At 44.1% G+C, this 1,040,432-nt stretch overlaps 7 protein-coding genes and 4 pseudogenes across 29 annotated transcripts in view; 8 read left to right on the plus strand and 3 right to left on the minus strand.

Annotated features, from left to right (window-relative positions):
* Positions 1–2,274, plus strand: part of TXN (thioredoxin) — a 19,274-nt gene extending 17,000 nt beyond the window's left edge. For both annotated transcript variants that reach the window (XM_032635261.1, XM_032635262.1), the window contains 2 exons: positions 1,447–1,512; positions 2,006–2,274. In XM_032635261.1, coding sequence (XP_032491152.1) covers positions 1,447–1,512; positions 2,006–2,068 — 129 coding nt within the window. In that variant the 3' untranslated portion in view covers positions 2,069–2,274. The remainder of the gene's footprint in view (positions 1–1,446; positions 1,513–2,005) is intronic.
* Positions 2,275–46,874: 44,600 nt separating this feature from the next.
* C6H9orf152 (chromosome 6 C9orf152 homolog) lies at positions 46,875–52,529 on the plus strand. The gene is made up of 2 exons (XM_032635260.1): positions 46,875–47,174; positions 50,978–52,529. The coding sequence occupies exons 1-2, from the start codon at positions 46,982–46,984 to the stop codon at positions 51,487–51,489; spliced, it is 705 nt and encodes a 234-aa protein (XP_032491151.1). The 5' UTR covers positions 46,875–46,981; the 3' UTR covers positions 51,490–52,529.
* A 22,738-nt stretch (positions 52,530–75,267) lies between these two features.
* Positions 75,268–572,124, minus strand: PALM2AKAP2 (PALM2 and AKAP2 fusion). Of its 12 annotated transcripts, none has more exons than XM_032635250.1 (12): positions 572,032–572,124; positions 431,627–431,672; positions 349,532–349,612; positions 338,541–338,671; positions 296,893–297,007; positions 295,700–295,721; positions 289,740–289,841; positions 279,327–280,022; positions 214,713–214,798; positions 106,675–109,069; positions 90,081–90,259; positions 75,268–79,260 (listed from the first exon to the last, which is right to left on the minus strand). In XM_032635250.1, exons 1-12 carry the CDS (start codon positions 572,034–572,036, stop codon positions 79,162–79,164), a joined length of 3,957 nt encoding a protein of 1,318 aa, XP_032491141.1. In that variant the 5' UTR covers positions 572,037–572,124; the 3' UTR covers positions 75,268–79,161. The 12 variants fall into 12 exon arrangements, with proteins under 12 accessions (XP_032491141.1, XP_032491139.1, XP_032491138.1 ...); XM_032635248.1 differs by lacking the exon at positions 572,032–572,124 and adding an exon at positions 446,521–446,570 and having other exon boundaries at positions 106,675–109,066; XM_032635247.1 differs by lacking the exon at positions 572,032–572,124 and adding an exon at positions 446,521–446,570.
* LOC116756244 lies at positions 182,480–182,580 on the minus strand (annotated as a pseudogene).
* A 22,707-nt stretch (positions 572,125–594,831) lies between the features above and the next one.
* Positions 594,832–595,891, plus strand: LOC116756130 (annotated as a pseudogene).
* Positions 595,892–647,937: 52,046 nt separating this feature from the next.
* Positions 647,938–649,203, plus strand: LOC116755828 (annotated as a pseudogene).
* A 23,015-nt stretch (positions 649,204–672,218) lies between these two features.
* On the minus strand, positions 672,219–672,617 carry LOC116755889 (protein transport protein Sec61 subunit gamma-like). Its single transcript, XM_032635916.1, has one exon. It carries the CDS (start codon positions 672,577–672,579, stop codon positions 672,373–672,375), a length of 207 nt encoding a protein of 68 aa, XP_032491807.1. The 5' UTR covers positions 672,580–672,617; the 3' UTR covers positions 672,219–672,372.
* Positions 672,618–709,890: 37,273 nt separating this feature from the next.
* PTPN3 (protein tyrosine phosphatase non-receptor type 3) lies at positions 709,891–820,602 on the plus strand. Of its 8 annotated transcripts, none has more exons than XM_032635745.1 (27): positions 709,895–710,003; positions 745,445–745,599; positions 750,684–750,791; positions 750,876–750,918; positions 752,600–752,678; positions 757,263–757,307; positions 760,380–760,432; positions 766,002–766,122; positions 767,270–767,357; positions 770,208–770,296; positions 771,450–771,513; positions 772,877–773,049; positions 776,095–776,229; positions 778,791–778,967; positions 784,651–784,746; positions 787,525–787,711; positions 787,880–787,954; positions 789,211–789,267; positions 790,538–790,694; positions 793,321–793,481; positions 804,620–804,710; positions 804,992–805,053; positions 807,135–807,281; positions 813,399–813,527; positions 814,423–814,568; positions 815,024–815,159; positions 817,043–820,602. In XM_032635745.1, the coding sequence occupies exons 2-27, from the start codon at positions 745,462–745,464 to the stop codon at positions 817,118–817,120; spliced, it is 2,835 nt and encodes a 944-aa protein (XP_032491636.1). In that variant the 5' UTR covers positions 709,895–710,003; positions 745,445–745,461; the 3' UTR covers positions 817,121–820,602. The 8 variants fall into 8 exon arrangements, with proteins under 8 accessions (XP_032491638.1, XP_032491636.1, XP_032491635.1 ...); XM_032635744.1 differs by lacking the exon at positions 784,651–784,746 and adding an exon at positions 735,387–735,490 and having other exon boundaries at positions 709,896–710,003; XM_032635749.1 differs by lacking the exon at positions 784,651–784,746 and adding an exon at positions 712,972–713,094 and having other exon boundaries at positions 709,909–710,003.
* Positions 820,603–868,035: 47,433 nt separating this feature from the next.
* On the plus strand, positions 868,036–1,013,829 carry EPB41L4B (erythrocyte membrane protein band 4.1 like 4B). Of its 2 annotated transcripts, XM_032635734.1 has the most exons (26): positions 868,036–868,341; positions 909,113–909,217; positions 923,012–923,054; positions 924,132–924,210; positions 926,170–926,214; positions 928,039–928,091; positions 933,228–933,348; positions 934,447–934,534; positions 934,693–934,781; positions 935,078–935,147; positions 935,244–935,413; positions 937,493–937,602; positions 939,626–939,656; positions 942,708–942,741; positions 948,761–948,825; positions 972,222–972,436; positions 974,546–974,664; positions 979,440–979,565; positions 980,390–980,457; positions 982,952–983,050; positions 992,105–992,285; positions 994,155–994,232; positions 1,000,081–1,000,197; positions 1,002,449–1,002,517; positions 1,009,027–1,009,172; positions 1,010,428–1,013,829. In XM_032635734.1, exons 1-26 carry the CDS (start codon positions 868,036–868,038, stop codon positions 1,010,495–1,010,497), a joined length of 2,697 nt encoding a protein of 898 aa, XP_032491625.1. In that variant the 3' UTR covers positions 1,010,498–1,013,829. The 2 variants fall into 2 exon arrangements, with proteins under 2 accessions (XP_032491625.1, XP_032491624.1); XM_032635733.1 differs by lacking the exons at positions 972,222–972,436; positions 974,546–974,664; positions 979,440–979,565; ... (6 more) ...; positions 1,009,027–1,009,172; positions 1,010,428–1,013,829 and adding an exon at positions 950,624–952,622.
* On the plus strand, positions 988,314–991,150 carry LOC116755795 (annotated as a pseudogene).
* A 3,131-nt stretch (positions 1,013,830–1,016,960) lies between the features above and the next one.
* Positions 1,016,961–1,037,401, plus strand: FRRS1L (ferric chelate reductase 1 like). Of its 3 annotated transcripts, none has more exons than XM_032633821.1 (5): positions 1,016,961–1,017,294; positions 1,028,314–1,028,398; positions 1,030,472–1,030,610; positions 1,033,604–1,033,850; positions 1,035,799–1,037,401. In XM_032633821.1, the coding sequence occupies exons 1-5, from the start codon at positions 1,017,057–1,017,059 to the stop codon at positions 1,035,969–1,035,971; spliced, it is 882 nt and encodes a 293-aa protein (XP_032489712.1). In that variant the 5' UTR covers positions 1,016,961–1,017,056; the 3' UTR covers positions 1,035,972–1,037,401. The 3 variants fall into 3 exon arrangements, 2 of the variants coding, with proteins under 2 accessions (XP_032489712.1, XP_032489713.1); XR_004350218.1 differs by having other exon boundaries at positions 1,017,057–1,017,294; positions 1,033,604–1,035,862; positions 1,036,419–1,037,401; XM_032633822.1 differs by having other exon boundaries at positions 1,017,057–1,017,294; positions 1,036,419–1,037,401.
* The last annotated feature ends 3,031 nt before the right edge of the window (positions 1,037,402–1,040,432 follow it).

Raw genomic sequence — 1,040,432 nt, forward strand, 5'->3', positions numbered from 1 at the left:
TTTTAGCTAAACCAGTCCTTCGACCCTTCTAACTTGTCATCTTCTGGTTTCCCGATTACTCATCCTCAAGGTCCAGAACCTTGACATGTGCAGCTCATCATCTTCCTGTCAACTCTCCACCCGATTTTCCATCCTGGATTCTCAGACTACAAGGGAATTTCTGGAATTGTAAATTGGTACAATTAAAATGTTATGATCTTCATTTGGATGGTCTTATCACAGGTTCTTGGGAATTTCCTTATGACTGTTGCTTTCAGTGAGTACTTAGTGCCTGGAATATGGTAGACATTCAGTACATACTAGCCGTTTTATTGCAGCCATTACTGCCCTTGTGCTTCTTGTTGCCCAGCATTTAAAGAAAAAGTAAAGGTTATCTGGAAACAGCAGTGTCCACCACCCTTCCTGCCCAAACTGGCAACGGGAAACGTGCAATTTCATAAAGATGTAAAACCACACTTTTCTGCTCGTCAGAGGAACAGGTGAAGTTAGTCTGGTGTGCTACCATTGACTGGTGGCTCAATCTAGGAACCGCTCTTTTTTTTTTGGTGGGGGGCGGGGTGGGCAGGCATGCAGCCTGGCATATGGGATCTTAGTTCCCCAACCAGGGATCGAACCCATGCCCCCTACAGTGGAAGCTCGAAGTCTTAACCACCGGACTGCCAGGGAAGTCCTAGGACCACTCCATTTTTAATTCCCATGCCCCTTACTCCCAAATCCCCAACTGGAAGTCACCACAGTGTTTTTAGCTTGACCTTCCTTCCTTTCCTGTGAAAGTTCTTTGGTTTCCGTGGTCTGCTTCTCAGAGTTCTGCCTCCGTGGTTGGTGTCCTCCACAGCTTTTGCTGCTTAGTTAGGGCTGTGTGGTTCTTTCTTCACTTCTCTCCTGATCCTCTTTGCAGTGCCAAGCTGATGTATTTGATCCCTAATGTACCTGTTCACTTGAAACTCTTGTCCAAACCAAACCCTTTTCATGGCATTCCCCCCACCAAACCTGGTGTGAACAGGTGTTGAGAGGTAGGGGTTATAAGACAATAACAGAAAAACCAGTGTGGAGCTGTCCCTGTAGATCACCATGACTTTATTCTTGAACAAGTCCTTTGTAAATAAGTTTTTCTTCTCCCTAACTCTTGCCTTTATGATCATCATCTATGTACCTCACTCCAGTACAACTGGGAATAATTCGATTAAACAATTTGAGTCACTGTATAGTATCTGATTCTAGTATCTCTCAAAGGTGAGAGTACGTATTAATTAGAATTTTAATTGAGAATATAACCAATTTGGCTTTTGTGCTGCCATTGTAGTCCTTGTTTAAGCATATAAAAATTGGCACTGAGTTCTGGGTATATAACAAGAAAAAGAATCTGGTTTTAGATCACAGGTACCAGAGCTCAGCACTCCTCATGGTCTTATTTTTAATCTTCTTTCTACACCTCCTTCCCCCCAGGATGTTGCTTCAGAGTGTGAAGTCAAATGCATGCCAACCTTCCAGTTTTTTAAAAAGGGACAGAAGGTAGGTACATCTGACCTTGAAGAAAACCAGCTGGGTAATTAATAAGAAAGCATGATATATAAAAGGAGAAACTGAAGTGACTTACTCTTCACATTGGGAAGCACATCCCCGTTTTTTCCTTTTAAGAATATTTAAATATGTCATTCTTCAGTAAGTACATAATGTGACATCTCATTGATAATTGATCTTTGCTAAAACTAAAATCACAGGGATTTGGTGATTAATCCCTGTGATTGGTGCTTCATGTTTATATCACAGTGCATTTATCTTTGTTCAGAGGTATTTGTGTAAAAAAAACTGAGTCTTGACTTTTGAGGGGTTTTTGTTTTTGTTTGTTTTTAACTTTAAAGTTAAAGTTAAAAATGTAAATGGATGTAAATTTTAAATACGCTTATACTTCCTCTCCTCCCCAGGCCCGTTCTGTGGTCATATCTGATACACAAAATAGGGATGCAATGCTACATCTAATGGCAATTCAATATTCTCTCAACAGGTGGGTGAATTTTCTGGAGCTAATAAGGAAAAACTTGAAGCCACCATTAATGAATTAATCTAATCATGTTTTCTGAAGACATGACCAGCCTTTGGCTGTTTAAAACTTGTAATTTTTTTTATTTACAAAAAGGAAGGATCAAGTATGAAGACTGTATACCTAACTGCCATCTGATAAGTGATAATAAAATATTAACTGTACCCTTTTTAAAACTGTCTGGTGTCTTTGCATAGTTTTCAAAATAAATGAAAACTGGCCATTTGATGATATTTAATGTCCTAGTTATTTTCATATGTTCTTGATCACCTTTTTTTTTTTTTTTTTAACCTTGTAGGCCACTGATGATTGAAGATTTTTCATGTACTTCTAGGAAAATCTTGTTGGAGGCAATGCACAGATAATAGAGTAATATGTTAAAATTCTGTTATTATTTTTGACCTTATGCACAGAGAAAGTATTATTTTTTGTTCTAGCAAGCAGATCTCCTATGCTCTCTGAATGGTCCTCATGACCAAAATTGATGTCTGCCCATGAAGGAATTGTTTAGCCCATGAAGGAATTGTTTATCTCTGGTTTCAGATTCCTGTCCCAAAGGTTACAGTGAGGTGCCAATTTTGCTAATGGTAAAGGAGTTCTATTATCTGTTAGGAATTCTTCGTAGGTGGCTCACAAGGGAGTTCCCGCAAGCATTATTGTGGGAATTTAATTCTCTCAAGTATCTAAGAAACCGGTTTTATAGGCCAGATAGAAGTTCCATTCCAACCTAAGCAGTAAAGAGTGTGGACGTTACTGTTAATTTCATTCAAAGAACACTGTTTCTTGTGTTCTAGACCCAAAGGGCTGGAGGAATGCTTGCAGAAATAGTTTTTAAATTTGTACAGTAAAAAATCAGAATTAAATCATATGCTCCTCGCCATCCTTACATTAATTTAATCTTTGCAACAATCCTATGAAGTAGGCACTGTAATCCCCACTTCCCAGTGAGGAAACCGGCAAAGAGGTTAAGTGATAGCCCCAGCATCACACTAGTCAGTGGAGGATACGAGATTCAAACCAAGTGAGTCTGGAGCCTGAGTGCATGCTCAGCTATTACACTGCTGCTCAGTGTAACAATGTAATAACTAGGTAAAATGATGGGCCCTTAGCTGGGTTTCTTTCCTCATCTGAAAATCAGGATACTGAACTTAGATGAACTTTCAAAATATTAATTGAATGCTTATTATATGCCAGGCACTGTGCTAGGCTAGGGATATAGCTGTGAATAGGACACCCTTCTCATAGAGCTTACATTCTAGAAAGGGGGCAAACTAATGAATAACAGACTGTGGAATATAATATGAGGCCAAAACAAATGGACACAGTAATTGAGACTAATAGGGGGACCTGCTTGGGATGGAACGGTTCTGACAGGAGACTAAGCTGAGACCTGATGGTGAAAAAAGACTGGCCAGCAAAGAGCCAGGCACTCTACTTCCCAGCAGAGAGAACAGCATGCAGCAAGACCCTGAGTCAGAGAACTTGGTACATTATAGACCCAGCAGAGATGCATGAAATAGAGGCAGACGGTGGCAGCACCCAGTCATCCAAGGCTTGTTCTAGGTGCAAAGGGAAGACATTGAAAGGTAAGCCTGAGGTAACATGCTTGGATATTAAGAGTTCATTTTGGCAGCTGTATTGAAAATGGGTTGGGGAAGGAGGCAAAGAACTAGAAAATCATTTAAGCTTTGGCATTTATCTAGGCCAGAGATGATGATGCCTGTGATTGGTTGATGGTGGGAGAGAGGGAACAAAGTGAGTATGGACTCAACATTTAGGAAAGACAATCCGAGGGACCTCTAGGAGTGGGATTCTAGAGTAAGTACCAGGTTTTTGACTTGAGCAAATGGGTAGTTGGGGTGCCATGTAATGAGTAAGCTAAGGAATTGGGGGGGAGGGGGCAGGTTCTCTTGGGACATATTAAGACATGCTTTGGTGGTGTACATTTAAGATGATGTTATGCAGGCTGTTGGGTACTAGCCTGGACTGGAATAGGAGTTTGAAAGATGTAATGTAGATGGCTCTTAAATGTGTGAGATCACCCAGGAAGAGAATCCAGAGTAAAGAGGGCTCAAGACAGCTTGATGAGCTCCCAACATTTAGAGACCAAGTAGATCGGGAACCAACAAAAGAGACATAATGGAAGCCAGAGGGGAAGGAGGAAAACCAAGAGGGTTTTATCCCAAAAGCAAAAAGAAACGTTTCAAAAAGGAAGGTGTGTCAACTATCAAATGCTGTTTTGAGACTAAGAAAGATGACAGGAAAACAAAATGGAGAGAGATTGTGACAAAATTCTTATGGAAGGATAGGGATGGAAGCCAGGTTGGTGAGAACTGAAGAGTCAGTGATCAGAAATGACCCAGAAATCACACTTTTCATATCCATCCTAAACAAAGTATCATTTGGAAAGAAAAATGTCCAAGGATGATTGTTGCAGCATTGTTTATAGCAGCACGAAATTGGATCCCCATCAATAGAGAAATAGTTGAATCCGATATGATAAATCTTTTCTAGGTAATTTGAAAGAATTTGAAATAAAATTCCTATTTATGGCAAGACAAGAAAAATCTAAACATAAAAGTTCTCTGCCCGTTGGCCTCCCTCTCTCCTCACTGTGCATTGTGTATCCACATGATGCATTGACCAAACCTCCCCCATCAGCAGGAATACCTGCTCAACCGTAAACAGCAACATTCACCTAGCATCAATAAGACAACTTCTTAAAAGATAATATTTCTTCTTGATCTTGTAAAGGGTCACATGACCTACCACAATGGCACTTAAATCTGGATTATGTAAACTGTCATTAATGCACCAGTTAATGTACAGCCCTCTGTCTCAAAAAACATATAAACTGTCTTGACTTGTAACAGGTGGAAGAGTTCTCAGAGCTTTCTGAGATGCTCTTCCCAGGTTATAATCCTCAAATTTAGCTGGAATAAAATTTTCCAATTTTTCTTAAATTGATTAATTTTTCGTCAACAAGAATAAAGAGTTATTAATACTGAAATAGGAAAATTTCAAAGTCACTGAGTGAAAAAAGTTACAGAATGTGAACAATACAGAACAGTACAATTTTATTTGTGTAAAACACAAGACATGCTAGATACCTCAGTAGGTAAATCTGCGTGTAAATTAACATGAGAAGATCTTGAAGGAAACATTTCTAACCAGAGCAGTGACTTCTGGAGAGGAGGGTAGGTAGAGATTGATGAGTTTTAGTTTTATCCATAAATGTTTGGATTTTTCATAACAAGAATGTACTCATGCATTACTACAAGTTAAAAAAAATAATAGATTGTAAAGACGGGTGTCTGTAAAACTCATGCAAAATTTTCTCTAAAGTACAGCTGAGAGATAATAAACATTTTCTGTATAAGACAGTGGGTTTGCTAGCATGCAAATGGAAATGATACAGAAATAGGGATCAATTTTGTGGGAAAAAGGATTCCTGAAAAGGAATTCTTTGTGTAGTCAAGAAAGAATGGGTGGGGGGAGCTTTCAGGAGACAAGATGGAGGAATAGGAGGACCTTGCGCTCACCTCCTCTCATGGGCACACCAAAATCACAACTGCTGGACAACCATTGATTAAAAAGACTGGAATCGGGGCTTCCGTGGTGGCACAGTGGTTGAGAATCTGCCTGCTAATTCAGGGGACACGGGTTCGAGCCCTGGTCTGGGAGGATCCCACATGCCACAGAGCAGCTAGGTCCGTGAGCCACAACTACTGAGCCTGCGCATCTGGAGCCTGTGCTCCGCAACAAGAGAGCCCACGATAGTGAGAGGCCCGTGCACCGCAATGAAGAGTGGCCCCCGCTTGCCACAACTAGAGAAAGCCCTCGCACAGAAACGAAGACCCAACACAGCCAAGAATTAGTTAATTAATTAATAAACTACCCCCAACATCTTCTTAAAAAAAAAAAAAGACTGGAATCTACCTATAAAAGATATTCTACATCCAAAGACATAAAGAAGAAACCATGAGACAGTAGGAGGGGCGCACTTGCAATATAATCAAATCCCTTACCACCTGGGTGAGCAACCCATGAACTGGAGAATAATTATATCACAGAAGTTCTCCCACAGAAGTGAGAGCTCTGAGTCCCATGCCAGGCTCCCCAGCCTAGGAGTCTGGCAGCAGGAGAAGGAGCCCCTAGAGCATTTGACTTTGAAGGCCAGTGGGGCTTAATTGCAGGAGCTCCACAGGACTGGGGGAAACAGAGATTCCACTCTTGGAGGGTGCACACAGAGTCTCGCACACACTGGGTCCCGGGGCAAAAGCAGTGCTTCCATATGAGCCTGGGCCAGACCTACTTGCTGGTCTTGGAGGGTCTCCTGGGGAGGCAGGGGGCAGCTGTGGCTTCCCTGGGGTCATAAAGGCTGGTGGCAGACATACCAGGGGCCTATGTGAACTCTGGCTGGAGGCAGATTTTGGGTCCTTGGCACCAAGACTTGGCCCCACCTAACAGCCTGTAAACTCCAGTGCTGAGACGCCTCAGGCCAAGCAACCAACTGGGCAGGAATACAGCCCCAGCCATCGGCAGACAGGCTGCCTAAAGACTTCCTGAGCCCACAGCCACCTCTAGACATGCCCCTTGACACAGCCCTGCCCACCAGAGGGTCAAAACCCAGATCTACCCATCAGTCGACAGGCACCAGAAGCAAGGAAACTGAGTCTGCAAACAGGTCAGAACCTACCCTGGTCCCTGCCCCTTGGGTGACCAGAGGGGATTGTACTGCTGGGACACATAGGACATCCCCTATGGAGGGCCACTTCTCCAAGGTTGAGAAATGTAACTAAGCTACTACGTCCATAAGAATCCAAATAGAAATTTATACAAAATGAGAGAGGGCTTCCCTGGTGGCACAGTGGTTGAGAGTCCGCCTGCCGATGCAGGGGACGCGGGTTCGTGCCCCAGTCCAGGAAGATCCCACATGCCATGGAGCGGCTGGGCCCGTAAGCCATGGCTGCTGAGCCTACACGTTGGGAGCCTGTGTTCCGCAGCGGGAGAGGCCACAACAGTGAGAGGCCCACGTACCACAAAAAAAAAAAAAAAAAAAAAAGGAATACATTCTAGATGAAAGAACAGATAAAACCCCAGAAGAACAACTAAGTGAAGTGGAGATAGCCAATCTTTCCGAGAAAGAGTTCAGAGTGATGATTGTAAAGATGATCCAAGAACTTGGGAAAAGAATGGATGCAGAGAGTGAGAAGTAGCAAGAAGTTTTTAGCAAAGAGTTAGAAAATGTAAAGAACCACCAGAGTTGAAAATATAACTGAAATAAATGCACTAGAAGGAATCAATAGCAGAGTAACTGAGGCAGAAGAACAAATCAGTGAGCTGGAAGAGAGTGTTGGAAATCACTATCACAGAACAGAATAAAGAAATAAAGAATGAAAAGGAATGAGAACAGTTTAAGAGACTTACGGGACAATGTCAGACAAACAAACATTCGCGTTATAGGGGTCCCAGAAGAAGAGGGAAAGGGCCTGAGAAAATATATAAAGAGATAACAGCTGAAAACTGCCCTAACACAGGAAAGGAAACAGTCACTTCCACTCAAGTCCAGGAAGCACAGAGAGTCCCATACAGGATAAACCCAAGGAGGAACATGCCAATATACATACTAATCAAGCTGACAAAAATTAAAGACAAAAGAAATACTAAAAGCAACAAAGGAAAAGCAATAACATACAAGGGAATCCCCATAAGAATATCAGCTGATTTTTCAGCAGAAACTCTGCAGGCCAGAAGGGAGTGGCATGGTATATTTAAAGTGATAAAAGGGAAAAACTACAACCAAGAATACTCTACCTAGCAAGGGTCTCATTCAGATTTGACAGAAAATAAAAAGCTTTACAGACAAGCAAAAGCAAAAAGCATTCAGCACCACCAAACCAGCTTCACAACAAATGCTAAAGGAACTTCTCTAAGTGGAAAAGGCCACAACTAGAAACGAAATTACAAAATGGGAAAGCTCCCCAGTAAAGGCAAATGTACAGTAAAGGTAGGAAATCATCCACACACAAATATGATATCAAAACCAGTAATCATGAGAAGAGGAGAGTACAAGTGCAGGATATTTGAAATGCATTTCAAATTAAGACATCCGCAACTTAAAACAATCATGTATTATACATAGACTGCTATTTCAAAACCTCATGGTAACTGCAAACAAAAAGTCTATAATAGACATACACATGAAAAAGAAAAAAGAATCCAAACGCAACACTAAAAATAGTCATCAAATCACAGAAGAACAAAAGAGAAAAGGAAGAAAGAAGACCTACAAAAACAAATGCAAAACAACAAAATAGCAGTAAGAACATACATATCGATAATTACCTTAAATGTAAATGGATTAAATGCTCCAACCAAAATACATAGACTGGCTGAATGGATACAAAAACAAGACCAGTATATATCAATATGTTGTCTACAAGAGACCCACTTCAGATCTAGAGACACATACAGACTGAAAGTGAGGAGAGGGAAAAAGACATTCCAAGCAAAGGGAAATCAAAAGAAAGCTGAAGTAGCAATACTCATATCCAAAAAGTAGACTTTAAAATGAAGAGTGTGGGGCTTCCCTGGTTGCGCAGTGGTTGAGAGTCTGCCTGCTGATGCAGGGGACACGGGTTCGTGCCCCGGTCCAGGAAGATCCCACGTGCTGCGGAGCAGCTGGGCCCATGAGCCATGGCCGCTGAGCCTGCATGTCCAGAGCCTGTGCTCCACGACGGGAGAGGCCACAACAGTGAGAAGCCCGTGTACCGCAAAAAAAAAAAAAAAAATGAAGAGTGAAGAGACAAAGACTACATAATGATCAAGGGATCAATCCGAGAAGAAGATATAACAATTGTGAATATATATGCACTCAACACAGGAGCACCTCAATATATAAGGCAAATGTTAACAGACATAAAAGGAGAAATTGACAGTCACACAATCATAGTGGGGGACATTAACACCCCAATTATCAATGGAAAGATAATCCAGGCAGAAAATCAATAAGGAAACACAGACTTTAAATGACAAGTTAGACCAGATGTACTTAATTGACATTTATACATTCCATCTGAAAGCAGAATACACATTCTTTTCAATTGCACACGGAACATTCTCCAGGATAGATCAATGCTGGGCAACAAAGTAAGCCTCGGTAAGTTTAAGAAAATTGAAATCAGATCAAGCATCTTTTCTGACCACAAAGCTATGAGATTAGAAATCAACTAGAAGAAAAAGACTGCAAAAAACAAAAACATGGAGCCTAAACAACATGTTATGAAACAACCAATGGTTCACTAAAGAAATCAAAAGAGGAAATCAAAAAATACCTAGAGACAAATGAAAATAAAAACATGATGATCCAAAACCTATGGGACACAGCGAAAGCAGTTCTAAGAGGGAAGTTTATAGTGGTACAAGCTTACCTCAGGAAGCAAGAAAAATCTCAAACAACCTAATCTTCACCTAAAACAACTAGAGAAAGAAGAACAAACAAAACCCAAAGTTAGCAGAAGGAAAGAAATCATAAAGATAAGAGCAGAAATAAATGGCATAGAGACCAAGAAAACAATAGAAAAGATCAATGAAACTAAAAGCTGGTTCTTTGAAAAGATAAACAAAATTGATAAAACTTTAGCCAGACTCATCAAGAAAAAAAGGGAGAGGGCTTAAAAAAATAAAATTAGAAACGAAGGAGAAGTTACAACTGACACAACAGAAATAAAAGGACCATAAGAGCCTACTACAAGCAATGATATGCCAGTAAAATGGACAACCTAGAAGAAATGGGCAAATTCTTAAAAAGGTACAATCTTCCAAGACTGAACCAGGAAGAAATAGAAAATATGAACAGACTAATTACAAGTTCTGAAATTGAATCTGTGATTTAAAAACTCCCAAACAAAAGTCCAGGATCAGATGGCTTCACAGGCAAATTCTAACATTTAGAGAGGAGTTATTCCAAAAAAATTGCAGAGGAAAAAACCCTTCTGAACTCATTCTTTGAGGCCACCATAACCATACTGAAACCAGACAAAGATACCACAAAAAAAAAAACAAAAGAAAATTACAGGCCAATATCACTGATGAACATGGTTATAAAAATCCTCAACAAAACACTAGCAAACTGAATCCAACAATGCATTAAAAGGATGTTACACCACGATCAAGTGTGATTTATCCCAGGGATGCAAGGATTTTTCAATATCCCCAAATCAATCAGTGTGATATACCACATTAACAAACTGAAGAATAAAAACCGTATGGTCCCCTCCACAGATGCAGAAAAAGCATTTGACAAAATTCCACACCCATTTATGATAAAAGCTCTCCAGAAAGTGGGCATAGAGGGAACTTACCCCAACATAATAAATGCCATATATGACAAACCCACAACTAACATCATACTCAGCAGTGAAAAGCTGAAAGCATTTCCTCTAAGATCAAGACAAGGATGTCCACTCTTCCCCCTTTTATTCAAAATAGTTTTGGAAGTCCTAACCACGGCAATCAGAGAAGAAAAAGAAATAAAAGTCATCCAAATTAGATAAGTAGTAGTAAAACTGTCACTGTTTGCAGATGACATGATACTACACATAGAAAATCCTAAAGATGCCACCAGAAAACTACTAATGTTCATCAATGAATTTGGTAAAGTTGCAGGTTACAAAATTAATATACAGAAATCTGTTGCATTGCTATACACTAACAACCAAAGATCAGAAAGAGAAATTAAGGAAACAATCCCATTTACCATAGCATCAAAAAGAATAGAATACCTAGGAATAAACCTATGCAAGAAAGCAAAAGACTTTTCTCTGTAAACTATAAGACACTGATGAAAGAAACTGAAGACAACACAAACAGATGGAAAGATATACTGTGTTCTTGGATTGGATGAATCAATATTGTCAAAATGACGATATTACCCAAGGCAATCTACAGATTCAATGCAATCCCCATCAAATTACCAATGGCATTTTTCACAGAAATGAACAAAAAAAAATTTAATTTGTATGGAAACACAAATAGCCAATAGCAATCTTGAGAAAGAAAAATGGAGCTGGAGGAATCAGGCTCCCTGACTTCAGACTATACTACAAGGCTACAGTCATCAAAACAGTATGATACTGGTGCAAAAACAGAAATATAGATCAGTGGAACAGTATAGAAAGCCTAGAAGTAAACCCACACACTTATGGTCAATTAATGTATGACAAAGGAGGCATCTATACAATGGAGGAAAGACAGTCTCTTGTATAAATTGTGCTGGGAAAATTGGACAGCTACATGTAAAAAAAATGAAATTAGAACACTCTTTAACACCACATACAAAAATAAACTCAAAATGGATTAAAGACCTAAATATAAGACAGCTACTATAAAACTCTTAGAGGAAAACATAGGCAGAACACTCTCTGATATAAATCGCAGCAATATCTTTTTTGATCCATCTCCCAGAGTAATGGAAATAAAAACAAACAAATGGGACCTAATTAAACTCAAAAGATTTGCACAGCAAAGGAAACCATAAACAAAATGAAAAGACAACCTACAGAATGGGAGAAAATACTAGCAAATGATGCAACCAACAAAGGATTAGTCTCCAAAATTTACAAACAGCTTATGCAGCTCAATATCAAAAAAACAAACAACCCAATCAATAAAATGGGCAGGGCTTCTCTGGTGGCGCAGTGGTTGAGAGTCCGCCTGCCGATGCAGGGGACACGGGTTCGTGCCCCGGTCCGGGAAGATCCCACATGCCGCGGAGTGGCTGGGCCCATGAGCCATGGCCGCTGAGCCTGCGCGTCCAGAGCCTGTGCTCCACAATGGGAGAGGCCACAGCAGTGAGAGGCCCGCATACAGCAAAAAAAAAAAAAAAAATGGGCAGAAGACCTAAATAGACATTTCTCCAAAGAAGACATACAGATGGCCAAGAGGCACATGAAGATATTCAACATCGCCAATTATTAGAGAAATGCAAATCAAAACTACAGTGAGTTATCACTTCACACCAGTCAGAATGGCCATCAACAAAAAATCTTTAAACAATAAATGCTGGAGAGGGTGTGGAGAAAAGGGAACTCTCCCACACGGTTGGTGGGAATGTAAGTTGGTGCAGCCACTATGGAAAACAGTATGGAGGTTCCTCAGAAAACTAAAAATAGAATTAACATATGATCCAGCAATCCCACTCTTGGGCATATATCCAGAGAAAAACTTGGTTCAAAAGTACACATGCACCCCAATGTTCATTGCAGCACTGTTTACAATAGCTAAGACATGGAAGTAACCTAAATGTCCATCGACAGATGAATGGATAAAGAAGATGTGATATATATACAATGGAATGTTACTCAGCCATAAAAAAGAATGAAAAATGCCATTTGCAGCAACATGGATGGACCTGGAGATTATCATACTAAGTGAAGTAAGTCAGACAGAGAAAGACAAATATATGATATCACTTATATGCAGAATCTAAAAAAAAATGATACAAATGAATTTTATCTACAAAACAGAAACAGACTCACAGACTTAGAGAATGAACTTATGGTTACCAGGGGGGAAAGCAGGGGGAGGGGTAGACTGGGAGTTTGTGATTGACACGAACACACTGCTATATTTAAAACAGATAACCAACAAGGATCTACTGTAAAAAAAAAAAAAAAATGCCATCACATGTACTCTTATGAGAAAAAGGCAGAGAGATATGGCACATACACAGAAGAGGAGGCCAGGTGAAGGTAGAGTCAGAAGAAGGAGTGATATGACCAGAGGCAAAAGAATGCTGGCAGCACTGGAAGTTAGCAAGGAACTGAATCTCTCCTGGAACCTTTGTGGGGAGCATGGTGGCCATGCTGATGCCTTGATTTCAGCCCAATTAAACGGATGTTGAACTCCTGGCCTCCAGAACCATGCGAGAATAAATTTCTGTTGTTTTAAGCCAGAAAAATAAACAAACTTAAAAGCTTTTGGACAGCAAAGGAAACCATAAATAAAATGAAAAGACAACCCACAGAATTGGAGTAGATATTTGCAAACGAAGCAACCAACAACGGATTAATCTCTAAAATATACAAACAGTTCATGCAGCTGTATGTCAAAAAAACAAACAACCCAATCAGAAAATTGGCAGAAGATCTAAGAAGACATTTCTCCAAAGAAGACATACAGATGGCCAAAAAGCACATGAAAAGATACTCAACATCACTAATTATCAGAGAAACGCAAATCAAAACTACAGTGAGGTATCACCTCATGCTGGTCAGAATGGCCATCATCAGAAAGTGTGCAAACAATAAATGCTGAAGAGGATGTGGAGAAAAGGGAACCCTCCTACACTGTTGGTGGGTATGTTAATTGGTACAACCACTATGGAGAACAGTATGAAGGTTCCTTAAAAAACTAAAAATAGAGCTACCATATGATCCAGGAATCCCACTCCTGGGCATATATCCATAGAAAACCATAGTTGGAACATATACATGCATCCCAATGTTCACTGCAGCACTATTTACAATAGCCAAGACATGGAAGAAACCTAAATGTCCATTGAAAGATGAATGGATAAAAAGATGTGGTACATATATACAATGGAATATCATTCAGCCATTAAAAATATGAAATAATGCCATTTGCAGCAACATGGATGGACCTAGAGATTATCATACTAAGTGAAGGCAGACAGGGAAAGACAAATATCATATTACTCATATGTGGAATCTAATTTTTAAAAATGATATAAATGAACTTATTTGCAAAACAGAAACAGACTCACAGACTTTGAAAACAAACTTATCGTTACTAAAGGGGAAATGTGGGGGTTGGAGAGGGATAAATTAGGAGCTTGGGATTAACATACACACACTACTATATATAAAATAGATAACCAGCAAGGACCTACTGCATAGCACAGGGAACTCTACTCAATGTTCTGTAATAACCTTTATGGAAAAAGAATCTGAAAAAGAATGAATATATGTATATATATAACTGAATCACTTTTCTGTACACCTGAAATTAACACAACATAGTAAACCAACTATACTCCAATAAAATTTTTAAAAAAGAAAGTCATGAGGACCTAAATATATGAAGCAAATATAATATATATTTGGGAGAAATAGACAGTAATGCAATAATAGTAGGGAACTTTAATGCCCCACTTATGTCAATGGGTAGAACAGACAGAAAATAAGTTAACGACCTTTAATGACATGTTAGACCAGATAGACCTGACATATAGTAACATTCTATCCACAACAGAATACACATTCTTAAAGGGCACATGAAACATTCTCCAGGATAGATAACATGCTAGGCCACAAACCAAACCTTGTTAAGTTTAAGATTGAAATTATATCAAGCATCTTTTCTGAGCACAATGGTATGAATCCAGAAATCAAATAGCAGAAGAAAACTGGAAAATTTACAAATACATAGAGATTAAATGACATGCTACTGAACACCAGTGGAACAAAGAAAGAGAAATCAAAAACTATCATGAGACAAATGAAAATGGAAATACAACATACCAAAACTTAGGGGACGCAGCAAAAGTAGTTCTAAGATGGAAGTTCATAGTGATAAGGGCCTACCTCAAGAAACAAGAAAAATCGCAAATAACTACACCTCAAATAAAGAATAAATGAAGCCCAGCACTAGTAGAGGGAAGGAAATAAAGAGCAGAAATAAATGAAATAGAGACTGAAATGAAAAAAAGACAATAAGAAAAAAAGAAAAGGAAACCAAGAGCTGGTTCTTTGAAAAGGTAAACTGACAAAACTTTAGGTAAACTCACCAAGAAAAAGAGAACTCAAAATCAGAAATGAAAGAAGAGACATAACAACTGATGCCACAGAAATATAGAGGATCATAAGAGACTACTTTGAACAATTATACATAAATTGGACAACCTAAGGGAAATGGATAAATTATCAGAAACAAAAAACTTTCCAAGAATTTATCCCAAAAATGGATAAATTCTCAGAAACAAAAAACTTTCCAAAAAACTTTCCAACTTTCCATAGAAAATCTGAACAGACCAATTACTGATAAGGAGATTGAATTATAAATCAAAAACCCCTACCAAGAGTCCAGGACCAGATGGCTTCCCTAGTGAAATCTATGAAACATTCAAAAAAAAAATAATACCAATCCTTCTCAAACTCTTCCAAAAAAGTAGACGAAAACTAATTTTACCCTGATTAGGCCAGCATTACCCTGATACCAAAACCAGAAAAAGACACTACAAGAAAATTACAGACCAACATCCCTGATGAATATAGATGCAAAAATCCTTAACGAAATATTTGCAAACCAAATTCAACAGTGCATAAAAGGATTATACACCATGATCAAGTGGGATTTATTCCAGGGATGCAAGAATGGTTCAACATATGCAAAATCAATGTGATATACCACATTAACAAAATGAAGGATAAAAACATATGATCATCAACAGATGAAGAAAAAGCATTTGACAATATTCAAGATCCGTCTATGATAAAAAATTTTCCAAGAAGTGGGTGCAAAGGGAACGTACCTCAATATAATAAAGGCCATATATGACAAGCCCACAGCTAACATTATACTCAGTAGTGAAAAGCTGATCAGGAACAAAACAGAATGCCCACTCTCACCACTTTTATTCAACAGAGTACTGGAAGACCTAGCCAGAGCAATTAGGAAAAAAAAAAAAAAAGTAAAGGGCATCCAAATTGGAAAGGAAGAGGTAAAACTGTCACTATTTGCAGATGACATATTATATAGAGAAAACCCTTAAGACTGGACTAAAAAAACTGTTAGAATAAGTGAATTTAGTAAATTTACAGGATACTAAAACATATGGATCTGTTGCATTTCTGTACACTAAAAAATTATAAGAGAAATTAACAATCCCATTTACATCAAATAGAATGGAATACATAGAAATAAATTTAACCAAGGAAGTAAAAGACCTGTACACTGAGAACTATAAGACACTGATGAAGAAAACTGAAGGCACAAATCAATGAAAAGATATTCTGTGCTAATGGACTGGAAGAATGTTGTTAAATGGAATACTGTACATTTTAACACTACCCAAAGCAATCTACAGATTCAAAGCAATCCCTATCAAAATTCCAATGCCATTTTCCACAGAAACAGAACAGACAATTCTAAAATTTATATGGAAGTACAAAAGACCCCAAAGAGCCAAAACAATCTTGAGAAAGAAGAACAAATCTGGAGGTATCACACTCCCTGGTTTCAAACTGTATTACAAAACTATATTAATCAAAACAGTACGGTATTGGCATAAAAATAGACATATAGGGCTTCCCTGGTGGCGCAGTGGTTAAGAATCCTCCTGCCAATGCAGGGGACATGGGTTTGAGCCCTGGTCCAGGAAGATCCCACATGCTGTGGAGCAACTAAGCTCGTGTGCCACAACTACTGAGCCTGTGCTCTAGAGCCCACGAGCCACAACTACTGAAGCCCATGCACCTGGAGCCTGTGCTCCACAACAAGAGAAGCCACCGCAATGAGAATCCTGTGCACCGCAACAAAGAGTAGCCCGCGATTGCCACAACAAGAGAAAGCCCGTGTGCAGCAACGAAGACCCAATGCAGCCAAATTAATTAATTAATTAATTTTTTAAAATCGACATATAGATCAACAGACCATAATAGAAAACCCAGAAATAAACCCATGTGTAAAGATGCATGCAAATTTAAACCAGATTGTGGGTTTGGGAATAGGACGGTGGAATTTCCATCAGATAGTTTCTATTTTCTAAGATGGAAATGGGATGAGAGCAAGTAGGCAATTTTAAGGAAAATGTATGAATTAGTAGTCTTCAAAATGAGGAAGCAGAGCGCAGTTTCTGGGCAGGGTTGAGTGCCCTATGAGAAGTTTGTTAGCATTTCAAAGCCCTGCTCTGTGCCTCTCCAGTCATATTCAGCTGCTTCAGTGCAGGCAATCAAAGGTGGAGAGTCAAGGTACAAGCAGGAATGCGTCTTAGGTGAGTCCAGTAGAGGGAGGATACAAAGGAGTTGGTAGCATTTTCAAAGCATTGATTATACTGGTACAGTACAGAATCAAGCTTAGATGAGTAGAGAAGAGAAACCAGAAAGAAGAGGGTGAAGATGGTGAAAAAGTGATGGGTTTGGGGATGGAAAGGTGGCAGTGGGAGTGACTGAGTAAGCAAACTAAAAAGAAGATGGTGGGCTGAGTGGGACTTAAAAAACAGATTTTAGAGGTAATACATTTTCTAAGGAAGACAAGGGTTAAGGTGACCATCAGAGGGTAGTGAGATGAGAGTAGAGGAAGATGGTCAGAACTCAGTGGGTTAGGGATCTGAGACCAGGATATTAGGTGCGTTGCTGAGAAGAATATGGGAATAGGAACAGAAAGCATCTTTGTGGTAAACCATCTTCAGTGAATGAAGGGGTGTGATAAGGAGGGTAAGAATGGCATGAATAAGTCTCAAAGGAGTGGGATATCTTGCAAGAAAAAGTGGTTTGTATGGGGGTATTGGGGACAAGTGAAATCCCCAGTCACCTCCTTATCTGAGGTATGTGGGGTATAAAAGGCTGGGAAGGGAGAACCTTTAGGTGATTCCTGTTAAGGAAGGAGGTGATGTTCCAAGAACACACTGAAGATACTGAGAGGGGTCTTGATGTAGATTCCAGGAGGTACCATAAAAGGGACTGGGAGGCAAGGAGAAAGGTTGGGGCAGTCTTTGGTCAGATAGGGGCGTGGCTCTCAATCTAGACAGCACATTGGAATCAACTAGAGAGCTTTAAAGAAAATACGCTGGGTTCAACACCCAGAGATTTTAACTGGTCTTGGGTGTTGCCTGGACACCAGATGATCGGCTGTGCAGCCAAGGTTGAGAATCACCAGTTGAGGAGATGTACGATACAGCCAGGAGACGAAGGGGGACTGGCTGAAGCTCAGACTTCTGACAGTGATTGTGGTCAATGGGTTTCGTTCTGATAGTCTCTTAGAGTGAGACAGGCAAACACCCAAATTGTTTCAGAAGATCATTAACAGATAGCCTTTTAACTTCAGAAGCATTTTAGGAGATGAACATAAATATCGTGGTCTTTCTTCCTCCCCTTCATAGAGTTTTATAACTCTTTCCTGCCAACCTCCAGACAAAATCTCATAGTTGCTAAGCTTCATTGCTTTACTGTGGACCAGTGGTTAGGATGCTTCATAACTGGATGTATACATTGTTAGCTATTTAAAATATTAAAGATGTTAGTCCTCACTAAAGATTCTATAAAAATCTCAGTAATTGGACAGTACAATTGTCACATAAGATGTTTTCTCCAAAGTGGATAACTAATAAATCTAGAGATAATAGTAAGCACTTTACATTTGTTACCAAACTCATGTAATAATGAAGGTGAATACAAGATTTACACTTCCACAGGATATAGAGTAACTAGGGTCATGAAAAGATGGCAAATAGAGTATTCCATTATGTGGATATCCTGTAACTTATAGTATAGCACACTGGTCTAGAGTTGTTCATGGTCTAGCAGGGGAAAAAGATCAAAACAACTAACCATCTGACTTATCAGGTCATTAAGGGCTCTGGAAAAGAAAGAGTTATTCTGTCTAGGAATTGAGAAAACCCTTAACAAAGGTGGTGGTGTTTGACTAAAGCCCAAGGGAAAGAAAAAGGGCACCCAGGGCATCCCAGAAGTAGCATGGGCTTAGTGGCATGGTGGTAGCTTTGGAGAAGGGCAAGGAATCCAGCTTGAATTTGGAGCAAAGCAACAGATGAAGCCACAAGGGAAGGCTGGGACCTTAAAGGCCTTTGAAATAATTTGGCTTCAAGGTCCTTGCTTCCCAATGTATTTTATGTCACAGTACACGCAAAAACAATACTTGAACAGCCCACTGGGTTAAAGAACAAAGGTTTTGGGGACATCTACGTGTGTCTTAGTTAAATACTAATATTTTTATTTTAAATAATTTTAATACAAAAACCAAACACAAACTATTAGGAAGGATATTGAATATCGAATTTGTATAAAACTTCCACAAAAACCATCCTAGTTTAATGTGGAATTTCAAGCTTGTTTTCACGAACTTCTTAAAGGTTCACAGGTGAAATATAAGACACACGTGCAAATATAAATAGAATTATTCTAAATGTATTATTCTGAGATCTGCTCCTTGCACTCAGTTTAATGCTTCTGAGTATCACCCATGTTAATATGCAAAACTGTAGATCATTTGTTTTCCTGACTGTATAGGATTCCATTATACGGCTACACCATAATTTGTCCATTTCACTGTTATGGAACTAGGCTTAGTCTCAGTTTTTATTTATACACAGTGCTGCCATGAACAAAGTTCTTTAAGGTATACTGTGTGAAGTGGAATCGCTGGGACATGGAGTGGTGCTTCTCAAACATTTGTGTGCACATGAAATCACCTGGAGATCCTAAGATGCTAATTGCTTCAAGTAGGTCTGAGGCAAGGTCTGGGATTCTGCAGTTCTAACAAGCTCTCAGGTGATGCCAATGCTGTTGACCCATGGACCACACTTTGAGCATGAATTTGCTCAATCTTATTAGATAATGCCAGTTTTACCAGGTACTTACAGGAATAAGAGTTCTTGTTACCCCACATACTCACCAATACTTAGTATTCTCAGATTTTTAAATTTAAATGAGAGTAAATCCAATTTAGTGGCTGTGCAATCACATTTTCTGGTTTTCTTTTGCATTTCCGTGATCTCTAATAATGTTGAGCTCTTTTATTATTATTATTTATGTTTGCCTGCGTTGGTTCTTTGTTGCTGCGTAAAGGCTTTCTCTAGTTGCAGCAAGAGGGGGCTACTCTTCCTTGCCGTGCATGGCCTTCTCATTGCGGTGGCTTCTCATTGCAGAACACGGACTCTAGGTGGGCAGGTTTCAGTAGTTGTGGCTTGCGGGCTCTAGAGCGCAGGCTCAGTAGTTGTGGCACACGGGCTTAGTTGCTCCGCGGCACGTGGGATCTCCCCGAACCAGGGCTCGAACCCGTGTCCCCTGCATTGGCAGGCAGACTCTTAACCACTGCACCACCAGGGAAGTCCCATGTTGAGCGTTTTTAATATGCCTAACGGCTACTCAGATTTTCTCTTTTGTGAAGCACCTGTTAAAGTCTTTTCCCTCTTTTCCCCTCTTTTTCTACTGTTTATTCTTTTTGTTGATTTTTCAGCATTCTTTTTCCATTCTAGATACCAGCTCTTTATTGATTTTATATTGCAAATATGTTCTCAGCTTGTGAATTTTCACCTACTTTGTAGACTTTTTGAGTCAACAGAAGTTCCTAACTGTAATACTGTTGAAAACTTGAGGTCAAGTAGATAATTGCCTTCAATATTGGGGAACTTTTTTTTTGATAGGTTATACTACACATAACAATTCCTATCACGCTTTTTAAAGTTTTCTCTTCATATTATAGCTAGTAACCGTCAACCAGAAACCAAACAAAAAACACTTTAATCACACAAGTAGGCGATAAAACTTTAAACAGTGGAAGAACCAACATCTGAAATATTATTTAAAAGAAACACGTCTTCTTCCTCTTTCATTGCACAACACAGTGTTAAAATTTACTGGGATACGCCAAGAGATTTCAAACCCATTTTCATGTCTTCAAGCCGTATCTTTCAAAATGGCAGTGCAACTTATTTCTAGAACACACACGCACAGCTGGAGTAGTCACCCTGTAGCCATGTGGAGGGCGCATCAACCACTATCGTGCAAAAGCATCAAACGCATGTGAAGACAGAGATCTGGGGGCTACTGCTGGCAGCTGGTCCTGCCACCTGCCCCACCCCCACCCCGAGCCTGCATCACACCCCCTTCCCAACTAGCCACACCTTGGGGTTGAGCTTACTGGGCACCTGGGCCATGTTCTCCTTCTGCATCTCAATGGCTACCTCTCTGCAGTGGGCAGTGGCGAACACAGAGTGGAGGAGAAGACAAACGTGACTCAGCTCGGGCTACCATCCAAGGAGCCACGGAGACACTACTTATACTGGAGCTCATGGGCCCTCGAGCAGCCTGATTACTGGTGGATCAACGTTGTGTGCCACACCTGTAGCCTGTTTGCCTTCTCTGGGATACAGGCTGGGAAGCTCTGCTTGAGGAAAGAACTCTTAGAAGACTTTAAGGCAGGGCAAAAGGGCCATGGGAGGTAGTGGATGGACTGGAACAGTCATTCTCAACCCCGGCTGCACAGTCAGATTTACTGGGTTGGCTTTCCTGTTATTCTGGAATCTGAGGCCCCACTCCCAGAGAGTCTGATATAATTGCTGTGGGGGAGGCACAGGCATCAGTAAATTTTTAAAAGTTCTCCAGGTGATTTAAATGTGTAGCCGGTAATGAGGATCACGTTAGTATGCCTCAGGGTGGGGATGTTAGTGGGGAATCTACGCTGTGAGAAGCTGGAGGACCCGAAATGCTCCCGTGCATGGAGTTGAGGAGGAGATGCTGGTGTAGACCAGTATTTTCTTAGAGTGTGGTCCTTGGAACTTCTAACAAACACAGATTCCTGGGCTTTACTGACATAATTAGAATTTCTGGGGGTGGGACCCAGTGATTCTGCGTTTTAAATAAGCTCTTTCTAGGCGATTCTTAGAACACTGAAGTTTGAGAAGTGATAGATATTCTGGAGGTAGAACCTACAGGATTCTATCATTACCTACAGGTATGAATATAAAGATGAAAAAACTGACTTTAAGAATTCACCAGAGGGACTTCCCTGGCGGACCAGTGGTTAAGACTTCGCCTTCCAGTGCAGAGGCTGTGGGTTCGATCCCTGGTCAGGAAGCTAAGATCCCACATGCCTCGTGGCCAAAAAATGCAAACATGAAACAGAAGCAATATTGTAACAAATTCAATAAAGACTTTTAAAATGGTCCACATCAAAAAATCTTAAAAAAAAAAAAAAGGGGGCTTCCCTGGTGGCGCAGTGGTTGAGAGTCCGCCTGCCGATGCAGGGGACACGGGTTCGTGCCCCGGTCTGGGAAGATCCCACGTGCCGCGGAGCGGCTGGGCCCGTGAGCCATGGCCGCTGAGCCTGCGCGTCCGGAGCCTGTGCTCCACAACGGGAGAGGCCACAACAGTGAGAGGCCCGCGTACCGCAAAAAAAAAAAAAAAAAAGGAATTCACCAGAGAGTTAAACACCCCCAAAGAGATATGTGCATGTATTCACCAAAAGGCATGCATTGGAATGAGTCTCAGGGAAACCAGTGAAGAATGTATCTGGCCCCCTTCGGAGAATTAATATACCACTGCTCTTGTAAGCCTCAGATCTCAGTTTGTTTGTGTTGCCACAACCTAAGTGGAGCTGTGACATATTCGGGTCACTGCTCATGGAGGAACTGGGTGTTATTTTAGAGCGCAGGAAGGAGTTGGGTGGAGAAAGCAATAGGTAGGAAAAAACAATAATACGTATCAACTCTTTTTTTTTTAACTTGAAGTATAGTTCATTTACAATGTGCTAGTTTCAGGTGTACAGTACAGCTATATATATATATATATATATATATATATATACATATTTTTTCAGGTTCTTTCCCATTATAGGTTATTACAAGATAGTGAATATAGTTCCCTGTGCTATACAGTAGGTCCTTGTTGTTTATCTATTTTATATATAGTAGTGTGTATCTCTTATTAACCCATCAACCCTTCTCAGCCTTGAGGTGGTTGATTCTTCCATTACAAAGTATCATTTACCTGTAAAGCTAGAGATTTCTTCTTCTTGCTCCCCTTTATGTTTCAATTCTTAGTTCCTGAGGTACTCACAAAATAGTGTAGTGTTTGCCACAGTCGCACATTGTACCCCAGGAACATCTGCAGTATTACAGAATTCATACTGCTCTTGAATGTGTATATAAATATACAGGCTTACAGGTAACATAAGAACTGTGACATTAATGATTAAATCTTTACATTGGCAAGTAGATGGACCTTGACTACTAGGATTGAGCAGTTTTACTTTTTACAAAAATATTTGACAAGATTTAATTACAAATTCAGTAAAAATTTTGCCTTTATTGGATATATTTTTGTCCCTCACTTTTTGGGGCAATTGTGAATATTTAAAGAAAAAAAAAATTTTTGAAAACATGAGACCATTCTAATGTTTTACATTTTTTCTTACTCTTAATTTACACTTTTAGATTAAAATATATTCAAATTTTGAATATTTGAGAACTACACATCATTTTAAAATACTTTAGATCATTGAAATCAATACAAGTCAAGGTCATACTAAGGACTTCCCTGGTGGTCCAGAGGTTAAGACTCTGAGCTCCCAATGCAGCGGGCCCGGGTTTGATCCCTGGTCAGGGAACTAGATCCCGCATGCCACAACTAAGAGCCCGCATGCCTCAACTAAGACCTGGAGCAGCCAAATAAATAAATAATTATTTTTTTAAAAAGATCATACTAGAAATAATTAAACAAAAGAAAAAAACTGAAAGGGATAAATAGAAAATTTCTAAATGAGAAGGCTGCTTACATTAAAAACAAACTGGCAACAATAAAGATTAGCAGATTTTATTGAGTATAATCCTGTAAAATTTAGAAATAAGGCATTATAAATTATTTATTAATAAAGATTTAATTATTCATGATAATGAAAATGAATAAGATAATTATTCTTAACAAATCTACACCTTGAACTTCAAGTCAGATTAAATCCTTACAACTTCATGTTATTTGCTAAATGATTCTTTGGCTACTAATTAAAACATTGAGATGGAAAAGAGAATTATTCATGTCAAATGCGTAATTCAGAAGTAGCAAATGTAACCCTGGGCTGCTCCTTGCAAGATAAAATATATCCATGAAACAAGCAAATTGATCAAAAAAGGACAAAACATCTGGAATGTTACTATGTTTGTTGGATAATGATGCTGGAAAGTAACTCCAATGCTTTTGATAGCATAAGATTATTTCTAGCAAAACACAAATGTGCTTCAAATTAATGGTATTGATTTTCCACTGGATAAATATGGTAGAAAATATAGTATTTCATTTAACACCAAGTCTTTCAAACAGAGTGTATTAAGCATGTCTTTTTATTCTGATGTTTTAACATCTGAGGGCTTACTCACCCTGGAGGGATTGCCCCTTCCAAGGCTAGCCAATTCCTAGAGCTAGTACAGGATTTACATCTGAGCATGTAGGACTCACCAGAGCCCACACAACCCGCAGCTTCCTCTATCAGGCTCTCACACTCAGAGTCACTATCCACCTGCCCTCATTATCCCAGCACACACACACAGAAAACGATCATATTAAAAATCTGTAGTGTGTATTCTCATCATGTGTCACAAGCATGGAAGATTAAGTTTTCCCTGCAACTTCCTCAGCTATGTCTCCCATCAGTACGATATTTGCTCCCACTGGCTGAGAACTGAATACAGGTGTCTTTCTAAAAGTTGGAACAAAGGGGCCTTGCTACCCAGCTGAACCGAGCCCAGAGCTAGGATTCTGGAAAATCCAAACCAAAGGCCTGCCTGTGATGCCAGGTACCAGGCAGTGAGGGACAGCTCCTTTGCCCCAGAACCCGCTGAAATTATTCAAACTAGCCACCCCTAAGCCTATTTACCCTGCCTCTCCGGTTCTTTCCTGTGGAAACCACAATAATGGCTCTCATCTACATTTTCCTCTCACTCTTTATGCCTCCTGACCCTGGTGCTTCCCTGTGTGGCCCTTACATGGCATGGTATGTTCCCTTTTCTTGCAAACTGTGAGTAACAAACTATCTTTCCAACAGTAGACATCTGATATTTTGGCCTCACCATATCCTACTGTAGGAATAATAAAACCTACATTTTTTTTTGGCCACACAGCATGTGGGATCTCAGTTCCCTGAACAGGGATCGAACTGCACTCCCTGCAGGGGAAGCACAGAGTCTTAACCACTGGACCTCCAGGGAAGTCCCAAAACCTACATTTATAAAAAACAATAAGACAAATGATTACTAGCCAAGATGGAGAATTCAAAATGGAATTTGCAGATAGAAGAAATGATCATACTTTCAAACAAGAAATTTATATTCAGTTCAATTAGACTATGGCAGGGACAAATGTCATTTCAACTAACAGTTATTAAATGTATTGTTGAACTACTGGAAGAAAACAAGAAAGTTGGGGTGACTATCTCATTCACTTTACACCTATTGTAAAAAGCACAGCTATTGACTACAGTGATGTGGAGATTGAACATTTTCTATATGCTTATTGGCCCCTTTTTTGAAGTACCTGTTTAAGTCTTTTGACTATTTCTGTATTGGATCTCTTTTTCTTACTGATTTATAGTTCTTTATATTTTCTAGATATGTACTTACTGACTGACATTTGTATATCCACTCTATGCTTTGCATTTTTACTTTTAACAGTATCTCCAATAAGAAATCAAGAATTTCTCAATTTTCATACAGTCCATTTTATCAGTAATATCCTTTATTAACAGTAGTTTTCCTGTCCTGATTAAACAATCTTTGTCTTCCCCAAGTAAATAAATATTATTTTATGATGTCTTCTAGAAAATTGATTTTTTTTTGTTTTTTGTTTTTTTACAGTTGGACCTACAGTTCTTCTAGAATTGAGTTTTTGGTATAATCTGAGGCAGAGGTCAAGATTTATTTGTTTCCCGTAGGATATCCATTTGACCAGACATTGTGTATTAAAAGGATCAACTCTTCTGCCCCCACTGCTCTGCAGTGCCACCTTTGTCATAAACATCTTAAGCTGTTTTATTTCAAGGGAGTTTTCTGTTTTCATATGTTTGTAGGTGGCTTGAAATCTCTTTAATTTAGGTCTACCTTCTGCTTAGACCCCTAAGTGAATTCATATAAGAACTTTTGGGGGGATGTAATTGTTGTCAATAAACAATTACGGGGTGTCTTCAGGTAGTATGTCAATTAGCCTTCAAGCAGAGTACATATTCCAGTTTCTGGATGGACCAAAACTTTTCTCCAGTTTCTTACTCCATGGCTTTTTGCTTCTACAGATGGCAGGTAGGGAGAAGTCAGAGCTATAGATACCTGGTTCTCTCTCTCTCATGGTCACAAACTTCCTAAAGGCCCAAAGGATCTACATTTTAAATCAGAGACCATTTCATTGCTACTCTCATTATCCTTTGACCATTCAATGGAATGTCCACTCTCCCAAGAGATCTGGGCTAAATCTGGGGGCACAGAAGCTAAGTTGAGACTCATGAAAGGCTTATTCCTTCATGATTCATCAGTGAAGAAGTAAGGAGTCTGCCCAGGTCCATCTCCACCCAGAGCTTCTGAGGAAAAAGAACTAAGCAGCCCAGGACGAACGGAAAAAGAACCTCCCAGGAGGTTGAAGGTTCAGCCAATGTTTAACCTGACTCCAATCCTCAAATGCCCTTGTGTTCTTGGACTCATCCCATTTCCAAATCCACCAAAACACAAAAAGAGCCCATTAGAATATCAAAAAATCAAATTAAATATAAAAAATATCAACAGGAAAATTATGCCAAATTGAGCAACTCTCACCTGGCCAGTTCATGTTGGGTGATTTCCATAAGCCCAGGGGCTGTTAACAAAGCCTCCTGGGATTCAAAAAACAAAACAAAACAAAAAACAGATGCAGTTGAACTGTTTGGTAAAAACAGAAGCAGAGAATGGTAGGACTTTCAGTGACCTTCCTTGGTGTTTAGTGCACACATCTGGATCTGTGCACAAATTAACATGCTATTCAGACACCCAGAGTGTGGGTGAACAACAGCGGAGGCCTGCAACTTGGATAACACAGCCTAAACAGAAACTCATAGTCGGGGTAACAAGAAAGGGCAAAATTTACAGGTGGGACAGCTGTGGGTAAAGTCCCGACTGTAAGTCTGTGAAGTTAGATTTGCTATTTTTCCCTGAATATGTAACAGATCAAGAGTCCAGGCGGCAGTGTAGAGGGCCCAGGCCACACCTGTGTTAAGATCGGGCCAAGGGTGGGATAGGGAGGGTGGGAGGGAGGGAGATGCAAGAGGGAAGAGATATGGGAACATAGGTATATGTATAACTGCTTCACTTTGTTATAAAGCAGAAACTAACACACCATTGTAAAGCAATTATACCCCAATAAAGTTGTTAAAAAAAAAAAAAGATCGGGTCAAGACCTCAGGCCTACAGTGGATCCCTTCTTTCATGCCCCGCCTCCCCACGCCCCCCTCACTCCCATAGAAATGCACCTCTGCAAACAGACGTGCCAGGAGTGTGAACAATAAAAAGTTTCTCCAAAACTAGGTAGCTTGACAAACAGCCATTTAAATAGTTCCGTCTCATAACTACTGTTGTTTTGAATAGAAAGCAGCGCAATCTCTACGTGGCATTTTGTTAAAATTCAGCAAAGCTATTAACTGCATACGCCTTTTAAAGTAACAATTCTACTTCTAGGTACATGGCCTAGTTATTTTTGCACACATGTGAAATTGTATGCTTTGGGTGTGTGTGTGTGTGTGCATATCAGCACAAATGTCAATAGAGGATTGTTTTTTAAAGAAATGTACTACATTTTATAAAATAGAATGTCAAGCAGCTGAGAACACCCTTTATGTCCTAACATGGAATGAGATCCATGCAATATTGTTAACTGAAATAAGCAAGGTCTTGAGAGACAGCAGAGAATGTATTTATGTGTATTTGCTACCAAAGTCCTAGTCATGAGACGTACCAGTTGCCTCTGGGGAGGAGGATGCCTGGAGGATAGGGGTGGGAGGGAAATTTCACTGTTGAAAAGTTTTTTGGATATTGCGTTATGCACAGTATTACTTATTAAATAAATAAATAAAATGTAAATGTAAATGTAAAAAAAAGTAGTTTATTGGTTCTTGGCCTCGGCTGTACCCCAGCAAGTTGTTTTGGGTTTTTTTTTTTAATATTTATTTATTTACTTATTTTTGGCTGCATTGGGTCTTCATTGCTGCGCGTGGGTTTTCTCTAGTTGTGGCGAGCGGGGGCTACTCATCATTGCGGTGCACGGGCTTCTCAATGCGGTGGCTTCTCTTGTTGTGGAGCACGGGCTCTAGGCACACAGGCTTCAGTAGTTGTGGCACGTAGGCTCAGTAGTTGTGGCTCATGGGCTCTAGAGCACAGGCTCAGTAGTTGTGGTGCACAGGCTTAGTTGCTCTGCGGCATGTGGGATCTTCCTGGACCAGGGCTCAAACCCGTGTCCCCTGCATTGGCAGGAGAATTCTTAACCACTGAGCCACCAGGGAAGCCCTAACCTAGTTATTTTTAAAGGAGACTTTTGCTAAAATCAAATGTGGGAGAACATCTAATCTCATATCTCCATTTAAGTCAGGTTTCAATACCATGGATATGGGTTATGGAGTAGTGGAATGAACATGAACTTTGATAGCAAGGTGTGAATTCTGTGCTGCTAGTTATTAGCTGTGTGACTTTGGGTAAGTAACTCAACTTCTCTGAGCCCCGGGGGGATGATAATACCGGTTTCTCAAGAGGTTGCAAAGATGAAATGGGATGGATATTTAAAGCTTCTTTGGGACTTCCCTAGTGGTCCAGTGGTTAAGACTCCGTGCTCCTAATGCAGGGGGCCCGGGTTCGATCCCTGGTCAGGGAACTAGATCCCACATGCCACAACTAAAGACCCCTGTGCCCCAACTTGGATCCAGTGCAGCCAAATAAATACTTTTTTTATTTTAAGCGTCTTTGTTAGGTTCTTTAACACTGGAACTACCTGGGTTAACTCAGGGTTACAGTAAAGATGTTCAGGGAAGATAGGAAAAAGGCAACAGTCACAGCCTCACCTGGACTTGCCTGGGGCTACTGCAATATCTTCGGGATGGGAGGCAGCCCTGGCTGGTCAATAGCAGGAATTCTTCCCTCTGATACTGTCATCCTCAGGGTTCAAATACTTCCCATCTCTTTTCTTTGACTGCAGATTAATTGGCTCTGTCTTGATCTGCTTTGAGGCTGATTAGCTGGACCTATCGCCCTCCTATATGGGGAGGCTTATTCAGTAGAGCTTTTACCCCAGGCCACTTCACAGGCCACTGACTATTTATAGATGGTGTCCAGGGAGGATGGTGAGGTCACATGGCACCAAGCATGCACAAGGAGGCCCTCTGAAGGAAGTTATGGGCATGCGGGGCCCTGTGGCCGGCAAGCGTCTTGCATGGCTTATAGAGCACAGTGCTGGGCATCCCAACCAGCAGGAGAGCTCATTAAACAGCTGCTGAAACATTAAAAACACTTAACCTGAGATTCTCAGTTGCTTGTGTGGCTATGACTCAAAGTCCCCACTAGAGGGCAGGAAACTTCAATTTAAGATGATGGATTTTTTTTAAACAGGTGAATAAACTGGATAAATTATAATAATTATTAGAATAATGAATAATCACAGATAACTTTTATTGTATGCATCCTAAGGACCAGAAACTCCCCTAAACACTTTATACGCATTACGTAATTTATTTGTAGTATTCTTTTCACCTAGTTCTTCTCAGAAATTGTAATAACACAATTGTTAGTTAACTTGTTTTTCATTTCTGTCTCTACCACTGGATTGGAAATTCCATGAAGATAAGGTGTCCTTAGTTTACTGTGCTATACTGATTAGTGAGTCTGAAACATTGTAGTTGGTAAGTACTTTTTTTTTTTTTTTTTTTTTTTTTGCGGTACGTGGGTCTCATCACTGTTGTGGCCTCTCCCGTTGCGGAACACAGGCTCCGAACGCGCAGGCTCAGCGGCCATGGCTCACGGGCCCAGCCGCTCCGCGGCATGTGGGATCTTCCCGGACCGAGGCACGAACCCGTGTCCCCTGCATCGGCAGGCAGACTCTCAACCACTGCGCCACCAGGGAAGCCCGATAAGTAAAGTACTTTTTGAAGGAATAAATATTGAATGAACTGAATCTTGCCCTCAAAAGCAAAGGTGGGGGCTGTTATTATTATAGTACATGGTGTTTTGTCATTAGTAAAATTTTTTAATTTTATAATATCTCTTTTAAGGTATTTAAGGTTAATTATTAAGCGATTGTCCCACAGTGTTCCTTCAATAGCCTTTGTATGTTATATTTTGGGGGAATAATGTTCTTTTATAGGGAGTGATAGGTATTGTCAAAATTAAAATGCATAACATCCTCCTTTAGAAGAACTTGTACTATTCATTTATTATCTTGATTAAAGGTGTTGTAATTATCTGGACCAATTTCTGAATCTGCATTCAACAAGCTTTTACAGTAAAGACTTCATGCCAGGTACTGGTCCAAGGACTTTACATCTTTACAAAGGTGCTGTTATTAGCCCCATGTACAGATGGGAAAACTGAGCACAGAATGAGATTTCACAACTATTAAGTGGCAGAGTCAGGATTCAAACCCAGGTACTCTGGCTGTAGACTCCAGGCACATAATCACTACACTGCATCTACAATTCACTTAATGATTTTATACAACCATTACACTAAGTGGTAATTGCATAGGTAATGTTGGGGCCCAGAGTGGACCACCCCAAAATTTGCTACAGTGGCATAATGATTATTTTTAATTAAAGTTATTTAAGAAATGGCCAATGCAAGAGGGACACTCTGACCCTCCTCTCTGTCACCCTGAAAGCAGGAAATAAATCTCTCATGTGAAAGGTATACTCCCTGCAGCTGGAGGTAGAAAGATACCTTTATCACCAGAGACAGGAATTCAGGCCAAGAAGCCTGTATAAACAAACCCTGTTACTTCCTTAATTTAGTACCTGAAGCCCAAACTCTGTTTATTCACTAGTTGAGCACCCCAAACCTAAATTTCTTTGTCCTGTCAATTCCTCACAAATTTATTGTTTCTTTGTCTAAAAAGTAGAAAAGGTGCCTGCTTTGCCACTTCTTAGGTCCCATTTCTATGAGACCTCTGTCCACACTAACTTCTTCCTTTTTCTCCTGGTAATCTGTCTAGTGTCAGTTTTATTATTAATACAGCCACAAGAGCTCAAGAGGTGTAGAGCGAGGAATGCACCCCCAGCAACAGTAATAATCCTGACAGGCCACATCAAAACAAATTTAGGAAAACTTATGTGCATTTTTCACAATGAACTTTTAATCCATTTGAAGTAACAGTGTTGGGAAAAGAAGGACAAAGACGTCAGAAAATGTCCTTGCCTCCCAAAATCATTTTCTAGACAGGTAGTTATTTTGTCATTACGTGATGAAGAATTATAAACTATAGTCTGCTTTCCAAAAAACCAAACACACAAACCAACTAACATGCAAAGATCAGCCTGCTGTAGGGCAGAGCTCCTGACATATCAACAGAAAAGCCAAATGCAGCACAGGCAGGCGAGGTGCAAACCTTGACTTGTGAACGCGCATGGCCGGCCTTTCCCGGTGTTCCCCAGACCCCCAGGAGCAAACGGCCCGCCCCAAACGCCGGCACACGCCCGCCCCCCCCCCCCCAAGCCTGCGGGGTGAGGCAGGGATTCCAGTGCCGGGAGCCCAGTTAGAAGAAGTGACACATTTCCTCACGGCCCTCCTGTTCTCTTTGTGAACAACAAAATGCGTTTTCTAAGAAGTTAAATGAAACTAAGGATCCAGTTGGTGGCCACTGAACAGAGAAAAGACGGAACAGCAAGTGCACAGTCTCTAAAGTGGAAAAGAATTAAATGTGGTTGAGGACCTGAAAGATGTCAGGTGTAGCTGAAGTACAGTGAACTGGAGGGACTAAGGTGTCAGCAGAGGCCATGCCGCATGGCTGACAGGGTCTTGGTGCTCCGGCCTGAGCCTCTGAGGTGGGAGAGCCGAGTTCAGGACGTTGGACCACCAGAGACCTCCCAGCTCCACGTAATATCAATCGGCAAGAGCTCTCCCAGAGAGCTCCATCTCAATGCTAAGACCCAGCTCCACCCAACAGCCAGCAAGCTCCAGTGCTGGATGCCCCATGCCAAACAACTAGGAGGCCGCCTAAAATCATACTAAGTTCACAGACACCCCAAAACACACCACCAGATGTGGCCCTGTCCACCAGAAAGACAAGATCCAGCCCCACAAATCAGAACACAGGCACTAGACCCCTCCACCAGGAAGCCTACACAACCCACTGAACCAACCTCACCCACTGAGAGCAGACACAAAAAACAACGGGAACTATGAACCTGCAGCCTGCAAAGAGGAAACCCCAAACACAGTAAATAAAACAAAATGAGAAGACAGAGAAATATGCAACAGATAAAGGAACAAAGTAAAAACCCACCAGGCCTAACAAATGAAGAGGATATAGGCAGTCTACCTGAAAAAGAATTCAGAGTAATGATAGTAAAGATGATCCAAAATCTTGGAAATAGAAAGGAGAAAATACAAGAAACGTTTAACAAGGACCTAGAAGAACTAAAGAGCAAACAATGATGAGCAACACAATAAATGAAATTAAAAATTCTCTACGGCTTCCCTGGTGGCGCAGTGGTTAAGAGTCCACCTGCTGATGCAGGGGACACGGGTTCGTGCCCCAGTCTGGGAAGATCCCACATGCCGTGGAGCGGCTGGGCCCCTGAGCCATGGCCGCTGAGCCTGCGCATCCGGAGCCTGTGCTCCACAACGGGAGAGGCCACAACAGTGAGAGGCCCGCGTACCGCAAAAAAAAAAAAATCTCTAGAAGAAATCAATACCAGAATAACTGAGGCAGAAGAATGGATAAGTGACCTAGAAGATAAAATAGTGGAAATAACTACTGCAGAGCAGAAAAGAAAAAAGAGTGAAAAGAATTGAGGGCACTCTCAGAGACTTCTGGGACAAGATTAAATGCACCAGCATTCGAATTATAGGGGTCCAGAAGAAGAAGAGAAAAAGAAAGGTTCTGAGAAAATAAGAGATTATAGTTGAAAACTTCCCTAATATGGGAAAGGAAATAGTCAATCAAGTCCAGAAAGTGCAGAGAGTCCCATACAGGATAAATCCAAGGAGAAATGCACCAAGACACACATTAATCAAACTATCAAAAATTAAATACAAAGAAAAAATATTAAAGGCAGCAAGGGAAAAACAACAAATAACATGCAAGGGAATCCCCATACGGTTAACAGCTGATCTTTCAGCAGAAACTCTGCAAGCCAGAAGCGTGTAGCAGGACATATTTAAAGTGATGAAAGGGAAAACCCTACAACCAAGATTACTCTACCCAGCAAGGATCACATTCAGATTCAATGGAAAAATTAAAACATTTACAGACAAGCAAAAGTTAAGAGAATTCAGCACTACCAAACCAGCTTTAAAACAAATGCTAAAGGAACTTCTCTAGGCAGGAAACACAAGAGAAGGAAAAAACCTACAAAAACAACCCAAAACAATTAAGAAAATGGTAATAGGAACATACATATCAATAATTACCTTAAATGTAAATGGATTACCAAGAGACACAGATTGGCTGAATGGATGCAAAAACAAGACCCATATATATACTGTCTACAAGAGACCCACTTCAGATCTAGGGACATACAGACTGAAAGTGAGGGGATGGAAAAAGATATTCCATGCAAATGGAAATCAAAAGAAAGCTGGAGTATCAATTCTCACATCAGACAAAATAGACTTTAAAATAAAGACTATTACAAGAGACAAAGAAGGACACTACATAATGATCAAGGGATCAATCCAAGAAGAAGATATAACAATGGTAAATATTTATGTACCCAACATAAGAGCACCTCAATACATAAGGCAAATGTTAACAGCCATAAAAGGGGAAATCGACAGTAATGCAATAATAGGAGGGGACTTTAACACCCCACTTTCACCAATGGACAGGCCATCAAAAATGAAAATAAATAAGGGAACACAAGCTTTAAATGACACATTAAATAAGATGGACTTAATTGATTTTTATAGGGCATTCCATCCAAAAACAACAGAATACACTTTCTTCTCAAGTGCTCATGGAACATTCTCCAGAATAGACCATATCTTCGGTCACAAATCAAGCCTTGGTAAATTTAAGAAAACTGAAATCATATCAAGTATGTTTTCCGGCCACAACACTATGAGACGAGATGTCAACTACAGGAAAAAAAACTGTAAAAAATACAAACACATGGAGGCTAAACAATACGCTACTAAATAACCAAGAGATCACTGAAGAAATCAAAGAGGAAATCAAAAAATACCTAGAAACAAATGACAATGAAAACATGATGACACAAAACCTATGGGATGCAGCAAAAGCAGTTCTAAGAGGGAAGTTTATAGCAATACACTCTTACCTCAAGAAACAAGAAAAATCTCAAATAAACAACCTAACCTTACACCTAAAGCAACTAGAGAAAGAAGAACCAAAAAACTCAAAGTTAGCAGAAGGAAAGAAATCATAAAGATCAGATCAGAAATAAGTGAAAAAGAAATGAAGGAAACGATAGCAAAGATCAATAAAACTAAAAGCTGGTTCTTTGAGAAGATAAACAAAATTGATAAACCATTAGCCAGACTCATCAAGAAAAAAAAGGAGAAGACTCAAATCAATAGAAGTAGAAATGATAAAGAAGTAACAACTGACACTGCAGAAATACAAAGGATCATGAGTGATTAATAGAAGCAACTACATGCCAATGAAATGTACAACCTGGAAGAAACGGACAAAGTCTTAGAAAAGCACAACCTTCCAAGACTGAATCAGGAAGAAATAGAAACTATAAACAGACCAATCACAAGCACTGAAATTGAAACTGTGATTAAAAATCTTCCAACAAACAGAAGCCGAGGACCAGATGGCTTCATAGGTGAATTCTATCAAACGTTTAGAGAAGATCTAACACCTATCCTTCTCAAACTCTTCCAAAATATAGCAGAGGGAGGAACACTCCCAAACTCATTCTACGAGGTCACCATCACCCAGATACCAAAACCAGACAAAGATGTCACAAAAAAAGAAAACTACAAGCCAGTATCACTGATGAACATAGATGCAAAAATCCTCAACAAAATACTAGCCAACAGAATCCAATAGCACATTAAAAGGATCATACACCATGATCAAGTGGGGTTTATCCCAGGAATGCAAGTATTCTTCAATATACGCAAATCAATTAATGTGATACACCATGTTAACAAATTGAAGGATAAAAACCATATGATAATCTCAGTAGATGTAGAAAAAGCTTTTGAAAAAATTCAACACCCATTTATGATAAAAATCCTCCAGAAGGTAGGCATAGAGGGAACCTACCTCAACATAATAATGGCCATATATGACAGACCCACAGCCAACATCGTTCTCAGTGGTGAAAAACTGAAACCATTTCCTCTAACAAGGTTGCCCACTCTCACCACTATTATTCAACATAGTTTTGGAAGTTTTAGCCACAGCAATCAGAGGAGAAAAAGAAATAAAAGGAATCCAAATCAGAAAAGAAGAAGTAAAACTGTCACTGTTTGCACATGACATGATAATATACGTAGAGAATCCTAAAGATGCTACCAGATAACTACTAGAGCTAATCAATGAATTTGGTAGAGTAGCAGGATACAAAATTAATGCACAGAAATCTCTTGCATTCCTATACACTAACAATGAAAAATCTGAAAGAGAAATTAAGGAAACACTCCCATTTACCATTGCAACAAAAAGAATAAAATATCTAGGAATAAACCTACCTAAGGAGACAAAAGACCTGTATGCAGAAAACTATAAGACACTGATGAAGGAAATTAAAGACGATACAAACAGGTGGAGAGATATACCATGTTCTTGGATTGGAACAATCAACATTGTGAAAATGACTATACTACCCCAAAACAATCTACAGATTCAATGCAATCCCTATCAAGCTACCAATGGCATTTTTCACAGAACTATAACAAAAAAATTCACAGTACGTATGGAAACACAAAAGACCCCGAAGAACCAAAGCAGTCTTGAGAAAGAAAAACGGAGCTGGAGGAATCAGGCTCCTGACTTCAGACTATACTACAAAGCTACAGTAATCAAGACAGTATGGTACTGGCACAAAAACAGAAATAGATAACAATGGAACAGGATAGAAAGCCCAGAGATAAACCCACACACATACTGTCACCTTATCTTTGATAAAGGAGGCAAGAATATACAATGGAGAAAAGATAGCCTCTTCAATAAGTGTTGCTGGGAAAACTGGACAGCTACATGTATAAGAATGAAATTAGAACACTTCCAACACCATACACAAAAATAAACTGAAAATAGATATAAGATCTAAATGTAAGGGCAGACACTATAAAACTCTTAGAGGAAAACATAGGCAGAACATGCTATGACATAAATCACAGCCAGCCCAGGGATAGCTTGTGTTGTTTTAAAAGTTCACCTTAAAATGCTTCCTTCAGAGCCTGTACTTCTAGAAGAATTGACAAAGTTGCCATCACAGCTGGAAGAAAACTGGATCCATTCACAGTCACTCTTCATCAAAGCATGTGTGTCTTAAATTACATTAAAAGTGCTTTGTTGTAAAAATAAACTTAGGTGACTAAATAAAGACTTTTATAATAAAGAGGCTGAGTATAACTTATAACCTTGTTTTCCAAGTTTCAATGTGAAAAGAAAATAAATACCAGCACTACCAATTAGTCATTCTCCACTTTAAATGCTAAATACTTTCTTGAAATAAAATTATACCTATTTTTTGTTTTAAAGGCATAAAGAATATTCTCAAATGATTTATCTTCCGAGTCTCTTCACATCAGTTACTTGGATATGACTTCTTTTGAATTGTCATCACCAAGCTCATGTTTTTTGAATATTTGTAACATATGAGGTGCACTGGGTGTTTCACGTAGAATACTGCTGAACTAAACTGAAGATCAAACCAATACATAAAATAGTTATAAAAATGCCTTCATGTTATGAGGTAAAAAGGCATGTTTCCTTCCTTGGTGGCCTTTGATGAAAACACAGAGCCGGAAGTTGTGTCAGACAGTGCAGACCTCTTGCATTGCAGAAGAGGAAGTTGCTGAGGTCTGCTCAGGATCTCGGGGACAGATGCAGATTTTCTAACACTGGCCTAGTTAGTCCTCTCTCCATTGTAGCCTTTCTAAAGGAACTTATTCTTTTATATGAAAGGTGCTTTCACAAGGCAACTTGCTATAGGAGGCAGTTGCTAAGATAGGTGAGGGAAGTTCCAAATTCCACTGAAGATACCCTTCAAAGGTTTTTCTTCCCCACTGATGACCTTTTCATTTGGGAAGAAACTGCTGACTATACTTTTCTGTCATAACCATTGTGAAGCCAGATAGCTCTGGCACTTTTTTTTCTCATCATCATTGTTTCTGTGGTTCAAGATTTCAATATGTGAATTAAAAATAAGTAATACTCAAAAGCACACTGTTCTAAACACTTGTCAGTACACTCAGAAGTAGTGTCGGGGGACTTCCCTGGGGGCGCAGTGGTTAAGAATCCACCTGCCAATGCAGGGGACACGGGTTCGAGCCCTGGTCCGGGAAGATCCCACATGCAGCGGAGCAACTAAGCCTGTGCGCCACAACTACTGAAGCCTGCATGCCTAGAGCCCGTGCTCCGCAACAAGAGAAGCCACTGCAATGAGAAGCCCGCGCACTGAAACGAAGAATAGCCCCCACTTGCTGTAATTAGAGAAAGCCTGCACGCAGCAAAGAAGACCCAACGCAGGAAAAAAAAAAAAAGTAGTGTCGGGCTTCCCTGGTGGTGCAGTGGTTGGGAGCCCACCTGCTAATGCAGGGGATGCAGGTTCGAGCCCTGGTCTGGGAGGATCCCACATGCCGCAGAGCACTGGGCACGTGCACCACGGCTGCCGAGCCTGTGTGCCACAACTACTGAAGCCCTCACACCCGGAGCCCATGCTCTGCAACAAGAGAAGCCCGCACGCAGCAGCGAAGACCCAACGCAGCCAAAAATAAATAAATTTATCTAAAAAAAGAGGTGCTCAATAAATATTTTTTTAAAAAGTAGTGTCATTCATAAAATTCAGCTGGTTGTATTTGAACGCCAATACCATTCTAATTAGGATGTAGTTTTACAGAATAATCTTCAGAAGGAATAGTCCTCACAAGCAGTTGATCAACGGTAACTTTAACTATCAAAGTGTTTCTGTTTAATGGTGAAAGGTAGAATTAATAAACTGCTGAAGAAATAAGCCGATCTGGTTTTGTACTTTGCTCTTTTAGAAATGCATATAAACTTAATAAAGCCATTGACTTAAATGTTAACAATGACTTAGGTTCTAACTTTAGAAACTGTATTTCCCCTTGCCCCAAATACTATATTCTAAAGATATGGCAAAATTTCAGTATACAATTATGTACTTTGTGAAGGTTGTAAATATCTAAAACAATAAGAGTTCTAAACTGAAAGTGTATTGCTGTGACAAATCTTGAACTGAGCTTTCTCTTTCAGGAGAGAATACAGGAGTTGAGTGTATTGTTTTTATTGGAGATAGTTTTAGACAGTATTAAAGCATCATTTCAACAGGTTAAAAAAAAAATGCAACAGTTTCAGCCAAGGAAGTTTTGCAATGAAAACAACATGCTACAACCATATGACTCAGCGATTCTACTCCTAGGTAGAGTACCCAAAGGGACTGAAAAGAGCTATTCAAAGAAAAACCTGTTCACTGATATTCATAGCAATACTATTCAAAACAGTGCTATTCACAATAGCCAAAATGTCCATCAACAGATGAATGGATAAACAAAAGTGATGTATTCATACAACGGAATATTGTTCAAACGTAAAAGGAATGAAGTGCTGATACAGGCTATAGCATGGATGAACTTTGAAAACATTATGCTGAATTGAAAGAAGCCAGGCACCATACATATTGTACGGTTCCATTTTCATGAAATATCCAGAAGAGGAGAATCCTTAGAGACAGAAAGCCGTTTAGTGATCGGGAGGAAATAGGGATATAGGGGAAGGGAGAGTAACTCAGTGGGTATGGGGTTTCTGTTTGGGGTGATGAAATGTTTTGTAACTATCTAGATAGAGGTAATGGTTGTACAACATTGTGAATGTACTAAATGCCACTGAATTGTTCTTTTTTTTTGCGGTACGCAGGCCTTTCACTGTTGTGGCCTCTCCCGTTGCGGAGCACAGGCTCCGGACACACAGGCTCAGCGGCCATGGCTCAAAGGCCTAGCCGCTCTGCGGCATGTGGGATCTTCCCGGACCGGGGCACGAACCCGTGTCCCCTGCATCGGCAGGCGGACTCTCAACCACTGCACCACCAGGGAAGCCCCTGAATTGTTCATTTATAGAAAGTTTAAAATATGAGTTTTATGCTATGTGAGTTTTACCTCAATAAAAAATACAAATTAAAAAATAAATTTTACCAGTACTTGAAGACTGTAAAATATTCCAGTGAATATTTTGGCGAACCCTACCAAGACGTCTACATTCTTTTGGTTAAAATAAAACCTAGCATCAAAGCACTATCATTTGTTTCAACTGCTCTTCGTATTTACTAAAAAGACAGCAAAGATTTAAAAAAAACTCCCAGAGGGATATAAATACTAAGATACTGATAAGATTTCTTTGAACACTGTAATAGCCCCAGTGGTCTATGGAATAATGAATGCAAAAGATATCTCGGGTGAAAAGAGAGTCTGAATTATGCAACATACATTTAAAAAGCATTCTTTTTATTTTCTTGAGTCTTGAAATTGCTTAGTCATTTAGGAATAACGATGGGTGCCTCATACTATGGATTGCTTTTCTCAACATCCATTTCAGTCCTCTGCTATCTTACAAAGCCTGGGAAGCTTTGAAACAACTACATTTCCCAGACCTCCTTGCAGCTAGGATTCTCTTCACCTAGTATAGGTGCTTTGGGTTCCACCCATCAGATGCATTTTCGAGAATTTTTATTGGCAGAGAGGCAGAATGCATGCATCCATTTTGTAAGTGTGGTTCATGGAAGAGATGGTGTGACTTGAAGTCTAGAAGTTGTCCTGGCAGCTTCCTAATTTAGCAGGTGTTTTCGCAGTTCAGTAGTTTGAGCAACAGTGATAACATATTCAGAGTCAGGATTGTTCTGGTTATCTACTGCTGTGTAATGAACCACCCCCAAACTTAGTGAATTAAAACAACTACTTAATATTATTACTCGTGCATTTACTGGGCTCAGGTAAGCAATTCTCCATTGGGGTCTCTCATGAAATTACATTTAGATGTTGGCTGGGCTGCAGTTATCTGAAGGCTCGACTCGGCTGGATGTCCAGGGGGCTCACTCACATGGCCGGCAGTTGATACTGGCTACTGGCTGGGAGTTCACCTGGCAATGTTGACTGAAGCACCTACATGCAGCTTATGCAGCTTCTCCATGTTGCTCGGGATGCTCACAGCATGGTCTTTGGGCTTAAAAAGGAGCACCCAAGGGCAAGCATTCCAAAAAGCAGGAAGCCAAAGTCACCAGAAGCTAAGGGTTATGACGAGAACAGGCATCGCATCACTTCTACCACGCTCTGTTGGTCAAATGATGTCACACAACCAATCCAGGTTCATGAGGGTGAAAATAAAGACTCCATCTCTTGATGAGGGAGTGGCAAACTCAATTGCAAAAAAGCACGTAGAATGGAAGATATTGTTTATGCCGTCCTTGGAAAACATAATTTGTTACAAGGGTAGAGTGGCTTGCACATAGTCTGGCTCCATAGTCTATGCTCCTAACTCTTAAGCCTTCTCTTAAACTGAAAATTGAAGTTGATTGCAAGTTATCTAGGTGAGAAGCAGGTGCTGCAAATGGTGATCATGCCATGAAAATGGGGACGGAGATGAGGGTAAGCAAAGGAGTATCTTAGAAGATGGAGAGAACAGCACATAGCAAAGCTCCAAGGAGGAACAGACGTGGGGGGCATTCAAGAAAATGAGAGGAAGGCTAACGTGGCAAGAGAACTTTCTCCCCTTGTTCACACTGTGGCCCACCTAGAAGATGATACTCTTGGTATGGGCCATTGGAGTAAGTGGATGAGCTCTTTGTGGTTGGAGGCACCTGCCCTGGGGTCTGTGGGTCTCAATCTTGGGCACACCTGTAATGTATTTGTAGGAAATCTGGTCTAGAATGTAGGGAGCAAGAGGAAAGTCAACCAGGAGACTGGTGTGGTGAGACAGACCCAGGACATGCACAACCTCATAGGCCATGAGAAAGACTTGAATGTTAGTTCGAGGGCGTTGGGAAGCCACTGAAGGATTTTAACTAGGGGGAAGGCGTAAGTCAATTTGCCTTGGGCCTTCAGGAGAACACTGATCACTGAGAAGAGAATAGATGGGAGAGCACGGTATAGAAGCAGGGAGCCAGTTAGGAGGCTGTTGCAGGGGTCTTAGCAAAAGAAACGAGGACAACTGAGACTAAGATGGTGCTGGGGGAGGTGCAGGCAAGAGTACGGGTTTGGGATATATTTCAGAGTTGGAACTACCTGGGCTAGAGATGAATTCAATATAAAAGGTGAAGGAGAAAGGATAATAATGTTGCCTCTCTCACATTGTTCTCAAGGGGGATTAAATTTGATTACATACAAGTTCTTCAAAAAGTTAAACATAGATTTACCATATGATCTAGCAATTCCTCTCCTAGATATATATCCAAAAGAACTGAAAGCAAGGATTCACACAAATACTTGTGTATCCATTTTCACAGCAGTATTATTTACAATAGCCAAAATATGGAAACAAGCGAAATGTCTATCAATGGACAAACGGATAAACAAAATGTGTTATATTCATACCACAGAATATTATTCATCCATAAAAAGGAATGACGTACTGATACATGCTCCAACATGGATGAACCTTGAAAACGTCATGCTAAGAGAAATAATCCAGACACAAAGGGAAAAATATTGTACGATTCCACTTACATGAAGTACCAAAAGTAGGCAAATCCATAGAGACAATGCAGAATAGAGGCTACCAGGAACTGGGGGTTGGGGGGTGGAAAGGAATGAAGGGTCATTACTGTTTAAGGGGTAAGGAGTTTCTGTTTGGGACAATGAAGGGTTCTGAAAATACAGAGTGGTGATGGTTGTACAACACTGTGAATCTCCTCAATGCCACTGAATTGTTCAAGTGGTAAATTTCATGTTATGTGTATTTTACCACACAAAAGAATTGATTATGTACATGGAGTAGTTAGCACATACGTGGCCCACAGTTGTCTGGGCTCAGTGAATGAAACTATTGTTTTCACAGGTCTGGCACACACCTGCCTTTTTCAGAGAGGAATCTCTCTCATTCCATAAGGCCGAGAACCTTGAACTTAGGAGTCTGTCTGCCCTGGAGCACTCTTCGACATCCTGAGTCCTTTCCCATCACACCTGGGTCTCCTGTGGACACTGTCCACATGGAACCCCAAGTCACAGTCTACTTAACAGGATGAGGCCGCTCCTCACTGGAACCAGCAAGAAGACATCCCAGGAAGGCCTCCCATCCCTCACCATCTTGCCCTTTTGGTCTTTCTAAGGCTACATCACTAAGTGGTAGAGGTGGGATAATTTCAGAGTGAAATCATTACAGAGAAGAGGAAAAGGTAAAGATCAGGCTATCTTAAGCCTTCCCTGGAGTCTCCAGTGGAAAGAACTCAAAACCTAAGTCCTTCACCATGACAGGATCCACTCGTGTTGCTCACCCACCCCCACATATACCTGGCTCTCCTGGCCTTTGGCTCGCCAACCATCTCCCGTATGGGCTTCTTCAAGTCTCTGAATCTCCGCCCACAAATGATTGGCCTTTATAGTGCCTCCGGTCTGAGTGATTCTCTCTGGAATAGTGCCCTAGTGATTAAGTGACACCTTTGTCACCCAAGTCTTATAGAAGAGCAGGGTCCTTTGAACAGGAGTGGACTTGGATCCTCTAGGCCTAATTTCCTTAAGTTCCCATGAGAGCTGCAGGGAACGTGGTTCCTTTCTTGACTGACCCTGTTAGATTAAACACATGCTTACCTCTCAACACAGACTTTCATTTTCAGGTTCAGTACAGTTTAAACCATACGGAAAAAAGAAAATATTTCTTCAAATAACAGGGCATCTCATCCCTTTCTGGTGTCTGGAACCCCGAGCAAGGTTATTTCTTGCTCCCCTGGTGAGTCCTCCCGAAGCATAAAGCATGTCCTTTCAGTGGTAGCCGTCATCATTTTTCAGGAAGGGCTCCAGCTCAATAACATTTTTCATTTATTTCAGAAGACTCTCTGGAATGGGATACCATTGCCAATGTTTTCTTACGCTATTATTACTGTAATTGCAACATAAGGAAAGGGAAGTTTATTCAATAAGTGCTACTGTACAACTGGACAATTATTTGGAGGAAAAATAGCTAGATTCATGCTTTATCTGAAACTTTCACACTAAAATCAATTCCAAATAGATTAAAGATTTGGGTATTAAAAGAGAGAGAGGAACCATATGAATTAAAGAAGGAATTTAAGCTTCCAAAAGTCAGGCAACCAGCAGTTGGTAGCCTCTCCTGATTCTCATCAGAATACCTACAGAGATACAACCATAGAGCGGGATAACTATCAATATTAAAAGATGAAGACTGATAAAGAAATGCCAAATATAGTAGAAATTGAGTCCAATTTGATGGCAGATGCAACTGGACTAGAATGGAGGGGTCCCTATTGTCTTCAGCTCATGCTAGAGAGGCTCCCTGATTTAAAAAAAAAAAGGATGAAGAAGCTCGGGCTATTTCCCACCATTTATCTCTCAACCAGAGACCCAGGGACTCAGAAATCTGGGCAGCTGGCTCTCTAGAGCAGTGGAGAACGTTAGACACATACCAATCTCCAGATACCACCCCAGACTACGTGACTCAGAATATTTAGGGGAGGCACTCAAGCATGAGTGTTTCTTTTAAAACTCCCAAGGTGGGACTTCCCTGGTGGTGCAGTGGTTAAGAATCCACGTGCCAATGCAGGGGACACGGGTTCGAGCTCTGGTCTGGGAAGATCCCACAGGTCACAGAGCAACTAAGCCTGTGCACCACAACTACTGAGCCTGCGCTCTTGAGCCCGCGAGCCACAACTACTGAGCCTGCATGCCACAACTACTGAAGCCTACGCGCCTAGAGCCCATGCGCTACAACAAGAGAAGCCACCGCAATGAGAAGCCCATGCACTGCAACGAAGAGTAGCCCCCACTTGCCGCAAGTAGAGAAAGTCCACACCGAGCAACGAAAACCCAACACAGCCCCAAAATAAATTAATTAATTAAAAAATAATAAATAAAACTCCCAAGGTGGTCTGAATGTGTGGCCAGATTGAGAACCAGTCTTTTGTGTATATTTCTCAGATACCATTCTATAGGGCAGGAAGGTAATCAAGAGATTCTGTCTCCCCCTTTTGGCCAGTCTGGCTCTTTTGCGACATTTCTTTCCTTCCTTACAGTCTGGGATGCCTCTCTTCACTGTTTCTCCTCCTATCATTTTGATTTCACTTCTTCTGTTTTCAACATTACCTTCTTACTTCTGCCTGCCCCTTAAATATTGGTCTTCCTAGAGCTTGGTATCTTGAAATATCCTCCTAAATTAGAAATTTCATTCAATTCTAAGACTTCAGCTGACACATATGGACTGAAGACTTCAATTCTTATACAGTAGGGTGAACATTTTCACCTTCATAACCCTCTTCCTGGAGTATATACCCTCCCACTGATGGAGCCCTACCCAACCCAAGCCAGGATAACTGCAAAGGTCTTGAGGAGGTGGGGGAAAGAGAGTCTTTTTTTTTTAAATAGTGGCACAGAAGTTATGTTAAAAAGTAGTCTTGTAGAATCCCCACTAGCCTAGACCATTCATCCCCTTTCTCAGTAGTTAGAACATAACGATGGACCAGATGCCAAGAGGAAGAAGTTAGATGCTGGGACAAGAAAGGAGAAAGAAGAAAGTAGAAGTGCATGGAGGAGACCACTCTTCTGCCCATTAAACATGAACTTGAACAAGCTAGTGGGGACTGAAAAGGGAAAAGAAAGCAACTTTGGACCATCTCTCAATTCTCTATATGCGTGACTATCTAATGATAAAACTTTTCCAATAATGAACTGTATCATTTTCACAAACAATGACATCTGCCTCTCTCTACCAAGCTTCTAACTCCCTCCTGATGACCCAACAATCATAGGTACCTCAAACATAACATCTAAAATAAATCCCTCCTCCTCTCCCTTGCCCCAATCTTCTCCTCCCCTGTGCCATCTCTGTGACTGGAACTACCATTTCTCTACCTGATGTGGGTTAAATTGTGTCCCCCCCCAAATCCATATGTTGAAGTCCTAACCCTAGTACCTCATATGTGACCTTGTTTGGAAATAGGATCATTGCAGATATAAATAGTTGACTTAAGATGAGGTCATTGGAGTGGATCCTAATCCAATATGACTAGTGTCCTTATAAAAAGGGGAAATTTGGGCACAGAGGACATGCACGCAGGGAGAACACCATGTGAATATAAAGGCAAAGATCAGGTGATGCTTTTACAAACCAGGGAAAGCCAAAGGTTGCTAGCAAACCACAAGAAACAAAGTGAGAGGCACGGAACAGATTCCTTCTGCAATGCCCAGAAGGGACCAACCTTGCTGACACCTTGACCTTGGACTTGCAGCCTTCAGAACTCTAAGACAATGAATTTCTGTTGTTTAAGCCAACCAATTTGCGGTACCTTATTACAGCAGTACATACCACCCAACAAAGTATATAGCATATATGTATACGGCGTAAAACACCCAACAGACTTTCACCCTCCATCTCTCATCCAATGTCCTATGGCTAAATACCATCCAGTTATTCTCCAAGATGTCTCCTAAATTCAGCTACTACTGTTTCCACTGCCTCTGTAGATATTTTGGGTAATTGGGTAATTATGTTAGGAGAAGACAGAAAACTTAATCCGCCAAATGGAGCCAGGATAGGCTGAAGCTGGTGTTAAGAGAGAGGGTTTAGGATTCAAAGCGGTTACAGACATGGTGGGGCTAGCAAGCAGAGGGGGAGAGCGCACGTAGCTGTGGGTAAGATAAACACCAACTTAACTGGTTGGGAAATGCTGAGACCACAGAGCCTACGTCAAATGTCAAAGAGGTGGGGCTGGCTAGAGGCCAGGCAGGGCTCCCCTGGCTCTGTCCCCGCAGTGACTTTGGGGCTGGGCTTTCTCCTGAGTTACACACTGGGCGGTGAGTGGAGGTCTCAGGGGTACCTTTGCTACTGGGTCTCCCTCTGCCCGGATGCTGGTGCATATTCCTGAGGCTCCAGCTCCTTTTCCAACTGCCAACCGAACAGGCAGGTTTGCTGACAAACATCCTGTTCCAGTTCCAAGGGGTGTGAACCAAGGCGGGCACTTGGCCTCCCCCAGCACTAGCTCCAAGGGGTGTGAACCAAGGCGGGCACTTGGCATCCCCCAGCCCTAGCTCCAAGGGGTGTGAACCAAGGCGGGCACTTGGCATCCCCCAGCACTAGCTCCAGCTCTGCCAGGAAACAGGAGGCTTCACTGTAGCTCCTGGAATCGTATTCTACACTTTCGGATCAAGCAGTGAAGGACCTGGAATAGGATACTCCTTGGACCCCAAAAGGCTCCGAGCAGCTCTGCTTGTCCTTCTCTCTGTCCCCGGCTCCTCCCCTCACTCCCTGCCCATCAATTTCTCACTTTCACTCCCTCCCTGCCCCCTCCCTCCTCCTGCTGCTCCCCACCCCGTGCTCACTCTTCTCTCCCCCCATTCATCCCCCGCGGCTATCACCTCCTTCCTCCATTCTTAATCCCCTCTTTGCACCCCTTCCTTCCCTCCTCCCCCTCCAACTTTTCCTTCTCTTTCCCGCCCGCTCCCACCCTTCTCCTTCCCCCAATTTCTCCCTCTCCCTCCCTTGCTCTTCTCCTGATCTTTCCACCTTTCTCCGCACTTCCCTCTCCCCCCTCCTCTCCCTGAGCCCTACCACCTCCCCCGCCAGCCCTGCCCATCAGTGTTTGCTTTGCTCCCGGAACCGGATGAAGGGGTTGCCCTGCCCATGCCCTGCCCTGCCCCACTTCTGGCAGCTGGGGTCTCCCTTCATGGCCGACGGCTCTGGGACTCAGGCCCCAGGGAAAGGGCCCCTGCTCAGCATGCAGCTCCTGCGAGCGCAGTACGCAGGCCTGAGACGGCAACAGAAGGCCCAGGCCCACGTGGTGGTGCTCCCGAAAGGTAAGGCTGGGCAGGTGCTGGGGGCAGAAGGGAAGGGCACGAGGGCCTGGCTGAGCCGTGGGCAGCGCAGGGCCAGGGCTCTGCTGGCCTCCTGGTGGGGAAGGGCAGGGAGGCGGGCTGGCCTGTGCAGGGCCGTTCCGCTGGGGCCTCAAGCCGTGATGTTCCCAACAGCTTGGGCGCTGGCCATAGGAAGCGCAGGGCTCAGGGACCCAGGAAGCACCCAGGCTCCCGGAGCGAGCTCTGCACCCCCTCAAACAGCAGCTGGGGAGGGGCGCTGAGACACAGAAGCCCCACCTCCAGGGGAGCAGCCTCCTTCCTCTGGGAACTCAGACTTATTCCAGGAGGAAGTTAGGAGCACAGGGCTCAGAAAGCAAGCGATGGTCAAATCCCGGCCCTTCATCCTCTAACCGAGAGGGCAAGTCAAGAGAGGTAGGAAGACGCCCTGAAAGGTCAGGGCTGTGCTCTGGGAACTTCTGTGGCTGTTTATACAGTTCAGGACTCACTGAGCAGCCCACCCCACTCTCGGCAAGTCTGGGAAGGAACCAGGGGCCAGAGGGTCCTCACTGTCTGGGACAGGAAGGGCGCTGCCTTGGGCTAAAGGCACCCACCTCTCACAATTTGGGCTGTTGCCAGTGAGTGGGGTCCATTTGAACTGAACTGGCACAGCCGAATAGCCCCCTCTCTCTGCAGGGCAGAAGCTGGGAGTTTCCTAAAGCCCTATTCCATCCTCAAGGGTATTCACTCATTGTTACTCAGCAAGCATTAATTAAACTTGTATGGAATGAACGCAGATTTAACACACCTGTGGTTCAGACTCACCCATCCATGTGATGGGTATGCCCCCAGAGACATCTCAAACTCAGCACGCCCCGTAGAATTGACCACCCCCGCCCCACCCCTCCCTGCTGCCCCTTTCTCCTGCATCCTAGAACTCAAGCCTCCCTCCTCCGTGGTCACCCCTTGATGAGTTACGTCATGAGTTACAACAGGGTAATGCGAGGGGGAGTGCTCAGGCTCTGCTTCCCCAGGGAAGACCGCTCACCCGCAGGCTCAGTCAGAGTCTTTCAGGGCATTTCTAGCAGTTTGCCAGCCCACATTGTTGCTCTAACTGTGAGAAGTAGTGTGCTCTCTGATGGAGTGTTCCTGTACTTGGTCTCTGGAGAAGGGCCTGAACCTGAGTCCCAGCTCTGCCACTGAGTTGCTCTGTGCAGATTTGAACGAGTCATGTACGTTACTGTCACTCAGCTTTCTCGCCTTTCAGCTGGGAATAACTGTAGCCCCCAAAGTAGAGAGAGGGTTGTGGTGGGAACTAAATAAATTCACACGTATAAAGCTCCTTAGGGCTTTCTGTGCTAATTGGCTGAGGACCAGATCCTTACGTCACACGAGTCTGAGTTAGAAGGACACTTGAAGCACTTGGACTGGGTGTGAGGAGTAAGGTGGTTCTCCAGGGAGAAATCAGAGTAAGATGACAAAAATGAGGTGAAAATGATGCTGGGGGAGGGGGCAAAAAAGCAATTTTGCCTGCACATCGGCCACAGGCTGGATGGTGGTACCGTTCACTGAGACAGAGAATATAGGAGAAAAAGATTTCTGATTAGGAAGAGATGAATTTGTTGGTGAATATGCTGTATTTGAGGGAGTTGTCTGTAAAACTTCCAACCAGCCTGGATCTCAGGAGAGAAGTGTGGGCTGGAGATATAGATTGGGGGCTCATCAACATACTGGTAGTAGTTGAAGCCATGGGCACGGATAAAATTGTGGAGGACCAATGTGTAAATTGATAAGAGGCTAGGATGACAATTAGAGTTCTCCAATACTCAAATACTGAAGGGACAAGCAGAGGAATAGTCAGGGAAGATAGCAGTCAAAATGGTAGCAGACAGATATTAGCCCGAAAAAGGGAATTCACACACGCTGAATCTTGGATGAACCTACGTGAACCTTGAGGACATTATGCTAAGTGAAATAAGCCAGTTACAAAAAGACAAGTGCTGTAATGATCTACTCACATGAGGTACTTGGAGTAGTCAGATTCACAGAGACAGAAAGTAGAATGGTGCTTGCCAGGGTGGGGGAGGTGAAGAGTTGTTGTTTAACGGGTACAGTGTCAGTCTGGGAAAGATGAAAAAGTTCTGGAGATCGGTTGTGCAACAATGTGAATGGACTTAACACTATTGAACTGTACACTTCAAAATGGCTAAGACGGTAAGTTGTATGTTGTGTGTCTTACATTTTTCTTAAACGATAGGAGAAAACCAGGAGATATTAATGCCACGAAGCCAAGCAAGTAGAGGGAGTTTAGGGATCCTCCGTGTCCAGCATAGCAGAGACTCCGGAAGACAGAGTGGCCATCGAGATTGGCTCCCACTAAAACTAGATCTCAGTGTCTTAAGGCACGGGGTTGTATCTGGAAGGGCACGTACTCTGGGAGCTGATTAATGGAAGGAAGCCCTCTGGAATTAGCTTTCTTCCTCCTTAGTGTTATGGAATGAATTTAGGTTCTAGAGATGCAGTGGCAGGTGTTCCGGATTCCTAGCTCTAGAGTTCAAGGGCTTCCTTCTGGCTTTATTGCTTCAACACCATCTCTCCACTCACACCATGTACTCTGTCACCTAGGGGCCTCCAGCAGGGACAAATGTCAGAATGCTCAAGGGAGCTTCACTGCATTTCAGAGGGAATTCCAGGCTGGCCACAGGTCTCCTTTCTATAGGAAAATGCCTTTCGGTCATTTCTCCAACCCTCAATGCCACCAAGAGTTGACAAGAAACTGTCATGTTCCACAAGGTGGTAAAAAGATGTCCCTGAATATTAGCTCGGGGCTTTGGGACAGCCTGGAGGGGTGGGATGGGGAGAGTGGGAGGGAGGGAGACGCAAGAGGGAAGACGTGTGGGATCATATGTATATGTATGGCTGATTCACTTTGTTATAGGGCAGAGACTAACACACCATTGTAAAGCAATTATACCCCAATAAAGATGATAAAAAAAATAAAAAATAAATTAAAAAAAAAGATGTCCCTGAGAAGGAAGAAAGACATCGGTCTGCCTTCTCATCCCTGAAGCCAGTTCAGGGAAGCAGTAGGTGCTGCATACATGTTCCCAGAACAGTGGCTATGGTTCAGAAAGATAAAGACCAGTCCTCCAAAAGGAACTGCCTCAAAACACAGTTCCCCTCTCCTCTGCCTTGGGTGCTAAACCCATTATCAGAATCCCACAACACAAAACCCTTTCCACCGGTCAGTGTATGTGAATCACACATGTGGGTGAACACATGTTGTGCCCTTGTCCCCGTTATTCTTTTAGTCTGAAATGCGAGTTCCCTAGTTCTTCCTAGGGTTCACTCCCTCACTGCAGTCAAAAACTGAAGTCTCCTATTAAATTCTATCACACTCGAATGTTTTTTTCCATAGCATTGATTACCACCAGAAACTTTATTATAGTATGTTTATTTGCTTATTCTTTTTCTCCTCCACTAGACCACATCATGAAGAGGTAGATTTTGTCTCAGTGTTCATTACTGTATTCCCAAGACCTAGAATAAATAATGCCTGGCACATTATCAGGGCCTAATAAATATTTGTTGAATAAATGAATAATTTTGCATGAATATGTGTGTGTGTGTGTGTGTGTGTGTGTGTGTATGTGTGTGTGTTAGAGAGAGATAATGCAGTGTGTTGGGTACCTGGCCTCCTTGATATATTTGGCATGTCCTTCCTTCATCTTGAAAGCTCTGAGACCCCCAAAATGAGAGCCACCCATGTACTTTGCAGTGGTGACCCTGCTGGTGCCTTGCTTTCTCAGGAGGGAACATGCCTGCTCCTGCTGAGGCCATGGTCAGTGCTGTTTGGATTAACAAGGAGAGAAGGCATTCACTGTCCCTAGAAGAGGCGGATCTGGAGGCAGAGGAGATGCTGGAGGAGGCTGACAGAGGCTGTCTCCAGGCCCCCGACTCTCCATGGCACACGCACCTAGAGATGCACCGCTCGGTCCAAACCTTCCACCAGGAAACCAGTCATCAAGTAAAGCACAAGGACAAGTTCATGGGGTCTGAGCAAAGGCTCCCAGGCTTGTTTGAAGACACTCAGACGACTCAGCAAGGAGGCACGATCCCAGAGGCAGCCCAGCATGAGTGTCAAGTGGGCGACACCCAAACAAAGGCAGTGGGATCTGGCTTAAACATTGGCGCTCAGGGCCCTCCTCCCATAAAGAAGCCACACAGGTCTGGAAGACCAGCTAACTATCCATTTCCCCAGAGGAAAACTCCCAGGATCTCCCAGGCGGCCCGGAACCTGGGCTTATATGGCCCAGCCTGAAGGTTTCCACCCAAAAGTCTCAACCTTGAGACCATCTATGGCCTCACCTAAGAACTTAGGAGGCAGAGGCACAGCTAGGGCCTCTAGCTGGGAGCAGAACTGGACTACATCAATCGTCGGGATGGTGGGACATGAACTTTGCAGTGGGCACGTAGACTTGTCCTTCAAAAAAAAAAAAGAGAGGTTGCCCAGACCAGACTGCTCACAGCTCAGGATGAAAGAGTGCTGTCTCACCAGTGCAGCCCCATTCTGTTTATATAAGAAGACATTGCTGTGGACATCGACTCAGTCCTTAGAACTAGAGAATTTTAAACGTTAGACAGAGACCCTAGCCAGGGGATGCCTTTGCAGTGCCCTAGAGTCGACAGGCGTGGGCCATCTTGTTTTCAGTAACTTCTGAGGATTTCTCACGTTCTGGAGAAGAGAGGGGCTCTGAGAATTTCCTTTTTCTGGTCGCTATGCCTGGAGGCCAGCTCACTTACAAGTCTCTACATGCATTGGTAGTGACCACACCATTTTAGCTTGAGCCTCCCAAAGTATGGTCACCCTGGGTAAAAAGGGTCAAAACAATCCCACCTACTGTTCTGTGTGTTTAAGTGTCTTTAGGAAGGGTTGGTCATCTCTCCCCTCTCATTGAGACTGCACATTCCGGTCTCATTATAGATTTATTTCCTTTCATCCTTCTCTCTCCGTCCTTTCCTTCCTTCCTTCCTCCCTCCCTCCCTCACTTCCTTTTTTCCTATTTGCTCTCTTCTTCCCTTCTTCAATCTCTCTGTGTCTCTCTCTCTCCAAATTAAACACTGCCCATCATTGAAGATGTATAGTAATAGAAGCCTGAAAGAAGAAGATAAAGAAATGTTCCTGCTTGGAAAGTATGTGTTCCTCAAAAGTTGCTGCCTTTTCAGCCAAATTTGTATCATTCAGGTCCTTCCTGGTATATTTTAAACCAAAGACAAAGTGAAGCAGGTATTACTTGGGTGGTGGGGAAGAAATTATCTTACCTGGTTAATGTTTAACTTTAATAAACACACCTAAAGTGACTTTTCCTCATGCCAGATTCTCTCTCTGTAAAGTTTTACCCACATCTTCCTTTTGTTCCCATGGTGATCCAGTCTTGCCCACCCACATCGAGAGATGTTACCTAGGAGTGTCATTTCCTGTCAAAATATGTATGTGCCTTCTCCTTGGGCCATCCCCGAAATTCCCTCCAATTTGGGGATTGTGATTCCTTTTGTGAACAATTAATAAGAGCCAGTTGTTAATTTTTTTTAATAGTCTAATGAAAAACAAGGAAATTTTCTGAAAAAAACTTTTCCTTTGCTTTTGTTTTAAAGAGGCTTCCCAGAAGTAACTCCTCTTTCTACAGTGTATCAATTAGGATAGGCTATGTTTTGCTGAGTAATAAACAACTCCCAAACCTCACACAGAAGCTTTTTTTTTTCCCCACTCATGAAAATTCCACTGTGGATTTGGGCCAACTTCCAGGGCAGCTCTCCTACATTGTTACTAACAATTCAAGCCACTTCAATCTTGTGGCACCACCATATCAATACTGGTTTCCCTAATCACTGTAGCTGAAGAAAGTGCATTAAAAGTCACATACTGGCTCTCAAATCACTTTGCTTATGTTTCATTGTCCAAAGCAAGTAACACAGGCGTATCTCCACTTCAAGGGTATGAGGAAGTGCATTCATTTCATGTGCCCACAAGGAGAGAAGGAATGGAAATACGGATGAGCACAACTAATGGCTAACACAGGTAGAGAGGGGCCAGGTCATAGTACAATATTAGATTTTATTGTGAATACAATAAGTAGCCATTAAGGGATTCACATATGAGACCAAAATGATTGGATTTGCAGTTCAACCAGATGACTCTGGTTGTTCTACAGAGAATGAGTGGATGGTCATGTTAAGAGGCAGTGTCAGGGGAAATTACGGCCAGGGGAAGTTCAGTGGGAAAGATGTTAGCTCAAGCAAGAGTGGGAGCAGAATGGTGCTTTGTGAACACCTAGAGGGGTGGGATAGGGAGGGTGGGAGGGAGACGCAAGAGGGAGGAGATATGGGGATATATGTATATGTATAGCTGATACACTTTGTTATAAAACAGAAACACACCATTGCAAAGCAATTATACTCCAATAAAGATGTTTAAAAAAAAAGAGTGGGAACAGAAGAAGGGGAAAAAAGTAGACACATTGGAGATAGAAACAATAGGATTTACTGAAGGAAAATTACAAGTTCAGTTTGAAGGATACTGAGTTTGAGGTACTCAGAGACACACCAACAAAGATATCAAATAGGCAAGTGGATAAATGAGACTAGAGTTCTGGGCTAGACATAAGAATTGAAGTGTCATGAGTATGTAGAGGTACTTAGAATGAGAAAGGATGGATTCACCTATGCAGAGAATAGAGAGAAGACCGGGTCCAGAATGAGTCCTGAAAACTCCCAATTTACATAGTTGAAAAATCTCTAAGGATTTTTCCAATTCTTACTGAGAAGAGGGGGGGTCAGGGAGGAGGAGACAGTGAGGGACACTGAAGAAGAGTGACCAGGAGAGAAGGGGAGCCCGGGATGTGGGGTCTCAGACCTCAGAGGCAAGAGACAGTGCAAAACTTTGCCCAGGTCACTCCCCTAACTGCAAACCTTCTACAAATCCCCATTTTCTAGAGTCCACATTCTTCTGTCTGGAGTTGCTTTTCCTGAAGCACTGGCCAGAGTCCAAGAGGCAATGCCGGATATGGGAAAACTTTTCAGCCAAGGGCAGGCCAGTTCAAGTCAGAGCCAGCTGACAGCTACCAAGGCTGAGGGTGTGTTTGCCCCAGAGACATAGCCTTCTCCTGTGATGGGGTCATTCTCGTGCCTGGGGTGGAGCTGAGGATTAAGTGTTCCCTGTGGTAGAGCTTGAAGGGAGAGGGGCAAGAGGAAGGCTGCTTTTGGATCCTCCCACTCCCTTCCCACAAGGTTGCTTCTGCCAGGAGCATTAGACCAGAGCAATCTATGTTTCTCAACCACACTCACCTGCTTCTCCCAACCCATGGGTGGTCAAACCTGTGGGGCAAAGGGCTCAGATTACGTCTGCACCGTCACGCCACCCACTCTGATCGTCTCCCCCGACAGGACTGGAGCTAACCACCTTTTCCCACACTCTCCCCAGGGTTGGCAGAAGGTTTTCCTAAACTAGAGAATAACCAGATCACATTGTAAATCCTGCCTCTGGCAGCTTACCTCAGGGTCACCCAGCCTTCCAGCCCACAGTGAGGACCTGCCCCTAGGGCTGCCGTCTTGCTGGGCTTGAAGATAGGTGTACCTGGGCTCCAATCTCAGCACTGCCATTGGTAAACCTGACCCGAGCTGAGTTACTTAACTCTCAGAGCCACAGATTCCCCAGCTGTAAAATGAGGCGATAATAGCCCCTGGGGTGTGGGGCTGAGGAAGGGAGGATCCTTCTCATTAGCTGTCCTTTTTTCTTTTTGTGTTACGCGGGCCTCTCACTACCGTGGCCTCTCCCGTTGCGGAGCACAGGCTCCGGACGCGCAGGCTCCACGGCCACGGCTCACGGGCCCAGCCGCTCCGCGGCATGTGGGATCTTCCCGGACCGGGGCACGAACCCGTGTCCCCTGCATCGGCAGGTGAACTCTCAACCACTGCGCCACCAGGGAAGCCTGACAAATGCTATTTCGACGGAATGGGCATGACCCTTTTTCTTTAGGGATATGAGGCTGGCAGGAGGCTGCCCTTGGGACTGATATTCTCTCCTTGACCAAACTCTAGCTAGGCGCCTCTGAGTCCTTTCTCTCTGACTAGCCCTCAACCTAGAAGACTAGAGCCAACATGAACATGGTTTCTAATAGGTCAAGGCAGCATCCCCAGGATGACCCAAGCCCCCCCTTAAAGAAATCACAACAATGCCAAAAGAATTTGCTATTTTGTTCCAGCCAGCACCTGAAGGAAGATAGGCTCCCTGTCCCCTAGTCTCTGTTGGAGGGTAGGAACCTAATTTTGATAGGTACCAGTTAGCAAACCCGGATGGGTTTCACATGGACCAATCCCACCTTTCCTAGTTTCTCTAATTTTCATCTCCCTGACTTGAGTCCCTACGTGCCTCCCTCCCTACTCCCGCATTCTCCCTTTAAAACACACAGCCACCTCTGTACCAATGGAAGTTTTCAGCTCCCTATTGCAATATGCTAGTGATGAAAATCTGTGCTTACCACTTTAAGTAGTGTCCCGCTTCGTTGACCTTTGACCGGACATATTTGTGTAGAGGCGATTCCCTCTTCCCCTATCCACCGAGTGAACACCAGAAGGAGAGGCAGGAAAGTCAAAGAGGTTTTGTTTTTTTTTAAAGTTGGTAGTATTTGCAAGAAAGGGGGCGGGGCAACACATTATCCCCCAAGTTGGATGATTGTTTGGCAAGTAGGCTTGCCCCAAGAGATGAAGAGAGACCTCGGTGGGAAAATGTCAGTATAGAACCACCAGGAAGATAAGGTGTTAAGGGTAATCACGGCACATAGGTGCAGAAAATGCCGCCCCCCCCACCCCACCCCCGTCCCTGTCCACAGGTCTAAGTTGGGCCAGCAGAGGGCAGATAAGACGGTGGCCACAGACGAAGAAAGATGGACCTCTATGGCAGAGTTTCTCGTCTGCAGGAGCCCGTGGGGGGGCGCCACCTGTCCACACCGAGCCTACAGACCCTCAGCGAGGTCGGTGTAAACGGTCAAGACCAAAGAGACCAAAACTACGCCACAGCCAGTCCACACAAGCTCTCTGTGTCCTTCTAGCCTAAAGCCAAAAAGCTGTGGCGCACAGAAGGGGTAGGGTTGTGTGAGCGAGAAGACCACGCCCCTCTCTCTAATCTTAAAGGTATAAATCAAGGCTGTGCTTGGGGGTGGGGAGGTTGGTGGGATCTGACTTGAATATGCGAGACACTTTTAAATTCGAGTCGTTTCAAGTCTTAAGAACTGGGATGAAAGAGCTTTAATGATGGGGAGTACCTGATAAGTTAGGGAATCAGGCTGCGCTGGCATGAGGGGAGCCTGCCCCCTAGCGGGGATAGATTAGAATTGACAGCCAGGGACTTCCCTGGTGGTCCAGTGGTTAAGACTCCTCGCTCCCAACGCAGGAGGCCCCGGTTCCAAACCTGGTCAGGGAACTGGATTCACATGATGCAGCTAAGAGCCCCCATGCGCAATTAAAGGGCCCGCGTGCCACAACTAAGACCCGGTGCAGCCAAATAAATAAATATTAAAAAAAGGATCCCGCATGCCGCAGAGCGGCTGGGCCCGTGAGCCATTGCCGCTGAGCCTGCGCGTCCGGAGCCTGTGCTCCGCAACGGGAGAGGCCACAGCAGTGGGAGGCCCGCGTGGCGCAAAAAAAAAAAAAAAAAAAAAAAAAAATAGCATTTGTCTCCCAGCCATCTCCAGCTTCTCAAATGTGGGCGGACATCAGAATCACCTGGAGGGCTTGTTAAACCACTGATGGCTGATCCCCATCCGCTTAGCTTCCCACTCAACAGTTGTGAAGGGGCGGGGCAAGAATTTGCATTTCTAACAGGGTCCCGGGTGATGCCGATGCTGCTGGTCTGGGGAACACACTTTGAGAACCACGGCTCTTGGGACATATGGCTGACCTACAGACCTGGCAGTTCTTAAAATGTGGGGTTCTTTGTGCCTTTGGTTTTCAGCTGTGGATTACTGATTACCATTTGGGGGAAAAGAAGGATTCCATGGGCACCACACCTCTCCTATTGTAGTAGCTATTCAATAATCTACACCCCCCCGTCCCTACCTCACCTCCAGGCTGTACTAGACTGAGGGGGGCTGTAGGCAGAGACAGGAGACTATCACCATCCTCAGTGTGTCTCAGCTAAGTGAGAGGACTCTGCTTCTGCTTTTCAGTAGGAAATTAATCTTACAGTAGACCCGCAGTGGGAAGGGAGAATTCCCCTCCAGAAGCTGAGCTGTTGATTGGGTGCAAATACCAAAATCCCCAGCCACTTTTTAATCCAGAGCTTCTCAACATCTGGATTCCAGACAAACACAGGAAATGCGGCATCCTGCCCGAGGGTCCCTCCGGCCCCCTCCGTAAGCATTCAGGCTGCTCGGAAAGCGCCTCCAACACTCCTGCTGCACCAGCTGACCCCAATTTAAGCCACTGGCTAGGAAGAGGGTTTCTTCCACGGTCGCTTGCTCTCCAATAAATTAGGGCTTTGTTAGCACCTCTGTGTGTATATGGAGAGGGGCTCCGCCACCGTGGCCGATGGAGGAGGTTGGTGGAGGGAAGGGCGCTAAGAGTCTAGTTCCTCCCCTCCTTGGGGAGCTAGAGTCAAGTTCTGCTTCTGAATATCACACCGATCCACCGTGTGAGAAACAGTGCCTCACAGGGGCATTGCCATGACCACTACCTAAGATGTCTGGTCTCTTTTTTGACCTTATATATTATTTTGAAAAAAAATTTTTTTTAACTGGGTTTTCTTGGGTTTTGAGAGAGGCGTCGGAAAATTCTTTCAGCTTCTGGACAAATCTGAAATATTTCCTGGTGGTACCTCTAGGATTAGGTCCTTCCTGAGGGGGTCCTTCTTCTTTGGGGTGACTGTCCTATTTAAGAACTCTGCATCTCAACTTGTGAGTGGGGTACCCCAGATTGAAGGCCAATAGTTCTAACACGGTTATATAACTTGCTCAAGGTGACACAGCTAGCAAATTGCAAAAGGAGAAGCAAACTCAGGCAGCCACACTCTAAACTCTTAACTCCTATTCAATTAAACAGGGAAGCCATTAGTCGGAGCTGGCTCTAATGCCTGGTTGGCCTGCGGTAGCAAACCAAAATCTATGCCCATAAATGCCTCAAGGTTACAGAATGAAAGCTAAGGGCAACCAGTCACAAGCAGCCAACTAGGCTTTAAGCTACAGCCAATTTCCTTGCTTTGCTTTGGAGTCTTTGCTATAAAAGTCTCTCCCCAGCTCCTGTGGATGGAGTGTGCCTACCATTTCCGGTTTGGTGCAGCTTGACTGGAATCGATTTTTGCTCAAATAAACGAAGGCACATTAAACATTTTAAGAGTTTATCTTTTAACACTACTATGTTAGACCACCTCCTTCTGACTCCTTCCCCTTCATTTATTTCTGTAAGCATCATAGCTGGGAAATCCCCTTCCAGTGCTGATGGTGAAACTGGTGCTTCCATCTGGAGGCCAGAGAGAACTGTTTGACTTTTTCCAAATACTCTTCCTAAAACTAACCTTTCCCCAGCCTTTGAGGCATTGGTTATCCCTACTCTGCAAAAACAGCCCTTTAGGTCACTTCCTTATTGTTGAGAAAGACCCAGTTCACCACCTTCAATTTTTTCCATCTGCATATAAATTCCTAAAGTCTTTTACCGGCTGCAATTGTGTTTCTCCCACACCTAATGAATAATACGCTTCCTAGAAACAGTGTTCAAGGGACTGAACTTTTAATATTATGTCTTGGCCTTGGATTTGTGGCAATTACATTGTTTTCCCCTCAACTTCCATCCAGAAAGATGATGCACCCACTATGTATTAGTAATCCTTTTGTCTCTCCTTTGTTCACTGATGAATCCACCCCCTGAATTCCCAAGTCCAGGACGATAATCAAGACTTGACAGCATGTCAACCCCTTTGTCCTGGTCGAGAAATACTGGGTTGGCCAAAAAGATTCGTTTGGGTTTTTCTATAAGATGTTACAGAAAACCCAAACTTTTTTTCGCCAACCCAATAGATGCAGGAAAAAGCTGGTGGTGGCAAAACTGCATCTTCTGCCAACCCAAACTCCAAGTGTTTGTAAGATGAGCCTAAGCCAGCCCTCAAAATCAATATCAAGTCCAGATCCAGGTTAGCAAGTCTCCCAGGGCAGGAGCTGCTTCCCTTCCTAAGAAATGCAGGTACTTTTGTTGTTGGTGGGTCCTGAGTGTCAACCAAAAAAAAAATTAATAATTATGATAATAATGCAGGAGCCTGCAAATAAGAAAAGGGTTTATATGGGGTCTTAAGAATTGCAGTTTGGGGGCTTCCCTGGTGGCACAGTGGTTGAGAGTCCGCCTGCCGATGCAGGGGACACGGGTTCGTGCCCCGGTCCGGGAAGAAGATTCCACATGCCGTGGAGCGGCTGGGCCTGTGAGCCATGGCCGCTGAGCCTGCGCACCTGGAGCCTGTGCTCCGCAACGGGAGAGGCCACAACAGTGAGAGGCCCGCGTACCACCCAAAAAAATAAATAAATAAAAAGAATTGCAGTTTGGGAGACTGATTCGGGTAACCCCAAAAGAGTGTTCCAAGGTAGAGAAAGAGGCAGGGGCTTATAAAGACCAAAAGCCACAAGGTTAAAAGTTGCCTGGCAACACATGAAAAGATGCTCAACATTGCTAATTATTAGAAAAATGCAAATCTAAACTACAATGAGGTACCACCTCACACCGTTCAGAATGGCCATCATTTAAAAGTCTACAAATGGGCTTCCCTGGTGGCGCAGTGGTGGAGAGTCCGCCTGCTGATGCAGGGGACACGGGTTCGTGCCCCGGTCTGGGAGGATCCCACATGCCGCGGAGAGGCTGGGCCTATGAGCCATGGCCGCTGAGCCTGCGCGTCCGGGGCCTGTGCTCCGCAACGGGAGAGGCCACATCAGTGAGAGGCCCGCGTACCGCAAAAAAAAAAAAAAAAAAAAGTCTACAAATAACAAATGCTGGAGAGAGTGTGGAGAAAATGGAACCCTCCTACACTGTTGGTGGGAGTGTAAATTTGTGCAGCCACTATGGAAAACAGTATGCAGTTTCCTCAGAAAACTAAAAATAGAATTGCCAGTATGACCCAGCAATCCCACTCCTGGGCATATATCTGGAGAAAACTATAATTCGAAAAGATACATGCAACCCAGTGTTCACAGCAGCAGTATTCACAATAGCCAAGACATGGAAACAACCTAAATGTCCATCGACAGGTGAATGGATAAAGATGTGGTACATATATACAATGGAATGTTACTCAGCCATAAAAAAGAATGAAATAATGCCATTTGCAGCAACATGGATGGACCTAGAGATCATCATACCAAGTGAAGTAAGTCAGACAAAGACAAATACCATATGATATCGCTTATATGTGGCATCTAAAACATGACACAAATGAACCTATCTATGAAACAGAAACTCACAGATATAGAGAACAGATGTGTGGTTGCTAAGGGGTGTGGGTGTGGGAGGGATGGACCGGGAGTTTGGGATTAGCAGGTGCAAACTATTACATATAGAATGGATAAACAACAAGGTCCTACTGTATAGCATAGGGAACTATATTCAATATCCTGTGATAAGCCATAATGGAAAAGAATATAAAAAATAATTTATACATATGTATAACAATCACTTTGCTGTACAGCAGAAACTAACACAACATTGTAAATCAACTATACATCCCCCTCCCCCGCCAAAAAAAAAGTTGCCTGGTGAGAATTGTGATTGACTCTGACACAAGTCAGAAAACATTTGTCCTTAAGGAATCACAAGTTGTTTTAGGGTAGGAGTCCTATAAGTAGATAGACTGCCAGGAGTTATTTTAGGGTAAGGGTCTGACATGTACTCTGAGTTTCTGGCAGGTGTTTTGGATAACTTCATCAGGTCAAAAGGTCAGATTCCATACAGGCTGAGCCATGCAACAGTCACACACCTTTCATGGCCTCCCAGCTCCATTTTACAGAGCTCTCTTAGCAATACCGACCCCATTTTGATTTTCTTTTTGCATGAGAGAGCCCGACCTCACTCCCTTCCCAGCCATGGGTTCCTGCCCCTGCCTCAGACTCCACCTGCCCGATTCTCCAGAGCCTTGCTCGCCTCTTAAGGGGCTGCCCACAACATGTGTGGCCACACTCACAACCTGAGGTAGGAGGGAGATTGCCCACCAAATCCCAGACTCCTCTCTGCTGTCCCCTACCACAGCCTGGCAAGATCCATGGGAAGACCCCTGACCAGCCAACTGCCAAGGAGGTGCATGCCAAGGGCGTGCCCAGTCCCCAAAGGGTGTGTGTACCATGGAGCCTCAAGTGCCAAACCCCAGTGAGTTGGACCTTCCACGAGCTGCGAGGCCCCTTTGGCCTCTCTAGCCTGAGGCACATGCCAAGGTCGGCCCTGTTCTCCAAGACAGTCTTCTCAACCCTGCACAAGAGAATCATCAGGAACCTTGGAGAACATTCCACTAAATTACAATCTCTGGAGTAGGGCCTGAGCATTGGTATTCTGTATTTTGCTTTTCGATCAAGGCATAAAATATGAAAAGTACGGGAAGTGCACTAATCTTGTATTTATTTTCATGTATATATATGCTTATTTTCACAAATACAGATATACACACTTACATAATGTAGACCGATATACATTTCCAGCATTCTAGAAAGTTCACTTTAGCCTCTTCCCAGTAATTACAATTTACTTTTTCCTAGCCCTATTTCTTTCCATTTTTTGCCATTGTGAATAAAGCTACTCTCATTATTTTTACAGGTCCTTTGGTGGACATTTGTTTTCATTTCTTTGTTCATTTCCTGCCCTCTTCTTTTTACATTTGCCTGTCTAGGTGGGCTTGTCTTGAGGATGACCATGAAAGCTTCCTCTGGATATGTGAGGTCAGCATTCAGACCCACTGCCTTAGGACCACTCAGACTGCAGATGGGAGGCACTGACTAAGTTGCTCAAGGGGCAGAGTCTGTCGCTGCCGAGCACAAGCGGCGCCCATCAGAGTCTTCACGGCCTTTCTCCTTTGGGTCCCACTGTTATTCTACCTGACTTTCCAAGGACAGGGAGCAGGGCCGGGGCACAGTCCCATGTAAGAGGCAGCTGATGCCTATTTGAATCTCACCAGCTCTGCGGGTGGAAAGATGAGGAATGATCTGGTCTCTCAGAAAAAGAAAGTTGACCAGAAGGGCCGTGGTTTCTCTTAACAACACGCAGGCTCAACTGTATCCTCTTGTGCGGTCGAGTTATGGGGAAAGAGAAACCCTTGAACTTCCTCACTAGGAGCTAGCTGTCTGCCTTTCATTGTACCTGAACCAGAAACACTGGTCACCTCCTGTTGGAAGGCTCGCTACTCAGGATTCTTCTAGAGAAGAACTAGATACCACTGCGGATGAGGGCGTGCTCAGGCATTACAATGAGGAACGCTTGCAAGGCAAGGGGGGCTGTAATAGTTTGGGCAAGAAGTTCCTATATTACTCAACCATCAAAAAGAATGAAATAATGCCATTTGCGGCAACATGGATGGACCTAGAGATTATTATACTAAGTGAAGTAAGTCAAAGAGAAAGACAAATATCATATAATATCACTTATATGTGGAATCTAAAAAGTGATACAAATGAACTGATTTACAAGACATAAACAGACTCGCAGACATAGAAAACGAACTTATGGTTACCAAAGGGGAAAGGGGGAAGGAATAAATTAGGAGTCCACGATTAACAGATACACACCACTGTATATAGAACAAACAACAGGGACCTACTGTATAGCACAGGGAACTATATTCAATACCTTGTAATAACCTATAATGGAAAAGAATCTGAAAGAGAATATATAGATATGAATCACTTCGCTGTACACCTGAAAATAACACAAAACTGTAAATCAACTATACTTCAAGAAAAAAAGATTTTTTAAAGCATTAAAAAAAAAAAAAAAGAAAGAAGTTCCTGAAACCCTCACCGTGGTATTTAGCCAGAAGTGAGGAGGGAGGGCAAAACGTTATTTTCAGAATGTTTTTCAAGACACTTAAAACAAATTTCAAGATGATTAATTTCAGAGTGGTTTGAGGTCGCCAGTGGCAACCCAGCCAGTCTCCCGTAATCTAGCTCAGCGGTTCCGGAATGTGTTCTGGGGATCAGAATGTGTCAGAAATGCAACTTCTCAGGCCCCGCCCTTAAACCACTGACTCAGGAAGCCTGCGGGCGAGGCCAGCAGTCTGTTTTAATGAGTCCTCCAGGTGATTCTGATGCAGGCTCACATGAGAGACCCACTAGTCATGATACAGGTTGTCCCCTGCCTCCATGTATGATCAGTATGGATGGGTCACACTTGGTAGATTTCCTCTTGTAGATTTTTTTTAAGCAAAAATCATCCCTATTAGTGTCCTAAGTATGCGCACAGAGATGAGGAGAATTGCTCACTGGTTCTGGAGAGACTATGCCATTTTGACAAGTTCACTTAGGAACTTTCAGCCCCACTTTCCTATTCTGGTCTAAAGAATGGCAGTCCTATTAGCCTCTGCTGAAGAGGGCAAGGGGTGACGGGGGAGAACAGTTGCCCCCGACAAGCCCCACAGGAAGAGCCTAGAGCCCCCCACCCTGCGTTACAAGAGCCCCCGGGGTGATGGCTGTGAGATGCTGCAGCCTGTTCCCTTGCTGAGTCCAGGCTGGTGTGGTGTGATTAGCAAGCAAGCAGTTACAGAGAGAGCACACCTTTTCCAGGCTCTGAACGCCTCCCGCAAGCGAGACTTACAGGAAAGTCACATGCTTTGTTCTCAAGGAACGTTAAGTAACAACATCGAAACGCACTGAACCGCACAACTCATGGGAAATTGTCACACACAACTTTGTTTGCCTTCTGCAGCCATGGATGAAATTTATGGCTGGGCCTGTTTCTGTTCTGACCCCTCAGAGAAATGGAAAGCGCTCCTGGCCATTCTATGTCACAAAACACGGAATACACCGGCTCAGGTGTAATTTACAAAACAAACAAAAAGTCTGACTTTGTTCAAAAGTAACACGTCTTCCTCAGCAGCCCTGGGCTGGATGTACACAATGGGAGCCGGTGGGAAGCTCCTTGAGTTGCTCTCCCACCTGGGGCTCTAGCTCCTGTCCCAAAATTCCTTCGAAAGTGTCTGTCCTCTCCAGGGTTGGCAGTGGGTAGGGGCTGGGAGGGAGGGAGGGAGGGAGGTGAGGAAGGACCTTACTTGATTAATACTGTCATGAGACAGGCAGGGACGGAATTAACCGCCGACACTTTCTCTTTCTTGGTTTTGGAGACTCACCTTCTCATCCCCGGGATCTTCCTTTGAACTGGAGGATGCATCTCTGCTCCAATGGTTGCTTAGGACCGGTCTTCAGCTCCTCGGCAGGCACGGGTAAACCTCCAGCTTCTTTCTGCCGTTTTTCCCTCCCCGCTCCAGGCAGCCCTTGTGTACGGGATCCAAGAAAACCTCACGCCATCCCTCTTGAATGGGAGGCCCATCTCTGCTCCTGGGGAAACAGGCACCATGCTTTGTGCCCACAGTTCAGGAGGGAGGCCAAACTCACACTGCAACCTCTCTTTGCTGTGCTCTTAGGGAAGCTGCCTACTATAACCTGGAGCCCTTCATAGTTCTCAGGTGTGCTGCATCCCAGTTCCCGTTTCCCCTGCTCTCCAGAGAATGTTTAACAAGCTGTTTGAGGGCTTCTTTAAATCCCTTTTCCCTCAGCTTAAGGAGAAGCAGCCTCCCCTACTCTCTCCTCTTCCAACTGCCAACTCTGGATGTGGGTACCATTAAAAGTTAGGTATGAATACAATGGAATATTACTCAGCCATAAAAAAAGAATGAAATAATGCCATTTGCAGCAACATGGATGGACCTAGAGATTATACTAAGTGCAGTAAGTCAAAGACAAATATCATATGATATAGTTTATATTTGGAATCTTAAAAAAATGATACAAATGAACTTATCTACAGAACAGAAATAGACCCACACAGAAAACAAACTTACAGTTACCAAAGGGGAAAGAGGGGGGAGGAATAAATTAGGAGTTTGGGGTTAACATATACACACTAAAATGTATAAAATATATAATCAAAAAGGACCTACCATATAGCACAGGGAACTATACTCAATATTTTGTAATAACCTATAAGGGATGGGACTTGAAAAGTTCTGACATTAGATAACTTGTACTTGCCTCCACCTGCCCAGTCCTCACTTTCCTCTGCTTGGAGCGGGCTTTGTGCTTTTACCTCTCACTTGCAAGTAAAGAAGATCACCTGAATCCTTTTTGCTAACATTTACAAAACCCAGAGCGTTACTGTTGAGAGCCCTCCTCATTTCCCTCATAATAAGCCTTGCCTTTCCAAGTCGCCGGACTGATTGCCAAGGACCAAGTGCACCTGGCAAGCAGGTCGTTTAGGTGCCATTAAGATTAGGAGCACGAAGGTGCATCAAGAAGATATGTGTTAATTACACATTAATTACCTTAAATGTTCTATTGCTGAAAGGACTCACAGTTCTATTTATACTCAGACCACCTTGTTAAAGGTCAAGGGCGCAATACAGCCACTACAGGAGAGAGAGATGCATCGGAAGGGGTCTGGCGCTCCCAGGCACAGGCTTCTTTGTTCTCCCAGCGCTGAGTGGTACAGGTCTCATGTCACCACCATCAGCATACAGAAGAAGCACCTGAGAACCAGAAGCCCCAAGTCTACTTGTGGTGGGGGATTTTTATAGTGAGAGCTGGTCCTCTAAGCACATTCCAGATACGTTGCCAGCCTTAAATGTCAAAAGCCCCCGAGTCCACCAATACCAGGTGCATATCATAAACCCACGTATTATTACTAAGCACTGCTGGCAGGCTAGGCTGGCCCATCCCTCCCTGAAACAACTCGTGAACCTACGGGAAAAGAACATCATTTATCTTGAGTTAATGCATTCTACAGTGTCAGCTAAGGGTCACTGGCATGCTCCAGCAGCTCTGGAGATAGGCATGAGGTCATTCCAGACTCGCTGAGATTAACCCAGACTAAGCAACATGGCAGCCAGCAGAATCTTCTTCAGGTCAATCCGTATGGCTTGCAACCAAAGTCAGAGAAACCGGTACAAGTAGAAGCAGCTGCATAACCCTGAGAGGCTCCGAAAAGCCCTCCTCAGCTGCCCTTGAGTGAGATGCAGGTCATGTGACTGAGGGATGTCTGAACACAGTCAGCTTATTTGTATCCGTGAGTGACCATCCTTGTGGCTTCATAGCCCAGGATAAACTCCCCGTTAGTCCCCATTAAGCATGCCAACTCTGCTCCCGTGATGTGCAGGATTTGTGGAACGTGGGTATTCAAGTGATATTTGGGTAGCAAGAGAAGACATGTGTTATCCTTTATGCTAAGATACAGGGGATATCTCGATCCATCCAGAGGACTTTTCAGGACTAATGGACAGTTATTCTATGTTCATCTGTCCTGATAACTATTCTTCTTCCCACAGTTTGTGCAATTGTAAATATGGGAAGAGATAAACCAGACGTGGACTGTGTCATGAGGGAAGATGTGCAAACTTAGTCACGTTTTAACAGCTTATTCCTTTGGACTTATTGGGTGTGGTCACAGTGGAATCGCTAAACTTACTGGGGGTTTTAGAATTATTTTTATTTATTTATTTTGGGGCTGTGTTGGGTTGTCATTGCTGGGTGCAGGCTTTCTCTAGTTGCAGCAAGCAGGGGCTACTCTTTGTTGCTGTGCGCGAGGTTCTCATTGCGGGGGCTTCTCTTGTTGCAGAGCACAGGCTCTAGGCGTGCGGGCTCAGTAGTTGTGGCGCATGGGCTTAGTTGCTCCACGGCATGTGGGATCCTCCCAGACCAGGGCTCAAACCCATGTCTCTTGCGTTGGCAGGCAGATTCCCAACCACTGCGCCACCAGGGAAGCCCCTAGAATTACTATTAATTAATCTCTAGAAGCTGGTCAGCTGTCTGTCCTAATTGATGCAGGGAAGCCACAGCTACTGAGGATCCAGGGAATGGGCACACCTGGGTTTTCAGTAAATGGCTTTACTGCATCTTACCATTTCCTAAGGCTGGACCATGCCCATGACAACAGGTCCTGAGGGTGACAAGGAACAGGATGGAAAGAGTTTGACTCGAAATGAGGCTTAAAACAAACCGCCCCCGGATTTCAAATGCTTCCCCCTTGGGCTGTACTGTGAGAGAGGAATAAACTTCTTCTTTTCAGCCGGTGAATTAATTATTGGCTCACTTCGTTGACATCTACCTGTACCCTACCCGATACAGAAACAGACACCTGGAATTGGGGTGATTCCATAAAATGTGTGAACAGTGAGAGCCAAGGAAAGCAGATGCTTCAGGCTGGAGATTATTTCTATGATGCTCCAGAGCGTTTACATAACTCAGTAGGTATTTGGGAAAACTCAGAGGGCAGACCACATGCCTATGTGCTCAGGGAAGCAGTTGGGAAGAGCGAAAATTGTAGGGTGTGTTGGCTTTTAGTGACAGTGGCTACTTTTAACAGAGACTGTCCACATCCCACTCATATCCCCACACCTTTGCCACTTCAGCATACAAGCCCAATTTTCAGCTGTCATAGTACCATCTCCCTCTTGATGCTGGTCTGTGCTAAAGATGGGCTCTACTAAGAGAACGCAGAGCTGGCCCAGGACAACGACTGGAGGTTTGTTTGCTATTGAATCAAGTTGATGAGAAGGAAAGTTTGGGAGGTCAGAGTACAGGCTTCGGCGCAGAATCCTGCCTGGCTTTGAATCCTCCCCTCACCCCTGATCATATCACCCAGAGCCAGTTATTCAAACACCCTGAGTGCGAGTTTCCCCATTTGTAAAATGGAGCAGATACTAATAGTAGGTGCCTCAAAAGAGTGTTGTAAAAACTGAAAGAAAGGCCTTCCCTGGTGGCGCAGCGGTTGAGAGTCCGCCTGCCAATGCAGGGGACGCAGGTTCGTGCCCCGGTCCGGGAAGATCCCACATGCCGCGGAGCGGCTGGGCCCGTGAGCCATGGCCGCTGGGCCTGCGTGTCCGGAGCCTGTGCTCCGCGGCGGGAGGGGCCACAGCAGTGAGGGGCCCGCATACCGCAAAAAAAAAAAAAAAAAAAAAAAAAAAACTGAAGGAAATAATCCATGTCAAGTGCTCAGCACAGTACCTGATGCAGAGTTAGCCCTTAAGAACTATGGGCCATGCAGTTCTCTGAAAGATTAAACAGAGTTACCACATGACCCAGAAATTCCACTCCTAGGTTTAAAGAGAATTGACAACATATGCCAACACAAAAGCTTGCCCATTCAAAGGTCAACTGATGAATGGATAAACAAAATATGGTATATCCATAAAATTGGATATCTTTCGGCAAAAATAAAGCAATGAAACACTAATACATCCTACAAATGGAGGAATCTCAAAAATCTTATGCTAAGTACAAAAGAAGACATATTGTATATTATTATTTATTTGAAATGTCCAGAACCGGCAAATCCATAGAGGCAGAAAGCAGAGCCGTCATTGCCTAGTACTGGGGAGAGGAGGGCTGGGGGAGGGCGAGGGATTGGCAGTGATGGCTAAAAGGGTACAATATTTATTTTGAGGGTGATGAAAGTATTCTAAAATTGGTTGTGGTGATGGTTGCACAACTCTTCAAATATAGTAAGAACCTTTGAATTGTACACTTTAAATGGGAGAACTTTATGGTATATAAATTACATCGTAATAAAACTTTCAAAACAAAAAACTATGGGCCATGAATGGAGGAAGCCTGCAGGTGTATGCTGCCACCTGGTGGCAACCGTCAGTTTTCCACTGAAGTGTAAACGTAAATGAAGAGCCACATGTGACCTCCACGTCTAATCGTGCAAGTGGTGTTTTCATTGTGGGTTTTTTGGAGTAGCTATATGTAGGTCTCAGCAGATTCCTGGCTTGTGTGAAGAGTGGGAAACCTCCTGACGCCCTAGGAAGGTTCTTGGCTGGGGAAGCTGCTTTTACTTTAGAACCACTGCCACCTAGTGGCCACATTCCATACTTGCAGGCAAAGGTGAGCATCTTGAAGTCAACGGAAAACATTGAAAACAGTGAGATGAACTCCACCTGCCCCGTGATCAATGAGGTGATTCTGTACCCTTCGTGTTCACCTTGGGAAGTTCCTTCCTAAATGTCCCCTCGCAAGCTTCTAGCACCCTCTGACTCGCCACTGATGCGAGTCAGTCTTTCTGGCATTTACTAAACATTTAATCACTTGGATATTTTCTCTTGCCCAGAAGAATACAAGTATATGGGTTCCCCAGTGAGAAGGAAAATTAAAAGCATCTAAGACAGTACAGGTGATCACTGGGTGGCCCTATTTAGTAGGCAGATGTGGAAACATTACGTGACCTTGGAAGAGGTTTGTCCCCACAAGCCCAATGTTAAGGAAGAGCTCCCCCAATTCCAGCTGAAACCATCCTAACAAACCCCATTTTAATTTGTTCTCATACACAGAGCTTGACACATAGTCGGCACTCAGTAAGTGCTGACTGAATGCAGGGCTTTAGAGGAAGTGAAGTCTGGAGGTGTGCAGAAGAGGAGTAAATAAGTACTAGAGATGTAAGGTACAAATGATGCATGGAATTTACAAGCTAGGGACATAACATACAAATGATACGCGGAATTAACAAGCTAGGGATGTAACGAACAAATGATACATGAAATCAACAAGCTAAGAGTAGCTCCTGAGTTCTCATCACAAGGAAAAAATAGATTTTCTCTTTTATCTTGTTTCTATAGGAGATGATGGATGTTCAGTAAACTTACTGTGATAATCATTTCACGATGTATGTAAGTCAAATCATTACGCTGTACACCTTAAACTTATACAGTGCTATATGTCAGTTATATCTCAATAACACTGGAAGAAAATAAATAAAATAAAAAAATAAAGGGAGGAAACTGAGCACATCTATACCAACCATTCACCAAGCACTTTACACCTAACATTTAATTCTCATAGCAACTCCGTAAGTCAGGAATCTGACCTTGAGAATGCAAATAATCAAATGTTCCACTGAAAGAGTGGTGGGCCCAAACCTGAGTCCCCTGCCTGATCCCAATGGCTGAACGCTTGTCAGACACTCACACTAAAAATGGAATTGTTCAGAGATACTGGGAAATTGTCTGCAACACAAACGGTACTGTATCACACATTTGGTCTTCCCAGCATCTCTTCTTCCCTTTCCTCTGTCACAGACCTTGGCAACATGGGCGGGCACATGACTTAGGTTGGGTTTTCGTTTTTTGGGGTTTTTTTTTTTTTTTTTTTTGCTATCTAGGAGGAATCACGATCATCAGAAGAGATGGTCAGAAAGAATCCTGTTATCTCTGATGGCTACCTGCTGTGACAGGTTCATAAGAGCCATTCCAAGCTAAGAAGTCTCTTATTAATTAGGCTCTAGCTCCACACTTCTAGGTCCTGTGCATCTTCTAGTCACAGTAGTTTTGTTCTCCACCAATTATTAAATATTCAGGAATTCTGAGAACCGGTTGTTAAACTGTTGGTATCTTGAAAGCAGCCATCACAGGAATATTTACACCACGGAAATTGGCAAACACTTATCAGGACAAATGGGGGAAATGCTCATGGCTTCACCTGCCAGAAATAATTTTGTGGTGTGTTTGGCCTTTTGTCCATTCCGGCTCTTGCTCCGTGTGCACCTGTTACAGGTTAGAGCACGCCTCTGGCACCCCCTTGTGGCTTTTCGTCCCTCACTTAACCTAAAAGGTTTACCACCTGGACACGCCATCAGCCTGAGCATGCAGGCTTCCTCTAGGGCAGAGAGCTAGAGTTCCACAGAAGTAGCAACAAAGCCCCTTTGCAAAGCCCCTCCCTCAGTCACCAACACTGTGCTCTGTCTCCTGGGACCAATGAGATGGGTCAGTTCATCCCCTCAAGGACCTTTACTCATTTCACTTTGATGTTACCCCTAAGAGTTTTCTGAAGGGGATCAGGTCATGAAGCAAGCACATTCCTCCCCTAGTCTACCCCCTATTCTCAACCCTGGCTACACATGAGAAACACCTGAGGAGCTTCTAAAACCAACCCATGTTCTGACCCCCTTTTAGGTAAAATGACCAGAATATCTAGGGGTGAGGTCCAAGCACCAATATCTTTTTAAAAACCCACCCTGGATGACCCTGATGTGCAGTGCGGCCAGGGTTCAGAACCACTGGACAGTGGATGCTCAAACCTTGCTCTGTATTAGAGTCCTCTGGGGTGCTTTTAATTTCTATTAATGCCTGGGCTCCAGCCCAGACGAATTGAATCCAAAACGTAAAGCTCTCCAGGTGATGCAGATGGAGTCAGAACTGAGAAGTGCTGCTCTAGACCCAAATCAGAATGACCTCTCGCTTTGCTTCTCATCTTAAATTATGCAACCACGTTATTCAAACATTTGCCGTTGAGTCCTGACACTGTTATCAGCCTACATGATAAGACCTTCTTCCAATACTCTATAAAGAAGCCTTTGATCTCACCCTGAAATTAAAAGCCTGAACATACATACTTTCTTCCTTATCTGCTCAGCCCTGGTCAGAGGGTCCTCACTCAAGAGTCTGAGTGAAACCCTGGTCCTGCTTCACCAAGACCCACAAAGTAGTGAGTTGCTGTGCTGGGCAAACACCGCCCCCAAGAAATATTCAAAACCAGCCCCAAACCACATGTGACTGTACCTGCAGCTTATAAATCCTGCATCAATTCCCCAAGTTTTCAAACATAAATGGTATGCTCAGACCCTATTCATTACTTACACTCCAGACCAGTGAGTCTCAAAGCAAGGTCCTTTGGACCAGAAGCAGCATCTCCAGGAAACTAGTTAGAAAATTCTTGGGCTGCACCCCAGCCCTTATGAATCAGAAACTCGGTATGGGTCCAATTCTGTGTTTAACAAGCCCTCCAAGTGATGCAGGGGTCCTCTCAAATGTTTGACAACAGCTCTCCTCACAGGCAAATCACTGTTACTAGCTGAAGACCACAGCAGAGGCCGAGGCCGAGGTTGTCTAAATGAGAGGGCAGAGAAAAACCAAAGAAGGGGAAGAAAGATTTGTGATTGTACGTCTCTAGGGGACCGACAGATCCACTCCACTTGTTGCAAGCCCACCACCTGTGGACTTGGAGCAAGTCCTCTGGGTAAGTCTACCATCAAGATGAACTGACAGTGAGATTACTGTATCTTGGTGGAATTTTTTAAAAAGTCTATCCGGCAAATGTTCTCTGAGAGAAGGCATCTGAACGCTTGGGTAACGCTTAGAAATTGCTGGTGTGGTACCTCTAGGTATTTCCTGAGGCCCCATTCTTTGCCTTAATGTCATCTTGTACACTTCAAACCTTTTGAATTCTTCCTTTTAATTCCCCATTTGTTTTCTGTCCCGTAGCAGCCCAGTTCTGAATTTTGTGTGGGTTGTGTGCAGGGAGGGCTACAGTCACCACCCTCTTGTGACCCAAGGAGCCCATGATTAAAAGGAGCAACATTCCAAAGGAACCTCATTATTAGTTTCTTTGCCACCAATAAAACCAGGGGAGTTGGTGTGGAATCTAAAAAAAAAAAAAGAAGCTACAAATGAATTCATATACAAAACAGAAACAGACCCACAGACATAGAAAACATGGCTATGGTTACCAAAGGGGAAAGGGGGGAGGGATAAATTAGGAGTTTGGGATTAATATATACACACGACTATATAAAAAATAAACAACAAGGACCTACTGTATAGCACAGGGAATGCTACTCAATATTTTGTAATAACCTATGAGGGAAAAGAATCTGAAAAAAATAGAAATTATGTATAACTGAATCACTCTGCTGTATACCTGAAACTAACACAACACTGTAAATCAACTATACTTCAATTTAAAAAAAAAAAGGAAAAAAACCACAGGGCAGTTGAACTAGGGGGTAGTGGCCACAGGCCCCCTCCAGCGCCCCACTGATACTTGACATCGCAGAGCAAAAGGCCTGCATACCTGTCCTCTGCTCAGAGTTTTAAGGCCTCGCATTGGTGGGTTTTCGGGGAGAGCCTCCTCAGTAAGAATCACCCCTAAATTCTTTCTACTCTGACCATATTAGACTCTGCGTACCGCTCTCTTGCGTTTCCAAAGCCCGAGTGCCCACCAAATCTCGGTCCTTTGTATCCTGACTCACCTAGCGCTGCCTGATGTCCCCCAGGTGTTAGCAGTGACTGATGGAAAGAGGACCAGGACGCTGAATCCACAGCCAATCACAGCTCTACTGCTCCTGGCTCCTGGGGGGCACCCCTGGGACAGCAAGATTTCTTCCTGATTAGCTGGTGAGCTGGTGGCCAAATATTGGACTGAATGACTCCTCTCATTCCTTTCAGCCTGAGGCTGTGTGGCCTCCTCGATTCCTTTCCCTGGACTCCGCTTCTGGTTCCTTGATTCCCTCATCCCTGTTTTTTGCTACAGCTTTCATTGTGGTGTGATTTACATACCATAAAATGTACTCGTTTCCAAGTGTACAATTCAGTGATTTTCAGTAAATGTCAAGTTGTGCAATTGTCATCATAATTCAATTTTAGCACATTTTCATCACCCCATTTGCAGTCGCTTCTGGTTCCTTTTTGGCAACAGGGATGCCTCGGTCATCTTCTCCCACCATCTCCTGGGAGAACTGATCCCAAAGGAAAGAGCCCAGAGGGAGTTCATTCAAATAAAGACACTTCTTTGCTGCTGCCACCAAAACCCAGCTCTCCCCCAAGATCTGAGCCCCTGTCACGACCTCGGCCTCGGTCCATGAGAGCCCCTCCTCCTGGAGAGCATAGTGGGAGGAGGTCACCCAGACCCACACACATCATCAGATCTACTGGACCTTGTATGTGAAGTTGCCGACGTGCATTTTTACAGGAAGAGTGGGTAAGAGTAACAGTTGAATCAGAGTGCCCAGGTTCAACTTCAAGCGCTACTGTTTACCAGCCCCATGGCAACCGTTCCCTGACACGTCAAATGGAAATCAACATAGTACACCCCAGGGAATTCCCCAGCAGTCCAGTGGTTAGGACTCAGCGCTCTCACTGCCAGGGGCCCGGGTTTCATCCCTGGTTGCTGGACTTAGGTCTCGCAAGCCACGTGGTGCAGCCAAAAATACCCCAACCCCCCCGAAAAACCAGAAGAGTACACCCCATGGAGTCGTAAGAAAGAGATTACATTTGTGGAAATCACGGCAAGTGCCTGTCACATTCTCAGTGCTTCATAAATGTTACCCGTTATCGTTAGAGTTTGATCCAGTTTTCAAAGGGGCCTGTCACCCAACCTAACCCCTTCCCATCAAAATTCAGAACTCTCACCAGAGAGAGACTGCAAGGTGATGCCACACGGAAGAACAGGAGAATACAGTTGGAAAGCCTGGGAGGTATGGGGTGAGGGAAGATTGGAAGAAGTCCTGTAAGTGGGGATAGAGAAAGAGGCAGCTGGAAAGGAGACCCTAGGAAGAGAGATGGGCCAGCGGGTGGTAAGGAAGGGCAGGAGACTGAAGGTCTGGGTGCAAGTTAGCTCCGGGATGGAGCGGCTGGAGACTGTGGGGCTGGGGGGAGGAAGCCTCCTGATTCACCTGTGGTCTCAGATGCTCTGTGAAGTCCGAAATTCTCTGTTCCTCAGAGTAGAGCCAAATACAGGTGCTGGGAATGGAATGAATAATAAAAATTAGAGCCTAAGAGCCACGTGCAAAGCTTGACCTTTACTGTTTGTCCTACCGTTTGCCCCACCATCTCTTTGACCTTGGAGTCTACCTACCTCAAGAGGCATGTGTATCATTTCTGTGGGTCCTGTCGGAGTTTCCAGGTCTAGCCACGGCAGCTGGAGACAACACGGCCAAAGGAGGCATTGGGAACAGCCTGTCAAAGGTCTGCCCCGCCAGCTAGTACTGCTTTCTTGGTTCCAAATATGCAAGGAGCAGATGTGGCCCCATGGAATTAGAGGCAAGAGCGCTGGCATGCTACCCTCGGGCTGCTCGGTCCTCCAACCTCCCCCGACAGTCAAACAAGTGGCCCTCGTTTATAAAAGCACAACACACACTGGATTTTAATGAGAAAATAATTGTATACTTGCATTGAATGCCTCACAATCACTATAAAACTGAAGCAGGATAGTAACATTGAAGTGGTAACATACACAGGAGAGCCAGATACAGAGTATTATTTTCAAACGCAGTATTGCTGCTTCGTGCCCCCTCCTCCAAAAAAGGAAAAAAAAAAGTCATTTGGGTAAAGAGGAACACAAAATCAAAATTGGCAGCTCACTCACTGAATGCTTAAAATTCAGGAAATTGGTTCTGTTACTACAACTGGATATAGTCACCATCTCTAAACACTTAGGCTATTTTTTTTTCAATACATAGTTTAATTACATCCATTCCTTAGTTGGAAAAAATGTTTAATTACTTGTCTTCTGAGACGAGTCAACACTGTCTTAGTGTTCCTTGTTATGCCGTGTGTGTGTGTGTGTGTGTGTGTGTGTGTGTGTGTGTTGTGTATATATGTGGGCACTGATCTATATACTGCTTATATGTCACTGTCTAGGGTGGGCAGCATGCATGGGTGTAAAGAGGCAAGGAAACTGCATGTGTCATGCACGTAGGACACAGCCCAGCCTCCTGCCACTGACAGACCCTGTTTCCATAATTTCTGGATGAGAAGGCCAAGGAATGTCAGTCATCAGTTCCAGAGGAAAGCGAACATCTATCAACACTGCGGAACGGAATACTTTCAGGAAAGCTTTTAACATCTACAGAATCTAAGCATCTGTTCAAGCTGAGATTAACAAGCTTGTGTGCTATCTGGGGGCAGGGATGAGCATCGGAGGCCGGGTTTTGGACAAGCCTCTTCTTCTCGATGGATTAGGCACGGATGACGTTCCGCCAGGGGTCTGCTGCATCTTCACAAAGTTAAAGGGGTTCATTTGGGATCCCAGAGCCTAGCACAGTGCTCTGTACAAAGCCATGGCCCAATGTTTCTTAAATGAGTAAAAAACTCAAGAGCACAGAGAAAACCTGGCTCTGCTAAGGGAACTTTAATTTACATTTTAACAGGATGATACGTGAGTGGAACAAGGAAATGGGCAGCAGTCATCAGAAGGCAGCAGAAGGGAACAAGCAAAGGATGGAGATGCAGGGGCCACAGTTAAACGGTTTTGTGACTGTGAGAGAGTCACGGAAACGCCGCCATTTGTTGCCTATCCAAAGTGCGAACCAAAGGATCCCGGCTCTATAACTCTACATAGTAAGTGTGTCTGGGTCAATCAACGGCAGTCAAAGACCAACTTATCTGCCTCTAAAGCGATTCCAGGAATCGTGTGGCTTCCTAAGCTTTCTTTTCAGCTGCCCGTTCTCTTCTCAAATGTAGTTTTAAGGTGGGTACACAGTTTCCTTCAAAACAGAACCAAAAACTTCAGGGAAGTCCTGAGCACTGTTTCCTCTTGCAAAAGATGGGGAGTTCATCTGTATCAAGTCTTTGGTCACTACCAGATCCAGAGTTAGTCCAGAAATCATGAAGCATGTTTCACTTTTTGCGCAACCCACAGAACCGTTCTGTTCTCCAGGCATCCTAGCGGCTCCTGCATCCCTGGGCCACACGACGCTGCTGCCCCGACTGTTTTCATTCCCGTGCCTGTCTTGGGAACGCTGGAAATCCTCAAAGCATCCTTCTTTCCTGGGTGCCCCCATTTCACCTGTCAGGACTCCTCATCTCATTTTCCTGGGAATGTCTGTCTCCATGCCAGCCTCTCCCACCTGAAAATAAATTCCTAACGGCAGGGATCTTATTTGTTTCCTATCCCCAGCGTCCAGCACATTTTGTTGACTATTCGTTCAGAATGTTCAGGAGCACGAACCATATAAAGATGGCGCCAATTATCCATCTGTAGAATTTGGCTTCAAATTGCAAGTTCCCTTGGCAGCTCCAAAGGATCCTTGTAAGTTATCAGAGAGTTCCATTTTTTACTTTGTGTCTACCACTTGCTTACGAATAAACTTTCCCCTAACGTTGACACTAGTCTAATAAAAGAAGATAATGTGCATGGATCTACATACAAATCTGGTGGAACTGCTACTTGTCGGGACAACACATTAGCGCTTATGACATAAAGACATAAAAACAAAAATGAATTTTAGTGAGGTCTGACTTACTTATTGCTTTTTTAAAAACCACAGTTTTAAAACAAAGGGGACGGAAAAAAAGAAGGCTGGTCAGTTTTTTTCTCATGGCCAGAACTAAAAAATTTCTCATCCAGAAATTGAGGGCATTCAATGATTGAATACCCTTATCATATTGCTTTAAATGACAGAAAGAGTAGAGCTGGTGTCCTTTAGCGTATACTAAGCATGGATACAAAGCATGAGAATAAATATGGTACTTTCCTAAATGTCAAATTACAAAACTGCTCAAAACTTTGCCATTGTGACTCATGCAAATACCATGTTAGGTCAACTTAATATTACAAATACTGCATCAGCTCGGAGCCTCTATATCCTTTTCATAAAAAAGAAATTCTCACTCACTCCTGACGCTGGCAAACAGCTTTGGAGGAAATAAGTGAACACCCTTGTCCCATGATCATCCTGGAATTTTAATCCTCACACACACACATACACCCTTACTCATGAGCACACATGCGCTTTGCACACATACACAAAGGCATGTGTACACACACACGCACACGCACGCACGCACACCACCTTTAGGATTTGTAGCTGAACCTAAGCCTGCACTTAAGTTCCTATTCTATATTTTTCTCTGTATCATCCTGAAAAATACTGGTTGCTCAGAAAAAATAATCTCTCTAACTTCCTTACTTGCCCACTCTTTCCCCCTCCCTTCTTCTCTGTCTACCTTTCGTGAGCTTTCTTTACTGTCTCTTTCTGATTGATCCAAAGTATCATTCTTCCTACTCCCCTGAAGGTCCACTTTACATATAAAATATAGTTATAAACACCTCTTTATTTCTCAACGTCTACCTCTCTAAGGCAGTTCGCCCTTTTTTCAATTATTACCACTCTAAAAATACCCCTCCCCTCTTGAACCAAGCTGTTCAATGTGTATAGGTTTTATACATGGATATATTCCCCCATCCCATCATAAAAATAGTTGTTGCCCACTAAATATAGTTTTCATATAAAGAAACAGAATTGTGAAAATGTGTTCTCATAAACTGCAGCTCAGTCAATATCATAAGCAGACAAGATCCTAAAGCTAAAATAATCCATTTGGTTTGGCTTTCTCCCCCCTTCCTAAACCTCCTAATGCAGAACAGGTTGTGTTTGCAACATGAAGAAATGTTGTCTTCAAAATATGGACTGCGATCCTTAATTGCTCCCAATTCAAGACAATTAAACGGAATAGACATGGAACCATAGATGCCTCTTCTGGGCAAATAGAGAGAGAAGCATTATTTTATAGCTGCTGGAGTAAATGGGGTTAGTCCAACACCTCTGATGCTATGATGGGTGGAAACCGGTGCAGGTACAGGGAAATATCCTCTGCTGGGTGGATGGCACCAGCTCTGTGGCTTCTCCAAATGGCCACATTACCATTGTTTTCCTCATCACCCAGAGAGGCTAGTCTTGGTTCTGCCTGTAGCAACCATGTCAATTTGCTTGTCACTTCTTTGTCCTTTTGGATCAACTGTGGTCCAAACCCAGGGGATTCTTTGAGTTACAAAAAAAAAAAAAATCCTTTCTCTTCTGACTCCCGGGAGTTCGTGTTTGATGGGTGGACTTCTTTTTTCACTTGATTTTTCATCATTGTACATTGCAACTTCTTCTGGTCTGCATAAGGATTGCCGAGTTTGTTTGCACTTTAATAAATATGCTATTAAAATGCTTTGATGTGTTGATTTCTTGGTTTCTTGGGAACCCAAGCACCAAAGAAGCTTCCTGGGTGGAAGGATGTTGACTATTCATTGTCCTCTTCCTCTTGGTTGGCATAGATCCCCGCCTCCCAGCGCAAGGCCAATGCGCTCTTTCTTCGATTAACCCGTGTGGCCTCAAGGACCTGAAGAGAGAGGGAAAAAAATTACGCAGAGTTCATGATTGTTCATTATGAACACAAACCAACTTCCCTGTTTCCTTCCTCCTTTCCCTCTCTCAACAGCATCTAATGAGGGGGAAAGTGGTAAAGCGTCTGGTACAGCTGGGAGGTAGGAGAGACGTAAAAGTAAAGGTGGCGGGGTGGGAGGTTCTGGGTAGCATTCACTTCAGAGCCAAAGTTCACTTTTGACCCATCGTTTTCAGTATAGAGAGACTGAATTTTCCTGAAATGTTCTGCAAGTTTCGTTGAACTAGACCTGACTCTGCACCAAGTTTTTAGATAACGAAGTGGATTGCTACATGCTATATAGATCAGTGCAATCTGATTTCAGTGATCTGTATCTGCACCATCCAATACGGCAGCCATGAGCCACACGTGGCTACTGAGCATTTGAAATATGCCTAGTGTGGCTGAGAAACTAAATATCTGATTTTAACTAATTTTAATTTCAATAGCCTCATGGAAATAGTGACTACCATACTGGACAGCACAGCTATGGACAGTCTTGGTCTCTTCATAAACAAGCAGACGGGAAAGTAATTCCAAACAACTGAACCAGTGTGAATTCATTCCACCAAGCTTTGTGGACCTACATAAGCTGTGATCATATTTGTGCCACAAAAATCTACTTTGGTATAATTACGCTTGAAAGAAGAATTAAGTGAAAAGAAAAAGAGCTTCTCAGGCCACTAAAAAACGGAATCTGAGCATTTTGATGTGACTTCAGGGCCACAGGTGCTGGTAAAGGAAGTGAAAGGTGACAACATCAAGGACAAATAGGCTCACCACCATCGGGGTGAGGCCACCCTCCCTCCAGCTCCCCAGAAGAGTCTGTGGACCCCAGGGGGTATCCTTCGCCAGTCTGCTCCAGCTTGAGTTTGGTCCAGATGACATCCAGATGAATGACATTTAGGTTGCCAACGCAGGAGAAACGGCTCAATTTCATGATACTGCACCGAAAGGAAGCCCCTGCACGCCAACCAGTTAAATGACTGTGACATTAGCTTAGGATGTGCAGTTTCTGAATTTAAGGTCTAGCAGAGCCAACACTAGTTGGTTATCCAACCAACAGGCGATGAAGTCTTTGCTTATTCTGAGAACAATCATTCTGGCAAGGGACAGAGATGCTGGCAACTCCAGAAAAGCAAGGAGAGGCAGGTTTACCGGCAGTGATGGGAGCCCAGACATAAGCAAATTCTGGTCAGATTAAAGGTCTGGGCAGGGAGCGGGCATCTCAACTTGCTTCTCTGCACCTCTGACAAATGCATGGACTTCCCAGAGCAGCAGTGTCTTTCCTCCAGGAAGGCTTCCCCAGTCCTCCTAGCAGGGACGGCTTTGACCGGATGTATAGGACACGACTCAATCATGTCTCCTGAAGGAATGTTCACCAGGAAGCACGTAAGCCATGCCCTAAAGTGTTGGTGTGTAAACATATCATGGTCACCTAGTCAACATCTAAGAATAACAAATCAGTAGGAGGAAAGCATGTTTCCAAGTCTGGTAGAGTTAAACAGTAGAATCTTCTGGTCAAGGCCTGGTAACATGGTACTGGAAGGCAGTAAGGAACTGGAATTGCAAGTCCTGAGCTTTGTTTCCAGCTCTGTGCCTGTCGTTCATGGCATCTTGAGTCTCAACTTCCTTTATCTGTAAAACGGACACAACACCTGCCCTATTTCACAGGCTCTCTCAGGAAGCAATGCAGCCTCTGAAGTCCAGGCAGGTCTCAGTTTAAATCCTAGTAACTATGTGACCTTGGGAAAGTTTATTACCCTGTGCCTCAGTTTCCTTATATGTAAAAAGAGAATAATAAAAACCATAGTACCGAGGTGTCTGAGGAATAAATGAGGCAAATAAATGAGGCAAAGAATCTACCAAAGTTTCCAGGGCATAGCAAATTCTTAAACAATAACTACGTATTTCTCTCATCATGTGAAAGGGCTTTATAAGCAATCAAGTGGTATTCAAACATAAGACATTTTGACAAGGAGCTCTACATTGTGGTTTGCCTTGCAGACTGTACATACAAACTGAAAGGTTTACATAAGAGCTAAAAATAAATCTAAGGTTCTGAAAAAAATAGTCCCCATCAATTTCAGATGTCCCTTGTCTTGTATTTGGGCCCTATTTTAATTCTCAATCATCCTGAAAATTTTAATTTACTCTGTTCTTTGGGAACCCATTTCAATCCATCTATCCATCCATCTTATAGCTATTTATTGGGTTCCTACCAAGTGTTGGGCACAGGGCTTCATGTTCAGGATAGAACAGTCTCTTCCCTCCTCCAACAGACCTTTTGAAGATTCAAAAAGCCAAGCCCTGGGCTTTCCTGGTGGCGCTGTGGTTGAGAGTCCGCCTGCAGATGCAGGGGACACGGGTTCTTGACCTGGTCCGGGAAGATCCCACATGCCGCGGAGCGGCTGGGCCCGTGAGCCATGGCTGCTGAGCCTGGGCATCCGGAGCCTGTGCTCTGCAACGGGAGAGGCCGCAGCAGTGAGAGGCCCACGTACCGCAAAAAAAAAAGCCAAGCCCTTGGGGAAGGTATGTGAATGAGCATTTATTCCACAATTAATTCAGAGTACCGTGTGTGAGTGAGTGAGTGTGTGTGTGTGTGTGTGTGTGTGTGTGAATAAAGGTCTAGCAAATCTAGAACTTTTGTTCTAGATTTCTACATATTAACTTTATTTCCTAAAGTCCATTCCTTTCCTTTCTGGGTTAAAAAAAGCACTTGCCTCTGGGGCTCCGGTAATAGTGAACACTTACATCACAGGTATCACGCGTGAACCAGCTACGGGTTTTAATCCTCGCCTCTGTTCTATGGGATTCATACTATGAATTTCACATATGAAGAAGCTGAAGCACAGAGAGTTTTAAAATAATCTAACATCAGTTAGTAGGAGGAAGAGCTAACATTTGAACCCAGAACTCTGGGTGCAGAGTCGATGCTCTGGGCCAGCATGTTCCACGGCTGCTCAGTGGCTGGGGGGAGTATGGAGGAAGCAGCATCAGAAAGGGCAGTAAATACTCTCCATAAGAGTGGAGAGAGAAAACATAAAAAATAATAATAATACAAAGACCTGATTTAAGGTTTTATCGTTTTCACAAATTAAATCAGATTTAGGTCTGGTGGGAGAAAAAGAAAATCAATTCTCTTTGAACAATCCTCTAGTATTAATTTTTCTCTCCAGTGCTTAGGGAATTCAAGTGAATCACTTCAGTTTGAGCAGCAATCAACCTAGATAATTTTATTCTGGGATATAAAACAGAAGACAGATACGTTAAATAACATTTATATTAATATTTTATCCCTCATATCTTCCACTGAAGGCAGACAGAGCCTAGTCTTATCTTCCTTGGATGTATTTGACCAGATTTTCATCAATCTTACATTGACTCCAAGGGGATGTGGGCTCCTAGGGTCTAATTCTTAAACCAGCATTTCCTCACTGAGACCCACAATTAGACACTGAAGAAGGTCCATGTAATGGTATTTTCAATATTCATTTTACAGTTTGTGAAAAAAAACTACTAATAAGCATCAGCTCACGTCTACAGTTAACCATAATTATTTTGCTAAATATGGAGATGTGAAATATATACTGTGCTATAGGTAGCACAGCCAGTTTGAAGAGTAGTTTGCAATAGGTAGTGAATGTGAGGATGGGTAAGCCCTATAACCAGTACTTTTACCCCTAGATATATTTAGAGACTTTCTTCCATAGGTCACACAAAGAGCTGTGTAAAATAACATTCATTGACTCATTGTTTGTAATGGCAAAGAAAAGGTACAACCTACATTTCCATCACTAGAAGAATGAATACATAGATATGTATTCATTCAATGGAATCCTATATACGGCAATTATAATGAGTGAACTAGAGCCATAAGTATCAACACGGACACATCTAAAAATGATGCAGACAGAATAAAGAGTACAGGATACTACAATATGATATATTTATATAAAGTTCTAAAACATGCAAAACCATTAGATATAATTTATGTACATAGACATACGTAGTACAAGGATAAAAACATGCATGGAAACAATCAACACCAAACTCCAGAAAAATTCCCTCTCAAGAGGGAAAGAAATGGGAGCTGGGAGAAGTAACAAGAGGGCTTGAATGGTATTTGCAATATTAATTTCTTTTTAAAATATTAAGCAAATATTATGAAATGATAAGAACGCACAAAGCTGGCTAGGGGGCTTTATTATTTTACTTTGCCATATCCTTGACACATTGGCATGCCAGCTCCATGGCATCAGGGACACTGTTCAGGTGACTGCTGTCTTCTCAGAACCCAGAAAGTGCCTGATGTGTAGTGGGATCTCAATAAATTGTCAACAGGTTAATGAATAAATGATTCTCTACAATTCTGTATATTTACAATAATTCTTTTAAAATAAAAATAATACAATGCTCTAGAAATAAAAAATATAAAAGCCAGTATGCTTTCTCATAGCATATAAATAAGTCAATATATATGTGGAAAAGTAAAAAATATTGTGCTTTTTCATAGCACAGGTTTGTGAAATCTGTGTGAAGGGAAGTTGTAGGGGAAAGGTGGAGGCTTGGGGGAAATTCAATGCTTAAAGAAGCTTCCAAACCAAAAATACAGGTTTAAAGATGGAGTGGGGGGGGAGAACTGCTTTGGTTCACAGTAGGAATAAGTTATCCCTAAAGTGATGGCATGGAGCTCTCTGGGTTTGTGTTAAGGTAAACAAAGGACTGATCCCAACCGACAGCCCAGTCCTCTTGAGCTGCATGGTTTTCTAACCAGACCAGAGTAGATTTGCTGTCAGCAGCTGAAGAAACAAACAAACAAAAATCCGAACAGCCCATTGGCCGTACCCTCTAGTGCAAACATCTTCCAGATCCATGAGCAAGACAGAATCTTCTCCAACCCAGAGCACAGCACAGCAAAGCACAGCCGTGTGTACCACTGTTGCATGGACGCTAACATTTCAAGGCAATCACCCCATTCAGAAAAGGCAGGGAGAAAACCCCATGAGGAAATGGCAAACCACGACAGCATGCACCTGGGTCAGGCATGCAAGAAGACCAAGACAAACAAGTGGAAAAGTACCTCGGAAGTCACCTTGCAAGACAGTAACTTAGAGGTGTACTGGCAGAGAGGGAAAAACCAGGGTTAGTACATGGCAGAGACACACTCACAAAACGCCCCCCAGCTGGGAACTGGCACCACGCCGGTGAGGGGGGGGAGGGGACACAAGAGGGGAGGTAACATCAGGAGACCAGGACACACCCACACGAAGACTTGCTTCATCTGATATTCGTTTATTTAAAAGTCTGTATCTTTTGCAGCAAGTAGATACCCTATTATTCCTCCATAAAAATATCAGATAAGCCATACTTTGTTAATTCAAGATTTGTTGCTTCCATCTTCTGTGCTTTGAATTAACAAGATTCTTTCCCCCCGGGGTTGTATGCAACCAACTGCCCACGAGCAAGATCCTTAAGGGCATTCTGGATTTGTGAGAATCTATGGACAAACAGCCCTTCCCCTACCTGTAGGCGTCTCTGAACCCCAAAGTAGTCTCGTAGTCTGTTGTCCCATGAAAAGAAGGCCCTAACCACAGACAGGGGACGGTTTGGATGCGAGGTTTGCAGAGGCAGATTCTCTGGAGCTGATCTAAGGATGGCACTGCCAAGGGAGACCAAGCAGCCTCCCTCATCACGACCTTGCGGGTCCTAAATAAGTTCCTGAAAGTGGAGTGATTAAGTAGGAACTAAAAGGGTCCTTTAGTTCCTATAAAAGGAAACTAAAAGTCACTACAAGAAAAGCTCAGAGAAAAAATGTCCCGGCTGTGGGTAATGAGTTAGAAGGACTGACTCTGGACAGCCTCCTCCAGAATAGTGGTCATGACCTTGCATTTACACTCACGACTTTAGAGGCACTGATTGGTTTCTGGCATGGTGACCATGCCAAAGAGCCCACTGGACTGGATAGGAGGGATCGTATGTCTGTGATCACTGACTGCTTCTTAGGTACTGCACTTAAAAATCACAGCTCTGGAGCTTCCCTGGTGGCACAGTGGTCGAGAGTCCGCCTGCCGACGCAGGGGACATGGGTTCGTGCCCCGGTCCGGGAAGATCCCACATGCCGCGGAGCGGCTGGGCCCGTGAGCCGTGGCCACTGAGCCTGCGCGTCCGGAGCCTGTGCTCCGCAACGGGAGAGGCCACAACAGTGAGAGGCCCGCGTACCGCAAAAAAAAAAAAAAAAAAAAAAAAAAAAAATCACAGCTCTGTAATGATCAGACAGATGACTGAGGGCTGATAAATGTGGAGTGCTCGTCTCCTTTGCACCTTCCCAGGGCATGTGTGAGAACCCGAGAGAGCTGGGGGCACAAAGCATCACTGATGTTGGCTGAGCTTCCCATACAGCCTGCGGTGGCGGGGGTGGGCACTGGAGCCAGACGGGCTTCCTCCATCCACCCAGTGAGAGTTTGGCTAGAACTCCCAAAGGGTGTCCTGGTCTAGAAGGAAGTGTGTGCCAGGAATTCTTGGAAAAGCAGTGACTGCCAGCCCCCAGCTTGGACTTAGCCCAGGAATCAAAGAGGCCTTCTTTTATTCCAAGACAGGCAGGGAAGGCTGAACGCCCTCCCAGTAACTATTATGGGGGCAAAAGAGAAAGAAAGAGAACACAGGAAAAACCCACCTAGATTGTGTGCTAGGAGGAGGGATGGGGCTCAATGTCCAGGAGGCTGTAATCTGGACTCAGCCCAGCACCCCCTTGACTGAGAAAGGGAAAGCAAATCTACCAAACAAGTTCAAGAGCACCCCTGACTCAAGAACTCATTGTCTTCTGAGGCTCAGGTCAGACTGTGGGGGAGAACTGGCCAGAACAACAGTGGTGCCTCAGTATCCTTCCTTTGCAAGGTACCAAAAAGCCCTACAGGAAACTATGGTTCATCAGGCCATTATGAGCTACATGACTGACCAGAGATGGCATCAGGCCCAGATAAGGGGACATTTCCACTTAAGATAACATTTCCAAATAAAAGAAACCTCCACTAAGAGCAGGACGGTTGCATCTGGGTGGGCAGCGTGTGTGTTGCACAAAAACACCAGGCTGGGGGATGGATGGGGTTGAAGCTCAGACCCCCGACTCCCCTCACCAACCGTGTAGCTGGTGCAGGACTGCATCCACACAGAGTTTTGAAAAACGGTGCCTTTTGCTAATTCTCACAAAGGCCCTGCATAGGCTGGAAAACAGCCCAGGGTAAGGCGTGTGGGTGGAGGTTAGCAATCCTCCTACCCCCAGGTTAGCCAAGGGGCCCCTTAAGAGGTGGAGCCTGGCTCAGCCTTGAGCATGGAGACACTCATCAGGGACCACACCATGCAGAACAAGGAAGCCAGCCCCGGCGGATGAAGACTGTCGCTACTCAAGGGTTATCTCAAGGCCTGAGCTGGGAACAAGGATGGCCGTTTGGGGGTAACCTTTTCAGAAAAGGGGCTTTTTCTGGTTCCTTGTCATTGACTTTGTCACCAACTGCAAAAGGAAGCGAAACATCCACAGGTGACTTCATACGACAGGTGACTTCATACGACTACTATAGTGACTCCTGGGCAGACATTCCCAGAGAGAGATTCATGATTTAATGTTCCATCTTCCATCATTCTCTGAGCCCTCACTGGGCTTCCAGCAGGAGAGAGGCCAGCTAAGAACATGAAAAAGACCACTAAATACTGCACGGTTGTCCCCACCCCACCCCCTGGCAGGGATCCCATGAGCCAGAGGCCTCCCTCCTGTCCTGCAGGTGATATTTTATCAAATGGGAGAGTGGAAGGGCCCTGAACTGGGGACAGGACTCCAGACAACATCGCTGCTCTGGGGCGGAGGGATGCTGTACCTGTTCTGCTGGTGAGGATGAGGTTTTTTTCCCCAGATAGGTTGGTGAAAGCTACTCATGGAAACGGCGGGCACAGCTTCATTTGCCTTCCCTCTCTTCCTCTTTCTCTCCTTCACGCTCACTGACATCATTGTACCCAGTGCATCACTCTGCATACATCCCAATTACCCCACTTTGTCTTTAAGTCTACCTTCTCCTTGGGAAGTACAGCAGATAAGAACGCTTCTCATTCAATTCAGAAAGAGCTTGTTGCTTCCTATGGGTGAACAGGTGGTTAGGTCCTGATCACGCGTGAGGGACTCATAAATGCTGCCCACTGACTTTTTGGAAGGAATATTGGCAGGTGGAAGTGCCGGGTGACACGGGACCCAGGTGAGCCAAGTGAGGTTCATAGAGGGTGGAGGATCTAAGAAGCCACAGCTTGCCCTGGGGACAGTCTACGTGGATGAAGCCAGGAGAGCAGAACTACCAACCTCTGGAGCAGGGAAGCCAGTTACAACACAACTCAAGCTTCAAGCCATCCAGCTGCCCGCTATGACTATCCTTCTGGTATGAGAGACCATTAAAGAAGGGGCCACAGATCAACTAGGAAAAGAGATGAACTCCAACATATTCTCCAGTGATGGATGACGACACAACAGAAAGATGCCCTGAATCAAAAGAACTAAGACAGGTTAACAGGCGGCTCTGAAATGAAGTCTTACTGATGAGCATATATTTGCTTTAGATATATATGGGGGGGGGTGTTTTTTCCAGATTTGGGTCTCTTAAAAGAGGATACAGTGGGTTGGATAGAATTTTTTTTTCTGTTCCTAAGAATTTTCAACAGCAACAAACTTGGTTCTCTTGTAATATCAACAACAGTGCAAAACACTTGGCCTTGAATTTGAGATCTGGGGATATTAACAGCTTGATTAGTTAGCAGGTTTCTTTCTTACCCGAAATGTTAATTTACTTGAGAAAAATAGAGACAGGAGGCTATCACTTCACTGTGTAAGTGAAGGGCAATCAGTATGTTAAAAGGCTGATTCTAGGGCTACCCTGGTGGCGCAGTGGTTGAGAGTCCGCCTGCAGATGCAGGGGACGCGGGTTCGTGCCCCAGTCCGGGAAGATCCCACATGCCGCGGAGCAGCTGGGCCCGTGAGCCATGGCCGCTGAGCCTGCGCGTCTGGAGCCTGTGCTCCGCAACGGGAAAGGCCACAACAGTGAGAGGCCTGCGTACCAAAAAAAAAAAAGGCTGATTCTAAGCAGCTTCCTTCATGAAAAGGGAAAATCCAACCTGATTGACATTCATCAGGTGGCTGCCTGAGTGTTAGTGTGTCAGCCTCTGCCTATAAAATGAGTAACTTCACTTCTGGGTGTGGTGTTTTCCCCTAACACCTGCACTTCAACACAAAAGGCATGCACAAGAGATACAGAGAGCGTGCTTCCAAATCACTCAGCTGGGTCACAGGCAAGTGGTCCATTGGTTCTTCCCCATCTACACATCCCAGCTAACTTCCACCAAAGCTGCTGATGTATGGTGTGGAATCATTGAAGAAAAGCCCCTTATAGCCCTAAGCTTCAAGGTGGTCACAGACTCCAGAAAATACCTTAAAAGGGCTGAAAAGAAGAGCCAGATAAAGTGACTTCGTGGACAGAAAAGGTCCTACAGGCTCAGAGAAGGAGCCCCGGCAGTTGAAACCCGAGCAGCAGCCATCAAGGGCCAGGCCCATCCCACTGTACAATACAGGGAAAAGCCCAGAAATATGCCAGCCCAACAGAGGAGCTGGGCCAGTATTCCAAGCAATTTAGGCCTCAAACCCAAGTGAGAGGAGACTGAGACACACCAAGTGGGTCATTCAGCTGCCACAGGCGTGTTTGCTTGCTTTCTTTACCACTAAGTGTTCAGTATCTGGCTTCAACTCCAGAAAACCTTTAACTCAGCCAACTTGGATACGAGAGGCAGTGAACCAGCATGGAATTCCTACTGTGCGCCCCATCGCATTCAAGTTTAAGGTGACCAAGTAATTTAGCATCCAAACTGGGGCACTTTTAAGAGGGAAAGGAGATGATGCTATGAATAATTACTCCAGGACAACAGGCATAAACCAGGACTGTCCTGGGTCAACTGGGGAGTATCCTCAACCGAACCAAGCTATTTGGGGGGAGGAGGCAGTTACCTCAATAAATGCTAATGGATTCCAAGGAGGTTGGCACGGACCCCTGAGGCTGATCCCCAGGCTCCTGGCTGTGCAGGCTGTGGACAGCACTGGCTCTTAAGCCGCTTACTGGAGAAAGAAACCGCAGAGTAGACGACTTCCTTTGTGGTTGGCGGGAATGTCACGTGCAAAGTTCTCGGGGTTGAGGGTAGCAGGGTAACTATGTGGTTTTTAACTGTCATTTTAAGTGGCTCTCTCCTGCCAGACTGTACACACCGGCTTGGTAACAGCCCAAAACATACCGTCTTCCGAGCACTGTGTACCATTTATAGGGATCGCCCAGAGCAGACACTGAAGGAATAGCATCGTCATAGTTCTCTAGAGAAATAACATTTCTACAGAACAGGCGAGCGATGGCTGAGATCAGCTCCCCGGTGCCTGCGGGTGATTTCAGGGAGCTTGTGTCCTTCCTCCCGCATTGCCCCTGCGCGGTGTCTTTCTACACATACACCCCAGACCTCACGCACTAGCCGTACCAGTAGACTCAAACTAGAACTTGGCAGCCAAAAGACCCACTCTTTGCATGATCAAAGTTTTTGAGAACAAGGCAAAACCCCCAACCCAACTGCAGGCATGTTAAACCACACATTTGAAAATTGGTGCTGGCCAGACAACCGCACACACATCCGTGCCTGAACCGGAGTACCGTACGCCGTACTGAAAGTCACCCTTGGACACGGGAAAGAGGAAAGGAGGCGAAACTTACACTACTATCATCCATTCTCTCGCGCCTTTTAGATTTGTGTGTCTCATAGTCTTCCATGAGGGTCTGCATCAGATTCTTGGGCCGCTGTGATCCGGCAGCCTCTTCGGGGGCTAAGTCAGGCTGCAAGCTGGGACCTTCAGGTGTGGGGGATGGAGGAGGTTGGACTTTCTCTATTTTCCCTGAAACAACATGAAGAGAACACCCTTTCTAAGCTTGTCTGGTCACGACTGCTTTTGAAAAGAAGAGAAGAACACTGGCAAAAAAAGCAACCTCTGACATACTGAGTGGTACCAGAATGATGGTTAAGTGCAGGTCATTTTATTACAGGGATCAACATGCTTAAGGATTAATGTCACAAACCCATCCAACGAAGACCTCAAGGAAACCGGTTTTAAAGTCAGTCAGACCAAAGAGGGCTCTCAGGCACTTTGCAGATATATGCCAGACAGACAGACAGACAGACAGACAGACAGATGCTGGCTCCAGTCGTTTTGGGGACAAGTATTCTATCACAGATCATACAATCAGACTGTCAGAGGTGGCGGTGCCTTTGAACCTTAAAGACCCATTTCTTACAGATAAGGAAAACTTAGGCTCGACAAAGGGAAGGCTGTGTTGGGCTACCAGGAGCTGGCGATGGTATCCAGGTCTCCTGGTCTCCTTCCCTCTTTCTTCTCTATCAAAGGTCACCAATGGTCAGATGACCAGCCTGGGTTTTTTGTATGGACAACACATGTTGTAAAACCTCTGAACGAGAACTAAGCTGTTCTTCCCAGGTCATTCCAGTCTTACACTGGCCAGCTTCATTCTTTACCTTACCTGCCACGGTCCTGAAAGCACTTAGGTTTGAGATCCCGGATCTTAAGGAATGAATGCCAACAACAGCAGCTTCAGTGTTGTAGAAAAGGGGTGCGTCAGACTTGGGAAAGGTGAGGTTTTCATTTTTGAGATGCCATACAGGTATTCTCAGCATGAGAAGATTGGGTCCACAGTCATCCACAGTGGTGTGGTGATGCCAGGCACTGTCACTAAGACCGCCTGCATCCCACCCTCTTGGGAAATGCCTTCTGGCCAATGAAGGAGTGGGTTATATTGCCAGAGCCCCAAACGCACCTCTGAGAAGTACCTTCAGGTGCAACAGTCATGATTTTTCCAACTATGCCCCTTATGGGAGACACAGCTAGGGTCTGCAAACAAGGAATGTGGAGGAAACACACAAAATAAATGGATATTTCAAGCACAAAAGTTCAGAAACCACCAGGGGAGGGTAAAGACCCATTTGACCTCCTCCAGACCCAAGATGAAGACAGCTCATCTTTCTTTGCCTCACTCCCCCCAAGACTGCCTGATGGAGCTGGAATCACAAGTGAAGCCTGGGGTCCATGTCTCTGTGTGGGTGGCTATAGGACTTTACTGGACATAGGTCCTTTGATGGGAGTTGGGAAGCCCCCCGGAGTTCAGGAAGCCCGAGTTTTAATTTCTGCTCTTCCATGAACCAGCCATGAGGTTGGCTGTAGACAATCATGTAATGTTCCCCCTTTAATCTTGAGCTGATCACTTAAGTTCTCCAAGTTTCAACTTCCCTAGCTAGAAAATGAGAATTTGGGGAGAAGTTGTCTTGGAAGTCCATTCTAACTCAAACATTTTGCTATTCTATCAAATACATTTGGCAAGAAGATCAACCTTTATTGATTAAAAAAAAAAAAAGTATATGGCCAGCACATTTGGCAGGTAGGTGGGGAAGTGGTTTTTAATACACAGACACTCCATCTGTAGACCCACCATTACATTAGTGAACTTAGTGAAACTCATTGCTTTGACCTCAATTACCCAGATCATCGATAAAAAGTCTTTTGATATTAACAGTAAGGTTACAAATATTTTAAGGTCTTCAATCTTCAAATTCTCTAGAAACGGTTTCTATTTTTTATTATGGAAATCAGGGAATGCTATCATGACACCTATGGACCCATCAACTATATTAAACATTCATCAAGATTTTACCACCCTTGCTCCATCTGTCCTGCCTGCCTGCCTTCCTCCCAGCCTCCTGTACTAAAATATTTAAAGCAATCTCAGACCTCAGGCAATATTACCCCTGAATACATAGTGTGTATCTCTAAAAGTTCTGATTGACTTTTATTTTTAACTTTTATTTATTTATTTATTGGTTGTGTTGGGTCTTCATTGCTGCACATGGGCTTTCTCTAGTTGTGGTGAGCGGGGGTTACTCTTCGCTGAGGTGTGCTTGGGCTTCTCGTTGCGGAACAGGGGCTCTAGAGCGCAGGCTCAGTAGCTGTGGCGCACAGGCTGAGTTGCTCTGCGGCATGTGGGATCTTCCCAGACCAGGGCTCGAACCTGTGTCCCCTGCATTGGCAGGTGAATTCTTAACCACTGTGCCACCAGGGAAGTCCCTGATTGACTTTTAAAATGAAGCTTTGAGAAACAATACAGCCCAGTGGTGAGCATGCAGTTCTAGAGCCAGCCTGCTTGGGTTTGAGCTCATTAGTTAGCAGCCAGATACCCTTAGGGCAAGTTACTTGCTTTTTTTTTTTTTTTTTTGAAGTTTTTCTATCTCAGTTTCCTAATCTGTAAAATTGGTATGTTGATAGAAGTACCTACCTCATACGGTTGGTACAAGAACTAAATTAATATTTATAAAGTTAATATTTAGAATGGCAAGCATCCAATGAGTCTAGTTAGTATTTCTTTGGAATCTCAAAGAATAATATGTCTACGGAGTAAGAACAAGCAATTTCATGGGAAATTCTGCATAAAAATTTCACAACTCTTCTAAAACTAGAAATAGATACCACATGACCAGGTTGGTCACTTTCTAATTGACCTCTCAAGTGTCCAAATCATCTCTCACCAGCCAATCCTCCAGCATTAAACTTCTAGAAAGCATAGTACATATTCACTGCCTCTAACTTCACCCTTTCACATATACCACCCCTGCCTCATAATACTTTGTTTATACTTCTGGGAAAGCCTTTTTCACATACTGACTGTATCGATCTGGTTGTTTAAGCTTTTCTTCTCAATAAAGCTGTAAAGTCACCTGAAGATAGGGACCATTTCAATCGGCTATGAATCCCCCTAACTCACTCCTAGAGGAGGACCTTGTCTGTCCCGGTCAGTGCTGAATCCCACAAGGCAGGAGTTCAGGCTGTTGAATGAATCAGCAAGTCCATTATGAAATATACAGAGCAGCCACTTATTAAATGCTTGTGGACTGGGACAGAATTCCCAGTACAGAATCTGAGGAAAGTGTTTAAATGTCTTCACCAAAGCACATGAAACAAAACAATCTTGGTCTACAGAACCACAGACGCGATGGCTTTGGAGTAATAACAAACACATTTATATGGCATTTCATTGATAGGCTTCATGTCATTTGATCCTTACAACCACCCTAGGATGTAGTCAGGGTGAATGTCATGACATCTCTGAACAATTTAGACCATGGAGGCTCAGATGCTTAACATCAATCCAAATTACATTAGTAACAATCAGAGTCAGGTCTGGAACCCAAATTGTGTTGACTGTTGCTAAATTATATAATTGGGTGTGTGCTGAAAGAGAATCGTAAAGAGGGTGAAAAGTTACTATAAAGAAGTGGACATTTCCCGCTCATTTCTTAGTATGCCATTAAAATGAAACCCATCCCCGGAGCAAGTTTTGCCGGTTACAGCCACTAGAGGTCACATGAGTAACAGGAACCAAAGACTAGCTTAGCGGGTCTGGAGCAGTGTCTTCCAAAGAGAAGGTGGCTGAGAGGTCTTGGAGAGAACAGAGGGGTTCAGATAACCAAGGCCACATCAGAGCCTCAGGAGAAGCTGTCACAGGTCTCCAGAGAAAGGGAGCCCCAACCCCGGACTTCTGGGCTGGTTGACATCTGGGGAAGTCGGCTTGGTTGGGCTTCTCTACCGTGATCTCCAAGCACCCTGCCTCCAGTACGGTTCCAACCATGACTGGAATTCTCACGCAATCTTAGGAACCACACAGGCCATCAAAAAGCTGGAGAGGGACCTAGCTTGCAGCCTAGTCAAGTTTTCCCTTTGATTAGGATGGTGAAAAAACTTCTCGTGCTCTTCCATCAGTAATAGACACTGCAGACACCACCACTGTTTGGGCCATGGGGATCATGACATAAATGTGATGCAAAGCTTGGGAAGTCTGTCTCATCTTTTATGGCCTTGGAAAGCACTTTGAAGTTCCTTGGCCCTGAGGACAAATCTCATTAGAATCCCCAAACAATGATGGTTATCTTTGGTGTTCATTAGCGTGCAACCAGCACTTCCCCAGTACCCCCAGGTCCCATTCCCACTTGTCCCATCAAAACTTGTTCTCATATAAGTCTATTCACCTGGTGAATGACTGAATAGCTGACGGTAGCTGAAAGTGGCCTCTATTTTCAATGATAAACATCCTGCTATCTAGTTTCTCACCTGGGCTGAACACTCTACAAAATAGCTCTCTTGAAGGATCCCAGAAACAACATGAACAGTCAGTGTCATGCAGACCTCAAGGCAGACCTGTGGTGGTCTTGGCCAAGGCCTGGTCCCTGACATTTACAGAGCAGGGAGCAGGGGCAACGTGAGCTTAACTGACATAGGAACCAACAGAAGAAAGCTAGACTGGAATTCAAAGTGGACGGTAGAAAACATACTCGAGTTTACTTCATACATATGATTTTGTGCAAACTATTCCATCTAGAGTAATTTTAGACTTAAGCATTTAAAGATGTTTGAGGATAAGCAGCTTCACTTGGCTGGGATGATTCCAAAGCCATGTTTCTAAAATCACATCCTATTACCTTAGCTTTGTAAGAATACTACTCAATACTGCAAACGGTCAAAAGGTCATTGGTCAAATAAGTTTGAGAAACACTCGACTAAAGAAAGCTTTAACGATAAAACGAGATAGATTTCCTTACCAGGGGACTTCTCTAAGGTTTTAGTGCTAATATGATTGTGAATCTCTAGTTTAGGAATGGGGGTGCAGCGTTTCTCAAATTTATTTAACCACAGAACCTCATTTCATAGAATCCCTATTAATATCTTGAGGAAAACAATTTGGAAAATACTATTCTCTAGTGTATACTAGTTAACCACTAACTACTAACTTATGGGCACAAGTTCAACTAGTAAGTATGGGCACAAAGCTTATGTACAAGAACTTTCACCATTGTTCGTTTGTTTGCTTATAATTACATATGTGGAAACAACAAAGGCATCTGACTATAAGAGAATGGTCAAATTAGTTGTGGCTTATTCAGATGATGGAGTATTATTTAGCCATTATAAGTCATGTTTTAGTCTCTCAAATTTAGAGGAATAGTTATGGACATGGGAAAATATTCAAAATACATTAAGAGAAAAAGCAGGTTACAAAAGCAGAAATACTGCAGGGGTTTAGGAGTGCAGGCTCCGGAGTTGGACTGCTTGGGTTCAAATCCTAACTCACTACTTATTAGCTGTGTAAAAGAAAACAAAAGTGCACACATGACACGTGGTAAAACTTAGTCAGGATAAGATGAACAGTCTTGTGGTTGGCAGAATAATGGCTTCCACAAAGATGTCCAAACCCTAATCCCCCAAACCTGTGAATATTTACCTTACATGGCAAAAGGACTTTGCGGGTATGATTAAGTTAAAGACTGTGAGATGGGAACACTATCCAAGATTATCCAGTTGGGCTTGGTGTAATCACAAGGGTCCTCATAAAAGAGATGCAGGAGGGTCAGAGAGAGAGAGAGAGAGAGAGAGAGAGAGAGAGAGAGAGAGAGAGAGAAAGAGAGAGAGAGAGATTTGAAGATACTATACTGTTGGCTTTGGATATGGAGGAAGGGGCCACAAGCCAAGGAACGTAGATGGCCTCTAGAACTGGAAAAGGGAGGGAAATGGATTCTCCCCAAGAGCCTCTAGAAGAAACACAGCCCTGCCAAGATCTTGATTTTAGCACAGAACGACACTATTTTAGTCTGTTTGAACTGTCATAACAAAATACCATGGATTGGGTGGCTTAAAAAACAGAAATTATTTTCTCACACTTCTGGAGGCTGGAAGTGTCAGATCAGCATGGGTACCAGCATGGTCAGGTTCTGGTGAGAGCTTTCTTCCTATCATGCAGATGGCTACCTTCCAGCTGTGTCCACACATCACAGAGAGAGAATGAGGTCTCTGGTGCCTTTTCTTATAAGGGCACTAATCCCATCATGAGGGCCCCACTCTCATGACCTCATCTAACCCTTACTATCTCCCAAAGGCCTCATCTCCAAATACCATCACATTGGGGGTTAGGCGTTCAACAACATACTGAATTTGGGAGGGGACACAATTCAGTCCATAGCTGACACATTTCAGATTTCTGACCTCAAGAACTATAAGATAATAAATTTGTGTTGTTTTGAGCCACTATATTTGTGGTGATTTGTTACAGCAGCAATATGAAACTAATACACATGTAGACCCAATGTTATCTTCCAGGCACATGTGTGCATGAGAAAAACTAGGCAGGGAGTAGTTAGGATTATGAATCACTTTGCCTTTTATCTTTATTCTTTACTTTCCAAGTTTTTTTTCTACAACAAGCATGAATTAATTTTAAATTATAAAACAAACCAGAATTTTTTTCTTTTAAGTATTACCACACATGCTAATAAAAGCAGATAAAGCTGGGGCTTTAACCTTCATGGACCAGGCAGATCCAGAAGCCTTTCTGTCTCACCAGGCAGCACACACAGGCCCAGGGGAGCTACTGAGCTGACACCTCCTGGGGGCCTTAGAGAAGCACTGGTCACATTCACTGGTGACTCTCACAGGCAGACCAAGGAGAAGAGTGAGGGAAGCAGAATTTCACTCCAAATTAGTAAATGCTGTCTCCCATGATTAGTGGAAGAAAAAACTAGGAAACATGTATTTGTGTTTCCTGTTTGTTTAAGTAGTTAAGCCACACCTTGTCCAGAGAGAAAAAGCCACGCCTTGACTGCGTTTCTGGATTCTCCAAACAAGATGGATTTCCCTGTGCTGATGGGGGCAGAGAGAAAAACCCGCAATTCTTCCCACCCAAGGGAAACTAGAGCTAGGGCTGCATGTCCTCAGTACACAGCTGCTGCCATCCATGACAGCCCACACCCTCCCTCTATAAGAAGAGGACTAACTTCTAAAAAGCCAAGAGGGTGGATTCCCAGAGTTAAGAAAATTATTTTGGTCAAACATTAGGATTTTGGAGATTATTATATTCTATACATATAGCATCTGACGTCTTAAAAATAAAAGATCCTTTGTTTCTACATTTCTCAAAAGAAAGGAAAAAGCTATCACCCACTCTTATTTAAAAACCAAACCGAACAAAGACGCCCACCAGATAACATGCTTTGGCCCAAGCCCCCTCAATGATCTCCTTTCTTCACGGAGCCTTGGGGTGAGCTTGCAAACATCTAAACGACTCGCAGATCACCAGAAAGAAAGGGGCTCAGACTTGCATTTTAAATTCCATTTCCTCCCAATACAAGGGAATATCCTGCCTGTCAGATCCGGAATCCATGGGCTTGTATGGCTCCAGCTATGACCCACACACCAAGAGCTAGTCCCTGGTCCTTTCATCTCCTCCTTTGAAGGCCCCAGGGGTGGGAGAATGCAATGATACGAATCTTCAGATTATAAGCCTAGCTCAGAAATGAGAAACACCCCTGCCTGGTGACACAAGTCTGAGAAACTTCCAAATATTATTACATCAAGGTACGGTGGGATGTTGGATGAGTTGTCGATATTGGATCATTCCTCTGAACAGAACTGGAAAATGAAAACTGGAGAAGGAAAGAGTTTTGCATCTGCAGGGGAAGCATAGCTTAAGACCAAAAAAAGAAAAAAATTTAATTAAAACAGTAAGGATAAAAATCATGATAAGTAGCAACTGCTCCGCCAAGATCTTTTGGTTAAACACATTTCTACCAACAGTGAGCTCAGCTCTATGAACATTATCACCCCCCTCCCCAAAAAAGAAAATATTTTCACGGTAGTTTGTAATTTCACTGTCACCCTACATGCTTAATAATGGCCTTTGTTTTTTGAAATCACAGCTGACTACTGAAAGCTAATTCTTGAACTCTGATTTTATATGAGAAACTTTAATTCTAAAGAAGTAACTATGAATAAATCTCAGCTAGGACTAGAAAGCAATTTTATAAAAGCATGTTGTATCATTTACATCAGGGCTCCAGTGGCTGCAGAAGAATAACTCATAAGTAACTCTGCTAAGGTTTTCTAGGTCTTTTCTTAGAACAAAAACTGCAGTAACGGGACTTCCCTGGTGGCGCAGTGGTTAAGAATCTGCCTGCTAATGCAAGGGACATAGGTTCTAGCCCTGGTCCGGGAAGATCCCACATGCTGCGGAGCAACTAAGCCCGGGCACCACAACTACTAAGCCTGTGCTCTACAGCCTGTGAGGCACAACTAGTGAGCCCTCGTGCCACAACTACTGAAGCCCGCGCGCCTAGAGCCCGTGCTCCACAACAAAGAGACACCACCGCAATGAGAAGCCCGCACACCGGTCAAGGAAGAGTAGGCCCCACTCGCCGCAACTTAGAGAAAGCCCGTGCAAAGCAACAAAGACCCAATGCAGCCAAAAATAAATGAATTAATTTTTAAAAAACCTGCAATAAAAACAACTCTTATTGGAAGCCTTTTGTGCACCAGGCACTGACTGTACTAACTTACTGATGAGGTTGGTACTATTTTATTCCCGTTTTACTGATGAAGAAACTGAGGTTTAGAGAGGTGAAGTCAGTTAGTTACACAGCTAACAAGCAGTGGAGTCAGGATTCGAACTTCAGATATGAATCCAGAAAAATGACTGTCACATTTAAGCACATGTTTAATTCTCCTTGACCAGCTTTGGTATGAATTTATATTTGAGTAATGAGAAATAAAGACAGAGAGACTTGAGAATACCTGTGATGTCAGATGCATACGACTTTGGGGGAAACCTTTGACCTTTGCATTCAAGGTCATGAGAAATAAAATACCATTACATGTAACATGAATGTGTTCTTTGGTGCTCTAATGGCCTGTCCTGCACCCTCTTCCCACCACCACCCCTAGTCCTCCCCCCGTAAGTAGCAAGTAGCTTATTTACAAAGATGAAATGGCTCTGAAACACCAATCTCCCTAGGGAAGCTCACGGCGAGTTGCCATGGTTAGTAAGAGACTGTCATATCCTGCCCTAAACTCCAGCAGTCTCGGGGGCCATCCTGCTCCCAGGCCTGGTTTAGATTAGCTCACATTTCTTACCAGGCGCAGAGCAGGGATCTTACAAGAATTAGGCCCTTTGATCACCTTTTCGTTCTCAGCTCAAGACTGCATGTTACTTTGTATGTAGGTTCACACAGCTGGGCAGTTGAGTCTGAATTTTTGGAAGCAGCTCTCCTAACTTGGAGCATGGGGTAACCAGGCATCGGTAAAGGGCAAGTAACCAGGCCACCATGTGATGTCCCCAGCAAAGCAAGGGACAACCCAGACGCTGTGTGTACCAGAAGACCCAGCGCAATCAGCAGTGACAGCAGACGCTGTTACAACACGGAATGGTAGGAAGTGTTGTTCTTCTCCAAAGTTCTACGTCCCAGAAGCCATGACCATAGGCTTGTCACAGAAGAAAGAGCACAGTCTGTATCTTCTCAGGAGTGAAGGTGATGGGTTTAACCATGACAGTTGCCCTTTTCAAACCACTGAAGGCAATGTCCAGAAAGAACTTTGAATTCTGGAACTTGAGAAGTTCTGACCTCACTGAACACCTTCAACCTTCACCCCTTGCCGAACCCTACTTCGACCTAACCTTTTCTTACCAATTCCTTCCCAAATGGCATGTGTTTTTAAAAATGAACATATTCGCTGGGTTCAGATAAATAAAAATACAGGGAGTTTCTGATCCAAGGCAGAAGGAACAGTCTTAAAGAGCAAAGGAGAACAGCAGAGAGCAGACATGGTGTTCAATGACCACCAGTAGATGCATTTGGCCAGCGTTGGCCCTACTCCACCAAACCTGGTCAGGTAGTGGAGTGAACACTTATCCCCGCGCATCCTCAAATTAAGAAATGGATTCCTTGCTTGAGCTCCCAGTCCTTTCAACGTTTTCAGGCAATGAGCTGTCTCCAGAGTGAATGACTGAGCTTCCTCCTGGGGCATGAACTTTCAGAAAGAATTCACAAAAGCATCCAGGCTAGATGGCTGACGTGGACGATGCCAGTCCCTCGCCATCTGCCCAGATCTTTGGACAGCACCAGCAATTTGACTGTTGTAGTTTGGAGCACTGAAATTAAGTTCTGAAAGCACAGGGGAACCATTAAAACTAAGTTTTATCATAACTTATTTGGCAGCAAAACCCGAGGTGAACCAGCATGAGGTTCTTCTTGGTCTTTATTGATCCCATTTAATAGAACAAACTCTAAGTTTCACAGCAGAAATCGAATTTGATGACAGGTGCAGCCCCAGACTCCACTGGGTGTGTTCAACAATAGTGCATGCGTTGCATTGCTTTTCTAAATAATGGTATGGACACTTTACGGCCTTTCTAAAATCAGAAAAATGTGGAATATATCTGGTCTCAAGAGTTTGGGTAATTTGGATTCTATCCTAGATAGCTGTTGGGAGGGTTACATGAGAAAATGAGAAAACTGTGTGTGAATTATAGTACTGGGCTTTAAGGTCTTGGTGAGTTGCAGCTACTGTGATTATACTTCGGTCACCAGAGAATGTTCAAGGAACTTGGCGGTATACATAATCATCTGTAGGATACTCCACGTTCAGCTTTAGAACCTTCACACAGCCAGCTGTGCTCCTATAAGATACGCAATTTGTACCTGCCTGCAGCAAAGGGAAACACTGTACACTCCTGAAGAAGCGCTCTCTCTTACCTGGGCCTGGGAGGGAATCCTTCTGTCAGTCACCCTCACCAAGGTCTTCTACTGTGGAGGACTGAGGGCATCTCAAGTGAGACTTGGCCTCATTCAGCTCTAATTCACGTGGAACAAAGGCACCAAGCTCTGAATACTGTGCTGATATAAACATTTTTTTTTTTAATCTAGGAGTTTTCTTTGTGATATTGGGAGATAATGAAGGGAAAATAGACCCAGTCAATAAGCTTTATACTAATGTAATGAACATCACATGTGCAATCAATTCAAACTGACCACAGAAGTCAAAACACCTTGGAAATCTTATTTTTATAAGATGTATAACTAACATATCTTTCCACATATTAAAAGACCTAAACAGACAGGTTATGGGACTCAAGACCCACATGTTTTCCTTGACCGCTGTCCAGAATGTCCCACTGGGCAAATTGTCTGACTTGGTAAATCAACTTGACACCTGGCATGAAAATGCAAACTAGTTCCAAAACCTAAGCTAATCATCACCTAACTAACTGGGTTTCTCCGGCCTGCCTAGAACTTGGAAGTGAAACCAGGATATCTAATAATAGACACAGGCACTAAAGAGAGAACTGTCTGCTGATACCCCTCCTATGAAAAGGCATTTTAACAGGTCTAAAGTGTAACTTCGGTAAAATGTTCGGGTTTTCCTCCCAAACTCATTCCTCAAGGGCGTTTTACAAAAGTGCGTGGGTTACACCTTCAAATCAGGCTTGCGCACCTGCCTAAGTGCTTCTTTTATTCTCTACTTCTAAGTACCATCCAGAGGAGGCCCACGTGTGTTCATTCTTGGGAGCAGGGCCTCTCCCATCACCCAGGGCACTCGTCAAGATGGCGGCCGGCCTTTAGACGTACATAGAAAAAAAGCCGGTGGAATGGACTCAGGAAAGCAGGAAGACTTTTAATTCATCAATTCATGCATGAAGGCAGGACAGCTCGGAGATTTGTGGAGATAATTGCCCCTTGGAAAATCCTCACTGGCTTCCCACTGACCGCAGGATAAAGTCTAAACTCTAAAACCTTTGACATGATTTACATAGCTCTTCACTGTCTGGCTCCAAATCAACTGTCTTTTGTTTTGTTTTAAATCTCTTCCTTTAACCCACCCTAACTTTATTTAGGCACCTCAAACATGCCAAGTTCTCTTCCTCTGTAGGTGCCCTTCCTTCTAACTGGAACGATCTCCCCCACCCCCTGAACCCAACCCAACTCCTTCAACTCAAAACTTAATGATAGTTTCCCAAGAAAGGAAGACTTTCCTTATCCCCCAGTGAGGCGGTCTTCCTTGCTCTGATCTTCCACAGGTCTCCACGCTTCTCTGTTATGAAACTGCCACCTTTCTTTGATGTTTCTGTTACTGAACTATAAGCTCCCTGAGGGCGGGGACTTTATCTGCCTTGTCCACTTCTGTATGAACAAATGCCACACGAACCCTATTTAAGTGGACCTTCTTCTGTTAAAAGTCATGCAAGAACCAACAAGATTCAATTTCCATATAATTTTTCCTAATAAACGGTCTTTGAAAATGATTACATCCTTTTAAAAATAGAAATCTCAGCATCTTCCATCTCGAAAGGCAAGGGAACCAAAAGCAAAAAACAAGTATCTTTTCAACACCTGGGAAATGGTTGGAAAGCACTTCTCTTTCCTTATCACACCTTGGCTCTCAGTGGATTTTATTTGCCTTAAGATTTCAGGATTCCATCATGTCACCAGCATAATTTCTACCAGAGGAGATGTTAAAAATTATATTTTTCACCACCTAATATCAAATTGTCACTCTGTGTCATGCAGTGACCCAGCTGAGTCACCTCTACTGGCATGAAATGAAGAGTAGTACAATAGGAACTCAGCAACATCTCCATTCACAAAACCAGAGTTGGAGCCAGCAGTTCTGACCCTGGCCATGAAAGGTCCGGTTTGGCTGCTAAGAGTGGTATGTCAGCCTCCTTCCTGATCACGAACTTGGAAGCTGGCTGGCTAAGCATTACTCTAAACGTTTCCAGGCATGGATAGAAAAAAATTACCTTTTGCATTCAGCTTCTTTCAATCCAGGTTGTAATTCTGGGAAGCCCTGCCACCTACTTTCAATGTTCTAGAGGTAAATGTGAAGTGAGCCGCACACACGTTATCTATCATGACTGTGGTCAATGTGACAACCAGACCCAAGCAGGGTTCAGACTTGCATGGATGAACTACCATCTTACTAAAGGAGCAGAAAACAAACAAGCCTATGCGGATGGGATATGGGGGAGGAGATCAGCATTAGCATAGGAGGAAGTATGGGAGAAATCGGTATGGGGCTACTGGGATGCTGAAAGCAGACATTAGGACTCTGTCCTGTTTTAAGCCTGGCGGGAAGCATGACGGATCACAGCAGGTCAGGGAACTAGAGGAAACTGTGGAGATGTCTTCATTTTTGTTTGTGTGCTAGAAGTAAAGTATGGAGCAATAAGGTAAGGGGTTTAATTAGAGATGGAGTGAAGAAAACTGAAAATACCACTGAGCATATGCAGTGTAGAGAGGGTTCTATAATGAAATAATATAAAGGGAGGGCTAGGTAAGTGGAGCCAGCTGTAACTGATAAGAGAGCCATGGAATCCTGCCTGCCACGTGAGCAGAAGTTGCTGAGATGCCTGCAGAAACTTCCTCCACCAGTGAGGCTGCAGGTTCTCATGAAGGCCCTTTACAATCACTTACTTGTGAAGCAGGCTCCCCAGACTGGGCTGAATTCAAGTGGTACCAAAACATTTTTTAGGATACCATATGGAAAGCCCAGCTGGCATCTCTGTGCCAAGCCATCCCACAACAAGACTTTAGAGTGAACTCGACAAGTAAGGATCTTTGGGAAAAGCCAACCAGTCACTGTTCAGCACAGACAAAGAGCCTCTTCTGAAAGTTTTCTTTGCCTCAAACACTCAGCTGGCCATTGCTCCATGACCTGAAGGCATTAAAAAACATATCGAGAGGGGCTGCCCTGGTGGCGCAGTGGTTGAGAGTCCGCCTGCCGATGCAGGGGACACGGGTTCGTGCCCCGGTCCGGTAAGATCCCACATGCCGCGGAGCGGCTGGGCCCGTGAGCCATGGCCGCTGAGCCTGCGCGTCCGGAGCCTGTGCTCCGCGATGGGAGAGACCACAACAGTGAGAGGCCCGTGTACCGCAAAAAAAAAAAAAAAAAAAAAAAAAAAAGCATATCAAGAAAGTCACCATGCTCTGCCTCTTCCTGCTCCCTTCCCTTTCCTTCCTGAATAATTTAGTCCAAAAGCTATTAGGTGGGGCTGAACAAGATGAGTGTCTGCAGGGAGGGTGGGAGGAACCCCAGTGGTCCAGAGTGGTGTGCTGGAGCCAGAGCAGGGTGGGAAGGGACACGGGTGACCCAGCACAGGATGTTGGAGCCCAAGCTGGGTGAAGAGGGTGTTGGTGACAGGAAACAGCAGTTGCCACCCAGAAAGTGACACTTGAACCCATGTTTGGTGAGGAAAATAGTAGATTGGTTCCATAAGGGGGGAGGGGTTTGATCAAATAATAAATATATCGAGGGTAATAGGAACGAGGTACCTTGTTGTCAAGGAGGAGGTTACAAATACGGAAAGAGAGAAGATGAACCGAGTGGTATTGGAGTAGAATTAAAGGTATCAGGGTGAGCTCATGGTTTTCAAGATAGGTAGGTAGATAGATTTATTAATCAATCAACTGACAGATAGAATGTGTATAGATTCTCTAATTCTGACCATTGAGAGTGCCTGAGAGCAGTGCCTATCCAACAGCAACGAGCACATCAAACACTCAGACTTTGGTTTCTAAATACCACTCTCCACTAAAAGGAACTAAATGCTCTTTGTTGAAAAGGCTGATTTCAGGGTTAGGAAAGTATAAGACGAGATTGGAACATCTTGTGGCACCAGAAAGTAAAGATGTGCCCAAAGAAAAATGGGGACATGTCAAAAGGACACTGAAGTTAGCCTGAAAGGGCTCCTGTGAACTATATTTGAACAATTCAGGATAAAAATAACAACAGAAATGGATTATAACCCACTAAATATAAGAGGAATCCATGAGACCATCTGTCATAGATAGATAGATAGATAGACAGATAGATTTAAAGTCTGAAGAGGAGTGAGATAAAGATTACGTGGTACCAAAGCATCTCACCACAAAATATTTGTTAATTACAAAGGGGAAAAGTAACTATTGTACAGAAACCCTCAATCAAGCGATCAAAATTAGCATCATGTGAAAAAAGTTAACATCTGTCCCCGTAATGGGACAAGCTGACACCACGTACTACCTGCCTGGATGCTGTAAGAAGAACAAGCATGAGTTCTGTGGTATTCCTACCAAACACGCATAACCTGAACACAATCATGTGAAGACATCAGGCAAACCCAAACTGAGGGACATTCTACAAAATTGGGGGTGTTCAAGCACCATGTTGGCAATTTACTCTTAATTCAGAATAAAAAAGATATTTGTATTTAACTAGGGAACTTTCCTTTAGCTTTGAGATTATTTCAAATTTAAAAGTTAATAATGGGAAGAGTTAACTTGTGTTATTATACATTTGATGGAAGCCAAGTGTCAATGGGCTTAAGATCTGGATGGACCAAGAGAAATGCCAGTAATTATATGTTAAGGCAAGACTTCTTAAATTATCTCTAGTGAAGGAACAGTTTTTCTGCCCAATCTATTATGGACCATCCATTAAAAAAATACAAAATCCCACACTTTCATTTGAGGACACTATCAAATTGCTCCAAGAGTTTTCAAATGCTTACTCCCTAGGTCTGTACTTCGCATGGATCAGGAATAGTCATGAACTAGCTTGGACCACACCTTGAGCAGCTCTTCTCTTTGGTAGGATGTGTGGTTCCCCAAGTGCCATCATGTCCAAATGAGAAACAAAAATTACTCGTCACGGTGTTATCCCTAATAGTAGCAACAATAATTACCACTGTAATTAACATCAACCATCTATACAAAGTATTCAAGATAGGGACGGTCCAGGCAATGGGAGAAGATTAGAGGACTGTCTTTACATATAGTAACTCAACTTCTCCAAAAGGGTCACAGGACACAAATAGATGCGACCGCCTTGATTCCAAAGTAATTGTTTTATGGTGACTTAAAGAAAGATGTAAGGAAAGACAAATCCATAAAGATCAATTATACAGAAGATGGACCAAAACATCTTCTATGGGTCCATCTGCAACACCAAGCCATTCCTGTCACTGCTGGGAAGACACTCAGCGTTCAGAAGGGGTTAGGAGAAGACATCCCCAAATCAGATAGGTTTGATTTAACTACAGATACTGACATCAATACAGTCCACCCAAGGGCCGACTCTGGGCCACACACAGCCTCTCCCTCAACCAAGAGAGAACAAGTCTCCACAGTAAACCAAGACCACAGCAGAAGGACAAGAAAGGAGCAATCACATCCTTTGGGAAATGGCAAACACCATCTAGGCTCAGGGTTCTTCCAGAGGACACTCTGACACTCCCAATGTGTGTCTCCGAACACTGAAATCCCCGTTCCAGTGTGCCCCTGACACCGATTCCAGCCACACACAGAGGAGGGTCCACATATATACAACCCTGAAAGCTGGAATCAGCAACACCGATTTCTGCAGCATCTGTCTCTGGTCCGTGGCACTCCACTTACCTGGAGCAGTTTTGTAGCACGATGTTCGGGAGGGCAGTGATGGAGCATTCTTTGCCTTGGGGCTCTGGGTACTCTGCAAGACCTGTCTCTGCCTCTTCAGCTCCTCTTCCCTTTCTTGGGCTGCTCGGATCTCTTCTTCGATCATGGACAAAGTCCGCTGCTTCCTGGACCTCAGCTTGAAGGGCCCAACCATCACATCGGACTCTTGAGTGGCCAGGAGTGAGGCTGTGCTTCTCAACTCAGCTGCCTCTGAGTACTTGCTGAAGTAGCTCCCTTCCAGTCTGGTCTCCTCCATGTTTATTGGGCCACTGGTCTGCACTGCCGGCAGTGGCTGGGAGGGCCCCCTTTCCCTGAGCGCCCTGTCTTCAGTAGGCAGAATCTTTGGCAATACATCCCTTTTCTCTTGAACAGGGGAGGACACCTGAGGTGGTTCAAACATGCTCTGAGGCTTCTCTGAGCTGGAAGCCCCAGTTCCAGCTTCCTCCAGACTTGCTTGAGGTCCCTGCTGTTCTGCTCCACCCTTGTTGGTTTCAGACACAGCTCTGTCCACTTGCTCGGCTATGGCTTGTTGAATGGCATTCTGCACCAGGAGACCAGCCTGATATTCCAAGGGGTCATCAACCGATGGAGAGTCTCCCAGCGTGGACGAAGGGGAATAGAAACCATGATCACTGAATGACTTGGAGACACCTTCTCCTCGGCCCTCTGAGGGGTTGTCAGTTTGGGGAGTCTGGGGCAGAGAAAAATCAGCCAGCAAATTTTCCTGGAGGGCATTGGTTGTCTCATTGGAGGCCCCACTGTCACTGATGTTGTCCATGCTGAAGTCATTGGACAGGGTCTCCAGGACGGTGGTATCCTGGGACCTCACCGACAGCTCATCCAAGCCAGAGTCAAGTTCCTCTGGAGTCAAAGAGACATTGACTGACCTTGAAAACTGATCCAAAATCCCAGGTTCGTCATCTTTGACCACGGTGAGGACAGCCCGGGCACTTGTAAACTCGCCATCCTCTGCCCACAGTTTGGATAAGGGCCCGCGTTTGGAGGGCTCACTGTATGGCCCTTCCTTCCCCTGAGGAGCTGTGCTGCCCTGGCCCCCTCCTCCAGCAGACTGGCTCTCCAGGGCACAGGGGGCTTTCTGTCCCTTAGCTGCTGAGGAGTCTTCGGGAGGTCCCCCGACAGAAGCTGGTCTCGAGATGGTCAGTGTCTTGTCTGAGTTGACTGGCCCCAGAGGTCTGTAGAAGGGCTTGATGGAGAAGAGCCTGGGTGTACTCTGGCCCTTGGCCACTGTTTGCCTGGAACTCTCCATCAGCTGGAACTGTTTGCGAGCCGCGGAGAAGTCTATCTGCTCCGTGACGATGTCCTCCTTTGCGCTGTCAGTCACGCTGGAACGTTCTCGGGAGGAGGCAGGGGCCGTGCCGAGCTGCAGCGCGGCCGGCTGCCGCCGTATCAGCAGCTGCTCTTGCTGCGCCCTCCTCTCCTTGCGCTCCTTGTACTTCTTGTGCGACTCCAGATGTTCCTCGTTCAGCTGCTCCTCGATGGTCTTTTCCTGCGGAGGGTTCCACCATTTGGCGGCGATGCCAGGATTCTTTTTCACGGCCTGACTCCGGATGAGTTCTCGCCTCTCCTTTTCCAGCTCCAGCATCTCTTCTGAAGGCCTCACTTTCCTGACGCAGTACTGTTCTTTTTCACTCTCGTCGTCCTCAAAGAGCTTGGAGGGCTTCTTGTCCTCGTGGAAGGCACGCAGCTCGAACTTGGCTTCCTTCTTCAGCGTGGTGAGCGTGAACTCTCCGTCTCGGGAGGAACACCGCGAGCTGGTGGAGGAGCTGGGGCTCACGGGCACCTGCAGGCTGTTCCCCAGCAGGTCTCTGGGCTGGTCGGGGGGGCGGTCGTTGGCTCTTTCACCCTCTGCCATGGTGTCAGAGGTGCTCTGATGGAGCTCCAGGGGAGGGGGAGCCTGCCTGCCAGCCACTCTCTCGGTGGGTTCCGGCTGGACGGCCGTGTGGGCAGGTGGGCTTGGGCTGCCCACCAAGATGGCTGCTCCAGGCTCTGGGGAAGACGTGCCGTTGTAGGTTCCGTCCACAGCAGAATCACAGCAGCTGGCCTCCAGCACCTCGTCTAGATATCGGATCTCTCTGGCCACATCATTATCCAGAGATTCATGGTGATCAGCGAGGAGGCCATTGTGGGGGGGTGAGTAGAAGGGGGAGGGGTGGTCCATGGAATGTGGAGTCGAGGTGATTCCGGGAACACTCTTACATTCTGCAACAGAGACCTCAATTTCCATGTTTTTGTGATCTGGGGGAAGAGGGCTGGTGGCAGGCTCCAGGGGATTGCCACTACAGTTGTCTCTCTCGTTTTTTAGCCGGATATCATCCTCGGAAAGCTCGGGAGCCTTCTGGGAAAAAGAGAAAAAACAGAAGTCAGGGTTAGAGACCACATCGCTTATGGATATGAACTTCAGACATTAACTGATAACTAACTGGAAGGAAAACTGAAACCACAATGACAGGGTCTTTTGAATACAAGTTTCTCTTCTAAAAAATCCTTTATATATTCATTTTGTTGCAGTAATGGGTACCTAAACCTTCTCAATTTTACAGGTTCCGTTTTGTTTACCTGGTGTCCAGAGAACTTTCAATAAATGCTAGTCCCGTTTTTACATTTAAAATTAAATTAGGGGGACTTCCCTGGTGGTCCAGTGGGGAAGACTCTGCGCTCCCAATGCAGGGGGCCTGGGTTCTATCCCTGGTTGTGGAACTATATCACACATACATGCTGCAACTAAGAAGCCTGCATGCCGCAACTAAAAATCCCACATGCTGCAACTAAACATGCCGTAACAAAGATCCCGAGTGCCGTGACTAAGACCCAGTGCAGCCTAAATAAATAATAAAATAAATATTTTTTTTAAGTAAATTAGGATTTGGATCATCTGATGATATTGCTCAAATAATTTCTAAAGTGGGGCGTCCCTGGTGGCACAGTGGTTGAGAGTCCGCCTGCCGATGCAGGGGACACGAGTTCGTGCCCCGGTCCGGGAAGATCCCACACGCCGCAGAGCAGCTGGGCCCGTGAGCCATGGCCGCTGAGCCTGCGCGTCCAGAGCCTGTGCTCTGCAACAGGAGAGGCCACAACAGTGAGAGGCCCGTGTACTGCCAAAAAAATAATAATAATAATTTCTTAAGTGGAAGAGATTATATAGCAATTGTATCAGAATTTTTCAAAAAATTTCATAGCAAATTTCTGCAGAAATGTAAGAGAACTATTTGTATGTCCCCAACTATAAAAAGAAGGTCGTTTGGCAGGAACAAATCTTGAAAACATGATTCTCAGCCAGATGTAATGCAATTATTCTGTAGACAGGAAACTTTTTGAAAATTTTTTCCAAAATAAAATATTGGAAAACAGTAGATCTCTTCATCGGCCCCTTAAGAGCTCCAGTGCCACACTGCCATGGCTGTAATTGACCACGTGCATTACAAACACAGAACCAAAGCCACTGACCACACAGTTCTGTTCTCAAAACAATGCTCCTTGGTTAAGGAGTGAAAAGCTAGCGGATGGGGGCCCCTCCCATCTAGTTCCTAAAATGCTTTGTATGTGACAGCTCCAATTTTGTGTTTAAATAAAAAAACTGTACCTTCTTAATGTTTTCAAATGCATCATATTTTTCATCAGTTATCAATCCCATGTCACTTTACTTGGCATTAGTTAAGATTAATTTTCAAACTCTCGGATTTTTTTTTTTTTTTTCATACCAAAGGACTCCGGTTTGTCTCAGATAATTCAGCGGTAAGTTGTGAGCTTAATTTGAGTTCCCCTCAAGGATTTCACTAACACTTTTATCAGCTTTGTTTCAAGTCTCAGGTCTATAGGGTGCCTGGTATTACTGACTTAACACAATGCAAAACTGCAATACGGTATAATTTCCCTTTATTTAAATTTAAACATTGTTAAAGGCTTAGAATTAATATTAAAACACCACCTTAGGATGACTCTCAGGGGGTTAATTTAAAAATCCTTTCAAGGAAAGTGAACAGTTATGGATCTGTTCATAATATCTAGAAAAATGTGGAAGTTCATGCTATGTGCTCTGCATTGCTGTCAGAATGTTGAAAAACTCTCATGGTCGTCCATGAACTGGAAGGTTACCCATGAACTGGGGGTTTCCTTCACTGTGTTTCCCACATTCCTCTTTGACTTAAATCAATCAAGTAATATAAATTCCTTCCTTAGAAATAGGCAACAATAATGAATATTACTTCTTTGTCAGCACCTTCTGGTCTCAAAGGATCTCCCAGCCTTGATCTGGCCTTTGTCAAAGTCTGGTACTTAATATTTATAACTTCCACTCTCTTTATTTTGTTTTTACTTCATTTTTGACCACTGTTAACTAGTGGCTCTTTTGTCTTTAGAATGAACTAAAGAGGCATGGCAAAAATGTTGCTACTGTCCTTCAAAAAAAGTTAACTAAACTTCATTTCATAGGAGATTCAGTAACTTCAGTAACTTCTATATCATTCAAGAATTACAGGAGGGCTTCCCTGGTGGCGCAGTGGTTGAGAGTCCGCCTGCCGATGCAGGGGACACGCACGGGTTCGTGCCCTGGTCCGGGAAGATCCCACATGCCGCAGAGCGGCTGGGCCCATGAGCCATGGCCGCTGAGCCTGCGCGTCCAGAGCCTGTGCTCCGCAACAGGAGAGGCCACAACAGTGAGAGGCCCCCGTACCGCAAAAAAAAAAAAAGAATTACAGGAAATTTGAATGCCTAAAACTTACTTTCAGTCTTCAAGAAAACCTAGGTCAAAATTAGCCTACTCCATGGAAAGTTATTAATGGAATAAGCTGACCAACAAAAAGAGACACGGTATTGCTATGGTGAAGTCAGACTACTGAACCACTCCCCAACCCCCGGCCTCATTTGGCCAATGGTTCTCTGCTAATATTCTTCATGGGAATAATAGAGCTTTCCTTCTATCTCTTTTGGCTTTTTTTGGGGGGGTGGGGGTGGAACAGGAAAATAGTAGGAAGTTGCTGAATTGAAATATGGTTAAAAATCATTGCTCTACTGAAATGGAGAACACTTTTCAATAGTTGACATGAGAGGAAAGAGGGCAATGTAAGGTTAAAAGAAGCTAAAAGGCAAATAATTAATTCTATAGATCATTTAGTCATTGATTCATTCATTAAAAATGCAGGAGGCTTGTTCTGTAGGGCATGGGCATGGCGCAATTAACGGCAACAATAAATTCCAGGAGACAACACCCTTTTTCTTAACAAAAACTGGATTTCCCATACTTCCTAGGAAGCTGTAAGTCTATTTTGGGGTTTACTTAGTCTGGTCAGGTGAAGCGAAAAACTTGCCTATGTTAATGTCTTGTTGCTGATCACAGAGATTGGAGTAACTGACCCTATCTCCACAGCATCCCGGAGAACACTTTGTCAGCACTGTCCCTTTCTCCTGGATGCTTCACAGTCCCAGTGTTGGACGCTGGAGGAGCTGATGCCCTACGGCTTTTTTTTTAAGAACTGAAAAAACGGTATCAACTTTTTCCAAGGATATTTTCTGAACTAGCAACAACTGTCCCAATTCAAAAGTTTAAATATCTGAGAACAGCATTTGATGGTGCATTTTTGCAGTGTCAAGAAAACTAACTTTATCCCTGAGTCAGAAATGATGAGTTGTGTGTGCGATGTGTCAAATATTTAAAAAATGCTAATTACAGGCAAAGTTTGGAGTCCCAGTGTAATCTGAGGCGATTCCTTTCCAATACCTTAAAAAAAAAATCTAGACACTGGAGGGTATAAACAGGAAAGAGGCTCTCCTTCCTGTTAGTTACGTGGGGCCCCAGCTCCTTTCCACTAATTCAGAAAATTCTTACTGACTCTCGGTTCCATCCACCTCAGGAAGCAGCAGCTCTGAACCCTCATCAGGGTAGAAGTCCTTACAGAGGTAAACAACTCCGCATTGCTGACTTACAGTCCTGCCTCAGAGTTCCTGAGTTTTTGTAAAGTTAGGGAACAATTATAACCAACGAGCAAATTCCTGAGTTCTGTCTCAGCAGGAAGAATTTACCTTCGTGCAGGATGACCTGATGTGATCAAAGCCGCTGTAACTATACCAGGCGAATGAAAGTGGGCTGGGATCCCCACCGTGCGAGGATCTGGCAAGAGTCTGCGTTTGACGTCATTAAATGATGTCATGTTTAAACCAACAAATACTTATTGCTCCCTTTGAAGAGAAGAAAGACCAGAATTTTCTCTGTGTTTCAGATAAGGTAAGCTTGATTCCAGATTCAGACAAAACGCATTCATTAAATGGATTTTTAAGTCTTTTCTGAAAAAGACTAGGCCCCAATGCAAAAAGCAGGAAGATAATGAAAGAACCAGCAAACTGGGTTTTCGAAGGTCAGAGAAAAACCAGGGTGCTAAGGGGCGGGTGGGAGATCCTTGGATGGCCCCAGCTAACCCTCCAGGTGGAGCCCTAACAATCTGGCACGTAATACCTGCCGGCCTCCTGGCTTCCCAGAATAGCTAACAGCTGGTCAGGATGTCTACCATTTACTTTAAAATACTCAAGCAGACACAATGTAAGATAGCTGTGTGTGTCTGAAATTAGTTTAAATTACATTCCAGGAGCAGACAGCCATCTAATCCGGAGTATATACGCCAAGAGTGTTCATCCAGGATCTAATCAGAAATCCCACCTTCCACAGGTGCCCGCCTTCCTCCCGGAGTTTAGCTCTAACTCCCAAGGGCCCCTGAGGCTTTTATAATGGGCATAATTAAGGTGAGAATAAAAGGTTCAGAGAACTCGAGAGACTTCCCAGGGTCCCCTGGCTAGTAAGTGGCACAGCCAGGACTTGAAGGCCAGTTCTTCCTAATTCTATCCCAGTATCTCAAAAGGTATTCTCAATGACTGGAAGCTTCCAGAACGACAAGGGACATCTTAAGAAGGTGGATGGATCTGAAGAGCATTTACTCGGCTTTCTGGCTGATGGTCTGCACACTTCAACCTCCAGAAATCACGTTAAGATTCACCATTTGGCTTCAGAAGTCAAGGACCCCTTTCCCCTCCTTATTCAGAACGGACAAGAGACAGACTCCCTGGAGACATAGTTTCAGTTCCTACCTTCTGCTCCACCTGCAGGACCCTCCAGCTAGAAATGGAGGTGCTGGCCTCTTGCTCGTTCTGGGAATTTGGCCTCTGAAGGGGGGTCCTCTTCTTCCTCTGATGACACCCAGAGGCAAAATACTAAATCTCACATCCCAGTCATGGCAATGGACAAGGCTGCAACTCCTCCCCGGCACCAGAGTCGGCAGCACAGGTGGGATTCTAGAAGTCTGTTTGATTTGCCCAGAAAACACATCAGGGCCCTGACGCCTGCCCGGCTTAGGTCATGGATGGCAGTGTGCGGTACCTGGGCCTGCAGCTAGGTGCATCACGCATAGAAAGAACTGGAAGGAAATGCATTCTCCTTAGCAGGTCTGGCTGGGCCCAGGGAAACTCCAGAAAGGTGTCCTTCGCGACAAGGTCAAGCGAGAAGCAGAAGCTTCTGCTCACTTCACGTGTCTGCCGTTTGCCTCTTCCCAACCTCCCTACCCTGCTCTTGACAATGTCTGTCACCAACTTCCCAGTCTCCTAGCCTAAATGCACCGTGTGACCCAAATGATTCAAACGTCAGGCGCCTGCTGCACGAGCAGGTTCCTCTGCTCTGATTAACCCAGATGACTTCCTACTAAAGCCACAATATTTAAATTAGAAATGCGTCTCCCTAGGTAATAGGTGACCTGACCCTTTAATCCAGTTATTTTTAAGTTCCACCAAAAATACAAACTCATCCTTGGCCTACGAACAGGGGCACGGCTATGAAAGAAAACGTCCTTGTAGCTGTTAAACTAAAGCTCTGTTTTTCTTTCTTGTTCTCCCTCTCTTTCCTAACTCGAGTTTTTAGGGCACAACTGCTGTGTTCCACAGGCCACGCATGGCTGTCTCTAGGAAGGTTCGTGCAGGACTCTACTTTCTGGCTGAAGTTTCCATCATGAAGGCAGATGGGAGGAGAGGGTGCAACCTGGCAGGGGGATGATGCCTAGACACCTGCAAGATGCCCGCACGGGTCTGCTGAATTTCACCAGCCTTGGAGGGACGGGGTAAAGCCACAGTCGGGAGGTCTGGGCGAGACGGACTCCCCAGACCAAGGGAACCCGAGGAGTGTGGAAAGGGAGCACAGAGGCTGAAAAGGTCAAAGTGCATTCCTGCAAGGAGAGGCGTGTCCTGAGAACCTGTAGAGTGACAAGCCCTGTGCCGGGGCCATGGGAGGTCCCTAGGACTCTGGGGTGGGCCCCACACTGCAGCGAGGGACTTACAGCCTTGGAAGGAGAGAAGACAGATTCACATAAAGATAGCATAGAGCACAGGCAGACGGACTAATACAACATAACTGGAAAGAAATTTCCCACCCTGTTCAGGGTGGCAGATGGTGTAGGCTGAAAAAACTGTATGAAGGAGGCTGGGAGCGCCAGCGTTCCTCAGCAGCTGGCCTGTGGCTCCCCCCCCACCCCCCACCCCTACTAGAGAAGCCGCTGGGACTCTGAGTGGTCCCTTCCACCCACCCCTGTGAAGGCACAGAGAGAGTGGGAATGTCTGAGGATGGCTTGCTTCCTTTGTTGGGCTTTGGGCCTCTGGGCCAGGAAGTGGAGGGGAGTGACCCCAGTGATAACCTGGGCCACATTCCAGTCCCAGGCAGAATTTCCTTCCCACTCCCCAGCAGAGCTTCTTCCGGCCTGTAGAACCAAAGGCTGGTGTTGATCGTGGGAAGCCGGGAGGTGGGCCACTCCCCAAGGAGGCCAGAGACCCTTCCTGGCTGATGAGAGGCAGACCTAAAACCCCCAGCACTCTGGGGCAGTTAAAGCTAAAATTAGACCAGACGGGCTCAGGGATAATGACATGACCCTCAATAAAGGGGGATAACACTAACAACATCTCTGGGGTTTCCTTCCTCCTGCCATGAAGCCATTACCACTAAATGTGACTCAGACGGTTCTAAAAAGAGCTTCCTGGGCTTCCCTGGTGGTGCAGTGGCTGGGAGTCCGCCTGCCAATGCAGGGGACACAGGTTCGCGCCCTGGTCCGGGAAGATCCCACATGCCACGGAGCAACTAAGCCCGTGCGCCACAACTACTGAGCCCGTGAGCCACGACTACTGAAGCCCACACACCTAGAGCCCGTGGTTCACAACAAAAGAAGCCACCGCAATGAGAAGCCCGCGCACCGCAGTGAAGAGTAGCCACCGCTCGCCTCAACTAGAGACACCCCGTGAGCAGCAACGAAGACCCAACACAGCCAAAAATAAAATAAATTTTAAAAAAAGATTATTAAAAAAGTTTAAAAAGACCTTCCTGTTCTTCTTACAGGCCCAGCCCTTCTTTCTGAGAGCTTCTATGGTATTGGTCAACACAGCAATCACCCTCCTGCCATTCTCTCTGGCTTAGGCCTCAGGTACAGGCTTGCTGACGATGGGGTGAAAACACTTCTGGAAACCCCTTCCACTGCAAACAAGGCTGGCCTATGTCTTGACTCACTCACGATCCTGGTGAAGAAGTGGTCCCTTTGTAACATAAGGGAGACTCCCCAGCACCACAGCCTGCCCTATTAAAAGCACCCACTGAAAAGTCAGTGGCTCAGATGTGAGGCCGCACATGTGGAAACTGTTAAGGTGTGGTCTGATGAACACGTTTACCGCTTAGGCTCTCTCTGAAAGAAACTAAAGAGGGTGTGTGTGATGGAGGTGTGATGGGAGGAGGTGAGGAAGGAAGCTGCTGCCTTTTCTGCAGCCGCTGGTGAAAAGCTTGTTTCTTTCAGTCACTTGGAGATCCGTTCCCTACCAAAGGGACTGAGAACCACTGGGAGATTTCAGGGTTTCCCCTAGATGAGGGGAGATGCCTCATTTCAGCTCCAAGAAAGGCAAGTTTCACTTCTTCCTCGATGCAGTACACCCCAGGCTCTGTCAAGGAGTCCTAAGATGCTCTTCTCACCAAAGGCCCTTTTCACTGTGAAGCTATTTTACGGGACAGTCCCCACCTCCAGAATAAACCAAGGTCAAGGCCACAGAGGGAACTCTGGCTCCCGCAGCCTGAAATTTCTGGGGTAACTGATTCTGCTGAAAGCAAAAGCAAGCCTGGCTTCAGTTCTTTATAACTTAGCTGTGTCCTTCTTGGTTTTAAAATAGTTCAGGATCTTGGATTCATGCCCGGACAACCAGTAATGGCAGAGAGCAAAAGCTGGGCTCCACCGTGGACCCGGGAAAAATCCACTATGTGGAGGCAGAGCCAGGAGAAAAGAGAAAACCGTGCCAGAGGCTTTTGAGATTAACTCTTCATCCACAGATGAGTCTGTACTTAGGAACAGAGCTGACGAGCTTCTCTTCCTATGGCCCTGGGTCCCACAGGAGACAGGCACACACGTTCCCCCAGAAGCCCCAGGCTACTCCGTGAACGTGGCAACTTCTACAACAAGGGCTTGTAGATTAACTACATACAAGGTGATAACAAGAAAACCCGTCACCAGAACAGCTACGTCACTTGGTTCTGCTGCGGAAAAGGACACACACACACACTCATGCACCATCTTCAAAGCATTATCTGGCAAAGATGATGTGTGCGGGCTTCCCTGGTGGCGCAGTGGTTGAGAGTCCGCCTGCCGATGCAGGGGACACGGGTTCGTGCCCTGGTCCGGGAAGATCTCACATGCCGCGGAGCGGCTGGGCCCGTGAGCCATGGCCACTGGGCCTGCGCGTCCGGAGCCTGCATCTTTGCATCTTTGCCTGCACTGTATGTGTGGTGGGGAGCTCCCGGCTCTGCCCATTAGCATGAAAGCTGGGAGTCTGACAAGATTAGCCAGAAGAGAAGCAAGTCTCCAGTCTGAGCCCAGCTGCCCACACTCTCTCCAGCAGGAAAGGCATCCACAGCGTAGCCCCTAAGTCCCCACTCTGAGTCCCTCCTCCACAAAGACTCTGGCCTCACAAGGGAACCCTCTCCTTCCAGATTAGAAAGCAAAGGACCATAAGCTAGGTCAGCAGACTCGGCTTACCCTGCCCGGAGTGCCCACTTCACATGTCCCCGGTCAGAATCGCCTCTTTTTCCAGGCAGTATCCTGCACCCCGGCTCAAGCTGGACAAATTCCTTCTGAGCCTCCTGACAGAAGACTGGAGTCACAGCTGGCCCTCCTTCTGCTCCCTCAAAGGCCATTCGCACAGAGAAGGACTTTAACCCCCTTCAAAGAGACCTGGCCCCTCCCTAGCTGGCCCGAGCCTGGAGGGCAGCAGCCGGCCAGCCAGAAACAGCTCTCGTTCACGCCTGGCGCCCAGGGCTGCGTGGGCAGGTGGGAGCTTAGTGGTGCTGAGATGAACCAGTTACGGCTGTCTTCTTGGAAAGTCAGAGATGGGCCTTGGGCAGGTAGGGAATTAATATCCTGGTGATGCTAAAAGCAGCAAGAAAAACCTGACGGATCCCGAAGATCCAGTTAAACGGACTTCATCCAGTTAAATGAACTTTTTAGGACAGCTTCTGTATGTGTGTGTAAATAAACGCTCACTGTAGAAAATTTCGAAAATAAAAGTTACTCATCCTCACTCCACACAGAGGAAAGCAGTTAATGGTTTACTGCATTCATGCAGTCTCCTTTTTGGAAACATGTATTTAACTATATGCAATTTGTAGCCAACTTTTTTTCACTTCACATTATCTCACAAGCACTTTTCATGTCCTTTGATGGTGGTGGTCCGGTATATTTTAAATGGTTACATTGTGTCCCACGCTGAAGTGGGACAGAATTTGAAGACAGGGATGAGTGCTCTAATTTCAAGGAATCTCTGGGGGAAGTGGTTTTTCCTTTCTCAGGGCTAACTAGTATTTTCTGCCACAAAGAAAACAGACCCACATGTGCCCTGGGGAGACATAAATGCCACAAATATATCCCTCACTCTTTCGTCATAGAATCAGACCCCCAGCACCACACACTAAGGGTCACGGCGTGTTAATGACTGGTTCCCAGAGCTGCCCCAGGGTGGACGAGGCTCCACCCACCTGATCCCCCGGAACTCTGGGTTGACCTGGAAAGTCTCGGGCATCATTTAGGATTTTGGCTGAATGGAAAGCCAATCAGAATTCCAGGGCCATGCAGAACTCATTTTCTTCAGTAAGATTTTAGAAAGGACAAAGAGAACTGAGATTCACAGTAAACTGAATAGAAAGAGGAGGACAAATGCCAACCATGGTCCTGTGGGCCAATCTATCTGGGGTCAGTTTGGGACCAGTTTATCCTGGTGAAGCAGGCGAGCAGCTCAAAGACAGTGGCAGCCCAGCGTCGCAGACCCCCTGTGACTCTCCCGGAAACACAAGTCTGGGAAGGAGTCATCAGAGTGGATGGAGCCCAGGCAGGCTCTTTTGAAAAGGAAGTTAAATGTATACTATACTTTACAACTATTTACAACATCCAAGCGACATTTTTAATGAGCTGAAATTTATTTAGAAATATCCAGGAGTTTCTCAGTGACTGGGTGATACCAAGTCACCAGGGAGCGTTACGCTACGGAAACTCTGAAGTTACGCCGCCCTCTGGAATAATTGGAATGTTCTGCTGTAGGGCCAAAGGCATTTCAAGATACTACTTAACGGTCTAAAGTAAAATGAGGAGGGGAAATCACACACCCAGGGTGGCATTGCTCTGCTCAGGAATGATAAAGTGAGCAGGGGCCTCCACGAAGAGGTGCTTTCAAGCCAAGAGGCAAGAGTGGTACCCAGGACCTGCTACATAATCATACCTGCCCCTCTGCCCCCATGAGGAGGTGTGTAAAAACTTGTTTTAAATCTGCCCTGTTCGCAAAAGAGGAAATTGTATGTGCTCTTAAAGTACTATTATCTAAGCAACAGGCACACTTCTGACTGGAGTCTGAGGTGTCACGGTTTACTACACATACACGCACACACACACCTATACATACGTGCACATTGTTATGAGGTGAGTTGGGTCCCCCCGACCCAACTTCATAAGTTGAAGTCCTAACACACAGTACCTCAAAAGGTGACCTTGTTTGGAGATAAGGTCTCTACAGAGGAGAGGTCATCAAGTCAAGTGATGTCACTCAGGTGGGTCCTAATCCAATGTGACTAATGTCCTTATAAAAAGAGGAGATTTAGACACAGAGGCGTACCTAGAAGGAACGTGAAAAGGCCGAGAGAGAAGTCAGGGGTCCATCAGCCAAGAAGAGGGGCTGGAACGTCCCTTCCTACGGCCCTCGGATGGAGCCAGCTCCACCGACGACACCTTGGTTTGACATGTCTTGCTTCCAAACCGTGCGACAATAAAGTTCTGTTGCTTAAGCCACCCAATTTGTGGGACGCTGCCACGGCAGGCCTAGCAAACCAATACACACGCTCACACACACACACGGACACACACGTGCACACACACACACATGCATACTCATCACTCATATTCGTACACACACGCCCCCCTCCCTCCGGCTGCAAAAATATGATGGAATTAGGAAAAACGCTCTGTGGCAAAGTCACAGTGACTTGCCCCAGAACAGCGGTTTATCCTCAGAGGCAGAGGGAGAAATTCAACTGGTAAGCTAGACGGAGGCTGCAAAAGCATGAACTGAGCCACCCGCATTGGCTGGCGGTGGGGGGGGTCTCCCTACGGTCAGGAGCAGAGCGGAATGCAGCAGCACCTGTACGTCGAGGCTGCGCATCCATCCTCCTCCCTGTTGGCTCTGAGCTTGGGGTGGTTTTTCGGAGTTTACGAAAACAACTGTGTACTGCCAGTTTAACTCTCTGGCTGCTGTAGCCTGATCTGCTTTAGTTTCTGAGGGTGCCTTGCACTGGGAGAAAGGAAGTCATTGGGAAACTTGCTTGGCTGGGAAGCAAAGTGCAGTCTGTGAGGACCTAGCAGCTGGGGTGGGAAGGTCATCAGTGCTACTATGATCACCCCACTGCCCGCCTCCTGGGGGCCAGTCTGGGTCACACACCCTCACATACCTTCTCTCTGTGCTCCCTTCACCAGCTGCCACCGAGGGGTGGGCCCCAGCCTAAGGAGCCTCCTCAGGGTCACACAGATGGTCAGGAACAGAGGTCTGGCTGGAAGCCAGGAATCCCACCCACAGGGCAGGGCTCTGCCCCTGGAAGGCATCCTGGGCAGTTTAGGACAGAGCAGATCCAGGAAGTATGCGAAGGATCAAAAGGGGAAAATTAAAAAGCAAATGCCAGGCAGTGACAGCCTGTCTGTGAAACCACGTGCCTGTTTCTCCATGACCCTGGGAAGGCCAGGCTTTTTTGGGGGGGGTCTTAGTTTTCTGGTCTGTAAAATAAGAGAGCCAAACTAGGTGAACCCCCCAAATGCACCTGCTTTCTGCTCCTGACCTCTGTCTTTCCGTGATGTTAGCATGAACCTTGGGCAGAGGGGAAGCCCAGGGTAGTTCTGAGTCTGGTAACGACGCGGGCAGAGTTGAGAAAAAGCCAGCCAGCAAATGGGGACAGCCACTTCCTTTGAAACTGCTTGATGCTTTTGCCAAGAGACATTTCAAGGGTTCCGGGAAGGAACTCCACTCCGTCTTAGACATTCCCCTTGTCAGAACTTTATCTCTTTAGTGGAAGGAGTTTATTGTGCTAAATGGAGCCATCCCATTTATGTACCATTAGCGTGATAGAACGTTCCAAAATGGATCTGCTGAGATCACAAGGAACTAAATGCAAGCAGGCACAGTGGAGGGACTGCCTTCTAAAATGGTCCTACCCAGGGCTTCCCTGGTGGCGCAGTGATTGAGAGTCCGCCTGCCGATGCAGGGGACGCGGGTTTGTGCCCTGGTCCGGGAAGATCCCACATGCCGCGGAGCGGCTGGGTCCATGAGCCATGGTCGCTGAGCCTGCACGTCCGGAGCCTGTGCTCCGCAATGGGAGACGCCACAGCAGTGAGAGGCCTGCGTACCACACACACACAAAAAAAGATAAAATAAAATAAGAGCTTGTTTACCTGAAAGAATCTCCAATTGGAGTGAAGTGTGGGAAACTAAGACATAACCAGCCCTTAATTTATTGAGGGAAAATGGATGAGAAGGGAAGAGAATAGTGACTTCCCTTGAAAGACTGCAGGAAATCTAGACTCCGCAGCACCTCCCAGGTGCTCAGGACCCTGAAAGCCAAAGAGCAGGGATGGGAAGAACACACGAGGACGTTTGGACCCCCCAGCTATGTCACACACCACGATCGCATTTATTCCTGTAAGAAACATTATTCTACAGAAAAAGAAATTGTTCACCAACTTCCAAGCCCTTCCCTTCCCATTGTACCCTGCAGTCTCCCAGTGTACCCTCTGCCTCTGATACTGCTCAAAAAGAAGGCTTTAGAAGCGAGGAGAATCTGGAATCGTAGTATGTGGTATGCTTCATTCCAGAACCAGATGAAGCTGGTGGTGACCTTGTAAGGGAAAGGGTCTGATTGCCAATACAGGGCCCCGAGGCAGGGCCTGACACGCACCCCATTTCCACTCTGAGTCTGTTGTGGGTCCCTCCATCAAGGATCATAGACTCAAAAGGTCCCTCTGCTTGCTACCTCAGACACTATACCCTTATCTTCTGCAGGAATATTGGTGCCATTATGGTGCTTCATGGACACAAAGCTTTAAGAAATGCACTGATTGCAATCTTGTCTAGAGCAGTAAAAACCTGCAGCCAGTGAAAATGTGTAGTCATAAAAATCAGCACCTGAAAACTGCAATTGGCTGAACTGATGGAATGCTATGGAACCTTTAGAAAGCATATTTTCAAAATTGCATGGCAACCTGGAATGATGCTATATTAATATATTGTGTATACAGGGGTACAGAGTTCTGGTTAAGAATGGGCTTTGGTATCCAACAGACCTGGACCTCTCCCTCTCTGTAAAAAGGATATAAAACTACTACTGCCTTAGGGAGCTGACGTGAAGTCCAATGACCAGTAGGGGGATTTGTCCTACAGTAAAAGGACTCAGTGAATGGTGGCTAAAATAGAAATAAACAGAATATATTTGTAACTCATATCACAAAGGTTAATATTCATGGTATATATAGAACTCTTACAAACCGGTAGGAAAAAGACCAACAAACCAAACACAAAAATGGACAAAAGACATGGAAAACAGTTGACACACACAAAATATATAAATTATCCTTAGACATACAAAAAGATTCCCAATCCCACTCATATAAAAGAAAAGCAAAACTAAATTATGAGATAAGTTTTCCACCAAGAAAATTAGTTATCAGAATGGGAGGAAAGAGGTACCCTTATCCAACTCCATGAAGTTGCATGGCAATTAGGCATATTGTATCCAACTTTAAAATATGCAATGTCTTTGACCCAGTAATTCTACTTCCAAGAATTTATTCTCAGGTATAGTGGCATGTGTATAAAATGACCTATATCGAAAGGTCTCTAATGCCACATTGCTTGCAATAATAAAAGACTACAAATAACCTATTAGTGGACTGGACTATTCATAAAATGCAATCGTATATGCAACCTTTAAGAAGATAGTACAGCTCCCAGCTCTATGAGAACTGGTATAGGACAATCTCAAAGATCTACTGTTAAGTGACAAGTGGTACAGGACAGTATATACACCATGCCACTTTAGTTGTTAACAAAAAAAAGAATGTGAATATCTAGTCTTATATACATAATTTTTTATTAGTTTCTAGGTGTGTATAATGTGTATGTAATATATATTGTATATATGTGTGTATATGTGTGTATATATATACACACACATATACACACACATATATACAATATATATTTTACACACACACACACACACACACAATATCCACAGACTATGCCTGAAAGGATAAATGTGAAACTGATAACAATGGTTTTCTCTGGAATGGGGTGGACTGGACATATGAGGTACTAAACCTCTCTTCACTGTGTTCCTTTCTACACCTTTTGAATTTTCAACCATGTGCATGTATTAACTTGTGAAAAAAAATCAAGTACATAAAAATATAAAAAGTGAGATGGGCAAGAACTAAAAGGAAATATGGCACCATGAGAGATTAGAGAAGATTAAATCACTGTCTCAAAGCCAAGGATCACATTAATATATTAACGGGTTAACCCTAGAGAATGGGGGAATTCAATGCTGAAGGCAGAATGAAAAGCTGACGTGGAACGTATCACTTTTATTTTACAGAGGTATGTATTATTGAGCATGTATTACTTTTATAATTGGAAAAGTAATCTTTGAAAGTAATCATGCATCAGTAAATGTTACAAATTTGAGCTTTAAATACACAGACAAAAAAGACCATCTTGCCTACTTGTTACGTATTGCAACACCTCTCAATCTCCAATTTCCGTCTCCATGGTGAGTAGGGAATCCTTTACTCAGCCATGATGAACAAGTGTTTCAAATATGACCTTCCCTCAAGGAAGTTGTGCTTTCTTGCTGTAATGTCATACTTTTAGGAGCCGACCATACTACACAATTGTGAGATGACACAATCTTCCTTTTTCATCAAAGATATGTAATTGACTCACTGTTATAGATGAATATTTTCCTTCCATGAGCTGCCTATTCCCAGAAATGTCGTGAAACACTCTGTGAGTAACCAAATTCCTCTTTGGGAGTCAAATGTCACAGAATTTCATGAACTATGTCACAGACAGGATATGTCACAGGAAAACCCCATGAAAACGTTTTCCAAGCTCTGATTAGTTAAGCAGAGAACAAGAATTGGAGGCTGACTTGATTTATTAGTCTAAACAAGTCTTTTTTTTTTTGCTCCATTCAATATAATTGTGCAGTGGAGTCAACCTAGATGCCTCCCCATCCACCTATAAGACAGACAGACAGGTGGACACATACACAAACAGGGACTCAGTGAATTTTAATCAATTTTTTATTCTAGTAGTTATTTTAAAGCTCTGAGTCGAGTTTTAAAGACAGTATTTGGGGTTTGCTAAATCTAGTCCTCTGTAAGCAGAAGCACACATCTCATTAATGTTTCAACTGAGCGCTGGGAGGGTGGGGACGCATGATAACTCTGGGAGGCAATCCTAAACCCTGGGCCCAAGTGCCATTTCTGCCTTGGGATCCTCCCTACCTCACTCCCCGGCAGCCAGTTCCCAGCCCTCAGGCCGGGCCTGAGCATCTGAGATCCGCACGAGGACTTAGCATGGAGCCAGGTCCTCTTACAGTTCACCCACCAAGCTCTTCTCTGCTCAAAGGCAAGAGGTGTTATACAGCCAGGCTTCGCTTCCCCAAGACAACACTCACAATTCTGAAGTGGAAAGGAAAACCCAACAATCAAAGGTTCTCTTTCCATGAAATACCTGGTTAGCTCTAAGAAAACTCAACAAAAGGATCTACCACTTACCAACAGGAAAGAGGTCTGATCCTATTGAATCAGTACCTATGGACTGCAGGGGAACCAGTGGAAGGCTCGAGAAGGTTTAGACTTCCATCCACACAACAGGTCTCATCATATCATGCACATCAGTGTCACTATGAACTGCCGGTCACTCTGAAAACTCACGAACAGCCTTTCTTACATTTCTTCAAAAGCACAAAGTCCCATGTGAAGGCAGACCGTGCAGCAAACAGACCTCTGATCCAATTCACTCTGACTTGCACGGGCAGGAAGAGAGGACCCCAGGTAAGTCCAGATGATTGACCAGAGTGTCCTGCTCTGCCAGGACTAAGTGGAGATCCGGGATCAGGACATGGGCTGGGGACACTGGCCTGATGAAGAGCAGGGCGCGGCGGGCAGCCAAGAAGCACTTTGAAAAGCTCAAGCCACACCCACTCAAATCTTCTGACCCGCACCTCATGCAGCAAACTGATACCACTGACTACCTGGGATTCTGAGCCTGGTTGCAGACAGCGTCGCGTTTGAGGTTTAAACCAAGAGAAACTTGCCCTTGACACGGAGGACCTGACCCTGACCTGGTTCTGATTCTGCTCTAGTCTTGTGCTTTAGCAAGAGCACATGATATGACCCCTCTTTTGCCCACAGCTCTGTGCTTTCCCAGTCTGGCCCCAGGCCAGCTCTGCTGGACCACAACTTTGGGCGGCCTGGATATGAGGGCAGCTAAGGGCCAGTCACCTGCTTCTGGCCACCGCTTTTGTGGCTCTGAATGCCAGGAAGGAACCTCTGCAAGGGGATGCATGATAAACAGCCAGCAGTAAGACAGGCCACGGGGAGTCACGGAGGGTACTTGGCTTTGCACAAAGAAATGTGCTCCTTCCCTTTGCTTAATGCCAAGGGAACCCGACCACCACTTCAGATCTCATTTCTGAGGAATCTCTCTGCTGGGTTGCGGAATCCCAGGAGCAAGCACTGTGGTTGAAAACCAACAAGTTATACTGATTATGGAAACAGGATAAAGTCTGAGAACCAGCAACAAAAGAAGAAGGGGGAGGGGGGTCCACCATTCACTTGCATAGCCTCTGTTCATCCTGTTTACCCTCCCGAGGCCCCCTTTGATCTGGTGGCTGACTGCTGCTCACCAGTTTGCTGCCATGGTTTTTAGACCCTTCTTTTATTCTCCGTTTATTTATGAGTGGTAAGGTGATCCAATGGGAAGAACTCGAGTCTAGAGAAAAGAAGGTCAGGGTTTGAATCCTCTGGTGTCACAAAGTGACCATGTGATGCTACGTAAGGGATTTTCTCCTCTCTGAAACTCAGGTCACTCATATGTTAAAGGGATATAATAATTATCATAGTGGGCTGAAGAGCCTCGCCTCCAGAATCCACATCCACCGGGAACCTCAGAAGATGACCTTTTCTGGAAATCGGGTCTTTGTAGATATAATTGTTAAGATGAGATCATATCGGATGAGGGTGAGCCCTCAGTCCAGTGACAGGTGTGGTGTCATGATAAGAAGAAAGGTCACACAGAGATGCATACGAAGGAGAACTCCGCGTGAAGACACAGACGGAAATTGCAGTGATTCATCTACAAGCCAAGAGGTGCCAAGGATTGCTGGCAACACCAGAAGCTAGGAGGAGACATGAAACAGATTGTCGCTCAGGGCCTCCAGAAGGAATCAACCCTGCCATCCCTGATTTTGGATTTCTGGCCTCCTGAACTGTGAGAGAATAAATTTCTACTGTTTTAAGCCATTAAATTCATGGTAATTTGTGACGGCAGCAAAGGGAAACAAACACACCTCCCTTCTAAGGCTGTTATGAAGATTCCCTAAGAGACAACACGTGAAAGCAGCTAGTTTCCTGCCCGGGGCAGGGGAGACCCTCAACACAAGGCAGGTCATTCTTGCTCTGTCCTCTGGCAACAGGCTAATAATAGGATTTTCAAGCTTTATCAAGTAGGTGACCACATGGTATTGCGCTTTTGAAAACTCATGGACAAACGGGGAGAACAAAGGGATACGTGTGGAATCAGGGCATCTCCAGGCAGCACGGCTGCAAGGCAGAAGCACACGTGGATGCTGGTGACCAGTGAAGCCAGTTTGCAAAGACTGAAGCTGCAGAGTCCTGGAGCTGGCAATGCGTATGCACCTGTCAAACAGGGGAAGGCACGTGGGGGCCCAGAGACCTCAGGTGTCGGCTGAGTTGATGATCAAATGATCACAGCCCTATACTGAGCATTTATGATATGCCAGGCATGGGACTGAGCAATTTGAATGCACAGTCAGATTTATTCCTCAAAACCCACCTAAGAGGCCAGGGCTCTTGACAGCTCTATTATACTGCTCAGAAAAGTGAGACTCAAGAGACTTTTAAGTGACTTGCCCCAAGACATGCAGCAGTAAATAGTGAAGCTGCCTGTCTCAGGGCCTTTAACTACCATCTTGCCTCTTGTAGAAGCTGGAAAAATTGGACTTATCGAACAAGAAATATTAGCCCCATGGGGCTTCCCTGGTGGCGCAGTGGTTAAGAATCCACCTGCCAATGCGGGAGACATGGGTTCGAGCCCTGGTCCGGGAAGATCCTACATGCCGTGGAACAACTAAGCCCATGCGCCACAACTACTGAGCCTGAGCTCTAGAGCCCTCAAGTCACAACTACTGAGCCCGCGAGCCACAACTACTGAAGCCCGTGGTCCTAGAGCCTGTGCTCTGCGACAAGAGAAGCCACCGCAGTGAGAAGCCCGTGCACCGCAACAAAGAGTAGCCCCCGCTCGCCACGACTAGAGAAAGCCCACGGGCAGCAACGAAGGCCCAATGCAGCCAAAAATAAATAAATTAATAAATAATTTTTTTTTTAATCTTAAAAAAAAAAAAAAGAAAGATTAGCCCGAGATTCTTTTTCTACCTTACCACATACTCTAAATGAATCCTAGAACCTTCCCATGAGCTCTCTGACTTAGCTGTGTGTCAGTTTCCTTTACAGGAAATAGAGATGATATGGATGACAATGTCACAATTATTCACTGAACATTACAATGTCTAGGCATTCCACTACGCTCTCTATATACATTATCTCAATAGATCCACACAGCAATACCTTGAAGTAGGGTATAATCCCTATTTTTCAGATAAAGACATTGAGGCTCAGAGCTTAAATAATTTGCCCAAGGACACAAAGCAAGTAAGTAACAGAGCTGAGATCTAAGAGCTGGCTTGTCAGCCTCTCCTAAGTCCACTATAAAGAAGCAAATATTGACATCCTTTTTGCTTTCCCAAGATATAGGATGTGCCACAGCTCACTGAATCTAAGAATTCACTTTGGGTTCTTAGGTATGCCTCAGATATAGCCTTTTTTTAAGATTTTTTTTATAAATTTATTTATTTATAAATGTATTTATTTATTTATTTTTGGCTGCGTTGGGTCTTCGTTGCTGCGCGTCGGCTCTCTCTAGTTGCAGCGAGCAGGGGCTACTCTTCGTGGTCATACGCAGGCTTCTTATTGCTGTGACTTCTCTTGTTGCGGAGCATGGGCTCTAGGCACGTGGGCTTCTGCAGTTGTGGCTTGCAAGCTCTAGAGCGCAGGCTCAGTAGTTGTGGCACACGGGCTTAGATGCTCCGCGGCATGTGGGATCTTCCGAGACCAGGACTCGAACCCATGTCCCCTGCATTGGCAGGTGGATTCTTAACCACGGGGCCACCAGGGAAGCCCCTCAGATACAGTCTTAACAAGCTGTGACTGCCCTCTGCCCCTACTTCAGAGGCCTGGGTTTCTCCTCTAAAGGCTCAAGGTGAGTGACTTTCTCTTCAGCAGAGTGGTTGGAATTCTCTAGATAATGTCTGGCTACTCCCAAGAATGTCTCTTTGTCTTGTACACAGTTTGGACAACAATAGCAGGGATCTGAGAGCAGCCAGTCCACTCCGGACGTGGACCCCTCCCCAAGCAAGCAGGGCAGAAGGTGGGGATCCAAGAACAGGAAATAACAGGGGCTGGGTTTGGGGTCGCGGGGAGGTTCAACGCGGAGGGAACACAACCAACAAACATCTCAAGCCGTGAGGCGCTAGAAAGCTCCTGGAACAAAAAGGTTGCCTTGAGCCAAGATGTTACTTTGTTGTATTCTAAAACACTCAATCTCCCATTTTTTCCCCTTAGTTTTTCTGAGTATATCCTATGCAAAGTGAAAAAATGTAACGCCAAGCCATGCTCCCATGCTGGTGATTTCAGGCTGAACCTCAGAATCGGTGCAGGGGTTAAAACTCCTGTATCTCATCTCGGCAAGGCACGTGGACATTAAGGGGATTGGGAAGGGAGAGGGGGCAAGGTTTTACTTGCAAAAACTGCGGTGGCACCAAGGGTTCCCCAACAAGTCAGCCTCCCTCAATGTGACCATGTAATGCTGAAATCCGTAAGTGAGCATATATTCCTTTCAGGAACCTGGTTGAGCCTGTTATGAAAAGTATTCTTTAAAATCACTTCTTGGGGCTTCCCGGTGGCACAGTGGTTAAGAATCCGCCTGCCAATGCAGGGGACATAGGTTTGAGCCCTGGTCTGGGAAGATCCCACATGCCGCAGAGCAACCTAGGCCTGTGCGCCAACAACTACTGAGCCTGCGCTCTAGAGCCTGCAAGCCACAACTACTGAAGCCTGTGCACCTAGAGCCCGTGCTCCGCAACAAGAGAGGCCACCGCAATGAGAAGCCTACGCACCGCGACGAAGAACAGCCCCTGCTCGCCGCAACTAGAGAAAGCCCGTGCACAGCAACAAAGACCCAACACAGCCAAAAATAAATAAAATAAATTAATTTAAAAAATGAACGCTTTAAAAGAAAAAATAAATAAATAAAATCACTTCTTGATTTCACGCTCTAATTCATGTTTAACAAATCATGTATTAGGCCAATTAATTTCAGAGGTGGGATATGAACACAAAAGAATAACCTGAGAGAATATGAGATGTTTAAAACATTGAGCCCAGTTAGGTTCACACATCCAGCTTGCCTTCCTCTTTGTAAGCCTGGATCTATCTTTGCAATATTTAAGGATTCAGGAATATAAATGCACCACAACAACCACTACTGGGAACGTAGGTCCCAGGGGCAGAGGAAGTCAGGTGTGTGGGCCAGAAAGATGTCCCCAGTCTGTGATCTGAACCCCACCCAATGGGTGCTCGAGATCAGGGGTGCCACTATGGTTTGCTCTGGGTCTCCCTTCCTCCACCAAAGCTCAGCACAACTAGGCCTTCAATAAATGTTGCTTGGGGCTTCCCTGGTGGCGCAGTGGTTGGGAGTCCGCCTGCCGATGCTGGGGGGGTCCCACGTGCCGCAGAGCGGCTGGGCCCGTGGGCCGTGGCCGCTGGGCCTGCACGTCCGGAGCCTGTGCCCCGCGGCGGGAGAGGCCACAGCGGTGAGAGGCCCGCGTACCGCCAAAAAAAAAAAAAGTATCTTGTACGATTTTCTAATAGACACTCATGAATCCGGAATTAAGGATCTGCCACCCTGCCCAAGCTTGACCTACTTTCCTAAGTCTATCTCCTCGCTGGCCACTCCTCCCTGGCCCTTCCCTTCCTCCTTCAGCTTCCCCCAAAGCCCAGGTCCAACCTGCTCCCCACTCCATGCCAAGTCTCCGGGTGAGAGAAACAGCCCAGCAGAATGAACTGCTCTGTCACATCTCCACATCCTTCTAGAGGACTTGCCCTGTCATCGTTGGAGCTCCCTGAGGGCAGGGCTCCCCTCACCTGAGTCTGTGAACCTCACACTCAGTCCGTGTCAATCAAGGGCTGTCAGCACTGCCCTCAGAGGCTTTGTGTCCCTGGGAGGGCTTTAACTACCTCAGCCTGAAACAAGACCTCTCAACCTCCAAGATTTCTGGTGTTATAATAACGTGCCACCTCACTGCTGAAAATTTTCCTCAAAATTACAGGCTTATGGCAAACCCTAAGTAGTACTGAAAAGTTATAGTTTTTGACGTCTGTGAAAAATAAACTCCACACTAAAATTTTCTCCCAGCATTATAAACTCTGAAATCTGTCAATGCTTTAGTTCTCAAAAAAGAAAATAAAAAAGCAATCGGGGCGTATCTTTCATATACTTTTTTTTTTATTGTGGTGAAATATATATAACATAAAAGTTGCCATTTTTTACCATTTTAAGGGTACAAGGCAGTGGCCGTTAATTACATTCACAATGTCACGCAACCATCACCACAATCTATTTCTAAAATTTTTTCATCACCTCAAACAGAAACTCTGTACCCACTAAGCAGTAGGGGGTATAATTTTTGAAACATTCTGTGAGGCTAATGAAGTTGAAAGCAGATTCTAGGTAGATGGATTATATCTTTGTAGCAAACATACGGGGAAAAAAGACTAGCAGAGAATAAAATAATTATTGATTGCATCAGGATAGTGGCCGTGACTGCCCTATTTTACTTTCTAAAGGTTTGATAATTAATTTTTTATAGCCCCTTTTTGGTCTCATAAGCATGCTAGAAAACTAGTCACAATGAAAAATAACAGTGAAATAGATTAATTTTATTCAATTGATACTTTCCTGAAAAGCTGTATGTAAATTAACACCAGAGTTTGTCAGAATTTGAAAGTATCTGGGGGAGAAAAAAAAAAAAAAGCCTTGTAAATCCCAAGCACAATTACAGACGTGCTTCATCTGCATTACGTTTAAATTCACAATATTGCTAATATTATTATAAAAATAGATGGTTCTACTGCTATTTTGTAAAAAAGAAAACAAACAAAAAAACAAAAAGAAAAAGCCCTAGCAATTTAATGGTATCAGGACCAATTCTTGAAGGAATTAAAATGGTAACTTCTTTGGAAAGGAAAATATGGTCACCTCTACCCCAGCCTCAGTGATCTAAGACCCAATTTCTAGAGTGACTTTAAAAACAAACCGAATAACTAGAATACTTTTGCACCTTTGTTATATAGGTGGAGATTAAGCCTCGGTATAAGAATATATCCCAGACAGATAACGTCAATCAGTGGTTAACAGCTCAGAGATAATCCCCTCTTTGAAAAGTCTGTTTTCAGTTGAACCTTCTAGTTGGGTTAATTGATGACTTATCTTCCATTAGGAGCACCATGCACATCAAAGCATTGTTTGGGGACAGAGCAAAGCGGACAGGAAGGAGGGGGGCTCTTTAACCCTCAGGGCTAATAGCTGGAATTGAATATTTCCTAACAGAGATAGCAGTTTGCAGCTTGATAAACTAGCCATTTGTTTGAGAACTGAATGGCAACCAATTTCTGGGCTGTTGATGGACGTCTAGGAGCACACACGCTTGTGCTCACATACAAAGCAACACAAGCCTTTGTCCTCCCAACCTCTCAAATCCACTCCTGGCCAGCATTCTCCCCTTCCCTAGCCTCCTATCTTGCCGCACCTGTGACCAGCACAGTGGTCCTTGGCACACCTGCTCTGAGACAGAAAAATCACTGAGCACCCATCACCTCTCTCTTCGCAGTAACACCCTTCTTCAGCACATGACCACCAAGGGAGGCTTCTCTTCTCCCCACCTAAGAGAGGCTGCAGCCTTACATGTCCCCCAGCAATGATGCTAGCAGGAGCCTTGAGGCAGTTAGATGTGTGGTCCCTCCCCTTTAAGCCAGTACCTCACTTCGCACTCCCCGAAGCTGCTTTTCTGGGTTAGAATCTTCTTCCTGCCAGCCACCTCTGGACCCAGCTCTCAGGTCTTCTGGCCTCCTTCGTGGTCAACTCTCTCAGACCTTAGTCACAAAGTCTCATCATCTGGGGGTCAGAGCTGCGAGCCTGCTGAGACCCAGAGGATTCCACCCGCATCTCCACCACAGAAAAAACCAACCTGATTGCACCTGAGGTTTTCTTCTTCAAAAAATCTCAACCATGTTTGCCAAAGAAGCACACTTATGAATGCAAAAATATGCAATGCAGCCACATGTTCATTTCTAAAATCACTAAGGCTGCTGGTGACAAGTAATAATTTGTGTATTTACATTGTGCATAAGAAGGGGAGGGAGTCTGAAAGAATCTGGAGAGGAAAATAAGAGCATTAGACTAGAGGGGGATATACGTAAATAAAACAACCTGGACTACTCTGCTTCATCAAGCAGCGCCTTCTCACAGCATTACGCAAAAAGCTTTGGAATGAATAACCACATATACGATGTGCAAAGTTAATTAACTAGCTGAGGGACCTTTCAAGTCTAAAAGGATACTTGTAATAAAGTTAGTTCCTCCCGGATTTGCCTGCTGATAAATTTTATGTCCACCCACATGTTTTGGAAAAAAAAAAAAAGTGAGACCAACTCCCCTAGAGTAACGAGCTGTGAAACACAGCAGTACTTAGGCATCTCATTCGCTCTGCTGGTCAACACCACCAGTGAACAGCAGGATATGATGAACAGGGGTCAAATCACAGGGGTTTTAAAACACATTAATTTGTAGCCACCAAACGGACATTATTAAAAATTAACTCCTAATTACTTTTTAAATGACCTATACAGTATGTGTGACTAAGAGTCCTTTAAAACAGCTACCACCTATGTGGTTAATGTTAATAACAAAACTGTAGAAAAAGAAGCAGCTTTGGTCAAGTGCGTTGAAGTTAATTCAACTCCCATGTAGGAGCTACGAAGCAACCAAATTTTAAGTTGCAATGGTATAAACATTTAGATGCTATGATGGAACCACAGGCATAGACTTTCGCTATTGCATGGGAACGACAATGTGAGCATTTACATCACACATTCATTCTGTGTGCCTTTTTCTGGTATAAGTAACCCAAGGGCTTTACTGCAAGCCAATCTCAAAAGAAGCCACTGGATACATGCATATTTAAGCTTCTGATTTATCATCCTTCAAGGTGAAGCTCTTCAGAAAACTAACCATTAAGAGGTATACAGACCCCTGCCTGAATTCACAGTGCAGAAGGAAGGGGTTCTAGCCTTGCTCCCTCTGCCGTCTTTACTTCTCCTCCTGTAAAATGGGGATGCTGTGTAGGATGACACAGTACATCACCTAAGAGATAATATCACTAACTTGAGCAAGTTGATCAATCTGTCAACTAAGATCTCAAAAGATATTAGAGCAATGCAAATCAAAATTACAAGGAGGCACCACCTCACACCGGTCAGAAAGGCCATCATTAAAAGTCTACAAATAACAAACGCTGGAGAGGGTGTGGAGAAAAGGGAACCCCCCTACACTGTTGGTGGGAAGGTAAGTTGGTACGGCCACTATGGAGAACAGTATGGAGGTCCCTCAGAAAACTAAAAATAGAATTGCCATATGATCCAGCAATCTCACCCCTGGGAATATATCAGACGAAACTATAATTCAAAAAGATACATGCACCCCTATGTTCATAGCAGCACTGTTCACAATAGTCAAAACATGGAAACAACCTAAATGTCCATCAACAGATGAATGGATAAAGAGGATGTGGTACATATATACAATGGAATACTACTCAGCCATAAAAAAGAACGAAATAATGCCATTTGCAGCAACATGGATGCAACTTGAGATTATCATACTAAGTGAAGTAAGTCAGAAAGAGAAAGACAAAAACCTTCTGATAGCACTTATATGTGGAATCTAAAATACGGCACAAATGAACCTATCTACAAAACAGAAACAGACTCATAGGCATAGAGAACAGACTTGTAGTTGCCAAGGGGACAGAGGGGAGGGAGAGGGATGGACTGGGAGTTTGGGGTTGGTAGATGCCAACTATTACATTTAGAATGGCTAAACAACAAGGTCGTTTAATGGATAGCACAGGGAACTATACTCAATATCCTGTGATAAACCATAATGGAAAAGAATATAAAAAAAGAATGTATATATGTGTATAACTGAGTCACTGCTGTAAGCAGAAACTAATACAACATTGTAAATCAACTATACTTGAATAAAAAATAAACAAAAAAACAAATCTCAGTAGAGAGAAAGGGCCCAGATAGTCTCAGGACACATAGCACACGCCTGCTACCATTTCACACTTCTGAGGCACCAGGAAGATAGAATCAACACTCTGAAGATCTCAACGGCAGCCTTATGAGATAGCTTGGAACTATGATTGCCATGTTTCCCAGATAAATCCACAAAGAAGCATCATTCCAAGGTTTAAAACATTCTAACCAGGTACAAAAATCTCAAGGGAGTCCAAGTTATAAACATTACAACTGAGCAGAAGAATCAGGTTTAGAAACTGGGTTCGTTCCACACCTGGGAGCCTCGGCCACTCTCTATCTCGATTCTGCCTTCTTGGAATTCCTAAGCTGAGTCCACTCTGCCCATGCCAAATATTCAGGTCTAAGGCGTTTCCAGGCCATTGGAGCTGATAAACGAAGGCCTAACAACCGCTATGAAAACCAGCCTTCAGAACTTGATAAAATGAGGCCTCAGAAGACTTGATGCTTATTTTTCAAGTCACTGGAACACAAGCAGATTGTTAACGGCTTCTTCCATGAGTGTTTACTAGGAACAGAGAGATTGAAGATTCAAGAACTGCTTAGGGGAGCTTCAAGTAAGGGACCGTTTGTGCTCTGGGAAGAATCTCAAACATTACCAGATCTGGACCTGTTTCAATTTAAATCTCAATTTGTTTGGGGCTAAACATATGAAACCCAAACAAAAGGTCTGGACAGAATACAGTTTGAGACTGAACGGAACTCAAGACATGACACCTTGCTCTTAAAAAAAAAAAGAAAAGAAGGTAGAACTCTTGTAAATTTCCTAGGGTGCATTTAGATCACAGGCAAGGAGGAAAAAGGAGAACTGTGTCCAAGTGACAAACACCCAGTAACATGGGAGCTTCGGGGGGGGGCGGGGGGCGGGCGCAATTCAAGAGGTTCTACTGATTCAGGATGGAGACCCTTGAGTAATCCTACAAGATGGCACTCCTTCAGATGTTTGAGGGATCACGACACAGCCAGAAAGGAGAGGGGAACAGATGGATCTAAGTTCATGAGGCCAAAAGAGAAATCTGAGCAAGAAAGAAATAAAAATTAAAAGTGCATCTTTTGCCAAAAAGGCAAATAATTTCTCTCAGTTCAAAGGGGCTCTGGGAACAAGGGCCCAGCTGTAACCCCAGAGGTCTCGGTTCCAGTACCTCTATAGATAGCAGACCAAATCTCAAATAAAAATAAACCGGTTAGGGCAACTTACATACACCACATGAATTCATAAGGGACATCTGCCCTCAAGATAAAAATTCAAGAAAAAGTGGAAAAATAAACTAGAGGGAAAACTGCAAAGAAGATTCTCTGCAGCAGCCATACTCCAGGTTCTAATTCCTAAGCAGAATTTGCAAGAGGTCAAAGATCAAGCTTTATCAAAAGCTGCATCTTTGGAATTCCGTCCTCCCCTCGAAGAGATATTTAAACTAAGAATGGTTTACAAGTGTGGAAACTTGAAGTGAGAAGTGGCTCGCTCTCCTTTTACATTCTTTTCCATTATGATTTATCACAGGATATTGAATACTGTTCCTTGCGCTATACAGTAGGACCTTGTCGTTTATCTATTTTATACATAATAGTTTTGTATCTGCTAATCTTCAACTCCTAATTTGTCCCTCCGCTGCCCCCTTTCCTCTTTGGAAACCATAAGTTTGTTTTCCACGTCTGTGAGTCTGTTTCTGTTTTGTAAATTACTTCATTTGTATCATTTTTTTAAGATATCATATAATTGATATCATACGGTATTTGTCTTTCTCTGTCTCACTGACTTCATTTAGTAGGATAATCTCTAGGTCCATCCATCTTGCTGCAAATGGGATTATTTCACTCTTTTTTATGGCTGAAGCTCTCTTTCTAAATTTAACACCACCATTAAGACATGAGAGCTGTTCACTTGCTTCGTGTCTCCCTGGTTGCAACTTGAGCACAGACTATCCAGTGGCTGTGAGCAGGAGATCTGGATACTGGGCTGGGCTTAGCTGCATCCATTCATTTGCTTTGGCAAGTGGGTACCTCCTGCGTCTCAGGCACTGGTCTGGGCGCTGTGACACATGGGGAGAACCAGGCACGGAGCTGCCCTCTGGAAATTTATGGGAGTGGGAAAACAAGACGTTTTTCGATCACAAACACATGTGAAGTTGCACCTGTAATAAGTGCTTGGGAAGAAAGGCACTGGGTCCGTTGACACCCTCTAACAGGGGAATGTGAGCTAGTCAGGGAGGTCAGGGGAGGCTTCTGTGAGGAAGTGACAGTTGGGCTGCCATCTGAAAGCTGAGGAGTTAAATAAGCCATGGTGGGGACAGAAGACTGTTCCAGGCTGGTGTGAAAGGCCCTGGGGTACGGGTGAGAGAAGCAAGGGGACAAGAAATGGCAGATAGCTTCGGTAGCTGGTGAAAGGTATCAGGACTGCCACCCCTAAGTATGCCCCTTTGGCATAGGACTATTTTGAGCTGAATGCAACTGCGAAGAAGTAGATGCAAGAAAAGCTCTCTGCCTTCCCCTTATTTGTCTAGAAGCATGACATAGATTCATAAAGGTGTGCCCCCTTCCTCTCTCTACCAGAAAGCACAGAAGGTAATCACCAGTGACAACTCCAGACCCTCATCAGCCCAGAGATGGCCCCAGGAGTCTACGTAACAATCCTCACTAAAAGTAGCCTTATCTATCATTAGTCTCCCCATATATTTGCATTCCCACAATTTGCCAACCCTAGAAGCTCAAAGTCTTTTTCCTTTGTCTTGTCACTTCTCTACAAAATTATTGTTCTTTGCTAAGATGCTACAGAAATTCAAGTTCTAACCACCCCTTTGAGGTACTCATAACTGAGTACTCCCGTGTGTATGCACATGGAATGGATGCATTAAAAAACTTGTTTTGGGGGCTTCCCTGGTGGCGCGGTGGTTGGGAGTCCGCCTGCCGATGCAGGGGACGCGGGTTCGTGCCCTGGGCCGGGAGGATCCCACGTGCTGCGGAGCGGCTGGGGCTGTGAGCCATGGCCGCTGGGCCTGCGCATCCGGAGCCTGTGCTCCGCAGCGGGAGTGGCCACGGCGGTGAGAGGGCCCGCGTACCGCAAAACAAAACAAAACAAAACAAACAAAAAAAACTTGTTTGCTTTTCTCTTGTTACTCTGTCTTTTCTCAGTCTAATTTGCAAGGCCCCAGCCAAGAAACCTAAGTTAGGTAGAGGAAAAAGGGCTGTTTTTCCCCTTCCCAACGTTGGGATGGAATAAAGGGGTCATGATGGAAAAGATGTCTGGAGAGGTGGATTGGTCAGACCATACAGGATTTGGGTCTTAATTTCAGGTGCCATCGAAAGGATAAATGCACGAAGGGTAGGAGTGGGGAATGACATACCATTTGCTTTGCCAGTCTCAGTCTTCTGTCCTGATAATGGCCTGCTTTCTGGCTAATGCCCAACAAAGCTAGGAGTCTGGTCAGGGAATGGAATCACAGCAGTGGCCATGCTGCTCTGGGCTTCCTAGCGGCTGTGGTCCAAGGACTTTGGGATTTCAATTCAGTAGCCCCATAAACCCAGTGAATTTGAAGCCAGGCCTGAAGTAATGTATTTACTGTTGAATGTCTGATCTTTTTTTCTTAACTTAATCTTTCTGATCCAGCCCTGGAGATAACACAAACAAAAAATATGTGATGCCAGTAACACCGGATGGCAAATTTACTCTCCGTTTGATAAAGTTTATACTCTAATACATAATAATAAATGTCTGTATTATTTCCAAACACGCTGCATGTTCCTAACAGTTCAGTAAACATTGGCTAGATTATAGAAGCAAGCCTGATCCCTTTAGGCACTACCCTGCTAATAAGGATATTCCTGCTCTCAGATGGAGCTAGTTAGCAGTTGAGGCTGAAAGTGCCCATATGAAGCAAACTGCACTGCAGAGGTAGAAAGAGTGTGGGGTTCAGCATCAAACAAAGTCTTTTGGATCCTGGCTCTGTACCAGCTTGCTGGAGGACAAGCCAGTGGACCTCTCTGAGCCTTGGTTTCCTTATCTGAAAATGGGATATGGTCCTTAGAGTGCTGTTGTATCAGAGGAGATCCTATATCTAACATGCAGAGGGGGCGCCCCGCGCACAGGGACTGTCACTGTGGTAGGTAGGGTGGTAGCAGTAGGGGTAACCTGGAGGAGACAGCCACAGCTCCCTGTGAGCCAGTGGCTCACCGGGCTGCCTAGTAAGTGGCTTGTACATTACATCCCAAAGGGAACCGTGAAAGGAAAATAGTTCATACAGAGGACTTCCCAGCTTAACCTCTGCCTAAACCCCTTCATTCTCATCTTGAAATCATGCAAGCAGCTGCAGATGATTTCAGGCAGGCCTGCAGAAGCCAGCCATGTTCCCTCTCTGGGGAGGCCAGTGGGAATGATAACAGCAGCTGCCTGGGGTTTCATCTGGAGAGAGGCAGTAGCCATTCACATCCAAAAGCGGCCAAGTGCAAGTGTGGCTGCCTCAGTCTGCCTTGCCCTGGCCCATAACCTTGAAAGGCACTGGTAGATTTTTCTACCCCCCCCCATCCCCCGCCGATTTATCTTTCAATCAGATCTAGAAAATGACAGTGAGAGAGGATTCGCTCCAGCAAATATTCGAGATTCAGTGAGATGGGGAGAAGACTCCATTTCTGCACATAGAGCCTTGTCCCTTAGGGTGCTTAGGGAGTGGGGCGTCGGGTGCAGGACTGTGAACTTGCTGATAAGACTCCCAGGGGCAACCCTGCAACCTGCGTGCCTGGTTTTTAAGATCTCTGCTTTAGCAAGGTGTGATCCCTAATTTGATAGAAAAGCCTGGAAAGCCACCCAGTCTACATTAAGGACCTCAGCTGCATGACAAGAGTCTTGTAGGCTTTCAAAAGCTTCAACTCCTTTAAGATGTTCTTCATAACCTCTACTTCTATTTTTTCTATTCTAGATTTCGGGAAAAGGTCTGACAGAGCATCACTTTGACGTCAGGAGACTTCATGACCCGGTTTCCGGGCACAGTCTCCAGGCACTCGCCTCCCCAGAAGCTACCCTGGGCTCACTCAGCAGAGGCCTCCAGCCTCGTGGAAAATCCTCAGACCAGAATCTTCAAGTCACCTGTGAGAATCCACTCCTTTTCTAGGCTGAGGAGGGCCTGGGCCAGCCTCACATATTCTGGTTGAGTGTCCAGTATAAGAACATTGCAGGAATCCTTAGTTATTCAGAAGGATTTCTAAAAAAGCTCCTTGAGACAAATCCTAAAAACCATACCTCTTTTGCAAGAGTGCCAGGTGGCCTTCAAGGGGCCAGGGAGCAACGTGGGCTGTCTACATATCAGGGGCTAGGGGACATGGTCTTCTGTGTGTCTTTGGCACAAGGAGCTTCATATGTGGGACACAGTAAAAGAGTGACAATTAAGGCCACCCATTTCCGATGGCCTTTCTCAGGCCGCCACCCCCACCCATGTAAACAGAGGTCTTGAGGGGAATCACCCTAGTATCTGAACCAAGACCTCAATCCATTTCTTATTTAATGATTCTGCAGAATCTTATGATAAGCTGCCTCAGTTTCCTCCTTGTGACTGAGAAGAGACAGATCCAGAGACAAACACAGGAGCAAGTGGACAATTACCAGCTTCCTTCTGGATGGGCAGTGGGGTGCTGCCCGGCCTTGTCCACCACCGTCTCATCTTTCCAAAATAGCAGGAAGGCAACCTCTGCCTCCCTCTGGGCCCAATGATACGGAACCTGCTCTTTCAAACTTCAGCTTGCGTCAAGGTCAAATGTCTAACCCTTCGAAAGTCAGATTTGTAAAAGGCCTGAGGTTGTTGGCTGAGGAAACTCAGTTCTTAGTACCTTTCTTGATAAAGTGCTTAAGATTAAAAAAAAAAAAAAAAGGCGTGCTTTGTGTGTTATTTGTATGATTCTCAGCTACCATCCCCTCCCCCTCCACTCTTTTCCTCCAGCTGTCTGCTTTCAGAGCGAAATTATATGCCTCAGAGGCTACAGTCCTAGAAAAAAAAGAGAAGGGAGAGGGGAAGGTGAAAGGTGTTTACAACTGGTTTTGCTCCTTCCCACAAGAAATGGAATTCAATTAAAAGCCCTCTCCATCACAAAAGTGCAAAATTACTATGCTCATCACCCGCCAAGTCAGAGCGGTTTCAGGGCAAACCTGATTTAGATGGGTAGCTCTAAGTGACAGGCCTCTTTTCCCAGTTTCATTTTTCAGATTTTGTTTTCTCGGGACTCCTGAACTGATTCATGCAAAGCAAATGAGATTTCATAATAGACTCTGGGACAATTCCACCCCCTGGGGGCAAACCTATTCATTAAATGTGGGGTGAGGTAATGCCGCCCATCTGCTAGGGAAAGCTGGGTGCCCTCTAAGCCACTAAAGGAAAAAGTGCTTCAAGACCATCCCGGGGAAATGGAGGGGCTGAAGGCTTGTACCTTCTTAGGTTTCCTTCCTCAAGATAGTTGCTCGGGACTCTCAGAAAAACATCTCATTCACAGCTGCCTGGAAACTTGAGCCATTTTTCCCTGGAAGTCATTTCATTAGTTCAGGGGAAGTGTTTTTCCCTTATCCTGAAAACCACATGTCAGGAGAAGGAAGAAATCCCAGAACAAAGCATATGGCAGAAAAAGCAGGAGGCTGACGGGAGCCGAAGCTGTGAGGCAATTCTGGATCTAAAATGGTTTCTATTACTATATAAATGGATTCTGAAGGAAAAAACAAAACCATTTTATTTCTAAAACACTCTTTTTCTTCTTATACATTAGTGGGGAAATCTCAAGAATGAGTAAAATTTTCTTCACCATGGGGACAAAATCTGTTATTAGTTTTTGGTAGTGGTGATAAGGGGGTTGATTTTTAAATGCTGTCCCTGTCTTGCAATAGGAAACATTCTCTTTTCTTTCTTCCTTCCTCCCTCCCTCCCTTCCTTCCTCTCTTTTTTCTCTTTCTTCTTTTTTTTTTTAAAAGAAGGTCTAATTCTTAAATGTCAAAAATTGGTTATGAAAGAAAGCAATAGCTCACTGAAAAACCTAACTGAAAAGTCTCCATTCTATGTACAGAGCTCGGGTGGGGAGAATTGTTGACACCTTTCCCATAGTATATTTGTATAGGAATTTATATTTGGCTGAAGTCTTGGAAAGTACAGAGGTGTGCAGCAGGTGAGGGGAATTGCTGGAAAGAGCTGGTGACTGTAGAGGGTCTAAGGTCACACTACTCTTCTTTCTTCTTTTTTAATGAAAGTACAGTTGATTTACGATGTGTTAATTTCTGCTGTACAGCAAAGTGATTCAGATATACATACATATATATATATATATATATATATATATATATATATACATTTTTCAAAATATTTTTTGTTTCTTAACTGAAGGTCTGGTTCTGCATCTGGACAGAAATTCAGCTTTCAATCTGAATTGTGATCTTCATTTCATCCCTGACAGTTTGCAAAAGAGCTTGGCTTGTGTGCCGGGAACTTGGGCTCTAGAACCATCTCTGCTGCTCACCTTCAGCAAGTCACTGACCTGCTCAGTTTTAAAAGGCAGTGCCTGCACATAATAGGTACTCAATTAATTTTCTTTTTATAACAGCTTCATTGAGATACAATTCACATACCATAAAATTCACTCTTTTAAAGTCTACAATTCAGGGGGCTTTAGTATATTCACAGACTTATGCAACCATCACTACTATTCATTTTTTGATCAATGAATGAATCAGAAGTTTAAAGGTAACGTGGCTTTAAGTGCCAGGCTGTATTCTGAGCACATTTTGTAAAATAATTTACCTAATCTCCCCACCCAATCTGTGAAACTCGCCCTACTATGACCCCCACTTTATAGTAAAGTCATCTGAGATCTGTGCCCAGGCAGTCCAGCTGCAGAGCCAGCATTCTTAACCAGTTTGAAAATTCTGTGATTCTATTAAGAGTCTGACATAGTGAAGTTCTTCATTTATTACATCATTAATGCTATAAATTAAAATAACAGCCTTTCTTTTCATGTCCATGACAAATCTGCTGTCCTGAACCAAAAAATGTCTCTTTCCCAGGAAGAAGCAGGAAGATGGCTAGACTGTACACCCCTTGATACAGGGATGCATCTGACTCATTTTGAGGTCCCTAGCACCTGGCACTTAGTGGAATCTCAGTAAATGACTGACAGGTAAAGAACTGTGCCTGCCATGCATTATACATGGACCACCTAGAAATCTCCATTTAGACTAGCCTGAAGGAAGGGCCAGGTGCCTATGGCAGGCTTAATAACCAGATGCAGATCACATCACCAGCTGGTGCCAGAGTCCCTTGGTCCTGAAATTTGCATTAATGCTGCAGGGATTTTTTGTTTTGTTTTTGTGGGTTTTGGGGAGCAGTAAGGATGAATCGGTCTGGATAAACCAAGGAGAAAACGCATCACCCTTCATACACAGAAGAAGCAGCATGAAACTGCCCAGCCCTCTCCACTCTCATTGAAAATCAGATTTGAGCATGTGATTTCGGACTCACAGGCTCACTGATATGTGGGGCTTGTTTGAATAATCTTGTACATTTAAGCTGGCTGGGGGGAGGGGAAGACTCAGAGATGTGCTAGTTCAATGCCATGCCCAGCCCATGGTGGTCCTACTCCAGGAGCTCAATTCTCCTTCCTCCTAAGACTAACCGCCATCACTTTGCCATTGCTATGGGCCAATGTTGTGATTCAGCCTTAGGAAAAAAGGAAAAGTCCTGATGCCAGTAAACAGCACAAAATGGGGAGGGGGCAATGGAGGGGAGGAATTTCAGTAATGTATTTCCATGCTTAAAAAAAGGTTTTCTTCCCCCTCTCCCACTTGCTTTGCGAAGCTCCCCAAGAAGAAAAGGCTATTCTTGTGGGGAACGGCTGGCCATATGTGATCTGCTTTCAGAGCTCAGGGTCCGTAAGAAATCCCAGGGTTAAAAGGAAACTCAGCCGGAAGCCTGGGTGGCTGACGGGACAGCTGACCCCTTTCTGTTTCTAAGGCAAGCCACCAACCCAAACACAGCAGCTGGAGTTAAAAGCAGCCCTCCCCGCAGGATTCTCCCCAATGACGGAACTCACAGCTAGCAAGATTGTGCAAAGAAAGACAGTCAGCGTCCTCTAGGTCTGTTTCCGTCTGCATCATCTATTCAGGATGACCCACTCAGACAATGTCCCCCATTTACATGGTTTTCAGTGAGGTCTCCAGGAAAATTTTCTGAGGCTTCCTGACAGTCCCTTGCCCCAGGCATAAGTTCCAGGGAAAAGGGGAGCTGCTACCTTACAATGATGCTTGGCACAAGAAGAAAAAAGCCAGCAGCCAGAACACAGAAGATTCACTATTTTCTGTTCTCAGAATTGTTACTTTCTGATTTCTCTTCTTTCCCATTGATTTTCACCAATCCAGATCCCCACACATACGGAAGCGAAAAGTGTCATGGTCAGAAGTGAGGGTGACCATCAGTAGAAATCTTGGCCAGAAGTAGCTAAAGGATTTGGCCAGGCAAGATGTAAAACTGGTTACTCAAAAGGATTGAAAGGGAAGACCCAAACAGATATTTGTACATGAATGTTCATAGCAGTACTATTCAGAGTAGCCAAAAGGCAGAAAAATCCCAAGTGTCCATCAACGGATGAATGGATAAACAAAATGTGGTATACACACACACGAATATTATTCAGCCATGAAAAGTTATGAAATTCCAATACCTGCTACAATATGGCAAATTTGAAAACATTATGCTATATGGAAGAAGCCAGGCAGAAAAGAACAAATATTGTTTGATTCTGTTTGGGATGATGAGAAAGGTTTGGAAATAGATAGTGGCAATGGCTGCATAACACTGTGAGTGGTTTAAAATGATAAAATTTTATGTTTATATATTTTGCCACAATTTAAAAAAAAAATTAGACAGTAAGACTCTCAGAAGCCAAGATCCTGTCTTAGCCATCTTTGTATCTCCAGCACCTAGTACACTCCAGCTCAGAGGGGGCAACTTCACAGATATCTGCCAAACTGACCACGTATGCAGTAGAATGGTTGTTAAGTTAATGCCGTATCAGTTTACAACGCACACCCCACCAGGCATCTGATGCCTCAGGATCCAAACCACACCTGAGTTATCACTCCAAGAATTCACAAAATGATCTCATCTGCAGAAGTAAAAATTCACCCAGTTTTATTTCTCCAAAAGGTTTATGTTCATGTAGATTTTATATAGAGTCACATAGATTTTATTTCTTGTGCTACAGGAGCTGAACACTGGCATTATAACCTAGGTCATTAACAACAACATTAAAATGGCCCCAGACACACATCTAGTTGGCACAAGAAGATAGACACATCTCTCGATAAGACTTCAAAGTCAGTATTACTTTATAGACAATGTACAGATTTGGAAGGGGTCTTTGGAGTAATTTTCTACAACCCTCAACTAAAGCATAAGGATTACATTTATTCAACACATTTAGTGAGCATCTAATCTATGCTAGGTGCCCACCATTCCGGGTTGTGGTGTTCTGTGGATTTCTCAGATTCTAAATCTGTGAAAATCTATCTGAACAGCTTGTTCATTTCTAAATCATTCCTCACCAGAAGACATATTACTTTAATAAAAAGTTCTGCTCACCAATTCCAATGTGTGTGTGTTTGGTGGGAGTAGGGAGGTCCCTCCACCCACCACCCCCCCCAGCCACACACACCAACAAGCAATTCTCAGACACCAGCTGGAAATCCTGCAATTCAACTCAGTTCTGACACTATCTACCTGGAGACAGCATCAGATCCCACAGGCTAAAGACTCAGTCCTACAAGACTGCCCTTGCCCCATTTCAGATGCCAATTGCAAGCCCAGGTTGTTATATGTGTTTTTTACCAATCAGCTACAGATCGGTGGTTCCCATGACCCCTGCCTTGGGCTCCATTAACTTGCCAAAGCAGCTCACAGAACTCAGGAAACCTGTTTACTCAGTAGGTTACTGGTTTATTATAAAAGGATATAACTCAGGAACAGGCAGATGGAAGGGATGCAGAGGGCAAGGTACGGGGAAAAAGCATGGCGCTTCCATGCGCTCTCCCAGTGAGTTACTCCCCCTAAATCTCCACACGTTCACCAACCCAGAAACTCTGTGAACCCTGTCTTTTTGGGTTTTTATGGAGGCTTCATTACATATAAGTGTTGTCTTGATTTGTTTGCCTCTGGACTCTCCTTAAAGAACTATTCCTTCTGCCACTACCTCCTTCTGCCCTATGGTCCAGGGGAGCTGATACCCCTTCAGTTCCAAGAGTGAGCATGTGACCCAAGCCTGGCCAATCAGAACACTGCACCTTCCCCACCACGTTTTCTCTCTCTCTCTCTCTCTCTCTGGAGCCATGATGGGTAAGAGAACCAATCACAGCCAATGAGACTCCATTCTGAGACTCTGGTTGGAACTGAGAGGAACTGAGAAAATGGGATAAAAGCCTAGAGCTGCTGTCATCTTGACACCGTAAGGAAAAGAGCCTACCAAGAATAGAGCCGGTGCAGAGGAAAGCACAGCTGAATGGGGATGGAGGGACACTGATGATGTCATCTGAACCCGTGGATTCCACCATGCCCAAAACCCATCCTTGTACTTTTCAGTGATCTGAGCTTTTAATCCTCTTCAGTTTAAGTTATGCAGTCCTTTGCTTCTAGCAGCATTTCCCTTCCCTTAAAAATCGCACAGAACTCAATTTACATTAAAGCAACCTAAACTGCAAAAACATCAACTTTTTTCATTTTTAGTGTATTACTTTTACTAATTACAGTACTGATTATAAATTTCTTCGGTTATTTTTAATATATTGTACAATACCTTATGCCAGTCTAATCCGCTCATGATAATAGGAAGAAACAACTAATCGGATAGTGCAATTTTCCTATTATAACTCTTTGAGGAAAGAATCAGCAAATGAGACCTTGCTTCTAACATCTCACTCAATCCTAAACCTGGAAAGCGTCAGACACCTGCTGTGTTATTCGTTACAAAATGGTTTGGCTCCATCTTCAGAAGTTAAGAGTAAACTCAATACCAAAACATGCAAATAGAAGTTCGAAACAAAATATACTGAGATAATTGAACCGTTCTGTCCCTTGTCTGCAACTCTATGCATTTGTCCAAGTTCACAGAATTATACAGCAAAAAGAGTGAGTTTTACTGCGCGTAAATAAAAAGTGAATAAATCTTAAACGATCTATTTCAGCATATCTCAACAACACAAAACTGTCTGGGATCAGAAAAGCAACAAAGATCACACACATTACTTTATAAATCAGCACACACAAATTTCAAAGAGTTCTGAAAGTGAAGTCACCTCTCTTGAGCTAAGAGGATGATTTTTCACAGTCTGTATTGATCACGGACAATACCTGATCTTTGTGAACTTGAAAAAGTTCAAGTGTGTAATCCACACTTCTTTTCTCTACTTCACTCTCACTAGAGGGAACATAGACTATCTCCCTCCACTCTTTGACTTGGGCTAGGAGAAGCACACAAATACGAAAACTGCCCCCCCAAGCCCTGCTGGGGACAGGATGCCTGGCCAGAAGTGGGTCTGAAAAGGAGTTCCTGTAATAGTTTTCAAACCCTAAGAAGGATATTCTTTAGCTCGACCCCCACGTTGACCTACTTTGCCAACAGCTTCAAGGTCAGTGGCAAACAATTTGATCAGATTTGAAATCAGGGCCTGTATAGCTTTCATGTATTTGCAGTTCATGGGCTGTATGCCCAGCTTTCCGACAATGCATCCACAATCATTACTAACTAGTTTAGAAATAATTATAGCATTAAATCACCAGGTAAAAAGCCCAGAGAACATTCCCACTTAAGCTGTGCCTCCCTGAGAAGAAAAGTGCTATATAAATGGAAGGTCCTAAGGTATTACAGTAACTACTAGGGAAAGAGAAATAATTTACAGCAAAATCGGAACTTGACACCGAAGAGCATTTTTGCGGACTCAGAGCTGTTCTGCTTTGGCTTTCTTACAGAAGAGTCACCCAGAGAAACACACCTTTAGCTATTTAGAACTTTCCAGTGTCTGAAACGTCAGGGATGTGATCTTTCTTTCTGGACGACTACAGTACCTTGAGTTCAGAAAGTAAGTTCCCTAAAGAATAACTGGAAAAGTCCATTCATGAGTTTGAGGCACTAAAGGTGCACTAAAGTTCCCTGGGCGGCACCCGGCAGAACTCCAGAGTAAAAGGAAGAAACCCAGGAGACCTACCGTAAAGAGAGAGAAGAACATCCAGGTGGCAATCATGACCTTGACTCTCCCTCAGTCACAACCTGATCTTGGGAAGCAGCTGCTCCTAAAGCTTCGCCCGGGTTTCCCTGTCCTCGGTCAGATGTCCGACGTAAGGACACAGCCCTCTGCCAGGTCACCACGTTTCAGGTGAAGCGGGACGGAGCTGGCATCCTGTGCGCACACGTACCTGGTGGACACTGCCCCAGACGAAGCACACACACTGCAATGTGAACCGGCCCGACTTCTCCGATTCAAAGGTACAGTTTGGAACCATGTTAGAGCCTTCAAGGGCAAATGAAACAGGAGTCGAGTGTATTTATTTGTACACAGCTACTAATTATCGGATTACATTTTATCAGATCAATTATGATTCGACAAATGCTAGCTGTGAGTTGAATTCAAAGGTAATGGGATAACGGAGCCCTGGGGAGGCAGTGGGCAGTTCCTGTTTTGTTTTTTAAAGTTCGGATGATTTACTTTATAATAAACACCAGAAAGTGACCTTCAAGACGCTTTCCCTCCTGCAAAGCCACTGGCTCTCCACAGTAAGGAGAGTCACTGGACACTGTGTTTACAGTAAAGACAAGTAACTCTATTGGTTCAGACAAAGGCACCTTTACAAAGAGAGGAAGAAAACCTGTTTAGCAAAGAGGCAGGTGCAAAAAGGGACAAGCCCTTCATGAAAAGTGATACTAAATGAAGTCACAGACGCTCCTGTTAATGGAACAGGATTATAATTCTAGCCTCCTAAGGCACAGAGTCCAAATCCTACTTTTACCGAGAACTATTATTGGGTTGGCCAAAAAGTTCGTTCGGTTTTAAGTAAAAATAAAAGACACATTTTTCAATTTCACCAAGAATTTTATTGAACAATGTATTCGCTAACCGAACAAACTTTTTGGCCAACCCAATATTAAGGAGAAGTAAAACAAACAAAACAAAAACTGTTGTCCTGTTTTTAAGAGATTTGGGGGAAAGATACAGGAAGCTATGCTCTTGGCCTCAGTTAGGATGGCTGGCTCCCACCTTCTAAGGCCGAGGGGCAGCGCCATGACCTCACCCACTGGCCACTGGTGTCAACCAGTATTATCTCTCCAAGTCATGACTTACTGGATCCATGCTGTACTCTTCAATACTGTAGAGGTCTTTTCTCAATTGGTTTTTACATGCGCTATATCATCTCTGGAGATCATTTTCATTCTATTTTTAAAAATTCTATCAGATACATCTAGTCTTGACTTCAGCCCCAATTCCTGCATGTGAAATTAAAAGAGGCAGTTCTTTGAAGTAGATACACCTGCTCTTCTGCAATCTCATTTTCCTTTCTCCCCCGCTTTTCCCATCAGCCTAACCAATGCCCTCTCTCTGCCACTGCTCACGACACTCTGACCACAATGGCCCCTCCAACCCCAATCTGTTCCTGCCCCATGGCCTTTGTACTTGCTGTTCCCTCTCCCCTGAACGTTTTTTCTCTAGCTCATCTCTGCCCAACAGAATGTTTCTGCGGTGACGGAAATGTGCTATATCCGCACTGTCCAGTATGGATACGCTGGCTACTGACTACTTGAAATGTGGCCGGTGTGACTGAGGAACTGATTTTTAAATGTCATTTCATTAATTTAAATGCATATTTAAATAGCTACAGGTGGCCAGTGGCAACCAGATAAGACAGTGCCTCTACAGCTCTTCATTTGAGCGGCTTCTTTTCCGGGTTCAGACCTCAGCCCAAAGGCTGAGGGACCCTCCCCTGATCACCACATCTAAGTAGCCTCCTTACCCCACACTCCCTTTTCTTCTCTTCTCGGCACTTAGCACCACCTGAAATGACTCTGCCTGTGTTTGCTTTGTATTGTTTGCGTCCCTCCTTTAGAATGTAAGGTCGCTGAGGACAGAAACCTTGCCTCTCTAATTCACTGCTGCCTCTCCAGAACTACCCAGAACAGTGCCTGGCATAGAGCAGACACTCTAAATATTTGCTGAGTCGATCAATGAGTCAATCAATGCACCTGGCCCAAGAGTTTCCTTGCTGGAATGGAAAAAAAAGAAAGTCCACCCAAGCTGGCGAGTGAACTGTGAATTGCTTTATCAAAACTCTGACCCATGGAACCACGTTCCACAGCTCATCCAGAGCATGCAGCTGTGCATTCACGTGGTAAGGAGGTAAAGAAGCCTCCAACCAGGATCACAAGGTTGGAGACTTGGAGACCATGGTCTTGGGATCCCCCAAGAACAGACATGAAGCTCCTCTCATGGAGGGTAAGAGTCACTTCTGAAGAAACGGCTGCAACCCTGAGGACCCACACAATTAGTGCCAGTCCTCGTGGGAATGAGCTGTGTCAGGTACTGGACACAGGGCAGTGATCAAGACAGACAGGACACCCCACCCTGTGGGTGCTCACCTCCTCTGGAAGAGATGGACACATTAGCACTACTAAGATGATGCATTACTTCAGAGATTCTGTGAGGAGGATTGTACCAGTGCTATGAAAGCACAAAAGGGGACACTTCACTTAGCATGGGGTAGTCAGGGAAAGCTTCCTGGAGGAAGAGCTGATTAGCCTACATCTTGAAGGGGGATAGAGTTAGGGCTGTCATAGTGGTATGCGTTGGGGGTTAGAAGTGGTAAGGTGCCAGGGAATGGCTATTCCTGGCAGGAAGGATAGCAAGAGCAAAGATACTTAGGCATGAAATGGCAAACTATTCACAGAGGACTGCCAGTACTTTGGTTTCACTGGTGTGTAAAGGGTGAGGTCTGGAGTGGCAAGAAATAAGCCTAGAGAAATGGGTGCAGGGTGGAATCATAGCTCATACAGGCCTTGAATGCCAAGGATTGGGGATTTTATTCTTAGGGCAATGGGCAAGAGGCTTTAAGAAGAAGGATGACATGACTATTGGCTCTTTAATGATCTTCATGATCCTAGAGATGTATTGGTGGTGAAGGAATTGGAAAGGAGCGTAACACTTGAGACAATTATACTATGTAGGACAGGGATGGAAAATACTGCCAGTGTGTCCAGAAGCCTGATGGTGTCAAGTGGGCTAGAAGCGATATGGCTGCCAAGACAGGCTGACGCAGTCACATCCTTTGGACTGATTTTACAATCTAATGCATGTGCGCGCGCACACACACACACACACACACACACACACACAAACACAAACACACACACCTGTGGGGTCATGAGCCCAATGCCCATGGTCCAACAGTGATAATCCACCGCAGCAAGAAACGCCATCTTGGAAGGTCAGGAAATGGTGGCCAAGTGACTCTCTGCAGCTTTTCAAGGGACTGTCTCTAAGGGGGACTGGTCAAGCATGCTTGCTTCAGATGCAAATCCATCTATTTAGATAAATAAATCCATTTAGGTTTACGGATTTATCTTATTTAGAGCCAACTGGTATGCTAGGTGCTCTTACAAACATGATCTCCTTCAATAACCACAATAATAAACCATCTCTTAACAAGATTAGAGATCCTTTATACTGCCCACACAGCTGTATTTTCCTTTTTGATATTTTAAATTACTTTTAATCTTCATTAGATAAAAATGCACAGAGGGCTTCCCTGGTGGCGCAGTGGTTGGGAGTCCGCCTGCCGATGCAGGGGGCGCGGGTTCGTGCCCCGGTTCAGGAGGATCCCGCATGCCGTGGAGCGGCTGGGCCCGTGAGCCATGGCCGCTGGGCCTGCGTGTCTGGAGCCTGTGCTCCGTAGCGGGAGAGGCCGCAGCAGTGAGAGGCCCGCGTACCGTAAAAAAAAAAAAAAAAAATGCACATGGTTTTTAAAATCAAATGGCAATAGAAGGGTTAAAGTGTCAAAACTGTTGTCCCACTTCTTCCCATCCCTTAGCCTCACACCACTTTCAACTCTTTATAGTTCTTTCTTACGTTACCCGCCAAACTTTTTTTTTTTTAAAGTCAGACTTTTAAATAAGATGTTTATGGGCTTCCCTGGTGGTGCAGTGGTTGAGAATCTGCCTGCTAATGCAGGGGACACGGGTTCGAGCCTTGGTCTGGGAGGATCCCACATGCCGCAGAGCAACTAGGCCCGTGAGCCACAACTACTGAGCCTGCGCGTCTGGAGCCTCTGCTCCGCAACAAGAGAGGCCGCGACAGTGGGAGGCCCGCGCACTGCGATGAAGAGCGGCCCCCGCTTGCCACAACTAGAGATAGCCCTCGCACAGGAACGAAGACCCAACACAGCAAAAATTAATAAATATTTATGTCATGTTGCTTTTTATTTTTCAGTTTTAAACATTATCCATTGACTCCCCCTGTGCTTGTTATCCCGACATTTTTATGTATTTCACAAATTTTGTTTTTATATTTATTTATTTATTTTTGGCTGCATCAGGTCTTAGTTGTGGCACACAGGATCTTTTCGTTGTAGCACGCAGGCTCTTTGTTGCGGTGCGCGGGCTCCAGAGTACGTGGGCTCAGTAGTTGCAGCGCTTGGGCTTAGTTGCCCTGCAGCACGTGGGATCTTAGTTCCCTGACCGGGGATCAAACCGGAGTCCTCTGCATTGGAAAGTGGATTCTTAACCAGTGGATCACCAGGGAAGTCTCTGTACTTCACAAATTTTGGTTAATTCTTCAGTTTTCACATTATTAGGATCATGTAAATTTTGTATACTGCTGACCTAAGAAGTATAATTACATTTTCTTGTCTAACGTTATGGGGTTTTTCTCTAGAGTAAAGAAGTACCTCATTTTCCCCAATTCTTAGCTTTCTATGTTTATTACTAACTCTTCCCACAATTCTAGAAGGTCTGCAAAACCTCCTGATAGCATTTTCTGAATAGTTCAGTTGATCAGAAAATTTATGAGCTCCACTCTGTCCCACAGCCCTTTGTCCTCCTGCTCCTGTCTTGCCTGGTTGATCACTAGACTTCACTTTGTGGGATCCCTTGTTTTCTGCATGCTGCCCACTTTTTTTATTTGCTCTTTCATTTTGCTGGAGCATATCCTCCAGTACCTTTCTTTTTCCTTTCCTCACATCTGCTTTAATTTTAATTACTATTTTATGAAGGTTATATAGGCACATAATTTAAAGTGCCTAAGAGTTCTATAGATTTTGTAGAACACAATCCCTTAACTCCATCCCCTCACTCCCCTCCCCATCAATTCTTCCTCCCAAGAAGAAAGTACTTTAACCTCTTTTAGATAATTTTTAGTAACAATTTTATATTGTTTCTTTGCGATTTCTCAGTTGTTGGCACTAGTTTTTGACTTCCCAGTATGGAAAATGAGGATTTCATGATTTTTTTCTATGTCCTCACTACACAATTGCCCCTATCCTCACAATATAATTATATTAAAACTTCTAAAGATCAGTATTATTATGATTACATAACACTACTTTCAGGTGAGCCATGAGCCATGTGGTAAACTATGATAACTTTTCCGAATATCTTACTGTTTTCTCCAGTACTTTGCCCCCTTTACTCAGTATTTTATATATTTCTCACTAATTCAAGCCCTAAATTTTAACCGTATCTTTAAATCTCTTCTCATGACACTGAAATGCATCAAATATCCTATTAATTCCACCTTGGGAAAGAAATCACTTCCTGAGCCTTCTGACACACTGTGGGAGCAGAGCTGGGATTTCCCACTGTCAGCACCTGGAAACTTCCTTTGCTTCTTCCATGCTGGATCTCCTATTTCCTGTATCACTTGTAGTTTTCTCTCCTGGTTTACTCTCTCATTTCAGTGAACAACCTCCCTGCAGTTGCTTCCTGAAAAGCTTGTATGTCTGAAAATGTCATTGTTCTACCCTCATACTTTATTAAGAGTTTGGCCGGATAGAAAGTTCTAGCTTTAAAATCATTTTCCTCCAGACTATTGAGGGCACTGCTCGACTGCCTTCTTTTTATTTTTATTTTTATTTTTATTTTTTTTTTGCAGTATGCGGGCTTCTCACTGCTGTGGCCTCTCCCGTTGCGGAGCACAGGCTCCGGACGCACAGGCTCAGCGGCCACGGCTCATGGGCCCAGCCGCTCCGCGGCATGTGGGATCCTCCCGGACCGGGCCATGAACCCGTGTCCCCTGCATCGGCAGGTGGGACTCTCAACTACTGCGCCACCAGGGAAGTCCTGCTCGACTGCCTTCTAACTGCTAGTGTTGCTATTGAGATGAAGACCCATTTTGATTCCTGATCTTTGCCTGTGATAAACTTTTTTTTTGTTTTTAAACCCTGGAAGCTTATAGGATCTTCTCTTCGCCACCAATGAATTATTTTAAAAATAACATCTTTATTGGGATACAAATTTTTTAAAATTTATTTATTTATTTATTTTTGGCTGCGTTGCGTCTTTGTTGCTGTGCGCGGACTTTCTCTAGTTGTGGCGAGTGAGAGCTACTCTTCGTTGCGGTGCGCGGGCTTCTCATTGTCGTGGCTTCTCTTGTTGCAGAGCACAGGCTCTGGGCGCGAGGGCTTCAGTAGTTGTGGCGCACGGGCTTAGTTGCTCCGCGGCATGTGGGATCCTCCCGGGCCGGGGCTCGAACCCGTATCCCCTGCATTGGCAGGCGGAGTCTTAACCACTGCGCCACCAGGGAAGCCCTACTGGGAGACAATTTGCATACCATACAATTCAGCCATTTACAGAGCTGGACAACCACCATCATAATCAGTTTCAGAATATTCTCATCACCCCCAAAACAAATGCATACCCATTAGCAGTCACTTTCCATTCCTCCCTTCTCTCTTCCTCCCCTCCCCTCCCCTCCAGACCTAGACAACCAGTATGCCACCAATGAAATTTTAAAATAAAACTGGAAGACAGAAAGCAGACACATAAGTAGTAAAAAAACCAAACAAGGGCTTCCCTGGTGGCGCACTGGTTGAGAGTTCGCCTGCCGATGCAGGGCACACGGGTTCGTGCCCCAGTCCGGGAAGATCCCACATGCCGCGGAGCAGCTGGGCCCGTGAGCCATGGCCGCTGAGCCTCTGCGTCCGGAGCCTGTGCTCCGCCATGGGAGAGGCCACAACAGTGAGAGGCCTGCGTACCGCAAAACAAACAAACAAAAAACACAAAACTCTTAGGACCTGAAAAAACAGGATCCTAAGCTGTCACTGGGGAAGGCTGAGAGCCAACTGATTCATATGAAAGACTGCAAAGGACTCAGGAATGTTTAGACATTCTTGAAACAGATCAGTCCTCCTTACTTTAACCATACATCTCCTTCAACTTGGTGCCAAAAATTTTATTCCTATCGTCTCCTTTCCTGTTGCCCTTGTGTTTGCAGGTTTATGCCTTTAAGAAAACTCCCTTAAGCGAAAAGAAGCCAGCCACAAAAAGACAAATACCTATGATTCCACTTACACTAGGGACTGGGAGGAGTCAAATCCATAGACAGAAAGGAGATAGTGGTTGCCAGGGGCTGGAGGAAGGGAGGAGTGGGGAATCGGTATTTAATGGGTAGAGCGCTTCACTTTGAAGAGATGAAAAAGTTCTAGAGAAGGACGGTAGTGATAGTTGTATAACAATGAGAACGTACTTACTACTAAACTGTACACTTCAAAATGGTTAAATGGTAAATTTGATGTTACACACATTTTACCACAAAAAAGCAAAAGCCCAATAAAAGCTCCCTTTAAACCTCACTTTAATGAGGTTTTGTTTGGCTGGGAGCAAAAGAAGGTGCATGTGTTCAATCCACTCTCTTTACACAGAAGTCTCTTGCAGATAAGATTTTTTTTTCTTTAATTCCATCCTTTAGGCCAGATCAGTAGTTCTAAACCTTAGGATAACAGGACTTATTGTAAGGGCTACAGACACAAAACCATGTGTTTTTTCTATAGACTGTACTTCATGGGTGATTCCAGGGGTGACTTTTATTTGCCACACCAAGCCTTACCCTTTAGAGCCTGACCCTCCCATATTACCTTGGGCTATATTAACAAAAGTGTAAAACTAAGAGCCAGAGAAGTGATATTCTGGACTAGAACACAGGTTCCTTTCTTGACTCCACATATTAAGAAGGTTGAGGCTGGCGGTAAAGGGCTTTAACTATCAAATGAGATACAGGTGGAGGAATGGGGGCGTGATGGTGAAGGCTGGGTGGGGTGGGGGTATGGTGTGAGTGTGAAAACATTTCCTCAAATCTGTAATATCTAACTGCACAGGCTTGATGAAACTCCCAACAATGATGAAGCACAGGAAGAGAAGCCAACGTGAGATTCCAGTTCATATACGGGAGAATTTTCTGTCACCTGGGCACTGTCCAAATACAGGCTGGACTGCCACTGGAAAATCAGGTTCTAGTTGTTGGCAGAAAGACCACTTGGGACGGGGATGCTGGGGCTGGACTAGCTGACCTTTAAGAGCCCTTCCAGTCCTGGGATTGTCTGTGAAAATGCTCATGTCCACAGAACATAAGCCCAAACAGTAAACAAAATGCTGTGTCCCACCAAGCCAGGTGGTAAGTGTGGTGTGCTCTATTTTCAGAACATAATCCCCTAAGAAAAATAGGTTCCTAAGAAAAGGAATACAGGATTACAGGCAACATACAAGCCACAATTCTAGTCCACCCCTGCCTTTCCAAAATTCCTCTTTTTAACGATGTGAATTTCCAAACCCAAACGACAGTAATTCTCTATGAAATGCTCTCATGCAAGTTGTAAATTTTTCCCCCTGGAAAAAAAATATCATTGGTTTCACTACTTTTCATCAAGAGGAAAACCTTCAACTTGAGCTAGTTTGGTTGACATTCCAAAATAGACATCTTCTAGAAGGCTTTGGAAAATTAAGCAAATAGAGTGTCAGAAGAATCACCTTCTCTTATTTATTAAAAGGTACAGTCTTTCTGCAGCATGCCCAAAGCAATTTCTGCAACGTTACCAGGTTGAAGCAGTGTTTCTTTCTACTTACTGCATTCACTTTATTTACTTTTTATATTTTTTTAAATTTTTGTCCTTTTTTAAAATTGAAGTATAGTTGATTTACAATGTGGTGTTAGGGGAATTCCCTGGCAGTCCAGTGGTTAGGACCCCGCACTTTCACTACAATGTCGTGTTAGTTTCAGGTATACAGCAGAGTGATTCATATAAATATAAAACTTTTCAGATTCTTTTCCCTTATAGGTTATTACAAAATATTGAGTATAGTTCCTTGTGCTATACAGTAGGTTGCATTCACTTTATTTATTTTTTAAAATATTTATTTATTTGGCTGTGCCCACCAGGAAAGTCCCGGTTGCATTCACTTTAAATATGTACCTTTCATTCCATCTCTGGAAAGATACAAAATACTTTAACACAAACCACAGATTCTTGAACTTGCTGTTTATTAGTTTCCTGAGCTCAAAACACTTTAAATATTCAGCTTATCCAATTCTTTCTAAATTACCAGTGGGCACAGCTTTTATAGACGGAGGGATCAGAAAAATGACCAGGGATGACGGTGCTCTAAGTACACGCTTCCCACGTCTAATCATAACCACTATGTGTGCTAAGCAGACAGGCTGCACTGTGCTTCCCCCATCTCTTACCCTAGCTGACATCACACCTCAACAGTTTTGACTATCTAGAGCTGTCAATATTCTTGGCAACTTCTATTGAATCTTTCCTAGTGACATAAAACACAGGGTTGAAAACTGATGGAATATATGACTTTTTTTTCCCTCCCAAGTTTTTTTTCTTTTAGAAAAACAGAAGACACTGAAGACCTTGCCTGCCAGTTTGCCAGTGACTACCATTGGTCTCCCTTCTGGGATGCAGCCTTCAAATTGCCTTCAAATCCCTTCTGGGATACAGTAGGTTAACAGTAGCGATGAATTACATGCTTATATCCCCAGGGTTACCTAGCACAGTGCCTTGCACTTAGTAGCTGCCAAATGTTAGGTTCACGAAACTGAATGATGAAGAGACAGAGAAGAAAGATACTTTTTGAGACAGGGAACCTCAACCGTCCAACCCAAGTCTCTATCTCTCCCAGCTGGCAACAAGTACAGAGAGACAAATGCACGGTGCAATGCTGTGCATCCCCTAGAATGGAACTGGACGGTACTGCTCCGTTTACTGGCTGGATCACAATGATTGTATCGAAGTCTGTTCCATACGATTCTTTGTGGAAAAACCAAGGGAAACCGATGATTAACCTAATATCTCAGCTTGAAGATTAAAATAAGCTACATACGGGAATTCCCTGGCAGTCCAGTGGTTAAGACTCCGTGCTTCCACTGCAGGGGGCACGGGTTCCAACCCTGGTCGGGGAACTAAGATCCCACAAGTTACGCGGCGCAGCCCAAAAGAAAAAGCTACATGTTTTCACTCCCTGCTGTACAACAGAAAGGTATATTTGCTGCCTTTCAGATGAAATGTTGACCACAGCCAGGAGATTCTGAGGGACCTCATCAGATTCTACAAATGGGAAATAATAGTTCTTGGCAGACTAATACAGAATAATCATTGAAGGCAACAAAGTACTGATTTTAAAAGAAAACATCTTTATTCAGCCAAGGTTGGACTGCCCAGGGCAATATTTCAAATTAACTACACAAATCTCCTAAAATTAGTTGTCATATGGGGTCGCTCTCATGGTCGAAGTACAACTAAATGTATTTTGGCCTGAGGGTCAAGAGGCCACCACTGCCATTTCCCACACCACGAGAAATATTCTTGGAGCAAAACCCCATGCATGCATATCCACAGGCTGGCTTTTATCTAGGTTACAAAGAGTAGTTGTTTAATTTGAAAGAACAAATGTGTCCTCAGCCCTTATTTTTTAAATTATTTGAGTCAACAGTAGTCTAAGAGCACAAAATGAGATATCTTTCTAATTAAAACAAACACTGTCTAAATCCCCAAAGAGAGTTTTTATTAAAAATTACCCTCACTGCAAGAGAATGAAAATCAAATAAACTGATGTATAATAAAAACTAAAAATATCTGAAAAAATTTTTTTCATACACATTTGGGGATAAGAGCTCTTTTCCCAATGTGCTTTTAATGTCATTTCAGAATGACATGCTACAAAAACAAAAGTTGAAAATTCATAAATGCTAAATAAACCACGATCTTTTTTAAAATCTAGGAATATGTAACTTTAGAAAAATTCTCCATAGGAAAATACAGACTGATAGAAGAAATTCTCATGTATTTGACGAGCAGTGACCAAGTACCTACTAAGTGCCCGGGCCTAAGCTACTGGCTCATTTATCACTATGTCTAAGGATTCAAAAGAAGGTTCTTGAGTGGCCGACATAATGAAATGTACATGCTCCCCCCACCAGAAGTGCACCAACTGTCTAAATCAGGGTTTGATAAAACACAGCCCATGCAGGAACCAAATCTGGTTGCCACAGGTTCTTGTAAATATGGTTTTATTGGAACACACCCACGCCCACTTATTTACATACTGTCTAAGGCAGTTTTCAAGTTCCAAAGACAGAGCAGAGTAATTCCAACACGCACCACACCGCCGGCAGAGCCTGAAATATTGACTGCCTGCTCTTTACAGAAATGTTTGCTGATGCCTGGTCTATATCAACACATATCCTGGTGTTTATTTAACATTTGCCCAGATAGCTTTGGACTTCCAGGTACAGAGTTATGAAAGAGGCAGCGGATCTCAGGAACAAGAGCCCTGACCTATGAGTCACAGAACAGGGATGAACGCCTGGCCTTGCCGTGTACTAGCCCCACAGCCTTGGCAGCAGACAGCTCCTCTCTGAACCTGGGTTTCCCACCTGTCAAAGGGAAGAACTAACACCTGCCTTACCCACCTCACAAGATGCAAAAGTGATTTTGCCACTGTAAAGCACAACCTCAAAGTGAATGGACAGTCACTATAATCATGAAAGCTCACACTGAATGTGGGTTTAGAATGTGCCACGTTAGGACTTTCTATGTGTCATCTCACCTAGTCCTCACAACTACCCTATTAGATGGGTACCATTATGATCCCCCTTTTACAGATAAAGGAACCAAGGCTCAGAGAGGTTAAGGGATTTGCCCATTGTCACACAGCAAGTAAGTGGTAAGCTGAGACTCAAACCCAAGAGTCAGACTCCAGAGCTCATGCTGTTAACTACCAAGAGCACCGATTCCCCAAACTGACTCACTGAGAGCTCTCCACCAAATCTATCCATTTCATTGAACAAAGGCCTACTAGTATCATTTCTGAGACAAGTGCTGTGCTTGGGCCTGGCACTGGAGGGGTACAATCTGTGTGACAGCCTCACTCATGCGCTAGATGTTAAAAATTGCCCATAAAATAAATATTAAAGCTTTATCTATATGGGTAGTGAAAAGAAGCCCCAAGCAAAGATACAGTAATCTTACCTCAGTGGGTGCCAGGATCAATTTCAAATGAATAAACAACCCAGAACAACTGGCTTGCCTACACAACTCAGAGGCCGCTTTGGCAACTCTGTCTTCTCCACACTTCTATACATGAAGTGTGCATAATTTTGGACCCTGCATTTTTACTTAACACAGCACATCTAACAAAAATATGAGAGAAAACTTAAAAACAGTAACAACATAAAATATATTCCATAGGTCTTTCTTTTAGATTCCTGGGTTTCAAAAATGGCGGTTCATTTGGCAACCTGTGAGATTTTATTACTGCCCTTTTCGCTCTTCTGAAAAGCAATTTGGAAATATATTGTCATACCCAGGCTAATTTACCCAGCATTTTCATTTCCAGGATTTTTTTAGACAAAAATAATCAGGGATGCTTACAAAAACATAAGTATAAGGCTGTTCACTGCAATATTATTTATAAAGGCAAACATCTGGAAGCCACCTAACTGCCCAACAGAAACCATTATCTAAATATATTTCAATGGAATGTCTAATAGTTATTACCACCGTGTGTAGAAAACCGAGTAATCTACATGGAGGGACATTTCCTGTACTCTTCATAAACGTCAACATCAAGAAAAGGGCTGGGACTTCCCTGGTGGTGCAGCGGTTAAGCTGGGATAAAGTGAGAGAGTGGCATGGATATATATACACTACCAAATGTAAAATAGATAGCAAGTGGGAAGCAACCGCATAGCACAGGGAGATCAGCTCGGTGCTTTGTGACCACCTAGAGGGGTGGGATAGGGAGGGTGGGAGGGAGGTGCAAGAGGGACAGGATATATGTATACGTATAGCTGATTCAGTTTGTTATAAAGCAGAAACTAACACACCATTGTAAAGCAATTATACTCCGATAAAGATGTAAAAAAAATTAATTAATTAAAAAAAAAGAATCCTCCTGCCAATGCAGGGGACACAGGTTCAATCCCTGGTCTGGGAAGATCCCACATGCCACAAAGCAACTAAGTCCGTGTGCCACAACAACTGAGTTCGCGAGCCGCAACTACTGAGCCTGTGTGCCACAACTACTGAAGCCCACATGCCTAGAGCCCATGCTCTGCAACGAGAAGCCACTGCAATGAGAAGCCCATGCACCGCAACGAAGAGTAGCCCCCGCTCACCACAACTAGGGAAAGCCCACGCACAGCAACGAAAACCCAAAGCAGCCAAAAAAAGAAAAGAAAAATTAAAAGAAAAAAAAAAGAAAAGAAAAGGGCTGAAGAATTTTTCCAGAAGAAAAGAGGCTAAGGAGACATGACATCTAAATGATCCTGAATTGGATCCTGGTTTGGGGGTTAAAAAAATATTGCTATAAAGAGCATTTTGGAGAAAACTGGCAATATATGAAAATGCAGTTCATATTAGATATTAGTACTGTATCAATATCAAATTTCCTGAATTTTCAAACTTTATTATGACTATAAAATAACATAAAAGGGCATGATATCTGCAACTTATTTTTAAATGGTTCAGAAAAAAGCTGCATTAAAAATAGTATCTAAATATATGTAATACACGTACATTATATATGTAAATTCACATATACATGAATATGAAGAGAGAGAGGGAAAGCAACTATGAGAAATGTTAGCAGTTGGTTAAAGCAACACAAAAATTCTTTGTACTATTCCTTCAACTCTTTTCTAAGTTGAAAATTATGTGAAAATGAAAAGCTTAAAAAATATCTGAAATTTCTTTACTGGGAAAATGCTTATGCTAAAATGAATAAAAACATTAGGATACAAAACAAATGTTTTTTGATATTTATTATTTTTTGAGCTTATAGGAAAAACTATATATTCAGCATGCTGTCTCAAGAATGGGGACAGTTTATGGGCTTCCCTGGTGGCGCAGTGGTTGAGAGTCCGCCTGCCGATGCAGGGGACACGGGTTTGTGCCCCGGTCCGGGAAGATCCCACATGCCGCAGAGCGGCTGGGCCCGTGAGCCATGGCCACTGAGCCTGCGCGTCCAGAGCCTGTGCTCCGCAACAGGAAAGGCCACAATGGTGAGAGGCCCACACACCGCAAAAAAAAAAAAAAAAAAAAAGAATGGGGACAGTTTAAAAAATATATATCAGAAAGAAGCTTAAATATTACCAGTGGCCTGTGGTTTCTGAGTGGTGAGATTCTATTTGAACTTTATTTTCTTTTTATTGTTTTTATACTTTGTGTATCTACAGTTTTTATAGTAGTATTTTCATAACCAGGAAAAATAAATATTATAGGTAAATTATACACTTATATGAATCATATACACATCTGATTCAGTCTTCAAACACTTTTATGTAGTGCTAGCTCAATACTTCATGTCAGAGGAATTTGAAGATAAGGTGTCTAAGCCCTAAACAGATTAAATCCTGTTCACAGCAGCAATTTTACACTGGTAAATTTCACAACATATTTGAAATTACTTTCCACTCAAATCTCAGAAGAGCAGGGGCAGACTACAGGACTGGTGTATGAAAACAGTGGCACTCCAAGCATCAGCTAGAGTTTTCTCAAGATTGTCAAACTGACAGCAAAAATAACTGTCCCCGCATGAAAGAGCATATCCTTCTAATTCGTCTCTTATATTAACGTCTTTTACCTTAAAACCTTATTAGAATGTGTGTGTATATAATTCTTTTCTAAACCATTGGAGTCAGTTGCAAATGTAAGGCTCATTATTCCTAATACTTCAATGTACATTTCCTAAAAATAAGGACCTTTTTTTACCTAGCCACAGTACAGCCTCCAAATCACGCAATTAACATTGACAGAATCCCACCATCTAAACTACAGACCCCATTCAAATTTCAACGGTTATCCCAATGATGTTCTTATCAAAAAATGGTTCAATCCAGGGTCCCATGTGGCATCTATTCTCACGTCTCTTTAGTCTCCTTCAATTTGGGGCACTTTCTTGGTCTTTCATAATCTCGATGCTTTAAAAAATTACAAACCAGTTGGTCTGCTGAATGCTCTTCCATTTGGGGCTATCTGATATTTTCTCATGATGAGATCCAAGTTACAAGTTTTTGTAGGAATATCACAGAAGTGATGCTGTGTTTTTCTCTTGCTCATCTCATCAGATGGTGATCAACGTCAATTTGTCCAATTACTGATGGTGGTAGTTTTTAATTTCAGACTAGGGTGGTGTCTGCCAGGTTCCTCCACTGCAAATTTACTCTGTTCCCTCGGCAATTAATATGTATTTTGTGGAGAGATACGTGAAGCTATATAAACATCCTGACGGAACAAAAGAACAGTTAAAAGTTTATGCCAAGTAGCAATCAAGTCAGCCTTTAGAAAATAACTAACACATCTTCATAATATATTTGCTAGTTACATTTAAGAAATATAGTACACCCCAAATTTTTTTCAGAACCTGCACAGAGAAAAGACTTTTGGGTAGAATCTTCCATATAGAAGTGATGACGTTGGATGTAAACCCGAGTCCCTGGAGAAACTGAAAACTTAGTATCATTTGCCCTCTAGTTACATCCTTAGAGCTGGCATCTAAAATACATTCTTTTCTTTTTATAATTTTATTGAAGTATAGTTGATTTACAATGTTGTGTTAATTTCTGCTGTACCGCAAAGTAACTCAGTTATACAGCCAGTTATATCAGCCCAGGCAAATACATTCTTTTTCATATTCTTTTCCATTATGGTTTATCACAGGATATTGAATATAGTTCCCTGTGCTATACAGTAGGACTTTGTTGTTTATCCATCCTATACATACTAGTTTTCATCTGCTAATCCCAAACTCCCAATCCTTCCCTCCCCCACCTGCCTCCCCCTTGGCAACCACAAGTCTGTTCTCAACATCTGTGAGTCTGTTTCGTAGATATGTTCATTTGTGTCATATTTTAGATTCCACACTAAGTGATATCACATGGTATTTGTCTTTCTGACTTAGTTTGCTTGGATTCCACATATAAGTGATATCATATGATATTTGTTTTTCTCTTTCTGACTTACTTCACTTAGTATGATAATCTCTAGGTCCATCCATGTAGCTGCAAATGGCATTATTTCATTCTTTTTTATGGCTGAGTAATATTCCATTGTATATCTCTACCACATCTTCTTTATTAAAATACATTCTTGACTCATCTGAACTTTCTTGTTTATTCTTTTAATAAAAGTCTTGTAACTGAGATAAAACAACATACTAGGCTAACCATGGCCCAAGTCTGTGGATCACAAAAACAGGTCCTTGTAGAACATCCTATAAAAGCATGTCGGCTGTGGCAATTCTCAGGTCAGGTCATGAGGCTTGCTTCAAATGTCCCAGTTGAGAAGTTTCCAGGAACTCCCATGGAAGAACAACCCTTAGTCTTTTTACTACAGCATTTTTTCCCCCAAAGCTTTGTGTCAATCTGAAAACACAAGGCCAACGATGACACATTCTTGCTTAGAACAGGGAATCTGTCCTTCAGATGGACTTGCAGATAGAAGCTTCAGGGCTTTACAAAAAGGCTCAGTCTGTGCTTGAAAATCTATGATGAGGTTATTCCAAGAGTAATGCAGAAAACAATTATAATTTTCCTTTCTTGTACCTGGCAAGCACAGTTGTAGAAACCTTTCCTAAGGCAATAATTAACTGTTTGGATTTGTTGCTGCGTGAATTCTTAGGCCTAAAAATAAACAGTGATGTATTTCTACTCTTCCTCATTGTCTCAGATTTCCATTTTTTTAATAATATGTTCTCTTTAGAGAATCACATTGAAGTTGACATACAAAGTTAAGTAAGGAAGGAAAGAGGAATGTCAGCTGGGTGAGCCCAAGAAATAGGGTCATTTGGGGTGTCGACCAAGGTGGAACTGGGGCCGAACTCAAGAGACAGGGGAAATGAATTGAGTAGCCCACAAAGTGAGAGCAAGGTACAGGGAAGAAAGTCATTTAATTAGAGAGTAGTCTCTAAAAGCTGGCTGCTCTCTGCAGTGGGTTATCTGGGCAGGCTGAGTGCCTTTGTAGGACAGGCATCATATGGATAGATTATGCCTCCTGGTGGTCCATATACTTCCAGAGCGTTTATGCTATATAAACACTGCTCCCCTAAACAAGACATGACTCCTGCACGTAAGGATGCCTGTGTCCTAACTACCAATCTCTCGCAACCAACGTCTTCCCCATCCCTTCCTTCAAACCCTTAGTGCCATTCTCAGAACAGGGAGGACGCAGGACAAATCATTTCTCTCAGGTCCACCTTCAGTTTTTCTTCCTTTTCCACAACTGACACCAGAGGCAAATTCTATCATCTACATGATTCTAGGAAGATCCAAGGTTAGCAGCAGGCAGTTTCTGGAGACCTCTGATCAATCAGGGACCGCCCCATTCTGCTTGGCCACCTGCCAGGCAAGCCGTGGAGCTGGTCCAGAGTGAGTCCATCATCCCATCCATCCCAGCATGGCTGCAGGGTATTTTGAGAGGCTACTTTTACCCTCATGATTCAAGCTCAGCATTCCTCCATCCTTCACACACAGGCAGAAAGTGCTATGTTGCAATGAGCCCCGCGTTAGCGCTGGCAACCTGGTCCATGGCTGGACATCCCATCCTGTTTCTCCTACATGCTACCCAGGCTGGTGGATTACTATTTATGAGAAGCAAGAATTCACTTGGTAAATTCTCAGAGCATAAGCTAAGTGCCAGATCTTCAAAGGCTGCAGTGGAATCCTGCCCTTACAGAGGAGAAAAAGACAAAAGGAGGAAGCCTGGGAAGGGAGCCAAGGAGGGGTCACATGAAAGGTCAGGTCTTCCTTGTTATCCCGGCCACTGCCCTCAAAAGCCCTCACTGGCCTTGGACCACTGCAAGCTCCTCCAAATCCATTCTCTAGTGGCCACCCGGGAAATCTAACTGAATGATAAAACTTTTTAAAAAGTTTGAATGTTACTACCTTAGATCTGCTTTCTTCATAGGGCATCTAAATGCACGGTACCTGATCCTTTCATATTTCATTACTAACAATCACCGCCACACTGGAGGTGGTGGAATTTATTCTTCCAACTTCCCCATTTCTTCTCTTTCCTGTTTTTACCTAGACTGCAAGACTACTAAGTTGCCTGGTAATAAAACTATGTAGACAAGTAAAACATGACATAACATCTGCAGTTTTAATGAAACAAGATAAATCTTGAAAATGTGTGCAGAGTGGTTACCACCAGGCATCTGAAGTTGTTGAGTGAGTTAAGTTTTACATGAATGTCAGCTTCCTTTTCCTTAATCGTTCAAAAGACAACAAATAAAAAGGCTTAGCCTGTCACTTTGGGGAGTAGAAAACTGGATTGAAGCCTATGGAAAGTGATGAAGATTTAGGATTTTCTCATTATTTTCTTCTATTTCTTTCTCCCCTCTCCCCCCACCTCTGCCCATGTCAGTGGTTTGTTTTATAGCGAAACATGGTTAAATTTCTTTTACCAACAAGCTTAAGTAGCACATTTCCCTGGATGTAGTGTTATACAGGTTCAGAGAAAATCTGAGAAGAAAAAATTCAAAAATCCAATAAAATGAAATAATAATATGAACTAAAAATAACTCACCCCTCAACTGTTTCCTTAACGCTCAATGTCTGCACTATCTATGAATATATAATGCCGAGAAAAACCATAAATAACCAAATTTTTTACTTAGAATGACCTTATAAATCTTGTATATTTATAAACTAGTCATATAAAGCCCAAGACAAAACATTTAGGTAATTACACAGTGACGTCCAGAACACAGGAATCCCCAAAATCATCCTCAGGTTCTTAGAACTCAATACTATTACTTCAGTCTAGGTGAATTTTATAGAGTTTTAGCCAAAATTTATCTGAAGAGAAACTATAACAGTGCTAAAAATCCTGAAAGGATATCCATTTTCTATGCATTAGTGAGGCAGGGCAGTTACTGTGCAGAAAAGTTTCTAACCTAAAAATAACTGATCTTCGGGGGCTTCCCTGGTGGCGCAGCGGTTGAGAATCTGCCTGCCAATGCAGGGGACACGGGTTCGAGTCCTGGTCTGGGAAGATCCCACATGCCGTGGAGCAACTGGGCCCGTGAGCCACAACTACTGAGCCTGCGCGTCTGGAGCTTGTGCTCTGCAACAAGAGAGGCCGCGACAGTGAGAGGCCCGCGCACCGCGATGAACAGCGGCCCCCGCTTGCCACAGCTAGAGAAAGCCCTCGCACAGAAACGAAGACCCAACACAGCCAAAAATAAATAAAATTTAAAAATAAAAAATAAAGAAAAGAAAAATAACTAATCTTCAATGAAAGAAAACCGGAGGGAGGGGTTACAGAGGACCTGTCCCCAAGAGCAATGGAAGAAAGTTAACTGAGCCATGAACCATCAAAGACATCAAAAGAATGATCACATCCTGAAGGGCCATGGGGGGAGGGCGGGCACTCAAGTAAGAAGCTTTCCAAAGTCAGAGATCACCTGTAAAAAAATTTAAGAAAACGCAGAGCCATTTTGGTCTTCCCTGTTTCCTTGAAAAAAGAAAACAGACATTTGGGACCTCACTATAATATCCATAAAAATTCTACTGTATCCCCTATTATGACGTGAACAGTTACTATTTACTGAGCATCTATCAGACTCTTTATATTTTAGGTTAAACTATACAACATTCCCAATACTTGACCATCTTAATCTATAAACACGGTGATTTCAGATGGATTCTACCTAATTCATTACCTCTAATTTCTAATTCTAACTTTGCAAGATGGGAATTATTATTCCCATTTGCAGATGAAGAAATAGATATAAGTAAGAAGCGTCACATGCCCCGAGGTCATACAAGTACCAGGAAGCACCAAGTTCTCACCCCAAGTCTCACAGACCCCAAAGCCAAGGGTCAGGAGTCTTTCTTTCAAGAGTACAGCTCAGGGCTTCCCTGGTGGCGCAGTGGTTGAGAGTCCACCTGCCGATGCAGGGGACACGGGTTCGTGCCCCGGTCCGGGAAGATCCCACAGGCCGCGGAGCGGCTGGGCCCGTGAGCCATGGCCGCTGAGCCTGCGCGTCCGGAGCCTGTGCTCCACAACGGGAGAGGCCACAGCAGTGAGAGGCCCGCGTATCGCAAAAAAAAAAAACAAACAGTACAGCTCAGAGTCATCTGGGGTAGTTCAGGCAGCTAGCAGCTAAAGGTGTATTTAGTGGAATACAGAGCTTTAATAACCACAGGTAGTCTATAAAGTTTTTGAAATATATTTTATACCACTTGCCAGCTTATGTATCACCTTGACCAAATTACTTAATGGCACTTGTCTTAGTCTTCTGATATGTAAAAATGAGGACTGAACTAGAGGATTGATTAGCTCCTTTTTCATTTCTTTGAATTTGAATAATAATCACAAATATAATACATTTTTAGTTTTTTTAAAAATGATTTAAAAAAAAATTATCATCACTCTTTGGAAGCTACCCAACCAACACAGGGAAGTTTAAAGTAGAAGGAGAAAGTCTTTCTAGACTTTCCTTTCTCCTCTGACTTTGGTGGTCTGTATCCACCTGGAATTTTACCAGATCTAAGGGTGGGACTCTAAGCCACTCCCTTAGCCTCTCTGAGACTCAGTTTCTTGGTGTGCAATATGGGATAGGGTGAAGTCAGCTCAGCCTCCTTTCAGGAGAAGATGAATGTATTAGCGTCGATGAAAGGGTTTCCACAATGGGTTGTGTTGCAAGGTTTGAGTAAGGCTTTGCTGGGAGTCATGATCACATGCTTCCCTCCCTGGAATTTGCCAGGATACCCACCAGGGGGGAATGCCTGCCAACCCTCTTCCTCCCCAGGGTCTCCCCATTCGTGACCAAGCAGCGTCCCTCAGTGAGTCAGGACAATAAAGGTTGGGCATCCCTGAGCTAATCAGATAACATTAGGAAAATGGAAATAGCCACCAGATATGATTCAACCAGAATAAAAATACTTATAAGACCATCTCTGAATCATGTTCCCATCACTCCTGATAAATCAGACCAGGCGGAAACCAGTGAGTGTGAGGGGCCTCTGGGAGTCACTTAACTGCAGTTCTAGCTCTGCCTCACTTGTCTCCCCAAAGACACAGGTTCTGGAAAGCCGATGGACCATCTGGAAGCTGTCATTTCCTCAGTGCCTCCCAGTCATCCTATGGCTTTTGAGTTAAGTCAGTAAGAAAACTCACGCGTGTCATTTAATTTTGGAGCCGACAGAGACCCACCCACAGGATCATCTGGTAACTTACGACCCAAGAACATACTTGATGAAAACAGCTGAAGATTCTGTGCCAGGAATACTAAAGGGTTGAAATCGACCATGTTAATGAGCCACAAGAAAGATAAGCAGTGGAGAGTGCCATACAGAGTGAAGTAAGTCAGAAAGAGAAATGCAAATATTGTATAATAATGCATATATGTGGAATCTAGAAAAATGGTATAGATGATCTTACTTGCAAAGCAGCAATGAAGACACAGATGTAGAGAACAAATATATGGATACCAAGGGGGAGAGGGGTAGGGTGGGAGGAATGGACAACTGATGGGAACATGCTGGGAATACAGAACAGGGAGCTCTACCTAATGCACTGTTGTAACCTAACAGGAAGGAAGTCCAAAAGGGAAGAGATATCTGTGTGTGTGTGGCTGATTCCTTTTGCTGTGCAGTGGAGGCTAACACAACATTGTAAAGCAACCATACTCCAATAAAAATTAATAAATAAATAAATTTTAAAAAAGAAAAGAAAGATAGGCAGTGGACTTAACATACTAAAAATGCACCTGTCTCACAATCAAGGGATATTTTTCTTCTGTTCCTGGGACAAACAAATGTTTTAAAGTCAACTAAGAGGCAAACACAAATAATAATTAATATCCGTAGTTTTCAAAACACTTTTACATGGCAACTTACTTGATCCTGAATGGTCGAGGAAGGGAAATTTACATTTATTAAAAATATATTATTGAGCGCTTCCCTGGTGATGCAGTGGTTAAGAATCCACCCACAATGCAGGGGACACGGGTTCGAGCCCTGGTCCGGGAAGATCCCACATGCCGCGGAGCAACTAAGCCCATGCGCCACAACTACTAAGCCTGCGTTCTAGAGCCCGCAAGCCACAGCTACTGAGCCTACGTGCCACAACTACTGAAGCCCACGCGCCTAGAGCCCGTGCTCCACAACAAGAGAAGCCACCACAATGAGAAGCCCGCACACCGCAATGAAGAGTAGCCCCCGCTGGCTGCAACTAGAAAAAGCCCGTGTGCAGCAACGAAGACCCAATGCAGCCAAAAATAAATAAATTAATTATTATTATTAATTATTTATTTTTTAAAATATATATATTATTGAAAATACACCAGCCACTCTGGATCGGTTACTGCACGGCAACAACTAATCATAGGTATTATTAGCCCATTTTGCAGTTTACAAAACCAAGGCTTTGGGAGGTAGAATAACTTGATCAAGTCGTTCTGGACTCCCCAATTCTACAGGATTCTTTCCCTACAACCTAGCCCTTTGATTTGATGAGTCTGTGGATTACTTGATGGCTTTCGAAAATATAACATTTTGCAAATTAGGTAGAGCTGACCCTGAAAAATGTCAACTTCCTTCCTACATTATGCTCTTGCTTCCGTACTGTAAGATCCCTCCTTGGTGGGCAGTTCTACACTCTGCCAACCACGGGCTAATTATTTCTGGTACCCAGAAGTGAGAAAACCAAGAGAGGAGTTACTCTCCATCACTGGAGAGCTCCCCAGACCCACCACTGGAGCAGATGGAGTGGGGGGTTCCCATATCACTTCACTATTAGTGTCAAGTGAGACTAAACCCACAACATCCCTCAGTAACTTAACTGCACCACCACCTAAAACCCTTATTTTCACGCTACTCAGCTGCCCTCTTTAAAGGGGGCTGGACCGAAGTCTGATCAGGAAAACAGGAAAAGAACAAAAAGAGTCAAGTGAAGTCTGCGGGAGACTTTGTCCTATTTAACCAACCCGTCATGAAAGTTTATTTGAGTAAAATGTACAACCCCAAAGGATTACACACATTCCATGAAATACCATCTGCCCCAAGTTCTGCTGATACTCAAAACTGTGGTATTACAGGAAAAAAAAAAAAAAAAGTTTGGAACATAAACAAATATGAATCTAAACCCAATCTGGGAAACTCTCACTTGCTAAATCCTCCCTTGCTAAAAGCCGCAGAAGTATTTCAACCACCGCTACCTTATCATTCTCCAGAGATTTTGGCAAAAAGAAAAGTCTCCAAATTTAAATAGAGAAAAGAAATCTCCAAGTTTGGTTTTCACTTTTGATGACAAATAGACAAATATATTTAAAGGCACCACAGCATTCCTTTACCCACCCCAGCAGACTAAGTAATTGGCACCATAAATACTTGATCAGAAAAGCTGATTGAAAGATACCACCAGAATAATAGGGAAGGTGTAAAAAGAACTCCAAGAGGAGTGGAAGAAGCCTGGGCACCTTGAGTTAATCTAAGCAAAGCTCCCTAATCTACAAACTAAAGGACAAACCATTCAGCTTTCACCAGCATTTGGGGGAAAACCGTCGTTAATGCTAGTAAAAAATACAAAGCGGTATGGCAAAGAAAGTTGAGAACTTGATATTTTTTCTCTCTCACAATATTAGCTTACAGCTTAGCAACAGCTAGGGTGGAAGAGGAGGTTCCTGTTTGCACTCGCTCCTCTCAAATGCCTTTATTATTTTTTTTATTTTTATTTTTTTAGAGAGAAACCTACTGTTGGGGCAAGGGAGACTCAGACTTTTTTTCTCCTGGGTAATAATGGATTCAATTGCCTTGAAGTCGGTGGACTCCTGGGTTGGAAATACCAAGCAGACAAACAGGAATAGAATAAAGTAATGCACCAGCCAGATGATGTGCCTTAGACCTACATTCTAGAATGCCTTAGGGCACCCTTGAAGAGAAAAATATTTCATTCAGTGAAACTGTCAATTTAATTTTTTAAAGTTTTCTTAAGCATTACTAGAAAAAATGAGAGCATTTCCATCTTTGAGATTAAAATAATCTAAATATGAAATTTTTAATTGAGAGAACAGCCACTTAGGCAATGTTATCAGACCTATGTTACCAAGAGATGGAACCCGGCCTCCCCCTCTCTCTAAGGGGCCCAGAGTTAGGGAAAGCTAACTCCCTCGCCAGTTAGATAAAGGTTATCTACTAACGGTCATTCCCTTCCTCATTTTATATCCTCCCATGGATAAGAAAGCCAGGCCATATTCACTTTTATTATCAATTATCTGATAAAAACAGTTTATTCTTACTGAATAATCTGAGAATCTCCAAAATCGATTACCATGCAAACTACCATAATCTTAAAGGGAGATGAAGAGGAAAGAAAGAATAGGAACCACAAATATTTGCGAAATTGTGGCAAATGCAGATACCAATGTTTACAGTCAGATTAAGAGAACAAGAACAATATATTAAAAAGAACTGACTGGCATTTAGTGGCTAATCGGTTGCTTCCTCTATATGTTAGTCTTGAATGCTAACCACATGCCAGGCTCTCTGTTAAACTCTTTATCAATGTTTTCTCATTTAAACCTCTCAACAACTCTATGGGGAAAGTACTATTACCCCCATTCTACAGACTGAAGGAAACTGAAGCTTAGAAAGATTCAATAATTCCCCCAAAGTGACATGGATACTAAAGACAAAGCCAGGATTGGGGCTTGGGCTACCTACCTCTGGAATCCACACTATAGAGTGTACTCTCTCTAAGCCATGCATTTTGCAAATCCACATCCTCTTGTGACATGTCCTGACAGATGTCTCAGAATATACGATGATTTACTGTGATTTAGTTTTTCCTGTATTAGTACCTTGGCACTTGCTAGAGAAGTGAACTCCTTGAAAGTAGGGACTGGGGAATTCTTTTGATCTCCGGAGGACTTCACAGATGGCTCATGCCTCTCAACAACAAGGGTGGGACAAATGGTGGAAGCAGCCCAAGTGTCCATCGATGGATGATGGACAAACAAAATATGGTATAGACATATTCTGGAATATAATTCACCAATATTAAAAAGGATGGAAACTCTAACAGCTGCTAAAACACGGGGGAACCTTGAGGACATTACGCCAGTCACAAAAGGAGGGCTACTATGTAATTCCACTTAGATGAGTTACCTAGAGTAGCCAAACTAACAGAGACCAGAAGTAGACGGTGGTTACCAGGGGCTAGAAGGGGAGAGGGGAAGGGCGAGTTGGTATTTAATGGGTAAAGCGTTTCAATTTTACAAGATGAAAAGTTTCGTGGACGGATGCATGGTGATGGTATCACAACAATGTGAATGTACTTAACGTGACTGAAAATGGTCCAGATGGTCAATTTTATGTTATGTGTATTTTACCACAATTAAAATGACAAACAAGCAAGCAAGTGGAAGAACTAGCAGTGCCATCACAGAACTGCCCCGGCATGCCTCTCAGGGCCGGCAGGCAGAAGGGACCCCGCTGTCATGGGTGTCAGGGAGCTGGCCCTCTGCCTGGAAGTCACCCTGCTGGGGTGACACCAAAGCCCACAGAGGGGAAGAGCCATCCAGGGCTGCCCCCACTGTGTTTCCACGGCCTCGCAACCCCCAGGTCACTCTCATGCCCTTTCTGACAGCCGGGGAAGCATGAGAAGACAGCAAACTCTAAGAAAGTGTGTCTTTGAGACCTCGACAGGCACCTCTTCCTGTTTCAGAGCTTGGGGCCCTGCAGGGCCCAGATATGCAGTGCCCTGGATGCTGGAAGACAAGTCCAGGCATCCATCATTTCCCTTATCATGGAGCTACAGTGGGGGGAAAAAAAAAGCGAGGAGAGGTAGTTTCCACCTTGGAAATATGACAAACCAGAATTAATTTGCAAAGGAAACAATACTGAGAAATGTGACAACTCGGGATTCCTTTGATGACAGAGGTGTGGTAATTATGGAGCTGCCCTCATCCCAGGGCCAGAGAGCAGCCTAGACAGTAGGAGAACACAGCTCAACACATGTTCTCCTCTTCGAATCAGTCCTGTGGGCTCCAAAGAGGGTACCATGAACCACACAGGCCCATCTTGCTGAGTGTTCTTCAAGGGAATGGACCAGCTGGACCTCAAGCACTTTCTGAGGCCACTTTACCATCGGGTGTTCGGGGCCCACTGTCTTCAAGACCAAGGATGGGCTCAGAGGTCAGACAAGACCAGCGCTTCCCTTGAAGGAAGTGAACACACCCACCACTGGAGGATTCAAATCTACTGCTCTCCTTTAGCTTTCAAAAGATAGTTTTTCATGAACTTTTTTTTTTTTTTGATGGTGATGTTTGTTTTCTATTTCTGTCATTTGGATTTATCTTTTGACTGTTTTTAGTAAAAGTCAAAATTGGTACCAATGAAATAAAATTTCTGTGTGGATGACTCTGCTTTATCGTGGTAAAATATACAAACATAAAATTCAGCATTTTAACCATTTTCAAGTGTACAGTTCAGGGGCATTAAGTATACTCACATTGTTCTGCTACCATCACCACCACCCATCCAGAGAACTCTTTTCATTTTGCAAAACTGAAACTGTACCCATTTAACACTAACTCTCCATTCCTCCCTCCCCCCAGCCCCTGGCAACCACCACTCTAGTCCATGAATATTTCTGAGATCTTAATGAATGTCTTCTCCTTTTACGTTCTCTCCTCCTTCCTCCCCCTTAGGCAGGCAGGCAGCCAGCAGGATGCTTGCTTTGGAGATCTGGTGTCAAGGTTCTTCCTAGCTTTTGTAAAAATCTAAGCTATAGACAAGATCATGCAAGGCATTCTAGAAAGCACCCTTCCATCTTCTACCTCTGGGTGTTTTGCTCTGTTCCCTGGAAGCTCCCAGTAGAGCTGGCAAGACTTCAGAGAGGAAAGGCTCCAGGTTCCCAGACTTGCCAAGGATTCCCGGGCTCTACCCCATGCCTGTGTGGAACAGCCGAGAGCCCCAAACTTGCCCATGTGGACAGAAACAGTCAAAGCAATATAGACACGTGACTGGAAATCACAACTAAAACCGGTGTCGGGAGGTGTCTAGATGGCCCTTTTCCTAAAACCTTAGACCTTGGATACAATCATAAGGTGGGCGTTTTCCCAAGATAACTGAGGTTAAATTTTCTATTAGCCGGACAGACTGAAGGCTTGGAGACAAAATTAAGTTAATTTACATAAGTTATGAAATGCTATGTTTTTTTCAAGCCTTTGCTTGTGGACTGAGATCCATACCCTCAACTGCAGTAGAAGACGGCAAGTTTAGTTTGTCTTAAGTACAAAGAAGGCAGAATAAGTTTGGTAAAGATTAAGAGACTGTGTATAAAAGCCAGACTACAAGGATTCAAATTCTGACTGTGCTACTAGATACATGCCCTTGTCTTAAACCACTGTGCTCACTTTCTTCATCTGTAACAAAAATTTCTAATGCTGGTATCTTCCCAACAGGAGGACGTTACGAGGGTTAAAGATGGCAATATAGGGCTTCCCTGGTGGCGCAGTGGTTGAGAGTCTGCCTGCCGATGCAGGGGACACGGGTTCGTGCCCCGGTCTGGGAAGATCCCACATGCCGCGGAGCGGCTGGGCCCGTGAGCCATGGCCGCTGATTCTGCGCATCCGGAGCCTGTGCTCCACAACGGGAGAGGCCGCAACAGTGAGTGGCCTGCGTACCAAAAAAAAAAAAAAGAAAGAAAGAAAGAAAGATGGTGATTCATATGTGGCAGGCACTTGGAAGAGGGTCTGATTTTCAATGAAGATTCATTATCAGAAGCATCTTAAATCCCCTTTAATCTCCCAGTATCTGCACTTATGGAAGATTCAACTCACTGAAGAAATATGAAAATCTGAGCTTTTTCAAAGTTACGCTCTTTTGAAAGAAGCTTCATCCCAATTTGTGTATGAAAATGGGCCCATGTTAAAGGTTCAAGGTTTTATTCAATTGTACACATAGTGAATTATTTCCTCTGTTCATGTAAACTCTGTCCTTGGTTTGGACCCATTCTTCAAAAAGCCCCAGTAATTGTTACTCTGTATGTGTCCAAGGATTTGCAGTAGGTAATTGTGTAATGATTCTTACTAGCATTCTTCGAGGACAATTTTGAAAGGCATAATTTGTGGCCCAAAGAATTTAGTGGATCTTCCAAACGATGGCATACATTATCAAGCCCAAGAGGACCCTTGAGGCATTCATGAGATGTGACAACACACTTAGAGGGTGTGGGCTGAAGACAGGAGGGGTACCTCGGGGGACAAAGTCCTCTAAGGTTTTCTTCCTCTCATTTATTTATTTATTTATTTATTTATTTTGGCCGCAATGCACAGCATGTGGGATCTTAGTTCCCCCACCAGGGATTGAATCTGCACCCCCTGCAGTGGGAGTACAGAGTTTTAACCACTGGACCACCAGGAAAGTCCTCTTCCTCTCATTTATACACCTTTAGGACTCATATTAAAGACAAAATTGTTTCTAATACTGATTTCCCAATTATTTTCTCCAAACAATGACTAGGAATCAGTTACCAGATGTCAAATCTCCCCCTTTTTGTGACATAACCAATAACCCTCCATAGCAATTGATCTCCTGTTCTCTGATTTCCACTACTCCCCAGAACTCCCCATTTCCCAATTTAAATCCCTCTGGAGTAGATCAGCTGGTCTGCTGGAAAAACACAGGCTTCCCAGTGCTGGGAAGATTCATTCCACTCTGGCCAGAAGCCCAGCACTCCAGCTTCATCTGCCCCGGCCTCTGGTTCCAAATGCTGGAGCTGGACGTTCTGTGTAGCCTGCCGTCACTCCCCAAGGCGTCCCCTTTCATTTGCAAAGGATCACGGGAGTTATGAAAAGAAGGCACACAGAAGTTGCGAAGAGATTTTCTTCTCCTTGGGATGCCTCGGTGATAAATCTAAAACTTGTTGAGAACAATCTACTTCAATGACAATGTTCATTTAAAAGTATAGGAAAATGATCGTTATAATATCGACAGTGAAAGAAAGCTGGAAAACACACTAGAACCAAGAAAGAATTCTGTTTTCCAACTCTAGAGCTCGAGAAAAAGCAAGTTTTAATCAGAGTAGAACAAGAAAGTAGGTAGAGGTGTTTGTAGCCATTCTGAAGGAGATAAATGCCAAGCGTTCTTTATCGGATAGAATTTCAGTTCAAAACTTTCCCCTCCCTTAATATACACTGGGCATCCTGGTTTCACTTCCCAGTCGTGATTCAGGTTGATTTTCAGCTCACAAACGGAAGACAGAGAGAAAAGGAGGGAGGGAGGCAGAGGGGATGGAGGGGAGAGAGTTCCAGACGTTCTGGGCCAGAACCTAGAGAGAGAAGGGGCAGGGAGAGAGGAGAGGAGAGGTGTTTGTCAGTGGAGGTGCTGGAATTAGAGGAGCTGAGTGAGAAAAGGGGGAGATGAGTAGATCCCAGGGGCAGGCAGGGAGGCAAGGTGGTAGGAAAGAGGCTTTGCTTCCCTTCACCAGTCTTGCGTTTATTCCCTTTCCTCCCCCAGCCTCCAGGTATCACAGCTGACCCAACACAGCTTGCTTGGAGGCTGAGAAATAGAACAGAGGCCTGGGCAAGTTTGGGGGGTAAAACAAACAAAAGGTACTGTTGCCAGGCAGGACTGGAGGGGGCGGAGTGACCCCCAGTGGGGGGCACTCAGTACACGCTCAGAAACATTTCTGCAACATCCTGGGTACCAGAGCCAGACACTCTCATAACCCTAACGGAAATCTATCATGCTGCAATTTCAGCTCTTTTACTCCTTCCAAGTCCCAGTAAAGAGAATCACATTTGCATAGCAAAATGCAATCAGTATCATCTAAGTGACACTTGCTAGAGAGCTGCAGGCATCGGAAGCTATGGAAACATACCTACAGGATGGGAATTCCAGATATGGACAACTAGATCTGGGTTTCTCAGCATCAGCACTGTGGACATTCAGGGCAAGATAATCCGTTGTTGCGAGGGGAGGGGGACATCCTGTGCATTTTAAGATGCTTAGCTGCATCCTGCTAGATTCTATTCATAGTTGCACCCATCCCCGCTCCCAGATAGACCAGTCCCTCAAGTCAGTCTGCTGATCGCAGTCCTGAGGTTTGGCTAGTTTTCTCGGTGGTAGCTGCCCGACCTTCGCCCTCCAAGTCCGGGGTAGTAGAGCTTCTCACACCATACTGTGCATACAGGTCCCTAGGGATTTTGTCACAAATGCAGATTCCAACTCCGCAGGTCTGGAACGGGGCTCAGGATCCTCTAGTTTCAACAAAGCCCCTGGGTAATGGTGCTGCGAATGCCGCAGGTCCTCAGACCACACTCTGAGCACCAGGGCCCTTTAGCACTGGTTTAGTAACAAGAGGGAAAACTGCTTAAGAAAACTGGCTGGCGTCTGCACAGCTTGGCTGGTCACCTGATAACCTCCCAGTGCCTCAGCATCCTCATTTGAAAAATGGTGGTGATTGCTAGCATTAGGTAAGACATTGAAGATAAAGCAACCAGTTTGGTGTCTGGCGCTCAGGAAATGTTAATTCCCTCCCCTTTTCCTCTTAGCTCCTCCCAGCACCAAGCCTAGAAACCTCAAGGTCAAGCCATCCCTGGGGATTACAGGGAAGTCCCTAGAAGAAAAAACTCAATTCCATTCTGAGTGGTGGCTGGAAAAGGAGGGATTTCTTCCCTTTCCTTTCCTCTAGTTTATACTCTCCCTGTTGCTTACACCGTAACATCTGTCGTCCTCTGGAGGCTGTGAATTGTTTTGGTAATGAAGCATACGATGAAAAGAATATTTTTAAACAATGTACACATTGTGATTTCATGCAAAAGCAATGCCTCCCACTCTCTGGGTCCACCTCCATGCTGCATTTACCACCGATTTCAACTTTTCTCAAAAGGGAAAATGATCTCACACAGGAATAATCGCAAGTGCTGTGGGTTGGATCTCAATTTCCAAAACAGTTTCTTCATATTCCTCCCCAAATGAATGAATTCTACTCATCTGGAATTGTGTACGGGGAGAATCCTTGCTATCCTTTGCGAGGATAAAATGTTCTAATGCAAAAGTACTAATCTGCCAGGCTAAATACAGCCTTGGGATCACACAGCACATGACACGTAGACCCTGATTTTAACATACGTACAGAGAGATCTTTTGAATTCAGGGTTGTGTAGTACTTGATTTTTCTAGAATATTAAGTAAGATGTATTCCTTTGGGAAAATCACTCTCTCACCATCCCCACCCCCCCACGAAAAGTGCTCAACAATGGTGTCTTTCTCCATTTGTAGGCTGTATCAGAAAAAATGTATGTGAGGCATTGCTCCAAACAAAGTAAGTTTCTGCATGATTCCACTGTGCAAATGTCGTCATGAGAATAGAAGCCGAGACAGTCAGCTGCACCGGGAGAGGGGCAGCAAGCCGGCAGTTAATCGCCTACTGGAAAGTGTGGTTTGGCCTTCCTCCACCTACACCCAGGTGCGGGGCTCAGGCGGCCCTGGCAGAGCTCTGCATTTGAGGCTGCTCAGGTTGGGTGGGAAGAAAGGCATCTGAGGGTCGGGGCTTCCCCCAGAGTCTGCAGGGCTGGTCTCTGCTGCAGGAAGCGCTAGCTCAGTCCAAGGCCCACAGGATCATCACAAACACCCTGGGAAAAGCCATGGTGATGGACAGGATGGCCACCTAAGGAACCCCTCTCTCTTCACAGAACTTAGAGTGGTGTGGGTACCAGTTCCACGCACACACTCTTCCTTCTACAGACAAAACACAATAACCCTGGAAGGTCTGGCAAAATTCTCCTCTGAACACCTCACCAACCCAGGGCGCTCTAAGGCCTGTGCGGTAACGTCCAGTCCAGCACCCTTTGACAACCCAGGAAAAACTGCTCTAGCATCACTGTTTATCCTTGCTCTGCACAGTAATAATCCTTTTCAAGGCTTCCTCGCTAAAGCATACGCAGAGCAAGAAAAAACATCCTTAGGTAGTTCAAAGAGAGGTTAATAGCTCTGGACCGCCACTGATATACACTGACTCGATTGCTCGCCAATCACACACAGCAGATAAGGACTCTGGGTGCTCCACAGGGCAGAACGTGCAGGTAGAATTCACGGGCCTGTTGACAGAGCACCAGGATTGCCATCATCACCTGGTCTTGGCATCACCAGCAAAACCAGTTTAAAAGGCAGTATCCAGGCTCCTCCCACATGGGTGATGCTGACAGTCTGTACCATATGGACACTCTATGGACACCGGGGTGATGCATCACATGTCCAGATATGCTGCTCAAGTGAACAGGCAAATTCCCAGGAAACTGGGTCTTCATGCAGGGCTGAGGCCCTTAAACGGAGTACATATACACTGGAGAGTCACTGGCCCTGAGCTGGACAGTTTCCCATGCGGAGACCTTCTGAGGGGGACTTCCCTCCAGCAGACAGTGATCAAAAATAAAACTTCACAGGGGCATCACAAACTGGGTTAGGTGCTACAGTGTTCTGCTTTTTCAGTCATGCTGTTTGTGAATCCCCAACTGCTTTTCCTAACCGACTCACTTCCTTAAACGCACAGGCTCATCCTAACACAGGCGTGGCACCATGAAATTGGTGGCATCCTAACACAGGCGTGGCACCACGAAATTGGTGGCGAGGTCTGGACCAAGGGTGGAGGTCACCTTTGATATGTGTTTGTTAAGAAGACTGATTTGTAGCACTTAAGAATTAACTCAAAATAATGTTTCTGGTGTGCCCACCTCATCTGGCTGCTACGTAAGTCATCCATCCAAGCGGTCAACTCTACTGCCAATCTATGAGAAGTTCAGTGATACGAAAAAAAGCACTGAATTCACTACGCTTCTCAGGCTCTTCTGAAAACCTCTTTTATTTTAACCCTCGTGGCAAATCTTTACGTAATACATTCATCCACGTTCCTGTCTTATGACAGAGTAAACTCATGAAAGCTGGCAAAGAAGCTTGCGGTAGTTCGTGAAGGGGAATCCCAGTGACCCCCATCCTACTGCCAGTCATTGAGTGAGCTTAAAGCCCAGGATTAGGGTCCTGAAAATTTGGGTCCATTTTCCCATTGAGAAGCAATTTCTGACCTACTCGAAGCATCAGGAGAGAGCAAGTAAAGAAGACTGGGAGAAGCCTCGATACAACAGTGCAAGTGTTCAGGGGTAAAGGGGACGAGAAGGATGTCAGCCAGGTTCCCCAAGTCAAAAGGGGGCTGTGGGGTGGGTGTGGAGGTCAGGCCTGGAGAACCTCTGTGCCCAAAGCTTCTGGATCTGATCAGTGTAAAGCATGAACAACTGATGTGCTACACAACTGCTAGAATTTTTTAAAATTAACTTTAGGGCTTCCCTGGTGGCGCAGTGGTTGAGAGTCCACCTGCCGATGTAGGGGGCACGGGTTCGTGCCCCGGTCCGGGAAGATCCCACATGCCACGGAGCGGCTGGGCCCAAGAGCCATGGCCGCTGAGCCTGCGCCTCTGGAGCCTGTGCTCCGCGACGGGAGAGGCCACAACAGTGAGAGGCCCGCGTACCGCAAAAAAAAAAATTAAATTAAATTAACTTTAAAAACTGTTTACTTATTTGCATCTGCCATAAAGATGAAAGAAGATGTTGGTTAATTAAAGAAAACAACCAATTTGGGGAAGAATACATGTTCAAGGTGCTTCCATACCTATCTCATTTAAGTTCTTAAGTAGGTAAGTTTTGGTATCCCCATTTTTTTTTTTTTTATTTATTATTTTTAAAAAGTTTTTATTGGAGTATAGTTGATTTAAAGTGCTGCGTTTCCGCTGTACAGCAAAGTGAATCAGCTATACATATACATATATCCACTTCTTTAGGTTCTTTTCCCATATAGGTCATTGCAGGGTATCGAGTCGAGTTCCCTGTGATATACAGTAGGTCCCTATTAGTTATCTATTTTATATATAGTAGTATGTATAAAAAATATGGAACATTTCATGAATTTGCATGTCATCCTTGCGCAGGGGCCACGCTAATCTTCTCCGTATCCCATTTTTTATAGATGAAGGAACTAAGACTCAGTTTATGTGACATGCTGTAGATCTTATAGAGAATTTGGCCAATGCACTAATGAGTTTGGGCCCTGCCGTGGCTCTGGATAACTGGGGCGTTAGATATAGTATCTGTGTATTTGGCTGTGCTCACCCCATCTGCTCCAATCAAGCAACCAACCGACCACAAAGTCCCTGAAAAGGGGGCTTCAGAGGACAGTGTCACCCCCACCAAGTTCTACAGCTCTCTCCCCTTCCTTGGCATTCACACTATGACTCCCCCAACTCGGACATGTATCCTCCAAGACAAACAGACAAACAAACCCACTTGAGGGAAGCTCCATCATTTCATCCCCATCCCTATCCTCTTCCTGAATAAGGAAACCTTCAGCATTCTACCTCCAAAGGGTACCTTTTCCAGTTGCAGGGCCCATGCAGTCTTTCTGAGACTCCAACCAAGAAAGGAACAAATGCCACTTACATGTTCCTTGATCCTACTCAAACGTGTCCCCCCAAGGCCTGATAGCACTGGTGCTCCTAGATTTGAGAGAGAAGTACCAAAGGGTGGGCTTCCCTGGTGATGCAGTGGTTAAGAGTCCGCCTGCCGATGCAGGGGATACGGGTTCGTGCCCAGGTCTGGGAAGATCCCACATGCCGCGGAGCGGCTGGGCCCGTGAGCCATGGCCGCTGAGCCTGCGCTCCGCAGCGGGAGAGGCCACAACAGTGAGAGGCCCGCGTACCGCAAAAAAAAAAAAAAAAAGTACCAAAGGGAAAAGGAGGTCAATGGGCCCAAGGATGCTCTCAGTCCCTCCGCCCATGCTGTCTGTCCTCTTCTGCACCTCCTCAATCTCTGAATTCACTTCAAAAGGAATAAACAACCTCTGGCTGAACCCTGGAGAAAGCGCATCCTGTTGTACTGTAGGAAGAAGGCAAGGTCTTGATTAACTCGTTTTTCTGGCGCTCATCTTTCAGAGACTGGGGCAAAGAACAGAAATAACATTTATATTGGGATTTTAGTTTTCTCAAAAGCCAGCCTCCAGGGTCTGTACTGGACTAGTTTTGGCGATTACACTTCTACACTTCTAAAAATTATAATTTGTATCTACGCTAACATCACGTGGAAGGACAACAGTACGTTTACCACGGTAAACTCACTAAGGCAAGAAGTAGTCGAGGCGGGGTAGTCATTTATGACATCTTAGAAACAGCTTCATCAACAACAGTTGAAATAAATGTTTCAGACAAGTTTAAATTTCAGTTACTGAAATTATTAGAGCACTCTAGTTCTTAAGTATTCTAATTAAGTCCTACTTAAATCACACAAACATACTCTATAGTTTTCTTTTTGAGCAAAATACAGGTTTGTCCCACTATCTGAAAGTAGACCACTCCTATGAAACCTTTGGTAAGCTGAACTAGCATGAAGCAAAGAGTATTCCCACTTCATGTTACAGCAGGCACTTCAATTTTACCAAAGACTACACTAGTTCGATAACAGCTCTTTCATAGAAGGGAAAATCTTCTTGGGATTTCTTTTGGTTAGCGAAATGTAGATCTTGAGTAAAAGCTAAGTGGTACTAATGTGAACTTTCAGAAAGTGGGGGAAACCTGTAGTGGATTTTCCTGTTACAACAGAGATAATTTCAACTTTTCTATAATAATATCTTCCTGGAAAATGTGTTTGAAGGGCATATGTCCGAAACTTAACAGCAGTCATATATCCTTAGAAAGTGATTATCTAATAAACATATTTCTCTCTCTCTCTCTCTCCCTCCCTCCCTCCCTCCCTCCCTCTCTATCTATCTCCCCTGATGGCTGATGGACGCACTGCTTCCCTCAGGCCCAAGCCACCCTAAGTGCTACTGGATGAGGCTGGTGCTAGTGCAAGGCCCTGAAGCTTAAGTTTTTTTAGCATCACAGCAAATCTGCCTCCGGGTGTCAAGTTTGCACAGTACCAAAAAAATGATGCAATCTTCTAGCAAAACTTACTAACATTGTTGAACCTGATAAGTATATTAATCAATTTGAAATTTCCAATAGCTTACACAGGATGCCTGACCAATCATCTAAGCAAATGGTGACTCCCATGTGTCTCAGGATCAAAGGACAGCCATTCCAGAGGCTAATTCATAACAGATCATACCAGTGCTGAGAAATGTATAAAATTTAAAAATGAAACTGGTTTTCAGAAGTCAATTTTCAACATGCTCCTGTTTTAATCATTAAAATCCCTCAACACAACCCCCGTCCAAATTCAATTGCATTTTTATTTGAAACATTTCCTAATATGTAGAGACTTGTGATGACAACCTTGATAGAAATCTAGGACACGGGTGTTTTAAGAGTCCACCAAATCTATAAAGACAGCAGAATCTAGCCCATAATTATCATAATTAATTAGAAAGTCCAGGGTGTTAACATTTTAGAAGCAACAGTTAGTATGTAATTTCTACATTGAAATGCTGAAACGTTTAGAAATAAAACAACCAGTGGATCATTTTCCCCTCACTTGATAACTAAATTAAGACCACCTCTTCCACTTTATCAGCCAGAGATCCTGAGGCTGGTGAGGCAGAAGGAGCCACTTATGAAAGTGAAATAAATTCTGACAACACTGCCCTGAACTCCGCAGGCAGGAAACTGTTTCAACTGTCATGCCAGAACTATGAGATAATGGGTATTTCAAAATGTTTGTCCCATCTCAAAGCCCAGTCTCACACTAGCATCTTAGCATCCCAGAAAGGAGTTGAAAATGAACTCCACTGCCAGAGAAGCATCTCAACACTTAACTGCCCAGTCTATTAGGTAAGGTATCTGGAGACCCAAGGTATATTACTTTCATTTCTTCTGGCTCATGACTAATTTTATTGGTGCAGCTCAAAATAACTGCAGGGCCTACAAGACCCATGGTGTGCCCCCTCAAAGGAGAAGATGCCCTTTAAGCAAAGAGCCTATATCAAAACTGGAGCGGAGAGCATCGGACAGCCGTTTAGAAGTGCTTTAGGGCAAGTTTCAATTCTTAAAAGGCTTTATGTTTAAAGAAGCAGTGAACTCCTTACTAAATATGCCTCATTTCTAGACCTGTTACTCTGAAATTTTATTGATCAAAGTTGAGGAGGCTGCCAGCAGGAAGAGAGTGTTTAATTAAATTGTGAACATTTCCAGGAAGAAAAGTGTGATGCTTAAATTAACTCTCTTCAATTAGAACAAAGCCAAGGAAACACATCCCCTGGGATTACACTGGTGAGTGGTGGGTTTGTCCTAATTCAGCCTCCAGGTGCCTGTGACGGGTGATAAGACGGAAGACCGCTTCCTCTGAGAAGTTGTTTTCAGACTGAGGGATATACTATGTAGAGACACGTACGTGTGTGTGTGTGTGTGTGTGTGCGTGCTTTTCAAAGGTAAATACGTGGCGGGGGGGGGGGGGGTTACGTGCTGCGCCTAAAACTGCTACAGGGAAGGGCAGACATCTGCCAAACCACTACTGCCCCACGCGGGAAACCGGGTCTGGAGAAATAATCCACCATCTCTCTACACGAGTCACTTCCCTCCCAGACGCCCCCTTCTGCGGATCAGGGAGAGATACCCAATGCTGGCCGTCTCGCATCCGTCCAGGGAAACTCAGAAACCAGCTTGCGGGACCCGCTCCCGCGGGCCCACCCTCCGCCTCCAGCCGCGGCTTCGCCTTCCGCCCTCACCGGCCACTAACCCCACCGCTCCCCAGCCCGCCTCGCCTCCCTCAGCGGGCTCCCGGACAGCCCGCTCTCCCGGACGTCCATTCAGTCCCCTGTTCTCCGCTACGATTCTCTAGAATTTCTCAGGGCCGCCAGTATCTCCTAGCTCCTATCCCGGGAAGCGCGTCGCCTCCACCGCGATTTCAGAACACTTGCCCCAGCGCTCACCACCACGATCCGCGCCCTCGACTCCCCACAGTGTCCCCCACAAAGGGGGACACTGAGTCCTACCCTCCGGCTTTATCCAGGATAAAACACCAGATCCTAATAGCTGGGGTCCCAGCCTCAGGCGGAACTTCCAGGCTCAGCTCGGACCCGGTTCCCCCTCCCTCCGCGCGCAGAAGGGCTGCTCCCTCCTCCTGCAGCAGCTCCCCGGACCCATTCCAAAAGGTTCCAGCTGGCTGAGAACCCGGCCCTCCTCAGGCCTCAGTTTCCCTGCAAAGCTCCTGATTTCTGAAAACGCCCCCAGCGCTACCATCAAAGGAGTCAGGACGCGCGCCTTCTTCTCCAGCTGGAACCGCTGGCTCCATCTACCGCGGCTCCCAGGCCTGGAGAGGCGGCTACCGACCTTTGATTTTTTCTCTGCTTTTCCTGTACAGCCCGACTCTGTGTGTGTTGGCGGACGGGGGTGGGAGGGAGTGTGGTATTCCTAAGTTTAGTTTTTAAAGCATATATAAGTGAGTAAGTATTGAATAAGCAGCCAAAAGCTGGCCCTCCCCCAAACCTAGGAATTTCAAAGCCACAGGGTCACAGCCTTTCCAGCCAGGCCCCCGCCCCGCACACGCTCCACTAGGCAAGGACCCATAAAAGCCCTTCAAAGTCCGCGGTGCATCAGAGGGCCTCCCAAGGGACCAATCCCTCTCAAGCCACCCTCTCCCCGCGCGCCGAGGCCCCAACACAGGAGGGGGCCCCAGGGACTTGGTTTCCTGGGTCGCCGCGCCTGAGCTTGGACACCCACCTCTGGGCGCCGGACGGAGGCGCTGTCCTCGGCCTCCGATCTAGCGCGGCGCGGCCGCTATCTCCTCCTCGGGGCGTCGGGGAGACTCCGCGGAAAGGCGTTCGGCAGGCCCCGGCTGGGGCGAGCGCATCTGCCGAGAGCCGCGGCCGCTCTGCGCGCTGGAGGGCCGGGAGCGCCGCCCGCCTGCTCCCGGAGCCCGCCCCTTCCCCGCCCCCTTCCCAGCGCCTGGGGCAGAGGTCTGCCCTCCGCTTCCTTATCCCCTCCCCAACCACTCGCACCTTCTGTCTGTGGCTTTGTCGAAATCTTGGCACACACTGAGAAACCAAGAAATGAGTGAATGGATAGATTGGAGGGATGGAGGGATGGGGCAAATGAAGCCGAGTATTTCCTAACTGGGGAGAGGGCACTGTGTCTGGGTACGTGGACCTGTGTTAGCGCACGTGTGGCCGTGTCGGCGTGCGTGCATCTGGACGTGTGCGTTGGTGTATACATACGTGCGTATGAGTGTATATGGAAGTGTGTGGCTGCGTGCGCGCCCTCACAAGGCCGGCACCGCTGAGTTCCTATCCGAGGGGTCGAGCTCCCCATCCCTTACCAGCACCAAGGCTGTGTCCGGGTAAGCAGGACCGCTGGGAGCCGGTGGGAGACGCGTCTTTGTGTGTTTTGGGCCTCTCCGTGACGTGGTCCAGAGGCTGAGGGACAGGGATGCTTCTGGTTCACTGGCTCTCCAGAGCCTTCATGCTGCCCTCCCTATTGTGGCAGCTGGTGGCTTGGTGTCAGAGCTCGTGTGTTAACAAAGCCAGCGGTGGGGAAGGAGGCAGCTGATACACCGCGTGGGGCTGGATCCGGCGGGTGGCCAGCCATCCCCCACTCCCAAGCTGTCTGAAATTTCAGCTTGTAATCCCCTCCCCCACTATGAATATTTAAATAATGTTAATGACCCTCTGAAGATGGACCTTCTAGAAATCCTGGGAGGACACACACAGAAACACCTCACACAGAAAAGAGTATTTTTAAAACCAAGGTGTTCTATGCGGAGGAAATATAACCATGATATGCAGTCAGATTTCTTGAATTCAACTTTCCACTAGGCATGATCAAGGTTTTCATTTCCCAGTGATTCTCCCTCTCCACCTCTGCAAGTCAGAGCCCCTTACTCCCCTAGTTTCCATCCTCTGTTGGCCTGCTTTTTTTCTGAACCGCTGGCCAAAATCCCGGGGTCCTCTTCTGAGAATCAATTCTGCCTGCCACACACAGCAGGGAAAGACAACTGCCAGGGACCTTGATTTCCCATACAAGAAACGGTAACACGGGGACCTGTCCAGAAAGCCTGTCCAGCTAAAGACATTAAAAATAGCATCAACCCCGGAAAAGGCTTCTTTACTGTCTGAAAGCTTATTCACACCTTCACCAAAGGGGAAGTGGGGATGCAGTGAAGGCTACAATGGAGGCCTCAGCGGTTCTCCTCAGGGTTCCTGAAAATCTATAGGCTTCTTTTTCTTGGCATTTAGGAATCGTTTCACCAGCCTTTTTGCATGTTTGTCTCTTACACTATTGAATTTCAACAGAATTTACTGACCAGTGGTTGGAGATTACAGAGTTTTAGCCTCAGTCAATCCCTTTCTTTCCTTTTTTCTTTCTTCCTTTCCTCCTTCCTTCCTTCCTTTCTCTCTTTCTTTCAGCTCTTCGTGGCACTAACCTGAGTTAAATATTTGGGTGCCCTACATTGTGATCTATTTTTAACATCTTAATAGCATGTGAAAACTCACATTGAAATGAGCATGTCTGGGGACACTTATTTATTTATATGGACCATAGACTCTTCAAGGAAAAATTCTACACTTACAGCAGAGGTGAGATTTTTATAAACAGTATTAGGGCAAGTGCATCCTCACTTTCTTCCTACATTCCTAAATTAGAATGTGTCATTTACCAGTCAAATTTGTTTCCTTATTAGAAATAGTACAGCAATTCTGAATTCTTTCCGAAAGCAATGTCAGTGTTAATATTACTGTAATATTATTTTTAAATATGAATTAATTAATGCTAATTTTCTGTTAATTTTAAAGTTCTGGCATATTCTACAGAAAACTACTGGGAATATTAATTTAGGAAAAGTACATGTTCAATAGATATTAATTTACAAGAACATTTCCTTTTCTTTCATCTTATAAGATATTAAAGAGGAAGCCATGATTAAGCTACACTTTTTTAAAATGAAAGGCTTGGTATATACCAGGGATCAGAAATATTTGTTTAATTTGTTCAATGAAATCAATGCAAGGGTATGAACATCTGCATGTGAAAGTAAAAACTGTTTTCAATTAACATTTATTTCCCCCTAGGTCAGCGGTTCTCAACCAAGGGTGATTTGATGCCTCCCTCCCACCGCCCCCACCCACCCACCCAGACATTTTGGAAATGTCTGAAGACATTTTTGATTGTCATATTGTCATAATAGGGGTGGGGTGCTACTGACGTCTAACGGTTAGAGGCCAGGGACGTTGCTAAATATACTGAAGGGTATGGTACAGTCCCACAACAACAAAGGATCGTTGTATCCCAAATGTCAAGAGTGCCGACGTTGAGATATCTTGCCCTGGACCCAAAGCCAGGACTAAGGACCACAGATATCAGGACCATGTCTGCATTTATTAAAAATGCAAATTCCTGGGCTCCACCTTTACCTACTAAGTCAGAATCTCTGGGGGCAGGACCAGGGAAACTGTTTTAACAGCTCCTAGGTGATTCGTAAGAACATGAAAGTATAAGAAACACTGGAGGGCTTCCCTGGTGGCACAGTGGTTAAGAATCCGCCTGCCAATGCAGGGGACACGGGTTTGAGCCCTGGACCGGGAAGATCCCACATGCCGCGGAGCAACTAAGCCCGTGTGCCGCAGCTACTGAGCCTGCACTCCAGAACCTGCGAGCCACAACTCCTGAAGCCCAGGCGCCTAGAGCCCGTGCTCTGCAACAAGAGAAGGCACCACAGTGAGAAGCCCGCGAACCACAACAAAGAGTAGCCCGTTGCTCACCGCAACTAGAGAAAGCCTGCGCACAGCAACAAAGACCCAATAAATAATAAAATAAATAAAATAAATTAAAAAAAAAACACTGGAGATGGGAAAGGCTGGCTTCTTACCCAGTGCATGCTTATGGGCTCATCACACTGTATGTGTCTTAACATGATAATGGTTATTAGAGCTGAGAATATTTTATGAAATATATAGGCTCCTTGATCCATGTAAGAAGCACTTATGAAGCAAATAAAGGGCTACTGATTCTGCGAAGACAAACAAACATAGCTGGGATATGAAAATGCTAAACACTCCCTACACCATTTAGGACACAACGCCTTCTATGGAAATGTTGCTTGGCAAGAGGGGAGGTCATGATTTTTTTTTCCCCTATGGCCTAAGTATACATTTTTGCTTATGTTGCCTGCCCATTTTAAATGGTGCCCCTGAGCAAGAGTGGCCTCCAGGGGACACAAGAAATAGAATGTACTTACTAGAGAAACACCAAAAGTAAAGGTTGAGTTTCTGGGAAAGAAGTCAGCCTAGACACAGATTGACAGAGCCTCTTCTTCCTCCCCAAGCTTAGAGAAGAATAGAAGCTGAAAGAAAGACCCATGAGTTGCTCAGAGAGCTGATCTGAAAACCCAAAGAAGGGGCCAAGACTGGTCAATCATAAAGAATTTGCCATTTCTTCCTTCTGGCAAGGAGAAAGACCAAAAAGCATCAGCTGGGTATACTCCTCAAGTACTAAATGTGTCCTACAGAAAATAAAGGCTTGCTAGAAAAAAAAGAGTAAGAATAAGATGGAAAAGCAAAGAAAACCAGCACCAGGAAGGCTGGCCCCCATCAAACCAATAGCCTTAGATCTGTTGGGCTTTCCCAGCAAGTGCCAGGTAAAGTCATTGGAAAGTTAGGAACAATCCCAATCCCAAGGGCATCCCCATGGGACCAGATGCACCACTGAAAATCTAAGAGAAGAAACAAACGAGGAAATATTTGCAACATATATAACAACGGGTTACTATCTCTAATATGCAAAGAGTTCTTACAAATCAATATGAAAATTGAAGAAAATTACCAACTATCTGATTGAAAAAAACAAACCAGTCATTTACAGATAAGTACTTATAACTGGCCATTGAACTTAGGAAAAGATGCCGAAACTCTTTCTCATTAAAAATAAAAAATGCAGGGCTTCCCTGGTGGCACAGTGGTTGAGAGTCCACCTGCCGATGCAGGGGACACGGGTTCGTGCTCCGGTCCGGGAAGATCCCACATGCCGCGGAGCGGCTGGGCCCGTGAGCCATGGCCGCTGAACCTGCACGTCCGGAGCCTGTGCTCCGCAGCGAGAGAGGCCACAGCAGTGAGAGGCCCACGTACCGCAAAAAAAAAAAAAAAAAAAAAAAAAGGCAATGAGAATACTGGAATAACATATTTTGCCTATATCAGTAAATACATAAAATACAAATATTATCTATCATTGGTGAGAGAATGATGAAAATTAAGTATTGAACACTGTTGAAGGGAATATAAACTGATGTTAATAAACTGGTAAATTCGTTATACAATTTGGTGATATCTCTTAAAATTAAAAAAAATGCTTATACACTTGAATTTGCAATTCACTTTTGGAATTCAGAAGGTTATAAGATCTGCGAGTCAGAAGAAGACTGAAGTGGTAGGGAGGAGTCAGTGAATAAGAAATTCCTGATCACAGAATGGCCAAAATAAAGAGACTGTTTAATATAAACTTTTAAAATTGCTTGCTGTGCAATGTTGTGATGCAAGTACTTCAGGTAACCCCTAGACCTCTGGTAACAGTATTTGTTCGGAGAACCAAAGGCAAGGGGCTAATATATGGCTTGGTGCAGGCTGGATATCACACAAGAAGGATGTGAGATTAATAATTCAGACAAGATGGGAAATCAGAACAAGAAGTGACCAGGAGAACTAATTCCATCCCACCGGAGTTAACCACTCGAGTTAAAAGTCCATAAAAATGGGCTTCCCTGGTGGCGCAGTGGTTGAGAGTCCACCTGCCGACGCAGGGGACACGGGTTCGTGCCCTGGTCCGGGAAGATCCCACATGCCGCTCCTGGCCGCTGAGCCTGCGCGTCCGGAGCCTGTGCTCTGCAACGGGAGAGGCCACAACAGTGAGAGGCCTTCGTACCGCAAAAAAACACACAAAAAAAAACATAAAAAAATCCATAAAAATAGCGGGGTGGGCACTGGACTACCTCTAACACTTTGTGGGTATGGGTCCAAGTAATTTTAATTTAAATATAAAAGGAGTAATTTTCCCCTGAAGGCTCTGGGACTTGCGATAGCCAGCCAACAAACTCCTAGGACGCACACAGATCTTTGGCTTATTTTCTGATTCTGGTAGTGGTTTTACCCTATTCATCTTGGATGTTTTGTTTGTTTATGGATTTCCCACTTAAGACATTTCTCCACTGATCTCTGATTTTTATAAAAGGGCAAAAACGTCATCTCTAGATAATTCTAAGGACTGATGCTTACATCCTTGGCTTTTCCATAGAAGAGATATTTCATCCATAGACTGTTTTAACCATCAACTTTCTGAATGAATGCACAACATATAAGACAGGATATGGACTGTTTGTTCTGACTTACAGTTGTTTTATCAAATTAAAAACACTCTTCTCAAAACCATCTCTTCTCTGGTATCAAGTCTGGTTTCTGAGTAATGGTCAGCTCTTAAAATTTTGAGTATCAGTGTTTCCCAAGCTAGCCCACGTTGAGAGTAGCTGGAAAACTGGGGGGGGGGGGGGGGGGTGGGGAAGCCTGGGTTAATTTCCCTAGAAGATCTGGGGCTCAGGAATCTATATTTGTTTAAGCCTCTCACATGATTCTATGACATAGCCTGGTCTGGGACCCACTTGGGGTGGACACAATTATCTTTAGGCAGGGGAAGGAGAGAGCAAGTGAACACAGAGACAGGGATGGCTGTCACATGAGAACACTTGGCTCTGGGACCATGTTTACTCCCGTTCTTGGCCTAGTTTGTGGCTGCCTGCCTTTCCTTCATTTCCTCTCCAGGATCTCCAGCTTCCTGTGCCCGAGTAAGTTCCTTTCCAGCCTGTTCCACATATATTTCCTTTCCCTGCATCCTCACACTTGGCCTCTCCTTTGCCAAATCCTCTAACACAAGGAAATGGTGACCTGATGACATTCACCCCAATGCTTGAGACTCTTTGTTCAAAAGACTTTTAAAAACACTCCAAAGAAAGATTCCAAAACCCAAGCAACTTTTGCCCATCTGCTTTCATTTTGTCCCACATTATAGCTGGACTGTGCCTTCTCTACATGGACAAAGGGACAGTGTGCATCCAGATTGCCCCTTGTAACATACATTTAAAGGTACCATTATAAAGTGCAAGTCATACAGTGTTCCAGACTAAAATCATCAATGAAATGCAGCAACATGGAAGCTGCTTGTTGGAAAGGATGCAGAAAAAAAGCTACATGTGCAGGGGAAAGGCAGGGTGGGGAAGGGAGAGAGAGCACAGACAACAGAGTCCCGCTGTGAGGGAAGCAAGAAGGCACAGGAAGGCCACGTGGGACCACTATGGCTCCACCTTCCTCTTTACAGAGGCCTCAAAGCTTAAGTGTTAATGAGAAGAATGTACTCGTGTAATACTTTGGTAATTAACAACAAAGCCCGGAGGCTCAAGTTCTTTGTTTCCTGGCTGGGAATTTTATCTCATTTAACAACTGAAGCATTTAAAAAATCTAGTAAACACTCTGGAGTTCATGCCCTAATGGAGACACAGCGTGGAACAAGGTGCTTTTAAGGCACTGCATCACAAACACAAAGTCTGCTAAATATACTTGGAATGTACGGGAAGGGACCCAGCCTGTTCACAGACGCGACGAAGGGAGCAGTGCCCCCAGTGCGGAAGGCAGTTTCTGTTGAGTAAATCCAGTGTTTGCTTCTCATTAGCGATCCGTGTTTTATTTTATTTATTTATTTATTTTTAGCTGCACCACCAGGCTTGCGGGATCTTAGTTCCCCAGACCAGGGATGGAACCTGGGGCCCCAGCAGTGAAAGCGCTGAGTTCTAACCACTGGACGGCCAGGGAATTCCCAGCGATCTGTGTTCTAAATACAAAACTACCTTTCTTTCTGGTGGTACTTAATTCCTTTTCAGCTTAGGTAACGTGAGAATGATTTTTTAGTTTTTAAAAAATGGGACCGTAACATTTTCCCAGTCATGCTCAAGTGTTTTCCTCAGAACTCTTAATTACAGGCTGTTAATTTATGGAAAGAACCATAAGGATATTCAGTACTATTAGGGGAAACTTGACATTTTAAACTTTAATAATTCTGATCATCAGAGAGGGGTGGCCTTTGCAGTAAGTAGTCTCTGACTTACTGGTAAAGTATTTTAATATTGAGAACAACCCAACAAGACAGTAGGCTTTTTCCTTCTACGATACTGAATATATTAAATTACTTATCCAGGCGTGAAGGTAAGTTCACTGAATATGATGGGGGAATACTCTGAAGGCAGTCTGAGTTTATCTACACAGAGTAAGTTAATTACTTACTTAAGTAACAATGAAGATTATAAAATGTTAAAGACCATTTAGATATGGAGAATAAGAATGGCTTCTTCTACAGCATATTAAAAGCTTCTGTTGGGAGGGGACCATGACCTATGTAAAATCACTTTAGAAACCATAACAGCTTATGATAAAGTCAACTAAAGCATAAAAACCCACATAATCTGTGAAGAGCCTCCGACTCCTCAAGTAAAGGCCTTTGCCTTCTCTCCTGCTTCTTTTCCTTCTCCCTCTCCTCCTTTCTCTCTTCTTTTTTTTTAAATTTTTTTTTTGGCATATAGTTGATTTACAATGTTGTGTTAGTTTCTGCTGTACAACGAAGTGAATCAGCCATATGTATACATACATCCACTCTTCTAGACTCCATTCCAGTATAGGTCATTACAGAGCACCGAATAGAGTTCCCTGTATACAGTAGGTTCTTATTAGTTGTCTTTTATATATCGTAACGTGTATATGTCAATCCCAATCTCCCTCCTTTGTCTTCTTTTCCCCTTCCTTCCTTCCTTCCTTCCCTCCCTCCCTGCTTTCCTTCCTCCCTTCCTTCCTAGTTCCTTTCCTTCCTAGTTCCTTTTCTTTTTAGACCACAGCCTAGTAAATTTTAGGAGCAGGCACTGCAAACTCAAATAACTTCCAAAGCCAGACTATAGAAATAGTTTGTGACTCCTGTGAAGGACTGCTAATTAATTTATAGACTGACCGAGATAAGATAGGCCAGCACGAACAGAGAACTGTGCGTTTAGACAGATGGCTGCCACCGCTTCTGTTTTATATCAGGCATTTTCTTAACTTGCTTGGGATGAGTGAGGGTATATCCAAATGTCAGACAAATGAGAATGAGAGCTAGGAGGCACATTACGTCACCCCAGCCACGTTCCTCATTTTATAGTATAGCGAAGTGTCAGTGAAATCCAGGGTCTCTGGAGCTAAAGACCAGGGTTCGAATCCTGGTCTGTCATTTATCAGCTGTGTGACCTTGGGAAAGTTGCTCAGCATCTCCATCTCTCCGAATCCTCACCTAGAAAAGGCAGATCATGAGAACATCTACCTGCAGTGTCACGTCTACAATATGACTGTTGTGAGTGTAAAATGAGACCATCCTTGTAAAGCTGTAAGCCCAAGGCCAGCTACAATGTTAGTTGTTATCAGTGAAAGCAACTGAATCCTGGAAGGGGGATGGGACTTACACAAAACCACCAGGCAAAACTGGGTCAAGGTCAGGACTCGGACTCAGGCCTGCTCACTCTTAGGTCAGGGCTAATTTCTTTGCTATAAGCTTGCTTTCTTTGGTATTTTTGTCATTTCTAAAGAAAACAATAAACAACAATTACATGGGCATGATGAGTGAAAGCTCTGGTTAATTTGGTTTTAAGGCCAGAGTCATATCTATGACCCACCTCTGGCCAGACAAGTGCAGAAGCAGTGGTTACCGTCTGTATAGGCAGGATGGTTGCGCTGTCAGTATGGTTACGTGCCCACCATCTCTATCACAATATCCTAGAAATATTTCCCTCTCAGCCTTTTGCCTTGGAGTTTTGCTTTGAGTTCTGTTAAAGTCTCCAGCCCGTTCTCAATATTCTGGAATATTCTGCAGACAGGATGCTGCCACAGACCTGAATATCAGAGAGGGGAAGTGAAGCCTTCATGCCGACATGCATGTGTGCTGTGGTTTGCGGCCACTCTCTGGAGGGGGTCCCTGCTAGGCACTGTGTCCAGAGTGCTTGGTTCCTACAAGATGGGGGGACCATCTTACCCCAGGGCAGGGCCCTGCCAGGGAGAAATGAGCCCTCACTGCTCCCCTCCCCTTCCAGCCTTAGCTCTACCTTCTGCTTTCATTTACTCTGGGTCGGTATCACTCGGCCGGCCCTGGATCCACCAGTTATTTCGCCCATTCTAGTCACATTCTGCTCTTTACCTAGAAAGCCCTTCTTACCAGTCAAGACCTATTTGACTCCCCGGCTTCAAGCCTGCCCCCAAGGCTGCTGTTTCCAGGGGCTCCGTCCACAACCTTCTTCCCCACTGCCATTATCCTGACCCTCCCCTTGACAGAGGCACTCTATCCAGGGCAGCCTAGAGTCTTACCTCGGGTTCAGCATCTTCCCTTGAACACCCATCAAACACACACGCTCCAACCCAACTGCTTACTAACCTCCCCTCACTCAGCTGCCCTGTATTTCCTGACTCAAGGGTCCCACAGTCCCCGTGGTCACTCACCCTCTTCCTCACTGTGGTCAAGCTATTCTGGCCCCTGTTACTGTCCCCACTGCCCCTTCACAGGTCACTCCTCCTTTCCCACCTGGACTATTCAGTGGCCTCTTAGCAGATCTCCCTGCCCTTGGCCTCTCCCCATTTCCTGACCACCTTTCACAATGCATCTGAGTTAGCTTCCCAAACCAGTCTCCAATGACTCCTCTTGCCAAAATGGAGATTCCCTGTCACTCATCCACTCAACAGATATTTATTAAGATTCTCCCATGTGTGAGGCCCCATTGTAGGTGCCAGGGATGTGGCAGTGAACAGTCAAGTGCTTTCCCTCATCCTCAAGCCACTGGGCCTGGAGGTGGGATGGGTGTTCTTGTTCTTTACTGCTTCTTCCAGACTACTGTCCTCCTTTCTCAATATAAAATCCCCCTCCCTCATTACCTGAAGATCTTAGCATCTCTCACTCTCTCCAACATTCTCATTATAAGTCTTAATGATTATAACACCCATGTGGATAAGTCTTTGAATATCCTGGCCTCTTAGTTTTTTAGTTTTTAAAAAATAACTATTATTGGGACTTCCCTGGTGGTCCAGTGGTTAAGACTCCAAGCTTCCATTGCCGGGGCATGGGTTCGATCCCTGGTGGGGGAACTAAGATCCTGCATGCCGCGAGGTGCAGCCAAAAAAATCCATAAATAAATAAATAATAAAATTTTAAAAATAACTGTTATTGTCTTCCTACTTCAGCCATCCAGTTCCATGGTCCCATCCTAGACCTTGTAATTACCAATAACCGTGCACCCTTCATAATCTCAGTTTCAAACATCCTATTCTCTAACCACCACTCTTTCTTTTTTAAAAAAAAATGTATTTATTTATTTTTGGCTGCACTGGGTCTTCGTTGCTGCGTGGGGGCTTTCTGTAGTTGCGGCAAGCAGGGGCCACTCTTCCTTGCAGTGTGTGGGCTTCTCATTGTGGTGGCTTCTCTTGTTGCGGAGCATGGGATCTAGGCATGTGGGCTTCAGTAGTTGCGGCTCGCAGGATCAGTAGTTGTGGTGTACAGGCTTCGCAGCTCTGAGGCATGTGATATCTTCCCAGGCCAGGGCTCAAAATCATGTCCCTTGCATTGGCAGGCGGATTCTTAACCACTGTGCCACCAGGGAAGTCCCACACTCTTTCTACTACTATGCCAACTCCAATAATTCTCCAACCCCATGACCAAGGCTAATCCAATGATTCCATTATGCATCATTGTTCCTCATCCCTCCTGGTCTCATTCTTTCTGGAGCTTAGATTCCACGGTCCATCCCTTGTGTATGCTCTCAACTCCTCTGTCTGTCTCTCCCTTTGCCATATTCACCCTGTAATCAGTAACCCCAGATCAATCCAACTCTTTGTCCGTTCCACATCTGCATTCAACACTGACATGATTAGACAAATACATACAACCACCTGGCCAGTCTCACTTTAAATTGATGACTGCTTCCTTTAAGTGGTGCCTGGAGATGCTATTTACATTTCCCCAGTCCATTCATTCCCCCTACTCTGGCGATGACTAGGTACACCTTCTCCTTTTCCCTTATACACTTCTTGCTCCATGTCACTGTCATCTGATGTCCTGGCTTCCCATCTCACTGAGTAAGAAGAGGCAATGAGAAGATGGCCTTCCCTCTTGTGACTATGAGCACATGCCCCTGACCCTAGCTAAGGCCATCTCCTCCATTTGCAATGGATCCCGTCCCTTCTTACCCCTTCCAGGACATTACTCCCCCAACTGTATCCTCTCCTGCAACATAAATTTTCTCTCACCTCATAAGGTCTACTGTGATCTCTCCCACTTTAAAAACAAACAAACAAACAAGAAAACCAAAAAAAAAAACTTCTCTTAACTCTACAGCCCTCTGCAGCTACCACCTCAATTTTCTATTCCCCCTTAGATCAAACGTATTTAAAAGAAAGAGTTCTACTTATTGTCTCCATTTCCTGCCCCCATCACCCCCATTCTTTCTTTTGTCCTCGTTGCCCCACCGACAGAGCATTGGTCACAGACAACATGACCTCTCCAGGCTGCCAAACCCAATGATCATTTCTCAGAACTCATCTTACTCGACCTTTCAGCAGGATTTGACACAGATGTTCAGTCACTCCTTTTTGAACTACTTCCTTTATTTGGCTTCCCAAATACTCCTCTCTCCTGGTTCCTCACAGACCTCACTAGCCATTCTTTCTTGGTCTCCTTTTTTTCCTCATCTTCGAAATCTTTAATATAGGCTGATCCAGGACTAGGGCCTCAACTCCTTCTTTCCTTCTGTCCCTCTGTGATCTCATCCTGTCTTGTGGCTATGTACTGATGAGTCCCAGATTTCTATCTCAGCCTGCCCTCTGCCTGAACTCCAGACTCACACCTGACCTCTCCACTTGGATGACTAGAAGTCATCTTAAACTTAACAAGTGCCCAGAAAATTCTTAATTTCCTCCCCAAATCTGCTCCTCCCATAGTCTTGCCCACCTGGTTAAAGACAGACTCCATTCTTCCAGCCACAACCATGTCACTCCCATCTGACAATATTCTGATTTATTTTTCTCCAAAGCACTTATCATCGTCTTTCATATAATATACCTGCTTGTTTGTTTCTTGTCTATCTCCCCTTACTAAAAAGTAACCTACATGCATACAGGATTATAGTCTCTTTAGTTAATTTCTAGATGCCCACAGCTTGGCATAGAGTAGGTGCTAATTAAAATTTGCTGAATAAATGAAAAAAATGTGTTCATGGAGCTTACATCCTAATACAGTGTGAAGAATGGGGAAAGATCAAAAAAAAACAACAAGGGAAAAGAATGCCAGATAATGTGAAATAAGATAACAGGATAGAAAATCAAAGGTCAGTTGAATTAACACATGTAGCTATTAGAAATATATTATTGTCAGGAGGTGGTAACTGTTATAAAGAAAAATAAGGCAGGGGAAAGGGATGACATTGATGGCCCACTGGGAGTGGGTACTATTTTATACAGTATGGTCAAGAAGAGACTCCTTAATGAGGTGACATTTGAGCAGAGAACTGGAAAAAGGAGTGAGCCATGAGATATTGAAGGGAAAAGCATTTCAGCACAGGAAACAGCAGCTGTGGCAACACTGACCAACCATGTGTAGAGCAGCCAGGAGGCCTTCACAGCTGAGGAGGGGTAGATGAGGGGAGGGTGGCAGTGAGTGAGCTCAGAAAGAAAACAGGCCAGGCCAAATCATGAGGACCCCACAAGCCTTGATAAGGATTTGGGATTATTTTTTTCTTGAATAAGATGTAAAGCCACTCATTTATTTTAAGCAGATAAATGACAAGTTGTTTTAAAGATCACTGTGGCTGCTACTATATAAGGTCTGTACTACAGGCGGGAAAAGGAGTAGCCAGGAGACCACTTAGAAGCTATTGTAGTAATCTTGGCAAGAGGTGACAATAGCTTAAACTAGGATGGTCATGGTACAGTGGTGATAGTAATGGTGGAATCAGATTCTAGACATAATTGGGAGAAGAAGATGCACCAGGCACATGGCAGGAAGCGTCGCACTTACAAGACATTCAATAGCTATTTATCAGCTGCATGCGCATATACTTCTTATTCTCATTACAATAAAATGTTCTTTTTAAATTCAAAAAATCCCCATTTGATTATTTTTCTAAGAAATTTCTTTTCAACAAAATACCAACTCACCAAAACAGACTTCTGAAGTACATTGGGTAAAGTAGATCCTGAACTTTTGAAACACTAAACAAACTAGATTGTCCCATAAGATGATTTCCAAGAAGAATTTAGTGTTTCATATGCAAGGACCACACTGACCCTTAAATTTCTAACATTTATCATGGGTGAGTTCAACTGGCCTTTCTTTTTTTTCTGCTATTATCTGTAAAAATAGCTCTTTTCAGATACATCACTTGCACAAAGAATGTGTGGCTTGAAAGTTATTGACTGGGAAAGCAGACCCATGCCTTTTCTTTGCTATGGACCTGAACTCCAAGGAAATGGCTGGTTGTGAAGTTAACTGGCTCAGCATCACCTGAGAAAAGGACAAGCATGTGTGGATGACAGGCAGGAGGTGGTCCGGAGTCATGGGTAGGAGGATGTGCTCTGGGGGCCAAACCCTTATTCCTCCACTGATTCTGGGTGGGACCTTTCACAGGTGACTTTACCTCCCTGTGTCTCAGTTTCAGCTTCCTAGCCTTTAAAATGGAGACAATTACATAGTATCTATATCATGGGTTTGTGGTGAGCACTGGTTGAGTTAATGCTTACAGAGACCAAAGAACCCACCATTTAGATTCTCAGTAGATGGTAGCTGTTATTATTCATCTATGCTGGTCTGCTGCTCTGTAACTGCCCTGGGGCCAGTCCAAAGAGCCAGATCAGTCTTAGCTCAGAAGGGTTCTTGACTAATGCCTTCTCCTGGGGGATTACAGCTATTTAGCTATTTTCCTATCATTAATTTTTTTTATTGAAGTAGAGTTGATTTACAATGATTCAGGTATATAACAAAGTGATTCAGTTATATATATATATATATAATTTTTTAAAGAGTTTTTTCCATTATAGGCTATTATGAGATATTGAGGGCTTCCCTGGTGGCTCAGTGGTTAAGAATCCGCCTGCCAATGCAGGGGACATGGGTTCGAGTCCTGGTCCGGGAAGATCCCACATGCCGCAGAGCAACTAAGCCCGTGCGCCAGACTACTGAGCCTGCACTCTAGAGCCCGCGAGCCACAATTACTGAAGCCCACGCGCCTAGAGCCCGTTCTCCGCAACGATAAGACACCGCAATGAGAAGCCCATGCGCTGCAACGAAGGGTAGCCCCTGCTCGCTGCAACTACAGAAAAGCCCGAGTGCAGCAACAAAGACCCAACGCAGCCAAAAATAAAATAAATAAAAAATTTAAAAAGGTATTGAATATAGTTCCCTGTGCTATACAGTAGGTCCTTGTTGTTTATCTATTTTATATACAGTAGTGTGTATCTGTTAATCCCAGATTCCCAATTTATCCCTCCCCCCTTTCCACTTTGGTAACCATAAGTTTGTTTTCTGTGCCTGTGAATTTATTTCTGTCTTGTAAATAAGTTCATTTGTATTATTTTTTTAGGTTCCACATATAAGCAATATCATATGTCTTTGTCAGTCCTGTCATTAAATTTTAATTAAAATAACCTCCCATTTATTAAAGAAATACTCATTGTATGGAAAGCAATAAACTGTGGGCTGTGGAATATTACAGACCTAGGACTGATTCCTGTCTCCACTCCTACAGATTTTGTGACCTTGGGAACATCACCTTTTCAGAGCATGGAGCTCTTCAAATAAACGAAACAAGGGTCCCTCTTTCACGGTACAGTTGTGAGTGTTAAGTGAAATAACATAGTGTCTGACCCTTAGTGAATGCTGGGAAAAAGAAAGGGAGTGAATGGGGAGGGAAGGAATGAGGAAGGAAGTAAGGAAGGAAGGGAAGGAGGAAGGAAAAAGAGAAGAGAGGGAAGAAGAGAAGAAACAAGGGTGAGAAAAGAAAATAGGAAGGGTGGGTCAAAGACTATTATAGGATAAGAAAGTTTGATAAAATCCGTATGGAGGAAAAAGGTTTATTTTAATAAACTGTTAAATACTATGAAGAATGCTTAGAAACAGGATGCATATTTTTGTTTGAAAAAGAAAAATATTCTTTGCCTCTTTTGCAATGCCTTTTCTCTTAAGAGGGATTTTCCTATGTCATTCATGGGATAAACTTGGAAATTTTTCTCATATTTGGGTTTTCTTCATCTTTTCTTTGTAGGAACCAACATATATAAAACACATTAAGAATAATAAGAATAATAATTCTTCCTGGATGTTTGTCTATTTCTCAACTTAAGCTTTTCATTTTCAAAATTTCCAAAGGATTTACTGCCATAAATTTGAAAAATCACCCTCAGAATTTGAACGTGTTTAGATACAGTACACCACAGGTAAGAACATGCAACATAACACTCAATACGTTTTTTTTTTTAAACCTAGAAGTTAAGAAATGCTGTATAACAGAAATACACGTATCTTAGGAAAAACTAAGAGAAACAGCTCCAAGCTCAGGCATGGTGGGTATAGTGGTCTCCTAATAAATATTGCAGGACATCCGTAGGCTGAATTTCTCCAGATTCAAAGAAAGGTCTATTTATTCACTGTCAGCCCAGCTTCCCTTATTTATTGAAGAGCCAGTCTGTTTTTATCAAATTCATGAATCACTGCAGTCGAATGATAATGAAATGTAATCAGAATGTTGATAGGATGTAAACCCAAGGGCAAGCCTGAAAAACAACCACATCTCCAGGATGAAAATCTGATCTTATCCCACCAGTTAAACTCCAGTTTTGCACTTGAAGAACAAATACAAACAGAACTACATAAAAGCTCTCTTATTGATCAGGGGCTGTGAGACCTACTTTATCTGCCTGCATAAGAGCATCACCATTTTGTTCTACCAGGGGAAGCAGTACGACATAGTTAAGAACAAGGGCTGGGAAAAAAAAAAAAAAGATCAAGGGCTGCCTGGTTAGATCTGGGCTCTGAGACTCTGCTGTGTGTTTTTGGACAAGTTACTTTGTGTCTCTGTACCTTTTCTTCCTCTGTAAGTTGGAGATGCTCATGGTACCCATCTCATACGGTTGTGTAAGAAATAAATAATACCCTAAGCAGTGGGCAATGCCTGACACATGGAAAGTTCTCGATAAATGTTAGCTATTATTCTCATTCATTTTTCTAAACTGAAATTCACTAGAAAATTCATCACATTAGAGATCAAAGCTCACAGTCTCTGAGCATATGGAGAATATGATGACTGATCCATTACCTTACCTTCTAGCCCAGATCCCTTTGGAGAGGGAGTGGGGATTGTGGCTACCGGTACCTTTTTCTTTTTAGGAATATACATGATAATGTTGAGCTAAAATAAATGTCACATTTCCACTGTCTCATTTCTGAGGAAGAAGCAATTGTTGCAACAGTAATAATCTCAGGTGACATCAAAACAGCCCGACTCCTGGCATGTAAATCTCTCAGCACTTTGAAGCCTGTTCTCCTAGCCAGTGGAGCAATCACCTTGCCTGAGCACGTATCCTCCTTTTATATACAACTTACATGTGTGTCAGATTTTCTCTGTTAACTACTAGTTTTCACTGCTACAGAAAAAAGCAAGGAGGAAGGTCATTGAGGATGGGTAGAAGAAAGACACAGGAAAGGAAGGCATTGATAATTTATGAAGAGGAGTGCTAGATGCTCACTTAAACTATCTTAAGTGCTTGTATAATGAAGCAAGATCTTTCTGTGGATGAATCCAACAGATAGTTTCAGAGGATGATGCTAAAGATTTATGAGACCTCTGTGATACCGGACTTGTTTCAGGACAAAGCCTTTTGGAAACAGCCACGTGAATAATTTGTTTTTCAGGAATAACCTGTGACCATTCCAAACCCTCCCAGACATTAAGGATAATTTATTCATAAATAAACTAGATAGGCAAACTCTCGCCTAATGGGAACCAGTTGGCAACCTTTCAAGAGCACCAAAGACCGATGGTTCCCGCCGGTGGGTTCTGCGTTTGGATTGCTTGCCTTAGTTTTATGAGAAGTCAGACTTTGGTAACTGCAGATACGCCCTGCTTCAAAGCTAATTAGATTGGGCAGATCATTCATAAGAAGACAGGCTTATCTGCAAAATGGCTCTGACATACAGGACAGAGACTATTCTAGAGCTTTGTCATCATTAGTCGCTCCCACCCCTGGAATGCTAGAAATATGCATTGGAGGAAATGCACTGATGTACTCAGGAAATATTTGTGAATGTGTCAGAACTTTTGCTGGGAATATGCAGGCCACTGTCATCTGTTTCAGGAGGTGACCACCCAGAGAGAGGGGAACTTTACTAAGCCATAGACTAGGTAAAAGCACAAGAATATTTCATCGACGTTTTAAAACCTGGGATGATGACGCTCTCTGCAGGAAATGAAATCACTGATTGATAGCCCAGCTAAAAATGAAACCCCTAGAACAGGCTTCAGAAAAATAATAACGTGCCCAGATTGAGGAAAAGTCGTGTTTTTTGTTTTAAGTCAAGAGAAACAAACAAAGTGGGGGCAGAATTTCCCATGGTTTCACTTCATAGAGAAACCAGTGAGGTACATATCTTGGCATGGGTCAGGTTTGGAAGGCTTTATTTCTAGGAAAAAAAAAAAAAAAGTGGATCAGGAGAGATTCATTGATAGGTTATTAGTTTACTGTATAAACTGAACCTATATATCTGTCTGATTTAAAGCTTAATATAATGAACTTACTATGTGGTCATCCTGAAATGAATAAAGTCATAGTCATGGAAGAAATACAAAACCACAAATAATCTCAGAGCACAGCAATCAGATGCATTAAGCTGTTTCCTTTACCTCCTTTGCAATACCCCTCCCTGCCTGGGACTGCCAGACTTAGCAAATTAAAATATAGGATGGCCAGTTAAATTTAAATTTTGGTAACAAATAAACAATTTCTTAGTATGTCCCATGCAATGTTTGGCACATACTGATACTAAACAATTACTCGTTGCTTATGTAAAATTCAAATCTAACTGGGTGTCTAGTGTGTTATCTGGCAAAACTACTTTTGCCCCATCCTAGGACCTACTCTGCTTTAGCTGATAGTAAAATCAATTTGCATTCATCAACCCCTACGTAGAGAGGTTATAAAGTGTCTTTTCACCTGAGTTCCAACACTCACTCTGAGATCTTGGATAATTCATTTCACTTTGCTGAGCCCCAGTCACCACATCTGTAAAATGGGGGTGAATAAGAGTTCCTCCTTTGCAGGGCCATTTCGAGGACTATATGAAATGGTACATGTAAGGGCCGAGCATAGTACCCAGCTCATAGCAAATGCTCAGTCAATGTTAGCTATTATTGTCAGCAAGAGGACATGATGAATAAATAAAACAGCAGAGGAGAAGGTACCTGAGATCTTTCATTTGCCAGAATATTCCTTATCTCTACATATATAATGAGAGTTATCAATTGTGACTTCATTTATTTGACCTTCACTTTATTTGACACATAGGGAGCAACACATAGGACTAACGATAACCAATACTGATGCACCATATTATAGCGTACACCAGGGCATTTCACATCTGATTCCTTGTAATAATACAAAATGCATATTTAAAAAAAAATCAAGACAGTGATTCTCCAAGAGAGGGTATGGTGAACATTTAGCCAATAGCTAGTCCTGGAGTGACTCTTAACCCCCACTGTCATCCCCCTTTGAGATCCACCACTCTAAATAGTTTCAAGGACTAAAACAGTCTGCCATAAAAGAGTTCCTTCGGCAAGGAAGCAAATTTGGAACAATCTTTATGTATGTACCCAATGTAGAAAGGACTTCTGGTCCCAAATGTGTCTTTTTGTCCAGAGCCCCTGCACAAACAATCCTCTATGTCGTCACCGGCAAATACAAAGGACAACTGGTCAGCACTGCTGGCAACAGGAGGTCCTCAGCAGAACGGCTTTCTAAAGGCAGCTCGCAAAGAAAGCTGTAACCTGTGGCCTCTATTCACCACCGGAAGAGTCTAAATGCTTTTCCCTTTTTGTAACAGAGAACATCTGCCATTCCAGGAGAACAATCCCCCTCCCAGCAGTAAGTTGTACATACAGAGGCAACATCCTCTTTTTATGTGGCTCTCTCATGTCCTTGGTTAGGAAATGTGCCCCTTTCAAACGGTTTTACAGCCAGAACCCCCAACTTGCCTAACTGGTACCCACCTGCCTCTTGCCTAAGCACGACTGAAAAATATTGTATATGTGGTTAAATTAATTAAACAAGGAGGTCATTAGACAGAGGTGGCTCTACTGCCATGGAGACCCCCGACAACAAACCAAAATTTACGCTGTTATTGCCTCAAGGTTACAAAATCAAAACACTAAGGAGAAACAATACAAACGGCCAGTGAGGCTTTAAGTTACTGCCATTGCTTACTTTCCTTTCATTGCTTCCACCTTTTCTCTATAAAAGTCTCTCCCCAGCTCCTGTGGGCAGAGTGCTGCTAACCACTTCCGGTTTGGTGCTGCCTAATTTGAATGCATTTTTGTTCAAATACACTCTTAAAATCCTTACTATGGCTCAGTTTATCATTTTTTTTCGGTACGCGGGCCTCTCACTGCTGTGGCCTCTCCCGTTGCGGAACACGGGCTCCGGACGCGCAGGCTCAGCGGCCGTGACTCACGGGCCCAGCCGCTCCGCGGCATGTGGGATCTTCCCAGACCGGAGCACGAACCCTCGTCCCCTGCATCGGCAGGCGGACTCTCAACCGCTGCGCCACCAGGGAAGCCCCTCAGTTTATCTTTTAACAATGTAAATAAGTACAAGACTTCTTTCTGAGAAAAAAGTCCAAGGTGTGTACTAGAATGTCCTGTGCTCTTTTTTGCAAATACTTAGTTTTTAGTCTCTGTATATAAAACAAGAGGGTAAGGTAAAGACAGCATTTGGGACTTAGCTGGTATATTTGATTAAGATGGCAGCCAAATCACATTATTTCAGCCCAAGAGATATTTCTGTTAACATGGATCTTTGTACTTTTAACACGGATTGATGTAGTTCTGTAGTCATGAAATAAACACAATTCAAGAAAACAATGCAGATCCAAACAGGTGCAGTTGGTGGCTCCAGCTGAATAAAGGCAAGACACTTCCAGGATGTCAGCACTGGGCAGTTTACTCCTCAGGAGAAAGGACGCTCTGTGGCCAGCAAATTCCTTTAAGATCTAGTATGTAGCAGCTTCCTAGGAACTTTATTTTGGAAATATAAAGTTCTTAAATGCATGTAACATGACTGCCTTTCTAGCTTGCCCTGTCCAGAGGTTATTAAAATGCTAGGTTGAGGTTTAGCCATCTTACTTGCTTTTTACTCTTAAGAGGATATATTTAAAATCCCCTTGAGAGACAGCTAGATATTATTACATATAAACTGTGACACTGAAGTGGTTGCCAGGAGCTGAAGGCAGGAGGGGAATGGAGAGTTAGTATTTCATCGGGACAGAGTTACAGTTTGGGATAATGAAGAAGTCCTGGAGATGGATGGTGGTGATGGCTGCAGAACAATAAGAATGACATAATGCTAGTTAAAAATGGTTAAAAGTGTGATTTTTGTTATGTATCTTTTACCACAATAAAAAATATAACACTGATAGGTTAATAACCATGATAAAAACAAAAAAGCTGAGATGTGAGGGGAAAATAATCAGACAGAAGAGAGAGAGAGAAAGAAAAGAAAGGGAAAGAAATGGAAAGAAAAGAGATTGATGAGACACTCCTACCCCCTCCCAGGGCAGTGGTGGGAGAATGGCAGTGATCCTAAAAGGGAAAAGTGAACTGAGCCCCCTTCCCCCATCATCAAGAAGAGGGCCCCTCACTCAGAAAACATTGACTACACATCTGCAATAAAAGAATAACAGAATGTACCCTGTACCCTCTTGCACATAAAGGAAACCAAGCCATTGAAAAATTAACTGCATACAAATGGCCAATAAGCAGATGAAAAGATACTCAGCATCACTAGCTAACAGGGAAATGCACATCTAAAGCACAATGAAATGCCACTTGACACCCACTAGGATGGTTATAATCAAAACACAGACAATAGCAAGCATTGGTAAGATGTGGAAAAATCAGAACCCCCATCCACGGCTGGTGGGAGTGTAACATGGTGTAGCTACTCTGGAAAACAATCTGACAGTTCTTCAAACAGTTAAACACAGATTTACCACATGACCCAGCAATTCCACTCCTAGGTTCATATCCACGACAAAAGAAAACATGCGTCCACACAAAGACTTGTGCGTGAGTATTCGTAACAGAATTATTCATAACAGCCCAAACGGGGAAACAACCTAAAAGTCCATCAACTTGTGAATGGATTAGAAAACAAAGCAAAACTCTGGTATATCCATGAAATGAAATACTACTCGGCATTAAAAGAAATGAAATACTAATAGAGGTTACAACATGGATGAATCTCGAAAACACCATGCTAAGCAAAAGAAGCCAGACACAAAAGACCACACATTGTATGATTCCATTTACATTAAATGTCCGTAACAGGCAAACCTATAGAGACAGAAAGTAGTGCTTGGGATCGGGGGTGAAGTGGAGACAAACTAATAGGACATAATAGGGATCTTATTGGAGTGATGAAAATGTTATTAAACTGGATTATGATGATGGTAGGTAAATTTACTAGAAATTATTGTACACTTAAATGTGTGCTTTATGTTAGGTAAATTATGTACCTCAATTATGTTTAGAAAAAAAGGAATGGTGAAAAAAAGAACTGTGATTTAGGGATATCGGCTCGGTGCTTTGTGACCGCCTGGAGGGGTGGGATAGGGAGGGTGGGAGGGCAGGAGACGCAAGAGGGAAGAGATATGGGAACATATGTATATGTATAACTGATTCACTTTGTTATACAGCAGAAACTAACACACCACTGTAAGGCAATTATACCCCAATAAAGATGTTAAAAAAAAAAAAAGAACTGTGATTTAGAGGTACTAACAAGTGAGAAACAAAACACGGAGGAAAGTAGCATAAGAATAGATAAACAGATACACGTATATGTATAGCTATAGCTGATTCACTTTGCTTCAGGGGGATGTAGGCGATGGATTCTCTCGCTGTGATGAAAACATGTAAACTAAAGATTCTATGACAGAGAAAAAAAGAATAGATAAACAACAGGATCTACTCCATAGCACAGGGAACTATATTCAATATCTTGTAATAACCTATAATGGAAGAGAATCTGAAAAAGAACATATAGATATAGGTACCCGAATCACTTTGCTGCACACGTGAAACTAACACAACACTGTAAATCAACTACATTTCAAAAAAAAGAAAGAAAAAAGAAAAGAAAGCATAAAGAGAGGCACAAGAGACAGACCCCTCCAGTGAGAACACAGGAAGTAGGTTTGAGGAAAGGCCAGTGGTCCCCCTTAACTGCAGTCTAGACAGACACTGTCTTCATTTCTTCCTTCATATATTCGTTCATGCAAAAACAACTGACAATTGCACATGACAGGCTACACACTCGGTCAGGAGCTGGGATGCAGGTCCTCACAGAGACGACATTCCCGCAGGGGAGACCGGATCTCATGCGAGGACGCTGATGGTTATTTACGTGCCTGGCTCTGCAGGAGAAGCACTAGGGCCTTCAAGAGCACGTGACGATACTGGTCAGAAAGGCCTAATATTTGAGCCAAAGACTTGAATATAAATAGGGGTTGGCTGGGCTGGGAGAGAGAGGGAGGAAGAGGAAGGAAGCCTTGAATAAAAGCCATGGGGTTTTAAAAGACACAGCACCTGCCTAAGACAATCTCTGTCTAGACTGCAGTTAAGGGGGAACACTGGCCTTTCCTCAAACCTACTTACTCCCTGTGTTCTCATATGAGGGTCTGTCTCTTCTGCTTCTCTCTTATGCCACTTTCTTTTCTCTTTTATATATATATATATATATATATATATATATATATATATATATATATATATATATTTATTTATTTATGTATGGCTGTGTTGGGTCTTTGTTGCTTTGCGGCGAGCAGGGGCTACTCCTTGTTACGGTGCGCGGGCTTCTCAGTGCGGTGGCTTCTCTTGTGGAGCACGGGCTGTAGGTGCGCGGGCTTCAGTAGTTGTGGCTCGCGGGCTCTAGAGCACAGGCTCAGTAGTTGTGGCGCACGGGCTTAGTTGCTCCGCGGCATGTGGGATCTTCCCGGACCTGGGATCGAACCCGTGTCCCCCGCATTGTCAGACGGATTCTTAACCACTGCGCCACCAGGGAAGCCCTGGCTTGCCCTTTTTAAAAGATCATTCTGGTTACAAGTAGGCTGGGTGCAGAGGGCAAAAATAGGTCCAGAGACAGACATGATGGAAGATGGGGCCAGAAATGAAATTGCAGTTCTGAGCCTTAGTCGGTGTGCAAAAGAAATGGAACCAAAGGGTTTTGAACAGGGAGTCCCCAAGTCCTTTCTCAGACCAGATGGACAACCAGAGAGCCAAGGGCAGCGGTAGGGCTCCTGTGGCCACACCCCTTACTGCTTTAGTGGTACGCTAGACAACGTTTTCCCAAACTGACCCCCAAAATCACCAGCACTTGTTAAAAATGCTAATTCTCAAACCCGGATCTTCTGGATCTGCATTTTGAAAGGAGAAGCCTGGGAAGCTGTTTTTTTAAAATACTGCTCATCATTCTCATGGTCAGGCAAGTTTTAGAAAATATTGATCCATGCTTTAAAAAAAATCAATATCTAGCTAGACAAGCAGCAAAACAGATTAAAATATAATCTAGACGCTATCCCCAAATACGACTACCCTTTCCTTCTAGTGAATCGGGATTCAGGCTGAAAAAGGTTAATGGTTCTTTCAAAACAAGAAAAGGTGAAAACAACTTGTAAAGGCTGAGCATAGTATAATAAGAAAATAGTGATGAATGTGTGTAATATTGGCTTTCAGCCTCTATGGTATTGGCACTGTAGGTATAATTCTTGGGTAGATCCGAGTATATTGGTTTCCTAGGGCTACTGTAACAAATTACCACAAACTCGGTGGCTTACAACAACAAAAACTTATTCTCTCACAATTCTAGAGGCCAGAAATCCAAAATCAAGGTACTGGCAGGGCACTGCTTCCTCTGAAGTCTCTAGGGAAGAATACTTCCTTGCCTCTTCCAGCTTCTGGTGTTCTTTGGCTTGGGCTATATGGAACTCCAACCTCTGCCTCTGTCTCCTCTTGTGGCCTTCATCTCTGTGTTACCTCTTCTTATGTCTCTTATAAGGACACGTGTCATTGGACTTAGGTTCTACCTGGTTAGTCCAGGATGATCTCACCTCAAGATTCTTAATTACATCTGCAAAGACCTCTTTTCCAAATAAGGTCATAGTCACAGGTACCAGGGTTTAGGACTTGGACATGTGGTTTTGCGGGGAAGGAAAGGATTCACAATTCAACCTACTACATAGTGATTTTAAATTGTTCAGCAGGCCTACATGATACTCTTACCTGTATCAGTATTTAGAGGGTGTTTTTAACATAAATGCTCTTAGTTCAACATTCCTCAGAATGACAAAAGTCCGTTTATAAATGAATTCGTTCATCTGAGTCATGTATATTTTTAGAAGCATGACTCTGTCATTTCAAAATAAGACATGGTATTAAAAAGCCTCATATAGTAGACAAAACCATATTCAGACAACTGACATCACCAAAAAAGTGCCTTTTTCAGAAAGAGAATTTCTAAGCATGAGGAAAGGTACATCTATCTCAAGAAGAGTAACAGGGAGGAAATCAAGGTATTTTAGTGGTTTCTGCTGACATTCCCCTTAGGAAATGTCAGTGAATCAAGTTTTACTGTAATTAATGTTTTAACAGAACATTTTGCTTTCCCAGGGCAAAAAACAGGAGTGGCTGATATTACAAGGATGTATGGAGTAGCCATTAGAAACAGGAATAGCTGTAGAGGCATGAATATATGATGAGAAATCTGTAGTTAATTTATGAACATCAGGCACTTATAGACACAGAAAAAAATAATACTTTAAGATAAACACAGGGGGCTCCCCTGGTGGCGCAGTGGTTGAGAGTCCGCCTGCCGATGCAGGGGATGAGGGTTCGTGCCCCGGTCCGGGAAGATCCCACACGCTGCGGAGCGGCTGGGCCCGTGAGCCGTGGCCGCTGAGCCGTGGCCGCTGAGCCATGGCCGCTGAGCCTGTGCGTCCGGAGCCTGTGCTCCGCAATGGGAGAGGCCACAATGGTGAGAGGCCCGCATACCGCAAAAAAAAAAAAAAAAAAAAAAAAAAAAAGACACAGGGCAGGATGGATACATAAAGCAGTGTGGGGTGGGAAATAGCATGGTACCAAAGGAAAACAATTGATAATTGCTGCATAATTGGGAAACCTAACAGAAAAGATCTAAACAGAAGTGCTTCCCTAAATTACATCCACCTAGAGGTTTCAAAAATCATTTATTGAGAAGAGACTAGCCTTAATAGAGTAACTTAATAATATTTGTAGGAATTTATTGGAGGAGTAAATATATTTGTATTTTGCTTAACTTTTTAAAGTATATAGTGTTCTTTCTTCTGAGTGGGTTCAGTTCTTACGAACAAAAAATCCTCTGTTCTTATAAAACATTCCCAGGTATTCAATAAAAGAAGACAGAAAGAGAGGTTGAGAATGACATCGAAATTGAATAGACCCAAATAAAACTTTAGTCAAGATCCTGGTGCCAAAGAGGTGCACATTGATTAAATAGTAACCTTATAAAATGGGACTTAAGCAAAACTTGTGTGTATCAGAATACACCATTTGCTTTTATATAACAAACTCTGCAGGTACACTAGCAACACATCTCAGAAACTAATTCTTAAAATGATGACAGATTGCAAAATAGCACATCAAAATCCATCAAATTCTATCAGCATCCACCCCTCTCTATCCAACATGGCCAAAGATTTCTCAAACTTTGCACGAGTAGCCAGCAACACACCAATACATCATTGCAATATATATCATTGTCTTGCAAATTCTCCTAACATAATTACAAGCAAACTTGCAGCATGTGATAATTATTATTTAGATTAGTTGACTCTTTTAACCAATCAAGCTACTTTCCCATCTTATAATACATTTCACTGTGGTATGTTTCTTTGCTTTCTCTAACATCTTTAATACAGATAACACAAGTTCAGCCATCACATTACAAAGGAAAGCTTGAATAAATTCATCCTGTATATTCTTTTGTACAGCCTCTAATTAAAAACCCAGGAGGGAAATCACTCTAGTGATATCTCAATATAAAAAAGGACAATACTTTTTGTTTTTCCAAGAAAATTTCATAAGTGGCATTTATTTAAATTCTAATCATTCAAGCAAAAATGTTAGAAAGCCCTCCCACCCCCAGCCTTTGTTAAGTGAAACATAAACAGAATTCCAAGAGAGGAGGACCATTCCCTTGTGTCTATTCCAGTAATATAAGGGAAGTAGTTATGTCTGATATATTTTGCTACCGATTCCTTAATCTAGGCAATGATTACTAATTCATGCATTTAATTTGAACAATGATAATTAGGTTGATTTCCAGATGACTCATTTTGTAAACCTTTGGCCATTAGCATTCCAGGCAGAGTGGGCCATGTGCTGCCTTCCTGCTGACATCAGTGGAAATCGTGAGTCAAGATCAAAGCTACTTTATGCCTCTCTGACCTTTCTTCACAATGCACAGTGGGGCCTGGGTTTCTCAGCTCAGAATGTTCATATTTGCTTCACTGTCCCCACAGGGTTACCACTTACAGACAATCTACATGTAGATATTCACTGAAGATCCTACAACCGGTCCATTGGAAATCACAAGTCTTAGATTCTAGTTTTCAGGTGGCTTCCTAATCTGGATCCAAATTTCAGCAAATCTTATTCTGGTTGGCTCACCGAGGCTTCAGCGAACAGAGAGAGAACCCCAGTTGGGTGAGGGGCAGTGCTCATTTTGCCCCCAGACATCAGCCATACACTTACTTTCCTCTAGAGATGCACTTTGAGAATCACACTGGAGAAAGGATGCCTTACCTTGACAGTCATGTCTGCGCTGGACGTGTCTGTGGCTTTCGAGGTTATCGCATCTCCTGTTAGCACCACACTCTCCCACCCAACTCCTGAAAAAGAAAAATCAAAATGGTGCCATTTGAGCCAAGTGCGTTCAGCTGGTGTAGAGAGATCACTGTTTCGCAGCTTCCACGCCCATGTGACTTGAAAGGAAACCAATGATTACCCATAGTTTAACCGCCCGGCAGTTACCAGGAGAGCTTCCTTTCAGAGGTGTGGTCAGTCAGCACCTCCTGTTTTTATCTAATCTCCAAGTCTGGACTCATTATCTAAATCCTGTATTTTCTAAATAGTATTATTCCTAGTCCAGAGTGGAGAAGAGGTTAAAACGAACTCCTCCAGAATCCAGGCCTCATACTGAGGTCTTATTTGGAGCTTAAAGTGACCCCCCTAACACAGAAATCTGCACATCTGAATCCAATTCAACATCCAATAGCAATGACCTCAGATTATTCACTGTCCTAGATTCTACACAGCTGCTGGAAATAACTGAGACTTTACACTCACTTTTAAAATCTATATATATTTCTCCCCAAGTCTTAATGCCTGTTAGCTCCTTTTCTCTTAAGCTGTCAGACAGGCTCCAAGTGTGGACATCTGGCAAGATACAAGGTTTTGCTCTCTCCAACCTCAACAACAGAGATCAGCGGCTGGTGTTTGGAAATACCCATGATCACAGTACAGTAAAACGACACTAATTTAGATGCAATTATGTGTGTGAATGGAGGTGGAATGGTCTACAATAGTGAAAAGTTTGAAGTAATGACAAGTATATTTTTAAAAAACAATATTGAAAGTAAAGTCCTCTTCTTACAAGCTAAGAAGGCAATACTTAGCAGAGCTTCTCAGGGTCCACTTTAATACGCAGATAGAAATTTTATAATTGGTATAATAACTGCCTACTGGGATATAAGCGCTCATAGCTTAAAGTATTGAAAAGATTGTTTCCTTAAACAGACTAAAATTGTGTAATATTAATTTACATTATTGATTTTCTTGAATAATTTTCTCTAAGGGTAACTTGAGGGCAATATTCATGCCGGATCTGTGTGTATCACCCAAATTCCAAATTTCAACTGTCTAGCATTATGTTAAATGAGGACCGGCACATTTTCCTGTTTGCCACAGAGTAAATATTTTAGGCTCTGAGGTCAGACCACTTCTGTTGCAGCTTCTCAAGCTGCCATTATAGAGGAAAGCAGCCAAGATAACATAAAAACAAATGGACACAGCTGGGTTCCAATAAAACTTTACTTACAAAACCAGGCGCTGGGCTGTTTTGGCTCATGAGACGTGCTTTACCAGCCTCTGTGCTAAATCAAGAAACCAGAGATGTGTCCAGGAAAGACTGTGATACTTCAGCATTTTTCTAAGGATCAACTGGACAAATCAGGTGGTGAAACTATAACAACTGTTTGCAATTACATGGCACTTTAAATAAACTAATAGGAGATTAATTAAATGTTAATACATTAGCACTGGTTGCATTGCCTTGTTTTATATTCTGAATGCTTGAGAGCCTCATTTCACAGGAAATACGCACAATGGATTACTCAAGATCCATGGGCTATAATTTATTGCAAAGTACAAATAATTGTCTCTCACTGGGTTGTAAAAATTGGGTCAGAGAAGTTTGATGACTTGCCCTACAATTTCCTCTCAGGGAGGTTGTGGGCTTTGTCTTAAATGCACGTTTCTGGGAAAGAAATCTTTGCTCCCACATGAATAGATTATTTCCCAGACACATCTTGCATTTAACTAAAGCCCCTCCTGGTTTAAGCCACTGTTGGTGCCTGTTGGATCTGGCTGGCAGAGACATACAGATGTTGGGCATGATGGACAAATATATGATATTTAATTACGGAATCATTTGAATTATTGTTCAGCAAATACTCGGTCCCCTTCTCTCCCACTGTGGGAGAAACTGTCTTCCCTGTCCTACTGATGTTTGCTTTGACCAATGGGATTTTAGTGGATATCATGCAAGCAAAGGTTTGAAATGGGTTTGTGTGGTGATGTTTGTCCTCTTGCACTTCTGCTCTAGCATGAGAAGGACATGTCCCAGTTGGCCTGCAAGGAAATGAGAGTCATGGGGACCAGACTTGGACCCAATCCACACCTTGCAGCTGAGCCAAGTGTAGATCAGCCAACCCCTAGCCCAACTGCATATGCATGACAATAAAAGTGACTGAGTTTGGGGATGATTTGTCAAGCAACGTTATTGTAACAATAGCTAATAGATGCAATCTATAACGAAAATCATAGATGAAAATCATTTTGGATAAAGTATTTCATTTTTAACTATGCAAATATAATTCCCTTTGTTGCATAAAATTCATTTACAAGTATTAATTCCCATCTCTCTCTATATATTACATCTCACTTTGGGAAGAATCTTTTCTCTGCTATAATCATTCCTTTCATAAGCAGTACTATCTTTATGAAAGGATATATGGCCACAAGAAAGAGCTACGAGACAAAAATATATGTGTATTCTCAGAATTTTAGCCTGCAGTCAAGAAACCACTTCAGAATTCATGGCAAGCGTGAGAGAAAATAGATATAACATTTCAACTTAAAAATGTTATTAATCCTGATAATAAGTTGTGACGACAGAAAAATCTTACTTTAAAAGAGAGAAGCAAAATTCCTTCCAGGTAGAAAGCTGTTTTTGGAGAACAAAGCAACTTTACGAGCCATTTGAGTATGAAAAGGTGGAAGGAAAAGAAAAATGGAAGAGGTCCATTTAGAAGAAGGAGAGTAGCTGAAAAATGCTGGAACAAGAGTTGGCAGTAAGAAATTCCCAGGGGGTGATAAAAACGACTTTTGAGAACAGTGGTGTTTTAAAAATCAATCTTAAATTATTCATCATGCTGTGTCAGGATGTAATTCTCCTCTTACTCTCATACCTTCAGAGAAGATCTGTCTTTCACCATTGTGTTCTATTGGTGTTGTTGACTGGAAATTAATAAGGTCCCACATTTGGACCTCAGGGTAGAGAGAAGAGAGCAGCCATCTGTACATGGGAGCTCCCTGCAAAAGTGGAGTCTGAGAAGGACATGATAATAAGACTCTTGGAGAGGGTACTAGACCCGCACACTACACCTGATAGGGCTACGGGTCAATTTTCTTTCATAACCAATGTACAAGAGATCCTCCCATTTTGCAGACTTGAAGATGCAAGATGACTGACATGTCTTTATTGAATGATGCTTAAACATGTAAAAAAGCCACTTCTATTTCCAAAATAGTGATTGTACCACACGTGGGTAGGGGGGTAGCTTAGATTGTTTGTTTGAGATTCCTTCAGTGCTAGGATTTTATCAACAACTTTCAATGTTGATTTTTATCAACATACATATATAATTTGATATATAATATAGAACATATATATTTCACATATATTTCTACCTACTGTACTTTCAAATAACCACTTTTATATCCCCCCTTCTCCCTTTGCTCAACCCCTTATTTATAACTTTTTTGAGAAAATATATTTTATATTATTTCTACAATCCCTAGCAATACTACTACTATCTTAATTACATTTTTAAAAGACTGGATCAAACCTTCAGGAAAAAAATAACTTCTCTCTCCCAGAAGAAAATAAGTTTGCATTTCCCTGTAGTGGAAAAATTGAGACCCGTCTACTTGTAGCTGAGGGATGCTTATGAATACTCCATCAGGGACAGTTTTATGAAGATCTTGCAGGAATAAATCAAATCCACCATGAATTTGTCGCTGTTCCTTTTTATACACCTCCTTACTTAGCTACACAGTCAGATAAATACATCCCTTTGCCCAAGCTTCCCGTTCCCTGGCGTCCACATCCCTGGGTCTCTGTTCCCAGGGCACACTCTACTGATTGGCTTGGCCACTCTCTCTGTCGATTTCTGTTGGGAATAATATGTGTGCGGTTGACAGGGCAGTGCAAGCAAAAGGAAGGAGGCTGGGCTCAACCCTGGCTGGAGAAGCCAGGGGCATACCTGAGGACCAGCAAGGAGAGGGTTTGAGCTGGTAGCAGGTAGCCACGAGGTCTTGAGCAGGGTAAACTATAGGCAAGCTGATTCTGTGCGTTTGAACAAAGGGACTAGACTGAACAGTGGAGAGGGCGAGCAAACTAAGGAGGCAGGCTTGGTGGGGAAGCAACTGATGGCATCCCAGGAAACACTGGGTGACTTCCTTAGTTTTGATCCTGGCTAGTACTAAAAATAAATAAAAATTAAGGGTCCAAGGCTTAGAGGGAGAGGGTAGAACTGCACGGGAGGATGCTAATTGTACCCAGACGCCCTGGAATCACCATGTGTCACGAGGTGAAAGCAGATTAAGAAAGAGAGGAAGACAGGTCAGCATGGACTCTTATGTGCAAGAGAATGGACCTTTGCTCTAGCCCATCTGTCCACACAGATTCTAGACAGATCGTTGGACAAAGTGGGTGGCCAAGGTGGTCATTAGTGCTGTTCACCAAAGGCTCCTGGTTCCTTCCTCTCATGGACACGTAACAGGATTTCACTTCCTGGCCCCCTTAGAGTTGGGGAGGTCATGTGACTAGCTCTGGCTGATAAGTGTGGGCAGCAGTAGCATGGATCACTTCCGGCCGGAGCATTTAACTGCTGATGGACGACCCTCCAGGGTACCCTTCCCCTCCACCACGGTGAATGGCAATGTTCTAGACAGTGGCGATTCTACTGGCCTAAGGCCCAGCCGAGAGGGTAACACAAAGCACAGACACAGCCAGCCCACAATAGCCATGTAACATGAATGAGAACTAAACCTTTATTATTTTAAGCCAAAGGATTGGGGCTGTTTATTACAGTAGCATAACATAGCCCAGCCTTAGGAAAGGAAGGAGCCCTTCCAGACCCGCCATCCCCATCGACCTCCAGTTCCCATTACAGAGAGTTCTTCGGACAAATCTGTATCTATCCTCTAAATACATTCTACCATTTAAATATCGTCTCCTCAACCAGGTTCTAATCGCCCATACTTTCTACTTCCTTGGGGGTCACTCTCTGATTCCACGGTGCCCCCGTGCTTATTGCACAGGTCGGTTGCATCTCACGAAGGATGTAGGTTCTAAAGACAAAAGGCACAAACCTGCAAGATCAAAACTGCCCTTGAGATATTCCAGCTCTGTCATATCATGTACTTACGGGAATCAAGATTCTCAGTGTAGAAGAAGATACAGATGTAATACAGAAAAAGTTCAGTAAAGCCATGTATTTGAATTGGAAATACCAGAATAAACACATGAGATGAGTTACATTTAAAAATTAGGGACTTCCCTGGTGGCGCAGTGGTTACGAATCTGTCTGCCAATACAGGGGACACGGGTTCGAGCCCTGGTCTGGGAAGATCCCACATGATGCGGAGCAACTAAGCCCATGCGCCACAACTACTGAGCCTGTGCTCTACAGCCCACGAGCCACAACTACTGAAGCCTGTGTGCCGCAACTACTGAAGTCCATGCGCCTAGAGTCCGTGCTTCACAACAAGAGAAGCCACCACAACGAGAAGCCCACATGCAGCAACGAAGACCCAACACAGCCACAAATAAATAAATAAATAATAAAAATTAAAATTAGGGCTTCCCTGGTGGCACAGTGGTTGAGAGTCCACCTGCCGATGCAGGGGACACGGGTTCGTGCCCTGGTCCAGGAGGATCCCACATGCTGCGGAGCGGCTGGGCCTGTGAACCATGGCCGCTGAGCCTGCACGTCCGGAGCCTGTGCTCCGCAATGGGAGAGGCCACAGCGGTGAGAGGCCCGCGTACAGCAAAAATAAATAAATAAATAAAAAATTAAAATTAAATGTGTGTATGGATACATGTAAAAAAAAAACCAAAAAACTGCCCTTGAAAATTCGTCAAATCTCCCATACTGTCCAATTAGCACCGTACTTCAGAAAGCCCAACAGAGCCACTTTTGCTCCAGCTTTGGAACAGACCATTTCTCCTGTTAAGTACCAGATGATGCTGTTGGCTTGTACTAAGGATCACGTTGTACAAAACGATACAGATCTTGAAACTAGGATTTCTCTGTGTTTGAAGATGCTCAGAATATGAAAGATAGAAGGAGCTAAGACTAACAGCTGGAACAGCAGAAGAATACCTCCCTTGTCATCCTCTTACTGGGGTGTATGATTGACAGTGCTTTTAGCCAAAGGTAATCAAAAGCCTATTTAATAAAGGCTTAAACAACAGAGGATAGACTGGCTCATGTCACAAGAAGTCCCAAGGTAGTTTGGTTGCAGAGGTAGTTAATTCAATGGCTCCATGGCCTCACGGCCTTAGTTTGACCTCTCTGCAATGCTCTTGACTCTCCTCTGGGGTCCCAAGATGGACACAGCAGTTCCATGTGTCACAAAAACATCCAGTAGCACAAGAAGGGAGGAGTTAATACGCCTTCCACAGAAGCACCCTCCTCTCACACCCAAGCCGACCCCCAAAGTCTCACTGGTCAGAAACAGAGCATAAGTCTATTCCTAACCCAACCATGGAAAAAGGGAATGGAATTATCAAAACTGGCTTGGAGCTAATGAATCAAGATTTACCCTCTGGGTCGGTGAGGGTCTCAGCCTTCTCTGAGCACATGGCCACCTGGAGGATAAACAGAGGGACAAAACAAGATCTCGGCAGGCAAAAAAGAAGGGGACAGGTTGGTGGCTGTCAGACAAGCACCAGTAGGGTCTGTCACAAGAGGACGGGCACATAGATTGGAATAGCAGGCAGGATCCCTGACAGTTTTAAAATTTCTATTTTTCTTCTTCCTCTCATTACTTTAGTTAAAAATACACAGTCGAATTCGTGTAAGTACAATACACAGATGATGCCGGGACTCAGCCCTGCCTTCCAGCGCCAGCTCCTCAGGGTGACGGTGTCTTAGCCCTAGGGTGACGTTTCCACCTGCTCCCTCCGCTGTGAACTCAGCCCTGAGCATTAGCCCCGCCTATTGGGCCTGAGCAGGGAAAGCCCTTCAGTGTGTCTGTCTGACGGCATTTGCTCATCCATGCTGCCTTAGAGGGCCCTTATCAACTAGCTTTTAAAGCACCTGTGGGCAGGGAGTGGGCCTGATACCCAGTTAGTCTCCCCCCAGTGGCTGTTAAATGAGCAGCGTTAGCTCGAGGCAGCCAGGTTTGAGGTGTAGAAGCTTCAGAGTGGGGCCTGGGTAAGAGCAGACAGTGCACAAAGGAGAAAAGAGAAACACAAAGGCGCTGGTAATGAGATAGGCTGGGACCCGGGACCCTAACCAGAGTGCTCGCACCTGGACAGACATCTCCTCCTGCAACAGAATACACAGAAGCGATAAGCAACGAAAAATAACTGCACGCATGTGCAGTTGGGGCAATTACGGACAATAAGATACAGAAAGGCCACGAACCAACAGCCATTTCTGAGGTGCCTGGAGCAAACACAGGGTACTGTGCATGATCCCTGCACACAGCACCACCAAGGGGGGGGCAGACCACCTAAGCCTTGCCTCCTGCCCAACCCACGGACCTGCCCCTGTTGTTACCCTGTTTAAGGACCCAAGCACCTCCTCTCAGGGAGCGAGCAAAGGCACCTGTTCCTTGTTTTCGCTCCCTCGTGCAGCATGAGTCCCGATAACGCCTTGCCTGCGATTCTCATCTGGCCTCTAATCAATTTCTATCGATGAAAGAGTCCAAGGGCCTGGGTTGGTAACAGCAACAGTCCCACTTGTGAGCTGATTCACTCTAGATGCTGAAGAAACAGACTGTGATTGGTCCTTTCCCCCAGAGCCAGGCAAGACCAGGTGGCTCTGGACACTTGCCATCAAACCACTGGAGGTGCAGTCACCGGACATAAAACATCTGGGTGGTGAGACCCTGTGTACCTTGAAGACGGGGCTGTCCCTTCACCGGCCACACCCCTATGCCCACCTCAGTCCTCAGTCAGCACAGTGAGGGCTGGCACATCATGGGGGATCCTTAAATATTTCCCTAACTGAATTGGAGTTGGAAGGGGCCTTAAGGCTGCCTGTGCTTCTTATCAGGACAAAAGGCTCTGTCATCTGAGGAGTACTCCTCAGCCTTCACATGGCCGTTTCCTGGTCACCTTCCTCACCACTTCACAAGGTCATGCTGCTGGGGCAGCTGGAATGGACCATCTTAAGAAGAGCTGAGCCACAAACAGGTTGGGGAGAAAAGATCCCAGATGATGCCCTACATAGCCCGGTTAAGGCAAGAACAGAGGACACAGTGGAGGGGCCATGGCTGGGAGTGGACCTTTTGTTTACTGGCACCTTGGTGGAGATTCTCAGGCGCTTCCAACCTTACTGCCTATCGTGGCTATTCTCTTCTTCGTCACGTCTCTGCCTCAGCCTTCATCGGTGCATTGACCTAGAAACAGCCACAGAACTACAAAGAAGTCTGGAGCCCAGGCTTTCATGTTTCAATGAGAAAACCAAGGGCCTGAGATGCAAAAGCATGTGTCAAGGCCCACAGAAAGTAGCTGCTAAGCTGGGTCTGACAGAGACAAGATTGCCTCATTTCCTAGACGAGGGTTCTTCCTGGGGCCCAAATTATATCAACCCCATTCTACAGACAAAAGATAGACCCATTGTGAAAATTTCATTGATCACAATGAAAAGAAAGGGGTTAGGGCCTGGGTCCCCCTGCGTCTAAACTCTCCTCCTCATCCAAGTCTTGGAATTGAGACTTGGCTAGATACTTCTCTTCCTTTTAATCGCCTTTCGCTCCCTTTGGGTTTGAACAATCTCACTTTGTTCTTGGAGGAGTTCTCAGCACGGTGGTCATTAAAACCTAGCGGAATTTCAGAACAATGATTTGCCTCTCAACACTTGGCTTTGGGAAACTCCACCCAAGGACTAGCTGATGGGACTTGCGTCCTCTGTATGGGAAGCCCCACCCAGGCGCTTGGAGGTGTAGGGCAGGATGTGACCCCACCCCGCTCACCCCACTCCAGGTGGTGGCTCATCCTTGCCTCTGAGCCCCAGCTTTCTCTTCCCTGGGTGGATGTAAAGACCAGGTCTTGGGGCCTCGAGAAGCAATGGTGGCAGGGGCACTTCTCCCTCTCTTGACTCCTGTTCCTGAGGAGAGCTCATCGGGGAAAAAGAAAAGTCCACCATTTGGATGAGTTATTGGAAATAACTTGAAATAATCCATTATTTCCATAACTGGAGATAATCCATTTCCTCAACCCTCAGGCCGTTGGACCCCCTCCCCCACCTACACTTCCTTGAATAAGGGAAGTCTGTCTGGGTGCCTCTCAGGGCAGATGTTTAGGGAGCTCAAAGATGCACAAAAATAAAACCTCAAGGTCTTGCCCAGTGTGCCCATGTCCTCTCCACTCCATTGCTCTCTCCACCAACATGGCCACGACCACACCAATCATGACAGCTAAACTGTACTGAGGATGTGCTATGGATCAAGGACTAGGTCTTCATGGGTATCATCTCATTCAATCCTCACACAATACAGGTACATGAGGCAGGTACAATATTACCCCCACTTTACAGAGGAGAAAACTGAGGCTTAGAAAACTTAAAACTGAACTAGCAAGTGATGGAACCAAGATTTAATCCAAGCACTCTGACTTCAGAGGCTATCTGTCTAACCAGTACAATTTACTGCCACCCAAAAGAGCTTACTACCATCCCAAAGATTGTATTTCTTTTGTTTTCAGAGATAGGGGGACAGGAAGCTTGAGGACATATTGAAAAAAAACAAGATTTGCTGAGGAGAAGTTTTTCTTCCTGGAGGTTCCCATTCAAGATGGTTTCTGAGCTCACAAAGAGCAGATCAAATAAAGGCTTTGTGGTGGGGTCCCCGGAGAGATACAGAGCCACGGCTGGCACTGAACCCAATCCAGTGCAATTCAGCAAATGTTTACTAGGGGTTTACAGGGCCTCTCTGTGGCAGCGAGGATGGGGCAGTTGACCTTTCACACAGGAAGAGCTCCAAGGCACAGCCCTGTGGAATCCCACGACACTCTAGCTCTGCAGAGGCTGACCTGTGCGGCAGAACCTTAGAAAGATGGATGAGGATTAAGACGATGAAAGCACCTAGGACCCGTGAGCTCCACCTTGGGTTTAGACACCGCACAAAAACCCTGCGACAAACTCTGGGTGCTCTCAGAGGCAAGCGTGCAGAGAAGTGGAAACTTACAGCACCCTGGGCTGGAAAATAGTTTGCTGACTTTCTCCCTGTAAGCATGGGGTAGGAAGGTGTAACAGTAACAACAATGATGATAGCAGCTATTATTTCTTAAGTTCTTGTTATGTGCTCTTCGTTGTGCTATATTTAACATACATTATCTCACCAACACTCAAAAACCCCACACGAAGTAGGCCCTATTTTTTTTTCTATGTATACATACATTTATCTTTACTTACAAATGTCCATAATATAAATACACATGTACATACATACATATACATTTTTTTGGAGTATAGTTGCTTTACAATGGTGTGTTAGTTTCTGCTTTATAACAAAGTGAATCAGTTATACATACACATATGTTCCCATAGCTCTTCCCTCTTGCGTCTCCCGCCCTCCCACCCTCCCTATCCCACCCCTCAAGTAGGCCCTATTTTTTTTTTTTTTGCATTACACGGGCCTCTCACCGTTGTGGCCTCTCCCGTTGCGGAGCACAGGCTACGGATGCGCAGGCTCAGCGGCCATGGCTCACGAGCCCAGCCACTCCACGGCATGTGGGATCTTCCCGGACCGGGGCACGAACCCGTGTCCCCTGCATCGACAGGTGGACTCTCAACCACTGTGCCACCAGGGAAGCCCCTAAGCCAATTTTGAAAATGGTTTGTTTTGGCCTGCCCGAGCCAGTCCTCAGAAATTAAATCCTTTTTAGGCAACCATGCCCCTTGCAGCAAACTCAAGGGCCCCTACTCAGAGGTTAGAGAACTAACAGCTTAAAGCCTGGTTTACTCTCAAGTTAATCTGCAGATATTACCATTCGGGGGGCTCCCCCTCCATGTCCAATAAAGGATTCTGTTATAGTCTCCACAGCATCCCAACTATTAGATTTGCCGGCCTGATTTTACTAGGCTGGAAAGATATTTGATATTTAGCCCCTAAACATGTGATCTAAAATTAAATAATTAAATAACACAACACTGTAAATCAACTATACGTCAATAAAATTAAAAAATAAATAAATAAAACGGGCAAGAGAGTGAAAAAAATTAAATAAAAATCCAAGCCACCATCTTGGATCCAGTTCCCATGCAAGGGAGATGCATTGACCTATTAATGATTAAAACAGCAGGTAGTGACATGGACATATTCAGGGTCGTTGGGCTCTTTGGAGGGTCAATCACCCAGCTGGCATGCTGTGACTTTCCCTCTCTTGGCTGTGAAAAGGGTGCCATGGACCGAAGGCACAGTGGAGAGCGTGGCCCTTGGGGACAGGAAGAAGCTGGGCTCTGCCAAGCTCCCCCACCTGACGCCCCCTCCCCAGCCTCACTGCCACTGCACCAGTTCAGGCTTCCAGAGGTCTCCCAACTCAGATGTGTCTTCTGTATCATCACCACTATTATTTTTCAGAAATGTAACTGTGGTTCCATCGCTCCCAGCCTTGACCTCCTTCCTTACATTTCCACTCTGTGTCAAGCACTGTGCTTGGGCTGGGGAGACCCAGTCCAGGCCCTCAGGAGGCTGGTCGTCTGCGAGGAGGTTTTCTCTGGGCAATCTGATTTCCAGCATCACTCTGTTCCCTCACTGTATGGGGCCTCCTCTGGCTGTGAGGCCAGGATGTTGTATTTCCGCCCTGAGCTCTAGGCGTCCTGCCAGTGCCTCCTCTCCTTCCCTTGGGGCGGGGGTGGGGAGCTGTGGTGGTGTCAGGTGACCCCTGGGAGCTCACTCAGCCATTCAGAAAACCCACCTGAATCAAGTAGAAGTATATAGGGGAGAATATTTTTAGAAAAGCCTCTGGAAAGTTCAGAAGGGTTCTTAGGGTCATCATTAGTCCAGAAGTTACAAATGGTGGCCCTTCTAGCTCGTAGGCATGCTTTGTCGAGTCTGCAAGGCTCTGTTGTTGCTTTAAATGATTTAGTTGCCAAGATTTAAAATTCATGACAATTTACGTGAACATCCAAACAAATATCTAGTTTCTCTTGAAAAAAATGAGAAGATTTGGCAAAACTAGGCCCAGTAGCCACCACGCTACATGGTAGCAACTGTCAAGATCTATGTATTGATAACTACCTTTATACATGAGATTTACCTGCTCTGAGGCCTCAGTCTCCATCACTCTCTATTGTTTTATTTGTGGGTTGACATCACTCACTAATGTTACCTGTCTGGCCCTTAATGGCATCTGAGTTTGCCATCCAGTCTGGTTTAATTCCCACAGTGTCCCTCACGAGGAGGCTGAGTAAAGTTGTGAACTAATCCCATTTCAAATTCTTTTTTTTTTAAATTGATGTCTAGTTGATTTACAATGTTGTGTTAGTTTCAGGTATACAGCAAAGTGATTCAGTTACGCTCGGGAGTGCACACACACACACACACACACACACACAGAGTTATTCTTTTTCAGATTATTTTCCATTACAGGTTATTACAAGATTTTGAATATAGTTCCCTGTGCTACACAGTGGGTCCTTCAGATTTTTTTCGAAGAAGATTTTTTTTTGTGTGTGGTACGCAGGCCTCTCACGGTTGTGGCCTCTCCCGTCGTGGAGCACAGGCTCCGGACGTGCAGGCTCAGCATCCATGGCTCACAGGCCCAGCCGCTCCGCGGCATGTGGGATCTTCCCGGACTGGGGCATGAACCCGTGTCCCCTGCATCAGCAGGTGGACTCTCAACCACTGCGCCACCAGGGGAGACCCTCGAAGAAGATATTTTTGAAGTAGATTGAATTTAAACCATCAGTTGAAAAAATTGACTTGGCCAAAGCTGGTTAGTAACTCATTACTGAACTGTCAGGAGAACCACAGGACCATGGCAAGTTATTGCACCACTCTAAGCCTTAGTTCTCTTTACCTCACAGGGGTTTTTTTTTGTTGTTGTTGTTATATATTTTTTTGTTGTTGTTTTTTGGCTGCACAGCATGTGGGATCTTAGTTCCCCGACCGGGGATCAAACCCATGCTCCTTGTGTTGGAAGTGCAGAGTCCTAACCACTGGACCGCCAGGGAATTCCCGAAACCTCATAGGGTCTTGCTGTGGTTTAAATGAGCTAATACATGGCATTCCTCAGCTCACTGCCAGGAAGAGAGCAAGCACTCAATATATGTTAGTTATTACTATCATTGTTTTTATTCTGTGATGCCATAATGGCTTCCCTTTTACATAAATGGCTTCTAGGAATATGCAGCAGTGCAGACTGTGGCTAAGAAAAGTGTTGCCAGGAGAAATAGCAGATACCCAGATCTAAATCAAGGCTTCCAAAGTCTTTATATGGCTGCGGTCATAATTATCACTCCTGCTGGCTTGCTCAGTTAACTTTATCTTTTTCTACAAATACCAGTGATGATTTGGTCCCTTTCTTGCCCCCCAGATTATCATAGCTCTTAACTAGAAATTACTTTACCTACATGGGAATTTCTGTAGAAATGGGATTTTAGCAGATCTGTGGGCCTGCAGGTGGGGAGTCAGCTAGTCTGGTGTTATGGGCTGAACTGTGTTCCCCCAAATTCACTATTTTGAAGCCCTAAGCCCTAGTTCCTTAGAATGTGATTGTATTAGGAGTTAGGGTCTTTAAAGAGATTAAGTGAAAATGAGGCTGTCTGAGTGGGCCCTAATCCAATCTGACTGGTGTTCTTCTAAGAAGAGGGTATTTGGACACACAGAGAGACACCATGGGCGCACACAGAGAAGACAGTCCCCGCGAGCCAAGCAGAGAGGTCTCAGAATAAACCCAACCTGCTGACACCTTGATCGTGGACTTTAGCTTCCAGAACTGTGAGAGAATACCTTTCCGCTGTGTGGGCAGCCCTGGCAAATGAACCCACGTGGGTAACAGAGGGTCAGGGCACGAACCAGGAGAGCCCCTGATTCGCAGCTGATGGGTGTGGAGCAGCGGGCAACTCCCAGAAACGGGTCCACGGCAGGGCTTGGGATCAGAGAGGAGGAACAAGACCTGTGACGAAGGATGGGAAGCAGGAGGCGGTCAGGATGGATCCCCGAGACACGGCCAGAGCCCTTGGCTAGGACGTTAAACGCTCTCAGCAGGCTGTTTGTGCATGTGTGTGTGAGGGCGGTGGTTTGTTTAAAGAGTTTTGAGTCTGAACTGCCACAGGGCTGAACGTGCTAGAGGCAGAAGAAAGAGCTCTCGATTAATTTTTTTTTTGTTTTTTGCGGTACGCGGGCCTCTCACTGTTGTGGCCTCTCCCGTTGCGGAGCACAGGCTCCGGACGCGCAGGCCCAGCGGCCATGGCTCACGGGCCCAGCCGCTCCGCGGCATGTGGGATCTTCCCAGACAGGGGCACGAACCCGTGTCCCCTGCATCGGCAGGCGGACTCTCAACCACTGCGCCACCAGGGAAGCCCTCAATTAATTTTTATATATTTTTTATAAGCCTGTGTTGTTTTCAATTCAAGAGTGCTTATGTGGCTGGAAACAAACAAGCCTGATGTTTCTCAAGTTTAAAAACCCATTTGGGAGTTTGGCTTGATCCACTACAGAAGTCTGGAAGCTAAAACTCAGATAACTGTTTGACCAGACTTTTGGGAGGCATCCATAACGCCACATCAGAGTATTTATATCCCGAAGTCTCCTTTCACTATCATGGGCAAATTTATCTACTGCTTTCCCGGACACAGATGAACATTTTTAAAGTATCCACAACTCAAAATGACACAGGCTCACTCTGGTGATTTGATATACGGTGGGGACAAAATTATTAGTGTGAGTTCCTCCCTTCTCCCCTCCCCTCCGCTGCTACAAGGAATCCAGTGTAGGCCGGCTCCATTTCTCTTCCTTTCTTGCCCTTAAAGGAGAGATCAGTATTTGCCAGCTCAGTAGCTGGGCATTTATAATTCGGAATTGGGGAAATAAGTAGGAAGAGACAAGCTGGAGAGGCATGAGGAAAAGGGAAAGGAAAACCAAAAGACAGATGTTAAGCTGCCTAGATTTTAGATAGGTAGGTAGGGGGATAGATAGATAGATTAATAGATAGATGGAGGGATGAACAGATGGATAGATAGGTAGGTAGGTAGATAGATAGAAAAATGGATGGATGGATGAATGATGGATAGATAGATAGATGAATAAATAGATGGATGGATGGATAGATGGATGGATAGATGGATGGACAGGTAAAATCTAGGCAGCTTAGCATGTCTTTTGGTTTTTGCTTCTCTTTTTTTGCTGCCTCTCCAGCTTGTCTCTTCCTACTTATTTTCCCAATATCTATCTATCTACCTATCTATCATCTATCAAAAGATACCAGTGGTTTGAGGGAGGGAATGAAGGAATCATAGTGGACATCGCTGCTTTGTCCTCTCCAACACTGATTCCCTCTTATTATGCCAATGGCACCCCAATTTCCCTTTGGGGATGCTATCGTCCTCCATTCCTAGGCTGTGTGACTCCAGTGGGGCTACCTCCATTCCTCAGCTTCCTTCTTCAGGAGGTGAGCAGAGTCCTGACGATGAGTTTAGGATGAGCGTGTGACAAATGCAAGGGGACAGGGTCGGCCCAATGAGAGACAGCCCTGGGATTCCCCTTAGAACGCTGGAAAGGAGCACCTTTCCCAATGAATTTGCTAAACTGCTATGATCCAGCTTGGGGGTATGGGTGGCCATATAAGGAAAAAGCTTTCCAGAAGACGAAGCCAGCAGAGAGGAAAGCAAAGCTGAGAAATGGAGTCCAAGTCAAAAAAACGACTCCTGGGGCTTCCCTGGTGGCGCAGTGGTTGAGAGTCCGCCTGCCGATGCGGGGGACGCGGGTTCGTGCCCCGGTCCGGGAATATCCCACATGCCGCGGAGCGGCTGGGCCCGTCAGCCATGGCCGCTGTTCCTGCGCGTCCGGAGCCTGTGCTCCGCAATGGGAGAGGCCACAACAGTGAGAGGCCCGCATACTGCAAAAAAAAAAAAGAGCGACTCCTGGATTTTGTGATTTTTGAGAAAATAGAATCTTTTCTTGGAACATTTAAGTAGGATTCTATCATGTACAACTCAAAGAGTGCTGACTAAAACAGAGACTCAGAGAGAAGCAGCTGCAGGGGATGGAAAAAGGGATCGCTACTGATGTTCTTCGAGAATTAAAAGTAAAGACTGGAATCCTTTTGAACGATATTTGGAAGCTGGACTGGGTCTCTGTACATGTGACCTTTCACCAAGACCAGACCAAGGTGGTCTCCGGACTTAGTACAGCCCTTTACGACAGGACTGGTAGAATTAGGAAATGTCAGGGTTGGAAGAAGATACTAGAAGCCATCTAGTCCTGTTCTCTATTCAGTGCTGAAAACTCCCTAAGCATCTTGAAAAACAACTCGCTCTGATTCTATTTGCACACTTCCAGGGATAAAGAACTTACTCCCACCGAGATGGCTTGTTATGGGTTGTATTGTGCTCTCTCCAAAATATGTTGAAGTCTTAACCCCCAGCATGTCCCAATATGACCTTATATATGAAATAGGGCCTTTGAAGGCATAACCAAGCTAGGATGAGTCACTGGCCTGGGCCCTAATCCAATGTGACTGATGTCCTTACAAGAAAAGAGACGTGGGCTTCCCTGGTGGCACGGTGGTTAAGAATCCGCCTGCCAGTGCAGGGGACACGGGTTCGAGCCCTGGTCTGGGAAGATCCCACATGCTGCAGAGCAACTAAGCCTGTGTGCCACAACTACTGAGCCTGAGCTCTAGAGCCCGCAAGCCAGAACTACTGAGCCTGTCTGCCACAACTACTGAAGCCCACGTGCCTAGAGCCTGTGCTCTGCAACAAGAGAAGCCACTGCAATGAGAAGCCTGCGCACCGCAACGAAGAATAGTCAAAGCTTGCTGCAACTAGAGAAAAGCCCGTGCGTAGCGACGAAGACCCAACGCAGCCAAAATAAATAAATAAATAAATTAAATTTTTAAAAAAGAAAGAAAAGAGACACAGACGCAGAGCAGAAGGCCACGTGAAGATGGAGACAGAGTCTAGAGTGATGCAGCCACAAACTCAGGAATGCCTGGGGCCACCAGAAGCTGGGAGAGGCTGGGAAGGATCTACCCCTAAAGACATCAGGGAGAGCAAAGCCTTGACAACACCTTGATTTTGGACTTCTAGCCTCCAGCACCATGAGAGAATACATTTCAACCCAGGAAAAAAACAGGGTTGTTTTAAGCCACCCAGTTTGTGGTATTTTGTTATAGCAGCCTTAGGAAACGAATACACAGCTCATTCCATTTTTAGCAAGTTTCATGTCAGAATGTACTTCTTGATATTGAGCTAAAATTTAACTCTACGCAACTACTGGCCACAGTTCAGCTTTCTGGAGTCAAACACGTGTCTGTTTTTTCCTCTACGAAACAAGGTATATTCTAGGCTGCAATTAGGTCCCGACTGAGACGTCTCTTCATTTTTGTTTCTAGGCCATTCACAACCTGGTGGCTCTCAGAGCCTGGTATGGGTAAAGCTTCCAGTCACTTGCCGCTTTTCAGTGGTCACCACCTATATGATTCAAGCCAACCTCAGTGTCTTCTTCGAGATGTGAGCTAAAAAGGCTTTGGGTTGGACCACAAACCACTACTAGGGGTGGTAGTGGCTACTTCTGAGAATCCTACAAAGTGACACCTTTTCATTCATAATTTTAAATAAATATGGTGATGGTTAGCACTATAATGAAAATCTGTTAGAGGAGAAAGCAAAATCATGAAACATAGAGAGAAGGTTATCAAAAGGCAGCATTGAAAATATATCCTGGCTTACAAAAAAAAAGAATGAAACAATGCCATCTGCAGCAACACGGATGGATCTAGAGATTATCATACTAAGTGAAGTCAGTCAGACCGAGAAAGATGAGTATCATTTGATATCACTGAATATAAAAAGATATACAAACAAACTTATTTACAAAACAGAAACAGACTCACAGACACAGAGAACAAACTTACGGTTACCGAAAGAAAAAGGACGGGGAGGGGAGAGAAGAATAAATTAGAAGTTTGGGACTAACATATATACACTACTATGTATAAAATAGGTAAACAACAAGGACCTACTCTATAGCACAGGGAACTCTACTCAATATCTTGTAATAACCGATAATGGAAAAGAACATGAAAAAGAATAGCTATATACATGTATAACTGAGTCACTGCTGTACCCTTGAAACTAATACATCATAAATTAAATTCATCAAAAAGAGTCATGTACCAAAATGTTCACTGCAGCTACAATAGCCAGGAGATGGAAGCAACTTAAGTGTCCATCATCAGATGAATGGATAAAGAAGATGTGGCACATATATACAATGGAATATTACTCAGGCATAAAAAGAAACAAAATTGAGCTATTTGTAGTGAGGTGGATGGACCCAGAGTCTGTCATACAGAGTGAAGTCTAGAGTCTGTCATACAGAGTGAAGTAAGTCAGAAAGAGAAAAACAAATACCATATGCTAACACATATATATGGAATCTAAGGAAAAAAAAAAAAGGTCATAAAGAACCTAGGGGTAAGACGGGAATAAAGACACAGACCTACTAGAGAATGGACTTGAGGATACGGGGAGGGGGAAGGGTAAGCTGGGACAAAGTGAGAGAGTGGCATGGACATATATACACTACCAAACGTAAAATACATAGCTAGTGGGAAGCAGCCGCATAGCACAGGGAGATCAGCTCGGTGCTTTGTGACCTACCTAGAGGGGTGGGATAGGGAGGGTGGGAGGGAGGGAGACACAGAGGGAAGAGATATGGGAACACAGGTATATGTATAACTGATTCACTTTGTTATAAAGCAGAAACTAACATGCCATTGCAAAGCAATTATACTCCAATAGAGATGGTAAAAAAAACCCCAAAAAACCAAAAAACTATTTTGCAATCAAAAAACAGAAGAAATAAAATGAACTATACTTCAATTTAAAACATTTTTTTTAAAATGCTGGCTTTTTTCTCAACCAGGGATGCAGGGATGTTTCCCTCCGAGCCCGGTACTCCTCCCTCCCCAACTGCAGTTAGAACGGTACAGAAGGAGGAACTGCCCTCAGGTAGCCCGTACCCCTGGGCCTTAATCTAGAGGAAGTTCCCACTAGACAAGATAAAGGCCTACATTCATGGAAAACAGGTTACTCAGCCCTGAGAAGAAATTTGGAAAACAGAAAGCCTCTCAACATCATCTTCTTATTTTTTCTCCAAGAGTAAAAATACTACCACAGAATTACAGGATTCTAGGCACCTGATCACACATGAACAAAAACGCAAGGTGTTCTGACAAATGGGCCAGTTTCTGGCAATGTCACTGGCTCTGTGTCTCTGACATAGTCCTGGCAATGTCCCACACCCAAATGACATGTAGCCTTGCTGACGCCTCTTGGGGTAAAGGGAAGCTGCCTTTGTCCTAAGTCACCAGCTTTCTTTACTTTTGCTTCGATGGAGGGTTACATTTGGAGGGCCATTTTTTTTTTTTTTTTTTTTTTTTTGCGGTACGCGGGCCTCTCACTGCTGTGGCCTCTCCCGTTGCGGAGTACAGGCTCCAGACACGCAGGCTCAGCGGCCATGGCTCACGGGCCCAGCCGCTCCGCGGTATGTGGGATCTTCCGGGACCGGGGCACGAACCCGCGTCCCCTGCATCGGCAGGCAGACTCTCAACCACTGTGCCACCAGGGAAGCCCATGGAGGGCCATTTTAAAGGTAGCTCTTGCAGTTTGGACGACTAAAGATCTGAAGAACCGGTTCTGGACTTTCCGCGCGGCCCATCTTTAGATCGGGGTCACTGTGGGGTCGCTTATGAGAAGTGCTTTAACGACACCACATAGAAATAAGTCTGTGCACCGGGCCATCCACTGGTGGCCACACACAGAGGGGCGACCTGCTGCATCTCTGAAAGAACTTCTTTCAGCCAAACCATAAGGAAACCAGTTCAGCAGCAGTGAGCATGAGAAGTTTGTTTCTCCCTAAATTCTTGTACCATCCTGGTATAAGAAGAATTTAGGAAGCGACCAAATATTCCCCCTTCGGTGGATGTGTAGGCAAACAATTCTTAATGGAAGTGGCAGTTCAGCATTTAGATTAGGATGGGGATCTTTGGAGACAGATTAAAATATGATCTATGCTGGGGCTTCCCTGGTGGCTCAGTGGTTGAGAGTCTGCCCGCCGATGTAGGGGACACGGGTTCGTGGCCTGGTCTGGGAGGGTCCCACATGCCGCGGAGCGGCTGGGCCCGTGAGCCATGGCCGCTGGGCCTGCGCGTCCGGAGTCTGTGCTCCACAACGGGAGAGGCCCGCGTACCATACACACACACACAAAAGATCTACGCACCCACATGGCCAGGGGTGAAGGAGGCTGCCAGCTCTGGCAACTTACAACTTAGATGGAACAAGAAAGGATGGACCGAATCTAGCTAGGAGAAGCTTGCAGGGTTTCTCTGGGCGAACGTCCATACAGCAGCTGAGATCGGGGCAGGATAGAGCTCTCTGTCTTCTCATCTGTCATCTCTGATAGGAGTAAGCACCCCTGCAAAGGGTCTCTTACTTGAATAACGTATTGAAAATAACCTATTTGGAGTGGTAAATACTAGAGAAAAAGCTGTTGTTTTGGTTAGGGTCCTCCGCTCTGAAGGATGTGAGTATTCAAGGCAAATGCAACTGCGGGGACAGAATTACAAAGAGTAATGACGTGAAACAAGACTTACTTACCAGCTGGCCCACAAGCGAGAGGGACTTCTGAATAGCACTGAGTGCAACTAGAGAGGAAAAGCGAGAAACTGACTGCAGCAACCCTCTGGGGTTGGAGAATATTTATGACAAGCTGCAGTAGATGGTCCCTGCTGCTTGCCTTTCCATCACTGTGGGCCAGGATGACAGGATGGCACGACTTGAGGTTTGGATAAAGGGAGAGTCCGCTAAGAGAGAGCCACCTGGCACTTTGCAAAGAGATGTCCTTTTCGCTCCAGACTCATCTATCCTTCAATCCCAAAGTACCTAGCTTTGGCAATGAAACACCCCCCAACACACTTTTTCATCCTTTTCTTTTTCCTACTTTTTTCTTTTTCCTTCTTTTAAACTTTAACACCTTACAAGGAAGACTTTGGCAATATAGGGTTACTTAGTAGATATGGTCTCTGACTCAAAAATCATATAGGGATCATGAGTGGTGACAAATGCCCTTGAGCAATTACTATATAAAATGATTGGTACCTTTTTTTTTTTTTAGATTCCATATATATGTGTTTGCATATGGTATTTGTTTTTCTCTTTCTGACTTACTTCACTCTGTATGACAGACTCTAGGTCTATCCACTTCCTTACAAATAACTCAATTTTGTTCCTTTTTATGGCTGAGTAATATTCCATTGTATATATGTGTCACATCTTCTTTATCCATTCATCTGGCTGATTCACTTTGGAGTATAACAGAAACTAACACAGTATTGTGAAGCAATTATACTCCAATAAAGATCTATTTTAGGGCTTCCCTGCTGGCACAGTGGTTGAGAGTCTGCCTGCCAAGGCAGGGGACACGGGTTCGTGCCCCAGTCTGGGAGGATCCCATGTGCCGCGGAGTGGCTGGGCCCGTGAGCCATGGCCGCTGAGCCTGCGCGTCCGGAGCCTGTGCTCTGCAACGGGAGAGGCCACGACAGTGAGAGGCCCGCATACTGAAAAAAAAAAAAAAAAAAAAAAAAAAAAAATCTATTTTACAAAAAAGGAAAAGAAAAAGAACGTTTAGAAATAAAAATACATAAAAAGAAAAAAAATTGATTGGGTTGGGGTTTTCAAATTCAATCGACATGAAACACTGAAGAAAATGAAAACAGACCAACTCATCCCGGAGACTGCATATCCCTTGGTTATCATTCAAGAAACAGACATTAAAACTATATTTATTATATAACTACCTTTCAGATCTATGATAATAAGTGAAAGTGATAGAAACTTAGCTTTATCCAGGAATGAGCACACTTAGACTTTGCAGGTTGCTGTTGTAAAGTGGTATTCTAATCTAAAATACGCATAAGGGAAGTATAACAGAAACTATCCTTCCCCTGTAGAACAGAGTGTATCCAGTCCAGGTAAACTGCTGTCCTCCCCGTGCCCCTGTGTTTCACTAAATCAATCATAGACATCCTATGCTCCTTGCCAGTGACTGGTGTAGGAAAGGCACTTGCCAAAAAAATATGGAATGAACAATGAAACAGAAGCCTGATAGGGATCTTTGGGAAATATTTCCTTGCTCTTTAAAAGAGACACAGTTGAAAGAAACTTCCTTCTCTTCTTCCATTGAATACTGTCAGATGTATGAGGGCTGGTGATGCCTAGACTGTGGCAGCCATTTTGTGACCATGAGAACAGCAGGTAGATGACAGAGATGACCCCCTCAGAATGGAAGAACAGAAACATGGAAGTAAGCTGAGCCCTTGAGGATGTCATCGTGCTGTGAAATTAAATCACTCCAGGCAGGCCCACAACAGGAGTTCTTACTGTGGGCAATTATATTGTTTCCCTGTTATTTAAGCCAACTGAGACAAAATTTTCTGTTACTTGTAGCAAAAGCACTCCAGGAAGCTATCAGATTGTTTGTATTCTTTGCATAATAATTCATTTTGGAGAAGATATATCAAAGTTCTGACCAAAAGATTAAATATTGTTTATCCCAAGCTAGAAAATGCAGTGACACGTGTACATGAAAAGTCACCTTATGAAAAAGAAAAGCAGATATAAAAGGATACATGCACAACCCTACCAATGTAAACATGCACACGGCTTCTACCAAAGAGCAGAAGAAAATCCAGCTTCCTAGTGAGAGCTTATCGGTAAGTGTTCACTAGATTCTGTTTCTATAAATTAGTACTCCAGTTGAAATCTTTATTTTAAGGTCTGTGAGAAAGGAGACTGCATCAGATCCCAAATGGGAACTTTTGCACAAAGTAAATGGCAAAGAAAGGTCTATTAAGGGAGAGTGGCATGTGTTTTAGGAAATGTTTCTACAACAAGTCATTCCATGTCAGTGATTTGGAGCTTTCTCCCTTGATGTAATTATACATTAAAATAACCCAAATGTATGAAAGATCTTTTCAAAAAATGTCAAACACACAGACTTCAAAGAAGAGAAAGGGTAGGATTATAAAGCAGTGAGGAAAGAAGACAGGAAAAACAGTGTGGGAGACGGTCACCGTCTCCTACACAATGAATTTCTGAAAATATGTCATAAGCACAGCCTGAGGCATGCTTTAACTGGCACAAACACAAGGGAACTAGAAAATCTAAGCCGGAGAGGCTGTCGCAGTGAGAAAACTGTCTGCATCTGCCTGAACAACAGAGAAAACGTTGGGTAGGGAAAAACCGGACGTAAAGGAAACCTATCAAATTCATATCAGATGGAAAGGCTATTGGAATATTTTTGTAGTGGGCAGTTACAGAGCTTTATTTTTGGAATTCCTCCTCTTAGGAACCACCACTGAAAGTGAGTTCGGTTATTCATAGTACTGACAACTAAATTAAGACAGAGCAGAAAATCAAGGCCAAGCAAATTACTGTCATATTGGGAAGTTCGCCATGAACTGCAGAAATGTAATTCAAGAAAACACAAGTACATTTCATCGAATGCACTTCCCTCCCCCGCAGCCCCCCACAAGCTTTCACACAGCAGCCTGTCATTCAGTCTCTCAAACATTGACTCAAGGAACACATTATGTCAAGGCCTTATTAAACATTAGCTTTCTTTTTATTTTGAACTGTACCTTAAGATTAATTGCTTTCAGATCTGGGTCTTGGTGCGGGGAACAGATTTCTTTTGAATCTGATGATGTATTACCAGTTGAAGCCAGTTTAATGGGTAAAAGAAATGTCAGGTTGTGCAGTTAGAATAATAATTTTTAAAAACTCACAGTTTAAAAGACAATTAAGCATATTTTACATACAGGAGAAAAAGCATACATACATTTCACCTCATTATAGATAGCAAATGTTAAGTGTAGGAATAGTCTACCGTTGTGCTCTGTTTTCTAAAAAGTTAATATACTACATATCCAAAGTTGCAAAGCATGCATGTTTTTAATTCTAAAAGGAGCCATCTTGTATTGTCTTTAAAAGGTCAGTTTTCTATGGAAATAGACCTTTGATTTGCCATAATTACACATATAAGGAGATTTTCAGGAATATATTTGTGACTTAAAGACCCAATTAAGGGACCAACATACTTCACTACACTAATTTCTTTTAGCCACCCCAAATAGTATGATTAAAAATAGAGGATTAGGGGCTTCCCTGGTGGCGCAGTGGTTGAGAGTGCGCCTGCCGATGCAGGGGACGTGGGTTCGTGCCCCGGTCCGGGAAGATCCCACATGCCGCGGAGCGGCGGGGCCCGTGAGCCATGGCCGCTGAGCCTGCGCGTCCGGAGCCTGTGCTCCGTGGCGGGAGAAGCCACTACAGTGAGAGGCCCGCGTACCGCAAAAAAAAAAAAAAAAAAAAAAAAAAGAGGATTAAGGATCTCAGAGTGAACAGAGAATTTAGCTCCAAAAAATGGTCAAGACTGACAAGAAGGATGAAGTCTTATAAATACTAGATGAGCTTTTAGTGTCCCATTAGGACTATTTCTTCTTAAAAGATTCTTCACATTGACACTGAAAAAAGATATAAATTAGGGTGATTTATGCAATAAATTCATATCTCAATACTCGTTTTCTGAATAAACAATTTCCTAGATGCCACCAGCCACTCTGACTCACAGTTTTAAACTGAAATACCTTGTGGAAGATACATCCAGAGAGCCTGGCCTCAGACCAAACCGTAAGTCTCCCAGTAGCAAGGGTGTTTCCTGGTCTCTGGTCTCTGACCGTCACACCACAGGGTTCTGATTGGTCCCTAGATGCATTGTAAGGCACAGGTGAGGCCCATAAGAAGATCAGAGCCCACAGTATGCTCTCAGCAAAATGGGCAGAGTTGTAAGTTGAAATAAAGGTATCCATACAATGGAATATTATGCAGGTGTGTGTGTGTGTGTGTGTGTGTGTGTGTGTGTGTGTGTGTGTGTGTAAGTTCACATGTACTGACATGGAAAACTCTCCAGAATATGTTAAGTGAAAGAAAAAAAGGTGCAAAATACTGTATGTAGTATCATACTTTTGCTGTAAAAAAGGGAAGGGAGTGGAAATATGATTTTGAATTTTATTATATTTGCATATAGGAACACGTTGATAAAAATCTACTAAAAGTGGTTCCTTTTTGGGGGTGACAGAGGAAGGAATAGGAAACATGCATTCAAAATAAGACATCCCAAGGGGTACCTTTGTAGAATGTTTTGATTTTGAAACACGTGAATTTTTCGGGTAGTAAAAAACAATTCATTCGATAAGAAACAAACTCAGCAACACTCTTCCCATATTGCAGTCTGCGGTGATAAATCGTTAAAATATTCTAAGCCTGATTTTCTTAGTTTGTAAGCTATTTCAAATGCTGTTTTATACATGGGTTACTTTGAGGGCCACTGAATTAGATTCGAGAATGTTCTCAGAATCAAAATGGCCGTTCCCTACTCACGCTGGCGCTGGCCTTGGGCATTTTAACAGCCACTTGCTTACATGCCTGCTCTAACAGAATTGACGCTTAATAGATGATCAGTTAAGGCAAAAGGACCTCACTGAAGCACAGCAAGCCAGCTGTGAATATCTGCCACTGAGTGTAAAAAACAAATCCAGGCAGCCATGGAAGAACCTTCTAAGCTGCATTTACATCATGTGGATCTTGTATTTTGCCATCTCACTTACATTTTGCGATGTTGGTTTCCATTTCTGCAAGTCACCCGAAATTTTTTGTGGAATTCGGGCATTAAGAAAACAAGAACAGACAGACGGAGCGAAGAGGAAGGGAGAGAAGGAAGGAGGGAGAAAAAGATGAGAAAACATGAAGAGCGAGAATGGTGAAAGAGGGGAGAGATGGCACAGAAAAAGAAGGGTCAGTGGAGGAGAATCGAGAGGGAAAGGGCTTCTATTTTGTATTATCTATTAACAAAAGCCAGTTCATTCACCAGGTGTTCGAATCATGAACATATTTTGTCAAAGAAACAAATTTAGGTTTCCAGGCTAGCCCACAAAAGCCTGCTGAAGTTGAACGTGGCTGGCCTGAGAACAGGGGTTTCGTAGAAGAGTGCCCACTCTCATCCATAGGAGAGATCCCTTTTTCTCGTGCATTCCTGCGGGCTTGAAGGGTTGTAGGGAAACTTTTGAAGTAGACAAGCCCATTTCTAGTTCTGTGCCTTTCTTCCATGTCTTGCCTCCCCTTCCCTCGAATGAATGGGGTCTGGTTTCATGAGGCTTGAAAACCCTCATGGGGCTAATAGCCGACTGCTTCTTCCTTGTATAAAACCAAACCAAACCAAAAAAATCCCCTCCTCCATTCACCTTCCTTGTCTCAGTTAGCCGTCAGGGAGAAGTTTGCTAAGTTATATTCGTGTATTAATGATTGATTAACCTGTTCAGAAGCACTTCTCCGATCGGAACATCTTTATGAAAGCTTTGTGGCTGGTGGAGCCAGGCGGGCAGTTCAGCCAGGCCTCGGCCGGTCCCATCTGCCCAGACCAGCTCCTACTGTTCAAGGCTGCTCTCCCTCTGCCACCCCTCTGCCCTCCGCACCCTTCAAGCTCATCCCAGCAGCTTAGAGGCAAGTTCAGCTGTGGTTAGTAACATCCGTTTGCAACCTCCCACGACATCCTGCACTCGCCAGTCAACAGTCAACAGTCAATAAATACTTGCTATTTGACTGGGTTCCAGGTACTTTTACTGCTTTACATTCAAAGTGGCTTTGAAAAGTAAGCAAAGGTTAAATGCGTGACAGTTTGGAAGTGAAGGCAGAAAACCTGCGTTAGGATTGTGTGCTGGTCATTGACTGTGAGACCCTGCACAAGTCTACCTGCAGTTTCCTCGTTTGCAAATAGATAAAGATTTACTAAGCACCTACTCCACGCCTGGCACCCTTCTACGTACTTGATGTACACTGAAGTCTTCACTCTTTATAACAAAGCTATGGGGTGGGATACGACGCTTATATTCCTTCTAGCTTCAGATCTAGGTTCTTAAAGGCTATAAGGCCCTGCCTGTCAGGTAAATGAAATAATGCTCGGGAAAGTGCCTTATGCATTATAGAAATGGGTATAGATGCTACTGAAATGGCAGAGATGAAAGTAACGGATATGGGAGTCAGAAGCAGGTGTGACGGGGACATGAGCATGTGTGGTGAGGCCTTTCCACACTTTTAGGAGCAACCCATGGATACCTGTTTCTCATCTCTGTCTTTCAAAGAGCAGCCTGCTCCCAGGGGAGGCCTTTGGTTGTCCAGACCTGTCTGAGACCCGCTAGGAGAGTTGAATTCAGGTGAGGAATGTATTCAGCGCACAGATCTAAACCATATTCCCTAATCAGCTTCACCAGGAAAAGCTCACTGTGCCTTATCTTTCAATCAATTCTGAATTTAAAGGGGACTTATGTCCTTAATTATCATTCCCCAAATGCAGCAGTATCACGGAAAACTGGCAAAATAAATGTTGTTCCTCTTGTACCCCTTTCCTTTACATGAAGAATTGAGTTGGTTTGCCCATTAGTTCCATTTGTGGGGTAGTTCATGTACTGCACCCTTGTTGTGTCCAAGCACATGCTGGGCATTGAGGAAACATAACAAAAGTGGTGACCAAAAGGAAGCTCCTGGGAAGACAGACAGAGAGAATGGTAATGCCAGTGTGGAAAGCACAAAGATGGCGCTAGACAACTTGAAACCTGCTTTGCTATATTTCTGCAAAGGTTGGCTGCGGGAGGGATTCCCTGGTGGCACAGTGGTTAAGAATCTGCCTGCCAGTGCAGGAGACACAGGTTTGAGCCCTGGTCCGGGAAGATCCCACATGCCGCAGCGCAACTAAGCCTGTGCGCCACAACTACTGAGCCCGTGCTCTAGAGCCTGCAAGCCACAACTACTGAAGTCTGCGCGCCTAGAGCCCGTGCTCCGCAACAAGAGAAGCCACCGCAATGAGAAGCCCGCGCACCGCAATGAAGAGTAGTCCCTGCTCGCCGCAACTAGAGAAAGCCCACGCGCAGCAACAAAGACCCAACGCGGCCAAAAAAAAAAAAGTTGGCTGGGGGAGCACTATTGGCATTCCTACTGCAAGACAAGAAATGGGTGATGTGTATCCCCACACTGACACACAAAGTTCCTGAAGCCACAGTGCCCCTCAGATTCTTCCTTTGCCCTCATGGCCAGACTCTTAAAATAGGAGACCTGGGGCAGAGAGGCACGTGGAGAAGATAGAAAGGGAAACAAGGAACCCGATGACACCTGCCTCCCGTCTTCAGTTTCACCATCCACCACTCAGAGAAACGGAGTCAAGTGTGTTCACAGCGACACAGTCAAATAAATGGCCTGGAGGATTTGCAATGATTGCATCCTTTCTTTAAAAAGCTCTAGAAGCCACAGCTTAGGATAGCAAGGAGTCCCAGGGAGAATGCCAAGGAAGTCAAAGGGAAGGACGTGAAGGGATGGAAAAGTTAACTCTGCTCCAGGATCCAGAGTGAGCAAACAGAAGGCCACAGGGCAGATTAATCGTTTTCCATGAGATTCCCCTGCATGGACGATGAAAGACTTGGACCACAAAAGCCTGAGGTACTGGAGGAAGAAAGTCCTCACGTGGCATCGTAGGGAGGATGGGGACAGCCAGCAGCCAAGGTGCAGATGCTTCTCAGGGAGTTTTACAAACAGCTTTTCTTTCTTTCTTTTTTTTTTCTTTCCTTTTGGCTGTGCCCCATCGGCTTGTGGGATCTTAGTTCCCCCAACCAGGGACTGAACCTGGGCCATGGCAGTGAAAAATGTCAAGTCCTAACCACTGGACCACCAGGGAACTCCCCACAAACAGCTTTCCGAGTGACTGGCTGAGGGGGGATAAGGCTGAATGCCACCTTAAGTCATTCCAGTAAGTTCATTGTGTGCAGGCATGTTATTCAACACACGGTGGATGCTCAAAATTGGCTGGTGGCTGAAGAAATAAGCCCAGCCAGAAGATCCCAGGTTTTCTCAATGCATCTGTGATACCCCCTGCAATGCCTCCTGCTGTGACCCACAGAACGTCCCGCCCAGCTTCGCCGACTTCCACAGCATGCCTGGGCCTGCTTTCTAGACTGTGAGCTCTGGGAAGGCTGGGGCTTTCCTTATTTTCCTCTCTCAGTCTGCTACAGACGCCAACTCAGTGCCTGATATTGAGAAGGTGTGCACCCTTCCATCCACCCACTCACTTACCTGTGTGGTTTTATTTTTTTCCCAGTATCTCCTCCACTGACTTCTGGGAAATGCTCCTTCACTCATTCCAACATTACGGTTTGAGGGGGAATCTAACCTCCTCTAGAACACCTGTCCCATCTCATCCCAGATTGGACATGGGTAGACATTCCAAAATGGTCCAGGGATGGACAACTATCCAAGCTGGGCCACTGAGTGCCCTTCCCAGAAGCCAGGAGCTATGTCTCCTTGTCCTCGAGGTGGGGCTGAAAACAGAGGGCCGGAGAGTGAATGGCCGCCAGCTATGTGAAGAGAGCCTGCCTGGAACGATGCTGCTGACACTCAGAAAGAAGCGGAGGCAGGGAATGCAGCGCAGAGGCCAGTGGCATTTGGAGCCCTCGATGGGCACGCCTGCAGCCCAGCTGCACCCTCCCCCTTCCTGTGACCAGGCTCTCTGAGTGTGTAAGTGCCCAATTTTCCCAGACCATCTGTGCAGATTGGGTTTTGCCACTTGCCACCCCAAGACTCCTGACTAACACATGGAAGGAATTACTATTCGGTATAATTAGGCCCCTGTGGAGCCTCAAGAACCACCGGTAAGCACGTGATCGTTGTGTTCCTCCCCCCTCACGCTGATGGCTGGAATCTGCATCAATCCAAGAAACACATCAGACTTGCAACAGAGGTGGAGGGACACAGGGCTGCCTAATTCTGCAGAAGCACCAGCACGTGGGTAGAGGATTAAGGTTCACAGGAACAGGTCTCCCCTGGTGGCGCAGTGGTTGAGAGTCCGCCTGCCAATGCAGGGGACACGGGTTCGTGCCCCGGTCCGGGAAGATCCCACATGCCGCGGAGCGGCTGGGCCCGTGAGCCATGGCCGCTGAGCCTGCACGTCCGGAGCCTGTGCTCCGCAAGGCTACAACAGTGAGAGGCCCGCGTACCGCAAAAAAAAAAAAAAAAGTTCATAGGAAGAGAAAGCAATACTAAGAGCCTGGATAATTAAGAAGCTCCATGCAAGTACCAAAGAAAAGAAAGGTAAATGGAATAAAAAAAAAAAGAGAGAGAGGTTAAAAGCTCATCAGAGGGTTGCTTCTGATCTAGGTACCAAGAGGGAAGAAACATTTTCTCCCACCTACCTAAGTGTCTGTGTTGCCCAGGGCAGCCCAGGACAGCAGCACTATTTTATTGTTGCTAAAGGTCAATGTAGTGCAGTGGTTCTCAACGTCTGGTTCCAGGACCAGAGCAGCAGCAGCACCAGGAGCTTGTTAGAAATGCAGAGGATCAGCTCAGCCTCAGACCTGGCAAATTACATTCCCTGGGGGGGAAGCCCAGCCATTTGTTTTAACGAGCTCTCCACGTGCCTCTGATGCACAGTGAAGTTTGAGGAACACAGGCCAGTGTTTTGGCTAAGTGTGCAGCTCTGGTGCCGGGTTCTTAGGTTTCACAGGGCCCTGCAGCTGCGCATTGTGGTGTTCCCTGGGTTTACGGTCTGGCTCGGCCACTTATTACCCATGCAGCCTCGGGCAAACTGCTTAACCTCTTTGAGTCCCAGACGCTACATGTGTAAAACAGAAATAAGAGTAGTAGCCACTAAATAGTTGATTTGAGGATTTCATGAGATAATATTCATGAAGTACTTAGTTCAGTACCTAGCACATAGGATAAGCCATCCATAAATGTTGGTTATTTGTATTATTTTGCTGCTATTCTGATTGCAGGGCAGGGCCTGGGTGCGGGAAAGCCAGGGAGGACCCCTCCAGAGGGTTTGCTCTTCTAAAACACTCATTACCACCTGTATTTATTTTTTCTGTCTAGCAAACTCCTACTTATCCTTCAACACCCTGCTCAAGATCACCTCCTCTGTGATGGCTTCCCAGAGCTCATACTTTCTTCCTCAGGGCATCCTTCCTCAAAGCCCTCAGGCTGCCTGGAGATGACCCCTGGCTCTTCCCCTTTCTAGCTGTTTGATCTTGGGAAAGCTTCTTTGCCTTTCTAAGCCTCAGTTTACTCATCTGGGGAATGGGATGAATTAATTGTATTCACCTATAGGATTGCCAGAGGGGATTAAATGAGGCAAAAGGTGTAATGGTACAATAGTACCGGGCATACAGTAAATGCTCAATAACTGTTAGCTGTGTCTCCTGGTGCCTGTCCCTCTGTAGGTACAGGATGGATGAGGGAATGATGAGTGAGTGGATATGGGGCATGGCCAGGTCTAGGGTGTGGTGAGGGAGGGCTTGCCTCAGGTATAAAACTTCAGGGGACACAAGACACTCAGTTCCAATAAAAGTTGGAATCGTTCCAATAAAAAAAGGTTTCAGTAAAACTTTATCTACAAACACTGACAGATGGTCCATGGCCATACTTTGCTAATTTTATTTTTTTCAAATATTGCATTAAAATATGATTTGTCTTGAGTACTGAGGCAATAGGGCATGGGTCACCAGGGTTGACTCTGCTCTTTCTCCCCCGGCGGACCCTGAAAACACAGGCCGTGCTAGAGAGCCGCATCCAGCAACCAGCAACGTGGAGCTCTTCCTGCTACCACATCAGTCTTAAGGTCAGCGAAGAGGCCGGGGTGCACTTTCTGCTCCCTGCCCGTGGCCTGGGGCTGAGTCAGTCTGCTCAGAATGGGCTCCCTCCTAAACTCAAGACAGAGTTTTTAAAGCGAGTATAAACTCAAAGCACACTGGCGTTCAGCTGCAGTTTTTAGATCAAATCAGAAGAGTATTTATACATATTCAAACACATATCCACATCCATCCATATATCTATATAGGTTTGGCATCGGTATGTTCTAAAATTTTCAAGGATGTACATGTCCATAACAAAGCTGAAAACAGAGTCACCTCTTTCCAAAACACAAGTGTTCCCACTTCCGATGCCTTTCTCATCCCGAGGGGGACAGTCCGAGGCCGTGCCAGCTTTTTGCGGGGGGTTTCGCCTCATTAAGGAGCAGCCTGTTTCCTAGCACCCATGCCATCTCTGCTGGAGGGGCAACCACTACCTGATAGCTTGTGCTGACAGACAGGCCTAATTCTGGGGTCCATGTTTCTGTACAGCAGCAGCTGTGAGAAGAAAGGGGTTTTTTTCTTACCGTGATGGTACACTTTGCAAACCGTGGCAGGGGATTTCTTTCCTTCTCCTTTTCATTAACGCACCTTGAAAATGGAAGCCATTTACGGAAGTGAGAGCTGTGTGCTTTGGTTGCTTGGGCCAGGTAAACAACATGTGTCACTCTGCTGATTCAAGATCAGACCAAATCTGGGTTTCCCTTTCTGTCTCTGGCTGACTTGGAAGTCACCGGGTCTTTGTTCTTTGTGGCAAGCATGGTTCTGAGTGTGTCCGAGGCGAGACAAAGCCCCCGGGAGAGGCTGATAGGGTTTGGATCAGACACGATCGCAGCATCCCGCCACACAGCCATTGCCTTGGCAAGGCCTGTTAGCAACACGTCGGGCACATTTCCATCGCTATAGAGCTCCTGGGCGTGCCCTTCAGGGTTCTGAACCCGAAACTGTCCTTGGCACTCCTCCTGCCAGGCATGGCCTTGACAAGAGCCACGTCCCACAATGCTCTAGCTCTCAGCTTCCGAACTGTCATCAGAGACGTGCCTCCACCCTGGGTTCTCACTGTGCCCTGATCTCTCTCTTGGTTGCTTTGGCCACTCATGCCTTACATCCTTCTTGTTTGCCTCTCTCCTCCGCTGGAATCTAGACTCCAGGAGGGCAGAAATAGCCTCTGTCTTGCACATCACCATCACAGTGCCAGGCACATAGCAGGTGCTTAATAAGTGTTTATTGAATGACAACGTCTATATGAAAATGAGTCTTCAAGAAGCTTGCCCAGGCCAAGGCTGGTTACACACCACTGGAACCAGCTTCGAGTCAGGCAACCCTGTTCATTGCTGGCTTCATCCTGGGCAAGTTAGTTAGCCATACCAAGCCTTAATTTTCCACTTTGTAAAATGGGGATAATAATAACTACCACATAGAGTTATTGTGAGACTAAAATTAGATACACAGACCATATTTTATTTTGACAGACTGTTATTATTCCCAATTATTTTCTGCTTTCCCAATAAGAGGATGATATGGCCCCACCCATTACCAAGAGACTTGGCAGTACTGCCCTATGGGAGGAATATACTTCCCTACCCTTTTGATGCAAAGCTTGGTCACATGATTTGCCTTGGCCAGTGGAATACAAGCTACACATGCCACATCCAAACATGAACTTTAAGACCTATTGATGGTTCTGTTATTTCTTTTTCCTTCTGTCATGAGAATAGCATGTGCTGTACAGAGGCGGGTCCTTCTCCCTGCATCCTGGCATGAAGATGAAGAGCTGCAGCCACCCCACATCCAATATGAAGCATAAGCAAGAAAGAAACCTTTGCTGGGGCTGTTTGTTACAGCAGAATGACCTAGAGAAGAAGCTGACTGATACACAGTGCCTGGCACAAAGCAGGGGGTTAGTAAACCTCTGTGGTATAAACGAACACACTGGGATACCACTACCAGATCAACTGCTCCAGCACTTTGGGTTTGTTTGGGTGTGACAATCACTAGAATAAATTCAAGGTGGCATTTTGTGGCATAAAAGGAAAGTAGACTTTTTTGTTAATGGGATGCAAAGCTGAACCATTCTATTAGGGCACAGCAGTGCCTGCAGCCTAGAAACCTCATCCAGAGCCTCCTTCGTGGACTATTCATTCCAACTAACAGTAGTTTACATTTATTAAGTCTTTTTTGCTGAAGTTTATCAAGCCGTTCTTGGACAGCAGTGTGCCAAGTCTGGTCTTACACCCTGTAAACATGTTACCTTGTTTAATCCTCACCCCTGTGCTGTGAGATACAGGAGTATAGGAAGGGCACGTGGTGCCTGCGGTGATGCAGTGTCTGCGACCCTCCCCACAACACCTTTTGCCAGAATTTGCAACAATTAGCATCTTTGTGGCACTCCCTAGACCGGCAGTGGTCACATGTCCCCTCTCAGCTTCCTCTTCACTATGCCCCTAGCAGGGGAGGTACCAACATTACCTACCTTATACAGATGAGAAAACTGAGACTTTGGAAAGTGAAAAACATGCCAAAGGTCATCCAGCCACGCAGCAACGGAGCTCGGAAAGCAAAAGTACCTGCCTTCCGAGTACTAAGCCCTGGGCTGGGCCATCTCCTCTGTTCACCGGCAAACCACGGTCCCTGCTCCTAAGCTGGCACAGTCCTTCAGATGCGGGCCACTGTTGCTCCTACACCATCAGCTCGTTCAAAAACTACCCAGAACGAAGAAGGAAAGAGAAACGTGGTGTTGGGACACTTGGCGCGGGTTTTGTTCCCTCTTCTGATCTACAACCTACATTTGGCTGAAATGAAGCCTGCTGACCTCATGCTTGCAGGTGGGAACCCACCAATGACTTCGACCCTGTGAAGATTTATTTATATGCCAGGCCATCCGTTAAGCACTGATGCTATTCGGAGGTGCTCCAGACGTGGCCCTTTGTCCTTAGAAAAGGAACAGGTGTGCAAACAATTTGTCAGCTCACAAGGCTTTCTGAAGAAGGAGTACAGCAGAGAGAATGATCAGATGCAGAGGAGAGATGAACGCTGGTTGAACATCAGGGGCGGCTTCAAGGAGTAGGGCGCGTGGAAGCCTGGCTTGGCAGAATAAGTGATCTTTCAACAGGCAGGCTGAGAAGGGCCTCTGGGAGGACCACCACGCTCAGGGTAGCACTGCTGGGGCAGGAAAGCACATAGTGGATCCTTTGCCTAGAAACACAGGTTGGAACTAGATTTGGAGTCTAAACCCCAGGCCAAGAAGATCTGATTTTACACTCTAAAAATGTATCTTGAGGGCTTCCCTGGTGGTGCAGTGGTTGAGAGTCTGCCTGCCGATGCAGGGGACACGGGTTCGTGCCCCGGTCCGGGAAGATCCCACATGCCGCGGAGTGGCTGGGCCGTGAGCCGTGGCCGCTGAGCCTGCGCGTCTGGAGCCTGTGCTCCGCAACGGGAGAGGCCACAACAGTGAGAGGCCCGCGTACCGCAAAAAAAGAAAAAGAAAAAAATGTATCTTGAGTCCAGTCTTAAACACCTTGCCCAGGAAGGGCTCACAATTCAAGTGTTTCTTGAATGTGTGGGGCTTTCAAGACAAAAGCGTCCAATGGCCTGAGGCTTGAAAACACTATGGGGGCAAATCAGCACAGAGGACAAACAGACATCCCCTTTCTGTAATGAAGAGTTAAGGATGGATACGCGTGACTGTCAGAAGCTCAGCATGGGTTAGAAGATTGATTCATTCACTGGACAGATATTTATCGAGCACCTACTGTGTGTGTGCCAGGCATGGTTCTAGGCATTTGGGAAATGTCAGAGAATAAAAATCCCTGCCCCCTGAAGCTTTCATTTAAAGGGAGCTTAAAAACAAATTATTTTTGAAGTGTAGTTAATTTACAGTGTTGTGTTAGTTTCAGGTATGTAGCAAAATGATTCAGTTATATATATACAGGTATGTATATATATATTCTTTTTCAGATTCTTTCCATTATTATAATATATTGAATGTACTTATTACAAGATATTGAATATACTTCCCTGTGGTATACAGTAGGTCCTTGTTTATGGAGGGAACTTTTTTTTAAATTTATTTTTTACATCTTTATTGGAGTATAATTGCTTTACAATGGTGTGTTAGTTTCTGCTTTATAACAAAGTGAATCAGGTATACATATACATATGTTCCCTTATCTCTTCCCTCTTGCGTCTCCCTCCCGCCCACCCTCCCTATCCCACCCCTCTAGGTGGTCACAAAGCACCAAGCTGATCTCCCTGTGCTATGCGGCTGCTTTCCCCTAGCTACCTATTTTACGTTTGGTAGTGTATATGTGTCCATGCCACTCCCTCACTTTGTCGCAGCTTACCCTTCCCCCTCCCCATATCCTCAAGTCCATTCTCTAGTAGGTCTGTGTCTTTATTCCTGTCTTAACCTCTAGGTTCTTCATGACATTTTTTTTGTTCTTAAATTCCATATATATGTGTTAGCATACGGTATTTGTCTTTCTCTTTCTGACTTACTTCACTCTGTGTAAGACTCTAGGTCCATCCACCTCATTACAAATAGCTCAATTTCGTTTCTTTTTATGGCTGAGTAATATTCCATTGTATATATGTGCCACATCTTCTTTATCCATTCATCTGATGATGGACACTTAAGTTGTTTCCATGTCCTGGCTATTGTAAATAGAGCTGCAATGACCATTGTGGTACATGACTCTTTTTGAATTATGGTTTTCTCAGGGTATATGCCCAGTAGTGGGATTGCTGGGTCGTATGGTAGTTCTATTTGTAGTTTTTTAAGGAACCTCCATACTGTTCTCCATAGTGGCTGTACCAATTCACATTCCCACCAGCAGTGCAAGAGGGTTCCCTTTTCTCCACACCCTCTCCAGCATTTATTGTTTGTAGATTTTTTGATGATGGCCCTTCTGACCGGTGTGAGATGATATCTCACTGTAGTTTTGATTTGCATTTCTCTAATGATTAAGGATGTTGAGCATTCTTTCCTGTGTTTGTTGGCAGTCTGTGTATCTTCTTTTTAATAATAGCAGGCATTACTATTTGCCAGGCATGACTCTATGTGATCACCCACTTATTAACCCATCCAACAACCCTATGAGATAGTACTGTTATCTGAATTGTCCAGATAGGTAACTGAGGCTCAGAGCTGCTAACTCCTCCTGGGTCAAGGTAGCCAGTGGCAGGGCCTGAGCACATGACCCGGCAGGGTGAGCCAGAGGCTGGCCCCAGACCCCTGCACTGCCTGCCCATCTGCAGTATAGGCAGTTGTAAAGGAGGCTGAATTTTAGTCTCTTGGCTCAGTGGTGAATGGCTGTCCCTGCTTCCAGCTTCTACTTTCACCCCTTAAAGAGTCTACATTTGACAAAGCTCCACATTTTTCGGGGTGAGGAGACCCTATTCCCTCTCCTAACCCCTCTAAGGCAGTGTTCCTCAAAGTGTGTGTGACCCACTAATTTCTGCCCGTCCACAGGTGGTTATCCCTCTGTGATGAGGTCAGTCTAGAAATGAAGAGAAGATATTTAGAAGCTTCTAGCAGTTTGTTGAATCTAAGAAGAAAAAAATTGGTACCTGTATTCTCACTAATATTTTTTTCCATTTCATTTTTCTAATAAAAATAATTTACAAAAGTATTGTTCTGGGATGAATTGGAACTTTAAAAAGAAGAAAATACAATCTGATCCATCACCACAGATGGTTAGAGAAGCATTGTTCTCGGGAGTTCAAGTAGTCAGGGCTGGGTGGATTGCATCCTCGAGAACAGAGAGACTCTATTGGCATGGTCCAGGAAACATCTGGGTGGGTGTTTCCTATGTGTCACCCTCCTTTCCAGTTCTAGCAGCTGGGTGGGTTTTGGGTTCTTGCTGGTGCAGAGGAGGGATTGTGAGAGAAGCTGCTTTTTGGTCAATGGTCCTTCAGGTCTTTTGCAAAAGCCAAAATTCATGAAGGAAATTATACCAGGCCTGAGCTGGAGCCAGAGGAGAGGTCAGTTTGGCTGCAGCTGGGGAGGGAGGAGAGATACAGGACAGGATACTGATGCTACATGTATGCAGGGAAGCTGGATGCCGAGTCCAAGGGCTCCCAGCCTCTGCCACAGCTCTTGTCCCCAAGCATGGCTCAGGAGCTGTGTACTTTAGCCCTAAAGGCATTGTGAGGGCCAGAGTACCACACAGACGTGAGGACCAGGGATGGTGGGCCTATCCCCCGGTGAGCGTGGCACCTCGGCAGGAATCTGGGTCCAAGGGACTCCCAAGAATGCCTGGGATGGAATGCCTGCCAGACCAGCAGCACTGGAACTCAGAGTTCACCATAATTTGATTAAAAGAAAATAAGTGTTCTTTCTTTCTTTTTTTTTTTTTTTTTTGTGGTACGCGGGCCTCTCACCATTGCAGCCTCTCCCGTTGCGGAGCACAGGCTCCGGACGCGCCGGCTCAGCGGCCATGGCTCACGGGCCCAGCCGCTCCGCGGCATGTGGGATCTTCCCGGACCAGGGCACGAACCTGTGTCCCCTGCATCGGCAGGCGGACTCTCAACCACTGCGCCACCAGGGAAGCCCAAGTGTTATTTCTTGCACAGGAGTTTGTGGACTAATATTTCTACCTGCTGCCCTTTGGGAATGAACTTAGGAGCGGCGGTGAATGAGGAAGACACTGGCAGGTTAGGACGGGGGTGGTGCGTTAGGTGAGAGCAGGCTCAGGGGCCCAGACGTGGGAAAGCAGAGGGTGTGGAAGGAGCCACAGGCTGTCCTCTCTGGCCCAGACCACAGCGGTGGAGCTGCCCGGCCTTTGCAATTATTGTCCCTTCTGCCTGGAATAATTCTCAGCATGGCCGCTCTTCTAGTTTTTCAGGTGTCAGCTGAAAGGTCCCATCTTCACAGAGCTTTTCTGGGAGCGGTGTGTGTGTGTGTGTGTGTGTGTGTGTGTGTGTGTGTGTGTGTGTTCGTGCGTGTGCACGTGCGTGTGTGTGTGTGTATGGTGGGGTGTGTGCAGGGAAGAACTGTCAGATCACAGGACCTTTCAACTTGCAATCCTACCACTGTTCAGTTACTTCTCTGTCACTGTTTTCTCTTAGCCCCTAATTCCGCAAGTGTCCTTCAGGCTCTGTCAAGCTCCAGAGTTTTGTAGCCAGGACAGGAATTGGGTCTAGAACCACTTTCGGAAAACCTGGGCATCTTGTTTCCTCTCCGGAGGAAATCCTGAGATTCCTCCCATGAAGACAGATGGCTGGCCACAGACAGCCTTTCCTCCTGGGCATTTGAAAGTGAAACATAGCTCCCCGGCAGCCCGGAGAATCACATCTGCACTCCCTGGGGCCTCCCTCCCCAATGGCTTTGCACTGGCTGACATCACAGGGTTCGGGGGATGGGGATCTGGGTAGCAGCAGGAGATGCTGAAGGCTGGATGCAGAACTGGAGGGTTCTCTTTCTGAGACCTGCATCACCCACCGCGGCCACCTGCCAGGTTGGCTGAAAGACAGACATCTGTCTTGGCGGAGTCCTGATCGTTTCCTGTTGCCGATCTGGCTAGAAATCCCCAGAGAAAACCTTCCCCTCAGAGGTTTGGTCCCTTTGGCTCTGTTGAGGCTATAAACAGGAAGTGGAGAGAGCGGCTTAGAAAGGAGATAGCATGAGAATCATAATAGCCACTGCTGATCTTCATTTTCTCCTGAAATTCCTGTTTCAGTTTCCCTTTAGTGTAAGTCAAGAGGGAGGTTTCCCAGTAAATCCAGGCCTCCCACAGTCCCCTGGCTCCCAAGCTTCAGCACAGACCACACCCCCAGGGCCACAGGGGTCCCTGAGTAGACAGAGGAGTCCCTCCCTCCTTGGGAGCAGTGCCCGAAAGGCCAATCCTGGGAAAGGTTTCCAGAATCCCAGACCTCAGAGCCTAGGTCCTAACCCTTTTCCCGTTCCTTCCTTCCTTCATTCATTTGTTCATCCAGTAAATATCTATCGGGTCCTTTCTGGGTGCCAAGCGCTGTGCTGGACCATTGCACTAGGACTATTACAGAGAAAGGGGACAAGTCCCTGCTTTCAGGAAACTTACAGTCAAGTGATGGAGATAGACACCCACATATCCACACGCCCTCCTGCCTGCTGCAGGAAGGGCCCCATTTGACCCACACATCACCTCAAACCCATGGATTTAAACACAGCCATGTCAGCTTTCCCTGGGACACTCGTCCTCAGCTTTCTGTTCCTGCCAGAACTTCCTTACGCAAGTCCCTGGGGAGATTTTCAGACATATCTGCAAATCCTTTGATATTTCTCCCTCCAAGACACAGAGCCTGACTGCCCTCCCCTATATACGGGCTAGCCTTTTTGTTTCTTTTTGATCCTTGTATATACCGTACTTTAATGTCTAGGCATCCAGTCATTTGACCTAATCACTCAAGACAGTTATTGGTCGCCTGCACTATGTTCTGGGTCGGTGATAACTACATGCTCCTCTCTCTGATGTGAAGTGTGCCTGTCCCTTCCCTGGATTTCCTGTTCAACCGCAAATAACCAACAATCATTGAGCTGCAGGCATTTTGCTGGGCTCATTCACGTACTCGATCACATTTACCTTTCAGATCTCCAAAGAAGAAAAACCTTTTACAAGATGTAGAAACGGAGGCTCAAAGTAAAATGATATGCATGGGAGTTCCTGTCCAGTAAATGGCAGGGTTGTGATTGCAATCCTGGCATTTTAAATGTAAGACCAGCGCGGCCCTCAGGCACACAGCCTCTTTTCATTTAAAAGTACATATTGGGTCACTTTTTCTCTCATTTCTGTTTTGTGAGAACATTTAAGATCTAGTCTCTGAGCAACTTTCAGGCATATCACTCTTCCTGGATTGTGTACTATATATATTGATATGTAATATTTAAGTGTCATCTACTACAATCACCATGCTGTGTGTTACAGCCCAACCTGCTTCTAATGAATAGAAAATGGCGGAAATGACGCTGGGTGACTTTGGAGGCTGGGCTAGGAAAGGTGACACAGCTTCTGCCTGGCTCCCTCTCTGGGGACACTTGTTCTTGGAACCCAGCTGCTGGACTCCGAAGAGCCCCTTGTCACCTGGAGAGGCCACAGGTAATGCTCTGGCTGACAGCCCCAGCTGAGGTCCCAGGGCACGGCAGAACCAACTTTCAGACACGAGCGTGAGGGAGCTTTGAGGTGACTCAAGCCCCAGCTACCATCTGACGACCGCTCCATGAGATCCTGGGCAAGAACTGCACAGCTGAACTGTGCGAGACAATAGTAACAATAACAACGACGAGAATAACAGTAATAATAAATACTTGTTTTAGTTTTAAGCTACTAGCTTTGGGTGATTTGTAATGCAGCAATGGATAACCAGAACAGTACTCTGTCCTGGAAACATTGGTGGACGTTGATTCCTCTACAGCCTTGCTGCTCGCAGAGTGGCCAGTAGACCAGCAACATTGGACCACCTGGGAGCTTGTTAGAAATGCAGACCCCTGGGCCCCACCCCCTACCTCCTGAACCCAAGATGGCCAAATGTTTCACAGGCATGTGGAAGTTTAAGAAGCACGGCTCTGCAATATCTTTTTGTATAAGACATTATTTTAAAGCAATGCTTTAAAAAATTCAAATACAAAATATAATGTAACCAACCCCGACATACCTACCACCCAGATTTAACAGATAATAATAGTAAACATATATTTTGTACTGAACACTATTTTAATTACTTTAACTTAACCTTCATGACAGCCTTGTGAGAGAGGTGCTACTAGATCATTCATCCCCGTGTTATAGATGAGGAAACCAAGGACGGAAAGATTAGGTGATTGACTCAGGGTCATACAACTCATAAGCAACAGTGCTGGTATCTGAAGACAGGGGGCCTGGCTCCAGGGCTAAGCTATGTTTTCTAGACATTGAACACTTTGCCACCTCCTCCCTAATCCCCTGTATCTTAAGTCTATCAAGTCTCCTTTGAAATGTGTCTCCAATTCATCCCTTCCTTTTTTGCGTGGATGCCATCCTACTTTATGTAGGACTCCCGCAACACCACCCCATCCATTTTATACTTCGCCCCAGATTAATCTTTCTGTAAATACTGCTCCTGCCATCCTTCCTGCCCAAACATCTTCAGTGCCTTGGCTCTGCCTGGTGTCTAACCAGGCTGACTTGGACTCCAAGGCCCTTGGAACCCGGTCCCACCTCTAGTCACCAACAGAGAACAGAACACAACAGCATCACCCGGCCTCCATCACAACAGACCGACCTTCCAGGTTTGCTGAACCGTCTCCTCCTGCCTGGCTTTGCCTTTGCCTCCCTCCTCGCCTGGTCTCCTCGTCCTACAAACCCCGTTTCAAATCCCACCTCCTGGGCAAATTCTTCTTTGACTGCTTTTATAGTATGAACTCCCACCCCTTAAGTCAATCAACACTAAGTAGCATCTTAATGTTTCCTTCTAGCTCTTTCTCTCTCTCTCTTCTTTTGGAGTATCTTCAGTGACCAGGTACTGCATGAGGCATTTACTTTTTATTTGGCTACAACAGACACAACATAAAATGTATTATTTTAACCCTGTTAGGTATACAGTTCAGGGGCATTAAGAACATCCACAGTGGGGTGCAACCCTCTACACCCTATTCCTGTCTTCCCCACAGCCCCTGGTAACCTCTATTCTACTTTCTGTCTCTGTGAATTTGACCAGTCTAGGTACCTCATATAAGTCGAATCATACAGTATTTGTCCTTCTCTGACTGGTTTATTTAACTTAGCATAATGTTTTCTATGTCCATCCACGTTGTAGCATGTGTCAGAATTTCATTTTTTATGCCTGAATAATATTCCATTGTATGAATATATCACACTTTGTTTATCCATTCACCTGTTGATGGACACTTGGGTTCTTTCCACCCTTGTCTAGGGGTGGCTGTTGGGAATAATGCTGCTCTGAACGCTGGGGCACAAATATCTGTTCAAGTCTCTTTCAATTCTTTTGTGCATAAGCATTTACAGTTTTATTCTCAAAACAAATCTGCGGTAGGGATTGTTCATTTCACTTCACAGATGAAGTAAATGAGGGTTCAGAGACGTTAAGTCATTTGTTGGAGGCCACGTGTCTGGGGCTTAAATATGATTTTCCTGAGGATTCTGATTTCAATACGATTTTCCTGAGGATTCTGAGTTCACTTACACTTTTCCTGGAACAGATCAGGATCTAACTTAGTAAGGATTCTATAAGTCAAGGTTCAATGTGTGATCTCTGTTAATGCTGATGGTAGTGACAGTGGCCAGAAACAGGTAGAGAAATGACATCCCACGTCCATCAAAGGTGGGCTGGTAGCTTCTCTTCCAACATGAATCTGGACTCTAAGCCTCTTGATGCATTAATTAGGCCTGAGCACACTCTTGCCTTGAAGAACTAAATCTGCAGCACCTGGGGAGACCTCTGTGGCCTGAGAGTTATCTGCCTAATTAGGAGGAGTTTGGCGTATAGAGGTAAGGAATAGAAACAGCTACAGTTTGCTTCCAGAACACAGTGGTGCTCAGACCCACAACCCCTGGATCTGAGCCAGCTGAGGTGCAATGAGATCTCAGTATGAGGGGGGCAGATGTTTAGGTAATAGACAGGGGGACTAGCCTTCTCAGTGTCACCAGGGATGAGGTGTTTCCTGGGATGTGAGGTTTCAGAACTAAAACCAAGAAAGTTCCAGGCAAACGAGGATAAGTTGTCCACCCTAACCTAAAGATCATAGGGCGGGAAAAATTACTCTTGTATCTGTCCCTTCTTTTCTTATTTCCATTGGTTTAGACCTATAACCTCCTAGCTGGACCCTCCTCCTAGCAGTAACCCCTAACTGGCCTTCCAGGCTCACTCTCTGTCTACATTTGTCCCTTTGGAAAACTGTGGCTCTGATTAAAAATCTTCAACGTTTTTCCCCATGAATTATTCAGAGCAAGGGCCATAACAACCAGATAGGTCAGGTCAATGAGGGACACAACCATAGTGTAAGACATTAGGAACTGGTGGGGATTGCAGCCAGGCTCACCCCAGACATTTCTGAGCCTGGGAGCAAGTATACAAATGGAGGACCACACACAGTATGTCTCAATATTTAAAAGTTGGAAATCAAGCTCAAATGAAAGAAACTGCATTCTCTCCTCCTAAGTTGGCAAATACACTTCATACTGACTCTGAAGGCCAAGTTCAAATTGTGTTCTTGGATTTATAGGAGTCTTGAGACTTGGTGGTTCCCAGTGAGGTCCTCTGGCCTGTTACCCATATCTGTTCTCGTCTCTCTCCTGCCTCTGTCCTGCAACTCCAGGGGCCTTGCAGCCAATGCTGGATACCCCAGCCTGAACTTCAAAGCTCCATCCACACACACTGTACCCCCAACACAATCTGCTTTCCCTCGGTACACCCCTCAGCCATATTGAAGAGGTCCATGGAAGTGAGCTTGGCCCATTTGGGCAGAGAATTCTGAGTCCTGACATCTGAAGCACGGCCTGGATCAAGGGAGGGGTACAGGCAATTCCCCTTGCTCCAGACATGCCTCACCCCATGGGAAAGGGTGTGACCAGACCAAGACCATATTAAAGCCCAGGGCCCAGGATAGGGGCTCCTCTTCCTTGAGTCTAAGGTGGTACTGATCACGCCTCATCTAAAGGGAGCAGCTGACCTCAACGCCAGCTGATTCCTGCGTCCTGGGAATGTCCAGTGTTGGCTAGACCTTCTGCTTTTTCAAGAGAAGATAAAATTGTGGAATTTCTTGGTTGTAAATTCAAATTAAAACCAAACCAAACCAAATACCCTTGTATGAGTCAATACAATAAAGGCCAAACACAATACAGCCACAGGCCTGCCCTTGAACTCTGTTGCAACTTCTTCCTTGAGGAACACCCCGTCCCTCCACACACTGACCTCAAGCCACTTCTTCTACTGCCTGTCCTCCCACCCTTTGGGTTCCTGTGTTCTACCAAATCAGAGGAGCAGACAGCCCCTGCTTCCCACCTCAGGCCTTTTGATCAAGGAGTTCCTTCTGCCTCGAATACCCTCCTCGGCTCTCACAGTTGCGTACTGACGACCACACTCACCCTTCAAGGGCAAGTGCAAACCCAACTCCTTCAAGATGCCTGCCCTGATGACTCCTGAAATTCTGGACCAGGACACCACAGTGTGAATCCTGGCTCTGCAATTTTATGCAAGCCACAAGTGCTCTGAACCTCCTGTGTAAAACGGGGGGACATTTCTATCGACCTTGAAGAGCTACTTCTTGTGAAAGCTAAATAAGATAATATGTAGTAAATTCCTGGCAGTCCAGTGGTTAGGATTCGGCGTTCTCACTGCAGGGGCCCGGGTTCAGCCCCTGGTTGGGGGACTAGGATCCCACAAGCCACACGGCACAGCCAAAAAAAAAAAAAGGAAAAAGATAGCATGTGTTAAAATATTTAGTATAGTTCAGGGCATTTTATCAGTGCTCAGTAAATGCTAGGAGAATAGGAAAGCAAATTTGAGCATCTGCAAACCTTTTTGTAAAGTACTAGACAATTTTTTAGGCTTCATGGGTCATATGGCTTCCTTCCCTAGACAATATGTAAACATGTGGGCATAGCTGTGTTCCAATAAAACTTTATTTACAGAAAGGGGCAGAGGGGCGGATTTGCCCCAAGGGTCATAGTTCCTGACCCTGTTTCATACCATTCTTAGGGCCTGTTCTCTGCCTCTCAAAGCTGTGGTTACTACTCATACTAACAGTTAATACTTTAATTCTGCCCATGATTACCAGGCAGTGTAGAAAACACTCTACAAGAGATTTAACGTTCATCACCATTTTGTGTATAAAGAAACAGAGGCACAAAGAAGTGGCAGGTGGACTTGAGAATCAGAACTTGGAGCCACTGTTCAGCATGGGTTCAGGCCTTGGGCAGCACCTACACCATCTTGTGTGTGTGTTTTTTGTTTTTAATTAATTAAATTTTTGGCTGCATTGGGTCTTTGTTGCTGTGCGTGGGTTTTTTATCTAGTTGCTGAGAGTGGGGGCTACTCTTTTTGTTGTGGAGCACAGGCTCTAGGCATGCGGGCTTCAGTAGTTGGGGCACGTGGGCTCAGTAGTTGTAGCTCACAGGCTCTAGAGCACAGGCTCAGTAGTTGTGGCGCACGGGCTTAGGTGCTCCGCAGCATGTGGGATCTTCCCGGACCAGGGCTCGAACCCATGTCCCCTGCATTGGCAGGTGGATTCTTAACCACCGCGCCACCAGGGAAGTCCTTGTGTGAGTTTCTTGATTGTTGGTGGATGAACGTGCAGCTGCAAAGGACTTTAAGCCACCCTCCTCCCTCTCGCGTGCTGTCAGTTGTAATTATAACTACTGAACACACCCAATGGTGAATCTCCTCCAGCGACAGCTGTGAGCAGCAGGCAAGTGGCACAAGCCAGCGACCAACGTCCTCTGCTGAGTCTCTAGTGGCTGATAAGTACTGGGTCTGAGAGTGTTCTGCTTTCTGTCTTTAATTCCTCCTCTTCATTGAGTGCCCATAGGAATATGGAACTAATTATAAATGGCAAAGAAAAAAAGGAAATGATTTTATGTGATGGCTGACTGTCCCACAGCGCTCTGACTGATCCTTCATATCAGTCTATCTGGGTAAAGGGCTCTTGCTGTGCCCTGAGCGCCGTGTCTACATCACTGTGTCTACATCACTGCCAAAGGATCAATGCAAGGAAAGCCCAGTCTCAGGTGTGGGGATGGCTGACCAAGCAGAGACGCCTGACTACATGCTGGAGGTATCACGGCCATATGCTTTACCATCCAAACTGGAACACTACCAAGAATTAGGCTGGGAAAACATGTGCAAAGTGGGATGCATTGTCACTCTGGTCAGAGAAACCTTTCTAAGTGGCCACTGGTGAATGTTTCACGCCTGGGGAGCACTTCTCTGTCCTAGAAAGAAGAGCAACTGGCCCTCCCCTTTTCATTCTGGTCCATGATCTCAGCTATGACACCATGAAACATTCAACCATACCATGTATTTTATACTGTGCTATATGTAACTGGAGAAAATCAAGGAAGAATAGGCCTGGTTCCTGGGAGTATGTCTTGGTTACTGGTTCTAAAGAGTTAGTCTATAGTCCTTAGAGTTAAAATTGGCTCTTGTAATTTGACATACTACAGCAAGTTTACTATGGGTTTAATGCTTTGTTTGTGATGTAAGTTTCTGGTTGATTTTCACCTATGTGTTTCAAGGAATCTCCATACTACCTAAGCATGTCCATGTCTGAGCATGGACAGTGGGCATGTTGTGCACTGCACAACTCTAAGGGCACCATTCACACCATACTCCATGTGAATGGAGCCCTCTAGGATTATGCAGTGAGCAACCTGAACAACAGGACACTGGCCCTGCTGGCAAACTCTAGTCCCATCTCCCATCAGCCAGAACTGGTGTACTTCAGCAGCCTAATCCTGTTTTTTTTTTTTTTTTACATCTTTATTGGAGTATAATTGCTTTACAATGGCGTGTTAGTTTCTGCTTTATAACAAAGTGAAACAGTTATACATATGTTCCCATATCTTTTCCCTCTTGCGTCTCCCTCCCTCCCACCCTCCCTATCCCACCCCTCTAGGTGGTCACACACCACCTAGCTGATCTCCCTGTGCTATGCGGCTGCTTCCCACTAGCTATCTATTTTAAGTTTGGTAGTGTATATATGTCCATGCCATTCTCTCACTTTGTCACAGCTTACCCTTCCCGCTCCCCGTATCCTCAAGTCCATTCTCTAGTAGGTCTGTGTCTTTATTCCCGTCTTACCCCTAGGTTCTTCATGACCTTTTCTTTTTCTTAGATTCCATATATATGTGTTAGCATACCGTATTTGTTTTTCTCTTTCTGACTTACTTCACTCTGTATGACAGACTCTAGGTCCATCCACCTCACTACAAATAATTCAATTTCATTTCTTTTTATGGCTGAGTAATATTCCATTGTATATATGTGCCACATCTTCTTTATCCATTCATCTGTCGATTGACACTTAGGTTGCTTCCATGTCCTGGCTATTGTAAATAGAGCTGCAATGACCATTGTGGTACATGACTCTTTTTGAATTATGGTTTTCTCAGGGTATATTCCCAGTAGTGGGATTGCTGGGTCGTATGGTGGTTCTATTTGTAGTTTTTAAAGGAACCTCCATACTGTTCTCCATAGTGGCTGTACCAATTCACATTCCCACCAGCAGTGCAGGAGGGTTCCTTTTGTCCACACCCTCTCCAGCATTTATTGTTTCTAGATTTTTTGATGATGAGCAGCCTAATCCTTACACAGCTGGACACCCTCAGGGTGATCTGGCTGTCTGCTGTCTGCTTGCCTAGTCACTGTTAAAAAGTACTAAGCCTCCACCCACCTAAATACCCTTGTCCTGTGCCTCACAGGACAACTATTTTGTCTGTGCTCTGCTGTTAAACTTGCCTCGAATCTGCTGATAGAAGTTCAGTCTCTCCACTTGCCTGACAAGAGAAGACCCACGGCTGTCAGCACAATACCAAGCCCCTTTTTTTCTGACAAGAGGAGAGAAACTAAAATGAAACCCCGACTCGCCTCTTTTTTTTTGCGGTACGCGGGCCTCTCACTGTTGTGGCCTCTCCCGTTGCGGAGCACAGGCTCCAGAGGCGCAGGCTCAGCGGTCATGGCTCACGGGCCCAGCCGCTCCGCGGCATGTGGGATCTTCCCGGACCGGGGCACGAACCCGTGTCCCCTGCATTGGCAGGCGGACTCTCAACCACTGCGCCACCAGGGAAGCCCCTCCCCCATTTTTTAAACAAGGACTCCTGCCCCATCCTTCCCACTGAGTCTCAGGAGCCAAGAGCTGGCATTAAATCTTGATTGTATTTTCAACACATAGTCTCTAAGTCTGTGTCTCAGGATGAAATCAACGAATTGAGAGAGAAAAGATGCTGCTTCTGATCCATTTCTGGAACGAGAAAGTGAGTCTTTCGCTATATGAATGCAGAAGTCCCAAGTAAAGGCTCAACCACATATAAGGACAGTAGGAGTTCAGAGGACAGAGGAAGGCTGATAACAATGGGTCAGAGGCAGGTGCAGGGGGCAGAAAGAGACAAAGGCACTCAGCTGGGCTGAGTTGATGACTGAGACTTCCCAAAATGTGGGGAGGAAAGGGCCTATGCTAGGTGTGTCCAAAACAGCATGAGTAAAGCTGGGTGAATGTGGCCAGGGGAGGGTGGGCGTGGGCTCCTTAATTAAAAGTGCGCATTTATGTTAGGAATCGGGGGACCTGAAGTATAGTGAAGAAGGGAGATGGAGGAGGAGATGTTCCATTTTAGCAAACTTCGAATTTCAGAGAGAAGGGTTTGATCTTGATTCTGGAAGGAAAGAATAAAAAAGCAATTCTCTGTTTTATTAAGTCGGGAGGGGGCTGGTCTTGGTGATGATGAATGCTTCTACACTTGCAATGAAGGATTTCATCACCCAGCACTGGCTTCAGAAAATCATGAGAATTCTTACTTCTTCCAACGTTCAGAGAGGAATTTTCTCCTGAGACGTGAAAAGACCTGAAACCAAACTACCCTCAGCCAACCTCAGACAACTAACCCCATTCAGCTGGAACGTCCATGACGAGCTTTTTATGTACTGCTTCTGACGTTCTTTGCATCAATGTCAATACGCCCATGCTTAGTTAACTGTCCGTGGCATTCTGCAGAGCACAGACGCTAAGTGCCTGGCCCAAAGACACAGAGCTATCAAGGAGCAGAACTGGTTTATTGATTTCAAATCCCGTTACATTGGACACCCAGCTTTGGGGCAGAAGAGAAGGACTTAGGGATGAGAAGCACGGTCATTCTGTTGCTCCATTCCTCAAGGTTCCTTTGGAGAAACCATCTAGAATAGACGGCGGCGGTGTGTGTCTGCCACACTCACCTCCCAGGAGACTCGAGATGCATATTTACCAACCTTCCAGGATTCTCTGGGTCAGGAGAGAGTGGGGCACACAGATGTCAGGCATTAGCTCCTACTAAGGTCGGTCTGTTTATATTTTTTAAAGGGAATCCAAATTCTGATTTTTAAGTCTTGGTGAGTCACTTGTTCGCCCACTGAATATCATACACAGGAAAATGGCCACTGGTTTTCCATTTTCCATCGGGCTTGGAAAGACCCCAGAGCAAAGGCAGTGATGGGGGATTTGCCCAGGGACTCCTCAGGGCCAGGCCAGGGCCGCGGTGAATTGTTGGCTTTTATGTGTTGGCTTTTAAAGGCCAGGGATTTCAGGATTTTAGGAAAAACACTCCTCAGCTTGATGTATTTCTTTCTTTTCTTTTTTAACTGTAGAGAAATACCTTTGATATTGACATCCATGTAGTAGGTCGCTCAGAATCATCTTAATGGTCATCTAGTAAAATTACTCATTTTATAGATGAGAAAGTTGGGGCCAGAAGAGGAAAAAGGACTTCAAGTCACACATGAATGACATACCTGGGACAGAGCCCAGGCCTGGGTCCCCTCACACTCTGAACGCCAATTCTATCATCTCATGTTTTTGTTGTTTTCAAAACAAATCCAAGAACTTAGAACTTAGAAAGAGAAATCAACATTCAGAAATCTATGCTAGACTGAGTCCTCTAGTTTCATCTCATTTTTCTCTTGACTTCTCTATTTCGTTTGGCTGCATTTTTTCCTACAAACTTCCTCAAATACTTTTCTTTTGTAATGGGAGAGAAAGGAGAAAGGAAAAGCAGAAAGAAAAGTCTTTAAAACATTCCTAATAGAAGCCCTACAAGGTAGGTATTATTCTCATTTTACAGAAGAGGAAACCGAGGCTTGTTGAATTGAAATAAATTGCCAAAGATTACCAAGCTGACCAAGGACAGACATGGGACTAGACTTCGATCCAGACACCAAAGCCTACATTTTTTTCTTGGTTTGCAGAGTTGAGACAAGGATTCCAGCCTGGACCCCTCCTGCCTGCTCTGGGTCCTTCTGTGCTGCGGTTTCCAGCCCTAACTGCTCATGAGAATCACTTGGAGCCATTTAATAAATGCTCCAGGCCTCACCCATACCAATTAGATCAGGATCTCTGGGGTGGAGCCCTAGTATAATTATATTTTTAAGGAAATGTTCCAGATTCTAATGTGCAGCAAGCAAGAAATGAGAACCAGAGAGGATGGTGCTTTCTGGGAGAATTCATGAACTTTTTGAGAAGATCAACTCATCCTACAGGTGGAAGTGCACCTTGTGTCAAAAATAGGCTCGTTCTTGACAGCCTGGAGGGGTGGGATGGGGAGAGTGGGAGGGAGGGAGACGCAAGAGGGAAGACATATGGGAACATATGTATATGTATAGCTGATTCACTTTGTTATAAAGCAGAGACTGACACACCATTGTAAAGCAATTATACCCCAATAAAGATGTTTAAAAAAAAAAAAAAAAAAGTTTGTGAACAGAAAATCTGAACACCAGATATCTGATATTAAAGAGTTATTAATTTTTGTAAAAAAAAAAAAAAAAAAAAAAAAATAGGCTCATTCAGTAAAGAAGAGAAAAGAGAAGAAAGAAGGGAAAAGGGAAGGGAAGGGAAAGGAAGGGAAAAGAAAAGTTGAGATTCCCTGAGTGGTTCTTTTTCCATTAAGTTCTGCTTATTCTCTAGTGCTGAGCCAGTTTTACAGCCTGCATTGACTAAGTCCCCGACTCTACAAGAGCTAACCAAGAGCTCTGCTGAGCAGGGGTCAGCTTACTAGAGCTCAGAAGAGGTGCTGAAGCTGAGGGCTGGACTGCCTTTCAGTAGAGGCAGCCATTGGGCCCCTGTGCTTGTCTACTGCGTCACTTGTCTACTGCGTCACTTGTCTACTGCGTCACTTGTCTACTGCGTCACTTTCCCACTCTATTTGGAAACTCACATCTGATTGTATAACTTTGCTCAAGTAGAGCAGGCGGAGCCCAGTTAGATCTGATCCCCATCAGTGAAAAACTGCTTATGCCAAAGACAGCTCTAGCGGGAACAGATGTTACTTTTGTTTGCTTAAATGATGGAGATCTTTACTGGAGAGTTCTAAGTTTGCTGCTGATGTATTCAATTCATTCCTGGTAAAAGGAATGGCTTGTTGGGTACCTTGTATAACAGAAGAAATCTGAAGTCACCCTGACCTGGGTTTGAATCCTAGCACTGTGTTTCTGCTCTTACTTCCTGTTGCTTTGAGCAACTTTGCATTTCTCATCCTAACTTCAAAATGAGGAGCTGGGATTTGTTAAGGGAATGCAATGAAGTAAGGCAGTGCTTCCAAAATTTTCGGGGTAGATGAACATGGCATTAAATAACACAGAACCACACAGTCAGAAAATTATTATTGTTTTGATTTTCTTTCATGCCATCTGATTATATCGAAGAGATGGGGGTAAATTTTTGAGATGACTCTAACCTGGCTATTCCTTCCTTTAACAATGAAAGAGTTGGTCTCAGGTAAACTGTATGTATTACTAGGCAACCATATGCAGCTGAAAATTAATTAATAATATTAAATAATTTAAATAATTAAAAAAATTAATAATGCTGATTTACATTTATTTCAACAGTTACTTCTATGGCATGTGCTGCCTGCTTAAGGTAGGGCAATAAAGTTACCTTTTAGGTCAAAGAAGTGGATAAAAGAGTAAATGAGGGTCCACAGGTGGTACACACGTAGGACACAAATAATGAAGGTGATACCAAAAGTCTAAGTTTATGTAAAACTGAGTTAAAGTATGAGACAGAATCTCACATCAAGCCTCTGAGCAGAGTGAGGATTTAGTCAGTCTCCCAGAGAAAAAAGAAATGACTGAATCGGTCCTTGCACTCTGAAATAAGTTCTTTAAGAGACAGAATATGTAGACTCATATGAGTCTACATATTCTGATGGGTGGACGATGCACACTGACTGTAGGATTTATGTCACCTCCAGGTTGTCCTCAGGTTGACCTAAGAACCCTGGCCTTAAAAGGGTAGGTCTGCTGCTCGTACTTTCTATACTCAGTGACTTGGAAATAGAAAAAAAAAAGTTGGAAAATATAATTATCACCTTAAATTTTTTTAGCCTTTAGTTAAAATTTTTTAAAAAGGAAAGAAAATACTAGATCACAGTGATTTTTGATGACAAGCCATGGGAGGAAAGATCCCTATTTCATCGGTTCTTTGAAATGTCAAACTTTCTGATTATTATTCTTAGCAAGATAAGGAAGTGAACGTTAGAGAATATTACTATTCTGTGAACACATGACCTCAGGAGCACGATAAGAGACTAAGGATTAGGAGGGAAAAGAAAATCACATTTAAATTTAAATACATATGGCCTTTGCCTCTTGTTATTTTTCCTAAGAAGGGACATGAAGCACCAGAACTAGTCAACAGTTGCCTACAAAAGTTTTTGTTTATTTTTCCAGGAATGCAACTTTCAACCATGAAACATGATGCCACAAAGTTCTTAAAACATGACATGGTTCATTTAACCTAAGAAATAGAGAGTAGCTGAATCTAAATACTCTTAAGTTGTTGTAGGAAATGAATTTTCTCTCGAGTTGTAAATGAGCTCACCAGCCTTAGGATAATCTATCATTATAAAGTCATGTAAGTCTTTCTGCTAAAAAGCTCAAGTATCAAATTCTGATATTGGCTTTCTGCTTATGGGCTGTTCAGAATTTTTAAATGCTTCCATCAGATTTAAGTCCAAACCCAGTGCAAAGCCTTATTATTCCGAAGGAGTTCAGGAGACTTCATCTCTGGTTCCGGCTCTGCCATTATCTCGCTATGGGTAAGTCTCATCTCGGACCCAGCCATATAATGAGTAGATTATGGTAGATTAGGGGTAACCCACAAATGCCAACAGGTGCGAGGCAGGTAATATAAACAAAGGGAGCTGGCCAAGAGTAAGGTAATAGGAAGTGGGGGTGAGGGCAGTGAGTAAGAGAGTATGATTCCCCCAAAGGGGGGCAGCCACCATCAGCTCTAGGCACCTGTCAGCCAGGAAAACAGGCCCATTGTTGACAAAGCCTCTGAAATGTCAAGAGAAGCTGGAAATCCATCTTTTAAATGGCAGTGAATTAAAAATGATTTTAAAACACGATGCAGGCAAAACCAACATAACCACAGGCCAGATGCAGCCGGTGGATAACCATTCTGTGACTTCCGCATTAGATGATCTCTTTGAGCTCCTATAGCGCTAACTTCTAAATGGCAAATTTTGGCTTTTGTGTGATGCCCATATAGTGGAGGATTTGACACTGTTTGAGAAAAGCAGGAGAGGAGCTGGGTTGTTGGAGACACAGTGTGTTCTACTGGTGGTTGCAGAAGGGTGACAGAGCCTAGATCAAGAGGCACTGGCACAGTGCCATAGAACACTGTTCCTCTTAGCTCTTATGACGGGGCAAAATAATAATGATAACAATAGTAACAACAACAAAACCTCCTGTGCTTATTCCGGGATGGACGCACCACTGCTATACGAATGGGGAAGGAAAAACTGTCAGGCAGAACAACAGGACTCCAATGAACAGATAAGAGAACAGATATGGGTGATCAGCCCTCTGCTTCCCCTTTGGGAAGGAAGTGCTGCAGAGACACCTCCCATCCTCCAGAGGGCAGTGTTATTACAGAGCGTTTGCTTGGGTAGATAAAGGTACAAGATAAGAACTGGTACCATTTTGTCTTTTTTGGGCACAGATGGCTCTGTTATCCAAATCTTTCTGTATCCAGTCTCAGCTGCATCCCCATACCACTTTCATAACAAGAGCTTCGGTGTGGAAGAAAGTAAAGAGAGCTGAGCTTGAAACTTGTTCCCCAAGCCCCATCCCAATTTTTAGCTCTGCTATATTGAGCAAGGTACTTACTGTCTCCCTAACTCAGTTTCTGCATGTATGAAGGAGAATATTAGCAATGTCTACCTCATAGGGTTGATGTAATATTAAAGGAAATCCTACCTATCCAGGGGAAGTGCCTAGTTTTAAGTATGGAACTATGTTCCCTTCCAAAGTTACTTTCTCATCTAAATTCCTCTTGTTATAATTAGGGTTTATCTGCTAATCTTTTGCCCTCCATGATGGGAAATTACCCCTGGAATAGAATCATTAGATTGAACTATAGGGAACTGTCAATATTTAACATTACTGATTTACTAAATGGCGATTTCATATGGTTCAACATAATACAAAAGCAGTCACAAACCCAACGCAGGAGAAAGCAGCTTCCCTTTGACACTGGTTCTGAAACACACCTGAACAGCTTATTATGATTACATTTGGGAAAAGTAAGACCTTTAGTAGAGGAACAAACACTTTTTCATCACAAGTAAACTAACATTTGTTATCTACTTCCAGCTTACAGAGTGCTTTGTGTAAATATAATTTCCCTTAACTCACAACAACACTGGGGATGGATGTCAGCACACAGCTTTTCACACACTATTCGGAGCGTCACTGCGCGTATGCCCTAGAGTTGTGGGGTGTATAATGGTCTACCGTGGTTCCAATCTGCATGTCCACACGCTAAAGAGTATTTCAATTAACAAAAAGAATAATGTCAAGAAAGCCCTGCCACTCACTGTGTAGGATGGATCAGATAAGATGGAGTTCCACAAACACTAGGATGAAGTGCATAGATGCCCAGGTACAACCCAGGTTTCAAGTGTCCAGCACTTCTGACAAGGACAAGAGGTCCTTGCACTTCCTCAGCTTTCTATTGGTTGAAACTATTGTTAATTTCAGCGTGGCAGTCTGAGGCACCATTCAAGTTTCAGTCTTGAGTTATCTTCCATGCATAAAGACACCAGAAAAAAAAAATCTACTACAGAACCCAAACAGATGGGAACTCCCCAACTGATTTATTTCATATCCTCAAAGAAAACAACTGTGACAGTTCTGCAGGTGTCATCATACCTGCCCTTTGTTCATTCTCTCTTGCAATAACTTTTTTTTTTTTTTTTTTTTTTTTTTTTGCGGTACGCGGGCTTCTCACTGTTGTGACCTCTCCCGTTGCGGAGCACAGGCCCCGGACGCGCAGGCTCAGCGGCCATGGCTCATGGGCCCAGCCGCTCCGCGGCATGTAGGATCTTCCGGGAGCAAGAACCGGCGTCCCCTGCATCGGCAGGCAGACTCTCAACCACTGCGCCACCTGGGAAGCCCCGCAATAACTTTTTTATGTTTCATTGAGTACCTACTATGTGCCAGGCTCTGTTTGAGGACAAGGGTCAGCAAACTACAAGCCCGAGGGCCAAATCTGGCCCCCACTCTGTTTCAGTAACTAAAGTTTATGGAACCTAGCCACACTCATTCATTTACATGTTGTGTATGGCTGCTTTCTGGCAGAGCTGAGTAGCTGTGACAGAAATCATGTGACCCACACAAAGCCAAAAATATTTACTCTCTGGCCATTGAGAGGAAAAGTTTGCTGACTCTATTTTAGAGAAAGAGTATACAGCATTAGAAAAGAGAAACAAAGTCCCCATGTGTCTTGAGAGGCTCCTGTTTAGAAGATCGCACTGGACGAACTCTTATTACTTAAACTAAGGGGCAGACCGAGTTTGACCCGTGGGATCAAAGTCAATGCCACTGCTGAGGGCTTATAAGGAACAAGAAAAGGGATGACAGGTGTGGAGACAGATGTGCAAGAGGGGGTTAGAGAAAGGATTAGTTAATGTGGAAACCAGCTGGAACAGGCAGGCCACAGGGATTCCCACCGAGGGGCACCCAAACCTTTGGCTGGGTTAGGTGGCATATGTATCAGAATCACCTGGAGATATCAGTAGACATGCAGGCTACTGGGCCCCACTCAGGAATCTGAATTTGAGTTCCAGAGGTGTGGTCGAGCTTCCACATTCTTAGCGGGTGCCCCCAGGTGATGCTGAAGCAGGCTCAGGTTTGAAAAGCACTGGATTAGCGTTGAGTTTTAGTGAGCAGTCGGAGGTGCTCCCCACGAGGTCTGGCCTGAAGTCCACTCATGGCAGGTGAGAAGGGGAAAGAACCGGGGCACAGACACACAGAGGTAGATGCAGTGAAAAGGCAGTTTATTGTCTATTAATACTGTACAGAGGAACAGAGAGAAGCCACAAGTACAGCATCGGCTGTCGCTGGCAGTGTTATTTCTGAAGTCGGTTTTTGTTTTGTTTTTCATCTGAAGGAGACAGAACAGTCAAAGTACACTTCAGGTTACAAAGTACAGCAGCTATAGCCCAGCAAGTCTAATTCAGAGTAAGCACAACAGGCTCCCAACCCGCCCGCAATCAACCACCAAATGGATATATTTACAGTGATGTCACTCACCCCGAGTGAGCTGCTAAAGCCAAACATTCCAATCAACAACCTACATTCACTGAAAGCTGCATCAGACACAACATTTTCTGGAACCCCTGTATGATGTTGACTCTTTTAAGTCAGGAGTTTGAGAGGAGGAAAGAATGTTCCAGAACCCCACAAAGGATAGGACTCTTTTCACTTGCCAGAATGGGATATGACAGAACTGGAGTTGGAGCCACACACAGACCAGTTGAGATCAGGCATTGCCCGGTGGTCTCTTTGTACATAAAGACTTGTTGCAAAACCAGGTGACTGGATGTCTGCCTGACCACCTCATCTTGAAACCGAGAGGTTCCCATAGTAACAAGGGGCTAGGGCACACGGCCTCTCCCTACCACCCTCAGGCAATTGCATAGTTCTTCCATTTCTGGAGTTGTTGCCATGACACTACGGTTGACAGTTGGGCCTGAATTGGGCCTGTTGGAGGGATTCTGATGATGAGAAAACTAAAATGATTTGCCTGGGAACCAGAGAGGTTATTTTTCCTGAAATGGAGAGTGTGTTTAAGACCTTGCCTTGTTGGAAAAAGGCTCTTGGTCTTTTAGGGTAGTAGAAAAAGATCCCATCCTAGGAAAAGATGCTGCTTGGAAGGAGAGTCTAACAGGAAGAGGGAGCAGATTCTTAGGCTTGACCTCTGACCTCTGGTGTCAGCCAGACAGATGAACAGGTGTGGGTGAAGATCTTCACGAACCTGAGTGTGACTGTGATGGGAACTCAAGAATTTGGCAGAAAATTGAGGAAAAAAAATCCAAGGACTCTTAAAAATTCAGTATCTCCTTTATGGGTGGATAAGGATAATTCTTTCCAGTCTCTACTTAACTCTGAAAATAGGATGCAGCCTCACTGATATTTACAAGGTCAAGAACTCCTGGTAGCTTTTATATTGTTGGTTTATACATTTATGCATATTGTGTACATTATGTAGATGGTCAGATGCTTCTGACTCACCATTTTGCATGTGTTACTCAAATGTACCATAGTGAGTGGTCCCTTAACTTCAAATGTAGCAATTACTCCTTGAATATGTGAAAGAGTTGAACTTAGATAACTGCTGGGCTTAGCTTTCGTTTAAAACAGCTCGTTTAAAACAGCTATCTCCTTCCAAAAGATCGTTCTGTATTATTAAAGGTGTGGCTCAGAGAGCTATCAAGCCATATAACAGGTTGTCTAATGACAGGTATGGAAAGCTGGATCGTACAACCTAGGACTATTGGGAAACACTGGATTTCATGCAGTGCTGGTGCCAGGGCAGGTCATGGGACCTTTGTTCATGCCCCCCAAGGTCTGGGCTAGTGCTATAGAACTCGCCAGAAAGTTACCTTAATGGAATGGAGAAATAATCAATCAAGGGTGCTCTCAAACTCAAGCTTCATAATGCATCTAAATTTCATTACAAAAATATTTTTCCTTAAAAAAATACATAAATGTAAACGATTCCATTTCTATAATCACTCCCTACTCCCATGTATATCATGCCACTCGTCTTACACTAGAATGAATGGGCACACCCCTCAGGTAAGGCTCCATCACACCATTTGAGTCCATCTCTCTCGCTTTTTCAAGCTATGCCAATTGTGCTTAAAAATATGCTCCCAGACCCAGGTAGGGGGGTCCACAAGTTCACCTCCCTTACAGTGGGAAGGACTGCAGGAGGTCACACATTGCATGAAGCCCACCCCAGGAATGTCAGAATGCGATAGTGCAGGCTCAGAAGGGAATACAAGGAAGTATTTGGTTGGTAAACATGCAGAGGCAATGCCCAAGCTCTGCCTACTTTATTCCACCTGGGCCAGACCTGCAAGGTTCTGCCTCAGGCTCCTGGGATGAAATTCACAGCTCTGAAGAGGGCTGGGTAGGGGTGGGGAAGAGAATGTTGTGTTCATACAGCTTTGGAATACAAACTGTGATTCTGAAAGGATAGAAAAGAACATAAACAGTGATGCTAAGGCAAACTTTCAAATGGCACATCAGAACTCTTTTTTTTTTTTTTTTTTTTGTCATTCGTTTTGTTAACATCACAAGGCAGATACATTCTGTAAACATATATACCATACAGTACGTTAACCATAGGGGGGGAAAGAAAAAGCCACCCTGTCATTCTTTTCTTTCTGTATTTTCTGTTCTTTTACTCCAGAAGGACTGCCTGAAGTCTAGAGGGAATTTTGTGGTTCATAAGATGTACTTTTCTTTTAATAAAAATGCAATGACTTGCAAAAAAATAGCCCCAGGTGACTAGTAAGAGGCAATATGGGGAGAAGGTGAACCTGTAGAAACTTAGAAAATAGTCACAAAATATTAAAAAGTCATTAATTTCAGGAAACATTTTGTTTCCCTGCTTAGTAAAAGAGAGCACTGAAAAATTTTTACAAAAGTTAAGGCTGTCCAGATCTTTGATGCAGAAAGTTTGTGGTTCCCCAAAGATATATATTATATTTTCACATTGAAAGCAAGTTTTTTTGTGCTACAGTTCCGACCTTTTTATTTTAGACTGGAGAGGAGAGGGGACACAGAGGCCTATTTAAGTCATATAAAAATTAAGGGGTAGGGGATGAGGTTGGTCTAAGGATCCCCAGGGAAACTGCTCTTTGAAACATTCAGGATGTAATCTTTATTCTAGCCTTTTCTACATTCAAATAATAAGTATTTTGGTTTTAAAATGGAGATTTTGTCATGTGGTTTGCTGAAGCTATGAAAATAGAGACACATAACAGCATCGCGCTCCTCATAAGAGATGGATTTTTCTTTTTCCCTAGAAAATGCAGGGAAGTTTTCCTGATTAGACCAGAAGAGGTCTACACAATGAAGGCGAACTGGCAGCAGGAATCCCAGATGCCATCTTGTGCATTACTTGGAGATGTTTTGCGATATATACCATCACTCCGTGTACCTACTGGGTTGTACTATCCAATAAGACAAAAGATACCTTCTGGCTCTATCCTAATCAGTGGAGCTACATATACCTTGATTAATAAACTGAGGAGCTTCTAAAAGATTGCATATTTACACAGTTTCTGAAACTTTTAACTATGCTGAGAACTCATGGTTTCAATAATGAAGGTACATGTCGCGAAAGTACAACATAAAACTGCTCTCGCCTTGGAATGGTTTTTGTTGTAAACAAAATAACACTGCAGGAGATGAGAATATTCCCACAAGGAATGGGCCCTTTGGTGGGTTAAACTCCACAGGTGGGTTAAACTCCACAGTTGGGTCTGGTGACAAACAGAGATGGCTGAGCTTCTAGATTTTAAGTAAGAACAAAAGAAATCCTCCGTGCATATTCTGTCTATGTTCATCTGTGTTTTACATTGACAGGGTTAGTTTCTTAAAAAGGAAGAACTTGTTTAGTGGTTCAGTTTTTGCCTCTATCGCCATATTCCCGCCACCTCTTTTGCTACCCACTGGTTCACTGGCATTAAATAAATGGTGTTTGTCAAGGATGTTCTGTGGTCCCTTGAAATGATGTTCTGCAGCAAGTGAAAAGAAATGAGCTGTTTTCAGACTTGGCCTCAACATTTTGCTCCAGAGACGATATCGTAACTCTAGGAAATTATATAGAGATGGTTTCCCCCTTTTATAAAAACTCGCCCTTAACCAAAATAAAAAGCCTCCTTGCATGTAGGAAAAACATTTATCACCAGAAAGTAAAAAGGACTAGGTGGGAATCTGAAGCAGATAACGCATCATTAACATTTCAGAAAGAGTCAAAGCAAATGAACTCTAGAATTTGAGTTTTCTGAAAGCCTTTGAATAATTTTAGGAAACCATGTTTGGGGTTTAGCCAGAAAAGAATTCCCTAGCTCCTCGTCCTCTCTACTGCCAATATTGAGTGATGTCGCTGGACACTGTCAAATCACTTTTAGAGGCAAATGATTTTGCTTATATGAGGAACATAATATAATTGTGGGTAAACGAGGCACAAGGTAAAAAAAGAAAACCCCTTAATTTTGTCCTAGTGCACATTGAAGAGAAAAAAAAAAAGTCAAGGGTATACAAGTCATCAAGATTTTTCAGGATATCTAAGGTTTATCATTTTAACTCTTAAAGGATCTTTAACTCCATGCCATTGAGAACCTGTTTTAAGCAAATGCAATGACCCTCTTTTCCCTCTTTCTCCTCTTTCCATTTAAAGGGTTCTGAGTATATGATTTGAAAAGGAAGTCCAACTAACCATGAGCTCAAAAATGATCAGGGTTTTGCAGCTTTATTACTGATTCTCTAATTAGTCTGGTGATGTAAGTCAATACCCTGTATTTCTGAAGGGCGTGATACCATACATAATAAAGTGTTTACAGAGACAATGCCAGTACCAGCAGGGAAGGCAGAATCTTCACAGTCACAACTCTGTTTATATTTTCACTATGAAGGGTAGTTCCTTTTCTTTGTAGATGGGATTATAGGTCTCATCCCGTAAAAGCACTGGCTGAAGCTGAACCTCCCACTGCAATAGGAAAATGAGGCAAGCTATACAAATACATACGCCATATTCAAACACACCTTCGTTTACTGTGGCCACACATCATTTTAATAAACGTAACACATCTTACTTGAAAAACCATTTAAATGATAAGCTTTACCAGTAAAAGTAGAGAGAGAACTCTCATATAATTTGCTAATCCCTATACTAATTATTGATAAATGAGAGCGCATATTATCATTGGTCTTTTAAATCTCACGTGTGGTTTTGTAGTGAGAGGTAAAGACCATTTTATTCATGAGAAACTAACTCACTGATGGAAGTGTAAGTCAGGGAATGATCTGTCCTGAAAGACTCTGGTTCTGTTTATCAAAAGTACGCCCAAGGCTAAATTCTATCATTCCACTCACTAACTGTGCTTTTAAAAACTCAAACTGAATAGTCTTTTCATCCCCAAATGAGTAAAAATAGGATAAGCTATGGGAAACTTTTAGATTGTTTCTTTCTAAATAAATTATTAAAATCAGAGATTGTCCAAAACATTGAAGCTGCTTTCTTTTTCGCTGTAAATAGGTATCTCTGGAATGTCTTCTTCTTTTTTTTTTTTTTTTAACCTTTAAATTATGCTAAAATGACCATTTGCTGAGGAGCATGAAGCTGAAAGTTTATAGGCAGCAAAACCAGATATTATTTCTAGATAATAGAACAGTTTTATTCAAAAAAAGCTTCTTTGCTGAACCTGAGATTTAGAGATAATTCCCTCAGCTGTTCAAAACCAAGCCATGGATGGAATCATCTTAGAAAGTAGAACTTAGCTCGTTATTTTTTTCCTTCTTTAACTTTTTTTGGTTTATATATTGGTGATAAAATGACTTACTTTGTGCTCGTTAAAAATGTAATTATTTGGGAAAGATTAACTTTGAAAATTAAAAAATATTGGTTTTCCCCCTTTTAATTGGAATAAATATAAAGCTAAAAAATTAAAAATAATAATAGATTTAGCACTAAGATAGCTATTTAGGACAAATTGAGTTGGTTCTGTAATAAAACTCTCTCAAGGTCGCCTTACTTTTCCCTCATCTACTTTCCACAGAAGTTAAACCTGATGTAGTACATCTTACCATATGTTTTTTGAAACTAGGTTCTATGGAACGTAGATAATTTTGTGAATTATCTGCAATAATGCTATGAACATTCGGGCAAAAAACTTAAAAGATATCTCTGTTTTAAAATCAATTCAGGGCTTCCCTGGTGGCGCAGTGGTTGAGAGTCCGCCTGCTGATGTAAGGGACACGGGTTCGTGCCCCGGTCCGGGAAGATCCCACATGCCGCGGAGCGGCTGGGCCCGTGAGCCATGGCCGCTGAGCCTGTGCGTCCGGAGCCTGTGCTCCGCGACGGGAGAGGCCACAACAGTGAGAGGCCCGTGTACCACAAAAAATTTAAAAAATCAATTCAAATGTTACGGCTTTATTTCACTACTCTATTATTATTTTATTATATTGCTTCCCTTTGGTTTTATTATACCTGTGGCTCTTAGCTTTGGGGGAATGCTAAGAATTTAAAGAACTGTTCATTGTGTTCTAGATAAAAACCATCCTTTGATGTTCTGGAATCTTCAGAAGTTGAAGAAACAATGCTTGAAGAAGCTCAGCTATGTGCCACTCACTTAATCAGTATTTGTGGAATGAATTAGAATACTTAAGGTGAGAAGATAGGTCTTTCTTCATCTTTTAAACATTTTTTACATTTTAAAGTTTAATTCTGTGGGGCGGGTAAACCTACACGGTACGCGAAATATTCTCTTTCTCATGGGGACACAAAGAAAAGAGTCCAGGTGGAAGGCTCTGGAATCAATGGGGCGGGTGAGATGAAGAGTTAATTCAGGAACAGCACCATCCACAATGGAGCGGAAGCATCACAGCAACCACTGTAGGTCAGAAGGACTGTTTTAGAAATATGGTCACTATAGAGAAACTCCTCAAAATGACCCCTTCGTTGAAAACAGGTGAACATGATCAGAAAATATCCGTGAAAAAGAAAACAATATAAAAATTTACACTCTTTTTTTTTAAGAGAATAGAAGCAAGGCTCATGGGTTCACCTAACTTTGGAGATCACAGCTGATGCTCAAAACAATGCTTGTTTCATGTCCTTAGAAAGTTAAAAATGGTGCTTCTTATATAAAGGGTCCATCAGTTATGTCATAGAAAGAGAGACAGCTGCTGATGGGCAGGTTATGGAATCAGTCCCTACAATTCAGTTATGACAAGCACTGGGTTCTTTTCTTTTATATCAATTTCATTTGTTTTAACAGAAAGCCAGAGATGCACAATACTGTAACCTGGAAGCTTATATAAGGCAGCAGAAAGCATCACCCTAGATTGGACAGACTAAGTAAGGTCTACTTTTGGCTACGCTAGCAACTGGCTAGAGCCCATAGCATTTTGCCACATGAGATATAAAAGCAAGGATCCACAGCAAGGGAGGCAAGTGAGAAATCAGTGACGTGGTGATGTGTGACTACATGATAGGAACACACGACAAAATGAAACCCCCGATGCCCATGGATTCAATTCCAGTCAAGTGAATTAAGGCTACTAGATCACTGGCTGCTAGGAAGAGTCCATTCCAATCGAGCAGTAAGGAACCGATTCCCTCTTGAAGACACAAGGAAAGGTTTAGAGGAAAAGCAAGTTCTTGGAAAGAGTGAAGCACACACATGCACGTTGTCTCTGAGCTGAGGAAAACTGGAGAAAAAAAAACGAAAGGGAAAAAAATAAGAGGGATCAAAGCAATCCAACTGCAAGGCAAGGCAGGTGTTTGCTTCCAGTTCACAGTATCGCAGTTAGTGGTACAGGGAGGTCTACGTAAGTGGTGGAGAGCACAAAGGCTGCCCAGAAGAAAAGGGAAGAAAGAAGTGGTCACATGACAACACAGCATTGACAGCGCTTTTTCTTTTGGGTACCTGGGGCTGGCTCCGTGGCCAGGCTTTCTTCCTTCCCTTCGGGGGATGAGGGCTCTGTGGTGTCTGAGACGGGTCTCCCGGACACCAGCTCAGCTGCGTTCCCATCAATAGTGGACACATCTGTCACCGTCTTCTCCCTCAATGACTTCTCATCGTCTTCATCAATGAGGACCAACTCAGCCTTGATGGTTTCATCATAGCCTAGCACCTTCTTCGTCTCTTCTTCATCCTCGATATTTTGGTAGCCCATGAAAATCATGGTGACGGGCTGATCCAAGTTTGCCTCCGGCCCTTCAGTGCTGGGGGCTGGAGCCTGCTGCCCTGGGTTCCCAGAAGTATGATCTTTCCTAGACTTATGGACCATTTCTAACTTGGCTTCTTTGCAGAGCATATGTTCCTTAGGGTGGCTGAGGCTCCCATCTGCAACCACAGTCCTTTCTGACACGTACCCTCCTCTTAAGCTTGATTGTCCAGCCTTCTGAATAAGCTCTTCTACATCCTTTGAGCTTAATTTGTGCACTCCGTTTTCTACTATGGTGCCTCCTGAGTGCACCTCATACACTACTTTGGTACCATCATCAAAGACTTTGACTCCTCTCTGATGGACCCCCTCTGGGCCAATGGTGGATGTAGAGAGAATCTTGGTCTCTCCTGTTTGTTTGTCTTTCTCCACATTAATTTCCATGGCGTACACAGCTTGAATGAAAACAAGAGAAAGGAAGTGCATGTTACAACAAAAAAAGCCAGTGAATGGTTAATTGCCAAACAGACAAAAAAAAGGTGCTGTGCCCTTTCTAGTCTAACTGCCAAGCATCTTGAGTGTTAGAGTGAGTGCATTGTGGACAGAGGTGGTTATATATGTGTTTTAACACAGCAGCTAAATGCACTGGGAAGACACATGTACAGAGTTACCATATCTCAATGGCGCTCACACTTCCCAGGAAGATGAGCTAAAATAAGGCCACGAGCGACTGCTGAGATCCAGTGTGACACATTACAGGGAGGCTGACAACATGCAAGTTTACCTTGATCATGAGCATACCTTAGGCTTACAGACAATTTTAAAGCCCTTGGTTAAAATGTAACCTAGTTCCAAAATCTTAAATCCCTTTAAAAAATTCTTTTACAGAGTATTCTACTGTTCTTTAGACATTTCCCTTTTCTGTAATGAAGATTACATAAAGGGTTTTGCAGGTGGCACATGGCCATCCTCTACTGTACTCTAAAAGGGGATATTTATAAAAATTGAAAGCTATGAAAGGAGTCAGATTATATGCTCTGTAAGCTTCAGTCACTTTGTTAGGTTTCTAAGATAAGAACTAGAAAAAGAACAGACTAGAGGTGGCGTCAACCCACGACACTGCAATTTGAGGACTATGCTCACAGAAAGCCTCTTTCTTCCCCCATGCACGCGCTGCCAAGTCCTCGAGATTCTGCCCCATACTTCCTTCCCATCTGCCGCCTTCTTTCTGTTCTACTGCCACCACTCAATCTGAGACACTACTTCCTCTTCCCTAGATATCACAAGAGCTTCCTACATGGAAGCTTCCTACATTGGACCTTCCCAGGTCCAATCTTGGCCTCTCCAACTCATCTCAAATCCTGCTGCTGGTCTGAGCTTCCTAAGAACCAGCTCTTTCCTGTCCTGTAGACTTACATGACACTCCATAATTTCAAATCTATTACCTCAGAGACTCCCTGTGAGGCACATGGCCTGGATGGGAGGGAACTGGGCCTCAGACCCACTGAGCCAACTGTCCCCAGACACCCTTTCCCTGAATGACCCACAGATACATCAAACTCTGCAGCTGCAAAACTGAATCCATCTTCTCTCAAAACTCCCCCGTAGTCTTGGTATGAAGTAACACCAGCTCCACTACCTACCCTTTCAAGCGAGAAGCCTCAGAATCATACCTGATTTTTCCTTTTCTTCCTAATTACCCAGAGTCAAACAACTGCTGAGACTAGTTCTATTTCAGATCCATCCCCATGCATCTCCTTACCACTATCTCTATCACTACTGCCTTAGACCAGGCCCTCTTCGGCACAATTACCTGTGTTCGATTTTTAACTGCTACTTCTGTCTTTTCATCGCCAGTGGGCCAAAGACAGCTGAGGCCCCGTTTTGCATGGCCAGAGGAGCAAAGAATGGTCTTGACATTAAAAAAAAAAAAAAAAAAAAAAAAAGTTAAAAAAAAAAAGGAAGGAGGGAAAGAACTTAAGAAAGAGAAAAGGAAAGAAAGAATTTAAGAGAAAAGGAAAAAAAAAAGATATGCAACAGAGACCATACGTGGTCCACAAAGTCTAAAATATTTATGATCTGGCCCTTCACAGAAAAAGTCAGCTGATCCCTGCTAGCCTAGGCTCCACCCTGCCCACAGAGCTACCTTACTTACAAACCTTCTGTTGGCTCCTGTGTCTGCAGAGGGTAAACACCAAACTCCTTAGCTTGGCATGTGATTACCTTTGGCATTTATCTGCAATCTTCCTTTCTTGTCTTGTCTTGCGGTCCCTCTCATTCCACAAACACCCCGGCCATAACAAAGTTCTCACTATTCCCAAGACATCCCCCCATGACTCATCCCTGTGCCTGCTGTCCCTCTGCCCAGACTGCCTTTTGTCCCTCCTCCACTGGCAGACCCTAGAGTCCTATGTCACACCTCTGCTCATCATGGCCGTTGAGCCCCTACCTCTATCTGAAGAACTACAAGTTCCCCAACTGTGTTAAAAAGATCCAAACTATCTTTCCAATCACATATTTCATTGCTTCCTTTCCCTCTAGAGCGACCAAAAAACACCATCTCACACCTAACATTTCCTGCTTTTAAGATTCCCTTCTCTTGAAAAGTCTTTCTTTTGAGTTTCTTTATATCCAAATATGACTCATCCATCGATGCCCAGGTCAACAGCGCCCTCTTCCATGAGCTTTCTTTGATCGTCCCATCTCTAAGGCATCCCTCTCTTCTCAAGATTCGCTGAACACTTCTTCTAAACCTCTCTGAAGGCACTTAACACTTTCCACGCAGTAATATAATTATCTGTGGGAATGTTTTATTAGCTCCATAGATTCTTAGGATCCTTGAAGGCTAGTTTTTTGCCTGACATCTTTCTATGATTCCCCCTCCCTCCCAACACCTACCTTAGAACCTTTTGTAGAAAAGGTACCTGCTATACGTACCTGTGAAACAGTTGCTACTAACTGAAAAGTCTAACCTGTTGTTTTAATCTAGTCACAAATACTTTATATAATTTGACACCAATGAAAAGGTACACACAGTGATTAATGTTTGTACTGGTTAAAAAAAATAGCCAACGGTACTATTCCATCTGCTTGTGTAATAAGATACAATCTGATCACGGTTAACACTTAACTAAAAAGATTTGAAGCAAAATCCAATGCTCGATTTTTCATTGTGTCTGTTTTGAAACTTTCACTTGCTCAGCACAAAGATGTTGAGTTTCCTTAAGTGACACAATGGGAGGCCAATCAATATTTGTCATAGAGGTACATGAGATCACACAATGACGGTGATATCAAGAGAAATATCTGTTTCTGTTATTTCCTGATTTTCCACAAAATGTGTTATCAAAGAAATAGAATAGGTATTTAAAATTTTGCATGGGCTCCAAAAGCCCGTTCTTTAAATATTACATTTATATTAAAAAGCACAATTTGGGGTTAAAATCTTATGTCCTATCACTATTAACACACTCATGGGACATATTTATAAATAAGAAAGGTAATAACGATTGTCAGTTATAGATACAACACCGCAGACATCCAGTAATATATGAACCAAATGATACATTGAGCTGCAATCAATACAGAGTATGGAATAAAATATTTCTATTTTTATGTCCATATCTGATAGGATACAAATTATGAACATAGGAATCTTTAGGGATGTCCCTCTCTCACTCTGCCCACCAATGAGAATGCTGTCATTTTTGGTCCAATTTTCCCTTTTCTGTCATTATAATCCCCAACCTCATCTGGTCCTTGCCTGTTCCTAGAATCAGAGACTGGATTGAAAGGAGGGATGACGAGAAGGTCTTTGCTAGAACGGTTAAGTAGATCCATACAATAAAGAGTTGAGAAAGAAGGAGTTGAATGGAAGAGACAGTGAAAGCTGTGTGGGAGAAAGATAGGGAAGGAACATTCTGTGGCCGTGGATGATGCTTTGGAGAATTATATGTGGATGGAAGTAAAGGGAACATAAGTGCTTCTGGGTGGAGAGATGAATTGGATCCCTTTTAATATCCTTCAGGAAATATAGGTAAAGAACAGAGTTTCTTTTTAGTGGGTTTTCTTTTTTTTGTCTGTGATTTTAAGCTGTATTTTGTTAAGTGTGACATGGCTCTGGAACTGAACCACAAGTGACATGGATTCATTAGGGTTACAGATTAATAGTTATATTTATATGTTATACACTGTTCTTTCAGTATTTCTAGAATCTGAGAGCAGAACACTTTAAGACATTTTTATAATAAAAGAAACCTAGATATGGTATGCCATAAAAGACAACATCCATGTGTATTTTTTTTCCCCAGATAAGATGTTGGGCTTCAAAGGAACCACAGATTTTTAGCAGGTTTCTTCAGGTTTGGTCTCACATACCTTGTCTGCCTTCACTCTCTTCTCTAGTAAGGGGGAGCCAGGCAAACACTTCGAGAAGCTCTGGTTCACACAAAGGCAATATTTTTGTTTGTTTCCAGATTTATTGAGATATTGTTGACATATAACATATGTAAGTTTAAGATGTACAATGTGATGATTCAATATACATATATACTGCAAAATGATTACCAAAATAAGGTTAGTTAACCCCTTCACCTCCTCACATAATTGCCATTTTTAGGGCTGATAACTTTAAACTTCTACTCTCTTAAGACAATACTTAGACTTTATGGATACATATATGAGAATGTTATTAGACATTCAGAAAACCACACAGGAAGTGTGAACATTTATCTTAAATGTGTTGTTTATGAATAAGTATTTCTATTTTGCTCCAGTTCTCAACCAATAATATCCCAAATGTGAACGAGGGTGGATATGAACCAGTAGGAAAATAAGACTTACATTTTAAATTCAATGTTTTGTTTACGAGGCATGCACACAATTTTTAAAACTCTTCTGCTTTTTACTCCTGCCAAGTAGCGTATACCAAAGACCTCTCCTCTCCCTTACATCATGCCCTCATCTCTAACCACAAAGAACACTCTGGAATCTGCCCTTTTCTTTCCTCAAGGCTCCCCATGCCACAGGTACACAGTGATGAGGATCGTTAAGGGCTTGTTATCTAAGCTCATCTTATTGAAAAAAAATGAGGAGGGTGGTACTGCTCAGGGGAGGAAACTTTCTGGGGAGCCCTTGAAAGAGATTTTGAAAGAGCCCCATGAACAAAAAGAAAAGTATTTGAGGAAGGACCAGGAGACAGAGAAAAAAGAAAGGAGACAGTCCAATGGACATTGCAATGATGGGATGACTGAAATTTGGAAGTACGTCTTTATAAAATGATATATTTAATTATCGCACCTGACACAAGTAAGGAGAGGGGGGCACCAACTGGCATGATTCCATTTCAGGATCGAGACAAGAGCACACAAGACAGGACTCTGCGCTCTGTAAGGACAGAACCATTCAATCACTGTTAAATTTGTCAACCCAGGCTGCTCCCAGCTCACTTCCTTTGACTCACTGTGACCAGTGCGCAGAAGAATAAGGCTGAGGGTCCACGTGTAAAGTATAAAAAGACACGCCCCACTGTCGTCAGTCAGTAAGATGGGAGGTGTTGGGGGAGGGAGAAAGACAGTAAGTCTGAATTCCTATTCAAGTCACATCCCAAGTTGGGGCCTCATTTTTCCCATTTGTACAATGAAGGGTATTTTTTTTTTTTAATTGAAGTATAGTTGATTTACAATGTTGTGTTAGTTTCGGGGGAACAGCAAAGTGATTCAGTTATACAAATACATATATATACATATATACACATATATGTGTGTGTGTGTGTGTGTATAAATATATATATATGGTATCCAGCTTTGCTATTCCATGGTGCCATGAACAGCCTGTGTGGCTTGTGAGTCAGTGATGTGTCAACTACTAGACGAGGGTGATAGACAGCCAGACCAGGACCACCACCCAGCGGTGAGATCACCCCCAATATAATGATCGTCAAGTAGCTGGCATTACACATGGAATGTGGAAGAGAAACAATACATATGCTTGGCTTACTAAGTGAACATACACATGTACAGTCTTACCCCTTTGAGTATATGATTATACATATACATTTGTGTTCACTCCTTCTCTTGAGGTTGGAGATATAAAATTGGCATTGTGATGTCAATAACAATGAAAATGAGGGCATTGATTCAGAGTGGACCCTCCTTCTCATCCCAGAGGGCAATCTCTAACTTCAAAAACCAGTAATCAAACATTTCTTCGAATCAACTGCCTTCCCAAGACACTGTGGTTTCAACAAAAATAAGTCAGCAAGGGCGTGATGCTGAAGGACAACAAAGGCCAAAGCCAATTCTCATATCGATTTTGCTTCAGTCTTTTTGGTCAAGAAGGGCAGTTTTCAGCCTGAAAAGTGCCAGAAAGAAATTGCTAAGAGGTCATTGAAACCCAGATGAGTAGAGAAGATTGGAAAATGACAAAGCACCCAGGGATACAAATGCTGTCAGTGCTTTCGGCCCTGGGCCCCAGTTCCCATATCAATGAATTTGTCTCAAGGGTTTTATATACCAGGAAAGGCGCTGGAGGCAGTGACTCAAAGTTCTGATTTTCAAAAATGAGAAGGAAGGAATTCCATAAACTACATAGAAACAGCTTGACATCAGGGCTGGCTGAATTCTAGAGTTAATTTTCCAAGAGCAGAAGCTAGGCACATTAATCTCATTTTCTTTTTTCTTCAAGGTCTCTAGGCAGATTAGGCAAATGCCAGAGATACAGCATATCTGGATCATCAGAAAGTCCCTATGTCCTTAAGTTGTCAAGGCAGAAACACGTGCCTTGAATATCAGGACGACTGCCAGAACTTGTCACTGGTTGAAGGGCCATGCCCCATAGGTGCCGAGTGACGATTCCCAAGGGCCAGGGGATCCCTAACGGCGAGCTGCAGGCCTCTGACTTTGGTTCCAACTGTTCAACGTCTTTATCAGGGAAATGATGATAAATAATGCAAGTGTGCTTTTCAGATCTGAGACGATAATTAACTGAGAGGAAAAGTTAGTGTCTTCGGAGCCACAATCGCAAGCTGTAAAAACCCGGACAACAGAGAAGACAGTTTTCTCCTTTCAGAACTGTTAAACCCTTTATTCAAATGAAATCTAATGCAGAAATACAATATGGAAACACAAGCGCCGGGGAGCTGCTGTGCTTGAAATGGGAGAGAACACCAGGGACCTGACTGCCAAGTCCCCTCACCTCAAGCCCTCCCCACCTTCCGGAGGCTCCTCAGTGACCCCAGGCCCCCCGACACTCCCGAGGGACACTTTAACAAGAAGAAATTTAATAGTCATATGAAATCTCCTAAGGCCGACAGGTGCATAGCTCATCCTTACTTTTGCCTCTCGAGATTAGAAATAAAGGATTTTGTGGGTTCTTCTGCACGTGATAAGGTGAAGCAGTATGTGTGCAGTTGTGGGGAACAGACCGCTCGTCGCCACTGAAATGATTCTGGAGTGATGAGTCCACTGGACAAAGGAAAGGCGGCCCAGTAGTGGCACATGTCACATACCTCTGAGGCTTTACCTTAGAGCCCGAAGCTGGAAGGCTATGATGGCAACCAAGTGAGTCGCATGGTCTGTGGCATCAAGCCCCGCTCTGTGGGGTGACAGGCTCAGCCCAGAGTGCGCACGCTCGGCAGCTCTGAGCCTCGTACTTCAGAGACAAAGCGGGGAGCGTTCAGAGGGGAGGGACACGCATGGCAGAGGGTGTCAAAGCAACCTCATCATCTCAGGACCCACTGAAGAAACCGGGGCTGTGGGTATTAAGGGGACGGAAAGTGAGGACCTGGGAAAGACAGGACCTGACTGCCATTTTCAACTACTTACAGGGAAATCAGAACTTAGGTTTGTTCTGAGGGGCTCCAGAGGGCAGGATAAGGACCAATGGGTAGAAGATGAAGGCAGCAGACTAATGAGAGTTCCATCAGAGGAAGCACTTCCCAATTGTCAGAACCACTTATAGACAGGATGGGCCACCTGGAGGGAGACCCAGTCTCATGGTGGGTGACTGTGGTTTTTGAGGGCCTCTTTGCAGGGCTTCTATCCCCCGGATTCCATGTTTGAATGAGGGATTGGAATAGATGCTTCCTGAATCTGCAAAGCAATGATTCTAAATAAATTCCCATTTATACAGAGTCTAAAACCTCCCAAACTCCAAACAATCGGATATTTGTCATAATACTGAGTAATGACCGGTGACATTTACTAAAATGGCCCTAAGATTGCACAAATTTCCAAAAGGACGTTCCTAAAGCAAGATGGATTATATCTAGGAGAAAGAATTCCATTAATGGTGAGTGCCGTTCACGCTCTGAGTAGTCACTGTTAGCCATAACTGACAATTAATCTGGATGTTCTACTTCAAAAACAGCCTGGGCAACGCAGTTGACCACATCAAAGGCAATTCCTTTCAAGACTCTGCGCCTGTGTATTTCCACAGGAGATACATTTATGCAAATTAGTTCTTAACTAATAAACAAAAGTACATGTAAGCTTATTTTTTAGAAGATTTTGAGCACATAATACTTCTTAAAAAATGCCTTTGCTACTCGGATCTTTATGTTTTTACAGTATCTCTGAAGACGAAGGATGCTAGCTGGTAACAGTATGTGTATTCTTATGCACACAGCACTACAATCCCAGCACCAGAACACTCTTGAACTTTACATTGCTTGTCTACCAATCCTTTTCATATCTCTTAAAAATCAGTCCCCACACACTGCCCCTCCCCCACCTCCATGAGCCGATCCATTAGCTGGGTCATACTGCATGTCCTGTGAGGTGCAGAAACACGTGGAAAGGGGCTGCAAAGCTGTTTACGCACAGCTATTGGGAACTACCAATACTAATAACAAGCAGGGAGGTATGTGACTTTTGAAGAGTTATTATCCCCAGCTGGTCTCAGAAGTGCATTTTGGAGCATTTAAAAGAATCCACAGCTTAAGTCACTGCCAATGGTTCCTTTGTAGCATGACTGTAGGCTGCAAGTCTGGCTTATCCTTGAACTATCCGGGGATCTGTTGGCCTGGCCTGGGTTTGACCAGACACAATTTACAGTCCTCCCCGCCTCCCCCCACCCCAACTCTAGAACCTCGTGAGTCTGTATGTAAAAGTAACACGATGCTAGGATGTTTACAGAGACACTCGGTAGACACTGAAATTTAGCCAGTGCGCGTGACAATTATGTCAATACCTGCTTGCCCTTTTATTTTACTTTTATATTAAAATAAGGAGGGACTATTTGCTTCATAAAATATTCAGGTTGGCCTGTACAAAGGATTTCCTCTGACTCAACGGTCCATGATTATTTTGTCTTATAAAAGGTGTCCTTAGGTGACTTATTTTAAACATAAATTTACCTAGGTTATGTAAAGCATAATCTGATGTTCAGATTCAAGTTCACCTACATTGTCACGAACTGTACAACCTTGGCAGTTCATTTTTCCATTCAACCCCGGCCCTCAGTGCAATTCTGTGAAGAGCAAAAAGATCGGTATAGAGATTTATTGTTCACGGCTGTCCAGTTCTGATTTCCGAGGCACGTTCGCATTGAACAGAGGAAAGCAGAGCTCTCTATATGCTTTACGCTCACAAGTGTATTATTTTCTAAAATCCACAATTGTGAGAAACATTAGCAAGAAACATATATTCTTTAAGTTGCTCCTTTTATTTCCCAAACATACCATAGTAGTTAAATAACTCCAGAAATGGGAAGACTTTGAGAATATATATGTTCACAATATACACACAGCTCGACTCCCAAAGGATTCCAGCAACATACTCATACGCTTTGAAAATACTTTCCCTCCAGCTTCCTGGCATAGCTCCTTTGATCTTGTACTATTCCAATATGGAAAATAAAATTCCCTGGAGGCAGAGTGCAAATGAACTTTAAGAATGAGGACAGCTATAAAGACCACAAACACAAGACAGACTCCTCTGAAGTGGGAAGAAAAATGCTTTCTGATTTTCTCAATACTCCCTCCCCTTTGGTCCTCAGACACCCAGCAGGGCCCAGTGCCTGCCCTGTGTGGCCACTCTACATCTGAAGCTGTGCTGAGGACAGGGTCCCCCCTATGTAAGGATATCTGGGCAACCCTCATTATTAAAGCTCAGAGAAACGCAAGCCCCACGGTCAGTCCTGGCATCAAAACCAAACAGCTCCCCAGGACTTACCAGCTGCCCTGCTGGTTCCGTCCTGCCCAGGTGACGGTTGTGCTGTTCGTGAACAGAGGATTGGCAGGTCGGGGAGCTGGGAGGAAATGTAATTTACTGCATCTGGTAGCAGAGAACAGGGAATACAATTAGGCACAGTGTTGGGAGGCCCAATGGGTTCACTGCCGAGACAGCAGCTTGTCTGCCCTACATAATGGACCACAGAGGCGGCCACTGCAAGAGAGGATCAGGGTAAACAAAGACCAGCATTTGCCCAGTGACTGGTATTCAGTAGAGTAGCTGAGGTAGGAGAAATCCTGGCCAGAGAGCGCAAGCCCCAGGACAGCTCTATGTATTAAAAGATTCATCAGAAAGCTCTAGATTCTAAGAGTACAATGAGTTCGGGGGCGGGGGGGGGAAGAGAGAGACAGAGAGATGGACTAGTGAGAGCCATTATACATTTGGTGGAATTGGCCAAATGTGGGACCTCAAACTAGAAACGTGCCTTAAGCAGAACTGGAAAAATAGCTTTATGTGCCTGATTCATGCAGAAGACTAATTCTGTAGGCATTAAAAAAAATATTCCAGAATTTATCCCACAATTTCAGTACTTCTGGCTGGTGTTTCAGCTAGAAAATCCTGAGATTCCAAATAACAGCACCCAGTGAACTCACCATGAGCTCAGTTGCAAGAAATAAGGCCGTGCGACAGAGGGAGACCAGCTCTGCTCAGGAAAATACCTTGCAAGCCCACTTAGGGAGATGGAGGACACGGAAGTCAACAGGCATGCCAAAGTATTAGAGGAGAGGAGGAAACCACTGATGTGAAACAAGGAGAAGAATCTGTGTATCCCCCAGAGAGAAGTGGGAAAGCGAAGGAACATTCTAGAAAGCTGGGCTCTAGGTGATGTGATTCCTTCCTTGTGTCACGGCCACATCCCAAAATCCTGGAATGTCAATCACTCATCAACGATCACATGTATCTGCTTACCGCATACTTCCACTGAACGGCCCATAGTCACCTCATGCTCAACATGTCCAAAATGGAACTCCCATCTCCACTCATCTGCTGCTTCTCCTGTACAATGTACCTCAGCTCATTGGCACCATAATTCACCCAGGATCCTGGGTGGTGTCCTTAACTCCCCCTCCCAGTGGCCAGTTAGTCCCTAGCCTCTACCCACTTCCCACATCTGTCCCGTCCTGTGTATCCCCATCGATACGGCCTTAGTTCTGGCAGGTTTCTTTTTTCTCTTTTAAATCTCATGAGGAGAGGACTGCAAACAGACACCAGATTAGGATTAGTTCAGTTATATGCCGATTAGACCACTGCTGACTCACGTGCGTCTGAATAACCCAGGATATACTGACATTGGACCATGATGTTCTGTGGGAGTGGATGGGGTGGAGTTTCTCTAAGAGAATGGGTTCGTCTATATCAACTCTTTGGGGAGACAGAACAGGAAGTCAGGAGTCAGCAGGCAGGCAGGCCCTGAGTTGGAGTGAGGCTCTGGTTACTGTCTCTCCCTGGGGCCTCATGTGTGCTGGAGTTGGGCCCTGGGTTGGGCAGACATGGTTGAAGGTCCTTCACTGCAAGGAAGGAAGATGGCCCTTTGAGATGATGGTGGGCTGGGAGATGGCCATGAAGCAGCCTGTAGGGACCCTCTGAAAGGGGCCTGGATTGGAGCCAGAGCCTCTGAGTGTGGCCACATGTCCAAAGTTGCCCATTATTCTCCATGTTGAGCTGCCCTGCCAGCATTCCTCAAGTTAGGTTGCAGCCTCTGCTCTCACTCTGGGGAGCTGTGGGAAGGGTCTGGGCCCCAAGGTAGCACAAGGCAGGACCAGAGATAGCAGCAGCTGGGGGTAAGTGGGGCTTGAGCGGGTAGAGAGAGATTGCTAACAGTGGCCCATGGGAAGGAGGGAGCAGCAATGTGGGGTTAGAGAGACAGTTTAGGGGACAAGAGATGACCAGAGCAAATGTGCAGAACTTCTGAGCTTCCCTGAGGATTTCCAGAAATCCGTGGAATGGCAATCACAGTAAATCTGACTTCCTGCATTCACATGAGATGGAGACTCAAGCCGTTAGACTTGAGTAAGACTCTGTGGACTGGTCACACATGTCTAGTACATCCTATGCTACATATAGAATTTCCAGGACATCTTTGCATTCTGAAAGTTTTAGCAGCTAGAAATAAAAGCCACTCACAGGTGGGGAATTCTGCATGTGATTCCTACTGCTTACGTTTCAGGCTCCCCGAGAGGCTGCTCCCTGCCAGATGTGAGTGGGTGATGGAGTTACCTTTGCCCAGTGGTCACTGGCTACAGGCTTGAGGACAGCAGCTCTTGTGGGGCTGGGGAGCCATGGCTTCTGCTAAGAGAATAAGGGGGGTGGCGAGGAGTGGGGCGTGAGGAAAAGGACAGGGCAGCCCCTCAAAATATCATTAAGTAGTAAACCCTAAGGTTCTGTAGCAGGGAGGGTGTCTGATAGACCAACACAAGGAATAAGAAACAGGGCCTCCGAAGCTTCCACAGGGAGATGTCTTCATGTGGCCTCAGTCAGTAAACTGCCCTCTTCCTGCCAAAGTCAGGGTGGGCTATCATGCTTCTTCCCACCGTCCGAGAAGGCAGAGAACAGTCACTTACAGAGCAGAGATGTAACATGAGTGCTTCTCATTAGTTCTGGCACTGATGAAATCTTTATGAAGAACATAAACAGCTAAAGCTAGAGGAAGAAAACAGATGAAAACTCTCCTGAAATCGTGGCTTCTGGGCAACTGAAGACACACTGAGCTGTCCCAACAATTGGTATGAAGGTGTTTTTTTGTTTTGGGGTTTTTTTTGACCACACCCTGTGGCACGCGGGATCTTAGTTCCCCAACCAGGGACTGAATCCGTGCCCCCTGCAAAGGAATTGCAGAGTCTTAATTACTGGACTGCCAGGGAAGTCCCTGGTATGAGGGTTTTGATGTGGGAAAGATCCCAGGCCACCCCAGACTGGGATGGGATGGAAATCTACAAAGATCAGTCTCAAACAGCAAGGATGAGATGGGCCCAGGACAGACATTTTCCTTTGCCAGTTTCTGGCCAAGGGTTTCACACCAGCTCCTCGGTGGGTAAAGAACAGAGGTAGCTCTAGGTACATACCACATGCAGTTTTATACTTACACAAAACACTGTGCCTATTTAGGGCAGTAAAACAACCCACCCAATCGATGAGGACTCTGCCATATAACAAGTGTGTATGTGGGGTGAGGTGGGGAGGAAGTGAGGGGGGGTCAGAATGTATGTTGCCAAGAAATTCTACTCCAGATTGGAATACATTGCTCTTGATTGCCAAGGCTACCATGTAGTTAAAAACCATTGGTGATCCAGCAGTCCAGTACCTTTGTTTTCTCTGAAAAGCACAGGGAGACATGCACAGGGTACCTGAACCGTGGTCGTTACACATGCACACGCTAGCTGCCGACTCCTTGGCAACTCATTAAACTGGAAACGCTTCTGCTGATTATCTGCAGCCTCTTGTCCAGTTATATAATTTCAGTTGGGCCTGGATTCTGTAATCATCGTGTTTCGGAAGTTGGGTATTTGTCCTAAGCATCATTATTCTACAATCATTTTTTTGTTAGGTCTTAGTAACAACAATTGGTTGATTCTAAGAGGGTCCTGGCACTTTGAAATCAAAGAAAGAGAAAAGATTTAGACATCCCAAAGTCCCTCAGCTGGATGTGCTTCATGATGAGTTTTTACCCTCAGGACCACAGAGTGGGCCTATAAACACTGACTGCGTTCTTGGAAGGACGTGCTCCCTCCTTCAAACTTTTCTTTGCCAGCAGATGTGGTGTAATGGAAAGGTCTCCCCAGACTTAGTTATAACCAGACACAGTAGGAATCATCATCCAGGGTGACAAGGCCATGGAAATTTTTCCCTGGCCACTTCTTGGGATCCCTGAGACTTCTGCATCCTTTTAAGCCTGAGTTCACCCATCCTGTCAAAAAGTGATGAAGGATGGAATCATGAAGGTGATTTTCCTCTGTAGGTTCCCTTCTCAGTCACAATCGTGTTTCTTACCATCTTTATGAACTACTTAGGTGAACAGATGAAAATAGTGGGAAGTACACAGTACAGGTGGAAATGAGAGAAGTTCAGGGTGAAAGCGAAAGAGAGAGCAGTGAGAGTTTATAACATGGCTTCATGGATGCTTGTTAACAAGTCATAGACTACATGGGTCTCCATGGCCCACACAGCTTTCCCTGGGACATGACATGCAGGCTCCATCCTTTCCCTAATTAGAGAGAGAAGTCTAGGAAAGGCCCTGGTTTGAGAGAAAAAGAAGTGAAAGCATAAAAAGTTGATGTGGGGCTTCCCTGGTGGTGCAGTGGTTGGGAGCTGCCTGCTGATGCAGGGGATGCGGGTTCGTGCCTCGGTCCAGGAGGATCCCACATGCTGTGGAGTGGCTGGCCCCATGAGCCATGGCCGCTGAGCCTGCGCATCCAGAGCCTGTGCTCCGCAACGGGAGAGGCCGCAGCAGTGAGAGGCCCGAGTACCGCAAAAAAAAAAAAAAAGTTGATGTGGACGCTTCCGATATGTGGGTATCTGTGGGTCGATGTCTGACACTGTTACTGCTGGTCACTTACACGGCCTCTGGGCAGCCCTAGCATGAGGGAAGCCCGCTATCCTTCCCATGCTGCCACCCTCAACTCCCCATAATAGGCAAGGCCACCTCTTCAGTCCATGCTCCACCCCCAAAGCACAGAACAAATGTCCTGATTTGGCCACACCCTAGAAAAGGTTCTAGAACTACTGAAAGTCTTCCTCCTGGAGTCCCTGCTTGCTCGACCCTGACTTGCCTCTGAGCATATGCGCTGGACACGTGAATTTAATTTAATACCTTCCCAAAGATCACCCAAGGAGCCAAATCCAGATCCCCTGCCTTTTACTTGCCTAGAGGGTGGCGGGGAGAACCCAGACAACCAGTTTTTTTGTTTGTTTTCTTTTTTGCTGAAGTTAGAATTATCGTGATTGCAAGGATCTTTGCTAATCCAGAAGAATGCATTATCCGTCTCTGCATTTTAAAATCTTTAACCATACATTTCCAAAAGACATTGGGAAAACACTGATGCCAACACTTATTCTGGCTCCTGATCATCTTCCTAATTTAGAGGTTGACCTCATGAGAATCAGGTGAGCAGATGGTATCTGATCTTCCGACAAGCCCCGGCATTTTAAGACAGGTCTAGCTGAGGGCCAGAGGGAAAGAGGGAATCAAGTGGTTTGCATGAGTTTGTAGCTAACAGAGGAGCAAGGTGAAGGCTGAGAAGCACATAATCCCAAGTTCATCACATGGCCCCAGTGAAGGAGAGCGGAGGGGAGGGGACGGGAGGGGAGAGCAGAGGAAGGCCCACTCCTGCCAGGGTGGGGTTTAGGAAGCCAGGGCCCTGCTCCCACCCTTCACCTGCTCCTGGCCAACCATGCGCCACAGGGAGGGAGGTTCTGCCCAGCCCTGTTTCCCTGGAAGGCTGGAGAAACTGCAGTTTTGATTCAAAGTAAAACCAGAGGCCTTAGGAAGGTTTCCTAAACATCAGATGATGGGCTCCTGCCGCATACTGTAACCTGGAGACCTAACCACCAGCACCAGTGGCCTCATCCCTACCAGGGAACTGGTCCTGAGGCTGGCACTCTTGGCTGAACATATTTCAAGAGAGATCAAAGCAGTGAACCTTGGGGACCAAATGGGAAGGAGAAGAGCCAGGCCAACTGTGTAAGCCTGGAAAGAGTTGGTCAAGAAGCAGTCCTTGAAGAGGAGAGGCTGAGGAGACGGGGGGCGTGGCCCTCCTGAGCACCCACAAACGGCACTTCCCTTCTTTCTGATGCCCTTACAAACCAACACATCGCGTCTCCTGGTGAGCCTGTGTTAATGAAACCCACTAAGCTGATGGATGAAAACATTCAGGTACAGATGGGGAGAGAGCGCTTACACTTACCTCCATCCGTACTGGAGAAGCTCTGTGGAAACAAAAGCAGGGCCAGAGCGTCACTACACACGTGGGGAGATGACCCCTCACTCATTTAACCCATCTTTCTCCCCCAGAACTTGACTGTGGTGGGCAAACCCCATGCTTTCTTTCCTTCTGGGAAATTTGTTTGGGATCCTGAAATTTAAGGGAAAGGTTTACCCTTCCCACTTTACCCCGAATTTCTCCTACAAGAGATATATTTCAATTATTCAGCAAATACCCTGGGTTGTGTTGGAGAAGTGACATCAGAAAATCCCGCCTTAAAATGAATGTGATTAGACTGCTTTCCTATCAACTGTTGGGTACCTGGGGAAACATGTGTTATAAAATGGAGGGAGGGTCCTGAGTTACTCACAGCCTGCTGGCTTTATGGATTCTCCCTTTGCTACACAGTACCGTCTGTTTTCACAGACAGGCATACCTCATTTTACTGGGCCTCAATATTGCATTTTTTACAAACTGAAGGTTTTTGACAACCCCCAGTTAAGCAGATCTGTCAGCACCATTGTTCCAACAGCATTAGTTTTAATTAAGGCATGCACATTTTTTTTTACACATAATGCTATTGCATACTTAATAGACTACAGTATAGTATAAACATAACTTTTATATGCACTGGGAAACCAAAAAAATTCATGACATGCACTTTATTGCAATATTTGATTAATTTCAGTGGTCTGGAACCAAACCTGCAATACCTCCGAGGCATGCCTGTACGGTAAAATTTCATGTTTCACTGATGCTTTGTTTTTGGAGTTCACGCCCATTTGATATGGTTTTGTCTTTGGCCTTTTTATAAAGGAAAGACTTCAAGCCACAGGGAGTCTGTTTAATCTGCTTCATAAGAATTGGTTTTAGAATTCTAGGGTCTAATGGGAGATGACTTTTCAGGCATTAGGCATATAAAGGGTTTGGACCGTAGGGAGATGGGGTTAATTTCATGACTCTTCTCTGTGCTTCTGGTGGGCCAGGTGGACCCACCCCTGAAGACAGGCCACTCTCAGCTTCAGAGATGGCACTGGTCCTCACGCATCTGCCCCTCAGAGTGTGTGGCTTAGTCTTCTCATCAATACCAACCGGCCTTTTCTCCAATTGGCACCATTCTATGAGCGCTTACTTCCTCAGGGATATAACTGAGAAGTCACATTTGTTTCCTTCACCTTCTGAAAGTCCTTGAAGGATTTTTCTGTCTCCTTTAGTTTCTCTAGGATGATTTGCTCTTTGGCAGATATCTGGGACTCTTCACTTTCCAGTGCTTGTATTTCCTGTTCCAGCCTGGAAAACACACAAACAGAGGGCAGGTTACTCTACTGTCCTGCCACCCCTGGACCAGAGAGCAGCTTCTTCCTGCTGGGTGACTTCCTGGCGGTCTGCATTTTACATGATGCTGCGGTACCTGGCCAAGGCTTTACCTCACAGAGCATCCTGTGTTTCCAGCTTTGCCACTAAGCAGACACTGATCAAAGGAAACCAACCCAGAGGTGCTGCCACCAGGTCACTGCCACCACTTTGCAGTTTGCTTTGGGGCCTCCCCTTCTCTTCACGTGTACATTCTTAACTTGGAGGTAGATGGTTTTGCATAGCATAGGACACACTCTCTCCTATCTCAGAATAACTGCTCTTCTGTCAGCTTGGCCACGGGTGAAGAGCCAGTCTTGCTCAAAGGGAATATGTTGCCGAGAAATGGCTGATGGCCAGTACCCTTGGGAACCTGCTGTCACCTTCCTCAGTGGCCTAACCTCTACTACCAAGAAGACAGGAGATGGAAGGGACTGATATGACTGCCCCCACTCTTCTGAAACTTTCCTCAGTTTTACAACCCTCTTATCTATTTCCTGGAAAGGAAATTTCAGCACAGCCAGGAGACTCTGGGAATATTCCAGAACAGCAGCTACAGTGATGATTTGGGGGAAGTCTTGGCAGCTCTATTCTTGCAATGAAATGATAGTAACAACCATTTAACTTTTCTTGAGCACTAAATCTGTGCCAAGAGCTGAGCTAAGAATTCATATGGATTATTGTATTTAACCTTCCCAATGACCCTATGACCCTATGAGCCGGGAATTCTCATTTTACAGATGAGATCATGAAGGCTTGGCTTGGTTAAGGAACTAGTTTACTGGTGCAGAGCCTTGAGGCTAGGGTTCAAGCCAGGAAGTGTAACTCTAGACCCTGTTCCTAACCGGTGCTAAACTCTAGCCACATGGGCTCTACAGTACTTCACATATGCCCTGCCTTGTTACACACTGAGTGTGCTGGTATACTAGGGTGGTGCTGGAATGCACCAATGCCTTTGGAGGTTATGAAGGGATGGATGTTCCGCTGCCTACAGGACTCCAGATCATTATGCTTCCAAATCGTTTGGTCTGAATTTATTCGTTCATTCATTCAGTTCTGCTTTTGGTCTCCTTCCCTGTGTCGGGCTGGAAGCTTTTCTGCAGAGTCTATGCCTGCCTCCCCCTGCTCCTCTTCCATCTTCTAATCTGCTGTTGGGAACTGGCTAGTGAGATCTTCTGAGGGGTAAGGAACACCAAGATACAGCCATGGGATTTTTGCACTGTATCCCTCAGAGGCCTTTTCTGTTTCCTTACTAGGCATCAGAAAAATGACCTCTGGATGGATAAGACTTTGCAGCAATTACTTTGGGTTATGAAGACAAACACTGTGTGTAATGGTGTCTCCTCCAAATGAACACAGCTTCAGATATACTGATCATTTCCCTCACAGTAAAAGTGGCAGTCCTTCTGATGACAGCATCTAGCCTCCTAATACCTACAGAGCCTCCACTCTTACCAATAAGTCTACTTCATTTTATGCTTTAGACAGAGCTACTCCTTATTTGTCCATTTGTGCCCCATGATTTTCCCTCCTTCAAGAAACTCATTTCTAAACCCTAACCATTTTTGAAGTCTTAACGCAGATATCATCCACCCCATGAGGCTTTCACAGATTCACCACCAGGAAATAATAAGACCAGAGGTCTTATCAAGTCTACTATATGTTAGTGCAATGGTTCTCAACCAAGGTGCTTTTGTCCCCCAGGGCATATTTGGCAATGTCTGGGGATATTGTGGCTATCCATCACTCAAGGAGAGTAGAGTTGGTGCTACTGGCATCTAGTGGGTAGAAACTGATAAACATGCTACAAAGCACGGGACACCCCCCCACAATAAGGAATGATTTGCGCCCCCCCCAAAATCAACATTGCCAAGGTTTAATAGTTCTAAACCCTGTGTTAGAGTATACACACATTGTTAATTTCCCCTACTAGAGTATAAATTCATCATGGTGGGGGCACAAATGCTCAATACAAGTATGTTGAATGAATGAAAAAGCTGAACCAAGTTGCAAAAAAGTCATAGCTCAGCCAAGATGAGATCTTCAGGATTTCTGAGACCCAGGTAATTCTTCAGCAAGCTTTGACTTGAGAGGCTGTGTGTGGGCTGAAATGCAAACAGAATCTAGAGACGGGCCAAGCAACACCAATGTATAAACAAAGAGATATCAACCTTTGCTGTTCCAAATGTTCAGCAAACCTTTTACACACATCTGTGTAAATTACTTTGGGAGGAATCAAGGAAAGGAATATAAGCAGCACGGAATAGGGACAACTCAGATGATCTGTAAATGGAACTAATTCACTGGGTAGAGGAGCTCTGGGCTAGAGGTTTCCTGGAGAGATTGGATGATAGCACTGGCCAGGTGAATTCTGAGCAGATTTCATCTGAATCTCAAAAAACCGAGTATCTCAGCAGATATTTAGGATGTGGGTAGATTCCATTATTCTAAAACAAATTCCCTCCCTTCCCCCTTCACCTCCATGGGAAGAGTATATACGCCCCTGACCCACTGATTTGGGTCACATGATTTGCTTTGGCTTCATGGTGGGCGGGATGTACTTCCCTGACCCTTTGGGTGCAGCCATGTGACCTGATTTAGCCAATGGGATGTTAGCAGACATGACACAAACAGAGGTTTGGAATGTGTTTGCTCCATTGGGCTTGTCCTCTTGTGCCTCTGCTGGCACCAAGAGAACAGCTTCTCTGGGCAGCTGCTGTCCCTTCAGCCTGCACCCCAGAAAGAACACATGGGGAGTGGACAGGAGCCCAACCCAGAGTCAGAAGCCATGACCAGTCAGACCTGCACCTTCAATTAGAGCCACTCAGCTAAGTCCAGCCTAGATCAGCCAACACCCAGCCTACTCCTCACAGAAGTGTAAGTACAAATGATTTTTGTTTTAAACCACTGAGTTTGAGAGTAGTTTGTCAAAGAGCACTATTGTGACAACAACTAACTGACACAGTTCAAACATGTACCATAATGTTCACTGTAGCACTATTTACAATAGCCAGGACATGGAAGCAACCTAAGTTTCCATCGACAGATGAATGGATAAAGAAGATGTGACACATATATACAGTGGAATATTAGCCATAAAAAGAAATGAAATTGAGTTATTTGTACTGAGGTGGATGGACCCAGAATCTGTCATACAGAGTGAAGTAAGTCAGAAAGAGAAAAACAAATACCATATGCTAACACATACATATGGAATTTAAAAAAAAAAAAAAAAGGTTCTGAAGAACCTAGGGGCAGGACAGGAATAAAGACACAGATGTAGAGAATGGACTTGAGGACATGGGGAGGGCGAAGGGTAAGCTGGGACAAAGTGAGAGAGTGGCATGGACATATACACACTACCAAATGTAAAACAGACAGCTAGTGGGAAGCAGCCGCACAGCACAGGGAGATCAGCTCGGTGCTTTGTGACTACCTAGAGGGGTGGGAGGGAGACACAAGATGGAGGGGATATGGGGATATATGTATACGTATAGCTGATTCACTTTGCTACACAGCAGAAACTAAAACAACACTGTAAAGCAATTATACTCCAATAAAGATGTTAATAAAATATACATATGTGTATGTTAGAGAGATATATATTATATATGTGTGTATTATATATATTATATCCTAATGATATATTTCCTAATAACATATATCTATATAAATATATGTATATATGTATGTGTACGTATATCCCAATAATACCTGAAGCTAAAAGATTAGAAAGACTATAATCTACCCCTCTCCCCATTTCCCCCAATCCTTAGAGAAATCAGGATGGATACAGAGTACCCCTTCATGAGCGTTAAGTTCGAGAAAACAGGAAAATATCCATGGTAGTTGTCTCTGGGTAATGAGCTATTGGGTGATTTTTATTTTCTTCTTTATAATTTTCAATATTTCCCCAATTAAAAAAAACCTCATGTATTCCTTATCTAATCAGAATAAAAACAGTAAATCACTTAAAAAAAAAAATGCCTCCTCTGGCCTAGCGCTGAGAAGGCTGCCTTTCACAGGCTGTGGCACTGGAAAGGAGCCAGGGTCCCAGCTTCTCCTAGGTCGAGTGAGGGGTTAAAATGGGCACAGTATCGATTTACATTCAATTCAACCAACACTGACGGAGCTTGTCTGGCTGGACTCAGAGTCAGGCACTACAAGGGATTCTGGAAAAAAGTTGGGTTAAAAATATCTGACTTGGGGGCTTCCCTGGTGGCACAGTGGTTGAGAATCTGCCTGCCAATGCAGGGGACACGGGGTCGAGCCCTGGTCTGGGAGGATCCCACGTGCCGCGGAGCAACTAGGCACGTGAGCCACAACTACTGAGCCTGCGCGTCTGGAGCTTGTGCTCCGCAACAAGAGAGGCCGTGATAGTGAGAGGCCTGCGCACCGCGATGAAGAGTGGCCGCCACTCGCCGCAATTAGAGAAAGCCCTCACACAGAAATGAAGACCTAACACAGCCAAAAATAAATAAATAAATAAAAAATATCTGACTTAAAAAAAAAAAGGCTGACTCTAAGTAACTCATTTCTTCCGATGAAGCAGGCTCAAGTGATTAAGAATTCTCTGTGACCTGATGCCCACTGGCTGGCCCAATTGTGTCCACTGCCCGGGCCCTATGGGTTTCAGGGCTCTTGGCTATATAGATCAAGTGCTAAAGATTTGGGTCGTGATACTGTGTAACTGAGAAGGAACGGAGAGAGAGAGAGAGGAAAAAAAAGCAACAAAACTAGACTTTCACGATAACACCACCTGAGTTTCATCCAAAGGGAATGAACTCAGGATATCGACAGTTTATATAAGTCTGAGTGAGTCAGATCCAAGCAGCAGCTTTCTCCACACATGCACATGTGGGCACTGGACGGCCCAGACTGACAACTTTTCGTGGAAAACCTGAGTCCCAGGGCTGAGGAGCTTCCCAAGAAACTGAGTGTCATGGGGTTAATAAGAGTCATCCCAGTTGGGCTAGAAATGTCAATGTTTTGTAGTTTCATGACCCAAATCTAATGCAGTCTTCCCTGGAGGAGCCAAGCTAAAAATAAAGAATTGGCAGGAAGTGTAATTTACACTCAAGGTTAACCAAGGCTCCTTAGGCTGAGACAGGTGCATGTAACAGCCTCTGACTGGCTTGCTCAGTTTCTCCTGAGCAAGCAGCAGACTGTAATAGACAGTAAAGAAAGGTGACACACTGCAGCTATGCACGTTCAATCTACTGGCGATGAGGTTGCAATCCTGGCCAAATGGTCTCATAAAATCGACCTAACCCCAACAGACCTTCCTAATGGGAAAATACAAAGGACCTATGGCGCTATAAGGTGCATCGATCATTCTCTCATTTCAAAGTCCATGTATATATCCATCCATCCAACTTAATGCAAGCACCTTCCTTCCATCAGGCACTGCGCTGAACATCAGGGACAGAGAGCTAAATCAGCCACGGTGTCTGCTCGGGCGAGCTCTTGGTAAAGTAATGAGAAGAGCCAAGTAAACACATAAATTTCAAGAGAGCCCAAAAAGAGCTGGAGGAAAGAACAACGATTTGGAAAAGTGTCAGTTCCTCAGGGGACTCCAAGTTGCCTGCCCAAGATTTGTTCTCCCCTACTCCCATGCTAAGAGAATCTTTATTTTGTGGGGGATATGTGGCAATGTACCCAGCTGAAAATTTACGCATCCAGCTTCCTATGCATAGAACGGTGGCCACAGGACAGTTCTGGCCAATGAGATGTATGTAAACATTATTGGGCGAGACTTCTGGGAAAGCTGGCATATGCCCTCGGCCTTTCCCTTCTTCCTGCCTGGTACAGGGACCTGGTGCTAGAGAGATGTATTAGCTTCCAACTGCTGCTCTAACAAATGACCACAAACATAGTAGCTTACAACAATATCAACTTACTATGTTACACTTCTGTGGGTCAGAAGTTTGACATGGGTATCAACAGGCTATAATCAAGAGGGGGCTGAGTTGTGTTCCTTTCTGGAGGCTTTAGGGAGGAATCGTTTCCTTGCTTTTTCCAGCTCCCTGAGGCCACCCACAGTCCTTGCCTCATGGCTCCCTCCTCCATCGTCAAAGTCAGCAATGCTGTAGCTCTCTGACCATCCTTCCCCAGTCACATCTCCCTCTGACTCTCTTCTTCTGCCTCCTCTCCACTTTTAGGGATCCTTATGATTAGATTGAGCCCACCCAGATAATCCAGGGTAATCTCCCTATGTTAAAGTCAGCTGTTTGGAGAACTTAATTCCGTCTATAACTTTAATTCCCCTTTGCCATGTAACCTAACATACTCACAGGTTCTGAAGGTTAGGACGGAGACATCTTTGGTCGGGGGGGGGGGGGGCGTCCATTACTCTGCCTACCATAAGGCATATGATGCTGTAGGTGGAATAGTCATCTTGTGTCCGGAAGGGCAAGAGTCTGCTAAGGATGGCTGAGTGTGCAGAAAGAGAGAAATTGCCTGGGTTCTAGTTAGCACCCTGGAGTGACTACACCAACTCTGGACAGTTCACTCCAGATTTCTTGCTGTGAGTTTAAGCCACTATTGTGATCACAGCTGAACGCAATTTCCAACAGATACAAAGGGGTGAAAAAAACTTGACTTGAGTAGGTATTATGTTAGCCGGGTCTTGAAGGATGCCTTCATCGGGTAGCAAAGAGAAGAAAACGTGCCAGGCAGAGGAGACAGCACAGACCGAGGCCCAGAATATAATACATCCCTCCCTCACCCAGGAACATGTGTCCTTGCATGGCCTTTTCAATCATTGCACACTCTGCCCTCCAATGGACATAGCTCAGCAAGATGCCTCAGAGAGGTCCCCAATATTCCTGTCCCTCGTCCCCATTGCTCACTTTGTGCTCTCATTCTGCTGGGCCTGGACTGGGCCAGAAATACCTGGCCTTCCAAGCCCTGCTGGGACCCTACCTTCCCTCATCTGCAGTGGGAGAAAACAAGGCTCAAGCAAAGAGAGATGAGAACAAGAGAGGCTGAGTGAGAGGGACCCTGGCCCATTGATTCTCTAGCTCCTGCTTCCCATGATTCTCTGCGGCACCTCTGCCCTTCTTACTTATAGGAGCCAATCAATGTTCCCTTTGCATGGTATTTCTCAGTGGAATCCAAAAGAGTACAGACTAATACAAACTGGGTTTCCAACAGTCTTACTGTTTGGAAAAGGCTTTGCCTATAAACTCAGGTGTATTTCATTTTTTTCTTTCTCCATCAGTGATGGTTAGAAAAATTGTTATGATACTAACAATTCTAATATTGTTTTTGTTATGTATATACTGCTTATATGTAACAACAGTAATAATGAGGAGGATTTTTGAGTGCTTACTATGTGCTAGGCACTGTTCTAAGTGCTTTACATGCATTATGATACTTAACCTTCACAATGTCCTATGAAACAGGAATTCTTTCACTCCCATTACACAGATGAAAGACTGAGATACAGAAAGCTACTGACTTGCCCAGGGTCACACAGATAATGGGGCCAGGATTTGGACCCTGGTACTGGAGAACCAGGACTCTTTACCACTGCTTTCGACTATCTCCCTAGGACCAATTTCTCCTTTTCCCTCACTTCCTCAAGAATGCATAGGGCAACACAATGGATTTTTCACGCTCACAGAACCACAGAAGGTCAGGCTGTAAGCGGAAGCCATTTAATCACATGGATTTCCAGAAACATGAAGCCCCTGAACTGTTCTCCAACCAGCAGTTATCCTACCTCTGCTTGAAATCCTCTGCACACGGGGAATTCACCACCTCCCAAGGCAGCCCTTCCCTCTTGGAACACGCTCACCGTCAGCACTGGTCAGCGACAGCTAACCAGCTTTCACTCATGGTCTGAGTTCCATCCCTTGGAAGTGCAGAGGTCAAGTTTAGCTAACACCCTGACTTGTAGGCATTCCATTTGGGAAACGGCAAGACTCAAGGCAAATGGAACTCACTACTCAGTGGGGAGCATGCATGATACGAACTGGGGCCCAGAAGTGGGTGGGGGGCGGTGGAAAGAGCAGAAGAGGAAAGGGGAGAGTGACCAAGAGGAAGGGGGACTTCTGGGCTTCTTCATGGAGCCAACTCAGCACCAACGAAAAGCTGAGGCAAGGGGAGCAGTAAAGGAACTTCACAAAATCCTGGGGACCCTAAGGACATTTCTGAACAAGCCCTGAGCAAGACCAGTCTATTCTTCACAATGGACCCATTACAGCTTTCCTCACTGTCGAGGGACATGGGCCCAGGTCACACACATAAACTGTGAACAGGTCAACCATGGCCGCTCAGGCGACATGCATTAGAGTCTTAGTAAATACTTCCAGAACGAAAAGGAGATGCTGACAGACCGGCCCAAGGTGCTGAATTCAGGCCTGTTCTCTCCCCTAGAACTGCAATTTCATAGTTGAGCAGTCAGGTGGGGTGCCTGTCTGACCAACCTGCCAAAACAAGAACCTCAGGGAGAATGTTTGCTCCTCAGAGGATAGGAAAGCTGCCCGCCTCTTTATGCATCCAGCACAAGCCTGTAAAAGAGGCTGTGAGTTGGTCACCAATTCCCATCCTCCCCTTCTTTCAATGCGACGTAACCCCTACAGTTAAGCTGGGCACAGGGCACACAGAATAATGTGCACACTCCCTAGCATCTTTTGTAACCATGGGTAGCATATTCTGGCCAAAGGGATGTAAGTCAAAGTGTTGTAGGGCAGCTTCTAGAACCTTCTTTAGCCCTTTTTTTCTTTCAGCCCTTCCTTCATCCTTCTGCCTGAAATGCACAGGTGTGCAGGTGAAGCTCTCACTGTCATCTTGGACTCTGAGAACAAAGACAGGAGAGGGCTAAGATGGAAGAAGGCTGGGTCTCTGCGGGATTCCCAGCACACAGCCACCAGACAGCTCTTGACTGCCTACCTGTGGATTTCTCCTGGAGGGAGAAATAAACATCTTGTTTAAAGCCACTGTTACTGTGGGTCTCTGTTACTCGCATCCACCTTTAATCCTAAGTGATGCAAGACATTTACCACGTATTGTTGACTTTTGAAGGAATGCTCCTTGAAGCACACTGCGGATGTGGGGCCATAGATAATCAGAGCCTAGAGCCTCATTAATATCTCAGCAGCAAGAGAAGGGGAAAATGAGCAATCGCGAGGTATGCGATTCATTCCTGCTAATCAACCCTTATAAAATGGGGCTCTGCTGGGTCTGTGCTTCATCCCACCTCACCCCACATCCCTGCCCCATCCAAAGTCTCAGCAGGGAAGGTCCTACTCTTTGCACGATAATAATCAGCCATGTCTTAGCATCTCTGGTATGTTGCTACTGTGATGCTTGTGTCAGTCTGATGCTCACAGCTTTTGCCAGCTGAATCATCCCAGGAAGAGAGCCAAGACTAGGCTGTCCATACACTTGAAAGACCTTCCCAGCTTTGCAGTACAGTGAGCTAATCACCACTACACATAAGGCTCAACAACGTGGAGCTCACCCATGACCCTGGAGTTCTGGTTGCAGAGTGGGAGCAGAATACACATTATTCGTAGTCCAGAAGTGAGTCTGGTGACAGATGCTAAGGTGGTGGGCATTATTAATTTTGCCTGCCCAGGATCCCTGCTCTTTTCCTTTGGGGAACAGCATCTAGCTCCTCCACTGGGAAACAATCTCTCTGGAGTACCTTGTGGATTTGGTGAAACTGTTGATCAGACAGCCTCATATCCCTGGCCAAGGAGTGGAAATATTAACTAGGTCAACTGGACTCTAGGTCAACTGGACTCTTGCCCAGAAATCTGCATCTTGGAAGGAGTAGCCCAAGAATGGAGAAAAATTGGGAGGGGGTGGTCAATCATTCTTACAGCAGGATTCTGAAGGGTGTCCCATTAGTTCCTGCTGCCTGGATCCTCAATTCTGCCCGGGACCTGATTATCTAACCCCTCCATTCTAAGACTATCTATCTATCTATCTTAATAGCTTTCTGTTTCCATATTCCAGGTAGGACACCGTACAGAATACTGTTTCCTTTCACACACATAGATGCTACAAAATTCATTTTCCATATTTCAGGAAAACAGTGCATTTGTTTCTATGGCACTCCCCAAATATTTTTCATTTGTGACTCAATTTGTAAGGAAACAGTTTCCTTTTACTTAGATGAGTATATCTGGAATCACCATAGATCATTTGGTATTTTACTGTGAAAAAGGTTAATGGCCTTTAAATAAACAGAGGATTTCCACTTCTCCTTGTGAAAGAACAGGACCTTCCTTGACTGCAAGGTGTCAGTGGAAACTCAAGCCCATTTCATTTTTTTCCCCCCTACGTCATCACCGAGACAGAAATATGGCCAAGAAGAGAATGGTGCGTTTAAGAATTCCTGAAGCATAGCTCATATCCTTTCCCTTGCTGAAAAGTTGACTTGATGGTTCTCCATCATCGGATTGACTTTCTTAGGTGGAATTCCTGTCACACCCTCCACCCTCTGCTCTCACGCCTTCCCAGCCTTACACCTTCCTCTGTGTCCCAGCCAGAACCAACAGCAGGCTGCTCTGTGAAAAAGGCTGGAATGACTCTCCTCTCCCAACTCTATCTACTGGATACACCTAATAATCAAAGCCCAAAGTGTTTCCGTAGTAATGTTTTCCTTCAATCCCCTCAACCTAACGTGTTCACTCCTTCCAAATCCCCATAGCATCCTTAGACCTCTTAGGTACTTGTTGCACCCCACCTGGTCGTAGAGCATTAAAAATGTATTTATCCTCCCCAACCCTACCTGTATTATCCCTCTCCTGAGTACAGGCTTATTGAGAAATAGGACGATATTTTATTATTTTTATTATCATATCCTATTATTTTATTTTATTACTGTACCTTATACTCTTTCCTGTATACACAGATGCTCAATAAATATTTGTTGAGTGAATGAAAAGCAAAGCAAAGCAAGAACACACTTTTAAAGGATTCTATAGTGAAACTAACTTGGAAATGGTGCTATTCAATATAATTTAAAAATCTCGGCTTGGTTTTGCTACTTTCCCCACCCCCCCAAATGTATTAAAATTTGTATATTCATTGAAAAAAATCAATATTGGATTACTTTCTATTTTTATCTGAGTGAACAGCTGGTACATATTAGCACTTTTCATTACTGATGTTGGTGCAATCAAATTTAATCCCAAGTAAATATGAATGAAAATTTCTCTCTCCATCAGTTTTCCTAAGCCCCTGGAAACCAGCCTATTCTTTTCTTGTGTATTTATCTTATCTGGAGTCACATGGCTCATACTGTCAGAATCTGTGCAAGTTGATTTCTTCTATAGAAAATCATTTCCAAGCCAGCGCCGAGCATTGATTTCTTGGGTGTGATTCTTGTTTGGGTCTGTTTCATCAGAAATAAAGAGCTTTGATTACATGAAAGTGAAATGATCTCCTTTCAAAGCAATACATTTCTCAGTAGCTTAAATCCTTTCTTCCCAAGAAATATCCCTTTCTGCAGGAAGAGAAAAAGTCTCATCCAGCCTTTCACCTCCAGCCTCTGACTCAGAGACTCTCCTGCTGAAGGCCAAGGCCTCCACCTGTGCACCTGACCTTGTGCCGATTCCTCTGGGATGGCGTTTACCCATGACCCCCTCCCCACCATAGCTTCAACTGCTCTCCAAGATGCCTCCTTCCGTTTGGCCCCTTTAGAATAAATTCGCTCACATCAAAAATAGGTGGGGCTTCCCTGGTGGCGCAGTGGTTGAGAGTCCGCCTGCCAATGCAGGGGACACGGGTTCGTGCCCCGGTCCGGGAAGATCCCACATGCCGTGGAGAGGCTAGGCCCGTGAGCCATGGCTGCTGAGCCTGCACATCCGGAGCCTGTGCTCCACAACGAGAGAGGCCACAACAGTGAGAGGCCTGCGTACCCCAAAAAAAAAAAAAAAAAAAAAATAGGTGAACTTCTCTTGACCCTGCGTTCTGATCCAATTACCGCTGAATCTCTCTCCCAGATTTCCCCAATAGCACTCGCCCCTTGCTCCCTCAACTTCCTCACATCCCGTCACCCCTCGACTTACTCCACTCTGCTGTGGCACCCGCCACGCTGTTGTATCTGATCTTGTTAAAGTCCGTGACATCCTAACTGCCACGTCTAATGGATACTCTTCAGTGGGAATCTACTGACTTCTTCCCTTTATAAAACGCTGTGGACCACTCCTTCTCCCCTTCAGAGGCCAGGATACCACATTCTCAATATGCGTGCCTCTTCTACTTCTCTGTTAAATGTTCACTTGGCTCTCCATTCTATCCCCCACTAAACATGTCCACGCTCGTACACACTGACTTATATGTACCCAACCTATATCTTCAGCCTCTCTCGTAACTCCAGTCTCTACATACAATTGCATTTTCAGTGTCTCCACCTGGATGGTCCATAAGTATCTCAAACTCAACATATGCAAGACCAAACTCATCTTCTCCATAAAGCTGTTCCTCCTTCCGGCATTCTTTAGTTCAGCTGCTGGTACCGCCACTAATCCATTCTATTTAAGATGGAGACCTGGATGTTATCTTTTGTTGTTGTTTTTTTGTTTGTTTGTTTGATTTATTGATTTTATTTTTTCTTAATTTTATTGAAGTATAGATTTACAATGTTAATTTCTGCTGTACAGCAAAGTGATTCAGTTATATATATACATATATTCTTTTTCATATTCTTTTCCATTATGGTTTATCACAGCATACTGAATATAGTTCTCTGTGCTATACAGTAGGACCTCATTATTTATCCATCCTGTATATAACAGTTTGCGTCTGCTAACCTCCAACTCCAATCCATCCCTCCCTCCCCCTTGGCAACCACAAGTCTATTTTCTATGTCTGTAAGCCTCTGGATGTTACCTTGATCTCTGACTTGCTCCTCTCTGGTAAACCCCACACACGTATATTAGCTACTAAGTTCTGTCAGTTTGCTCCCTGGGTAATTCTACTTATTAATCTGCTCAGGTACCATCTCCTTCTGGAAGTCTTCCCTGACACATTTCCCATGCTTTCTCGCTGCCATATCTTACAGACATATTTCCACCACCAATTTTATGCCACTTGTATTTTAAACACTTCTTTATGGATTTGGGGTTCTGTCCCCAACTCCCATTTGCAAACCTCTTGAGGATAATAACCATCTCTTCTTTATCTTTCTTTGCACATGGCTCCTAGCATCTCGCTAGCTTGTGTCTAACGAGGAACCTGGCTTAGTGAAAGTTCTCAAGAAATGCTGGTTGAGTAAACGAATGCATAAATTGTTTTTCAATTGAAAGTAGCCTCAAGACACACCCTTTGGCTCAACTCCTTCGGTCAAAAAATGATTCTTAAAAAAATTAAAAATAATGGCAACTCTGGACTTAGTACAAGGAGCTGATTAAAAAGAAACTTGTCTTATTTGCTTTCTCCTAAGATAATGTAGAAGGTAGCTGCTGTGTTTTCTAGACTTTTCACTCTTCCCAAATGTCTCAAATATATAATTTTACTTGACTCTGTGTGTGTGTGCGTGTGTGTGTGTACATGCACGTGTGGTGTAAGTGTAACATACTGCTCTTATTTACTCTGGGGCTCATCTAAATAAAACCACAGGCAGAGGACGCATAGATGTGCAGAAATTGGGTGAGGATGATGGACTGTCTCTGCGTTTACTTCATTTTCCCCTGTGATTCTCTTTGAATTCACCCCCTCACGCAGGAAGCATATGGTCTTTCATATCTGATTGTGAAAATTGTTTATGTGGTGCATTCCTCTCTTCCAAATCCCTGTTTATTCACTGTTTATGCCTAAATCCAGCACTCTGTGATAGCTTTCTTGCTGAGTTAAGAGCTTCCTGTCAGCCTCTGTGTGTATGTGTGTGTGCATCCACGGGGCTTCAGCCACAGCTTTTACAAATGCCCACACTGCGGATGATCGACACGTTTCTGCCTGTTGTCCTCTACTGGAGGTTACTCTGGAGAGACTGACAGTGCTTTCAAGATACCTGAGTTAGTACATTAATGAGTCATTCATGGATAAAAAATTATTTAATGTCCAAGAGGAGTAGTGGTAAAAACAGCTAACACTGGGTGAGCATTTACCATGGGCCAGGCAACGTGCTGCATGGTTTGTAAGCATTATTCAGTTCTCTGTGATCTGCATAGTAGCTACTACTATAATCCACACTTGACAGATGACAGGCCAGAGGTTGAGAGAGGATCAGTAACTTGTGATCTGCCACCAGTCAATGGTAAAGCTGGGATCCAAACCTAGGTTGGCTCGCTGCTGGAGCCTAGGATTTCTTTTGTCTTGTCTTTTTTTTAATTGAAGTATAGTTGATTTACTATATTGTGCTAGTTTCAGGTGTATAGCAAAGCAATTCGGTTATATATATATATATATATATATATATATATACACACACACACACATATATATATATATTCTTTTTTTTTCAGTTCTTTTCCATTATTGTTTATTACAATATACTGTGAAGCCTAGGCAATTAACTACTGCCCTGTGCCGCCTCCTTCCAAGAGCAAATGAAACCGCTCCCACACCAAAGGTTTCCAGGGTTTCCTCTTTTTGCTGTAGAATTTTCTTTTCCAACATCTTGATCAGGGAGAGCTACCCTGGCTGAGGCTTGAGCTGATGGGGAGCCCCTCCCCCTCCTCCTACCTCCTCCTTGCCTGGGGTGGACCTTTCCACAGAACAGAACGTGGCTTGGCAATCAATGTGCTACGAGAGTGGAAACAGCTGCTGGTGTATTGCTATGCTCCCCACAGTGCCTACACTGCTTTGTACACAGCCAGCGCTCAATCAGTGTCTCCTGCAGGACTGTGGTTCTGAAAGGGGGCATTGCTCTCTGCGGCCACTGACACCCTGGGCTTCCATGAGCTGCCCAACAGGGCACCTAAGGACAAATAGCGCCTCTGGCCTTTGAGCCCTAGAGAGGAGAATGGTCTCCATCTGGAAGGCACAGGTGATGGCTCAACTGTGCCCAAAGAGGAGACTCTGAAGGAGGCTGCCCTGGGGTGCCGTGGCAGGAGCTGGGGACTCTGCAAAATCCAAATGGATCTTCCTAAAGGAGTCTTTCTCTCAGGCTTTGTTTTTTTTTTTTCTAATTGTGTTTTCCATGCTTGACATTACCAGGTGACAGCTCCTCCTCTGCGAGAAACTTGTCATCCCATGGGGATAATTGCAAAGTTATTCTAAGAGTTCCTGCTCAGAAGAAATCAAGCCAATCAGGAAGCTCCTCCACTTGGGCTGTGCCTGGCTGATTGTTTCCCACTTGGACACTTCCTGCCATTGTTCCCTGGCCTGTTCTCAGAGGCGCAGCTACAGAACCCTGCCCCTTCCTCTCTGGAGCCCAGGGCCGCACTGGTGGCTTTGGGTCGAGGTATAAACGAGGCTCAGAGATCAGGTACTTGGCTGGAGGAAAACGCCTAAAAGGAAAACAGGAGCAGTTCCTGGCCCGAGTGGTTAAAGCGGACACGAGTGTTTGGGTCTCTCTGGCTTATTACCAAGAGACGCTGAAATATGCTGGGTCTTTCATTAGCTGTTTATCAAGCATGTGTTGAGCTAGTACAGTGATAGTTACCCAGTCTCTATTTTTAAGAAGTTCATCATCTCATGGGGAAGACAGGTGTATAAACATTTACAAAATAATGCTTTGCAGAGCTCTAACGGGAAGTGCCCAATGCCACAGGAATGCAAAGAAGAGAGCTTGACTAACTCTGCTTAGGGAGTGGGCAGGGCAGGATATCAGGAGTTTGGGACATTTCAGCAGGATCTCAAAGGATGAGAAAAAATGATCAAGGCAGGGCTTCCCTGGTGGCGCAGTGGTTGAGAGTCCGCCTGCCGATGCAGGAGACACGGGTTTGTGACCCGGTCCGGGAGGATCCCACGTGCCGCGGAGCAGCTGGGCCCGTGAGCCATGGCCGCTGAGCCTGTGCGTCCGGAGCCTGTGCTCTGCAACGGGAGAGGCCACAACAGTGAGAGGCCCGCGTATCGCCAAAAAAAAAAAAAAAAAAAAATGATCAAGGCAGAGAGGCGTTTAGAGGGCATTACGGGCCAAGGCGGCAGCGTGGACACAGATGCTCTGGGGCAGAAATGCGCAAGGAGGTTCAAGCATCTCTGTAGGACTGGTCTCTTCCGAGTGTGCTCAGGATGGGAAGAGAGTGATGGGGAGGGGAGGGTCCAGGACGTGATGGATCTTGAATGCCACACTCAGGAGTTTAGATTTGGTCCTGAAGGCAAAAGGAAACCATTTAAGTTTCTTGTCTGTCTGTCTGTCTGTTTTAAGGGCGTGATCGGATCAGCCACGTTCCAGAAAGACCACACTGGCAGCTATGTGGAGAATGGGGGTGGATGTAGGGGAGAGAAGCAGAAGGAAAGCATAAAGGTCAATTAAGATTTACCCAGGGGCTTCCCTGGTGGCGCAGTGGTTGAGAGTCCGCCTGCCGATGCAGGGGACATGGGTTCGTGCCCCGGTCCGGGAAGATCCCACATGCCGCGGAGCAGCGGGGCCCGTAAGCCATGGCCGCTGAGCCTGTGCGTCCGGAGCCTGTGCTCCGCAACGGGAGAGACCACAACAGTGAGAGGCCCGCGTACCGCAAAAAAAAAAAAAAAATTTACCCAGGCAAGAGATGAGGAGGCCGTGCTTGACAGAGACTATTATAGGAAGCAAAAAAGGCTTCCACTGATTGACACTGATGCTATAATGACACTGAGGATATCCTAAGTCAACCTTTTTGCATGAATGTGGTGTCACAGGCTGGGCTGAAAAAACTGAGTGACATGTAATTGTGAAACTATGAGCAAAAGTAGCTGAGGCGAGAGTCTGCGAGGGGCTAGATAGACCCTCGGCTTTCCATTCTTGCCCACCTCTCTTTTGGTCACTTCCCTGCAACTGCCTGACTGTTAGAGGTACCAGAGGGCCCCTCTTCTCGGGGCAAGGGAGGCAACACAGCTGCAGCCATCTGTGCCCCCTTTGATGGTCTATGGTAAAGAGTTGGCCAAGACATGAGTTTGAACCTCATGTCTTGAGGCCGTAATTGAAAATGTTCCAAGGACTGAAATGGTCTCGAGTTCTAAAGGAAAACCAGCCTTTGGCCTGAAGAGCTGCATCACTGCCCTCCCATGGCTGCAGCAGGAGAGGGCTTGGAGTTGTAGACTAACCGTCATCATGGAATCTCGGCAGATGCTGAGGCTCCCCTCTCCCCTGCAGCAGAGAGGCTGGGTCAACACCAAACACCATGTCCTCCCTGAGTGTCCTGCGTGGGTTGTAGGCACATCGTGGCCCTGCACTATTGGTTCTTCCTTGGCACGTTCAGAGCCCTTCTAGCAGCTCCCTGTTATTTTTCCATATTACAGATACAACAGAGACATTCTGTCTTTAAGTTGCCAGCGAGAAGGCCCGGCGGGGCCCTTTTCCAGTGGCGCATCTGGTTTTGAGAAGCAGCTACATCCCCCCTGGCCCTGGCTCGTGGGTGCCCTCTGGCAGTCTGGAGGCTGGGCTGGTAGAGAGAGAATGGCCTTGGTGGATGAGCCCGCCTGGTCTGAGCTCTGGGAAACCCTGCTTAATGCAGCTGAGTGGACCAATGTCCCACAGAGGAGCTGCAGAAGTTAAAGAAAGCCACACACACCACATTTATTATGGGGTTTTGAGACAAAAACTTTCAGAACTAAAATAAACTTGTAAGTATTTTCTCTGATAAACTTTATCCTGATACCACTTATCAGCCCTGATTCTGTTTTATAACATCTAGTGTCTTGAGAAGTCAAATGAGAAGGATGTCTATTTCTGGGTTTTCAAATCCCAAAGAAAAACAGAATCTTCCTTATATCAAGAGCCTGCCAATGAGAACCTCCAGATACAAAATGATCCCGTGTAGGAATAAAAGCCTGGGTCACAAAGCATTATGTAAGCCAAAACAGAGAAACTCTTAGAAGCAAGACCTGCATCAGGTCCAAAGAAGGAGAATGCACTTTAAAACCCATCCAGAGACTTGGGCTTTTAATTGAAGCCTTCTGTCAAAGGGATAATCTGATTTGCCATTTGAAATGGAAACTCTTGGATACAGAAAGAGTATTTTGTGTTCCAAAATAATAATTTTTTTAAAAAAATGATCTGCCTTTTCTTGGTGGTTTGGCTTGTACAGAACTGGCACTGGCTAACTCTCTAGTCAGCTGGGTCCCACCCCTGGAGTTGTCTTCCCATTGCCTATTATTTCTGGATCCTGAGGCTAAGGCAGAATCACCTGCTGAAAGCACAGGAAATCTCACTGCAACATTCAGCTGTAAGAGAGAGCTCAGGGCAAACCAGATGTAGTATTGAAATAGAACAGGCACCTCAGGGTGGGAGATCTTACACAGGAGCAAGGAATGTTTTTTTGTGTGAATGAGTGAAGGATCACAAGCTTCACATATGAGAGTTCTCATATTCCCACAAAAACCCAAATTATCCCCCCAAATAATAATAGCAGACAGCTGATGAAGTTCTTTCACAGCAATTAGGGATTGTTTTGTTCCTATGTTATAGATAAAAGAATTGAGACAAAGGAAAAGAGAGAAAGCAGAATCCAAATACCCTTTACGCCACCGTCTGATTTCTGCAAAGCCTCTCCTGATTGTTTCGACCAGTAGGAGGCAGCAGGATGTACTGCAAAGGAGCCCAGGTCAGGAGTTCCATTAGTCTGCCATTTACTGGCTGAAACAATGGAGAATCTCCCACTTCTCTTAGTGTCTACTTCCTTGTCTATTAGATGTTATCAGATGGTTATAAAGATGTGTATGGAAGAGCTCTTTCTAAGCTCTGGAGATTAAATGTGTTAACACTTAAGCACATTTAAGCCATCTCAGAACACTGCCTGCCATGGAAGAAGTATTATTTAATGTTTGTTCTCCCTTTCTCTTCTGGTGTCTTTTAAAAAAATTGAATTTAAAGACTATTTTTTAGTGAGAGAGTGGTAGTGTATATATGGACATATATACACTACCAGATGTAAAACAGATAGCTAGTGGGAAGCAGCCGCATAGCACAGGGAGATCAGCTCGGTGCTTTGTGTCCACCTAGAGAGGTGGGATAGAGAGGGAGGGAGGCTCAAGAGGGAGGGGATATGGGGATATATGTGTATGTATAACTGATTCACTTTGTTATAAAGTAGAAACTAACACACCATCGTAAAGCAATTATACTCCAATAAAAATGTTAAAAAAAAAAAGACAAGGTAGGATTTGAAAAATAATTAAATACCAAGAAAGACATCATTATATTAGTCAAAAATATATATGTTTGCTAGTTAAACTACTGTGTTAAATTTTTGTGATATATTCATCATTTACACTTTAAAATTATAACCTTTTTTAAGAAAAAAAATAAAGACTATTTTTAAAATACCGTATGCAGAACTTTACAAGACAAACCAAAACATACTAGTTAATGGAATAAACTCAAATTCAGCCTCTGAATCACACGGTTTGCGGTCCATAAGATTTAAGAACACCCATAGACTCCTATGTTAAGCCAATTTTCCAGAGAATGTGATTAAGCCCATAATTTGAATGCTAAAAGGAAAATTAAAGAATTGATGATTGTCTTCAAGGATGGTGAAAGTCAAGGTGTGTGTGTGTGTGTACCTTTAAAAAAATCCAGAAAATCGAATTCAAGTTCTCAATGTGGAAGAGGCTTATGCGCACATGGGGCGCCATCTAGTGGCGGGTAAAGTCATATTCCACCAACTGAGGTAGTGTGCTTGGAAATTTACATAAAGTACTGATAGCTGGGAGGAAACTGCTGTTGTTTGGATTTGGTATCATGTGGTTACTTGGGAAGAGGAAGCTCAACTTATCAACATTAAAATGTCCACTGCCCTCAATGCTTTGTTCACTTGCTCTCCAAGGAACAGTGCGCTTGCCCCTAGTGGTGTGTGCGGAAATCTCCAGCCAAAACCTGTGAACCTAACTTGTTCCCTGCTCTGTAACAGGGAGAGAAACTGGCTGAGAAGATGCAGATGTGACAATAAGACACCATCAATGGGCTACAGCAGGTGTCCCCAAAGGCCAGTGATGAACAACCCAATCAGTGACCCTGTGGTCCAGTATGGCCAACACATGTCCTCCCTACCACTGAAGGCCGGTCACAGTGTTGACACAGACCCCAAGGCCTCTGGCTCTTCCCACATCTGGAAAGCGGCAGGCAGTGAGGCTCTGCGGGGTGCGTTCCTGCAAAGCCCCCTCCCTTCCTGAGGCTGGCTCAGCATTCTCCAGCACGTGGGTGTCCCTGACCCTCTGCTTAAGGAGCAGCTCTTTCACCCGTACATCTAATAACTCAGCACCCAGGGCCAGGAGCGATATCTGGCTCATGAGTTCAAGCACAAGAGGATGGTGAAGCCTGTGAGGTTCCAAGTGCAGAGGCCACTGTCATCTCAGGAACCCCAGCACCCATCCTAAGGACTTGCACAAAGGAGATGCTGGGTGCCTGTGGCATTGAGTAGCGGCCTGTGACCAAGTGCACACCTCCCCCCACCATGTCCTCCTCTCATCTGGGCCAGGGTAAGGGTTTAGCTGTGCTGCCTCTGGACAGGGAGTTCCTCCCAGGGCAAATCAGTCACGTGCAACCTTGGATCTGCAAGTCAGACAGGGCCACATGTGTCTGGAGAGAGACAGGCAGGCTCTGTGATAAGGCCTTGGGGCCCTCTACTCTAAGTGCTAGCTGAGGCATGGCTAAGTAGCTAAATAAGTTCATAGGTAGGCTCCACCTTTAAATGAATTGAACTCAACAGAATCCGCATATAAAAGAATTCAATGATGACACATCTCACTTGACAAAGGACCACAAGCAGGGCTTCTTAGTATATCCAGCTACTCTACTGCAGGGGTCCCCAATCCCCCCCACCCCCGGACGGTGTTAGGAACCAGGCCATACAGCAGGAGGTGAGTGCGAGTGAAGCTTCATCCCCCGCTCCCTCATCGCTCCCTCATCGCTCGCATTACTGCCTGAACCATCAGCCCCCATCCGTGGAAAAACTGTCTTCCACAAAACTGGTCCCTGGTGCCAAAAAGGTTGGGGACCACGGCTCTACTGCATTAACATGATGGCTTACTGTACAGCTTTTTAGGGAACCAGTGCAATGTAAAATAGGGGGATGGCTGAGTTGACTTCATAATGAACAAACACTATTGTTCTGATCACATCCCTCCCATCAAGGTTCTGCTGCTGGCTAGAGAGAAACAAGATCCACAGAGGACAAGCTCTGTGCTATAAGAAGAGAAACACAAGAGGATACTAACAGGAGCTGGGAATATATTCATACATCCTGTGCTAGGCACAGACTAGACGTTTCACATACATTGACTAAGTGAAGCCTCGCAAGAGCCAAAGGAGATACCTATTATCCATCCCCCTTTAGGTTAAATAGCTTGCCCCAAATCCCATGCCATTAATGAGGTGCAGAGCTGAAGTTCGGAGCAAGGTCAGTGAATGCCAAAGAGCATACTCTTTTTTTTTGCAGTATGTGGGCCTCTCACTGTTGTGGCCTCTCACGCTGCAGAGCACAGGCTCTTGGACGCGCAGGCTCAGTGGTCATGGCTCACAGGCCTAGCCGCTCCGCGGCATGTGGGACCCTCCCGGACCGGGTCATGAACCCGTGTCCCCTGCATCGGCAGGCGGACTCTCAACCACTGCGCCACCAGGGAAGCCCCAAAGAGCATACTCTTTTCACTGCATCTTGTAATAAGCCCCTGCTCAGTCTTTCAAAAGCACAGGGGAAGAGGAACTCCTAATTCATGGGAGAACTCTATTCAGGTTCAAGATATTGATGAGATCAATAATAATAATAATGAGGAGGGGGAAGGGGGAGAGGAAAGGAGGGGAGGAGGAGAAGGAAGAGGATGAAGAAGGGGGGAGGAAGAGGGCAATGACAAGGACGATGACTATGACGACACGAGTGAGCGGCTCTAGAACTGGTTCCGAGGTTGGAAATGTTCCTTCGTGGCGCACCAATGCCTCCGCCTGGGAACTCTCCAGAGCCCTGGGCCACCTCTGCCTGATGCTTTCTCTGGCTCCAGCATGAGGATCTCAGGATTACTGAGCGACCTGTTTGATCTGCCCTCTGGTGTCCTGGTCCATCCTTTGTTGGTAGACTGTCTTCCTCGACCCTGCCCAACCTAAACGAGGCGTCTGCCCAGCTGGTTCCCAGTCTACCCTGACTTCTCTGCCTCGCTCCTTCTCTAACTGCAGCACTGAACCAGCATACTAGTTTCACTCCTGGGCTTATTACAACTCCCCTGCTCTGAAATGTTTATCACGCTCCATGGGCTCGAGGATAAATTTCAAGTCCCTCAGGTCAGCACTCAAAGCCTTCTAGGATCTGGTTCCAACCTGTTTTTCCAGTCTTTTCTCCACAGTTGCTTCTATAGTTAGGTCTGTGATTCTCCTGTCTTCAAAGAGATGACAGATCCTGTGTAGAAGGAAGACCTCATGCTAGCCACGGCTGGACCACTGCTCCCCATGAAGAGGGCGACGCCGTGAGAACAGCAACCGCCAGGCAGAGACAACGTGCCAGAGATAGTAAAAGCCTCCAAGTGGAGCCAGGCCCCCTTCAGCTGTTTACAACAGGTGGCTGAGCTGTCACAAGCCAAATGAGCTCGGTCAGCATGGAGCGTCCATGACAACCAGCTGACCTTGCCAGTTAAGCTCCGATCCAACACGCACGTGGTCAAGTGTCCTCATGACTGCATCATCCAGTAAATCAAGTCCAGCTGCAAATCTGGGACCCGACTCGGGGCTAAAAGGGGCCAAGGCCTCACTGAGGTCAAGGAAGGGCCCCCACTTTTCTCTCTGGTTATCTGTGATGATGTCCATGTGTGTTTGCTCCATTTCAGTGACAGCCATTCAGCTCACGTCCCAACTCAGCCTTCATGGTTCATTTCCTACGAGCCTGGAATTTCCTTCCAATGAAGTGAGGCATCTTAAACTTGACTTAGCATCTTTTATTTTTTAGAAGTAAAAACGAAGGAAGTGATGCTATGAACCATCAACGTTTTAAAAGATTCACGTATTAAAAGTTCTGGGTTGGGACCATCACGTGCTGTCTAGGGTCAAAGTTAACTCTTGGTGGTACGAAGTCTTTCCTGGAGGGGGACCTTCTAACATCAAATGATGGGAAACATGAGCAATAGAAGCATAAGTCCAGAAGGTTCAGGAGATCTCTGAATACCCACAATTAAGGAACTAGAAGAGTGGTCTTCCATTATAATTGAGTGGTCTCTTGAGGGTAGCAATTATACCATTTCATCTTTATCTCTAACCTAGCTTGGTCTCTATCATAAGCATTTTTTTTTTTTTTTCGGTACACGGGCCTCTCACTGCTGTGGCCTCTCCCGTTGCAGAGCACAGGCTCCGGACACGCAGGCCCAGCGGCCACGGCTCACGGGCCCAACCGCTCCGCGGCATGTGAGATCCTCCCGGACCGGGGCATGAACCTGCGTCCCCTGCATCGGCAGGCGGACTCTCAACCACTGCGCCACCAGGGAAGCCCTCTATCATAAGCATTTTGTTAAATGTTTATTGAATGAATGAATACATCTTAGAAAGATTGATCTCAGCCATATCCCACCAGGGTAAAAGCCCCAATACTAAGGCCCTCAATGATCATTCCTTTTTCTGAACTTCTACTACACTGAGTAGTAGAAGATATGTTCCTGGAACCCGTCATGTGTATATTCCATCCATCGGACACCTAAACTGTTAGATCCTAAGAGCAGGGGAGAACACTTTGACCTCTTTTGTACAATTCCAATATCTTTCCCACTGCTATGTGTGATGCTCAATGAATATCTATTTAATAATCTTGCTCCAAATGAATATTATATCAACCACATCAGAGCAATTAGTTGCGAGCATGGCCATTTGCTCATCACAGTACTTGTCCATACTTCTAGATAAATGAGAGCCATGCCAAGAAAACAATCTCCTTCTTTTAGTTCATGTCATGATTAAATGTCAATCACAGTAACGGAGACAAAGGCCCAATATTCAGTAGGAAATGCCTGTCAGGGAGAAATCTCACAAGCGTTTATACTTAAAGCAACTGCGGGTGTGTCACCTGTGCTACCTTCATTCTGGTCTTCCTCCTTCCAGTAACTATATACGAAAGCCTCTGTGCCAAGCAGTATGCTAGGATCTGGGAATACGAAAGTGAACACGACACTCTCTTACTCTGCAGGAAGCTGATGCTGGAGGGAGAGAGAGAGACAGACACAGAAAACAGCTTCATATGTGCTATGATACAGTAAGTTCTAGGCTAAAAATGCTCTTGTGGACAGCAAACCAGTGTTCAGGGCTTAGGGAAAGCGGTATCTTAACTGAGGCCTGGAGGATCCATACGAGTTAGCCAAGTGAAGAGGGACTGAAGAGTGTTCCTGGCTGAAGGAATAGCAGCGACAAAGCACTTGACCCAGGGAGAGCAGAGAGTGACTGGGGTGGCCGGTGATCGGAGAAGGAGGAAGAGATAAGGCTGGAGAGGCAAGCAGAGGTCATATCATAAACATGAAGGGGTGTGGATTTTATCTTACAGTCCAAAGGGAATGGGGGAAATTTAAGCTGGAAAGCGACATCATCAGACAGAAATTTTGAAAGATACTTCTGGTGGCTGGATAAGGTTTGGGCTAGAAGTCTACAATACTAGAGGAAGGGAGACTGGGTGTTGAAGCAACCCACGTGAAAGGTAATGATGGCCTGGACTAGTGTCATGGCAATGGATATGGAAAAGAGTGGAAGCATTCTAGAAATATTTGCGATGTAAAATGAGTGAATGGACACGGTGTTGAGACGGGGAGAGGAATCAAGGATGATGCCCTGGTTTCAGACTTGGGCAACTGGGTGCACAGTGGTGCTTTTCAAGAAATTAAGAACCAAAGAGATGGAACCAATTAGAGAGAGTAATGAGTTCAATTTTTAACATGTTGAGGTTTAGGTGTTTAGGTGAGATCCAAATTGAGATGTACAGAAGAAGGCTGGCTGAATGGGTAGCTCTGGAGAAAAAATTGGAATGAGAGAATGTTTGTATTTCAGAAGCCACGGGAGCAAATGATACGACTTAGAATACGAGGCGTAAGAGGAGCACCAGGATAAGAACCCAAAAACCCCAACATCTCAAGGATGGACAGAGGAAGAGGAGACAGAAAATCAAGGATACTGTCATGGCAAGTAAATCAAGGAGGGAGGATGGTTCAAGGAATAGGGAGCATTCAGGAGTCTCACCTGATGTTGAACAGTCAACTAAGGTGAGGATTAAAAAGTCTCCATCGCACTGAGCCACTGGTGGCGTGGCAAGTACAGGGTCAGAAGACACGGAGGAGAGTGGATGGGAGGTGAAGAGGGTGGGTGCTGAGCATGGTTGATGCTCCAAGAAGTTTGGGGCTGAAGGGGAGGAGAGAGAGGATGGATAGTGAAGGCGGGGTATGGAGTTGGTGGAGTTTGAGGATGGGGAGACTGTTTTACAACAAATGGCTGTTCCAAAGTCAGCTACGCATTCCTAGAATCTTCACAAGTATTATCTTATTTTTATCAAGATTACAAATTTTTACTTTCTAGATTGACTTTTAAAAGGGGCGATCCTTCAACAAGCAATGTTGAGCATGTCCTAATAAAGGAAACACCTGTCGGCTTTTATGAATGTGAACATAAACTAGTCCAGGCAGGAGGTATTTCTAACGTATGTAAAAGTGGAACCATGAATTCAGCACTCTGCAAAATGGCTTCAAATGGCTGAGAAAGACAGGACTTTGGAGATCTGTTTCCTCTTCTGTGAAACATTATGGAAAGAAAATTTTGGAGAATGGGAGTGTGTATGCATGTGTATGAGCGAAGGTGACGGACATCTGTACTTGAAGTATTGGGAGCTTGACCTTGGTGTTGCTGTGACCTGGGGCAGGTGTGAAGGGTGCAACTGTGGCAAAGGAAGTAGGGTACCACTGCTTATGTGCCCTTTTCGTTCAAAATCTTTTTAAAGGTGTATCCAACATTGCTTCTCCTTGGAGAACAGAGACAGCCACAAATAGATTTCAAAGGACACTTCAGTAAATTATGTTTTGCCCTAATAAATCATAAATCTTTCTGGTTTGTTAGTGTGATTAACTACAATTTATTTTAATGCAAATTCCCATACTCCAGTGATGAAAGAACATTTAATCTAAACAGTAAGTGAGCCCCTCAACACCGTGCCCTGTCTTACTGAATGAGCTGGAAGCAAACACAGTGTAATTTCAGAGAGACGAGGTGAGCAGAAGAAAGAGCATCTCTCAAAAGGTGATATGGAGTCACTCCCAATCCCCCCTTCCAAAGAAAAAACAACCGTATAACCATACTTATTTATACAGAACAAAGTGAATATGATTTGGAACATAATTCAGAAATAAATGAAACTCCCTTCTAATAAATGGAGAGTGAAAAAACTTGGTCTGAGATTGATTCCATTCGCTTGAAGCAAACCTAGGCTTTGGGTCAAGGTAGAAAAATAGCATCTAGCATCTTAGTCAGATACTATTTTGAGCACTTTATATGTGTTAACTCGTTTCATTCTCTCAACAATCCTCAAAGTATATACTATCAGTATCTCCATTTTACAGATGAGGAAACTGAGGCACGACATATGAAGTAAGCAGTCCAAGGCCATGAGAAGTAGTGAAGTGAAGATTCGAGTTGAGAGAGAATGCTTACTGTTGACCTTAAACCACTCCGCCTTCCACAGAGGATGGCAGGTTGGCCTCAGAGCTCTCTGATAAAAGGTCGAGTGGCAAATATTTAAACCTGTGGAAAATCCACATTTCTTGCTACTAGAGTTCTGTGTGTAGCCTGGGATTCATGCCTAAGGAGTGGCAAAAGAGAACCTGGGGTTAATTACTAAATGAAGCAAAAGATGGCTGGAGAAAATTCCATGTAGGACATGTGAAAGCCAGTGACATTATACCATCTAAAGAGGAGCCCAAGGAGCATCTTAATAATGTTCTTTATCAGAGCTGCATCGGACTCCACAAGACACAGGACACACTTGGAACCTAAGTGCCACCGTCTTCGGGATATGAGGATGTCCCTTCTGACTCTCCCACAGTAGGACTGTGCCCTGAAGATGGCTTCCTCCCTGCCTGGCTCCATTTATATTGTCAAGGCCATGACAGCACTGGCCAAAGGAATAGCCACCCAATTGTAGAATCTCCCTTCCCTTCTTTAAAAATAGGAGACATATGCATCACTTCGAAATGGTGGAAGTTGTAGTCCTAGCTGAAGGCAGGGGCTGAACACACCAGTTGCCAAGGGTCTCTTCCAGCCCTCAGATGATTTTTTTTAACCATGGAGAGAGTCTTACAGATGATTTCCCCGGCCAAGTCATCTCTCTGGGCCTCCTCTTACAGCCTGACCAAAATTTTTAGGATGTCCCCAGGGACAGAAAATGTTATTCTTATTCCTATTTACAGATTCAGCTGGGACATTAACTAATCACATAGCAAGACATCTGTGTGGCTAATATTAAAAGGTCAGTGTTTCGAGTCCTGTCCTTTGCTTCACAGAGCAGACCCCAGCAGCAGCACATTACCCGGTATGGAAGGCCTGAGATGCCCCCAAATCCTGTTTATAAAACAGCTGCTCCCAAGAAAACCATATCATCGTTCTGGGGCTTTAATCTGGAATTTGTGATTCCTTGTCAGGGGCTGAGATTTTCTTCTGCATTAGCTACAGGCAAGGATGGCAGCTCTACAAGAGCACTGGGGACCTGGGTTTAGTTGCAGGAAGATCACTGTTGGCTGGGTCATTCTGAGAGTCCTGGCGTCTGCCCTGGCCTCAGGTGTGGGGAGGTGCTCAGTCTAAAGACTCTGTAAGGTTTTTTCTAGATCTAAAGATAAATTGGTGCAAAGAGATGGCGATGACAGTATTTAAACATTTAGGCAAAAACCATATCTTGGGGCATATATTCTTCTCTCTGGTGTTTGCTTTGCAGCAGTGCGGTCAAGGACTAGGGTTTATCCCAACCCATCACAGACACTCAACTCAGCTCATGACACATGCAACTTGCCAAGAAATGCAACAAACTGCAAATTGGTCTATTCAGTGAGACAGAGTCACTGAGCACCCACTTGGTCGTCATGACAATGCCAGATTGCCATTAAGGTTTCCAAACACCTTTCTGGCAACTCCTGTCCTTGTCTTGTCATAGACTGGTAATGACTGGTAATAAACAGTTGGTAATAAACAGTTGCCTGGTCAGAAGCGGTCTATGGACATAGTTTTTTTTTTTTTTTTTTTTTTTTTCTTTGCGGTACGTGGGCCTCTCACCGTTGTGGCCTCTCCCGTTGCGGAGCACAGGCTCCAGACGCGCAGGCTCAGTGGCCATGGCTCATGGGCCCAGCCGCTCTGCAGCATGTGGGATCTTCCCGGACCGGGGCACGAACCCGTGTCCCCTGCATCGGCAGGTGGACTCTCAACCACTGCGTCACCAGGGAAGCCCCATGGACACAGTTTAAATAGCACTGGGTTTAGCCATTTTTCTCTAACAAAGCAAGTCTCCTAAGGACCTGAGCAGGGCATCACTCTAACAACCTAGACAATTTTTAAAAAAATAAGCAACTGGAAAGCACAAGGTTACATTAAAAAAAAAAAAATTAACCCGCTGAGATAACTCTAGCTTCTCACCCTAGTCAACTGAGTCTGCCCCACAACTGGTCCGAGTTCTTCTCAAATCTATCATATTGTCCTACTTCTTTCGTCCTTGGAGTTGTTCTTTCATCCTCCACTTTACCTGACAGGTCCTGGAAGCCTTAGAATTTCTGCTGAAGGCCTCAGGGTAACAGATAGGAGCTGATCACAGAGCCGGAGGGAACCAGAGGGGGAGCAGCTGCCCTGGGGACAAAAGCTGCTTCCCAGCCCTGCAAGGCAGCAGTTTTCCGCGCTGTGCTCCCAGCCTCCTTTCTTCCTCTGCCCTGGATGTCCTAGGGGTGAGGGCTGGTGCTTCCAAGTCACCACTGGACGTGTGTGTCCAGCTGCAGCTGACTTCTAAACAGTGTGCTAAGCTTAGGGTGGCGGCGTCCCTCTCAGCTGTTTCTGAGAGTGGAGAGGGAGTCTGGTAAAAATCAAATAATTTGGGGTTATTTATATACTGTACATGGTCACATCACTCTTTTATTTTTATAATAAAAGCTAAAACCGATTGGGCACCAAGTCCTAGGCCGTTCTAAGTACTTTCTAAGCATTCCGTATATATTAATTTAATCATCGCCGCTACCCAATAGTTTGTTTCATTATTTTATTATCTTTTTTTTGTAGTAGAGGAAAGTGAAGCTAAAGAAACTTGCCTAAGATTACACAGACAGCAAGTGGAGACCCTGGAACTGAACCAGCAAGTGGGACGCTGATACTCTTTGCTGTAATCTCAGCCCTATACCATCTCTAGACATAAATGTTTGTTTTCAACCTCATGACAATCTTACAGATGACCTAAAGCTGATACAGATCAATTAAATTAAAAAATATTTATTGAGAGCAACCTAGTAGGCACCATACAGTATTGTAGGCACTCGCACACACACATATAGTGGGTGTAGTAGGTTGAATGGTGGTCCCCCAAAAGATATGTCCACATCTTAACCCCGGAACATGTGAGTATGACCTTATCTGGAAAAGAAAGGGTCTTTGTAGATGTAATGAAAGGATTTTGAGATGTGATCCTCTGGGATTACCTGAATAGGCTTTAAATCCAATGGTAAGTGTCCTTCTAAGAGGCAGAAGAGGAGAAGACACAGGGAGATAAGAAGGCCATACGAAGATGGAGGCAGAGAGGAAAGTGATGCAGCCACAAGCCCAGGGATGCCGGGGGCCACGAGAAGCTAGAAGAGGCAAGGAAGGATCCTCCCCTAGAGCCTCTGGAGTAAGCACAGCCCTGCTGACACCTTGATTTTGGACTTCTGGTCTCTAGAAGTGTGAGAGAATACATTTCTGTTGTTTAAAACCACCTAGTTTTTGGTAATTCGTTACAGTAGCCTCAGGAAACTAATACAGTGAGTAATCCATGAAGTCCTTGTGCTCAGGGAACTTACATCCTAGTCAAGAATGAACATAATGTAATACAATATAATGTAATGCAAGGTAAGGTAATGTAAAAAGACAAAATAATTTGCTGAAAATCAACAGCAGATAAAATCAAGAGCTAAAAAACACATTCTCCTCACACATCACACTAGGAAGTCTTACCTGCACTCCCTCATCTGAGTGTTAAGTACCCCTCCCCTGCATATGTTCCCACAGACTCTTTTTGAACTTCCATGATAGAAGCTTTCCCACCAGCTTATAATTGATGGCTTACTTGTTTGTGTTCCCCAGTGGCCTGTAAAAAGCTTCCTCTCCATCTCCTCTGGCCTTATCTGAGACTATTTAAGAATGGGAGGTAGGGGCTTCCCTGGTGGCGCAGTGGTTGAGAGTCCGCCTGCCGATGTAGGGGACACGGGTTCGTGCCCCAGTCCGGGAAGAGCCCACATGCCGCGGAGTGGCTGGGCCCGTGAGTCATGGCCGCTGAGCCTGCGCGTCCGGAGCCTGTGCTCCGCAACGGGAGAGGCCACAACAGTGAGAGGCCCGCGTACTGCAAAAAAAAAGAATGGGAGGTAACTGGGAATACCTTAATGACCGATAGGAAGGAGGCCAGAGGAGACTGAGTAGTGAGCAGGACCAATGCACGTGCTTATACAGCTTGTTTCTGCCCGCGGACACCTGCCGAAGGAGTAGAGGAGGCTAGAATCCAGCCAGTGGTTTTTCCAAATGGTGGCCTCATGTGGAGCTGCATTTTCTAATTTGCACTAAAGAGCCATGTGGTCCAGCAATGGCCGTGAACGTCACTGGCGTTGAGATGTCTAGTCCTTCCAGGCAGAATCTGGCTAAGGTGGCAACCCTCACGCCACATACCATGGCAGTGCTTAAAATCCTTCCTCCAGGCACCCAGATTGGGGTGACAGTCTGTGCTGGCAGAAATGTCCCTAACCTTACAGATATTCTCTGTGCACTGGCAATATTCAAACATTATTCACTTTTTTCCTCTGCCTTTTCACATGGGAGGGAAAAACGTGAGACTCCGAGATCCCTGGAGTGTGCATTATTCCAACAGAGATTCTGTTTCAAAGGAGATCAAAAGGCTTAGCAGTGGGGGGCTGGGGTGGAGGGAGATTGCTGTCAGACAGAAGGGGGAACTGTGGTCTTGTCACTTCACATGTGGCTTTAGGGCTTCTATTCCTCAATTCTTTTTTGTTTTTTAACTGCATCAAAAAGGATTTTAAGGGACTTCCCTGGTGGTGCGGTGGTTAGGGCTCTGTGCTTCCACTGCAGGGGGCACGGGTTCCATCCCTGGTTGGGGAACTCAGATCCTGAGTGCATGTGGTGCAGTCAAAAAGGAAAAAAAAGAATTTTAAGATTCATAAAAATAAAGAGGAACACAACATAATAATCAATGGAACATTCAAACAAAAACTACGTAATAGTAAAGACTAGGCTTCAAATCTGCAGCAAACAACATAGGCTCTGAGGCGGATCGTATTTTCCAAACAGGTCACAAAAATCTCTCCCATCCCACATGCTCTTCTGCAGTGTGACCCTGCCACTCCCGTCAAGAGGTAAAGATTCTCATTTCCTTCTGCTTGAATCTGAGTTGGCTTTAGTGGCTCTGTTGAAACCAGCAGGACACAGTGGAAGTGATGCTACCAGAGTTCCAAGGGGGGCAGGGACAGAAGAAGTCTTACAGCTTCCACTGGCTCCCTTGGAATGTCTGCTCTCTAGACATTCCCCGTGGGGTGCTCCTTCGCAGAACCCAGCTGCCATGCAGGGAGAAGGCCAGCCTGTGGAAGGGCCATGTGGAGGTGCCGAGGAAATTAGTGCCACCCAGCCCTTGAGTCATCCCAGCTGAGGCTCTAGACATGCCATGAAGGTGATTCCAGCACACAGCCTCTTGAGTCACCCCCAGCCATTTGTGTCTTCCCAGCTGAGGTCCCACATAGTGTGAAGCACAGACAAGCCATTACCACTGTTCTCTGCTCAAATTCCTGACTGAGAATCTGTGAGCACAATAAACCTTAATTCTTCATGTTGCAAGTGTAATTGCACATGTGTACCAAATGTGCTCAAAAATAGTTTCTCCACAAAGGGATGGGAATGAGGATGTAGGCAAATGCCTCCTAATAAACATGGCCTAAACCTAACTCATCTATTGCTGCGCACCCTTTTCCTCTCACGTGGCCTGAAATTCCCACTGTTAAGGTTTACGCCTTGGGTGAGAGATCTAAAGAACGCTTGATGGCAGAAGTTGCTTTTGGGGTAACAGTAAGAAGAGGGGCATTCCTTCTACTGTTTTTGCACGTCAGCTAGGGAACTGGAATCTTAGAACGGGAGAGGGATTGTGAGCTTATCTCCCACTTGCTGCCTTGGAGGGCTCAAGGCTTCGACCTGACGGGAGGAGAAACTGGAAAGTCCAGGAGAGGCAGGCCTTGCAGTGACAGGTCTTAAGCAGGTCCCACAGGACTCTTCTCTGGGCCTAAGCAGTGAAAAGAGAGCATACAAGGTGGGGTTGTGCTCAGGAGATCGACTTGGCTGCAGACTGTGGTGGTGGAGGTGTCGGGTCAGCCTGCCTGCAAGTCTGCTCCCCATCAAAGCCTGCCTGGTCCCCAAGGCCGTTGGACCTCAGCCATCAGACTTGACTGTAAGGCCCCCATGTTGTAAGATCATAGACTGTCCTTGATGGAAAGGACCCAAGAGACCGTCCATTGCCTTCAGAATGCACAACTGGTATACAGCTGGTGAAGACCATGGAAGAAAATATCGAAAGGACCCCTGACGTTTTTGATCCATCAAGAATATAGAGGGGTTAGAAGTGACCACATTATAAGCTATTAGGGCAGAAAAATACTATTTTCAAAGCATTTGTAGAGAGGAAACTTGAGTTATGGCAATCATAGGCCAAAAAGCCTGGGACCAGATGCCAAGAAAGTTGACTTTGCATAATTCCTTCAATTGTGGCAATTGTTCTAAGGGCCGCAAAATGCAAACTTTCCCCAAGTGTGGCTCTTACGTGGTCTCCGTGTATGGATGGAATTCTCCCACTCTTTTCATCATTCCGGGTACTTTAAACCCAAGCTACCTAACCAACAATGAGGCAATTATAATGGAGCCTACAAAACCCAAGTAAGGCAAGATGCTTGGGAAACGTTGGGCGGCAGGCTCTTCCACTATCGGCAACTGGGAAACGCACGTGCGACGCAGATGTGCTTGAATGCAATTTCAGAGTGCTTCCTCCCTTGTCTGACCCAGCTTCCTAAGCTGACCACAACCCAGAAGCATCCAGATTTGTCTATAAAGAGGGACTTTTCTGTGCAGTCCCTAGGGAGCAGGGTAGGGACCAGAGAGCCGGGAGAAATTGCAGAGAACATAACTTTCATCCCAAGGGAGGATTCTTTGTGATAATGAGACTTGTTCCAATGTGGACTTGGGTGTTACTCTGAGAGGAAGTAAGCTTCCTGTCAATTTTTAGCCTCTGGGGAGAGCCTGTCTACTGCCTCGCACTCTCCGGGTTCACTGCAAATTGGAGTATCAGATAAAAGTTGATCCAGATAACAGCACCTCAGTTATGCATGTGCTAAGACTCCACAGTTTTATGACCTGTAGAACTGTCATAAACTCACTGCCTTTGCAAAATCAGCACAGCATTGGATGCCAATAAAAAAGGGAACCACTTCTTTTTAACACAGAACTGACTTTCGTGGCTCAGTGCTCGAGCGAAGACTCCTATTTTCAACTAACTGAAAGACTTTACGTCATTCTGCCCCAAGAATCATTAATGTTATCTTCATAAATTTTTTAAGGGTTCTGTATTCTGAAGCTACTTGAGGCGGTGATTTTTATCTTAGTATCAACACCTGTAACTCCAGGCTTTGGAGAAGTGGTTCTCAGTGGGGGGATTTTTAGCCCACAGGAGACATTTAGCCATGCATGAAGACACTTTTGACGGTCATGACTGGGGGTGGGCGTAGGGCTCCTGGCATCTACTAGGTAAAGGGCAGGGACGCTGTGAAATATCCTGCAAAGCCCAGGACAGTTCCCCACAACAAAGAATTATCTGGCCCCGCATGTCAATAGTGTTACTGTTGGAAACCCTCTCCAGAAGGATAGAGATAACAGTAACAGTAGCACTACTCTTACTTCATGACAGCCTACTGTATGTGGCACTTGTACATGCACGTGATCTCTACATGTTGCGACCACTCTTCACAACGGGCATTGTTATCCCCAGTGTATGGGTGAGGAAACTCAAGTCCAGAGAGGTTACAGGGCTTGTCCAAGATCAAACAACTCATAAATGCAGAACTAGGGCTCAAACCAAGGTCAATCAAACTCTAAGGTCTAGGTCCCTAACCAGTGTGCTGTGCTGGGGGCCCTTTACATAACCATACACTGTTTCCAGCAGAGATTAGGCTGTAGACAACCAAGGAAGTGTACTCGGGAGCAAAGGGCTTCAGAGAGAAAAGCAAGGGAACCAAACCTAAAATGGAACCTGTACCTCCTGAAAGAACCTGAAGGGGGCAGCCTCCCCAGTCACGACGATCATGCCCAACGGAGCACATTCAAGGTCCCTGAGGAGGGAGGAGCACATTACTTGTCCATCCACTTATACCACGAGGGAAATTTTGGTGTGATCTCACTGAATATCACAAGTCTCAGAGATTTTTAGCTTAAAATAACCACTTTTGTTGAGATTTTTAAGAATGTGCTTTGGAGTTAGGCAGAGCTGAGTTCAAATACTGTCTCTTTCACTTCTTAAAAGGGTCATTCTGGGCAGCAAGTTACTTTATCGCCTAAGCCTCGGTTCTCCCAGCTGTATAATGGGTATCATCAACATCACAACTACTTTGTGGGAATGTTCTGGGGATGAAATGAGAATATTAATGAATTCATGGAGGCCCCAAAGCTAAGTCAGTACCCAGAACAGAGTAAGAGACCAATGAATATTAGACAATATAGTGCTACCATTATATCACCATATGGTTTACACTATATAAAGATTTATTTTAGTGAAAGAAAAAGAATGGGAATTTGGCAGGACTAGATTGCCAAATGTGGCCAGGAGTGCACAGATGTGGAGAGCCAACGTGGCATGCTCTGTGCCCTGCCAAGAAACAACAGCACATCACAGACTAAAAAACAGCAAGTAGAAAGAACACGCTGAGTTCCAAGCAAATGTCCTTTGTGACTCCAATGAACATTTCTGTGGTTGCCTTTTCTAGAACAGCTATTTGTGGGTCACTGTCATCTTCTTGGTTGCCAAAGTCCCATAATATAACACACACATGCTTGTGCCTGGTGTTGCCAGTCTTCTGCTTCGAGTGTCTTAAGAATGTGGAAAGTTAAGTGAATTCTGGTGTCCATCAGAGACCAACAGAGGCACCCAAAGAATCCTGAGTCAGAAGCAGAGCTGAACCAGACCACTTGCATCTTGAATTTTCTTTCTAAAAAGTTGCACGGCCCTCTCTGGGTTAGCAACTGAGGCATCGATATTTTATTCAATGAATATTTCGATGTGACATACTTTAGAACTGACAGCTGTTCAGATGAATTAGTCACCTCTCAGATGAGTCAGTTACACACGGAGCTTTTGTTTCCTGAGAACTTAACCTCTTTCCCCGATTCTGGCCTGTCTCCAAAACTACTTCCTTCTACAATATAGTGATATTTCTCTGCATAGATCTCTTTGTTCAGAAGAGGGATCTCTAGCCAACCTCCCAAATTAGAGGATCTCAGAATACCACATCTGGAAGACCCTGAGAGACCTCTTACTGAAGAGATGAGGAAACTGAGACCAGAGAGGATGAGAGATTTGCCCGAAGTCACACAGCAAATTAGCAGCAGAGCTAGAATCAGCACCTTGCCTTTGCGACAGTTTGTTCCCTTTTCATTTACCACTTCATGAGGTTTCTCATCTTCTCTGGAGTAATTCCAAGGTGGGGGGACAAATTTTCCTCATATTTCTCACTCACCAAAGAAAGTTAAGAACACTATATTTCAAACACTTAAATAAAACCTGGTTAAATAAGAAAGAGAATCTTAGTTGAGAAAACCACAAGGCAAGTGACAAGACTTGTTGATTGGAGCAGATGTGAAATAGATACAGCTAGTGTGAATCTAACTGCCTAAAATCTCCAAAAGCATCAATGGGAAACCCACTTGTGGCCCCCAGGGATGCATCACATCCAGTGATGGCATGGACAATGGTGGATGACGGGCCCAAGCCAGAAACAATCCTTTGGGCTTTCTCAATATAGCACTCCAATGGGAAATAAAGCAGACAGATGTGATATCCAATTTTTTTTTAAAAGAAAAAGAAAAAAGAAATCTGTGTACAGATTTTGCTTTCAACAATTCCAACTTTTTTTCTTAGCCTATTTTGCTCCTGGTTTCTAGTGAGCCGAGAATATAATCAACAGATGGGGCCATCCTGAAATTGCCCTGTGAAAAGTTGTGCAAAAGAATTTGACAATTGATATATCATTTGTCATCACTGAAGTCATCATTTCAAGGCTATCGTGCTCTTAATTTCAGCCAGAAACCTTTGAAAAATGGTAGCATTTTCTGGCCTTTGGGAAAGCAGCCATCTTTCCTGATGGGTATCAATTTTAGTTTGGTAAACCACGGCTGTTTCCAGTCAAGTTCAAATGAAAAGCTTGGTTCCACGGCGGGACCTATGGTAGAGAGACCTCAGCCCAATGCCAGAGAGACAGCTTTATTCCCACTTACAGGAGTCCCAAAGCAGGGTTCAAATTTCCTTGAGTCAAAGTACTAAGGCTTTGACTCAGTTTGAAATCAAGGGTTAGGGTTGTCCTTCTTTATCTGTTTGGGTGAAATCAATTTTCTTCCAAACACTATTTACTTTTCACTTCCCTTGAGGGTTTACAGGTATTATAATGGGATTTCACTTATGATCTATGCTTTTTTCCATTTATAGCAATTGTTCTTGAACCTGACCATGCAAAAGAATTACCTGGAGCACTGTTTGAAAAACATAAATTACAGGGCTCCCTCCTCACCTCGGTCACTGAATCCAAATTTCCTGGAATGAGGCCTGGGAATTCATATTTTTATTCCCAAGTGATTCTAATGCCCAGATTTAATAGTCTAGTTACATTTTTCCCTCCCTCCCTCCCTCCCTCCCTCCCTTCCTTCCTTCCTTCCTTCCTCTCTCCCTCCCTCCTTCCCTCCCTTCCTTCCTTCCCTACTTCCTCCCCTCCTTCCCGTCCTCCTTGTGGGCTGCCCTAAAAACCTAAGCACCACATATAATAGTTTTAAAAACAGACAACATTCTCAGTTCCAAATCACCGCCAATTTACAAATAACATCTCAGAAGAAAACATGTCTGTAAACCTGGAACTTCTTATATGGCTACTGGCACCCTAAAGAATTTTGGAATCAGAATTAGAAAGGTGGTTATGTTCTTTCTTCTTGAAGATATCTAGGGAAACAGACATATGTCTAAGCGCAAATTCTCATGCTTTATTTTAAGTCTTTATCATATTCAGAATGGCCAACACATAAAGAATTCAGATGTGGCCTAAATCCTACATACACTTGAAGTTCTGAGTTAGGTTGCTATCATTATCTTCTCTTGTTCTAAACTAACTGACCCTGATTTCCCTCAATCTTTCCTTGCAGGCATTCTCCCTGCTCTTGGATTGCTATTCTCTGCTGCTCCATCAGGTTCTTCAAGCTACTCCTGATTCACCAAAAGGGAGTAATATACCTTCAGGGCCTAAATGTACTAATATAGTTTAGTACATTTATATTATATACTAATATAGTTTGAAAAGAGTTCATATGTCTCTTCAGGAAAATCTAATTTGTTGCTGGTGGAGGACTTAGACAGGTGGACCCAAATCTTAAGATCTACAAATTAATGTTCCAATTCAAACTCCTTTAGAATTCCTTAATTTAGTGGTTCTGCTGCATTTGACCTGCAGACCGTTTCCAGGATTCCTATTACATAAAGATCAGATCTTATTTCAAAGCCACTCATATTTTCCTTTATTCTTTTCTTCCTTTTCCTCCGAATTCTTGAGTTGTTTTAGTTCATCCTCTTTCTCATCATTGGGCTATTCTGTACTTTCCCTCCTGCTGGTCAGTTTTCCCTAATGCTTGCAGTTTTTAATTGAACAATCATGCTTCTGGAAGATTGAAGGATTAGTACCCATTTTCACCCTTTCCTGTATCTGCACCCTTTGCCCCATAACTCTGAGTTCCTTTCTCTAAAAGGTTGACTGTCTACCACCTCCCCTGGGTTTTGGGATTAGCCATTGACTTGCTTTGGCTAATGGCTCACGGGCAGTTCTGAGCCTACGCCTTTTGCCTGTTCAGCCCCCTTGCACCTCTGCCATTGCCGTAAAAGGAAATGGTCACGATTAGTTCATTAGTGCAGGGAAAATGAGAGCAGGTGCATCCAGCTTACAGCTTAGAGTCTCTTAGCCGAGCTCGGCCAAAATTAGCAGAGCCAGGCCAGCCCATCCACAAAGACCTTGTAAGACTGAAGGATGCTTCTGTTTACAATGAACCTTTAAAGCAGTTCAAGTGACTAAGAGTATGAGAAAGAACCAATGCTTGACTTCAGAAAAGTGTCTTAGGTGACTGAGTATCCTTTAAGGAAGGAGCAGGGAGAGCTCCTTTCTTCCCTTGGGACTGAAGCTTAAAGATGCTAAATACTGTAGAAGAGAAGTTGCCAGTAAGATGAAGGGAAGCAGAAACTGACATCTAAGGTAGGAAGAAACTCCTCCCTCAAGAGGCCCTAGGGAGGAAATGATGCCCACTGGCAGCCCTGCTGCTACAGAAAAGCAGCTCCAGGGAACACAGCTCCTTCTCCAACAAATGGCCAGTGCCCATTTGGCCGATGTCCAGCAAAGCCGTGGTTATGGCAGAAGGAAATGCCCCCTGAATCCAGGCCTAAGCATCCCACCCCCACCCCTTTAGGCTGTTATGATTTCTCTCCTTCTGGCTTGGGAATCTCTCTCTTAAATGGCCTCCAAGAGATTGCCTGCATGCATTGAATGAGCTCTTTCTTCTGTTGACTCAAAGGATAAAAAGAGATTCTCTTCATTTTTCGGAGTATGGTCATGCCCACCTGAACCACAAACCAGCTCCTAACTCTTATATCTCGCTCCAATGATTAATTTAGCCAAAACTGAGTCTTGATTTAAGACTTCTCTCCCACGTGTAATGGCTCATCACAGGTGAGAGTTACCACCTATGGGGCTAGAACAACAATATATTTGTATTCAAGCCAAACTGAAACTGCCAATGTGGTTGAAGACCACGTTTTCTGATGCCATTTAAGAAAACCAGAAAAGGTCACAGAACTGGTTTTATCCTACTTTCCAAATCCTGTCTGCCTTCCATCTGTAATAATACCTACTACATGAAATGAATGCACATGTCAGGCTCAGTGAGAAAAGATATCCAGGTTTTAAAAAAACAATTTTAAATCAAATTTTCTGCCCATCCATGTGCATACTGTCTCCCTCCATACCAGAGGGGGCCTGAAATTCTCATCCCTGTTTCTTCCTCCTGCCTAGAACTCCTCAGCAGTACAACGCTGCCCCATGTGAACCTGAATCACGGTTCCTGCTGTGAATAGACAGTGCCCAGGCCACTTGGTTCCTAGAATTTTGCCAACTTGGACTGGAGAGTAATTCCCCAGCCCCCCTCTGCCAGGCAGAGGTCCCAGCCCCAATCCTTTCATTCAACAAACAGCTATGGAGCATCTGCTTGGTGCCAGACCCATCTGGAGTGTAGTGTAGTAAGAAAGAGAGAGGAAATGGACTGGAACTTTTAACAAGAGTAAAGATAAAGAGATGCTATATGGTATCAACTGTCACTGTAGCTGAAAGCACCATGGACTTGCCACTTTGAGACTTAAAAACAAACCTATAAAACCATGTCTCAGAGCTACCTTTTCCTCTTCAGTTTACTGTCAATATTTCCCATTATCCTTGGCTCCCTCATCTTGTCTAAGATGCAGCAAGGCGAGCCACTTCTGAGGAGAGGGAATCCCCAAGGCTCAGGACTCTGAGCTACTTCATCCCACCCCCTCCCCTTTCTATCTTCTGGGCTTCTAACATGAAGTCCCTTCTTTTCCTGGGGTTCTGGAGGTACTTGTCCTCACAAACTTGATGTCAGTATTTACAGGATTAAAATTTCTTCTTCTAATGGAATATATATACACATAAACACACACACTAATATATAATTTAGCCTTTCCAATGTTATATATATATGCATATATATATTATTTAGCCTTTACCCTTTGTATTTTAAGAAAAAGTGCGTGTGTACGTGTATGTGTGTGTATGTATATGTACACATACACACACACACACACACACACACGCACACACACACACCATATAAACTTTTTCTTAGCCAGTTTCCCCCACAAACAAAGCTTGGGCAAGCTGCTCTGAGAACTCTTTAAGGGGCAATAAGGGCTCAAGCAAAGTAGGGACACAGGCCTTTGGGGCTTACAGTCAGTCTGCTTTTCCCTTTGGTGATGCTATTGGGGTCCCCTAGGTACCCTCACCAGCTTCATTCACTCTTGGGTACAAATGACTGGTAGCAAGTTAGCTATTACTCTTTGTATTTTAAAAGAGCTCAAAACCTCAGGAGAAAGAGATGACCCTCTCCAAGGTGAGATTTCCAGCAGAATTTGTTGGGATAAGGTGGCAGGGGAGATTTCGTTCTAAGGCATCTCCACACACCATCTTCCCCCACCATCTCACATCCCTGGCTGGGTGCCCTGGGACCTGGCGTGGCTACAGTTCCCAGGTGGAAACCTACATTTATTTTGCTTCTGTCTGAGCCTGGTCAGCCACTGGCCGTAGAAAGGTCACTTATCTCCCAGACTGAAATGTTCAGAACCTGGTTGAGGACCATAAAGGAAGCAACTCACCCTCTGAGCATTGAAACTAGACAATACAAAGTTACTTTTTAGAGTCCAGGCACACAGCTCACAGAGGGGCCCTCAGTTTCAATTCTAAGATTCTTGGCTACAGTTTTCCCATTTCAAATTGATCAAATGTAGCAAATTTGACAACAGACCCACTAACAGCTAACAGCCTGAGCTCAAGAAGGAAAAAGACAAAAGCTGACAGAAGAACTCAAAAACGGGACATTTAGTGAAGGGGCAAGCTGCTTACCACACCTAGTTGGTCCATGAAGACATCACTGTACTGTGTGAATCCCAATACAATACTTAGTACTCAGGGTCAAAATTCTGGGTTATATGGAAAAGTTTCAGTGGCAACAACGTACCTACTCTGTTTAGGAAGATAATTCTAAAGCCCTGGGAAAAGGGGACGGCATTGAGAAACGCCCCCTAGAGGAGAGAGGTGGTTACTGCACTGTAAAGTCACAGCTTGGGGGCCTGGGCTGGAAACCACCTACCTCTGAATGTTCCCTTCAAGTTGTTTGACTCTTAACTCATCCTCCTCAGACTGCCGCCGCCTGGCTTCCTCCTCTTCCGCAGTTCCAGCAGGTACACCCTGCAGCAGCCATTTTTCCCGAAGCACTTTGGACTGTGGGAATGAGCGAAGAGAACAGACTAGATGATACCTTTCGGTCCACACCCTCCTCTCCCTCCGCGGTGTCTCCATCTTAGCTCCGCCCCTCATCAGCGTCCACCTGAATCGCTTCTCACTACTTGGCCCCCTACTTGCCCCTCTCGCCTAAGGCCCAGAGAGCCGCCAAAAGGATTGATTTCCACTTTTCGATTATTAAAAAATTTGAAAACATACAGAAAAACAGAGGAAACCATATGATGCATGCCTGTGTAATCTCATCTGGATTTCACAACTATAAACATTTTGCCATATTTTCCCATATATTCTTTCCACCAAAGCATTTTAAAGTAAATAACAAACATCATGACATGGCACCCATAAATATTTTAGTACGAGTCTCTAAAAAATAAAGACATTTTGCTATGCAACTACAGTTCCATTATAACATTTCCTAAGATCACTGTAATATCCAGTCCATCTTAACGTGCTCTTTTTAAAAGATTAATCTATGTCACGCCTCTTCTTAAAAACTCATTTTTAATGACTCCCAACCAACCTCAGCAGTTGTCTCTTAATGGTACTAAAATTATGCACCCCACCTGTGTCGGTGTCCCAATATAATCATGGAGTAAAATGAAAAGTTTTCGTGTTTTGGGTCAGTGGTTAGGAGGGAGTGACTGATTAGTGCTTTGAGAAGGGAAATGAAAACAGCTCAAGAGAAAGGCATGTTGAAACTCCCTAAAATGAAGAGCAAAGCATGTAAGGCATAGGAGAGGATTTTTGATTTGGGTTACCTAGTTGTCATTTGGTGGTTACTGGATGTTTGCTAGAGGCTGGACACCATGGCTGAGCATCCCTGTGGGCAGGTCGGCGGTCATGGGAATGGGCCACTGTGAGGATGCATCACCAATTCTGCCAGAAGAAGGGCATGCGACAAGTTCTTCCCAGCAAGGACTGGAATAATGGCCTTGAAGCCAGTCAACAGAGTAAGTGCTAGGTTCTCTGGCTCCCTGGCATCCCCTCTATCTGAATCTCATTTGATCTCATTAGTTAGGGTGAGGAAGTGGAAGAAAGGGAGCTCTCATGATGACTAAGAGCCAGGTCATGCATGGCTTGGAACCAATTAAATATGATTTACGGAAGTAAGAGAATGTGGACTATGTCTCTAACATTGTGGACACACAATTCAGACTACTGGTTTCCTTTCGAAAGCTCTTACAAGCGAAAGATACACAAGTCCACAGACTCTCATTTTACATGGGGTTAAGGGCTGTTTATTATGAACCTATAAAATGAGTCACTAAAAATTACTAATATTTAGTAATAGTAAATTAGAATTCATTAATGGTTCTGATCTGCCATTCTACTGAGAAGTCAGGCCACCATTCAGCAGCATGAAGCAAGATGTACAGGAGCAAGTTCTGGTGGCTGGAATTCCTGCACTTCTGGTTGGACCTTTTGTTAGCAACACACTGTCAGGGTGGTGTCCAGGTGGCCATAGTTTTCACTGGTGTTATTCTTCCTTTTGAATTACAAGTCGTCGGCGAAGATTTGTTTGGTCACTCTTAGAGTGCATAGAGAGGCATAATTATAGCTCCTGACCTGCAGCTTTCCCTTCATTAAAGATGCCAGTTTGTTCACATATGATTCTTAACTGTACTGCTCAAGTGACTGCAGACAGGAGCCACCCTCTCACCCCAACGTGCTTAAACAGTTACACAGCATTGCTAACATGTTGCCAGTAAATGTGTTATAAATAGTTTGCAAGCAGCAGAAACTAACACACCATTGTAAAGCAATTATACTCCAATAAAGATGTAAAAATAAATTAATTAATTAATTTAAAAAATAGTTTGCAAGGACTACTCAGAAAAGTGTAAAAAAAATACTTAAAAATTTATAGGGCATTGTTTAATAATATAAAATCATGTGTGAAAGCTCCCGGTGCAATGTGTGTATGTTGGTGGCTCTCCTGTGGGCTGAATTGTGTCCCCGCCCCCAAATTCATACATTGAAGTCTTAAGCCCCACTACTGCAGAATGTGACTATTTTGGAAATAGGGCTTTTAAAGAGGAAATTAACGTTAAATGAGGTCATTGGGATGGGCTCTAATCCAATATGACTGGTGTGCTTATAAAAAGAGATTAGGACACAGTCAAGCACAGAAAGATCGTGTAAAGACACCTGAGGAAGACAGCTATCAACAAGCCAAGGAGAGGGCATTAGAAGAAACTAACCCTGCTGATACCTTGATCTTGTACTTCTAGCCTCTAGAATTGTGGCAAAATACATTTCTGTTGTTTAGGACACCCAGTCTGTGGAATTTGTTATGGCAGCCCTAGCAAACTACTACGTTCTCCAAAGCTTTATTACAGAGATTCCCCCCACCCCTCACTGGAAAGTGGGAATGGGTGGGGTAAATTGGTTTCTCTTCCTAAGTGGGCTACAGAAGGAAAAAACAAACAAACAAAGAAAACCCTCAGAACCACCATTCTCCACTCAAGCCACTCAAAATTCTCCAGGGAGATCACACTCGCATATGCCAAGAGACCAGGTTGAACAATGGTTAACAGTCTGGATTCTGGAGCCAGTCTGCCCTTTACTAGCTGTGTGACCTAGGACAGGCCCTTAGCCTCACTGAGCCTCAGTTTCCTCATCCGTAAAATGGACACAACAACTGTGCTCATCTCAGAGGTGTGTTATGAGGATTTAAATGAGTTCATACATTAAAAGTGCTGGGTCTATACTTAGTACCATAGGAATGTTTATTCTTGTCGTTCGTCCTGCTCCCTTGGTCTCTCCTCTTTTCACCTGAGAAAGAGCAGGTAAAATGCCACCTGAGAAGCCCTCCTCCACTTCTGCTGGCAGGATTAGTGTCTCCTATAGTGGAGAACATATTCTAGAGCATTCTTTATTTTTAAATATTTATTTATTTATTTATTTGGCTGCACCACACGGCTTGTGGGATCCTAGTTTCACGACCAGGGATTGAACCCGGGCCACAGCAGTGAAAACGCCAAGTCCTAACCACTGGACCACCAGGGAACTCCTAGAGCATTCTTTAGATTGCCCTCAAATTATTTCTTTTTATATCTGCCCCCCCTGTAGACTCCCAGCTCCTCAATGGCTAAGGCCATTCCTTATTCAGTTTTGCATCTCATTGTCTCACCCGGCTCAGTTCCAGTCAATGAATGAGTGAATGGGTGAATTGGAAAATTCTCGATTGTCTTTCACTCTGATTACTTGGGAGGAAGGGGTCACCCTTTCAGAGAGCTTCCTGTGCTAAAACGTTTGACATTAACCTAGTTCCACCCGTGGAAGATAAAAACCTCAGGATTTTGGGAGACTGACATGCTGGCAACCTCAGACTTGGTGTGTGGACCCTTCTGGAAAGGCAGCCATGGAGAGTCCCAGTTTTCTATGCCCCAGCAGGAGATGCTCTACAAGCCAGGGCTTCTTGAAATGCGAGGAAGTGGCTGATTTTGGGAATGTTCTGTCTGCTCTTCTTCAACCAGTGCCTCCTGCCACCAAGGGAAGGGTTGAATTACCCCACCGCACCCCATTTTCTGGCTGATTTAGCCCCAGCCATTGGTCAGTACCTCTGACAAAAGCAGCCTGGTGACCATGAACACCAAAAGCATATGTGCCCCCAGATCTGTCTCTTCGCTGGATACAGCAGTGACATCACCAAAACATCTGCAACAGCTGGAGCTAGGAAGAGAGGATCTAACAGAACAAGACAGTGGGCCTGGTCTCAGGGAAGGTGTTTCACAAAGGTGTTTTGACATTACAAAAACAAAAAAGCTTAGTTGAGTTTTCACTTGGCCCCAAAGTAATTGCTGTCAGGGAAAACCACCAATTCAAATCCATTTGCCTCCAGAAGCTTCCTTAACCTACTCCAGATCCCCTCGTCTTGTACCCTAGAGCTGACTGTGTTAGGGCCTCGGATGTAAGGCACCTGTGCGTACTGATCACGCACGTCCGCCAAAAGCACCACCTTCCCTGTATTGCTCTGGCTCTCACTGGCCGCCTGAGTGTTTCAGAATTTAGTGACAAGTAGAGCTCAGCAGAAGTGAAAACTAAAACCAAAAAGTTTTCTTTTCTTATGCCCTTATTGTCCAAGTAACAAACATCAAAAAAAAAAAAAGTCTATCAAAGCGTGCAGGTACTAAGAACTGTCAAAACTTCGCATTTGTCAAGTGGAGGCAACTGTGAAGAGTCAAGACAAAGAAGCAGCAGACGGGGAGCTGCCAGCTGACACACGGAGTCTTGACAGGGCTCCTGAAAGGCCGATGGAGAGACCTCCTGAAGTAAATCTGGTTCTTGCTCTGTGGGCCGGTCCAGCCTCGGAAAACAAAATTAGAACAGAGCCTCTCAAACTTACAGTCTGTATGAGGATTCCCAGGAGGGCCTGCTATAACACAGATTCCAGGGCCCTGTCCCCAGAGATGTTGACTCTGTGAATTGGGGATAGGGCCTGGGAGTCTGAATTTTAACAAGCTCCCAGGTGATACTGTCACTGATGTCGCCAGACCGAGGACCGCAGTCTGAGTAGCACTGCATAAGGACTACCCAAATGGCTGAGGAATGCAATAAGCTTTCCCGCTGGCTAGCCAAAAGGAACTACTCATCCTCTTGCAAACCTGTCTCTCCTGCATTCCCCATCTCAGGAACAGCAGGGTCCCCATCCATCCCCTACATGCCAGGCACTCCGCCAGGTCTGAAGACACCTCTCAGGAAGACAAGCAAGTCCCCACTCTCACCAAGTCTTCATTCTAATAAACATGGATGCAAGATTATTTCAGACTATGATACATGCCTGGCAGGAGGTTGGCAGGATGATGTGACAAACAGGGACTGAGGGAGGACACTTTAGGTGGGAAAGATCTCTCTGAGTACTTAAACGTTTGAGCTGAGATCTGAGATGACAAGAAGGGCATTCAAGGTGGAGGGATGACAAATGTCATAGCTGGGAAGTGGGACAGAGTTTGGTGACCTTCAAGATTGTCTAATCAAACTTTTTTAATCTACAGATAAGGTAACTAAGCTAAAGCAACAAGGTGATCCAGCTAAGCAGTGAGGAGTGTCCGGTGTGAGTGGGGGACAGTGGAAAGTGGGAGATGAATCAGTAAGTTTTGAAATCTTTTTCTGTTCATTTGTCATTTTTATAAAGTCATTATCTAGCAATCTTTTTTTTTTTTTTTTTTTTTTTTTTTTGCGGTACGCAGGCCTCTCACTGTTATGGCCTCTCCCATTGCGGAGCACAGGCTCCGGACGCGCAGGCTCAGCGGCCATGGCTCACGGGCCCAGCCGCTCCGCGGCATGTGGGATCTTCCCGGACCGGGGCACGAACCCGTGTTCCCTGCATTGGCAGGTGGACTCTCAACCACTGCGCCACCAGGGAAGCCCTCTAGCAATCCTTTTTACCTTATAGTTCTGGCTTTGGTGTAAAAATTAGCCAAGACTTTCTCATTCTAAGACTTTTATCTGTGATTTCTTCTTATATTGTTGTGATTTTACTTTTTACTCCAAATCATTCATCCACCTGTAATCGGGCTAAAGCTGACATTGGCTGCGTTAGTGGGTGATGTTGGGAATCTGGCTAAATTCCATCTCCTAATAAAAAATGGCTTAAACATAGGGTGGCACAATGGTTGTGATGTGTTCTCATGCACTTGTGTCCCCTTCTCTATTCTCCTTCCCCTCCCCCGATCACATCCCTTCCCCCACATTGACTCCCAATAAGATCTTTGGTTTTGTTACATGATTCAGGCCACACAAAAGCCGATCCAAGACTTCCGATAGAAGAAACCAAGTTTTAACTTCCACTCAAGCTCTGTTTACGGGGCCTGGGGGAGACGTGATGGGGAAAAGGATGAGACATAAAGTTCCTTTACATCTTGTCCCCTGCCTGCCTGGTCAATATTTTCAAATTTGAACTTGGCCTTTTGCACAGACTAACAACCAAGAAAAGTCTAAAATTAGTTTGAACGGTTCACAATAGTGAGAAACACTGTAATGTCTTTGCAAGCAAGGCTCCTGATACCTTCGGGCTATTCAGCAAATGACTTTGGTGGGTTGACAATAAATATCTCGCAGGGTCACAATTCATTCCTTGATTTTTTTTTTTTTCCATTCAGTCTTCTGGAGAGAAAAGGCTGTGGTTTTTAAAATATAATGACAATTTTCATGGCTTGGATTAGGAAAAAACTCTAGTCAGGGTTCCTGCTCATGAATAAATAATTCAAAGACAGCTTATGTATTGAAGATGTGGTTATTAGCAACTGGATTCTGACCATGCTGACTATGTTATACAAACCTTTATAAATATGACAGTCCCAAAGGGATTCATGTGGCAATATGTACTGAGTGCCTTTTCTTGCTGGGACCTTGAAATGACCAATGAAAGAGACAGATCTCTGGCAATTCAACCAAGGGGCAAAAGGGAATATTAAATTCAGTCTGTCTGGTATAATCCAATAGTTGATTTATTGTTTTAAACTCACATGATCACAAGTCACATAATAAAAACAATAAAAATAAGTAATTGTTTCCATGGAATTAAAAGCCAAGACAATTTTTCAGAAGAAGAATAATGATGGCTCTTGCTTTATGAGATATTATAATATATTAAAAGGCAAGGGGGATTAAAGAGAATGGAGTTGGCCCAGGAATGGCAGATTAATGGAATAAAAAGAACCCACAAATAGCAGACTCGAGTGTAAGTGAGAAATATGTATATAATAAAGAAGACATTTAAATCAGTGGGGAAAAGGATGAATTAATCAACAAATCATGTTGAAGCAACTGTCTCACCATCAGTAAAAAGTAAAGTTATTCCTATCTTATTCCTTACAGGAAAATAAATTCTAGATTTTAATCCTAAAACTACTGAAGTATAAGAAACATCATAGATAAGTGTTCAAGATGAAGGTGTTCTTTCCAAGGACGACATCAAGGTCAGAAATCATAAAGTAAATGAATGTTACATGTGATTTCATAAAAATTATAAAATTGTGTATGAGAATTTAAAAGAACCCATATACAAAAATCAAAAAAGAGATAAAGGCTAATGCATTTTGGAGACTAATGTTAATATAATTTCATTTTACTCACAGGCTGATGAGGCCTGTGGTGAGGGTTCCATATCTTAATCCATAAAAATATATTGGGTTATATCTGGGTGCAGAGCAGACAATTGATATGTTTTTCTTTATATTTTGCTGTACTTTTGAATTTCACTCTTGCAATGATCATACATTCCTTCCTTTTATTATCAGCAAAAGTAATACGGCTATTAAAACTGCCTACTGGTCCCATATGTGAGCATTTCTTGGAAATTCTCGCATCACAAATGTCAGATACTCAATACAGCTAAGGATCTTATAAAAAGAAGTCTGAGTTTAATTTGGCTAGGACGTCAAAGTACCTGGAGGTTTCCTAATCACTGGGGTGTAGCAGCTAAAATTTAACATTTTCTTCATCGCCTTATAGAATTTGCTTATCATTCATATAAAAAGTAATGATATTCCATTTTGTGGAGTTACTATATAGCCCTAACTATTGCAATTAGGAAATATATTAGTCAAATATACAAGTATCAAGATGATTGCATTGCAAAATTTATTTGTTTTGACAAGAGACCAGTCAATCTGTCTAAATAATTCGTAGCTCATTGCATGAGAATACACATCCAAAGACTATTTGATAATGAGAATTATATCTTAATAAATATGAAATCAAATTCTAATGCTTTTCTATTTAACTTTGCACTGAGAATAATTTTTCTTAGAGCACATCTGGAATTTTGAAAAATGCTAAAATAAATAGCAATTCCTGACATATTTCTTAATATTTTCTACTTCAAGGAACTACGAATCATCACTGTGGCACATCTCCACATGGTCCAAACTTTCCAGAGCCCATGAAAATATACTTAGAGTAAAAGAGGCAGTGATGATAGTAATTGACATCTTTCTAGACTAATTATATCATTTGGAGGAAACAGTGTCCTGGAGAAAGCATGGTTATGGAGACAGTGCTGGGGTTCAATCGGGCTCCCCGACTCAGAGTCTCCCTGTTCTTGGGCAGATTACTTGTTCTCACCAGTTTGTTTCCTCACCTGTAGGATGGGGAGAGTAGTATCTACTATGTGGTCATTATTGAGGGGATGTATTTAAAGGCACATATTGGGCACTGAAAGAAAATGATGACTATTACTGAGAATGGACACGGGGATGACATGGCTGCTATGCTGCCATCAGGAAGCTGGCTGAGTCTCTACCAAGAGCTCACGGGGGAACTATAACCTCAATGAATTTACTACCATCCGGGGGTGAGGCTGCTAAGCCCTGAACAATGATCACAGGGAAGACGACTCCCATTATTTAAGGTCAGTCAACAGTTAACTGACTGAAGGTAGAACATACTCATTTCTCGTGCCTGAAGTGATCATCTATCTCTCTCAATCAGGCACCACCCTCCTTATTATTAAAATAACTCTATTTGGGGGAGGATGGACTCAGAACAAAGAGAGGCAGACTCATGAGGGAAGTGTCACCTGCATCACGGTGAGGCCAGTGACTGTCCTCACCTTACCACAGACACCACTTCACCAGAGCAGAGACACTCGGGGCCTCCCAGAGCTGGGGTCCCTCTCCAGGGTAGCACCCAATAAACCACCTTTGCAACCTCTGAGCTTCCCTTCTTCCTTGTTCAAGGCTAGTGGTCCACCCTTACCACAGAGGTCCTCCCTAGTAAGAGAAATTATAATGCACTGGTCTCCACTTATTAAATTTCCATCATTTCCAATCTTTTCTCCCCAGGTATAGCAAGGTAACCTTGGTGAAAGTCCTGGGTGTTCCCTTAAATAGTCAATCTCATCAACTGTGTGAGAATTTTAGCAGGATAACCATAGAGAACTATCTTATTCCCTTGTTTCTAAGTCTTTGAAGGAATCTCACTGCTTCCCCATGCAATACTAAGTCATCTGTACTGTTGTTTCTGTTGATTGGATGGATGAAAAACGGACAGATGGAATATGAAAAGAATATTGTAACACTGGACTGGATCAGCAATGAATGAATCCTTGGTATCTTATCTGACACCCAGAAAGATAAAAGGTAAGACAAAAGAAACTTGATCTGCTGACGTACATTGCCAGACTTTTGATTCAAGGAATGCAGAAGCAAAGAACCGCATTGAGCTGAAAGAGGAGAGAGTCTGTCTAGCCAAAAACAGCCTCTCATTCTTTCATTCTTCTTGTTCAAAAGTTCACCTTTTAAGCAAGAATATGATGAGGTTGAATATATTTTGGTCTCTAATAAGGAGTGAGTTGACTATACTCTGAGCCAGAGATCCAGCTCTGTCCAGATTGACCTTGAACAATTCACTCGGTTCTATTAAGTGTGTTTAAGCCCCCCCCCTCTGTAAGAAGAGGATGCTAACTTTAGCCCTCAATCCTCCCTCAGGAATGTGGTAAGGAAAGAGTAGTGGCATACAGGGTAGATGCAAGCTTCCCACAAAGAAAGGTCCATAAATGGATTTACACGATGAGCAGAAAGAAACAGGCAATATTCTCGGTATCGTGCTGCCATTCTTCCTTTAAAACACCTTTCTCTAGTTCAAGCTAATGGTGAACTGATAAATATGTGAAGCAGATTTAGGTCATGCTGCTATTTATTTTTTTTATTTTAATAGATCTTTATTGGAGTATAATTGCTTCACAGTACTGTGTTAATTTCTGTTGCACAACAAAGCGAATCAGCCATATGCATACACACGTCCCTACATCCCCTCATGCTGCTATTTAAGATCAGGAACTCGCCTGCTGATAATTTTATTCTGAGGATTCATTCAGCACAACCCCGTCTTCTAGAAAAGAATGGGAAACGCAACCATGAAGGTTCATCTTGTTAAAAAATAATCCACACCTAGCATCACCTGGAGAGTCAGCCCCACCTTCCCAACTAGCCCTCTGAGCGATGCAGTTTCTGTACATGTAATGTCACGGCAACTTGGTGTGAGCACGAGAGGGTTTTTCTAAAAAAGCCCAGGAGCAGTGGAAAGCAAGCAGCGACTCCCAGCTGGCCACTGGTCATACTATTCTCTGAGCCTGCAGAAAGCAACATTCTGCAACCAGTGAGGTCCTTGTGACAGTGACAGAGCTTTCTCCTGGGTTGTCATCAATTATGATGCTTAAGTGCATTATGTTTTAAAGAAAAATAAATAAATAAGCATCTCTCTCTCTCTCTCTCTCTCTCATGGTGCAATGGAAACCAATCAAGTCAAATCATTTCAATACTGTCTTTGACAGTGTTCTAACAGGACACTTTCAAAATTGTTAAAGTAGAAAGAAAACACGTGAATAACCTGAAGTGCCCAGCACTGCTCATTTATCAGACCACACACTGCTCTTATCTCCCTTTTCTCCAGATCAAGAAAGAAAAGATTAATATTTTTAATTTAGTAAAGAGCATGTTAAATGTATCTTTGGGAACCTCTGTATACACACACACACACACACACACACACACACACCCCATCTATGTTTTGGAGACACAGCCCTGGATCACTGCCTCACCCACCATGTGGAAATTCTCCAATTTCTATATATAACCACCACAGTTCACAGGCACACACACCCCCAACCCATCCACAGGCACCTATCAGCTCATCATGCTTGCAGAAATTGGAATGCTGTAACAATGCCCTGAATTTGAGAAATTCACAAGCCCAGAGATGGTTTCCTGACAATGAAAAAGGGCTGGTGCAGCCCACGGCGGCACCTTCACACCAGGGCAGGCTCTGCCCAGCTCTCTGGCGTGTGATCTGCATGTCTAATAATGGAACAGGTTTGTGGGATCAGCCGCTTACCTTGGAATGCTGCAGCAGAAGTATCTGCTCGTCCAGCTCTTGGCGCTTGCCTTCTATTTCCGTCTGCCTCTTTCTTTTTTCCTTGAAAATAAAAAGAGAGAGAGAGAGGCTGTAAGAGTGGGTGGGTGTTGGCTCCAGGAATCTGAAGGTAGGAAGCAGCAGCAGCTGTACACATCTGTAGAGACCCTTCCAGAGATGCTGGGCACACACACTGTTGTCACCTGCCCCTTCGTGTCTGGGTGTGTTGTAAGCAGCAGCCTTCTCTTAACATGTCTGCTGTGGGCTCGGTGAGTGGGAGAAATTCTCTTCACTCAGCCAAGCTGCAACAATTTAATCCAGAAGAAAAGGCAGCTTCTACACACACACACACACACACACATGCACACATGCACGCACACACACACAGAGTCATGTTCTGTGCAGTGTTAATTCAGAGACAAAGAATAAAAATGTCTCAATTGTGAAGACAGAGGTTGTTTTCAACTGCAAAGATGATAGAATAAACAGTGGGAAATTCTGGGGTTAGATTCCTGTTATCAAAATACTACCTATAAATAATGCAACGCAATTTCAAATTTTATAGGACAAATCATCCAGTTGGACCTACCAAACAATGCAAATTAGATGGGTGATGTTTGTTTAAATTCATCTTGGAGGGAGCACTTCATGTTGGGAGGGCTTGCTGAGGTTATGGTAAATGTGAAGTCTAGACTTGGTCTGCCTGGGTCCACCTGCCAGCTTTTCTATTTGCTACTTGTGTGACCTCTGACGAATCCTTTTACCTCCCTGGGTCTAAGTCTTCTCTCGCATAAAGAGGAGGTAAGAATTGTACCTAAACCATATGGCTGGGGCACGGATTAAATGAGATGATATATGCAAAGGACCTAGAACAATGACCTAGCACACAGTAAATGCTCAATAAGTATTATTTGCCATTAAACTTACTGTCACATGTTTACTTCTAGGCAATGCCTAGAAACTGGTTTTAAAGGGATGTATTTCCCTTGTATTCAGAGCATAACTGTTCCATTGGAGAGTATGCTTATTATTTTTCTTCTCTATACATCTCCAATATAGACAATAAACATCACATAAAAGTGATTAATTGAAGAATAGAAAGGATTGTCCTTATGATACCTTACTTGTTCAGTGTTTTGTTTCCAAAGTGCATAAGGGGGTGGTTTTTTTGAGACATTTACTGCAATGGATTATTTCCCTTACTCACATATGCAGGGGAAACTTGTTGGACAAGACATAATGGCATTTTACACTACAACAGCCAAATCCTGGAGAAGACAATAATGTAAAAGCCTGGTTCTTCTGCTCTGTGTTAAGGGAAACTTTTATTTTATGTAGTTGCTATGTTTCTGGGGATGTGCTTGTACCACTGCTATTCAAATCAACATAGTAATAATTTATGTTATAACCAAGTTTTTCTGTGTAATGCACAGACTTTTAAGAAATAGTAGCTTATAATCTCAAGCCACTGGGACATAATATCCAAGTCAGGGACATAACCTCTCTGGCAAAGTGAGGCCTGAGGACATTTTAGGAACTTACTAGTTACCGAAGAACTCCAATCCATGGTGCATCACTGATGCCGCTAATCCCAGAGGATGTCCAAGAACACACAATATATGGCAACAGATGGGAAAAGTGAGGACCACTGAGGAGAGCCCACCTATCCAGCAACTCAAAGGAATGTAAGTAAGTGCACCCACTATGGAAAACAGTCTGGAGGTTCCTCAGAAAACTAAAAATAGAATTATCATATGAATCCTACTCCTGGGCATGTACCCAGACAAAACTATAATTCAAAAAGATACACACACCCCTAAGTTCATAGCCGCGCTATTCACAATAGCCAAAACGTGGAAACAACCTAAATGTCCATCAACAGATGAATGGATAAAGAAGATATGGTACATATATATGATGGAATACTACTCAGAAATTCTAGAATTTCTCAACAGTAGGTTTACTGTCTTTCATTCCCACAGTCTATCAAGGTACGGAGTTGTCCTATATTTAAATCCAGAATCAAGACATAGTATGTCGGGGACTTCCCTGGTGGCACAGTGGTTAAGAATCTGCCTGCCAATGCAGGGCACATGGGTTCGAGCCCTGGTCCAGGAAGATCCCACATGCCGGGAAGCAACTAAGCCCGTGTGCCACAACTACTGAGCCTGCATCCTAGAGCCCACGAGCCACAACTACTGGTCCTGCGTGCCACAACTACTGAAGCCTGCACACCTAGAGCCCATGCTCTGCAACAAGAGAAGCCACCGCAATGAGAAGCCCGCACACCGCAACGAAGAGCAGCCCCCGCTTGCTGCAACTACAGAAAGCTCGTGTGCAGCAACGAAGACCCAACGCAGCAATTAATTAATTTTTAAAAAAAGAATCAAAGAAAAACATAGTATGTCACGGGTACAAGATGCTGATGACTCAATAATTCCATCCATGTTAATTGAGTTCTGTGTGTGCTACAGACTGAATGTTTGTGTTCTCCCCAAAATTCGTATTTTGAAACTTAATCCCCAAGGTGATAATGGTATTAGGAGGTGGGACTTTTGGGAGGTGATTAGGTCATGAGGGTGGAGCTCATGAATGAGATCAGTGCTCTCATAAAGAGACCCCAGAGAGCTCTTTCACCCCTTCCACAGTGTGAGGACACAACAGCAAGACAGCTGCCTGTGAACCAGATGCAGGCCCCCACTAGACACCAAATCGGTGGGTGCCTTGATCTTAGACTTCTAAGACTTCTTAGAACTGTGAGAAAAAAAATTCGGTTGTTTATAAGCCACCCAGTCTATGGTATTTCATTAGAGAAGACTGAATGTACAAAGACAATGTTCTAATTACAGATCTGGTCATTTGCAAATCCTTCCTAGGCTTTCCCACCTCTGAGCCTTTGTTCATATGAAGTTCTCACTCTGCACAATGCCCTCCATCATATTGGTGAACAATGCTTTGAACAGAAGAAATATCACCAGATGGTACAAGCGGGGAATCTTTATATGAGTAGACTCATTGGTGGTCACTGTGAACAAATATGATCATGAAAGATGCAGGTTTTAAGTTAGTTCTTTAAGGAACTAACTAAGGTAGGAATTAGGTCAATACAGATTAATGGGCAGCACATTCCAAGGAATGTGTGAGTAAGGGCAGAAATACACTGCATATTCCAGGGACAACGAGGAGAGAAATAAAACTCAGGTGCAAGGCTTGCCTTTAGGAATAGAGATCGATGATTCAAAAGACTGGCTAGGACTAGACCTCTGAGGGCCTTGGATGCCAGGCTAAGAAGCTTGGATTTTATTACACGGACAATGTAACCTCATTGTAGGGTGCTAAGCAAGAGGGTAATACGGTGAAATGGCATTTTAGGAACATTATCTGGCACTGGTATATAGGATGGATTAATAGGAATTGGGATACATTTCCTGTAAATGGCCAGATAGTAAACATTCTAGGTTTTGTGGGACATACAGTCTCTGTTGCAACTACTCAGTGCTGCCATTGCAGTACAAAAACAGCTGTAGACAATCTATAAATAAATGAGCGTGTCTGAGTTCTAATGAGCCTTCATTGACAAACACAGGTGGGGGCCAGATTTAGCCCATCTTCATAGTTTGCTGACCTCTGGATGAAAAGATCATTACATGTCTTAGAAAGAAGTCCTACACTGTTCGTGGAAATGTAAATTGGTGCAGCCACTATGGAAAACAGTCTGGAGGTTTCTCAAAAAACTAAAAATAGAGTCACCATATGATCCAGCAATCCCACTCCTGGGCATGTATCCAGACAAAACTATAATTTGAAAAGATACATGCACCCCAGTGTTCACAGCACCACTACTTACAATAGCCAAGACATGGAAACAATCTAAATGTCTACTGACAGATGAATGGATAAAGAAGATGTGCTGTGTCTGTATATATACAATGGAATATATATATATATATATATATATATACACACAATAGAATACTACTCAGCCATAAAAAAGAATGAAATAATGCCATTTGCAGAAACATGGGTGGACCTAGAGATTACTGTACTAAGTGGTCAGAAAGAGAAAGACAAATACGATGATATCACTTATGTGTGGAATCTAAAATATGACACAAATGCACTTATTTACCAAGCAGAAACAGATGCACAGACATAGAGCAAAGACTTGTGGTTGCCGGGGGGAGGGGTAATGGGGGAGGGATGGATTGCCACGATGGGGGGTGGGGGGGTTTGGGGTTAGCAGATGCAAACTATTCTACATAGAATGGACAGACAACAAGGTCCTACTGTATAGCACAGGGAAATATACTCAATATCCTGTGATAAACCATCATGGAAAAGAATATGAAAAAGAATGGATATATATATCTGAATCACTTTGCTGTACACCAGAAATTAACATTACATTGTAAATCAACTATACCTCAGTAAAAAATACATTTTAAAAATGTCTTAGGAGGATACAACATTCACCCTGGGGTATGGTGGGGATGGATGAACTAACAAGCCCATCCTAGCTCAGAGCTGTTCCACTCAGATTGGGAAGAAAAGGACAAATACAAATAGAGTTGATGAGGCTCAGGTCTAATAAGATCTAGAGGGTGGGGCAATATGGTATCTTGGCTCTGAGCCACACAGAGAGCACTGGTGCAGGAACGGGCAACGGGGGAACGTGGTGCTTTCCCACTTATTCTGTATTCACATCTTCCCTGAGGAAACTCCATATTGGGTTGAAGGTAGAAATCAAAGAGTTGTTAACATATGCAACCAGGGGCTGCCCTGGTGGCGCAGTGGTTGAGAGTCCGCCTGCTGATGCAGGGGACGCGGGTTCGTGACCCGGTCCGGGAAGATCCCACATGCCGCGGAGCGGCTAGGCCGGTGGGCTGTGGCCGCTGAGCCTGCGTGTCTGGAGCCTGTGCTCCGCAACGGGAGAGGCCACAGCGGTGAGAGGCCCGCGTACCGCAAAAACAAAAACAAAAACATATGCAACCAGGCATCAGTATCAGCATGTTCTCATCTGTGTTCTATCTGATGAAGACTCTGGGCTTAGCCCTGTCACAAGGCTAAGGCTATGGCTACTGTGGGATCCTTTATGTCCCCTTCCACAGTGATGGAGTTAGGTCTTGAAATCACTCCTGACGGGACAAGAGGTAAGATGTGCAATCAGCCTGCGTACAGAGTTAGATACGAGCCATAGTACATACAGCAAGTTCGAGGGGGCCACCATTGGCTTCCTGACGCTTGCTTGCTTGGTCCAGGCCATGCTCCTTACCTGGCGAGCTTGCTGCTTCCCAGACTTCTCCTTCCCTTAATCAAGGCAAAACCACTAGCTCTTGGGTTCTCTTCTCACTCCTTCTCAAATGTCTAAATGTAGACATTCAGCCTACATGATTTTCTTTACTCTCATCAACTATACAACCTATACAATATCAGTATAGATAACTAGCAGATCTATATTTTCAGCCTAGATCTCTCCTTTGAGCTCCAGGTTCCCCTATCCAACTGCCAAATGTTCATGTCCAGTGCCTCAAACCTAACCCTTGAGTCATCCTCTCAGCCATCCCTCCTCCCCTACTCTCACACCTGTTCCTTCTGTATTCCTCATCTCAGAAAATGACATGACCCAAGTTGGAAATCTGATTTATTCTAGACACTCCACTGTCTTAAAAGACCAAGTCCTGATGATACTGCTCGTCATTTTCCACGCCTTCTACTTCCCCACTAGAACCTTTATTACAACCTTAACATTCCCTCCTTTATCTTCCCACCCCACCCCCACGTAGACTACTCTACATCAGTATCTTTCGCATGCTATAGCGCTGAACTGTTCATACTCTCTTTCCACCTGGATTACTGCAGTGGTTTCCTCACTATCCTTCCTGCCTCTGAGGCTTGGCTCTGAGTAAGTCACCCTCTGCTTTAGTGATATTCTAAAATGGAAATCTGACTGCTTCCATCCCTGGCCTAAAATCCCAGAAATGTCTCTCATTGCCTACAGTGCAAATAGTAAGTTCCTTCCCATGGCCAAGAGGGCCCTCTGTATCTCACAGTTTCATCTCAAGCCCTGACCCCCCTAATCATATGCTCCAATATCAACACACGATCTGAAGTGTCCTGATCTGCCAGGTGGGTTCATGCCTTCCTGGTTTTGCTCTTACTGCTTCCTCTAACAATAATGGATTTCCCTCACTCCTTCATCTAATGAAAACCTTTTTCTCTTTGACAACACAGCTTAAATATCCATAAAGCTTGAGCAACCACCTGCCCAGTCTTTCTTCCATCAGGGAACCCACATACCCTCACTATAAATGGTGGTGGAAACGCCAGTTATGATTAGTCACATATAGCCCAGCTCATTCCTGCCACCAGGACTTGTGTGTGATACCGGTTAGGACAATCAAACTACCTTATCTCGTTGCAGTAGGGACTGGTCCAAGGAGCAGCTAAAGGACCAAAGCAGAACCAAGAAGAGACATTTCTAGGAATAGACACATGAATACTGGGAGAGAAAACTCCCTTTTCACTAAGGTTAAGCTGGGATGATGTCTATCTGAGTGGCAATTTTCCCAAGACACATGGAAGAAACACATCCATGCTGGAGAAAGGTTAACCCACAGAGAGAAGCAGAGCTGGAAGACAAGAGAAAGGAGGATCCAAGTGAGATTGTTTGAGTCCCAGATCTAGTTATGCATGAAGCCAGAACCATCCGTGGGCTTCCTAGATTATATACACTCATAACCTCCCTTCTGCTTAAGCTAGTTTGAGTGGTGTTTCTCTCACTTGCAGCTCAAAGAGTTCTGACAAGTACAGAGAACTTTTCTGCTCCCTCCAAAGGGAATTCATCACCCCTTCCTTCTTTCTTCCCTTCATGGGCTGTGGATCTTTCTATATTAGTAGCTCGAGCACTTTAGGACTTTATGCACTTAACTGTTTACACATCTTCTCCCTCTACCAAACTATGGGCATCTTGAGGACAAGGATATTGGCTCATGCATCTCCAAAGTCTAGACTGTTGCATGGTAGAGACACGTAACAGACACTCAGTAAGAATCTTTGAATGAGATACTTGTTCTCCTCCCATCATGTTCCTGTCTGTCCAGATCCCTCATTCAAGTGCATCATGAATTTGCACTCATGATTTCAATGGCAGTAAAACACCTCACTGAAAACACATTAGCCGTCAGTCCACAAAACCAGAAGTATCTTTCTGTTGAAGATGTCAGCCCATATGGAATAAACCTTTATGGCTTTGCACAGAAGACAAGAGTTGAAAAATCTCATTCTGGGAAAGAATCATGGAAAGCTCACTCTGGGGAGAAAGGCTGGGGGAAATAGAAATTCCAGGGAAAGCATAACGAGCTGACAGTAGCAAACTATTCAGGGGGAATGTGCCTCAAGAGACATCTGGAACGAAGTGGCCTCAATCCATTAGGAAGATTTCCAGATCCTTCCACGACCTGGGAGGCCTAGCAAGCCACTTTCATCATCTTTCTGTGAATTACGTATTTTCCTGGCAAGTATTTTCTGGAAGTATTGCAACATTATGAAACTGTAAACTCTCAGTGTAGTTAGGAGCCACCATATAGAATGGAGGACACTGTTCGAAGGCAGCTAATAAGTATGATGGGAAGACAGGTATTAGAAGTAGTTAGGAAGCCCATGTCCACCCTGGTGCAGCTTTAGGCAGACTCCCTCTGCTCTCCAGTTTAATGCTGCTGTAGAACCAACGCCATTTATATGTCTGAGGAAACAAAAGGAAGACGGTCAGTCTGAAAACTGAGAACCTGAGTGACCAGGTATAAAACAATAAAGAGGTGCCCACTCAGCTTCGTCCAACTGCCTGTCCAGCTAACTTGAATGCTGAATTTGCTCAGCAAGACACATCCCCATTAGAGATCAGTTAACTGATCTCAATGCCATTAGATATTAAGACCCTCTCTCCTGGCTCTGACTTCGAGGTCACCCATTATGATTTTGATTATATTCAGGCTTTGAAAGTAGTTACCTAAATGGAGAGATAACACTCGTTAAGCTCCCTGCAATGTCATCCACTATAAATAAACGGGCACTTGGGTTTGTAGTTGAGTGTACTAAAAAGTTTTAAGTTCGTATGTAGTTTTCTGATCTTACAAAATTAAGTAACGGAATCTAGAGTCAGTTTAAAAGGCTTTGGTCAACAGGACAAGTAATTAGATTTCCTGTAGTCACACTGTTCTACCCCGCCATGCACCCGCCCAACCCTCAACACCACCACGTGGAGCAGAGAATTCTACAGCTATATTCACCCCTCATTGCTTAGTCTAGATCAGCATCTCCACGTAGGTAAATTCTCTTTTATTCACCTGACTACTTGGCCTTGAGCTTGCCAGCTTTTGGTAAAGGAGGGAAGTGCTTGCTTTGTATTGTTTTTAACAGAAATTATAGAGTCAACAGAAAGAATTTTAAATAGGAAAAGAAGACATTGATTAGTTCAAACTTCATGACTGGTTTTTGAAAGGATAATATCACACCTAAAATCTTAAGAAACACCATATAGAGCTTGGATGTAAAACTGTTACTAATTACACCTAACAGTTAATATTGCTAGTCTGTTACTGCCAAGTCAAATGCATAACACAGGAGAGTTTCAGCTTAAAGTCTTTAGTAGATACTTTATAATCCATATGAATTATATCTTAAGGCTATTTTTATGGTCTGCCCACACTGTTACTCTTTAAATAATTGTTTAAACATATAGTTACATTTTTGCTTTAATGGTCATAATATCAAACTGTTTGCTACGAGTGCTTCCCTTTAGCGGTCTTCTCTGGAGATCAAGAAGGAAAGTAGTCTGATAGAGCTCTCATCAGAAAATAAGATCTGCTTCTTGGTACCATATTGATAAGCCCACTATGGTGAAAAGAATGAGCACTGTCTGTACAAGGAGAATGGTTGAGAGCTCTGAGGAAGTCCCAAATGCCAGAAATTACATAATCAGATTCACCTGCAGAAGGCAGTCTCCCTTTCACCACCCTCAACGAGTTGTGATATTCCCCCCATGAAGCCACATGAGCACTGAACTGGGACTCAGGACACGTGCCTTCATATGGATGCTCTGCCACTAACCCCTCAGTGACTCAGACTAGTCCCTTATCGTTTCTGGGCCTTAGATTCGGCACGTAATACGAGCCAGTTGGACCAGCTTCGCTCTATGGTTCCGCCTATCTCCAGGATTCTGCAGTGCTAAGGAGAGCAACTTCATGTGCTAGACAACCTACAAAATGCGAGAAAATATTTGCAGATGATGTGGCTGACAAGGGGTTAATATCCAAAATATATGAAAAGCTCATACAACTCAATATCAAAAAAACAACCCAATCAAAAAATGGGCAGAAGACCTAAATAAACATTTCTCCAAATAAGACATACAGATGGCCAACAGACACATGAAAAGATGCTCAACATCACTAATCTTTAGAGAAATGCAAGTCAAAACCACAGTGAGGTATCACCTCGCACTGGTCAGAATGGCCATCATCAAAAATCTACAAACAATAAACGCTAGAGAGGGTGTAGAGAAAAGGGAACCCTCTTGCACTGTTGGTGGGAATGTAAATTGATACAGCCACTATGGAGAATAGTATGGAGGTTCCTTAAAAAACTAAAAACAGAACTACCATATGACCCAGCAATCCCACTACTGGGCATATATCCTGAGAAAACCATAATTCAAAAAGAGTCATGTACCACAATGGTCATTGCAGCACTATTTACAATAGCCAGGACATGGAAGCAACCTAAGTGTCCATCAACGAATGGATAAAGAAGATGTGGCACATATATATACAATGGAATATTACTCAGCCATAAAAAGGAACGAAACAGTTATATGCAGTGAGGTGGATGGACCTAGAGACTGTCATACAGAGTGAAGTAAGTCAGAAAGAGAAAAACAAATACCGTATGCTAACACATATATATGGAATCTAAAAAAACAGTACTGATGAAACTAGTGGCAGGGCAGGAATAAAGACGCAGATGTAGACAATGAACTTGAGGACACAGTGGGGAAAGGGAAGCTGGGACGAAGTGAGAGAGTAGCATTGACATATATATACTACCAAATGTAAAATAGATAACTAGTGGGAAGTTGCTGCATAGCCCAGGGAGATCATCTCGACGCTTTTTGATGATCTAGAGGGGTGGGGTAGGGAGGGTGGGAGGGAGGCTGAAGAGGGAGGGGATATGGGGATATATGTATACATATAGCTGATTCACTGTGTTGTACAGCAGGAACTAACACAACTTTGTAAAGCAATTATACTCCAATAAAGATATTTAAAAAAAAAAAGAATGAAATATTGCCCTTTGCAGCAACATGGATGGATCTAGAGAATATCATACTAGGTGAAGTAAGTCAGCCAGAGAAAAACAAATACTATATGACTCAATTATATGTGGAATCTAAAAAAATAATACAAACGAATCTATAAAAAACAGAAGCAGATGCACACAGAAAACAAACTTATGGTTACCAAAGGGGGAAGGTGGGGCGAGGAATAAATTAGGAATTTGGAGTTACATATACACACTACTATATATAAAATAGATAAAAAACAAGGACCTACTGTATAGCACAGGGAGCTATACTCAATATTTTGTAATAACCTATAATAGAAAAGAATCTGAAAAAGATGTGTATATATATATATATATATATATATATATATATATATATATCTGGATCACTTTGCCATATACCTGAAACTAACACAATATTGTAAATCAACTATACATCTATAAAAAATAAATTTAAAAAATGATGATAACAATAATAACAATAATAGTAACTAAGTTTACTGACTGCTTCCTATGGGCCAGGCATTGTTCTAAGGATTCCCCTTCAGTTAATCCTCAGAACACTTTGAGGTAGGTACCTTTAATATTCCTGATTTTATGGATAGGAATAGTCAAGGCTAGTCTAGGGTGAGTAAACTTGTTCAAGGTCATGAGCCAAGAAGTAGCCAAGTAGGGGTTGAAACTGAGACAGTCTGACTCCAGAGCACTTTATCATGGACAGAGATGCGTTCTGGCTGTTAAGATTTCTTTAGCTTTGCGTGAACTCCGTACAGGACACACGGAACATTATCTTGCCACCTTCACACTCGAGTGCCAAAACTTCCCAGAACAAATGAGCTGTTGAAAATGCAAAACACTCTGGTGTCAAATCCCTCCACTCTTAAAACAAGAGGCCTCTTTCAAAATCCAGGAGCATTTCCCAATCCCAAAGGAATAGGTCAAGGCTGGGTTGGAACCTTCATCAATGCCTGGAAAACCAATATATTCGTTTACTTCAATTTCCAGGGAAGACATTTCCAGGTGACTAAATGATATGATAAGGAGAGAAAATGCAAAATATTTCTCTCCCATTTGGACTTTTCATTGCAGAGGGACTACTTCCAATGAGGCAGCAGCTGGGAAAGCTCTCAATTTACCATGTTGGGCTCATAAGTGGAGAAAACTCTCTAAATCCAGTCTTCTCGATAACAGAACATATCTCCCTAAAATTAGATGACAGGAAGAGTAAGGAGCAGAGGTGTCCACTAAATTGATGGTCCAATCCTAGGAAAGATGCTGCAAGGCCTAGAGGAAAGGTCTCTCAGCAGGAAGCAGGAACGGGACACTGCCTGGACCTTGCAATAAGCAGCTTTCCCATTGGCTCCTTGCAGGTCTCAGAACAGCAGCCCACAGGACAGTAGAGGGGCTGGGGTGAACCTGAACATGGCCATGATGGTTGGAAATGAAAAACAAAATAGGGTGCACAAAAATAGAAAGAGAACAGGATGTGCAGCATTTTGCTAACAACAAAGGACCCCGAACTCCAAAAGATTAACATAATTCCAGAGACAGACACACCTTTTAGAACTTTGGCCAATCACGTTTTTGTTTGTTTCTTTAGATGCCAACACCAGGAGAGAATATCTATATTTATATCACCCAGATAAACACAGCATTTAAAAATATAATATAAATCAAACTAATAGATGTGTATGGTAGGAAAATTCAGACAATACACCCCCATCAATTTCTTTTCTTTAGATCTTATATGTATCCTACTTGGGAAAAAATATGAATATACCAACCTATTATCCATATGGATCTTTTATTCTTTACGTAAAAGCAATCATACTATAGACTTCCTGCTTTTCAGCTTACTTTCTTCTTACCTAGTGATGCATCTTTGAGATTTTTCTATGCCATTTTTCACATGGAGTCCCCCTTCACTCTCTGTAACTGCCGCATGGTAGTTCACAGATGACCCTTAACTTATTTTATAAGTCTGCTGCTGATAGATTATTTAGGTGGTTCCCAGTGTTTTACTTGCTATTATAAACAGGGCTACAAAGAATCTTCCTCTACGTACATGTACTTTCGTGACAACATCCATAGGATACATTTCCAGAAGTACAACTGCTGGGTCAAAGGATTTGAGCACTTAAAACTTTAATAGGGCCAAACTGCCCTCCCCCAAACATTTTCTCTGTGTTTTAAATGATATAAATCTGATTTGAAAATAAGATTCAAGAAACTCATAAGAGTTTTGATGGTTTTTCCCCCCTTATTAGCTATATCTTTAGTGACCCTGAAGAATTTTAAGTGAAAGAAAATATTTACCACCTTGTTAATAACTGTAAGCTGTTCTTAAAACATACTCGGGTGATCTGTCCTCACCACAGACTATTACTCTGTGTTTTCAGGTTTAAAAAATGATGATTTTTTACCTTATGAACAGAAGTCTATTATGACTCCATCAGTTTTTTAGAAGTAATCAAATTTGTACCTCTTTTCCTTGCACTATTAATGTTAAGAGTTATCCCATAGCTAAGTTGTGCCCATTTGTCCATAATGAAAGAGGGTCTATTCCTTCTGCTGTTGTTGCCATTCTCCATGGTTTAAAAGTACAAAATTTTCCATCCACCAAGATAACTTCTGGATGGACTCAAGCAATGTAAAAACTGAAAACATGAGAAAATAGAGTGACTCTCTGACTTTAGGATGGGAAAGGACTTCAAAAACATAAAGTATAGAAAGAAACCACAAAGAACAAAACTGATAAATTTCATTACAAAACACTAAAACTTTGGTTTTTATGGTACCAACCATACATAACAACTCAAAGAAAAGTGGCAATCTGGAAAAAAAATATTTGCAACATATATGTCAAAAGGCTAAGACCTGTCATAAATAAAGGGTTCTTATAAATCAATATGATTTATAAAGAAAAATATAAACACTTCAATATAGAAAAAAAGAACAAAATATAGGGGAAAATTTCAACATTATTAATAACCAAATAAATGCAAATTAAGCACTGAGGTGTCACTTCCACCTGTGAAAGGTATTCTACCCCCCACAACAAGTATATTTTAAAATATCACGTGTTCTGTGTTGGGGAGGGTGTGGGAAAAAAAGACCCTCTCCTTAATCTCTGTCAGAATTATAACTAATAATTATAAAAGTATGACTCTATTGGAATTATAAATTGTCTTTCCAGAAGGCTATTTCAAAAGTTTTGATCGACTTTATCAGAAAGAGTTTATCCAGAGAAAATTACCTTCAATATGCTCAAAGATTTTTGTAAAGAATATTCAGTACAGAGCTATATGCAACATCAAAAAAAAACCAAACAGCAAATAATCAGTTAAATAAGATGGCATCTTATAAACCATCCAATGACTTCCTTTATCACTTGGAATAAAATCAAAGCAAGCCCATCCATGGTCCACTGCCTGCCTTTCTCTTGCCCCTCATCTTGTCCCTTCTCCTCCTCCTCACTTCGTACTCCAGCCACACTGGCCTTAACCAGAGATCTGCCATTAGACAGCCATGGAGGGCAGGCAGGCAGGCAGGTTGGGATTTCACTAAGTCTGGCTCAGAATCAAGTGGAACTTTGCTTTCCTTTGTCAGTATCCTCCAGAGTTATAGCTGCAGTCTGGGGCAACATTCAAGATCTCTGGCTATTAATACCATGTCAGGAGGAGCTTCAAGACGGCAGAAGAGTAAGACATGGAGATCACCTTCCTCCTGGAGATCACCTTCCTCCCCACAAATATATCAGAAATACATCTACACGTGGAACAACTCCTACAGAACACATACTGAACGCTGGCAGAAGACCTCAGACCTCCCAAAAGGCAAGAAACTTCCCACGTACCTGGGTAGGGCAAAAGAAAAAAGAAAAAACAGAGACAAAAGAATAGGGAAGAGACCTGCACCAGTGGGAGGGAGCCGTGAAGTTGGAAAGGTTTCCACCCACTAGAAATCCCCTTCGCGGGTGGAGACTGCTGGTGGCAGAGGGGGGAAGCTTTGGAGACGCGGAGGAGAGCACAGCAACAGGGGTGCAGAGCACAAAGCGGAGGGATTCCCGCACAGAGGATCGGTGCCACCAGCTCTCACCAGCCCGAGAGGCTTGTCTGCTCACCTGTCGGGGCGGGCGGGGGCTGGGAGCTGAGGCTCGGGGTTCGGAGGTCGGATCCCAGGGAGAGGACTGGGTTGGCTGCGTGAACACAGACTGAAGGGGACTAGTGCGCCACGGCTAGCCGGGAGGGAGTCCGGGAAAACTCTGGAGCTGCAGAAGATACAGGAGACTTTTTCTTCCCACTTTGCTTCCTGGTGCACGAGGAGAGGTGATTAAGAGCGCCGCTTAAAGGAGCTCCAGAGACGGGCGCGAGCCTCGGCTATCAGCGAGGACCCCAGAGACAGGCATGGGATGCTAAGGCTGCTGCTGCCACCACCAAGAAACCTGTGTGCAAGCACAGGTCACTATCCCCACCTCCCCTCCTGGGAGCCTGTGCAGCCCGCCACTGCCAGGGTCCCATGATCCAGGGACAACTTCCCCGGGAGAACGCACGGTGTGCCTCAAGACATACCCCTCCCCCCGCCCGGCCTGAGTGAGCCAGAGCCCCTGAAGCAGCTGCTCCTTTAACCCCGTCCTGTCTGAGCGAAGAACAGACGCCCTCAGGCGACCTACAGGCAGAGGCGGGGCCAAATCCAAAGCTGAACCCCAGGAGCTGTGCCAACAAAGAAGAGAAAGGGAAATCTCTCCCAGCAGCCTCAGGAGCAGCGGATTAAATCTCCACAATCAACTTGATGTACCCTGGATCTGTGGAATACATGAATAGACAATGAATCATCCTAAACTGAGGAGATGGACTTTGGGAGCAACGATATATATATATTTTTCCCTTTTTCTCTTTTTCTCAGTGTGTATGTGTATGCTTCTGTGTGTGATTTTGTCTGTATAGCTTTGCTTTTACCATTTCTCCTAGGGTTCTGTCTGTCTGGTTTTTTTTTTTTTTTTACTTAAAAATTTTATTTACTTAATAATTATTTTTTATTTTTTACATTAATAACTTTCTTTTCCTTCCTTCCTTCCTTCCTCCCTCCCTCCCTCCCTCCCTCCCTCCCTCCCTTCCTTTCTTCCTTTCTTTCTTTCTTTCTTTCTCTACCTTTTATTCTGAGCCGTGTGGAGGATAGGCTTCTGGTGCTCCAGCCAGGCCTCAGGGCTGTGCCACTGAGGTGGGAGAGCCAACTTCAGGACACTGGTCCACAAGAGACCTCCCAGCTCCATGTAATATCAAACGGCGAAAATCTCCCAGAGATCTCCATCTCAACACCAAGACCAAGCTCCGCTCAAGGACCAGCAAGCTACAATGCTGGACACCCTATGCCAAACAAATAGCAAGACAGGAACACAACACCACCCATTAGCAGAGAGGACACCTAAAATAATAATAAGGTCACAGACACCCCAAAACACACCACCAGACGTGGACCTGCCCACAAGAAAGACAAGATCCGCCTCATCCACCAGAACACAGGTACTAGACCCCTCCACCAGGAAACCTACACAACCCACTGAACCAACCTTAGCCACCGGGGAGAGACACCAAAAACAATGGAAACTACGAACTTGCAGCCTGCGAAAAGGAGGCCCCAAACACAGTAAGTTAAGCAAAATGAGAAAACAGACAAACACACAGCAGATGAAGGAGCAAGGTAAAAACCACCAGACCTAACAAATGAAGAGGAAATAGGCAGTCTACCTGAAAAAGAATTCAGAATAATGATAGTAAAGATGATCCAAAATCTTGGAAAGAGAATGGAGACAATGCAAGAAACGTTTAACAAGGACCTAGAAGAATTAAAGAGCAAACAGTGATGAACAACACAATAAATGAAATTAAAAATTCTCTAGAAGGGACAATAGCAGAATAAATGAGGCAGAAGAACGGATAAGTGACCTGGAAGATAAAATAGCAGAAATAACTACTGCAGAGCAGAATAAAGAAAAAAGAATGAAAAGAATTGAGGACACTCTCAGAGATCTCTGGGACAACAATAAATGCACCAACATTCAAATTATAGGGGTCCCAGAAGAAGAGAAAAAGAAAGGGGCTGAGAAAATATTTGAAGAGATTATAGTTGAAAACTTCCCTAATATGGGAAAGGAAATAGTTATTCAAGTCCAGGAAGCACAGAGAATCCCATACAGGATAAATCCAAGGAGAAATGCACCAAGACACATATTAATCAAGCTATTAAAAATTAAATACAAAGAAAAAATATTAAAAGCAGCAAGGGAAAAACAACAAATAACACACAAGGGAATCCCCATAAGGTTAACACTGATCTTTCAGCAGAAACTCTGCAAGCCAGAAGGGAGTGGCAGGACATATTTAAAGTGATAAAAGAGAAGAAACTACAACCACCATTACTCTACCTAGCAAGGATCTCATTCAGATTTGATGGAGAAATTAAAAGCTTTACAGACAAGCAAAAGCTAAGAGAATTCAGCACCACCAATCCAGCTTTACAACAAATGCTAAAGGAACTTCTCTAGGCAGAAAACACAAGAGAAGGAAAAGACCTACAATAAGAAACCCAAAACAATTAAGAAAATGGTAATAGGAACATACATATTGATAATTACCTTAAATGTAAATGGATTAAATGCTCCAACCAAAAGACACAGACTGGCTAAAAATGGATATAAAAACAAGACCCGTGTATATGCTGTCTACAAGTGACCCACTTCAGACCTAGGGACACATACAGACTGAAAGTGAGGGGATGGAAAAAGATATTCCATGCAAATGGAAATCAAAAGAAAACTGGAGTAGCAATTCTCATATCAGACAAAATAGACTTTAAAACAGACTATTACAAGAGACAAAGAAGGACACTACATAATGATAAAGGGATCAATCCAAGAAGAAGATATAACAATGGTAAATATTTATGCACCCAACATAAGAGCACCTCAATACATAAGGCAAATGTTAACAGCCATAAAAGGGGAAATCGACAGTAACACAATCATAGTAGGGGACTTTAACACCCCACTTTCACCAATGGACAGATCATCCAAAATGAAAATAAATAAGGAAACACAAGCTTTAAATGATATATTAAACAAGATGGACTTAATTGATATTTATAGGACATTCCATCCAAAAACAACAGAATACACATTCTTCTCAAGTGCTCATGGAACATTCTCCAGGATAGATCTTATCGTGGGTCACAAATCAAGCCTTGGTAAATCTAAGAAAATTGAAATCATATCAAGTATCTTTTCCTACCACAAAGCTATGAGACTAGATATAAATTACAGGAAAAAATCTGTAAGAAATACAAACACATGGAGGCTAAACAACACACTACTTAATAACCAAGAGTTCACTGAAGAAATCAAAGAGGAAATCAAAAAGTACCTAGAAACAAATGAGTGAAAACACAATGACCCAAAACCTATGGGATGCAGCAAAAGCAGTTTTAAGAGGGAAGTTTATAGCAATACAATCCTACCTTAAGAAACAAGGAACATCTCAAATAAACAACCTAACCTTACACCTAAAGCAATTAGAGAAAGAAGAACAAAAAACCCCCAAAGTTAGCAGAAGGAAAGAAATCATAAAGATCAGATCAGAAATAAGTGAAAAAGAAATGAATGAAATGATAGCAAAGATCAATAAAACTAAAAACTGGTTCTTGAGAAGATGAACAAGATTGATAAACCATTAGCCAGACTTATCAAGAAAAAAAGGGAGAAGACTCAAATCAATAGAACTAGAAATGAAAAAGGAGAAGTAACAACTGACACTGCAGAAATACAAAGGATCATGAGATATTACTACAAGCAACTATATGCCAATAAAATGGACAACCTGGAAGAAATGGACAAATTCTTAGAAATGCACAACCTTCTGAGACTGAACCAGGAAGAAATACAAAATATGAACAGACCAATCACAAGCACTGAAATTGAAATTGTGATGAAAACTTTTCCAACAGGGGCTTCCCTGGTGGTGCAGTGGTTGAGAGTCCACCTGCCAATGCAGGGGACATGGGTTTGGCCCCAGTCCAGGAAGATCCCCCATGCTGCGGAGCGGCTGGGCCCGTGAGCCATGGCCGCTGAGCCTGAGCGTCTGGAGCCTGTACTCCACAACGGGAGAGGGCACAACAGTGAGAGGCCCGTGTACCACAAAAATACAAAAACAAAAAAAACAACCTTCCAACAAATAAAAGCCCAGGAATTTGCTTCACAGGCAAATTCTATCAAACATTTAGAGAAGAACTAACACCTATCCTTCTCAAACTCTTCCAAAATACAGCAGAGGAAGGAACACTCCCAAACTCATTCTACGAGGCCATCGTCACTCTGATACCAAAACCAGACAAAGATGTCACAAAGAAATAAAACTACAGGCCAGTATCACTGATGAACATAGGTGCAAAAATCCTCAACAAAATACTAGCAAACAGAATCCAACAGCGCATTAAAAGGATCATACATTATGAACAAGTGGGGTTTACCCCAGGAATGCAAGGATTCTTCAATATATGCAAAACAATCAACATGATATAGCATATTAACAAATTGAAGGAGAAAAACCATATGATCACCTCAATAGACGCAGAGAGAGCTTTCGACAAAATTCAACACCCATTTATGATAAAAACCCTCCAGAAAGTAGACATAGAGGGAACTTTCCTCAACATAATAAAGGCCATATATGACAAACCCACAGCCAACATCATCCTCAGTGGTGAAAAACTGAAACCATTTCCACTAAGATCAGGAACAAGAAAAGGTTGCCCACTCTCACCACTATTATTCACCATAGTTTCAGAAGTTTTAGCCACAGCAATCAGAGAAGAAAAAGAAATAAAAGGAATCCAAATTGGAAAAGAAGAAGTAAAGCTGTCACTGTTTGCAGATGACATGATACTATACATAGAGAATCCTAAAGATGCTACCAGAAGACTATTAGAGCTAATCTGTGAATTTGGTAAAGTAGCAGAATACAATATTAATGCACAGAAATCTCTTGCATTCCTATAGACTAATGATGAAAAATATGAAAGTGAAATTAAGAAAACACTCCCATTTACCATTGCAACAAAAAGAATACAATATCAAGGAATAAACCTACCTAAGGAGACAAAAGACCTGTATGCAGAAAGCTATAAGACACTGATGAAAGAAACTAAAGATGATACAAACAGATGGAGAGATATACCATGTTCTTGGACTAGAAGAATCAACATTGTGAAAATGACTCTACTACCCAAAGCAATCTACAGATTCAATGCAATCCCTATCAAACTACCACTGGCATTTTTCACAGAACTAGAACAAAAAAATTCACAATTTGTATGGAAACACAAAAGGCCCCGAATAGCCAAAGCAATCCTGAGAAAGTAAAACAGAGCTGGAGGAATCAGGCGCCCTGACTTCAGACTATACTACAAAGCTACAGTAATCAAGACAGTATGGCACTGGCACAAAAACAGAAATATAGATCAATGGAACAGGATAGAAAGCCCAGAGATAAACCCATGCACATATGCTCATCTTATCTTTGATAAAGGAGGCAAGAATATACAGTGGAGAAAAGACAGCCTCTTCAATAAGTGATGCTGGGAAAACTGGACAGCTACATGTAAAAGAATGAAATTAGAACACTCCCTAACACCATACACAAAAATAAACTCAAAATGGATTAAAGACCTAAATGTAAGGCCAGACCATCATCAAACTCTTAGAGGAAAACATAGGCAGAACACTCTATGACATATATCACAGCAAGATCCTTTTTGACCCACCTCCTAGAGAAATGGAAATAAAATAAACAAATGGGACCTAATGAAACTTAAAAGCTTTTGCACAGCAAAGACAACCATAAACAAGACGAAAAGACAATCCTCAGAATGGGAGAAAATATTTGCAAATGAAGCAACTGACAAAGGATTAATCTCTAAAACATACAAGCAACTCATGCAGCTCAATATCAAAAAAACAAAAAACCCAATCCAAAAATGGGCAGAAGATCTAAATAGACATTTCTCCAAAGAAGATATACAGATTGCTAACAAACACATGAAAGAATGCTCAACATCATTAATCGTTAGAGAAACGCAAATCAAAACTACAATGAGATATCATCTCACACCAGTCAGAATGGCCATCATCAAAAAATCTACAAACAATAAATGCTGGAGAGGGTGTGGAGAAAAGGGAACTCTCTTGCACTGCTGGTGGGAATGTTTATTGATACCGCCACTATGGAGAACAGTATGGAGGTTCTTTAAAAAACTACAAATAGAGCTACCATACAACCCAGCAATCCCACTACTGGGTATATACCCTGAGAAAACCATAATTCAAAAAGTGTCATGTACCACAATGTTCACTGCAGCTCTATTTACAATAGCCAGGACATGGAAGCAACCTAAGTGTCCTTCAACAGATGAATGGCTAAAGAAGATGTGGCACATATATACAATGGAATATTACTCAGCCATAAAAAGGAACGAAACTGAGTTATTTGTAGTGAGGTGGATGGACCTAGAGACTGTCATACAGAGTGAAGTCAGAAAGAGAAAAACAAATACTATATGCTAACACATATACATGGAATCTAAAAAAAAAAAGAAAAATATTGGTCATAAGAACCTAGGGGCAAGACAGGAATACAGATGCAGACCTACTAGAGAATGGACTTGAGGATACGGGGAGGGGGAAGGGTAAGCTGGGACAAAGTGAAAGAGTGGCATGGACATATATACACTACCAAACGTAAAATAGATAGCTAGTGGGAAGCAGCCGTGTAGCACAGGGAGATCAGCTGGGTGCTTTGTGACCACCTAGAGTGGAGGGAGAGGGAGGGAGATGCAAGAGGGAAGAGATATGGGGACATATGTATATGTATAACTGATTTCCTTTTTATAAAGCAGAAAATAACATACTTTTGTAAAGCTATTATACTCCAATAAAGATGTTAAAAAAAAAAAAAAACCATGTCAGTGGTGTCCTGACCTTATTACTAACATCTGGCTTCCAGTCTCATCCAGTTCTTAACAGGCATGAGCCAGCTGGGTGCCACCACACCTTGACCTTAATTCTCCCCACAGTGCAAAATCCTAGATGACCATTAAGATCACCTGAGGAACATTAACAAGTACCAAGCCCAGGCCCCACCTCCAGAGACTTTGATCTTATTGGTCTGGGCTTTGGAGGCTATAAATGCTCCCAGGTAGTGTTAACATCAGCCTAGGTGGAAAATCATTGCTGGGCGTGTGGCAATCTCATGGTCCAGGCTGATAAGCAGCTCCTATGGCTTAAGCAGATTTGAGCTCTTTCTTCATCAGTCTGAAATAAGCTATTTGGTTAAATTTTGTTAGAAGACAGCTCTTTTCTATTTTTGTAGTTAAGTCCTTCCTTCCTTTGGTCTTCAGAGTCTGGGTTTCAGCCACAGGTAGATGAGGTTTCTGACATAATGGCTTGGAGATCTTATACTGAGCACCTGGCTTTCAAGAGTCAAGCTGTTTTATCACTGTAGGATTTATCATCCTCATCAGCTGATATCTCCTTTCCCTTCCCCTCCCCGAGACTCCTTCTCTTGGGATTAGTTTAGATGAATATTTTCTACCCTAGGACATGAGTGATTAACCAGGTCAGAAGGGATGAAGTGGGAGGTTGGATATAGAACCACAGAAAACATCTTAAATGCAGGTCAAACTGAATCTGGCTAACAAGTTTTGTGCTTTAAAATGCTATACTAAATTTCAAAATTCAGAAAGACGACAGTTAAGAAAAAGATTATCCCTGAGAACAGGTTTGTTCTGTGCAGCCTCCACCTATAACACCTGTGAGTGCCGAGAAAGAGCAGTAAATATGGCCTGGGTAGGTCTTTAATCAGCTTTGAATTACAGGCAATAGATCCCGCACGTACCTCCAAAGCCTCCGAAGTGTCCCTGTTCAGTTTCCTTTGGTGACTGATGACAGTTCGAAACAGGGAGAGGGAATCAGTTCTAGTGAGGGTGTGGGAGGCCCATGGGTCTCTCTGAAATGACTCAGCCTCCCTGGGGGTTCCCTACACATAATGAACAAGGGGGCCTGTCCTATCCTTCTCCTCTGTTCCCACACTTTCCAGGGTCTTATCAGCATTTATTTCAGGTAAGTTCCTGATCAGGGAAAAGAATGAAGAACCCATGCTAATAATGGTAATTTAACAAAAAGTATAAAAAATACTGCAAGAATGGGACAACACAAACTTGGCAAATGACACTCCTATCATTACATAGTCCTACTTCTCATTTGCTTTTTTGACATGTGAAAGCCAACGAACTTGGAAAAGGAAAATGCTATCCAAGAAACAAACAAGATTATATGAAGTGATGCCAAATAGTCATTTCTTGATCTATTTTAATGGGGAAGGTATCTATCTGCAAATCCCCAGCTGGATGCCTTATGTGTAGGCTCATTTTGAGATGTCTACCTCCCTAAAGAGTTACTAACCAATGCCAGCCTGCAGTCCTAGGGCTCCAGGCCCTGCATTTGACCTTTGGAAGATCCCTGCCTTCAAGCAGAGGGCTGAAAGTACCATAGGTGAAAGTTCCATAGGCACTGCATTCGTCAGGGAATAAAGGGCTTTGTGAAAACTCTGAGGTAGATTCTCCCTCTGTCTCTCTCTCCCCCATCTTCCTTCCTCTCCCTTTCTCTTTTATAAGGAGTCTATGTTCTATCCTATATTCTAAAACCTCTATCCTCTGGTGTGGGAGTTGGCTAACTTGCTCTGTAAAGAGCTACAGACTAAATATTTTTGGCTTTATGGTCTCTGTCCCAACTGCTTGTGACACCCTGCAGGGCCTTCCTGAGGACAGACGCCACCATGTCCCCCACCTCTTATTTGTAGAAAAGCTTTAGCCTCCTAGACCATCCCCAAGTTCCAAGGGGAAAAATTTAATCAGAGGAGTTAAAAAAAAATACAGAAATAAAAGAAAACAGTCAAGGGAGACAAAATAATAATAGTTCAGCCATGAAACGAAGCCAAGGACCTTTAGTTCCTCCTCAAGGGCTACAGATAATACCCTGAGCCACATCCTTGAGTTGTTTTGCAAATACTAAAACCCCCACCAGGTGGAAGAAGTTAACGGCATGCTGACCACCAGCACGTAGACCCGGATGGGTTGGAACCAGAAGGTTGATGATTGAGATTCCTGAAACGTCACCCTGTTACCTCACCACCAACCAGTCAGAAAGACATACATGAGCTGGTCACACACCCTGAGACCCTCTCCCTCACCCCGCCTTTAAAAACCCTTCCCTGAAAGCCATTGGGGAGTCTGGGTCTTTTGAGCATGAGCTGCCCATTCTTGCTTGGCCCTGAGATAAACGCTATACTTTTCTTCACCATAACCCAGTATCACTAGATTGGCTTTAACGTTCATCGGGTGAATAAACCCAAGTTTGGTTTGGTAACACTCAGCTCTGCCCTTGTAGCACAAAAGCAGCTACAGACGATACATGAACAATTGGGCGTAGCTGTGCTCCATTTGGGCAAAGGCTGTAGTCTGCAGAACCCTGGCTACAAGTACCAAGAACCAACCATCCCTGAGCTCTGCTATTGACACAAGCTCTAGGAGGCTGAAGTCTAATCAACAAGCTGTGTGTGCATTGGAGGTGGTGGTGGTGCTGAGTGGGCACCTATAAGTAAGCAATAGGGAAAGGAAACATTAGAAAAAAATTGTCTCACAAGTCTTGAACTGGCACACTCCTTACTCCTAGAGGAAAAGAGGAAGCCAAGGACGACGAAGGGAGAGGGATCCCACTGAGTGATACATGCACCTGGAACTGTCAGGTGTTATTTTATTCAAGTCTGACAACACTAAGAAGAAGGTTGCATGGTCCCTACTTTGCAGACGAAGAAGCTAAGGCTCAGATGGGTGAGTGCCCAGAGCACAGGGCGAGGAAGAGGTGGTGCTGGTATTTGCACCCAGCTCTGTCTGACTCTGAGCCTGCTCTGTGTTTTCCCCAAAGCCAAGGCTTCAGTGATAAGGGTAGTCAGGCATGGAGTCTTCTCCCTTCTAACACCAGCATCCTCCCTTACAAAGCTTGGTGAGTGCCGGCCAACGGAGGAGACTCAGGCAAGAAAGAACCACAATGGCCAGAGACTTCTCATATGATGCTGAACCCTCACCAGGGTGGCTGCCCACTCGTGGGGCCTTTTTACAATGGTCGGTGCAGCAGCCAGAACACCAGCCCGCTGCTTACTTCCCTTCCTCTGGAGGCAGGTGCCTATTATTATAGGCCCTAACTTGTGTGCCATGAGCTTCTCTCCTGGCCTGGACCTCTCCTTTTTTTCACTAATGTCCGTTCTCCACTCCAGAATCCAATCTAGGATACCACATTGCATTTAGAGCCTTTCTATTTGACAATTTAGGATGGTATACCCCTTCGGTTCCTCACAAAATGGGCTTTGGAAATGGAGAAAATGGCTCTTGAATAATTCTGGAAAAGTGCTTAGCTGGAGGCTGGGCATATAATGCACCCAGTAAACGTTAGCTACCGAGATCCGCTCTTGACAGTGACACGAGCAACTGTATCCCATGTTCAGATTCACCAACCAATGAATGGTCAGGAGCCAGCTGGAGGAGTAGACCCCAAATCTGAAAAATGTAGTTTCTCTGTACAACCCACTAAAGCACTGGGTGTGTTTGTTGGGATCGGGAACTACAGATTTGAATCTTGGCTACTGCTTCTTGGCTGTGTCTGGTGGATGGATGCCAGGGCTGTGACAACTGTGCAGTGGTGACAGAAGAGGGCCACTAACAGGCAGCCAGCTGGTCTCGTCCTGGCTCCTACAAATGTCTGGAGCTCGGTGTGACCAGCTGGGATGGGGCCAGGCCTAGGGTAGCACAAGGTTCAGATGCACCTTGTTCTACAAATCAAACCAACCACTCCCCTTTCATCAGCAAGGTCCACTTAAGTGCTATGGACTCCATTCCAGGGAGGAAGAGGATGGAAATCAACACTGAGTGAGCTCATGTGATGTGTGCCAGGCCCTGCACATATATTATACATCAGAGTTGTCCTTCAATGTTTTTCACACACCTTTATCTGTCAACTATTTTGAGTACATACCATCTGAATACATACAAATAACAGATAAACATAATCTACACGCACCACGGAACTAATGTGTACATTACAGAACATGCACAAAAAGGGCATTTAAAATGGATAATTTATAGAGGAAATAAGCAATATGTTAAATAAATTAAAAATTCAAGGGACTTCCCATGACAGTAGAGGTAAATGTTTAGTTCAGAAAGTCTTCTTGATAATTTTGAACTTCTTGGGGTCAACTTTTTTTTTTTTATACAGCAGGTTCTTATTAGTTATCTCTTTTATACATATTAGTGTGTATATGTCAATCCCAATCTCCCAGTTCATCCCACCACCACCCTTGGGATCAACTTCTTATCAGGTATCATAAGCCTATCTTTGCTTTTACATCTTACTGGAGCTGACAAAAAAAAAAACTCCTTCCCAGAGAAGTGTTCGCTCTGCCATTTTTGGTTTGTGTGGACAAACCAAAACTTAATTCCTGGTTTTTGTGCAAAAACCTTTTTAAGCCACATTTTGCAGTTTGCTAAAGTATGTTCAGTTTAAACTAGATAATGTTCTCTGTGAGTCCATGTTACCTGCAGAGATAAACTGCGATAAAACACCATGTGCTGAATGAGGACAGAGCAGCCAAGCCCTTGCAGTTCTGGAACTTTCTCTGTTTTTTAAGGACATGCCTGGAACATGCAACATACTGTGGGTAGCAGGATCAATCCATGTATTAAATATTAGTAAAGCTTAATTTCTTAGTAAGTAAAAAATAAATAGGAATGATAAAAATTTCTACCCTCCTCACTCCCAAGAATTGCCCTGTACACTCCCTGGGGCATTTGACTATCTCTAGATAGTCAACAGCCCTATTAGGTAAGTGGATAAAGCCATGCCCATTTCACATGTGAAAGAGAAACTGAGGCCCAGAAAATCTATGCATGCATGATGTCATCCAGCAGATAAATATTTTCTTATTGAAGTATAGCTGATTTACAATATTGTATTAGTTTCAGGTGCACAGAAAAGTGATTCAGTTACATACACACACACATACCCATACACACACACACACATTCCTTTTCAGATTCTTTTCCATTATAGGTTATTATAAGATATTGAATATAGTTCCCTGTGCTATACAGTAGGTCCTTGTTAGTTATCTATTTTATATATAGTAGTTTGTATCTGTTAATCCCAAACTCCTAATTTATCCCTTCCCCCACCTTTCCCCTATAGTAACCATAGATTTGTTTTCTGTCTGTGAGTCTGTTTCTGTCTTGTAAATAAGTTCATTTCTTTAATTTTTTTTTGATTCTACATATAAGTGATATCAGATGATATTTGTTTTTCTCTGTCTGACTTACTTCACTTAATATGATAATCTCTAGGTCCATCCGTGTATCCAGCAAGTAAATTTTAAAGAGGGGTTTAAACCCAGGGCTCTTAACGCCAATTCCAGCCCCCTTTTTATTTCACCCTCTCCTTCTATCCCTCCACCTCTGCCAATGTGATTCCCCTCCTATTCTCACCTATCAACCGTTGAAATTAAATGCCAGCTTCCAAGAGGCCACAGTCTGAGTAGTGGAAGCAGCACAGACACCACAGCATTGAGACAGCCGAGCAATCTAAGCAGAGACCCCTCCTGGCATTAAGTAGGAAGGGTTTCTACTAGAAGTGCTGCTCACCTATGAAAAATCTGAGATTTGGGAGAATCAGGCTGAATCCTAAAATGAATAATAAAAGAGATGAATCTAGCAAAAGATGGGTGACAATAGGGATCGTACAATGGTCCAGGGTCCTAGCTCTGGATGTGGACAGCCTGACTGTGAATGCCAGCTGTACCCCTCCTGGCTGTCTAAACTCCATTGCGAAGCCTCAGTTTCCCCAACTGTAAGATGCTAAAACTTTGGTTGTTTTGAGGATTTAAGAGATCCTTCTCAGCACTCAACCCAGTGCCTGGCACATGGTAATACTCAGTGAATAGAAGTTGTTACTTCTGTTTGATTTGCCAATGTAGTGATCCCGGGCAGAGCTGTGATGCTCTTACAAGTCAGAGCCTTGGGCTGGCCCCTCTGCTAAGACCCCCAGCACCACACACCACAAATGGTCAGCCTCAGACTCTGTACAACTTTCCATCCCTAGAGATGCTGATTATAAATCAGCATATTTACTTACTTAGGTAAGTAACCCTGCTAAGACTCTCATTTGCACATCCCTGGAAAGAAAGAAAACTACTTTCCTTTACAGAAAAAAAATTAAGGGTGATTAAGGTGCTTCTTAAATCCCAACTGGTTTCTCCCTGTTACAAAATGACTCTTCCTTTCCCCTTGATTGGTATTATGTTAACTCATTTGTATGTTAACACAAATAGATTTAAAAAAAAATAAATGTTTTTATTTTTGGCTGCATTGGGTCTTCATTGCTTCATTGCTGCATGTGGGCTTTCTCTAGTTGCAGCGAGCAGGGGCTACTCTTCGTTGTGGTGCACAGGCTTCTCACCAGTGTGTGGTGACTTCTCTTGTTGCAGAGCACGGGCTCTTGGCATGCAGGCTTCCTTAGCTGTGGTACATGGGCTCAGTAGTTGTGGCTCGCAGGCTCTAGAGCGCAGGCTCAGTAGTTTTGGCGCACGGGCTTAGTTGCTCCTCAGCATGTGGGATCTTCCCGGACCAGGGCTCGATCCCGTGTTGCCTGCATTGGCAGGCGGATTCTTAACCACTGCGCCACCAGGGAAGCCCAAGACAGATAGATTTTTACACTGTCAAATTACAGTTCTAAGAAAGCACACCCCTGGAGGGAAGTGATCTCTCAAGGAGGGAATAGAGCTATAGACGGAGTGAGAAAGGCCTGGACTGGATAGAGGTCCTCAACCAAAGCGGCAGCATCCCACCAGGGATGGGCGTAGAAATGTATGGTGGCTCTTATTTTCCCAGATTGTCACAATGACTGGGGGGCACAGTTGGCATTTAGTGTTGGGAGGGTAGAGGTGCTAAATTTCCTATGATGTGTAGGGCAGTCCCACACAAAGAATGAGTCATGCTTGGAACATTCCTTGATGCTCAAGGGGGTCTTCAAACTAGGTGAGCCCACAGACCAGAATCTGGGACCTGTGGGTGGGCCTGAGGAGGCCAGGGTGGCCTGGGCCAGCTCTGTTCTCACAAGCCTTTGTGAACACCTCCAGGTCAGGACACATGGCAGCCCTTTCCTGCAGGGGATCCTCAGCTAGACTGTGAGATCCACGTCAGCACACGCCATGTTGAATTCATCTTTGTAAACTCCAGGCCCATCATGGTACCTACCACACAGCAAGTGCTCAAAAAGTTGATTTTAAAAGGTGAGTCGGTTTGCCTTTAGTGGAGTGGGCTGGCTGGGCAACAGCTCTGGCATGAAGACCAGAGGGCACCTGCCCCAAGGACAGCAGATCCTGCAGGGCTGGAAGGAGCCCAAAGGCCTAGAGCAGAATATCTCAAAAAGCCATCTACTCACTGCCTGCATCAAAATGATATTCCCAGGCCCCATCCACCTCTCTAGGGAGGGGGCTCAGGTATAGGAATTCTGAACAAGCTCTTACCATGTGAGAAACACATCAAAATTGTGTCAGGTAATCTGTGACTGTGGAGTGGCTTTGTTGGGATAAAGGAAGTTTGGGGCTTGTGAAAGCTCTTGGTCACCACTGCTAAGGAAGTTTCTGGATCAGAAATCTGTTGTCTATGATATCTGGGTTTTCCCATGAAGCCATGGAAATTAAATGAGAAATTCAATTTCTAGGTATATTTTTCTGAACTTTAAAATAACGTTTCTTTCAAACATGGCAATTGGGCCTCAGATTATTATGCAGGAAAGAGGGACTCCTGTAACCCCTGAGACTTAAGTAAAAAAGTTCCAAAGAGCTACTGACCGACTTCAGTTGAGCACCTTGTGTGAGCCCCCTGTGCTACGTGCCAATGTGGATTTAATCCTCATAACAGAGCATCCTTAGAAAGGGGAAGGGAGCAAGGTTATCGTCATCCCCATTTTACAGATAGTGAAACCAAGGCTTAGAAACATTAAGTAATTTGGCCACGTTTACACACCAGCAGGTGACTGAACTAGGATTCAAACTTAGGCAGTGAGACCTGCCAAACCTCAACCCTGGACCACTTCCAGCACCTTCCATGCAGCCCAAACGGCCCCTTACAAGCACACTCTGCTCTGCGCTCATCCCAAGAGAAGATCAGGGTCTTGCTTTTGCATGCACTGAATCTTTTACACCTGTCCAGCTTTGCCAATTAGTGAGGCTTCCCCATGTCTCTTTGTCTGTGAGTGGAGGTGGGGCACTGGAATTGGAATGAAGTATTTAGAAAGAATCTGTCAGTGTTCCTCCCAAAAGGAAATATTTACACCCTGGATGGTTGGTTGGCTCCCAGTCTGTGACTTTAGAATCTGTACGGCTCTACTGCTTAAAAATAATTAGCTTTTAAAATTTAACTGACAGCTCAAGTCACCCAAAACGAGGTTATTTTAGATCATTTTCTCTACCAAGACAAAAAAAAGACTAATTCAGCAATTAAAAAGTTAGAGCTCTATACTGCCTAAGACAGTTGGCTCATCCGAGACATGGACTGATTACATCAAGCACTATAAAGCTCAAATATTTCCAATAATTATCAAGAAGTACTGGGCATATCAATTATAAACAACTAAAAGGGCTTGCATAACAGAAATCTCTTGCATTCCTATACACTAATGATGAAAAGTCTGAAAGAGAAATTAAGGAAACATTCCCACTTACCATTGCAACAGAAAGAATAAAATATCTAGGAATAAACCTACCTAAGGAGACAAAAGACCTGTATGCAGAAGACTATAAGACACTGATGAAAGAAATTAAAGATGATACAAACAGATGGAGAGATATACCATGTTCTTGGACTGGAAGAATCAACATTGTGAAAATGATTATACTACCCAAAGCAGTCTACAGATTCAATGCAATCCCTATCAAACTACCACTGGCATTTTTCACAGAACTAGAACAAAAAATTTCACAATTTGTATGGAAACACAAAAGACCCCGAATAGCCAAAGCAACCTTGAGAAAGAAAAATGGAGCTGGAGGAATCAAGCTTCCTGACTTCAGACTATACTACAAACCTACAGTAATCAAGACAATATGGTACTGGCACAAAAACAGAAGTATAGATCAATGGAACAGGATAGAAAGCCCAGAGATAAACCTACACACATATGGTCACCTTATCTTTGATAAAGGAGGCAAGAATATACAATGGAGAAAAGACAGCCTCTTCAATAAGTGATGCTGGGAAAACTGGACAGCTACATGTAAAAGAATGAAATTAGAACACTCCCTAACACCGTACACAGAAATAAACTCAAAATGGATTCAAGACCCAAATGTAAGGCCAGACACCATCAAACTCTTAGAGGAAAACATAGGCAGAACACTCTATGACGTAAATCACAGCGAGATCCTTTTTGACCCACCTCCTAGAGAAATGGAAATAAAAACAAAAATAAACAAATGGGACCTAATGAAACTTAAAAGCTTTTGCACAGCAAAGGATACCATAAACAAGACAAAAAGACAACCCTCAGAATGGGAGAAAATATTTGCAAACAAAGCAACTGACAAAGGATTAATCTCCAAAATTTACAAGCAGCTCATGTAGCTCAATATCAAAAAAACAAACAACCCAATCCAAAAATGGGCAGAAGACCTAAATAGACATTTCTCCAAAGAAGATATACAGATTGCCAACGAACACATGAAAGGATGTTCAACATCACTAATCATCAGAGAAATGCAAATCAAGACTACAATGAGGTATCACCTCAACATCTGTCAGAATGGCCATCATCAAAACAATGTGCAAACAATAAATGCTGGAGAGGGTGTGGAGAAAAGGGAACCCTCTTGCACTGTTGGTGGGAATGTAAATTGGTACAGCCACTATGGAGAACAGTATGGAGGTTCCTTAAAAAACTACAAATAGAACTACCATATGACTCAGCAATCCCACTACTGGGCATATACCCTGAGAAAACCATAATTCAAAAAGAGTCATGTACCACAATGTTCATTGCAGCTCTATTTACAATAGCCAGGACATGGAAGCAACCTACGTGTCCATCAACAGATGAATGGATAAAGAAGATGTGGCACATATATACAATGGAATATTACTCAGCCATAAAAAGAAACGAAATTGAGTTATTTGTAGTGAGGTGGATGGACTTAGAGACTGTCATACAGAGTGAAGTAAGTCAGAAAGAGAAAAACAAATACCGTATGCTAATACATACATATGGAATCTAAAAAAAAAATGGTTCTGAAGACCCTAGGGGCAGGACAGGAATAAAGACCCAGATGTAGAAAATGGACTTGAGGACGCGGGAATGGGAAAGGGTAAACTGGGATGAAGTGAGAAGAGTGGCATGGACATATATACACTACCAAATGTAAAACAGGTAGCTAGTGGGAAGCAGCCACATAGCACAGTGAGATCAGCTCGTTGCTTTTTGTCCACCTAGAGGGATGGGATAGGGAGAGTGGGAGGGAGGGAGATGCAAGCGGGTGGAGATATGGGGATATATGTTTATGCATAGCTGATTCAATTTGTTATAAAGCAGAAACTAACACACCATTGTAAAGCAATTATACTCCAATAAAGATGTTAAAAAAAAAAAAAAAGGGCTCACATAATTTTAGGCTTCTTTATTGTGTTCCTCTAACTGCATCTGTCGCTAATTTTGAGCTAAGTCCAGAAAGGAGCTCATTATCTAAAGGCCTGCAGACAACTCCCAGATGACTCAATAGCCAGCCAACCTCCTTTGGGGAACTGGCTTTGCTAGGAATGTTTTTATTATGATTTTTAAAAAGTTATCCAGCTTCACTTGATATGTATCCACACAACTGGACAGCCAGTTGAAGGTGTCATGAAGGTGTCAAATGGTGGTTTATATAACTTGTCAAAAATCACCCCAAACCATCAGGCAGCTTCATCACCCTTGTGTCAGGAACCGTGGGGCAGAGGAGGCTTAAAGATGAAGGAGGCACACTCTCCGGACCCTGGGTGGAGAGTTCTTACCTGTGAGCACCATAATACAAGACAAGGTTCAGCCACAGAGAGGTGCCCATGGCTATGTGCTGGAGATGGGGTGGGGAAGGAGCCCTACCTGGGTGAAAACACATGCCCTGTGAGTGTGTCTGTGTATGTGTTGATTTGTGCATGAACACTCCTGCGCATGTGTGTGTGTGTGTTGGGGGGGGTTACAGTCACCCATGGGAAAGAAATGACTTCATTGGAACCCCTACTCTGAACACCTCCCCTCTAGCTGAACAACTCCTAATTCCATCAGCAGGTTTTCTGTCCAAGGCTCTGGGGACCCAAAGACTCACAATCCACTCATTCTCCTGACACACCACCCCTAAACCTGATGTTCCATCCAAATCTGGAATAGCACCCAGGAGTTTCCATCAGCCTTCACCCTATGCCAATTTTAAGAGTTGCAGTGAGAGAAGTATAGACTTTGGGTTGAGAGAGGCCTGGGCTGTAGTCTAGACTTTGTCAACACTGACTGTGTGACCTTCAGGGGTCCTTGAGATTCAGTTGCAACCTTGGCACAATGGAGAGAGTTGTCCCTTCCACTTAGGACTGTCATGTATTAAACCCAGCAGGCACTTAAAATCAAGCATTCTCTCCTCTCTCCCTCAAAGCCATTCTGTTATTCCAACCCAGGTTTGGAACTATTGGCCGGGACTTTTCCATTCAAATTAAATAAAAACACACTCCATTCCCTTATTAAATGGAACCATTGCTCAGCCGAAACCATTGCTTTTTCTTTCCTTTTCCTTAACAGTTCCTTTTTGCCTCTGCTACAGGAAAGGCAGGCATGAAAAGGCTTTGCTCAACCTCGGCTGGCAGTTGGACCAAAATCAGAGTCCTAGGCCTAGAGGTGTTTTGGTGACCAGACATCAGCACCAGCCCTTGATCTGGTGAATGGACCTGCCCTCTCTTCAGCCCTACACACACACACAATGTGCTCACAAAGCCTGCCAACCCTAAAGTCTATCTGGACAACAAATTTTGTATCTCCGAGAATGTCATATTCTGTTTCTAGTCCGTGTATAAGGTGAAATTCATCAAAATTATCCTTGAGAATCCTTAAAACGTCCATAAAGCAACCAGCAGCCGTGTCTCACGTGGAGTCCAATGAAGTCACCTCTTCTTCCTACTATGAGCTAGATCATCACTTTTTTGTTTGACTACTAGATAAAGAAGTTGGCTTGTGGTTAGGGGCCAAGAAGCATGAAAAACATACCTGCATCTTTAAACGCTAAAATCATAAACGGAGACCAGTAGAGATTTCAGCAAATGTATCAATCTCTCATCTCATACCCAGGGCCCAAGCTCATGAAGAATCATTCACACTATTCAAAGAGGTCATTATTGTTCCTTCTCTCAAACTCATCTTTCTTTCGGTTTTTTATTTGTTTGCCTAACTGAACTCACTTATGTTAAATGTTTGCATGATCAACTTCTAAATCAAGGTTTATTTTGTATTGACTCTTTCCATAAAAAGTTAATGATTGATCGACGGATTGATTTTTATAAGAGAACAGGATAACCAAGCAAAACTGGTTATCTCAGTTCTGAGACCTTTATTTGAAGACTGAAAATTGCATGAACACACTCTAAATGATGCTCTGGCCAGGACAGAGGATATACAGTCCTGATAAAAAAGAGAGGAGGGAGTAGGACAGATGAAAAATTGTGAGATAAGTGACTTTTGCACGTGCACCAATAAACACTTCATACTTTTTCATCCCAGAACTTTGTGGCAGATGGAGCACGTCTAACCTCAGGTTTTGTCCTCTCCCCACAGCAGCAGGGCAGGTCCCAAGATTCCTTGAGTTACATTTGGCATAAGCACCTACCTGTGTCATGCTCTTTGCTCCAAGGTGTTGGGGAAACCAAGATAAACAGGTCACTCTCCCAGTCCTCAAGGCACTCACTGTCTAATCGAGGAAATCAGGTGAGGAAACAATAAATACACTAAATGCTATGGATATAACAAGACACACTTGGATGGAATCTTTGGAGAGGAGGGCCATAGGGCCTTATAGGGGAGGTGGTACAACAGAGTATGTGCTCCCCAGGCCAATGGAGAAGTGAGGTGGGCATCCCAGGGAGAGAACTGAGCCTACACAAATAACTAAGTTTAACCATGGCGAGTTTTTCTATCTTAAAAAATTCTTTACATAAGTAAGCACCACTTCCTCTGTATGCTAGTTAGTGGCTGTGAACAAGCAGAAAGCAAACTCCTATGAAATCAATAACTAACGCATTATAAAACGAATCATATTTCTTCTACCTCACTTGATAATTTGAGATAAAAGAGTCCATTCACAGAAAAAGCTCTACATTCCATCCCCACATCATCACCTTTTAGAACGACTCTTTCAAGATCCTCTTTTGTTTTTTTGGTCTGTGCCGAGCACGATCTTAGTTCCCTGACTAGGGATCGAACCTGTGCCCCCTGCAGTGTGAGCATGGAGTCTTAAACACTGGACCGTCAGGGAAGTCCCAAGATCCATTTTTCTAATTACGATAAATTGAGCTTATTTTAGCTCTGTTTCTCAAAACTTATTTTATTCCCCTTCCATTATTTGATTCACATACTGGCATTATTCTTTCCATAGGATCAGACAACATGAACCCATGAACTCAATGTCACAAGAATCACCATCTCTTGAGAAAACCCAAAGTACAATTTCCCTGTATGAGCTCATCTTCTTTATGAAATGAACTCCCATTTCGTGAAATAATGGTGAAAGACAAAAGAAAAATCTCTGGTTAATGGCACAGCTGCACCAGTAGATAGAGTTATTGTACATCCATCATTTTTACATTATAGAGCAGGCTTGAAATGAGACAGATACTGTGCAGGGGAGCATGCTATAACTCACAAATCATGAACAGATCACTTGTTTGGGTTGTCAATAAATCACTGACTGATATTTGATGAGCAGAACTGGGCTGTACAATATTGCTCTGATTCAAAGAGCTTCATGCACGGATTAATCCTGAGGAAATACACATAGCCACTCCATACCTGTCCTATTCACTCAAAGTATAGGGATAGAGGCATTTCGGTCATGTCACATATGGAAAACTGGAATGAGGGTGAAGAAGCTCCTTATTACTTAGGAGACAGGCTGATAGGCTGCCATGACCAAACAAATCAACAAACAAACACAGATTTTCCAAAAAGAAGAACACAAATTCTAGTTCACCATGTTCTAGATAAGTAATCCAATTCAAATGCCCTGAAATCTCTGAACTTATGGCTTTTTCATCTGTAAAATGCCATTGACACTAATGACCTCATAAGACTGAAGTGAGGATTAATAGAGATGACAAGTATGAAGTACTCGGCACACGGTTAGGTAGGTACTTCACAAAGGTTGGTTCTACTTCTCTTGCCCTGTATCAATTACTTATCCAGTTATTTCCTACAATGTTTGGTCTTCCTAAGTGAACAGTATATGAGCTTTGAAGACAGAGACCTTTTTCTTTTTGTTTTTAAAGTGAATGTTTACACACCATGGTACATTGCATAATGTTGAAACCACAGTGGTGGTGGTTTTCCTAGGTCAGCAAGGCTCCAGCCCCAGGGGATGAATCTTCACAACACTGTCTCCCTTTGCCAGCAACTGGTCTGGGATAGACATGTGGATAAGGTTGTAGCCAAAAGAGATGAAGGCAAAATCTGCTGGGGAGAAGATGGATCCTCACTGAGTAAATCATCATATAGTCCAGCAACTCATAATTCTTAAAAGCACTATAGACAATTCTGATATCCAGCCAGGATTGAGAATAACTTTTCTTTTTTCTTAAATTTAAACTTATTTATTCATTTATAATTCTGAGAACTTTATTTTCCTAATCTAAAGCATTTTTAAGGAAAATGTATTTTGAATGTTGTTTTTTTTTAAATGGAAGTATAGTTGATTTACAATGTTTTGCATGTAGAGCAAAGTGATTCAGTCGTATGTATATCTATCTATCTATCTATGTGTGTATATATATATATATATATATATATATATATATGTATTCTTTTTCAGATTCTCTTCCATTATAGGATAAGATATTGAATATAGTTCCCTGTGATATACAGTAGAACACTGTTGTTTATCTATTTTATAAACAGTAGTGTGTATCTGTTAACCCCAAATTCCAAATTTATGCCCCTCTCCTTTTCCCTTTAGTAACTATAAGTTTGTTTTTTATATCTGTGAGTCTCTTTTTTGTAAATAAGTTCATTTGTATCATTATTTTAGATTCCACATATAAGTGATATCATATGATATTTGTCTTTCTCTGACTTACTTAATAGGTCCAACCATGTTGCTGCAAATGGCAGTATTTCATTCATTTTATGACTGAGTAATAGAGAATAACTTTTCTGAACCAATGACTCTCGAGCTTCTTTGATCACAGCCCACTTTGGCCATGCTATGCCCCGCCTACACCTTTCCCTTTTGGCAGTTCCCACTATCTACATGCATGCTGCATTACAGGAGTTTTGTTACTGAATAGCAGCTAGACTTTTTAGTAGAACTAATTAGATTCCCTGACTACTTAGAGTCTACGGTAACATGCTAATTTGAGCTCAGAAAGACCCTTGAAAACTCACTCAGTAGGTTACTCTTGTAACCCTCAGTCATATGTAAAAACTGACACTTTATGAGATTAGATTGTTCATCAAGAACTTGTATTTTGATTTTAGTTCCTAATCAATCAAGAGGAGTGTATTTTGAGAATTGCTGTCCTAGAACACAGTCATGTGTTGAATCAATTATGCCCACTTAATAAAAGATGTGAAAAACTCTATGATCTCAACTTCAATCATCCCCAAGAGCAAGTCCTACCAGATACATCTTACCACTCTCCACTCGCCACCCTGTTCACACTCTCAGGTAATCTTTCTCACAGATATGCATATCTTCTCTAGCTTTCTCCCCATTCCCCCTTTTCTTCCAATTCTTACCCAACTAATTCAGAGAAATTTCTTTCCCTAACTTCTTTTTGCAAGGCAAAAAAATACCCAAATAATGTGAACACAAGTAATTATTACCATGCCAAAAGTGTGTTTTCCAGTGCAATTATATATAATAGTATACCAGTGTCATTACTTTCTAAACACTTGAGAGATCCAAGAATCCCTTTGAGAATCTTCATGAGAGATTTTATCTGCTTCCTTTAGTGCCTTGAATTAAACATACTTTTCCTCAATCACCAACATTCATGATAACAAACTGTTTTTTTTAAATTCAAGTTTAGAGTTCTATTTTATTTCACTGCTAGATTTATAAGGCTTCTTTCTTTCCCAAGTTCTTTGGAAATATGTACTAATTTTCCTACATTATGTATTAAAACTGATGACTGTGGACTAGCCTGGGAAGGTAACTATTTTTACACTTAAATACTAAGTCACATATCATCTTGGAGCACAACCCCTCTATAGGTTGGCAACTCCTACAGTAATATCAAAACCTTCTTTCCGTAATTAAAAAATACATCACTAACAGCAATAAAAGAAACATAAAACAATATGCCCAAGAGATCTGACTTTATATATTTTAAAGAAATTATATAGCAGATGTAGCCATTAAATCTCTTTTGACTCTTTAAAATTTTTTTTGAAATATGGTTGATTTACAATGTGTTAATTTCTGCTATAGAGCAAAGTGATTCAGTTATACATATATACATATATTATTCTTTTTCATATTCTTTTCCATTATGGTTTATCACAGGATATTGAATATAGTTCCTTGTGCTATACAGTTAAATCTCTTTATAGGTGATAGCTATGTAAATACTTCTAGACTTGTATTATGGCTCAAATATGTACCTATACCTGCTTCTGAATGACCTAACAGTTCCATTTAGTAGGAGTGAAAACCAACCAGAGGTTGGCAAAAACTGAAAGCCATGTAAACATCAAAGCAATTTGAAGAGATCTAACAAAAGACTCCATCTGAAGGGAGTATTTGAGCCCCAAAGATGGAAAGAGCCAAATATGCCACTAGGGCCTCAGAGGGAATCTGGTCAACATGCCCTGTCAAAGCAGAGCTGCCCCCACTGTTTCAGCCCTTCAAACTCCAGTCAAGACTTCAGAAAGAGAAAGTAACAATATCAGAGGTTATGGTGACAGAGGCAGGGATAAGCAGACATCAGCATCAGCAACACAGAGCTGAGAACCAGAAGGAACATCCTATTACTAGACCCTCACACAGGACACAGGGTTAAAGGTTGATTTCAGAAATCTGCTCCCTCTCCTATTCCCACCCCTACCCTGATAGTCCAGCAGGAAGTAGAAAGGATAAAGGAGTGAAGGAGGGGAGAAAGAATTTCAGAAACTACAGTGATGGGGCTAAGAAGAACAACCGGCATTGTTTTCATTAAGATAAGTGCATGTCACTTACATCCCCACCTATTCTTCTTAGGGCTCGTGGCCTTGGAAACTCTTGTGACACAAGCACTAAAAACTGTGCTTTGAAGGTTTTAAAGAATGTATGAAGTAGAGCAAAAATATTGGGCTGGCCAAAAAGTTCGCTCGGTTACTGAATACCTTGTTCAATAAAGTTCTTGGTGAAAATGAAAAACGTGTCTTTTATTTTTACTTAAAACCAAACGAACCTTTTGGCCAACCCAATACTTCTTTTCCCTTGTTAAGACCATAATACAAAAGACATACATTTTTATACAGCACTCAAAACTCCCATACCTCCCCCTACACACACACACACACACACACACACACACACACAAACACACAAATAATTCTTTTAAGAAACAGGTTGGGAGATTATCATACTAAGTGAAGTATGTCAGACAGAGAAGGACAAATATTATATGATACCACTTATATGCAGAATCTAAAAAACATGATACAAATTAACTTATATACAAAACAGAAACAGACTTAGAGAATGAATTTATGGTTAGCGGGGGAAGGGATAGACTGGGAGTTTGGGATTGACATGTACGCACTGCTATATTTAAAACAGATAACCAACAAGGACCTACTGTATAGCACAGGGAGCTCTGCTCAATATTCTGTAATAACCTAAATGGGAAAAAGAATTTGAAAAAGAATAGATACATGCATATGTAAAACTGAAATCACTTTGCTATATACCTGAAACTAACACAATTAATCAATTATGCTCTAATATAAACTAAAAATTAAAAAAAAGAAATAGGCTAGTATCTCCATTTTATAGATCATTTTTGAGCTTCCCTTGGATTTCTAACAGTGACAGGGAGTGCCAGTGCCATAAAGCAGCCAATTCTAGGGTCAGTGCAGCCTGCTGGTGAGAAAGTTCTTTGGGATCTTCAGCCACTGTTACTGCTCTGTAGTTTCCCCTGTCCTTTCACTCTAGGACTACAGAGATAACACTCTTGCTCAGTCTCTACCACTATGGCCCTTCATATCACTGAAAGCTGCCTCTGTGACTCTAAGTGTAACCAGAAAATGAAGGTTCAGCTGGGGTCAGGACTTGTCCAAGTTCCCAGAGTTATTTACTGGTGGATCCATGACTGGACCTCACGTATTCTGGCTCAGGCCCAGGGCTGTTCCCAGAACCTCCACAAGAACCCTGTGAATCCTGCGGCTCATGTCAGAGCCACATCCTCTCACGTGGGTTCAGGGCAGGGCCCATCACACCATCTCTAGTTAAACGTGTAGCCATCATGAAAGGGATTCTGGTGTATGGGCTACAAGTGTGTCTGTGTGTGTAGACCCAGGCATGCTAGATATTTTGGGGCATGTCTGTCCTGCTCAAAATGGGTCCCCTTCTCTAGAAGCTAACCCATACCTAGGAGCGCGACCTCCAGGAGCTACTTAGGGACAATATGACCCTGGCCCCTGGTCACACATGGTTTGAAGGGAGTCTCTGTGATGCGGCTGGACCTGTGACAGGTCAACTTAGAAACTGTGGGGCAGCCAAATTGGATTGCCCACATGCACCAGAAAAGCAGAGGAAGTGAGGTGGAGAAAGAAATATTGAGCAGGGGAAAGGAGAGAGAGGAAGAAGGGAAGGGGAAAAGATGGATGGATGAAGAAGGTGGACCGACAGATGAAAGGCAGAGAAAGGATTCCAGTGACCTTCTGCTTCCCAGCTCTGATGGCCCAGACACATTTCTGTTTCGGATTCTGTAAGACACCCCTGCATCCCTTATAACAACCCACCCCTTTTTCCTTGAGCTAGCTCTATCTGGTCTCTATTTCTTAGAACCCCAGGCTTCTAACTAATACATTTCTCATGTAACATGCTGAGTCTGGTATTATTTTTACCCTTCAAATCTTAGCAGCCTGGGCAGAGGATGAATAAGAGAAGGACACCCAGGTCTAGAAGGCAAAACATTAGCTTATGAAAAATAATTTTTTCTTTAAAAAAAATGAAATGCCTTTGGTCCCAAAGCGCCTATTCTAAGCAATGGAATCTGAGGCATTTTACTTTTTTACACAAGAAGATGAGTTTACCAAGGTGCCTAAGAGAATGGGCTCCCTACTAAACGGAGTCATGTCAGGGAGGCGACGAAGATGGTAGAGGTCTTGGGCAAGTGCCAACAGTACTCTACTAATTAGCGAACACAGAGGAAGCATCACAATCGATTTGGTCGGGCCATACAACACCCTACTTTTACCCCAGAGTATCTTCTCTGTTCGATTGTGAAGTCCTTGATGGCTGGGACCATGCCTTTTCCACCATCTTATCCCCGTCACTTAGCATAGTAACTGGCTCAGAGTTGGTACTTAACATTTGTTGTTGTATGAACGGATGAATGTACAGCGACCTCAGAGATTCCTGAATGAGGTGGATCCCAGCAGCTCAGTCACAAAGGCTCTGTGGTGGGGGAGGGGACTCATTCATGTTTCCAGGTTGTACAAATGTTTGTTCATTCAGCCATTCGAGGAATATTATTTGGCACCTACTCTACAGACCAAGATATCATGCGGCCCCTGCTTTGGGCTGTGCCTGGCCTCACCTAGCAGCTCACAAGGCAGCCACCTCCACTGCCAGTGATAGGAGCTGGAAGTGGTATCGTGTCCGGTACAGTGACGGGGCAGCACTTTAAAAGGATCTGAAATTGAGGAGGCTGAAATAGACTAACTTACTAGACTGAAATCAGGGTGCTGTGTTCAGCTATCCTGAAATCAGGATAGCTAAGAGTTCCCGGGGTAGTTGGGAGCTCAGTTGGGACAAGCTTGGGGCAGCAAACTGAAGTACAGGAGTCCAGCATGCTGCACTAACTGAAATGTCCACGCGGCATCCACAGCAGCCCCCAGACAGAATGTGTCAGTAATGAAAACCAGGTCTACGAGCCACTGGTATACGTTGTGCAGACTGCTGTTCAAAGGAAAGAGTCTGGATCTGCCTTCTGTAGTCACTCCATGGATTCCCCCAAAGATGACGACTGAAAAAGACATGAGGTTTCCTCTGTCTTGGGCATAAGATCTGCTCACAAGCCACAATTCAAACAACAAAGGAACAGCTAGCATCACCAGCATCTTTGGTGAGTCCCTCCCATTGACTGTCTGGGGCTGGTGGTATCTCAAATAAGAAACATTGGAGTAAGACAGCATCTGCTTTTAGGTTCCCAGGAAATGCTGAAATGGTCTGGCATTTAATGATTTCATCTCCTTGCCCCCCAAGGGCCTTGAGCTAACAGCGGGCAGGAGAGGGATTGCTACTGAGCCCTAAACCATTGCCATCAACCAACATATCAGACTAGGGCGACAGCATCCCACCTCTAGAGCACCCCAGACAGACACACAGGAAGAGATTTCCCCCCTAAGTCCTCCTCTGAAAAAGTCTTTAGATTAAAATGTCCAACAAGACCGAGAATTCAGGTTACCAGAGAAACTTCAACCACACAGGTTTACCCTCAGGTGGTGTAAAATAACTCTTAAAAGGGATACTCCCAATAGGTATAAATTTGACTAACTTCATTTTTAAGAATTACACAAGTAATATGTGAACATAATTTTGATAGTTTAAAAACCCTAATGATACAGAAAAGATCAAGTCCTGTTTTCCCACCCCCTCTAAAATTCTCACCCCCTTCTTTATGTGTTTACATAAGGTATGTTTATGTTATAAATTTTTTTCGTGTCCGTACACATACATCTACTTTACTATTTAAGCTGCAGCACAGTATTCCCTACTGTGAACATATCTTTATCCATTTTCTTTTCTTCCTATTAAACTGTTCCCAATTTTTTGTTATTGCCAACAATGCTAAAAAAAACCCCAAAACAAAAACCCAACACCCTTCCTAATCCATGCTTCTCTGGGTACATGCTCTCACTTCAATTTTAATGTTCTTTTGAAAGCTTATTTTTGGGTGGTTGGTGGTCTCACAATACCAAACAAATAAGGACAGTTTATTCCAACTCGAAGTGGTTGATCTCCACATACATAGTGCTATGGAGAAAGAAAAAGGGTACACACATAAACTCCAGGTTAATATATATAATACACACACACACCTAATTCAGTCTTCATTTAAGTGTGTGTGTGTGTGTGTGTGTGTGTGTGTCCCAACCACTGTGAGGTTGGCAGAGTTCCATGATGGGTGCAGAAGGAGTTGCCCCTGGAATGTGGGTTATCATTGCACCCTGTTCATCTGAGGGGCCAGATCTGTGTCTGGGATAAGGTAGAAGACATGCATAAAGATACAAGATCAGTTCGACCAGACCAAAATCTCATTTCCTAACCTAGAAAAGAGTCCTCGATCCTCCCAAGTCTCCCTCCCCCATAAACAGCGGATGAGACATTATGGAAACTTGGCAAGTGCTTCTGGAATCAGTTTGGGTCTTTCAACTTCCTCGCTTTTTTCTCATTTCTCATCTGGATTATACAAATGTAAAATCCTTTTTGAGATTTCCTTTAAGGGGAAATTTTAAATGCATGATGTCTTGAAAAAATTTAGCTATAACTCAGAATTAAACTAAGTTGGATTTAATATTACAATCCAATGTTGATTTACCACCACTTATATCACTCTTAAATAATTTCTTCTGTAAAATGCTCTGCAGAAGTTTTCACCTTTGGAAGAAGCAGTCAAATACTTCAGCATTACTAATGCATCTATGCACCTCTCACTGTTAAAAGAAAATTAATTTTTAAAAATTTGGAACTCTGCAAAGGATTTTCTAATGGACAGATGTCTTCCTAAGTAATTCTTAGTTTCTCTCTTTGATTTGTCACAGAAATGAACTTGTAGCCTAAATGGTCACTTCCATGGCAACTGGATGTTCCAAGGGCATTACTGAATTTGGACTTCTCTGAAGAGCTGGGAAGGGGAAAATTCGTGCCACAGAGAACATAAAAGCTCATATTCAAATACAAAACAGGACAAAAATACACAGTCTACTATAAAAGCACGATACGTCTATTGAGGTAAAAAAATATAAGTTTGAATGATGCTACAGACCTGTCAATGCAGGTGTTCATTGGTACCTAAACCTTATTCTGAAAGTCTGATGATGTAAAGTGTCAAAACCATACATGCCTTAGCATTTTTGAGGTTTCTCTGAAAAGGTCTATAAATTTAGGAGGTGGTGTGTTTGGTCAAAAATTTCCATAGTTTGACCTTTATACTAAATACAGATACAGAAAACACCATAAAATCAATGTGTAGTTAATGAGTTCTTTCAAGGCAAATACCCTTGTAATCACCACCCAGTTCAAAATAAATAGAATCTGCCAGCCACTTCCAGAAGCTTCTGCATGGGTCCCATCCCAATTTCAACCCCTCTCCCTTCACTCAAAAGTAACTACGATTTTAGTTTCCATGTTATTAATCCGCATAGCTCCCGTAAGTTTAAGATGCTGTGGTTCTAAGTCAGTTTTCCACCATTAAAAGATTGTGTAGTAAATTACGATTTTTGAAAGGCTTATTTACACCCTTCAGTTTCACTGCTGCCCACATTTAATAAATACATTCACTCCTGTATGTTACCATGTTGCCTTATTCCAGAATAAGGCTAAACACACGCCAAGAAACTGCCTGCACTAGGCGGCGCTATATCCTTTTATGTTCCCAGCTGGGAAGACAGTCCTCAAGGAAGCTCAGGAATCGGTGCGTTTCTATGAATGAAGTCGCAGAGGAACAGGTGAGAAATCCACTCAATGACTTCTTTACCTGGCCACACATCACAAACAAGATTCACTGTCTTAAATTCAATACCCGTGGGTCCCCAGAAGTCCTGGTTCAGCAAGACTGAACCTGTATTTCAACAGCTATTGATATTTTTCCACTAACAACCAAGTCCGTGAAATTAAGGGAGGGGGCCAAGAACATGTGGGACAGACAAAAGGGCCCTGTTTCCAAGCATCAGTGAAATACCAGCTGGTTTACAGCTGTACCACCTTCCTCACTGTACGTCACAAAACAGAATGAAACTTTCCGTGGTCACTACTCTGATGTGAAGGAATTCTGAGCGTCCCTAGGGGCTCTGAGGCAACCAACTATTTGCTTTCTGGAGGCCATTTTTCAACCGATAGACACTGCACATAAGAGAGGCAAACTTCCACCGCAAATGTACACAAGCCTGTACCATCTACTTTCACCCCATGTTTGTTTTTTGCTTTTGTTTTTCCAATTAAAAAATCTGAGTAACAGAGCTATGAACTCTTTAATTATAGAGATTTGAGGGGTTTTTTTAAGACTAAATTGGCTGGCTTTGTGACTCACAGCTATTACATTTCTCTGGTCTGATAATTCTCAGCGTAACAGGTAGGTTCAGATGTCAAGCATGTGTTACAAACAGTAGGACATCATGCATATGCGTGGGGTATTCCTAGTTCAACACTGGCCTCAAATCAAAAGGCCAGTAACTGTGTCCAAGACATAAAAGTGCCAACTGGAATGTTTTCACATTTTAAGTGTCCATCGCAGTCTAAATTTTAACCAGAGATTTATAAGATTAGCTTGATTGATTTAAGGAGTTTTATGGCACGTCATTTTATTTCTACCATGTTATGCCCCTAAGATTTATTCCTTATAATATAGACTCGCTCATTTGGTAGACATGAATAGATTCAATAGGGATGAACAGATCTGGCTGAATAAAGCTGAGGATGGACTACTTCCTATAGCTTTTTTTTTTTTTTTAAGAAAGATATTGGTAGTACCTCCAGGTAAACTGGAAGTTATCCTTCAGCTTCAGATTCAATAAACAGTACAGAAAGGGAATAAAGACACAGACCTACTAGAGAATGGACTTGAGGACATGGCGAGGGGGAAGGGTAAGCTGTGACAAAGTGAGAGAGTGGCATGGACATATACACACCACCAAACGTAAAATAGACAGCTAGTGGGAAGCAGCCGCGTAGCACAGGGAGGTGAGCTCAGTGCTTTGTGACCACCTAGAGGGGTGGGATAGGGAGGGTGGGAGGGAGGTAGACGCAAGAGGGAAGAGATATGAGAACATATGTATATGTATAACTGATTCACTTTGTTATAAAGCAGAAACTAACACACCATTGTAAAGCAATTATACTCCAATGAAGATGTTAAAAAAAAAAAAACAGCAGTACAGAATAGTTTTAAGAATATGGGCTTTTAAACCAGACCGTATCAGGATCAGAAAGTCAGTTCGGCAATTTTTTTTACTCCTTAGTGTTGCTTCCAGATCATGACTCCTGTGTCCTCCTAGAAAGTCTTGCTTGTTCCCTCGGTCTCTCCATCCTCATCTCTGTCACCAAGTGATCTTCTGGTCACCTCCTCACATCCCCCAATGACTTCATTCCTTGGCTCACAGTATCCATATCAAATCCCACCATCACCCTGGTGACCTCAGTGTTTGTGTGTGTGACTCATCCAACATTATTCCCACAGCTCCTTGACAATCTTATCTCAGATAACCTTGATCTCCCCCTCCTCAACCAACCCTCCCCAGGGCTGACACCTGGTCTCATCACCAAGTATGAAATGTTAGATACAAAGGCCCAGATTCCATCCACAGCTGCTCCATCCTCCCCTCTCTCTCCCTGGCTTGTCCTTGCCACATCTGCTCCGGGATCTTTGCGAGCCCTCTCACCTCCGACTTTATTTTCTTCCCACCCATCATAGCTCTCCTGTCTTTCCCTTCACCTCTTTTCAGCTAAGACCATGTGGACAATCATTTCCAACCACTGTCTTCCTGTATTCTCAATCGCTTGTCTCCTCAACCTTTGGCTATACCCATCTGGCAAAATTGCGAATCAGGGTTAAGTGCCCATCCTGATTTCCCAAGATTAAATACCCATGCGGGGTGCCACAGCCTCTGGAAGAAATCTTAACACTGCAGGAGATCGCCACTACAAATCTGTGGTCTTCAACCTCAGCTGGGCTCTTGACACTGTCCAGGAATCTTTGTATGTGCTATTTGTCAACTCTGTAGCTTCGGTAGAAGATATGTCGTCCCCAGCACAAGTCCATGCTTAACATAAGTAGAAACTCCATATGTTTTTTTTTTCTGTTTGTATATAAAAGGCTCATTACCAGTGCCTTGAATTCCATCATTTCATCATGTCCTCAGAGATGCCATGTCATCAGTAATCCTTCCACTCATCTGTAGTTTTCACCTCTTTCTCTATTTTCCCACTATTTCCTCTATCTTTCACCTGAGAATTAGACTTCATCTTTAAAAAAAAAAAAAATCCATATAAAGCCTATGGCCTCTCTAGCTAAAGTTCACTTCTTTTCTTTTTTCACGACCATATCACCTGGGGAGCCAAAGGCTTCATTCAGTATCTCCACTTGCTCTCAGCTCAACTCCACACCTCACCACTCTATTTAACCAGTATTTCCATTCTGTCTGGGCCACCGGTGACCGCTCAGTTGGTATATTCAATGGACACTTTCCAGAAACCGTGTTATTGCCTGTCAGCAGCATTCAACATCGTGCATCACTCCCTCCTCTTGAAAAGTTCTTTCATTCTCACCTACCACGCTCCTTCTGCCTGCCCTGATTCTCCTCCTACCTCTCTGGCCACCTTCATCCCTAAATATGTAAGTCATTAGGTTGACTTTATATGCTACATTCTCTCCCTGGATAGCTTCAATCATTCCCATGGCCGAAGTTACTATTATTCGCAGCTTTTTTTAAGTCCCCACACCAGAGTTCTAGACCTGTATGTCCATTTGCCTACCAGGCATCTCACATGTATGTCCCAAAGGCACCATGATCTCATCATGTCCAAACTAAACTCATCACCTTCCCCCCAAATATGTCCCTCTCCCTATGTTCCCTACCCTGATGAGTAGCACCATCAACCCATCCACTTAGCTATCTATGCTAGACACCTGGCTATCTCCTTCATTTCTCCATGCCTCTCATATCATAGTCAATCAATTCCAAGATGTATTGATTTACATCATCTTGTAAATCATAACTTATAACTATTGCACCCATGCCTTCTTCAGCATCTCCACAGCTACTCTCCTACTTTGGGCCGTTGCTACTTCATTATGGGATCAGTGGAACCACCTCTGAGTGGTCTTCCTGCTCACCCCCTCTCTCTCCCAACTCAAATTACTTTCTATACTATAGTAGAAAGCTCTCTCAAAAATGCATAAGCAATTAGATCACTCCCCGAGAGCCCTCCATTACCCATAGGACAAAATCCAAACCCCTTACCTAGCAAAAGCTTAGTCTACCTTCCCACCATCGTTTCTCACTATTCCTCTCTCATACCTTACTACCCAGTTACAGGGAAATGCTTGTGAAGTACTATAGGTTAGTGATTGATAGATGAGTTCTGGTGTCAGATAGACATGTGTTCAAAGTCTAGCCCTGCCATTTACCAGTCTGTGACCATGGACAAGGTACCTATTCCGAGAGCACAACATGCTTCTCTCTTTCAGAACACTCACTGCCAACATGACCTTGTAAATCCTCCTTACTAGTACGTCTATCCTGCTGGGCTGTCCTTGAATCCCTAGCACACAGTAGGCCATCAATACTTATTCTTTTTTTTAATTGACATATAGTTGATTGACAAACTTGTGTTAGTTTCAGGTGTACAGCAAAGTGATTCAGATATATATATATATATATTTTTCAGATTCTTTTCCATTATAGGTTATTACAAAATACTGAGTATAGTTCCCTATGCTATACAGTAGGTCCTTGTTGTCTATTTTATATATATTAGTGTGTATATTTAACTCCCAAATTCCTAATTTATCCCTCCCCCCCACCTTTCTCCTTTGGTAACCATGTTTGTTTTCTATGTCTGTGAGTCTGTTTTGTAAATAAGTTCATTTGTATCACTTTTTTTAGATTCCACATGTAAGTGATATCATATGGTATCTGTCTTTCTCTGTCTGATTTAATTCCCTTAGTATGATAATCTCTAGCAACCATCCATGTTGCTGCAAATGGCATTCATCAGTACTTATTCTGCAGATGAATAAATAAGGAGAATGAATCAATTCTTCCAGTGACGGGAAGCTCACTTCTTCCAAATATCAAATCTTTGCATCTGATTGTTACAAAGTTCTTTAAAAGAGGGCATCCAGAGCCTTACAATCCTCCCACAATCATGTTCTGACTCATACAGGGTTTCTAGGCCTTTACTTTGATATTTCTTGATTTTTCTGCCCTTGAAAACTCCATCATTGACACTTGTACATCATGTGTACATTTAGGGACATATGCATTTACACTTCCACGTGCATACAGGTGAAAAAGCACAGCAGTGATGGTACAAGTGTGTACTGTGTGTCTATCTTCATGTGAACTATGTTCACTTATCATGTCCTAACATGGAACTGGGTGCTTTCTCATGTCATCACCGAAGCCTACATCTCACAATGTGAGTGCCAGGGTTTGTCAATCAGCCCAGTCATCGTATTTACACAAACGCAAAGGGCAAAGGTGGGGTCAAAGTCAGCTGCAGGGCCAGGGATTCAGAATGCGGGAGAGATAAGGTTGACACAAGAGCAGATGGGGAACCAGTGAGGAGGAACCTGGGACCATCACAAACCATCTTGTGCTGACCGTGCCTGACTTTGATCAGTTGGGGTTCAAGGCGTGGTGTGTTACATGCTTTGTAGATCTGACATAAGACAGGAAGATGGCTCTTGGTTCTTCCCAGGAGTTCATGGGCCTCTTGGAAAGTCCAGGATGTCCTGGAATAGTTCCTACATCCCTGGGCCACTCAGATTGGCCTCATACCCTACAGTGCAGACAGAGAACAGCCACCCAAGCCTCTGTTTCAGGACCAGCCCTCTGGGTCTTCCAGGTCACGGCCTATAACAAGCCCTCTCTTTATGCTATTTCTCACCCCTACCTCCCTAAAGGAAGGCAGAAATTAGGGAAAATACTGACTTCGCAGTGTGAGGCATTAAAAAGCAGCAGCTTCAGCAAAAAGCCAAGCATTTACTAGCTAAGAGAAGAAAAACGCAACGAGAGGCTGTTATGGATCGCTGGCAACTGGGGTTGAAATCTGGCCATTTTATTCTAGAGATGTGATTTCCACATCTCACTGGCTTTGAATTAAATGCGCCCCCATTCATCAGGGCAAGCTGAGAGAGGGACAATCTTTTAACGCCATGTAGATCTCAGAGCTCTTGACAAATCAAGCCTCGGCAGCCACAGGGTGTTTTTCTTTCACTTCCTGTGGGAAAACTTCTGGGGAAATCTAGGTCATTGATAGCCTACCGCTTGAGTTACAGTAACCATCAATTTCTACCTTGGCTTTATCTGATCCGTTCTGGACAATGTTTTCAGCCACTATGGGCAGTCCTGTTAAATCGTGCCGACCTGCAATCGTGTTTAGAAATCACTCAACCATCAAAGATTTGATTTGGTCTGCTTAATCTGCGCTGACCTCACTTCATTTTGCAAGGCTAGGGTCTCTGTATCCCCACCTACCGCGGAAGCCTTGCAGCTGCATCTCACATTGCACTTTCCCAAGCACTTCCGTATCTCTTCTCTCCAGCTACTGAGAGAACAGGTACTGCCATTTCCTTATCAAGGATAAGGAGCCTCAAACACGGCAAGATCTCGTGACAAGACCAAAGATCTTGTGACAAGACCATGACGCTGCCGGATTAGAATCAGGACTCACGCCTAGCAGAGTCACCCCACTTCATGACACTAACATGTCGTATACACCTGCCCTGGGCAAGAATAAAGTCGGTGTGGCCAAGGGAGGACCGCGGTTTCCCTTTACCCTGTCCTAATTTCTGTTAAATATGGACAGCGGGGCCATGGGTGAAATAAACATGGATTTTGTCATAGGTGATATAAATGGTGTGCTGACATGGAGGCTTCCATCTGCGCTGGGGAAGAGGGCAGCTGTTCCTTGTCAGCCCCTCCCCGCTTCCTCTGCCCCTGCCTCTTTCCCAGATTCTGCAGCTGGATCATCAGTGACCCCAGCCTCTGGCTCAGTCCTACCCAATGTCTGAGCCAGCGCAGACCGTGGTGGGAAGGGTGTTTGAAGCTAAGAGGCACCCCGCACCCAGGTTCTTCCCTTTCTTCTGAGCTACCTCTGCGGTCAACGTGATTCCAACGACAACCCTCATCTCCAAATCCAGATTTGACAACTCAGGAGGAATGGCTGGAATTCCATGCTGTCCCTCCTCTGTGGTTCTGCCTACCACCCTGCTCCCTTTTCAGATGGGTGTTCCCAGCGCCCACTGTCCTCAACCCTTAGCAGTTCTCTTTTCCTGGACTGGGTAGATCCTGACTCCAAATAGCCAGCTGCTTTCCCCTATTAGCAGTCTCCACGCCTCTGACTAGACACATCATCGATCACGCGTTCTGTTATGTGACCAAGACTGCTACTCCCTTGGCCAGTGGGGCACAAGCTGCACATTCAAATCCAGGCCTTGGGGCTGGGCCAGTGACCCCTAGTTCACAAGTGGCTTCCACTCAGAGCACTCTCAGTTGGCCACCTGCACTGAGATTTATCCAGAATGCCTTACATCTAGTTTCGTCCAGATATACCATGACTTACTTTAGGAAAATGCAATGTAAACAGCAGCAGCAGCAGCCAATTATTCCTACCATACAGGATGTTTCACATATCAAAACTCACTACGGGGGCTTCCCTGGTGGCGCAGTGGTTGAGAGTCCGCCTGCCGATGCAGGGGACTCAGGTTCGTGCCCCGGTCTGGGAAGATCCCACATGCCACGGAGCGGCTGGGCCCGTGAGCCATGGCCGCTGAGCCTGCGCGTCTGGAGCCTGTGCTCCGCAACGGGAGAGGCCACAACAGCGAGAGGCCCGCGTACCGCAAAAAAAAACAAAAAAAAACCTCACTACAGATTTTTAAATGTCATAATTTTCCATCATGCATTGGAAATATGATTTAATTTATAAAAGACAATCCATATTATAAAACATAATATTCTTTTTATACTGTTTTGATCCTATCACCCTTTCACTGCCCCTTACCTACCTCATGCCCTCACTGCCCTCTTTGGGCAGATTTTAGATTCCACGATCAATAATTATAATCACACTCTTCCAAAAGCCCAACTCAGATGAAATCCAACACTTTGTCTATTTGTACCTGCACATATTCAGTTGAAAATGCTGGAGGAAAACACAGAACCTAGAGAATCCTAAAGATGCTACCAGAAAACTACTGGAGCTAATCAATGAATTTGGTAAAGTAGCAGGATACAAAATTAATGCACAGAAATCTCTTGCATTCCTATATACTAATGATGAAAAATCTGAAGGTGAAATTAAGAAAACACTCCCATTTACCACTGCAACAAAAAGAATACAATATCTAGGAATAAACCTACCTAAGGAGACAAAAGACCTGTATGCAGAAAGCTATAAGACACTGATGAAAGAAATTAAAGATGATACAAACAGATGGAGAGATACACCATGTTCTTGGATTGGAAGAATCAACATTGTGAAAATGACTCTACTACCCAAAGCAATCTACAGATTCAATGCAATCCCTATCAAAATACCAATGGGATTTTCACAGAACTAGAACCAAAAAATTTAACGATTTGTATGGAAACACAAAAGACCCCGAATAGCCAAAGCAATCTTGAAAACGAAAAACGGAGCTGGAGGAATCAGGCTCCCTGACTTCAGACTATACTACAAAGCTACAGTAATCAAGACAGTATGGCACTGGCACAAAAACAGAAATATAGATCAATGGAACAGGATAGAAAGCCCAGAGATAAACCTACACACATCAGGTTTCCTTATCTTTGATAAAGGTGGCAAGAATATACAGTGGAGAAAAGACAGCCTCTTCAATAAGTGGTGCTGGGAAAACTGGACAGCTACATGTAAAAGAATGAAATTAGAACACTCCCTAACACCATACACAAAAATAAACTAAAAATGGATGAAAGACCTAAATGTAAGGCCAGACATCATCAAACTCTTAGAGGAAACATAGGCAGAACACTCTATGACATAAATCACAGCAAGATCCTTTTTGACCCACCTCCTACAGAAATGGAAATAAAAACAAAAATAAACAAATGGACCTAAGGAAACTTCAAACTTTTGTACAGCAAAGGAAACCATAAACAAGACCAAAAGACAACCCTCAGAATGGGAGAATATATTTGCAAATGAAGCAACTGACAAAGGATTAATCTCCAAAATTTACAAGCAGCTCATGTAGCTCAATATCAAAAAAACAAACAACCCAATCCAAAAATGGGCAGAAGATCTAAATAGACATTTCTCCAAAGAAGATATACAGATTGCCAACAAACAAAGAATGCTCAACATCATTAATCGTTAGAGGAACGCAAATCAAAACTACAATGAGGGCTTCCCTGGTGGCGCAGTGGTTGAGAGTCCGCCTGCTGATGCGGGGGACGCGGGTTCGTGCCCCGGTCCGGGGGGATCCCACATGCCGTGGAGCGGCTGGGCCTGTGGGCTGTGGCCACTGGGCCTGCGCGTCCGGAGCCTTGCTCCGCAACGGGAGAGGCCACAGCAGTGAGAGGCCCGCTTAACGCAAAAAAAAAAAAAAAAAAAAAACTATAATGAGATATCATCTCACACCAGTCAGAATGGCCATCACCAAAAATCTACAAATAATAAATGCTGGAGATGGTGTGGAGAAAAAGGAACCCTCCTGCACTGTTGGTGGGAATGTAAATTGATACAACCACTATGGAGAACAGTGTGGAGGCTCCTTAAAAAACTAAAAATAGAACTACCATACAACACAGCAATCCCACTACTGGGCATATACCCTGAGAAAACCATAATTCAAAAAGAGTCATGTACCACAATGTTCATTGCAGCTCTATTTACAATAGCCATGACATGGAAGCAACCTACGTGTCCATCAACAGATGAATGGATAAAGAAGATGTGGCACATATATACAATGGCATATTACTCAGCCATAAAAAGGAACAAAACTGAGTTATTTGTTGTGAGGTGGATGGACCTAGAGACTGTCATACAGAGTGAAGTAAGTCACAGAGAGGAAAACAAATACCGTATGCTAGCACATATATATGGAATCTAAAAAACAAACAAACAAAAAATGGTCATGAAGAACCTAGGGGCAAGACAGGAATAGAGACACAGACCTTCTAGAGATGGACTTGAGGATACAGGGAGGGGGAAGGGTAAGCTCTGACAAAGTGAGAGAGTGGCATGAACATATATACGCTACCAAATGTAAACAGAGACAGCTAGTGAGGAAGCAGCCGTGTAGCACAGGGAGATCAGCTGGGTGCTTTGTGACCACCTAGATGGGTGGGAGGGAGGGAGATGCAAGAGGGAGGAGATATGGGGATATATGTATATGTATAACTGATTCACTTTGTTATAAAGCAGAAACTAACACACCATTGTAAAGCAATTATACTGCAATAAAGATGTTTAAAAAAAAAAAAAAGAAAACAGAGGACCACGTTGTCTGGTTTTGCTTTCAAGTCATGACCTTAAATCGCAGGGAGGCCTTGGTGGTATCTAGAAATCTGTGCTTCTAGACTAATTACTCTTGAACTGTCTAAGAGGATTATATTACACCTTCGGTCTCCTCAAACTTCCACCAATTCTTCTCCTTTCCTCATTGCCAGCGGATGACCTTGCTTCCCATTTCACTGAGAAAACAGAAGCAGTCAGAAAGTCTCCTCCACACCCTCCATCACAGGCTCCAGTCTACTCCTTGGTCCCACAGGCTCTGCCATCACTCTCGTAGGAGGACCATCCTCCATTTGTGCTCTCGATGACATCCTCACTCTCCAACTCAAGGATGTCCTTCAGGCAGTTTCTCTCTCCTGCCTCATCAACTTTTCCCAGTCTCCAGATCATTCTCAACAGCACTCAAACATGCTCTAACATCTCTAAAAGCAGCCTCCTTTGAGCCCACATTCCTATTCACCTACCCCTCCCTTTCTCTTTTTCCCTTTTACAGCAAAACTCCTTAAAAGAGTCAACACTCTTGCTGTCTCCAGTTCCTCTCTCCTCTCTCTCCCCAAAATCCCCCCCGTCCAGTGCTTGCCTCCACCTCTCCATAAAAATGTCTCCAGTCCAGGGTACCAGTAACCTCTGCACTGATAAATCCAACGGTCAATCCTCAGATGTCGAGTTTCTTGGCACCTCAGCAACATCTGACAAAGATGATCATTCCCTCTTTCTAGAAATACTTTCTTAAATTCCAGGTCACCACTTCTCTCAGGTCTCTTCCTAATTCACTGGCCGCCCTTTCTTAGTTTCATTTGCTGGTTCCTCATCATCTCCCACAAACCTCAGACCTCTTCTCTAGCTACTTTCATCCCCTTGGTGATCTCCTCCAACCTCCTGGCTTGAAAATACTGTGCAAAATGTTGTGGATTCCCATGTTGATGTCACCAGCCCCAGACCTCTCTTTTGAACTCCAGACTTGTACATCTACCTACCCCACTCAACCTTTCCACTTGGGTGTCAAATAGGCATCTCTAATTTAACATTTCCAAGATTGAACTCCTATTTTCCCTCCAAAACAGGCCTTCCCATTGTTGTCTCCATCACATTAAAGTGAAGTCCATCCTCCTAGTTGCACAAGCCAAAACCCTTGGAGCATCCTTGACTTCTTTCTTTCTCTCACATTGTACTCAAAGAGAAAATCCCTTGAGCTGTACCATCAAAATATATCCATCGTTCACTACCTCCACTGCTCCATCTTGGCCCAAGTAGGTTTCATCTGTCTCTTGAATTACTGCAGTATCCTCCCAACTGGTCTCCCTGCCTTCACCCTTGCCTCCCTCCTCATTAACTAGTCTCAGCACAGCAGCTAGAGTAATCCTTTTTAAAAAAAAAAATAGGTCAGATGGTACTACAAATCCTCCAAGTGATCCTCATTTCACCTAAAGTAAAAGCCAAAGTCTGTACCCCGGTATCTAGATGCCCTTTGTCCTCTAGACTTGGCCACCACCTGTTGGGTCACATCTCCTAACACTTTCCTTCACCACGCTGGCTTTCCTGTTGCTTCTTTTATTATTATTATCATCGTTATTATCATCATCATCATTATCACTATATAAGTTCCAAGTGTACAGAATTATAATTCAACATCTGCATATACTACAAAGTGGTCACCACCACAAGTCTAGTTACCATCTATCACCCACTTCACCCATTTTGCCCACACCCCAACTCCCTTCCCCTCTGGTAACTAATCTGATCTCTGTATCTATGAGCTGTTGCTTCTTGAACACACCAAGTATGCTCTCAACTCAGGGCCAGTGCCCTTGCTGTGCCTTCTGTGCTTCCTCCAGAGGTCCACCTGGCTTACTCTTCTGTTTTATGTCACAGCTCAAACATCATCTTGTTAGTAAGGCCTTCCCTGACCATCCAATAAAGGTATCCCCCTCCGAGCCCTCATACTGTCACAAAGCAACACAGCATATGCTATTCACTTGCCTATTTGTAAATTGCTCCTCTTTTGACATCTATTCACAGTATATGCTACTCACTTGTCTATTTGTAAAGTGTCCCTCCCGCAGAATGCAGGCTCCGTGTTGTATTTACGGTGACATCCTCAACACCCACAAATGTGTCCACCACAAAGGAGATGTTAAAAGAATCTGTGCTGCCTGTTACATAAACTTAGACTCATGTATCGATCACACTTGATTTTATAGCTTTCAGTCGTTCACAGAAAATGAGATTAATTAATGAAACTTTCCATTTTAGCAGGTCCATTTTGCAACTAAATCAAAGGGACAATGGTTTTTATGTTCCTCCTTGTTTTACAATTGAGTAATATCAAAGATAGAGTCCCACACCGTCCTCCCCATGAGGAACACGCACATTTTGTTGGCACAAAAAAGGAAATCCGTGGCCTCTGGAAAAAACAATAGAGTTACACTAACAGGCACTGAGGAAAAAAAAGATGTGTAACTTTGGATGAGGCCAGTTTATGGGCCAGGCAGTGGCTTGGAAGCCCAAGACAGGGCTTTCCTATGGCACTGGAGCTGGGAGCCTGGGAGGTGAATCCTGCTGTGCGGGGCAATCCCTCTACCCAGCTACACATCAGGTAACTAACAAGCAACGTTGGAACAAGGCTCTACCACACAGCCAATACCCTAGGTGCTTGGGGAAGTATTTTAGCAAATATACCCTAATTTTTAAATCATGGAGATGTACAGATGTTAGGGGTTACCTGGTCCGCTTCACCTGATCCATAAATTACCTCTTCCTCCTACATACCAAGTATCTGTTCAGTCTCTGCATCTTGGGATAGGTTGCTCATGAAGTAGTTAATTCCAAATTGGACCAGCTCTAAACGTTGAGGAATTTTTCCTTATCTTGTGCTGACAGCTGCCTCCCTGAAACCGATATCCACCGGTTTTGGTTTTGGTGCGACTTTCACGACCGGTTGGTTGTGCATTTGTGCTTCCAGTGCCAAATTAGACGGTCGTAAATGGAGCACAGCTTTTAAATCCTGCCACTTGCCAGGTAAGCAATCAAACTGGAATTGTGGGGGAAAAAAAAAAACCATTGCCCTTTGACACAGTAATCCAAATTCTGACTGCTTTATTCTAAGAAACCCACATTCCTTCACTACAGAGCCTGGAAAGTTATCAACTCATCTTCCCAGACTTTTTTTGAGCGAGGGTGATCATGTGACTCAGTCTCCCTGAAGTGGAACTTCCTGCTCTCTCTGGGAAGGCTCCATGCCTGGTGCATGGCAGACCTCCCTAAGGATAGCAGAGCATCGAAAGCTCCTGTGCCCTCAGTGAGAGGTTTCTCTACCCCAAGAGCCTCCTCATTGTCCCAAATTCTTCTTCGAAACTAAAAACTTACGAAGCTATTGTTTCTCAGGCTTTCTGTCACGCTCGGCCAAATGTACTCCTAACTAATGATTATATAACCAATTAAAATTATATTTATGAAAAGTTTATAATAGCATGAGAAAACGTGCATGTAAATGTTAAGTGAAAAAAGTTCGAAGTAAAATTCGTATGGAGTCTAACTACACCTACATAAAGTCAATGCCAAGAAAATCCCCCAAATTTGTTTGGTGTTTAGATTAAGGGCATTTTTTTCCTTGTAGAATGTTAAAGTATTTATTGAGTGTCAGGTCCCAGGCCAGGCACTTTTAGATGATTTCATTCTTTTCACTTTTTTGCACATTTCACACTTTGTTTAGAATGAAAAGATGTTATTAAAGATAAGAACTCCTTTGCCCTGGAAAATCTAAAGGAAAAAAGATCAACCAATTACGATCTGGGAAAAAATCTACAGAAGTAAACTTTGCCAGTCCTCTCTCCATTGCCATTATTAAAATTCTGATTTATCAGCTAATCAGGAAAATGTGTACTGGAGGTAATGGAAGACTGGCAGGAAATTGACAAATTAACCTCAACTACAAAAAAGTCAAATGATAACTGCTTGATTTCATTAGTACTGCATAAAAAATAATGGTTGTTGAAAAATGAGGAAGAAACAACCAAGTTCTATGATTTCAGCACTAGAATGGTAGGCTGCTATGGGCCATCTAAATATTATTGTGGAGAAAGAAGCTATTGAAATGCAGATCCATTCAAATCCAGACTGAGATTACAGCTTGGAGTTAATTAACTGAATTCCTATTGTGTATAAACTGAATTTTAAAATATAATCAAAATATGTAGATAATACTATTTCTGACCCACTGTGATGCCATCTGACTGTCTTATTTCCTTGATGTCATGCTCCATTTCATGAAAGAAACTGCAGGAGACCGTAATGCATTTTCTCCAATGATGAGGTGACACAGACATAACAATGCCCGGCCAGGTAAAGATTTCTGCTTAACTGAGGGTAAAGCAGGAAAACTCGGCCACAGCCTTAAGGCCCCTGGGGAAACTATCCAAGTGGTTTTGGCAATAGCAATGCCACAACTCAGCCATCTAATTCAGCTGTCAGAGCTGGGCTGGGAGTTGTCTTTTTCTGGAGCTGCCTGGGAAAAGGTGGGGCTTCCAGGGTGGCCAGATAGTTATATTATGTGACAGTCTTTGATTTTCTTTGGACTCTACGGGCCCGGTCTGGGACACAGCCATGGAGCTTCCAAGCTCCAAGGAGCATGAGTATGGAAACTGCCTTCATTTAGACATCCGTTAATCTCATCTACCTCTTAATTCTCAAGGTGCACATATCCATCAAATGCAGGCAGGAATTCCAAGCCGCTGTCTCCATCTCCTCTTCACACTGTGTCTACCACGGGAGGGAGTAGCGGAGTGAGGGATGGAGGATTCAGCCTGTGCGCCTGGTCCCTCATGCTGATGATAAATTGCTTTTATGCCTTCTGCATCCTTCCCCCGCATCTCACAGACACAGCGTGGTTCCTTCAGCACCGCAGCAAGTTGTTGAGCTGATGAGGACTGGATGGGCTGGGCCTAGCTGTAGAGCTTTGTGAAAGGTTGCCGGTCTCCAATCCCTGCTTGGCAAATCACTAGCATCTCAGGACAGAAAGTAAAACCTCCTCCAAGGTAGCCCTCTTTCTGGCTTGGATCCAAATGACTCTGAGGGTTCCCTGAGCTTGCACAACATACACCCCCAGAAAATAAGTGTCAACAAGATGAAATCAGCAGGGGGAGAGCACTGTTCTCCAGGGGGGGTATCCAGTCTGGGCAGCAGCATTTTGATTCCAGCTCTGCCCTGACCTCCCGCCTCAGTTCTGATAACCAGATTTCAGATGACTCTCACCACACTCTTACCCCTTGCATTCCTGGGGCCTGGAGCCCCAGCCCTAAAGCCAGGGCCTACAGCGGAGATCCTGCACCCTGATGACAGGCTTCCAGAGGCTGCTGGCCTAAGCTAGATTTTTCTCTTGTTTTCTTTAAGTAGAGCAAAACGGTTTTAATTTTATTGAACGTACCCTGCGTTGATGATCTATATGTGCTACCTTCCATCTGTTTCAACTGTTCAACCCCATTTCAGCTCAATTTTCTGGAATCTTGAAGAAATCACGGCAGCCTCCAGGCTTCTAAGCAATGCATTTCTATACTTATTTCTGGATGTTCCAGTTTTAGACCTTGACCAAGAACTTCCTCCTGGACACATTATCTCATCCTACTGCATGGCTGAGTCCTTTGCTACCATGCTGGGGATTCTCTTCCCCTTTCTCTTGTCTGAGCTTGCTTTTAAGGAGTTCCTTTCTCCCCATTGGGACCTCGAGCTCCCATTTGTGCTACACTTTTAGGACAACCTGCTTGCCAGCTGAGGTGACATTTTTCACAGCAACTGACGAGGAGCAAGTTTCTCCAGAGTTGGCCCCAGCATCTTGCTGTCTTAGCCTGCCTACCCCATCCGCCCATCCCACCTCACCACCCTGCTGTAATTAATCAGACTGGGTTATTTGAGAGGTTTACTGCTATGAATGGCCTGAGTTCTTAAGGTTCGTTCTCTATCTCCCACTCATCACTGCAGACACCCACACATAAGCCAATTGTCTACTCAAGGCTTGGGGTCCTAAAATGTCATCCTTCCCTCCAAGGCAGTCAGAAGCCCCTTTTAAAGAATACAGAGTCTCCACTGACTGTAAAAGGAAACTGCAGTGAATGCTCCATTGCTTATAAGTGTTTAGGAAATAAAAGGTTATAAATAGATCTGTAGAAATCAACAATAACAAAGTCTCCAGACTTAAAGACTCCATTTTGAGCCAAAACAAAGATAAAACTAAGATGACAGATGGGCTTTACCTCAAGTACTAATGCTGCTCAGTTGGTCACAGTAGCTACCTAGAGCACTGTGTTGAGAAGGATCCTGAGGCCAAATCTGAGCTGAGCAAGCAATGATCCCATGATCAATTAGTGATACGCAGGACCAAAGAGAGGCAGCATTTGAGCCATTTGTTTGCCAAATCTGGAGTGGTCATTTGCATGGCCTTTGGAGCCAGATCTGAGTTCAAACTCAGCTACCTTGTCATAGGATAATGTTTAACCTCCTTAAGTTAACATTTCCTCAACTATTAAAACAGTGACAACAATGCCATACCTCTAACACAGTATCGATGTTCCCATTCAATTTTTGCAAAGCAAAATATGTTGTACATATTAAATGCCCAATAAACAGGAACTCTTATGATATTAATTCTTCAGTTCTGAAGTCGGTTCTCAAAAGTAAATGCCCTGGGGCTTCCCTGGTGGCGCAGTGGTTGGGAGTCCGCCTGCCGATGCAGGGGACACGGGTTCGTGCCCCGGTCCGGGAAGATCCCACATGCCACGGAGCAGCTGGGCCCGTGAGCCATGGCCGCTGAGCCTGCGCGTCCGGAGCCTGTGCTCTGCAACGGGAGAGGCCACAGCGGTGAGAGGCCCGCGTATGGCAAAAAAAAAAAAAAAAAAAAAAAGTAAATGCCCTGAAATAGGCTCGTCTGACTCAAAGGTTTGTTTACGCTGATTCCCATCTTGTTTTCAAATCAATAAAGCGTATGCTGGAGTGTAGGAGGTGCTGGGTAACAGTTGATGATAAATACAGCATTTCTGCTCAGCAATCTCTCCACTAACAGCACCCCTGCACTGGCAGACACTGAGGACTCTGTGGCTCCAGACTGAATTCCCAGCTTTCCCTAAAAATAAGCTCACAGACTGAGTCACCCCTTTATTCCCGGGATCCTCTGAAAGTTTAACAGGATGTCACAGTGTCCAGAAATAGCCTCCACATTCCAACTCTAAATTGGCTTCCATCAGCAATAAGGCTTTCAGTTGAAGTTGGTTAAGACGCTTCTTCTGAGTTTCCATCCAAAGAGAATGATTTAAGCAATTATAAAAGCGAAAGGTGACCCCTGCACCAAAGGAACAGAGAGGCCACCTCAGAAGCCTTCAGCAATTTACCAGCACCGACAGCGATGGAGTGCTGGGCGGGCACCCAGGGAGCAGTTCCCTGCCTCACCTTGCCACGAGAGCAGCCTCTGATAAAACATGGGCTCTGCCAACCATGGGACCATGTCCTGGCCCCCACCCCTGGCACACCTGGCCTTCTGTGACCCAGCACGCCCTGCCCTTCTGGCCTCATTTCTCAGCATGCTCCAGCCACATCCAACTCCTTGTCATCTCCTGCTGCTGCTCTACTCCTTCACAAGCCTCATGACTTTGCCCAAGGTGCCCCTTTAGCCTAGAACTTGGAACAAAGAATACTCTCACCTTGGCCACACTCACCAGGCCTAGGTTACTTTTGGCCTCTTGGGGAGGGTGGGAGGGGTCAGATTGAGCCCTGGGGCAGAGCAAGGGGATCAGCGAGCCTATGAGACTCAGGCTGCCTGGACCACACTGTGGGGACCCAGAGGAGAGATGGAGGATGACAGGGTAGGTGTGCTGGGAAGATCTGGCAGAGAGACGCAGATGATGTCGCCCTGTATGAGCTTGGACAAATTACTTAGCTGAGCTGTTTTCTCTGAAATGGAATGCAGAAAATAAAACGTGCTACTCTTTATCGATACCCCAACAAGATAATGAAAGTGAGAGAATTCGGCAAACTCTAAATACCCACGAATCCACCAGGCCTGTTTTGGTCATTACCAGTGGTGAGGAGGGGGAAAATCCAGCGTCCCGAACAAAACAGCCCTGATGGTGGCTAAGTGACATTCTGAGCTCTGGGATGTAGTCTATATCTCTGCCCTCTGTTTTTTACTGCCTTTCAGGAGAGGGAATGTTTAAGCTTTCTTCATTACAACTTAGTGTGAAATGCTGTTCTAGGCCTTTCCAGATAAAAGGTCCTGTGTGGGGCTTCCCTGGTGGCGCAGTGGTTGGGGGTCCGCCTGCCAATGCAGGGGACGCGGGTTCGTGTCCCGGTCCGGGAGGATCCCAAGTGCCGCGGAGCGGCTGGGCCCGTGAGCCATGGCCACTGAGCCTGTGCGTCCGGAGCCTGTGCTCCGCAACGGGAGAGGCCAGCGTACCGCAAAAAAAAAAAAAAAAAAAAAGGTCCTCTGTGCTAAGAGGAAGTCATGAGTGTGACAAAGGGCAGAGGCTTGAGGCATTCATGGCAAATGGCACCCACTACTTATGATTCCCTGGGCCACTTCCCTTGGGACACGATTTCTACTGCCATAGCCAGAAGCAGACTAGGGTGTGAACGGCCATCACTGTGAGATGCAGATGCCACCTCACAACAGGCAGGGACCCTGGTATGGGTTGAACTGTGTCCCTCCATAAAATACAGAGTGAAGTCCTCACTCTTAGCACCTCAGAATGTGACCTTATTTGCAAATAATAGATTACAAACCTTATTTGTAATCCAGTATAACCGGTATCCTCATGAAATGGGGGAATGTGGACACAGACACACAAACACAGAAGACCATGGGAAGAGCCACAGGGACAAGACGTTCAGCTACACGTCAAGGAGAGAGGCCCAAAGCAGAGCCTGCCTCTCAGCCCTCAGACGAAACCCATCCCGCTGATACCCTGGTCTCGGACTTCCAGCCTCCAGAACTGTGAGACCGTACATTCCGTTATTTAAGCCACTGTCTGTGGCACTTTGTTACGACGGCCCTAAGAAACCAACACAGACTGTTTATAGCAATCCAGGGAGAAAAAGACTTTGGAAGCCGCAATAGTCCAAATTGGGTAGAACACTGACATTCATTTGATGAAAACCACAGGTGCTAACCTCACACAGAACATTCTGGAACCTGCTGACCTTAATGTCAGAGGAAACTAATTAGAGGTGGCTCCTTTTTATTTATTTATTCTGAAATTCCCTTGTAGCCATCGTGAATCCCCAGGCTCCTGGTTCGCAGGCATGTCCCCCACCCTGGTGGTCCACTGCAAGGCATGCAATGAGGATGTTGACGGCTTCTGCCCAGCTGCTCGTGGCACATGCATGTGGTGGGGTCATTGTTGGTCAAGGGTCCTACCACTCACACTGCTCACTGCTGCTTCTGAGGTCACAGTGGGTGCCCAGCCCTCTCTCTTCCCAGAGGAGATCGGCAGACCTCCAGGAATAGGGCAAACCATACTGAAAGCTGCTCCCCACACAGAAGAGAGGCATCAAGAGAGGACTGAGCTCAAACACAGCTGTGGACAAAAAAAAAGTCGTCTGCCGTCTCAGTAAACGAAGAATGCCACCTGCCATGCCAGTAAACAACGGTGCTGCCCGCCATCAAGCCGTCAGCCACTGCAGACACCCCAACGGTGCACCCTGAGGGGAATTCAGGAAGGAGAAAGACAGGAAGCTGGCCTAGACAGTTAAGATGCATATCGAAATAATCACCTCAGTGAGCCCAGACTCTTGCATCTTCCCATACAGAGAAAAGCATCCAGATCATTAACTTGACATGTGTCTTTTTGTGTGATTTAGCAGTAATCTTTCGATGATGGACTACGTTTGTTTGTTTTGTCAGCAAAAACTATATATCCTGGCCCTTCCCTCACCTCTGTGGAACAGTCCTTCAGGGCTGTATGAGAGGCTGCCAGCCCGGGCTATAGTCCTCAGTAAGGTCACCGAAGAAAACATAATTCTCAACTTTTAGGTTGTGCTTTTTGTTTTTTTTTTTGGCAACACAGCCCAAGCATCAAATAGCAACCCCAGATAAAAAGGGTAAAGTCGGCAAAGCGACCATTCATCCGAACAAGCATTCACTGGACATCTAGGATGTGTCTGTTTCCCTCTCTCCTCTTAAGCTCGGGAACCCCAAGTGGGGGCTGGATGCTTCCCTTGCCTTGCGAACTTAGATAGGAGACAAAAGACACAACCCAGCCGGGAGGGTTTAGATGGAAAGGCGTGTATTGACAGAAGAAGGAACCTGGAGAAATTTGCTAGGGAAGAGTCCCAAGCAGGTGGCTGGGGTAGCATCACGTGGAGGAACAGAGGGAGCTTTAGAGCAGACGTCTGGTTAAGAAAGAATTCAGGGAGACCAGGGATGAGCCAGAACTCAGGGCAGCCAGTTAAAGGCTGTTTTCACTAACCTCTAGCTGAAATGTAGCATTACCTTCAGTTACGAACAGGAGGACAAGCCTCAGAAATATCTTCAGTACCTATGACTTTGGCGTGAATGGAAATCGCAGGTATTTTCAGATTGCATTATAGTTGTCGGAGATAACTTGAAATATCACTTATGTTCATCAATAATTAGAAATTGGAGTATGTATTAGAATTGCCACTAGATTTTATTTAATACAATAATATAGAATAGATGTTATCTATCGCAATTTTCTAATATCGTGCTGCCTGTATTTCAATGTAATTGGTCATCTTTTTAGTCCTATGTATTTTATTGTGTGCACTGAAGCGTTATTCTGAGTCCACAAGACTGAGAAGGAGTCTGAGACATAAAACACATGAAGAACCCTGCTTAAGGTCACTGAAGAGGCTTTGGTGCTATGTGAAAGGTACCATGAAGGCAGCAAAGGGGTAATGATGAAATTGACATTGCCCTTGCCTTCCAGGAGCTTGTAATCAAGTGAAGGGAGAGAGATAGGAATTAGCCCCTTTGCCCTCTCCTTGTGCTTCCTGCTGCTTATTCCCATCAAGCAGACTACAGCACCTCCGCCAGCCCATACGGTAGCTCTGTGGGATCTAGAAAAGGTACCTCTTCTCCAAGACACCTTTCTGGCACCTGCTAGAAAACTTCCCTAACAAATACACGAAGCTACAGTGACCACGTAAGAACGGTGCCCCCAGGAGCAGTTACAACCCGAGACGAGGGCCTGACTGATAAATCTCTGCAGAGATACCAGGTAAAAAGCCTCTTTACACACAAAGAGCAACTCCCTCATCCCCTGTACTCTACCATGCTGTTCTTTCCCCCAAACCCAAATGCAGCCTCAGACATCTTCCCAAGACAGTCAGGCTTGACACGAGATGAAAAACATTTGTCCTCCCAGGCTTGGGGCTTTACCCCTTGTGAGAAACTTGTATTTTCATGGGACATTCTGGAAACTAAAAAAGCCTTCAAGGCTTCAAGGAATGAATCCCTAAGGGTGAAAGGGAAGGCATAAAGCAATGAATCTCTAATACTGAAAGTATGGGAAATACATTTGGTCAGGTAACCCTTACATTATACGACATCAGTGGTTCTCAAAGGGCTTATTTTGTCCTCCAGGGAACATTTGGCAATGTCTGGGGACACTTTTGATTGTCACGCTGGGGCACGGGCAAGGCTACTGGCATTTACTGGATAGAACCAGGGATGCTGCTGAACATCATAAAATGCACAGGACAGCCCTCTACAGCAAAGAATTATCTGGTCCAAACTGTCGACAGTGCCACAGTTGAGGGAACCCTACGCTAACCCCATGCTTGGCTTCCTATTCTCCCAGCAGCTGCTCAGAAGTTGCCCAGATAGAGAATGTCAGGGTCTGGCGTATATCTGACCAGAAAAGCAAAAGCCAGCCACCAGCCGAGCGAGGAACCACGAGTGTCCACACCACGGCCTGCCCCCTGCACACTCACACGGCCGGCCCAAGTACCGCAGTAATCGCTTTCTAAACCGGATTTCACAATGATGGCTCTACTATCTCCCTTGGGCAATTTGAAAATATTTACTAAGGCACCAAAGTCCCTTTGGAAATTTCCAGGCAGACAAGACTCAAAATTGCAGCTGGCCCTTTTAGACAAGAAAGGGAAGCGGGCAGAAGGGAAACATTTGATGATTCAGGGAGGCTAGAGTGGACTCTGCTACCGCAGGCCATCAGCAGCTTTTACCTGCTGGTCACTTCATTTACAAATGAAGCCATTGGTCCTCTGGCTTCCAGGAGGTAACTGACCCTCAGCAAAGGGCTAATGAATGACAGGGCAGGGGGTCAGAAGCCACTTTCCACTGGCTTCCTGCTCGGACTCAGGGAATGTGGTGGGTGTGTTCTCTGACTCCCATTCTGACACTTCACCCTTAAAATCCCCGGCGAGCACGGAATGAGACTTCTGTCCATTTCTGGGGAGAAAGAAAAACGATATGGAGAATCACCAGTGCTTTTCCTCTACCCTCTTGTCCCCTGTCAATGGGAAAAAATGGTTTTAAATGTAATCACTTATTTTTAGATGGGCCAAACCATTACCTCTAAGACATCAGATTTTCTGGTTTTCAAAAGAAAACACATAGTTGGCTTAGATAGTGAGGATGTAACAAGAAAACCGTAGAGTAGCAAAATTCAGTATGCGAGCGCTTCAGTAAATGTAAGCTTCCATCACAGCAGCCCAGAAAAGAGTGAAAAGGGAGTCTGATGCTTTACTGATGTTTTTTTCATTCACTGTGCCTTCTTTTTTTAAATTTTTATTGAAATATAGTTGCTTTACAATGTTGTGTTAGTTTTGAGTGTACTGCACAGTGATTCAGTTATATACGTATATAATATTTAACTGAATATATATATATATAGATTCTTTTCCATTATAGGCTATTATAAGATATTGAGCATAGTTCCCTGTGCCCTACAGTAGGTCCTTGTTGCTATCTATTTTATATACAGTAGTGTGTATATGTTAATCCCAACCTCCTAATTTATCCTTCCCTCCACCCCCCTTTCCCCTTTGGTAACCATAAGTTTTCTATGTCTGTCTATTTCTGTTTTGTAAATAAGTTCATTGGCATCATATTTTAGATTCCACATATACATAATATCATATGATATTTGTCTTTGTCTGATTTACTTCACTTAGGTATGATAATCTCTAGGTCCATCCATGTTGCTGCAAATGGCATTGTTTCGTTCTTTTTTATGGCTGAGTAATATTCCATTGTGTATATATACCACATCTTCTTTATCCATTCATCTGTCAATGAATGGACATTTAGGTTGCTTCCACGTCTTGGCTATTGTAAATAGTGTTGCTATGAACACTGAGGTGCATGTATCTTTTCGAATTAGAGTTTTCTCTGGATACATGCCTAGGAGGTTTACTGTTCTGAACTGCTAGCAACCAGACAACAGTTACTTCTTTAGCTAAAAGATTCCTAGAACCTTAAAGACAAACACAGCCATACTTCTATGGTTATAGAATAGATATAGAGTCTAGAGTAGGAGTCGGCCAGGTCTTTCTATAAAGGGTCAGAGAATAAATATTTTAGGCTTTGCAGGCTGTGTGGTCTCTGTTGGAACTACTCAGCTCTGCTGCTGTAGTATGAAATCAGCCATAGACCACGCATTAATGAATGGGAATGACTGTGTTCTGATAAAACTTTAGTGTGGACACTGAAATCTGAACTTCATATAATTTTCACGTCATGAAATATTTTTTTAAAAATTTCCAACCGTTTACAAACGTCATAACCACGTATTGCTCACAGGCCTTATGAAAAAGAGACTGCAGGCCAGATTTGGCTTGTAGATTGCTGCTTGCTGACTCTGGTCTAGACAGAAAATTGGAATTTCCAATCATTCTTCATTCTGAAGGTACTTTGTAAAACTGATTTTCCTTCTCGTCTCATTATGATTCTGAAATCACACTAGTAAAATTGCTAAATGAAAAAACAAACAAACAAACAAACAAGAGAAATCAATCAACCATCACAGCATTCTCAACCAAAACATCCCGGCTGTGAATGAGCTGGCTATGAGCTCTGCATGACTCATGGACAACAGACCACAAGGCCTCATCTTGCTCAGTGCAAGATATATAGCCTGCTGAAGGCTAGCATTCCAGTGATATTTGCAAAATCACCCAGTGTGAACAATCTCCTTGTTGAGTCTTCGCAATTTTGTATTATTCACAGGTTGGGCCAGGGGAGGGGGGTGAAGGGGGGCTGGAAAATGTCCCAGTTTCTGAAATCCAGTTGTCCTCTGCCCTCCAACACACATTAATCCATTTCTTATTCTCCAGAAAGGATACGTCTAGTGGGTTTCTTGAAAACACATTAATGTATTGATGAGGTCCTCTTGGCCTTCCAGTACATGCCCTATCTTCCTACAAACTTATTACTATTTAAACCCAATGAGTATTGATAGACTGGGAGTTTGGGATTGACATATACACACTGCTATGTTTAAACAGAAACCAAAAAGGACCTACTGTATAGCGCAGGAAACTCTGCTCAATGTTCCATAATAACCTAAACAGGAAAAGAATTTGAAAGATAGATACATGTATATGTATAACTGAATCATGTTGCTGTACACCTGAAACTAATACAACACTGTTAATCAACTATATCCCAATATAAAATTAAAAAAAAATTTTAATAGAAAAAAATGAAATAAGAAAGGGAAAAAAATAAAGTAAAACCAATGAGTATTTTCACACCCATATGGAAGAGTGAAACACAGACCCAGAAAAAGTGGGTTCTAAACTCAGTTGTGAATGCAGCATACATGTGAAGTGGATGAGCTTGCCAGATAAACTACAGGACGCCCAGTTAAATCTGAATTTCAGAAGAACAACAGATCATTTTTTAGTATAAAAGTGTGTCCCATGCAATAACTGGGCATCCTATAATTTTAGTTGCCAAATGTGATAACCCTAGTAGAGGCTAGAGAAAAAAGGAACTAGGCTGGAGTGGTAGGTATTTATTAGGGAAAAGCAAGAATTTGTTATAGGTTTGGGAGGGGCATTCATTATGAAAGAGTTACCCACCAAAGACTGGGAACCGCAGTTTCCTGTTCTGGTTAACCCTCTCACCCCAAGTGGTTTTCAGAATCCTTAAAGTCAGGGTGCAAGGTGGGGCCTTTACATTCCAATGTGTACTGAGTTAAAAAAAACAGTGCTTCCTGGGGGAGTCCTGAGGGCTGACGGACTGTTCTGCATCCTGGGTGTACTGGCAGTTACACAAATCTACATGTTACAAAATTCAGAGATGTGTACATCAAAAAGGTCATTTTGCTCTATGTTAATTATTACTATTATTATTTTAAGGAGTGATTTCAGTTGTTACTTCTTACAGAGAATTTGCGAGTTGATCCAGCATGCTGGATAAGGAACGGATTTAAGTAGCAATCCTGACTCTAACCTGAGACTATGGTTTTCTTATAGGGTCCCCATCCAGAGGGCCCTGGATGGGCTTTTGGCAAGTCCCCCACCAATTTGCCCAACAGATCTAAACATACCTACATCTGACTTAGCCTCAGGCTGAAACACTACTACCCTATCACCTCCACATACTACTGGCTTTAAAATTAAATAAAAATGCTGTGAAAGGCAGAAATGGGAAACTGGGGGCCCGAGGTGGGTGTAGGGAGTGGGGTCAGGGGTGAGGAATGAATCCAGCCCACACATTGCATTAAAATCTCACTGCGTTTGGTTTGGCCCACACAGTGTTTCAATGGTTATGAACATATCAATATCAACAGACTTCCTTCAAAAGCTGGATTTCTAGATGCCTTGAAGAATAGAAGATCTCAGACTTATATTCCCACAAAGTACCCATCAGCTGGAGTTGAATGCTGCCTGCCCTCTGGGGAACCCACCCTCTACGGTCACCACAGTCCCACAAGCTCAGCCACGTCAACCTGACATCTGTGCACAACTGAGCTTTTAACGCCCAGTATAAGGCACTCAGCAGGGTGCCTGGCCCATGGGAAGCTCTCAGGAACTGGGAGACCCTTCCTCCCTCCCCCTAAAAGAAAGCTACAGGATCAAGTTACCATCTTTGACTTGCTTTCTGAGCCCTGGGGTGCCCTGCCTCCCTATAGGGGAGAGGTTCTCCTCCTGTTCCCCCCCCACCCCGCCTCCCCAATGCTAAGCCATTCTGCTTCCAGCTTTTCTCTGTGGACCCAGGCTCAGGGCAGATGGAGACCTGGAATCCTCCAGAGGCAGTGATATGTCAAGATTGAGAGCGATGATGGCGGGAAGGGGAGAGAGAGGAGGGTAACTGAGCAATTACTTTTTTTTTTTTAAATGAATATGTGGAAGTCCTGACTCTTAATTAATTAATTTATTTCTGCTGTGTTGGGTCTTCGTTTCTGTGCCAGGGCTTTCTCTAGTTGGGGCAAGTGGGGGCCACTCTTCAACGCGGTGCGCGGGCCTCTCACTATCGCGGCCTCTCTTGTTGCGGAGCACAGGCTCCAGACGCGCAGGCTCAGTAGTTGTGGCTCACGGGCCTAGATGCTCCGCGGCACGTGGGATCCTCCCAGACCAGGGCTCGAACCCGTGTCCCCTGCATTAGCAGGCAGATTCTCAACCACTGCGCCACCAGGGAAGCCCTGAGCAATTACTTTTACCTTCGCCTCCTCTGTGTTGTCAGGGCCAATGCTTTCTCTTCATCGTGGCCATCATATCCAATGCTGATGGGATGGACGTCTGTCATTCTCACTCCCGTGTGAATAAGGACGGGGAGTGATCAGGCTGCCAAAGTCTCATTTCTAGTAGCTGGTACCATTAGAGAGTACATTCTACAGCCAGCCTCCAGGACCTGCCCTGCCTTCCGACCCATCCCCACAGACCTATCCCAGCTGTTGTTAAATATCCTTTGGGTTTTGCTGCAAGCTTTATTTGATGACCAGCACTAAATTCTGAACATGCTCAGAAATTCTGAAGTATGCTCAGACTTCACTGTTCATGAACAAGGCTGCCTATATACCACCTGGAAAAGAAAAATGGGCACTCAGTTGACGGGCTCATCACTATCTATAGCGTGTTTTTGCTTCCTGGATAAGCAGTATTTCTTTTCAAGGCCATTCACATTAGCTTCAAGCTTTCCAGATCTTTTTTTCAAACTGATCATTTTTTCCCCAGCTTTAAGGTATGATTGACAAATAAAAATTGTATATATTTACAGTGTACAACATGATGTTTTGATATGCATCGTGAAATAATTACCACAATCAGGCTAATTCACATATCCATCACCTCACAGTTACCATTTTTGTGTGTTTAATGACATGTGAGATCTACACTCTTAGCAGATTTCAAGTATATAATACATGATTATTAACCACAGTCACCATGCTGTACATTAGGTTTTCAGAACTTATTCAACTTATAACTGCAAGTTATACCCTTTGATCAACATCGCCCCCTTTCCCCCACTTCCCAGCCTCTAGTACCCATCACTCTCCTGTTACTATAAGTTCAATAGTTTTTTTTTAGATTCCACATATAAGTGAGATTATAGGTATTTATCTTTCTGTGTCTGGCTTTTTTCACTTAGCAGAATACCCTCCAGGGTCCAACCATGTTGTCACAAATGGCAGGACTTCCTTCTTTTTAAAGGCTAAATAATATTCCACTCTGTATGTACCACCTTTTCTTTATCCAATCATTTGTCAATGGACACTTAGGTTGTTTTCATCTCTTGGCTACTGTGAATAGTGATGCTGTAATAAACATGGGAGTGCAGCTATCTCTCCAAGATAGTGATTTTATTTCCTTGGGATGTATACCCAGAAATGGGATTGCTGGATCACATGGCAGTTCTATTTTGAATTTCTTGAGGAACCTCTACACTCTTCCACTTTTCAGATCTTATATGTCTCACAGTCCCACTGGGGCAAGGAAATTTTCGAACCATTTCCCAACCCATTAGAGGCAGCAAGTATCATCAACCCAAGCTGACAAGTCAGGCCATAGAAACTCTGTTTAAGATGAACCAGGAGGGACTTCCCTGGCAGTCCAGTGGTTAGGACTCCGTACTTCCAGTGCAGGGGTCACGGGTTTGATCCCTGGTCAGGGAACTAAGATCCCACATGCCGCACGGAACGGCTAAAAATAAATAAATTAATTAATTGATTAAAAAGTAAATAATCTACTACTCACAATAAAGATTATCCTCAACCGTACTGTTTAAAAAAAAGAAAAAGATGAACCAGGAGCCCGGGGGGAGCCTCTGGATTGACCCCATGCCTCTCGGCCAAAAGGTACCTCTCCCAGCTTCTCTATCCATCACATAAGGACATGCATCTATCACAGCTGCCCCAATCCTGAAGCCCCATGTGGTACTTACTGGTCTCAAAAATTGTTTGCACTATTACTCAAACTCGGAGAAAGAGGATCCCCTGGCTACCACCAAGGGGTTAAGTTTTCAAGCATATGTTTTTCTCTTAAGAATAACATTTTTTTAATAACCCTCAAAGTTTTAAGTTTCAGCCCTGAACTAAAAAATAAAGTGAATCCTCAGATGACTGGTTATAATTTAGAAGGGGGGAAAAGAATCCCACCCACCTAGAATAGTAAGTAAATCGGTATAATGTAGCAAAGAAGTAAGGGCAGGTTTTACAAATGCCTTGAAGACATTTTGGAGGGCACAGTCTGTCAAGAGCCTGGAAGCCCGCAGGGTAATGAAGTAGGCTGCCAGAGGGGATATGATGAGGGGTAAGATGTGTTGAGGTCTGGCTCACAGCCTTTGCATCTACAGCTAGGGCTTTTACCTTGGGGGCGCACGTGGCTTTTCATTCCCCTTCCATTTTATGCGAGGGGAAGGGACCAGGTTCCCTATTCCTTTCTTCTAGCTAAGCTCAGAGGATGCTATAGGAGCATTGATACTAGAGTCAAAGACTAGCCCCGAAGTATTTTTAATGTAAGTTCAAGCATTATGTAAATAGGCTATAGGCTTGTCTCTGTCTGTCTCTCTGTGTATTTAATAATCTCCTTTTGTGGATTCTAATTCAACATGAGACTAATGGAAAAGACTGACATACCCATTAACCAAGGGCATATGTAGCTCCAACATGCTCCCCCACCCCCCCAAACCTCTGCTTCTGCCGGCATTTCCTGCCAGAAATAGGTCTCAGCTGTGCGGTATTCGCCCAAACCCAGCGCTCAAGTGCAAACTTGCCTCTATGAAGCGCCCATGCTGGGCGGCCATCACCCAACAGTCTGTCCGTGTTCTCTTAGGTCTCATCCTGCACAGTGTGGCCTCTGTGCTTTGTGTTTTAGGACAAATAAGAGCCCGGGTGAGGCTGAATCCATCTGAATATGAAGGGTTGGTTCAAACAATGGATGCTACAATTAGGATGAGGGAAGCCTGGAGGACATCTTGACAAGAATAAACTCCTCTTTGATATGCCAATGACAAGCCTGGCTTGTGCACACAGACTGGCTTAGGAGAATCACTAACCATCATTAAGTAAATGAACCTCGCTTGTTGCTCATCCTGACCTCCTACTAGAGTTGCTCACGTGAGAAGCAGCTGCATTGAGAATCAGGCCTGAAGGCAGGAGAGGCTGCCACAAGACTTGATTAGCTGATCTGCTCTGGGACTTCTCCATCTATAGCATCATGATATGTAGCATGTATATTTCTCAAAGGGGCTCCCACTGTACTGCTGGATATCTGCTCTGTTGCATGACTTCTTGTCTCACTGAAGTGCCCCCTAAGGCCCCCCCAACTGAATTTTATAGCCCATGGTTTTGATCAGCCAATCCCAATCCCAAGCATACCCTTGAAACAGGTGTCTTCAATTTTACTTTATTTAAATAGATTAAGACAAGTACCCAAGACAAACAAGATCTCCTCCGGATTAGTCACTTGATGTAAGAGGAACACAACTATACCACTTTCCAACTGAGCTAGGTTCAGGCTCTCACTAATTAAGACTTGAATTTGGTCTTTCATTCCATTTCACCTCTTTAAAATATACACACTTCACAAACTCCTGGGCATGTCACAGTGGGCGTGTGCCACTTACGAAGACCCAGACCATCCTCTCCCTTTGCTACTGGTCTTCTACCACATCCCCACGGGTTTTCAACGTGTACTCCCCAGAACAGCAGCTGCAGCTGGGAAGAGCAAACCCTGGGGATGTGTTAGAAATGCAAATTCTCAGGCTCCACCCCAGATCTACTAAATCAAACACTCTGGGAGTGGGACCCAGCAATCTGTGTGTCTAAGGAGCCCTCCAGGGGATGGTCCTAATGCACTGAAGTTTGAGAATCACAGTTCTACACCACTTCTGGCCCAAAGTCTACGCCCAATAGCAGCTGCTGCCACTATTAGAAGTCCTGAGCCCAGCTCGGTCTCCCTACATTGTCTGCTTGAGGCTGACAACAAATCAAAACCGGCTCAAACACCTGGGTAACACGTGATGGCTCAAGGTGCCTACCTTGCTCTTAAAGGTGCTTCTAGGATAACAGGAATTTCCCACATCAAGCTGCTGTCTTTTAAAGTTTTCTGTTAATTTTGAGATAGCAATCTCCTACCTAGATGTGAACCTTGAGTTACAATAATGTCAGTGGTTGCAAGGAGCTCATTTAATATAAAAAAGTATGGGGGGGACTTCCCTGGTGGTGCAGTGGTTAAGAATCTGCCTGCCAGTGCAGGGGACACAGGTTCGAGCCCTGGTCCAGGAAGATCCCACATACCATGGAGCAACTAGGCCAGTGCACCAAAACTACTGAGCCTGCACTCTAGAGCCCGTGAGCCACAACTACTGAAGCCCACATGCCTAGAGTCCGTGCTCCACCATGACAGAAGCCACCGCAATAAGAAGCCTGCGCACCGCACTGAAGACCCTATGCAGCCAAAAATAAAGAAATAAAAAATATAGGAGGGCTTCCCTGGTGGCACAGTGGTTGAGAATCCGCCTGCCGATGCAGCAGACACGGGTTCGTACACCGGTCCGGGAAGATCCCACATGCCGCGGAGCGGCTGGGCCCGTGAGCCATGGCTGCCGAGCCTGCATGTCCGGAGCCTGTGCTCCGCAACAGGAGAGGCCACAACAGTGAGAGGCCCTTGTACCGCCAAAAAAAAAAAAAAAAAAAGGAAATATGCACTATTTTTCCAATGATCCAAACATTTGTACACCAAACTCATAAAGCCCTATTGAAAATGCACCCTGATTTTGTAACATTTTGAAAGATCTCAGGGGAGCTGGTAGTACCACTTCACAGCATCCTTATGAAATCCAAACAAGTCCATGCATAAGGAAAGCACATGGTAATGTTCAAAGCTCTACCTACATGTGGAGGTCACGAAAGGTCAACCCGTTGGCCAAAAGGAATTTTGTTGTGTCCACGAATTTTTTTAAAGTTTTAAGCTACTTGATGCTATTCTTTTTGAAACGGGAGATCTCACATTTTAAAAAGGAAGATTTCTGGCTTCTCTTGAGAATCAGTTGATGTGACAACATAGGACCCACGTTCTCACCTGGTATAAATTAACTGTACCTTCACTGAGAAGTGATACCTGCTCTCCAGGTCCTTACAATTTCCCACTCAATCCGTGTCAATCATTTATGTTACAGGCTGGCTCCTGGGTCCTTTTGGGTTTGCAACTCCTGTCGACTATAAACAATCCTTTCCATTGTTATTAGTATCCTCCTGCACTGCAAACTCTCAGATGTTACTATACTCATGAAATTTCCCAGTTTGGCAATTCACCAGTTGAGGTGAAAAGAATTCATCTTTCACCCTTTGCGTCCATTTTCTCCATAAAGATGCATGTGTTATGATTTGTTGATTCACTTACTATAAACAGAAAACTTTTGTTGACTGTTTTCTGTACCCCTGCTCTGAGTATTTCCCACAAAATATCTCAAATAACCTTCACAACAATTCCATGAGGTGGGTATTATAATTACCTCCAACTTACAGATGAGGAAACCGAGGGCCAGCAAGGTCTCACAGATACTAACAGAAAAGCTGGGATGTGAGCCAAGGCTTTCGTACACCTGAATCCACGCTTGTTACTCACCAGACTGTGAGGTACTGACAGCCCCGGGGACCACCGTCTCTGTGCATCAATGCCATTTGCTGCCTCAGTCAACATCACACTACATGATGATCAACTCTTACTGCCAAGGAAGTTGATCAACATCCCCCAAAACGATCAGTAATGAAACGTGGGTGGTTCCAAGGACCAATAGCAGTGGTCCACAAAGCACTGGGTAACCCCAAAGAAATGCAGAGAAGCCTTCACTGAGCCCCGTTTTTCTTCTAAATATTAACAAATCATAACCCACAAGCCCCCCTGCTTGGCTTTTTAAATGATGACTGCTCTATTTCACAGGGGACTTGCCAGAGCAGCTACTCTTTGTCCCAAAAGGCTAAAGCCTGATATACTCAGAGGTACAAATACATGGTCAGAGAGGTGTATGGCCCTTGGGCATATATGTGTAAGGCCTGCCTTGTCACTCCCAGACCTGGCAATGACACTGAATGGGCCCTCAGTGGCACTTACCTGCTGAGCGGCCCTGCAGAGTCAGCTGGGGCAAACTCTTCCTTGGCACCAATGTCCTGAGCAAACCATTTTTTAAGCCTCAACTTGAACCTTTAGAAGCAGGGTATCATTTATGTAGAAGAAGGTAACAAATGACTGGGAGCTTCAATTCTCCAGCCCTTTACCAGCTGCCTGCCAACGACAGAGGTTCATGTACAGGGATGGTCCCTCCAAGAATCACAGGTTTTGTTACTATGGGTCTTGGGCTTGGGTCTCTAGAACCCCTGAGGGATCCCTGACCTGGGAAGCTGGGCTGGATCACACGCAAATGGCAGCCAGGACTTTTGTCCAAGCCATGCAGGCCAACTGAAGCAGCCTGAATCAGCACGGGCTGACTGGCCTCCTTAGCCTTTGGTCCCCACTGCAACCCTGGCACTCAAGGTCTTATTGCTCAGAGGCAAGAAGAACACTGAGAGATGAAGCCAAGGAAATGCCAAGAGTGTTTTTTTGTGGGTAAAAGGCAGAACCAGCCTAAGCCACCCACCTACATCCGGGCCTTCTCAGGACACAGAATGGGGTCAGGTGGGAGCCACAGGCCACTATCTGTACCCTCTGGGGGAGAATTTTAAGAGGCAGAGGGGTCCAAAGTGAAATCCCCCAAAAGGCAGATTCCACGGAGTCATGGCTAGGCCCACATACCCCCCACATACCCCCCTCTCCCCACCGCCAGCTCAGAAGGATCCTAGGTGCAGCTCCAGCCCCTAGCACAGCACCCCTCCAAGGCTAGACATGCCACTAACACGAGGAATCAGGAGTCAGGAGAGAGATACAACTCTTCCACACCTCACTGTGTGAGCCCAGATGCCTCTGTATACTCGACTGTAAAGTGGAGACAATGAGACCTGCCCAGCGCAGCTCAGAATTAAGGTATCAGGTGCAGGTTTTTGTAAAGTGCTGTACAAATGCCAAAGATCGTTTTTATTATTCGACAGAGTCTGAGTTCTCATTAAGTGACAACATTCCCTAAAGAGCCAGTGTAGGTTGGATTGGCACCCCATATCTCAGTAAATATGGACACACTCACATGTGTCTGTATTTTCTATGTCTCTGAGGGCTTTTGCCCACAATGACCACTGAAACGTTCAGTTATCTTCACCAGGGCCCAAGGAAGACTCTCTTCCTCTCGGATGTGCAGACATAACAACATCCTCCCCTCAAACTGGTTTCTATTGAGACACAGTGGTTTGCTCTCCAAGGGAATGTTACTCACTTGGTTAGAACTCCCATTGGGTATTTCCATGCACTGAAACCCAGCTTGGAAGACTCTCAAAAGGATGTGGCCTCCTGGTTTGTCTCAGCCTTTCCTGATGCTACTGAATCAGTCTGCTTCTCCCTCATCCGCTCACACAGAGGCTGCCGAACCACCCAGTGAGCTCGTGGGAAGAGCACGAGGTGCTGCCACCATCTTGTGGGGAGACAATTCTGGCAGTGGTCAATAAAGGGGCTCCAGTGCCCTCCAGTGTGGGTTCTGATTCTGGCCTTGACACTTTCTGTTAAGGTCGGGCTCTTTAAAACGTGGACAATATAGACGTTCCTCCCCCATCAGCTTATTAGGATTAAATGGCATCATCTGTGTTCAAATGCACTTGAGTCTCCTTGCTGAGTTGGTGCCTTTGGCTACTGACTTAGCTTCTTCATGTGTTTCGCTTTCCCTTTCTTATGCTAACTATTTCAAATCAATAATAAACTAACAACAAGCAAGTGAATAAACACTTTCTGCTCACTGGGAAGTCAGTGTGTTATTTTACATTTTTTTTTCAACCTTCAAGACTTGCTCAAACATCTCCTCTCTTGGAAAGTGCTCTATAACTCCTCCAGGTCAGCTTACCTGCTCCAGGTGTGTGCTTATTTGCATAAGTATTCCTGCTACTGAATAGTAATTGTTTATGTTAGACTATTAACAACTTAAGATTTTTTTTTTTAAGAACACACGTCACAAGAGCCCTGCTGAATAGAAAATGGTCAATAAATGGCAACTGTATTATTATGCCCTGAATGATTACCCGCATTCATTGTGCTAGAGAGGCATCTTGCTGTCTTCTAAAATTACAACTTTGGGAGAGTCCCTACGGATGGAGGGAGCACCTGGGAGTAGAGACACTTGTCAAGATGGATTTGCTCCTCTTTTGGCAGGAAGTAGGCTGAGATTCATCTTTTCTCATTGATTAGTCTCTGGACACAACTGGAAGATTCAATTAAAGCACTATAGTTTCTGAGTATTTCCCTCCCTTGGGGGGAAAAAAAATCCCACAGATGATCATGTGGCTAGTAGGTCACAGGACATCTGTCCCTTTTAGAACTTAAGTGTGCGAAGGGTCAAGTCTTCCCTCTGATGGCTGAAACTTGGGGACACTGACTTTTTGGTATTGCCAGTCCCTTCCGAGAGGCAATACTTTGTAAATACCTACTGCATGACTGGATGGATGGATCCTCCAGTCACATCTCTGCACCTGGTCTGAGGAGCTAGCGAAATTGACACTGGGCTGAGCTCTGGCCTTCAGTCGAGTAAAGGAAGGGATAAAGAAGGCTATTTAGACTCTTTCTGTTTCAGAGATGTTGCCTCTCACCCTCACAGGACAAGGCAGCAGTGTAGACAGGAATTGGGGGCTCTAGCTCAAGACCATCTACTGGCCCCTGCATGCCAGGTCCTTCACCTGCACCATATCTAAACCTTACAGCCAGCCCCTGAGGTAGAACTCATGAGCCCCCTTTACAGATGAAGGAACCAAGGTCCGGACTAAAGAGTACCCAAGAGTCTACAGATTAGAATCTCCAACTATCTGCTCTTCCTCTTGGAGAGGAGCCCAAGTTGGTGAAGAGATAAAGAATCATTCTCTTCCTCCTGGGGGGAAGCGGGGTGGGGGGGGGGATGAATTGGGAGATTGGGATTGGCATATATACACTACTATGTATAAAATAGATAACCAATAACAAAAAACAAAAAAACAAACAAACAAAAGAATCATTCTCTTCCTCCTTCACATCTCCAGAGAGATTTCAGGAGGGCTAGGCTCTGGCAGCAGCCTCGTGAGCTCCTGAGGGTCCCCTGAGAACCCCAGGAAGGTGGCAGAAAGAGGCAAGTTTGCAAAATTTGGAGAGTATGCATTAGACCAAAGCACGGCATAGAACGATTTACTGATGTGGTCACAAGCCCCTCTACCCCATCTCTCAATTCTCTCTCTCTTTCTCTGTCTGTCTGTCTGTCTCTCTCTCTCTCTCACACACACACAGTTAATTCGATGTTAGAAAGTCTGCACTAATAACAACAGATATATTCACTGAGGCCGAATCATTCATGAGAATCATCAACACCTTCCCAGGTACAGGACAAACTCAATTCCGCAACTGAACAGGCATGAGAATTCCAGCAGACTGGCTAGATCTTTCTTGAAAGTCCATTTAGCCTCTGCTGGGATTACCCAGCCCCACTCGGAAAAGGGTGGCCCAAGTGTAAGCTGCTACTGGCTCCCTGTTCAGAAAGCAAGTCCTTTCATGAGGCTCAGCTGTTCCTCAGGCATCCAGTAAAGCTGGTCATGCAAAGGCAGAGAATGTGACAACTGTTGGAAACCTTCAGCGGCCTCCGATGGGAGCAACTGAACCTTCTCCGGAGCAGCCACTTCATGGACAGTTAAAGCAGCCTATTATTCAGTTTATATAAAACACCCACCAGCTACATTGGCACCAGGAACTGAATATCTCCATTCTTATCAAGTTCATGACATACTGGCCACACTGCTGGGCCACTAACTCTAGAAACCGTAAACAGCCTCACTAACCATCAAAATACACATACTCAGAGGGAAAGGGAAAGAAAAAAAAAAAAGCCTTCCTGAGTTCTGAGTACCAAGTTCAAAGATTGCCCAATAGGCAAAAAAGCCATAGCATTCAACAGTGCCAACAGTCTCTCTTGCTTCAGCTGTAAAGTCTCCAAGACATTTTAAGATTTGAAGACTTTGATAAAGAGGATCTCAGAGCCACAGAGACCACATCAAACGCTTCTGTAAAAAAGAAGAGCCTGTATGCATTTCCCAGTGAAGGATCCGTCCAAAGGGTTTTAAAAACACTTTAATATATTTTGCTTCCAAAACATTACACACCATTTCTCCAACAAATTTACATGTGTTTCCAGGGAACTCCTGGACCAAAAAGAAAAAAAAAAAGTACTTAGGTAAAAGAATGTCTGGCGATTCTTTTATGCCAATATGTTAAGAGACCTCTTTTAATTGCTATTATTTCATATAGCAGCAGTAATCATTCCCTCATCTGAAAAGGAAATATATAATCCAGCTGTGGTGGCTCCAGTAAAAATACCACATCTGTGAATCATTGGCAGCACTGTGGCAGGATTGCTCAAATTCAGGCAGCTTTCGAGCTCTTTTATACCCAAGATGCACCTGGGTACACTCTTCTGAGAGTGCACATAAACTTTGCCAAAACTGGTTGCTCCTTTGTATGCTGAAAATAGGTTTTCAGATGATCCACACCTAGAAGAAGGAGGCTCTCTTGGAATATTATTTCCAGGACCCAGTTGTTCTAAGACGTCCCCAGACCACCCGCTCCCCGCCCCCCCCACCCAGGGTGATGGCTTGCGCCAGTGCCCTTGTCAATATCAAACAGAACAGGGAAAATGAACACTCCCGCTTTCAGGGAGGAGGTTCTACCGCGTGGCTGGCAGTGGAGCCGATTGCTGGTTTTCCACTTAGCACACCAACAGCTTCCGCAGAGTGGATGGCAGCCACCGTTCTGGTGACCGTTCCCGCCATTCTCCAGTGTCTTAAGTCAGAGTATTACTGAGCACTGGGTGGTAATATTCCAGGAATCGCCCCCCCACCCCCACCCCTCATGCTCCTGTTTAGTCTTTCCCCAAAGCCCAGTAGCAAGCATCTTATTTCTAAGCCAATCTTCCACATTCAAATCCCCGGCCCAAAGCGCGCCCTGGGGCTTTCCATCTACAGACCATAAAGGAAAAAGCAGCGTAGCTGAGCCTTGACAGACTTTTATCCCCAAAACACATGTCCTGCGGCTACTGTGCTGGAATGTCGACGGCCCCGAAGCACTCGGGGTCCTCTTCCATCCCAGACAATAGAGCAAGAAAATAAAATGAAAGTGGACTTACTGCTATGGCTTGCAGCCTTTCCTTGTGCAATTCCGCCTCTGCCATCCTGGAGAAGGGCACACAGGGAGGGAAGGAAGAAAGAAAAACAAAACACACGCTGTAGTCACCCAAGGAAATTGATGGACACCCCGGGGGGACTTTGCTAGAAACCCAGGGAGAGCCGAGGGGCGTCCGGGGATCCGCTTCGGAGGTGGCGGGCAGAGCTGTGTGCGCGGCTGGCTCGCCCGGCTCAGCCTCTGGCCCCCGCCCGCCCGGCCGACTGGCTGCGCCCCAGCGCCGCCGCTCCCTGCATCTCCCCGCCGCCGGCCGCGCCAGTCGGGGACGTGGGCCACTGGCAGCAGCCCGGAGGGCGCGCTCGCCCAGCGCTCGTCCTCCGCCCTGACGTCTCCGCGCCTCGCTCCGCCCCTGGGGTGTGGGGGACCCGCGGCCGCAGCCCCGGGCTGCTCTAAGCGGGCGGGAGACACCGGGGCTGCAGCCGCGGGGAGTGGGGAGGCCCCCAAGGCACGGCCGGGCAGCGCGCGGGCGGGCTGGCACCCGGGGCGCACCGGGAGCCGCTAGGGCGCACGGTTGGTGCGCCCAGGTGGACACGTGCTCATTGGGGACGTGCAGACGCCAGCCCAGGGGCCTCTGGCAGAAAGCTGGGCCCCAGCACATCCTGCCTGCCAAACGCTTCGACTCCACATGGGGACATTTCCAACTGCCTCACCCACATGCCTTAAATGGCAGGCTCCTCAGCGGTCAAGTTGGCCAAGGGCAGGGTGTAGCTCAACACAGGCCATCCCTCTGTGAGGCCAAATGTGGGTTAGAAAGACAACCGAGAGTTTGTAGTTATAGGTGCTCGGCTAGGCTGGGCCTGATCACTTATTAGCTGTGAAGCCTTGGGCAAGTCACTTAACCACTCTGAACCTCAGTTTCCTCATCTAAAAAATGGAGCGTCTGTCAGTGCTGAATGAGATAAAGTATGCGTATAAAGGTGCTTTGTAAAGGGCAATCTGTTCTGAACATTATCCTGTGACATTCTGGGCTGAAACTCTGAGAATCTTTACTTCTGTACTCAGTCTCTGAAAGGAAAAGTAGGATCTGGTCACCAAAACACTTCACCTCTTCTTTACTGAAACAGGCGGCAGCTCTAAAGTGCATCTTTTATGCCAGGGCCTGGGCTGGAAATGAGAGATAGATAAGATCCAGTCCAAAAGGAAACAAAAAGCTAAAAACAAAATACGTCTTCACCTCCAGGAGGGGGCTGCTAGAATTCCCAACATTCATAAGCAAACTTTCCTCCATAAAATGAAATAAACATGGGGGAAAAAAACCAATGTGACCTCTTTAGATCCTTGATGACTCTATAAATGCAAAACTTAAGAAGGCATTTTGAAAGGTAGGCACATCAAATTTCTCCAAATCACCTCTTTCCTGGGCAAATTCTTGCAATTTCTACTAAATCACCTTCTCAACATTCAGAGAGGTTTCACCTGTCGCTTGAAGAGCAATTACTACTCTGCCCAAAGACTGAAGCAGTCACCAAAACAGTTTCACTGATTGATTGTTTTCTCTTTCTTTTCATAACAGGCGTAGTTGGAGCTGTTTGGGTCGTAAATCCAAGGCAACACCAGATTTGACATCCCCCTCCAGTATATCCAGAACTTCTGCTTTCTGGCTAAGCCCCATCACTTTCTTCAAACGTTTCATTTTCTCTTCACTTCCAGTGCCAGCTCCAGAGGACAAGTTTTTTGAGGGGTGTTAGCTCACAAATAAACAAAGCTTTTAGTACTTCGGCAGAGTGACTGCGTACCCAACAAGAGTAGAGAATACAAGATGAGCGAAGTGAGACCAGAGAGGTGGAAAGACTCAGCCAGAGTCATGGAGCTAGGATTTCAACATAGATCAGACCCTCCAGAGCTCATGTTTATAACCACCAGGCACCAGGCTTGGCCAGTAATATGAAGGTGGGGCAGCCCCCGGTGATGAATAAGTGGTCCTTTCCCCTCCAGTTACACAGATATTAAAAAGGAATTAGAAGAGCACAGCACTTAGTGTCACTGAACTGCATACTTAAAAGTGGTTAAAATGGTAAATTTTATGTTATGTATATTTTACTATGCTAAATTTTTAAAAGGCATGATGGAAGGTGAGATGGAGTGGAAGACAGGCTTAGGCATCTTTTGGAAGTGACCAGTTGGAAAGCTTTGAATCTCAAGATAGAAGAATCACGATCAGGGACACATACCTGGGTGTCATCTACATTGTGGTTATAGCTAGAGAAAGAATGGCCAGGGTAAGAAAACAGAACGAGAAGAGGAGAAAGCTCAGGAAAGGAGGCTGAGGAAGTATCATCTGAAGATTAGAAGGAAAAATCAAGAGGGATGTTTCTACGAAAAGCCACAACAGGAGGAAAGGGTTTTTCAACAGAGTCAGGTGGTTTGGGGAGGTCAAGAAAGATGCAGACTAAGAGGCTTGGGCAGCCAGGAAGCCCTGGGTGACATTGAGAGAGCTGTGTGTGTGTGTGTGTGGGGGCGGGGGGGGGGGGGCGAAGAGTGAGCCTGTAAGCAATTACAGAGACTTGAATGAGTGAGAGGTGGGGAAGGAACATCCTTGAGTACAAACCACTCCTTTCAGATGTTTGGATGTGAAAGATGAAGGTGGTGGGGGGAACAGGAAGGTGGTCTATGGGAAGCAGAGTCAAGTTGAAGGGTTGTTAGATCAGGTGAGACTTGAATGTTTCAGGGCCAAAGGGAATTAGGCATCAGGGAAGTGAGAACAAAGACACAGTCCAAAGGGAAGGTAAGTATTAGGTCTCAGATTAGACCAGAGGGCATCCAGATGAGCACTAGTGGCCAAGGTAGGCTTGGAAAGATGGGGAAATGAAGTAGGACAGAAGGTGGAATGGGTAAAGATGAAGTCATTTTATTTGAAAGAGAGAGAAGTTGAGGGAGCGTATATTGGAAGCCTAGTTTTCCCAGCTGACGGAAGGGCCATTGGTTGGGACTGGTGGGGTGTGGGAGGGGACTTCAGAAAAATAGAAATGGTTTGTAAAGAAACTGTGAGAAATAGGAACAATTAAGACACGTTTCCCAGTCAGTAGTATGCATCAGAATCTCCCGGGTCACATTTGTCTGAATACATGTACAAAATTAAATATCTATGGGGTGAGGTAAGAGTTAGGGATGGATTTAGAACCATCGTACTAACTGGGCTTACTAGGAGTAGACAGAAGACTTATGACCAATTTACTTCCTCAGTGGCTTTTAACCGCCTGAGACAGTGTTGAGGACTGTCAAACCAGGGATGGCCAAAAGTCAAAGGAGAGAAGAAATTCAGAATGCTGGACCCTGGGGATTTGTCCAGGGGGAAATGTAGCAGAATCTTCACTTTTTTTCTTTTTTTTTCCTGGCTGCCCCATTTGTGCAGCCCTTTCCATCTTTAGGGAATTCCCATATTACGAGCCATTGTGAGATTCAGAGCTACTTCCCATCATGCAAGCCAGGAAATGCCAGACATTTGTTTCCCAGGTCCTCAGAAGCTATGACATGGCATGCAATCTGGGCTTAGTTAGCCATGTACACTGGCCAAGGACCTTGAAGACATAGCATTAGAGAATTCTTTCAGGCTGGTTGCTCATCTTTGGTCCTGCCCATTGCTCAGGCCTCCTTCTCTAGCCTTCCCAGCTATTCTGCCAGCTACGTAATACACTTTTGATTCATGCCTTCTCTGCTCCTAGCAACTAGAATCAGTTTCTGCTGGTGACTAAGGACCCTAAGTGAAACAGGAAGGCACGTGAAGAGCAGAGAGAAAACATTTTCTCCTATTCCAATACTTCTCCCCTCAAAGCTCTAAATTTTAGCATTTTGAAATCATCTAACCCATTAAAAACACAGACACTTATAACCCAAATTATGCCATTTCTTTCATAAACTTTTATTGTATAGCTATTCTACACTAGACATTAGGCTATGGCTTGGTATTACAAAGAATTCATAGTCTAGTGTTAATATTGGTGACTTTTTGCCCTCCACACATTTGAAATCTCAAAAGATCTAGTACAATGGGTGCATAATGTGTGTAACAAATCACTAGTCCTTGCTGGGACAGTAAACCGTGTTACATAAGCGTTACCCGCATGGTCTAATGGTTTTTCTGATAGATGCTGTACTGCACAGCATTATATCGAGAGAATACAGAACGCTAGATTTGCGAAATAGATGTTTTGGTAATAAAAACTGCAGAATCTATTTTAGGGTGTGAGTCCTTTGAGAACCACAGATGATCACAGCCTACTCCCCTGTGGGGAAAACGGGAGCTCTGTAAACTGAGAGGGAAATGACTTGCCAAGACCCATTGAGTGAGTAAAAGTTAAAGTCTTGCTGAACAGAACCTAAGGGTGTAAAACTTCAGAGTAACCTAAAGCTTTCCATTAACAAAAGTAATTTTAAAAGAATGCCAGGTCCTCCAAAATGTTTGTATTTGTATCAGCTCTCTTTTGCCTAGGATCTTTTAGAATACATGGTCATTAAAAACATATGTGATGGCTGCCCAGGATCAAAAGGAGGGGAACAGTGCTTGGAGCCCTTTTGGCTCCTGTGGTTGTGAACAATTTGGGAAAGTTGATGGGATTTCAAGTATGTGATGTTTTTCTCAATGGGATTCATATGATAGATCCATAGAGAGAGTCCCCATGGTGCAAGAGAGTGAAAGAAGTTAGAAAACAGGGTGCCAGTGTGGGAAGTAAACTAGGCTGGATGTCACTTAAGGTATAGATTGACTAAGCTCTCTACATAGAAGATTCAAAAAGAGCAACTAGAAATCCATCTAAAAATGAATGGTAGAATTTCTGTCTGATGGCCTCATTTTCTCTTGGCTAGCCTTGGCAGTGTCAGTTGATCAACACTGTGAATTGCTGGAAGAAACCAGGGGCTATAAGGAGAGCATACAGGAGTTGGATCTGGATGGTTAGGGGTCATTCTACATTCACCTTGCTGGGATATTCAGATGTTGATAAAAATTTTGAAAAGTGGGTATAGGAGGTGGGAGGTGGGCATGGCACAGAGAAAAGGCATGAGCTGTAAAGACAAGTTAGAATCCCAGCCCTTAGACTCACCAACTGCACAAACTTGAATTCCTTTAGCTCAATTTCCTCCTCCTTAATGGGGGATAACAACTCTAACCTCATGAGGATATTGCAAGAAATCAAGATAACAGATGGAAGATGCTTGACAGTGACCATAGTAGGGGCTCCAAAAATGGCAGGTCCTGATTATACAACCCAACTACTTCTTCATTAAAACTGTCATAGACCAAATCAAGTGAGTGACTTGATTGTATCTATCCTTTTATGTACGCTTTGTTTTTTTTTTTTTGCAATGTAGGCTTTTTCTTTTAAGAAAAGGGGTGAACTATCAATATTCTTTAAGTTTTCCACATTAGTAGGTACTTCTCTTTTTTCATCTTTTAAAAGGGAGGATTCTGCCCTGTGTCATTTATTGTCTAGAAATTTCATTACCAGACTGCCCCTTGAATGATTCATAGACACCTACAGCCTTATCTTTTGGAGTAAGTCAATTTAATGATTATAAATAAGAAGGAATGAGAGGGGAATGCTTAAGAGGACATAGATTAAGTCCTAGGAAAAGATGGAAAGAAAAGCTTAATTGTGGAGTGTTTTGGAAGAGAGCTACATGCCCACATATTAAAGGTGCTCCTTGGTGGAGTGGATTCAAGGTTTGGGTGTGAATTAGCTACAAAGTGGAAAAGTCTTTGGGAAGGCCAGTCTGGTTATCTGATGCTGGTAGACACAATCAGGTCACTGGCTTCCCAGAGAGCTTAGGGGCCAGTCTAGTTTGCCTTAGTACAATGACCATGAAGTGCCCGGTCAGCTTGGAATCCCTTTTTGCAGTGGGGCCATCAACACTTTCATTGTTAGCCATGATTCAATCATGCCGTACACATCCTGCAAGTCAGCACTGCTAACAAGAGAGAGATTTCCTGTGGGTTTGGCAGTGTAGGGACAGTAGACTATCAGTTAAATCCTGTGTGCCCTCCTGGTTGGGGAATGAATAATGAAACTGGGAAAGCCTAGCTTCAGCTCCGACCACCTATGGATGCTGAGCCCTTCTGATGCCCTTTGGAGTGTTCAGGGTTTCAATCCTGCATACCAACCCATTGCCCACCCTCCATACACTCATACACTGGCAAAATGGATCCAACTTGTGTTTGGCCCCTTGGAGCTGGTCTCACTGAGAGGTAATAGCCAGTCGGTCTCAAAAATTACTCCTTACTAAGAGCAGTATGGAGGTTCCTTAAAAAACTAAAAATAGAGTTACCTTATGATCCAGCAATCCCACTCCTGGGCATATACCCAGAAAAGATGAAAACTTTAATTAGAAAAGATACATGTACCCTAATGTTCACAGCAAAACAATTTACAATAGCCAAGACTTGGAAGCAACTGAAGTATCCATCAACAGGTGAATGGATAAAAAAGATATGGTGTACATATACAATGGAATATTACTCAGCCATAAAAAAGAATGGAATAATGCCATTTGCAGCAACATGGATGGACCGAGAGATTATCATACTAAGTGAAGTAAGTCAGACAGATCTATATCATATGATATCACTTATGTGTGCATTCTAAAAAAAAAGATACAATGAACTTACTTACAAAATAGAAACAGACTCACAGACATAGAAAACAAATTTATGGTTACCAAAGGGGAAAGGGGGGAAGGAGGATAAATTAGGAGTTTGGGATTAACAGATACACACTACTATATATAAAGTAGATAAACGACAAGGACCTACTGTATAGCTCAGGGAACTATACTCAATATCTTGTAGTAACCTATAGTGGAAAAGAATCTGAAAAAGAATAAATATATCTGAATCGCTTTGCTGTACCCCTGAAACACAACATTGTAAATGAACTATACTTCAGCAAAAAAAAGAATGGGATGTACAGGTTGTCACTTCTATTTGAACCCATAAAAGCTACTCTCATTCTCCAATGGACTATTACTCAACCGTAAAGAGGAACATCTGACATCTGCTAAAACGTGGATGAACCCTGAGGACATGATGCCTATTGAGAGAAAACAGTCACAAAGGTCACATTTTCTTGATTCCATTTTTATGAAATGTCCACGGACGGCAAATCCATGGACACAGAAGTAATCTGGTGTTCTCAGGGGAAGAGGAGGGGACATGGAGAGTGACTGATTAGTGGGACAGGGTCTCCTTTGGGGCAATAAGGATGGGCTGGAACCAGACAGAGGTGGTGCTTGCGCAACACTGTGAATGTGATAAATGCCACCGAATTGTTCCCTTCAAAACAAAACAGTATTTAACAATAAAAAACCTACACCAAAAAAAATTTCTCCTTACCAAGTGTAACCCTCCCAGCTGGGGCCTCGTGGACAGACAGCCTTTCCTCAAAGCAGCTCAAGATAGAGTGGAAAGAGCACCAGACAAAATCTCAACCCTAGGTCCTAATCCTAACTCTGCCAACTTACTGTGTGACCTCAGACAAGCAACTTAACTGCTCTGAGCTGAGGTTTTCTATTTTTACACTGGGCACAGAGATAGCTAACTACCCCCACAAAGTTCTTGTAAGGATGAAAGGAACCCATGAGTGAGAAGGTGTTTTGAGAACTAACTATAAATGCTCTCAGAGTGGGAAGGACTACAGTGAAAGGGATGCCTTCAAGGTTAGGAACTCAGGGACAGAAGGACTGGGCAGTGGGGTGGAGGCAGGGGCTGGGGTGAGGTGATGTTTCTAAGACAGAAATTCTGTAGCAGCCACAGACTCGGCCTACCAGGAGAAAAGACTCAGCTAGCACATAAGACAAAAGAGGCTTCCAGATGTCTGATGGGTTTCTAAGACAATCAAACCAATAAATGAAAATGCCCAACGCCACCCAGGGCTCTCTCTGCCTCCTCAATGTTCCTCAGTTACTCAAGTGATTTCTGCTTTATCCAGTAAAACTGTTGCACTTCCTGATCTACATATTTAATTAGCTTCGCAAAATGCAGGATAGGGTGTGGGTTCCAAGGATGCAGCGGAAGCAGCAGAGAGAAGCAGGAGAGAAGGAAACAGAGAAACTTGGATCTTTTCTGCCATCTGTGTATGTGTCAAGCTTAGACTGGAAAGCTACCTGGCCCGTGTCTACACGAATGTGCCCTCCTTTCTACATTCATTCAGGGCTAAGTTTATACCACTAGAGGGAAAGGCGTACTTGGGGAGGTGGGGATGGAAAAAGAGTTGACGCAGAGGCGTCTGCTTGACTGGGAGCCAGGAGCGCTGAGGGGGGTGGAGTGTGGGCAGCCCCTCTGGGAGGCCCCAAGGATGGAGCCTGTGCTGACTTGACAAAGGAAGGTGTGTTGTGTTCTGCTGAGGAGGGAGTGAGCACGAACAAGACATTAGATCATGTATTAGAGATAGCACTTCCCTGACTCCCATGAGCCCCCAAGTCTGGCTCAACCCTTTGGGAAATGGACACTCAGCTGCTCTCCAGGCCTCCACAGTGAGAGCAGTGTCTGTCCCCTGGGGAAGAGCAGCTGGCAGGGCCACTTCTGAGGCACAGTTGAGCTTGCCTTCTGTACTGATGTCACTCCCGTTGTTTTCTCTCCGGGGACAGCTTTCCTGGGGTGAGCGTGGAGGACAGAGGGGTTGTTGCCTTCTAGGATCTGGGTTGGATTAAGTGCTGTGCACCCACATCTGGATGTCAGATTGTTGATGCCTGCACTGGGACCCAGATGTCTGCCGTCAGTCCTTCATGATGTCCCCTCTTCCCACTCAGTTCCTCTCTTTCCTCCTCTCTAGTTCCTCACCTTTCACTCTTCCCTAAGTCAAGCCCTTGTGACACCATCTTTTGCAAGTGGACAAGCCATCACAATAGAGATAGCTTTTCCTGTGATCAGAGAGCTCTCTGCTAGAATTGAAGATCTCCCGCTATAGACAGGCAGTCCATTTCCCTCTGGGGCTCGGTCCCCTTGTCAAACAGAACTCCCCTTTGTTGGGATGAGGGAGGGGAGGCCCCCAGGGTTCTGGGATGGTTCTCCTTTGTTTCAGGCTCAGAAGTCGCCATAGCATCTTGCCAGAGCTTTACCCTGTTTTTAGTCTCCAGTCCCCATACTCCTCCCCAGAGAACTTGACACCTTCATCTGTTTGTCCCATTCCAAATTTGGTGCTTTCTCATAGCATGAGCTATGCCTGGAATGCAGCCTCCCCCTCCCTTTTCTAACTTTCCAAGTCCCCTCTTGTTAACTCTACAGCATTCCAGAAATCCCACCCCCTCAGAGTATGCATGGTGGTCCCTTTGGGAAGGAAAAGTGGTTATCCCTCCCAATTTCTAACATAGTGTGTGACTTACAAATTATTTACTTAACTTGTCGCTCTCTCAATTAACTCAAAAATCATAAAGTCAGAGCCCTGAAGGAGATCTCAGATACATCAGCGTCCCACAAGCCACCATGATGGTTGTTTGCATGTAACAAAGCTACTTAGGTTGGCAGGAAGCATGGATTGGACAAACTGGACCTTAAATCTCAATTCTACCACTTAATGACCTTAAGAAATTTACTTCTCTGAGCTTCAGTTACTCTGTCTGTAAAATGGGAAAGATATCAGTATCCATTTTACAAGATTCTTGTGACAATCAAGTGAAATAATGTATTCATCATGTATGTAACTCCTGACATATTGAAGGTGGTCAATGAATACTCTTTTATAATCATGACCATAATCTCATTTATTCATCAAAATCAGTATCATTCTGGATGTGTTTCTGCCTAGACGTGCAGGCTAGAGTGAAGGCTCCTGAGTCACTTGTTGGCCCATCACTGGGTGCTATGGACTGCATGTTTGTGCCCCTTCCCATTCAAACGTGGAAACCCACCCAGTATGATGGAGATGGGGCCTTAGTAGGCAATTAGGTCATGAGAATGGAGCCCTCATGATGGGAGTAAAGAAGAGGCAGTAGAGAGCTTGCTTTTCTCTCTCCTTCCTCCATGTGAGGACACAGCAAGCAGACAGCCATCTGCAAACCAGGAAGAGGGCCCTCACTAGCAACCCAATCTGTCCATACCCTGATCTTGGACTTCCAGCCTCCAGAACTGTAAGGAAAAATGTTTGTTGTTTAAGCTGCCCAATTTATGGTAATTTGTTACAGCAGCCCGAGCTAAGACCCCAGGTGTGTCAGATATGGTCCTCAGACTAGACCAGCACTTACTCATGAATACTGCTGACTCTTGCTTCTTGCCTCTAGAGTTTGCTCTCCAAGGTCTTTTGATGCTGTGCAAACCTTTTTGTAACATTTTGGCTTTGCCAAATTCTTATCACAAGAGACTGAAGGAGACAAAAGTGCAAAGTGTTCTACGGGGTGATTTATGCTACCACGTAGAACAGTGATCTAAGCTTTGCAGGAGGGCAGATCACAGAGTCCTTTTGAGAATCTGGTAAAAACTATGGACTTAAGGGCGATGCACATGCCTACAACATTTTGTATACAATTCCTGAGCTTTGTGGAACCTCTTGAATTCTTCCATGGACACTCTTAGAAGACCCATGCACCTCTGTTTAAAAAAAAAAAAAAAATCTTCTCTGGAACCTAGAATATCAGAGGAGTTGAGAGAGACAGGAGAGAGATGATTTATGAGCCAGGAAGCTCAACCTGGTTATTAATGCAAGAGACCGGAAGTCTGGGTCTTCCCTGCTCAGCCCTGTCACCTCCTGCCCCCAACAGGGACCTTGCCAATGGCTGCTCAGGCTGCCCCCTCTTCACACTGACAGCTGCCCTACCTTAGTTCTCTTTCATAGTTTCTGGCAGAGAAAAGGCACAGGCGCCAATGAACCCCCTTCCTGGGCATGAGCTACCTCTACAGTGTTTCTCCCAACCCAAAACTTCCTCAGACCAATGCCTATCCAGCAGTTAGTCCTTCTAGAGTGGCCCTCACTGGTCTCCCCCAGAAGGGACCTGTCTTGCATCTGTATACAGTAAGGATCTTATCAATCCATTCTTGCTTCCCAGGATTAGGTTGAAACTGTTTTCTATTCTAGGTGGAAACAATTAAAAAAAACAAAAAAAAACCCAGATATCAGAACCCAGAGTTTGAACAGAATAATAAAATGGCTTGTCCACATCACCCTCAAACCGTGTGAGGCTCTATCCCATCAGGCATCTTATGAGTAGCCTCCAATATTCAAAATCCACTTTCCAAAGGCCTGCCCCGCATTCCTGCCTCTACCACTGCCGGCTGAAGTCATTTGACTTCCATTTTGGAACCTCCAGTGAGAATTCCAGCTTGATCCCAAACCACTGGCCTCTCCAGCTTCCAAGGAAAACAGACCGTTGCTGAATTATAAAGACTCTGTTAGGTTGCTGGGAGCCAAAACAAATGGAGCTGGCTTTTCCTTAATAAGGGGGAAGCAGCCTTTCCAAGGTGGTGACCTAATGAGGCAACCGACAAAGAGGTGTCAGGTTTCAACCCCCCCCCCCCCCCCCCCCCCGTGGAAAGCCAGGAAAAGGATAATGTCTTTCAGGATGAACTTCGACTTTGGAGCAGCCTGGAGATTTCACACTTAACCCTCTGGGTAAATGAAGCCCTAAATTTGATAATCCTAGTATTTAGAAAACATTGTAACAGCCATAGTCCATAGAGAAAACATTTATTTGGTAAGAATATGACCACTGGTGGAAAAAAATGGGCAAAGATACTCTTTTGCCATTTTACTTTCATAGGAGTACAAACTAGTATTTTCCCAAGTTATAATAAAGCAGAAAGAAATTGAGTTAAGAAAAAGCTGAAAGTTTCCAAGTTTCTTTCTCAATTAAATAAAGGTCTGAAGAGTATTGGAGAGAACAGTTTAAGTTTTTTGGGTTTTTATCTTTAATAAACACTGATGTGATGCTTACTCTGTCCCTAGATCCCTTCTAAGTGCTTTGCAAACATTAACAGATGAAATCCTCACAACTGCCCTATGAGGGCAGCATTATTATTATACCCATTTCACAGATGAGGACACTGAGACACAGAGAGCTTCCAGTCACACAGCTCTAAGTGGCAGATGTAATAGTATCAGGTAACCTGCTCATGCTGTTGGAAGCCTGTATCTGTGTGGGACTATTTAAATGTTGGGAGGATTTATCTGCATAAATAAAATGCATTTGAGGGCTTCCCTGGTGGCGCTGTGGTTGAGAGTCCGCCTGCCGATGCAGGGGACACGGGTTCGTGCCCCGGTCCGGGAAGATCCCACATGCCGCGGAGCGGCTGGGCCCGTGAGCCATGGCCGCTGAGCCTGCGCGTCCGGAGCCTGTGCTCCACAACGGGAGAGGCCACAACAGTGAGAGGCCTGCGTATTGCAAAAAAAAAAAATAAATAAATAAAATGCATTTGAAAGAGGTGAAAGTGATTTCTTTTCTTTTGAATATTATCCTCTCTGAGGGTTAAGACCTTAGATAACAACAATAAAAGGGCCAGAGAGCTAAGTCAACTTCTTCCATCATTCCTTTCTTTATTTCTCTCCCTCCCTTCATCCCTTGTTTCCTTCCATCCTGCCTCCCTCCCTCCCTCTCCTTCCTTCCTTTCTTCCTTCCTTCCCACCCTGCATACATACTGGGGACACACTTCACACTAAGCATCATCCCAAGTGCTGGGGATCAGCAGAGAACAGGACAAAGAAGCTGCCTTTTTGCATTTCCATTCCAGGGAAGGGAGAGGGACATTAAAAGTAGGAAAATCTAGGGCTTCCCTGGTGGTGCAGTGGTTGGGAGTCCGCCTGCCGATGCAGGGGACATGGGTTCGTGCCCCGGTCTGGGAGGATCCCACATGCCGCGGGGCGGCTGGGCCCGTGAGCCATGGCCAATGAGTCTGCGCGTTTGGAGCCTGTGCTCTGCAACAGGAGAGGCCACAACAGTGAGAGGCCCACGTACCGCAAAAAAAAAAGAAGGAAAATCTACAATATAACTTCAGAAATGTTCTGAAGAAAAGCACCCTAAGGGGAGAGAGTGGCGTGGGGATGAAGGAGCGACACTCCATCAGAGAGACCTGAATACAGAGTGAGTGACAGAGCTATGCAAATATTAAGGGAATCGTGTCCGGGGCCGAGGGAGCAGCACACAGGAAGGCTCTGCACCGTGAGCGTACTCAGCATCCACTGGAGTGGCAGCCAGGAGACCAGTGTGATGGTGGGAGAGGGGGCGAGGGATTGAGTAGTGGGAAAAGAGGCCAAAGAGTGGCCCGGTCAGATCATGGCCTTGGGAGGGTTTGGACAAGCTGTGAAGGGATGTATTTACACCTTCAAAAAATCACTCTGACTGCCCAGATGAGGGAGGGAAGATGTGAGCAGGAGATCAGATGGAGGACCATGCAGGATTCATGTGAGAGAACGATGGAATGGTGTGATCATGGTAGACAGAATAATGGTTTCAAAGATGTCCACGCCCTGATCCCTGGAGCCTGTGAATGTGTTACCTTACATGGCCAAAGGGACTTTGGCAGAGTGGGCACAGGTGGGTACTGATGGAACCAGTGCCTGGCCGGATCCAGGAGACCTTCACTCCAGGGCTGGGGGAGAGGATTGGCGGGGGACAAGAATCCAATATCAGCTAAAGAGAGGGGACACGGACCCCTTGGGCTCAAACCCCAGCTCTAGTGCTTACAAGGTAGAGTGTAAACTTGGGGAAATTACATCATTTCTCTTAGATCAACTCCCTCGATCAGAAAATGAAATTAATAGTGCCTGACCCATATGGGTGTTTTGAGGGCAAAAGGAGACAATCCATGTCGAACCCTGGGCCTGGCAGGTAAGAAGTGCTCTCACAAATGCTGAGTGGCAGCTTTCCTACAAAAGGTGTTGAGTGCCATGGTTAAGAGCATTGGTGCCAGGATGCTTTGGGTTCAAAGACCAGCTCCATATTTATTAGATAGGGGACCCCGGGTGAGGTACTTAACTTGCGTCAATTTCATCTTAGGTAAACTCAGGTTAATAATATCTACCTTACGGGGTACATGGGGAGGTCTGTGTTGGTTTTTATTATTCTGGTAATGAAGATGATAAATAATGCATGTCTTGTAAAAATGTAATTAGTGTTGACTCCAGGTCTTAGGAATCATAAAATATGAAATGAAAATCTAAAGGATAGTTCTGTCATATAAAATTAAGAGTCTCTGCAATCAGATATTTAAGTGACTCAGAGTTTTGCCTAATCAACATGCAGTGAAAGGATGATGTAACGTTAACTACATGCACCGTAAATGAAGATGCTCTCAGCTTTGCCTTCATCAGCGTGATTTCCCAATGCTGTGAGTCCCACCTCGTACACGCAGGCAGCGAGGGCCTCTGCCTACAACCAAAACCTTCTAGAGGGCTGCTTTGAGGAAATCACAATGAGTCTGCAAGAAGATGCAGACGCAGTCTCGGAGAACGAACATCCTCTGCTTGTTAGCCGGCTCGGATTTTAACCTCCCACCCCCTCCTTCACCTGGTTTGACTGTAGGCCTCTGAGTCATTACACCTGGGCCAGGGACTGAGCGCCAGGGACTTCGGCATTTACCGACAATTGGAAAACCCCTCAAAGACGTCTGTGCCAAAAACAGAGGCCGCAACAGGATCCCCACTCGGCGGGGTAATTGAATCAGCAGTTTAGACACATACAGATGGCCCTTCTATGAGCAAAATGATGACCCTGAACTCCATAATCTGAAGAGCTAAGTGCTAAATGTGCAGCATTTCCTTAAATGCCTCTGAAAGGACTCCTGGGACTATGATGAATGTTCATTTGACACATCTTATCAAGGAAATCAGAGAGAGCCATCCTGCCTCTCCTCCCAGGGTTTGGCTGAGTTAGGGAGGGATGGGGGAGCTTCCGGGAAGAGTGTGGCACTAGGATGTGACAGACCTGGGTATAACCAAGAACCACATGGCCTCCGTCATAATCGGTCCCTTTGTTGGCATCAAACCGCAGACCAAGCTGCGGGTCTTGTCTGCTTGGCCTCAGGTTGTATTCCAAATCCTCGCTGCTCCTTGTGTGGTCTGTGGACAGCAACATCCATATCAAGGTTGAAATGCAGCTTCTCGCTGGCCTGAAACCTACTGAATCCAAATCTGCATTTTTATAAGATCCCCCGGTGATCTGTGGGCAGATTGAAGTTTGAGAAGCACCGATCGATCTAGGGCCTGCTGGGTCTCAACTGTGACAGCACATTAGACCTGGGCTGCTTTAAAGTAATACCCATCCCTGGGGACCCACTCCAGCCCAACTATATTAGGGTCTGTTTTCAAGTTTTATTATGCAGCTGGGATTAAGAGCTGCTGATCTAGAGTTTCACTGATGATGATGATAGCAAAGATTGCAGGTAAACTTATTGAGAACTTACATATGTCAAACACTATATTAACTCATCAGAGTCCTACAAAGAGGTACTATTATTTTCTCCACTTCAGAGATGAAGAATTAAGAAACCATCTAAGGTCACAGAGGGCAGACAGGGCAGAGACGAAATTTGTACTTTTAACTTCTCCACAAATCACTGAGCCTGCCCCAGACTGACTTTATCAGAATCTCTGGGGGTGGGGACCTAGGGACCCACATTCTAAACTTATGTATCAGGTGAATCTTTTTCATACTAAAGTGTAATATGTGAGAACCCCATTTTATTTGCTCCCGAAGGGGTTTCTTTAATTTAGGACTTTGGAAATTGAGAAGAATGAATACTCTGGGGGAGCTGTGATGAATTTGCTCAGCAAATTTGGGTATCATGTACTCGTATGTTTATACACAAAGCTGTTCATAATTTACACTACACAGATACAAGTAGTGTAGTGAGTAGTCACACTCACGCCTCTAAAAACTGGTCAGATCTTCTAGCCACAGATGGTGCCAGCTTTACTCCAGGTTTCATCCTGTGGTTCCACATGATCCCTGACTCAGAGTTTTCCTTTTCCCAGTTGTTAGCCATCCATCCATCCAACTATCCTCCCAGTGATTCATCCACCCATTCATTTATCTATCTATACATCCAACCATCTACCCATTCATTCATCTGTTTATATATCCAACTGTCCATCCATCCATCCATCCATTATTCAACACCTTCCTTTACTGTCCTGGCATCGTGGTAGAGTTGAGTAAGGCACAATCCTCAAGGAGCAACAGAAACATTAACACACTTTTACAAAACAATAAAGTTTGGTGACAGGGACAAATCCAAGGTGCACTGGGGGTAAAGCAGAGGAAGCCAATTCCGGGTGTCTGGGGATGCTGCCAGAGGAGGGTCCAGGAAGGCTTCCCAGAGGAGAGAAAATGAAAACTGAATTTCAAAGGATGCATAGGTCCTCAGTAGGGAAGAGGATGGTCCACAGGGAGGGGGGAGAGGCTGTGCAAGGGTCAGGAGGCACAAGAGAGTGCCGTGTGTTTGGGGCGCTAGAAGCCACCCCGTTTTGAAAAGGATGTGCAAGATGGAGGAATGTGAGAGATGGCACTGCTGAGATGAGGCAGGAACCAGGTCACAGCTCTGCTCAGCACATCACATGTCCTCCTGCGGGTGAGGGGAGCCACTGAAGGGGGAATCAGGGAAGTCACTTTGGAAAGATCACTGGGGCTCCTTACTGAGAACAGATTGTTGAGTCAGGGAGTCTCCCTGGAGGCACAGAGACTATTTTCAGAGTCTAGAAAAGAGATGAGAAGCTCCTTAATTGAAAATAATGGTTATGACAACTGTAATGGGTTGAACAGTCCCTGAAAGATATGTCCAAGTTCTAATCTTTGGTACTTGTTAAAATGACCTTATTTGGAAATAGAGTCTTTGCAGATGCAGTTAACTTAAGGATCTTGCTATGACGGCATCCTGGATTGAGGGTGGGTCCTAACCCCAATGACTGGTGTCTTTATAAGAGAAAGGAGAAGGAGATTTGAGACACACAGACCCAGAGGGGAAGGCTACGTGAAGACAGAGGCAGAGACTGGAGTTAGGCAGCTACAAGCCAAGGAACACCAAGGATTCCGGCAGTGACCAGAACCTAGGAGAGATGCATGGGACAGATTCTCCCTCAGAGCCTCTAGAAGGAACCAACCCTGCTGACACCCTGATTGCAGACTCTGACTTCCAGCACCGTGAGATAATACATTTCTGTTGTTTTAAGCCCTGCCACCCCCCCTCCCCTGCCAGTTTGTGGTAATTCGTTACATTTGCCCTAGGAAACTAATACAGCAACTAACATCGACTACTGACTCTATGCCAGGCACCCCATGAAGTACTGCATAGGTGTGGTTCATTTAGCAAACCCCACATTCCATAAGGTAAGTATATTATCATCATTCCCATCTATCAGATAAAAACACTGAGGCAGAGGGATGTTTAGTCATTTACCCAGGGTTACAAAACCAGTAGGTGGCTGAGCAGGTTTTTCACGCAGGCAGTCTGGGAGCAGAGCCTGTGCTTTCAGCTCCCTGGTCTAATGTCAGAGAGATGGAGATGAAGGAGCAGACTTGAGTAGGTGGGGAGAATTACCAGGACCTGGCAACTCACCAGGCATCTGGAGGGTGGCAGAAGGAATCGAACCTCCTGGATTTCACGTGCTGCGGTGCCCTAACCCCAGTTTACATCAGCCACTGTTTTCCACGCCACACCACCCCCCGGGATGCGCTCACCTGTCCAACTCTCTAGTCCTGCTCTTTGCACCTGGTTCTCAAGGAGTCCTCCTTGGCTCTCCCCATACATGTCCTTAAAATGGCTCTACTCTTGTCAGTTCCCTGGACAGTGGTCTCACTACCTCCTTTTCTCACTTTCGGTCCTGGCTGTTCTTACATCTTTGAGCTCCACCCCGGCACTCAAACTTCTCCTGACCCTAGAATCATCATGTTTATTCTGGTTTCTGCTCTCAGCATCCCTGCCCCTTTCTTCCCACTGTCCCCATCTCCTTATAAAACGAGGAGGCAAAGCATCCAGGTGAAGGGCTGGGAGGAAAACCATGTCTTCCAAGGGAAAAGGTTACATACTTCCTCTACGCTGTTTTCCTCTTTCCCTTTTAAAAATTTCCCATTCTCTCAGCCCAAGGCTGAGACCAAAAAAAAAGCATGCAAAAATACTTTTTGCTCCTTTATATAACTTAGGTTTTTTTCTGGTCCACAGTGAGTGGATTACATTAGCCTGGGCTGCAGTGATAAAGCAGAGTGTGCTGTGTTATTGCCATACAGATGTGTACATTGCTATTTCAAGAAATTTCCAGCTCCTACAATTCCCTCTGTGGGTCTGGGATGGCAAATCTGCCAGTGAGCATAACTGACGGATTAATTTAAAGGCGGGTATTAGCACCGTTCCACACGTCTAGTTTTAAAATGGTCTTTTATTATACTCTAGGATAAAATTTCACTGGAAAGGTCCAGGATATTAAAAAGACAAATATTTTATATTAAAACAATAGAAAATTAGACCTACAACCCAGATGCCACTACACTTCCACTGACCAAAGTTCATTGCCAAAAGTGGAACCATTTCGGAGACATAATTATGTAAAGGAATAACGAGAAATTCAAAGGCTGAGAAACTTCCCAGAGTTCTCTGAAATAATTTGGAACCCCCTTTGGGAAGCACACAGGTTTATATGATAGAATACCACGTTTTACATTGTTTATCTTTGTTCTTAGACATCATTTCACAACATTCTACAAAGTGATATGATCATCATCCTGACATTTTCATCTGCTTTCAGACATTCAGATTGTTTTTAGAAGAGCAATCATCTTATCTGGGAAGAAATTTGCCATGTACCGTGCTGGTTTGCCAGCATCTTAACATACCCTAAGATTAGATTTTCCTTTCATTTCAATACTATTTTATATATAGCCTATTTTGTATTCAAATATATCAAAGACATTAAATATTTATTAAAATTGTTTCTAGGTATTCATATTAAGTTCACTTTACTTAGGGTTGACTTTTACTCCTCATGGTCTAGCTATAGAACATAGTAAGTAATGATTAACTGACTAGTGCCTCTGGAGTGGTCTTTAATAAACATAAACCTTCATTCAAATGACAGACAATCCAAAAGGGGATAGCTGGAACTTGCTCACACTCACTCAATCCATGTGTTGCGATGACACAAAATCACAGGGATTGAGAGATAACTTGCATTTCCCTTTGAGTAAAAAAAAAAAGGAAACTTATTAAAATAAGAAAAATGTAACCGTTGGATGTAACCAGTGAGCTAGTGGGAAGGAAAGTTCAGTGCATTTGCACTGGAAGGATCAGAAAGGTAGATTCCTCTTTCATTGGTTCGTTTAACAATATTTAATGAGCACCTGCTATATGGTGGGCACAGTGCTAGTTTCTGGGCTTCTAGTGAATGAGTTTCAGGAAGAATGAAGAGAGAAACTCCTTCTGGGGCTTACAGGTCTTTTTGTTAACTCTCCCTTATTAGACTTTGGGGAAAAGGGAGCCCAGAGGAATCCACAAAACAAAGTCTTTCAAATCAGAGCTCAGTTCAATACCAGTATTCCCCTTACTAGGGTTCTGTATGGGGACAAGCCACTTAAACAATCTGAACCTGTGTCCTCATCTGCAGAATGGAAATGATAACAATTTATAAGATTGTCATGTGGATTACACAAAACAATGGGCACACAGGAAGTGATCCAAAGTAACATTTTCTAAGCAGTAAAGAATATTATAATAAATATTAACTGTTTGTGTTTCTGTCTCTCTCCCTTCCTCTTTGCTCCTGCCTTGTGGCCATTGCCTAACCACTGGCATGATTTTGGTGAGCAGGCCTACTTAGCCTAAATTCCACAAAGCAATGAGGAAACTGTTTTCTCTATGTTTAACTGCAAAGTACTGTGGCTTAGAGTAAAAGTAGCCAGACACAAAAAGCTACAGAATGGATGATTCCTTTTAGGTGACCTTCTGGAAAGGGCAAAACTATAAGGACAGAAACCAGATCAGTGACTGACAGAGGCTGAGGATGCGGAGAGGGAACTGATGACAAAGGGGTCCAAGGGAACGAACAATTTGTGATGACGGAAATGTTCTGTATCTTGGTTTTGCAGGTGATTGCACACCTGTATATATTTGTCAGCATTCACTGAACTGCACCCTTGAAAAGGGTGCATTCTACTGTATGTAATTTATATCTCAACAAACCTGACCTTGAAAAAAAGAAGACTGTGGCTTGGGACCTTCAAGGTTTCCTTTAAGAAAAAAATCTATGATCAGTACAGGAAATGAGCGGTGCTCCTGGGAATACTCTTGTACAAAACTAACTATAATAAAGACAGACATTGATACTCCTCCTAAGAGAGGTACAAAGTTCTCCGGGAATTCTGAGGCAAGAGAAACATCCATCCAGGGACACCAAGGCATACTTTATGGAAGAGGTTGCATTTAAACCGGGCCTGAAGCATGCAATTAATCACTGGGTTTTGTTTTTTTTTTTTCTCTACCAATGATGAATATCTTAGACTCCAGCCTCTGTCTATAAAATGCTTGCAAATTTTACTATGTTTGATTATTCTTCTAACAGTTTGTATATTGTAATGTATTTGCCAGAGATGAAATGATTCACATTATCTTGCCCCTTAAAAAACAATCACGGTTTTGAGGCAATGTTGAGTTTGTGGTCTTTAGGAAATTGTTTTTACATGTCCACTTATAAATGTTCTTCCATTCAATGAAATGAAGAAAAGTAGAATGTCATTAGAGGAGACATCATGACCAGGTAAGAGGTTGGAATGGGGTCCAATGGGGTCCAAAAATTTAGATTCTATGACTCACAAGTGACTCTATAAATCAAGAAAAAAAAAGATCAATAATCCAAAAGAAAAAAGTGGGTGGGGAAAACTATGTAAACAGACAGTTCAGGAGAGGAAACACAGTGGCTCTTAATCATATGAAAAGATGTTCAATTTCAATGTAATTAATGAAGTGGTTACTTCTCTTAATATACACCCCTATGAATCACTGAGACAAGATCAACAGTCTGGTAAAAAAAAAAATGAGCAAAGTAAATGAATAGACAGTTCATAGAAGAGATAATACAACTAGCCTTGAAACATATGAAAAGATGCTTAAACTCACTCATACTAAGAGAAAAGCAAATTAAAGCTGCACTATTTTGTACTCATTGGGCAGGTAAAAAAAAAGTTTACCAAGTTTGTTAACACAGTGTTAATGAGGGTGTAGGAAAATCAGCTACTGCTGGGACAAACTTTGCGGAGAAGCACTTGGCAATGTCTATTAAAATTACAAATCACAATGATTTTGACTGAGCAATTCCACTTCCACGAATTTTATCCTATAGATCATCCATGTGCAAAATGATTTGTACCACGTTATTCACTGCAGTTCTGTTTGCAATAGCAAATGAATGCCCCTCGTTGGGTTAAACGGGTTTTTATACATCATACCAGAGAACACTACTCCACTGTAAGAGACAGTGAGAAAGCTCTTCATAGGCTGATGAGAAGCAATCAGATATATTAGAAATCCAGAATCTCAGGCTCTGCTCCAGACCTCCAGAATCCGTATCTTCATATAACAAGATCCCCAGATGATTCCCATGCATGGGAAGGTTTCAGAAGCCCTGGTCCAGCTAGTTCCTACTCATATTCACTTCAGGCTTGACTTCCTTCTGGAAGTCTTCTCTCAACTCTACCTTTATTCTACCTAATCTACATTGACTGCCTTTCCCTGGTCTACCATTATCCCATGTGTTTCTCTCCATATTATTTGCCACATTATAATTTTCTGGGCTTTTCTGTCACCCCCACCAGGAGATATTCACTGCTGTCTCACAGTCCCTAGCCTAGAGCCTGGTAATATGTAGTAGATGCTAAATAAATATCTTTTTGGATAAATAAATGGATGCACCAGGCCAAATAAAAAATGGAGTGGGAAAGTTTGCTTAGTGATTTTTTTGCCATTTACCTTGTTCTTAGATGTTTCTCCTTTCTGGAGAAACTGCCAACTGATTAAGAAAGACCAGGGCACCCTTGGGAACAGCTCCTCTCACCTTACCCCCCCAGGCCAATAGCTGCAGGCATTGGAACAAATACATCTTCCAGCTCTTTGCTTGGCCATGGATTCAGCCCAGATTAGAAATAAAAGCTTTAGGTTCAGATGACATTTTCAAAGGGCCAGAAATTCCCTAGAAATCCTAGCTTCTTCTTGCTCTAGGAGATCACTTTCCTGAATTGACTCTACTTTATTTGGGAGCATTTGCTAACTGTTGCTTCAACTGCTGCAAAATTCCACCCACACAGAGGAAAAGGGCTCTAGGAAAAGCCCAAGCGCGTGGTGCATCAGAAACGGTTTACCATCACGTGTGCATGTGACTTCCAGGAGTGAAATCAAAGGGTTGCTGGCCAAATCACAGCACCACCAGAGTTCCCTCCAGAGGCCTCGGCACTGATGGCAAAGGAAAGCAAACAAAAGAAACATTCTTTCTACTTGTGAGTGAAACAAAGATCCCACTGAGAAAAGTGAAGTGAACAGGAGAGCTGTAAAATCAACAGAAATGGGGGCTGTCTGTGGAGGAGGCATCTGGTTTCAATGTAAACATCCTTAAAATGTTTCAAGAATGAATGTGCATTTGAATAATTTATTATTAAACTTTTTTTTCCTTACCATGGATATTTAGGGCAGATTCAGCATTGAAGAGATCCTTCCATATGCCCAGCTCAACTGGATTTCCCACTCAGTTTAGACATTTTCTGAGTGGAATATTGAGAGGAAAACATTTGAAAGCAAACTAAACAGAGTTGCCTGTCCAAATCCAGGATTGCCTGGTTGGATGCAGGTATTTTTGGAAAGAGCCACGTGAACACAGCACACTAAGTAGATTGTACACTTTGCGCAGGAAACCTGAAGTGGGGTGGAGGCAGGGCTGTAAGAGTCTCTGCCTGCTCTGGCTTCTGTCTGAAGTTTCTTCATTGGCAAAGAAACTCATCTTGAATTGCACTTGCTCCTTCCTTCTGATCGTGAATTGAATACACAAAGTTCTGAAAAACGCTCTAGAAAAGAGGTTGCAAATTAGTGACTGAAACGTGCTTTGTTAGGGCCAGGTTATGTCTTTAAAAAGAATGTGTTAAAGTGCTTGCCAACATTTTAAAAATTTCTGCAGGGCAACAATTGGCTGGATCCAAGTAGAATCCATTTGCTAATGACCTTTAGAAAAGACAGGCATCCCAGTTTGCCCCAAGCCATGGTACGTACACACACACACACACACACACACACACACACACACACACACACATACACACACACACCCATCCTAGGGCAGCCCTCAGAATGAGAAGGAAATGAGTTTTGTCTCCACTGGTTGGCCACCTTACTTGGTTACTTGGTATGGCATGATTCTTTTTCATATGATAGCAGAACTTTTTCTTTTCGCTGTTTCTTTTCTTTTTCTTTTTCACTATTTTCTTTACATTATACTACTTCTGTAGAACTCTATAATGTTAAATTTTTGTATTTTTTTTCTTTTTTTCCTTCTTTAATGAGAAACCAACATCCCAGTGTCGGGGGCATCTTTGTCAGCTGTCTTTGTCTGTAAGGGAAGCGATAGACCTTTCCATGGCGTTTCTTAGTTCATGAGGCTCCTTTGCCTTCCTGTCTTTCTGTGCTTAAATATAACCCTGTAGGGGTTTACCTACAATCTTGACTTCTGGCTTTTTCTTGATACGTCAGGAGGTCTGGCATATTGGCCACACAAATCACTGCTCCTGCACTCAGGCAGGTTGAAGGAACAATCTTGTCCCATGGGAACAATAGAGCTGTGTCAGTGATGTCTACCAGCCTGGAGATGTTTAGGCTGTAAATGGAAAGGATAGCCAGGAATTAAAGTCATGGATTCCAACGTAGGTACCGTTGACTTTAGCCAAGGTGTCCGAACATACAGAGAAGGAAACAGGTTGACAATGGTTCCTGGGAGCAGGGGACCAAGAAGACTTATTTGCCTGTGAATGACTGTATCCTAAATGCAGTGCTCAGCCCTGGTGCCTTGTATAGAATTAGTGCTCAGAAAATGTCTGTCAGATTTAGAAGATGGAGATCACAGGTTGAATACTAGACAAGAGCAAAATGGTCCTGAATCGTTCTACAAGACTACCTAATACTTTAACTTTTATAATGAAAATATGTTGTAAAATTGCAATTTCTTAAAACACTTGATTCCTAGAAAATAGTTTCCGGTTTTTTTCCAACCTACGAAAACACATTTGTACCTCCAAGAGCAATTCACATATAGCTGGTCTTAGAAATCATAAAGCTCATGATATCCCAAGTAAGGAAACCAGCTCCAGGTAAGAAAAAGACTTGTTCAAGAACAGACCAGTGGCAGTCTGGACAAGAATGATCTCTTGATTCCAGGGATTGTTTTCCAGCACTAGGGATATGCCCAAGCCCAAGAAAGTGGTTCTAAGACAATAGGGTACGTGACCAACTTCAATAGTCTGTTGAAGAAACATGGAGATGCCTAGCTACATATTGTGAAAGTCCTGGGCTCTTCTGAAGGGCACCCGGACCTGTCAGGCTGACTCCTGCAAAGGCTAATGGGCAGCCCAGAGGGGTAGAGATGGCAATATAAGAGCTGCCCCTATCGCCTCACCCTTAAAGCAGATGGCCGCGTTGTCCTGGAGGCCCTAAGCGGGGAACACATCCCATCCCAACATCAAACTGCGATTCCCCAATCCAGAGCATAAACGTGTCACTGTCAGCCATGACAAGACACACCACATGACAGCACATGGAATCAGACATTTAACTTATGAAACATCACGACTCTGTTTCTAATATAATGGTATAAAGATCACAGAATATTTCATCAACATAGAAAAAAGCGAAGGTTTGCCAAAGGGACTGCCATCTTGTATACCCCCCACCACCTTGCCCCACTTTTCTTGTTCCTACCTGGCTACCTACAGACTCTAGTGCCCTATTGGGAACAAGGACCCAGGCAGCCTATGTGTCCCAGTGCAGAAGGGCAGCTCAGCTCACCAAGTCCAAAAGGAAAGAGCACAGGCACCAGGCATGTTTCCCAGGGTTCATAGCCTCTCTTTCCCCTCATCTGCCTGGTCCCTCCATTCAAGCTAAAAAACACAATTCTACTTTACTCCAAGTGATGAATCAAATAAATGCCCTAAAATAAATTAAGTATATAAATAAGAAGATGGCCTTGTAACAGCATAAAACTCAATTTGAGCTGGTAAATATTTTTATAAAACTGGTTAAAATAATACCTTTGGTGGAGCCGTTTTGTGGTCTTTAAAATTATGGAGTCGTAGTTTTTTAGAAATGGGAGGACCCTTATTTCCTGATTCAATATTTGTTGGCGCCTACCCATATGGGCAACATTTAGTGACATCATGTATGATTATTCCTTTTATTCAGAAATGCTTCTCTGTGATATCAAGTGACTGGCAAGAAGAGCTATTTGATTCTTATGTTTCTGGTGTGATTTCCCACCACCCTCTTACACATGCTTCAGTCCAACCTGATATATGCCTGTTCCCTCCTCCATGCTCCTGCTCTTGTCCTCTCGTCACCTCTGCATGCCCACTGAGCCTCATCCCTATGTCTGTTAAAATCCTCGTGGAGCCAGATGGCCTGGGTTTAAACTCGAGGCTTCTGCAAACTAGCTGTGTGACTTTGGACAAGTTTCTTAATCTCTCTGTACCTTGGTTTCCTCATCTGCAAAATTAGGAAAGAATGGTACTACCTCATTGAGTTGCTGTGATGATTAAACGAGATACCAAGACCTAAGACACTTACAACAGTGCCTGAACCAGATCTACACCATCCTTCCTTCAGCCTCCAGGGGATATTATTGGTGCTTTTTTCTATTTTTTTCTATTTCTATCTAGAACCCTAGACTCTGTGCATGTAAGGATACTTTGATATGGTTCTAATAATTATTAATTAATAAGAATTAATAATGAATAAGCAAACTTATTTCTGTTAACTCTGACCTAAAGATTGAATTAAATTAAATGATTAAATATTAGCATATGTAAACAACAAGGTCCTACTGTATAGCACCAGGAATTATATTCAATATCCTGTAATAAATCATAATGGAAAAGAATATGAAAGAGAATATATATGTACAACTGAATCACTTTGCTGTACAGCAGAAATTAACATAGCTGTAAATCAACTATATTTCAAAAACATAAATTTTTAACAATATTAGCATATGTGATCAAGCATCTACTCTGTAGCTTGTATCAATATTTTGCTCCATTTCTTCCATTTATTTGGGAGCTTCTTGTGCCCTGTACTTATTAACTAACTTACCAGGGTGAGGGGGAAAACATTCTTTTGTGCTTTCTAAAATAGAATTATCTGGTGAGCTTTCCTAAGTGACTCCTATTTCCCTCCAACCCCATTGGCACTCCCAAATTCGTTATCAGAGAGTGCGCTCAGAGACCAATAGTTCAAGGCAGATAGGACATCCAGGGACTGAGAGCAGAGTGGAGTTTTTGCTGTCAGCTGTTCCTCACTGGCTGCCACTCTAAGTGGTTGTCATTCCCTTGTGCAGAAGAAAAATACCATAAAAGGCAAGGCTCAGGCAGGCAGTTAAGCAGTTTGAAGTGTTCCTCAGAACTGTGCACCCTCTTGGGAAAGAGCAGCAGACCCCTGGCAAAGATTACAGCACACTTTGCAGTGAACTTGTGGAGGAACAAAGCACATATTGTTACCTCCTAACTCCAAGCTCCACGGGCTAGTAAAAATACGTAGTATACATTTTTAATGGAGTGAGGGGACTTGGCTTCCCTGGAACGTTTTGGTTGGAGTCATAACACAACTAAACTGTATTCTGGGGTCTAAATGGACGAAGCCCTGTGCCAAGCTGTGTGGTCACAAATGGGGCGACCCAGACCATTGTGTAAATCAAGTGCAGGGGCCAAGGTGTTCTGGCAGCTGCACGTCTGCACGCTCATGTGGGGAAAAGATGCCTTTTAAACACTTCCCAGCAGCCTTTCCTATCTGCCACTTTTTTTCTAAATGTGTTTTTGTTCATAGAATGGATGATGTCTGCCCATTTCTATTGTTGCTAAAAATCTGGCAACTGAGTGACTTTTTAAATAACCTGGAATGGGATTTAGCCAGACAGGAGAGGGTGTGTCTATTCTGACTGGTGCAGTTCACGTCTGTTCCTTCTTGGAGCTCAGTGTGTACATGAGCTGTAAACACACACACACACACACACACACACACACACACACAAGGCCACTAGAGTTGACTCCAGAGAGAATGGAGGCAGCATTCACTTCAGCCAACAAGTCAAGTCGCAGAGGAAGTGAAAACTCTGAACAATGAGCCCCTTTTCAAACGGAGCCCATCTGGTAATGGGGGGAGGTGCTAAATGATCTGGACCTGCCTTCCTGCCATTTTATGTAAGGTAGTTCCTAAGGGCTAACTGTTGGGCTCTGAAAACGAGCAAAACTGAAACCTGTGTTCGCTGATGAGATTTGATTGAAACCCTGAAAGCTGTCAGAAAAGTTGCTTGGTGCCTAGGCTGAAAGGAGGGCCTGGGGGTACCAAAAGTTATTGGGGGGCTTAAAGGGACACAAGGACTTAAAGGGAGTTCAGGTCTTCATCCCTGACTCTTCTGGAAGAGAGGAACACGGCAAGAACGGAATGCTGCCAGAGCTGCGAGGACCTGCTGTTACTATGAGAACATCTGGGGTGCTTATAACATTCCTGGAATCCGACTTAACACACTGGAGCAAATGATGTTAAAGGGGAAATAAAGCCTTGGTTGGAGGGACTTACAGCTACTGAACTTAATTGCTTCCTTCCTCACAAGTGTGATGTTAAAATAATCATTGTTTTAGACCCTCTAGCCCTCAAAACATTTATGAAATCATACGATAATCAAGTCTAGCAGGGACCCTAGTGACTCTCTGTTAAACTTTTCTTTTCAAGGTGAAGAAGCTGAGGCTCAGAAAATTGCCCAAGGCCATGAAGCTAGACAACATCCGTGGAGATTTGCAAGCTTTTTTTCTTTATCCCTGTGATCCAGAAATGTGGTCATTCATTTTGCCTGGAGTGTGACAACCATGTTCTTAGTTTCAGTACAGAAAATTGTTTCTTTAGAGTTTTTACAAGGATTTCTTTTCTGGTTATTACTAACTCAAAAATATATATAATTTTTAGGTTGGAAATACATTCCTTGCCCGCCATATCTAACAATATCTCTACTGTCATTTGCATAGCTTTTTCCTTTTTCTCTGCATTTTGAGAGCGATTTCTTATTTACCTTCTCCAGTAATGGTGCAGTCCTGCGCTGGTTCAGTTCGGTTATTTACTGCCTCTAATAAGGATTTGAATACTGCTCTTGAGAGTTTTCACTTTCAGGCATATTTTATCCGTTTCTCATTTCCACGTTTATCTTGCTCCTCCCCATTCCAATGACCTTGCGATTTTTCTATTTCTATTTTTTAAAGGCCATATGGAACATAGACAAATGAGTACATTCATGTACTAAACAAGAAAAAAGAGCACGTTTGTCATTTGCTGGAATTCATTCATTCATTCAGAACCTATGATATACCAAGCACTGTGCTAGGTATTAAAGCAAGATATGCCCCCTGTTATCAAAATGTATTAGGAAATGCATATCATAAACAACTGTAATGCAAGGTAGAAAGTGTTACCTATCTTAAGAAAGACTTAAATCTCAAAAGACATTATGAATACTATACATTTTTTTGAAAATTTCTTCTGGCTCCTGCATTAGACAATTTTTAGAGATCTTATTTTCTTCTAAACTTTTAAGATTGATGCTCCCTTTCTTGAGATCTGCAGCAATTTCGTCCACTGGTTCCAGGTAGTCTTTCATATTATTTTTTCAGTATGATAACTTAAATAATGTGAGCTCTCTCCAGACTTAGTGACTTAATCCATACATGGTATGGACTTAGCCTCGTCCACACCCACCCTTCACTTATATGATGATCTCATGCCTACAGCTGGATCACAGGTGGCTGTGCAACTTCTACCCAAACTCCAGATCCTAATGCAGCTCTGCTCTCCTGGGGGAGCATCTCCTCCTGCCCCTATTGTCTGTTTCTTTGAGATTCTGACTCAACGTACATGAAAAACTCCAACCCCAGCACAGAGTGCTTCTGCGATAAATCTTACTTTTTTGACCCATGTAAGTGATGAATTGTTGGAACTACACTTCCCAGGATGCAACTAAACATTACACATACTTCAAGAGAGGGAAAGAAGTCCCTCCTTTTTTTCTGTCCTGTTGGTTTTGGGGGATTCTTGAGGCTGCGTGGATAGGGAAAGAAGGAAGGGTGAATGGGAAACAGCTTTGGGGCCGCCTTAAAAGGAAGCAGCCCCTCGGAAGTAGGAGGAGGGGTGCTCAGATTCCTGGCTGAAATAGACCAAGGGTTTCTGTAAAAGGAAACCTCCAGGATAGGCATAAAAAGCCTTTTTCCCCTCCCTCCACCTCTGCTGTCCCCTCCGGGAGACTAATCCTGGATCTTGGCAATAGGCTGTCTGACAATCATCCTTTTCAGGGCTGTGGTGAGCATTCTTTCTTATCTCTGCATCTTTCTGGACATTTTAGGAGACTTGGGAGAGCTGCAACCAGGCTGCAATCCAGATGCCAGTTCTCTGCTCTCCACATCTGCTTTTTAATCTTCTCTACCCAAATATGACAAGTAGAAATGCGAACAAAAATAGAAGCTAAGTTAACCATGCAAGGAGCCAGTATATGTTTATGTGGTATGGGTCAAAGAGATATATATAATCCTGCACACACGTTAGAAATGTCCTGTAAATCTGGGACTAACAAACCTAAATGGAAATGATCATAGTCTGGGTGGTAGCCATATGGAACACAGACAATTGAATACACCCACGTCCTAAACAAGAGGGGTGGGGAAGCTAATTTTGTCTGTTGTTAGAATTCATTCATTCACTGGGTACCTATGATATGCCAAGCACTGTGCTAGGTGCTGAAGTTGGGGATAAAAATCCAAGCAAGATATAGTCCCTGTTCTCAAAGTCTGTGTGGATGTGTTTTAAGACGTGCACATAGCAACTAGTATGTAAGGTAAAAAGTGTTCATTGTCTTCAGAGAGCACTTCAAACTCTCCAGCAGCTTTCTTCTCACTTGGAGTAAAAACAAACTCCTGCTGAGACAATTCAAAGGGAAACCAAAGCGTTTTTAACCAACAGTGCTGAAACTGGGTATCTGCAGCTCATCCTACCTTACTGTATATGCAAAAATTAATTCAAGATGGATCTTAGAACCCAAAAGCAAAAACCATAACGTTTCTAGAAGAAAATACTTTCATGACTTGGGCGTAGACAAAAATTTCTTACACAGGACACAAAACGTACTAATCATAAAAGAAAAAAATGATAAATCAAATTTCATACCTATTACAAATCCCTACCTAGCCAAAGATGCCATTAAGAAAGTAAATATGCAACCTGAAGACTTTAATAAAATAATTGAGATAAATAGATAGACAGATAAATAGATAAGAGGGAGAGAGAGAAAAAGATCTCTTAAAGGGCTCTTATCAGAATCTGTTTTTTAAAGCTGCTACAAACAACAATGAAAGACAGGCAACCCAATTTCAAAAGAATGGGCAAGACATGAATAGACACTTCATCAAGAAAGGATATGCAGATGCCAAAAAGCTCATGAAAATGTGACCAATATCAGCAGTCAGCAGATAAATGCAAATTAAAACCACAGTGAAGTGTTATTCAAACTGCCTATAACGATTACAGCAAAAACAAACAAACCCACCTGACAACACCAAATACCAGAGAGCACACTGGAATTCTTACACGCTGCTGGTGGAAGTGTAAAGTGGTACCGTCCCTTGGGAAAGCCCTTTGGCACTTTCATATAAAGTTAAACATATTATCAGCCTATGACCCAGCAGTTCCACTCCTATGTACCCAAGAGAAATGAAAAAAAGACTGGTTCAAGTATATTCATGGCTGAACTCATAGAAACAGAGAACAGACTGGTGGTTGCCAGAGGCAGGGGTGGGGCAGGGGGGTGGGAATGGGGAAATGGGTGAGGGTGGTCAAAAGGTACCAGAAAAAAAGAATATTCATGGCAATCTTATTCAAAAATAGACAAAAACAAGAAACATCCTAAATGCCCATCAAAACAATGGATAAACTGTGATGTGTTTATTCAATGGAATACCACTCAGCAAAGAACTGCTGATAAAGGCAACTGCATGGATGTACCTCCCAAACAGTATATTGAATAAAAGAAATCAGACTCAAAAGCATACGTACTGCATAATTCCATTTTTACAAAGTTCAAGAACAGTGATAAAAATCAGAACACTGTTTACCTCTGGGCTGAAGGCAGAATTGACTAGAAAGTGTCACGTGAGAACTTTCTGCGGTGATGGAAATGTTTTCTACATTTGGTTTTGTAGAGGTTACAGGACATATACAATTACCAAAACCCTTCAAAACAAATACTTGAGATCTGTACATTTTACTATATGTAAATTATATCTCGATTTTTAAAAACTATTTAATAAAGGGAAAGTCCTTATAATATTTTATAAGGCCCTATATGACCTTGCTACCTCCCTGATCTCAACTCCTCTGACTCTCCACCTCCCTCCCTCCACTCCAGCCATGCAGGTCTTTTTGCCACTTCATGAACACACCAAGCAATCTCCTAACTCAGGGACCATGCCTTGCTGTTGCCTCTGTCTGGAAAATTCTCTGCCCACATAGTGACTTGGCTTGTTTCTCCACCTCCATCAGGTCTCTGCACCAATGCTACCTTAGCAGAGTAGCCTTTTGTAACCATTCTATGTAACATTGAAATCATCACCACCACCCACACTACACTTACCATGATTCTTTGCCATAGCATTCATCTACATCTAAGTTAAATAATAAAAAATTAATTATACCTTTGTTTATTGTCTGTCTCTTTCCTCTGGAATGAAAGCATCTTGATAGCCAGGACTTTGTTTTGCTCATTGTTATTTCCCAAGCAGCTACTCCAATTTCTAGCATGTAGTAAACACCTATCAAGTAGTTGATGAATGAATGAATAGGAGGTGATGGTAAATCTGATGGAAAAATCACATTTCACTCATATACTTAATTTTGATTAGACTTCTCTTTCAAATTGCTGGCCAAAACGCTTGCATTTCAAAACCAAGTAAGATGAATAGCAGATGTGTTTCAGGAAAAATAAACAACCTACTTCAAAGAACTCTACAATATTTTTAAGGGCCTATGTGGCCAGCTTTGACAAGACCTTTAAGATGAGAAGTCATGGAGCAAGATGACCCATGAGACTGTCCTTTGTGCTCACAGTGGGGAGCTCCAGGGGATGACATGCCCCTGGGAGTGACCCACATTCTGCAGCTCGCCCTTGTGGCCCTGCAGAGGGTCTGGCACGGAGTTTCTAAGTTGCTGTCGTTTGCATTCCAAAATCACAACCATTGAGAAGCAGAGACCTGAAAGTTAGTATTAAAACTAATACAAACTAGCAAACTATTATATATAGAATGGATAAACAACAAGGTCCTATTGAATAGCACAGGGAACTATATTCAATATCCTGTAACAAACCATAATGCAAAAGAATATGAAAAAGAATATATATGTATAGCTGAATCACGCTGCTGTACACCAGACAGTAACACAACACTGTAAATCAACCATACTATAATTTAAAAAAAATTTTTTTAATTAATACAAACTAAAAACAGGGAAATATTCCCAAGTTTGGGGTGTAAGACCACAGAACTGGACTGGCGTCTGGCTCTGGACCCTTATGAACAATTCTGTCACTAATTGGTGGTGTGACCATAAGCAATCAGCTACAATCTTGGAGCTTCTGCTCCCTCACCTAGGAAAGAGGGGGTTCAGCCAGAAGAACTCTATAATCACTTGCGAACTCTGAAATGTTTTGAATCTGTGATCTCTATACTTATAAACTGAGGAAGAGTTCAACTTTTTATGAGCGAAGCCTTCAGTCATGACACCTACATTTAAAAAAAAATAGGCTTATTACAGATGAGTTCGCTAATTTCTTTCTACAACTGATGGCATTCTCTAAAACATGAGGCCTCCCTTCCCTTTCTCCATCTTCACCAAACACTGATGTAGGTAAGTGGATGTAACAACTGGCATTTCCTTAAATATACTCCAGTGCTCAGATGTTGTCTAAGTCAACACTCGGACTCCTTGAATAAACGAAATCAGTCTGTCAGCCAAGGCTGGTGCTCTTTGTGAATCGACATTTTCAAAGCAGGCTTTTGTTTCATTTCTAGCTCGGTTTCTTATAAGCAATATGACATTGGTCAAGACAAAACTACTAGGTATAAAATAAATAAGTTACAAGGATGTAATATGCAGCACAGGGAATACATATAGTCAATATTTTATAACTGTGTATGGACTATATTCTATAAAAATATCAAATTACTATGTTGTACACCTGAAACTAACATAATGTTGTAAGTCAACTATACTTCAATTTAAAAAAATCCCAGGACTTCCCTGGTGGTCCAGTGGTAAAGAATCCACCTTCCAATGCAGGGGACGCAGGTTCGATCCTTGTGGGGAACTAAGATCCCACATGATGCGGGGCAACGAAGCCCGCACACCACAGCTCCTGTGCACGTGCACCTCCATGAGCGAGCCCACGTGCCGCAAACTACAGAGCCCGTGCGCCACCACTAGAGACAGAAAACCTACACGCCACAACTAGAGAGAAGCCTGAACGCTGCAACGAAGAGACTGCGCACCATAATGAAAGATCCCACATGCCTCAATGAAGATCCCATGCGCTGCAACTAAGACCTGATGCAGCCAAAAGAAATAAGGAAAATAAATGAATAAAATTTTTAAAAATCCCATCTGAGTCAATCTAAATAAATATCATCTATAAAACCACGATCATTTCAGTCTCTCCTTACCCAAAAGTTATTGTGAGGGTTAAATGAGGTACTACATAGGAAAGCTTAGTAAAACTATTGTGTGAATATGAGATAGTATTATTATAATATTGGACTTTGAAAGCCAACCTAAAACCAAACGGAAATGCTGGGAGTTCAGGAAGAATTTTTGAACCTTTGAGCACTTGGAATAGAAAGTCTATCAGGTCTCCCCCGATTCGCAGTACACATGCAGAGAACAGGGGTGCTGTGGGGAATAAGACGAGACAGTTTTGAGTCAGAGGCCAGAATTCACATCCCAGTTCATGGGTTTATGAGTTGTGAGGCTTTGGGAAAGTTAATCACTCTGGGCCTGTGTAAAGGTTTGTTTGAGTAGTCTCAACTCTTTGGAGGTAAAATGTAGAACACTTTTTACTTTCCTAGTACCTGTTCTGGGTTGACTCCTCTTTTCTGCTGGATTGTAGACTCCCTCAAGGACAAATCAGTCAGATCCTAACGCTTTCCAGGAATTCTATTTGTATAAGTGGAACATTTAAAAATGTCATTTTCTAATTGTTCAATGCCAGTATTATAGAGATATAGTGGACGTTTTTATATTGACCTTTTATCCTGAGACCCTGCTAAATTCACTTAATAGTGTGAGCAGCTTTTTTGTAGGTGTCTTAATTTTCTCTATAAATAATCGCTATTCTGTGAGGAAAGACAGGTTTTTTTCCTAGCTTTTTTTTCTTCTATTCTTCTTCTAACTTTTTCTTCTTCTATTCTTCTTTTCCTAGTATGCCTTTTGTTTCATTCTTCAAAAATGGCACACTGGGCTTCCCTGGTGGCGCAATGGCTGAGGGTGCGCCTGCCGATGCAAGGGACACAGGTTCGTGCCCCGGTCCGGGAGGATCCCACATTCCATGGAGCGGCTGGGCCCGTGAGCCATGGCCGCTGAGCCTGCGCGTCCGGAGCCTGTGCTCCACAACGGGAGAGGCCACAACAGTGAGAGGCCCATGTACCGCAAAAAAAAAAAAAAAAAAAAAAAAGGCACACTGTCAGCAAGCCTTTCATGGCAGCTGAGCTGTTGTTTCTCCAAACTGGACGTTCTCAGCAAGCCCTTCATGGCAGCTGAGCTGTTGTTTCTCCAAACTGGACGTTCTCAGCAGCAGGCTTTAGGGGCAGTTGTGAGAAAATGGGGAAGAAGATCTCACTTGACACCTTACACACAGTATCCTTATCTTTAAATTGGGAATAGTAATTCTACCTCCCGGGTATGCTATGAGAGAAACACAAGATCACGTAAAGAAATATGTGGCAAACACAATAGGCTGCATATAGCTGGTGCTCAGTAAATTAGTATTAAGTTTTGGTAATACTGGTGTCAGGAACATTCTCAGTTTAGAGGCCAACTATATAATGATTGCCTGTGCCTCTTGCCATCTGGAAGACACAATCAAGATTCTCCATGCTTAGGCACCAAGGCCATGTTAGGCAAGTTGGTGGCCACCTATCAGGTCTCAGACTTTTTGGATCCAATACCTAAATGTTGTAAAGATTTTGAGAAAACATAGAACCTTAAAACTGGATAGAGACTACCCATTTTACAATTAGTAATAATGTTTGAACAGGGTTCTTTAATTTGGTTCTTTGAAAGCACAAGCTTTGGAACCCGGTGGGTGAATTGCTTATAGATTTGCTAAACAATGTAGGGTCAAAATTCACTCATTATAGTGTGTGTTAACTAGTTATTTTCTTGTTGGATTGTCAGTTGCTCTTACTATGAGAGCAATAAATGCACCTATAGCTAAAATGAGCAAAGTTCCAGTTTTATTCTTGGTCTTGTTTTCCTTTGACGTTTCATGCCTGTGTGCCTGGCTTACTTCTTTTTTCTGTGGAAGGGCCTCTGACATGCTTCAGTTCAGTACACAGTATACAGTGGCTGCTGCCGCCTCTAATGAATTTGCTTCTCTTTTCAGATACACACGTGGCAGGGTAAGTGACACTTCTCTGCACAATCACACCAGGCCTTGCCCTTGGCCACACGGTCATGGAGTCAATGAGTTTCTTAGGCACTTCCCCTAGACCTTAAAGGACACAGTTCCAATTGTGCTGTCACAGGACACATGGGTCCACTGGTCACTTCTTTCCAGCTTTGATTGACTACTCGGGCTACTGGGGATGTTGGTTCTGTATGTTGATCAAACTGACCACTGGTCCTTAAGTCTTTTCCACCACATCTCTGTAGGCCACTCTGATCATATGGTTCCCAGGATCCCTTTGATGCTTTCTGATCCAGAACAGTGATCCCTAACCTTCTTCTTGTTTCTCTTAGGATTTAGGATGAGAAGGAATGCTTCCAGACAAAATGCTTCCCAAGTGATATATCCCTAGAGATTAAAGAATCTTTTGCTATGTTGTCTTCCTAATCCATTTTCAAGTGCTTTCTAGTTCTCCCACACTGATGATAAAGATCAGAATGATTAAGCTTAATATGCAAAAGATATGGCTAACCTAGCTATTCAGTTCTTTAAGGCTATTTAACTCTTTTCTGTCAACGTACTTGGGTTGCACATTCATACCAATATTTTATCTGTGGTCAAGGGAAAAGATGCTTTCTTCAGTCTTCGGAATAGGGCAGTCAAATCTTTTCAACTGTGTAGTGAAAGTAACCATGTGTCATTGCCTTCCACTAAAATTGAAGAAAGGGTAACCCATCTTGCCATGACGTTTGTTTGGCTATGGTGACTGCTACGTAAGAGTCTTCTGACACCTAGACAATTGTTTGAACATGTCTTGCAATACTTACCAACTCATTAAATTTAAATGATCAATTGCTCTCATGTTCATAGTCACTGTAGAATAAAAGAGACTGTGTGTACACTGCGTGTGGTTATACATACATTCACAAATGTATGAGTGTTTGTGACCATTCTTTTATTTTTTTGCACAGCACTAGATCTATGGGATCTATTTTCCATGTAGATAGATAAGGGCAAGACAAAACACAGGGGATTTTAACCCTGCTTATGCCTTGAAGAAGTCTGATCCTGGATGTTGGGATGGTTGGTGATTTTCCAGACTCTAGGAATCAGTGTGAATTTGGCCCATAGCCCATAAGCAAACAACTTTCTTGCACTAGGAAATGACCTCAGCATAGACTAAAGATAACCACCGTGGGAGAAATGCCTACTTGGCTTTTTTCTTTATATTTGGCCCCATTCCTTAACATCTGAGAGCCAGAGAGATGGCCTGTCTTCCAAAGCCTGTTGCACACAAACAGAAGGCAAACCCAAGTCACAGTCCTAAAAGGCAGGGGAAGAATGAATCTTTGTCCAGCTTCTCTTTTTCCCATCGTCAGCCTGATGACTAGATGCATGTAGTCCAACTTGCCACGGATGCTTTGAACAAAACGAACCAACGTCCCAAGGAAAATCTATTAAGTGAAAATTAGCATCTATACCATCTCTCCATTTCCTCTAGGCTCATAAAGCATCTTTAGAGAGTAAAGGGAACAAAATTCTTTATCATGCAACAGGAATTTCAGTTTAAAAAAAAGTATGATTTCTTGACTCCATAATTAACTTGCTGTGTGAACATAGGAATTTCATTGGGCCTTTCTGTGCTCAATTCCACAGCTTTAAAAATGGAACTCATTGGACTCAGGCCTTGGCTCCCTGTAGTACTTCTTTCAAGCTGGGATTTTGCCCTAGGTAGCTGCCTTTAATGGAGGCTCACCAGATGCAGGAAGCCTTAGAACCACAGCTTCCAACAGTCCTGAGACGTCATGCTCTCCAAGCGTGCAAATGTGCACACACACAATGTGTCTTTCCCCAAAGCACTAGGAGATCATAAAGTATGGTGTGTCCAAGCTCTACCTGAGGTTGAGTTGCTGGAGAACACAGTCAGCATCAGCCACAAAGGAGCATCAGGAAAACGCCTGTGGATTTAGTGTCCAGGGTAACAGCCAGCCCCTGAGGGCAACTTTTGCTTGAGTGGAGAGAAGAGCACTGAGAGCTAGAGAACACTTCCAGTAATGCTTGGAGAACAAGGTTAAGTTCTCATCTGCAGGGAGTTGCTAGTATTTCTCTGTTCTTTGACAAACAGCTTGGCCCCCAAGACAACCTCATACTTGGAAAGCTGTTTTACTCCCCACATCAACTGAGGAATGTAAATACCTTTGTCAAGATGGAAGTGAAGAGGCTTCAATCTGTTTCTCCAGGGATGGGAATGGCTGAGTTCATTGCTGTAGGGCCTTGTGATTGATTACTCAGTAGATGGGTCCTCTTTCCATCCACTGCAAATGCTTTTGGCCACTTTGCAAAATATCCTAAGATCTTGGGAAAACAAATATTTTGGTAATTGTAGAAAAGTTAGCTTCACTTTTCTTCTTCTGGGGTAATTAGTTGGTTCCAACATACAGATCCATTGCTGAAGATGTCAGTGGCTACAGGCCATGAAATTAAAATCATGGAAACTGACAAGAACTTGCCTCTATACATTCTAAGGAGCTCTTCTTTTGATTCCTACTATTAAAACTCCTAGATCAGGCTGTCCAACTGAATCGCCTGCAATGAGGTAAATATTCTATATATATGCTTTCAGTATGGCAGACACTAGTCATATGTGGCTATTAAGTACTTGAAATGTGTCTAGTGTGACTGAGGAATTGATTCTTAATATTATTTAATTGCAATTAGCTTAAATTTAAATAGACGTATATGCCTAACGGCTATAATGTTAGGTAAGGTTAAACATTCAATTTGTAATTTATTCTCTTTGTACCAGCTGCAAGATGCCATTATTTGTGGTCATCTTCACTGATTCCCCAGGACAAGGCTGAAAGGAAAAATGACTGTAAGAGTCTTAAAACATTTAACACCACTAACTAAAAAGGAGATAATTGAGTCCATCGACAGATGAATGGATAAAAGATGTGGTACATACATGCAATGAAGTACTACTCAGCCATAAAAAAGAACGAAATAATGCCATTTGCAGCAACATGGATGCAACTAGAGATTGTCATACTAAGTGAAGTAAGTAGGAAAGAGAAAGACAAATACCATATGATATCACTTACATGTGGAACCTAAAATATGGCACAACTGAACCTACCTACAAAACAGAAACAGACTCATGGACATAGAGAACAGACTGTGGTAGCCAAGGGGAAGGCAGGGAGGGGGAAGGATGGTCTGGGAGTTTGAGGTTGGTAGATGCAAACTATTACATATGGAATGGATAAACAACAAGGTCCTACTGTATAGCACAGGGAACTATATTCAATATCCTGTGATAAACCATAATGAAAAAGAATATGAAAAAGAATGTATATACGTGGATAACTGAGTCATCTTGTAGTACAGCAGAAATTAACACATTGTAAATCAACTATATTTCAACTTAAAAAGTAAATTAAAATAAATAAAAATAAAAAGGAGACAATTCAGTAGAGGGGGTACCTTAAGTGAAATGAAAACGAAATGGACTCTAGACTCTGCCAAGAAAAAGAGGAGTTAGTTATAATTATGGTCTCCCCCTTGGGCTTAAGTCAAGGTTAAATCATCTAGAATCCGTCTGAGTTGTTCTTTAATCAAACTACTCAAACATGGCTGCATCTCCCCTATGCAATGATGCATTAACCACTGAATGTGTATTCCAGCTACCCAGGACCGTCTTCTAGTCTCTTACAAGCCTTCTTTTGTGGTGCAAAAGAAATTATGATTCTGACTAAGTGGCTGACGGCAACAACTTTCCATTCTCTGGAACATCAAAAGCCAAAATCTTTCCTCCACTCGGCTGCACAATCGCTATGTGCAGTAGCAGTAAAAAGAAAAAAGAATTCCCTGATGATTTCCAGACTGATCCTCAAATGAGTATGTTAAATGCCATGATTAAAACTGAGGGCAGACTTCTTTCTTTCCTCTTCCCTTTTCCAAGCGGCCCCAGCATCCTGCCACCCCTACCTCCTTCAGTAGCGCTTCTGAACCCTTCAGAGAATAAGACTCCAGGAATCTGTCTGCCCAAGAAGTTGCTCGAGTACCAGGCGGGGAATGGGAAGATGAGATTCCTGTTCAGCGAAGCCTCTAATCAGCTGCTTGAGTTCTGGCAATTCCTTTAATACCCTTGGGCTTTTACTACGCTGTGTGGCTGACAAGGTCTTGGTGTTCTGGCCGGGTGTCAGGCCTGAGCCTCGGAGGTGGGAGAGCCAAGTTCAGGACACTGGACCATGAGAGACCTCCTGGCCCCATATAATATCCATCGGCTAGAGCTCTCCCAGAGATCTCCATCTCAACATTAAGACCTGGCTCCACTCAATGACCAGCAAGCTCCAGTGCTGGAAACCCACTGCCAAACAACTAGCAAGACAGGAACACAACCAGACCAATTCACGGAGAGGCTACCTAAAATCATAAAAAGGTCACTGAAATCCCAAAAACACACCACCTGATGCAGTCCTGCCCACCAGAAAGACAAGATCCAGCCTCATCCACCAGAACAGAGGCACCAGCCCCCTCCACCAGGAAGCCTACACAACCCACTGAACCGACCTCACCCACTGGGGGCAGACACCTAAAACAACGGGAACTATGAACCTGCAGCGTGCAAAAAGGAGACCCCAAACACAGTAAGTTAAACAAAATGAAAAGACAGAGAAATATGCAGCAGATAAAGGAGCAAGGTAAAAACCCACCAGACCAAACAAATGAAGAGGAAATAGGCAGTCTACCTGAAAAAGAATTCAGAGTAATGATAATAAAGATGACCCAAAATCTTGGAAATAGAATGCAGAAAATACAAGAATTGTTTAACAAGGACCTAGAAGAACTAAAGAGCAAACAAACAATGATGAACAACACAATGAATGAAATTAAAAATTCTCTAGAAGGAATCAATAGCAGAATAACTGAGGGAGAAGAACGGATAAGTGACCTAGAAGTTAAAATAGTGGAAATAACTACTGAAGAACAGAATAAAGAAAAAAGAATGAAAAGAATTGAGGACCATTTCAGAGACCTCTGGGACAACATTAAACACACCAATATTCGAATTATGGGGGTCCCAGAAGAAGAGTCAAAGAAAGGGACTGAGAAAATATTTGAAGAGATTATAGTTGAAAACTTCCCTAATATGTGAAAGGCGATAGTCAAGTCCAGGAAGCACAGAGTCTGATACAGGATAAATCCAAGGAGAAACACACCAAGACACATATTAATCAAACTATCAAAAATTAAAAACAAAGAAAAAATATTGAAAGCAGCAAGGAAAAAGCAACAAATAACATACAAGGGAATCCCAAAAAGGTTAACAGCTAATCTTCCAGCAGAAACTCTGCAAGCCAGAAGGGAGGGGCAGGACATATTTAAAGTGATGAAAGAGAAAAACCTACAACCACGATTACTCTACCAAGCAAGGATCTCATTCAGATTAGACAGAAAAATTAAAACCCTCACAGACAAGCGAAAGTTAACAGAATTCAGTACCACCAACCAGCTTTACAACAAATGCTAAAGGAAATTCTCTAGGCAGAAAACACAAGAGAAGGAAAAGACCTACAATAACAAACCCAAAACAATTAAGAAAATGGGAATAGGAACATACATATCGATAATTACCTTAAATGTAAATGGATTAAATGCTCCCACCAGAAGACACAGACTGGCTGAATGGACATAAAAACAAGACCAGTACATATGCTGTCTACAAGAGACTGACTTCAGACCTAGGGATACATACAGACTGAAAGTGAGGGGATGGAAAAAGATATTCCATGCAAAAGGAAATCAAAAGAAAGCTGAAGTAGCAATTCTAATATCAGATAAAATAGGTTTTAAAATAAATAATGTTAAAGAGACAAGGAAGGACACTACATAAATATCAAGAGATCAATCCAAGAAGAAGATATAATAATTATAAATATACATGCACCCAACATAGGAGCACTTCAATACATAAGGCAACTGCTAACAGCTATAAAAGAGGAAATCGACAGTAAGACAATAATAGTGGGGGACTTTAACACCTCAGTTACACCAATGGATAGATCATCCAAACAGAAAATTAATAAAGAAACTAAAAACTGAAATGACACAATAGACCAGATTGATTTAATTGATATTTATAGGACATTCCATCCAAAACCAGCAGATTACACTTCCTTCTCAAGTGCACATAGAACATTCTCCAGAACAGATAACATCTTGGGTCACAAATCAAGCCTCAGTAAATTTAAGAAAATTGAAATCACATCAAGAATCTTTTCTGACCACAACATTATGAGATTGGAAATCAAATACAGGGAAAAAAACTTAAAAAACACGAACACATGGAGGATAAACAATATGTTACTAAATAACCAAGAGATCACTGAAGAAATCAAAAAATACCTAGAGACAAATGACAATGAAAACACGACCATCCAACACCTATGGGATGCAGCAAAAGCAGTTCTAAGAGGGAAGTTCATAGCAATACAAGCTTACCTCAAGAAACAAGAAAAATCTCAAATAAACAATCTAAACTTACACCTAAAGGAACAGAGAAAGAAGAATAAATAAAACCCAAAGTTAGTAGAAGGAATGAAATCATAAACATCAGAGCAGAAATAAATGAAATAGAAACAAAGAAAACAATAGCAAAGATCAATAAAACTAAGATAAGATAAACAAAATTGATAAACCATTAGCCAGACTCATCAAGAAAAATAGGGAGAGGACTCAAATCAATAAAATTAGAAATGAAAAAGAAGTTACAACAGACACCGCAGAAATACAAAGCATCTTAAGAAACTACTACAAGCAACTCTATGCCAATAAAATGGACAACCTGGAAGAAACAGACAAATTCTTAGAAAGGTATAACCTTCCAAGACTGAACCAGGAAGAAATAGAAAATATGAACAGACCAATCCAAGTAATGAAATTGAAACTGTGATTAAAAATCTTCCAACAAACAAAAGTCCAGGACCAGATGGCTTCTCAGGTGAATTCGATCAAACATTTAGAGAAAAGCTAACACCTAACCTTCTCAAACTCTTCCAAAAAACTGCAGAAGGAACACTCCCAAACTCATTCTGTGAGGCCACCATCACCCTGATACCAAAACCAGACAAAGATACTACATAAAAAAGGGAATTACAGACCAGTATCACTGATGAATATAGATGCAAAAATCCTCAAAAAATACTAGTTAACAGAATCCAAAAACACATTAAAAGGATCATATACCATGATCAAGTGGGATTTACCTCAGGGATGCAAGGATTCTTCAATATATGCAAATCAATCAATGTGATACCACATATTAACAAATTAAGAATAAAAACAATACAATCATCTCAATAGGTACAGAAAAAGATCTGACAAAATTCAACACCCATTTATGATAAAAACTCTCCAGAAAATGGGCATAGAGGGAAGCTTCCTCAATATAATAAAAGGCATATACGACAAACCCATAGTAAACATCATTCTCAATGGTGAAAAACTGAAAGCATTTCTTCTAAGATCACACTCTCACCACTATTATTCAACATAGTTTTGGAAGTCCTAGCCACAGCAGTCAGAGAAGAAAAAGAAATAAAAGGAATACAAATTGGAAAAGAAGATGTAAAACTGTCACTGTTTGCAGATTACATGATAAACTACCTAGAGAATCCTAAAGATGCCACCAGAAAACTACTAGAGCTAATCAAAGAATTTGGTAAAGCTGCAGCATACAAAATTAATGCACAGAAATCTCTTGCACTCCTATATACTAATGATGAAAAATCTGAAAGAGAAATTAAGGAAACACTCCCATTTACCATTGCAACAAAAAAAAATAAAATACCTAGGAATAAACCTACCTAAGGAGACAAATGACCTGTATGAAGAAAACTATAAGACACTGATGAAAGAAATTAAAGATGATACAAACAGATGGAGAGATATACCATGTCCTTGGATTTGAAGAATCAACATTGTGAAAATGATTCTACTACCCAAAGCAATCTACAGATTCAATGAAATCTCTATCAAATTACCAATGGCATTTTTCACAGAACTAGAACAAAAAAATCTTAATATTTGTACAGAGACACAAAAGACCCTGAATAGCTAAAGCAGTTTTGAGGGAAAAAAACGGAGCTGGAGGAATCACTCTACCTGACTTCAGACTATACTACAAAGCTACAGTAATCAAGACAATATGCTACTGGCACAAAAACAGAAATATAGATCAATGGAACAGGATAGAAAGCCCAGGGATAAATCCATACACCTATGGTCAACTAATCTATGACAAAGGAGGCAAGGATATACAAAGGAGAAAAGACAGTCTCTTCGATAAGTGTGCTAGGAAAACTGGAGAGCTACATGTAAAATATTGAAATTAGAACACTCCCTAACACCATACACAAAAATAAACTCAAAATGGATTAGAGACCTAAATGTAAGACCAGACACTATAAAACTCTTAGAGGAAAACATAGGAAGAACACTCTATGACATAAATCACAGCAAGATCTTCTTTGATCCACCTCGTAAAGGAAATAAAAACAAAAATAAACAAATGGGACCTAATAAAATGTAAAAGCTTTTGCAAAGCAAAGGAAACCACCAACAAGACGAAAAGACAACCCTCAGAATGCGAGAAAATGTTTGCAAACGAATCAACAGACAAAGGATTAATTTCCAAAATATATAAACAGCTCATGCAGTTCAATATTAAAGAAACAAACAACCCAATTAAAAAATGGGTGGAAGACCTAAATAGACATTTCTCCAAAGAAGACATACAGATGGCCAAAAAGCACGTGAAAAGCTGCTCAACATCACTAATTATTAGAGAAATGCAGATCAAAACTACAATGAGGTATCACATCACACTAGTTAGAATGGGCATCATCAGAATCTACAAACCACAAATGCTGGAGAGGCTGTGGAGAAAAGGGAACCCTCTTGGACTGTTGGTGGGAATGTAAATTGATACAGCCACTACGGAGAACTGTATGGAGGTTCCTTATAAAACTAAAAATAGAATTACCATATCACCCAGCAATCCCACTATTGGGCATATACGCAGAGAAAACCATAATTCAAAAAGACACATGCACCCCAATGTTCATGCAGCACTATATACAATAGCCAGGTCATGGAAGCAACCTAAATGCCCATCGACAGACGAATGGATAAAGGTGTGGTAGATATATACAATGGAATATTACTTAGTCATAAAAAGGAAAGAAATTGGGTCATTTGTAGAGACGTGGATGGATCTAGAGATTGTCATACCGAGTAAAGTTAAGTCTGAAAGAGAAAAAAAATATCATATATTAACGCATATATGTGGAACCTAGAAAAATGGTACAGATTAACCAGTTTGCAGGGCAGAAATAGAGACACAGATATAGAGAACGAACGTATAGACAACAAGGGGGGAAAGTGGCAGGGGTGGGGGTGGGGGTGTGAGGAATTGGGAGATTGGGATTGACATATATACACTAATATGCATAAAACGGATAACTAATAAGAACCTGCTATATAAAAAATACATAAAATTCTAAAATTAAAAAAAGAAATTATGAAAAATAAAATAAAATAAAGATATTACAAGAGACAAAGAAGGACACTACATAATAAACAAGGGATCAATCTAAGATGAAGATATAGTAACTGTAAATATTTATGCACCCAACATAGGAAGACCTCAATACATAAGGCAAATGGTAACAGCCATAAAAGGGAAAATTGACAGTAACACAGTAATAGTAGCGGACTTTAACAATGGACAGATCAACCAAAATGGAAATAAATAAGGAATCACAAGGTTTAAATGACACAAAACAAGATGGACTGAACTGATATTTATAGGACATTCCATCCAAAAACATCAGAATACACTTTCATCTCAACTGCTCATGGACAATCTCCAGGATACATCATATCTTGGGTCACAAATCAAGCCTTGGTAAATTTAAGAAAATTGAAATTGTATCAAGTATCTTTTCCGACCTGAACACTATGAGACTAGATATCAATTACAGGAAAAAAACTAAAAAATACAAACACATGGAGGCTAAACAATACGCAACTAAATAACCAAGAGATCACTGAAGAAATCAACGAGGAAATCAAAAGATACCTAGAAACAAATGACAATGAAAACACGACGATGCCAAACCTATGGGCTGCAGCAAAAGCAGTTCTAAGAGGGAAATTTATAGCAATACAATCCTACTTCAAGAAACAAGAAGCATCTCAAATAAACAACCTAAGCTTGCACCTAAAGCAATTAGAGAAAGAAGAATAAAAAACCCGCAAAGTTAGCAGAAGGAAAGAAATCATAAAGATCAGATCAGAAATAAATGAAAAAGAAATGAAGGAAACAATAGTAAAGATCAATAAAACTAAAAGCTGGTTCTTTGAGAAGATAAACAAAATTGATAAACCATTAGCCAGACTCATCAAGAAAAAAAGGGAGAAGACTCAAATCAACAGAATTAGAAATGAAAAAGAAGTAACAACTGACACTGCAGAAATACAAAGGATCATGAGAGATTACTACAAGCAACTCTATGCCAATAAAATGGACAACCTGGAAGAAATGGACAAATTCTTAGAAAAGTACAACCTTCCAAGACTGAACCAGAAAGAAATAGAAAATATAAACAGATCAGTCACAAGCACTGAAGTTGAAACTGTGATTAAAAACCTTCCAACAAACAAAAGCCCAGGACCAGATGGCTTCACAGAAGAATTCTATCAAACATTTAGAGAAGAGCTAACATCTATCTTTCTCAAAATCTTCCAAAATATAGCAGAGGGAGGAACACTCCCAAACTCATTATACAAGGTCACCATCATCCTGATATGAAAACCAGACAAAGATGTCACAAAAAAAGGAAACAAGAGGCCAATATCACTGATGAACATAGATCTGAAAATCCTCAACAAAATACTAGCAGACAGAATCCAGCAGCACATTAAAAGGATCATACACCATGATCAAGTGGGGTTTATCCCAGGCATGCAAGGATTCTTCAATATACGCAAATCAATCAATGTGATACACCATATTAACAAATTGCAGGATAAAAACCATATGATAATCTCAACAGATGCAGCAAAAGCTTTCCACAAAATTCAACACCCATTTATGATAAAAACCCTCCAGAAAGTAGGCATAGAGGGAACTTACCGCAATGTAATAAAGGTCAGATGTGACAAACCCATAGCCAACATCATTCTCAATGGTGAAAAACTAAAAGCATTTCCACTAAGATCAGGAACAAGACAAGGTTGCCCACTCTCACCTCTATTATTCAACATAGTTTTGGAAGTTTTAGCCACAGCAATCAGAGAAGAAAAAGAAATAAAATGAATCCAAATCAGAAAAGAAGAAGTAAAACTGTCACTGTTTGCAGATGACATGATACTATACATAGAGAATCCTAAAGATGCTACCAGAAAACTACTAGAGCTAATCAATGAATTTGGTAAAGTAGCAGGATACAAAATTAATGCACAGAAATCTCTTGCATTCCTATACACTAATGATGAAAAATCTGAAAGAGAAATTAAGGAAACACTCCCATTTACCACTGCAACAAAAAGAATAAAATACCTAGGAATAAACCTACCTAAGGAGACAAAAGACCTGTATGCAGAAAACTATAAGACACTGATGAAAGAAATTAAAGATGATATCAACAGATGGAGAGATATACCATGTTTGTGGATTTGAAGAATCAACACTGTGAAAATGACTATACTACCCAAAGCAATCTACAGATTCAATGCAATCCCTCTCAAACTACCAATGGCATTTTCCAGAGAACTAGAACAAAATATTTCACAATTTGTATGGAAACACAAAAGACCCCGAATAACCAAAGCAATCTTGAGAAAGAAAAACAGAGCTGGAGGAATCAGGCTCCCTAACTTCAGACTATACTACAAAGCTATGGTAATCAAGACAGTATGGTACTGGCACAAAAACAGAAATATAGATCAATGGAATAGGATACAAACCCAGAGATAAACCCATGTACATATGGTCACCTTATCTTTGATAAATGAGGCAAGAATATATAATGGAGAAAAGACAGCCTCTTCAATAAATGGTGCTGGGAAAACTGGACAGCTATATGTAAAAGAATGAAATTAGAACACTTCCTAACACCATACCCAAAAATAAACTCAAAATGGATTAAAGCCCTAAATGCAAGGCCAGACACTATAAAACTCTTAGAGGAAAACATAGGCAGAACATTCTATGACATAAACTACAGCAAGGTCCTTTTTGACCCACCTCCTAGAGAAATGGAAATAAAAACAAAAATAAACAAATGGGACCTAATGAAACTTCAAAGCTTTTGCACAGCAAAGGAAACCATAAACAAGACGAAAAGACAACCCTCAGAATGGGAGAAAATATTTGCAAACACAGCAACTGACAAAGGATTAATCTCCAAAATACAGAAGCAGCTCATGCAGCTCAATATCAAAAAAACAAACAACCCAATCCAAAAATGGGCAGAAGATCTAAATAGACATTTCTCCAAAGAGGATATACAGATTGCCAATAAACACATGAAAGGATGCTCAGCATCACTAATCATTAGAGAAATGCAAATTAAAACTACAATGAGGTATCACCTCACACTGGTCAGAATGGCCATGATCAAAAGGTCTACAAATAATAAATGCTGGGGAGGGTGTGGAGAAAAGGGAACCCTCTTGCTCTGTTGATGGGAATGTAAATTGGTACAGCCACTATGGAGAATTGTACGGAGGTTCCCTAAAAAACTAAAAATAGAACTACCATATGACACAGCAATCCCACTACTGGGTACATACCCTGAGAAAACTATAATTCAAAAAGAGTCATGTATCACACTGTTCATTGCAGTACTACTTACAATAGCCAGGACATGGAAGCAACCTAAGTGTTGATCGACAGATGAATGGATAAAGAAGATGTGGCACATATATAGAATTGAATATTACTCAGCCATAAAAAGAAATGAAATTGAGTTATTTGTAGTGAGGTGGATGGATCTAGAGTCTGTCATACAGAATGAAGTAGTAAGGCAGAAAGAGAAAAACAAATACCATGTGCTAACGCATATATATGGAATCTAAAAAAAAAAATGGTTCTAAAGAACCTAGGGGCAGGACACGAATAAAGACGCCGACATAGAGAATGGACCTGAGGACATGGCCAGAGGGAAGGGTAAGCTGGGAAGTGAGAGAGTAGCACTGACATATATACACTACCAAATGTAAAATAGATAGCTAGTGGGAAACAGCCACATAGCACACGGTGGTCAGCTCGGTGCTTTGTGACCACTTAGAGGGGTGGGATAGGAGATGCAAGAGGGAGGGGATATGGGGATATATGTATACGTATAGCTGATTCACTTTTTTATACAGCAGAAACTAACACAACAATGTAAAGCAATTATACTCCAATAAAGATGTTAAAAAAAGAAACAAACTGTGGGCAAATTCACATAGAGTTAGTTCCCTTCTCTGGGAGATGAAAAGCCATAGGGTTATAAATGGTAAACCTTGGAAGGAATTCAGCCTGGTTCAATGTCATTCCACAAGTGAGGAAATGGCCTTAGATACTAGGTGAAAGGAAAGCAAGGATGAGGTATGAGGAGTGGGAAAGAGAGGCACACTTAACGGGTTTCTGCTCTGTGCCATGCTATGGTATTTACTCATGTATCACAGTCTCTGTTCTCACCCTGCTTAGCCATTAAATCCAACAGAGTACTTCTTCACATTCACCTTTCAGGACCTGCTCACCCTAAGTTGGCCAGTGCAGAACTTCCTGAAGGTTCTCTAGGAGAGGTGTGAGCTTCCATCACACACCACACTCTGAACAACCAAACAAATATTCTTTGGCTTTTTCTCTTCTATCCAAGCTCCCTCTTTAGCCAAGCCAATGGGAAAACAGAGAAGAAGGTATGTTTCCCCCTCCACTCTTTCCCAAGATGCATCCGAATCACTCTGTTTCCTGTCTCTAACCTCCCTCATCCTCCCTTCCAGGCTTCTAAATCCTTCCCCCTTTCTTAAACACAGCATTAGCCTGCACATTCTTTCAAAAACCCTTCAATGGCTTCCCAATCCACTTAGGATAAAATCCAAACTCCTGGCCTGAGCCTCTCTACATGATCTGGGCCTTGCTCACTTCTCAGCCCTCATCTCCTACCATGCATCCGTCACTCTCCTCACTCTTGGTCAGTTGATCTCCTTGGGGAATTCTACCAAACACAGCTGGCTCGTTCCAGCTGCAAGGTCCTTGTACTTCAGAGACCTCTGCCTAGAACACCTTTCACCCCTGGGTTTTGTATGTCTTATGCCAGTGACTCAGAGAGAAGCCTTCTCTGAGCATCCTGTCTAGATGGACACCTTCCCCCACCACCCTTCCCACTCCAGGCATTCTCAAATTCCTTCCCTGCCTTTATTTTTCTCCCTAGCACTCATCATGATGCACATATTGTTTATCTTTTGGATTATTTCCTTATTTTCTGCCTCCCTCCACTAGAAGGTAACTTTCATATGATCAGTGTCTTTGTCTGCCTTGTTCACCCATATCTCAAATGTCCATGTGTTTTATAACTGCATGGAAGCAATTTAGCTCTGTTCTCTTTCAAACTCATATACCCACCACCCATCCATCTGATAAGCAAACAAAAAGTTCTCCAACTACTATCCAGCTACCTTAGATGATAGCAATCAATTATAAATAAAATCAAGATTTTTTTCCCAAGGGGTATCTCATTAATCCTCATAGAAGCCTTGCCAGGGAGATGGATTACATGCATTGAACATATGAGGATACTGTGGGGCTCAGGGTCATACAGCTGAGCTTCCTTACTTTTTGTCTCTAAAGCTGGTGCTGTTTCTATTGCACCATCCTACCCTCCCAGTCTTCTGAAGCAGTGTACCTGAGAACTTTGGGGAAAACACAGAGCAGAGAACACACGGAAGGGTCATTATTCTTATGTGTGACGTCTTTCACCACCATTGATCTGCATATTGGTCTTTGCATAGTTTCCAATCCCACAATGAAGCAGGTGTCTGGAACTTGCTTAGAGGAAGACTGGTCTCATAGGGGTCTTCCTGTCTCATCGATCTTTGTGCCACAGTAGCTCCTGCTGAAGGCACTAAGGTCCTGGGCTTCCCAAATCACAGACCTGGTTGCATACCTGCCCAGGATGTCACTTACGGCACCATCCACCATCCCCATTCAGTCCTATAGCTGGAACAAGAATCAAACCTAAGGTAATCTCATACCTTGGCACCTCAGGCCAAACAAGGTAGAGATCTTCGCTTTTTCTTCTCTGCTGACACACGTCACATATATGAGTATTATCCTGCACCACAGCTGTTAACTCCAACTTTACTGTCCTCAGAACACCTATAGGAGTACAATATGATCAAACCCTATATCATAAAATTTTTTACAATCTTCAATATTTAATTACCATTAGTAATAAATTAGATGTAACATAACTCACACCTAAGGTCCACCAAGATAAAGGATAATCAGGCAGTCAGATAATGCAAAGATAAAAATAAGCCAATTTATAACTTCAGTTTAATTTAAAATTCAGTTCACCATTCTTTCTACTGAAAAAACTGCTTGTATTGGGGTCACAAATAATTTTTTTCTTTATTTTGGGAAAAGATAGATGATGGGACAGATAGGATAAAGGTTAGATTTGCTGAAAACCTAGCTACTCCAAGATGTTTGAGAACTGCATCATTTGACACAAAAAAGAAAGGAAACATGGCCAATATAAGCCAGTTCATTCATCAGCCTTGGTGATTCCATGACTCATTGGCAGGAGGCATAGATGGGACCATTAGGAAAATATCACGAATTAAGACACAACTTTCTCTGTAATTATGTTAGAATAGTTCAGCATGTGTCAGTAGGTATATGCATATATGAGTTAACGTTAATATACACTCTGGGTGTGGTTAGTTAACATCTGCAGTGCTTAATAAGAAATTTATATTCCAGGATGATTGGTTAGCCTTCGACGGTACCAAATTGGAAATAATAGGCAAGCACTTCAAGAATAGCTTTCTAAATCTGCACCAGATGGTTTGTTAATTAGCATAAGGGATGTTAACACTTATTTTTTCCCACTGGTAAGTGAGTACTACTCATGATATGTGGTTGGTTAGAAAGACTGCAGACAACCCCATCCTTGCGTAAGTAGGGTATATAATCTAATGAACCCAGCAGACTGACCTTTGCAAATGACTGTGTCCCCATTCTCTTTTGTGAAGCATCCGGGGGGGCAGAGAAAAGGGTGATTATTGTTCCTTAAGGACTGTTTGCATGCATATACCAACTCTCTGAAAAGGTGATAAATGCTTTTTAAGATATAGTGATTTCTAAAAATTGTCTTAAATTTCTTAAGCCAAACCCAAAGTCTCAGAACTACACTATTGGCAAAAACATGGCAGTTTGCCAAACACCAACTGTGGAAGAACTTCCCACTCTATCAAACACAGAGGTTCGTGTATTTTCCTAACCAGTCCTTGATTCATTACTACTCCTGGTGGCGCAGCCCCAGGCAACATTCTAGAATAAGTCGACATTATGCAATAGCCTTATTACAACCGGCAGGGAAGAACGTGCCAACTTCTAGAAATGGTTCATCACCTCACAAAGATAACTGGCCTAATATAGTGCTTACATTGTGGCTAAAGTCCAACTTCTGGCCAATGTCCACAGCAGGACATTTATGAATTGGGGTTTTATTTGCACTTTGATTGTGAAGGTTTGTCATTTATTACCTTATGCAAGGTTTTACTCATGGATTCCTGCTATGAATTATTAGATGGTTGAAATTCATGTCTCCATTCCTTGGTGCATGCTGTAACCCTTTGACTACAATTCCTTTTCCCCCATCCTTCCTTCCTTCTTGTTTTTTAAAAATTTATTTTATTTTTTTATTTTTGGGTGTGCCGGGTCTTCGTTTCTCTGCGAGGGCTTTCCCTAGTTGCAGCAAGCGGGGGCCACTCTTCATCGCGGTGTGCGGGCCTCTCACTATCGTGGCCTCTCTTGTTGCAGAGCACAGGCTCCAGACGCGCAGGCTCAGTAGTTGTGGCTCACGGGCCTAGTTGCTCCGCGGCATGTGGGATCCTCCCAGACCAGGGCTTGAACCCGTGTCCCCTGCACTGGCAGGCAGATTCTCAACCACTGCGCCACCAGATAAGCCCCCTGGCAGGAGTTCTTTAGACCCAACCAAGTTGTCAATTACTTGCCGCGCAGTCTTAATTTGGATGTTTGGTGGTCGTCTGGGTGGATCTTTTCAAGTCCAAAGAGATAGAGCAATAGGAGAATGAGAAAGACTGAGGGGGAAAGCCTTGGCCTCAGTGCGCTTCTTCACGGCCGGAGAACTGCTCTCTGCCAGATCCTGCAGGCGACGTCAGCTGCCACTTAACGGGCTACTTGAATCTACATGGCTCAGGATAAGGCCCAGCCACCCTTCAGAGGGGAGCCATAGCCCAATAGGCGGATCGAGATTATGGCCTTTGAGGCCCCGCACTGGGTGCCAGAAAAGATGTTGCAGGAAAGAGAGTGGGGTGCGAGAGGATGGTCACATCCCAAGTCATGTCTGAGTCCCTGGGATGGCCGCCAAGTGTGGGTTCTTGGCTTCGTGCAGGCAAGAATTCAAGAGCAAGACATAGTAAAGTGAAAGGTTTATTCAGGGAGATACACACTCCATAGACAGAGTGTGGGCCATCTTGGAAGGCAAGAGGCCCCTCCTTCCTTCTTTGACCAAGACCTCCTACTCAATCTTTGATACCCGGCTCCAGAAGTCTCCTCTGCAAGGTGGTTTCTATCTCCTCGAGGCATTTGCTTACCACTTTAGTGCATTTATTCATCCAAGAGATAATTATTGGATGCCTGCTGACTGTAATCACTGTGCTAAACTCTCGGAACTCAGCAGTGAGCAAGACGGGTAGAGTCCAAGCTCTTTTATTAATTTGGAAGAAAATCAAGCGTAACATAATTCAAGACCAAATCATAGCGTTCTCACCCACAAACTTCCATAATACAAGTTCCTCTTTTTTTTAGGAAACAAAGGGTCCTCTGGGGCAGAAATACATCTCCTGGTAGCTTAACTGCACAGAAAGGTTAACAGGTCCTCCAAAGATGCCAAACTCTAGCCAAGGGACTATCTTGCATTCTAGGAGAATCTGCCTCCTTGTGTTTTTGGCAGAATAGCCAAAATGCATGTGCTTTTAATTAACCCCCAGTCTAAGCTGAGGTCTGTCATACTGCACTGACAGCAGAATTACATTCAGTCTCCTCTGCTAAAGGGCTGACGTGGTAGATTTGATCATAATTACCCCCTCAGTCAAAAACCGTCTGTGGAAGAGATCCAGTCCTCAAGATGTCTTTGGCTACACTGATCTCTTTGCTTGTAATCACCTGTACTGATGTTTTCAAAGAATTAAGCAGCAGTTTGAAATGCTGGAAAAGTGTGACTCCATTCTAAGTAGCCAGCACCCTTTTGGGATATATTAAGCTGGAGGTGTCTACTGGACGTCCAGGTGGCTACCACAGGTCAGCAGGAACGCACCTAGAGTACTAATGGAGCCACTCTCCGGACGGTTATTCAACCTGCTGCCTTTGATGAAGGGACAACCGAATAGCATGAAATACGTTGCAGTAGAAAAATCTTGAAAGTGTCCTCATAGAGACCAAAAACTTCTAACCAACAGGATTTGAAAAAGAGTAGCAGCCAACAGAGACCAAAATAAACCCCTTCAGGCCTATCTCAGTTCAACATGTTGTTAAAACATCCGAAGACCTTTCTCAGCACATATATTATTCAAAGGTCAAAAAATTCCCTCTGCAAATACCTAAAATATCTACAGGATATTTCAGCAAAATGCCACATTAAATTATTTCTCCAGTGCAGTTCAAGGCTTAGGTTCCAGAATGAGGAAGGTGGGATGAGTCTGATATCCAGTCAGCTCTCGGAGGCCATATTGGGGGTAAGGTGGTTTTCACTGGCCTTACCCAGGAAAAAATAATTGAATTATTTTTCTACATATTCCTGAATTAAAAATTTATCCTTGGGATAAGGTTATGTATCTTTGCATTGGTAACATTAATTAAAACACGTCTAGGTGTGGCAGAATAGGAAGACTTTGAGCTCACCTCCTCCCACAGACACACCAAAATTACCAATATTTACAAAGCAACTATTGATGAGAATAACCTGAAGACTAACAGACAAGATTTTCCACAACTGAGAATATAAAGAACGAGACAGGTAAGAGGGGTAGAGATGCAGTATAGTCAAGACCCTCATCGCTGGGTAGGCAACCCATAAATGGGAGGATAATCACAATTGCAGAGGTTTTCCCTGAGGAGTGAGCGGTCCAAGCCCCATACTGCACTCCCCAACCTGGGGGTCCTGCATCATGAAGACGAGCCCCTAGAACATCTGACTTTGAAGGCCAGTGGGGCTTACGTTCAGGAGACCCAGCGGGCAGTAGGAAACAGACTCTACCCTTCAAGGGCTTGTGCAAAATCTGACCCGCTCTGAGACCCAGCACAGAGGCAGTAATTTGCAAGAAGCCTGGGTCAGATCCACTTGCTGATCTTGAAGAGCTTCCTGGAGCGGCAGGAGGCAACTGGGACTCCTCCTGGGGACACAGGTGTAGGCAGCTGCCATTTTTTGGAGCTCATTCTACCACGAGGACACTGGCACTGGCAAGTGCCATTTTGGAGTTTTCCCTCTAGCCTATTAGTGTTGAGGGCTTACCCACCCACCAGCCAGTAGGAACTAGATCTGGGACACCCCCGGCCATGCAGCCCTAGCCCCAACCATCAGTGAGATGGCACATGCTCCGGGTCACCTGGGCCCCACAACCAGCCGCCCCAGCAGCCGGCCCTGCCCACCAGCACTGGCAACCTCCACATGAAGCAAAGCCTGGCAGCCAGTCGGGCTGGGGGACCAGCCCTACCTACCACCACAAGCACAGGAGTTGGCCCCATCACAACAGAAGAGCCCATGCATCCCACCTAGGGGGCACCCACAGAGCATATATTGGGTTGGCCAAGAAGTTCGTTCGGGTTTTTCCATAAGATGTTATAGAAAAACCCAAATGAACTTTCTGGTCAACCCAATAGCTCCGGTGCCCAGAAGGAAGTGTGCTGCTGGGCCCCATAAGAGGTTTCCTACATAAAACGACTCCTCCAAAATGGGGAAACATAACTGACCTGCCTAATACATAGAAATAAAAACAGAGAATTAGGCAAAATGAGGTGACAGAGGAATACGTTCCAAATGAAAGAGCAAGATAAAACCCCAGAAGAAGAACTAAGTGAACTGGAGATAAGCACTCTACCTAATAAAGAGTTCAAGGTACTGATCATCAAGATGCCCAGTGAACTCAGGAGAAGAATGGATGGACACCGTAAAAAGTTTAATAAAAATTTAGAAAATATAAAGAAGACCCAAACAGAGCTGAAGAATACAATAATTAAGATTTTTAAAAAATACCCTAAAAGGAGGGCTTTCCTGGTGGCGCAGTGGTTGAGAGTCTGCCTGCCGATGAAGGGGACACGGGTTCATGCTCTGGTCTGGGAAGATCCCACATGCCGCAGAGCGGCTGGGCCCGTGAGCCATGGCTGCTGAGCCTGCGCGTCCGGAGCCTGTGCTCCGCAACGGGAGAGGCCACAACAGTGAGAGGCCTGTGTACCGCAAAAAACAAACAAACAAACCAAAAAAAAAAACCCTAAAAGGAATCAACAGCAGATAAGATGATACAGAGGAACTGGAAGACAGAGTCGTGGAAACCACCTAAGTAGAACAGAAAAAAGGAAAAATTAATTTTTAAAATGTGGATAGTTTAAGAGACCTCTGGGACAACATCAAGTATACTAATATTCACATTAAAGGGGTTCCAGATAGAGAAGAGGGGGAGTGGGCAGGGAAGTTATCTGAAGATATAATAGCTGAAAACTTCCCTAACCTGGTAAAGGAAATGGACATCCAAGTCCAAGAAGCACAAAAAGTCCCAAACAAGACGAACCTAAAGAGATTCACACCAAGACACACTGTGATTAAAATGGCAAAAATTAAAGATAAAAAGAGAATCTTAAAAGTAGCAAGGGAAAAGCAACTAGTTATGGACAAAGGAACTCCCATAAGACTCTCTGCTGGCTTTTCAGCAGAAACTTTGCAAGTCAGAGGGAGTGGCAATGATATATTTAAAGTGATAAAAGGAAAAACCCACAACCAAGAATACTCTATCCAGCAAGGTTATCATTCAGATTTGAAGAAGAGATAAAGAGTTTTACAGACAAGCAAAAGCTAAAAGAGTTTAGCACCACTAAACCAGCTTTACAAGAAATGTTAAAAGGGACTTCTCTAAGTGGGAAAAAAAAACATGATTAAAAATATGAAAATTATGACAGGAAAATCTCATTGGTAAAGGCAAATATATAGTAAAGGTAGTATATCAATCACTTATAAAGCTAGTAGGAAGGTTAAAAGGCAAAAGGAGTAAAATCATCTATACCCACATTAAGTAGTTAAAGGATACACAAAAAAGATGTAAAGTGTGTTGTCAAAAACAGTAAATGGGGTGTGGGGTAGTAGAAATGGAGGGTTGTTAGAATGCATTCAAACTTAAGAGATCACCAACTTAAAATAATCATTCATATATATGTGTGTGTGTGTGTGTGTGTGTGTGTGTATAATAGAAACACACACAGAAAAAGAGAAAGGAATCCAAACAAAACACTAAAGATTGTCACCAAATCACAAGGCAAGAGAGCAAAAAAAGAAAGGAACAAAAAAGAACTAGAAAAAATAATTCTAAAATTTGTATGGGAACACAAAAGATCCCAAGTAGCCAAAACAATCTTGAGAAAGAAGAACAGAGCTGGAGGTATCACACGCCTTGATTTCAAACTATACTACAAAACTTCAGTAATGAAAACAGGATGGTACTAGCACAAAAACAGACACATAGATTAATGGACCAGAATAGAGAGCCCAGAAATAAATCCACTTTTACATGGTCAATTCATCTATGATAAAGGAGGCAAAAACATACCGTGGGGAACAGGTAACCTTGTCAATAAATGATGCTTGGAAAACCAGACAGTTACATGCAAAAGAATCAAGGACTGCTTTCTTACCCCATATATAAAAATAAACTCAAAATGAATTAAAGATTTAAATATAAGACCTGAAACCATAAGACTCCCAGAAGAAAACATAGGCAATATATTCTTTGACACTGACTGGTCTTAGCAATATTTTTTGGATATGTATCCTTAGGAAAGGGAAACAAAAGCAAAAATAAATGGGATCACATCAAACTAAAAAGCTTTTGCTGTGAAGGAAACGATCAGCAAAACAAAAAGCCAGCCTACTGAATGGGAGAACAATAGGTATGATAAGGGGTTAATATTCAAAATATAAAAAGAACTCATACAACTCAACATCAAATAAACAAACAAAGCAGAAAGCCTGATTAAAAAATGGGCAGAGGACCTGAACAGGTATTTTTCCGAAGAAGACATGTAGATGGCCAACAGACACATGAATAGATGATCAACATCACTAATCATCAGGAAAATGCAAATCAAAACCACAATGAGATATCTCTTTACACTTGTCAGAATGGCTATCATCAAAAAAGACAAGAGAGAATAAGTGTTGGTGAGGATGTGGAGAAAAGGGAACCCTTGTGCACTGTTGGTAGGAATGTGAATTGGTGCAGCCACTATGGAAAACAGCATGGAGGTTCCTTAAATACTGAAAAATAGAACTACCATATGATCCAGCAATTCCACTTCTGGGTATTTTCCCAAAGGAAACAAAAACAATAATTCAAAAAGATATATGCACCCCTATGGTCATTGCAGCATTATTTGCAAACACCAAGATACAAAAACAACCTAAGTATTCACTGATAGACGAATGGATAAAGAAGATGTGGTATATATACACAATGGCATAGTACTTAGCCATAAAAAAAGAATGAATTCTTGCCATTTACAACAACATGGATGGACCTACACAGGGTATTTATACTAAGTGAATTAAGTCAAACAGAGAAAGACAAATATCATATGATTTCACGTGTATGTGGAACCTAAAAAACAAATGAACAAACATAAAAAAAAACAGAAGTATTCTCACAGATACAGAGAACAAACAGGTGGTTGCCAGAGGGGAACAGGTTGGGGGATGAGTGAAATAGGTGAGGGAGATGAAGAGGTACAAACTTCCAGTTACAAAATACATGAGTCACAGGATGCAATGTACAGCATGGGGAATATAGTCAACAACATTGCAATAACTTTGTATAGTGACAGTTGATTACTAGACTTATGGTGATGATCATTTTATAATATATAGAAATATCAAACGTTTCTATGTTGTGCACCTGGAACTCAGAGTTGTAGGTCAATTACACTTCAAAAAATAATAGTAGTAATAAATTTAAAAAATTTTTTTATATTAAACAAATATATATCAAGTAGGATTCTTGAGGATGTAAATGAAAGAAAAACTGACCCCCAAAAGCTCTGACTGAACCCTCAAAACTTCAAAGTGCAGGGCTAGAACTGACTTGGGCACAACTGACTTTAGGGCTCAATGGTTGTCATCAGGACAGAATTTTTCTCGGCTTCCTTTATCTTTCCCTTCTGTGTGTCACGATCATTTTCCATCTGCATGTGGTAGCAAGATGGTTGTGAAAACTCTAAGTTTCAAATCCTCTCAACGTTATCATGCCCTTGATTAACCAGGAGCTGTAAGGCAAGGCAAGTTGCTAAACCTCTCTGTGCCTCCGTTTCCACATCTGTAAAATGGGAATGTCAATAAAGTGCTGAACACATAGAAAATGCTTAATGAATGTTAATGACAATTAATGCTATGGTTTTCATAACACAATTCCCTATTGACAATGAGGAACATCCATTTTCCTAACAGAAAGTTCTAGAAATGGTATGAAGTTACCAAATCTGCAAGGCTTAATACTCTCTCACCTAGAGTACCCTTGCTTTTCAAGAAGTTTGACCTAACATTTTAATTTGGTAATAGAAACTGTGGGAACAGGAGATTCAACAGAGACAGGCTGACACTGTGTGTGTTTGAATTCCTGACTAGAAAGCCCTTTGCTCAATAGTCCTTCACTGGGATGGCATAGGTGGCCGACCTCAAGGGGTAACTTTGAAATATGCATTTGAATTTTTTTAAAGAACACTAATTTGGAACAACAATTTAATCATTTTGGGGTAGACAGTGTTCCAATAGCAAGGAATGAGTTGCCAAGCATGAAGCTGGGTCACCCAAAGAGAAAGTGCAGATTTAAAACTTTAGTTATTTGCAAGTTGTTTCTGAACATTTAAACATTAACTACAGTGCAAGAAAAATATGACCATCAGGTAATTTGAGAGAGAGATTGTAGTCTAAGTGTCTCAGTTTGCTTTTCCCATCCTATACTTTGCCACCAGTGAAGTGGGCTACTGCACATCAAATATTGAATAAAGACTCATTCTAGATTATTCTCATCTCACCTCCCTGACCATTGCCCACCAGCATCAGAAGTCTATTCTCAGTTCCCTTGAAGAGATAATAAATAAATTCTTTGGGATTCCATATGGAATAATAGAATTTTTGAATGTTGATAATGGAAGAGAACTTAGAAGTGATCTCATTCAACTCCTTCAATTGACTGGTAAGTAAACTGGAATCCAGAAAGTTGGAGTGATTTCTCAAAATCAACTGGCTAACATCATAGAATCATCTCATCTCAGGGCTCATTCCAGACCAGCCACAGACATGAAACCCTACCCCACCCCCCCAGCTTAAATTACATGATTTTGCTCATAGCAACTCTGTGGAGTTGGCAGGGCAAATACTATTACAGAAGACTTAGAGCATATGCCCAAATAACCTGAACGAATCCACCAACATGGGTTTGGCAAAGAAAGGGAGAGGAATAAAGAGAGTTCGGAAGGCAAAGAGCAAGCAAGAAAGAACAATTTAAATGGTGCAAATAAAATATACCCTGGTCTAGTTAGCACAATTGCTCATCTGTTAATATATCTGTGATATGGTCAGATATTGCAATGAACCTATTCCAAAGTGGTCTTTGACTCTCTCTGATGGTTCACTGAGGTGGGCTGGTGAGAGCTCAAGATCCCTCTAGATTGTGCTATCCAATAGAACTTGTTGGTGTTCACGGAAATGTTCTAAATCTCACTGTCTGATACAGTTCCCACTAGCCATATATGGCAACTAAACACTTAAAATGTGGTTAGTGATACTGAGAAATTTAAATTTTAATTTTAATTACTTTTTAAAAAAATATTTATTTATTTATTTGGCTGTATTGGGTCTTAGTTGCGGCATATGGGCTCTTCATTGTGGCACGCAGGCTCTCTAGTTGTGGCATGCTGGCTCTAGCGCACACGGGCTTAGTTGCCCTGCGGCATGTGGGATCCCAGTTCCCCAACCAGGGATCGAACCCGTGTCCCTTGCAGTGGAAGGTAGACTCTTAACCACTGGGCCACCAGGGAAGTCCCTATTTACTTTTTTTTTTTTTAACATCTTTATTGGAGTATAATTGCTTTACAATGGTATGTTAATTTCCGCTTCATAACAAAGTGAATCAGTTATACATATACATATGTTCCCATATCTCTCCTCTCTTGGGTCTCCCTCCCTTCCACCCTCCCTATCCCACCCCTCTAGGTGGTCACACACCACCGAGCTGATCTCCCTGTGCTATGCGGCTACTTCCCACTAGCTATCTATTTTACGTTTGGTAGTGTATATATGTCCATCCCACTCTCTAGCTTTGTCACAGCTTACCCTTCCCCCTCCCCATATCCTCAAGTCCATGCTCTAGCAGGTCTGTGTCTTTATTCCCGTCTTAAGGTTCTTCATGACCTTTTTTTTTCTTCTTAGATTCCATATATATGTGTTAGCATACGGTATTTCTTCTTCTCTTTCTGACTTACTTCACTCTGTATGACAGACTCTAGATCCATCCACCTCGCTACAAATAACTCAATTTCTTTTCTTTTGTGGCTGAGTAATATTCCATTATATACATGTGCCACGTCTTCTTTAACCATTCATCTGTTGATGGACACCTAGGTTGCTTCCATGTCCTGGCTACTGTGAATAGAGCAGCAACGAACATTTTGGTATATGACTCTTTTTGAATTATGATTTTCTCAGGGTATATGCCCAGCAGTGGGATTGCTGGGTCGTATGGTAGTTCTATTAGCAGTTTTTCAAGGAACCTCCATACTGTTCTCCATAGTGGCGGTATCAATTTACATTCCCACCAACAGTGCAAGAGTGTCCCCTTTGCTCCACACCCTCTCCAGCATTTATTGTTTCTAGATTTTTTGATGATGGCCATTCTGACCAGTGTGAGATGATATCTCATCGTAGTTTTGATTTACATTTCTCTAATGATTAATGATGTTGAGCATTCTTTCATGTGTTAGTTGGCAATCTGTATATCTTCCTTGGAGAAATGTCTATTTAGGTTTTTGGCCCATTTTTGGATTGGGTTGTTTGTTTTTTTGCTATTGAGCTGCATGAGCTGCTTGTAAATTTTGGAGATTAATTCTTTGTCAGTTGCTTCATTTGCAAATACTTTCTCCCATTCTGAGGGTTGTCTTTTGGTCTTGTTTATGGTTTCCTTTGCTGTACAAAAGCTTTGAAGTTTCATTAGGTCCCATTTGTTTATTTTTGTTTTTATTTCCATTTCTCTAGGAGGTGGGTCAAAAGGATCTTGCTGTGATTTATGTCATAGAGCGTTCTGCCTATGTTTTCCTCTATGAGTTTGATAGTGTCTGCCCTTACATTTAGGTCTTTAATCCATTTTGAGTTTATTTTTGTGTATGGTGTTAGGGAGTGTTCTAATTTCATACTTTTACATATACCTGTCCAGTTTTCCCAGCACCACTTATTGAAGAGGCTGCCTTTTCTCCACTGTATATTCTTGCCTCCTTTATCAAAGATAAGGTGACCATATGTGCATGGGTTTATCTCTGGGCTTTCTATCCTGTTCCATTGATCTATATTTGTTTTTGTGCCAGTACCATACTTTGATTACTGTAGCTTTGTAGTATAGTCTGAAGTCAGGGAGCCTGATTCCTCCAGCTCCATTTTTCGTTCTCAAGATTGCTTTGGCTATTCGGGGTCTTTTGTGTTTCCATACAAATTGTGAAATTTTTTGTTCTAGTTCTGTGAAAAATGCCATTCGTAGTTTGATACGAATTGCTTTGGGTAGTAAAGTCATTTTCACAATGTTGATTCTTCCAGTCCAAGAACATGGTATATCTCTCCATCTATTTGTATCATCTTTAATTTCTTTCATCAGTGTCTTATAATTTTCTGCATACAGGTCTTCTGTCTCCTTAGGTAGGTTTATTCCTAGGTATTTTATTCTTTTTGTTGCAGTGGTAAATGGGACTGATTCGTTAATTTCTCTTTCCGATTTTTCATTGTTAGTGTATAAGAATGCCAGAAATTTCTGTGAATTAATTTTGTATCCTGCAACCTTACCAAATTCATTGATTAATTCTAGTAGTTTTCTGGTGGCATCTTTAGGATTTTCTATGTATAGTATCATGTCATCTGCAAACAGTGACAGCTTTACTTCTTCTTTTCCAATTTGTATTCCTTTTATTTCTTTTTCTTCTCTGATTGCCATGGCTAGGACTACCAAAACGATGTTGAATAGTAGTGGTGAGAGTGGGCAACCTTGTCTTGTTCCAGATCTTAGTGGAAATGCTTTCAGTTTTTCACCATTGAGGATGCTGTTGGCTGTGGGTTTGTCATATGTGGCCTTTATTATGTTGAGGACAGTTCCCTCTATGCCTACTTTTTCTGCAGGGTTTTTATCATAAATGGGTGCTGAATTTTGTCAAAAGCTTTCTCTGCATTTATTGAGATGATCATATGGTTTTCCTCCTTCAATTTGTTAATATGGTGTTTCACGTTGATTGATTCGCATATATTGAAGAATCCTTGCATTCCTGGAATAAACCCCACTTGATCATGGTGTATAATCCTTTTAATGTGCTGTTGGATTTTGTTGGCTAGTGTTTTGTTGAGGATTTTTGCATCAATGTTCATCAGTGATACTGGCCTGTCGTTTTCTTTGTGACATCTTTGTCTGGTTTTGGTACCAGGGTGATGGTGGCCTCGTAGAATGAGTTTGGGAGTGTTTCTCCCTCTGTTATATTTTGGAAGAGTTTGAGAAGGATAGGTGTTAGCTCTTCTCTAAGTGTTCGATAGAGTTCGCCTGTGAAGCCATCTGGTCCTGGGCTTTTGTTTGTTGGAAGATTTTTAATCACAGTTTCAATTTCATTGCTTGTGATTGCTCTGTTCATATTTTGTATTTCTTCCTGGTTCAGTCTCAGAAGGTTGTGCATTTCTAAGAATTTGTCCATTTCTTCCAGGTTGTCCATTTTATTGGCATAGAGTTGCTTGTAGTAATCTCTCATGATCCTTTGTATTTCTGCAGTATCAGTTGTTACTTCTTTTTCATTTCTAATTCTACTGATTTGAGTCTTCTTCCTTTTTTTCTTGATGAGTCTGGCTAATTGCTCACCAATTTTGTTTATCTTGTCAAAGAACCAGCTCTTAGTTTTATTGATCTTTGCTATCGTTTCCTTCATTTCTTTTTCATTTATTTCTGATCTGATCTTTATGATTTCTTTCCTTCTGCAAATTTTGGGGTTTTTTTGTTCTTCTTTCTCTAATTGCTTTAGTTGCAAGGCTAGGTTGTTTATTTGAGATGTTCCTTGTTTCTTAAGGTAGGATTGTATTGCTATAAACTTCCCTCTTCAAACTGCTTTTGCCGCATCCCATAGGTTTTGGGTCGTCGTGTCTCCGTTATTGGTTTCTAGGTATTTTTTTATTTCCTCTTTGATTTCTTCAGTGATCACTTGGTCATTAAGTAGTGTATTGTTTAGCCTCCATGTGTTTGTATTTTTTCAGATCTTTTCCTGTAATTGATATCTAGTCTCATAGCGTTGTGGTCGGAAAAGATACTTGATACAATTTCAATTTTCTTAAATTTACCAAGGCTAGATTTGTGACCCAAGATATGATCTATCCTGGAGAATGTTCCATGAGCACTTGAGAAAAATGTGTATTCTGTTGTTTTGGGATGGAATGTCCTATAAATATCAATTAAGTCCATCTTGTTTAATGTATCATTTAAAGCTTATTTATTTTCATTTTGGATGATCTGTCCATTGGTGAAAGTGGGGTGCTAAAGTCCCCTACTATGATTGTGTTACTGTCGATTTCCCCTTTTATGGCTGTTAGTATTTGCCTTATGTATTGAGGTGCTCCTATGTTGGGTGCATAAATATTTACAATTGTTATATCTTCTTCTTGGATCGATCACTTGATCATTATGTAGTGTCCTTCTTTGTTTCTTGTAATAGTCTTTATTTTAAAGTCTATTTTGTCTGATATGAGAATTGCTACTCCAGCTTTCTTTTGGTTTCCATTTGCATGGAATATCTTTTTCCATCCCCTCACTTTCAGTCTGTATGTGTCCCTAGGTCTGAAGTGGGTCTCTTGTAGACAGCATATATAAGGGTCGTTTTTGTATCCATTCAGCCAATCTGTGTCTTTTGGTGGGAGCATTTAGTCCATTTACATTTAAGGTAATTATCGATATGTATGTTCCTATTCCCATTTTCTTAATTGTTTTGGGTTTGTTATTGTAGGTCTTTTCCTTCTCTTGTGTTTCTTGCCTAGAGAAGTTCCTTTAGCATTTGTTGTAAAGCTGGTTTGGTGGTGCTGAACTCTCTCAGCTTTTGCTTGTCTGTAAAGGTTTTAATTTCTCCATCAAATCTGAATGAGGTCCTTGCTGGGTAGAGTAATCTTGGTTGTAGGTTTTTCTCCTTCATCACTTTAAATATGTCCTGGCCCTCCCTTCTGGCTTGCAGAGTTTCTGCTGAAAGATCAGCTGTTAACTTTATGGGGATTCCCTTGTGTGTAATTTGTTGCTTTTCCCTTGCTGCTTTTAATATGCTTTCTTTGTATTTAATTTTTGACAGTTTGATTAGTATGTGTCTTGGCGAGTTTCTCCTTGGATTATCCTGTATGGGACTCTCTGTGCTTCCTGGACTTGATTAACTATTTCCTTTCCCATATTAGGGAAGTTTTCAACTATAATCTCTTCAAATATTTTCTCAGCACCTCTCTTTTTCTCTTCTTCTTCTGGGACCCCTATAATTCAAATGTTGGTGAGTTTAATGTTGTCCCAGAGGTCTCTGAGACTGTCCTCAGTTCTTTTCATTCATTTTTCTTTATTCTGCTCTGCAGTAGTTATTTCCACGATTTTATCTTCCAGGTCACTTACCCGTTCTTCTGCCTCAGTTATTCTGCTATTGATCCCTTCTAGAGTTTGTAAAATTTCATTTATTGTGTTGTTCATCATTGTTTATTTCCTCTTTAGTTCTTCTAGGTCCTTGTTAAATGCTTCTTGCATTTTCTCTTTTCTATTTCCAAGATTTTGGATCATCTTTACTATCATTATTCTGAATTCTTTTTCAGGTAGACTGCCTAGTTCCTCTTCATTTGTTAGGTCTGGTGGGTTTTTATCTTGCTCCTTCATCTGCTGTGTGTTTTCTGTCTTTTTATTTTGCTTATCTTACTGTGTTTGAGGTCTCCTTTTCGCAGGCTGCAGGTTCATAGTTCCCGTTGTTTTTGGTGTCTGTCCCCAGTGCCTAAGGTTGGTTCAGTGGGTTGTGTAGGTTTCCTGGTGGAGGGGACTAGTGCCTGTGTTCTGGTGGATGAGGCTGGATCTTGTCTTTCTGGTGGGCAGGTCCACATCTGGTGGTGTGTTTTGGGGTATCTGTGGCCTTATGATTTTAGGCAGCTTCTCTGCTAATGGATGGGGCTGTGTTGCTGTCTTGCTAGTTCTTTGGCAGAGGGTGTCCAGCACTGTTGCTTGCTGGTTGTTGAGCGAAGCTGGGTTTTGGTGTTGAGATGGAGATCTCTGGGAGATTTTTGCAGTTTGATATTACATGGAGCTGGGAGGTCTCTTGTGGACCAGTGTCCTGAAGTTGGCTCTCCCACCTCAGTGGCACAGCCCTGACGACTGGCTGGAGCACCAAGAGACTGTCCTCCACGTGGCTCAGAATAAAAGGGAGAAAAAATAGAAAGAAAGGAAGGAAGAAAGAAAGAAAGAAAGAAATAGGATAAAATAAGATAAAATAAAATAAAGTTATTAAAATAAAAAATAATTATTAAGAAAAAAAATTTTTAATGTAAAAAAACAAAACAAAAATGGACGGACAGAACCCTAGGAAAAATGGTGAAAGCAAAGCTATACAGACAAAATCTCTCACAGAAGCATACACATACACATACACAAAAAGAGGAAAAGGGGAAAAAATAATCTGTCTTGCTCCCAAAGTCCACCTCCTCAATTTGGGATGATTTGTTGTCTGTTCATGTATTCCACAGATGCAGGGTACATCAAATTGATTGTGGAGCTTTAATCCGCTGCTTCTGAGGCTTCTGGGAGAAATTTCCCTTTCTCTTCTTTGTTGGCACAGCTCCCGGGGTTCAGCTTTGGATTTGGACCCGCCTCTGCATGTAGGTCACCCTCTGGCATCTGTTCTTCACTCATACAGGACGGGGTTAAAGAAGCGGCTGATTAGGGGGCTCTGGCTCACTCAGGCCGGGGGGAGGGAGGGGTACGGATGTGGGGTGAGCCTGTGGCGGCAGAGGCCGGCGTGATGTTGCAGCAGCCTGAGGCACGCCGTGCGTTCTCCCGGGGAAGTTGTCCCTGGATCGCGGGACCCTGGCAGTGGCGGGCTGCACAGGCTCCTGGGAGGGGAGGTGGGGATGGTGACCTTTGCTGCACACATGCTTCTTGGTGGCGGCAGTAGCAGCCTTAGTGTCTCATGCCCGTCTCTGGGGTCCGCGGTGATAGCTGCGGCTCGCGCCTGTCTCTGGAGCTCCTTTAATTGGTGCTCTGAAACCCCTCTCCTCGCGCACCCCGAAACAAAGAGGCAAGAAAAAGTCTCTTGTCTCTTGGGCAGCTCCAGACTTCCTGGACTCCCTCCCGGCTAGTCATGGTGCAGTAACCCCTTCAGGCTGTGTTCACGCACCAACCCCAGTCCTCTCCCTGGGATCTAAGCTCCGAAGCCCAAGCCTCAGCTCCCAGCCTGTCCCGGAGGGTGAGCAGACAAGCCTCTCGGGCTGGTGAGTGCTGGTCAGTACCGATCCTCTGTGCGGGAATCTCTCCGCTTTGCCCTCCGCAGTCCTGTTGCTGTGCTCTCCTCTGTGGCTCTGAAGCTTTCCCCCCTCTGCCACCCGCAGTCTCCGCCCGATAAGGGGCTTCCTAGTGTGTGGAGCCCTTTCCTCCTTCACAGCTCCCTCCCACTGGTGCAGGTCCCGTCCCTATTCTTTTATCTCTGTTTTTTCTTTTTTCTTTTGCCCTACCCAGGTACGTGGGGAGTTTCTTGCCTTTTGGGAGGTCTGAGGTCTTCTGCCAGCGTTCAGTAGGTGTTCTGTAGGAGTTGTTCCACGTGTAGATGTATTTCTGATGTATCTGTGGGGAGGAAGGTGAACTCCGCGTCCTACTCTTCCGCCATCTTCTTCTGTCTCCCCTATTTACTTTCAATTGATTTAAATTTAGACAGCCACAAGAGCCTGGTAGCAACCATATTGGACTATGCAGCTCTAGATGAATAAAACTGCCCCAAACATAACAACTTGACTTGACCTATCAGCTTGTTTTGCTTTGAGGGACCTAAAGGGGTACAACAATGAATGCTGAAATCAGATCTCTTCACAAAATGTATACATGGCAACACCAAAAATAAACATGTATGAAGCAGGATTCTTTGTCGCAAGTAATGGAAAATAAACTTCACTAATTTAGGCAGAATAAGGATTTATTAAAGGATATTAGGTCATTCACAGAGTCTCTGGGAGGCCAGAAAATCAGGATTGGAGGCTCCATGTGCCAGAAACAAGGCACAGTCACACTGTAGAGTTGGTCTAGAGGAGACACCATAGCCCCACCACTGGACGCAGTGCAGCAGCCTGCCCTGTTGATCCCAGAATGCTGGATACTGAGTCCCACCATAAGAACCCCTGCCAGGGCTGAGTCTGGACACTGGATGGATCTGCTGCCATCACTGCTGGATTGGATTCTGTGTGGCACCTGATGCGTTGAGTTGCTGCCTTCTAAGTCTGGGGCTGGGGCACCTGACTGAGCCTAGGTCATACGTCTGTGCTCTGCCTGCAAGCGGGGCTGGAATAGCAAGAATCTGGCCTCTGTAGAGGGGGACAGACTCATGAGCTGAGGAGTTCCCTGAACAAAAATAGATTTTTATTACACCTGCCTCCTAGGGAAGAGGGCTGACGTGTTATGGGTACTAGGCCTCCTGGGTGATAGGTAGAGATACAGAATTAAAAACCTGGGGGCCTGGGGGGTGGGTTGGCATATGAGGCACTATCTACTACCACTGGAAAAATAGAATATGTCAGAGAATTAGGAGGTAGGGAGTGATTTGGCAAAAAAATGAGAGTTTTGAGAGAGACAGTCAAGAGTTTTAGAGAAGCTGCCATAATGGATGAGATTTTGTGAAGTGTAATATTTCCTCTGGCTACTTTTTCATGTGACTCCAGTAAAGATCTACATTATTTTTTGAGACTTTTTTGGAGTTGTGTGTATGTATTGCCTAATTGAGAGTACTGTACACATATAGTTCTATAAAGTCATGCTTTTTAATTTACTCCTTAAGACAATATGGATATCCTTTCCTTTAAACATGTACACTTCTATGCCATCCTTTTCAGTGCCTATATAGTACTCCATTGCACAAATGTACCATAATTTATTTAATCAATCCCCTATTGATGGTCAGTTCAATTTTTCAATTTTTTCTTCTATATTGTGCTACAATGAGCACCCCTATATATATATATATATATATATATCACTGTGTACTTGTCCAGTCATACCTCTAGGTAATATTTCTAGAAACAGAATTTCCAAATTAGTGGCTAAGCAGGCCTGACATGCTGATTTTCCAAGTCATTCTCAAAGGTAGTAATAATTTTTTTTTTTCTATCCAGGGTTGAAACTAGGATTAGATGCATAAGGCACTTTGCCTTGGACACAAAATTTTAAGAGGCATTAAAAAACTCAGTAGAGGGACTTCCCCAGTGGTGCAGTGGTTAAGGATCCACCTGCCAATGCAGGAGACACGGGTTCGATCCCTGGTCTAGGAAGATCCCACATTCCGCGGAGCAACTGAGTCCATGCACCACAAATACTGAGCCTGCGCTCTACAGCCCGCGAGCCACAACTACTGAAGCCTGTGTGCCTAGAGCCCGTGCTCTGCAACAAGAGAAGCCACCACAATGAGAAGGCCACACACTGCAACAAAGACCCAACACAGCCAATAAATAAATAAATAAATAAATAAATAAATAAGTTTTTCAAACAAAAAAAACAACTGAGTAGTCAAGACAAATAATATTTTAATGCAATATTTTAAAAATGAAAATTAATGCAAATAAGTCCATAATGAACAAAATATCAAAATTTTAAATAAAGGCAGAATCAGCATTACTGATAACTTAGGAATAAATCTGATCAAGGAGGTGAAAGACTTATAAGCTGAGAACTATAAAACATTGATAAAGGAAACTGAAGATGATTCAAAGAAATGGAAAGATATTCCATGCTCTTGGATTGGAAGAATTAATATTGTTAACATGGCCATACTACCCAAAGCAATCTACAGATTTAATGGGATCCTTATCAAATTACTCATGACATTTTTCAAAGAACTAGAACAAATAATCCTAAAATTTATATGGAACCACAAAAGACCCAGAATTGCCAAAGTATTCCTGAGGAAAAAGAACAAAGCTGGAGGCCTAATCCTCCCAGACTTCAGACAATACTACAAAGCTACAGTAATCAAAACAGCATGATATTTGCACAAAAACAAGACATATGGATCAACTGAACAAAATAGAGAGAAATAAACCCACACACATATAGTCAATTAATCTTCGACAAAAGAGGCAAGAAGATACAACGGAGAAAAGATAATCTCTTCAGTAAGTGGTTCTGAGAAAACCGGACAGCTACATGTAAAGGAATGAAATTAGTACATTCTCTAGCACCATACACAAAAATAAACTCACAATGGATTAAAGGCCTAAATGTAAGACCAGATACTATAAAACTCCTAGAGGAAAACATAGGCAGAACACTCTGACATAAATCATAGCAGTATTTTTTTTTGGATGCATCTCCTAGCATAGTAGAAATAAAAGCAAGAATAAACAAATGGAACCTACTTAAATTTAAAAGCTTCTGAACAGCAAAAGAAACCATAACCAAAATGAAAAGACAACCTAGGACTGGGAGAAAAATATCTGCAAATGATGTGAGCAACAAGGGCTTAATTTCCAAAATATACAGACAACTCATACAACTCAATATCGAAAAAACAAACGACCCAATCAAAAAATGGACAGAAGGGGCTTCCCTGGTGGCGCAGTGGTTGAGAGTCCACCTGCTGATGCAGGGGACGCGGGTTCGTGCCCCAGTCCGGGAGGATCCCACATGCCACGGAGCAGCTAGGCCCGTGAGCCATGGCCGCTGGGGCTGCGCGTCCGGAGCCTGTGCTCCACAACGGGAGAGGCCGCGACGGTGAGAGGCCTGCGTACCGCAAAAAAAAAAAAAAAAAAAAATGGACAGAAGACCTAAATAGACATTTCTCCAAAGAAGACATAAAGATGGCCAACAGGCATATGAAACGATGCTCGATATTGATAATTATTAGAGAAATGCAAATCAAAACTACAGTGAGGTATCACCTCACACCGGTCAGAATGGCCATCACTGAAGCATCTACAGATAATAAATGCTGGAGAAGGTGTGGAGAAAAGGGAACCCTCCTTCACTGTTGGTGGGAATGTAAATTGGTGCAGCCACTATGGAGAACAGTATGGAGGCTCCTTAAAAAACTAAAAATAGAGTTACCATATAATCCAGCAATCCCACCCCTGGACATATTTCCAGAGAAAACTCTAATTCAAAAAGACACGTGTATCCCAATGTTCATAGCAGCACTATTCACAAGAGCCAAGACATGGAAAGAACCAAAGTGTCCATCAACAGATGAATGGATAAATAATGAATGGAATATTACTCGGTCATAACAAAAATGAAATAATGCCATTTGCAGCAACATGGATGGACCCAGAGATTATCATGCTAAGTGAAGTAAGTCAGAAAGAGAAAGACAGATATCGTATGATATCACGTATATGTGGAATCTTAAAAATATAATACAAATGAACTTATTTACAAAACAGAAAGAGTCACACAGAAAACAAATTTATGGTTACCAAAGGCGAAGTGGGGGAGGGATAAATTAGGAGCTTGGGATTAACAGATATACACTACTTTGTATAAAATAGATAAACAAAAAGGATCTACTGTATAGCACAGGGATACTGTACTATACTATATACTATACTCAATATCTTGTAATAACCTATAACAGAAAAGAATCTGAAAAAGAATAAATATAACTGAATTACTTTGCTGTACATCAGAAACAAATACAACATTGTTTATCAACTATACTTCAATAAAACAAAAATAAAAAACCACAGTGAGCTACCCCTACACATACACCACAAGGGTTAAAATAAAAAACCCTGACAATACAAAGTGTGGATGAGTACGTAGAGCAACTGGAATTCTCATACACAGCTGTTTGAGTATAAATTGTTCATTCCACTTTGAAAACTCCTTGGCAGTATCTCCAAAGGATGGACGTACACATACTCTATGGCCCAACAATTCCACTCTTAGGATTATACCCAACACAGATGTGTACATATGTTTGGACATTAATGTTCAGAGCAGTGTCCTTTGGAAAATCATCAAACTGGAAACAACCCAATGTGCATCAGTAAGGGAATGTATAAGTAAAATGGGTTATATTTTTATGATGGAATACTATATAGAAATAAATTCAACTATAGCCACACAAAATAAAATAAAATAAAACAAAATGAAGGCTTTGAGTCATAAAGCCTGGATACCACTCACTGGCTTGCATGGAGCATCATCTACATGTGCTTTATTATATGTAAAATGGGAATAACAATCTGTATGTCTTCTTTGGAGAAATGCCTACTTAGGTCTTCTGCCCATGTTTGGATTGGGTTGTTTGTTCTTTTGATATTGAGCTGCATGACCTGTTTGTATATTTTGGAGATTAATCCTTTGTCAGTTGCTTCATTTGCAAATATTTTCTCCCCTTCTGAGGGTTGTCTTTCTGCCTTGTTTATGGTTTCCTTTGCTGTGCAAAAGCTTTTAAGTTTCATTAGATCCCATTTATTTTTTATTTTATTTCATTTCTCCAGGAGGTAGGTCAAAAAAGATGTTGCTGTGATTTATATCATAGAGTACTCTGCCTATGTTTTCCTCTAAGAGTTTGATGGTGTCTGGCCTTACATTTAGGTCTTTAATCCATTTTGAGTTTATTTTTGTGTATAGTGTTAGAAAGTGTTCTAGTTTCATTCTTTTACATGTAGCTGTCCAGTTTTCCCAGCACCACTTATTGAAGAGGCTGTCTTTTCCCCATTGTATATTCTTCCCTCCTCTGTCAAAGATAAGGTGACCATATGTGCGTGGGTTTATTTCTGGACTTTCTATCCTGTTCCATTGATCTATATTTCTGTTTTTGTGCCAGTACCATACTGTCTTGATTACTGTAGCTTTGTAGTATAGTCAGAAGTCAAGGAGCTTGATTCCTCCAGCTCCGTTTTTCTTTCTCAAGATTGCTTTAGCTATTCAGGGTCTTTTGTGTTTCCATACAAATTGTAAAATTCTTTGTCTTAGTTCTGTGAAAAATGCCATTGGATTTCTCCAAAGAAGACATACAGATTGCCAACAAACACATAAAATGATGCTCGACATCACTAATCATTAGAGAAATACAAATCAAAACCACAGTGAGGTATCATTGCACACCGGTCAGAATGGCCATCATCAAAAAAATCTACAAACAATAAATGCTTGAGAGGGTGTGGAGAAAAGGGAACCCTCCTGCACTGTTGGTGGGGATATAAATTGATACAGCCACTATGGAGAACAGCATGGAGATTCCTTAAAAAACTAAAAATAGAACTACCACAGGACCCAGCAATCCCACTACTAGGCATATAGCCTGAGAAAACCATAATTCAAAAAGAGTCATGTACCACAATGTTCACTGAAGCACTATTTACAATAGCCAGGACATGGAAGCAACCTAAGTGTCCATCAACAGATGAATGGATAAAGAAGATGTGGCACATATGTACAATGGAATATTACTCAGCCATAAAAAGGAACGGAACTTAGTTATTTGTAATGAGGTGGATGGACTCAGAGTCTGTCATACAGAGTGAAGTAAGTCAGAAACAGAAAAACAAACACCATATGCTAATGCACATATATGGAATCTAAAAAAACGGTACTGATGAAACTAGTGGCAGGGCAGGAATAAAGATACAGACATAGAGAACGGACTTGAGGACACAAGGAGGGAAGGGGAAACTGGGATGGAGTGAGAGAGTGGCATGGACATGAATACACTACCAAATGTAAAATGGATGGTTGGGGGAAGCTGTCACATAGCACAGAGAAATCAGCTCAATGCTCTGTGATGACCTAGCGGGGTGGGATAGGGAGGGTGGGAGGGATGCTCAAGAGAGAGGAGATATGGGGATATATGTATACATATAGCTGATCCACTCTGTTGTACAGCAGAAACATAACATTGTAATTATACTCCAATAAAGATATTAAAAATAAATAAGTAAATAAAAATAAAATGGGAATAACAATAAGACCTACTTCATAAAGTTTTGTGAGAATTAAATGAGTAATACAAAATGCTTAGAACAGTGCCAAGCACATAGTTAAGTACTCAATAAATATTAGCTATAATCATATGCACACATGATTCTGTTTCTGGATATCCTACTCTGTTCCACTTTTCTGTGTGTTCTTGCTCCAGTACCATACTGTTTTAATTACCATAGATTTATATAGTGACCTTTGATCTGATTAAGCAAGGTCCCTTCTCATTTTTCTTGGTTTTTCAAGTTTTTCTTGGCTGTCCTCATTCATTTATACATACAAATGAATTTTAAAAGCTAGTTGTCAAGTACCACAAAATCCTACTGGGATTTTAACTGAAACTGTGTTAAATTTATACATTATTTTAGGGAAGCATGACATCTTTACAATACTGAGTTGTCCTGTCCAGAACATGGTGTTTCTCTTTATTTAGTCAAGCCTTCTTTTTATTCTTCTATCAAGTTTTATAGTTTTCTTAATGAACATCTTGCACATTCTTATTTTACTTGTTATTTTACAGTTTTATTGTTATTTAGTTTTTTACTGGCAAGTACATGTATGTATAAATGGGTGATGTTTGCATGTTTATTTTGTATCCAGCCTTCATTTTGAGCTCTTGTATTCATTTTTCAGTGATTGCATGCTTACCCAAAATGAATTTCTAACAACATTATTCATCTGCCTAAAATTGTTAAATAACCCTTAAAGACAAAGTCCAAATTTCTGGACCTGACATACATTCATTTTTCTTCATACACAACATAAACATACTGTGTGCCTCCCCTGTGCCAGGCACTGTGGAGCACCAGGGATACATCAATAAATAGACAAAAATCCCCGCCATTAAGAAGTTTACATTCAGAAGGAATTTGTGCTGTTTTAGCTCATGCCTATGGATCCCTCCCCATCTCCTTTCCTTCTTTATAAGTGCTGTGTACTTCAGCTAAACTGAATTAGTTGTAATTCTCCTGAAATGCTTTCCTGTTTGGATACTCTTTCCCTTGTTCTTTTTCCACTTATCACCCTGAAAAGCTCCTTTCATATCCTCATGACTCATGTCAAGGTCAGTCTCCTCTTAGCAGCTTTCCCTGATCCCCCCATGCAGAGTTAGGAGGTCTCTCTTCTATGTCTCACTCATCTCAGTGATGACATCTTCACTTAAATATAATCGTTACTTTATTGGTCCATGAGTTCCTAGAGGGCAGGAATGGAGTCTTGATCATCTTTTTGCCACCTGGTGGCATGGTATCAAGGTGGTGTTCAATAAATATTTTTGAAAGCATAAATGTATTGAGTTGGTTGGGGAGCACAGCACCATCATACGTGGCCAAGGCGAGTGGCCACGCAAAGCTGTGGGAACTGCTGTGGGCAGTCACAATTAGACTACAGGAGTTCAGGGGAGGAGATCACCAAGGCTGAGTGGGTAGGTATGGATGCCTGGGGGAAGTAGACCTTTTGGTGGATACTGAAAGAGCTTGAGACCTTCATCAACTCTTCTCACCCAACCCCATCTCCTCCTCTCCACCCATGGGCCTATGATCAAGGATAAGACCTCCCACCCACACTTCAAAAAGGGAGTACAATGGACGGGTCCAGTCTGAGGTTACTGACCAGGCCATGTGATGAAGCCCTAGGACAAGGGGCATCTTCAAACCTACATGGAGGAACCACAGTCCTACTCTTGCAGGCTGAACACTAGGGTTCGGGTCAAGGTCTTACTGGTAATAAAGGGTCCATCACCCCAGCCTCTCTGCTTCAGAGAGGCAGTCTAGCATAATGATCAAATGCCTGGCCTCAGGATCCAGATTGCTTTGCTCTAAACCCTGGTTCTGCCACTTATGAGCTGTGTGAGACCTTGAACATTAAGTCAAGTTGAAAGTGAGTGGCCCCAAAGAGGGGTATTTTTGATGGAGATCAAAAAGTCATTCCAAGAAGGTCACTGTATTGTTAACAGCTTGCAAGACACTTGGTATAGCATGCTTGGTGTGTAAGGGTTTCAGAGACAGACTACCCGGGTTCAAATCCCAGCTTCTCCACTTTATAGCTGTGTAACCTTGGGCAAGCGATTTGACCTCTGTGGGTCTCAGTTTTTTTATCTGTAAAAATAACTACATAGAGTTACTGTGAGGAATAAATGAGTTAGTGCATGTTGAGCGCTTGGACCAGTGCCTGGCACAGAGTGAGCACTTAAATGTTTGTTAGCTATCATTACATGATTATTATTCCACTATCACATTGTACCTGCTACTGTTTTGGTAGGCCTAGAGAGTATGCAGATAGAGTTTTGCCATTTTAGGGGCAAAGTCCCACTTGAAAGGCATAAACTTCTGTACTAGGAAAAGTCTCTGGGATCCAGACTTTATGAAATTAGCACCAATGAAGACCTGCCAAGCAACATCACAGAGAGTTGCAGGATATGGCATTAGCTGGAAAGAGGACTCCTTTTTGGGTCAAGGCAAGTTCTGAAAGGACATCAAACCACATGGGCACCGTCAGGCCTGCTGAGCAACATCTTGCCTGGTGTCCGCAGAGATCTAGTGTTAGACAGGATGGGTATTTCCTTCTGGAGACTAAAGAACCTCACCTTGCAGGAATAGCCCTCCACATGTACATCATCCTAGAGGGAAAGGAGAAAGGTGGCATTGGGCTCTGGTCAGAGGGGATCTGGTACTAGCATTAGTTCTAAATTCACTTCCACAGAGGCAGAGCTGCGGCAGGCAGGTGTTTAGATTGGTGGAGCCACCCTCTACAGGACAAGTTTGTTTGTTTTTTGCGGTACGCGGGCCTCTCACTGCTGTGGCCTCTCCAGTTGCGGAGCACAGGCTCCGGACGCGCAGGCTCAGCGGCCATGGCTCACGGGCCCAGCCGCTGCGTGGCATGTGGGATCTTCCCGGACCGGGACACGAACCCGTGTCCCCTGCATCAGCAGGCAGACTCTCAACCACTGCGCCACCAGGGAAGCCCCTACAGGACAAGTTTTGCTGTTATACCTCATTTACCTCCTTTAAGTCAAGACCCATGGGTTGGGCGAAACCAGAACTGGAACCTGGCAATTGAACTTTGAAAGGATCTAGATGGAACTATGCATGAGACAGATGTTTGAGCAGACCAGTGTGGCAAGAGGAGAGGTCTTCTGCAGGGGAAAATGTGGTATTCTAGAAATATGGTTGCAAATGTCATCAAGGGCCAGATTGTGAAGGCCTGAAATGCTACATGAAGGACTTTAAAATTTAAAGTGTATATATGTATGTACATGTATATGTATTTCTAAGAGTTCACATGGCTCAAAAATCAAAAGGTATCAATGTATATTATAGTGAAAAGGCCCCTCTCACTCTTATCTCCCAATCACCCAACTCTCCACTCCAGAGGCAACTGATGTTACTTATGTTGCTTCCAGGGACGTTAAATGCATAAAGAAGAAAATATTGCATGTGTATCCTTTTTTCACAAAGATTAACTTTTTCCATTTTACAGTATAGTTTAGAGATCATTACCATCAGAATATAAAGAATTTCCTGTTTATACCTGCCTAGTAATCTACTGTATGAATGAATCATGATTTATTTAATCACTCCCTAATTAATGGACATTTAAGTTATCTCCTGTCTTTTGCTATTACATATAAGGCTACAATAAATAATTTTTGCAAACAGGTGTTTTTGCATGAGTGTGACTATATTTGTAAGATAAGTTCCTGAAAGTGTTAATCATTGGGTCAAGCAGTAGGTTAATGTATTGGATTCTAATTTGTAATAGGGATTCAGTGAAAGTTCCTGGCTGAAGAATTCATGCGCAAACAGTATTTAAAGAAACTGACTTCATATATAACTAATTGGATATGATAGATGATGGAAGAGAAAAGAATCAAGGGTTATTCCAAGTTCATTAATAAAAAGGACAGGGCAGCCAACGCTTTGCGCATAATGTAGTATTTTCTCACCCACAAAGACTCTCCTTCCCATCTCCAATACGCTTTCAACGCGGTCTCCACCAGACAATGGAGAAGGGACAGAGAGTAAGAAAAGTTTCTTGGATGGGAAATTACTTTAAAGAACTAGTAAGATTAGAGACACCAGTGGATAGTGTCATTAATAGAAATAGAAAATTCTAGAGATGGAGCTGGCTTATTAGCTAATGGGGACCCAGAACATACTGGCCCAGAAATGGAAAAGATCTATGCTCTCCTAATTATCTGAGAAAATTTTAACAAAAAACTCTGGAGGAAATGATAAGGTGGAAAGAAAAGGTAGATTTGCTTTCACTTGTTTGGAGTTGGAAGACCTGGAGTTAGAATATTCTGACAATGAATTAAAATGAAAGAGTTTCCAATAGAAAATGGTCCCTGAAGGCTTTGTCCTCAGAACCTGCCATCTCAGATTTGAACCATGACCTCCGCTGCTCCCCTGTCATCCAGCAATTATGGTGTGAAGGCAGATCAAGGTCTTGCCGATGCCTCTGCAGTATGAGCTCAGCCTGCAAATGCCCAGCTCCTTAGTAATGTAAGACAGATGCCAAACCAGCTCAGCTTACTTATGAGCTGGGAACTCCTTTATGGGAAGCACACTTTGGCTAGAATCCTGTAATTCAACCATCCAGTTAACCTTTTAAGTGAATAAAAGACAAATACAACAATGGGGCCAAAGCAATATGTTGGTGGTGATGACAGGCAATCCTTTAGGAGGATAAAGAATCTTGGCTCTGGGGCTTCCCTGGTGGCGCGGTGGTTGGGAGTCCGCCTGCCGATGCAGGGGACGCGGGTTCGTGCCCCGATCTGGGGGGATCCCACATGCCGCGGAGCGGCCGGGCCCGTTGAGCCATGGCCGCTGAGCCTGCGCGTCCGGAGCCTCTGCTCCGCAACGGGGGAGGCCACAGCAGTGAGAGGCCCACGTACCGCAAAAAAAAAAAAAAAAAAAAAAAAAAGAATCTTGGCTCAGTAAAAATACAAACCCACCTACATTCTGCTGTACCTCGCGAGGAAGAGGCTGTATTTAGTGGGGAGTGTGTGTGTGTGTGTGTGTGTGTGTGTAGTGTGGTGTGGTGTGCCACATAAAACTGCATTCAGGAAGGGACTTGACCTGTTTTGTTCATTGTTGTATCCCCAATGGTTAGAATAATTCCAAGCACATAGTAGGCACGCAGTAGTCATTTATTGATAGAATGAATGCATTTACTGTTAATGAGTGAATGAGTAAACAAATCCACCATATGTGTGTGTCCTTGCTTATATCTATGTATGTCATTACATAACACAAATCATATCTATACTTGGATATCAATTTGTCTTATATTTTTTGCTTATGAAATGACATTAAATCACCTTGTAAAAAGCTCCAAATGAGCCCTATATATTTTGCTAGCTCCTTCTCTTTTATCAGCCCCTTAAATATTAGTGTTCCCCTGAGCCCATCCTTGGCTTCTTCTCATTCTCTTAGAGAAATCTTGTCCATGGCTTCAAATCTCATCTATACAAGCTAATGACTTCCGACACTCTTTCTAGCCCTGACATCCTTCCAGATCTGGGTATCCACCTAGCATCTCAATATCTGAACTCAAATGTTTCAAATGCCTCAGAATTGGTGTGTCACCAACTGAATTTAGTATCTCATCCCTTTCAATTGTGTTCTTCCTCCTTCATTCTGGAATTTTTAAAATACGAAGAATAAAAATTAAAAGGAGTATCATGTTTATTGTGTAAACCATCACTCTCCATTCTATAGTACGTTCTGTTTTCTAGTCTAGGACATCCTGAATGACTGGGTTATATGGGTTATATGACTGATGCCCAAGATATCAATCTTCTCGGCCCTTGGGGCACCTGGGAAGAGCTTTGGGTAGCTAAGCACTATGGCCAGTTGGCTTAGGCTTGAGCATCCTCATCTGTTTGCCTCAGTTTTCTGTGTGTGCTGCATCATTTAGAGAATTCAGAAGCGTTGATCTTGCCTTTGGTCCTCAAAATCTCCATTCTCACCTAGGCATTTCATCCACACCACAGCTAACATTCATATTGGTGCCCTTATCTACATCAAGATCCTAAATACCAAGTGAATCATCAGATACTACTACGCAAATGCCTTAGTGTTTAGGGAATTTGAATGTGTGTGTGTGTGTGTGTGTGTGTGTGTGTGTGTGTGTGTAATCTAGAATTTGGGAAACACCTTAACTCTCTGTCTTAGCCCATTTGCGATGCTATAAGAAAAATGCTATAGACTGGGTAGCTCATAAATAGCAGAATTTTACATCTCACAGTTCTGGAGGCTGGGAAGACCAAGGCACTGGCAGATTCAGTGTCTGGTAAAAGCCTGCTTCCTCACTGATAGCCATCTTCTCACTATAACCTCACATGGCAGAAGGGGCAAGGGAGATTTCTCTGGCTACTCTTATAATCGCATTCATCAGGGCTCTGCCTTCATCAGCTAATCACCTTCCAAAGGCCCCACCTCCTAATACCATCACCATGGGGTTAGGTTTAAACCTATGAAATTTGGGGGACACAGACATTCAGACCATACCACTGACTATCTCTCATTTACAGGTGAAGACATCAGGACCTGAGGTTAAGAGACTTGCCTTAGATGATACAAATCAGCCTTAGAAGCTGGAATTAGATTCCCAGTCCTGTGCTCTCACGCTCTCAGCACTACACCTTGCTGACTTGTCAGAGCCTTCTTTGAAACTGAACTTTTCTGCAAACACCCAGGGATGGTCTATTAACCTAAACACTTAAACTAAACACACCCTGGCCTTTTCATGCCAACTAACAGAGCTTTATTGTCTTTGTTCCCTGATATCTAATTTCCAGACTGAATCAGTGATGAATTAAGTAATTTTCAAATGGTTTATTTTTATGGGATGATGAAATTCCAGACTTCAGCCTTGAATTTGGAAAATGAATGTTTTCATTTTACCCCCCGTAGTATATTTTTCCTTGCCGGAACAACTTGTGTCTGCCTCAGTTTCAACACCAGCCGTGTGAAAAATCATTTTGAAAGAGTTTGTTTTACACTGAAGATTGTAAACAGAGATGTGGTAAATACAAAAAGCACATGAGAGGAAAACACCATTTAACCAGGGACCACACATTGATACCAAGGCCTAGGATGGAAAAGTTCAGGTTCACGGGGCAACGGAAAGCATGCGTCTGAGGGGAGCATTTCTCAACTGCTAAATACCTGGGTGTTTAGAAGTACATTTAGAAGTTACACTAAGAAACATTTAGGGCCAACACTGTCCACATCCAGACAGTGATGTTTTCAACATTTTAATATAAATCAACTTAGTAGAAAGCAACACAAGTAAGGAATGCCTTGTAGAAGTTGGTAATCGCACTGCAAACATTTTTGTGTAAAATTTAACTTAAATACGAAAAAATAAGGTAACAAAGTCTAGCAAAGACTCATCGTCAGAATGTTCAGTCAAAATGTATAAATCAGTGCAATTAAAGATAAAGAATGTTCCCATGTCTGTGTGGTCTCTTTCTCTCTTTCCCTATCTTCTTTTATGTCCTCTACTTTCTCTCTTGTAATCTCTCATTCATTTCCCTGAAACTCTCTTCTTTGTTAGCTTTGAGGCACCAAGTGTTCTTGGATTTATGTCTATGACTTTACACAAGGCATTAAATTCAATTAATCAATTGAGACCTTAGACCTAATGGAAACACGGCCCTTTCTGCTGAGGGCTTAGGCTTCTCCACCTACAAGCTCTCCCCAGCCAAAGCCTTTTTAGGACAGGTTCCTGCTGAGCATGGGAGCCTAGCCAGAGATCACACGCAGTCTACAAAGCCTATTCCCACCTTTTGAGAATTGTTTCTGTTTTTCAAAGGAAGAAGGCCTCGTGGCTTCTAGTGCTATCTTTATACAATGACTCACCTCCCTTTTTGGCCTGTACTTTCCTGTTTCAGTCAGCCCTGCATCTCCAACTATTTCTGCTGCTTTCTTTAAACGGTGTCTGGTACACAGCCTGTTCTCTACCCCACACACCTTCCTGGTACAAAGGCAATTCTGTGGCTGTTCCTCCAGGCTCCCCTGAGCTATTCAGATCTTGGCTCTTCCATCAGTCTCCTGGGCCGGGCACCTCCTGGACCCTGGCCAGCCTGCCCACAGACAGGACATGAGCTGCCTCAGCTCCACTCCTGAGATAGAGCCAGAATCACACAGGCTGCCTCAGCAGGGCCCTTCAGCATTGGGAGAAGCCCCAAAGTCCGAAAGCCTCAAGCCGTTGTCTTCATTAACACCCTTGCTCTAATCACCAGCTTCTTTCACCATTGCCTGCCATGCTTTCCAGGTCCCCACTGAGACATGAGTCCTAACTCTTATCCAAACTCTTGCCAACCTCTCTCTTAAGGAACCAGGCCTTTCTCTCGTGACTGGCCTGCCATTCTGGATCTCATTGGGGTTTTTGTTTTTTTTTTTTACATCTTTATTAGAGTATAATTGCTTTACAATGGTGTGTTAGTTTCTGCTTTATAACAAAGTGAATCAGTTATACATATACATATGTTCCCATATCTCTTCCCTCTTGCGTCTCCCTCCCTCCCACCCTCCCTATCCCACCCCTCTAGGTGGTCACAAAGCACCGAGTTGATCTCCCTGTGCTATGCGGCTGCTTCCCACTAGCTATCGATTTTACCCACTAGCTATCGATTTTACTCTCATTGGGTTTTATTGCCAGCCCAAACCAAGGGCAAGTTTGCCATGTCACTTTCAACACTGGATGTTAGACAACCAGACATCCCATCAGGAGCCATTCCTTCAGTCAAGCCAGCTCTGCAATCCTGACTCCCTGTAACCTCATCCTTCTTCCTTCCTCTGCCTATGGTTAGGATGCCAGCACAACCAGGGGTTGAATGTGTCCACATTGACCAACTAATTTTCTAGATGTACACATGAGGGGCCATTGGTCTTATGCTCCATGTTCCACAGTCTATTGTTTACAACCACCTTCCCAAATTGTTTCTGTTTTTCAAAGGGAGAACACATTATGATGGGGCATTACTTTGACCTTCTTGGCTACCACTAAAAACAAGCTCTTGACTTGTGGTTGCCAAGGGGGAGGGAGAGTGGAGGAGGAATGGGTTGGGAGTTGGGACTAGCAGATGCAAACTATTATATATAGAGTGGATAAACAACAAGGGCCTGCTATAGCACAGGGAAATATATTCAATATTCTGTGATAAACCATAATGGAAAAGAATATGAAAATGGATGTATATATATGTATAACTGAATCATTTTGCTGTACAGCAGAAATTAACACATCATAAATCAATTATACTTTAATAAAATAATTTTTTAAAAAAGAAACATCCTCGGGCTTCCCTGGTGGCGCAGTGGTTGAGAGTCCACCTGCCAATGCAGGGGACAGGGGTTCATGCCCTGGTCCGGGAAGATCCCACATGCCGCGGAGCGGCTGGGCCCGTGAGCCATGGCCGCTGAGCCTGTGCGTCCGGAGCCTGTGCTCCGCAACGGGAGAGGCCACAGCAGTGAGAGGCCCACATACCGCAAAAAAAAAAAAAGAAACATGCTCTTTCTCCCTTGCTCTGACTAAAACCTGCCCCCATGACCTGGTTTTCTCCTTGGAGGGAGGAAGCGGTCTTCTCAGGTTTTTGCCAGCCTACACTTGCCAGATTTAGCAAGTAAAAATGCAGAATGCCCATTAATATTTGAATTTCAGATAAACAATAAATAACTTTTTAGTATAAGTATGTCCCAAATACTGTGTAGGACCTACTTACCCTAAAAAAATTTTTTGTTGTTTATCTGAAATTCAAATGTAAGTGGCCATCCTGATTTTACCTGGCAACCCCTATGCCATCTTAAGTGGGATCCAGACAACAGATCTTGACATGAAATTCATGTGTCCCTTGGGGACTGAATGGGAATCACGCACAGACATGCTCTGCTTCATGTGTTTTTAAACCCTGACAATATTATAAACATAGGAAGACATGTTAAGACTTTCTTGGCAGTGATGTGACATAAAGGGGAGAAAGTTCTCACAGAATTATCACAATAAAAACCTTTACCTTTTCATGTTTTCACACAATTCTCACTCCTAGAATTACATCATGGAACAGTCTGGGCTTATTTAAAATCTTACTTCTGCCTTGGCTGACATAAGAATCACTCACATAGGAAAATATTCAGACAGTTCAGTGATTCCCCAGCTGCAGATGATAAAATGTTCTAGCCATTCCAGTCAACCTGGCAGAAAAGTCCAGGCCCAAGAGCATCCGAAAAATATGTAGAAATCACATGGGCACCATAGATGTGTTAATAAATAGAGAAGAATATATCTGCTTCACAAAGTTGGTGAAAATTGGTATTCCGGGTCTAATATTCTAAGGAGCATTGCTGTTGCGTAAAAGTGACATGTAGTAATGTCACGCTCGAGGCACTTCTGATCTTCTGAGCAAGGGCACAGCAGAAGTGGAGGAAGAAGTGTGCTGCCCTCCAGGAGCGTACATTCTAGTTGACTCAGTACAACCCACATCTGCTCAAGAGGGGGATGGGAAGGCAGTGTACCCCTTTCATCATATGTCCATAGAAGAGAGAGGCCAACCCCTATCTTCCCAGGACACAGTATTGAAAGAACATTTCAGATTCCCATCCCACCCCCCTCACTGCACTGGCTTCTCTGCCTGCCTGGTGAGATTGAACTGGTCTGGTCTTTTCTTCTCTTCTGGACCTGCTAAACCTCAAACAAAGCCTGGGCTCTTGCTCTGTTCCTACCCCCTGTGATAACTGTACCTGCATCAGGCACCAGAATCCAGATTTGGGGAAATGGGTAGGAAACCAGAGCTCTTTCCTCTAAGCCGGTATCCCCAAATCTGAATTTTCGTATAACAGATTTAATATACATTTAGCTTCTTGTGCCCTTTTCTTGATTAATTCAGGATGCACATGAGATTAGAGCTCCCACCCCAACCAAATCTTCAAACTCATCAAAAGAAGCTTTCCAGACTCAAAAGGCAACCTCCTACAAGATATGACTAATGAGAGAACAGCTATAACCACACTGAGGGTTTAAGTACTTGGGGAGGCGAATTCTTTACCTGGGGCTAGCATTAGAAGGAGATACATTTTTAAACAAACTGAAATGGATATAATGGCATGGGCGGATGAATGGGCATTTCTGAAGAAGAAACAAGGCACAGATAACAGGCAGGTGCTGAGCTGAGTTACATTTAGTGAAATGGACAGAAAGCAGAGAAGCTGGCTTGGAATGGAGGGCTCCTATGTAGGAGAGGGAGTGAGACTGGGGTCCTGGGACGAGAGACAGTTTGAGCTGGTTGTGGAGGACGACGGCCCAGCCCTCCTGGCCCCATGCAGCCTCCATCTCCTGGCACGAAACTTGTCCCTGGGCAGAAAGGAGTACATAAGAATTCAGCACCGAGTCACTCGTGTGCTGTCATTTTCCCTCCCTGCTACCACTTACTGGACTTCCCTAAGTCCAAACATCTTTTTGACTGGACCACTTCTGCACGTTCCCAAGATTTTTAAATCTTAGTATTCTTATCGAGAAAGCAGGCCTATGTCATAGGGTTAATGTAAGGAGTAGAACTCCTATAAATAAAATATCCTAATACAGCACCTGGAACCTAGAAGGTATTCAACAAGTATCAGTTATTTCCCCCCCAACACCTGTCTGTCTTGGAAGGATAGTGTACATCAGTGGAACAGCACAGACTTAGAGTCTAACTGACCTTGGATGCTGTCATTGACGTGGTTCCCCGCAAAGCAGATGCCAAGATGGAGACTTGTGTGCAGGAAGTTTACTGGATGGTTCACGGGGAAGCAAGAACTGTGGGGAAGTGGAGGAGAACTGAACTGTGATGCAGTCACAACACAGGCAGCCAATCCCATGGAGGGGGACTCTAGCGCCTAGATGGCTCTTCTGAAATGTCCTGCTTCAAGGCAAGGAGGTAGCGCCCAGATACCTCCTTATCCACCAGTCACAGGGTGTGGTCTAGCCCTGAGAGGTGGCTGTCTTCAGGTGAGAGCAATTCTTAGGTAGGTACTCACCTGAGAGCTACCAGCTACCAACACTCCCAGCAGTGGGTGGGGGAATGAGAGCCTCAGCCTGGGCATACCCCTTAGCATCCTTGCTAATTAATTATCTTTGTTGGATCAGCTTGTGGCCAGTCTTCATCCAGGTCCCTGTCCTGACCTGGGGAGCACATGTAATATCCACATCTTTGATCATAGCCTCCGTTTGGATGATTGGGAACAGAGATGTGTACATTCTCAAGCACTGGAGAACTAGGATGAAATTGACATTGGCCCATTATTTTAACAGATGTTGGTAGATAATCTTAGAATGGAGGAGAAATTAAAGATAAGAAGACCACCCAAGAGGCTGTCAGAGTAGCCCAGGCTTGGGGAGATGAGAACTCCTAGTCCATGGCAATAGCTGTGTAAATTGAACAGGCCTGAGATTTCGGAGAGAGGAAGAGGAAGAGGTGGGGGTGGGGAGGAAAAGGAGGAGTTAATAATAAACTCCATGTAGTAAATTGAGGAGGAATAGGGGCACAGTATCCTCTAAGATAAGTCTGAGGACCTCAAAGGGTGGCAATTGGTGGTACCTGGGTAGCAGCACCACTATGGGGGGAAATGTGATTAATTTGGCTTTTGACATGAAGTCTCCTCCAGGTAAATGGACATAATGGAAATGAATAAACAGACTGGTGATCTGCCTAGCTAATGAGATTTTTCTTTTAATTAAAAGATTTTTTGGAGCAGTTTTAGGCTCACAGAAAAATTGAGCAGAAAGTACAGAGAGTTTCCATATACACCTTCACTTACCCACCCCCAGTTTCCCCTATGATTAACATCTTGCATTAATGTAGAACATTTGTTGTAAGTGATGAGCCAATATTGATACATTATTCTTTTTTTTTTTTCTTTTTTTTGCGGTACGCGGGCCTCTCACTGCTGTGGCCTCTCCCGGAGCTGTGGAGCACAGGCTCCGGACGCACAGGCTCAGCAGCCATGGCTCACGGGCCCACCCGCTCCGCGGCATGTGGGAGCTTCCCGGACCGGGGCACGAACCCGCGTCCCCTGCATCGGCAGGCGGACTCTCAACCACTGCGCCACCAGGGAAGCCCTGATACATTATTCTTAACTAATGTTCATAGCTTACATTAGGGTTCACTCTTTGCACTGTACCTTCTATGGGCTTTGACAACTGTATAATGACATATATCTACCATTATAGTGTCACCCAGAATAGTTTCACTGCTCTAAAAGTTCCCTGTGCTCCATCTATTCATCCCTCCCTCCCCCTGAATCCCTGGCAACCTCTGATCTTTTTACTGTCTCCACAGTTTTGCCTTTTCCAGAATCTCATATAGTTGGAATCATAGAAGATCTAGTCTTTTCAGATTGGCTTTTGCTAATGAGATGTTGAACCAGAGTTAGATTTGTTTGGATTTGATTTAAAATTCATTTGATTTTAAACAAGATAATAAGAAGAGCTTTGGGGGGGGTACTTGATTCACCTTTATTCTAAAACTTATTTTTAAAGCAAACTTTGTATCACTATCACACCAGAAATAAATAGTATCACCTGCCATAATTGAAGACAACTACGAAATATATCATTTAAATAGATTTAAATTTAAATTGTAAAACGATCATCCAAGTGCTATCTAAAAATAATCCTTTTCACCACCTGTTGATGCCAACACTTTGCTAAACACTGATTTAGCCATTTCCCAGCCCCCCCCTTCCCTCTCCAGTCCCCACTTTCAACTCCATCCCTTTGATCTGCAGTTTAGTGGCTGGGAAAAGAGGAGACCAAAGGGAAACAGACGTGCTACCTTTAAGTGTTAGAAGAGCTGCCAAGTAGAAGGCAGAGGGGAACATTCAGTAAATGCTCATGATATGCCAGGCACTATGATGGGTGTTTAAAAAGTATTATTATTTGGTCCAAAACCTACAAACAGCCCAGGTGATTGGAATTCTGATCTTCCTCTAAGAAATCAGGAAGCCAAGGTTCTGAGGAATACTAAATTGCCCAGCTAGTTAAGTGACAGAGCAGGGTCAAACCCAGTATCTCTACCCATCTGTCTAGACCACGAAGTCCATCCTGGGGAATGAGATTTCTTTTGTGTTGCTTTAGGAAGCAGAACTAGGACCAAATGTCGCATAAACATTTTTCGGCTCAACAGGAGAACTTTCCTTGTGCTATTGTAGCCTAGCAATAGAAATAGGCTGCCTTGAGAAGTGGTGAGCATCCCTTTCCCTGTGTGCAGAGGCCATCTAGAGGGAAAGCCTCAGAAGATATGTCTCACCAAATGGGAGGTGGACGTAGGAGCTCTAAGCCCCTCTGGGGCAAGCACTCCATAACCCCGAGCCTCTGTGGCTCCTCGTGTTAACGCATAAACTTCTGAAGAGGCAGGTGCTGACTTGTTTGAATGTCAGCAGGGTATTAAACACTACCTGTGGACACCTCAATCTTTCTGCAAATCATACTCATTCTGTAGCCTTTGTTACGAGTCACGTGAAAGATATAAAGATATAAAGCAACAAAACAACTGTTTCCAGATGGACTTGACTAGCTGAATTATTTGCAAAAGCATGTCACTGGAAGGCAGACACGCTTCTGGAGAAGAAGAAAACTTATTCCATAAGTCTATCAATACTACCTTGGATAGAGATAAAACGGCCTCCCTGCAAACAAGTATGTTGAGACGTGACTGGGGCTTCAGCCTGCAGTTTAGCGAAAGGTTCTGAGATTAATCTTCTCTTTTGTCAGTAGGTATTGGCACTAACTCTGGGAAAACACATGGTTAATGTTCTGGCTAATCCTTTAGCATCTTTATTTAACTACCCATTAAGCAATGAACTTCTGCCTGAGAGTTCCTAGGAATGCTGAAATGGGGCATAAAAACAGAATATTAAAAAAAAAAACCATAGAAGATTCTTATATCACCCCTGCTTTATTGGGTGAACAAGTTCATAGTTCCAACGTATATGCATCTGTCAGATCAGAAGACAGAACTAAGACCTTTAGAGCTGACTTGTTATGTGACTTTGCTCACACACATGCACACACGCTCAAGTATACACACACACGAAGACAGGCACATCCACAGTGACAGCTCAGTAAGTCACCACTCATTTGGAATGATAAGAAAGGCCATGATTTTAATAAGTATGTACATAAAGATAAGAAAGGCCATAAAGGTCTTTATTAATAAGTATGTACATAAAGATAAGAAAGGCCCCTCCTTTGAAAGAACTGCAAGGTCCCAGCCACTGGATAGCATAATGCCATCTCATTAAAAGCCCTGATGAATCCAACAGAAATGTGCTCAGATTTCCCTAGGGATTGACCTGGGAGGTAGGAAGGGAAGGGGGGCTGAGGAGGAGGGTGCAGAGGCCAATGTACCATTAGCCCTCCTTTGCTTCACCACTGGTGGAGGATAAGCTTTAGTAAGGCAGCTTTCAAAGGGGTGCAGGGTGCAACCATCCCTTTCTCCTAATTGTCCCTGGACTCAGGGTATTGCAATGTTGGGCACCTGAGCACCTCTATAACCAGGGCACTCAGGACCAGCCTTGGGGCTCTCACAATTCCCCAACTCAGACTCACAAGCCACCCTCCAATGTCACACTGCAATTATTATTCCCCTCTAAAAGCAGACTTCGATTCCCTTTATCCATCAAATAGGTATAACACAGCGCTGAAAACATAATCAAATGAAAAATGTACAAGTTGTGTACATCTTATTACTTGATCTATGGAGACACTTCAGTAACTCTCTCTCATACCATGATTCACAAGGGTTTTATAAACCACTGAAATCCTCTTAATAATAGTGCATATTTTTAAAATTTTGTTTTTTTATTTTTGGCTGCGCTGGGTCTTTGTTGCTGCACATGGTCTTTTCTCTAGTTGCGGCGAGCAGGGGCTACTCTTCATTGTGGTGCATGGGCTTCTCGCTGCAGTGGCTTCTCTCGTTGCAGAGCACAGGCTCTAGACACACGGGCTTCAGTAGTTGCGGCACGCGGGCTCAGTAATTGTGGCTTGTGGGCTCTAGAGCGCAGGCTCAGCAGTTGTGGCACACAGGTTTAGCTGCTCCACGGCATGTGGGATCTTCCCGGGCCAGGGCTCGAACCTGTGTCCCCTGCATTGGCAGGCGGATTCTTAACCACTGAGCCACCAGGGAAGCGCAATAGTGCATATTAATATTATATTTCAACAAACTTCTGTTCATATTCAGAAGATGCAGAATGTCCCTATGTTTCAGAATAACCAGACAGACTCCCCTTGGTATAAAAGTGAATCCATTCTCCTCTAACCCATGACTAACACCACCATCTTCCCATTTTTAAATGAAAACAAACGCATTTCCCCTGCCTGGCAAAGGCAATAACATCCAAATAAGGGCATACTGGAATTAAAAAAAACCATTTCCCACTTGAATTCCTATTGAGAACCAAATGCGGTTAAAATGCTTGTGTTCATCGTGGAGAATGTCTTAGATCACTTACTCATGTATACAGTATTACATATGAAATAAATATGCAGAGTAGATTTCATTATGGCCATGTTGGGGGAACAGAATTTATAAATTGTAGTTCTTGCTTTATTCCTTCCCTCTCCTCTCCAGCAGGCACTTTCATTCTCCCTGCAAGGTGCAAGGAGCCAAGACCAGATACCACTGGCTGCCATTTAAGAGGTTCCAAACATTCCTGAGCTGAAGCAAAGCTGTAGCACAGATCCAAGCAGCCTTCTTGCTCCTGGAACACTGATACCATTAACCCAAGGTGGGAAGAGGAAAGGAAATAAGTTTCTATTGAGGAAGAATGGGGCACCAAGCCCTGTACATTGTCATCCAAAGCTGACAGCCATCCAGTGAAGTCAGAGGCACAAAAACTCCCAGCAGGTGATCAATAAATGCCCTTTCCCTCCCTTGCAGATGAGAAATAATGTTCAGGTCCTATTAACTTGTAACAGTGCTGGAATCCCAGGCTTCTATCTGCCTCCAGAATTCATTCTTTTCCACTGCCATATAAGGACTCTTTTTAATTCTGTAGATTTGGGCTCTGGTGCCTCAGTCTCCATCACAGCCTTGGTGAATGGTTGTGCAGTGTATACCTGTGCCATGTTCAAAGAAACCAGGCTGGACAAACCCACAGCCAATATAATACTCAACAGTAAAAAGCTGAAAGCTTTCCCTCTAAAATCTGGAACAAGGATGCCCACTCTCACCACTTCTCTTCAACAAAGTATTGGAAGTCCTAGCCACAGCAATCAGACAAGAAAAAGAAATACAAGGTATCCAAATTGGGAGGGAAGAGGTAAAACTGTCACAGATGCAGATAACATGATACTACATATAGAAAACCCTAAGGACTCCACACAAAAACTACTAGATCTAATAAATGAATTCAGCCAAGTAGTAGGATACAAGATTAACATTCAGAAATCAGTTGCATTCCTTTACACTAACAATGAAATATCAGAAAGGGAATGTTAAAAAGACAATACCTTTTAAAGAAACCAGGCTGAGGGGCAGGAAGAGATTCAAAGCAGTCTGTACTCTGCCCAGGAAACCATGTGCCATTCCTGGAGTGTATCTTAGTTTCCTAGGGCTGCTGTAACAAGTAACCATAAACTGTATAACTTAAAACACTGGAAAGTTATTCTCTCATTGTTCTGGAGGCTAAAAGTCTGAAATGGAGGTATCAGCAAGGTTGGTTCCTTCTGGAAGCTCTGAGGGTAAATCCCTTCATACCTGTCTCCTAGCTTCTGGTGGCTCCCAGTAGTCCTTGTCCTTCCTTGGCTTATAACTGCATAATTCCAATCACTGTCTCCATTACCATATAGCGTTCTCTCTGTGTCACCTCTGTGATTCTTCTCTTCTTATAAAGACACTGGTCATTTGATTTAGGGTCCACCTCATTAATCCATGATGATTTCATTTCAAGATTCTTAATTATATTACAAAGACCCTTATTTGAAATAAGGTTACATCCACAGGTCCCAGGGGTTAGGACTTGGATATATCTTTTTGAGGGCCACTATCAACCCACTTCAGGTTGTATCCACCTAGAGGAAAAGCACCTTTTTCTAATTGTTCCACCCAGAGGGGATGTGGTCTTCCATTTTTCATAAAGGCACCTATGGGCTAATGGACGACTTGGTCTCCTTGGTGTGTTCCCCCATTCCTGCGGTCCATCAGTCTAGGATTTTGATCCATTCTTTCTAGTCATGGTTAACAGAGTCTTTAACACATGGCTGGGCCCTTGACAGCCCCCTCAGGTCCTACCAGCTCTCTGAGGAGTAGAGCCTAGTGGAGTCAGCCATGGGTCTGAAATTAGGATCTGTCTACAGGATCTTATGGTGGGAAGACAGGCCGTTAAGGGCACAGGCTCTACCTGGCAAGAGGTTATGAAGGATAGTACTGATGGAAAGCTATGGCCTTAACAACAGGCCCTAGCTCAGGTGAGCAAGCAGCAGCCAGGAGAGTTGCTCAATGGTCTGAAGGCTCATAGCAGCAAGAATGGAGTGAGAGCCATCTTGGAAAAGGCACATGGGCGGCAGGAGGAAGCACAAGGAGAGAAGGGGCAGGTGTCAGTCATCCAGGTGGGCCTAACATGAGAATTTAGCCAGACATTCTCACAGTGTCACATTCAGGGCCCAAAGTTGGGGCCAGACGCAGCAATAAAAAGGCCACATTGTAGTGCCCCAGAATGTGGGCTGTAAACCCTTTGATCCTTCTTGCTAATGGTCAGGATCTATTTGGACCCCCCAGTAGCCATGCTGTTGGAAGAGGAGTTGTGCAAGGCTCATTTGACAGGCTCAAGCACCCTCCCCCATTGTCCTGGCTTTCCAGTCCATCCTTGGCATGTGTAGTCCAGTCCTCTGCATTCTTCTATTCAGACTTCTTGACTCATTTTGGTTCATACCATCTGTGATATTGTGAATATTGTGATTTATAATAAAACATATATATTTGGTCTTTGTCCAGTTTCTGGCACAGAGCTCCTAAAACTGAAATTCCTTAGAATTTCCTGTGATGAGAGGAAATGTATCTTTTCATTATGTTAATGAGGCAACATTTAGAAAGCCTTCAGGTCACCTAAGAATGGGGGCTGGTTGCCAGGAAACTTAACTGTGAGATTAGAGGGGTGGAACTTTCAGTCCCCCTGCTCCACACATTGAAAAGGGGGAGAGGGGTTGGAGATCCAGTGCAATTGCCAATGGCCAATGATTTAATCAACTATGTCTGTGTAATGAAGTCTCCATAAAAATCCAAAAGGATGGGGTTCAGAAAGTTCTGGGTTGGAGATTTGGGGAGAGTAGTGTGCTAAGACAAGGCATGAAACTCCAAGACCTTTCCCCATACACTGCCCTAGGCATCTCTTCTTCCTGCCTGTCCTTGAGTTATATCCTCCTACAATAAACTGGTAATCTAGTAAGTAACATGTTCTGAGTTCTGTGGGTTTCTCTAGCAAATTAATTGAACCCAAGGAGGGGGTTAGGAGAACCTCAGATTTACAGCCAGCCAGTTGGACAGAAGTATAGGTAACAACCTGGACTTGTGACAAGTGTCTGAAGTACAAAGAGTGGGTTTTGGAACCTCCTATCTATAGACTGTGGGTCAGAAGCACTGGTGATAACTTGGGCTGTCAAGTAGCATCTGAAGTGGGTGGAAGGTGGGGGCAGAGTCTTACAGGACTTAACCTGTGGAATTTGATGCTATCACCAGATAGATAATGTCAGAACTGAGTTGAATTCTCAGACACCCTGTTGGTGTCCAAGAACTGCCTGCTGGTGTGAAGAAAACCAACCCCCTCCACACTGGAATTGGGGGCAGAATCACAAATACCAGCCTAGACCTTGCCCTGAATGTGGGCTTCAACTACCCAATGGCAATGGGAAAGGCAGAGGAGAAATTACAAAGTCCATGAGTTTCCTGGGGAGATTTCCAGCGCAACTAAAGCAGGAAGCAGGCAGAACCTCAGGATGATTTTATTTGGGGACTTTTTGCCACCAGTATAAGTGAGTAAAAATAGACGCTCAAAGACTTTCTAAGAACGCTCATGTGTATGAAAGTATTGCCTGAATTGATTTCAGAAAGTCAACCTAAATTCCATTCCAGGAATTGTACAGCCTTGCAAGTTCTGCAGCTTCTAAATAAAAATCCCCGGGAATCTAATAATAAAGTCTTGGTGGTACACATGCCTTTGCAGTGTTTATATTTAGCAAACATTTTCCACTCTGAAGTGATTTCCTGCCAAGAATATCACATTCCAATAGACTTTGTCATATGATACTTGATGCTTATTTTATTGTTCCCCACATCATCATTGCCATAGAATCTGCGGTTTACAATGGAGGAGTGAATTCAGTATTTTGTCTTTAGTCTGTCTCCAGATTAAAGAGGTTTATCGAGGGCCTACTGTCTGCAGTGAATTGCGCCAGACTAAACGAAAACAGGGATTGACCTTTGGGCATGAGATGGGCTTGCTGAGAGTTAGTGAGAGATATGGCCAGAGAAGAAGGAAGCATGGGATGTGAGCAGTAAATGCCTTTCTGCGGCCTGAGCATCTAGAGGAATAGTTACAGACTACTGTACAAAGGGATCAACAGTACTTTTATAAAGGAATCTGGCAACGATGCCCACAATGATTTAAAGAAGGAAGGAACAGAGGGAGGAACAGACTGGGCCCTTTTGTTCTGCATATGATGGGGGAGATGTGGCAATAAAAATGGAGAAGGGCCACAAAGTTCTAAAGGAAAGGACACTGGGCTCAGCCTGGGTTTGAATCTATAAGTTGTTCGTTCCAATGAGCTTCTTTCCTCACTTATGGAAGAGGCAGTCATAGTGTCTATGACACTAAGTTATTTTGAGGAATAAATGAGATAACGGATGACACAAAGTAGTCAGGAGGCACTGAAGAAATGAATGCCTCCAGAATCTGAAGGATGAATCCCAGAGACCCTTTGGGATGAAATCATCCTGCCTTGCTGACTGCATCAAGGATTCTTAGTTGCAAGCAGAGAAACTGACCATGGAAGGAAAGGAATTGGTTGGAAGGATATTCACCTACTCATACAATTGCTAGGAAGGTTGGAGAACCAGGCTTGGAAAACAGGCAGGACCAGAAAAGGAAGCAGCATTCAATCAGGGCCAAAATCAAGCCAAAAACCAATCCAGTGAGATCACCCCTGGCTGCTGTGCACAGCAGGCTATGCCTTACACTGCTTCCACTGCCTGGCACTGGACACAAACACCGTCCCTGGACAAGACTGCTTGTTGCCACTGCTCTCACCCGCGTTCAGAATGTACTCCCCACTTCTTTACTTCTTCCCTCTTCTATACCTCTATCCCTACTGCCTAACTACAAGTCTGGGGCAGGTTGGTCAAGCCTAGGTTGGGTGCCTCTGACCTTTGCAAAGTATCTGGTGTTTTCCATTTATAGAATGAGAAGTGGCTGGTGCATCCAGCCAAGACTCATGAACGGGGGTTTCCCCAAACTTGGAAATGGATTCAAGTGCTGGGAAGCCAGAAAAATGACAACTGTCTGCTACTATCACTGACTGGTGAGTGGAACCATATGGAGAGAAAAGGTAAAGGTTATTTATTGTAAAGCATAAAGCCCAAGGCAATTGTGATTCCATTTTCAAAAGCTGCAGAAAATAAACTAATTTCTTATACATTTGTTGAGATATAATTTACACGCCGTAAAGTTCACCCATTTAAAGTGTTCAATTCAGGGCTTCCCTGGTGGCGCAGTGGTTGAGAGTCCGCCTGCCAATGCACGGGACACGGGTTCGTGCCCCGGTCCGGGAAGATCCCACATGCCGCGGAGCGGCTGAGCCCTTGAGCCATGGCCACTGAGCCTGCGCGTCTGGAGCCTGGGCTCCGCAACGGGAGAGGCCACAACGGTGAGAGGCCCACGTACCACAAAAATAAAATAAAATAAAATAAAGTGTTCAATTCAATGGCTTTTACCGTATTTACAGAGTTGTGCCATCATCCCTATAATCTAAATTTAGAATATTTTCGTCACTCCAAAAGGAAACCTCGTACTCATTAGCAGTCACTTTCCACCCCACCCTACACTCAGTGCTAGGAACCCACTAATCTACTTTCTGTCTTTAGATTTACCTATTTTGGACCTTTCTTTTTTTTTTTTTTTTTTGCAGTACGCGGGCCTCTCACTGTTGTGGCCTCTCCCGTTGCGAAGCAACAGGCTCCGAACGCGCAGGCTCAGCGGCCATGGCTCACGGGCCCAGCCGCTCCGCGGCATGTGGGATCCTCCCGGACCGGGGCACGAACCCGTGTCCCCTGCATCGGCAGGCGGACTCTCAACCACTGCGCCACCAGGGAAGCCCTGGACCTTTCATATAAATGGGACTGTATAATATATAGGCTTTTGTGAGTGGTTTCTTTCACTTTACATAATGTTTTTCAGGTTCATCCATGTGGTAGCATGTATCGGCACCTCTTTCTTTTCATGGCTGAATAATATTCCATTATTGGGACATCACATTTTGTTTATCCATTCATCAGTTGATGGACATTGGGGTTGTTTTTACTTTTTGGCTATTATGAATAATAATAGCCAAATAATGTTGCTGTGAACATTTGTGGACAAGTTTTTGTGCAGATATACGTTTTCACTTCTTTTGGGAGATACCTAGGAATAGAACTGCTGGGTCGTGTGGTAACTCTATGTTTAGCATTTTGAGGAACTGCCAAACTATTTTCCGAAGTGGCTGCGCCACTTTACATTCCCACCCGTAACATATGAGTATTACAGTTTATTCACATCCTCACCCACACTTGTTATTGTCTGTGTTAATAATTATAGCCATCATGGTGGGCATAAAGTAATAAGAAAATTTTCAAGCTTAATAGTTTGCCACAGGTATCCAAGAAAACCTGTCCTGATGCAGTTAGCCATCATCATAGTCGTCATCATCATCATCGTCATCAATCACTGAGAAATCAAGCTGGTAAAGTAAAAAAATGTGAATTTTTTTTCCTCCAAAACTGCAATAAGCCTTTTTAAAAAGTTCTTAATTACATCTTGGACAGATTTCATAGCTTTCCAGACACCTTCTGAGAAGTTACTAAAAGTCCAAGTCACTTGAACACTTCAATCTCAAATAGGATTTAAATTTCATCTCGTCCCTACCCTGCTCTCCTGTAAACCTCTGACTCCTTGCTGGGGAGATGTGAAGTGAGGAGAGAAACACGGTTTATTCCTTCACTCCACCACTCCTCCCCCACTGGGACTGGGGACAAGGCAGAAAGATTGGCAAATTATAGATACTGCTGTTGTTCTTTTTTTTTTTTTTTTTTTTTTTTGGCTGCATTGGGTCTTCGTTGCTGTGCACAGGCTTTCTATAGCTGTGGTGAGCAGGGGCTACTCTTCGTTGCGGTGCACAGGCTTCTCATTGCGGTGGCTTCTCCTTGTTGCAGAGAACAGGCTCTAGGCATGCGGGCTTCAGTAGTTGTGGCATGCAGGCTCAGTAGTTGTGACTCGTGGACTCTGGAGTGCAGGTTCAGTAGTTGTGGCACACGGGCTTAGCTGCTCCGTGGTATGTGGGATCTTTCTGGACCAGGGCTCGCACCTGTGTCCCCTGCATTGGCAGGCGGATTCTTAACCACTGCACCACCAGGGAAGTCCCACAGCTGTTGTTCTTGATAATGGACTTGGTTAATCCAGTTGCCCTAAAGAGTAGGTACTATTATTATCCGTACATTACAGATGGGAAGCCAGAGAGGTTAAAGAACTCAACTAGGTTAAGCATCAATACCTCAACTAAAGGCATACAATTTGTCAGCAGCAGAGCCAGGATTCAAACCCAGGTAGTGTGGCTCCAAAACTGTGCTCTTAACCATTTTGTTGTATTTGGAAAAGGACAAGTATCACCTTAGTTAACTGAACAGTTCTGCCTCGTCATGGTAAGTCATGGGAGGTATCCACCTCCAACCGTTGTTGGCTATTCTCCGAATGCGGGGCTTTTAGCAATGATTTGCTCCACTCAACATCCTGTGGAAGCTCTTGGAGTGAACTGGTACAAAAACAAAGACCGAAGTGTTAAGATATGACACAGGGGGGCTTCCCTGGTGGCGCAGTGGTTGAGAGTCCGCCTGCCGATGCAGGGGACACGGGTTCGTGCCCCGGTCTGGGAAGATCCCACATGCCGCGGAGTGGCTGGGCCCATGAGCCGTGGCCGCTGGGTCTGCGCGTCCAGAGCCTGTGCTCCGCGGCGGGAGAGGCCACAGCAGTGAGAGGCCCGCATACCGCAAAAAAAAAAAAAAAAAGATATGACACAGGAAGAAATGGAGAATACAGTGACACGTAGCAGTGGATGGTGCAAGGTAATCCAAGGGAGGGCAGCATTTCAAGAAGTGTGTTCAAGAGCATCAAAGTCTGCCTGAAGGCCAAGGGAGATCACAGAGAAGGTGGGGATAACTGGGAACAAGGAACCTGTGCCACAAACAATGGCATCCAAGAACACAGGCTTGCAGGTCCATTTTGGAAAAGGTGATTAAGCAGACAGAGTGGTATGTCAGAGAGACAGAAACTGCAATCAAGTAGCTGAAGGAGAATATGCAGAGGGCGCTTCATTTTCCAAGGGAAGGAGGAATGAGTTTGTTCACTCATTTGAAGGGAGATTACCCACAACCTCAGATGACTTTCACGGGGTCCAGTCCTCATGCACTAAGAGCTTTCCAAATATTCTCTTTTTAGACTCACAAATGCTCAGAGGTTAAGTTCTATTTATTATCATCTTTGTTTTCCAGATGCAGCTAAGAAACTTGGCGAAGGTCCTATGACTGGTGAGTGCCAAGCTATTGATGCCCACATCCACAATTTCCCATATTTTACCATCTTAACTCTCAGCAGGTAGGACTGTGGGGACTAAGGAGAAAAAAATAGTTTAAAACAGCCCTTTTGGGGCTTCCCTGGTGGCGCAGTGGTTAAGAATCCGCCTGCCAATGCAGGGGACACAGGTACGAGCCCTGGTCTGGGAAGATCCCACATGCCACAGAGCAACTAAGCCCATGCGCCACAACTACGGAGCCTGTGCTCTAGAGCCTGCGACCTGCAACTACTGAAGCCCGTACACCTAGAGCCTGCGCTCTGCAACAAGAGAAGCCACTGCAATGGGAAGCCCATGCACCACAACGAAGAGCAGCCCACACTCGCCACAACTAGAGAAAGCCCGCGTGCAGCAACGAAGACCCAACACAGACAAAAATAAAATAAATTTATAAAAAAATAAAACAGCCCTTCTGGAGACCTACCAAGGAGGAATGGAGAGAAGACTCGTCAAGCACCGGTGAGAGCCAAGTTGAAGTGAATGGCAGCTCACAGGGGGCCAGGTTTTTATGGCTATGTGTTGTCTCAGATCCTTTGGGGCAGAAGGGCAGGAATGGGGAAAGTAGGTGGAGATTGTTACAGATGTGAAAGGAGACCAATGGGTGAGACACTTGAGATGACAGAAAGGACAGCCCTGAAACAGTGACCAGAGGCCACCTACTGGATCCCCCACTAAGCTCCCTATGGCCTTGGTGGCCTCCCTAAAGATGACTTATGGTACGTCCATGCATTGAAAATCTGTGAAGGCATAGACATTTCCTATCAGAGTTCCCATTCTGAAGTATCCTCTCTCTGCAAATTTCTCTCCCTGCAATGAGGTACCAAGGACTACATTTGCTACGTTTCCCGATTTGAGTGAACCATGTCAACAATTTACACATTTATATGAGTGAGTTCACAGCCATGGCGCATCTGATTTCAATCACTTACACATTGTGCATAGGGAGGTCATTCAGAGCCAGCGGCTGGTTTAGCTATGGCTTTACAGGCTAAAAAGCTGAGAAACTTGGAAATGAATCCAAGGACTTTGCAGCCATGGTCTAGAACCTGCCACATATGAGCACCAGCCCTCCTGTCTAAGTGGTGAATCTCTCCCTAAGGAGGACATCTTCTGTTCTTCCTTTCAGCCCCCGGGCCCTTGCTTTTTCTGCCCTAAGCTCCATCTCAGTCTCTCAGAGCCAGGAAGCCCTCTATGTGTTCTTTCAGAGATGTCCCCTCACCACTGTCCCAAGGCTGGAAGGCTCCCAGGGTGAGGTCCAAGACACAAAGGCTGCCCAAGAGAATTTTCAGAAGCGGTCAGCATGGACCAAAGATGAGCACATCCTTTCCCAATGGTCTGGACCACTTAAGACCCCTGAACTTTTAGATGACCCTTAGTCAGGGGGAGTGGAGAGTGCCCTCAAAACACACTGAGATAGAATTTCCCTAGACATTGGTGTAGAGGCTCAGAGAAGATGAATAAAATTTTAGGAAATAAAAGAATATGACTTTTCTGGTTTCCAAGGGTTGTGTAGTCAAATTAACATCCTCCAAAGATTAACTAAAGTATTTTCAAGTTACTGTCTAGGTAAAGAATACTTTTTTTACCTCTTAAACTGCTATGAAAGATCTTCATTGTCTATCACCCTGAATCACTTATGAATATTCAATTTATAAATCTAAGGTGTCTATTCCATGAAATACAACCATACTGCATAGTCTTTCTCACTAACACACACCACCCTCCTGTCTTTTACATAATGTTTTATTTCTAATTTGAATAAATAAGCAAATTATTTCCAGGGATTCATTAGCCATCAAAGTCAAAAGAGAATTTGCCCAATTCCTATCTTTTTTGATACAGAACAAAGATGCTATTATGAAAAAAGTACAAACCTATGAACTTTTCCCAAAATTTTGCCATTACAAAATACCATTTGAAAACATTTTCAGGACATAATGGAATTATCAGAAAAACATATTGCCTGGGGATTTCCCTGGAAGTCCAGTGGTTAAGAGTTCACCTTCCAATGCTGGGGGTGCAGGTTCGATCCCTGGTCAGGGAGCTGAGATCCTACATGCTTTGGGGCCAAAAAACCAAAACATAAAACAGAAGCAATGTTGTAACAAATTCAATAAAGACTTTAAAATTGGTCCACATCAAAAAAATCTTTAAAAAAAAAAAAGCCTTTCATTAAAAAACAACAACAACAACATATTGCCTGAAACATACTGGGTATGCAATAAAAATGTTTTGAATGAATGAGACCGCTCTATGATCTCATTTATCGAAAACTTAGGTAATAAGTAAAATCCTTCTTTTTAGTCACAACACAAACACACACCTGTTCCTGAAACTATTCCTGCCAAATGAAGCCTGAAAAACATTTTTGTGATGAGTTATATAATGCTGAATAATTTTCACTGGGAATACTGACCTGAATACCCACAACACTGCAAAAGTTAAAAATGTATGTACATCTGAATTTCTAAATTCAACCAAATGAGAAATGATTTTAAGAAATGGGTTTTTTAACTTCTATTATCCTGCTCAAGGATTTATCTTATAGCCATAAAATGTTGTAGATTGTTCTGTTGTCTCCAACTATAATGTTTATATCCCAATCTTATATAATCCCATAAAATTTAATACTGAATGCGAAATCTTCTTTTAAGTGTTTGCTCTTTCTCAGCTATAAAAAGCTGCATTTCGGCCTAAATGTCCATGTCTACCATATGTGATTTCCCATACTTTGTCCTTGTTACAATTCCAGACATATTATTGACTTACTGTATTTTTGCCAACCATGCTCATGTTTTGATTTTCCAGTGAAAGGATAATTTTATCTGGTGTTCAACTGCACAGACTGAAAACATACGATGGCCGAGGTGAACAAAAAGGAAATAGGAAATAATGCATCCGCCTTCCTGGGCTTTCTTTCCCCTCCACCTTTAATGAATTCCCCGTGTGATAGAGACATCCAGCAACAACTTTCAAATAGGCATTTAAGGAGGATGAGAACTTTTCAAGTAACTGCTTAGAAACAGCCCAGACTTTCCAATGAGACACTGGAGGTGTGAATTGTGAACAACAAATTACATCCTAGAGGAATTTTGAGAGGTTGTGAGACAGCTGTATTCAGAAGGACATCAGGAATCTTTAAAGGGTTTGAACAAACAACCATTTAAAACACATTCATCTGTAAATATCTAGATTGGGTGAAGAATGAAGTGGGTGGTATTTACATCTCTTCCTTACCTTTTGATACAAGCTTTGAATGTATTAGCAAAATAATGCTTGTTCACAGTTGAGATGGGAAAATACAAAGAAAAAACAAAGTGGAAATAAAAATCACTCCTTATTCCATCAACTAGAAGTAACCACTCATTGTTTTCCCTTCTGTCTATGTGCATATCACTAACTCGTTTTTGTTCTTACCTGCTTTCTACATTTAATAATATACCTTAAGTATTTTCTCACATCCTTATTCTTTGAAAATATGAATTTTAATGGTAGAATAATATTCCATCCTATAATTTCTTTAGTAGATTTAAACATATAATTTTGGAATAGGATGTTTGCTATTTTTCACAATTATAAATAGTGTTACACGGACTTCCCTGGTGGCACAGTGGTTAAGAATCCGCCTGCCAATGCAGGGGACACAGGTATGAGCCCTGGTCCGGGAAGATCCCCCATGTCGCAGAGCAGCTAAGCCAGTGCACCACAACTACTGAGCCTGCACTCTAGAGCCCGCGAGCCACAACTACTGAGCCCACGTGCCACAACTACTGAAGCCCGCACACCTAGAGCTGTGCTCCGCAACAACAGAAGCCACCGCAATGAGAAGCCCGCACACTGCAAGGAAGAGTAGCCCCCGCTCGCTGCAACTAGAGAAAACCCGTGCACAGCAACGAAGACCCAACGTAGCCAAAATTAAATAAATAAAATAAATAAATTTATAAAAAATTAAAAAGTAAAGAAGTCCTTCCAATATTATTTTTTTTAAAAATAATAAAATAAAATAGTGTTACAATAAACATCCTTGTACAAGAATCTTTATTTACATCTCTGATTACTTCCTCAAGATAGAATTCTGAAGAGTCAAATATCATAAACTGGTTTCAGGCTTTTGGTTTACACAGTCTAATTGCCCATCAGACAATTTACACCACTAACTGCTGTATGTGTGAGTCTTTCAACCTCATTCTTGCCTCATGAGGTCCTAGAGTTAAAACATTTTGCTAGTTTAATGGACACAAATGGTATCTCATCGCTGATTTAATGTGCTCATTCTTTTAAGAATTGTTTATGTTTTTCGTCCATTTTTCTATTGAGCTATTTCTTTCTGTTATTAATTTTTAAGAGCAATCCAGTTTTTCATGTCATACGTGCTATAATCAAGCTGTCATCTTTAGCCTTTCCTTTTTCTTGTGCTATTTCTAGTGAACAGTTTAAAAATTTTGTGTAGTCCAATAACATAAACATAGGCATATATAATATATACATATACTGTTACATTTTACACACACACACACATACACATTGTTTCTCCCTTTCCTTTTTGTACATGAAAAGGACATTTGCTTACTGTCCTACTCTCATTTGCTTACTGTCTTGCCTCAGAGTAAATCTAAACTCCATGGAGCTAGGTACTAGAAGGATTCATTAAGTGCTTATTGAATGAATGGAAGAACATAGGCCACCCAGACAAGACGCATTCACACCAGTCTTCCAGCCCTGTGTTTTGTAAGTGGATATTACAAATGTGGCAGGAGTGAGAAGTGGGGCGGGGAGCTGGTAGAGGCACTTTTTGAAAGAGCACTTGCCTGCCTTCAAAAGCAGCACCCATGCAGTTGAAGGATAAAAGCCAACTTTGGGGCTGTTATACCTCCTGGTCTCCAGGCTGGACAGGGAGAGAGGCATGAGATACCTTCTATCATGTTTTAGCTGCAAAAAGGTTTTTTTTATATAGTCATGACCTCTGTTTTATGAGGCAGAGATGATGTGTGGTGTCAAGTTTCAGGACTATGCATTGTCATCACTTTCTGTGTTTAAGCCCTAAGTCCAGCATGTCTGATCTTTAATGTACAATTCACAGCAAACATGTGTGTATAATTTGTAGCCAAAGGCCAAACATAACTAGTCATGGTGTGTCTATGTGGTCATAGGCATGAAGGAGGCAGGAAATCCGTCATAATTAATGCAGTAAAATGAACGGTCATTAAGTTCAAGTTCAGTAAAAGCACATTCATTTGTATGAAGATACTCGGCAATTTGATAACTTGGAAAGGGCCAGTTGGAATTTACCATGGCATTACTGATAAGAAGTATTTACTAAGTCAATTAACAAAATTGCAGAGAGAATTCTTAAGATACAGAAAATTAGATAATTTTTAAGCATTCTCCAGAGACTTAAAAAACACATGTTTGCATTTAGAGTACTAACATGCTAATTTTAAGAAATGTAATCTATTCCTGAGGGCAAGAGAAAAGACTTCTGAGAAGTAACATTCTCCTAAACCTAAGTTATTTCATAACACTAATGGTTTTTGCTTTAACACTGTTGATATAATTTAATAGGCCATACATTTCCATGGAGGAATATTTAAAAGGTAGAAAAGAGTATATAGTATAACATCTTACAGAAAAACCCGAATAAACTTTTTGGCCAACTCAATATATAGCAAACTCTGTCTTCTTCCCTCCCATCTCACATACCCCAATTTGGCTCCCCTTGGCATTAAGCAAAGGCTATTATCATTTCTTGGCTGTACTTGCAGAGATATTCTATGCATATTCAAACATATTTGTCAATTGCCTATATTAACATAAATGGTAGTGCATTACACATAGTTATTTGCAACTTGCTTTTTGCACTCTGTTTTAGAGATCATTCCATATCAGTATTCAGAGAGCTTTTGCCTTTTTCTTCTTCATATCTAGGTAGTACACCATTATGCAGAATACTGTAATTTAATTAACCAGTCCCTGTGAATAAATTTCTTAGACTGGATTCTCTAGAAGCAAAGCCCAAGATGGGGATTCGTGTGCAAGTGATTTCCTGAGAAGTGCTTTCAAAAGAAACCTATACAGAAGCCAGGGAGAAAAGACACGGCTGGGGAAGAAGCTAAGGGTGTGATTTTAGTCACTTCTAACCTCAGCCTGATCCCATGGGGAGCCCTGGAGTGCGCGTGGCACCAGGAAAGAGTGTTGAGATTCTGTCCCACAATATTTGTCAGAAGTTGGCTTTGGGTTCCATCAAGGGGTAGCCTTTCAGGCATTTCCAGGTAAGAAGGGTCCTGGTCAGTCGAGGATAAATCTCTGGAGAAGGGTGCAGCTGTAAGCCATTAAGAGCAGCTGGAGATGGATACTGTAGCTCAGAAAAGGTGATCTAGCTGGAGCACCGCAAGGGACATTAGGTCCTTTCCAATTTTGCAAGTACAAGCAATGCTGATACTCTCATAGACACAAGCCTTTGTATATGTGCCGGTGCCACTGAAGTGATCAATGCCTAGAAGCGGAATAAGTGAATCAAAAGCTATAAATATTTAAAATTTCGATAGATATTGCCGAATTGCTCTCCAATTCACCCTCCTACCCAAAACATGAGAGTTTCCGTCTTCTCCCACCCTTGCTGAAAATGTTACTAAATATTGTAGTCTTTGTCAATCTGACAGATAGAAAATGGCATCTTGTTGCAATTTTAATTCACATTTTTCTTGCTATGAGAAGTTTTGAATATCTTTTAGTATGTTTCAAAGCTATTTTTATTTACTTTTCTGTGAACTGCCTATTTATGCTCTGTGCCCATTTTTCTATTTGGCTATTGGTCTTTTGTTTTTTTTTACTGATTCCTGAGTGCTCTTTATATTAATGGCATTAGCCCTTTTATAGTGGAAAAACACTATATACATAGTTGACTTTTGACTTTGCTTATGGTATTTTATAAGAAAATGAAAAATACCTTAATAATGTATCATTCTTTTTAATAGCATCTCAATTTTGTGTCACATTTCCAAAGGCTCCAGGATGATAAAAAAAACTCTTTAGTGATTTTTTAAATTGACATTTATGGTTTTATTTTTTACATTTAAACTTTTGATCCAGCTGGAATTTATGATGACATTAAGGAGTAAAGTAAGGATCCAACTTAAAAAAATTTTTTTTCCAGATGGCTTCACATTTGTCCTAACACCATGCATTAATTAATTAATTATTTCTTCACTAAAATGAAATGGCGCCTTTAGGATAGAGTAAGTTTATTTGTTTGGGTGTATTTCTAGACTCTCCTTTTTCACTGATGTCTTCATTTTCTAAGTTTGCCCCAGTAATAGACAGTTTAAATTCAGAGTGTTTTATATTTTAATATATGGTGAATGAGTCACTGATTATTGGTCTTCTTCTTTTAGAATCCTCTCCACTCTGGCATATTGTTTTTTCCTTTTATACTTGAGGAACCTTTAGTGCTTCTTTTGGCATTACTTTAAATTTATAGATTAATTTAGGGAGAATGGGTATCTGATAATATTGAGTATTCCTTCCAAAACAGGCATTTATTCAATTTAATTTTGCATCCCTTAATCATGTTTTGAAGAGTTCCTCATATATATCGTAAACATTTTTGTTAAGCTTATTACTAAACATTTTACATTTCATGTTGCCATTGCAAATGGGATTTTTTTCCATTATATTCTCTAGCTTGTTGTCATCTCTGTTTCTCCTTTCTAATTCTATAAATAAATTTCTATAAATGAGGTGTATTGGCATTTTCTTGAATTCTGAATTAAAGAGTAATTGTGTATGACACATAAGAAAATCATTTGGAAGTAATTTAAGAAGCAATTGTGTATGATACATAAAAATTACTTTTCTTAGAGGCTGATTTTTTCATCAGAGAAATATGTACATGACAAATTTTCACATTTTTTAATTCTAACCAAAGAGGAGAAATTTTAAAGTATTCATCTGAGCACCATGGTCTAGCCTGTACATAACTTCTAGCCATATAAATTCTCTTAGTGTTTTGAGGAAAGTTATATAAATTCATTTATTTGTTTATTTAATCATTCATGCAACCAATATTTGAATACTGACTAGGTGTTAGGAGCCGGGAATACTCAGAACAGGACAGTCAAACTCCTGCTCTCAAAGAACATACATTCCAGTTGTGGGGTAGGGATTGGGGAGAAAGAGGGAATCGAAAATAAGCAAGGTAAACAAATACATCTACAGTAAAATACCACAGAGTGGCAAGTGTTATGGAACAAATAAAACAAGTTGTTGTGATAAAGAGTAGAATGAGGAGGGAAATGGATGGGAAGGGAGATATTTTAGATTACAAGGTGAAGGAAGACTCTTTGAAGAAGTGATATTTGAATTGCAGCTTGAGTATTATGAAGGTGTCAAATATCTCAGGACAGAGTATCCAGGCAGAGGACATGGCATGTGCAAAGGGCCTAAGTCATGAGAAAGAGTGGGTATCTGAGGACAGAAAGGCCACTGCAGCTGGAGTTAGTGAAGGAGAGAAGGATGGAATGTTATATACTGGGGTCAGAGACACAGGTGGGGCCAGATCACAAAGGCCCTTATAGGTTAAGTGTAGTGCATACTGTTAGTTTCTTACCCAACATCCAACCCTCCTTCCTCCATTCTGAAAGAACTTCAGGTGTCTACACCAGCTCCAGCTCTAGCTCCAGCAAGCAACCTAATCTCAGCGTTTACACATGGCATTCCCTGGTGTCAGCCATTAGTCCCAGATGCTCACATGTCTTACTGAGGACAGAAGCATGTAGCCTGGTGGTTGGCAGCCATCTCCTGATAAGGAAGTAAATTGGTTTTCAAATAAGACAAACCCTGAGGAAGGCAGAGCCCAGAGACAAAAAGAACCTGGATCTTAGAAGACATCTTTGGCTGTCATTTGTACCAAGCCTGACCTACCTGTGGACTTCCAGATTTGTGACACAATGCATCTTCTTATCACTTAAAGCTATGTTAGTCAACTTTTTATTTACTTGCAGCCCAAAGCATCAAAACATATACACTATGGTAAGGAACTGGGATTTTATATGTACAATGGAAAGTCATGGGATCATTTTAAGGATAATGTCGTGCTCTTACCTATATTTTTCTTAAAAAATCACTCTAGCTGCTGTGTAGAAATGTATTATAGATGGGCGAGAGTGGAAGGAAGGACCTTAGTTATGCAGACGGGAGTTTCGGTGAACTAGTGTAGTAGTTGTAGAGACTGGGAGAAGTAAACAGAATCAGGATATATATTTTCTCCATGTTTCATCAAAGGACACTATTAGTGTTTATCAAAGCAGTGTATGATACCAGGCAAGGGATTCTGGCCAAGTCACATAAGCCTCAGTTTCCTCATTCATGAAAGAGGGATGATGCCCTACATACCACGTCATTAAGAATTATACATGCTAAAGGAGAAATAAGCCTATACCAAATAGTACCTAAATTATATAAAAGGGTTAAAGAACTATACAAAGATTACTGACCTTCAGTACAGAATTATACAGTCCTTAGTTACATTTTGACATAAACTGGGGGTCCATTTGGCACTTAATGTCTATCTGTTTCTTCGTTCAACAACTTAAAAAATTTTTTGACTCATTTGGACCTAATATAATGCACTTTTAAAAGACTACAATATACCTTATTTTATTAGTGTTAACAAAAACCAGCCAATAGTATGTTCCACTGGGCATTCTTTCCTATTTTATTTTTAAAACATTTGTCTTAGAAATGGAGAATATTTCAATGATACATGTCTCTAGAAATACTGGCTCAGTCTCCCAATTTAAAAAAATTTGGCACATTGTTTATACCATTCTCTGTAAGTAAAAACTCTTCCTTGTGCTGTTTCACGTATTACTTTATCCCTGCCTGAGGATTAAAGTTCACAGAAAAACTGGTTTACAAAGAGGGGATCTATCTTTATGAGCTGAGTAACAAGGAGAAAATACAGCACAAATATATCCAAGAGTTGGATCCAATTCTACCTTGACTGCAATGAAACTATGAAGATCAAAGACTTAGAGGGAGTAAGGTAATGATAATGAAGGAAAACAAATTAATTTGGGTTGAAATGACTAGTTACTCGCCACAGTCACCATGATATTTCAGGTTTCAAAATGAGGCTAGCTACTGCAAAATAGGTCTTTGTATTTGGTTGTAGTTCAAAGAACTTTATAGGTTTAATTTCAGGAGCATTAAGAAGTCCAATCTACTTGCTCCTGGATAAAAATAGGAACGGTGCCAAGAAAAAGGAAGAGAATATTCAGGAAAAAAAAGTTTAATGATAGTTGAGAAGTTATAGATATATTTCTTGTCTTGAGAAGGAAAAATTACTCATGAGACAAGTATGTGTGGCTAAAATTGAACCTGTGAATTTTAGGTTAATAAAAATGAGGGTGGAGTTACTCAGAAAAACAGCACACCTTCATAGGATGAGGGGGACAGCAGCCAAGCTGAATTGGGGGTAAAGAAGAGGAAGAAAGTTTGATGTGATGACAAAATTATTAAAGTTTAAAAATCAAAGAGTGATTTTGCTTCCCTCCAAGACGGAATGACAGAGACCAGATTTGCCCTTCTTCCCTAAACAACTAGAATATCAGACAATATATATGAAACAAGTTTTCACACATTGGACAACAGGCAGTATGGGACTGTATTCTCTTAGGGAAGGATAACAAAGAAGGTAAGTCCTATTGCTGCACCAGCTAACTGACTGGAGGCAGAACCCACACAGAGCCTGGAGGTCTCACTGAGTGGAGGGGTTAGGAGATCCAGAAGGTCCGCAGAGTTTGCTGAGTAGGGTACCATAGAGAAGGGAGCTGCACAGACAGTGAGCACCAAAGATCTGCAGAGGGGTCACCCTGACTCTCTGGCTGAGTGCAGATCTGGCTTTCCTAACAGAAAACAACCCTAAGCCAAGAAAAGAACCACCAGAAAGGAATAGGAAGAATAATTCCTGGAGAACACACAGGACCACTGAATAGTTTGGTCCCACAGGACAGAGCAGAAAGGTCTTGTAATATGTGGGCCTTTGGGTAGAAGACTCAGAAAGGGTAGTCTTAGCTGTGGGGCCAAATCAGCTCTAGACAAGATGTTGCCCTAGACACACCATTAAAACTCTTCAAATCAAGCCTCAGAATGAGGCTTGGGAGAGAATACCAACTTATTTCATGTGACTTAACCGTCAATACTATTTAAAGGCATACAACAAAATCCAGGAACCAACAACAAAAATTTGTGATGCCTGGCATCCAATCAAAAATTACTAGGTACAGGGCTTCCCTGGTGGTGCAGTGGTTAAGAATCCGCCTGCCGATGCAGGGGACACAGGTTCGTTCCCTGGTCCAGGATGATCCCACACGCCGCGGAGCAACTAAGCCCGTGCACCACAACTACTGAGCCTGTGCTCTAGAGCCTGCGAGCCACAACTACTGAAGCCTGTGCTCTAGAGCCCGTGAGCTACAACTACTGAGTCTGTGCTCTAGAGCCCGTGCTCTGCAACAAGAGAAGCCACCGCAATGAGAAGCCCGTGCACTGCAATGAAGACCCAACACAGCCAAAAATAAAGTAAATAACAAATAAATTATAAATAAATATATATATATATATATAATGTTTTAAAAATAAAGATCAGCTTATTTAAAAAAAATTACTAGGTACACTAAAATGCAGGAATATGTAATCCATAACCAGGAGAAAAATCAACCAAGAGACACAATATAGAAATTTCAGAGATTATGCTCTTAGCAGACAAGAAAGTTAATACAGCTATTATAAATGTTTCATATTTTTCAAGAAAGTAGAGAAAAATTTAACCATGATGAAGAGAAAAAAGGATAATATTAAAAAGGCCCAAATAGAATTTCTAGAGATAAAAAATTCAATGGTTAAAATGAGAAAATTCACTGTATAGGTTGAAGATTAAAGTAGACACTCTAGGATTGAAAAAAAAAAGAATAGTGAACTTAAACATATAGCAATAAAAACTATCCAAAATAAAACACAGAAAGAAAAAGGCTGGGAAAAAAATTAACAGGCCCTCATCAATATGTAAAATAACACACATGTAATTGGAAATCCTAAAAAAGAAGGAGAATATGGGAAGAAAATTCATTTTAAAAATAAAGACCAAATTTTGTCCAATTGGATGAAAATTCTAATCCTACAGATTCACAAAGCTCAATGAACCGAAAGCAGAATAAACATTAAAAAAATAAAAACAGACCAGGGCACATCATAATCAAGTTGCTAAAACCTAGTAAGATTTTTAAGAGAAAAATCTTAAAAGCAGCCATAGAAAGAAGACATATTATATACAGAGGATCAAGGATATGACTGACGTTTCATCAGAAGCTATGAAAGAAGAAGAGAATGAAATTCAATCTTTAAAGTACTGAAATAAAAAAAACGGTCCATCCAGAATTCTTTAGATGGACATATCTTTCAAAAATGAAGATGAAATACTTTTCAGACAAACAAAATCAAAGTGAATTCATTGTCAGCAGATCTGCTCTACAAGAAATACTATAGGAAGTTCTTAAGGTGGAAAGAAAAAATATTAGATGGATATTTGAATCAATAGACAGCAATAAAAAATAACAGAATGGGAAACATGGATAAATATAAAATTTTTTCTCATTTTAATAATCTCTTTAAAAATAATTGACTGTTTAGAAAAAAATAATAACAATGTATTATGGAGTTTATATCATATATAGGAGAAAATGAAAGACAACAATAGTGTAAAGATTGGGAGGACGAAATGGTGTTCTAAAGTGTTACATTATTTGTGAACTGGTATAATATTATTTGAAAGTAGAATGTAATAAGTTAAAAATATATGTTGCAAATAGTAGAGTAACCCCCACACACAAAAATTAAAGCAAAATGTATAGCCAACACAGAGGATGAAACAGATTAATAAAAATATCAGTTAATCCAAAAGAAGGTGAGAAAAGAGGAAAAAGAAAGAAAAACATATGGATCAAATAGAAAACAAGCATCAAGATAGTAGATTTACACCTGATAATTACATTAAACACTAGCAATCTAAATACCTCAATTAAAAGGCAGAGATTGTCTCATTATTTAAAAAGAAAGAAAAAAGAACCAATTTTGTGCTGTTTAACCAAAAAAAAAAAAACTAGTTTAAATATAAAAACAGAGGTTAAAAGTAAAATAATGGAAAAGATGTAATCCAAAAACACTAAAGAAAACTGGAATGGCTATATTAATATCAGACAAAGTAAACTTTACAACAAGGACTATTATCAGGGAGAAAAAGGAACATTTTACAAGGAAAAACGGGTGAATTCAACAAAAGAACATAATACTAAATATGTTTACAGCAAATAATAGAGCTTCAAAATACAGGAACCCAAAACTTACAGAAATAAAAGGAGAAACAGACAAATCCACAATTACATTGGTGATTTCAATGCTCCCCTCTCAAAAGTTGATAGAATAACTAAATAAGAGCAGTAAGGATATAGAATACCTGAATATACTACCAATCACCTTGACTTAAATGAAATTTATAGAACATACTATCCAATAGTGGCTGGTATACACTGAATGTTTGTGTTTCCCACAAATTCCTATGTTGAAATCCTAACCACCAAAGTGATGGTATTAGTAGATGGGTTCCTGAGACGTGATTAGGTCATGAGAGTAGAGTCCTCATGAATGGAATCAGTGACCTTAAAAAAGAGGCCTGAGAAAGCTCCCTTGTCCCTTCTACAATGTGAGGACACAGCAAGAAGTCAAGATGCACGCAACCTGGAAGAGGACCTTTACCAGAATACAACCATGCCAGCACCCTGATCTTGGACTTCCAGTCCACAGAATTGTTAGAAATAAATTTCTCTTGTTTATAAGCCTCCCACTCCGTGGTGTTTTGTTATAATAAAACTGAACTAATTTAAGATACACATTCTTTTCAAATGCACATGAAACATTCACTAAATATACTATATTCTGGTCCATAAAACATGCCTTAATAAATTTATTAAGACTGAAATTTTACCATAATGAAATTAAATTACAAGTCATTATTAGAAGAATATCTTTAAAAATCCCCAAATACTTAGAAATTAAGCTATGTTTCTAAATAACCCATGAGTCAAAAACGAAATCACAAAGGAAATTTTAAAATATTTAAAACTGAATGAAAATGAAGACACTCAAAATTAGTGAGCATTAACTAAAGCAGTGGTTAAAAGGAATTTATAGCACAAAATTACAGAAGATAAGTTCAAAATCAATGTTCTATGCTTCCACATTAAGGGACTAGAAAAAGATTAAACGTAAAGTAGACAAAGAGAGGAAATAAAGATAAAATCAGAAATCAGTGAAATAAAAAATAGGAAAACAATAAAGCAAATCGATGATAGTTTTTTGAAAAAGTCAGTAAAATTGATAAAACACTTCCTAGGACTGACGAGAAAGAAAGAGTAGACACAAATTACCAATATTAGTAATGAAAAGCAGGAAATTTCTCAGAGATCCTACAGACATTAAAATAATAAGAGAATATTTAGAAAACTTTATAGCAATCAATTTGACAACTTAGGTGAAATGGGCAAATTATCTGAAAAACACAAAACATCAAAGTTCACTCAAGAAAAAAATAACTAACCTGTATAGCCCTATAGCTATTAAATAATTTGAATTCATAATTGAAAACATTTCCACAAAGAAAATACCAGGCCCAGATGGCTTCTCTTGGTAAATTCTACTAAACATTTAAGGGAATATAAGGCCAATTCTACATAAATCTTCCAGAAAATAGAAAAAGAGGGAACACTTTCAAGCACATTTTATGAGGCCAGCATTACTCGTTAACAAAACTATCCTAAAACATTGTTTTAAAAAGGAAACTACAGTCCAATAGCCTTGATGAGAAAATCCCTTTAAAATGTTTAGCAAATCAAATCAACTAATACAGAAGAAGGGTAATACATCATGATCAAATGGGGTTCATCCCATTGGACTCAAATGGGGAGAAAGGCAAGGTTTAACATTTTAAAAATAGTCAATTAATGTAATTCATCATATTAACACATTCTAAAAAGAAAACCATATGATAATCCCAATAGATGCAGAAAAATCATTTGACAAAATTTGATACCCATTCATTAAACTAATTCTAAATATGTTTAGAATTGAAAGTTGAAGGACACTCTACAACTTAATAAAGGGCATCTATCAAAAACCTGTAGCTATAGCATACCTAATGGTGAAAAACTGAATACTTTCTCCTAAGATCAGGAACAAAGCAAGGATATCTGCTCTCACCACTGTTATTCAACAGTTTACTGGAAGTTTAGTAATGATGCAAAATAAAGAGGAAAAAAATAGAGATAGGAAAAGAATAATTAAAACTGTCTTTTTCAAAGATGCCATGAATGTTTATGTAGAGAAAACTATAGGATCTGAAAAAAGAATCAAAAACCCTATTAGAACTAAAAATGAATTTAGCAAGCTCTCAAACACAAAGTCAAAATACAAAAGTAAATTGTATATCCATAAACATAGTAGCAACTATATATATACTGTATGTAAACAACTGGAAATGGAAACAGTACCATTTAAAAACTATGAAATGGTGATTTTTGCACAACTTCATGAATATACTAAAAGCCAATGAATGATACACTTTAAAGAGGTAAATTTTATGTAAATTACAATCTCAATTTAAAAAATCTATGGAATACATACAGATAAATATATGTAAAACCTGCACACTGAAAAAGTAAAAAAATCTTGCTGAGAGAAGTTAAAGAATACCGAGATAAATGGAGAGCTATATACCATCTTTAAGGATTAGAAGACTCAGTATTGTTAAGATATCAGTTCTGCCCTGGAAATGCCATTTCTTCAGCTGTGCAAAACTTGCATATAAATTAGAAAAAAAGACTTATTGCAATGTGAGAGGTTTCTTCCAACATCTTAAAGAGTGTTACGAGAGAGGGGCAGGGAACTTAATTTATTTCCTATAGTTCCAAAAGACTGAATGAAAAGCAAAGGATGAATATTACAGGGAGAGGAAGGTCAACTCAGATACAAGAGGCTTCTAGTGGCTACCACTGTCTGCAAAGAGCATGGGTGTCTTATGATTTCAGAACTCTGCATTCTTAGGCCTCTTCAAATAAAAGTAGGAAGACCAGAATTTGGAATGTTAGGGAGAAAACTCCTAAATTTGGTAGATGATACCACTTCCTAAGTAAGTTTTTTTCCCTCTCCCAGGATCCATGGGTCTATGTTATAAATAAATAGAGTTAATTTACTCAAGGAGGAAAGAAAATCAAAGGAGAAGGAATTTTTCTACTCCACTCTTAAACCAGATACTGATTCAATCACGTTTTCTCTCAGTAATCCAAGTTTTACCCTGACAGTTTATAGTTAGCTACAGAACATATGAAGCTCTGTGTGTGTATATGTGTGTGTGTGTGTGTGTGTGTGTGTGTTTAAAATCTGACTCAAAGTAATACAACATTCATGCATCTCAGAGATCTAAGTGCTTTAGAGGAGAACATTTATATATTTTATATTGTGGTTATATTTGAACCTCTTCTGATTTAATGCCAACAGCAAATTCTTCCAACTACCCCTTCAACTTTCTCCCTTTCAAGATTTTTCCAGGCCCCTCCTGAGGGCACTTAAAAGCCATTTTTATAGCTTTTGTTCTGAAATATACACATTCATTCTTCATTCTGAGAAGTGGCCAGTGTTCTCATGCTGAAGTTGGGAGAAATATCTCAGGCAGGCAGAACAGCTGTTGCAGAACATATAACACATAAAACTAAGCTCTTGTTACTATATAGCACAGAGAACTATACTCAATATTTTGTAATAACCTATAAGGGAAAAGAATCTGCAAAAGAATATATATATGTATATATATGTACGTATAACTGAATCACTTTGCTGTACATGTGAAACTAAGACAACATTGTAAATCAACTATACTTCAATTAAAAAACATTTTCTGATAAAATTTTTTTATTGAAGTTTTTAGGGACTTCCCTGGTGGTCCAGTGGTAAAGAATCTGCCTTACAATGCAGGGGATGCAGGTTCGATCCCTGGTCAGGGAACGAAGATCCCACATACTGCGGGGCAACTAAGCCCGTGCACCACAACTACTGAGCTTGCGCGCTTCAACTAGAGAGCCCGCATGCCGCAAGCTACAGAGCCCACGTGCCCTGGAGCCTGAGCACCACAACTGGAGAGAGAAAACCTGCAGGCCACAACTAGAGAGAAGCCCACGCACCACAATGAAAGATCCCGCATGCCTCAATGAAGATCCCGCATGCCACAACTAAGACCCAACGCAGCCAAAAATAAATAATAAATCTTTAAAAAAAAATTTTTTTAACTAAGATCTTGTTTTATCTCACAATTGTATAGGACATGATCATAACCTTGTAAGCAGGTCCTATGTGCGTTGGGTGCCCAAGAAGGAAAAGAGTATTTACACATTTGTAAGTTATATTTGTTAAGCCAATGTGTACTTAGCTATTTAGAACATTTAATCCCAGGTCTCCATGTACCCTACTTAATTTTACCTTTGAAATCAGTTTGGGGGAGAAAAACCCAAAACTTATATATGAGAACAATGGCAATGACATATCTATTACAAGCTGTGAACATGATGTGTTCTTCACAACTATGCAGTATTAAGCTGTAATGATGAAAAAAAACTGAAGACCATTTCAAAATTACGAAGAGTTTTAAAGCCAACTGGAGATCAAGAGACATAAATTTAGAGCAGAGATCAGATGGACCTTTGGAGGAATATGTGTGACAGAGAAAAGGAGAGATTCAATCTCCTTTTTAAGTCAGCATGCAGAAAAGAAAAAGATTTATTCTTCTAACCTCATAATTACCAAGATATAATGTAACTGATTTCTTTCAAGATCTTTTGCTAAATACTACAGATTTTTTAAAGTACATGTTTCTAGATTGTGAACTAAATTAAAGATATTATCTTGGACACAAGCCAAGGCAGGATGAAGTGCTGGCAAGCAGTGGGCAGGTGGGGAGAACAGTCTTCCAAGGATAAGAATAGGACTGTCCTGATGCCCAGGGATCCCCCTCCCACAGGGATGGCCACTCCATGGCTGAGCACAGGCTCAGCCCTAATGGATTCACAAAACAGAAAGATACTCCAGATGCTTCCATTCATGTGGAAGAAGCTCTATTTCCATGACACTTCTGGCCTTGGTCCACCTCCTGCTCACTCTTCCCCTGGGAGTCACTCAGTTGAGTAGTGAATTTGGTGGCAGGAATTTGACATGCATTACCCTGCCTCTTTCTCTCAGAAGTGGGCCAGGCCGTAGGGAGCCCGTGACTTACTGAGCTCCTCCAGAGACCCTCCCCCGGGGCAGGGTCCGGTTTAGCCTGAGACTGGAAAGTTAAGTCTGCCCCATGAGGGATGTAGCTGTCTCATGGAAGTCTCACACTAACATGGACTGCAACTTAGCCTTTACCAGTATCATGAAGGTGATATTATATTTTGGTCTTCCATCTATTGATTCTTTGGTCTTATTTCTCAGTTTGTTCCGAACTCAAGCAAGTAAGAGGTGCTATTTGTTATGCCCTCTTAAAGTCATATATCACAGCTATCTCACGTTGTGACCTCGAAAAGACTTAGAGGAAGATACAATTTTTGTTCATCTTACAGATGAAAAACTGAGGATCAGGAGGATTAAGGGATCCAAAGTCAAGCACTGCCTACTTGTTTAGTGAGTTTTATCACCGTTAGCCCTCTGATGGGAATGTGATTCTGCAGAAGGGACAGAACTGGGGTCTGATGATGGTAACAACTAGAGTCTTATAACCGATGATTACAGATGGATATGTTTGGCTTCACAAAGGTTACCATGGAATTTGCCTCTCCTTGAGCAGTTCAATCTTCTCTGTATTATCTTCTCTGCAGTGCCTAATTTCTTGACAGTCTGCTGAGTCGGACCATTATGCACTTTTTAGAAGTAAACATTTATTTGCCTTTCACTCCGTTAGTATTGATTAGCATCTTCTTTGTTTCCTTTTGGAGGTTCTGAGGGAAAACCTGTTCCATGCCTCACTCCTGGTTTCTGGTGGCTCCCGGCAATCTTTGGCATGTTGTTCCTTGACTTGTAGCTGCATAACTCCAAGTTCTGCCTATTTCTTGACATGAATTTCTCCCCTGCGTCTCAAACCTCCCTCTGCCTTTCTCTTCTAAGGACACTCAACAATAAATCTGGGGCCCACCCTAAATCCAGGATAATCTCATCTTGAGAACCTTAAATTAATTACATCTGCAAAGACCCCTTTTCCAAAGAAAGTCATATTTTTAGAATCTAGGGGTTAGGACATGGGCGTATCTTTTGGGAAGGCCACCATTCTATCTATTACAAGAAGGGAGTTCAGAAACAAAGGCAAGAAATGAGAGGAGAAGGAATGATACTTCACCAATGACAGAACTTCTCCATTTAGTGCAAAATACACAATGGTACTTGGTCAAAAGTCCCCAGGAACCTGGCAGAGAAACACGTTCTCATGCAGCATAAGGTACTCCAAACAAATAAAAGATCAAGTGCCCTAAAAACTACCCACAAGTGGGATCAGCCTTGAGTGGGGCAAAGGCATTGGCCAGGGTCCCATCCAAGGTCCACTCTTATGGAGTCAAATGGCCTTAGGCAAATCTTTTCTCTCTCTTTGCGACTGGAAGTCTCCATTTATAGAGGAAGGTAATTGGACTAGAACACTTTTAAAACCCCATCTATGCAAATATTCCATTATTCTATACATTCAAAGGCCACAGATGTACTTAAACAGACGATTATATGAAAAACATATTTTGGTAGAAGATGCAACTGTTTATCTAGTGAACCATTTACAAAGCAATATTTTTCCTAGAGCGATCAAAGCAACATGATCCAGAAACATCAAAACAGCACATGTTCTGAGAAATGGTTCTGTTTATACCATTCTGATCACACTGGTCATTAGAGTTTACAAATTATGTTTCGGGCTACATTAAACTGTCAGCCTTCACTATAAGTGCAGGCTTAATAGTTGTGGTGCATGGGCTTAGTTGCTCCGCAGCATGTGGGATCTTCCCAGACCAGGGCTCGAACCCATGTCCCATGCATTGGCAGGCAGATTCTTAACCACTGTGCCACCAGGGAAGTCCCTTATTGTGAGTATTAAATGACAATTATATCCCTGACATACAATATATAATAAATGGGGGCTATTAGATAGAATTCTGCCAGAAATTAGTGAGGACTCTCTCTTCCCTATCTAATAGGGTATTATTCAATACAAAGCTAAGCAGATGATACTTTGAAGGCGTTCTGACTTAATCCAGATATTATATCATATGAATTTTTTCATTTAACACCTACTGGCTCCTACATCATGGGAAAGCTACTGTGCCCTTAAAGAGTTCATAGCCACTGGAGGAAGAAGACACAGTAGATACATGAATGCAAAGCAACGTTAGCAATGTTTTTGTTAGTTTCTTCAAACCAACGGATATTTATCCCAGACAACGTATGCAAAAAGCTGTGCTAACCACCAAACTAAAGCACATTTATTGTTAGTTGTTTGAAATGTACTTAATATTCATGTAACTGTACACTGAAAAAGTAAGCTTTCCAATTTTTCTTATACTTATCTTTTCTTCTGTTTTCGTTATTGACCAAATCTAGGGTCCTTCGCCTGGGACAGAAGTCAGGCGATTCAAGAACTTGATAGGGAAAAAAGTTACAAATTTATTTTCACTAGTATCTAACTGAAATTTAGCATTTCTTCCAGTTATGAATGTAGGTCACAAACCACAGTAGGAGAAGCAGTACCTGTGACTTTGTCACTAATAGAAATCACAGGTATTTTCATGCTACAATTGTTGCAGATATGTTGACATAACTGATATACTCATCGCAACTTTGAAATTAACTGTAGTTATTTGATCTGCTGTTAGGCTTGATATTTAATGCATGAATAAAGTACATGCCTTACTATATCACATTTAAAAAATATATTTTAATGGTTGTATTTCAGTGTGTTTTAAATTTTGTAATCCTACACATTTTATGGGATTTTTTTAAGGAATCCATAGGCTTCATTAAACTGCCAAAAAGATCTGTGGTACCAAAAAAAAAAAAAAAAAAAGGTTTAAGGACCTTGATCAATGCCCTGAGAGTAGTTATTCTTAGCACACATCTGAGATCTTTCTCTGAGGTAACGTCCAAAGGCAGGGCTGAGCTTTGGGGCGTAACTGCACGTGGACTGTTCTCCTGCTGCGGAGCAGTGATGGGAGCAGGTGTGAGAGCACGGTCTCTGCCTCCACCCACCCCACTCCCACCGTGTGACTGTCCTGCTCTGATCACCCATGAGAGGAAGTGGACCCATCTGCAAGTGAGTCTGGGCCTGTCTGTGTGTGACTTGGCTTCAGTAACAGAGAATGGAGTTTAAACATAAGCTGCACCATTTGAATCAAAACCAAACCATACACATTGCAGGAAGAAACTGACTCAGCAGACCCAGCTGTAGCCAGAACCACCTGGGAATCTAGGTGAACCATAAGGCAAATGTGAGTCATCGATGAAAATGGGTTAGTTCCCAGAAATAAATGTCGATAAAATATAAAATAACATCATCACGTAAGAGTTGGAAAAAAATCTCTTCTTGCATGAATCTAGAGAGACGGGATTACTATTCCATTTTACAGATGAACACTTCAGAATGAACAAGGGGACTTTACCAAGTCGCTCAGCTAGTAAATGAAGCAGCCTGTCAAACATAATTAGGGAAGTGACTCTATAGTACAGTATTTCCACCTCTAGTAACAATATTTCTCATTACAAAGAGCATCTCCTTGCCTAAAAGTAATGAAACACTCTAACCATCAACGAGAGGAGTTTCTTAACCCTTGCGGGGGGGGGGGGGGTGGATTTTTAAAATGTGGGTCCAATTGTAATGGAGAACACTTACCTCTGAGTTCACACACCTGGACACTAGGCTAAACTAGATGGCTGCTGAGCTTCAGAATTCTGTGCTTTGGGGTTGCTCTGTATCTCCCAGCAAGGTATGAAAAAGCCAAATATAAATTAGTCTAGATCATACTCAAGTGGCCCCTGAAGGCTGGAAGTTCAATTACTTTCCAAAGATCATATACTAAGAGTTTCCAAAGGCAAAAACCAGTGACAGGTATAAATGGGTTCCTTTCCCAAGAGGGAAGTGGTAATTTACTTCTGCCTGGTGAGGGCAAGGTCTGCATCCATGAAACAGCAAAGAACAAGGGCATCTGGCTGGTGAAGGAACCAGCTCTTCACAAGAGTTCTACACACTGACTGTTCCCATTCTCATACCACTAGTCTCTTAGTGTGTCTTTGCTCTTTTCACTTCTGAAATAGCTTCCCTCTAATCTGGTACATCTCCAGAATGAAAGCATTTTCATTTAAAGTAGTGCTGTCAACAGGATGCCTTCCACAGCCACAGCTCGGTCATGTGTAGTCTGGAACACTCGCAGGAAGAGGCCCCAACAGAAAGCTGATAGGAGTTCCAGACACACAGAGGTCTCCAGTAACACAGACCCAGCCCTTGAAGGACTTTTTGGTGCCTGGAGATTTCTAAAATGATGTTCCAGAGGTGAGGAGGGGCTTCTGTAAATCACATCTATCAGGGCAGATCTAAGCCCTGAACAGGAATCTGCCTTTCCCATAGTGCCTTTATCAGAATTCTTGCCTAAAAAGGCTTTCACATTGAATCTCACACTTAGATAAAAGATTTCAAAGCAAACATGTTATTACTTGCTGAAAAAAAAAATACTGATTCCCAGCCACCTCTGACTTAGCAACCATTACACTCATCAAGCCAAACCATCAGCAGTATAATTAAATTCTGGCTTACCTCTAGCCAGGAAAAAAAAAAAAAAAATAGGGCTACTACAACATTTAGGCCAACAGTGATATCCTCTTCCCAGAACTTTAATTTCCTCTGTCTATACCTTGTCTCTGCTGGACACTAGGAAGGCCCAGAGATTATCTCTGCTAGATAAGTATGTGCCCTGAGGATTGGTATCTATTTGAAAATCTTAATGACTTTCAAATAGATGAAAACCAACATTATCAGCTCTCAGTACCAAGTGCTTTTTTGCTTCTCTTAGATTGAGTGTAAAGCACAGTCAACAATGAGAAAGGGAACTGAAACAGATCATTTTTTTCATCCATTCTGAAATGAAATGCAGATCATGTTTATCTCAGGGGTTGGAAAGGGTGTGAAAATTAAGGGTGAAACCCTGGACAGAGGTTATGTGAGGAACTACTGCAGTGTAAGTAATAGGACCTATGAAAGTAGTCGGAATCTTTTAAGTATTTAGTACCTATTAAATGCCCCTCACTGACACTTCTTTCTGTAAAAGGTAATGCATATGGTTTTTCTGTCATCCACTTTCAGTGAGGGGCACTGCAAGGAAATTCCTGTGGGTTTAATGTGGGAACATTGAGCATTCATGAGAGAAATTTCTCTCAAGCCTTGGACCTAAGAAAAACTGTTTTCTCCTTAATAACTAGTTTTTTTTTTCATTTAGGCCTTTTGAATCTTGTAACCAATTGCTTTCCATCTTTGTTCTGGCCACAGGCAAGCCTAGTGCCAAATGTGCGGCCCACCTTCAGCAAGTGAACAGAACTATGTGATATGCATTTGCTGTGTCCTAATCCTGCTCAGCCTTAATCTATATTCCCAAACCTAATTTTCCTATTGTCTTGATTTTATCACCCATTTCTTTTTATCCAATTGTATTATTAAAATAAAAATCTATTAAATCACCTCAAACCTTTTTAGAATGAACCTGTTTTTACAAGTTTGTTCTGTTAATGTTATTAATGTTAATGAGTGCCTGCTATAGTTTGGGGGCCTGAGGTAGAAGAGACCTCTTTCTTAAAATGAAGGACAAAGCCAACATCATCCTTAGTCTGGAAAGAATTTTATGGCCAAGTCAGACCTTATGTTAAAGTCCTCTATGATCTCTGCAGCAGCATAATTTCACTTAAGAACTAAGGGATCCAAAAAAAATCTCTGATTTGGGTCCTGTGAACCACAGAGTAAGTGGTTTGCCAATAAATTTGCCTGTTCCTCTTTAGGTCCACCTCTAGGAACTAGCTCCTCATTCTCTCTCCCATATTGATCTCACTTGCTTCCTTCCCTTAAGAATATAAATGTATTCAAGTCTTGCTCATGAACAAAAGAATCCTCCTTTGATCCTACATAACCTTCTAGCTACTGTCCATTAGCTTTACTTTCAGAGTCAAATTTCTAGAAAGACTTTTGTGACCCTTACTTTTTCCCTCTCATTCACTCAGCCCATGGAAATCTCACTTCTACCCCCATCATTCCTCCAAAATTTCTTTGCCGAAGATAACCAGTGGATAACTAGTACTCAATTCCAGCAATCGAGTTTCGACATTCATCTTACTCAATCTTACTTAATACATACATTCAGTTTACATACTTACGACTTACCTAATCTGAAACATTTGACACTGTGAACTGTTTTCTCTTTCTTGAAGCACTTTATTTACTTCCTTAGATTCTGAGATCCCACTCTTTCCGTGACATCTTTCCATCTCCCCTTGCGTGTTCCTTTTCCTTTGCCTGAACTTAAAATGTTGGTGCCCCTTGGGGATTTATCCGGGGTCCTTTTCTTTCATCCATATCCTTGACTTCAACGACTCTATGTTTTCCAAGCCCATATCACTTCTGGCTTAAACTCCAATCACTTGGCCAAATTTCTACCAGTTATTCCCTTGGATCTATTTGAAAACTCTTAATGATTATAATTAAATCTAAAAGTACCTCACATCTTAATGATCTTAATAAAACACAGGAGCCTCAAACTCAGCAAGTACAAAACTGAACTCATCATCTGTTGTCTAAATCTGCTCTTGCCTCCTGCTTCCCTATCTTAATGAGGATACCAATATTCACCCAATTATCTCTTCCGTGTCTTGCAGTATGTTTCTCATTAGCTACACTCCAAGATTACAGTGGACGAACACTAATTCCTCTCTGTTTCCTTCCCCATTTTCCTGGCACAGAAGTCATTGAATATATGCCTTGAAATGAATAGAGGTAAAGCTGCCTGATCTTCGGACTGTACAGTCAATCAGGCAGAGAGGGAGGGAGGGGGAAAAACTCTCTCGACCTTGTTTTGGGGATGTGAGGCTACTCCCTTTCCAGAGGCAAAGCATAGGTAGGACACTGAATGCTGTCCTCTTCCATTTCCATTGGCTTCATAATTAGTGGAAATTCCTTCCAGAGGGTGACAATATGACCCTTTCCAGAGGGTCATTTGTCTCAATTTGGGGTGTTGAAATTTTTTATCTTTTTAGTATCTTCTGGATACTTTAGTAAGAAATTTTGTAGAGCAGATTGCCTTAGGAGGTGCTAGGCAGATACCACGTAATGTGGGCGTCCTCTATCATCATTTCAGTAACTTCTGTAAGCACCATGAAAGTGAAGACAATGTGAATTGGAGTCATGAAGGAAAAAACAGTCAACTGAAACAGGCCCACAGAAGACCCAGATACTGGAATTAGAAGATAGGGACTTTAGAATAAGTATGGTAAATCTGTCAAAGGAGCTACAGGAAAATGTGGGTATAACAGGTGAAAAGATAAGAAAATTCACAGAGATATGGAAATTAACAAAGAACCAAAAACAAAGCCTGGAACTGAAAAAGAAGATATCTGAAATTTTAAAATTCACTGGATGTGATTAACAGCAAATTGGACAATGCAGGGAAAAAACAATGAATGTGAAGGTGGATCAAGAGAAATTATCAAAATGGAAGAAAGATACAAAGAAAAAGATTTAGAAAACCATGATCAATGACTCATGGGACAATACCAAGCACTCTAAAATATGGATAATCGGGGTCCTAGAAGAAGAGGATAAAGAATGCGGTAGGAAAATATATATGCTGGGAGTCCCAAACCCTTCAGAAGAAATATCAAGAAAACTATATTTAGGCATATCATAGTCAACCTAAGAAAGATCCCAATAACAAAAACAGAAAAATTTGAACAAAATAATAACATAGCATTGGATAATAACCTAAAGTATGAAATAAATATCCATGCTTGTATGTATAAATGATTGAATAAATAAATAAATGGTGGGGAAAGGATAAGCCTCCCGATAGAAGAATTCCAAATAAATTATCCAGATACCCCTCCCTCAAGGAGGTGGAGCTTAACTCCCTACACCTTGGAAAAGGTAGAAAAGTAAATTTACAAAGAAGAAACTTGACAAACACTACCTCGGCCAGGTGACCAAGGTTAACATCATCACTGATGAGTCATGTTGATTGTTCATACCCCTGAGACGATGTGATGAGACTGGCACTTCACCTCTGTAGTCTTCCTCCAAAAAGCCATAATCCCACTCTAACCATGAGAAAAACATGAGACAAAACTAAATTGGGATAAATTCTATAAAATACAAGACTAGTACCCCTTGAAACTGTCATGGTGATAAAAAAAAACAAAGAAAGTCTGAGAAACTGTTTAGAATGGAGGAGGGTAAGGAGACATTATGACTAACCGTAATGTGGGATCTTGGAACAGAAAGGGGATATTAGGGGTGAAAACTAGTGAAATCTTTATCAAGTATGGAGTATAGATAATAATAATATCCCAATGTTTGTCCTTTAGTTGTGACAAATGTACACTAGTAATATAAGATGTTAACAATGTAAGAAATTAGGTGAGGAAATATATGAATTCTAAACTATCTTTAAAACTTTTATATAAATCTAAACCTATTTTTAAATAAAAAATTTATTTAAATTTAAAAAGGGCAAAAACATAAGCAGAGTCTCAATGACTTATGGGATAGCATCAAGCACTCTACTATGTGAATAACTGTTGTTCCAAAACGAAAGAATAGAGAATGGGTTTGGAAAAGTATTTGAAAAACTACATACTGAGAACTCTCCAGAACTCCAAATAGGAACTATCACAAGAAAATTACATCTAGGCACGCTATCACCAAACTACTGAAAACCAAAGAAAATCCTAAAAGCAACCATAGTAAAAATGACATTACATATAGGGTAACAAAGATAAAAATGACGACTGACTTGACAGAAATATTGCAAGTAAGAGACAACACAAGGAAATCTTTAAAGTACTGAAGAAAAGAAAAAAAAAAACCCTGTCAACCTAGAATTCTATATCCAGCAAAAATGTTCTTTAAAAATGAAGTTAAGGGGCTTCCCTGGTGGCGCAGTGGTTGAGAGTCTGCCTGCTGATGCAGGGGGACACGGGTTCGTGCCCCGGTCCGGGAAGATCCCACATGCCGCAGAGCGGCTGGGCCCGTGAGCCATGGCCGCTGAGCCTGCACGTCCGGAGCCTGTGCTCCGCAACGGGAGAGGCCACAACAGTGAGAGGCCCGCGTACCACAAAAAAAGAATGAAGTTAAAATAAAAACACAGGAGAATTTGTTACCAGTGTAAACACATTACATTAAAACCTGCTAGAGGAATTTCTTCAGGCTGAAGGAAAATGACACTAAATGGTATCTCATGAGCTAAAAAGGGAATCACAGAGTAATTAGAAAATATTTCAAACTAAATGATAGTGAAAATAGAGCAAGTCCAAATTTGTGGCAAGCAGCTGTTTATGAGGAAATTTTTAACTTAAAATATTTATATTAGAAAAGGAGTTTTCATTTTAATATGTTGGAAAAAGAACAAAATAAACTCAAAGCACATAGCGTAAAAGAAATTAAAAAGGAATGGAAATCAATGAAATGGAAAGCAAACAATATACAACACAATAAACCAAAAGATGATACTTTGAAAAAATTATCAAAATTGATATTTTTCTTTTTTTTTTCCTAATCAAGAAAAAAGAGAGAAAACACAAATGATATCAGCAACACCACTACAAATTCCTAGGCACATTAAACAGATAATGAAAAAAATTTAAAAAAAAAAAGAACAAACAAACAAAAAAGATAATGAGAGCCACAAAAAAAATGAAATTTTGCCATATGCAACAACATGGATGGACTTGGGAGGGTATTATGTTAAGTGAAATAACTCAGGCAGAGAAAGACAAATACTATATTACATGACTTATAAGTGGAATCTAAAAAATAAAATAAATTAGTGACTATAACAAAAAAGAAACAGACACTGATATAGAGCACAAACAAGTGGGGAGAGGGAAGAGGGAGGGGCATGAAAGCAGTAGGGAATTAAGAGGTACAAACTATTATACATAAAATAAATAAGCTACAAGGATATATTGTACAAAAAAAGTTCATAAGAGAATATTATGAGACTTTATGTCTATAGATTTAATGACTTAGATGATATGGATAAATTCCTTGGAAAATGCAACTTGCTGACAATAACACAAAAAGAAATTTAAAATATGAATAGTCCTTTATTTATCAAAGAAATGGAATTTGTGGGACTTCCCTGGTGGTGCAGTGGTTAAGAATCTGCCTGCCAATGTAGGGTACATGGGTTCAAGCCCTGGTCTGGGAAGATCCCACATGCCACAGGGCAACTAAGCCCATGCACCATAACTACTGAGCCTGCGCTCTATAGCCCGCGAGCCACAACTACTGAGCCTGCGTGCCGCAACTACTGAAGCCCATGCGCCTAGAGCCCGCGCTCCGCAACAAGAGAAGCTACCGCAAGGAGGAGCCCACGCACTGCGACAAAGAGTAGACCTCACTCATCACAACTAGAGAAAGCCTGTGTGCAACAACAAAAACCAAACGCAGTCAAAAATCAAATAAATAAATTTTTTAAAAAAAGAATAGAACTTCATTAAAAAATAAAAAGGAAAAAGAAATGGAATTTGTAATTTAAAGCCTTCCAATCAAGAAAAATTCACCCCAAAAACTTCCACCAGTGAATTCTACCAAAAATTTAAGGAAGAAATAGTACTAGTACTTCATAAATTCTTCCAGAAAATAGAGGAGGAAGACACCCTGCCCTGCTAGTTTTATGATGTTAACATAACACTGACACCAAAACCTGACAAGGGCATTACAAGAAAAGAAAATTAGGGATTAATGTAGGGGGCCCGGGTTTGATCCCTAGTCAGGGAACTAGATCCTGCATGCCGCAACTAAAGATCCCTCATGCCACAACTAAGACTGGTGCAGCCAAATAAATAAATATTTTTTTAAAAAATAAGAATTCCATGGGGCTTCCCTGGCGGCACAGTGGTTGAGAGTCCGCTTGCCGATTCAGGGGACACAGGTTCGTGCCCCGGTCTGGGAAGATCCCACATGCCGCGGAGCAGCTGGGCCCATGAGCCATGGCTGCTGAGCCTGCACGTCTGGAGCCTGTGCTCCCCAACGGGAGAGGCCACAGCAGTGAGAGGTCTGCGTACCGTGAAAAAAAAAAAAAAAAAAAAAAAGAATTCCATTGTAAAAAAAAAAAGAAAAGAAAATTACAAGCAATATCCGTCATGAATATAGGTGCAAAAACCTCAACAAAATACTAGCAAAAGGAATCCATATGATTGTCTCATTAGATGTAGAAAAAAGTATCTGACAAATGTAATAGCTGTTCATTAAAAAACAACAACAACAACAAAAACACTGTCAGCACTCTAGAGAAAGAAAATAACATCCTGATTTTGATAAAGGGCATCTATCAAACACTAATAACTAACATTTAATGGTGGAAAGGACTCCAAATGTAGACCTATTCATAAGCTTATCAACTAAGTGTAGGTGAGTTTCCTTCATCAATTGCAAACCTAAGCTTCCACTACAGTATAGGCAGACATTAGGTAATGATATTACCTCTGATCTCTGCTTTATGCTTATCCACCCTACAGATCTTTTATTCTATGAATCAAAAGCAGTGACAACCTGAGCTTTGAGAGTATCAACACAGGCCCCTAGCTATTGATGCTTACATGGTACCTGCATCTTAGTACCACCTATAATGTCAGGGTCTAGGGATACAGCCTTAGACATGATGAGAGGCAGGTGTGTGCTTTGGAAACAGAATAGAGCTCCATTTGGTTCCAGGGTGACGTCACCAATATAGAAGCATGGGAGACCTGAGCCTCTGTCTCCCAACAAAGATCAACAATTAGCTATCTATGAACACAAATAGCTCTGGGAGAGGTCAGGAGTCTACTTAAGAAACTTCAGTAACAAAGTGGAACAAAAATAGCCAAACAAAAGGGAAGAAAGAGCAGCTTCATCTTGTCTGCATTGTCTCTTCCCCAGGCTTGCACCGCTCAGCACCAAGGGAACTTCCCAGCTAGACAGAGTCCCTCTCACTGGGAAAGAGATATCACAGTGAACTACCAATTTCCCCACCCTTTCAGGGCACTACGTGAAGGACCCATTTGGTTTTCAGCCCAAGCTGAGATGTACAGAGACAGGAACAAGGAAGAAAAGCAGGGGCTACCAGGCACTGAGAGTGACCGCAGTTCCCAGTGACCTGCTCTGCAGATGACCCAAGCAGCCTTCCTTACTGAAGAAACCAACAGGCACCAAGGATCCCCTGTAGATTTCTCCCTACATGTTTCTACATCACAGATTGTCTGAGTCCCTCCCCAATCCCTCTCCCACACTTTCTCCTTTAACCTCCCCACCCCTGCCAGAGCCCAGGATGGGCACAGGCATCCGGCCCCTGCCTCTGTGGCTGTGGAGTGCAAGATGCCAGCCTATACCCCCAAGGATGACCAACCTCCTGATGCAGGCAAATTTGGGCAGTGGGTGACAAGGGCCAAAGCTTTTCCATCAGCCTGAGGGTTTTGGTCTTAGGAATCCTTATCATTCCCAAGGTAAAGATGGATGGGTGAAAAGGGAAAGTATCAAAATAAGACACAAATACACATTTTAGAAGGAGGCCTTAAAAAGAGAGTTACACACACACACACACACACACTCCTAATCTTTGTTTTTCCAGAGCATAACACTCCTACTTCTCTTGCACTGAAGCCACATACACATCAACATAATATAACAAACACTTCTAATTTCAAGACCTGGAGTGAAACTAACAGGAAGGCACATAGTGCAGCTGACACAGGCTGGAGGAAGACAAATAGAGAGCCATTAGGAACTGTGCTTTAATTCGTGCAAATGTAATTAGGTTTGGAGAGTCACCATTTTATTAAGCAATCAAGAACCCATAACTAAACTTTATTCTGCATAGTTTAATTCTCAAATATGTACTGTCCTTAGAATATTTAGCTCCCATAACAAGGAAAGAGTTTGGGGGATAATTCTCACCTCACATAAATGAAAACCCAACTTAACATGTTTAAATTATTCTTTATGAAATATATCACTCTTCCCTGGCTTTCAAAAGTAAGAATCCCTAAGTTTGTTGATCTTTTTCAGAAAACATAATAGCACAAGCTTCTTGGTTTGAACAATTCATATTCATATTAACATGACTATCATATTTATAGAATCATAACTTGACATTTACACCAAGATGTTACTGATCTGCAGATACTTAAGGTAATTAGATTCACTAGTTATTTCTTAAATACTAAGGAAATGGCCAAAGAAAAATACTTTTAGATTTTAAATTATTTATGACCCCAAAACTTTTCAAATTCGTATTTTAAAAAAAAGATTACATTTATTTACCTCCTAGACACTTTTATCACAACCCCCTATCCTGCCCTGACTGTCCAAAAAATAAAGACTTTATCTACATGGAACTGCCAAGTTATGCCAACTAAAATGAAGAGCCTGGCTTTTGCTCTGTAGATTGGCCTGTTTCACAGATTGCTGAACTCTTGTTCATGGGAGCAATCCCCTACCAGGAGGGTTGTCTGGGGGGAGGAAGTGTAAAAGGACGAGACCCTCACTTCCTGCATTATACACAGCCCTGTGCTGTGTTTGTGTGTTGTGAACACTGCTACTCAAAGTGTGGTCTCCAGACCAGTGGCATCATTATCATCTCCTAGGAAGCTTGTTGGGAATGTAGACTCTCTAATCCCACCCCAGATCCACAGAATCAGGATTTGCCTTTTAATGCTATTCCCAGGGGACAGTGTGAGTCTCTGAGGAAATAAGGCTTTATTGTTGGTGTCATCAACTTTAAATAACTGGATACCTCTGTCTTGGAAGACAAGGAAAGCACTGGAAGGATAGAGAACTTTCAAATTCTTTCTAGACGGAACTTTAGTACTTCCCTGTATGACTCATAGCCACACTTCAGCAGATCTTAATGCTTTTCAAAAGTTGGAGGCTTTGGACATGATTTCAACAAAGGTGGCTAAAACAAGTCAAGTATCCGAAAAGGTTTGGCAGTGCTTGGCAAATCTTCATGTGTTTTGCCTGTTTGTTTGTTTCAATTTGTTTGCCTTTTGTTCTTTGTTTTGTTTTGCTTTGCTACCTTAGTGAACCCTCCTCCCATGGTCATCTGAAAACAGTTTCTGATTCCTCAAGGGCTGAAAAACAGAGTTTCTGATTCCTCAAGGGGGCAGACGTTTACCACGATTCTGTAGCATGAAGGGTCTTGAAGGGCACCTCAGCCATAGGCTCAGCAGTGCAAACAAAAATATCTGAAGACTATCAATTATTCAATCTAGTTTTAATATTGGAATTGGCTTGGCTAATTTTTTTAGGAAGTGACTTAAGCAGTTGTAAGATGACTAGCCCAGACATTAAAAAACAAAGTGTTTTTATGCTAAATTAATTTCAGGGGCTAAGAATCAGGCTTGGATTTTGGCCCCATGTAGGATCTCTGAATTCCTTAGATTCATTTAGACTCTTGTCCCCTTGCTATGTGCTTCAGATAGTATCTCATCGAACCTCCCCCTAGCATAACACTTAGCACACTTTCTCATAATTACTTTTTCCTCATAGACTGTGGCCTCCGTGAAGGCAGGAACTATGAAATATTCATTTTCGTACCACAGGGACCTAGAACAATACCTAGGCACAGAGTAGGTACTTAATAATTATGAGTTGAACGAATGAATAAATGAACATAATTGACAGAGAAATGGTAGTACTGAAAGCAAGATAAGCAGTCTAAACAACTTACTTTCTAAGTATGAAATACTTATAAAAATAGATGGAGTGTAATATCTTTAATTTAGAGCCCATTCATTCAGAATTTGTAAAATATATCTTTTGATTAGCCTATATTTTACGCTCTTGTGCTATCTGTGAAGAAGAACAAGCAAGATGGGACAGATTTTATTGATTTGGCAGAATTTAGGAAGCATTCACTTATACGCTATTGATTAGTTAAATTATCACTTATGTTTCAACAGTAGGTCAAATACTATGAAGTTCTATGCACAAAAACAGAACTTTGACTAGTAAAGTTCCTTCATCTAATGAGAAGAAATAAAATTTCATTTCTTTCAATACAACAAAATTCTAATTAAGCCTCTCCATAACTGAGATTGTTCTTCCTCTGAGTATTCAAATATGGGGAATGTTTATTATAAGTAATAAGAAAAACAACATTTTCAATGTGAAGCAAACCAACACTTTGGTTCCTTGTGGAATTGAAGCTTCTCCTTTGTAAGTTCATAACAATTGTCAACGTCTATTTCATATTTTGGAGTCTTGAGCTCCAATAACCTGAATATGTAGACAAAGAAAAGTTGTCAGTTTCCGTACCAGTAATGTGAAGTGTGTTTTTGTTAGACTTCAAACACTTCTATCCTTTGTGAGTTAGAATCCCAGCTGAAAATAGACGGCACACTCAAACTGGATAACTGAGGAGAGCTTAATAAAGGGACTGCTTTACAAAGACATGGTCAGAGTAAAGAAAAACCAAAGGAGATGGTGAAGCACCAGAGGCTAACAAAGTGGGGAGGCCAGCCACTGACACACCTTGTCCTGAAGGAGCAAAGGCAGGGGGCGGGGTAGGGGGACAGTGATTCTCAGCACCAGGAGAGAACTAGAGCTATAGCTGTGGGATGAGGCTGCAGGCAGGGGCTGTGGCCTTCACGGAAGGAACGCAGCCACTGCCAACCCACTCCCCTGCAAGAAAGGAGGTGATACAATAAATGTTCTGACCTCACTTTCTTTCCACCCTTGGGTCTCCTGCTGGCGCCTCCCCTTGATCCAACCCAACAGGAAGCCAAAGGGCAAGAGAGCCTAGTTGATGCAGACACAGGGGCCAGCCTCCTCGGGCAGAGAGAGAGCAGTAGGGGAAGGGGAGAGAGCGGATTTGATGGGTGAGACAGCGACTGACCACTATGCATACCCTTTCCAAAACTCTTCCACTGCAAAGTACTTATAATCTTATTCATGAACTTATTTTGCCATACACATTCCTAAGAACTGATTGAAAAAAGATGTGTATAACAACGAATTTTCCAGTAACAATGACATCTGGCAGTTCCTAACATTATTTTCATAGGAGCACAAGATTCATTGATTCATTCACTCAAAGATACGGTAAAGGCAAGTTTTCTCTCTATCTCCCTGAAACCTGCTGAAATGAACTAAAAGAATGAAAAATTGGAAAGAAAAATTGATACTAGCAAAGAGCTAAGATTCTCAAATCACAGACTATAAGAATTATCTGCCAAAAAGAGTATAAGTTTTATTAAATCAATGGACAACCCTAAAAGGTGATCTATACCTCTACACATCTCAGTAGGTTTTCAAATTTCTCTATAAGTAAGGAGAACGTTCAGAGAGGCCCAGGGTTGCAATGGTGGGGCGTGGCATGGGCAAGTGACATGGGGGACATGGGGAACATCTGTGTGGAGGGGCTGGTTCCTCACCAGAGTGGTGCAGGAAGTGACAGAGAGCCTTCTATCTTCATTATCTATGAAAGCTTGAAAACTTAAACACTAAACATAGATAACTAGTCTAGAGGCAAGAGATGTGGGAAAGAGAAGAGAATAACAATTACCTTTGCAGATGAATTGCCCCCTCCCCTTTGTTTGGAATGCTAAACAGAGTCAACTACGTAGTGATAAATAAGCACCAAGTAGCTGTCTGTCTCCCCCCCCACCCCCCACCCTCACCACACACACAAAGTGAGCTGGGATGTCTGACCTGTCTGAGTGATCTGCTCACTCATTATGAGGTATTTTTAGAGCAGAAGACATTGTAGAGTTGTAAGAAATTTTTATGAGAGAAAATATCTAATCAAAAGTCACTGTCTTTCCCAAACACTGCCCTTATCCTTGTCACTTACTCTTGAGCAAATAGCAGTTTTGGCTAGAATTACCTCCATTTGGAAATGAGTAATAAATGCAAAGTTGTCAACATGCACGGATTCTATATACGTAACTATTACTTTTAAAAAGGAGAGGAGAGGTTTACAAGCAAAAGGCAGATAAATATGTTTCAGAAAAATGACACAAGAAATCAGTGACATTTTCAGATAAACTCTTCTCCACACGTTCAAAGAAATTAAGGAAAATATAAACCCTTTAAAAAATCAGTGCAAAATGAACTGGCAGAGTTAGAAAATAAATTGAAGATTTGTTTTCAACAAAAATAAATAACAACAAAACCATTACAGAAGTGAAAGCTACATTAGAATGAGCAAGGACTAAACAAATACTGCCAAGAAAGAGCTACCTAGGGGATAGATTTTAAAATGTAACAAGAGCTCATGGAAAAGTCAGGAAAAAATGAAAACAATTCAAAATAGTTATGGTGGGGGAGTGAGTAATAGATGTACCTGTAGCAGATAAAAAAAAAAAAATTCTTAATTGAAGGCCAGGAAGAAAATACCTTTATAAAAAATAAAGGAAAATATGAATCTTCAGTTCAAAGGAACATACCATTTTCCAGGAAAAACTGACACAATGACTTACAGTGAGAAATATCACAAAAAAGTTGCTAAACTTTGATGTTTAAAAATAATTCTATCCGCATCAAGGCAAAAAAAATTGCCAGAGGAATTAATTAGGCTAGCTTCAGACCAGAGCAACAGTCAAGGCTGGAACACGATGCAACAATGTCTTATGGAATTATGTGGGGGGTGGGGGACATAAGTCTATACTTTTATACACATTCAATTTGTTTGTTCATAAAAGCAACAGAAAGGCATTCAGAATATAACATCCTTGGGCTCCTCTTGAAAACAAAACCTTCAAACTGAACACAAAATCAACACAAAATGCTCAGGAAAGAGGGGGCCATTGGTGAAAGGGCTGGTGGTGACCTGGACTCCCTTTAGATCCAAGATGAAAACTAAGCCCACAAAGCATATTCCTGCCTCAGGACCTTTGCAACTGCTCTTCTTCTGCAATGGGTCACCCTCTCAGTTTGATCAAGTCTTTATCCAAACTCTCAAACTCACCAACTCAGAAACGTGTTTCCTGACTACTCTATCAAAAGTAACCCTCCCTTGGGGGTGGGAAAGGATGGATTGGGAGTTTGGGGTTAGCAAATGCAAACTATTATATACAGAATGGATAAACAACAAGGTCCTGCTGTATAGCACAGGGAACTATATTCAGTGTCCTGTGATAAAACATAATGGAAAAGAATATTGAAAAGAATATATATATATATATATAACTGAGTCACTTTGCTATACAGCAATTCACACAACAGTATAAATCAACTGTACTTCAATTTTTAAAAAAAAGTAACCCTCTCTCATCACCCTCCAGTGTCCCACTGGGTTTTACTTTTATTCTTAACACTTATCACTTCCTGGCATTAACATATATATATAAAATATGTTCTCCACTACTAAATAGAAGCTCTGTGAGGACAGGACCTGTTTCAGATTTGTTCACTGCTGTAATCTCAGTGCTTAGAACAGTGCCTAGCACATACAGGGCCCTCGCTTGAATGAACTGTGAGAATTATGTTTACAGTTCAAAACTGCAAATGTTAAAAACTTTGAAAATGTAAAACTCACGATATAACTGCAACAAATGGTAAATGGAAGGCTAAGTGATACTCTCTCATTTCCTCAGCTGTCAGAATTAAGGAATCAATCAAGTCTAAATTGGACACACTCTACAATTTAAAGAGTTCCCATGCTATGTTCTCTTTGCTTTTTGGCTCCCAGCCTGTTCTAGAGAAGTGTCTGGCAAAGTCTTTAGGTGTGGTATCAAGTTAGTAACTGCACGTACTACAGTTCATGCTCACAAACATACGCTCTCACTCAACCCAACAAGGAGGGTAGCCAACTACAATCACCTAGGACCCTCTTGGCTTGTGATCTAGATTTTTTTCCTCATTTTAAGTAAGACGCTCTTGTTTTATTATAACCAAACATTCTCAGGAATAAATGATTGTGTTTTTATTTTAACTCAGTGTCATTTTAAATTAGTGATGTTGGCTTATTCAAAATGATCAGATATTGGCACACAACAGTCTGGCTTTTTAAACTGATAATGTCACGCTTGGCTATGACACATTCATTTTAAATACCTGCAGAAGGAAAGGTGCAGAAAGCTCTTTGGTGGCTCCATGCACTTAGCCATCTCTGAACCACCATCCCCTCACTGCCAAAACTCCAGCCACACCTCCCTTCCTCCAGTTCTTCCAACTCTCCTGCCTCAGGGCTTTAGCACATGCTGCAGTCTCAGTCCAGAGTGCTTCTTCCCTCTACTTCTTACCTAGCCAACTCCTACTCAACCTTTAGATGTCACATTAGAACTCAGTTCCTCAGCGGGGCTTTGCTGACACCTTAATCTAACCTATATCCCTTTTCTGTCATTTTCTCTGTGTTTTTTCCTTCCATGGCATTTATTGCACTATGTATTTATAGATTCACTTGTGTTTACTGGTTTAACATCTATCCCTTCATTAGACTACGAACTCCAGGTGATGAGAATCATGACTGTTTTCTTGACCAGTGCTAACCTCCACAAACACTTGTTGGTTACATGAAAAAAATTAAAGAAGGAAGTGAATTTTATTCCCTTTTAATTTTTTCATAAACATAAGCTGGACAGAGTAAGTAAGGAGAATTGAGTCCCTAACCCACGCACATTTAAGGAGTGTCCTATCTAGGATAAGATTTGGGGAGGGTTTAGATTGAGGGGAAGAACAGGATGTGGCATATGGGAAATTTCAAGGTAGGACAGAAAAAGGTGCTATTCTGAAAGGGGATAGAAAGAGTTAAAAAGCTAACTATATTAATGAAGCAAAGGGAGTGGGACAGAGAATAGATAGACAGTTGGAAACTCAGGAGGTTAAATGGAAGGTGAGGAAGGCTTTGGAATGTCACACGGGAATGGGAAAGCCAGGGCCAGGTCCGTTAGGGGAGAAGGAGGCTGGCTGAGGAACCAACTGGGATCCTGTGGAGGGAGCAGAAGGGTGTGATGGCAAAGGCCTTTGTTCACAAGGAGTTCCAGGTGGGAGACTGGCACACCTGAAATAAAAGCTTAGCAGGGGATGGAGAGGAAAGGTCTGAGGAAGTAAACGTACAAATACTATACACTGTTACACAATTATTGAACTCTCACACTCTAAGTCTGGCAGATAGGTTATACATTAGAGTATTAATATTAATGTGAGATCGTAAAGATGGAAATTACTGCCCCAGCAAACAACCAGGGTACCCTTTAACCTTACACAGCGGGATAATTAGACCTACATTCAATCTCTTAGACAGTTTCCACATCAAAATGGCAATGAGGAATGGGAATGGAGTGGGCCAGAGGCAAGTTGGCCAGCTTCTGCTATGTATTCCTCAAGCCTGCTGTGTCTTCTGGTTGAGTCTCTGCACCTACAACGGTATCTTAAGAATTGTGCTACTCTCAGTTGCCCTTGGGGCACTGAGTTTCTGTATCAATTGTCTGAGAAAAAGAGAGCTTGCTGCCAACCTGAGACCCCATAAAATGTCAATGGGAAATGCTGGAGACCATAGTAATAATAATAGATAATAGATACTATTTATAGACTATTGATGCTAGTTATTGAGTTTAGTTTGTGCTAGGTTCTGTCCCAAAAACCTTGCATGTATCAACTGGTTTAATCTTCACAAAAATCACATGAAAGAGCCGTTATTATTACTATTTCTGTTTCCAGAAATGAGGCCCAGACAGACTGACGTCATGCAGCAAAGTGTAGAAGGACTCAAACCCAGCAAACTGACTCCGGAACCTTAATCATTAGCTCCTTAAATTTGTACATACCTTACAATTTACAAATCTCTTTAGAAGAGATAGAAAGATTACCTGATCCTCTCAACATTTAAAAATGAGTAAGGGGGCTTCCCTGGTGGCACAGTGGTTGAGAATCTGCCTGCCAGTGCAGGGGACACGGGGTCGAGCCCTGGTCTGGGAAGATCCCACATGCCGCGGAGCAACTAGGCCCGTGAGCCGCAACTACTGAGCCTGTGCATCTGGAGCTTGTGCTCCGCAACAAGAGAGGCCACAACAGTGAGAGACACGCGCACGGCAATGAAGAGTGGCCCCCGCTCGCCACAACTAGAGAAAGCCCACGCACAGAAACGAAGACCCAACACAGCCAAAAATAAAAATAAATAAATAAAATTTTAAAACATTAAAAAAAAATGAGTAAGGAACATCTTTATCTCCATTGTATAAATAGGGAAACTAAGGCTCAGAGACATCAAATTACTGGTGTAGGAAATCAATAGCACTAGGACCAGCCAAGGCAGAGGTTGAAAGCTACGACTTCTCAATGCTAAAATGCCACACCATCTCTCACTTTTGCTTTAGTAGTCTTGTTGGGGAGGATTAAATTGCATCTACACAATCAGATATGGGGGGGGAATAAAAGCTGCATCTAGGGTTTATGGGGTTGGCATGAAAGTCCTGATACCTGAAAACACGGCATTATCTCCAGGCTGAAATATGATTTCATACAGCGTCAGTGTCAGGGAGTATCCGTGGGAAGAGAAAGGAGGAGGAGAAGCTGACCAAGTGAGCAGGTATCTAATAGCTGGCTCCCAAAATGACCCTTCTTGGAGCCTGTCGCCTGTCAGAGTGGCTTTGCTGCGGCAGCAACCTGGGAGAGTGACCAAAAAGCAACGCAGGGATGCAAAGGCAGAGGAGAGAGGAACCCTAGTCCGAACCTGCACGGGAGCCCTTTATTGTGTCTTTTCTGGTTAACGCCCCTCTTGCCTTCATGCCCTCTCCTCCACCCCTCCCATGCGGTGCCCACCGTACCAAACGTTGTAATTCAACCCCCGGCTGCCAGTCCTAGGGTTCTGTCTCTTTTCTCAATTACCCCAGGAACAAATCAATTATTTGGAGGTCCTCATGGTTTCTAGTAGCCAGGGCATTGCAGCTCTGGCTCATATTACCCACTAACTCATCATCCTTCCATTACACGCTTCACACCCAGCCACATTTGCTTCTGATCCGCAGTGACACCCCCCCCCCCACTCTTTTTTTTAACTGCAGTCCAATAGCGCTGACATGGTTAGGAATCGGAAGTAATGTCTATTGCGGTCAACTCCCTGAGTAGCGGAAGCTTGAGGCAGGGACGGGGAAGCCTAGAACGTGCCTCTCTCCTTAGCAACATCGTCCCCTCCCGAGGCCCTGCTGGCCAAGGGGCAGCGGCCAAAACCACGCATCCCGGGGCTCCTACCCCTTGGCTCCTGCCACCGCGGCTGCTGCTATGGAAACGCCAGGCGTACACACCGGACTGAAATTAAACACTCATCCGGGACCGGAGCCGGGGTCAGCCTGCTGCCTCGGTCGCCATAGCAACATACGGAGGGGAAGGCAGCGAACAGAGCGCGCTGCGCGGGATACTCACTCCATCGCGGGGCTCCGGGCGGCCAGGCGCGCTGCTGCGGGGCTCTACGGCGCTGCTCGCTTCTGCCGGAGCCGAGCGCTCTGGTCGCGCGGCGCGCGAGGTGGAGCCGGGAGCGTCTCCCCTCCCCTCCCGAACCCCCTCCTCCCCTTGAGGGTTGAAAGCGAAAGCTCAGGCTCTCTCAGCTCCCAGCCTGCGAATAAAACGGGAAGCAATTGGATAATGTTGTTCGCTGGGCACTAGACAAGCCACTCCATTTAAGTGTTTGGGGAGGGAGCGCGCTGGCAGCTGCGCGCCGGGCGATGTGGCCACCAGCGCGCAGGGCCCCGGCGCCCGAGGCGCCAGGTGCGCTGGCGGCTCCCCTGGGACGGGCGGCGCGGCCCTGAGACGCCGGGGACCGGTGGGAGGGGGAGGTGCGCGGCTGCGGCGGGTGGCACAGCCCACAGGGCGCAGGAAAACGATTGAGTCATTGGCAAGGTTGCAGCTCGGAAGTTGCAAGAGGAAGAAGCATCTGGCCTCTGCAAATAGCAAGTACTGCCCCCAACAGGCTGGGCACAGGTTCGGAAACGCAGCTGAGCCAGCTAAGTGGGCATCCATCTGAGTTTCCCAACGTAAACTCCAGCTGCGCTGCGGCGCGTTAATGCGGTGTTCCATCACTTTGGCTACCCCACGCCCTTCTTATCACTCCACGTTCTGCGTATTCCCGCCTGCCCAGCGGGAAAGATACTGCCCAGCGTTACTTTCCCCAGTTGGTTCTTTGAAAACAAGACATACTGAATATGGTTTCCCAAATTACCACTGCCCCACCCCACGGTTATAAGCCTCCCTGGGGCATATATTCCCTCCCTACACCCCCTCTGAGAATCCTCTACTCCTAACGGTTTCCCGAGTGGGAACCTGGCTCCCCATCCAGGGGCCCTGCACCTGCTGCAGTGAAGAGTAGATGGGACAAGCTTCAGGTTTTCACTGTATCTTACTGCCCGGCCCCTCTGTGAGGAGGTATCTGCTAGGTGCTGAGGATGCAACCCTAAGCATAGGCATCACGGTCCCTGTCTTGGTGGAGCTCACAGGCTAATGCAGAAGGACAAAGCACAGAGAAAGAAAAAAATAAACATCATCACAGGCTGACGATATTGCTATAAAAATTAAGTAGTAAAATGCTGTGATGAATGTTTTTAAATTAACTTGTGATGATTACACAACCCCTGAATTTACTATAAAGTATTAAATTGTACATTCTGGGTAAATATAATATAATAATTGTATTTCATTATGGCAGTTAAAAAAATACTCTGATGGAGAATCAAAGGGAAGAAAACCAGCTATGGAAAGGTGTTCAGGAAAGCCCCCTGAAGGGACTGGCATGAGAGGGGGAATGGCTAAGACATGCAAGCCACAGGGGAAAGGGCATTCCAACCAGCCATCACCTTGTCTGGTGGCTCTAGATGGGGAAGAGCTCTACACACTCAAGGGACTGAAAGGAAACCAGCGCAAAGCGTTCTGGGTAGATTCACTCCCTTCCTTTCTCTCTGGAAAGTGAGCCACAAAGTCAAACCCAGTGAAGATTCACAGAGATATTTTGTGGAAAGAGATTATAGATCTTCTCCAGGTTTCCATTCAGAGAATCCAGTGTGAATTTGGAGATCAGAAAACCCTCCCTCAGCCCATGTCGCTCTGTAGCTACCATCCTATCTTTACTCTTCCCCTTCATAGTCAAGCCTCTTTAAAGGATTGCCCATACTCACCATCTCTACACCCTTACCTCCTATTTACTCCTTGTAGCATATATAATTAAGTTCAGCTGTGAGTAATCAAGAGGCTTAACCAGGAAACAGGTTTGTCTTTCTACCTCTTGTAAGTTCAGAGTCCTGGACCAGTTTAGCAGCTCTCAAAGAGCTAAGAGACCCAGACTCCTCCAAATTGTTGCTCTTTTATTTGTGGTGTCCCTTCCTAAAGTCATTTCATGATCCAAGTTAGCTGCTTAGGCTCCAGCCACCGTGTCTGCATCCCAACCAGCACAAAGGTGGAAGAAGCAAAGCAGAAGAGGCAAAGGAAGCGTACCAGCTGCCTTTTAAGGAAGGCTCCCAGAAGCTGCCTCAGGACACTTTCACTTACATATCTTTGGCCAGAATTAATTCACATGACCATGTGAATAGTCAGAAGCATAGCATAGCCAAAAGTCAGGGGCTCCATTCCCATGAAAGAAGGGGAAATGGATACTGGGGGGACAACCAGCAGTATTTGCCATATTCCTTGATCCTTAGCATTCTAGCTTCTGCCTCCCGGGTACCACTGACCCTGCTCCCCATAGAGTCACCAATGCTGAATGCAATGGGCATCTCTCAGTCCTCTTCCTGTGTGACTTATGACCAGCATTTGACATTCTGACCACTCCTTTTTGTATTTTTTACTTTAAGTTGGGTTTATTGAGGCAGAAGTTACAAACAGTAGAATTCATCCTCTGCAGGTGTACAGGTCTGTGAGTTCAGATACATTATACAGTCGTGTAACTACCTAGTAGTTACAATACAGTCACAATACAGAACATTACCATCACCCTAAGCAGTTCCTTTGAGTCTCCTGATAGCAATCCCCTCCTCTCATCTCCAGCCCCTGGCAACCACTGACTTGATTTTTGTCCCCATGGTGTTGCTTTTTTCCAGAATGTCATATAAATGGAATCAAAATGTAGCCTTTTGTGTTTGGCTTCTCTCACTTTGCAAACACTTTTGAGAGTCCTCCATGTTGTTGTGTGTATAGGCAGTTCCCTTTCATTGCTGAATTGTATTCCACTGTACAGAGGCACCACAATTTATTTATCCATTCACCAGTTGATGGATTATTTACATTGTTTCCACTTTGTGTCAAATACTAACAGAACTGCTATATACATTTGTGTACAGGTCTTTGTGTGAACATATGTTTTCATTTCTTTTGGGTCAATACTAGGGTCACTCCTGTTTTGAAGCACTTCTTCTATGACACCACACTGCCTCGACTCTAGCTACCCCTTATCTGCTACCTGTCTCTTAAATGTCCGTGTTCTGCTGGGTCTGTCCTCAACTCGCTGCACTTCTCACTGTGCATACCGTCCCTGTGCAATTTCATCTCCTGCTGTGGCTTTATTTACCCACTGACATGGTGCTCACTTCCAAAACTAAATCTCTAGTCCACATCACTCTCAAATTTCAAAATTGAATATCCGAAGGCCACTGTAACATCTTCACAAACACCTCAAACCTAATATGTCCAAAATTCACTCATCATTTTCACCTGTAAATCTCCTCCTAATACCCTGCCTACCTATCCTAACAACAGAGAGGGAAGTGTCCTCACAGAAACCTGGGCATTGTCTTTGATTCCTAACTGTCCTGACTCGCTGTACCCCGTCAGTCAGCAAGATTGATCCAGGCTACCTCCTGAATAGCCACAGAGCCATTCACTTCTCCCTATCCTCATGCTGTAGATAAAAAAGCCTCCCTCCTGGCCTCCTGGCCTCCAGTCCCATCTTGTTCCAACCCATTCAACTGAACAGCCAGAGCAATCTTCCAAGAACACAAATCTAATTATATAATCCCCTTGCCTAAAACCTTTCAATGGGCATCTCTTAAGATAAAGGTTAAGGTTTAAGATAAACCTTGCCTAAAACCTTTAAGATAAAGGTTAAATTGAATTGTAGGTGCATCTAAGTTCTTTGAAGTTAGCAGACTATTACAATTTTAAAATGCACTAGAAAAACAAGATTTAATATATTTTATAGGGCTGGCTTAGACTTTGTTAAGAGTTACAAATACATCATTTGCTATGTTTAATTTTAGGAAAAAAATAACAGGCTTTAGAGTCAAACAGACTGATTAAAATTCCAGCTTGGTCATTCACTAGCTTTGTGATTTTGAACTTATTACTTAACTTTAGTCTCAGGTTTCTTTACCTATAAAATGAGGACAATAATACTTATCTTTAAAGGTTAGTTTGAAAGTTAGATACAATATGTATACATTGCCTAGCACAGTGCCTGGTACTTAGTAGATTCTCAGTAAACAGTAGCTATAATAAGTTATCTCATCATCATCATCATTACATTGTAACTTTCCTCTGAAATCTCATATATTTTAACAGCCATCTTTATGTATCTTCACAGTATTCCTTTGAAGAGGTGAAACCAATACAGATATAGATACTTACATGATCAATTTGTTTATTCTCATTGATTAAATGAGAATGTTACACTAGATAATATATTTATTTATTAAAAATTTACATATATATGCATATATATAATATATATAGTATAGCTACAAAGTAGCAGGGTATGGCTAGGTGGATCCATTGATACACATTCTCTAATAGTTTATTCATTTAAGCTGAGCTCACCAGGTACTGTCAACACACCAAATACATATTAACTGACTTGGAAGTCAATAACTTAACAGAACCAAAGTCTTCAGCCTCCTGGTCTAAAAACAGAATGACCAGCTCTGAGAGAGTATCTACCAGGATTTTTATATAGGTATAATTAATAAACTTTAGAACAGGAATTTTTAAACTAGGGATCATGGTGGGCTTTAGAAATCTGCCTGAGATTATAGGCAGAATTATGAATTGGGGAGTGTGTGAGGGATAGAGAGTAGGGTGTCCATAACCTACACTGGGATCTCAGTGTTTCCTAATTCAAAACAAACTCTTAATATGACTACTTTAGATATAATTCTGAGCATATTTGGTTAAATGGTTTTCTGGTTTACTAAAAATAAAAACACACAATTAGAAGGGGGTGGAGAGAAACAGGAAAAAGTGTTACTTCAGACAGTTTAGCTAAAAGTGAGGAAGAAAAATGTGAAAATGGGCACAAGACAACAAAACAAAATAACAAAAATGTCAGTATGGAATCCTTCAGTGTAGGACAAGCAACCCTACACACCACAGTAGCTCCTGAGACCATCACAGGATAATCATATTCAGCGATTTGTGTTAAAGACTAAATGGACTTTCAAATTTTTCCATGTATATTAGGTTGTTAATTTTATACCTCGCCTAGGCTGAAATTTTAGTTACTTGGACAGTATATTCAGTGCTCATGTTCACTTTCCTTCCTTGTCAATGTTGGATAAATGGAGATATTATTATCATTTTAAGTCTATCTGGGAAGGAAGAAAATAAATATAAGCACAGTCACTTCGTCAAGTTCTAGGTACCATTCCAATACATTCACAAACCCAAAGCAAACCATTAGATTAATAATTGAAATATAAAAACATCAGTCTTTTAATTTGCTTGGCATTACTGGATTTCAACTATACTCCTAGAAGTATTATGTCCTGTGGAGCTTTACGTACTTTTTATATTTTATAACAAGGATCATTCTACCCTTTTACTTTCATGTCAATAATGTTACTATTAGAGAGATGTAGGAAAGAAAGCTATCTCTCACAGAAGTTGGGTATTTGTTCATCTGGAGCTGCTCATGTGTGGGGGGCGGGTATAATTAAACAGTTTACAGAGCTGCATTGATCTGCAGACCCCCTCCCACTTGGTTTACAGAGCTGGAATTAACATCATGGACTCACTGTTAGCCTTCATGTCTCACTCTTCTTCCACCATTAATAAGTTCTCTCTGAAAACATGGCACTTCAAATAGCTTCTTGTGATCCTGCGGATGCTGGGTAAAATTAGCCCACAGATCGTGACAGGAAGGATGTCACACAAAGAGCTCTTTTCTTTGGTTAAACATGGGCAAAGGTAATCTCTCTTTTTCATAGTCTTCTTTTGATTTCTCTCTATATTTATGAGTCTGCTCCGACAAGACACCGATAGCATTGACTTCTGAGTCATGAATGATTCTTGCAATCACAGTCTATTGATGATGGGAGGGATTCTGGGGGTTACCTAGTCCAACAGCCAACACAAACTTCTATGATTGACCTGGGATCATCTTCCTTGTTGAAACACATTTATTGTTTTCTTTTAGCTCAAAAAACTGAAAAGGCCTGTTTGTTTTTTGTTTTTAGAATCCTCTCATCCACTCACAAGATGACGTATGTGTTCAGAACAGCCCATGATTATGCGTGTACAGATGTAGCAAGAAAACTTATTTCACCACTGCCAAGTCTGACCTATGATGGAAGATGAACAATGACCTCTCAGAGATAACCCAGTGCCACCATGGACTCATCAAGGGGACTTTGCCAAGGAAAAACCGCCCCTTAACCACACATGGGAGAGAAACCAATCCAATGTCACCCAGACACACTGCACACTGGTTAAGCTGAGAGCCAGAAGAGCTAGATGAAGTTCAATTGCTATAAGGCTATTAATACTAAATTTAGTATCATCTTATCAGCTCTCCTTTGCTGAATAAAGCTGGAGAAGCTAACTGGTTACTTGGTGGTATCTTTAAAGGTAGGCTTATGTATATCATCATTAAATACTTTCATCTCCTGATACAGACATTAAACGTCAACATTAAAAGTAGCACTACCTAAAATGGACCTCAAGTTTTTTTGGAATATGCTTTGAGGAGGCTCATTAGAAAGATGGAAACCATCTCTCTCTTCTGAGAGCTAGAAACCTGGATTTATCTTTGAAGTAGAATGTTCTTTTGCTGTAGGAAAAATGTGAGGAGAACATTTACTTATGCAAATGCAATCAAGTACCCATTAGACTGTAAGTCCTATGGGGACAGGGATTTATTTTTCCATTTTGTTCACTCATATGTCCCCTAGAACAGTGCCTAGCACATGGTAGGCTCTTAATAACTATTTGTTGAATTAAAATAATGAGAAAATTCCTCTTAAGCAAGACCTCAAGAAGTTGTACTTTCTTGGATGTATCTTTTGTCAGATCCAAGTCTTTACAGTTGACGGTTCCCAAAGAAATGCATCTTTCTCTAAGTATGCATTGACTGCCCTCTGCCTGTATAGTACTGTTTGTGTATGTATGTTGCCATCTAAGGAATCAGAGACATCGTGCAGATCTGTCTTCTCTTCCTTTGATGCTGGAGAAGTTTTGTAAAGGAACTAGATAATGCTCTAGGCAGTACAACTTGGTCTAGATTTCGATGATTCCCCTATGATATCAATACTCAATAAACCTAGACTTTGGGAATATGTGTGGGGCCACATATTATGTTTAGTATCTTTCAGGGGTCCACAGGACAGAATTCCATTCCTGTAAGTAGGGCAGGGTTTCCAGTGAAGGAAGGAGGTAGTCCCACTGTCAGTCACCCTGGGAATGGGTCAGCCTTAGGATGGGAAATCTGACCTGCAGAGAGCAGTGTTAACAAGGGTTACGGGAAAGACACTGTGGTAGGAACTGGGACTACAGCAATGCATGAGACATGGTGTCTGCCCCTTAAAGAGCTCACAATTTCATAGAGGAAAGGCATATATATAATCAAAATTGAAATACAATGTTTTAAGTGTGATTACAAAGGTGAGGCGTAGTAGAGAAATAGGAAAATCTTGCTGGAGACGTTGATGCTTGGGCTATGTCTTTAAGGATGAATAACATTTAACCAGAAGTGTGCATGTGTGCACATGTTTGTGTGTATCTTGGTGTGTCTGTGTGTCCAAAGAGGTAGGGAAAAGTAGAGAGAAGATGTTACAGAAACAGGGACCAGCAAAATCAAAGACAAAGAAACAGGAATCAGCAGGGTGATGTCTACATATTTCTGGCATTTGCTGGAGTAGGAGGCAAAGAGAAGGACCACAATATCACTCCACTCCAGAGGCCCCATTTACATACAACAGAGTATAATGGTGCCCCCTGGAGTTGTGGTCCTGAAGGAGGTGGTTAAAAGTTAAGGCTGGAGAAGGTCACTAGAGGACTTTGCCTGCAGAAGCTTAAGTAAGGGACAGGATGACGTTGGCAAACACAGCATCCCTTCTTACCTCCAAATCACAAGCAGGGCACTGTAACTGGAGACACTCAGGGTCTCTTAGTTTAGGATGGACAGCTAGTTAGAAGCCTGCTGCCACAGTTCAGACAAGAGATGAAAAGGTCTTAAATTAGGGCAGCCATAGTTGGCATGGAAAGGAAAGAGAGTCAAGAAATACGCCAGGACACAGAATGTGTGGGTAAGAGAAAGGCACCAAGCCTCATTCTCACGGCTCAAATGACTCACTGAAAGATAAGACCAACTGAGACAGAGCATTCAAGAGCAGCCTAAAGGTGCCACCAGGGGATTCTGACCTCAACAAACGAGCAGCTGATCCTCATTTCCCTCTGGGCTGGGACCACCTTGTACTTTGTTGTGTGACCTATGAAACACATTAAGCTGCTCCCAGGAGGGCTATGCAGAGAGGTCAGGAGAGAAGTAATATCTGAGGAACCAATGGAATTTAATTCTCTGCCAATCTGGACTGCTGTGAAAGTACGGAATCAGAAGACTCAGAGGAAAAATAAGTGATACAACTGATTATTCAAACGTTGTATTTTTGGTTATATGTTAATCTAAAGAACTAGGTAAGACACTCCCAATAAGAAATCATTTGATTTTCAGGTAGCAAACTTTCCATCATTAGAAAGATCAGTAAGTTAGTCCAGGCATCGTCCCAGCTACCAGTCGCCATTTGTCCCCTGTTAAATCTCCATTCGCAGATAGTTTTTAAATGTTCTCCTTTGAACCAAGTGAACTGCACCAACCTTTCCCTCCCATCACCTTTGTCAGTTACACTGACTGACACGCCTCAAACCTCTGTAGGCCGGTATCATCCTCATATCATGTGATGTTTTATGCAAACCCTTTCATCATAGCTTCTTGACCTCCTCAAACCCAACGAATTTACTTCCATTCCACTCAAGGCAGCTACATCCACCAGATTTCACGTTGAAAAGCCAAACATGAACGTAGCCTATTTTTAAAGAAAAGGTAAGTAACAGTCTTGTTTTACTTTCTCAGATTTCCAGAATCCACATTCTTCCATATCCACTTTTTTCCCCTCTACCCCTACAAACATACTGCACCACGAAATTAGCAGGGGGTACTGCTGGGTTGAGGTCCAAAGCTCAGGAAAGAGACAGTGCAGTGGCACCTCCACGCTCTTCTGGCTGTCTCTCTCCCAGCCACGCTGGATGTGTGAGCAGTCCCTGGGGGCACAGATTTGGGGAGCAGAAGCTGAGGAAAAGTATGGGACCACAGCAGTTTCCCTTCTTGCTTCCCAGACCTACTATTCTTCGTCCTGCACCTCTCAGACTGTTTAGAAAAAATGAAAGCACACCCTGGCCTCTTTCTAATGAGTAAGAGAGAATGTTTCCACTTACATCTCCAATGTTTGCCAATGAGTATGACACCAATGAAATGCCAACCTGGGCAGTGAACCTGAGTTAGTGAGAAGATCCAAGTCTGGGTCAGGCTAAGATTTGTGGCCTCCAGGGAGACAGTGTCTCAGTTAACCATTTGAAATAGGGTAATCTTTCTTTTTTACAGCCCTCCCCACTCCTTTTCTATCTTCTGTGCCATTTTATCTAAGATGCTAGCCAAGGATAGTTTCAGGTGAGTTTTTCAACTCAGCTCACAAAAGACCAGGCATGTATTTTAAATGAGTAAAGAGGGCTGGGTAGAGGGACAATAGGGAACCGTGGGGACTATGACCGACCGTGGGGACCAAACTCCATGTGGAAGTGGTACCCTCTACTCAGCCCCAGCCAGCTACCACCACGTAGAAATATAGGTCTGGTGTGCCTAGAACTTCTCAATTTTCTCAAGGGAAACAAACACAAAATCTTTATTTTTGTATAAAATCTCCCCCAAGAAAGTGGTGAATGACTACTAAAAATTTTTAAATAATCCTATGGCTCATAGGGCCATATTTGGCCCTTTCCAAGCCCTGGTTTAAGGGATCAGCTGCGATGAGTTTGAATTTCACAAACCACATGGATATTTCAGTTTCCCTGTAGAGTCACACGCTTGGCTACATGGCTATCTAGTGATCAATGGGCAGCAGAGGAGGCCTCTGGACTTCTGTGAAAGATGTTGGTTGATATGAAGGAGGAGAGGTCAGGGCATACACAAGTTTTCTTGAGGGAGTTATGGGTTTCAGGACAAGTCAAAACAAGCCACTTAATGCAGATAAGTGACAGGAGGGGTGTAAGAATACTTCTTACCAAACTCAGGGGCAGCAGCAGTCCTTGAATGTCCCACCCACCGCCATCCCCCACTCCTTCCACGGAGATGACTGGCTCGAAGCCCACTCTCTTTGGACTGTATGTACCTCTGACGTACAAGACGGCAGCCAGAAGCCCATATGTCCCAACTGTCAGACCCTCTGCCTAGGGTGGTATTTCTGCCTCCCAAGCTGTCCTTGAGGCCTCTTTGACCTACTCCCCTGTTCTCCATGCTCCCTGCCTTGACTCATGGTTCCAGTTAATGTTACAGGTAACTTTTCGCCTGGGCATTCTGTTCAACTTGACCTACAGCCCTCTGTGCCAGCATCTTAAGCAACTTACAAAGAACTAAGTGTGTTTGTCTCCAACAACACAAATAACTTCCTCCCTTTTAATCTTCCATATTCATAAGCATCATTTCCACAGCTCTCCAAAACCAAAGCATTAGAAAGTGTTTAAGTTAAAACAAAAATAGTGACCAGGGGAGAGGCTGGATCTAAAAAGTGAAATTGATCTCAAGAACCTCAGAACCTTTCCCAGCCTCACAATCCTCCCACAGAGATTCCTATTTCCATGGAGGGCACTTAAGGACAAAAAATATTTTAAAGTTCCTTTCCTCATCAAATGAATCTCTGATGCTCGGATTTCAGACACTGTGACTGGTCTTGGGAAAAATATTTGGGTACCGGGTAGTCTTTCAAATAATACTGATTTTTGAATGAATATTAAAGTTCCAGTATAAAGGAACAGATGGACCAGATCAAATACAACATTGTGCAAATCACAGGATTCTCCCATCCAAATAAAACGCTAACAATCAATGCTTTTTAGAATACTTCTCGGCTTGGACTTCCTGTGCTACAAAGCAAAAGTGTTCTAGAATATGTCTTGCTTCTATGCCATGTGTCTTTCAATTTCCTTATGAAAACGAAAAGAGGTCTGTGCCCCCATCAGCCCCGCAGGAGCCAGGTCAAGCACCAAACCAAGTGCAGACTGCCAATCTTAAGAGGGGTGAGGGGAGGACACAGACTCGGGGGCAATCTGAGGTCAGAACCAGCAAACTTGAGGAGTGGCAGGATGAGGATACCAAGAAACCCAAGAAAAAATGTGTAATCTTATAAGTGGCTGGATCTGAGTACAAGGAAGTAGAGATGGTTAGATGGAGGGACAAGCAAGTCTCAGGGGTCCTCCTGTAAACATTTCACATGGTGAGACCACAGGAGTTTTCAGGTGTGGACTGTGTTGCTATTATTAGAGTTAAGTGTAAAGAGTAAGTGCTTCTGGGGCTTCCCTGGTGGCGCAGTGGTTAGGAATCCACCTGCCAATGCAGGGGACATGGGTTCGAGCCCTGGTCCGGGAAGATCCCACATGCCGCGGAGCAACTAAGCCCATGCACCACAACTATTGAGCCTGCGCTCTAGAGCCCGCGAGCCACAACTACTGAGCCCGCGTGCCACAACTACTGAAGGCCGTACACCTAGAGCCTGTGCTCCGCAATGAGAGAAGCCACCACAATGAGAAGTCCGTGCACCGCAACGAAGAGTAGCCCCTGCTCGCTGCAACTACAGAAAAGCCCACGTGCAGCAACGAAGACCCAAACAAAGCAGCCAAAAATAAATTAATTTATTAAAAAAAAAAGTAAGCGCTTCTGAAAATTTGGACAGTTTTGGTTTTTAACACACCCATAACCCATTCTGCCTTGCCAGAATCCTGGAGCCCATAGGGACAACGGTTACTTGTTGGCATATCACATATTTGGGGCATTTTCTTTAGTTCTGACTTTAATCTTAATTACTAAGGTTTTCTTCAGTTGTTGAAGTGCCTCTAATAAGTCATCACCTTTTTTTTTCTTTTATTTTGATACCGTATCAAAATCTCAACCAATAAAGAAGATGTGGTATATATTGATACATACAATGGAATATTAGCCACAAAAAAAGAAAGAAATCTTGCCATTTGCAGCAACATGGATGGACCTAGAGAATATCATTCCAAGAGAAGTCAGAAAAAGAAAGATAAATATTATACAATATAACTTATATGTGGAATCTAAAAAAAAAAAAAATACAAACGAATCTACTTACAAAACAGAAAGACAAAAAAAAAAGGGCTTCCCTGGTGGCACAGTAGTTGAAAGTCCGCCTGCCGATGCGGGGGACACGGGTTCATGCCCCGGTCCGGGAAGATCCCACATGCCGCGGAGCAGCTGGGCCCGTAAGCCATGGCCGCTGAGCCTGTGCGTCCGGAGCCTGTGCTCCACAACGGGAGAAGTCACAACAGTGAGAGGCCCACGTACCGCAAAAAAAACAAAAACAAAACAGAAAGAGACACACAGACACAGAAAAGAAACTTATGCTTACCAAAGGGGAAAGGTACGAGGGATAAATTAGGAGTATAGGATTAACAGATACATATCACTATGTATAAAATAGAGAAGCAACAAGGATTTACTATATGGCACAGGGAACAATATTCAATATCTTGTAATAACCTACTATGGAAAATAATCTGAAAAAATTTATATATATATAAATATATATATAACTGAATCACTCTGCTGTACACTTGAAACTAACACAATATTGTAAATCAACTATACTTCAAAAAAATCTCAACCAACCCCGAAGACATATCCACTATTGGCAGAGATGCTGATTCTCGAGCTTCTAATAGGTGGCTGCCTGAATAGAATGAGCTACAGTTAACTATATATATAATAAAATATTTTAAAATTATAGTATTGATATATCAGAACAAGTTACACCTTGGTTGTTTTCAATATATGAGGCTTTATCAAGTAATATCATATTAGGATTACCATCAGGGTTGAATACAAGGCAGGTCAAAAATGAAGATGGTGGCACAGACTGGAGATTGGTCACTTATAGGAAGATTGAACAAATAAGGAGATACATGTGGATAATAGGTTTCTCAGTATCAGAGAATGAAGTAATAAATATAGAAAGGAAAAAAACCAGAATAAAATCTGTGGTGTTGGACTGAAATTAGAGGTATTGGTGCTACCTCATGGTTTTCAATTTACATATAGTTATATGTAGAGATAAATATAGATACAAATGTGTGCACATGTAATATACACACACAAACATATATTCCCTACCTCCACCCACTGCATGGGAACAGTGACACCCCAATAAAAATGAGGACATCTAGTCCTCAGGTCTGGGTTTCTAGATATCATTCTCCACTAAAAGGACCAGTGCTCCTTGGAGAAATGTCTTGTTCTAAAACTGGGACTGGAAAAGTACAAGATGAGCCTGAAACAACTTATGGCAGAAAGCAAAGAAGTACTCAAAGAACGATGGAACATATTGAAAGGACCCAGGCACCAACCTGAACTGATTTGGTCTCAGGGGCCATGTTGGGGGCAATAGAAATAATGATAGAAACAGATTATAACCCACTGAATGAAAGAGAAATCCATGAGTCAGTAGTGGTGGAAAGGAAAGAGGGAGGGAAAGAGAGAGAAAGCAGCTTAGCTGAATGATAAATGGGCTATTGAGAAGAGAACTTTATAGAGGAGAAGCCTTAAAGACACCACTTCAACCAGGTGATCAAAGTAAACATCCCCAGTAATGGGACCAAATGACACCCTTCTCCACCTGATAGGCTGCTGTGAGAAGAGTAAGCATCACTTCTGTGCTATTCCTGCCAAAGATGCATAACCTGTGTTAGTCATAAGGAAGCTTCAGGCCAATTCAGATTGAGGGACACTCTATGAAATAAATGACCTATAATCTTCCAAGGTGTCAAGGTCATGAAAGTCAAGGGAAGTGTGAGGAACTGTTCCAGACAAAAGAGACATGACAACCAAATGCAACTCTTGATTCCGAACTGGGTCTTTTTCCTACACAGGATATTATTAGAAAGCTTGAGTGTGGTCTGAGGATTGTACAGTAATAACATATCAAAGTTAATTTCCCAATTTTGATAGTTGTATTGTGGTTTTATCGAAGAATGGCCTTGTAGGAAATATCATACACATTAGACAGTGATAGGACATCGGGTTTGCAAATTACTCTCAAATAGCTCAGGAAATAAGAGGTCTTGGCAGTATTTCCAACTTTTTTGTGAGTTTATGATTGTTTCATCTGTTAAATATATATGACTATGCATAAAATATATAAAGTTTGTGATGTTAATAAACTGTAACAATTCCCTTGATAAACAGACAAAATATATCCATTATCTTGTATACAGATATTTATTTTTTAATAATTATACCAGTATAATCTCAGGATTTTTAGTAATTGCTGTCTTTAACCAGAGCAATCAAGTTTTTTCTCTAGACACAGAAAACGTGAAGCAGAAAAGCAAGAACTATATAGCTATTTTTGTCCACAAGTCTCTTTCTATAAAGAAATTACCTTTTAAAATTTAATTCAGTTGAACACACGATTTTGTGATTTTGTAATCTTTTTTAAAATTTTTACTGAAATACAGTTGATTTACAATATTGTGTTAGTTTCAGGTGTGTGTGCAGTAAAGTGATTCATTTATATATATATATATATATATATATATATATAAAATTTTTTTACCTTCCCTTCCATATAGGTTATTACAAGATATTGAGTATAGTTCCCTTGATTTTGTAATCTTAAACAAAGTGATTTTAGGTAATCTAACTAGCTAAACTAAGAGAGAATTTAGGATATTCAAATTAATTAGGCTTTCCATGAAAAAAATCTATCCAAGACTGGCATAGAGGGAAGAGATAAAGTGGTTTTTAAACTAATTTATTAAGTCAGTTTAATTTTCAGAGTCATGTTGATTATGAATATTTCAAAAAGCTGTTTTCCATACCTTTACATTATGATATGTTAAAATCTCCAACATTTTTTTTTTTTTTTTGCTGTACGCGGCCCTCTCACTGTTGTGGCCTCTTCCGCTGCGGAGCACAGGCTCCGGACGCGCAGGCTCAGCGGCCATGGCTCATGGGCCTAGCCGCTTCACGGCATGTGGGATTTTCCCGGACGGGGACACGAACCTGTGTCCCCTGCATCGGCAGGCGGACCCTCAACCACTGCGCCACCAGGGAAGCCCTCCAACATGTTTTAAAGAAAATTTTTCCATTTGATTTTCTAATCTAGTATCCAAGGCTGTAAATGAAACTCACACTTAAGCCTTTTTTTCCCTAGGTTACAGCTTTAGCAGAAAAATTTTCTTATATAGTCAACATATTTAAATCATATTTAGAATTTTTAGTTTCTCTTATTTTACATTTATACAAGCACTTAATATATTGAAATTTTTATAGAAGTTAACCAGAAAAGGTATTTGCTCCTGATGGAGCAAAACCTATGATTTTGAGATCTTATAATTTAACTTATCAACTCTCTCTAGAGGTAGACAAAGTATCTCTATTTGCTTAAAAACTATTTCATATTTATAAACCAGGAATTTTTATCAACTCTTATATAAGTTAGAGGAGTTTAAGAATTTAAGGTAAAAATATAGGCACTAATATTTATTAAGGATATTGATCAGTTGAAGAATAAAAATGTGTAATTAATCACCATTTGTTCCTCTTGGGAAACACAGTGTTGAAAATCTGTGTAACTTTGTGATTTTTCCCTCTGAATTTACCAAAATAGTCTTTCTCTTTTTTTTCTAGGTCCATTATTTTTTCTGTTCTTTTTTTTTAACAATAGTGATAATCTCCTTTCTTTTGCCTTATTTTATAAATCCTGAAGAAAGTAATTTTGGCATTATTCAATCGTTAAGAAAAACAAAAGCAGAAAGAAAAACAAAAGCAGACGGTCGAATACTAAGGATTCAGCTTCCTTTTAATTTTGGTGCAGGAATTTTAACTTAGCAGATATTGGCACAATTGGCACATGAAAAATTACCAGAATTCTGAAAGAAGAAAAAAGGCTCTGAGCTTGAGGGTCAGAGGAAGCCAAATTGACACAAACCGAAATACATAAACAGAGAGAATCTAGGAAGAAAAACACCAAAAACTTTTCAAACTTGAATTCAAGTGCCAGGAACAATCAGAGTCCTCAGGCATACAACCGAAAAAAGGTCATAGAAATCAGAGTACAGATTCTTATCAACTGCCACTTGACAGAAATCACTCAATGGCCAGGCCACAGAATTAAAACCCAGATGCCACCACTGTTGTCACCAGGGTAGATTCAACCCACCCTGTTCAACTAGAGCAAGAACCAGAAGCAGAAACAAATGTGACCAAGAATCAGTTTAGTGTGTGAGAGCCAGAGAACCCAATTGCCACATAAGCATTATGACAGGAGCCAAGAGAAGAGGAGCGGAGGACCCAAGGGGTCCAGGACCAGAAAAGATCCAGGTTCGCTTTAATCTACACATTCACAGTGGAGCCTTCAGAATAAGAGTCAAAGAATAACTCAAAGACATATGGTAAAATTATTAGCATACTATTTAATTATGCACAAGAGAAAACAATACATTAATTTCCTCTAAAAATAAAATAAAATAATACAAAATAAAATGACTTAAATATGAGAAAGAGAACTAGAGGAGACAAAAAAAAACAAGCCACTTTGATTTCTTGCTTCGGTGGTAAAACGCTGATCTGCCGGCAGCCAGCAAAAAGGCCTGTCAGGTGATTTTTGCCCTCAGGCAGCCAAATGGGTCATCAAAGGAAGCCATTTCAGTTGTTTATTCTGCAGAAGACCTGGGGGGTTAACTTGGACACATACAAAACAGGCAGTCTCTGATCTATGTCCTGCAGCGTATCCTTTGCCAGCACCCACAACTTTAGGTCTGCACCATTTTCTTATTCAAATTGTTCACGGATAATCGAAAAGGTAAATTAAAAGAAGTCAAAGCAATTCAGATTTCAAATGAAATTGAAGGGAAAAAAAAGCATCTCTACTACTGTAGGTGCAGGAAGCCTTGATTGGCCTTGCTTTCAAGACTCTGCCTCACCACCCACTACTTCGCCTTGTTCTCCACTGTTAACAATCTTGCCATCCTGTTGTTTTTCTTCCAAGCACACAAGGTGTGCTTGTGGTGGCTACTGTCCAAGTGACCAACTTGCTCAGGGTTTCCTGGGACTTTCTGATTTAGCACTGAAAGTCCTGTATCCAGAGAAGCCCCTCAGTTCCAGGCACAGTGGGACAGTTGGTCACCTCAGTACTTTCCCCTTGAATTGTAAGAATTAGGTCCACACTGCAAGGGTAATAAGATCCAAGAAAGCTGCCCTTTGAAGAGGTTTCTGGAAGCATCTTGCATTTTCTATCTTTTTTAATTGTGGCAAAACATACATAACATAAAATTTACCATTTTAACCATTCTCAAGTGTACAGTTCTGTGGCATCAAGCACATTCACATTGCTGTGCAACTATCCATCTCCAGAACTTTGTTATCCTCCCCATCTGAAACTCCATACCCATTAAACACTAACTTCCCTTTCTCCTCCCCCAGCCCTTGGCAACAAGCATCCTATTTTCTGTCTATGAATTTGACTACTCGAGGTACCTCATATAAGTGGAATCACATAATACTTACCCTTTTGTGCTTTTGGTAATTTCTTAAATTATAAATTGAATTTTACCGATTTTCAATTATAATAGCTAAAATAACCAGCTGTTGACCGAGCACTACTAGCAGATGAAATCAATATCCAACTTGTTTTTGGCCCTCTACTCACCTTCAAAAATTTATTTAGTGAATGAATGAATAAATGAATGGTTTCCCTACCTCTGCCTCAAAACTTGGGCAGGCCCCAGGACTTTTGCTGGTCACTCTTAAGGAGTAAGCAGTTGGTCACTTTCAGTAACAAACAAAAATCTCAACTCCAAAATCAGGGCACATGTGATGTCTTCTCAGAAATCCTGCCATCTTCTTACTCATTTGGGGGGTGCTTTGTGTTTGTAAGTTGATACCCACTTGGCCTCTTGGTAAGAGTGAAACCCCTTGTAGCATGCACACATTGAGGAAAGAAGAAAGCAAACAGTCCATCATCTCAAATCATTAGCAAATCTAATCTAAAAGACATTGAGCACAGGCATTTGATGGGAGGCCAGTTGGAGTCCATCTACCTCCATACCTAGCCTCTTCCTTTAACTTTAAAATACCAGAGACTCTGGTCCTGAAAGCTGGAATTTCCTTGCACTTATTACATACTGTAATATTCTTTAATTTTTATACCGAAGAATTATAGGTTCACTGTTAACAGGTAGAATACTACACAGATATAAAAAATTAAGTTCATAATTTCCCACACCAATCTCATCTCCAATTCCCCAAAGGGGGAAAAAATATTAACAGGGTAGAGTCTATCTTTACCTCTTTTTCCTCATAAAAATACTGCAGCACAGTATTTCATAAAAATCATTAAAATTTTGCATCATAAAAATATTACATATCTATGTACATATAGATGGATGTTATATTATAGTAATTATATTATATTCTTATCTTGTATCTTGCTCTTTTTTCCTAAGCAGATCATAGACTTCCCCCTCTGAGTCTCTGTAATTCCAAACTTCGGTATGTTTTCCTCAAGAGAGAACAACAGTGGCTACTCAGGGTGTGATTTAAAGGCATAAATATAGAGGAGACGTTGTCTGGTTGTCCCAAGCTGGCTTTGTCTAGCTATGAAAGGCTGCTGACTTTCATTCATAAAGCATAGGTGACTATGTTCTTGAATCAAAGAAAAGAAAGGAAAGGAATGAATGCTCCTTCGATGGAGGAGATGAATGACCGAATTAAGTAGCCAGTTGGTTTAATTACAGCTTTCAGTTTTCCCTCATTTAATAAGCATTGCAACCATTCCACCTCTGGTCAAAAATAACAAGTAGGTGGTATTGTGTTTGTGATTATATATCTGAAATCTATGAAGGGAAAAACAAATAGTAAATTCATTCTCTGCATTTTTCTTCTTATGGTTTACATGTGATCTACTTATTTTGCTAACGTCTCACTGTTTCTAAACAGTGCTTTTTAGACCTTCAGCATCTGTAATGTGAGGAATGCTAAGTGTAAATGCAGATTCCTAGGCCATGTTTTGACCTCTCCTGGATCAAAATATCTGCAAATAGAATTTGTATCAAAAAAGATTTCCACAGGTGATTCTAGCATACACTAACTTGCTTGAAAACTACCCCTAGGCCTCACCACAGGCTCAGAGATTTGCTGATCTCATCTTTTAAAAGACTCTAATCATCTTCTCCAGACTTCAGATACCTAGCATCCCCCCACCTCCTCCCCTTTTCTGTCCACCACCCCCTAGCATGTTACGAAAACAGGAAGCTTGCATACTCTTGGGTCCAGCTCTATGCAGGCAGGCTCTGAATAGCCCCTGGGTCCCCAGAAGAACATGAAGAAGGAGCTGCTGATTTAACTGGGCCTAAGAATTGCCCTTGACTCTTTGTGTTCAGACCTAGGAAACAGTAGTTCTGAGTCTGCTGGGACCCTAACAAGCATTGGAGATAAAACATTTTCTGTCTCTAGGAGAGGCTAGAGCAGCATGCAAACACCTTTGTGGATGCTAAGAAGAAAGCCAAGAAGGGAAAGAGCGAGGATTAATAAAGGTAGTGACTGCCTTTTGCATCTTGTCATTCTCAATACCAACAGTCAATGACAGTTCTTGAATGAGTACAGGTCAACATGTGAATGAGTGACTGGATGAATTTGTTTCATACTTTTTGGTGACCGAAAACAACAATAGCAACAACAATTTCCTAATCCCTGAGATTATTGCCCACTTGAAAAAGACACGTGGGTGCTTCATATTGGTCTACAGTCAGAATGTCATCTGTAACTTTTACTAATGTCTACAAGGAACACTGGTGGGAACTGATTCAATAGGCTTTAAAACTCCGGAGAGTAAAGCATGGAATTCCCTGGAAATGCTTTGTCATGAAGACACTGCTAGGAAGCAGCTCTGGAGGAGCTGTGTGGGTGCCTGATTCAGAGCCTCATAAACATAAAAGAGAAATAGTAAAACTGAGAAAAGCCAAGGTCAGAAAGCTGCCTTGAGCCAACACATTACTGCCCACCTGCTAAGTTCTAGGCTATTCTGCCCAGCCTCAAGGACCCTGAGCTCTTTCCAGGTTCTAATTTGACCAGGCATTTATTAGGTTATAATAAAAGGAGGAATGAAAGAAAACAGATTCTTTGGAGAGAATGGACAACAACATTTCATGGGAAAAATGAGAAAATTAGCCAGAAGAAAGACATAAATTTGCCACAAAGACATCACAGTTTCTTCAAAGATACAATTTGCCTGCTGAACCTATCCACAAATATTTTTGAAACTCAGAAACATGCAGCACATTCTCTATAAGAGGATATTACTGTGACTCGCTCAACCAGGGACCCTGTCCTGCTGGTGGACTGACACTATGATAGCTCCCAGTGTTCACCTCCTGGTATTCACACTCTGTGTAATCCCCTCCCCTTGAGAGTAAGAAGGCCAACAGAATACAGCAGAAGTGATGGGATGTCACCTCCATAATTATGTTATAATCTCTGTCTTGCTAGATTTTCCATATTGCTTTCTCTGCTTGCATACTTTGATGAAAAAAGTGGCCACGCTGGAGAGGTCCACATGGCAAAGATTGGAGAGCAATCTCCAGCCAATAGCTAGGAAGGACCTGCAAGCCTCAGTCAAACAGTCCTCTGGGAACTGAATTCTGCCAGCAACCTGGATGAGCTTAGAAGTGGATCCTTCCCAGCTGAGCTTTCATATGAGACCACAAGCTTCAGCTGGCAAATTTATTTCAGTCTTGCAAGGAACCCTAAAACAAAGGAATCAGCTAAGCTATGCCAAACTCTTGACCACAGAAACTGTGAGTTAATAAATGTATATCATTTTAAGCCACTAAATTTGGGGTAATTTGTTACACAGCAATAGATAACTAATGCAATCCTGATCCAACCTGAGATATCGAGGAAAGAGTGTCTGGTTTTCACAGTTCTGAACAATTACTCTTGCTGCCCTTGCCCTGCTGGAGTCTGTGAAATAAGACACACTCTTCCAAGCTGCCTGTATCCAGCACATATATGACAACCTCTGCAGCCAGGGGGGTAGAGGGGTGGGGGGAGGGGCGTGCTCTGAGAGGTGCCAAATGGGAAAGTCATTTAGTCCATGAAAAGATACTGATTTGTTAAAACAGAAACTGGTATTAGCTTGTGTTCTAAAGAGCTTTTAAATCTCAGAGAAGAGGATGATAAATTGAGTGCTACGTCCACATTTTCAGTCAAAGGCTTTAGTTGTAAGTAATTCCACATGCTGTAACCATCAGCAGTATGCAAGGAGGCTCCCATATGAAATAAACCTTCATTTGCCTGAAGCCAGAATTTATATTTTCTTTAAGATGAGATTCACATCAACACACACAAAGACACACGCACAGGTGTGCGTGCGTGCGACTGTTTTTGTGGGAGGATGGACTAACTGAACTCACTTTTCAATTGCATCAGCTTCTTTTTTAAAGTAGTGATGAATGGATTCAATTAGATGAAAACCATACTTGTGGTTGACACACCAGGAGTGTTATTTCTTCCCACAGATTTCATCATGCACAATGACTAAAGGCACTGCCTTTCTTTGCTGTCTTTCCAGGTTACACTTATAGGCAGCTCTCTGACCAGAAGCGTGTAAATGATTCTTAATGTGACACTGGCATAAAGGAAAAGAGAAATCCTCTGAGACACTGGTCAAGAGACAACAGGTTCTTTATTCTCTTTTTACTCTTCAGGTCTCCCTGGACTCAGCTGACCAACAGAGTATAAGACCTGAGTCACACAAGGTTTCTCTTTGTTGAATTTGTATATACCCTCAATGCAAAGTTCGGGGGTCTACAAGGCCATCTTTACCTCTGTTATCAACTGCAAGTTAGAGAGCCCCCAAGATCACCCTCGAGTTTGATAATTTGCTAGAAGGACTCACAAAACCCACTGGAACTGCTGTACTCACAGTTACAGTTTATGACAGCACAGGGACACAGATTAAAAGCAGCTAAGGGAAGAGGTACACAGAGAAGGGTCCAGGAGAGTCCCAAGCATGGGACCTCTAGCACAGGACTCTAGTGGAGTTATGCAGACAGTTTATTTCTCACAGGTGCAATGTGTGACAATATGCATGAGCTACTGCCATCCAGACAAGCTCACGTGAACCTTGGTGTCTAGAGGTTTTATTGGGGCTCAGTCACATAGATATAGCTGACTGCCCATGTGGACAACCTTAGTCTCCAGAGGTCAAGTTCACGCCTCATGACCCAAGGATCCCTACTATAAATCACACTGCTAGCACAGACTAGCTGGCATGGCCAAAGGTCCCCAGGTTAAACAAATCAGGCAGGACATTCCAAGATCTTAGAGGTTACCTCCCAGAAGCCAAGGGCAAAGACCAGGCCTCTCTGGGGGAAAGGTTAATCCTTTACTGGGTACCATACCAAAGCCTATGCAGACTTTCCCGTTCCATTTGGCAGAATTTCCCTGCAACAGCTCTCCGAACTTACACCTTCCCTAATCTCTTCCGTCCTCAAGAACGGCACCAACAACCGCCCAGGTGATCAAGCCACTACCACCCTAATCCATGGAGTGTTTCTGGTGAGCGCAGCCGGGTAGGTGAGGGTAGCGCGGGACGGGGACTGCCGGATGCCGCTGGGATGCTAAACCCCTGCCCTCCTCCCCCGAGTAGGACCCCAAGCGAGCCCCGCCCGACCGCCGAGCCTCCAGCCATGGCTCCTCTGCTCACGAAGTATGCTTACCTGCAGAGCCTGGCCAAGAAGATCTGCTCCCAGCCCAGGCCCGAGCTGCAGAAGCGCAAGTCGGCTGGCAAAACTCGAGTCTTAGAAGCTGCTGGGCTCCTAAAAAAGGAGAGAAAGAAAGCACTGAAGAAATCCCAGGAACGGGAGGAGAAAGCTGCCGAGGCCAAGGCCCGGGCCCCTGCGGAGAGTCTCAGGTCAGGAAGCCGGTGACAGCCGAGGAGGAGGAGGCCTCCAGCTCCACCGGGGCCCCTGCGCACGGCCTGGACAAAGAGCCTCTTTACCTGCCTTGGACGTCCTGCGGCAGCGCCTGCCTGAAAAGATACTGAAAGCGCGGGGCCAAGACGGCGCCAAGGAGCTGTCTCCCGCCGTTTTAGAGAAAAGACGTCGGAGGAAGTGTAGAACGCAGGAGCGCGACCGGAAGGAGAAGCAGCAGCAGAAGGAGCTGAGGGCAAAGCGGAAGGCGCCCGAGGCCCCCGAGGGCGCGGAGCACGCTGAGCGGTCCTGAGGCGCCCCTCGAGGAGGCGCAGGGCCGGCCGGGGCTGCTCTTCAACAAGGTGGAGGTAACTGAAGAGAAGCCGTCCCGCAAGGCTCAGCGCAGGAAGGAGAAGAGGCAGAAGGGGAAGGGCAACCTGACGCCGCTAACAGACAGGACCTAGGCAGCAGGTGAAGCGCCTGCGGGCGCGGCAGGCCCGGCTGGAGGAGCTGCGGGCCGCGGACGCGGGCCACGCCCAGGAGCTCGAGGCAAAGATGCATGCAGTGTGCGAACCTGCTGGACAAGGCCGAGGGCGTGAAGATCCGCGACGACGAGCACCTGCTGCAGGAGGCCCCGAAGCGCAAGAAGAGAGGGGCGCAGCGCCAGCGCGCGTGGGAGAACCGCACTGCGCGTGTGGCGGACAAGACGCAACTGCAGGACCCGTGGCGGCAGAACTCGCGCGAGAACAAGGAGGCCGAAGCTGAGCGGCGCCTGGAGAAGACCCGGAAGAGGGGCCGCATCCTGCCCCAGGACCTGGAGCCGGCCGGCCTGGCCTGAGGGCCCGACTGCCCGACCGGCTCAGGCTCCCAGCGGAAATCGGACGTTGCCCCGCTGCCCTCACCGACTTTTCGGGGCTCAGGCCGCACGTGCAGAAGAACCTTCAGATCCGGGTAAGGGGTGACCCAGATCCGGGCTCCAGCCCCCTCTGGTGAGGCCAGAACGCTCCCTGAAAATTCCGGGGTGGGGGACGAGGGAGTGGTGAGGAGGGAGTGGCATGGGGAGGGGCTGGGTCTTCACTGGCCCCCTCCTCCTCTCCCGAGTTCACAGGAGCAGGAAGGGAATGGCCTGTGTGGCTGCTGTGTCAGCCCCAGAGTCTCTTGGAAAGGACAAAAACCCAACTCCTGTAGCCAAAGTTGAAGGCAGAATTGACAGGCTTGGTAACTGGGGAAAGGCGGGGCCATCCTCAGGCTGCCTGGAATTGAATTATTCTAAATTTATTTGTAAGATGGATAAAGATTATCATTTAAGATAAACATGCACATTAAAAATCCTAAAATAACCGCTAGAAGATAGAAACAGTGTTACTAAACTAGAAAGAAGAAAAATGGAGTGGGGTGGACAGTGTCAGTCTAGGAGGAGGTGGGAGAGAAAGTAAAACCTAAAACTAAGCCCGGTGAATGGAGGATACACAGAGGCAGAGTTAAGTCCAAGCCCACAGGCAGCCAGAACGAATGCACGTCGACAAAACTCAGATGAATTTTATGGTATGTGGATTATATTTCCAAAAAACTGTTAATAAAATTCTTTTGACTAAACTCCAGTTAAGGAACAGATGGTAACCAAAAGGAAGCTGGTGTTGGCTGTATTATAAGATGAAGTCGACTTTAAGATAAAAGGCACTGCTAAGGAGGACTATCACCACGTAACGAAAAGGGGTTCAAATCACCTGGAAGGTAGAACAGTCGTGCACCAGGAACAAAGCTTCAAATCTGTCTAGCAGAAACTGACACAACTACAAGGAGAAATCAATTCACAAACCAAAGTGGGAGATTTTTAACATCTTTGTTAGGAATTGATAAACCAGGCAGACAAAATCAGATGGATATGGAAGGTTTGGATGAGTATATTTATAAGCTTGATCTGTTGGACACACAGAACAGTGTATCTGAAAACAGTATGTACTTCAAGCACACATGGAACAGTGGTGAAAACCAACCATCTCCTAGTCCATAAAGCAAGTCATATTTCAAAGCATCAGTGTCATACAAAGTATATGATCTGGCCACAGAACAATGAAAAAACTTAAGAGGTAATTGTTAAAGTTTCCTGTTTGGAAGCTTAGAAACACACTCCTAAATTACCTGTGAGTCAAAGAATCATCCCTGATGGATGTTAGTGAATATTTAGGACTGACAGATAATGAAAATGCTATGCGTCACAACCCTTTCACAATGACATCCAACGCACTTAGCAACAGCTATTTTCTGGTTTGTTTGTTCCCTGCCTCCCACCCATAAAAATATAATCTCCATGCAAGCAGGCACCAGTCTGCCTTTTTCATACTTGTATTACCTGCTCTTAGAAGAGAGTCTAACATATAGTAGGTACTCAATAAATATTTGCCTGACAAATGAACGTATGCCCTTTTCTTGAAAGTCAATTGGTAACCACTGGTTTATTCAACAAGTATATGAGCACCTTCTCTACGAAAGGCCAGACACAGGTGAGTCTAGGCAAAGCCCGCCCTCGAGAGCATAAAAGAGCCTAACAGTAGTATCAGTAGAATAAATAGCGTTCATCTTTGTACCTTCCACAGCATAGAGACAGTCTTGGAGCTCATTAAAGAGTGAAAGGACAAAAGAGGACTCTGCTAAAATGGTATTAGAAATTCAGAGGGAGAAAAGAGTTCTTAAAAATGAAAGGGGGCTTCCCAGGTGGCGCAGTGGTTGAGAGTCCACCTGCTGATGCAGGGGACACAGGTTCGTGCCCTGGTCTGGGAAGATCCCACATGCCGCGGAGCGGCTGGGCCCATGAGCCATGGCCTCTGAGCCTGCGCGTCTGGAGCCTGTGCTCCGCAACGGGAGAGGCCCCAACAGTGAGAGGCCCGCATACCGCAAAAAAAAAAAAAAAAAGATGAAAGGATCCCACCTGAAGCTTAACACAATATTGCAAATCAACTATACTTCAATAAAAAAAATTTTTTTTAATGAAAGGATCAGGAAAGATTTCACATAGGATTTGTGATGATGGGAAACGAGGCTCGTCATTCTAAGTAATGGGAGCAGTACAAATAAGGCACAGAGGTAGGAAGGGATACCTTCTGGGCAAGATTAAGTAGTTCCATTTGGAAGAAGTATAGGGTGTATAAAGAGGAATTCTAGGAGATAAAGCTGGGAAGGTTGGTTGGGATCAAAATTGATAAAAGTCCCTATAATTACAACTCTAGACAACGTGGAACCTCTGAAGGTTTTTGAAAAAGGACTTACCGTGACTGAAACCGTGCCTTAAAAGGGTTGAACTCAGGCAGGATCAGCTTCATGAATATGCAGACTCTGCCGTCACCGAGGACCCCGAGCACAGAGGGCCCTGTGCTTGGTGTGATGTCCTGCTGCCAAGGTGTTGAAAGTTTAAGTAATTTTGAATAAGGGGCCCTGCATTTTTCATCTTGCACTGGGACCTTCAAACTACGTGGCTAGTCCTGAAGTCAGGAGAGAGTGATTATGAATGATTAAAATGAGGGGGAGTCAGGAGGCAAGGAGACCAGATAACAGACCATAATAATGGTTCAAGGAAAAGCTAATGAGGACATGAGGTGGGGAAGCCTTCCTACTCTTAGTAGATACTCTAAGTATTTAGAGGTAGTAAAGAAACTTGGGCCATAGTTTGGGTCACAGACCCAAAGATATTCTTCGAAACTCTCAGCTCCAAACTACACAGAATGATTCTTAAAATGTAAGTCAGGCAGAAGTTGAAAGTTTATAGGAAGCCATTGGAAGTTTTTGAGCAGGGATTTTATATAAGATTTATTTAACAAATATTTATTGAACACTTGCTATGTGCCAGGCATAGTGGTGGAATTAGAAACCTACTGGGTGCCAGAGATTAGTGTTACCAAACGAAAGCTCACTGCCCAAGGCACACAGAAGCCAATACTCTGGCATCGGCTTTTGAGAAAAGAAAGCTTTATTGCGAGGTCGACCTGCAGAACTCAAATCTGTCTCCCAGATCCAAGGTTCAGGGCGAAATTTAAGGAGTTAGGAGAATTTCAAACCTGGAAGCTGACTGGCTCATCTTGAATCAGTCCATATATGGTAATCAAGCTACTCTTGCTGCTGGAAGCTGGATTTTCCTCACTGAAGGAGTTCTTGCTTTGTAAAGAGCTCTGGTGGCAACATTTCTATTCTTTGAATTCCGTAGACTGAAGATCCTTGGTTCCGGGGTCATCCTGGAGACAAAGGTTTCCGTGTTGCACATGCGCAGTGATGTCTCTGCAAAATACCTGCAGGTTTCATTAATCAACAGCCTGTTTTTATTTTTATTTTTTTTGATTTTTTGTTTTTTGGGGGTTTTTGGGGGGAGGTTGCCAACCTTTTATTTTTCTTTTTTAACATCTTTTTTGGAGTATAATTGCTTTACAATGAATGGTGTGTTAGTTTCTGCTTTATAACAAAGTGAATCAGGTATACATATACATATGTTCCCATATCTCTTCCCTCTTGCGTCTCCCTCCCTCCCACCCTCCCTATCCCACCCCTCCAGGCGGTCACAAAGCACCAAGCTGATCTCCCTGTGCTATGAGGCTGCTTCCCACTAGCTATATATTTTACGTTTGGTAGTGTATATATGTCCATGCCACTCTCTCACTTTGTCACAGCTTACCCTTCCCCCTCCCCATATCCTCAAGTCCATTCTCTAGTAGATCTGTGTCTTTATTCCCATCTTACCCCTAGGTTCTTCATGACATTTTTTTTTCTTAGATTCCATATATATGTGTTAGCATATGGTATTTGTCTTTCTCTTTCTGACTTACTTCACTCTGTATGACAGACTCTAGGTCCATCCACCTCACTACAAATAACTCAATTTCATTTCTTTTTATGGCTGAGTAATATTCCATTGTATATATGTGCCACATCTTCTTTAACCATTCATCTGTTGATGGACACTTAGGTTGCTTCCATGTCCTGGCTATTGTAAATAGGGCTGCAATGAACATTTTGGTACATGACTCTTTTTGAATTATGGTTTTCTCAGGGTATATGCCCAGTAGTGGTATTGCTGGGTCATATGGTAATTCTATTTTTAGTTTTTTAAGGAACCTCCATACTGTTCTCCATAGTGAAGAGACTATTTTTAAAAAGCAAAATCATTTTAAGCTGGTCCATGTTTTACATGCTATTTCATAACAGTCCCTGCCATAAACACTGCCAGAGTAGGAAGAATTTTGTATACAGATATTTTTCAGTTATGGTCACCACATAATTTGATCACTGTATAAAGTGTTACACTGAAAGAAAATGTAATGGTTTGCGGGGAGGAAATGGGAAAGCATCTTTCTGCTCTTAAGAAGGCTTCGAGGACACTTCAGAAAGAGCCTGGGGTGGTAGGTGAAGAGCTGGCTCCAAAATGAACTTAAACCTCATGTCAAGCAATGCACCATTTCAAAATGCAGTGCTAGCTTCCGGGATTTTCGAATCAGATCAGCAAATCTCCATTACAAAGAACGACTGCACATTTTCTTTTCTAAGACTAAATGTCTCACCAGTACATTCTAATTGGCTTTTTCTTTGGTTTATTCTGCTTACCCCAAGTCAGCTTTCAAGGTTGTTGGTTTATATAACCTGGAAAACAAATCTAATGAAAACCATTAGGTTGTCATCAAGGGAGAGCTGGATAAGAAGCTCTTGAACTCGTTTCACCCTCTCAAAGGGCAGGACTTGTTTTTCTTACCGTGAAAACAGCAGATTGGGGAGAAAGCAGAGAACGATGCAAACACAGACATGGCTGCTCTCTGAGATTTTTCCTTTCCTCAGAAAGCAAAGTGAACACACGTGGCTCTTTGTACTGTTCACCTGCTTTGTTCCTTCCTGTCCTCTTCCCTTATGGGAAGAAAGTCTTTTAACATAATCATGCATCACAATTAAGGCTTTCAGGGTAATGGGTATTAGCAAGAGACAGGTGAATCTGTCTGGTAGGTGCCTCGTTCTGAGGAATGCAAAGATCCACTGTTATTTCCCCAAGATGCAGTGACCTCAGACCAAAGGGGCACAGAGTGTCCTGGGCTTGACCAACCATGGTAGCAGCTGGTTGGAACCAGAACCTTGCGAGGTGGAGTGGGAGGTCGGGGAGAAGGCAGAGGAGCACAGAAGGAAGAAGTGGGGGAAAATTGGAAGGGCTCTCTGGGCTCCAACCCAACGTGTAATGTACATATGTTACACCTTTGGTTAACCCCCTGGGATGACAGGAATTGGTTCTGAGGGGGACCCAGGCCTCCCTGGCACAGAGCTGGTCCTACATGCCCCTATAACTGGGGCTCTGCAGAGCATCATGACCCCCAGTTGTACAAATTTCATAACAGGAAGTCTTCCCAGCCTCTAGGTCTTTACATATGCTATTCCTCTGCCCCCAATTCTCTTGCTCTGTATTGACAGCCATTGAATCATCCTTAAGACCCAACCGGCACTTTATCTCCTCTTGGGAGCTTTCCCTGACGTCTAGAGACAGTGAGGCTCCCCTGTTCTAAACTGCCAGGATATCTCATTGCACTTCCTGGGCATCTCTAACATGTTGTACAGTCACCGTTGCCTATATAATTGTCTCCTTCACTAGACTGTGAATTGCTGAAATGCAGACTGGGTCTCGTTAATCTTACATCCATACTAGCTAGGTAGCTAACACAGTGCATAACAGGTGTTTAATTAGTGTTTAGTGAATAATAAAAAAAAAAAAGCCAAGAATAAAGGATCAGTTTTTGTGAGGCAAATGTGCTACCCACTTGACCAGATGTGCCCAGTGAAGGGAGTCTTTGAGGGACCTAAAAGTCATACATTCCACAGTGTCCTGTGAAATTCAGGATAAAGGAAGCCACCCTCCTGAACCTAAGAGCATACCTGGTCGATTCTCCCCTCTAGGGAGCCCCAAGGAAGGAAGATCATTATGAACTGCCATGAAAAATGGGAATCATGTCGAATGGGTTCATGTGACTGCCCAGGAAATCTTATCATCCAGTCGCAATCTATAGTATTAGAGGTTTATTTGTTTTTTATTTGTTTTTTTTTTTTTTTAGTATTAGAGTTTTGTGTGCTTTTTTCTGATGATCAATTTTCTACCTGTCAACTTAGAAAGGGCCAGCAACAGGCAGAGATAATCCTCCTTGATCTGACTGAAAGTATTCCCACAAGTGTCTAAAGACAAAATAACCTACGCATCTAGACTCGTAGTTACATGAAGGTAACTATTGCGAAGTTGTGCCAGGTGCTGCCTTGGCATGGCCTTTTCTCCAGTGCCTTATACATTAATTTTAAAAGGTTCTTCACATTTTGGTAGAACTGATATAATCATTTTCAGAGACAGGTGCCTGTCCTCAGAATGGGTGTATTTTATTTTTGATCTAAGTGATATGAGTTAGAATTATTATTCTACCCAAAAAAGACACGGCAATAAGCTGAACAATCTTTATCTATGAAACTTTTTTTCACATTTCAAAATATTTTCATATATAGTATCTCCTTGACATTCACCAATAATCCTATGGAAGTAGCCCAACCAGGGGGTTATTACTTAAACATTAAGAAAAGGGAATTGGACTCAGAAGGCATAAGGGACTCAACCAAAGGTACCAGGCAGTAAGTGGCAGATTTAGTCTCTAGATTCCAAACCCCTAATAAAAGTTTACCTGGTTGGAGGAGGGAGCAGCAGTGAGCACGGGCTCCCAGAGATGGGGGAGGTGTCGGGGGAGAGGAAGGGGAGCCCGGAGGAGAGGAGGGACCCGTGAGCAGCCGTGTGGTCACAGCAGCGATCTGCAGAGGCCATGGCAGCTCCAGGACGAAGAGCAGGCTCGAATAGTAAGTGGCAATGATTTGGATGCGTCCAAATTCTCTGCACTACAGGCGTTTGGTGGCCGTGTGGATGAAACGCTCTTGGTGCTGCAGCCAGGAGTCAGTGCTGTGCCTTTGAGGTGCGAGAGCCAACTTCAGGACACTGGTCCACAAGAGACCTCCCAGCACCACATAATATCAAACGGCGAAAATCTCCCAGAGATCTCCATCTCAACACCAAGATCCAGCTTCACCCAACGACCAGAAAGCTACAGTGCTGGACACCCTATGCCAAACAACTAGCAGGACAGGAACACAACCCCACCCATTAACAGAGAGGCTGCTTAAAATCATGATAAGTCCACAGACACCCCAAAACACACCACCAAACGTGGACCTGCCCACCAGAAAGACAAGATCCAGCCTCATCCACCAGAACACAGGCACTACTCCCCTCCATCAGGAAGCCTACACAACCCACTGAACCAACTTTAGCCACTGGGGACAGACACCAAAAACAACGGGAACTACGAACCTGCAGCCTGCAAAAAGGAGACCCCAAACACAGTAACATAAGCAAAATGAGAAGCCAGAAAAACACACAGCAGATGAAGGAGAAAGATAAAAACCCACCAGGGCTTCCCTGGTGGCGCAGTGGTTGAGAGTCCACCTGCTGATACAGGGAACATGGGTTTGTGCTGCGGTCTGGGAAGATCCCACATGCCGCGGAGCGGCTTTTCCCGTGAGCCATGGCTGCTGAGCCTGTGTGTCCGGAGCCTGTACTCCGCAACGGGAGAGGCCACAACAGTGAGAGGCCTGCGTACCGCAAAAAAAAAAAAAAAAACCCACCAGACCTAACAAATGAAGAGGAAATAGGCAGTCTGCGTGAAAAAGAATTCAGAATAATGATAGTAAAGATGATCCAAAATCTAGTAAATAGAATAGAGAAAATGCAAGAAACATTTTACAAGGACCTAGAAGAACTAAAGAGGAAACAAGCAACGATGAGCAACACAATAAATGAAATTAAAAATACTCTAGAAGGGATCGACAGCAGAATAACTGGGCAGAAGAACTAAGGCAGAAGAACGGATAAGTGACCTGGAAGATAAAATAGTGGAAATAACTACTGCAGAGCAGAATAAAGAAAAAAGAATGAAAAGAACTGAGGACAGGCTCAGAGACCTCTGGGACAACATTAAACTCACCAACATCTGAATTATAGGGGTTCCAGAAGAAGAAGAGAAAAAGAAAGGGACTGAGAAAATATTTGAAGAGATTATAGTTGAAAACTTCTCTAATATGGGAAAGGAAATAATTAATCAAGTCCAGGAAGCACAGAGAGTCCCGTACAGGATAAATCCAAGGAGAAACATGCCAAGACACATATTAATCAAACTGTCAAAAATTAAATACAGGGACTTCCCTGGTGGAACAGTGGTTGGGAGTCCGCCTGCCGATGCAGGGGATGCGGGTTCGTGCCCTGGTCCGGGAGGATCCCACATGCCACAGAGCGGCTGGGCCCGTGAGCCATGGCTGCTGGGCCTGCGCGTCCAGAGCCTGTGCTCCGCAACGGGAGAGGCCACAGCAGTGAGAGGCCTGCATACCACAAAAAAAAAAAAAAAATTAAATTAAATATAAAGAAAACATATTAAAAGCAGCAAGGAAAAAACAACAAATAACACACAAGGGAATCCCCATAAGGTTAACAGCTGATCTTTCAGCAGAAACTCTGCAAGCCAGAAGGGAGTGGCAGGATATATTTAAAGTGATGAAGGAGAAAAACCTACAACCAAGGTTACACTAGCCAGCAAGGATCTCATTCAGATTTGATGGAGAAATTAAAACCTTTACAGACAAGCAAAAGCTAAGAGAGTTCAGCGCCACCAAACCAGCTTTAAAACAAATGCTAAAGGAACTTCTCTAGGCAAGAAACACAAGAGAAGGAAAAGACCTACAATAACAAACCCAAAACAATTAAGAAAATGGGTATAGGAACATACATATCGATAATTACCTTAAATGTAAATGGATTAAGTGCTCCCACCAAAAGACAAACTGGCTGAATGGATACAAAAACAAGACCCATATATATGCTGTCTACAAGAGACCCACTTCAGACCTAGGGACACATACAGACTGAAAGTAAGGGGACGGAAAAAGATATTCCATGCAAATGGAAACCAAAAGAAAGCTGGAGTAGCAATGCTTATATCAGACAAAATAGACTTTAAAAAAAGACTATTGGGGGGCTTCCCACGTGGCGCAGTGGTTGAGAGTCCGCCTGCCGATGCAGGGGACACGGGTTCGTGCCCCGGTCCGGGAAGATCCCACATGCCGCGGAGCGGCTAGGCCCGTGAGCCATGGCCGCTGAGCCTGTGCATCCGGAGCCTGTGCTCCGCAACGGGAGAGGCCACAACAGTGAGAGGCCCGCGTACCGCAAAAAAAAAAAAAAAAAAAAAAAAAAAAGACTATTGGGCTTCCCTGGTGGCGCAGTGGTTTGGAGTCTGCCTGCTGATGCAGGGGACGCAGGTTCGTGACCTGGTCCAGGAGGATCCCACATGCTGCGGAGCGGCTGGGCCCGTGAGCCACGGCCACTGAGCCTGCGCTTCCGGAGCCTGTGCTCCACGGCAGGTGGGGCCACAACAGTGAGAGGCCCGAGTACCGCAAAAAAATAAATAAAATACAATAAAATAAAGACTATTAGAAGAGACAAAGAAGGACACTACATAATGATCAAGGGATTGATCCAAGAAGAAGATATAGCAATTGTAAATATTTATGCACCCAACATTGCAGCACCTCAATACATAAGGCAAATACTAACAGCCATAAAAGGGGAAATTGACAGCAACACATTCATAGTAGGGGGCTTTAACACCCCACTTTCACCAATGGACATTTCATCCAAAATGAAAATAAATAAGGAAACACAAGCTTTAAATGATACATTAAACAAGATGGACTTAATTGATATTTATAGGACATTCCATCCAAAAACAACAGAATACACTTTCTTCTCAAGTGCTCATGGAACATTCTCCAGGATAGATCATATCTTGGGTCACAAATCAAGCCTTGGTAAATTTAAGAAAATTGAAATTGTATCACGTATCTTTTCCAACCACAACGCTATGAGACTAGATATCAATTACAGGGAAAGATCTGTAAAAAATACAAAAACATGGAGGCTAAACAATACACTACGTAATAACGAAGTGATCACTGAAGAAATCAAAGAGGAAATCAAAAAATACCTAGAAACAAATGACAATGGAGACACGACGACCCAAAACCTATGGGATGCAGCAAAAGCAGTTCTAAGAGGGAAGTTTATAGCAATACAATCCTACCTTAAGAAACAGGAAACATCTCGAATAAACAAGCTAACCTTGCACCTAAAGCAATTAGAGAAAGAAGAACAAAAATACCCCAAGGTTAGCAGAAGGAAAGAAATCATAAAGATCAGATCAGAAATAAATGAAAAAGAAATGAAGGAAACGATAGCAAAGATCAATAAAACTAAAAGCTGGTTCTTTGAGAAGATAAACAAAATTGATAAACCATTAGCCAGACTCATCAAGAAAAAAAGGGAGAAGACTCAAATCAATACAATTAGAAATGAAAAAGTAGAAGTAACAACGGACACTGCAGAAATACAAAAGATCATGAGAGATTACTACAAGCAACTCTATGCCAATAAATTGGACAACCAGAAAGAAATGGACAAATTCTTAGAAATGCACAACCTGCCAAGACTGAATCAGGAAGAAATAGAAAATATGAACAGACCAATCACAAGCACTGAAATTGAAACTGTGATTAAAAACCTTTTAACAAACAAAAGCCCAGGACCAGATGGCTTCACAGGCGAGTTCTATCAAACATTTAGAGAAAAGCTAACACCTATACTTCTCAAACTTTTCCAAAATGTAGCAGAGTGAGGAACACTCCCAAACTCATTCTACGAGGCCACCATCACCCTGATACCAAAACCAGACAAGGATGTCACAAAGAAAGAAAACGACAGGCCAATATCACTGATGAACATAGGTGCAAAAATCCTCAACAAAATACTAGCAAACAGAATCCAACAGCACATTAAAAGGATCATACACCATGATCAAGTGGGGTTTATTCCAGGAATGCAAGGATTCTTCAATATACGCAAATCAATCAACGTGATACACCATATTAACAAATTGAAGGAGAAAAACCATATGATCATCTCAATAGATGCAGAGAAAGCTTTTGACAAAATTCAACACGCATTTATGATAAAAACCCTGCAGAAAGTAGGCATAGAGGGAACTTTCCTCAACATAATAAAGTCCATATATGACAAACCCACAACCAACATCGTCCTCAATGGTGAAAAACTGAAACCATTTCCACTAAGATCAGGAACAAGACAAGGTTGCCCACTTTCACCACTCTTATTCAACATAGTTTTGGAAGTTTTAGCCATAGCAATCAGAGAAGAAAAGGAAATAAAAGAAATCCAAATCAGAAAAATAGAAGTAAAGATGTCAGTTTGCAGATGACATGATACTATACATAGAGAATCCTAAATATGCTACCAAAAAACTGCTAGAGCTGATCAATAAATTTGGTAAAGTAGCAGGATACAAAACTAATGCACAGAAATCTCCTGCATTCCTATACATTAATGATGAAAAATCTGAAAGTGATATCAAGAAAACACTCCCATTTACCATTGCAAGAAAAAGAATAAAAGACCTAGGAATAAACCTACCTAAGGAGACAAAAGACCTGTATGCAGAAAATTATAAGACACTGATGAAAGAAATTAAAGATAATACAAATAGATGGAGAGATATACCATGTTCTTGGATTGGAAGAATCAACATTGTGAAAATGACTCTACTACCCAAAGCAATCTACAGATTCAGTGCAATCCCTATCAAACTACCACTGGCATTTTTCACAGAACTAGAACAAAAAATTTCACAATTTGTATGGAAACACAAAAGACCCCGAATAGCCAAAGCAATCTTGAGAAAGAAAAATGGAGTTGGAGGAATCAGGCTCCCAGACTTAAGACTATACTACAAAACTACAGTAATGAAGACAGTATGGCACTGGCACAAAAACAGACAGATCAATGGAATAGGATAGAAAGCCCAGAGATAAACCCATGCACATATGGTCACCTTATCTTTGATAAAGGAGGCAGGAATGTAGACTGGAGAAAGGACAGCCTCTTCAAAAAGTGGTGCTGGGAAAACTGGACAGGTACATGTAAAAGAATGAGATTAGAACACTCCCTAACACCATACACAAAAATAAGGTCAAAATGGATTAAAGACCTAAATGTAAGGCCAGACACTATCAAACTCTTAGAGGAAAACATAGGCAGAACACTCTATGACATAAATGACAGCAAGATCCTTTTTGACCCACCTCCTAGAGAAATGGAAATAAAAACAAAAATAAACAAATGGGACCTAATGAAACTTAAAAGCTTTTGCACAGCAAAGGAAACCATAAACAAGAACAAAAGACAACCCTAAGAATGAGAGAAAATATTTGCAAATGAAGCAACTCACAAAGGATTAATCTCCAAAATACAGAAGCAGCTCATGCAGCTCAATATCAGAAAAACAAACAACCCAATCCAAAAATGGGCAGAAGACCTAAATACACATTTCTCCAAAGAAGATATACATATTGCCAACAAACACATGAAAGAATGCTCAACATCATTAATCATTAGAGAAATGCAAATCAGAACTACAATGAGATATCATCTCACACCAGTCAGAATGGCTATCATGAAAAAATCTAGAAACAATAAATGCTGGAGAGGGTGTGGAGAAAAGGGGACACTCTTGCACTGCTGGTGGGAATGTGAATTGGTACAGCCACTATGGGAAACAGTATGGAGGTTCCTTAAAAAACTACAAATAGAACTACCATATGACCCAGCAATCCCACTACTGGGCATATGCCCTGAGAAAACCATAATTCAAAAAGACTCATGTACCGCAATGTTCATTGCAACTCTATTTACAATAGCCAGGACATGGAAGCAACCTAAGTGTCCATCAACAGATGAATGGTTAAAAAAGATGTGGCACATATATAGAATGGAATATTACTCAGCCATAAAAAGAAACGAAATTGAATTATTTGTAGTGAGGTGGATGGACCTAGAGTCTGTCATACAGAGTGAAGTAAGTCAGAAAGAGAAAAAGAAATAACGTATGCTTACACATATATATGGAATCTAAGAAAAAAAAAAAAAGTCATGAAGAACCTAGCGGTAAGATGGGAATAAAGACACAGACCTACTAGAGAATGGACTTGAGGATATGGGGAGGGGGAAGGGTAAGCTGTGACAAAGTGAGAGAGTGGCATGGACATATATACACTACCAAACGTAAAATACATAGCTAGTGGGAAGCAGCCGCATAGCACAGGGAGATCAGCTCGGTGGTTTGTGACCACCTAGAGGGGTGGGATAGGGAGGGAGGGAGACGCAAGAGGGGAGAGATATGAGAACATATGTATATGTATAACTGATTCACTTTGTTATAAAGCAAAAACTAACACACAATTGTAAAGCAATTATACTCCAATAAAGATGTAAAAAAAAATTTTTTTTACCTGGTTTATGGGCTTCCCTGGTGGTGCAGTGGTTAAGAATCCGCCTGCCAATGCAGGGGACATGGGTTCAAGCCCTGGTCCAGGAAGTTCCCACATGCTGTGGAGTAACTAAGCCCATGCACCACAACTACTGAGCCTGCGCTCTAGAGCCCACGATCCACAACCACGGAAGCCCTTTTGCCACAACTACTGAAGCCCACGCGCCTAGAGCCCGTGCTCTGCAACAAGAGAAGCCACCGCAGTGAGAAGCCCGCGTACTGCAACAAAGAGTAGCCCCCGCCCGCCACAACTAGAGAAAGCCCACGCGCAGCAGCGGAGACCCAACACAGCCAAAAATAAATAAATTTAATTAATTAATTAATTAAAAAAAAAAGTTCCCCTGGTTTTTGCCTAAAAGATAAATGCTGACATTTCCAGATAAGATTAACATGTAGCACAAGGATCTAACTCACTGCACCAAATATTTTGGGTTCTCCACATGGTGTGTTTGATTTTTCCTACTCCTTGAAGTGAGGTGTAGCTGAGTGATTCGCTTTGGTGGGCTGAAGTTTTGGAGTCCAGTGCACAAGTGGAGACACTCTTTCCCTCTGCCATTTAGCTGGTGGCTACGCCATTAGTCTCAGTCCCAGAGTGAAGCCAATGAGGAGAAGAGGCCCCAGCTGAACACCATGGACCCAGGCAGGGAATAAACCTTTGTTTAATTGAGGTGTATTGTTACCACAACACAACCTGACTTACCCTGCCTGATACACTCCATGCAAGGGCTTACATGCAATGACCTTATGGAAATGATGAAAGAACCATAAAAATGGGGGCAGTTGCATCTCTCTGGAAGTTAAGGAAGTGTGCCATCCATAAGCCGTAAGTCTGGAGAAATTTCAACAAGATAAAATAAGTTTAAGGAAGGATAACAAGGGATGACTCAATACTCCTTTAAATAAATTAGTAACCTAGAAATGTTTACTTTTTCATGCTAAATAGGGACATGGTGAGGAGGCCCCCCTCACCAAAAATAATAATAATACTCCCCAACTTTTGGGTTTGGAGAAGAAAGTACCTTAATAGCTGCTGGTGGGGCATGCTGTGATAAGCCCTAGCTTTGTTCCAGAAGGTACCGTTCTGCTCTCCCTAAGATAACACACAATATGCACCCACATGAAGAGCAATCTAGAGCCACCTCCCCAGGTGGAGGTGGTGGCATGTGGTGACTCAAAAACGCTCTGCCAAATCTGGTAGAGCACCAAATGACTGGCACAGGGACCCGCCTGTTTTCTAAGCAGCATTCATGTGGCCCCTGTATGGAAGATGCTATCTCCTGAAGCAAAACTCTGAAGCATGAAAGCAGAAACATATTTGGCATATCTCTGTTGGCTTTTATTTAATTAATTAATTTATTTATTTATTGGCTGCGTTGGGTCTTCATTGCTGTGCATGGGCTTTCTCTAGTTGTGGTGAACGGGAGCTACTCTTCATTGCAGTGCACGGGCTTCTCATTGTGGTGGCTTCTCTTATTGTGGAGCACGGGTTCTAGGCGCATGGACTTCAGTAGTTGTAGCACTCGGGCTCAGTCGTTGTGGCTTGCGGGTTCTAGAGCGCAGGCTCAGTAGTTGTGGTACACAGGTTTAGTGGCTCCGTGGCATGTGGGATCTTCCCGGACCAGGGCTTGAACCCGTGTCCCCTGCATTGGCAGTCAGATTCTTAACCACTGCGCCACCAGGGAAGTCCCTCTGTTGGCTTTTAAATCACAGAGAATAAAAACAACACTGATACTATGTGAATTGTGAATTCACATTCTGGGTAAAAATGACGTCAGAGTGAAAGGGGACACATTCAGACTGAGAGGGTATGCCCACCGCACGGCGAGTGGAGGGGGGATAAGTGGTGGGGTGTCTCAGGTCATGAAAAGGGCAAACAAGGATTTGAAACCAGAAAATCAGGAAGCCATTCTTACCTCCCCCATTTAGCAGCTAAGTTACCTTGGCCAAGATTGTTGTTAAAGCTCGGGTTCTTGATCAATGAAGATAATAATCCCTACAATTGAGCAGTGCTGTGAAGGTAAAACAAGGTCATATGTGGGCAGAAGCACTTTGTAAATTATGAAGTTCTGGTACAAGTGGTAATTTTTTATCTTTGGGCAAGACTACACATTATAAAGTCATTTCTTAAACAGCTAGAAGCTGCCTCCTCTATCTCCCTAAGTCTCCTATTTCAGTTCCTCATAGTTAGTTGACATGTTAAATATTTGAGTGATAGGAAAGAAGGAAGGAGGGAGGGAGGGAGGGAGGGAGGGAGGGCAGGAAAAGATAGAAAAAAAGAAGGAATCCTCAGTTTGCCCATTGGGATCATACAAAATTAGTTTAATTCTTCTCTCAGATAAATATTTACTTAAAAAATGTGTTTCCTACTTTATTCCAAAAAGGATAAAAGGGATCTTACAAGGAAAACTAAAATACAATAAAAGAGCACAAATTTTAAATAGTGCAGAAGAAGAAAGACTACACGGAAAGGGATAGGAATGAGCTTGGAGTGAGGCAGTCCTCAGTCTGGCTATGGTGAACCACCTACTGGTTCTAAGCTCTGCAGCATCCAACACAAGAAAAGAAACATGATCATATATAGAGTTCCCAACATCCATGAGGCAAAAAACAGAGCTGTCATTCAAGAGAAGTACTGATCTTCTTAGTAGTGAAGATAAGCATTTTTCCAAGAGGACACCATGGAAGGAAAGCATGACACCCTCAGCCTTGCTCTTCAACCAACAGAATAAGAAGCTTCCTAGGGATGGGTCCATGAGGACCCCTATATAGGCTGAAGGCATCAAATCAAGAAGCAATTCAGCAAAGTTAACTTTGCCCACTGTCAGAACAGTGCAGCCCACCTTCCTGGGTCTCTGTGATCTAGTTTGACTCAAGGATATATGATAGATTATCTAGAAGAGGAAAAAATCAGCATGTCCTTCAAGCAACGATCCCCAATAGCATTCAAGTCCCCACAAACGCTTAGCTCTGCCAAAGGGTATGTAAAACAAAGAGTGTTTAAATGATCATAAGCACAATCCTATATGACCAAGATCTCTTGGTGCAACATGGAGGAAAAACATGGAATTGTGAATACAAATCTCAACTTACTTGTCAGAAAAAAATCAAAACCACAGGATAGAGTTTCCTGTCATGTGAGTGGGACCACTTGACAGAGGTCCCTCTGAGGCTGATGGAGTCAAGGGCACCTATTCCACCTTTATTTCTGCCATATAGTTTTAGCCGTAGGATAAAGACAAAGATAAAAAGCCTAAAGTTAGAAATATGCAGAGATGAATGCCCTGAAATGCAAATTATTCACAAGCATATGACATAATAAAATATTTTCCCAGAAAAGCAAATGCATAGGTTCCTTACCTTTCTAGAAGAGAAGTCACAGAGAAGAAGCCCCCTTCCCCTGAGGAGTGTACCAGGGCTGACCAGTGCACCCAGTTTTTTCATGACATAGTTGGCTCACTACGTTGATGGTTGGCCCTCCCCTGTGCATGGTTCCCCAACTTATATCAAGGCAAGCTTTGTGAGCCAACAAAAAGCATTTTCATGATTTCCTGATGGGAAATAAAAGCTGAAGCTTGGAAAAGATCAGATGGGCTGTCATTAAATGGGAGAGACAGCTAAAAAGGAAGCCTCATCACTAGAGAGAGGAATCAGATCATGAAACTGTCAAGGGGAAGGACTGGGAACACCATCTTTCAGGGGGGACACAGTGGGGAAAAAAGAATGATAATAAAAATAACTGCTAATCATCGATTGAGCACATTTTCTATGGTAGACACCCCTCCTTGTGCATGACCTCAGTTAAACTCAAAATTAACTCTAGGAAGTAGATACTGTACTCAGATTCTCTCCACTTTACAGAGGATGCAGTGGAGGATGACAGAAGTTGAAGCACCTTTTCAGCAGCTGGGTGAGGGGTGCAGGAGGGCAGATGGACTGATAGTGCTGTGACTTTCCTCCGGGGACCATGGCATCCCTCTGTAGACAACTACAAAAGTCACCAGCAGAGGACTGGTCAGGGGATCCCTTCAGAGAGTTGACAGCATTCACTTCTCCAGGTAAGTGGGATTTAGATTCTGGAGTGCTTTGAATACCATTTATTCTCTAGGTTATGGTATTCTCAGCAAGGATGTCATCCCCAAGGGGACCAAATTTGGTTCTTGGGATCTGTAGTGGGTTAAATATCATCTCCCAAAATTCATGTCCACCTAGAACCTCAGAATATGTCCTTATTAGAAATAGAGTCTTTGCAGATATAATTAAGGTAAGGCATGAGATGAGATCATTCTGGATGAGGGTGGACTCCAATCCAATGAGAGTGTCCTTATAAGAGACAGAAGAGGACAGACACAGAGAGAGGAAGGCCATGTGAAGACTCAGGCAGAGATTGCAGTTACGCACCCACAAGCCAGGGCATGCTTGGGGCTACCGGAGCTGAAGCAGAAAGGAAGGAATCTCCTCTAGAGCCTCAGGAGGAACACGGCCCTGTCAACACTTGGATTTTGGACTTCTAGTCTTCAGATCCGTAAAAGAATAAATCTGTGTTAAGTCACCAAGTTTATGGTACTTTCTTATGGCAGTCCTGGGAAATTAATATAGGTGAAAAAATCTTACTCTTTTAATGTATAAAACGCACACATAGATATAGATATAGATGGTAAGTATACATATACTTTTATATTTACATAAACATAATTAGATTATGTTTATAGTATTAAATTTTCATGGGAGGAGGAGATGAGGAAAAAAATATCTGAAAAAGCTCCTTATTGGGTTATAATGAATAAAAGGTTGAGAAACACTGCTCTAGACTGTGAAGATTTTGAGGGACGCTGGGGGAACAGGGAGAATGTTTTAGTCAGAGGCTACTTTTTACTGCTATTAAAATTGTTCTTGTTCTTGGCATTTAAACGAAATAGTCCCAATTGTTTCTTCTTCCATTCTAGCCCAGATGCAATTATTACAATTTCCAGAAAATTTGTTCTGCTAGCTATTTGCAATAGGATTTGTCCCCAAATGAGGCAGAACAATCACCTGTAATTTTCCGTTGTGTCCCCTGTAACACATTCTCTTGCTGTCACAGGAGTCGTAAGGCAGTGTTGGTGTTTCTGGACTCTACTTTCTTTCTCTAGAATTTCCAGTTTTACCTCACAACTTCCAGGTTGTGAAGATTGAAGATGGAAGACTAAAGGTAGTTGGTAATTTCTCCATTAGATTTGCTTTTTTCCTGACGTTTCTAGTATGGCTAAAAGGAAATTGTAAATGGTTGCTCATTATACTGACCTTCAATGAAACCCACGGAATTAGATCATACTCCTAATGAAGACTGTTCCATGAACTGCCTGTTTCGTCCTGATATGGGTCTCAGAGAGATAGAGAGAATCTGGAGATGGTTGGTGCAGCTCCAACTTTGCCTGGAATATGGACAGAAACCAGTTGGCAGTTGATGCAAAATGGAGGTCTCTAGGGACTTTCCCAAAGCTAAGTAACCCTGAGTAGTTAATGTTCGTGACTGAAGTCTCCAAATTCTTCAGACTGACTCACAGTGAATGTGATGATGTTGTCCTTGTAGATTTTGAGAGCAGGCATGACCCGCTTACTTCTACTGCAGCAGAAGTCTTAATTATCATGACTCCTCTGGAATGTTTCATTTTAAATAGAACTGCCTCTGGGTGTGGGTAGTTAGAGTTACGGGATGTTAAACATGCCTTTCCCTCTCCTTGCAGCTGAGTACAATAGGACAAGACCACCTATGTAGGATGAGCTTAGAAACGCGAGGCAGGCTCTGCAGTCCTTCACTCCTCACACTGGGACAGGTTTAGGGATTTGTCACAGAGATTGAGAAGTGGGGAGTTTTTTAAGAAAAAGACTTGGTGTGCTGTGGCATTTCCCCTCCGTTCCCACTGGGAAATGGGAAGGAAGGGGGAAGTTGTTCTCACCTAAAGCCATAGCAGGATGGGTTTCAAGTCTCAGAGTTTGATAGATATACTCTGGTGATTGGAAGACAGAGTCCGGAGCTGACCTATATCTGAAATTGTCAAAATGTGAGAGGCTGGCTGGCTGGAGAGGCCATTGGTGGTACAGTTAAGAGGGCTGCATTGCAATTGGCCCACACTTGAAGAGTGTGGAGGGGCAAAGATGCATACATGCATCCCAGGTGTTAGATATGGATCCCTCAGAAGGGAGGAAGGTTAGGTGATCCTCCCCAGAAGGGGTGTGGAGGGAGCCACCGAGGGTCAGGGACTGTCCAGGAAAGTGCCATACCAAGTAACCAAAATAGAAGGGCCCCAGGAAGGATAGCTCCAAGGAACCCAAGAGAAAGCCCTATAGAGGAGGAATTGGCCTTTGTCCACTGGCTCCGCCCAGAGGGCACCAATGTAGATTACAAGTACATTGTGATCTACCTTGTAAGTCAAGGCAGGCATCTTCTGCCTCTTCCTTCTCTCCCTCTCTAGCCCTAACGCTGGAGAAGCCAAAGCCGCAGAGTCGAGGAGAAGGCGTAGAAGAGTGAGGAATAGTGAAGAATCCAACCATGCCTCCTTCCCCATTGTTAGTCTCCACCTGACAAGAGTCCACACTGTGGGAGAGGAGAGACTTTAAATGGGATGGAAGATTGACGTTTGCTATTCAACCAGACTGGACTTACTAATTAGACAATGTGTTAACCTGCGAGTGAGTGATTGGAAAAGCTATGGGAACTGCCCAGACTTTCATCCGGGGGAAGGGAAAGACAAGTCAACAGAGAAGTTTAGAGAAAAAGTAAAGTCCTGGGCTTCCCTGGTGGCACAGTGGTTGAAAATCTGCCTGCCAATGCAGGGGACATGGGTTCGAGCCCTGGTCCGGGAAGATCCCACATGCTGCAGAGCAACTAAGCCCGTGCACCACAACTACTGAGCCTGCGCTGTAGAGCCCACGAGCCACAACTACTGAGCCGGAGTGCGAAAACTACTGAAGCCCACACACCTAGAGCCCATGCTCCACAACAAGAGAAGCCACTGCTATAAGAAGCCCACACACTGCAACAAAGAGTAGCCCCTGCTCGCTGCAGCTAGAGAAAGCTGGCATGCGGCAACGAAGACCCAACGCAGCCATAAATTTATTTATTTATTTATTTATATATTAAAAAAAAAAAGTAAAGTCCTGCTTATGCAATAAGCTGGTCACTTGATGCCTTTTGGAATAGAACTGCATCTAAAAGGTTTATCGGGTTAAGCTAGCCCATAAAATATATCATCAAATACTAAATGAATTAACCTCATTTAGTTATATAGGCAACATTATCCAGCTGCCTCAGTAGTTTTAGAACAGTGGAATTTTAGTAAATAAAAATACTATTTATATTTGAATTCATAATTGATGCACATTACAAAGGTAGAGAGACTGTAGATGACTCTGAGAAATCCTAAGCAGTCTCAGTAGGCAAATACACTCAACATGCCCACAACTACTGATGCCTTAGTTCTTAACCTGGAGAGGCATTGAGGCCTTGGGTGACTTACATCTATGTGCTGTCTCCTGGAGATACCCAACGGTGCTTGGAAGGGGCCACTATTTCTCTTTCAGTCCTGAAATTATTTTCATAACCATTCTCCTCCTCCTCTGACCTGGGAGGGTCATGCCCACCTTCCGGGGCTCTGATCTGTTCTCTACCTGCAACATCCTGGTCTTAGGAGCAGGTGAGTCCCAGGACTACGAAGGCAGAGGGCACAATGGACAGCAATACACAAACTTTTTGGCTTTGGGGGAACATATTCTGCTGCATACTCTTTAGGTATTTCAACTGGCCAGAGAGTATTTTATCCTAATTCCATCCTCAAGTAGGTCTTTGTAACTCACCGTATTCCAACACATGCCTTGGAGTCCAAGTTCTCTATGTTGCAAATGGATGTAATGCTACTTTGGTCATCCAAGACTCTCAGGTTCTTGTCTTGGCCAAACCAAAAAGTAGCTCACCTCCACACCCTTGCTACCAGGTTTTTATGAAAGCAAGTCTCAGATCAAATTCTGCCACATGGACAGATACCAACTAAACAAACTTTAATAGTAAGTAAGCACAAAACAGATCAAATAACCTCTTTTGGTTTTTAGATGCTCTGATTCCACCTTGCATGGAACATTAACCAGAGGCAGATGTCACAATGTTCCAGAGGCAGGATTCTGTCACCCTAATTGTCCACAGAAAGCAACCAGAATCATTCCACTCTGCATCAACATAGAACTACTTAAGTAAGGACCAAACCTCAGGTGCCATCCCCAAGAGATCAAGCTGTAAGACTTGCAAGGGTGGCAACCATCTCTAAAGTATGCTAGCCAACTCACATAGCTGGAGACCCTTTAATTTCACTGAGAAGAGCCTACTTCTAACATCTGTTAACGCAGATTAACAAGACATAAATTTCATCCATGAAAACTCATTTCTGACATTCATTATGTTAACTAATAAAGTCTCTGGTGGTGATTGAGATATAGACAACTTAAATGCTGTAGCAGCTGCCTTTAGGGCCTGGCCTTTCTGATTAAGTGTTAGCTGATGGCTCCTGGGGTGTGAATTGTTGATTAGGGCAACTGACAGCCCCTAGAGAGCAGCTCAGAGTAACACACACACACACACACACACACACACACACACACACACACACACCTCTATGCTGAAGTAATTTAAAGCAGATTACAAACATCAAAACAATATACGAGTAGGAAAAAACATCTGCCCCAAAATAATTCTTTTGGTATTGCTATAATTGCCATTCATGACATTAAGTAGAAAACTGATTTAAATAATATAGAAATAATGAAATGTGTTGATTTTATTCTTACAAAACTCTACCTTTTTATTTTTTAATTTGGGAAACGTTAAAAAGCATGAGTTTAGTTAAAATGAACCACAATCCTACACAGAACTTAAGTTAAAGGAACTTAATCCTTTTTCTACGTACTCACACACATAGACACACACTTTATTTTATAAAATTGGGTGATCCTGAATACTATACCGTGAGCATTTTCATTTGTCATTAAGTATATTTTCAAAAACTTGAATTCAGATGGCTACATATTCTTGTGTCGTATAGCTACACCATAATTTGGTAAACTAATCCCCTATAAGTTGTGATTATTTTAGGTTGTTTCTGATCTTTTACTAACATAAACAATTTTGTACCTACTACTCAGCAGGACACAGTTTGCACACTTACATTGGGAAATTTCAGCAGAGTTTAATAAAGGTACTATTTACAAAGTCAAGGGGAGGATTTAGGAAAAGCACCCAATGGATGGTGCACTACCTGGTGCCTTGAAATGCTGGGGGGCTGTTACCTGATGGAGAATGAGCACATGCCAGAAACTAGAGAGAGCATATGAAGAGAGCTGCCAGACAGGAGCTGCAGCCCACGGTAGGGCTACAGCCATATACAGTAACCTGACAGGGAGGGAGCTGCTTAAAAAACCATCACCTCACTCCAAGTCCCCTGCCTGTGCCTGCCATTGGCACAGCCCAACCAGAAGCCAGAGGGCAAAGAAGCCCACTGATGAAGACAGCCTCCTGGCACGGAGCACGCTGAAGGATGGAGAGTGAGTCAGGAGGGGCAAGAATGCCACAACCATGAGAAATAGTTTTCATTTTCATGCAAAAGTCCACCAAAACATATATGTTGAAAGAAAGAAAGATAAGATAAATAACTTCAGCATTAAGAAACACTATCAGTGATATAGGAAGTGGGGAGAAGTACCTTCTCTTTGGGACAGGCTTAAAGGACCCAGCTGCCTGATGTTCTGATGAATCAAGCTACCACTGAATTCTGATGCAGGACTGAGCAGGCGGATTCCCCAAGGGTCTGGCAGCGAGGAGGTACTGATGTTTGGCAGGGATTCTCATTTGTCTGGGTGGATCGATGAGGTGAAAGTCTGCTTCAAGAATCTTTTCATAATAACAGTTTCCAGATTTCTAACCTTACTACCTGCCAGGTCCTGTGTTAAGAGCCTTAAACACATCATCTCATTTAACACTCTCAATAAGACCTGAACTGCTTTGTGAAGGAATAAACAGTGGAAATGTGGTGAACAAAGATTGCACCACCCCAGGGAATGTCTGTCAAGAATTAGAGGAAGAAGGAAATCATCTAAGAGTACTGCCTGGGTTATACAATCATTTAAAATAACAATAATAATAAGCATTAGTCACTTTTAGAGGTTGCTAGGATATCAACTCACTATTCTGAAAGTTGATAAAAGTCAAGAATTGAGCATTTATCTTGATTTTCCTCTATGACTATATTTCAGGATAACCAAACAGTTGATGAGTAAGTTGTTCTTTATAGGATAACTTCAGATAATACGTGCAGAAGGCATGATAGAATTTAAAAGACCACCTTGCAACCCCTAATGAAAGAATGCATCTAGACAACAATCATTGGTGGATGTTAAATCATTGAGCTGATGGGAAATTTTTAACGGATGGATCAGACTGACAACTCCTACTGATCATCTTAGCATCACACAGAAATGGAAAAGAATGGAACACGGCGTGCATCAATGTGAGGTATAGGTAGTATACAGCAAAATGTATAAATTATTCTTGCCAAAATAATTGAACCTGAATCTCATCAAGTCTCCAGACATAGCTACAGGTCTACAGAAAGTATGCGAGGTAGAGGGATAGAAAAACAAGTTAAACTCCACAAGAAGCAACTAGCCAAGTCCAGAATGCAGGAAATTCTGCAGGAGAAATGATCATATGACTTCCACAAATGAATGGTCTGACAAAGCGGGTGGAGGGGAATTGTAGATTCAAAGAGAGTTAAGAAAGCAACTGCTACTAATTTTTTCAATTTACAGCCTTTTGCAACCGTTACCTTCCCTATGAAAACCCTCTTTTCCAAGGTGACCTAGCCCACCTTGAAGCAGGACTCAACACTTCATCCCAGCCTGCCTGCAGCAACAAATGCCTTCCACAACCCACAGTGAGCAATATAAATTTTACCAAAGATTTTACTGATGTGCTGGAGAGAGGCTTTCACTCCCCACTGCTTGCCATCCTGCACAGGCTTCCTCCCAAAAATCTTTCCCGTTGACTGCCCTCTGTTTGGCCTCTAGCTTTCTTCTAGAATCCCAGAATGCCAAAGGTTATTATTCCCAAGAAGACTTGCTTTCAGCAAACAAAAGAATGTTCAACCACAGCCATTCAATGGGAAAGTTATAAACTACAAGTCATTTTTCCTATCTCACAGCTAATGCCACCGATTCCTTAGACTGCTACACAAACAGTGTATTTTCCATTTTTTCTCTTTCCTAGACAAACATTTGAATTTCTTCCAGTTTAGGTATATCTGTCTTCATGTGTGGAACCCAGAACCCAATGTAAAATCCCGGTGTGAGCTGAAAAAATAGAAAGGGGCCCTAATCTCTGTCATTCTAATAAGTTTACTGATGTAGCCTCGGACCCCAAAATTTTGTATAGGGATCGCTTCTCATCAGTTATTTATGTTGAGATTCCTGGCAGATTCTTTTCACACATGCTTCTGTTAAACTACATCTTTCCCCCATCCTACACTGGTGGCGCTATTTTCAGACTCAAGGGTTATGTACAAGTTCTCCCTATTAAATATAATTTTAACAGACTAGTCTATCAAATTACCTTTTCTCCATTAATCAACAGTCCTGATGAGTTCTACTGATCACCACATTATTTTCTAAATGTTCCCAAGTAAAAGAGTTGAGTGTCCTTCAATTTTTCCAAGGATCATACCATGCTCCTATTCTATAATTTCTGTAACCTACCATTTTTCTCTCCTGAAATCAGAGACTGTGCAAGGGGTACAGGTGATATATACTTAAGAGTGTCACATATAAGGAGGGACCACATACATGGTAGATACTGTAAATTTGAGCATTAAATATTGTAAAAATTGTTCTGGCAAAAGACCATAGGGCTTCCCTGGTGGCGCAGTGATTGAGAGTCCGCCTGCCGATGCAGGGGACTCGGGTTCGTGCCCCGGTCCGGGAAGATCCCACATGCCGCGGAGCGGCTGGGCCCGTGAGCCATGGCGGCTGAGCCTGTGCGTCCAGAGCCTGTGCTCCGCAACGGGAGAGGCCACAGCAGTGAGAGGCCCGCGTACCGCAAAAAGAAAAAAAAAAAAAAAAAAAAAAAAAAAGACCATAAAGTGTCCTATTCTTTAGAAATTATATTGTTATAATTTTCCAACAGGTGGAAGCAAAGTATCTTGAGGAAGAGGTGCCTTTTGCTAAATCACACAAAGGCTCCATATGGGCCAGAGGTGGCTTGCTGAAAATTGTGTTAACTCATGCTATAGACTAAACATTTGTGTTCCCCCAAAATTCTATGTTGAAACCTAATCCCCAATATGAGGGTATTTGGAGGCAAGGCTTCTGGGAAGTGATTAGGTAATGAGGGTAGAGCCTCATGAAAGGGATTAATACCCTTATAAAAGAGACTCCAGAGAGTTCTTTGTCCCCTTCTGCCATGTGAGGACACAGTGAAAATAGCCATCTATGAACTCGGAAGAGGGTCCTCACCAGACACTCAATCTGCTGCCACCTTCATCTTGGATTCCCAGCCTCTAGAACGGTGAGAAATAATTTTATGTTGTTTGTAAGCCACTCAGCCTATGGTGTTTTGTTATAGCATCCCAAATGGAGTACGACAACTCAACTCCAATCTGCTGGACAACACCTATTTTCTATAATTACTCATAGATTATTGACAACAGCTTCATACAGCTCTAGCTCTTTGAATCTCAGGAATATAGTTCATCTGGGCCTGGTTCTCCCTGTTTCCCTAACCAGTATTTGGTTGCAATTCCCTTCTACATGCTCTTTGTTCTACCCTTTCCAGTTGGAATACCATATCCTTAAAAGAGAGAGGATGGAGGAACAGATCAGAATCATTCTGCCTTCTTTGTCAACAGCCTCAGGGCCAAGCTGTGACCCTATCACTCTCCTCCTTTTATGCACCCTGGGGTCTCCTCCCCCCAAGCTTCCTGTCCCCACTCTCCTCCCAAGTGTGGTCCAGTATTATTTGCCCATTGTCCAGGGCTTCCTCTCTGATCCCATGTCACTGATAACTGCCACTGATTTAGCTTCTGTTCTCACACCTGCCTCTCTGCTACTTGTTCTCATCAACTTAATGTGATTATCAAGTTCTTCCTCCTTTTTTGAACCAATGATCTCTCTTACTGGGTCCACTTTCCTTTCCCTACATCACCAAAGTATAAATCCTTTCTGAGTCAGTTTCCCGTTCCCGCCATTCAGCCCATCAGGACTGTGCCCTGCTCCTGGAAGCCTCCTTCCTCCTGAGGCTATAAAAGCTTCCCCTGAGGCAAAGCCGCCACTACACCTGGTACAAAGCGTGAGCTGAGAAACCCACGATTCCTCTCTTTTCACTCTAAAATTCTCATTGATTTTTCTCCACAGAGACAATAAAGCCTTTCTACCATAAGGTCATCAATGCCTTTCCTTTTATTTTTTAAAGTCACCTTCAATTTGTCACTTCCTTGGAGAAATGTTCTCCTTCAAGCATTCTCCTTCTAGTTTTGCTTTTCACATTTCCCACGTGTCCCCCTCTGTCAGGAAAGCCATTGTTTATTAACTTAATTTGCGGCTGCTGGTCAATGTCACAGCACCTCCTCAAGTCATCAGAGCTGTCAAATTATTGAGGATGGAAGACCCCAACTGTAAGATTTTTGTCCTAGCAAACTGTCACCCATTCATTCATTTACTCGTGCATACACCTGCTCCACAGATATGGATTGAGGATCTACTATACGGCAAGCACTGAGATGAATAAATTCACAATCACCATCATTAGAAACCTGAAGTCATATTTCAAATATAACTGGAGCCCGTGTGACTCCATGTGTCTGTGGAATTATAATAAAATAAACCACAGATGAACAAGAGTAATTTAAAACAATTCAAATCATTACCAGGGGCAGATAGAAGACCACATTCTTAGTCCCCAGCCAAACATCTTCACATACCCTTTGTACCTCTCTCTCACTCTCACCCTGTCAGAACTCTCCGGGGCACTTAGGTCACCACGACAAACTCACCTGTCACCGAATGACCTACCCACCTCAGCCACAAGTACGTAAAAATCCAGGGTAAAACACCACACAAGTCCCCCACCCACCCAAATAAGGAACTTTATTACATACCTAGATTAATTGGAAAGCAAGAAAGAAAATCCACAGACATGATAAAGGGGAGATATGCACAGCTCAACTCAGGGGCAAAAACTAAAGCCAAGTGGTTCACAGAAGGATAAGAGCTGGACCTGGACTCAAGTGGTTGAGAGACTCAGGGACAAACAGCAAAGCCTCACGTTCTTGCAAAAAGAGAAGATAGACTGGAGCCCCACACGCCATGCAGGAGCTGTGAAGGGCTGCCTGGGGCATCAGATGGAGGCTGGAAACGCCACATACTGACCTGGCGAGAGGGAAGGAGACGTCTGCACCATGATGCTGGTCTGTTTCAAATCCCGTTCATCTTCTTCCTGCCCCTACACCTGGACCCTGACCTATTCTCACGTACACATACCTAAAGTGTCAAAGTGCACCCTCAGGGCTCCGGCCACATCCAGCTTCCCTTTCTGGGAGACCCCATACTCCACCCACCAGGACCAGGTTGGTGTTTTAAAAAAATATAAGAACAGCTGTAGTTTCTGTCTTCTGATGGGACCTTGACCACTATGCATTAGCAACGCCATTCAAATGACTGTTCAGTTAACAATTTTTCAACTTTACAATGGTGTGAAACAACCTTTTCTCCTTTCAGTAGAAAATGGACTCTGGATTTTGATCTTCTCTTGGGCTAGTGATACATGGTACAATCCTCCCTCGTGATGCTGGGCAGCGGCAGCGAGCCTCAGCTCCCAGTCAGTCACGTGATCACAAGAGTAAACATCTGATACACTTTACAACCATTCTATAGCCATACAACCGTTCTGTTTTTCACTTTTGGCGTAGTATTCAGGAAATTACATGAGATATTCAAAACTTTATTATAAAAGAGGCTTTGTGTTAGGTGATTCTGCCCAACTGTGGGCTAATGCAAGTGTTCTGAGCATGTTTAAGGCAGGCTAGGCTCAGCTATGATGGTCCAATGTTGTGTTAGTTTCAGGTGTACAGCAAAGTGATTCAATTATACATATACATATATCCATTCTTTTTCAGATTCTTTTCCCATGTAGGTTATTACAGAATATTGAGTAGAGTTCCCCATGCTGTACAGTAGGTCAGGAATGATTTTTTGTTTGTTTCTTTGCTTGTGTATTTTATTACAGTGATTAGGTTTCATTAGTTAACTTTGCTAAAGGAATGATTTTTAACACAGGAGAAAATCTCATTCAGAGTAGCTCTCCAGCTCCCCCCAGAACACATCAGTTCCTGTTGGATGGCTTCTTGAATTGTGATTTTGGCTTTGCCAGTCTAACCTACTGCTTCTACTCAATTCACTTAGAGAAAGGTCTACCTGTTCTGGAAGCTTCTTAGTTAACAGGAGAAATGCCATGGAAGTTTCTGCTCTGAGAACACAATTGAGGAGACATATTTGGCCTTGTGAATTTCTGGATAAACATTTACAAGCAGCCACAAGGCAACAGGCACCATTAAGTCTGCAGTGTCAGAAGGGCTCAAAGAATAGCTTGTGCTTTGTACCAGGGAAAGCAAACACCTTGTATATGACCTCTTTTGTCATGAGAAGAGCAGCCACGCGATGGAGACAGGTCCACAATGGAGCCAGGGCTCTCTGTCATTTCAGTCCATCTTATCCCTACGGTCACAGGACTCCACAGACAAGGCTCCAGACCCCAACAAGAAGACGTCACTAGCCTGTCCCCTGTGTGCTGGCATTGGCCTTGGGGTGGGCTTGGGGCTGAGCCAGCCCAGCACGTATTTGCTTTGTAGTGTAAACCTGAACTGAAAATGGGACCACAGGCAAAGCATGGCACATACTGGGGAGGAATCCTCCTCTTGAATCGTGCCCAGAATTGATGACACCAGGCAGTGCAGTGACAACGCAAGGTATATCTGGAGAGTTGGTAGCTCTGGCAGCCTTAGGAGGCTGACTGCTTGCTGTGGATGTCACTGTGGACACTCACACGGCAGAGGTAACAAACCACTTTATGAAGTCGCAAGGGACCAGGAGACTCCTCTGAAGGCAGGAGAGAAGTTCATGGGCAGAACATCAGAAGTGACAAAAGGACTCAATGAAAGAACTCACACAAGACACACCCCCGGGCACCCTGAGGAGTTTTCATTAACTTCCAGCTAAAGACCAAGGTGTCAGATTCACAGGACACACGATGGGACTGTGTGGGTTTTTTCCTATGGGGAGGGTGTAGATGAAGTGGAAAACTCTAAACCTAAAGAGAAGACTATGGGAGGAAAAAAAGAGAGGGAGGGTGGGAAATGAGGTCTCATCATCGTAGGGAAGCTGTGCCAAGTTCATTGTAATAAGCAAGGAAGATGCATCATTCTCTATTCCTGTTGTACCTCTGTCGCCCTCATCAATCAGCTTGGGGCATCGACTTGAACCTTTGCAGGAAAAACACCTGATCAGATCTCCATCAGAGGAAAATGCTTAATCAATCTGGGGAATGCAGGCAAGGCAAGGGCTTCTGATAGGCACCAAGTGGATCACTAAGCAGAGAGGAGAATTGACCAGCAGACAACTTCAGCCCAAGAGAACCATGAGGTTGATTCCCCAGGTTCACCACCCACTTGCTCCATCACCAACTGCCCCCGGCAACGTAGAGAACTGCCAGAGACCCCTTGCAAGGCACGTGGGTCACTTCCCCTTCAAGCCCCGGGTGTGTTCTCTTTGGTAGTCAAATTCTTCCTGTAAAATTGGATAAACAAAGGTTTTGCTAAAATAATGTTCAAAATCAATCAGTGTTTATTCCAGTATATGCTGCGGGAAAAGCCAAGATCTCATCACAGTCCAAACCACCCCTGCCTGCCAGGAGAGCATGCAGAAGCGCAGGAAAGCCAGCCCTGCTTGGAAACCTTAGTAATTACTATGGGAACCTGTCGGATGCCAGGAGGCTGGGAAGACAGCTTAATTAAGTGCAACCAATGACGGTTCTGATTGGGAAACTGAGGATGCAGGAACTGGGTGCCATTCAGGCAACGGTCTGTCCCTTTTGTTCAGACACTGGGAGGGTCTCTGCTTTTGCCTACAACAAACAGGAGAACTGTAATTACACAATGTCAAATTGCAGCTGGGCGTGCTACTTTGGATTTTACATTGTCCTGGAGAAGATTTACAACCAAAAAGATGGGATGCCTCCCCACTTGAATGGTGGCTGTATTTAAGGTACCTGAAGCCTTGTAACACTCTGCAGTCCTAATTCCACTTCTCATGGTGAAGAGAGGGTTAGCGAGCCAAAATCTAGTGGTCTACATCACATGCAGCTGTGGAAGCCTGGTGTATTTGTTTCCTAGGGCTGCCATAACAAAGTTCCACAAACTGAGTGGCTTAAACAACGGCAACTTATTGCCTCACATTTCTGGAGGCTAGAAGTCCAAGATCAAGGTGGCGGCAGGGCTGTTTCGCTCTGAGGGCTGTGAGGGAGGACATGTTCTGCTCCTCTCACCCTCCTGGTGGTTTGCTGGAAATACCTGACATTCCTCAGCTTATAAGTGCATCATCCCGATCTCTGTCTTCTTTTTCACATGGCGTTCCCCCGGTGTGTGTGTCCATCCCTGTGTCCGAATTCCCCCTTTTTTATAAAAACACAGTCATACTGGATTAAGGCCCACCTTAATGACATCATCCCAACTTGACCATCTGCAAAAACGCTATTTCCAAATAAGGTCACATTCACAGGTATTGGGTATTAGGACGTAAACATCTTTGGCTGGGGTCGGGGAGGGGTATGGGGTGGGGGGAGGAATTCAACCCGTAACATCTTGGTTCCAATGAAATGTTATGTGGATGTCCCCCCACCCCGTGTGTCTGGGGGGTGAGGGGGGGCGACAAAAGTAGACCAAAGCAGAGCTTCTCAGATTGGCATGAGGGTGCTGAGTCCCTTCGGTCCTCTCAGAGTAGCCCCCTTCCTGTGGGCTCTAAGAGGGCTCTGCAGAATACAGCTTAACGTTCCCTGGTTTTAGGGCAACTCAGTTGAGAGAAAGGGGACCTGGATTTATTTTTCCTTTTTTTTAAATGAGCGCATGTCAAAGATTTATTTAACTCTTTGCTAAGAGAACCAGCAAGGTGTTACAGCCAGATCAAAGGCGCATTCAACAGCATGCATTGACAAGGCAATCCGGAACGCTGAAAGGAATTTATAAATAAATGCAAACCTAGTCAATATCCACCCTGAGATAACCAACTGCGTCTCCACCGGACAAACTTCATTTGCATTTCTATGGGCAAGAGGCATTTGCATTACTATCAGTTTTCCACCAATGACAGAGTTACCAAACGGCTCAAAGGCAACGAAAGGTGCAGATAACCAGGAAGGGTGCATCAGACAACACACCCAGTAGTCTTTTAGGCCCATTTCAAAGTCTTTCACAATTTTTCCTGGTAGAATATATGCCTCCCAGGTATTAGGACCACCTGCTTATATATTACCAATCACCTAAGGCATTTACAGCGCAGAGGTGGGGGGAGGGGGACGAGGGTCTGCTGGTTGGGGAGGAGGTGCCCTCCTTCAGGCCTCAGAACTATTAGGGTGGCCCCTCCTCTCCACCTCACCCACTGCTGCCCCCAAAGCCTCGACATGGGAGGGGGAAGGGTAAGCTGGGATGAAGTGACAGAGTGGCACTGACATACATACACTACGAAATGTAAAACAGACAGCTAGTGGGAAGCAGCGGCATAGCACGGGGAGATAGCTAGGTGCTTTGTGACCACCTAGAGGGGTGGGATAGGGAGTGGGGGAGGGAGATGCAAGAGGGAGGGGATATGGGGATATATGTATACATATAGCTGATTCACTTTGTTATACAGCAGAAACTAACACACCATTGTAAAGCAATTATACTCCAATAAAGACGTTTAAAAAAAAAAAAAAAACAGCAGGGAAATGGGACTTAAGTGTTTACAAGACTTCCTTAGCTCTTCCTGGGAGCCCAGGCTTTCTGGAATCCAGCACCAAGCTTTCTCCTCCTATCCTTTGCCCCTGTTGCCAAGTTCTTCCCCTCCTCTGCCCCTGGCCCCACCAACTTTTCTCTCCCCGTCCAGCGTACGCTTCAGGGATCAACCCAGCCCTGGCCAGGCATCCCACTAGGGCCACTTCCCTGCACTGGAAGTCCCCCAGTCTCAAGATCAACCTTGTCTGTCCTCTGTCGCGCCTTTCAGCCACTTTGAGCTTTCAAGCTGAACGTCTGAAACCAGAGCCCTACATTTTTCTAATTCACTTAGTCCAGCGTACGCTTCAGGGATCAACCCAGCCCTGGCCAGGCATCCCACTAGGGCCACTTCCCTGCACTGGAAGTCCCCCAGTCTCAAGATCAACCTTGTCTGTCCTCTGTCGCGCCTTTCAGCCACTTTGAGCTTTCAAGCTGAACGTCTGAAACCAGAGCCCTACATTTTTCTAATTCACTTAGTGCGGCTATGTGACCTCAGTGACACCTTCTTCCTAAACTTCACTTTCTGTCCTCTTAAACCTCAGCGTTATTGTGCGTGTAAACGAGTAGAGCAAGTGCAGTCGTCTTCCATCCAGATCCCCTGTGGGACCCAGGACTGGGACACTCATGCCCCCAGCTCATGACACAGCCCCTCCCTGGAAACTGCCCTCTGCCAAAGGGAGCTGCCTCACCTGAGGTCATGACCCCTCCCTGGGAGCAGCCAGCATGTCACGACTGGTCCAGGCAGGGAGTACAAACTCTCAACCCTCTTGCCTCAATTTGGAACATCTCTGAAGGGCCACCTCAGTTTCACTGCTCCCCGTGGGATCGACTGGTGTCTCTGCTGCAACTAAATCACAGTTCAAGTCCTGCCCAGTCCTGCCTCTTTCACGCCCTTACCCGTGTTCTCGCGTTATCCAATAAATTTCTTGCACCAAAGCCTTAAAGTCTCGGAGTGTTTCCTTGGCAACACAATACGAGGTAATGCTGAGCATCTAGTAGGGGCTCAAATATGCCACCAGCAAGTTATATGACCTCAAAAAAAAAAAGTTATGCAACCTCCATCAAGTCACTTCTCTCTGGCCTCAGTCAGAAAACTAAGAAAACCCTCAAATGGGCACATGAGCCCAAATAACTGCTCTGTTTGAGCACCAACATTCTAACAGTTAGTTCCTGAATTCACAAACAGTAGCAGGATGGGTGTGTGCTTCGGAGACAGACATGAACCCCACCACCGCATGGGCTTCATCAACAGGCAATTCCCTGGGGATGCAGTTATGAGGAAGAAGGTCAGCCGGCCTTGGTACATTGGCTGAGAAGTGCAGCGGTGGGGGGCGGCTTGTTTTCTGCCTGCTCCAGTGGAAATTCCACATGATGGGGGAGGGGAGGTATCGCCCTGAGCAAGGGAAGCCAGCCTGAGATTGTTTTCCCTCCACATCCTGCCAGCCTCCCGAAACTGATATCCCTGGGAAAGCTGACATCTTACAGAGTTACATTCCCCCGGTAGGTCGGCATCATCGTGGCCAGGCCCTCTGCAGCCCAGATAAGGGCTGGGATCTTGTCAGTCAGCCACATGGCAGCAGCCACACTGGGGGTGAAGTTTCAGTCACTTTGGGGGTCACTGCTTCTTGCTCAGCAATACTTAGAAGCAGAAGTACGTGGTGGAGCCCTCAATCCCTTGACTAGGGAAGAGGATGGTCCTGAAACTCACGTTTCTCATTCTTGCTTGAGATCAAGAGGGATCTTGGGAACCACACAGCCCAAAACACTAGTGGAACTGTACCCTACCCTCTCACACACACATACATACTTCCAACTACTACCCTCTCACACACACATACATACTTCCAACTGAGATTCTTGCCACTTCACTCCCAAAGAAATAAACATACATAATTCAAGCTTACACAGATCTACTTGCTAGTTGTGAGACTGTGGACAAACGAAATGTTCCAAGGCTCAGTTTTTTCACGTCTAAAATGGGGATGAGTATTCGTGTAAGGAACACAAGCTGCTGTATGTAAACCCTAAAAATCTCACTGGCTTAACACAATAAAAGTTTATTTTTGCTCTCTTGAAGTCCAAACCGGGTGTTACCGAGCAGTGGTTGACCTCCAAGATGTGATTCAAAAGCCAGACGCCTTCCAGTTTATATCCCAACATCACCATGCTTGTCTTCACAAGATAGAGGAGAAAAGAACACGAAGGGTCAGAGATGTGCGGGTGGTATGCAGGCCAGGCCGGGAAGCAACACACGAGACCTTCCTTCACTAGCAAGTCTTTGACCAAAGACTCAGTCCTACCACCAGGCTTAACTGCCAAGGAGTTTGGGGAATCGAGTTTAGCTGTGTGCCCAACGGCAAGAAGCCAGCCAAGCCCTGGCCACAGGATGGTAACCTCAGAGCAATGTTGTAGAAATAAATAAAACGATTCGCACTCAGGTGCACAGTAAGTGTTCAACAGACATCAATTGTGGCCGATATTAACCCCACAAGGGCGACAAAATAGGTCCCTGAGAAGTGGCTGGAGATGCTGCTTCAGACATGGGTCCTGCCCAGAAGGTTGACTTTGTCGTGCTTGGGCCCAAATGACGATCACGATAAGCTCACGGGGATGAACTCAAGCTCATGCTTCTGCTGACTCCCCTCGTTGGGGGGAGAGGCGGTGGGTTCAGTTCTGAGTTAGGAGGAGGCAGGGGATCATGGATGCTTCGAATATACCTGCCATGCTGCGACCAGTTTCTCCCTAAAATACCAGAAGGCTAACTAACATGACTTGGGACCACAAGAATTCATTACCCTTCTCAGGACTCCCAGCTAGGCAATATGAAGGATGTATGTTCTCCCGCTACCTTGATGCTGGCCCCACTCCTTGAGAAACAATAACCTTGGTCTTATTACGCTAGAGATATATTTGCCTCTTTCCTTGCTTATTTCAAAAGATCTCCGTGTATTACTTCCAAATGCCTCTAACTAAGACATTTGGGACAAAGGATCCACACTCAAATGTCTTTTCTCTGACTTCCAAGTTTCTCTCTTAATAGCAAGACAGAGGAAAGGGACTGTATTAATGGCAACATATGGAAAATAAACAAAAACAACAATTATTTGATACCCTCCAATCCATCACAAACACACACACCCACACGGGCAACATCAACAGCTCTTAGCTTCATTTGTCATTTTGACTTGGGGGCATGGGGAAAAAAGAGGGAAATGGGAAAGGAGAAAGCTGGGGGAAAAGGAAGATGAAGTATAACATAATTGGGAGAGAAAGGTAAGTACAAGTTCTTTGGGGCTATAAGCTATATGTGTTGTGAATTGCTGTCCCACCACCTAAATAACTTTAGTTCTAGTAATCTAGGTTTATTTTAAGATAAACACCTTACAGCAAATAGTTTTTTTAGAGTTGAAAATGCAGAAAAACGAATAAAATGATCTTGTAACAAAATGCATTGGTCTTTTCCAAAATATTGGTTCACTGGCTTATGCAGATCTTCCAAATTTGGCTTGTTTTATTACACAATAACATACAATCCTGTTTGTTCCATAATTCGAAAAGATACATGCACCCCAATGTTCACTGCAGCACTATTTACAATAGCCAAGACATGGAAGCAACCTAAGTGTCTATTGACAGATGAATGGATACAGAAGATATGGTACATATACAAAGGAATATTACTCAACCATAAAAAAATGAAATAATGCCATTTGCAGCAACATGAATGGACCTAGAGATTATCATACTAAGTGAAATAAGTCAGAAAGAGAAAGACAAATATCGTATATCATTTATATGTAGAATGTAAAAAAAAAAGATATAAATGAACTTATTTGCAAATCAGAAACAGATTTACAGACAGAGAAAACAAACTTATGGTTACGAAAGGGGAATGGTGGGGTGGGAGGAGGGATAAATTAGGAGGTTGGTATTAACATATACACACTACTATACATAAAATAGATAATCAACAAGGACTTACTGTATAGCACAGGTGACTCTACTCAATATTCTGCAATAACCTATATGGGAAAACAATCTGAAAAAGAATAGATATATGTATATGCATAACTGAATCACTTTGCTGTACAACTGAAACTAACACAACATTGAAAATCAACTCTACCCCAATATAAAATTAAAATTTGTTAAAAATCCTGTTTGCTGACTACCAGTCTCATCAGAAAACTTTTTAAGTGTCGAGAAGCTGTCAAGTTCATGGTGGCAGAAACAAGTTTTCCAAAATTCTAATTTTTGCTTGAAAATTTGTACTTTTATCATGGGAAACAAATAACTGTCACTTGTTTTCCTTGAAGTAACAGGCTCGTTTTGTTCATTTTCAGGAAAATATCTGCCAAATACCCTAGTCTGAATAGGCACAGTTTGTCTGTCAGTCATTCTTGCAAACAAAAATGGTGTTCCGTGAAAAATAATGGATTAATTGCAATTGCGCTCTCAACTCAAACACACTGGTGCTTTTACTCAAGACAACCATCATGTCGCGAATGCAGCAAAGATACTTCATATATACTTCAGCACTTAGAATATTTTTTAAATGAACACAGAGGCCAAGATCTAATAAAATTAATAATTTTTTTACCACTTCCTCGGGTCCATCTTAAGTGAAACTGGCAGGTTTATTTTTTCACTTCAAATGAGTGGCGGCCCAGAATATAATGATGACTCTGATTCCTGCTAAGGACCCCGTAGTTCTACACACCATTGGTTCTGCACCATCAGTGCAAATGTCAACACCATGAAATAGGCAAATGACATCTTCATGCTATTATGAAAATAGTTTGACTCTGAAGAACTCCTGAAGGGGTCATGGGGATTTTTATGGATCCTCGGACCACACTTTTGAACAGCTGTTATAGATCAAGCTGAAGCCCTCCTCATCATCCACTAATCCCCATTCCTTCAACACCCACCACCTCCCCGGCACCAAAGTAACCACAACTACAAGACTGGTATAATATCCTTAATATGTAATTTTACATATGACTATATCCACTGAAAATCTATAGAGTGTTTATTATTTTTACATGTAGATAAATATCACGCTGTGCATATCATTTTGCAATGTTTTAATTCACAAAATCATGTAATTTTGAGCTTCATCCAGATTCAAACAGGTCTCGCCCACTCTTTTAACTGCCAAGTATGCCATTAAATGTATTACCCATTTTATTTATCCATTGCTTTATGCAAAACTTTTTTCAGGGTGGGGGCGGAGTCAAGATGGCGGTGTGGGAAGATGTGGAGTTCATGTCTCCCCACAACTAGGGCACCTGCCGGATGCTGGTGGGGGACCTCTATGCCCAAGGAGATGGGAGGAACGCCCAAGCAAACTTGTAGGACTTGGGGGGACAGAGTGGGGAGGAGAAGTGGAGGCCAGACAGTACTGGCTCCCCTGAGGGGTGGCTGAAAGGGCAGAGGGGTTCCCACGCCTGGTGGGATCCTTGGGGGCTCAGATCGCGGGGGAGTGCACCCAGCATTTCCCCCGCCCAATCGGCCGGGGAAGTCTACCCAGCTCTCGGCTGGGTCCTACGCCCTCAGAGGCCCCCTCCGGGTCGCGTTGATCCCGGGGGCATAGGTGGGAGGCTGGGAGAGAACAGGAGAGGCAGGCAGGAGGCGCGGAGGAGGTTTGCCCTGCCCACTCGGCCTGGGAAGCCTACTGGGCTCCCAGGGCGGCCCCCCACCCCGACCCCGGGGACCACACTGGTCCTGCAGGCATAGGAGGGAGGCCAGGGGGAGAGCAGGAGAGGCAGGCAGGAGGGGACCTCCAGGGCCGGAGGAGTAGGAGAGGGGCGGAGAGCATTGGCCCTGATCACTCCGGCCCAGGAAGCCTGCTGGGCTCCCAGGTGGGTTCCCCCGCCCTTTGAGACCATAGGTGGGAGGCATGCCTGGGCCCCTTCTGTTCCATTTAGCCTAAGCCCCACACCCCACACCCCCCAGGGCCTTTTCCAGCCCTGAGGGTCCTAAGCATAGGCCCTGCCCACCACCCAAACCCCACCCCTGCTTAGGCCCCACCCTCCACAGCCAAGGCCTTTTCCACCTTTTTCTTTTTTTTCTCCTCCTCTTTTTTACTGTTGTGGTTGTTTTACCTTCCAGTTGTTGTTGCATCTATATTTTTAGTTTTATATTCTTTCTAACATATGTTAGTTTCCTAGTCTAATTTTATTTTTTACTTTGTTATTGTCCTCCATTTTTTTTTTTTTTGCCCCCCCTGCTTGGCCTGCTGAATCTTGGTCCATGAGCCGGGGGTCAGGCCAAAGCTCCTGCAGTCAGAGCTCCGAGTCCGAACCACTGGACTGACAGAAGACCTCAGAGCCCAAGGGATATTCATCAGAGTGAGATCTCCTGGAGGTCCTCCTCTACAAATCCAGCGTTGGAAGCCTCAGGCCAGACAACCAGTAAGAAAAGAACACAATCCCACTCATCACAAAAAAAAAAAAAAGCGATGGCAAAAACACATGTCACAGGTGAAGAAGCAAGGTAAAAACCTAAAACACCAAATAAATGAAGAGGAAATAGGCAATATACCTGAAAAAGAATACATAGTAATGACAGTAGAGATGATCCAGAATCTCGGAAATAGAACGGAAGCACAGATTGAGAAGATACAAGCAATGTTTAACAAAGATCTACAAGAACTAAAGAACAAACAAACAGAGATGAACAGCACAATAACTGAAATGAAAAATAAACTAGAAGGGGCTTCCCTGGTGGCGCAGTGGTTGAGAGTCCGCCTGCCGATGCAGGGGATGTGAGTTTGTGCCCCAGTCAGGGAGGATCCCACATGCTGCGGAGCAACTAGGCCCGTGAGCCACAACTACTGAGCCTGCGCGTCTGGAGCCTGTGCTCCGCAACAGGAGAGGCCACGATAGTGAGAGGCCCACGTATTGCAAAAAAAAAAAAAAGAAAAAACAAAAAAAGGGTGGAAGACGTAAATAGATATTTCACTAAAGAAGACATACAGATGGCCAAGAGGCACATGAAAAGCTGCTCAACATCCCTAATTATTAGAGAAATGCAAATCAAAACTACAATGAGGTATCACCTCACAGAATGGCCATTATCAAAAAATCTAGAAACAGTAAATGCTGGAAAGGGTATGGTGAAAAGGAAACCCTCCTGCACCGCTGATGTGAATGTCAATTGATACAGCCACTATGGAGAACAGTATGGAGGTTCCTTAAAAAACTAAAAATAGACTACCATATGACCCAGCAATCCCACTACTGGGCATATACCCTGAGAAAACCATAATTCAAAAAGAGTCATGTACCACAATGTTCATTGCAGCTCTTTTTACAATAGCCAGGACATGGAAGCAACCTAAATGTCCGTTGACAGATGAATGGATAAAGATGTGGCACATGTATACAATGGAATATATGTGTATATACATATATACTCAGCCATAAAAAAATAAAATTGAGTTACTTGTAGTGGACCTAGAGACTGTCATACAGAGTGAAGTCAGAGAGAGAAAAACAAATGCCGCACGCTAATGCATATATATGGAATCTAAAAAAAAAAAATGGTACTGATGAACCTAGTGGCAAGGCAGGAATAAAGACGTAGACATAGAGAATAAATTTGAAGACACGGGTGGGGGAAGGAGAAGCTGGGGCAAAGTGAGAGAGTAGCATGGACATATATACACCACCAAATGTAAAATGAATGGCTAGTGGGAAGCAGCTGCATAGCACAGGGAGATCAGCTTGGGGCTTTGCAACGACCTAGAGGGGTGGGATAGGAAAGGTGGGAGGGAGGCTCCAGAGGGAGGGGATATGGGGACATGTGTATGCATACGGCTGATTCACGTTGTTGTACAACAGAAACTAACACAGCATTGTGAAGGAGTTATACTCCAATAAAGATCTATTTAAAAAAAGAGATTTTTTTTCTCTTGAAAATATTAGTCTTACTCTTCTTTATATGTTTTAAGCAGTGCCTTTGGGACCATATTATGAAGTGTTCCATACATAGAAAAGGCTGTACAGAGCACGCATGTGCTGTAGAGAATAACATATGAATGGCTCCCCAAGGACAAGGGTGCACTCACACCCCTGAAAGAGCCTCAGAAAGAGCCTCCGATGTGGTGGGGACTGGTGTGGACAGGCCAGGGTGAGTGGGTCTGGTTTCTCACTCATGAGGTTGGCAGGGCTTCAGGTACCCCATGAAGACATGAAAAGACATCATTCTTGAAGGTTAAGATGAAACTTGCTATTTTACTCACAGACAAGGCCCCCCTTTTCTGGGACTGAAAGATACACAAAGTTTCCTTGTTTCCCCTAAAGCGGGGGGGGGGGGGGGGAGCTCAGGTAGGAAAGACAGGTCATTTTCCACTGTTCCCTTTCAGCACAAGAAAGCACAGTGATTTTTTTTTTTTTTTTTTCTGCGGTACGCGGGCCTCTCACTGCTGTGGCCTCTCCCGTTGGGGAGCACAGGCTCCGGACGCGCAGGCTCAGCGGCCATGGCTCACGGGCCCAGCCGCTCCGCGGCACGTGGGATCTTCCCGGACCGGGGCACGAACCTGTGTCCCCTGCATCGGCAGGCGGACTCTCAACCACTGCGCCACCAGGGAAGCCCAGTGATTTTTTTTTAATGCTTTTCACATTTCTGAGGTCCCCAGGTTATACTGTGACGAACAAGTGATTGGTTCCATCGGCAGCTAAGAGAACTTTCTGCATTTTTATTTTTAAAAGAGGTTACTATGTAGTAGGGGTTTTTGAATTTCTTTTTCAGACAGTTTAAAAAAAGAGGGAAGGTTCTGAGGTTGGAGCTGAGGTTCAGAGGAACAAAGTGGACTTGGGGTGGATCAGAGATGAGTGTGATTTGCAGGTCTGGGACTGGGTAGTTGTGTGACATTGAGCAGGTCACGTAGAGCCTCTGAACTTCAGTTTCTGCATTTGTCAAGGGACACCTTCCTCATCCCCTCGCTGGGATTATCACACCAGACACTGTGGCCAGGGTGTCCGGCACGATATCAGCACACAATGAGCAGCAACTAGGGATGCTTATTCGTCAGCCACAAGAATTATACCAGAACTAAGGGATTCTTTTAATTATTAGAATTATGGATTTGACTTGCATCTACGAGTCTGAGAAATGTTATAAATACAACTTAACTCTTCATTCCTCCTGAGCTGCCACTCAAACTAAACTTTCTGCAATCGGCTTCCAGCCCACCACTCCTTGGAAACTTTCTTCCCAAAGCAGCCATGACGTCACAGGCAGAACCCGATGGCACTTCTGTGACCTCCTCATCTCCAACTTCTCCATAGAACTGATGCCACTGACAGCTCACTGCATCCTGAGACTCTGCCCTCTTTGTCTGCTCTGACCCTTATTTCTCCTGGCTTTCCCAAGCTCCCAGGCAACAGCATCCTTCATGGACGCCTACCTGGCAGTGTTCCTCGGGGCTTGCTCTTCAGCCCTCATCTCATCTCACTTTTCACTTCTCTCCCTGAGTCATCTCGTTTGCTCACACATACAGGTAAGACCCATATTTCCATCTCCAGACCTGGCCTCTCCCTGAACTTCAGATTCTGCTTTCTGACTCTCTAATGATCCCCTTCATGCTGCAATCCCCCAGATGTCTTTAAAGTTGACGTGTCCAAAATTCACCATCCCACATGCCTGCATCCCGAATATGTGCTCCCTTCTGTTGGACCCACTGGGGTGAATTCCCTGTCACCACCCACTTGGTCCTCTAAGTCAGAAATATTAATGAAGCCTAGAAGCATCTTAGTAGTCACCAGTTGTATAAAAGCTGCGTCCTTTTTAAAAAATACACCTCTCTTTTGGAACTCTCCAGTCTGTCCTCACCTGCCTGGTTCATGTCCCTCCTAAGTGACCCCTCTGTCTTTAGTCTAGTGTCCTTCAAATCCAGGCTCCAATGTGCATCCAGGATGATCTTTCTAAAGATCATCACACGCACACATAGAGGTGACATACTGAGTACCAACTTGATGTGACCATATAATTTATCAGCCAAACAGAGACACTATTTTTTTTTTTTTTTTTTGTGGTATGCGGGCCTCTCACTGTTGTGGCCTCTCCTGTTGCGGAGCACAGGCTCTGGACGCGCAGGCTCAGCGGCCATGGCTCACAGGCCTAGTCGCTCCGCGGCATGTGGGATCCTCCCAGACCGGGGCACGAACCCGCATCCCCTGCACCGGCAGGCGGACTCTCAACCACTGCGCCACCAGGGAAGTCCAAACAGAGACACTTTTGATCATGAAAGGGTGTGCTATGAACAATTACACTGGAACAACAGATAAATCCTAAGTCTATGTCAGGTACTGTGCTAAGTGCTTTATACACCAATACACTTATCAGGTAGCTATTATTATTACTTAAAGATGAGGACATTGAGGCTTGCAGAGGTTAAATGGCTGGCCCATGAGCACACAGCTAGAACCCCACAGTTTGCATAAGTGAGATTCAAACTCAGCATCATCGGACCCTGGAGCTCAAACTCTTATTTGAAATCATCATCCTTTTATTTTAAAAAATGTGTTATGCCTTCCTTTTATTTCACAACAAAGCTTTCATGGTCTGACATAACCCTTGCCTTCTCTCTGACCACCTCTCCATAGGAACCGTTCCCTGCAGTGGGGCACAACCACTGGCTGCTTCTCACCTCAGCGCACTTGCTCTTTGCTTTTCCCAGATATCTTAATCTGATTCCTTATACTCCATCAAACAGCTCACATGTGATCCCCGCAGGTTAGATGCACCTCCACTGGGCTCACTCAGCATCCCGTGTACATATAAGTCAGAACCCCATGAGCAGAGTTTGCTCAGTTGTCTTCTTCAAACTATGCTTGTTGAATGCTTTATTTTCCTTCAAATGGTCCTGCTTTCTAATAAATTTGCTCAAACTATAATTTTTCCCTCATTTGTGCCTCATGAATTTTGACATATGATGATCTTTTTAACCCAAGGATTTGGGGGACTATTTTTGTTTTTGATTTGTTTTTGTTGTTTGTTGGTTTCCAGAAAAAGGAAAGTTTTTTAACTCTTTTATTGTTGTTGATTTCTAATTTTATTGCATTATAATTACAGAACATAGTCTGCATGATACTGAATAAAATAATCTTTGGAATAAATTGATCTTTTTCTGTGGCCTAGAACATGGCCAATATTAATAAATATACAAGGTACAATCCAAATGTACATAGTCTATGGTTATTATCAAAAAGGCAAGATATAAAAAATGTTGGAGATGATGTGGAGAAAAGGGAGCCCTCATACACTGTTGCTGGGAATGTAAATTAGTGCAGTCACCACGGAAAACAGTAAAGAGTTTCCTCAAAAAATTAAGAATAGAACTACTATATCATCCAGCTATTTCACTTCTGGGTATTTATCTAAAGAATATGAAAACACTAATTGAAAAGATACATGCACCCCTATGTTCATTGAAGCATTATTTACAATAGCCAAGGCATGAAAACAACCTAAGTGCCCATCAATGTATGAGTGAATAAAGAAGTGTGTGTACATATACATACACACACGATGGAATACTACTCAGCCATAAAAGAAAGATGAAATCTTGCCATTTGAACAAAGTGGATGGACCTTGTGGGTATTACGCTAAGTAAAATAAGTCAGACGGAGAAAGACAAATACCATATGATTTCACACATATGTAGAATATAAAAAATGGTTTTAAATAAATGAATGGACCAAACCAGATAAAAACAAGCAAATAAATACAGAGAAAAGAGTAGTGGTTAGCAGAGGGGAAGGGGAGTAGGGGGGAGGGTGAAACAGGTAAAGGGGATCAACTGAATGGTGACAGATGGAAACTATACTTTTGGTGGTGAGCACAATGCAGCGTATACAGAGGCAGAAACATAATGTTGCACATATAAAAAAAGTACATATTCTAATTGTTGGAGATATGTGATATGTATCTATTTTTTCAGGCTTATTATTCATGTTATGTAATTCTTCTATATTTGCTTATTTTATCAATAAGTGTGCTCTGTCAATTGGTGTCCCAGAAGGCTATATTAAATTCCAACTACCCTTTTTAAAATTGTATTCCTTTGGGCTTCCCTGGTGGTGCAGTGGTTGAGAGTCCGCCTGCCGATGCAGGGGACACGGGTTCGTGCCCCGGTCCGGGAGGATCCCACATGCCGCAGAGCGGCTGGGCCCGTGAGCCATGGCCGCTGAGCCTGCGCGTCCGGAGCCTGTGCTCCGCAACGGGAGAGGCCACAACAGTGAGAGGCCCGCGAACCCAAAAAAAAAAAAAAAAAAATTGTATTCCCAGCACTTAGTACAGGTACTAGATGCAATACAGTTTGTTGTTGAATAAACGAAGATACTGCCATGACTTTCTTGACACGTAGGATTCACCTTATTACAAACAAGTCCCATAGAGCCCAGCTGAACTTACCTTTAGTTGTGACTCAACATGTCCTTGTCCACTCCAGTGCCACCCCACTAGAGGAGAAGGGTTACAGAGTGGCCAGAGACCGGGGCCTTGGAAAGGGCCAAGGCAAAAGAGGGGCACTGGTGCTTAAACTTCATTAATTTTGGCAACTCTTTCATTTGTGAAAGTGCTTTCTCCTGCCTTAGCCATTTGGTTTTAACTTCATGCCAGTACCACCAGGGAAGCAAGGCAGGTTTTATTATCCCAGATCTACAGCTGAGAGTCTGAAGGACTAGATCATAATATGGGTCACACAGTTAATCATAGAGAACGGTAGTTAATGATGAAGAAGCCCAGTTCAGTGTTCTTTCCACAGCAGTAGGCAGAAGCCCACTCATCACTTAAAAAAATTAAAGGGTATCTCATTTTGAAACATGTTTGAGAATTTGATTGTCTCCCCTTCAATTAATTCATGATCACCAAATCATGGTAAATCAACAATGACAATTATATGGAGGAAACTGCTGGTGGGAATATAAAATGGTGCAGCTACTGAGGAAAACCATCTAGAAGTCCCTCAAGAAGCTGAACATAGAGTTAACATATAATCCAGCAATTCCATTCCCTGGTATTTACCCAAGAGAAATGAAAATTTATGTTTGTCCAAAAATGCATATCTAAATGTTCATAGCAGCATTATTCATAATTGCTATAAAATGGAAACAACCCAAATGTCTATCCATTGATAAATGAATAAACAAAATGTGGTACGTCTATACTTTGGAATACTGTTCAGACATAAAAAGGAAGGACTGTTATATGCTACAATATGATTGAACTCCGAAAACATTATGCTCTGTGAAAAAAGCCAGACACAAAAGGCCACGAGTTGCATGATTACATTTATGTGAAATGCCTGGAATAGACAAATTCATAGGGATAGAAGGTAAATTAGTGGTTTTCAGGGGCTGTGGAAGGGGAAAATTAGGAGAGACTGCTAATGAATATGGATTTCTCTTAGGGGGTGAAAAAAAATTCTGGAATTAGATATGACAATAGTTGCACAACCTTGTATTTATTATACTAAAAACCAGTGAACTGTGTGCTTTAGAAGGGTGAACTTTATGCCATATGAATCATATCTCAAATTTTAAAAAGCATACGGCAAATCAAGAATCGTAGATCACTGCTCTAAACACCAAAAGAAAATCCTCCCCCCACAAAAAAAGAAAGGAAAATTCTGAAGAAGCAGCACATCACACAGGAGTGTGAACTATGGAAAAAGATGGAGCATGTTCAGGGCAGAAAGAGAGACACAGACGTAGAGAACAAACGTATGGACATCAAGTGGGGAAAGTGGCTGGGGGGTGGGGTGGGGGTGGTGGTGTGATGAATTGGGATTGACAGGTATACACTGATGTGTATCAAATAGATAACTAATAAGAATCTGCTGTATAAAAAAAAATTAAATAAAATTCAAAAATTAAAAAAGAAAAAGATGGAGCATGTTCAAATTCTACCCTTCCAATTACGACTTCCAGAACTTGGGCATTTTATTTAATTTCTCTAAGCATCGATTTTCTTACCTGTAAAAGGAGGGCAGTATTACCTATTTCATGGGGTGGTTGTGAGGATTAAATGAAACCATTCATGTGAGACAGCTAGTACAATACTACACACTTAATAGGTATCGATAAATGACTGATATTATCATTATTACTTTTATTATCACTATTATTATCATTTTCACATCTTTCAGATCTCTCATATCTAATAATTTTTTAGTGCTATTCTTATTTGACACTTCTAATAACAGATTGAGGGTTTCCAGTTTCTATGAGCATAATCGTGGAAAATTCTTCAAAAGACATGGCTTAAAGGAAAGTCTATTTTTAGTATACCGAGATATCTACTGTGCCTGTTCCATGAAATAAATAATAATTAGCAAAACAGCTGCCAAAAAGCATGTCACAGGAATTCATTCACTACTTTGTTATAAATAGCAGTAGAAATGTTTGCCCATTGCGCCCCCTTGCGTATGTTCAGGAGAACTACCTTTACTCTAGAGAGAAGGTACCTTAGAGCGTTGCAATTCAATGTGTGGTCCTAACCTGGAAGGAATTGACAAATTCTGAGAAATGCACAACCTTCTGAAACTGAACCAGGAAGAAATAGAAAATATGAACAGACCAATCACAAGCACTGAAATTGAGATTAAAAATCTTCCAACAAACAAAAGCCCAGGACCAGATGGCTTCACAGGTGAATTCTATCAAACATTTAGAGAAGAGCTAACAGAATCCAACAACACATTAAAAGGATCATACACCACGATCAAGTGGGATTTATCCCAGGGATGCAAGGATTCTTCAGTGTACACAAATCAATCAATGTGATACACCATATTATCAAATTGATGAATAAAAACCATAAAAAAAAAAACTGGACAGCTACATGTAAAAGAATGAAATTAGAACACTCCCTAACACCATACACAAAAATAAACTCAAAATGGATTAAAGACCTAAATGTAAGGCCAGACACTATCAGACTCTTAGAGGAAAACATAGGCAGAACACTCTATGACATAAATCACAGCAAGATCCTTTTTGACCCACCTCCTAGAGAAGTGGAAATAAAAACAAAAATAAACAAATGGGACCTAATGAAACTTCAAAGCTTTTGCACAGCAAAGACAACCATAAACAAGACAAAAAGCCCTCAGAATGGAGAAAATATTTGCAAATGAAGCAACTGACAAAGGATTAACCTCCAAAATTTACAAGCAGCTCAATAACAAAAAAACAAACAACCCAATCCAAAAATGGGCAGAAGACCTAAATAGACTTTTCTCTAAAGAAGATATACAGATTGCAAACAAACACATGAAAGAATGCTCAACATCATTAATCATTAGAGAAATGCAAATCAAAACTACAATGAGATATCATCTCACACTGGTCAGAATGGCCATCATGAAAAAATCTAGAAACAATAAATGCTGGAGAGGGTGTGGAGAAAAGGGAACCCTCTTGCACTGTTGGTGGGAATGTAAATTGATACAGCCACTATGGAGAATTGTATGGAGGCTCCTTAAAAAACTAAAAATAGAATTACCATACGACACAGCAATCCCACTACTGGGCATATATCCTGAGAAAACCGTAATTCAAAAAGAGTCATGTACCAAAATGTTCATTGCAGCTCTATTTATAATAGCCGGGACATGGAGGCAACCTAAGTGTCCATCAACAGATGAATGGATAAAGAAGATGTGGCACATATATACAATGGAATATTACTCAGCCATAAAAAGAAACAAAATTGAGCTATTTGTAATGAGGTGGGTGGACCTAGAGTCTGTCATACAGAGTGAAGTAAGTCAGAAGGAGAAAGACAAATACCGTATGCTAACACATATATATGGAATTTAAGAAAAAAAAATATCATGAAGAACCTAGGGGTAAGATGGGAATAAAGACACAGACCTACTAGAGAATGGACTTGAGGATATGGGGAGGGGGAAGGGTGAGCTGTGACAAAGCGAGAGAGAGGCATGGACATATATACACCACCAAACGTAAGGTAGATAGCTAGTGGGAAGCAGCTGCATAGCACAGGGAGATCAGCTCGGTGCTTTGTGACCGCCTGGAGGGGTGGGATAGGGAGGGTGGGAGGGAGGGAGATGCAAGAGGGAAGAGATATGGGAACATATGTATATGTATAACTGATTCACTTTTTTAGAAACCAGAAACTAACACACCATTGTAAAGCAATTATACCCCAATTAAGATGTTAAAAAAAAAAAAAGATGTGGCACATATATACAATGGAATATTACTCAGCCATAAAAAGAAACAAAATTGAGTTATTTGCAGTGAGGTGGATGGACCTAGAGTCTGTCATTCAGAGTGAAGTCAGAAAGAGAAAAACAAATACCGTATGCTAACACATATATACGGAATCTAAAAAAAAAAAAAAAGGTCATGAAGAACCTAGAGGCAAGACAGGAATAAAGACGCAGACCTACTAGAGAATGGACTTGAGGACACGGGGAGGGGGAAGCATAAGCTGTGACAAAGTGAGAGAGTAGCATGGACATATATACACTACCAAATGTAAAACAGATAGCTAGCGGGAAGCAGTCGCATAGCACAGGGAGATCAGCTCTGTGCTGTGTGACCACCTAGAGGGGTGGGATAGGGAGGGTGGGAGGAGGGGAGACGTAAGAGGGAAGAGATATGGAAACATATGTATATGTATAACTGATTCACTTTGTTATAAAGCAGAAACTAACACACCATTGTAAAGCAATTACACTCCAATAAAAACATTTAAAAATAAATAAATAAAATAAAAAACAAACAAACCAAGTGTGGTCCTCAGATCAGCAGCATAGGCAGCATGTAAAAAGCCTGTTAGAAGTTTAGATCTCAGATTCCGCTTCCAAATCAGAATCTGCATTTTAACAGTCTCCCTGGGTGATTTGTATACACACTGAATTTGAGAAATACCAGCAGACAACACATGGTAAACACTTATTTTCTTAATTCAGGAAACATTTACTCAATGTCTTATATTGAGTGTTAAGTGCTGTACCAGGAACTGGAAATACTAAGATGAATATAATTCTTTCCATAAAGAAATTTGAGAATAAAATCACGTAATAATTGTGCACCTTAAAAAGGAGAATTTTATGTAATGTGAATTATACCTCAATTAAAACAAACAAACAGAAAGAGTATAGTAAGTCAAGAATTATAGAAAACTGCTCTAAAATCCAATAGAAAAATGCCAAGGAAGCAGCATAGCACACAAAAGTGTGGACTTTGGAACAAATGGACCATGTTCAAATTCTACCCTTCCAATGATCAATATAGTACAATCATGCAGAGTCCAGTGGTACACAGAGAAGAGAATGAACTCTGATTGGAAGAACTGAAGGAAATTTCAAGGAGGACGTGGTATTTGAGATGGACCTTAATAACTATGAATTCACCAGGTGGAGAAGGTTGGGGAGAGGATTCCTTTCTGAAGGAATGTCAGGAGCAAAGGCACCCATGTTCAAAGGCATGTGGTGGATTAGCGGGATGTCAAGTCCCTTTAGTATGTCTTTGGTGATCAGCACATTGGTAGAAAGGCAGTTACCTCCGGGGGGAATGGGTTATGGGAAATTCTCACTTCCTACGGTATACATTTCTATACATTTAAAAAGTTAACAATAAACCAAGACAAGAACAAGAAATGTCTAAGATTAATTGTCTAAACTTTCACCAAAGTAAACAGAAATAAGAACAGAAATCAATGAAATAGAATATGGTCAAACAAACAAAATATCAACAAATTTGACAAACCCTTAGCCAGACTGATCAAGTTAAAAAGAAAAAAACCCACAATTACCAATAGCAGAAATGATAGCGGGAACATCACTACTAACTTTAAAGTCATTAAAGGAACAAGAAGAAAAGACTGTGAAAAGATGTTTGCCAATAAACTCAGCAACTTACATGAAATAGACAAGTGTCTTAAAAGATAGAAATTAATAAAACTGACTCAAGAAGAAATAGGAAATCTGAGTATCTCAGTATCTGTTAAAGAAAACTGATTTGTGGGATTCCCTGGCAGTCCAATGGTTAAGACACCTCGCTTCCACTGCAGGGGACATGGGTTCGACCCCTGGTTGGGGAACTAAGATCCCCCATGCTGCGTGGCATGGCCAAAAAATAGAAAAAAAAGAAATCAATTTGTAATTTAAAACCTTCTAACAAAGAAACTTCCAGACCCAGATATCTTTACTGATAAATTCTATCAAGCATTTAAAGAAGAAATAATACCAATTCTACCAGAGAACAGAGGAAGAGAGAACACTTCCCAAGTCATTTTATGAGACCAACATTATCTTGATACCTAAACCAGGCAAACACATTGCAAAGAAATGAAAAACTGAGACCAACATCCTTCATAATATGATTGCAAAAATCTGTAACAAAATTTTAAGAAATCAAGTCAGGCAATGTACAGAAAAGGTTAATCAGTATGGATCAAGTGTTTGAATATTTAACATCTGAATTTCAATTATTGTATTTCACCATATTAACAATCAAAGAAGAAAACCCACATGATTTGCTCAATAGATGCAAAAAAAAGTATCTGACAAAACCTAACACAAATTTCTTATAAAGTTAAGCACATATGTACAACAGACTCAGCAATTCCACTCCTGGCTGCTACCCAAAAGAAATTAAAACACATGTCTACACAAAGATTAGTATGTAAATGTTATAGCAATTTTATTCATAGTAGTCAAAAACTAGAAACCATCCAACTGTCCATTAACAGGGGAATGGATAAACAAATTGAAGTATATCCATACAACTGAAACTACTCGGCAATAATAAAAATGACCTTTAACAACATGGATGGACTTGGAGGAAATTATGCTAAGTGAAATATCAGACAGAGAAAGACAAATACTGTATGCTACCACTTACATGTGGAATCTAAAAAAATATAACAAACTAGTGAACATAACAAAAACGAGATTCACAGATATAGAGAACTAGCGGCTACCAGTGGAGAGAGGGAAGAGGGGAGGGGCAACATATAGGTAGGGGATTAAGAGGTACCAAACTACTGCGTATAAAAGAAATAAGCTACAGGGACATATTGTACAACACAGGGAATATAGCCAATATTTTATAATAACTGTAAGTGGCGTATAACTTCTAAAAATTATGAAACATTATGTTATACACCTGTAACTTACATAACATTGTACATCAACTATACCTCAATTAAAAAAAAAAAAAAAAAAGAAATGACGGCGCCGCCGGGGGTCCCGCGGACTCTGCGTAGGGGTTGGCGCCGGAGAGGTCCGGCAGTCTGGGGCTGACACCCAGCGCCCAGCCCGTCGAGTCCGCGGCGCCTCGGCCCCGGTACGCCGTCGCGGCCTGGGAGCGTCGGCCGGGCGGGCCGGCATTAAACTGAGATGTCCCTGTACGATGACCTGGGAGTGGAGACCAGTGACTCTAAAACAGCAGCCTGGTCCCAAAACTTCACACTTCTGTAGTCTCAGTTCCAGGTGAAGAAGGCAGCTGTCACTCAGGCGAAGAGCCGGAGGACAAAACAAAGTACAGTCCTCGACCCAGTAATCGACCCAAAGCCAGGTGCCTCTTCAGACCAGAGGCAGATTGTGGACACCGCGCCGCACGTGGCAGCGGGCCTCAAGGATCCGGTTCCCAGGGGGGTTTCTGCAGGAGAAGTTTTGATACCCCTAGCTGATGAATATGATCCCATGTTTCCTAACGATTATGAGAAAGTAGTGAAGCGCCAAAGAGAGGAGCGACACAGACAGCGGGAGCTGGAAAGACAGAAATAGAAGAGAGAGAAAAGAGGCGTAAAGACAGACATGAAGCTAGAGGGTTTTCCAGGCGACCAGATTCTGATGAAGATGAAGATTATGAGCCAGAGAGGAAGAAGAGAAGTAGGGGCGGAGCTGCCATTCCACCACCCACTTCTCTTGTAGAGAAACACAAAGAGTTACCCCTATGCAGAGGATTCAAGACCTCGCTCACCGTCTTGCAAAGCTGCTATCGCTCCCCCAGTGTACGAGGAAGAAGACAGACCCAGATCCCCGACCGGCCCCGGCAACTCCTTCCTCCCCAACATGGGTGGCACAGTAGCACATAAAATCATGCAGAAGCACGGATTCCGGGAAGGCCAGGGTCTTGGGAAGCACGAGCAGGGCTTGAGCACAGCGCTGTCAGTGGAGAAGACCAGCAAGCAGGGAGGCAAGATCATCGTGGGCGACGCCACTGAGAAAGATGCAACCAGGAAGTGGGATTCAAATCCATTAACTGAAATACATAAGTGTCCTACTAAAGTGGTCCTACTAAGGAACGTGGTTGGTGCAGGAGAGGAAGATGAAGACTTGGAAGTTGAAACCAAGGAAGAGTGTGAAAAATATGGCAGAGTTGGAAAATGTGTGATATTTGAAATTCCTGGTGGCCCTAATGATGAAGCAGTACGAATATTTTTAGAATTTGAGAGGGCTGAATCAGCAATGAAAGCTGTTGTTGATCTGAATGGGAGGTATTTTGGTGGACGGGTGGTCAAAGCATGTTTCTACAATTTGGATAAATTCAGGGTCTTGGATTTGGCAGAACAAGTGTGACTGCAAGAACTAGAGCCTGAGTCATCTCCAGCGATCCTTCAACAAGCCACAGACTGAGCAGTGGAGAGCAAGGCGACAGGCAGCCTGCATGGCTGTGGGTACAGACTCTGGAAGGACTTCTAAGATACATGTCGACTGATCCCTTTTTTATTTTGTGGTTTTTTAATATAGTATAAAAATCCTTTAAAAAAAAAACCAAAATAGATAACTAATAAGAACCTGCTGTATAAAAAAATAAAATAAAATTCAGAAACATAAATAACATTGTGTGCCTCTCTGGTTGTTTCTCTTTTTTATTACCACTTCTGAGGTGATTACATTTTTTGCTAGGATTTCATGATAATCCTCAAGTGCTTCAGTGATATGGCATTTCTTGCACTAAAAAATCTAGAAAGTTTTGGGCTATGGGGTTGTGTTACCCTTTGCTTTTCTTTCTTTCTTTCTTTCTTTTTTTTTTTTTTTGATTCATTTTGATAAAACCTGCAAGTTACTAAAAAAAAAAAAAAAAAGAAAGAAAGAAAAAGAAATGACCTATGATACATGCAATCGCATGGATGAATCTCAACATTTTTGTGCTGAGTGAAAGAAGCCAGACATAGGAGACTACATACTGGAAGGTTTCATTTATATGAAACTATGAAAAAGACAAATCTATCAAGACGGAAAGCAGGTCAGTGGATGTCTAGGACCAGGGAAGGAAAATTGAGAAAGGGAACAGGGAACATTTTAGGATGATGTAAATGTTCTCTATATTGATCATGATACTGATTATACAGGTGTATAAATATGTCAAAAGTCACCGAATGCACACGTAAAATAGATGCATTTTAATCTGTAAATTATACATTAACAAAACTGATTTTTTTTCACGAGTGCACATCCATGGGGGTTTTTATTGCAAAAAAGAAACTGTCTTGGAGGGTCTTACAGTTGCTGGATATGAGTTTGAGCTGGACCATGGAATGTTCTGGCATCATGGGTGAGGTCAGAGAATCCTGTCTGCTGGAGCTCTGGTGACAGTTTGAATCCTAACAGTCATCCTGGTGCAGTGGGTGCAGACAGAGCTGCTGATGTTGCCAGTTCAGAGAAAGTGTGAAGCTCTCAAAGCATCAGGAGGCTTTGATATACACTTTTGCACTTGGGTCATTCACAATAGTTCCCAGAGAAGCAAGAGCTGCCTGGTGACACGGACAAGGGGATGAAATCTCCAGCCACTTTTCCAGGAACCCCCCGGTGCTGATGCTGGGCCTGTGGTGAAGAGGCATAAAAGGAGAAGCATCCAGTGGTAAGGAAAACATAGTTTTGAGAGCTGAGAGTCCAGTCTGGTGGCCCAAAGCTAGGTAGACAGGCCCACCTGTTTCCTAGGGAGGAAGAAAGAGTGAGAGCCCAGGGTTCATGGCTAGGAGAAAGGGCAGAGTGGCACAAGAAAGGACAGCATCTTTAACGTCCTTCCCAGGGGACCCAAATGGCCTGAGGAAGACAGACTCTATGTGTCTCAATCCCTACCTTCTCAGAACTCTCCTCCCAAAGTTGCCTGTGCCCTCTGCCAGCCCCTGGGACACACCTCTTGCCTGGATCACTCTATTCAGACAGAACTGCTGTTTCACCAAACCGGATTCTTTCCTATACTTTCCCTTTTTCGATTATTGATGGCCATCTGTGGTCACTGGGGTTAGAAGGATGGCCTTAGAACCAGTTTCACTCCCCCATTTTACTGAGAAGGAAAATGGAGGCCTGGGAAGCAACATCCAAGTTATGAATTGGAAAACTTGAGATCTAGTCAGAACCAAGTTCAAATTTCACTCTCCCATTTGCTAGCTCTATCAAAGTGGACAAATCTCTTAAGGTCTTTGGGCCTCCTTTGCCTTAACTGTAAAAGAGGTACAATGACCCCTTCATCGTGGGTTTGTCCCAAGGATTACACAGGACAATGCGCCGACCGCACCTGCAGGATCTCCACCACATAGTCGGCCACCAAAAATGGCCTTAGGGGTCAGGGAAAGGGTTGTATCTTGCCAGGAAGATGGCAGCCCTGGACATCTCACTGCCTTCTCTGGCCTTTGTTTCTGAAAAAATGCACTTCAGTGTTCACTCTGGTCTCTTAGGGCCCATTAGTGTCTTTTTTCTTTCCTCTTTCCTTCTTTGATCTAAGTAGAGGAATCTGAGTACCCGATGGCAGTTTTCTGACCCAACCAATACCCTTTTCCACCTGTGTAACTGACGGTGGTGGCAGCAATAACCACAACAGCCCTAGTAATAATACCTTTCCCACCCACACAGGCAGGCTTTGCCCTCTTTAGAAGCAGCAAAGGGCAGGGCGTGCAACAGAGCAGCAGACGGCCACGCTCACCGGCGACCTAAGCCCCCTCACAGAAGCCCCCGGAGCGATGACTACCACTATCCCCCAATCCAGAGTGTTCTTCCCGCCCTGGCACGGCAAGCAGGACAGACTAGGGGCTGGGGTTTATTTTCACAAGTCTCACCACGCCTGGAAGAGAGATTACAGGCAGGTACATGCGCAAGAAGCTTTCAAACTCCAAATCCAAGATGTCCCTGATCCAGAGCACACACTCGGCCCATGTGGTATCAGCAAGTGGCCCCTGGCAACCCCTTCCAGCATCACCCCACTCCTTCCTCTAGGGGGAGCTGATGAGCCACAGGTGCTCAACCCCAATTACCATTTACTTCATCGGTGTACGCTTAGCTCATCACAATGCCATTAGCATCAAAAGGCAACTCAAAACCTGGGCAACCAGAAGTGATGCTCAGGTCATCTGTCCTAAAGCAAGACCCCCAGGTCACATTCCACCAGTGTCCTTGGCTCACTTCACTTCTGCGGTAGCAAGAAAGCCAAAACTTCACAGACTTTTACCCAGGTACCCTTCATGTACTTACTACTAAAACCTAAAAAATGTCTGTCTTCTGATACTACAGATTTATCTTATGACAGGACTCTTCACATAATATCAATCATGGCTAACACTTATTGAACACTTACATTGTCCCAGGAACTGTGCTAAGTGTTTGAAATGCATGATTTCACTTAATCCCCACAACATTCTATAAGGTAGTTACCATTATTATCCCCATTTCACAGATAAGGAAACTGAGGCTTTTAGACTTTGAGTCTAATAGCAGAAAGATTTGAACCCAAGTCTGTTGTTCTAATTATTATTCCCACCACTACCTTGAGACATTAATTATAAATCAGAAGGGAACCTTTCCTCGTAGCCCTTATGCTGTGGGTACAACATTTTGACAATTGAGACACATACTCTGCTATTAATACACAGACAGTCAAGTATCCTCTGAGTTGACAATGTGGTCCTAACCTTCAGGTCCAAGAGCGTCTCAAGAAACAGCTTAACCTGGTAGTAAGTTACTACCAGAGAACAGAGGAAACTAGTCACAGTTGAAGCACATTGCCATTTTTTTTTAAGTATTTTATTTATTTTTTTTAAAGAAGATGTTGGGGGTAGGAGTTTATTAATTAATTAATTAATTTTTGCTGTGTTGGGTCTTCGCCTCCGTGCGAGGGCTTTCTCTAGTTGTGGCAAGCGGGGGCCACTCCTCATCGCGGTGCGGGGGCCTCTCACCATCACGGCCTCCCTTGTGGAGCACAGGCTCCAGACGCGCAGGCTCAGCAGCTGTGGCTCACGGGCCCAGCCACTCCGCGGAATGTGGGATCCTCCCAAACTAGGGCTCGAACCCGTGTCCCCTGCATTAGCAGGTGGACTCTCAACCACTGCGCCACCAGGGAAGCCCCACATTGCCATTTTTGATCCATCTTTGGCATCCTGATGCATGACAGTAATGATCCTGTTTGCCAGGTACTGCAACTGACTGGGCTTTGATCCGGATGGCATCACCTGGGCTTAATGCCCTGTAGAGTCCTGCTGAGGATCTAGCGAGGCAGAGGGGGGCTTTCAGAGCCTCCTGCCTCAACTCTCTGAGTGTGCTCAGATTCCCCGTCCCCCTGCATAAATCTTGGGGGCTTCTCTGGGGTGTTTGTATGAGCATGTGGGAGAAAAGTCTTAAGCTCTTTCCTGAGAAGAGGCTGCACCCATTCCACAGGGTCCCAGAGCCCTTCCAGGAGGCTAGAGTTGGTGGGAGCGTGGAGTGGGTAGTGAAGAAGCAGGATTTTGTTTTGTTTTTTTTGTTGTTGTTTTTTTGCGGTACGCGGGCCTGTCGCTGTTGTGGCCTCTCCTGTTGCAGAGCACAGGCTCCGGACGCGCAGGCTCAGCAGCCATGGCTCACAGGCCCAGCCGCTCCGCGGCATGTGGGATCCTCTCGGACCGGGGCACGAACCCGTGTCCCCTGCATCGGCAGGCGGACTCTCAACCACTGCGCCACCAGGGAAGCCCAGAGGAGCAGGATTTTATGACAGCGAGACAAATGAGGTACTCCCTTATTCAGAATCAAATGCCCTACTGATCGGTGTAGGGTCAAAATGTAAGTGCTGAGAAAGTCCACGGAAGGAGAGGGGATGGGAACGAGGGCAGTAGAAGAGATTTCAGGAGCAGACAGCCTTAAGCCAACGGGCAGGATTTGGATAAGGACATTCCTGGCAGAGAACAGATGGAAGATTATACTGAATGAGGACCAAAGGGGAGAGGCTAGAGGCATGAGATGTAGCTGAGGACCCTGTGGGAACCTGAGCAGGAGAGCAGAGTGGGCCTAGAGTGGGAGTGAGAGGAGGTAGTAAGGAACAGGGCTGTACCGTGAGGGAAATGGGTTGCCGGGAAGACCAAACTCACAAGGTGTGCTGGACAGCGAGGTGATGGAGAGGCTTGGAAGAAGGAGTCCAGTTAGGAGGTCCAAATCTGTCACCCAGTTCCAACATGTGGGTTTTTTCCCTACACCAGGCAACTGTCTGGCACCAGCTAAGTGTTCTACAATTCAACTCAACGCTGACACTATCAACCCGGAGATGGCATCAGATCCCACAGGTTAAGGGCTCAGTCCTACAAGACTAACCCCCCACTTCCCCACTTGAGACACCAATCACAAGTCCAGGTTGTCACCTGTGCTCTGACCGACCAGCTGTAGATGGGAGCTTCCCACAACCCCTCCTCGGGTTTGATTAATTTGCTAGAGTAGCTCACATAACTCAGAGGAACATTTTACTTACTAGACAACTGGTTTATTATAAAAGGATATAACTCAGGAACAGCCGGATGGAAGAGACAAATAGTACAAGGTGGGGGGAAAGGGCTCGGAGCTTCATGCTCTCCCCAAGTGCACCACTCTCCCCAAATCACCAACCCAGAAGCTTTCTGAACCCCATCCTTAGGGGTTTTACGGAGGCTTCATAGGCTGATGGGGGTGTGGGGTGTGGACTGAGAGTTCCAACCAGGTGGTTGGCAATCAGTCCCCACCCTTAGAAGCTTTCCAAAGGTTGCCTCATTAACATAACAAAAGACATCTTCATTGCTCTCACCAATTAGGAAATTCCAAGAGTATGGGGAGCTCTGTGCCAGAGACAGCTTTGAGGAAGAAGACCAAGTATATATTTCTTATTATAAATCACAACATTACAGAAGGCAAGTGACATCATTGTGTCACCCAGTCACCAAGGCCTAACAGAGCTCCCATCCCTTAGGAACACACTAAAGGTCACCTGCAGGCAAAGGGGTGGAGTTGACTTGTGGAATTTAAGAAAACACTTAGCTGTGAAATCCTGTCCTCACCCTGAGACTTTCCTTGATAAGCCAGGCTGGAAGTTTGCTTCTAGGTTCCCTGCAAAGGACTTCGCTGGTGGCGCAGTGGTTGAGAACCCTCCTGTCAGTGCAGGGAACACAGGTTCGAGCCCTGGTCCGGGAAGATTCCCACATGCCGTGGAGCAACTAAGCCCGTGCGCCACAACTACTGAGCCTGCACTCTAGAGCCCACGTGCCACAACTACTGAAGCCCGCGCACCTGGAGCCCGTGTTCCGCAACAAGAGAAGCCACCGCAATGAGAAGCCACTGCAAAGAGTAGCCCCCACTCTCTGCATCTAGAGAAAGCCTGTGCACAGCAACAAAGACACAAAGCAGCCAAAAATAAGTAAATTAATTAATTAAAAACAAAAATTTTTTGAAGTAATAAAAAAGAAAAAGTTCCCAGCAAAAGACAGGAAAATGGGACTTGACCTTGCCATCTTCCCAGGCTTTTGGCTCCTCTGTACCTACCCACTTCCTAGACTAGTACCATCACCGATGCCGTAGGGTAGCTTTAGACCAAAGGCAAGTTGTCTGGATTGACTTCTCCTTCGGGTCCTGAGGACAACACTACAAGCTTGGGAAAAAGTTTCCCCAGCCTCTGGTATCACCTCTCCTTTCTCTCAAGCAAGACTCTCTGGACATGGATTCCAACACCACTCCACTCCTGCTGCCCCCTGGGGTCTCATTAGAATGTGTCAAAGTCTTGAGCAGCTCAGGACTTGGCCCTGGAGACAACTCTCAGACACAAAGCGCACCCAGAGGGGAGCACCCTAAGTTTGTCACCTTCCAGGAAAGCCTCTTGAAACACTCATCACCAGCCAGGAACCCTGAAGCACCAGAGATAGAAGTTCATTAACTGAACTCTTTCCAAGCCCATTTCTCAGAAAGCATCCCTTCCCTTTCTGCCTCCTACATCTCCTGAAAATTCCTGGCAGCTCCACCTCAACTGACAGGTGTGGATTCTCAGGACTGTGACAATTATTTGAAAGTGTTTGTTTAGTGTTTCCGTATTTGAATAGTCAACACCCCCATTAAGGCTGAGAGGTTGGTACCGCCAGCCTCAGCTTAGATAAAAGGAGAGGGAAGCACCAAGAGGTTAAGTTGCTTCTCCAAGTTCACAGGGCTAGGAAGTGAGGGAAACAAGATTCTCTGCCTCGTTCTAGAGCCCAAACTCCTGACGCCCATGCTCTAGTGCTGAGCTGTCCGATAGGATAGCCACTACGCTAGCTATTTATGTTCAAGTTTTAATTAATGAGACTCAAGTAAACTTAAAAATCCACTTTCTCAGTTCTAATAGTCACACTCCAGGTGCCCACTAGCCACGTGTGCCTATCTGAGAGTGCAAATATGAACTGTTTCCACCCTCATGGCAAGTTCTGCTGGACAGCCTGTAGTCAGGTGCTTCCCATTTATACATCTGGGCAAGAGGCAAAGTTACTGCCTGGCCCACCACCCTCACGGCTACCCCATCCCTTCATGAAAATAACCCCAAATGCCTCTTTAGAGCAGCATGACCCTGACTTGTCTTTCTTTTCTTGCTGCCAGCTCTGTCCAGTCTCCAGGAGGGTGGCAGGAAACCTCGCCAACAAGACACATGGAAAGAATGAGATTTCGGAGACTGTGCAGCCAGGCCTCCCCACACATGTACTGGCGGTCCAACAGGAAAATGGCAGTGAGCGAGTCCCCAGCCACAGCCCAGGCAAGGGAAAGATTCCCTCAGCCTCACCGTGGATGTTGCCGACATTTCTCGGGAGTCGGCGTGCCCTCCTGGCCCCCAAGCTGTGTCACGGTCAATTGTCCCTAGAAACTCGGTCTTTACTAGCTTCTGGAAGTTTTAATAAGGGTGAGGAATATCCATTTTTCATAAAGCCCTGGGTTCCTCTTGACTTCTGTACACTCAGAGCTTACATCTGGAAAAGAAACCTCATCCTCTGATCAGCTACCATGTGGTTTCTTTTTAGAAAGAAACTTTACTGAAGGAATGTGCCCAGCAGGCTGCCTGTTGGCCCCGAGTGGCGTTTCGGCTGTGCCTCCTCTACCTTTCGAACCACACTCCCCAAGGATATCCAGGTCCTCGTCGTCGTCCATCTCCTGCTCTCAGCATCCAGCATGGAGACTGGGCCCCTCTCCCCTGGTCTCTGCCTCAGCGGTTTCAGCCCCATTTCGCACCCTGTTCATTTCTGGTCCAAACGCAGCCTGCTGGCACCATATTTATTTCCTGCTGGCACCACTGGCTGTGGGTCCTGCTCAGCTTGCTCTTCTGGGCACCTACCCACTGACTCCAGGGGAGTGAGGAGAGGGGGCAGGCTCTGCTTTCTGACTGCCTGCCCGGTGACCCGTGATAAAGTAGGAGTCAGGATGCCGAAGTTCTTCCTAACCCAGGGTGGAGTGTGTGTCCCAAGCCCCAAGCTGCGGTGACCAGCCGTTGAGACATCCCCACCATGATCTCCCTTTTCGGGAGTAGCGTCTCTAGCAGAGAAACTGACTGTGTCTTTTTCTCCAGGTTTCCTCCTCCATATCAGACTCAGGGTCAGACAGGGGGTTTTCAATGGACACATCCTCCCTACAGTAAGCCCCTCTGGAAGGACCCTCTCTCCACGTGACTCTAGCCCCCTTCTCACCAACTAAGAGGTTGGCACTCGCTTTAGCATTTGGACCTGCAAGTAGTAGGCATTAAGGACCCTCTTCCTGTTAGACAGCACACAGAAAGCAGACAAAGCATGCAGGAAGAATTGCAGGATGAGGACAAATATCGTGCTGAAAGGCTGACTGAAAGAAAAAGTATTTGCAAAACGTTTGCTGGAGAGCCACTGTCAGCCTATATTCATAGCTATTCTATTACCATAAAAACAGCCCATACAAACTGATAAGAAAGATTTCAAGGAAAACTTTGGGAAAAGGGCAGAATTTATGAAAAGGCAATTCTCACACAGATACACAGGCGAGGTAACGTAAATGTCTAAAATGGAATATGTTCAATTTCACTGATAGAAGAGAAAATAGAAGACTGTGAGAAGACAGTTTTCACCCATTAGATTGGCAAAGATGAAAAAGAATGAACATTCCCAGTGCTGGCAGGATGCTGTGTCAAAACTGTGAAGGGTCTGGAATGTTTTCCCACTTGCACAGTTTTTGTTTTATATATATATATACATATATATGTGTGTGTGTATATATATATATATATGTATAGTATATATATATATATATGCTGCAAAAGCATGAGCACTTGGGTCAGAGAAAAGAGTTCTTTATTGATGTAACCAGATCAATAGTCAGAGTAAAGTGCAGTGTCAGTCCCTGACTCCTAGACCCACAGGTAATGCTGTGAGCGCTGATAAAAATTCTCTTGTGAGTGGCAGGTTTCATTCCACAGACAAGGGATGGAAAAAAGTATTTCCTCCATTTGTATACAGGAGAGAGGCAGCCATCTCCCTCCTCTCTGGGAAGGAGAGAGAAAAACCTTTGTCCTTTGGAGAAGAGATAGGAAGGATCCCAGATGCTCACTCTGACCTTTTGGAATGTAAAAATCTCTCTCCAAGGGCCAGCTAAGCCCGGTAGGTGTCTCAGGCTTTTACCAAGAGATGGCTCCAAGGTTCCGGCTTCATCCCTTTTGAAACGTAAACACTAGGGAAATAGTGGTCCAGTATTCCTGACACATTGGAAGCTTAACCTAGGGATCTAGTCCAGATTATAGTCATTTGTCCCATTTGGGGAGATAAGAGAAATTTTGTTATCCTTTTGGATTAGAGGAATTAGCAAATCGCTATAGATCTAATTCTTATAGTGTACGAAAAGCAAAACATGCCTAGGAGAAGTGAAGGCAAACATTCTGTCTTTACACGAAATACATTTCTCTGTCTCAGGAGGCTAGAGCATTTTACAGGAGCACTGAGAAATCCAGAGAAGGTTTATTTCCCCACACAAGGTTGCAGAGAGAAAAGGGCATGCTTGGCCTTTGCTGACAGAAATGTGTATTGCTATAGCTCTTTGGGGAAGTAATCTAGCAAATCTATTCTGACTGCACACTTAATACTCCAGAAATCCCACTTTATAAAATATAACGAATAGAAATAAAACACAGAGTCAAAAGAATATACACATAAGAATGCAAATTGCAGGACTGATAGAAATGGCAACAAATGGAAAACAATTGAAATACCTGTCCATAGAAATGTATACATTGCTGAAACAGTCATACCATGAAGTATGTTGTGGGCTTTTTAAATGTTTATTCTATATCTTCATAGATATATATCTATGTATGTAAGTATATCTTTAAGTATATACTTGCATACATAGGTGAGAAAGGCAGAATGGAAGAGATATATAATATATCCATTTGTAAAACGATGAAAAAACTTACATGTACATGTCATACAGGTACATGATTATATGGGAGAAAGATGTGGGAGGATAGACTTTTAATATTAATTGCCTTTGGGAGAGTGGAGATAGGAAAAGAAAGAGGAGGGTAAAGTTTAAATTCAGCAAAAAGAAAAATATGCCTAGCTCAATATCAGTGGAAAATTTAGGATATAAAATTCTCACTGTGATATTACTCTAGGTATATACTAATTGAATCTACTCCTGGACAAGGAAGAGAATAGTATGTCAACAAATGAAAATATTTGGGGACTCATATTTTATTTACTCACTCAACAAATATATTGAATGTCTACTCTGTACCAGGCCCGGTTCTCATCCCTGGAAAGATGGTACTAGACAGAATCCTTGAACTCATGGAGTTTACTATCTAGTGGGGGAGATAGACAATGACTTTGGTCAATAATAAATGTGTCAGAAAATGTCAGGTGGTAATAAGGGCTATGATGAAAAATTAAACAGGAGAAGGACCCGGGTGATGGGGTTGCCATTTTATTTATTTTGTTTGTTTGTTTTCTTTCGGTACGCGGGCCTCTCACTGTTGTGGCCTCTCCCGTTGCGGAGCACAGGCTCTGGACACGCAGGCTCAGCGGCCATGGCTCACGGGCCCAGCCGCTCTGTGGCACGTGGGATCCTCCCGGACTGGGGCACGAACGCGTGTCCCCTGCATCGGCAGGCGGACTCTCAACCACTGTGCCACCAGGGAAGCCCTAGGGGTTGCCATTTTAAATGGTGATCAGAAACAGCGTCTCTCTGACCTAAGCAAGGACCTAAAGAAAGTAGGGAAGCAATCACACGCTTTCTCCATCCCCGGTCAAGCATCATCAGGCTCTCAGTCCCGCCTTTCATGGTTTATTTCTGGACCCTCTCTCCAAGGGCTCCAGTTAGTGGATCCCAAAACCAAACACACCCCTCTTCTGTGCGGTTTAACTAACACAGAGAAGAGGCAGTGAGTACGTACCTAGCTTTCCCCTGGAAACATACATCATGTTGTATGTAGAATAAAATTGCTCTGGAGGCAGTAAGATGTCAGAGTGAAGAGTATGTAATTTGGAGGCACGTGTTCTAGATTCAACACCTCGCTCTCCTACTTACTAGCTGAGGGACCTTGAGCAAGTTATTTATCCTCTCTGGGACCTTCTCAATAAAAGGAAGGATAATAATCCTATCTACTCCCGTAGAAACCATTCATTTTAAAACCTTAAACGATGCCTGGTACATAATAAGAGCTAAAAGAAATAGCTCTGTTATTACTATTGTACTGCTAATATTTTAAGGGTTGGCCCACTTGCAGTGTGGACTCACATTGAACTTGTAGAGTTTTGAGGGCCTGGTTGCAACTTACAAATGGTCACTCCTCTTTTCTTAGAACTTACCTCCTATTGGTAAGAGAGGAAGGGAGAAAGAGAAGACAGGGGTGGGGCGCTACTGCTTTGAAACATGCAGCCCAAGGAGGCCTCTCTGAGGCAATATTTGAGCTGAACAAAGTAGGCAGCTCAAATAATATTTTCATTATTAAGGAAATGAGCATGTATGAAGGAACATGTACCCAACTTAAAGATGCTTCTGGACTCTTAACCAAATCAATGCAATATGAAAAAATTTTTATACCTGGAATATTTGTCATATAATGAATAAATAAGTATTTAATTTGTGTTAATGTTCTCTTTTAATCTTTTATCAAAAATATCAGGTAGAAATCATTTTTTATGTTGTTGAAATATGTAGTCTCATCACAACACATCGGTTCATGATTCACAAAACTTGTATTTGTTTAATACGTCAGGTTTTTTAAACAGCACATCTCTGAAATTTTGGCATAATTGTATCACAGAAAAACTGATTCCCTGTTTATTATTATTATTATTTTTTTTTTGCGGTACGCGGGCCTCTCGCTGTTGTGGCCTCTCCCGTTGCGGAGCACAGGCTCCGGACGCGCAGGCTCAGCGGCCATGGCTCACGGGCCCAGCCGCTCGGCGGCATGTGGGATCTTCCTGGACTGGGGCATGAACCCGTGTCCCCTGCATCAGCAGGCGGACTCTCAACCACTGCACCACCAGGGAAGCCCCCTGTTTATTATTTGAGTCACTCATTATCATTTTAAAACAAGTAAAGTTATGAAAAAATATTTTTTAGATCTTTTAGAGGAATAACATGATTTGGAGAATCCCAAGAAACTCCCCCTCCCCATTTTCCCATGAAATCCCTAAGCTAAATATCTTCCAGGAGTTTGGAAACATTACTTTCTAATGGGAGGAGACTGACAATAACATATGGAAAAAAATGAATACCTAAAATGTTAGGTGGTATTAATTGCTAAAAAGAAAAATAAAGCAGGATAAGGGTCTAGAGGGAAATGGGGGCTTCTGTTTTAAATAGGGTGGTCGGTGATGAGGAAAACACATACAGAGAAGGAAATCTGAGGAAGGCTTCTAGCAATCACAAAGGAGGGAATGGTGGGACCCGTGGAGGAGGTCCTTGTAAGCTTCAACTCAAAAGCTCAGTGTTTGGGAGTTTTCATGCAAGGAGGGGAAGAAAGTGCTTTCCAGGCACCAGGAACTGCACGTGTGGAGGGAGGGGAACTGAACTGGCCTGAGCGTGTTTAGAAATGACAGGGAGCTGGGTGTGGTCCTAGTGCAGGAGAGTGGCAGGTTGCTGCTACACGAAGGAGGTAGAACTGGGCAGGTGCAGAATGCCTTGCATATCACGCTTGAGAGTTTGTTACAGGAAACCAAGATCACATCCTGAATCTGGTCTGGTTAATTTCACGGACGATGCTCTGGCAATGTGACTGAGGGACTGAAGTCTTCCTCTCCAAAATCCCTACCAGGACTGTAGCCCAGACCACAGCAGGGCACGTTCTAATTTTCCTGCTTTTGCCTTCACACTGTAGAATCAGCTTTTCCTTCCTGGCAGCGTTGACAGAGATCCCGGTTGCCCATTCCAGCATCCATTTCCTGTCTCTTACATACTGACAGAGCCCTTGGCTTTAACAGAGTACAAAGCTGCTTGGAATAAAAACCTTATTTCCCAGCCTTGCTCATAGCTAGAGCTAAGTTCCAACCATGAGATGTAAATGGAAGTGTTAGGGGCGCTTTCTGGAAATCTTGAGACTGCTGGAGCATACCTTCACCCTCTTCCTTCCTCTATTCCCTCCTGCTTTCTGTTAGAATGGTGGCATGATGGTGGGAACTTGGGACGAACAAGGTGGTGGAGAAACACGAGCAAATCTGGGTCCCCAGGGACCGTGGAGCTGCCATTCCAGCCTTGACCTCTTACCTCTGCACTTGGTTTAAATGACAGTCTTTCACATTTAGGTCACTGCCATTTTGAATTTTCTGTCCCTTGAAGCCAAAGTCCTAAGGCAGGAAAAGGACATGCAGTTTTTTGGGTTTTGTTTTTATTCTGTAAATATCTTCATCTTCCTGTGTTGCTGCCTTTGGGGAGGAGCAGATCATTCCAGTGAACTGAAAGTTTAGAGGAGGACAGAGCCCTCCCTCCAAGCAGGGGTGCCAGGCGCATAGCCTCCAGCCATAGCCTCCACACGCTCCCTCATTCTCAGAGCAACTGGTTGTGTCTCTTTTGCTGTATTTTACCAATTGCAAAACAGCTGCCTTATTTGCCTTTGGGAGAAATGTTTAGGCAGGATTGGCTTGAGAATCATGGTTATCTTTTTATGCATTCATTATTTCTGGAGTACACACTATACGCCTGGCACTGGGATGGTCATGTTCAGAACAAGGAATCCAAGGAATCTGCTGTGTCCTGTGCAGATCAGATCACTCGAGGAACAGTGCGTTCCTCAGGATTCCACTGGGGGAAGAGGGTCACATTGTGAGTGGGATACTGACAGACTTGAGCATATCCAGCGGGGTCCTAGGATGGTCTGGGCTGCACTCAAATCTCAAATTTCAAAATCTTAAGGTATAAAGGTAAGAGGAATGCAGGGTGTGGCAGATGTCCCATTTTGGTCAAACCAGAATCCTTTGCCTCCTTATTCTGGTAACTATTTCCCTTGCTTTGTAGAGGACCTGCTCCTTTCCTATTCCTTGTGATTCTGGAGGGGGGTTTTGAAACAGGAGGGAAGGAGGCAGGGCACAACCTCTGAAAGAATGACATAGCCCAAGGACATGACATAAACTGATTAGAACCAAATGGGTCCAAGATGGCGGACAAGTCAACTTCCACTAGACCTTGAGCCTCAGTATACTCTCACAAGAGCGAGCTAAACGACACACCCACAGGCACCATGACAGTTCCAAGACCTATCATAAGGATCAAAAAGTGGGCGGTGGCCCAACTCCTGGAAATCCCCGCCCCTTCCTAAAATAACCGGAATACGCCCCCCACTCATTAGCCTATGAAATGACCCACTCCTATAAAAACTGACAACCCCATACACTGGTGCCTTTCTCACCTTCTGAGGTGGCCCACACTCTGTCTGTGGAGTGTGTTTCTCTCTAAATAAATCTACTTCTTACCTATCACTTTGCCCCTCAGTGAATTCTTTCTGCAATGAGACATCAAGAACCTGAAATTCATTAAGTCCTGAAACCAGGCGTGTGATCTCAGTTGGAAGACTGTGGGTTTTGGGCGGGTTCGAGTCCCGGCCGCATGGGTTCAAGTCCCGATCTGAGGTGCATGGTTTCAGTTTCAACTGCAGTACCCTGACTTCTAGCCACAGGGACAGACATGTGACCTGAACCAGACCAATCAAAGCCCTGCCCTAGGGTTTCTGCCTTTTCTCCCTTGGATTGTAAGTTAAAGGATGTGTTTGTAGAGATGGTGGTACTTGGATTCCCAGCCATCTGGAAGAAGTTGAAATAATGGAGCAAAACACAAATAGAAGACAAGCCGAGAAATGGAGAGATGGAGTGCCTGGGGCCAGTCAACTGTGGGGACAGCTCCATCCTTGCCATTCTGCAGTTGGCTCATAGGAGGCAGTAACTGTTCTTTTTTATTTACCTGGTTTAAACTGAGTTTTCTGTCACTTGCAGCAGAGTCTTGAATAAGGCAGGCCATGATCTCATATGTTGAAATCTACCCCGTGAAAGAGGGATTACTCATCTATATTGGTTCAAAAAGCCAAAACTGGACCCAAGTACAGTAGTTTCAGGGAGGTGTACTTGTGCTCAGTATAAGGGGTTCCTTCTACCAACTGGAATGTTATTAATATAATCTAAGAGTAGAATGACTGGCCCATTGACAGGTCTGAAGGGAGGGGGCTGACAGAGGTGACCTTGTATTTCCTCTACAGCTCAATGAGTATACTATTCTAAGGGGGAAAGAAGTTAATCCTATATTCTATATTCCACTAAAAACGTTTAATTACTTTGCCACGGGAGAAAACAGAGAAGAGGAAGACCTGGATTTGAAAGGGCAACCTGAAGTTCACTAGTGCATGCGTCCATCCATCCATCCATCCAACCATCCAGCTGTCCGTCCATCCTTCTAAAAATGAATCCATCCATCCTTCCAACTATCCATCTGTCTATCCATTCTATAAACATCCACTGTCTTTTACTCTGTGCTGGACTTGTGCTACGTGCTGCGTCTGTAAACACAGAAGAACTTGGGCCTTATTTGTAACCTGAAGGAATATAAAGGTCTTCAGAGGGAGGCAGACAGATAATGAAAACAACACCACAAATGGTTAGAGGTGTTGGAACAAAAGCGTGTGACTCACTCCATGACACTACGAAGGAGGTAGTAGGGAGAGTGAGGATGGGGGGTGGGGCTGTTGAGTCCAGAGTAGAGGTGATACCTGAGCTAGAAAGGAAGGAGGTACTGGCCAGGCAAAAGGCAGATGCACTATAGGTGGGAAATTAGGTCAAAGAACACCAAGGCATGGACCACCATTGGCCTTTAGAGCAAGGCAATTGGTAGAGATTGCTAAAACATAGGGTAAGACTGAGGTCAGGGGTTCAACAGAACCCCAGGTAACTGGATGAGGAACCAAGGTCCACTGAAGGATTGTAATAGGGAAGAAATCTGGCCTGAATTTAAGTTTTTTTTAAATTATGCTAACAGTAGTATAGAAGATGGATTTGGAGAGGGCATGTTTTCAAGCTTACAATCAGATAGATCTGTTTTTCATCAGCTATAGCTCATCTTTTAATGCCATGGTGAACTCCAAAGAGTTCAAAGCTCTGGAGTCAAAGGATCTCATCTAAGGTCCATGCTCTGTCATTCTCTGTCTATGAGATCTCAAGCAGTTCATTTAACTACTCTGAGCCTCAGTTTCCTCATCTGTAAAATGGGGATAATAACCCACTATACGAGGTTGTTATGAGGATTTAATGAAATAAATTGTGTGAAAGCACCTTGTAAATCTCACATAACCACACTAAATGCACAGATTTGTTGTTGTTTTGTTATGAAGGACATTTTTCTCATGGTATTATTATAAAATAAAATGTATAATAATATTTAATGTCTAGGAAGTGTAACATGGAATTTGAAGATGACAGGGGTAGGGGGGTGTTTGAGATGACAAGATGGATGAGACGGAGAAGGCTGGGTCTTGCAGTTCAAGTAGCCCCAGATGACAGGAGATCATTGGTTTACTGGAAAGGGTAAGACACAGAAGTCCAAACCAGAAGATCAGTAAAAGTGAGAATGCAGAGACAGGAAATAAGCACCACAAGCCAAAGTCCAAACTAAGTACAAGGTCCAGGGGTCCATGAAGGCAGCAGTAAGAGGTGATAAGCAGAGATCCAGGTGGAAACCACTTGGATTTGAGCCACTGGGGTAGGTGGTATGAGAAGAGTTTGACAGCTGGTACTAAAGAGGCCCTTCTACAAAAACTTGGTTTTGTTCATTCAACAAACTTATATTTAGTACCAGTTACATTTTAGGGTCTGGGAGTACAAAGTTAAATAAGGTAAGAAGCTTACAACCCAGTGAGGAAGACAGACACACGCAAGGTAATGATAACACATCTGATAAGATAAACAACAGGCGGAAACATGGGAACAACAGGAGGAGCAGCTAACGCAGGCTAAGTTGGGTCAGGGACTCTTCTGGAGGGGGTGGTGACTGAGTGGAGTCGTAAAGGATAAACTGGAGTTGGCAGGTAAACCGATACGTCTGGAGGGTGAGGGCATCCCAGGCAGCAGGGACAGCATGAGCAACAGCAGGGAAACATGAAGCAGGAAATATAGGCAGTTTAAGTTGCTGCCGCAAATCAGGGCCGAGAGTCAGGGACAGCTGAGTGCAGGTGACGGAGCGGAGGCTGGAGTGGTTGGTAAGAAAGCTCCCCGGGAGACCTCCCTGGCGGTCCAGTGGTTAAGACTTCGCCTCCCAGTGCAGGGGGTGCGGGTTCAATCCCTGGTCAGGGAGCTAAGATCCCACATGCCTCACAGCCAAAAAACCAAAACATGAAACAGAAGCAATATTGTAACAGATTCAATAAAGACTTTAAAAATGGTTCACATCCAAAAAAAAAAAAAAATCTTAAAAAAAAAAAAAAAAGAAAGCTCCCTGGGCCGGCATAGGAAAGCTGGGACTTCCTCCTGAAGGCCACAGGGAGTCATGGAAATCTAAGCAAGTGAGTGATAGGACAGGGAGAGCATTACTGACAACCAGGTTGCTGTGACTGAGGGGACAAAGCAAGGGACTTGGGCATGGAGGGAGGTGACGGACCAGGAAGACACAGAGGAACTAGGGAGGAAGATGCATTAGGCAGGGCTCTCCAGAGAAACACACTACATATACACATGTGTATATATACACACACACACAGTATATATAAATACATATGCAGCATATAAAATATATTACATAAATATAGATATATATTTAAATATATATAAAAGTACATATAGTTAAAAGCACATATACACACATATATAAGGAGAGTTATTATTATGGCTCATACAATTGTGGAGGCTGAGAAGCCCCAAGATCTGCAGTTGACAAGATGGGGACCCAGGAGGGCCAATGGTATGGTTCTAATCTGAGTCTGAAGGCCTGAGAACCAGGAAAACCAGTGGCGTAAGTTGTGGTTTGAGTTTGAGCCCAAAAGCAGGAGAAAACAGATGCCCCCGTTTGAAGAGAGTCAGGCAGAGAGAGCAAATTCTCCCTTACGCCACATTTTTGTTCCGTTCAGGCTTTCAGCAGATTAGATAATGCCTACCACTTTGGGGAGGGCAATCTGCTTTATTCAGTCTACTGATTCAAATGTTAATCTCATCCAGAAACATCTTCATTGGGACTTCCCCAGTGGCGCAGTGGTTAAGAATCCACCTGCCAATGCAGGGGACACAGGTTCGAGCCCTGGTCTGGGAAGATCCCCCATGCCGCAAAGCAACTAAGCCCGTGTGCCACAACTACTGAGCATGCACTCCAGAGCCCATGAGCCACAACTACTGAGCCCGCATGCTGCAACTACTGAAGCCCACGTGCCTAGAGCCTGTGTTCCTCAGCAAGAGAAGCCACTGCAATGAGAAGCCCACAGACAGCAACCAAGAGTAGCCCCCACTCGCTGCAAATAGAGAAAGCCTGCGCACAGCAACGAAGACCCAGCGCAGCCATAAATTAATTGTTTGTTTGTTTATTTATTTTAAAAAAAGAATTACCTGGGGAGCCTGCTAAATGCATATTCCCAGGACCTGCCCACAGTTCTAATTTCTTAGGTCAGGAGTGGGGCCCAAGAATCTGCATCTTAACAAGCAGACCAGATGATTCTGATTCCAATTTGAAAAACACCATTTTCTAAAATGTAGGATTCTTCATTTTCCTTGTCTACAAACATTAACTGAGGGAGCTATGAATGTGTTACCTACAACATTCTCCATCTCCCAGTCACATTTCCTTATCCTACAAACTCAAATCCATGTCACTGATTCAGACCTCACACGTGTTCTGGGACAGAGAGCAGCTTTCTGTATGATTCGACATATGTACTGTGACTAAGTAACATCCCCCTAAGCCTTCAGTGCACCTGACTCTCAAGTGTAATGACTTTGTCTTGTTACTTATATAACAACAATAATTATCACCAGCATCATAGCCACGATAACTGACATTTATTAATTCCCCTACTAAGTGCCAGACCCCATGCAAAATAATTCACTAGCATTATCTCATTTAATATTCACAGCAACTCTGTGAAGCAGATACTAGTCATTATCCTTACTGTACTGATGAGGAAGCTGAGATTAGGGAGGTTATGCCCAAGGTCACGAACTTGTAAGTGATGGAGTCATTTGAACCCAGACTGATGCAACTGCTAATCCCATGGTCTTCCCACTACGGCTCCTGATTTATTCACCTACCAAAGATTTCCTAGGACAATAATAATAACAACAATAAGAGTGTACTACATTACTCCTTACATCAAAATTAATTCCAGAAGGAGCAAAGATTTAAAAGTAAAAAGATGAAACCTTAAAAGGATTATAAGAATTTCTGGTGCCACACAAGATAGATAAAGCCCACAATAGCCTACCTCTCTCTAATTACAACTAAAAACAATGTACAAGATATAAAAAGCAACTACCTGAGGACTCTGAAAAGTAAACAGAAGAGACAAGAAGGGAAGTAAACAATTACAGCAGCAACCTGTCCAGGGATGAGCTCCCCAGGTTTGACCTGAAGACAAGCCCCAGTCATGGAACTGTGTGGTGGCAGTGCAGGCAGCTGAAACTCCAATAGGAACTCTGTTTCTCTGACGAGGATAATTGGGGAAAGAGGCCCCTGCACTCCCAGAAGTATGTGAGGAATCCCTGTTTTCTTTTTCTCTTTTTTTCTCTTGCTTCTTTGCCCTGAGGGTGGGTCCCAGTCATGGAGGGGTGCTATAGCAGCAAGGATACAGACAGATAAAACCCTAAGTAAAACCCCATCTTTCTGAGCAGAGGATCATGAGTCCTCTATGGGCTAGATCACAGAGAAGAATCCTGGAGAGGAAAGAGCCAGAAAAAGGAATTTTCTAATTCTGTGTATAAACCTACACAAGGCCCAGACTTGACTCTGAGCTGTGAATGCACAAGACAGATACAAAGCACCATGGAAAAGTCTTTGAGAACTGAATTATGATTTAAACCACCACTCAAGTCTCAGATTAACCCCTAAGTAGCAAAAACATGGGACAGACCCAAAACACCACAGCAACAGTTTGAAAACTATCATTGGAAAAGTCACCCACAGAAGGGGATACAGATTTTGCAGTCTGAACCTAATAAGGTCTGCGGAAACATAAACATCAACATTTGCCAGAGGATTCTAATAGGTCACAGAGTCTCATGACATAATCTTTTAAATGTTCAGAATACAATCCAAAATTACCCAGCATACACAAAAGAAGAAAATTTCAAGGGAAAAGACAAAAGATGCCAACTCCTAGATGATCCAGATGTTGGAATTATCAGGCAAAGATATTAAAGTAGTTTTCATAACGATGGTCCATAAGATAAAGGAGAATAGTCTTGAAATGAATGAAAAGATAAACTTTCTCAGCAGAGAAACAGAAACTATTTTAAAAGGGACATTTTAAAACTGAAAAATATATAATCTGAAATAAAAGATTTACTAGATGGACTCAATAGCAGAATGGACATGATAGAGGTAAGAGTCAGTGAACTTGAAAACAGATGAATAGGAATTATCCAATCTAAATAATAGAGGGACTAAAGACTGAAAAACAATGAACAGAGCCATGGAGATCTGTGGGACAAGATCAAAATGTTTAACATTCATGCCATTGGAGTCCCAGAATAATAGATATTGGTACATAAAAACATTTGAAGAAATAATGGCCCAAATTTCCCAAATTTGGTGAAAGACATCAATTTACAGATCTAAGAAACTCAGTAAAGCCCAATCAAGATAAAGTCACTGCAACGAAGAGTAGCCCCTGCTCGCCGCAACTAGAGAAAAGCCCGCGCGCAGCAGCAAAGACCCAACACAGCCAAAAATAAATAATAAATAAAATAAGTAAATTAAAAAAAAAAAAAAAACTTACACATTTAAAAAAAAAAAAAAAAAAAGATAAAGTCAAAGAAAACCATGCCCAGACACATCATAATAAAACTATTAAGTACCAAGAAAAAAATAGTTTAAAATCTTGAAAGAGTCTAGAGGAAAACAACACATTCTTTTTAGAGGAAAGATAATTCATATGACTACTGATTTCTCATCATAAACCATGGAGTCCAGAAGACAGTTGAACATCTTTAAAAGTGCTGAAAGAAAACAAGTGTCAACCCAGAAGTCTATATCCAGTGAAAATATCTTACAGGAATGAAAGTGGTGAAATAAAGACATTCTCAAATGAAGGAAATCTAAGAGAATTTGTAACCAGTAGACAGATTCTAAAATACATGCTAAAGGAAATTCTTTAGGCGAAAGGAAACTGATACCAGAGAGAAACTTGCAACTTTAAGAATGAAAGAAAAACAACAAAAATGGTAAAAATCTGAGTAAATGGATACTAATTTTCATCTCTTAAGCTCCTTAAAATACGTATGACTGTTTAAAGCAGTAATGACAGAGTTGTCTGATGGGGTTTTCAATGTATGTAGACGTAATCACCACAATACCTATAACATAAAGGGGTACAGGTAAAGGAACCTATATGATTGCAAGATTTCATACAGATTGTGAATGATATCCTGCTATTTTACCACCATATTAGTATTTGTATAGAAAAATATGAAGATTTTCTTATGACTTTTATGGGTGTGTGAGCTGGGGTATTACATGGGCTGCTCACTTTCTGCTATACGTTTTAATGTTTTTAAAAGGTCCATGTACTATACAATACAGTAATCAGGAAACAGTACTGGGTTTTTCTATTCTCACTGTGTAACATATTTTTCTTCAGCAGTAACCCAGATCTCTCAGGTTTCCCTGTGGCTGACACTTAAAACACAAACTTCGGAACCCATGTAATTCCAATACTGTTAATTCACAAGGCCTTAAGCTCCCTCCATCTTGTTGCCTCTCCTGGTTCTTGCCTCCCTTCTGGCAGTGGGTGGCCATTACCATCTCCATATCAAGGAACCAACAAACCATAGTTCTCATGCTAGACCTGGCATCTTTTTTCCATTAACTGTCCTCTCCATTACTACTTTTGAGGGGTGGGGAGAGAATCTTTGTTATTTGAATTTTCCTCTCATTTGAATTATGGGAGAAACCGGGAATTCACTCCACTTGTGAGTAGGAAGAACACTTAATGTCAAAGATCTGGATTTAAACCACAGCTCTGTCACTTACCAGCTGTGCGACCTTCGGCAGCTTATTTTATTCTCCAGGCCTCAGTTTCTCCATCTGTAAAAGAGTTTGACAGGGATCAAAAATACAGACTTGCAAATAATAATACATCACCTTCTCCATCCACTAAGGAAAATGGTCTTTGCTTCCTTGGCTCTCCCTCTGCCTCTCCCATCAACCCATCACCCCGACCTCCACCCCCAGCGTGCTAAGGATGGTTCTGTCTTCACCAGACTTTTTTCTAGATCTATAATATGTAGCTAAAGTAATATTTAGATTTGTATTTAAAAGGACAGGTTGCTACTAGACTGGAAGGAGAGGAAAAAGAAAAGAAGAAAGAGCAAGAGAGGAAACTAAAACAGGAAATGGTTGAAAATGTTTATTTTTTTTTCCAAAAGACTATGCCAGCTCAGGTTGAGAGATCTGGGGTGGGAATTTGGACTGGGAAAAGAGCAAAGCTGGCCATGAGACAGATGAATGGATGATAGGTGATGATAGATGGATAGCTGGATGGATGGATAGATAGGTAGATAGATAGATAGACAGACAGACAGATAGATAGGACAAATAGGAAGGGGAGAGGAAAAGAGAGAAGGAGAAAAGAGAAGATGAAAGAAGAGGAGGGAATTTGCTCTATGTAATGAACATACTCTCTTTTAGGCTTTTTTGAGAAACAGAAGTAAAAGTTGAAATTACTGCTTTTTATATATTTTGAAATTATTTTAATTTACAAATAGAAAACATCTTGGAAGAAAAAAAATGAAAGAAAAACACAAAACATATAAGCAAATGTTTACTCCACGAGCGTCTCAAATCCTTACTTGTTCACCAATCCACAAGATGCAAAACACTTTTCTACAAAGGTATTCAGCCACCAACAATGATGTTATTAATAGGAATATGGATCAATTTCACAAAAAAGCCAGTGAATCCCATTATAGCAAATACTATTGCTGTTGCCATGGCAATCTTCTGGAATTCTTTTCTCTCAGGTTTGGTGAATCTTTTAACCAGCCGAATTGAGTCCTTCACAAACTGCCAACTTGGCTCAACGAACTGCATTACCTGATCCATGACGCCTGCCCACCATCCACTCACAAGCCAAAGACACGTAGCACAACAGCCAACAGACAAATGCCCACCAGAACCGGAAGCTGGGTCCGGCTTCAAGTTATTTCATAATGCCAAATTAATATTTCTCAGCTTGCAGTGGTACCTAGAAGATGCTATTAAGTAACCCTGGCTGTATATGGGCCACGTGGAGATAACCCTACAAGCTATCACGGAGGTGGAGAAGGTCCTGTGAGATCATAGATACAAAATTATAATTGTTTTACTATTAATTTTCCTTTTGCTTTCCACTTACATCTTAGTTCAGATCAGTTACCCAAAGTGGTGAGCACCAAATAGCTTGGATAACAGGGAAACTGTAGAATTATAAAGTCTTTGCTTGGGTCTTCGGGAAAGGGTGCCAGTGGCACCTTATACATCTTTCCAATCAGCCAGCACACTACACTGGTTTAAATAGTGCACACCACTCTCAGCCTGCATCTCGCCTTGGGGCCAACCTCCTTGTCTCTGCTTTTCTCACTAAGCTGTAAACATCTTAGGCAAGGGATATAGTCTGCTCACCTCTATATTCCCCATCTGGCAGAGAATCTGGAACATGTTAGGCAAAAATGACCAAACTCAGGGTAATATTATGAGGCATTAACAGCTTCTCTCTCTCTCTCTCTCTCTCTCTCTCTCTCTCTCTCTCTCTCTCTCTCTCTCACACACACACACACACACACACACACAGAGTTATGTGTACCCCATTTCTCGCCCCCCAGCCTAGATAGCTAAGACATTCCACCTTTACTGCTTCAAGGAAGAGAGAATAAAAATAGTTAACTCATAGCTTTTGACCTTCAAAAGCTGAGCTCCTGGCAGAGATAACAGATTTGGATGAATACTTGCTGGGCTAATCCTTCCTGCCCACCCACATCCCACCCCCTGATCCAGAGGAAGTAAAATTTACCTGCTCTAGAGGAGAGCATTGGACAGCAGAGCAGACACTTGGATGATGGAGAATGTCCCTGTTTATGCCCCTCACCCCACCCTCCCTCCTTCCCTTGGGTAAGGCCAGGGTGAGGGGATATGTGTGTAGTCAGGGAAATGAGATACACCACAGGTTGGTTTGGTAGATCCAGGGGTAGAGGAGATCTATGCCTCACACAAGGTGATACCTGAGGAGGTGGGGAAACAGTCTCCTCTCCCCACTCCCACACACAATAGGGTAGGAGAGAGAAGCTTTGAATAAAAAAGACATATGACAAGGCTAGACCAAGAGGCCTGAGAGAGTCCTATGAAATTCCCCCAAATCCTCAGAGTAGCTCAGGAGGGCAGCCAAGTGTCTCTCATACTTACAAGGAGGACACAGAAGCTAGATGAAAGAAGGCAAGCCAGCAGTTCTACAGATGCCTCAAGAGCAGGGTTTTTAAAAAATCACATAGCAATAAGTGCTAGTATTTACCAAATACTTCCAAATGTTGGAAGACCAGATGGGCCACACATTTCAACAGCAATCAGAGTAACAAGACCCCAGAAAGCCATATGCATCTACCATCTCCATAACACACACACTGTCACACACTCACACACACACACACACACACACACACACACACACACACACAAACCTTCCAATGGCCTGAACTTATATAGAACTACAGAAGAAAAGGGAGGAGGGGGAAATTCCCTGAGCTGGCAGAGAAAACCTAGAATTGACAAGTTTCTGCCACCAGGAGGAATGAGGACCCAAGAGAGAATTTAAAATAAATCTACCTTTGTTTTGCAGATCTGAATTTTGAGGCCCCAAATTCATACTCACTGCAAGTGTTTGTTGATTGAATGAATAAACAAATTGTGTTGGGGGGCAGAAATTCCACTGCAGTAAGCTCTAGGTACAGCAGTCTTGGCTACTGTCCAAGAAAGAGGGTAATTACTAAAAAGAGTATCTGCTTTCTAGTCCTTACTTGGTGCTTATTACTGGTGGTTCCTTAAGTAAGTTGCAAAGCTATTTGGGACTCAGTTTTCTTATCTGTAAAATGGGCATAGTGATACTTGCCTGCCCTCTTTGCAACGTTATCATGAGGACAAAATGAGATAATATATGTGAGGTACTTTATGTGGCTTGTAATAAGGGTGTGTGGCTCACCCCTGTCTTGTGATCCAAGAAGCAAGAGAAAAGTAAAGGAACTCAAGGAACAGAGTTCTGTGGCACACCTCTTTTCAACCAAAATGTTTTTCTATAACTGGCAAGGAACAGGGAGTAAGTTTTCCCTGGAATCGCATCAGTGCTAATTGGAGGCTATCAAAGTTTGCACTCTCAATAATCAGCAGACCACACTTGATCAGGAAGAAACTCTCAGGGCACGAAACAGATTTAATTTCATTGGGAAATAGTCTTGTCTACTACGCAACAACAAATTAAGCTCTGGGTGACTGTTCCCATAAAACACGTCCTGTCCTTAGCACTGCTATTGGGGGGGGCAGAGACATGGTAAAGAATCAATTAAAACTCTGACACATCCAATGGAGCTCAAAGACCTGTTTCACAGGTTTCCCCAGAGGAACATAATCACGTTGCATTATACTTTGGAAGTTGATCGAGGCGAGATCTGAGACAAGTTCTGGGGTTTACAAGACAGACTTTAGATTTTCTAAATCATTTTTGAAGTGCTATTTAAAGGATTACGGCATCCAATCCTCCACTAGTCCTACAGCATCATGGCGGAGCGAGAGAGATTAACGTCATACAGGTATCCTCCGGAAAACTGTAAGTTCCCTTTCTTAAAAAGCATTTAAAGAAATGGTGAAAATACTGCAGTGTTTACGTTCGTGCCCATTTTGGAGTGAAAGCAACTGTTAAGCAAGTAAAATCAGAGGGATATTGAAACTGAATTTCCTTTCTATTTTTATAATAGGGCTCTACCTCCAAAAGGGACACTCATTGTCCAGAAAATCTGTTTTAAAAGAAGTTGTAGAATTTCCAGAAGAGCCTCACATAAAAATGAAAAAAAAAAAATGAACAAGAGGGTTAATAGTGGAATGTGAATACTGTTTGCAGTTACACTGCTTGAACTATGTTTCTATGATGACATGTAGGGATATTCACAATAAAAACAACATGGTTTGGGGGCTAATTCAGACATCCGTGTAAACCAACTTCGGTCTCAGTGCCTGAATAACGTCTGTGCCTCAACCTGAATAAATAGAAGAGATTTTGAGGTTCAGGCAGTATGTTTGCAGAAGTGTTGCCTAAAAATGAGCTTCAGCAGAAATAAAAAAATTGAACAAGACCAAAGCAAGCCTAGCATCAGCAACAATCCGGTGGAGAGAGGTTGTTGATGCCATAGGCGTGCCAGGAAGCGGTCTGGGGGCCTCAGCTAACCCTCACGATGCTCAAGGCTAGTTCGAAAGCAAAGAACTAGAAAGAAAAGATAACATGAGGGTGGAGTGTAAATGTCATGTTTTCAAGACATTTTGCCAGGAGAGAGAGAGAGAGAAAAAAAAAAAAAGGAAACCCAGAAAGTAAGGACCAGACCAGGCCTGCCCAACGACACATTCAGCTATGATACCAGGCAGGACATTTGCAGAGGAAGTGCTCTCATGGAGCGGGAATCCATTCAGTTAGGAGAGTACAAACGTTTGACAATTCTGTCCATGAAGTCAACCTGCAACATCTTTTCTTTTTAAGTATGAGGAAGTGAGAAGGAGGTTGGGGACCCCCTTTTTAACCAAATGTACTACTCACTGTAATTTTTCATCAGATCTTTTGTTCTCTTCCCATTGAAGTTGCTGTCTCAATCCTTAAGCTCCCCTCTATTGCTTGGAAAAAATTCTTTTTTTGCAGAATAATATGTACTTGTGTGCATTCATGCTTCCTTGATCTTTCTAGAACAGAGGTCTCTCAGAGCTACTGAATGTGCTGGGACCTTGAGTCTCAGGGTCCTGCCAAGGTCTTGGGGCTGCAGGGATAGGGGCTGCCCTGTGTTCTGGTCTGTGCCTTGCTCTGCACTCTGCCCTTCCCCCCACCAAGGCATACTGGGCTTCCACCAGTGAGTTCATATGAATAAAACAGTTCCCGTTGCTTAAAACAAACCCAAAAAATGGAATATCACTAAAATATTCAATCTTTTCATTTGACAAAGAGGAGAATTGAACTTCTCGGAAAATTATAATGAGTTAGTTAAAGGCAAACCAGCAACAGAAGCCAGGTCTATGGATAACTAGTTCTACCACACTGGTCTTCCTTTCCCTTTGTCCAAAGAAGTTGGGAGGGTCTTCTTCACTTCACCCACCCCCTATCTCCACTTAGCCCATCACTCATATTCACAGCCTTACCACATACACCACATCTTCCTCAAGGATAAAACTGCATATAATCCCTCTATAGTCAATGCAATTCTACAAACACTTTTTGAGTACCTTCTCTGTGCAGCCCTGTACCGGGTATTGGAGATTCACAAATAAATAAGACCTAATCCCTGCTGTCAGATACATATACAGCCTGTCATAACTAAAGGTATCTTATAACTGTACTACAGTAGAAATTTTCTTGAATATATTGTATTATAGAAACATGAGAGAAAAGGGAAGAAAAGAGTCTGGCAATTCTTCTACATTAAACATAGAAATACTATATGACCCAGCAATTCCACTCCTAGCTATATATCCAAAAGAACCGAAAACAGGTACTCAAGCAAATACACATACGCGCATGCACTAGTCATAATAACCAAAAAATGGAAACAATCCAAATGTCTACCATGAGAGGAATGTGCTATATCTATACAATAGAATATTATTCAAACATAGAAAGGCATGAATTTCTAATACTGTACTGTCACCATGCAGTCACTAACTTGTTTAGATTGAAATGGCTAATTTTTTGTTATGTGAATAAGTGAAGGGTTCTAAAAAGGCTATGAAAGGGCCAGGAAGCAAGCTTAAAGGCTCAACGGAGGATCAGCTCACACAAGCCTGGGATGTCTTCGGACTTTATCCTGGGAGAAGTGGGATAGCTAGTGAGGATTTTTAAGCAGGAGGATGACTTACTCAGATCCGTGTTTTAAACTGGACGTTGTCAATGGTGGGCTGACAACACTAGGGAGGGTCTAGACCGTGGGAACGAGACATATGGAGTCTGCTGGCCCAGTGAGAGAGCATAAAGAACGTACCAGGATATAAAATACCTGTCTGACATGTTTCTGTTAAGTAACCATAATCATCTTCCACTAAATTTGAACTCAGAAATAGTCACTGGGATGAAAAATATTAGCCACAATTCTTTTAAAATCCATTTCTGAAACAGTTCAAGCCTGTATTTTTGCACATCCTACCAGCTTTGGCACCCAACAGTTTTCAAAGTAAAATTAACCTGCTTCCTTTCTCTGATGATTACTCATAAAAACTTGTCTTTGAGAAAATACTTCACCGAGGAAGATTTGGTGTTGATGACAGCAAACTGCAGTCCAAAAATAGGCTTAGAAAAGTAACTATGATCCAAAATTAATACATGTATTTCCTCAGTCTCAATGTTGGCCACTTTAGTATGTCAAGAAATACTGCACGCTGTAACCTTTTTAAAGTTGCCAATGGTATTACTTTGCACAGAGAATAAAAATCTGAATGGAACCAGAACAAAAATCTGATCTGCTCCATACTCATTTAAGTACCAAATTCAATGTAACCTAACCGAACCGTACAGAATCTATCAAACCAAACTTTGATAAAGTTGGGAATTCAAAAGATCTCTGTCTTGTCCGTGTACCTGCCAGTCAGCTTCCCCTTGTTTTTCATTCTGAGGGAAACTCCAAGACGGAGAGGTTTCCCAGACTCAGGACTTTCAGCAATAAAACCATTCAGGCACTTGGTTTTCACCTCCACCGAAACCTCTTCCAAAATTCCCTCTGGGATGCAGGATCCGTTTCACCTGGAAAGTAGACAAAAAACAGTAGCAGTGAAGAGGAGAGAGGAAAAGTTGGACATCGTTTGGCAACCATATGTGGAAAGAAATACATTCCAAGAACAAGAATGTGTTTCACGTGAATCCTCAGACTCACAAGTTCACACCCATATGCCACGACAGGGATGTGGCTTTCAGGCTGGCGGCAAGGGAATGTTTTTCCACCTTCCAAATCATTCACTCAACAAAGGCCTACAGAGGTCCTACCACTGACTAGGCTTGGGACCAAGTGTTGGGATCCAGAAATGAAGATGTGCTACACTGGTCCCTGGAGGTGCTCACGGGCTAGTGGTCAAGTAGAGGAGATGTACTGGGTGACAACCAAGTCTAACACAGCAATAATTAATAATTAGGGCTTCCAGCTTCCAAGAGCTAGACATGTATACACATTATCTGTCATTCCCACCACTGCACCTCAAGGTAGGTATTATTATCCCCATTTTAAACATAAACAATAAAATAAAAACTGAAGCTCAAAGAGGCAGAACTTGCCCCAAACCACCCAGCTATCAGTGGCAGAGGCAGGCAGATTTGGGGTGAGGCCCTTTTGATTCTAAAAACACCTACTCTACTCTTCACCAGTCCCTTTCACTGTGATGAGGGTTAAGATCAAGGTCATTCAGAACTTACTCCAGCTTGTATAAGCCTTTCATCAGAGAGCAGCTATATCTATATTGTGGATTGATAGCAAAATTGCCAGGTTTTAAACAGTCATGCTCATGACAAGGGCAGGGTAGGGGAAAGATAGATATTTATGTTTAACTAGCAGACAAATAGAAACCGTTATTAGAGGCTAGATCAAGACGGCATAGAGAGAAGAAAACAGGCTTCATGACACTGGATTTGCCTCTGATTTTCTTGGATAAGACATCAAAGGCACAAGCAGCAAAAGAAAACATAGACAAATTGGACTTCTTCAAAATGAAAAACTTTTGTGCAATAAAGGACACTATTAACACAGTGAAAAGGCAACCAACAGAATGGGAGAAAATATTTGCAAATTACATATCTGATAAGGCATTAATATCCAGAATATATAAAGAACTACTAAAACTCGGGGACAAAAAAAAAAAGACCGGATTCAAAAATGGACAAAGTACTAGAATAGATATTTCTCCAAAGAAGATATACAAATGGCCAATAAGCACATGAAAAGATGCTCAACATCACTAATAATTAGGGAAATGAAAATTAAAACCACAGGGGACTTCCCTGGTGGCGCAATGGTTAAGAATCCGCCTGCCAAGGCAGGGGACACAGGTTCAAGCCCTGGTCCGGGAAGATCCCACATGCCGCAGAACAACTAAGCCCGTGCGCCGCAACTACTGAGCCTGGCTCTAGAGCCCACAAGCCACAATTAATGAGCCCATGTGCCACAACTACTGCAGCCTGCGTGCCTAGAGCCGGAGCTCCGCAATAAAGAGAAGCCACTGTGATGAGAAGCCCATGCACTGCAATGAAGAATAGCCCCCATTCAGCAACAAAGACCAAACGCAGCCAAAAATAAATAAATAAATAATTTTTTTAAAAAAAGAAAATCAAAACCACAATGGGATACCACTTCACATCCATTAGGATGGCTACCATAAAAAAAATAAAAGGGGGGGGAGTCAAGATGGCATACTAGGAGAACGTGGAATTCACATCTCCTCACAACTGGGGCACCTACTGGGCACCAATGGGGGACCACAGACACCTAAGGGGATAGAAGGAACCCCCAGGGACCGGTAGGACGTGGGACTTGGGGGGAGAGATGGGGGAGGAGAAGTGGAGGCGGGACGGGACTGGCACCCGCCTCCACTTCCACAGGGGCAGCTGAGGGAGGGAAGGGATCCCACATCCGAAGGGGGAATTTGGGGGACCACTGGGAGGGCAGAGGATCCAAAGGGAGCGTGGCCAGGCTTCCCCTGCCCACTTGGGCCCGCAGGAGCCTGCTCAGATCCTGGGCCTAATCCTCTGCCCACTGAGACCCCCTCCAGCCGCGTGGGTCCTGAGGGAGTGGGAGGAAGGGAGGGAAGGGGGAGCAAAAGTAAAGGCCGGACCTCTAGACTGGCACCCCTGAGGAGCAGCTGGGGGAGGGAAGGAATTCCTACCCCCAATGGGACCCACCCACAGTTAGGGGTCCAGCAGGGACAGGGGAGACCCTGGGGGAGATGGTGGGGGAGGGGCACGAAGGAACAGAAGGGAACGGGGCCAGCGCTTTCCCTGTCCACTTAGGCACCAGGGAGTCTGTTGGGCTCCCGGGCCTAATCCTCTGCCCTCGGAGCCTCCCTCCTGCTGTGCAGAGCCCAAGCCCCGCCCCTACACCCCCACCCAGGGCCCCACCTCTACACTCGGAGACACCCTCTGAGACCCCCTCCAACCGTGCTTGGCCTAAACCCCACTCAGGGCCCTACCTCCAAACTCCAGCACTCCACACTCCAGAGGCCCTCCATTCCACGTGCTGCCTCACCCCTTCCCGGAGTAGGTCCTCAGCACAGGCCCCGCCCCATGCTTGAACATGCCTGGCCTAGGCCCCGCCCCACACTCAAATGTCACTCCCCCTACCCCCTTACGTCCCGCCCCACCCAAAACCCCGCCCCTGCCTGAGTTCCACCCCCTACCTAAACTCCACCCCAAGAGCCAAGGCTTTTTTTCTTTTCTTTTTTCCTCTTTTAGATTGGGGTTCTGTTTTACCTTGTTGACTCGTTGTTGTTGATTCTTTTTTATTTTTCCTAATAAATCTTCTATTTTTCTAATTTTATTTTATTCTTTATACTTTGTTAGTGATCTCTCCTTCTGGCTTGTTCCCCAACCCCCCCTCCCTTTTTTTTTCTGCTGTGGTTTTATTTTCCCTTGTTTCAGTTATAGCTTTATTTTTCCTAATATATTTTTTATCTTTCTAATTTTATTTTATTTTATATTCTTTGATATTGTACTGTTCTTTTTACTTTTTTTTTTTTTTTTTAACTGAGCCACAAAGCTTGCAGGATCTTGGTTCCCAGGCTGGAGGTCAAGCCCAAGCTCCTGTGGTGGGAGGTCCGAGTCCAAACCACTGGACGAAAAGAACCTCAGACCCCAGGGAATATCACTCGGAGTGAGGCCTCCCAGAGGTCCTCATCTCAGCACCAAGACCCAGCTCTATCCAACTGCCTGAAAACTCCAGTGCTGGACGTCTCAGGCCAAACAACCAGTAAGATAGGAATACAGCACCACCCATGAAAAAAAAAAAGAAACAACAAAAAAATTTGTTACAGATGAAGGAGCAAGGTAAAAACCTACAAGACCAAATAAATGAAGATGAAATAGGCAACCTACCTGAAAAAGAATTCAGAGTAATAAGAGTAAAGATGATCCAAAATCTTGGAAACAGAATGGAGAAAATACAAGAAACATTTAACAAGGACCTAGAAGAACTAAAGAGCAAACAAACAGTGATGAACAACACAATCACTGAAATGAAAAATACTCTAGAAGGAAGCAATAACAGAATAAGTGAGGCAGAAGAACGGATAAGCGAGCTGGAAGACAGAATGGTGGAAATAACTGCCAGGGAGCAGAATAAAGAAAAAAGAATGAAAAGAATTGAGGACAGTCTCAGAGGCCTCTGGGACAACATTAAATGCACAAACATTCAAATTATAGGGGTCCCAGAAGAAGAAGAGAAAAAGAAAGGGTCTGAGAAAATACTTGAAGAGATTATAGTTGAAAACTTCCCCAACATGGGAAAGGAAATAATCAAGTCCAGGAAGTGCAGAGAGTCCCATACAGGATAAATACAAGGAGAAACATGCTGAGACACATATTAATCAAACTAACAAATATTAAACACAAAGAAAAAATATTAAAAGCATCAACGGAAAAGCAACAAAAAACATACAAGGGAATCCCCATAAGGTTAACAGCTGATCATTCAGCAGAAACTCTGCAAGCCAGAAGGGAGTGGCAGGACATATTTAAAGTGATGAAAGGGAAGAAGCTACAACCAAGATTACCCAGCAAGGATCTCATTCAGATTTGATGGAGAAATTAAAACCTTTACAGACAAGCAAAAGCTGAGAGAGTTCAGCACCACCAAACCAGCTTTACAACAAATGCTAAAGAAACTTCTCTAGGCAGGAAACACTAGAGAAGGAAAAGACCTACAATAACACACCCAAAACAATTAAGAAAATGGTAATAGGAACATACATATCGATAATTACCTTAAATGTAAATGGATTAAAATGCTCCAACCAAAAGACATAGACTGGCTGAATGGATACAAAAACAAGACCCATACATATGCTGTCTACAAGAGACCCACTTCAGACCTAGGGACACATACAGACTGAAAGTGAGGGGATGAAAAAAGATATTCCATGCAAATGGAAATCAAAAGAAAGTTGGAGTAGCAATTCTCATATCAGACAAAATAGACTTTAAAATAAAGACTATTACAAGAAACAAAGAAGGACACTACATAATGATCAAGGAATCAATCCAAGAAGGAGATATAACAATTGTAAATATTTATGCACCCAACATAGGAGCACCTCAACACATAAGGCAAATGCTAACAGCCGTAAAAGGGGAAATTGACAGTAACACAATAATAGTAGGGGACTTTAACACTCCACTTTCACCAATGGACAGATCATCCAAAATGAAAATAAATAAGGAAACACAAGCTTTAAATGATACATTAAACAAGATGGACTTAATTGATATTTATAGGACATTCCATCCAAAAACAACAGAATACACTTTCTTCTCAAGTGCTCATGGAACATTCTCCAGGATTGATCATATCTTGGGTCACAAATCAAGCCTTGGTAAATTTAAGAAGATTGAAATCGTATCAAGTATCTTTTCCGACCACAACGCTATGAGACTAGATATCAATAACAGCGAAAAAACTGTAAAAAATACAAACACATGGAGGCTAAACAATACGCTACTAAATAACCAAGAGATCACTGAAGAAATCAAAGAAGAAATCAAAAAATACCTAGAAACAAATGACAATGAAAACACAACGACCCAAAACCTATGGGATGCAGCAAAAGCAGTTCTAAGATGGAAGTTTATAGCAATACAATCCTACCTTAAGAAACAAGGAACATCTCAAATAAACAACCTAACCTTACACCTAAAGCAATTAGAGAAAGAAGAACAAAAAACCCCCAAGGTTAGCAGAAGGAAAGAAATCATAAAGATTAGATCAGAAGTAGATGAAAAAGAAATGAAGGAAACAGTAGCAAAGATCAATACAACTAAAAGCTGGTTCTTTGAGAAGATAAACAAAATTGATAAACCATTAGCCAGACTCATCAAGAAAAAAAGGGAGAAGACTCACATCAACAGAATTAGAAATGAAAAAGAAGTAACAACTGACACTGCAGAAATACAAAGGATCATGAGAGATTACTACAAGCAATTATATGCCAGTAAAATGGACAACCTGGAAGAAATGGACAGATTCTTAGAAAAGCACAACCTTCTGACACTGAACCAGGAAGAAATAGAAAATATAAACAGACCAATCACAAGCACTGAAATTGAAACTGTGATTAAAAATCTTCCAACAAACAAAAGCCCAGGACCAGATGGCTTCACAGGCGAACTCTACCAAACATTTAGAGAAGAGCTAACACCTATCCTTCTCAAACTCTTCCAAAATATAGCAGAGGGAGGAACACTCCCAAACTCATTCTGATACCAAAACCAGACAAAGATGTCACAAAAAAAGAAACCTATGGGCCAATATCTCTGATGAACACAGATGCAAAAATCCTCAACAAAATACTAGCAAACAATCCAAAAGCACATTAAAAGGATCATACACTGTGATCAAGTGGGGTTTATCCCAGGAATGCAAGGATTCTTCAATATACGCAAATCAATCAATGTGATAAACCATATTAACAAACTGAAGGATAAAAACCACACGATAATGTCAATAGATGCAGAAAAAGCCTCTGACAAAATTCAACACCCATTTATGATAAAAAAAAAAGAAAATAACAAGTGTTGGAAGGATGTGGAGAAATTGGAACCCTTGTGCACTGTTGGTTGGAATATAAAATAGAGCAGATGCTAGGGAAAACAGCATGGCAATTCCTCCAGAAATTAAAATTAGAATTACCATATGCACCAGCAATTCCACTTTTGGCTATATGCTCCAAAAAAGGGAAAGCAGGGACATGAAGAGATATTTGTACACCCATGTTCATAGCGGGATTATTACAATAGCCAAAAAGTGGAATCAACTCAAGTGTACCTTGACCGATGAATGGATAAACAAAATGTGGTGAATACATACAATAGAACGCTATTCAGCCTTAAAAAGGAAGGAAATTCTGACACATGCTACAACATGGTTGAAACTTGACATTATTCTAAGTGAAGTAAGCCAGTCACAAAGGCACAAATACTACATAATTCCACTCATATGAGGTACTTAGAATAGTCAAATTTATAGAGACAGAAAGTAGATGGTGGTTACAGGGGGCTGGCAGGGGAGGAAGGGGAGTTGGTGTTTAATGGGCACAGAGTTCAGTTTGGGAAGATGAAAAAGTTCTGGAGATGGATAGTGGTGATCTTGCAGAACAATATGAATGTCCTTAATGACACCGAACTGTAGACCTAAAAATGGATGAGATGGTACATTTTGTCATATATATTTAACCACAATTTTTTTAGAAAGATGGTATACGGAGCACATGCATTGACCTCAATATACACTCCAAATTCCATTTAATGACAGAAAAAAAATATGCTTTTTAAAAATCCATTCGATGGGGAGTTGTTTAATGGGTACAGAGTTTCAGTTTTGCAAGATGAAAAGAGTTCTTGAGATAGTGATGAGGATGGCACATAGGTTATATGCTTTTTACCACAATTAAAAATAAAAATAAAAATCCATTGGAACACTAGAAAGCAAGAATAGGTGCTACCAATCCACCAGAAAATGTGGGGAACTTCTGAATGATAGAAAGCAATTGGAATTGGACTGAAGGTGGAACAGGAAGGAAGAAACCTCAGCTTGAAATGCTTGCAAGAGTGCCTGCTGTGAAAAGGGATCAGGGAAGAGAAAGAGTGATTGTCCAGGAAATTAACTGGGGTTCTCAGGCAAGACAGTGGTTCTCAACCTTGAGAACCACCTGGAGGGCAGGTTGAAGTATAGATTGAAACCTACCCCAGAGTTTCTGATTCAGTTGATCTGAGACAGGGCCGGAGAATTCGCATTTCTAATACATTCCCAGGTGATGCTGAGGCTGCTGGTTCAAAGAGCATAATTGAGAACCACTTTGAGAAGCAGGTAGATCTGATAGCCCTTCCCCCTCCTTCACCTATAACAAGAAACAGATGGCAGCATCTTTCCCAGGTGGAAGCACTGAGTGTGATTCTGAGGCCCCAGCTTCCTAGAAAACTCAAGGGATGGAGGAGAAGGAACCTCCAGACTAGATGACAAGCACCAGCAGTCAGCCTATCACCCCTACAATGATGGGAGGCAGGGACTTGGACCATATCTACAACCTTCATAAGCTTACTAGACGTTTCTAAAGTCATAGAAGAGAAGGCAGCCAAGAATTGCCAAATATTTGAGGAAAGCCAGGACTAGAGAAGAGCACCAATGTAAAGAAAGAAAATTAATTCACAAGGAAGTAGAATTAATCAATCACAATATGAATATTGATTTCTGTGACTAATGATTTGCTTCTTCCTTTCCAATATTTATACCTTTTTAAACACCGGCTTAATGAAGTATAATTTACACATAATAAAATTCACCAATTTTAAGTCTAGTTTAGTGAGTTTTGGCAAATGTATACAGTCATCTAACCACCACCACAATCAAGATACAGAATATTTCCACCACCCAAAGATTCTTCTCAGTGCCCATCTACTAAAAGGATTGGGGGGGAAAGTCATATTGCTAGCTTTTTCCTGGGCGAAGAGGGAAAAGCTTGAGTTAATTAGCACCGGGTCACAGAATATGGGGCAGCTAGATTCTCTGGAAGGAGAGTGGAAGGTGAAGCTTCTCCCTGAAGCTGTTCCTCAATCTTAGTTGCACACAAAATCAATGGGAGGACTCTCTTAAAATACCACTGCCTGGACTCAACCCCCAGAGATTCTGATTTATTCATCTATGGTGGAGCCCAGGCATTGGGTCGCTTTTAAAAGCCCCTCCAGGTGATTCTCATGATCAATCAAAGCTGAGACCTATTGGCCTAAAGGCAGTCATTTTTGCAGATGGAGGGTAGCTTTTTTCAAATTGTAAAGGCTATACAGCCACTGTCACTAAAGGAAATTACTTAAAATGAAAAAATCATACCTAACCCTATGGCCCTTGCGCAGCAAATATTCTCAATGCTTTGTCTACATGCAGACATATTTTTGCACAACTCTATGCATTGTAGTGATGCAATTTTCCTTTTACTTTTTTAGTTACCATTTATCATAAACTTCTTGCTTATGTCCCTCTGTAGGGAGGCAGTTTAGGGTAGTGGTTCTGAGTGTGGGCTTTGGAGTTAGACAAATCTGGGTTAAAATCTCAGATTTTTCACTTGCAAACTGTGGATCTCCAGCAAACCCCATATCATGTTTGAACTTCAGAGGCTCTACCAGTAAGATAGAAACAATGGTACTTACCTCTTAGGTACCTGCCTCATCGTTTCATTCTAAGGAATGATGTTTGTGAAAATACAGCAGAACACCTGGCCGGCACACTTCTGGCTTTCAACTAATGGTAGCTATTATTATCATCGGAACAAGTAGGATTATCTACTGAAAAGTATGCCATTCTAGGGCACTAAATGTAAACAGACCAAGGGGTTGGGAGAAGGAAAAAGGGACCTTGTTCAGCCTCAGCAACCAGGACTCAGGTGTGCTGGGGGAGTGGCTTACAGAAGGTGGTTGTGTGTGTGTGCACGTGTGTGTGTGTCTGTGTGTACTAAAGGCCTATACGGGGTGGAGTTACCACAGTCTAGCATAATGCTGAGGGAGGAAGAATTCAAGATGGCCCCTGAATCACCTGTTTCAATAGCAACACCGTAACAGCAACAGAGCCACAAAGAATACAATGTACAGGCCAACCAAGCAAATTCTCTTGTTTTCTCTCCACAAGGCTGGAAAACCAGGCTGATTCCAAGGAGGACTGAGGGAACATCCCCGGGGGTCTTTGACTTATCATAGGTCAGGCCCTGAGGATGCAGGAAAAGCATTCCTGTGTCAGGTGGAGTGAGAGTATCAGGCCATTTAATTTGACTCTTAAAAATAATAGTAACACAAATTTATAGAGGCGCTATTCCAGGCACTTTAATTAATTAAATTAAATCATTCCATCCTTACAACAATCCTATAAGTAGGTATTGTTATTATCCCCATTTTACAGATGAGGAAACTGAGGCATAGAGCGGTTAAGTAAACTTGCCCAAGATCATACAGTAAATGGTGGAGCCAGAATCAAACACCCAGAGACCAGGCTATTAACCACCACTGTACCCCAAGCAGATGAAGTAAGACATAGTAGCTATTTTATAATTAAATTTAAATGGTCGTGAAGATACCATATTCTAATTTGCTCAATCATTCCCTTTTGTATTTAGTATTTTCCACTGTTACCTGTAGCAAACATCTTCATGCATATAGATTTTCACTTCTGCTGAATTATCTCCTTAGGATTATTTCTTGTGAATGGCATTACTTGGTCCAAGGAGATCAACAATGTTGTAGTTGTTGCTACATATTGCCGCAGTGTTTACAAAACAGCCTGCACCAGTTGACAATGTCACTAGCAGGGTAGGAGTATACCACTTTCACCGTCACCTCAAGCAGCATGGGGAGAATTATTTGTGTAAATAAATAAATATTTATTAAACTTCTTTTTAGATTTTACAGGTTCAAAAGTTGGAAATTTGCAGCATCAGGTCTGCTGGTCAGCTGGGCTTCTGGGAGTTTCCCTTTATGCAAGCCCCCTTCATTCGCCTCACCTAAAGTTGAACCATTATTCCCTCATCGGTCCAGGTCCTGGAACTATCTGGAACTATCCCCAAACTATCTGGAACTTTGGAAGGTGAGGGGCCCACACGTTTGGCCTTTGATTTACAGCATGAACTGAATGCCACCACATTTCGGCTGGGTTTTCTTTCCCACTGTACCAGCTGGCTTTCCTGCATGAATTGGAATGACCTTTAAGCCACATTAGCTGTCCCCCTGGTCACTGAAATGAGTGTTTCTCAGACTTTATTGCATCTATGAAGCCCCTGGAGATCTTGTTAAAATGAAGATTCTGATTCAGTATGGCTAGGGCAGGGCCTGATCGAAAAAACTCCCAGGTGATGCTAATACTGCAGGTCCTAAGAACCTAAATTAACCATTTAAATTCCTCAGATCAGACAACAAATAAAACCCAGGCAGTCCCATCAGAACCTTCCAATTCCAGCTCTGCCTCTAACAGCCTCCATGTCCTTGGTGTAGTCAAGCCCTCTCTGAGCCTCAATTTCCCCATCTGTACAACGAAAGAATGAGACTAGACATTCTCTGAGTCCCTTCTGTGGTTTTTGTTTCCATCTTGGACTTCTTTAGCCCATTCATATTATTTTCCCATAATATTTATTCAACAAACAATATTTGAACTGAAAGAATGAGCATAGGCAACTTTTTAAACACTAGGAATGTAAGGATGAACAATTTCGATATAGTCCCTGAGTTTGTGGGAGCTCAAGTCCAGTGGAAAAGACAAGCAAATTAAAGTGAGAAAATAGCTTGATATGTGTTTGGGTAGGAAAAGCTCAGGGTGCCATGGGAGCAAATAGCAATTGGATTTCATCCAGAACAGTGGGAATCAGAGACTCTCCAAAGGAAATCATTCCTAAGCTGATCCATAAAGGATGAGAAGTGCGATCCACGTGCAGTGGGGCAAGGGAAATAGACTGTGGTCCAGGCAGAGAGGAAGGCATGGCCAAGGCCCAGGGCACGAAAGAGCAGGGGGCTCTTATGAAGCTGGAAGAGGTGCGAGTAGGCAGAGCATGGAGGAGAAGGGGTGAGTGAGGGGCGAGGGAGATGGCAGCGTCCAGAGGGTCAAAGGCCTTGAGTGCCATGGACGTGGATAGTTTCCTAAATGTGATGGCAAGCCCTTGAAACGCCTAAAGAAGGGGTACAACTGACCTGAATTTTAGCAAGATCACTTTTGCTACGGTGTGGAGATGGGACTAATGGGGACAAGATCGAATGTGAGGAAACCAGCAAAAGACTTGCAAGCATCCAGGCAAGAGATGAGAAGAGCCTGGAGTAGGGTGCAGCAGTGGGAAATGGTCGCATTGGATGCATCAAGACAAAGGTAGGAGGTACAATTGACAGGTCTTGGTCGAATGTGGGGAGTGAGTAGTTGGAAAAGTATAGAAATCTTAGTGGCTTACAGTAACAAACATTTATTTCTTGCACGTGGGTCTGTGGGTCAGCTGAACTCAACCTAACTCAGTTGGGCTCAGCTCTAGGCTCCAGGTCGCTCAGGTCTGCCCCACATGTCTGCCATTGAAACACCCAGGCTGAAGGAACAGCAGCCATCTGTGGCCTGCTCTCCTCGTGACAGGTGGCAGGAGAACCAGTGGAAGAGAAACACAGGCGGCTCCCAGCACAGTGCCACTAGAGCCTCTATTAGGAACGTCCACGTGGTCATTCCTTTATTCAAAGCAAGACCCACGGACAAGCCAAAAGTCAATGAGGTATGGAAGTATACTCTGCTTCAAGATGGAAAGAAAGGGAGAGTGAGGATTTGCTGAACAATAATATAGCGTTCCACAGGGAATTAAGCCCAACCCCCAGATAAACGGTGGAGCCATTCACTGAAATAAGGAACACATAAGGAGGAACATGGTTTTGGATAGGGGTGCAGAGAGAAATGGACACCATCCATGGCGCGTGGAGTTACCAGTGAGATGTCTGAGCAAAGATGTCAAAGAAACAATTGGATAAGTGGTCCACAGCTCAGGAGAGAGAGAGATGGGCTTGAGATATGTGTTTGTGAGTCATCGACACAGGGTTGGCCATGAGAGGGGATGAGATCATCCAGGGAGAATTTGCAGTTAGAAACAGGGCAGGCCTAGCACAGAACCCTTGGGAACTTCAAGGAATGTTCTTGGAAGAGAGGCCCACAAAGGAGACGGAGCTATAGCCAAACACAGAGCAAAAACATCGAGTCCTGGAAGCCAAGGGATGGAGATATCTCAAGAAAGAGGGAGTGGGCAAGAGTGTCAAACAGCGATGAAGTCCCATGGGTCTGGTCACATGGGTTTCCCTAGAGCTGGGCCATCAGACGCTAAGACAGAACATGGAGTGAGCTCTTTGAAAGAAACGCAGCAGCCTGCCTCTACCTCTGGAGCAAGGCATAAGCAGACATATCCACCCCTCTCTCAAATTAGATTTACCTAAGCTTTTCATCAAAGTACAACATACATTCAGAAAGATGTGCAAATTTTAAGTGAACGCAAGTGTATAGCTGAATATATTTTCCAAGATGAGCACACCATGTACCCAGCACCCCAGCAATACCCCAAAAGCCCTCCATTTGTCCCCTTCATGAAACCCCTTCCACACTCCGACTTTGAAACCATGCCAGTGCAACGTGAGATCAGCAGGGAACCTTGTTGAACCTGAGGCACACTAGTTCCTAACTCAGAACTGCCCATGCTCCCTGCTCCTCTCACCTCAACCTCTTCCCAGAGGGCTCTCTCTTTCCTTGATGCATTCCCTCCTCTCTCTGTTCATCCATGCAGTAAACTCCAGTTGAGGGCCTGTGTGTCATACACTATCCCATGAGGCAGAGAGAGAAAATAAAGGTGAGTAACCGCAGGCCCCGTGCTTAAAAAGACAGATGTGTCAACAGGCACTGACCATACAACGTGATGCTATGAAAATAGAGGTGGTGCTGTGTGTGGGTGTAGAGACGGCATGTGAATGTGCACTCAGGAAAACGCAGGTCGGAAACAATTGAAATTGTGCGGGCAGGATCAACAGGACTTCTAAGTCTTTGATGGGTTGGAACAGGACTGGCTTTTGCTTTACATCATGGACTTCCCCTGTAGCTGCCCTTCACTGCTCACAGTTTGTTTCAAGCATAGGCTGATTTTCCTTCCCCTCTAACCCACATCACTGACAGTGCTGTAACTGGACAGTAGAGGGCGCTAAAAGACTATGCTTGATACAAACTGCCACGGCTTTTGCAATCCAAAAGGAAACCCCTTCATGGAGCCTCTGGAAGAAGATGTGGAAACAGATGAAGCCCAGAGGAGGGGAAGAGATGTGCCCAGGACAACACAGCTGCTCAGTAGCAGAACAAGCCCATTCCACCAGGCCCATGCAATTTACTCTGTGATGCTCTAAATTTTCCAAAACTCACAATGTGTGTAATTTTGTATAATTTAAGGATGCTTCTAGAAACATTTTTCTTTTTCTTTTTCTTTTGCCATGATGTAGAGGCATATTTCAGTTTATCACTCTCTTACAAATATAATCCATATAAACGTTTTCTCTTTCTTCCTAAATCTGAAGCCGGTGTCACGTTCCCTGGAGAAGTATGATGGTTCAGAGCACGCACGGGCTCTGGCATAAGTCTGGGCTTCACTGTAAGCTCTGCCTCCTCCTTGGTATGACCCTGCATACATTTCTTAACCACGTCCAGTCTCTGGATCCTAATCTGTCAAATCGGGCCATGATCACGCACGTACCACACAAAGCTGTTGTCAGGGTTAAGTGAGTTGATGCAAATGAAGTGCTCTGAACAATTCCTGGAGAGGAGTGGTTGCTCCATCAATGAGGGTTCTTATTCTCAATCTCCTGGCTGGGCCGCGCTGGGCAGCCACTCCTGCTGTGCCCGTGTGGGTGAGGAGCCCAGCGGTGTATCCTCCAGCCCTTGGAATCAACAGACTTGTTTGGTTTCGAGTCCCCATTCTGCCCTGTTTATGGGCTTTGTGATCATGAGTAAGTTCCTTCACTGCCCTGGGCTAGTTTCCTCATTCCTCAAAGGGCTGATAATATCACTGTTATTATTACTTCCCCTAGTGCAGCAAGAATTCCTTTTAAGTCAATTCAACAAATATTTTCTGATGCTCTACTATGCCCTAGGCCCCATGTATTATACTTGAGGATCTAGTAGTCAAGTGGGCTAGATACACTGGTGATCATACAAATTACCAGAGACTATGATGAATACAAGAGAAGGAGCACTAGTTAGGGGCTTCCAGGAAGTCTTCCTGGAGGAGGTGAAATCTCATTCGGCTTTTTTTTTTTTGTGTGGTACGCGGGCCTCTCACTGTTGTGGCCTCTCCCGCTGCAGAGCACAGGCTCCGGACGCGCAGGCTCAGCGGCCATGGCTCACGGGCCCAGCCGCTCCGCGGCATGTGGGATCTTCCTGGACCTGGGCACGAACCCGTGCGCCCTGCATCGGCAGGCAGACTCTCAACCACTCCGCCACCAGGGAAGCCCTCATTCGGCTTTTGACGAATAAATAGGAGTTTGCCAGACTCATCTTCCTTTAAAGTCAATGGAGATAGTTTGTGAAATCATGGTGGTCTGTTGTACATCCAGCCAGAGCTTTTCTTTTGTCTTAACCTCATGGACCCCAGGCCCAATACTCCACCCAGTCTCCCTCTTTTTTCCCCAAATACCCATCTGAGGGAAGCAAGGGGAGCTTTGATAGGTTGGTGAATTAAACCTGCTTTAAAAGGAAAGGAGCCCAAACCATGGCAGTTGGGAAAGGGTGGGAGCCCCCCCCCCAGCCCACACAAACCACCTGGAGTGCCAGGGGCACCCTGACTAACCCCTGTGCCAGGGGAGCAGCCCACATCTCAAGACTGAGGCATCCCTCTGCCTTCCAGCAAAGTGGGCATGAAGATCCCAGCCTCTATTCCTCCTCCAGGCAGCCACCCCAGACATTGCCATTCACATCTTCGTGATTCTATCTCTGCCTGAATTGTTCTCTCTCGTCCTTTCCCTGACCACACAAATTCCACGCTGTCACCTCCTCTGGGAAGACTCTGTTGTCTGCCACTCCTGGCATAGTGGTCCCCCCTGCACTTCCAGTGTGACCCCGAGTTACACCATCATCACCCTGTATTCTGGGGCTCTACGTCCCATTAGGCAGTGAGCTCTCTGCAGGCAGGCACTGTGTCTGAGTCATTTCTGCATCCTCAGCTCCTGATATAGAGCTGGACTCACAGGACCTCGCTCAGTAAATGTTTGCTGAATTGAACTGAACTGAACTGAACTGGGCCCAGAGTTCCTGCCTCTTTCCAGTCAGTGTTTTTGTTTTCCTGTCTTGGCAGGAAGCAGAGGGCACACTCAAAGAGGTAACTGAAGAGCACGTAATGAACAAACTACTTCGAGGTCTGGGTGAGGATATAGGAAATCAAGATGGCGAAGCACCCAGAGACTAGGTGCTGGGGGAAATACTACCCCTAGGCCTGAAGGGGTGAAGGAAGGGAGCTGGAGCCAAACTTGGCGAGAGCTGCAGCTGGCGGAGAGGGGCTGCTCAGCAAGAGCTGAGGACGCAGCCAGTGCTAGACCGCAGCTTGGGGTAGAGGGGGAATCGATGCCTACCCTCCCTCCTCCCACCCCTCCCCTGCTGTTGCCCCCCACTGGCTGAAAGCAAATCGAAGCCAGAGACCAAAGGAGTCCGGGTGGTACAAGCCCCACAGGGCAGCCTCCCTGGGTGCACAGCAGCGTGAATGAAAGTTGAGAGCAGACCCGGATGGGGAAATGGGGGATATGCAGCACGAGGGATTTTCCCCCAAATATCGTCCACATTGCATCAACAGCAGAACGACTTCAGGAGCTTGTTTCAAGAGCAGATTCCTAGGCTGCAGCCCAGACCTACTAAATCAAAATAGCTATCCACGGGGCCTGGGAATCTGCGTTCTCAGGAAGTTCCCCCAAGTGATTCTAGAAATCACCTAAGGACCTCTGGAAAGTATGGAATTATGGGAAAGCTGAACTTGGTTAATTCAGAACTTGAACCTACAGAATCACCCCAGGTATGGGGGCTAATGATGTTGGTTCTCCATCTATGACTTCCAAAGGACCAGGGGAACCTCATTCATTCATCCAGCATTCCTGAGCATGTGCTAATGTCTGGGCCCTGTGGAGGGTTCGGGCAACATAAAGGTAAACCAGGATGCTTCCTACCTGAACACCCTAGGATAATGTCTTACATGCCATGTAGGGATTCTTTGGGGGCTTCCAAAACCTGCCTACCATGTGGGGATGACTCCTCAGTGTTTCTGCAAGCATCAGCTCAAGCACCAGGCCACATAGCAAACAAACTCATAGTTCCAACCACCATCAAATGCATGACACCCAAATACAACTCTCTTCTGAGTTTGGGTGTATAGCTGCCTGGGAAACATACACTTGGTAGCCCCACAGTGGCCCCTTATGCACATGGTCAAAGGGGACTCATCTTCTATCCTCACACCCCACCCCAAGGCTCTCAGCCTCTGTGAGTGGTGTGCCATCATCCGTACTGCTGTTTAAGCAGAAACCTGGGAGTCATTTGCAACACCTCCTTCCCCCCGACCCGTGCCCCCGCTTCACCAGGTCCATCCATTCCGCCTCCTAACCCTCCCACCCCTCCCCTTCTCTAGGTTTCTGCCAGCATTTCAGGTCATCTACATCCCCCCCACTTTAACACTGCAATGACCTAACAAGCTTCCTTGTCCCTTCCCAAGGCATTGTTGCCAGGGGGGGTCTTTGAAATATGCAAAATCCAAACATGTCACACCCCTGTTCAAAATCTTCAGTGCTCCCCAGTGCCCTCGGCACCTAGTCCAGACTCCTGACCGTAGCACACAAGGCTCTGGCATCTGGCCAGGCCTCAGTTTCTACCTCCTTTCCCACCACTTCCCACCCCCTCCCTGCCCACACACCCTCATCCCCTCATCACAGACTTTAAGTTCATGCACTGTCACACCTTCTCCCCAGAATGTTCTCCCCCTTCTATACCTGGTCAGTTCCTCCTTGCCTATCAAAGTCATCTGAAGTGTCATCTTATCCCTGAAGTCTTCTCTGACCCAACAGACTATACTCCCTCAGTATCTTGCTTTCATTTCTGATAGATTTTATCTCACCTCCCTGGGAATAGTCTATCTGTCTCTTCTATGAGTCTGCGATCTCTATAAGGACAAGGATCGGTCATGTCTAATTTGCCTTTATATCCCAGGGCCCGACAGAGTGCTTTCCAGCCCCATGAGTGGGTGGATGGGGAGATAGATAAACTGAATGGATAATAGTCTCTTGCACAGAAAAAGATCTTCCAAGAGAAGACCTAGGGCAGACCGCTTCATTAAATCCACTAATTTTGACAGGAGTTTCATCTGGTTCCACAAGTAGTGGAGTGTACCATGCGCTACACCAGGCTCTGCGCCAGCAGAGCCATCAAGAACAATCTCTCCCCTCGAGGACCTCACGATAGTAGGGGAGACATTGTCCTAGGCTTTTTCAGGTTGCAAGGAAAAGACATACTCAGGTTTCATAGATACTGATGAAAGGGCTAGATTAAGATACTGCCTGCATAGAAGGGTTTCTTGCGTGGAAGTAAGGAAATATGAGAACCCCCCCCTAGCAGCAGCCCAGTCCCTCTGGAACAGTGCCTCCAAGGCAGGGGTGTCAAGTAGATCTCATGGAGGTTAGAATTAAAGTTCCTTGATCAGTCAGCTTTTGCCCCAGTAATAGACGATCCCCCCAAAACTCAGTGTCTTAAAAACAACAACAGCTTATTTGCAGTTTGGTTGTAATTCACATTTTCCTCCTTCTTCTGGGACCAGCAGTCTACGTGGGTTAGTCTTTTTATGGCAGAAGCAGAAGTTCAAGAGGGACAAGCTTGACCACACAAGTCTGCTGCAAGCCTCTGGTTGCATCACACCTGCAAACATCCCATTGGTCAAAGCAAGTCACATGGCGCAGCCCGAAGTTCAGCAGGGAGAAGTCCAGCTACTTCTAGTGTAAGGAACTTCTGGGTCATGTGGCGGAAAGTTTGGATGCAGGAAGGAGGGAAGAATGGGGGCCAATGCAATCTCAATCTATACAACCTACCACACTCATTTTTCAGGATAGCGGTCATCTTGAAAACACATATTAATGACTTTTTTTTTTGTCTTCTCACAAATAAGCTCCATAAAATCAAGGACTTGACGGTATTCCCAGAACCTAGAACAGCGCATGGCAGATGGTTGGTGCTAATCAGTAATTGTTGAATGAAGGATGCCTCTTGCCGCTTCCTGCTTACATCCTCACTTCCCAGGAGATGGCGTCTGATTAGACAGGGTTGTTAAAGATGGTACAGGGTGCCGACCAAGGAGTTTGGACTTTATTCAGTGGGCAGGCCCCGGGCAGCCGTTGGAAGTTTGCAAACAGAGGAGTAACCTGTTCCAATCTGTGCTTTAGCAAGATTAACCTGTTACCAGGTTTCGAGAAAAAACTGAGAGGAAGCTGGAGACCCGTTGGGAGGCTATTTATAGGAGCTCAGGTGAGAGGTAAGGAGGTCCTGGAGTGGAAGGAGGAGTCTGGGAAGGATGTGAGAACTATCATGGGGGTAGAATGGAGAGAACATGTCATTTTCTTAGATGACAGGACAGGGAGGCATTGGGGCTGGGCGCCCAGGCAGTGGGCAGATGGTCAGTAGATAAGGTGCAGGTTTGTGTGATGGAGTTGATGATCTATTAGGTTGGGACGTGTTGAGTTTGAAGTGCTTCGGGGATATCTAGCTGGAGGTATCTAGTAGGCACCAAAAATGCAGAACTAGCCTTCAGAAGAGATTTCTCATGAATATCTTAATCTGTTCATTTATATCAAGTACTACATTTGCATATGATACCCACGTGGGCAAACTCTTCTAAACCTGCTGGATATCCCCACGAGCTAAAGATCAGGCAAAGCAGCTTGGGGTGAGTTGTTTGGTTTTCATTAAGTCTCCGTATGGAGGAGAAAAGGGCAAAGGACAGCAGCAGGGAATCAGATTCAGAGAGAGACACTTGACCTCTGCCAGGCATGAGCCCCTTTCTTTCTCTAGAACTTGAAACCCTGCCAAAGACAGCCCCCGGAAAAAAAAAAAAAAAAAAAGACAGCCCCCGGCTTTCATAAAATCAACACCTATTTATTAGTCCCTCCTCTGTGCCAGGCACTGTGCTCAGGGCCAGAGACAAGGGGATTAATATGGAAAAGTCCCTGCCCTCGGGGTGGGAGAAGGGCAGAGACTTCCAGGCTTAGGTAAGCGCAACCAAGGGATACAGGAGCTTGGATAAACGTTCAGTGGGCATTAAAAACAGGGGCTGGTCGATTCTGTCTGACTAGAGGGTGGAAGATAGTAATAGACACCAAAGGTTCATGAAAAGTCCAGGTGGATGGGGATGGACAATTATACAGAACATTCCAGACATAGAGCATAACTTGAGTCAGGGCTGGTGACAGAGGTGAACCAGCAGACTGCATTAGTATTTTGGGAGGGCTGACACTTGAGGGCAGGAGGAAGGGGAAGGAGAGGCCAAGGTGATGCAGGACTCAGATCGTGCCTGGCTTTGAACCCCAGGAGAAGGAATTAGAAATGTAGCCAGGATTTTCTGTCCCTGAAACATTTTACACAGGGGTCCTGAAAGTCTGGCTTTCCCTTCCTTAGGAGAACAAGGTAACTCATAATAAATCCTGATTGATTATCTAAAAGTAGATTAAATATTTTAATCCCCTACATGACACAGTCATGCATGGTCAAAGGCTTACAAATTACGTGCATGGTGTTTTCAGTTTGAAAACGCCTTCACGCATCTTACCTCATCCAGCCCTCACAGTATTTGAGACGGAGGTGTTCCCAATATCTCATTGACATATGAGACCATTAGATTTAGAAGGAGTCCCTAACAACTACTTCTCACGATAATCATGAAAACCTTTCTTCAAAAAGCCTTAAAGATTAGCGTGAGAATGTCTAACTAAGGAAGCCTGTCTTCTCTGCTCTCAGGAATGAGAGAAGTGTGTTTGGCTGTCAAATGACTTTCGGAGAACTGTGTTGGTTGGGCCAGTGATTTCTAAATGCCCTTCAGTCTGTGGACCAGTTGCACTGGATTCACCCAAGAGTGTTAGCTCCCCAGGTGACTCTGATTTACAGTCACCTAGAAAAGTGGTCATTTGGCCTCTTTTGGTGCAAGAATAACTTGAGGCCTTAATGGTGAAAATGTGTTCCATAGGCCTCCTGTCTTGGCATCACTCAGGTAGCTTAATTACCATGCAGTTTCCTGGACCTGACCCAGATCTATCAAATCAGAATCTCCAGAGGTGGGACCCTGGAATTTATATTTTGAACAAGCTCCCAAGATCTGCATGTTCATTTACTTATGGATATCTCTTACTATGTGACAGACGCCATTCCAGGCATGGGAGTGTAATGGTGAGACAGACCCACAATATCCCTCCCCTAAAGACACTCACATTTTGACTCAGCACTTTGAATGCTGGGGTTTGACAACGGCCTTAACATAATGCACGGTTGCTGTATGACTACAGGAGCCAATATGAAAGATGGACATCTCAAAGAATCCCAGAATAGACACCCAGCTGGGCCCAGGCAAGCCAGGGATAAAAGCAGTTTGGAAAAGAAAGGTCACAAGGCAGAGGCCTCGGCGGCAGGAGCTCCTGTTGTGGCGGCCCCAGTTATCTCGTGCTGGTAAGAAACCACTCTCAAGACTCAGTGGCTGAAAATGACATTTTTTTTTTTAATTTCTCATGATTCAGGGTGTTGACTGACTCGTTCTTCTACTGGTCTTCTCTGGGCTCAGCTGAGACAAATCTGGCCTGACTGGGACTCTCTCCATGGAGTCCTTTATCCCGGGCTTCTTAATGGTAATGGCATGGTAGTCCAGGGTTCCATGAGGGCCAGCCACAGTGGCAGGTGCCTATTAAATATCTACTTGTGGGGCTTCTCTGGTGGCACAGTGGTTGAGAATCTGCCTGCCAATGCAGGGGACACGGGTTCGAGCCCTGGTCTGGGAAGATCCCACATGCCGCGGAGCAACTAGGCCCGTGAGCCACAACTACTGAGCCTGAGCGTCTGGAGCCTGTGCTCCGCAACAAGAGAGGCCGCAAGAGTAAGAGGCCCGCGCACTGCGATGAAGAGTGGCCCCTGCTTGCCTGCAACTAGAGAAAGCCCTTGCACAGAAACGAAGACCCATCACAGCCAAAAATAAATAAATAAATAATAAAAATAAAGGAATTCCCTTAAAAAAAAAATCTATTTGTGACCTGTCTGCTGATGTCCCATTAGCCAAATCAAGTCACTTTCGCTTAGCTTCAGTGTGGGAGAGGACTACACAGGTATAGGACACCAGGAAGTCACTTCTTTGGGGGTCATTAGTGTAACACTTGACCACAGTTTCTCTGGTTGTCTCTTTTTTTTTTTTAATTAAAAAAAATTTTTTTTTTTTGGCCGTGCCACACACCTCGCGAGAACTTAGTTTCCTGACCAGGGATTGAACCCGGGCCCACGGCAGTGAAAGTGTGGAGTCCTAACCACTGGACCAGCAGCCAAGTCCCTCTCTGGCTGTCTCTTGATCTTGGGATCTCTTTGTGTGCCTTCTCACTTCTTTCCCTGTGTTCTCCAGTTTAAATATCTATGTGAGGGGACTTCTCTGGTGGCACAGTGGTTAGGAATCTGCCTGCCAATGCAGGGGACACAGGTTCGATCCCTGGTCCGGGAAGATCCCACATGCCACAGAACAACTAAGCCCGTGTGCCACAACTACTGAGCCTGTGCTCTAGAGCCCGCGAGCCACAACTACTGAGCCCGTGTGCCACAACTACGGAAGCCCGCGCGCCTAGAGCCCGTGCTCTGAAACAAGAGAAGCCAGCGCAATGAGAAGCTCGCGCACTGCAATGAAGAGTAGCCCCCGCTCACCACAACTAGAGAAAGCCCGCACGCAGCAACAAAGACCCAACACAGCCAAAAATAAATTAATTAATTTTTAAAAAAAAGATTACTTCAGTGTTAATGTTGCTTAATAAATAGCTAAAGAGCTAAATATTTTTTCCTCCTGAATGGGAAGGATACTTTCCTTTGCTCCATATGCCAAGGCTGGCTTTGCAGAATGGGTCCATTTCCTCCTGCTGGACAGTCCTTGTCTGTCCCCATTTCCGTGCGGGGACATGGACAGCCAGGCTGGGTTGGGTTTTCAGTGGCTCCGCCAAAGCTGGAGACAGACATGTTCCCACGGTCACCTCTTTATCCAAAGCGTGGAAAACTGACTTCATAACTGGCACAGGCTGTGTTTGGGTCAGGAACCCAATATTAACTACAAAGACTGACCTCAACCCAGTGAACTTGAAAAGAAACTAGATAACACTGTTGGGAAATTGTTCCCTCCTGTGAACTGGCATTTGAAATAAGTACTAATATTATGCACATTTTTTTAATGCCACTGAACGAAGTGTAATGGAAAATAATACACTGGCCTTGGGAAGTCAAGGGACTTGGGCTGACTTGAACATATCAATAAGGCAATCCAATTTCAACTAGTCTTCTCTCATATCACACGCTTGGTAGGTTCCTGGTTCTCTCTAGGCTCCCAGCATAAGAAGAAATGATGGTAGCCGACTTGCTCAATTGTATATAATGTGTTCAGTGTGAATCTAGAGGAATCTAAATGCAGAAGGAGGGGCCCCTGAGTCTGCCTATGCAGTCAGAGAAAGCTGGTTACTCAGACTGGACACGATTGAGAGACAGATGAAGGCTGCCCTCAATGCATCCATCCTACAGTGGGAGGATGAAATATTGTCACAAGTGCTGACAAAAGCAGCCAGCTTCCCATATTTGAGACTGTTTATGATTCTAGGTCACAATGAAATTGAAACCATGAGACACTAAGTGGGGTTTAGCATCCCCACTCTATTCCCTGGTAATTCCCTGGTAATTTCTATGTTGCATTTTACTCACTCTGTTATTCCTGGTCCTGATGTCTAAAGGTGCAGCTCATGGAATTAACTAGCTCAGCAATCCAGGTAGACAACAAAGCGGTCCTTGATCTGTAGACCTTCTGCCAGCACAACTAGGTGACTCCTGGCTGTGAAGAGGCAGAGTTGATGTCCTAAATCCTTTAGTTGTTTCACATAGAAAATGAATCATAGTGATATCTAATCACTAATTAATTATACCTTATCTGGGACACCACTGATCACATTACTCCCTAATCTACCTATCTACAACCATTTGTGTCTCTTTTCTATCCCTCTGTTGGTCAATTAATTATCAAGCTTGCATGCAAAATTCTGGAAGAAATTCCAGAAGGACTTTAGATACAATGTAACGCTTCTTGCTCATTGCCGAAAGGCCAGCAATTTTTCAGAAGGGGCTCATAGCCCTTTGCATACCTTGCTCAGAAATTATAGTCACAGCCCACATAATCAGAAGATCTCTAGCCCCATTCAGGGGATTCTCCAAGAGCCTTCCAAAGGGACGTGCATGTGTATAACTAAATGCAAGTCAAAATGAGATGACTCCTGGGGTACAGGAGTTTGAGAGCTCATAACCAGTTGGGATAATCCAGGAAGAGGTAGCTGGTAAGATGGATCTTACAGGATGGATAGGATTTCTTTTTTTTTTTAATTTTTTTTTATACAGCAGGTTCTTATTAGTTATCCATTTTATACATACTAGTGTATATATATCAATCCCAATCTCCCAATTCATCACACACACACCCCCACCACTTTCCCCTCTTGGTGTCCATACGTTTGTTCTCTACATCTGTGTCTCTATTTCTGCCCTGCAAACCGGTTAAGGATGGATAGGATTGCAACAGGCAGAGATGAGAGAATGAGTCATTTCAGGAGGTTGATATGGGTGGCCTTCATTCTTCAAGGGGAAACGAGAACAAGGTTTGTGCTTGGGCTTAGACTGGGATGACCAAGGCTGGACAAGGTGGTGGCATCAAAGACCAAACTGAGAGAAGCTCACAGAGGTGAAAAAAATGGAGACAGAGTAATGTTTCCTCAGACAGAAGCTGGAGAACTTCACCTTGGAAGGGGAGTTTTAGGATGAAGAAGAGCGGCGTCTGTGTCGGCTTTGGTGGCTGCCACACGAAGTCAATCCCCAAGCACCATTCGGGCATCTTGGCAGGAAATCAGACGACTCTCATCAACCCTTACCTTGTATGCAAAGCTGATACGCCTTAGGAGCTCTGCTGTCTCTAACCAAACACAGATTTCTTTAACTTCACATGTGACTCATGTTTACAGAGGCATCGCTGGATAGTCTGTTTGGACTGTGATGCAGTGACTATGTGTACCATGGAAAAAATGAGAAAGACATCCTAGCAGGACGCCAGAGTGCAGTTGAGGAAATCCTGTGATGTGTCATCCATGCAATGCTAGAAGGTCACCAGAGCACGGGGCAGGCTGAACAGCGTCCCCCGTTCTTGAAATGTCACCAGGGGGTGGGAGCACAGTTTTCTGCCGGGCCCAGATCAGGTTTCCAGCGTCTCAGGGATGAAATGGTCAGCCAAGGTAGGAGAGGTTTCAGATGACCGCCTTTTCCTGAATACAACTCAGACGAGGCCTGGGTTGTTGCAGTTCCCCATCTTCTTTCTCTGGCCGTTTTGTGACCAGCTGTGTCAGGAAAGCATGACTCTTGATCTTAAGGTCATTGAAAGGACTTTAACTTCTCGTCCATCCTCATCCAAAGCTCTTCTTTTCTCTTCCATTCCTCAGCCACATGCATTTCCAAAACAGGAGTAAGAGTTCTTGACTTACAGCTGTTTCTTTGGAGCAAGCTATACATTGTCAGGCCTTGGTCATACTTACAGCTGTGACTTGTCAAGTAACCTATGCTCTGTGCTTCGTTAGCAAAATTGAGAGGGAATCAAAAATGTAAAACAATTTTTAAAATATATTGTGCACACATCATTATTTTTTTTCCAGAGAGAACTGGTTTACTTTGAAATAAGTTATATGTCCCACAGTAGATAATGCAGAAGGTACACAAATGTTTATAGCAAAAAGTAAACACCCGTCCCTCTCTTGCCCCACTTGTCCAATTCCTCTTCGGGAGGTAACGACCTTCCTTGTTTCAGTTTTGTGTGTACTCTACATACTTCAATGGGTTTGTTTTAAGGTCCACTCCTCTAAGCAAACATGACCACCACTATGACTGCCACCGTTACTGCCTCCTTCCAGTCCCATGGTTAGCTTGTTCTTGGCCCCAGGAGAGCATGGTTAGATGGATGCAGTCGGAGATCCAAGGTCAAGGGCAGAGAGCCTGAGAGCTCTCTATTAGGGGGTCCATATTTGCCTGAAGGGAATGCTCTCTCTCCACATCTCTTTCCCTCCCCTTCTGCTCCTCTAGATACGCACCTCCTTTAAGAAGCTGCTCTTGTCCATAGTCCCATTCATCAAAGCATCAGTGATACCTACAAGATCATCTCTTAGTAAAATTTCCCATCCTTTTCATTTATTACTCAGACTATGTTCTTGGTGTGCACACGTTGCAGGCTGTAGGACAGAAGCTATAAAACTTCAGTGTACATAAGATTCTTATAGTTAATTATAAAATGCAGGTCCCTGGGTTCCACAATCAGAGATTCAGAAGGTCTGGCCTGAAGCCAGGAGTCTGCTTTTTCACAAGGACCCTCTTCTCCCAAGGTGAACTTGATATATGGTTCCTGGATCAAACTTTTAAAATGCTGCCTTCATTATTGTTCCTGACTCCCTTCCCTTGAATCGTCTGTTAAGGAAACCCTGAGTGTTTCCTTTATCATTGACGATTTTTTAAAGCCGTGACCTGTGTGTGGCCTCTTCTACATTGCCTGGGTGTTTTTCTCTTTCTCTTTCTGTTCTCGGGCACTTGAACCTTCAAGGTGTGGTTGGGAGACTTGACAAACCCATTCTCCCTGGGTTTTGTAAGAGGACACCACTCCTTTCAAGGAAGGCCACTGCTTAAATACCATCAGCCACAGCTCAGGACGCCAACTTTCACCCTCTGCATTTCTCTTCACTTCAGAGTCAGATCTCAAAGTCCCTAGACTAGCGTTTCCATTTTACATGCAGCGGCAAATCTATGTGGTGGTCCATGGGGCTATTATGGTCCTTTTGGTCTTCTGGCATATCTACAGCACGTGCAGAAGAAGAGTGTTTTTAAAACTCAGGTCTGTGTATCCCTGAGGGTTCGCTCATGTATTCTTGAAGGTCTGAAAACCCTCTGAGATAATTGTTGAATGTTACCTTTCCATTTTGATGACACTATTAAAAATATATGCATGATCTGGATCCCGTGGCTGACTCCCTTATAACCGAGGGCTGCTGCTTGAATTCAGTTCCCATATTCAAAGGGACGGTTTAAAGGGACAGCATTTAACTTTTGGTGTGTTGACAAGCACATTTGGCTTCCGTCTGGCTCAGACTGAAAGACTGAGTCCTTCCTGGGGGTGACAAGGGGAGGGCCCTCAGGTTCTGGCCCCTGGTGCCTCTTTGGCTTCATCTCTTGCAGCCTGCCCCTTGCCCCACCAGCCTCCTTACTGCAGACGTGCTCCCTTAAGGGCATTTCTACTGTTATTCTCTCTGCCCAGAAGGTTCTTCCCCCAGATATCTGCATGAATAATTCCCTCATCTCCTTCAGGTCCTTGCTTAAGTGATTAACTTTCTCAGTCCTATTTCAAATTGCAACTCCCCACTCACCCCACCTCCATCCCTGTGCCTATCACCCTTACCCCTGGTCTCTTCACATACAACAACATTCACTTATTCATAATGTGTGTTGTTCATTGTCTGGCTTGCCCTGTTAGCATGCATGGCCACAAGAGCAGAAATGGTTGTTTTGTTCACTGATGTCTCCCAGGCACTTAGAGCAGTGCCTGACACACAGTAGGTGTTTAATATTTGATGAAGGAATGAATGAATGAACAATAGTCACCTCATCTCTGTTCTTGTATTTATGCTCAATTTGTTCATCGGTTTTCCAGACAAAACTCCTCTTTTGGCAGTGATGATTTGCAATGGAAAGACATTTTTTAATGGCTAAAACTTTACACTTAAAGATTTGTGTTTCTCAAAGTGAGATCTATGTGGTCCAAGAATGCCAAGAATGCAAGCTGAGGGGATGAGGGGTCCCAAGTCAGACTAACACGTCTCTACAGGCTCCTGACTTGACCACTTCCTCTCCCTCCCTCCTGGGCCAGGGACAGCCTGTCGCGATCTACCACCTCCGGACAAGCACAGACAGGCCTCTGTGAAAGGAACCTCTCACATTTTCGCCCAGTTTGAGTGTCATTTTCCCTCTCTCGGCCTCGCTTTCTTTGGCTTGCCAACTTTCAAGTTTGTTTCATTTTTCCTGATAATAAAAGAAACACACTTACCGTAAAACAAGATTTAGGGACCTCTAAAGACGTACAAAGAAATAGATGCCCAAAGACTTGAAATTCCCCTGATTTGTAAAAGATACCTTCTGTATTTTGTTTCTCTGCTTATAAATGCAATACGCAGACACAGCCGCCCCCATTAATATTTTGGTGCATTTCTTCCTAGTCCTTTTTCTATGTGTATGTATTAAGACGACATATCGGAAGTTGCCAATATTCAACTGTTGTTGACCTAGGAAATGGCGATTTTATATGGTATATCCTAGTCATTCACACGGCTGAAGCCATACTATGCGTATAATTTTACATCCTATTCTTGTCACTCGTCATTATAACAGCACCGCTTGCCCATGCATCCGTGAGCTTGCGTTAACAGCACAAATAATTGATGAGTATTAGCATCTCAGCTGGGAGCCCAGCCTCATAAATCATTGAAAACAGTCCACGTGGTGCCCAGGCTTCCTGAGTCTTGATGTGAATGACAATCGCAGTGATTCTTCCAGGAAACTCGTCCTAGAAATGCCCTCAGCCAATTGCCTGGGTGCGGTACCTGGCACCAGATTTTCTGCCCAAATGGCAGCTTCTGGGAATGCTGCTAGTAACTGTGTCCGGTCGTTCATCTTGTCCCTCTTAAATGAATTTGTTCCTTACCAGTGATGCATATTGGGTTTGTGGTATGTCTTCCTCTCCAATGAAATGACTCTCTTTGGCTTTTTGTGTTTACTGTGGTTTGTTTAGTGGTTTCTGGGCCAGGTACAGTCTACCAGCATGATTGAAAGAGAGGCCTGACTTTTTTTAGCTTACCAGCAGTAGGAGGGCTGCTTTTAGGGCCCTGGCTTTCTCTCTGCAAACACCATCACACTATCAAGTCTGTACTTTTTCATCACAGCAGAGTCCTGAGGAGTCCATGGACCATGTGGTGCCTTTATGTTGTGATCCTGCCTCCAAAATGATTGCCCAGGGACAGTAATCTAGGTGGGTTCTCATTATCTGAGACTTGGGATAGCCCTGTTCCCCATTGGGTCTCTATTTGCTCTAGATCTGGCTGGGTTCAACCACATAGACTAAGAAGATTATACGTCCATCCAAAAGTCTCATTTGCATAAGGTTTGGGAGCTTATAAGATCAACTGACATTGGTGATAATAACATTCTGTCACTCCAGGTGCAACAGTTTAAAAGGATGAACTTTAACATTTTGGCCCCAAGAATAAAACAGTAACAGGAGACCAGAACATTTAAAGGTAATCTACAGCATATAAACATATCAAAGGGGTAGAGAAAATAAGGCAAAAAGACACAAAAAATGAAATATGCGGTCTCTCTTATGATCGATACATGGCAAGCAGAGAGGCAATATTATAAATATTGACCCTGGCTTTGAGGTCAGTCCAACTTGCATTGAAATCCTGACCCTGTCCCTTACTAGTTGTGAAAGGCTCCTAGACTGCTTCCTTTTCTGTAAAACTGACCTAAAAACACCCACTCTGCAAAATGACTATATGCAGTAAAGACAGAATATGTGTAAAATATTGATCACACGTGAGCTTGATAATAGTAGTTATTACTGCTATTATTAGACACACAAAACTTCAAGAATTTTTGATTTGATCTTTTAAATGTTTATCATTGCAAACACAACACTGGGACAGTAACAGATAAACTTAAAAAGAAAAACCAACCTCACTACCCACCAAAATCAGACTATTTACATTTTCCCATATTTCCATTACACAGGGTATTTGTATTTTCAGCCTTTTTTCACCTAACATTGTACTGTAAGTTTCCTGCTGTTGCAACACGGTTTAGTGTAGTGTAAAATAGTTATTATTTCAACAAATATACCATAATCTAATTAATCATTCCTCTGTTTGTGAACATTTATTTGCTTGGGGAATAGTCTTTCCTTTTGTTCCTGTTTCTGCTATGGTGAGTTGAAATGCATGGTTTAAAAAATATTTAGGTCTTTTTCCTTAAGTGTATTGATATTTTTTAGCTCGAATTTGAGCACTGTATAAGCTACTGAATGTTCACTGTGGATAAAGAAGAGGTAGCTTCAGCCTAGTTTCTAGTGTAAGGCAAATTGGGACAACTCCAAGAATCATGTTTATTAACCTCAGTTTCCTCCTCTCAGCACTTGACAAACTGGTATGAGGATGACCGATAATTGAGGTAGGCACCCAAAAAATGGATCTTTAAAGTGGACTAAACCTGCTCACGTTCTTGATTTCATTCATTCCCCACACAGGGGCCAGACCGAAACGGTAGGTATTCATATTATTTGAAGCACAGGCGTAGGTATTCATATCATTTGGGGTAAGGTTCTTACCCCAGGTCACACAGCGGCTGGGAGAGGACGAAGAACGTCTTTCGCGGATTCTGAATTCCCAGCTTTCCCACTGGGCTTTGAAAACAAAAAATGCCCCCAGACCCCACCCTAACTGAGGGCGGGAACTGAGGGGCTGAGGGTCCAGCTGAGCTCCGCGGGAGGTGTCGTGCGCCCCGCCAGGAGGCTCCGCCTCCCGGGCTCTCGGGCCCCGCCCTGCTCCGAGCATGCCCAGTGCGCTCCCCGCCGTCCCAACGGTGCCGGGAGAGCGCTGCAACTCCAGGTTTTGCTGGCGACCGGAGGTCCGGGGGCGGGGGGCGGGTCCGGGCGGGTCCTGTTCCGGGGACTCCCTGGCTCGGTTGAAATTCCACCGACGAGACGCTCGGGCGGCGCCCTGTGCAGGAGCGCAACTCGGGGGCAGGGACCAAACTGAAGCACCAGGTGCTGCCAGCTGCCGCCGAATGGTCCTAGGCCCACAGGGCCCTTGGACCCTCAGGCATCTGGTCCGGACAGGATGATTACAGCCGTCACTCCATCCTTTCATTCACATATTCATTCAACAAACTGTTTTTGAGCACCTACTGTGCCAGGTGCTGTCGTAGGGGCTGGGACAATGTCGTGAAGGGCTACAGCCCCAGAGCTAAAATTCCAGAGGTGAATACACAATAAGTAAGCAAATCAGGGGAAAAGCAGTTACGGACTTCATCTCCTGCTACTTTGCCCTGCTTGCTATTTCCTAAGCAGTCCTGCGCCTTAGTGTCTGCACTGGCTGATCCCTCTGCCAGAAATGCTCTCCCCAATTTATCTGCCTGGCTGAAATGTCTGACCACGTCATTGAAAACTGCACTCCCTCCACCCCAAGTTTCTTTTCCCCTCGTAAAGCATATCACCTTCTACTACGCAGTTTGCTTTTTTGCATGTTTGTTGTGTATCGCCTGCCTCTCTTCCGCCAAACTCCGGCAAGGGACAAGATTTCTGTCTATTCACCACACGTGAAGAATCAGAGTAAGTGATCAATAATTATTTGTTGAATGAATTAATGGATAGTGATAAATGTGAAGAAAATAAAGTGAGGACATGGAACAGAGGGCTAACTTAGTAAGGTGGTCAGGGAAGGCCTCGGAGAAGGAGGACCTACGTACAATGAGAAGGTTCCAGCCACGGCAATAGCTGGGCAAAGACGTCCCACACAGAGGAGGAAAGGCATGTGTAAATGTCCTGAGGCTAGACAAGTTCTGAGTGTTTGATGGACAGAAAGGTGCTCACGGGGCTGCAGGAATGCAGGAGCCAGATCAGGTAAAGGGCCCATAAGTCTTGGGAAGAAAGTTCAAGCCAGGAAGTTTCTAGTGGAACGGGATGGGCACTGCACTGGGAGTCAGCAGGACCCCAGCTGGGCAAGACTTCTCCTTAAGTCAAAAATTTGTTTATCGCCGGCTGCTCGACATTCCTAGGCATAAAATCCCTTAGGGCTGGGCACACAGTAGGTGCCCAATAAATGGTAATGGAACGAATGCCTGCGTGCATGCGCGAGGGGACACCGGGCTGCACGGAACTCGGCAAGAGAGCCCTGGTGGCCCCGGGAGACGCGTCCGAGCACACCGGCCTCGGGTGGGGGCGGGGGCGTCCCGCAGGGCGTTCCGGGAGCCCGCCCCCCGCCCGGCGCGCGGGCCCGTCGCGGCCAGCCGGGCCGGCGGGAGCCGCCCGCGGGCGGCACTGGGCATGCTCAGACGGCGGCCAGGTCGCGCCGCGAGCGAGCTTCTGCGCCGCCCGCACGCGCGACCTACCTGGGCGCCCCGCGCCCCCAGATGCTGCAGGTACGGGCCGGCGCGACCCCAGCGGGCTGGGGGCAGGGCACGGGGCCACCGGGGGCCGGGGTCGCTCTGGGCGCTGCCCCGCCCCCACCCTTCCCCAGGCGCGCGGCGAACGCGCGAGCGGGCTGGCGGACGCGGCGGCCCCGGGTTCCCGGCGCCTCGTCGGGGCGGGGAGGGGCGACCTGGCCGCGCTCACCTGGTGGGGCGCGGGTGGGAGGGAGCAGGCCGGGCCGGGTGGGGCTGGGTCCCGGCGATCCGGGAGGGCCCAGCGGCCGGCGATCCGGGAGGGCCCAGCGCCGCCGCGACCGCGGCCCCTGCCCCGGCCGCCGAGGGGTCGCACAGCCCGCGTGGAGCCAGCCAAGCGCGGCGGCCAGACCTTCTCGGCTCCCAGGGCGAATTCGCCTCTCGGCTTTCAAAGATGGCATTTCCTGGGCCTGGCACGAACTCCAGCGCCAATAAATCCTCCCCGTTCCACGGGTGATATGGAATAATTTATCAGGTACCTGCGATGAGACAGCTGCAGTGGGGGAGTGTATGTGAGAGCGCCCAGTCCCCCGGAAATTCCCGTTTTCAGCAACCTGAACTTACTGAGAAGTTGAGGTTGCCTTAAAAATTCATGGGAAGTTGAGAAGACTTGACACCTGGGTTTTCCGAGGTGGTGGAAAGAGCTTGTGACTCGGAAACTGGAGACCTCCATTCAGGTTGGGCTCCCTCTTGGCCAGCTGGTGACCTTGGGGCGAGTTGTCTAACCTCTCTGATCTTCATTTTCCTCCCCTGCAAACAGCCCGTAATAATGCCCACCTCGCTGGGTTGTTGGGTGGATTAAGTGGGATAAATTATGTGGAGGTGTTTGGCACCGTGCCCGGCCAAAGCAAACAAGCAGTTGGCATGATGGGAATTTAACTCGTTTAGAGACCCTCGTGGCTCCCATTTCACCAGGAAATTGGAATTACGAAAGCATCTTCAGGGCCTAGTGCCAGATTGACAGACCCTGTCTTTGTGCCCAGGAGAACTTCTACTGAAATCTTTGGAAAAACAATTTAGCTGAATTGTAATCGGAGAGCACCTTCTTTAAAAGCAGTTTTATACATTCAGAAACTCCAGAAGTTGGCAGTTCAGCTTGACTTACAAAAGAGCTGTTTTGCAAGATGATCCATCTTGCAAGTGTTTAAGCAGATGATGCTTTGAAAGTAAAGCCTAGTTAGGAAGATTTCTGTTCTAAAAAGCTCCCAAACCCAGCTTTCAGTGATTATTTAAATTAGGGTTTCTTTCACAATGTTAGCATTTGGGGTTCAATAATTCTTTGTTATGGGGCCTTTTCTATGCGTTGTAGGATGTTTAGCAGCATCTTTGGTCTCTACCCAGTAGATTCCAGTAGCAATCCCTTTTCCTCAGTTGTGTCAACCAAAAATGCTTCCCGACGTCCCTCCCTGTGCGGGGGCAGGGTGCAAATTTTCCCTTTCTCCCCCCTTTAGAACCACTATGCTTTCTGTCATCAGCCTATCTGAGTTGTTTGAGAATTTCGTCTTGTGTTTTTACTCTAATAACCAACCTTTGTATAGACTTGTAGAACTGCACAGAGTACATCCATGTGCATCAACTGATTTAATTTTTACAACTCCCCTGTGAGGCTGGTGTTATTCCCATTTTACAGGTGAGGAAACTGAGGCTTTGAGCAGTCAATTACACAGTATGTGGTGTAGCTGGGATATAACTCATGTCGTCTGGTTCCACGGACAGGTCTTTTTCTTCTGCATCAGGCTGCTCTTTATTGTATTGAGACTTTCAAATGGGTGGTGTTCCTGATGATTAAATCAAGATGTAAAGTAGATTGGAAGCTGGAAACCTTTCTGGCTAGTTGAAAATTAACAGTAAGCTATTATCTGACAGAGAGTAGGTCATTCTAGTTAAATATTCTAGTTTATAGTAAGCTCCCATAAATCCTGCATACAGTAGATGGAATACCAATGTGCAGAGAATTAGAGTAGAATAAAACGTGCCTAATACTCTGTATTGATCCTGCCTTGTCCCTGGTGATTTGCTGTCTCCTAAAACCAACTCGTATATGCAAATTAGACATTAGCTGGAATGTAAAAGGTCAGGTTACTGAAGGCATCTCAGAGTGGCTGGAGTGGCTGAGGCATTCCGTTCAGCAAGTATTTATTGAGCTGCTTCTACATGGCAGATGCAGTGCTGGATGGGGATGCAGAGTGGGTCAGTGGACTCCAGTGAACCCGGGGTGCCTGGAGAACTTCTCCTCAAGGAGAGGGCAGGTCTTGGCCAGGCCAGACACACAGGAGGCCAAGGTCAGGGACAGCTTGGGGTGGGAGAAAGAACCTAAGTTAACACAGAGTCCAATCCAATTCAGGATCCCACACTGCTTCTCCATCCTTTTTTGAGCCCTCCATTTCCACATTTTATCATAGAGAAGGTATTCTGGTGGCTTTTAACATTCCCATTCAAGTGTCAGGAACCTGGTCAGAGATGAATCTTATCTCTGAAAGAAGTTGGGCTTCCAAGCTGGTAATTGGTCTCAGGGGATTGAGACCAGCTCCTTGATTGTTGACTGTGATCTGGGAGGTTCTGCATGCATTGTTTAATTTCAGTGTGCTCCCTCTCTCCTCTTACAGTTGAGGAAACTCAGCTAGCAAAGGTAGTGTGGGACCAGGAGCTAGAGGGACGAACTGGGACCTTCTGAACTTTGGGTCCAGGCACACGAGGAATTCCATTTTCTAGGATGGACATAATCTACCAGAGGACTTTGGGGACTGGAGGGAACAGGAAGACAAGGCACCCTACCCACCCCCCACCAACCTCGGGGTTTGTGGCATGTTGGGGGATGGGGGGGACCTGCGATTTGTGGTCCTTCCCTCTCTCCGTAGGTAAGTGCCTGTTGACTGTAATCCCAGGGCTCACCTTCCTTCAGACAATGGTCCTGGGAAGCAGGGCCACCCTCTTCATCTCTTCGCAGGGGCTGGAATGCCGAGGGCAATCCCCTGGCGTTGACAGGCTGGGAGTGTGGGGCAGCCAGCTGGTGTAGCTTCCCAAGCCTGGGCTCTTCTGACCAACTCTAACAGAGACAAGATCAGACCAGGTCAGTGTCCACTCTGCCCAGGTCTGGGTCCTGGCAACTGCAGACTGGGATCTCACAGGCATCTCCTTTCATCCGCCTGAGGGGGAACTAAAAGGGAGTGCTTGGTGGGTCCCTGGCTGAAATCTGATCTGGTCATGGGTTCCGAGACCCAGAGATCTTGCATCTCCATAGCTTCCGGTTATGCATGATGCACCTGTAATAGCCTTCCGCCTCCAGGGGAAGATCAGCTGTGAGCACAGATGTAACAGCAAATTCAGACCTTTACTGAGCCTATACTATATGTCAGGCCCTAGGGTTACAGAGATGAAAGCTGAACCCGTCTTGGAAGGATTCATGGTGGAGTTGGGAAGACAGTGACATAGTGACACTTCTGTGTGAGTGTGTACACGCATGTGGGCATGCATGTGCTGTCTATCTATCTGTCTGACAACTGCTTTAAAAGAGGATAAAGCTAGATGCAGGAGACCCCAATGGAGAGAGCCATTCATTCTGACGGGCATCAGGGTAGTTGGAGTAGTTGGCATTTGAATTCAGCCTTGAAGGTAGAAAAAGATGGTATTCAGGGGGCAGACAGAATGGCAGATGCAAAGACTCAGAGGCATGAAGAGACCCCTTGTATTTCAGGAATGGTGACTCTTCCCAGGCCCAGCCTCCTGATCTTGGCTAATGCAGGACCCACCTCCTATAGTGAGGGTACCCCCCCCATCTCTGTACAGGGGCCTGGCCTCACTCATCCCAGGGTATGTGTCCATTCTCCTTGTTTGTCCTGCATAGGACTGATGCCTCTGTGCTGTCTCCGAGGCATGAGCACCTTCTGCCAGGGATACCTCTGGTTTTAGTTATTACACACTGATATGGCATTTACTAGCTTCCAGGCAATGTTCTGAGTGCTTTCCAAATATTAATCTTTTAATCTTTGTAGCAACTCTCTGGCCGTGCTGCTTCCCTGAGTACTGGCCACTGGGTAGGTAGGTGGGGGCAGAGCTCACGTCCCCGGTCTGTGTCCCTCTGTGGACGATGCTCTCATCATGATACAGCTTCTCCTGGCTGCGGTTTACATCGATGTGCCAGGAAGCAGCCAAGTCTGAGAGTCCTGATGGAGTGCTGACTGCCCTGGATTTTTCTCCCTGACCCCGTTTCCTTCAGGGGGCCAGCAGGGCTCCACTGACTACATTTTCTGAACCAAAGACTGGGATCTGTAGTCTGAGAAAGAATGTTTGTGCTGCGTCTTTGTGCAAGAGGAGGCCTGGGAGGTGTTGTTTGGATACTGAGAGTGGAATTTTTGAGACATTTCGATGGTTTATGTGGAAAGTTAGAATAGAACATTTGAAATTGGGATAGTCCTGGAAAATTCAGGTCCCGTGATTTACTGTCAGGATACACAAGCTTTTAGTAAATAGTTAAGCAATGTGTAGTTTGAATTTTCTGTACTGAGCCTCTTGGAGCCTCAAAATGGAATAAATAGTACCTTCTAGCCCCAGAATCTTGCTAATACTTACCAGCCCCAGTTTACAGATGGGATGAGAAAACTGAGGCTCAGAGAGATGAAATGACTCCTGGAAGGGCACACTGCTCTACGAGGACAGCCAAGGTTTGAACTCAAGTCTGTCCCCAGGCAAATACTTGACTGTAAAATGAGGATAATAATAGAACCTGTTTCCGTTAAAGGAGCTGATGACCGAAAACCCACTCAGGTAGAACTTGGCACAGAAAAGGGTCCCCCTCCCTTTGTGTTTGCGCCGCTGACCTGCAGACAAGCGCCTTGTTTAGCCTTCGATGCTGAGAGTGGCTGTCGTGAGTGATGGCCTGCTCCCAGGGCAGGGCTGAGGGCCCGGCTCACAGGGCTAGAGGGACGTTCCAAAGGGGCAGGGTCCAGGACCAGAAAGGGGCTGTGGCCAGCTGGGTGCTGTGTTGACGAAAGGCACTGGTCTGACTTAGAGAGAGGAGTGTGAAGACCTGGTCCCTGCACGCTACTTCCCTCAGGTGAGTCAGCCTCGGTCTAGGCCTGAGGGTCTTGGTGGGAGAGGCAGCAACCAGCTCTGTCAGCCATCCCTTGACCTGAACCACTGGTGGGCCTAGAGTAGAGATAATGACAGCGTGAGCTCAGGTCTTGCTCGCTTTGCTCCCCCCACCATTCCCTCCCCAGGTCTGGTTATCAAATTCATACATGGTTGCTGTAGAAAATTAAGGTGTCAGGGAGCAATGGAAATATCATGCATGGTGTTCTTCCTGGAAGCAGCTCTCACCACCACCATCACCACCATGGAGGACTCCACATGCCAGCCTGTTCTCTTCTGCAGCCAAGGAGGTCTTTCAAAGCTGCTTCCTTTTGCTTTTAGAATAAAAGACAAAACTAATGTTGGCATCTCCTGCAGGCCCTGGTGTACATGCTTTGGTCCCCATGCTTTCTCTGCTCACAGGGCCAGTGAGAACCTGGAACCTTCCTCCCCTCCTCCCCAGTTAACTCATTCTTTGGGCCTTGGCTGCCTGATTGTAGATGCCTCCCCTCGCCTTCCTGCTGTGGGTAAAACTGCCTGCTGTAAACGCTCACATTCTGGCCCCCAGGTCTCTCTCCTTTCACAGCACTTTTCACAGTTGCAATTTTGTGCTTAATTAGTGTAATTATTTGTATTAGTACCCGTCTCCCCAGCTACACTGTGAGCTCTGTGAAATCAGGGTCTCTCTTCCTTTAAACACACGTGCACACAACACACACACACTTTCTTTGAGACTTTTTTTTTTCTTTTAACTTTTTATTTTGACCTAATTCAGACTTACAGAGAAGTTCCAAGAATAGAACAGAGAACTCCCATATACCCTTCACCCAGATTTGTCAAATGTTACCATTTTATCACATTTATTTTATTCTTCTCTCTGGGTGTACATTTTTTTCCTAAACCATTTGAGGGTCATTTATAGAGTCTTCCTTTCCCCCTAAATACTTCAGTGTATTTCCTAAAACCAATGACATTCTCCTATATAACTATGGTACACTTTTTAAACAAGAAGTCAGTATTGATACAGTACTGTTAATGTAATCTACAGACCTACAGGCTTTGCCAGTTGTCTTGGTAGTGTCCTTTGTAGCAAAGAAAACCCCAGATCGTGCGTTGCATGTGGTTATGTCTCTTCGGTCTCCTTTAAATTAGAGCAGTTCCTCAGGCTTTCTTTGTCTTTTGTGACCTTGACATTTTTGGAGAATACAGGCCAGTTATTTGGTAGAATTCTCCTCAGTTTGAGTCTGTTTTAACCCACCATGTGTCTTCAGTGCCACTGAAACATCAAATGCACTCAGTTAACATTTGCTGAATGAAAAAAGTCAGCAGGTTGTCTAGTCTCCCCCACTCCCACTCCTTTCAGCAGAAGGATGTTGTGGGTTTTTTTGTTTTTTTTAAATTTATTTTTGGCTGCGTTGGGTCTTCGTTGCTGCGCGCGGGCTTTCTCTAGTTGGGCGAATGGGGGCTACTCTTCGTTGCCGTGCGCGGGCTTCTCATTGCAGTGGCTTCTCTTGTTGGGGAGCACGGGCTCTAGGCACGCGGGCTTCAGTAGTTGTGGCACGCGGGCTCAGTAGTTGTGGCTCGCAGGCTCTAGAGCGCAGGCTCAGTAGTTGTGGCGCACAGGCTTAGTTGCTCCACAGCATGTGGGATCTTCCTGGCCCAGGCCTCGAACCTGTGTCCCCTTGCATTGGCAGGCGGATTCTTAACCCCTGTGCCACCAGGGAAGCCCAGAATGTTGTTATTTAGTTGCCATCTCGCTGTATGTAGATTGGAATCTTGCTACTTTTATTTTTATGCATTTATTTTTTACTGGAAGTGTGGCTGATGTACAATATTATGTCAGTTTCAGGTGAACAACACAGTGGTTCGACATTTGCCCACACTATGAAATGACCACCACGATAAGGCTAGTAACCATCTGTCCCCATACAAAGTTACTACATAGTGTGGTCTACATTCCTTAAGCCGTATATTATATCCCTGTGGCTTATGTATTTTATAACTGGAAGTTTGTACTTCTTAATCCCTTCACCTAGTTTGCCCAACCTATCCCCCAACCCCCTGTAACCGTCTGTTTGTCCTCTGTATCTATGAGTCTGTTTCTGTTTTGTTTCATTTGTTCTTCTGTTTTTTTAGATTTCACATGTAAGTGAAGTCATACAGTATTTGTCTTTCTCTGTCTGGCTTACCTCACTTAGCATAATACCCTCTAGTTCAGTGTCCCCAACCTTTTTGGCACCAGGGACGGGTTTCGTGGAAGACAGTTTTTCCATGGATGGCAGTGGGAATGGTTCAGGCGGTAATGCGAGCAATGGGGGGGGATGGGGAGCGATGGGGAGGGATGGGGAGCGAAGGAGAGCAGTGGGGAGCGATGGGGAGGGATGGGGAGCGATGGGGAGTGAAGGGGAGCGATGGGGAGGGATGGGGAGCGAAGGGGAGCAGTGGGGAGCGATGGGGAGCAGTGGGGAGCGGCAGATGGAGCTTTCCTCGCTCACCTGCCGCTCACCTCCTTCTGTGCCGCCTGGTTCCTAACAGGCTGCGGCCCAGTACTGGTCTGCAGCCTTGGGGTTGCAGACCCCTCGTCTAGATCCGTGTTCCCACAAATGGCAAGATTTTATTCTTTTTTATGGCTGCGTAATATTCCATTGTATATATCTATATACCACATCTTCTTTGTCCATTCATCTATCCTGATATTCTTTTTTAATAACACAGCTTTCCCCACAAAACAGAGGCTTCCTCCAGGGATAGTGAGCCTGCTGTCTCTGCAGTAATACAAGCGGACGCCGGGCCATGGCTTGGCAGGGACACTAGAGTGGAGAACAGAACATTTGGTGAGGGGCAAGACTCAGCCTGCACGTTCCTCCTGACAGAGTGCCTTCTCCAAATGCAACTCTGACTTCCCAGGCCTAGGGGCCCAAGAATAAGGTAACTAGAATTTCTAATCCAAACCAGAACGTTTTGAGAATAAATGAGGAGCTGTTAATAATTGCTTCTAATCAAGTAACTTCAACTTGGGCTATCCTGGACAAATCAGGATATGTGGTCACTCTACCCAAATGTGACTTTGAAGTTGGAGATCAGTGCCTGGGGATCAGCCTAGAAAACCCTCTAGCAGTAGGAATTTTCTGCCTGGACAAAGCGAAACTCATCTCCCTGGCATTGCCTGCCAGGTCCATATTAGTGGCCTTGGTCCTCTCTGTTGTTGCACCTCCCTTGGTGTGCCCCTCCCAGCTTTTCTCCTGCTACGTCCACTTTGTTTCAGTCCTCCCCTCACCTGTTCCTTCCTGCCACGGGGACTGAGAGAGCCTGGAACATCACTTCCAAACCCAGGCTGGATGGAGGAGAGGGGATGGGGTTTGTGATACATGCACAGGGGGGAAAACAGGCCAGCTGTGCTTCCTACTGACCCAATTTTTTTTTTTTTTTTTTTTTATAAATTTATTTATTCATTTATTTATTTTTGGCTGAGTTGGGTGTTTGTTGCTGCGCCAAGGGCTTTCTCTAGTTGCAGCGAGCGGGGGGTACTCTTTGTTGCGATGTGCGGGCTTCTCATTGCAGTGGCTTCTCTTGATGCGGACCACAGCCTCTAGGCGCGTGGGCTTCAGTAGTTGTGGCGTGTGTGAGCTCAGTAGTTGTGGCTCGCGGGCTCTAGAGCACAGGCTCAGTAGTTGTGGCGCACGGGCTTAGCCGCTCCGCGGCATGTGGGATCTTCCCAGACCAGGGCCCGAACCCGCGTCCCCTGCATCGGCAGGCGGACTCCCAACCACTGCGCCACCAGGGAAGCCCCTGACCCAATTTTAATGGAATTTAAGAGCCAAGGTGTGTAAGTGAGGTATGGCTGGAGACCAGAGTTTCCCTAGACCTTATCTTTCCCACCCGGCCCCCGCCACGCTCACACTTCCACCCGTCTTTCGTGCACAGACACCCAGGTTCCTCTTCCAGCCCTAGTTCTGAGATCAGAACCGAGTTGCCGGTCTTTGGCAGAGGCACGGAAGCAGCTGGCATTGGGGACCCAGGCACAAGAGAATGGGCATTGAATGACTAGAAGGTGCAGAGAAGGACTTGGATGCAGAGAGACCAGGCAGGAAACCAGCATCTAGGGAGTCTGGTAACAAGGCCAATGCAGGGTCATTTATCAGGAAGCCTAGAGTTGCAGTATTGAATGCCTGACACTCGGTCACGGGGGCAGGCGCTGGTGTCTGATTAGTCCAGCTCCTTAACTCATTTTCTGCCTAGCAAAAAACACGAACTCTGCCTCCCTGGATTGAAAAGTGTAGGCATACCTCATTGTATTGGGCTTCGCAGATACTGTGTTTTTTACATTGAAGGTTTATGGCAACCCTGCATCAATCAGGTCTCTCGGTGCCACTTTTCCAACAGCGTTTGCTCACTTCGGGTCTCTGTGTCACCTTTTGGTAATTCTCGCAATATTTCAAACACTCTGCTGGCAAAAGATAATGAGTCACTGAAGGCTCAAATGATGGTTAGCATTTTTTTTAGCAATAAAGTATGTTTAATTAAGGTATGTATATTGTTTTTTAGACATAATGCTGTTATACACTTAATAAACTACAGTATAGTGCAAACATAATTTTTATATGCACTGGGAAACCAAAAAAATGTGTGTGACTCACTTTATTGCGATATTTGCTTTATTGCGGTGTTCTAGAACGGAACCCACAGTATCTCTGAGGTATGCCTGTTCTATAGGGTGAAAATGTGAAGGTATAGAGATTTTCTGGGGCATCCTAGTCCTGTGGACTTCAAGAACATGGTCCAGTGCAGTATAGTGTTTTTATAACTCCAGGCATTGGTGGCTTTAAGGGAAAAGCCAGTTAGAGTGTCTAGTTATTAGAATGCAAGATACTAGCACTTACTGAACTTTGGAAATTTTTCTGGTTAACTGTGATACTATGTTTACTGGTTAAAAATGTTCTCCCCCACCCCACCCAGGCATAGCTATGTAAAAGCATTGAGTTTGAGGTCACCTTTTACAGGACAGAGAGGGTCACACAGTGTCTGAACTGGAAAGGACCTCAGAAGAATCTTTTCCAGCTCCCTCTCTTTACAGGTGGGGAAACTGAGGCATGCTCAGGGCACACAGATAGTCACAGAGCAGGGACTGGTACCTCAATCATACAGTTTCCAGCCCCCAGATCTTGGGTGTGTTTTCTAGATATCATCTAAGGAAGTTTATTGAATAGACTGTATATTTCTATCATTTTGATAACATCTTTTGGCATTTGTCTAACTGTAGAAATAAGCTGTATTGGCATCAAAGTATTAATAGTTGTGCATTTCTTGCTCTTTTATGTAGAAGTTGCTAGGCTGATTTTCTTTTAAATTAATTTATTTTTGGCTGCATTGAGTGTTCGTTGCTGTGCTCGGTCTTCTCATTGCGGTGGCTTCTCTTGTTGTGGATCTCAGGCTCTAGGCATGCGGACTTCAGTAGTTGTGGCATGCGGGCTCAGTAGCTGTGGCTCGTGGGCTCTAGAGCACAGGCTCAGTAGTTGTGGTGCACGGGCTTAGTTGTTCCGCGGCATGTGGGATCTTCCTGGACCAGGGCTCAAACCCGTGTCCCATGCACTGGCAGGTGGATTCTTAACCACTGCACCACCAGGGAAGCCCTGCTAGGCTGATTGTTTTTTTTTCGTTTTTATGTAAGAAGATGATGTATACCTTCCACTGAGTTTCTGTATTCTGTACTACTGTTTATCAAACTTTAGCACATCAGAATCGCCTTTTAAAACACAAGCTGCTATGCCCCACCCGCAGAGTTTCTGAGTCAGTGGGTCTGAATCAGACTCAGGTGAGGCCTCAGAATTTGCATTTCTTTTTTTTTTAGCACTTTTTTTAAACTTTTTGGCCAGGCCACGTGGCCTGCGGGATTTTAGCTCCCCGACCAGGGATCAAACCTGTGGCCCCTGCAGTGGAAGCCCGGAGTCTTAACCACTGGACTGCCAGGGAAGTCCCATAATTTGCATTTCTAACAAGCTCCTCAGTGATGCTGCTGGTCCAGAGACCGGGGACCATCCTTTGAGGATCGCTGCCCCAGGCTTAGTGATAGTTCCAGATGGTGTGCTCTGTGCTTTACACCCAGCTGGGCCCTCCTTGCTGCCCAACCAGCCCTCTGTCCTCCCCTGTTGCTCCCATGCCAGCCAGCCTAGCTTCTCCACTCTCTCTGGGTCTCCTACCTGTTGCCCTCCACTCTCCAGATGACCCCACCACCTGTGGCCCTGGGATGCTCAGGGCCGTCTGGAGGGAGCTTCCTCACCTTTCCTCCTCCCTCCTTCATTTTCTCTTTCTTCCTTTCTTCCAGTTTGAGAAATGAGTGTCTCTGGCTCTGGCTTACCTCTCCACTTCCAGTTGAAAACTGTCCTCCCATCACCAAAAAAAAAGAAAGAAAAGCCTCCTCCCAGCCCGGCCTTACCATTAGGTCACCGCCCCATCACTCCCTTCCTTTCACTGCCAAGCCTGCTGGTGGAATAGTTTACAGTCGCAGAAAAAGATTGGCTCTCACCTCTCTTGACATAGACATGCTATTCAATTCCAGAAGTTCAGGTTTTCTATACCTATGCTGAAAGAAAGACAGTTTTTTTAAGGGTTTTTTTTTGGCTGCATTGGGTCATTGCTACTGGGCGCGGGCTTTCTCTAGTTACGGCAAGCGGGGGCTACTCTTCATTGCAGTGGGTGAGCTTCTCATGTGGTGGCTTCTCTTGTTGTGGAGCACGGGCTCTAGGCATGCGGGCTTCAGTAGTTGTGGCATGTGTGCTCAGTAGTTGTGGCACGCAGGCTCAGTAGTTGTGGCGCGTGGGCTCTAGGGCATGTGGGCTTCAGTAGTTGTGGCTCAAGGGCTTAGTTGCTCTGCAGCATGTGGGATCTTCCCGGACCAGGGCTCGAACCCGTGTCCCCTGCATTGGCAGGTGGATTCTTAACCACTGCGCCAGCAGGGAAGTCCCAGAGAGACATATTTTTTTATTTGTGGTAAAATACACATAAAATTTACCATTTTAACCATTTTTAAGTGTATATACAGTTCCGTGGCATTAAGCACAGTCACACTTGTGTGCTACCGTCACCACCATGCATCCACAGAACTCTCTTCATCTTACAAAACTGAAACTCTACCCACTGAATACTAACTCCCCATTCCCTCCCCGGCCCCCCACCCCATCCCTGGCAGCCACCCTCTACTTTCTGTCTACTCTAGGTACGTCATATAACTGGAATCATGCAGTACTTGCCGTTTTGTGATTGGCTTATTTCACTTAGCATGATGTCCTCCAGGTTCATCCATGTTGTCACGTGTCAGAATTTTTTTCCTTTTTAAGGCTGAGTAATGCTCCATTGAACGTACATACAACATTTTGTTATTCAGTCATCTGTCAATGGATGCCTAGGTTGCTTCCACCTTTTGGCTATTGCAAGTACTGCTTCTGTAAACATGGGTGTACCGAAGGACACAATTCTGATTAAAGGGGGCTTGCAACCTCAGGTGAGATGTTTAGACATTTATTTATCTAGCAGTCTCAGCTTTATCTATCGCCTGCATCCCCCAGCCCATTGTCCCCAGGCTTCCCCACCTGCCCCTTGAGCAACACTGCCCTTGCTGTGATGGCCAGGAAGTGCTCACTTGTCAAGATCAGTGGCATTTCATCACTCAGACCATTTGGTCTTTGTGCCGATGCCCCCCTGCTGGGGCTTCTGTGATGCAGCTCCCCTCCTGCCTCCCCACCCACCCTGGCTCATCCTCTGCTCTCTGGCTCCTTTTCCCTCTGTTCTGTCGTCCTGCAGGCCTTCCTGGGTGAGCACACCTTATCCCATCATCAGGGGCTCACAGGTCTGCTCCAGCCTGGTCATCTCTGTGTGTATCACATCTGAACATCTCCCCCTGAGTGTCCCCGGGTCCCTCTTCTGCATGTGCATGTCCAAAGCAGAGCTCTGCACCTTCCTCCTTAAAAATGTTCTCTCTGTAAGTGACGTGTCTTCCAGCATAGAAACCCCAGGGTCTCCCTTCACTCCTACAGCTGCACTGAACAAATCCCTCCCATCACACCTCAGCCTCTCCTCCAACCTGCCCCTCCTTCCCCCCACTAAAACTGGGTGGGTTCACACACTTCTCCCATTTGCCTCTCTCCGCAGTGGGTCCCTAACATTTATACCTGCTTCATGTTGTTGCCAGAAAGTGTTCCCTGCAGAAGCACTAAGATCACCTCTTCTCTGCGGGTCCCATGTCGCCTGGCTCCATCCGGCATTGCTTTCCCCTGTCTCTCCCCCTCACCCTGCTGGTGATATGCTCTAAGCCAGGGCTTCCCAAGCTTTAGTGCTAACATGCAGATTCTGATTCGAGGGGCCTGGGGGGTGGTCCCTGCCTTCTGCATCCCTAACAGGCCCCCCAGGTGGTGTTGAGACTGGCCAGAGACCACATGTTGAGTAGCTGGACTCCAGAATAGATCTGTGTGTGACAAAGTGTGTATCACAAATAAAGTGTTTTTGGTCTATAAATAATGCAGGAATTTAAAATTTTTGTGTTGTAATTTTAACGTTTTCTGTTTTATACAAAGTTAATCTTAAATTTTTTCGATCATAAGGCAGAGTCCCTTGTTGCAGTGATTATTTGCTACTAAAAGACATTTTCAAAGACTAAGGAAGGCTTTAGTTTCTTAAGAGTTACCATATAGGTCCAGGTGAATGAATATATGGGGGGTTGAGAACGTTTCCCCATTAAAGGGGTACATGTTCGGCGTCGGGCTCCCCCTTGTGAGCATCCCCAGGGCAGAGACCTTCTCTTCCTCAGCTCCATCCCCAGGGCCCTGCTGGGCCTCCTCAGGATGTGGGCTGAAGGGTAAGGAGGCACGTCTCGGCCTCCTCTTGGAGGTGATGGTGGAAACTGGTGATTTGATGTGGGAAGACTGGGCTTGGAAGGGAGCCCCGTCAAAGGAGGGGAGGGAAAGGGTTCTTGGCAGCTGGGCCTTGTTGAGGCCTGTTTCATGACTTTTAATAGGGTTTTGCTGTGGAGGAGCTGTTTGGGAGAAAACTGCTGGTGGAGGTGTCCCCTGGTGCTGGGCTTCCTCCTGGAGAGGGGAGGGGAGGGGAGGGGAGGGGAGGGGGGAAGGGAAGGGAGGGGGAGGGGAGGAGGGAAGGGAAGGGAGGGGAGGGGGGAAGGGAAGGGAGGGGAGGGGAAGGGAGGGGAGGGGAGGGAGGGTGAAGGGGGGAGGGAGGGGGAGGGGAGGGGAGGGAAGGAGGGGAGGGGAGGGAAGGAGGGGAGGGGAAGGGAGGGGAGGGGGAGGGGAGCGGAGGGGAGGGGGAAGGGAGGGAGGGGAGGGGGAGGGGAGGGAGGGAGGGGAGGGAAGGAGGGGAGGGGAGGGGAGGGAAGGAGGGGAAGGGAGGGGAGGGGAGGGAAGGAGGGGAGGGGAGGGGAGCGGAGGGGAGGGGAGGGGCGGGCAGGCAGTGGAGCCGAGCCAACCTGGGGGGCTCTGACTGCATTGGCTGCTTCAGGAGGGTCGGAGAAGCATGTCTCAAGTGGTGAAGTATCAGGTTCCTGAGTGAGGGGAGGGGGTGGATGTCAGGGAAGGGGGTAGCCGTTGGGGGCCAGCCTGCTCCAAAAGCTTCGCTGCTCCTGCCGTCCCATTAGTCTCAGCAACTTAGTCCATCGTTGAAGGGCTTCGTGACCCGGGCCCTGCTTGCCTCTCCCACTGTTCTGGGACTTTCCCCCTCGTTTCTAGGTCTGGCCGAAGGGCTGTTCCCCGTTCAAATAGGTGTACCACCTCCTCCTGAGCCCTGTGGTGTGCACTGTTATCTCTTGGTGCAGGTGGTAAGCTGGGGCTGTCTCTGGACCCCCTCTCACTAACTCCGTGACCCCAGCGAGCCTCCTGACGTTTTGCTGTCCTCATTTCCGCAGTGGGGATGACAGGCATCCCCGCCTCACAAGGCCGGGTGAAGATTCCAGGATGACAGGGGCTTCTCCCAGTGGCACGTGGTGATTACTCAGGAAGTACTGGTGGTCCATCACTGCCTGCCATCTGTCCCTCTCAGCGAGCTTGTCAGAAGGACCGTAGCGTGGCACTTGTCCCCACGTGGAGCCCCGGTCTCAGATGGAGAGGGCTGTGACCCGTGCATGCTGCCCTGGGCAGGGCGGGGCCAGAGTGGTGCCATTGTGGGGTGGACACCCTGGGGGTGGTGTGTCAGCTCATTGCGTGGATGTTGAAGACACCAAGAGTTGGCAGCTGGCAACAGAGTGAAAGGAGGAAAGCTGAAGGCCTGGGGGAGTTGAAATGGGTCGGCGAGCAGGACCTCTCGGACTTTAATGTGCAGGCGAACGGGGTACCGTAGGCCTGGGGCCGGGCGTGAGATTGCGTGTTCCTAACGGGCACCTGGGTTGATAACAGTGCTGCCAGTCTGGACACCACCGTGAGTGGCATTGGTCGGGAATATGACACATGGTGGTGAGGCTCGTGGAGAAGAGCATATGGAGGAAGTGGAATAAGCTCAGCTGCGTGGCTGTCTCCCCAGCCCCGTGGAGCACATGCACCCAGGCGTCTGGGGTGTGGAGGGTTAGATGGGAATCAGACTGTGGGTGATGGACAAGGGGCAGCAGGAGCCCCTGCAGGTTTGGGGATAAATTTTGGGTGATTTGATTTTGCCGTTTGATACTCCATCCTTCAAGGTGTAGTTTTGCCATTAGAATCCCCTTAAAAGCTGTTTGCATGGGCTCAAGGATGAGCTGTGGTCACACCCTAGACAAAGCCCCAGCAGCCAGTGGCACACACCTGAAGCACTCCCCACACTGGAAGGTGATGGTTTGATTATTCCTGCATCTCTCTCTGAGACAGCCTCTTCCTCACCTCTGAACCCCAGCACCTGCCGTGGAGCCTGGCCACAGCTGGGGCTCATTAAATGTCTGTGGCGTCATAGGGGGTGAGCTCAGAGTGTTCATGCAGGAAGAACACATAAAGCCCCGTGGCTGAAAGAGCGGGGCAACCAAGCACTGAGTCAGGTGCCTGGGAGAGTGGTGGTGTGGATGGGAGAAGATGGTGTAAGCCGTCAGCAGGACCTCAACTAAACATGCCGGGACCATCTTCGGAAGATAGAACAGGGACTCGGAAAGGATGAGTGCCGGGGATTTGGATTTGGGCATCCGTTGTGAGAGCTGGGCTGTGGGTTTTCTGGAGTGGTGGAGGCTTCAACAGGAGGATGGGAATTTCAGCCAAGAAACCACTGGTTTGATCCAGGAACCCAGAGCAAACCTGATTTTCCGCTTCCTTCAGGAGAGGGCAGGTGTCCAGATTTATGCAAATTGAGGATTTAGAAATCTCTCCCTGTGCATCGGCGTGCCATAAGCAGCGCTTCCCAAGGCTGGGTGGAGCCAGCAGGTTGAGGCCCATCGTGTGGCAGGGGCTGGAGACACAGCTGTTGGCATGTGGAACCTCAACCATGGAAGGAAGGGCCCCCTGAGGCGGGGGTCTAACTCCCTGAACCTCAGACCCCTGTGAGTTGGGGTCAACCTTATTTTGCTGAGAAGGAAATGGAGTCTCAGAGAGGTTCAGCAACTTGCCCACAGTCACACAGCTGGGAGGCAGAGGAGTCAGGCTACAACGTGGGTCCATGGGCCAGGGGAGTGTCAGGTGGGGCAGCCCAGCCTGGGAGCAGGGTTTCTGGGGGAGGAGTGACAGGTATGGCAGCGGGGCCAGGGCTGGGGCAGGGTGGGGAGGGCTGTGGGTACCAGGCGCTGGGGGCAAGCGGGAGGAAGAGGAAGAAGCAGGGTCAGGTGAAGGCAGAAAGGGGCGAGGAGGTGACCAGGTGTCACGGGAGGGAGGTTTAAGCAGTTACACACCCTCGGCTCGAATGAGGTATCAGGTGACATCATTTTAAGTTCTATCAGTTTGATTTTTGAACTTTCTTGCTCATAGAAAACTTAGGCACTACAGAAAATTTGAAAGAATAGACAAACTAACAGTTTTCACGGTCTTGTGAGTTCCTTCATACTTTATACAATGACTTATAGTTGTGGTCACACTGTAGGTACACTTTTGTAACCAGCCTTTTTTACTTAATATTCTAACGTTTTCCATGTCATTATGAAGTCTTCATGGATATCCGTGGCTGTTTTATGATTTACTTAACTGGCCGTCTAAGCTTGGAAATTGGCTTTTTGGTGTAATTTTCAATGTTATGTCTCTGGGAGGAAGATCTCTGCAAATAAAACTTTCACGTATGGATGTATCCTGACAGTAGGTTCCTAGAAATGGAATTACTGGTCAAACCACCTGCCAGCATTGTTGGAATGATACGCTGTTACGAGTGCTGACACGAGCCTTCTAGGAGTGCAGGTGTCAGCCTTGTGCACACTAGCTGTTCACTCAGTGCACGTGTGTGTATTTCACAAGCATTTATTAAGTGCCTGTGAGGAGAGACTCCATTTTCTGTGGCCAGGTCAGCACAGTAGCGGCTGCCGGCATCTTGGGCTTGGCTGGGACGTGTGGGAAGTTTGATGGCACGTTATGTCCCAGCTCTGCCCGCCCAGGAGCCCGGGACAGGCAGCGCTCTGTGGCCGCGGGGTTCAGGCAGTGTTCACGCGCGAGTCTGGAGCTGCCTGCCTTCCCCACTGTCACGCTTAGGGACATGGAAGTACTGAGTGTGATGCTCCCATTTTGTCCTTTTATCCATGTCATTCGCAGATACTCAGGCTTGCTAGGCACTGCTCCGGGTGCTAGGGGCACAGCAGTTAACAACAAAGTCCCTGCCTTTAAGGAACTTCCATTCTAGTGGGAGGTAGGGACATGGGAATTGGGAGGAAACAGTCAGTGAACATACTTGATATGTCTAGCGGTGATAAACGCTAAGGAGAAGGGTGCAGTGAGAGGTCTGGACGGCCTCACTGATAAGACACCTGGCTCGCTCTAAGACACTTAGAGCGAGCCAGGTGGAGGATGTCTGAGAGAAGGGAGTTCCAAGCAGAGGGAACAGCAACTGCGAACACCTGAGGTGGGAACGAGCTTGTAACAACTGGGTACAGGGCAGGGGCAATGTGGCTGGAGCAGAGAGTGAGCAGGTGACGTGCTACGGGAGGCAGACAGTGAGGGGGCCCTCTTGTAGCAGAATGAGATCCAGGACCCGGAGTTCATTTTTCCATTGGCAGGTTTTGGAGCCAGAGGACCATCTGGAACAGTTGAGGCTAACCTGGTGCCTTTCTTGGATTTCCAGTGGGTGATCACGCAGGCCTGTGTTTGGTGGGAAAGCTCTGGGAGTGGAAGCCCAGGCTTTGGGAAGTCACTGGCTCCGTCAGCCCTTTGGTTTCCTCCTCTGTGCGATGAAGGACTTGAACTAGGAAACTGGTAAGGGCGTATTGAGCTTTCCAGGGCTGAGACCCTCTGTCCTGTTCTCAGTTAAGTGCCGGTTAGATCTTGGATTGTTTTAGTTGAACTAATAAGAGTATGTAAGTGCAATTGTTGATACATATTTACTTCTTAGTATGGTTGGCCGATCAGGTTTACTTTGTTACAGATAAGTCTTTCAGCCAGCTGTGGGTGGTCTTATAGTAGTGATGAGAAGCAGGTGGGGGATGGAGGGTACTCCCCCCCCCCACCAAGTGGTTTATCCACTCAACTGTCCATTTATCCCACAGTTAATTATTGAGCACCTGCTGGGTACCAGGCACCGGGTCGTGGTCTTTAAAAGACCCAGACCCTGCCTTCATGAAGTTCACAGTCTAGTGCAGCAATGCTAGCTCTGCCAGAGGATCATGGTGGGGAGGGACCCTGGTCAGAAAGACCAGGGTGCCTCCTGCCTCTTGCCATAAACAAAAATTAAGTCAAAAAAAAAAAAAAGAAAAAAAAAATTAAGTCAAAATGGATCAGTGCCTTAAATATAAGAGCTAAAGCCATGGAACTCTTAAGAAAAAACAGGGATAAATCTTCATGACCTTGGAGTTAGCAGTGGATTCTTGGATATGACACCAAAGCACAAGCAACAAAAGAAAAATAGATAAGTTGGACTTCATCAAAATTAAAAACTTTTGTATCTCTAAAGACATCAAAAAAGTGAAAAGACAGCCTACAGAATGGGAGAAAGTATTTGCAAATCCTATCTGATAAAGGTTTAACATTAAGAATATATAACGAACTCCTATAACTAATCCAAATTAAGATAAACAACCCAATTTCCAAATGGGCAGAGGACTTGAATAGACATTTCTCTGAAGATCTACAAATGGCCAATAAGAAGTTGCTTAACATCAGTAGTCATTAGGAAAATGCAGATTAAAACCACAGTGAGCTATCACTTGACATCTATTAGGATGGCTATTATCAAAAGTATAGGTAAGGATGTGGAGAAATTGGAACCCTCTTATATTGCTAGTAGGAATGTAAAATGGTGCAGCCTCTGTAGAAAGCAGTTTGGTGGCCCTTCAAAAGGCCAAACATAGAATTCCTGTATGACCTGGCAATTCCACTCCTAGGTATATACCCAAAAGTAGATGTTTGGACAGAAATGTCATTGCAGCACTATTTACAGCAGCCAAATGGTGGAACCAGCTCAAGTGTCCACAAATGAATGGATAAACAAAATGTGGTCTCTCCATACAATGGAATATTATTCAGCCTTGAACAGGAATGCCGTTCTTATACATGCTACAGCATGGATGAACCTTAAACATCATGCTAAGTCACTTATGAAATATCTAGAATAGGCAAATTCATAGAAAGTAGATTAGAGTTTGCCAGAGGTTGGGGGAGGGAGTAGGGAATTACTGCTTCATGGGTGCAGAGTTCCTGTTTGGAGTAATGGAAGAGTTCAGGGAATAGATCGTGGTGTTGGTTGCACAACATCGTGAATGTAATTAATGCCACTGAATTGTACACTTAAAAACGGTTGAGAGGGGCTTCCCTGGTGGAGCAGTGGTTGGGAGTCCGCCTGCTGATGCAGGGGACACGGGTTCGTGCCCCGGTCCGGGAGGATCCCACGTGCCGCGGGGCGGCTGGGCCCGTGAGCCATGGCCGCTGGGTACGCGCGTCCAGAGCCTGTGCTCCGCAATGGGAGAGGCCACGGCAGTGAGAGACCCGCGTACCGGAAAAAAAAAAAAAAAAAAAGAAAAAAAAAAACGGTTGAGGCGGCAAATTTTATGTTCTGTTTAACCACAGTTTAAAAAAAAGACCAGAGCAGGTAGTGCTGTGTCTTGGGGGAGTACAACTTTGTCAGGAGCCACTGGGTCTGGGTTCCGCTCTGTGCCGGGTCACCTCGGGCATGGTCCTTGCTGTCCTTAGCCTGAATCCCTCTTCTGATGTGGGAGCTGGACGAGATGACACGTGTAGTCTCTGGTGGGTCATGGGTGGTCAGGAGATGCCTTCCCATCCCCGTTCATTCCATCCTTCCCAGTGTAAAAGGATTGTTCTACCTGGTAGAAAAGACAACAGTAAATCTGTTGGTTTTCCACAAATTATCATTAATTATCTGCTCATCTGTTCCGCCTTTTTTTGTCAGGTGGTGGTCTAGCCACTTCCTGTCACCCTGTGGCCGTGCATCTTTGGTGGCTGGGGTTTTTTTTCCTCCCTAAAGCAGGGCTCATCTGGGCCCAACTTCCTGACATTCGTGCCTGCCCTTGATCACTTGCTCCTTCTTCCCTACTCTCGTTTACTGTGGGTCCTTTTGGAAGTCTGCGCCCTCCTAATTAGAAGTCATCTGAGCACCTAGCCATGGTTATGGTTCCACTTGGTGGAATACTATAAAACTGTAACAAACAATGCCAGTGAAGTGTTTGAAATACCTGGACAAATGTTTCGTTGCGCGATGATGGGAAAGAGTAGGCTGTATGATTATATAGACATGACGAGTACAGCGTAAAAAGCAAACTAAAACCCTCCCAAAACAAGACAGCGCTGTTGGTGTTATGTGACATGAGTGTGTCGTAGCAGCTGGTCTGCTGAGCCGCCCGCTTCTCCTTCCCTCCAGGGTTAGCTGCCTTCTGGTGCTCAGAGCCAACTTGTTTTTTTCACAGCCATGGAGGTAGGTAGGTTCTGCGCTGCCCAAGCACCTCCCTTCGCCGTATGAAAGAACTTCAAGGTTTGGATGTTGTGAGGTTGTCCTGGATCCTCCTGGAGACCTACTCTCCTGCCACACTCAGGATCTAGCTGCCCCCCCCGCCCCCATTTATCACTTCCCCCCACCTCGTGGCTGCCCCCATGAGATCTGTTGCTTGGAGCCAACATGTGTGCTCCAAAAGTGAGCGGGCAAGGATCTGGTTGAGCTCAAGTTCATTGAGAAACCCAGTCTCCTGGGGGCCGCAGTGCGCCTGGGCCTGCATCAGGAGTCCTCCAAGTTCTGAGATCCTTGGAGGCAGGCGCCGTGGAAGGGGGCTGGCCGGCCACTCTCGGGATCTCCCTGGAAGGAGAGCTGTTAGTCACGGGGTAGGAGAGGCCCAGGCCAAACCCAGGGCCTGGCCTCAGGAAATGAGGTGGCCCACCCTGCTCTCCCGCGGTTAATAATTAACTCAGGGTGGCTGCCTGTCGAGCTGGAAGGGCCTTTAGACATTCTGTGCACTCACTCCAGCCTACGCCTTTTGTAGAAGGGAGAGGAAGTCACTTACTATGTTTCCACAATTCTGAAAGATTCGTGTTCCATGTTTTAACTTCTCTGAAATCACGATCTTCACAATCAAATGTACTGTTCCTTTAAAATAACTCTTCTGAAACACCTGTTGTTATTTTAGAACAGAGGGAAGATGGTAATAAATACCCGGTCATTACTCAGGTTTCTGATGTTGCAGAGTTCGAGGCAAAAAGGGTTTTTCTGGACCATTTCCTCCCTAAGAGGAAATTTACCAAAATGCGAGCTGTGGGGAGGGTTGATGAAGATTATCTCAAAGGGTAAGAACATACCTGTAGTCAGTAAATTGCAGAAACAATAGTGATTAAGTGGAGCCTTTTCCCTCCGATGAATCACCTGTAATTCACCTTCCTCCAGTCATGCAGGACAGGGAACTCAGTGGGGAGGTGTGTGATACCCTGAACTGAGCTTGGGACCCTCACCCCATTTGGCGGCTGACTGTGTGACTTGGGCATGGTTCTCTGAGTCTAATTTACCAATCTGTGAAATGCGGACAGCTGTAGGAACCTTGGTTGCACCCCAGGATAGGAAGCCTGGGAATGGGAACGGCCCAGGGACTAAGACGGAGGGGGGTGGGAGGGGCCGTCACACAGGGGCAGTCCTCAGAGTAGCTGGTATTACATGTCTGCCGTGGGCCAGGGCCTCCACGGGGTTAGATACGAGATTGCCACTCCTCAGAATTACTTACAGATGATGAAACAGACTTTGAAAGTTAATTTGTCCTAGGTCCTATCAGCTTGGGAGTGGCAGAGCAGAGACTGGAACCCAAGTCTGGTTTATTCCTTCAGACCTCCAGTCGGCCCTGGCCTGCTGAGACCCCTGGCCACCCAGGGCCCCCAGGCAGTGGTGTCCCTGGTCAAGTGGCTTGAGGACTTCTTGAGATTAAAGAATGGATTGTATGTCTGTATTCCCAGCTCCCAGCATGTGGAAGGTCTCAGTACAAATAAATAAAGGCAGCAATAAGATATATTATTTTCATTTCATTATTCCTAAATCCTATTCTGATTAGCATTTTGGCACGCCTTTTTAAGTCATTTTTTTCTTTTTTTTTTTAGAGTTAATGTGGTTTCTTTTAATTAATTTTCTGACCCCATTCCCACCCACACCCACCTCCAAATCAAAGCCCTGGAAATCAGACTAGGCTACATAAAAATACGTTTTTATCTTGGTCTCTAGACCTGCCGGCTACCAGTAGGGTCACTGTACCTAATATAACCTGAGATGGCCCCTCGGATTAAAACTTTACAGGCAGAGGATTTTAAAGCTGGAAGGAGACTTAGAGGGCTCTAAGCTGGGAAACCGAGCTAAAAAGAAATGGAGTAGTAACTTCCCAGGTCACTTCGCTGATTATAGACAAATAGGGCGGTGCTGGCGCGGGGGCGGGAAGAGTATTTTTATGTGCTTCCTTGAGATAAAATTATGGTGAGGGCTGCTGGTGGTGAGGATTGGGTTTCTCTGGCCAGGCTGCTGCTGGCTTCAGACTCCTTGGCAAGAGCAGAGCTGGCAAGAAGGTCCAGTTGTGAGATTCCAGCTTCTTGGCTGGGATGTGCTGCGATTAGCACATCTCAAACCTTTCAAAGTGACTTTGGCTGTTTTCTTTTCTGAAGGCTTCTGCTGCTTTTGGCTGTAAAGGGGTGGGGGCTGGAGCCTAAGATAGAAATATTATGGACTGACACCCAAATGGGTATGTCTGTGCCCCAAAGGCAAATATTAGCACAGTATTTTTGTAAAGTTGATGCAACTTGATTCATGTCCCTGTAGAGTAAATTTATTCTATCCTGTTTTCCAGTCTGTTTGGGGCCCAGTGGAACTATTCAAAGGGAGAATGAGAAGAGACGGGTTGCTTAATTTTAGGTAGAAACTGCTCAGTATTTTAGCTTTACATACTGCTTTTTGTCTTCATATTGTTTTACCCTCTATTTCATAGTTTGATGGGCCATTTTAGTTTTTTTCCCAAGATGGAGGTATCCATTTAGAATTATTTCCCATGAGAAATCCATTTAAGAAATCCAGTTTTGGACAGTGCCACTTTGAGTGGGTTTTGGCACTGTCGAAACAGAAGTCATAATAGAATCTAGGTCCTGGAAGCTCATCTCTCCTACCCCTTCCAGTGCCAGCCTGCCCTCTGCAACTTACTCACCAAGGGCCATATCCACTTCCTCTGCTTGATCACCTCTAGGGACGGGGAGCTCCCTCTCTCCCAAGGCAGTCCCTTCCGTATTTGTGCAGCCCTGAGTGTTCAAAAGGTCTTCCTTCTGGTTTTTTTGTTTTGTTTTGTTTCTTCCTTCCATCTTCCACCTATTGAACCCTTGGGGTCTGAAACAGTCAGTCTAATCTTGGTAGTAGTAATAAGCACCATTGATCGGGCCCTGCTAGTGCCGGTTAGTATGTACACATGTTACCTTCAGTGCTTAAAACAACCTTGGAAAACAATTTCCACCTTTCTATAGATAAGGACACTGAGTCTCGGGGAGGGTGAGTGATCTCTGTTAAGTTCACACAGCTGGTAAGTGTAAGCTGGGGTTCCAGTCCACATTTCTGCTTGATTCCACTGAGGCTGACCTTCCCACAGCCTCACACCATATCCTAATTCCCCTTCTGTGTGACATCCTGGATATTTGAAGAACCTAGTCTCCTCCCTCAGATTTCTCTAGGATTTCAGTTATTCCTCAGACACTCCGACTAATAAATCTGTTTCTGTGGGGTTCCTAAAAGGTGCATGTATTTCCCCTCCTGGCCTTTGCACATGTAGTGTGCAGTTTCTGGACTGCCACTGCTTCTACCCGGCTAGTTTCCCTTTATCCTGCAAGCTTCCCCATGGAGCCTTTGTGTGCTGGTCCCGCCACCCACCCCAGCCTGCCTGGCTTGGGTCGGGAGCCTTCCTGCTGTTCCCCTGGCACCCTGGGCTTTCAACCCCCTTAGAACTCGAAACTCCAGGCATCTGTGCCTTCCCTCACCCTACTCCCTCGGCCTGGCCCAGAGCAGGTGCCCAGTAAGTAAATATTGAGTGAGTAAAAGGTACGGAACTCCTGCCAAAGTAATAACAAAAGCTGGAAGGAATCATAAACAAGATGGATGGGTCTGTGAAACTGTGGTCCTAGTCCCATGCAGGGATTTGGCTTGGAGGCTGTTGACGGCTTGTCTGGTGGTAGGTCCCACAAGTCTTCTCCCCCAGCGTGGTTTGGTTCAGTCCCTCAACAGCTGGCAGATGTCCCCTCTCTTCTTCCAGCAAGAGGCGGGCTTGCTGGCCTCTGAAGTTTCAGGGTTCACTGATGTGGTACGTAACGGGGGAGTTGACCAGGCACTGTTCAGACACGCTCGGGGTGGGGAGACTGGGACACAGCCCTTCTCATTTCTCCCCAGTGAAGCGTCCATGTGCGTGGAGAAGTGGCTCCAGAAGGCTTGGGTCCTGTGAAATACGTGGTTTAACACTACACCATGATAACCTTTCCCTAAACATTTTTTTTAAACTTCTAAAAATCTCATGTAACAAATCTCATGAAAATGGTGTTAAAAGTTGGGAGGCTGGTCCCCGGGAGGGGGCATCACGTTTGGAAGGGGTGTGAGGCAGCTGCTCCAGCCTTCTTGAGAGCAGCACTCTTACACTTGGGATTTGTGCTTTTTTCCTCGGTGGTACTTCAAGAAAGTGGAAAGAAAAGAAGGTGATGATGTCATTTAACGTCCTCACAGGTCGAACGTATTCTCTGGTCGCCTAGGAGCAAACTCTGTGTTTCAGGTGCTAGGCGGCTTCTCATCACAGCCCTGGACACTCAGCTCGCGGGTCGTCGTCAGAGGTTGGTTTCTCTTTATAGCAACATCACCTCTGTCCCGAAATGCCTGCAGCTCCCACAGCATTCTCAGTCTTGCCCTTCAGGGAGCTTAAAACTACTTCTTGTTATCCTCCTGGTATCAAGTATAACTTTTCTTTGGTTAGTTTTGCAAGTGTCATGGTGTCGAGCCTATAAATAAACCCAACTCCATAATAAGAAAACTATTTGACATTTTGAAGTTGTACGAGAACAAGGGCGCTAATTACAGGTCTCATTGGAACACAACTGATCCTACAGATTACCCCTCCCTGCTTCTCAGGGGCTACCGGTTGGAGGTCCACTCCCTGGGCAAGTTACCGGCTCTGGAGTAAAGGATTTGATCCCAAGATGGTACTTCTGGAGTATTAGGATTAATAATTGCAGGGGTGGGGGAGGGATAAATTAGGAGGTTGGGATTAACATATATACACTGCTATATATAAAATAAACAACAAGGACCTACTGTATATATAGCACAGGTAACTCTACTCAATTTTTGTAATAACCTATATGAGAAAAGAACCTGAAAAAGAATATGTGTGTGTGTGTGTATATGTGTGTGTGTGTGTGTGTGTGTGTATATGTATGTATTACTGAATCACTGTGCTGTACACCTGAAACTAGCACAACATTGTAAATCAACTATACTTCAATTAAAAAATAAAACTGAACTAGAAAAAGAAGGATTAATAATTGCAGGATAATTTGGGTCTTAAGCTGTGGTGTTAAGGAGACTTGTGTGAGCATTTTCTCCCATGCGGTGAATAATGTGAAGTCAGAGTTAAAAACTCATGAATGCATTCACGGAAGCATTTTTTCTAACTAAAAGGCATTAAATACTTCTATATATGCATACCCAAATTAAAAATAAGTCCTGTGCACCAGTACTTCCATTGTCAGCTGTGATTATTGTATTAATTAGCAGGCTTAAAGCTTTAAAGATGTTATTTTAAATTTTTTTGGTGTATAGGCCCAGGACAAATTAGTTTATTGGCTTTACCATTGAATTAGCAACATGAAAATGCCTCCCTTAATGAATAGATTTTTCTAATTTAGTAAGTATTCAGTAGTGATTATGTTTACATTCTAAACTAGTTTTTAAAATAAGTATATTTATCTTTGTGTCATTATGCAGTGTCGTACTTTGGAAATTAAAGCCAAGTAAGCGGGAAAAAAATGGCAGAAGGTAGTGTTGATACATTTACAAAAATTATAGTCATGATGAATATTAAATTCCATGTACCAGTTGTATGGTAATATGGTTATCAACTGCACATAATGTAAAATTAATAAAGTGAAATCATTTTTTTAAGATATGGGCATGTCACAGATGAACTAAAATCACCGGTTTTTAATTAGTTGGAGTGAGTTTTATTAACATTTGCAAAGCTAATAAATCATACAAAATGCATGTATATCTTTTTCTCTTCTTCCTTAAGACAGTGGTAGTTGACTGTCACCCGCTTATGAGAGTGTGCATAACAGAAGGCACCATGGTCTTTTTTTATAACTTGGATATTATGAATTGTTAAGAATTGCTGTCTGTGAGAGACGTGAACTAATTTGAACAAATGGAGACGTCTGGTTAGAAAATATCACATGACAGAATCCTTTCTGAACCGAATTTATTTTCATGTTGCTTTCTTCCTCTGTTATGACCACAGCACTAATTCCAGCACCAGCACATAGACTGGAGTCTGTTATTTCAACATTGCCTTAAGGAAGTGCTTCCCCAGAGTGATGGGGTAGCTAAGCTATAGACAACCCTCTTTGGCTCTGGGAAGAGACTTGTAATATAGATGGGAAAACTGACATGGGGTGCTGACCTAACCAAGCCCCTGACTGTAGGTACAGACGGTCAAAACTGAAAGGAAGTATCTGATTAAGAGTTTTCCACTGCCTTGGTGCTCAGACACCCTGCATCAGTGTCCCCTTGGGATGCTTATTACAGATGCAGTTTCTACCTGACAACTAAAGCAAGGCAAGGTCCTGGTTGGGATCTTGGATCAGGAGGAAAGAAATAAAGTGACACCATCAGAACAATTTTCAAAATTTTAGCATGGACTATAAGTGCTTTATTGATGTTAAATTTCCTCAATTTGATAATTGTACTGTGGTTATGAAATGTCCTTGTTCCTGGGAGATACCTGCTAAAATATTTAGAGGTAAAGGGGCGTGATATCTACAACTTTCAAGTGTTCATTAGAAAGCTTTGGGGGTGTGGTATGTGTACGTGCAGGGGAGAGAGAGAAAGCATATGTGACAAAATGTTAAGTTGAATCCAGGCCAGTGGGGATGTACAGGAGTTTCATTTTTCTTGCAGCTTTTCTCTAAGCTCAAAAAAAATTGCAAGTTTTCAAATGCAGTCTCCTGGGTTCTTACTAAACCAGAATCTCTGTGGGTGGTACCCAAGAATCTGTATTTTTTTTTTTTTTTTTTTTTGCGGTACGAGGGCCTCTCACTGTTATGGCCTCTCCCGTTGCGGAGCACAGGCTCCAGACGCGCAGGCTCACCAGCCATGGCTCACGGACCCAGCCACTCCGTGGCATGTGGGATCTTCCCGGACCTGGGCACGAACCCGTGTCCCCTGCATCGGCAGGCGGACTCTCAACCACTGCGCCACCAGGGAAGCCCAAGAATCTGTATTTTAACAAGCTCCCCAGATGATTCTGAAGTACACTAAAGTTTAATTTAAGTCTCTAGTTAAAAAGAGTCTCCTTTTAATCACTGTTTCTGTTTTAGCAACTTAAATATTAAGTATACATTCTTGCAGTTTGATCTAATCTTGATCTAGTGCTTGATAAATGATAAATCCCCATCCAGATGTTTGTAAGTTTTATCTTTAGGAGGGAATACCCCCTAATTGCTTACTTCAGCAGGGTGTAAGGAACACTTAGGCCCAGGTTAAGAGCAGATTGGAACTTAGAAGCTGGCCTCGTGGGAGTGGTGGTTTTCCTGTCAGTATGCGGTGTGGTCGGGGGTGATGCGAGTGATTATTAAGGCCCCTGCTGGCCCCACCCCAGCCCAGACTCGGTTAGCCCATGATGCAGCCCAGCTGCTGTGTTCACAGCGAAAAGGAGGAGGAAGCAATAGTGATATTAGCAGCTAAACAAGGAAAACATTTATCTTAAATACATTACATACTGGTATTTGAGAAGCTCATCATCTGAGTCCGCCGCCTAGCATGGCTGATTGTATATGAATGTTTATTACTTTTCCATCTAGAGATCCGTCTTCTGCTGATCAGACATCTGTTGGGGCTCATAAATAGCCAAAAAAAGAAAAAAAAAAAAGGGAAGAACGCTTACCTGAGTTCACTAGGGAAAGGGAGGGAGTTGGGTGACAGAGAAGGCCTTATATATTCTGGGAGACTTTTAAAATGAGCTGACACGTGGATGATAAACGAGAAAGCATAACTATCCATGTTTCCCTTGAGGAAGAGGGAGGAAAGCAGAAAGTCACGCTAGGAGGTGAAGTGTGTTCCTCTGGTGGTCACTAGGTGGTAGCATTGGCCTAGGTCAGCTTGAGGATTGTTCAGGTTGATTCCTGTAGGGAGCCAGCTGTGGCTCATTTGTGTGGTCTACTCACAAATTAGGTGTTTTAAAATCAGGACTGCTTTGTTCTTTTTTTTTTTCCTAACTGAAACTTTGGCACTCTTGAGTTAGAGATCTAGCTCTTATTCTTAAAAACAAGGGTATGAAATAACTTTAACACTTCTTTTTGAAATGATCAAAATGGAGTTGGGTTGCTTTCTGACTTTCTCTAGTGGAGAAGACTACTACTCTCCCTTCTTCCTGCCTGCGGTTCATTGGCTTGTGAAAAAACAAAGGTCCCCAGATCAGCCTGTAGACCCTCAGGAAACAGAGCATCACTTCTTGCCTGTCTCGGGCTCCAGGGCAAGTGATAGAAGCCTTGTGAGCCAACCCTGACCAGGAGGGCACCCATGCCCCGGGCAATGGGCTCCTGCTTCAGGGTCCAATGAGTTGGTAAAGTAGCTGACAGGTATATCACATCTACAACAACTACGGGAAACACTAGTACAGTATATCTGTAAGTATTTGAAATCAGGATCGCGCTACAAAATCCAGAATCTACAGTCAGCACCTCATGGCACTGGAAGCTTAGCATTGTTTCTGTTTGTTTGTTAGTTTGGGCAAATTATGCTCAGAGACTGAGGCTGTCTTTACGGATAATTTATTTATCATGTGTTCACTGTGGGAATGACAATTTTTAATACGTCACAAGCCAATAGCATACAGGATGTTGACTGAAAAAAAATGCACAACCTAAAAGTTGAGCATTATGTTTTATTTGGCAGACTTTCTGAGGACTTCGAGCCCAGCAGGCAGCCTCTCAGATAGCCCTGAGGGACTGTTCTGAAGAGGTAAGGGAGGAGCAGGATATATAGGGAGTTTTTTCAGCAGTGACCAAGTATTCGGAACTTCAAACTGTTCATTAAAGAAAACCAGATATCTCAAATTAAGGAATTTAGCGCTTTTCTATGTATGGGAAGATGCAGGAGTCCGGGCTCATTGAAATCATTCCTTTGATATGCACCTTAGCTCTTTAGGGCCATATCCAGTTCTTTCCCATCCAGAGTTCCCTAACCGTTGGGTGCACCCGTTGAGGGTGGCTGCAGTGGCTGAGCGCCTGGCAGTGGGCAGCCCCGTTTGTCTCCATCCTGAGTTCCCTCAGGGCTCACCTTCAGGGGCAGCTATAGTGGCTTGATGGCTGCAACATCCTTTGTTCACTTATAGGGCAGGCAACGTTTTTCATTCATACGGATGATGTCTCTTAATAAGCCAAGAAAGAAAGAACATACTGCAAACCAACGGCACAGTGATTACACTGTTGTTCCAGGCAATGGGGAGATGAAAGAAAACTTCCAAGTTTAGTTGAGATGTCCCTTTCTAGGAGGTGGTTCTCGTAGAGTTCATCCTTCCAACCAAAAGCTGCTGGGTTAGGTCCGTCACCTCTGGGGCATGTAGCTTATGGGCGATTGCACCAGTGTTGCCAGGCAGGGTGGACTGGTCCGAAGGTTATTATTCCAGGAACCGTTACGTGGCTGGCACCACTGCCTATGAGGAGTAGCCTCGCCAAGGCAGGAACAGATGTCCCTTTTCTTTCTGAGACTGCTGCACTGTTTAATATCGCTGTTGACCAAAAGTAGCCTGGGCCTGGCAGGAGCAGGTGTCTCAAGACCTTTGGAGAGCTATTTAGATCAGCGAAGAGTAGCTTTGCCCAGGCTGAACACTCTTGAGTTGCTGGTCAACCTCTTCATGTTTAGTCCATCATGTGATGGCCACCAGGCTGTTACTCTAGTGTCAGTGGCATGATGGTCCTGTCCACTACAGGTCCGAGAGTTGGATAAGAAAGTCCTAATAGCCAACTTCAAAGCCAATTCATCAAAACAGGCTATTCAAAACAAGTTCAAACCACACGTTGTCTGAAACAAGCTTTCACAGCATGGATTTGAAATCGTAAGTCAGGACCCAGCAGATGGTTTAAAAATGCCTTCTGTTGAGTGGTATGTGTCACATTGTGTAGGTATTTACACATGGTGATCCTATGGCTTGTGGCATGTAGTGGGCTCCCACCATCCCATTGCACTGAGATATTGCCTAGGTCTGTAATGTTTTGCGAGTATAATCTTTGTTAAAAACTACAGTCACAGTAGAACCTCTGTTGTTATTGTGCAAGACAGTTTCTAAAGCTGTAACTGCTGTGTGTGTGTGTGTGTGTGTGTGTGTGTGTGTGTGTGTGTGAACGCACAGAACCCGCTGGGCTTCCATGTTGTAAAGTGCATCAGCTGCAGGTGAAATCACCTGTGGTTGGAGAGGCCAGTGTGTTCCTGGCTGGGCTGTAGCTTTGTTTAGAATTAAGAGGCTTATAAAGGAAGCCATAGAAACCTCAAGTTCCCTGATTGCCATGGTACAGGAAACAGGGCTTGTTAGTCATCATCCATTGTCCTGACGGGATTGTTTAAGATAAAATTTCAAGACAATCGGAAAACACCACATGACTCAATTATGTGGTTATTCAGCATCAGGCTCGCTCTCATTAAGGTTTGCTTTGGGAATAATTGTGGGGAGAACGTTTCTGCAACTTTCATGAAATAACCAAATTATGATGTGAAATAACCAAATTATGATGTTGTTGGGTCCCAAGCCCTTTATGTAACAATCAGAGATCATGTGAGGAGGAAAAAGTAGGTCTCTTCTGGGTTGCTGGTCTACTTGAGTTTGTCAGCAGATGGCTACAGGATCTCACTGGGAACACCATTAACCCTGGTTAGGTTAGTAAGTTCCCACGGGTACACATGCTGGCACTGGACACAGAGCTGCTCAGGTGAGAGCAGTGTGAAAATCAGCCCTACCTTTGCCGTGTCAGCCCATGTGACTTTCATTTGTAGGCTCCTGTTTGAAATCACCCTTGGTTTTTTTTCTGTCCAGGGTTGTGATGTGATTTGCTCTCAGTTTTAGCTGCTCTGAGCAACTGCCCGAGTCTTGCATGTATACCCTCTGAATGGCTCAGATTTTGCGGAACCTATACAGTTGTCCCTCAGTTATCTGAAGGGGATTGGTTCCAGGCCCCGCCCCCCTGCCAACCTTGGACACCAAAATCTAAGGATGCTTAAGTCCCTCATATATAGTGGCATAGTATTTGCATATAACCTATGCACATACTTTCATATACTTTAAATCATCTCTAGATTAATTATAATGCAGTGTAAATGCTAAGTAAATCGTTGTAAATATGACATAAATGCTATGTAAGTAGTTGTAGGCTCATGGCAAATTCAAGTTTTGCTTTTTCCAACTTTCTGGGATTTTTTTTTCCTGAATAGTTTTGATCCGTGGTTGGTTGAATCCAAGGACATGGAACCCTTGGATATGGAGGGTTGACTGTGTTCTAAGTCCCACCAGCTGAAACACCACCCTGAGGTTCCCTGAAAACCCGCTCCACTTCTCTAGCCAATGCAGGCCTGGCCCTTCCTTAGAGGGCTTCCCAAAAGGAATGTCATTCTACACCACACCCCAGAATGCTGAATCACCATCTGTGGGTGGGGCAGGGACAGGCATATTTTCTGAAAGCTCTCCAGGTAATTCTGATGTGCACCTCCCACTAAGAACCACACTTGAAATTGTCCTATTATATCTTTAAAAAAAATTTTATAACCCACCCGAAATTCTTCAGACAAGGACTAAAGAATAAATTTGACATTTCAAATTCAGTGTAGTTAAAGCATTATGAACACATTTGTTGTCTTTTGATAACTTTTGGTCTTACTCAGAAAATGCATCCCTGCTTCTGATGACATTTTCCTTGGAAAGGGCAAGGTGGGGGTGGTGGCGTGGGTGGAATTTTGTAAGTGACAACAAGTTGCCTTCCACTGCCAGTCCCAGGAATCTTTTTTATTAATATTTGAGGTTTCCTATCCCTATCTGCAGAAGCAGGGAGGTTTTCTTGGAGCTTCTGAAATAGGATTAGGGGCCAAGGGTGCTCTTCTGTCCTGGGTGTATCTTCTACATAGCTTTCATTCCCTCTGTGTTTTCACTGCCTGCAGCTAAGCTGTGCTTCTGTGGTTCCCTGAGGCTCGACTCTCCTCAGGCCTCTGGTCAGCTTTGTCCTCATACCTTCCTTGCTTCTGATTTCCGGATCTTGATCTCTGGCCCTGCCCTGACATATTGGTGCTGCTTTTCTGGCTGTGTGTGACTGCCCTTCACAGTGTGGACCCTGGATCAGCAGCTTCGGCATCACCCAGGGGGTCCGAGAAATGCAGGTTCTCAGGCCCCACCCAGACCTGCTTGCGTTCAAGGTTGCATCTTAACAAGATCCCCAAGTGATCTGTGTGCACGTTACAGTGTGAGGGGCATTGGTCTATGGGACACCACCACTCTGTGTTCTAATTGAAGCCTCCACTCTCATCCCATCCTTTTGTCCTGCCTGTTCCCACCAACCCAAGTTTGTCTATCAGGTTGTACTATTTTTTTCCAGACTATCAGTCTTGGCTTCATATTTCATTTTATTCATTGACTCATTCAGATATTTATTGAGTGCCTACCAGAGCTAGGTATTGGAGATGCAGTGAGCAAACCCAGACCCAGTTCCTGCCCTCGTGAAGCTCAGCTTCTAACGGCAGAAGCAGATATTAAATACATCATCAGTTATAAATGTGAAATTATGATGAGCACTGTAGAGAGCCTATAACAAATGTATGAGTCGTTAGGGATGCCAGGGAAGGCTTCCCTGAGGAGGTGATCCTTGTGCCAAGCACTGAGGCCTGAGTAGGAGTTCTCAGGTGAAGAAAAGCAGAAAGAGGTTCCCAGGCAGAAGGAACAGCATGTGCAAAGGCCCGGCTCATCATAGAAAGTTGACAGAGAATTAATTTTTAAAAGAACATTAAATTGCTCTTAAGTCCTTCATCTTTATCTGCTCTTCCACCCAGTCTTGTCAGATTGACACCTCCGTTCCTAAGCTGAGGAGCTGGCCTGGACCCTTGTCCCTCCCGCCGGCACGAAGTGACCATGTGCTCGGTTGCATACCGCTTTAGTCTTTTAGTCTAACACTTCACAATTGCATTCATTGATAAAACCGCTTTCATTACTGTTCCCTAATATACCATGCTCAGATTTTTAAACTGCTCTCTAATTCCCTCTCCGTTCATGTATTTTTAAAGTAAACTTTGTTGAAACATACATACAAAAGAAGAGCACAAATCATAAGGGTAGAGCTTGGTGGATTTTCACAAAGTGAGTACACCAGTGTTATTAGCACCCCAATTAAGAGATGGAATTATAAGCATCCCAGAAGACCCCTGGACACCCCCCAGTCACTACATGCAGAGGTAACTGCTGTCCTGTCTTCTGTTGATTAGTTTTGCCTATTCTGAACTTTATGTAGATGGAATCATGCCATACAGGTCATCTATTGAGTCTTGGATGCTTTTGCTCAGCACAACACTAGAGGAATTCGTGTTGTGTGTCACAGTAGTTCATTTATTTCCTTTCCTGTGTAGTCATGCATGGTGGGACTCCAGCACAGTTTATTCGTTCTGTTGGGTCTTTTACAATTTGGAGCTGTTATGAAAATTCTTATGCATGTCTTCTAATGGATAAATGTATACTTTTCTGTTGGGAATATGCCTAAGAGTGGAATTATTTCACAGAATGTGCATATGTTCAGCTCTCGTAGATACTGCCGAACAGTTTTCCAAAGTAGCTGCACTAATTTACATCCTCACCAGCAGTGCCTGAGAGTTCCAGTTACTCCACACCATGGCCAACCCTCGGTTTTGTTGGATTTCATCACAGCCATTCTGGTGGGGGTGTGGTTCTGTTGCTTTGAGGTTTCAGTTTGCATTCCTTTGACAGCTAATGTTCCCGTTTTCTACCTAGTTGTTTGTTTTTTCTCTTTTTGATTTGTCGTAGCTCTTTATATATTCTTTGTAGTTATATATTACAAACATCTCTGTGGGTCTTTTTTTTTAAAATAGTCTTTTAATGAATAGATGTTCTTAATGTAGTCTAATTGATCAATAAATATCTTCATATTTTAAATCATTTTTGCATCACATTTAGTTCTGTAAAACCTTAGAGGTGTAATACACAAATATATAAAGTTGTAAAGCATTAACAAATTTAAAACCTGGGAAATATAAATTTAGAAGATTGAGACCAGGGAGATAATAAGACACAAATAAGCCATATAATTCTCTGAACGTGTTATAATTGAGCAATAAATATTGTTTAAAGCTGCTTAGAAGTCGAAACTCAGATGGAAACATGGTCCGTTATCTGGCTCTCATTTATCTGAGCTCTTCAGACAGTTTTGTGAGGGTCAAGGCAGACAGGTGAGGGATGGATGGAACGGGAGGTATGTTCACATGGAACTGGTAATTTGCACATCAGAGCTAACCAGGTGTGTCTTCTGTTACAGGTTATTCAACGATAGTTATGACCTCCCGGTTACGTGCGTTCGGTGGAAGAATTAATAACATACGCACCTCAGAATTACCCAAAGAGAAAACTCGATCCGAAGTCATCTGCAGCGTCTGCTTTCTAGATGGCTTGGTACAGACCTTTAAAGTTAATGTGAGTTCTCCAAATTTAATTTTTTCTGAATTAATGCCCCTAAGAAATACTTTTCATCTGTTGGTTTATAAAATGAAGAGAAGTTATTTTAAATTAAAAGCTTGAGGTCTCAGATCTTGTATGTTGAGATGGAACTAGAAATATCCTTAAAAACTTTGTCCATATTCTTACCTCTACCAGACGTGTCTTCCCCCCTTTTCTTTGTGAACTGTGTGAGTCTTAGATGTTACTGCTTCTGTGACGTCTTTGACTTCCTGGGCTGATTCTCCAATAATGGTGCCCTGTGTGTGCTTTATTAGGGCCCCTGTCACATTGCATGAATAGTAGTTGTAATTATCAGGTTATATGTCACTCTTTAAACCGTGAGCTCCTGGAGAATGGCAATAGTGTCGTTTCCCCTGTACCTGCCTCACAGCAGGTACTCATTAAATGTGCAAATATAGTAAATGGTGGGTCCTTTCTGGAGGGTAGTGAGATGGTTAGCCTCCCAGATGGCAGGGCTCAGGGAGGGCCTGGCTTGTCCCACCTCAAGCAGAGGCAGGGCTAGAAATGGGGTCTCCAGTCCTACGTCAGCAGTAAGATGCCTAACCAGTAGCCATCCCTGCTGCCTCGCCCCTCCCCAATCACCACTGGGCGTTCGTGACCTTTGCCTGTCTCTCCCATCCTCTGACCAGTTCTAAGGGGGGTCGCCTCCGACCCCAGATTGGCTGCCAGCATCTGCCCCAGCCTGGAAAATTCAGTGTGCAATGGAAGGCGTCAGAAAGAGAAGAGAGGGTACCGGAGAACAACTGGGGGATGTTAGAAGGCCACAAGAATTTGAAGGGTGACAAAAAGTGGTCCCTGCTGGGGTCTTCCCCCACCCATGAGTTTGCCTCCTGCTGACCGCAGGTCACTGTGGACGTTGATGGCTGAGCAGGCAAGAGAAGAGGGCAGTGTGCATGAAGTCGCTGCACGGTGGCTGCTCTGTAGAGGCCCCGAAGGTCTCTTCCAGTTGCTGTAAACTGACAGCTTAGTTCAGACAGGGCTCCTTTGTTAAAATTTATGTTGTCTGTCTTGGAGCTATTCCTCAGCCATATATCTTCTTCCCAATAAGAACATGAATGTTTATTCAGCACATGTTTACTGAGCACCTACTACATGCCAGGCTTTGTTCTGGGTACAAAGAATACAGCAGTGAACAAAACAGAGCAAAATCCCTGCCCTTTTAAAGCTTACATCCTAGAGGGAGGAAACAGACCATAAACAAATGTGTACTATGTCAGGCGGTATCATGTACTTAGAAGAAAAATCGGGATAAGGAAAGTGGAAAGTTAAGGACAGGGCAAGGGGTGGCGTTGTCATTTGACATTTTATAGAAGCAATTCAGGAGAACCTCACTCATACAGTGACATTTCAGAGGTGACCTAAAGGAAATAAGGGGAGGAACTGTGTGGTTCTCAGGAGGAAGCGCATTCCAGGTAGAAGAAACAGCAGAGCAAAGGCCCTGAGGTGGGGTCCCCTTCCCTTAGTGTGGTTGCAGAACAGGCTAGAAGCCAGTGCATCTGGAGTGTAATGAGGAAGGAGGAGGGGAGGAGGTGATGAGGTCAGAGAGTTAACAGGTGATGGGTTGTTTTGTTTTTCCTAACAGCCGTTTCAAAAGATTTTCTTTAATATCGTAAAATATTGTGAAGGACAAGTGAGCTAGCAGACATACATGCACCAATGTGCCTTTCGACAAGATTATCCCCTACTCCCACATCAAGGTGGATGTGAGTTTGGAGAAATGAACACAGCAGATGGTACAGACAGAAAAAACACCGATAAAAAGGATGGAATATAACACTGTACTTGGTCATTTTCCTATGTCACAGCAGAACATTTTGGTGCAAATAGTTAATTTTTTCCTCTTTTCCACTTAAGTCTGGAGAAAAAACCCAACTTTTTTGGTAATAAAATAGGTGGGGTTTTTGTTTGTTTGTTTGTTTGTTTTTTGCGGTTCGCGGGCCTCTCACTGCTGTGGCCTCTCCCGTTGTGGAGCACAGGTTCCAGACGCGCAGGCTCAGCGGCCATGGCTCACGGGCCCCGCCGCTCCGTGACATGTGGGATCTTCCCGGACCGGGGCATGAACCCGCGTCCCCACCTGCATCGGCAGGCGGACTCTCAACCACTGCGCCACCAGGGAAGCCCTGTTTTGTTACTTTTTTAACGCAACTTTTTTCCTCTTGAGGGGATAGGGGGATTGTGTAGAGCCTTGTAGGTCATTCTGAGCACTGGCTCTGTTCTGCATTGGTGAGTTTAGGCAGAGACCTGACATGATCTGACTCAAGTATCACTCTGGATGCTCAGTCGACATTAAACTGGGGGAGGGGGTGGGGCAAGGGCTGAGACTGTTAGTCTGTGGGAGAGACCATGACGATCGGACAGGGCGGTTAATGCGGCTAAGGGTAAACCAAGTCTGGAAATACTTTAAAGGTGGAACCAGTGGGATTTGGGATGTGAAAGAGGCCTCAAGGTGACTCCCAAGGTTTTTGGCCTGAGCAGTGGGCAAGATGGAGCTGCAATTTATAGAAATGGGAAAGCCTGCAAGACGAGCAGGTTTGGGGGCAGAAATAACTGGTCCTGTTTCGGACATGGTGAGTTTGAGATGCCTGTTACTCGTCTGCGTAGAAATGGCACTAGGTATACAAAAGAGGAGTTTAAGGGAAGGGTTTAGGCTGGGATACATATGTGGGTCTTACCAGGGTAGATGTGGTACTTCAGGATCACTTGAGAAGTGAATAGAGAGAAGATACGAACGAGGTTCGGTGTTCAACGGTTGGGGGGGTGAGGAGCAAGCAGGACTGTCCAGGGCGATAAGGGGAGGCCAAGAGGGAATGAGAATCCCAGGTAAGGATGTATTCTAAGGAGGAGGAGTGATGAGCCCTGTAGAGGAGAATGCGGGCGGCATCCGCCCAAAGTGATGATCACGTGCCTGGCGTTCAGTGGGCACCCAGCCATCTTTAGTTACGAATGCCGTTGTTATTGTCACTGCTGCCTGTGCGGCCCCCCAGGCTTCCAGCAGCCTGGTCAAGGCTGACTCACACTGAGCTTCAATTTGACGACCTGGTTGCAACTTCGAATCTCCGTCACTTTATATGTTTCTGCTCCTGGGGGTCATTTGCGCTGTCGCATTCAGGTCCTTCAGCCCAGGTCATCTTACGAGCAGGAGTGGCCATCCTCGGGGAAGCTGACCTGGACATCGGCTGTTCTTAGCTCCACCCAGAGAGCGAGGCTGTCACGGACAGTGACCTGACGTAGCCAAGATGACCTCTTGTGGGGCAGGCGCCGGGGGGGCCGGGAGGGCTGTTCTTATCAAAAATGTATCTTGTTTCAGTTCCTTTTGAGAACTCGGTGAGTTGTGCAGACACTGGAATGGATGAATTATGCGCTCCAGAGGGGAGAGTGGCAGTGTGCTGGTAACGTGCAGACTCTGGCATCAATCAGACACTCCTGAGTCAGGCAGTCAGACCATCCGTCGGCTGACAGCACAGGGCACGGAGCCTCTGAGGCCTCTCTGTTTGCTCATCAGCACAGGGGATGGTGTTGACAGCTATGTGACATGGCTGCGAAGATTGGAGATCATATATAAAAAGTGCAGAATACTGTGGCAGGCTCCTTGTAGATGCCCAATAGATTAAAGTTATTAATAATATATATTAAACATAATATAAAATCATGCAAATAATAATTTCAACAAGGGAGCAGATAGCTCTTTGCATCAAGAGTATCTCGTAATTTGGAGGGAGAATATCTCATGATTTAGAGTATGTGGACCAGGTCATCTTTTCCACACTGTCCTGATTCCCCTGGGATGGGAGGTGACCTGGGAAGTGGAGGAAGCAGCGGGAACCAGGGCCCTGGGGCAGGAAGGGGCATGTGTTCAGGATACAGGCGGTGCCTTGTGTTCCCACACTGTGGGCCAGATAAGTGAGACTGTCCCAGAGAAGTGGCTGCAGGAGGGAGTGACAGTTATCTAATTCTCCTCATCCTGGTCATGGTGACCTGTTTTCAGGTACATCATCTGCTATCAGGTGATCAAAAAAGCTGCCTTTACTGGTTCTATACATGGTCTCTTTCTGACTCACATTGCCCTTAAGTTAAATGGTTTGGTTCAAAGGATTCCCAAGAAGTCTGCCTGTTAAAGGAGAATTCACGATTCCCCACCCCTGTGCCTTTGTGCTGGGCCGTCCGCTTGATGCCTTTTCTTAGCTCCTGCGCCTGGAGGGAGGGCGTGGCACTCAGCCCTGTCAGCCTCCCAGAACCAGGTCAGGGACTGCTTTCCCTTGTCCCCAGGTTGAGTCACCCATTTGTGTTGTCCTGTGTGTGTTCACTGTGCCCCAAGTGTTCTTTGGCACTTGACACACCGGGTTATGGTCGCGGCTTGCACGGCTGGCCTCTCCAGGAGGGCAGGAAAGGGACATGTGTTATGGCTCTGTCCCCACGCCCAGCACTGTGCCCGGTCTGAAAACACTGAGTGGCTAAGGTGTCTGAGTCCTGCTCTGGACGTGAAGTGTGGTTGAAAGTCTCCACTGGCTTCTCACCTCGGATGCTGGGGAGTAGGGAAGCAGATAATCCTCCAGTGTCCCTTGCCAGATCACTTGGAGGGTATTTCCAATGGCATTTGCGTATTCTTAGCTGTCTTCCTTCATGCTGTTAGTAGAGTTTTCCTCCCTATGTATACTTGCATGGCGCTGAGGATTAACATTTTGCTGTGGATAATCCTTGGGTAGGTCACGGAGAGTTTACTGTCATTGGGATACCTGAGTTTTCCAATTTAGACATGATCATTTGGGAATCTCAGCTAAGAGGAAGGAAGAAATCTTAGAAAATTAAATTTATCTCATTCTCTTAAACCATATTTATCTTAGCCCTACTTTCCATATGTTCCGTGGGGCTTCTTAATTTGGAATTTATTAAATTCTTATTAATATTTCTTATTGTAGGGTACCTGTGTGCATGAAATCTCTCTGCGTGTTTTAACACCTTCTTGCCTGCAATAAAGACTTTTAAACACCAGTTCTTAATTTGTTTTAAAATTTTGCCCACTGGACATTTTTTTCCCCTAGAAACAAGATATTGGTCAAGTTCTCCTGGATATGGCTTACAACTACTTGGGCGTGACGGAAAAGGAGTATTTTGGTTTGCAGCACGGTGATGACTCAGTGGACCCTCCTGTGAGTACCCTCCCTTGAAGACGTGCTGGGCCCGCCCCCCACCGCTGCGTTTGGTTTTATATCTTATGTTTTCTTACCCAACAGAGATGGCTTGAAGCAAGCAAACCCATCAGGAAGCAGTTAAAAGGTGGGTGTGACCTTCCCATGTCGGTTGAACACTAGGTATTAGTTGAACACTAGGTATTAGTGTATCGTGGCCCATTTCTCTCCTCCAATCCTCAGCGTACCTGTAACATCTGGTACCTGGATTCCAGGTGGTCCAAGAGACGTGAGTAAGCTGACTTCTCCCTGTCTGACTTCTGAGTTAGCAGAGATGCTTCCAGATCAGCCCCCAAGGGTCCTCACCAAATATGGGCAAGAAAGGGAAAGGTGAAAGAAGACAGCTAAGAGCAAAGGAATTCCACATTTCATTTTATAGGGAAGAAAGGGGAAGAAGGATGGCCTTTTTCAGCCCAGTGTGAGAGCCAGGATGGAAAAGACACACACACACATACACACACACACACACACACATACACACACACACAGTCCTTTTCAACAGCACAGTTCCATTCACAGGAAACAAAGGCATGGGTAAATAGTGTCACAGACATAACACGTGAGTGTATCCCCGTGCTGTAGGTTAATTCCCAGTTAGGTGGGTTTTCGAACCACACCTCACTGCGCCCTTCACCTGGTTTTCCAACATTACGCTCTCTGTTCCCCTTTATGCACCTTATGCCCCAAACCTGGCCGACATGCAGAGCCTCACATGCACCCAGAGTTACAGAACCACCCACAGGTACCCAGGTACCTGTACACAGGTACGTTCATAGGTGCACACACACCATTAGAGTCTTTGATACAATCCAGAGATAAAGGCAGAGGGTACTACTGAGAAGGGAGGGTGGAGCCCATAATGAACTAATGTAGAAGAGACCAGTGAGGGAGGCAGGGTGGGAAAAGCTTGAGTTTCACAGAGCCAGAAAGTGCTGGAAAGGGCCCGTGAATATATACTGAGTGATGGAGGGGAGAGAAATTGATGTGAAGAAGAGCATGGGATCTTAGCAACACAATCTGATCTTCTCCTGTTGCCACATCCAGCAAAAGAAATGGGCTAATTTTATCCTTGCAAGCAAATGGACTCTTGGCGTTGTTGCAGAAAGCCGTATTTGAGTATATTAGCTGTGTAATATTTGCTACTGTATTAATCATTTTTAGAATTCACTTTGCATTAAAAGCATGAAATATTTTGCAGTATAAAAATGATTTTAAAATGCGGAATCAAAAGACTCAGTGCTATAAGTCTGGTGTTATCATTGGCTGTGTGACCCAAGGCAAGTCACATCTCCAAGCCTGGTGGCTAATCTGTTACACAGTGCAGTCGACAGCAGCCTAGCTTACTTATAGTCATGGCGGTATTTAAATTCAAGAGGGTTCGTGAAAACATTTGAAAAGTATGCAATCATTATATACGTGGGAGATAACTTCTTTGTGAGTTTTGTATAATCTATTGATTTAAGGATTTTTAAAGTTCCTAATACAGATAATGGAGTGCATTGTTTGAACATATCCCTAAGTTAAACATGTAATAGGAATTAGATTATTCCTCGTTTTATGATGATGTTGCAAAAATATTTTACTTCTTGTAGACTTGGAGATTTCTGAACACTTAACTAACTTATGCACTCCTTTTTTGAAATTAGTCCTTTTATTGATGGAAAAAGCTGTGGTCTAGTGAAAAGTGCGTCACTTATGGGAGAGTAGCCGCTTACATACACTGACTTTTTTAAAGGGAAAATTTAATTTGTTTTTGAAAAATGTTGTAGGAGGTATCCCCTGTACCCTGCATTTTCGAGTAAGATTTTTTATACCTGATCCCAACACACTGCAGCAAGAACAAACCAGGTAATAACATTTTTTTTTAAGTTTTCTATTTAGTATATAAAAATGAGTAACGACTGAAAATGTGCTCTTTAATTTATCACTGTGGCCAGATACTTCACTTGGGTATAACTGCACCAACAGTTACGATCCCAGTAAAACTTGGGGGGTACATGTATTGAAATTTTAATCGGCGAGTTCATTTTCATCTTGAGCCTCCTGATTTGGTGCCGTTCCCAGCACGCTCCCATCCACCACCTCCTACCTTCCCCTTCCGTCCAGCTGCCCCTGCATGTTGAGCACCTGTGTTCAGAGAACGCAGTTATTTTCTGCTCCTGCAACCAGGAAGTTTGTAAAACAGTCATCTACCTGTCAAACAGCGCAGTGTCTCTGAGGGGCTAGGATTGAGCTCTTTAGGAGAACGAGAGGTCTCTGAACTGAGAACTTTCTATCAGATCCCCTGTTGGTAGGAGCTGCAAAGGAGAGGAGGCCGGGTCAGTGTCTTTCCTCCGCCTCCGTGAATCTGTGGTTCAGGCAATCCGTGAAACAGATAAGGGCCAGAGGGCTGTGAGACTTGTTTACCCCTCCAGGCTTGGCGCAGGTCCTGGCCCTGGTGTTGAGCTGGCACGTGGGTTTTCTGGATGGGGACCCGTGTTTGGAGTGGAGGGGCAGGTACAGGAAAGTTGTTGCTGTTTGAACATGGACTCTGCAAGCTCCCCTGGGCCTCTCCTTCCCCTCCCCCCAGGGCAACAGCCAGCCCTTCTATTATTGAAACGTTTGTTTTTCTTAGGGAGGGAAACTCTTCCACCAGGAAAAAAAGCAATGAATGTTCAGGATTATTGAATCCTATCCTGTGCCCATTGTGGCCATGAGACCGTCACCAAGGAGGAGACGTTAACTTGGACATAAAGTGCTCTTTCGTTTTTTCCTTTTTTTAAAAAAAATGGTAATCACATGATCACATTTTAACTTTTAATGTGTTTAAAGGCCAAATATTAGTCTATTACTATTTTGTCTTCTTTGTATACCTCTTCCCTCTACAATAGAAGACGTTGGAGATTTGACTTGTGTTTACTATTAGGTTAAATTTTAAGCGGGTATAAGATGTCCTGCATGACTCATTGGGTAACCACAGGACATACACGTGATGCCTTGAGTTTTCCTCATAACAGCTTTTCATGCTGGTGGACTAAGGGGGAGTGTAGGACACTCAACTCAACAGGTCAACTCATAAGCCGGTGGATGCAGAGTGGTGACATGATCTATGAGAATATGTTTGAAATGACCCCACCAGGATTTTCCTACTGGAAATATTCAGGCTACTACTGAATATCAAATTCTCTTCAAGGGATGCTTTAAAAAATGTCATGATGGATTTTATGTGTGTGTGTGTGTGTGTGTGTGTGTGTGTGTGTGTTTAACCAGTGGTGTTCTTTTTGTAATCATAACCCCACAATAAAAAATATATTTTGCTTTGTAATGCATTACACAGATACATGTAAATTACTGAAGCAGACATTTCATGAAACGATAGTAACTGCAAAGCACTCTTAAGTTTTCTATTTTCTTCTTTTAAAATGTCACTTGAGGCTCATTAAATTGATTTTATTACCTACCGAAGGGTTCCCACCCCAAGTGTGACCTGCACTGCCTAAACCAGTGGTCGTCCCTCATTGCCCTGTGTCCTCCCTGAGATGCTGCAGCCCTAGGGTTGCGGCTGCCAGAGTACCTTAGTGAAGGGATCACTCACACCAGCCTAACCCGGGAGCCCTTCTCCAGGGCCCCTCTCGGTCGTTGGACGCTACTTCCATACCCCACAGGAAAGCTTCTTTCTGCTGAGCCTCCCTGTCATTTGAGGGACATCTGAGGAAAGGTAGGGAGGTCAGGATGGAGAGAAGGCTCGGAGAAATGAGGGCTGCTTTCAGATCTTTCAAGTGCTGTCATGGGAAAGGGGGAATTAGATGTGCTCCGTGGTAGCATTACGGCCAGCGGGTGGAGACTACAGAGAGGCGGATTTTGTCTGAAGACAAGTAATAGACTAAATTTTGTTCTTACCTAAGTTCCAGATAAAATCCGGTTTGTCCGTGTCCCTCCTAAAAGTCACTAGTTCCAGACTGACACTCAACCCCACTGCTCAACCTCCTACGGTAAGATGGGTGGTCCCCGCAGTGTGGAGTAGAGTGAGTGTAGCTGTCACCTCCCGGGATGTGGGGTAACAGATTTCTCTTAACACAGCAGGAGTCATGGCAGCAGCCACCCCTGTGGCTCCTACAGAGCTGGGGAGTAGCCAGGACCTTCAGATCTTCTTCTTAGGCTGGGCCAGGTTTCCACCATTAATTCAAAAAAATATTGTTTTGTTTTTACTTTAATGAAGAGTTTTGCCTATATTCCTGGCACTTAGTGTCTTTTTTTTTTTTTTTTTTTGCGGTATGGTTGATGTACAGTATTATACATCGTATCTTTTTTAAGCCCCAGCTCTGTAGCCTTTGCAAAAATAAGTTCCCCTTTAAAGAAAGTTCGCTCTCAAGGGTCAAAGGAGGAGTATAGAGGTGGTGTTTGCTCTTCGCTGTTTGTTTACTAAGGATCTAGGCAGGGAGGCGTTTATTGCTTTTCTCTGAAGTTGAGGTCGTGGATTGGGGTGCACTCCAGAAATGAGCGTTAACATTTCTGAAGTCAGGACACACAAGCATCTCTTTTAAATGACTTCCTTTATTCTAACTGCTAACCGTCTCCTTGATTATGAGCCTCCACAGTGGCTGTTTCTGATAAATTTAGACCGTTTTAAACAGACTTTCATATACGGACAGTCTCAGAATCAGGCTCTCTCAGGATTCCTAGGAGGTCTCCTAAGTTTGGGCATCATTCCACTATTCTGATCTCTTTGTGTATGATGTCCTGGGGTTGACTCAGAAACGTTGCTGAATATATGACAAAGTAGCATTTGATGAACAGGGGTCTCTAGGCTCCCGTTCTCCTTTACATCCCGAGGAAGACCTTCCACTTAGCTGCGCTTGTCAGTGAAAGTCCAGATTTACCACTGGATTATCTGTAATTCTGTTCCTTCTCTTCTTTCTCTCAGTAGCATTATAGGAGGAGAGAACACTTAATTCCAGTTGAATTTCAGCTTGGATAAATATAGGAACAAACTAGAAAGGACCAATTGTGTTCTCCTAGGTGGAAAAGGTAGAGATTCCAAATTGGAATAAGAGAGAATCAGCAAATGTATGTCACACCATCTCTCGATGCTCTGGCATTCAACACGGTAGGAGTAGTTGGTGATAATTACAGTCAAAGTAATATCAGAGTTAGGAGATGGATCCTAAGCTTTTTAGTCATTAGACGCATAAGAAATTTGTAGCATAATCAGATTGTTTTCATAGCATGCGTGTCCAGCTTGAAATAAGACATAACTGACCCCACATAACCCATACGGCATCCGTATCCTCATCAGTAAAAAATGGAGGTAGCGGTACCCACTGCAGAGTTCTTGCGAGGCTGAAATGAGGCGATAAGTTATGAAGTACCACACACAGCCCAGAACTGTGCAAATACAGGGTTGTAATACCATGTGACGCATTCACATCTCAAAACACTGGCGCCCTTAACCTTTAAACATAGAAATTAGAAGGAATATTGAGACTGGTTTGTTTAAATTGCCGAAATTCTCTCTCCTGGCCCTGAACACTTCTGCTGCATCTGTATTGGATTTCAAGAATTTTCCCTTTTGTCATCTTGGCCAGATGCTGGAATGTCTATCTCGTGTGAATCCAGGCTTTTAACAGAGAGTGGGAGCCAGAGGTCAAGTGTCACATGTATGCCGTGTCCCTAAATATAACGGTCTCCAGGGCCCTTCCCGGCCTGCACAGCACTGTTGATGCCTTGTGATTCCTGCTCCCTGGATGGAGGGTCCTGTGACTAGCCAAGAACTTACCAAGTTCTGCCCACAAATCAAGTCCCGGGTTTTGAAGCGACATTGCTGGGAACTCACAGACAAGTGCAGGATTCACCCGGGAGGCCTGGCAGCCTGTAGATGACTGATGTCTGTGCTTTTGCTCCGGCACCCACAGTTCCTGGGACACAGGAAAGAGCCCAGCTGGGTGTTTGCACCCCAGCCAAGGAGGTGTCTTCCTAGACGCTCCACCTCTCAGTAAGTTCACACTGAGGGAACATAGGTGTGCAGATGTTCAGAACAGCAGCCCCTCGGTGTGCGGGGGGCTGCCTGTGGGTCCTGGTGCCCTCAGCTACCCCGAGTTTGACTGGGAAGGTCCAGGCTGGGGGCGCTCATTGGCAGCAGCAGCAGCTGGTTGTTTGGGCTGCTCTCACCCCGTCCATCCTTGCTCAGCCATCCCAAGACAGCATGTGCGGGTGGGAGGCCGGCTGGAAATGCCCCCCGCCACTACCCATTGAGACTAAAGCAGCCTCACGAGCCATTATTACAGAAGGGGCGTAGCTTTGCAGTGTACTAAACGGCGCCTGATACTTGAGACAAAAATATGTCTTCGTGTGTTTTGTTTTTCACATGTGCAGGTCTTGTCCTTGACTCATCATTGTTTCTTTGCCTTATTTTAATTTGAGTGTTGTGAATTAATGCAAACAATTATTTCATAGGCATTTGTATTTCTTACAACTGAAGATGGATATTTGTGAAGGAAGGTAATGAGACTTTCGCATTCTTCTTTTCCTGTCAGTCGCCCCAGACTACTGAAATTCCTGGGTTTAATCGAATGAGCCTACATTTCTGGTAACAAATTAAATGTAAACAAAGAATGGATGTTGAAAGCAGCATCCTGCTTGGGACATCTGTTTCTAGCTTGGTCTGGATTTGGAGAAGCTGAGGATTGACAAACCTCATTTCATGCTGTTTCAATTTTATTACAGAAGGTACAGTTATCTTTCTGGTAAAGACCTGAGAAACTTTAAAGGGAGGGAAGGAGAGATCCCGAATGTAAAATGGGCCTCGTCCAGGAAAGCAGATCAAGCCCAATTTAGGTCCCCTCTGAGCCCCTTAGTACCCAGAGGTGACTCGTTTTCTCTCTGGGGAACTTGGCTGGAAGACAGGAGCATCTGTCCGTGCTTCAGCACTTCTTGTGCATGAGGACCATCTCCGTGGCTGCAAAGTATCTGAGAGGCTCAGGAAGGGAGGAGAAATTCCAAGTCAGTGGTCCCTGAGCCACCTTCTCCAAATCCAGAGTCTTTTCTTGACCCACAGGAGACAATGCAGCAGGTAAACGGGTGGGAACAGCCTCGTCTTACTCTCATGCCCCCCCACCCCCTCTTTCCTTCTACAGAGGAGGGTCTTCAGAAGCCTCCACTGTGCTTCCATGAGGGACCTGGCAGTCTGGTTGGGGAAATGAGACAGGAGCTCGTGAAGCAATTGGGACCAATATGGGCGGTGGAGACCACAGCCATCATAGGTTTCAGGAGAAGGAGATGCCGGCCTGAGCTTTGTGAAGAGTGTGGATTGCTGTGATGAGTTGGGGTTGGTGGAGAAGTGAGGAGTTAAATCTCACTGGGCAGAGAGGACATCGCCTCCCCCCTCAACAGTCCCAATTGGAGGCCACATGCTGGGGGCCTACAGCAGAACAGAGAGAGAGAGGGCTCTTCCTGTCAAACAGAGACCTGCGTCTTGGATCCACCAGGCAGAGGAGCACTGTTGAGGGTTTTAAGCAGGAGGGATTTGGCAGGAACAGAATCTATAAAACAGGCTGGAAGAGGATGAGGGGCTTTCCTGAGGCAGCCTTCTTATATTTCAGGGTAACTCTAGGTTGAAATTACCCACCCCTGTCCTGGGTCCAGGCTGCCTTCTGTGGTGATAGAACTAGTTGTGTCTTTCTTTTCTACACACTGACTTGTTTTCCCCACACGTATTTTGCAAATAGCACGTGTTACGAGATGGGCACTGACTGTGCTGGTCCAGTGAGGCTGGGCCCACTACCCCTACCTCGGGAGCTTCCAGTCTAGCTCTCCAAGTATTAGAAATTGGTCGTCTTCATTTTTCCTTATGCCCCTTGTTCTGTGTGAATCAGTAGAAACCTGTTGAGGGCCACGTCCTGGCTTAGATCCCTGACATCCTTGTCAGGCCTGCAGGTGACCCTCATCTCTCTGGGGGTGGTGGGCTGTCAGGGTGGCATCCAGCCCTTAGTAGCCGTGGATCTCTTGACAGATTCAGTGGATCTAGTTAGCGTTTCTCCCGAGTTTGAAAGGTCTTGTTCATCCCCTCCTCCCTGAAGAGATAGGTGATCTTGTCTGACAGATGGAGACCCTAAAGCCTGGAGAGTAAGGAAGAAATCTGTCAAAGAACATGGTGTTCTTTAGTTTTTTATTCACACCATTCTTTGGAAATGTTGTTCTTCCTGACTTACTCATAGGATTGTTTCTTCCATCTAGACTGAACCCCCTTAGCCACTCTCCTAAGCTTTTCCCTGAATCCCATTCACCTGCTCTTCCTGTAGCAAGGACACCGGCTTAGATTTCATTGAAGCCCATCTTGGTAGGAAAGTGAATGCTGATGTTTGCTCCTCCTTTGGGCTCTCTGGGTCTCCAGATGATCGAATATATAGCAAGCATCCCTAGACATATCTGCATTTAGAAGTTCTAGCAAGAACACATGGTTACTTGAAAGATGGGGCCCCTCAGATAGGGAAGGCTACCTTCATATTTATATGCAGCTTCAGGACCAGCACACAGCACAGCTGACCAGAAGGGAAACGCTGGTGAGCCAACCAGATTAGTCAGAGAGCTGGGGGTGACTCATATCTTGGGAACTTCATGGGCTGCCATGGAAACTGCATGTTTTCTCCACTTTCCACAAGGTTGCTGGGAAGAATGCTTTTAAAATCTGGGTCCCCCCCCCCCAACCCTGCAAGCTCTCACTCCTGCTTCTGTTCATGTGTTCCTCCACCTGACAGTGATTCCTGCCCCAGATCTGCTGGCTGAGCTCCTAGGCAGACCGTGAAATCTGTAGCTCAATGGAGAGAAGGGAGCAACCAGGATGATTTGGACTATGACAGAGATGGCGTCATTGGCTGAAACAGGGTGTTTGGGAGGGCAGTGAGCTTAAGAGGAAAGAAGGAGAACAAGTCCAACCTTGGGTTCATGGATTTCTAGTGGATGGCAGGAAAACTGAGGGGTAGCAGACCATTCCCTCTAGATGGGAAGTTTCAGGAAGGTGAATAGATTTAGGAATCTTAAGTTATTGTAACTAAGTAATTCAAAGCTCACAGGAGTTTTAAAATTCAGAATACTTTTCTGTTTTTCCCTTCTAAGAGGATGTCATCCTTCTAGAAAGCAGGTAATCAAGAATCAGAGTCAGCAGAACTCAGGAATTCAGTTAGCCCTATGAGAAGTCTCATGTCTTTACCAAAAAGAGACAAAGGCTGGCTGCCCATCGATCTAAGAGTACACTTTTCTCACTTTTTCTCTTAGTGATATGAGCCTGCCCTTTCTTGACCAGCCAAACCCTGGCCAACATTAAACCTTTAGCCTCATGGTATTTGTATTAATATATATTATTTTAAACATGGAAAAATTCTCTTTTAATTTCAAAGACTCTTTAGTGTGTTACTTCTATCTTTTTGAGATTGAGTATCCTAAAATTCTTTGTTATTATTCACGATTTTTTTAAATGGTTAATCCAAGAAAAAGACATGTATTACCGATAATCAATAAGTGTTTTGGGCTGTCGTGGGTTCTGGTGATTTTCCTAATATGTTTTTCTTCTGACAGGTTAACCTGCCCTCTTAACTCCGCGGTGGTTCTAGCGTCCTACGCAGTACAGTGTAAGTCACAAAGGAGCATTTCGCAGATGGACACCTTGTTCTGACTGGTATATTGAGAAACTCACTGGCCTATCCTGTTTGACCAAGTCCCTTCCCCAGGAATCCTGTTGGTATCTCTGGCTGTCCAGATATTTCCACTTTCAACCTGACTTAGGCTCTCCTCCAGCTCAGGGATGTTGGATTAGGGAAAGTGGGGTTTCCTCCTAGAGAAGCCCAGAAAACAGAAGATACCTATCGCACGTTACATTTTCCAGAGCCTCCGCTCACAACTGGATTTGACTCTATAACAAAATCCCGGTGGGGCAGATACTTCTACCAGTCACTTCTTACAGATGTGGAAACTAAGACCCGGACAGGTTCAGGAATTTGCTGGAGGTCACTCCTGCTACTTGCTTGGTGCTCCTCTGAAACACTGCTGGGATTCTAGAAGTTTATTTTTAGTTTCAGTAGAGCGACGGCTTATATATTGGCCTGGAGCAGCAGTGCCCAATAGAAATACGATGGGAGCTTCATGTGTAACTTTAAGCTTTCTGGTAGCCATGTTAAAGTAAAATGAAATACATTGTATTAATATATCTAAAATATTATTTTAGTATGTAAAAATTTTGATATTTTACATTTTTTTCATACTAAGTCTTTGAAAACCAGTCCAGATTTTACACTTCCAGCACATCTCAACTTGGACTAGCCACATTTCAAGTGCTCAATAGGTCTGTGTGGCTAGTGGCTGCCACGTGGGATGGAAAGTCCAGATGGAATTTTCCATCAAGGCCTGTTTATGCTGAAGTAAGAATCCACTTCTTCAGTCACCAAAATATTATTAGAATATGTTCCACGTGAGGCCCCATGGTAGATGCCGGATGTGTACAAGGACAGGGTGCATAGCCAGATGGAAGGTAAAATACCACTTTATAGTTAACTAGCTGTGTGAGGCCAGCGCAGTAACCAACTAGAACTCGTGCAGAGCTGCTCGAGACTTCCTGTGAGCCCCACGCCACCTGGGCTCGTTCCCCTCTTGGCCGACTGCATGGTGGGAAGTTAAGAGAGCTGGATGGACTGGTCTTGGCAGGCACTGGCTGAACTCCTCCCTCTGCTTTGGTCTCAGAAGAGGCAAAATAGCAAGAGAATGCTGACAGGGATTCCTGATGTGGCCTTAAGCCTGCCTGTTCCCCAGGAGCAAAGAACAGACGTGGGAGAGGTGAAGGGCAAGGTGGCTGCATGATACCAGGAAGCAGAAGAGAGACCTTTAGCAGTGGCCCTGCTCACTAGTAAGACAAGACCCAGAGTTCATCTCCCCATATAACCTACATCTCCTTCTCCCCAGTGGGAGACTCAGAAGAGATGGCACAGTGACGAGCTTGGGTGGATCTGAAAGTTCCCCTCTTCCTATAATACATCTGGAACAGACCCGGCCATGTCGCATCCATATAGGAAATGGCACGGTCACCAGTCAACTGTATTCTTAGTAATCACTAGACCCAGTGGACTCCATCTCTGCCAGGCTGATCAGCTGAGGAGAGTGAGTTTTCCTACATCTCAGAGCAAGTTTTGTGCTCACATCTAAAGCTTCAGGTTTGAAGGCCAGGAACACTAGAAAGGACATAGCTTTGGATGCAAACTCCATTTAAATCTGGCTCTCCATCTGCTTCTAACATGGTGTTACCTCTCTGAATCTCAGTTTTTTCACATGTAAGATGGAGGTGATGATGGCGATTATGACAACTTGGAATATGACCGCTTGGTTCAAGTATCACCTCCGAAGGTGATCAGTAGAAACTCTTTAGTGGACCATCGCTGTTAACTGAGTCAGTGAGAGCACAGGCTGAAGCCATAGTACCTGGGTCTTGTCTCTTCCACTATACCTACCTGACCTTGAACCTCTTCAGGCCTCAGCTTCATCGGTCAAGTGGAGGTGATAATAATATCTAATCATAGGTTTGAGTGAAGATGAAATATACTTAAAGCTCTTAGAATATGCCTGGCTCGTGGCAAGTGTTGTTTAACTCGTACTATATTTTGTGCCCAGAAGAAAGCTGTCTAAAGAACGGCCTGTTGTAAACAAACTATTTAGAGTACCAAATAAAATTCCTAAGCTTCAATAGTCAGGTTTCCCTCTGCAAAGGACTGATAGAATGGGGGCTAAAGGAAGTTATGAGCACCTAAAAAGTCCAGACTAGCTGCAGTAGAAACGTTAGCGTGACTGTCATGCTAATAATATCATAGGTTGTCAGGCGAGCAGTTTTAAGTAGAAGTTTCTTATTCCTCCACCCTCAAACATATACCTACACACACTTTTCCATACTTCTGTGCATATATTTCTACAAGATTAATTCTTGGATGTGAAATAGCTGGATCAAAGATTAAGCCTAGGGACTTCCCTGGCGGTCCAGTGGTTAAGACGCCGTGCTTCCGATGCAGGGGGTGGTGGTTTGATCCATGGTCAGGGAACTAAGAGCCCACATGCCCCAGGGCGTGGCCAAAAAGTAAAAAAAAAAAAGAAAAATAAGAGTGAGCCTAAATTTTATCTGATACGGTTTGCCACATTGTCCCAGAGGGACATCTGATATGAAGACAAGCCTACCAGTAGCCAGTGAAGCCAAAACAAAGCACATTTTCTTACCAGATAAAAAGTAAAGTGATCTGTGGGTAAAGAACCTGAAAGCACTCGATGGTGGCAGATTGCTGGTGACCTGTCAAGGGTCTATGAGGGTCAAAGAATGAAGGGTTTTTTAAAAATAAATTTATTTATTTATTAGTTATCTTTGGCTGTGTTGAGTCTTCATTGCTGCGTGTGGGCTTTCTCTAGTTGCGGCGAGCGGGGGCTACTCTTCGTTGCGGTGCGCGGGCTTCTCATTGCGGTGGCTTCTCTTTGTTGTGGAGCACGGGCTCGAGGCACGTGAGCTTCAGTAGTTGTGGTGCGCGGACTTAGTTGCTCCACGGCATGTGGGATCTTCCCAGACCAGGAATCAAACCCGTGTCCCCTGCATTGGCAGGCGGACTCTTAACCACTGTGCCATCAGGGAAGTCCCAAGAGTGAAGTTGTTTTTATTGTTTTTGGCTGCGTTGGGTCTTTTGTTGCTGCACGCGGGCTTTCTCCAGTTGTGGCGAGTGGGGGCTACTCTTCGTTGAGGTGCGCGGGCTTTTTATCGAGGTGGCTTCTCTTTGTTGCGGAGCACGGGCTCTAGTCATGTGGGCTTCAGTAGTTGTGGCGCAGGCTCAGTAGTTGTGGCGCATGGACTTAGTTGCTCCGCAGCATGTGGGATCTTCCCAGACCAGGGCTTGAACCCGTGTCCCCTGCATTTGCAGGCAGATTCTTTTTTTTTTTTTTTTTTTTTTTTTTATGCGTTACGCGGGCCTCTCACTGTTGTGGCCTCTCCCGTTGCGGAGGACAGGCTCCGGACGCGCAGGCTCAGCGGCCATGGCTCATGGGCCCAGCCGCTCCGCGGCATGTGGGATCTTCCCAGACCGGGGCACGAACCCGTGTCCCCTGCATCGGCAGGCGGACTCTCAACCACTGCGCCACCAGGGAAGCCCACAGGCAGATTCTTAATCACTGCGCCACCAGGGAAGTCCCCAGGAATGAAGTTTTTGAAAATACATATTTGTTCTATAATGGCCTCTGAGCGTCTGCCACGTGTGGATTCTGCAGTAGCCTCAGGTTGCACAGATAGAGCACAGCTGCTCTCTGCAAAGGGTCTGCAGCCTGGTAGGCAGGCAGATATGGACCAACTGATGCTGGCAGTGAGGATGAGCACAGAGGATGCACTTTGTTCTCCTTGGAGGGGGAAGGAGGGTGCAGGGGGAGGTAGTGTAGAAAAGCTTCCTAGCGATGACCCCTTAAGAAGAGCCTCCAAGATCAAGTTGGAGTTAGATGAATAGCAAATAAGGGCTTTCCCAACAGAACAGCTTGATATGCCATACATTTGAGTACCTGAGACATACACTCTGTCCTGCAAGATATAAAATATTAGCCAGAAGAATGTGTGGGACTTAAAAGACAAGGTATTTCGCACATAAGTGTTTATTTCCTTTTCTTTCTGCTATAATTAGCTTTCTCATGTGTTGCCTCCCCACAAACAGAAAAGCGTGTTACTCTGGAGTTCAGGGCGTGTTGTATGGTAAGTAGATAAAGAAGATGAACTGTGATCAGGCTCTAGGCTCCAAGTTACCAGCCTGAGCAGCAGTGGGCAGGTTCCTTCCTTGAGTCTCCATTTCCTTATCTGCTTAATGGGGATAAAAGTAAGGCCTGTCGCTAGGTTATCAAGAGCATCTAGTGGGATGATGTCATTGGTCATTCAATACAACGTGGAAACCACCCTGTGCTTTGCAGATGGTTTCCAAAGACTATTTAACTTTGTTTCCCCCTAGTGGTTAACACAGCTCATTGCAGAGTAGCCGACTTAAGATTTCCAGGGACAACCACACTACAGGGAGGTTCACTGGTGGTCTTGTATTAAGTTCAGACATTTGTCAGTGACTTGACTAAAAAGAGAACCTTGCTGTTCATGTTTGCAGAAAGGCACAAGGGTTAGGACTATTCGTTAATATGATGGATGACCAAGTCAAGATCCAAGAAGATCTCCATGAGCTGATGCAACCAACAGTGTAAAATTTAACAGGACTCTGCCTTGAGGCTCAAGAAGGTCATTTGCAGCATTTGGTTGTCGTCTGCGGACATGACCACTGTCATCCGCAAATGGCCAACAGTAGCCCGCAGGCGTGGCAGGCAGGCTGGTAGAATGGTGGGAGCGCTAGCCAGGTTCTGGTCTTGACTGCTGAAAAATAGCTCTGTGGTAGGGGTAGGTCCCTTCTCATCTCTGGACCTCACGTTCTCCTTCAACATGCAGAGTTTGGATGAGGTGATTCTAAGGCTTTCTCGGGCTTTCTTCATCGGGGACCCAGCATCGGGGCATCTAAATTACTTCCTGTAAATGCATTGTCGTACACTTCACCATGCACAAACTCACCTGTAAGCCACACTTGTGCTCGACACTCCTGTTCACAGCTTAGCCACATTTGGCTGGCCTTCGTGGCCTGTGGTCCACCCATGACCAAGTCTGTATGTGTAGGTCACTTGGCTTTCTGCCCTTTTCCCCTTCCAAAACTGAACTTTGCAGTAGCCTCTCTGCAGGTGAGTTCCAAACACCCGAGCAGCTACTATGTGCCATGCCTGGGCACAAGGCCCGAAAGATGAGTCTGACCCACTCCCAGCCCTCAAGGAACAGTGTAAGGAGGACACAGATCCCTTCATTACAGCGCAGATCTCAAAGAGCAGCCCTTGTGTGTGGTGGCAGTTGAGGAGGGTGAGCCCCAGGCTGAGTAGATGTAAAGAAAGATACCCTTGCATCTGACTTTTCAACTTTGGGATGAAATTCACCTAAGCAACTACCTCACTCCTCTCCTTCCCTTCTGAGACTGACTATAAAGCATGACCAAAGATTTCCCCAGCCCCTGCCCTTGAGACAGAGAAGGAGTCATTTGATTTAGATATCTTCTCTGTTGATGCTACAGATGCTTGTAAATACAGACCACATTGAAAAGGTGCTTTCCCCTCATTCTGTCTTGATAGCTCATTTTGGAGACCATGATTCTTCCATTCATCCTCCGGGCTATCTTTCCGATAGTCAGTTCATACCGGATCAGAATGAGGACTTTTTAGCGAAGGTGGAGGCGCTCCATGAGCAGCACAGGTGAGAGGAGGGGCGGGTGACCTACTTTGGGAACTCAGGTCGGGCACTGTCAGACCTCGTGTCCCCTTTTGGGTTTGATGTTGTCTTCTCTTGCTTTTGCTTATGAATCCTCTTTCAAGATGTCGGGGGTTTGTGAACCTTTGAGCTCTTATGATGGCAAATATATCTGGCATTACTAGCATTTCTGTAAAGTGTGAAATCCTATGAGAGTTCAGGATAATTTGCTGCGTTCTTTTTCAGGATGTCATTGAAATCCGTTAGTTCCTGGAGGAAATGTCCATTTTAAATCTGACTGCCCCACAGATTGACCCTACCAGGCAAACCTTTTAACAGGTTCCCATATTTAATGAAACGAGCCGTTCCTTCAGGTGGTTTTGAATAGACAGGCAGACAGACATAGGTGCTGACAGGCTGGGTGAATCCCCGTCCTCTCTGGGTTCAGTTGGGAAAACCACCTTCCTTCCAGAAGGGAGCACCACCCTTCCGCAGCTGCCTCGGGCCAAGCCTCCACTCCAGCAGATTCGCCCAATTCTGGCCTCCTCTTCCCTTGCCTCCTTTCACTTAAAGCTGCAGTGGCTTCATTCAGTCCAGGTCAAATAAGGGCCACCCTGACCGAGAAAGCCAGGTCTCAAGGGACCTTACATTCTCAGGAAGACCATAGAAACAAAGGCCTAAGCAACCAGTGTCCCTTCAAAAAGGCACTGCCAATCCTCTCCCAGAATTGCTGTCCAGGCAGGAGCCAGCATCCTAAAATAGTGCAGTGACGTTTGGAAGTTTGAGGCTGCTGCTTAAAGGATAGATAAAGGCAGAAAGACCTACAGAGCACGTACTACTTTAGGGACTTGGAAAAGGTAGGGTGGGAATTCCAGAAGGTGACAGTCTTTATCTCTGAATATTGAGAACCTACTAAATGTGAGGTAGCTTTTAATAGAGGAACAAGAGGGCTAGATGAAGTCATATTCAGTGGACAAGAAGAAAAACGTGGTTTACTAGCATTTGGGTTTTGATTGTTTAAGATGGATAACATAAGGCATTTAATAACCTTATAGTAATGGTATCAATATTTTTAGATTTTTATTAATTTTAAAAATCGGAGTTAAGATTCTGTTTACTGGGTGAACTCTGCATCTTCTGTCTGCCTTTGCAGTGGGCTGAAGCAGTCGGAAGCAGAATCTTGCTTTATCAACATAGCACGGACCCTCGACTTCTATGGAGTGGAGCTGCACAGTGGTAGGGTAGGTACCCTCAGCATGGTGGAGTTCAAAAGTTATTTTAATTTCTGAACATCTGAAAGCTTCTTTGAAACTATCTCTTTTCCAGTATAATAAAAAGACCTTTTTTTTTTTTTTTAAAGATACCTGAAAGGTTTATAAAGTAATACTGAGTTTTGCTGGTTATTTATCCACTTGGATTTTTTCGTGTTTGCTGTCATACTTGAAGGCTTTTTACTTTGGGGGGGGGTCACAGGGGTTAGAAACAAGTAATTTTTGTAAGACCATCTCATGGTTAAAGAGGTGAAAAATGTATAGAGTTCCGTTTTCCAAGTGGCTCTTTAATGAGCCAGGGTTTCTACTATTTAATCTCAGTGCTGCTCAAATTAGAGCTAATTATGTACTCAAATATGATAGTTTTCTATTATGATGGCATGTTTATGAAAATCAAGTATTTTGAATTGGTTGTGACTTTTTAAATAAAACTGAGGAATATCTATCATCTGCTGAGCCGTTTCTAACTGCCAGACACAGTCCCTACTTATTTCCCACTGTAATGCCATGAGGTAAGCGTTGTCATTTCCTCCATTTTACAGATGGAGAAACTGATACTCAGGGACTTATCAAAGGTCAGGTAGCACATAAGTAATGGCTTCAGTGTGTGACCCCAGCACTGTCTAATTGACATCTGACCTTTACGTTTTCTACCTGTAATTGGGCCACATCATATCCAGAGGAAGCAGATATTGGTTGAACACCTAGTCCATACTAGCCATTGTTCCAGATGCTTTCATATGTGACCATAAGGTCTCATTTAAAGATTATAGCAGCCTTGGGAAATGTGTTCTAATCACCCCATTTTACAGGTGAGAAAACTGAGGCTCAGGGAAGTTGAGAAAATTACCAAAGTTTACATTTAAATAATATTTTTGCAATTCGTAGAAACACTTTCATTTCTTTTCTCTTACTTCAATCCCCTAACTGTGCAGTGTACAGGATATAACATAGGTAATAAAGTAGGAAAAAGACACAGATCTTACAAAACATCATCTTTGGGACTTGACTTAATTTTTATTCCACTTGCAAATACTGTTTTGTCTGGTAGAACGTTGTGGAGCCCTTTCTTCAATGGTGAAGTGGGCTTTACATCTCCCTGAGTTGACCTGTGCTCCCCCCACCCCCAGGGTCTCATGAAGGTCCTGATGCCAGTTGATTACCTGTCTGCCTGACACCCCCGTGGTATCAGAGGGAGTTAGGTTACCCTTGGCTGTGCTGCATCAACCAAAACCCCTTGAAAATCAGTAACTTGATATCACAGAGCTTATTTCTCAGTAGTTCAAAGGCTGTATGGGTCCCGGTGGCTCTCCAGGGCAGCGCTCCTCCATGCAGTAGTTCAGCAGCCTGGGCTGCTTCTGTCTGGTGGCTTCACCATCTTCACATGTGGCCTCATGCCTGTCCCAAGGGAAGAGGAAGTCGGAGGGCTGCACACCAGCTCTTAAATGATTCGGCCCGGAGGGGACTCATCACGTCTGCTCGTTGTTCATCAGCCAATGAACTGTTGAGCGAAGCTGTTCCTCAGCTAATCATACAGTCCTGCTCCGCAAGCTGGGAGGTTTGGAGATGGGCACGGGGATTGAGCGAACAGCGACTGTCCATGCTACCGTGATGGCCACAGAACCAGGAGATTTGAGACCCACGTCACTGGCCCACACAAAGCATTCATTTATTTCCTCATTCTGCACTTGAGTTTTATTTTGTTTGCTAATTTTCTGTCCCACCTGCTTAATAGTTCCCTCTATTCTGATCCCGAGTATCACGTTTAATGCAACCCTGGTTTTCAACTTGCCGATTTGGTTTTGCTTTAAGCATGTGATTTCAGTTGGGTGCCCAATAGTGATTACTCTCTGGACTTTCCACAACGGGATAAGCAGTGTTCGCTTTGGCCAGTTTCTCCCACTCCCCGTGTTCACATCACTGTTCATAAATGATTTGTCCCACTGTCTCTTGAGAGGTGAAGGGGATGAACGTTTTTTATACCTACCACATGCCAATACGTTCTTATATTCTCTAAGTTCAGCTTGATAAGACTCTTTGAGGTGGGTTCGACAGTCCTTATTGTACAAAAGGAAAAACTGAGGCCAGTAGCCCAAACCAACACAGCTAGTAAGTGGCAAACCTAAGGTTCACATCCAGTGGTAACTCTGCCCCTTCTTTAAAATGACGAGTATCTGATTGGGTAAGTAGGGATATAGATGACTCAAGGGAAGGCACTGTTTATTTTAAAATTTTCATTCTCAAATGGATTTAATGGCCTACATCTTGTAGTCACTGTACCTTCCTTTTATTACCTTCATTATCTATGGCAATGCCTAGCACATGGGCTCTTAATAAATGTTGACTATATTGGACTTATAAGCCATATTTTATTTTTCATTGGGTTTAGAATCAGCAGGTCTACACTTCATATTAATAGCTAAAGCCTTTTCAGTGATGGGAGTTGAGATTTGTTTAAAGCTGTGCGGGTGACGAGGCTTTTCTGATTTCAATATGGTGTCTGATACTAATTGTTGAAGATGTAAAGGCAAATGTTCATTTCTGTGATTCTGTGGAACGAGTGAGCTTGCCTGGTGGTAACTTTGTAAACTGGCAGAACCCAGGTGTTGCTGTCAGGCAGTGTATTTTCACCTTAGAAGAATTTGGTGCTAAGTACTTGGATCTTAAGTATCTGTTAAGAGGAGATTTTTGCCTGTTTTCTGTCATTTTCCTTTTGGAGCTTACATGTAGTGCTATTTATAAAAGCGTGGGTGCTTAAGTTACCGGAGGGCATAAGCATGACAGTAACACGCTGTGAATCTGAGATCTTCCTTTTTACAGGATCTGCACGGTTTAGATCTAATGATTGGAATTGCTTCTGTGGGCATCGCTGTGTACCGGAAATATATTTGCACAAGTTTCTATCCTTGGTAAGTGCAAACCGGTTCTAATTATTTTCTGAATCGTGCTTTAAAAATATGCTGAACAAAAGTAATGGTACCTCTAATTTTAAACTTTTCTTTCTAAAGAAGGGACAGAGACTTTCTCCCAAGTTTTTACCTCTGACCTGTACAATTAATCCAGATTCAGTACTTGGGAAAATTAGTTTGGTTTTTATCGCATCCCCTTCTTCCCCAGTCACCCTATGGTTTGGGATACCGTGTGAAACCTGGATAAAACAACACAAGGCAGGTTTTGGAGTTAAGGAATCCTTCCTGGGTGGCACATTAGCCAGGATTCAGAGAACTTCCTCTGGGCAGGAGCTGTATTTTCAGGGCAGTTCCTTAGTTACTAATTGAAGTTTTATCAAGTGCCCAGTTCTGGTCTAAAAACTCGGGGGATCCAGCAGACTTGAATCCTGACAAATCTGAGAAAGGCAGTGCTGTCCCCACTGTTCAGAAGGGCTCCATGGTGGAGGACTTACGAGCACAAGCTCAGATCCTGGCTCCAAGCATTCCTGGCTTGAATGATCTTGAGCACTTAAGTGCTGTCTCCCAGCCTCAGTTTCCTCATCTGAAAGCTGGGTATAATGATAGGTACTTTTCAGGAGTATTGCAAGGCTTAGTAGAGGGGCTGCTTGTAAAGCTTTAAGTATAAAAAATGCTGTTAATGGTGACTATAATTGTGTTACTATGCAAACAATAGAGAGGCTACTTGACACACGGCTATTAAGTGGCTGTTAAGTTTGCGAAGCAGCTGGGATGCGGACGCAGGTCTGTGTGTCCTCCTCCTGCTGCTCCACACTGCCCTCAGCTGTCTTCCCCAGGTACACACCAGCCCTAGCAGAGCTGCAGTATCACAAAAGCAGCTGACAGCAGAGAGCGCATTGCCCATGGTCCTTGTTATTTAAGAGCTACATCATAAACCAGGGGCCCTGATGTGCCACTCAGCTTCAGTCAGCTACTTAGTGTTTGGCCGAGGTGATGGGGCCACCATCCTTTCTGCGCTGAAGCAAAGTCTAGGAAGCCGAGAGCCCCCAGCCATCATGATCGTGGACTAGAGAACACACGCCGAGAGGCGCCAGCTGCAACCTGGCTGCTCCCTGATGTGCTTCTTTTGTGTTGTGTTTTACTTTTTTTGCAGGGTGAACATTCTAAAAATTTCTTTCAAAAGGAAAAAATTCTTTATACATCAGCGACAAAAACAGGTGAGTTGTACCTGTGCTTGCTTTGGTTCTTGTGTTTTTAGCCAGTTCAGCTCTTAGTCCTTCAGCAGGTGAAGGAATTTGTCATACGTGTAACAGGGAAGAAAGAGCATTGCAAACTGTGGAAAGAAAGTGGGCATCAGGATCCGGTGGGCCCCGCAGTCTTCTATGTAATTCACTCTGCTTATCTGGCTGAGGAAGTCACTTGCTTTGCAGTCAGAGACATTGGGTTCAGGTCCTAGCTCTTCCACTCACCAGTTGGGCGGGTTACTTAACCTCCTGTAGTCTGAGTTACAGGAATGCAACAATGCCCAGTTCTCAGGGAATCATCAGATTTAGATAGAAGTGCCATTGGTCAAAGCACCTGGCCGAGCCCACTGCAGAGTAGCAATAAAAGTCAGCAAGGTCAGTTCCTTCCGTTGATGTGTTTAAAATGCACGGTGGCCTCGCGTATATGTCTCATAGGAGGAGTCTGCAGCTCTCCAGATAACTCAGTTTGGTTTTCCACATGGAGAAGAGCAACTTAGTGGTGAGAGAACCCACAGCTAGTGAAGTGGAGGAGCTGGAATTTGAACCGGTCGTTATGAATCTGAGATGCCCGCTCTTCCCACGACACCGCACTCTGTCTTGTCAGGCTGCATATTTTTCACTTACTGTCACTACGTCATTTCCCAATTTTCCAAAGATAACATGTACCTAAAATGGCTCCACATCACAATAAACTCTTAGGGCTGAGAGCACTAAAGCTCAGAGAAAACTAGGACTAGAATCTGGGTCTCGCGAGCCCCAGATGCGATATTCAAGGTGCCGTAAAAATGCACAGGATGGTCATTTAACATGAGAACAGAAAACCTGAACTCAGGTAGAATGGAGGTAGAGCAAATGATCAAAATGATTATTATAAGCGAGCACTAGATCTGACTCTCTTTGTGGAAAGCAAATAGAGAAACCCAAAGCATTATAAGATTCCTGTCATTTGATAGGTGAAAGATGATTTCTTCAGGGGAGAGATTTTTCCCAGAGCTAAATTTTGAAAGGAATGTATCAGACAGCCCTTATCTGGTTGCTCCAAATATATCCGACCTAGAAACGTAGGCAGGTGTGAAATGAAAGCGTTCATGAAAGACCACAGATGATGATGAAGAGTAGACTCTGGTCGTCTTTATTACCACGTTCATAAGGATGGTTAACAAATCCTGCTGCTGAATATTCTTAGAACCCTGTTTTTGTGGCCTAAGGAATTTTGAAACCGGTTTTCTGCTGTCCATTGTCTCTCACTTGATAACCACCGATGTGGGCATAAAATGCTTGAGACCCTGCTCCTACATCTGTGTAGATGAAATCTCTACTGTGTTTTTCCTCCCAGACTGAATCCAGGGAACACATAGTGGCCTTCAACATGTTAAATTACCGATCTTGCAAAAACTTATGGAAATCCTGTGTCGAGCACCATACATTCTTTCAGGCAAAGAAGCTACTACCTCAGGAAAAGAATGTTCTGTCTCAGTACTGGACTCTGGGCTCTAGGAACCCCAAAAAGTGAGTATATGCTTTAGGGACAGTCTCCACGCTAGGCTGAGAAATAAACATGTCCTGGTCACCCCCTGGGGAGTAAACATCCTCAGAGAGAGGGATGTCTTTGCCCAGGGGCCCCAGGCCCTGGGGCCAGAGCTGCTGGTGAGTCTAGAACTATGGGTGAAAGTCTCCTGGGGCCGCAGTGTGTCTTTCCACACACGCAGGCACTTCTCCTATTCCTGTCACTTGCTCCTGCCTGCTCAACTCTGTAACACTCAGAGCCCCCAAGCAGCCAGTATTGGAACAGCTCCGTCATGTCACGCCAAGGGAAGCACAAGGCTGTGACTAAGGGTCATCTTGGTGCCATTAAGACAGCCTCTCCCACTGAACAGCAATTCCATAAGACGCTCTATAATAACGAATGAGCAGAAATAAAGATTTCCAGAGTCAGGTGACTTTTTGGCATATACTACGTCCAGCAATCACAAGATAGTGACAGTAATAATTACAGTCGACGACTACTGAGTGCTTACTTTGTTCCATGCACATACTTCATTGCGCTTCATTCTTTTATTTTTATATGTTTAATTCTTAGAGCAATTCCATGTGTGCTATTATCCGTAGGAATGATATTTAAAATACTTAATGACTAGTAAATAAATCTATACATTTTAAACTTTTAGACTACAGTGTGTTCTCATGCAGTTTATATTTTTGTATATGTTTTTATTCTAAGATGTAGAATACAAGATGTATTATAAATACTTGCCTTCTAAATATAAGATGTAGCAGAAATTCCATATCAAATTATTTTCTAAATTGGTTGGAAAAGTTATTTTTGTGATTTTTTTTTTTTAACTGATACGGCTGTTACTAAAACTGGTGCCCCTGTCTGAGCCATTATCTGATATGTGGGACTGTATCAGACTATTCCAGTGACTTTCCTATTACATGGTAATTAGTTGATAGCTTTCTCAATTGAATAAGTAGTAAATGTCTGTTAGTATCAGTGATAATATTGATATTTATGGTGCTAAGTGCTCTAAGGTGATGAACCAAGAGCAAATTTATTTTCCAAGATTTTGTCTTCTAATACTGTCCAGTATTTTTACATATTCAGTAGCTCTATTCTGAACATGCCGTAAACATAACTTGCTGGAATGTAGCATTTACTTCAGTTGGACTTAATCCTCTTGGTGAGCTGAGAAGTGGCATTGAGAGCAACTCAAAGCTTGGACTGTCTTACAGAAGGCTGGGTTAAAATCTGATCTACATCAGTTTTAATTTAATTTGCTTCATAGCAATTTCTTCATCTGTAAAATGCAAACAACACGGAAGATTTTTTGTTTGTTTGTTTCTCCATTGTGGCAGAAAAAACCACCCCTGTTTTGGTGGCTTAAAGCAGTAACCATTATATTATATCTCAAGATCTTGTGGGTCAGGCATTCGGGAAGGGTGTGGCCAGATGATCCTTCCTCTCCGTGCAGAATGTAGACTAGGGTTTCTCAGTGAGATGCAGCTGGTGGCCGGGCTGGGCTGAGGGTCCGGGACCACTTCTCTCCCACACCGGGTGCCTTTGATGGAATGATCAGAAGGCTGGACTCATCTAGACCCCCACCCTCTCTGTGTGTTCTCAGAGCCTCTCACAGGGTAGTTGGATTTCTTACACAGAGGCTCAGGACTGCAAGAGCCTAAGGCAGAGGTGGCCGGTCATCTTAAAGGCTAGGCCCATACCTGGCACAGCTACTCTTGGTCAAAGCAGTCACAGGCCAGCCTGGGTTCAAGAGTCAGAGAACTTGCAGCCATTTTTAATCTGCCACTAGGGGTCACTTGGGACATAGTGGGTGGCTCAGTGGCCACAGGTCAGCAGTTCTTGACCACCAATACCAGCTTCAGCATACTGGCAAATCTCATCCCTCATTCTCTCCATTTCATAGATGGAGAAACTGAGGCTTAGGTTACGTGATTTGCCCAACCCCTAGAGATACCGCTATACATTTGCATATTGGGCCCTCTGAAACTTATTCGGTATTTTCCAAGCTTATGGGACAGTGGATCACTTCTTTTTCCAAAGAGTACCTATTAGTAACCTGTGACGCATACTTTGGGGAGCTGCTACATTAAACCTTTGAATCAACCAGCTTGCTCCCCTCATTCCGATGATGTGCTCTCAATCAACGGTAATTTGGTTTCTGATGTAGATTCTCGTGGTGATGCTTCTGTGAGCATTTTGATCAGGGTGACAACCGTACTTCTCATTGAAAATTAGTACATTGATATTCTAGAGGGTGTGCTTCGCATTACCTATGTTCTTGTGGTTTTTCTGTCCTGTTTTTCTGTTGGGTTGATGGTTTTAGGCTGCAAGGAATTGCGTGGAATGTTTTAATGAGACATTAAAACATTGTTTAAAATTTAGAAATGCCAGAACTGAGTTTCCCCAAAACTGGCTTCAAACTCCATCCTCTCAAATAATTCATTCTCTGAAGGGTCTAGAGAGCTGAGATTTAAATTCTCTAGGTATAAATAAAATTTGAAAGGAACCGAATCAGGGTGGCACATTCAGAGAACATGGCCTGAAACTCTGCTGTCTAAGCATATTTTCTCAGGTCTGCTCTTAAAGAGTTCTGAGTGATTTACAGTGACGGTCTCTGCCAGCTAGGATGACAGAGAACACTGGGAAGCATGGTTAATGTTTGTACTCATGCCAGTGTGAGTAAAGTGAGCATTCCTTGAAGTTACTTGAACTGTATTTCAATGTTAATCCTGAAATTCCTTCTATCTGGTAAGGCTTGGTTATATTCTGAAAGCAGTTTTGTTGCTTGAAATAATAAGGGCAAGAAAATATTTTTTCACCCGAAGAGAAGAAATCACATAAGGAAAAGCTAGGACAGAAAGGAATCCCTTCTGACCCGTGTACCTCCACTCCTGGTAACCTCTGCTGGGGTCATCAAGGTGTTCACCAGTCATCCGTCAGGGAGGGAGTGTGTGTAGACATGTTTCACTTACGCTGTCACTTCTTTCTCGTTGAATATGTCAGTGTAGAAAGTCAACCTACATCTGGTTTTTCAGGTCTGTAAATAACCAGTATTGCAAAAAAGTGATTGGAGGGATGGTCTGGAACCCGGCCATGCAGAGATCTTTATCAGTGGAACATTTAGAAACCAAGAGTCTACCGTCTCGGTCTCCTCCTATTACTCCCAACTGGTATGTCTTCCTTTTTTGGTATTACCTACCAGTAAACACTTTACTTCTTTTAAAAACTCAATAAAAATAAAAACATAACTACAGGTGGCCTATGGTCAGAGTTTACATTTGCATGTTTGTTGCAGAAGTAACTATTTTTGTGAAATGCACAAGTCTAGCTAAACATTTTCTTTAGTGTATGACGCTGGGATGTTCTTTTTTTAAAAGTTATTTGGTCTAAATAAATTTGAGCACTGCAGCTTACTGAAATGCTGCTCTTGAAATTAGCATATTCAGGTTTTGAGAAGTCCTGTGATAAAGAAGCATGTTTAACTTTATTTAATCTCACATTTCCCATTAATGTCAAACAACATAAACTTTGAGAAAATATAGTAAAGGTATGTAATACAACTGATGTAAGGAGGTGTGACCCTCAGCAACAGTAGCAAATGCACATAGGAAAGTAGCCTGCCAACTTTTAAGATGATGGACTCAGCTTAAAAAGAAGGAAGTGGCAGGGCTTCCCTTGTGGTGCAGTGGTTGAGAGTCCGCCTGCCGATGCAGGGGACACGGGTTCGTGCCCCGGTCCGGGAAGATCCCACATGCCGTGGAGCGGCTGGACCCGTGAGTCATGGCCGCTGAGCCTGCGCGTCCAGAGCCTGTGCTCCTCAACAGGAGAGGCCACAACAGTGAGAGGCCCACGTACCGCAAAAAAAAAAAAAAAAAAAAAAAAAAAGGAAGTGGCAATTTGGCAAAGTGGGAAGGGCACTGGGTTTGTAACTGGAAGACCCGGACTCAGATTTTGACTCCCCTGTTCGTTAACAAGTTTGTTTACCTCTCTGGTCTCAGTCTTTCCATCTGTAAAGGGATTGAATGACATAATGTACAAGTGCTTTGTAAGCTATACAAAAAGGATCAGGTAGAATTATTATTGTTGTTTTTGTTGTTATTTTATTATAATGTTCCTCAAAGACATCAGGCCATTTTGTGAATGCCTTCAAAAGAGCCAGGCATCATCAGAAGGGGAAACCAAGCCAGGAACATTGCCCCAGCCCCACCCTGAAATAAGGGTATGGCTTTCTGTTCATTGCATGATAGGGTGCACCTGTAAATTCTCAAAGAGTGAGCTGCCAGGACTAAGGGGCATTCTAACATGCAGGCCAAAAAAGGAGCTGTTGTGCAGGGCCGCTGGGTAAGGGCCCTCCACTGGGGCCTGATGCTCTGGGCAGGGATGGTGATGGTGTTTAGTGTTGGAAATCATAACATGACTGAATAGATTGGTTCTCGGTTTCCTAGATTTAGGCGCTCATCCTACAGTAGTAAATTTATGCTATAACGTGGCAGCTTAATTTGTCTGAAAGTCTCTTAGGCAGCAGTGCCAGGGCCCCAGAACAGAGGCCAGGACAGCGTCCAGGAGAGCAGCTGGAGGTGACGTTGCCACGCCAGTGGACTGTAGCTCTTACTGCTATTTATAGGTCCTCTTCTGAGGAATCACAGACCTTTCCACTCTGCTTTGGACACAGTGTTATTGATTATCGGGGCCCAGGGGGACTGCAAATAGTGGAGGCTCTGACAGTCCCAAGGAGAAATGGCTAACAAAGAAGCGGAAGATGGAAAAACAGGGAAAATGAAATTTAGAAAGCTCAGCAGCCTGGGATCACCCACTGCAGGAGCCGATGCCCAGGTGCTGCCCCAGGTGTCACCCCAGGCATCCTGGGGACATTGCTTCATTTGATTCATTTTCAGGAGCCAGGTAGGTACAACTGAGGCTCAGAGAGGTGGTGTGACTTGCCTCATGTCACACAGCTACTGCTGCTATTGGAGGGACAGGGCGGTGCTGGGGCTATGCCCATCTAATACCACATAAGATATATATATATATTTTTTTTTTTTTTTGCGGTACATGGGCCGCTCACTGTTGTGGCCTCTCCCGTTGCGGAGCACAGGCTCTGGACGCGCAGGCTCAGCAGCCATGGCTCACGGGCTCAGCCGCTCCACGGCATGTGGGATCTTCCCGGACTGGGGCACGAACCCGTGTTCCCTGCATCGGCAGGCAGACTCTCAACCACTGCGCCACCAGAGAAGCCCCATAAGAGATACATTTTAAAAAGCAAACATTTCTTCTTGGATCAAGTGAGATTCGCACGAGGGGATGTAGTTGAAATAAGTCTGCCGAAAAACTTACTTTAGCTTCTAAACCCTTACTTATACCATACAAATGAATCAGAAAAATTGTCTGATGAGCAGTCAATAAAGCTTGTTTACACATTGCGAGCTTGAGTCCTCCTGGAAGAATAACTCCCCCTAAATCAACACTCAATAACTTCCCAGAGAGCAAAAACCAGTCTCATCTGCCCTGTTTATAAAGCTGAGGAGCTGAACCGCTGGGCTAAGAATATCTGGGACCACGTGGCCCTTGGTAGATTCTAGTGTAGTAATGGGTTAACTGGCTCTTAAGTTCCAACAGCATCAGCAAAGGCATCCTTTGAAAGGTCAGAGCACAAAGTTAGATCACTGGTGTCTGATAAAATTCCTAAGTAGAATCTGCTTTCAGCACTTCACACTGAACCTTTCCCCACCAGGCGAAGTCCTCGACTCCGGCACGAAATCCGAAAGCCACGACATTCTTCCGCAGACAACCTTGTGAACGAAATGACGTACATCACTGAAACTGAAGATGTGTTTTACACCTACAAGGGCTCCACGTCCCCTAAAGACAGCGATTCTGAGATTTCTCAGAACCGAAGCCCACACCGAGAGTAAGAAACTTGTGTTCCTCTCTTTCTTTGTGTCTGCTTGTTTGAGCTGTTGAGGAATTTGCTCAGGCCCGATGGCCATTTAAAAGGAGGCAAGGGCTGGAGCCTGCAGCCAGCTCCCCGGGGTGCTGTCTGCCAGGCCAAGAACATCATCACGCTCTCCCTTCCCCGGCAGGAAGACAGGCTGTGTGCCTGGGGTCAAGAGCTTGCCCTGCTTTTTGTCAACAGCAGTGACATACTGTCCACACGCTTGTTAGCTCTCCTGAATAGTGTTCTCGCCAGTTCACGACCAAAGCCCAGTTTAAGCCATTTCATACTCCAGAGGTTGTAGACATGTCAACTATAGTAGTATTTCTCTCGATTGTCAGAGTTTGACCACTGCAGGATTCCCCGTCACTGGAGATGTGCTTATTTTCTAGCTGTCCACAGAAAGCCTTCTCAGAACCACATTATGTCCTCGGGTTTTTGTTCTTTTTGTTTTTAATGAATAGTCAGTGTAAAGAAAAAACATTCGGAGAACATCTCTGATTTTCTTTGTTAAATTTTTGTCAAGGACAGTGTGCATCAAATTCTTTTATGTCCCCACTTTCCTTTTTTAATGTGACAAACGCCCTTCACATTTCAAGGTCAGGAGAAAATATGTCTCTCCTAAAATACTGGCTTGAGTCCTTTTATTATTCAGTAAGATAATATCTAATTCAGTAGTTCCCGGTTTGACTTGATTACCAGGGAGCTCAGAGCTGCATGTCGGGCTCAATTGCATTAGCTTCCCATAGCTCAGGTTTCTGATCTAGTCCCTACTCTTCCTTCCTTGCTTTATTAATGGGTCTTATTTTTTCTCTTGTTTTAATGAATTCACTGTTCTACCATATCTGCACATTTTAGAGTAAGCGATCTCAAACCATTATTTTGAAGTGGACAAGACATAGATCGTAAATTAAATGACATAAAGTATTATAGGAATGGATCATCTATTAGGAAGTCAACCATGGCCATTGAGTATCCATTCAGTTAAGTCCCATGCTGTGCCCAAAATATAGAAACATATAATGCTTCCCCTAATAGCAAAGGATTAGCAAGAAGGCACTTCAGTTAATCTGTAAATTTTTACCACTCTAGCTACTAGGATTAAAGCATTAAACGCATCCCGATTGTACTGTAGGCGTCACAGGTGAATCACAGATCTCACTTCACACTTAAGTGTGAAGTTGCTACTTCTCTGCTGTCCCTGACCACAGCAAACATAGTTTCCAGCTTCTGTGTTCTTAACACCTCTGCTTAAATAATCCTCTGGTCATTATTTCCTTGTGACCTGAGCTTGGATGATGCTTTTGTTGAAACGATCACTATCTCTTGCTCCAACTTGCAGCCTCGCTGAGGTTAGAGTGGAAGGGTGTAAGTTCCTTTGCGTGACACTGGTTTTGCAGTTCTAGGTCTACAAGGGCAGGAGTGCAGACATGCATGACTTGAGCCAGTTTGAGTCTGTCAGGGGCTGTGTTGCTTTGGTAAAAGGAGAAGGAGGGTTTAGGGAACTGACCGAGGGCTCTGGGATGCCCAGTCACACCCTTCGTGTCAGGTCCTCCTGCTGTGGTTTGCAAATCCATCGTGGAATTGTGGAGCTTCTGGACCTTCCCTGTCCAGTGCAGTAGCCACTAGTCATGTGTGGCTATTCAGATCGAAATTATTTAAAATAAAATAAAATTTAGGTTCAGTGCCTCAGTCACGCAAGCCTCATCTCAAGTGCTAAAGAACCACATAAGTAGTGGCTACCATATTGGACAGCACAGATACAGTACATTTCCAGGTGCTGGCTGGAGGAGAGATGAATTCTGTCCAGTGGTATATGGACGTCTTAAAGGGCTACGCTCATTGCCGAGTCCTGCAACACACTTTGTACACCCTTTGCTGCTCATTGAGGGAATGTGAAGGTGAATTAGACAAGCCTTTGCTTTCAGGGACCTCCAGGCCAGCTGGGCAAATAGCACACTATCAGCCTTCATCGTCACACTGTGGGGCTCTGTCACTTTGGTGAAAGGAGAACAGAGTTTGGGCAAATGCGGGTTCTGAGAAGCCTGATTACAGGTCCTAGGTCAGATCTTCCTTCTGTGGTCTATAATTCTATCTTCCTTCCCCACCATGGAACTAGAGCATCGAGAGCTTCACAGGCCAATACAGCCACACACAGATGGCTATTTAAGTTTATTAAAACTCAGCTGAGAATTCACTTCCTCAAGCCCGGTTCGATTTAAGGAATTTCTAGCCCTACTCACCCCTAGGCGTTGCACATCGGTTCTTCCTGAAACTCCTCCGTGAGACATAAAAAGATGTATCATCCTGGGGCACTTTTTATTTTGCAGTGAAATGTTAAAAGTAGCAAATAATGGTGATGCAAACGCAGCCTTCCTTGCCATGTCTTTGCCAGGTGAGCCAACAGTAGATGGCTCACAGAATCGAGTTAGCGGCTGTGCTTTGCAAGTGGGGCGAACAGTTGAAAAAGTTCAGCCCCTAGCACCTCACTTAAGTAGGGGACCCCTTCCCGCTGGCAGGAAGCCACCTTCTGCTGGGTTTTCAGAGGCAGCTGGCCTCCCTGAGAGTTTGGTGGCCCTCCATTGCCCAAGGCAAGAAGGGAAGGTTGGTCTGTACCTGGAGAAAAAACTGCGGTGGTGTCTTCAGTGAGCACAGTCATCCCTCGGTACCCGAGGGGGATTGGTTCTAGGACCCTCACAGATACCAGAATCCATGGATGCTCAAGTCTCTCATGTAAAATGGCTAAGTATGGTTGGCCCTTCGTATCCCCGGATTTAATTCGATCTGTGCTTGGTTGTATCCACAGATACCCAGGGTGGGCTACAGTATTTTCAAAATGTTTAAGAAACATTGGACGTGCTTTATACAACACATTAGTGTGTTAAGAGGCAAAAGGAAGTATCCTGTCAGAAATCAGATGAATAACATCACAGACAGCAAGGAGAGTTCCTTTTAGAAAGAAGAATGAAGTGTAATGTTCTGTACCCATGTAAACAAGAGGAAGAAAGAGAGAAAGGAAGAAACAGAGCAGTTCGACTTTGGCTCTAAACCTTAGTGGTGCAGTTCAGACTCTGGACATCATCCTAGTGGATAAGTCACCTTGGTTTGTTCCGTATTTATAGCAGCGCAGCAAAGTTTATGGTTAGTTACGAATCCTTGGCAGTTTGCTTTATGCCCGAGTAGGCTGTCCTCTTGTTACTCTCGCAGACATTCTATGTTCCTTTCCTTGCTTCAGGGCCAAGGCCGAGATCTGCAGAGAAGGAAGTTTCCAAAAACAAAAACAACCCACCACCCAGGAAAATGGGAGGGGGTGTTTCCCAAAGGAAAAAAATGACTTTGCAGAGCAGAAGCTGGAGGAAAACAAATTTGAGGGCAGATGAGGGTTGTGTTTGAAGAACTCCTCAGTGAATGGGGCTTGGTGCCATTGTGGTGCCTTTGCTATTTGCTTACTTCCTTCTTTAGAGCCTGCCTTGTTCCAAGGACAGGGGACAGCTGTCGGCTTTTATTTCCAAACTTCTGTACACACAGCAATGTGAATATACTTAAATGCTACTGAACTGTAAACTTGAAAATGGTTAAGATGGTAAATTTTATATTATGCGTATTTCACCACTATTTTTAAAAAATGTTTTTAAATAGCTTCTCTGCATTGGAAGGAACTTTGGGAATCCCCTTCTTCAGCTGCATCACCAGTGTAGGAATTCCCTCTGCCCTGTCACCTGGTCACCCTGCCGGTGATGGGCAGCTCTCCTGCCGTGTGGCAGCCTGTTCTCTAGTTGGACAACCCAGTTGTCCAAGCTGTGTCTCCCCACAGGAGACCAGCCAGCAACAGGGTTTCATTAGGAGTTTTGTGTCCACTTGCCCTGCACCTTGCCTGCACTTCACTTGGTCTTGGGCCACTTAACGTGTGGACAGCTGATGAATACCTTAAACCCAGCCTGGCCTGATCTCAGCTCATCATCTTCTGTCCAGCCTGTGGCTCCTCCTGTCTTGGTGAGTGGGGCCACATTTCAGAACCACCCAGTGGGCACCGATGGGAACTTCAGGCATCCTCGACAACTCCTTCTCTTCCGCCTGCGTCATCTAGTTTCTCACCTGTTGATTCTCCCTCGTGAACATCCCTTGACCTCGACCCCTCCGCCGTCCACCCCGCACTGCCCCTGTGTAGCCGCCATCGTCTCTCGAAGGAACAGTTGCAATAGTGCCCTAAGTGTCCTCCTGTCTCTAGTCTCTCCTCCTTCCAGACCATCCTTAACAAGGGTAACAGGCTCATTTTCCTGAAATTTATGCCCAAGCATGTCACTCCCCCGCTTAAATGCCTTTTCTGTGCTTTTTCAAAATTTCATGCCTCTGCAAATACCACTGAAGTTTTTTTTTATATTAGAGTTTTGCCTAAAATGTAGGGCTGGCCAAAAAGTTTGTTCGGGCTCTTCCATAAGATCTTATGGAAAATCCCAAAGGAACTTTTTGGCCCACCCAACACTTTCTTCTTCCCTCTTGGCTACCTGTTGAAACTTCTACTGGTTTATCTTTCAGACTCAAGCGCCCCCTCCTCTGTGAAGCCTCTCCTGGCCTCCCACTGTATGCTAGACATCTGAGCATCTCCATTACAGCATGATGATAATATTTGATTCCTTTTCTATCTTAAACTAGACAGCGAGCTCTTTGAGGGCGGGGATAGAGCCCTGTTCACCTCTCCTTCCCCCAAACCTGGCGTGGTGCCTGGCACTTCGTGATGTTCCGTGACTGCTCTGATGGATGGACAGGTGAACAGGGAGATGGTCACATGAAGCAGGATGTGGCCCTTGGCTAAAGTACAAGCAAGCTCCCAAGTTACCCCCCCTGCCACTTCCACGGCAGGTCCCCATATCACACAGCATCTAATCTGCACGCCAAGGACTCAGATTTACTGTAACGAGTTTCGGTTACCTGTCTCCTGTGAGCAGGTCCCCATGGTAGGTGCTGCCGCAGGCTATGTGTCAATGAGAAATGCTCATCAAAGAGTTCAAGCATGAATTGACTGAAATTTAACAGGTGCTTTCTTGCCCTTAAGTTATCGCAACATCTGAGTGGGCAGCCTGGGGACAGGTGCGTGACCCTTGATTCCATGAGTGATGAGATGTAGAGCTCAGACAGCGGCATCTCTGACCCACATTCCCTCAGCCACCTCCGCAACTTCTTGAGTGAAGTTTTGATCTCGGGCCCTTGGCATGTATCGCGGAGATAAAAGAGTATCACCTGAAGAACGTCTCCATGTCGTAACACCCATACCACGAAGACATGCTTTCTATTACTCGGTGATCCTTATGTCGGGATCCATGTGAGATATCTGGCTTTGTGTTAAGTACACCAGGAGAGGACTAGGCAGAGGACTAGGGTCTCTCCTGACCTCGAGAAGCTCATAGACTCGAGAGAGAAATGCCACGTGGAATGGCCCCTATTCTATCACCACCATAGCTAGTGCCTCCTTGCGGGCGCCCAGTGAGAGCTGTGAAACCCTCAGTGGGAGCACAGCTTTGCTTGGCTAACAGGTTTGTGCGGGGAGGGGAGGGGACGCGGGGGCCTTTGTCATTTTCTAGGGTGTAGAAAAGAATGGTATAAAAAGCATCGCCCAGGAAATCCTGCCATTTTAACTGTCTCTAACCTTGCTTCCCTTCAGAGAAATGAACTCTGTCCTGGCTTTTGTTTCCGATGACTACCGCATTTACAGTTCTGAAGCGTCGGCTTCTGAGGGCGAGCACCCGTTTGTCTGCCGGTCAGTCTGTCTGTCTGTCTGTCTCTGCCCCTTTCACCCCAGGGAGCTGGAGTGGCCAGTCCCTCCCCGGCCACTCTGGCTCCCCGACGGCAGTGACGGTCTCCCTTCCGGCCTCAGGAGCAAATCAGTCGCTTCAGCTCCCTCCTGCTACCGCTTTCTTGGCCCCTTTCACAGTTACCCACTGAAACCCCAGGGGTTCCCCTCTTCTCTCCGTCCTCACCCACTGGGCTCTCCCCTCGGTTGCACCTCACGTCCTGCCCTGGTAGGGAGGAAGGCCACTTGGTTTGGCGTCTTTACTCCTGGCATCCCTGTGCTGCGTCCATCTGCCACCTTCTTGTTGCTTCCTGTCATTACATGTCCTCCTCGCCATCTGTCTGTCCATCCTCCACACTGAGCGGAGCATTACTGCAGCCTACAGGGAACGTCTGTACACGGTTGATCAGCCAAAAAAATACTGTCATGTTTAATAAATTACCATCTAAGAGTAAGCTCTCCACCCCTACTTAGAAAATAGGATTGGACACATAATGACATTGAATATGTTGTTTTTAGTACTATGGGCTGTTTGGGATAGACCATTACATTTTATACTGAAAAAGAAAAATACTTTAAAACCTTATAAGATGTCATCTAAATTCTATATAATGTAATTCGAAATTCAGAATTTAGAAATTAAATATAATGAATACAGAAATACAGTACAGTTTACTGAAAAGTCTGTTGTCTTCTGCTTTGTCACCTTGCCCTTCTGTTTAAATGTCATCACCCTTTCCATCGCTCTCATCTCCAGATTCTTCCAAATGTTTGAAGTATAAATGCTATTTGCGGCTTCACAGTAAAGGTTCAGGTCCACCCCTAGAGCTGGAAATGGCTTTTCCTAAACCTCTTTGGCTTTATCTTGTTTAGCAACTTCCACGTTTCCCTTTCTGCCACTAGGAGGTGCTCTTATAAACATCGAAACTTAGATAAGTTGCCCAACTTCGGGAGAATTTTTTTTTTTAGCTTCCTTTTAAGTAAGTTAAAGTCTCATTTATTTTCAGTCTGAAAACATACCACTAGTACATAACAAAATATCCTCTCTCTGAAATGCCTTCCCATCCAACTTGAAAACCTTAAGGCCAAACTCTTCTCTTGCAAATAGCTCTACTTCTGTACTGCTCTGTCACTGAATTTTTTTATTCAAATGAATTGAGATTGTGAATCATTTTGTGTGACTGTGATACAGATTTTATATTTAAAGTAAAGCTCATTTGAACTTGCTAGGAAACAGAAGCACCACATTAATGAAAACTCCATGGATGAGGACCTGAAAGAAAGAGGCAGCAGCAGCTGTCTTTTGTCTGTTTGTTTCACTGAATGTCTGTCTTTGCTCACCTTTCCCATCACTAACCTGGAATGAGATTAGAATATGGAGGAGTCTGTGGAACATGAGGACAACCCCATATTCTGTTGGCTTTTTTTTTTTTTTTTTTTTTTGCAGTACGCGGGCCTCTCACTGTCGTGGCCTCTCCTGTTGCGGAGCACAGGCTCCGGGCGTGCAGGCTCAGCGACCATGGCTCACGGGCCCAGCCGCTCCGCGGCATGTGGGATCTTCCCAGACCGGGGCACGAACCCGCGTCCCCTGCATCGGCAGGCGGACTCTCAACCACTGCGCCACCAGGGAAGCCTCTGTTGGCTTTTAAAGGCATCTTTTGCTAGGACGGTGGCTCTGGAAGGGGTCTAGTGTGGGTGTGCATGATGCAAAGAAGTTGCGTGTCCTCCACCGTGTTCATCCCTGTGGCCCTGAGAGGTTAGAGAGGAGGGTCTTAGGAGCAGACCTGGTGTGAGGAGAGGAGAGGGGAGAGGTGCTGGGGGAGTCATGTTCATCAGACTTCTGTCTGTCAGGTGAGGGGAAAGCTGTGTGACCTTGGGCAAGTCACTCAGCGCCTCTTGACCTGTTTCTTCATCTGTGAAATGGGAGTTGAACCAGATGACCACAGAGGTCTTTTCAGTTGTAATAGTCTGTAATTCTCGAAGATAACGCCATCCAGTAGAATTTCCTGCGATGATGGAAATGTCCTGTAACTGCGCTGTCCAATGCAGGAGCCTCTAGCCACGTGTGGCTGTTGAGCATTTTTGAAATGTGACTGGTACAACGGAGGAACTTTCTAATCTTAATTTACTTAAATTTAAATAGCCACATGTGACTAGTGACTGCCATATTGGGCCGCGCAGCTCCAAGATACAAAAGGACTTACATTAGAGAAAAATAAAACGTATAATCTCAGTGGAGGCATTAATGGATGTCACAGGTGAATAATGTAAACTAGGATTCATATAAATTGTCCTGAATATGCCACGTTAGTCCCATTTCCTTTGGGTAGCGAACTGTCCTGTGAAGCAGAGCTGTGAGTGGGAGTGAGATGGAAGGGAAAAGCTTTCAAAAGGGTTGGAGACGCGTGCATCTGGGTGAGCTTCAATAATTAAGCACCAGAGTAGCTGGGCATATTTCCCTATCACCCTTCCAAAGCAGCTGAGTTTTCAGCAGTTCCTGGTACTACCCTGCCCTCCTTCCCCTTTTCCCCAAAACTAAAGGCGATGATCTTTAGGTCAGCTGGGGACATGGGCAGCCAGTGGACTCTGGATGTGCCTGAGCCCTGGGCTTGACCTTTGGAGCTCTTCTAAGGTTCCAAGGATTGGTGACAGCCGCGAGATGCCAGGCCCCAACAGTCAGTAATGTTTGCTCTGATAAAATATTAATCCAGTTATTAAAATATCTCCTCCTTCCCCACGATGAAGGAGTATATCCGAGAACAACCCAGCACAAAGCTGCCTGACCCAGAAGTCATCCAGTTCTGTGTCTCCATCTTCAAATGCTCCAGGCTCCTGTTCCCCAGATGGCGTCGATCAGCAGTTCTTAGAGGACTTCCACAGGGTGACCAAAGGGGGCTCCACCGAGGACTCCAGCCAGTACTACTGTGACAAGGTGCGTGACCCCAGGTGCTGCGGCTGAAGTGGCAGCCGACCCAGCCAGGCCTCCCGTGCAGGGCTGCCTTACGGGCGATTAGGTGGTTATGACTCAAAGAAAATAGCATATCACCAACCACTGGAGAAAGAAGTGAGATATAACTGATGATTTTCTGACGTTCTCCAGAATGATGGTGACGGCTACTTAGTCTTGATCCGCATCACACCAGATGAAGATGGAAAATTTGGATTTAATCTAAAGGTATGTTGTGTGTAATTTATAAGGACATTTGATGCTCTGAAGCAGTCTTTAGATGACTTTTTAACTTCCATTAGAAAAGTGCCACGTACCCAAGGCTGCATTAAGGAAATTGGCTCGGAGTTCAGAATTGGGAGCTTTTTTTTTGTGGCCATAGTAGCTGCCTCATACCGAGTGCCTGCTCTGTGTACTTATTTATATCACCTTATTGAGTTCTATTAAGTGGTGAAATTGGAATTTTAAAACCCATTTATTTTTTTTTGCGGTACGCGGGCCTCTCACTGCTGTGGCCTCTCCCGTTGCGGAGCACAGGCTCCGGACGCACGGGCTCAGCGGCCATGGCTCACGGGCCCAGCCGCTCCATGGCATGTGGGATCTTCCCGGACCGGGGCACGAACCCGCGTCCCCTGCATCGGCAGGCAGACACTCAACCACTGCGCCACCAGGGAAGCCCTTAAAACCCATTTTATAGATGCACACTAAGGCTCAGAGAGATGGGAACCCCTCAGCATTGCTAAGAGAGAACAGTGGTTCAAGTGCAGGGCCATCACCCTCCTCTGCCTCCCTCTAGGCAGGCTCTGCAAGCTATGGCCTGCAGGCCAAATCCCATCTGTTTTTATAAATAAAGTTTTATTGGAACGCAGACACCTCATTCATTTACAAATGGTTTGTGGCTCCTTTGGCACTACGGTGGCAGAGTGGAGAAGTTACGACAGAGCCCTCTGTCCCACAAAGCCAAGATAGGTAATATCTGGCCCTGTACAGAAAAGGTTTACTCTAGAGCAAAGTGAGGGCAGGTGGTCTTTGCTGCCCACCCCGCAGCTGCCATCACGCACTCCTTTCCAATACCCGCAGCCCTGCTGACAGCCTGTTCTCAGAGGTCAAAAGCCCTCACGACATGGGACCTTTCTACAGCTCCTCTCCTCCACTGAAAACCCCCTGTCCATCAGCAGTTAGGGGCTGTGCTTCTGGAGTCCTTCTCCAGGGGATGTTTGCATTTTTTGAAAGGAGGCTACTTCCTCCAAGTGCATCTTTGGTCTGTGGAAGGTGGGGATAGCAGTGGGAGGCTTCTGAGCAGCCTTCTTTCTGGTTGGCCCACTAGACCCAGGGACCCAGGAACCTTGTCATTCCGAAAGGTGCCAACGCCTGCGATTAGAATAAGTTCAAGGGAAGTTTGAGCCCTCCCTTGTGTCAGAGATATCTGCATGTCTTTGTTGCTGTAAACGACTCAAGTCGTTTTTTAATCTACATGTTTACAGGGAGGAGTGGATCAAAAGATGCCTCTTGTGGTATCAAGGATAAACCCAGAGTCACCTGTAAGTAAACATATTCTGTAATTTCCCAAGTGTGCTTTCCCCTACATGTAACAGATTTCTGTTTCTGTGTCCTGTTTCTTTGTTACTGGTAGCAGAGAGTGTGTGTAAATGCATACGCACATAGATAGAAGGAAAGAATGGAGGCCGTTTCCCAGAGCCTTGCTGCTCGCTGTGGTCCCCGAAGCTGTAGCACCAGCGTCACCTGGGAGCTCATTGGAAATGCAGACGCTCGGGCCCACCCCAGACCTCCTGGACCAGAATCTGCATTTTAACCAGATCCCCGGATGACTGGTGTGCACGTTGAAATGTAGAAGTCCTGCCCGAAAGAAGGAAACTGGGGCTTAGAGTTTGCTGTTCTGCTCGCTCCGAGTGGGCTCACGGCCCCTGTGTCCCTGTCCCTCCCCACCCTCAGCCCTCTGTCTGGGGCTCTAGGCATCTAGGAGGTGATTTGCTTTTGTATAACAGTGAGCACCAAAGGGTCCCTGTGCCTCCTAAGAAGGTGCCTGTTTGGGAGTTTTACACTTAAGCTTGTGGTTTACCTTTTCTTACTGCTTGTGGCCTCTGTGAGTTAAGAAGCCTTTCATTCCCACACTGTTCAATGCATGGCTTCTCTCCATAATGGCTTCTGCCTTTGGGGTTATGTTTGCAAAGGCTTTCTCCATCACAAGATAGATAAATACTCGCTTTTAGCTGACGAATCATTTTCTTTCTTTTTTTTTTTTTTACCGGTATATGAGCCTCTCACTGTTGTGGCCTCTCCCGTTGCGGAGCACAGGCTCTGGACGCGCAGGCTCAGCGGCCATGGCTCATGGGCCCAGCCGCTTCGCGGCATGTGGGATCTTCCCAAACCGGGGTGCGAACCCGTGTCCCTGCGTCGGCAGGCGGACTCTCAACCACTGCGCCATCAGGGAAGCCCTGACGAATCATTTTCTAACCACACATCTAGACAACAAAAGATAGAGGCGTTGAAGTCATTATGACATTACAATAATAAGTGAAGCCTGGCTTCTATAGAGAAATAGCCTCAGTAGTTTTCTTAGCTTTACTCCAAAACGTTTCATAACGTAGGTTCTGAGCAGGACTCCTTTAAAATCCCACTGCCAGCTACCATGTCCACATTGCAGTGGAGGCAAAAATAAAGACGGTAATGCCTGAGGGAGAAGAAGAGAACTTGGTCATGGTCTCAAGTGTCGGGACTCAGAAAACATCAGGTTCTTCCCTTGAGGATTGTGTTATGATAACAGCAGAAACTCGCTCTTCCCCCATGCAGGCGGACACCTGCATTCCTAAGCTGAACGAAGGGGATCAAATCGTGCTAATCAACGGCCGGGACATCTCAGAACACACCCATGACCAAGTGGTGATGTTCATCAAAGCCAGCCGGGAGTCGCACACACGGGAGCTGGCCCTGGTGATCAGGAGGAAAGGTAACAGCCACCCGCGGGGAAGGAGCCTTAGCAAAGAGGGCCTTCCCAGCCTGTTCCGTGGTTTTGCGATGTTGCACTTGTAGCCAACATGGGAAAATCAAGGGCTTTCCCGTGACCACCTGATGGCCGACTTCTCCCTTGAAAAATATGGAGATCTGCCTCCACAGGGCCCTGCCCCTCATGGCCAGTCCTCTGCAGGTAGGCAGCACCCTCCACCCCTTTATATACTAGGTGTGACCCTCCCCTTCCCCATTCCTCCCAGGCCCAACTCAGCCCACTTCGAACACCCCTTAGCTGCCTGGCCCTGTCTGCATTTGCATATTCAACCCTTCCTCGAAGGACCAGGTTACATTTTATTCATGTGCATTTGGTTTTTGTTGCAGAGGCAGTAAGCGGAGTAGGGCAGGAGCCTGGCTGCCTTGGGGCTCTTCGCACTCTGCCTCCTACTGGGTTCAGGGACCAAGTTTCTCACCCAATCTGTGTTTCAGTTTCCTCTAACGTAAAATGAGGATGACATAGTCGCTACCTCCAAGGGTCCCTCGGAAGATTAAATGATACTCATACTGGAAGGCATCAAAGATGCTGCCCAGTACTTGGTGGGCATTTGAAAGGCAACCTCTGTTGAATACAGCTGCTGTTATCGTTGTTGTCGTTGTTGTCATAAAGCAATAAGCCGAGTCCTCGCATCCTCCTTCCCAGCTCTCAAGTACTGCAGGTGAATGAAGTGTGCGACTCAAGCCCTGGCCCCGCATCTCCGTTCTGGCCTCACAGTTGTCGGCACAGCCCACGCCCCCCACATGCCTGCCTTCTCTGTTCCCACCGAAACTCCCAGTGCCAGCTCTCATCCCACCTCCTCCGTGAGGCCCTGCCAGATCTCTCCAGACTCCTACCCACCTCCTCCCACCACCCATCCCCACCAAACCCAGCTCCATGCTCGACACACAGTAGGTGTCACTAGTGACCGTAGCTGATGTCTCTGCAGCACCAGCAAAGTGCCTTTACTGTGTTAATTGCTTTGCGTAATTATCCTCTTCAACCCTTATAATGTTCTCGTAAGGTTGGTATTCTTACCCCCAAATGAGGAAGCCAACCACAGAGAGGTTAAGTAAGTTGCCGTGTGTCTGGTAAGGCCACGTGATAATAGAGAAGGAAGGAATCCAGCGATCGGGAGCAGGCCTCTCCATCCCATGAAGTGCCGTGTGACATGCTGGCCAATACAAGGGGCTGGAACGAGAGCACTCCGGCCGGGCCGGGGGGGAGGGGGTCCTCCACCAACCCATGGCAAAGGGCTGGCGCCTGTGTGAGGAGGGAAACAGATGTTTGTAGACGATGAGAGCTTAAAGAGCAGTGCCACTGATTTTCTATCACTGTAATGGTAAGTTCATTTTTAAAATACACATTCAAGTAAAAAATGAGTTGATTAAAAGAAAAATAGTAACATAGGGAATAGCAGATAGGACAGAAATCATGAAAATAAGCAGAAGATCTGAGCTTCTGTGGTCAGTGGAAAGAATGTGGTCTTTAGCGTCAGACATGTGGCCTGAATTCCCGTGTCCCACTCTGACAGGCTGGGTCACTTTGGACAGCTCTTTTGCCCTGTGAATCAGTGTCCTCATCTGTAAAATGGGAATAAAGACCGCTGGTTCAGAGTTGTGAGGATTCAGTTCAACTATGTGGAAAACACAAAAGTGGTTCCTTTCTTTCTCCTTTCCTGTTATCTTGAAGGCAGTGGGGAGTCATTGAAGGCTCTTGGGTAAGGGAAGTGACTTCTCTTCCTGCGTAGAAAGGGAACATTCAGAGATGATCCCAAAGTTTGAAGTGACTAGACAGAAAGAGGCACGTGAGGCTGGGAAGTATTGTGCATGGTTGGGGAGAGGGGGTCCTCTGTTTGTTTTTACCCGTATTGAGTCTGATGTGAAGGGAGATTTCCAAAGAGGAAGCACAGAGGAGACTAGAGATGTTTACCTGGGAGCCTCCCACCTAACAATGGCCTCGAGTTAGAGACTGACTGACTGAGCTCTGCGGGGCGGTGGTGGTGTGGAGAGAGGGTCAGACCCCGCACCAGTTTCCTGCGAAAATGCCTGTTTTAAGGGAGCAAATGAAAGGGACCGGAGAAGGAAGGAAGAGCAGGGGTAGAAGAATAACCAGGTCACAGAGAGCAAAGGGAGAAAATCTGTTTTCTTTAAAAACGTCCTTTCCCTTTCTCTTATCTTTGGCAAAAGCCTCTTGAGTACTAAACACCGTCATTTAAAACTAATCAGCAGGCTTCCCTGCTGGCGCAGTGGTTGAGAGCCCGCCTGCCGATGTAGGGGACACAGGTTCGTGCCCCGGTCTGGGAAGATCCCACATGCCGCGGAGCGGCTGGGCCCGTGAGCCATGGCCACTGAGCCTGCGTGTCCGGAGCCTGTGCTCCGCAACGGGAGAGGCATTTTGTATAATTAGTACATGTTGAATCATTCAACGAGAAGTTGTATCATTGGTGAAAATGATTACCATGTGCTTAATCACTTAATAAGATGTTTTAAACCATCTGCATTCACGTGTCATAAGACTAATTTGGGGGAGGAATCCCATCACCCAGCACGTGGCTGCACAAGCCAGACAAGCTCTTTCTTGTCCGCTACAGCTGTCCACTCGTTTGCTGATATCAAATCTGAAGATGAACTGAACCGGCTTTTCCCAGAGGCCATTTTCCCCGTGTGTCCGGAGGGTGGAGACACGCTGGAGGGATCCATGGAACAGCTAAAGAAGGGCCTCGAAAGCGGGACGGTGCTGATCCAGTTTGAGGTAAGAGACCCCCAGTGCCTCGGTGGGCTGCTCAGCTGCTGCCAGGTCATCTAAGTCACCAGGCAGCTGTGCTCATGGAAGGACCACAGAGGGACTCATGACCTCAGGGAGAAAGTGGGCTGGGGACCATGGCCCATCGCTTGCCCCCTGTTCTAGTAACGATCAGTAGTCATGGAGAAACGTCAGAAATCGAGGAGGTGGGACTCTGAGCATATTTAGCTGCCAACACAAAAGCTCAGAACGCTCGGCAGTCGAAGGTAGTGGAGAGGCGGCATGGGTGGGTGCAGAGGGATGATGGGGGAGCTGGGCCCCGTGAGGGCACAGGGCCTGGGCTTCCCAAGTCCCCCAGAACCGTGTGGACACGAAACCAAAGTCAGACCACGTGTTCCCTCCCCAGGAGCGACCTCTGCTCGTGGGATTGAGACTGTTGACAAAGGCACATGCAGAGACTTCACAAAACAAAGTAGGACCCAAGGAGACTGTGTTCACGTCAGCTTTACTGATCACTAACAGAATGAAAACACAATATGTTTGTCTTCCACATTTTTAAAAAGTTGTAGAAAACAGTAGTTCGTGCAGTAAAAAGGTAACAGAAGAGCACAGAGAAGCATAAAGTAGGGCAATGAAAGAAAACTGATCATGATTAATGACAACATACACAGTCTGGATCCCTAAATTAGGAGAGAGTCTCAGGTCAGATTCAAAAGCAGAAATCTGCGCTGCAAAGTTTATTAGAAAGTTGTATAAAGGAAAAAGTCACAGAAGCAAAAGTAGGATATTTATCAAATATATGTGACTGCATATTGATTCAGGAAAGCATGAGTAATGTGAGTATCAAACAAGAAGGAAGCAAAGCAGAGAGTCTTGAGTGAGAGAAAGGTTTATTCTATAATGGCGCAAGGAATAGAATGTAAATAAAATACATTATTAAAGCAATGTGTATTGAACAATAGTGAAAAGTGAAATCCACAAGGGAAAGGTGAATTGGCCCCACCAAAAACAATCAATAGGGAATTTTGAACTTAACAGCCTTGACAGATAATATAGACAAAAAATAAGCTGAAATCAGGATAAGAGGATAGGAATAATATAGTTACTTGGATGGAATTGATAGACATATACTGAACATCTACAAAGAGAGAGAGCTCTTCTTTCCAGTTGCCTGCAGGAGGCTAGGTAGGCTTAAGATTTTAAAAGAAGAAAATGTAGAAGTTGTATTCTCTGGCTCTGCATCGCAAAAAAGCTCAAAATTGAGACATACTTTTTTTTTTTTTTTTTTTTTTTTATGCGTTACGCGGGCCTCTCACTGTTGTGGCCTCTCCCGTTGCGGAGGACAGGCTCCGGACGCGCAGGCTCAGCGGCCATGGCCCACGGGCCCAGCCGCTCCGCGGCATGTGGGATCCTCCCAGACCGGGGCACGAACCCGTGTCCCCTGCATCGGCAGGCGGACTCTCAACCACTGCGCCACCAGGGAAGCCCCGAGACATACTTTTTTAAAAATTTTATTTTATTTTATTTATTTTTGGATGCATTGGGTCTTCATTGCTGCACGTGTGGGGTCTTCATCGCTGCACGTGTGGGGTCTTCATCGCTGCACGCGGGTTTTCTCTAGTTGCAGTGAGCGGGGGCTGCTCTTCGTTGCGGTGCGTAGGCCTTTCATTGCGGTGGCTTCTCTTGCTGCGGAGCATGGGCTCTAGGTGCGAGGGCTTCAGTAGTTGTGGGTCACGGGCTCTAGAACACAGGCTTAGTAGGTGTGGCACACAGGCTTAGTTGCTTCGCAGCATGTGGGATCTTCCTGGACCAAGGCTCGAACCCGTGTTCCTTGCATTGGCAAGCGGATTCTTAACCACTGCGCCACCAGGGAAGCCCCGAGACAAACATTTTAAACACTAAAACTCAATTTTTTTTTTTTTTTTTTTTTTTTGCCGTACGCGGGCCTCTCACTGTCGTGGCCTCTCCCATTGCGGAGCACAGGCTCCGGACGCACGGGCTCAGCGGCCATGGCTCACGGGCCCAGCCACTCTGCGGCATGTGGGATCTTCCCAGACCGGGGCATGAACCCGTGTCCCCTGCATCGGCAGGCGGACTCTCAACCACTGCGCCACCAGGGAAGCCCAAACTCAATTATTTTTAAACACTCTCCAAAATAATTGAAACAAGGAACACTTAAAAGCCAGAATATATCAGTTTTATTCTTTTTGGAGGGAGTTGGAAGGGAAAGTCAGAGGGGAACGGCACTGTGGAGTCATTTGTTCTTTCATTCAACGAGTATTAGGTATTCACCATGTGCCAAATGCTAGATCAGGAGCACAGCGAGGGAAGGAGAAGGGGGATTTCTGACCCCAAGGAGCTTACGGTCTAATTTTGGTATATTTGTGGGAATGTATCACGAGTCCCAGCAACAGCTAAAGACCAAGATAGGGTGAGATTTCATTCCACAGACTGTATGTTCTGTAGGGACTGGAGGTGAGAGGATTCCAGGAGGTCCTCTGGGTGAGATGTAGTGTTAATAGAGGGTGGATGGGATTAAGTGTGGAGGGGAGGGTATTCCAGGAGGGTCACAGCCTCCTGGACCCTAATGCAGACTAAGCTCAGAGGGTGTCAGGTAGGGAAACAGGCCTCCCGGGGGTGAGCAGCGCTCAAGGAGTCCTGGGAGATGTCTCCAGGTGATGGAAGCCCTTCACCCAAGACGAACCGGATCTCTTTGATAAGATTGTCCACAAGGAGGCGCTGTGGGCTCTTGGTGAGGAAAAAGACGGTGCCTGGTCTTGACCGATGCTCCAGAAAATCCCCTCCACTTTCATGTTTTACATATGGGAATCCCCTATCAGGTTTTCCTTGAACAATGTTCATTGAAATTCATTAGGAAGATAAAAAATGCTTTAGAAAGAAGCGCCCACTTGTCCCCCTGTGTTTTTAAGTATTATTTCTCAAAGGGTGACACCCTGACCATCTGTATGGATATCACCTGAGGAGCTTGTTTAAACGGGCCCAGCCCTTAGCTACTGAATCAGCCACACTGGGAGGGGGCCTGGATATTGTTTCTTAACAAGATCACCAGAAGGTTTTAATGCACAAGCTGATCCTGCGGATGGGAGGGTAAAGATCGTACCAGAACCATTGTCGCGCTGCTGCCCATCCTAAGTCCTGCCTTTAGAGCTTATGGTTGGACTAGAGGAGAAATAAGATATGGAGAACATAGAACTTTTAGGGTTAAATTTTAGTATGTACACATTTCCTTCATTTAGTTTAAACATTTCCTAGAAATTCAGTCGAAAAACCTTCTTTGGCTTAACTCACGGAGCTTGTTCTCCTAACAGCTGTAGAGGCTTTGTGTAATTATATAGGTAACAACAACGTGCTGTTTCTACGTGAGAGTTGTTAGAATAGCATGACATCAGAGCTAGAAAAGATCTGAGATGCTGTCTAGCCACGTGGAGCCAAGCAGGCTTCAAATCCTGACTCTACCACTCATTTCCTGTGTGACCTCAGGCACATCCCTTAACCTCTGTAGCCTCTACTTCCCCATCTGTAAATTGGGTATTTTGTGGGCTGGTTGTAAGAGTTAGATGAGATAAATATTTAATGCGTTGTCTGACGCACAGTCAGGGTGCCAAAAGCAACAACTATTATCATTTATAAATAGAGGAGTCTAAAGAACCTGCCCAGTCCACACAAGAGGTGGAACCCAGCACTGTCTGACTCCCAGAGTCTCGGCTATTCTGGTTCCCCACCTGCTTCTCCTCCAGTGCCGTCAGCAGGTGGGCGGCTTGGCTGTCGGAGGCTGTGCTCTGAACGGGAGCAGGAAGTGGGCGCTGGTTCCTAGCAGGTGCCGATGCCACCCACTCCGCAGCACAAAGGGCCTGTCCTGGGGTAGCTGGGCAGTGGATGGAATCCCTTTTGCAATGACAAGCTGGTTTTCAGCAAAGCTTGCTTTGAAGCATTTTCTTCATTAATGGAATTCCCCTGTCCCTCCCATGGCTTTCAGAAACAATTACAAATGTGTTCCAGAAAGCGTTTGGTCCCAGCTATAATAAAATCATGCTTAATAATTAGCATTTCTATAGCACTTTGGAGTCTACCAAGTGTGTCTCACATATGTTGTCTCAGTTGACTCTCACAGCAATTCCGTGAGACAGATATGGCCAGAATTATTTGGATCACTCCTTTATAAGTGGAGAGAACAAGGCTCAGAGGCTAGGGAACTTGCCCAGTGTCACCCAGCTGGGCAGGGACAGAGCTGGGATTAGAATCTATGTTGAAAAGTCCATTGTCAGAACTCACCAGGTATGACCCAGTTCTTCACTCAACCTCTGATATGAGCCCTTCCCTCCAGGAGCTACACAGTGTGAGCTACTCAGTGTGGGCAGTTTGCCAGCATTTGTGACCAGCCTCGAACTGCCTAAATACTGTGTTCAGGCAAGGTAGGGCGTCCCTCTGTCTCTCGTATAAAGGCGCCCAGACTTGGGGTTCACAAGGCTCCAAGTCCATTACCACCTCCAGGATGCTCTCCTCTAAAGAACTCGTTGCCTCAGCCCCAGGGTCATTCCTTCCTGAGAGTAATTTGTGGCTCATTTCATGCTTTTTCCCTGAGTTGAGCTTTCTGTTTAGGCAAGGGAAAGGGTGTGCATTTGGTATAGACAGTGCTGGATAAAAGCTAAGTGATGATGTTAACTGTCCTTTGAGAACTGGTTTCCCAGCAAGCAAAGGCCCCTTGTGCTCAGCCTCATCCAATGGCCTTGCAAGCTCTTTGGAGACTTGTGGAATGCAGTTGATAGAAAATGAGAAACATTTATCCTCCCACCTCTCAGGACTGACGAGTTAGAGCAGTGGCTACAAGGCTCCACCAGCGGTCGAGTCAAACTCGGATACCCCCGCCCCTCCCACCTCAGCATCTTCCCTCTTTGCCAAAACCAGAAGCCATCTTTTTCTCTCTTCTGACCACTGTTTCTCCCGAACCCACTCCTACATCATCCACTGTAAGAAACATCCATTCCTGTCAAAACAGGTGACTTACTGGTCGCTGTGATCATTATAAAAGTTGATTTGGAAGGACAAAGGCAGCTGAAGACTTACACATGTAGGTGTACCTTCAAGATTAGAGCTCATACTAAAAGTTTGTTTTTAATTTTTCAAAAAAATTTTTTTTCTTTTAAGAAAGGCAGACATTATCAAGTATAACACTTGGAATACAGGGAGCGAACTGCGGGCTTTGGAATGACCACGTGAGTGGCCTTTACATTTCAAGTGCCGGGGACCAATATAAAGGAATTGCCACCCCACCTCATTGTCAAGTATTTATCTGTGAAAGGGACGCTGCAAGAATACTTGAGTATGCCAGCACTGGGATCTGCATTTGGTACTGTGACTTAAAGTAGCACTGTTAAAAATAATAATAAAGTAGCACTATTGAAAGTCCCCAGATCGCCAGCAACAATGTCAGTTCACTTCAGCAAACCTTTACAGGAAGGTAGAGAGAAACTCTGAGTACCCCGTCAGCAGTGTCCTTGCTCCCTGACTGCGTCTGTCAGGTACAAGGGAAGGTGGAAGTCCCCAGTGTGGACGAGCTGTCCGTGATGTACCAGGCACAATGCTGGCCTAGGGTTTATGGTGGTGAACAGAACAAACAAGACACCTGCCTTCATGGAGACCACAGTTTAGTGCTTGATACAGAAGCACAGTAAATAACTGTTTTGAAAGTCGTTGCCCTGCACTAGACTCTGGGTCATTGCCAAGGGCATGCGAGGGAGTCCGTTTCTACTATTTGCTCTCCTTACTCATTGTCCCTTCCAGTCCCTCCTTTTTTTGTGTCTTTTCCTTTTTTCTTCCCCCTTCTTGGGTTCTCAGTCTTCAAGAACTCCACTGAGAATTCCCCCTTCATCTGGTTGTGCAGTTGATGGGGTGCTTGCTTCCACTGTGCCAGCCCTTGCCAGCATCCACTGGTTGGAGCCAATTGGGTGTCCAAAGCCTTTATCTGAGCGATGTGAGCAGGTTTCACATCTTTGGTTGGGCCAGAAGTCTGAGGAGATCAGAGTCATCTCCTGATGCCCTCTCTCTACTTTTAGATGATTTTTTCAAAGGAGGAATGTTTAAACTGGAAAACTGTATGTCTTATCCATCCCCGAACTGTGCTGGTCAACTCCAGCTCCCACTGTTCAGTTCTTGTCTTTGGAGGCCAGAGCCGGTGATATTGATGCTGCAATTTAAATACGGTTGTTCCATAGCAAACCCTCTCAGCTGACCTTCTTACAATTCACCCTTACTCTCACAGCTGCTTAGAACTACACTCTGATATGATGAGAACAAAGCATATGAGGACATAAAAATTAAGATTTTAATGAAACTAAGTGATCTTATAACCCTCTGTCCCTGTGACCTTCTCCAGCCTCCGGATTGCTCTCATTCTAGGGCAGAATTTAAGGGACCTTAAAGACTAGGAGCTCTTGCCTGCTTCACATACCTTTAGCCCAAGAATGAACAAAGCAAACTGTGTCATTCCAATGAGCAGTTCTTGAAAGAGCCTTTTCTCAATTTCTGGCTAATATAATAGTCTTCATAATAGCTCATTACCTCCCATCCCTGATCCTTCCAGAAAGATATATCTGTGTTTCCAGCACATCACTGTCTACTCCGGGCCACCCTTCTCTGGGCAGTGTTTTCACACCCAGCCTGCCATGCAGCTCACAAGGTCTGGAGAAGAGTCCATAAATTGAAAGAACTTGAAAACCAACTGCTAACACCTTCAGAAACTAAGTGTGTGAATAGCACTGAAGCAATTCAGTGGGAATAGGGTTCAGTGTTAGCCTTGGCAAGGCAGGCATAAAAATGAGTGTGTTGTCAACCCTTCTAAAGGCAAAAAAAAAAAAAAAAAAAATCTTAGCTTTATTCAGCCAACTTTTTGTAAAAAAATTTTAATTATATATATATATTTCTTTTGTTGTAGTTCTTTTTTTTTTTTATTTTTGCGGTACGCGGGCCTCTCACCGTTGCGGCCTCTCCCATTGCGGAGCGCAGGCTCAGCGGCCATGGCTCACGGGCCCAGCCGCTCCGCAGCATGTGGGATCTTCCCGGACCAGGGCACAAACCCGTGTCCCCTGCATTGGCAGGCGGACTCTGTAGTTCTTTTTCTTACTTCAGTCATTTGAATTTTTTATATAAATTTATTTATTTGTTTATTTATTTATTTTTGGCTGCGTTCAGTCTTCATTGCTGTTGTTGTGGTGCATGGGCTTCACATTGCGGTGGCTTCTCTTGTTGCAGAGCACAGGCTCTAGGCACACGGGCTTCAGCAGTTGCAGCATGCAGGCTCGGTAGTTGTGGCACACGGGCTTAGTTGCTCTGCGGCATGTGGGATCTTCCCAGACCAGGGCTGGAACCCGTGTCCCCTGCATTGGCAGGTGGATTCTTAACCACTGTGCCACCAGGGAAGTCCCCAGTCATTTGAATTTTTAAAAATTCACGTTGTAATAATTCAAGTAATTCAGAAATAGCCAAAGTAAAATTAATTGTTTTCTGACCCCACCCCTCCTTTAGCTTCTCTCTCTGTTGTAATTTACAGATAATAATTTGGTGTGTATCCTTGCATACTTGTTCCAGTGATCTTGCAAATATATTTTATACACACACATACATAAGTGCACACACATATGTTATATACACATTGTACGTATGCTGTTATGTGTAGAAATGGGATCACCATTGTATTATTCTGTGACTTGCATTTTTCACTTAAATAGATGAGTGGAATCTGTACTTTTAGTCTATCTTATTCTATTACTTGCACATAATTTTGTGGTATAACTATATCAGAATTTAAGTCAAGACTTTTCCCTGTTGGGAAATATTCAGGCTGTTTCCAGTTTTCTGCCAAAGAAAATATTTTGCCACCAATAAATTTCTTTGATATGTATCTTTGTGCATTTCTGTCAGATAAAGCCCAGGGTGTGCATATTTAAAAATTTGAAGACAGTGCTATAGTACTTTATTTTGTATTTTATTTTTAATACTTTACAATCCTATCAACAGATCATTACTGCTGAGGTACATTTATATCCTTGTTGTGATTAAAGCCTTTTGCTAGATCTATGCTCTTCCGCTAGACCATCTCAAGTTGATTACATTTACACTTTTGGTGGTTTTTTTTTTTTTTGGTGCGTTGGGTCTTTGTTGCGGTGTGCAGGCTCTCATTGCGGTGGCTTCTCTTGTTGCGGAGCTCAGGCTCTAGGCGTTCAGGCTTCAATAGTTGCAGCACATGGGCTCAGTAGTTGTGGCTCCTGGGCTCTAGAGTGCAGGCTCAGTTGTTGTGGCTCGAGGGCCTAGTTGCTCTGCGGCATGTGGGATCTTCCGAGACCAGGGCTCGAACTTGTGGCCCCTACATTGGCAGGCAGATTCTCAACCACTGCAGCACCAGGGAGGCCCTATGCTTTTGTTATTTGGAAAAGAAAAACTTTTTACCTCCAGGTTAGCTTTACTGGTTATATTCACTCAATTGGATTTCACTTCTGTGCAGTTAGTCAGTTAGAACCAAATTTTCATTTAGGGGAATTTGACTCAGATATTCTCCTCCTCCCAGAATCAAACCAAAACTTTTAATAAATCAAGAATTTATTTTAAGAAGGAGCCCAGAGAGTTCATTAAAGCTCACAGACCTTTAAGAAGTTGCTTAGTGGCTACTTGATTGTTATGAACTGAAATTGTAAAGATGGTTAATAGTTGAGCCTAGGGAAAGATTGGAAATTTTGAACATTTGGAAAATGTATGAGACATAACATAATCATCATTACCAAAAATGTCTATGCTAATTCTCTCCTGGTGATTTCTGTGCAATTGTTTAATAAAAGAACTAATAAGAGAAAAAACAGACCAACAGAGGCTGGTTTATAAAGCAAGAAATACAATTTGCAAAAATATACAGGGAAAGACATTGTTCCACCTCCCTATTCAAATTGTAAACACATTTTAGTTGATGATACTGGCTGCAATTTGGTGGACTAACCATTCTCATACACCCCTGGAGGGCAACTCCATTTTGTGTGTGTGTGTGTGTGTATCAAAGTCCTCAAAAATATGCTTTAATGCAGTAATTCTCTTCCTGGGAGTTTATAGCAGCAAAAAATTGAAAACAGTCTAATCAAGAAGTAGAATAAAAGTTAAACTATGAAAACCTTATAGATTATTGAGCCAGTAAAAATCATGTGTATAGAGAATACTTCAAGTATTTAAATGACACAGGGAACTAGACACTATATAATAAGTGGGGAAAACAGCCTTCAAAATTATAGTGGTATTTCCCAGGACATGTCTTGTGAGACATGAGATCCTCCATGGCCAAATTAGCTTGAGAAATGCTTAGCTAATCAGAATTTAATAAGGTTATGCATTACAGGACTTGTCGTCTTAGAGATTCATAGAACATAACGTGACTTGTAGTATTTCCCAAATTTCCTTGACCTTGAAACTTTTTCTAAGCAATACCTAGTAGCTTCTTTCAGATACTTGGGTTCTATAGAACATAATATGGAAAGTGCTAATAAATGTTCAGTCTCATTTTTTGTTTTTAAAAACATAGTGATATCTGTATATTTTATGTGTTTACATATATAATTACATATGTTTGTATACATGTGTGTGTGAAAAAAAAAGCTGGAGAAGATAGATGAAGAAGGTCATCTCAGGACTTCCCTGGTGGCGCAGTGGTTAAGAATCCGCCTGCCAATGCAGGGGACACGGCTTTTAGCCCTAGTCTTGAAAGATCTGACATGCCGTGGAACAACTAAGCCCATGCACCACAACTGCTGAGCCCACGTGCCGCAACTACTGAAGCCCGTGCGCCTAGGGCCCATGCTCCGCAACAACAGAAGCCACAGCAATAAGAAGCCCGCTCACTGCAACAAAGAGTAGCCACTGTTCGCCGCAACTAGAGAAAGCCCGCCCGCAGCAACGAAGACCCAATGCAGTCTAAATAAATAAATAAAATTTTTAAAAAAACAGGTCATCTCAGGGTTGTGAAATTACTGGTAACTTTTTTCTTTATATTAGTCTGAATTTCTTAAATTTTCTGCAAAAAAAAAAAAATCACTTCCAACACTGAAAAAAAAGTTGTTTTTAAATTCCCATTAAGTTAACTAAAATCCACTGGTGAATAGTGTTTCACACTCTAGTTTGAAGTGGGGGGACACAGTTGCATAGAAAAGAAAACTCAAAAGGGCAAGGGGAAACTTTGAGAGGGGATGGATGTCTCTTACGCCTTTATGGTGGTGATGGTTTTATGGGCGTATACTTATCCCCAAACTCATCGAGTTGTACGTTAACTATATACCACTTTTTACATGTCAGTCATACCTCAATAAAATGTCACTTCAAATAAAAAAACTCAAGCATTGGCGTCAGATCTGGGTTCAGCCTCTGGTTTTAATCTTGAGCAAAGCATTTAATCTCTGCCTCTCACTTAAAAAATAAGAATACTATTAATACCTCTCACAGAGCTGTTGTCAACATCACATCAGGTACAGTACGAATGTGTCTAATATGTGCTTGTAAATGTGCAAAGATGGTTTTAACTAAAGTATTCACTAATGATTGCATGTATAGGGAAATACCTCTTGAAATGAATGTTTAAATGAACTTTACTATGTATTGGAATAGATGTTTTTACTGTGGGAGTATACTTCTGAAATGAATGAAATGAAACGCTCTTGTTCTTAGCAAAGAATATGGTTCACTCTATTAAATTGGAGGGAAGTGTTTTTAGACTAATATAAATGATTTCCATTTAATTTTTAGTCAGAATTCTTTCTTTTTCTCTACTTGCTTTTAGCTCTTGTCAAATAATTGTCATAAAGATGAGGTTTTACTTACTGTGATCCATTATCTGTGACTCACACCCCTGCTTATGACTTTTCCTCAAAGATCATCGTGTTAAAAAAAAAATTATTGAAGAATTTAGTCAGTTTCTCATGGGATTGTAGAATTTCTTATTGGGAAGATTTTTCTCTTAATATATGAAATCACTGTTAAATGTTAAGATTTTGGTGCTGTGACTGGTAAACTTTACTGATGAAGTATATTTTCACACTCTCTCCATAGCTGTTTTTTGCAATGTTTTTTTTCGTGTTTTTACTTCTCTATTTGTCATTTAGCAACTCTACAGAAAGAAGCCTGGTTTGGCCATCACATTTGCAAAGCTGCCTCAAAATTTGGACAAAAACCGATATAAAGATGTATTGCCTTGTGAGTATCCGGCGTGAATACCTCCTCCCCGCTACCACACACACACTGAGATAATGTTTCCCTTTTTAAAACAGATTGTCTGGTATTCTGGAACGATTTTCAGTGTGTCTGTAAACACCACCGTCTTTACTGCAGCCATTTCAAACTCTGAACAGTTGGGGAATAGTGTTTATGCTAATGAGGCGAGAGCTGCAGATGGGGCTGGGAACTGAACTCTTGTTTACTTGGTGCGATAAAAATAACACTAGGAATAATCAGTAAATGTCTTGCTCTCCCCACAGATGACACCACCCGGGTATTATTGCAGAGAAACGAAGATTATATTAATGCGAGTTACGTGAACGTAAGTTAAAAATCTGGATCGTGAGAAAAAGCACATTAATCACTGCCACAAGCGTGACAGTGGTGTGTGAGGTGCTTCGCATTTGGCGAAGTGCTTTCCCGTTCACCCCCTCATTTCATCACCACAGCAGCCATTGAGGGAAGGCAAAATAGTCTCATTTTACAGAGGATGAAACTAAGGTTCAGAGACATTTAATAATTTGAAAAGTCACAAAGCTAACGGAAGGTGAGACCAAAACTCAGATCCTGTGTCTCTGACTCCATCATCCACATGCCTTCTGTCCTCAACTGCAGACATGTAGGTGTTCTGTTGTTTTGGCCATTGGTATGTTTGTAACTTTCTGTGTTTTTCCCCCATGTCGTTACATCCTGCCTAAAAATAAGAAAAATAAGACCACCTCTGGGCATATAACCCAAAAACAAAAGGTAAAAGATTTCACATGTTGTGGGGAAAACATTCATTTCACTCTGAAAATGCATGTTGGGCAACTTAGCCTCTCTGAACCTCAGTTTCTTTATCTAAACCAGGGGTCAGCACACTTCTTCTGTAGAGGGCCAGATAATAAATATTTTGGTCTCTGCAAGCCAGGAGACAAAATTGAGGATATTAATTAGGTACTTATATAGCCGTTTAAAATGCAACCATGTGAGGGCTTCCCTGGTGGTGCAGTGGTTGGGAGTCCACCTGCTGATGCGGGGGACACAGGTTCGTGCCCCGGTCGGGGAGAGGCCACAACAGTGAGAGGCCCACATACCACAAAAAAAAAAAAAAAAAAAGCAACCATGTGAAAACACAAAAAAACACTTTAGGCTTGCAAAGTGGCAGTAAAATTTGGCCTTCAGCCCATAGCTTACCAACCTCTGATCTAAATGAACAGATGATTTTTCAGGTTCTCAGGTTATAGCATGATATCAAGAACAACCAGCAAGAATGGGTCTGATCAGTGATTCCCCTTATTCAAAAGCATCTGTGAGATTCATTGACCCTCACTTCAACATTCCTGGTGTCCTGCAAGCAGAGCTTCAGAAATGGTGGGGCTGCTAAGGCCATGCAGTCCTGGGGTGGGGACTGGCTGAGACCAGGGCTGAGGAAGCCCTTAACCCAAGCACCAACCAAACCATGAGTTAGGCACCTCCATTTACCTTTCCCATCTAAGAATGAGTGAATCACAGTGCTGCTCCAAAGCTCAGCCAGTTCTGAGTGTTCTTTCATAGAAAAGACTTACTTTAGAAGCAGAAGGAGAGCAGGGTGGGAGAGGGACACTGAGGACAGTTGAAAACATTTTGACATCTAGCATTAATCAACTCAGATGGTAACCTTGTGAGGTGATGTGTTCACGAACTCGACTCTAGGAATCATTTCACAGTGTATACATACATCAAACCATCATGTTGTACACCTTAAATATATACAATTTTTATTTGTCAGTTATACCTCAGTAAAGCTGGGGCTGGGAGGGAGATTGACCAACTCAGTGGCACAAACATTGGCAGCCATGCAGAAAGCAAAGTGGAACAACAGTTGGTGGGATAAGCCTGTATGGCTTATGCTTCAAAGAAAATAAATATTTTGATAGAAAACCCTGCATAGGGAAAGATGTGAGCATGAGGATTGGCATGTGTCGCTGAAAATGCAGTTCCCCAATATTGACTATATTTAGGATACAGTGGTGAAGGTCATTTAAACTCTTCCATCTCGTAGGTCCACTTCTGATTATCGCCTATTGACTATCATATAGTTTTATCTTAAATATCTAATGCTAGTATTATTGTTAAATACTAGCATTTGAAGCTTTTTTTTTTTTTTGGCCGCATGGCTTGTGGGATCTTAGTTCCCAGACCAGGGATCGAACCTGCGCCCCCTGCAGTGGTAACGTGAAGTCTTAACCACTGGACCGCCAGGGAAGTCCCTTTGAAGCATTTCTGAGAGTAGCTTTTTCTTTGATTATTCTTATCGGCCAAAAATTGATAGAGATGTTATTCTGGTGTGATGACAGTCACTAAGTGAAAGAATGTAAGATCCAGTTCCCTGTCCACCTTGTGGCAGTAATGGATTCTAATGCCTTAACAATCTCTTGCCAGATGGAAATTCCTGCTGCGAACCTTGTGAACAAGTACATTGCCACTCAGGGACCCCTGCCACATACCTGTGCACAATTTTGGCAGGTAGTCTGGGATCAGAAGTTGTCACTCATCGTCATGTTGACCACTCTCACAGAGCGAGGGCGGGTAAGTGGCTTGATCTCCAATTCAGAAGTGTGCATGTCACACTGTGCTCTGCAGAACGTGAATTTCAGGGCTGGAAAAGGTCTTAATGAATTGTCGCCCTGTCCAGCCCCTATGTGACCCATAAATCTCCTGTACAGAGCTGCTGATGGATACCTCCAGTGACTGGAAGCTCAACACTTTTCCTGCCCACTCCCTGGCCTTTCCAAGCTAAGGAGTGATCAGACAGCCCCTTCCATTCCTGCCTCCGATCCATTATAACAAGCAGGAAGCCTCTTCACCTTGCCTTACCTGTCCAAGAACCCCTGTTTTCGCTGTGGCCTTACCCACCCAGGACAAGTGCTCAGGTGCTGGTCCTGAGAAGAGCAGTGTGAGTGCCAGGTTCACAATGGCCATAAAAAGTAGAAGAAATGACCTCTGTCAACCTCTGCTTGTGTTGCAGCAAAACCTGATGCAAAACAGAGGTAAGAAGGGCTTAACTAGGAGAGTGATGGGCACCCTGCTGTGCTCAGCCCGCCGTGCATTTTCCATAGGAACAGATCGCTGATTATATAGCGGAATCCGTGTGCAAGGGATACTGTGTAGCATGAGTTCTCTAACATCTGCCTGCATCTGGGTATCTTCATTATGAAGTGTTTATCCAGAAACACATTCCAAAATCAAATATAAAGTAATTTTGAACCACCTATTTTGAATGATCTTTGTGCCACTTCCTCCCAGGCCTCTCTTTGGTATGTAGCTCAGAATTGAGCTGTGCTGAAAGTCAGAATACAGGATTGGAATGGATAGTGTGTTTGAGGAGATCAGGCTACCCTCTCACCCAAAACAGCAAAATAAGTATTCCTACTATTTCTAGAGAGACCTGTGGATTGCAGAGGGCTTTCACACAGGTTGTCCCAGGCAGATGGCTCCCCACCTTGGCTAAAACACTTCCAGGGTCCATCCGTGAGTATTCGGCTCTGATTTTTTTAAAAAGCCCTCTTTACGACACGCTGAAATCCACATCACTTTGAACCACCACCCCACCTGCTTCTCTTACCTGGAAGACTCAGTAATAAGTTACCCTTCTCTTCTATGCAATGCCCTTTCAGATATGTGAAAATAACCCTCGACTTCCATTAAGGTGGTGGTCAGCAGAAATTGTCTGTCTTTGTCTCAGTGGTGCTGTTAGCCAGTTTCCCCATTTTGTACTCAAGCATTTGACTCCGGAAACCTACATGCAGCACGCTGGTGGGGCTCTGGAGCCAGATGATCTGGGTTCAGGACACGTTCTTCTCGAGCAAATTATTTAACCTCTCTGACCCTCAGCTTCCCTGAATATAAACTGCAGATAGTAGAGCCGCCTTGGAGTGTTTGTGAAGACCAAGACGATATATGTGAAAAGCCTAGAGAGCTGCCCGTCGCAGGTGTCCAGCAAACATTAGCTAGTGTGTGTCTGTGTGGCCATGATTATCATCCCTGGGAGGATGAGCCATCAGATCTGGCCTTCTGCGTGCGCTTGGGCTCCTGGGGCTTTCCATCTGTCATTCTCTGTGTTGGCTCTCACCCTTAGCTTCTTGTCACTCACAGTCGCGATCAGAATCTCTTCTCTTCACGTGAGTCACCATTTAAAAACTGTAAAGGCCCTCAAGAAGCAGTAGAAAGCTCCTTCTAGAATACTGTGAATCAGAGACGCTGAGGGCACTCTTCGGGGAGCAGTCGCTCATTCTCTCAGCTCTGCTTCCAGCCCTGGCCATCTCTCCATCTTGTCTACCTGGTTACCGTGAGAACTCTCAGAAGCTTTGCTGAAATCACCAGGCAGCAGGTCTATGGCATCACCTGATCTCCTTGTCTGGAAATCTTGTTTTTGCCTATTTTTAATTTTTGTTTATATTCTGTTTTTGTATGCATGTGTGATTTTCTAATCTTGTTTTGGAAAGGCAGTGAAATTACTGGGACCTTTTTTGAACTTAGGGAACTCCAGCTGGCTCACAGTCCTATCCTGTCCTCTCTTTTTTTCTGGAGTGCCTGCACCCATCTTGTTCCGTGGTGTCCTGGGTAAGAGGGCAGATGCTAGGGCCATGCTTCCTGAATTCGAATCCCTTCTCAGTCACTTCCTACCTGTGTGGCTTAGGAAACCTTCAGAACCTCTACATAAAATGGAATAATAATGACACTGATCGTCGATTTGTGGAGTAACTGAATGGGTTAATACAGGCAGCTTTCTTGGAACAGTGCTTGGCACACAGTAAATATTATACAGATGCTAGCTAGCAGTAATAGTAGTTTGGGTACACCTTAATTGTTGCCGGGACTGTACTATTACTGTAGTATTATTTATTATGATTCTTCAAATTGGCTCACCATTTTTTGCTTTAAAAAATTTCCTTTGGGGCTTCCCTGGTGGCGCAGTGGTTGAGAGTCCGCCTGCCGATGCAGGGGACATGGGTTCGTGCCCCGGTCCGGGAAGATCCCACATGCCGCGGAGCGGCTGGGCCCGTGAGCCATGGCCGCTGAGTCTGCGCGTCCGGAGCCTGTGCTCCGCAACGGGAGAGGCCACAACAGTGAGAGGCCCGTGTATCACAAAAAAAAAAAAAAAAAAAAATTTCCTTTGAAATATATATCTGAAATGGAAGCCCAGTATCACTTGCCATAAAAAGAAGGTATGTGTAAAAATGCAAAAACCACAAGACAATGTTTTTAAAGTCTAAATAAATATTCTTGCCTTCCAGGCTGTGAACCCAAGGCGTGCTTGCCCACACACTCATGTGCTGTCTCCTAAAAAGAGAGTTAAAGTACTAGGGAGATAATGTTAAAGCTATCCTAGACCCCAACTGAGAAACTCTGTATGGCATACATGGAAAAACCCACTTTCCCACCGTGTGGTTCTATGCCGTTTAATACAGACCCCCATCTCCTCCTAGCCTCCTACCAAATCCCACACTTTGCAGGCCTTGATCTGGGCCATTGTGGTATGTTACAGATGACAAGACATCGGCCTTGTTGTCTGCAGAATCTCCCCACATGAAACTGTGCCACGTTTGCCTGCCTGTTCTGTGACTCTGGAGAACGTGGATACTCCAGGTTTTCTCAGAAACTGCCCATGGAGGTGCTACTCTCAGAGCTCATGAGGTCTTTCAGTGGTGCTGCAACTCCTGCGAGCCAACACCTGAACCCATGGGGCAGCCAGGAGCTCTCCTCACCTGTGTTGGGCTGCTCCTTCCCCTTCAAAGTTGGCTCGGCCCTTCCCAGCTGCAAGATCATTGTTCTCCTTGGAGAAAAGAGAGCGCCAGCAGGCGTGGTTAGTGACAGACACCTGCCCCGATGGCAGTCCCTTCTTCCCCTCATTCTGCCTGTTCCAGCTCAGGAGAAAAGGCCCATTCTTCCATCCAGGAGGCCTCACTTCTACCGGCTGCCCTTGTAGGTCCTGCCCCTCCTGTTTTGTCCTGATTGGAGTCCGCTCTGAACCTGAGCTCCTCCAAGGTCTCCATGTAACCTGGTGGGTTGGTTGGTTTCCCAGCCCTTTCTTCCTAATGGAACCCCTTCCGGCTGGTTCCATTGGGTTAGAGATTCCCATCTCCCACGAGTCAGAGCATTCCCTTCGTAAGCTCTGGCCCTGGGAACTTACCTCTGTTGTTTATCAATGGTTGGAAACCTGTTTTCAAATCCAGGCTATGCGTTTCCTCCCTCTCCTGTTACAAACGCTCAGGTGACCTGAGCCCTTTATCCTGAGGTCCCTTATCTGGTCCTCACCACCCCGCTGAGTTCCTCCTGATTAGGAGTCAGTCACTCCAGGCCAGCAGCTCTGTCCCCTGCTTCTTCCGAGAGATGAAGTTCTTGGCACGTCCCATTTGCTTTCTCCCATATTCTGCATTTTGCGGGGTAAGCCTCCCCACAGGCGAATAGCTGGCAGGGTCCCTGTCGCCGCTCTGTGCTGCGCTCACGTCTGTAGGTGCTGGAAGCCTTGCCCAGAGGCCAGTGGTCAGTGAGGTGCTCCTGCCACAGAATAGCTTTCATTTCTCCCTCTTTTCATTCTGACCTAAAACGTTTTCCATTGTGTTCTCCCTTCAGGTCCATGGGTTTCCTCCAAGAGGAAACAGAGGTATAGAGGTATATAGTCTTTCCATTGAAAGGGTCTTCTCCTTCCCACCCCATCAAGGATGTTTCTTCTGGGGCAAAAATTATTTTTTACGTCTATATATGCTCCATTTCCTATATGTAGGATCTGACACAAGTGGATTCACTCTCTGAGCCTCAGTTTACTCTTATGCAAAACAGAGACAATGGCGGTATCTACCTCATAAGGTTGTTTGGAGACCCAGATAAAATAATGTCCATAAAAAGCACCATTTAGTGCTTAGCATATACTGATCAAGATAGTAGGCATTAGGGAATCCCCTGGCAGTCCAGTGGTTAGTTAGGACTCCGAGCTTCCACTGCAGGGGGCCTGGGTTCGATCCCTGGTCAGGGAACTAAGATCCTGCCAGCCGCACAGTACGGCCAAAACTGAGGTTCAGAGAAGCGAAGTACCTTGCCCAGGATTGCAAGTTAGTGGAACTTATCAACCAGGAGGGAAACTCAGGATGTGCACAAACTTCTTGTTCTTTCCGCTACACCCCCAATGCTTAGAGATCCAAATAGACCTAAAATCTAAATTTGATCAAGGTGTAAAGAGAGTCCAGTTCTGGTCAGATTCACTGGGAGTCTCTGGAAATAGAGGTATTTGTGGCTCAGCCCTGCACGGGCTCGTCGCTTCAGAGCGAAGCTTGCCATCAGCTGTCCTGTGGGCAGGACCCTTGGGAGCCTGCAGCAGACAGCTACACCCCCACAGATAAGGAAGCAGACGCAGGCCTGCTGGGTGTTGGCTCTGCCTCGGGTTCTATGGACAGCAGTCCTTCGTGTCTTGGAGAAGCTGGGAAGTGGCCACTAACCAAAATACCCAGGTGTGAGGTTTACAAGTAAACTCTTAACGCCGCCTTTTCAGCAGCATGCTTTAATTTCACATATTCACTGTGACGTTTGAAAATAGGAATAGAAAAGCTCTTTTAAATTACGTGCATCTGTTGGTTTATACCCCCTCTCAGCTGTAAGTAAATGTAATTTTTACCCAAGTTGATGCAGCTGTAGGCTTGGAGAGAAAATTTTTTTTGAATGTGTCAGAATTTGACTTGATGGATCTATGATGGGATAGGCAGCTTGGCCCTGAGCTTTGCTTTGAGGCCAGAGTTAGGAGTGAGACTGCTAGGGAACACGTTTCAGGATTTGGAAGGGGGAAGAGAAAACGGGAGGGGCCGTGGGGAGCCACAGCAGCCCTGGACCTGGGGCAGCCCCCTTAATCCTGCTGAGCCCGAGTTTCCCCCTCTGCCGCCTGGCACGTGTCAGCTCCGTAGGAGTCGTATACGAAAGCACTGGTGGGGCCTGCGGCAGCAGTGATGATAATGGCCACCGTCACCGCTGACCTGCCCCCACCCCGCAATGAGCCTGGCACTGCACACCATTCTCTCCAGCCTCTGTCACCATCTGGGAAGCAGGTGCTGGCCTGTCTTTCAGGTGAAGAATGTGAAAATCAGAGAGCTTAAGTAGTAGCAGGTTCAAGGTCATAGGGCTCACCGTGGAGGAGGAAATGATCGTAGCAGACGTCGGTCTGGCTCCCAGAGGTGTGCTCTTAGCGGCTGTGCCGTGAGGAGTGGACGCCGAAGGAGGAATGAGGTAGAAAGGGGTGTTGAGAGCAGAGAAGGGGCCGAGGGATGGGGGTGTCGGGTAGAGGCCGCTCCTAAGTCGAGGCCCCATGTCGGAGGCTCTCCTGTTTCTCCAGCAGTTGGACCCTGGTGATGAAGAAGGAAAGTCTGTGTGCTCAAATTCCAGCTCCAGCTGGAGTGAGAGCTGTGGCCTGGCCCCTGGCGGGTTGACCTCCCCCCAACTCCCCAGCTGCCCAGGGGAGGAAGGGAGATTCCCCGCCCACCCTCAGAAAACAGACGCAGCACAAAAGTGGCCTCGCCTGCGTCTCTCTTCTCCCAGCAGCTCTGAGTACCTGGTGCGAGTGAGAGGGCTCTGGCCAAACATCCAACCCGTCTGCCCAGTAACGGCCACGAGGACCACCGCACAGCCGAGCCTAACCCCTGCCCGCTGGTTCCCTTGCAGACCAAATGCCACCAGTACTGGCCCTATCCTCCCGAGGTCATGGAACATGGCAGCTTTCACATCCGCTGTCAGTCAGAGGACTGCACCATCGCTTACGTGTTCCGTGAAATGCTGGTCACGAACACCGAGGTGAGCACTGCACGGGCGGCGAGTGGTCCAGGGGAGGGCACGGGTTAGAGGCAGGCGCTGAATCAGCATCCAGCGTGGGCCCGGGTAGCGCTCTACTTCTAGGTCAGTCTGTGTTTTCACCTGGTGGGCATTTCAGTAGATGTACAGGCGGCCTGGAAAAGAGCCAGCACCCGTGTCCACAGCATCATATTTCACAACAGCCGACGGGTGGAAACAGCCCAAGTGTCCACTGACAGATAAATGGATAAACAGAATGTGGTGTATTCATACAATGGAATCCTAGTCCCCCTTTACAGAGAAGGAAGTTCTGACACATGCTACTGCATGGTTGAACCTCGAAGACATTATGCTGAGTGGAAGGAGCCAGACCCCAAAGGTCAAATGCTGTGAGGTACCTGGAGTAGTCAGTTCACAGAGACGGAAAGGAGGACGGTGGTTGCCAGGGCTGCGTGGCTGGGGAATGAAGTTCGTGTTTAATGGGCACAGTGTTTCAGTTTGGGAAGATGAAAAGGCTCTGGAAGGCATTGTACATAATGTTTAACATGGTAAACTTCTTGTTATGTGTTTTTGACCATAAAAAAAAAAGAGCCAATGTGGGTGGCCCTAATCATAAGTACCATAGGAGCAAACGGGAAGAGATCACTGTGGGCAGAAGTGGTGGAGGAGACATCGGGCAGGAGGTGGCCCCAGCGGAACCCTCGAGAGTGGGTGTTTGGGAGCGTATGGGAGGCGGGTGGGCAGGAGTTGGCAGTGGCCGTGGCAGGGTGGTACCCAGTGGTAGAAGAGTGTCCGGAGACAGGAGCTCCCTGGCTGGAGGCTGGAGCGGGGCCAGGGTCCTCCTGTCCACCTGCCCACCGTCCAGGTAACTCAGCGAGGCCACTCTGTCTCTTCGCAGACCGGAGAGGAGCACACCGTGACGCATCTCCAGTACGTGGCATGGCCAGACCACGGCGTTCCCGATGACTCCTCAGACTTCCTGGAATTTGTAAACTATGTGAGGTCCCTGAGAGTGGAAGGCGAACCCGTCCTAGTTCACTGCAGGTACTGTGGCTTGTTGGCTTTATTTTTTTAATACTCATACTCCTTGGGAAAGGCCTGGAGAAAGTTGGCAGGCATCAAGCCCACCTAAATCCCACAAGACTAGGTATGCTTTTTACAAAGCTCTCTTTGCTTCCTTTCTTCACAATGTCAAAAGATCTGGACAAACCTGTGATTGCAGCGCAGAACTGGAGAACAAACTCCCTCCCTCATCTTTCCCTCTGTTCCCAGCTGACTGACCTCACAGTAGATGCGCATAAGATGGGGAGTGGAGTCTTCCCGTTGGTTTTTAAGCCCCCGGTCTGTTCAAGAGCACACCTTGAGCGTGTGTTTTGTGTTCTTTGAAGGTCAGAGGTGGAAAGCTCCATCTGAGTAAGCGTGGGAACTGGCGAGGAGCTGAGCTGGGCTGTGCAGAAATGCTGTCTGAGCAAATCCCGTCTCTGCTCCTTTCCCCCCAGTGCTGGGATAGGTCGAACCGGTGTGTTGGTCACCATGGAAACATCCATGTGCCTGATCGAGAGGAACCTGCCCGTTTACCCACTGGATATTGTTCGGAAAATGCGAGACCAGCGCGCCATGATGGTGCAGACATCAGTGAGTAGAAATCCAGTAATAAAAATACTAACGATGGCCAGGCCTGCACGAAGGGCTTTTGCAGGTTGAGAGACCAAGGCTCCAAGGGACTGAGTCACTTGCCCACGGTCACAGAGCTTGTCAGGGGCTGAGCAGATCCAGCACCCACCCCATCCAAGTTCTGCCTCTCGCTACCCACCACTTCTGCTGCCTCACAGTTTGTTTCCTGCCAGCCGCTTGGCCAGGGAGCAGCCCCGGTTGCACTCTGCATTGTCAAGCCACTGACCCATCATGTGTCTGTCCATCGGAAGTAAGCAAGGTCACCTGAGGGTTTCACCCCGCCCGCCTGCTCCTGGGTGAGCCTTTTGACTCAGCAGATGTCTCACATGGCCCTACCCTCTCCTCTCCTCTTCTGGGCTGTCTCCCACGTACGTCACGCCTGGGTACCTGGCACTGCAAGTGTCCACAAGAGGAAATATTGTGGCTTTCCCCCGAGCTACAACAGGGGCAGTGGGGTGGCATGGAAAGTTCATGATTCACACTCCCCCACATACTGGGCAACCTCTGAATAGTGCCTTAACCTGTCTCTAAGCCTCAGTTTCCCCATCTGCAAAATAAGGACTATCCCATATTCTTTCATTCATCCGTTCAACAGATAATTGCACAAGCAGGAGAGACCTGAGCTTATATCTAGTAGAACTGGATCAGTTGGCTATAAATCTCAGCATTAGTGGGAGAAGTCCAAAGGGAGTCTGAGAGCTCGGGAAGAGTGTCAAAAGCTGACTTTGGAAAGTCAGGGCTTTCTGGAGGAATGGCCTCCGAGGCCATACCCCGCGATGGATGAGGAGAAGTTAGCAAAGAAGGGAGTGGGACTTGCCCTGAGCTCTGTGTCCTCACAGACTCATGGACCAAGCTCATAAGATTTCTCTAACGATGGTGAGCTCGTTTTTTAAATTCATGTGCACCCAGGAAACCTGGTTAAGAAAAAAAAAAAATCAGGTTCTCTGCCCTGTTTTGTGGAATGGAAGACCTCATTGCTAGTTCAAGAATGTTTTTTTTTTTTTTTTTTTTTTTTTATGCGTTACGCGGGCCTCTCACTGTTGTGGCCTCTCCCGTTGCGGAGGACAGGCTCCGGACGCGCAGGCTCAGCGGCCATGGCCCACGGGCCCAGCCGCTCCGCGGCATGTGGGATCCTCCCAGACCGGGGCACGAACCCGCGTCCCCTGCATCGGCAGGCGGACTCCCAACCACTGCGCCACCAGGGAAGCCCCAAGAATGTTTAAAGTGCATCTTCTGGGCACATTTTCCTAGCTGGTGCAGCTCAGTCTGAATGCTTTCTTGTCACCCAGGACACATCAGTCAAATAAGTCTCTTAGGTGTTTGTTAATATAAAGAACCTTACCCTGTAGAGCGGCTTTCAGTGGCTTTCCTTTGGAAGACAAAATCCAGACTCCTTATCTCAGTGCAAGGCCTTCTGCAGCCAGGTCCCAGCCCACCCGTGCCACCTTCCTACCAGCCCCGCTACCGACAGCTGTCCTGGGCCAGGAGCGTGAGCCCTGGCTGTGTTCCTCTGAATGGGCCACCCTTTCATTTCCACGTATACTGGTGTGTACATTGGAACGGCCACCCTGCAGCAACCTGTGTGCCTCCCTGACTCCCCGAGACTGCCGGTCCCTCCCTCTGCCGTGTTTCCATGCCACGGTTGCCCAGCCCTCATCACGTAGTGAGCTCACGGGTAGGTGTGTCTTCTCCACACCGTGCCCCTGATGTAGCCCAGGGCCTGGCTCGGCCGGAGCTGGAGCTCAGGGTGTTTATGAGTGAGGTGAAAGAATAACTGTGTCTGTGGTCTGATGCAGCATTTGTGGAGGTGCTGGCCAGCTTGACGGCTTTCTGTTCCTTTCCAGAGCCAGTACAAGTTTGTGTGTGAAGCGATCCTTCGTGTTTATGAAGAAGGCTTAGTCCAAATGCTGGATCCCAGTTAAGATGACTGTGAAGACGTTCATTCCTCTTTCCCAAGGGCGTCCTCCTTCTCTCTGGAAACAGCAAGAGGAATTTGTAGGCTGTGGGAAAGGAATGAGCATATTTGAACCCAAGCACTTTAAATTTCTATTAAAAGAAAAAGGTATCGTGTACATAGGAACTGTGTAGATAACGCATGTGGTTATAGCATCATTTAGGCCCGCACCTCCTCCGGAGAGATAAGCAGAAGGGGATCTCAGTTTGGGGCCTGTCCTAATGCCTCCCTCCTTCTCCGTCTCCATATTCCTGTAAACCATCCTTGGGCAATTGAGAGGCGTCGCCAGCAACCCTGTTGACCTCCCAGAAACGAGATGGTGTGGCTGTTCAGAGTTGCTTGGATGAGTTGTGTGTATATGTGTATAGGACTAAGGGCTGAGCTTTCCGTGTGTCTGGGCGGAGCTGGAACAGTCAGCGTTCACCTGCCCTGATGCTAACGAGAAACCCCATGAATGTACTGAACGGCAGGGGGTGGGGTGTCAGGCCTAGGGGCAAGCAGTGCCTTTTCTGCCCTCCCTACCTTGATCCCATCTCCCTGCCACCTCCAATATTCACGTTTCTGAGAATCGTGTCCGAATGCCCTGCCTTCTCCCTGCATTAGTGACCCTCCTCAGGTTCACACCAGCGCCTGAACCGGGCAGTGCAGGTTTCGGGTGAGTTTTCTGTTAAGACTCTGAGAACAAGGACTCCCAGTGTTGTCCCACGTGTTCGTTTTTGGAGCAGGTGTCTCTTGCCTCTGCTTTCCTCTTGCTGTACCCTCAGCACCCAGGACTGGAATCATCCACTACTGAATCTAAGACATGGATTGCTGCTACTTCGAGCTATTACACTTGAAACGTTACAATTTTCCTGAGGGGAGATGGGATATCACCTAAATATTCAGAATCTTTGGCCCTTCTGAGAAAAGATCTAGTCGTTGAGCCATGGGAAACCCAGCTTCTAGAGGGTTGTCTGTGGAGGTGTGTGTGTGTGTCTGTGTGTTGTGTGTGCTCCCACGGGTGAGTGTTTCTTGGGATTCCTAACTAGATTCAAATTACAGTTGAGTTTATATAAAGAATGAGTCTCTGTATAGAAGAACAAATGTGTGCATTCACTCTTAGTTACAATGGTCTTCGTTTCATTTCAAAGGAGAGGATCAGACTATCTGAATATAAACACAATTTGATGTTAATTTATTCTAAGTACACCATGATTTTGATTGTCCTAAAGAATTCTGCCTTTGTTAATACTATGTTAATTTTTTTTTTAAATTTGTGACAGGATTGTAGCAAATTATTATTTAAGGAAAATAAATTACGTAAACATTCTAAAGTGGTATTTTGAAATAGTGGTTTTATGTATCCAGAAGAAACAGCTAAGTATCCAATTTCTTAACGGGATTTATAGAAAAAGGATGGTTTCACGTTATAGTGCACTGAAATGAGGCCGTTTTGATGTTTCGCAAACTGGGCTAGTTGAGTAGTTTCCTGGTCACAAACTGGGTAAAAGACCTTTACTGTAGGGGCCAGGTTTCTAAAGGTTGTCTCCAGACCGAGCATATTTACCGCATTCTTTACATCTTTTCCCCACCGATGCTTTACTGTTAAATGGCCAGGGTGGAGGAAGGTGTTGTGCCGTGTCATGAGCCATACTGTGCGACAGGAGACACCAAAGCCCCATCCTTGTCAGCGTAATGCCAGGCTAGCAGAGTGTAGCAGCAGAGTCTGGAGCTAAGGGGTACGGGATTTGGTTTCTGATTCCACTCAAAAGCTAGCCCTAGGCCTAATCACTTATGAGCTTTACCTCCATCTTCTCATCTGTAAAATAGAAATAAATAATACTGAGGACTTTGGGTCAGATATGAGGATTGAATAAGATGATGCTATAAAAATTTTCATCAGCTGGAATCTGACACTGCTCTGGATGAATTACTTTGAAAAGTTAACTTATCAGTGACTAGCCCCCAGATCCATGAAACAGAAGTAGAAGCAGCTGGGTTTTTGTAAGAGAAAATCGCTTTTCTTCTCAGGAGCACCAAGGGCACAAAGGAGTATCATACAAGTACTTCTGGACTCAGAAAATTTGATCAGCCAGGCACCAAAAAAGAGGGAAAGCTGAAGTGAATTTAAATGCCGTCAGGATACTGAGCAAATCATGGCCATTTGATAAAAAGGCATCCTCACCCTCTGTGTAAAAAGCTTGTGAAGCCTAAATGAGTTTGGAGATTTATGTTTTATTCTTTCTTTAAGAAACAAATTTTTTCATATGGTTGAGGAAATGCTGCCGTTCTTTTACATCAATTTCCAAAAAGTTTACCAAAGGTTGCAACCAGCCTTTTTCTGCCACTGTGCGGGCCAGTAGTTCAGACTCAGCAGATGTTACCAGGAACAAAATCCATGAAATCCTGGGGATGAACAAGACAAGAGAGTTATCGAAAGGAGTAAAATATGCAAGTTGATACTACAGATGCTACCAATTAATTTATGGAGTTCAAGATTCCTGCTTCATCACCTTATGCACTTAAGCAATTATACCTAAGAAGCCCGTTTTAGCCCAAAGTGAAGAATGTCATCAAAATCAGGATAAACATTTTGCCTGGGAAATTGGGGTATGAATGGAGAAGACATTTACATCCTGTGTTGTGGCACTCTCGGAAGATCTAATTAGACTCGTCGATGTGCAAACATAAAATGGGAAATCCCTCCTGATGTCACTCCATAGAACCTGCACTAGGTGTTTTGATTTTCCAGAACGAGAGATCCAACTCAGTTTGGTTGGGGGAGAAGCGGGGAGGGTTGGATCACAAACTTGGGCTGGTCTTTAGTTCCTACCACAGTAACTTATACTTCAGTTTGCTTCGAGATTAGCATAGATGCTGTTGCTGCAAAGTTGCTGGTTGATGTTTCTTGTTCCTCGTAGAACTTATCGTAGAACCGGAGGCAACGAAGAGGCAGCATCAATGGGAAAGGGTGGGCAGAGGCAGGACGTGGGTCTAGATTAGACTTAGACAAGATGTGTCGCCCTCAGCCCTCACTTTCCTTCTAAGTAAAAGGGGGAGTTTGGGCTCGAGGGGATGAGCTCTGGTCTTTTTCAACATCTGCCGTTCTGGGAGTCTATTCCAGAGAGTCAAGGTTAATCCTAAACCAAAACCTCCAGTAAGCTACTGGAGAGAGATGTATCACGTTTCTGGAATATGTCTCCAAGAGCTGGTCCCTCAGACCTTGGCAAAGACTCTGACCTCAGCCTGGGAAGCCAAGCAGGGAGGGAGTCCAATGGCCGGGCTGTCCGGCATCTCTATAACTCACGTTCCCTCTAGAGCACCCAAGGGATTTGTGTTGTCATGTAGTTTTGAAAAGTATCTTAACTGATTAGCAATATTTTGTCTGTAAAGTTGGAGTGTTTTTCATTCTGACCTGTTCTTTCAGTGACTCTACTGAAAAACAATTTGATCAATATAAAAACATTCAAGCTATGCAACACTGTTATTGTGTGTTGACATTTTTATTCTGATGTCTTGATTTCTGGAAATGTTTTCTCATTTTGTTTGCTTTTTTTTTTTTTTAAGTAAGTGTTAACTCTCTTGGAGGAGAGTCCTCTCTGCCATCTCCACCTTCCCTTGGTGAAGGATGACCATGGACAGCCTTGACCTTGTGTGGCAAGTTCTAGATCAGAAATAGATTCAGCTGTCATGACAACAGTAGCTTACACAAAATAGAAGTTTCTTTACCCTCTCCCATGCAGGGCTGCCAGGTGGCTGCATGATCCCTAGGGTCTCAGGTTCCTTCTGATTTGTTACTTGGCCATTCCCAGTATGCAGCTTGTACATTGAGGTCCGCGATGGCAGCTCCAATCGTGTTCACATTCTAGCAGGCAGAATGGAGGAGGGAGGAGGAGAAAAGCAAGACCCTTCCCTTAGGGCGTGTCATGTGAATGTGTGCGTCTCATCAATCCGAACTTACAGGGCCATAACTACCACAAGGGAATCTGGGAAAGATAGTTTTTATTCCAAGAAGCCATGTGCTTAACTAAAAGTCAGGAGTTCTGGGAATTCCCTGGTGGTCCAGTGCTTAGGACTCAACGCTTTCACTGCCGAGGGCCTGGATTCGATCCCTGGTTGGGGAACTAAGATCCCACAAGCTGCATGGTGTGGTCAAAAAAAAAAAAAAAAAAAAAGAGCTCTAAAAAAATAAAAATTCAGGAGTTCTGTTTCTGAGAAACAAGGAAAGAATGGGTTTGAGGGACAATTAGTGGTCGCTGCCATAGCTCAACCCTTTGGTGTCACCTTTCTTGTCTCACGTTATCCCTGAGGTAGACAACTCAAACCCCAGCCAGGTATGGCATGGATCTAAAGCCAGAATCACATTTGAGTGATTTGTGGTCCTCTCTGTCAGCTCTGGGTGGCTTCTTGTGGTCTAATGACCTATAAACTCACTCAAGTTATTTTCTCCCAACATAGCCCATAAACAGTCGTGAAGTAGAAACAGGAAAACGGCCACTGAAAACTCATTCATAAGAGGAGAGAACAGGAAACACTGCTGCAACGGGTTGCCCAAGCCCACTGCAGGAATAATGAAGACACCTCTGGCCGGCCATCGAGTCCCTTGGATGGTCACCTGACAGCCCAGTCCCACTCTGGGAGGGACTCTTGTCCACTGACCTCCCTGGCCACATCCAAGGTGGGGCTACAGAGCTTTTGTAGCCCTGCTTACTCCTGGGGCAGTTTGGAAGGTGCCCAGGGTTGTGATTTCTCTGCCAATAGAATTCCACCAAGTACCCACAGCCGAAGATCTGGTCTAGACCGGTGTTCTGTGCTCTGCCTGTGTTTCTTCTCAACTTGAAGGTAGCGACTTTGGGGCCACCTGACCAAGAAGTTTGGGTGGGAAGGCAACACCCACAGTCTGATCTTTGGAGCTACTGGTTTGCATTTTCCGGCAGAGAAGTCTTGAAAATGGCTTGCTGCCCCAGCCTGTCTCCTGCTAAGGCTGCCACTTCAAGGCCACTGCTCTTAATAGCTGCAGTTTGGAGAACAGAGGCTGTTGGCATTTTCTATGCTTCAAGATTTTAATCAATTTTGATTACAGGCTAGAGACCGTGCCTCCCTTGGTAAAGCAGGATTGCCTTCCATCTCTGCTGCAGGCTGTCTGGCTCTAGCCCCAGTTCATCTCACTTTTATATGACTTTGTGAAAAGCAACAAGGAGCAACATTCACACTTTAATCACTCTCCCACCATTTCCTCTATTGCCGTGACCTCTGTCAGCATGTGGTCCATCCAGTTTCATCAGATGTTTAGCCATTATATAAAAGACAATATCTATTCTTGACATCCACTGCCTACTAATTCCACTAAGCTAGTGCTACGTTTTAGATGTTATTTGCAGCATCCCATTATCAGTTATCAAATTCTGAATCCAAAAGCCAAAGTAAAGGTGGTTGGAGCAAAGTACAAGTTTTATTTCTCACATAAACACAGGAGTCCAGAGCTGGTACAGTGGCTCCATGATCATTGGGACCTACACCCCTCCAATCTTCAACGTACACCTTCACCTCATAGTCCAGAATGGCTGATCCAGCTCCAGCCATCACATCCATGTTTCAGCCAGAAGAAAAGAGGAAAAGGGACAAAAAAAAGAATGCCCCTTCCCTTTAAAGATAATTCCTGAAAGATCCATAGACTACTTGATTAACACACAGCGAGAACTTGATCATAGGGGTGCATCTAGCTGCAAAGGGGTGAAGAAATGCAGTCTTTACTCTGGATGGCACTCACCCAACCAAAATTCAGGAGTTTTGTTATTGAAGAAAGGGAAATGATTATTAGGGCACAATTAACAGCCTCCCCTATAGATCCCTTGACTTCAGATCTACTGAAGGGCTGACATATGAGGAGTTAACACTGCTCAAGACTGAGCACACAAGAACAACTGCAATTATGTCACTTAAGCAAAACTGACCCACCATCCTGAAGAACAGCACTGACAGCTCCTAACATCATCAGCGCTCATCCATTACATACATGAATCATTTGAATAAGAATAGACTGATGGGCTTCCCTGGTGGCGCAGTGGTTGAGAGTCCGCCTGCCGATGCAGGGGACGCAGGTTTGTGTCCCGGTCCGGGAGGATCCCACATGCCGCGGAGCGGCTCGGCCCGTGAGCCATGGCTGCTGAGCCTGTGCGTCCGGAGCCTGTGCTCCACAACGGGAGAGGCCACAGCAGTGAGAGGACCGCGTACAGCAAAAAAAAAAAAGAATACAGGTCATTCTTCTTCTATGGCCACCCTTGTATCCTTTGCTAGTTAGTCCCTACGCCTCTAGATTCCTCTCGTGGTTGAGGAAGCCACCAGAATTTCTCCTTAGGCTACCCCAGGGCTTCCAACATCATTGTCCGAAACAGAGGAAGAGCGAGAAAAGAAGACTTGTTGGGACGCAGCGGCAGAGGTCCGGGGAGGAATGGTGGCAGTGAAGACAAGGTAGGTGGTCGTAGTCCAGACATATTTAAGAGGAAGGGGTATGGCTTGATAACTGGTGGGTGTACCAAGGGAGGAGCCAAGGATGGGGCCAGTTTCAAGGTTGGGCAACTGGGTGGGTGTGGGAGCTGCAAACAAGGAGAACTAGGTGTGGGGAAGATGAAGAGATTGTTCTCTGAGTCTGAGGTCTGACATTAGGGACACATGTAAACCAGTCAGAGGAGTCTCACACAGCTATATCTGAACGTGAAAGTTTACTCTTAAAAGTGGTGTAGGCATTTCTGGGTCCTGAGCACTGCAAACAGCCACAGTAGATGTCTTCTGTGCCACTCTTGTTTGAATGTTAGTCCATTCAAATGACTTCTGTAATCAAATCCAGTTATTAAAATAGCCCATCTTAGGGCTTCCCTGGTGGCGCAGTGGTTGAGAGTCTGCCTGCCGATGCAGGGGACGCGGGTTCGTGTCCCGGTCTGGGAAGATCCCACATGCCGCAGAGCGGCTGGGCCCGTGAGCCATGGCCGCTGAGCCTGCGCGTCCGGAGCCTGTGCTCCACAACGGGAGAGGCCACAACAGTGAGAGGCCCGCGTATCGCAAAAAAAAAAAAAAAAAAAAAAAAAAAAAATAGCCCATCTTAGGTGAATATGCAATTGTCATAGTCTCCTCAGGCTGCAGTAACAAAATACCATCGACTGGGTGGCTTAAACAGCAGACATTTATTTCTCACAATTCTGGATCCCAGGAAGTCCAAGATCAAGGTGCCTGCAGATTCGGTTCCTGGTGAGAGTTCTCTTCCTGGCTTGCAAACAGCCACCTTCTTGCGGTGTCCTCACGTGATAGAGCGAGCCCTGATGTCTCTTCTTTTTATAAGGGCACTAATCCCATCATGGGGGCCCCTCATGACCTCATCTAAACCTAAATATCTTCCAAAGGTCCCATCTCCTGATACCATCACTCTGGGGGTTAGAGCTTCAACATAGGAATTTGGGGGAGGACACAATCCAGTCCATAGCAGCGAATTCATATATTTGATCATAACTGTAACCAGAGGTCCAAGTTCTGAACTTCCCCACCCCTCCTCTGCCTGCCTGAACTCTCGGAGACCTCACTCTCCCCTAGAGCCCCACAAGCAAGACAGACCAAGGGGGCAGCACACTGGGGCTAAGGAGAGATCCCCAACCTCGGTCTGGACGCCAGCCTCTGCTGGTCGGTGGTCTCAGCACAGGTGTTATGCATGATTTTCTTTAGTAGTGTTCAGGTTACCCTGGCCCCCTCCAGCCTGAGGGAACGACGCTTCTCCTTCCTGAGGGGGTGGGGTAGTGGGATGGGGCAGGAGCAAGGGAATACCCTCTTTCAGCCCCCATCAGCAGTACCCACCCCAATGCATTTCCAGAGTTATGCATCCCACCCCTCAGCCAGGTGGCTTCTGGGCAACCTCACGTTTTTGGCATCTCTGTTCCTCCATTGATGACGATATGAATCAAATTGTGCCCAGCAGCAGCTGCAACCATGCTTCCTCACACTGACCAAGGGAACCATTCGGTCATCTGTCCTGCCCTGGAGCCCCAAAGAAAACCCCTCAGAGCTTGATGGGTTTCTGGCCTAGGCTGAAACACTCTACCCCACCTGGAACTCCATCCACGTCTCACTTGCACTTTGAGAAATGGGTCCATCATTCCTGTTGTCTTTCAGAACTGCTCATTTACCACCCAGTGCCAAGCCTGAGGTTCCAATTGAACATTTTCTGAAAATAAGCCTCATGCCTCAGAGGCTTTAACTTCCATCCCATCATTTAATGCCAAGCAGACTATTGTGAATAAAGGGAGGAAAGGTCTCTCCCCTGCCCTCTTCCTGCAACGTGCGTGCACACACACACACACGGAGTACCCCAGGCAGGAAGGGGAAGGGTGGTAAGCGGTGCTCTAAAGTGGTATGGCCGGTATCGATGTCAAGATCAGATCTCGGAACTGGTCCCTGTGGACTCCACTGCGTGAACTGCTGACACCACAACACCACTGAACCCCATCCTGCTTTGGACACTGGATGAGCTGCCCCTGCAGCTGCCGCCCTCAAAGAATGAACCCACACAGTCCCTGCTGCCTGTCATCTCTGAGTCCTGGGACAGATGCTTCTCACTGGCAGAACCTAGCTTATGAGCCCAGACCTAGCTGCAAGGGAGGCTGGAATGCAAACGTGGCACTTTCAGGGTCTGTAATGGGAGATGCAGGAGGGGATCTCTGCCTTATGTGGTAGAAGTGTTTCCAAATTTAGAAGCTGGATGACCAAAACCAAATGTCCACTATAATCCACTCCTTCTGCCTTCTAATACCCTTCCCATACTTCTAAAACGTAACAGTGTGCCTGCCTGACATGGAACGACCATCCCTTATACAACTGAAAATCTGCTCACCCTTCCCCAAGAGGGGTCAGCCAGGACGCTCATCAATTACAGCAGCAGCAATTCCTTTTCTCCTAGGTCATGATCTATCTCAATTTCCTATACTATATGGACTAAATTGTATATGACAGCTATCAGCATACCCTATAAAAAGTACAGGAAAAAGAAAAGGGGAGAAGAAAAATTAGATTAAATATTTTAAAATATACACGACACAGCCAGGAAAAAATACAACAGGACTACATGATGTGTAAAGGCATTGCCCACAGAGGAGACCTGTCTGGACTCTGTCCAGAGTGTGAGGTCAGAGTGACTTTCAGGGCCCTGGCCAGGAACTTAGCTCTTAGATTTCACCTTAGACACCAGGTGCATGGTTTTGGTTGCAGTGAGAGACCTACCTGGCAAAGGCAGAAGTGTGTAAATGAGAACAGGCTTGATAGTAATCAAGGCCAGTAAGTCAAGTTTCTAAACAAAAGGTATGCATGCTATTTATAAACTAACCATAAAAACTCAGAAACCTGAAACAAAAACAACTGAGAGATGCCTAGAAAAATACATTCTAAAATAAAAAATGTTAGAGTCCTTCAGCAGTTCCTCGTTTCTCGTATTAAATCTGGGTCGTCCTCAATAACAAAGAGCTTGTAGGAATTCTAATTTTGGCTTATGTAGGCATTGTCCAAAAGCACAGGGAGAGCTGATCCCTTCCCCACAGATGCCTCCACCTCCAAACGCCTTTATTTCTATATTTTACTACTTAAATAAATTGGCGAGCCCTCCCCCACAAATTCTTTTATCATCTTCTTTCTGCCTCATCTCAGGAAAAGCTCTCCTCTCTCTTTTCTTCATAACATCGAGAACTAAATAAAGAAATTCATAACAGGATTCTTCATGAAGGATTAAAGGTGGAAACCACCCAAATGTCCATCAGCTGTTAGATGGATACGCAAAATGTGGTCTAGCCATACAGTGGAACATTATTTGGCCATAAAAAGGAGAAAAGTTCTGATACATGCTACAACATGGACGAACCTTGAGAACACACTAAATGAACAAAACCAGACCCAAAAGGTCACATATTGTATGGTTGCATTAATTTGTGTTGTTCAGAAAAGACAAATTCATAGAGACAGAAAGTAGATCAGAAGTTGCCAGGGGCTGGGAAGAAGGGGGATGAGGAATAACCGCTAATGAGTATCGAGTTTCTTTGGGGGGATGATGAAAATGTTCTGAAATCAGAGAATGGTGTTGGTTGTACAATGTGAATAAATTAAAAACCATTGAATTGCCCACTTTGAAATGGTGACTTTTACGTTAAGTGAATTTCATCTCAATTTTTTAATTGTTAAAAAAAACAAGCTAAACTAAAAAACAGTGTCATCAGTCCCCTAAGCTGTTCTGAGAAGTAGGCGGTTACAGATGTCAAAACGATAAAACCATTTGCAAACCCACCAACCCAGTAGCTCCACTTCTGGGAACCTGACCTAAGGGAATAATTGAAAGGTTTTGCTTATGACATCAAGACAGTTTTAAAATATGTCCTTGCAGTGAGATGTTTTTATAATAGTGAAAACTTGGAAACAATCTCAGTGCTCATCAGTTTGAGTCTGGTTCAATGAAGTTTGGAGCATTTTTGTTATGGGATACTGGGAAGCTCTGAAAGTCGGTGTAGATATCCACACACAGAAAGAATCTTGTGATATCTTGATAACTAAGTAACTCAGGATGCAGAATAGCATTACTGTGTGATTCTAACTATAGATAAAGTCAGTGTATTGTGGTGGCCAAAGGTATAGATTGGGGAACAAAACAACCTAGATTCAAATCCCAGGTCCTCACCATTTGCCAGTTTTAAGTCCTGGGGTTAGATAGCTAAGCCTGTGTTTTCTAACCTTTCTGTGTTTCACCTGTGTTTTCTAACCTCTGTGAGCCTGTGTTTTCTAACCTTTCTGTGCTTTTCTAAGCTTCAGTTTTCTCATCTATAAACTGGGGATAATAATACCTATGTCATAGGGTTGTTGTGAAGAGTGAGTTATTATGTGGAAAATTAGACCATTCGTGGTGCATAATAAGTGCTGTCTTGGCTGTTACTGTTTTAGATAGATAGATAGATGACAGATCAAAGAGTCATAAAACAGATCAAAGATAAATAGATACATACATAGATAAATAGATACACAGATGATAGCAAAAAGTCAGAGAGGGGGTGGGGAATCCCAATATGTTAAGAGTGGCTGTCTCTAGGGATAGGGTAGTGGCTGGATTTCCTTTTCTTTTTGCTTATCGGTATAGTCTAAGTCTCTGCAATGGACATGCATTACTCTAAAAATTACTATATGATTTTTAAAAAGCTGGAATGTTGCTACCGATGCACATATACTTAAAAAATGAAAAACATTGAACTTTGCAGTGAAATTAAATGTAAGAATCAGACTTTAACTCTTCCTTGTGTCAGACAGGATTCTTCTGATTGAAAGTGACAGGAAGCCAACTCAAATTAGCTTAAACCAAAAAGGAGGACTCCTAGGCAGGACACTAGGGCAGTGTCAGAAGGGAAGGAAGACTTCAGGAAGTAGGACAGCTCAGTGGAGGGATTGGATTCTTAAATCCTTTTGTTTCTGCTTCTCTCAGTCTTCATTATCTTGATGCCTTCAAATGGCCTGGTTGATGGCTGATCCCCATAGCTCCAAAACCAGAAAGGAACAAGCATTCTCTCCACGCCCATTCAGGGCTTCTCAGGGGAGCATTCTGATTCAGGTTAAGGGCTCGCCCCTTGGACCAATCACTGAGACCCTGGAGTTGGTCAGGGAGTCACAGCCCCATCCCCACACAACTCGACTGGACTCAAGAATGGGAACAGCTCCCCAGAAAAAGAAAGAGTTATTCTGAGTAAAGGCGAAAGGGCCCTGACAATTAGGTCAGGCCCTGTAATGAACCTGTCACTGGCCAAAGCACTTGATATGCTGGCCTCATTGCATAAACGCCTGGAGAGTGTCCAGAGGCCTCCTCCAGAGTCCCAAGAGTTACAAATTCCTGCCTCATCTTATTCCAATTTAAACTGTATTACGTCAAGGACACGTCTTCAAGAAAGATCTTTCAATCTGTTTCTACTTTGATTGACATCACTCTCGAACAGTATTCTACTGGTTAATGTTGCAAATATGATGTGGATTAAATGGATAGGTCAATTTGGAATTCCAAACCTTCATCAGAAGATGACCTGTTTTTTTTTTCTTTTTTAAGATGTTTTTTGATGTGGACCATTTTTTAAAGCCTTTTTTGAATCTGCTACAATATTGCTGCTGTTTATGTGTTTTGGTTATTTGGCCATGAGGCATGTGGGATCTTAGCTCCCCGACTGGGGGTCGAACCTGCACCTCCTGCATTGGAAGGCGAAGTCTTAACCACTGGACCACCAGGGAAGTCCCAGGTGATGACCTGTTTTAACACACCTCTTCCTTGGCGAGCTCGAGACGGCCTGTATTTGTCCACTACTCTGAGGAGGAGGGTCTGTTCGCCTAGGACTCTCAACAGTGTCTTCTTGCCCCCACCGCCCACCCACCCGGCAGGAATATGACAACTTCTACCCTTAGCAATTCCCGCAGTTAGTTCTATCTTTTCTTTTCCTCATATCCACATGCCACACGCCTTCCCAGTCGTCCAGGTCCACCTCAAATGCCCTTTCCTCCAGGAAGCCTTCCTTGCCTGCCCCTTCCTGAACTAGAGCCATGTTTCCTCCTCTGTGATGACTTGGAATATGATGCCTCTCGAGTCACTGGTCATGCTCATCTTATCTCCCTACTGGAGAGAGAATCATGCTTGGCTCATCTCTGTGCCCCTAAGGACACACACATAGTGATAAACAGTTACCAATAATGCCTGTTGAATGGATGCAGGCCAATAATCTTTACATGGCTGATCTCAGCTAGGATCCTGTACTCCCTAACACTGTTCCTCTTCTATGTTACTTTACACCCTATCACCCTTATCCCCATGGCAACACGTTTTTAGAGGGGATAGGGGAGATGGAAGAAAAAGATTTCTAGATCTGATCACATAAAAATTCAGAATATCATAAACACAATAAAAAGGCAGTCAAGAAACTGCGAGGGCTTCTCTGGTGGCGCAGTGGTTAAGAGCCCACCTGCCATGCAGAGGACATGTGTTGGAGCCCTGGTCCGGGAAGATCCCACAGGCCGCGGAGCAACTAAGCCAGTGAGCCACAACTACTGAGCCCACATGCCACCACTACTGAAGCCTGCACGCCTAGAGCCCATGCTCCGCAACAAGAGAAGGCACCGCAATGAGAAGCCCCTGCACCACAACGAAGAGTATCCCCTGCTTCCCACAACTAGTGAAAGCCTGCGTGCATCAACGAAGACCCAACGCAGTCAAAAATAAAATAAATTTAAAAAAAAAGAAACTGAGAAAAATATTTGCAAAAAATTCAAATAAGAAAAAAAAAAAAAAAAATTCAAATAAGAGATGCCATTTTTAGCTTAAACTTGGCAAAAATAAAAGTTGTGGTTTTGAAGCATATTTAATGACAATTTTATCGAAAATATTTGAACAGAGAAAAGCCTAGAAAGTCAACACCATTTTAATAGTGATTAGATCAAATTTTTGTGATTATGGGTTGTTCTAAGTTTTTCCCTTTTCTAATTGTTTATAATAATTAATAAGAATCACATATATAATCATAAGAACAAAGAAACAGATGCCACCTTTTGCTGAATTCCCTATAAGATAAAACTCCATGTTGCCAAGGAAGCGGTGAGATGAGGATGTTGGAGTATAAATGGGTACAACCAGGAGGACAGGATATATTAAGTACATACTAACAGTATATATTAAGAACTTTAAAAATGTTGGTATTCTTTAGTTTAACTTCTATATCTAGCTATTGACTTAATGACTGGAATAAAACATGACTAGGAAAAACTACTTTTAGTCATTGATTCTAATGATTAGAATAGAAAGTGACTAGGAAATCAGATAGATGGAAACAATGATTTACATACAGCAATATTCATTGCAGAGCTTCCTAAAATATGAAGAAATTGGAAACAACTAAATGTCCAATATCAAGGATATGGGTTAAGTAAATTATGGTCCTATAATGGAATAGTATGCAATCATGAAATGCCAGTTGTAAAGAATATTTAAATAAGATAAAAAATGGTTATGATATAATGTTCAGTGTAAAAAGTCAAAACAACCTAGATAAATAGTGCGATCTCCAAGGTATGTACATGTGTATGTGCATACACATAAAAAGGGACTCAGAAGGTTGTACCAACATGTTAAGAGTGAATATCTCTGGATTTATGAATTATGGGTGATTTAAGTTTTTTTCACAATTACCATGTATTTTTTATAATCAGAAAAAAATAATTTTTATAAGGTCCCCGTGATTTTTAACTAGTCACAGGTTTAACTAGTCACAACCTAGCTTCACAAATGCACATTACTTTGACCTAGCAATTCAAACTTTAGGAACAGATTCCTCATGTATATTCAGTTATTCACAACAGCACTGTAATGGCCAAAGATTGGAGACAACTTGAATGCCCAGCATAGAGGTCTAGTGAAGTTAATTATAATACAGAGTTACAATGGAGTCTTCTGCAGTCATAAACAAGAATGAGGAAGACTTCCCTGGTGGCGCACTGGTTAAGAATCTGCCTGCCAATGCAGGGGACACGGGTGCGAGCTCAGATCCAGGAAGACCCCACCTGCCGCGGAGCAACTAAGCCCGTGTGCCACAACTACTGAGCCTGTGCTCTAGAGCCCGCAACTGCAACTACGGAAGCCCGTGCGCTTGGAGCCCGTGCTCCGCTGCAAAGACAAGCCACCGCAGTGAGAAGCTTGTGCACCACAACTAGGGAAAGCCCGCGTGCAGCAATGAAGGCCCAACACAGCCAAAAATAAATAAATAAATTTATTTTTAAAAAAGAATGAGGAAGCCCCTTATTGCTTTGTCATTATTATTATTCTATACTTGTATATTGTTCTATAATATTAATCATAGTAAATATTCTATACTATTATTGTATTATTATTATTCTATACTAATATAGAATGCACTCCAAAATAAAGTGTTAAATGAAAACAGCAAGACAACAACAAGGTATAGAGGAAACTTCCAATTGCGTAGAAAGAGAGAAACGAATATGCATGTATACAGATAGATAGGCTTGTCTATAACTATATCTATAGACACTTGCTCCTATAGGCACAAAGTAAGTCTGGAAGTTACACAAGAAACTGGGAACAGTGGATGCCTCTGAGGGGGGCACAGAGGTAGGAGAGAGAGATTTTACTATAGACCCTTTGGTACATTTTGAATCAGGAACTGCATTGCCTATTCAACATTAAGTAATGCATAAAACTAGAATCGAAATGAACAACCACTGTTTCCTTAGCATCATTGTTAAGAGCTTGGATGGTGGATTCAAATTGCCTCAATTTAAATCCCAACTGCATTGCTTGATAACTGTGTAAACATTAGGGAAATTTCTTAATGGCTGTAAGCTCGTCTCCTAAACCACATAATAGAGGGTGATAATAACTCCTGCCTAGAGGGATTGCTGTGAGGATTAATGAGATTATTAAATGAGGGCTAAAGGAGATAATCCATGTAAAGTGATTTATTTTATACATAACATTTTATTTTTATTCCTTGACTGCCTTGGGGATGGCCCGTCCACAGGTCAATCAGAATATTCCCTGCCTCCCCAGAATGGGACCTACTGCATGAGCTTGTGCAGATCGAATGAGTTAATATAGTTGAAACCCCTGAAACCCCTGCCTAGTTCATAGGGAATTTTAACAACTGTTTTTCACAGAAACATCCTTTAAAGGACAGTCCCATTTCCCCCTGACATCTCTGAATTCACGGGCTCCCTTTACTTCAATAATTTTATTATATCTTTCCTAGAATTTCTATGTAGACACTTTTTAAGCCCATGTATTCTTTTCTCATACTATTCTGTTCTGGCTTTAGGCTTAAAGTATCTGTTCCTTCCTTTCTTTATCTCTTCAAACATTTTAAACCTGCTTGTTTTAAAGTTTCTTTCAGGTTGTTTTCTTATCTTTAATTCTTGGGGTGCGAAGTCTTGTGCTAGTTGCAGCTGCTGACTGCTTGGGGCTCTCACGTGGGTTATACATGGATCACAAGGCCATCTTCATGGGGTTTCTGTGAGCACCCCGGACTCCTAAATGTGGAAGTGTCCCTATCCTGGAACTTCATGGAACCTGAGGTCCCCCGAGTTTTACCAGTTCTGGACAAGTTTTAACTTGTTCACTTGGAATCCACTTGGAAACCTCATACCATACAAATGATGGGAACTCAGACTCCACGTCGGCACGTTGCCCAGAGGCAGGAGGTAAGGTTTTCTCGTTCTGCTCCCACGGTGAGGCAGCCTTGGTGACTCCTCGCTTCTTTAAGGCAGGTAACTCATTTTCATCTCCCTGAGAGCACAGAGCCAGTGGCTGGACTCCCCTCACAGGCAGGTATGAAATCTCCAGCCCCGAACCCTCAGCTTTAATATACTATTAGCGCCTGCCTTGAGCTCTGCCTGATGAAGGTTGTGGCATGCTTGCTTCGTGGAGTGGAATATATCTATGAATCCGTGATTATGCCAATATCCAAAGAGAGAAATGGGGCCTAGAAGCTTCAAGATGAGGCTGGGAGAAAGAAGCAGAAAGCTTCTGGCCTAAGTAACTTCCTGGAAAATCAATTTTCAAAAACAAAAGACACAACCCTGTGGAAAACCTCAAACACCTCTGTATTGAAAAGGGATTGGGAGGAAACATCCCCAAATGTTACCTGACCTGGTTTTAGTGTTAGAAAAATGAATAAATTTTCTTTCTACTCTTCTATATTTTATCCCTTTTCTATTCCCCCTTACCTTGGAGAACAGAAATCATAAGCCATTTTTTAAAATAGTTTATTTATTTTTGGCTGCATTGGGTCTTCGTTGCTGTGCGCGGGCTTTCTCTAGTTGTGGCGAGCGGGGGCTACTCTTCGTTGTGGTGCACAGGCTTCTCATTGCGGTGGCCTCTCTTGTTGCGGAGCACGGGCTCTAGGTGCACGGGCTTCAGTAGTTGTGGTACGTGGGCTAGGGAAGCCCATAAGCCATTTTTTTAAAGTGTTTTTTCATAGTGATCACATTGTAATGTATAGAAATTTTGAATCACTATGGTGTCCACCTAGAACTAACATAGAATTGTAGGTTAGTTATACTTCAATTTAAAAATAAGAACATGTAATCACGGTTTTCTAATAGGTTCTGCAGTGAACAATGCTTATGTTGTTCAAACTAGTGATGCAAACACTAATTATTGATATAATTAAAAGAAGGATCGGGGCTTCCCTGGTGGTGCAATGGTTAAGAATCTGCCTGGCAATGCAGGGGACACAGGTTCGAGCCCTGGTCCGGGAAGATCCCACATGCCACGGAGCAACAAAGCCCATGAGCCACAACTACTGAGCCTGCGCTCTAGAGCCCGCGAGCTACAACTACTGAGCCCACGTGCCACAACTACTGAAGCCCGTGCGCCTAGAGCCCGTGCTCCACAACAAGAGAAGCCAGGTGGCGATGAGAAGCCCGTGTACCACAACGAAGAGTAGCCCCTGCTTGCCCCAACTAGAGGAAGCCCGCGCACAGCAATGAAGACCCAACGCAGGCAAAAAAATAAATAAAATAAAATAAAATAATTTTTTAAAAGTCTTTAAAAAAAAGAATAAAATTTGGGGGAGAGGATGAGGAAAGAGAGGTGGAGTTATTAAATCTTCATCCCTTGTAACATTTACCGTTTAAAAATTACTTTTTCTCTTTTCTTATTATTGTATCTATATGAAATGATAGGTGTTAACAAAACCTATTGCGGTAATCATTGTACAACATATGTAAATCAGACCATCCTGCTGTACCCCTTAAACTTATACAGTGATAAATATCAATTATTTCTCAATAAAACTGGAAAAAAATAAGGTGATTTTCCAATCAGCTACAGCAGGTTGCTAAGGTGACAGCATCGAACCACTTCCTCCTGTCAGAGGTTGGTGAAAAATCAGGGAGGGGCTGAACAAGGTCTGTGCTTGGAAGTGGAAGGACTACGTTGGAGTCCCAGCTCTATCACGTATTCTCTGGACCAACCATGAAAGTAACACCTCTTGGAGTCTTCTTCTCTCCTCTGCAAGTGGAGGTCTGTTCATCAATTCATTCATTCCACAGCTGCTTATTGAACATGTGATTTGCACTCAGCGCTGATGCAGGAACCAGGATGACCGTAAAGAACCAGACGGATGCACACTGGAAGCTCATGTTCTAAGGCAGCACGGTCCCACAGAACTTTCTAGCATGATGGAACTGTTCTGTCTCCACTGTCCAGTATGGTAGACACACAGGGCTACTGAGCACAGAAACGTGAGCAGTGTGACTGAGGGACAGAATTTTGATATCTTATTTAAGTGTAATTAAATTTAAGAAGACACAGGCCTGCTGTATTTAAAATAGATAACCAACAAAGACCTACTGTATCACACAGGGAATTCTGCTCAATATTCTGTAATAACCTAAGTGGGAAAAGAACTTGAAAAAAGAATAGATACATTTATATGGATAACTGAATCACTTTCCTGTACACCTGAAACTAACACAACGTTGTTAATCAACTATACTCCAATATAAACTAAAAATTTAAAAAAAAGCCACAGGAGGCTCGTGGCTACCGAACTGGACAGCATCATAAAAGGCAGACAATGCCTCTTGTCCTATCTCCTACAGTTTGTGAAAGGGTCAAAGCAATGTAAAAATGCAGCTGTGGGCATCCTCAGACGTGACGTTGTACCGTGCCTCCCTCAGATGGAGCCGGAGGAAGCTCAGGTGTGGGGACTTTTGAGACCCAGAGGCTGTTATTAAGGGCACAGGAGATGGAAGAAAACACTCAAAGTGCTGGGCACGTGGTCTGGGAGCACCTGCCCCATGGGCAAGCTGAGGTGTCCCCATGGAGCACAGCATGTACTGAGGGAACAAAAGGTAACTAAACCGGTCCCAGGGACACCTGACTGCTTGCCGGCTCCCTTCTCTCTCCTGCTCTTGGCCCCAGGTCCCTGCTTTCTTCCTGTGGTCCGATGTCTGGGGTTCAACTTCCCTTGAAAACGGTCTGGGCCAACCCCTGTGGCTTCATTCCACACATACCCACTCTTCCCTCTGCTTCCTTTAACCCTTCTTTCCAAATCAAGCTGGTTTTCTCCTTAGCCAAGAACACAGGGGCAGCAGCCCTGCCTCCTTGCTTGACAGTGTTCTGATTCTTGCCTTTTCCTTTCACCTGGGTTTTCAGGGCTTCGTTTGCACTGAGACCACCCTTTATAAATATACTGGAGTCCTTACTCACAAAGCCGACCCATCCCCCCACTAGCCCTGCTGAAGGGGAAGCCCTAAAGCCACGAGCCTTCCCCACCCCCTATGCCAACAACCACAGCTGACTGAACTGGAGGTGGGTCCCTGACCCAAAGTCAGCCAATCTCAAGATTTGTTGGCAGCCTATGAGGTGGCTTGACTTGAAAAGGTGAGCTGGGCCAATCAAACGCTCTCTTGTAGGAACTGGTACAGAAATACCCAGAGAATGAGCGAGTTAGCGGTGGAAGATGAAGTTGAAAAGATGTTTTGAGGTGGCATCAGGACCACCAGAAGTCATGGAAAGCCTGGCTTGTCAGGAAGCAGTCATGCAGAGAAGATGCAGGGGAGTGAGGAAAGAGACGAGAACAGCTGTCCTGATGACTCTAGTCCCAGCCTTTGTGACCGAAGACACCTGAGAAGTCTCCTGTGCGGTAACTTTTCGTGTATCATAGATTGGCTTTCCTGGAAGTGGGCTCTGAGAAGGAGGGTTGCATGCAGAGGAGTGACTGAGGGATGTTTTCAAGAGATACACCCATAGGAAAGTGAGGAGAGGGGCTTCCCTGGTGGCACAGTGGTTGAGGATCCGCCTGCCGATGCGGGGGACACGGGTTTGTGCCCTGGTCCGGGAAGATCCCACGTGCCACGGAGCGGCTGGGCCCGTGAGCCATGGCCGCTGGGCCTGCGCGTCCGGAACCTGTGCTCCGCAGGGGGAGAGGCCGCGGCAGTGAGAGGCCCGCGTACCGCAAAAAAAAAAAAAAAAAAGAAAGAAAGAAAGAAAGTGAGGAGAGAAGGACTGGATTGGGGAAGAAAGGTGAAATGCAGGTGTAACTGAGCCTCAGGTGATCCTCTGGGGACTTCTGGAGCCCTTCAGATTTGCCCCAAAATTGAAGCAAAGGGGCTTGGCTTTTTACCATGCATTAGCCAATCATTGGCCACGGACCACACCTAGGAGGGAGCGGAACCTGGAGGCCGGCAATTCTCTATAGCTGAAGGCAATTCCCACTGGGTGTGTGGCTGATAGCCATCAATAGCCACTCTTTCTAGCACCTGGGGTACAGGTACGAGAGTACCAAAAAGGGGATCTGGGTGGAGCAGCACAGTACCTGTGTGACACATCTCACACCCCACCCCTACACACACACACTCACACACTCATGGTTCCCTGAGGGAAGAGATTATGTCCTGTTTTGTTTCTCACTTCTAGCCTGGCACCTGGTACAGGGTACTGTTAGATTTAGATTCAACAGGTATACATTGAGCATCTATACCTTGCCAGGCACTATGCTAGGCATACTATATGGATTATCTCACAGAATTCTCAAAATGGTTTGTAAAATGCAAATCTTTATAAAGTACAAACTTTTAGCCAAAGTAAAATTTGAATCCAGGATTTGATCCAGGGCTCTTGTCAAGACACCATGTATGGCCAAGAGAGCTAATTGCCTACCCAATATCCATTCTCTTCTTTTTCCTTACTGATGGATAACTGATTTTTATTGGGGGATGACTTGCGCCCAGCTAAAAGACTACATTTCCCCACTCTCCTTGTGCTTAAAGGGTGGCCAGTGAGACATAAATAGACATCATTAGATGAGCCTTCCAGGAAATTCTTGGAGAGGAGGCATTGACTCAACTTGAAGACTCACCCTTTTCCCTTCCCACTTTTTTCCCCCTCCCTGAAAGTGGACATGATGTCTGAAGTTGCAGCAACCATCTTGGTGTGAAGATGGAAGCCACACTCTCAAGATGGCAGAGCAGAAAGTTAAAGGGAGCCTGAGGCATCACAGTTTCCCCATCAGTCTTAGAAGGTCCATTTCCATCTGTTTAAGACCCTTGTTAGTTTAGAATCTATAGTTCCTTACGGATATATTAGATTAGAGTTTATTATTCTGTTATCTTGTAGATATAACCCAACATAGCATTTGGATACCATGGTCCATGGAATGAAAATACACTTTTGCCACAGTTGGAAATTCTAATAGACAAGTAAGCAGGTTTTTAAAAAGTATTGGCATGCTTAGTTCCCATGCTAACATATGACATATTTCAGATTGAAGTAATAATAGTAACATCCTACTTTTATTTAGCTCCTGTGGAATGTGCGCCATCTAATTTGGTCTTCATAATTTGGTCCCTGTGTGAAATAGACAGGGAAATGCTACTTTTGCGATTTATTAATTAAAGAAACAGATTCAGAGAATCTTCAAATCTTGGGCCAATAAAGGATCTTAAACAGTGTGATCATGTCAATCTCATACTCAGTGTCTTTCAGTTTTCTTCTTCCCTACAGAATAGAATCCGAACTTCTTAGATGACATTTAAGGACTTTAAAAACAGGATCCCAGCCTATTCCTTCTAGTTTATCTTCTCCCAACATGAATCTGCATCAGATAGTATTGCTCCCAGCTAAAGGAGAAGAAGATGGGATTGACAATTGAAACTCAGCCTGAGTTCCCTCCAAAAATGGAGACTGAGACAAGGACTTGAGTGCAGATGGTTTATTTGGGAGTTGACCCCAGAAGAGTGAGGTACAAGAGAAAGTGAAACAGGGAAAGAGGAAAAGCCAGTTTAAAGAGTATGTTACTATGTTGGTCACCACTGGGGCCATTGGGCCTCAATCCTGCCAGGGTCACCTGAGGAGCACACAGAACTCTTCTTGGAATTGTCTGCTCTAGAGTCAACAAGAAGTATTTCTCCATTGACTCCCATCCCCCACTATTTGATGGTTGCCCCAGAAGGCCTTAACTCTCCCATCTTTCTGGTCCGCACATGTGTGAATGCCGACCATCCCATGTGGTAGAAAAATGAAAGGCATGTATGTGGCTTGTCCCTGAGGTGAGATGCTGTCAGGCCAAAGTGAATTAAAAACCCACACAGAAGTCTTTTTCCAGTTCTAACTAAATAAGGTTCTACTGGACAAATTAACCCTCAGACAACAGCTATGAAATCAGGGCATGATAAAAATAGCAGCTCCAGGGCTTCCCTGGTGGCGCAGTGGTTGAGAGTCCGCCTGCCGATGCAGGGGACATGGGTTCGTGCCCCGGTCTGGGAAGATCCCACATGCCGCAGAGCGGCTGGACCCGTGAGCCATGGCCGCTGAGCCTGCGCGTCCGGAGTCTGTGCTCCGCAATGGGAGAGGCCACAACAGTGAGAGGCCCGCGTACAGAAAAAAAAAAAAAAAAAAAAAAAGCAGCTCCCTGGAAGCACTAGAAGGGGAACAGAAACAGGTAGGTTCTGGTGCAGGGTACACTTGCAAAGGTGGGAAGTTGTACACAGTGCTTTCCTATTTTCACAACGTCCACTTTACAATGTAAAATAACCCAATGTGTGAAGGACCAGGAAAATGCAACGCATTCTCAAGAGAAAAGAAAATCAACTGAAAACAGCTCCAAGATAATCAAGAAGTTAGATGAGAAGGATTTTTTTAATGGCTATTATAGAGCTATTCTCAAAGAAATAAAACAAAATATACTTTCAGTGAATGAACAGATAGAAAATCTCAACAGAGAATGGAAAATCAAAATGATTTTTTAGGTGAAATGGATATTCTAGAAATGAAAAACACAATATTTAAATTTTAAAAAGTGTAATGGATGGATTTAAGAGCCAAATGAAAATAACAGAGGAAAGAGAAGTGAACTTGACCATAGAGCAATAGAAATTATGTAATATGAAGAACACAGAGAAAAAAATGTTCTTTTAAAAAAAGAACAGAAAGTCAGTCTAACATATCAAATGGTCTACCATATACATAATTGGAGTTCCAGAAGAAGAGGAGAGAAAGATAATGGAGTAGAAAAACATTTGAGGAACGGCTGAAATTTTCCCAAATTTGATTAAAAACATAAACTTACAGATTCAAGATGCTCAGTGAACATCAAGCAGAATAAACACAAAGAAGGCCATGCTGAGCCACATTACAGTCAACTGTTTAAAGCCAAAGATAAGGAATAAATCCTGATAGAGGTGAAAGGATAACAACAGATTGCATATAGGAAAAACGGACTTTCTTTGTAGACATCATGACTGTGTACACAGAAAATCCTAAGGAATATACAAAAAAAGAAAAAAGCTATAGAATTGTATGTGAATCCAGCAAGACTGAAGGATTTAAGGTCAATATACAAAAATCAATTGCGGGCTTCCCTGGTGGCGCAGTGGTTGGGAGTCTGCCTGCCGATGCAGGGAACACGGGTTCGTGCCCCGGTCCGGGAGGATCCCACATGCCGCAGGGCGGCTGGGCCCGTGAGCCATGGCCGCTGAGCCTGCGCGTCCGGAGTCTGTGCTCTGCAACGGGAGAGGCCACAGTGGTGAGAGGCCCGCGTACCGCAAAAAAACAAAAACAAAAAAAAATCAATTGCATTTCTATGTACTGAAATGAACAATTAGAAAGTGAAATTAAAAAATCAACTCCAGGGGGCTTCCCTGGTGGCGCAGTGGTTGAGAGTCCGCCTGCCGATGCAGGGGACACGGGTTCATGCCCAAGTCCGGGAAGATCCCACATGCTGCGGAGCGGCTGGGCCCGTGAGCCATGGCCCCTGAACCATGGCAGCTGAGCCTGCACGTCCGGAGCCTGTGCCCCGGAGACGGAGAGGCCACAACAGTGAGAGGCCCACATACCTCAAAAAAAAAAAAAAAAATCAACTCCAGGGACTTATCTGGTGGTGCAGTGGTTAAGAATCTGCCTGCCAATGCAGGGGACATGGGTTCAAGCCCTGGTCCGGGAAGATCCCACATGCCGCAGAGCAACTAAGCCCATGCACCACAACTACTGAACCTGCGCTCTAGAGCCCGCCAGCCACTACTACTGATGCCCACATGCCTGGAGCCCATGCTCCACAATAAGAGAGGCCACCACAGTGAGAGTCCTGTACTCCACAATGCGGAGTAGCCCCTGCTCTCCACAACTGGAGACAGCCTGCATGCAGCGGCAAGGACCCAACACAACCAAAACTAAATAAATTAATTAATTTTGAGAAAATAAAAATAAAAATCAACTCCACTTACAATACACGATAATGCTACTATAATCAAGTCAGTGATGTACTCACATAAAGGTTAATGGACACAAAAATCAATGGAACAAAAACAATCAATGGAACAAAATAGACATTTCAGAAATAGACCCATTCTAATGTGGTCAGTTGATTTTGACAAAGATGCCAAGATATTCAAAATGGGGGAGGGATAGGCTTGTCAACAATGGTACTGGAACAACTGGATATCGATAAGGATATCTCATCTTTCAAACCATACAAAAAAAGTAACTCAAAAGAATTCCTAGGCCTGGGAATTCCCTGGTGGTCCAGTGGTTAGGACTCAGCGCTTTCACTGCCATGGCCTGGGTTCAACCCCTGGCTGGGGAACTAAGATCCCGCAAGCCTTACGGTGCAGCCAAAAAAATTGAGGATCTGTTAACAAGGAAGAAGAAGATGGGAGACTGTATATTGGGTAGTCAACTTACAGTGTCTGTCACTTCACCCTAAACTCTATCCATAAAGAATACTTTTATTTCCAAACACATTCCAAGCTCTGCTATACATCCAGTTCTTAGCTCTAAACGTCTGCTGCCTGGAATGATCTTGTACTTTGTCTTCACCTAAGAAACTCCTTCACATTCAAAACTCAGGACAATTTTACCACAATTGAGCACACACACACACACACACACACACACACATTTAAAAACTCAGGGCAGACATCATCTCCTTTGGAATGCCCATCCTCCTTCCCTCCCTCTCTCCTTAATGTGGATTAAATATTCCTCATCGTGAATACCTGAACTGCCTGAAAAGCCCACCTAATGGATTGTCTATGAACCTTAAAAGCCAGCTACTTCCTTTTTTTCTCACAGTGGTACCAAGTCAAGAGACATGTCTCAGTGCCTTTGCATTTCCTGATTCTAATCCCTGCTGGATGCTTAGTTTTATTTCTGCCATTTGATTGTTGAAGACACCCCAAAATCCTTTAAATTCTTACGATAAATTTTCTTTTTTGTTTATGCTAACTCAAGCTGGTTTGTTACCTGAACCCAAAGAGTCATAATTAATACATGATCCCTTGTTCGCTGGTATCATAGAATTTCTATGGGGGCAGAGAAATGTTAGTACTCACCAAGTATCTGTGAGCTCCCCAGCATTACTCAGCTTCCATGGAAGTTAGCTTAGGGGTGGCCATGTGGCCAGTTCTGGCCAATGGCCTATGAGTGGAAGTGATGTGTGTTACTTATGGGCCAAGGCAGTTAAGAGCCAATGTACCTCCTCCATCTTTTTTACCCCACTGTGACAATAATGTGTCCCATATGGTGTGACTATAAGAAGGAAGAGGGCCTCCTAACCTACACTGGACTTTGCATGAACAAAAAAACAAATTTTTTTCATGATAAGCTACTGAGATATGGGTGGCAGGGGAAGGGGGGTGTTAGTTGCAGGAGCTACCATTAATTACACCATTATATCCATTCAATTATAGCTCTGTGCTACTGGAGAGTATGATCTCTTTGAGGTCAGTAGCAGGTTTTCATCTTATAACTCCAGCACCAGCCCCTACAGGGCCTGGCACCTGACATGTGCTCATTAAATGTGTGTTGAATGAATTACAAGTGAATGAATCATTCTATCTGGTGTTTCAAAGCCTCAAATGAACACTTACTAGTAACCCGAGGAGTCTAGAAACTTCTAGAGCTGGAACTTGAGCCTAGAAACTTCTAACTCCAAGCCGAGAGCTTTCTGTGGATCACCGTCATCATTGTGGATGGAGGATGGGGACTGTGAATTAACTCCCAAAGTGTGGCAGTTCAGCACACAGGCTGTCTGTGTGTAGCTTTCTAGGACAATCATTCTGGTAAGTCATTTCTGGGAAAGGGCCCAAGAATGTACACACAGCAGAGGAGAAAGACGTCTTTAAACACTGCTTCTGTTGCTCTGGTCATGACACTCTGAAAACAACACAAGTCAGAAGCCTCCTAGGGGACAGAGGAGCATCTGTCCTTGCCAGAATGTCAACATTCCTGTTAAACAATTTCTCTGGAATTAACAAACGGGAAAGTGAGCAGGGAAATTCTTAAAATCCCACAATTAGAGTCAATGCAAGTTCAGGGTGGGGAAACAAATTTTGTGACAGCTTGTGTCTAAGTGTCTGAACTAACCACGAGCTCAGTAATAATGAAGATAAAATTTGCTTTGCTGTTGGCAATGGGATGAGTCTACTGTGTGTCAAGTACTGAACTGGATTTTAGATACACGATTCTTTCTTAGTCCTTACAGTAAAGTGGCGAGGTACCTAATGCCTTTCCCATGTTAAAGGTGAAGAAAAAAAAATAAAAGAAAAGAAAAAAAAAAAAAGAAAAAAAAAAAAAGGTGAAGAAAATGGGTTCAGAGTAGTTATGAGACTTGCTGAATGTCACAAAGCTAGTAAATGGTTAATATAGGATTCAAATCCAGGCTTTCTGAACTCCAAAGTCCATGCTCTAGATTCTCAGATGTGGTCACTCTGATACTTTTATTTGAAAGTCTCAGAAACCCGTTGTGAACTGGTTTAGACAAGGGACTTTATTGGTTCACAGAATCCAAGAGGATTAAATGACCCTCCACTGGAAGGACACAGCTAGCCCTGAGCTTCCAGATGCCTGAATGCAGCTAGCACCCCTCACCCTCCACCTCTCTGCTCCTCTTGGATTCCCTTCATTTTCTCTCTTACACAACCTCTTTCTGCCACACGTGGCCCATACCTCACATCCCTCAGCTCCTACCAGCAGAGAGGATCTGACTTGCCTCAGTTCCAGTTTGAAAAATCCCAGGGCAGGAATCTAACTGGCCACCTTAGGTCAAGGACCTCCTCTGCACCAATCTGTTCTGGCCATGGAGGTGGGTCATCTAAAGAACAGGGCAGCTCCTTGTTTGGAGGAGGATAAAGTGTCTGAAAAACCAAAATGGTCAAAGGAAATAGAAGAGCTTAGCTTGAAGCACTTCGGGAGGTGGGGAGTTCCTGTTACCTTTAGACATCTGAAGGATGGTCATGAGGAAGATGGAGGAAGTGATCTGGTTACTATGAGACCAATGGATACACGTTTACAGGAGACAGATTTCAGGTGCAAATTCATCATCCACTGAGTGCTTCCCATGTGCCCGCTAGCATATGAAGTTCCTTCCTATATATTAGGTCTTAATCTTCACAACAACTCTGTCAGATAAATTTCATTTCTTGTATTTTACATGTGAGAAAACAGACCAAGCTAAATAAAGTAAATCGTCCAAGTGGCAGGGATTTGAATCCAGGTGTTCTGTCTCTGCTGTTTCCACTGCACCATTCTGCTTTTTCACAGAGTTGTCCTCTGTGCTCTGCGTTATATATGTTTTTATTTTCTTTTTAATTAGTTAATGTATTTATTTATTTTTGGCTGCATTGGGTCTTCGTTTCTGTGTGAGGGCTTTCTCTAGTTGCAGCGAGCGGGGGCCACTCTTCATCGCGGTGCACAGGCCTCTCACTGTCACGGCCTCTCTTGTTGCAGAGCGCGGGCCGCAGACGCGCAGGCTCAGTAGTTGTGGCTCACAGGCCTAGTTGCTCCGCGGCATGTGGGATCTTCCCAGACCAGGGCTCGAACCCGTGTCCCCTGCATTGGCAGGCAGACTCCCAACCACTGCGCCACCAGGGAAGCCCTATATATGTTTTTTACACCGTTTATATCTCAATGTACGATATATATAATTTTATTAACGTGACTGTACCATGAGCATTTCCTCGCGTCATTAAAAAGTCTTTCACAGACATCGTATTTCTAGGTTCATATACCACAATGTAGCATGATGATTTTTTCCACTTCCCTAACTGGGTTATTTATATTTGCTGATATCATAAATGTCACTGTTATAATTATCATAGTTCTTAAGTCTTAGTCCAAATTTCTCATTATTTCCTTATAGGTCCTTCAAAATTTTTGACACTCAAGTGATGCCCAATAAGCCGTACACACTAGAGGGAGCTTGAGAGTTCTCGGAAACAATCGTTTTCTGTGCCCCGGTGAAGAATGAAAATAACCTGCCAAGACTGGCAGAAATATTAAAAGCATTTGAGGGCTTCCCTTCCCCACTGGGAAAGCTATGCCTGATCTCATGATGAAACAATGTGGGCATTTTCTTCCCAGGCTTCGTCCCATCTTGGGTCAGGAGCAGAGCTCGGTATTTTGACCGATGACAAGTGTGGTCATGAGTCTTCAGGACTGTGGGTGACCCGCAGGTGACCGCAAAGGCCACACTCAGTCTGTGAAGCAAGGCGATGCCCGCGGGCTCTGCAAGGAGGCCCACCCCCACCAACCCGGCCCCGGGGAGCCACAGCGCCCAGAGAGCTCCCAGAGCCACAGGCCAGACCTGGCGTGGAGCCCACTGTACAGCTTCTCTGCTGCTGTCGTGGCTGCACTTGAGACACTGTGGTGGGTAACTGTCCTTAACCAGGGACCAGGGTCACCAGCAAATGTGTGGGTGACAAGCCGTGTGACCAGGACTCCTGGACTGACTGGGAGGAGGTGGGGGCAGGGGCCTAGCTCTCCAAACTCTGAGCCTCTTCTGTGGCCCCTCCCACCTTTCTAGATGGTTCTTATAGCAGAAGATTCTGACACAGGGCGAGCCCTCCAGAGCCCCTGCAGCCAACAGCGGCTGGGCAAATGCAGCTGAGAAGAGAAGGAAGAGTGGCCTGAGACTGTGGGGAACTTCTGTGTCAACCCTACATCCCCCAGGGGTTAAGATGGTGCCATCTGTTGCCCTGGGACCCTGGGACCTAGGACTTTGCCTATTCTTCGCCCTCAGCTCCATCTTCCCAGGGGCTGGCCCCTCCTGCCTCACCGTACTTGCTCATTTGTGCAGGAGATAAGCTAAGACCTTCTTTCCTTGAAACTATAAACATAGGAAGAATTTTGACTGTAGGCCAGAGTGCTCACGGGACCTGGGAAGGCAGGATTTTCATAGCTGGCAGAAGTGGTAAGCTTTGGGAAAGGTGGATCTAGCCAGGTTCAGGGACCTGTACTTTCAAATGCTAAAGGCAACACAGGTAGAGTTAAGATAGGACTTTCCCTTAAAAACCACAGTTCTCAATCTTAACTGCATAAAATCGCCTAGAGAGTTTTACAAAATCCCCACTCCCAGAGCAAGCACATCAAAATCTCTGGGGATGGGACCCATTCATCAGTGGTTCTTAAGCTTCCAGGTGAGTCCAGTGTGTAGCCAAGGTTGAGAAACAATGGCCTTGAAAGGGTAATGAAAGAAGGCCAAGGCTTTAATGAATTGACGGACATATAAATTTAATGGCCGTGTTTCCAGTCTATACTTAGGTGTTTTGTTTCTTTAAGTCTTGCCTTATAATGCATCCTAAACTTCATGGGCAAAGCGAATTAGAGGATCTGTAAACAACCTATAATGTTAATAGTTAAATTTAATGAGGAAAAAATACCGTGTGTCACTGTGCTCGGTGAGTTAGCCCTGTCTGAAGAAAGCTTCATTAGCTAGCGCATGCAAGGTCACCTTCTTCCACTGAGCAGGCAGATGGCTTGGAAAAACGGAGGAAAGGTCATCAAAGTGAAAACTTAAAGATAGCAGGTTGCAGGTTGAGAAGCTGGGGGAACCTCAGATAAGCACCCAAGGGAAGGATTCTGCATTTTCAGGGCGTTAGTAGAGCCTTTTGGGGCCAGGGGGTGGCACAGGGTTGGGAGCTTACTGGGGTGGCATACCGGCATTCAGGAACCCTTTGGACTAGATTCTGGTTGGCATGACAGGCAGGAAAGCCAAGATTCATCCAATCCTAGAGCCTCAAAATTCAGCCCTCTGTTTTCTGTACCCTCTTTCCTCTTCAACCCCACCACCCTCCTCTTTGGTCTTTCAAGTAGTAGCGTGGGGTCCAGAAAGAGCAGGGATCTTGGGGTCAGACGGACATGAGTTCACAGCCTAAGTCCATCACTTACTAGCCCATGGATTAAGGTAGGATCTTCTGTTGCCCTTGGATTAAGGACTTTGCCTCTTCCACCCGGGTTCATCTTCCCAGGGATTAGCCCCTCTGGCCAGCTGTATTTGACTTGTTTATTTCTGCAGGAGATAAAGTCAGTAAAATCTTTAGGCTCAGGCAAGAGGGGCCCCTACCCTGGTCCCCCCTATCTATAGCGTCCTGTTCAGGTGTTCCTTTGCCTGTACTTCTCCCTGCTGGGTGAGGGATTCATGTGGCCAAAGCCCCTTGGAACCCTGCTCCCCATCTAGGCCATATTACAAGGGCTAGGACCCTGAAATTCCCTGTCCAAATGGGCCTGAACCCACTTCAGGTTCTATGGGAGCTGCTCCCCAGATCCATTCTCTGGATGTGCTACACCGCCTGTCTGAGGACAGATGGAGGTGGACAGAGCAGGGACATCTGGTTTCCTCACAGGCGTGTCCTCCTCGTGGCTTAGGACAGAGTCAGTCCTGAGAAGAGAAGAGGCAGTTCTCCTGGCCTCGCCACCCTTCAGCTCAGAACTCTGATGAGCCTCAGAATTCTAAATTCGAACTTGGCCTCCCGGTCCATTACAAAGATATATGTCAGTTTATGAGGTTAGCACATTATTTAACAGCTTCTTAGCTTAATTTTTAACTCTAAACCATTGACGCATATGGCATGTGGCATGTGGACCTCCATTTGTGCTCTTATCCTGCAAATGTTACAGGCAGGCCCTGGGGGGAAACAATACTATTATCATTTAGGTTGTGAGGATTAAATGTGAAAAATTATATGAGGGCATAGTAGGTGCTCAGTATGGATGATTCTCTTTTACCTTCCAGCTCATCAATGTTACTAAAAAATGCAGTTGTAGAAGAGAATCCTTCCCTAGGTAGGGCCACCACCTTCCTTCTTTTCAGTTCCAGGCTGCAGCTTCATGCTGTGTTGACTTACTGGAGCTTTCATGCCCTCAGGCCTTTTCACCGAGAGGCTGATCCACATTTGAGAGCTGAGCTCCAATCCCTCAGTTAACTCTGGCCCCAAAATGACTCTTATGCCAACCAGGAAGCCTGCGGCCCTTTGTGAAGTGGCTCTGGGGTGAGGCAGCCTCAGGGCAGGTGGGGCCTCCAGAACCCGGGCCTTCACAGGTGTCCGGTGATCTGGAGAGACCTGTGGAGGGAGATTCCTGGGTTGGGAAGCAGGGAGGGAACACCAAGGGCTCTCTGCAGAGGTTTTCTAGGTACATTGGCCTGAGCTCAGGAACGGTACCTAGAAAACCAGCAGTGCTTCCTAAAAGGCCAGAGAAGTGGGGAGGGGGGAACAGGAGCTGACAGACCTGGGCCTCAGCAGTTCAGGACTCAGGGAAGCCAGGCTGCACTGGAACCAGCAGAAATGGTGCACTCTGCTATGTTCCTCAACTCGCTGTGGTGTATCTACCTTATACTTCAAGTACCTATTTATTGTCCACATTTTAAACAGCAAGTAGGAGTATGCTCAGTCATCAGAAGATGGCACTACGGACTTCCCTGGCGGTCCAGTGGTTAAGACTCCGCCTTCCAATGCAGGGGACGCGGGTTCGATCCCTGCTCGGGGAACTAAGATCCCACATACCACGCAGTGCGGCCAAAAAGAAAAGAAAATGGTGCTGGGCAAAGGAGGACGTGCAGGCAGAGGGAACAGAATGTGCAAAGAGTTGGAAGCATAGAGGATGTGCTATGTCAAAGGGCAGTTCATCATTCAAAGATGAAACTGACATCGGTAGGGGGTTGGAAGCAGAGGAGTTTGCAAAGATAATCTGGTCGTATTGAAATGGCCTGGAAGCATTCTGATCCTGCCTCATGAATCACAGAGAAAAATGCCCTTAAGACATTTTTCCTCATGATTTCCTCCTCATTAGAAAACTCTCATTTCCTGTAAACTTTAGGAAACGTTTCCATATTGGTTACTGCATGTCAAGGAATGTTTAATCCATATATCGGTTGGACCTCATGCTGGTTGAATTTTGAATCTGTCTATCATTATCTATCTGTATATATTTTTAATCACCAGAAATAGAAATGTATTTAGAAACAAAGAAAATTTAATTTTTAATCACAGGGAAGTTCATCTGATAAGTTTGGTGTCACACTTAGTTCTAGGAAACAGATCCTTGAAAATCACTATTAAAAAAAAAAAAGAATTCCTGTAGCCTCAAGATGTCAAAAACAAATTTTACAAATATTTTCAACATATTCAAATGCTAAAGAGGGCTGTAACTCTCAGAAACGGGACCTATTTGGTCATCCAGGATAGTGTTCCGCTCCCTTAAGATGAAGACATGTGGGCCCACATGGAGGCAAAGTATAAAAGCCTTTAGATTGGTACTCTGCCAAATTGTATCTAAAGGGCCTGGGGGTTAGGGATGCAGCAAGTTCACCTCCATACCTATCCTGCACCCACCTCCCATGCCTGCTTGCTTTTAACTCTCTATCACCTCTCATGTTAAACCCAGGTTGGGTACTTTTGATGATAAACACTAGTTCTTTATACCTATTGTTGGTATAAATGCAACATTGTTTATTTGCCAGATCCCTGAGAGGCAAAGATCTAATTAATCTATTACAGCTTCTCTTGGCAAAAAGTCAAACCTTTCAAGTGGGAAACATGGGTCGATATCATCAGTTTGTTTTGCAACAGAGCTGGCGGGATTGCTCCAGACAAATCAGCCAGACTCCGCTCAGCATGTTCTGAGGTTCAGGCAAGCTGGGAATTAGCAGGCTGGGGAGGCAGGAGAGGGAGCAGTCCTGTTTGGGCATGTTAAGCAGGAGAGGCCAGAAGCATCCACCAGGCCAGTGTCCAGTGCCCTCTGCAGTGGAACAGCTGTGCCTGTGTCTCCAGACCTGCGACTGGAAGAGGGAAGATGTGGCTGCAGGTGGGGCCTCAGACGCCCCCCAGCATGTCCCTGTAATCTTCCAAACAGTGTACTTGAGGGTAGGGGCTCAGCTCTGCTGAGCAAAACTCTCTCCTGAGGCTTGTCCTTAGGGGCATGGCCACTCATGGTAAGGGGGTTAACCAGATCCCCCAATAAGGCCTCCCAGGGACGCCTGGTACTGGAGTCGGCCTGGTGGGAGTGGGAAGTTTGGTTTAGTTTATTTTTAAGCTATAATCTTTCATGTTTTCCCCAAACCTTAATGGCATCTGAACCCTGAACTGGTTGCCCTTTTCAAGGCTTCTCTCTCTTATAGGGACGCAAAACAAACGCCAGTTCATTGAAATGACAACTATGGAAAAGAAGGAGAAAGATGAACCCATGAACTCTCGCTCTCTGCAAAGTGAGAGAAAACCTCAAAGTTCTCCATCCAAGAAACCTGCGAGTGACGCAACCGTCCTCAGAAGACCTTTAGTACATGATTTTGGCTCTTTAGATCTCCAGGCACAAATGCTAAACCATCAAGAGATTTCCAAACTGGCTCTGTGACATCTGTCCCCACAGGGTGGGCACAGTGTGACCAACGTTTGGCAGGAGGGTAGAGGGAAGGGGACATGGCTTTCTCTACAGCCCTATCCAAGCAAACTTTCTGCAGTAATGGAAATGGTCTACAGCTGCTCTAGTACCGTATCCGCTAGACACATGTGACTACTGAGTGCTTGAATGTGGTTAGTGCCACTAGGCAACTGAATTTTTCATTGTGTTTCATTGAAATTAATATAAGGGAGTTTCCTGGCGGTCCAGTGGTTAGGACTCCACACTTTCACTTTCCAAGGGCACAGGTTCAATCTCTGGTCGGGGAGCTGAGATCCCACAAGCCCCGAGGTGTGGCCAAAAAAATTAAATTTAAATGGCCACACATGGCCAGTGGCTCTCGTATTAGCACAGTTAGAAGTTGTCTGATCTTGAGCTGCTAAGAGAGGGCAGGCAGCTTCAGTTCCTCCGGGTCTCCTCTTTTGTCTTACTTCCCTGGATATTCAGCTTCTCCTTTTTCATTCATCTCTGGCAGCTTTGTCACCGAGGCTTCTCCTCAGTTAACCCTACCGCACTGGCCAAACTTCAGCAAGAAGCAACATTACATTATCTGCTTTGAAAAGACCAAGTATGGCTTTCTCCGAGCAGGATGAGGTTGGCAAGGATTGCTGAAGCTGAGTGTGATATACCAAACTTCTAATTTGCTAAAATAATTGGGGAAAGTGCTACTTTCAAACCCCGACATGAGTGAAAGCCACATTTCTGAAATTGATGGGAGGCCAGAGTCCATGTTACTGGAGGTTATGTTTGCTAATCGTCTCGGTGGTCATTTATTAAATGGCTATGGAACATTTATTCCTCTCTGTCAGAGCACTTGGCCCAGAAAGGCAGGCTAGTTCACTGAGATTTTCTACTGTGCCCCAATCCAAAGATTCAGCCTGATTTCTTGTCAACTGGAAATTTGGACTCACATAATCTGCCTTTTCCTCCAAGGATCCACAGGATGTTTTCATGATTGCCTTTGCAACCCAGGTGACCTGTCCCCTACAAAAGTACTGATGAGAAGAGGGAGGCAGGTGGGCCCAGGGGACCGTGTTTTGTACTATTCTGCTCAACCATCCACAGCCAGTTAGATCAGGGCTGGGAATTAACCTCAGAGCTGCCAGTTTCACAGGCTGGCCAGTGACCTATGACTTGGCACAAAAGAATGTCCTCCAACCAGAGTTCCTCTTTCTTGACTGGAAGCAGGGAGACTCTGACACTAGAAATTACAGGTGGGGGATGAGAAGGCAGGAGCCTAGTGGCTTAGGCAGAGACTGGTTTTTGCACAAATGGGGTAGAGCCTTGGAATCTGCTTTTAAAATCCCTCAGGTGATTGAAACACACTGATAAACATTTTGTTTTAATTCCATATGTACTTAGTCACCTCCAAGAGGACGCTTCTACCTCACCTTACACCTTCCATTTGCAACTTTAACATAGGATACAGCCAGTATTTTGCTCTTGTTGGTAGTACTTCAGTGTAAGGCTTTCTATTTAATATTTCTTGAGAAGAGATTGCTAGTAGTGGGATTCCTAGTCTAAGAGATACTTATCTTTATGGTTCTTGCTACATAGTACCCTCCAATGGGTTGTGTGAATTTACAGCATCATTGGATAACTGGGTATGTCAGTTTCACCACAGCCTTTGCCAGCATTGGGAATAACACCATGTTGCATTTCCCTCCTGATTCTCCATATTTTTTCAGTAAGAAAGTGCCTCAAGTCTGCTTTCATTTGCATTATCTTTGACTATAATTATGATAATCGTTAAGATAAGGTTTCCCATCGGTGTGTTTACTGTGTTTCCTCTTCACCATTTCCAAAAGTAATGCCCCCTTCTCCTGCTACTAAACCTTTCCCCCAATATTTTCAAAAACACGACATAGCATTCAACATTTCCAGTGGCAGCATCGTAAAACCCCACCGGTCAGAAGAGCAGCCTTTTGCCATGTTAGTTAAACCTCTACTGGAGTGTTGTACTGGAGTGTTGTCCAGCAGTGTTCTGCACACAATGACTGGCACATGCGCTTATCAAGGAGCTGTAACCCTCTGGTTATGTGGCCACGCTGTTCAGTGGTCCTATAAAGATAAGACAACTGGATTAAACAAAATTAAACCAATTCCGTAACTGCAGGACTGCTTAGAACCTGCAACAATCCTTTAACGAATGCTTGGTGAACATGTAAAGAGGAACATGCATGAGGTACATTTCCCAAATCTATTTTGCCTGCTGTAGAATCCTTGTACGCTGAAGCATACTGACCAATGGTGTCCCGAAGAGGGTACTTTGAGAAACCCTCTCTGGTCCAGAGGTCACGCCCACAGTGTGTGGACAGAAGCTGGAAAAATTCTGGCATCTCTCAGTGACTCCATGTCAGACACTGATACACAGTGACAAAATACACACCTATCTCAAGAAATACTTTAAATAATATATTTGAAAAGTCAACAAGGATGTCAGGAAGATATTTTGTGGTGTGAAAAGGAAAGCTACAACATGGCATGTGGAAAAGGATCCCATTTTTGTTTAGAAAAAAAGGTATGTCTTATTGATTACTTCTTGTCCCCTCCAATCCCCACCACCACTAGAATATGTTTCCAACAACAAAAATGTCCAATCACACAGACCATTCTAAGTTTGTTTAAAACTTTAGGGTGTGGTTATATTGATAGACTATTGTGTTTGCTGATTGCACTGTCCTGTTTTATGCTTTATATTTTATGCTTTATATTTTATTTTAAGATGTCTTTATATTATATCAATTTTTTTTGTTTTACCAGCAGAATGCTGTTTACTTAATAATAAAGTTATTATAACAAATGCTGGAGAGGGTGTGGAGAAAAGGGAACCCTCCTACACTGTTGGTGGGAATATAAGTTGCTGCAGCCACTATGGAGAACAGTATGGAGGTTCCTCAAAAAACTAAAAATAGAGTTGCCAACTGACCCTGCAATCCCACTCCTGGGCACATATCCAGACAAAACTATAATTCAAAAAGATACATGCACCCCTATGTTCATAGCAGCACTATTTACAATAGCCAGGGCATAGAAACAACTTAAATGTCCATCAACAGATGAATGGATAAAGAAAGATGTGGTACATATATACAATGGAATACTACTCAGCCATAAAAAGGAATGGAATAATGCCATTTGCAGCAACATGGATGGACCTAGAGATTATCATACTTACTTCACTTATCATACTAAGTGAAGTAAGCCATAAAAGAAAGACAAATACCATATGATATCACTTATGAATGAATCTAAATGAATCTAAAATATGACAGAAATGAACTTATCTATGAAACAGAAACAGACTTACAGACATAGAGAACAGACATTTGGTTGCCAAGGGGGAATGGAAGTGGGGGAGGGATGGATTGGGAGTTCGGGATTAGCAGATACAAACTAGTATTTATAGAATGGATAAATAACAAGGTCCTACTATAAAGCACAGGAAACTATATTCAATATCCTGTGATAAACCATAATGGAAAGACTATTAAAAAATGTATATATATGTAAAACGGAATCACTTTTCTGTACAGCAGAAACTAACACTAGTTGAAATTAAATCAACTATATTTCAATAAAAAATAATAAAGTTATTAAATAAACTCTACTAAACTTTAAAAAAGTTATTACTAAATTAAATTTATTATGAAACTTGTTTCTCTCTATTACATATTGTCTGAGAAGAATGTTTTCACAAAGAGTGTGTGTTCGTTTTATAACCAAAGGGAAAAATAAAGCTATTTTTATTTGGGGGTAAAAAAAGGCAATAGCAAAAATAACATTTGAGCATCTACTGTGCCCAGGCACAGCAATTATCTGATATCATTTAATCCTTCCAATTATTATGCCCATTTACACATAAGGGAACTGAGGCACAAAGCAGTTAACTGACTTGCCCAAGATCATACTGTATGTGGTGGAGCAGGGGTTTTTTAAAGTTGTGATAAAATATATAAAACATAAAATTTATCATTTTCACCATTTTTAAGTGAAAACATTATGTTTTCAAAGTTTACTCATGTTATAGTGTGTATCAGTACTTCATTCCTTTTTATAGCCGAATAATATTCTATTGTATGGATATACTACATTTTGTTTATCCATTCATCTGTTGATAAACATTTGTCTTGTTTCCTTTCAGCAAATGTGAATAATGCTACTATAAACATTAGTATACAAGCATCTGTTTGAATCCCTGCTTTCAATTAGTTTGGGTATGTAGACCTATGAGTGGAGTTGCTGGAACATAAAGTAATTCAATGCTTAAATTTTGAGGAATCATCAAGCTGTATTTCATATCTGCACCATTTCCCATTACCTACCAGCAATGCACAAAGTTTCCATATCCTCATCAACATATATTTTCTGTTTTGTCTTGTTTTATAATAGCAATCCTATAAGTGTGAAGTGGTATTCATTGTGGTTCTGATTTGCATTTCCCTAGTGATTAGTGATGTTAAACATCTTGCCACGTGTTTACTGGCCATCTGTATATCTTCTTGGTAGAAATGTCTTTTCAAAGCCTTTGCCTATTTTTGAATTGGGCTGTTTTGTTGTCATCGTTGAATTTCAGGTGTCCTTTATATATTCTGGTTACTACTCCCTTATCAGACACATGATTTGTAAATATTTTCTCCCAATCTGTGGGTTGTCTTTTCACTCTCTTAATAGTGTCCTTCGATGCACAAAATTTTTCATTTTGATGAAGTCCAATTTATCTATTTGTTTTCTTTTTTGGCTTGTGCTCTTGGTGTCATAGCCAAGAAATCACTGCCAAATCCAGTATCATGAAGACTTTGTCCTATGTTTTCTCCTAGGAGATGTCAAATGACAAAAATAATACAATTTCGTAGTGAATTTGATGTCCTTTAGTAAAAGGAAAACAATCAATGGACGCGAGTACAGTGCCTTCAGGCAGTGGGACACACTACCTGAGAAATTTTGGGCAAAAGCAAGTTGTTTTTTTTTTTCTTTATTTTTTACTTTTGGCTGTGTTGGGTCTTCATTGCTGCACACGGGCTTTCCCTAGTTGATGTGAGTGGGGGCTACTCTTCATTGCGGTGCGCGGGTTTCTCCTCGTGGTGGCTTCTCTTGTTGCAGAGCATGGGCTCTAGGCACACAGGCTTCAGTAGTTGTGGCTTGTGGGCTCCAGAGTTGTGGCTCACGGGCTCTAGAGGGCGGGCTCAGTAGTTGTGGCACACGGGCTTCATTGCTCCGTGGCATGTAGGATCTTCCTGGACCAGGGCTCGAACCCGTGTCCCTTGCATTGGGAGGTGGATTCTTTTTTTTTTTTTGCGGTACGCGGGCCTCTCACTGCTGCGGCCTCTCCCGTTGCGGAGCACAGGCTCCGGACGCACGGGCTCAGCGGCCATGGCTCACGGGCCCAGCCTCTCCGCGGCATGTGGGATCTTCCCGGACCGGGGCACGAACCCGTGTCCCCTGCATCGGCAGGCGGACTCTCAACCACTGCGCCACCAGGGAAGTCCCAAGAGCGAGTTTTATAGAGTATCGACAGAGGCAACTCGGAAACAGGACATGATTGGCTGGGAGGTCGGGAAGTTTCTTACGAGGCCTGCAGGTCCTATTCTCTAGGTAACATAGCTAAACGAAGCTGAGTTGGAAGATTGTGATTGGTATATGTGAGGTTTCCTTGACAGAGAGGCATTTCCCATAAGTGTAGGCTGGCTTGGGTTTAGATTTGTGATGTAGGCCAGGCCCCTGAGGAGGTCACCATTTTGTGGGTGCTGATATACCAACTACCTTTATCAGAGTTTTATAGTTTGGTTTTTACGTTTAGGTCTTTTGCCCATTTGGAGTTAATGTTCGTATATGGTGTAACATTAAGGGTCCGGGTCCAAGTTCACTCTCTTGCATGAGGATATCCAGTTTTCCCAGCACCATTTATTGAAAACACTGTCCTTTCCTACTTGAATGGTCTTGGCACCCTTGTTGAAGCAGAGTTTGGAATCCCACTCTGTTGGACTTTATGTGTTACACTTTTTTGTAGTGGAGTGTGTGCCCCAGTTTTCTCTAAAGCAGTCTCTGTCTCTCAGACCCAGAAGGACTGTCACAGGCCAGGCCTAGAGAGCTCCTGACATGCCTCCCAGGTAGGGTGAGAAGACCTCAGACATCGCCCAAGGCTGCTCCCTGAGGCTGCTGCGCCAGCTGACCCAGCCTGGCTCAGGGACTGCCCAGACCAGTTTGCAGGGTTTCTATTCACTGGGAGCTGGTTCCCTGGCCACAATGGTGGTGTTTTTTTCTTTCTCTCTTTCTGGCTGTATTTCTTCTCAAATTCCCTCTCTCTCCCTCTCCCTCTCCCTCTTCCTCTCCCTCTCTTTCTCTCTCTTCTCTCTTCCCTCTCAGTCCCTGCATGGTCCCTGCCAACCCCCAGGCCAAAGGCCCTGGGCCCCCAACTTCACTTCCACACCCATGTCCAAGGCTGGGGGCCCCTTTCCTGCCCTGGGCCCCCTGCCAAACCAGCCATGCTCTGACCCAGAAGTTTCTACTTTTTTAATGGACATAAAATTATCAATAATTACATGCCCAGAAATGCTAACAATAACAATTCACATTTATTGGGTACTTCCCAGACATAGTTGACATACTGTGTCATTTATTCCTCACAACAGACCTGTGAGGCCAATACTATTATTATGTCCCATTAACAGAAGAGAACTAAGGTGTGAGGGCTCAAATTCTGTGCCCAAGGTCACTCAGCAAGTAAGTGGCACAGCCAGGATTCAAACACCACCTCCCAAAATGCTTCTGAGCTGGACTGTCTGATGCCCACTCTTGGTTGGTGACCATGGCCATTTAATGAACATCTATGTGTGCTAGCCATTGTGGGGTGTGTGTGTGTGTGTGTGTGTGTGTGTGTGTGTGTGTAAGAGAGAGCAGTGGTGGGGGAGAGAGAGAGAAAGAAAAAGAGACTATTCTCAGGACATGAAGCCCCAGAGAAGAAATTACCTTCCTAAGGCCAAGGGATGGTAGGCAGGGGTAGAATTAGGTCTCAAAGTCAGTTTTCAAACTCCAGACTTTCTTGTAACCGATGGCCATTGGCCCTCTTACCGAGGTAGGGGAGCAGATTAGGGACAGAAAGCCAACAACTGAGGTAACTTATGAAAGTTCTTGAACACTTACCAGGACCCCTCACTGGGACCCCTCCCCCTTCCTCAGGCCTGGCTCTGTTCTCTGGCTCTGTCTTCCCAGTACCTCCTGGCTGGACTCACTGATACTGCTTTTCTAGCAGGCTCAGGCCTGCCCCCATTCTGAAGAAGTTCCACCAGCCAGGCCTGCACAGGGCAGGGGATGAAGAGGTAAACAAGACATGTTTCCACCTTCAAGGAATTATCAGTCTGGGAGGGAAGGGGACTCATTAGCCAGAGACCTAGGAGTCAATCCCCTGACACCTGCTTCTTTTGCCCTACAGCATACCCATCGCCACATCGTACTGGGTTTACCTCCTTCTTGCCTCTCAGTTCTGTCCACTTTCTCCTCTCTAATCCAAGCGGTCATGATCTGCAAATGCTAGCTCTTAGCAGAGGGAGATGTGTGTGCACATGGCATTGTAAGACGACAGGAAAGGGAACCCACCAGATCTATCTAGAGAGGGTCAGAAAGGGCTTTACTGAGGGGGCAATCTGGGTTCTGAAGGGTGAATAAGAGTTTGCAGGTGGGAAGGTGGGAAAACCTATTTGAGGGGCATCAGATTCTAGTATAAAATCTTTTTTTCAAAAATTTTTATTAGAGTATAGTTAATTTACAATGTTGTGTTAGTTTCTGCTGTACAGCAAAGTGTATCAGTTATACATATACCTATATCCACTCTTTTTTAGATTATTTTCGCCCGTATAGGTCATTACAGAGTATTGAGAAGAGTTCCCTGTGCTACACAGTAGGTTCTTGGCGCATAAAGTCTTGAAGGGCCCCTTAGGGTGTCTGAAGAATGGCAATAATTTAGAATTCATGATGGGGTGGTGAAGTGACAGTGGGGCTGCATCAGCAGGCAGGGCAGATTAAGCCTTTTCCCTGTAGACCACGAGGAACCACGGAAAGACAAAGTCTCCAAGGGGGAGGTGGGGGAGGGAGCTCTGGTTGAAACTATGTTGTCTCCCCAGCAAATAAACACAGGCTGGCTAAAGATTTCTACGTGGAGTTTGTCCAGATATGAAATATAGATAGCCCTGGGCCCATGTCCAGGCTCCTGGAACTCTGTCATTTTCACCACTGTCCCTTGTCTTCAGCCCTGCTGAAAGATTATAAATAGGGGAATGACTCAGCCCATTTCCTTTTCAGAATGGTCACTCTGGGGGCTGAGTAAGGGGTGGATTGGAGAGGGAGAGACTGCAGGGGACGCTGCGCAATGGCCTGGGGGATCAGGTAGTGGCGGTGGAAATTTGGGGATGGGGGTATAGATGTTGAGGAATGAGGGAGAATGAGGTAAGTTTCTAGCTTAGATGGATTGGCAGAGAAAGGCCTTACCCAGCTCCCCACACAAGGAAAGTCTCCTTGCCACTTCTTCTCTGCTCTCCACCTTAAGAAGATGGAACACTGATCTGATTGGTCAAATTCCACGGTGATGGTGAGGTCAGGTTTACTTGTGCGTGGTGGGGTCACGGAGCATCAAAAAAAGACACACAGGAGGGTGATTCTCTTCCCTTCATCCATACCTGAGTACACTCGCCTTTGCTTCTCTAGGCAGCAAAGGAGGAAATGTGCCCAAAACAAACAAGGGCTGGGGGAGAGGGAAAGGTCCTCTTTCAGCCTGGGCCCTGGGCTCCACCCCAGCTTTATCAGAGAGCCTTGGGCACTGGGCAGGTCCAGAAAAACAAAGCACACCTTGTATCTCCCGCCGTTGCCCTTGGTGCCTGTTTCCCTTGGGGATCTCTGGGCCAGAGAGGGGAGTGGCTGGCAGTCTTCACGTCCTCAAAACCCCTGCCTTTATTCTAACAGCTCAGTCCAGAGGGAGGGAAGGGCTAGGGGAGGGGGAGATGAAGGGATGAAAGAGAGGGTGGAGTCTTGAAGGTCAGAAACTGGCTCTAGGGAGTAAAGAGGAACAGGGGTGGGGGGTGGGGTGGGGTGGGGTGGGGCCCGCCCAGGGTGGGGGTGGGGCCCTCCCAATGAGTCAGTGAGGGTGGGAACTGTGGGCAAGGGCCAGGTTTCAGTCTGGAGAGCATGCCGAGGGAGGGACAGAGGCCCAGCCAAGCAGCCCTGGGATCAGGGGCTCCAATCCCAGTGCGGTGGCTGCGTACCAGCTACTCACCGCAGGCGAGTCCCACACTTCTCCAGGCCCCAGGTTCCTCGGCTATGAACTGGGGGCAAAAAAAAAAATGTCATGAAGAACCTAGGGGTAAGACAGGAATAAAGACACAGACCTACTAGAGAATGGACTTGAGGATATGGGGAGGGGGAAGGGTAAGCTGTGACAAAACGAGAGAGTGGCATGGATATATATACACTACCAAACGTAAGGTAGATAGCTAGTGGGAAGCAGCCGCATAGCACAGGGAGATCAGCTCGGTGCTTTGTGACCACCTAGAGGGGTGGGATAGGGAGGGTGGGAGGGAGATACAAGAGGGAGGAGATATGGGGATATATGTGTATGTATAGCTGATTCACTGTGTTATACAGCAGAAACTAACACACCACTGTAAAGCAATTATACTCCAATAAAGATGTAAAATAAAATAAAATGAAATGAGGAAAGAACACCTCACGGCCAGGGTTGTCTGGTAGAGTCATTAAATGCGGTCACACCTGTGACAGCACTTAATAAACCATAAACCTCTGCACGGCATAAAGACGTGTCATTCTTCTCACTCTTCCCTTGGGAATAAAAAGCAGGGTGCCTCTGATAAACATCTGGCCTGATAAACATCTGGCGATTCTCAGATTCTCAGCTCCACCCAGCTTCTCTCCAATCAGCCTTCCCTCCAGCTTCAAAACAATGCCATTTATTCCTTCCCCCCAAACACTCTCTATATGTTTCTTCTCTGATCCTTAGCCCTTTGGTCTTTCCCTCCCCACGGGCTTCTTCCTTTTTTTCTACTAATATGTATTGGTCTCCCCGGTATTAAAATAAGAACTATACCCCCCACACACTTCTGCTTAGTCCTCTTGCCCCTTCTAGCGACTACCCTATCCCCTCCTTCTCCCAGACTTATACTTTTACAGGCTTTTGCAGTTTATAAAGTTTTTTTTTCTTTTTTTGCACCCATTATCTGTTTTTTCATATCATTAAGATCAGAATAAAACTTTGAGGTTAATAGTACTCGCCCAGTTTTGCAGATGAGAAAGTGAGTATCAGACTAGGGTCCAGCAGAATCCTAGCTCTCTCTTTGATACCTCACTGCCTCCCTTTGATGCTAAGCTTTTTAAATGAGAGGCCTGGATCTGCCATCTCCATTTCCCTGCCTCCAACTTCTCGTAACCCCATATAATCCATTCACTGCTTCAACCGCTGGACCGCTGGACTCTCTTCAAGGTCACCAGGGCCAATAGCTCCTCGCCAGCTGGTCCACTTCAGAGGCCCCTCACAGACCTTACTCCTCTTAAACCTTCACTGGCATGCATCTGATCCTACCCACTGCCTTCTCTTTCTTCAAATTCTCTCTTTCCTTGGCTTGAACTAGAGCTTGACATCCACCACAGAGAAGGAGGTGATGGAGAGAGTTCCTTTTGTGTCTGTGGTTCCTGTAACTTGGTTGTGTGATGTTAACCCAGGTGCGTCATGGAACCGTCACTTTGGAAATCTGCCTCCACAGGGTGCTCTGAGCTGTGGCAGGATTTCAAAAAGTCCATCCCACCAGCAGCAGCTCAGTTGCCAAGGGCTTTCCCCGAAAGAACAAGTTACCTTGGTTTTGACCAACTTGGCAGAAGATGGGTTTTTGATTTGATGGCAAATAGGCTCAGAGCTGTCATATCTTATGACTTGGCTGGGCCTGGGAAGGTTAATGTCAGAAGTCTGGGACAGAGAGAAAGGGTCGCTACTTGGACCTAGACTCTCCCAATAGGAGTGGAACAGGGACCGGGGAGACAAACCCAGCTGCAGGTGATGGGGTAGGGGTGATATCTAGTTCTGCATCATCCAATATGGTAACCACTAATCAGATTTATATTTAAATTAAAATGAGGACTTTCCTGGTGGCACAGTGGTTAAGAATCCATTTGCTAATGCAGGGGACACGGGTTCGATCCTTGGTCCGGGAAGATCCCACATGCCGCAGAGCAACTAAGCCCATGCGCCACAACTACTGAGCTTATGCTCTAGAGCCCGCAAGCCACAACTCCTGAGCCCGCGATCCACAATTACTAAAGCCCACATGCCTAGAGCCTGTGCTCTGCAACAAGAGAAGCCACCGCAATGAGAAGCCCGCATACTGCAACAAAGTGTATCCCCCGCTCACCGTAACTAGAGAAAGCCCCCATGCAGCAACGAAGACCCAACGCAGCCAAAAATAAAAAATTAAATAAATAAGTAAATAAATTAAAATGAAATAAAATTAAATATTTAATACCTTAATCTTACTAGCCTCCTTGCAAGTGTTCAATAGTCACATGTGGCTAGTGGTTGCCATATTAGACAGCACAGATGTAGAACGTTTCCATCATTGCAGAAAGTTCTGTTGGACAGCACTGATTTTAGACCATTGGATACAGAACCAAAGGTAAGCAGTTGGCTAAGAGAGAGTAAGAGATAGGTGAGCACATCAAGCATGTCAGGTAAGAGGGGGCTACACCTTGGGCTTCCCTGGTGGTGCAGTGGTTGGGAGTCTGCCTGCCGATGCAGGGGACACGGGTTCGTGCCCCGGTCCGGGAGGATCCCACGTGCAGCGGAGCGGCTGGGCCCGTGAACCATGGCCACTGAGCCTGCGCGTCCGGAGCCTGTGCTCCACAACGGGAGAGGCCCGCGTACTGCAAAGAAAATAAAAAAGAGGGGCTACACCTAAGCTGAAGGCAGGGAGGCAGCAAGGTGGGCAGACACTATAGAAATGCCCCCCTTTCCTTCTTTGTTGTCATCGGCAGCATGAATGTTAGGGCTATCGCATCAGAGCCACGTGTGTTTCCCCAAAGCGGGATGCACATCCTTCAGGGAAGAAATGGGTCTTCAGATAGGATACACATGCTAGGATGGGCATCAGCGAAGTGGGGGACACCCCTCTTTCTCTCCAGATGTTGATCTCTGTGTCTAGACACGGGGCTGGGTTAGTAGATGTTTGGAATGGAGACCTAGGGATTAGATGTTGAGGGAGTCAGAAATTTGGGACTCAGTTGCAGTTGCCAAAAAGTCACTTTTGTCACTGCCACTTCTGAATCTAAAAGTTTAGATGACTTATTAACTCTTCATTTATTTCTGTAAATTCAGTGATGAGAATTGCTTTGCTAATGATTTGCTTAGAGATGAGTCCTTTAAAGAATGAACAAAGTGAGTCCCTATTTGAAATAATTCTTATGCTCTGTGTTCAGGAAAGAGAACAAGTGAAGCCAGCGAAAGATCTGGGACCTGGAAAATCTTTATTCTAATCTGATTCACTCCTTAAACTGTAAATTCCAAGGGGTAGCTTCAGGCATGGCTGAAGCAGCAGGCTTAACACTGTTGGTTCCCAACAATTTCAACAAGAGTTCCAGGGCTGACCTTCGTTGGCCTGACATGGGTTACTGCCCAGTTTTGAACCAATAACAGGTCACTGAGAAATGTAATGCTCTGATTAGCCAGCTCTGATCATGTGCCATACCTGAGGCAGGAGGTGGGGTCAGCTTCACCTAGACCATTAGGCCTCTGAGTGGAGGTGAAGTAATTCTGCAAAGCAACCCAAACTCTGTAACCCGGAGAAGGAAAACGGATGCTAGGCTGGCCATAGCTGCCCACTACACAGTCTTTAATCAATGATAGCTATTATTATTGTAAAACCATAGCAGAAAGGTTAAGCCGACATTTACTAAACACGGAAGGGTAGGGAAGGCTTTGTGGGATATCGTAAGGTCTCAATAAATGTTTATGGAAGGAAAAATGTATGAAAAAACAGAAGCATACATTCAAATGTAATCTTGTTCTATGGGAAAAGAAAAGGCATCGGAGGGAATGAGGGTGCAATTTGACTGAGTCTAGGAAACAAGCCAGGAGACAAAGGATAGGGATAAATGGCACATTTCTGAGAGGAGCTCCTTAGAGACAGGGCTAAGGGCTGTTTAATTAACATGTAAAACTGCTCTGTAGGAAGGGTGTATATAAGGAACTCTCAGGGGTTTACTGATGACGGAACTCTGGGAGTAGGGATGGGAAGGAAGACGGGAAGTTCTCATGAACCTGAGAAGGTGGGTAAAGAAGTGGTCGCTGAGCTTTAATGAGGAGAAAGCAAGAAGTGACTCTAGGGGTCAGCTTCTAACTACTGCCCATGAAGTTGAGGAACTCAAGCTACTGCTCATGGCCAAGGAAAGGACCTGGAATTTAGTGTAGACGGTTTCTTGAGAACTTGAGCTCAAGACAGTTCCTGTTTCTAGACAGGAACACAGGTGAAACACTAAATAATCGTTTGAGGACCAAGAGGCCCATTAAAGAATGATGTGTTGGCACACAGGATACATGCACAGTTCTGGCCCATTTTCATTGAACATAGAGGAGGTCTGAGAAACGGCAATTAAAATTTCTGAAGGGCTGGTACAGAGCTTGGATAACAGGGACAGGAAATTTTTAGGGTCCAAAAGGCAAAGATTAAGACAGAGCAATCACTGAAATATGTAACACTGAGCAGACGAAATGCAAACTTACTCATCGAATGTGGAAATTCTGGGGAGGAAACTTGGGTGACATGAAATTTAATCAAAGGAAGGCCTGAGCCTCTGTTTTTCCTCTGTGTGGTGGAGAAAATAGTGCTTAAATCACTATTGTGATGAGGACTGAATGAGATCAGTTAGGTGACGGTGCCTGGCACAGAGGAGGTGCAGGTAAAATTAAAGCAATCTGGAGTCCCCATGGGATTCTCAGTGACATGGTATTGTCGGCAGCACATGGGAGCTCGAGTCAGGAGACATGAGTGTGAGTCTGGGCTCCAATCCAGGCTTCATTTTCTCCATCTCTAAAAGGCAAAAGCAATACCTACCCCACGGGGCTATTACGACAATGAAATGTGATCCTGCATTCATTCAATGAGTGTTTATTGAACGCAGACTACTTGCCAGACCGCAGGCTAGGTGCTGGGTGGGGATACGATGATGAATAAGGAAAAGTCTTGTCTTCATGGAGCTCAGCATTTAGTAGGAGGGAAGGACAGAGGATAATTGCAAATTGAATGACACTTACTTTGAGAGGGATGGCGCTATGACAGTGCCAAGAGGCTTTGAAAACGGTAGTGCACCAAACTAATATGATTTAACACTGCACTTGTATGCATTTCCTATCACTGCTGGAATAAATCACCACAAACTTAGTCGTTTAAAACAACACAAGCGGACTTCCCTGGTGGCACAGTGGTTGAGAGTCCGCCTGCCGATGCAGGGGACGCGGGTTCGTGCCCTGGTCCGGGAAGATCCCACATGCCGCGGAGCGGCTGGGCCCGTGAGCCATGGCCGCTGAGCCTGTGCGTCCGGAGGCTGTGCTCCGCAACGGGAGAGACCACAACAGTGAGAGGCCCACGTACCGCAAAAAAAACCCACCACAACACAAATGTATTATCTTACAATTCTGGAGCTCAGAAGTCAGAGATGGATTTTACAGTCTGTGTTAAAAACAAAGGCTACGTTCCTTCTGGAATATCTAGGGAATAACCCGTTCTTTGCCTTTTCCAGCTTCTAGCAGCTGCCTGCATTCCTTGGCTCCTGAATGCATCACTCTGACTTCTGCTGCCATTGTCACATCACCTTCTCTGTCTCTGACCCTCCTGCCTCCTTCTTATAAGGACCCTTGTGATTATATTGGTCCCACCTAGATGATAACCCAGGATAATCTCCCCACCTCAAACTCCTTAATTCAGTCACATCTGCAAGGTCCCTTATGCCATGTTCGGGAACATATTCATAGGTTCTGGGGATTAAGATGTGGACATCTTTGGGGGGCCATTATTCAGTCTACCACAGCACTCCTGGGCTATATAGTGTGAAATGGGCTACCCTTAGAAACCAGTAAGCACACTGGGCTACCTTTGAACACCAGCTTGCTGATGGTATTCTATTAAGTCAAGTCTTGAGGGAGGGGAGCAGAGTGGGTATTGGAAGGCTGATTGCAGGTGCCCCCTCAGAATACACTGTCACCCGGTAGATCCCTGTAGAGTCATAAAGGAAACACTAGGCAACAAGTGAAGGTACTGGCTGCTGCCATTCAGGAGCTCTGAGGCCTCGGGCAAGGATATTACTTCTCTAAGAAGTCCCAAACTCCACCTAAGTCAATGGGGACAAATAGAACTACCTGGAAGGGTTGGAGTGAGGATACTGAAAATATCATCCATGAAATCACCCAAGACAGTGCCTGATCCTCAGTAAATGGCGATTTTGGAATGCCTCCTGAATTCACCCCTCCCTTTCTCTTTCCCCTTTGCTGTGGCCACTGCCTCCGTCCAGGACTCTCAGAAACTCTCATCGCTTGCCAATCATGTCACATGCCTCAGCTTGGCCGTAGTTAGGAGCAACAGCTTTAAATCCCAGCAAACGAGCCCCTATTAACCATGAAATCTGGAGCAAGTCTCTTAAGCTCTCTAAGCTTCAATTTCCTCCTCCGTACAATGGGGATAAAACGGACTATGGAACCAGGCTGTGCTGAGGATTTAGTGAGATGATGAATGGGAAGGGCTTAGCATAGTGTCAGGCACACACACACACACACACACACACACACACACACACACCAGTGTTGTTCTTCTCAAGAGGCCTGACCTCCTTTCAGCCACACTGAAACCCACTTCTCCCTGAACCAGGCCTCGAACATGTATACCTGTGGGGCACCGTTTATAAACCCTTCCCTCCGCCTCCAATATTCTGTGTGTCCTATACTATCCTCCTCATGCCTCAGTTCTACTCTGCTTCTCAGTAACTTGTGCAAGCTTTACTAGCCTTCTCAGTTATGGCTATTTATGCAGGCCTCTGCCTCGATCCTGGACACGAATTCCCTGAGGAAAGGTGTTCTTCTGTGTAGTCGGTTGGAAAAGTACACCCCTCCTTGCCTGGCCTCAATTTCCTTATTTGGAATGAGCCCATTAGACTGTGACGGCAGAAAGGGCCCTTCCAGCTCTGAGATCTTAAACTGACAGAACTTTAAGTAGCAGGGACCTGGTAGATTACCTAGTTCACCCCTATCCTTTTCCAGAAGGGGAAAGTGAGGGCCTGGTAGGGCCTTCGCTTAATGCGCGTCTCTCTCGGGCCTCCCAGGCAAGGCTCCCCCGAGGGCATGCAGCGCGTTTTCCTAACTCGGCAAGGGGAGACTCTCCGGCGTCTTCAGGGCTCGCGGCGCCGGAAACACGTGTGTGCTCACCTACGTGTACACACGTGAGCACACCTACAGCAGCAGGGGGCGCTCGGGCCGGCAGGGGGCAGCACAGACCCGGTTTGCAAATACCCGGCGCAGCCCCGAGGGAGGAGGGCGTGCTGCAGTCCCGGCGGTGGTAGCGGCGGTGGCGGCGGAGGCGGCGGCTGTAGGTGCAGCCTCCCAGGTGGGAGGCGGGGGCTGCGGGCGCAGGAAAAGGCGCCTGGGGAGCGGGCGCTCGGCTGGGCCTCCTCGGGCCTGGGCGCGGCGAGTGGGAGCGAGCGCGCCAGGAGCACGCAGGCGCCCTGCTCCGGCTGGCCCTCGGCCGGCGCGCGGCGCGGGAGCAGCCCGCAGCCCGCCCCCGCGCCCCCCGCGCCCCCACAGTCCTCGGGCCGCCCGCGGCCGGCAGTCGGGAGCGGCCCCTTGGCGGCGAGCGCAGGCCGCCGGCCCGGCAGGGCGCGTGGCGGCGGAGGCGGCGGCGGGACGGCTCCTGAGCCGCCCCGAGCGCGCCCTCCCGCCCGCGGCCACTCGCAGCCGGCGCTGGCCGGGCCGGCGCGCCCCGCAGGCAGCCGAAGCGCGGCCTCGTTCTCGGCGGGAGCGAGCCCCGGTCCACAGCCGGCGGGAGGCGGCGCGGGTGGCCGCCTGCACTGACGGCGTCGCGGGGCGCTCCTGGGCGGCGGCGCAGCGGCGGCGGCGCAGGGGGCGGAGGCAGGGGACGCCCCCAGCCAGGATGCTGCGGTTCCTGCGCCGGACCTTTGGTCGCCGCTCCATGCAGCGCTACGCGCGGGGCGCGGCAGGGCGCGGGACCGCCGGCCTGGGGGACGAGCGCGACGGGGGTCCGCGGGGGGGCCCGGCCGCCGCTGCCGCCGTGTCCACGCTGCCCGCCGCGCCCGGGGGCAGTGTGTTCCCGGCCGGCGGCGGGCCCCTGCTCATGGGCTGCGCGGCCGTGCACATCTCCGCCGCCGGGGCCTCCAAGGCCACCCTCTACTGCCGCGTCTTCCTGCTCGACGGGACCGAAGTGAGCGTGGACCTGCCGGTGAGTGACGGGGCCGGTCCGGGACACTGGCACCCCGCGGCCCTTGGGGCAGCTCCCTTCCCCCGATGCTTCCCTCTGGGGCGCTCCCCTTGTACCTCTCCGGGATCCCCTCCCCCTTCTGCAAGCACTCCTAGTCTGGTTCCCTCTCGGGCCACCCCGTCCTGCTCTCTTCCGGGGCCCCATCCCTGGCCCGCGCCCCCGAGTCCCAAGTCCCCGCCCCCTGGCGCAGGTGACTGGCGTTCCCCTTCTGTCCCCCAGGTTCCTGCATCGGCCTTCTCGGTACTGGATTATTGGTTAGAAAATCTCAAAGCAATGCGGGGCTGCCATGGGGTGGCCCGCTTGCCCCGACAAACTCGCCACCAGGCCTTGGTGGGACGGCAAGGCGGAGAATCCCCCTCGCCTGCTGGCCGGCAGGTGCCCCAAGTTTGGGAGCGAGTCGGGGGACCACTTCTGCTCTCTTCTGTTCCCATCTCGGTGTACCACCCCGCCCCACCCCCCGACCCGGTCCCATCCTAAAGAGCCCCTCTGGCTCGCTGCCTCACAGGCGGCCGGGCGACTTGGGAGCTAACTCTAGAATGGATCCTCGTGGACCAGGCCAACTTTGCACCGGCAGAGCCCCTGCTGGGGCGCTGGGAGTCGGCCCCGGGGTGCTCCCGGGCCTAGGGCGCCGGACTTTCCCCGGGGTCTGTGCGTGGAGCCGCGGAGGCACTCCAGGGCAGCTGCGCCGCGGCCTGAGCCCCGGCCACCCGCCCACAGGTGGTTGCACCCCGCCGCCTCCGGCAGAGAGCTAGGCTGGCGCTGCTGTCCCCGCCTGGGCGTCTGGCTACCAATGTGTCTTTCTAGCCGAAGGGGCCAGATCTGATCAAATCAAATCCGCACATTAGTGGGGCGCCTGCTGTGCACCCGGCGCTGCGGCAGACGGTGCCTTTGGGAATCTTTGGGTGTGACCGAGGACACAGCAACGATTGAGCTTTAGATGAATGTTACAGAGCATCTCGAGGGTTTCAAGGGAAAAAAATAACATACCGGGACTTCGAAAGAAAGCATTTAGGCCTCCTCGGGTGGGGGAAATTGGACGTCATGAGAGAACTGGGAATATTGTAAGGGTTTTAGATGGGAAAATGAGAGCCTGCCTGGCTTGGGGTTTAACGTTTCCTTGTGTAGGTTTAATTTTGAGACAGTATCAGTTTATGGCGATTTTATTTTTGTGGTTCCTGGTGCTCTCCATAGGATATGATTTTGTTATGATAATACCCTTTGGGGGCCTTTTTATTCATGGAAAAGGAGCCAACATTCCAGTGCTTAGAGCAGTTGTCTTTACAGTAGTATTAAAATGTTACTGCTTCCCCAAGACGGGTCTCTCCAGCTTTTATTCAGCTGGGAGAGGAGGCCTGAAGGGGCTGGGAGGGGCGGTCGGGGGGCAGCCAGTGGTGAGGTGAGTGTGTTGCTTCTGGAGCAGGCAGCTGGTGTGTGGAGAGGATGTGGCGTATTCTGCATCTCGGATCTGGGAAAGGAATGCTCTGGTTTGGAACTTTGACAACGCTCATTGCTGATGGTTTTCTTGTCTGTTCCCCGGGGATGATTGGTTTATAAAATGCAATGCTTCTGTCAGGTTTGTGCGACAGGCTTAAGCTGTGTTTCTGGGATGAAAAATGCAAACCCAGTAAGATGCATGCGTAGTGAATAGACCCAAACAGGTACCCAAATGAACAGGTTGGGATGGGAATGCTGACTTAACCACAGCTGGTGGAACCCTGGCCCAGTGTGAGGGGAGGGGAATTTTGCATCCTAAGAGGTTTCTTCACTTTATTAAAGGCTACTTGACAAAAGAATTCACCAGGTTTTCTTATAATGGCAGATTTTTTGATGCTTTAAGATGTTATTTAGTGAACTCCCAATTTTATTTATACAGACACGCATATGTATATATACCCCGTCCAAAGGCAAATCCAGAGCAAATGCTGGCTTTTGTCATGTGAGCCCTTGCCTGGGGAGGAAAGATGGAGAAGAATAAACAGTGAGCACAGCTCATCGATTTAAAGATTTATTAGGCATTAGAACTGCATCGCACAGTCTCCTGTGCTCATCTTCCCAGATTCGAGTCTTAGTTCCTGTATTTAATTCTTAGAGTTACAAGGTGAGCTCCAGGCGGCCAGCTCCCCATGAATCTGTAGCATGCGTGTGCCTTCTCAGCCCATTTCACCAAGCTCACTTTTTATGCTGTCCTTTTTGGCATTTAGTCCCACTGGTCATTATTCTCGTCTCCTGCGTTCCTGGATTTTTACCGCTTCCTGGGCCCCGGGGTTGCTTTGCTGCATGGCGCACAGGATTTACCTTTGACCGCCATCTCCCTAAGCTGGATTGTCTGTCTCCAGTCACTCGCACGGGCACAAAGCACACTTGCCAGGCTAACGATAACTCTTTTGTAATTAAAACCCCCTGGTAGGGCTTCCCTGGTGGCGCAGTGGTTGAGAGTCTGCCTGCCGATGCAGGGGACACGGGTTCGTGCCCCGGTCCGGGAAGATCCCACATGCCGCAGAGCGGCTGGACCCGTGAGCCATGGCCGCTGAGCCTACGCGTCCGGAGCCTGTGCTCCGCGACGGGAGAGGCCACAGCAAAAAAAAAAAAAAAAACAAAAAAACCCTGGTAGTGGTAGCGTCAAGAATTCGTCGCTCAGTATACTAACAGTGGTTATGCATTGTCATAAGCCGCTTTATTTGCTCCAGTCAGGATGCCTATGTTCCAGAATTGCCTCGAACACAGCACCCTCACTGTGATCGTGCTGGGGCACCTCGGATTTCAGTTGTCACCATTTATTGGGCGTCTCTGTGTGCCAAATGCTGGGCTGTGGACCCAAAGGTAAATGAGAGGTGGCCTTGAGGCTCTTGGGAAACACGTGTAGCAGAGCGTCTTTTTATTGTTAAGTGATGCTGAGTGATAATGACAGGCTCACCGGACAGGGTGCTGGTGGATGAATTGGGAGGACTTCCCAGAGACTTGGACACTTGAGGCTCTAGGATGTCAAATCCAGTGTCCCTTGTGCATTCAAAAAAAAATTTTTGTTCTAATTTATTTTTTGGCCACACTGAGCGGCTTGTAGGATCTTAGTTCCCCGGCCAGGGATCGAACCCGGGTTTGAACCCGGGTCCACGGCAGTGAAAGCCCGAGTCCTAACCATTGGACCACCAGGGAATTCCCCATTTTTAGATTACCTGTTGTGTCAGGGCCACTTCTGGGTCAAGCCACGACCCAGCTGTTATATATAACAAAGGAGGAAGCAAATGACAGGGCCTGGGGCCCCTCCCCCAGGTGGTGGCCTTGTCCCCTGACACGCCTGAGTGTTCTTAACCTTTGCTGTGGATAGTCAGGATCTTTTTTTAAAAAAAGTCCATTGGTAATGTGCAGTCTGGAGTGGGCTTGCTGTCCAAACCCAGCTTCCACCCTACAGACCAGAGTGCCACCCTGAGCCACTCCTCTTCAAAAACCCTGGCGCTGCCTTGGAAGGTGCCTCCGTGTGTCCGTAGCCCAGCCCTGCCCTGCCCTCAGGTGTGGTCAGGTCAGAGCAGGCAGGACTCCCTCGGCCTGCCTGAGACTCTCCCCTTCTATTAACGCAGCTGAAGATCCCATCATTGTGCTTGGCAGCGGTACCCGCTGTTGACTCATATTAGTTCTCTGTTGACTAAAGCCCTGGCATCGCTTTTGCTCGCGCGGCTGTTGCTCAGCCCCGTCGCCCCCCTCCCCTGCATGCACAGTCTCCCAGCAGCTCTGTGTGGAAAGCCGGGAGGGTGTGTGGCTGGCTGGTTAGCACCCCCCGCCCCCATGCCTTGGAGGGCACGGCCCATTGGCCGGTATTGCATTTGCTGCAGCTGCTTTCACTGTCCCTGGAGCTCCGCAGTGACTTGTATGGTACAGGGCAAGCACCGAGAGTTTCAGGGCAGGAAGATGCATGTTTGAGTCTTGGCAGCTGGGCTGTGCAGCCCTGAGCTACTTGAATCTCGATTTTCTGGTCTTTAAAGTGGGATGATTACGTGACAAAAAGGGTCTGAAAAGCCTCAGGAAACAGCAGGGTGCTGAAGGGTTGCTAGTAGGTTGTAATCTTACACACATCTCAGTGCCTCCTCTTTGGCCTGTGAAAAGTGATTGGGAAGTTTTCTAGAAATGAACATTAAAGAAAAAAAAACAAAGGCTGGGAATTCCCTGGTGGTCCAGTGGTTAGGACTCCGTGTTTTTACTGCCAAGGGCCCCGGTTCGATCTCTGGTCGGGGAGCTAAGATCCCACAACATGTGCGGTGTGCCACCCCCCCCCCCCAAAAAAAAAAGCAGTGCCAGGAAGCCTAAACAGAGCCCAGTGCCGTTTGGCAGGGCTGGGGGTGGGGCTTGATTGAACGTGGGGGGACTGAGTAGTGGACTCTACCTTGGAGGGCAGGGGTATCTTCACCCTCAATGGTGGGAAGAAATGGGGAACTACATAAGGCCCTAGGAAACAGGAGAAGGCAGCTTCTCATTTCCATCCTCTCCCAGGGTTCTGGCTGCCATGGACACCCTGCCTTATCCCAGACCTCTGGGTGGCTTGCTATTTCCTGCTCCTGAGGGAAGGTATTGGCTCAAGGTGGCCCTCCAGGGCTTACCCTGCCCCCATCTCCAACCCCCCCCCTCCCCAGACCGTGAATGAGACCATGGGGAGCTTTGGATAACTGTGTGCGTCATGGGGTTGTGTATTTTTTTAAAAAATACCTTTGTTTTAAAAGGAGGGCTGCTGGCGAAGGAGGGGAGTGGGCAAGAGAGGTGGGTGGTGAACATCCTTCCCAAGTGGGATAGAGATGCGATCTCTAACTCTGGTTCCCCACTTGCTGGATTGTTGGTGTTAATATGCAGGGAGGGGGAGTCGGCCAGCCTCTCCAGTGCCAGTAACATGACCCTGCGCTGGGCCAGGACTGAACAAATATTAACTTGCTGAGCACTTTCATGTGCATAATCTCATTGAATTCTGTCGCTAGTGCACTGTTGTGGATGAAGGTACAGGTCTGTTTAATTCTGAAATAGCAAAAGGTTGGGGGCGCGGGCATGGGGAGGTAGAACTTTCCCTTACATTCTTGCATAGGGACTTAGAAAAAAATCCACTCCTTCACCACAGAAATCCTCCGCCCACAGTTTGTCCTCAAAACACGTGTCCCGTCCTTCTCCGCTGCCTGACTCCTGTTGCCAGCCTCCTCCACGGTGCCTGGAGCGTTTCTCCTGCAGGAATCTGGTTCTTTGCACTTGGGTTTCCTCCTCGGCCCCGTGGCAGCTGCCTGCGGGCAGGGTCAGCTGCTGATTCATTTTGGTGTTTCTCTGCAGGTTGGCATGTGCTTTCCTCCCCCACTTGCATTTCACAGGAGAACATGCTGGCAGCAGAAAGATCAGAAAATATAGAGAAGCAAGGGAAGTTAAAAAGATCTAAAATCTCATCAGAGATAATAACCACTTTTAAAATTGTGGTGTGTGTGTCCATCTGTACTTTTCTCTTTGTTTTTAGATATGAATGTTATTTTAAGTGACGACTTTATATGGGTTGGTGAAAGTAAAGTCTCTTTCCCCACCCCTTCAGCACAAATGAATCGGGACCTAGACCCCAAGTTTGTGTCTCTTTAGGGTGGGACCCTTTTCCCCCCCTTTACAGTCCCTGGGACCTTAGCTGGGGCGGGGAGCCCCCTGTGGCCGTCTGAGCTGTGTGCCACCTACTGCCTGCCTAAGAAGAGGGCTCCCCATCCTTGGAGCCCTTCCCCACCAATCACCTCTGCTCTCTGGCAGGTTAATGTCCTGTTGATGGGGCCACAAAGTCCCCTTGCATCTGAGGGCTTGTGTTCTGAACACCTGCTTTGGGGTGGTGACCACTCTCGCCTGCCCAGGGATGCCCAGGCTCTCTTACCAGCTGGGGCTGATCTGGCAGAGGCAGGTGGGTGATCTCGCAGCATCCCAGGTGTGCCCCCTCTGCCCTAGGGCCCCTTCATCTCCTTCTGCAGCCTCTTTGGCTTCTCTCTGTAGCTGGATGTATCTCACTAGTCCCACTTGATTTTAATTTCTGGTTTATTTTTGTTTTCGAAAATGTTTTTGTTTGCCCACTTGTTTTCTTCAGTCAGCATAGACTTGTTGAGCACTTATCCTGCATGAAGCGTTTGGGAGGGGTACAGGAGGGATGAGAGAGTCCCAGTCTAGAAGGGGAGACAGTGTAAATATACGAGATAACTCGGAACCCCACATGAGGTAGTACAGGCGTGAGCGATTGAACTGTGGAGTGGATTTGGGAAAGGTTTGATGCCCAAAGTGACATCGAGTTGTCCCGAAGGTTGCCTGGGAGTTCAGCTGTTAGATTTGGTCAGAGGCGTTGGGGCAGGTGCAGACGCATGGAGGATGGGAGCCAGAAAACCCCACTTGCTGGACTTGGGGCTCCTTGGGGTCGGGGAGGATTATGAGCTCCAGCTATGTCCCTGAGTCTTGAAGGAGTAAGTGAGGAACAGAGGAGGGTCTCAGGCTGGTAAGAGCCAGGGGCCACTGTGTGTCAGTCCTGTGCTAATTGCCTAAGTGACTGTTTTGTTGGACCCTCACAGAACCTCTTTTGGTGGTTACTGTTGTTAGCCCTGATTTGTGAGGGGGAGAATCAGGGCTTAGCAGGCTGGATAAGAAACTTGCCCGTGTCACACAGCAAAGGCAGACTCTAGTTTCGAGCTCAGATAGTCTGCCGGGAGAAGGTTTGTGTCCTCTGACCCAGGACTGGGCATGCGAGGGGTGGGAGTGGCGGGGTTCTGAGCCTGCCCCAGAGGCTCCGAGGTGGGTGGGGACCCTGAGCCTCAGAAGGGTGTCCTCCTTTCCAGGCCACTTGGGGTTTCCAGACATCAGATTCACATCTGTACTCATATTCAGTGAGTGTAGTTTTGCCCAGAGTGCATTCTGGTTTGAAGCCCATAGTTCTTCAACACTGAGGTTGGAAGTAGGCTACATTTTTAAAAAGTGTTTGATAGAACAACACTAAAATTACCACAAAGAAAAGCATTTTACATCTTCCCATCCTGCTGCATAGCAACTGGTTGGTTTCGCTGCTCCCTTCAATCTTTGTGCTTTTGCATACGTGTTTATAAACATGGTGTGCATCCTTGTGTATCCTTTTTTAATTGTTTAAAATTTTCTTCCTCCTATCTGAGCCTTCCAGACATACTTCTCACCCAGTTTGGTGCCCTCTTGTGCTTATTCTGGACTACCTAAATTAGCCCCTCATTCTGTGTGTGTGTGTGTGTGTGTGTGTAGTAATACCTGTCTCTACCTGTCTCTTGGGGTTGAAGGTTGATATGCAAAGCACCTGATATCTTACCTGTTAGGCATGCCTACTCCCTCAGGCTCGCAGAGTCTGTGTTACTTCTCTTAATTGCCACCATCCGGGAAGATGTCACTATCCCCTTTACTCACGGTCTCAGGGAGCAGTTGGTCCTGGGCCAGCTATAAGTGTGGTGAATTGAATCTAGGTTTCCTGACTCGTCCTCCAGTGCTCTTCCCCCAGCCCATGCGGTGCACACCTGGCCTTCCTGTTTGAAAGGGATGCCCCTTGGAACTCCTGGGGAAGGTCAGAATCCTTTGTAATTTGATGGGTCAGAATTTCATGCCATCAACTGCCCTGTCTTTCCTGAAACTTTTTGCTTTTCAGCATCTTTGGCATTTGGGTTCTGTCTACCACTTCTCAGCAATCTTTGCAGGTTCTTTTCCCCAAAGTCATAGTTGGCTGAGTGCCCAGAACTTCCTTCTTGAAGTTGAGACCTGGAGGGTGACCTCCCCAGGGCCCTGTGCCACCGGTGGCATCATCTGGAGCATCTTTGATTCCCAGCACTGAGCCTGGTCCCAGGGCTGGAACTGCCCAGACAGCTGCCTGGCTGGGAGGACGTGGACTGGCAGGCTCCCCGGGCGCCTGCGGAGTCGGCATCCCTCGGCTCTGTGGTGTCTCTTCCATGCCTGTTTCCCGTCCAGATGCTGTTGTTATCCGCGTCCTACCTCACGTGTGCTCAGGGGCGTTGAGGTGGGCCCGATGGCACCTCTCCTTTATCCTACCGGTTTGCTTGCTCAGCTGCACCTTCCCTGAGTTACGGAGTTTTAAAAATTGTGGTAATACGTAAGTAGCATAAGATTTACCATTTTAACCAGTTTTAGGTGTGCAGTTCAGTGGCATTGAGTACATTGACACTGTTGTGCAACCATCAGCACTATCCATGTCCAGAATGTTTTCATCATCCCACATTAAAACTCCGTGCCCACTAAACACGAAGTCCGCATTCCTCTTTCCCCGTAGCCCCTGGTAACCTCTAGTCTGCTTTCTGTCCCTATGAATTTGACTACTCTTAGTACCGCTTATGAGTGGAATCATACAGTACTTGTTTCTTTGTGTCTGGCTTCTTTCACTTATAGCATAATGTCTTCAAGGTCCATCCATGTCGTAACATGTATCAGAATTTCCTTCCTTTATAAGGCCGAATAGTATTCCGATGTATGGATATGCCACATTTTGTTGACCCATTCATCCAAGTTTCAGACTTTGCTGCACATCCGGGCCTTGCCCGTTCACCAGTGGCACAGCCGTCAGAGGCTTGGATGTCCCCAGCCCTCTCCTTGGGGGTTTTGTTCTTGGCATTCTTGCATCCGCTCACCTGGGACTCATTTTATTTTATTTATTTTGGCTGTGCCAGGCCTTAGTTGCAGCGCTCGGGATCTTCGTTGCAGCGTGCGACTCTTAGTTGCGGCATGCGTGCAGGATCTAGTTTCCCGACCAGGGATCGAACCTGGGCCCCTTGCATTGGGAACGCAAAGTCTTAGCCGCTGGACCACCAGGGAAGTCCCTGGACTCATCCTCCCAGTTGTCTGGTCTTTTGTCTGAGGTGCTCAGTGTTGGCAAGTCCTCTGTCCAGTCATTCTTTACATCTTTTAATGATGAAATGCAAATACAAAAGAGTGTCTGTAACGTGACTAGTTTTAAAGAAAAATAATACGGTGAACATCCGGGTACCCACCACCCAGCTTAAGAACAAAGAGCATCACCAGTGCTGTTGATGGCCCCCCCATGCTCCTCCCCAATGACCTTTCCCTCCCTCCTGCTCTCCTGAAGTTTGTCTCTCATCCCTTTTTTGATGAGTTTGCCTCATATGTGTGTTTCCCTAAATGATTGTTGTTAGTCCTGCATGTTAGCGAACTTTATAGTAAATGGATTTTTCACTCAATACTGTGTCTGTGAGAGATTCATCCATATTGATGAGGTAACTGTAGTTCTTGCTGCGCTGCATCAGTATACCGGAATATAGTTATCCTTTGTCGGTGGACATTTGGGATGTTTTCAGTTTGGAGCTGTTAGGAAAAAAATGCTGCTTTGAACCTTCTGAAGTTGGTCTTCCTGGTGCACATATGCTAGCAAGCGTCTCTCCTGGGTATGCACCAGTGGCTGGGAGGGTGGCGGGCAGGGCCTTTTAAGATCATGCGAAATTGTTTTCTCCAGAGTCCCAGCAGCACATAGAAGCGTCTGCTAACCCGTTCTTCAGCCCTTGGCATTCGACAGCTTTTCTGTTTGTCTCGTGGGAGTTAGTGGGAACTCACTGTGGTCTTCACTTTTCCCCAGTTGTTCGTGGGGTGGAGTATCTTTGCCTGTGTTATGAACCATGAACGTATCTCCTCCTGGTATGCCTTGTTCTATGATGTTTGCCTGTTTTTTAGTTGCGTTGTATTTTTCTTGTCGCATTCAGCTCACTGCCTGCTGGCTTTGATGAGATTGTCTCCTATACCCACTTCCTCTTCTGAGGTCACCTCAGTGGAACAAAGGAGAACACCTCTCTGTAAGTCCCCCTTGTAGGCCTTTCCTCACTAAGCAGGAATTAACGTTTTGTTTTCCATTTCGCTGTGAATGAGCTGAAGTCTGTTGCTGCTGGTGGTTTTTGGTGAGCAGTTGCAGGATCTATGGTATTCATTCAGTTCTGCCTACTTTTTTTCCCCAGTTTTTATTAATTGAAATTTTAAATGCAGTCAAAAGCACAGAGAACCCCAAGTACCCATCATATAATGAACATAATCTGAGTACCCATTGTTAAGCTTCATCTTTTATTTAATGTGGCCCCTCTCTTTTCATCTATATCTTCACCTCTGTTACTTCCCAATTCTTTTAAAACAAATTCCAAAACAGAGTCCCAATTATCTAAAAGATAAGGGCTGTGTTTTTTTAAATAGTCACAATATTATTAAAACACCTAGAGAGGGCAGACAGCAGAAGCAAGAAGAAGTACAGTCCTGCAGCCTGTGGAACAAAAACCACATTCACAGAAAGATAGACAAGATGAAAAGGCAGAGAGCTCTGTACCAGATGAAGGAACAAGATAAAACCCCAGAAAAACAACTGAATGAAGTGGAGATAGGCAACCTTCCAGAAAAAGAATTCAGAATAATGAGAGTGAAGATGATCCAGGACCTTGGAAAAAGAATGGAGGCAAAGATTGAGAAGATGCAAGAAATGTTTAACAAAGACCTAGAAGGATTAAAGAACAAACAAACAGAGATGAACAATACAATAACTGAAATGAAAACTACACTAGAAGGAATCAATAGCAGAATAACTGAGGCAGAAGAACGGATAAGTGACCTGGAAGACAGAATGGTGGAATTCACTGCTGTGTAACAGGATAAAGATAAAAGAATGAAAAGAAATGAAGAAAGCCTAAGAGACCTCTAGGACAACATTAAATGCAGCAACATTCACATTATAGGGGTCCCAGAAGGAGAAGAGAGAGAGAAAGGACCAGAGAAAATATTTGAAGAGATAATAGTCGAAAACTTCCCTAACATGGGAAAGGAAATAGCCACCCAAGTCCAGGAAGCACAGCAAGTCCCATACGGGATAAATCCAAGGAGAAACACGCCAAGACACATAGTAATCAAATTGGCAAAAATTAAAGACAAAGAAAAATCATTGAAAGCAGCAAGGGAAAAATGACAAATAACATACAAGGGAACTCCCATAAGGTTAACAGCTGATTTCTCAGCAGAAACTCTACAAGCCAGAAGGGAGTGGCATGATATACTTAAAGTGATGAAAGGGAAGAACCTACAACCAAGATTACTCTACCCGGCAAGGATCTCATTCAGATTCGATGGAGAAATCAAACACTTTACAGACAAGCAAAAGCTAAGAGAATTCAGCACCACCAAACCAGCTCTACAAGTGCTAAAGGAACTTCTCTAAGTGGAAACACAAGAGAAGAAAAAGACCTACAGAAACAAACCCAAGGTGGGGCTTCCCTGGTGGCGCAGTGGTTGAGAGTCGGCCTGCCAGTGCAGGGGACACGGGTTCGTGCCCTGGTCCGGGAAGATCCCACATGCCACGGAGTGGCTAGGCCCGGGAGCCATGGCTGCTGGGCCTGCGTGTCCGGAGCCTGTGCTCCACAATGGGAGAGGCCACAACAGTGAGAGGCCCGCATACTGCAAAAAAAAAAAAAAAAAAACCAAAACAATTAAGAAAATGCTAATAGGAACATACATATTGATAATTACCTTAAATATGAATGGATTAAATGCACGAGCCAAAAGACACAGTCTTGCTGAATGGATACAAAAACAAGACCTATATATATATATGCTGTCTACAGGAGACCCACTTCAGACCTAGGGACACATACAGACTGAAAGTGAGGGGATGGAAAAAGATATTCCATGCAAATGGAAATCAAAAGAAAGCTGGAGTAGCAATACTCTTATCAGATAAAATAGACTTTAAAATAAAGAATGTTACAAGAGACAAGGAAGGACACTACATAATGATCAAGGGATCAATCCAAGAAGAAGATATAACAATTATAAATATATATGCACCCAACACAGGAGCACCTCAATACATAAGGCAACTACTAACAGCTATAAAAGAGGAAATCGACAGTAACACAATAATATGGGGGACTTTAACACCTCACTTACACCAATGGACAGATCATCCAAAATGAAAATAAATAAGGAAACAGAAGCTATAAATGACACAATAGCCCAGATAGATTTAATTGATATTTATAGGACATTCCATCCAAAAACAGCAGATTACACTTTCTTCTCAAGTGCGCATGGAACATTCTCCAGGATAGATCACATCTTGGGTCACAAATCAAGCCTCAGTAAATTTAAGAAAATTGAAATCATATCAAGCATCTTTTCTGACCATACCACTATGAGATTAGAAATGAATTACAGGGAAGACAACGTAAAAAACACAAACACATGGAGGCTAAACAATACATTACTAGATAACCAAGAGATCACTGAAGAAATCAAAGAGGAAATCAAAAAATACCTAGAGACAAATGATAATGAAAACACGGCGATCCAAAACCTATGGGATGCAGCATAATCAGTTCTAAGAGGGAAATTTATAGCTATACTAGCCTACCTTAAGAAACAAGGAACATCTCAAATGAACAACCTAACCTTACACCTAAAGCAATTAGAGAAAGAAGAATAAAAAAACCCCAAAGTTAGCAGAAGGAAAGAAATCATAAAGAGCAGATCCGAAATAAATGAAATAGAAACAAAGGAAACAATAGCAAAGATCAAGAAAACTAAAAGCTGGTTCTTTGAGAAGATAAACAAAATTGACAAACCATTAGCCAGACTCATCAAGAAAAAGGAGAGGACTCAAATCAATAAAATTAGAAATGAAAAAGGAGAAGTTACAACACACACCACAGAAATACAAAGCATCTTAAGAGACTACTACAAGCAACTCTATGCCAATAAAATGGACAACCTGGAAGAAATGGACACATTCTTAGAAAGGTATAACCTTCCAAGACTGAACCAGGAAGAAATAGAAAATATGAACAGACCAATCACAAGGAATGAAATTGAAACTGTGATTAAAAATCTTCCAACAAACAAAAGCCCAGGACCAGATGGCTTCACAGGTGAATTCTATCAAACGTTTAGAGAAGAGCTAACACCTGTCCTTCTCAAACTCTTCCAAAATATAGCAGAGGGAGGAACACTTCCAAATTCCTTCTACAAGGCCACCATCACCTTGATACCAAAACCAGACAAGGATGTCACAAAGAAAGAAAACTACAGGCCAATATCACTGATGAACATAGATGCAAAAATCCTCAACAAAATACTAGCAAACAGAATCCAACAACACATTAAAAGGATTGTACACCATGATCAAGTGGGGTTTATTCCAGGAATGCAAGGATTCTTCAATATACGCAAATCTATCAATGTGATAAACCATATTAACAAATTGAAGGAGGAAAACCATATGATCATCTCAATAGATGCAGAGAAAGCTTTCGACAAAATTCAACACCCATTTATGATAAAAACCCTGCAGAAAGTAGGCATAGAGGGAACTTTCCTCAATATAATAAAGGCCATATATGACAAGCCCACAGCAAACATCATCCTCAATGGTAAAAAACTGAAAGCATTTCCACTAAGATCAGGAACAAGACAAGGTTGCCCACTCTCACCACTCTTATTCAACATAGTTTTGGAAGTTTTAGCCACAGCAATCAGAGAAGAAAAGGAAATAAAAGGAATCCAAATCGGAAAAGAAGAAATAAAGCTGTCACTGTTTGCAGATGACATGATACTATACATAGAGAATCCTAAAGATGCTACCAGAAAACTACTAGAGCTAATCAATGAATTTGGTAAAGTAGCGGGATACAAAATTAATGCACAGAAATCTCTAGCATTCCTATATACTAATGATGAAAAATCTGAAAGTGAAATCAAGAAAACACTCCCATTTACCATTGCAACAAAAAGAATAAAATATCTAGGAATAAACCTACCTAAGGAGACAAAAGACCTGTATGCAGAAAATTATAAGACACTGATGAAAGAAATTAAAGATGATACAAGTAGATGGAGAGATATACCATGTTCTTGGATGGGAAGAATCAACATTGTGAAAATGACTCTACTACCCAAAGCAATCTACAGATTCAATGCAATCCCTATCAAACTACCACTGGCATTTTTCACAGAACTAGAACAAAAAATTTCGCAATTTGTATGGAAACACAAAAGACCCCGAATAGCCAAAGCAATCTTGAGAACGAAAAAAGGAGCTGGAGGAATCAGGCTCCCTGACTTCAGACTATACTACAAAGCTACAGTAATCAAGACAGTATGGTACTGGCACAAAACCAGAAAGATAGATCAATGGCACAGGATAGAAAGCCCAGAGATAAACCCACACACATATGGACACCTTATCTTTGATAAAGGTGGCAGGAATGTACAGTGGAGGAAGGACAGCCTCTTCAATAAATGGTGCTGGGAAAACTGGACAGGTACATGTAAAAGTATGAGATTAGATCACTCCCTAACACCACACACAAAAATAAGCTCAAAATGGATTAAAGACCTAAATGTAAGGCCAGAAACTATCAAACTCTTAGAGGAAAACATAGGCAGAACACTCTATGACATAAATCACAGCAAGATCCTTTCTGACCCACCTCCTAGAGAAATGGAAATAAAAAACAAAAATAAACAAATGGGACCTAATGAAACTTCAAAGCTTTTGCACAGCAAAGGAAACCATAAACAAGACCAAAAGACAACCCTCAGAATGGGAGAAAATATTTGCAAATGAAGTAACTGACAAAGGATTAATGTCCAAAATTTACAAGCAGCTCATGCAGCTCAATAACAAAAAAACAAACAATCCAATCCAAAAATGGGTAGAAGACCTAAATAGACATTTCTCCAAAGAAGATATACAGAATGCCAACAAACACATGAAAGAATGCTCAACATCATTAATCATTAGAGAAATGCAAATCAAAACTACAATGAGATATCATCTCACACCAGTCAGAATGGCCATCATCAAAAAATCTAGAAACAGTAAATGCTGGAGAGGGTGTGGAGAAAAGGGAACACTATTGCACTGCTGGTGGGAATGTGAATTGGTTCAGCCACTATGGAGAACAGTATGGAGGTTCCTTAAAAAACTACAAATAGAATTACCATATGATCCAGCAATCCCACTACTGGGCATATACCCTGAGAAAACCAAAATTCAAAAAGAGTCATGTACCAAAATGTTCATTGCAGCTCTATTTACAATAGCCCGGAGATGGAAACAACCTAAGTGCCCATCATCAGATGAATGGATAAAGAAGATGTGGCACATATATACAATGGAATATTACTCAGCCTTACAAAGAAACGAAATTGAGTTATTTGTAATGAGATGGATAGACCTAGAGTCTGTCATACAGAGTGAAGTAAGTCAGAAAGAAAAAGACAAATACCGTATGCTAACACATATATATGGAATTTAAGAAAAAAAAATGTCATGAAGAACCTAGGGGTAAGACAGGAATAAAGACACAGACCTACTGGAGAATGGACTTGAGGATATGGGGAGGGGGAAGGGTGAGCTTTGACAGGGCGAGAGAGAGTCATGGACATATACACACTAACAAACGTAGTAAGGTAGATAGCTAGTGGGAAGCAGCCGCATGGCACAGGGATATTAGCTAGGTGCTTTGTGACAGCCTGGAGGGGTGGGATAGGGAGAGTGGGAGGGAGGGAGACGCAAGAGGGAAGACGTGGGAACATATGTATATGTATAACTGATTCACTTTGTTCTAAAGCAGAAACTAACACACCATTGTAAAGCAATTATACCCCAATAAAGATGTTAAAAAAAAAAAATCTTCCAACAAACAAAAGTCCAGGACAAGATGGCTTCACAGGTGAATTCTATCAAACATTTAGAGTACAGCTAACACACATCCTTCTCAAACTCTTCCAAAAAATTGCAGAGGAAGGAACACTCCCAAACTCATTCTGTGAGGCCATCATCACCCTGATACCAAACCCAGACAAAGATACTACAAAAAAAGAAAATTACAGACCAATATCACTGATGAATATAGATGTAAAAATCCTCAACAAAATACTAGCAAACAGGATCCAACAACACATTAAAAGGATCATACACCATGATCAAGTGGGATTTATCCCAGGGATGCAAGGATTCTTCAATGTATGCAAATCAATCAATGTGATACACCATATTATCAAATTGATGAATAAAAGCCATAAAAGAAACACCTAAAAATAATTAACAATTGTTTTTTAGTCTCAGATATATAGTCAGTGTTCAGATTTTCTTATTTGGTTGTCACAAGGTCCTTTCGTTGTATTTGGTTGATATTCTATCTAAAGCTCTTTAAGTACTTTTTTAAATGTTATTTTTCCTTGCTCTATTGAGGCATAATTGACAAATAAAAATGGTATGTATTTGAGGTGTAAAGCATGGTGATTTGATATACATTTGCATTGCGAAATGGTTACTGTGCCTTGAGCTAATTAACATATCTGTCACCTCGCCAGTCACCATTTCTTCATATGTGTACCTTAGCAGATTTCAAGGATACTCCACATTATAATGAGCTGTCGTCAATCATGCTGTCATTTAGATCCCCAGAACTTACTTATCTTAAAACTGAAAGTTTGTGTCCTTTGACCAACATTATCTCGTTTTTCCCTGTCCCACAATTTCTCTAAAGCTCTTAGTCTAGAGTTTTCCCTTCTCCCCTCCTTTTTCCCCATTTATTTGTTGAAGAAGCTGGGCCTTCTGTCCTAGAGTTTCCCCCTCTCTGGATTTCCTTGATGGCATCCTCAACATTTGGTTACCTTGGGATACAGTTGGTACAGGCATTATTTAAAGCATCTGACTCAGGGCACACAGAGAACAATAAGATAGGTTCCTTGCCCTCGAGAAGCTTGAGAGCAGACAGGTCATTACACCTGGTGTGAAAAGTGTCCTAGGGAGTTTTAAATAAGCTTAAAGGAAAGGCTAAGGTGGGAGGACTGGGAGGGGAAAATGGGCAACCAGAAGATTTCAGAGAGAAAGCTTTGCGTTCTGAGGACAAGTGGAGAACAGCTTTCCTGGTGGCCAGGTCAGCACATGCAAAGGCACTGAGGCTGGAAATAATACTTCCAAGAGTCCCGCTCCTTGTTCAGCCCCTGCCTGTGAGCCTTGTTATCCTCCTGTCTTTCATTGGATGTTGCTTTTTTGAAAAGGTCCAGATTCCTCATCGTTGGAATGTTTTCAGTAGATTTGATTAAAAGAGTGTATGTTCTTTTTCTTCTGTTTCTTCATCAGCTCCATAACTGTAGTTTTGAATGTCTCCCTTGACCTTGAGATTCTCTTTCTCGGTAGCTTACTCCTGTTTGGGTTCCTTTACATTCTCCCGTAGGCCCCTAGTGAGCCCTTTCCATCCATCTCCTGGCCAGAGGTGCCAGCAGACATTTTAAGGAGCAGAGTCAATGAACACTGCAGAGAGAAGGGAGACGGGGCAGACGGCAGGGCAGCGGGAACCACTGAGTTTTACCCCTAAAGGAGCGCTTGAAAGCCTCATGGTCCGGAGCCTCGTTCTGGGATGGCGGGTCTTTCCTACCTGCCTGGGAACATGCAGCCAGCTGTTGCTCATCGGAGGCAAATGAGCAGTAATTAGCATGTAATAAGCGCAGTTTCCTGCACACAGCCCTCCTGGCTCCTGCCGCTCAGTGGCCCAGTGACAGCAGCAGGCCTGTGCGCCTCTCCGAGGCCCCCCTCCCTCCTCCGAAAGCAAGCCGTGGTTCTCCCCTGGCCCAGAAGCTGCATTGCCTGCCGGTGAAATGGCCATGGGCTTCACCCAGGGAAGCCCAACACACTGTAAAGGCTCCTGCAGGTTAGTTATTAACCCGCAGTGCACTCTGAGAGCCCCTTCCACAGCATTTCTCTGGCTGTAGTCCTTTGATTGCTCCTGTTTGCTGGGGCCAAAGTCACCTGCCCAGTGAGTTGCAGTCTGTATTAGGTGGCAGCGACAGTGGCCGGTCAGAGTCCAGGGAGGGGCCCAGGCTGGCTTGGGGCTGGCCCCAGTTCTCGCACACAGGCTGGCAGTGGCAGATCCCGTGGGTATTCGAGAGAGAGAGAGAGAGAGAGAGAGAGAGAGTGAGAAGAGGGGATCTGGATGTGGGATGTTTCAATGGGAGAGCGGGGAATCCAGGGTCGGAAGTGTTTGTTCAGGATGCTTCAGTATTCTACTTAGGATGTGTTTCGCTTTGAAGTCCAGAAGCTTTTAGCTTTGTTCTAAAAGCTGTGACAGATAATTCCTCTTCATTAAAGAGGCTCCTGAAGAAAAATGCAAAAATTACGTGCTGTCTTCTGAAAGGAAAAGAATTACCTGTACTTGGGTTACTGTAACATGTCATTTATCGTATTAACTCACTTCAGGGGATGAGCACTTCCACATAGATGAGTTTTCCAGAGAGGAGCAGTTCATTCTGTTTACTGACAGGACCTGTTTTATTCCAGCTATTTCATTTATTCATTAAAAACAACAAAAAATGATGCAAATGAACTTATTTACAAAACAGAAACAGACTCAGACTTAGAAAACAAACTTATGGTTACCAGAGGGGGAAGGGGGGGAGGGATAAATTAGGAGGTTGGGATTAACATATTCGCACTACTATATATAAAATAGATAATCAACAAGGACCTACTGTAGAGCACAGGGAACTCTACTCAATACTCTGTAATAACCTACGTGGGAAGTAGAATCTGAAAAAGGACAGATATATGTATAACTAAATCACTTTGCTGTACACCTGAAACTAACACAACATTGTAAATCAACTGTACTCCAATATGAAGTAAAAATTTTTAAACAACACAAAAGAAAAACACGGCAAAACGCAGGATCAAACTACAGAAACAGAGAGATCATCTAGTGTGTGTAAGGCACCATGCGAGGAATATGAAATGATCAAAAATGTGGGCCCTGCGTCTGAGGAGCTCATTTGCTGTGGGGTGTGGGATTGTCCTTGAATTGTCCTGCACGTGTCCTGGCCCCCAGCTTTGCCTTGGTAGCCCAGGGTCAGCATGCTGAGGATGTCAAGGTTAAAAGACCCCCCCACCCCCACCCCGCCATGGTTCCAGGCCTCCACATCGTCTGGATACTCAGGTGGGCTGTGTATCATGTTCCAGCCTTCACCTCGTCGTTGCTTTACTTCCTGGCTCTGCCGGTACATACCTGCGACTCTACACCAGGATCACTGGGCATGGGGGGAGGGTCCCCATCATCAGAATGTGGTACCACGTGCAGCCAAGTTGGAGAACCAGTGCTCTGCAGGGTCACGTGCTTTACGTTTGTGTAGTGTTTTAGGTTGAGATGGAGCTATCGCCTTTCGTGGCTTAATGTAATCCTACTCGTAGCACCTCTTTGAGAGAATTGTGGGCGTTCCAGTTTTATCGAAAGTTCAGCAGCAAGGTTTCTGCCCAGCTAGTAAATGTGGGTTTCTTCCCACAGCTAGTAAATGACAGGACCACACCTTAAGCCCTTTTCGGGCTCTAAGTTCACTTCTCCCCAGTTCTTCCCCCGGGCTGTCAACCCTAGTGGTGCTCGAGCTGCCGCACCTTCACTCCTCACACTTCACTTCTTGCCTGGGTACCTTTGCTGTGTATTCCCTTTCTTCTTTATCTCATGAGAGTCCAGTCGTCTTTGAGGACCCATGTCAGATGCGACCATGTTTGTGAAGCTTGTCCTGAGCCCCCGCCCCTCCCACCCACCCTGCTCCTCCTGTGTCGTATTCCCTCTCCTGCCTGGGAAGCTGCAGGGCGTCGTGCCTTGCCTGGGACCTAGTACATTTCATGTCGTAGTAGTTATTCATGTAGTAATTTGAGTAATAACTAACATTGCTGACTTCTTGTTTTGCAAATGTTTTTCTTTTTATTTTGGTGAAATACTAATAACAACAAAGTTTAACCATTTCGTACATTCACAGTGATAGGCAACCATCATTACTATCTAGCTCCAGAGCGTTTTCGTGACCCCTGGGTGCATTAAGCAGTCATTCTCCATTCTCCCCTCTTCCCAGCCTCTGGCAACCACTAATCTGTTTTCTGTCTCTGGATTTGCCAACTCGAGATATTTCAGGTAAGTGGAATCATATAGAATGTGTGGCCTTTTGTGCCTGGCTTTCACACAGCATAATGTTTTCAAAATATATTGACCATTTACATTATGATTTAAGCACTTTACTGGCTTAACTCATTGACTCCTCACAACCCTATGCGTTAGATAGTTCCTATTAACATCCTCATCATACAGATAAAGAGATTGAGGCACAGAGAGGTTAAGCAACATGCTAGAGCACACACAGCACTTAAATGCTCTTGGTCCTTCCGCTGTCTTGCTGGTGTCTGCTCTTCCTGCTCTTGACCTTGATCTTTAGAGATTAGAGGTATAAGCTCAACCTATGCAGTTGAATTTGAAGGACAAAAACAAAATTCAAGACAGAATTAATCTACAGCAAAAGAACAAACTATGATGCAGCTCCAGGAGCAGAAACCTCCAGAGGTACCCCACAAGGACTGCAGAACAGAATTAGTGGGGGAGGGGGTGGATTCTACAGTGAAAGTTCTTGGCTTAGTTGGAGTGGTCAGTTTTGTTACAGATTTCTCACTAGTGTCAGAGGTCCAGTAGGGATTATATGTCTATTATCGGAAGCCAGCTAATGTTCCAGGATCATAGAAATGTTGAGGAATGAGTCTTAAGAACTCCTGAAAGGTAGAGGGGATCCCAACTAGAAGATTTCTTACAAAAGTGGAGCTTACTATGTGCCAGACATAGTTCTGAGTGCTTCTCGTATACTGAAACTCAGTTAATTCTCACAAAAGTTTACAGCCACTGCCCTGTTGCACAGATGAGGAAACAGGTGCAGGACAGTTTAATGTCCCCTCCATGGCCTTGCCACTAGAATGTGGTGGACCCGGGAAGTGTGGTTCCAGCATCCATGGTCTTCATCTTTGTTTTTTTAATCTTAATTTTCTGGTTTTGATTATAACATACCTTTCCTGGAGCAGTGAGAACAGAGCAGCCTAGTTGCTTGAATAGGAAGGAAAAAAGGGGGAAACGATGAGAAAGATATTGGTTTTATAAAAAAGAAATGTTACGCTGTCATACTAGTTCTGTACTTTTTAAAATTTTTATTTATTGTTTTGAATTTATTTATCTTTGGCTGCATTGGATCTTTGTTGCTGTGCGCGGGCTTTCTCCAGTTGCAGCGAACAGGGGCTACTCTTGGTTGCTGTGTGCGGGCTTCTCATTGCAGTGGCTTCTCTTGTTGCGGAGCACGGGCTCTGGGCGCACAGGCTTCAGTAGTCATGGCTCGCGGGCTTTAGAGCGCAGGCTCAGTAGTTGTGGCGCACAGGCTTAGTTGCTCCGTGGCCTGTGGGATCTTCCCAGACCAGGGCTCGAACCCGTGTCCCCTGCATTGACAGGCAGATTCTTAACCACTGTGCCACCAGGGAAGCCCTGTACTTTTAAAAAAAATTAAAGCATACCTATTTATTTTAGAATATTTAGGAATTGTCGATTAAAACGTACAAAATAAAAATCATATAATACCTCCAGTAAGACATCACCACTTCATAACACTTTGGTGGTGTCCCTACCACCTTTTTGCTAAGGATGGCTAAAGAAGTTTCTTTCAACAAAAACTCGATCGTGCTCTGTATGCTTTTTTTTTTTTTTAATTGTGGTAAAACATGTTCTTAATCTTTACACTCTACTACCTCTTATATTTGAAGAAAAGCTTGGGGCAATCTGGACCTTGCCGGGGGAAGGAGAAATCTTATCTTTGCAGCCTAGGGAGCAGCTGCTCCCTGGTATAGGAGCGTCTGAAATGGCTGTGGTGTGAGAAGGCCCATTACTGGGAATTTGTGGCTCATGCCGAACCAAGGTTGGCCACAGGTTTTGATGTCCTGCTGAGAACGTGGGGTCTTCACGTGCGTTCTTAATCTTCATCTCACTTGACCCTTGCCGTGGTCCTCACTGCTTAGCAGTGCAGTGCATCATCCCCGTCTGGCTGGGAAGGTGGCTGAGCCCAGAAAGGTGTATTTGCTCTTTTGACCCTTGGGAGCTCTGCCACCTCGTTTTGCTTCTCAGATCGCCTTAATTGCAGGCAGAATGGCTTGGGCACCATCAGAGCCGGACAGCTGAAGCCTTGCGGGGGTTGGCTGGAGGGAGAGCTGGATTTCCATTGGGGAGGGCTTCAGGGGAGGTGTCTGCGGGGTTGATTTTGACATTGAGTGATGGGGGATTGGCAGTCCAGGTGGAAGAACGGAGTGACCAGCCTCACTGAGGAGGGTACAAGGAAGATGTGTCTGGGAAACAGAATGCAGCTCAGGGGATGCTGAAGCGGGGGAGATGGGAAGGGAGGCTAGGGCCACTGGACGCTTTGAGTTTGGCTCGGGGGTGGTTGAAGGTAGACAGTCAGACTAAGGCTGTTAGCTGCATTGCGGGTCTGAACTAGGGTGGTGCTGGCCATGGACAGAGGGGCGGATGCAATGGAGTCTGAGGACATGGAATCCGATGGATTTGGTGGCTGGATTTAGCAGTGGGATAGATGGGAAGCCAAGCCGTGATCCCCCCATTTTGTGCATGGCAGGTTGGTGGGGTTGAGAACCTGGGGGTGGAGGGGCAGTGGGAAGGGGCCCTAGTACTGTGCTTGCTGGGTCCTTGGTTTTTTTCAAGTTTGCAAATGTAGGGGTTTTTTTTGCATTTTGTTTCTTTAAGAGGACCGCCAAATGGTATAAACTTCAAGGTGCCACAAAGCCTGGATTCACTCCTGGTTGTATTTTAGTTGAGGCCAGTGTGAGGGCCCAGTGGGTCAGACACTTGGAGAGGAGTGTGGTAAGAGTTTCAGTGCAAGTCACACCCATGGGGCCAGCTGTGAGGCCAAGACGGAGAGGAACAGATTCTGCCAGCCATAGACTTGTAGAAGCTTGTTCTCGGCCAGGCTCTGGGCTGGGTCAGCCCACACAGTCCCCGAGCACAGGTGCTAGGGTTCCTGTCACCATTGTATACGTGAGCAAAGGAAGGCAGCCTGAGCTCTTGCCCCTCTGCTCTGTTGCCTCCCAAACCTGGGTGGCCTTGATATCTTCAAGGAAGAGTGAATAACAAGAAACACGGGCATTTATTGAGGGCCTCCTATTGGCACAGAACCACACTAGGGGCCAGGTGGATACAAGACTGAGTCAAGGATGCATCTCTTTCCTTGGGTAACTGCTATTTAGTGAGAAGATGTGTCTTTTGCATTGGCAGAGAAAGCTGCAGGTTTTACTTGCTTTTACCCACTTTTACCCAGTTTTCTCACTTAAGGAGGAAGAGCCAGGGCAAGAGACAGGGAAAAAAAAACCCCAGTGGTCCACCCTGCTTCTCAGAGGACACTGCAGGCCAGAGCTCTGGGATGGCTGTGGCTGCACATTTTAGGTGCAGAAACTGGTATCTGGAACATGGGACCCGGGGAGGAAAGCAGGGTTTGAGTAATTCATTGAAAACCATGGCTCTGAATCCCAGTGCAGGTTATTTTTATCTCAAACGTTTGTCTCAAAGCTTTATAGTTTATCCACAGAAGATGGCATGAGAAGGGTGATGAAGACATGTCTATACTGTGTGGCCCAAGGTGAATTTTAAAACTCGCCTTTCTGTATTCACAGACATTATGCCTAGTGAAATAAGCCTTACACAAAAGAGTACCTTTCTGGATGATTCCATTTCTGTGCGGTTTCAGAACTGGCAAAACTAATCTGGGGAAGAAACAATTCAGAATAGGTGTTGCTTCTGAGGGAGTGGGGACGGCCAGGGATTGACTGGGAAGGGGCACCCAGGATCTGGGGCGAGAGGAATGTGCTGAATGGTACAGGGGTGTGGGTTACACAAATGTTGCCATCTGTCAGAAGGGAACAGCTCAGATTTGCACATTTAGATGTAAGTAAATGTACCACCATCCCCACAAAAGAAGTGTGAGAAAATTAATGGAGGGCGGGGGAAGGAGGGAGTAGAGGAAAAGATGACATAGAATGTTGATCATTGTTAAGGCTGAGTGACAGGTGTTTACTATACTATTATGTTTACTTCGCATTTATTGAAATTGACCCTGAAAAAGAGTTTTAAAAGAAAGAGTGCACTAGGTTATCTTTGTTGATTTTGCCTCCTGCCAGGAATTCAGCCTGTTTGGTGTCTTCTGGGGAAAATGCCGTCTCGGTGGGCAGTGCGGCTGGTCCCAGTTGCCCCCGGCTGTGGGCTCTCCAGACATGCTTACTTTTTTGCCTTGTTGGTGGCTCTGAACTTTGGCTTCCTCCCCGGGCACCTGCCACCTCCCCTGTCCTTTTGTCCTCTGTCCTTTTGCTTCGGGAATAGACCCTCCCCTTTTGTGACTTTGACCGTCCCACGCCACCCACACCTGGTGCTTCTCATGGAGTCCTCCTCTGCTGAGTCCAGGTCTTTGTCAGCTGTGAGTGAATCCACAAAGGCGCATTCACTTGGGCCTCATTTCCCAGCCACTTAGGGCTGTGAAGTGCCACTTGCATGCCTTTGTTCAGCCATCAAGATCTGTGGAGTGGAGGGACGCCAGCCCCACGTCCCACCTGGCCGTAAAAGAGTACATGCTCCATTTACATATAGAACTTCAAGACAGGCGCAGCCAATCTGTAGCCCCTTAGGGAGGGCGGGATGGAGGGAAATTGGGAAGAGGCACACAGGGACTTCCAGGAGGCTGGGAACTTTCTGTGTTTTGACCTGGGTGGTGGTTGCATAGCTGTGGTCACTTCTGATAATTCCTAGAGTTGTACACGTGGGACCTGTGCAGTTTTGTCTGTGTATGTCATGTTCCAATTAGAAAGTAGACTAGAGGTCCGTACAAGGCTTTAAAAAATTCCCGCATTTCACATAAAGAAATTCGAATTTTGTAGCTTTCTTGAAAAACTGGAAGTCTGATAGCACAGTCTGAATTCCAAGTAGTTGACTAGATCTGTGTGGTGACTGACCCCCATTCACTTGTGTATACCATCCTGCAGGAACCCCCTGGAATGGGTGGCACCTGCATAACCCCATACAGAGTTTCCTCCTACTTTTACATTCCCTAGGTCCCTGAGGAGGTATGGGGGTTGGGGTTCAATGCCTGGATTAGAGTCAGTCTTGTAGGAATACCTTTTGACATGGATTTGAAGTCCTTGGGTGCTGAGGTCTCCTCTTGTGTGTGAAGCCACGAGTTAGTTCTGCTTGAACTGGGGGAAGTTGGGGTTAGCTTATGACCAATCCATAGCAGTTAGAAATGTTGAGGAGTTACTGCATTTGTACCTAGGTGTTTAGTTCTGTAAATTATTTCCTATTTGTGTCTTCTACTTTAAAGTAACATTCCATAATACTAGTTAATGCTTTTACCTTGCCTGGTATCCAGCTGTTGCTTTTTTTTCTTAATAAATTTATTTATTTATTAATTTATTATTTTTTTGGCTGCATTGGGTCTTCGTTGCTGCACGCAGACTTTCTCTAGTTGCGGCGAGCGGGGGCTACTCTTCGTCGCAGTGCGCGGGTTTCTCATTGCGGTGGCTTCTCTTGTTGCAGAGCGCAGGCTCTAGGCGCACGGGCTTCAGTAGTTGTGGCACGTGGGCTCGGTAGTTGTGGCTCGCGGGCTCTAGAGCACAGGCTCAGTAGTTGTGGTGCACGGGCTTAGTTGCTCTGCGGCATGTGGGATCTTCCCTTCCCTGACCAGGGCTCTAACCCGTGTCTCCTGCATCGGCAGGCGGATTCTTAACCACTGTGCCACCAGGGAAGTCCTCAGCTGTTGCTTTTGAAAATGCATATATGATTGGAACATTTCCTCTTTAGTTCATGCGTAAGGAAAGGCTCACATTCTGTGTGGTGAACTTGCAGTCGAGATTCTTCTCACTGTAGCTCACACGAACCACAAACCACATACCTCAGGGAGATAATCTTGACAGTGCTGTCTCTACAGATCCAAACCTATGGAGAGGCTGTAGGCATCACACCCTCCTTTTCTCCTTCTGAATGGGTTATTCTCTGCCTTCTTCTGGCAGGAGACTTTTTTAAGACTACTGACTCACCAAAGGAAAAAGAGAGAAAAGAATGAAAAAATCAAAGGCCACCTATAAAAAGACAGCTTTGTTTGTATACCCCTCCATTAGGTGCGTGGACGGTGGTGCCTCAGTTATAGTTTTATGACCCTAACAGCCAAGCTCACCAGAGACAAGGTTAAAAGTTTTATGTGCTTTTCCACTCATTAACCTTTTTTGAAAATCTTCTATGCACAGAGCCAAGTAAATTAAGCCCTGAAATTCTGTGCCTTAGCAGTTGGTGTGATCACTAAAAGTGCTAAAATGCAGGCTAATTTGCTAGCTGTGTTCATTGTTCATCCTTATGGAATCCCAGCCAGGGGTGGGACTTGAGGAATTTGGGATCTAAGACTGGGCTGTGGCTCGAGGAGTATCCAGGCTGTTGGGGACATGTCTCACCATCAGCTCCCGGGGAGTGCCGTGCAGAGTGTCTACGGGCCGCCACCCAGCACAGGCTCTGGATCCCTAGAGGGACATGGTGGGAAGTTCCCAGGGCTTGGTCCAAGGTCCTAGGCACAGCCGTGACCATGCTGGATGGGGTCCTCTGTGTATGTTTTCATCCCACCCTCAGCGTTGTTTGGTGGGATGTGTGCTGTGGTTATGTCCATTTCACAGGCCAGAAATAGGCTTGGAAAGGTTAACAGGCTTGGGAAGGTTAAGGGGCTTAGTGGGGGTCATGCTGACTCTGAGTGGTGGAGCCCAGATTCAAAACTGGTCCTAACTTGAAGCTGTGTCCCTCCCGGTACTAGTCAGATCAGGATGCCGTAACAGAGGACCATGGTCTAGGTGGCTTCAATGACAGAAATTGGTTTTCTCACAGTTCTGGAGGCTGGAAGTTCAAGATCAAGGTGCCGGCAGAGTCAGTGTTCTCTGAGGCCTCTCTCCTTGGCTTGTAGATGGCCGCTCTCTTGCTGCCCCTTCCCTCTCTGTCTTCAGATGTTCTTTTCTGTGTGCATTCTTGTTGTCTGTGTGTGTGACCTAATCTCTCTCTTTATAAGGACACCAGTCATAGGATAGGGTCCGCTCCAATGAACTCATTTTAACTTAGTTACCTGTTTAATTACCTCTGTCTCCAATTATAGCCACATTTGGAAGCATTGGGGGGTAAGGTCTTGAACATATGAATTTTGGGGGGACACAGGTTCATCTCATAACACTCCCCGGTCACTCCACCTCTGTAAAGCTCATCTTCTGGGAGTGATATGCTACCTAGAATGAGGCCATCTGCATCCACGGACCTGCCCTATGGGTGAACCCTGGGGCCAAGCCCTGTTAAATTCATCATTTCATTTCGTGTAATCCTCAGACATCCCTACCAGGTAAGATGTTTCCTGACACCAGTCTCGGCCTAAGCTGGGTACCAGAGCTGGGACTCAGATCCCTGCCACGCTGATCCCAGAGTCCATGCCTTCAGCCACTGCATCGTGGGGTGTGTTGTGACACCCAGAAATTTCAGAGCTGTAAAGGGCTCCACAGAGAAAAAGGGAATGGTCATTATAGGACCTAGTAATTTAGGGAAGTATGTGAGGTAGCACTGACCTGCCTTACTTTGCAAATTTAGTCGTGTTCCTAAGTTGCAGGATGGGTGGGGGCAGTGGTCCACCCGAAATTAGTTCTTTCTGTTCATGTTTCTTGGCTGGGTTTCCTGGGAATTCGTTGCATATTTATTTATATGGAGTTATTTCCTTTCAGAATTACACGGAGGGGGAATCTGCAATCTGGCAGCAAAAAGTAATTTGACAGTTTATTTTCAGGGCCGCCCTTCTTCCAGCAGCTTGTTTCAAGCTCAGCCTCCGGCACAAAGGCATCCATCATTTTAATTGCATGTTACTGTTTAGCCAGGCACAAATTTGTTTCATTTTCTTTTTCCTTTCTCCTGGGGTTTTTTTTCTTTCTTTCTTCCTTTTTTTTTTTTTTCCTTTTCTGATCCCCCATTTTAAAAAGCCAAAAATATTTGCTCAAACCAAGCACTTTTTATAGTCAAGGAGTTTTTAACACTGAAATTTTTCGTATTGCCTATTTGGTTCTTAACCATTTCATAGCAGAAATGCTAGGCTGGTCTTTTTCTTTCCTATTCAAGTAACATAATGCATTTGTCGCAAGATAGTCCTAAGAAGGAAAATTGTATTGGTCTCAGGGTCAGAAGGCTGGTGGTTCTATTCCTGGCCTTGTATTGGTTCCCTGACCTGCTTCTGGCCTCGTTTTTCCCCATCTGTAAAATGAGGGACTTGAATGAGCTGATTTCTGGACCATCCCTGTGTTCTTCTTTGGTAACTCGGATGCCGAGAAGGGTTCTGTATGGGACCCTTGTCACCATGGCTGTCTGGAGTTTGGCCGAGGAACTTGTCCTGTCCCATATCACATGTTTGTATTCTGCTGGGCCGCAGATGGTGGTACTTTAGTTCAAGATTAAGAATCAACCCTAGGGACTTCCCTGGTGGCACAGTGGTTAAGAATCCCCCTGCCAATGCAGGGGACACGGCTTTGAACCCTGGTCCGGGAAGATCCCACATGCTGCAGAGCAACTAGACCCGTGAGCCACAACTACTGAGCCCATACGCCACAACTACTGAAGCCCGCGTGCCTAGAGGCCATGCTTTGCAACAAGAGAAACCACCGCAATGAGAAGCCCATGCACTGCAACGAAGAGTAGCCCCTCACTCGCCGCAACTAGAGGAAGCCTGCGGCCAGCAACAAAGATCCAATGCAGCCAAAAATAAATAAATAAATTAGAAAAGAGAAAAAGAATCAACGCTGTATCCCTCAGAAACGTTCTAAGGGATAAAAATCATTGTTTCCTTGAAATTAGGTAGAATGGGAACCTTGGTGTCCAAAGCTTAAAAAATTAGCTTTTACTGCTGCTCATACTTTTTTTCTTGCTGTAAAAGTATGTTATTTGTGTCTGCAAAATTGGGCACAAAGTACAGCAGTGCAGCCCCTTTGTAAGCCGCACCGAAGACTGGGGGTGGGGATGAAATGTGACTTAAGGTCCATAGTAGGTATTGAGTTGAATCTGGACGGACGTCTGTATATTGTATTTAGTTTTAGTGACATGGCAGAAAATTAGCTGTTACTGGCTTGGAGTCATCTTCTGCATCGCATAGCACCATCACCTTCCCTGTGGACAAAGGTTTCTCTTCCCAGCCACTGGCTTGGATGCTCGAAGGCAAGGCTCAGGCCAGACCGTGCTGACACCCTCCAACCTTCAACTCCTTTGTAGTTTGTGAGGTTTTCATTAAGTTTTATGGAAAATTTCAAATACACAAGTTGAGACAACTTGTATGACTCATCATACAACAGTATGATGAAACTGTCATGTACACAACACCCATATATTATTTTTTTCTCTGGAGTATTTTAAAGCAACTCCCAAACAACTTATCATTTAACCTGTTAACACCTAAATGGGTAGCTCTTTCTCTCTCTATCTATGTATATCTATTCACCACCCCGTTACCACACTCAGCAAAATGAACAATGATTCCTTAATGTCGTCTGATACAAAGTCCTTGTTCACCTTTCCCTCGCCATCCCAAAAATCTTTTTGTGGACGGTGGTTGGCTTGTTTGAATCAGGAGCCAACTGCAGACAACACTGCATTTGGTCAATAATGTCTTTTAAGTGTCTTTGAATGCATAATAGTCCTCTCCCTCCTTTTCAGTGCAATTTATTGAGTTCTGAATATGCAGCTGGTAAATGTAGAGCAAGGCAGCCTCAGACATTTCAGCCCTTGATTTTAATGTCTTTCTCCTAAGCAGAGTTTGTGGCCTCTGAAGAACAGTTTTTTGGTTTGTCTATCCTTTTTTTTTAAGAATTAATATATTTATTATTCTAATTCATCGTCTCCAAGCAGATGATACCTAAGTTAGCATCACTCTAGGCAACGTTTTTTAAAGTTAGGAAAAACTTTTACATACTAAATCTTTTATAAAGTGTGCACACATGCCACACACATGTGTTATATCTGTGTACCTATATGGTTTTCATTCTGGTTATCTATTGAATAACAAATTCCCCCAGTGCTTAGTGGCTTAAAACAACAATCATTTATCGTAGTTCATGGGTTCTGTTGATCAAGAACCCATTGAGGGGCCAAGATGGGAATAAAGACACAGACCTACTAGAGAATGGACTTGAGGATACGGGGAGGGGGAAGGGTAAGCTGGGACGAAGTGAGAGAGTGGCATGGACATATATACACTACCAAATGTAAAATAGATAGCTAGTGGGAAGCAGCCGCATAGCACAGGGAGATCAGCTCTGTGCTTTGTGACCACCTAGAGGGGTGGGATAGGGAGGGTGGGAGGGAGGGAGACACAAGAGGGAAGAGATATGGGGACATATGTATATGTATAACTGATTCACTTTGTTATAAAGCAGAAACTAACACACCACTGTAATGCAATTATACTTCAATAAAGATGTTTAAAAAAAAAAACCCGTTGAGGTGGGACTCAGCTAGGATTTTATTTTGCTTTTCATGGCGTTGATCAGGATCACCCAGGAGTACTTAGTTGCAAGATTGGCTGGTATAGAGGGTCCATGATGGCTGCACGCACATCTGGCGCCTTGACAGGGATGGCTGGAGGCTGGGCTCAGCTGGGACAGTTGAGAGGAACATCTGCTCATGGCCTCTTCAGCATGGTAGTCTTAGGGTAGTTGGATTTTTCACATGGTGGCTGGCTCTTCCCACAGAGCAAGCATCCCAAGAGAACTGTCACTCACCTTGGAAATCACAGAATATCACTAATGCCATATTCTGTTTGGTTGAAGCAGCGCCGGCCTCTTCCATATGCAAGGGAAAAAGAAAAAGACCTTGCAGCCATTTTTTTAGTGGCTACAGTTTAAAAGATTAACACAAAAATTAACACTGTAGCTACTTGCCACCGGGGACCTTTTAAGTCCCCATGTACTTGCTTCTCTTTTGATGTAAGATGGAGGGCACTGGGATGGAAAGCCCCTGCCTTAGAGGTCATTCAGGGCAGTCTCCGTCCCATTCTCTAGGGCTTCGAGTGGACTCAGTTGGGCAGAGAGTACTGTGACTGGTTCATGACTCACCTAGCTTAATAATAAAGGTGAGGAGAGGCTCGCAATCCAGAATTCTAAGAGTCATTTGTCCAGTGGACCTTTGTGTTAGGGGGGTTGTCTGATATTTTTGTCCTGGTCTGTAGGGATCGCATATGAAAATGTGCCTGATACTAGCTACCCCGAAGTTAAAGAGTATTCAACATGCGCTGTTTCAGTGTTTCTTATTGAGAGTGGAAGGTATAATATTTGAAGTGTTGGGTGAAACCAGTTTTCAGGGCTGGTTCTCCAGGATCAAGCAGCTTTAGTATCCAGACTTCATTCAGCATCTTGAGGATTGAAAGGGAACCCCTCCCTTCAACTAACCGCTGAGTCACATGTGTTAGGCATGCTTGGAAGGAGCTATAGGGAGACAGAAACCAAAGTCATTAGGAGGTGTTAGGTATTCCACACGGATTGAAAGAAGGTTCATAGGCTCATGGCCGTTGGGACCATTTAATTCTCACAGCAGAAACAAATGAGGGCTTTGACTCTTTGCTGAGATATAAATACAGTTTGGCCTGAAGATGGTTTATCAGCCTGGAACAGGGGCTGATCAGTAGTTAATAATGCAACACGAAGTCTCAGTGCTTTAGATTGGTCTCTCCATCAGTTGAAGCCAGTGTGGTGCTCTGTTCTGGACCCCTTAAGCCTACAACCTGCCCACCCAGACCTCATGTTGCATGTGGAGAGCCCCACGCCCCTGGTTGAAAGCAAACCCTGGTCGTCACTGCCTCTTTTCACTGACTCACATACCAAGATGACTTTCTTCTAAGATTGTTCTCACTTCCTTGTTGATCAAAATCAAGGGAAGTTGTTTCTGTAAATTTTCTTTTCAATTAATTAATTTTATTTTTGGCTGCGTTGGTTCTTTGTTGCTGCACGTGGGCTTTTTTTCTAGTTGCGGCGAGCGGGGGCTACTCTTCGTTGCGGTGCGTGGGCTTCTCATTGCGGTGGCTTCTCTTGTTGCAGAGCACGGGCTCTAGGCATGCGAGCTTCAGTAGTTGTGGTGCCTGGGCTCCGCAGCATGTGGGATCTTCCCGGACCAGGGCTCGAGCCCGTGTCCCCTAACAATTCTTAACCACTGTGCCACCAGGGAAGTCCCCAAGGGCAGTTGTTTTTGCTGCATCCTCTGAGTTCTAAGAGGTTGTTAGCCAGGCAAATCAGGAAATTAATCACATGTGCCCTGTTTTACCAGAATTGAATTTCCGGGAGCTGCCCAGCCTGTGGATGTCCCCCACGCACCGTGTCTTGACTTCTGTGTTAGTATGTGAGCAAATCAACTACTTTGTGTTCTGCCACAGCTTCCCTACCCTCCAGACAAAACTGGAATTGCCCCCACCCCACCATGAGATCTATTTGTGTCGGACCATGTGGCCCTGTATCCCAGCTGTAGCCAAGGCCACATGTGAAGTAGGCTCTCAGCAGCCATGTGTTGAATTGGGCTTAAGAAACATTTCTTGTTTGCTGGACATGGCTCATGTGTTTGGAGCCAAAGAGGTGAATGAGCTGATCAGAGAAGCAGCGGGATGAGGTGGAAAGAACGCTGTCCACCTGTCTAAGAATCCGGAAGGCTGGGTCCTGATTCTACGTCTGCTACTTGTAAGCAATATGAACTTGGTCACGTAATCTCTCTGAAGCTCAGGCTCCCTCTCTGCAAAATGGGGTCATGGAACCTTTGTAAACATGGAGATCCTCTTCAACGGGGAGATGGAATTTATGAGCTGGAGAGCCTGGCCTTCAGTCCAGCAGATTAGGGATACTTCTGCACAGTACTTGCATCAGTCGGTGCCAGTTTTGAGTCACCAGATCTTGCCGATGGCCGAGATGCTATTTCTCACTCATGATGAAGTTTCAAGGTAACTTTATTGGGTAATTTCAGATATTTGTCTTTACGACGTCCTGGTGTAAACAGTTTATATTTCTTTGTGATGACTTAATAGTGATGGCAATGGGGACAGAGACCCCTGGGCCACTTTGTGTGCGTGTGAGTGTAACAGAGAGCTAGTTTCCTGCTAAGGCTCAGAGAAAGCTAGCAAGTTACCAAGTTGCGGGGTGGGGTTAGGAGCTAGTAACTCACCATGAATTAGAACTTCCTAGAAACAGTTGAAAGATACCTTGAGGTAGGTGCCTTCTGGGAACCGCTGGCCAGGAAGCCCACCGATGAGAACAGGTAGAGTTCCCGGAGCTGTTTAAACAGGGGTGTTTACGAACTTGGAAAGGAAGGAGTTGATCTCCAGGTACCAACAGGGATTTACCAAAAACACCAAAGCCTCGTTAGCCTCAGTGTTTCTTTAAATGGCATTACTAGATCACAGACTTCCTGTACCTCAGTTTTTGTTCAGCATCGGGCAAAAAGTATATCGTGTTATTCCTGTGGACACGGGAGAGAAATAAGGTTTGGACGAAAGTGATAATAATGCCTTTGTGTGTATAGGACACCGCAGTTTACGGGGCACGCGCATTTGCTTTCTTGCTTTTTTATTAACATAATGACTTAGCAAGGTGGACGGGGCGGAGGAGAGTACCCCATTTTTCAGACGGAGAGGCTGAGTCTCGGGGTGGGGCTTGCCTAGGGTCACCGTCATATTGCTAGAAAGGAAACAGAGCTGGTTTTCCAACCCAACATTTTTTTTTAAATAAATTTATTTTTATTTATTTACTTTTGGCTGCATTGGGTCTTTGTTGTTGCGTGCGGGCTTTCTCTATTTGCAGCGAGCGGGGGCTACTCTTCGTTGCGGTGCACGGGCTTCTCGTTGCGGTGGCTTCTCTTGTTGTGGAGTGTGGGCTCTAGGCGTGCGGGCTTCAGTAGTTGTGGCGCGCGGGCTCAGTGGTTGTGGCTCGCGGGCTTAGTTGCTCCCGGCACGTGGGATCTTCCCAGACCAGGGTTCGAACCCAATTCCCCTGCATTGGCAGACGGATTCTTAACCACTGCACCACCAGGGACGCCCCCAACCCAACATTTTTGCCTCTGCGATTTCCAGGGCATGCCCCCCTCCATGGTAAAACTGTGTGTATTTATAACCAGGCTGTGGCCACCATCAGATGGGTGCCTTACTACTGTAGAAATAAAGACACTGCCCCTCCCCCACCCCATACCCTCCACGCCTCACCCCTTCCTGATTATCAGATTTATGTTGCAAAACTAAGATCAGTAAGTGGTGTATGGGATAATAACCAGGGGGGTTAACCTTTAAATAATGTTCTTAAAAGGATAGATTGTGGGCCAATTTAAATAAGATGACATTTAATTGGAGCAAATGCAAAAATCTGCACTTAGGTTTCGAAACCATCGCCACACTTAGTTTGGTTATTTTGTAACCCATATATAAAAATCCAGGACGTGATAATATTTCATAGAAGGCATAGCATTTTCACCAGCCAAAAGGGCAGGCCACAGTGTGGTATGGTTTTCAAAACACCAGTGTTCTAGACTGCTTTAGAACAGACAGGGAGTCGGGAACGGGAGATGGTAGTACCAGGGTTCTGCATCCAGGTCCCAGCTGGCTGTAGAGAATTCCCAATGAAGATGAACCAGGAAGATCAGACTTGTGCAAAGTGGGTTGTTTGAAGACTGTCTTGGGAGCTGAGGATTCTCCTAAACCCCCATCAGCGTTATGTTTTCGAGCTTTAGAATGTCGAATGATAAAGAAGCAAAGATGAACAGGACAGGGTGCCGCCAACAGGAAGTTTAGTGATGATGATTGTCACTTGAAAGTGGCCATGGGGATTGGTTTGTTGCAGGTGGGGATAGCAATGGGGATGTAGGGGAGGAGGACACCTAGGCAAAGGAATGACACAGGCAACACTGTAGGGGTGGGACCTGCTGTCTGTGGTGAGTGGGCGGCGTGGTTGGAGAACACGTTTGCCTGGAGCCCAGGGTACATGTGAGGCCTGTGGGAGGGAGAAGGAGTATTGGGTTGGGCGGCATAGATTATGCAGAATCCCTAGCACCAGGCCAAGAAGCCTGCGCTTCATCCTCTGGTGGATGTTTCTGTGCAGAAAAGTGACTGGGATGAGGGCTGTGTTGTATGAGGACCATTCCGGCAAACACAAGGAAGATGGCCTTTAGGAGGGAGACGCTAGAGGTAGTTGGACCACTCGGGGGCTGTTGCTGAGGTCCGTATATGAGGTGATGTGGCCTGAGCCACAATGGAGAGGAAAGAGAGAGCCTTCTGAAGATGGATGTAGAGGGGCGTGCCATCTGATGGATGTGGAACTGGTGGATGGAAGAGAGCCTCGTGTGCCTGCAAGGCTCCTGAAATCCTTTCTCTGCCCAGATGTCATGCTTTCCACCAAGTAGGATGTATATGCTTGACTAGCACTTGTACACACAGCTTATTTCCTCCTTTCAAACCTACCTGGGATGCGCGGCATCTTATGCTATTGAGACTAATGAGATTTGGACGGATTGGCTTCTATCTTCTCTGTTCTTCCAGGACCACAGTCGACCTATTACATTGCAAGTGGGTCAGGTTCCAGTAAGACGTTGCCAGTTGCATCTGTCTAAGAGGGTCAGGCTGGTTCATTTATTTGGGGGACAGTTAAGACATCCGCTGTCCAGCAGTCTTCCTTATCGGGACCATGTCTGGGAACCAGTAAATAGGCAAAATCAGAACCTCTGACTGGCTAACAAAGATTTCACGATGTCCATACCTTTCCCTGCTGGCTGGCTGCCTGACCCAGTCTTTAACCGGCAACTCTGTACTCTTACTTTACACATGATTTTCATGCACGTGGTTATTTTTAGCTCCTCTCAGATCAGAAGGAGCTGCTCTAGAGAGACATACTGTCTCCAAACCACTGGTTGCTGGTCCCTGTAAAAAATGATGTGCTGAGACGGGAGGAAGAAAAACTAGGCAACGTGGATGTAAGAGTTCGAGGGTAGAGCTCTCTAGATCCTGCTGTGTTTGGGGACAGCTCTCCATACGTGTCTTTCAGTTGGTAGACTTCAGGATGGTGATGGGGACTTTGTAAGGTTTTACAATGAGTATATTCTGTTTGGGAAGGCAGGGAGGTAAGTGGTGTTGCTACTTATGGGCTCGGGTCTTAAGCTGTTTAGGACGACGTTGCTCCGCAAGAAGGACTTGTTCTTCTGTAGCTTCCTGTAGCTGCTCCCTTCCAGACTTTGGGACCCCAGCAGACCCCAATGCCTAGAGGGTGGCTGGCATTCGATGAGCAGTTGGTAAATATCTGTTGAATGAATGAATGAATGGATTCATCACAGAGGGGGAGACCCAGTTAATGATGAGGCAACAAGGAGCAGCTTCCATTCTTGTCACATTAACAGATCTCCTGGTGTAATCACTAGACAGCACTTCACATCATAGCCGCAAAATTGTGTTTAGGTAAATGGCCTTGGAAGTAGAGCACAGTTCCCTAGATGCTTGTTCATGGAAAACTTAATTTGAAAAGATTTTAGTGAGTGTATTCTCATTTTTAGCCCTGCCGTTTGTGAAATATCAGTCTGTTTTTCGTGCTTCGGCATGACCCATCCAGAAGATTTGTTTCGTGGCCCCATCCATCCCCCATGCACATATCCCCATCCATCCACACATCCATCCACACATCCATCCATCCATCCATCCAGCAAACACATTTGTGGAGTGCCTGCGTTTTGGGGATGGAGGGAAGAGAGAATGGTATCCAGGTGAACACAGCTGGTCTCTGCCCTTGGGAGTGCTCAGTCTGAGGCAGGAATAAGACAGGAACATGGGCAGCTATGGTGCAGTGTGATAAGTGTGTATGTAATGAAGGCATGGGCCTGCTTGTGGGAACCCAGAAGAGGGGCACTTACTGCCCTAGAGTGGACGGAGAGAGTAGAGCTGGGAAGCTGCCGAAGGAGGGAATGTTTGGGCCAGTAAGCCCGAGATGACAGCTTGTGGGCTTCCAGGGGCTGCCCTGAGTAAGATGTCCTGGCTGGCAGTGCAGATGAGTTATCTGGAACCTTCTCAGTTTTGAGAATGGACACTCTGTGGGCTGGGAGGAGTGAAAGATGGTTGATTCATGGACTGTGGTCTTGACCCTCCTATCTTCAACCTGCCTTTAACTCCCTGGGACCTCTGTTTCAAGGACCCTTCTGTTCATTCCAGCCCTCATAATTTCACCAGATTCTTTTTAGAGCAGGAAAGGGCCATTGGGAATTCTCTTTTCCAGCAGAAAAGACCAAAGAGCATACTTGGAGGGAGGAAGGTGAGTGGGGGGAAGTGTTTATAGGTGAGTAAGAATAGTGTTTCCTATCCACCAGACCCTGCTGTATGCCACCCCCAAGTCCAGCTGAGTGAGGGTCTGTCAGCAGAGGAGCCAGTCTGGCATTGGCAGAAGGGACTCACTGCCCCTAGAAAGGTTCTTTTCCTAACCGCCACCTTGAGCTCATTCTAAATTAAGAGCCACTTTAGAAAGACATCAGAAAAGTAAAATTTGGAATGACCTAGACAGAAACTTGGGCTAACCTCCCTCATTTTACATGTGGGGAACTGTGCTTTTTCAGTTCATACTCTGAGAGTGTTAAAATTACATACCTGGACGGTAAGCCCTGAACCAAAATAGACCCAGGTGGGAGCAGGTTGGATTTGGGGTCCTTTGAGTTTTGGTGGCCCTGTATATTCAGGGCGCCATGGCCACGTCTGATTTGCAGCTGCAGGGGAAGTCCAGGATGACCGTATGGTTTGGGGGAAATTATGAATGGCTTAAGGTTGGAGTTAATGGTGCATCTGGGACTAGAGCACAGGTCTCTTGCTTTCTCCCAGTGCAGTTTTTTCTGCCACATCCTGCTGCTAAAGCTTTACTCTAACTATTTTTTTCCCACTAGGAAACCCACTAATGAAGCATTGGCACCGTGATAATAGGTGTTGCATGGGGCCAATAGCACTGGATAGTAATTGGAAGAAATACATCCAGAAGATGGATTGTTATGGGCAAGGAGGAAGAGTGCCAGAATTGTGATTTTTTTTTTTTTTTGAAATTGTATTTGCTGCCTAACAACTGCCAAAAGACCAGTGTTAAAAAAAAACTTGGGAAGAAAACCATCTATAGTTTCTCCATGCTAACACAGCTGTTTTAGTTTTTGCCAATTTCCTGTTTTTATCAAGTAGTCCATGTACGGTGCATATGTATTTTTATGTAGTTGGGATCACAGCTTTCTCTTAACAGAGTTAAGTACTGTGTTTACTTAACGTTTCTCATAAGAATTTTCCATATTTCGGTCTCGTCTTCATAATTCTTTTTGGTTATGGCTGAATAGTATTCTGGAGTGCTGGTGGGCCCCAGTGCTGTGTTCTGTGATTGGAGTTTCAGTTGCTCTTCTTTTGGCCCTCCCGTGATCCTGCCTATTTCTCCAGTAGATTAATTTATAGAGAACACCACTGCACGTCAAGTCTTCTGCTTCTGTTGAATTGATGCCTTCAGAGGAGTATTTCCAGGAAGGAAAGAGACTGTGATTCATTGATGTAGTTTTGATTTTTTTTTTGTTGTTATTTATTTGTATAACGTAAGTACAGATGTACACATAAAACAAAGGTAGAGTTTAATGAACTACTAGAAGGTAGACAGACACCCTTGTACCACTACCCACGTCAAATCTGGAACCCTGCCAGCCAGCCAGAAGTCCACCGTTGCCCCCTCCCTGTGCCCCCTCCAAGCCCCAAGAGCAACGACTGCTCTGTCTTTATTACAGTCACTTCTTTACTATCTTTCCAAGTTTGCTCACCCAAGTGTGCATCCCTAGATATTTCAAGTTGTTATCCTTTTTTAACAAAATGTCTTTTAAATCTCTTTTAATCTGTAGGTGTTCCCTCCATCTCTTCTCTTCCCTATAGTCTGTTGGTTGAAGAAACTAGGTCATTTGTCCTGAGGAGTTTCTAGAATTTTCCACAGGCTGGATCTCGCCAATTGCAGTCCCATGTAGTTTAGAACGTTCCTCTGCATTTCCTACAGTTGGCAGTTGGATCTAGTGGTTGAATCAGTCCCAGGGTTGATTTTTTTTTTTTTTCCCCTGTGGAAAGAGAGGTGTGGGGAGCAAGATTATATCTTGGGTGGTGGGACGTTCTTCATGGCGAGGTACATAATGGTTGTCTGTCTGTCTCCTATTGCGATGTTAGTAGCCACTGGCATCCAATGCTTAGAGCCTGCCATTCATTAGAAGTTGCAAAATTGTGGTATTGCCATTCTGTTGTTTCTTCCTCATTTATTTGCTGGAATACTACTATAAAGAAAACCTTTGCCTCTCTACTATTTTTAATTGTTTATTTATAGAGATTCACATACCATACAATTCACCTATCTGAAGCATGCAATTTAGTGGTTTTTAGTATTTTCGTAGAGTTGCGCATCAATCACCACAATTAATTTTAGAACACTTCATTAACCTCGAAAAAAATCCTACTCATCTTCGCTGTCACCCCGCAAACCTGGCAGCCCTAAGCAATCGCTAATCTAATTTCTGTCTCTAGACTTACTGTTCTGGACGTTTCAAATAATACGTGGTCATTTGTAACCAAGTTCTTTCACTTAGTATAATGTTTTCAATATCCATTGATGTTGTAGCATGTATCAGAACTTTATTCCTTTTTATGGCCAAATAATATTCCACTGTATGGATGTACTGCATTTTGTTTATCCATTCATCAGTTGATAGACATTTGGGTTGCTTCCACTTTTTGGCTATCAGGAATAATGCTGCTGTGAACATTTTTGTACCAGTTTCTGTGTGAGCTTAATGTTTTCATTTTTCTTGGATATTTACCTGGAAGTGTCATTGCTGGGTCAAATGGTAACTCTAAGTTTAACCGTTTAAGAAACTGCCAGGCTGTTTCCTAAATCAGCTACACAATTTGACATTCCTGTCAGCAGTATAAGAGGGTTCCAGTTTCTCCAACATTGGTTATCTGTCTTTTTTATTATAGCCCTCCTAGTGGGTGTGAAGTGTCTGATTGTGGTTTTGATTTGCATTTCCCTGATGAGTAATGATGTTGAGCATCTTTTCATATTCTTATTGGCTGTTTTTCTATCTTTGGAGAACCATCTATCTATCTATCTATCTATCTATCTCTATTTCCTTGACCTAATTTTTAATTGAATATATGTCTTTTTATTATTGAGTTGTAATAATTCTTTGTATGTTCTAGATAGAAGTCTCTTGTCAGAAGTATGATTTGTAAAATTTTCTCCCATTCAGGGTTGTCTTTGTACTGTCTTGATATCTTGGTGTTCTTTGAAGCATAAGAGTTTTACATTTTTGATGATGTCCAGCTTGTTTTTTCTTTTGTTGCTTGCACTTTTGGTGTTTTATCTAGGAAACTGTTGCCTAATCCAAGGTCCTGAAGATTTGTGTGTATGTTTTATTCTGAGTTTTATAATCTTAACTCTTACATTTAGGTCTTTGATTCATTTTGAGTTAATTTTTGTATATGTTGTCATCTGCTCTTTGGTTACCCAGGATCAGTGCTTGATTTTTTTTCCCATTTATTTACCATTTATCATAATAAGTCACTGGTTCCCTAATCATCCTATGATGTTGTAGTTTGGTGGGGTTTCTTGTCATTATGTATGTATGCTTAGATTTCATCATGAGTTTGTATTATAATAAAAATAATTACATTTTTAAAAATGTGTGTACTGTGACACATGTATGCAATAGAGAGAGAAAAGTGCTTTTGTGGTTTGTTTTTTTCTTTTTTTAACCTTGTTTCTTATCTGGTTGTCACATCCTAAATTTTCTTCCACCCAATTGTCTTCCAGAAACATGCCAAAGGCCAGGATTTGTTTGATCAGATTGTGTACCACTTGGACCTGGTGGAAACAGATTACTTTGGCCTCCAGTTCCTTGACTCTGCCCAGGTTGCGGTATGTATGCCTTTGATTCCTTACAGGATGGATTGGCTTTTCATGCTAATCACAGATCCACAGTTGCTAGAAATTGGTAGAGAAAAACAGGAGTAAAACTGTGATATTGTTGCAGTAAGGAGCATTGGGAGGGAGGTGCTGGCACCCACGTGAGATGATGCATCCGTGGTGCCCCACCCTGGAGATGGCCAGTACCTGCGAAAGGAAGAGGAAGATGTGTTCCCGTTACACATGGGGATGCACTAGGGGAACCTTTCCAAGCATAGGGATGCAGTATGGGCACATCTCTAGAGTAGGTAGAGAGAAGAAATATCCTTATAGGAATTCTTTTAAGGATGCTGCTTGTATTTAACCAGCAGAAGAGGCTGTGCTACCCTCCCCTTCTGGACTCTTGCCAGGTGTAGCAAGCAGGTGCTGTGAACACAGCTGAATTGCAGCCGGGCTTAGTGGGCTCAGGGGCTGGGCAGTCGGAGCGGGTCTTGGCATTGCTCGAGAACCATCTTGCAGGCTCCAGCAGGTTGCGTTAGGTCATCAAAGACTTCCCCCGCTTTGCCTGAGACAGAACTGTGTGCAGTGGAGGTGCTCAAGTACATGAACTCGACACAGCTCAGAACCACTCTTTCATTTATTTTAATTTCTGTATTTATTTTATAACTGACCTACAGTACTATGTTAGTTCCTGTTACACAATGTAGTAATTCAGTATTTCTGTACATTTCTAAATGATCGCCCTGAAAGCCTATTTACGACCCATCACCGTACAGAGATATTACCTTATTACTGACTGTATTCTCCACACTGTACATTTCATACCTGTGACTCACTTATTTTGCAACTACTAGATGTTTGTGTGTCTTAATCTCTCTCACCTATTTCTATCTCCCTCCTTCCCCCCAGCAACCACCTGTTTGTTCTCTGTATCTGTAACTCTGTTTCTGTTTTGTAATGTTTGTTCATTTGTTCTGTTTCTTAGATTCCACATATAAGTGATATCATACCATGTTTGTCTTTCACTATCTGACTTATTTTACTTAGCATAATACCCTCTAGGTCCCTCCATGTTGTCACAAATGGCAAGATTTCATTATTTTTTTATGCATGAGTAATATTCCATTGCGTATATATTATAGATACCACATCTTCTTTATCCATTCATCTATTGATGGGCACTTGGGTTGCTTCCATATCTTGGCTATTGTAAATAACAGTGCAACGAACATAGGGGTGCATATATCTTTTCTAATTAGTGTTTTTTTCCTTTGGATAAATATCTAGGAGTGGAAGTGCTGGATCATATAGTAGTTCTATTTTTAGTTTTTTGAGGAACCTCCATACTGTTTTCCATAGTGGCTGCATCAATTTACATTCCTACCAACAGTGCATGAGGGTTTCCTTTTCTCCACATCCTCGCCAATACTTGTTATTTGTTGTGTTTTTGATAATAGCCATTCTGACAGGTGTGAGGTGATAGATACCTCGTTGTGGTTTAGATTTGCATTTTCCTGATGGTTAGTGATATTGAGCATCTTCTCATGTTTCTGTTGGCCATCTGTATGTCTTCTTTGGGAAAGTGTCTATTCAGATCCTCTGCCCATTTTTAAATAGGATTGTTTGGGTTTTTTGATGTTGAGTTGTATGAGGTCTTTGTATATTTTGGATATTAACCCCTTATCAGATGTATCATTTGCAAAGATTTTCTCCTGGTCAGTAGGCGGCATTTTCATTTTGCTGATAGTTGTCTTCACTGTGCAAAAGCTTTTTAGTTTGGTGTAGTCCCATTTGTTTATTTTTGCTTTTGTTTCCCTTGCCTGAGGAGACATATACAAAAAATACTACTAAGACTACTGTCAAAGAGCATACTGCCTATGTTTTCTTCTAGAAGTTTTATGGTTTCAGGTCTTACATTTAGGTCTTTTATCTATTTTGAATTTATTTTTGTGCATAGTGTGAGGTAGAAGTCCAATTTGATTCTTCTGCATGTAGCTGTCCAGATCTCCCAACACCATTTATTGAAGAGACTGTCTTTGCCACATTGTATATTCTTGCCTCCTTTGTCATTGATTAATTGATCATATAGATGTGGGTTCATTTCTGGGCTCTCTATTCTGTTCCATTGACCTATGTGTCTGTACCATACTGTTTAGATTACTGTAGCTTTGTAGTATAGCTTGAAATCAGGGAATGTGGTACCTCCAGCTTTGTTCTTTTAAAAAGCAGGAAAGACTTCAGGGTCTCCCTTCCCAACAAAATCTAGCTTTGGGTTTCAAAGAGAACTTATTCAGGAATCTAAAAGTATTTATTAAGTGCCTGTTATGCACTGGGTCCTGTTCCAAGCAGTGGATAATGCAGTGGATGTATGTAATACCTATGCAACATGACTGGTGGTAATAAGTGTTAAGAAAAATAAAGCAGAGTGAGGTGTTAGACAAAGTAAAGGGAGGGTGAGGGAATAGACAGAGTAAGGGGCAGTGCTATCTTAGACAGAGTAAGAAAGGGTAAGTTCCCTGGTAGGAGATGTTTGAGCTGAGACCTGGAGCTCCTCATCTGTGGCTAAGCCTTTCTACCTGAAAGACACTTTTTAGAGACTTCCGGGGGGCTACCCATGACGGTTGTAAGGAGATGCTCAAAGTCGGTGCCTGGAAATTGGGTCTGCCTGAGATGGTTACTGTGATGCTCAGTCTGCAGTGATAACGGTGGAGCCAGGACTTAAGTGTGCCCAGGCTACAGTGCCTGCTGGGCAGACACTCCCCTCTGCTCCCACTGGATGCCCCCTCTACACCACTGACTTCCTCTCCACCTTCAGGACCTCCTGTCTGCTGACAGCCCACTACCCCACCCCCCTGACTGTTGCCACGAACACCCCAACTGCCTCCTTGAGTTTGTGGTCCTGATTCCTTCCTGTGAGCCGGAGACTCTCACTCTGGCCACTGTGGCCCTGGGGAGGGCAGACCAGCTTTTCCCTGTCCCCTCCCCCATGCAGTTGTGCTTCCTTTGAGGTTGGACTGCCCAGTGCTGTGCCCTCTGACCTCAGCACTCTCCTTCCCATCCTTCAAGGCCTCTGGTGCCTGTTTTTCTCTTCCCTGGGCAACCTCAGAACTCAAATTGCTGACCCCTCTAAACATTCCAGACATGGTTTCCTCTCACTGAAGCTTCAGTTGAGTAAACCTCACACAGATGCACTTCTGGTCCTGTCACCACTCCAAGATCCGGAATTCTGTCATTTCTCATCCTATGACAACGTCCCATGATCGCATCCTTCCAGTTCTTCTACATGTGGCCTTGGCCCATGACAACTCCTCCTACTCTGTCCTTCCTCCCGGCCTGGCGAAGCTCAGCTGTCTCACCTGTGTCCCCTCTTGCCCTTTGATTTTCCTGCTCCCCTGACTGTCCCCTGGCCTCCCTTTGACATGCATGCAGGCCCATATGCTTCCTCTGCTGCTTCTCCCGGGCTGCCAGGCGTTGCTGGAGAGCCACGGGCTGTGCGTTTTGGCACCAGCACAAATCACAGATCACAGGTTCAGCAGAGTCCAAGCCCCCGAGCTGTTCTTGGAGCCTCATTAACCCCCCGTGGACTCTGGGGGTTAATCCCAACTCTGGAATGCCCCAGGGTTCCCCTCTGACTCTGGATCACAGGCCCGTAGTCCAGTTCCCACAAAGACTGGTCTCATGGTTGGCCTTGCCACCTACTGGGAAGACCGAGTCATTTAGCTGAAACACCTTGAGTTTTCTTCCCTGCATCTCAGTTTCTTTTTTCTCTCTGTCCATCCTTTTTACTACTTTAAGGGAGTTTGCCTGTTTCTCCAGCATTTACTCACTACACCTGCATCAGAGTTCCATTTCCGGTTGCTTCCTGGGTGCTGAGTTTAGAGTCCTCCTTGCTGTCCCCAGCATCTGACACTTGCCAGCCCTCCTCATCCCGGAAACTCTTCTCTGTTCTGCCTTCTCCTGTTGTCCTAACATGTGTGATATCTTTGGCTTCAGATTGTTTATGGCCCTGGACTGAGTCAGACCTGGACCTTACTCTTGGTTCTGCCCCAACTCATTTGATGGGCTTTAGATAAGCCACCTTTTCTCCCTTGGGCTCAGTTTCCTCATCTGTAAAATGAGCTTCTTTTATTTATTTACTTATTTTTGGCTGTGTTGGTTCTTCATTGCTGCGCGGGCTTTCTCTAGTTGCGGCGAGTGGGGGCTACTCTTCGTTGCAGTGCGCGGGCTTCTCATTGCGGTGTCTTCTCTTGAAGAGCACGGGCTCTAGGCCTGTGGGCTTCAGTAGTTGTGGCTCGCAGGCTCTAGAGCTCAGGCTTAGTACTTGTGGTGCACAGGCTTAGTTGCTCTGCAGCACGTGGGATCTTCCCAGACCAGGGATTGAACCTGTGTCCCCTGCATTGACAGGTGGATTCTTAACCACTGCGCCAGCAGGGAAGCGCCTGTTTTTTTTCTTTTGACCACCCCAGGCAGCATGTGTAATCTTAGTTCCCCGACCAAGGATCAAACCCGCGCCCCCTGCAGTGGAAGCGTGGAGTCTTAACCACTGGACTGCCAGGAAAATCCCTAAAATGGGGTTCTTGGACCTGTTCTCCCAAGAGCTCTTCTAGTTCTAATGTCCAGTGATTCTGAGTCTAAAGAAGAGGCAGGCGTGTCTGCCCCACAAATCTTCTCTAGTCAGGGAGAAGGTACCTGTTATTTCTTCCATTAGAGCCAAGTACCTGTTGTTCTGGTGGCGTGTCGTCATCCCCAGGCGACTGCTTTCCAGCCACACGGGTTCCCAGAAAGCCGAGAATGTGACTCCACTATGAAAGGCTCTGCTGTGAGCCTCTGCTCACTTGGCTGCCGGGCTTTCCCATCCGCTGGTGCCCTGGCCCTGTGCAGCGGGAGGGATGTTCATGGTGAGATCCAGGCGTCCTTCCCAGGCCATACACCTGCAGATGCTCAGATTCTGCAGGTGCTAAAGCCTTTCAAGCATGCAGCTCTGTGAATATGATGCGCTTTTCTTCCCCACGAGAGCAGGCGTAGGGTCCTCATCTGCCGAACTCTGAGGATCCTAGAGATGTGGGGCAGCGACAGCTCCCAGGCCTCCTCTGCTCATCGGTTTGATATCTAAGCTGGGCTCATTGTAGGCTGGGTCTGGTACTGCCCGCACCTTGCTTGTGCTGGTTCCCCTCCCGGGACACCCTTTCTCATCCTGTTTAAACTTCTGGCCATCGTTCAAGACCACCTCTGATGACAGCCCTTCGTGCAGCGTGTCCTCAACTCCCAAAATGTTTTCCCTCCTCTATGTAAACCTGAGCTTATTTTGCCCTCCCTGGCAGTTTGCTCATTTGGCCTCAGGGTCATTATGTGTGTATATGAACAAACCTTTCTGATTAGATCCTAAGACTTAGGTCCTCCTCTTCTTAACTTGGTGACTATTGGTGACAAAGGCATACAAGCTAGAACTTTTGTCCTTAGCCCCAGAAGGGACCTTAGGAGCCATTTGTCAAATGTCTCCATCTCTGGTGGTGAAACCAAAGTCCTTAGACCTTGGCAAGTCACTTAGCGAGTAGCGCAGCTTGTGTGCGAACCCAGATTTTCCGATTTCGGGTTTTAAGTGTTCTTTTCGGTACGTTGTACTCTGGAGCCTCAGTTTTCCTAACACCAAGGTGAATGTAGTAACATCCATCTCAGAGGGAAATTGAAGGACTCGGTGAGTTAATGGAAGAGAAAGGGTTTTGTAATCCAGCATGGGTGTGGGTCTCACTTCTTCCCAGCTGGGCAGGCCAGGGGGGACCAGACGTCATCACGGCCCCCAGAGCTGATGCCCTGAGGTTAGCTGGAACCTCAAGGTTGCCCTGTCCGTGGGAGAGACCTTAGCGATTTAGATGAGACCTCTGGGAAAGTTCGCTGAGCCAATGATTTTTCCCAAAGGCCTGGGACAAAGCATTTGGTGGCAGGTGTGATAGATGGGGGCTCAGAAGGGAGCGGTCCACTTGGCCATTGGCTTATTGCCCCATAATTGAGGCTCCTGCAAGGAATGACATCCCCACCCAGCCCCTGATATGCAAATCAGAAGGCTGGGGGTTCCAGGGCTCTTGGCTGTCTGCATCCCCAGCTTATATTCCCAGCTTGCTGCAGAGAGCCAAGCCTGGTTTCCATAGTGCACAGCCCAGCCCTGAAGCAAGGTCAAAGTCTACTGGCATCGCCTATTTTTAGCAGTTGGGGCTGGGGCCTCCTCTTTCCCTTTTCCATATCAAAGCAGGAAAGCCACCCAGGAACCCACTCTGTAGCTCTCACTGTGGCACAGCTCAAAGCAGGGGCAGGGGTTCTATTTTTACATATCAAAGCTTTCTTCCGAGAGCCCAGGGCTCTGGCCTGCACCCACCCAGCTTTCTTAGACTGTTCTGGTAGGTGCTGTTTACTGAGTTTCTACTCTGATGAGCTCTGAGGCAGGTATCAAACTAAAGACATTATATAACTCTTGTTTAACATTCAGCATTGATCTGTAAAGCTGGCCATGAAGCAGACCCATTTCACAGATGAGGAAGCTGAGGCTCACTAGAAACCTTGTAAAGATTAAAGTAAGGGGCAGAGCCGGGATTCAGAACCTGGTCTCTCATTCCAAAGGCCAGCACTTTCCACTGGGTTATGCTGATTCCATTACACAAGGGAACATCACACCCACCCACACACAGCCACACTCGTTTAAAGAAAACATTCAGTCAGTAGCCATTCAGCAAACTTTGACTTGGAGCTTACTCAGTGGCAAGCTCTGTGGTGCAGAGGTAGGCTGGACAGTGTCCCCACCTGCCACATTCTGGTGAGGGAGACAGACAAGTGGTCCCTTGGAAAACTGGGGGCTCATTTTTTTTTTATGATAAATATAAAATTACCCAATAAAATATCCACCACAGTTAGTGTACTTAAAGTATCTTAGGACTCAGAGTCTTGGAGCAAAAAACCAATCCCAGAATTTCAGTGTTAAGATCCTGAAACCTGGAAAGTTAAGTCTCAGACTATACTGTTCACGGTTACAGACTGTACTGTTCGTTGCCCTCCCGTCTGTGAGCCCGGAGGCTGTGTTGCGGATGAGGTGATCAGGGTATCAGAGGGGAAGGGTGAACATGGGGTGGGCCGCAGCCACAGAGGATGAGAGGACTTTGCCAGGCAGAGGAGTGGCAGGGATTTGGGGCTGGGGTAACTGTAGCCCCACCAAGCAGAAGTCTCCGTCCCCATCTCGGGGTGGGCGTTCTACAGGGTAGGTGTAGCCATCCTCAGTCCCTTCCAAAGCCCCTCCCAGCGTGAAAAGGGAGCATTTCATGGTGGTCCGTTTTGCAGCAAGGAATTCAGAAAAGGTGGTTTTGGGCCTTTGTCTCAGACTTGTGAGCTGTTTTTCATCTGGTTTTTGCAGCACGGAATCGGGTAGATGGGTGATTCGAGGCCCAGGGCTGTGAGGGGAGGTTGACACACAGGCACGGTGACTGCTGGAAGGACTCCGTGGACGCCAGAGGGACTGTTGTGGCTTCATCCTGATGGATGCCTGGAATGTCATCACATTTGCCACTTGTGTGGACACTGCCGGCGCTCCTACCATTTCAGATGTATGTGGGGTTAGGGTTGGAGAGCATAAACACTAGTAGTGGTAGGGAGGGAGACGCAAGAGGGAAGGGATATGGGAACATAAGTATATATATAACTGATTCATTTTGTTGTAAAGCAGAAACTAACACACCATTGTAAAGCAATTATACTCCAATAAAGATGTTAAAAACAAACAAACAAAAAAACACTAGTAGTGGGACATGTTACTGTCAGAGAAAACATCTTAAACCCTTCCTTTCATTTGAACAGTTCATTACAGTTGCTATGGACACTGAGTTGATTCTTGTGTTAGGGGACCGCTCAGTGCACAGATGAGGAAGCTGAGGGGATGGGGTGGGGGGCTTGCTCCTGGCCACATGCCAGGCAAGTGGCAGGGCTGGGACTTGAACTCTGATCTCCTGCCTCCTTCTCGAAGACGTGTGCAACAGCTCAAGAAATGCCTCAGGCCTCCCAGCAGCCTGCTTCTGAATGTTAGCAGAGCAAGTGTTTTCCTGTCCATGTGCAGGTATTGGCGCTGAATGGGAAGCTATTGATAAAGGGAAGGGGTCTCTGCAATTGATTTAAATGAATCCCCAAGGAAAGCTCGAGTAGCTGGCGTGAATGGGTTGGCAGGGCTTCATGCTGAATGAGGACGAGGAGAGATCCCTCCGGTAGGCAGAGAAGGTATGTCCTGGTGGGGTGTGATGCGGAGCCCCAGAGCACCGGATGCCGACACAGCCTGAGTTAGAATCCTGCCTCATTAGTGCTGTGATCCAGGGTACCTTGAGTCCTCTCCACGGCCACCTTCCTCTGCTCGAAGCCTGAGAAAGGGATGGATGTGACATAACATAAGGGGTGTTTTTTCCAACACTACAAGCAATGGATTCTGATACTGTCTGCCTGAAGACAGTGTCGGATTAAGGGCTCAGTCCCTCAGACTCCCCACCAACCCCCGCACCGCACATACACACACACTTCAGGTGCTAATCCCAAGTCCACGTTGTCACCTGTGCTTCTGACCTACTAGCTATAGGTAGGAGTTTCCCATGACCCGCTCTGTGGGTTTAATTTACTGGAGCCAGTCACAGAAATCAGGGGGACAGTTTACTTACTAGGTTACCAGTTTATTATACAAGGATGTAACTCGGGAACAGCCAGTTGAAACGGATGCATAGGGCAAGGTATAGGGGGGTGGGGAGGTGTGGAGCTTTCATGCCGCTCCTCCCAAATCTCCGTGTGTTCACCAACCCAGAAGGTCTATGAACCTTGTCCTTTTGGGTTTTTATGGAGGCTGCACTACATAGACATGATTGATTAAATCATCGGCCGTTGGTGATCCATCCAACCTCCAGCCCCTTTCCCCTTCCCAGAGGTCGGGGAGGTGACAGGCGACTGAAAGTTCTAACCCTGTAATCAGTCATGTGTTTGGTTTCCCTGGCAACAAGCCCCATCCTTAGGTGCTTTCCCAAAGTCACCTCATTCACGTAAACTCAGGTATCATTGAAAGGGTTTCATTATGAATGTTAAGACACTTTTACTGCTGTTACCACTTAGGAAATTACAAGGGTTTTAGGAGCTTTGTGCCAGAAACTGACAAAGACCGAATATATACATTTCTTATTATGAGTCACAACATCACACACAATAAGCTCCAAAAGTGTTCATTCTCTTCTTTCTCTTTACATCCTTTGGATATGATTCTCTCTCAGATTCCTTCCAGCGCTAATTTAAATGCAAACTTTTTACAAGACACTTTTTACAAGCCAAGAAAATCTAGAGGTACTAGAAAGCCACTTATGAGTTCCATCACTCAAACGTGATGGCCCAGGGTTGTACAGGCAGAGTTTTTAGACCCTCTTCAACCCCTGAGCTTCTCCTGGCCATTGTGATTCAAGTGCTTCTGTGTAGATTTTAGACAATTAACTTCTATAACCAGCCTTATGTATGTTCTAATTCTAGAACTGATGTACTGTCAGAACAGATGGGCTTTGCCAGATCATCTCACATCTCGATTTATGGGAAGGGTTTTGCCAGATGGACTTGGATGAGAAATTCAGATCAGAAACCACCTAATACCTGTTAGAGTGTTTGAGTTAAATGTCTTGCCCTTTGAACTCAGCAAGGCACCTGTCTGTTTCCGGTGACTGGTTTAATGGTCTGTTAAGAGGGCTGGAGCCATTTGCCTTGGCCTCTGCCGACAGGCGGCCTGGCTGTACTTAGCCGAATGCAGGTGAACATCCAAGACAGGTCCTGCTGCTGCTGAATAGGGCTTCAAGCCAAGTATAGGATATAATTTATTAAATGCCACATTGGGCCTGAGTGCCCCCAGCGTCTTCAAGTCGCAGGGTGGTCTTATGGGATTAAGCATGAGTGATCCGAGTCTGGTCAGCTCCTACAGCTAAGAAGAAAAGTCGGGTCATTTTGAACTGGTTGGATACAAGATAGATTTTATCATCTCTTATTTTAGGCTTGTGACTGGATTTCTTAGCACCTCTGATGCAGATGAGCAAACCTGATCTGAACACCACAGGGTCAAGGAGCTCTTTAAATGGAGCCGTTTCTGATTCTTTTCCCGGCTTTGTGAGCCCCAGACTTTTCACAGGCCTCAATCCTGGCGGGTCCTGCTCTGGGCAGGGCTCTGTGGCTGGTGGCTAGGTGGGAAGGATGGAGGCCAGCACTCATGGATAAGGGGGCTTCTTTTTTTTTAGATTTTTTTTTTTTTGATGCAGACCATTTTTAAAGTCTTCATTGAATTTGTTACAATATTGCTTATGTTTTGGGATTTTTTTGGCCACAAGGCACGTGGGATCTTATCTCCCCGACCAGGGATTGAACCCACACCCCTGCATTGGAAGGTGAAGTCTTAACCACTGGACCGCCAGGGAAGTCCCTGATAGGGGGGCTTCTTTAGCAGTGTGGTCAGAGGGAAAGACGTCTGCTGTCCAGGTGGAGCATCTAGCCATGATCTGCCTGTCAGTTAACACGGGTTGTAGACATCTGGCTAATAAACCCTGAAATTGCTTGAGATTTCAGACAGCAGTTTTCAGAAGGGCTCGTGGATATTTCAAGATCCCCAGGATCATTATTAGGACATATTCTTGGGTAGGAGAGGATGCAGGAAAACTTCAACACTAAATATTTAATGGGATACTGGGAGCCTTTAAAAAACACTAAGGATCCGAGATTCTGTTTAATGATCTTGGGTGGGACCTGGGCATTTGTGATTGAAACACACAGCCAGGGTTGAAAACCACAGCTGAGGAAACGACACAGGTTGGGCCTGGATCAAGATTAGAGTTTGACAGTAGAGGGAGAGCAACAGTGGGCTGAAGTTTGTTCTATTCCAAATACAATAAGGAGACTTGAGAAGGGAAAGAGATGGGACAAGCTCCTTTAATCTCTGAGCCTCTGGGGCTAATAAGATTAGAAGGCTGGTTGCAGGGAGAACTTTTCTTGCCTGCTAAGGATAAATTGATTTGAAAGTGAGGCAAAGAACAGGTTTAGCCAAGCCATTAGCATGATACTTACTTTGGCAGGAAAGTAAATATTATGTTTGTATCAAGTCTTTATCTGTCCTCCCAGGGGCTAAAGTTCAGCATTTCCAGCTTGGTTGAGGGCAGCAGTGAGACTGAATTCTAATGATACAAATTGATCATCAGAAACTGCCCGATAGGCAAGTGATGAATGAATGATGGGAGTTGGCAACCCAGCCCACCTCCCCGCACCGTGAAAATAATATTCCCATTCAAAGGAAAAAAACTATGCAGAGAATTAAAAAAGAAAAACAGTAGACGTCATTCCCAGTCCCACATTCAGAAATAACCTCTATAAATTCTTCTAGACATGTTGATAGGAAATAATAATTTTCCATAAAGGGATCCCACCTGCCTTTTTTTTTCCATCTCACATTGTGCCGTGGATCTCTTGCCACGTCAATAAATATAGGCCTAAATAGATTTAAAGGCTGAATAGTATTTCATTATATGGAGGAGCCATTGTTTTAATCCATCTTTGTTGATGGACATTTAGGTCATTTTCCATTCAAAGCTATGAACAGTGAGATAAAGCATCCTGTCCATAAGCCTTTGAGATAGGCATCCGGCTATGGGGATCCAGTGCTTTGATCACACAGTTGCCTAGCTGGGGAGTGGGGTTGACAGAGCCCACGGTCTCCCATTGTACTACTCCCAGCTTATGGTATTATAATTCATCTCTTATTTGCTCCTGTGTTTCCTCATCCCCCTCCTCCCACACAGTCAGAGTGGGCTCTTTGGTGAGGGGTAGAGTGCACGGTACTCAGTCCCACCCTTTCTCATTATTAGAATATGCAGAGTTTAGATTGCTTCTGAAAGTCTCTTGACGGTCAGCAGAATGGCCTCGGATTTTGAACAGCTAGTGAGAAACCTGCTGCGGGCTGTGTTGTTCCAACATCCTAACAGCGATGTTCCACGTGCATGGGATTTACGTAAAGGGATGGGAAGGTCTCTATTTGCCTCATTTAAAAAATTACGTTGAACATTTATTTCTCAAGCATCTGATAAGGGCCGGCTGGGTGCCAGGCTCTGTGTTTGGCACAGGAAACTCAGAGATGATTGAGTGCGTGGTCCCTGCCCTTCGAGGCTCCTGTTCACCTGGAGGGGCTCGCAGTTTCATGTTCCTAAATGTTGCTTTCCATGGAAGTCAGGCTCCTTAGGCTCTTCAGGACTGTAGTGTCAACAACTTGGATGTTATAGAGGAACGTTTATATGAGGGAAATGGTTTTGCAGTTTCCTTGGATGGATGAGACTGAAGTGGTGTTTCTGGTGAAAACTAGAGGAAGTTGAAATGCCTTCATGGGCCAGAGCAGAATTCTCTCAGGCAAATCCCCTCCTGTCTTTCCATCTTCAGTGCGGGTCATTTAAAGGGTCATGAATTTTGGTTTTAAATTTTAGAGTTTAGGGCGACAGAATGCCAAGACCTGTGTATGAGCAGAGATTTTCGACGGCGGGGCTTGTAGTCATTACTAGATTAACGGAGACTTGGTTGTAACTTGAGAAAACTCAGAAGGAAAAGGCAGTTGGTGGCTCCGCTGACTAGAAGGGACTTTATAGATCAATGAGGTAAAGGGTGTTAGGTTATTTTAGGCACCTCTTTGGAAAGCTAACTCTCCCCAGGAGAAATGCTCTTGATGTGCATAAGCACAGATATTTTTTCTTTTTTTTAATTGAAGTATAGTTTATTTATAATGTTGTGTTTCAGGTGTACAGCAAAGTGATTCAGTTATATATATATTTTTTCAGATTATTTTCCATTATAGGTTGTTACAAAATATTGAATATGGTTCCCTGTGCTATACAGTGACTCTTTGTTGCTTATCTAGTTTATGTATAGTAGTTTGCATCTGTAGTTTAATCCCAAACTCCTAATTTATCCCTCTCCCCTTCCCCCTTTGGTAACCATAAGTTTGTTTTCTATTTTTGTGAGTCTGTTTCCATTTTGTATATAGATTCATTTGTATTATTTTTTAGATTCCACATATAAGTGATATCATGTAATATTTGTCTTTCTGTGACTTACTTCACTTAGTATGATAATCTCTAGGTCCATCCATGCTGCTGCAAATGGCAATATTTCATTCTTTTTTATGGCTGAATAATAGTCTGTTATACACACACACACACACACACACACACACACACACACATATCTTCTTAAACCAGTCATCTGCTGATGGGCACTTGGCTTGGCTATTATAAATAGTGCTGCTATGAACATTGAGGTGTGTGTATCTTTTCGAATTAATGTTTTCAGTGTTTTTGGATATATACCCAGGAGTAGAATTGCTGGATCAAATGGTTCTATTTTTCATTTTTTAAGGGACCTCCGTATTGTTCTCCATAGTGGCTGCTCCAATTTACCTTCCCACCAGCAGTGTATGAGGGTTCACTTTTCCCTTATCCTCTCCAGCATTTATTATTTGTAGACCTTTTGTTGATGCCCATTCTGACCCGTGTGAGGTGATACCTTGTTGTGGTTTTGATTTGTATTTGTGTCATAATTAGTGATGTTGAGCATCTTTTCATGTAGCACAGGTATTTTTATACCATTCCAAGCTGTTTGCAGATCCCCAGCCTAAGAGCTCATGATCTGGTACAATCCCTGGTTTTAATTACTAAGAGTTGTAGGGCAGGGTAACTCCAAGCGACTGTGTAATCTTACTGATGAACTATTCCTAAGAAAAACTTTTTTTCTTTCTTTCAGCACTGGCTGGATCATTCCAAACCCATAAAAAAGCAGATGAAAAGTAAGTAAGCAGAATTTAGTTTACTACCTTCTTTTACCAGAGAGTAAACTCCTTTGCCAATGTTTTGAGGTATTACATTTTCATTAGAACTTGGGAGCATTTTCAAATGGATTCAATTTTAAGGATGAATTTTAATTTCCTAAGGCTGGCTAAATATTAGAGTTTAAAATTTGAATAAGAGTTTTTAGTAGGTGTTGAAAAACAGACTAAGCCCTCATTTGAAATCAGACACTTCTCCCAGTGAGGACTGATAGATATGCTGTTCAGAAACATGACTTTATACCTGTGACATTCGTTTTCTCGTGAGTTATGAAGTAGATTCAGAGAATGGGAGAGCAGGAAGGATCTTTGACAGTCTGGTCCAGCTCTCTGATTTTATAGTTGTGGTAACCAGATTTCTTCAGTGTGGTTTATGTATGAGTAATTTTTTTTAATTCAATACTTTTAAGGTTTTTTTACCGTAGGTTTTTTTTTTTTTTTTTTTTTTTTTTGTGGTATGCGGGCCTCTCACTGTTATGGCCTCTCCCATTCTCCCGTTGCGGAGCACAGGCTCCGGACGCGCAGGCTCAGCGGCCATGGCTCACGGGCCCAGCCTCTCTGCAGCATGTGGGATCTTCCCGGACCGGGGCACGAACCCGTGTCCCCTGCATCGGCACGCGGACTCTCAACCACTGCGCCACCAGGGAAGCCCTACCGTAGTATTTTTAGATTACAGAACACTTGACTGTTTATGTGTCACTTTCCTTTAGCCCACTTAGTATTTTGTTAAAAGTTAGTATCACTTTGGGTGAATCAGAGGTGAAAGTAAAAGGTTAGCTCTTAGTAATTCATCTAGATGATGACGGTTTTTTTCCAGAATGAGATTACTAGCTAAACTATCTTTTGTCAAAACCGAAGTCCATTTTAGTTTTCCAAACTAGTATTGAAAAGAACTTACTAGCTTTGTATGTTCTGTTGTTACCTCCCAGAGTCCGTGGTGGATATGTTAATATATTTAACATGTTTTTCCTTTTGTCCATTCTGTGATCTTCAAAATTGGGGAAAAACATCTTGAACCTTCCATCTCCAAATGCTTAGTTGGACCTGCTTATGCTTTGCACTTTCGAGTTAAATATTATTCTTCAGAACCGAACAACCTTCGTGAAGAGTTTACAAGGTAGGACAAGATGCAAAACAAGGTCCTCCTACCCACCCACACCCCGTAGCACCTGCCTTACCTACAATCCACGGGTCTTCTAAACTGTGGGTTTGCCGCCTCTTTCATCTGCTGTCTTTATATTCTGAGCAACTGTTATTAGCACTTTGTGTGTGCTTATCTCTGTATTCTGTTGAAAATCCACACTTTGCTTGACTGGACCTTTTTCATAGTGAATCAAAATTTTAAAATTTATTTTCTTGTCACGTTCCTATTTTGTTGGACCTTGGGTAAATTGGCTAGTTGGTCTATGGCACTTTAATTTTGTCTCAGATACAAAAAGAGAAGGCAGATATTAGAAGAGCATCTCTGCCTCCAAAATTGCCACCTTATTTTTTTAAGCAACTGCAAAATATTCCCTTGATGGTTATAATATCAAAGTTGTTAGAATTCCATCACGGTATCTTTCCGCCCCACCGAATTTCTTTTATAGTGCACCTGCCCTTGCCTGTCTCTTAGACTTCAGAAATAGCGTCAAAGCAAAAGAGGCTTAAAGAACATTTTACGTGTGGACTTTCCCTCCAGCCACCCTTCTATCAGTGAGATTCTCTACTCAGCCTTCTGCTGTTTTTGATGTCCCCAGAATCTCCTTGTCATTGTCTGTGATGGACAGTTGTGGTGACATGTAAGCTTCTGGGTGATCCATGGTGGTGGCCGCTGGCTTGGAGGTGACCCCCTAAGTAATACTTTAAAGACCGACTATATTGCCATGTCCCCCATGGGAGCGGCCTGGGGGCTTCTGTGGTTAGGTTTTCCTATAGGAATTGGAAGTTCTGGCCACGTCAGCATTGTGTCCTCCTTGATGTGGGTACTCAGTTTAATGGTGGTTGAGCACTTCTCAGAAGTACTAACATTCTGGAATGTACTAGAACCTTCACCACCACCCACATGTCTGCGTCACCCACATTGTCCTATATCCATTCCACAGAGAGTGACCGTGTGCATTGTTTTCAAAGTTCAAACAAATTACATTATCCTAGTGTTTCTCTTTAGAGTCCTTTATGAAGTGTGCTGCTTCTAGCTGTCATCAGAGCCAGTGATTCTTAACCAGGGTTTGTGAATCAGAAACACCTGGGAGGCTTTTGAACAAATCAGATTCCTGGGGACCACTCTTGTGTGTAAGCTTCTCATTCTGTAGGTATGGAGTGGAGCGTGGGCAGCTTTGGTTTTTACAAAGCACTGTAAGTGGTTCTGATGCCCACATCCTCCTGGTAAAAAGAATACTTACTTAATCTTTTACTTAAGTGAACTGCAGTTGTGTTATTTGCTGCCTTCCTCCCCATTTTCCATTACCCCTGTGACCAGCTGCCATCCAATTCCAGGACTTTTGTTTCGCGGGCGCGCGCGCGTGTGTGTGTATGTGTGTGTGTGTGTGTGCGCACGTGTACTTTGTTTTTTCAAAGGCAGAGTCTGCAGTTAAACTGCATCAGAAAAAAAGCCTCCAGTGGTTGCTAACTACAGTCAGCTGTAAATTTTTTGATACAATCAGCTGCAGCCTTTCTGGAATCTGCTGGTGGGCAGGCTGAGGGCCCAATGCAGTGGCTCTACCCTGCCTGTTGGATTGGACACGTTGCATGCTGCGTGTGAGCCCTGCGTGCGTGTGCATGTGTGTGTGTGTGTCTCTCTCTCTCCTGGAGCCCCAAGGGCGTGTGGAGGTGTCATTGGACTGTGCAGTGCTCCATGTTCCATCCTCCAAGTATCTTGCGAATTCCTACATGCGCTCATTCCTAGCTAGATTCTGGGATGCCTTCCTAGAGACAGGAGGAGATGCTTCCACCCAAGTTCTCATTTGATTTGGACTCCCTTTTTACAATGCAGAATTCCGGGCTGTGTGTGGGGTGGGATTTGTGATGGGAAGTTGGGGACTGGAAGCGGCTGGGGAAGAGTTACCCTCTTTTGACTTTTGTATATGTTTGTCAGGTACCTGTTTGTTTTACAACTCAGGCATGACATTCTTTCAGGAAAGTAAGTATGTTTTTGTTCTAACTCTTAACTCAGGGTAGATCATAGTATATTTTCTAAATAGTTCACCGTGTGTGTTTGTTTTTTAACTCTTTACGCTTGTTCCCTTTTCAAAATTCAAAAAAAGTACACCAGGCATTGTAAAGTGAGTCTGATACTTGGATCACAGTCATGATCACAGTCAACATCATCTTATTTCACGTGATTACTATATGGCTTGAAGCATTTCCAAGAGCATTTAATATCTTAAGTGATGTGTATCCGGGAATAAGTCTCTCCCTGATCACATCACTGCCCCATTCATAACGGCTTTTGTCATATTTGTAAGCAAGATACGTTATTAGTATGTATACACTGACAAGTTTTTGGACCATCCAAAAGTCTCACTCATCACCATCTGCATTTAAGTAATGTAAAGAGGTTATGTTCTGATTCTAGTAGAAAGAGGTTTAGACATCTCATCTCATTTCCTTTTCCTCTCTTAAAAATGGTCTTTAAACACTAGGCCTCTGGCTATACAACGATTGTTGAGTGCAAGAACCACTGGCACTGAAATGGTTGGTTTCACAGGCAGTATGTATTTTAAGGGTATGGGATTTCAGCAGTCATACCTTTTACAGTTGTGTCATTTTTCACCAGCCATGTTGACTATTTTCCGTTACATGAAAAACTAAGATACACTGAATCTAAAAAGCAATACCTGCTATTACTGACAGGAATACATTTTGATTTTGAATATAATCTGAAGGAGATTCAAAATGTGATTTCCGAATTTGGAAGCTCTCTTAGAACATGTGCTATGAGAATCCTAGTGGAATGTACACTATAGAACAAGTAGATTGTACAGTGTATACATTTGCCTTATTCAGCCATGCAATACAGATCTTTGATTGTGTGTGTGTTTCTCTCTCTCTCTCTCTCTCCATACTGTGCTTCTCATACTAAGAGCCTCTTAACTGGTGATTGTCTTTGGTCTGGAAAAACATTAAAGGCGATGCCTCTCATTTGTACAGTACTTTGCAGATTACGTGCACGTCAGCCTGATTTACTGCGTTCCTAGCAGAATGGTGTTCTGGCGGCCCCAGCGTTGCCTCTACCAGCTGGCCGTCTGTGGGCAGGACACTTGAACACTCATTTCTGAGGTGGGAATGGGGAGGACAGGCAAGCCCCATCCTAGGGGTTGACACACTTGATGCATTGACCAAATTGGATAGTAAACATATATGAAAAGGCTTTGAAAACTATGAAGTGCTATGCCAATGTGTGTCATCATTATTTTTCTAACTAAATTTGTAATAGTAAATATGAACGAGATCACTGGATTTGTAGTAATACACCTCTGTGGCGGTGCCTCAGTTATTCAATTGCTTGAGTGTATCCAGCTGTCCTGGCCATCTTAGATATGGTTTCTGTTTATTTGTAACACTATGACCTCGTTTCAAGAAAGAGTGAAGGCAGCTTCAAAAGATGCATGTACTAGACCAAGATAAAATAAGTTTAAAAATAATAAGGCAAAGGGAAGGCTTTTCATTCAGTTTCCCAAACTTCCCAGTTCTTGCCAGATTCAGTAAAATTGCCCACTCTGCTTAGAGTTGAGAGGAACTATACGTAGATGGGGTTATTTCACCATATGATGAGAGCTGACTTTGGGAAACAGGGAGTGTAAGTCAGCTTGTTCGCATTTTTTAATGTAGAAACCACCGAGAACAAAAATCATTATCTGAATATCACTACCTTCTGAGAGATGATGTTACTGACATTTTATATAGTTATGAATATTAAAGTTCGTATTTACAGTTAATTTCTTTTCTTTTTTTCCCTTCCAAGGTTGAAATGCCCATATGAGACAGCTGTGGAGTTAGCCGCTCTCTGCCTACAAGGTACATTTTTCCTTAGTGGTAATTAGCATTTTAAAGTTGTTGCTTTTCATTTCAACAAATGAGGGTCTCCTGTGTACCAGGCACAGTGCTCTGCTTTGGTCTCCGTCCCCAAGTAGCTTTCGGTCCCATGAGGGCCTCGTGGCTGGATCACATACTCCGTGTGTACGTACAGAGTACACTGTGGTTCCTTCAGGAAGAGAGACCTGCAGGAGGCTTGGAAGGTGGAGGCCTGCTGGGGGAAGGGTAGATGGAGATGAACAGAGGAACCAAGGCACAAAGTAGAAAAGTGTGGAGAGGCACTAGCAGTTGATTGGTGTCAGAGGGCCAAGTTCAAGAACCTGGAGCGGCGGGTGACCTTGACCCCATTTAAAGTGCATGAACTTCGTGCTGTCTTTGAAGACACGGCGTCTTTGAAGCCTCTTGAGCGGGAGGCAGACCTGGCCAGACGTGCATTTTAGAAAGGCCACAGTGACTGTGATGGGGAGAAGGGATGGGGGCAAGACCAAGACTGGGGCTGGGGGTGAAGTGAGGAGGTGTAGCTGTGACAAAACGAAACTAAGGCTGGGGGTTAAACACACACCCCAAAATAGCATCAGCGGTACAAGGAGAAGGACCTGGTCATTAGGCTCAGTGTTGAGAGAGGAGACAGAGATGACTCATAGGCTGCTACCAAGGATGGGAGATGGTGACAGTGAATGGTTAGAAGAAGAGTTGGGCTCCCGTGGGGGGACATCTGTGTAGGGTCTCTTGGCTGAGAGGGACCAGTGGGGCCTCTGGGAGCTTCTTGAGTCTGTAGAGATCTGGCTCCACCAGACAGGTCAGGCTGGAAGCACTCACAGGGGAGAGTCATCAGCATGTGGGTGGGAATTGGATGGTAAGAGGGTTGCCTGTCTCTCAACGTTGACTGTTCCCTCTGTCTGATGCACTGGTGGATTTTTAGTTTAACATGCACAAGAAACACTTGTTAAAGTTGCCAGCACTAATTAAAAGGATACTAACGTGTAACTGCATATAAGGAATTTAATCAGCACGTCGGATAGACATATATTGCGGACTCGTTTATCAGGGCTTCTATGGGATAATGAATTATGATGTATTCATTTATAACTACTAACTATTTTTGAGTGCCATGGTAAGATTTGGCTTCTGACTTTTGTATTTACCAAGTTTTAAAAGTTGATCTAAGTCTTTTCAAATTATAAAATCAGTACAGGCTTATTATAGAATATCAGGACAACAATCAGACAAGCAGAAGGAAGAAAGTAACCTACGGTCCTACCCACAGACAAGCAGAGTTTCTGTCTATGAGTTTGAGTTTTAAAAATGTAGTTCTGATCAGACTCATACACAAATTTTTTGCTATGATTTTCTACTTGGTAATTTTAGTACATATATTCTTTCTGTCATGCTTGTACTTATAAAGAAGGTTTTTAGTGACCAGGTTACTCCCATTCCCTGATACTTCCATTCCTTAGTCACCTTTACTGCTTATTTTTTTCATTTATATATATATATATATATATATATATATATATTTACATCTTTATTGGAGTATAATTGCTTTACATTGTTTTGTTACTTGCTGCTGTATAACAAAGTGAATCAGCTATATGTATACATATATCCCCATATCCCCTCCCTCTTGCGTCTCCCTCCCACCCTCCCTATCCCAGCCCTCTAGGTGGTCACAGAGCACCGAACTGATCTCCCTGTGCTATGCAGCTGCTTCCCACTAGCTATTTTACATTTGGTAGTGTATATATGTCCATGCTATTCTTTCACTTCGTCCCAGCTTACCCTTCCACCCCCAACCCTGCCCCATGTCCTCAAGTCCATTCTCTACGCCTGCATCTTTATTCCTGTCCTGCCCCTAGGTTCTTCAGAACCTTTTTTTTTTTAGATTCCATATATATGCGTTAGCATGCTATATTCGTTTTTCTCTTTCTGACGTACTTCACTGTGTATGACAGACTCTAGGTCCATCTACCACTTTAGTGCTTATTATCTAGTGGAGACTTGGCATATAATAGGTGCTCAGTAAGTGCAGAATGAAATTGAAGAGCCCCCCCCCGCAATGGACTTTGGCTGAAGGGCAGTCTGCCCATGTGGTCTGAAGGTACTTGTGTTGGAGGTAACCGTCTGTGCTAAATACAATGCTAAGTGCTTCACATCCATATTTTCCTGATACAGTGGTCCTTATGGTAAGTGCCATAACGATGTGCAGTGGCTTGGGGAACTTGGAAATGGACTGTCCACTTTGACCAATCTGTATTTCACCAGCTTGCCAAGTTGCATCCACCCTAGAGTTTCTGAGCTGCCAGGAGGTCATACTGTCAGGCTTGGTGGCCCAGCAGTAGATGGCAGGGTGTAGTTAATGGGATGAAAGCATCCATGTCAGACCTGGGGCAGTCAGTCCACCTGAGAGGTTCTTCCTAAGGCCATTGGCACACGTCCTAAATGATTAGACGACGATGAGGCACAGATGTCACCACCCTGCCTGCCCCCAAGTGGTGAAGGCATCACCCAGCTCTAGGATAACCATTTGCCTTGCCCTGTAGCCGAGGCAGACAAGAATACCAGCTGTCATTTGAGCCCTTCTTGGAGAAATTACCTATCTGAGTTGGAACCACAACATTAGTGTAATTTAAGATGCAGTCATTATGTCCGGTACAAAGACAAACTGAAGATGTAGACACAGAAATGGGGAAGTTTTTGTCACATTGTCTCTCCATGTCCCCTCCTCCCCCCAGCCCATCAGTAAATGCTTCTAGTTCAGCCGCAAAGAAGCCGGTTTGCCTTGGACTATGATCGCTAAGAGCCTCTGTGGGTTTGCACAGTGAGAGCTTGTGTACTTCTTCCCATGCTTGAGCCTCGAATACGTGTCTTGCTGCAGTTGTCCTTGAATTGATGCCTCATGAGCTGTGATGCAGTGGCCCTGCTTGGAGGCTCTGCTCTTTGAGAACTAATTTTATGGTTGATTTGGAAATTATTTCAGGCACAAAGAAGAAGAAGGGAGGAGAAGAATGGGATAGTCATTTGTTGTGTGTCCATGATCTTGTTTCATCTTTGTCAGTTTCCCTTTTGTGGATAAGGCAACAGAGACCCAGGACAGTGAAGTGACTTGCCCAGGTCACACAGGTAGTATATGGTCAAGTTGGTAGTCAAGCCCTCCTGCCTCTGAGCTGTTTCCACCACGCCCCATACCCTTCACAGCTGGGACCCTGGCTGCAGAGTTCAAAGACTGAGCAAAGTGTCCTCTTGCCGGCAGGTTCTTGGAAGGCAGACAGCAAAGTGTCCCCTTTGCCTGGTCTCGGGGGAACCTCGTCATTGGCTTCTCCCTCCTGTGCTTGATGATGTCAGATGCACAGTTAATCCAGTCTTGTGCAGACACACCAGTAAACACAGGGCTCACTTTGGCCCATGGGTGCAGCGTGGTTCATATCAAGGAGATCTCTTCCCAGACTGCCCTTCTAGCTTTGCTAGGTCCCTAGCTTCAGGGTGACATCTAGGTCAGAGGTCAGTTGTGGCCCCCAGCCTTGGGAGCCCAGCCCTCACCTTTTCTGGGCAAACATGTCACCATCTTCATCTGTGACTTTGCCCAAGGCACCCAGCAGCTGCACATCCTGACCCAGACCACCTGGTGGTATTAGGGGTGCCGTCCAGTTGAGAGCTGCAGGTGAGGGGCTGCAGTCAGGTGAGGGGACAGTCACTAGGTCCCTGCCCTGTGTCAGACACCGTCTCCTGCAGTCCTCCCACCACCCCTCCGAGTATGGTATTGCCGCTTCCTCTGTGTGGACAGGAACATTTTAACCTCTTCTCCTGCGAGCCAGCTGGAGTCCCTTTCCTGAAAGCTGGGCTCTGGGATTGGGGCTCAGAAGCCACTGGAAAGGGCTGCTGGGTCCATAGTGAGTTGCTGTCCCTGGGGGTGTTTGGTCATTTGCTGGCTGGTCGGTGGGATGTCGTGTTAAGCAGTGATTCTCAGAGTGTGTTCCCTGGGGACATACTGCATCAGCTGCGTCAGCATCCCCTGGGAACTTGTTAGCAATGCAAGTTTTCAGGCCTTATTCCAGACCTATGGATTTAGAACCTCCGGGGATGGGGGCCAGCAATGTGTGTTCGAACGAGCCCTCCAAGCAATTCTGGCACATTCGAAAACCAGTGCTTTTCAAAGTAATGTGAGCACCACCCTCCTGGGGACGTGGTGGGTTTGCTCCAGCAGATCCAGGGTGGGGCCTGCGATTGTGCATGGTGAGCAGGCCCACGCTGCTGGTCTGTGGACCACACTTTGTGCAGCAAGGTATCAGAGGTAATTAGAGTTCATAGCAAACAAGGTATAGAGGAACCCCTGGCGGATTCCTTTTCCTTCTGAGGTCTGCCTCCTGCACTGCAAGGGTGGGGGGAGTGGAGAGAGTGGGCTTTCTCATTCATGTCCTGGAGGAATGGGCCCCCTGTGTCCTCGGGCCCTGCATTCCCAGGGGCACTGGGCAAGAGCCAGGACCAAGCGGCGGCTTCGGGCTTTTTGCTGGGATCGCCCGCGTGGCCGCTCCTCCTTTCTGCACAGCCGGCTCCCTCCCAGCTTCTGCCTGAGTTGCCGCAGTTGCTCCCGGGGCCTTCTCACCCCCTCCTCCCTCACTCCTCACTCCTTCCTTCTCCCTCCTGCCTGATTTTTTCTCCCTGATTTCTGCCTGTACCAAATTCTTGATTGGTCCTCTCCAGCACTGCAGACTCTGGAGTGCTGTTCAGACCTACCCTTAACGAGAGCCTTGTTACATGGATGTTTCTGGGTGGGTCCCCATTGCCTGCAGTTGCCTTTTATTGCAAATTCAGGCACTACAGTTTTGTGGGGGAAATGTAATCAGGGCCTCCCTGGGCCAGAGAAATAGTCGGGAGAGGGACAGTCATAACTGAGATGATGGTGTATGGCCCAGTGTGGAGCGCATTGGAGTGATTCATGGGAACTCTGAATGTACGTGTGGAGACCGAGTGGGAGTTAAGTCCTCTTGAAAGCGGGGAGTTGGTTATACATGAGGGGGTACCTGTGCTGTTTACAGTCAGGCAAAGTGCCTTTGGACCTGGTGCTGCAATAACCAAAAGCATTCACTGTCTCCTGTTTTCTCCCTTTTATGAAACCTGCAGCCGAGCTTGGGGAGTGCGAGCTTCCAGAACATACACCAGAGCTTGTGTCTGAGTTTCGGTTCATTCCAAATCAGACAGAAGCGATGGAATTTGATATCTTCCAGAGATGGAAAGAGTGCAGGTACCTTGATGCTACCATCTAACATTCTGATGTATGCATTTGGTCATTTGTAAGCATTTGTCAGACTCTTTTATCTCACGGCAGAGTGGCTCTGTTGATGACTATAAAATCGCAGCTCCAGCTCTTCACTTCTTTCCCTCCTGTGCTTCAGTCCTGTTTTTCAAAGGCCCACAGGACATCTCTCTTTCCAGAGATGTACAGTAAAAACCAAGCCATACTCCTGTTTCTTCCTCTGAAGTACAGGGCCTGGTCCCAATTTGCTCGTCGCATAGCCAGGGACGCCATGGCCATCCCGGCCTCCTAACCAAGGCAGAGGGGTGCTGCCTTGACCCACCCAGTCCCATACACCTGGGGCTCTGTCCATGGCCTGGACTGCTAGGGCAAACCCTTTAGAAATGTGTCCTGGGGTTCCTTCAGGGACACTCATGTTTGAGACCGTGTGTTGTACAGAGTTGTATTTCAGGACACGTGGTCACCACAGCTAAATCCAGCCCTGCCACTTCTCTCTTGCTTTGTCCTCGTTCCTCCCTTAGTCACCCTAGTCTAGCAGTTTTATGCCTGGATAACAGGGCCACCGCCTCTCCTCCCGCCCAGCCCATCTTCCCCAAACACTGCTTGTGCCCAGTCACTCTTGACTCAGAAACCGAGCATGGTTTCCCGTTGTCCCGCAGCCATTCTGGCTCCTTTGCAGATGGAAGCTGACAGTAGCACATTCTCGTATCCCATTGAAACAACAGCGTAGAAACGGGCGGGCGCGCGTAGAGTCTTGCCCCAGTCCCTGTCACACCCCACCCACGCTCCCTCCTGCACGAAGCCGCTGTGAGCAGCCAGCTGTGTATCCTTCCAGCCTTTCTCCTTCGCGCACGCATGCACGAATCTACACACAGAGTCGTCTCCCTAAGCGTTCGTATTATAAGCCCTGCTCTGTCCTCTTTCTGCTCAGTTAACAGTCTGTTCTTGGAGGTCGTGTCATGTTGATGTAAATCGGTAGCCCTCATCCCTTTAATTGCCCCAGGCACCCCTTCATGTGGCCGTGCCCTTCAGGCTTGTGTGGGTGTACGCGTTGCAGTTCACATGTGTCTCGTTGGTTTTTCTAAGGGGAAAGAGCCCTGCCCAGGCGGAACTCTCCTATCTGAATAAAGCGAAGTGGCTGGAAATGTATGGGGTAGACATGCACGTTGTCAGGGTAAGAACCGTGTGCGTTTAAGTAATTGGTTTTCCCAGTGACTGAAAAACGTGTAAACAATGTGCAAACTAAGTAATGCGGTGAGGAAACTGTTTTGCATTCTGCTCTGTGACGACCTGTTAGAACCCTCTACCGACTGTGCCTTCGTTTATTTGTAGGGAAGAGATGGCTGTGAATATTCTCTTGGACTGACCCCGACAGGCATTTTAATCTTTGAAGGAGCTAACAAAATAGGCTTATTCTTTTGGTAATTTAGTTTTGTCCTATATTAAAAATGTCTTTTCCTATTTTGTGGTGGAATTATATGTGATGGGTGATTATCGAGGGATATTTGCAACACCCAGATTCATTTTTAAAACACACGTACTCTTGCATTTGTGGGTGTCTGACAAATGGCAGTGGCGCTTCTGGATAATCACATTTAACATGAATGAGTGATTCCTTGAGCAAATCTGAGCTTAAACGGTAGAAAGGAAACGGCGGTGTGATGGGTAGACGGCGCTGCTGCAGACTGTGCTTTGAAAATGCTTTCTTTCTGGCCAGGCCCAAAATTACCAAAATGGATTTTAAAAAGAGCAAATTGACGCTGGTGGTGGTGGAGGACGATGACCAGGTAAGCCTTGCCTCCGTCCCTCCACCTTGCCGTGAGTCATCCTGAGTCAGTGTTACAAATCCCTGCTCACCGGGACCCCCGTGCTTCACCTCCGAGGGCCGGGAACAGGAGCACACGTTCGTGTTCCGCCTGGACAGCGCCCGGACCTGCAAGCATCTGTGGAAGTGCGCCGTGGAGCACCATGCCTTCTTCCGGCTGCGGATGCCGGGAAACAGGAAGTCCAACAGATCGGACTTTATCAGACTGGGCTCTCGCTTCAGGTTCAGGTAGGCACCGTCTTTACAACACGGTCATGTGTCTTGAAGGAGGGCAGCCGTGATGTTTTGGTGAAAGGAGCAGTGGACCTGCATCTGGAGGCTTGGGTTGGACGTCCTGCCCCTGCTTCTTTCTTAGCATCTGACCTTTCGTGGAGTCGCCGGAGCTCTTCTAGCCTCCGCCTCCTCACGGATAAGATGAAGCTAATAATCACAAAATTATTAACAGCTGACATTTAGCTGGAACTGTGCCGTCTATTACAGTAGGTGCGAGCTACATGTGGCTATCTAAATTAATTCATGTTCAGTACATTTAAAAATGTGGCTTCTTGGTCTCACTAACCACGCTTCAGGTGCCCGGTACAAGTGAGATGGGTGGCTGCCACATTGGGCCGTGCTGATGTAGAACATGAGCGTCGTTTTGGAAAGCTCTGTCGACCACACTGCCCTAGAGCTTTTCATGTACCAACTTGTAATCCTCCCCATGGCCTTAATGAGATGGGTCCTCAAATTATACCCATTGTACAAATAAGGGAACTAGGTCCGGGGGCGGGTATATAATCTGTCCAAAGTCACAGCCAGTCAGTGGTAGAGCTGAGATTCAACCCCAGGCTGTCTGGGTCTTATGTCTTATATTTTAACCACTACTCTATCGCCTGTCACACGCCAACATCAAGAAATTTGGTGACAATTAAGAATGAGAGCGGATGTCACTGTGCGTGTGAGTGACCCAGGCTGGGCTCAGGAATATTTGAATCTGAAAAGACCCTGAAGAAAGAGAGGTTTATTCCGATATATTTCTACTTACGTTTCTAAGACCATGTCTCTCAAAGTGCACGAGAACTCCCTGGGTGTTTTTTTAAAATGAGGATTTAAGACCTCATCTCAGGCCTTTGTAATCAGAATCTATGGGGGGCTCACGTGTGGCTGTATGAATAAGGCCTGGGAATGTGCGTTTAAAATGCACTCCCAGGGTCGATTCCTGAGGCATGTTTACAGATCTGAGAATTGCTGTTACAAGATCTAAAACTTCGCATGGTTTCATAACCTCTTCTCACACATGGCATGTCCTTGAACTCTATTTAAGATGCCAAACGATTTGTTCATTTCAAATTTTTCTGCTGTGCACGGAAATGTCTGTGCACTTGTGTTTAAAGAATCGCTTGGTTTGAATGTATTTTTAAATGCTGCAGAGGGGAGTGGGGGGGACCAAGTCCTTTCTGAGAAAGAATCGACTCATGGGTCCTGCGAAGGAAGGACGGAAGGAAGATGTCATAACTGCGAAGCCTGGCAGAGACGTTGCACGGTGTGCTGAAGTCTGCTGTGCTCCAAGTGAGCAGGACCGCACTGTTGAGGTTGCCCAGGCGGGATTTCCCGTGGAACTTGGTCCAGCCCAACGTGAGAAGGAAGGTCCCGTGGGACTGTTGAGGTTGCCCAGGCGGGGTTTCCCGTGGGACTTGGTCCAGCCCAGCGTGGGAAGGAAGGGAGTTTGGAGACGAGTTTGCCCCTTGGAGGCAGTCAAAGCAGGTGGCAAGTGGCTCCTTCCATGTGATAAATCATAAGCTGAGGGTGGCTGGAATGAGGCAGTGATAGATCAGACAAAGACAGCATTGCCTCCTGGAAGCTATAGCTGGACGTTGGGTTGATGGAGAGCCTTGGTGAAAGCAGCAGTGTTTTTCTTGGCATAGCAGGGAAAGCCAAGGTTTAGTTAAGTGGTCATTGATAACAGCCTTTTAAAAGAGTTAAATGTGTACCTAATACGTTTTAGGAAAGGTATTTTACGTGTGAATCAGTGTTCTCTTAGTCAAATATTCCAAGTACTCAGACCTGCTTGGTTTGTGCAGTTTGGTTTGGGCTGGTACCTAAACTGCAGGTTTTGTCCTTTGGCGGAAATATAATACAGCCTGGATTTGGCAACAGCGATTTTATTTTCAAGCGGAAGGCTAAATTTAGTGTGTGTCTTTGCCAAACGAGTTTGAGATAAGTTGAAATTTACATTGGAGCTCTTGGAAATAAAAGTTCACTTCCAAATGCGTATAATGTACTGACATTCTGATATTGGTAGCATGCAGTGAAATGTTTGCTTTCCAGTGGCCGGACGGAATACCAGGCTACACATGGCGCCAGGTTACGGAGAACCAGCACCTTCGAGAGGAAGCCTAGTAAACGCTATCCGTCCCGGAGACATTCGACATTCAAAGGTGGTGTGCTTTTCGTTCTGTCTTGGAATTTTACATCACGGTTAAGTTGGTTAATAAGCCCCAAGGAGTTTGGCGAAGCGGTTTGTGAAGGAACTGTCTGCTGTTCTCTGTCATTCCAAAGCTTTTGACAAAACCCCAGTGGGCTTCTCTTGGTGGGAATCAGGCTACTCTCACCATCCAGCTGTCTTTAGTCTTTCCCATTGGATGTGTTCATTTCCTTCTCCCCCTTTTCCATATTTCTTTTCTTGTACCCCTTTGCTTCTGTTGGACCTGGGACCTTAGGGATATCATAGGTAAACATGTTTCTTGCCCGTGGAAGATGAAGACATGTCTCGGGAAGAACAGTCCCTTCTCCCCTCCATCTTCCAGTTTCAAATGGGGACATCAGTCTCGCGCTAACCAGAATTCTGACCACTTAAGAGCAGAACCAGAACTAATTAAAGACTGGACTCGGGGCCCAGAGTCAATCCAAGTACACCATGCCCGTGAATTTAGCCAGGCCCCAGGATGCTTGCCCTCCCTACCCACCCCCCCTTTCCCGAACTCCCCGAGCTTCGTCTGTCATTTACTACTGTGGCCTCACACCTGCATGAGGCCTGGTACCCAGTTACAGGTTCAGTCAGCAGATGAGCAAGCCGGGCTCGTTTCTGTTTAAACCTGGCCTCCAGATCCCATCTCCTAGCTCTCCTTTGTCCACACTTGATTGCTCCTCCATTCAGGACTATCTTGTTCTTTTATAGCAGGACCTCTGCATCTCCCCACCCCACTCTTGTTCCCTCCCATATATCATTGTACTGGCCATTTCATATGTTTTTCTTGTATAACTCAGGACTTAGTGGGCCTTTGTGGGACCTGGCACCTGTGCTTTCCCATCTAGAATCTTTAACCTTGTGTTCCCCACTGTTTCCTTCCTTTTTGAACCAACGGTACAATGGCGTGGCAGCCAGAAACTCTCCAAAGCCATTCTTGGCTGCTTTCGTGGGGAAAAAATTGCCCAGAGCCCAAGGAATGTGGCCTCACTTTCAAGAAAGACCAGAGGTTGAGAGGGTGGGGCTGGGTCCAGGGAGGGTGACAGGTCCGTGAAGGGTGATTGGTTGCAGGAAGTGGGAGTGGTGAGTGATGGGGCGGGGCCGGGGTGTGGGGGGTGAGAAAGCTCTCTGTCCCAAGGGCTGTGTTCACCTCCCTGGTGAGCATTATTATGCTTGTACACGTAGCCAGTTGGGTCAAAGTTGCCCAGAAACACCCCGGTCGAAGGAAGAACTTGCTGGTGGGGCCGTCCAAAGATAGTGCCCCCCCTTTACAGAGTGAGCGCCCAGTCCTTGGAGGTGTACAGGCACAAAGGGAAAGGCGCCGCGGTATGGCTGCTGCCGAGGGGAGGGTGCTTGATGCCACGAGGTGGCCTTAGAGCTCTTCCAGACTCCAGGTTCCGTGCTTCTCCTCCACTTCCCTTCCTGGTCTTCATCCTCTTTCCCTCCTTTATTTTACTGACGTTTTCTCCAGCCAGACTTCCAGCATTTTTGTGAAACCGTTAATGATTTTCCATGCTCCATTTTTCAAAGAACGAAATGGTGTCTAGGTACACAAGCTCTACCTCTGTCCATGGCCCCTTCCGCAGACTCACACCCCGAACCCAGTCGGAGGTGTCTGCCCCGAGCTCCCCTGCACAGGTTACTGCTTGTATTTCAGCCTGTCTTCGATCTTTCACTCCTCTGTCTCTGGCTGTGTCAAGACTGTGAGCTCCTTGAGAGCAGGGACTGTCTGTCTCTGCCTCCTAGGACTCCTGGCCCTGGGAACTAGCTCAGTGAGCATGTTCTGAGTGAGTTGGAGGGTGGGGCACAGCAGGAGGTGATTTACTTTTCCTCCAGAAGGGAGAGGTAGCCAAGATGAAGATTCTGCCTCCTGGGGTTGGGACTGCTTTGAGATCACAGGAATCTCTTCCTTGAGCATTGGTAAAAAGTGGTAAAAATGGTAAAAAGTGGTAAAGCTCTCTAAGGTGTCATACTTTTCTGTTTTTCCCTTAAAGCAAGCAACCCGATGATAGCAGCTCAGTTCTGGTAAGTGCCCCCAGAGTCCGGGTATGGCTCTGCTCTCGAATGACTGTATTTGTTTGCAATGTTGACTTTTTCCTTAATACAGTTAAATCACAGAGTGAAGCCCCTGATGGTTTCCTCTCCACCCCCTTTTTCTGCTGCCTGGCTACACCGTCCGCCTGGCTTTCAATAATTACACAGTAGAATGTTCCAAGACAGTTTGTTGTTTTGGGAAACACAGATGCTTTGTTTGAGTGGCTTTGTGCTTTGTGTATTGTAACAGTGGGTGATAAAGGTGATAGGAATGTGTATGCCACAGTGTGCTAACGGCACTGCAGGCAGTGATGGGAAAGAAAGGCCGTGCTCTTGAGCAAAAGCTCCCCGAGAAGAAAAACTGGATCGGCTCAGTGACGTGCGGGTTTCATGTCATACAACGTAGAAGACCTTTATCAACACCCAGTGAAATTCCTGTAGGAAGAGAACTTGTCACAAGACTGAAACTCTAGCACCGGTGTCAACAAACTTTTTCTGTAAAGTGCCTGGTCGTAAATATTTTAGACATCGCAGGCTCTGCTGTCTCTCTCAGGACCATTCCACTCTGCCCCCGGAGCATGAAAGCAGCATAGACAGTATATAAACGAACGACTCCTGGCGTGTTCTGATTAAACTTTACTCACAAAAGCAGGTGGGCCAGGTTCGGCCCATGGGGCGTGGTTGGCCGCCCCCTTCTCCAGCACAGGTGGCCTTGATCTTTCCTGTACATTGGAATCACCTGCTGAGCTTTGAAACCCTCAGCCAAGCCACACCCCAGGCTAATCGAATCAGTCTCCGGGTGAGGACCTGGGCATCTGTGGTTTTAAAGCTCCCAGGTGAGTCTCTGTGCTGCCCAAGAGGACACTGTCCCATCTGGTGTGTACTTCTCTTTCTCTCCCTGAAACAGTTGTTTTCTTATGTGAGTTTCGACCTCAGTGGACAGCTGTCATGCTAGAGAATCCCAGACTATGTAATTGTTTCGGCCCTTGTGTCCAAGCTCCAGCCACTGGTAGCCCCATCTGGTTAGTCTCTGGTCATCCCAGGCACAGGTCTCAGGCTACCAGGGAGGGTGGTCTTTGAGGTCAGCCTATCTTGGTGCGCTGTACGCCCTGGGCAGTTGGTAGAGTGCGACGTGTGGAGGAGTGGGTTAGTGATGAGGCATCTGGAGGCCTCCCGCCCAGCCCTGGCATTTCTCTTAACTCAGCTCTGGGGCGGCCTTTTTCTCATCTGAAAACAAAGAGGTTGGGCTAGATCAAGTGTTTTTCGAAATTTTGCAGCTTTTGATTTTGGCCCACTAGGAGAAACCTGCCACGGAAGCCCAGTACAGAGAACAGACCAAAGCGGGACTGCTCTGGGTGACACTGAGCAGGGAGGGCAGGGCTGGTACCTGCTGCTCACCCACCCCCAGCACCCCACAGGCAGCCCCAAGACACCTCCAAGGACCCCGAGGTTCTGGAGAACGTAGCTGGCCGTTGTATCATGGCTGGAAGCTCAGCCTGGCCCTCTGATGGCAGACGCTGCTTGCAGTGCCATTCGCTGGGTGTCAGATGTCTGGCTCTTCTGTCTGGGTTGCTGAAAGTATGCCCGTCAGCATGTCTTGTTTTTAATTCTCAGGGGCTTGTGAGTTACGTTTCTTTCCTTTGCTCTCTAAGGAAGTGATTGTTTTGCTTGTTTGTTTTCCCCTAATAAAATTACATTTTCCTCTTAGCGTCTAGGAGAGATTATATATATTGAGAACCAAAATAAACTAAAACAACAAATCTCCACCACACACACAAAAAACCACCCAGTAAATATACCCTTTAGGAACAAATGAGCTAATAACCAGTGTTTGCAGCTGTTCAGTTGCTCTTCATAGCCTGTGGGGTCCTGGGGGTGGGGAGGGTTTCTATGGGAGCCGGGGATGAAACTGTGCTCTGGGTGCAGAGGTGATGCCAGGAAAATAGCACCTTGCAGAACACTTAGCCCTCCTGGTGAAATGCAGCCGGGGGTGAATCTGGCCCAGAACCTGGCTCTGTGCACTGGCCCTCTATGAAAACTGGAACACAGGGTTATTTAGACCCTAAGCAAGACTCATAACTATGAAATGTTTTCCTCTCATTTCTGGAGGAGCAGTAAACCTTGATTTTGAACACGCCACCCTAGCAGCCGAGCCCGATGATGGTGCTGGGTTGGTCTGTGGTTTTTCTGGCAGATGCCGAGCTTGCATATTAGATACATTGTGTTTTGCACCAACCGTCTCCACCCATACTTTTGACCAGAGTAGTTATACTTCAGATTCCATCAAAATAGGATCATGCATGAGGACCCTGGAACCTTTCTGCAGGTTCTCAGAGAGCCAGTATGGCTTGGCGGAAAGGATACTGGCCTAGGGGTTTTGCAAATGTCAATTCCGGTCACAGTGCAGCTATGGACTAGCTAGCGAGTGTCCTAACTTCTCTGTTAGGCAACCGTTTCTTTATCTATAAAATGAGGTGGTAACATTTATTGACCTCATAGCCTTGTTGTGTGGATTAAATAATAACAGATGTGAAGTTCCCAGTACAGAACCTTATGTGGAATGAACATTCCAGAGTGGTGGCCACATCACGGCAGCATTGTTGAGAGCGGTGGGACCCACAGTGGTGTATGCTCAGAAGTGGCTGGTGGCCCTCCCTTGAGCTGGAGAAAGCCCTGGAGCTGCCCGGTACCATGGGCCACCCAGCAATGCCAGGGCAGGCCTGGAATGGGAGCTAAAATTATTTAGTTTGCCCAACTGAAAGGACCTCCTTTTTGCCACCAAAATATAACATTATAAGCACGGGTCTGGAATATTACCTACATGTTTCTATTTGTGAACTCTAAAGTGACGAATGAGAGCTGCTGTTTGGTTTCCCCAGTTATGTGTTCATTTAAGCTGCTAGTAACCAAATAGAAATAGTATTTGTAAAAGTTGCTAACAGAGTAGCTAGCACCTAGGATTAGTTTACAACTGTTAAATAAATCAGTAATAATGCCGCTTTACAACCTGTTACATTACAATTTTTCTTTTCTTTTTTTTAGCTCTAAAACAAATCCTGAAGTCCATAATTACCAGGTGAGCTATTGCTTTTAAAGGTTTTCATGTCATACTTCTTAAAGTGTCTAAATTTTCCACACTGAGCAGTCATTGCACTTATAATCAGGTTTGGAAGAAATAACAGCAGTACATGTTTTTTTCTGAGAAAACAGTAAGAGGAGAGCCTTCTCCCCTGACCCCTGCTTCCTCTTGGTCATCTGAGCTGCCTGTTTTTCTTAACCTTGTACACTGGCAAGCAGCAGGGATATATGTTCTAAGTTTCTGGGTGGTCAAACACAGCCTCTCGGGGGCACTCAAGTGAGGCCATTTTTTGTCCAAGTGTGTTCTAGGCCCAGGGAACATGAGTCCCTGGAGGTGTGCCCCCAGGAGAAGGATGTCTTGGTCACATGTTTGGGAAATGCTGCGTCCCTCATTCCCTTCTTGGATCTTATGGTGCCCACTGGGATGTCAAAAGTGCTGAAAAATCCTTCAAGGAAGACACATGTTTTATTTTTTTAAATCCAGTGTTTCCGCAAATCATTTGACTGTTGGACAACCTTCCCACCATAAGAAAAGCTGGCTTCCCCCACCACTTCTGTTGCTGGTGTGTTCGTTTCCATCAGTGGAATAGTGGTTTCTAGAACCTGCTTTGTAAAGCACTGTGCTAGGCCTGTTGGCTGCAGGAGTGGAGATGGGTTTCCATGGCTGATGTTCTGCTCTTTCACAGGATGACCATCAAGGCCCGAACCCCCTGCCTGCCCACCAGCCACTGCTGTGGGTAGCTCTCGCTGGCTGTTCGCAGCCTTCTGTAACCTGGGTCCAGCTTAACTTTTCTACATTTATTGTCCCTGCTCCTTAGCATACATCATGTGTTCAGTTCTTAGAGAATCACATCATATTTTAAAAAACATCTTTATTGGAGTATAATTGCTTTACATTGTTGTGTTAGTTTCTGCTGTGTAACAAAGTGAATCAGCTATAGGTATACATATATCCCCATATCTCCTCCCTCTTGCGTGTCCCTCCCACCTTCCCTATCCCACCCCTCTAGGTGGTCACAAAGCACTGATCTGATCTCCCTGTGCTATGCAGCTGTTTCCCACTAGCTATCTGTTTTACGTTTGGTAGTGTATATATGTCCATGCCACTCTCTCACGTTGTCCCAGCTTACCCTTCCGCCTCCCCATGTCCTCAAGTCCATTCTCTAATAGGTCTGCGTCTTTATTCCTGTCTTGCCCCTAGGTTCTTCATGACCATATTTTTTAGATTCCATATATATGTGTTAGCATATGGTATTTATTTTTCTCTTTTTGACTTACTTCACTGTGTATGACAGACTCTAGGTCCATCCACCTCACTACAAATAACTCAATTTCGTTTCTTTCTATGGCTGAGTAATATTCTGTTGTATATATATGCCACATTTTCTTTATCCATTCATCTGTTGATGGACACTTAGGTTGCTTCCATGTCCTGGCTATTGTAAATAGAGCTGCAATGAACATTGTGGTACATGACTTTTTTTTTTTTTTTTTTTTTGCTGTACGCGGGCCTCTCACTGTTGTGACCTCTCCCGTTGCTGAGCACAGGCTCTGGATGCGCAGGCCCAGCGGCCATGGCTCACGGGCCCAGCCGCTCCACGGCATGTGGGATCTTCCCGGACTGGCGCACGAACCCGTGTCCCCTGCATCGGCAGGCGGACTCCCAACCACTGCGCCACCAGGGAAGCCTTATGACTCTTTTTGAATTATGGTTTTCTCAGAGTGTATGCCCAGTAGTGGGATTGCTGGGTCGTATGGTAGTTCTATTTATAGTTTTTTAAGGAACCTCCATACTGTTCTCCATAGTGGCTGTATCAATTTACATTCCCACCAACAGTGCAAGAGGGTTCCCCTTTTCTCCACACCCTCTCCAGCATTTATTGTTTGTAGATTTTTTGATGATGGCCATTCTGACCGGTGTGAAGTGATACCTCATTGCAGTTTTGATTTGCATTTCTCTAATGATTAGTGATGTTGAGCATCCTTTCTTGTGTTTGTTGGCAAGCTGTATGTCTTCTTTGCAGAAATGTCTATTTAGGTCTTCTGCCTATTTTTGGATTGGATTGTTTGTTTTTTTTGATATTGAGCTGCATGAGCTGCTTGTATATTTTGGAGATTAATCCTTTGTCAGTTGCTTCATTTGCAAATATTTTCTCCCATTCTGAGGGTTGTCTTTTTGTCTTGTTTATGGTTTCCTTTGCTGTACAAAAGTTTTGAAGTTTCATTAGGTCCCATTTGTTTATTTTTGTTTTTATTTCCATTTCTCTGGGAGGTGGGTCAAAAAGGATCTTGCTGTGATTTATGTCATAGAGTGTTCTGCCTATGTTTTCCTCTACGAGTTTTATAGTGTCTGGCCTTACATTTAGGTCTTTAATCCATTTTGATTTTATTTTTGTGTAGGGTGTTAGGAAGTTTTCATTCTTTTACATGTAGCTGTCCAGTTTTCCCAGCACCACTTATTGAACAGGCTGTCTTTTCTCCACTGTATACTCTTGCCTCCTTTATCAAAAATAAGGTGATCATATGTGCGTGGGTTTATCTCTGGGCTTTCTATCCTGTTCCATTGATCTATATTTCTGTTTTTGTGCCAATACCGTACTGTCTTGATTACTGTAGCTTTGTAGTATAGTCTGAAGTCAGGGAGCCTGATTCCTCCAGCTCTATTTTTCTCTCTCAGGATTGCTTTGGCTATTCGGGGTCTTTTGTGTTTCCATACAAATTGTGAAAATTTTTGTTCTAGTTCTGTGAAAAATGCCATTGGTAGTTTGATAGGGATTGCACTGAATCTGTAGATTGCTTTGGGTAGTATAGTCATTTTCACAATGTTGATTCTTCTAACCCAAGAACATGGTGTACCTCTCCATCTATTTGTATCATCTTTAATTTCTTTCATCAGTGTCTTATAGTTTTCTGCATACAGGTCTTTTGTCTCCTTAGGTAGGTTTATTCCTAGGTATTTTATTCTTTTTGTTGCAGTGGTAAATGGGAGTGTTTCCTTAACTTCTCTTTCACATTTTCATCATTAGGTATATAGGAATGCAAGAGATTTCTGTGCATTAACTTTGTATCCTGCTACTTTACCAAATTCATTGATTAGCTCTAGTAGTTTTGTGGTAGCATCTTTAGGGAGAATCACATCATTGTTGCCCCATAATTTTTTCCCACTGTTCCTTGGTCCACACTTGTCTGCTGGGAAGCTGTCACCTCCACAAAGCCTTCTCTGAGCCCGTTGATTAGAAATCACCAGCACCAGTGGTTCTGAGCCCTGCTGCATGTTAGAACCATCTGGCAAGCTTTAAAAAAATAATTGGTGCTTGGGCCTCAGCCTGGACTGGTTGAATCAGAAACTCTAGGGTGTGTGGGATCTGGGTATTGGCAAGCAGCAGTGCCTCTCTAAGGTGGTTCTGATGAGCGGCCAGGTGGGGGCCCTGAGCTAATGATGTGTCCCTGGCTTCCCAGGTTATCGTGTGCTGAGAGGCAGCATCCATGTCTGATGACCCCCTAACATGGTGGCCAGCTTTCTTGTCCTGGGTGGATGTGAATGTCCAAGGGACACTCCTCCCCTGAGTTTCTCTGCCCTGTCGCCAGTCTGGTTTTGAATGTCACAATAAAACTACTCCATGATGAGTTCACTTTGGAGCCTTAGTCTCATCAGTCTTTTTCTGGATCTAATCAGTCTCATTACTGTAGATATTAACTCCTTAGTTGGGGGCAGTGATCCCAGTGTACATTATCTTTATGAGACCTCCAAATTATGTTTCCGAAGAATTTTGTGATATCGTCTTCTGTACATGAAATCTTATTCCCAATGCGCAGAGCCTGGACGTGACTTCCGAGTTGTAGGGAATTAGTGTAAAAAGTGCTTTGCACCTGGAAGGGGAAAGGCCAGCTTTCCTGATCTCCTTGCTGCTGCCTTTGGGTTCTTGAATCTTCTTAGTCAGAGTTTTTTTTTTTTTTTTGGTCGGACTTTCAGGTGTGAGTGGCTAGAATGTTGTTGATGGGTGATTAGTGCTTGAAGGGGAGAAAAAAAAAAAAAATAAACAAAGCAAAGCATTCCCAGCTCAGCACTGCCCTTGCCCCAGCAGCCTCGCAGGTAGAGTGAACGTCGAGGCGATTGTTTGTTGAAATCAAATCCATGACAACTGTTACCTGGATGTTGTTCTTCTCGTAACATCTTTGGCAACCACTGGCCCTCTGCTCCTTGCCAGCCTTTAGAGGTGCCATGATGGGAGTAAATTGACCAGGAAGAGAACATCCTGATAGGTGGCCCGGTAAGCATCTGAGCACTGAGAAAGGTTTCCAGGAAGGTGGTATTGCAGCATTGGTGTTACTCTGACCTCAGCAAGCTTAGCCAGATGCAAAGGACGAATTGCTGTGTCCTTGATGGGAGCAGTATTGGCATTTGGAGAGGGACAGTTCTTCATTGCTTGGGACTGTCCTTAGAGTTACAGGAGATTTAGCTTCCCTCTTCTCTGCCCAAGAGTCACAGGTAACCCTCCAGTCATTGTGACTAGCAAAACTGCACATACTCATTTCCAGTTGTCCCCAGGGAGATGTAACCGTCCTGGTTGAGAACCAAGTGGGTTAACATTAAAAAATACTCCTTAACAGCTTTAGAGGGTGTATAAATTACCAAAGGAGACCAAGGAAGGTTCTGGAATATCCTCCTTCCAAGTCTCTATGGATAAGGTGCCCACCTCTCTCCAATGCATCTGATTTGGTTGTGTTTGAAGACAAGATATATAGAATAGAAGGTCCACTTCTATTCTAGGTTACTCTCTTTTGTTCAAGACCCAGTTGGTGGAGCCTCTTTTGGGGCCTTGGCTGTATGGCCAAAACGCCTGAAACGGTTCAGCTTTGGGCAAATCATCTATCGCCTCTGGGTTTCTGTATCCCCTAAGAGAGAGAAACATGAAGCGACTATTTCCAGGAGATTCTAAAGCCCTAGTCAGCTTTCAGATTCTGCCACTGAAATGTTTTCTCCAGGTTCCTCTTTCCAGTAGGATGTCCTTTGGGGGCTGTGGACTTGCCGACAGGCATCCTTGAAGGAGAGGGGCCACTGGAATACAGAAGAGTCAGTGAGGGCATCGCAGGTCCATGAAAATGGAATGAACAGAATTGCTGAGAATTTTTCATAATAGAGAATGGACTTCTGCTTCTTAACCAGAACAGCAGGGAAGAAGAAGAAGGGGAAGAAATAATTAAAAGAATAATGGTGGCAAGCCCGTGGTGACTTAAATGTCAGGAGAACCTAATTTGCCCCATAGAAAATTTAGCCTTGAAAAGCCCCAGGGCTTCTGACACAGTCTGGGACCGCTGCCCTCTGCAGGCCAGAAGTGGACTGGCAGGCAGCCTGCCACCCACCCAGGCCAGCCTTATATCTTCACCCCGGGCCGTTTTGTGAGTCATCAGTCTGGATCCATTTTCTCATGTTAAAATGGGCAAACGACTTCTTTCCTTCTGTTTTATCAGGATAATGGTGCTCTGGATGGTTTGGGGTTTTGTTTGTTTGTTTCCGGGGCCGGGCGGGGGTGGGGGTGGGGTGGGGTGTGGGGGGTGTGTTTTGTTTTGGATCACATTTTAGAAAAATTTTTTTTAACAAGAGAGAAAGAGTTCGCCCAGAGTCCTGCTGCCTTGGCATCCTCTGTCCAGTCGTTGTCTGTTTGCAGATGTAACTGTTTACACACAGTTGTTGTCATTTTCAGCAACGACAGAAATTGTTTCTAAAGAATAAATTACCCGCATTCTCTCCGTCTCTCTGGCCCCTTCCGTGGGTTCCCTTGGTAGAGATGAATATTGCCTTGCCTGGGCGCTCTAGGGCACCCTTTCAAGGCAGAGATGCCTTCCGCTTTCTTCTTGGAGGGCAGCCCCCAGCCTTTGTTACAGGGGAAACGGGATATCCTGGGAAACGTGCGCTCCCCCAGCCAGGATTCAGTAAGAGCCTCTCCATTCACAGCCGGTGAAGACCATTGAAAGCAAAGGGCATCTAATAATCGAGTTTGGTGTTTTATTTCTAGCCTCAGTATCACCCCAATCTTCACCCCAGCCAGCCTCGGTGGCACCCACACTCTCCAAACATCAGGTAAGTACCTGAGCTCATAGAGCCGTCCTTTCCCAAGCTCTCCTTTTCTACTTAGTTATGAATTGAGATTCTGTATCAGAAACAACTGTTAACGAGTTGTCTTGTCCCGGAAGAGATGAATAACTTGCAAAGCAAAATAAGCCGGTGATGGGTCTGGATTTACTAAAGTTATGCTTGACGAAATAAAAATGAACTGGGTGGGGTTTTTTGTTTTGTTTTGTTTTAGTCATTCTAACCTCAGATATTTTGGGTTTGGTTTTATGTTTGAAATGTTACTTAAAATTTCTAAGTAACGTTTTCCTGTCCCGAGAATTCATTTACTAAAAATAAGACTAAGGCTCAGGGACTTTTGTCGTGGGATTTTTTTTTTTTTTGAAAGGATTTTTTTTTTTTTTTTTTTCCAGGGATGGGGTGGAGGGTTTCTTTTTGTGGTGATGGATCGTTCTCTAAACCTAGGGGTCGGTAAACTTTTTCTGTAAAGGGCCAGATAGTCAATATTTTCAGCTTTGTGGTCTCTGTCACAACTATTCAACTCTGCCATGGTAGCTTGAAAGCAGCCACAGACGATACAGAAGTGAATGGGCCTGATTGTGTTCCCATAAAGCTTATTTATGAAAATAGACAGTGTGGGATTTAGGCTGAGGGCCGTGTATACCCACCTCTGCCCTAACCTACCACAGTCCTTCCTAAGGAAACTGGCACCTGCCTTGTTGCATTTACGGTTAAGCTTGAGATGTTTTTTTAATGCCAGCTTTGTAAAGGCAAACGTTCCTTTCATGATTTGAATTTCAGATCAGTCTTAATTGGTGTTTATGTGTGAAGCTCTTTCAGAAACATAGTTGGTGAATTCAGTTTGCAGAAAGTTATTTCTTAGTGAGATTGCTAGCCTTGCTCCTCGAGAAAGTGCGGCGAATGGAGTGATGGGAATAAATCCATTGAGAGCAGGGCAAGTGAGAGCAAGTTAGTTCTTGATAGTTCTTACCAAGTTTGCTGGGGATCCTGTAGGACAACAGTGCAGTTCGATCATAAGCACTTGATATTCATGTAACATTTAAAAGCAAGTGAAACTAGTGAAGTAATACTTCTAAATGTTTCTGTGTCACAAAGGCCGTTTCTTTTCCAGACATGAGACACAGAGAGATCTATAGAAATGCTTTTTAATTTAACCTTGTGTTTACAAAATTTAACACTTATTTTTGCCTCTTTTACCATATTGGTTTCCTTGTGAGGCAGACCTGGCTGGGAATGCTAGGGAGGCTGGACCGGTGCTGCTTGCAGGTGGCCCTGCTGCCTGGAAGTATCAGTGTCACCTGCAAACTTGTTCATGCAGAGTCCCAGCCCCACCCCAGACCTACTGCATCAGAATCTCTGGGGGTGGTTCCCAGCATATTGTGTTTTATCAGACTCTCCAGGAAAGGAGAATTATTTGGTCCAGCACTTTTGGAATATGCTGCATGAGGCATTCACAGTGTCCATTTACATGGCAGCAGTTCTTGAGAATTCCCGTAGAAAAGGAACCTTTTTCACCACCACCTAGCTTTCCCCAGACCGACTTGATCATCAGACACCCTTTGAGGGATGATGGCACAGCCAAGGGCTTGGAAGTTGATAGAGGACCCACATCTGAATTTTTTAAATACTTGAAAGTAGAAAACCCATTCATTTCCATCTGAAAGCCATCCCCATTTATGTGGTTCATGGTTTTTCTTGTCCGTTTCCTTTGTGCTTGTGTTGTTTCACTCACCTCTCTGCATTGTCTTCATACCCTCACTGACCACTCACTCTGCGAACAAAACAGGCCATCCTTTCAGGATGACAGGCCGCATTGGAAAGCATCGGCCAGTGGAGATGACAGCCATTTCGATTATTTCCACGACCAGAACCAGAAGAACTTAGGAGGAATGCAAAGTATGATGTATCGAGATAAACTCATGACTGCACTTTGAGAGACTGAAGCGTCTTACTTCCATTCACCATCATAGTTTCGTTACATCCCATGGAAAGTGTCTTGGCATCCCGTGGACGTGTTTGTAGAAATGTCTTCTAGGAATAGTTCTGAAAGGTGTTTTCAGTGTCTGTGTAAATATTTGAAAATAACCCCAGTAGGTAGTCCTAACTTACTGACTGCATTCTCAAAAAATGAAGGTAGTTAAAGGCTCAGGAATCGTTCTGATATTCTGATTTTAAAATTGGAGTATAAGTCTGTGTTTATCGTATTGCTGTGTACCTGATGTTTCTTTGTTATTTAATGAATGGGACCAAAGAAAACCAGAAAAACTTGGGAAGATCGCTCCGTAGAGAGTACCATATAGTACAGTGGTGGGACTTGAGGTCACTGGGGGCCCAGCCTCTGCCATTGTGTGATCTTGGACAGACCATCTCCCCTCTGTTGGCCTCATTTTCCCCGTCTGAAAAGAGCAAGTTGGACTAAATGATCACAAGGTCCTCTCTAGCTCTACAGTTCTGTGATTTATCAACGTTTTGTATTCTTAGGCTGAGGACATAACATTCACACCTTCTTTAACAGAGGGTTACCTCTTTCAAAAGCTGAATAAAGTATATAACATGTTAAAAAGGTTATATCAATACAGGGAGATTTTGAATTTCCTATCTTAAAGCAGTTTAGTCATTTTGAATTCTCGCAGTTTTATTAATCAGAAATCACATAGCCTTTATTTTTATAGAAGTTTCTGCTCAAGTACAAGAATAATTTTTTAATGTCTTACCGATTGGTGCTGCTAACTTGCGTGCTTTCAGAAGACATAATTATGAATGCACACTGTCAATATATAGAGTTCAAGGGTTGGTTTTTATCCTAGGCTTCATTCTTTTAAGAAGCAACATGCAATATGAGATGCATTTATGGCTCAAATTGAAGCGTGTAAAATTTTAGTGAAGTTGTGCCAAAGCATCCCGTGCAAGAGGATAGGAGGATGTTGCACAGTCTTTCTGTAGAACCAGAAATCAATATGTTGCCTTTTAGGGTAGAACTCGTACCAAACTCTTTATTTCCCGCCCCCGTTTCAAGCCCCCGAGTAAGACCTTATTTTCCTCCTGGTAGGTAGGCCTGAGATACTTTCCTTAGTATTTTTGTGAAATCAATTCTTGTGCCATTTTTTTATATATGTAATTGTAATTTGGCCCTTTTAAGCGTTTTTTTTAAAAAAATGTGTTTCCCTCCCTTGAGATAGTTTATTGCCAAAATCTGATCTCTCTTTTTTTTTTTTTTTTTGGTTACCACAAAAATCTATCCAGAAGGAGGGAATCAGCTGCACACCGTGCACAGTGGAGTTGATCACCTATAAACGCTCCCTAAGATACATGTTTACAGGTGTATTTCCTTTTAGCAGATGTTTTGGTCCTCAGTTTACGTGCTGCACACAGATAATTGTGTTCTGAATCTTTTGATTTCATTGATACCTTTTTACAAATGTGTTTGTGAGGAATAAAGACATTTGTGGATGAAGTAGGTGTTGGGACTTTGGAAGTCTGAAGGTGAACATTCGGTTAGGTGGCATGGAGCAAACTCATCCTGGAATGAGGTTGCTCTTAGGAAGGGTGGCCCTTTTTGTAGACTCCGTGGCTGAGGTGTTTATTCATCTGGGGCAGCTTTGGTGAAGGTTCTGATCACAGGTGGCAGTGGGGCTTCCGCTGTAACAGTCCTGTGGTGAGGGTGGGTGTTTGCCCCGGTGACTGCTGCTGTTCCCGGCAGAGGGACCTCCAAACCTGTGTCTGTGGCCTCCTGGAGATTGTGTACGCTTATCTAATAACCTCTAATAAATATCTTTCTGCCTGAAGTACCTTGAGTGGATTCAATTGTCTGCAACCAAGAGGTCTAACCAGTGTGCATACATATTAATTGTTAAAGGAAGCGTACGGTTTTCATCCTTCAACTTGGCGGACCTTTCTCTACTGCATTTGACAGCGGTGACCACTCACTCACAGCTTCTTGAAACTAATCTCTTGATTTCTGTGATCTCTGCTTCTCTAGCCCTTGGACTTTTTCTTCTGTCTTTGTCACAGCCTCTTCTGTCTTCCTCTTAAATATTGGTGTTCTCCCAGGGTTCTTCCTCTGCCCACTGCTTTTCTCCCTGATCACAGTCTGCCTGCCCTTCTCATCTTGTCAAGATTTTATAAGTGCTGTTGACTCTGGAGCTATTATCTCTAATGCAGACTACTCTGTGAGTTTTTTTGTTTTTTTTTTTTTTTTTTTTTTTTTTTTTGCGGTACACGGGCTTCTCACTGTTGTGGCCCCTCCCATTGTGGAGCACAGGCTCCGGACGCGCAGGCTCAGCGGCCATGGCTCACGGGCCCAGCCGCTCCTCGGCACATGGGATCCTCCTGGAGCGGGGCGCGAACCCGCGTCCCCTGCATTGGCAGGCGGACTCTCAACCACTGCGCCACCAGGGAAGCCCCTCTGTGAGTTTTTATACTGACATTTCAACCTCTATATCCTTGTACACCTCAGACGTCACATGGCAAAACTTAAATTCATCCTCTTTTACTGAAAAAAACAAAACACAGTAACTTCATTTGAATTCTCTTCTTTCTCACCAGGGTAAGCATTTATACATCATCCACAGCTCCTCTCCCTTTTGCCACCCATGTCCAGGCAGTCCTCAGGTCGGTTCAGCTTGCCTCCTTAGTATTTGTATGTAGCCCTTCCTCCCTCCTTATCAACACTGATCTTGGAGTAGCATCTTCTCTCTGGCACTGATCTCTCTGACTCCAGTCTCCCGACGAGCTCATTCTCCTCGCAATCACTGGAGTGATCTTTCTAGAACACCGTCTGATTGCGTCCTTGCAGTGCTTGATATCTGCCGGGGTTCTCCATGACCCACAAGATGAAGTCCAAGGCCTTCTCTGGAATTCCCCCGCTCTCTGCTCCTGTCCTGTTGCTCTAGCTAGCGTATCTTTCCCCCATTTCTCACCCTCCTGTTTAAACTCCTACAACACCAAACTGCTTGTAGTTCCTGGCATTCACCATACCCTGCTGTTACTCCCATCTGTGCCTTTGCAAATACTGTTCCTTCTGCCGAAAATGCTGTCACTCCCATCCTCTTTACCCAACTCCTGCTCATCCCTTAAGCCTCTGCTCAGACACTGGCTATCTTCTCCCAGGGACTCTGACTGCCTCCACCCGCCTCTGCAAATTGGGCTAGTTCCTGTGCTCTGCTCCTCTACTTCCCCCAGCCCCCGTGTATATCTATGATGTATTCACTATTTTGTGTTAAAACCGCCTTTCTTATTCATCTCATCTTGGAGGCTGTACGTTCCTTAAAGTGTAAGCTTTGTGTCACACTCTCCTTTGTTCCCCGGTGCCTGATGAGTAGCAGGTGCTCAATGAATGTCTGCTCAGCAGATGAATTATTCTGCATTCATTCTCAAGGAAACGTCTAACCAGATGACAGGCAGGAACACATCACTTCTGAGCTGGTCTGAAGGTATCTGACAACTGTATCCAGCTGGGAGCATCATCTTTTGAGCAGGACTTTGCCCACCACGTGTGTTCTGGATTCGTCTGCTATGTGTGAATATTATTCGCTGTGCCCACAGCGTTCTCATGGGAGGCATCGCTATAATTTTGAGTGGGGCAAACGACGGTCCAGCCATGTGATACTGGAAATGCCGGTAGGTTGACACTGATCCACAGAAACGTACAGGGGCTAGTAGCCAGATGTGCGCTTCAAACTCTGCATATGTCACTTCACTTGATCTTCCCAACTGCTCTGTGAGGTGGGTGATATTCTTTTCACACGTGGGGAAGTTCAGCCTTAGGGTCTAACCAAGCAGTTTGCCCATGGTCACTCAGAATTCTGACTTCAAAGTCTGTGTTCTCCGCTCCTGTGCTTTAAGGCCTCTCACCGCTAATTATTCCACCATTTGGGACCCTGTCCATCCACATCTCCAGGACACTCTTACTAGATGATGTTGAAGAGTTCACTCCACTGAAATCCAGAACTACCAGAAAGCCACCTTCCACCACTATCAGTGTAGTGAATGTCTGTCTCTCCTCCACACCAGTGGTCTATAACCTTGCTCATCACCATCACCAGTGAGCTAGCAACCCTTCCCAATACCCCGCCCGTCCCCTCACCCCTCCTCCATCAGTCTAGTCACCCTGTCCATGCAGGCATCCGTGTACCAACAGCCCCCTTTTCAAAGGAGCGAAGATTGAGCGTTATTTTCTTAGTGAGCCACTCATTTGATATGATCCCCTTCTTCCTTCCCGAGAGCTCACAAACTGGTCATTTCTTCTGGAATATTACCTGCCAGCAAAACCAAACTCAGTATTCCATAAACTAACAGGATTAGGTCTTTGCATTTTTGAAACTCAGTTACTTACTGGTCTTGATCATCCACTGTTTTTCTGTGATCCCTGAGAATATCGAACAGTGAATTGACAGTATCGTCACATTGATGTAATTCATGTGGACTGGAAGTCTTGAAATCATGTCAGGTAATTATCTTGGCCTTCAAAACCCTCTTGCTCGTTTCATTTCTTGGTCTACCACTTCCACTGAAAATGGTCCTCCTTAACAGTGAAGATGAAGGAGTAAGGACAGTGCAGGAGTCCTTTGTTTTTCTTGCCTGTTAATATCCCACCATGCTTCCAGGTCAGTGACTCCAGCCTCCTGGGCCCTGCTCTGAACACAACAAATGATAGATCCTTTTTGTTGCCCTTAATTTTTCCCGCTTTTAACTAGTCTTTTAAGATCTGAGCTCATCAAAGAGCTCCTTGAGCAGCCGCATTGATCCATTTGGATGAGTATTTCCCACACGGCTCTAAGTGAATTCCCTGACTGACTGAATCTTCCAAAAGTACCAGGTAAATACCCTAAATAGCCCTAGAATGATTTGCTTCCACCATTTTGCTCTAGGAGGCAACAAATGCCTAGGCAAGGTATAAGGGGGCAGAGATAGAGAAAAAGCAAACTGCAGCTAAAGAAAGGAAAGTCCCTTCGCACATGAAAGGTGGCACGTTTTAAGAAGCCCCAGCGATATCTAAAAGGTGAAATGGAGGTGAAATTGACATTCAGCTGAGACTCCACTAAAGAAGCAATCCTCAACAATTCTGCAAAAAGGCCCATTTCCCCCCAAATTAGGAAGCCAAATAATCGCTTGGACAGCTTGTTAAAAATGGAGATTGTGAGGCTCTATTTAGGTGGTCAGGGTGAGACCTAAGAACCTTCCTTTTAGTGGTCACTCCAAGGAGAGTGTGAGGTGGGCAGGCGCAGGACCACACTTTGGAAAAGCACAGCTTCCTGTCTTTGTTATGTTTGCCCTTGTTTTAGTGGCTCAATTTTTAACTAATTAGAGACCAACTCTTTTTCTTTTTTTTTTTAACATCTTTATTGGAGTATAATTGCTTTACAATAGTGTGTTAGTTTCTGCTTTCTAACAAAGTGAATCAGTTATACATGTACATATTCTTTTTCTTAAAGAGGCATGATGTTCAAAAGTAAATGGACGGGGACTTCCCTGGTGGCGCAGTGGTTAAGAATCCGCCTGTTGATGCAGGGGACACGGGTTCGAGCCCTGGTCCGGGAAGATCCCGCATGCCACAGAGCAGCTAAGCCCGTGCACCACAACTACTGAGCCTGCGCTCTAGAGCCCGTGAGCCACACTACTGAGCCCCTGCGCCACAACTACTGAAGCCTGCGTGCCGAGAGCTCGTGCTCCACAACAAGAGAAGCCACCACAATGAGAAGCCTGTGCACTGCAACGAAGAGTAGCCCCAGCTCGCAGCAACTAGAGAAAGCCTACGCGCAGCAACGAAGACCCAACGCAGCCAAAAATAAATTTAAAAAAAAGTAAACAGACGGATACATCATAATCAGCTACATCTGTCTCCTCAGCATAGCTTTGCACTTCCTTGGGCTCATGGTGAAGCAGAAGAATGTAAGAATTCTGGTGGTTCTTTATATGGCTTTAATTTCATCACAACCTCCCTCCCCCAAAATCTGTCAAACCAAGACTTAGGTCATTGTTGGGCCCTCCTGCTGAAGTGAGAGGCTAGTGAATTCCAGCCACTCGAGGAGGAGAGGGCATAGCACACCCCAATCTAAGGACCCGTGCCAAGATTAGAGCCCACGGTGGGGTAACAGGTGGAAGTTTACGGAAGCAGAATGGCAGGATGTTGCAGACTCATGAGAGAAGACTGCAGAATCCAGTGTGGAGTGGTGATTTTGTTGGAGCACTTTGGACACGCTTTGGAATCTCAGGTAGTTTGAATCCCAGCTTTGCCCCTCACTAGCCATATGATCTTTGGCCAGTTTCTTATCTTCTCTATGCCTCATTTTCCTCATCCCAAAATGGAATTTAACAATGTCTCACTGTTATGAGAATTAAATGGCACTGTATGTGTAAGGTGCTTTGCACAATGTTTGATGCTAGCTGGTAGCAATTTTTAGCAGTTTTTGAGATTTAAGGCCTTAGCAGTCCATGTAGTGAGAAGCAGGACAAGGGGATTCAAAGTCTAGCTCAAGGAATGGTGTATCTCCTAGGTTGATGGGTTAAGATGTATGGTCTAAGTTTAGGAACAGAAAGGGGTGCTTCATTCCAAAGGAAAGGTCACATGGAAGAGAGTTCACACAATAGGTAAAGACACAGCTCTGAAACTCTAACAGGCGAAAAGCAGAAACAGCATGGGGATGTTTTGAGAGGAGATAAAAGGAAATAGAAGTGATATTTCTGTCTGAGAATACCAAGAAATAACTGTCCAGGCAGAATGTGGGCAATGCTTTCCGACCTGCAAATGGGAGAATGGCCCTAGGGAAGGAATTGGTGAGACCACAGAGAATCCATTCTGCTGGGACATTTGGGACTCAGAAGTTGAGAGAATTGAAACAGATCTGCTCGGCTCCCAGCCTGTCCCAACTTGAGATTTCATCTTACACAAAGCAGAGGAAGCTTTTAACTATTTGGAGACTAAGTAGAAAGTAATAAAGAGAACTGCTGTGCTATTCAACCCTTTTTAGTAAGTAATACAGAGAGTGGTAAAAATTCAAAACTATCCAAAAGTTACTTTTCCTTTCCACCCTCTTATTCCCTAGTTTTCCCCAGAGACAAACACTGTTAGCATTTCTTGTCAATCTAGAGCTATTCTATGTTTAAACAAGCACATATTTATTTAACCAATTAATACTGATGGACATTTAGGCTGCCCTGCATCTCTAAAATGACAGCTTTGCCGTCATCCTTATACACGTCATGCACTTGAGCAAATCCATCTGTAGAATAAATTCCTTACAAGTAGAGACGCTGGGCCGAAAGGAATGCACGTATTTAATTTAGATATTGCCTAATGAAGTTTCCCTCCAAAGATATTCTACCTGATTACGCCTCTCCACACTATACACACAACAGCTATTTGACGGGGCTTCTGTGATCCCACAGGAGGCATGCACCTAGCCTTCGCTAACTTTTTTAAAACCTTGCTAGTCTGATGGGTGAAAATCAGAATTTCCGTTTCAGTTGTATTTCTCTGTAAGCAAGGTGGCACACCTTTTTTATCATTTTGAATGCCGTTTGTTCCTTGTTTACTGTGGAACATCTGGAGGCCCTCATCTTGAGTCGTACCCTTTAATAAAGGTCAGACTGATGAAGTAAAGTCCGTCATCTTAGCCTTTTTATAGGGAAGAAAGGGAAGCCTGGGAAGAGTCGATCTTTACCAGACATTCTGTGAAAGCAGCTTTCCAGAAGTTCAGGTAACAGTCAGCATGACACCTGCATGCCCTGGAGGTCTGAAAAAGGAAAAGGGGCAGCATGATAATAGCCAGGATGAAGGAATTGATTTCTAATATCCATGTTTCCTTTCCCTTCTGGGAGTTGATTAAGAGCTGTACACTCAGACACTGTGAATTTCCCTGGTGTATTTGATCAGGGAAGGACGGATTTACATTTAATTACAATTAACATTCTAATATATGGAATCTAAAATCACAGCCACATCGCACGACTCGCCAGTGGTTTTATCGGGGAAAGGCTGCAGAATTTAAAATACCAAACGGCTTAGTCTAGGCAATCCACTAAAAAGGGTTAGAATAATTAGAGGAACATCCCCATAGGCTCATGTTACAAGAAACCTGCAGAAACCTACCTAATCCTCCCCTACTGAATAGGGAATGGTTTAAACATCCACTTTGTACCGCTGAGACCTCAAAAGCAAGAGGTGTTGCTATGCTAACGGCTCCACTAGCCAGTTGCATTCCGTGGCTGGATAAAGACGCTGTAACTATATTTAACGCAATTTTAAAAGCCCTTAAAATTAGGCCCAGTGTATGGCTTCAGAGGCTAACTAGGGGAGTTTGTAATAGAAGCTTCTGAAGAACCTACAAGAATTGGGGAACAGAGAGAGGACCATTTGAAGAGATTTTTAAGCACGAATGAAAACCAAAATAGATTAATCCTCATCTGTATCCCCTCAGGACCTCATACCCCACATTCAGCTCCTGCTCACACTTGGTCTTGTGCAATTAGAATGTCCAGGACCTGCCCTGAACAGAGTCTGCATTTTATTCATCCAACTTGAACTCCTTTCTGGAATGAATCATCATTTCATTCATTTGGGTGAGTTGGATGGTGTCTGCCAAGTGGAAAAATAACACTCGCAGCTCATGCCCGATTCTGCCATAACTCTTGCAGAGTGCAAAGGGTGATAAAGAACGGGCTCTTTCGACATGATTTTACACACTACCAGCTGTGCTTCCATGGCAACGATAATTTTGTCTTACTGTTCCTTGAGGGCTCCCGTGTGATGCCATTGGGGTATGCATTTAAAGCAGTGGCTAGAGGCAAGTCCGTTAATGCTGTTCCCCACCTGAAGAAAGGAAGAAAAGAAAAGGAATCTTCTTTTAAGGCAGAGAGTGAGCACTGATATGCAGAAATGAGAGGCAAAAAGAAAATCTGTAAGAAACCAAGGGAAAACAGTGTTGGATTTGTTAGAAGTGAATGCTGTGAAGGAAAACAGCAATATTTATGTCAGTATTTTTTTCCTTAAGGCAGGAAAAAGATTGAGTACATTCTTAGTCATGAGCCTCTGTGCAAAAGTGAACTCATGAAATATTTATTCTTTGGACTCAGATCCTGAAATTTATCTGGAATTGCTAAAGTCCTAGATCTCACCGCAAAGTTACAGAGCCCTTCCTCACAGCTTCTTGCTGTCTCCTACACAGACAATTAGAATAAGACATCGTAAAACTTAGCAAGAACAATATCAAGGTAAAATGGATTTTCTGGCAGAAAATGTTCAAGGCCTGCTTGTCTGCTTACAGCCATTCATCGACACCAATGGAGTCCAGTTTCACCAAAGGAAAACTCCAGACTCAAAGATGGAGGCACACATCCTACCGTAGCTCACACGGGACAGAGACCCCGTTACCACTGAGCAAATCGTAAAGGCTCTCATCATTCCTTAAGATGTGGAATATTTTACTCTGCAGTTTTGCCGAGACCATCATGTATTGTTAAGAACAACTGGGGAATTCGTGACCAGAGTGAAGCTTTTATGAATTGACACTTGATAAATTACCTAGGGAGAGTTCAATTTTAATGCACTACACCATTCATCCAACAAATATTTACTCTGCTGCCTCACTGTGCCAGGTACTGTATAGATGCTGGGAATTGCTATTGAGGAAGACACCGTCTTTGGCTCCAGGCACCTAGTAAACTAATGAAAACAAGAGCTCCCAGTCTACTGTGGATTCAGATAGCCCCTGTGCTAACACTAACTGGACAGTTCCAAGTTGATTGCCTGGAAAATGTTGAAAGAAATACAAATTGGGAAAAAAAAATTTCTGCCAGTTAGTAATCCATATAAAAGAGTAAATAACGCCAAAAAATGTAATTTTGACCTTTTCAGACAAGAGAAAAATGAGGTAGGGGCATCGTTTCTCTCTAGTCGCTTTTTAAAAAATAAAACCAGTAAGTTAGTGTAAGAAATCATCCCAAATTAATAGACCTAACATTCGTAATGTGTCACATTTCTAAGATGTTGGTGCAATTTTCTTCTCAAACCCATTATGAAAAAGGTACAGTTTTTCCATTATACTCTTACTGTCAGATAGTATGTTTGTGCTACTCTGTTTAGTCTCTGCTAAATTAAAATGGAAATGAGTGACAGGTATCCTGGAAACCAGGATGGGTAAATGCACCTTCTCCTGTCTCTCATCCGGACATGGCAGAGATCAAATTATTTCATTGATCTGTAGTTCCTGAGGTATAAATGCTTAATAAATGATTGTCTGAAAATGCGGTGTCTGGGCAGATAAGTGAAATCAGTTACCTAAGGTCATAGCTAAGGGGCAGCACAACCAAAGCTAAGTGCCAACCAGCATTCTTTTAATGTCATTATACTGCTGCTTTCACCATCCACATGGCAAAGCAGTGTCTCCTGGCACTGAAGAGAGCACAGGGCTCTATAGTCAGGTTGCCTGAGTTCAAATTCCAGCTCTGCCATTTACTGGTTGTGTGTCTTTGGGAAAGTTAATTAGTCTCTCTGTTCCTGTCTCCTTATCTGTAAAATAAGGAGAGTAATAATTGTTCCTTCTTCAAATGTTGGAAGATTAAGTAAATTCATAGATGGCATAGTGCTGGGCACTCAGAAGTGTTAGCACTTTTTTTTTCTCCTCTGTGGGCATTAATGCACTAGTGTTCAGTCAGGAGGTATGATTCTGGCTGACACCATCTGCTGTGATAACATGGTACTTGAGTGGATTCTGCTAAGAGAGTCCCAATCAAGAGCCACAGTTCCAGGCTAATGGACTTAATTATGAACTAGTAATGATGCTTCCCAGCTTTATTTTTTTTAATTAATTAATTAATTTGTTTATTTTTTATTCTTGGCTGTGTTGGGTCATCATTGCTATGCACGGGCTTTCTCTAGTTGTGGTGAGCAGGGGCTACTCTTTGTTGCAGTGTGCGGGCTTCTCATTGCGGTGGCTTCTTTTGTTGCGGAGCATGGGCTCTAGGCACGCAGGCTTCAGTAGTTGTGGCACATGGGCTCAGTAGTTGTGGCGCATGGGCTCTGTAGTTGTGGCTTGCAGGCTCTTGAACACAGGCTCAGTAGTTGTGGTGCACGGGCTTAGTTGCTCCGTGGCATGTGGGATCTTCCCAGGCCAGGGCTCGAACCCATGTCCCTTGCATTGGCAGGCAGATTCTTAACCACTGTGCCACCAGGGAAGCCCCTGCTTCCCAGCTTTTTCTTGTCCTTGGCACCCATAGGAAATGTGTTGTTGTATAGCACACTGGGGTAAGCAGACAAGGGTGCTTGAGGCTCCCGGCGCCCCTGGTCCTGTCCCCTTGCTCCAACAACTGAGAGAATGAAAGGTTCATCCCACTTGCCACCTTCTGAGGCCTATCAGTTGGGAAGCTTTACTGTGTGTCGGCAACTCCCTGATGCTTTAGTTCTGATTAGGAACATGGAGGTGTCCCCACTTAGGCTAAAAGTAAATTAGGTGCCAGTTTGCCCCAACCAGCCTCTTCTGGAAGGTGTTTAGAGAACTTATGTGCTGCTGTGTGGGCTGCACAGAAGCTCTTCTTGCCTCCAGGAAGCCTGCTATGAAGTTGAGACATGTGCCAGGATAGGTAAAAGAGTAACTGAGTACAGGCAGCACCTAAAGGTGAACTGAGCAATCCAGAGAAGATGCCAGATGACTTTGGACAGAGAGGATGTTCCCTGTGTCCTCCTAAGAGACTTCAAGCTGGCACATCACATATGGGGGACTTCTTGGCCATCCAGACATTGGAGTTCCGTTAAAAGCAGAGCATCTGTTGAGGCCTTGGCCTTTCTAGCTGATGATTTGGTTGTTTGGAAGGTAGAAGAAACACTGCCCTGCCAGTCAGCAAGGAAGACTGGGTTGGAAGTGTATAAGTGACAAGACCCTTGGAAGAAAATGACCCTGGTGTCTTAGAATCATTAATATGAAATGAGTGGAATTCAGGGTTTAATCTTCCATGTATTCTAATCTTTAGAAGTCTAAAAGGGAATATTTTTCACATGGACTATGAATATATCAGATAGTCTGAAAGATGAAGGCATTCAGAGCCCACAATTTAAAACAGTATTTTAAAGAGAAGGAAGGTAGAACATATGACCAAAAACAAAGGGGCAGAGACCTTTTTTTTTTTTTTTTTTTTTTTTTTGCGGTACGCGGGCCTCTCACTGTTGTGGCCTCTCCCGTTGCGGAGCACAGCCTCTGGATGCGCAGGCTCAGTGGCCATGGCTTACAGGCCCAGCCACTCTGCGGCATGTGGGATCTTCCCAGACCAGGGCACGAACCCGCATCCCCTGCATCGGCAGGCGGACTCTCAACCACTGCACCACCAGGGAAGCCCAGAGACCTTTTTTTTAAAAAGGACTTCTGTAGATGCACATTTTGGTCAGAGCAAAATGATGAACAATTTAATAGCAGAGCCATCTTGAGGATGGTATGTGAGATTAACAGGACAGAAGAAGAGCTGCTCAATTTCTGTTTTGTTTTTCTCTTTTTCAACAAGGAAGCCAGTCAGTATACTAACTGCAGAAAGGTGAAAAGAACAAAGAGAATGAAACTGAAGTCCAAGATAAGAGAGAGAGTAGTCAGGAAATATTTTACTGCTTTACAGTTAGTCTTCAGGTTGAGAAAAATGGCCTTGAAGAAAATTTGCATATGTCATTGCTGAGCCAGCACCAGCACACTTTGAAAAACTATGGAGTCTTGGGGAAATGCCAGAAGAATAGACAGGGAAATGTCATACAGATTCTTGACAAATGAATTCTAAAACCTGGAGTGATAAGCTTGATGGTAATACCAAGAAAAGTTTGAGAACAGATTCTTTTTTAAGCACTTAGTAAAGTAGTGTTCACTTAGGAACAGAATGGATTTGTTCAGAGTAAGTCATGCTAATCTTTCAAGATTCTTAGTAGGCTAACAGTAGAAGGACAGTCTCTAACCTAATAAGTAGAATTTGTCACAAATCAACATTTAATTTAGATTGTAGATTTAAGATAATCTACATACTTCAGAAATAAGACAAAGATGATTGCTAATATTTGATATCATTCTAGAGGCCTTACCAATGCAATAAGCCAGGAAAACAAAATAAAGAATAAATGCTGGGAAGGAAGAAACAAAATTCATGTGATTATCCTAAAATACAAGTGAATTCCAATTAATAAGAGTTCAGCAAGGTGACCAGAGGTAGAAATACCTTAAAGTCAGTAGTTTCATATATCTAGTAGTAAAAAAAATTAGAGAAAATGTAGTAATTCGGGAGATCCCATTTTCAATTGTGACAAAACTGATATATGGACAGGAATAAAGTTAATAAGATATGTTCCATACCTTTATGGAAAAGTTAAAAATTCTGACTGAAGGACATTTAAGAAGATCTAAATAAATGGTGAGAAATACCTTATGAATACATTCTCCCAAATTAATCCATTATATTTAATGCTGCAAATCATAATTCCAATGGGATTTTTTTGGTAGTAACTTGAATTGTAAAGTAATCTGGAAGACTGAGTGCATGATAATAGCCAAGAAAAAACAAAAGAAAAACGATGTGTGAAAGGAAATAGGATTTGTACTATCAGATATTAAAAAGCCCAAATATTAGCACAAAAGTAATTAAGACAGTCTGGTGCTGGTTTAGCAATAAATAAATAGTTCAATAAAAATATGAAGAATCCAGGGCTTCTCTGGTGGCGCAGTGGTTAAGAATCCGCCTGCCAATGCAGGGGACATGAGTTCGAGCCCTGGTCCGGGAAGATCCCACATGCCGCAGAGCAGGTAAGCCCATGCGCCACACTACTGAGCTTACGCTCTAGAGCCCGCGAGCCACAACTGCTGAGCCCACGTGCCTAGAGCCCATGCTCTGCAACAAAAGAAGCCACTGCAATGAGAAGACCGCACACCGCAACAAAGAGTAGCCCCCGCTCACCACCAACTAGAGAACGCCCGTGTGCAGCAACGAAGACCCAACGCAGCCATAAATAAATAAATAATTTTAAAAATCATTAAAAAAAATATGAAGAATCCAGAAATAGATACAGGTAGATAATTGTGTATCAGTCATGGACAATCAGAACTGAAATCACTCTTGACAGGTTTCTTACAGAGGGAATTTGATACAGGGAACTGATTGCATAAGGGATGAAGAACTAAGTAGCTAAAGTGACCAGTGAGGCAACCCAGAAATTAGCAACAGTAGAACCTGCTTATCAGTCCTAGAGCTGGAGAGACAAAGAGACGAAGAAATATGGCAGTATTCCAGAGCCCAGGAGCTGGGGCCACAGGGAGTCAGTCTAGTGAAAGCTGAAGCCCTAGGGGACTCAACTACTGCCGAAAACATCCCCTGAGGTAGAAAGAGATGAGGGAGAAATACTTAGCTCCTTTTCCTACCCTCCAGTCTCTGTCAGTGCCTCCCATTGGTCAAACCTACATAGAAACCCAAGGGCAGGGAAACTGGGAAATGCATTTCCTTGGAAATACAGCAGGTCAGGGGCACTCAGGGAGGGTAAGGTAAAGGTAAGGAGAGGAGTGTCCAACCCAGCCTGGGGAGGAGCCAATAAAGAAGAATTTATGTAGATATTGTGAGGCAAAGGTCTCTTTTTTCCTGAAATGAAGAGCCAGTTGTCTTAACATCACCCAAGGACATGAAAACATGTGATATGACAGTCTCTATCATTGGGAAGACAAGATGTGTACACAAAGATGTCTGAGGCAGTGGGATTCTAAGGAGGTCTTGGGATTTTCCTGATGAGTGCATTTGCTGCCTTAAATAGAAGCCGAGGCAGATGGGAAGATGTAGCAGATGGACGGCACTTGGGGCACTTGGCAAGCAGAGAGGTGGGAGTCCTGGATTGTGTCCCAGACTCAGCCAGTTACCCACTGTGTGACCTGGTCACCTCACCCCCCCCAGTGGGTCCCCGTTTCCCCATATGCAAAATGAGGAGGTTGGACTAGGGCCTTGTGTCTCAGCCCTGGCTGCACATTGGATTTAGAGATAGATGATGTAATTAGCCAGGGTAAGTGTTGTACATTGATAGTTTACAAAATCTCCCTTGGTTGATTTTTTAATCAGCTTTATTAAGATATAAATTAGATACCATGCAATTCACCAATTCAAATTGTACAATTTAATAGTTTTAACGTTTTCACAAAGTAGTACAGTCACTACAGTCTAATCTTAGAGTATTTTAACTTCTCCTAAAAGAGACCCCAAAGCCATTAGCGGTCACTTCCTATTTCTCCCCATCCTCCCCAGTCCTAGTTAACCACTAATCTACTTTCTATCTCTATGGATTTACCTATTCTGGACATTTCATATAAATGGAATTATGTTTTCAAGGTTTATTCATGTCATAGCATGGATCAATATTTCATTGCATTTTATAACTGAATAATATTCTGTTGTATGGATATACCAGATTTTATTTATCTGTTCATCGGTTGGTGGACGTTTGGGTTGTTTCTACCTGTTGGCTCTTGTGAATAATGCTGCTGTGAATATCCATGTGCAAGTCTTTGTATGGACATGTTTTTATTTCTCTTGGGTATATACCTGGGAATGGAATTTCTGGGTCGTATGGTAACTCTATGCTTAACCTTTCTGAGAAGCTGCCAGGCTGATTTCCAAAGCAGTTGTGCCATTTTACATTCCCACCAGCGGTGTAGAGGGTTTCCTCTGGTGCTTTTCATATTCATCCGGAATTTAAAACCACCTAACTGGATGATATCTGAGTGGCCCTGTTTCTACAATTCTGTGATTTTTTTTTTTAATCCAAGATTAGATCCCCAGGGCTGCCCACAGAAGCCCACGTCACCCAGAACTTGGCTGAGCTATAGAGTGTATGATTGGCTCCTCAGAGCACCCTGATAACTCCCAGCATTAGTTTTAAGAGAAAGCCGTGTAAGTCCTGTGTTCCAGCTCAGGACCCTCCCCCATCCCTGCCCTGCGCAGGTCATAGTTCTGGCGATGGATTCTGGAGGATTATTCTGAATAATCATACTGTTATTATACTAAATACTGTAACTATTATAATATAATAATTAATATAACAATGGTATAATAATATTATAATGTTACAATATTATAAACCTCAATAATTATCCCATTTTTCAGTATGCAACGCATTTTGATTGAGTACCACGTGTCTGGCCTGCTGGGACCCCAGAGTCAGGGAGGGGAGAGGCTCTGGTGGGATTAGGCAGGGCTGTAAAAGTCCCCCAACCATGCATCTGCAGAGCCGTGTCCACCCCTAATGCAGTCAAGGACATCCCATATGACACAGTCCCCCCCCCAGTAGGAACACTAACTTTTCTAGAGTTGGAAGTAGAATGGGAGTAGGGGCTTCCCCCAAGAGAAGGGAGGAGAAGAAAGTAGGTCTGGTTCAACTTCTCACTTCACATCTACTAACAGGGCACGTTACTCACCTTCACTAAGTCCCACTGTAAAAGGAGATGGCAGCAGCTTCCTTGCAGGGTAACTGTAAAAGAAAACCATTAAAGCGCCTAGCACGTGCTAAGCACATAGCAGCCCCCTTCTTCCACACCGGATCCTTTCAACTGCCACCTCATGGAAGCAGGAGCTGATGTGTACATACCCCTCGTCCATCACCCTCTGAAAACCAGGACTTGTGACCTACTTTCCAGAATGCCAGAAGCCTGGTGAATCTCAGTCTCTATTGACGGTGAGCACAGAGCTGGCCTCATCTCCTAAACCTTAGCCACTGGGCCCCGAGGCTTGTGGGCTGCTGAGTGCTGCCGGACCCTCTGGGTGGGCTTGACCTTCTCTGAGGTCCCTGTGGACAGGACAGCTGCACAACCCCAGTGGATGCCACTTACATCATAGTTGATGTGACTATCACCTCCTGGAGTTCTGCAGGGAACAGTCCAGGAGGCCAGGAACAGTGATTTCCTTAACAGACCCATAACCCCACACAGTGCCATAAGTTAGGATCTCCAGGATGGTCCTCCATGTGTATGAGCTGAGAAAACACCCAGGTCATACCACGCCTGCTTATGAATCTTTGCTCTTCTAGAAACTTACTCTCAGAGATCCAGGCAGCTTCTCTGACCCTCTGTTTCTCTTCCCATTTGTCTCTTTCTCAGTCTTCCCCAAAAGTCATGGTAAAGTGAAAATCACACGTTATTAAATACAATTTATCACTCTCTGCACATATATTTATTTCCCTGTTTAACTTTTCACTCTGGGTTTCCTGGAAATAAAACACGCATGCACACACACACACACACACACACACACACACACACACTTGGAAAGACAAGAAGGTACGTGAGACTACAGCTTCATTCCAGGTCTGCGGCAGACATCACTCATCAATCACAGCACTCTTTCCTCCTGAGCTGGCACAACCTCAGAATCCTTTTTCGCCTTACATTCCAAGCAGAGAGTGAGCATCAGTTGGAGATGGCATGGGAGATGATGTCTATTTACCAGTCCTCAGAAATTCTTGCTCAGAACTTTGCACCACTACGTGCAGCCCTGAATGTACCCCAGATCTCTACTATAGGGCATCTTGTTCCTTGGGTGTTCATTCTCACATTCAGTGAAACCCGTTTGAAGCTCAATCATGGTTTTCCCTCCTCCAAGCAGCCTTCACTCCCAGCATCCTTTTTTCAATTAATGGCATGAAATTTGCCTGGTCCTCCAGGCTAAAAAATTCAAAAATTTCTGACCCCTCCATGTCTCTGTGTTCTCCCCTTCTCAAATCCTGCCAATACCCCCCATCCTGTCACTCTCTTCCTTTCAGTGTTTCTCTGGTTTGTCTCTGCTGCCTAGACCATTATAGTCCCCATTCAGACCTTTAATAGGCTGGCTGCAGTGTGGAAGGAGGGCAGGGTGGAAGATGAGCCTTGAGGTGTAAAGTGTCCCAGGCTGTAGGGAATTTTCTCTGTTCTGAGCTCCCAGTCTCTGCCTCCTTAGGACAGATACTATTTTCAACATATTTGAGACACAGGAAAATAATGCCCATGGGATTTGCAGTTCACACGTTTGTCGTCACATCCCAGCTCCACAGCTTCCATTCATCCTTCCTCCCTCTCTCGCTGCTTCTTTCCTTTTCGCCCTCCCGCCTTCCCTTCCTTCCTTTCATCATATATTTATGGAGCACCAATTATGTGCTAGTCAAAGTCTCTACATGTATACAATGGGATATTTAATGTAAAATAGCTAGCCCAGTGCCTGGGATAGAGCAAGTACTGGATAAATAGGTGGGGGAAAGGCTGATTCTCAGACCTGGAAGTGCACCAGAAATCACCTGACCCTGTCACGTCACAGAGGAGGAAACTGAGGCCCAGAGCAGCTGTCCGAGGTTCCTGCACAAAGGTGGGCAGAACTAAGACAAGAAGCCAGGCGTCTCGATGGCAACTTGGTGCATGTTTTGCTGCCGCCATTACTGCCTCCACGAGGGGGGTGGATACCCTTGGTTATGTTTCAGGTTGGAGAGGTGAAGCCGGACTCTGAACCCAGAAGCCAAAGTCACGCCTTCTTCCACATTCTTACGCACGTGCAAACACACACACACACGATGTGAGACTGTCCTGAGCCAAGTCTCCAGAAGGCAGCCAGGGTGGACCAAAGACCCAGCTCACGGGACAACGTGGGGACAACGGTGCTGTTTCTTCCGGAAGGCATCCTGCATCAGCAGAGGCCTCCTCTGTACCTCCTTCCCCCAGCGCCCACATGCCAGGCCTGCAAGCCCTGCCTGCCCTGCTTCAGAAACAGCTCAGAGGGCTGCTCTTCCATCCAGTGAGTTTGTCTAGCCCCACTCCGTCACAGTCTCCTAATGAAGAGACTGGGGTGTCTGTCCTCCACGCAGCCCTCAACACGAACTTTCTAAAATGGAACTCCAGTCATGTCTCGCCTTTGCTTAAACCCTTTCCACTCCTCACTTCCGCTCCAGCCATCCTGTGCTTTCAACCATCATTCCTTTGCTCAGACTGTTCCTTAGGCCTGTAATAGCCATTTCTACCTTTTCACTTGAAAGACATTCCACAAAACAAATAAACAAACAAAAAACAGTAACAAGGTAACACACCTTCACTGCTTTAGACCATGTGAGTTATAAATGAGAGAAAATCAACCACATCAAACAAAAATAAATAGAATTTATTGGACCTTGTAATTAAAAAGGTCAGTGGTAGAACCAGCCTCAGGCAGGGCCGGAACCAGGGGTTCAGATGATACCATTGGGGTGTTTTCTTTCTTTCCATCTAGCTTTACCCTCTGCTCGTCTTGTCTTCCTTTGTACATTGGCCACTTCCCACAGATACTCCTTTGTGTCCAGGGAATATGGTCATAAAGTAGCCTCAACTTATATCATCCTCATAGCCAGATCTGACTTCTCTGTGCGTCACAGTAGATGCAGTGCCTTGGGCTCACAATACTTTTAGGGGCCCACAAAAATGGTTTCATTTCTTTGAAGTCAGAAGAAAAAAAAATGAACTTTTAGTTGAGGAAAATGGTTTAATATCCGATAATATATTCATTTTTATACAAATGCAGTCATAAAATATAATTTTAAATTTTTTATGGAGAAGAGGTGAAGGCCAAAGTGCTTAGGACCCACAAAAGTCACAATGAGGCCCTGTTTGACTCTTAAAAAGGAAGAGACACTTTCTCTCCGTTTCCATATGTTAAACCTATAGGAAACTCTGTCCCTGATTGGATCATATCCCAGAAAAAGTCACTCTACCTGGAAGGAGGGAAAAGTCTGATTGGCCCACCCTGAGGGGAAATATCAACCTCATACAAACACAAGAATTGTGGTTTCCTGTAAGAAGAAGGATTCTGTTTCCAGAATGTCTACCAAAATTTGACTGTCTCTCCCAGTTGATTCCGCCCTTATGATTCCTTTCCCAACACCTTCACCAGCCCCAGAAAAACTGGTTGCCTTTACCTCTATGCTCACTTAGCGGCTTGTTCTAGGGTGATTGTAACTGATTGAATGACAGAATTTCCTATGCTGAGGTGTGAGCTCCTTGAAGACAGAGTGAAGGAGTGGGCAGTAGAAATCTGGTCTATGGGAATGAGCAGAAAGAGGGGTTAGCTCTGCTTAGGGGTGTGAGGAGGAGACTTTTGATCTGGGTCTTAAAGGCTGGAAGTCTTCCTGGAGGAAGGGGTGTTTTAGCTGGGTTTAGGGATGAGGAAGGACTCCAGGGGACAGAAAGAGGTGAAAGGCACAAGGATGGGAAGGACTAGGGTGTAGAGAAGAACATAGCAGGAGATGAGCTGGAAAGATAATGGGAGAAGATCACAGGGGGGCCGTGAGTAAAGGAATTTGGATTTTTTCCACGGAGCGTCTACAGAGGGCCGAAATTGAGTGTGAAATGTTGCATCTTGGTGCCTTTTTCTGCAGAGAAGTTCCGTAGTTTTCTAGATTTCCAAAGGGTCCTCTATCTTAAAATGGTTAGGAATCACTAGTAACAGAGAGGTATTCCAGCTCCTGGAGTGAGGAGTGCCACACTCTAGAATGTAATCAGAACAGCTCTCTGGCTAGTGCTCTGTGGAGGATGGGCTGAAGGAGGAGTAGAGGCTGGGAGAGCTTTGGGAATCTGTTTCAAGAGCCTTAGGGCAGTAATAACAGGAGGAGCAGTTGGAATTAGAAGATGTCGTAGCAGTACCATTAATAGGTGCTTTCTGCCTGGTGGGGGTGATGGAGAGGAGGAGAAAGTGACTTCAAGACTTCCAGTTTCTATCATGATCTTGTCGTAGGATGTTTAACAAATTATTTTTTAATTTGATGATTGCCTTTGACTTCCTCCTCCCACTTAGACGATGTCTTTTTTTTTTTTTGGCTGCGTTGGGTCTTCATTGCTGCACACGAGCTTTCTCTAGTTGCGGCGAGTGGGGGCTACTCTTTGTTGCAGTGCGTGGGCTTCTCATTGTGGTGGCTTCTCTTGCTGCGGAGCACGGGCTCTAGGCACACAGGCTTCAGCAGTTGTGGCACGTGGGCTCAGTAGTTGTGGCTCGCAGGCTCTAGAGCACAGGCTCAGTCGTTGTGGCTCACAGGCTTAGTTGCTCCGCGGCATGTGGGATCTTCCTTGACCAGGGCTTGAACCCGTGTCCCCTGCATTGGCAGGCGGATTCTCCAGCACTGCGCCACCAGGGAAGTCCCATGATGTCTTTTTTAAAATAGAAATTATTTCATTTGAAACGTAAGGATTTTTTAAGGGTTAACATCTCTGATATATACAAATTTCCACTTTCTGCTTTTCCTTTGAGTGCAGTGTTGCCTTTGTGTCCTGTTCTACAATAACCCTGTGGATCTGTTTGTTGAACCTATTTCTCTTGGTTTTCAATGCTTGGAGAACATCTTTTAAAGTACAGACAGGAATATCAAGGCTCTCTGCTTTTCTAAATCCTGACTTTTACACCCTCTGCAGCTACCCGCTCCCTTCCCCAGGGCTCAGCAGCTCGGACCGGCTGCCTTTTGGCCTCGAGGAGAATGGGGGCACACCGTTTGCCACCAAAGCTTCGGGAAGGCACCACCATCACCACCACCAGCACCAGCACCACACTAACTATGGCCTCTCGCTGACCCTGGAGAACAAGGAGGGGCCTTTGAGGTCCCCAAACTCCAGCAGTAAATCGCTTACAAGTGAGTAGGAGTGTAGGGGGCAGGGTGGGGGAGTGATGCTGCAGGGCGTGTGTGGCTTTCCTAGATGCTCAAGACAGCCCCTTGCAGTGCAGCTCGGAACAGTGGTAATGTCTGTGCTGGGTTACCAGGTCTGGGCAAGAGCTGACAAGAGCCTTGTGCATTAGGCAGTGGCCACTTAAAAATTATGATTTACCAGCAAACTGATTTCGTTACAAGAGAGCAAATGTCTCTCCACCTCATTTCATGCCGGTTCTCTGCTTCTGCCATATCCAGCACTGGCTCAAGCAATGGAACAGGGACACACGGGAGTGAGGTGGCTGGAATCTCTCATTCCCAACCACAAGAAAGCCCATTCTGTCCCATTTCTGGCATCCCACTTTTCTGAGAGCAAGGTGTCAAGTAGATCTAGTGCATACTGTTAAAGGTCCCAGCTAGAGAAATTACGGAAATGGAGAGTAAGCAAATTAGAAACGTTTCTAGCAACTTGACAGAGCAATTTTATATCTGTTAAAACTAATTAAAAATGTGGGCTTGGATTTAGTATGACTGTTCTTTTCTTTTTCTAGAAAATCACTTTTATTATATTTTACCAAAGAATTGGTCTGTGATAGGAGGTGGGGGAAGAACTTGTTCTTTATCACATATGGTTTGAAAAAGTGCCAAGGTAGAGGCAAGCCTCAAGAGGCTTTGATTCTAGTTCTCACTGTTGAGCCAAGTCCCCACTTGGATCCTTGGTTTTCTCGTCTATGGAATGTGGTGGAGGGTATTGAGAAGATGACCAAGGAGTCTTCCAGGTCTGATATTTCATAAGTCTGTGGGCTGGTGAAGAGGATGAGCCATTGAGCCTTTACCTGTAGATCACAGGTAGCAATTCTGGGTTGGCGGAGCTAGAAATGGGAACTCATCATCCACCTGGTGTTGAAAAATCAGTCCCTCATCACTATCCGCACTGCCCTGGCCCTGGGCCAGGCCTCATCCTTTTGTATCTGGACAGCTATAACAGGCCTCTACGGGCATCTCCTCCAGTGGAGTCTCCAAATTGTAGCTGCTAAAGCGAGAGCACTCACCAAATAGCTCTGACCAAATGCCTTAAGACCTTTCCATGGTACTTCACTGTCCTGGGATAAAGCCAACACTTCTGAGCATGGCCACACACAGACCTTCACAGCCTGGCCCCTGCCAAGGTCTCCAGCCTTCCCCCACACTCCTCACTACACTCTAGCTACGTGGAACTCCTCTCCTCTCATGAAACTCTGTGCCACGTCCCAGCTCTGTCATTTGCACCTGCTGTTCCCTCTGCCTGGAATGCTTTTCTCCACCCTAATGAACTCCTACACATCCTTCAGGAACCAGCTCAAAGGTTGTCAGTGAAACTTTCTCTTACACCCCTCCCCAATTCCTGGCTTTGGAGTTCCCTCCCTCTTACTCTATATAATTAAATAAATCTTTGGTCGCTCTTATTGGGGGTATCTGCACAGGCATCTGTCTCCCCCACTGGGCTAGAATTGTATCTCATTCATCTCTTTATTCTAGCTTCCCAGATCCCAATTGCTATGAGTACTTGGCACAAACTTTAATATGTAATGAATATTGAATATTTAATGAATATTTAATGTATTAATGGATAAAAACAAGCTAGTGGGAGGAGTGGTGGTGAACTAATCCAACTTTCAGAAATCAAAACCAGTGAATTTGATTTTAGAAGCATAACATGGTGTTTAAGGGCACATTCATCTGTCTGTTAGCCTGAACACTAACCTTTCCCATTTGCATAGTGCTTTTCCATTAGTAAAGCACTGGCACATGAATTACCTCACTTAATATTCACAGCAGCCCTGCAAGGTAAGTAATTTTATTTTCATTTGAAAATGGCTTAGAGGCTCAGAGAGGTAAAGTAACCTGCTCAGGGCCACTGCTCATATTTGGGAGAGTTAGGCCTTGACACCTCGACCTTAAATGTTCTCACATCCCATCTGCTAGTGCATTCCCGAGAGATTCAAGCTGCCAGAGGAGAAGCCAGACAGAAAGGCACTGGGAGTCGGGCTCTGGCAAGCATCTTTTATCACCTATATCTCTCTGCCCTTTCAACCTTTCCTTATTCACTTGCAGAACTGAGTCCAGGAGCAACGGCCCTGTTCAGCGAAACCGCTGCCCATCTAAAGAAGCTGGAACTGGAAACTGTGAAGGCTGCTGGACCCTGGCCTGCTCTGCACATCAACATAAATAAGGTGCCAAGGACTGGAGCTGGGCAATGAGCATGGACCTGGGGTTCACTCAAACCTCTCATTATTACCCTGCCTGCCTCCTAAACTATGTGCCTTTGTCTTGGAGGGATTTCTACTCAATCTTTTTCTGCTCGGCATGTCTCTTAGGAGCAGAAATTCACTTACATTCTTTTTGGGTGGATTACAGCACTAGGGGCTGCCCCCAGTGCTGAGGACCAACAGGCTGGATCTGTTAGTGGTCTCTCCATCTTCTAACTGAAAGTTCCATGAGAGAAGCATCCACATTTACCTCTTTCCGTTTTTACCCCTCTGTATTAGTTTGCATTGGCTACTATAGCAAATTACCATAGACCCGGTGGCTGAAACAACAGATATTTATTTCTCACTGATCTGGAGGCTGGGAAGTCTAAGATCAAGGTGCCAGATGACTTGGTTCCCTGGTGAGAGCTCTCCTCCTGTCTTGGAGCTGGTCGCCTTCTCACTGTGTTTTCACTTGCCAGAAGAGAGGGATCTTTCTTTCTTCCTCTTCGTAGAAAGCCACTAATCCCATCATGAGGGCCCCACCCTCATGACTTCATCTAAATCTAATTACTTCTCAAAGGCCCCATGCCAAATACCATCACAATGGTGGTTAGGGTTTCGGCATATAAATTTGGAGAGAACACAGTTCAGTCCATAGCACCCTCTATCTCACTCAGACAGTACCTGGCACATCGTAGATGTTCAGTAACTGTTTGCTAATGGAAGGAAGGGAGGGATGAAAGTAGGGAGGGTGGGCGGAGGAAGGGACAGGGCAGAAGCCAAGCTCTCTTTTGGCCAGACCTCTTCTTATATCCAAATGGGTAGCCTTATAAAAGCCAAGTTTTATCTTAGAACTGTAGAAAGCTGGTGCTGAATTCAATCTGTCATTTAGTTCAGCCTTTTCAACATCTGAGACCAGAGGAAAGGCAATGGCTTTCCCAAGGTCACAGAGCAGTGGTGAAACCTTGGGCTCCCGACTCCTGGTCCAGTGCCCTTTGCACTCCAACATGCTTCTTCATTTTCTACACCAGGATTTCTCAGCATAGGCCCAAGTGGCATATTGGCCTGATAATGTTGTGTGGGGGGCTTACCTGTGCATTCTAGGATGTTTTACAGCACCCCTGGCCCCTCCCCACTCGATGCTATTAGAACCCCCATCCAGATGTGACAACTAAAATTGTCTCCAGACATTGCCAAATGTCCCCTGAAGGGCAGAATTGCCCCTGGTTGAGATCCACTGTTGCACACATTTTTTAATTTTTAAAATCCCCATAGGAATAGTATTCTTTACTCATGGGTCATTTCTTTCCACTCTAATGCTTAGCTTTGCCCCTTTATAATAAGGAATAGGAGGAATTTGGAAGATCTGGCCTGGAAAGCTCCCCCTCCTTACCTGCACTGGTGAACGTGGGAAGGTTATACCTCCTATCGGGGCTGTTCCTCCACCCCAGACGTCCCTCTAGCCTGCACTACACTTCCAGCATTTTTGAGAAGACCCACCACTCCCTTGCAATCCCACACCCCAGCAGGGCAGCCTAAAGTCCCTCTGATCACTAAAGGGCCCCAACTTCCAGACACCCTGTTCACCCACTTTTTCTTTGATACTACCCTCCCTGATAGCCAGCTGGAAAAAAATTCCTCCTGCAGGATGGCACTTATATTCTTTCAGTCAACAAATCTTTATGAGCAGGCCTCTGCTAGGTGTTGGGAGTCAGCCTGATGGATTGTGTGCCCCTGGATTTGTCTTCTCTCTCTTAGTATCCTGACTGTCAACTTTTCTTCTGCAGTCCACACAATAAATTGTTTTAACAGGGACTTACCTGGAGTTTGGCAAAATCCAAAAATATTTTGCAGGGAAGTATAGCATACGGTAGCAGAGAACTCACACACTCTAGGTAATTAGTAGTTGCACGAATATTGGTGGGACATCACCAATTATGGCTTGCTCTGGGTTAAGATGTAGCTGAGACAGCTGTGAGTTACTGAGCATTTCACTGACGCTCAAGCAACAATACCCCTCTTTTCTCCTCCACTTGAAGAAATGCATCAGTGAGCAAGTAGGCTAGAGTGAAGTCAGATAACCTTGACTTTGTCCTAATGCGTAAGCAAAGTATATTACTTCATACTATGAATTTTTTTTTTTTTTTTTTTTTTTTTGTGGTACGCGGGCCTCTCATTGTCGTGGCCTCTCCCGTTGCGGAGCACAGGCTTCGGACGCGCAGGTTCAGCGGCCATGGCTCATGGGCCCAGCCGCTCCGCGGCATGTGGGATCTTCCCGGACCGGGGCACGAACCCGCGCCCCCTGCATCGGCAGGCGGACTCTCAACCACTGCGCCACCAGGGAAGCCCCATACTGTGATTCTTTATCATTAATAAAACAATCCTCACAACTTATCATGATACCACAATTGGGAACCAATGGTTTTGATGGCTTTTAAGGTTTTTTGAGGTCTGAAGAATCCTCTGATTCTTCTAAGGTTTGGATATGTTAATGATGAGAAGACATTTGGTTGCCCAATTCCAAAAGCATACCCAAAATTATCACAGGAATTTAAATCTCATCAGATTTCAAATGTGTACACAGTTTGTATCAACAAGTGAAAACTGCATCTGATCATTTCTTTATCCCCAAATGACATCCTCAAACAGAAGACCATTTCCAATTATAATAGTATCAAAGCCCAATTATCATTCATTTGTATGTTTTGAAATCTGTATTTCCATATTGAACGATAAAGCCTCTTTCCTCAATTCAAATTGAATGTAAAATATGGCCATGCAAAAGAGAGAAAGCACAGCATTCTTGGTGCCATCCTCCAGGCTGTAATTATGGTCTTGTTGTAATCCACATGTTTATCCCTCATAGAGATGCCTTTTATGCAAACATATTCATGTAATAACACTCAAATTTTTCAAAATTTATATTGGTCTTCACCTGAGTCAAGTTATAGAGCTGAAAGGTAGCTCCTTCTTTTCAGAACAAGCCAGCTTGAATTTTATATCCAAAAAGCAGTTTAGAATTAATAAATTCAAGGGGAAAATCAATGCTAAATTCTCACTCTTATTTTAGCAGCATTCAATTTTTTTTTTTTAAAATAGGTCTTCGGTCATTACTGTCAGTATAACTATATCCCCTTAAGCAATTGTCAAATATCTCAAATGGGCTTTAGAACCAGTTCAATTCTTGTATTCCGGCATATCATTCCAAAAAATTAGATCTAATTAAAAAATTAACTCATCATACACCAGTGAAAACACCCATGCTAGTATTATCTTTTATATATCTTTTCAACAATTATCTTAATGTAACAGGATTTACATGTACAAGATAAGTTATACTAAAACTATACTGTAAATAATAAGTTACTGTTTTGTTTTGTTTTAGAGAATGCTAAGTCTCTTAGGATCCTGACTCCATTCAAAACAGTCTGTTGTCTTTATACTCAGCTTGATGGCTTAGGGTCATTAGTGTCCTCATATCCGATGCTCTCTTTGTAGTTATATATTTTTTTCTAACCAAAGAATCTAACGTGAAAGTGCCATTCATATCCTTTTTTCCCATGTGATTGTCATGATAATCTTATGAAGAAAGAAACAGCCTCAGAGAGGTTAAAGGGAGCCATTGTGGCTGGTGGTCAGGGGCTCTAGCTTTGGAGTCACCCAGTCTGGGTGTGAACCTTGGCTCTTCTGTGTACTTCCTGTGTGATCTTGGGCAAGTGACTTGCCATCTCTCTGCTTTGTTTTTCTCATCTATAAAATGGGGATGGTGATAGTATCTACCTTCAAATGGGATGGTTAAATGAGAGGATTCAATGAGATGTGCATATGAAATCCGCCCCCCCCCCGCCCCTTACCCTCCTTGTCCTTCATCTCCATCACCACCACCATCATCATCATCTTGTTTATGGTGCTAGTAAGGGAAAGAGCTGAGATTCAAATCCAGGTCTTCTGTCTCTGCTTATTTTACTGTTTTGTGAAATTGCTGGGTTCAGCTTGTTCTACCACATTCCCTCCGTATGTCTGGAGGTCCTGCTGGGAAACTGCATTCTCGGCCCTCTTTTCTTTATTCAATGATGTCAACCAGCCAGTTGCCCTATGCTTCCTCCGGAGCTTTCATAAAACCCCTACTATGTGTATCAAGGTACTCAAGAGGACTTTTGAATTAGTGAATTAGATTAATTTGGGAACTTGCAGAATTGGAGGCCTTTAGAACATTTTGTTCATGCCCTGGTACATTGTGGCTAATGTGTCGTATTAATGAGGCAACATAGATACAAATTTCTCATTGAGAATCACAATTTTCAGCAAGATTATTTTAAAAATACCAATTAGTATTTTGTACTCTTTCCCTTAACCCAACAAGTCACAGAATTGGGTCTTTATATGTAAGAAGTAGCAGTTATGGGGGAAATAGCACTGCAGCTGGGTGTAGGCAACTCAGAGCTTGAGTCCTGGCTTTACCTGCATGAATACTGGAAGAGTCTCTTCTCTTTGGACCTTCCCCATCTTCTGACTCATGGGCTTCCTAATACAACCTCTCCCTGCTTCACGTGAGAATGAGAGGATTGAGAGGATGTGCTTGTGAATCCTTTGCAAATAGTAAAAGCACTGGTACAAACATAAGGAGTTAGTGACACAGTTTTCTATATGTTTATGTCTTTGGGTTATCTGCAGTGATGATTGATGGGAAAGATTAATGTATGTGTTTTCTTAGTTCTTTGTTTACAGTCTGTTGCGTGTATTTTGGTTCATCTCAGGCTGAAGAAAAAAAGGTTTCTGAGAAGACTCTTCAGACCCCACTTTTGCCTTCCCCCGTGGCTGATCACGTTAAGTGTAACATTTTAAAAGCCCAGCTGGAGAATGCTTCCCGAGCGAGCGCCCAGGTGCGTGCCATGCATGCAGGCCTTTGATTTCACGTTGCGGGATTTCCTCTGTGCCACGTAGAAGAAAGAGGCATTCTAGGACTGAGATGCTGTGTCAGTCAGGGTGCAGCCAGGAGATAGGAACCACACCTGTTATGTGCACAGAGCTTTTAATATAAAGAGTTATTAACTGGTATAGCTATAACTGGGTAAGTGAAAGGACCAGCTCTGTACGCTGTGGTGGGTCTGAGGACCACAGGCTGCTGCATCTCCTGTTGACCTCCAGTGTGTGTTCAGCTGGCCTGGCTGGCTGAGTGGGTGTCCTTTTCTTCCCCACCATTCTTTATGGGACTCGCCAGAGGGAAGAGGACAAGGCTTCTATCAAAATCCTATGACATAATTCCTCCCAGGCTCGGTACACTGATGTGAAAGGACAGCTTCTAAACTCTTTTGTAAGCTGTAAGTGCTATGTGAGCATAGAGCTGCTTATTATTCCAGATCTAAAATGTGAAGTGGGGGATTAAACTGTGGGTTTGGCTTTTCTCACACCATCCTCTTCTCATTCCATGGTGAGCTGGCACGTAGCAGGTGCTCAATATGATTGTGAATGCAAGCATTGATTTTATTTGAATGATTACGTGTTAATCCCTGCGATGGGGAATGACTCAAGAAAACATTTTTTGTTAAATAAACACCGGAAAATTTTGTTACTGACTGAGTACTTGATGATCTACCTCTTTGATACACCTTCACATTTCTGTAATCCTTTGAATGTAGGAGACTTGGAAACATTTTTGCATGCCAAGATGTCCAGTTTTGACGAGCCTGCCTGTTTTCTTTAACAGGTTGGAAAAGAGGAATCAACGTTTGTAAATATCAATAAGAAATCCAGTCTTCAGGACGCTAACGTAAGGTCTGTTGCTTCTTGTTTGAATGGGGAAACAATAGTACCTTCAGCATTATCCTCAAAACATTACTCATGAGGGCATTTGCTGATAAAATAAAGAGGAAAAAGAAAACTGAGAGAATGTGAGCCTGAAGCAAGAGAAAAGGACTGTCATAAACAACTTCCTTTATGCCTCAAAAATGCCACTTATGCTGTTTTAATATTTCTACCTGATGTACCAAAAAAGAAGTCACTTTTGAGATGCTTCTCAGGCATGTAGATCTGACCTTGTCATTCCCCTGCTTAAAGTCACGGTGGAGTCCGGACTCCTTAACAGAGCATAGGGTGACCTTTATGACCTTGCTTCTGCTCCCTGTCCCAGTTCAGTTCATCCCTCTTCCCGTGGTCCTTCACACGCTCCTTATCTGAGCTCCTTGAAGTACTAGAACCACAAATGTTCTTTAAAGCCTCCAGGCTACCACCAACCCAAACCCAGAGGAAAACCTTCCTTTCGTGATCTCATAGAAAGCAGACACTCTTCCCCTCCCAGCCCAAGTGAGTAACGACCTGTAGATCATGGCAGCCCCACTGACACCTTGGCAGCCTGCTAACATTGGTGCGGGTCTTCCTAGGATAAAGTTTCCTAAAATGGGTCCGAGGAGCACTGCAAGCATATCTTGTTAAAACCAAAGACTCAGGTCCTACTCCAGACCCTTCAGATCCTTTGGTGGAAGGTGGGGTGGGTGTTGGTGGTGGGGGAGGGGGGAGGGGGGAAGGGAGCATGGTTGTGGTAGGGGAGGCCAGGAATAAGAATTTCGAAAACACCCAAGGTGACCTAGGAACCACTACCCTGGGGAATACTTGATGCTAAAAATAAAGACTAATGTTTCTCTATGTCATCTCATGATGCCTGGCCCATGTTCTTGGTATAAATTTGTCTTCCTCCAGAGACCCATACCCAGCTGCCTCTTGGACTTTTCAAAACCTTAATTCATCTCTTCCCACCCTACCCTACTCTCCCTTCACCAGTTTTCCTATCTTGGTCAGTGGCATCGTTACCTACCTGTGATCCAGACCTGAGGCCTGGGAGTCCTTGACCGTTACCTACCTCATGCCCTCATCTAATTAGTCACCAAGTCCTGCCAATTTGACTTTCACATTATCACCCACATCCATCCTCTCCTCTTCAGGACCCTCTTCCCGGCCTACCCCCGGGCCTCACCATTTCTCATCCTGGATAACCACTACTGCCGTCTTCTAAGATGCTCCCGACTGGCCTGCTCTCACCAGCATCCTTTGTTGCTCCAAGGGCCTTTCTAAAATGCAAGTCTGACCTTGCCACTCCCTTGCCTAGAACCTTCAGTGACTGCCTTTGCCTTCAGGGTAAACAGCTCATCCTGAGGTGCCTCAAACCCTGGCCCCTGCTTTCCCCTCTAGTCACAATCCCCTGCTCTTCCAATGGGACCTTACCCATCAGCAGTTCCGGGTCTCCACTCTGTCTCCCACCTTGGAAGTCTTACCTCCATCTGGTTGAGTGTAAATCCCTCCTTGAAGCTTTCCAGACACCAACCATTTCACCCAAGCAAAGTTATGTGCTCCCCTATGTGTTCTTCCGGGGACCACGTTCTGTTGACTCTGGGGTCCCAACTTGAGGAAATCATGAACCTAAAGTATGTTGACTCCAATTTCGTATTTGCTCATTCACATGTTTCTTTAACAAACATTTCCTGGGCACTGGCCACCTACCTATCGCCATATTAGGCATTGAATAGAAGGGAAGATGGAGGTCCAGAAGTGTTAACTGACTTGCTAGAGGTCCCTTGCTGAGAACCTCAATTTGTTTTGATGCCTGTTGGTCCCCAAAGGTAATTTCTGGTGTTTTAAGTGAAATCAGTCACGTACAAAAATGTGTAAAAGCTTTACCTTAAAATCACTGGTTTTGAGTAAGCCCATTGGTTATCTGGCATATTTTCTTGAGGAAATATAAAAATGAAACTTAATTTTTAACGTTTTCACCTAGACATAGAATTAAAATGTTTCAGAGTAAGTCTTAAAGGTCTCCTGATTATGCATTTTCACATGAAATACACTAATCATTATTCATCTCTCTTTTTAAAAAATATATTCCATGGTACGTTTAAAATAACATAGCTACCAGATTACTTGGAAGTAAAAACGGGTTATCCACAGGTTTCTCTTTACTCATTTTACTGGCAAAACCTGGTTATGAACCAAAACCTAAAATTGGGAGTGGATGTTTTGGGCAGGGAAATTTTATGTGGTACCCCAATTATGTTCAGTTCCTGCTGGCTGTATTTTCTTCCCTATGATTTTTTTGGTTTTGGCTTTTCTGTGGTATTTTTAAATAATTATATGTAATAAGTAAAGAGGAGAAAAAAAAGGATATCTTGACTGTCAATGTTATTAAGGTATAAATTAACTGAGAAAGCAGTCCCTATAGCCAAAATCAGACCATAAACCTTTTTATTGGTGGTGTTCTGCTTTTCTGGTGTGTCTCTAGAAGTCCTATTCCTATACGTGTGGAAACTACCCAACCAGCTGCGGAAAAGCCGGAAATCAAGCCTCCCCGAGTGCGGAAGTTAACGAGACAATACAGCTTGTGAGTTCTATGCTGCAGGTTTTTCAATTATAACAACAAAGGTGATGCTAAATGTCCAGTTGTAAATGCTTCTTAGCCCTTTACACCATTCCCAAAGAGCTATCCCAAAAATAGAGTCTGTTTCCAATTTAAGTCATAGTGGGACTGGATCTTTCTCCCTGAAAACATGACATGATTGGCATATGTATTCATTATTGATTGCTGTGTAACAAATTACTCCAAGATTTAGTGGCTTAAAACAATCCACATTTATTACCTCACAGTTTCTGTGGGTTGGGAATCCAGGCACGGCTTAGCTGGGTCTTCTGGGTTAGAGTGTCTCTTAAGGCTGCCTTCAAGGTGTTGGCAAGGGCTACCGTCTCATCTGAAGTCTCATTCATGCCGTGTGGGACAGGATTCAGTTCCTTGAGGGCTGCTGGACTGAGGACATCATTCATTGCTGACTATTGGCTGGAGGTTGCCCTTAGTTCCTAGTCATGTGGACCTCTGCTGCTTTCTCCATAGGAGAAAACACACAAGAAGAGCCAGAGAGAGCACTAAGAAGGTGACGTCACAGTCTTCTATAACTTAATCTCGGAAATGACATCCCATCACTTTTGCCCTATTCTCTTCATTTGAAGCAAGTCCCTAGATCCAGCCCACACTCAAGGAGACAGGCTTCTTCAGGGGTACAAGTAGCAGAAGGGGATCAGGGGGAGCCATATCAAAGGATGGATACTGCCTCCATGGTGCCGTAGTGAAACGGTAGCATTTTCTGTCCACAGAGCCAAAGCTGATCCCTGAGCTATAGGAGGAGCCATATTCCTGTAGGAGGAGCCATATTCCTGTAGGAGGAGCCATAGTCCTGTAGGAAGAGCCATATTCCTGTAGAAGGAGCCATATTCCAAAGTGTCCCAGAACCGCCAGGACCTGTCCAGTTCTGTTCAGCGTAACAGAAGTTGTTTTGGCTACCATGTGCACAGGGATATTCTAGGCACTGTGGGGGAAGAACAAAGTGACTTTGACAATTCCCATGCAAGGACTCACAATTTATTAGAGGGAGAGACAGATTTCCCTCTAATAAATTATAATTATAATCCAAAGAAGACAGGCAAATGCTACAGTAAGGGTGGTGGTATATTAGCATAATCACAATGGTAGTTAGAATTTCTTGACCTTGGCTATGGCCCAGGTATCGTGCCTGGATGTATAATTGGTCAGAGAGCTGCAGGGGGATCTTTGGGTGCAGTGGAAAGCGTGGGGCTCTGGAGTTAGAAAGGCTTCTAGTTTACTGTTACAAGCTCTTGGGAAAATTACTCTTTGAACGTCTCCTTCATCTGTAAAATGGGTAAGGATTTTGTGAGGGTAAACATGAGATAATGTGGGTAAAGCCCTAGCTTTCAGCCTAGCCCTGGCTGAAAGATGAGTTAGTTCCCCTTCCTTTTTCTTATGGACCTGAAGCCTCTGAAGAGGTCAAGTTTAGGAGGTACTGAGAGTACAGAGTATAGGACAAGGCGTGTAACTCCAGATGCAGTTCTCAAACAGCCAGCTCAGGCCTGCCACTTGCACCTTGTGAAAAGGAGAAGAAAGGGGAGTGCAGTTTCAGGGCAGACACATCCCACCTCATTAGCCTTAATAGAAGTTTCTTGACAGTATAGCAGCTCTATTTCCTAGGGAAGCCAAAATGAGTAAGATTCAAATAATTAGCAGTCCTAATGATCTCTGGGGGACAAATTAAACCATGAAAAATCTGCTACCCTGAGGATAAAGCTGGCAGGATTAACCTTTCACATTTCAGAACTCAAAATGTTATTATCACCCATTCGGGATATGTAATCACTTTGGAAGCAATGACTAATACATGACCTGGAAGGAAAGAAAATTTAGCTAACTCACCAAATTGCCGCTTTTAAGGAAACCATTTTCAAACCTCTAACTTCATGTGTATTTCTTAAGATACCCCAAAGTATTCTGCTTTGAAAATCAAAGAATGGCAGCATTTTTCCCATTAGTAGTAAATAGCAAAATTGATGGATGAGATTTTCCCAGTTTTAAGTTTTCATCCCATAAATCGTAATGGTACTGTTGACACTAGTTACCACTTCTTTACTCATCTCTTCCACTCATAGATATTGATAAAGTTAATAAACACTTGGTTGGGGATACAGATTGGAAAACCTCAGATTTCCCATTTCCTAAAAAATAATTCTGCATCATTAGTGTTGAGATGCAGGGATGTGTGTGCCCTTTTCAGCTGTTACAGTATTCCTAGTTCCTAGGCCAGAATTATGTGTGCTTGTTGGGGTTTTAGGGTTCTCCATCAAAGCATCATGATATGCAGGTGCTCTGAAAAAGTTTTCAAACTGCTGCTCTTTAGGATATAAACAAAAATCTCAGCTGTGTTCTTTTCTTGAAATACGGCATAGGGAGGAAAGGTGTGACTGCTGTGTGCAGAGTGAAAGGAGAAGCAAACTCTGCAAACAGTTGAAGGCAGGTAAAAGCATCATCTTTACATTGATGTCAGCTGGTATGTTTAGAAAATGATGAGCTGCTTAATTTTTACCCAGATATATAACTTAACTATGTATTTAAACATAGTGTAAAAATCTAAAGGTATTCAGGCAAGACAGAAAAGTCCAAAGAGAAAAGTAACTAATTCCCTAGAATCACACCATCAAAAATAACCAATGTTCACATTTATGACTATTACTCTAGACATTTTTCTATGCATATATTGTTAAAATAGAAATCATTTCAAAGAAAAGACTCATACTACTACATAAAATTTTACTTATTAAAATGTTTCATGAGTTTACCTTAGACACCAGGTGTTCATCGTAAATCACATTGGTAGCATAAGCTATCTGGCATAGCTCAAGGTCTTAGGTGTGCAAAGACACACTTATCCAGCAGGATATTCCAAGGGTCCAGAGGTTCTCTCAGGAGCTTGTCAGTGGCCAATGGTTCCTTTGGAATGTACAGGGTTTGAGCATCTGGGGCCTGCTGAGTTAGCCCTTTCCTGTGCAGGCAGCAATCTGGCTGGCAGCAGGGGAGAGGGAACTTGTCTATTTCTATAAATTTGAGAAAATACTGTCCATGCTAAGGGTGGGGGATTGATGGTACTGCTCTGTGCTGGGATGATCAGATCAGAAGAGCTTCCAGCCTTGACGTACCTTGTGGGAAGTCAGGCCTTCCCAACAAAGCCAAGCCCTGGAGATAAGCCCCAGCTGCCGTGAGGGAGACTTCTCCCACATGGTGACTTCCTGTCTAGTGTCCTTTCCATCCTGGCTCATCCCACTCGATCAGAGAGGGTCGAAGACCAGAGCTGCTTGGCCCCAAAACAATTGTGTGCAACTCCTTCTCTATAATCAGTTTTCACGCCGAAGAGACAGTTGCTGTTAGGCCACGAAAGGAGTCATTACACCCTTCGCTCAGAACAGGAGGTTCCTACAAGTCTTAGGCTTACCCTCCTAAGGGAGGCTCCTCAGAATAACATCCCTTGGTTTGGTGGTTCCTCAAAACATTAAACATAGAACTACCATACAACTCAGCAATTCCACTCCTATGTGGAATTTCAGTTCAAAAGAGTCGAAAGCAGAGACTCAAACAAATGTTTGAACACCAGTGTTCATAACAGCACTATTCACAATAGCTAAAAGGTGGAAACAACCCAATTGTCCATCAACAGATGAAGGGATAAACAAAATACAGTCTGTCCATACAATGGAATATTACTCAGCCATAAAAAGGAATGACGTTTTGACTTATGTGATGACATGGATGGACCTTGAAAACATTATGTTCAAACAAGCCTGATACAGAAGAACATCTGCTGTATGATTCCACTTATATGAGGTACCTAGAGTAGTCAGATTCATCCGGACAGAAAGCATCGTGGGGGAGGGGTGTGGAATTTCCCCTTTACCCTTTTTGAGTTCTTGTGGCTGGACTAATAATAAACTGAAAAGGTTAAAAAGAAAGAAATTTTAATTCATGCACATGGAGGTCTCAGAAATGGAACCTAAGAAGTGCCCAAAGCAGGCAGCTTTTCTACTTCTTAGACTAAGAAACAAAGTTGTGAGGAATTGACAGGACAAAGAAACTTAGGTTTTGGGTGCTCATTTAGTGAAGAATCTAGACAGAGTTTGGGCTTGGGGTAGTAACTTAAAAGAAGTAACAGGGTTTGTTTATACAGGCCTCTAGGCCCAAATCCCCTGACTCTGATGATAAAGGGGTCCTTCTATCTTCAGGTGCAGGGAGTTCACCTTTCACACGAGAGATTTATTTCCTGCTTTCAGGGAGACAGAAAGGAGGGTCAGAGTGTTGGCCATTTCTTAAGTAACTTTAATTCAAAATAATCTGACAGACCTTTACACCACGTAACAAGCAGGAAGGAGAAAGTCTGTCAGAAATTAAGGAATAACTGGGGCTTCCCTGGTGGCACAGTGGTTAAGAATCTGCCTGCCAATTCAGGGGACACAGGTTCGAGCCCTGATCCGGGAAGATCCCACATGCTGCGGAGCAGCTAAGCCCGTGGGCCTCGACTACTGAGCCTGCACTCTAGAGCCCGTGAGCCACAACTACCGAGCCCACATGCCACAACTCCTGAAGCCCGCACGCCTAGAGCCCATGCTCTGCAACAAGAGAAGCCACTGCACTGAGAAGCCCGTGCACCGCAACAAAGAGCAGTCCCTGCTCGCCGCAACTAGAGAAAGCCTGCGTGCAGCAACGAAGACCCAACACAGCCAAAAATAAATAAATAAAATAAATAAATTTATTTAAAAAAAAAGAAATTAAGGAATAACTTTTTACCACATTTTAGGTTACAATTTAACATCATGAAGAGGAGAAGAAAACTTGAGGCCCTAAACAAAGTTTCAGTATTCTCTTGGAAACCAGTACAAACTATACTGATAAATATTTATTTCTAATTTAAATGCCAAAAGTAATTACTTTTTCTTACTAAATACGACAGGAAAAAATTACCCTAAATTGTTTTTAAAATGCAAATTTTCGTAACTAGGATATTACATCTCATAGTTAATACATATTTTGCTTAATAGTAAAACTATCTCTTACCGGATTAATTAAAAAATCCTGGGCCCTCGGGCCGTGCCCCAGCCCTGGAAAACACTGGCTGCCCCAAGGGGGCAGCTTGGCTGCTGGCGGTTTGGCAGATTAGGGAGGGAACGAGGAGAAAAGCAAATGGCCGTCTCTTCCCAGCTCCAGAGCGTGCTCGCGTTCCTGCTGGGGCTTTCGAGAATCTCGAGGCAATCTTGCAAGCCGTATTTGAACTGGCCAAAGACAACTTCAGACCTGTATAATGTAACAGAAAAGGTCAGAAAACATTAGGCAGTAGAAGTGTGAGCATATTAAGTAAGATGAACGTCTCGGGAAGCAGTTGCGGAGGCCCCAGTTCTGCAGATGTATCTAATGACTTTAAGGATCTTTGGACAAAACTAAAGGAGTATCATGATAAAGAAGTACAAGGTCTACAAGTAAAAGTAACCAAACTGAAAAAGGAACGAAGTTTAGATGCACAGAGACTAGAAGAATTCTTCACCAAAAGTCAACAGCTGAGAGAGCCACGGAAAGTCCTTCATGAAACCATTAAAGTTTTAGAAGATCGATTCAGAGCAGGATTATGTGATCGCTGTGCGGTAACTGAAGAACATATGCGGAAGAAACAGCAAGACTTTGAAAATATTCAACAGCAGAATCTTAAACTTATCACAGAGATTATGAATGAAAAGAATGCAGGAAGAAAATAAAAATCTTTCTGAACAGCTGCAGCAGAAAATTGAGAGTGTTCAACCACATCAAGCACACCCAGTCTTGAATCTGAGGAAGATGTTATTCCAGATTCACCAGCAACAACCTTTTCATTTTCTGGCGCTAACCGACTACGAAGGAAGGAGAGCCTCCACGTCCGATACGTAGAACAAACACATACTAAACTGGAGCACTCTGGGTGTGCACGTGAATGGAGAAAAGCACCACAGTCTTCAACTCATTCACGACATAAACATAATGAATGTGAAATTCTAGTGGCTGACACTTGTGATCAGAGTCAAGCTCCAGTGGCTAACACACATGGAAAAAGCAGTTATCCTCCTGGTAATTTAGCTGCAGTTGTTGCTGAAACACTTGGACTTAGTGTTCAAGATGAGTCTGAATCTCGAGGTCCTATGAGCCTTCTTGGTGATGAGCTCTACCACTGTCTGGAAGGAGTGAAAAGTAGTTTAGGTTTGAATACAAGTTTGTCCCCTTCTCTTTTAGAGACTGGGAAGAAAAAACATCTGTAAACAACGCCTTTCAGCAACACTTCTAATTCTAGACCAGAGAAACCTAGATCAAAATCTGAAGATGGTGCCCTTTTCACACATCATAATATTGGGGCTGAAGTGCAGAAGATCACTAACCAGTCATCTTCTAATAAGCAGGTGCTTATAAATAAGAATACAAGTGAACAGGATAGTATTGATCACATTAAAGACACTGTTACTGATAAACATGTGGTAGCCCTGAAATCACTGGGAGGCCGGATCAAAAGGAAGAAAATCAAGGAAGAAAGTGAAGATGAAGTAAGCTGTCCCCAAGCCTCCTTTGATAAAGAAAATGCTTTTCCTTTTCCACCAGATAGTCATTCTTACATGAATGGAGACTATGTGATGGATAAACCTCTGGATCTGTCTGATCGATTTTCACCTATTCAGCGTCAAGAGAAAAGCCAAGGAAGTGAGAACTCTAAAGTCGGATTTAGGCAAGTGACTCTCTATGAGGTTTTGAAGCCTGTTCCAAAGGGCTCTTCCTCAAGCCCTAAGGCCTTGAGTGGGAGCTGTGGGTTAACCAGAGATTCCCCAGAAGAGCCCAGCAGTTTACAGGAGTCCCTCCTCCAGTCCTTGAGTAAATCTCCAGATAATAAAACACTGTTACAAATAAAGGAAGAAAATTCTATCTTTAAAATTCCTCTACATCCACGTGAAAGTTTGGAGACAGAGAATCTTTTTGATGACATGAAGGGTGCTGGTTCTCGTGAGCCTCTAAAAATAAAAACCAGGTCAGTCCATGGAGCATGTGAACTTGCATCAGTTCTTCAGTTAAATCCATGTAGAATTGCTAAAACAAAGTCTCTACAAAACAACCAAGATGTATCCTTTGAAAACATCTAGGGGAGTATAGACCCAGGAGCAGACCTTTCTCAGTATAAAATGGATATTACTGTAGTAGATACAAAGGATGGCAGTCAGTCAAGATTAGCAGGAGGAGAGACAGTGGACATGGACTGCACATTGGTTAGTGAAAGTATGCTTTTAAAAATGAAGAATCATGGGCTTCCCTGGTGGCGCAGTGGTTGGGAGTCCGCCTGCCGATGCTGGGGACACGGGTTCGTGCCCCGGTCCAGGAAGATCCCACATGCCGCGGAGCAGCTGGGCCTGTGAGCCATGGCTGCTGAGCCTGCGCGTCCGGAGCCTGTGCTCCGCAGCGGGAGAGGCCACAGCAGTGAGAGGCCCGCGTACCGCAAAAAAAAAAAAAAAAAAAAGAATCAAGAGCAGAAGGGAGAAAAAAGTCCAAATGGAGAAAGAAAAATGAATGATAGCTTGGAAGATATGTTTGATCGGACTACCCATGAAGAATATGAATCCTGTTTGGTGGATAGCTTCCCCCAGGTAGCAGATGAAGAGTTGTCAACTGCTACAAAAAAAAATCAAACTCTCCTGGTGATAAACAAGATCAATTCAAACAGAAAGCATTTGTGGACCCATATTTAAAAGATGATGAAAGAGAGACTAGCTTACAAAATTTTCCTCATATTGAGGTGGTCCGGAAAAAAGAAGAAAGAAGAAAATTGCTTGGACACCCATGTAAGTAATGTGAAATTTTTAATGCAGATTTTCCAGCAGAAGAAAGAGAAAAGAAGTTGGCTTCCGCTCAAGACACCGATTTCGCTACTTTCCACCCAACACACCAGAGAATTTCTGGGAAGCTGGTTTTCCTTCCACTCAGACTTGTATGGAAAGAGGTTACATTAAAGAAGATCTTGATCCTTCTCGTCGTCCAAAAAGACGGCAGCCTTACCATGCAATATTTTCTCTGAAAGGCAAAGAGCAGAAGACATAAATGTTGAAGCAAAAACAGGAGAGATGACAATATTCTTTTTATTTATAGTTAAGGTTGGTATTAAACATTGATTTTTTTGATCTTCTGAAAACTGATTTATAAATCATTTTTCTATTGAAAATGTTTTTAAATGGCATTTACCCATCACACAGACGACTATTTAAAAATGGATAAGCTTATGTTGTATTTTCTTGCTTTTGCACCTTTAAAATAACAAGGTGCTTTCATTTTGCACTCTGAGTTAAAAGTTGTTTATTACTTTATTTGGTAATACCGAATTACAATTTTGAAAATACGAAAAAAAAAAAAAAAAGCCTGCGGATGTTTCCAGGAATAAATTTTCGATGATGATGGTAATTCAATCTTTCCTTCAGGGTCTTCAAAAAAATGCTATATAAAAAACATATTAAGCTTTTTCTCCATGTAATTTTATTAAAATAAAAACAACTCTATCCTAATAAAAAAGAATCAATATGCCATTGTGGTATATTTGGGGGTGGCCCACCCTGAGCCTCAACAGCAGAGCAAATGTTACCAGGGTCTGCGGAGAGGGGCCCACGAGGAGCTGTCGTTCAGTGAGTGCAGAGTTGCTGTTGGGATGATAAAAAAGTTTGGCGTATAGATAAAGTCCTTGTTATACAACATGGTGAATGTGTTTGAGCCCCTGGATTGTATACTGACAAATGGATAAAATGATAAATATTATGTTATACATATTTTCTCATAATAAAACATTTTTTTAATCCCCGGGCAAGTGACAGAAAATCCAGCCCAGACTTGCTTTGGCTGAAGGTCAATATATCGGCCCCTGTAAGCTGGACATCTGGTAGACATCTGTTTGGGGAGCCCCCAATCCCCACCCTAGCCGTCCCAGCCCTCCCCACCTCCCTCCACTCCCCTCAGCCTGTTTATTATTGTAATGAGCAGAGCTTCATGTGCTTCTAGTAACCGCAGTGATGAAGACGACCTCCCTCCAGACCTGGCCGAGGCAGCGGGAGCGACCACAACTCCAGCCATGGCCACCACCATGGCCACCACCACACAAGTCTCAGTGCCGCTGGCATCCCCCAAGGTCCACAAAGTCAGCTCGCCTCAGAATTCAGAAGGCAAGGGCCAGCTGTCCCCAGGGGCCAAGGTACGGCGGAAAAGTCCTGAGGAGTAGCTATTACTTGCCGAGAACTCTGCATAAATTGTGTGTGGCATCTGTATGCATTTAAACTTTGCATCATCAAGTCTGTGACTCGTAAAGCTACAGTAATAACCACCAAAGCATGTGTTTTATAGAACCTGTCACTGAAAGATAACCACGTATGAGAGACAAATGGTATAATATAAAAGCATGTACTTTATACTTGAAGGGAAATTTAAGAGATTTTTGAGGGCAATTTTAGTTTTAGAATATCATCCCTGCAAAAGCTGTTACTCTACTGTGAAGACAGAAAGCAAGAAATGGGTTTTTATCCCCCATAATGGAAAATTTGGAGGAGTAAAAACATAGAGGTATCCCTATCACATTCCTTTTATGGGATAGCCTGTGTTAACAGTTTGAAAGCAGAAAATATTATTCTGTTTGTCACTCTGAAATTTCAGGAAGTTGCCAATGATGTGAATGGGCTGTGACTAAGGCACAAGACATTTCTCTTGGTTTCCTTTGAGTGACGCTTAGCTGTGGTCACTCTTCAGCAATTGGTCCAAAGGCGGTCACATGTCTTGCTCTCCAAGCAGATGCTGAGTCAAAGGTTGCTTGGTCTGTGGACCCCGCTGAGGAACACTGTGTGCATGAGGTGGGGCCCCTAATGCAAGATTGGAACCTTAGAGTCTTGGGGGCCAAGACTTGGGGCCCCACTGCTCCTTTCAAACACCTATGGCTGCTTGAAACAAGTAGTCACTCCGTAGCCCTTGTTTTTCCGAGCCTCAGTTTCCTCTTCCCAAAAAAGAGAATAAGATCTGCTACGATGCCCAGCTCACGGGTCCAGCAGAGATTAAAGTGCTTGTGCAAACAGGATGCCCGAGGCTTCTGTAGCTCCAGGGATCATGATTCCTGGTAACATCTAAGTAACAATAGTCCAGGCCACATCGTGTATGACTGAGGCCAGTCTTTCACAGGGTCCCTTCCCGGGGTTTCTGGGAATACCTCTGTGTCCAACAGGATCCGGTGGGATCCCTGAGCCAGTGACTGGCCCAGACTGAGGCTCCCCACTTTTCTGTAGATCACCTCCTGGGAACTGGAGTTGGGTTCCCCTCCACTGTGCTGAGTCCCTAGCACTGCTTTGTCCCAAGTGTGGACACAGGCTCCTCTGTATATCCCAGGCCATGGTTAAAACCACACAAAAACATTTACAAAACAGAAGGGAATTCAGTGGAGATGCAGGCAACATCGTACCAGAAGCCACAAGGCTCCCTCTTCTGGCCATCTCTCTCCTTAGGGCCCTGCTTGCACCAAGTAAATGCGACTTATTTTTTTCCACAGAGGGTTTCAAGGCCCCCTATGCTGCTGAGATACCCCCAAGGCAAGGCGAAAAAAAAAATTTTTCCCAAAAAATGAACGTGATTTTCAGAGGTACCATCTGAAAATCACTCTTCTACCATAAAGCTCTTCCTCGTTTTTGTGCAGATGAGTTTAGCTCCTTGAGGTCTTGATCCAGGATGAGGTCTTTACTCTCTGTTTATATATTCAAAGGACTCTTTGAAGTGTTTTTCCCCCAAAGGCCAGTCAAAGAGCACTCAAAGCATTTAAGAAAAATTGTTTGCAGCTTCAAAAAAGACAGTTCTCCACCCTATACCCTACTTCTACCCATTAAGATTTCAGAAAAACTCAGGGTTTGGTGTCAACATTTTGTACACTACTCAGTTAAGAGAACTCTGGTGGGGGTTGGCATGATAATGAGTTCAGTGTTAGAAAAGGGGAAGAGGAGAGAGGTCAGGACCATCTGTATTTTCTGTTGAAATTCCACTGTCAATCCAGAGCCGGCACTAACTGGGATATTTTTGTCTGCCTTTGTAGAGCCCCTCTGACCGAGGAGGTGCCTTTACCTTGGAGCCAGGTGATCTGCTGATGGATTTCACAGAAGCCACTCCTCTGGTAAACTTCCCATTTTGCTAAAACCAGAAAAGCCACAGACCATAGAAACACCTTGGCAGTGGGACGGATGGACAGAGGTGGGCATCGCTGTTGGGAAGGCTCTTCCTCTTGTCCTGCGCACAGCCTGGAGGCTCAGGGATCAGCTTTCTTCCAGGGTTCAGGCATCACGGGTCCTTCCACCTCACAGAGCCCCCGAGGGAGGGCCGTGCTCCCTTTCCTCTGAGGGTGGCTGCAGGGGCCCCACCCTGCCTGTCTGCTGCTCCTCCGTGCTTCAGTCTCGGCTTCTCGGCTTCCTGGGCTGCATGCCCGCCATGCATGCCCGCCCTGGGACATCTCTTGCTGTCTCTTGCAATAGCATGCTCCGGCCTAGAGTACCAGCTCAAGGCCTCACCTAGGTTTCTAGGCCCCTCGTGCCTCCCTACCATCCTCCATCCTCTGCATAGAGGTCTCTCCTTCAGGATGGGATGCCTGCAGGTGGGAAGCCCTTTCAGGGAAGGGAGCACTGAGCCCAGGAGTCATGCAGGCCGGACCTGGCTCCACTCTCCGCTCTTCACCTTAAGAGCCTTGTCATTGGATAGTCGCTGCCCCATCTTCTGTCAGATGAGGACGTCGTTGTTTGCCGTGTCTGCCTAAGAGCATTGTAAGGATCACATGAGAGAGAGCCCCATATATAAAGCACCATAAACGCGTATAAGATATTATAAACATGATTAGATGACACAGGCAAAATTGGATGTATCTTAGGCTGGGCTCAGCCTAACAGCCAAGTACACTGGAGCATAAATCATGGTGCACAAATTTGGCATGTGAGTCAACACGGGAGCCAAGTCAAAAACTTATCTCCTGAGAACCTGCTCTGCGCCTGGCTGCGTATGAGGCTCTGGGAATGGATAGGGCCGCTAGAGGCTGGAGGGGGCTCAGGTTGGTAAAGGGTCAGGATCAACAGGAGAGACGTGTGGAAGATGCTTGGGGAGAAGCCAGAAGTGGGAGTCATTCAGGACTGGCTCCCTGGACAAGGGTGTGGTGGATGGGAGGGATTTCTGGAAGGCTTTCAAGAGGGGACAAATGAGGCAAAATGCTGTCCAGGCTTTAGGAATGATCACCGCTCCTGCCTCAGCTAGCACAAGGAAATCATCTGTGATTTATGCAACTATACTTCTCTTCTGGAGAGCTGGTACAGTCTGAGAGCTTCGAGTCAGCGCCTTCAGATAAACTGCTTGAGAACTGACAGTGGGCAACACCCAGCTCGGGGACCTGCAGAGTTACTTCCTTCCCATGCTCAAGTAAATGGAGCTGGTTATTCATGGCCTTTTTGTTAGACAGATTGCCAAGATAGGGTAACCCGGAAACACCTCATCGCCCCTTTGCCCAGATTGGGAAACTGAGTCCCAGAATGGAGTAATCACCCAGGGACCAAGCTGGAGCTGGAGCCCAGATGTTCTGGCTCTTTCTCTGGTGCCCTTTGCATCTAATTGAACTAAATCTGGACTCCTCTTTAGGGAACTTACCATTTTGGAGAAGAGCAATGCCTGGAAGAAGGGCTGTGTTTCAAACACTCTAAGAAAGTCTGTATAAACTGCTACTGCTGTGGGACCCTGTGCCTAACCCTGTCTGGGGGCACTAGGAAAAAGAAGCCTTCATGTTGCTAGGGTTTTAAGGTATGAATAGGAGTTTGCCAGATGGAGGAAGTAGACCAAAGCATTCTATGCAGAAGGTACAGCATGAGCAAAATGATGATTATTTATTATTATTTAAAAGGTCTGGTGGATCTGAGAACTAGGGTTAGTTTACAAAAAAATACATCATGGCTTTGACAGGAGTGATGGGATTCCCTTAAAAACCATTGTGTTGCAGATCCAGCTTGTGGATTTAACTGCCTCACCTTTTCTGTGTTTGGCATAACAGACTGAGATTAGAAAGGAAGCAGCATCTGGCAGGGACCCAGAGGTCCCCTGACCTCAGGTGCCAATGCCTACCAAGTTACTGTCCAGTCTCTGCTTGCACCTCTCCAACAGCAGGGAGCTTATTCCGTGTCCCCAGGACACTTTGCTTGTGTCTCTGACCGAGCTCTGAAACAGGGTCCAGGTGCTGCACTGCCCAGCCACGGGACAGCTGAGGTTTTTGTACAAGACACAGCTGCCCACTTCACAGCTGAAGTTTGCAGTGAATACCTTTTTTCAAGATGAAGCATCCTTCTTCTTATTTGTGCGGATTTGAGGTACAAGTGCATGTTCACAGAGCACATGCACACAGAAGGTATGCTGGAGGGCTAGTATTTCGGGCTTTCCTTGGCATCATTGGCTTTGACCTTACTTCACTCCAGAGACCTATCTCCACGAGTGCTGAAGCGTCCTAGAGGGGAAGAGGGACTCCAGCAGCCTGCTTCTCCCTTTGTCTGGTCCTCTTACCTCCATCTCCTCCATTTGTTCTTCCCAGCATCAAAGAAATGCGAGCTGCAGCCCTTTCTGCCCTTGATGTTAGGGTGATGGGGGGCGTGGCATCTGTGTCTCTAAAGACAGCCAAGGAAGGCTAGACTTAGGGTCTGGGGCTGGAAGAAAGTCTTAAAGCTGTGTCCCTGCCCTGGTTCCTCAGGCCAGAGCTAGAAGGACAGGGAGCTGGAGAGAGAGGAGTGGGACAGATTTTCTTGCCTTCATTAAACCAAGACACTATTGGAGCTAGTTTAACCCTTAATGTCTCTTTACCCTTATGATCCAGTCTCTGCATGGAATGAAACATGGTCCAAACAGCCAAGAATGATAAAAAAGATTCAGTCTTTAACTGGCATCTCTTAAGATAATGAAAGAAGATTAAATGAACACCTCCTGGTAACAGTTCTTGAATCTCATTTTGCTTCTCTCTTAATTCTCTTGCACCTTGCACTTCCCCAAGGACTTACATCCCCAAACTCTCCACAAAAACATTCTTTCTAGCTTCACTCTTGTAGCATCCCCTGCTTTTTCCCAACTCTTCTGTAATCCCCAACTCTTTTATTACGTAGCTCAATTTAGCAATCCAAGTCCTACAACCTCTGCAGCTCTGTTGTCTGCCCATTCCTGGAATCTGCATCATAGACTCTTCAAGATCAGATAAGAGTTTCTGCCTGGGAGGGAAGCTTGGGGGTGTGAGGATGGGAAGGGAAGAAGGAAAGTGAGTGAAGACAGCACGCACTCTCCCTCTGGTGTTCTCATTTGGTGCGCAGGGGGCTGTGGGTGTCGGTAGAGTGTGGGGTGTTAGAAGGTGGGCACACGGACACGTCAATCATGTTGACCTTGGGATGCAGAGTCCCACCCTCTACTCCAGGTCAGTCACGCCAGCTTCCTTCCCCAGGTAACACAGACCGTGAACACCCATACCTTCTGTGTCTCTGATGCTCTCTCTTTGGGGCGTGTCCCTCCCTGATCCCTGTACTGCAAGAACCACTCACCCAGCTGCAGAGCATCATAATCCAGGTCTCGTCTGGGTCAGGGGACATTAGTCAGGAGTTCCTGTGTCAGGGAGGAGATGGCCTGGCCAAAGGAAGGTTGTGTAGGACCCAGAATGGGCCCTGGGTTGGGTGTCAGGAGACCTGGGTTTCCATTTGTCTCAATAACTTAGTTTTTATTTTGAACCTCATTCTAGCAGGAGAGCTGAAGCTTAAGCTCAAGTCACATCAGGTGCCTCTTCAATCTTCCTGGGGTTTCCTCCGTGTTCTTCAGGGCACGGGGAGAGGGACGGAAGTCTCTTTAGTTCGTGAAGTCACCTATTTGCTGCTACATCTGGGACACCCGCTGCTTCACTTATGCCCCTTTTGGGTGGGTGGAGATCGCGGTGCCGCTGGGATGTGAATCCCTGTCTGCTGGACACAACCACACAGCCATTCTGCTCTGCTCTCCCATCTCTACCTGAGTAGAGGGGTGCAGGTCCCCACTGCTCTTTACTCCCTGTCCCCCAGCCTCTGCCTGTGAACGGGGGGCCCAGAGACCCTTTGTGCAGCACTCACTAATGTCTACCCGTCCTCCCTTTCCTTCTGACTTCTCTCGCTTATCCTCAAGCTGGCAATCTCTTTTCTTATCTGGATGAAGGCTTACACATTTTCACCATCATTTATCTATGCCAAAACCTTTCTGTTCCCCAGAGAGTCAGATTTTGGAACTCAAAAGCCATATAGAACCTAGGTGCCTAAATGCCTGTAGAAAAGACCCAAGGAGGAAAGGAAATACCAGGAGAAAACACAAATGGTATTTCAAAATAGTATCCTGTTACATGTGAAATCCTGTTCATTTACTACAAGTCAGAAGTGTGGGAGCCCCAGGGATGTTCTTTGTTTAAATCCGCTCAGATGCATTTAGAAATCTGAGTTTCAAATCTGAGATCTAAATCTCCATTTAGAAAGGTCAGAGATGCTTGTGGGATGGACCAACATTTCTTTACCTTAAAAGTCCAATGCTGGGCAAAGCTTTAAGTCATCCATTATAATCTTCAGTACAGACACTGGTGGCCAGTACACATTTCGGCCTCAAGGCAGAATGTCCTTGTTTCTTGGTGATTTATGCCTTAGTAGCACCTTATAGAGCCTAACATTTATCCTGAGGACCAGAGCGGGAGGGGGAGTTTAAGTAGGGTGGGAAAACTTAACTGCATATTAGGTGACTAACGTGGACTCCCTTGTTTCTGAAGAATGGATTTAGAAACAATCAACAAGAGGGTCTGGACCCATGGATTTAGACTTTGCAAATGCAATTTCTGCATCTCCCACGTCCGAATAGTAAAACAAGGCTGTTATGGAGACCATCGTAAATAACGGTTGTAAAAGCCCCTTGGAGATCATCTAGGACTGCACAATAGTAAAAAGGATGGCGTTAGATCAATTTGGAGATGGAAAAGAAGGCAACAACTTTCCTGATAATTTTTCAGTGAAACTTTCCCAGAGGCTCTACTTGATTCGTTATGGCAGGATCATACCAACTACTTAAGGAAACGCTCATGAGCTAAAAGATGCATGTATTTGTTCCCTGGGGTAATGGTTCTTTCCTGAGAGTCAGTGGCTCCCTCCCCTGACATCAGAGCATTCTTCCCTCACCATTCTCATTCTCACCAGTACAAGCTGTTGGATCTCTGCCGCGTGCATGGCACTATTTAGGGCTGGGGCCAGGGAACCCGGTATCCCAAATGACATGGCATTTTCTCACAATGCTTGGTATCTCCTAGCTAAGCAGCAAGCCCCCTCAGCCCCCAGTGCCAATATGAGATGCCAAGGCCTGGGTCCATAGATGTGGGAGGAGGGTCACGGCCAATATATTTTCTGAACACAGATAAAGAGCCCTGGCAGATTACACGTTAAACTCTGTGTTCCTCCTCACTGATGTACCTCTTTCTTGTAGCTCTCTGTTGGGCATCTACTCACTTAGCCACTTATAATGTGGGCCCTTACTTAGCAGAGTACAGGAGGCCATGGGGCATGGAAGGCAAAGACTCTCCAGTATGTGGCCATTGCTCATTTTGCCCCCATGGCTGGCTTCACTGATTCCTCTGAGCTCTTTCTGGCTTGGCCTGGGCAATGCTTCAGAATCCTCAACAGCACCCTGGTCCTGTGCACTTGGCACAGGACATAGCCCCTACCTGCCAGCCCCAGCAATGGGTTTTGATCTGCCGTTCTGCTCAGATAGTGGAGAAGACAGAGGAGGGCCAGAGAGGAGGAGAGAAGGTGGAGAGAGGAGGGAAGAGGGAGGGAGCAGAAGCCAGGTGGCCAGAGGCTGGAAGGAGGCTGCGGGTGAGGCTGGCTTGAGAGCTGTCTGGGGTCGACAGATCCATCTTGCACTGTGCTGTCTTTCTCTCCTTCCCCTCCCTTCTCTCCTCTCCTCGTGAGCAGGCAGAGCCCGCCAGCGCCCCCCACTGTGCCCACTCTCGCTGTTCTCCTCCACTCTCTCTCCCCATGAAGGAAGAGACCACTGGAGTTTGCATGCACCCTCCAATCAAAACGAGGCTGGTAGGTACCCTGGCAGGGAGAGGGGCCCGGCCAGGAGAGGTGAGGCGGGCAGGAGCCGCCAGGAGGCAGCCCGTGGGTGTGCACGAGCACCAGACCTCCGGAGGAGCCCGGGGCCGCAGGGGCTCTCACTCCAGGATGATTGCAGATTTTGGAGTCCAGCCATCCCTGGTCAAACTGGGACCCACGGCTGTGGTCCTGCCCCTTCGTCTCTAGGTCTCAAGAACCGTGAAGAGTTTGTTCTCCTAGAGCCGTGCTGAGGATAGATGCTTTCCGCAGAGAGAAGAATTCTTAGTTGCATTTCTGTTGAAAACAAAAGCTTTTAACTTGTGTTTTCCTGCTATTTATCAAGATGACAATATGAGAATTATATAATGACTTGAAGGGAATCACCCATAATCCCAACCTAGCACAACTTTTTTTCATTTTTGCACGTTTCCTTCTAATATTTATTTGTATTCATTCATAGTTTTACATAGTTAAATCAGAGTATCCATACCATCTCCTGTTTTCCTCTTTTTGCTTAATGTTTTATTGTTTCTAGCTTGCTCTTGGTACCACATACAGTATATTCCATCAGGTGAATGGTCCACCATCTACCTAACGAACTCTTTACTGCAGGACACGTGCTTTGTTTCCAGTTTGTCACTATTCGAGGGAACACATACAGCTTGTGTGTCAGGTATTTTATTTTCTCAGGCCAGACCCTGCTGGGTTCAATATTGCAACTTTGGCTTTGCTAAAGTCATTCTAAAGTGGCGATACCAATGACCATCAGCGCCATGATCAGAAGAGTGAATGTGCTTTGCCAGAGCCCAGCAACCCAGAGTGTAACTGTTGGAATGTCTTTTTCTTCTTTAGAGCAGGTATAAAATAATTCTTTGAAGTTGCCCACTCTCACGTTTCTTTCATAGCGATAATAAGCCTCTTTTCCCCTTTTATTTCATGATGGTCTGAGTCTTATCTGTATGTCACTTTGCTTTTGGTCTCAGAACACCACGTTAGGCCCTGTGAGGAGAAAGGCTGCCCCCAGTCCTTCTCTTGCTATGCTGCAGGCAGTCGCTACCAGCAACCCGAGTTGGCACCTGAGTCCCTGGGCATTTCGAGATGTGTAAAGAGACTAAGGAGAGTTTGAGGAAGGGGAGCAGGCTTGGGCTGGACGTCGCAGTGCCCACTGCAAGGACATTGTCATTTCTAGATCAGTTGAGTTGAGACCTACTCAAGTCATTCAGAACCCCCAGCAGATTTGGGTCTGGTCTGATGTGTTCCTGACCCTCCCTACCTTACCCTCCATTAGAATGACTCAAGGCCATCAGGTAGCTACTCCAGGGTCCATAGGCAAGACTCTGAGAGACACTGAGGCGGTGGCGCATAGGGAGTGGTGGCCTCGGTGTCTTGGCTGCAGCCCTCTGGTGGCGGGTGACACAATGTGCATTCACCAGCAGGCAGTTTCTATGCCCCTGTGGGTTGAGACAAAGCTAGTGCCACAGTCATCAGGGCCCTGGGCCTGCTGGCAGTCCTCTAGGCCAGCTTAAAGAAATACACCCCCCCCCCCCCCCGCTCCCCATCCTCCAAGGCCTCCAGGAGGCCAAAGATGAAATGACCCAAGAGAAAGAAATGGAAGCAGAGGCTCTTTTTGGCCACTTAGCCCTACCTGATCATGCCGGGGCGTCCACCCTCTTTCAGACCCCAGCACGGGGCACTTCTCATCACCATGCCTTCTGTTCCCAAGGCCACGGTGGTGGGATTCTCCCATGCTTACATGGGTTTCCCTGAGGTTTCCCTCTATGGCCCAGAGTTTACGGGGAGCCCAGCAACTAAAGTGAACAGACAGGGAATCCTCCTGGCCTGATTAGTCCAGGCCTCCTGGTACTCTGTCCACTCTGATATACTGTGTTCCCAGATGTGCCCTCTCAGCGGCCTCTAGTCCATTCTTCAGAGCTGCAGGGGAGCCGTCAGCAGGCCCCCAGGGAGCCCTCACCTGCCTCATTATATGCCCTGGTCGTGGTCAGGGCGAGGAAGACTCCAGCCTGTCTTCCTTGCAGCGGCCTGGCCCTATAGCACAACAATGGGCACAGATACGAGCGCTGGGCAACACTCCTAGCGACCCTTGGTGTATTTCTTCAACAAGTAATGAAGGCTCGGTGTGTGTCCCCCTGAAACCTTCAGTTCCGTTCAAAAATGCACTGCCAAAGATTTCAAAACTTTGTTTTCTAATCTGAAAGTAACACTCTTCTCTGTCTCTTTTTTGAAGATAAAAACATTCCCGGCTGATACAGTGACCCCTTTTCCTGATCCATTCATAACAGGGCCACAGTTTACCGTAAGTAGATCCGGAAAACAGATCTGTGTTTCGAGATATTGTTCCCAGGTGGCGTGCTTTCCTGTGGTTCGCCAGCCAGCAGTGCCAACAGCTTCTTTTTTTTTTTTTTTTTTTTCTTTTTGCGGTACGCGGGCCTCTCACTGTTGTGGCCTCTCCCGTTGCGGAGCACAGGCTCCAGACGCGCAGGCTCAGCGGCCATGGCTCACGGGCCCAGCCACTCCGCGGCTTGTGGGATCCTCCCGGACTGGGGCACGAACCCGCGTCCCCTGCCTCGGCAGGCGGACTCTCAACCACTGCGCCATCAGGGAAGCCCCCAATAGCTTCTTTTGATCACTGTGAACTCTGTGAGTCTGGGAGGGAGCTGGGGTTTGGGGGTCTGCATCTTCTAGTTTTGTTTTATTGAGGTGAGCTTCATGTAACATAAAATCAACCATTTTAAAGTGACAATTCAGTGACATTTAGTACATTCAGTGTCATGCAGCTACCACCCCTATCTAATTCTAAAACCTTTTCATCACCCCCAAAGGAAACCTCATACCCATCAAACAGTCACTTCCCATTTTCCCCTTCCCTCCGGCCCCTGTCAACAACCATTCTGTCTTTTTGGATTTGCCCAGTTTGGATATTCCATAAAAATGGAATCATATACTGTGTGACCTATTGTGTCTGGCTTCTGTCACTTAGCATAATGTTTGTAAGGCTCATGCACGCTGTAAGATATATCAGTACTTCATTTCTTCTCATGGAGGAATAATATTCCATTGTACTTATATACCGTAACTTGTTGATCCATTCATTCATCGATGGGCATTGATGGGTTGTCTCCACCTTTTGGCTAATGTGAATGATGCTGCTATGAACATGCAGGTACCTATATTTGTCTGAGTCCCTGTTTTTAATTCTTTGGGGTTGGATCTGCATCTTGATAATGGTAAGATTTTAGGTTAAGTTATTTTACCACTCTGAGCACCAGTCTCATCTTATTTAAAGTGGAAATAGTAATAAGAACATCCTCCTCCTTGTATCTGGTTGAGGCAAGGATCAAAAGGGATCAAGAACTTGAAAGTACTTTACCGACCACCGACCACCCCCACAAATGTCAAGTACGACTGTCGTTTCTCAATGCTGGAGAGGCAGGTGGTGTATTTAACGAGAGCAGGTAGTCATGACAACTGGCTTTCCCGTTACCATGGCTCTCTGTGTCGCTGAGCAGCTTATTTAAACTCTTTGCAAACTGTTGAAATGTGTTTAAACATTTAAACGTAGTTTCCTCATCTGCAAAATGAAAGAGTTCGATGATTTTCAGGATTCTTTTCAGCTGCTCAGCTTTTTTTCCTTAACTAAAAGCTTCTGCAGAAGCTCACCATCTACTGAGCAGAAGTGGGGAGGCTCAAATGGGCGTGGGCAGAAGAGGCTCCCTCCTCTTTCCCCTCGCCCTCTCCTCCTCCCAGGGATCAGAGTATGCGATTCCTAGAACCAAGAACCAAGTGGTCCCTGAGGCTCCTTCCAGAGGCCAATCTAGAGGACCTGTGAGGTGGCCTGGGGTAGCTTGAAGTGCAGTCTCATGGGTCAGGTGATGGTCGCTACCTGAGGTGGCCGGCCGCATGAACAGGGAGGGTGTGAGCAGTGGCTGATTCATGTTTCGGAGGATGAACAGAACTGGGAAGGTGTTCAGCAGTCCATGCAGAGACAAAAGCGTGTTTCTAGAACAATCCATGCTAGGGTCATGATCTGCTTCCGGAACCTGCCTTTTAAGAGCCAGAGAGCAGAGACACAGGGGTTGGGCCGGGCTGTTCAGTGCTGCTGCCGCAACATTCATCTGGCCCCTGCAGTTGGGCTAGGCACAGCTCCCCAGCTGGAAGCTCCGGCTCTACTTCCTCTGCTGGCCGTGGCGGGCACTCTGGCCTGCTCCCCAGCCTTGGCAGTGCTGCGAGTCACCCAGGGAAGCCCTTCCTGAAAAGCTGGGGGCCAAGATGGAGCAGGAAGCCAATGTCAGAAACCATGCTGGGACTTTTAAGAACTGGGCAAGAGGGCTTTGAGGCAGCTGGAGCAGGCAGGGGGAACAGCATGAACCAGAGTCCTGGGGCAGAGGAGTCATCCCACATTCAGGGGAATGAAATGAAGGCCAGTGGGCCTAGAAGGCAGAGAGCAAGGGTGTGAGGCATGAGAGGAGGAAGGGGAGGAAAGCAGGGACAAACCCTATAGGGCAAAACCATGCTTGGCTTTGTAGGCCAAAGGAGGGGCTCTGATCTGGATCCTACTAGCAATGGGAAGCCTTTGAAGGACTTTGAGCAGGATAGTAACAGGGCAGCTGCATTTGGAAATGAGCCCTGTGATGGCAGTGGGAGCAGAGCTGGGTTCAGGCAGAGTGGACTCAGGGAAGTAGCCTAGAAATCTAGGGCAATAGTTCAAGGGAGAGAAGGCAGAGGGTGTGATCCAGAGAGGTGTTGACGGTGGAGGTGGAGAGGTGTGCACAGATCAGGGGGATATTTAAGAGGCTGGTAAGGGGGACTTCCCTGGCATTTCAGTGGTTAAGACTTCACCTTGCAGTGCAAGGGGGTGTTGGTTCAATCTCCAGTCGGGGAGCTAAGATCCCACATGCCTTGAGGCCAAAAACCCAAAACATAAAACAGAAGCAATATTGTAACAAATTCAATAAAGACTTTAAAAATGGTCCACATCAAAAAAAAAAATCTTAAAAAAAAAAAAGATTCTTAAAAAAAAAAAAGAGGCTGGTAAGGAATTGGATTGGATGAGGGAGAGGGAGGGCCAAAAAGGGCTCCCAGATTTCTGACTTGCAGAATGTGGATGGAGAGTGGGTCCATTCACTGAGATAAGGAAATCTTAGGGAAGAGTGGATTGGGAGGGATGAAGAGTTTGCCTTTGGCCATGATGTGTTAGAAATGCCTTGGAAACATCTGAATGGAAACAGTGAATGGGTAGTTGGATATCCAAGTCTGTATCAGGAGACAGGACTAGACTGGAGATTATAATTAGGGAGTTACTAACAGCTGGATGGTAACAGAAGCCAAATTCATGAGCTTCAGCTTCCTAATTTTCTTACCCCCCTGTGTCATATTATCTTTTCCTCCCCTCCAAGGTCAAGACACTTGACCTTGCTACAGGGTTGCCCTCTCCACAGGCCTCCACACCTATCCTGACCACAGTCATGGGGGAGCTCAGCGGCTCCAGGGAACTCCACACAAAGTTTTTCTGGCCGTTGATCCAGCATTGACCTTGGGTCTGGTTTCAACAACCAGGCTCCTTGCTTAATCCTGAGACCAGTTTCTGTCTTGTATTTGAGCCTGTTAACTCTACTTGATACTCAGCCCAGGGCCTTGGTCTGTCTAAGATGAGGGCCCCTGCCTGGCTCTGGTCAGATTTCTGTCCCATGTTCTTCTGCCTAACCTGGTCTGTCCCTGTGTTATCTGCTTTGTTCCAGCAGAAGTTCGTTCATTCATTTCTTCATTCAACAAATAGGAAGGCAAGTTCTCAGGGTTGAGATTTGATAATAGTAATTTTCACTGCTCCCTAAGGTCATTCTTTTTTATTTATTTATTTATTTTTGGCTGCGTTGGTCTTCATTGCTGCGAGTCGACTTTCTCTAGCTGCGGCGAGCAGGAGCTACTCTTCCTTGCGGTGCGCGGGCTTCTCATTGCAGTGGCGTCTCTTGTTGTGGAGCACAGGCTCTAGGTGCACAGGCTTCAGTAGTTGCAGCACGCGGGCTCTAGAGCGTAGGCTCAGTAGTTGTGGCACACAGGCTCAGTAGTTGTGGCTCGTGGGCTCTAGAGCGCGGACTCAGTAGTTGTGGCACACGGGCTTAGTTGCTCCACAGCATGTGGGATCTTCCCGGACCAGGGCTTGAACCCGTGTCTCCTGCATTGGCAGGTGGATTCTTAACCACTGCACCACCAGGGAAGTCCCCCTAAGGTCATTCTTAAGTGAAGCTGGCTCTTTCTTTTTCTACTTTGAGTGCATGGCAGTAAAGAATATAATGACTATTAATAAAGTCTGGTGCCACTGCCCTGATTCATGCTAAGGCCCTGGTACTTTTACCCACTTTTGCCTTTGTATGTAAGTGTAAATTTCCCTCTTTTTTCCAGAAAGGATCAAAATTGCCATCAAAAGCCCAACCTCCACCCACTTCACTGAAACAACAAAATAACTTCTTACCCCAGCTCCTGTATCAGGAAGGCTGGGCTAAGTCATGCTTTAAAATGACAAATTGAATTTCCTACTCACGCTGCATGTCTGTTAGGGGTGGGCTATGCATTGTGCTCTGTGTTGCTCTGTTTCTGGGACCCAGGCTAATGGAGCAGCTGCCATCTGAAACATTGCTAGTCACAGTGGCAGAGGTGAAAAAAAAGAGGTGACAAATCACACACTAACACTTAAATCTTCCAATGGAAATAAAACATGGCAGTACATTTCTTTGGCCAAAACAAGGCACATGGTCATGCCTAACTTCAAAGTGGGGTGGGGAAGTGTAATCCTACCATGGAAATCAATGAGCCAGGATTATCTGGTAAACCACACAAGTGACCACTACAGCCCAAAGTTTGTGGAAGCTCCCTGTGGCAAACATCACATGCTAGCAACTCTACGATGCTCCTGTTCTCGTGGTCAATTCTTAGGCATTGCTCCAGCCCAGGCCAGGTCAGTTGTCTCTCTAGAGGCACTTGTAAAACAAACAAGGGCTTGTATTTCTCAGTAGTAGTCTTTCAGGACCTCTCAAAGATAAGATTCTCCCCATTGCTCAAGCCAAATATACCCTTACAGAACTACAAGTACACCTGGTATTTTTGTGGTTTTCCATGTTTCCCTAGGAGGGACAGCTCATCGTCTGTCTAATCACTAGAAATATATTGCTCATTTGATAATGAAAACCTCTTCTTTAGAAAGCCACGTGAAAATTTTCTCAAGTTTAGGGCCAGGAACTAGCATGAAAACTCAAATTATAAAATATATAGCTGGGGTAGATAGCTAGTGGGAAGCAGCCGCATAGCACAGGGATATCGGCTCGGTGCTTTGTGACCGCCTGGAGGGTTGGGATAGGGAGGGTGGGAGGGAGGGAGACGCAAGAGGGAAGAGATATGGGAACATATGTATATGTATAACAGATTCACTTTGTTATAAAGCAGAAACTAACACACCATTGTAAAGCAATTACACCCCAATTAAGATGTTAAAAGAAAAAAAAAAATATATATATATAGCTGGTACTACTGAAAGGATATAAAACAAACAAAAATTATGCATAGAAAAAACGCTATGAGGAAATACACTGACAGTGATAGTAAGGGATTATGGAATTACTTCATTTCTTTACTTTTATATATCTTCTGAGTTTTCTATGTAAAGTAATAAGCATATCTTGCTTTGTAATGAAAACAAGAATAAATTATCTTCTCCAAATGAGGCAGTGTACTCTAGACCAGTAGTTCTCAAACTCTACCATATATCAGAATCATCTGAAGGTCTCGTAAAAACACAGATTGCTGGACTTTGTCCCCAAACATTCTGGTTCCAAAGGTCTTAGTTGGGGCCTGAGAATTTGCATTTTCACCAAGTTTCAAGATGGTACTGATGCTGCTAGTCTGGGGCCCATACTTTGGGAACCACTGTTATAATGGTAAAAAACACCAATTTTGAAGTCAGCCAACCCTGGTTCTAAACACTGGTTCTTAATACTTACTAACTGTGTGACCTTGGGAAGATTACTTAACCTCTTTGAGCCTCACTTTCCTTTTCCATAAAATCAGTTCCAAGATGTGCGTTCTTCCACCTTCTAACATCTCTGAAATCAGAATGTTTATTACAATAGTGTACATGACAGAGTTCGAATGGTTACTTTTTCTTTCTCTGTGGCACGTGCAAAAATGGTGCGTCTTATAAATGATGGTGTCTAACATGTGATGAAACATGACCTCTACCTTTAAGATTGTCCAGAGGTAATGAATGTCAAGTGCTTAGCATAGTGGCTAGCACTAAGCAATATCATTTAATAAATGGCAATTGATTAACTATTATTAGAAAATAACAGGGACTGGGCTTCCCTGGTGGCGCAGTGGTTAAGAATACGCCTGCCAATGCAGGGGACACGAGTTCGAGCCCTGGTCCGGGAATATCCCACATGCCGCGGAGCAACTAAGCCTGTGCGCCACAACTACTGAGCCTGCATTCTAGAGCCCACGTGCCACAACTACTGAGCCCGCGTGCCACAACTACTGAAACCCATGCGCATGGAACCCATGCTCCACAACAAGAGAAGCCACTGCAATGAGAAGCCCACGCACCGCAACGAAGAGTAGCCCCCGCTCGCCGCAACTAGAGAAAGCTCGTGTGCAGCAATGAGGACCCAACGCAGCCATAAATAAATAAATAAATAAGTAAAATTTCTTAAATAAATGAAATAACAGGGACTGTGTGGTAAGTCTTAGGGAGCAGCTGACAGTGTGAAAATGGAACCCAAACTGAGACTGATTTCCTCTTTTCTGTTTCCTCTCCAGGCAGACTTTAGAGACAGTAAATTACAGTGCTGTCCTGGCCAGTCTTCCCCACTGATTCCAGCAGCAACCCTGAGGCCTTTGACAGAGACCGTCTCCACAGTGCAGACCATCTACACCATTCGGAAGCCTGTTTCTCCAGTGGCCAGGTGAGTCAGATCAGCGGGTACCAAGAGATAACTCTGATGACAGGAAACCGGGCACAGGCTCTAGGTGCATTGTGTTCATGACATCTACCACTCTCTTATTCATTCTGTTATTCATGTATTCTCTGAATATTCTCTGAATATTGGTGTTTATTGAAATGTCGCCAAAGGCTAGACGCTATTCTAGGTGCCAGGGCTGTAGAGTGAACAAATCAGATGAAAGTGCTACCTTTCCGGAGTTTACAGTTTAGTGTTGGGGGAGGGGAGAGAGACACTGAATGAGTGTGTGTATGTGTGTGTGAGATAGTGACAAGTGCTAGGGAGAAACATAAATCCATGAAGGGCAATAGGGCATGCTGGGATGGTCTCACCCAGGTGGCATTTAAGCAGAGAGCTGAAGGTGGTGAGGGGAGCAAGCTGCAGATATTTGAGAAAGGAGTGTAGTAGTCAGAGGGAAGAGCTGGTGCTAAGGCTTCTGAGGTGGAGTGAGCCTGGCATGGTTAAGAAAGAGTTAAGGGGGCTGGTGCAGCCACAGAGGTAGTGAACGACAGGAGAGGAAACCCATGAAACTGGGGCCAGATTGTGTAAAGCCTTCTTGGCCATAGTAGAAACATTGCTTTCTACTCTGAATGAAATTATTTAAAAAATTGATTGTGCCTTTCAAGACGTGTACTTCCTGTGGGGTGTGTGTGTGTGTGTGTGTGTGTGTGTATGCGTGCACCTAAACAGTGGAGATAAATTCCATAGATAGGCAACTGGGCTCGAGGGCCGAGAACTCAGCAGCAACCTCTTAAAGCAGCCAATTTTACTTCAATTTTATGTATTCAATTCAATTTTATTTATTAAAACATTGGAGGTAATTCTGGGAGAAAGTGCATATGAAACCAATTGAAAACGTGATTTAAAGAAGTCTAACCCCTGGACATTTCCCCATTCATTTAAATGACCTTTACTGAGAGGCTGCTATGTGCCAGATCCTGTGCTAGGCTCCAGGGTTTCAGAGAGGAATGGCATATATAACAGTCAGTCCCCTGAGGAGCGGTGCTTTCAGAAGCTCTCCGTCTGGTGGGGGAAACCTATAGGAAGCCTATTTCAGGTCACCGTAATGCTAGCAAGTGTAGGGGGTCCTTAAGGAGCCTGAAAGAGAAAGTCAAGAACTCAGATTGGGAAAGAACCTGGGAGACGACATTTAAACTGAGACTGCTCTTACCGTTTTTGAGCGTGTATCTCACCATTTTGTCACCGTATTGTTTTTCAGTGCAGAGACGCTCCGGCAGGAACTGGAGAGAGAGAAAATGATGAAAAGACTGTTGATGACCGAACTGTGAAATTCTCCCCTTGGTGCCTGGAGGATGGCATGGTGCCTTCTGTCCGTTTTCTTTCTTCGGGCTTTGTGTGATCCCTCTAGCACGACATACAAATGTGTGCTCTGTTGGCCCAGGTCTCTGTGGTTAGTCAAAGCCAACTTCTGGCTTGACTTCTATCGGAAAAGATATTTTATGTCTCCTGAGTATTAGAGTTTTTCTGCTACTCAGTGTAGTTGAGACAGGATTTGGTAAGCCTAGAAGAAAGATGGGAAAACCAGGATTCCTTTTCAGAAGTACCTGTGTGTGTATATTAATAACCACAGGGGTTAATATGGCACGGAATCCTTTGCTGTCAATCTCAACCATGTGATTTTGTATGATTGACACTTGCACCAAGCTTTGACTGTTTGTTAGAGTCATTTTTAATGAGAGAATAATTCTTTACTGCTGGTTTTTCATTTACACTGGTAAATACACAGAACTTATAAAGTCTTTAACATTCATTTTTATTCAGACACAAGTAGGTGAACTAAAAAAGGAAAGTTGCAGTCGCCAGAGCTGAAGGTGCTTCAGCTTAACCTGAAATACAATTTAACTTGTGAACTTACGGTTTATGATATTATTGGGGATATATAAAATTTATTATTGAACCCAAAGTAAGACATTATAGTTTAAATTGTCTAAAAATCCTTACAAAGTGACTTGATATCAGGATTCATTTGGGTGTTCCATAAAGGAAAATTATTTCTAAAGTTGATCAACTCATGTCCTGTTGATAGAAACTTGACCAGAAGAAACTTTGCTCTCTTTTTATATAGTTTCAAGAAATGTGTTTTTAAATTTTTATTATGCACTTGAACAACTTTGCAGAAATAATTAAGAACCCCCTAACCACAGACTAGCCCTCTGAAATGTTTCCCATGCTTTCTCAATGAATATGCACACATTTTTACATCAGTATGGTCAGTGTGTACATGGTCTTTGATTACTTCCATCTAACACACAGCTCCTCTTTTCAACACTGATCCTGCTGTCACCAATTTTGATTTCTTTGTATCCATGTAACATGATTAACCTCACTTCTTGCCATTACTAGATATTTGAGTTATATCTAACTTTTCACTCTTATAAATAGTGCTGCTATGAATATCTTTGTAAAAAATGTTCCTTCTTTTGGATTCTCCCCTTGGGAATATCTCCAAAGAGAGATTACAAGGTCAAAGAGCATGAGGTATTTTATAGCTCTTGTTTCATATTGCCAGATTGCTTTCTAGAAAGATCCAGTCTCTGGGTTGAAAAGACCTTAAAGGTCATCAAGTTCAACCCCCCATCCTCTCTGAATGCTTGAATCCCCTCTACAATTTATGATGCCACCAGCAATGTATAAGCATTTCTATTTACCAGTAGTTCTGCCAGTATTGGGTTGTGCCATTTTAATTTATTTTTGCTAGTTTAATAAGTGCGTATAGTTGTTTCTTGAAAGGTGGTTTTATTTCATTAATTGCTAGCAAGGCTGAGCACTTTTCCATGTGGTGACTTACTAGCTGTATTTCCTTGTGTGTAAAATGTCCATCCATTTCTTATGACCACTTGAGTGGAACTGATCTCGTATATTTGTATCAGAACTGTATTTTTATGTTGTATAATTTGCTCTCCTGTCCCTATCCTTAAACCTCAATGGTGCCAATAATTTGATACTAATGATTATAAAAAAAAAAGTAATGCCTCATTGACTAGCATCGTTGTAAAATGAGGTAATGTACGCAAATATTCAGATAACAGAGGATTAACCCTTTAAGTGCTGAATCTATACAATTTTAATATTTTTTTGAGGGAAATCTTTCTAAAATATATTACACACTTCCCTGCCTTAGTAAACAGAGTATACTGGAGAGTATTTAACCTTTTCTTGATGAGTCATGGTCATCATTACAAACATCAGCCCCTTTTGTACCTTGGTGTGGTGCAGTGATGTCATCAGGCGCTATCCAGATGTGCAGGGCTTGGCTTGCCTTTCACAGACCAACGCTTTTCTCATTGATGGTTTGCACTGCTGTCTGCTCCATTGGTGAAGCTGTCTGGGGGCAACTGTGGTATTTGGGAACTTTTACCCCCCACCCCAATACTACATGACCCCGGCTGTACTTTTAAAACAGCTTTAGCCGTTCTTTATGTTGTGTACACGATACAAAATGTGTTCCTGTACAGTACGGGGGAAATATCTGTTTCTGGGGTTGTTACCTCTTGCCAATCCCTCCTCTTCTAACCTGCTTTCTCAGTCTTCTGCTCTTCACTTCCGGCTCTCTGATGGAAACCTCCAGGGCAAAACTGAAGTTTTCTTGAGGAAGCCGGGAAACTCAGTGTTACATACGTGTCAGGTTGGCTTTGCTTCCGAGGAGGGATGCATGGGCTTTTTGGCCATTGTTCTCAGGAGGCTCTGAGCCTGCTGCTTCTTCCCCATGCCCCCCTGGGTTCACAGATGTTTCAGAAGGTTGATGTCACTGGAAGTCTGATCACAAACAAGTTGGCTGTTACTGTGTATGAAAACCCAGTACCTTTGGCAGCTCAACCCTAACCAGTAAAATCAAGAGGATTCCATTGTTTCAGCAGTTGTCCTGGTTATTTGCCTACGTACGTGTATGTTGGGTGCTTGGCATTGTGACCTGAGAAGATGACATTGTGTTGGGTGGATTCATAGGGATAAAAGTGAATTGGTACAATCACTTCGCCTTTTTTTTATATACTTAAAACCAAAATAGCAGTACCATACGGTCACACAACACATCTTATGTCCGGGGAGAAAAATCAGCTTGCTGACATAATCATTCCGGAGCAAGTGTTCCAGACTGTGAGCCACAGACTCCTGGTGGGTATGGGGGTGAGGGTTAATGCAAGTGGCCTGGGAATCCTGCAACCCCAGGTTTGTGGATTGTAGATTGCATAGGAGATCCTTATGTTTAAAGAGTTTAAAAATGAGGTCCTAGAGCATTCAGAAGATCCCACCTGAATGTACCCCAAGTTTTACACTCCCAGAATAGCACAAGAATATTCTGTTACCATCTTTATCTTTCTTTCATCATCTCAAAGATCACAGCTTTTAAAAAACTTGAAATTCACCATGTTAACCATTTTAATGTATATAATTCAGTATTTTTTTAGCATATTCGTGATGTCATACAAATATCACAACTATCTAATTACAGAACATTTCCATGATTCCAAAAAGAAACTCCATATCTGTAGTCACTACCAATTCTCCCCTCCCCATATCTTTTAGCAACCACTAATTTACTTTCTGTCTTTGGATTTCTGTCTATGTATTTGCCTATTCTGGACATTTCATATAAATGGAATAACACAATATGTGGTCTTTTGTGACTGGCTTCTTTCGCTAAATGCAATGTTTTCAAGTTTCATCCATGTTGTAGCATGTATTAGTACTTCATTCCTTTTTAATGGCTATATAATATTCCATTGTAAGGATAAGCCACATTTTGTTTATCCATTCATCAATTAATAGACATTTGGCTTGCTTCCACTTTTTGACTCTTATGAATAATATGAACATTTGTGAACATATGTTTTCAGTTCTCTTGGGTATATAACTGAGATGGGAATAGCTGCGTCATACGGCAACTCTATGTTGAACTTTTTGAGGAACTGCCAAGATCACAACTTTTATTTCATAAACAATCAAAAGTGAAAAAAATCACATATATTACTAGACAGACAGAAGCATGGGCAAATCTGTTGTTAAACTGGTCAGATACCGAGATGCAGCACTGATTTGTGGGGGGGTGAAGTTTATAACAGAAAAAAATTGTTTTAGAGAAATGGCTTTGAGAAGATAAAATAAAGGTGCTATCTTTTTTTAAAAATGGAAATGAAATTAAACTCAGGTTCATCTCTAAGTTCTTGTTTGAATTCCCAACTCTTGTTCAGGCAGTGGTCTCAGCATGTTCAGGAAACGTTCTTCCTTGAAAAATATATACAAAAGAGAAAACCACAGTATTGTGGATTCACATCAGTGGGGAGCAGAGGCTTTATGCAAAACCTGGGATGTAACAAAGTAGGGAATATGTGCTGAGGGTGAGAACAGGTCTCCCTCCAGGGCTGAAATCTTGTAAGAAAACAAAAAGAATAAGAAAATCCCAAAAGCAATTTAAGTGGATGAGCGAGAACCTCGTGAAAGGAAGCAGCCAAGCCCGTAAGGAATTGGAAACCAGAGTAGGTTCTAAGGCCCTGGGGTGGCGTGCAGACTTTTAAGTGACCCATGAAGATTATGGGTATTCTCCCTAGAAAAAGCTATACGTCACACATCATTCCAGCACTTTCATTGGATCCTCACACCACCCCTGAAACCCATCTATGTCCGCCTTTGAGTCCATGGACCCCAGGTCCTTGATCATGGGTAGCTCACTGAAATCTGGTTTACCTACAAGCTTCATTTTAAGCTGTGGGTGCAAACCCTCCTCCAACACCAGCACCCGACGTCCCCTGCCCCCCCCCCCCAAAATAGCCCACCTGGTTTTACCAGACCAGTTTACCAGAAGGATGACCTGGTTTTAATCTGCCTTATATCTGGCACCATCACTGTTAATTGTATTAATTAAAATGAAGGGAATACAAAATAAAGTAATAGATAACAGCTTGGATTCCCAAACCAGTGAATCAACACCAGAATCAGAAGTCCAATGCTTGTTTTTTTTTTGCTAAACATTGGTCCATTTAAAATTGGCCATATCTTTCCTGATAAACAGGAAGGTGAAAAGAAAGACATTTCAATTTTTAACAATAAGATTTTATTTTGGGATTTTTTTGTTCTTTTAGGGATACGCTAACAGATTTTCAATTGATTGGATTTCTTGTATTTTAGAATTTTATCCTCTGAAAGCTATGTTTTTGGGAAAGAAATGTCTTTGTTTTGATTTTTAAAGTAATTATAGTTCATCTTACCTTTTTCAAGCAATAAATCTGACATATTTCTTACAACGACTGGGATATTGGGAGACCTAGTGAAGCCCAGGGTTTCCATGAATTATACCTGAATCACCTGTCGGGATAAACACGTTTAAACTCCAATTGGACAACCCACCATCAGTGTTAACTGATACCTAAAAGCAAACATTTGACCTCTGGGTCACACAAAACTACTCACTTCTCACAGCAGTCCCCTGCCTCCCATCTCTCCTGGGCCAAAAAAGGTTGTAATCACTAGTTTCTTTTGAATTTTTGTATTTCAGAACCATAGGCATATTCATTCGTTCATTGTCATAGGGTTTAATACTATAGGTATTCATTCAATACCACTGATCCTCACCTCTATCATCTTACCTAATCTCCAGTGCATCATGGAGGTTACTGATCACCACGCGGCACTGCCTGACTTCTGGGCCTACGTTTGAAACCTCTATGCTTTTCTGCCTCCGTAATTATTTTGTTTGTTTATGCAATAAAATAAAATTTAAAAGCAAGCTAGAATGCTGGATCTGCAATACTAGCATAAAAAGAATTGTATCCATGTTTTCTAGAGGAAAACAGCTTAGCAGTTTGAATGTGTTATCACTCCAAAACCATCATTTGGAAAGGCCTGGCATGTAGTTAAGTGCTTGGTGTGAATGAATGAATGAATGAATGGCTGAGTAAATAACCGGAAGTGAACTGCAAGCGGCAGGAATGGACTTGGGAAAGTCGGGAATTCCACGGTCTGGGCCTGCCAAGGCCTGAACGTGCTTGCTGTGGGGAAACCAGTAAACCAGTTGCCTGGTGTTGAAGGGGGCACGTTACGCAAGGGCACCGGCAGCCTCTGCTGACTGCACACGCCAAAAATCTATGTGAATCCAGCCCAAAGAGCTGGGTTCTAGTTTCCCTCGGGAAACTAGACCTTAAGGACCTCGGACCTCGGTTTACCTATGTTTAAAGTGGCCCTAAGGACCTCGGTTAACCTATGTATAAAGTGCGGATCTTGCAATTTCAACTTTTTCAGTGATGATCCCAAGAAGTAATGGATATAGTAAGTGCTTTATATAAACCAAAAAGTGCTGGAACAAGGTGGGGGAAGCAGTGACTCTGACAAGGTGTGTTCAAGGTGAACCCTCCGGGGGGCACTTCTTAAATGTAAACGTATACTGGGGTCTCCCGGGGATATTGGTAAAATGCAACCTGAGTCACGTGTCTGCCGTGGGGCCCGAGATTAGTGATGCTAACATGCTGGCCTCTGGGGATGCTTCTGCTGCTCCGCGGACCACTTTCTGAGTAGTAGCAAGAGGGTAGAAGGGCCAAATCTGTGTCTGTGAGAGACTCGTGGAGGGAGGGAGGAGAAATGGGAGAAAGAACGGAGGCAGAGAAAGAGAGTTCGGGCGAGGAGGAGAGGATGCTAGGAAGAAGGGGAGGCTTCTAGCGCAAGCGAGGATGCGCAGACCGAGGCTGGGAGGCGGCGGGTGCGGGCGGCTCCGCGGCTGCGCGGGCTGCGGGAGGGGGCGGGCGCGTGCTGTCGGCGGCGGCCGCGCAGTACCGACCTTGCGCCCGCGGCGCCCCTGCTGCGGCCCGAGCGGCCTGGCTGCGGGATCGGTGGATAGCGATGGCGCGGCCGCGCCGGCAGCGCCCGAGGGCCTGGTCGCCGCTGCTCTTGCTGCTGCTGGCCGGGCCCGTCGCCTGTGCCGCCAGCCCCGCGGACGACGGCGCGGGCGCCGGGGGCCGGGGGCCCCGGGGCCGCGCGCGAGGGGACTCGGGTTCCGACGAGGCGGTGCCGCGCCACGACTCCTCCTACGGCACCTTCGCGGGGGAGTTCTACGACCTACGCTACCTGTCCGAGGAGGGTGAGGCTGCGGGAGGATGAGGGGCTGCGGGAGCGGAGACCCGGGACGGGGACCGGAGGCGGCAGGAGCGGGGGCGGGGGCGGGCAATTGGTTAGGATGCGAATGGAGGCAGCGCCGGCACGGCCGAGGCCCGGACGGGGAGCGCGTGGCTCCCACTACCCATCCGCCTGGACAAGTGGTCTCAAGAGCTGTCAGCGCCTTCCACCCGCTGCTGGCTTTACAGGTGGGGAGACTGAGGCCGGGAGAGGCAGGTGGTCAACCAAGTCCTGCGAAGCTGCGGACAGGTGGGGCTGAGTCTAGGCTCCCCCAGTTTTCAGCATCTGGCCTCCACTCTCTGTCTCTGTCAGGGATTGGGGTAGAGGGTGGTAAGGGAGGAGACTGCCATCTGGCCTAGGGTGTGTGAGATAAGAGCAGCTGGTGGGAAGCAGAAATCCCAATTTAAAGAGAGATGTTGCCTTATTTCCTCCCTGTCTGTATGGACCTAAATTTGCAGTGGCTAGTGTCCCAAGCTCAGCGTCCTGTTCGTGCTCACTGCCCTGCCCATGAGAGCCGGGTCACATCTCTTTCCCCACTTCCATCCCACTTCTTTACTGTCTTCCCACATGTCATGCATCCCTAGTGTGAGCCACCATTGTTGGGGCCTGGTGGGCCCAGAGACAGGGTGTTTGTCCCTCAATGACCTCCCTGTAGAGGCAGTGTTTCAGTGAGCACAAAAGCCAAGCTGATTTTCTTCAGAAGGAATGGAAACTGGCTTCTTACTTCTGCAATTTGGAAAGTGATTTTCCTTTTCTTCTGCTAAGAGGAATATCCAAGAATCAAGTTGGGCTTTGAAATGTTGTGTGTCCCAGCAGATGATACGACGCTGGATGTATCTGTTACTTAAGATTAGGTTTAGTTACCTACAACAAACAAACAATAGCTTAAATAAGATAGAAGTTCCTCTGTCAGGTAAAGAAATCTAGAAGTAGGCAGTCGAAGGTCACTGACTGCTTTATAAGGAGATTGCTCAGAAGGCCCATGTAACAATTCTACTTACACTTCATTAGCCACAACCTAGTCATATGGTCACACATAGGTGCAGAGGAGGCTGGGAAATGTAGCCTTTATCTGGGAAGTAATATGCCCAATTCAAAAGCTGGACTTACTGTATTATATGGAGAAATGGATTTGGGGAAATACATTAGTTGGGTAGATGCTTAACTGCTGAAACAGGGACCCCAACATACAGTGGCTTAAATAAGATAGTTTATTTTTCTTTCACTTGAGTCTGGCTGGTCTGGGCAGGTGGTCCAGCTCTGTTCCACAAGGTCATTCGAGGACCTAGGTTCTTTCCCTGATGTTGTTCCCCCACCCTCTAAGGCTTTGTCCTCATCTGTGTGGAAGTCAGGTTGCTTGCACGTCTTTGTTCAAGCTTAAGGAAAGGAGAAAGAGAGGAAGTTCAGGACAAACAATTACCTTTTAGGCTGGTTGCACAAATCACTGCGGTTCACATTTCTTTGGCAAGAACCTAATTACATGACCTAGCTGCAAGGGAGGCTGAAAAGTAGAGTGTTCTAGCTGGGTAGCCATGTGGTCAGGGAGAAGGAAAGAATGCAGGGGCAGAGTAGGGGAACAACAAGCAGAAGTAGAATCTGTCACTCTATAAAAGAATAAATAGTACAAAATCCATCGCTTTTTGAAAGCATGTAATATGTAGTTATTCTGTTCATAGTCAGCCTAGTACACTGCTAAGTGACTCAAAGGTGGCACATGAGAAATTTTATTCTCATTGGGCACATGCATCTAACAAATGGAGAACAAAGTCAGATTCTATGTCAGTTTGTATATATAGAGAGAATGAAGTTAGTTGTATAGTCCAGGCACTTTTTTTTTTTTTTCAGTCCAGGCACTTTTATGAACATGGACATCAGGTGGGCTGCAGCCCAAAGGAAAGCTTTATAGAGTTGAACCAGGAAGTGTGAGAGACTTTGGTGAGACAAAAGGGGGAGGGCACTTAGGTGAGGTGACCCTACAGGGGTAGCAGGGCCTGTGATATGTGTACAAATCTCTAGTTTGACTGCTTGGCACTCTCACCCATTCTGCACATACAACCTGAAGCCTGGCTCTAACCCTCAAAAATCTGCAATGGCTCCAACCTACTCCCTGGAGGAAGCTTAAACTCCTTTATCAGGAATTTTCTGTCTGACCCAACTTTCATTTACAACCATCTCTCACTCCTTCCTTTCCCTCACTCTGAGCTTTCACTGCCCATTCTACTCTTCTCTCTGATCCTTTCACTTATCTTCAAAGGCTGATCCTACAACCATCTGGTGGGTGCTAGTGGGGTTGTTTGTGGGGTGAGCCTCCCAGGGGAAGCACATCTACTAGATTACCCTGGGCCTAGGCTTTAGCCTTGTGGGTCCTGAGTAGAGACTTTCCCAAGATCCTTAGAAATAATCAGTGACACTGCCTTAAAAGGGTACTGCCAGAGATGGAGAAGCAGAACGAGGAAATGTCCCAGAATGGGTTCCCACCCAGGAGACAAAGGAAAAAGGCATCAGGAAGAGTGTCCCATGCCATGGGGAGGCCCAGTGAAGAGTTAAAATCGTGGATGGATTCAGGAAATGAGAGGTAATGGGTGGATTTTCCTGGGATGAGTTCAGTGGAGAAGGAAGGAGGGAGACCAGTTGATTTTGGAGGAAGTGGCAAATGAAGAGGTAGAAATAGTACCTTTAAACAATTCTATCTTTCTATCAGTACAAGTGGGGTTGTCTTTTTCTAGTGACTGGGCTGTTTTCTTTATGCAGGGTACCCCCTTCTCAGGTTCAAAGTTGCCGACAAACTGAATTTTTAATGAAAAAGTAGCCCAGTAGTATGAAATCAGAAAAAGGGAATTAGAATAATGGGGTGGGCATGGAGAATTCCCTGAAACTCTGGTTGAGCCCAGTGACCATTACCCACCTTGTCCAGAGACCATTTCTCCAGTGTCCAGGTTGCCCAAGACCCCCAGGCCACAGACTGAACACTGGCTGATTCGATGTTTCTCATCACCCCCTAACGTGTTCATTTTTTTTAATTTAAATTATATTTTGGTTTAATGATGCTTGTTTTCAGAATTCTCGGGCTAAGACAGTCTCATTTCAGAATGTCTTAGCCTGCACTACTCAGCCTTACAGTCCCAGCTCAGTTGCTGCCTCTTTCAGAGGGCTTCTCTGCTTTTCTCCCCCCATTCCCTGCCATTAGGCAAGATATTCTCCCAGAGTACACTGTCTAACTGTGCTGTGACCCTTTGTGCTCTCTGTGGTTAACAGTTTGGATAGGTTCTTGGTGCTTGACTCCTATCACTCATACCCTCTTACCCTTGAGGTTCTCAAAGCCAGAATCTATGTATTCAGAACAGTAGAAATATAAAACAGATTACCACATGATTATGGGCAAACCTCCTATTCTGAGGTTTCTCTGAAAAAAATGGAGTTGGGTGTTGGCTTAGGGTTAAGTCCTAAGTGAAGCCTGCTGCTCCCTTTTCCTTGCTGCTAAGATTTACAGACCAGGTCTGAGGAGCGAACCCTGAGACTCATCAACCAGCCACTTGGATGATGGTAGCTGGCTTGCCCTTGGGCCATACCCTACCTTGGAAGGAAACAAGGAACACCGTTCAAGGTTGCTTATCTTTAAGGTGTAGTAGTCTGACCGCTTGTAAAACATGGCCCAGTCAATGAGTTTCTGACCATTGAGTTCTGACCACAATTTTTCCCACCTTGGGAAAGAGCTAGTAAGGCAGTAGAGAGAAGAACAGAGCTTGGGGGGAAGGGCAGGAGTTCCTTCATCTGCCTATATTCTTCCTGCGTCTACTGTGTGTTGTATGTGGATACATAACTCATCCCCATACATATAAACATTTGGGATGCTTTTCCCCTTGTGGTGCATATATACGTACTGAGAATAAAAAGACACCCCCCCCCACTCACACACAGAGGCACATGCACACTTTTTTTTTCATGTATAGTATTTCATTTATAGTATTTATAGTACTTGGGCTTGAACAAAGATAGTGTCACCTTGTTCAGTGACAAAGTAGAAACAGCATATATATATATAGTTTGGGGGCAGGAGAATAAAACCGAAACAAATCACAGAAAAGGTAAATAATTGAAAGGTAAATAATCTACATCTAATTCATATCCATGAATCTAACCCAATAATAACACTAACTGGAGCTGACTTTTATTAAGTGCCTACTGTGTGCCAGGCACTGTCCTAAGTACCTTACCCATATTAACTTTAATCTTTATAGCAACACTCTGACTTAGATACTACTGCTATTCCCACTTTGGAGTTAAGGAAACTGACCCCCAGAAAGTTTAAATATTGTAGCTAAAGTCACACAGCTAGAAAGTAGCAGAGAACCGGGTGGGTTTGTTGTTGATTGACTTTATGGATAAGGTGGTGCGAGGTGTCCAGCATGTTTAGAAGAGAGGGCCCCCGTGGACCTCTCTTCTAAACACATGTGCTAGGAAATGCAGTGGAACAGGCGGGATGGGGCATTTTTATGGGCAAACTTGAAAAGAGGGGCTTGGAATTGATGGGGTAGTCAGTTGGGAACTGCAGGTTCCTGAGTGGTGGAGTGCCATGATGAAAGCTTTGCTAAACGGGCTCCACGTGGGTGGAATGTTCCATTTTACAAAGTCCCTTGACATTTTTGCTTCATTATATGGTTCTGATAAGCAGAAACGATTCAGGCAGTCCAGAAAGAGAAATAGGCTGATGCAGTAGCTCTCAGAGATTTGAACAGATAATTTCTGGTTAAAACTTCAAGGAATTAAGTACCAAATTAATACCTGAGGGCTGTGATCCAAGCAGTTAATTAGAAGCAATAAATAGCAAACGAGAAGCCATTATCCACCTAGTGGAGTATGGCAAAACAGGCCCAAGGGATTGCAAAAGAGGAACAGATAGTGGCTGCGTGTTAGACAAGAATGGAAACAACAAAGGCATGTTGAGAACCTGGAGAAATGAACCAAGACAATAAGTGCCTCTTGAAGGGAGGTAAAAATGGCTTTCATCCTCCAAAACAGAACAGTTAATTGGAGGGGTTTAAAGGGCACATGTGAGAAGAAGGAAAGGGAAGGAGAATAGAAAGGTTTTTGTGCCTCAAACCAATATTATTTGGTCTTCGTCCAAATTTTAATTTTCGATAAAGAGAAAGAAAGCACTAAAATGGAAAGTGGAGGGAAAGGAACAAACAAAACCACCAAAAACCAGTAATAAAAAGGTGGGAGCAACAACATTCTAAATCAACTTATACTTCAATAGAAGAAAAACGTGGGAGCATGGACAAAGCTAAGGGGAAAAGCAGAAGCTGGCATGGCTGGGTGTCTGACGCATGCATCTCAGGACTAAGGAAGACGAGTGAGTGTAGGAGAGATAGGAGGGGGTGGGGAGAGGCCAGTAAAGGTCTTCAAATGGCGTTGTGACAAGATCTGATTTCTGTTTTAGAAACCTGGCGCTGGTGGAAGAATTAGAAGGGAAGTGGGGGAATCAGATAGGAGGCGGTGCAATAGCCAAGAGGCAGGCTTATGTTTCAGGGTGGGAATGAAAGGAATGGTGACGGAGGAAATGTTCCAGGTGGAGGAATCTAGGGTTTCTGGGTTGGGAGACTGGGGTTGGGTGGTGGGATTCTTCACTAAGATAGAAAACATAGGAGGAAGGGCATTTGGGAGGTGGAGAAGCTCAGTGTTGGGCGTCTGGAATTGTTTTGCTTGTGGGATGTCCAGGCAGAAACCCCTGGAGGCAGTGATTGTTGGGCTTAAACGTTGATAGAAGAAAAGGAGAAGTGCCAAAGAATTGTGAAGTTAGAGAAAGAAAAACTCTGAGGAAAGTAGGAGGAAAGAAATAACGAAGTAGCAGAATTTAATGAAATAGAAACCAAATATTCAGTAAAGAGGATCAAAAAAGCCAGAAATGATTCTTTGAAAATATGAATGAAGTAGATCAGTGTTATCTAGAGAGACACAACCAATAGGATGTGTATGTATATATAGATGAGAGACAGAGAGAGAGAAGTTTATTTTAAGGAGTTGGCTCACAGTTTTGGAGGTTGGCAAGTCCAGAATCTGCAGGGTGGGCTGGCAGGCTGGAGACCCAGGAGAGAGCCGATGTTATAGTTCAAGTCTGAAGGCCACCTGCCACAGAATTCACTCTTGCCTGGGGAAGGTCAGTCTTTTTGTTCTGTCCAGCTGGGGATGAGGCCCACCTACATTATGGAGGGCAATCTGCTTTACTCAGAGTCCACTGATACAAAATGTTAAATGTTTATCTCATCCAAAAACACTCTCACAGAAACATCCAGAATAATGTTTGACCACATATCTGGGCACCTGGCCGAGCCAAGTTGGCACATAAAATTAACTCTCACAATAGGATTCTGGCAAGATTGATAAGGAGAAAAAGAGAGAAGACAAATAATATTAGGAATGAGAAATAACCCTAGACATAGCAGAGATTAAAAAGTTAATACAGGGCTTCCCTGGTGGCGCAGTGGTTGAGAGTACGCCTGCCGATGCAGGGGACACGGGTTCGTGCCCCAGTCCAGGAAGATCCTACATGCCACGGAGCAGCTGGGCCCGTGAGCCATGGCCGCTGAGCCTGCACGTCCGGAGCCTGTGCTCCGCAAAGGGAGAGGCCACGACAGGGAGAGGCCCGCGTACCGCAAAAAAAAAAAAAAAAAAGCTAATACATTACAACTCAATAATAAAAAGACAGCCTACCCTATTAAAACATGGAGAAAGGCTCTAAATAGACATTTCTCCAAGGAAGATATACAAATAGCCAATAAGCACATGAAAAGATACTCAGCATCATTAGTCATTAAGAAAATGTAAATCAAAATCATAATGAGATACCACTTAACACCCACTAGGATGGCTATAATTAAAAAAAAAAAAAAAAAAAAGGACCTTCCCCCAACCCCCCCACAGTACATTGCTGGTAAGAATGTGAAACAGTGCAGCTACTTTGGAAAATAATTTGATAGTTCCTCACAAGGTTAAACGTAGAGTTAACATATGACACAGCAATTCTATTCCAAGAGAACTGAAAACATATGTTCACACAAAGACTTGTACACAGATGTTCATGGCAGCATTATTCATAATAGCCCCAAAGTAGAAACAACCCAAATGTCTGTCAGCCCCTGAATGGATAAAAAAATGTTGTATATCCATACAACGGAGTGTTCCATAAATCAAGAAATATCGTTAATTCTGTGTACCTAGGGTATTTAAAAATTAGAATTCTACAATAAACATAATTTTCCAATAAAATTGTACAGTGCATGTAAAACAGATCCAATTGAATATCTTTGTTCTCTAGGCTTCAAGATGATAACTGCTAATAAGATGGTTTTTCACAAACACTTCCATTGTATTGCTATTCAAGGATTAATACACTTACTCTCTACCCATCAAGGTTTAGTCAGAAAGACAGAAACCAATTTTGTAAGCTTTTTAAAACAGGATAACCAGCCCAGGGAGCTGTCTGAAAAGGTATTGAGGGGACTGCAGAAGCAAAAAGGGAGCTCAGAGAAAGTCACTTTGGGAAGCGGCTGCTGGCCCTGGGGCTGAGAGAGCAGAGAGAAGCGCTTGAGGTTGTGAGAGCCAAGAGCTCAGACAAGGGACCTCCCACTCCCAACCCCACCCCAGAGGTGCAGCCTATCCTCTGAGAATGGGCTGTCTGCCCAGCTGATGCTGGTTCCTTTGAAGAGGCTAGTCCTGGGAGTCTAGAAAAAAGCTGTAAACTCAAACCGACTGCCAATGCAAGGATGAAGTAGAGTTGCTGAGGACTTGCATATTGGACAGCAATCAAACAGGAACAAATGGTCTTTCCCTCCTCCTGCCTCCCAACCTCCCTTTAATGTTTTCTTTCGGCAGAACCTAGCCAGCTGGCAAAGGAGAGATGTGGTTTGCAGAGTACTAGCCCATCCTACAGCTGGCCGTAGAGGCTGGGTTGTAGCTGAGATACAGGAGCTTAAATATTGGCACGTGGTCCAAACTTATTTTATTCCAAATAGTAGATCATTTAATTTCAGGAAAAAAAATATAATATTGCTTTGCTTATATTCTGATACCAACCCCAGTTGGTGTCTTGAAATTCAGTTCTGGCACTAATGACCCCACAGGTTAAAGGGCATGGTCCACAACAAGACTAGCCTCACTTCAGACCAACTGGCTACCAATCCAGGGGCCACTCACAACCCCCCTTGGGTTCTATAATTCACTACAATGTCTCAGAGGATTCAGGAATGGGCTGTACACACAATAACAGTTTTAGTATCAAGGATACAGCTCAGGAACAGCCAATGAAGACACACACAGGGCAGAGTCTGGGGGGCTCATGAATGCAGTTTCCATGTCCTGTCCTGGAAGGAGAGGATTCCTCTCCATGGAATCATGACTTGTCACCCTCCCGGCATATCAGTGTGTTCACCACCAGGAAGCTGCACTGAGCTTCAGTGTCCAGTGTTTCTATTGGGGTTTCATTACCTAGGCATGGTTGATTTAATCATTAGCTACAGAATTGAACTCAATCTCCAGCCCCTCACCCCCTCCCTGGAGGCAGGGCTAGCTCAAAGCCCCAAACCTCTAATCACGTGGTTCGTCTTTCTAGTGACCAGTCCCCATTCTGAGTCATCTTATCTCTTAGCATAAACTCAGGTGTGAACCCAAGGGGCTCAGGAATAAGAAAGACCCATTGGGAAATTCCAAGGATTTAGAGTCTCCTTCCCAGGAACCAGGGACAAAAACCAATCAAATTCTTTATTACAAAACATCTTACAGGGACTTCCCTGGTGGCGCAGTGGTTAAGAATCTGCCTGCCAGTGCAGGGGACATGGGTTCGAGCCCTGGTCCGGGAAGATCCCACATGCCACGGAGCAACTAAGCCCGTGCGCCACAGCTACTGAGCTTGCGCTCTAGAGCCTGCGAGCCACAACTACTGAGCCCGTGTGCCTAGAGCCCATGCTCTGCAACAAGAGAAGCCACCGCAATGAGAAGCCCGCGCACCGCAACGAAGAGTAGCTCCCGCTCGCCACAACTAGAGAAAGCCTGTGTGCAACAACAAAGACCCAGTGCAGTGAAAAATAAATAAATAAATAAATAAATTTATACTTAAAAAAACAAAACATCTTACAAAATGAGAAGAAAATGTGATATTATTAAATGATGCCCAAATTCATTTGACAACAAAAGTTCTCATTCCAAGATTTAGAAGCATATAAAATAGGAAATCAGTGCTAGAAAAGCCCTGAGAAATAAGCCATTTACCAACATTAATAAGCTAGGTCAATACATTTATAAGTGAGCTTTGTTCCAGAACTTGCTCTTATTTGGAGCTTAGAAACCCATTCTTCTAGAGACGATCTTACCCAATGGTTAGTTTAAAAAATTAATAGTAATAATAATCCAATAGTAATAATTACTGGCATTTATTGAGCTGGAAATTTGCTATATGCTGATGTATTATTCTAGATGCTAGGAAGTAGTAAGGATGATGGAAGGAAATGGTGAACCTGCGTCAGAAGCAACATTACAAGAGATTGTCTTTTTCAGACACCTATGGAACCTTAAAAACATAAGTAGTCATTGCATTCCTGGATAAATACTCTGAGAAAAAATAACCACAGCATTGTAGTGAGAAATAAGAGGAAGAACATATAGGATGATGCTTATCACAGTAGCATCGAACTCCATAAATATTAAGAGAAAAACAAAAAACTCATCCAAGGTGGGACTCAGTCTATAGTACTTAAGTGGATTTACGACTTAGCATAAAATAAGCATGAAAATAGAAAAAGTAATGCATCTGGCCCAAGTACTTAAAGATGGTGAAAAGGTAGGGCTATACTTTAGTGTGTGATCAAGATCCAGGGTAGTAGAGATGAACTGTCCATAGAGCACAGATATGAACCAGGAAAATGTGGCCTGGTGACTTTTCTTTTATTGAAGTGTAGTTGATTTACAATGTCGTGCTAATCTCTGCTGTACAGCAAAGTGACTCAGTTATACACATATAGACATTCTTTTTTTAGATTCTTTTCCATTATGGTTTATCACAGGATATTGAATATAGTTTCCTGTGCTATACATTAGGACCTTCTTATTTATCCATTCTAAATGTAATAGTTTGCATCTGCTGTTGGCTTTTTTAAGTATAATTTAATGAAACAAAGTAAACAAAACCTCATTTAAAAAAATTACAAATCACAAAGAAAGGACTTCAGAATAGTGAGAAAAGAAAAACTAATACAATAATTTTTTAAGTGTATTCGCACTGCCTAATATCTATGGGTGATTTTATTTATTCATTTGACAATCATTCAATGTCCAGTGTCAAGCACTGTGCTGGGCAGAAAATACAAGGTGAATCACACATGGTGCAGGGAGTGGACAGCCTAGAAGAAAAATATTTGTGTCACAGACTGGAAGCATAATGCAGGCTTTCCTCTGATGTGTGGTTGAATGCATTATGATGTTAAGAAAGATGCATGAAATGATTTATTTAAAGAATTAATGAGATAAAATGTTCTATACAGCTTAATGAAAAATGGAAGTTCAGAGAAACAGAAAAATCATATTATAACATATAGCTATAAATGGAAAACCTCTGCTATCAAATATAGAAATGTTTCATTTATTTTTTCTCTTAGAACATGTGTATTGTATAAAACTGTGATTTTCACACTCTCAGGGGACAGTGGTGAGCCAGTGGGTATGATATTATGTCCTCTTTCAGTGCCTCAGGCTCCTTACCTGTAAATGAGGAAAAAGCCCTTTCTCAGTTAACATGCAAGGCTGGGTTCAAAGATGTGTGCCCCTACCTGCCCCTCATGAGAAGGGTGATTAGGCTTCAACAAAGCTCTTTTCTGAGGCCTTCACCATTTCTAGACGCGTGCGCTAGAGAATAGTCAACCTACTAAAAAGAAGCATTTCTCATTGGAAACGTTGTTCCTGGATTTTCTAACCATTATTTATTCTCACTGGCCAGGTTACCCTTTCCCTACTGCTCCTCCTGTGGATCCATTTGCCAAAATCAAAGTGGATGACTGTGGAAAAACTAAGGGATGCTTTAGGTTGGTAGATCTGCGAGTTGGATAACTTTAAAGCCAAGACTTTGATTTTACTTCTCAAGGTAGTATTTAAATTGCATGCAGTTCACTCTAACCAGGGACCTGTACCCCTCATAACTTCAGCAGAGATGCGGCTTGTTTCTGATGGCCACCCCAGGTTTCAGTCTTCCAAGCCTTGAGCTGTAGCATGCCCGTTGGCCCTAGAACGTTCTTCTCTAGGCCTTCATTTATGACTGTACGCCATTGGCTCAGGTGTCTAACCAGTTGGCTGTAGGAAAAAGAATCACATAACACAGATGTCTCTGCTTATTCAGCAGGGGTGTGGATGGGACAGGCAATAATAGATGTGCCTGAGACCCAGTTCCTTTTCAAATCAATAGTCATGACTTATGGGTAGCTGTATGATACTAACTAGTCATTACGCATTGATTATTGTGTCTAGCTAGTTGTCTCAGATCTAGTGAGTTCCTGCCTGATTATTTGTAGTATGCTGTCAAGACGTGATGGGCTGGAGCTAGAAAACAGTAGTGTAGACAACAGTAGTGGGCCTCCCTTCTAGACAGCTGTGCTTTGTTGGGAAAGCCTCCTTTTCTTTGAATCCTTTATTTCCTAAAACAAATTGTCCTTGAGTAAAGATTTTGATGGCCACTGCACTGAATGTTTTGGTTTTTTTTTTTTTTTTTTTTTTTTGGTTCAGTGCTCAAGGAGAAACAATTGAACATGGGGGTTTTGAGTTTTCTTTGATTACAAGTGTATTTCTAAGGAATTTTTAAAAATCCAGTGATACGATTATTGGGGAAGATAGCCAGCAAAGAATACTTCTGGTGATTAGGGGATATTTTTGAGAAGCGAAGGCATTTTAGTGCCCTGCTGGCTTCAGGGAGACTTCCTTTCTGGCCCATTCGCCCCTCTTTTAGCTTTCCTCGCCCTTTTCAGGTTTTTCAGCCCAGTTCCTGTGGTCTTGAGCTTACACCTCCTGCCAGCTTCTCAGGGTATCTGCCAGCAGAGCTGCATGTTCCTTGTCTCCCTCCTCCGTCAATACTTGGCAGCCTTGCATCCTGCACTTTTAGATACCTTCCATCTGAGCTTAGATTATCCCACCCGTTGCTACAACTTTCTGTCGTTTCTGAAAATGGTGTAAAGCAGTGTTCCTGAAACTAGGGTTTGCTGATCCTTAAAGGATCCACAAGTCCTCTGGAAGAAAATTTAAATTCATGTTTTCATTTCAGTGATGCTCCTTAAACAGATTAACAAACGCATAATCTGGTTATCTGGATAACCCACCTTACAGTGCTCTATACTTTAGTGTCTGAATTGTATTAGCACCAAGTAGCCCGATAGAGCAAAAGCAAATTTTATGAATAAATGATGCATTCGCGCCCAGTGAATACCAGATGAGGCATTTGTTTGGTGCCTTGTATGTGTAAGTGTTGTGGAGCAATTCAGGTAGATAAAAGTGGAGGGGAGTGGAGTCATGTCTAGTAGTAAGAACATGCTCAAAATAAAGACCCTGCAGAGTCCACTCAGACACACGACATGCAGGTAAGCAGAAAGTCGCTTTCAGTGAAATGACCTCATTTGTCACGTGAATGCTATGAATTTAAAAGTTCCTGGTTTTGCAGTTTAATCTATATTTAATTTGCCCATTTTTGTTAGTTTAATTGAAAATTTGTAAGTGAAAAGGACTGGTAATTATTTAAATTATTAACTCAGAGAATTTTTTTTCTCTAAAAGGGATGCAGAGATAATTCAGTAATAATTAATATTTGAGAAACTCTAATAACACGTAGAGAACCCTGGCTAGGCCTGGAGGCCCAGGTTCAGTCCTGTTCCAGCTTGATTCACTCGGTAAGTTCCTTCCCATCTCTGGACCTCAGTTTGCAGGTAGATAAAGAGGAGCATTCCGTCTCCATGGTCTCTCCTGAGTGAAACTGGGGTTTTGAGATCCCAGGTAGCAAAGATCTAATTTATTTATTAATATTGCTGAGCGTCCTGCCTGACACACAGATGTTCTGTTGATGTATTTTGAGTAAGTGGCTGAGGAAGCAGTAATATCTGTTTTGATATATCCTATAGATATGGCAAACCGGGCTGTAATGCAGAGACCTGTGACTACTTCCTTAGCTACCGGATGATAGGGGCTGATGTGGAATTTGAGCTGAGTGCAGACACAGATGGTTGGGTAGCTGTTGGATTCTCTTCAGACAAGAAAATGGTAAGACACAAAGCATGATAGAAGCTAATTTTTCTCTTTAGTTTGCTGTGCTACTTCAGACTTTAGAGAATGAGCACGGTTGTGTTTCCCTAAGTTATGACGCCACTTCTAAATGGGAGAAGCCGATTTCTGGCATTTAATTTTCTCTTTCAAAGTAAAGCAAGTAAATTGATCAAATCCTTATAACAATTATACTAGTTACGGCTCTCTGATTACAAGTGAAAAGAAATTTCAAGCTAGCTTAAACGGAGATGGAAGGGTTGCTTATGAGAATACAAGGTGTCTCGTGGTACCTGTATTCGTTAGTTATTTCCACAGTACTGCTGCAAGAGAGCCCCCAAAACTACACGGCTGATAACAGGAAGCATTTCTTTCTTGCTCACATGTGTGTGGATTGGCTGGGACTCAGCTGGGCTTGGCTCCAGGCCATGGCCTGGATTCAGGTATTCTCTAATCATTCTGGAACCAGTAGCTACCCAGGCGTGTTTTTCTCATGGCAGAGGCAGAAGCACGAGAGCCATCCAAGCTTATTTCAAACCTGTGTTCACATCACATCTGCTGATAATATTGCATTGCCTGAAGTAATTCACACAGCCAAGCCCAGAATGAAGGGGCAGGGAAGTACACTCCCTCTAGCAAGAAGCCTTGTGAAGGTGTATGTACATAATATAACAGCAGGGGAGTGCAGAATTGTGTCCAACGATTCAGTCTTCCACAGTGTGCATGGGCAGGAACACATCCGGTCCTCAGAAAGGACTGTGAACGGGAACAGGCAGGAACCCAGGTAGCTGACCATCCCTCACCTCTGCTTCTGTCTGTGCCTCTGCTGCATTCTCTTTCCTCTGGGGCGTCATCATTTGCCATTCACTGTGCCAAGGTGCTTCCCGAATAGCCAGACTTTCTTAGGCCTTTGAACCTTTGCATGTGCTGCTGCTTCTTCTCTTCACATGGTCTGTTTTGAGGTTCTTCCAATGAGAGGAGGGCAGCTCAGACCAGGGTTATGGCAGCAGGCGTGGTGGGAAGGGCTCAGATTTCAGATATGTTTTGAAGGTAGCGCTGACAGTCTTTGCTGGTGGATTGGACATAGGTTTTATGTGGGCGGTAAGAAGAGACTGGGGGATCAGGCTAAGCAATCAGAGCTCCAGTGAGTTTGTTCTTGGAGAGTCACTAGAAGAATGCACTTCTCAGTCCAGGCTGTAAGACAGTGGGTCCACCTGGTAAGACGGCATGGATACTAATTTATATCACTTATCTCCTACTTTAGGGTCAATAGGAGAAACGGCAGGTGTGTGTCATCCCAGAAGCTGGCTTGCAGTGCAATTGACCATTTCTTGTCCTGGAATGCATTTGCACTCACGATGCAGCTGTTACGATTAGGGGGCTCAGAGGAGGGAGGTCGAGTGAGGAGCATTCAGATTTTATGTTTGACATTTTGCTATCTAGAGGCCTTTAAAGTATAGGTCTCAAAAAAAATAAAATATAGGTCTCTCTTTTCTTCTCCTATTACTCCAAGAAGCACAGATTGAAAAGTTTTCCGAACCTGATGCACAGGAAAAGCAAAATGGAGCCCTTTTTTAATAACCTTTAACTTTTTTTTGAAACGATGCATTACTGTTTTCTTCATTAGATTTTATTTTTTAGAGCAGTTTTAGGTTCACAGCAAAATTGAATAGAGGGTACAGAAGATTTCCACATACCCACCCGACACACACGCGCAGAGCCTCCACCATTATCAGCATCCCTCACAGGAGGGTACATTTGTTATAACTGATGAACACCTATAACGTTTTTGGTTTGTTTTTTACGAAAATGTTAAACCTACAGACAAGCTGCAAGGATAGGACCATAAACTCCTGTATATATGTTTCACCTAGATTCACCAAATGGTAACTTTTTTAATTGTGGCAAAACGTACGTAACCTAAAATTTACCATTTTAAAGTATTCAGTTCAGTGGCATCAGTTACATTCATGGTGTGGAACTGTCACCACTATCACTTTTTCTCAAACAGTCACATTTGCCACATACGCTTTATGTCTCTTTACTGCTGCTGCTACTACAACAACTCTGACTGCTGCTACTACTTACTATTTTTATTATTTTCTGGAAACTTTGGAGGTTAAATTGAAGATATCATGACCCCTTAACCCTAAATATTTAAGTGGGTATCTCCTAAGATCAAAGACATTCTTTTTCATTATATAGTTTATTAATTTCAGGAAGTTTAACATAGATACAGTAGTATTATCAAATATACTTGTCCATTTTCAAATTTGCCCTTTGTCCCAATACTGCCCTTTACAGAAATTTTTATTTTATGACTCAGGAGTCTGTCTAGGAACACCATTAGCTGTCATGTATCTTTAGTCTTACTTATTTTGAAATAGTTTCTTATCTTTTCTTTTTTCTTTTCTTTTTGGTCTTTCATGACATTGACCCTTTTGAAGATTACAGGCCAGTTTTTGGTAGAATGACCTTCCATTCAGGTTTGTCTGATTGTTGGCTTATGATTAGGTTAGTGTCTGTGTTTTCGGCAGGACTGCTGGAGAGCTGGTGATGTATTCTTCTCTAAATGGCTCATTAGGAGGCACTCGATGTCAGCTATGGTGATACAAACTCTGGTCACTTGGTTAAAGATTTTTTTTTTAAGATTTTTTTGATGTGGATCATTTTTAAAGTCTTCATTGAATTTGTTAACAATATTGCTTCTGTTTTATGTTTTGGTTTTTTTGGCCGCAAGGCATGTGGGATCTTAGCTCCCGGACCAGGGATCAAACCCGCACCCCCTGCACTGGAAGGCAAAGTCTTAACCACTGGACCGCCAGGGAAGTCCCTGGTTAAAGATTTTTAATGGCTTTTAGAACAATTTTTTGGGGTGGGGCTTCCAATTACAGAGTTAATGGATCGTATATTTCGGAGTGAAATTTCTTTCTAGCAGAAAAGTTTGCCAAAGACACACCTTTGACTTTTTTCTCCATCATCTTTCGTGTTAGGGTGGTGATGATGTCATGGCCTGCGTCCACGATGACAACGGCAGGGTGCGCGTACAGCACTTCTATAACGTAGGCCAGTGGGCAAAGGAGATTCAGAGAAATCCTGCCAGAGATGAGGAAGGAGTTTTTGAGAATAATCGGGTCACCTGCAGATTTAAACGGCCTGTGAATGTTCCCAGAGATGAAACAATTGTTGATCTGCATTTAAGTTGGTATTATCTGTTTGCTTGGGGTCCAGCCATTCAGGGTAAGCTTACATTTTGGTATCTGAATTAAACACCAGACACTGCTGTGCTTGTAGTCCTTATTTACTGGGCGAGAGAGTGATGAGCACTTGCCTAACATAAGAGAGAGAGAGGCGATATGAATGTTCTGCCTTCAGAGTGTTATAATGGACTTACACAGATGAACACAGAAATGGACAAGTGATACACATGCATAGTTAGAGCAAGATATACAAGGTAGTATATGATGAGCTCTGTGCTTAATGAAACAGATCATATGTCTGCTGTATATGGTATGTGGACTCTAATTCTCACAATGGTCTCATTTACTCCTCACCACGTCCTCCAGAATTGTAGGAATTACCCTCATTTTAGAGAGGTTAAGGAACTTGCTCAAGGCTATATAGCTAATTAATGGAAGAACTGAAATTCAAACCTAGATCTGTCTGACTTCAAAATCAGTGAGTACTCTTAACTCCTATGCTCTAAATAGAAAAATACTGAACAGGAAAGCGCCTCTGGCGACTTCTCTAGAGATTGACACTCACTTTATGACTATTCTGGTGATCATAAATCTACCAAATTATCCTATTGTTTAGCCCATTACTCCTCAAATTTTAATGTGTATGGGGATTGCCTGGCTATATTGTTAAAATGCAGTTTTCAGTAGGTCTAGTGTGGGGCCTGAGATTCTGCATTTCTAACAAGTTGGTCCACTGATGACCTCACTCTGGGCGGCAAGGCTCTTCAGCATTTCCCCAACAGTGACCCAAGCATATCATGAAGCCTTTGAGAGGCTGCTAAAATCAAGTTACACTGTGTCTACAGCATTCTTCCTGGTTCATCAGCCTGATGGCCTGACCAAGGATGGAAGTGAGCTGTTCTCAGTCCCTGTATGAGAACTCATTCTGGGAATTGCATCTTTCTCATCAGCTATCCGTTGCCTAATCTGATCTTTTTTTCCTCTTCAAATTTTTCCCATTGATCGATTGGAGATTTTATACCCTTTTTTTTTTGCCTGTTTCTAGTTGGGAAAACATATGGATGCCTCCAGATTTGTGACACCTTCTCCGTTTGCTTATTTCCCAGGTTACCGACAGTGGACCTACAGTTATACCTTTGAGTACTTTCAGTGCCCTGGGAAATAAACTATGTCTTAGGCTGGAGAAATGAACTCATTTTAAATGATGGGATTTGGAATCTAAAACTCTGGGTTTGAGTTTGGTTCTGCCTCTTGGTAGCTGTATCTAGCTTTTCCCTCAAGAAAGGTATGAATTGGAGGTACATAGTTAAGCCTGGGAATTCATGTAGGTGACCAATGATTGAGGTTAGGGAGGAGAGGTGAATGGGACCAGTTGAGAGAAGAACTCTTGCCAGCCGGAGGAGTTTGGTTTGTGTTAACAGGAGCCAGCACGGACACGGCAGCAGGGGCTTGACATGTCCAGTTGGACACAGCTTCTCTAGCAAATAGTACCTTAAAAAACCCTCACTCTGAGCCCTATTTCCAAGATCTTTGCTCTAAATTCATATGCCTTAGTCTCCTAAATTTCATAGGGGTTAATCCAAAGGTCAGGCCCTTCCTATCAATTTCAGCTTATTAAGCAGCCTTTGCATACAGGTCAAAAAACGTTTCCCATCCAAAGGCTTGTTTGGTATCTTAATCCTCTTACTTTCTGTACCATTCCACACCACTCTGCCAGACAGACATGCAGACATACAGACACACAGCACACCACACCCTCTCTGGTCTGGCCTGGGCAGGCTACCACTTGATATCCCATAGACTTCCATCTGCAAGGGAGTCCATGTGGTCAGGAGCGGTTAATGAGCCATACATAAAAAATATATTTGGAAAAAAAAATAGTAGCTCTTGTTCTTTGAAGTTTAGTTTTTCTGTGGTTTGCATGTATCATTTTAAATCTGTACCTTTTTTCTATTGCCCCTTCCTTTTTATTTCTTTCCTCTTTAAAGGCTCCATCACCCGACACGATATAGACTCACCACCGACTTCAGAGCGTGTTGTCAGTATTTACAAGTATGAGGACATTTTTATGCCATCAGCTGCCTATCAGACCTTCTCCTCTCCATTCTGTCTGCTTCTCATTGTTGCCTTGACCTTCTACTTATTGATGGGAACCCCTTAACCACAGCTGCAAAGCCAACAGATTCAATGCATTATTAGAAAGTCTTTAGTATATTTTTAAAAAATATGCAGTATAATTTTAGCTTCTATTATGTAAAAAAAAAAAGACTTATATGATTCAGCTTTCTGGAAGAAAGAGCAAGTTTCTTTTCTAAGCGAAGAGGATTGTTTAATAATGACCCCATACTTTGGGAAAGTACTTAAAACTTTTCTAAGCACTCACTTTCAAATATGTTTTCTTATTTGAGCTTCCCAACATCTCTGAGTTGGCTTGATGAACGTTATTATTGCCATCGTACTGAATGGGATTTGAGACCCAGGAAGGCTCCCTTTTTATGACTCTCGTGCCATGTCGCCTTGGCTACTTGGTCAGATAACACATAGCAAGGTAGAGAAAGCTAGGCATAGAAACCATGTCTCTAAACAACCTTTACTCTTCCAACTACAGCTCAAGAGAGTTACTTGGAGTAATACTAAGGAGAACCTCACTGGATGGCCCAAGTTCACAGCCAGCCTTTTAGGCAGAAGAACTTTCAAATTTTCATAAAGCATGAAGGCATTTGGATACTTACACAGCTAATGAGGAGAATGATGGAGATGATAGTGATATGAAAATGGTTCATATTTATTTGAAGTGTCTTCTGGATTAGTAAGTAGCTAAAAGAACACATTTTTTTTTGCTGCTTGGAAAGGTTAGAAATGGAACTGTGAGTGTTCCTGAAGATGTAAAATTATATTAATGCTAAAAAAAAAATGGGCATTCTTAGAAGTTAGAATTTGGACTCTACTACCACTGTATTTAATAAATTAAGGTGTTCATTTGTGGTTACAGCTAATTCTGTTGTCAGTCACCATATATTGAGTATGATTAAATGTGTATTATAATAGACAAATCATCTTGAATATTCAAGGCATTTTGATAATAAATTAACATTTTTGGAGATTGTGGAGATTTGGAGTAGAAACATTTTAAAGATGACATTTTTTTTTAAATTAGCAAATGCGAAATGACCCATCAAGTGAATTTACTTAGAGTATCCATTCAAATGTTCAGACATCAATTGGATTGGCAGTCAGCATAATTTATAATAATGTCTTGACTTAATGCATTTTCTTTGTTCAAAGGAACCCAAATGTTCCTTTATTCCAACTGACTGAGTTAACAGCCCATTTAGAGGAAGAGTCTCTGGGTATAATTATGCTGCTGAGACATTTCCACTGTAGAGTTATGGAGTCTTCTGGCTCCCCCCCAACTCCCCACCCCATTGCTTTAAAGTTGGCTTCAACTTTGTGGTTTTTGTGATTAACAACACTGGAGACTGTGATTTCTAATGCCATCCTTGGAATCCATGTCAGAAGTGAAAGGCCATCTCTCCTTTGAGAGAAGCTTTCACATTCTTCTGGCACTGAACAAAAATAAGGAAAACAGGGCTTCCCTGGTGGCGCAGTGGTTGAGAGTCCGCCTGCCGATGCAGGGGACACGGGTTCGTGCCCCGGTCTGGGAAGATCCCACATGCCGCGGAGCGGCTGGGCCCGTGAGCCACGGCCACTGGGCCTGCGCGTCCAGAGCCTGTGCTCCGCAACGGGAGAGGCCACAGCAGTGAGAGGCCTGCGTACTGCGCAAAAACAAAACAACAAAAAAAAAACATAAGGAAAACATCCAGATTCTGTGACATTTACTGCGTGCATCCCAGGGATGTAGGAGAAACAATCCTCATTGCAGGTGGGCAGAGGTGAAATGACATCAAGTGAGTGATGGATTCAAACTCAAGTCATCGGGTTCAAGTCCCTGGCTCCACCTGACTCATAACCAAGCCCTCCAGCCTTGGCTGAGGATGGCCTGTGCATCACCTCCTAAGCTACAGTGGTTGTGTAGCAGTGAGGACACTGAGTATGCAGGCACCCACGTTGTAAATAAGAAAGCAAATATTTTTATATTTCACCCCCTCATGTGTATAATATTTCCGCCATAAATAGGTTAAAACTAAATCGAGACTTGAGCTAGTCTCTGTAGCAGGCAGGGAAGGAATAAATTAAGGGATTTTCCTTCTGCTTACATTTCAAGTCAAGTTAATTGTTTCATGAATTGTTTTTCCTTGGATTACCAGTTTTGCATATTTGTGCTTAGAACTTTCAACGATTTCTCATTTCCATTAGTGTGAAATGCAAACCACTTTGTTTACCTCCAATATCATCTTTTGTCACCACTCCTCACCTTGCTCTGTCCCAGCAAGACTGATTTGCTCTCAGTTCTTCAGACCTGCTTTCTCACCTCTCATGACGTTCCCTGTGCCCAAACATTCTCCACTTCCTGGGCTTGCTGAACTCCTATGTACCTGTCAGGTCACAGAATAAGTATTTCTTCCTCCAGTCCCCTGCACTAAGTATCAATAGGTCCAGGTCCCTGCCAAATGCTCCCAGAGCACACTCGGCTTCCCCATTATTTTACTCATCTCACTTTCCTGTAATTGCTGGCTCGTCCTCCCTGCTAACTCTGTAATGCAGGGACCATTTCCTGTTACTCATCCTTATAACAGACACGACTGCATAGTAGGTACCCAGCAAACATTTGTTGAATGAATAAATAAATGAAACTCTACTCCCATGGCAAGTTTGGTCCAGAAAGCTTGGATTCCATATACATTGCTAGACTGGTCAACATTTTTATATTCTTCGACCTGTGATCACTCCTTTAGCAAACACTGAACTTTTGTCCCTTGAAACATAAATCGAAAGATCTTTCGTAACAATGCTGTTTTGCCCTGTAAAACAGAGTTGACATTTTTAACAATAATCATTGTTCAGAAAGGGGAATTCAACAGACCAGGGATGCAGAACAGCATTTAACCGTCATGCCAGAGAATCATCAATTTATAGACATATTGAAGTTAAAACTCTGTAGACTCCCGTTTTATTCGTTCTTCCATAATGTAGGAGAATCAACTCCTATTTCATCTCTGTATTCCATTTTCTAACATAGTAGTTGTTGCAGGGGAGAAACCCAACCAGTGTGTTTTTGTAAATGCCTAAGTAGAATAATAATGTCTGCTAAATGTATTTAGTGCTTTTCTTAGCACTTTACAAGGATTAACTCATTTAATCCTCACAACAACCATAGGAAGTAGATTCTATTATTAGGCCAATTTTACAGATGAAGAAACTGAGGCTAGGCATTTGGCATAAATTACCAGTGTTGGCAAGGACTTTAGACGCCGTTTTATCCAATGCACGTATTTTAAAGAGGGGCAGCTGAGACCTAGGGAGGTGATGTGATTTCCATCATGCACATTCATTAAAACTTTTATTAAATGGAACCCACTATCCACACTCAAATTAGCCAGGTGCTTTTTTTTCCCCTTTAGCAATTTACAATGAATAGAAGGACTTTTTATAGTTATATTTGGGGAAAGGGGTACATTTTACTTTCTATCGGCTTTTTCTCTTCTTAAAAACATTTTGATTCTTTATTTTACCAGTCATTTTAGTGTGTTTAGTAGTTTTAAAAAATAATACACAGATTGGACAAGACTAGAATGTATTTGTCTTAGTTAATTTTTTAAAGTGACTACCTAAAACCCAGGTCTTCTAACTTGGAGTCCAATGCCCTTTTCTTGCTCCACTGTAGTCTCAAAGGTGAATTTGCAAACATGATTTCAGACAAAATGCAAGAGCCATATTTAATTATCTTAAGTTGGCTTTTGTCATCAAGGAAATCAGAAGGTTTGGACAACTCGGGGATGGATTTCCATCCCACATATTTTTTACTACTGTTTCTGGAATTAAGTTTACAGTCTATATTCAGGATTTTGTGCTTAAGGGGTATTACCACTGAGGTTGTATATTATTCTTAGTTCTAGCCTATGGGTCAGCAAAGTTTTTCTGTAAAGGTCCGGATGATAAATATTTTAGACTTTGCAGTCTCTTAGCTGTTCAACTCTGTTGCAGACAATACGTAAACCAATGAGCATGCCTGTGTTCCAATAAAACTTGACACAAGTTTGAATTTTATATAACTTTTACATGTCACAAATATTCTTCTTTAGATTAAAAAAAACTTTTTAAATGTAAAAACCATTCTTAGCTTGCAGACCATACAGAAACAGGCAGCAGGTTGGGTTTGGCCTGTGGACTGTAGTTTTCCTACCCTTGCTCTCAGCTAAGAGGCACGCCCAGGTGTCATGATCAATTGTATAGGACACTGCGAATAATGTATTATAATGCATTACTGGTTAATTGTAAAAATATCGACATTAGTAATTTGTTTGTAAACTAAATTATAGTTGATGGATTGTTATCTTGATAATGCATTCCCATTAGAATTTGCATTCTAATATGTTTTCCAGAGTTGATGTGAAAGAGGTGTCAGTAAAGTCAGAGCTGGGTAAGTTTTATTTTATCTAAGCTGTGCCAATCGTGAACGACTTTCACTGTGCAGTTGCTCTTCATGGTGTGGATTACAGCT

This window comes from Phocoena sinus, chromosome 6, assembly GCF_008692025.1.
Source record: "Phocoena sinus isolate mPhoSin1 chromosome 6, mPhoSin1.pri, whole genome shotgun sequence".
NCBI classification, from domain to species: Eukaryota; Metazoa; Chordata; class Mammalia; order Artiodactyla; family Phocoenidae; genus Phocoena; species Phocoena sinus.

Coding starts and splice junctions, on each gene's coding strand:
- C6H9orf152 (XM_032635260.1), top strand. CDS start 46,982: ATGAAGGGGTTGCCCTGCCCATGCCCTGCCCTGCCCCACTTCTGGCAG. Junction 47,175..50,977: donor CGTGGTGGTGCTCCCGAAAG/GTAAGGCTGGGC, acceptor TTGCTTTCTCAG/GAGGGAACATGCCTGCTCCT.
- PTPN3 (XM_032635744.1), top strand. CDS start 709,909: ATGCTCAGACGGCGGCCAGGTCGCGCCGCGAGCGAGCTTCTGCGCCGC. Junction 787,955..789,210: donor AATTTGGATTTAATCTAAAG/GTATGTTGTGTG, acceptor ACATGTTTACAG/GGAGGAGTGGATCAAAAGAT. Junction 804,711..804,991: donor ATATAAAGATGTATTGCCTT/GTGAGTATCCGG, acceptor CTCTCCCCACAG/ATGACACCACCCGGGTATTA.
- FRRS1L (XM_032633821.1), top strand. CDS start 1,017,057: ATGGCGCGGCCGCGCCGGCAGCGCCCGAGGGCCTGGTCGCCGCTGCTC. Junction 1,028,399..1,030,471: donor AAAACTAAGGGATGCTTTAG/GTTGGTAGATCT, acceptor TATATCCTATAG/ATATGGCAAACCGGGCTGTA. Junction 1,033,851..1,035,798: donor TTGGGGTCCAGCCATTCAGG/GTAAGCTTACAT, acceptor TCCTCTTTAAAG/GCTCCATCACCCGACACGAT.
- EPB41L4B (XM_032635734.1), top strand. CDS start 868,036: ATGCTGCGGTTCCTGCGCCGGACCTTTGGTCGCCGCTCCATGCAGCGC. Junction 935,414..937,492: donor GGCTCTCGCTTCAGGTTCAG/GTAGGCACCGTC, acceptor TTTGCTTTCCAG/TGGCCGGACGGAATACCAGG. Junction 972,437..974,545: donor CAGCAGTAAATCGCTTACAA/GTGAGTAGGAGT, acceptor ATTCACTTGCAG/AACTGAGTCCAGGAGCAACG.
- LOC116755889 (XM_032635916.1), bottom strand. CDS start 672,579: ATGGATCAGGTAATGCAGTTCGTTGAGCCAAGTTGGCAGTTTGTGAAG.
- PALM2AKAP2 (XM_032635247.1), bottom strand. CDS start 446,555: ATGACGGAGGCCATGTGGTTCTTGGTTATACCCAG. Junction 431,673..446,520: donor TGGTTCTTGGTTATACCCAG/GTCTGTCACATC, acceptor GCCCTTCTCCAG/GATGGCAGAGGCGGAATTGC. Junction 289,842..295,699: donor CTTCTCCAGTACGGATGGAG/GTAAGTGTAAGC, acceptor CTCTGCTACCAG/ATGCAGTAAATTACATTTCC.